General features: G+C 42.8%; 21 protein-coding genes, 2 long non-coding RNA genes and 2 pseudogenes across 80 annotated transcripts; 11 read left to right on the top strand and 14 right to left on the bottom strand.

Annotated features, from left to right (window-relative positions):
- The first annotated feature begins 16,109 nt into the window (after positions 1 to 16,109).
- Positions 16,110 to 40,293, top strand: ICAM2 (intercellular adhesion molecule 2). Its single transcript, XM_004432912.3, has 5 exons — positions 16,110 to 16,234; positions 35,508 to 35,612; positions 37,679 to 37,942; positions 39,117 to 39,437; positions 40,127 to 40,293. Exons 2-5 carry the CDS (start codon positions 35,552 to 35,554, stop codon positions 40,291 to 40,293), a joined length of 813 nt encoding a protein of 270 aa, XP_004432969.1. The 5' UTR covers positions 16,110 to 16,234; positions 35,508 to 35,551.
- PRR29 (proline rich 29) lies at positions 38,734 to 43,864 on the bottom strand. Of its 7 annotated transcripts, none has more exons than XM_087441415.1 (6): positions 43,696 to 43,826; positions 43,330 to 43,405; positions 43,037 to 43,143; positions 41,820 to 42,046; positions 41,630 to 41,700; positions 38,734 to 41,466 (listed from the first exon to the last, which is right to left on the bottom strand). In XM_087441415.1, the coding sequence occupies exons 1-6, from the start codon at positions 43,753 to 43,755 to the stop codon at positions 41,180 to 41,182; spliced, it is 828 nt and encodes a 275-aa protein (XP_087297541.1). In that variant the 5' UTR covers positions 43,756 to 43,826; the 3' UTR covers positions 38,734 to 41,179. The 7 variants fall into 7 exon arrangements, with proteins under 7 accessions (XP_087297541.1, XP_087297540.1, XP_004432968.1 ...); XM_004432911.3 differs by having other exon boundaries at positions 41,308 to 41,431; positions 43,696 to 43,821; XM_087441414.1 differs by having other exon boundaries at positions 43,037 to 43,405; positions 43,696 to 43,828.
- Positions 43,865 to 65,088: 21,224 nt separating this feature from the next.
- Positions 65,089 to 93,114, top strand: SCN4A (sodium voltage-gated channel alpha subunit 4). 2 transcript variants are annotated; one of them, XM_004432657.3, is made up of 24 exons: positions 65,089 to 65,361; positions 65,451 to 65,569; positions 65,719 to 65,808; positions 66,118 to 66,246; positions 66,761 to 66,852; positions 68,760 to 69,074; positions 70,117 to 70,180; positions 70,419 to 70,560; positions 71,367 to 71,576; positions 72,185 to 72,338; positions 74,101 to 74,339; positions 76,154 to 76,327; positions 77,832 to 78,188; positions 82,308 to 82,796; positions 84,813 to 84,945; positions 85,731 to 85,885; positions 86,441 to 86,614; positions 86,714 to 86,836; positions 88,127 to 88,405; positions 88,691 to 88,744; positions 89,006 to 89,143; positions 89,655 to 89,759; positions 90,393 to 90,663; positions 91,846 to 93,114. In XM_004432657.3, exons 1-24 carry the CDS (start codon positions 65,089 to 65,091, stop codon positions 93,069 to 93,071), a joined length of 5,505 nt encoding a protein of 1,834 aa, XP_004432714.1. In that variant the 3' UTR covers positions 93,072 to 93,114. The 2 variants fall into 2 exon arrangements, with proteins under 2 accessions (XP_004432714.1, XP_087296353.1); XM_087440227.1 differs by having other exon boundaries at positions 89,006 to 89,147; positions 89,662 to 89,759.
- Positions 93,115 to 99,029: 5,915 nt separating this feature from the next.
- On the top strand, positions 99,030 to 102,677 carry CD79B (CD79b molecule). Its single transcript, XM_087440226.1, has 6 exons — positions 99,030 to 99,188; positions 99,889 to 99,942; positions 100,969 to 101,274; positions 101,505 to 101,623; positions 101,895 to 101,936; positions 102,045 to 102,677. The coding sequence occupies exons 1-6, from the start codon at positions 99,122 to 99,124 to the stop codon at positions 102,141 to 102,143; spliced, it is 687 nt and encodes a 228-aa protein (XP_087296352.1). The 5' UTR covers positions 99,030 to 99,121; the 3' UTR covers positions 102,144 to 102,677.
- Positions 102,678 to 110,525: 7,848 nt separating this feature from the next.
- On the top strand, positions 110,526 to 112,238 carry LOC101393384 (somatotropin). Its single transcript, XM_004432654.3, is given in 6 exon segments — positions 110,526 to 110,657; positions 110,659 to 110,677; positions 110,923 to 111,083; positions 111,297 to 111,413; positions 111,619 to 111,780; positions 112,038 to 112,238. Coding segments are annotated over 6 exon segments (792 nt in total).
- A 6,566-nt stretch (positions 112,239 to 118,804) lies between these two features.
- Positions 118,805 to 125,976, bottom strand: LOC101393145 (intercellular adhesion molecule 1-like; annotated as a pseudogene). The gene is made up of 8 exons (XR_015554752.1): positions 125,387 to 125,976; positions 125,301 to 125,310; positions 123,814 to 124,070; positions 122,603 to 122,923; positions 122,069 to 122,346; positions 121,250 to 121,519; positions 120,344 to 120,578; positions 118,805 to 120,135 (listed from the first exon to the last, which is right to left on the bottom strand). The product of XR_015554752.1 is annotated as an intercellular adhesion molecule 1-like (transcript).
- Positions 125,977 to 140,055: 14,079 nt separating this feature from the next.
- SMARCD2 (SWI/SNF related BAF chromatin remodeling complex subunit D2) lies at positions 140,056 to 149,869 on the top strand. The gene is made up of 13 exons (XM_004432652.3): positions 140,056 to 140,561; positions 144,972 to 145,156; positions 145,359 to 145,401; positions 145,548 to 145,670; positions 146,462 to 146,617; positions 147,071 to 147,166; positions 147,310 to 147,411; positions 147,564 to 147,725; positions 147,893 to 147,990; positions 148,173 to 148,308; positions 148,492 to 148,614; positions 148,751 to 148,852; positions 148,929 to 149,869. The coding sequence occupies exons 1-13, from the start codon at positions 140,346 to 140,348 to the stop codon at positions 148,980 to 148,982; spliced, it is 1,596 nt and encodes a 531-aa protein (XP_004432709.1). The 5' UTR covers positions 140,056 to 140,345; the 3' UTR covers positions 148,983 to 149,869.
- A 61-nt stretch (positions 149,870 to 149,930) lies between these two features.
- PSMC5 (proteasome 26S subunit, ATPase 5) lies at positions 149,931 to 154,437 on the bottom strand. 3 transcript variants are annotated; one of them, XM_004432651.2, is made up of 12 exons: positions 154,327 to 154,437; positions 153,699 to 153,770; positions 152,377 to 152,446; positions 151,952 to 152,049; positions 151,729 to 151,785; positions 151,420 to 151,650; positions 151,001 to 151,127; positions 150,705 to 150,895; positions 150,511 to 150,609; positions 150,318 to 150,428; positions 150,139 to 150,225; positions 149,931 to 150,032 (listed from the first exon to the last, which is right to left on the bottom strand). In XM_004432651.2, the coding sequence occupies exons 1-12, from the start codon at positions 154,348 to 154,350 to the stop codon at positions 149,979 to 149,981; spliced, it is 1,221 nt and encodes a 406-aa protein (XP_004432708.1). In that variant the 5' UTR covers positions 154,351 to 154,437; the 3' UTR covers positions 149,931 to 149,978. The 3 variants fall into 3 exon arrangements, with proteins under 3 accessions (XP_004432708.1, XP_087297539.1, XP_014644644.1); XM_087441413.1 differs by having other exon boundaries at positions 154,265 to 154,346; XM_014789158.2 differs by lacking the exon at positions 154,327 to 154,437 and adding an exon at positions 153,942 to 154,131.
- Positions 154,438 to 154,563: 126 nt separating this feature from the next.
- Positions 154,564 to 161,982, top strand: FTSJ3 (FtsJ RNA 2'-O-methyltransferase 3). Of its 2 annotated transcripts, XM_087441410.1 has the most exons (21): positions 154,564 to 154,785; positions 154,911 to 155,003; positions 155,171 to 155,276; positions 155,555 to 155,601; positions 155,724 to 155,803; positions 156,235 to 156,334; positions 156,433 to 156,627; positions 156,708 to 156,823; positions 156,938 to 157,042; positions 157,130 to 157,230; positions 157,458 to 157,538; positions 157,631 to 157,780; positions 157,918 to 158,053; positions 159,243 to 159,421; positions 159,570 to 159,693; positions 159,772 to 160,031; positions 160,316 to 160,404; positions 160,509 to 160,608; positions 160,720 to 160,903; positions 161,185 to 161,279; positions 161,365 to 161,982. In XM_087441410.1, exons 2-21 carry the CDS (start codon positions 154,937 to 154,939, stop codon positions 161,555 to 161,557), a joined length of 2,508 nt encoding a protein of 835 aa, XP_087297536.1. In that variant the 5' UTR covers positions 154,564 to 154,785; positions 154,911 to 154,936; the 3' UTR covers positions 161,558 to 161,982. The 2 variants fall into 2 exon arrangements, with proteins under 2 accessions (XP_087297536.1, XP_004432707.1); XM_004432650.3 differs by lacking the exon at positions 154,564 to 154,785 and having other exon boundaries at positions 154,821 to 155,003.
- Positions 161,983 to 162,112: 130 nt separating this feature from the next.
- DDX42 (DEAD-box helicase 42) lies at positions 162,113 to 201,843 on the bottom strand. Of its 3 annotated transcripts, none has more exons than XM_087441408.1 (18): positions 201,695 to 201,843; positions 191,100 to 191,336; positions 188,165 to 188,315; positions 182,506 to 182,567; positions 181,102 to 181,138; positions 180,113 to 180,262; positions 175,559 to 175,663; positions 173,488 to 173,607; positions 172,437 to 172,613; positions 171,710 to 171,838; positions 170,987 to 171,086; positions 170,349 to 170,396; positions 169,737 to 169,834; positions 168,594 to 168,870; positions 167,357 to 167,583; positions 165,746 to 165,856; positions 164,394 to 164,495; positions 162,113 to 163,711 (listed from the first exon to the last, which is right to left on the bottom strand). In XM_087441408.1, exons 2-18 carry the CDS (start codon positions 191,318 to 191,320, stop codon positions 163,019 to 163,021), a joined length of 2,808 nt encoding a protein of 935 aa, XP_087297534.1. In that variant the 5' UTR covers positions 191,321 to 191,336; positions 201,695 to 201,843; the 3' UTR covers positions 162,113 to 163,018. The 3 variants fall into 3 exon arrangements, with proteins under 3 accessions (XP_087297534.1, XP_014644643.1, XP_087297535.1); XM_014789157.2 differs by lacking the exon at positions 201,695 to 201,843 and adding an exon at positions 201,166 to 201,316; XM_087441409.1 differs by lacking the exons at positions 181,102 to 181,138; positions 188,165 to 188,315; positions 191,100 to 191,336; positions 201,695 to 201,843.
- A 101-nt stretch (positions 201,844 to 201,944) lies between these two features.
- CCDC47 (coiled-coil domain containing 47) lies at positions 201,945 to 221,694 on the top strand. Of its 2 annotated transcripts, none has more exons than XM_004432647.3 (13): positions 201,945 to 202,135; positions 207,910 to 208,178; positions 208,960 to 209,067; positions 209,574 to 209,748; positions 211,364 to 211,485; positions 211,713 to 211,778; positions 212,965 to 213,066; positions 213,276 to 213,386; positions 214,381 to 214,466; positions 215,826 to 215,884; positions 216,195 to 216,304; positions 216,520 to 216,687; positions 221,150 to 221,694. In XM_004432647.3, the coding sequence occupies exons 2-13, from the start codon at positions 207,915 to 207,917 to the stop codon at positions 221,228 to 221,230; spliced, it is 1,452 nt and encodes a 483-aa protein (XP_004432704.1). In that variant the 5' UTR covers positions 201,945 to 202,135; positions 207,910 to 207,914; the 3' UTR covers positions 221,231 to 221,694. The 2 variants fall into 2 exon arrangements, with proteins under 2 accessions (XP_004432704.1, XP_087297538.1); XM_087441412.1 differs by lacking the exon at positions 201,945 to 202,135 and adding an exon at positions 202,354 to 202,752.
- A 6,536-nt stretch (positions 221,695 to 228,230) lies between these two features.
- On the top strand, positions 228,231 to 257,172 carry STRADA (STE20 related adaptor alpha). 16 transcript variants are annotated; one of them, XM_014789155.2, is made up of 13 exons: positions 228,231 to 228,361; positions 237,745 to 237,800; positions 239,747 to 239,804; positions 242,493 to 242,521; positions 248,199 to 248,301; positions 248,724 to 248,845; positions 250,340 to 250,448; positions 250,563 to 250,686; positions 252,315 to 252,486; positions 253,229 to 253,333; positions 255,413 to 255,654; positions 255,943 to 255,985; positions 256,240 to 257,172. In XM_014789155.2, the coding sequence occupies exons 2-13, from the start codon at positions 237,789 to 237,791 to the stop codon at positions 256,390 to 256,392; spliced, it is 1,272 nt and encodes a 423-aa protein (XP_014644641.1). In that variant the 5' UTR covers positions 228,231 to 228,361; positions 237,745 to 237,788; the 3' UTR covers positions 256,393 to 257,172. The 16 variants fall into 16 exon arrangements, with proteins under 16 accessions (XP_014644641.1, XP_004432696.1, XP_087297527.1 ...); XM_004432639.3 differs by having other exon boundaries at positions 237,745 to 237,824; XM_087441394.1 differs by having other exon boundaries at positions 228,318 to 228,385; positions 237,745 to 237,824.
- Positions 257,173 to 259,923: 2,751 nt separating this feature from the next.
- On the top strand, positions 259,924 to 262,310 carry LIMD2 (LIM domain containing 2). Of its 2 annotated transcripts, none has more exons than XM_087441392.1 (5): positions 259,924 to 260,030; positions 260,737 to 260,878; positions 261,073 to 261,117; positions 261,198 to 261,337; positions 261,413 to 262,310. In XM_087441392.1, exons 2-5 carry the CDS (start codon positions 260,837 to 260,839, stop codon positions 261,570 to 261,572), a joined length of 387 nt encoding a protein of 128 aa, XP_087297518.1. In that variant the 5' UTR covers positions 259,924 to 260,030; positions 260,737 to 260,836; the 3' UTR covers positions 261,573 to 262,310. The 2 variants fall into 2 exon arrangements, with proteins under 2 accessions (XP_087297518.1, XP_004432695.1); XM_004432638.2 differs by having other exon boundaries at positions 259,928 to 260,030; positions 260,784 to 260,878.
- Positions 262,311 to 263,724: 1,414 nt separating this feature from the next.
- On the bottom strand, positions 263,725 to 324,838 carry MAP3K3 (mitogen-activated protein kinase kinase kinase 3). 5 transcript variants are annotated; one of them, XM_087441390.1, is made up of 18 exons: positions 324,454 to 324,838; positions 315,282 to 315,403; positions 313,554 to 313,646; positions 303,659 to 303,699; positions 299,021 to 299,120; positions 293,800 to 293,913; positions 285,955 to 286,075; positions 285,367 to 285,438; positions 276,515 to 276,648; positions 273,244 to 273,317; positions 271,353 to 271,420; positions 271,054 to 271,146; positions 270,400 to 270,435; positions 269,578 to 269,726; positions 268,789 to 268,920; positions 268,194 to 268,323; positions 267,672 to 267,849; positions 263,725 to 266,500 (listed from the first exon to the last, which is right to left on the bottom strand). In XM_087441390.1, the coding sequence occupies exons 1-18, from the start codon at positions 324,455 to 324,457 to the stop codon at positions 266,272 to 266,274; spliced, it is 1,890 nt and encodes a 629-aa protein (XP_087297516.1). In that variant the 5' UTR covers positions 324,458 to 324,838; the 3' UTR covers positions 263,725 to 266,271. The 5 variants fall into 5 exon arrangements, with proteins under 5 accessions (XP_087297516.1, XP_087297512.1, XP_087297515.1 ...); XM_087441386.1 differs by having other exon boundaries at positions 270,244 to 270,435; positions 324,454 to 324,837; XM_087441389.1 differs by lacking the exon at positions 313,554 to 313,646 and having other exon boundaries at positions 270,244 to 270,435; positions 324,454 to 324,836.
- Positions 324,839 to 329,268: 4,430 nt separating this feature from the next.
- Positions 329,269 to 338,852, bottom strand: TACO1 (translational activator of cytochrome c oxidase I). Of its 2 annotated transcripts, none has more exons than XM_004432636.3 (5): positions 338,377 to 338,852; positions 337,181 to 337,287; positions 335,370 to 335,497; positions 334,661 to 334,838; positions 329,269 to 334,325 (listed from the first exon to the last, which is right to left on the bottom strand). In XM_004432636.3, exons 1-5 carry the CDS (start codon positions 338,654 to 338,656, stop codon positions 334,125 to 334,127), a joined length of 894 nt encoding a protein of 297 aa, XP_004432693.1. In that variant the 5' UTR covers positions 338,657 to 338,852; the 3' UTR covers positions 329,269 to 334,124. The 2 variants fall into 2 exon arrangements, with proteins under 2 accessions (XP_004432693.1, XP_014644639.1); XM_014789153.2 differs by having other exon boundaries at positions 337,181 to 337,284.
- A 5,232-nt stretch (positions 338,853 to 344,084) lies between these two features.
- Positions 344,085 to 378,091, bottom strand: DCAF7 (DDB1 and CUL4 associated factor 7). Of its 3 annotated transcripts, none has more exons than XR_001391462.2 (8): positions 377,767 to 378,091; positions 357,833 to 357,991; positions 356,983 to 357,094; positions 356,468 to 356,586; positions 352,870 to 353,079; positions 351,824 to 351,941; positions 348,836 to 349,072; positions 344,085 to 344,161 (listed from the first exon to the last, which is right to left on the bottom strand). XR_001391462.2 is itself a non-coding variant. In XM_014789151.2 (8 exons), exons 1-7 carry the CDS (start codon positions 377,902 to 377,904, stop codon positions 348,900 to 348,902), a joined length of 1,029 nt encoding a protein of 342 aa, XP_014644637.1. In that variant the 5' UTR covers positions 377,905 to 378,091; the 3' UTR covers positions 344,085 to 344,161; positions 348,870 to 348,899. The 3 variants fall into 3 exon arrangements, 2 of the variants coding, with proteins under 2 accessions (XP_014644637.1, XP_004432691.1); XM_014789151.2 differs by having other exon boundaries at positions 348,870 to 349,072; XM_004432634.3 differs by having other exon boundaries at positions 344,085 to 349,072.
- Positions 378,092 to 380,137: 2,046 nt separating this feature from the next.
- KCNH6 (potassium voltage-gated channel subfamily H member 6) lies at positions 380,138 to 403,310 on the bottom strand. Its single transcript, XM_087441385.1, has 13 exons — positions 403,185 to 403,310; positions 402,160 to 402,390; positions 396,503 to 396,664; positions 396,197 to 396,402; positions 392,581 to 393,006; positions 390,948 to 391,347; positions 389,449 to 389,648; positions 389,014 to 389,266; positions 385,722 to 385,915; positions 384,073 to 384,157; positions 383,358 to 383,526; positions 382,478 to 382,649; positions 380,138 to 382,153 (listed from the first exon to the last, which is right to left on the bottom strand). Exons 1-13 carry the CDS (start codon positions 403,258 to 403,260, stop codon positions 381,869 to 381,871), a joined length of 2,859 nt encoding a protein of 952 aa, XP_087297511.1. The 5' UTR covers positions 403,261 to 403,310; the 3' UTR covers positions 380,138 to 381,868.
- Positions 403,311 to 406,376: 3,066 nt separating this feature from the next.
- On the bottom strand, positions 406,377 to 417,332 carry LOC101388341 (angiotensin-converting enzyme-like protein Ace3). The gene is made up of 14 exons (XM_014789396.2): positions 417,168 to 417,332; positions 416,933 to 417,069; positions 416,378 to 416,536; positions 416,034 to 416,121; positions 415,706 to 415,849; positions 414,645 to 414,836; positions 414,428 to 414,525; positions 414,178 to 414,350; positions 413,628 to 413,851; positions 413,369 to 413,513; positions 411,063 to 411,161; positions 410,479 to 410,601; positions 407,279 to 407,463; positions 406,377 to 406,771 (listed from the first exon to the last, which is right to left on the bottom strand). Exons 1-14 carry the CDS (start codon positions 417,322 to 417,324, stop codon positions 406,377 to 406,379), a joined length of 2,319 nt encoding a protein of 772 aa, XP_014644882.2. The 5' UTR covers positions 417,325 to 417,332.
- Positions 417,333 to 423,889: 6,557 nt separating this feature from the next.
- Positions 423,890 to 445,527, bottom strand: LOC101387731 (angiotensin-converting enzyme). Of its 4 annotated transcripts, none has more exons than XM_087441376.1 (25): positions 445,258 to 445,527; positions 444,466 to 444,633; positions 443,745 to 443,838; positions 442,932 to 443,075; positions 442,263 to 442,454; positions 441,581 to 441,678; positions 441,009 to 441,181; positions 440,447 to 440,670; positions 439,955 to 440,099; positions 439,562 to 439,660; positions 439,161 to 439,283; positions 438,590 to 438,801; positions 437,811 to 437,947; positions 436,534 to 436,692; positions 436,166 to 436,253; positions 433,909 to 434,052; positions 433,542 to 433,739; positions 431,710 to 431,807; positions 431,336 to 431,508; positions 429,143 to 429,366; positions 428,690 to 428,834; positions 428,242 to 428,340; positions 425,969 to 426,091; positions 425,411 to 425,598; positions 423,890 to 425,227 (listed from the first exon to the last, which is right to left on the bottom strand). In XM_087441376.1, exons 1-25 carry the CDS (start codon positions 445,510 to 445,512, stop codon positions 424,998 to 425,000), a joined length of 3,933 nt encoding a protein of 1,310 aa, XP_087297502.1. In that variant the 5' UTR covers positions 445,513 to 445,527; the 3' UTR covers positions 423,890 to 424,997. The 4 variants fall into 4 exon arrangements, with proteins under 4 accessions (XP_087297502.1, XP_087297503.1, XP_087297504.1 ...); XM_087441377.1 differs by having other exon boundaries at positions 433,548 to 433,739; XM_087441378.1 differs by lacking the exon at positions 445,258 to 445,527 and adding an exon at positions 444,951 to 445,104.
- A 300-nt stretch (positions 445,528 to 445,827) lies between these two features.
- Positions 445,828 to 470,158, bottom strand: LOC147915054 (uncharacterized). Its single transcript, XR_015554751.1, has 3 exons — positions 469,091 to 470,158; positions 468,369 to 468,550; positions 445,828 to 448,228 (listed from the first exon to the last, which is right to left on the bottom strand). It is a non-coding gene; the product is annotated as an uncharacterized LOC147915054 (long non-coding RNA).
- On the bottom strand, positions 456,039 to 458,898 carry LOC101388084 (large ribosomal subunit protein eL21 pseudogene; annotated as a pseudogene).
- Positions 467,575 to 481,533, top strand: CYB561 (cytochrome b561). Of its 5 annotated transcripts, none has more exons than XM_087441379.1 (7): positions 467,576 to 467,880; positions 475,337 to 475,453; positions 476,807 to 477,024; positions 478,142 to 478,240; positions 478,500 to 478,603; positions 479,085 to 479,242; positions 479,433 to 481,533. In XM_087441379.1, exons 1-7 carry the CDS (start codon positions 467,738 to 467,740, stop codon positions 479,623 to 479,625), a joined length of 1,032 nt encoding a protein of 343 aa, XP_087297505.1. In that variant the 5' UTR covers positions 467,576 to 467,737; the 3' UTR covers positions 479,626 to 481,533. The 5 variants fall into 5 exon arrangements, with proteins under 5 accessions (XP_087297506.1, XP_087297505.1, XP_087297508.1 ...); XM_087441382.1 differs by lacking the exon at positions 467,576 to 467,880 and adding an exon at positions 468,075 to 468,152; XM_087441383.1 differs by lacking the exon at positions 467,576 to 467,880 and adding an exon at positions 473,772 to 473,868.
- Positions 481,534 to 484,693: 3,160 nt separating this feature from the next.
- TANC2 (tetratricopeptide repeat, ankyrin repeat and coiled-coil containing 2) lies at positions 484,694 to 886,907 on the bottom strand. Of its 8 annotated transcripts, none has more exons than XM_087441368.1 (28): positions 886,411 to 886,907; positions 818,411 to 818,504; positions 766,098 to 766,169; positions 733,063 to 733,245; positions 682,088 to 682,198; positions 650,092 to 650,240; positions 638,821 to 639,007; positions 620,283 to 620,546; positions 606,275 to 606,400; positions 578,586 to 578,867; positions 574,085 to 574,218; positions 563,322 to 563,553; positions 552,279 to 552,445; positions 547,994 to 548,601; positions 532,280 to 532,388; positions 521,936 to 522,058; positions 521,157 to 521,393; positions 516,279 to 516,464; positions 514,166 to 514,259; positions 506,909 to 507,042; positions 505,859 to 505,982; positions 500,738 to 500,913; positions 500,291 to 500,423; positions 499,703 to 499,732; positions 498,780 to 498,871; positions 496,669 to 496,815; positions 493,866 to 493,966; positions 484,694 to 492,280 (listed from the first exon to the last, which is right to left on the bottom strand). In XM_087441368.1, the coding sequence occupies exons 2-28, from the start codon at positions 818,475 to 818,477 to the stop codon at positions 490,321 to 490,323; spliced, it is 6,228 nt and encodes a 2,075-aa protein (XP_087297494.1). In that variant the 5' UTR covers positions 818,478 to 818,504; positions 886,411 to 886,907; the 3' UTR covers positions 484,694 to 490,320. The 8 variants fall into 8 exon arrangements, with proteins under 8 accessions (XP_087297494.1, XP_087297495.1, XP_087297496.1 ...); XM_087441369.1 differs by lacking the exon at positions 886,411 to 886,907 and adding an exon at positions 867,888 to 867,959; XM_087441370.1 differs by lacking the exon at positions 499,703 to 499,732.
- Positions 886,908 to 921,155: 34,248 nt separating this feature from the next.
- Positions 921,156 to 1,101,735, top strand: MARCHF10 (membrane associated ring-CH-type finger 10). 6 transcript variants are annotated; one of them, XM_087441362.1, is made up of 11 exons: positions 921,156 to 921,404; positions 985,863 to 986,065; positions 1,024,307 to 1,024,413; positions 1,033,255 to 1,033,374; positions 1,055,486 to 1,055,657; positions 1,067,531 to 1,067,683; positions 1,072,795 to 1,074,199; positions 1,078,382 to 1,078,548; positions 1,081,134 to 1,081,243; positions 1,090,380 to 1,090,493; positions 1,099,477 to 1,101,735. In XM_087441362.1, exons 2-11 carry the CDS (start codon positions 986,053 to 986,055, stop codon positions 1,099,630 to 1,099,632), a joined length of 2,517 nt encoding a protein of 838 aa, XP_087297488.1. In that variant the 5' UTR covers positions 921,156 to 921,404; positions 985,863 to 986,052; the 3' UTR covers positions 1,099,633 to 1,101,735. The 6 variants fall into 6 exon arrangements, with proteins under 6 accessions (XP_087297488.1, XP_087297491.1, XP_087297493.1 ...); XM_087441363.1 differs by lacking the exon at positions 921,156 to 921,404 and adding an exon at positions 971,972 to 973,056; XM_087441364.1 differs by lacking the exons at positions 921,156 to 921,404; positions 985,863 to 986,065 and adding an exon at positions 1,018,778 to 1,019,045.
- LOC147915053 (uncharacterized) lies at positions 1,064,456 to 1,097,400 on the bottom strand. 2 transcript variants are annotated; one of them, XR_015554749.1, is made up of 3 exons: positions 1,095,048 to 1,097,400; positions 1,068,074 to 1,072,757; positions 1,064,456 to 1,065,563 (listed from the first exon to the last, which is right to left on the bottom strand). It is a non-coding gene; the product is annotated as an uncharacterized LOC147915053 (long non-coding RNA). The 2 variants fall into 2 exon arrangements; XR_015554750.1 differs by having other exon boundaries at positions 1,096,771 to 1,097,400.
- Positions 1,101,736 to 1,102,348: the final 613 nt, after the last annotated feature.

Here is a 1,102,348-nt window from a genome sequence, read left to right as displayed (position 1 = left end):
GGCAGTTTCCAGAAACAGGAGAGGCAGGGCCGGCAGGACACTGAGTAAACTTGGCCTCTGGCGGGATTGGTAGGTGAGCCCAGCAAGTGTTCTTGCCCCCTCCTCCCTATGCCTCTCCAAATGCAGCTTCCCCTTCCCAGCCCAGCTCAGTGATTTGAATAAAGCCTGCAAGCAACACAAAGCTGGAAAGAGTGACTAATCACCAACAGAATTCATGACCCAATCAAGATTCCAGAAGGTACTGAGAAACTGAAATGCTGAGCCTAAACCCAAAGGGTGATGGGAAGTCCTGCCTTGACATTAATGATGGGGCTGGAGGTGGAGGGCAGGGCTGTGAGGGGCTTCGAAACTCACAGACATTCCAGAAGAGTTTGGCTTGGAGAGACAGGAGAGCTGTTGGGTTCTCAGATATCTGTCAGATGATGAGAAATTGGCTTTAAACTGGAATAGGGGGAGCAGGGTCCAGGACAGCAGATCCCAGGTCCGGAGGGGAGGGCTGCCTGACAGCTTGAGCTGCCCAGCAGCACCAAAGGGGACTTTTGGAGGGAGTGCGTCAGTGGTCTCTGGAGGAATCCAGCAATGGGGAAGGGCCTCATCCCGAACAGACTAGAAAGAAATTCTTCCTTGGGTCAGAGGTTGGACTCAGGTCCCTTCCAAATAAGCATTTATGACCGAGGTACCCCACCCCGTGATAAGTTCCTGGAAAAGTGCTGTCTGGGGGGGTGTGAATCACAGGAAGCAGGGAGGGAGATACCCTGAAGAGCTATTCAAGACTGGGTGGGGGTGGGGTGTCGGTTCTCCAGGATCTGCCAGCGGTGTCTCATGTTCAGGACACACGTGCTCTAAGAGTTGGCTATGTGAGGTGAGAGAACCAAGCGCCACAGTTGACTCATTTAGGACAATTTCCCAAAGTTTGCACTTCAGAATACTAGTTCCAAGGGATATTAAACTTAGAAAAAAGGGCTAAGTGGCCAAATAAATTTGGGAAATGCTGGATTAAATAAAGTTTTCATATTTACTGCCATTCAGAAGCCTTTCATATGCTAACAGAATATCTCCAAGAGGGGACAAACACTTATCCAATTAATGCCTTTAATTAAAAAAAAAAAAAAAGGAAAGATGTTTGGAGTGGCAGAGATAATGCTATGTTTTCATCAAATCTTATTTCATTTTTCTCTTTCCAGATACCCAAGAAGACAACATTCCCAGCCTCCCTAGCAGTTAGCTTGGGGCATGTGCTAATTCTGGCCAGTAGGCTGGGCGTCAAAGTCACATGTGTGACTTCTGAGCCAAAGGGTTTAAGGGCTGGGGCACAACCCTCCGCTCCATCTTCCTCTGACATGGTGATGGTGGAGGCCACATAGTGAGATGGCACTCCACTCCGTGGAGTCACCTTCAGGAAGGTAGCTGCCCTGCAGTCACCTGACTCAGAACAGACTTCTCATCAGGAAAAAAACGATCCCTAGTGTCAGGCCACTGAAATGTCTGGGTTCATTACCGCAGAACAGCTGAGCCCATCCTGACTAAGGCTTTAGGTAAACAATGTCAAGGGAAAAGGCCATTACACTGTGCCTGAAAGGGAGGGTCAGTGCTGAACTGTGCGCACCTTCAGTCAGCTCAAAAGTTCATCTTTCAGACGGTCCAATGGGGCAAAGAAGAGGGATTCTCCACCTGCTGCTCTGTCACCCACACACACGCTGCTCTTCCCATCCGTGAATACCTTGTTTGGCCCTGACGGTTACCCGGACCATAAATGAGCCGTGCTCGGGGTGACACCTGACATGATGTGGGCAGACTCCAACAAGGAAGGTGGGAGGGGCAGGGCAATAGCACATCCCCCCACTGCCTGCCTTTGGCACCAGAGGGTCTGCTGGGTTTGTGGTGGTCTTCTCCCAGGGCTTGGGATGTCCAGCTTGGCAGGGGCAGGGGGGTGGAGTGCAAAGATGGAAAGGAGATTCTTTCCTCAGAAAAACTTTAGGGGGACTGAGGGGGGACTAAGGGTCAGAAGGTCAGAAGATGGATAATTTATACCAGGCCCCGTGAAGTGTGGAGTTGAGGGTCTGACCTCAGAAGCCCACCTTCTTTCTCTTGTGCTGCAGAGGGAAGAAACTGAGGGATAAAGGACCAGGATGAAAAGGAAAAAAATAATAAAACCACAGCTATTGCTCAGCAAATCTGCACTTCCCCTTAAAACATGGGAGCCATGTTTTGTCACTCTAAGTGGCTGGGTGGCTGTCACAGGGAGTGAAAGGGCGGGCAGATAGTGGAGAACATGTCGGTTGAAAAGGAAGCCCTCTTAGATAGGATGTGCTGTAACCAGGATGACAAAGCCCAGTGCTGTTGTTTCTATTTCTTAACATTTTTAGGTCAGTGGTTTTCAAACTTGAATCATCAGAATCATGGTCTGGGGAACTTGGTAAACATACACAGGCCCAGGCCCCATCCTGCTGCAATAAGCCTGGGCCTCTGCATTCTTCCAGATGAAGATCCACGGGATCAACTTCCAGGTGATTCTGACACACCCCAAAGTGTGAGAACCATTGAGCTAGGCCATACTGCTTATTATAGAAAGGAAGTTCACAAGGTAATCATCATTAATGCTTGGTGTGCCTTTTACCTGTTAAAAATAAATGTCAGTTTTTAAATCCAAATTTGAATGATATTGTATATACTTTTTAAAATCCTGGTTTCCACAAGCCAGTCCCTGGGACTAAGAAATCGCTGGGCATCCAGTTCCATGGCAAGGGGTTCTCTTACTGCAGCAGCGGTGAAGCAAGAGCTCATCTTGTTTCCTTAGCTACTGGCTCCCTGAAGGAATGTGGCCAAGCCCCAGTCAGGGACCCGGCACCCACTCCCACCCCCGCCAGTCAGTAGAGTGTGTTCCATGGAAACACAGGGATGGTCCCTCACACTTGTCCATGATGACATGTCTAGGTGTGCATCTTTTTCGTTCATCACAATTGAACCCAAAGGCTTGTATCCTTCTGCTATGAAAAATTCGCTTGTGTAATTCTAAGATAATTCTCTTTCCTTCATTTTCTCTGTTTTTATTTTTTGGAACTTCTAACAGTAGAATGCTGGAACTCTGGGTTTGATCCTCTGTGTCACTTATATTTTATTTATTTATTTATTTGCTGAGGAAGATTCGTCCTGAGCTAACATCTGCTGCCAATCTTCCTCTCTTTTTTTTTTTTTTGTATGTCAGCTGCTGCCACAGCATGGCCACTGACAGACCAGCGGCGTAGGTCCATGCCCGGGAACCAAACCTGGGCCGCCACAGCAAAGCATGCCAAACTTAACCACCAGGCCACCAGGGCTGGCCCTGTCTTTTATTTTTTACATTTCTTTCATTGATTTTTGTTCTTTCTGGAAAATTTCCTGGCTTTATTTTCCAAACTTTCTATGACACTTTTCTTAGTTTCATGAATCATTTTTAATTTCCAAGGGCTCTTGGTCCCTTTCTTATGGGGAAATGAATATTTGAGGATACTACTTAGACTTTTTTTGTTTACCTTTTCTTCAGTTCCTTGTATTATCTCTGTATCCTTTGGGGTCATTTTTGTCTATTTTGATCTCTCTTTTCCAAGTTGCAGATTTCCTTAAATGTCTGGTGGTCGTTGATGGGATATACGTACTTAAAAACGAGGCCATAAAAAGCTGACTGAGGCCCCATGTTGGTGGGTAGAGCTTGTCATCCGGTAAGCCCTGTTTTTAGGTGATCATATGGGAACACTTATGGGAACACCAGAATGCAGAGGTCTTTGCTCTGGGTTCCTAAATGTCTGTGGAGAAGAATCTTCTGATCGTCGGCCTGGGGATTGACTACTACTGTCTGTCCTTCTGCATCAGGGGTAGATAAAGGTCACATATTCTATGAACCAACTTCTGGTTAATTTCAGTTCCCACATGTCACTCTCAACCTCCACCATCCTTCCCTGAGGCTCCAAGTTGAAGTCTTGCTCTGGTTCTGCTGGGCAGATCTGCCCTCCTCAGCTCCATCTCATTCATATGTGATTGTAGGTGGAGGCAACTGCCCTGGGCTAGGGCTGCAGCCTGCAGAGGAAACCTAGCCTATGGGGGTGGGCTATCCAGTGGGCACAGCAGGTGCAAAGAGGGGACACTGAAGGAGTTGATGGGAAAGCAGTTGGCTTTGGGGTCCAGACTGATGGAGGGAGACAGGGATGTGGTCAGAGGAGATGCTGGAGGTGAAGAATATGGAGGTGGAGGAGTATTGCATGGTGACAAGGTAAGATCTGGCTGCAGGGGTGGGTGGTGGAGTGGAGGTAAAGACTTTTGTAGTTGAGGAAGTGAGTGGATGTTGAGGCTCAGGTGTAGCTGGGCCTTCTGGTAGATGCTGGGGTTGCCCAGGATGACAGCGAGAGTCGAGGGTGGCAGAGTAGGGGGGGACAGGAAGACAGAGGCAAAGTCCTCCATGAATCCCAGGTAGTGGGAATGGCCTTGAGATGGGGAGATGGCATGGACCTCAGGGACGAGCAGCACATGAGGGTGGGCTCGCTTCCAGAATGCTGAAGCCATGAGGAACCAGCAATACTAAATGCCCGCCCAGCCCGGAGATATGGGATGTTCCCACTCAAGAGGAATGTGGGGAAAGAGGCATGCTCAGAAGAGGGCCAGGCCGCAGTCAGGGCAGGGAAATAGAGGGCGAGTGTGTGACAAGGTGGGGGATGTGGGCAGATTTCTCTCCAGGAAAACAGGTTTCAGAGGGCAAATGGGAGACTTGGAGCCATGGGAAGCACTAAGCCAAATATGGGTGGAAGCTCAGGGGCTGGTGGGACCCGAGTAGCTTGGACTTCAGACTGAGGAGGCCAGAACTCTACACGTGGGGATTAACTCGCCGTCAGATTCTGATTGGGACATTACGGGAAGTTGCTCAGAAGCCAGAAGCAATGTGGGGCTCCAAAAGGTTGCTGAGGCCTTGACTTTGTCAGCTGCCAAGGCCGTTTATACACCAACAGAAAATGAGGCAGTTCTGTTGTTGCAACAGAACCTGCCTCTGGCTGGGCAGCCTCGTTCGGGCTGGAGAGCCTGCGCACAGGTGGGGGCACAGGGAAGCCAGATTCAAGCCCCAGAACTAGCCTGATGAGGCCCCATTGCTGCCGCTGGGCCCGGACCCTGCAGCTGTCACCTCTAACCCTGGACACATACTCTAATGGTTATGGCTGCAGAAAGAGTATAAGATTAGAGCCATTTAAAAAACATAAACACCAGATAGTATCTAATTGCTTTTTAAAAACTAATCTTTAACTATACGCAAATATTTCTTAATCTAACATTCAAGCCCCAAAAGAGAACAGCCTCACAGTAAAAAGTCAAAAAATAACCTCAAAATATACCTCTTGGATTCTGCCTTTGCTCTCTCTAATAAGCCAGGGAGCTGCCTTTGGCATCTTCCTAAGGAAACAGTTCTATTTCCCGTCTGAGTTCCTAGTAAAGCATCTCAGCTTATTCTCCCCCTTGCAATAAAGGAAGTAAAGGGCAGCTGGCTACCTGGACATCGTGTTTTCCAGAGAGAAGGCGCTCTCCCACCTGTGAGAGTCCCTCTCAGCCTCTCCCTCCCTCGGCTCTTTGGCTGTTGGGTGTTTATGGATAGATTTGCTGCATCTACATAGATCACCCTCCTTAAAAACAGACTCTCAGGATCCCGGCTCATTCCAAACCTACTTGTGATCATAGAGCAATTGATTTACCGCTGCCACACTGCCGGCGGAACCTAATAGTCGTCCCTTTTAGACTGGTGGCAGGACGCTCACTCACTTTGGCCACTAGATGGCGCCCATGTGCAGCCTCTGCTCCTCCTGGGCCCCCACTGTCCTATGTTCACCCAGGTCACCCACCTAGCTATGACTCCTCCTCCCTACTCTGCAGGGTAGCTCTGCACGAGATGAGGCTGGGGTCCAAGAAGAAGGCCAAGGAGCCTGGTTGTATAAGCAACTCAAGTCCTTCATGAGCCAGTAGTTTTCTAAGTAATGCATGTTCACAAACTTTTCTCACTCGAGGATTAACTTATAATATGCACAAGCTCCTCCCTGTATGGGGATGATCTTGGGGTCTGACATTCTGTGGATCCATGCAATAGTCAAGACACATACTAGGGTGTCCTTAAGCACAGCCTACAAGGACACAGGTGCATGTCCAGGCACCAGTTAAACTTGGTTGAGTGCTTACCGTGTACCAGGCTCTGAGTCAAGGTTTTACAAATCATCACATTTATTCCTCCTAGAAGCCCTTCGAGGGGACTCTGAGGTGAGCGAGAGGACCTGGGAGCTTATATGTGGGATCCTAACTGCCTGGATTTGAATCTCGGCCCGGCCTCTTGCTGCTGTGTGCCTGCTCAACTGCTACTCACCAACTCCTCAACACAATGTGCGTGCATAGTCAGCACAACAGAAATGTTGGCTATTACCCCCGTTTTACAGATGAGCAAACTGAAGCTTAGAGAAGTTAAGCAACTTGCCCAAGGTCACACAGCCGGCAAGAGGCTGAACAGAGATTCAAGCACAGGTCCATGTAACTCCCTCCACTCTGCCAGACTGACCCCACAGTCTCCATCATTCAGTCTATAGGCCAGTGAGCCTATAGCTCGCCTGGGAAGCACCAGCCTTCCAATAGTCAGCATTTCTTCTCCGAATCTCTGGTTTCCACTTGTAGTTGTGATTACCTTGGCTTTATTTAAATTGAGAACACTGTCTCATTCTTGCTAAACAGTGTGGTCCCAGCACCAGAAGCATCGGCATCACCTGGGAACTTGTTAGGAATGCAAATTCTCAGGCCTCACCCCAGACCCGCTGAATCAGAAAATCTGGGGGTGGGACCCTACAGTGATGCTGATACACGCTCAAGTTTGAGAACATTTGCTGTAAAACACGTGTCTCATAAAACCAAGCCACTAGCTGCAGTCCAATAAACTTTTATTGAGCATGCTCTTGGTGGTTCAAAGAGAAAGGCACCAGAAACTTAGCGGAGAAAGGAAAGAAATAAGCAGATGTGGAAAGTGATCCGCCTAGAAGCCACGAAATGGGGGGAGGAGGACAGAGGGGTTGGGGAGGGGGGACTGGCGCAAAGGTTGCGTCAGAACTGTCTGTGTCACTTTTAAAGCGAGCACGCGGGGTTATAACTGGACAGTTCTGGGGTGGGCCCACCCTCTGTTGCTAAAAGCTGCATAGGCAGTTCTGCTGTCAAGAATGGGAACCCCACCCTATTATAGACAGCTTTTGGGGCTTTGCAGCTGGGCTGCAATCAGGCTTAGACATCCAGGTTTGCAATATGAAAGACCATACCCTCCCGTCTGAAGAGGAACCCCCTTAGCCTTTCCGTCCCTCACATGCACCCTCTGTGCTCTCTGCCCACAGCTGACCCCTGCCATCCCAAATGAACCAAACCAGAGGCCTCCTCCCTGCCTCTGCCCCTGGGTTACTGCCCGAGTTCTCACCCACCTTTCGGTTTTCCCTCCCCGCGTGCTGGTTCTCAGCATTGTGCACATTGGAATCACCTGGAGTGATGAAAAAACACAACATCTACATATATACATACTTACACATACATACATATATGCACACACAATATGCAACTATTGCAATATGCAATACTTGAGACATACTAAAAACAGTTTATCTGAAATTCAAATTTAACTGGGTGCCCTTTATTTTAGGAGAGTCAGAAGTAGTGCTGATGACAGAGTCTAGACTCCCCCCATACAGGGGACCGGTCAGTGAGATCCACTGTAATTCCAGGGCTTGAGCCCACTTCCCGAGCCCCTTCTCTCACCATGCCCCCCTCCAGAAGCCGGCTGGGGCCAGCCCCCGAGGAAACACCCAGCCAGCAGGGAGGTCTCGCTGGCCTTGCTCTCTCCCCACAGCCCCAGGTTATTGCAGTCCCGGCTCTGATTAGTGATTATGAGACCTGATGTCAAGTGAGCCGAGGGGGCACCCTGCAGGGGCTCCTGCCGCTCGGCCTCACGCATCCACAGTCTCTTTCCATGACTTCCTCTCTTTACTCTTCTGGCCCGGAGTGCCCAAATGCAGCGAGATGCTGTCTCTGACAAAACAGAGCAAGTCTGAATTAGCAGGGAACAGTGGCCAGGCACAGCGATCTACGGGGAACTGCTTGCACACATATTTGTATTTTCCTCAGGGCTAGGCAATCTGGCTTCCACCAACTAAGAATTAGAAAAGCAGTTATCAAAATGCTGTATTACTTCCTAGAGCTTGGACCAAAATATGTGCGGAGATGTTCTCAAACACTGATGCCTTGTCACCCACTCTCTTGTCCTGAAGACCTAGCACCAAATTAAGCCACTGGTGCCAGGGCCAGTCCAAGCAATGTGCAATTTTATTCTGGAACATTCCATTGTTGACTGATGAGGTTCTCTGGCATGATTCATGGTCTCTTACCCTGGACTCTGGTTGCACTGGGCAGAAACCAGCTGAAACTGACTTAAGTAAAAAGGGCAAAAGGATTGGCTCATGGAAACCGACCTGCAGGAATGGGCCTCAGGAATGTCTGGAACCAGGGGCTGGAACACCATCAGAACACACTCACCTCTTCTCTGTGCATTTTGACCTTCTCAGCTCCTACACACCCACTTCCGTTGCGAACGGGGGGCATGGCCTCAGGCAGTGTCTGTCCTCCCACCTCTGCAACCAGGCAAGAAAAGGCTCTCTTTCCCAAATCATTAAGAAAAAACACAACTGAAGGAAAGATCTGAAGGTGGGGTATCATGATGCCAACCTTGGAGCAATCTTTTAGCCAGGAAGGTGAGGTCAAGTAGGAGGACAGAAGCTCCCCAGAAAACCTGTCTACAGCAGAGAAAGAAGGGGTTCCCCTCAAAAAAAGACAAGTCCTTGGGTGCCGGCCCCGTAGCTTAGCGGTTGAACGCAAGCGCTCCGGTACTGGCGGCCTGGGTTCGGATCCCAGGCGCGCACCGATGCACCGCTTCTCCGGCCATGCTGAGGCCACGTCCCACATACAGCAACTAGAAGAATGTGCAACTATGACATACAACTATCTACTGGGGCTTTGGGGAATAAAAAGGAGGAGGATTGGCAATAGACGTTAGCTCAGAGCTGGTCTTCCTCAGCAAAAAGAGGAGGATTAGCATGGATGTTAGCTCAGGGCTGATCTTCCTCACCAAAAAAAAAAAAAAAAAAAAGGTCCAGATATAACTCCTGGGGAAATTGTGAATGAGACAAGCACCCTAATCTGTGTCTATGACAGACGCTATCAAAACTTTAAAGTCACATGGGCCCCTCAAAGCCTTGGGCCCTAATGTCACCCCACCCCAACATTCTACACTGGCTTTGTTTTGCCAGCAGTATGACCGGAAGATCCCCAAAAGAAGTACTTCTGTGAAGAAACTGAGGCACAGAAGTACGAAGAGAGATTGCTCCAGAGCCCAGCAGACCCTCAGCATTTGGTCCTATTGGTCCCTGACATGATCTAATTTGTGACTTTGCTAAGCAAGGAGTTTAAATGGGATGTGCTGTGGGGCTGGCCTGTGGGAGCAAGATCCCCTGCTTGTGGGTGAACCTAGCTGGCCACCCAGCACCCACCTCTGCACCCAGCTTTGAGACTTTCTGCCTATTGGCAGAAAGCCACTAGGGTAGTTTTTTTAAATTGCTAGGGGAGGTAGCAGGTGTGAAAAGTTCCGAGAAAGCGGTGGTTCTTATTCACAAACAATTTTTTTGTGGCAGGGCATGTCAAATACACAGCTCTGTGATGTTGACTAGCCTACTGCAGGGGGACAACAGGTGGCCCATCTTGGAACTGTCTCATTCATCAAAGACCCCCAGTAGTGCAGATACTAAACTGCACATTGAAGGAGAATGGTATGGTGATTCCTCAAAAAATTAAATGTAAAACTAGCATATGATCCAGCAATTCCACTTCTGGGTATATACCTCTGTCAGGGTAAGAGGGAGAATCTTCCTCTGCCCTTTTCCTTAAGGTTCTTATGGCTGGCCAAATAATTAACAAGACAGGTTAGCAGGAGAAAATAATACCAAGTTTAATAACATGTATACATGGGAGAAACTCAGAAATGAGCAACTCGTCCCTCTGTCTAAGCTGCTTGCTTAAGTATTACAGCTAAAGGCGAGGAGCGTGTTGGGGGCGGGTAGTGGCCTGGGACTTTAGAGGGCAGGAAGACAATTCTTTTCAGGGTCATCTATAGATAATGTGGTCAGGGAGAGACAGAGTTTTTGATAAAAGAGGCTTGGTGCCTTTCCTATTGTCACCTCTATCTTACATTATCTTTACAGCCATCATGATAGAAGATCTGTTCCAGGAAGGAGCCACCATGTCAAATTCTTTAGGCAGTTAGTGGGGGAGGTCAAATGTCCCTCAGAGAAAACAATCAAGGTAAAGAGATATATTTCAGGGTGGCTAAATCTTGATCTCCCACAGTCCCGCCTTTGAAACTAAAAGTTTCAGAGTCCTTTTGAAACTTAAAGAAGTTTCGTAGTCTATAAGCTGAGCTGGTAGATTGTTTCATCTCACTGAACACATTTCTTAGTCCTGATAATAGATCAGTTTAATTAAGTTCCTTTTGGAAGGTGGTGATGCAGGTGGGCTCTCAAGGTTACGCCTATATTGTGGAAGCAAGCAATCAAGTATTTAATAGAAGCATTTCTATGTAAACAAAAGAAAAACAAGGTTAATGGTTGGAGCAAGTTGTAAAGCAGTTTCTGAGTTTAGAGGACAGCCAGTTAAGAAGATTTTTAGATGTCAGCGTCAAAGTATCTTTTACAGTTTAAATGTCCCTGATGATGTCATCAGGTAATTTCTCCAGTTTATATCAAGGCCATCGGCTTGAGTTTGTAAGGCTTCAGGAAAAAGGGCAGGTTTAGTTTTCAGTGATTCTAAATGAAAATGATGGAAAAAATAAAAAATGTTAGTTTGGATATCTGTAGCTAGATATTTCAGGAGACTAGAAGAAATCAGGATCCAGTCTAGTCGACAGATATAAAACAAAAACCTCAAAAGACAACTAACAAAACTAGGATCTAATATCTGCAAATGTATACTATAGTTTTTACTGAAATATAATTTTTCTCTCTAAAATCAGCCTCATTTTTATTAAGATAGCCAAATTAAAACTAACTAGTTTGTAAAATAAGTCTAGTTCCAATAGAGTTGGCCCAATTATTTACTTAAGTACAGCAAGAATAGCAATTGATCACATAGGCTCTTTTAAATCTGCTTTGCTGGAACTTTTTATAAGGAATCTCAGATTGAACTTAAAGGCCTCTCGAGGCCAGGAAAGCCAAGCCAAGGATTTTGTCATCAGACTTTGCCTGCAATACCTACAGATTTGGGTGAATTTCTCTCTTCCGAGGTTCCCCCAAAATATTTTGAGGTTCCTTGTACCTGCCAGATAAGTGACATTCTTTATTTATCCTGGTAAGTGCTGCTTGGAACATAAGGTACCAGGCCAATATTTCCACGTGGCTTTATTCCATAAAGTCCAATCTTTATTTCTCAAAAGCTGTATGGTTATATCGCAAATATGATGTTTCCGTCACAACCTTGGTAATATAACCAGTGTTTCTAATTGTGTCCTGTTATAAGGAGAACAGATTCTTATTGAACTTATGCAAATAACTATATCGTCATGAAAACAACAATACTCACTCACTAAGAGTTTCTAAATTCGAGGGATCAGATAGAGAGAAAAAGATAAATATTTCAATTTTACTTACAAAAATATCATTTACCAAATTGCTATAAGTCATAGCTAGTCAGGAGAAAAGAGAAAAAGTTTTCCTTAAATCTGAAAAAACAAAACATTAAAAATTCAGCAATACTTTAAACGAAAAGTCATAAAAATTATAATCATCTTTATCAGTTTATTCAGTCCTGTGTAATCTATTCTTGATCCCAATCTTTTTGTTAGCAGCTTTATGAAGTTATCAGTCTCTCTATCAGATTTCTATAATTTCTTACCCAGTTCAGTTTTATGATCAGAAAGTTTGTCAGAAATCTGTGCTCCAGTGTAAATGTCAGAGTCCTTTCCATGAATTTTTCTGAAGTTGAAACATTTTGCAAAAGCATTAGAGCAAAGAAATAAGTCTGTAAACAGCAAGACCTCAAAATGGCAATTGACAAAGAATTTTGGTTAATTTTGTGACATACAACAGGTTAAAATAATAACCAGAATTATAACTGATAACCAGGGCAGATCAGAATTTCAGTAATGTTATACAATTTTAAAACACCTATATCAATAACATTTACCCACATAATACTACCTAAGCAGGCTTATCATCACTTGTCTGACAATGCTTCCCATGTAATTTAACATACTGAACAAGCCTAATAAGTTTAGTATCTTTCTCCTTATAGGAAGAGAGCAAAATTTCTTTGAGAAGTTCTAGGGCCCTTTGAAAATTCTCAAAGAAAAAAAAGTAAAAAAAAAGACTTTATTTAAGATATGAATTTTGGGGGAGCTTGTCAAAAATATAAACAGTCAAGTCAATGCAAACAGAGCACTAACAGTCCAAAAAGCCTTAATAGAGAGACCTCAGTCTTTTGAACACAGGAAATTATTTTAACAAAACATGGATTTTTTGTCTTTTAGGTAGACTTACTCAAAGGTAAAGAAAAATCTTTTATAACCTCTTTATCAAGTTCAAGAAAATTATCCTTTTAAGAGAAATAAAACCAAATTATAATTTTGTACCAGTTTACTTTTGATATTAAAACTCATTTACTTAATTAAATTTATTTTAATCTTAGCCAACTTGACCATGCAAAAACTCCCTTTCCAGAATTCCTCTTCCACAAACCTATAACTTTCTTTTTACATTCAGAATTTGTCCCATGTCTTTCTTTTCCCTCCTAGTACTTGAGGACAAATTTATCTTTCTTAATCAACCAAACAAAATATTTCCATTCTTTGTTCCTTCTTTATATATCTTACTTTTCTTGTACACAGACATATTTTTTTTAATTTTTAGTAGCGTCAATCACATATACTAATTAGAAATTTTAACCCTTAGAAACCTTAATTTGTAAGTAAAAACTAAGTAAACAATTATAAACTTTCTTTTACATTAGTATCTTGTGGCTTGGAAAATTTATAAACACTTCATAATTTCTAGAAATATGTTACTTTATAGTACAATCTTTTAATAAAACACGTTTACCAATAGACCCAAAACACCTTTTAGTTTTCCTGTAATGAAAAGCCAAAAGTAGACAAATGTAAGTTTAGCAATTAATGTCTAATATCTTATCTTATTTGGAAATGATCTACTCAGAGAATTTTTATCATAAAATTTAGCAAAACTCTAAAGTTTTAAGTCATCAAAAAGAGTTTGGAAGCTGTAACCACCATAACACATAATTATTGTTTAAAGTTCACCCAACATTCATCTTTTTCACAACTATTTAGTTACTTATTCCCAATAATTATTTAGATTGCCTACAAGACTTCATAAGACTTCAGATAAAATTAGCCATCATTTAAATTACTACTTTTGTTAACCAGTTCTGTAATAGAAATAACATCAGTTATTTTTCTACAAAATTTCATGTAAATTTTATCACCTCTTATACCTCTAAACATAATTATCATTAAGATTTCTATCAATAGGTCTTGGTCTTCTAATTTTGGACAAGGGAAGCGTTCTCAGTCAGACATTTTAAAACATACTCAGGCAAAGCTGGTATAATCTCTTTATATAAAATTACCTCAAACATTCCAACATTTATAATCTTATCAACACTTAAACTTTTACATGTTCTCAATTCAATTGTAACCTGAGTCAAGTCTTAAGGCTAGTCAAATTTTTCCTTTCCTTTTTCTGGCCTTTTCTTAGGTACCAATTAAACAAGCCTTTTCAAGGAAAGACCCAGAGGTAACTTTCCACACTTAGAATAAATCTTTACCATGGTCACAAGAGGCGTCCCTGGTGAGGGCGCAGATGATGTAGCCCCCATGATCCACAGAATTTACTCCCAAAGATATTCAGAGAAAGTAAAGACCTTCGTTGCACAGGCGGTAAGGATGGTGTAGTGAAAATGGTGTCTCCGGTCTCCCACAATAGTGTGGGACGCCTCCAGTCACAGACCCACTAATCTGTGACACTGAGCAGGCGATACGGGAATGGGATTTTTCTAGCACTAACAAGCAACGAAGGTTAAGACGACAAAAGCCCTTATGGACTGGGCCCTTTATGACAAACTCCCCTGAGAGCTTGGCACAGCCAGACAAAAAGACAGTTCAGAACCCCAGTCTACTCGACTGGCCACCAAGGTGCACCCTGGTAAATGCACCTTCTGTATGGTGGAGACCAAGGAGAATATTCTCACTGGTCACAAAGCCAAGTTCTCAGGACACAGAACAAGACAGAGACTACTCTGGGAGGAAAAGGGATCAAGATCAAAACCAAGAGTACTCTACCAAATTTAAACCAAGAGTCACTAAAAGCACAAGAAACTAGTTTCCCAAATATTTTCTCCTGCCAATCTAAATTTAGAAAGAGAAAAAATTCTCACCACTTCCTTCCGCCGGACCCCACAGATAGAGATTCCAGGAGGCTGATGTTTTAAGAAGTCTTACCTTTTGCCAGCATTTTTTTTTTTTTTTTTGTGAGGAGGACCAGCCCTGAGCTAACATCCAATGCCAATCCTCCTCTTTTTTTGCTGAGGAAGACTGGCCCTAGGCTAACATCCATGCCCATCTTCCTCCACTTTATATGGGACGCCGCCACAGCATGGCTCAACAAGCGGTGCATCGGTGTGCACCCGGGATCTGAACCGGCAAACCCCGGGCTGCCGCAGTGGAACATGCGCACTTAACCGCTTGCACCACCGGGCTGGCCCCTCCTTTTGCCAGCTTTTGTCAGGCGTTCCCGTATCTCATCATCTGCAGTAGTCCAGGGAGAAGGCAGGTCTTCCTGCCAGAGAAGGCAACGTGCCAGCCAGTGTGGATCCTGCCGACTACGCCAAAGCTGTCAGGGGAAGAGGGAGAATCTTCCTCTGCCCTTTTCCTTAAGGTTCTTATGGCTGGCCAAATAATTAATAAGACAGGTTAGCAGGAGAAAATAATACCAAGTTTAATAACATGTATACATGGGAGAAACTCAGAAATGAGCAACTCGTCCCTCTGTCTAAGCTGCTTGCTTAAGTATTACAGCTAAAGGCGAGGAGCGTGTTGGGGGCGGGTAGTGGCCTGGGACTTTAGAGGGCAGGAAGACAATTCTTTTCAGGGTCATCTATAGATAATGTGGTCAGGGAGAGACAGAGTTTTTGATAAAAGAGGTTTGGTGCCTTTCCTATTGTAACCTCTATCTTACATTATCTTTACAGCCATCATGATAGAAGATCTGTTCCAGGAAGGAGCCACCATGTCAAATTCTTTAGGCAGTTAGTGGGGGAGGTCAAATGTCCCTCAGAGAAAACAATCAAGGTAAAGAGATATATTTCAGGTTGGCCAAATCTTGATCTCCCACACCTCAAAGAGCTGAAAGCAAGGATTTGAAGACTTATTTGTACACCTAACTTCATAGCAGCGTTATTCACAGTAGGCAAAAGGTGGAAGCAACCCAGTGTCCATCAACCGATGAACGGATAAACAAAATGTGATACACACATACAATGGAATGTTATTCAGCCTGAAAACAGAGGGAAATTCTGACACATGCTACAACATAGAGGAACCTCGAGGACATCACGCTAAGTGAAATAAGCTAGTCACGCAAGGACAAATACTGTATGATCCCACTTATATGAGGTCCCTAGTCTAGTCCAATTCATAAAACAGAAAGTAGAACAGTGGTTGCCAGGGCCTGGGCGGGGGGCGGCGTGGGGGGGTAGTTAGTGTTTAATGGGGACAGAGTTTCAGTTGGGGAAGATGAAAATATTCTGGAGAGGGATGGTGGTGATAGTTGCACAACAATATAAATGTACTTAATGCCACAGAACTGTACACATAAAATGGCTAAAAATAGCAAATTTTTATGTATATATTTTATCACAATTAAAAAATGACGGAGTGGATGGAAAATGAAATTAGTCTGAGGCTGGTAGCCTGCCACAGGAAGCACGTGGTCACTCCTGTGTGGGGAACAAGAAACCGAAAGCCGACACTCGCAGCAAGGGGGCAGCCGCAGCACCAGCGAGGGCGCAGCCCATCTGGCTCCCACCTCTTGGGGGCGCGGGACTCCTGCCGCCCTCCTTCCCCACCACAGTCGCTCCGTTTACCGGACCACAGGTAAGGTCATGCTTCTCTCTTCCTTCTTGGCAGCGCGGAAAGTGTTTGGGTCGGAGCGTCAAGGCTGGAGTTCTAGTCCCTTCTCTCTGGGCCTGTTTCCCCTGGCGAGCGCGGGGGCTGGAGATCCCCGCAGTTCCTCCTGGGGGATGTTTCCTGCCCGGTGAAGCCCCCGCCTGCCGTCTCCGGGGCCACAGGCCTTGCTTTTGTGGTTGTTTCCTGTTTTTGTCCTCTCCCTTCCTCTCCTGCTGTGACACCTGGGTGACCGATTTAGAAGTGTGGTGTTGTCTCCTGGTCCCACGTGGGTATCACCAGAGCCGGCTGAGCGGGGCCGGAGCTGAGGCCCAGTTGAGGCATAGGGGGAGGCACAGTCCTCTTCGCCTGGGGATTGCATCTGGGGTTCGTGATGAAATCCTTCCTGCCTCTGTTAGAGGCGGACGGCTCACATTCCCATGGAGCCTCTTCTGTCTAGACATAGAGGAATTTCTCTTTTCTCTTTGTATTCTTTTGTAAAATTTGTGACACATATTGTACACATATGTAACATACGAGTACATCATACAGCAGGATGATATAATGAACAGCCCTGAACCCACCACTCGGCACAAGGATGAAATATCACTAAATCTTGCATTTAGTGCAGAGGTACCCACCCTACCAAATTTTGTTTATTGTTCCCTTGCTTGTTTTTTTTTAGAGCTTTATCACATATGCATGCCTATTTATTTTATTTTATGAAACAGTTATATAACATTTACTGTGTGCTAGGCACTGTTTGTTTTTTTTTTTTTAATTTTTTTTTGTGAGGAAGACCAGACCTGAGCTAACATCCAATGCCAATCCTCCTCTTTTTTGCTGAGGATGACTGGCCCTGGGCTAACATCCGTACCCATCTTCCTCTACTTTATATGGGCTGCCGCCACAGCAGAGCACGTGCACTTAACCGCTTGGGCCAATGGGCCGGCCCCTAGGCACTGTTTTAAATACTTAAAAATATTAGCTCATTTAATTTGTTTAATCCACACGGCCACCCTATGAGGAAGGTACTATTATTAATCCCATTTTACAGAAGAGGAGACTGAGGCACAGAAAGATTAAGTGACTTGCTCAAGGTCACACAGATAGTAAGAGTGAGCATGGAACATGTCTCCTGGTTCTTAGTGCAAAAATTTCTCTAGGGCATATGTGTAAGAATGGAATTGTAGGTTATAGGGTATAAGAATATTCAGTTTTACAAGATAATGCCTAATTATTTCCTAGAGAACCAGTATACACTCTCACCAGCAATTATAAGAGTTCCTATTGACCTATGACCTCTCCGACAACTGGTCTTGTCAAATTTTTTAACTTTTGCAATCTAGTAGATATAAAATGGTATCCCATTGTGGTTTTAATTTTAATTTCCCTGGCTACCATTGAGTTAAAGCGTCTTTTCATTTGTTTAGACATGTTTCCTTTTCTTTGAAATGTTTATATGTATTTTTAATGTAATCAAAATTATCAATTGTTTCTTGTATGTTGGTGATATTAGGATTTCCTTGCTTAGGAAATCCTTCCCTGCCCCAAGGACATAAAAATACTCTCCCATGTTTTCTTATAAAAGTTTTTAAAGTGTTCCTTCGCATATAAATTCTTAATTCAGATGGAGTTGATTTCTACCTTTGGTGTGAGGTAGGGATACATTTTCCCCCCTTTTCTCCATATGGTTAATTGATCCAGCATGATTTATTTGAGAGACCCTTCTTTCGTCCAATGCTCTACAATGCCGTCTTTGTCATGTGTCAAAATTTCATACAAGTTGTTTCTGGGCTCTTTATTCTGTTCCATTGGTTAATTTGCCTACATCTACACTAACACCGTATTTTATAGTAAGTTTTCATATCTTATAGAGCAAATCCTCTCGCCTTATTATCCTTTAGGGTTGTCTTGGTCCTTTCGTTCTTTGACATAAATTTTAGAATCAGCTTTTAATTTCCATGAAAAACTCTATTGAGATTAATTGGAATTGCATTGAATCGGTAGATTGGTAAGGGGAGAATTGACATCTTTATAATATTGAATCTCTTATCCATGAATATGGGCTTTCTCTCAATTTACTTAGATTGTATTTAATGTCTTTCAATAAAGTTTTATAACTTTCTTACTCTAGGTCTTGTACACGATTTGCTAGATTTATTTCTCTTTTTTTGCCATTATAAATGGGGTGTTTCTTAAATTATATTTTTGTATGTTACTGATATGCACAAAAGCAACTTATTTTTAGATATTGATCTCATAGCTAACTGCCTTGCTAAAATCTCTTATTATTTTGAATCACTTGTCTGATCATTCTTTTGGATTTTCTACTTAGGCATTCATATCATATGAAAATACTGATGGTTTTGCTCTTTTCCCATCTTTAGGAGGTTTCTTTTAATTTTTTTTTCTTGTCTTACTGCACTGTCTAGGACCTCTAGTGCAATGTTAAATAGAAGCAGAGATAGTGGGCATCCTCATCTGGTTCCTGATTTTAAAGGAAATGATTTACTTATTTCCTAAGATTTACCCATGGAAAATAATATATATGTAAGCTTTTTGTAAGTTCTCTTTATTGGGTTAAGGAAGTTTCCTGTAATTTGCTAAGAGCTTTTATCAGGAAAGGATGTTGAATGTCACCATTTTATCCCCCAGGATCTGTTGAGATGATCATATGTTTTTTCTTCTTAAATCTGTTAATGAAAGTTTTTAGTTTGGGCTCCTTCAAAAGGAGAGCCTGGAACAAGGACTTAGGTTCAGGTAGGTTCTTCAAGAGGTGATTCCAGGAAGCATGGAGCGAAGGAGCAGGGAGACTGAAACAGGGAAGGAGGAAAAGCCAACTGAAGGTGCATGACTGATGTCACAGCTGTAGGCAAAGGGAGCTCAGTTCTTTCTGGACCTTTGATAAGCCTACAAGATGCCCCCCAGGATTGCCCACTGAAAGAAGGAGGCTGAAGGTCGTTTCCACCAGCTCCTGTCCCCTCATTGGTTGAGGGTTGCATCTTAGGGAACTTAACTCTCCCACACTTCTGGGAAACACTAGCAAGCAGATAAGTGGCTCTTAAAGCATTGAAGAAGACCCTGAGGCAAAAAGCGAAAAGAAACATGGTATAAGCTTGAAGTGGGACACTGGGAGGGTAAGGTTTGTCTAAGCTTACACAAAATTATCCACTGTAAGTGCAGCCGTGTCTTGACACGAGTACAGCCATGTTTGGCCACTCCATTGACCTACAGCCATCAGCACAAAAAGAAATATAAAAGCTGCTTTCTGTGTGGTGGGAACCGGCCTCTTCCCGGGAACTGGCCTTTCTCCCACGGAGAGAGTTGCAAGTTGTAACATTTCAAGGCTCTTGGAGCGTCGTAGCCCGGAATGGACTGGCCATCTGTGCCGGGCTGAGACGATAACCAAAGAGAACAATACACGTACACAACTACTGGGCTGGGACGTTAGCCAGGGGGCTCAGTGCACGTACGCCACTGATAACCATTTTGTGCATGGAAACACTAAATGCTTGCTCTGCAAACTCTGTAATTGCTTACTCTGAAAATTACTGATGGTATAAAAACTGCTAGAAACTGAGCCCCGGTGAGAGTTCCACCTGTGGAAGGGACACTTTGCCCAGGACGTGTGATCCTTGCCCAGCCACGTCGATTGACAGGGCTCTCCCGGCAGTGGGGCGTGGATATTATGAGTAACTGATTTGATGTGAAGTAATTGATTTGATATGAAGTAATTGATTTGATGTGTTCTCTTTTCGGTCAACCTGATGTTTCTCTTTCCGGTTGATTTGTGTCATATCTCTTCAGCCGATGTGGGTGTTTTCCCTTTCCAGTAGGGCTGATGTTTTTCCCTCTTAATATTTGACCTATTTGGATCTGTTTGCAGACTATCGCCTTTACTATCCTCTATATAATAAAATATACCTTCAGTCCATTTGTTTGGAGTGGAAAGTGTCTTTTACATCTCCGATCGAATCCCCGAACCTCTCATAACAAGCCGATATCAGAGGAGGGCAGAAGTCATGTGACATAGAGCACCCGAGTCTACTATTACCAATGTAATAAATGATATTTGTAGGTTTTTATTCTCTTGTTAGACCACCTTTGCATACCTGAGATAAGCCCAACTTGGATGTGATGTCTTATATTTTTAATACACTACTTTATTTGATTTGCTAGCATTTTTCTTATAATTGTTGCATCTATATTCACAAGTGAGACTGGCCTCTTCTTTCTCAACCTATACTTGTCTCATTTTGGTATTAAGGTTACACTGGCCCCATAGAGAGAATTAGAGAATGTTCCTGATTTTTCCCTCCTCAGAAAGAGTTTTTTATACGATTAGAATTACTTCTACTTAAACTTCTGTAAAACTATCTGGACTTTGTATTTTCTTTGTGGGAAGATTTTAAATTACCAATTCAATGTCTTTAACAGTTAAGAACCATTAGGGCTTTTTATTTCTTCTTAAATCAGGTTTGGTAAGTTATATTTTTCTAATATTTGGTCTACTTTGTTTCATATTTCTTGGCATAGGTTATTTATAGTCTTCTTTTTTATTTTTAATTGTGGTAAAATACACATAACATAGAATGTACCATCTTCACCATTTTTAAGTGTACATTTTGTTGTGTTTAAGTACATTCACATTGTTTTGCAACCAATCTCTGGAACTTTTTCATCTTTACAAAACTGAAGCTCTACACATTAAATAACAACTTCTTGTTTCCCCTCACTCCAGCCCCTGGCAACCATTGTTCTTCTTTCTGTTTCTATGAATTTGTATTGTGTTCTTTTCAACCTTGTAGTTATGTTCCCACTTTCCTTCCTAATAATGTTTATTTGTGCTTTCTTTTGTTTACAAACAGATTTCACCAGAGATTTGCCCATTCTGTTAGTTTTTTCATAGAACTAACTTTTGGTTTTATTGGTCCTGTCTCCCATATCTTTGTTTTCTATTTTACTGATTTCTGCTCTTTTTTATTCCCCTTTGTGTTTACATTGTTGTTCTAATTCTAACTTCCTGACTACTTACTTAAATTGGATACTTATATCAAACACTTTTCTAATACAAGCATTTAAGGTTATAAATTTCCCTCTAAGTACCACTGTTCATCCATCCTATAAATTTTAACATATGATATTTTCATTATCACTCAAGTTTAAGAATTTTAAAATGTGTTATTACTGCTATTTCTTTGACCCGTGGGTTATTTAGATTATGTTTTTACGTTACCAAGTATGTGGGGTTTTCAACTTACCTTTTTGAAGAATTCGTGTTCTCTAATTTATAGGTGTGAATCAAGCTTTTATATTGTGTGTTTCAGCTCTTGCATTCAGTTACTGCTTTTTTTGTCTACTTCATTATTCATAATTGATAGATGTGTATTAAAATTTTTTGCTATGATGGTGGTTTTATCTCTTTGTAGTTCTTTCAAGCTAGGTGCTTACAAGTTTAGAACTAGTATAACTTCCTGTTGAATTGACCCTTTAATCTAGGCCCTCATTCTCCCTAATAAATATCTTTGTCTTAAAAGTCCTCTTTGTCTGAGATGAACAGAACTTTCCTGGCTTTCTTTTGGTTAGTGTTTGCCTGGTATATCTTTTTTCATCCTTTGACTTTCAGCCATTCTATACTCTTATGTGTTAGGTGTGTCTCATAAACAACATAGAACTGGGTTTTGTGTTTTAATATTTTTAAAATCTAATCTGAGATGAGAATTTAGGAATGACTGAATCCATAACTTCCACTAAACCCTGCTGACTAAGAATTGAGTTTAAAAGCCTGCATTTTCAATAGCAGTCCATGGTTGGCAAGAACCATAACCCAGAATGTTCTCTTCTGAGGTAGTGTGTTTGAGCTATTTTTTAAAATAGACTTTATTTTTCAAGAGCAGTTTTAGGTTCACAGCCAAATTGAAGGGAAGATACAGAGATTTCCTATATACTCCCTATTCCGACACATGCACAGCCTCCCCCATTGTCAACATCCCCCACCGAGTGGTACATTTGTTACATTCAATGAACTTACTTTGACATGTCATTATCCCCCAAAGTCCATTACATTACATTAATACACTACATTACGCATTATACGCTGCATACACATTACACTACATAACATATTAATACACTATATTAATATACATCCATTAGTTTACATTAGGGCTCACTCTTGGTGTTGTACATTCTCTGGGTTTGGACAAATGTATAATGACGTGTATCCACCATATTAGTATCATACAGAGTGGTTTCACTGTCCTAAAAATCCTCTGTTCTCTGCCTATTCGTCCCTCCCCAGCCCCTGTCAACCACTGATCATCCAGCCAACCACTCGTCATTCTTGAGTTTTGTTTTTTTTTTTTTTTTTAGAGATTGGGGGGGGTGTTTATTAAATGTGACAGATTTCCCCCTCCCCCATCCCCAGAGGGAGAATAGTAAAACCTACTCAAATCTTTGTCCTTGATTTTCCTTGTCCTTCCTGCCAGGATTAAAAGCTATGAGTTTCTTGTCACATGCTTTTCTGTGCCTTCCATGATTGAGTCTCAGGGAGCCAGAAACAGCCGGTGAGGAGGGATGAAAATGCCAATGTGTGACCAAATGCCCCCATGGTTCATCTCCCAAAGCCTGGCACAACTGGTGTTGAATCTGCCTCCCCTCCATTTCTCCTCTTCTGGGGCCCCTGGCTGCTCCAGATCCCCCTCCCCTCCAATCCAGTTGGAGCCACCCATCCCAGCCGTCTTCTTCTCAACCCTCATATACCATTACAGGTGAAGCAAGGAGCAACAGCAATGAGTGAGTGGGGGAAGTCACATCTCTATCATTTCATTTCCAAAGGCTGTGCCAGTGGCTCTTTACCACAAGAATGCCCCGCCCACGTGCCCAGGGCTAGCTGAACAGCCTGATTAAACCCTCACTGCATCTGGAATGCTCCTATCTCATCTGCAAAGGGTTTCATCAACCATGGGAGCAGTGGATACTCTGACCTTCACCTACAATCATCCTCGGCGCTCCTAGGAACACATGGCTCCAGCCTGGGCCACTGTCCAGCCAACCCTGATGTCCCCAGTGGTGGTGTACCTAGTGGTGGTCAGTGGCAGCCAGTGTCCAGATTCTAGAAAGAACCTCCCAGCCAGCCATAGCCTGTACCACCACTGAGTGCCAGTCCCCCCTTTATAGTAGGCCTTGGTGCAATCGCTGGGGGCCCGAATGGGGCCTCTCTGGTTGTAGGAGCCCTGTAAGGCTACAGAAAGCAGCCACCAGGACCTGGAGACCCACCCCACTGAGGGCAGCCCGCAAGTGGCAGGGCCCCAGCAGCCCCACTCCGCTTCGTGGACATCCCGTATGACCTCGCAGACAGTGGTGCGGGGGTCACTGAACAGCTGCTCGACAGCGTGGTACTCGCAGCAGGCAGCTGGCCGCCATAGTGTGATGGCCAGGCCCCCCTCCACTGGGATGGCCGGGAGTTGGTGTCCCAGTGCCGGGTGGCTGAAGGCATCGCTCCCGCCGGGTAGTCCAAGGTGCGCTCTCCCAAGGGGAGGTGCTGGGTGGGCCATGCTTAATTAAGTCCTTGCTCAGCATGTGGTCACAGAAGGTGCAGGAGGAGCGGGCCTTGGCCCAGAGGTGGCGCCCTCGGGGCAGTAAGGTGGGAGGGAACCCCGGGGTTCTGCGCTTCACGGAGGCTGCCAAGGCTGGGCCCTGCAGGGGGATGAGGACGCTGCCCTCTCCCGGAATGGGGCTCGCCATCCCCACCTCCTCTTCTGCTTCACTGTCCCGGCCAGACAGTTGCTGGCACACACCTCTGACAAGGCCTGGGCGAACCAGAGGAAGGAGAAGCATGGGCCCTGCGCGCAGCCGGTGCCCATGGAGGGCTGCCTGGCGGAAACTGTCCTGCTCCCGCTGGCGCCGTTCCCTCTGAAGATGCTGGGAGAACAGGAGATAGGGAGCCACAGCGCCCCCATCCAACGCCATTTTGGAGACTCACGCTCCTTCTCTCTCAACTTCGAACAATGTCAAGTCAGCTGGGAAAAGACAAGATGGCGCTGAGCCGGAGAAGCGGAGAAGGGCAGGAGCCATTCCTGAGTTTTCATCTCAGCTCTGTCACCTAATAGGTCTGTGACTTGGGCAGGTGATTAATTCACCTGAACCCCTATTTCCTCAGATGCACAATTAGAATGGCTCTTTCTTTTTATAGATTTGGTGTGATAATTAAATAAAATAATGTATTAAAACCTCAGCTTAGTCCCTAGCAGAGAACAGGCATCAACTACACGTTACTTTCCTTTTCCTTCCTCCTTCTCTTAGTAATCTGATCATATTCTGCTGAGAAAAGGTGACAGTGTGTACCCCCAGAAATCTAAGAGCAGGAGAGCGGAGGGAAGAGGAAGAAGGAGAACTTCCAACTCCTGTCTCCCAAATCCTCTTTCCAACTTGGAAAATCCCTCCCTTTCTGCTTTCTGTCTGGAGTGTTAAAATCCATATGCATCCACTTTCTCAGTTCAACACCTTCAGCCTACACCTGACAAATACACAGAATCACCCTGTGTCCTTTAAGTTGTTCCAGAAGCTAAACTGATTTAGAACTGAGCTTTGTGTGAAGGACAGCTATTAGTGGGGGCACCAGAGGGAATCACGATCCATGTCACACCCATTTGCTAGTCACATCGAATCTTGTGGTTCTCAAAGGGAATCAACCAGAATCACCTTAAAAATGGGAGGATTTCCCTTTCCCTCCCCAGTGGCAGTGACCCAGGGCATGGGACTACACAAGGCTCTGAGAAAAGAGGGGGGCTCTCCACAAGAACACCTTCACTCTCCAAGTTCCCTCACAGCCCATGGGAAAGCCCCACAGAGAGGTGGCTAAGCTATTGCGGGGGTGTCTTCATCAAGCCAGCACCCCAGCAGAGCAGATAGCGAGGGCAGAGCGAGAATGCCCCCAGGATCGCACGTGCGGAAGAAAGCCCCTCTCCCCCTGCCCGGCGCTCCAGCTCACTCCATCAGCCAGAGCACCCACACATAGATTAGAAAAGCAGTAGCTGTGAGCAAACGAGCCAGAAACCACAGACAGACCCTGTCAGCATAGATCCTAAGGACAGGCACAGATGCCAGGAATCACCATGGGCTCAGAATGTATAACTCCTGAACCCCCCCGGTGGCAGCAGGTGGAATCTGTGACCAGATACCATCACAATGCAAAGGCACGAATCCACACCATCAAATGGATGAAGAAATATATTAATACTCCAGACCAGAAGGAACATGACAACCACCCAGAAATCAATCCTGAAGGCACAGAAGTTTACAATCTAAATGACAGAGAATTCAAAATAGCCATAAAAAAACTCAACAAGTTACAAGAAAATACAGATTGACAGTTCAATCAGATCAGGAAAAAAATTAATGAACAGATGGAATTCTCCAAAAGGAGATTGAAGCTATAAAGAAAAACCAATCAGAAATGTTGGAAATGAAAAACAGAATGGATGAGAAAAAGAAAAATCTAGACTCCCTGAATAACAGAGCTGATATTATGGAGGACAGAATTAGCAGTCTGGAGGACAGAAATATAGAAATGCTTCAGACGGAGGATGAGAGAGACCTAAGGCTAAAAAGAAATGAAGAAATTCTCCAAGAAATAGCTGACTCAGTTAGGAAATGCAACATAAGGATTATAGGTATTCCAGAGGGAGAGTGGAGCAGAGAGCTTTTTCAAAGAAATAATAGCTGAGAACTTCCTAAACCTGGGGAAGGAGCTGGAAATACAGTAAAAGAAGCTAATGAAACTCCTAATTATATCACCATAAAAAGACCTTCTCCAAGGCATATAGTAGTAAAACTGGCAAAAGTCAATGACAAAAAATATTAAGGGCAGCAAAGCAGAAGAAAATAAGCTACGAAGGAACTCCAATCAGGCTTTCAGCGGATTTCTCAGCAGAAACCTTACGGGCTAGGAGAGAGCAGAATGATTATTCAAAATTCTGAAAGACAAAAACTTTCAGCCAAGAATACTCTATCCAGTGAAAATATCCTTCAGATGTGATGGAAAAATAAAAACTTTCCCAGATAAACAAAAGCTGAGGGAGTTCATGGCCACAAGACCCCCCGCAACACACACACACAAGAAATGATCAAGAAGGCCCTCATACCAGAAAAAAAAAAGGAAGAGTTTACAAAGCCTTGAGCAAGGACATAAATAGGCAGACAAAATCAGAAAATAGCAGCTCTCTATCAGAACAGGTTAGCAAACACTTAATTATAACATTAAAGATAAAGAGAAGGAAAACATCAAAAATAAATATAATCTCATCATTTTAACCACAAACTCACAACACAAGATGGAATGAGTTGTGACAATAATACTTACAGGGGGAAGAGATACAGGATGGAATTGGCTTAGACTAAGGAAATAAAAGGCTATCAGAAAATGGACTATCTCATGTATGAGATTTTTTATGCAAACCTCATGGTAACTGCTAAACAAATAATCAGAACAAAGATACAAATGACAAACAAAGAGAAAACTGAGAAAACCATCATAGAGAGCTACCAAACTGAATTGGTAGTCCAAAATACATGGGACGAGAAACAGGGGACATACAGAACAACCAGAAAATGATTGATAAAATGGAAGCATTAAGTTCTCATATATCAATAACCACTGTAAATGTAAACAGATTGAATTCTCCAATCAAAAGACACAGAGTGGCAAGATGGATTAAAAACTAAGACCCAACAATATACTGCCTCTAGGAAACATATCTCAGCTCTAAAGACAAGCACAGGCTGAGAGTGAAGGGATGGAAAGCAATACTCCAAGCTAATGGCAAACAAAAGAAAGCAAGTGTTGCCATACTTATATCAGACAAAGTAGACTTCAAGATAAAACAGGCAATGAGAGGGCTGGCCCCGTGGCTTAGCAGTTAAGTGCGCGCACTCCGCTACTGGCAGCCCGGGTTTGGATCCGGGCGCGCACTGACGCACCGCTTCTCTGGCCATGCTGAGGCCGTGTCCCACGTACAGCAACTAGAAGGATGTACAACTATGACATACAACTATCTACTGGGGCTTTGGGGGGAAAAAAAAGGAGGAGGATTGGCAATAGATGTTAGCTCAAAGCCGGTCCTCCTCAGCAAAAAAAAAAAAAAGAGGAGGATTAGCATGGATGTTAGCTCAGGGCTGATCTCCCTCATTAAAAAAAAAAAGAAACAGGCAATGAGAGACAAAGAAGGGCAGTATGTAATGATAAAAGGGACACTCCACCAAGAAAACATAACACTTATAAATATATACGCACCTAGCACAGGAGCACCAAAGTACATACAGCAACTATTAACAAACCTGAAAGGGGGCTGGCGAGGTGGCACAAGCGGTTAAGTGCGCGTGCTCCGCTGTGGCGGCCCGGGGTTCACCGGTTCGGATCCCGGGCGCGCACCGATGCACCGCTTGTCAAGCCATGCTGTGGCGGCGTCCCATATAAAGTAGAGGAGGATGGGCATGGATGTTAGCCCAGGGCCAGTCTTCCTCAGCAAAAAGAGGAGGATTGGCAGATGTTAGCTCAGGGCTGGTCTTCCTCACAAAAAAAAAAAAAAAACACCTAAAAGGAGACATTAACAACAACACAATAATAGTATGGGACCATAACACCCCACTTACATCAATGGATAGATCATCCAGACAAAAAGTCAACAAGAAAATAGTGGATTTAAATGAAAAACTAGACCAGATGGACTTAATAGATATATCTAGAACACTCCATCCAAACACAGCGGATTACACATTCTTCTCAAGCATGCATGGAACATTCTCAAGGATAGACCATATGTTGGGAAACAAGGGAAGCCTCAATAAATTTAAGAAGATTGAGATCATATCAAGCATCTTTTCCCATCATAATGCTATGAAACTAGAAATCAACTACAAGAAAAAAGCTGGGAAAGTGACAAATATGTGGAGACTAAACAACATGCTACTGAATAACCAATGGATCATTGAAGAAATGAAAGGAGAAATCAAAAAATATCTGGAGACAAATGAAAATGAAAATACACCATACCAACTCATATGGGAAGCAGCTGAAGCAGTCCTAAGAGGGAAATTCATAGGAGTATAGGCCCACCTTAACAAACAAGAAAGATCTCAAATAAGCAATCTTAAACAGAATTAGAAAACAAAATTAGAAAAAGAAGAACAAACGAAGCCCAAAGTCAGCAGAAGGAGGGAAATAGTAAAAATTAGAGCATAAATAAATGAAATTGAAAGCAAAAAAAAAAAAAAGTAGAAAGCATCAATGAAACAAAGAGCTGGTTCTTTGAGAAGATAAACAAAATTAACAAGGCCTTAGCCAGACTCACCAACAAAAAAAGAGAGAATAAATAGAATAAGAATAAATAGAATTAGAAATGAAAAAGAAGAAATTACAACGGATACCACAGAAATACAAAGGATTATAAGAGAATACTATGAAAAACTATATGCCAACAAATTGGACAATCTAGAAGAAATGGATAAATTCTTAGACTCATACAACCTCCCAAAACTGAATTAAGAAGAAATAGAGAATCTGAATAGACCAATCACAAGGAAAGAGATTGAAACGGTAATCGAAAACCTCCCAAAAAATAGAAGTCCAGGGCCAGATGGCTTCTCTGGAGAATTTTACCAAACATTCAAAGAAGATTTAATACCTATCCTTCTCAAACTATTCCAAAAAGTTGAAGAAGACAGAACACTTCCTAACACATTTTACGAGGCCAGCGTCACCCTGATCCCAAAGCCAGACAAAGACAATGCAAAGAAGGAAAATTACAGGCCAATATCACTGATGAACATAGATGCAAAAATCCTCGATAAAATATTGGCAAACCGCATACAGCAATACATTAAAAAGATCATACACCATGATCAAGTGGGATTTATACCAGGGATGCAGGGATGGTTCAACATCCACAAATCGATGTGATACACCACATTAATAAAACAAGGAATATAAACCACATGATCATCTCAATAGACACAGAGAAAGCATTTGACAAGATCCAACATCCATTTATGATAAAAACTCTCAATAAAATGGGTATAGGAGGAAAGTATCTCAACATAATAAAGGCCATATATGACAAACCCACAGCCAACATCACACTCAAAGGGGAAAAACTGAAAGCCACCCTCAGAGAACAGGAAGACGACGAGGGTGCCCACTTTCATCACTCTTATTCAACACAGTACTGGAGGTTTTGGCCAGAGCCATTAGGCGAGAAAAAGAAATAAAAGGAATCCAAATAGGCAATGAAGAAATGAAAATCTTGCTGTTTGCAGACGACGTGGTTTTATATATAGAAAACCCTAAAGAATCCATCGGAAAACTATTAGAAATAATCAACAATTACAGCAAAGTTGCAGGGACAAAATCAACTGACAAAAATCAGTTGCATTTCTATACTCTAATAACAAACTAACAGAAAAAGAACTCAAAAATACAATCCCATTTACAATCGCAACAAAAGAAGAATAAAATATTTAGGAATACATTTAACCAAGGAGGTGAAAGACCTATATAATGAAAACTATAAGACATTTGTGAAAGAAATCGATGATGACATAAAGAAATGGAAAGATGTTCCATGCACATGGATTGGAAGAATAAACATAGTTAAAATGTCCATAATACCTAAAGCAATCTACAGATTCAATGCAATCCCAATCAGAATCCCAATGACATTCTTCACAGAAATAGAACAAAGAATCCTAAAATTCATATGGGGCAACAAAAGACCCCAAATAGCTAAAGCAATCCTGAGAAAAAAGAACAAAGCTGGAGGCATCACAATCCCTGACTTCAAAATATACTACAAAGCTATAGTAATCAAAACAGCATGGTACTGGTACAAAAGCAGACACACAGATCAAGGGAACAGAATTGAAAGCCCAGAAATAAAACTACACATCTACGGACAGCTAATCTTCAACAAAGGAGCTAAGAACATACAATGGAGAAAGGAAAGTCTCTTCAATAAATGGTGTTGGGAAAACTGGACAGCCATATGCAAAAGAATGAAGGTAGACCATTATCTTTTGCCATACACAAAAATTAACTCAAAATGGATCAACGACTTGAAGGTAAAACCTGAAACCACAAAACTCCTAGAAGAAAATATAGGCAGTACACTCTTTGACATCAGTCTTAGAAGGATCTTTTTGAATACCATATCTACTCGGCAAGAGACACAAAAGAAAAAATAAACAAATGGGACTTCCTCAGACTAAAGAGCTTCTGCAAGGCAAAGGAAACCAGGAATAAAATGAAAAGACAACCCAGCAACTGGGAAAAAATATTTGCAAATCATATATCCAACAAGGGGTTAATATCCCAAATATATAAAGAACTCACACAACTGAATAACAAAAAAAAAAAAAAACAGCCCGATCAAAATATGGGCAGAGGACATGAACAGACATTTTTCCAAAAAAGATATACAGATGGCTAATAGGCACATGAGAAGATATTCAACATCACTAATCATCAGGGAAATGCAAATCAAAACTACACTAAGATATCACCTTACACCCATTAGAATGGCCATAATCACCAAGACAAAAAATAACAAATGTTGGAGAAGATGTGGAAAAAAGGGAACCCTCATACACTGCTGGTAGGAATGCAAACTGGTGCAGCCACCGTGGAAAACAGTATGGACATTCCTCAAAAAATTAAAAATAGAAATACCATATAACCCAGCTATCCCACTACTGGGTATTTATCCAAAGAACTTGAAATCAACAATTCTAAGAGACTTATGCACCCCTATGTTCATTGCAGCATTATTCACAATAGGCAAGAAGTGGAAGCAATTTCAAGTGCCCATCAACTGATGACTGGATAAAGATGTTGTATATATATACAATGGAATACTACTCAGCCGTAAAAAAGACAAAATTGTCCCATTGGCAACAACATGGGTGGATCTTGAGGGTATTATGTTAAGCAAGATAAGCCAGACAAAGACAGACTCTATGATTTCACTCATATGTGGAAGATAAACTAACACATGGACAAAGAGAACACTTTAGTGGTTACCAGAGGGGAAGGGCTTTGGGGGGTGGGCATAAGGGGTAAAGGGCACAGTTATATGGTCACTGACAAATAATAATGTACAACTGAAATTTCACAATGTTATAAACTATTATGACCTCCATAAAAAAAAGGGAGGATTTCTAGAGATAATAGGCCCAGTCACCATTCCTCTTCTTCCGGCAGTGCTGTTGTGACCAATTCATGACTACGAGGCATTGTCCTGGCATTAAATCCAGACATCAGACAGAAATAGATTAACAAGCACACACAAAAAAATCTCTCTGACAACATCTGTCTTTTAACTGTAGTTAAATTTTTCATCTTTATTGTGATTATCAATAAATTTGGACTTTTTCATACTGTCTTTTAAAAAATTTACGTCTCACTTTTTCTCTCCTTTTCTTCTTATTTAATTTTTTTGATTGATTGAAGGTTGGTTGGTTTTATACCATTTTAACCCTTTCTAGTGGTTTAAAACTTATACATTCTCTCTCTGCCAGTTTTTCTTGAAATTTTACCATGCTCGTATAATTTAAAGTGTCCCCTCCCTCCTAAACAACACGAGGAGTTTAGAATGCTTTAACTGTACTCCTCCCTTATAGAGCATTGCCCAGGATTTTAGTTTTGAACTTTTTAAAACTTCTCAAATTAAATATTATAAATATTATTATTGCAGACGATGGTGGTTGGAGGTACATACTGATTTGCCACTTTATTTTCTCGCTCTTTCTTCTTACATGGAAAACTGTCCTGCAATCATTTTTTTCTTCTTCCTGATGCACATCTCTAAAAGTTCCTTTAGTGGGCATAAATTCTCTCAGTCTTTATCTGTGTCTTTATTTCACCTTGGTTTTCGAAAGACGGTTTTGCTGGGAACACAATTCTACGCTGACAATTCTTTCAACAGGAATATAAGTGATAGAGAGAAGTCATTGGATTAAGATTCAGGCAGGATGTTAAGCTTCCAAAGCCCTGTGGGAAAGACGAGTTCACTTCCTGAACTGATACTCCAACCTCGCCTCCCTCAAATTCTTTCGTACCTTCCAGAAGTATCTTAACATGTCCAGTTTTATTGTCTTCTTCACTGAAGAACTCAGAGACCTAAAAAATAAGTGAGATAGTATTTGCTGGTGAAACAGTATTCCGGGAAGGAATACCTGAATTTCTTCTCTCTTCTACGTGATGGTCGGTTTCCTCTCATCCCCGGGCAACTTCTTGGTGTCAGGAAGCTTTGGTCTCCTCCCTTTGTTTAGAAGCATTTATCATGACATTCTAGGGTCTGATCATCAGGCCCCCAAATGTTCTTCATTCTTTTTCCCAGAAGGTCTCGGGGCCTCATGGAAATAGAGCACTCCCACCCCACACCCCAACTTCACATCCTGCCTGAAAGTTCTGTGAGGCAGAACCCACCTTGTAGTAACTCCTCTTCTGCAGTGACACATATCTAGCCCTGACTCCCATGGGCAGGTTTGAAGGGCCAGACCCTTCTGCTGATGTCCAGCCTGGAAAGCTCTTTCATTTCTACAACACAGAATCATCACCAGCCACATAACCCAGCCCACCCCCTCCAGAGTCCACCTCATCTCACCCCTCAGCTAGCACGTTATCTGTGACAATTCTGGATCACCTTCCCTCCTCCACTGAGTCGGCTTTCCTTTTTATCGGCTTCTTAACTTGCACTGGTGCGAGCACAGACAGCTGCTGGCTCACGGGCGCCTGTTCTTAGGATCAGAAGGGGAAGGGTTTGTTCCTATGAGCTCCGGTTCAGAAAGTCCCAGGAAAAACCCTGCCCAGGCCTAACTCTGAGTGCCCATCCTCGGGGAGTAAGGAATCATGGTTGGCCCTGGTTATGGGGCCCAGCTCTGTGGCCTGGGGGCCAGCGGAGACATCAGTAGAAGGAGAGAGATTTGCTGGGTGAACCCAAGAGAAAAGCCCTCATCCAAGCTTGTTTGGGTTGTAAACCAAGACAGACTCTTTCTTTCTTTCCTTCGCTAATCCATCCATCCGTCCATCTACTGGATGAGCGGTTATTAAACACCTACCATGTGCCAGGCAGTGTCATATCTGAGATGGGTATAGCAGTGTGTGAGATCTGGCTTCTGCCCTCATGGGTGGACAGGCCAGTGGGGACGGAGGAGAGATTGAGGTGTAAGCTATCAGAATGCAGTCCACATGTCTAACAAAGCCATTTCACATGCCTGGTGTGCCCGGGTCAAGGAGGGCCTGTCCAGGTGGGGTGGGAGAGAGATCAAAGGAGGAGGTGGTGGACGGGAGCTGGCAGGGCCAGGGCAGGACCTGCGGGCCCCCGGAAGCCTCACTTGGACACCAGTGGGGATGGAGTCAGGCTGGCTCGGCTGTGTCTGCAGCTGGAATTCATAGGCACTGTCCCTTCCAGAAGCTGTTTGGAGCTCTCTGGGCATGAGCCATCCCACCTTCCTGCAGCCCCTCACAGCAAGGGAGACCTCAGCAATTTCCTTGGGCCTTGGGCTCTTGCATTTCCCTCCCAAGGGTCCCCTGGGGATCGAGCCCCTAAGCATCCTTCTGTTGCCCCGGCTCTGGGGGCTTCGGCAGTCACCAGGGCTGCCTCTCGCTCATAGTGACGTCACTGTCTCCTAAATATGTGACCTTGGGCAAGTAACTTAATTGCTCTGTGCCTCAGGTTCCTCATTCGTAAGATGGGGGCAGTCACAGTCCCCACCTCATAGAGTTGGGGGATTAGTTAGCTAATATTTGTAGAGTGGGTATGACAGGGCCTGACCTATGGTCAGTAAATGTTCACTATTGTATTATTGTTGTTATTTTTGTTGTTATTATTATTATTGTTATTCTGGCCCAGTGGAGACCACAGAGTCCCCACCACAGCAGCGCCCGCTGTCTGAGCCCCTGGGACTGCCCCCTCGGCCTCTAGCTTGGGTTGGGGGAGTGTTTCCTGCAGCCCCACGTGGGGTCAGATCCCTGGGCTGGGGTCACAGCTCCACTCTTCACTCCATCTTCTCTCTGCATCCTTCTGAAGGCCAGCGGCGCTGTCCAGGGACTTCCCTGGATCCGGACTGACAATGGCCGCGCTTGACAACTGCACACAATGGCAACAACCTTTGGCCTCAGCAGCCAAAGAGAAGGGCACAGCCTCACCCTGCCCTCCCAACCCAGAAATGGAGTTTGGCCTAAGCTCTGAAAATGCTGGGGTGTCCCTCTGGAAAGGCCCCATCTGGGGTGCCCCTGAGAAGGCGAGGAGACCTGCTCCTCTCCGGCCTCTCCCAGGCCCTGCTAGTCCAGGGGCTCCTAGGCCTAACTGGGGCATTAGAAGCCTGGATGTGTCATGATCAGAAGCCTCCTGGGAAGGCCCTCCTGACCATCAGAACCCCCCTCTCACCCGTTCACTGCTTCTGGGGATCCCTCAACAGGTGACAGAGCCTCCCTAGAAGTACACTGCAACTCCTCAGGCCCTAACCACCCCCTCACTGACCAAGGTTCCCTGTCTGGAGTGAGGCGGGGACACCATAATCGAAGCCCAGGAAATGGAGGCTGGGGCTTTGGGCTACTGCCAGACTGACCCCCATTACCTCTGTCTGTGCCTGAGCTGCTGGGGACTCTGGTGGGAGCATTTCCCTCAAGTTGTCCCTGTATCAGCTGAGTCAGGGACAGGCTGAGGTTGAAAGCCGAGCGGTGTTGAGGTTTAAGTAGACTTGTGCTGGGCAGTTAGTGCAGCACCTACAATTCCTGCCCAGTTTTCCTTAGAAAACCCAGCTCTCTAGCCACTTTGCTATGGTGACCATGTGTGCTGGACAGGTCCTGACTCAGGATATTTTCTGCCCAAAGGGGACCCCGACAATGCATCCTGTGGGATTTGGGGTTCTCCGGGTCTGGAGCTTGTATGCATCCCTGTCCTCCGTGCACACACAGCACGGCGGAGTCCTGTGTGCACGCACTTCACTCACATGCCTGCACACCCCTCACCGGCCCTGCCCCCTGCACGGGAGCATGCAAGGAGGACCAGCTTCTCAGTGGCTTCCCAGCTTCCTCTGCCTGGATTCTTGCAGGTCTGGAGCCTGGGATGTGGCCTTCCACGTGGCTTCTCAAAGACCACTCAGATAATGAGAGGAAATGCGGTCATCATCTCACAGACGGCTGGGAGTTCTGGGCTGCACCAGGAACCAGGCCATCGTTTCCTGACCCTCCATCTCTCTCCAGGCGACCTTCGGCTGTTCCTTGTGAGCCCGTGGACGCCACCCAAGATGTCCCCTTTTGGTTGCTGGGGCCTGCCTGTGGCCCTTCTCGCCCTGCTGTGCTGCCCAGGTGAGCCGGTGCCTGGGGTTCCTGACTTGGCTCGTGCCAGCCCAGAGGGTGGGCTGCCTGCTCCCCTGGCTTCAGGCCAGGGAAGGGTCCTAGTCCCGATGTTGCTGAGGCTTTGAACACAGCGGCTGACCGCCGTGGGTACAGGATGCTGTGCCAGCCTGGCTTCCCCGTGACCCTGGGGAAGCGGGTAGGGGTCCTGGCCTTTTGGACACCAGGTTGAACAGGCCCCACAGCTTCATGGCATGTGGAAGTGGCAGGTTGTAGAGGCTGAATGGTGGGCTGGATGGGGACCTCAGGAGGTGAAGGGATGCTGCGGTTCAAGGGAAGGTGAGGGCACGCCTAGGTCTTCAGATGTGGCCTAGGGGGCAGCAGGGGGCAGCAGAGAGCATCACCTTCTGGCCATGGTCAAAGCAAAAATGAATCCCCTTCCAGTGGGTCAAGGGGACTGTGAAGGAAAATGCCACCATGTGCCGAGCACTGTTTTGGACAACCTGCCAGGTGCTTTTCAAGTGCTATCTCACTGAACTTTCATGACAGCCCTGTAGAAAAGTGATTACTAGCCCATTTGACAGATGAAGAAACTGAGGCTCAGAGAGAGGAAAGCACCTGGCCCAAGGTCACACAGCTGGTACATGGTGAACTCAGAATTCAAATCCAGATCTGTCCACCTGGAAAGCCCCTCTCTTGCCACTTCATTATATGCCAGTAGCTGAGGGCAGAGCAGGGGCACGCAGGTGTGGTGGGAGCACAGGACGTAGGCTGGGCCCAGCTGGTTGGGATCAAGGACCTTCCCGGTCATTGCCGAGTGGGAGGTGAGTGTTGAGTGCTCAACCTTTATGCATCAAGTACTTCCTGAATGTGTCACACACAGGGCATTGTGCTAAGCACAAAGGGAAACATGCAAAACCTGGGCCCTGCCTTCTAGAACCTTCAAAACGTCTAAGGGAGAGTCAGCATGAATATGAGTCATTTGCAAGGTGGTCCCATAACCTTCCTGACCTTGTGTCCCCCTGCCTTCCTCCTCGCTGAGCTCCGGCCATCCTGTTCACCTTGCTGTTCCTCAGACACACCAAGCACACTCCTGACCCAGGGTCTTTGCACGGCAGTTCCCTCTCCCTGGACCACTGCCCCCAGATATCTGTAGGGCTCACCTCCACTTCCCTCATGTCTCTGCTCAGATGTCACCATCTCGGTGAGGCCTGTGTTGACCACATTTTCTTTTTTTTTTTTTTTAAAGATTTTATTTATTCAGTTTTTTCCCCCCAAAGCCCCAGTAGATAGTTGTATGTCATAGGTTCACATCCTTCTAGTTGCTGTACGTGGGACTCGGCCTCACGTTGGACGGAGAAGCGGTGCCTCGGGGCGCTCCCGGGATCCGAACCCGGGCCGCCAGCATCAGAGCGCGCGCACTTAACCGCTAAGCCACGGAGCCGGCCCTGACCACATTTTCAAAATGGCAATCCCACCTCGCTCCCTATTTTCTTTCCCAGGCACTTACCACCATCTGACAGGCTGGATATTTCATGTGTTTGTTATTGTCAGTCTCCTTCACTAGAATGTGAGCTCTGCAAGGGCAGGGTTTGATCTGCTCTGGTCACTGCCATACCCCCAGAGCCGAGTACAGTGCCTGACACAGGGCAGGTGTTCAAAAAGTATATGTGAAAGAAAGGAAAGGAAAAGGGAAGTGTTGAACCCAGGGCCACAGGGGCTCAGAGGACACAGTCTACCTCCACCTCACAGAGGCCTTCATGGAGGAGGGGACATTTGGGCTGGCACTTGAAGGTCGAGTAGGATCCCTCTCCGTGGAGATGGAAGATGTGCATGAGGAAGACTAATCTAGAGGCGGTGGGCTAGAGGAAGAGCAACCAGACGCAGGGAGACAGCTGCGGAGCAGCCTCTTTGGTCTAGACATGAGGCAATAAGCCATGAATGAGGGGAGAGGAGCAGAGGGTCACCCCTGGCCTTTCTTCTCAGGCCCCTGCCCCTTAATCAGACTGCCAGTGGTGGGCAGCTCCACAGGGCAGGGCAGCGGGGACATCTGCTGCCCAGTGTTTCTGGTCTTCCAGGGTCTGGTGAGGTGTTCGAGGTACTTATGTCGTCAGAACGGCTGGTGGTGGAGCCTGGAATGTCCTGGAAGATCAACTGTAGTACCAACTGCACCCAGCCTGAGAAGGGTGGTCTGGAGACCACCCTAAACAAGACTCTGCTGGTCAATCAAACTCAGTGGAAGCAGTACTTGGTCTCCAGTGCCTCCCAAGACACTGGCGTCTATTGCTACTTCCTCTGCTCCGGGGGACAAAATTCAAAGTCTCTGAACATCAGTGTGTTCCGTGAGTGCTGCGCTGTGGGACCCTCCTCCCCCAGGGCAGGGCCTGCGCCTGCTGAATGTCTGCAGAGCTACTCAGTTACTGCCCCTAGGCACTGTCGCCATGGCCTCCACCTCCTGGCTCCCGGGGTGACAAGGAGCAGGACTCAGGCTATGGGCTCAGAATCTGCTCACACCCTTCACTGGCCTCCTTGAGCCCGCTGGCAACCCTGGCTTTGAGGCTTGCTCAGAGGAGGACAATCCAAGGGAGGCTTATACAAATCTCAAAGTGGGTTCCTGCGCACCGCTCACAGCCTCCTCCCAGCTCAGTAGCAGCCCATCACCGGAACACCCCACGTCCCATGACAAGTAGCAGGGGCACCAGCAGGAGGGCTGGCACGCTCTCCAGTGGCCCCTTTGCCTCATGGAGAGAAGGTTGAGGCGTCACCCGGTGCTTTTATCTTCCCCTGAGGGCTCTTGGCAAATGTGGGATCATCACGCACACACCTTCCACTGGCCGGGATTCTCTCAACATCTCGGCACCAAGGGTGTCACTTGGGTCCCCCCCATTACCGACATCAGTGGATCAAATGAACAGAAAGATGTGTGAAATCTAACATATCATCCTGGAGTGATGGGGGCAAGGTATTCTAGTTCAGAAGGGAATCCAGGGCCCTGTTTCATAGATAAGGGATTGAGGTGGCTATGAACCTGATCCTGGAGAAACCAGGCAGGTCTGACTCCAGCCCCCACCTCTTTAGTGAGGAACTTCACAGTTCCTGGCCCAGTTCCAATGAGCACTCTCTTCTACATCTCTCTCAACATTATCCAACTATTTAATTTTTGAAATTTGTATTTAATTTCTGGAGAGGAAGGGGACAGATCCAAACTTTTTCTGTCTAGTCGGCTGCACAGTTTCTGGACCTTCTCTCTTTGTCGACATATGACCACCTCCATTCTTGTCCATTCCAGAAACCATCATGTCCATAAAACTGTCACCCAATACCTCCTTCACCCTAAATTGCTTCCTTCTTCCTCTTTACACTCTAGAGCAGGCCAGGCCCCAGCCCACTTCCTCCCCCACAAGTCCAGCCAGGGACCTGTGAACACTGCAGTGACAGGGAATGGTCCTGGCTGGGTGGGGGCTGCTGGGACTGCACCTCCGTCCTGACCAGACCTCCTTCCATTCTTCCCTGCAGACCCTCCGGAGCAGGTGCTGCTGACGCTGCAGCCCACTCGGGTGGTTCTGGGCACATCATTCACCGTCGAGTGCAGAGCGCCCGCTGTGGCACCCCTTGAGAGGCTAACCCTCACCCTGCTCCGTGGCAAAAAGACTCTGCACAATAAAACCTTTGAGAAGACAATGCCTGACCCCCAAGAGGCCATGGCCATGTACAGCGCCACAGCCCACAGGGAAGACGGCCACCACAACTTCTACTGCAAAGCCGAACTGGACCTGCGGTCTCGTGGCGGGCACATCATTTCCTATGTCTCAGAGCCCCGGGAGCTTGAGGTCTACGGTGAGGGGGAGCCCCCAGGACAGAATGGGGAAGGAGAGGGCACTCACTCACTTTTGGCCCCTCGGGGGAAGAAAAGACCTTCACTCCACTCTCTGCCAGCTCAGGGGGTGGGCATCCAGGGCCCCCACAGTTAATCCCAAGGGCTCTCTCTTGCTCCCCCTCTTCCCTGAAGCTCTCTCCAAGTTCTCGGCTTGGACCCCGATTAGTTGCTTGACTGTTAGTGAGCTGTGTGACCTTGACCAAGTCAACTCCTCTCTCTGGCCTCGGCCCCTCTCTACAATGAGAAGTTTGGCCTGACTGACCCCTAAGGTGCCCTGGAGCTCCACTGTTCTGTGACTCTAGATAGCCAAGGCATTCCCTGTCTTCAGAGAGTTTCATAGAAGCTCAGTCAGCTCTGCCCAGGGAGAGACTTGGCGTGGACCACGCCACTGTCCAGGCTGTGGTGTCCAGCAACCACATGCTGGTGCCAGGGGGATTTCTGCCCTCACCATCTCATAGAAGCCTGGCTGGTGGCCCGGATCCCCTCCCACCTTTCCCCTAGATAATACCCCATTAGCCACTCATCTCTGCAACACAGGGTGACTGCAGGATGGATGAGGGGTGGCTGGGTGATGGGTGGACCTCTACTCCCTCTTGGGCCCTGGCACCTGGGACCAGAGGACTTCTAAGACCACTGTCTCCTTCCCCAGAGCCCATGCAGAACAACCAGATGGTCATCATCATCACGGTCGTGTCGGTGCTGCTGTTCTTGTTTGTGACATCCATTCTGCTGTGCTTTGTCTTCGGCCAGCACTGGCACCGGCATCGGACGGGGAACTACAGGGTGCAGGGTGCAGCGGCGTGCTTCAGGGCCTGAGATGGGCCTACCAGATACAGCCTGCATGAGCGGCATGGCCACTGCCACAACAGCCACTGGAACTTGACGTGGCTCCTCAGGGTTGTGGTCCAGCCCTGGCTGAAGGACTGTGACAAGCAACAGAGGCCTTTGGGGACATTTCTTTTTCTAATCTGAATACAAACACTTGGACTTAAGCCTGTGCCTCAATGTCTCCTCCTGGGATAACACTCAGTGGCTGGGAAGGGGACCCACCAGGCCTGGACTTCTCTCCTCAAATGTCTCCTCAGCCTCCCTCAGCCCTCTCCTTCACAGGGGCCTTCCAGAGCTCTGGCCAGCCCAGGCCCTGGGGTGCCCCGATGCTGACCAGCCCAGGTACCAGACCCACCCTCATCAGGCTCTGAGTGAATAATTCCTTCTGAGGGAGTGGAGGGGATGCATCCTGGCCAGCTGGCGGGGCAGAGAGACGCTCTGTTCCCACATGGCCCCTGGGACCTCAGGCCACTCCCAGTAGGAGCAGGACATGGCTCTGACATCTCCTTTCTGTCAACAGAGTCAGCTTCCTGTGGTGAGGGTGGGGGCCCCTTGGGGACTGGCTCAGCTCCAGGACCCTCCCAGCCAGTCCTCTCCTCCATCACTCTGGGCCTTCAGAGAGCTGTGGACAACAAAAGCAGTCCTCCCCTCTCACCTCCTGTTCCGTCATTAGGCCAAACCAAGCCCCGCAGCCCTGGCCGTCCCAGAGAGAGGGCTGAGGGGAGGAGGTCAAGGGAGTGCTCTGGTTCCCAGGCCTCCCCTAGCCTGAGCAGAAAACAGTGTGGCAGAGTTGAGCTTCCACGTGGCTTCCAGGCCCTGGACAGTGCTCTAAGGAGCTCTTCCTCCAGAACAGAGATCAGGCCAGTTCAAGGTCTCAGTGTGGGGAGGAGCGGGGCGGGGGAGGGGGGGATGGTGGGGGTGGGTGGGGAGGTGGGACTGATTCACCCGGGAGGAGAGGCCTGGTTGGGTTTGAGGGAGAGAATGGTGGCCAGGTGTGGGCGCAGAGCCGGCAGGCACTGGAGGGGCACTTGGGGGCTCCAGGGCCGTTTTCAGCCTTGTGGTGAAGCTGGTGCGGGTCCCAGGGCCAGCGTCTGTCCTCATGGCAGGCTCTCGGCATCATAGTGGTCTGGGGGGAGACAGCACCCTCATCTTGACTTCCTCCTGCCTCAGTGGACCCCAAGGAGGGAAAGGGAAGAGGACAGGCCAGTTGCCTGCAGCATTGACAGTAGGAGCCCCCTCCCCGTCCCCACAGGGAACCTGGCCATCCTGGCCTCCTGACCCATCCCTAGGCCTGGGCCCTGCTGCCCACCCACCCGGCCCCTACCTGAAGCTGGGGGTACATCTACACCCAGAGTCCCTGTGGCACTGGCGGGTGGGGGTGGGGGCACAGCTCTCCTGAGATGGGGAAGAGAAAAGAAAAACCCCCATCAGAAGTGGTTTCTGGGGTTTTACCCACAAATCTCTGCACCCCACCCCCAGCCCCTGGCCAGCGCCCAAACCCTTGCCTCACTTACGCCCCCCTTTTCCTGGAGGCAGGAGTGCGGTGCTGAATCCTGGCCGTGTCCTGCAAGTGGGGCTGATGTGGGGGAGGAGAAAGGAAAGGGCCTGGCCACGGTAGGGGGGCGCCCAGAGTGGGCCTCGGGCAGGGCAGGTAGTGGTGGTGGAACACCACAGGCCCTTCCTCCTGGGCTTCCATCTCCTCCTCCTCCTCATACTCCTCCTGTTGGCCCTCCAGGTAGACCTGGGGATCGTGCAAAAGGAGGAGGGGAGATGGTGACGCAGGATCAGGCTCTCCCTACCCCCGCCCCTCTATCCCTCTAAGTTATTTCTGCAGATACGCATCAGAAAATGGCTTCTGTTTATTGAATATTAACTACATGCAAGCAAGGCACTCTGGAGACATTTCTTCCTTATTTTGCAGGTGGGAAAACTGAGGCTCAACGAGGTTGAGCAACTTGTCTAAGGTCACCCAGCTAATACGTGGCCGAGCAGGGACTGGAAGAATCCAGGTGTGACTCCGGAGCTGGGGTGAAAGTCCAGCAACCTGCCTCAGGCCTCTTCTCCAGCCCCTGGACCCAACTCCGCCCCATCAGCAGGTGGGGCACTCGCCCCAGGGGCTGTCTGAGGGCCAGGGGGTGAGGGGCGGCAGCAGCTCCTGCCAGCCATGATAGTGGACACACCTTTCACCTCCCAGCATTGGAATCCTACCTGGCTGTCAAGGCTGGTTCTAAGGCCACCTGCTCCTCCCAGGAGCCTTTCCTCATCTCCCAACCAAGTGTGTACTCACACTTTGTAACTCTCCGTGCACGCGTCATAGCCAAAGCTGCCTTGTATTCAAAGTCTTTCATTTATTTATTCATTCAAATGTTAATTGAGCCCCTAATAAGTATCAGGCCCCTGCAGACCCAGGGTACAATGGTGCCTGCCCTCCTGGGCCTGCAGTCCAGTGGGGGATGCACTGCAGGGAAACCTCCTTGAAAACAAAACCTGAGTGGTCTGTATTTTGAGACCCCCCCACCCCCCTCCCATGGAGGCTGACACAGGCAGGGCCTGGCATATAACAGATGGCAAACAGACCCAGCCATATAGGTGTGGGCTGCCTTCCCGCTCCTCTGTCGCCTCGCCTGGTCGTTTTTCTCAAAGCAGGGACCCCAGATGGATCCCCACCCCTGGACCTGCCGGTGGGCTACCCCGTGCACCCCGCCCACCTCCTCACCCCCAGTCCACGCACCTGCGGGTGGGGCGAGACGGGCCTGGGGTTGAGCGCCGCTGCCACCAGGTGACTCAGCAGCAGCTGGTGCATCTGCGCGTTCTGCAGCATCATCAGCTCCAGTAGGTCTAGGGCGTAGGGTTCAGCAGGCCCGCGCCGGGTCTCCCCTGCCCTCTGCCCCGAACCCAGGGCCTTTTCGCGGACGCCCACCCGCCAGGGCGCGGAAGCGGGGGCGGGGGGGGGCGTGCAGCGCGGACTCCCAGAGAATGTGCGGGGCAGAGCAGGGCACAAGGCGGGTGAGCCTGGTGTCTCACCTTCCTTCACGCGGCCCGGCTGCGGGGGCGGCGGTGGGACGGCCCACGGGAGGGGCTGCAAGACGGTCACCCAGGGCTGGGGGAGGGGAGACTCAGCCAGGCTAGGCGGGGAAGGGATCGGGGGTGGGGTGGGGGGGCGTTGCGAGTTGCCTCCCTAACCCCGAAGGGGCCGCGTTCTCCCCTCCGCGCCCCCACGGCGCCCCGTCTCCCTGTCAGGTGTCTTCCTCTCCGGCTGGGGTAGCTCTCTTCACCCCCTACCACTCCCTCCAGGGTCTGGCCTCTCCAGGGACGGCTCCCTAACTCCGCCAACCCCCCAACCCAGGCCTCCCCGGTAAAGGCCCGCTCTGCTCCCGGCTCAGCACTCACCGTCGAGGCTGCACCCTGTGGTGGGGGGCGACCCCAGCTCCCTCCACGCCTGGAAGCCATGGCCCGCAGCCACAGGTCGCGGTTACCTAGGCGACGCCGCGACGCCTAAGTCTCCTCCCACGCATGCGCACAGCTCGCCCGCGGCTCCGGAAGCTGCGGGCGTTGGCCCTTCTGCTCTCTTCCCCTCTTCTCTCTGCCTCCGGGGTAATGGGGTCGCCGAGGAAGCCCCCGCCCCCCAGGAGGCCCCTCCAATCCCCTTCCGCCAGGGCTCCCTGGGCAGCGCGTCTTATTCCTCGCTGGACCTCCCACCGTTGTGCATACTCAGTACCGGGCCTGGTGGGCCCCTGTTTGTTGAGTGAATGAGTGACTGGCTGGAGAGGCCGGCCCCAACTCAGACACTTGGTTTTCAGGTCCCAAAGCCCAGATGACTAGGATGAGGAGTTAAGCAGGAATAGAGAAATCTGTAGGAGCAGGCTTGGAGGCGAGGGGCAGGTGGGTGAGAAGGGCAGAGGATCTGCTCCCTGTCACTCTGAATCAGAGGGGCGTCCTGCAGGCCAGGAGTGGTTTTTTTGGAGACCAAGGAAGGAAACACCAACCAAGTTCACAGAAAAGGCTAGGCCCTGGCCAGAAACAGGTGCCTGGCCCCTTAGCTCCGCGCTTGTAGCTGTTTGCTCCCTGGTTCCTGGCCACGGTGAGCTGCTGCTCCGCAGAGGTGGAGAAGCCTGGGAAGTTCAGCACCAGTGCCTGCAATTGTCCCTCATCCTGGAAAAATAACCAAAGCAGGCATTCTTTTTTGACAGGAAGTTATCAAGGTCTTCTTTGCTTAAGAACAGGTGAGGGGAGAGATCTATTTCGGCAGCTGTGACCTTCCTAAGATAGGCTCTGAGCAGCAGTCAAGGAAAATCCGGACAGGAAGCTGGGATTAGCACCCCCTGAGGTGCCCTTCCCCCACCGTCCACTTCTGTTCAGCTCCCCTTCCCAGCAGTCTGGGTGTCTAGAACCAGAAAGACCATTCTCACCACCTCCTTTGCACCTTAGTCCCTGTCTCCAGGGGAGGGGCCCTGTGGGCAGTGCATTAGCTGTCCCTCTGGGTCTTATGGCTTCAACAGCCATCAACAAGCTGAGATGGGGCACTGTTGTCACAAGCTCCCCGTGAGTGGGAAGGACACAGAAGTGCATCTTTCCATCTCCACCCTCATTCCAGGTAGAAAGGCAGAACCAATCTTTGTGCTCACTATCAGCAAATCTTGACCAAGGAGGTGCCTGTGTGTGCAAGGCACCCTTCTGAACACTGGAGACAATAGTGTATCCTTGCTTCTTCCAGCATTGTTGGGAAGTAAAAACGTACCTGGGAAGAGAGCAAAAATACAAGATTGTGCAAAGTTCTGTATGAGTGAGATATACAAGAAGGGATCATGAAAAAGAGAGGAGTCACTGAGGGTTGGACTTCTGAGAGAGGTGGAGGCCCTTGGGATGGGGCCAAGCAGGGTGAGAGGGAGAGGGCAGCCCAAGGCTGAGGACACAGCCTGAGCAAAGGCACAGATGCAGGACTGGACAGGGCCTGTAACGATCCAGTGTCTGGCTGTGGTGGAGGATCAGGGCAGAGAGAAGTTCCAGTGGCCTACTCGAAGACCAAGTTATGGAATTTAGGCTTTGCCATGGGTAATAGAGAGCTCTTGGTGGGTTTTGAGCAGGAGAAAAATAAGGGGTGACGTGTGCACAGCTATGTTTTAGGAAGGTTCATCTTGTTCCTCACATCTTTGTTCACATCAACCAGAATTAGAAAGAACAAATGTCTGATAGGGAAGTATCCTCCCAAGGGAATACTATTCAGCCATTGACAGTTTTGGTATAGAATATATCTATTGATGTGGAATGATGTCCAAGAGAGTTGAGCAAAACAATCAGGAAGCATAGTATTTTTGTTTTGTTTTTTTGTGAGGAAGATTAGCCCTGAGCTAACATCCGATGCCAATCCTCCTCTCTTTTTTGCTGAGGAAGATTGGCTTTGGGCTAACATCCATGCCCACCTTCCTCTACTTTATATGGGACGCCGCCACAGCATGGCCTGACAAGCGGTGCGTCGGTGCACGCCCACGATCCGAGCCTGCAAACCCCGGGCCGCTGAAGGGGAGCACGTGCACTTAACCGCTACGCCACGGGGCTGGCCCCTTATTTTTGTTTTAAAAATCATATGCATATATGTGCATGTATGCATACGTGTGTAGAGAGAGAAAGAGAGGGAGAGAGGGAGGGAGAGAGATGGAGGGAGGGAGCGAGACACAGAGACAGAGACAGAGACAGATGCAGAGAAAGGGAGGGAGGGAGACGGAGAGAGAGGCAATTATAGAGAAGATGTCAGGGCCCGCCCACCCCCCAGCCTCCCCCAGGGGTCTCCTGTTGGTTCTTGCCCTCACCTACAGTCTCTCCACCTGGGGACATTTTCTGGCCACAGGTGAGGTAGGCCAGAAGTTGTCCCAGGAGCAACCCTGAAGCATTAAGGGAGTTGTTGGTAAACTCCCCAGCCTGCTGGCCTTGGTGGGACAACTCTGAGGGCTCTTCCCCACAGACTCGCAGCATCCCTGTGGCCTTGTGCCTCAGTTGTCCCAGTGATAGCCTGCTCATGAATGCACACTTTATTGGCTTTTCTCCTTTCTCTGTCACTTCTCCACTCCCTCACAGTGCTTCCTGGGATCTCCTTCCAAATAAACTACTTGCTCCCAAATCCTTGTCTCAGGCTCTGCTTTGGGGGGAATCCAAACTAAGACACCAGCCTCCCACTTTTTCCACATCTGCCCCCAGGCTACTGAAAACTCTTGGAAAAAGCTATTCTAGCAGCTCTATGATAAATTTGTGTTCAGTGAAGTGAAATACCAAAATAGACATTGAAGAAAATTCGTCTGGGAGTATGATGGTCAATGGATTAAACTGAGGCAAAGCTGGAGGCAGAGAGGCCAGCAAGGAGGCCACCACCCTCATCCTTCTATAGGAAGCCCAGAGCAGGCTGGAGGTGTCTGTGGAAAACAGGCAGGAGGAGGTGACCATTTTACTACCTCAGATATAGGATTGCTTGTGAGCCCTGCGTGAAACTGGGATTTTGGCTGCGGTAAAAACTATCCAGCTTCTGGTATTCAATTAGAGTTCTTTGTCAAAGGAACTGGAGAATTTGCCATTTGGAGAAAGGAAAAGCCACACCCTTATCTGTAGGAGCTATTTTGCTATAGAAGCTCTAACATCAGTCCAACAGTGGAGGAGGTGACTTTCTGGCTACTTGCCACTATTGGTTTTTTTTGAGGCATTGAACACTCCACCTATTCCCTTTTTATTTTTTTCCTCAATGGGGACTCTCGTTTGCATCTTTATGTTTTTTTGTTTTTGTTTTTTTAATTTTTTTTTTGTTTTTTTCCCCCAAAGCCCCAGTAGATAGTTGTACGTCACAGCTGTACATCCTTCTAGTTGCTGTATGTGGGATAGGGCCTCAGCATGGCCGAAGAAGCGGTGCGTCTGTGCGCGCCCGGGATCCGAACCCGGGCCGCCAGCAGCGGAGCACGCTCACTTAACCGCTAAGCCACGGGGCCGGCCCTCGTTTGCATCTTTGATTTTTTTTTGTCTTTTGGGGTTTTCTTTAGCATCCCAAGACAATATGTACTCAAAGTCCTCCCTGTTGCCTTGGTAAATCTATTTCTGGAAATAAGCTAGACATGGAAAAAGACTTCTAGTCAAATGTATTCATCACAGTGTTATTTTTAAGAGTTGAAAATTGAACATTACCCAATGTCCAACAATAGGGGCATCGTTATGTAAATGAAGGCAATGCGCTCAAAGGAATAGGGTGCAGTCATTAAAAACCGTAGACCTGGAAAAATGATCTCCCTCCTCTTCTCTTCACATAGAAATGGAGAGAAAAGGAGCCTTTCTAAGGATGTAAGCGGAAGTTCAGTGCTGCTTTTGGTACAGATGAGAAAGCACTGAACAGGGAGATGACCCAGCAATAGGCCCTTTTCCTGGACCCAGAGGCACGAATTTGAAGGAGCTAGAATATGAGGGTTGGAGGAAAGGAGCTAAATACAGCTTTGCAGAATTACATGACTAACGAGATACGTGGGGAGAAGGAGCCTTGAAAACACAATAGTGAAGAAATTCCATTTTTCTGCTTAGAGGCGCTGACTACACTGCTTCTGCAAATCACGATTAGCCTTGTGAGATGTATGTGTGGTTTTGTCCAACAGGCTCCTGGCAGTCCTTTAGGGACTTATAAACATGTAGGTTGCACCAGTGGGATGCCCTGTGATGGGGACCCAGTTTCAAGGCCACCCCTCCCCCCCACCAGAATCGAGCTGTAGCATGGAGTCCAGAGCCCTCCCTTCCTGGGCTCCCTGGAATTGGGGTGCTGCCAACCATGGGGAGCCCCTGCTGAAGCTCCCAGAAAATCACCACAACCGAACGACTCAGGGAAGAAACTTTCTGCTCAGGCCGGGGGTGGGTGGGGACTGGGGTGGGGTGTGATGAGGCCAGTTCCTGCAGGTCGGGTGGGATTTTCTGAAAGGTGGTTCTATTTTGCAGAATTCTTCTGTTTGTGGGCCACTGAAACCCACCCTAAACTCATTTAAGGAAAAGGGGTAGGTTTTTGGCTCACGAGGCAGGGAAGGACAGTGATGCAGCTGGTCTAGAGTTTAACCGGCTCAGGAGTCAAAAGACGTCTTCAGGTCGCTCTCTCTTTCCTTCTCTCCCTCTCCTTCCTCTCTCCCCCTGTGTGGTGTTCTCAGTCCCTCCTCCTTCAGACAGGCTCTTCTGCTCGGTGGGAGACACACCCCAGGCACCCTCAGACTTACTTCAGTTACTCTCCACAAATTTAAGAGAATCCCGAGGAGAGAGAGATTATCTTTGTTTTCAATCAATACGTATAAATTCCTGGGAAGAACTATGATTGGCCCGCTTGAGTTACATACCCAGATTTTGGACCAACCTCCGCGGCCAAGAGGACTGGCCAGACGTGGGTAACACATCCATCTTGGTGGCTGGGGCAGGGTGGCTGTCCTGTAATCAGCAGCCCCACCAGAATCACGTATTTGGAGTAGGGGAGGAGCAGTTCCCCAAAGGAAGGAAGAATGTTGCTATCAAGAGAGGGAGGCCTTTATTCCCCTTGGGCTGTGGAAAAAGGTCATATTTAACATGCAGCTTTTGTTTTCTAATCAGCCCCATCCCTAATCCAAATGACACCTTGTGCAAATTAGAAAATTAGCCCCTTTCTCTAGACATTTTGCTACCATCTACTAGAAAATTATCATCTTAAATATACTAACCTATAATGACTACAAATGTGATTGGTGCCCAGAATTGTGCAGTGTACCACCCATACAACTGAATGCAGCAGCCCTGCCCCCTCATATGTTGTAATTCCCTTCCATTACTTCAATCCCTCATTAAAGAAGGTCTTACCCCATAGAGCTTTGGGCAGTGGTGAGGCAGAGACCAAAAGGGCAGAGCTGTGAATGGGAATGCCTCCCACCGCCTCTCCTCCAGTGCCCGCAGACAGGGAGCACTGTGCTGTCAAGGAAACAGTGACCAGGAGTTCCAGACAGTGGCCAGCAGCAAAGCAAACTGGAGCTGCAGCAGGTCTGGGAGGAATGAAGAGACCCTAAGGAGCAGCTTCAGGGTGACAACTTGGGAAGGATATGAGACAAAATGTTTGCTTTTCCTCTGAACGCTAGAAGCAGCAGACCCTTGCAAGAAGAGGCAGGGGCAGGCAGGCACCAGACTACATTACCAATAAAACGACCTGGAAACTGTTTGTCAGAAAGGTCAGTGAGCAAAGCAGGATAGAGCTCCTTGCACTGAGAACACCAACGCTCACACGTAGGTTTAGAAGACACACCTCGGAGGGTGTGAGGTGACTCACTGGGGCCAGAGGTGGGAAGTCCTGGCATGGCAGGGACTTCTCAAAGACAGGCCTGGTGCCCGAGGAGGGCCTTGACAGTGCTGAGGCCTGATCCACAGAGAGTCGCTGGGAGGAGAGGCACCATCGTGCCCACCACCTGGGCTGAGGATAACCACTCTGGCTTCCAGAGAGATGGTGGCAGCGGTGGGTATGGAAGCAATGCAGGAGCTCTGGGGCACAGTCACTCTGGACTCACCCAGGAATTCTCCTGCCTGTCTGGGGCAGGCGCTGGTGGGCCAGCTATGAGGTGGGTCATTTCACAATAGCTCCACTAGGGGTCACCACAGCCCCAGAGAGGAAGGGTAGGGGGTGCTAAACTAACCTCATCCCTCCCCCACCAAATCCCCTCCCCAAGCTCTGAGGGACAGGTGTCTAGCCAGTGGGGTAGGGGGGAGTGATGGTGGAGAAATGACCCTCGAGACTGCTGTGTGGTCCAACTAAACAGCTGTGTGTGTGTGTGTGTGTATGTGTGTGTTTGGGTGGGCGTGATGTGTGGGTGTGGGTATACAGATAGGCATACACTTGATAAAAATCTAGTAACCATAGATACATATAGGTGGCCCTGTGTACATGTGAATGGGAGCATGTCATGGTGCAGACAATAGGTGCAGACAACTGCATGGATATAAGTAACCAGCGTGGAAATGCATGGATGCATAGCATGACTATGGTGTGGGTGTGTGTACACACAGACATACCCTTGATAAAAGTCTAGTGTCTGTGATGTGTGGCATTTGTGTTCATCTGGGCAGGGAGTGCGTATGGCTGTATGTATATAATAACACGTATATATGCACGAGCCTGATGTGCGTGTGGGAGCGTGTCTGTACACGTGAGCAGTAGGTGTGTGTGTGAATGGAAGTAACACGCAATGGAAGCATTTCTGTGAATTTATGAGGGTGATTTACATATATGGCTCAGCGTGTGTGAGTGCGGCATTTGTTGGGGGGGCCATGTACATGAGTGTGTACCAGAGTGTGTGTGAGTGTGAGCCAGTGCGTGCCACGGGAGTGCTTCTGGGAAGGAGTGTGAAAGGAGATTCTCGTGTGAGAAGGAGCCTGTGAAAGTTTGTCAAGGAAGGGAGAGGAACTGCATGTGTGGGCTCACACGTGTGCCCCAGTGAGTGCGCGTGTGTGTGAGTGTGTGTGCGAGTGTGTTGCCCTCCCTCACGCCCAGTCAGTGGGCCCCCAGCCCCGCGGTCCCAGGCTGAGCCCAGAGCACGCCCGGTGAGGGAAGTGGCCGAGGCTCCCACCTGAAGATTGGCCCAGTCCTCAGGTTTCACTCATGACCCTGTGACATCAGCGGCAGCAGCTGTCCCCGCCGGCCCGGCCCCCCGGCCAAGTCCCCCAGAGTCCCAGCGCAGCCCGAGGTGGGCACGCCACTCCGGGCTCGCCGCAGGCACTCCGCTCCCGTCCAGCAGTGAGTACTGCGCCCCTCCGCACCCCGCCCCGGCCGGGCACCCCGAGGCCAGTCCACCCTGAGGGCAGGGCGCCCTGGCCCCAAGCCCAGCCTGGCTCCGAGGAAGTCGCCACTTTGCTCTGGGCACCGCTGTCCTCCTGCCCACACGGGGCCCTGCTCGGTGGCTGCCCCAGCCGAAGCTCCTTGGGCCTTGACCCTCTGTCCCCAAACTTGCCTTTCTCTGCCCCGGCATCTGCTCTCTGTGCCCCTGCCTGGCTGGCTGTCCTTGCCCTCAGCGAGGGTCCTCACCCTGGTCACAAATGGCCCAGTGGCTAAGGTTCTGCTCTGGACGGGCACAGGGTGACCCGAGGGACAGACACTGGGCTGAGTTTCTTCAGGAGAGGGGAGTGGAGGAGTCAAAACAGTGACTCGGCTCGGCCTGTTTTTGTGGCTCAGAAGGCAGGAGTGTGGGGGAGGAGGGCAGGAGGCCGGGTGGAGGGTGGCGGGCGGCTCCTTTGCTCTGCTGAAATAGGAATCTGAGAGATGCCAGCAGAGCACACATCTCAGGCTGCGCCGCCTGCCCGGGCTCTGCCCACTGCCCCTGCTTCTCCCCGTGCTTGGGGCACAGTTGGGCTCCTTGCCTGGAGAGGCCGAGAAGGAGAGGGGGCCAGAGGAGCGGCCCCACATAGCGCAGGGGGGCGTGGGGATGGGGAGACAGAAAGCCTGACATGAGGGGAAGGAGATGGGGCCACAGCACTGAGGGGACTCTGGGAGACTCAGGAAGAGACTCAGGGCTGGGGTGGGGGCAGGGGTGCGGTGCCAGGGCAGAGCACAGCCCCTCTCCCATCTCCCTGCTGCGAGAGCTGGGCACCCAGGACACTGGGACGGGGGTGGGGCGGGGGTGGGCAGTGGCTAGGGGAGAAGGCAGAATGGTCTGACCAGAGATGGGAGGTGTTTGGAGGCTCGTGGAGCTGAAGATGGTGTGGTGTGAGGGTTGTTGCCTACCAGACGGTGGGGTCGGGGCGGGGAGAGGCGACATTTGTTCAAAAGATTGGGAAGTCCCCATCTAGAGGGCCCTGAGGGTGGGGTAGAGGTTGCTTGAGGCTTTCCAAGAGTGCACTGGTGTGGGAGGGAGGGCCTGAGCCCCTTCCCACTCCAGCCAGTGAAGTACTGTGTCTCTGCTGCTGAGCATGGGTTGGGGCAGGGGGCCAGGTCATGATGAGGGCTCACGGTGCCCTACTGTGGGGAGACGGCCCTCCAGGTGGAGACTAGACGTGTCCTCCTCCCACTCATACCACCTGCAGCGGGGACCTGCACAGAAATAAATCACCCCAGAGACCAAAGGAGCCTTGAAGCCCATTTAATTCAGGCCGTACTGATGAGCCAGCTTGGGGAGAGTAGCTAGAGACAAGTTTGGGGCCAGTCTGGCGAGTCTGGAGAGGGGAAGGGGCTGACAGGAGGAGGTGTGGAGCCAGAGGCAGACATTGTCACTCATCTGTGACCAAGGCTGTGACTGCCCCCCAGCGCCCTGAGCTGAGCTAAGGAGACCCCAGGGGTGGTGGTGGCTAGACACAGGTGTGCAGGGCTGGGGTTGGGGGCAGAGAGGGCTGGCTCTCCCAGGACCCTCCGGATTCTTCTGGGGTCTTCCCCAGTACCCTGCTTATGGCCAGCAGCCTCACTCTGTGTGGCAGTGGCATGGACAGTGGTGGTCATTGGACTAGTATTTAGAGCCACATCACCTGTGCGGGACGATGCAGGCGCCCAGACATAACCTGAGGGCCCACCCCATCTCCATTCCAGGCATCTCTCAAGGGATTGGCTGGGAATTTAGCGGGTTTGGGGAAGGTAATTAAGGGTCCTTGCTAGGTGGCTCCATCCCAGCCTGGCCTTGCTTGTCATTTCTGGTTAGGAACCTGCATGGAGTGGGGGTTCAGGACTCAGGGTCACCTTCCCAGCTCTAGGCTGAGTGTCAAGTGTCACTCAGTGTGGCCTGCCCGACTGTCTTCCCCCACCAGGGTTTCTGTGCCCTGACCCCAGGCCCAGGTCAAGGGGAAGCCCTGAGTTCTGTGCTAAAGGCATAGAACTCCTGGCCAGATATTGGGGGTGGTCCTGGCAAGGTCCCTGCCTTTAGGGCAACTCTGGCCACCAGAACAGAGAAAGGGGTAGATAATGGCAGAAGCGGGGGTGGGGGGCACCACTGGTGGTGGGGCTCAGAGAAGGCTCCCAGGGGGAGGCATAGCCAGAGTGGAGAGAGCATATTGGACATTACAGAGAGGACCGAAAGGCTCTCTCCGGGCGATGGGAGAGAGATACATTGAAAGGAAAAGAAAAATCTGAGCCCCAAGGCCTCAGAGAGCAGGTAGAGAGAAGGGAGGGGCCGGAGAAGGGTGGATGTCAACAACCACGGTACAGGTTATACAAACTTTTGGTTCCTTAACTCCTCTTATAGGGAGGGCTCAGGCTCAGAGGGTCAGAGGGTCCTGTCACTTACCTGGGGCACATGGCTAGTGAGTGGCTGGGGCTCTGTCCACAGTGGCCAACCCACTCCCTAGGGAGGAGCTGTTGCTAGTGCAGGGCTGGGTGGGGGCAGAGCTTGCTCCTGAGACCTAGGGGGCAGCCCTAGGGCTGGGGCAGGTGCTGGGCCTCCTGCAGGGGTCCCTGGCTCTGCGGTAGCAGGAACAGGCCAGCGCGCCCCTCCCCCTGATTCCATCAGAAGGTGCTTCTGGGGCTGGGGAATCCCAGGTTCCGTCCACCTCCACCACCCCTGCCCCAGGCCCTTCATGTGCTCTGGCCCCCATTCTGCCTCATCAGCAACAGCTATTTTTATTCCCTGCAGTTTTCAGTCAACAGCCCTTGTTGGGGGGATGGGGCAACAGAAGGAGCGGGAGGGGCTCGAGGAACCCACGGGCAGCAGAGGCAGCAGGGGAGCCACTGTGGCCCTCAAAGGGCAGGCTGCCCCCCTCCTCACAGGCCTCCTTGCCCTCTGCCAGGAACCCTAGCATAAATGGAAAGTGCAAAACCGAAAAGGCACGGGACCCTACTCTGTTTTTGAACTGGTTTGTGAAACCAGGCACCGCCCCCGCCCCCCACCCCCGCCCCGCACCACCAGATAGGTGCTAGAAGGTCACGGTCCAGTTCAGACTGGGGTGGCAATATAGCTGAGTGGTTAGGAGCCAAGGTCTCTTTCAAGAGCCTCGTGGGCCGGGCTCCCAGCCCCAGTTTACTGCATAAATAACCCCCGGTGAGTTCCTAACCTTCTCTGTGCCTCAGTTTCCTCATCTGTTAAATGGAGTGGTAACAATAGGATTGTGGTGAGGATTAAATGAGCTCATGACATGTGAGGTGCTCAGAACAGTGCTTGGCAAGTAGTCAGCTCTACATAAGTGTTAACTAATAGTTAATTATGACGGCTATTACCAGGCTGTGACTCTGAAATGAATGTCTCGTGGTGTGGGTAACAGAAGGAGGAAAGGAGCTATGGGAAGGTGGGCTGCCCAAGCAGGACAACCTTATTTGGCTTGGGGTGCCCTGCGTAGGTGGCAGTGGGGGGGTGTTTTCTTTTTGTGTGTGTGTGATAAAGATTGGCCCTGGGCTAACATCCATGCCCATCTGCCTCTACTTTATACGGGACACCACCACAGCATGGCCTGACAAGTGGTGCGTCGGTCCATACTGGGGATCCTAACCTGTGATCCCTGGGCCACCAAAGCGGAGTGTGCGCACTTAACCGCTACGCCACCGGGCCGGCACTGGGGGTGTGTTTTTTCTTCCCAGCTGATCTCCTTCAGGTGAGGAAGATCCTTTTATGAAACGGATGGCAGAGCCCCTTCCATGACGGTCTGCAGTTTGCAAATGTTGCCATGAGAAGCCAAAAGAGCAAAGCCGAGTCCCTGCGGCTCACATTTGAGTGAGATCTGCCGGTGACTCGTGTCTTTTTTGAGGCTTGTAAGTTCTTGATCCGCCTAATTTTGGAGAAGGATCTTTTACCAGAGTAGTTAGTGAGAAAACATCACTGGAGCAGTTTTTGAGGTAGAACAAAATTCTCCAAGCGAATGGCAGGGCCAGGCTGGCTGAAGGGGCAGGACACAGTCCTTCAGCCTTTCCTGGGGTTTCGGGTTATAGGCCCAGGTTCCGCAGGCAGCTAGAGGGCCACTTGACTGCAACCCCAACTCCCAGGGCCTGGCAGGGTCCTGAGGCCTGAGTGGGGAGAGCTCAGAGCCCACCCTACCCCGATAGTTAGGGGTTGATGGAGGGAATGGGGAGCCAGGTCGGCCCTGGAATTCTCCAGGCTCAGGATCATGTTTAAACAGTCCTCTTGTTAGCCTCTTTGTGGCCCCAAGGCAGGGAAAAGTCCTGCCAGCTGTGGAGGGACGTGGGTGGGGGCCCGAGAGAGAAGAGAACAGAGGCAGGCAGGCCCCGGGGTGGACCACAGGTAGGAGAAGGCAGGGTGAGAGAAGGCAGCCCTGTGTGTAGGGGGTGGATCTGCACATGGCCTGGGGAGGTGGGCCTAGGCGTGCATGTAGAAGAGGGTGTGCATGCACAAGTTGGAGTGAGGGGCATCCACGGAGTCTCTTTCTTGGGGGCTCCCTAGAAGGAGCCCAGCCAGCAGAGGCAGGAAGCCCCAGGCCTGGGTGGAACTAATCAGCCCCCACCTACCCCTTGGAACAGCTGGCAAGTGACTCATAGAAGCAATGAGTGTGTGTGTGTGTGTGTGTGTGTGTGTGTGTGTAAGAGTGGGCTGCAGGGGGATTTGGGGGTATGTGAGAGTCGATTGGTACAAATAAAAACCAAACCTCGAGGAAGGCTCCGTACCAAACTATTGACCTGTGGTCCCCACCACCCACGATTCCCAACACGAGGCCTCAGGAGGCCTGAGCCCCGTTCTGCCAGGGCCTGCCAGACACCCCCCAGCCCATGCCTTTCAGGGGCTTGGCCCATGGCCTCTGGTCTGCTTTTTAAAGAGGACAGAAAGGTGAGGGTCAGGCCAGCCTGGGGACAACCTGGATGGGACCTCAACCCAGGCGTGCCCTGTGCTGGAAGGGGAGCAGCGGTGACCAGCCCAGTCCCCCAAAGGGCTGGAGGGAGGTGGCATTTGTAGTAGCAGGCATGTGGATTTGGCGTCAGAGAGCTGCGTTCAAATCCTGGCTCTGCCACTTGTTAGCTGGGATGACGAATGTGAAGCACTTGGAACAGTGTCTGGCACGCAGTAAGCACCAAATGAACATCCGTGACTGCTTTTCATCAAGAAACATTTCTTGAGCCTCCACCTCGCAGGTCTGCGCACATCAGCGTGACAGCTGACTGCACCGAGATGGGGGTTCCAGAGGAACCAACCCCCTCCCACTTCAAAGAGACTCTTTTCCAAGCCGACTGAGGCCTAGGATTCTACATCTTGTGCTGAGATAAATTCTTTTGATTTAAGGCTCAGTCTTGGGAGGGGAAACCCACTCTCAGGCTTTTGCTTCTGGAAAGAAAAGCCTTCCAAGGGCTGAGATGAGCTGGGAGGGGTTAGCGGGAAAGAGGCATAGTTCACAAAACCCAAACACAGCCTGTTTGTGGGTTTTTATTTCTTTGGGCCCCTAGCCAGCCAGGAGCACTCTGGACAGAAGAAAAGGGTCAGGTTTAAGAGGAGAAGGCAGGTTGGGGAAAAACTAACCAATGTTCTTGGAGAGCCTTTGGGGATTGGCAGAGAACAGAGCTGATTGTAGGGGGAAGGGCTGCCAATATATCTTGAACAGGAAGCCAATCTTGGCATACAGTAAGTGCAAAATAAATGTGGCTACCACTATCATTCTTACCCTGTAGGGAAGACAAATCATCAGGCTGGTTGCACCAGGTGCCTAAAAAAGGGAGGCTTGTTTTGACCCAGTGAGCCCCACATGGAAAATGCAATGGGCGTTAGCCCACCCCTCCCAGGAGCACGCCCATGTGACCCTGATTGTTTCTAGAACTCTCAGGCTTCCTGAGTGTCCGGAGGTTTCTGCGCTAGGCTCTGGGTTCCAGGCCACCTTCCAAGACCTCTTGGAGCAGATTTCCTCTGTAGAGAGTGTTAGACCAGGAGGGGAGGGCCACCTGGGGTGACTTCCTCTGGCCCCTGGCCTGCCAAGGCTGAAGCCCTAAGTGCTGGCAGAGAAACAACACAGCTACCCCCTTCCCATCCCCACCCCAAGCCTGCCCTGGGTGAGACTAAGCTGTGACTTGAGATTTACAACTAGGGGGACATGGGGATCCATTTTGCATTCTTGGAGCTGGTCCACAGCGGGAATGCAGGAATTTGGGAAGTAGGCCACCCAGATGCCTGGTGTTGTCTTTGGCCAGGACAGAAAAAGTTTGATCTGTTTCAGTCTCCCAGAAAGTTCTGAGTCTGAGCCCCAACTGCAGGTGAAGCTTGAGGAAGAGTCTCCACTGGCTGCATGCAGCTCTGGGTAGTTTTGCTCCCAACACACAGAGAAACAAAATAGCCTGACCCTGGACTGCAGCTTTGCTGGACGTGAAGGACATGCTTAGTTGGCAAGTGGGATGGTGACTGGGGCCTGAGCAAGGCCAGCAAGTTACTTGCCATCTCTGTGTCTTTGGGAATGTGCCCTAGAGTGAACACGGAAGGCTGTGAGGGGCAGGTCACATCCGTTCGCAATCTTCCAGGAGAGTTTCTCACAGCGGCTTTTAAATCCCAGGCTGGTGGGGCTATGACTGAGGCTTCTTGGGGGATTTCAGGCCAATGCAGTGCAGCCAGGTGAGTTTCTGGATGTTTGAAGGACACTCCTTGAAAGCATAGGTGTCCCAGGAGAGAAAGTTCTAGAAGCATATGGTGGTTGGAGGTGGGGTGGAGGTGTCTGTCTGTCCTGAGCCTTGTTTGGCAAATAATCTGGGACAATCAGAATCACAGACACCCAGTTGTAAGGGATGGCCTTGAACTGAGAGGGAAAATCAAGATCCAACAGCCTGCAGAAAAGACATCTCTGCGTCCTTGGGAATGTGCCCTAGAGTGAAGAGTGCAATGAATAAGGGGATCCTAGGCAGAGGTAGCTGTAAAATCCTACACCTGGATTCATACTAACCTTGCATCCTGAAACCTTGCTATAATCATTATTGTAGTTCCAGGAGTTTTTTTGTTGACTTTGAACATAGACAATCATGTCATCTGTGAACAAAGACTGTTTTATTTCTTCCTTCCCAATCCCAATCAGTATACATTTATTTCCTTTTCTTGTCTTATTGCATTAGCTAGGACTTCCAGTATGATGTTGAAAAGGAGTGATGAAAGGTGACATCCATGCCTTGTTCCTGATCTTAGTGAGAAAGCTTCTAGTTTCTCTCCATTAAGCTGTAGGTTTTTTATAAATGTTCTTTATAAGATTGAGGAAGTTCCCTCTATTCCTTGTTTGCTGAAAGTTTCTTTCATGAATGGGTGTTGGATTTTGTCAAATGCTTTTTCTGCATCTATTGATATGATCATGTAATTTGTCTTCTTTAGCCTATTGATGTGATGGATTACATTAACTGATTTTCTAATGTTGAACCTGCCTTGCATACCTGAGATACATCCCACTTGGTCATATTGTGTAATTCTTTTTATACACTGTTGGATTCTATTTGCTAATATTTTGTTGAGGTCCACCTAGATTTAAAAGAGAAAAATCAATTGCACAATTTATAGGATGGGGAAGATCTAATGTGGCCATAGCTCATGAGAGAAAGACCCAGGGGCGACTGTAAACTCCACCTTGTGAGTGGGCTGCTGAAGAAGCAAATGCCATCTTGGGATGAACGAATACAAAGGGTGTCCAGGCCAGGGAGAAAGGCCTCTCTCTGTGGTCAGACTATATCTGGAATTGGGTGTTCCGATCTGGCAGCCCTACAGAGAGAGACAATGCTGGGCTGGACCTGCTCCAGAGAAGAGCAGCCTCGCCCTCCTGTGTCCTTACCCTCGGCTGCCTGCCTGTGGACAGCTGGTCCCAGCCTGGCTCCCTGACTCCCAGCCTTTCCTCCTCGGCCCGTGGCCCTGTCTGTTCACCACCTCCAGGCTCCCAAGACAGCCTGCTTTTACCCACCACTTCCGCCCAAACTTCCGTTTCAACGCAGGTTCCGATGGGGCTTCTCACTTACTAAATGGACTCTGGCCCTGGTGCCCGGGGAGCTGGGTTTTAGTCTTGGCTCGACCTCTCGTTTATCACTCTCTAAAATTATCTTATTTGCTTCCCTATTTATTATCTGCCTTCTCTCTCTGGAATGCAAGCTCAGTGAGGACAGGGACTTTGCCACTGCTATATCCCTGGCTCCAAGAACAGAGTCCGGCCCAGAGCAGATGCTCAGGAAGTATTTGTTGAATGAATAAATATGTAATCTGGGGAGAGTTGCTGCTCCTCTCTGCACCTCAGTTTCCTCATCTGTAAAATGAGGGAGTTGGACTTGTTGATCTCTTAGGTCCCTGCAACTCCAACATTCTTAAATTCAGTGGGAAGAGGTCACCTGGAACCCCCAGGTCCTCAGCTGCCATATCTCAGGAACAGGCTGGGGCTGAGGCTAGAGTCTTATCTTTGGCTGGTGGAAGGAGGGTTCAAGCTGTCACACTGGCCTCTTTTACTCTGAGCTGTGGCTCCGTCTGCCAGCATGTCACCCAACACGTGATATGGGACATTGTCAGTGCTTGTCTCTGCCAAGAAGCCGCTGTGCATGCATCCCAGATGTCCTTTCATTCCTCCCCTGGTGCCCAGTGAATACAACACAGCTTGTCCCATCTATCCCAGACACGTTCTAAGAGTGGGCAGAAGGCACATACATGCTGGCCAGTCATGGCCCCACCCCAACCCACTGCCCCTGCGAGGAGCTCTCCAAGGCTGCAGGATGAAGTCCAGACTCCCAGGCTCCCAGGCCTGCTACTCAAGGCCCTGGCCCAGCTGCCCAACCTACCTCCCCAAATCCCAAAACAGAGTCTGTGCCCCACAGACTGACACAGTGTAGTTCCCTACATCCTGCCTGTCTTTGCTCTGGCTGTTCCCTTTCCCTGGCGTGTCCTTCCCCTCCATTTCTCTGTGTTCATAACTTACTCATCTTTTGAGACCCAACTGAAGAGCCACATCTTTCCTTTCCTGACCTGGAAGTAACCACTCATGCACCTGAACTCCCATAGCACGGTCACCTCTCCTCTTTAGGGAGGGCATTGCTTTCTCCTCATATCATAGTTACGTGTGCCCATGTCCACCTTCTTCCCAACAACCAGCTCTCAGAAGGCAGGATGCCCAACTGGTGCATCTTTGTGTCCTACTCAGGGCTAACTCAGCTTCTGGCTTATGAACAGAATGGATGGATGGAAGGATGGATAAATGAATGAAACATAGCAGAATTCATTTTATCCCTAGAACAGTCTGTATCCAAGGCCTCATCCACACATTCTTTCAGCAAACACTTATTGAGGATTTGCTGTGTGCTCAGCACTGGGATTGGCCCTGGTGACCTAAACAGACACAGTTCCTGCCCTCTTCGCATTTCAATCTAGTGTAGGAGACAGACAAATGAATTAGGCAAATAGACATGTAATTACTAACTATGACAAATGATGTCAAGGAAAATACAGGGGCCTGCGATAGAGAGTAGGGGAGGATAAAGCCCCTTGGAGAAAGGACATTTGAGCCTAGCTGGGGCAGGGGGGTGAAGGGGGATGGACACGGGATGGGACGGGACAGGATGGGACGGGACAGGATGGGACGCGACAGCCACGTGAAGAGGGAGGGGAGCACGGAGCCAGGTAAAGGCCTGAAAGCAGGCACAAGCCCAGTGCTCAAGGAGCTGGAAGGAAGCCAGTGGGACTGGGCCAGAGTGGACAGGGAGAAAAGATCAGGAGACAGAGGAGGAAAGTACGCAGGGCTGGATCACCAGGGCCTTGTAGGCCACCATAAGAAGTTTAGGTTTTAGTCTAAGAGCAACGAAAAGTTACTGGAGAAATTTAAGCTGAAGAAACAACATGATTAGTTTCTAATTTTTTAAAGATCGCTGGCTGCTTTATGGGACTTGTTTGGAGGGGGCAGGGCAAAACAGGAAGCAGGAAACAGGCTATTGCAAGAGATTATTGTGGTATGGACCAGAGGAAAAAGGGGAGGTTAGGGAGATTTTGAAGATGGTATTAATAGAACTCCGGATGGGCTGGATGCAGAAGATGAGGATATAGGAGAATCCAAGGAGAGGCCATGATTTTTTTGTGTGTGTGAGGAAGGACAGCCCTGAGCTAACATCCAATGTCAATCCTCCTCTTTTTTGCTGAGGAAGACTGGCCCTGGGCTAACAGCTGTGCCATTCTTCCTTTACTTTATATGGGACGCTGCCACAGCATGGCTTAACAAGCGGTGCAGCGGTGCGCACCCAGGATCTGAACCGGTGAACCCCGAGCCTCTGCAGCGGAGGGCGCGCACTTAACCACTTGCACCACCAGGCTGGCCCCTGACACCACGATTTTTGACTTAAGCAACCAAATGGATGGTGGTGTCATTTCCTGGGTTGAGGAAGACTGGAGGGGACAGTGGAAGAACACAAATGTTTCATTCCAGATGCTGTCAGTGGGATGCCTGTTAGCTATCCACATGGAGTGGTCCAGTAGGCAGTGGAATATATTGGTCTGGAGTTCAAAGGAGAGGTTTATCATATTCCTATAATGCTATTTACAGTCATAGGAATGATGCCATCCAGACTCAGACTGAGCCCTGAGAAACTTTAGAGATTGGGTCAAGAAAGAAGGACAAGCCAAGGAAGGAGCAGCCAGAGAGGTAGAAGGGAACCCATGGGTGTGCTTTCACGGGGGCTGAGTGAATAGAACTTTTCCAGAAGGGCACTGTGGCCAACTGGGTTGAATGCTTCTGAGAGGTTGAGAGGGGTGAAGACAGAAACGTGTTCAGAGGACTTGGCAGCAGAGAAGGTGCTAGTGACTTGACAAAAGCCATTTCAGTTGAGTGGGGGTAACGGAAGCCAGGTTGGAATGGGTTGGACAGCAAACGAAAGGTAAGGCAGTAAAGACAGTTAGTGTAGACACTTTCCAAGAAGTTCACCTGTGAAGAGGGACAAAAAATAGGGCAATCGATGAAGGGAGATGTGAGGCCGAGAAGGTAGTTTTTGTCACCACTGCCGTTATTTTTAAGATGGGAGAGCCTGTTCATAGACAGGGAGAGGTTGATGGTGGTAGAGAAAGATGATAACTGGAGAATGAGGTTGTTGGGAAGGCAAGCGGGGTCGGGGCCTGAGCCCAGCAGAAGGCCTGGCCTCTGGTTCTGTACAGCAGGTTGGAAGAAGAAGGAGGCGGGAGCAGTGAAGATAATTCTGTAGATCTGACCGTGTGTAATGACGTGAAGTGGCTTCAGCGTTGGTAAAGAGGGTAGGAGGAGAGGAATTTAGATGAAGTGCAAATTTTGAAGAGAGAGATGAGTCCATTTGGGGCCAGCTGGGGGATAGCAGGAGGAGGTGCCAGCCTGGCTGTGCCATCTGTGGGTCTGCAGCTCAGGGGAGGGCCTGGGCTAGAGAAGAGATGTGGGGACCACGCGGCAGTCTTTAAATAGCCCTGTGCAATGTGCCAGACACCAGATTCAGTGGTGACCCCCACGTCCCGGGCTGTGAGGAGTCTAGTCGGGGCACAGACACCTGGAGACAATCGCGCAAGCAGAGTATGAATCACTGTTGACCTAAGAGCTTCGAAGGCTGTGGCTGCGCATGAAAGGCAGCCGCGACTTGACTGGTCTGGGGCCATCGGGGAAGTGGGAACAGATGTGGCAAAGCTGTAGGGACCACGGCAAGGAGGTGGGTGGTGGTTGTTTCCACGTCAGAGGAGAAGGACACAAGGGGAGAGGTGCTGATCATCTCTAGATCAGGTCCTAGAGAAGCAGCATCCTCCAAGGGCAGGAAGGAGGACTCACAGAGCAGAGATGGAAAGAGTGGCTAGAGGGGCAGGCCACGTTCTTCTCTCGAGAAGAAAGGCAGTGGCAGTGAGAAATGCTTGAGGGAGGGCCAGGAGGGCCAGCTAAGAAGAAACCACTGGATCTGTCCACTGGGGGCCGCTGGCAACTCCAGGGAGCGCAGTTTCCACGAGTGCTGGGGCGGGAGCAGACTGTTCGTCTCTGGCTTTCTGTGGTCCCACTTGGGCTCCTGTGAAGGAGACAATGGGCATCTCAGGCCACGGGATTTGCCAAGTGGAGCCTGTGACCTGGAAGGGTGCCCAGCAGATATGGGGTCCCTCCAGGGCCATCTGGCAGGTCAGTGTCTTCTGTATGGAAGTGTACGTGGGATCAGTGATGGGGATGAAGGCAGGAAGGTGTGTGATGAGTGGTAGGGTACAACTGTGGGGTCCGCATGAGGGATGGTTTCAGGCTGGGCATGTGCGTCTGTGTTGTGTAAATGTGTGGGCTCACGCACACACACTCCCACGCATCCTATGGGGCCAATGAGCAGCTGAGGGACGAGGTCAGCAGGAATGAGCAGAGTCATCCCCGTGGAAACACGACTCCCTGGGTGATGGTAGGGAGCAGCTGGGCAGCCAGGCACAGGGGGCGTGGCCAGCTCTGCCCAATGGCTCCAGCCTCTCCCTGGGCCACCCTCCCCACCTGTTGACCAAGCCTGAAGAAGTGCCCGCACTGGCCGGGGCAGGGGTACTGCTTGGGCATCTGGGCCTGCTGTGAGGGGGGCTGCCCTCCAGTGTGGCTCTGGGAGGTCTGTCTGAGCCCCTGTGGTGGAGGAGTGGCTCTGGGTTGTCTGTGTGCGGGACTAGCAGCGGCTGCGTGTGACTGGGCTGCAGCGGTCTCCCTGTGCCTGCCTGCTGATGCGGGTCATTCCCCAGGGCCTTTGCGATGTGACCCTCTACCTCCCTTCCACAGGGAACAGGCTCAGGAGGGCTGGGCAGGAGGGGGAGGGGCCAGGAGAGGCGGAGGGACTAGCCTAGGAGACACAGTCCACACAGTTCTCACAGGCCTCTAAGGCTCCTGGTGGGTGCCCCTTTATCCACCCAGCTCATGCAGGGACCACCAGCCACAGTCTCTGGGAGCTCTAGCCCTCCCCCCACCATTGAAACTATGCATCTCCTTGTCCCCATGACCTTTCCTGTGTCCTACCTTTCCACGTTAGCATCTGCAGGCTCTCCTGATGTGGACCCACACATACAACTTGCATCTTCCTGCTCCAGTACCCCCTGCCTGCCCAGTGGGTTAGATTCCACAGGTCCCATGGGTGGGAGCTGGTGGGACCCCCTGCAGGGCCCAGGGCCCTTCCTTCTTCCATCTCCCAGCCCAACATCATGTTTCACCAAAGCTCAGCACAGGGCACACCACACCCCACCTCTTCCTTTCCCCTTCCCTCCAGACCATGGATGGCAAATATAGGCAGATGCACCACATTCTCCTGTCTCATACCCCTGGCAGACATCACTAATCAATCAAAGCAGTCTTTCTGCACTGAATCTGGCTGCAACCTTGATGGTCTATGCCCACATCTCCAGGCCGTCAATAGCAGCCAATGCAAGTTGGCCCATAAGATGAAATCCATTTGCCATTAATGCTGTAGAGTGATCCCACCAGGCCCCTCATCTTGGCCCATCCTCTGGGCCCACTTGCACATTTCACACCTGACTCCTTTCCACCTCAATGTGGGGAGGAGGCTGTGTGGGCATAGCCAGCTGTGGTTCTTTCTGTCCCCATAGGCTGAAGCCACATGGTTCCCAGAGCTTGAACCCAGGAGGCGGTTGAGGGCACTGGGGTGTTGGCCTCAAGTCTGCAAGGCTGAAGAGGATCTGGCTGGTTTGCTGTCAGTCCTGAGGGCAGCCAACCCCCTGCTGGGGAGAGTGTGGTGCAGGGCTCAGGGGTGATGCTCTTGTGGCCAGCACCTGTGCAGCAGCAGTGCCCAGGCCTTGCAGGCACATCTCCCAATCCGATAGGGCCTGCACGCTGACCACCCCAGCCTGGCCCCTGGGCAGGCAGGAGGTGAGTAGCAGACAGCAGGCCCCAGGGTGGGGTGGCTGCCCAGCACCTCCAGGGCTGTGCACTGCCCCAGCTGCCTGCCACCCTCCTGGCCCCTGAGCCCAGGATGCAAGGATGGCCAACTCGTCTCTGCCCACTGTGGTGCCTCTGGGCCCTGAGAGCCTGCGCCCCTTCACCCGGGAGTCCCTGGCAGCCATAGAACGGCGGGTGGCGGAGGAAGAGGCCCGGCTGCAGCGGAACAAGCAGATGGAGATCGAGGAGACTGAACGGAAGCCGCGCAGTGACCTGGAGGCTGGCAAGAACCTGCCCCTCGTCTATGGGGACCCTCCACCGGAGGTCATCGGCATCCCCCTGGAGGACCTGGACCCCTACTACAGTGACAAGAAGGTCCGGGTCTGGGGGGTTCCCTCTACCTGTCTGTCCACTGTCCATCTGTCTGCCTGGCCCTAGGCCTCACAGTTCTCTTCCTGCCTCAGACCTTCATCGTGCTCAATAAAGGCAAGGCCATCTTCCGCTTCTCCGCCACGCCCGCTCTCTACCTGCTGAGTCCCTTCAGCATCGTCAGACGCTGCGCCATCAAGGTGCTCATCCACTCATATCCTGCCTGAGTGGAGCGAGCACAGGGGTGGGGAGAGGCAGGGAGGGGTTGGGGGTGGGCAAAATGGGGTACTCTGGGCAAGGAGGCCCTCTGTCCACCTCCCCTCCCGACCTGCTCCCTCACTTTCCTTGACCCCCCCCCCCAACGCTGTTCAGCATGTTCATCATGATCACCATCTTGACCAACTGCGTGTTCATGACCATGAGCGACCCGCCCCCCTGGTCCAAGCACGTGGAGTAAGTCTCTCCCTCCCCTGAGCCCCCTGGTCCTGGGACACAGCCCATCCCAGGTGTCTGCACTCTGAGGATGCTCTTGCACTCAAGACACTGCTCTTGTCTTCCAGGGAGACACACACTGTCACTGTCACCCCCATTAACACCCAAAGCCCCCGGGGTGGTGTATATTGTCACTCTCACCAATGTCCTCAGCCCTCTGGGTGGCATATTTCATTTCTGTGACCCTCCCTCCTGGGAGGTCCATCATTGCCACCCACCCCCCTGCTTGGGTGTGACATGCCTGGCGCTGGCCGGCCCTCTCCCCGCCAGGTACACCTTCACAGGAATCTACACCTTTGAATCCCTCATCAAGATGCTGGCCCGAGGCTTCTGCATCGATGATTTCACATTCCTCCGGGACCCCTGGAACTGGCTGGACTTCAGCGTCATCATGATGGCGTGAGCAGGGCCCCGGAGGCATCCTGAGGCTGGGAGTCAGGGGTGAAGGGAGGAGGCCAGGCCTCAAGGAGGGCAGCTGAGTGGGCTGACCCTCTCTCTCAGAGGAGTGGACTGCAGGGGCCTCAGGTCAGGTGTGCAGACAGTGAGCTGCACAATTCTAGGAGCTACCCTTCTTAGGGTCTAGCTTGGAGGCTCTCCTGATGCCCCTCCGCATACCATGTACAACCACACACAGCAGCCCTGGGACCCAGTCCCACAGGCCCTCAGCCACTGGGAGAGCTACCCTCCCCATCCCCACTCCCCAGCAAAGCACCTGCATTGTCTTTCCCAACTCTCAGGCCCCAATAGGAACAATGCGGGTGTCTGACCTGCCCCTCAGCCTCCTTTGGGAACCTCAACTATAAGGATTCCTTGGGGATCCTCATTCTGGGCCTGGAGAAGCCCCTGATTTTTGCCCTATCACCCACCCCCCACTCTGACACAGCCCTTACCCCAAACTGCACCCCCTCTCCAGGTACTTGACGGAGTTTGTGGACTTGGGCAACATCTCAGCCCTGAGGACCTTCCGGGTGCTGCGGGCCCTGAAAACCATCACGGTCATCCCAGGTACTGCGGAGGCACAGGGACCCTCCACCCAGGTCAGCAGGCCTTCCCCCGTGCTCAGTCTGGAACCTGACACTCAAGTTCCAGGAGCCTGACTGGGGTCACAACACTCCCAGGCTCTGTTTGTGTAGGACCCACACCAAAGCCTGGACACAGAGGGGCCCCATGGCCACAGAGGGGAAGGGGCCCCAGGTGGGAGCATGGGTGTGTGAGAGGCAGCATAGCAAGATGGTTAGAGCACAGACTCTGGAGCCAGACTGCCTGGGTTCAATTCACACTCCATCACTTCCTAACTTTGACCTTGGGCAAGTGGCTTAACCTGTCTATGCCTCAGTTTCCTCATCTGTAAAATGTGGATAATAATGGTACCACTCATTGGGTTGTTATGAGGATTAAATCCCTTAATATCAATAAGGTGCCTAGAATAGTGCCTGGCACATGGTATGTGAGTTAAATAAAATAAGCAGACTGGGCAGAGCAGAGACTCCACCTGAGAGAGACACAAAGGGAACCAGTGATGGAAAGTGCCAGCCCTGAGGGCTCAATAAGGAACACGCCGCATACCCACTGAGCAACGAGGCCGGGGCAATCCCAAAGTAATGCATCAAGAAGCATGAAATAAATGGAATTTGGCTCATCCAGACCCTCGGAAAAGCAGGTGGAGAAACTGGAGGTGGCTCATTACAGGAGAGAAAGATGATCTGAAAAGGGATGGAGAACAGGCTCTGGGAGGACGAGAAAGTTGTTCCATCTTCATGCCAGAAAGTCCCTTAGTTCTCTTCTAGTCCAAAGCCCTCATATTGCAGCTGAGAAAGGAGACCCCAAGAGACCCGAGAGGGCAGTGCTTACTGAAGGCCACACTGCCCTTTGGCCACTGCATCAAGGCCAAAACACCTTTTCTTGATGCCACGCTTCCAGCATCCTCAGAGCTTGAGAGAGTTTATAAGGAGGCTGCTGAGCATCTGTTTCCCATATCAAGATAAGAAAAGAAAATGAATTAATATTGAAGTAAGAGACACTATGATTAAGCCCAAGGAAGAAGTTATAGCTCTTCTATAAACGATGGGAATCCATCCCTGGAATTCCAGAGTCATTTATGCCTTTGTCGGTCCAAAGGGGCAGAAGGCAATGACATTGCAGTCAGTCTAGAGCTCCTCAGAGTGAACCCTGCTGTTCCTCGGGTGTTAACAGGCATGACAAGAAAAAGGGGTCTGTGGTCAGATAAGTTAAGGAACCATGGTATTAAAGTCTTTGTTTCCACAGGACTTTTTAGAGCCTTTGATAGGATAATCTACCTAGCAGCTCTCCAAGAACAGAACAGAGAGCTGAGCCTTCCCAAACGTTATGGGACCCGTTATTTACTTATTATTATTATTTTTTTTGGTGAGGAAGATTGGCCCTGAGCTAACATCTGTGCCAGTCTTCCTCTATTTTGTATATGGGATGCTGCCACAGTATGGCTTGATGAGTGGTGTGTACGTCTGCGCCCGGGATCCGAACCCAGGAACCTTGGGCTGCCAAAGCAGAGCGCGCGAACTTAACCACTACAGCACCGGGCCAGCACCTGGACCCGTTTTTTTAAGGGCACAGCTTGGGAGATTAGTGTTCTGTAACACACACTTTGGGAGTGCTGACCTGGCGACACTTATTAAGCTCCACTGTGTGCCTGTGTGTTGCTCTGAGTCAGGCAACAGCCCATGAAGTCTTTATAGTCTGCTCTTCTAGTGGCTGAGATTGAGGATGTGACCAGAGAAGGGTGGCTTCTCTGATTTGGGAAGGCTTTGGGGCAGCGGGGCCCCCAATAAGTCAAGCTTTGAAGGAGATGGAGTAGGCAAAGTTTTGGGGGTTGGGAGGTGAGTTATCACCCTGCCCTGCCCACCCCCACACTACCGCCCCCCCACCATGGTCAGGGCTGAAGACGATTGTGGGGGCCCTGATCCAGTCGGTAAAGAAGCTGTCGGATGTGATGATCCTCACCGTCTTCTGCCTGAGTGTCTTTGCACTGGTGGGGCTGCAGCTCTTCATGGGAAACCTGCGGCAGAAGTGTGTGCGCTGGCCCCCACCCTTCAACGACACCAACACCACGTGGTACGGCAATGACACCTGGTATGGCAATGACACCCGGTACGGCAATGACACCTGGTATGGCAATGACACGTGGAACAGCCATGAGAGCTGGGCCAGCAACTACACCTTTGACTGGGAGGCCTACATCAATGACGAAGGTAAGAATGGAGGGTGGGGAGGCCATGGGGCCTGTCCCAGCCCCTAGGGCAGCCCCTTGTGAGATAAATAGCATGGGGAGGGGCCGGCCCCGTGGCTTAGCGGTTAAGTGCGCCGCTCCGCTACTGGCAGCCCGGGTTCGGATCCCGGGCGCGCACCGACGCACCCCTTCTCCGGCCATGCTGAGGCCGTGTCCCACATACAGCAACTAGAAGGGTGTGCAGCTATGACATACAACTATTACTGGGGCTTTGGGGAAAAAATAAATAAATAAAATTAAAAAAAAAAATAGCATGAGGAGGACCTGAGCTTCAATCCATCACTTACCAGCTTGGGTAGCCTCTAACAGGTCACCTGATCTCCCTGATCCTCAGAATCCTCACCTATAAAACTGAGACAACAGTACCTTTCTCAAAGGGTTAGTGTGACCACAAATGCCAAACTGCTTTGAAAATCCTGAAGCTTTCACTACGCAAAGCACTGGTCCAGTCTCTATTCCCTAACCCACACACTCCTTGTTCTCCTCCGTCACACTATGTGCTCACACCCTGGCAGGACCACCACCAGGCACCCATGCACCCACATCCTATTCATATACCCATACTTCCCAGGCACACATACACAAGACACATGTTCTCATATTGCCAGTTTGGTCCACACAGTGCCTTCTGGCAAATTAGAAAAAAGTACCTCTTCTTCCCCCGGGTCCCTGGATTCTAGCCCCCCACTCACCCCTCAGTCAGAGTTCCTGCACAGGTACGTGGTAGCCCATGCACACACATACACGTTCTGCCTGTCTCTCTGCTGCATCTCGATGTACAACCACACTAAGCACTGAGCTCACACCGCTTGGAGCTGAGCTCCCTACAATGTATCTACTCAAAGACCTTGGAACTTTGGGCTGCCCTTAAAGGAGGCACCCAGGAAGCATTCCTTTGGTGTATGTGGCCCACACAGATGTATCTACAGGTGTGCAAGGGGTGCATGGGCCCCCAGTGTGTCCATGGGTTGACGTGTTTCCTTTGTGGCCTCTGACTCTCAAAGGGAATTTCTACTTCCTGGAGGGTGCCAATGACGCCCTGCTCTGTGGGAACAGCAGTGATGCTGGGTGAGTGATGCTGGGGGGTGGAAAAAGGTGCCCCAGGGGTGTCATAAGATGGGGGTTGATTAGGGACAAGGACCTGGGGTGGATGAGAATGTAAGGAAAACCCACAGGCATGGATGGAACTTTCCTGTTTTCGGGACACAGACAAAACAGGAAGATTTTTTTCCCGTGGAGTCCCTCCATCTGTACGCCAGCTGTAGGTCTCCTCCCTCCCTAAAACCAGCAACCATCCTATCCCTAGGCACTGCCCCGAGGGTTACGAGTGCATCAAGACTGGGCGGAACCCCAACTATGGCTACACCAGCTATGACACCTTCAGCTGGGCCTTCCTGGCTCTCTTCCGCCTCATGACACAGGACTATTGGGAGAACCTCTTCCAGCTGGTACAGCTGCCCTGCCCCTGCCCCTCAACCCTACAGCCACCTCCCTCTATCCTCCAGGATCTTCAAGGCCTGGCGGGACCCCTAGTAGGACCATCTCCTCCATGGGGCCCCCTCAGTGTCCTACATATGGTTCTTGGAGCCCTCTGACACTGGGCATCTGCCCAGATCTGAGCCATAAACTTCTCTTCCTTCTCCACCTTTGCCTTAAGAGCTGAGATCGGAGCCTGGCACAGACCCCTAGGCCTCACAGTAACCGGGAGGGCAGCTTAGAAATTCAACTCTCCCCCAACACAATTATTTATCTTCTACTGTTTGCAGGGCAGGCAGGTTGAGTCTGCAGCGACAGTGCTTTCTGGTCCCTGGTGGTGTTTCTAACACTGATGATGTTAATGATAGCAATAATAATAATAATAGTCATAGTAGCTTTAGTGACTACTATTTGTTGAGTTCTTACTAGATGCCAGGCACTGTGACAAAGCTAGGATTCCAGCTGACCCCAAAGCCCATACTTGCCATTTTTTATCCTGGCTTTCTGAGTTCAGGATGTCCAGCTGGGGTCCTCAGGGTTCTCTGAGCCAGGAGACCAGGAAAGTCTGGGTCCCAAGTACATATTTTGAAACTTCCCAGAATGTGGCTTCACCTGCCGAGGATAGCCATACTCTGCCTCAAAGGTCCTCAAATCGCCAGGCTCTGTGAGGGACCCTCTCTCTCTACCTATCTGGGCAATGAGAGTGTGGAGAGAGGTGGTGAGTAAAAGGAGTCCGGCTGCCGTGTGACGCTTCCTCTCCTTCTCCCCCCACTCCCAGACTCTTCGAGCAGCCGGCAAGACTTACATGATCTTCTTTGTGGTCATCATTTTCCTGGGCTCCTTCTACCTCATCAACCTGATCCTGGCGGTGGTGGCCATGGCATATGCCGAGCAGAATGAGGCCACCCTGGCCGAGGATCAGGAGAAAGAAGAGGAGTTTCAGCAGATGATGGAGAAATTCAAAAAGCAGCAGGAGGAGCTGGAGAAGGTCTGGACTCAGGGAGAAGAGGCCAAGGATCCAGGGATCTCCCTGGCCCTCAGCCTGGGTTCTCCTGGGAAGGCTGAGGGTGAGGGAGAGGCATGGGGTAGGGGCTGAGAGGCGGGGGGAGCTGAAGGTGCCAGGCTGGGGGCCTTGGTGGGGTGGGAAGCATCCAGGCAGTAGAAAGAGTATTTTGCAGCTCTGTGCCTTAGTTTCCCCATATGTAACATGGAATCTGGAGTAGTTAAACCTGAAGTAGCCCTCCAGCTCAAATATCTATGGTTTTAAGATTCTTTCTGGGCAGCACATGGGTCCATGTTGAGGGAGAGGCAGGTCTCGATGAGGCCTCAGGGAGCAGCTGCCCATTTTCTCATCATCTCATGAAGTGCAGGGTCAGGGCTTCAGAGAGTGGAGGGTCTTCAGGGATGAGGGTCCTCAGTCACTTTGGTTCCTTCCCAGTGACTCCCACCACCCCGAGGTTGTCCCTTCCGCTAGGCTCAGTGCAGGCCAAGAAGGGCCCCCATTCTATAGGAACTGGAAGAAGCTCTGAGAGTTGATTAGTCCATCCCCCTGGCTCAGAGATAGACTTCATGCCCATCACCCTTGCTGGTCCACAGGCCAAGACTGACCAGGCTCTGGAAGGTGGGGAGGCAGGCAGGGACCCAGCCCGCGGCAAAGACTGTAACGGCAGCCTGGACACGTCATCAGGGGAGAAGGGGCCCCCAAGGCAGAGCTGCAGTGCAGACAGCGGCATCTCAGATGCTATGGGAGGTGAGTGCCTGACACCCCCGTACCCACCCCACTCTGCCTGTCCCACCCATCAGGCCACTCAGGCTCCTGGGTGGGGGGGATGGGGAGGGACCTGGCTGGGCTTCAGGAGGACAGTAACTTAATATTGGCATCGAAGAAATGGCTGTGATAAATATAGTCCTGGCTTAACCTGGCCCAGTTCTGGCTGCAAGGCAGGGCTGCTGCGGGAACTGGGGGCTTCCGGGAGGGCCTTGGGGGCTGCCAAGGCAACGGGGAAGGACCGGATAATAATATTAACCAGGAAGGTCTAATGTTCTGGAAACTGGAGATCTTGCTCCTAAAATGCCTTCTGGGTAAAAGTTAAAAGTGAAAGGTCAAACTCTGCCCAGGTAGAGTCACCGACTCCCTCAAATCCCCATGCTACCCCTGAGTCTCAGGAGGAGAATAAGGATGAGGTAATGAGGAGAGGTGGACAGACACATACACAGATGCATGGATGGATGGATGGGCTGAAAGGTTAATGGATGGAAAGGGGCAGATGGGTGTACGTATGGATGAGGGGGAGGGAGGGAGGAAGAAAGGATATCTGACATACAAGAGATCTGGTCCCCTTCCCAGGCGTCTTGCCTTGTCCCAGGGAGGACTTGGAGGTCCTAGAGGACTTTGCAAACCTCTAGAGGGCACCTTGCATGACCGGCATCCCGGTGTCTGTGTGCACAGCCAGAGAATGCCCCAGGGAATGCTGGGCAGAGCTGGCCGAGGAGGTTACTCAATGCTGCCCTTGCTGGGACCATTGCGAGAAGTTTGGGGCCTCAGACACTGTTGGAGTCACCCACAGTAGCACATGGTAGCTACACACAGTAGCTGGGGGTGTTACAGTCAGGCTAGAACCTGCAGCCTTTGAGAGAGGTCCAGTTTGCTAGTTCCTGGGTGGAGGTGAGGGTCAGCCACTCTCAGCCCTGGGGTGTCCCAATCATGCACTCACACTCACGTCTCCCTGGGGCTGTCCCCCACTCCAGCCCCTTTCCTCATCTATGAGATGGGGGCTCTAACAGTACTAACCTGATAAATTTCTGGTGGTAATTGAATGAGATCATGCCTAGGCTGAGGACTCCCACAGGCAGAGGAGGCCTGGACGGCCAGGAGGAGCAGCTTCATCCATGAGCCTTACAGAGCCCCAGGGCTTTACAGCTCGGCTGGCAAGGACAGGGGGTGTTTCCAGAAAGCCACTCTGGTGGGAAAGGATGGACTGGCTGGGGACAGTCTGGAGGGGCCAGCATTACTGGCAATGGGAGGAAGAGCCCTCAGGGGAATCTCAGTCTGCTCCCAAGTGGCACTGTCCGGCAGCAAGTGGAACAGGGACCAACCCCCTGCATGGCCTCTTGCCTCTCCCTGGGGATAGGATTGCAGCCACGGGCGACTGGCAGGGGTGGAAGACACTGAGGGAGGGGCTTTGCGGGGTGTGTCAAGAAGGCAGGGCTGGAAGTGGAGCATTGAGAGAAGCGGCTTTGGTAAGGCTCCCTGAGGGAGTGGATTTTTGAGAGTCAGAGCACTAAGGAGCCGGGCTTTGGGGGAGAGGCACTGAGGGGTAGAGCCGTGTGGATGGGGTCTGGAGGGTGACGCACTGAGAGGCGGGGCTTGGAATAGTCCTCGCTGAGGGGATGGGGTTTGAGGTGTGGAGCGCTAAGGGGCCGGGCTTGGAAGGTGGGACCAAAGATCTAGATGGAGAAAGGAGCACGTGAGGGGGCTCCTCATCAGCTGTCTGTTTCCACCCTACTCCCAGAGCTGGAAGAGGCCCACCAGAAGTGCCCGCCATGGTGGTACAAGTGTGCCCACACAGTGCTCATATGGAACTGCTGCACCCCATGGATGAAGTTCAAGAACATCATCCACTTGATCGTCATGGACCCCTTCGTGGACCTGGGCATCACCATCTGCATCGTGCTCAACACCCTCTTCATGGCCATGGAACACTACCCCATGACGGAGCACTTTGACAGAGTGCTCAGCGTGGGCAACCTGGTAGGGAGGCGACAAGGGACAGGTGTCATTCTAGGGCAGGTCAGGAGGGGGGCCACAGGGCCTGAAGGGTTGTCTGGGCTGTGTGGAAATACGAGACACTATTGGGGGGCGTATGGGGACAGGCTGTGGTTATTTTCCCAGTGTATGCAGGGAATGGTTGATGTGCAAGGGAGGTACATGGAGTGATCTATGGGATGTGGAATTTGAGTTTCAGGGAATTTGGGGGCAGAGAGAGTGGGGATGAGGTGCTGGACTTCTTAAGATCAGGACTCCTCAGGGTTTGGGGTCCAGGCCATGCCCTGGAGGCAGGGTGGCGGAGTGGGGGCATGGAGGTAGGAGTGAGGGCGGCTGGGTGACAAGTCTCTCTACTTTCAGAGGTTGTTATGGGCCTAAGAGGGACCAAGGGACCTGGAAGTGGGGCACAGAGCCATGGGTACCCAGGCCCAAGGGGCCCTAGCTCACCCTGGAGGCCCCAGGGCATATCCCCCACCCCTCAGCCCACCTGCCCGCTACCATTTCTCCAGCATGGCCAGGCCAGCTCCCCTCACTGGCCCTTCCTGCTTCACTATTGTTGACACACACTGATCCGCCTGCTTATCTCTGCCCATTAGGAGCATTAGCACCTCGTTTCCAGCCCCGGTGGAGCCTGACAAAGGGAAAAGGCCGCCTCCTCCTCCAGCCCTGCCCCACCCTTCCCAATTCCCTTTGCAATGTTTCCAGGATGGCAGATGGGCAAGGTGCTCCCCCCACTCCAAGCGTGAGGGGAGCCCAGGGAGAGTAAGATTTGGGGCCTGCAGCAGGACAAGAACTGGGTGGGTGGCACGGGAATCAGGCCCTGGACTCCCCAGCCTGTGAGGAAGGCAGGCCTGTCTATCCCGTGGAGATGCCGGAGGCAGCCGTGGCCAGGATGGGCTGGAGGGGCAAGAGCGTGATCTGGACTCACAGGGCAGCTGCTGGGGTGTGCATGAAGGGCCCGGCCCCCCGCCTGCCCACCCCCTGCCCACACCCTCATGCCGTCTGGGCACCTGCTATGGCCAGGGACAGCTCCTGGGCGGGGCTCAGCATGTGCCCGGGCAGGCTGTGGACCCAGGGCAGCTGGTGCCCGGCAGGAGGTGGAGCCGTGCCCAGGGAGCGTTCAGGGGCTATGCAGCCCTCAGACTCCATGTCCAGAGTTGCAGGATACAGCTCTGGCCTTTTCCCTGACCCCCGACTTTGCCCCCTTTTGGCCCCTGCCCTAGAATTTCGAGTCCACCAAGATTTTCTGAGTCCTGGGACCCCCACCAACCAAGGTAGAGAGGCTGTAGGGTGTAGAGACAGGAGACTGAACTAAGCACGCCAAGACCTGGGTTTGGGACCTGACTCATTCCCATATGGGCGGCATGATCAAGAGCTTGCCGCTAACCTCTCTGAGCCTCAATTTTTCATCTCTGGGACAAGCGTGATAATCCCTCCCAATTTCATAAAGGTCGGGACACCACTGAGGTCATAACGTGAACCACAGAGCACTTTATGAGTGTTGTATATTATTATGATTGAGGTGAGGCTCCAAAAAGTTAAGTGACTGGCCCATGGTGATGAGGCCAGAAACGATGGGTCCAGGTCTCTGGGTGGTACTCACCCTGCCCTGTGGCATGGCCATTCCACTCCTCACCCACTCACATACACACGCGTGCGGGGCGTGGGTACTTGCCTGCCCCCTCAGGGCTCTGGACCCCTCCCCTTGGGCTCCGCGGGCTCTGCCGGGAGGAGGTGGCAGACTGCCAAGGCCCTGTGCTCCCTGAGGCTCTGTGACGGGGACGCACGCCACCCCGCAGGTCTTCACGGGCATCTTCACAGCCGAGATGGTGCTGAAGCTCATCGCCTTGGACCCCTACAAGTACTTCCAGCAGGGCTGGAACGTCTTCGACAGCATCATCGTCACCCTCAGCCTGGTGGAACTGGGCCTGGCCAACGTGCAGGGGCTGTCCGTGCTCCGCTCCTTCCGTCTGGTGCGTGCGGCCCCAGGGCCAGGGCTGAGGAGCGGTGGGCTGAGGGTGCTAAGGAGGGTGGGAGGAGAAACCCCCAAGAAGCCAGAGGGCTGAAAGTGAGGCCCCTCTGCCCTGTGTGAGCCACTCCACCTCTCAGAACCTTTCCTACTACAAATAGGGAGAAAAGGGGCCCTACCCCTCATCATACAGGGCTGCTTGGGGGCCAAAATTACGGCCGCAGGAGCTGACTTTCGGGCTTGACTCCTTAGTCACCTTGGGCGGCAGTGGAGCGGGGACTTCGGCCCCATATTGCAGACCTGAAAGCTGAGGCTCAGGAAGCTCATTAGTGGTGGAATTGGGACTCTGAATTAGTGTCCTTTCCACCACCCCATAGGAGCACGTTTATAATTTTTTTAACTTTATTGTGGGACCTTTCACATATCCCCAAAGTATAAAGCATAATAACCTCTGTGTGCCTATCACCCAGCCCCAACAACCAACAACCTTCTACAGTTCTTGTTTCACCCGTCCTTCCGCTTTTTAATGGGGGGTATACATTAAAGCAAATCCCAACATACAATTTCACTTGTAGATACTGTCGTCTGTATCTTTAAGAGAGAAGGACTCTTTTTCTTTTGAACATGACGAGGATGAGATGGTAGGATATGAGTACGATAGTCCCCTCTTATCCATGGTTTTGCTTTCCACAGGTTCAGTTATCTGCAGACAACTGTGGTCCAAAAATACTAAATGGAAAATCCTAGAAATAGACGATTTATAAGTTTTCAATTGCATGACATTCTGAGCAGCATGATGAAATCTCTTGCCATCCCACACCATCCCGCCTGGAACATGAATCATCCCTTTTTCTAGCATATCCACTATCTAGCTGTATATGCTACCCGCCCATTAGTCACTTAGTAGCCATCAGTTATCAGATGGACTGTTGCAGTATCGCAGTGCCTGTGTTCAAGTCACCCTTATTTTACTTAATAATGGCCCCAAAGCTCAAGACTAGCGATGCTGGCAATTTGGATATGCCAAAGAGAAGCCATAAAGTGCTTCCTTTAAGTGAAAAGATGAAAGTTCTCAACTTAATAAAGAAAGAAAAAAAATCGTATGCTGAGGTTGCTAAGATCTATGGTAACTCTTATTACAGTATATTGTTATAATTGTTCTATTTTATTAGCAGTAGTTGTTAATTTCTTACTGTGAGTAATTTATAAATTAAACTTTATCATAGGTATGTATGTATAGGAAAAAACGTAGTGTATTTAGGGTTTGGTACCATCCACGGTTTTAGGCATCTGCTGGGGGTCTTGGAACATATCCCCCGCGGATAAGGAGGGACTACTGTATTCCCATTTAACAGAGGCAAACTGAGGCGTCCGATCACTCAGTGGGTAGAGGTTCAAGCTATACAAGATAGTTCTTTCTCCTAAGGATGGGGCTCCCTCAGGTTGGGCCGGGGCTCCCTGGGCCTCATTCACCCCTGCCCTCCCCCTGCCCTCCCCCTGCCCTGCAGCTGCGCGTCTTTAAGCTGGCCAAGTCGTGGCCGACACTGAACATGCTCATCAAGATCATCGGCAACTCGGTGGGGGCGCTGGGCAACCTGACGCTGGTGCTGGCCATCATCGTATTCATCTTTGCCGTGGTGGGCATGCAGCTGTTCGGCAAGAGCTACAAGGACTGTGTGTGCAAGATCGCCTCGGATTGCAGCCTGCCCCGCTGGCACATGCACGACTTCTTCCACTCCTTCCTCATCGTCTTCCGCATCCTGTGCGGGGAGTGGATCGAGACCATGTGGGACTGCATGGAGGTGGCCGGCCAGGCCATGTGCCTTACCGTCTTCCTCATGGTCATGGTCATCGGCAACCTGGTGGTGAGTGAGGCTGGCCAGGTGGCTCCCCATCCTTGCCCAGAAAACCCAAGCTTGTAGGACACATCCTTTTAAATCAGGCTGCCATTTGAGGGCCTTTTACCGATGAGGTTGAACTGTATGAAATCACTGATACTTGACTGTTGTCTACCCTTCCCCCCGTCAAAATAACAATTTTATATGGTTTAACCCAGTGGTTCTCAAATTTCAACCTGCTTAAGAATCACCTGGGAGTTTCTTAAAACCTAGATTCCTGGCCCCACCCCACCCCCAGAGTCTGATTCAGCAGCTCCAGGCTGGGGCCTAGGGATCTGCATTTCTAACGAGCTCTGGGCCGTGTCACTGCCCCTGGTCCAGGGACCACACTGTGAGTAGTACTGTTGAAGCCTAGTGTTTTGGGTAAAGTAACATGATAACTGGAGTCAGACAGACCCACGTTCCGATCCCAGCTCCTTCGCCATCTGTGTGACCTTGACTGCCCTCTGGTCAGCTGGGTTCTCTTAACTTCATGTGGAAGAAGCATGGTAGGTACCTCATAGGGTGGCTGGGTGGATTGACTGTGAGAGTGTGCAAGAAGGCACGGTGTGGGGTTGGTCCCAGGAACTGCTGGACCTCTTGTCCTTCTCCCACCCTCTCACCCTCCTCTGTTCCTGGGAGTCGGGCCCCAGGAGTTGGGAGGCATCCAGAGACGGCATAACCTGCATGCATCCTGACACTTTCTGTGGCTTAGAGCTTGGCATGTGGGGCTGAGGCAGGGGAGGAGGTGCAGGGCGCAATGAGAAACAGGGGGATGGGCCATGGTCCAGCTGACCAGAATTTCTGTGGCTGGGGTCTGGGGAGGCGCCTCTCCTCACCCTGCCGACCCGGACTCCTCCCCTTCTCAGGATGGGGTTCACTCCTGCCAGGAGTGCTGTGCCCTGTGGTGGGCGACACTGCCCTGGGCAACAGGGGGTGGGAAGACTCACGTCCCCACGTTCCACAAAGGCTTGTGGAATCCTTGGGCTGCTGGGTCAGCGCTTCTCGGATATCGCCGAGCTCCGGCTGGGGGCAGGGGCGGAGTGGGGTGGGGGGGCGGTGTCACCTCGACTGAGGAGACCGTGGGATGAGGTCCCGAGCACCCAGGGACAGCTGTACAGGAGAACCCAGGCTGGCTGTCTCTGGGAGGGGGTGTGGGGAGTGACAGAACTTTGGGACAGGATCGGGGTGGGACTAGCAGGCTCTGAGTAGCAGTTTGTGAACGTAAGTTTCAGGGCCTGGGAGTGACTGAGAGGGTTTCTGTCTGTATGCGTATAAACTCAACATTTCAAGCCCCCACTTTGCCACTACTGTCTGGGAAATTTTGAGCAAGTTGTTTAACCTCTCTGGCCTCCGTTTTTCTCATCTGTAAAATGAGTTTGCTAATGGCGGACGTACTTCACTGGGTGGTCCTGAGGGTTACATGACACACTTCTAAGTGCTTAGCAAAGCACTTGGCCCACGAGGCCATGGAAGTTCAAATGTTAAGGCCTGTGGGGGCCAGTAATTGTTTAGGTGCCTGCCACTGGAGTCATACTCCTGAGTATTGGGCTCCTGCCATGTGCTGGTCCCTGCACCAAGGGCTTTACATGCATTATCCCCAGTGCTCTCAACAGCCCTGTCAGGCAGGTAATGTTGGCTCCGTGCTCCAAGGAGGTACTGCCCAGAACCACACAGCTGGTGAGAACCTGAGCCCGGACTAGACGCTGGGTCTGTGTAACTCCAATGACAGTAACATCAGTAATAGCAGCATGATAATAATGATAACGTCAACACCAGCAATCATGATGATGACGGCTGACCTGTGTTTATGTTAGTCCAGCATTCTGAGCGCTTTCCGAGTATTCGTCTCTTAAGGCTCACCACCACCCGATGAGGGATGTGCTGTTTTCTCTCTGTTTTGTAGATGAGGAAGCAAAGACTCAGGGAGGTAAATTAGCAACCTGTGCAGGATTTGAACTCAAGCAGTCAGGCTCCAGAGTGTGGAACCACTGCACTGCACTGCTTCTGTGGGCGTGTCACCCCACCCTCCCATCTCCCACACACACACACACACACACACACACACACACACACACACACACACCACTGACACCTTTTTCTGGCCCGGCTCTGTGGCTCTCCCACTTTGCTCAGAGGAAGTAGAGCAGCCAAGGGAGGCGGCACTGTGAGGTCCTCGGACACTGTCCCCGCCCACCGCCCTCCCAGGCCTCTTGGAAGCAAGAGTCTGCCAGAGGGCGCCGGGGCACCCTGTCAGGAGTGTGGGGACCCATGTCCCCTGCGTCCATGGCACTTGGGCACGTCCTCTGGGTTGCTGTGAAGAAGAGGAAATGACTAAGTCATAGGTATCCCACCCCTCAGAGCCCCCCGGGGAGCATGATGTCCATCCCCCCTCCCTCCGACCCCCCCCCTTGCCTGAGGCGGCTATTTCTGTCGCAGGCAGGAGCCATGTGCAAACCCTGCTGACCCAGAGAGCAGCTAATTCCCATCTCAGATGTGTTTCTGGCAACTGGACACCTCCCCCTGAGGGAGGGAAAGAAAGACTAATAAATTTTGGTGGGGGGCAAAGGCAGAAAAGTAGCTAGGGGGCATGGATGTGGGGAGGAATCCCCCCAGCACATTCATCCAAAAAAAGAATATATACAATATATAATATATATATTTTAAAGATATTATGGTTACATGATAGTTAAGATAACTACAAAAAGACCTTGGAGTATACTGGTGAATGCCAACGAGAGACATGTGGAGAAGATGGTCGAGGATGGCTGATTCACATGTACAGACTCCCCTACTCCCTCGTGTCCTGTCACACACCCAGCCCCAACCCAAGGCCCCCATGGTAAGACCTGGCCCTGTCTCTGGCTGACAGAAGCCAGGACCTGCACCCAGCCAGGCTTCACCTTCCTCCTCACTGTGCAGGGTGGACTGGTGGAAGCAAGGGTACTGTATTGCACAACCTCTAGGGTTGCCCTTCACATTGTAGTCTAAATGAATGATGTCCTCTAAAGTTGTGCAGTCACTGGAAACCAGGGTTCTAGTCCTGACTGTACTGTGTGTCCTAGGGCAAGTCACTTCACCTCTCTGGGACTCAGTTTCCTTATTAATAAAATGCTGAGCTGGCCCCAGGGTTAATCACACTCTTCCCTGTACTTTGTATGGTCTTATTGCACACATAACAGCCAACATGATTTGAGTGCCTGCTGTGTGCTCTACTTGTATTGATCTTTTAATCTTCATGATGGTGCAAGGAGGTAGGTACTAGAATCATCCCCATTATACAGATGAGGAAAATGAGGCACAGAACAGTGATATAACTTGCCTCAGGACACATAGCTGGTAAACTGGGGTTCAAAGCCAAGCAGCATGGTTTCAAAGCCTGTGCACCCCAGTCTCTACTGCTGTGCAGACCCACTGCACTGTATTTGTCTGATCACATGCCTGTTTCTGCTAGGCTGGGAGCTCCCTGAGGCCATTCGCTCCTGCACACAGTGAGAGGCGCTCAGTAAATGTCCACTGGAAAAGAAAGTTGAGGGTGGGGTAGGCCAGTAGTCTCTTAAGTCCCTTTCAGTAGGGATATGGGAAGAGAACCAGGGAACCCCAAGGGGAGAAAAGGGAGTAAATAACAGTAGGTCAATGTCACTTCCAGAACAATACGGGATGTGCATCTGAGCACCAGGAAGCACAGGGTCTATTAAAAGTCCCACTTAGAAAAGAAAGAAGGCTCAAACAGTTCGGCTTCCTAATAAGTCCTGGAAGCTCAGAGACGTGAGCCCTGTTCTTAGTTCTGCATTTCCCGGCAGTGGAGGTGGAGTCAGGGAGAGAGTCCCTGTCACCCAGTGGGCATCCCCAAACCCTGCCTCTGCCTTGGCCAGCAGAGTCCTATCATGTGCCCAAGCCTCAGTTTCCTTATCTGCAAAGTGGGAATGATAGTAACATTCCTCACCTCCACGAGCAGTTGTGAGGATTCCATTAGTGACAACCTTTTAAATGCCCAACATGTGGTAGGTCTGATCTGGAGGCCTGAGGACCCTCGTGGTGGCTGAAGGCGGCACCCTAAGGAGCCCGGAGGCTGAGCTGAGCCTCCCCTCAACCCCTGCTCTCCAGGTCCTGAACCTCTTCTTGGCCCTGCTGCTGAGCTCCTTCAGCGCTGACAGCTTGGCGGCCTCGGACGAAGATGGCGAGATGAACAACCTGCAGATCGCCATCTGGCGCATCAAGTGGGGCATTGGCTTCGCCAAAGCCTTCCTCCTGGGGCTGCTGCATGGCAAGATCCTGAGGCCCAAGGATATCATGCTCAGCCTCGGGGGGCCTGGGGAGGCCGAGGAGGCAGGGGAGGCCAGGGAGAGTGCCCCCGAGGATGAGAAGAAGGAGCCGCCGCCCGAGGAGGATGAAAAAGACCTGAAGAAGGACAATCACATCCTGAACCACATGGGCCTGGCTGATGGCACTCCCAACAGCGTCGAGCTGGACCACCTCAACTTCATCAACAACCCATACCTGACCATCCACGTGCCCATCGCCTCCGAGGAGTCCGACCTAGACATGCCCACAGAGGAGGAGACTGACACTTTCTCGGAGCCTGAGGACAGCAAGGTGAGCCCATCACAGGGCCCGGCTTGAGGGGTCGGGGGTGAGATAGACATGGCTTCACATTTTTGTGTGACCTTGGACAAGTCACAAAGCCTCTCCAAGCCTCAGTTTTTCTGTCTGTAAAATGGGGGTAATGGTACGCACCCTGTGGCGTTGTTGTGACCATTAGATGAGATGCTGTGTGTAAAGCACATAGCAAGCTCTCTGTGAATGGTGACTGTTATTACCCCTATTAGTACGGTTATTAGGATCTGCCCCGCCTGTCCTAACACCCTAGTCTCTCCTCCCTTCACTCCCGCTCCTCAGCTCCACCTGGGCCCCTTCTTACCAGCAGGTGGCAGTCTTGGACAGGATGTTCTTACCTGGGCACCTCAGTTCCAGGCCTGGGACCCAAGAGGCCTCTCTTACTGCCTCTGGGCTTGAAGCCCCTTCCAGGTCCTTGCCATTATCATCTATTTCTGTTTAGACCCCACCCAGGGCTGCCCCCAACCTCCCAGTGTGGGCCAAAGTGCCGGGTCCAGGCTGGAGACTGAGGAGAGGGCCAGGGGTCCAATGGGGTTGGGAGAACAGAGAGTTGGGGCACAGCCTCAGCGGGAGTCCTGACCCACCCCCCAGCCCATGCAGGGGGCCCAGTGCCGGGCGGAGATGCCCTCCTCCTGCCCTCCCCTGCGAGGGTTGGGGAGGCACTGGTGGTCACTCCCAGAAGCTCATGCTGAGGCTGGGGATTGCCTGGGCCTCCCAGGGGAGCGGACTCTGAGCCCCGTCGCCCACCCTCCGGCTCTGGCTGGGGAAGGACTAGCACATAAGCCAGGGCAGGACCCCCTGCTCACTCCCGCCCTATCTATCGTGGGGGGCCTGGCTGGGCACCGGAGCCTGGCTGAACTTTGCCCTGAAAGCTCTTGATTTCTTATTCCCCCTAAATATGTGGCGCACTGACTTACCAGGGGGCCGAGTGCCTGCCAAGCTATAAATACCTGGGGAAATGTGGCACCGACCTCGGTATGAGAAGCGGGGGTGGGGGAGGGCTGGAGAGCGCCCAGGGCCAAGGCTGGGGACTCTTTAAAGGGGGGCAAGCACGGCTCCAAGGGGGATTGTGGGAGTTGGAGCACACAGGCAGGGCAATTGGCTCAGTGAATGCCCTAGCTGACCTAATGCCCCGTGCCTCAGTTTCCCTTTCTGTCAACTGGGCACAAGGACCAGTTTTCTGGTTTTCTGGTGACCACTCTGGATCCAGAGCTGCACCCCAAGCTGCCCTCTCCATCTTCCCCTTCATGGGTCTCACCCCCAGCCATGAAGGGATCCCCTTGAGGAGTGGAGGCTGGGGCTGGGAGGCTGAGACAGCACCAGGAGGAGATGAGGGGAAGCCTGGCAAGTGGAGCACCAGCCTCCCCCAACCACCCCACTCCCATCAGGGTCCCTGGGCCCCAGGCTGGAGCTTCGGCTGGGGGAAAGTTTCCATCCTTTCTGGATTCCTCAGCCAAGCAGCCCTTGGGGGTGGAAGGCTCAGATCTTGGGGACACCGCATGCCGTTCTCTGTGGGCTGTGGCAGCCCCAGCTCCGTCCTGACCCCCTTACACGCCCCCTCAAAATTACCTCCAAGCCTCTTATTCCTCTGCTGCCCCCCTCATGCCTTTCCACACCTCCCAGAACCCCCAGCCCGGCTGAGCCAACCCCAGCCAGCCCCCAGCCTGCTTCTCTCCCAGCCTCCCCCCTAACCTGAGGCCCTCACATGTCTCCTGTGCCCTTGCCACCCTCCCCAGGCCTCAGCCCTGCCTCGATCCAAACCTAAGTGCCACGAAGGCAGGACCACGGCTACCTCAGTCACTGTCGTTCTTCTGCAAGGGCCACAGTGCTGGCTCAGTAATCAAGGGTTGAGTGAATGAATGAATGAATGGGAGAGCCCTCCACACCCTCTTTCTCCTCTCCCTTCTGGTCTCTCCCTTCTGGTCTCCATCCTGACCTCCTCTGCCCCGTCTGGTGGGAGGACCCCGGGGTCATGTGACCCTGTGGCCCCTGCAGAAGCCGCTACAGCCCCTCGACGGGAACTCCTCCGTCTGCAGCACGGCTGACTACAAGCCCCCTGAGGAGGACCCTGAGGAACAGGCCGAGGAGAACCCCGAGGGGGAGCAGCCTGAAGAATGCTTCACTGAGGGTGAGGGCAAGCCCGCGTGTGTGCACTCCCACCTCTCCTGGGTACCTCCCCCAGCCCAGCAGACCCCTGGCCCAGTCCCAGCCCGTTGCCTCCTCGAGAACACGAGCATCACCAAAAGCACGCAGGGCCTTCTTTCCCTGAGGCTACCCCGCCCTGCCCTGCCACACCACCACCGGAGAATACAACCCTGGGAAGGGGTGTCAGAGCCGAGGGTGCCTCCCAGCCCCTGACTCCCTGAGCCTCAAGTGTGTGCAGTGGGTGATGGCAGCACTGGCCCCTGAGGGCTGTGAAGCAAGTGCTCGGGAATGGCTGCTCTGTCATCCTGCTCCTCGGCTTCGTCTCCAGGAGACAGACCTGCCCAGCCCTTCAGGAGACAGCCCTGCAGGAACATTTTTGCCCAAAGGGCCCAGGTTGTGCAGGGTGAAGCCTGCATGGGCAGAATGGGGGTGGTTGGGGGCAGCCGAAAGCTGGGCTGGTGGCCTGCACCCCTGTGTCTTTCCTCTGCGTGTCCATCCCTGGCAGCAGTTAATGCATGGTTGGAGTGGGCCGTGGAGGGAGGACTTGAGGTCCCCACGCGAGGGGTGGGGTTGGACCGCCCTACTTCGCACCCATTTCCAATCAGCGGTGGAGGACGTGGAGCCAGGTGTTGGGAAGAGGTGGGGGTCCCAGGTCTGAGGGCCAGCGAGTTGGAGGGCTGGCAGAGGCATCCTGGGAAGGTGGTGGGAACATGCTGACTGTGCATCCCCAGGCCTGTGATGCAGTGCCCCGCCCCCTCCCTCCCCCAGCCTGTGTGCAGCGCTTTCCCTGCCTCTACGTGGACATCTCCCAGGGCCACGGGAAGATGTGGTGGACCCTCCGCAGGGCCTGCTTCAAGATTGTGGAGCACAACTGGTTTGAGACCTTCATTGTCTTCATGATCCTGCTCAGCAGTGGAGCCTTGGTAGGCACTGCCCCGGGGGATGGGCTTGGGCAGAGCAGCGCCAGGTCCAAAGCAGGCCCTGCCGGCGCTCCCTCCTTTCCATACCAGGAAGGGATGCAGCCTGGACAGTGCCGAACCCAGAGAATCCTAAAGGAACCCACCTGCGGTTGCAGGATATGTTGTAGAACGTATTAATTTTCTTAAAGCGACAGATGGGCTCTGACTCCGTGTGCGCCCGTGGGGACAGCTCCCAACTAGCAGGCAGGTGGGGAGGGGCCTGGGAATTTGGGGTGGGGGGGCAGGATTGAAATTGTGTCACTGTGAACCCCCCTAGCAGATGATTGAGTGCTGCTCTTCTTAGGCATGGAGAAGGGGAGCCGAGGGGCTTCTCCTCACTGGGAAACTTGCTCATCCCCACGATGGGCGTGGGGAGTCTGGAACACACCAACAGCCTGCCCCTGGCCTGGCCCCAATGCCAGGTCCCTGGGAACCCACAGCATCAAGCAGGGTATGGGATGTGGCTGCTGCCCTGGCCTACCGGGCCCTGGCCACCCCCCGCTGTGCTGGTGCCCCTAGGCCTTCGAGGACATCTACATCGAGCAGCGGCGAGTCATCCGCACCATCCTGGAGTACGCCGACAAGGTCTTCACCTACATCTTCATCCTGGAGATGCTGCTCAAGTGGGTGGCTTACGGCTTCAAGGTGTACTTCACCAACGCCTGGTGCTGGCTCGACTTCCTCATCGTGGACGTGAGTCCACCCTGCCCCCTGCCCCACAGCCAGGTCCAGCGGCTGTCCTTGTGGTCCTGAGGCCCTGTGCTCCCTGACCACCCCACCCTCCCTTTGCAGGTCTCCGTCATCAGCCTGGTGGCCAACTGGCTGGGCTACTCCGAGCTGGGACCCATCAAATCCCTGCGGACGCTGCGGGCCCTACGTCCCCTGAGGGCACTGTCCCGATTCGAGGGCATGAGGGTGGGTGCTGAGGGGGCTCTGAGTAGGGCTAGGGATTGGGGGAGCAGTCACCACAGGGCAAGGTGCAGGGGGCGCATGACTGTCCTCCAGCCACCGCCGGGGGAGGCAGAGAGCTCAGACCCAGGGCCCTGCTGAAGGCCAGGCTTGGGGGTCCCCAGACATCCTCCCATGTCAGCCCCAGTGCCCATTCCCGCCGTCAGGCCCTCTCCTTGGCTCAACTCGGCCACCACTCGGGGGCAGCAGAGGCTGCAGCAGCTCCTAGGAGAGCCATGAGGGAGGAGAGGCGGGAGGAGAAGAGGGAGGAGGGCAGGTATGTGTGTTTACAGATTCCCTCTCCAGCCTCAGACTGGGCCCCCCCAGGGCTCTGAGACCCCAGCAAGCGCAAGCAGGAGGTGCTTGTACCCAGGCTCTGAGCCTGTGCGCCCTCCCCTCAGGCCCTTGAGAGCGGAAGTGACAGATAAATAAAGGGTTTGGGCAAGACAATGGGACTTCCCCAGCGAAGGAAGGTCCGTTGGGAACAAGACCCACTCTGGAGGGACAAACCTCTGTGAAGCAGCTGGTTGCAGGATTGGCTCCCTCCTGTTCATGCAAGGAGCCAACTAATGCTGGACTCTCCCACCCCCAGAGCTGGGGACCTCGCCCCACTGTGATGTCCCAGCCAGGAACAGAGCTCCCTGGGCATCACCAGGCTTGTGCCACCCACTCTGTCTGAAGGTCATGAAACAGCTTCTCCTTGAAAAGGGATAATTTTCAGATTTAGCCCAGCCTGAAAAATGTGGCCAGGACTGGTGGGGCACAGGGCTCCAGTCCCAGGGTCCTGCTGCTTCGAAGATGCTAGTGGCTCCTTTTCTGTGTCTGTGCCTCTAATGGCTGTGAGCAGATGAGCAGGGGGCCAGGTCACGGGAGCTGAGTTTCCTATGGGGGCCGAGGAAGGAGTGTTTGTCTCCTGCCCGGTGACCCGTGGCCGGGCTGCTTCCAAAGAAGCCAAGCACCCCTACTCTGGGCTGTTGGCTCCAGCCAAGCAGAGAGCCTTCTCCAACCACCAGGTCGGCAGCCCCCCACCCCTGCTCCTCACTCCCACCCCTCCCCCGCACATACAGCCCAGTTGACTTCTCCCCCTGGCCTGGCTCAGATTGGCCCTCCTCCAGGAAGCCTTCCCTGAATAACGATGCCCAGCCCTGCCTGGTCCTCTGGTTAGTGTAGGTGGGGATCCCTCTCCCAGAGGAGACCAGGTCTCCCCCACATGCTTGGGAGAAGATCTGGCAATGACCCTCTTGCCCGGCCCCCCAGGTGGTGGTGAATGCCCTCCTGGGAGCCATTCCCTCCATCATGAATGTGCTGCTCGTCTGCCTCATCTTCTGGCTCATCTTCAGCATCATGGGCGTCAACCTATTTGCCGGCAAGTTCTACTACTGCATCAACACCACCACGTCCGAGAGATTCGACATCTCTGAGGTCAACAACAAGTCCGAGTGCGAAAGCCTGATGCACACAGGCCAGGTCCGCTGGCTCAACGTCAAGGTCAACTATGACAACGTGGGTCTGGGCTACCTCTCCCTCCTGCAGGTGGTGAGTGTGACTCACTGACTGGCATGGAACTGGGATGGAGGTGCCCCCAGTCTCTCGTTGTACCTGAACCCACTGCCGCTCCTTGTTAGGGAGCTGCCCACCCTGCTTCTGGGGCTGTGGGACCCTGAGGTAGTGTCTAGACCTCTCTGGTCTCTATTTCATGCCTTCGCAGTGGGGCTCTGGGCAGGCAGCCTCCGGGGAGGACCAAACTTGGGGGGGAGGGACTCATGGATGATGGAGGCAGGGAGCAGCCCCCTCACCTCAAACTCAACCACGCTCTCTCAGGCCACCTTCAAGGGCTGGATGGACATCATGTATGCAGCCGTGGACTCCCGGGAGGTAGGTAGGGGTCACTGAGATGTGGCTGATGAGCAAGCCAGGGGAGAGGACTCAGATCGGAGACACAATGGCACATTCTGCCCATTCCCACCTCCATGCCGCCTCCTCAGGAGCCTCTGAGACCCAGCAGCCTGGGGGTGGATGGGTCCACCTCTGGGCCTCAGGCCTCTCCTGCCCACAGTGGGCCAGGGAGCGGGGAGAAGCCAGCATATGCCCCCAAGCCCACCCAGCAAACCCTACCCCATCCTGTGGCCCCTGCAGCAAGAGGAGCAGCCGCAGTATGAGGTGAACATCTACATGTACCTCTATTTTGTCATCTTCATCATCTTTGGGTCCTTCTTCACCCTCAACCTCTTCATCGGCGTCATCATTGACAACTTCAACCAGCAGAAGAAGAAGATGAGTACTCAGCCCGGCCTTCCCCGGGCCCTCCCTATGCCAGGCTCCCCCCTCCTTCCTCCTTCCGCTCATTCCTTCAAATATTCAAAAACGCTGCCTCAGCACCGACCGTGCTGTCGCTGGTGGCATGGTTGAGGCAGCAAGCCAGGGTTCAAGTCTCTCTGGGTGACCTTGAACAAGTGGCTTGGCCTCCGCCAGCCTCGGTTTCCTTATCTGTAAAATGAGGTGGATGCTGCCTACCTCGCTGGGTCATACTAAGTACCCAATGAGACGTTGAAGGAAAGCGTCCCGAACACAGGCTGTGAGACGGCACTGGTCCCCTCCCGTCTCTGGACCCCTCAGTTCCCTTCCCCTTCTTCTCTCAACCCCTGTCTCTGGTCCCTCCAGGTTCCCCCTTCCCACCAGGCCCCGCTGCTGGGGTGGGTGCTTCTTTAAGGGTGGTGCCTGAGGTAGGGAGATTCTGGAGGCAGAGAGGGGGTCCCCTAACCTTACGGGCTGCATTCCACTATACCTTGGAGGGAAAGACATCTTCATGACAGAGGAACAGAAGAAATACTATAACGCTATGAAGAAGCTTGGCTCCAAGAAGCCTCAGAAGCCAATTCCCCGGCCCCAGGTATGGCCCACTGGACTCCTCCTCCTGCAGCCTGTGTGAGGCTCCTGCCTGAGGGAGCTGATGGGGACAAAATGCAGCTTGTGCTCTGCCTGCCAGGCTGTGTCCCTGATGTGAGGCTGGGTCCACCTGCCAGGAGGGGCGCCTCTTTGTAACTGCACAAGGGCATGGTACGCGTGAGCACCAGCTACCTGCTAAACTCCAGTCGCTGGTTCACCCCTCACACCACCCTGCATGGCCCCCCCATGGCCATCCACCTTCTCAGCTGGTGGCCTCTGGGCCAGGGGCCCCTAGGAGGGAGAGGAAGAGGATGTCCAGACACTCTCTCAGTGAGCAGTGGCTTTGGGAGAATGGTGACGGGTTGCTGGGGACCTTGACAGGAGGAAGGGTCCCAGAGTGAGGAAGGATGCCCATGGACCCCATAGAATGGCCTGGTATGATAGGTCTCCCCTCCCTGCCCTTCACCCTGCAAGTTCACAAGCCCTGATACCTCCTCTCCCTCTCTCATTCCCTCTCCTCTTTGTCATGCTGTCGTGTCACCCTGTGTCTCCTGCCTGTCCATGTCCTGTGTGGGCCCTGACCACTCCCCCTCCATATCCACCCATGCACATCCCTGCACTCCCATCCACGCTGCAGAACAAGATCCAGGGCATGGTGTACGACTTGGTGACGAAGCAGGTGTTCGACATCACCATCATGATCCTCATTTGCCTCAACATGGTCACCATGATGGTGGAGACAGACGACCAGAGCCAGCTCAAGGTGGACATCCTGTACAACATCAATATGATCTTCATCATCATCTTCACGGGGGAATGTGTGCTCAAGATGCTTGCCCTGCGCCAATACTACTTCACCGTCGGCTGGAACATCTTCGACTTTGTGGTTGTCATCCTGTCCATTGTGGGTGAGTAGGACCGGCCTGGGCTGAGTCATTCAGGAAGGCCCAGTGCTCCCATCCTCATGTACACACATCTGCTCATGCATCTGGCATGCTCACACACACACACACTCACACATACACACGTGTGCACCTGGCATTCACACTTAATGCACAAAGGCACATAAGGGTGGGCTCACAGGCAGCCTGTCGCCTGCACACACGTGAATACACTTCAAGAAACATTTACCTGGCCAGTAGATACACACTTAGGTCCCCATGTGCTTAGTGAAAAACATAAGAAGACAGTTCCAGGGCCAGCCCGTGGCTTAGCGGTTAAGAGTGCACACTCTGCTACTGACGGCACGGGTTCGGATCCCGGGCGCGCACCAGCGCACCACTCTCCAGCCATGCTGAGGCTGTGTCTCACATACAGCAACTAGAAGGATGTGCAACTATGACATACAACTATCTACTGGGGCTTTGGGGAAAAAAAAAAAGGAGGAAGATTGGCAATAGATGTTAGCTCAGAGCCGGTCTTCCTCAGCAAAAAAAAAAAAAAAAAAGAGGAGGATTAGCATGGATGTTAGCTCAGGGCTGATCTTCCTCACAAAAAAAAAAAAAGAAGAAGACAGTTCCAGTACCCATATGCACTGGAGAAGTGCATGAACACGTGTGTAATTATGATAGTAATTAGCTATCATTTATTGAGCATTTACTATTTGCCTGACACTATGCTATGCACTTCACAGGCATTAGCTCACTAATTGTTCCTAACAATGCCACGAGGCAGGTACTGTTATCACCTCCATTTTACAGATGAGGAAACTGAGTCACAAGCAAGTTAAGTGGCATGCCCAGAGTCACACACACACAGAGCTATCCTCCCTGTCTCCCTCTCTGTCTTGTCTATGGCATCTGCAAACATCCTTGGGAATGGGCCTTACTCTCACCCCATCAACGTTGACATCGCTTACCTCCATCTAGCTATGTCAGGGCACAGAGGTCACCCCTGGCCCCAAGACCCTGGGAGAGCCCGGCCTGATGGGTCAGGCCGTTTGGGCTGTGCTCTGTGGGTTGAGCTTCTGCTGCTCATTTCTGGGGAAGACCACACCAGGCTGGGCCCCCTTGAGCCCCGCGTGCCCTGCCCCCACCACCGCCCCAACCTCCCACCTGAAGGCAGCAGTCCTCACCACTTCCTCCCTGCAGGCCTCGCACTCTCCGACCTGATCCAGAAATACTTCGTTTCACCCACACTGTTCCGTGTGATCCGCCTGGCGAGGATTGGGCGCGTCCTGCGGCTGATCCGTGGGGCCAAGGGCATCCGGACGCTGCTCTTTGCTCTCATGATGTCACTGCCTGCCCTCTTCAACATTGGCCTCCTCCTCTTCCTGGTCATGTTTATCTACTCCATCTTCGGCATGTCCAACTTTGCCTACGTCAAGAAGGAGTCGGGCATTGATGACATGTTCAACTTTGAGACCTTTGGCAACAGCATCATCTGCCTCTTCGAGATCACCACGTCGGCTGGCTGGGACGGGCTCCTCAACCCCATCCTCAACAGCGGGCCCCCTGACTGTGACCCCACACTAGAGAACCCGGGCACCAGTGTCAGGGGTGACTGCGGCAACCCCTCCATTGGCATCTGCTTCTTCTGCAGCTACATCATCATCTCCTTCCTCATCGTGGTCAACATGTACATCGCCATCATCCTGGAGAATTTCAACGTGGCTACTGAGGAGAGCAGCGAGCCCCTGGGTGAGGATGACTTTGAGATGTTCTATGAGACGTGGGAGAAGTTTGACCCCGACGCCACGCAGTTCATCGACTACAGCCGCCTCTCTGACTTCGTAGACACCTTGCAGGAACCGCTGAGGATCGCCAAGCCTAACAAGATCAAGCTCATCACGCTGGACCTGCCCATGGTGCCTGGCGACAAGATCCACTGCCTGGACATCCTCTTTGCCCTGACCAAAGAGGTCCTGGGCGACTCTGGGGAAATGGATGCCCTCAAGGAGACCATGGAGGAGAAGTTCATGGCAGCCAACCCGTCCAAGGTCTCCTACGAGCCCATCACCACCACCCTCAAGAGGAAGCAGGAGGAGGTGTGCGCCATCAAGATCCAGAGGGCCTACCGCCGACATCTGCTCCAGCGCTCTGTGAAGCAGGCGTCCTACATGTACCGCCACAGCCAGGACGGCAGTGGAGACGGGGGTCCCGAGAAGGAGGGGCTGATCGCCACCACCATGAGCAAGATGTACGGCCCTGAGAACGGGAACAGTGGTGTGCAGAGCAAGGGTGAGGAGAGGGGCTCTACAGGAGACGCCGGACCTGCCATGGGGCTGGCACCCATCAGCCCCTTGGACGCTGCCCTCCCTCCCTCCCCACCCCCGGGGCTGACTGTGCGCCCAGGGGTCAAAGAGTCTCTTGTCTAGCAGGCTGCCTCAAGGTGGCCAGCTGAGCCTGGCATAGCCATAAATCTCCCCTGTGGTGCCCGCTCGCTGAGGAAGCAGGGCTTTGAGTCTGGGACCCATCTGGCTCCCTGTCAGGGACAGGATTTGGCCACGCTGGGGCTGACACCCAGACCAGAGCACCTGCCTCCCCAGGCCAGGGAAAATGGGAATTGCTCTCGGAGGCTCCAAATTGGGCCTGAGGCCCCTGCCTCCATGATTTCATCTTCAAGTTGCTCTCACTTCCTCATGGGCCCTGCTGCCCCTCCCCTTGGCCCAGAGAGGATGGTCAGAATATCAGAATCTCTGCCCTCCAGTTGAGGAGGAGCCGGCCTACGATGGAGGGATTGGCTGCCCTCCTGCCACCAGAGTCTTAAGGGCTACTGGCTTCTCCCCAGGCAATGGCTTAGGTCCCCAGCCCCTCCCAGACAAAGATGTCTTAACCTCAGTGAGAGCAGGCACCTGACCCCAAGGCCTGCCAGGCCCCGACTCTGGGATGCAGCTTCACCCTGCCAGCTCAGGAATTCCCTGGGAAAGGGAAATATCACTGGTCCAGAAGTGGCTCCATGAACTTGCTGGGCCACTGGATCCTGACGCATCGGGCTAGGGTTGTGGCCCCTGAAACCATTTCCCGGTTTGTCCATTGTCCAGGCCCCCGGCTCCCCCGGCTAGCCCCTGGGGGAAGAGCAGAAGGGAGGATTCTACTGGGAATTGTCTTTTTCTAGGAAGCACAGATGGGTAGTATAGGTTGGATCCCCCCCAGCTGTGTCATTGCACTAGAGGCTTTCTTGGCCTGAGCACCCAGGCCTGGGGTGGGGGGCGCTCAGGAGGTAGGTTCCTGTTCCCTCCCTCCCTTCCTCACTCCTCCATTTGCACCACTGGGGCTCCTTGTAGCCTCCAAGCCTCAAGATCACCCTGTCATCCCCAACCACGCCCATCTCGTCCTCTCTCTTCATCTTTTTCTCCCCCTCCTCAAAGTGATCCTAAGAATGTTATAGTTAAGCCCACGTTAGAGATTTCAACACTGGGGCGTGCACGGCTCACCTGGCTCAGGCCCAAGCTTCCAGCTTCCTGCTGCCTGGAAAGCCGGGTTGCATGTCTGCTGGCACGGCTGATCTGGGCATGGCAGTGCCAGGCCTCTGCTGGCTCCTGGAGAACAGACAGAGGCCGAGCTTGGAGGAGGGGGTGAGAGACCAGCTCAGGGGTCACTGGGTTTATTCACCTGTGTGTGTGCCTTTGTGTCTGCTTTGTGCCATGTGTGTAGCTGTGTGTGTGTGTGTTCAGGTGTGTGAACCACCACATCCTCCGATGCCTGCATACGCCTGTGTGTATGGTTATATTTGTATATATGCGTGTCACTGTGCCCCTGCAGTGTCTGGCTGGTGTGTGTGTGTCTTCTGTGCAGGCCTGTCCATGTGGTGTGCCTGTGTTGTGAGTGTGTGTATGAGTGTGAACACATGTGGCAAGGTTTGCACATTGAGTCCCTGTTGGCCGCAGTTCCTCTTCTTTTTCTTCTTGTTTCTCATGAACATTTGATTAAAACTCAGGAAACAGCAAAACCTCCAAAACAACATGTGTGTGTGTGTTTGTGTATGTGCACACCCGAGGCCAGAGCCTTCCTTTCTGTCTGCCCTGCTCTCTGCCCTCCTCGCTGCCCTGCCTGGGCACCCCTCTCCCTCACTCCCCATGAGTCCCCTCTTCTCCCTCCCTCTGGGTCTCTTCATCACACCCACTGCCCCAGCCCTGCTCCCTGGCTCCTGCCTGTGTCCTGTGCAGCAGGCCTCTACTCCTTCCGTCTCTTCCTGCGGCGGTTCTGTCTCTTCCAGCAGAAGGTTCATCCTACAGGGGCAGCGTCCTCCCTGACCAGCACTCTGCCCACTGCCTTTCCCTCCTCCGGCCCCGGACTGGAGTGGCCCTGAGAGCCTCAGCATCTGTTGGACTAGGTATCCTCCACTGGACCGTGTACAGATTGCAGATCCTCCCCCTGCCTGTGGCCCTCCCCCCTGCAGATCCACACCCATTCACACCTTGTCCGGGTGGGAACAGGCCCAAGCCAGGCCGGCAGACGAGTTCCTTTGTATGGTTCTTAATAAACCTCCCCCTGGTGCCTCTGACGTGTGGGCTTCTTCCTTCTGCACCTCCACGTGTGGACGGGTCTGAGGGAGCAAGAAGCAAGAAGGATTGGAGCCAAGTGGGGAAGACTTGGGGAGCCTCCATGGGATCAGGAGGGCAGCATAAGGAGGGCCCATTCCCCCTCTGGCCCAGTCCAGCTCTCTCCTGCCCTCCGAAAGGAGGCTTGGACTCCAGCATCTTAGCTGCTCTCTGGCCTCCTCTTAGCTGGAGTCCAAAGGCCGGATGAGGTCAGGAGTCGTGCCCCTCCTTCCCAACAGACCCACCACACTCCCTCTCCCCACAGCACCCAAGAAATAGGTATTGGGACCCTGCGTCCCCAGCCCCTCCTTTCTGGAAGCCCCTTCACTTCTCTGCCGCCCCAGCAGCCCCAAGGTGCCTGTGGGGCACACGGTGTGTGTGTGTGCACCTTCCTCTCCTCAGAAGTACTCCCCCCCCAGGACCTGACCTCTGACCCCTGACACCAGAGAGCCCAGGGTCCCATGGACCTATGACAGAGCGATATTTTGTAGTGAGCTCAGGCCACAATCCCAGTGGGTGAAATATAATGCGATATATAATTTTGTTTTCTACAACTTGATTTCTGACCCCAGGGCTGTATTCCTCTAAACTAGTAAACACTTAGTACTTTTCAGGATTTATGCACCCCCTTTTCCTGGGTCCTGAGCTGGGGAGGGGCACCACGGGCCCCCCTGATGTCCCTCAGTCACAACCCCGAGGCCCCTCCCCGCCCTGCTGCTCTCTGTGTGTATGGGGGAGGAGTCCAGCATCCCTGCAGAGGTCTCTGAGCCCCGACCAGGGTGCTGACCTCCCTCCCTGGGATGGGGAGCTCCTTCTCACTTTAGGTTTCTCCAAACCACATCTGGGTCCCTCTCTGGCCCCAAGGACAGGAGAGCTTGCAGAGTGTCCTGGCCAGTCTGTCCCCTGAGCCTTGAATGGCAGCAGAAAAAAGACAAAGTCCTGGGTGAAAAACACAGATACCACAGGCTAATATTTCAGAACCGTCCCCCTCAGCAGTTATCAATGCTGCTCACCACCTTCCTGAGGGTGGACTGTGCTTCCAGGTTCCTCGCCAAGCGCTTCAGATACGAGATCTCTTTCAAGGCTCACCACCACCCTGTGAAGAACATATTATTACAATTATTTCTATTTTACACAAATGAGGAAACTTGGTTTCTAAGGGATTAAGGCTGGGTGTTGCTCAACCTGTTGGTGTTGGCGTGTGAGGCAGGGAAATTCTGTTGGAAACCCTGTGCCTCCCACTGCAGGGCCCTTAGCGCCCCTGGCCCATGGATGCCAGTTGGGCCCATTGGTCATCGTGACCATCACAATGGCCCTGGCACATTTCCAAATGCTCCTGGGGTGGGGCAGGACCACCTGTCATTGAGGACCACCAGGTCACTTCGGAGGCTATCCCGCTGGTACACTGCAGGGCCAGGATTCAGACTCACATCCTTCTTAGCCAGAGGCCTCCTCCTGGTGACAGCAAGCCCAGTGGAGCCAGTCAGAGGGGACTGGGGGAGGGACAGGGGTCTGAGCCCTCCTCTCACTGAGGTTCTGCCATCTCCCACCCTTCCCAGGGTTGCGGGGGAGGGGGTCCCTGCTCTCTTGCTTCCCCAAACCGCTGAGCCCTTTGTCCCCTCTCCCTACACCTCCATCTCTTGTTTTGATGCTGCCTTCCTGGAAAGGTGGGGTGGGGGCTGCCAGATGTCGGGGTGTGCAGCCCAAGGTTGCCAGGGGCAGAGGCAGGCATGGGCTCACGGGGCCTCTTGTTCCAGGAAAGAAAACGCGTCATGAGGCCTGGACAGAGCTTGGTACTGTTGTCACTGAGGAGGGAACAGCACGGTCCCAACTGTGACAAATAACCCTGCAGGCGGTGGGGGCCCCCCCACTCCCACCCCCTCCTGTAAACGGATCCCTGCCTGGCATGAATGGGCATGAAGTCCAAAGGACACATCTGCATCCCCACCCACAGGGGATAAGGATGTGTGTGTGTTTGGAGGATACCAACACCCCCCATCCTTTATGCCCCCTAGAGTCACCCTGGGCCCCAGGACCAGCTCCTGAGCTGGCACCACACCACACAGCCCGGGCAACACACCTTGTGAGCATATACATGCCACCTACACGTGTGCGCCCCAAGCCTTCCCCAGTTATCCTCCCAACTTTGGGGGGACACTAGCCCCAAAGTTAACCAAGGCCTCCATCACCAGGAGGTACTTTGCTAAAAGAGGAGACCCCTGGATTTTCCCCTATTCCTCTGCGGGGTCTCCAACCACCCACACCAGCGCCAGGGGCCAGCGGGCCCCAAGCTGACCTCAGGTGATGTTTATATTCCCGGGTTGTTTGTTCTGTGAACTGAACATCTGACACTTTTCAGAGAAATGTTTTGTTTCATTTGGAACATCTGGAAACAGCAAGAACATCTGGAACTGCCAGGAACAAGCTCTTCCTTGAATGAAACCTTAACCCTCCTCTCCCTGCTGTCCATAGTTTCAGTCCTGGCCGGCACTCCTCATGGGTGGCCCCCACCATACCAGGTGAGGCCTGTGCCCAGGACTGAGGGCCAGCACTCAAGACCCCTGCCGTCCTCACTGCATCTCCCTAAACGCAACAAGCCTGCCAGCAGCACAAGCTGTTTGAAAAATGGAGGTTAGTGGGGAGAACGATATGGAGGTAGAGGACATGTAGGCTTCAGCATCTTTCTTCCCCTCCTGGGGGTCAGGAGAAGAGAAAGAGTAAGGGGACAAGAAAGAAAAAAGAGGCTGTCGGGAGATATAAAACTCAGAGTGAGCTCGGCCGTGGGGCTGAGGTACGTAGGCCTGCTGTGTGCAGCTGTGCAGGTTGTGCACTACACAAGGGCACCCCCCACCACCGCCACCACCAAGGAGTGAGAGTTGTGTCTGACCCCAGGGGCAGGGGCACAAAGTTGAGCTTAGACAAGCTCCTGAACACTATGGTTCCGTCCACCACTCTGCTGCCTGGCGAAATAGAGCCAGAGAGCCTTTTAGTTTCAGAACCTGAAGGCTCCCCCACACTAGCCCCCTGTCCCCCACCCGAGACCCCTGGAGCTCTGGACAACACTTCAGTGCCCTGGGAGTCCCCTGATTGCTGAGTGGGGGGTTTTCTCCAAGCCATCTCCACCTAAGTCCACTCCCTTTGGCAGCTCCCAGCAAACTCTTCCACCAAGTGAGGGTGGGAGGCCTCTTGCGAGGGCCTGAACCAAATCTTCTCCCAAGTGGCTGCCACACTTGGCCTGCTCTTGCTCAAGAAACTCTGTGGCTCCCTTCCTCCACAGGGTCAAATCTTCATCAACCTCCAACATGGCTGCCTGCACTCCAGCCAAGAGGCTGTGCTCTGGGCCCCTCTGGATGCCTGGCTTGGGCCCATAGCGGCCCCCCAGCACCCCTGCACCATCCTTCCTTGGTGCTCCTCTTCCACGGGGTACAGCCTGGTCCAGGGCAGAAGGGCCATGCTCACATTCATCCACAGGACCCACGTGTATTCAGCTAAGTGCCTGGGAATCTAGACTGTGGGATGGGAGGCTGGCGAGCCCCAGGGCATGACCTTCAGTGGGGTGAGGACACAGGGAGGGAAGCACAGGCTGCCTCAGAAGACTCAGAGAACCCTGCCTCCCAGGGCATCCACTGTGGACCCCAGCTGTGGTGCCAAAGCTGGGGTGACCTTTGAGCCTTAGCAGCACAGCTGACAAGAGAGCCCGCCCTCCCCCAGGGTCCCCGGAGAGTTGGTGCCTCCCCTGGGTCTCGATTTGCATGGCAGGAAGGGGCCTGGTGGGGAAGAGGCGGGGAGGGGACAGGCTGCAGCTCAGGCAGTTATACGTTTTCCCCCCAGGAGCCTCCATCCGTCGTCGTCACTGGCTTGGGGTCAGAGACAGAGCTGTGACTATGGCCGGGCTGGCACTGTCTCCCATGCCCAGCAACTGGCTGGTGGTGTTGCTGCTGCTTCTTTCAGGTACAGCCTCCCACAAAGAACCTGCTGGTTTCACTCTCTGTCACCGTGTGTTTCTGCTGGTTCTGTATCCTGCTCTCGCCAACCTCCTCCTCCTGTCTCGCACACTTTCTGCTTCCTCTCTCCCTCTGACTGCCCTGGGGCCTGAGTCTGTGGGTATCAGCCATGCTGTTGGGCTCAGGGGTCTGCAGCCCCAGCCAGCCCCTCTCCCACCTGAAGGATGTCAGGCTGTGCTGGGCATAAGGGGTTGGTGGCTCTGACTGCGGCAGAGCTAGGCCCGGGAGGAAGAGAGGAGAGCAGTGTGGTTCACCCCCGGACTCTCTCAGGGCACTCTGTTGGGGGAGGCAAGGGAGAGGTTGCCCCCAAGCAGACCCTGGGACATGCATGTTCCAGAAATGGTACCCTGGTCTGGAAGACTGGAGAGCCAGCCCTCCAACTGTGACTTCCCTTCTGCCTCATCCAGGTTCCTGCTCAAGGCCATGGGGAGGCTCAAAGGCAGAAGGGGGCCTGGGAGGCGGATCTTCTGGTGACCCCATCCCACTCCAGTCTCTCCAGAGCAGGGCTGGGGAGTGCTGAGGGGTCTTGAAGCTGACATCCCGGGAGGAGGAAGTGGATCTGGGAAAGCAGAGGGCGTGCAGGGGTGGGGCAACCAGCTCCCAGGAGAGAGGCCCTGACCTGGCCACGCCTATTTCCTCCCACCCAGGAGGTGAGACGGTGCCGACAGCCAAAACAAAGGACCAGGATTGGAATGCCACAGGTGGGCAACTTCACCGCCTCTTTCTAGGGGCAAGGATGTCTGTGTCCAACCCTGTTCACTGTCCTGGGGGCTGCCTCATGGCTGCCCCTTGTGCCCTTGTCCTCCTGGGTTTCTTCACCCAAGAATCCCATCCCCAGGTCTCCTTATGGTCTTCCTCTCCAGGCCTGGCTCCAAGCGCCCCCTCCCCACCAAAGGTCATTCTCATTAGACGTAAGCGCTCCAGTCCCAGTGACTGAAGGGTTGCGCTAAAGCCAGGATGGGAGTAGGGAGCCACAGGGAGTCCCACCGAGGACTCAGGCCAGGTCTGTCCAGCTGAGGAGTTGCGCTCAGCTCTGAAGGAGCCCATAACCTTAGGGGCTCTGACGACTGCCCAGGCTGCCAGAGCTCAAGGATTCCCAGGGGGCCACTCACTGGGAATGGGGCAGGAGGGAGGCTTCTTGGAGCAGGCAGGTGGGGAGAGCATACCAAGCTGAGAAAGAGGGTTTGGGAACAAAAAGTGGAGCAGGTCCACGCAGGAGGGTGGAGGAAGGTGATGGAGGAAAGATGGGCAGGGGATAGATGCAGAGGTCTCAATTGCCGGGCTAAGAATTTGGCCTTTATCCTTGGGGGCAATGGGGGGCCCCTGAGGATTTCAGACTAGTACAGGGCGGCCCAGGGCAGGGAGAAATGAGAGCACTAGACCAGGTGAGAGTCTGTCTTGTAGGCCTCTGGGCCCCAGGGGGTGAGAAGTGGATCAGACTACTGTATGAGCATGGAAAGGAATCAGAAGGTTCCAGAGCCTTTCTAAAGGAAAATCAAATTGGAGGGGCTGGGTGCTAGTCAGGAAGGGGCAGGGTCCAGTGGTTTGGCCTGTTACCTCTCACGTGGCTTGGCTCTCCCACACCTCTGCCTTATGACTGTCCCACACAAGGACAGACTAGGTGGGCTGAGCCAGCGCTCAATGCTGCCCAGAGTGGGGGCCCATGGTCGGGCTGGCAGTCAGGAAGATGCCAAGTGGGATTTTGATCCTGGCCTTGGCGCCCACAGGAAGCACTTGTTCCCGGATGTGGCAGTACCCACGTTTTGTGGCCAAGAGACGGGGCAACAAGGTGGAAATAGAGTGCTACGGGGAGGACTTGATCAAGGTGAACTGGTTCTGGAGGCAGAATATGGACTCGAAGCCCAAGCTGCTGTACCCGGAAGAGGGCCACATCGAAATGAGCAAGAACAACACCATCTTCATCCTCACCATCCAAGGCATCCAACATCAGGACAACGGCATCTACTTCTGCCAGCGGAATTGCTCGAAGGGGCCCCCTGAGTGGGGCTGTGGCACCGAGCTACGAGTCATGGGTGTGTGTGGGGCCTGCCCTCTAGCCAGGGAGGGGAGTGGGAGTGGACAGGGCCATAGGGTCTTCATGGAGCCATCCACACCCCACCCCACTCCAGCCTGCCACCAGTGGGGGGGCCACATTGTGAAGGTAGCCCCAGAGCATCCAGGAGAGCTGCTGAAAAGCAGGTCCTGAGGAGTGCAGGCCCAAAGGGAGGCCCAGCCTCACCATCCTTGGCCCCCTCCCCACCAGGGCACAGCACCTTGGCACAGTTAAAGCGGCGGAACACACTGAAGGATGGCATCATCATGATCCAGACCCTGCTCATCATCCTCTTCATCATTGTGCCCATCTTCCTGCTGCTGGACAAGGTGACCACGGGGGCTGGGGAGGTGGCCACAGGGCAGGCCAGACATGGGCAGGATCTCCATCTCCCCAGTCCCAGAGCCTGCTCATTGACTCACCCATTCAATCACTGCTTCAGTCATTCAGTGTGTTCTTGCAAAGTGCACCTCATCCCCTCACCCCGCCACCACTCACCCCTCACCCCTCACCCCAGGCCAATCTCCCTCACCCTCCCTGGCCTGGCCCAGCAGTGGATTAGGTGTGGGAAGCTAACATTCTCCATCCTTGGCCCCGCAGGATGACAGCAAGGCTAGGATGGAGGAAGATCATACATATGAGGTGAGGAGCAGGGTGGACCCTCAGCTCGGAGGGCCAGGTGGTCAGTGGTACCACCTGTTGGTGTGGCTGGGGATTGGCCAAGGCCTGAGATCCATTCCATGTCTCCAGGGCCTGGACATTGACCAGACGGCCACCTACGAGGACATAGTGACTCTGCGGACAGGGGAGGTGAAGTGGTCGGTGGGTGAACACCCAGGCCAGGAGTGAGGGGCTGGCCATCCCCACGCCCCTGGGCACAGCCTGCTGGGCCCCCATGGACTGCTTCAGAGCCGCCTGGCTCCCAGCGCATCCCCTTTTCCCTGGACCCCCTGTCAGCCTCCAAAGCTGGCCCGCCAGACCCGCCTGCCACTCCAGCCCCTGGTCCCCAGCTCTGGCCAAAGGGACTGGAGTAGAAGGGCCACAGGGCAGTGATTTGGAGCAGGGAGTTCTCTGGGGATAGACTGGACCCAGCCTTCTAGGGGTGCTATGCAGAAATCCATTCCACGTTCAGGACGGGGCAGGTAGAGACTTGTCTGGAAACTGCAAGTGGACTCAGAGCAGACTCACTTCCTGTAGAGCCCGGGAAGAGCCACGGCCCAGCCCCACTTGGCCACAGATGAGCCGTTGAGAGCTTCATCCCTCTCCCACTCTTTCCTACCCTCTTCCACTCTCCCCTACCCTCTCCCACCCTCTCCCACCCCAGGGGGCTGCTAGCCTTGAGCCCGTTCTCCTATGGAATAAACAACGTGTCTTGAGAAACCACACACAGGCTTGTGACATTTATGAGTATGGGTGGATGAGAGTATCTGTTTGGGCACAAGTGTTTGGGTACCCGTGGGCCTGTGGGGTGTGGGAGTGGATGACTGCCATGGGGCTCATGAAGCTCTCCTGGGCTTCTCGTTTCTTCTGTCTGAAGCCAGTTGGGACCTGTGGTCACATCCTCCTTTCTTCCCCTGCTCGGACCCTAGCTGGGCCCAGAGCAACTGCAGCAAGGCTGACAGGACTGGCCCTTCTCCTTGGCAGGGAAGCCCTCATCTTGTGTTCCTTTTAGTCAACAAGCAGCACTTGAGTCCTGCTCTGTAGGGCAGGGTTACCTTCCCCCACCCATCTCAATCCTACTGTCCTTCAAGGCCCTATCCCTCCAGGAAGCCTTCCCGAAGTGCCCCAGTCTCTGCTCAATCCGTATTCAGACCCCGGCCTCTGCACCTCTATCTTAGCTACTGCCTTCTGCTGCCTCTGCTAGCCTTGTTCCCCAGTTAAACTAGAAGCTCCCTGAGGGCAGGGCTTCCCCTACCTCTACCACATACTCCCAGCCTTGGCCCCCACCAAGCCTGAAATTTTTTTTTCCCCCACTCAGAGTCATGCAAGAGAGAGATTCTTAAACAGGGAGGGTTTGTGGTGGTGAACTTTGAGGGTCCTTAGTCAGGTGACCCATCAGACTTTCCCAGCATCATATCAGAGGCCCCTAGAGTCCCAAGATCCCCACAAAATGGTCCCTAGGCCCTCAAATTAGGTCTCCAACCCACCAGCTGCAGGAGTAACTGGGAGCAGCTCACAGCTGGGAACTCAAGTGCAATTAACCTCCGTGTGCAAAGCCAGGCTGCGCTCTGCTGACTGTTGACCTTGGGGAGACCCCAAAACACCTCTTTGCCATTCATGTTCTGAATTCAGGCGGGAGAAATCCCTGCCCTCAGGGAGCTGTCAATTAAACTGGAGAACAAAGGCCAGCAAGAGGGGACCAGTGAGAGCAGCACCAGTTTTTACCAGCTTCCCCCTGGAACTCCAGGTGGGGCAGGCAGCTAAGGTACCCATGCCTCGAGTCAATTTCTCCACCGCTCAGTGGTGCCCACACGGAACCAGGCTGGGCCAAGCCAGGCCGGCCTGCTCCCTCCTGGTCTCTGGGCTGCCAAAGGGAACTGGCTTGTTTTGGCATCTGCCTCCACTGAGCTGGAGCCCTTCCTCTCCTGCTGCTTTGCATAGTGGCGCTAATTCTGTCCTGCTACCTCCACCAGGGACCCTGGGCAGCCCGGCTGGGTGTGGGGAGGAGTCTTCACTTCTCCCCAGAGCAGGGTCTCCCCCTGCTTGGGGCTGCCCTGAGTCGGGGGAGGCCTTGGCTTTACCAAAAGACACTTACTACCTTTGAATAACTGAGTTTTCCTAACTTTGAAGTGCTGTTGGCAGAGAATCACTTGAGTAGTGAGGCCTTCCTCCTCCAGCAGACACCCCCTAAAGGGCACCTGCCTTCATGGTTATGATGTAGAAGCCCTCCCTGGCCTATTTTCCTGTTGTAGGGGCTTACACTATGGCTGTCATCCTGTCTGTCTCATGGGTTCCTGGCCCCCAGAACTGACTTAAGCTGTGGAAACGAAGCTGGGTGATGCTGGTGGCGATGATGAATGTCTCAGGTTGTTGCTTTATCTGCAAAATGGGAATCACAAAATCTGTCTGAGGGAAGGGAGTTGAACCAGATGCTGTTTTTAAAAAAAAAAATTGTTACACAGTAAAATTGACTTCGTTTTCTTTTGGTGTACAGTTCAATGAATTTTAGCACGTGTACAGATTTGTATAACCACCACCACAATCAAGATACAGAACATGAACCGAAATCTTTTACTGGGCCTCCAAAATATTTGTATATCAAACACCTCTTAAATGCCAATAGAATTTTATTGAGCACCTCCACATTCATTTACATGATCCTGCTTAAGCCCCAGCATAACTCTGGAAGGGGGTAGTATTATCCCCATTTTACAAATAAGGAAATCGAGGCCTACGGAGATTACGATAATTGGCCAAAAGTCACTCACAGACCTTCTGATTCCAAATCCAGCATTCTTTCCACTATATCACAGCTGCCTCCCTCAAAGGACTTTGCAGGACTGAGGCTTTGAACCAGAGGAGGAAGAAAAGAAGGAGGGGAGGAGGGAGGATCCTGGCACGACCTTGCTATCTCCAAAAGTTTCCCACTGTTCACAAGTCCCAAAGCCCCGAAGGCCCCACTCCCTCCTAATAGGGCCCATGTCGTGCCGTAGGACCATCCTTCCAGGAGTCCAGCTCTAGATGGCTTCTCTGGTCCTCCCTTTCCCCAGAAGGCAGCCCTGAAGCCCCTTGATGGGCACATGCCCCACTGCCCACTGGGGGAATCCAGCCTGGTCCCTCGGGGCCCTGGTGTCAGCACAGGCTGGTTCCTCCTCCATTCTAGCTTGACTTCCGGCCCTCTCACTGCAGGTGCTGGGGTGCTCTGACCCGAGGGTTTGGGTGTTTTTCCAGCAGAATCGGAGGTGAGAGAAAAACACAACGCGGAAAGCTGCTGCTGTTTGGGTGTTACTGGCAGATAGCGTTCATCCCTTAGCAGGTGTCAGCCTGGCCGGGTCTTCTGCGGAGGGCCTCAAAGGCCATCTCGGAACACGGGGTTTGGGATTCCCGGATTCTGTTCTCGCGTCCTCTGCTCTCTTCAGACGACCTCAGTAGCTGGAGTGAGAGCCCATATCTGTGAAATTCTTGGATTTGTCTCTGCTCTCCACGCTGCACCTGGTTACGGCACCCTCAGGACCTGCCGTTGACTCAGCTGCCAAAAAAAAAAAACCAACAACAAACCTTCCACTTGGGACACCTCACTGCCCTCTCCAACCCAAAAGCCTTCACTTGGGAACTTAGGTGACTCCACAGAGGACAAAAATTAACAAGCATTAAATCAGTGCAGTTTGTTAAAACACGTTTAGGCAGATCCTAGTGCAATTTTCAAATTAAAACAAACACACAAGATCTTTTTCTCGAACCTAACACCATTTTCTCACATGGCACGACTGGGAGGGCCAGACACCGCATGAGGTCCCGCTTAGGGCTCGTGTTCTGTGAGTTGTGAGTCTGCGTAGAACGTTTGTGTGCACTTGGAATCAGCATACACATACTGCCTTGTCTACTTTTTTCATTAAAATTTTTTCATGTGTGTATTGCTGTGCATCACAAGATCCTGTATTTGTTATTATTATTTTATTTTGTACTTATTTTAAATTCACTCTACTAAGTGGAACACATTCAGACACAATGTGGCTGCCTTGCCATTTCCGGCCAAGTGGATATTGGCGCTCTTTCCTTGGCGCTATCCTTCCGTCCATTCAATCCACTCAGCAGATGCTTGTTGAGTTCCTGGGCCTGGGACTGTGCCAGCTGCCACTTCCCCCCACTCCCAGGGCTATTCTCTCACGTCTATATCTTAGCTATTTCCTTCATGGCAGTTTTCACAATGTAAAATTTCTTTTTATATCTTACCATTATGTATTTATTTGTTTGCTACTATCTCTCTTCCCCATAGACCGTAAATGCCAGCAGAGAAAGGATTGTGTCTTTTCTTCATCTAGGGGTACCCATCTGCCTGGTACGATGTCTGGCCTATGGAAGGAGCAACAACCACTTGTTGAACCAGTTAATGGGTGAATAAGAGAATGAGTGAATGAATGAACAGATGAAAGGTGTGAACCAAGCCTCAAAGAGCTTACTCTCCCATAAGGGGAATAAGATGTCCACAAATAACCACAGAGTAAGGTAAAAGGAGGCAGAGGTTATTTCCAGCTGAGGGCACCAATCAGGAAAACACCTCCAACTTCCCACAGCTGCTGGACACACCTCCGTACTTATTACTTCTTTTTCAATGGGACGGTCTCCCTGGGGAATAATCCCCAAAGTGGAAATTACTTAGTAGGTCCAGTTATGTAGATTGCTATGCACTTCCAGGTTGTTCAGGGATCCTCAACCAGTGTAAACAACGCCCCCATCAACCCACAGGAGTGCCTGCCCCCATCCTCCCCCCACCCCCAAGCCCTCCAAGGCCCTTCCTCCATGCTTGAACCCTCTGGCAAACTCAAGGGTCCAACCAGATAAAGGAAGTGAAAACACAATGTACACTGAAACGTGCAACACAAATGTGAAGGATGATGCGACTTGGTTCGCTAAATCGGGCTACATCGGGTTGTTTTTTTCTGCCTCTTTTCTTGGTGCCTGTGGACCTCATTCTGGGCTGAAGCTCCTTGCGTTCAATTCCCCACAGCTTCACTGAACATCTTCTGAGCGGGGACTTGATCCCTGCCCTGCTAGCTTTACATGAGGAAAGTTCTGTCCATGCCCAGCAGCGCCACTGTCTTTCCTAGATGAGGCTTCTAAAGAGCTTGGCACATGGAGAGACTAGGGCCTTGGGCAGCCATCATGTAGGAGCTGAGAGACTCTGGGAAAACTACTTTGTGTCTTTGATCCTGAGTGTCCTCTTACGAAATGGGCCTTACACCTCTTATCACCCAGTACCGTGCCTGGCACATGGTGGGAACTCAAAAATGTCGATCTCCTTCCCCATCTTCCCTGGAAAAGCCTTTGGGAATCCTCATATAATATTCTCTAAAGATCTTGACCCAGTGTGCTGGGTGATCAGCGTGGTGCTAAGACTCATGTTGGAAGCAAAGAAGAGGTGGAGTATGACCGGGGGGCAATCCCAGCCTCTGGCCTCAAGGAAGACGGGACAGAGCAAGTGGTGGGAAGTGTGGGCTCAAGTGACCAAAGCGGGGGGAACGGAAAGAGCTGCCACCAGTCCCTCTTAGGCTGTCCCTAAAACCAGGGCGAGTATGACTCTAAATAATGAGATGGCCTCAAACTCCACGGACTCGAATCTCAGAGGGGCTCTTGAAGCTTGAAAGAGGCCACTCTCGGATCAAGAGTAGATCTGTAAGCTTCTACAACAGATACAGAGAACCTCAGAGACGGTCAAGTCTGGAAATATGAAGGGCTTTCCAACACACTGAAATTCATGGATTCCAAGACAATGGGGGATTCATCCCAAGCCATTTGAGGCTGACCTCAGAGATGCTAATCACAGCCTGTCCCCACTGGTCACCATGCAGAGGCCATTGTGGGGCAGTCTCTGAACCTGGAGAAGCCAGGGGTCTGGCCCCAGGTAATGCCCCGAGAAAGGGGATGACTTCCCAACACTGGAGGGAAAATCTCAAGTCTAATTCAAAGTTTGTCTTCTACTAGGAATAAATTTTGTATGTAGTCTTCAAGACTAAAGGCCCTGAAAAGTTCAGGACTAGAGAAAGGAACCACTGACATCCACCTCTACATCCTTCAGTTCTTCGTTCTTTGGGTCCAATGGCTGCCATGGTAACCTTTTATAAAATGTATCCCCAGGGGTCCCCAGAGTCTTGTGGGCCAACCTAGTTCTGGAGTCAACAGAAGTGGGTGTGGTGAGAGGAGATGCTCCCCTCGCCTGGCTGGTCCCACCTGTTCTTGGCAGGAACCTGCCTGGTGGGGAACCTCACCCACACCTCATTTGTGCCCACCTTGGTTGGCTCTTGAGCAGTCCCCAACTTGGGCTCCTGTACCCTCACTCCTAGGGGAGGCCTGAGGCTTCCCAAGGTCCACAGCTTGCATACAAGTCCCCCCAGAATTAGCTAGAAGCCTGTCATGAGGAGTTCCACATCGGTGCCCCTTCCCCAGCTGACACAGGAGGAAGGAGTGGTGGGGGAGGCAGAAGGCAGTGTGGGGCTCAGGGACTCTCCTCCACTTCCCGCCTGGTTCCTCCTCTTTTATGGAGCTGGAAGGAGGAGAGGGAAGGGGTGTTCTCACCTTCTCCATGTCCCCACCTTCCTCAGGGCCTGTATCTTTGATGACACCCCTCTCTGATCTTCCCACAGTCCTGCCTGGAGAACAGCTCCCATGGGTCCTAGGGCCCTCCCGGCAGATAATGAATCAGGGGCATGGTTGGACAATGGTTCAGGAAGGATGGGAAAAAAGGGAGCTCTATTTCTGGTCCTAAAAGGGGGAAGTAGCAAGGCACAAGCATTCATATTCTGGACCACAGGAGTGGGACTTTTCAACATTGGTTGTCAAGACCAGAACCAACCTCCTCTAGAAGGCTTTGCTTGTTCATTTGTTTGCTTTCTGAGGGAAATGTGTTCTTTCCTGCCCTTTTCCTGGAGGGCAATTTGAGGCTGGTGACCTCCAGATGCTGAAATAGCCTGACCCTAGCACCAGGAGGCTGGAAGGAAGCTGTCCTACCTTCCCGGCCCTAGTCTGGGCATGCTCTGTGGTCTCCAACACACACCCTGTGTCTCTAGGCCGTTCTCACCTGGGAAATGAGGGACAACAATCTGCTCTTTAGGGGGGACAAAATGAGGCAAAGGGACCCTTGTGATTAGAGGCAGGCTGTTTGTGTTCAGAGGAATTTAGAAGTTAAAATAACTGAGTGACACCTACCCAGTCTGCTTTGAGAAAGGGCTTTGGATGATGCAACGTGGGAAGAGCAAGGCTTTGGAGATCTGCTTCCTTGGCAGAGGTAGCTGGTGCAAGTCAGCCTCTCTGAGCCTCAGTCTCTTCCTCTGTAAATGGGTTGATAACACCTCCTTCACAAGATTGTCGTGAGGGTCAAATGTGAGAATGCATCGGCATGCTCTTCACAGCCTGATAAGCTCTATACCAATATTAAATAAAGGAGAAGAAAGAACGGGAGGAGACTACAGTGACTGGAGAGAGTGTCTTAACGGGGTGCTGTACCCTGAGTTCCAGTACTGGGGATGAGACTCAAGCCCTCAAGGGTTCTTCCAACTTTGGGATTCTCTGACGGTGGCAGGGCTGTGGGAGGAAGCACTTGTGGTTTGTGTCTGTTCCTGGGATTTCTGATCCTTGTCCAAGGAGCAGCCATACCTCAAATTTTGGTCCTTTGCCCCACCTGCCTTGGGAGCCCCAACCTCAGGAAAAGGGGAGGGCATGTGTGGGGCCGGCGCCCTCTAGTGGTCAGTGTTAGCACTTCATCCGGCTGCCTCAGGCAGGACCAGGTGGTGGGTTGGTGGGAGGATGGTGATAAAGGCGAAGGCAGAATTTGGAGCTGAACTGGGCCCCCAAACTACAGAATATATTGGTGTTCTTGGCCCCCTTTCCCAACACATACATTCTTTCTGGTGGGTGGAGGGGAGCAGTGCAGGGAGGAGGAAAGGGACAGAATGAGGAAGGGGTCAACACAGCTCTCAAGGCCCAGCCATCCCAACGTAGCCCTCTTTTTGGGGACCAGGTTGGGACCTCTTCACTTTGATGGACAACTCCACGGTGATATTCTGCCAGAGCGTGCCTGGACTCAGACTGCTCCTTCTGCCACCTCGCCCTTAAAAAGAGGACATGGGGCCAGCCCGGTGGCGTAGTGGTTAAGTTCACGCACTCCGCTTCGGCCGGGGTTCATAGATTCGGATCCCCAGTGCGGAAATACCTACCGCTCATCAAGCCATGCTGTGGCAGGGTCCCATAGACAAAATGGAGGAAGATGGGCATGGATGTTAGCTCAGGGCTAATCTTCTTCAGCAAAAAGAAGAAGATTGTCAAAAGATGTTAGCTCATGGCCAATCTCCCTCACCAAAAAAACTAAAAATAAAATTAAATAAATAAAAAGAGGACAGATTGGTGGTCTCTCTAGCTGAGACTGTGTGTGCACAACCTCACAGGGCTGGTGACAGTGGGGAGGAGAAGATGACAAGCTTGGGGGACATGACCCCAGGAGAGGAGCGGGTACAGGATGAGTGGGAGGAGGATCTAAATTATCCATCAGCAGATGCCCGTCAGTGGCCCCATGCATAAATGTATAGAGAAAATAGGTGGGGGCAGCGGGGAGAGAGAAGGAGCCTGGGTATAAAAAGGGCCCGCAAGGGATCGATTCCAGGATCCTAGGACCCAGCTCCCCAAACCGCTCAGGGACCTGTGGACAGCTCACCCAGCAGCAATGGCTGCAGGTAAGCGCCCCTAAAATTCCCTTGGCCTTGGTGTGTACTGAGGGGTGACATGGGCGCCCTGCAGATGCATGGGGGCACTAACCCTGGGCTCCTGAATGTGAGCATAGACGTCTACATCCAGACATTTGGCCAAGTTTAAAATGCTCTCAGTCCCTGGAATGAGGAGGAGGAGAAAGACATTTCCCTGAGGCAGGGAGAGGTCTGGCAGGAGACCGAGGCCCCCAACCCTGCGTGTGTCTCTCCAGGCCCTCGTACCTCCGTGCTCCTGGCTTTCGCCCTGCTCTGCCTGCCCTGGCCTCAGGAGGTGGGCGCCTTCCCGGCCATGCCCTTGTCCAGCCTGTTTGCCAACGCTGTGCTCCGGGCCCAGCACCTACACCAACTGGCTGCTGACACCTACAAAGAGTTTGTAAGCTCCTCGGGGATGGGTGCTTGTGGAGGGTGGCAGGAAGAGGTGAATTTCCCCCCGTGGGACGTAATGGGAGGAAACTGATGAGTTCAGGGGTTATTTTATCCAAGTGAAGATGCTGTCAGGTGAGCAAAAACTGAGGGGGGCTCTGAAGAATCTCACTGATGAGAACCGTGCACCAGCTTAAACCTGGGCGGGCTTTCCTTCTCCCAGGAGCGTGCCTACATCCCTGAGGGACAGAGATATTCGATCCAGAACGCCCAGGCTGCCTTCTGCTTCTCGGAGACCATCCCAGCCCCCACGGGCAAGGACGAGGCCCAGCAGAGATCCGTGAGTGGCCGCTGCGGCCCGGCCAAGGAGAGGGCCTCCCTCTTTCTAAGAAGGTCGCCCCTTCTCTCCTCGGGCCCTGGGCGGCCTTCTGCCTGAGGTGGCGGAGCGGGGCTGAGGGTGTGGGTGGCTGCGGAAGACCACCGGGCAGAGGCCGGCCTAGAGGAGCTGCCCTGTGCCCACGCCCACCACCCACCCCTCACCACAGGACGTGGAGCTGCTCCGCTTCTCGCTGCTGCTCATCCAGTCGTGGCTCGGGCCTGTGCAATTCCTCAGCAGGGTCTTCACCAACAGCCTGGTGTTTGGCACCTCAGACCGCGTCTATGAGAAGCTGAGGGACCTGGAGGAAGGCATCCAAGCCCTGATGCGGGTGAGGATGGCATTGCGGGTCCCCCTCTCCTGAGCCTGGAGGCCCCGCCGGCTTAGCTAAGGGGTGGGGAAGAGAGATCCTGCCGCCCTCTTTGTAGCAATCTAGCCCCGAGCTAGCAAAAATCTTACTCTTCGTTTCCCCTTTTGAATCCTCCCTGCCTTTCTCTGTGCCCTGGATGGGAAGGTGGAAAATGGATGGGGAAAGGAGGGAGCAGCTTGAAAGGACTCGGCTTCTCTTTCTCTCCTTCCCTTTTGCAGGAGCTGGATGATGGCAGCCCCCGGACTGGGCAGATCCTCAAGCAAACCTACGACAAGTTTGACACAAACTTGCGCAGTGATGACGCACTGCTCAAGAACTACGGGCTGCTCTCCTGCTTCAAGAAGGACCTGCACAAGGCTGAGACCTACCTGCGGGTCATGAAGTGTCGCCGCTTTGTGGAAAGCAGCTGTGCCTTCTAGTGCTGGGCATCTCTGTTACCCTCCCCAGTGCCTCCCTTGACCCTGGAAAGTGCCACTCTAGTGCCTACCCACCTTTCCTAATAAAATAAAGTTGCATCATATTGTCTGAGTAGGTGTCGTTCTATTATGGGGTGGAGGAGGGGCAGTAACTGGACAAGGGGCAGGTTGAGAGGACAACCTGTAAGGATCTTGTGCTGTCTGTTGGGAACCCAGCTGCTGAACCATAACTGACTGAGTTCTTCCGGGGCTAGAAAGAACCTGACCCATTCACGCCTCTCTGTTAGGCACCAAATCCATTCCCCATGTGGGTGGTCCCAGCTTGCTGGGCAGTCATACGTCAGGACCACCCCCAGAAGGTACTTGGAAGCATTCCTCCCTCCCCCATCAGCACAACACCACCAAACCTAGCCCCCAAGAATGGGAAGAAATGAAAGTGAGACAGGCTATGAAGTACAGAAGCAAAATGCCCCAACATGTGAGAAAACAAGGAGAGAAATCATAGAATTACTTCTGTGCAGAAAATTTAAGGTGAATACATGTTAGGCCCACCTACCCTTGGGAAATGGGAACAATGCAAAAATGGCTTTGGGACAAACAGAACCAGAATGTTTGGAGAGGCCAGCCTGGTGGTGCAGTGGTTGAGTTCACAGCTCTGCTTCAGCAGCCCCGGGGGTCAGAGGCTGTATCCCAGGCACCGACCTACACACCGCTCGTCAAGCCATGCTGTGGTGGAGTCCCATATACAAAAAAAATAGAGGAAGATAGGCAACATATGTTAGCTCCGGGCCAATCTTTCTCACCAAAACAAACAAACAAAAAAAGAAGAATGTTTGGGATCTGAACTGGGAAGTAGAGGAGAGATTCTAAATTGGGGGTTGCATATTCAGTGCCAACAGGTGCCAGGTAGATAACTACATAAGTAAGGAGGGCTGGATGTGAAGGGATAAATCACAACTGACACTCAACCTCCTGCTGAGGGACACAACACGGAGGAGTAGGGACCAGAGGAACCTAAAGAACTCAGGCCCCAGCTAAGGTGGGGCCCATCCAGCCTTATCACCATTCGAGACTGCAGGAGCAGGGCTGCCACACCTTCTGATTCTTCGAGACAGACAGGACATCCAGACTTTCATGTGAAATCTAATTTTTAAACATTGGCAACTAATTCATATTGAAAACATTTTAAGGGCAAAAATTAACCCAAACACATTCGGTCTTCAAGCTGTCAGTGAGCAATTTGTTCTAAGAATGATGGATTGGAATAACTTGGTACATATAAAGGAAAGAATCAGAAAGACTTGGACTTGAATTTTGTTCGTGAATAAATTATGTAACCTCCCTGAGGCCCAGTTTCCTTATCTATAAAATGGAGATAATAATATATTGCCTTACAAGGCTTATGTGAGGATTAAATGAAATGATGTTCCTGAAATGATCGACACATTACAGCACTCAAGAAATTGCAACTGCTTTCGCATTGAATTTTGGAGCGTTCCATGTTTTCTGATGAAATTTTAAACACTTGTTATTTAATCATATTCTGTTTTGCTAATGGCATCTCTAATGTTTCTTGCTTTTTTATTTCCAAATGAACTTAAAAGGGTAATAGTTAACACTTTAGAGTTTTCCCGGCACCCAAGCACACTGGCTAAGTAACTAGTGACCTGTAAATCAATACTTAGATGCTGCTCGAAGTAACTCTATTATTCAAACATGATTTTACTAAGTCAATAATTCTTTTACAATGCAAATAACCAACCTCCTAATTAATCTTCCTAAAAAGTTCAGATTTTTATATGCTATAATGAATTTTCTTTAAAACAGGACCCACCTGTATTCATTTTGGATATTTTACATTTAGTCATGTAAATGTAAACTTGAAGAGTGGTTGAAAGTTGGAATAATCAGAACCTTGGAGCTCTATTTCTTAGCTCAGAAACCATTTGTCTGCCTTAGATCATTCTTTTATTTTCTGACTTTAAAATCATGGAGTTTTGGAGTTAGAAGTTTTGGCCGCATAGGTCATCCTAATTCCTTCTAATTCAGGAATCTTACTCTATAGCATCCCTTATAGATGGTATTCACTTGTGCAGCACTAGCATCAAGGGGATTGCTATTTCACAGGGCAACTTACTCTATTAAACCACTCTGGTTTCAGAAAAGTATTTCTTACATTAAGCTGAAATCGATATCCCTGTAATATCCCTCATTCAGCCTTAGAATTATTTGAATTTCGTGGTCTTTAGAAGCTGATGAAATGAGTACAAATATAATTATCTCTTGGCTTGAATAAGTGTTTTAAAAGGAAATGGGAGCCATCTTAAGAAGTATTTGTTGAATGAATGTGGCAAGAGAGGGGTGTCTACCGATGGGTGTTACAGCTACTAGTAGGAGCATTCTAAAGTGGGGTTGTCATGACAGCAGGGGACTGCAGGGGGAGCCACACTCCAGAGAGCATCCACTCAGCTCCTTCTGGGTATAGCTGAATCAACTCCACCCCTGCTGGTTGAGAATTACAAAGATGCTTTTGCAAAATTTTAGAATTTAAAAAGACCTTAAAGATCATCTACTCTAAACTCTTTGATTTGCCAACTGTTATTCTGCCTTTCAGCTCTTCAAGTAGGCAGTGGATAGCAACCTCCACTGCAAATTCGAAACACCAGGGGTGGGCCGGCCCAGGGGCGCAAGCGGTTAAGTGCGCGTGCTCCACTGCTGCGGCCCAGGGTTCGCTGGTTCCGACCCCGGGCGCGCACCGACACACCACTTGTCAAGCCATGCTGTGGCGGTGTCCCATATAAAGTAGAGGAAGATGGGCATGGATGTTAGCCCAGGGCCAGTCTTCATCAGCAAAAAAAAAAGAGGAGGATTGGCAGATGTTAGCTCAGGGCCGATCTTCCTCACACATACACACACAAAAACCAAGAAACACCAGGGGTGTTGCAGTAGTCTCCATTCCCTGAGATTCTGATTTAATTGGCCTGAGATGGGATCAAGGCAAGAGTATTTTTAAAAATATCCCAAGGTGACATGGTTGAGAACCACTGAGTTAGGGACCACAAAGATGAGATACATGTGTCCATAACCATTGTATTGGTAAAAAGGTGCAAAGGAGATGAAAGACTGGAGCCAGTTGTGGCTGTGTTTCTAATTCTAACCAGTCCTTAAAAAAAGTTCTAATAAGCCAATAACAAAAAGACAAATACTGTATGAGTCCTCTCATATGAGGTACTTAGAGTAGTCAAATTCATAGAGACAGAAAGTATAATGGTGGTTACCAGGCGCAGGGAGGAAGGGGCCTGGGAAGTGGTTGTTTAATGGGTACACACTTTCAGTTTTGCAAGATGAAAAGAGTTCTGGAGATTGGTTACACAACAGTGTGAGTGTGTTTGACACTCCTGAACTGTACTTAAAATGGTAAATTTTACGCTGTGTATATTTTACCACAGTTTAATTTTTTTGTTGAAGTATAGTTGACACATAACATTATATTAGTTTCAGGTGTACAACACAGTGATTCAATATTTGTATACATTGCAAAATGATCACCACAAGTCTAGTTAACATCTGTCACCATACACAGTTATAAAATTTTTTTCTTGTGAAGAGAACTTGTATGATCCACTCTCTTAGCAACTTTCAAATACGCAGTACAGTATTATTAACTGCAGTCACCATGCTGTATATTATGTCCCCATGCACAATTTCAAATTTTTAAAAAATATTTTCTAATGAAAAATCTTGCCAAAGGTAAGATTAGTGAGATTTGCACAAGAAAGTGTTAATAGGCAAAGCTCAAGTCATCCTAGACCCCTGGAATAATGCTTCTCTGACTCCATGTAATCTTTTAAATTTACTCCAGCCTAAAATGACTACTTGTGAATTTCCTCCATCAGCATTGCTGAAACACATGCAGTGCGTTTTGGCCCTTTATACACAGTTGAGAGCAGAAGTCACACTTTTCCCTTTCCGCACAAGTATTCTTCAGAATTACAGGACCTGAGCTTCTGGGCCAAGCGAACATGACACTTTCCTTGCAGCTTCTTTAATTCAGAAGGCCCCGGCAAGGCTGAGAAGCACTTTGAGTGATACCAATATTAGGGTCACCAACTCGTCCCGGTTTGCATGAGACTTTCCCAACTTTAGCGCTGAAAGTCCCATGTCCCAGGAACCCCTCAGCTCAATGCAAACTGTGTCAATTGGTCATCCTACTAGTAGTCCTAAATCCCAGGGAACAAAAAAAGGAGAAAAGTAGAGGAAGGAGGAGGAAAAGGAATAGAAAACAAGGAAGAAAGAGCACAATGAAAATAAGAAAGGAGGTATCAATGGTGTATTTTTGATGGCCCTCAATGGTTGCCACAGACTTCTGACTCTTGCTTTGAGTTTATTATAATTATGGTTATGGGGCCGGCCCCGTGGCTTAGCAGTTAAGTGTGCGCGCTCCACTGCTGGCCGCCCGGGTTCGGATCCCAGGCCCGCACCGTCGCACTGCTTCTCCAGCCATGCTGAGGCCGCATCCCACATACAGCAACTGGAAGGACGTGCAGCTATGACATACAACTATCTACTGGGGCTTTGGGGGAAAAAAATAAATAAATAAATAAATAATTTTTAAAAATTATGGTTATGATTACCACCAGCATTATTAGTGTAATAATAAAAACTAATCCCTGTGAATGCATGTATACAACACCACGCTGGTGTTTTTACAAATACTGTGTCATTTCTTTCCAACTATAATTCTTGAATAAGTAAATACTATTATCCCTATAGTAAGAAGCCCCACTGAAGATTTAACTTGTGTTTTCTTGGGTCTAAAAAGACACCAGAAAGTTACTTTGACTTTCTTAAGAGGATAAACTTTTGGAATATTAAAGGTAGCTCTCTTTCCCTGGAGATAATCCAGGTAGCTGCACTTAAGTGTGAGCTAGTTGCTCTACTGTTCAGAAAAAGAGTATGACAGAAACCTTTAAGGGGATGGGGTCCCCTGGAGACTATGAAGGCAGCTATTCTTAAAAGGGTGGGCAGACTAGCTCTATTACTCTGGAAAGAGAATGTAATGAGACCCCATGTGTTTTAAGTATGGACTGGGCGGCGGGGGGGGCCCACCTGACCCCTGGTTGTGTGGATCCCTGGGGAGGTAAAGGGAACAGAGGTTCCAAGTCTACAAGTGGAAGGGGAAGAGCCTAGCCCAAATCTGAAGAGCCTTGCAGGACAGTGAATCCAAACTACTGAGCTCTAAGAACTGTAACCCTGGAAATCCATGCAAGGAGTCACTCCTAGCTGGACCAAGACCTGAGGAAGCAGATCGGTCTCCCTGAAAGATCCATGGCAGCTGACCCAAGAACCTGGATCCCCAGAACCGAAAGGTTTGATGGACTGTAGGACACTCTGTCAATAGTGACACCATGTGGCAGTGAGAAGCAAAGGCAGGAGCAGGTTAAGCCTCCAGGCTCTCTGTGGTGGAACTAGGAAGTCTAAACGGCCCCCTTCCTCCCTCCTGTTTAGGATTCACCGTGCCCCAGGGCACTGGGGCTATGAAGTGGAGTTTGCCGCAGTGAGACAACTACAGACCTGATGCAGCTGATCCCAACACGCTGAAACAGCTGGAGATTCCTGGATTAGGCTGCTCTACACTCTTCTCTCTTAAACCTGCTTCTTAATTTGTTTCCCAGGTGCTCAGTTAGAAAAGTGAATAAGGGCCGGCCCTGTGGCTTAGCGGTTAAGTGCGTGCTCTCCGCTACTGGTGGCCTGGGGTTCAGATCCTGGGCCGCACGGACGCACCGCTTCCCCGGCCATGCTGAGGCTGCATCCCACATACAACAACTAGAAAGATATGCAACTATGACGTACAACTATCTACTGGGGCTTTGGGGGAAAAAAAAAAGAAAAAACGGAGGAGGATTGGCAATAGATGTTAGCTCAGAGCTGGTCTTCCTCACACACAAAAAAAGTGAATAATTTATATTACTCACATAAGAGAGCAGTGGCTACTATATTTAGTGGAAAAACTGAGGCCAACAAGGTCATTTGGGGGGGATGCTGTTTTGCAAACCTAACAAGATATTTCCAGTCTCCTTCCAGGAAGCCTTCCTTGATCCTGTCATTCTTGCAGTCATAGGAGTTAGGGTGCAATTGTAATTTCCTGTTGACTTGCTCTAGCTTTCCTCATAGACCGTAAGCCTGTAGAAGGCAGAGACAGTGTTTTGTTCACTATTGTGTCCCCACTGCCTTGGGTTTAAACGAAAAGGTCATTTTTATACCTGATCCATAACCCAGACTCAGGGAAGGTCTGGGAAGAATGGGAAATTTTTTTCACTTTGATGCCTAATGCTGTGTTCTTTTTAGTTATTGTCTACAATTTGGAAGGCTGTGGACCTCTCTCTGACTGGAAGTCTGAACTTTAGTTTTGAGGGCAGGTCAAACAGGCTGCTGCCCTGAGCTAAAACCACCTGCCCCGGACTGGCTGTTTATGCTACCAACTTGACATTCTTTTCTTAGAAATTGTACTCAAAATGCAACCATGTGGCTTAATAAAAGCTTTCAGCAATGACACAGAAGAGAAACACTTTCAGATATCATAAAATCACTTTTATTTTTATCATATTCAACATTTCAGGGGCCCATACATGACTGATGGGGAGAAAAGATCTGGTTTTATGATTCCTCATGTCTTCTCTAGAGGTGAATATATTCTTTGCAAAGAACAGCAAAGGAAGCTAAATCATAAAATCACATGGTGAACATTGTCACAGGAGGATTCCTCCTGAAGCTTAAAGGAAATAGTTTTCAGACATATGAAAATACATACTTCCTTATGGAGAGGAAGAATAAACATTGGAACTCTACCCTAAGGGCCTATATAGGTAAAAAAAAATTAATATGTTGAAGGTGAACTCAAAGATGATTACTCTATAATGGATCATGAACAGGAATTTAGAGATGTTTGGAGCCCTTAACCCATGAGGCCAATTTCATGGAAGAATTCTACCATCTACTTCAGGGACAGATCACTGGGCTAGGTAGGTAACCTGCCTGTATAACCCAAAATGGAATTTCTTATGATTTTTATACTCCTCCACGGCACACAATGGTTAGTGAGCTGAAGCCTAACCAGCCACCCTTAATGATGTCATCAAGCTCTGCTCTGGGAGCGGCATTCCAGAACCCCAAGTTAGGGGAGCAGGGGAATGTGTAGGCGGGAATAGGGTTCTGATTCTTATTGCTTTGTTTGGTACTTATTCCCTTTGAAGTCCTGTCCCCGGACTAAGAAACTGGTTCCCACTTAGTCATGAGGAAACCATGAGAAATGAATTGCATTTCTGAGATATTTCTGACTATCTCTTCAGTCTGATGTTTGGGAGCAAAGGGCAGTGGGAATGGGGATGATGAGGTAAGGGCAGGATCTTCTTTTTTGAATCTAAGAGTGGACTGATTAAGCACACAGCAAGGAGCAAGAGGCCCTCTCACGAGGTGAACATTCAGACTGAAATTCCTAGTGACTAGAGTGAATTCAGAGGAGCTAAGTCTGTGGATGCATTGGATACAAAAGACATGGGGGCCTGAAACACTTGTTTTTATGGGACTGCAGAATACAAAGAGTAACGTCTCTTCCCTTCTTCTCTACCCGATCTTCCCTCCCTTAGGAAACCCCAGTAGTAGAGGTCACCTTCAACCAAACAGCTGTTTCTATTCAACAATTATGTACGATGCACTTTTCCGTTTGTTGAACAGCAAACTGGCTTTCCTCCTCTTTGTTCTTCCTTTCTGCCTATAGGGCAATTTCCGCCTGTCTATTTTGCAGGGCTGTTAGTTCAAAAACACTGCCCATGGTGATTACACTCACTTCAAGGGTGACAATAAATGATGAAGATAATGGAGCTGATTCCTTCTTCCAGGCCTGCCCAAGCACAGAAGACAGAGAATTGGGAGAGTTCAAGGGCAAGAGAATTACCCTTGAAGAACTACCACCCCAGCCCACCAAGCCCACTTCTCAGTCTCACCCTCCCCAGCCCACTGAAATCTTTCTTCTTTCCATTTTTGGATAAGAATCCCAAGTCCCTGGAGGTTTTCCATCCTGGGCCTGGCAGCAGGGGAGCTGCAGTCACCTTGAACAATGACAGCAATGTCTTTGCTGACAGAGCCCAGCTGGTTTGTAGCAGTAGGTTCCAGTGTGGTTGTGGGTTGCCGCCTGTGGTACTTCAAGGTCAAAGATCACTCCACTCCAGGTACACATTAAGGTTGGAGTCAGGTTTCCCTCTGCGATGCAGGCAAGCATCTGTTCTGTCCCTTCCACCCATGTCTGGTTGCCAGGGCAACCAGATTCCTCAAACCGTGGCTTGTCTGGAAAAAAGAGAGTCCACAGAGGAGCTGAGCTCAGTGAGCCACATTCCCTACTCACCGTCATGCTCAGCTCCCTCTCCTTCCCCTAACCCAAATGCTGTGTCCCCTCCACCCAACAGCTTTCTTTCCCAAGGGGAGGACCATCAGTTCCCTGTTTTGAGCCACTCTTCTTTCCTCCTATGGGCAAGGAGTCTGAGAGGCAGCAAAGGGCAGTTTAATGGATTCAGACTAAATAATCTGAACTGGTAGGTCACTGGTGCCTCTGGGGCCCCTGATTCTCATCTTTGCTTCTCAGTAAGGATATGGGTAGGAGTGGACCCAGAGAAGAGGATTTTTCTACTTTTCAAAATACAAGTTTTTATGTAGAAAGTTCCCTCCTCAGCATAAGCTCCAACTATCACTTCCTTTGTTCTCAGGATCAGCCCTCAACTAATACTTCCTGATCACTTTAACCACTTTCTCTTTTCTGTTCCCAGTTTCCCCTCAGGTTTCTCCCCACTCACTTTCCTGGAGGTAACGTGATCTTGGAGAGCTGTAATTTTATTTTCTCCTTTGATTTTTTTATTTTAATGAGAAAAATGTGGCAACTCTAATAATGAAGCTGCTGGCCAAGATCTCTGAAAATGGGAGACTAAAAATCCTTGTTTTCACAAGATCAGGCCTCTAGTCACATAAGACATGGAGCTGGATCACAGCAGTTTTGATGAACCTCTGACCTAGAACCTCCAAAGAAGCCTCACAGGAGAAATTTCAGCCATCATCTTCCTCCCTGGTAGTAAGTAAAAGCCAGGCAGGCTCCTCGGGGGCAGGGAGATCTGGGGCTCCCTGAAGTCGAAGATTAGGGCTGGGTGATGTTAATACATGCCCTGAGCAGGTCACGTTAATGTCTCTCCCCGCCAATGGGTACAATTCTTTTATCTCCAGGATTGGTAGAGGGAAGCCTGTAAAGAAAGGAAAAAGAGAACCAAACATATTTCTCATAACTGGCAGCCACTTCTGTACTCTTACTGTTGGTGGTATCCCTTGGGTAGGAAGACAACAGGGGAAAGACTTTGGATACATTACTGCTTCTGTGTTGATTTGCAGGAGCAAGGAGATGGTTTGGGAACTTGAGAGCTTCTCCTACAACAAATGCAGTGTGCACACATTTGGCTATACCTCTGCAGCAAGGACAGCAAGATATCTTTTCACCTTACCAATTTCTTCCTCACCTCAAATAATTGTTCCTAGGAACAAGTTCAAGCACCCACAATCACTGTGTAAGTAGGATGACCTAAGGAAACAGAGTGAAGGCTGGATACAAGTACTGTCTCAATGCCTATCCCCAACCTGCCTGCACTTATCAGAGAAAGATGAAGACTAACGTTCACATGAGAGTACACCTAGCAAAGGTTAGCCAGGATATTTGCAGTCAAATCACCAAGCCTTTACTGTGGAAGTTTTCAACGACAGAGAACCCTCATGCAGAAGGGAAGAGGCAGGTCACTTACTATAGACATGTACTGGCTCTCTTGTTTTCATTCCATCGGTCCCAGAGATAGAAGGCAAGACAGCTCCTGATCACCAGTCTCCATGGCCCAAACAGTGGCATTGGCCCATGCTGTGTCTCCCTCCCAGGAGAGGAAGGGGCTAAGCTCCTGGTCTCCCAAGAACACGTGGAACATTACCTCTTCGGCTGGCAACACCCTAGCCACCTCACAACCCTCAGTCTCTGCCATCCCAACCTCCCGAAATGGAGAGACTCAGATTTGGGGGCTCTGAGAGAATTCTGCCAAGAAATGAGGAAAGGAAAGAAAGGAGAAAAGTCATGATAAATCATGTGTCAGGTAGGATCCCACAATGCAGGAAGGGAGTGTGGCAAAAATCTCTTTCTCCCTCAGGGTGAGTTTAAAGCCCAAGCAGAGCTAGAGCTCAATTACCCTCACTCCCTCATCCTAAACCCTGTGGAAACTAGACCCCAAAGGCCAAGATAAGACGAGGAAAATGAGCTTCAGGATTCCTTCCATACCTGGGCTGTGACTCACCAAAGATCTGGAGTACCTTGATGGCTGAGCTGCCGTGAAAGAGCCCTCCACCATGTGAACTCAAGTCCAGTTCTGCGTGGCAGGAGAAATTGCACCTATCATCTTCCCTTTGGGCTCTGACACTGATGGTGACCTCAGCTCGTTGGGAAGCCACAGCCAAGCTCACAAAGTTTTTTCTATGTAGTTCTTGGTTACCCTGAAGAAGAGTAAGGGTGAGGTTCTCCAGCGGTGCTACACTGGGCACATAGCACTTCATCGTAAAGGCTTCATCCACGGCCACCCAGGCAGGCTGCAGCTCCAGGATCACCTGCTCTGGTGGCTCTTTAAGAGAAAAAGACGGGCTCAATGACAGAAGGCTACTCACCTCTCCAGAAGAAATGGTATAGGACAGGAAGCCTGTGATAAAAGGTGACGGCTACCTTTAAACCATCCGATGAACAGTGTCAACTTTCTGCCACCCCTGCCCTAGATGGGATGCGTTAACCTTCTAGCTGTTCTTCTGCTCATCAAAGGTGGCTAAACCACAGCCAAGAAAATGTGACGGTTGAAAGGAGGTCCCTTGCTTTGATTGCTGATGCCATTCTGGAGAGCTTTTCTCTCTTATCAGATGTACTTCAGAGGCGTGAGCAGCTTCTGAGGAGCTCCTCAGCATTACACAAAAACTACACTAGTTAACCAAGCTCTTACTCCACAGAGATCACACTTATTCTTACGGCCATATCTTTGCCAATGCCATTTGCCCACTTGAAAGACTCTCCTCACCCATTCCCATCACTTCAAATCCTAACCATTCTGCAAGAGTGAAGCTCAAGAGCCTCCTTTTCCATGGAGACTTCTCCAACTACCCCAGCCCACAAAGACCCTCCTTTCTCCAATCCACATTTATTCTAAAAATTTGTGGCAAATAATTCAGCACTAATTTTATACTTTTTTGATAACTTATAAGTTAGCATTATTAGCATATGCCTCCTGTATTTGAACATATTCTCAAGCACAGATGTCTAGATGCCCTCTATGGTCTGCTCCTAATTTAAAAGCCCACACCAAAGGGAAATAGAAGTAATTGGCTCTAGAATTCCTACAGTATGACAAAAATCTTTATTAAGGGCCCTAATTCTCTCCCCCAAAAGAAATCTCTAAGTATTCCCTAAATAAGACATAGTCATGTTCTCCCACTCTTCCCTTCCTCCTCAGCCCTCAGCCCCACTCGTGATATATGGTGATGCCAAGGCTTGTGTCTTTGTGGATCCCTGTGCAAGAGAAGAAGCACTGCAGAATGGAATTCTCTGGGACATCATCCAGAAGAAACTCTTTCCACCAAGGCCTTTTGCCCACCTGGGTTTTCTTTAAAACAGTTTGAATTCCACTGGGTCTCAGGTCTGCACAGGTGGTGCTGCAGCTGACCATTAGGGACTGTCCAAACTTTACCAGGGCCTGATCTGGCCAAAAAGAAGCCTCTTCTGTGGCACTTGAAATGATCAACCACATATGCCAAAGACTCAGGTGAGGACCCCAAACAAAATATAGAGCCTATTCTACCTAGTGAGAGGTTACAGAATAGGAAAGCTACCATGAATAAAAAGGCACAAGGGACTAGACAAGGAAAAAACTCTTGATGAACAAGTTAGAACCTTGACTCCACCACCATTCCCTCCACTGATCATCTTTCTTGGAATCTTGATGTCTCGGTTAGTGTCACCATGGAAACTACGGAGCTGTTAAACATTGTGCCCAGGAAACCATTCTTTTCCTAAACTTCCAGAAATCTTGGAAGCTCCCAGGATTGGCTGCTGAGGGCCCTCATGGGGTTAGCAGACCCCTGAGAAAAAGAGTTTCTTATACCTCAAAGCAGTATTTCTCTCAAATTATGGTCTAAGGATTGCCTTCACCTAGAATGCTTGTAAAACTGCAGATTCCAGCTTCACCTCAGACTGAATAGATTAAGACCTTGTAAAGGTGGGATCTGGAAATACGCAAGTGAACAAAACAAGCACTCCTGGTGACCCTTATACACACCAAATTATGAAACCACTGGCCTAAAGGTGACTCCCAGGGTCACTCATTTCCCATGGAACTTTTCACCACTTTTAAAAGTGAGACTGTTGCATTTTGCTTTGGTGCTAAGGCAAAAGATGTTTTTGGATGCTTAAGAGTTTAGTCTGTTAGGGACATCTTCTTAGGTGCAGTGAGAGAGACATCTGGTAAATTTTACATGCCTGATGTTAAGTGAGGATACAGTCTCCCGAAAGCTTCCCCACAGGTCTACTTTAGCTACTACATGTCCACCATCTACTTCATCTCCTAAATACCAGTTCCCTCTGGGAATACACAACCCTTGTAGCAATGTCACCCAGTGAAGCTCCAGTTCTTCTCTTGCCATCCAGAGGACTCACTGCTCACAACTAAGCTACGGGCCTTGTCCTATCAAGATCCTATTGTAGCCACACAAAGGGTGGCAACAAAGAAGTAAAAATATCCTCGAGAGCAGAAAAAATACGACAGTCCTGGGGCAGCAGGGAACCAAGCACAGAAGGCATATTTCTTAGGGAGAGGTCTCTCTGATGATCTATTATCCTGTCCCTTAATTTGGATTATCCCAATTACAAGCCAGAGACACCTAAGGATTCTGCGTCCTAGTGCAAGAAATAGGACTCTCTCCCAAGGGTCCAGATGAGTGAATACTAAAGTGGCGTCTCACTCAGGAAATCCTATCCTCTTCCCCATTGACCAACCACTTGTGCCCTGGCAGATAATGGCTAAAGGAACTTCCCCAAATAGCCTCACCTGGGCAAGAGATCAAGGCCAGCAGGGCCCAGACACAAACAGTAGCATTTCCATCCTTATGAGAAGGGTCAAAAGCTGGAGAGAAAGAAAGAAGACAGCAATGCCAAAGAAAGTGACAAAAAACAAAAGATATAGAAAGTTCTTTCTTTGATATTGTTAAAAGTCAGCCCCTTTCCTGAAACCTTGCATAGTCTGGAGAAATTGCAGCAAGAGCATCAGAAGAGTGAGTGTACTAAAAGAACTTCTCGCATCTATTTATTTCAGTTTGGTTTACGTGCATAGCAAAAAAGACATAGAAAAATATGAGAAAGAATGAAGGGGATAATAGATTAAGTGAGATTCCTATAGAAGCTTGTATTGCACTTACTTGTTTACATGTTTGCCTCCATCTAATTGAGTCAATAGAAGAAGGCTGTTAGCCTAGAGACATGAAAAAAGAGGTTTAACGGAATGAAATTTGGCAGTGTTAATCTGGCAATGTTTATCTGATAAACCAGCGTGTTTATCTGGCACTGATGTAAGGGAGAAATGTTTCATCAGGCCTCTCTCTTCATGACCTCTATGAAATATCCCTCAAGATAATCCATCTCGTTCTGATTTGCCTCCATGTTCACCAAGCAACCTTTGGATTACTACTTTGGCTGAGTTACGTCTTAAGAGACCACTTCTCTTTTTTCACCAATCTATTCCAAGTTTTTTCTTTCAAAACCCCATTCAAGATAATTTCTTCTAAGAAAGGTTTTTTGACTAATTCTGTCCCACTTCACAATCCCTCACTCATTACATATTATCTGTACCTCACTTTATGCCAAACACGATTTCTGAAGTTATGTATATTAAAATGTAATTTATTTTAGTAAATTATTTTAATGATGTAATCATTACTATACTAGGAATTCCTTGAGGACAAGAGACTGTATTTATTCATCTTGCATCTCCAGCACCTAGCACAGTGCCTAGCATATTGTGGGTATTCCATGAATGAATGATTACCCTCTAATTTTGTATTTGAATTTTCATACATTGAGTTTTGTACAGGTCTACTTTTACTTGTATGCTGGTCTGAAAGAGTTTTTTTGTCTTTTTTATACACGCATAAGATATTAGGTGTATCAAAATTTATACTCCCAAGTGAATGTTACCCTTTCAAGAAAATCACTTTGGGAGGCTACAAACTTATTTTAGTGATGACACCATCATTCAAAAAAATTTTTAGAAGTGATTTAGAACTGGCTTTTAAACTATACAAGAAAAGTCCGTCTCTTTATTAAACTATTCTATTATTCTTTCAGCAAAAATTATATTACTCAGTCACCTTATTCGCCAAACTTAGCTCTGAGTGACTTAAGTCTCTTCCCAAGGAAGATCTCCTATCATTAAATATATTCTAAATAAAGTACTCCAAACTCTGGAGGAAATTTCAAAATATGAGTTTTGAGTAATAACAGCTATATTGAAAAAAGTACAAAGGCCCCAAGTGGGACTGCTTTCATTCATACATTCTTTCCGCAAAAGGTTATGATATGTCAGGCTCTTAGTAAAGTGTTGAAGTTACTGAGAAGTATCCTATGACATAGGAATTCCTGGAAGTTAGTGGGCAACACAAATATAAATAAAAATAAAAATATACTGTGCCAAGTGTTATTATAAAAATTGGGAGGTAGTGAAGTGAGACTTAAATGAGTTCATTCAAGTCAAATGTTTAGCCCAACTCCTGGTACACATGCCTTCAATAAATGTTAGTAATAACGGTGATGGTGCTGCTGTTGCTGATGCTGCTGATAATGATAAAACTGATCAGGGAGCATTGAGGAGGGAATCATTACTTCTCTCTGAAGGAGTTGAGAAGGTTTCTCAGAGAGGTCCCCTTTGAACTGAGTTTTCTATTATGAGTGGAAGTTGATTAAGGGAGGGGGTGATATGGAAAAGAGGTCAGGCCAGGCTTATTTGAGAAAATTCGAGAAGCTCAATATGGGTAGAGGGTAGCTTACAGGGAAAAGAGTTGTAGGATAAAGTTAGAGAAGTGGGTATGCAATTTCAAGCAGGATTCCACAGAGCTTTTAATGCAGAAGGGTGAGATGATCAGCTTTATTTTTCAAGATGATAAAACTGGCAGTGTGCGGGGAGGCGGGGGGAGATGAAGATTGATGGCCAAGAGATCTGTTAGAAGGCTACTGCAGCAGTCCAAGGGAGATATGATTAGGGCCTGAAGGCAGTGGTGGCTGCAGAATTTCTATAGAGAAGATGCTTGGGGCTGGGGAGGGAGGATATCAGTGTGGTTGGAAATGGGGGCTAGAGGCTATGTTTGCATAGTAAACATTTTCGTTTTACTTAACGAGTATGTTACAGATCAATAAATAAAAATAGCAGTGTTCTAAATACTTTTTCACATCTTAAATAAGATTTAGAAAATACCAATTGTTCATACCTAATATTATTATTTTGGAAGTGGCACGGGAAAGGCAGAGGAAAATGACCTTCCCACTGTTTGAAGGGCATGCATAACATTCATTCATTTAGCTGTATGATTTTTTAAAAATATCAGTCACATTAACTTGTACATTGTAGAATCCCAATTAACTTTCAAATTCCTTGAAAGTGCTCTCTTCATAACACCTACTCCAAGGCCAGGCACTCTCTACTGATCTGCATCTCATTTCAATGACTCTTTCTCAATCACATCTTGTCTAACAACTTCTTTAGTAAACATATACTATGTTTCAGGCACTATACTGAGTGTTTGATTATCTCACAGCAATCCTATAATTATCCCCACTTTTACAGATGAGGAGATGGAGGCTAAGAGAGGTAAAGAAACTTACCCCAAATCACACAACTAATTAAGAGGTGAAGCCAGGATTCAAATCCAGCATCTTGACTGCTGGGCAATGCTCTTAACACTTCACTGCTTCTTTATATTCAATCCCTATTATCTCTGCTTTGATGGGGCCACAGTGTCACAAACAATTCCCCATAGAGGTTAATCCAAGAGCTCCTTTTATTTTATTCATTTCTCTTTAGCTTGCTGATGTTACCTTCTCTGTGAAGCCAGATCTTGAGGTGAATTTATCTCATAGACTATGCTCTGCTCCTAGAGCCTCAGCTAAAAAAAGATTTCCCATCTCTGATCACTGTAAGCCAAGCTAGTTGGTTTTCCCTTGTGGCTGCCACTAGTATACGTCCATGCTGCAAAAATAGGTATAAGAAAAGGGAAGAGGCATATTCTTTTTGTTTTCATACTCAGGTACTGACACATACTTTGTTGTATGTTTCATGTGTCTCCCTCGCATCCCCCTTATCTAACCACCCCTATCCTCACAGCTCTAATAATTCATTCTTGTTTTCATGTTATGATCAGGTACTGAAACATGGAATTTTATATTCATTTTGTTAGGGAGAAACAAAGCAGCATCCCTAAGGAGAAATAATTTTTAAATCTTTTGAAATTCCTTTTGCTTATTATGTAGATTATATCCCAAATTAATGGTTTAAACTGTCTGAAATTCTAGGCCTATCCTCCAGTCACTAAAGAGTTGCAGGGAGGGTGGTAGGCAGTGATGGAAGGACACAAACACTGATATGCCCTTGGATTGCTTTGGCTTTGTAACCTGAACTGGGCTTCCTGTCCAAGTTTGGGATTCTCACTATCCATTTATATTACAGGTCTCTTGAAGTTTCTTTCACTTACAGCAGTCACATTCCACCCTTCGCACTGCCTCTTCCCTCTGCCTGAAATCCGCTTCCTTCTCCCTGAATACTCCTTCACCCAGTTGAACGTATCTTTTTGCCAGGAGGCCCACCATGACCATCCTTTTTTCAACCCAGGGTGCCCAGGCCGCAGCACAGCATACGCTTAATCCATGCTACTGTTTTCTTTTCTCGTAACAGCATCACCTGCTAACACACCCTCATTTACTTCTTAGACTTGTTATGATTGTCTACCTTCCCTGCCGGCCTGGAAGCCCCATGAGGGGAGGGCCGTTGGTTTTTTTCGCTGATGGATCCCAAGCACCCTGAACGGTTGTAGGCATTCAACAACTATGAATGAATGAATAAATGAACGAACGAACGAACTAGATAAAATATTTAAGTGAGGGGCTGTGCCCACTGTTGAGATATAGAGCAGAAGGCCAGTTCTTGCTCGGAAGGAGTTTCCTGTCTAGGGTGTACACGACGTGGCTTCCATACTCCCAGCCCAACAGGCCAGGAAGGCTTTTAAAGGTGGATGGCATTTAAAACATTAAAAAATATGTGGAAAAAATACTTCAATAAATGCTCCTCAGGTTTCCGGCTCACTACAGCGTGAGGAGGCGAAGCCCGCCATGAGGCCAGACCTCCACAGATCTGACGGGAAAGCCTAAGGAGACACCAGCACGAGCCTAAGCAAACAAAACAAGACCTAAATCCTCAGAGGGCCGCTCCTCGCTGCTCCGACCACAACTCGGGTCACTCGGCGGCCTCGCGCCATCCGCGCTCAACCGCCACACGCTCACACGGTTCCCTCCGCACAGCCAAGCGGAAGCGCACGAGGGGGCTCCTGTCCCCAGGAGTTTCCTGATCTGCCTAGAAACTCGTGACGTCCAGGCAGAAGCCTAGCAAGGATTGGCTGAGACAAGCGGCGGGCAGGAAGCTAAACCAACAGGAGGGGTGCACGGAGAAGATGAGGGTAGGGAAGCCTGGATCCCGCTTGGCAGACAGCGCATATTTGACTCAAAATAATCGCTACTAAATAAAACAAAGTGGAAACATAAGGAAAGGGGTGGTTGTAGCAAATAATGAGTCTATAGGGAAAGAAAGGGGTTGTCCTCCCCTGTGCGTGTTCATCCCGTGGTGCGGCCTGAACACGTGAGCCGGGGGTGGGCTGCGCGTGCAGGAGCTTTCGCGCCGTCGGCCGCGGAGGTTGCTTGGAGTTTGTCGTCGGTTCCTCGCTCTGCTCGGGACCTCTCTGGGCTCTTCCTGGGTGGGCGGGGAGATAGGTTCGACGGGGCGCTTTGCCATTATCCGGAAAGTCCTTTTTGTGCCCCGCCCTCCCGCCTCCTGGGCCATTTCTATACTCCCGCTCTCCACATACAAGGAACGCGCCTGAGGAAACTAGCACTGGCTTCCTCACGTCCTACCCAACCTGCCTGCGCTCTTGCTCCCCTCTCCGGCCCAGGAACTCTCAGTAACCCATCAAAATGGGGGTGAGCGAGTAAATCCTCCCCTTGCATCTCTCCAGCCTGAGGGGACTCCTTTCCTCGGCTTCCGTGTAAATGATTTCCCACGGTCATTTCTCAGAACACTTTCCCTGAGCCCAAATTAGGCCATTCTCATGGGCATCCTGATGTGCCCTGGCTGTGTCTCAGTCACTGGCCTTACCATGAGCCATGGGCTGAGTTCCTTGGTGCTTGGTGAAATTTGAGGGTTTGAGAATTTTTTTTTCCCCAGGAGGACAATTATTAAGTGCATCCACTATCTCATTTACTATAAGTACCTTAGAGGGAGGCACTACTATTAACCCCATTATATGGATGAGGAAACAGACCTCCTTATTCTCTGGGGTGACAGGCAGGGAAATTATTAATGTAGTTGGCAATTTTGGTGTCCAGTGTAAGTCTTAAGAACTGTATTTCTTTCTTTTTAGACTGAGTGCTGCTTCTTCTCATGCTGATTTCTTTGGGCTGCCCAGGGCAACTGCCTTTCTTGTACCTTAGTTGTACCACTGCCTTGTCTCCTTCCATACTGACAGTTTGAGGGAGAATGTTGGATAGAATAGAAGCTTCGGGGCCAGACAAGCCTGTTTATGAATCCCTCTTTAATGTCTTACTAGCTTTGGGACTGGGGAAATTACATAACTTCTAGTTTCCTCATCTGTCAAAAGGAATGACATTTAGTTTACATATGTGAAAGTGACTGTTGTTTTTGACGCTAAATAGGTGTTCCATAGATGGTAGTCTGTGTTGTCCTTTTACAATCTCAGAAAGGCCTTTTCTGACTGCTCTCCCCAAACTGCTGGGCTTTACTCGTTTTTATAGCACTTATGACTACCTGGTGTTAAGTTAAATATCCAGTGATGTCCTAGACTGGCTCATATGGGCCAGCCCTTCTCTTCCCAACTTTACATTTAGTGGTCAGGTTGGTAGCCTGAAAACAGCCATGGTGGAAGTATTTACATCACTGAAATTATCAAAGGTTACAAATTAGAGTTTGGCATTGTTTTTTGGAGAACTGGTTGGTAAACATTTACCAGCATACCACTGTATATATGTTTATCTGCTCATTATTTTCACTCTAGAATATGTGTGTTGGGGCCGGCCCCGTGGCTTGGCAGTTGGGTGCAGGCACTCCGCTGCTGGGGGCCCGGGTTCGGATCCCGGGCGCGCACCCGCGAGCTGCTTCTCCAGCCATGCTGGGGCGGCGTCCCACGTGCAGCAGCTGGAGGGATGTGCAGCTATGGCATGCAGCTGTCTGCTGGGGCTTTGGGGAAAAAAAGGGAGGAGGATTGGCAGTAGATGTTGGCTCAGGGCTGATCTTCCTCAAAAAAAAAAAAAAGAATATGTGTGTCATGAGGGCACGATTTTTGTGTCTTGTTTATTGCAGTATCCTTAGCACTGCAGTACCCTTAGCACCTACGATGCCTACACATAGTATACACTCCATAAATATTTAGTAATTGAATGAGCTGAGAGTCTGAAGAATGGTGATTTCACACCTTAATTTTCTTTGTGGGGAGGCATCACATAGCTCCTTCAGAGGACTCTTAGCTTTGTGACACCAGCCTCCTTAGACTGCTTTCCGTTTTTACTCTGCTTCTCCACCTCTTGTCCCCAAAGTTGGTGGTGAGAATGAGAATTTGGATCTGTCCAGAGAAGACATCACCACCACCCTCTTCCAGCCACCACTGGCATCCTCTATCAGTAGGAGAGAATGGAGGAACTATGTTTGTCAGAGACATGCCCTCGACTTATCCCAACCCCAACAACTCAAAAGGGCAAAGTGGGGAGAACCTCTAATAGCATTTTTCAAAAAAGGTGTTTCTTTTACCTCTTCATAAAGTTTTCAGCAATTACTTTTGTATGGGCTAGTTTTAAAAACTTTTGGGACCGGCCCCGTGGCTTAGCGGTTAAGTGCACGCGCTCCGCTACTGGCGGCTCCAGGTTCGGATCCCAGGCGCACACCGTCGCACCGCTTCTCCGGCCATGCTGAGGCCACGTCCCACATACAGCAACTAGAAGGATGTGCAACTATGACATACAACTATCTACTGGGGCTTTGGGGGGAAAAAAAGAAAAAAAGGAGGAGGATTGGCAATAGATGTTAGCTCAGAGCTGGTCTTCCTCAGCAAAAAGAGGAGGATTAGCATGGATGTTAGCTCAGGGCTGATCTTCCTCACAAAAAAAAATAAAAACTTTTGGAGATTTCTGGGAAGTTTAATTGATAGGTTTTAATTTTATCTTCATGGTAATATTTTAAAGACTATTTAGTTTGTCTGATGTCATAGAGTAATTTAAAATCTTTATGAAAATAGAGTATATGTCAAAATTTCTCAAATTGTGCAATTTAAAAATATGCAGATCGGCCGGCCCCCGTGGCTTAGTGGTTAGTGTGCGCGCTCCGCTGCTGGCAGCCCGGGTTCGGATCCCGGGCGCGCACCGATGCACCGCTTCTCCGGCCATGTTGAGGCCACGTCCCACATACAGCAACTAGAAGGATGTGCAGCTATGACATACAACTATCTACTGGGGCTTTGGGGGAAAATAAATAAATAAATAAAATTAAAAAAATAAAAATAAAAATATGCAGTTGATTGTACGTTAATCATATTTCAATAAAGCTGTTTTTGAAAAGTCTTTATAGAAATACTTAATATTCATAAAAGTATTTTTCAGTGTCAGTAACCAAAATTTCAGTTTCATGTCAGAATGTTTTAGCATTTTCAGGAATTTTTTCCCAATTTCTCAATTTGCATATCACTTTAGTATGTTAAATGTATTTGTGATGTGGTTGCTCCTGTTGCTTTCGAGTAAATTTCTGACTTTATGTCATTTTTAGCATGTTCACTTTTTGTTTTGTTTTTTTGGTTCTTTAAAAATTCATTTTCCTGGTTAATGCACATCAAATCTGTGGCTAGTTCATAAGATTTATCATAGTAACCTCTTCGAGCCACCCTCATTTTCTTTTGTGGCTTTGAAAGGTTTTGCTCATTTATGTTAAATATTTCTGCAAAGTGCTACCAAATCAACATCCTAATCCCTCCTTGCTAGAAACCAAAATTTCTGCACTTATATCTGGCAGGATTTTTTCAGCTGCTTATGTTTTTTAGGTACTTTTAAATGTCACTTTCTATTTTGTCATATACTTACATTTTTATTATCCTTTTTCTAATCCTCAATGGCATATTGGCCTTAACTTTCATGTCTTCAATCAAAATCTTAAATTTCGGGGCAGGCCCCGTGGCTTAGCGGTTAAGTGCTTGCACTCCAATGCTGGCGGCCAGGGTTCGGATCCCAGGCACGCACCGACGCACCACTTCTCCGGCCATGCTGAGGCCGCATCCCATGTACAGCAACTAGAAGGATGTGCAGCTATGACATACAACTATCTATTGGGGCTTTGGGGAAAATAAATTAATTAATTAATTTTTAAAAAATCTTAAATTTCAACATCTTTAAGGCTGTTAATGTAATCCCACCTAATAAAATAGCTGTGTTGTGTAAAAATAGTTTTTAGAAAGTTCTGATAATTTAATAAATTGGTCACTTAGTGAGTTGAATTTAACAGATGGGCTTGCTCTAGCTGACTCATTTCTTTATGTGAATAGTGCTTTCCCAGGGAAGTGAAGAAGTCATTCCTTCAAATGGATAATTGCTTTGGCCCAGGTAGTCACGGGACTCGGTTATAGAAGCAGTAGTTTTGAACCTGACAAAAGCAGGAGAAACCCTAGCTAGAGAGCTATCCTCTTCTGAAGTTGCATCTCTCTTTTGACTGCTTTACTTGGTTTCTGGATTCCACAAATGTGCTGCTTCCCTGATCCCTCAAGACTCACTTTCTCCCTTACCTGCTCTTTATTCTTGGGGCTGTCAATAGATGACTCAGAGGCAACATGTTGTTTTTAGAGGCTAAATGGCTAGTTAGGATCAGTACAGTCTTAACCAGAATTAGAAGAGCAGATAGATTAAGGGTTAAAATCAGGAGTTAGTACCAAGTGAGTCAACCTTGGCTGGCCCATCAGAGTCAAGGTGAGGATAAGATCTGGGCTAAGGAATAAACAAAGAAAAATCCAGGAATTCAGGTGGAAGGTCACAAATCAATAAGTCCAAGAGAGCGAGAGCATAAAGCTTAAGAAGGATTTGGGATCCCAAGTTAACTGTTACAGTTAAGCTAGTTTTAACCTTCTGCCCTGATTGGTTAACTCCTGATCAGGACCGACTTAGAATTGAGTTCTGGGGTGGGGAAGCAGACGTAATTTTTATCAGAATTATTTCCTGAGCAGGCATTGATTGTTTCTACACTGTTCTCATCCTCCTGGAGTTCACAGTGGAGGGGTGTATAGATGGAGTCAGAGCCCCAAACAAAAGCCACAGCACAATATGAGTACTCTTACAGAAATTTAGACTGAGTGCTCTGGAAAATGGAAAAGAGAACAACAAATTGATGATGGCAGTTGGAGGGTGGGGATAGGAAGTCACAGAAAATTCCAGAGGCAGTGACATTTGAGTTGGCCTTGAAGAATAAACAGACACTTGCATATCAGAGAACTGGGGAAGAACACTTATTCATTTAATAAATATGTATTGAGAATTTAACTTTGTGCCAAGTATAGTTCTAGGTAGTTGGGGACACAGGAGCAAATAAGACAAAGTCCCAGCCTTGGAGGAGCTGACATTGTAGTGACGTCATAGGCAAATGAACCACAGCATAAAAGGCGTGTTCAGGGAAGCGCAAGTTCAGTGTGGCTTGATGGTGGAATGCATAGGATGTTGGTGGAAAGTAAAGCTAGATAGGTAGGAGGAGGACAGAATGAAGAGCGAATTATGCCATGCTAAGAAGTTTAGATATAGACTCCTCTGTAAGCCATTGGCTTTTAAACATTTTAGAGCCGTGGAACTCTTTCTGCCAAAGAAATCTTGCAAGGTCATTCAATATAAAAAGCAATAAAAGTAGAGCTCCTTGATTTAAGCAGGGATGGGAAGGCAGGGGGAACAGAGGGGAAACTCCTAGCTCTGTCCTCTCACCTCACTCTCAGCTCTCCACAACAGCTCTGAGAAACCTAAAGGACCACTATGGGTTTAAAGCCCACTGCTGAAGGTAATGGAGGGCACACAAATATGGGAAAATGGAGAGATGTGATCAGATTTGGTGCCTGGGGCTAAAATTGGCGGGAGGGATGGGGTAGAATGGCCTATTAGCAGAGAAACCAGTTGGGTGGGTTATGGAAGAGATGCTGAGGAATAAATTCTTTATCTTAGCAGTTGTAACATGGGGAAATGATCTATTTTTGCATTATCTTCTCTACTAGAATATATCAGGGACTGGCACTTAGAGGGTGCTCAATAAATGCTTCTCAAATGGTGAATATAGAGTCCTTTGATCTCTCAGCTGGTAGACTGCAGGACTGTAGACATACTCAAATGGTGAATATAGTGTCTGCTGCTTTACCATCTAGCCCTTCTGCTGCTCTGACTGAGCAGTGCCTGGGGCCTGCCCCACCACCACATCCATGTGGAATATGAAAGCGTCAGCTGCCTGGAGGCTCCTGTTACAGCCCCAGCAGTGCTGCCATCTTGGTAAATGTTTCCCACCATGACCTGACTATCCACGTTGCTTCTCCTGAAATTCCAACCTCCTGAGGGCCATCCATACTGAGGAGTGATCCTTTGCTGGCCTGCTCTAGGGAAAGCACTGGGAAGCGCTTGCTCCAAGGGCCTTTCTCTTGTGAACTCGCTGGGGGCTATTTTGCCCACCAAATAGCTGGGAGAGGAACCACAGAGCCCACACTGGGAATTGTCCCTTTGGCTCTGGCTGTATTAAATACTTTATGAAATTAAATACTTTAGTTCCATTCAGCCTTTCTGAACATCTGTAGTTGCAACACGGCCCAGAGGTTACAGGAAAGTCCCTCTTCCGAGACCATAGACGGTCTAAGAATGAAATTCTAGAGCAGTCACCGAGCAGAATAAGTATCAAGGGAAGAAAAGAGGAAGAGAAAAAGGCATTCCAAGTTGTAGGAACAAAGGCATGGGAATGCTGCCTCCATGCACGTACTGTAATTGGCTGCCCATTAGGTCTTACGAGGGTGGCAGTGGGAATGGCCCCCCTTCCCCCCACCTCTGTCCATTCTTCAGTGTTAACTCAGTGGTCTCTTTTCACAAGGTCCTGACATGTCCCAAAGTGAGATATCAGATCCATTTGCCTCTTGGGTGACCACCAATGTTATCTCCTTCAATCCAAAGTGCTCCAGCATCTTTTCTGATTAATCAGGTGCTACCAATCAACCTCCTTTTCTCTGAGTCGCCACAACATTTGCTATTCAGTTTGAACACTGTTTCCTTGCATGTAATAACAGACCAGAGGTAATAACAGAGAGATAATAGCTACCAACAAGAACTCATATATAGTGGTTAAGTGCCTGGATTGTGGATTTTAGAGCCAGCTCAGAACTATGTTTGAATCCCAGTATCATAATGGTGAGAGTGGACGAGTAACTGAATCTCTCTGCCTTGATTTCTAAAATAGAGGTGAAAATAGTATCTATCTCATATGCGTTGTGAGGATTAAATGAGCTAATACGTGTAGTAAATGCTTAATAAGTGTTAGCTATTCTCTGCCTACTGTCTAGGAAATATTCCTTAATCCCTACCATGCCTTAGATATCTCTATTTTCCCCCAACACCTTGAGGATATTTTATCATAGCAGTTAACTTGTGTTGACATTATCTGTGTATCATTCTCTCCCACTACCCTCAAAGATCATTCGCTTGTTCACATATATTTGTTGAGCAGGTTATAACAATGATTAAGAAAAATACAATATGTACCCAAAATAATTGAAAACAAGTACTTAAACATATGTACATGCATGTTCATAGCAGCACTACTCACAATAACCAAAAGGTGGAAACAGTCCAAATGTCCATCAAGGGATAAATGGATAAATATAAATTGTGACATATACATACACTGGAATAAAAAGCCATAAAAAGAAATGAATTACTGATTCATGCTACAACGTGGATGAATCTAAAAAACATTATGCTAAGTGAAAAAAGCCATACATAAAAACCACATATTATAAGAGTCCATTTAAATGAAATAATCAGAATAGGTAAATCCATAAAGACAGAATGCAGATTGGTGGTTACCAGGGGCCAGGAGGAGGGGGGAATGGGAAGCAACTGCTTAATGGGTATGGGACTTTCTTTTGGAGTGATAAAAATGTTTTGGAATTAGAGGTGGTAGTTGCACAACACTGTGAATGTAGTAAATGCCACTGAATTGTTCACTTTAAAATGGTTAATTTTATGTTATGTGACTCTCACCTCAATAAAAAATAAAAAGAGAAAAAGACACTTTCTGCCTTCATAGAGTTTATCAGACAGTAAACCAGTGCATACATAAACAAATAATTACATATTGTGATAATCACTTGGTGGGAAGTAAACTAAGGGGAGACAGTGGAAAAGTTAAGGAAGAGCTGGGGGCAAAGAGGCTCTGAGGTGGGAAGGGGTTTAGCAGTTTGAGAAATTGTCAGGAGAACCTCTGGACTGACTCTCAGAGAACCAAAGGCAGTGATTTCTTTTTTTTTTTTTGCTGAGGAAGATTTGCCCTGAGCCACCATCTGTGCCAATCTGCCTCTATTTTGTAGGTGGGTTGCTGCCACAGGATGGCTGACAAGTAGTGTAGGTCAATGCCCAGAAGCCGGGCCTGTGAACCTGGGCTGCTGAAGCGGAGCTCACAGAAATTAACCCCTACATCATGGGGCTGGCCCAAGGCGGTGATTTAAAATGAGCCCAAGGAGGTAAGCCGGAGTCAGGCCCTGCAGAACCTTACATCTCATGAGAGGAAGTATGATGTTCAATCTAAGCAATGAGGAGCTGGGAAGCATTTTAAGCAACAAATTAATAGACTTAAATTACATTTAACTGTTTTATCCATTTTTAAATGCACCTATTAGCTTGCCTCTTTTCTAGAGTAAATCTACAGGGAGAATTGTATCAGAATTACCTGGGAGGCTTATTTTTAAAATACAACACTGGGAGCCATTGGACTGTGTGTGTGTGTAGGGATGTGGCTGGCAGGGAAATTTTGGAAGCCCCCAGGGGATTCGCCCATACTACTTTCTCTAGCACTACTGTTGCTCTAGGAGCTGGAAAAGGTCGAAATGGACATTAACTGCTTTATCATGAATTCTTTACCCACCTTACAGAGGTGGGGAGGGGCCCTAGTTCAATGACTATAACAATTCCAGTGGCCTGTTCTCAGACTGACAACCCATTTTTAGGGAGAAAGGGGAGAGGGATCTCTGAGAAGACGGAGAGGCAGGAAAGCAGCAGCAACAGGGTTTATCACTGGAGGAAAGATAGCAGGAAGTATAGATGAGCAGAACTAATTTCTAAAAACGGTTGGAGGACTGTACTATAAGCTGGATCTGGGGTGCTATGGTGCAAGAATGAAATGGAAATGAGAACATAGGCAGGGGATTTATATAGTGGAAAAGTCTCTATCTTGCCTACTCAAAAGTATTGTCTGAGTAGCGACAGCATTGCTGGGGAGCTTGTTAGAAATGCAAAATCTTGAGCCTTACCCCAGACCCCAGGCCTCCTGAATCATAATCTGCATTTTTAATAAGAGCCCCAGATGTTTGTTATGCTCATTAAATTTTAAGAAGCACTGGTCTATATCATGAGAAAACTCCAGACCCCTGGCATAGCTAAAGCACTTTATTTTGAATACCTTCTGATACAGGACAGTGGTTTCCGGAAAGGTATTAAATTTTTGAAAATTAAGTGCTATAAATCCTGGAGAAAGACCTTATTTAATTGCAGGGAGGTTTCTCATCATGCAAAAATTCCTTCGCCTAGAAACATTTCCTGTGGAGTCAAATCCTAGGCTTCCTTAAAGTGAGGCACAGCCACTTTTAAAATATGCGATAAGAACTCGGCTCTTGGCCAAGTCAACCGTTCACACAGCTGGATCGGGTCTGGAGCAGCCCATATGCCTTGGCAGGTCAGAGCCACCAAGACGGGTTTTTAAAGCAAGTCAAGTCGGTGGCTGTTCTGCCCCCCGAGAGCAGCTCTGAGTTGAATCTTTAATGTTAAAAATGTAGAAAGCAGACTTGACAAAACTATTTTCAAGAAGCGTGGCCGGGTAACTTGGCGAGTTGCCTACGCCGAGTAGAGAGCAGCAACTACCTACCGTACGCACTGTCGAAGCCCTAAGTGACCTTCGACCTCTGGCCCCGCGCCTTGCTCGGCGTCTCCCTGCGCAGCTTCCGCCCCCGCCCCTCCCGCGAAGGGTTGGGCCGAAGGGTGTGGGCGGGGCTCTGGGGCCGACGGTTAGGGACGGTGCCTGTTAGGGGCGGGTCTCGCGAGGGGCGGGATTTGAGGAGGCACCCTAGCATTGGGCTGCTGGGTATAGGCGAGGCCTAGCGCTGGGCTGGGTTGGGCGGGGCAGGGAGTTAGTTGCCGCCTCTGGGTAACTGGACTCAGGCGGCCAAACCTCCGGAGGCCGGGGGCGGCAAGCGGGCCCGTAGCAGATCCCGGATCCGGAATTTCCCGGGCAGGACCGGAATCGGGATCAGCCCTGCCCCAAACCGGGTCTGTGAGGAACTCGTGAACTTGGATTAGGAAATCCCGGAACTCGGATCAACAAACCGCAGAACCCGGAATTTAGATCGGAAAGTCCCGGAGCACGGATCTCGGAGCGGACTCGGCGCGGAGCCCGGAGTCCGGATCGCGACACCGCCGGACGGGACGGAGCGATGTCGGGCCGTGGCGCGGGCGGGTTCCCGCTGCCCCCGCTGAGCCCTGGCGGCGGCGCGGTTGCCGCGGCCCTGGGAGCGCCGCCTCCGCCAGCGGGACCCGGCATGCTGCCCGGACCGGCGCTCAGGGGGCCAGGGCCGGCTGGAGGCGTAGGGGGCCCCGGAGCCGCCGCCTTCCGCCCCATGGGCCCCGCGGGCCCCGCGGCGCAGTACCAGGTGAGGAGGGCGGACGGGTGGGTGGCGCCGCGAGCACGCCGGGTGCAGGAGGTGGAGGGGCGTCGAGTGAGGGCCCTGGGGCAGCCTCTTGGAGAGAGGGCACAGGGGCCCTGCATGCGGAGCAGGACACGGTGGAGGGCAAGGCCAGGGATCCTCAGGCTCGGCTAGGTGGTGGTGGTGGAGGAGTTGGGAGAGAGAAGGTAAGAGCGACTCTGGGTGGAGTGTTTGAAGCAGTTGGGAGGGTCTGGGGGCTTCCGTGGAACAGGGATTCTGAGTAACTGAGAGATGGAGGAGTTGTGGGAGCTAGTGAGTTGTGGGCGGCTGGGTTGAAAGTCTAGTGTATAGATCCTAGGGTAGAGGGTCCTGGGAAGTGATGAGAAAGTTTTGGAAAAGGGCCCTCACTGAGGAACCAGGGTTACCCTGCATTGGCCTTGGTCCCACTCCAAGTCTGCTCTGGTTTTTTTCTAGTTGGGAACTGGCAGAGTTCTAGCGTGTCTGAGATGGTTCCCAGCTGCTGATGAGGAAGAAGAAGGGCCTGGCTTCCCACGGGCATGGGAGACTGAGGATAGGGCAAGGGGACTCCAGCTGGTGCAGGGGAGAGTCTACTCCTGGATCAGGCCCAGGAACCCTCACCCCAGATGACTCTGGGTTAGACCAGAGACAGTAGCGGCCATCCCTAAGGAAGGAGGAAAGCCCAGCCCATTCTGGGCAGACTCTCTTTTTGGCTTTCTGCCTAGTGTCATAGTGTCCAGGAGTTGATTAGTCTGGAGGAGCAGAGAGGCTCCACGGAGCCCTGCTGGTCTGGGGCTGGAGGAGCCTGCGGGAGTTGCTTCAAAGGGTTCTGTCCTGACCCCTTTGGGGTTTGGCTTCGAAGAGAGCTTCTCAGGTTGCAGCTTCAAAGATCATTGAGAGGTAGAGACTCTGTCCTTAGGGTCAGTGTGTGAGGAACTCAGCCTGACCCTGCTGGTGGGGCTCATCAGTCCCCCAGTCCCTTGTTTCTGGTTGCCCCAGAATACTTGGGAATTGTACCCATTCTTTCTCCTTCCCGCTCTCCACTTTTATTTAGCTTTGAGATTCTGATATTGCCATATTGCAACCCATGTGCCCCAGCATTTGGCACTGACTTCTACCAAGTTTGAAAGAAGGAAGCTGGGGCTTCCTCTCTTCCCTCCTCATGTCTCCAGGTAGAGGTCCCAGAAGTGGATTCCTAGAGTAGGGTATGCATGGGCCCCAGGACCCCTGGGCCCTCACTTTCTAAAGAGATGTTTAACTAGGAACAGTGATTTTTCCCTCTTACTTCTCATTCCCCCTCCTCCCTAGAAAGAAAACAAAAGGTCTAGGTATTGACAGAGACAGGCCTGTCCCAAGGACTCCAGCTGGGGTCCATTTTTCCCATCTTGCTCTTCCCCTTGGGGATTCATGGGCCCAAGGTGTCGCTGAGGGATCCCTGCATTGGTCATTCCAGTCTTTGGGCCAGCTAACTGAGACCTGGCCCGGGAGCCTCCCTGTGCGCCTTTGGCCTGGGAAGGATCTAGGGAACAGATAGGAGCCTCTCCAGTTTCCTCAGCTTGCAACCCGTGGGAAATGTGCCATAGGGAAAGCTGCTGAGAGACTGGATTCCATAGCCCTTTGTAGGGAGTGGCCTTGGGCCGGTGGCAAGGCTGAGCTGGCTGCCTGGGTAGCCCTGGGCTCCTAGGGGTGGGGAAAGTGGTGAAGGCAGTGAGCCTCTGCTTCCCTGGGCTTCCCATCCCACCAGCTTCTCATCGCCTTCTCCTCCTCCTCTTCTAGGGAGGGCAATAGAGGTAGATGGGGAAAGGGAGGACCCAGTTCACTTTGGTTGAGTTCGAGGAGGATCCTGCTTGGCTTCTTTCCAAGTCCAGTTGTGTGACTTCCAGGAGAAGGGACTTGAGATCTGAAGAGCAAAGGGGTTTCTGTCTATTAGGGCACATGAGATGAGCTGGGAGAGCAAGGATTTCAGGGCCCAAGTTGGGCAGATAGGGGAGCCTATTGAACGAAGGGAAGTGATGACCCTTCTCCCTCTAGACAGTGGTTCCAGCTCTGGATCACAGTCAACTAAGGAGCTTAAAAAAAACAAAAACAAAACAAAACGACCCAGATTGCTGGGTTCGCTCCAGAGAGTTCAAAATATTTTCTTATGGAGGAGTATGTTCTCCTCTGCTAGACTCTGAGGGCCAGCCACCAGGAGCACCAGGGCCACAGCTTTGAGGCAGGGCAAGCATGCTCTCTGGAGGTGGCAGCATCAGGCCCAGCCTCCTGCCTTTGCTCTCCTGGGTGGTGGAGATAGAGTCCAGCTTAGGATGTGGGCTAGTGCTGGGCTAAGGGAGAGGAGGTTGTCGCACACTTCTAGGGTTCAGGGCACCGAGCCAGGTTAACCTGCTGTGCTGCAGGTGGGGAGTTAGGGAGCCTGAGAATTCTGGGCTGTGTTCTTTTTTTTCCTTATAACTCTTGGGTTGTTTTTTGGAAGAGGAGGAGGAACTGGTACTTCAAAGCCCAGGTGTGGAGCTTGGCAAGGCCAAGCTGGGACTAAAGGAACTGTAAGCAGCCTTCCCCTGGGCTCCTTCCCGCTCTGGGGAGAAGCCTGGGGCCCTGGGTGAGCTGGGGGCTCTACGCCTGGGAAGTCGGAAGCAGATGTTTGGGAGGGGCCTATTCCAGGCCCTGCTTGTGCTGCCTTGTCTTGGGAGTTTCTGTACCGGAGCGCCTGCCTAGGAGGCATGGGCGGTGCTGAGGAGGTTTTGTGAACACCCTAGTGAGTAGCTTCATGGAGACCACAGGGCCCTAGCTCACACTCTGCAGGTCCCACTGCTTCAGCTGTTCCAACCCTTTGGCTCAGGCTTTGGGTGGGAAAAACTCCCAGTCTAGGATGTCTGGGGCCTGGGTTTACAGCTGTGGCCACACTGACTTGTTTTCTGTAATCTCTGGCCATAGCTCATTAGGGTAGAGAAACAGGCTGTCTTTTGCCTTTCAACAGCATGGATGAATCTCTTCCTGATGAGGAGAGACTTGTGGCAGGACTCCTGAGGTCCCGGAGCCCCCCATGTGTAACTCTCTATTCTCCCAGATGCTTCCCTCCCACCCTCCTCCTTTCCCCTTCCCTATGTCTCTGGGTCATGTTTCTCTCCATCTCTGCATCTGGTCAAGAATCTGACCCTCTGTGGTGAGAACATGGGTTTAGTGCTAGATGATGCTGGGGCGGGGGAGGGGGTCCTTTCATTTGGTGCGAGTCCCCACCCAGCCTGGCTTGGTTGGCTAGTTATGCTAGTTGCATAATCTGGGCCCTAGGGCCAGCCCTGTGAAGCTGCCAGGGACAGTGTGTGCGAGGCAGAGCTGCCAAACAGGCCTTGCAGGCAGCAACCATGGGGAAGGGGGGCAGAGGGCGGAGGTTACTTCTGGATGGGCTCAGCAGAAATGTTGGGGAGCTGGACCTCAGTGGGAAATTCTTCTGCAGGCTTCTAAAGAAGCTATCTCCGTCACCCACATTCCTCTGCTGACCCTATGACTCTGATCCTTGCATCCCAGGATAATCTTATCTCCATTTTCCAGCTTGGGATTGCGAGGGCTACGTTGAGCCTGAGCCAGCCCTAGCTGCCAGGTGGTGTGTGGACCACAGACAGAGTCCAGGTGCTAGCTGCTCTCTTTCCCGTTGGCCACCCAGGAGCCACAGCTCCCTTTTGGGGTCTTCTGGTGTAGGGGTAGGGTCCAGTTCTGGGTTATGATAGGGCCGTGTGATGGTCTCTGTACTCTGCCTGAGGCCACCCCCACCAGTTGGGACACGCTCCAAGCCATCCTGTTGCAGCTTGCTCCCCTTGGGTGCTGCTGCCTGATGGGCTTGCTAGCACATTGGACTACCTTTCTCCCCTCAGTCACACCACTAGGCTAGCACATTGGACTACCTTTCTCCCCTCAGTCACACCACAACAGGGCATGGGTGTTTTCTGCCCTGCCAGCCTGCTCATATCATACTACATGCCACCTCCTAGCTATGACTGTCCCTAGGCCTCCTGTGGACCATCTGAGGGCCTTGAGAGTGCCTTGAAGCTGGCTGGTCCCAAGGAGCAAGGGCATAGTGTGCTGGGGCTGGAAGGTGGCCATGGGCCCTAAAAAACTCCCCCAGGCCCTTCCTCCTGCAGGCAGGATTCTCCTGCCTTCCTGGGCTCTGTGGGCCTCATTGGCTGGCACAGCTGCCAGGGCGGTTGAAGGGGGCGGGGCAGGTGTGGTTTACACTTCTGCTCTCAGGCGGCTGCTCCCCTTTGTTCCTGGCACTCCAGCCCGTGCTCTGTGTGTGCTGCTCAGGGCCAGACCTGCCTGAGGAGAGAGATGGAGGGAATGGGCTATGGGCCCCGTAGGGCCCTCCCGCTGACCTATGCACCCCCATTGTCTCACTTCCCCCAGCGGCCTGGCATGTCACCAGGGAGCCGGATGCCCATGGCTGGCTTACAGGTGGGACCCCCTGCTGGCTCTCCATTTGGCACAGCTGCTCCACTTCGACCCGGCATGCCACCCACCATGATGGACCCATTCCGAAAACGCCTACTTGTGCCCCAGGCCCAGCCTCCGATGCCCACCCAGCGCCGGGGGTAAGACCGTCCTGTTTCTCCCACCCTACGTAGCTAGCACAGCTCTAGTGGTAACAGAGGGTTTCCTTCTGTCCTAAGAGCTGTGATGACTGAGGAAGATTCCTAGTTCTCTTGGGAGAGGGTCCTGGGAACTGGAGGGGTAGATTGAGGGGAGGTACTTTGGACCATTGACCTCTTAAGTGGGTTAATCTGTCCTCCCCAGGTTAAAGAGGAGGAAGATGGCAGATAAGGTTCTACCTCAGCGAGTAAGTATGTTGGGAGGGGGCCTAGGAGGCCTGCCCAGTGGCTGGCTGGCTACGGGTGGTCAGTCTCCCCCAACCCTGGGATGGGAGAGGAAGGAGCCACAGCTACAGCTGAAACAAGCTGATAAATTCCTCTTCCCTTCCTCCAGATTCGGGAGCTTGTCCCAGAGTCTCAGGCATACATGGATCTCTTGGCTTTTGAGCGGAAGCTGGACCAGACCATCGCTCGCAAGCGGATGGAGATCCAAGAGGCCATCAAAAAGCCTCTGACGGTATGTACAGCACTGGCCACTCCCTGGCATTCCCAAGCTCCTCTGCCTCTTCCTGGCCTTGTTTTCTGGGGGCCAAGTGAGGGTCTGCATTGGGCTAGAGCAGGATTTTAACGCTGCAGGATGCAGCTCATTAGCGGAGCATGAACTCAATTTAATGTGGTTGGGCCAGCATGTTTTTAATGAAATATAAAATAGAAATTATAATAATATTTCAGAGTAGTACTTATAGTAATAAAGGTATTATTTCATCACATTTTGAGATATTTATATATATGTGTGTGGATGGTGGGTTATGATTTAAAATGAAAATCTTATGCATCGTGGACAGAAGTTTGAAAGGCAAGATTGGAGGGTAGTTTGTCTTCTCCCCCGTCCCTAGAGAAGCTTTCTTCTCTTTTTTTTTTTTAATAATAATATTGAACAGTCCCCTGAGTGGTGAAGGCTTTCCAGGAGATGAGTATATTTTGGGCCATGATGAGTGTTTGAGTTTCATTTAAAATATGAGCTAGAGGCTTCTGATTTGCCTGACAGCACCCAGTATGTACCTCTGTCACACCACTGATCCCGCTGTGTTGGAATTGTCAGTAGTGCATTTGTCTCCCCCATAAAATTGTGAGTTCCTTGAAGGCCAGGACTCGGATTTCCTGCTCCCCATTCCCAGTGCCTAACAAGGTGCCTGGCCCGTAGTCACCATGCAATATTGATGGTGAATGAGTTCAGATGGGAAGTTGGGGTGACACTGTTTTCCGACATGTTGGTCCACCTTTAGCTGGTTGTCTTGCTTTCTTTAGCAAAAACGAAAGCTGCGGATCTATATTTCCAATACGTTCAGTCCCAGCAAGGCAGAAGGTGATAATGCAGGAACCACAGGGACCCCCGGGGGAACCCCAGCAGGGGACAAGGTGGCTTCCTGGGAACTCCGAGTGGAGGGAAAACTGCTGGATGATGTGAGTTGGGGAAGGAGGTGTCTCAAGGGGAGGGGGCCTGTGTGGGTTTAAGACTGGGGCCAGACACTTGGCCACTTCCGGAGAAGGCCTGCTTGAGGGAGAGAGCACTGCTCGTGGTCATGCTCTGCCCAGCGCCAAGCCAATTCAAGGTTGAGGATTTGTGTGGTTATTACAACGGTTCTCCTGCAGGTGGCAGTAAAGGGTCTTGAGGAAAGGGTATCCCCTTCTAATTCAGTCCTTGATTGGCTAGCAGTGGGGCTGGCTGCATAGAGAGCCCTTCCCCTGCCTCCAGTCTCTCACTTTTCCTGGAGTCTAACTGCTTCCTTCAGGGCCCAACAGTCTTCAGTACCCTGAGCTTCAGGGTTGAAACAATGCTCCTCTTTTTTGGGCTTAGCATAGCTTAGGTTTGGGAGCTCAGCAGCAGCCCCATCTCACATCCGTTTCCATCCCCAGCCTAGCAAACAGAAGAGGAAGTTTTCTTCATTCTTTAAGAGCCTCGTCATAGAGCTGGACAAGGAACTGTATGGGCCTGACAACCACCTGGTGGAGGTGAGAGTGCACCTGGGGCATGGGGAGCACAGGCTGACATGCAGGGTGGGCAGAAAAATGGCCTTGGTCCCCTTGGAGGGCCAGGTGTGTATCTTCATGCCCACCCCCTTGGTGATGAGCTCTGCTCCCCTCCTCCCTGCCAGTGGCACCGGATGCCCACCACCCAGGAGACAGATGGCTTCCAGGTGAAACGGCCTGGAGACCTCAACGTCAAGTGCACCCTCCTGCTCATGCTAGATCATCAGGTGACAAATGTCCTGGGGCCACATCTGGGGCCACAGGGACTCAACTGTGAGAGAAGGGGAAGTTCCTATTGTAAACTCTTGTTCCTGCCCTACTCTTTTGCTTTGTTTTTTCACAAGCACCCCTCCTCTTACTCCCCTCTCTCCATCCCCAGCCTCCCCAGTACAAGTTGGACCCCCGATTGGCAAGGCTGCTGGGGGTGCACACACAGACGAGGGCCGCCATCATGCAGGCCCTGTGGCTTTATATCAAACACAACCAGCTGCAGGACGGGCACGAGCGCGAGTACATCAACTGCAACCGGTACTTCCGCCAGGTCAGCTGGGACGCCATCCCCCATCTGGTCTCACAGCCCCTGCCTTGCCCGCTGCTCCAGAGCCCCACTGGGCTAGTTCTTGGCCACATTCTTCACCCTGACCCTGGGATGGTCCACTTCTCCCTGTGCCCTCAAAGGTATCACTAAGCCTCTGGTACTCTCTCCAGATCTTCAGTTGTGGCAGACTCCGTTTCTCTGAGATTCCCATGAAGCTGGCTGGGTTGCTGCAGCATCCAGACCCCATTGTCATCAACCATGTCATTAGGTAAATGGAAAGAGGGGGATGGGAAGGCTCTTCCAAGAGCAGTTTACCTTTGGCTTGATCTAAAGCCAAAGAGCAACAGCATGTTTGGTTTTCTGCTCCCTGAGTGTGTGCAGGTTTGGCCCAGGTGGGTGGGATGAATACAGCTGTGTGCTCACCCCTCCCCTCCTCTGTGCTGCCTGCAGTGTGGACCCTAATGACCAGAAGAAGACAGCCTGTTATGACATTGATGTGGAGGTGGATGACCCACTCAAGGCCCAAATGAGCAATTTTCTGGCCTCTACCACCAATCAGCAGGAGATTGCCTCCCTTGATGTCAAGGTGGGCCCTCTGTTTCCCCAACCTCTTCTGGGGCCCAAGATGGGGGTGGGCAGGCTCTGTTAGGCATTTCTGTACATGTAGCACCTTGGGATGGGATCTCTGTCAAAGTCCTTTGGGGTTAGGCCTGGAAACAGACCCCCTGGGGGTGGGGGCCAGTGTGACACATGCACCCCCTTTCCCCAGATCCATGAGACCATTGAGTCCATCAACCAGCTGAAGACCCAGAGGGATTTCATGCTCAGCTTTAGCACTGACCCCCAGGACTTCATCCAGGAATGGCTCCGTTCCCAACGCCGAGACCTCAAGGTATGGCCCTCTTTCTTGAGGTTGATCCCATGTTAAGCTCTGAGTTATTTTTACTTCCATTTACTATTCTGGTTTCAGGGGCAGATTGGCTCAGGGGTGGGAATTATGCTACAGCTTTCCTCCTGGCTCTTTGCAGATCATCACTGATGTGATTGGGAATCCTGAGGAGGAGAGACGAGCTGCTTTCTACCACCAGCCCTGGGCCCAGGAAGCAGTGGGGAGGCACATCTTTGCCAAGGTGAGGCTCTGCCCTGCTTGCCCTCCTGTGGTTGTGAGCAGCAGAGGCCTGAGCCACTGCTCGCTCCTTTCTCCAGGTGCAGCAGCGAAGGCAGGAACTGGAACAGGTGCTGGGAATTCGCCTGACCTAACTGCTCAGGGATGCCTTCCTTTTTTCCCAGCCTTGGAGCCATCCCGTCCTCAGCCTGGAAGGGGACCACCCTCTGGGCGGCAGACATGTAGAATAAGGATGGGGTGAGGGGTGTCTCCTGTCACCCTCTGCTCCCCAGCTTTAGTTTCGTAAATGTAGTGATAGGATTCCTTGTTGCTTGGTCCCCAAAGCCTTATTACTTTACACATTGGCTTTAATTGGGTTCACAACAGATGCCTCCTCTGCCCCTGCAGGCAGGCCCAAGTAGGATTGCTGGTGACTGTGCTTTGACATAGTAACGGAGACGTTTCAGAACCAAAGGCCGCTGGCTTTGCTTGTTTACAGACTCCCTGTTGGGGCGAGTGTCAGAGCTGGCTCTGGGGAGCTGGGCAAGGAAGAGGGGCACAGCTCACCCTCTTCCTAGCCTTTCTAAACCAAAGTTCTTTGCCATTCCTACCAGCCCAGCCTTGCTGCTGGTTTTTTCCTTTCCTTTGGGTATTTGCACTATTTGGGGAGCAGGTTTTTCTATGCGGGAGCCACTTTTTTTGTACAGGGGTAAGTTGGGGTTTTTCAGGGAGCCCGGTTTGGTGCCTCCTTCCTTACTTTCTTTTCTCAATCTATGCAAGCGGCTCTGGCCGCCATCATCTCCTGGGATGCCAGAGGGCTGCCACCCCAGCTGTTGGGCCCAGGGTGGTAAAGCCTCCTTGAGGGAGGGGACTCCAGTTCTCTGGCATGGCCTGAGGTATGGGCGTACTTGGTGGAGGGCAGGGGAAGTAGGGAGGACTGTTGTTGCTCTTTGGAGATTGGTAAGGGGGAGGGCCCAGGGCTTGGCAAGTGCCACTTTTGGCAGGTTTGGAAATTTCCAAATAAATCCTTGTTTATTGATGATCTCCAGATCTGGTCATTGAATAGTGCGGCCACTCATTAACAGACTGAAATCCTAGAGGACTTGTCTTGCAGAGCTTTATTGGAGGGATCCACGTAAAGGATGTCCACCTTACTTCCATAGCTTCTTGATGGACATGTTTTTCTCACTATCTTTCTGCATGACCTGGAGAGAGAGAGCATTAAATTATAAACTGGGTGAACACATGCCCTATCCCCACTGCTCCAGAACCACCATCAGCAGACACTTCTGGAAAGATGGAGGCCTCTACCTTGGCTACTGCCATCTCAAAGTCCTCCTGGGTGACGTGGACTCGCCGTTCCCGCAGGGCATACATGCCAGCCTCAGTGCACACGCCCTGAGAAGGGAAAGGAAGACAGGCGCTATTGCTGTGCCTTTGAACCCAGAGCTTCCTGCTTCTGCCCCCTTTCCCTTGGGCACTCCAATTACCTTCACTTCAGCCCCTGATGCTCCTGGCATGAGCTCAGCAATTTTTCTTAGGTTGATCCCCCGAGTCAGGTTCATTTTCCGAGAATGGATCTTCAAAATGTCCAGCCGGGCCTAGCGATGGGAGAGGAAGGGTTTGAGCCCCAAAGCTTACCCCCATAGCCAGAGCCACTCCCAGCACTTGCCCATCACAAACCTCCTCATTGGGGGGTGGGAATTCAATTTTTCTGTCGATGCGCCCTGGGCGAAGCAGCGCCGAGTCCAGGATATCAATCCTATTAGTAGCCATGATAACCTGAGTGGAGAAAGGGGGTGGCATCAGCTAGGCCCTTCCTCAGGCTGCAGGTCACCCAGGCCCTTCCCTTGGCTCATCCTAAGACGTCACCTTACCTTGATATTCTTGGTGGCCTCAAAGCCATCCAGCTGGTTGAGCAGCTCCAGCATTGTGCGCTGCACTTCACTGTCCCCTCCAGAACCCCCCTCCAGTCGTGAGGAGCCAATGGAGTCAATCTCGTCCATGAAGATGATGGATGGAGCGTGTTCTCGTGCCATGACAAACAGCTCCCTCACCATTCTTGCCCCTGTGCAGAGGCCAAGCTGGCATTAAGGAGTTGATGAGCTCCCAACCCTTCACCTCCACCCCTTCACTTCCGCTTGGTTTTCATGTTTCTAGCCACATGATTTACCTTCCCCAATGAATTTCTGTACCAATTCAGAGCCAGAGACACGAATAAAGGTACAGTCTGTATGATGAGCCACAGCCCGAGCCAACAGTGTCTTCCCAGTGCCTGGGGGTCCATACAGCAGCACTCCCTAAAGAGAAACAGCAGGACTCAGGGCAGAAAGCCAGCCCCCTCATTACTGAAGGCTTGCTCTGTGTTAGATGCCATGTTAGATACTAGAGATACAAAAAATGAATGTTCCGGTCCCTTCTGGAGCTTGTATCTGAACTACCTCAGTGCCCTGGCAACATCTCTCCCCTAGCCCCTCTTTAGAGGGGAGGGTCAGCTCAAGTAGGCTGTAGTCTGTCTCAAACCCTGTGCTCAGTCTGGCCTGGGACAGGAGGTATACAGCACAGCCCTCCCACAGAGGCCCTGCTTCTCACCTTGGGTTGTGCAATGCCCAGCGCTTCAAAGAGCTCAGGATGCTTAACAGGCAGCTCGATCACTTCTTTGATCTCCTTGATCTGCTTATCCAGTCCACCAATCATCTCGTAAGTTGAATCTGGCACTTTCTCCACCATCATCAATGAAACCAGTGGGTCCACCTTATTGGGCAGGATCTTGTGCAGAGTGTAGCTGTCATTTCTTAGAGCCACTCGGCAGTTGGGTGTCACCTGGGCGAGGGGAGATGATTTCAGGAAGTGGTGTGGTGAGCGCTGACCCCAACCTCCCACCTCACCTGCTGCACTCACATCATTGATGTCAATGTTCTTGTCCACGTCCACAACAAACTTGCCCTCAGGATGTACCTAAAGACACAAGGGGTCGTGACTTTCCCTGACAGCCACCAAATCACCAACCTCACCCAGGAAGACCCATGAGTCCTCGAATAACATGACAGAACAGTGTCCTCCACACAAAGCTATGGAAATACAGTAGGCAATGGGCTGGTCCCTGGAGTCATGCTGCCTTTACCTTAACCAACACTTTCTTCTTATCCATGGCCCGGACGACTTCCCCCACATAGGAGCCCTGTTCCTGCAGCAGCTGTAGCTCCTCCCGCAACAGGCGAACTAGATGCGAAACAGACATAGTGGTCACCCAGCTTTTTTAGTATTCCTCTCCCCCGCGACTCAATTCGATATGCGTGAACTAAGCCCCATTTTAAAGTTTTGAAGGGAAGGCCACAAAAAGAAAGTAAAAATTCATGTCTTTAAGGAGATTACAGTGGGGCTCAAGAAAGAGATGTGCATGTGCACAACTGTATAACAGTGCAAAGTATCACCTTGGACTGGGAGAAAACAATAAGTACCAATGTGAAGACTCACTTCAGGGAGATCTGAACAGTCAGACCTCAGACAAACTGCCCACATGCAGCCTTCCCATCCTTCCACTCTCACCTTTTGCGTTAAGCTCATTCCTCTGTGCCTGCAGCCTCCGGAGATTTTGGCTCTTGTCATTCACAATTAGCTGTGGAGGACAACAAACAAAGAGCAGAAAATAGTCCAAGGTTAAGATCTTGGCCAAGACCCTCATAGGCTGCTATGAGCTGAGTGAGGGAAGAGCACAGGGCACCTGCATGTTGTTTCAGATTTTCCAATATGATCCTAATGACCCTTCCTGTCCTCCAAGAATCCCTCTGGAACCTAGGGCAGCCACCAAAAAAGGCTGCTGGTCAAACACTGGTCTAGGAATCACAAGCCCTAATGGAGAAAAGTTACAGCTGGCTCAGGCAGTCAATTTCTTGCAGGGCATTAACATGGGAGAGTGGGAAGATACTCCTAAGTTCTAGCCCTACTGCTGCCAATTAACAGCTAGGTAAAGCTCAAGAAAGCCATTTAAAAGGTCTAGCTCTGGGCCGGCCCCGTGGCTTAGCGGTTAGGTGTGCGCGCGCTCCACTGCTGGCGGCCCGGGTTCGGATCCCGGGCGCGCACCGACGCGCCGCTTCTCCAGCCATGCTGAGGCCGCGTCCCACATACAGCAACTGGAAGGATATGCAGCTATGAAACACAACTATCTACTGGGGCTTTGGGGGGAAATAAATAAATAAAATCTTAAAAGGTCTAGATCTGTTACCGAACTACAAGTAAATATAGCATCACCTACCCTGCCTCTCTTCAGGACTACCATGAGGAACAAATGAAATCACACATAAAAGCATTTCACAAATGATAAACCAAACATAACACCTACAATGTTAACTAGAGTTCAAAAACTTTCCTTGTGGCTTTCCTCCATCCAATTAGTTATTTTCCTTATCTCTATGGTCCCTGCTCCCTCTTTAGGCTAGAGCACCGGGTAGCCCAATTCCTTTTCATTCAGTCCCATGGAATCAGCATTGTCCAGACTCCTCAATTCCATCTTTCCTCACACTCTCACTCTGCCCCAACCCCTCTCTGATAAATCTCATCTCCGGAATCTGTCTTCCCTTTTATAAGGTACCCTCCCATTCAGGCTTCTTCCAAAAGGAATGGCCTTTGGCTAGCGGTACCTTTTCTGTTAAAATTTGACTCTTGAAGATGTGTAACAAACTGTGAATACTGATTACCTTCAAAGGGGTGGGATTTGAGGGGAACAAGAGACAAATTCAGATACTTTATATCGTTGGCTTGTTACTTCTTTCGCTGCGCCCCCAGTGGAATTAGATGGATTTGTAGAAATCTGCTCCTCAATCCTTCATCCCCCTTCTAGCTCCCTCTGGACCTCTGGAGTCTGTCCTCACCTGGAGTTCTTCAATCTTGGACAGATAATACTGGCGGAGTCCACTGCCTGCCTTCCCCTCTTCCAGCTCCATCTGAAGACACAGAGTAATTACTAAACAACAGGCTAAACATCCAAGGAATAAAGACACTTCCAGCTTGGACTCTGGAGGTTTAAGATCTGGGTTCTAATCCCTCACGCCATCTCTTCAGAACCCTTCATTTCCCCATGACTAAACTAAAAACAGAATGAGAATGCTGCCTACCTCATAAGACTTTCGGGAGAATCAAGAGAGCGGAAGCGCTTTGTACCGAATCAAGCGCCGTACAAACTCGAAGTACTATTACTACAAGCGGAGCCAGGCAGAGGGACGGGCGCTCCGTTTCCTGCGACTCGCGGCCGGGCCGGTTCCCACTCCCATCGCTCCTCTCACTCACTCCGCTTCCACCGTGTCTTCCACTCCCGTCCCTGCCCTGACCCGCTGGGGGCGGCGCTGACACAGCACATCCGGTCACAAGCAGGGCCCCGTCTGGACTGGTCCACCCACTCCCGACCCACCTGACCCTCCTGCCCAGGCCCGCTGCCCACCTCGTATCCAGCCTGCTCCGCATCCAGCCCTGGTCCCCGCCCGACCGCCGCCGCCGCCATACCTGCTCCGGTCCGTCAAGCGCCATCTTCTTTCCTCTGCGAAGACCGCCGGCAGCCAAACCGCCTTGGCGCGCAGGCGCAGAAGCAGGGGCTTGGAGACCGCAGACGCGGGAGAAGAGTTCCGGGTCAATGGGCGGAGTGTGCAGAGAGACGATAACAACTGGGGCCGTGATGGGAGGGGCTTCCCGCGGTCAGAGAATTGGAAGGTGATGAAAAGGGCACAGAACTCCTAAATGTTACTCCCTAGAAACTCTGTTTTAGTTCAGGTAATCTTCTCTCGTTTTCCCAATTTCCAGCTTTTAAGACCTGGGGAGAGAGTAGTTACAGAAAAAATTATATGGCCACACTCAAAATGGCGGAAAACTTGGAGCCAGGGACGCAAGCTGCGCAAGCAGAAGCGGAAGTACGTTTGCTGCCTACATGTGCGGCTCCAACGAGGTTGAAAACGGCGCTGGGTGGAGGTGAGTGGTGCAGGGTTGAGTGGTGTGGAGCAAGGCGCAGAGTATGGTTGCTACGGCAAGTGGGAAACGGAAAGCGGAATGTAGAGCTCCGGGAAAAGACGTTCCAATTTCTACTTTCTCCCCAGACTGAGTGACACTCCCCCTTTCCACCATGGGCAAAAAGGGCAAAGTCGGGAAGAGCCGACGGGATAAGTTCTATCACTTGGCGAAGGAGACCGGTGAGTCGGGGTTCGCGCCGTCTGCGAGCGAGCGAGCGACCATCGGCGGTTCACCTCCCTTTTCGAAAATGAGTTTCTTTTCCGCAGAAGGGGTGGTGGGTTGTGAGGCCCCAGAAATCCCGCTGGGAGAGCGTTCGCGAACTTGATTATTTTGTCGCTGCCTCCAGGTTACCGTTCCCGCTCTGCTTTCAAGCTGATCCAGCTGAATCGCCGCTTTCAGTTCCTGCAGAAAGCCCGAGCCTTGCTGGACCTGTGTGCTGCGCCAGGGGGATGGTGCGTAACACCTGGCACCTGTCGCCCCTGGTGGCAGCTGTCTGGGTTCTGGCCTTGGATGACTGAGTTGCACTGGGGGAGGGATACAGTAATACCACCTCAAATTTTTATACTTTCCAGAACTTAGACTGCAGAGGAAAGATTTGGAACGTGTATGTGTGACATTCTCTGGCCACTGCACTTGATAGAGGTTCCTAACACTGGGGGTGAGAGATCACATTGCCAAGGGAGGAAAAGGGACAATGCGGGGTATTTTAATCTTTGTTTCTCTTTTATAGGCTGCAGGTGGCTGCCAAGTTTATGCCTGTATCCAGCCTTATTGTGGGTGAGTGACAGGTGGCTCTCCTGGGTGTTTTAGGGGCTCAGAGTATGAGGTACTGTGTTCTGCATTTCTTTCCTCCCTGCTTGAGTCAGCCTTTTGGAATACTCTGATCTGATTTCTTCCAGGAGTGGACCTGGTTCCAATCAAGCCTCTTCCCAATGTGGTGACACTCCAGGAAGACATCACAACAGAACGCTGTAGGCAGGTAATCTCTGTTCCCTTAATATGCACACATCCACGTCTGTTCCTCTTCTCACCCCAAGTCCCCTGAAGGCACGATTTTTGCTGTTTACCACGCCTTGAGCAGTGCATGCAAAAGATGTCTGTATGCCAAGCCCTGTGATATGCCTAGTGTCCACTCCACCCTTTATTTAGTCAGGAATGAGGTGTTTGGAATTGGAGGAAGTGCAGAGATTGCAGTGAAATCCTTTCCAGTGGGCTCACTAGTAGGCTGTAAGCTCTGTGAATACAGGGAAGTGTTATTTTTGTTTATTATTGTATCCTTTGTGCCAGACGCAGGATTTGGCCTGTGGTGAGCACTCAACAAATGGCTGGGTGGACAAATGGCTGAACCAGGGACTCCATTCATAGCCATTCTTGTGTTTCTCTTGCTGTAATGCTTTGTCTTCTCTGTAGGCCCTGAGGAAGGAGCTGAAGACCTGGAAAGTTGATGTTGTGCTTAATGATGGAGCCCCCAATGTTGGGGCTAGCTGGGTCCACGATGCTTACTCACAAGGTGCTGGGAGTGGGGGGCATGGAGATAAGGGTGGAGGTGGAGGTGGGCATGCCCTCTCAGGCTGCAGAGATCTTCAGCTAACTCTCTGTCTCCCACAGCCCATTTGACACTGATGGCTCTGCGTTTGGCTTGTGATTTTCTGGCCCGTGGTGGGTGCTTCATTACAAAGGTTTTCCGTTCCCGTGACTATCAGCCCCTACTATGGATCTTCCAGCAGCTGTTCCGCCGTGTCCAGGCCACCAAGCCCCAAGCCTCCCGCCATGAATCTGCAGAGATCTTTGTAGTCTGCCAGGGTGGGCATCACTTCTTTCTTTCTCTTGACTTCATTTCACAACTACCAAAGCACATTTTCTTATATGTTCTATCATCTTAGGATTCCTGGCTCCTGACAAGGTTGACAGTAAATTCTTTGACCCCAAATTTGCCTTCAAGGAGGTTGAAGTTCAGGCCAAGACTGTTACTGAGTTGGTCACTAAGAAGAAGCCAAAGGTGTGTTTGGGAAATGGGGCCACCCTCAGGTCTTGGAACTATAGGGAGGCTGGGCCTGGTGGGTTGTACAGACACCCCAGAAGGGACTGCTTAACCTTCATCTCCCTCCCTAAGGCTGAGGGCTATGCTGAGGGCGACCTCACTCTCTATCACCGTACCTCAGTCACTGACTTCCTCCGAGCTGCCAACCCTGTTGACTTCCTCTCCAAAGCCAGTGAGGTGAGTCCTCAAACTTGAGGGGTGTAAGAGAGCCCCAGAAACATGGCCTGAGAATCTCTCCTGACTCCTTTCCCTCCTCCCAAACAGATCTCTCTAGATGATGAAGAGTTGGCACAGCATCCAGCTACCACTGAGGACATACGGGTGTGCTGTCAGGACATCAAAGTGCTGGGGCGCAAGGAGCTTAGGTATGTGGTGGGAGCAGGTGTAGGTGCCAGGAACTCTGAAGGCAGGGAAAGGCCTTTCAAGACCATGACGTTGAATCTCTGGGAACAGGATGACGCTGTTAGAGGTTTGGGGTGGAGGCCTGAGCCCTAGGGTTTATGTGGCTCAAGAGTGAAATCTGGACCTAAAACAGAGGAAGGGGCAAGGACAAAGGGAGCCAGTAAGGTCAGTAATGGTATTTCTGGGTCAGGTCCATACTGAACTGGAGAACGAAGCTTCGGCGATATGTGGCCAAGAAGCTGAAAGAGCAAGCAAAGGCCCTGGACATCAGGTGAGGAGGAAACTAAACCATGGTAGGTGTTGACTGGGAGTTGACGGGAGGCGTCTGGGAAGATAAACAAATTCCTTGGAATGTTTTGTTAGCCTCAGCTCGGGAGAGGAAGAGGAAGAAGGTGATGAGGAGGAGTCAACAGGCAGGACCGTGAGGCAGCCCTCCAAGGAGGAGGAGGAGGAGGAACAACTGAACCGGACTCTGGCAGAGATGAAGGCCCAGGAGGTGGCGGAATTAAAGAGGTGAGGGGAGCTGGAGAAGAGCTTGGGGAACCCCACCACAGAGTTCCTCAGTGTGTGAAGATGGGGGAAGAGAATGAAGGCATGGATAGGGAATCTTCAGAGCTGGGTAGGCTTAATCCCTCAACTCATTACCTCAGGAAGAAAAAGAAGCTGCTGCGTGAGCAGAGAAAGCAGCGGGAACGTGTGGAGCTAAAGATGGATCTGCCTGGGGTTTCCATTGCAGATGAGGGCGACACTGGCATGTTCTCCCTGCGTACCATCCGGGGTCACCAGGTGAGGTGGAGTTGAGGCAGATTGAAGCGATAGGAGGATCTGTTTGAATATTTGGAGGTGGGGGGCACTGGATGTCTGTTTTTTTAAAGTGTGCTGAACAGTAATGGCTCACGGTTGTGGTCTTCACCCATGAAATGACTTGGTGAGAGGAGACTGGGAAAAAAACCAGAGCCTTTTGTCTCAAAGGCCTGGAAGGAACATATATCTATAATGATGAAATTAGGAAGATTTATGACTGTAACATAGATTTACTCTCGTAGAATTAGAATATTATATCCAAGAGGCACTTCATAAGAAGCTTAGGTTATAGAAGATGCAGCCAAGGTACCTGGGTTACTAGCATGAATGATGGAGGGTCTCTCTCAGAGAGGAACAGCCTCCTTCAGTTCACTGAGATCAAGTTAACACCTTGCTACGCTAGGCTACTGGATGGTGCTTTCTACCAAATACTGGAGAACCTACTTTTCCTGATAAAAGCAGTGTCACAAACAAAATGAGCTCGTTGCTCTTGTGTGGGAATGCAAAACCAGGTCATCTTGTACAGGAGAGGCAGTAGAGCACAAGTGGTCCTGGAGCAGAGTACCATTTATCCATTCTTGGTCTGTTTCCCCATCTATATAAGAGAATAATAGAACCTACCTACAAGGGTTTTTGGGATGAATAAAAAAGATGGTTAGGTGTAATCCCTGGTATGTGATAAACACTCAAGAAATAGTAGCCGTCTTTTCCATGAGGAAAATAGATTTTGAGGTTGACAATTGGTTTATAAGTGAAACAATTCTTCCTGTTAGATGTACATTGCCTGGGCTCCTTTATTCAGTGGAAACAAAATTGTAGTTCGTATCATTCTCAAGTTGATGAGGTACCTTCTGAGAGTAATTTTTTAAGAAAAACCAATGTTTTAGAACATTTTAAGTTTTGACACAAGTTTAAGTTTAGGCTGTGGGGTCCTTTCCTGTAAACCTCTCTCTGCTACCATTGAAGACTGAGTGGGATAGATCAGTGAGCTGGCCTAGAATGGGATGTTTTAAACACTTATCCCCCTTACTTCCCTGCCTGTAAAAGGAGATAATGTATTTGCCACAGTGTATTTCTTAGTTGCTGAGGATAAACTGAGTTAATGGACACAGAAAAAAAAAGCAGTGTGTTTGTGTAAGTAACCTTGACTTGTTTCCCCGTCAAACCTCAGTTGTTAGAGAAAGTAACACAAGGGGATATGAGCGCTGCAGACACATTTCTGTCCGATCTGCCAAGAGATGACATCTATGTATCAGATGTTGAGGATGATGATGCATCTCTGGATAGTGACCTGGATCCAGAGGAGCTGGCAGGAGCCAGAGGACCTCCGAGTCTAAAGGACCAAAAGCGGTAAGGGGCGTGAGTGTGTGCAGGAGGGAATGCTAACTCTTTCAGCTTAAGTCCTGAAGCAGAAACGGTGGCAGGTATTACCAGAGGGAGTAGGGGGAGCAAGTCCTTCAGGGCACTGACCCTCCGTCCACTTCCCTTGGGTCTACAGTGTACAATTTGCTGAAGTGGAAGATGATAAAGAAGAGGAGGAGGAGGAAGACAATCCCCTGCTGGTGCCATTGGAGGAAAAGGCAGTACTGCAGGAAGAACAAGCCAACCTGTGGTTCTCAAAGGTAAGAGGTTGGGGACCAAGACAGACAGGGAAGTGGCATTCCCTGGGAGAAGGTGGCTGAAGATTCCCCCCGTCACAGGATGGCTTCAGTGGGATTGAGGATGATGCTGATGAGGCCCTAGAGATCAGTCAAGCCCAGCTGTTGTACGAGAGCCGCCGGAAGGGGCAACCACCACCACCTTCCAGTTTGAAGACTGAGAGAAAACCTCCCCGGTGCCAGAATGAGGCCCCTAAGGGGGCAGAGGCTCCTTCAGAGACAGAGGCTGCCACTGGCCCTGGAGAAGAACAAAGAGATGGCAGCTCAGACAGTGATAGCAGTAGCAGTGAGGATGGAGAGAGGTGAGTGGTTGCAGCTGATGGGAGAAGGGGTGAAGAGGAAGCAATGGTTCTAACCATTTCTTTCTAAGTTGGGGGTTTTCAACCTTGGCTGTAGATGGAGAGCTTTAAAAATACTGATGATTTCAATTTAAGTGGTCTGCAGTATAGCGTGGGTGGCAGGATTTCTGTAAGTTCCCCAAGCAGTTTTAATTAGGAACCAGGGTTGAGGTGAGGTGGGAGTGGCTCTGAGTGGTGTGGGGAATGGTAGAATATGCATTCATGCACAGGCCTCCTGTCTTCCACAGTTGGGAACCACACCGCCGTAAGAAGCGAAGCCGTGGGCCTAAGTCAGATGATGATGATGGGTTTGAGGTAGTGCCTATTGAGGACCCAGGTGAGAGCTCTTTACCTAGTGGAATGGGAGAAAACAACAGAAGTTTCAGTGTTGTGAATTGAGCTTTGACTTTTGAGCTTTGACTTTTCTCCTTCCCTCTCTAGTGAAACATCGGATACTGGACCCTGAAGGCCTTGCTTTAGGTGCTATTATTGCCTCTTCCAAAAAGGCCAAAAGAGACCTCATAGATAACTCCTTCAGTCGGTAAGGGGGCCAGAAAAGCATGAGCAGTGTCCCAGGGTGTGTGGGTAAGTCGGTGATTTCTTTTTTAGAAAGCCTGGAGTAGTTATTAGGGCTGATGTTCTCTCCACTTAGGTATACATTTAATGAGGATGAAGGGGAGCTTCCAGAGTGGTTTGTGCAGGAGGAAAAGCAGCACAGGATACGGCAATTGCCTATTGATAAGAAGGAGGTGGAGCATTACCGGAAACGCTGGCGGGAAATCAATGCACGTCCCATCAAAAAAGTCGCTGAGGCTAAGGCCAGAAAGAAACGGAGGGTAAGAAGTGGAGGGGCTGGTCTGGCGGCGTAGCGGTTAAGTTCACACACACTGCTTCAGCGGCCCAGGTTCGTGGGTTTGGATCCCGGGCACGGACCTGTACACCACTCATCCATCTGTGCTGTGGCAGCATCCCATACAAAACAGGAAGATTGGCACAGATGTTAGCTCAGAGACAATCTTCCTCACCAAAAAAAAAAAAAAAAGTGATGCTGCCTGAGATTAGGGATGGATGGGGCAGAGGTGGGGAAGAGGTCAACCTGACTGAGATTCCTGAACAGATGCTGAAGAAGCTGGAGCAAACCAAGAAAAAGGCAGAAGCTGTGGTGAACACGGTGGACATCTCAGAACGAGAGAAAGTGGCACAGCTTCGAAGGTAATGGAGGGAGGTCACCAACAAAGGTACATGGGGTTAAAAAGAGTAGCAGAAAGCCTCTAACCTGCTTCTTCTATGTACACAGTCTCTACAAGAAGGCTGGGCTTGGCAAGGAGAGGCGCCAAGTCACCTATGTTGTAGCCAAAAAAGGTGTGGGCCGCAAAGTGCACCGGCCAGCTGGAGTCAGAGGTCATTTCAGGGTGGTGGATTCAAGGATGAAAAAGGACCAAAGAGCACAGCAACGGAAGGAGCAGAAGAAAAAACACAGGCGGAAGTGAGCAGAGACACCTGGGCCTCTGAGAAGAAGTGTAAGGTCGAGGGGGAGCCATTCAGTGCTGCTTACTCTGGCCTCCTTGGTACCAGCCCTGTGTTTGCTTGCATCGCAGTTGTCTGAAAAGACAGTGAGGTGGGGTACCTAGAACTCACATGGTCGTCCTGAGTGGTGAGGACATCCTCCTGGCTTGAAGGAGGGTCTCTTGTTAAAGCACTGCTGAAATGTCCTGTTGGTGCTGTTAACAGACCCACAACCCTTCTGTGAAGAATGTGGGGTAGTGGATGAAAAGTCATGCCTTTTTGCAATCATACGGGGAAATTCAGTGTTGGGGTGGTGTTTGTTGTAGTCTATTCCTGGACAAGTGGGCCTCTCAAGTCTTCCCCTATCCTCTTCCACTGTCATATGAATAAAACCACAATGATAAATGTCTTTTCTGACAGTCCCCGTAAGTGGTAACTCAAAAAACATTTGGGTGTTCACACCATGTGCTACACTGTTCTAAATCATATTTAATATGTACTGACTCATTGTGAAGTAGAAATAACAAACAATCAACAGGTCCCAGTAGTAAAACATTTACTAGAGCAAGCAGAAAGGAATGCACATCTTAAAGAAACCTTCACAAAGTCACAAAATTCAAAGTATGTATATTTCTTTTCTTTTTATAAACAAGATAGAACAAAAATCATCAAAATCATTTCAGCAAAAGATTTTTCTACCATTGTGGCAAGTTAAAAAACAAACACAATGAAATAGAAGGAGAAGACACTTTAAAAGCTGTTGTTGGGTTTTTGTTTTTTTTTTTAATTTAGCAACACTCAGACCTGGGGCTGTCCTGTTTCCAGGATCATCTTTTCCCCTTCAATCGTAGCGGCTCTGAGTCTGGCAAGCTGTGCTTCCCATCTCAGGGCTGGATACAAACCTGGCTGGGGAACCTGGGCATTGACTCCCACTTAGAATCAGACACCTCCTTCCCTGCAACTGTCTGGAAGAGCCAAAGTGCTTCCCAAACATCCTTAACAGCTCAATGGATTGAGTTTGCAGAAGCCAACTCCTAAAAAGGGGACTGCCTGGCCACACAGCTAAGAAAAAGAATTTTATTTGTAGATGTTTGTAAAGATGACATTTTAGTAAAAAATACACTACATATAATATAAACCTAGAGTGAGTTTTGTGCCCTATAAGGCCCTTTCTTCTAAGGTATCCTCAACTGACCTCATGACAACTCACCCATAGCCAAAAGAAGCTTCCCAGCTCTCACCACTTCCCAGGACCAGAGCAGCTTCCCAAGAAAACACCCAAAAAATGACCCAGATGAAGGAGTTGTCTCCAAGCTCCAGCCATTGACTAAGGGCAGGGGGTCCTTACACCTTGGGCCCCAACCCAGCCCTGAGACACCTACTTACCAAAAAATCTTTCTAAAAATAAAATTAAAGAATCAATTTCACGCTTCAGCACATACCCTCTAACTGTCCCACCGACTTTTCTTGCGCTTGGGTGGTTCAGGCACAGCGAAGCCATCAGCTGTCTTATCTGTCTTGCTGTCCATCTTGTCCATCTTGCTGCTGTCCACCTTGGGGTCCATCTTGCTCTCACGGTTACAACCTTCTTTCCTGCTTTCACCATTCCGACCATCGTTTGCAGCTCGGCTCTCCCCGTGTCGGCCTCCACCTCCTCCATGCCTGTTCTCCCCATGACGATGGCCATCAGCATGACGGCTGCCGCTTTCTGGGTAGCGGTATCCGTCTCCATGGCGACCACCATCCCCATGACGTGGGCTATCACCATGCCGATTGCCGCTCTCTCCATGACTGTGACGGCTGCCACCCCGGTTCTCAGTATATCTCTCTCTTTTCCCATTGCCACCCCCAATCCCTTCTCGGCTGTTATTCCCTGAAGCTGTGTTGTTGATTCCCTGGACTCCAGTAGAAGGGTAGGTCACTGGGGCACTGCTGAGGTTCCCAGTATTGCTAAAGCCTGGGATGCCCTTGGCGGCACTGGCAATGGGGCTATCAGGACTGTTATGGCCCTGTTGGGCTGAATTTGTTGGAACAGAATTCAAGCTCCCTGCACTAGTCCATCCACTTGCCCCAGCAGCAGAGCTTCCAGCCTTCTGGTTGCTTAAGCTAGCAGCAACGAAGTGACTCTTGTACTGTGACTAAAAGAGAAAGAGACAATAGGAGTAGGTAAGATATAGTAAGTTCAAGAAACTTGAATATAAAACCTCGGCAATGATAAAGTATACAGAAACGTGACGCTATCTTGGCACTGTGACTTTAGCATCCCGATGACTCCACAATCCTGTGGTTTCTGTGCTCCATTAATGAAAAAAATAAATCTCGGGACCTAAGTGACACATCAGTCTGGAGACAGATAAAACGTGTAAATTAAGGCCCAGCTAGTTAATTGGATGCCAGCTAGCTCACTGAAGGGGTAGGTGTAGAAGAAAAATGGGTTCAGAGTTCCCAAGAGAGAGTGAATCAAACCTGACTTAGCCAAAAATGGCAGTTGCTCTCAACCAGATTATAATAGCCTTGGAGGTGGGCAACATTGTAGGCTGTTGAGGCAGGGAGGGAACACCAATTCTGCTGCAGTACAATGGTCTCCGGCTCTGGGTGTGACTGAAGTAGATAACCAGCAAGAGGGGTTTCTCTTCCCTCTACACCTGCATTTCTAGGTAAGCTATGGTTAAGTTTTCATTCAAAACAGAAAGCAGTGAGAAGGCCCTAAATCCAGCATCAAGCCTACAAGCACAGACCATCTCAGGAAGACCAGGCCCCCTCATCACTGCCCAAGAGATACTGCTGGACGCTCTTTTAGCTAAATGCTTAATTTCAGACCTGGAAAGCTGCTTTCATTGCCGTCAGCCGATCTCCCATGGCTCCTGTGGAGGGCTTGTAGGCCTCATAATTGCTCATTACATTGTTGTTATTTCCTCGGTCCTAAAAAATAAACATACCCACGAGGATGGAGGAATAGGTAACGAAGCTCACCGCCACAGACTGGGCATCAATATACTGAAAACTGAAGTGGGAGCTACAATGGGAACCAGATATTTTTAGAAAGTTACTTATGTTTTGTGAGAAAAGGTGCAGCAATGAAAAATCACTTAAAAACGTTTATGCCTTTTAACCCAGTAATTTTATTTCTAGGAAATAACCCTAAAAATCTGAAATGAGGTCAGATTATGCCCAAAGCTAATCTTGTGGTATTATTTATACACACAAACATAAAAATTATGTTGAAAAGGCCACAAGGCAATAGAGCACATGCATGACCCTTCAGGCTCTGAACCTCAGCTTCAACACTTACCAGTGTATAACCCTGGGTGCCTCAGTTTCATTATCTGTATTTACTCTCATTGGGTGGTTGTGAAGACCAAGTAAATACTGCTTGGAATATTGCAAGACTGCTTGGAATGGCCCTGCCACACATTAAGTGCTCAATATTAGCTATCGCTATCTGTGTCATCTGCATCACCATCATCATCATCGTTACTGTCATGTGGGAACAGATTATTTATTTATCAAGGACACCAAGTTAAATAAAATGCTCCAGAAGTGTAGGCTGGCAGCTTTCTTCCTTGGCTTAGGAATCAAAGTGACAGGAAAACAGGCAGTTAAGAAAGCCAGTCAGGGGGAGCTTTTGTTATGTGGTTTGTGAGAAAAGGGAGCTCTCACCTCTCTCTGAGGCAACTTTCCAGAGTGTGGGAATCATCCCTGAGTTTAGTTACAAGATACAGCTAGCGTTTACAGAGTGACCCTATGGCAATGTCTTCCCAGCAGCAGGCTCTAGGCCAGTGTTGGAGGGCTTGTAAAAAAAAGACCGCTGACCCCCACTTCCAGTTTCTCATTAGCCAGGTCTAGTGTAGGGCATGAGTTTACATTTGCTGCTGGTGCAGGAACCATAATTTGAGAACTACTGCTAATCTAGACTGATTGATTTCCTGAGTATGCCTAGTCAGCCAAGTACACATAGGGGCTTCTTCAATAGAAACATTGAAGAACACTGAAGAAACATTCACGACATTAACAACCAGCATTGTATTGACTCAAATCAGCAGATTAAACACAAGTTTCCTTCTAGATAGGGTTCTGAACTCACTGAGGCTTTCTCAGGTAGACAAGAATAATCCTCAAGTCATAAAGGACTCAGGACCAGCCCCAAGGGCACTACTGTAGTCTGGACTCACCGCATTCTCAGAGCCTAGGCCAGGCCGCTCCCTGTAGCCTAGGCCTCCTCCGCCAATGTTCAGCTTTTTGCCTTTCCCTCCTTTGAAGCGGGATTTCCGAAACCAGGCATTCTGCATTAAACACAAGTCAAGGTTAAGCCAGGGGAGGAAGATGCAGCCAGAGGAAGAGGATAAGATCAAAAAGGAAACTAAGTGGGAGGGAAGAACTTTTTGCTTCATCTTTAGCCAATGTATTTATGGCAAGGGAAGAACCATTTACAGAAACTACAGATGAGCTTCTTTTTGGTAGTTTAATCCACCAAATTTGTTAGGAGGCTAAGATCCTTATGTAAGGCTTCCTTTACTGCTCCTTCCTTCAGGGCCTTCAGGAAGCAAAGCGGTTAGATAAGCCTCAAACGCAGGGCATTTACTCTGGCCACTTCTAACTTCCTTGAGGAAAATGAATTTATTTTCTATTTCTCAATCTGTACATACCACTGGACATAAAAATTTGGGGCTTTTAAAGAATTGGTGGGTTCAGAAGTGAAGGACAAAAGGTGTGTGAAGTGAGGTTTAATCGACTCTAGGGGCAGATGCCCAGGACTGGCAGTCATATAACTGAAAATCCGATTTACCCACAAGAGCCTAAATGTTTTCATGGAAGTTGATCACTGCTAAAATACTACTAATTAGATTTATTCACATTCTCTTCAGAATGCAGTCATCTCTGGGGGAGATTAGAGCTTTGTCTGACATTCACACATTAACAGTCAAAGTAAAGTATTTGAGAGGTAGGACAGGCTTCGGAAAGGTGCTGATCAGGGAAGCTGATGACAGTCTGAGAGCACAGGAAACCTGAGGCACAAAAAGAGATGCAGAAAAATGCCAAAGATAAAATGTATCTTGTTCAAAAACTGAGTTTAGGACTGGCTCTCCCTACCCAGGAAAGGGAAGGAAACATTATTCTACTTTCTCCTGCAATGCAGGTCCTTTACTCCCAGGACCTGAAGCATGGGCAGTACCATACTACAACTGCATTAGGGGTTAACAGTTTTGTAGGCTGGCTATGAATTTAAAAAACACTTAAGTCTCTACCATCAGAACGTGTATCTTGAACCCATTTGTAATCTGGGGACTGCACTTAGTAAGACAAACTCAAGACTGAATTCGGTAGAATGCCTCACTCATCAGTTCTGGACTAGTAATCACTGTGTCAAAGGTCTGACATCTAAGTCTATGAGGAATAGTTAAATATATTGTTTTTTAAGACACCACACATTTTTAGCCCCCAAAAGAAAAGACTGGGGGAAGGGCAGCAAGGAGAATAGTAGTCATCTTTGAGATTAAATTTATTCACAAGTGTGCTAAGGGGCAAGCAGGTAGAAATTTCAGAGGGACAGATTTTAGCCAAAGAAAGGAACAGCTTTTCAACACAGATGTTGCTGGGAGGATGAGAAAACAGATCAGATGAATTTTAATGTCCTACAATACCAACCTGTACCTCATAAGTGCTGCCCCCACCCACCTCCCCCAACTTTCTTGTCATGTTTCTGTTATCTGCCTCAGGTTTCTTGAATTTTTTTCAATTAGTTTCATAAGCCGGAGCAATGTGAAGTGTGCCCAGCCCCTCACCTGCATTGCCAGATCTAGGAGTTCCTTAGAAACATGTTGATTGGCTCCTTCCAAGTTTCGGACAAGGTCACCAGCAAAATTGCTGTCCTTGGGGGTCAGCAAGGTATAGGCCACGCCTTTCTCACCCGCTCGTCCTGTGCGGCCAATCCTATGAGTATGAGTATCAATGTCTCGTGCCACATCATAGTTAATGACAGTCTTAATTGAAGGAATGTCCAGACCACGGGCTGGAATAAAAAACAACCAAGTTCTTTTATTCTTCATTAGGAGTCAAAAGATCACAGTAAACCAAAATGCTAACCCTCGAAGAACACACATTTCTCTTACCTAGGCAAAGTGCATGGTTTGGTGAGCTGAAATACAGGCATTTAAGTTACCCTTCTACAACAAATGCCACTAGTGTAGATTCTATGATGTTGGGCCGTCTAGTGTAAAGGACATATATCTTCTGTCATCAATAACTTGCCATGGCCTCTCTCTTGCATCAGAAATATTTAAAAAAATTAAAACCAGCATCAAATGTGCCTTGAAGCTATGAAATTATCTCCTTTCTGGGAGAAAATATCAGTTTTAAAGAGTAACTATTAAAACTCAGCAGAACAAAGCCAAAAGTTATACTTGAAAAAATTTTCTGGAGGCCGGCCTGGTGGAGCAGTGGTTAAATTCGTGCTCTCTGCTTCAGCGGCCTGGGGTCAGCAGGTTCGGATCCTGGGTGCGGACTCATGCACCGCTCATCAAGCCACGCCGTGGCGGCGTCCCACATAAAATAGAGGAAGATGGGCATGGATGTTAGCCCAGGGCCAATCTTCCTCAGCAAAAAGAGGAAGACTGACAACGGATGTTAGCTCAGGGCTGGTCTTCTTCACGGGAAAAAAAAAAAAAAATTTTCTGATCTTGAGTGAAGTATGCCCAACTAAATAATCAAGGTAAGATATCTATTATATTCAGACACACAACAAGGGCACAGCCTATGATGTAACTGCCTCAACAATTTTTTTCTCAAGTGTCTTCCAACTGCAGAGATTCTTTTTTTTAGAGAGAAACATTAAGTGAGAGGTGGTAGCCAGAGCCCCAGGATGCGATCACTATGCTGGGAACTGCTGCTCCATGGGCGTGGCCTGCCAGGCTAGCAGAGTGCCTTCGATCAGCCTGCTCAAGTATCACAGGTCTTATACAGCAAGACAGGGCAATCTTACAACACAGGAGCCTCAAGTTACTGGGGAAATTCATACTCTACCTGCAACATCAGTGGCCACCAGGACTGGGATGTCCTTTTTCTTAAAGTCTGAAATGACCTTGTTTCTTTCACTCTGATCCATGTCTCCATGAAGCAGCCCAAGATTATGACCCTCCTGCTTAAGGTTATTGGCTAGCTCTTCAGCATTGGCTTTTTTAGTAACAAACAGGAGGACACTCCCTGAAGAGGTAAATTCCACCAGACGCCGGGTAAGCCAGTTCCATTTACTAGGCCCAGAATGGAGAATCTCCACAATCTGTGTCACATCTTCATTTGCCTGAAAAGGATGAAATGAAACAGATGATTGTGACATTTGTGCCACAGGGGATCTGAACAAGGACCAGACAGACCTTGGGCCTTCCTTCAGTAAGTCAAGTGCAGCTCAAAACTTCTGTCCTTCTCAAATCACTGGGCTCTCCAACTCCGCTGATGTGTACATATACCTAACTAATTTGTAAGCCCCAATACTTTGCAATACTTTTTTATATACCTATCAGATTATTCCTCATAAAGTAAGCTCCTTTTCTGTCCTTCCTACTCACTGTTCCTAGTACAATTCATATATGCACATAGAAGGCACTCAAAAATGAAAAGCAGGCAATGTCAAAATGCTAACTGCACAGAACTTTCTTTAATAATAAACGTGGCAAGCAACTTAAGGAATTCTCAAGGCAGCCTTAATTGAATGCCAAATCACAATTCAGATAAATTTTCCACATAGGGCACAGTACAGGTAAGAAAAAAAACCTTAACTCATTTCACCAGGCCTTTCAAGTCACCCCACTCCATGCTGTGCAGGCCTTCTCCCATGATTAAAATGTCAGTTCCATCCTAACTGGCAAAGCTTGCCTTTCTTCTGCCAAAAAGGTTTCTTTTTTAATTTTTTATTATAGAAAAATTTTAAACATTCAAAAAAAGTGAAATGGACACAATCAACTCCCATGTACCCATCACCCAGCTTCAACAATTATCAACATCTTGCCAAGCTTGTTTCCACTATCCCGCTTTGTGTTTTTTAAAGCAAATCTGAAATGTTGCCTTATCTGTAAATACGCAACAATTTTTTTGTGAGACATTAATTCCATGTCTCCATAATATGAGAAATAACCTGTTGGGGTCCCATCCAGCCCTGCTTAGGGTTACCTCTCCAATATCTCCCTGCACCACACGAATAGGGTCAATCAGGATGTCTCTGGCCAGTTTTTCAATCTTTTTCCGAAAAGTTGCACTGAATAAGAGAGCTACAGGTAAAGTAAAAAAGAAACAGTATGATTTCGTTTTCAAATACCCACTAAGTTTCCTAATGACATTCAGAATTACTGTTTTTTTAAATAAACCCCTAGAACTTAAATTTAGTTTAAAAATTGATTCACTAAGGAAAAAGATTTGCCCTTATTCTACTTTTATATATTTTCAGTTAAAACAGGGGCTGTCAGCATGGTTTAGAAAAAGGCTCTCGACTTCAAATCAGCACACCTGCACTGCGCATTGCCTCTACTCACTGATACAACTTTATAAATTGGGACAACTCATTTAATTCTCAGCCTTGGTTTTATCATCTATAAAATCAACTCAGTTGTATCTGATGATCTCTAAAGTCCTGTCCAGCTCAGATAAACTGCCATTATTTCCCCCTTTATGGTTCTCATCATAAACACATGATCATTTTTGCTGTCATAACTATGAGTGCTTATAAAATAAATAGGTGTTTATTCTGAGTACAAATGTGGCTTAATAAAATTGCTTCATACATACTCTGTCTGTCAGGACGGACATGACTTGCTATGGACCGCACCTGGTACTCTGGAAGAAGCAGAACAGTAAAATTAATATTATAACTCTGTACTACAGTTGGGGATGCCTGGAAAAAGTCATTTTAGTAAAAATCTTCATATGAGAGGTTATAAGAATTAAGGAAATTTTGAAACTCAGACCTATCATTCAGTATGAAACTCAGAAACACTTACCCTCCACCCAGCTGGGCTAGGGCCAGTGGTGTTCCAATCAATAAAGATAGTTATTTAGAATTTTCACACAGCTGGGTAAGTCAAGAGGACAGGAAAGCAAAGGAACTTGAATGATATGACATCACCTACCTAAGAACATAGACCTTGCCCTCCATAATCAAAGGCATGTGAATAAAAATACAGCATAGAGAAAATACTTCCCCTATATACAAAGGCACTTCCCAAAGTCCTCTACCCAATCAAGCCTAACACTTTTCCTGAGAGAACTCCTAAAAATAGTTACGTCTTAGCTATATCTCTACAGTCTAACTCTATCCAGAAGAATTTTTAGCTTCTCTCATGCAGGAAAAAAACATGTCTAGAAAGACACGGAAAAAGCTAACATCATGAGGACCAAGACAGAAGAAACTGGTATTCAAAGCATACCAAATCCCATGTCAAACATTCGATCTGCTTCATCAAACACAAGGTAAGAGACTCTTTGAAGATTGGTAGCTTTCTTCTTCACATGATCAATCAGTCGACCCTATGAGATCCAGAAAATGAATGGTAAATATAATTAAAGGCATTTACAAGAACTTTCTGGAGTTGTGCTCCTGGAAAAAGTGCTAATAACCCCCCTCTTAGCCTATACCAGACACTGGTCTGACACCCTCAGACTTCATGCACTAGAGCCCAAGAGAGTACAAATTTTGAAAACTCAATTAGATTCTTCCTTTACATTAATTGTGATTTAAATTGTGCGAAAATGGCCAGATCTATTTTTGTGAGGCATTCTGAAATGACCTAATTTAAAGCCTTATTGATGGGTTTTAATGTTTAGACTAAATTCTTCTAGGCAGTTCTGATCATACTCTGAATATCTTTGTTGATGTTCTCAGTAACCACGGATCCATTTACTAAGAAAGCATAAGAAAAACTACTTGAAATAGAGGGGAATTTGTAGCTATTAATATACATGTCAGAGAATCTTATTGGACTGCTATTTTAGTCAACCAATCAAAATTAAACAAAAGCCACAGACTGTCATTCACCAAGGTATTCTCAACCCTCCTTTACCACATTTTAGGGGGAATTCCCTCTAATAACTACCCATTTTTTCCATACCAAGAGAGGCTAAAAGGCCATTTAAACCCAAGACATACTTACTGGGGTACACACAACAATTTCTGCCCCTTCCTGAAGGGCCTTGGCCTGCTCCCACATGCTCCCTCCTCCATACACAGCCACTGATCGAAGATTATAAGCTTTCCCAAACCGCTTACATTCTGCATGAATCTATAAAGTTGTTGACATAATAAATATTAACAAACTGTGACACTAACAGATACCTCTGTCACAACCCAAAAGGGAGTTCTGAAAAACACACAGAACATGATGTCATAGAAAATCAAAAGCCAGAAAATGCTTTAAAATCACAATTTTATTCATGAAGTAAATGAATAGAGTAGCATTATCACATCTCAACAGGCTACCTAAAATCTTGTCTTAATTATTCTTTTTTTTCACTTCTCTTCTTGACCCTGACATTGCCTTTCTACCAAGCAAAATGAATTAACCCAGGAGGAAAACACTGGGAACTTACAATACAAACAATTCCCATATCATATTTTTTTCTTTTAAAACAGTTTTTAGGTTAAATTGTGTATTTGGTTACATAGAAAATATATAATATTTTCCAAAAGTTTCCTGGTTGCACAACGTGAATATACTTAACGCCACTGAATTGTACACTTAAAAATGGTTAAGATGGTAAATTTTAGGTGTATTTCACCACAATTTAAAAAGAAAACTTTCCTGATGATTCTACCCACTTGACTGGCTAGTCCCTTGATAGTTCACGTTTGGAAGGGGGCATTCTACACAAAGTACATACCTGCTGGCAAAGCTCCCTCGTAGGACACACAATCACTGCAATTGGTCCATCACCTGGTTCCAGTTCCTTCTGATCCATTATATGAATCAACATGGGCCAGATGAAGGCTGCAGTTTTTCCACTGCCTGTTTTGGCAATACCAATCATGTCTCTACCACTTAATGCCACCGGCACACCCTAGAGAGAAAAAAAAGTATATCCACTCTAAACTTTCAATTTTAAAGATGTACTGAAGGAAATCCTGGGGAAGGGCAAATGATTATTAATGACATTCATTTCCAATGGACCAAAAATATCTTGGGCTATGTATAGTGGCTATGGTATAACGAAAAATATCTGGCCTTCTCATAAACTTCTTGATTTATAGGGAAAAATATTATCATTCTCTTCATGTGGATCAGCCACCATTTACAAAACATTAATGACTCCATTTTGCTTGAAATATAGAAATAAAAAGTTGCAATTTATAATGTAAGCTGGTTGCTAAAACTTTAAAAATTTTGTCCCCTTGAGAAAGTACAGACTATCTCAATCATATATAGAAAATTTTCATTTTCTGTGTAGGAATGAATAAATTCCGTACATAAATGGGAAACAGAAGCTATTATTTTCAGTTATAAATGAGAATTTTCAGGTCATGGACAAAGGAATCCTAGTCACTGACAGTGCTAAATTTGTTCACACATAAATCTTTTTTCTTAAGTTTAGGCCTAATGAACTATTTTTCTTCAGGTCATATTTTTAAGACATGTATCAGAAACAAAAGAACATTTCCCAGCCCCTTAGCAACTTCTCAGAGTGGTAAATAATTCACTTCTGCTCTTTAATTTTTAAAGGTTTCAAAAATACTCTTGGATTTCATGTATGTCCTTTTTTTCCCCTTAATTAAAGCAAAAACTGAAGACTAAGCCACAGAGGAACTATTTGGACACCCATCCATGTCAATACAGTTCTGCCCTAAACACTGTTTTAGTGCTCTGACTTGCTTGTAAATAAATATCGTCACTGAATGCCATTCTACTTCATTTTTTTTTCATCATGTTTTACTTACCTGGCACTGTATTGGAGTGGGCTGTGTGTACTCAGATTTCCGAATCTGGTGCATAAGTTGTTCATCAAACCCAAAATGAGCAAAACTACTTCCTGGCCTAGGAGGTGCAGCACCAGAGACCTAGAGATAAAGACAACTCCCAGGAATGACATACTTTAAAATAAATAGCATTGGAAGCTCCACAGTATTTAGCTGTAGATAGCATTTAGCTTGAGTAAGAAGAAGTGAAAATACAAGTCTGTAGCCAAAAGCATACATTGTTTGAAAAGGTAAAACTCAAATAACAGATCTAGAAACCTGATATAAAAAACTTCATGATAGGGGCTAGCCTGGTGGCATAGTGGTTAAGTTTGCACGCTCTGCTTTGGCGGCCCGGGGTTCACGGGTTCAGATCCTGGGCACGGACCTACGCACTGCTTATCAAGCCATGCTGTGGCAGGCCTCTCACATAAAAAGTGGAAAAAGATGGGCAGAGACGTTAGCCCAGGGCCAATCTTCCTCAGCAAAAAGAGGAGGATTGGCAACAGATGTCAGCTCAGGGCTAATCTTCCTCACCAAAAAAAAAAAAAAAAATCCAAAACAAAATTCCATGATAAATATTCCTGAAATAACTGTCATAGGATTTAAAATGATTAAGTGCCTAGAAATCTCTTAAATCAAAATTAGTTTTCTCATAACAAATAAAATAAATATTGCTCAACGAATGTTTTTTTGCCATTTTGCATAACTTAACCAGATGGTAGAACAAAAAAGTTTACTCTTATAATAAAACGAACAATGCAAATGAGCTCCATAAAGACATGCCTATACCCACTGATTACAAAGATATTATCTACCGTCTCCATTTTCAGTTATGCCTAAAGAGTTAACATCCCACTTAGTGATGGTCCAGCTACTGTCAAGCATTGTTTGAACTGCACCCAGGAGAAGAATGGGGCTTATAATCTCCATGTTGACTCCAACAGAGGTAACCTTTCAATGCTTCTCCAGTGATGCTGATATTTCCAATCAGGATTTCACTTAAAATGGAGGGGGGGGGGGAGGGACGACACACTTCTTGCAAAACAGACAAGTGTGTACACACACACACACCCTCCCTCTTGGAAAACAGAAGTTCAAACCACGCAGCAACTGGTAAGGCAGACATAAGCCACAGAGTTGTCCACATCAGAGCAGATATCACTGTTATTATCTGTGTGTATTTCACTTAACTAACATCTAGCAGCACCCTAAACAATGAGGCCAATGTGTGCAACCCAATACTTTTTGGTGGACAATTTAAACTATTATTCTGAAATTAGTGCTGCATATTTTTAAAAGGGTTAATTTCTTCCCCTAATTAAAAAAAAAACTGTGCTGTATATAATTTGAGAAGTGTATCTTAATTTTGAAATATTCTAAGACTTCACCTATTGTTCACCTCTATTAATCTTGTCTCTTCTTCCTGAAGATGGGGACTCCTACCCTTCTGCTCTAGCCCACCCAACATAGCTCTTAACACATTGTACTCACTGCAGAAATACTTGCTGATTAATTTTAAGGTCACAATGGCTTACTGTTCCAACACAACATACAAGTTGACTGAACATATATAGCATTCATGTATGTCACATGAAAGAAAAAAAACCCAAACAATCCCATCCTAAAATAGCTGGAAGACTAAAACAATAAAATCAAGAGACATGAGCCCAAGGGACATAATTATTACTCTATCAAAGACAGTTCAGGGCCGTCCCTGTGGCTTGGTGGTTAAGTGCGCGCGCTGCGATGCTGGCGGCCCGGGTTCGGATCCCGGGTGCGCATCGAGGCACCACTTCTCTGTCCATCCTGGGGCCGAGTCCCACATACAGCAACTAGAAGGGTGTGCAGCTGTGACATACAACTATCTACTGGGGCTTTGGGGGCAAAAAATAAAATAAATAAAATCTTTAAAAAAAAAAAAAAAAAAAAAAGATAGTTCAGGGACCATTAAAAAAGAAATTCAAGGCTATTTTAGTTTGGTTAAGCAATAATACTAACCCTGGACAAATTAACACTAATATAAAAATAACTGGCTTAATGGTTGACTTACCCGAAGATTGAGCTTATGCCGGAGATCTATTAGCTGCTGTGGGGTGAGGTTGGTTATCTCTTCATGCTCATTGTAAAAATTTTTTTCAAATGGTGGATAGTCAATCTGCAGGTCCAATTATTCAAAGTTAGTCTAGAATTCAAGAGTCAAGCCTGTAAGTTTGATTTTAATGTAAAATCATCTTTTACAAATATTACACAAATAAAGCCAGAACCAGCTAGAGACAACAAAGGAATTCACTTATTCATGACACACATCCCAAAAGTACAGCCAGTATCTTTTCCTATTCCCATTTTCAATATAAACACCAACATATTTCCTAAAGAGACTCTTAAGGAGTCCTCAGATTTGAACAACCTCGATGTAGACTAAAGACTCTCTACAATGCCAAAGGCCTCAGAGGACAAATATTTGAAAGAAAATATTCCACTGTATAACATTTAAATATGTTTTGGAGTAAGCTGTTCACCTAGCTCTAAGCATTTAAAAACATTTCTAGGGCCGGCCCGGTGGCTTAGCGGTTAAGTGCGAACGCTCCGCTGCTGGCGGCCCAGGGTTCAGATCCCGGGCACGCACCGACGCACCGCTTCTCCGGCCATGCTGAGGCCGCATCCCACATACAGCAACTAGAAGGATGTGCAGCTATGACATACAACTATCTACTGGGGCTTTGGGGGAAAAAATAAATAAATAAAATTATAAAAAAAAATAAAGGGCCGGCCCTGTGGCTTGGTGGTTAAGTGTGCGCGCTGCGATGCTGGCGGCCCGGGTTCGGATCCCGGGTGCGCATCGAGGCACCACTTCTCCCTTCATCCTGAGGCCGAGTCCCACATGCAGCAACTAGAAGGATGTGCAGCTACGACACACAACTATCCACTGGGGCTTTGGGGGGAAAAAATAAAATAAATAAAATCTTTAAAAAAAATAAAAAAATAAAAAAATAAAAATAAAAATAAAACAACATTTCTAGTATTTCCTTTAGGGAGAGCTCTGCCTTCAGAGAGTTCTCTTCTTTTTAAAAACATGGAAATGTTTACGTAACTTTTTTTTTTATGTATGACCAAGCATTTCCAATTCCAAAGAGGGAAGAAGTCATTTCTGCTACTCTTTTCATAGCTTACTGTATAAGAATACAAAACATATCACCACATATGAATTTGGCTAAATGATTCTCTTTTTTTTAATTTTTTTATTTTTTTATTTTTTTTTGTGAGGAGATCAGCCCTGTGCTAACACCCGCCAATCCTCCTCTTTTTTTTTTTTGCTGAGGAAGACGGCCCTGGGCTAACATCTGTGCCCACCTTCCTCCACTTTATATGGGACGCCGCCACAGCATGGCTTGCCAAGCAGTGCGTCGGTGCGCGCCCGGGATCCGAACCAGCGAACCCCGGGCCGCCGCAGCGGGACGCGCGCACTTAACCGCTTGCGCCACCGGGCCGGCCCCTGATTCTCTTTTTGATAACACAATATGTCTACAATAAACATTTTTTAAGGAGAATTTATGCCTTTGATAGTCAAAAATTTCATAATTCTGGATACAGCTTACAATTAATTATCTTTCTATGATACTATCAACAAAAAGAAAGTTTTAAAAGTTTCCCTTTGGCATCATTAATAGGCAGGACCTTTTGTTACGCTTACCATAATGCTGCACTAAGCTATAACAGGATTTTCTTTAGTTCTCTTCTAACTTTTTATTAGAATGGAAACTCCATGAGGGCAAGAATTTTTGTCTTTGTTTACAAATTTTACATAGAAATACGTAAATATCTTTACATACATATCTTTTTGTGTCAAAAAAAAAAATTAATGTCAAGAAAGCTACTTATAGGCAGAAGGGGTATCCTGTCTCTCCTGGCAGAGTGCCCATTACATTAGGACAAGTGTGGGATACCCCAGTGTGATGATGAAGTTTGAATGCTTTGTGCCAAGTATCTCAAACATTTTATTAGATGACTATTTCAAGTATTTGTGTTTTTCCTTATTGGATTTTCACCCTTTATCATGGATGCTTCCTCCTAGATCAGTTTCACATCTGTCACATGTAAAATACCAAGGCATTAGTGGTAGCATCTGTACAAAAGGAAATATTTGAAAAATTGAATATAACCCATACTCCAGTCTAGACCAGTAGTTATCACTTTTTAGTCTCAGGTGCCCTTTATATGCACTTAACAAAAACACGAGCTTTCTTTTATGTGGGTTATATCTATTGATATTTACCATATTAAAATTAAAACTGAACAAAAATTTCTTAATCTATTCACTTAAAAATAACAATAAACCCATTACACGTTAACATAAATGCTTAAAAGTAACTATTTTATAACACTGTTTTACATTTTTACAAATCTCTTTAACGTGTGAGTTAAAACGGTTTCGGGGCTGGCCCAGTGGCACAAGCAGTTAAGTGCGCGCGCTCCGCTGCAGTGGCCCGGGGTTCGCCGGTTCGGATCGCAGGCACGCACCGACACACTGCTTGGCAAGCCATGCTGTGGCGGTGTCCCATACAAGGTGGAGGAAGATAGGCACGGATGTTAGCCCAGGGCCAGTCTTCCACAGCAAAAAAACAGGAGGATTGGCAGATGTTAGCACAGGGCTGATCTTCCTCACAAAAAACAAAACAAAACAAAGAAAATGGTTCCTACTATATTCAAATTGTTGCAATATGTTGCTTTGATTGAAGCCCATAAAGAAAATCTGGCCTCACAAAGATATGTAGTGGGAAAATGGAAGAGATTATTTACTAATAGCCTTTTCAGATTCTTGCAGATTTTTATTCTTCTTCACTACTACACCAAAATTTGACAAGTGATCATTTCTTAAAGGTTATTTTCACTTTGTAACCCGAAACCATATCAACGAACTTTTCACATTCCATTACATTATAATCCATGGGTCTATCATGTGCTTTGAATGGAGCTTTCACTCAAGCAAGATTTTGTAACATCATACATTGGCTATTAGAAAATGCTGGTTCACTGAGGTAGTATGCAGATAATCCAAACAGTGACACATTTCATTATATAATGTATACCAAAAAAAAAATCACAGTTGTTTATCACCATGAATGTCATTACAATGGACTTTAAGTACTGAAAAGTCAATTCTAGTCAAAGTCAAGCTCACTGTGGTGAATATGTTTCCCAGATTCTAATTTTTGCTTGAATTTCTATCATTGGCAATAAACATTTTCATTTGTTTTCCTTTAAGTGTCATTCATTTTCTCAAGTGAAAACAGTGTTTCGGGGGCAAAAAAAGCAGTTAGTTCAGCTCACAACTCAAATACCTAAGCGCTTTTCCTTGAGATAACTATCATATTTTGGTATGCAACAGAAATGCTTTATTTATACTTCCCATTTTGTCACACAGAATAAAAAGACAAGTAACACAAGGGTCAAGATTTAATAAATAATTTTTACTGCTTCATCAAAGATATTCTTAAGGGCCGGCCCCGTGGCTTAGTGGTTAAGTGCACGCGCTCTGCTACTGGTGGCCCGGGTTCGGATCCCTGGCACGCACCGACGCACTGCTTCTCTGGCCATGCTGAGGCCGCGTCCCACATACAGCAACTAGAAGGATGTGCAACTTAGACATACAACTATCTACTGGAGCTTTGGGGGAAAAAAAAAGGAGGAGGATTGGCAATAGATGTTAGCTCAGAGCCGGTCTTCCTCAGCAAAAAGAGGAGGATTAGCACGGATGTTAGCTCAGGGCTGATCTTCCTCACAAAAAAAAAAAAAAAGATATTCTTAAGTGAAGCTGGCTTTTTTTCTTTTTTAACTGTAATGGTCTTGCAGAGAAGAATATAATGACTACTAGAACAGCTGGTTCCACTGTCTTGATTCATGCTAAGCTTTCAGTAGTTTTACCTACCACTGATTTTAACCACTGATGCAAATGCTGATGCAGTGAAAAAGGTAAATAATCTTAGCATTATTATGAAAATTCTTTTGACTTTGTAGACTCTCTGGAAAGATCCTTCCAGGAGTCCTTGGACCATACTTTGAGAACCATTACTCTAAATCTAGAATCACTAGGACATGCAGGATCTAATCTGATATTTAACCCGTATGAAACACTGCATTTTTCTCAAGTGGGTATACTGATATCCTCATTTCCTTTTCCTGATTATAAGGAACCTGTAATTCCTGGTTCCAATGACCAGCCTCACCTCTGCCCCAGATCTGGGAGAAATAGTAAACATTTACAGCAATTAAAAAAAAATGCAGGCCCAAGGGTCCATTTTGAAAGGAAGATGGTAAATGATGGTCTGGAAAACAAGTACAATTGCTTGAAAAAAATTCTTAGCCTAAAGTTGAATGTGAGCAAGTGATTCAGCTGTACCTTGAACAACAATATAGGCTATAAAGACCCATGGAATTTCTGACTCAACCACTTAGCAGAGATGACAAGATCCCAAAGAATAAATATTCTCATGACATAAGAATTATGAATCAGGAGTACCCAGATATTGGGAAAACCTAAATATTAAAGCTGAAGAAAACAGTATCAGCATGAAACAAGAATCAAATTCAGCAAGGAACACCATACCTCTGAATGATCAATGGGAGGAAGAGGATCAATGATTTTTTTGGAAGGTGCAATTGGATTTCCATCACTATCATATTCCAAATTATCTTCCTCCTCCTCTTGAACCACACCAGCAGTTGGGTTTTCTGCCATGTACCGAAAATAAGCTTCCTGCAGGAAAGCACAAGAACATAATCATACCCAAGTACAATTAAGAACATTTCTGCTCCTGTAATTAGTGCACACAGTGTACCAGATGACTGCACAGTTTAAGTACCTACCAAGTAAGGCAAGACTTTTACTAGCAATGATTCCTTTAACAATAGCAGTATTCAGAGGGACAATCAGAGGAAATGAATGAGACAGTTAGTATACAAAATGATTTAACTTGTTTAACAGAAAACTTACAAATCTGTCTGTTCTACAGCTTTCCTGGGGTGGGTGTCTACCTACCCTGCCCAGAGCTGTGGAACACATGCTGTGGCTTTACAAAACCAAGTTTGGAAGTTGACTCTGATTAAAAGGGTCACAAACCTGGAAAGGGCTACTGTTCACTCTGGTTCCCTTCTCACCATCCCACAACTGAACAATGGAAAAATACTAAAAGACAGTTACTAACGTTCCATCTTGAAATACAAGAATCACAAACAGAATCCTTAGAGAGAGGTAGAGGTTAGGTGTTGCTAGAGGCCATCAGTAGATCCCACACTACTCTATTTCTTGATTTATCAGAATAAACATTAATTTTGGATTAAAAAAAATCAAGCTGAATAAAGCTCCTATTTGTTTTTGATGTCATAGTTGATCAAAAGTTCCATCTTCAACATGGGGGAAAGCCACGTGAATCTTTATATTACCTACTGGTCACACATGTAGAAAAGGAGCAAGTCAAATGACATTCCCTGCCGAATGTCAAGAATGGCCATTTCAGTGAAGGCAAGCTCTAGCTTGTCCCCAGTATAGACTTTGTGGGTAAAAATAAAAGATAGAAATACTGCATAGGAACTCACTTGGTCATCTTCCTCTTCAATGTCATCTCGAATACCCCTGGAAAAACAAGCGGAGAAACAAACTTCCCTGCAAATGTTCCACATACCCAGCTCCATACTTATAGCAGATTAGTGTTGAATTCCATACAGCACAGGAACTCTCAACACTAACAATAACAAAGCAGCAATAAGCACACTGTAAACTATCCATTCATCACACATGTGTGGTTTCACTCTATAAGCTGCAGTTTGCATTTCTTTTGAATGGGATGATATGGTACCCCTAGAAACATCAATTACCAACAAGTGTATAAGGAGTAAAAACTTTTGAAGATAGATACTCAAGGATCCTAGCCTTGTCAACCCCACGCAACAAATACAATGCAGTTGTAAAAAGCATTTTATATTTAAAAAAAAAAAAAAATCCTGCATTTGGTATACGCTAAAAAGAATGTCATAACTTTCTTAATGTCCCCCACAGTTTCTAGCTCTGGAGTAACTGCATTGAGCCAAAATCTTTGAGGACAGAGAGTAAAACTACACCAACTCTTTTGTAAGTTTGGGACTAAAACTCCTAAGTAGTTCACATGGAGAAGGGGACCATTGCGACTTGCTACATCTCTCAGGAGCTATAGAAAGTATGGTTGTTTAATTTCCACAGCCATCTCTTTCTAATCAGATTTTCTGCCTAAGTTAGAGCACCTGCTATTCCTAAGGCAAGCAACATCACCAGTATAAGGCAGCTGGAAGAGGATGCAACACATAGTAAGCACCGAAGAGAAGGCTGAACCTCCATATGGCATAAGAACCTTGGGGAGGGCCTGTGGCACCAACTGCCAAGGGGAGGGAAGGTCCAATCATGCCTACTTGTGCCTGGTAGCAAAAGCCTTAAGAGGAGTGTATTCAGCAAGGGAAGGAGGAGAATTCTCTTTCCCAGAGAATAAAGTATTTCAAATTCTGATTAGTTGCTAAAGCATGTTGTCACTCCTTAAATAATAAAACCTAATTTATTTATTAATAATATACGTAGTTTTAAAAATGATATAATCACCATTACTTCTCATAATCAATCATATAGGCATTAACCTATTTTATATTAGTTATGGAACAAAAAGAACAATGAACCCAAATTTTAGTAATTATGCTCTCAACTCCCACTGTAACTCATTATTATGTTTACTAAAAAACTATTTACAGTTGAACACCAAACACTATTCTACCAAAAGGAATGCTTTTTAATTACTGCAAGTGCAAAGACTTTCGTCATCTTTATTACTGACAGAAATATTATTCAAGGTATAGGAAAAACTTCAAGTCAAGACACTCGTGTATTTTAATTTTTCTCTATCAACTTCGGGGAAAGAGGCTTTGTAATACTGTTGCAATTTTCACGTAACCTTTGTGAGAGAGAAGAAAACAACTTACTTCACGTTTTTTCTTTCTTTGTCCTTTTCTTCAAGCCTCTTCATGTCTCTAGCCGCCTGATCCTAATGAAACAAAAGGACATACGGAATCATATGAACTAAAAAACCTTGAAAAGGAAATTTCTTTATAAAGAATTTTTAGATTTGAACAGTGCCATTATAGTTTTAGCTATACATTTTGACAATTATTTTTTTAAATACTATACATGGACTGTGTAATTTTTATAATCACAATATAAAAATCAATGCAGGGCCGGCCCCGTGGCTTAGCGGTGAAGTGCTCGCGCTCCGCTGCTGGCGGCCCGGGTTCGCATCCCGGGCGCGCACCGACGCACCACTTCTCTGGCCATGCTGAGGCCGCGTCCCACATACAGCAACTAGAAGGATGTGCAACTATGACGTACAACTATCTACTGGAGCTTTGGGGAAAAAATAAATAAATAAAATTAAAAAAATCAATGCAATATATACAATGGATACAAAAATTAGCAAAAATGCTTGAATGGCCACTTTTTTTCTTTCTATTTAAATTAATGATATAATTATGGCTGTAATTATGGGCTTTAATTTCAGGCAAATCAGAAAAGGCAAATCATCTTTTCTCAAAGTGTGGCTTAAGACCATTTACATCAGATTACCAATGGGGCTAGAAAAAAAAAATGAAGATTTCTGGATATGACTCTGGAAAGGTGGTTCTCAAACTGAGGTGATTCTGTCCCCAGTGGACATTTGGCAATCATTTTTGGTTGTCATAACTGGAGGGGGAGGGTTGTTACTAGTATCTAGTGGGTAAAAGACACAGATGCTGCTAAACATCCTACGACACACAGGAGAGCCCCAACAACTAAGAATTATCCAGCACCCATGTCAACAGTCCTGAGGCTGATAAACCCTGCTCTAAATCTACTAAATCAGAATCCTTTGGGATGAAGTTAAATGCATGCAGTTTTTCCATTTTCCATTGGCAGTTCTTTCTTTAGTGAGGAAGATTAGCCCTGAGCTAACATCTGTGCCAATCTTCCTCAACTTTATATGTGGGTCACTGCCACAGCATGGCTGATGAGTCGTGCAGGTCCGTGCCTGGGATCCGAACCCGGCAGAGCTGAAGCTGAAACCCTGCTGCCGAAGCAGAGCATGCCAAACTCAACCACTACGCCATGGGGCTGGCCGCTATGCCCCCCATAGGCAATTCTTATACAGAGCAAATTGATAATCATTGATCTAAACTTAAATTAATTGTTTTATACATGTGAAAATCAAGGTCAAAAGAATTAAGTAATTTTCCCCAAGGTTAAGCACATTCTGCACAACTGTTTCTTGTTATAAAGCAACATGAGTTTTTCTGACTTCTTTGATTCAAACAAATGTCACTGGGGGCCAGCCCAGTGGCATAATGGTTAAGTTCACACGCTCCACTTCAGTGGCCCATGGTTTGCAGGTTCAGATCCTGGGCACGGACGTACACACTGCTCAGCAAGCCATACTGTGACAGCGTCCCATATATAAAAAATAGATGAAGACTGGCACAGATGTTAGCTCAGGGCCAATCTTCCTCAAGCAGAAAGAGGAAGACTGACAACAGATGTTAGCTTAGGGCTCATCTTCCTCACCAAAAAAAAAAAGGTCACTATATATAACCTGGCATGATCAGGTGTTCTATCTAATCAAATGTTCCTGATAAAGAGGAATTATTTTAAAAAGAAATATTACACACGAATAATTGATTTTTCAAGGGACTGAGCCAGACACAAAATATACTTAAGACTATAACTGAAGTGAAGACGATAGAAAAACAATGTAACATAAGAAATGGGTCGTAAACACTTACAGAACATATTTTTTAAGCCCACTTGAATCTTTTTTTGAAACAGTGGCTAAAAATAAATCTTCATCTAGTTCAAATACTAGAAAAGTTTATACTTTCTAGAAAAGTTACACCTGAGATCAGGGATTAATGCAATGCTTCGGCAAAAACACTCTCTCCAAGATCAGACACTATCCAATCTCTGTGTCCTAAAAATGAGCAAAATCCCTTTGGATACTACATCAAAAACTACCCAGAAGAATAATACTACATCAAAAAGATTAAACCTCCAAACAGCTTCAACTACTTGAAATGCCAAGCAAGCGAATCTGGGCCATTCTTGGATACTCCCACTCGAAAAGGGCTACACTAGCTTGTGCTACCAAAAATTAAATCTAAATTTAAACACAGAAAAAATCAAGAGCTGATTTTTCTTCTAATTCATCACTAGGGATCTCAAGAAATAATGAGAAACATAGCCCTTTGGGAAATGCCCCTATCTCAAAAAGATAAAAAAAAAATGTACAAGACATCTCAAACATGACAAACCATTTATTGTCTTTACTTTTAGAGAGAATCATTCAACATATTTACTAAATCACTGCCATGTTGCAGAGCACATTTGTGTTCTGAATAGTTTTGGTAAGTGTTATGGCAGAAATACACAGTGCTACAAGAACTCAGATACAGAACAATACAGCAGAAGGAATATAGGCTTTGGAGTTGAATTCTGGCTCTGCTATCTATTAGGTGTTTACTCTTTGGCGAGTAATTTTAAGTTGTTCTAAATCAAAGGCAAGAAACTCAAACACCTACGGGATGCCAATCTGACAACGACTGAAGTGAGCCAGGATAAGAAAAGTTGTATTCTTTTGACACAGACACACTCTGCTGGTACTTTACTAAGTAGCAAGATTCTTCTAAAGAAGAATGCTCTAATTTTTCTTGTACCACATGGCCTTTTATTTTCTGTTATTGATAAGAGACCCAAGCTCAGAGAAATATTTCTCTACTGTAAGAGAACTACAACACAAGTGTGATGACAAATGGTTCTAAATTGTGGCCTCAATGTCAACAAGAGAACAGATTGATGGAACTATGGTGAACCAGAAAAGGCATGCTTTGTCTAAAGCAGCCAGCCATTTGCTCAGCAACAGCCTGTTTTTGCCACACAAGAATGCAGGCTTAGTATTGCCAGGTTTTCCACTTTTCAAAAGTCTGAACTTTTAGACAAATCTCCTGATCTTAGAAATATTGGCACATGTTTTTAAAAAGCAATGGCTAGGCCAAACAAAAACACATCTACAGTCATGCATCGCATAACGTTTCGGTCAATGATGGACTGCTTATATGACTGTGGTCCCATAAGATTAGTACCATGTAGCCTAGGTGTGTAGTTAGTAGGTTATACCATCTAGGTTTGTGTAAATACACTCCATGATGTTCACACATGACGAAATCACCTAACGACACATTCCTGAGAACGTATCCCTATTGTTAAGTGACACGTGACTGTATATTGGATTCTTTCTTTCCCTCTTTCCTTAGAGGAGAGATGAATTCTGGCTGAAGACTTCAGGTAACAAGTAACTGAGGAATCTGGAAGGACTTTATTTCATAAGCAAGGCAGTGACAGTGTTTGAGCAAGAGGAATAACATGATAGAAACATGCTTCAGTCTAATTAACATGGCGGGTAGCTGTATACCACATAAACGGGAGAGCAGCGAGCCTAAAGCAGGGAGACAATTTAGACCAGGCAAGAGTTAATGAGGGTATAAAGTAGGATGACTAATAGTGGAAACAAAAAGGAAGGAAGAGATGCAAGAGATACTGTAAAGACGGACAGAACTTGGCAAATGATGAGAGGAAAGGCAGCATGATAAAGAAAAGAACTAGGCTCTCAGGACTACTAAGCAAGAAAAATTAGATTTTGAGTCCCAGCTCTGCCACACAGTAGCAATGTGATTTGGGGCAAGAGATTTGAATTATCTTAGGGTTATTTTCTTACTAGTTAAAAAATTATATTTATGTATTTTTTCTATTTCTCATTATTATTCTGAGGACTAAATTAAATAAGTTATGAACATGCTTGATCATCTGGTAAAAAGAAAATAAGAGGGGCCGGCCCGGTGGTGCAAGCGGTTAAGTGCACACGTTCCACTGTGGCGGCCCGGGGTTCGCCGGTTCGGATCCCGGGTGTGCACCGACGCACTACTTGTTAAGCCATGCTGTGGCGGCGTCCCATATAAAGTGGAGGAAGATGGGCATGGATGTTAGCCCAGGGCCAGTCTTCCTCAGCAAAAAAAGAGGAGGATTGGCATTGGATGTTAGCTCAGGGCTGGTCCTCCTCACAAAAAAAAAAAAAAAAAAGAAAAGAAAATAAGAAAGAGGGGCGAGTGAAAGGAAGAAGTTAAAGCCAAGGTGATTGTGTGAATTTTAGTGCAATTAAGAGAAATAAGCAAGGGCCGGCCCCATGGCTTAGTGGTTAAGTGCGCGCGCTCTGCTGCTGGCGGCCCGGGTTCGGATCCCGGGCGCGCACCGACGCACCGCTTCTCCGGCCACGCTGAGGCCACGTCCCACATACAGCAACTAGAAGGATGTGCAGCTATGACATACAACTATCTACTGGGGCTTTGGGGGGAAAAAATAAATAAATAAATAAAATCTTTAAAAAAAAAAAAAAGAGAAATAAGCAAGACAAAACAAAGACTTAGTTGAGGAGGAAAAGATGATGAACTGAGTTTAAGGTTCCAGGGGGACACACCCATGTAAAAATGGCCAATATGCTTCTAGAAAAGCAGAGCTAAAACCCAAGAGAGACTATGAGACTAAAAACATGAATTATCTATCCAGAAGTTAAGTTTTAGAAGTAGATGAGGTTATTTATACAGAAGTTAAGTTTTAGAAGTAGATGAGGTCACTAAGGAATGTATAAAGAGAGAAGATAGCAAATGAATATAGAGAACTGTAGGAGAATCCTCATATTTGAGAAACCTGAAGAGGATCACAAGAATGACAGAAAACAGTCAGATGGATATGTAAGGGTTTTTTTTTTGGTACAACAATGATATGATTATGTTTTTTTAACAGTTATCTTATAGAGACACAGAACTACCGATGGATGAAATGATATATCTGAGATTTACTTTAAAATAATCTAAAAGAGGGCTGGGGAGGGGTTAGGTAACACAAGATTGGCCAAAAGTTATTTGATAAAGTAGGGTGAAGGGCACATGGGGGCTCATTTTATTATTCTACTTTTGTCTGTGTTTGAAATTTTTCATAATAAAAAGTAAATAAGTCAATAAATAGAAAAGTCAAAGAGATGAGAGAAAAAGGACAAAATGCAAAATCACAAAAAACAAATGATAAGAATTTTAAGAAGGAAGTGGTCACAAGTTTCAATTTCTACAGGGAGGTCATGGATGTTGATGTAATGTTGATAATAAATAAACATTACAAGTACAGAATACAGAATTCATAATTTTATCAATTTAAGATTAATTGCCTTAAGTAAATACATAATTAATAAATGCTAGATGGAATCAGAATGTTCAATTCCACTTAAAAATATACCAATAATTATTAAAACAAAACACACACACACACACGAATCTTGAGCTCCTATGTTCAAGGGTTACAGTTCAAATTTCTAGGCACTGATCATCTCTGAAAACACTACAGGGCAAGTGGAAGTATATTTAAGAAACTGCGGAGTACAACAGCAAAATTCTGCAAAAAAAAAAAAAAAGGCGGGGGCGAGAAAACAAATTCTGAACAAGGACTGAAGCACAAGGTTAATTTGATCTATTTATAACTGCTGAAAATTTTTCACAAAATAGAGTTGATACTTGCCTCCACTTCAGCCATGAATGCCTCCAAGGGATCATCATCACTGTCAGAATCTACTGGCTTGGAATGGAACTGTTGGCGGGTAGGCGAGTTTTCAGCAGGAATGTAAGGTAAATCAACATTGCTAGAGTCTTCTTCCTCATCTTCAAAATATCTGAAAATTAAAATGTGTGAATGTAAAGTGAATGTTTAGTTTGGCGTCAGTGAATCTTTCATTTAACAGAAATTTTTACTATGTTATATGTTACTATTAAGAGATTTAAACTATACAGGTCAAATTAGAGACCTCCAGGTTTTGGCTAAGGACCTAATTATTAAGTATTACTTAACACATGCAAAATTCTAATATTGCAAAAAAAAAGACACAGCAGATTCTCCACTTCAATAGCGCCTGTCCAAATCACATTTCCAGTTCTGTTAAAAGCGATGAGTTTTCAGTACAAATTTAGTATATCATTGTCGAATAGATATAGCAAATATTTAAAGAATGTATGCTATGAAAAAAATTACTTTTGTATGAAACATTAAAAACCTAGTTTATTCTTTATAATCCTCTAAAAACTTTTAGATATATTCCCAAGGCTAGTGACTTTCTTCAGAAGTTCTGGGCTATTTTCTGAGGACCAAGAGAAAACTTCTAGAATTAAAAATAAATGCTCAATTCAAAATCATTCACCAGGGGCTGGCCCCGTGGCATAAGCGGTTAAGTGCACGCGCTCTGCTGCAGCGGCTCGGGGTTCGCCGGTTCCGATCCCAGACACGCACTGATGCACGGCTTGTCAAGCCATGCTGTGGCAGCGTCCCATATAAAGTAGAGGAAGATGGGCATGGATGTTAGCCCAGGGCCAGTCTTCCTCAGCAAAAAAGAGGAGGATGGGCAGATGTTAGCTCAGGTCTGATCTTTCTCACCAAAGAAAACAAACCCAAAATCATTCACCATACTACTTAAGTATTCAGAAAAGACAACTTCAAAGTCTGGAGAAAGCATCACTTTCCCTCTAACAAACTTCCCAGAAAAGGATGTCTATGCAGCTCTTTATAAACTAAAACAAAAAAAAACATTGTTTTTGGGCCAGCCCCGTGGCTTAGCGGTTAAGTGCGCGCGCTCCGCTACTGGTGGCCCGGTTCGGATCCCAGGTGCGCACGGACGCACCGCTTCTCTGGCCACGCTGAGGCCGCGTCCCACATACAGCAACTAGAGGGACGTGCAACTATGACATACAACTATCTACTGGGGCTTTGGGGGGAAAAAAAAGGAGGAGGATTGGCAATAGATGTTAGCTCAGAGCCAGCCTTCCTCAGCAAAAAGAGGAGGATTAGCACGGATGTGAGCTCAGGGCTGATCTTCCTCACAAAAAAAACAAACAAACAAACAAAAAAAAACCATTGTTTAGACCTTACCTCAAAATTAAATAAAATAGTAATATAATCAAATATTAATTTAAGTAAATAACAACTGCAGCTTAAAATTTTAAAGCATTTCAAGTCTTCATAGGAATTATTTTAAAAGTTCTAACAACTGTAATGTGCTACACACACACAAACACATACTCATTTATATAGCAGGTTTCATTGAACTAATGAAAAAGTGTCCCTGAACTGGTAAACTGCTCTCTAGAATAATCATCCCTGACTTTGCTGAACCTTAAACAGCTACTTCTGTATTTAATTCCTGATTAACATACCAGTTTTTAAAAATGCTACTGTGTACTTTAAAACCTTCAATCTTGAGGGGGCCGGCCCAGTGGTGCAAGCAGTTCAGTGCACGCATTCCACTGTGGCGGCCCAGGGTTCGCCGGTTTGGATCCCGTGCGCGCACCAACACACCGCTTGGCAAGCCATGCTGTGGCGGCGTCCTATATAAAGTGGAGGAAGATGGGCACGGATGTTAGCCCAGGGCCAGTCTTCCTCAGCAAAACAAGAGGAGGATTGGCAGATGTTAGTACAAGGCTGATCTTCCTCACAAAAAAAAAAAAAACAAAAAAAAAACTTCAATCTTGAAAATTTTTTTAATGAAAAAAAGTCGTCACAACCAGGCTGGAAATGATAGCAGTAAGAGATTTCTTCAGACTTGGCAAAAAGAAAAGTTATAACCTATAGGAATTAGAGCTCAAAACTTCAAACTCCAGTTTCTTATAACAACTACCTTATTAGACTATCAAGTTAAAAAAGATAATTGGTAAATGTTTCCTGAGAACTGTGGGCAAAAATCTGAGTACATTTTTCCACTACTATATGATGTCACAACATACTAGTTTTGAGGACTTAGGTATTGAGGTAAATTCTGTCTCTAGCAGTTCTGACACCTGCCTGTGTTTACGAAACAACTTATATAGTGTAAATAAAACACTTTAGTAAAGACCATCAAAAACCATGTGGATTTTTAAAACTCTTCAGCTATATTTAGGTTTCGATGGCCTCAAATCCTTTTTGGAACGAGTACTGTGAAGGTATAAGTAAGCACACAACGTTATTATATTCCTTACAAATGAGTAGTAGACTGAATAATTTCACTTTTTAGGTACAATGCAATTCAGTGAGACAACCAATTTAAGAAGTCATATTAGGGGTCAGTGGCGTAGCGGTTAAGTGCATGTGCTCTGCTGCAGCGGCCCAGGGTTCACAGGTTCGGATCCCAGGCTCGCACCAACACACTGCTTGTCAAGCCATGCTGTGGCAGCGTCCCATACAAAGTGGAGGAAGATGGGCACAGATGTTAGCCCAGGGCCAGTCTTCCTCAGCAAAAAGAGGAGGACTGACAACGGATGTTAGCTCAGGGCTAATCTTCCTCACCAAAAAAAAAAAAAAAGAAGAAGAAGAAGAAGAAGAAGTCATATTACAATTTGGGAAACAAATGGTTTCTTTGCCTCAATTTCTGTTGATGGCATGAATTTCTCAAAGCCCAACCTTTAATAAATTACTAGAAATTACCACTTACGCATTTTCTTCATCAAAGTTGGCCCGTTTAGATCCAATTTTGTAGAAAGAAGGGAGCTGAGGTGGAGCCGACTTTCCAAATCCAGAAGAAGAGCTGGTTGCCCCAAAGGCACTGTGGGACTGTTGTGGGAGTTTTGGTTCCTCCTTCTTTCCAGCACTAATGGCAAAACCTCCAAAGCCAAATCCCCTCTTAGTGCCAGGGCCACCTTTGTTCCAGTTCATGGTGTCAATGATTGATCTGTTATGCATAAGATACACTAGTATAAATTTAACTTTATAACGTAAATAGCCCACTTATTTTTATGTCTCTTTCAACCTCTACCTATAATTTTATTTTAAACTTTTCCCTCAATTAAAACTTTATCTTTTGTACTTCACATACGCAATATGCTAACCTCAACAAAATGGTCACATTTTCTAAGACACAGAAGAAACTGCTATTTCTTTTATTGGGATATCAATCTAAACAGGAATGCAGTATCTAATATCATCTCCTTCAAACAGATCTGATTGCTAATTTAACATCTTATTAAGCTGCCAAAAATACTCATAAGACAACAAATATTTTGGGGGATCTGATATGTACTAGGCTTGTGTTAGGCAACTGAAGATACCAAGATGAAAAGCCTTAAATCTCTTAATCTTTAATCATCAAGGAGTTTACAGTCTACCAGGAAAATAGACCAAAAAAAAGACAAAAGACAAAAACAGCCTACCATTATAATATAATGTAATGGTATAAGAGAGATTGAGGTGCTATCAGCAAGACTGTCTCAAAATTAAAGATTATCCTCTGGTAATCACATCTGGAGGAATCAAAGAATCAAAACTTAAAAGATAAGATCAGTTATTTGTAGAAAGTATCTATGTAATTGTCTCTGAAGTGTACTTATGAACCATGCATTTATTGAGCAACTGCCCTCTAGAACACTATCCAGGAAGAAACCATGATTCACTGATAAGTTGCCTTAAGTATTCAGTTAGCCTATGGTTAAGGATTACACAGAAATTTCCTGAGCATTGATGAAATCGCTTTAAAAACAATAGCTTATATCTTATTAGTCTAGGCTCCAAAAAACCGTTTTCAATGACACATTACCTAAGTTTTGTAGAAAAGCAGAAAACTCAGAAAGTAAAAAGGAACAAAATTTAAAACTATGTACCTGAAATTTCCTCTCCTAGATACGTAATTTTGTTGATATCTTTTGCTATTTTTCCTACGAATATGTGTGTATACACACACACAAAAGTTAAAAACTACATTGAAAAACATAATAAAACATACTGTATATATTGTTTTAGTTACTGATTTCTTCACCTAATGATATACTATGAACATCTTTAAAAGTCAGTAAATACACTTCTTCACTACTGTTTTAAAATGTGAAATATGGGTCGGCCCCGTGGCTTAGAGGTTAAGTACGTGCGCTCCGGTGCTGGCAGCCCGGGTTCGGATCCCGGGCGCACACCGACGCACCGCTTCTCCGGCCATGCTGAGGCCGTGTCCCACATACAGCAACTAGAAGGATGTGCAGCTATGACATACAACTATCTACTGGGCTTTGGGGGAAAAAATAAATAAATAAAATTAAAAAATAAATAAATAAATAAAATAAATAAAATGTGAAATATATCATATATCTTTGTGCATACCCTTAATTACTTCCTTAGGATCAATTTTTAAAATGCAATTGCTTAGCGAAAGGGAATATGCATTCTAAGTTTTAAAAATTTTAATTACTACTTACATTTATGCAAAAGTGTCCATTACACACTGAGTAAAATAAGACGGGCATAAAACAAGGTGGGTGGTATGATTCAATGTAAAAACGTGTTACATATACAGAGATAGCTGGAGGGTTGTTTACCAAAATGTTAACAGCAGTTATTTGACTTTTACTTTCTTCTTTGAATTAAAGTTTACCATTAATAAGAAAAATTACAATGTTTATAACAGACTCTGAAGCCAATGTGGAAAGGAGTTCCAAAAACTGCTTTTTATGATTGACACTGTTGAAGGGACCAGGAACAACTCTAGTTTTCTGGTTCTATGCCCCTCCCCCATATATACCTGGTAAGTTTTGTTTGAACTGCTATTATATAGCACTTAGTTCAATCTGCTTAGTATTAAATTTGATTTATGCTCTGTCAATCTCCACCCTTAGGCCACCCTTAGTTCCAGGTAGGGACTGTCTTTACTCATTTTGGACCTTCCATAGAAGTTACACATGGCTAAAATAAGTACTTACTAAGTACTTGTTTATTTGAATTTAATTAAGACCATCTGCTTTCTTCAGGAATCCCTTGAGGGGAATCAACACAATTCTGGTGAGATGAGATTTAGTAAGAATATTTACATGCAAGAAAATTTTAGCATCTGATGTTTTTTTTTTTTATTTCTTTTTTTTTTTAATTTTTTGTTTATTGCAGTAACATTAGTTTATAACATTGTAAAAATTTCAGGTGTACATCATTGTACTTCTATTTCTGCATAGATTACATCAAGTTCACCACCAAAATACTAATTACAACCCATCACCACACACATGTACCGAATTATCCCTTTCACCCTCCTCCCTCCCCCCATCCCCTCTGGTAACCACCAATCCAATCTCTGTCCCTATGTGTTTGTTTATTGTTGTTATCTGATAATGTTTTACCAATTTATGAGCCTGGCTTTACAAGAGCTGTTCCTAAGCAACAAAAATGATGGACTCTGAATTTTAACCTCATTTTCCCTAGTGTATATAATGTATAATGAGGGGCTAATCAATAAGCCATAGAAATCAGAAGGTAGGCAAAGGAAGGATAGGAAAAAAATCTTTAAGTTTGGGTAGCTTTTAAGAATCACATCAACAATCTGCTAGCAGGAAAACTTTCAGTGGTTTAGTGAAAGCCTGCTGAGGAAGGTCAGGCAGTGTTATTAAGTACTGGGCATTTAGAGACGAAAGATTCAGTCCCATTCTCAAGGAGTTCACATTGTAGTTTCAGCCAGCTAAAAAAAACATTATATGTTCTAACAGAAGTATTGCACAAAGTGCATTCAATGGTGTCCCAAGAGAGCGGTACCCAACCCAGGATGAGTAGAGGAGAAGGCACAGAAGTTTTTCTGGAGATACACTGGTGTTAAGTTTTGAAATCTCAAGAGGCATTAGACCAGGGAAAAAGCATCAGAGCAGGGCATTTTAAATTGAGGGAACTCTAAGTACTACCTCAGGGAACTGGGAATAGTTCAGTGCAGCTAGAGTTCCAGTTCTGTAGGACATCTGGGAAAGTTGCAGGACACACGCTCAAAAAGACGGGCAGGGCCTAGATGAACAGCTTAGTATGCTATGCTAAGAATACACCATACAAAACTATATTCTGCCAGTTATAAGGAATCTTAATTTTAAGCAAAAAGGGGACACATTTCAGATCAGTGTTTCAGAAAGATAAGATGAGAGACACATATGAAAAGTTGGAGCCAACAAGATGCAAAACATGCAATAATTTTTTCTTTACTCTTCGGAGAGTTAGGTCAACCAAAAGACTGAGAACACTTTAGTGCCCCTGAGCCTTTCACTAGTTGATTTAGAACACAGTGCCCTTTTCCCCTAATTTATTGCCTCAGCAAGGCCAAACAATTGTGCTTTCTAAATACCCCGCTGACTAGAACGTTAGCTCCATGAGGGCAGGGACTTTGCCTGTTTTGCCCAGCACTTTATCCTTAGTGCCTAGTGTGTGTGTAGTAATCAAAAAATTTTTGTTGAATAAATATCATGCCTTCAGGCTCTTCAAAATTCATCCCAGCATTTGTGAAAACCGTCATCTTCCATTATTACACACCTCACTATCTAGCCATCCAGCCTTCCTGATTAAATCGAAGCCAGATCATCCTCAAGGTACCATTAATTCCTTACTCTCTTGACAAGTTTTTCCTACTATTAGACCATGTATATGGCTACTTAACCTCGACAGTCACAGAGGTTTGAGAAATTATAGCTGATAGGAGAAGCGAAAGATAGCCAACCTAATCTCTATTTGGTTTTATGATGTTAAAAAAAAAGATGAACCCTCTTCTGCTTAGATTATTATTTGGCAATCTCTAAACAAACACTGGAGAAGAGACATCTACTAAATAGTTGATAACGAAGTCAAAGCAGTGAGGATATTAAAAGATTAACTATCCTCCTACTATTTGTGGGTCTCCTCAAAGCTCCATTTGGTCTTAACACACACACACACACACACAGGCGCTTCTGAGCCTTCTCTCAGGTTATAATAATATACCTGTATCCTTTCTACTAAGCTGGTAAACTCATATCAAATAGCTCTGAAACTTCACCGCTGCCTTCATAAACACTTCTCAGACTGATGACAGAAATGGCGAGAACACCCACTAGCTTCAGTGCATACAGAAATCACCACATGGTTTTCAACACCCAGGTATAATTCACCGACTTCATTAAAAACAATAAACAACAACAACAACAACAAATCCAATTAAAAATGAGCAAAGGACTTGAATAGACATTACTCCAAAGAACATATACAAATGGCCAACAAGCATATGAAAAGATGCTCACCGTCACTAATCATTGGGAAAATGCAAATCAAAACCACATCACCTCACATCCATTAGGATGGCTACTATAAAAAAAAAAACCACAACAGAAAATAACAAGTGTTGGCAAGGATATGGAGAAACTGGAACCCTTATACATTGCTGGTGGGAATGTAGAATTGTTCAACCCCTGTGGAAAACAGTATGGTAGTTCCTCAAAAAATTAATTGCAGAACTACCATATGATTCAGCAATTCCACTTCTGGGTATATACCCAAAAGAATTGAAACCAGTCTACCCATGTTCATAGCATCATTATTCACAGTAGCCAAAAGGTGGAAGCAACCCAAGTGTCCATTGATGGAAGAGTAGATAAACTAAATGTGGTGAGACTTTATATATATATAGCAATATTATTCAGCCTTAAAAGAAAGGAAATTCTGACACATGCTACAACATGAATTAACCTTGAGGACACCATATTAAGGAAATAAGCTAGTTACAAAAGGACAAGTACTATGTGATTCCACCTGTATGAGGTCCCTAGAGTAGTCAAACTCAGAGACAGAAAGCACAATGCTAGTTGCTGAGGGCTGGAGGAAGCAGGGAATGGGGAGTTATTGTTTAATGGGTACAGAGTTTCATCTTTGCAAAATGAAGAGTTCTGTGGACACTACGGTGCTGACGGTAGCAAAACAACGTGGATGTACTTAATGCCACTAAACTGTACACTTAAAAATGGTTAAGATTTTTTTTGTGTGAGGAAGACCAGCCCTGAGCTAACATCTAATGCCAATCTTCCTCTTTTTGCTGAGGAAGACTGGCCCTGAGCCAACATCTGTGCCCATCTTCCTCTACTTTATATGGGACGCCACCACAACATGGCTTAACAAGCAGTGCATTGGTGTGCACCCAGGATCCGAACCCGCGAACCCCGGGCCGCTGCAGCGGAGCGCATGCACCTAACCACTGCACCACCGGGCTGGCCCCTAAAATGGTTAAGATTTCTATATGTATTTTACCACAATCTTAAAAATAAGAAAATTTTTAGTTATTTTATTCAGTTTATGAGGGAGGAATGCAAACGTACTTTTGACTATTTGACTACATTTTTTTCTTTTTAAAAAAGATGGCTTTTTAAATAAAAACATCTACTTTGGAAGGCCGGCCCCGTGGCGTAGCGGTTAAGCGTGAGCACTCCGCTGCTGGCGGCCCGGGTTCGGATCCCGGGTGTGCACCGATGCACCGCTTCTCCAGCCATGCTGCGGCCGCGTCCCACATACAGCAACTAGAAGGATGTGCAGCTATGGCATACGGCTGTCTACTGGGGCTTTGGGGAAAAAAATAAATAAAATTATAAAAAAAAAAAAAAATCTACTTTGGAAAGAATTAGTATATAATAGAACCATAAACAAAATTTAATGAGCATGTGCTTTGAAGACAACAACCTAAGTTGGGTCTTAGTAATAACAAACATTGTTTTATACGGACCAATAACCACTTTCTACTATGTACCCAGTACTTTGAGGGACACCTCTCCTCTCCACCTCCACCACTGCAATAATTTCCTAACAAATCTTTCTGACTGTTATCCTGCCTCCACACCACTACTAGGAGTGATCAATAATTCAAAATATACTGAGTGCCTATTTTGCCAGGCACTGTTCTAGGTGCTGAGGATACAGTAATGGAATCAGACACAGCCCCAGCCCTCAGGCAACTCAGTCTGCTCCAGGAGAAGAAAAACCAAATCATATTTCAGGCAGTAAAAGTGCTACAAAAAAAAAGCAAGGCAAGGGGTAAGCTATTACAGATAGAAAGAAGGCAGGTAACACCTCTTTGAGGAGACTGATACTTGACAAGTAACCCCCCCCACCCCCACAATTCTACTGTTCTAAGAATGTCTGTTTTGCTGGAAAAGTCATGGTGATATACATCTAGAGGCTGCATCTACAATCAGTAAATATTTCAGAATCTATGAGAAGTGACTCTATGTGGTAAAGTATAAAACGGTGAACTAATAGTGGGTCAGAGATAAATAGCGAAAAGAGAAAATGAATTTCCACATCCTTTGGCAGAGTAACATCGTGTTTGTTAACAGTGTGGAACAAGGGAAAGTCACACTCAAGGGAGGTGAGCATTCACATGCTCAGAAAAACCCTCTTCCAGGTTCTTCCAGATCCCAGCACCAAACCTTCCTGACACACATTTCTGATTCTATCATTCTCTTCAATTCAATAGCTCTCCATAGTTACTCAATCAGGCTGGAATGAGACTCTCCATTACGGCAACAAACTACTGTACTTTACCATTCATATTTCCCAGGGTTTCCCCACACGCACCAGTTTTTCCAGAAAACCAAGCACTTTGATGAATGCTCTTCCCTCTACCTGGATTCCCTCCCCACCAAATCTCTTACTCTACCTACCTACCAAAGTCCTATCTTTCAAAGTCCATCTCAAATACCAACTCCTAGAACTATGACATACATGATTCCCCCAGGGGCCGGCATAGTGGTTAAGTTCGCGCACTCCGCTTTGGCGGCCCGGGGTTTCCTGGTTCGAATCCCAGGCGCTGACCAGCGCACTGCTCATCAAGCCATGCTGTGGCGGTGTTCCATATACAAAATGGAGAAAGATGGGCACGGATGTTAGCTCAGGGCTAATCTTCCTCAGCAAAAGAGGACAATTGGCAATGGATGTTACCTCAGGGCCAATCTTCCTCATCAAAAAAATATATATATACATATATATATACATATGATTCTCCCAGAGAAATCCTATCTTTCCTCAAAATCCCTTTCTAGTCTTAAAACACCCAACATTTAATCATAACTACTATTTGTGTTCTTGTTTTCTCTCTCTAACTCCATGAGGGGTTTCATGGGTGAAGAAGTAGGCTTATGCATTTTTTATCTCTTGTGTTTTTCAGGGTATATACTCACTATTCATGTTTATTCAATATATAGGAGACCCAAAGAGATTTTCAACTTGGCTGAGGAGAAAAATTAAAGATAGCATAAAGTCCTAGTTGGTATGGTTCTAGGCACTAAAATGCTATTATTTATTAGAAAATCATAAGCATAGTAACATAGCACAGACTGGAGAGAGGCTGACTATGTTCAAACTCTAGCTTTGCCACTAACTTGATGTGAACCTCAAGGAAGTTATTTAGCTTCTCTGGGCCTTAGTTTCCCCATCTGTAAGATGGTGAGACATCACCTACTACACAGTTCTACTTCACAGAGTTGGTGTGAAAAATTGAGTTTATACACAAAAACACACTTAGAATAAACTTGGCACATAGTAAGTGTACAATATGTATTAGCTGTCATGTTTATCATTGTTATTTCTCCAGAAGTCAATTTCTCCATTGGTAAATGGAGAATATCAAGCCAGACTTCTCAGAACTTTCAACACAGGGATTACACACACAATTGCCACATGACACTGACGATGTCAGAGATCACTGTGAGCTGACAAGTGGGGACAGGCTTCATAGGAGAGCTAGGACACAGACTAGGCACAGAAAGATGCAAGCTGAGTAGAGAAGTGTAAAGGAATAAGACATTCTAGGGAGGAAAACTAAAATAGCAAAGGCTAGGAGTTGGAATAACTGTGGAACATAACGAAGATAATTTGGCTATATAGTTTATGTTCTGAGCAATGGTGGAAAATAAGATATGATCTAAATGACTTTAAAAATAGTGGACTAAAAACAACTGATTATAAAACGACATAATCTTTACCACTTGTGTTTTTGGAGTAGGAGAGATATCTAGCGACAGCTGATTAGCATCTACTCTAACAATCTGCCTTGAGAACATCTCACACACTATAAACCAGTCAGTTCTTTAACATGAATCTGTACAAAACCCAAGAATTTTATCACCTTCTTCTAAAGCCAAATATAATAAGTAAATGGTGGGTTACACTTATTTGAGAAGCATCTCTGTTAGATTAAAGAAAGTAAGAGCTGATTATATGAATATTGACTTGATAAAACTAAAATACTATAAAGAACTGCACTCTCTATCAATTATACTAAATTATTACAATGTAAGTCAAATCTTAACCACTCCGCTGCTCAAAACCCTCAGACGGTCCCCGTTCCAGGCAGAGCAAAGTGAAATGCTCCCAATAACCTAAAAGGTCCTGGTTGTTCTATGCTCCCCCCAGTTCTTCCCTGACCTTATCTTCTACTACTCCCTCCTTGGCTCACAGCGCTCCAAGCACATTGGTCTTCCAACTGTTCTTCTAACAGGCCAGCATTGTCCTCTTTAAGGCCTTGACACTTGCTATTCCGTCTGCCTGGAACATTCCTTTCCCCAGATACTCGCTGGGCTCACTCCCTCACCTCCTTCTAGTACCTTAAATATCAGCTTGTCTGTACATACTTCCCTGACCATCCTATTTCAAAATGCAACACCCCCCCAACCCTCTTTCCAGTTTTATTTTTTTACAGAAGGCACTAATCATCTAACACTCAGTATAATTTATGTATTTATTGTCTCTCTTCCCTACCAGAAAATAAGTTTCATGAAGGCAGGAGTCACAGACCTAGACAAGTGCTAGGAAATAGGCACACAGTAGGCATCAATAAAAACAGTGCCTGAATGAACTGCAGATTAGGCCATATAATGCCCCTTCCAGGTACAGGAAAATACAGCATACGTTTTTTTTGCACTACTGAAAGTCTAAAAATTAATTTTTGTACAAAACACTTATTGCTCACCTATGTGCCAGAACTGGACTTAGCTCTGGCAAGTTAAAGTGAATGAAGACATAAACTCTGCCCTTTAGGAGTTCCGGGGTGTGTATATGGGGGAGAACAGATACAGAAACACTACTTACAAAAAACAATATACAGGCAAGCCAAAAGAAATTGAATGACCGCCTAAAGGAGTGAGGGGCAAAGGGGGAAACGGTTCATTAAGGTGACAAGGAAGCTATGATTCCCCAAAACTCTCGACTAGTACGATAGTTCTTCCCTATATTATTGGTGCGTAAGCTTGCAACTCCAGGTAAATTATTGACTGACATCAGATAGGCTCTTAAGCAGGCCGCAAAAAAGTTTGTGTGACGACAGTGATGCTAATTAGTGATCTACTCAAGGCTGCACAAAAATCACCGACAGTGTTTTTACTGCCTTCCGATTCGGCAACTTCTGCCTATCGGGTCTCCCCGATTTGGAGGCTTGCATCTGCCAAGTGCTGCCGACTTGGGTCAGAATCCTGCCGGTGGCTATCCCTTCCCTACCAGGGGGGGCGGTCGGGCGACTCCGGAAAGCCGCCAACTGGGCCTCGGTAAGAGTTGCGGGAAAAGCAGGAGCCGTGGGAGGGCGTCGCGGCTCCGAAGGACCCCTGGAGCCCCGCACTCCCACCCCTCCTCGGCCTCCTGGGCCTTCGGTGCCCGCAGGCTCTCCCGACTCTTTGTTAAGCAACGCCGCAGTTCCCGGGCCCTCGCTAGGCCCCGCAGTTGCCTCCAGTGCCCCCAAGGGGCAGCGGTCCCGCGTCCAGACTCACCTCTCACAAACCTGCTGCTGTGGCCGCAGCTGCAGCTGCTACTACCACCTACGCGGAGAGAATCCCGCGGCCCGAAGTACGCGCGGTCCAGGCCGCGTCCCGCCGCGCTCCTCCCTCTCCGCCCCCTTCGCGGCCGCCGCCTCTCGGCCCGTTGCTGAAGGGGGAGGGGAACGCACACCTGACATGCGCAGTGCAGAGCGCGCGGGGAGAAGGGCGGGGCTTGGGGCTATGGCTCCCGGAAGGCGCCGTGGGCTCTCGACCTTAAAGCTCCAGAATGCTTTCTAACTCCTCAGACGCTCTGACGGGACACTGCTGCTGGGGGGGGGGGGGGGGGGTGTTCATGGCCCATCTAGGAAGTGGGCCTGGTAATGAAGAAAGAGTAGCAGTGACAGGGAGCCGCCCAAAAATCCCAAGAAAAGGGCTTTGGCGGAAACCACATATACATACAATTGTCGACCCCCTAAACTCTAATCCTGGGCAACATTTCTCCGCTTGCCTCTGGCCACGTGGTCCCATAGAGCATGGCTACCTTTAGCTTCCGGAGCACCAGTTCAGCGTGATGACAACTTGACTGAACCCTAGCGGTTCAGGGTTCAGGGCTGGGATCGGCGCAAGCAGTTCCGGCCCAGGAGGAGAGATTATATAACTTTCCCAGCAGCCCCTCCGCACCCTGGCTGAGCTGGGGAGGAGGTCTCGCGCGGTCCCGGAGGCTGCGTCCCGCCCCCCACGCCGCACGCTGCGGGGGGTCGGGGGGGTGGGGAGACGGACCGCACGCATTCTACGTAACGGATGGCGCAGGCTACGTGAAGAGTGGCTAGGCGTGACTGAGCTACCTGGTCCGTCTGTGTCCTAGAGGCAACGGGGGTGGTAAAACCGCGGTGACTGCGCAGGCGGCCGCCGGGCCGAGAGGCAGGCGAGGTAGAGGTGGCAGCTGCGGGAGCGCTGGGCAGGGTTCTAGCCGCCAGCACAGGTAGGAAGCGGGCCGTGACGCGTAAGTCGGTGGGGCCGAGCCGGGCCAGGCCGAGCGGTGACTCTGAGTTGCGTGGCCTAGCCCGGTCCCGTTTCCCACTCAACCCCCTAAGTCCGGCCTGTGGTGACATGCAGCGGTCCCCGCGCCTTCTCACATCTCCCGACTTTCTTAAAAACAAACTTTGTTCACCCGAAGGCCCATTTTCTGTTGGTCTTCGGGGTTGGGGTGATTTTAACGGTTTTTGGGAAATTCCGCAAAGAGCTGTGAGCAAATGCCAATCAGAAGGGCAAAGTTAGAGGAAGCTTATAGTGTGCAGCAGGAAGAACGGAGTATAGACATTAGGCTGAATTGATTCTCAATGGTGGGGAAGAACTAGACTCGAGTGGTTTAACAGAAGCAACAACCTCTGTGGCCAGTCTTCTCTGAAGGTTTCTAACCTAAGAAGTGTTTTTATCCAACGTGTGTAAGGAGACAGGGGAATGTCTACATGATTTCCAGAATTCTCATAGTCTAGCCATTGTCAGAAAGTCCTAATCTAAAATGGCAACCAGGAATGATTCCCCCACTTATTCCTCGTTCATTTTTAAGTCCAGACCCAGTCGCTGAGAGACTGCCAGGTGAGCTAGCAGAAGATAATCAAACCAGACTTGTTAGTGCTTGTGTGTTCCCTGCCCCAGGAGTCTCAGGACTGGGTGGCCTGGCAGGGAGTTGTGCATTTGAGAAATGAGGTGACAGGTGCAGCAGAGAGACTTCTAATAGGGAAGGCCAAGGTGCAAATGGCTTGGATAATTTTAATCTAAATAATCTTGAAGGAGCCCTGTTACAGTGCTGAGTTCTCTTAGAAATGCTTCTGTAGGGCCGGCCCCGTGGCTTAGTGGTTAAGTGAGCGCGCTCCACTGCTGGCGACCCGGGTTCGGATCCCGGGCTCGCACCGACGCGCTGCTTCTCTGGCCATGCTGAGGCCGCGTCCCACATACAGCAACTAGAAGGATGTGCAGCTATGACACACAACTATCTACTGGGGCTTTGGGGGGAAAAATAAATAAATAAAATCTTAAAAAAAAAAAAAAATGCTTCTGTGGTGTGAACAGTCTAAGTGGAAATTCAATTTGAAATGATCAGACCTTTTGGCAGGCAGTTAATCAAGTTGGCTGTGCCACTGTTAACCTTTATTTGCTTCTATTTGAAAAAGTTTATAACTGAGATCTGAAAAAGCAAACACTAAAAATGAAGATTAAATCTTAAAGGGTGTTCACAAGGCACAGGGGAAGGAAGTAATGGGAACTCATTTATGGAGTGCCTTCTGTGTGCCAGGGACGTATCTCCTGTAATACTCGCTACAGCCCTATAGGGCAAGTAGTGAATAAGTACCCCTTTTTCATATGTGGGGAATAGGGTATATTAAGTGATTAACCGAAGGTCATATAGCTAGCAAATGGTAGAGCTGATGTTTTAAACCAAATCTAACTCCACTCAAGTACGTGCTTTTTCATATTTCTTCCACTTTTGACTATAATAAAAGATTATTAAAGGAAGCTAGGGATGTTTGAAGACCTCTTTGAGGTTGGTGTTGAGAAGAAGCTGTGTTTTCCCATAAAATGTCGCCTGGTGCTAACCTCAAAGATCAGATATTAGGGGCCAGCCCCGTGGCTTACCGGTTAAGTGCTCGCGCTCCGCTACTGCCGGCCCGGGTTCGGATCCCGGGCGCACACCGACGCACCGCTTCTCCCCCCATGCTGAGGCCGTGTCCCACATACAGTAACTAGAAGGATGTGCAACTATGACATACAACTATCTACTGGGGCTTTGGGGGAAAAAAAAAGGAGGAGGGTTGACAATAGATGTTAGCTCAGAGCCGGTCTTCCTCAGCAAAAAGAGGAGGATTAGCATGGATGTTATTAGCTGATGGCTGATCTTCCTCACACACACACACAAAAAAGATCAAATACTGGAAAGGATATACTATTGGCCTATCCTTTATAGCATTTCTCAAGTCATTTGCACCTTTCAAAATTTATGAACTTTGTCCAATTCTAAGAATATTTGAGTAATTGTGGGGTGCAAGTATTGGGCAATAACCTTTGATATTGAACTGATTCCTTTAAGAATTTACGGTGTCGTAAATATGAGATAGAGAATATTCACTCTCCCAGAGCACCTTGAAAGAGTAGTACATACTCCTTTTTGCCACCCACTCACCTCCATGAGTACTCAACTGCCTGCATTCTGGCTTCTATCCTCACCACTTCCTTGCAGTTGCCAATAATGATCTCCTTGTTAACATTTGGAAATTTTTGGTCCATAGCTCACTTGAACTTTCTGAGGTAATTGAAACTGAGCTCTGTTTCCTTCTTAGAAATATGCTTTTCCTTTGACATCTATGATACCACTTTGGCCAGAGTCTCTTCTTTTTCTCTAACCATTCCTTCTTAGTTTCCCATTCCAGTTCTTTCTATTATGCCCAACTCTTAGCTGTTGTGATTTGTTTCAAGACTTTTTGGTGCTTTTTTTTTTTTTTTTAAACCTATCTCTTAATACTCTCTGGGGATCTCATCCATTCCCATGCCTTCTCTATTTCCAGCTGAGGCTTGTATCCTGAACTCCAAACTTAACATTTCTAACTACTTCCTTTTCTTCCTCTGTAAAAATAGGTTATAATACCTTTTAGGGATATTGTGAAAATTAAGAGATATGTTAATCATCTAACGTACTGCTTGAAAACACTCCAAATTGTTGGAGTGTTTGTTTTCACTCCACAATTTTTCAACAGGTACTAAATTTAATTTATTTCCTTTCCTCCCCAATTTTTTCCTCCTTTGTTGTTCTTTATCTCAAAGATGACTTTGTCCAGCTGTTTATCAAGCCAAAACTTGGAATCACCCCAGATCTTCCTTTCTTACATTCCCTATGTCCAATGACTTTATGCTAACAAGTGTAATTCTTAAATATCTGTCAAAGCTGTTTTCCTGTTCATTCCCAGTACCACTGCCAGTTCAATCCTGTTTTATCTCTTGGCTAACTATCTCAGCCACTTCCTATTTTCCGTGCCTCAGATGCCTTTCTCCAATTATTCACTCTGTATGAGCTGTCAGGTTTAATTTTATTTATTTATTTATTTTTCCCCCCAAAGCCCCAGTAGATAGTTGTATGTCATAGCTGCACATCCTTCTAGTTGCTGTATGTGGGACGCGGCCTCAGCATGGCCGGAGAAGCGGTGCATCAGTGCGCGCCCAGGATCTGAACCCGGGCCGCCAGCAGCGGAGTGCACGCACTTAACCGCTAAGCCACGGGGCCGGCCCGAGCTGTCAGGTTTAAATTGCAAATCTGATAGTGTCACTCTCCTACTTAAATTGTTTAGTTGATTCTAATTATCCGAACTTCTTAGTGTAGTATTTAAGTAAGGATCTTCATGATCTGCCCCCTGCTGGCTTTTCTAGCCTCATTTCCCTCACTTGGTCTACAAACCCAGTGCTCCATCATACCAAACTCCTAAAATACGCTGTTTTAGGCCTCTATGCTATAACTATTCCTCAGTCTCCAGTGCCTTTCTTGAGTATAGGAACAATGCTTTTTTATTTTTTAAAGAACTTTTTCTTTTTATTACAAAATCACATCAAAGGAAGATTAGAAAAATATAAATAAAAATGCCCATAATCCTACCATACAAAATAATTACTACTTATATGTAGATATATGTCCTTCTAAACCTTTTGTTTATGTGTATTTGCTTCTAAAACAACATGGGTTCTAATAACTTCATTTTTAACAAAATTTTTTTTTTAAGATTTTAATTAATTTATTCATTTATGTTCCCCCCAAAGCCCCAGTGGATAGTTGAACGCTAAGCCACGGGGCCGGCCCTATTTTTAACAATTTTTAATGGACAAAAAGTAAATTTGTTTTTGATATGTACCCCATAGTTTAACCTAACAGTTTCAGATTATTTTACTATCATAAGTAATACTGTAACACATATCCTTGAAGCTAAATTCTTGTGTAAACTTATGATTATTCAGAAATTGTGTTTTACTTCTTTTGGTGTAGTACCTGACGTGGTGATGTGCTCAGTGAAGGTGCATTTGATTAGATATGGCAAGATCACTTTATGAAAAGCAGTGAAAGCCAGAGAAGTTTTTATATTATTCTGCAGGAATTGGTCAATCTTTGATGGTTATTGAATCCTAATGTAACAAAAGTACATTAGGAAGATGATGGTGGTTTTTAGGGAGGAGAAGTAGGGAGAGAGTTGAGACAGGGGAGACCATTTAAGATAATGCTGTGGTTCTTCAGCAGGTGGCGATAACTTGGATTATCGAGATGGCTTTGGGAATCAAAGAAGGAAACACTAGGATTTGATGGCTAATTAGATTTCAAAGGGAAAAGAAAATGAGAAGTTAGATATCTTGCTCTTTTCAACAAGTAAGACTAGAAAATAGGATTGATACTAATAGAGAAATTCAGGTACCTGTTGATTGTGAGATGATCGGAGGGCAGAGTTCAGCAGACTACAGCCTGAGAAGTGGACTGTTTTTATACAACCTGTGAACTAAGAATGGTTTTTACATTTTTAAAGAGTTGTTTTTAAAATGAAGAATATGCAACAGAGACCAGTATGTGGCCCACAAAGCCTGAAATATTTACTATGTGACCCTGTACAGAAAAAGTTTGTAGGGCATCAAAATGGGCATGTCTGTTAGACAATTGATGATACAGGACTGGTGGTTAGATGAGAGGGAGGACTAGAAATACAGCCTAAATAGATTTGATGGTTGAAATCGAACTACTCTTCAAACTCTTGCTCAAATGTTCTCCCTTTTTTTGTAAAGCCTTACGTGTTTGGTAAGATTTCATTGTCCTCCATGTTTTCGTATCGTTTGGTACATTTTTGTCACAGATCAGATTTCACTATATTTGTTGGTTGAAAAACTTGTTTAGGTGGTGGAATACCTAGTGCTCTTTTCAGAAAGCTATGAAATGCTGATGTATTTAATTCCATCATACACACTAGGAACAATTTTGTTAGCAAAAAATTACTACTTTAAGTAAGTAATAAAAAATCACAGCCACCGGCTTACATTTGAGAAGCAGCCTGAGAAGTAGTTCATAGCAGAGATTCTGGAGGCAAAATGAGGATCAAATCACAGCTCTGTGTCCCTTGGTAGTTGTATTACTTATTAGCATCTCTGTGCTTCATTTTCCTTATCTGTGAAATGGGGATGTTAATAATGCTACTTTCCTCAAAGGGTTGTTATGAGGGTTAAATTAGTTGCTTTTTGTAAAGCCTTTAGGACAGGGCCTAGCACTTCGTGTCTTAAATGTTTGATTTTATGATGATGATGATGTTCACATATTCACACATAAAGTTGATCTAAGGATGAATGGCTTTTCTATACATGTATTATTTTTGTTACCACTAACAGATAAATAGTTGCATCTCATTCTTATTTTATTATACCTCTTCCCAGTTCCTATATAAAGCTTTTTATAGACTCTCAAGAAATTCTTACTGAATACACAGTGTAAATGGAAACCAACCTAAAGAAATTAAATGACTTGTCCAAGGTTTTACAGATAACTAGAGACAGAGTCCAGACTAGAACCCAGCCTCTTGACCGTCACCTCACTGTTCTTTATATAATGCTATCTGAAATGAATAGTGTTAAATAAGAGAAAAGCAGGAGAGAGTCGTAGATATATTTTTTAACTATTTACAAATTTTGATCGGTATATGTAGAATGGCAGTCCATTTAGGTTTTTTTAAACTCATTTTTAAGGTGCGATGAAAGCCTTCCACGCTTTCTGTGTTGTCCTTCTGGTGTTTGGGAGTGTCTCTGAAGCCAAGTTTGATGATTTTGAGGATGAGGAAGACATAGTAGAGTATGATGATAATGACTTTGCTGAATTTGAGGATGTCACAGAAGATTCTGTTACTGAATCTCCTCAACGGGTGATAACCACTGAAGATGATGAAGACGAGACCACTGTGGAGTTAGAAGGGCAGGATGAAAACCAAGAAGGAGATTTTGAAGATGCAGATACCCAGGTGAGGTTTTTTTTTTATTGATTTCTTGGGAAATTGGAAGGATGGGAAAAGTTCTTAACTAGCACTTTTCCCAGATATTAAAGGTAAGACTCAGGTCTAAGTAGAACCTTTACTTTACTCTCTGGTATCTTCATTTTTATTCAGTAGGTGGAGCTCTTCTAAATGTTTTGCGGTATGTTGCCACCTTTTACATTGATCTAAGAATAAATTGTATTTTTCTCCTCTATGGAGAGCCTGTCTGGGGGAAGGGATGGAGAATAGATACTGTGTGTAAGTGGGAATTATATCTTTTTTTTTTTTTTCGGTGAGGAAGATCAGCCCTGAGCTAACATCCATGCTAATCCTCCTCTTTTTGCTGAGGAAGACCGGCTCTGAGCTAACATCTATTGCCAATCCTCCTCCTTTTTTTTTTTTCCCCAAAGCCCCAGTAGATAGTTGTATGTCATAGTTGCACAGCCTTCTAGTTGCTGTATGTGGGACGCGGCCTCAGCATGGCCAGAGAAGCGGTGCGATGGTGCGTGCCCAGGATCCGAACCCGGGCCACCAGTAGCGGAGCGCACGCACTTAACCGCTAAGCCACGGGGCTGCCCTGGAATTGTATCATTTAGAACTGAGGGTTCAAAAGCATGGAGAGTCATCATTAAAAAACATGTAATATCTCTGTGTTCTGTGCTCAGCTGCTTACCTGTTCTGTTTTCCTCTCCAAGTGTTGCTTGCAAAAATGAGATACAATTGCTGGTGACATTTGGAGGGGAAAACAGATTGTGCCTCATTTTTGTAGGAGGGAGATACCGAGAGTGAGCCATATGATGATGAAGAATTTGAAGGTTATGAAGACAAACCAGATACTTCTTCTAGCAAAAATAAAGACCCAATAACAATTGTTGATGTAGGTATTCAGGATTCTGAATTCCAAACTAACAAACAAAATATCTTGCTTTCATTAATCCCAGAAATATAATTGGTGACATATAGCTGGTGTCGATGTAATAGTGGGAGCTTTGAAAGAGTTTGACATCAATTCTATTAAAATGCCACACACCTAGAGAAGTAACCCCTATTTTTTATTCTGGGCCTCCTAGTTTTATTTGTCAAGAAATGATGAAGAGGATAGACATTGAATTTGTTTTGGGGTGGGGTGCAGAATCAAGTTGGATATGAAAGACTTTCCAGCTTTTCATCCCATTTGATTATCCTCACGTTTCCTTAAAGAATCTTTCACAAAGCTAACCTAGAAAACCAAAATGGGCATATTTTTCAGAAGTATAACCATATTCAGTGACAGTAATCTAGAATACCTCTGTTCATGGGTTTTCTCATTCTTCTTCATCCCATGAGTTAGACTCCGTCCTTCAGCCTCAGCTAACATTAAATGGAATGATTATTCTTCTCTAGGTTCCTGCACACCTCCAGAACAGTTGGGAGAGTTACTATCTAGAAATTTTGATGGTGACTGGTCTGCTTGCCTACATCATGAATTATATTATTGGAAAGAATAAAAACAGTCGCCTTGCTCAGGCCTGGTTTAACACTCATAGAGAGCTTTTGGAGAGCAACTTTACTTTAGTAGGTAAGTTAGGCTAATACAAGTCCAGCTGTCTGCTTGAAAACCATCTGGTAAGAACTGTTTATGCCCCTCAGTGTAAGCATCTGACTGCTTTCATGGACTCTTGGAGAGGATGATTTATTTTCTCTCAAGGATCCCATTTTTGTTAGGTTTTATATACTGAATAAATTGCATTTATGAAATAATTTCCTCATCTTTCATTAATCAATAGTTGCTAAACATCTGATTAGAGTGAAATAATCATGTTATCAAAACAAGTTGATAAAAGCCTGGCCGAAAGCAAGGAATTTTGACATTTTAGGTAGCTTGATAAATGCTTTCAATTCACCCTTTATTAATTTATTTATTTTCCCCCCAAAGCCCCAGCAGATAGCCGCATGTCATAGTTGCACATTCCTCCAGTTGCTGTATGTGGGACGCGGCCCCAGCATGGCCGGAGAAGCAGTGCGTCAGTGCGCGCCCGGGATCCGAACCCGGGCCGCCAGCATCAGAGCGCACGCACTTAACCGCCAAGCCACGGGGCCGGCCCTCAATTCACCCTTTAGAGATTAGAAATCTCTCAAAATTCCCTCAGGTTCTGGGCGCTTTAGTTTTGATCCACTGAAGAGGTATACATTGAAGTACCTTAGAGGAACCCCTGTAGTTGTGTAGTGTAGGGAGTAAGGTGGACTTACTACCTTCACCTCTGTTTGGCTTGTAACACTTTGTTTCCCTTTAATAGTAAGCAAGTGTCCATCTACTCTGCTCTTTAGCAGACATGTGTGCTAGGTGCTTTGCATACATTGTTTCTTATTTAATCTTTGTAACAACAGTGTCAGTTGGATATAGTTTCTATTTTCCTAAGGAGGGAACTGACTTCCAGAATGTTAAAGCTTGCCTAAGCTATTAAGTTGCAACCATGATATTAGAACCTAGACTATTGTTTCCCAAGTCCATGCTCTTTCAGCAGAAAGAGCTGCACCATGGTATTTCAGAGTACTTTTTGACCCAGAAATTAGGGAAAAAAATAAGTAGACTTTAATGCCTTCCACTCCCCCTCGTGTTTTCATTTGGTGTATCAATCTGCTTTACCTTCTGAGGTTGAATAATTTCTTTTATACACTTAATGATTAAATGAAGAGAGGAAATGATTGGAATTTGAGCTTTTTCTAAATATAAAATACAACTCTTAATACCACTGTTATCGTTTTGCTGCTGGAAAAGCAAACTTAGTTAAAGTTAACTCAGAGGAGGCACAGCGTGGGAGTGTTGAATTGATTGTATTGATATATTTTATTCACTGCATAGGTTTTTTAACTTTTGGCAGAGACATTTAAACTGACTTTCCTCCATTTTGTATCTACTCTTGAGAAATTTATACTCCAGGCTGATTGTCATTAACTAACAAGGACATAAAAGTAATGCTAGAGTCATAATTTTTTTATGGAGACAATAAAGAGTTTTAAAAGTAAAAGTAACAATTCCTATCTATTGTAATCTATGTCCAAAGGAGAGTTCTCTATGATAGCGAAGTGTTGCTACCCTAAAGCTATGATCATTTTGGGATCAAGGTGGAGGAGGGTGTGGTGATTAGGCCCCAACATTTTCAGTGAATCACATTAAGTGGTTTTACCCCTAGGGGATGATGGAACTAACAAAGAAGCCACAAGTACAGGAAAGCTAAACCAGGAGAATGAGCATATCTACAACCTGTGGTGTTCTGGTCGAGTGTGTTGTGAGGGAATGCTTATCCAGCTGAGGGTAAGTATAATGGTATAATGTATATCTTCCTTTCATTTTTTCCAGCCTGATTCCAAATCCTTTAAGTTTAGTGTCTCATCCTTTCATGTTTGACTTGAAATGAAGTCTAAAAATCATCTTTCTCCTGACTGGCAAATGTAGAGTGTATTTGATGAAGCATTTGATTCCCCTCCAAGGTCTGTTCTTTATCATAAGTAGAAGTTGCAACTGTTCTCTTGTTTTTCCAGTTCCTTAAGAGACAAGACTTACTGAATGTCCTAGCCCGGATGATGAGGCCAGTGTGTGATCAAGTGGTACGTATTCTTCCTGCTGGTTTTCTCTATACACATTGAATTTTTAACTTCTTAGAGCTTATTCCATTTCTTGCCTGGATTCTGTTTGGTGTTTCTGGCAACTCGCGTTCCTTGCCAAAAAATGGGCCCTTTTTATTTGGATAGATCTTCCACACAGTGTGCAACTGTGGAAGGATGGGGTGGGGGGGAGATGTGCTTTTTGTAGGAAAGCAGATAATACTCTATCACCAGGTGGATTGGCTGAATCAGCCTGGACGATGGGTGGAAAAACAGTTGTCACAGACAGTTTGCCCTCATGTGTAACTCTGTTCCTTGTATGTGCTTTTGTTTATTTTAATTTTTCTGATATGACCACTGAATTTAATCTACTAAATTTTAGAGCTCGTCACTTATGAATCCTGTCATCCTTTCTCCTACCAAATACCATCTTATTAGGTAGAAAGGAGGAAATTTTGCTATGTCTTCAGCCATCCTTTTGTAAAAATTAATCTTTAGAGTGTTGTTTTAATTATTTTCAATTCTTTCCTGAGGTAGACTTAATCTTCTCTTTTCCTCTGAGCCAGCCATCCTTTTATCTCTTTTTTTCCCCCCCTGCAAAGACAGCCTCAACAAACACATGATTCTTTATATTTCTTAGCCCTTTTTTCTGGGTGCTGTCTAAGGCGTTGCTTTGTGTACTTTCTCCTCAATGACGGAAGAATAGAAAACCTTTTCTTATACAGCTGCTGTCTTGCCAAGCCTTTGCTATATTTCCCTACATTAACATTTCCCTTCTTCCACATACTGATAATTTTTGATGCAAGCATTTTAAGATACAGTTAATATGATACAGTTACAATAAGTTAATAAGATACAGTTAATATGATAAACAGGGCCATGATAAACATACTAGACTTTCACACTCTTTTCTTCAAGTAGGTCCCACTCGCTTTTGAGGACTCACTTGATTAGGTCAGTCCATCCAGACTAATGTCCATTTTGATGAACTCGAAGTCAACTGATCATGGACCTTCTGCCATATTATACAACATAATCATGGGAGTGATATCCCATCATATTCACAAGTCCCACTTACATTCTAGGGGAGGATGTATACACCAGGGGGCAGGAATCTTGGGGGCCATCCTAGAAATCTGCTTATCACAGAAGCTAGCAGGTGAGTTGTTTTTTTTTTTTTTTTTTAAAGCAAATAAAAGTGACCATGAATGATGAAGACATGGACACCTATGTGTTTGCTGTTGGCACTCGGAAAGCCTTGGTGCGACTGCAGAAAGAGATGCAGGATCTGGTATGTCAGGTTGTTCCAACTCAAATAAATGCAGAAACTATGCCTCTTTATTACATATACATTCAACTTTAGAACATAGGATAATTAATTATATCACTTGAATGTTGTTAAGCACCACTTTGCAATAGGTCAGTACATATTCTCTTGAGGAAAAAGAAGTCTTCGTGCATAACAATGTCATGTTTGCTCTCAATTACTTCTTCCTCCAGAGTGAGTTTTGTAGTGACAAACCTAAGTCTGGAGCAAAGTACGGACTTCCAGACTCCTTGGCCATCCTGTCAGAGATGGGAGAAGTCACAGAGGGAATGATGGATACAAAGGTAAATGCAATGGAAGACGTACATTTGCAGATCTTGGCATATACAGGGCACTCTCTCTAAAGTCACACTGTACAAGTTCTTCATTTTATGACAATGCAATAGTTACATATTCCTTTCCCACACAAACATTAAAATACCTCTTTAAGTAATAGATTAACTTGTCAAAAAGACAATTTGATTAGTCAAGAAGTTCTCTCTAAATCAAGAGAAAATTGTTCCTGGGATTGCTAATGGCTTCCAGGTTTTTTGGAAAAGCACTACAATTTTAATTCTTATCACCATGTCATTTAGTCCTTTTTTTTTTTTTTTTTTTAGCATCAGTTAGTATAGAAGAGGGATATTTGGGAGAGCCATTTTTTTCTATTGGTTGTATAATGGTAATAGCACATCTTATCATAAAAATATAGGATAGCTCAAAGACAGTTCTAAACGTAAGTTCAAAGTGGTGTGTTTATGAAGAATCCCCTGAAATTATTATAGATTTTATCTTCATGCTTTCATTCTTGTTTAGAACATTATTTTGAGACATATTTTCAGCTGTTCAATAAGAAGAAATGTAATCATTGGTGTAACCGAAGAAAGGTACTAGTTTCATTGTAGAGAGATTCCTTATCTCAGTTAAATTTAATTTTTTAAAGCTTTAGCCTTAATGATATTGTGCAGAAGTAAGGAGGATTGAAGAATCTGCTGAATATCTTTTTTTTTTTTTTTTTTTTAAAGATTTTATTTATTTTATTTTTCCCCCCAAAGCCCCAGTGGATAGTTGTATGCCGTAGCTGCACATCCTTCTAGTTGCTGTATGCGGGACTCGGCCTCAGGATGAACGGAGAAGTGGTGCCTCGATGCGCACCCGGGATCCGAACCCGGGCCACCAGCATCGCAGCGCGCGCACTTAACCACCAAGCCACGGGGCCGGCCCTCTGCTGAATATCTTATGTAAAAAGGGAAATGCATCAAACCCTACTTTAAAAAAATTTTCTTTTCTTTATTTCAGATGGTTCACTTTCTTACACACTATGCTGACAAGATTGAATCCATTCATTTCTCAGACCAGTTCTCTGGTCCAAAAATTATGCAAGAGTACGTATGAGATAAAAATACTGAAATTAATTTTTCTCACTAGCTTTCTGTGTTGAAATACTTGCAAGGTGCTTCTGCAATTTCCCTTACCAAATAAGTGAGGGAAGTTGGTGACAGGCATCTAAGTTTTCCTTTGCATCACATCACTGCACGCATCGTGAAGGTAATTGAAAACCAGTGGGAGACAAATAAACCTCCCCAGTTTGCATGTGTCGCCACATATATGTACCACGCACTTGGTGAGGTGAATGAGAATCTTATGGAATGGCTAATGCTAAGAAAATGCAGTTGCTAATGTCTTTGTCCTTTGTAGTCTAGGTTCTTTTTTTTTTCTTTTTCTTTTTTAATTTATGGTATGAATCTGATGTTTGACTTGTGTTTTTGATTGATTGCACATCTGTGTGTGTTGTAATTCGTGGCCTTTTCTGGCTTCCTTCTTTGAGTTATTGGGTGATTATGTTCTTTCCTAGTATATTATTAGACGCCCTCAATGCCCATAGAATTTCTGACTTTATAGTAATATTGTTTGAATGTACACATTCAGGGCTTAAATTTGTTGTTTGAATTCACGTACTCTCTCAGGAGAGCTTACTATTTAAGTTTACCCTTGGAGTAGAATTGGTTCTGACTTAAATTTTGGGTTAAGGGCTACTCTCTCATAGGCTGTGGAATTGAGTATAGTTAAAAGCCAATCTAGATTTTAGTTGTGTGTCAAAATTACTCAGGTCCTTATGCCCTTAGATAGTGTTACATCATCCTTGCCTTGCTCAACTCAATAACAATACTGGGGCAAAGTGTCACGTTATAGCATTCATGGAGCCTTTTGTGTCAGGGGCAGGGAGGAGAGTGGAGTTGATAGTCAAAGATTTCAAAAGAATCTTTGGTGAGTCAGAACTAAATTATACATGCTATAGTAGATTATTTCCAAGTTTATTCTGAGCCCAACTCAAAAATAAGATGCTCCATTATAGGAAGGTAGAACAGGAGTTGTAAATAAAACATAAAAATCCATCAAAATAAGCAGAAATGTTATTTAAAATATGGGCCTCATACTTAAATATAGGCTCATTTCTGGTTCCCCAGGCGAGAAGGAATATATCCTGCCTGGAGGGGACATCACTGGAGGTGTTCAAGTATAGAATAAAGATCACTTGGGAATGCATCCATCAGATAGAAGAGTAGACCAGATGACCTGTAAAGCTCCTTCGGGCTCTGAGATTGTATTTGACTTGGGGATGCCAAGCCAAATACTGTGCTGATTATTTGCAGGAATCTGTTCATCTAAGTGAATTGGGTGACTTAACGTGCGTGGAAAATATCTCTCATGTTCTTTCTAAATAGCTTTTTCTTTTATGACAGGGAAGGTCAGCCTTTAAAGCTACCTGACACTAAGAGGACACTATTGTTTACATTTAATGGTAAGTGTTCTGTGTCTTGTCTGGATTCTTTGTTTTCTTTGAGATGATCTTACAGACAGTATCGTTCCTTCCTAAAAGATAGCTATAAAAAACTACATTAAAACTAACCCTATGCCTGCTTATTGGTTTTTGAGTTTCTTCAATAAGAGATCTTTTTATGTATTTTGATTTCTCTTTTCTGCTGCATTTTAGCTGCCTAAGAAACTTGGAGAAAAGAGTCTATTGATACCAAAAAAATAAAAGAGAATTGGGTGACCTAGAAGTATTAATGCTGCCATTAACTCAATAGGAAAATGGCTTTGTTTTCCAGTGCCTGGCTCAGGTAACACTTACCCAAAGGATATGGAGGCTTTGCTACCCCTGATGAACATGGTGATTTATTCTATTGATAAAGCCAAAAAGTTCCGACTCAACAGAGAAGTAAGACCTGCAGCCTTTATTATAAGTTGGCACCTTTTATTGTTTTTTTCCCTGTATGGGGGTGGTCAGCTATCAGTGATTTCAGTGATTGTATCTTTGCTAGTTGACTTGAAAGTGCTACATGAGAGTAGTTTTATGAAAGAATACTAAATGGAATTTTGCTTCTGTTGGATTGAAAAGGATTTCTTATGAAATGCCTTGTTTCTTGGGGAAAGGGCAAACAAAAAGCAGATAAGAACCGAGCTCGAGTAGAAGAGAACTTCTTGAAGCTGACGCACGTGCAAAGACAGGAAGCTGCACAGTCTCGGCGTGAGGAGAAGAAAAGAGCAGAGAAGGAGCGAATCATGAATGAGGAAGATCCTGAGAAACAGCGCAGACTGGAGGTAAGACAAGCTTTTCTTATCACTGAGGTAAAACTAGATTTATAAGGGTGCCTATTGGTGCCATATTGGGTGTTAAGGTAATTCTATGCAAGAATGTACACAGGCTAAAAGTTTAGCTTTTTCTCAGCCTTTGGGACATTTTGTTAGTTGATAGCACTATAAAGAAGAATAAATCCTTCCTGTTAAACCATGTTAGATTGAGTCTGTGAGCCTGGAGAATGATGTGCATTATCCTGTTCCCCCAGCACAATCCCATTTTTAAAGTTCCACTGTCATCTTTCAAGCCAAACACTTACTGAGGCAGAAAGAAATTAGAAATTTTAATAGAAGCCAGCACATGTGCCCTATGGTCCAAATAAACTTGTTTTATAAAATTTTAAACTTATCCCTGGTGGTCTAGTGGTTAAGATTCGGCACTCTCACTGCTGAGGCCCGGGTTCATTTCCCTGTCAGGGAACCACACCACCCATCTATTGGTTGTCATACTGTGGTGGCTGCATGTTGCTGTGATGCTGAAAGCTATGCCACCAGTATTTCAGATACCAGCAGGGTCACCCATGGTGGACAGGTTTCAGCAGAGCTTCCAGGCTAAGACAGACTAGAAAGAAGGACCTGGCCACTCACTTCCAAAAAAATTGGCCAGGAAAACCCTATGAATAGCAGGAGAGCACTCTCTGATATAGCGCCAGAAAGTGAGAGCATGGCACAAAAAGACTGAGCAGGGTTCTACTCTGCTGTACACAGGATCGCTAGGAGTCAGAATCGATTCAATGGCACTAACAACAAAAATAAAATTTTAAATTTGATTATAGAACTAGAAAATTGTAATATTTTTTGTTTGTATTTTTGTTTTCTGTTTTTTATATACCTAGAATCTCTTTTTATGCTGTAGTATATGTTTCAAATATCAGCATGTTCTCATGTTTCTATGAAATAAGATGCTATAGTCCAGCTCTAAAATTTTAAACATTGTAAATGCTGGTCAAAAAAGAGAAGGAGAACAATGTTCTGGGAGATGTGAATTTTAATGAGAATAATCTCGAAGATTGAAGAAAATTCTTAGACGTGGGGAGGCATGCTGCCAAGAAAAAGTGAGCCGCTGTGTGGCACTTGAGTTGACAGTAGAGTCATTAATGCTTTTGAGTGAAGTGCCTGGGATACTACGGGCCTCCTCCCATCTTATCCTTTCTCATCATTTTTTGTTCGATTTGGTTTTGGTTTGGTTTAGTTGATGGGTATTTTTCCCCTGAAAATAGAGCTCTGTGTTTATGCAATTGTCTTTATAAATAAAAATGGCTTTTTAATGAATATGCTGGGAGAATCTACATGAAATCATTAGTAGATAATGCCTTTAGTTTTTCTATTAAAAAAGTTCTCCAGTTCTTCCATTGCCAATCTTCCTCTTTTTGCCTGAGGAAGACTGGCCCTAAGCTAACATCTGTGCCAATCTTCCTCTGTTTTGTATGTGGAGCACCACCACAGCATGGCTTTATGAGTGATGTAGGTCCACACCCGGGATCTGAACCCGTGAACCCAGGCTGCTGAAGCAGAGTGCACCGAACTTAACCACTACGCCACTGGGCCGGCCCCTCTCCAGTACTTTCTGGGGTTTGAAACTATAATAGGTTTAAGAAGGGGGAGAGGGGTGTGCACAGAACATAGCTTGGTTTATACTGTAAGCTGCTTGTAAGCGTAAACCATGTATATATTTTTTTAGAACCACCACTTTCTAGTAGCTAGGCTGCTGTACCTTATGAAGGGATCCAGTGAACTAAATGGGAAAGGAAACAAACAAACAGAAAACCTGTAGTCAGTTTCTGACTTGAATGGCTCATTAATACAAATTATCTGGACCTTCCTGCCACTACTAGTATAGCTTTGTTTTTTCTTCTTATATATTTAAGTTGAAAAATATACAGAAACATATATATAGAAGCTAAAATTAACTTTAATTCTACCTATGAAAGTAATATAATACTTCCGACAACTCCCATCACTAAAGGTAACCACCATTAACACTATATTTTTTATTTAGTTTCCCAGCTATATATATGTTTAGTGTACATAATCCTTTTCTTAATGTAGATCATCTTACAAATAGGGTTCTGCAACTTTTCATATTAAAGATATAGCAATCTTTCAAGAAAGTGTCTTTCTTTTTTTTTTTTTTTATGAGAAAGATCAGCCCTGAGCTAACATCCGTGCCAATCTTCCTCTTTTTGCTGAGGAAGACCGGCCCTGAGCTAACATCTGTTGCCAATCCTCCTCCTTTTTTTTTTTCCCTTTTTCCCCCCAAAGCCCCAGTAGATAGTTGTATGTCATAGTTGCACAGCCTTCTAGTTGCTGTATGTGGGACGCCGCCTCAGCATGGCCGGAGAAGCAGTGCCTCAGTGCGCGCCCAGGATCCGAACCCGGGCCGCCAGCAGCGGAGCGCACGCACTTAACCACTAAGCCACGGGGCCGGCCCAGAGTATAGCTTTTGACATACATTTGTCCCTTGGTATCCATAGGGGAGTGGTGTCAGGACCCCCGCAGATATCAAAATCCACAGATACGCAAGTCCCTTGTACTATAAAATGGCGAAGTATTTGCATATAACCTACGCACATCCTCCTGTACACTTTAAATCATCTCTATACTACTTATAATACCTAATACAATGTAAATGCTATATAAATAGTTATTATACTGTATTGTTTACAGAATAATGACTAGAAAAAAAAGCCTGTACATGTTCAGTACAGACGCAACCGTCATAGGCTTTTCAATCCGTGGTTGGTTGAATCTGTGGATGGAGAACCCGCGGCTACAGAGGGCTGACTGTATATGCTATTGCTACTTGCTTGCTATTGAGCCCTCATGGGAGGCAGCAGCTCCCAAAGGAGGTGGGTTCATTCCTGCCTTTGTGAACCTAAACTCAGAATGCGTTTTCCCATAAAAGCAGTGTTAACAATGGTGGTTCAGTTCTTCAAGATACTTATACAATACTTATACAGCTATGCGTGGATAAACAGTCAGGCTTATACTGCTGTGTAGGTGGACAGTTTTTTGGTATCTAGTGCTTGATAATAGTTCCCAAACCACGAATCTGCAAATCACCCTTTGAAACATAAGTTGTTATACTATCAAGAATTATGTATATATTATGTGCTTCTGCTTTTCCTCTTCCATATTTTCTCAATCCTGTACCAGTTTAGGAGTATATTTCTCACAACATTTTTACCCCAAACCCCTAAAAAAAATTCAGTTTGTACAGCAACTAGAAGGATGTGCAGCTATGACGTATAACTATCTACTGTGGCTTTGGGGGAAAAAATAAATAAATAAAATAAAATAGGGCCGGCCCTGTGGCTTGGTGGTTAAGTGCGCGCGCTGCGATGCTGGCGGCCCGCGTTCGGATCCCGGGTGCGCATCGAGGCACCACTTCTCTGTCCATCCTGAGGCCGAGTCCCACATACAGCAACTAGAAGGGTGTGCAGCTATGACATACAACTATCTACTGGGGCTTTGGGGGCAAAAAATAAAATAAATAAAATCTTTAAAAAAAAAAAAATAAAAAAAAATAAAATAAAATAAAATAAAAAATTCAGTTTGAGATTGCAGCTGAAAAAAGCTTTAATCAAATATGACTACTAATAACCAAAGTGAAGTCATACTTTGACTTGGCCTCTAAGGCTTCCCTCAGTACATGTAATAATAACCAGTGACTTTTGCTGCTAAAATATAGTGTTTTTTTGTTTTTTTTATAATTTTTATTTATTTTCCCCCCAAAGCCCCAGTAGATAGTTGTATGTCATAGCTGCACATCCTTCTAGTTGCTGTATGTGGGACATGGCCTCAGCATGACCGGAGAAGCGGTGCGTCGGTGCGCGCCCGGGATCCGAACCCCGGACTGCCAGCAGCGGAGCGCACGCACTTAACGCTAAGCCATGGGGCCGGCCCTAAAATATAGTGTGTTTGAAGCTTCTTTCTCTCCTTGTACATAACCTCCTAATTCCTTAAAAAAATATGATAAAAATTCCCAATTGAACATTATGAATTGAAGTATTGTGCTCAGGTGTAAAATCTATGCTAATAAGAAGAGATTTACAATTAATAACCTGATCAAACATGATCTTAAGGTTTTCTGAACTGAAGCTCAAATCTTTGGCAGGTACATATAAATATTATGATGCAAGTTGGGCTAGTGTTTCCTGGGTATAGGGAAAATCAGACCAGAATAACAAAGCCTGCTTAAATATAGTGTTTAGTTTCTTTCTAATGAGATTTTGGTTACCTTTGCTTCATTTCAAGTTAATTTTCGTTAACAAACATAAATATTAGAGATTTTTGTAACTATTTTCTGGAATGTTATATATGGAGCAAGCCTAGGTTTTTGAATAAAATATAGGCAGTATTCTAGTTTTGATTTTTTTTTTAACATGTGCTTACAGTTTAGTTTGGATTCCCCCTTTCTCTCTAGGAAGCTGCCTTGAGGCGTGAGCAAAAGAAACTGGAGAAGAAGCAAATGAAAATGAAGCAAATCAAAGTGAAAGCTATGTAAAGTCATCCCGGAGATCTGAGTCCTGATGCCACCTGTAAGCTCTGAATTCACAGGAAACAAAAAATACCAGTCCCTTTCTCATCTTAAAGTTCAAACACTCCCAGCGACTGAGAAATTATTTCATCATCTGTTCTGTTTTTAGTTTGGAGTTTTACAGAGGTTATAGATACATTGGAAGGACTCTGTTTCAGTAATTTTCTTCCAGATAATCAATTACTTTGATTATTTTATAAAAGGAATGATATATGAAATCTGTGTAATTTTAAAATATTTTTTAAATTATAACATGATTCATCAGTACTTTTAGTGCTTTGATGTTTGAAGAAATATCATGAAATTTATAGATATATAGATTATTGCTTTTTGTTTAAACTAGGCAGTTGAAATGGCTATGAAGACTGACTCGAAACCAAGATTCCACAAATAACTATTGGAATTGCACAATAAAATTGCTTGGTGTTTTCTTCTGTGTCTACATTAAACTTGTAAAAAAGTAAAATTTAGAACACTATGTGGTATTGAAATTTCAGAGACTCAAAATATAATATAGTTCAGTATATGTTTTGTAGGTAGGAGGTGCTGATGACAGTATTATAGGATATCTGGAGGCTTTAGAATACTTACATGTACATGGGAAATTCTAGGGATAGGTAGTAGAGGAGCACAGTTTTCTCCCTACCTGATACCACGAGCTAATAACAATGTGAATGCTGTATTTTAAGTGGTTGTATGTTTTTCTTGAGTAAAAAATGCATGAAAGATTAACTGCTTCACCTAGATCAGATCAGTGGTCTATGTGAAGTCACAAATGTTTTCCTTCTTGGTTGCTGCAACCTCTTGATGTTCATGGAGAAGCTCTATCCTCTGTTTTATGGCTGTATCCCTTTGCTTCTCTTTCTGCTTTTATCTCTTCCACAGTTGAGGCTAGGTATATTCTTTCAAAGAAATAGCCATGAATATGCATAAATATACTTTTAAAAATGAGCTTTCCTAAACTATTGAGAGTTCTTTCTGTCTCTTGAGGAAGGAACTCTTGGGGGAGAGGCCCATCTATCTGCACGAGCATTTAGCTTGTTCAGATCTCTGCATTTTATAAATGCTTCCTACTAAGAAAGCATTTTTTAAATCACTGCTTGTACCAGGTAATTTTTGCTGGGGATGGGAAAGGGTTGGGTTTTTTGGTGGGAGAGGGGTGGGAGGGTATTTTTTTGTTGATGCTTTATGTGCAGGTGTGTTCTGAGGCAATAACAAGTTGCTGTGACAACAGCATGTGCTGCTGCCTTTGTAACTGCATGGAAACTTTTCACATAGGTTTTTCTCTAGGTTAATGCAGAAATGTGTAAACTGGGAGATGCAAATGTAATATTTTTTTAACCATTAACGAAATTAAGTTATTAAAATAACAAAATTTAATTAATGCTATATAATTCTAGAATTAGCCTTGTTTTACAAATCTTTAAAATACATTTTAGAAATCAAAGTTGATATGCTTAGCTATCTTTTGATTAATAAAAGCTTTCTTCAAGTCCCACATATTTGGATCATGGCAGCTAATTTTGTAATTTAAGCATTCATATGAACATATATTAAACTTATTGCCAAGAATCTCAGAGTGCCGCCTTTACTTTTCTGGGATTGCCCTACAAGAGTATAAGCCCATAGGAGTGTTCTGTCTGTTCAGTAAAAGTCAGCACTGAAATGCTTTTCCCTTAGTTGTTACCAGTTACCATTTTTAGAATGTTTTATATTTTTAGAGCCCCATGTGTTATTCATGGGCTTCTCCCCAAAGTCCCCCTCTTGAGTTAAGACACCATTATCTCTCCTATGAGTGAGAGGACAAAGAGAGAATAGTGTTGACTATCACACACTGGAAAACCACTAAGCCCTCCAATCTTGTCTGCCTTGCCAGGGCACTTAGCAATGCTGAAACAAGCACTGGCCTGGAAGATAAAGACTTGGCTTTTATTTAGTGCCAGCAAAACCAATTACTAATCCTTTGACTTTGGGCAAGTCACTAACCTCTTTGAGTTTCTGTTCTTTCTGTTTTTCCTTCCACAAAGTGAGGATTATAATTATTTTCCCTACCTACCTCCCAGTTAGGTCAATACCGAGAGATAATATATGTAAAATTCTCCTGTAAACTATAGCACTTTAAAAATGTAAGGTTTCTGGGGCTGGCCCAGTGGCGCGAGCGGTTGAGTGGGCGCGCTCCACCTTGGCGGTCCGGGGTTCGTAGGTTCGGATCCCGGGCGCGCACCGACGCACCGCTTGGCAAGCCATGCTGTGGCGGTGTCTCATATAAAGTAGAGGAAGATGAGCACGGATGTTAGCTCAGGGCTAATCTTCCTCAAGAAAAAAGGGGAGGATTCGCATTGGATGTTAGCTCAGGGCTAGTCCTTCTCACCAAAAAAAAAAAAAAAATGTAAGGTATCATCTAGAACTGTTCTCCAAGTGGTGCATTTTTGCTTGACTCTCTTGCTTCCCTTTCTCCCAGTGGAAACCAAGCAGGGCCTTTCAGAGTTCTCTAACTTTATCTGCAAAATTTGATGGTATTTGGAGGCAGGAGGTGGCGGGGAGGGATAGTTTACTACTCTGTTTCCTTAGTAATAGAAAACTTTTCCCTGTCAAGCACCAGATGTGAAACTCTTTTCTTTGGATGGGACTTAGACCACAGGAAAACAGTGATTGGAATTCTCATTCCACCCATCCAATAGGAATTGGCAATATGAAAATTATTTAGAGCAGTGTTGTACAAGGATCCTTTGGTTTTGGTGGGAGGGGTGAAAACTGTACTTTATCATCTCAGATTCTGTTTTCTTACTGTTCCTGCCTCTGCTCATTCTGAACGATTTGCAAGGATGTAAGGGGGAGGAGACAGTTATACCCATAGCAGTGTCTTCTATTACAGACTGCTAAAACAATAGCAAAAAGTATTACTTTTCTTGGTTTCTGGAGTTTGATGATGAGCAAAACACTTATTTGCGTATGGAAGGAAGTATAATGTTTTTGTCTTTGCACAAGTTGAATGCCATCTCAGCTCCATGAACTAAGTAATACCAATTTCAGAAGAAAACCAGTTTTTTTTCCTGAAAGACAGAAACTTGTGTCTACTACTATACTGCTTTTAATGGATATTATTCATTTTATTTTCATCTTTTAAAATTAACTGTCCTCTTTAATTTCACCTATTTGGTTTTATCCAAATAGTGTAACTTTTACTTATTTAAAAGACACCCAAGCCTTTTTAAGTATTTAGTTCCACGGGAGTTATTTCAAAATCAGATAATATGACATCTGCCTAGGTTATTTGTTGTATCACCTTTGCTTGAGGGAGAACTCTTAACTGCTTTCCTGTCACATTTTAAACTTAAATGCTTAAATAGCTCTTCTGCATATTTTTCTTACATGTAACTGTATTATTTAGCAAGGGTGTAACAAAGCTGGAATTGAAGCCAGTTTTCTGCTTCAGGAAAGAGCCCTGGATTTGTGGGCAGGGACCTAGGTGCTGTCCTAGTGCTTTAATAAGTCTATTTCCTCATCTGTAAGTGGGCATTATCTTCTCTCCCCTTTCTAAAATGGCTGTTCAGAGGATCATATTAGATAACATGTATAAAGTACTTTGATATATAAAATGCTCTAAAAAATCCTCAACTTGTTAAACTACACATCTATGCATTTTTATCTCTCAAGTATTCTGGGCAATTAGTTTTTCTTTTTTTTTTTTTTTTAACTTTTTATTAAGGTATCACTTACATAAAGTAAAGGGCACAAATATTAGCTGCACACTCATTGAAGTTTTACATTCTTATACACCTCTGTGCCTACCACGGAGCCGAAGATTGAAAACGTCTCCAGTGCCCCAGGATGATCTCTTGTGCTCCCTCTCAGCCATTAGCTCCTCACCTCAAACTACTGTCTTTACTTCCATCAGCATAGTTTTGTGTTGTTTTGTACTTTACATAAATGGAGTCATACAGTATATAGTCCTTTGCATCTGGCTTCTTTCACTCAACATTATATGAGAGGCATGTATTTTTGTGTATAATTGCAGCTGGTTCATTTTCACTGCTGTTCAGTATTCCGTGTCTTTTGGTGGATGCATGTGTACCTAGGAGTGGAATTGCAAAGGGCTTTCATAGAAACAATTTTTCAAATAGCTTTTTGCCTTGCCACCAACAAAGAATGTGGGTTCCTGTTGTTCCAGGAAGAACAGGATGTCTCAACAACATTTGATATTGTTGGCCTTTTTAATTTTAGCCATCCTGATGGGTGTGCAGTGGGGTCTCATGTGGTTTTCATTTGCATTTTCCCAATGACTAAGGATGGTGAACATCTTGTCATAGTTTCCCAGCCATTAGAATTTCCTCCTTGTGTCATGTATACCAAGTCTTTGGCTCATTTTTTTTTGTTGGGTTGTCTTTTTGTTATTGAGTTGTAGGAGGTTCTAAAATATATATATTATGAATGCAAATCCTTTGTGAGATTTATGTATGGTGAGTATCTTCTACTCTGGTTTGTCTTTGCACTCTATGGCATTATGGTGAACAGTATTTGTGTGTGTGTGTGTATGTATATACATATTTGCGGTAACATTGATTATAACATTGTATAGGGTTCAGGTGTACAACATTATAATTTGACATCTGTATATACTACAGCATGCTCACCCCAAAAGTGTAGTTTCCATCTGTGACCATATAATTGACCCCTTTACCCATTTCTCCCTTCCCTCAACCCCTTTCCCTACTGGTAACCACCAATCTGTTGTCTGTTTCTATGAGTTTTTGTTTTGTTTTGTTTGTTTTGTTTTTTATATTCCATATATGAGTGAAATCATACGGTATTTTTCCTTGTCTGACTTATTTCACTTAGTATAATACCCTCAAGGTCCACCCATGTTGTCAGAAATGGCAAGATTTCATCTTTTTCATGGCTGAATAGTATTCCATTGTATATATACACCACATCTTCTTTATTCATTCATTAGGCAATTAGTTTTACGTTTCTCACAGTTAATTTATGCGGTATCTTGAAGAGGGCAGCACTTAGTTTAAACTGGATGTTCAAACTGGATGCTCAGAGTTAAAAACAAAACAGCCAGGATCTTCAGTTCATCTCCATTCCTCTAGGCTTCAAGCCAGTTGCAACAAGCTCCAGAAATCTTGGAGAGTCCCAACACTTATTATAAGTAAGTGAAAAACTGTAGGGAGCTTGTGCATCCCAGGGTTCATAACAAGTCAAAAAAGCAAAGCCGGAAAAGACTGACTTTGTAAACTTTGAAAGTTGACTTTTCCTTACACCAGTTTTCTAAGTTATCTGGATTTAGGAGGCCCTTTTGCAGGAAAAATAAAGCTAATGAACATTTGCTCCTTGAAACAGTCACAACAGAGTCTGGGCCAAAAGGTTCACTAACCAGCTTTTGTGGGCAGTCATGAAGAAGGTGAGATCTTTTAGCTCCCTTGGCCAACTGACATCCAATTAGAAAATGACATAGCTCTGGGCTAGGGCTAGATATTAAAATAAATGGAAAGTACCTCCATGTTTCAATTCCACATTGTGATGACTGCATGAAGTTTGGCATCTTTTCAGGCACTATCTTCTCTAGTACCCTCAATTCCAAAGACCGTCTGTGAAGGTCTTTTCAAAAGAACACCACCAAGAATTTTACTTCAGTTTCTGTTACTATCTTGCTTTGTCAGTTTACTAAGTTTGCTGCTGAGAGAGGCATCTTATTTTGAGAATGAAAGAATAGTGAGGGTAGTGCTTTGGAATGTTAAAGCACTAGATAAGATCAAAAGGATGTATGTAAAATTGAATGAGACCCTGAGGTGCATATTCGTGCACTGGCAAAGTTCATATTGTTTCAGCGTCATATTTGCATCACTCCCTGTTTGGATGTAGCCGAACTTCTCCCCCATTGTGGAAGTTAGACCAGTATAAATCCGTGTCAAGGGTCAGAGCTGGGACGAGTGAGTGTTCATTACTTGATGATATTTATCCAATGTTGGACACCCCTCTCCCCCGCACCGTGGGTAGAGTAACTGAAAAAACGCAGCCTCACAGAAGGGAGTCTTGCTCCATAATTTCTTCATTTCTCAAGCCCTGCATGCCTTGGTTTAGGCTAGCTTCTCCATAAAAGCAAACCTTATAGGTTTCTGCAAACAGAACATGTCTCTCAGAGTTGTGGATGAGGAAGGATCCAGGGACAAAAAGATCCAGAAGGGAAAAAAATGATAGTTCCCATTAGATGAGCCATTTTCATCCTTTTACAGATAAGGAAACTGAGGCACAGAGAAATGTTGGGTTTCCCCTTTGCAGCTTGTCAGTCTGGTGCCCAAGAGGCCAAAGTGAGGAGCATTTGAGATGTCTTCAAAGAAAAATGCGAGACATTCAATTTTCCATTGAAGTCCTACCACACGAAATAAAAACAAAAACAAAATCCTCAAAGTAGCCAAGTCAGCAGCCAGTGTTGGTTTGTCTTTCTCTAGTCCCCCTGACTCCTCAGTATTGAAATCTTCCTACTTCCTTCCTGCTGCGCGGGCGGAGGCTCTGGGGAGCCTGTTTGGGACCCCGCAGGCCGCACCGACGACAAGCTAGGTTTTTGGCTTCCACACACTTGGGGAAATGGGTCCCTTCTGTTGGGAGACGGAATGCTCTCAGGTACGCGCTTCACGCAATGAGAGAACTCAGAACCGTTGAACCGCTCTCCGCGCGTCCACTGCTGGGGGCCTCCCCGCGCCGAGGCAACGCGGACACCGGGCGGAGCTTCCTCAGCAGCGGCGGCTGGGAGAGACGGGGCGGAGCTTCCTCACCGTCTAGGGCCCGGAGGGACAGGGCGGAGCTTCCCCACCCACGGGGGCCGGGCCGGGGCGGGGCTTCTTCCGCTGGTCGGGCGGGGGCGGGGTGGGGCGGGGCTCCCTCAGCCGCTCTGGCCAGGAGAAACGGGGCGGAGTTCCGTCAGCCGCTGGGCCCGCGGGGGGAGGGGCTCTCTGCCCGCGCGCTTGGGTCCCTGTACTGCGCATGGCACGTTGCGTACTTCCCTCCCAGCAACTGGCCGGGCGGCGGCGCGGCCATAAACTAAAGAGGCGGAGCTGAGACTGGGTCGGGATTGTTTGCTGACTCCAGGACCAGGTACCGGGCCGGCGGGGCCGCCTGGTGTGTTCCAGGGATCGGTCCCTCCTTGCCCTGCCGCCGATTCCATCTCCTCAGGGGCGGGCCTTCGTCAGAGCGGCCTTCTCGGGTCCCCCGTCGCCCTCCACGGGCCCTTTTTCACCCGAGTCCTCCTCGATTCTCGCAGTGAGAGGCTGCAGCCCGAGAGCAGAATAGGCTTGGGCCTGGCCGGGAGACTCAGGAGCGGAGTTGCCGGGCGGGAGAGACGAGCGCCTGCTTTCCCTCCCTCCTTCCCCCCAGACTTCTAGGTGGGGAACCTGGGGCCCACGTGTCGGTTTGTCCTCCTCAAGCAAAGAGGCGGCAGATCCTAGTGCTGACCTCTTCCCCAGCACCACCACCACATCCCCATCTCATCCCGGGCTGGGCAGGCAGCAGGTCAAGCCCCCGTTAAGGACAGAGATCCAGGTGACTCCCGGAATCAGCCCAAACAAATTGTCTTGGTTTCCAAGAATGTTTAAGTGCTCACAGTAGATTTGGGGTGAAGGTGGGGATAAGGGGTAGGGAAGTGAGCACGAGGGAGGGGGAGTGGTTAAATAAAAGTTTTCGGGAAATGGGGAACTAACTTCTCTGCCCTGTGCTAAGATATCCTTTGTTGTGAGTGCCATCAGGTCCATTAGACTCCTGGCAACCTTGTGTACAGCAGAGCTGAACCCTGCCAGGTCTTTTGCGCCATCCTCTCACCTTCTGGTGCTGTATCAGACAATGCTCTGTTGATATTCATAGGGTTTTCATGGTCAATTTTTTCAGAAGTGGGTGGCCAGGTCCTTCTTCCTAGTATCTCTTAGTCTAGAAGCTCCCCTGCAACCTCTTCACCATGGGTGACCCTGCTGTACCATATAGTTTTCAGCATAACAGCAACACGCAATCGCCATAGTATGTCAGCTGACAGATGGGTGATGTGGTTCCCTGACCGGAAATGAACCCTGGGCTGCATTGGTGAGAGCCCCCAATCTTAACCATTAGACCACCAGAGCTGGCTTCTAAGATACCCTAGCATATTCTAACTTCACTTCCCCCAAAGAGGAAAAGCATTGGAATTGGTCCTTTTTTTATTGTAGTATCTGTTGAAGTAGAACTGTATTTCATTGTATATTTGCAGCATTAAGACAGTTCTTCACTGACTGATTCATACTTTCTAGAGACACCCAAGACTGTTTCTTGTCCCTGAAAGTTGAAGAAACCAAATTTCCTCTGATTATCTGCCTAAGGCCAGGAGCCTATTCAGCCATTAGTTGCAGTGCTGAACTAGTTAAATCTGTTCCCCCACCCTTTAACCAAGTTTATTAGAGGTATTGAGGTTCAAATGCAGTGTTTATAGTTGTAACCCCAGACATGGAGGAAGTTTAGAAAACCAGTGGCAAAAGTAAGAAAAAAGAAAAAAATCAAGGTAAATGAATTCTCCTTTCTATACCATTTGGCGTGTGGTTAGCAGCATTGTCAAATCGGGTAATGTCTTCTCAGTCATATATTTTTGCACACACAGCCTTGACTCTTCTCCCTAGGCTTCTTGATTATCACCGGTTTCTAGAGCACAGGCTTTGGAACAGATCTAATCAGTCCTCTACCACTTGCTTCTGTAACTTTGGCGTTTAATCATGTGGGGCCTCCATTTCTTAATCTGTAAGATGGGGGCGATAATACTTATTGTGAGCTGATCTCTGTGAAGCATTTAGCACAGATCCTGGCACATAGTTCACCATAAATGCTGGCTGCTTTTATTATTTTTACTATTATGAATTTAACAGATAGGGGAGTGCCCATATTATGTGTTGGGCTCAGTAGCCCGTGGGAATGCAACAGTGAACAAGATGCATTCCCTGCCCTCAAGGGTTCTCTATTCTAGGGAAGGAGACCAATAAATAGGCGATTAAGAGTGTGGTAGGTGAAAGGATTGAATACAGAGGCTGAACATCTAACATAGGTGGGGGTGGGGAGGTGGGGGGTGAGGGAGGATTTCTGTAGCACAGAACATCTGAGATGAGTAGAGAGGGACAGGTCAAAATTAACCAGGTTGTGGGCCGGCCCCGTGGCTTAGCGGTTAAGTGTGTGGGCTCCACTGCTGGCGGCCCGGGTTCGGATCCTGGGCGCGCACCGAGGCACTGCTTCTCCGGCCATGCTGAGGCCAAGTCCCACATACAGCAACTAGAAGGATGTGCAACTATGACATACAACTATCTACTGGGGCTTTGGGGGAAAAAAATAAATAAAATTATAAAAAAAAAAACTAACCAAGTTGGGGGAGGGAAGGTGGTCTAGTAGGGGAAGGAGGATCTTTAAAGTTTTTCCTTTGAGCTCCATTTCCTACCTGCCTTTCAAGAGCCATGTCCTAAATATGGACCTATCCCGAGGCTTGCTTCCCAGCCTTCTGCTTTTCTCTCACCATTTTCTCCTTTAGTGAATTTCTGTCATTCGTATAGCTTTGGCTGCTAACTCCCAAGTCCACATAGGCATCTCTAACCTCTCTTTTAAGCATCAGTCTTACTTTTCTAACTGAATGCTATGTATTTCCACTTGGGATATATAACTGTTTTCTCAACCTCAATATGATTTAAAAACTCGAACTCGTTTTTCCACCAAAACCACTTCCACCTCTGAGCTTTCCTGTTTCTGTCGTTGAGACACTACTCTTTTCCCAGTTACTTTGGACATTAAAAAAATTGGAGTCATCAGAATTGTCCACAGGTAGAATGAGCTCTCTGATAGAGTAGTGAGTCTCTGGCATGGGAAGTTGTCAAGCAGAGATTAGATAACCTTATATCCAGGAGTTGGTAAAAGCTATTCCTCCAAAGGGTGGAGGATGGGCTAGGAGATTTATGGTGTCCTTACTAACTAAATATAATTTCTTTATTTTTCCTTCTCCCCTATCCATCTATATCACCACAAACATGGTCCACGATAATTGTATTCTAACTGGCATTCCTTTCTCTGGGTTATTTTTACCTCCCCGTCTCCCATCCCTTTGCAGATTAGTATTCCTTAGAATGTTCCTTAGAACAAGGCTTCTCAAACGTTAGTCAATATGATAGTCCTCAAAGTGGCAGCAGTACCACCATCTGGGAGCTTGTTAGAATTACCAGGCTCAGGGCGGGCCTGGTGGCATAGCAATTAAGTTTGTGTGTTCCACTTTGGCGGCCCGGGGTTTGCCCGTTTGGATCCTGGGCGCGGACCTACTCACCACTCATCAAGCCATGCTGAGGTGGCATCCCTTATAGAAGAGCTACAATTCTACAGCTATAATACACAACTATGTACTGGGGCTTTGGAGAGGAAAAAGAGGAAGATTGGCAACAGATGTTAGTGCAGGGCCAGTCTTCCTCAAAAAAAAAAACAAAACTAATTACCAGGCCCCACTCCAGACCTTCTGAATCAAAATTTGCATTTTAACAAGATCCTCAAGTGATTTGCATGCACAGTAAAGTTTGAGAGACACTACTTTAGACCAGTGTTTTGTGTCTGTCACCTTTCTATTCAAAACTTATAGTTGCTTCCTCCTGCCTGCTGAATAAAATCCATACTCTAGCATGCACTTAATGCCTATTCATGGTTCTTGTATGTGTAGAGTTCTGCTTCTGTAACTGCCCTCACATTAATTGGAGAGTATATGTAAAGTGCTGACACACTTCTCAGCACATTTGGTGAGTCCGTCAATATTACTGAGTGCCTACTATGTGGTAGACACTATTCTAGAAACCGAAAGATATACCTGTGGACAAGGCAGGTAAACGCTAAATAATCAGTAGCTAATACTATTTCATGCTTGGAATTCTCATTTTCTTTAAGTTCTATTTGACATTCAAGCCCCACTCTTTCAACAAAACTATCCAGGTCCACCCCAGCTCATAGTAATCTTTCCCTTTTCTGAACTTCATAAGGAGTTGCCCATTTCTACTTGTGCATTCCCCAGACCTGCTGAATTAAAATTTTTGAAGGCGGCAGTTTGGGCGTCCTTAGGTTTTTGTAAATACACAAGTTAATTTGAAACACATCCTGGTTTGGGAACCGATGGTTCAGATCATTAATGAAGCTGTTGATGTGGCAGTCTAGAACCAGTTCTTAGGTCTCCAAATGGGCAGTTATATTAGTTTATACAGTGCTTTGGAATTGACTTTATTTTCTATTTCCATTATTTTTCCAGAGCATGGACAATTCTTTCTGTGGATGAAAACACCTGCATCTCTATCTACGTTAATATTCTCTTTTCTTTCTGTTGTAGACTACAGATGGATGTCGACTTTGTTTCTTCCTGAGTTTCTTTTGCATGAGGCTTTGTTTAATGTTATTAAACAATGTGCATTCTAATAATCTGTTTTTTCAAATTCAATCTACATTTTTACTATTTCATGGCAGGATAAATGATCCTCAGCATGGTAGGGGGGCTTCTATAAGAAGATCAGGGTAGGGGTGAGAACAAAGGCAATTTGATAAAAATCTATAGATGATTTTGAAAGGCCTCGTCTCTCCCCTGGATTGAACACCATTGCTTTGATTTCTCTGAAGCAGTACTAAGGATTCCTAAAACTCTGTGTATGAGATGAATTCCCCACCCCCGTTGCTATACCACTACCACAACCCCTCACAACTCCAGCCTATCTTAAAAAAAAAAAAAAAAGAGGCAATGTGGTAGGTTTTTTCTAGATTCTTCAAAAGCATTTCTTATTATTTATTTTAGCCATTTTACTTTTTTTTTTTAAAGATTTTATTTATTTATTTTTCCCCCAAAGTCCCAGTAGATAGTTGTCTGTCGTAGCTGCACATCCTTCTAGTTGCTGTATGTGGGACACTGCCTCAGCATGGCCGGAGGAGCGGTGCGTCGGTGCACGCCCGGGATCCGAACCCGGGCCGCCAGCAGCGGAGCGCGCGCACTTAACTGCTAAGCCACAGGGCTGGCTGCCGTTTTACTTTTTAAATCAACTTTACTGAGATATAATTTACCTACAATAAAATACGCCTACATTAAGTGTGCAGTTTGTTGAATTTTGACAGACACACTCTTGTAACCACTATGCAATCAAGATACAGAACATTTCCATCACCCCAAAAAGTTCTCGAGTGTCTCTTTGAAGTTGGTCCCTTGTTTCACCCTTGGTCCCAGGCAACCGATGATCTGCTTTCTGTCATGATATTTTTACTTTTTCTAGAATTTCATGTAAATAGAAACAACATGTAGATTTGTGTCTGACTTCTTTCACTTAACATGATATTGTTGCATGTATCAGTAGTTGTTCCTTTTTATTGCCAAGCAGTATTCTGTTGGTGTACATACCACATTTTGTTTATCCATTTACCAGTTGGTAGACGTTTTGATTGTTTCCAGTTTGAGGCTGTTGTGAATAATGCTGTTATGAACATTCGTGTACAAGCCTATGTGAACATATATTTTCATTTCTCTTGAGTAGATTACCTAGGAGCAGAATTATTGGGTCATAAGAAGCTACTAAACTGTTTTCCAAAGTGGCTGTACTAGTTTGCATTCCCACCAGCAACATATGAGAATTCCAGTTGGTCAACACTTAGTATTGTCAGTCTTTATTTTTAGCCATTTTGGTGGGTGTGTAGGGGTATCTCATTGTGGCTTTATGTACATTTCCCTGATGACAAATGATATTGAACATCATTTCATGTGCTTTAGTGGACATTCAGATATCTTCTGTTCAAATCTGTTGCCCGTTATTTACATTGCATTGTCTTATTGAGTTGTAGAAGTTTTTTATATATTTTGTATATAAAGTCCTTTGTAGACACACACACACGATGTTTTCTCCTGGTCTCTTCATTTTCTTAGTGGTGTCTTTCAAAGGCAGAAGTTTTTAATTTTGATAAGGTTCAATTTATCACTTTTTTCTTTTGTAGTTCATGCTCTTGATGTTCTTTTTTTGAATCTTGACCTGTCCCAAGACCATGAAGATTTTCTCCTCTGTTTTCTTTAGTAGTTTTAACTTTTTCTTTAGTTCTATGATCCGTTTCAATTTCTTTTTAAAAGTCTGCTGGGATTGCACTGAATCTATAGATCAATTTGGAGAGAATTGACATCTTAACAATATTGAGTCTTCCAATCTATGAACATGGCATATATCTTATTTAAATCATCTTTAATCCCTCTTAGCAATGTTTTATAATTTTAAAGATACAGTTCTTATCTATAATTTATTAAAATTATTCCTAATTATTTTATGTTTTTGTTGGTATTGTAAATGGTCTTGTTTTTTAAATTTCACTTTGTAATTGTTCATTGCTAGTATATAGAAATACAATTGGGTTTTGTAATTGACCTTCTCTCTAAATTCATTTTCTTAGGTCTAATGATTTTTTTATGGAATACTTAGCATTTTCTAGGTACACAATCATGTTGTCTATTAATAAAGAGTTTTACACCTTCTTTTCCAATCTGTATGCCTTTTATTTCTTCTTGCCTTTTTACATTGGCCAAGACCAGTAGTACAATGATGAATAGAAGTGATGAGAACAGACATTCTTGCTTTGCTTCTGTTCTTAGAGGAAACTCATTCATTCTTTTTACCATTAAGTATGATGTTAGCTGTAACTTGTTCATACATGTCTTTTACCAAGTTGACTTGGTAAAATTCTGTTTATGTTCTATTTCTATTTGACTATTCCTAGTTGACTGAGAGTTTTTTTAAGTCATGAATTGGTGTTGAATTTGGTCAGATACTTTTTCTGTATCTTTGATATGATTGTATATTTTTTTCTTGTTTACTCAGTTAATAAGGTAAAATTACATTGATTCATTTTTTAAAATTCCTTAAAATTGGTTGTTCTTTATTTGCAAACAACTTCAAACAAAGGCAGTTTTGTATACATTTATTCATTTTTTAATGTGAAACCAATCTTTCATTCCAGAAATAGACCCCACTTGGTCGTAATTTATTATGCTTTTAGCCATTGTAGATATAAAATTTTTTTTTTTGTGAGGAGGACCAGCCCTGAGCTAACATCTGATACCAATCCTCCTCTCTTTTTTTTTGCCGAGGAAGATTGGTCCTGGCCTAACATCCATGCCCATCTTCCTTGACTTTATATGGGACGCTGCCGCAGCATGGCTTGACAAGTGGTGTGTTGCTGTGCACTGGGGATCCAAACCTGCGAACCCTGGAGCGCGCGCACTTAACCGTTTGTGCCACCAGGCCAGCCCCCTTTTTGTTTTGTTTTGTTTTTTTGAGGAAGCTCGGCCCTAAGCTAACATCTGCCAATCCTCCTCTTTTTGCTGAGGAAGACTGGCCCTGGGCTAATTTCCGTGCCCATCTTCCTCCACTTTATATGGGACGCCGGCACAGCATGACTTGACAAACGGTGCGTCGGTGTGCGCCCGGGGTCTAAACCCCGGCTGCCGCATCGGAGTGCGCGCACTTAACCGCTACGCCACCGGGCCAGCCCCTATAAATTCTCTTTTTTTTTTTTTTTTTTTTTTTTGATATTTGAAGATTTTATTTATTTTATTTTTTCCCCCCAAAGCCCCAGTGGATAGTTGTGTGTCGTAGCTGCACATCCTTCTAGTTGCTGTATGTGGGACTCGGCCTCAGGATGAACGGAGAAGTGGTGCCTCGATGCGCACCCGGGATCCGAACCCGGGCCGCCAGCATCGCAGCGCGTGCACTTAACCACCAAGCCACAGGGCCGGCCCTATAAATTCTTAACTATAAGTAGCAAACAAAAACAAGATCAGGATGATATGAACAAAGACACATTTAAGAAATGGCAGAAACTCTTTGAAATGTGTAACCAAAATTTAAAACTTAGTAGAAGGGTTGGAAAATAAAGTTGAAGAAATCTCCTGGAAAGTAGAGACTTGTAAAATAGGAATGAAACAAGTATAATAGGGGATAATTCTAGAAGTACATCTTTAACTATTAGGAATTCTGTAGCATGAGAATAGAGGAGTCAAAATTATCAAAGAAACAATACAAGAACATTTCCCAGAATTGGAAGGTCCAAATCTCCAAACTAAAAAGGCTGACTAAGTGCAGCTGGTCTAGAAAGCAACTAGTCCAGATTGCAATAGGAGGATGGAAGGCCCTGGGAAGGCAATCTCCAGGGAAAAATTGGAATGGATGAGTTTCAGTATATGAAAAAATATATTGATAACACAAACAGCAGAGATGTTGAAGTGTTTGGGAAAAGTTAATAATAGCTACATGGAAAACCAAGCAAGTGAAAAAATGAGGCAATTATTAACTCTAGGGAAAAAATGGGTGTGAAAGAAGGAAGACATAGTTATTTCTAATTGTTTGCCTCAACTATGAACCATGTTTGCATAGTCATAGTAATGTAAATGTTTAACCAAAAATCGTGCCACAACTATGTTGGCAGAATGAAGGCAGGAAAATAGAGTGCAGGAGGATGATATAGGAGAGCTTAGACTTCATCTACCGTGGTAGGAAGTTAGTAGGTAAAAGTCTAAAATGGATAAGTCATGGCCATATAAACATTAATTAAGAATGATGAGGGCTGGCCCCCTGGCTTAGTGGTTAAGTGCGCGTGCTCCACTACTGTTGGCCCGGGTTCGGATCCTGGGCGCGCACCGACGCACTGCTTCTCTGGCCATGCTGAGGCCAGGTCCCACATACAGCAACTAGAGGGATGTGCAGCTATGACATACAACTATCTACTGGGGCTTTGGAGGAAAAATAAATAAATAAATAAATAAAAATTAAAAAAAAAAAGAATGACGAGGGGGGCCGGCCCCATGGCGGAGCAGTTAAGTGCTGCACTCCGCTGCTGGCGGCCCCGGTTCCCATCCTGGGTGCACACTGATGCACCACTTGTTGGGCCATGCTGAGGCGGCGTCCCACATACAGCAACTAGAAGGATGTGCAACTATGACATGCAGTTATCTACTGGGGCTTTGGGGGAAAAACGGAGGAGGATTGGCAATAGATGTTAGCTCAGAGCCGGTCTTCCTCAGCAAAAAGAGGAGGATTGGCATGGACGTTAGCTCAGGGCTGATCTTCCTCAAAAAAAAAAAAAAAATGATGATAAAAAAGGATAAACAGCCAAAAGAAGTGAAGGTAATTACCTCTGGAAAGTAGACAGGTTGAGGGGGAATGGGTTTCAGTCAAGAGAAATTTAAAAATTAATTTAAAGAAAACCATATAATAACAAACTTCTCTTTTCTTATAGAGATTGCAGTATTTCCGAATGTACTTGGCCGAAGTACATCCCAGTTTATTGTCACTGAAACTTTCTCTAAACAAATCTTGAGAATCTAGCAATTTATGGGTCTAGTACAGTGCTTTGAATGGTAGACTCATAGTAAGTTTTGTCAATCAAAAGGTATTTCTATAAAAAGGAGATCTGACTAACTCAACCTGTTTCTGTTTTCCTTTTAGGTTTAAATTTTTGAAATTGAAGTAGGTCTACACATTAGGAACTCATGTCTTTTCTTGTAAGTAAACCAGAGCGAATTAGGGTGAGTGTTTCTCTTCTTCTGGCTTTACTGTTTTTATTTTCTGAAAAGCAATGTATTTTGGCAGATATTGTAGGTGGTTTTTTATGTGATGCTCAGAATCGTACAGAAGTGATGGATGTTGGATGTAAAGCAGGTATTGCAGCCTTCACTCTTGAGAAAAGAGCTTGCAGGCAGAGGCTGACCAGAGACACAGAACATACCCACCAGGTTGTCTGATAGAGAAGCAAGATGGCTTATTTTATATGAATATCAGTCTTTCAACATTTTATGAGTTGATGGCCCTTTTCAGTGTAGATATGTAACTGCTAATGATCTGCCAATTTCCGGTGTATTTTCAATGAATTTGTGTGTTTTAAAAATCAGTATCAAATTGTAATCATTGGAACACTTTTTTCTAAGTGTAGTTAAAGGTTTTAACTGAAGACTTTTTGAACATGAAAAATTTTATTAGGGCTGGCCTGGTGGTGTTGTGGTTAAGTTCACTTGTCCTGCTTTGGCGGCCTGGGGTTTGTAGGTTTGGATCCCGGGCATGGACCTGCACACCACTTATCAAGCCGTGCTGTGGCAGCCATCCCACATATAAAGTAGAGGAAGATGGGCACAGATGTTAGCCCAGGGCCAGTCTTCCTCAGCAAAATGAGGAGGATTGGCAGCAGATGTTAGCTCAGGGCTAATCTTCACCAAAAAAAAAATTTTTTATCACACTTGAAAACTTTACCAACTAAAATGGCCTCAAGAACAAATACTGGATTTAGCTTCTGTACAAGCTTCAGTGATTTCATAAAAGAGTATCTTATTTTACTTATTATCAATTACCTAATTTCTAAATGCATTAGTAATTATTTTTAAATCTTGTAAAAAGGTATAACGGCTATGAGACATTATGAATATACCACTTTCTTTAAATATTAAAGTGTAAATTATATTTTGTGGTACAGTGCATATAATTTTTTTATATCAAATTTTTGATTTAGGATGTTGTTTCTTTGTTTTTAATTTGGAAAAAATTGATATAGAGAAGGACAGAGAATGATGTTATAGTTCCAATTCATAATCCATATTGTGTAACTTATTTCTGAATGTTACCTAATCTTTTTTCTTATGTTTATTTATATAAGAACAATTTATATTGGGAAGAGTAAACTTCCACTGTTAATTAAGAGGAAAAACAGAATCTCTCCTTAGCCTGAACTCTGCCCAGTGGAAAGAATGCCCCCAAGCCAAACTTAAGTGAAATACAATCTTGATTCCATTGCTTTTAAATATGAGCTTCTTTTCTATTTCAACCTAGCCTGGTTCAGGTGAAACCAGACCACTGATCAGTGTGATGGAAATCCAGTACTTGTTTAAAATAGGTCAGGAAAGTGAACCATAGATTGGTCATGCTAGTTTGGTCCTTATAAACTTGGTAGAAAATGTAAGTGGTAATGTCTTTAGAAACCCTAGTGGATGAAAGAATATACAGCTTTCTGTTTTCTTTTACAAACTAATAGAGGCTTGTGAAAAACTACTGTTTCATCCCTGTTTTCTGTGTTGTGAATTCCAATAATATTTTTCAAATTGGCATTAATGATCCAACCCATCTGTAATAGACAGCCATGGAATGAGTAAGGTGGAACCAAAATGTAGTTTTGTATATATGAAGGACAAAAACGTTCTTCATTATTAAGGCCAGAACTACATGTTTGTCATCTGTCAGATTTAAGAATTATTCATCAAATTAGGCAAAGAAGAATAGAAAAAAGGAAATAATCTATTGTTTACAGTTGATTTAAATCCAGGATTCTTTTCAAAACTTTTCCATAGAAATGTATCTTAACTGTACTGCATGATTCTGTTTTTGTTTGTCTGTCTAATGGCTGATAGCTAATTTTTTGTGGCTTGAAAGAAATACTAATTCTCTTTGGGGTTTTCTTCTTTAGCGGTGGGTCTCGGAAAAGTTCATTGTTGAGGGCTTAAGAGATTTGGAACTATTTGGAGGTAAGTACAATATGGCATTTAGGCGCCACTTCAGGATAAATATCACTACTTTTTTGTTGACTAAATAAATTTATAGAAATTAGTAATTCTAAGGGCAGGTGTAAACTACACTGTTATATTTATTTAGCTCCTTTTTGAATCCATGGTTTCCCAAAGATTTGAGAACTGATCTTTTTTTTTTTTTAATGTTTTTATTTATTTATTTATTTATTTTCCCCCAAAGCCCCAGTAGATAGCTGTATGTCATAGATGCAAATCCTTCTAGTTGCTGTACGTGGGACGCGGCCTCAGCATGGCCTAAGAAGCGGTGCATCAGTGCGCGCCCGGGATCTGAACCCAGGCCGCCAGCAGCGGAGCGCACGCACTTAACCACTAAGCCACGGGGCCGGCCCAAGAACTGATCTGGCATTTGTCCTTGGCCTGTCTTGATTGTTAGAAAGCCAGTGTTTACTTAAAGGCACATGTGTTTCTTCTCAGTATTTGTCCAGTTGAAATACGTATTCTTAAATGAAAAATAAAACTACGTGTTTAGAAGTCTGTAGTCTTGAAGATTTTAAAAATAAAATTATAGAACAAAGGTAGCAGTGATATAAAAGTTCTGGTTTAACTGATCAATCTAGTTGACTCATCTTTTTATGGTAGAAATTATGAGACTTAAAGAGAACTAAGGAAAAATCTGTCAGGAAAAAAATATTAAGTTTCTGTTGTAAAATCTAAATGTTGATTTCAGAGGTAAAGTAGGTTTGCAACTTTGAGGTTTAACAGGCCCAGGGTTCCCCTTTGGCTAATTTCAAATTGAACCTTTTGGGGAACTGTGATCTTAATTTAAGGAAAAGAAAATTCCTTTCTATAAAAATAATAGTAGTAGAGCCCCATTCTTTGTATCTGAACACCAAGATACTCTCTTCGGCCCCTGTAGCTAAAGAAACAGGTTATCAGTCTGAGTGTATTGGTCGACTGATCCATAATGCCCCCTAATAGGCTTAAGTAAGTGAAAACTCAAAACTTGTTAGTTACTAGGTAGTACCTATTAATTTATTTTCCCTAATGCTTCTCAAAGAACTTCTGGAGCAGTATTATTCATGAATTTTGTCAAAGTGTTGTGTTTTAAACTAGGCAAATGAGAGTTCAGAAAGATGATGAGTTAGGGGCTGGCCCCGTGGCTTAGCGGTTAAGTGCACGCACTCCGCCGCTGGCGGCCCGGGTTCGGATCCTGGGCGCACACCGACACACCACTTATCCGGCCATGCTGAGGCCGCGTCCCACATACAGCGGCTAGAAGGATGTGCAGCTATGACATACAACTATCTACTGGGGCTTTGGGGGGAAAAAAATAAAAATAAATAAAATTATAAAAAAAAAAGAAAGATGATGAGTTAAAACAAAGAATAAAAATTAGCTACACGGTAAAGGAAAGGCTAATGGAACAAAAATACTATATTCTGTTGCTATTCTCATTTTCTTCCCATCATTAATGGGAATACAATGGTTTAAACATTGGCATTGATGGAAATTAAGTTGGAAGTCCAGTTTACAATTAATTAGTTAGAAATATTCTGGTATATGTGAATTGAATTAATGGATTTTGGTTTCAGTGTCTTGAGTATAGGATCTCTGGCTGTCTTTTAACTGTTCCCTAGTCTCTGATCTGGGGAGGGTGAAGAACTTGTTCTGTATATTGTTTACAGCTTGATGAAGTATATATTACCAAGTTTTATACAACTTGGAATTTGCCTTCTACTCTGAAAGATTGTGTTTGATTTCCTTTAATCCGTTCACCTGGCTTCTTACCTTTGACAGACTGTCTTAAGCAATTGCTCCTGCCATTTGTGTACCAGAAAACTGATGTCCAAGGCAAAAAAAAATGTTTCTTATTTTGATAAATTGAGGCTAATTTACTCTGTAGCCAATCTCCTCAGCAATACAGTTGGATGCTCTAACTTCTAATTTGAGATATTTGGAAATGTGTAACCATTCCAATATTTTATAGTTAAAAATCTACTTTGATGATTTTTATCACTTTTACAGAATAGAGAAAATCAAAAGCACAGACACAGAATTTGTCTGATTTAAGAGCATAAAATTATTTCAGTTGTCCTTTGCTTTATTCGTTTTCACCAAGAGTACCAGAGGGCCAAAAAGCCCTTGCTTTATTTGCATTCAGAATAGAATGTATCTGACTGGAGAGTCAGATTGGGTAATGGGTACCCAATGGTTGCTGTATTAAAACGTTTTTTGCCTTTCTTTTTTAATCCTCTTTTCTAGTACCTGCACTCCCTGGGAACTGGCCAACCATCTCTATAACTTTATAATGAATTTTTTTGTTCACAATATAAGACTCTGAAACAGGCCTATTGAAAATAACATTGTGTGCTGATATGAAAAGTAAATGTATGACCAGAATTATGCAGTTGAGTTACACTCAGTAAATAATGCGTATAGAATAGTAGCCTTGCTAAGTTTTAAAGTGCCATAGATTCCTGTTTAAAACCTCATCTCTCTGCACCGTTTTTACTGTGGATCTGTGTGTGTGTGTTTATATGTAGCGCTGTAGTCACTTTTTGCTGTAATGACTCTTAAGTAGTTTCTATTAATAAATGTAGTCCTAAGTGCAATAATTGCTGTTCTGAATGTGGGTGTGTCTTTTGCTAAAAAACAAAATGCCAACAATCAATTTCTCTACTCCAGAGCAGCCTCCGGGTGACACTCGGAGAAAAGTAAGTGACTTTCTAGGCTTTAGCACTATGACTGTTGCATGGAGATGACTTCTTGTGGAAGTTTGTGTGTTTCGTTGGCTTTTCATTTTGTTTCTGCTTATCTGTCATTGAGCTTTATTTGTAGTGTAATTCTTTTATTTGTGGAGATTCAGGTTTCACCCTGGAAAGATTTTGATGTGTACTTTGAAAACTGAAAAAGTCTCAAGCACTTTTTGTCTCTCTCTCTTTCTCAGGTATTAAGGTCTCCTCACCTCCCCAACCCCACCAGTCACCCACCACACCCTCCAACAAAAAACAAGTTTCAAAAATCTAATCTGGTTATCTTTTAGTGGGTACTGGTACTAAATTTTCCATCCTTAGTCTATTCATAATAGATTTCAGTCCACAGTGATAATATAGATCTCTGTCTAGATTATAAGGCAGGACCTCAAATCTCCTACCTTAAAAAACAAAACCCAAAATTACAAAGTACAAAACAGAAAATGTATTTTTATTGGCAAAAGTTGCAAGATTCTTGCCCTGCTTCCTACTCTTCTAGTTTATTTTACCTAAGTAAATAACAGCAGATGTGCACAGTGTACCAAGCTATTTTTGATAATGTGAATCAATATCTTAGGAAGAAAGAGGATAAGAGCCCCTTTCTAAATAGACTTCTTACTCTTCAGATGACAGACATTTGTACCATTTGCAGGCAGCCCCAAGGCTGAGTGAAAGATGATGATGTTGACTTGGAATTTCTCTTTGAGTAAAATTTTAGCTGTGTTTATATGGTCTGCTAGTCAGGACCACCTCTCCATCAGATCCAAATATTTTCCAGTCAGGAGACCAAAAACATTTCCTATAGGATCAGTTAGGTATTTTTCCAGAACACAATGCCAATTATGTATAATCTTCATATTTTCACAGCTGCCAATGTTATACCAAAAGTTATCCTGTGTGAAACCTGTGCGAGATTGAGTGTGTTTATTTCATAGCATTTCATAAATATTGTCTTTGTGTGCTTTATTGTATTTTGTTTATAAACTCTTTAAACAAAGTTATCATTTTATGGTGATTTCTGGGTATCTGTAGCTTATGTATTTTTCAAACATGTCAAAATGAATAAAATGCTTTTCATGGTGGGGGAAACTTTCTTAAGAAAAGACTTGGATAGAATTAGTTTCTTTCTCTAGGCAATTTGAGATTATACATGATACTAATAAAACTATGCCATGCTATGTTTAAAGAGAATGGACTAAGTATTTCATCCTTTTCATCTGAATTTGACCTTTTCTAAATCTGAAACAATATAATGAATTAACCTGCTTTTCCTGTGGTGATACCAGACCAGACCTCTTCCTTTCAAAATATTGCCTTTATTGTTTGTTTTCCTCAATCAAGGTCGGTTTCCCTCTGAGTTCAGACCTATAGAACATCCACAAAGTAGAAAGCCTCCATTTTAGGATTGTTTCCAGTGAGTTGGGGACAGAGTGGTAGAGGACTCAGAGCAACCACTAGACTAGTTCATTTCATGCAATTCCAGATCGCCCGTGAACTCGTATGCCTGATTACCTAGAGTTTTATTTTGTAAAACTAACAATTTTGAGTAGTTTTCTGTAGTCAACAAAGATAGTAGAAATATTTTCAAGTTACTAACTAATTATATCAGTAGTTTAATGAATCATTCCCTACCTCGGCTCAACAAGAGTGTGTCTTTAGTGTAGCCTAGTAGATAGACAATATGTCTCATATTCACTCCCTGCAAGAAAGAGGGAGGTAGGTAATAAAAAAAAAAGTATCTATCTGTATTTTTTCCAAAGGGAGTTATTTAAAGTGCATATAAAAATTCTTTTTAATATCAGGACTCAGCTATCCTTTATAGTCCTTCTTTTTTTCATATTAGAGAAATGTTAAGGAATTTGCCTGGAGATCAGAGGCAAGAAGACCTTCAAATGCAAAGTAGTTCTAGATTTATTGTCATTGGGGCCATATTGTTACCTGCTAAAAAATGCAGTACTTTCTCACATGCAGGTATCAGTGTGATATACAAAGATCCCCTAGTAACAGGGGATCTAGTGAATGTGTTGTGTGAGGGCTGGCATTTCCAGTATAGGTCATTATGTTGAACCCTGTCTCCAGTGGAACTAGGTGCTACATTTACCCTACTCTTCTGTTCAGCCCATGGGAATGACAAGGTCTTGGGCAGAAAACCTCCTCGGTTCAAACTTTGCTTAAATGATTTTTTTTTTTTTAATTTATTTTTTCCCGCCCAAGCCCCAGTAGATAGTTGTATGTCATAGTTGCACATCCTTCTAGTTGCTGTATGTGGGATGCGGCCTCAGCATGGCCAGAGAAGCGGTATGTCGGTGCTCACCCAGGATCTGAACCCCAGGCCGCCGGCAGCAGAGCGCACACACTTAACCGCTAAGCCATGGGGCCGGCCCTTAAATGATTTTTTTTTAAGTATGTGCCGGCATTGTTGTAGGTGTTGGGAAATACATCGGTAAACAAGACAGACAAGGTCCCTGCCCTCATGGAACTTGCATTGTGGTAGAGGAGACAGGCAATAAATAAACAAACAGCAGTGATAACTACTGTGAAGAAAGTAAAGCAAGATGATATAATAAGGTGACTAGGAGCCTACCTTACTTTCTGGACAGTACTTCAGTGAATAGATGACGTTTAAGTTGAGACCTCAATGATGAGGAGGCAGCATGAGAAAATGGCAGAGGCAGGGAAGGAGCAGGGCGGGGGTGTTCCAAACAAAGGGACAGCTAGTGCGAGTTTCCTAAGACTGAAGCATGCTTGTTTGTGTGGGTCAGGGAGTGAGTCAGGGGAGTGTAGTATGGGATGAAATCATAGAAGTAGGCAGGGGCTGAAACATGGATGCTCACAGGCCAGAGTAGGGAGTTGGGTTTGAAGGCAACCCCCTGGATTTTGTGTTAACTGATGACACTCATTTTATTTAGGAGCAGATTGATACTTGAGAAAGCAGGATATGCAGAGCAAGAATATGTGCAGGCAGTTAGAGGTATAAGGTTAAGAAAATGGGACTCCTCAAGATTAACTTAGCACCAAGCTTGTAAATTGTAAACAAGTGGGGGAGTCGCCATTTCAGAGCTCTTGGTTTGAGCTTTTTGCTCAAATTGCTAATCCTTTTTGTCCCTTGGTTGTGTATCTCCCTTACCTGTGTGAGGCACCTGGCATGTAGTCACCAGTATCTTGAGATTGTTCTGAAGATAAAGAGTGTTTCAAGAAGCTACAGTGGCTATTAAATGATCCTAGAATTTGTTTTCAGAGCATTCGAAAACACAGATAAGTATTAAAAACCAAAATCAAACCAACCTTAACTACTGATCAAGCTCTATCTAGGATTCTCTGTTTTCTCCCTTTTCTCTGTTCCATCTTATTTGTTGAACAGGAGAGTGACCAAAAAGTAGACAGCAAAAGAGGGAGAAGAACAGAGTTCACATATATTGAATACCTGTGATTCACCAGGGAGTGCCCAGCTGTACATATTTTTCTCTTATTTAATTTCATAGCAGCTCTGTGAGGTGGGAATTATTCCACTGATGAGATAATGGAAATCCCAAGCGATTAGAGTGACTGGCCCAGGGTCATAGAACAAGTGATAAACCTGAGTTCAAGTTCTGCCTCTCTCTGGCCCCTAAGCCTATAGTCTTTGCATTATGCCATGTTTTACATAAAATAGCTTTTCCCAAATTATCTTTCCCAAAATTGAACAGATATTAGGCACAAAAGGGTTCCCTGGACTAGTATCTTTGGAAAATGCTAGGTTAAACAAAGTTAAACAAGCTTCCTTACTTCAGAACTTCTCAAAGCCTTTAATAAGTGAATACAACTTGTGATTCTCCATGAGAGAGAGTATGCTGCATTTTCTAACTTAATTGAACGTGTAAACCTTTTTCATGCATTACCTGCCAGGATCAATGTTCCATGGGGCCTACTTTGGGGAAATCATGCATTAAAACAACTCAGTAGAAAAATGGACAAGAGACAGAAAGAGACATTTTCACCTTGGAGAAAACCCCCATGGCCAATAAATACATGAAAAGATGCTCGACTCCATTAGTAATCAGGGAAATGTAAATCAAACCCACAATGAAACTGGCAGAAATTAAGTCTGAATATGCCAAGTGTTGGGGAAATGATGGATCAACAAGAACATACTCATATTGCTGGTGGGAGTGTAAATTGGTATAACCGTTTTGGAAAACAATTTGGCATTATCTCATGAAGTTGATTGTTCATATACTCTGTGACCTAGCAATTCCACTCCTAGGTATAAGCTTTAGAGTAACTCTTGCATATGTGCATCAGGAGACACATTCAAATGTGTTTCTAGTAGCACAGTTCATAATAGCAGAGCTTAAAACAACCCAAAAAGCCCATCAACATTGGAATGCATAAACTGAGGTATGTTCACAAGATGAATATTATAAAACATGAGTGTACAACATGACTGAATACAACAATATGGATGAATCTTATAAAATTGATTAAATTAGAAATGTAGTTTGCTGGCAGGGCTCTATTTTGCTTGACCAGGTTCCTCTTATTGTCAGTGTAAGTGGTGTGGAAGGCAGAACCCCACTTGGTTTCTTTCCCCGTTGGCAGCATCAACTCTTTTGAAATCAGATGTGCCTGAAATGTCAGGGAGCCCCAACAAGGTGGTACCACCATCAGAACATTCTCAACTCACGCTCTCTAGGTAGTCCTGAGCTAAGAGCCTTTCATGCATTCACAAAGACCTTTTCCTGACTAGAGCTCAGGTTTATGAACACAGCATATGAAATATGCACTGACCAAGGGTTCTCCATTTCAGTTAGACACACTTCTAAAAAGGATCCAAAAGAAAGAAAAATACTCACAGTCTCTAAATAAATTTAGGTCTAGAAGAAGGAAACTGAGCCTATTAAGCTGGAGGAAGAGCTGTTGGTCTGCCATATATTTTGCTGGGCACTTCCCTTCAGGACCTCAAAGGCCAGAGGTGTGGCGCCCACATGCTAAATGGCTGGGATCCAGCTTCATTTGTAGCATGAGTGGGCAAGAAAGAGGGAGCAGGTCACTACTGCCTGGGATGATGGCTGAGACCTGACGACTCTGTTCCTTGCCTGCAACCCAGTGTGTTGGCTGTTTTCTTGCTTCACTTGGAAATGTCAAGGAATGATTGGTCTGGACTCTTGGTTTGCTAAATATGGCCATATTTTCCCTATAGCAAGATTCAGCGTTTGACCGTCGGGATCTTGTAGTCAGGACCTTACAAATAGGACCCCAATGCAGTAGGAAATTCAAGAGAACCCCCCACTCTCCATCCCGCTTCTCTTTTCTAAACGTGCCTTTCTCCAGACACCCTTTCCCCAACTAAGAATTTCATAATTTTTAGCAAATGAGTCAGTTGTTGGAAAGGACAAGCAGATGAGCAGTTGACTGGAACCAGCCCTTGTGACCCACTCCCGTTTGTAGATAACTCTAACACTTACCTGCTGATAACTACATTGAACATCTGTTTTTCTTGACATTTCTCATCAGATAGTTCTGGCACTATTTCTTTGCTCCAGAGCCAGAATTTGTATGTTTGTTTAGAGGCCAGTCTCTTTGTGGGTCTGAATTACCAACTCCCACTCCTGTCCCACCCCCAGTTTTCTCTTATTAACCTATTTTTCTTTTTTTTTAGACCAATGAGGCGAGCTCAGAGTCGATAGCATCCTTCTCTAAACAGGAGATCATGAGTAGCTTTCTGCCAGAGGGAGGGTGTTATGAGCTACTCACCGTTATAGGTAATGTCCAGGACTGTCGTTGCTTTCACGCTCCAGGGGACTGCTGCGACCTTCTCAGCATCCCCAGATAAAGGTGTGCCAGGGACTGTCAGCAAGTTAGCAGGATTCGTGGTGACAAAACTGGCTTTTCTGGGTCTTTTTTTGGTTTTCTTCTTCCAAGTATGGGAAAAGAGATCACATTACCAGGAGAGAAGCTCTTTTGCAATTTTTTCTTTTTGGCTGTATACTTCTGGTGTCCTGGGCCATAGTCAGAATGGTTGGCTGAGAAGGAGCTGATAGGAGAAAATCAAGAAATGTCAGCCATGAAAGTATCAGTAGTGAAAGTTTTAACTTGAATTTTCTTTTTAAATCAAGTCTTTTTAAGGAAGATGAAAACCTTTGTTGCTCTTGTCCTTGTTTATGGTATTCCTCTTTTCTTTTAGGCAGAGGATTTGAGGACCTGATGACAGTGAATCTGGCAAGGTACAAACCAACGGGAGAGTATGTGACCGTACGAAGGATTAACCTAGAAGCTTGTTCCAATGAGATGGTGATGTTCTTGCAGGTAATAAAACATGAATGTGACACTTGGAGGGTGGGCTCTTAGTTCCAGTTGTAATTACAAGGCACCTCTTACATCTGTGTTCTGCAAGTAGCTCGCAGGAAATGAAGGTAACCCAAACCAAGAAGTTGTGGAAGCTCTCAATGAAGAATCTTGGGCATTTGGCACTGAGGACTCTATAATGCTGCTCAGCCCGATTTATGTTCCTCTTTTCTTCTCCAGAGACTCCTTTGTGCCTAATTTATTCATTTATTTATTATTCAGAGAGGTTAAGTAACTTGCCCAAGGTCACACATGCTAGTAAGTGACAGAGGCAGAAATTTAAACCCAGGCCATCCTGTTCCAGATGCAGGCAGCCTGTCCTTCACGGGTGGCCATCTTCCAGCTCTTAGCGTCCTGTTTGCTTGAGGTTCCTTTCTGTCGTTGAAGCAAGTTGCTGCCCTCTTGTTAAACTGGGAGAGACCGCAGGTCTGGTAACTGACTGGGGCCTGGATTCCCCTTCGCTGATGAAAGCTTGCACTGGGAACACCTTAGAGTTAGGGCCTGGGTCAGTGTGTTTTCAGTACAGTTAGTTGCAGCCCCTCCCCCTTCTTCATTTACAGTGTTTTTCTGAATTCGTGCTCATCCAGTCATGCTCTAATACCGGTTCATGTGTTCCGAGTAGTTTTGTGGGTCTGAGGATGGAACTGAAAGTCAGTCTCAGCTTAGTTATTTGGGAAAAAACATAGATCTGAGTTTGTTCTAGAGCATGTTGGACTTTATGATTCTTTTCTGTATTCTATAGAGCAGTGGACAGGTAGAAGGTACTGCCTATTTGGCCTTAGCTCATGTCCTGGAGGCCAGGATCCTGGAGTTTCTGTAGTTCTTTTGTCTAATTTTTTTTTCACATCTTTTGTCCAAATTTATTTTAAAATTCCATAGGTCTTAGAGTTTCTCTAGCTGCTCCCGAGGAAGGGATCTCTCAATCTGAGGTTGCTGGAGAAATATCTTCTAATGTTGAATGGTTATCATTAGTTCTTTAATACTTTCTTGCCTTGTTTCTATTGACTACAACATTTTCCTGTATAACAGGAAAACATTTTTTGTTTTCTTAAAGAGGAGTTCTGTGCCTTGGCCCTTGAAGTTGAGCTAAGCTTATAACTTCCTAAGTCTCAGTCAACAGTTTGTTTTCATCATCTCCGAGGTGGTGAACTGGGACATTCTGCTGTGTTGTTAGCAGTTTCCTTGTTGGCAGGGAATTGTTTCTTGAGGCTCTTCAGGATTGGCTGGCAAAGCCAAACTTAGGCAGAAGCTGGCAAAGCAGTGCTGGCTTCCCTGCAGAGACAGCAGAGCCTAGTTTCTCTCATATTGAAAGGCACCTGCTTAGGCTGCTCTCAGGACTCTGAGAGGAGCACCCAGAAAGTACTAGGTCCCCATGTTATTCATGCCTCCACCTTCATGTTGAACATCATTCTTCCCTGTCTCCTGATTATGACTTCAGCTTACCATTGCTTTCAGGGGGAGCTTCATGTCTCTAAACTCTTCAGTCATCCCAATATCCTGCCATATCGAGCCACCTTTATTGCAGACAATGAGCTGTGGGTTGTCACATCATTCATGGCCTATGGTGAGTGGGAATGGGGTCCTGGCAGAGAAGGGTTCTAAGAACTCTTGTCAGCTGGCTTATGTGCTATTCCTTCTCTGTTACCCTTCCCTTTCTCCCCACAATTCTTTTCTTCAGGTTCTGCAAAGGATCTCATCTGTACACACTTCATGGATGGCATGAATGAACTGGCGATTGCTTACATCCTGCAGGGGGTTCTCAAGGCCCTAGACTACATCCACCACATGGGATATGTACACAGGTGCATTCTTAGGCGTGTTACCCTTTACAAGAGCAGGGATCTGTGCCCATGAGCCCTCAAGTAAACAGTTGCAGCTTGACAGAGGTTAGTGAAGCCAGAGTTTCAGTCAAGGCTCAGGATTCTGCCCTGGCCTCTGACTTGCTGGCCAGAGCATTTAGCCTGTTAGTGCTGAAGCTGCTGACGTTCTCTTTACTGAGCAGCTTGGTCCTGAGCGTTGTGTGAGAGGAACATCTGACATGGGCCTCTCTATACCCCCATACTTCTCTCCTTCCTTGGGGTACCCAAACTGGTGTGTGTGCCCCAGAGTCTGGGGAAAGACAGATTACTTAGTAGATAGTGTCAGGAAAAGCGGCCCACTGTAGGGAAAATAATAAAACTGGATCCCTACCTAACTCCACATACAAAGGAACACTTCAGATGGACTACAGGTGTAAATGTCAGATGTAAAACTACAGACTTAGATAAAAGGAAATGTGAGGAAATATTTTCGTGACTTAAGGCATAGAAGAACTTCTAAATGTTTTAGAAGCTCAAAACATAAGACAAAAAAATTGATGGATTTTATTATATCAAGATTAAAGATTTCTCTCCAATAAAGGACACCATGAACAAAGTTAAGAAATGAGTGACAACGTGGAAGATGTTAGCTTTGTCTAAAACACACAGGAGATTAGTAACAAGGAAATCTTGTGAATCACCAAGAAAAAGACAAGCAAAGCAATAGAAAGATGAGCCAAGGATATGAAGTTTATAAGAGAGGAAACCCAAAGGACTAACAGGCTTGTGAACAGATACTCAAATCTAGCAATAATCAGAAAAGCAAATTAAAACAGGAGGATGCCACTTTATACACCTGAGACTGATGTAATTTGGAGGCTGGGTGAGGCCCAGTGTGGTGAGGAGGTGGGGTCTCCTGTCTCAATAGTGGAAGGTGGGCCCATGCAGCCAGTCAGGGTCGCTCGGACCCGGGACCATCAATGTGCCTCTGGATGTACACCCCAAAGACCCTCACACAGGCCCATCAGGGGACATGTGTGGATGTCATTGTTCATATTCATGGTGGTTGGAGGCAGTGTGAGTGACCCTTCCTGGAAGAATGGATGAGTAGGTGTTAGATCCCACCCCAGAGCGCAGGTGGCATTTAGAAACAAAGATTAGATGTGTACAGATGGCAACACGGGTGGATCTCAAAAACACAGCACTGAGACAAAAAGGAAGAATGGGACACATAGCACAGTACCATTAGGTAAATTGAAAAGATCTGCATACAAAACAGTGATGCATGTTACAAGAACACCTACAAACAAAAAGTGCAGACTCAAAGCAGTATATGGTAGGCGAAGCAGTGGTCTGTGAGCATAAAAGAGAACCTTAACAAAATAATGATAAGTTTTAAAATCTGGTGATATGTAAATGAGGTCATGCTGTGGTCTCTTTTTTTGTGTGTGAAATTTTTCATAAAAATATGTTTATAATATGTATATACACATGTATAATACACACACACACAAACAAACATGCTGCCAAGGGACAGCTGACCTGATCTAGTGTGTAAAGACCACAAGTTTGTGGTGTGAGGGGCTCCTGCTGCCCCGTGACACCCTCCCCCCACCCGCCTTCCCCCACAGGAGTGTCAAAGCCAGCCACATTCTCATCTCTGCGGATGGGAAGGTCTACCTGTCTGGTTTACGCAGCAACCTCAGCATGATCAGCCATGGGCAGCGGCAGCGTGTCGTGCACGATTTTCCCAAGTACAGTATCAAGGTTCTGCCTTGGCTCAGCCCGGAGGTCCTCCAGCAGGTCTGTGTACTGGGTCCTGAGGAGCCCCCATCCCCCACCAACTCATGATTTCCCAAGGAAGCCTTCAGGAGTTTCCTAGGATGGGAGGTGCTCTTTGCTTCTGAGTGGAGGGAGGGGTTCCCGGAGGGAGGGGTTCCCTGTTACCAGGTAGACCTGAGAGGCCTCTCGGCATGGGCATTATGTGCCCATCACAGAAGATGTAGTTTCCTCTTGGTGGGTCCCAAACTGTACCTGATGCCTTCAGAGATCTTCCCATCTTACGGGAAGAGCGAGTACTTTGGAAATATTTGGTGCTCTCGGCATCCCTGTGCAGTCACATGTTACTTAACAATGGGGATATGTTCTGAGAAATGTGTTGTTAGGCGATTTTGTCATTGTGCGAACATCATAGAGCATACTTATACATACCTAGATGGTACAGCCTCCTACACACCTAGGCTGTATGGTACTAATCTTATTAGACCCCCTTTGTACATGTGGCCCGTCAATGACCGAAATGTCGTTTTGCAGCGCATGACTGTACTAAACGAGCATTCATCCTACTGGTACATAGCATCACCAAACATTCGTTCCTTTTAAAATAGCAGCTACTTTTCAGTAGTATGGGCAAGGAAAGTCTTAGCAGCTGGTCCTGATTTGGAGACAGGCCTTCTTTTCCTCTCCTCAGTTTTTGCTCCACCCCCTAAGAACAATGACCAAGGCTACAAACAGAGTGATCTGTGGCTTTTCTCTCCTGACTTAGAATCTTCAGGGTTATGATGCCAAGTCTGACATCTACAGTGTGGGGATCACAGCTTGTGAACTGGCCAATGGCCATGTCCCCTTTAAGGATATGCCTGCCACCCAGGTGAGCCTGCAGCCCAGTGGTTTCCTTTTTGCCTGCCTGCCTGCCTTCCACAAACACTTGTTGAGTACCTGCCACACTCAGGACACCAGTCAGGGATACTAAGATGAAAGACAGTCCTTTCCTTCAAGAGCCCCACCCAGTGGGGGAGATAGTTGTGTAACTCTGTTTACTTCTCTGTGTGATAACTGCTGTGGTAACGGAGCCCAGGGGAGGGGACCTCAGGAGCAGGCCTACTGCTAACAATTGCAGGGCCTGGAGCAGGAGGGCACACGGAGGCCCACATACCATGTGTCTATTGAAAATGTTGATAAATTTATAAAAAATGTTCTATCCTCCTACCTTTCTAAATATACCTGGAAGGCCAGTTTCTAATTTAGAATTCACAGACTTCTCAGGTTCTCTGCTACCACGTGCTGATTAATACGTTTAAACTCCAGCCTGCAAGTTCAACTTCTGTTCATGCCCCTTGCAATGACTGCCCTTTGGCCACTTCTAGGCATACACAGCCAGTGGCATAGTCTACCCTTGGGAGACAGACCCAAGGAAGAGGCTTATCCAGGCCTTATCAAATCCAGGAAGTAGACTTGGGTCATTTCGGAAAGGGTTACCTGGGTCCCAAGTACCGGAGCATGATCTAGAACTGGGGAGGGGAGCGCAGGGGTATAGGTGCTGAGTGAGCCTCTCCCCTGAACCGAAAGACTGCTTGCCCTGTGGGGAGAGAGCTGGAGAATAGCCAGAGGAGAGCTCTGTAGAGCAGGAGGCCCAGGGAGGCTGCTGGGAGGAGGTGACACTAGAGTCTTGAAGGCAGATAGGAATTAACTGTGTGAAGAAGGGACTAAAAGGAAACTCTTTTAGGCAGAGGGAACAGCATGTGCAAAGACCCAAAGTCAAGAAAGAACAGGATCTGGGGAACAGCAAGTAGTTGTAAATGGCTGAAGTACAGGTGCTTCTGGGGGGCTGCTGGGTGATGTGGCTGGAGAAGGAAGCAAGGGCAGATCATGAAGGATTTTGTATGCCACACAAGGGCATTTGGTTCCTGTCCCAAAGCATGTGGAGAATTGCTAAAGGCATTTAAGCACAGGAGTGATAGCAACAGATATATATTTTAGAAAGATCACTCTAGCAGATGGATTAGATCTAAGAGACTAGTTAGGAGGGTGTGGAAATCTAGGTAAGGAAGCTAGAAAATCAAAGTAAGACAGTAACAGAAAGATGCTCTAGAAAGAGTTAAAAGGCTATGTAAGGTGAACAAGAGGTACAGATCCAGAAACAGCACTGTCCCATAGAACTTTCTGAGATGATGGAAATGTTCCATGTCTGCACTGTCCAATATGGTAGCCACTAGCCACCTGTGGCTATTGAGCATTTAAATTGTGGCCAATGAGACTGAGGATCTGAATTTCAAACCAAATTTAAATTAATTTAAATATAAATAGCTACCTGTGGCTAGTGGCTACCATATTAGCACAGCTCTAGAGAGATTTCCAGGTTTCTGGCATGGACAGCTCATGAAATTCATGAGGACAGCAATCCTCAAGGTGGGGCTAGTTTTACCTGAGCTGAGTTTGGAGACTTTGGAACAGCTGCCCAAGCTTGGCCTGCCCCTGGGTGCACTGCTCCTGCACAGCCTGCTGCAGCAACAACCCAGGCCATGGCACTGGACGCACTGCATAATGGACCCCATGGCACCCACCTGGGCATGGCAAACAGGCTGGGCTTCAGAGAAAATGATGTGGCTGCTGCCTTCACCCTAGGGTGAGGGCTCTACAGTTAAAAGGATCTGATGCCTTATAAAGGGGGGAGAGGAGACTGAGCCCTTTCCTTCCAGCTGTGGTGAAGGGAGTACTTTTCTGTAGTCCCTCTCCTCCTCTTCAATTTGGCCGAGCTAGGGTGTGGCTGCTGAGCCAGTGGCCAGCATTCCTTTGGCCAATTCCAATAAGGAATTCCTTATTCCACTTACGTCTTTTCTGTACTCCCCCCAAGTCACATTTGTATGTTGGGAAAAGTGTATTTGTGAAGAAACTCTATAGGCCTTCCAGGGGCCCCCTGCAGCCCAGGTCCTGGCTCTGTCCTCCCCAGATGCTGCTGGAGAAACTGAACGGCACAGTGCCCTGCCTGTTGGACACCAGCACCATCCCTGCTGAGGAGCTGACCATGAGCACCTCACGCTCGGTGGCCAACTCTGGCCTGACTGAGAGCCTGGCCACCAGCACCCCCAGGACCTCCAATGGCGACTCGCCATCCCATCCCTATCACCGCACCTTTTCCCTCCACTTCCACCACTTTGTGGAGCAGTGCCTACAGCGCAACCCGGACGTCAGGTATTTCCGCTGGGCCAGGAGTGGGCTTGTGGGGGAGCAGAGAGGACTCTGGAGTTTAAGGCAGGGTTTTTGAGAGGCTGCCTCTGCCCTGTAAAAGTCTCAGTTCCCTGGAGGAGCCCCCACAGCAAGAGGGATTGGCACAGGAGTTTGCTAAGAAGCCAGCCTGCGTAGCTCTGGCTGTTGTTTCTTGGTGAGCTGAGGGTCACTAGGGGGTAAGGTAGAAGCAGCAGGATTTTGGAAATCTGGGGCATGAGAGTGATGCTGATCCCTCTTCTCCCTTCTCTACAGACCAAGTGCCAGCACCCTCCTGAACCATTCTTTCTTCAAGCAGGTATAGTAGCACTTTCCTGAGGCTCCCTGTTTTTCTCTTGCCCTCAGCTTTGGGGTCTTTATCTGTTCTCTCCTCCTCCCTTTTAATCAGAGACATGACGATGTTTCTGAAGCCACTTAAAGGCGCTGCCCTTTCCTCTCATAGACACTCTTGGCTCCAACAGCCCATCTGTCCCGGGGTGATGGTTCCTTGCCCCGTGGTGTCTTGGGACCCAGAACAACAGAATCTACCCCCAGCTCTCTCTCCTCCCCCAGATCAAGCGACGTGCCTCAGAGGCTTTGCCTGAGTTACTTCGTCCTGTCACCCCCATCACCAATTTTGAGGGCAGCCAGCCTCAGGATCACAGCGGAATCTTTGGCCTAGTATCAAATCTGGAAGAGCTGGAGGTGGACGACTGGGAGTTCTGAGCCTCTGAAGAATGTGCACCTTCTTCATCCCAGCACATATGAGACGTATGAGCCTCTGGGGCCCTTCGTGAGGGCTGGCCACATTCCCACCTTCTGGGTGCAGATTGGGTAGAAAGGACATTTCTGCCAGGAGAGTTGGCTGCTTACTGACTGGAAAAGAAATTCTGGAGGGAAACTTTTCTTTACTGCTCCAACGCTTTTGAAAAGACACAAGGGAATCCCAATAACCAGGGATCGGGAGGGGCCGGGAAGCTGACATTCCCAGTCCTGAGAGCTTAGGCGACCTCTTCAGAAGGAAGAGATGCTGTTCTGGCCCTGGGGGCTGAAGTCCAAGCCCAGGGTTTGACTCATCGGCCCAGGGAACTGTGTGACTTCCTCTTCCCACTCTTGCTCTCCTACCAGCCTAATGCCATTCTTTCCCTCTGCTCTCAGATCCTATAGGTCTGTGGAGGGGCAAGCAATAAGCAACCTGCCCCTCCTCCCCTCAGACCTCCCCCTAATGATTAAAGAGAAGGGTATTTTTTCTTAAGCACTGGGTTAAGACTGGGGCAGGCCATCCTGATCCTTCTTAGCAGTTGGGCCCTGACACCTAAAACCTTCCCATAGTTCATCTGTGTAGCTCATTCCTTTCCCACCAAGGATCCATCTTACCGCCTCCTGCCAGCTGCTCTGGTGCTTTCTCCAAGGGCCATAATGTCTTGCCTAGCCTGCAGGCTTAAGTCGTTATGCCGTGTTAGTTTCATTGCCAGAACAAATTAAAATTTTCAGAGAATCCATTGAGAGCGGCACTGTTGTGTTAGCCATACAGGCTCAGACCTGAGTCATTCCGCCCCGGGTTCTGCTTTCCAAGAGTCGTCCCACAAGTGGCTGTGGAAGCACAGCAGTGGCCTCTTTAATTAGATAGCCTCACAACATACCAATTTCTTTTAAAACCCATAATAAATTTGTCTCTTAACTAGTTAAAATTTTGACACCTAATTTTAGCTTATGGCCATCAAACGGCTTTGGGGCTGGAAAGGTCTAGGTGCTGGAGACCAGCCCCTAGTCCACAGGACCACTTCTGGGCCACTAGGAGTCCAGGCAGAAGAGGCTCACCTTTGGCAGGAAAGGAGGTGGGGGGTTTTGTTTTGTAACATGACTTGTGGTGTCTCCTTACCATTGGAACTAATACACAAAGAGCCAGCAACCTAAGAACCAGACCTGCCCCCTCCGCTGTCATCCTGGCTGGTGGCCAGTGAGTCCTGGCCAGGGGGTGATTCTAACCTCGGCTCCTCCATGGTGCTTCCCAGCCTGTGTGTGCACCAGCCTGGCCCCTTTCCCCTGCTGGTCCCTCAGCGGTGAGGTGCCCTCCTCTTGCTCAGGCACTTCAGATGTCAGATTAAGGAAGTGCCCCTCCTTCCCTGAAGCTGCTTTGAACCATCAAATGCCCTCCCTTTCCCTTTCCTCAGAAATTGTAACAGCAGTTTAAAAAAGAAAAATAAAAAGCCTCTTCCTTTGGGCACTTACAGGGGTTGAGTTGAAGGGAATGACACCAACCATGAGGTGGGGTGGGGAGACCTGAAATGTTGGAGTGAGTGAGAAAACCAGGTCACATTTATTTCCAACGCTCCTCCTTCCCCCTGCCCCGTTCATTTTTTTGTTTAAACCTCAAGTTCCCTTTTCTCACCACCATATCAGCCTGTTTTCTTTCCTTTTGAACTGCTTTGTTCACCTTTCTGTCAGCTCATCCTTAGCACCCAAACTGCTGATTCTGGGTAGCTACCTGCAGTTCAGCCCGCAGATCTGTCCTGGGCACGGCAAGGGGCCTCAGGGTCCTGGCCAGCCAGACAGTGCCCAGCTGCCAGCCCAGCCCTGCTCCTAGTGTCCCCGAGGGCTTCACCTTTTTTGCATCATAGCAGCCCCTTTGAGAATCTGATGACAGGTGTGGAAACTGCCCAGAAAGATGCATATAAACAGTTCTAGAAGTTTCTCACACCCCATCCAGGGAGTCCTGAGGCGTGCAGCTCAACCCAAACACAAATCTTTCTCTAGAGAAAAACAGGAGACTGAGGAGAAAAGTGAAGCACAGCGTGGGTGTGTTGAGTGAGCTAAGGGAAGAGCGGGCGGCTGGGGAAGCCTGCTGCCTCCCTCCCTCTCCTGCCAGGCCCAGAAGCACTGAGCTGTTCCCTGACAAGTGTGTGGGCTCTGCTCTGGAGCCACGAGTTCTATTCCTGCTACAGTGTGGGAACAAGCTATGTTTAGGGCAGTGCTTTGAGAAACAGCTTCCAGTCTGATGTTAGGCAGAGTCAAGCAGTCCCTGGCGGCCAGCAGAGGCCCGTCCAGCTGAGGCCCTACTGCCCACAGTGAGTGATGGTCACCTGCATGCTGTTGTGCATTGCACTAGAGCCTTGGCAACCAGCTTGGCCAGAGGGGCAGGGAGTCAAGAGCTGGGGCAGGAGGCTGGGCTTCTCCTGCCAGCCCTGCTGCCCTAGCTTTTAATTTGCAACAGTCACTTCACATCTTCAGGCCTGGCTCCCTTGTGTTAAATAGGTTTCGGGGACCCAAGGTTTGCTTGTTTGAAGGATGGAAATCTTTTTTCTTGAAGGGGGTGTCCTCAACTGCTGGCAAGCAACGGTGCCAGCAGGGGTTGGGCTGACTAATCCCACAAAATCCGGCCACAGAAACCCTTTAGGACGGCGCGCTGTGGAAGGGCAGGTGCTCTGGGACACCAGGAGCAGCAGCCTCCCGGGCCCCTTCTCTAGGGGGTTGTAGGAGATGGCGCTGAGGGGTGGTGGTCCCGCCAGACGCCTAGTGCAGGCCGGCCTCGCGGTGAGCGGGCGCCCGAAAGCGCCGGCCCCCGGCCCCCCCCACGTGGCGGCCCGGGCCGAGCCTTGAAGCCTCGCGGCCGGCGTGGCGGGACCGCGTGCCCGACCGCTGCCGCCGTCGTCCTCCGCCGGCTGTGCGGGCGCGCCGAGGCGGCCCCTGGCGGTGAGAGGACTCTGCGGCCCGAGGGGGCATGAGGGCCGGGAGCGGAAGCTGGGTGGCCTCCAGGACCGCCCCCGCGGGGTCTGTCAGGCTGCAGGGCCCACCGAGCGCCGGGCGGGGAACGGGGGGCTGTCAGGCCTGCGCCCGCGAGGGCCAACCGGGGGAAACTGAGGCAGCGAAAGGCCCAGGCGCACCTCGGTTCTCCTTTTCTGCCGCAGGGGCCTCGCCAGAAGCACCATTTGTCCTGCGATCCCCGGCGTCTCAACCTGAACTTGTCCCCGCCCCGAGGCATGCGGTGCGGGGCCCTCCGGCTCCGGTCCCTGCCTCCGTCAGGGCGGGCCGACGGGGCGGCCGAAGTCCGGAGGCCGACGAACGCGGGGCCCAAGGGGCGGTGCGGAACCGGGGGGCAGACAAAGGCGGGGGACGGCGAGCGAGGGAAAGACAAAGCGTAGAGGGGGGCGGCGGCGGCCGAGCCCCGGAGGCGGCTCCGGGCGAGGCGGAGCCAATGGGCGGGCGAGGGCGGGGGCCGGTGGGGGCGGGGCCGAGATAAGGCGGCGGTGGCGGTGGCCGCTTGGGGACCAGTGGCAGCGGCGGCAGCTCGTGCCCGCGCCCTCCTCGCACCCGAGGCCACCCCAGGAGACCGACCCCCGCCCCGAGGCCCAGGCCGAGGCCCGGTGAGACCCGTGGGCGGGCCGGGGGGAGGGGCCTGCATCCGGCTTGCAAACCGGGCGCCGAGGCAGGGGCTGCGGGCGCGAGGTCGCCGCCCGCGGGTCCCGACGCCGAACGCCTTGGCCCGTCATTCCCGCCCGGCAAGCGGCCAGGGCAAGCCTCCAGGCGGGGGCGGGGCCGCGTCCCCTCGGCTGGACCCACGGGGGTCGGGTCTATGCGAGTCTCGGGGCCGGGGAGCGGGGCGCTCGGGCGGGGCGGGCGGCCCGGCTCGCGAGCGCTGTCCAGGGGCTGGGCGGGCCGAGCTGGGGGCGCCCGCAGCCTCGTTGCCTCGGCTCCGCGCTGGGCAGCGTTGGGCTGGGGTCAGGTGAGGGCAGCGGGTTCTCGCCGCGGCCCCGCCCGGCCCGCCCTCTCCTGACGTCCCTTCAGCCCAAGAGACCTCGGGGTCCGCGAGGCGCTGACGGCGACTGCGCGAGCCCCTTCCCCACCCCCAGCCGCTCCCTGCAGCCTGCTACCTCTGTTCTTCCTCCGACACGTGGTTCCACTCAGGCCCCTCTACCCCTGGGGGAGCAGTGTGGGGGGCGGGCAAGCGAAGGGGGAGGTGGGTGAGGGGCGGAAGTGGCAAGACCAAGAGCAACAGGAAATGACTTAGGGAAAGTCCCAACCACAGCCCACCAGCCCCCTGCCTGTAAACACCCCACCCCCACCCTGCAGGCTGGGGAAGGGCTTGTGGGGCCCTCCCGACCGACTTCCCCTTGCAGAACCCAGCGGGTGCCGTGTCTTCACCCGGGGCCTCCATCACCTCCAAGGAGCCATGTTCCAGGCTGCAGAAGCCGCCCAGGCCACCCCCTCTCATGTAGGTGATCAGCAGGGTGGGAGGGCCCTCCGGGCAGGTGTCTGGCCTTGGGGTGAAGGGGTGAGGAGCAGCATGTTTGCCTGCCACCCTTTGCCCCCATCCCCTTGAATGCCCCTGAGACCTGGGCTGGTGACCACAGCCACGGTCGGGGGCATCCCTCAGCAGACCCTGCCCTCACTGGCCCTCTCCCTCAGGAAGCCAAAGGTGGCGGTAGCAGCAGCACTGTTCAGCGCTCTAAGGTAGGGCCCTGAGGGTGGGGTGTTGGGGAGGAAGGGATGGGTGTCAGTCAGGCCCCTGGCTGAGTCTCTCCCCCAAACAGTCCTTCAGCCTTCGGGCCCAGGTGAAGGAGACCTGTTCTGCCTGCCAGAAGACCGTGTACCCCATGGAGCGGCTGGTGGCCGACAAGGTCATTTTCCACAACTCTTGCTTCTGCTGCAAGCACTGTCACACCAAGCTGAGGTGCGCCCTTGCCCTGCCCCTGCCCTGGCCTTCCAGCCCTGACCTGACCTGACCACAGTTGTTCTGCTTCTGCAGCCTGGGCAGCTACGCGGCGCTGCATGGGGAATTTTACTGCAAACCCCACTTTCAGCAGCTGTTTAAGAGCAAAGGCAACTACGATGAGGGCTTTGGCCGGAAGCAGCACAAGGAGCTCTGGGCCCACAAGGAGGTGGACCCCGGCACCAAGACAGCCTGAGGCCCCTCTGACCCTCGGTAGAGGGCCTGGAGCAGGGCAGTGGGAAGGGTGGGAAAGAAAGTGAACCCGGGCTCGGGTTGGGGGGAAGGGTGGGAAGAGGATGAGGCCATCTTGCTCAGGCAGAGGGTTATGGGGCAGGGCTCTGCCTCAGGAGCCCTTTGTTCTCCCTCAGGGGCTGGGGGTTTGGGAACCAGGATTGGGGTTTGCTCACCACCCTGCTTCCTGCTTCTTTCAGCCTACCCCACCTCACCCCATGGCCCCCTGGGAGGCCCGCAAGCCTAGCTTCCCTATCTAGGTGCCTTTTCTCCAGCAAGGAGTCAGCATGCCCCCCTCAGGGTCCCAAGCTCCCTCACTGCCACTGGGGCCCTGTGCGGCCCCCATGTCTCCCCATCTACCTCTGCCCTTAGCCTGGTCCTGAGCCATGGAGACTGGAGGAAGGAGAGCCAGAGTGGCCCCTGCTGGGCCTCACAGGATGCCCACCAGGGCTCTGTGGGGGAGGCAAAGGGGGAAGTGGAGCAGCCCTGCCCCCTGCAAGGCAGGGCAGAGCAGGCCCCAGCGGGGCTTGGGACCAGCTTGCACCACTGGAGTCAAGAAGCAGAAGCTAAAGCACCCGCCAAGCTGAGAGCCACAGAGACTGGTGGGGCTGGCGGCAGCCACGCTCCCCTCCTCTTCTCCCGTTTCTGCCCATTCTGACTGTTGTGATCAACCCTGTTTTAAACATGTTTCAACAGATCCTGACTCTGTATTATGTGGCCTGATGGGGGACTTTGTGGCAGGAAGGACACAGACTCACCACGTGGAGGTGAAAGGGGTCAGGATCAACCCAGAGCACTCCTGGCCTTGATCGTGGTGGGGGCTGGTGATGGGTGTCAGGGAAATAAATACCAGCCAGCCTGAGAAAACGGGGTACTCCTCTTCCCAGCCAGGTCTCCGTGCTGTCAAACCCAGAGTAGTCTTATAACAAGCCACTTTGCCCCTCAGACTTGTGTTGGTTAAGAGAGGATCAGGCCATCAGTGTGGGTGATGGCCTCACTGCCCTTCACTATGTTGGAGTGCAAGGCAGAACTCTTCTGCTGAGTCCTTGTCTGGACTCTCTTTGCTCTGGAAATCAGCAGGGGATGGTGGGAACCAGCAGACCCAGCAAATGCTGTCAAAAGTTTCCTAGTCTCTGTGCCCTTTCCCCATCTGTCATCTTCCCCGTTTTTTCAAGCTTTGGGGAGTGAGGCAGCCATGGTCACTGTCCCAGGTAGTCCAAGGAAAAACAGCTCATCTGCTCCTCTGAGGGACAACAGTTTACAGTGGAGCAAACAAGGCAAGCTTGGAGGACCTGAGACTGCTCCACCCCCAACAGAACACAAGAAGTCTGGGTTGTCTTGCCCCAGACCCAACTGTTCTGCTTTCCCCAAACTGCCTGTGGGCTCCCTGAGTTGGTGGAGCAAGAGGGCAGACTCCTGGGGGATTCGTTGCCACCACCTCATATGACTCTTTAAGTCCCTAAGTGACCTCATGCCCATAGGACAGGGTAGGGAACTGGGCATCAAGCTCTGGTGGCCGATGGGCTACTGTGCTCTGTTGAGGCAGACAGTGCCCCTTGAAGCGTCAGAGCTAACACTCAAGTCAGCAGAGATGGCACCCTAGGCCTGGGTCCTCAGAGCAGGCCCAGCTTCTTGCACCAGAGGCCTCAGATGGGGACAAGAATAGTCTCTCTGCTCAGAGCTAAGCAACAGTGGCAGCTAGACCAAGGGGACAGATACCAGAGAGCTGTCTTCTGGAGGCACCTGATCCCTGCCCTGCAAGGATGGGACTAAGATGAGTCCTTCCCTGGGCCGAGAAGACTGCTAGGTGCCACAAAGGTCCTGGGAACCCAGCCACTGGTGACACTGAGGTCAGGGGGCTGCCACCTCAGTACATCAGCCCTGACAGAACCACACACAGTGGAGCTCCCGGGAGTGGGAAGTAGAGGGGGTGGCACCTCTGAGCTAGCAGTGGTACCAGCCAAGTCATCCCATCCCAGAACCCCTCTTGGAGTCATTTTAAGCTTTCCTCTGCTGAGGGACCCAAGCTTGTTGCCAGGCACTATACCTGGCTCTTCCCAGGCAAACAGCTACCTCCTCCATCCCCCACCGAAAGCACTGCCACAGGACCCCTCGGGTATAAATGATCCCTTTTATTGTAAGTAATGCGCGACACTAGCCTGGCTTTGCACTGCAAGCCCTCGGTCAAGATATAGTCAAATAACTATGGCTGCAGGTTCTTCTGCACGATCCACAATTCAGACACAGACACAGAGCTGGCATGGACGGGAGGGGCAGAAGGGTAGTGGAGTGTGGACCGTCCCCAGCCCCAGCCTGTTCTGGGTTGGCCATGGCCCACATACCCCATGGAATGATGAGTAAATGGCGGCATGGCCCTTCCCACAGCAAGCCTGGGGCTGCTAGGAGACTGCCCTTCAGAACTTTTGGGCCCAGGCCATCCTAGGCCCACAACTTCATTTGGATTATTTAATAAAAAAAACAATAAATTAAAATTAAGCAACAGCTTGGTCCTGAGGATGCTGAGCCAGCATGTCCACAGTTTTTGGCACACAAAAAAAATCAAGGTCTTGTTTTTTTGGAGTGCAGAGTTTGTTGGCTTGTTTGCAAATTCATTTTTAAAACACATTCCCTGTGAGGTAAGACCCCGGGGGGGGGGGGGTTGGGGGAGGGGGCTCTGTGAGAGCCTGAACCTGGAACACACAGAGTCGTCTCATCTCGTCAGCGCCGGCACCATGCTCTGTTTCCTCTCAGGGAACAGGGACTGGGGACTGGGGTGTGGGCCCAAGAAGAGTGCTACAGCCATCAGGACGGGGTCATGGAGAGGCCGAGCTGCCACTCGGCAGCTTTGGTCGAGATGAGGGACCGGTCCCCACCCTGGGCAAGGGCTGAGGTGGAGGCAGGAGCACATGCTCACTGTCTTCAGACAGCCGGGCTGGGGATGCCCGACAGAGGCCCCTGGGGGTAAAAGATGGAAACAGAGGGGCCCAGGCCCAACCGGCACCGTGCAACACACATCCCTGCAAAACCAGCTGCTTTCATTTTCTCTTCTCTCTTGAGGCGTCCATCACCTGTAACAGTCTAGAATTGATATATATAAAAACCATCAAATATGATCTGAGATATAAATTAACAAGTACAAGGCCTCACATTACATGATGTGAAAAGGCTAAAAACAGCGATAGAAACTACATTCATAAAAGTGCATCGTCAACATACAATGAAGGCTTTGGCTTGTTCTGGTGCCCGTGGGTAAGTGGGCATGGCTGGCAATAAGCTGCCTGGCGCTAATCCCCAGCTCCCTGGAGATGCCCATCCCTGGGCACTGGCTTTTTTTTTTTTCCTTTAGTGACAACTCCCAAGGAAATTGGGTGTTGAGAGGGAGGAGCTCTAGCAATAGGCACATTTTGGAGGGGAGGGGCCGGAAGAAGGACCAGCGCCCAGGCTGAGGTAAGTAAGGCCAACTCTAAGCTGCTTGGAGATACTGGCTCTCCCGCCCCTGCTGCTGTCGCTCCCCAGGGGAGGAGCAAGAAGGGAGAGGCTGAGACCTCATGGGAATGGACAAGGCTGGCCAAGGAGGAAGAGAGCTAGTAGTTTTGGATACAGTTGGTGGCATCATATGGGCTCTCCCTTCTATCAGGTGGAGAGGGCTCTGGCCTAGCAGGATCATGACTCACAGCCAGCCTGCTACAATTCCCCTGGCTTTCCTGAACAGCCCGCTCGGGGCAGCTAGCTGGCTCAGATGCTCTCACCATCCTGTTCATCTTCCTTTCTGCTCCAGCTGGGGAACAGGTGCCAGGCCAGGAGCACAAAGGCCATCAACTTCAGCTCTTTCCAATCTAGCCCAAGGCCTAAACCCACAGCAAGGGGACTCAGAGCCCAAAGAGCACACTAAGTCTCCAGTTTTGAAACTGGGTACAGCCTAAGAGTGACTCCAACTTGTAAAACAGAGACAATTGCATTGACAAAACTGGGTCTCCCCCCTCAGTGGGGGCAATTCCACATCTCAGGCCCCTGCTTGAGAGGGCAGGGTCACGGGGGCAGGCAGGATGGGCTCCTCCTTCCCTGAATAAGGCAGCATAACATTTGCTTCATTCATCTTTGGTAAAGGACAGGGACTGGCAAAGCTGACTTCGGGATCCAGGGAGGGCGGGTCCCAGGCCTCTGCCTTCCACTGGCTGTGGGATGCTGGGCTTTTACCTCAGGCTTGGGTGGGTTCCTCCAGCCCAGAGATGCCCTGGTGGTCTCCAGACATGAGGAGGAGAAACAAAGTAACACTCTGAATAAAAGTAACACTATTCAGACCTTCGTGTCTGTCCTTTGCCCCCAGACCCTCTGGGCTCTGGTGCTGATTGCAGTGTCAGGACACAGCCGAGGGTGGGACCCACGGCGCCTCACACACTGTTCCTAGCCCCTTCTCCTCCAGGCCGAGCTTAGGACGCTGGAGCTCTTGGGTCTGGCAGGCTGGGGGCTCCCAGTCCTTGAGGCTGCAGCCACCCCACTCTGGCTCTGAGCCCCAGTGACAGAAGGGGCACAGACAAACACTGGCTGGACTGCAGCTCCATGGTCCACAGCCTTGCCTGGGAGAAGCAGCAACTTTGCTGAGCCCCACAGCAGCCCCTTGCCCATGCAGCAGGGGCAGCCGGCAGCAGCGTGGCCTTGAGAGCTCAGTACACGAGCTGTGCAAAGTGGTGTGTGAGCAGCTCCTCAGCTGACGGTCTCTGGCGGGCCTCCACAAAAATGCGCCTCAGGAAGTCCCGGCCGTGCTCAGAGATGTGGGAGGGCAGCTGAGGATTGGTGGGCTGGGTGGCAATCTTGAAAATGGCAGCCATGGCTTCATACTCTGCCCAAGGTGGTTTCTCTGTCAGCATCTCCACCACAGTGCAGCCCAGGCTCCTGAAAAGAGAGAAGCCCATGTCACCCCTCGGCCAGCCCCCCAGGTTCCCAGCTGCCCTGCCCACCGTTGTGAAAGGAGGTGCCCTTCTCAGAACACACTGAGGCAAAAAGGGCCAAGCTGAGGGTTAACACCCCTGTAGAGGGTCCCCAAGGCCAGAAGAGGCTTCAAAGCACTGTTGGCCTCATCTACATGGGCTCCATCAAAGTACATCCCCCCAGATGCCTCCTGAGATTGGGAAAGAGAACCACTTAGCATGGACAGAAAGAGCTCTGAGATAACTGTATTCGTTTCCTATTGCTGCTGTAACAAATTACCATGAGCCTAGTGGCATAAAAAACAACATAAATTTATTATCTTATAGTTCTGGGGGTCAGAAGTCTAATACTAGCCTCACCGGGCTAAAATCAACGTGTCAGTGGCGATGGTTCCTTCTGGAGGCTCTGAGGGGAGAATTCGTTTCCTTGCGTTTTCCAACTTCTAGGGGCAGCCTAGGCTCATGGCCCCTTCCTTGCATCACTCCAACCTCTTGTTTCCATTGTTACACCCCCTATTACCCACTCTGATCTTCTGCCTCCCTTTTATAAGGACCCTTGTTATACCAGGCCCACCTGGATAATATCCCCATCTCAAAATTCTTAAACTAATCACATCTACAAAGGCCCTTCTATAAGGTAACATCTACAGGTCAAAGGTATTAGTGGACATCTTCAGGGGACCATTATTCAGCCCACCACAATAATGTTCCAAGAGAAAGAGATGCTCTCGTGACTTCCAGGCCCTTTTAGAGGATGGACATGAAGTCAGGTAGAGCAAATGCAAGCTATCTGAGTGCTGGGAGAGGGAGCGGAAGCCTGCTACTGTTTAGAGACTGATTCAGACCTTCAGAAGATCCTACTTCTTTCAGGGATTTAGCAAACATCAGGGATATTTTCCATGGCCTACGTTCCCAGCAATAACAGTTGCTATTCAGAGTTAAAACACATCTACTGTATATGCTGCTGCAGGCACCAGCACCTCTGCACACCTGGAGCCTGCATCCTGACCGAGTTGGCAAGAGGCGAGTTCTCACTCCCTTCTGCCACACTGCAAAGCCCCCAAAGCTTATTTCTAAATTGGAGCCACTACAGCCCAGACAGGAAGGTGGGGTCCCAGCATGTCCCCAGCGCTCACCACACGTCTGCTTTCCTTCCGTAGCCCTCACCGCTGATCACCTCAGGGCTCATCCAGTAGGGTGTGCCGGTGACCGAGCGCATGCCCGTGCCCGACATGCAGATGGTCTGCAGGCGCTTGCTGGCCCCAAAGTCCCCAAGCTTCACATTCCCGGCAGAGTCTCGGAGGATGTTGGCTCCTAAGGCATGAAAGGGCAGAAGATGCACCCTAGACCCTCTGAGCATTTCCTACCATCCTCCTGCTTTCCTTCCCTCCCAGGTCACAGGGCTGCTGGGGAGAATGCGGGTTATCGTGAATTAGACATGAACTGTACATAGCAAACAGGCTAGTGACAGGAAGCCAACAGCACAAATTGAGCTTCACGATGGCCAACATCCTCAGAGCACTTCACAGTATTTTCCCAAATTGCTCAACCAATCTTCACAGCAGTCCACCAAGGAAACAATTAAGGTCCCACTTTTTAGAAAGTTCAGAATGGTTAAGTGACCAGGTCTTGGGGATCCACAGCCTGCCCCTGCTCACCCTTGATGTCCCGGTGAACAATCATGTTGCTGTGCAGGTAGGACATGCCCTCCAGGATCTGCCGGGTGTATTTTCGGGTCACACTCTCTGTCAGAGCTCCATAGGCCTTCAACTGGTCTTTCACTGAGCCCTACAGCCACAGGAGGCAGAAGGAGTCACCACGACCACTCAGCATTGCAGCAAAGGAGTGATACATCCAATCCCCATTTGCAATATGCCGGGCACTTTGCTAGGGGCTGTTGGGCAGCTTGGAGAAAAGTATGAGACAGTCCTACCCTTAAGTAACGCATGACCCAAATCCAGAAGAGAGGCCCCTTTTTTCCAGGTAAAGGAGGTACTTACTGTACAGTGCGCAGCTGCCCTATAAGCCTCAGGTTAGGGTGGCCTGGGAAATTTTTCATCCCACACCATCACTGCAGCCAGATGTAGGGCCCTCCTGACTCCAAGTCCTGCCATCATCTCACCTTCTCCCCTGAGCCTCTGGAGTCTCATCTTATGTGATCAGACTCTTGTCAAAGGGACCCCTCTCTGCAGCCCTCAACCCCAGGTCAGGCCCTCTCTTGTGTGTGTCTCACATGTATCAAGGGGCACATACCCCGGGCATATACTCCATGAAGATGGTCAGAGTCTTCTCGGCGCGGTCCCGCAGACAGCCATAGTACTGCACAATGCGCTCGTGCTGCAAGTTCTTCAGCAACTGGATCTCACACTCCAGAGCACTCACCTCCTAGATAAGGGGCCCAGTGGTCACCTCGGCTCTCGGGGCCCCAGTTCTGCCTGCCTGGGATCACCTCGGCTTGCCCTAGTCAGTGGCCTCAGAGGGGTCTGTCTGCTTTGCGAACTTCAGCTGGAGAATAAGGGGACTCTCTTAACCATCTGGCCCTTGGCCACAATGCTGGGCAACCTTTGGGGCGGTGGCACTCCCATGCTGGAAGAAGGCAGACAGCGGGGTGGGAGAAGGGGTTGTGGGTGCTTAATTAAGGTAACTGCTGCATTTGACCACTCAAATTGGAATGTAGGTCATACCCAAAGCTGAACTCCAAAGACAGGCTCCTTCCTGGGCTGAGGGCTGAGAGAGGTGTCTGTTGAGGGTGAGGCAGGTACTGCTCTTTGTGGCACGGGCCAACACCTCTTAGTTTGGGTTACTTTGTACTTCGTCATCAACTCATTCCTCATACCCAATCCCTCCCCTGGGTGCTTGGTGCTCTTTGGACCACAGTCCCTTCACCCCATGGCCAGAGCCAGGGTGGACAGCAAGAGAGCTTGGGAGGAAGAATGATGGGGGAAACAACCTATAGCACCTCGAGCAATTAGTCTGTGCAGCAAGACAGGCATTTTTGTTGAGAGGGAGGAACTGGAAGTCAGACTAAGGGGAAGGCAGTACCTTGCTTGTCTCAGGACTGTCTGGGTCAAACTGGACCTGCTTGGAGGCAAGTTCGCGTCCTGTGTCCACATCATAGCATAAATAGACCCTGCCGAAGGCACCCTGGCCTAGGAGCTTCCCCCGGCGCCAATTGATGGGGGCACTAGGAGCTACAGGCGAACAGAAGGAAAGAGCATTAGTTCGTACACTATTTATTGGTATCCTGCCTCTTTCTCCAGAGGCTCTATGATGGGAGCTCTGGTTGAGCTCCCCCCTCATCCAGCATCACATCTCAGCATGATATCTCCACATCCATCTGGAGCAGGCCCAGGGCCCTGGTCAATCAAACCTTACGGCCTGAGTCCCGAGAAGCAGAGGACTGGCTCAAGTCATGGTTTAATTAATGCTCTTGTGCACTGAACAAATATCTATACTTCCAAAACCCCTAAACATCTTAATATGTCAGGGGTTAAGAAGACTGATTTTCAGTTAAACATGGAAAAACTAAAGACTAGAGGGCGGAAGTGGCTTATCACACAATGGTGGAGTGAGGACTAAGGTCAGGGGGTCTGCTGCCCACACACAAGCTCTTCCATGGTGGTGAGGAGGGCCAGGGCAGCCTACTGCTGAGCCGAACAGCCCCACTGGACCCGCTGGCCTCCCTCATAGCCAGGGCCCACTCCTCACACTTGGTTGGCACACTCCTCTCCTGCACAGAGAGGGCGTTCTCGCTGTCCGCACTCCGCAGGCGCCCTCGGGGGTCCAGGTATTGCACCGCTAGACCCATGTTCTCGCCATTTGTGCTCAGGGAGCGGCTGGAGGGCACCAGGGTGAACAGGTTACCTTGATGACGCCGTATTCGAGGAAATGTTCTTCTGCCTGAAGGAGTACAGGAGCCAGAATAGAGCAAGTCAGACTCCTGGCCACAAGGCTGAATGTGAAAACCAGGTCATAACACCACCTCCAGTCCATCCTATCTGCCCTCCCACCTGACTCATGCCAGAATGGTTAGTGTCCCAATCACCCTGAGAATCAGGACAAAAGCAGGAATTAGGAAGCAGCCACAGATGGTTCAGGAGCCCTGGCCAAAGGGAAGGCACAGGGCTGGCCCTCAGGCCCCACATCACTCGTAAGGCCAATCCATGGCTGAAGTCTGTTTTCCTTGGCATCCTAATCCTAAACCTCTGTGGAAGCTCCATTCCGTTCGCTGCAGTGGGGTTTTAGAGGGCGCTGGAGAGTGGCGCTCCGGGGCACGCTGTGTACTTCGACAAAGGACAAAGTTCCCAATGGCAGCATCGTGGTCTACAAATACCATCCTCCCTCTTTTTTTGCCCCCCTGTCTCTAGTGCTTCACGTCTGGGCACAGTTCCTCAGGAATAAAGGAAACACCGGGTCTGAAGGGCCCAGGGCCCTCCCTGCAGTGGCTTTTCCATGGCGAAGCTCTAACCATGTCCTCTCCGAGGCAGCCAGCAGGGGGCAGGGTGGAGGTGCGCTCACCATCGTTGTAGTCCTTGTGGTGCACAGACACGTGGTAGCGCCGGGGGTAGGTTCCACCTTTGACCCCTTTGTCATAGAGTTGAGTTTCCCGATCTGAGTAAGATAGAGAAATTACTGGCTTCTGGGTAGGTCAACATTAGTGATCCATTTAAGCCCCTAGGTCACATGAGACCTCAGAGCAGCAGGCCTGAGGAGAATTAAAATACAGTCCTGGCTTCCCAATTCAGTTATCAAAAGCAGAATGCCTGCAATCCCCCCCAGACACACTGCAGCGCTCACCCAGGATCTGGGGAACTCACCCGAGAACTCCTGTCTATTGTCTGGGAAGCTCTGGGCTCGGGACATTCGAGATTTCCGGAAGGATGGACTGGAAAAAACAAAACAAAATCATAAAGTAGACTTCGGCATACTTCCAAAGCAGTTCACCAGGGCAGAAAGCAGGATATCCAGACGGACTCCCTTTTCTAACACCCTCCCACATCATTACACGGCGGGAAACGGAGTTTAAGAGAAACAGCCCTTTTCTGAGCTCAGCCTCCTACTTTCTCTTTATTAGTCTGAGGCCCAAATCTGACAGGATCCTGCATAATGAACCCCTCCAGTCCTACCAAACTCCACCCTGGCTGCACAGCACTTTCCCTTCTTGCCCTTTCCTCCCACCTTGATAACAGAGAAAAGCTACAAAAAATCCCTTGCCCAGGCAGTAATAAAAATAGCAACAATACCAAGCATCTTCCTTTCAGACTAATCACCACCATCTCATTTTGGAAATGGGGAAACTGAGGAACAGAGAGGTTAAAGGACTTTCCCAAGGCTACTCAACTAATATTTGGTGGAGCTGGGGGCTATCAGGCTCCAAATCCCATGAAGGGAAGATGGAAACCTTGAGCTAGGCCTCCAGGAAGTAAGTCCAGGTCACTGGGTTTCACTCCCAAGGAGAAAAAAACAAAGCATTAGAGCAATGGAGGAAAACCCCAAGAATCAAGTGTGTAAATTTAGCTATCTTTCCCAGAATTCACCTGAATGGTCCCTTCCCTAACATGCAACTGTCTTTTGAGGGGGCCACAGGTCAGAAACTCTCAAGGCAGTGAGACAGGGGCTGGTTCCTACTTCCCAAGTACTAGATCTTCTATAGTGCTATCCTACCTCACCTCCACTTGGCCACAAAGCTTAGGAGACAGTCTGAAACCAGAGTGAGTCCCTGTCCTGGCAGAGCCCTCAGTTTGTGGCAGCAACCTCTCGCACTTTTACCTGTGCCTTCTTGCTCTCCTGGTTGGAGAGAAAGCCCAAAACAAGGCTACAAATTGGGTACCGACAAGTGACTATGACTGTATGCCATGGGAATACAGCATTCATCAGTGCTCAGATCTCTTAGGAAAGACAGTACAGATTTGGCCATGGTCACAAGGTCAGTACCCACATGAATCAGTTACACAAAGAAAAAACAATCTCCAAACCTGCTCCATAGCCTCTGACCATAGCCCTAAGCCTAGACAGACATGAGCAAACGTGATCAAATGTGCTCTTGAGCATGAGCTCAAAGCGGGAGACCAGCTGGATCAGTGCCAAAGCCAACTCCAAACATACCCCTACTGACTTGCAAACCAGCTCTGCAGAACCACTCGGTACGTAAAGAACAGCACTAATTCCCTTCCAAAGTATAAGAACAAGACTACACACCAAGCAGGCGGTGTGGTAAGCTAGGCAGTCTGGATACTTTGTTTTCTGGTTTTTATATCCCAGTTTCTTATTTCACCAGAAACACTTGGAGAAAGATAATGAAAGTAAACCCACAGTTGATAATTCAAATTTGTCCCCAAAACATTGAAGGTCTACCGCTTCTCAGTCCAGATCACAGCAATGAGGCCAAGAGTCCAAGAGCAGCATGTATCATGTGGAAAGTCAAAACATGTACAGCACTTGGAACAATAGAGCAAGCATTTAACACAGCGAGCTGCTGTTACGAGCTGCTATAACATTCATCTAATTATACAAACATAACATTCTCATGGTGTTTGGAAAATTAAGGAGCGGGCTAGGAATCCCAGTGAGAGGTTTCCTTCCCAGAAGCGTGACGTTTTAACCAGTGTCTAGATCGGGGACACACACACTAGCTAACTCTTATTTCCTCAGCCCATTGGTTCCAAAAACGCCTACGCACTAACCCCCAAACCAGTCACACTTCCATACCTGTCTGCTGACCTGTCCAAAGATTGGCAGCTTCCCGACAAGGAATTTTCAGCACTACTCAAGGGATCCAGCATCTGCAAGGCAAGTCATACAATAAAATCCCAGCCCCAGCCCAAATCCCAGCCAGGCAACTCAGGGCTTTATGGCTCAACCAAGGCCAGCAAACGGTCCTTTTTGTCAAAATATGAAAGTGCCCCTTCTTTGCCTGTGCAGTGGGAAGAATGGTTAGGAAGGTACCATTCTCCCCTGTAGTTTGAAAGGCAAGTTTCCAGGAAGGAGAAAAATGCCTGGCTGGCATCCCAAGGAGCTCCGCCAGGAGAGCAAAGCAGAGACGCTGCTTCTCTTGTTGGCATTTTCTTGGCTCACGAACGTTGGAGCCTGGCGCTGGAGATGGTACTACCCTGCAGAGGCTTCCAGTGCATTTGGGTGGGACCATAATGCTTCTGTTTACACTCCACAATTTATAATTGATAAAGACAAGTATTACTCTCATTCCACAGACAAGCCACTGCAGGTCTAGAAAGGTTAGGAGAACTGTCTAAAGTTATGAAACCAGTTAGTGCGCAGCTGATACAGTACAAAAATTTCCTAGTTCCTGGCTTTCATGCAGACGCAGTAGGTATCTATATAAGTTAAAATGTTTCTCTTGCCTTCGGTCAAATGCAGTAACAAAAAGCCTCTGATTAGCTTTTTCTCCAACTAAACTCCCCTTCATTTTTCCTATGGGGGTATTCACTATCGGAGTATTCATCACCTAAGATCCAAAGTTCAACATTACAGAGGGAAGCAGAGTTATTGGAATTATGAAAATTCACTAACAACTTTCATAAAATTAGTTTCCAAATCAAATGATCTCTTCCCATTGAATACTATGATCCATCTCATCCATAATTTCAAATGCTTTAGGTCATATTGTCATATATGATTAAAAAAAACCCCTGCAAATCAGGGCAAATTAACTGCAAAGTAAAACTGCAAATCTTGCTAAGGATATGGGATTTCCCAAAGTGCATAAGACCAGTATGGGAAAGATTTGCTCCCAATCCATCAAGTGCATATTTGGCAAAGTTTGACCAGTTAACAGAAGAAGAGTGAATGGGCAAGTATAACATGACAGGGGTGACGAAGCAGGAAGAACACCAAAGGTTCAAGAAAGGCCTTTGGAAAACCCACTGAATCCCATGAAGGCTTCTGTAAAAATGGACCCTCTTTATGCAGTGTTGTAGAAGTCAAAGGGGAAGTGAAGAAAGTTATGTTGTGCTAGCAAAATTTTTATTAGAAAAATAAAGCCAAAAAAATTAACATGAATCATGCTTTTGTTCATTCTAGAAATTAGCAAACAGATGCAACTATTACCTAAATCTGATTAAAGAAAAAACAAAACAAACTTATCTTAGTTTCACTTTTCAAGAAAGTCCCAAGTGAATATTCCTTCACTGTATACTATGCTGTTTTGGTCTCTGCTAAGTGGATTTATCTTGAATGGCTGTTAGCAGGAGCAATTCTCTGTAGCTAAAGGGGCGGGCCCTAGGGAAGGACTTAGGCATTCCCTAGCTGCCACTTTCCTTGGCCTCTTTCTAAAGGTCTGTCCTCACTAGGAGCCTAATATCTCATGCCTTCCAGGGCCAGGCAGGTAAAGCAAAGAAGTAAAAGGATCAGGGTAGAGGATCACGGGGAGGGATAGAGACCAAAGGCAATCAAACTCATTTGCAATCTCTGAGATCCTACACCCAAGTCACCCCTAGTACAGCTGATGTCCAGAAGTGTTCTGGTTAGAGAAAACAGAAAGGATGGTCAGTAAAATGCCTAAGAAGGGAATCTGCAGCTAAAAGCACTCCAGGTCACTGTTCTAAACATAAATTTATCTGGAAAGCAGGAGTATAGAAGAGAGAAGCAGTGTAAAGTCTCATAGTCTATATAGTTTGAATAACGCTGTATAGAGATTAGCTATTGAGGGGAAAGAAAAGTTACAAGAATCAGTTTTTTTTGTAAAATCCCCCACGTGATGGTGCTTGCCCTTCTATTGGATGCTTAACCCTTAAGAAATTTCCCCTTCCCAGACCAAATCCCAAAAATTTATAAGAGCGGATCTTTCTCTGTACAATCAAAGCCAGCTCACTGAAAAGACTTCAGAATGAAGCCAGAGATCTCACTCCTCCTAAGCCAGAGATCTCACTGTTGCTGAGCCAAAACGCCCTTTTCATCAAGTGAGCCACTAGTTAAAAAGCTAGCCATTAAAATGGGCAAACCATTGTGGTGGACACACTCTAAGGGGACCCCCCAATGAGTCACAGCCTTGTATAATTCCCTCCCCTTGAGCACAGGTAGAACTTGTAACTTGCTTCTAGTCAATAGACTATGGCAAAGAGGATGGGACATTCATTCCCGTAATTATGTTAGGTTATATAAGACTCCATCTTTGCAGACTGGAGCAAGAGATTTTCCTGCTGGCCTCAAGAAGCTGTCATATTGTGAGAAGGCCACGTGGTAAGGAACTGTAGGTGGCTTCCAGGAGCGCAGAGTGGCCCCCTGGCTGACACCCAGCAAGAAAGGAGGGACCACCAGGAAATGAACTCTGCCAACAACCATGTGAGCTTGGAAGGGAACCCCAAGCTCCAGAAAGGAATGCAGCCTGGCCAACATCTGATTGCAGCCTTGTGTGACCCTAAGCAGAGGACCCAGCTAAGTCATACCTGGATTCCAGGCCCAAGGAAACTGGAAATTAGTAAACGCATGCTGTTTTAAGCTGCTAAGTTTGTGGTAATTTGTTACGTAGCAATAGATAACTAATATAGCTGTCTAGCATCATAAAAGTTCACCCAAAGCAACCAATCCTACAGTATAATTTGGAAATGGTATACTCCCTACCTTTCATCAAGAAATAGCAAAACTAAAATACGGCTGATGAAAAACAAAATCTGTCAGTTTAGGATCATCATATGTTAAAACTGCTGAAATGACAGGTGGTTGTAAGGAAGTATACAGATAGCAGAGTGGTATTCTGCAGGGAGACCAGTGAAACGACCACAGAAGAGAAAAAATGTGTCCAATCTGCATCCAACACAAGGGAGGCTACATAATGTAGATCCTGTCTTTGTCAGGAATTGATATTTGGCCCCTAGAAAGGAATAATTCATATTTGGGCAGGCCTGGTTTACAAAACAGCTATTAGATGGGGTTCAAGTCCCTGGGCACCATGCCCACTGAGAACCCCCCATTATAACCTTGGTCTCAGACACCCCAAGGCACACCCCGGCCCTCCCATACTCACGCACTGCTCGCTGGTCTCTGGGATGAACTCTCCCTCACTGTTGATGCTGGTGTAGGACCCCTGCCGGGCAATACGCTGCTGCCGCTCAGGCACGTAGCCAGGGGGAGGTGAGCTTCGGCCGGGGTTCTGGGAGCCTAGAGCATAGAAACAAGACTTTTGACCACAGAGCCCAGGATGTGCAGCCTGAGAGGAGCAGACAAGGGGCCAGCTCAGGCCAAGCATCTATTGCAGAGGCTGAGGGAGAGCCAGGTTGTGGCTCTTTGAACATTCTGGAAGACAGGGCGGGCCTAACAAAGTGCCGAGGCTCAATGAAACTTGCTGAGCCAGGTGCCTCCTCCTCCTAACCCAAGGACCCCCAAGAAGGAAAAAAAATACTTAATAGAAAAGTCAAAGAATGGTGGGGAGGTTTGCTTTTTGAAAGATAGTCTCTAAGGAGTTTAAACTATTATTTTCAATATCCTTCAAGAAACTGACTCCTTCATTCTTCCACTGAAGTCAGTCATTCAGAACATATGGCTCATTCGGTGGTACGGAAGACATTTTTATGAATTCACCGCCAAGAACACTTCCTATCTCTTGCTGGAGGCATCAACCTAGCCTCTCTCTAAGGACCACTGAGAGTTAGGTGTCTCAGGTGGGAAGGCTATCCTTGGGCTCTCAGTAACCTGGCTTCCCCACCTAACTCCAGAGCAGAGGCCAGAAACAAAATTGCTCCGAAAACAGGCACAGAATTTTGCTGGATTTCCAGCCTCAACACCTCACTCACAGGGTAGAGGCTACCAATTCTGAGATAAAGAGGTACCTGAGCCATGCCTTTCAAATGATCTCAAACAGCCCATGGAGGAAAGAGCATGTCTGTCCAAGTTTTCTAAGCCCTGACAGAAACTGACACTGCTCTAAGTATATTTGTGATATTGTGCCATAAACTAACAGAGCAATGAAATCACCCAAGGCAATTTGTCTTCTCTTTTTGACCCTCTGGTACCTCCGATTTACTCCTCACAACACCCCTGCAGTGAAGGTGCATTATTATCATCCATGTTGAGCCGAAGGGGAAGCCGAGCCTCAAAGCCATGGAGTGACTTAACGGTGAAGCTGTAACTAGAAAATAGGCTTTATGACTCCTAGTGCAGTTCAGCCAAGGCAATTTTGAGACCATATTTATTTCCAAAAAGGGCAGGCATGCTGCTCAACACAGTGGCGGAAGTCAAAACTTCTCCCTGAACTGGCTCTGCCATACGTTCCTCATGAGTGATCCAAACAGAAGATGGGGATCCCCACCCATGGGGAAATGTGACAGCCTTGCAGCCAGGAGCAGAAGGAAGGCTAACGTGGGAATTTCTTGACAGCACAGGGGAAATGTAGTGCCATGTTTCATGCAGCTCAAATTCAGAGTTGTTCTGTCCATGGTCACTGGTGAGACGCAGGCCAGGGATGCAAGATGCCATCTCACCAACAGAGGGCTCAGCAGCAATGACAAGATAGAGGTAAGGGGAAATCTGGATCAAGAATTAAGAAAGCTACCCCACTTTTCAGAGGCCCAGATGGCAAAGACCCATGTAGCTGGCCACTTCCCTTGTACATGGTAGCACAAAATTCCAGTGCAACCGTGAAAAAAGGATGGTTTTCTTTTTATTTTATTTTTTGAGGAAGATTGGCCCTGCACTAACATCTGTTGCCAATCTTCCTCTTTGTCTTTTTTTTCTCCCCAAAGACCCAGTACATAGTTGTGTATCATAGTTTTCGAGTTATAGCTCTTCTACATGGGACGCTGCCTCAGCACAGACTGATGAGCAGTGAGTAGGTCCGCGCCCAGGATTCAAACTGGCGAACCCCAGGCCACTGAAGCGGAATGCACGAACTTAACCGCTACGCCACCAGGCGGCCCCAAGGATGGTTTTCTTAAGCCCTACCATGCCTCAAAACACAAAGCACTATTTAACACTTGGCTCACAAACATTAGTCTAGTGCCTGCTTCCCAATTCTGGCTTTGGATGACATTTTAGTAGCCCACAAGTTCTATGGAAATTCAATCCATATGTTGGCAACATTTGTCAGCAGCAGAAGTAACCTAAAAAGGCCAGCAAGGTGTAGTGAGAAAAGCCTAAGCTTGAGAATCAGATGAACAGGGGTTCAAATCAGGCTTTGCCCTTCATTAGCTGAATGATTTAAACTCTTGCCTAAATTTCCTCACTGGCAAAAATGGGGAGAATATCTACCTCATAACCTTTTTCAGAAGTTATCAATGTGGTGGCACAGGTACACAGCCACATGGTAGGAACTCAGTAGAATACCATTCCCTTCCTTCACTCTACGTGGCAGATACATAATGGGTTAGACTCAAGATCCATTCCACCCTTCTAGTATGCCTTCCTGCATTTCAGAAGTTCATCAGCTAAAAGTTATTATTGTTAAGACCCTCTTTAGGTTCAGCCACTCAGACGTGAGATACAGGTGGCTTCCTGCTGTTCCTGCTATTTCCGGGCACAGTCAAGGAAGCCTTGGTTTTTCTGCCGCAGCATTAGCAAAGGCCCCATGTCTGGTCTCCAGTTTTCCCAATGTTAAACACAGGTGCAGACATCCCCGTGTAAGTGGTGTGGACCAGAGCAGAGCGGCCCTGGCTTCTGAATCTGGTGGCTTCCTGATTATAGAAGAAAGAGGAGCTCTGTGGTGTGTCTTAACCTAGAATCTGTTTCTCACTCTCCCAATGATTCTATAAGCCAGAACGTGCACTAAATCTCTTCTTCCTAAAACTAAAGTGGATTCTCTTCTGTGCAACCGAACCTTGACCAATACATTCTGAAGTGAAAAGGTATTACATATTTGACCTAGAACAAACAAAAAATGTCTCTTGTAAGGGACGGCTTAGAGAGAAAAACTCTTACTTACTGATGAAATCCCAGACATTGGTCCAAACTATCCCTAGACAGGATGAACTGCCCTCAATCTGTTACATGAGTGTCTAGAGGGAGACCTCCCTGGGATAAAATATTCACGGCCCCTCGACACCCATTCTCTCATTTACCAGCTGCCACTGAACTCTCCCCTGGTTCTATAGGTGGGATGGGACTAGCTCACATGAGGCCAACACTACAGACCCAGGAGGGGCTGGGGGAAAAGAGCAAAGGTTTTCTGAGCTTTTATTTCCAGCCAGAGACTTTCACTTTTTCCAATACACACTGCTGCCTGCAGAGAGCCAGCCTTGTTATCTGATGGGCAATGGGCCAGGGGCTATTGTGCACAGGCCCACAGCTTGGGGCAGGAAAGGGAAGTCTCCCCAAACCAATGGCTATCAGAGGAAGCGAATGGAAAAACCAGGAGTTGGCAGAACTGCTTCAGAGCATTTTCAGTTTTGTTTTTATCTTTATTTCAGAAATTGGGGGCCAATGAGATGTACAACAGCAGTCGAGAACAAGTGAGACAGGGAGCTGAACAGGACAGGCTACTGATCTGTAAGACTCACCAATGCTCATATATTTACCAGCAGGGACAGCAGTGAGCCAGACAGCACAAAGCACAGTGCTATGCAAGACACAGCTTATTATAAGTCTCAGAAGGCAGGCACAGCAGGGGTGGCAGGTTCTCTGGGACATCCTTTCCTGGCATTCTAGCCTGATCTTGCTCTAGTCTCATCAGGCCATTTGTGCCAGGGGGCCCCATCTCAATACCAGCTGAAGCAAAAGAGCAGAGTAGTAGTCCTGCGTTGAGTGGCCCACAACTTCCCATGAAGGCGTTTTACACATAAGGAGAAAGCCAGGAGTTTAAGCTGTCAGCTATCCACACTCCGTCCGGGGCATGTTAGCTTCCTTAACCCAGAGTGGCAGAGTCAGAGCAAAATTCTTACCCTGGGATATGGTTGATTCTTTTGATCTGTACTCTGACTCAAAGCTGAAAGACAGGCTCTCAGATTATAGCCCTTCTCATAGGAGACTCCTGTCAGGAAGCTGATGCAGTCAGGAAGTTGCCTCCGCAGGGAGTTCTAGGGCTTTGGGTCAGTGTTAATGTGCAGGTCATTGCAAGTACAAAGAGATAGCTTTTTTTGGCCATCAATTATTTTCTCTAAACCCTGTTCTCTCTTGCGGGGCAGATGAGATGCGGGGAGGAATCAAATCTTTTTTTCTTCTTCAATGGAAAATCTTGACCAATATTTCCCAATATGCTCACAGCGGACTAGGCTGTGCAGAACAGTTTCGCAACATTTTCATCCCATAAAACCCTGAGAACACCTATGTGTTTCAACTTTCAAAATTCCCATTTTATTTTGAAGTTGCTACTACCAGTAAACAGTTTCTGGTCTCATTTAGTACCACAGAAGAAGTTACAGCAAGAAGGAGAAAAAACCTGTGGAAGTGAAGCTGCTGGCCATTTTGTTTCTGTGTGCTCGGTCACCACCTCTACAGCCCCGCTTTCCACTCTTCCAAATCTGCACCAGGACTGGAGGTTTACACTGTGCACAGCTCTCTAACTCATTATTGCCCAGGTGTCACTATAAGTCATCTCATCTTTTCAACAGTCCTTTTTTTCCTCTGCCTGAATTTTTCCTCCTCTCCTCTCAGAGGAAGAGGGCTCCCCTTCTCCTTGCCAAGGCATTATAAGCTGTCTGCCTGGACTCCCCAATTCATCCCCAGTACAGTCAGCTCCCCCATGGTCCTCTCTTCATCACCTTCAATCTCTTTTTCAGCTGTCTTTGAGCCTCCCTTCATAAACATGCTCAGATCTCTAGCCTAAAAATATCCTGAACTTATTTCTGCCACTCCCTTAAGTCACTAGCCCACCTCGTTTTTTTCTTTCAGGCAAACTCCTTGAAAGAACTGATTGCCTCCACTCAGTGGCTACCCATTCTTTAGGGGTTGCAACCTGGCTTGTCTCACTGTGGGGTGTGGTGGAAAGACAAGGAACAAGAAGGAGTAAGCACAGAGGCAAAGGCACTTATCAAGATGCACTAGACCAAACAGGAATCTGAATGTGGCAGGGACAAGTCCTTTAGTTGAGGCTTGGCTACATGGCTTAAGGGCACCACCCCATGTGTTATGGAAGAAATGGTACTTGAGCTCGGTTCCAAAGGTAGAATTTCCATACACAAAGATACGAGGAAGGGCATCTTCATGTAGGGAAATTCCATCTGCCTTGTCTGGAGATCTCCTCACAAGGGTCTCTCTTTTTGGTTAACTCATTACCTAGTAGCTTGTTTGCTTGCTTGTTTTTGTTTCTTAGCATGAACTAGTTTAACAGACTAACTGGCTTGAAAAAAACTGGAATTCAAGGTATGTATACTATGATAGAAAAAACTAAATGTGAACATGATAGCTGGTTTCAAATATTTGAGAAACTGTCACAAGAAAGATGTTATCTGTGTTATCTGTGTTGCTCAAAGAGCAGTACTAGAGTCAATGGGTAAAGTGAGAGAAGGCAGATTTTCAATTCAAAATAAGGAAGGAATTCAAATAAACAGAGCTATCTAAAATTGGATTGGGCTACATTGCACTTCCCCATCAGTGAAAATGTTGCAGTGGGAGCTGAATGATCTGCATGTTCAGTCTTTCACTAAATACTCACAAGTACATTAATGTCGGTGGGGGAAGAGGGCAAAGAACCTCCACTCCTGTTAGTGGGGGGTTGAATTACTAAGCCTTCTCCTTTGACTCCATTTCTACTGCTAGGACTTCTCCTGGTCCCTCATGCTTCAACTCTGACTCCTCTCTTCCCATTTCCTTCTACTTCCAGAAGGCCTTTCCCTGTACCAGCATAAGCACAGCAAGCACTTGGACATTTGTGGATGAAAATGACAAGTTTATGTACCCTTGGCCTGTCCTTTCCTACTTGGCTGGTACCATGTAAGGCCTCCTCCCCACCTTCTACTTTCCCTCCCACTTTTCTGGTCACTCCTTTCCTGCGTCCTTTGCAGGCTCATTCTCCTCTAACTGGCCACTAAGTGGCTGGGCCCTCTCCTCTTCTCACTCTATAATCTGCTTAGGCACTCTCATCTGAGCCCATGGCTTCAACTTGACAACTTCCATTTTTTTCTCTACCCCTGATTTTCTCCCCTCTGAGCTAGAGACTTGTATATATAACTGCCCATTTGATATCTCCTCTTGGCTGCCTCAAAGGCATCTCCAATTCAACCTGTATACAACATGAGGTCTGACCTTCTCAGCACCTGAAATCAGTCTCTCTTCTAGCGTGCCTGTCTTGGTGAAAGGCAGTGCCATTTATCTAGATCCATAAACCAGTAACTCGTCTCCTGCTCTTTCAACACCTGCGAAGTCAATCTAATACCATAGTGGTTCCTAATCTTGATCTTAGAACCCCTTTACACTTTAAAGATTGAGGACACTCAAGAGCTTTTATTCATGTGGGTTATATCGATTGATATTCAATGTATTAGAAATTAAAGCTCAGAAAATATTAAAACAATACACCAACACACATTCCATTAGCCATCAGAGCAATGACATCACCTCAGGCACATAACCTCTGGAAAACTCCATTGCATACTCGTGAGAGAATGAGTGAAAATGCAAATCATGTCTTAGCATTATTATGAAAACAGTTTTGACCTCCAGACCACCAGAAAGGATCTCAGGGACTCCCCACCCCGAGTCCCCAAACCACTCTTTGAGAGCCACCGCAATGCCATGTTCTGTTGGTTTTACCTTCTAAATGTCTCAGATATGCCTACTCCTTTCTCTCTCCACTACTGTCACTAGCCTAATCCAAGCTTCTATCTTCTTTCACGTGGAACACTGCATTAGCCTAATATGGTTCCCTTGGATCCATTCTTGTCCCCTTCCAATCTGTTCCCCACACTGTAGCTAGAGCAATCTTTTCAAAATACAAATTTGAGTGCATCACGCCATCCATTCCTCTTCACTAAAAAACCCTCAAGTGGATTTTCACTGCTTTCAACAAAAGGATCAAAATCTTGATCAGGGTCCACAAGGCTCTGCCTCCCTCTCCAGCCTTAGCCCGGCCTCCTGTGCCTTGTCCTCAGCTCTTCAGCCCTCAGGGCTTCTTTCTGTTTCTCAGACACACTAGACTCCCTCTGCCATCAAGCCTCGGCTCACGTAGCTCTCCCTACTTGGAACTCTCTTCCCTGTATCCCCTTTGCGTAACTCCCATTCGTGCTCTGCGTCATAGCCTAAGGCTTTCCCGGCCCCGAAATCAGGTCACATCCCTCTGTTATAGATGCTCACAGCACCACACACCTTTTAGTCACAGCCTCTACTCATACATTAAGCACATCAAGACAGGTAAATGTCTGTCTTCCCACAGGTCTATTAGGGCCATAGTGACAGGAACCATGTCTTTTTTGCTTCCCATATTTCCGGCACACAGTAGATACTGTGGTAATTCTTTCCTTCTTCTTCTTTTTTTTTTTTTTTTTTGGTGAGGAAGATTGGCCCTCAGCTCACGTCTGTCGCCAATCTTCCTCCTTTTGCCTGAGGAAGATGGTTCCTGAGCTAACGTCTGTGCCCATCTTCCTCTACTTTGTATGGGACACTGCCACATCATGGCTTGATGAGCAGTGCATAGGTCTGTGCCTGGGATCTGAACCTGTGAACCCTGGGCCACCGAAGCAGAGCGCACAAACTTAACCACTACGCCACAGGGCCAGCCCCCCCATTAATGATTTCTTGAATGAATAAATAAAAATGCAGTTTGATAGGGAGAGAGATAAGATAATGTGATAAGGATTACAATGGAGATGGCTATAAGGGGTCAGCGTTGTCAGTGGCTTCCCACTACCCAAGCTCAGTGCAGTCAAGGCTCCTCAGAAAATGGCCCAGGCATCTTTTCTCAGCCTTCCCTATTTCTCCTCCAAATACATTAGCCAATCGTGTCAGCTCTGATGTTCCCTCTTCTGTGAAAGCCCTTCTCCAAAGTCCTGGGCAGAGTTGGTTATTGCTTCATCTCTGCTCCCACACCACCCTCAGCCCTCCACGTGCCTCCACTGTTGCATTCATCCCAGCCCAAGAGCTGGTACGTAATGCTTGCTGAATGAAGAAACCCAGGATCTGTGTGTACTGGGAGGCTGTGTTGCCCATTCTCTAGGTAAACAGGAACAACTTCATAGAAATTTTATCCCTCAGCATTCTCAGACAAGGAAATTCCTTTTATGGCTCCCTACAACAATGGCCGAGCATTCAGCCCTTGCCTCTACATACAAATCACAGGCACTTGCTTAGGAGCAGGAGGCCCAGTCACTGCCCCACAATCTTCACTGCTTACTACACAAATTAACAATGCTGACCTCCTCTATCCCTTCAATCTCTACGAGGGCTCTGGAACAGAGACCAAGCTGGCAGAATTTCCCAGGCTACAGGGCAACTGGATTCCAGGGCCAGAGATGCTCTGGATAGGGTCTCCTCGTTGCGGTGCTGGCTCTTTCTCCCCAACCAGGTTACTGAAAACACAGCTACCAATTATCCACAATGTTAGACAAGTATGAAACTCATATACAGACTTTCAGCTTGGCAACACTTACTACCAGTGCTTGCTTGGGTTTCATAAATTACTCAGTGAGGAAAAGTCAGCGCCTCAGCAACACATTCTTCCTGCTACTCCCTCAGGAGGCTTATCACTCACAGATAAGCTCAGTGACAGGACCGATGCTCAGACCTCCCCAAGCTCAGCTCAAGATCTTCAGGAAGCAGTTTGGTTTGAAGCAATTCTATCAGTATGGATAGAACTTGGCTTCCTAGTAGCAGCAGGGATCTCAGCAACATTAGGGCAGTAGGCTCAACACAGATGTTTGATAAAGCCAGATTTGCCTCGACACAAATTCCACAATTCAAGAAATGGGCTTTCACCTCAGACTCTGGGAAATGGGATCCAGGGCAATATTGGATTACCTGGTATAATGCACAGACTTGAGTTAGATTCCTTTCCTGCGGAGGCCTGGCAGCAGCTACATAGCCTTCTTCCTAGGTAACCAATTATATATACTATGTCAACAGTCTCCTGTCCTTCCCAGACAACTTGGTTTGACTCTCCAAGAGTTTCATTGGTCAATATCTTCCTCGAAGCATAAGGACTCCTCAGGAATCATAAGCAAGAGGTTTGAGGTCAAAACTCTAACTTGGACCTGATTCCTAACTCCACAAGACCCCAGTCCTTTGGTGAAAGAATGGTCAAAAATGAGGGCAGACTGCTACTGGAGGTCTTCAAGCAGACGTTTGAGGACATCACTCATTTAGGGATGCTTCAGAGGAATCTGATTACACCATCACATCACTATAGTGTAAGCTCCCTGAGAGTCAGGACACCATCCCAGTCATTTCTTTATCCCTTCTCCCCAAATAAAGGCACAGAGGATTATTCTGCACAGAGTGACAGTCAATAATGTTTGATGATTGCTTTTTATTTAAGAATTATTTGATTTTTTTAAAAAACATAGGCAGATAAATTAGATGAGAGGAAAAAAGGAGTGAAATACTCACTGACAGAGAGGTGCCTGCTTCTGGGCTCGGGGGGCTGGTAGATGGTATTTATATCTCCTGCAGACTGCGAAGCTTTGATCCGCACCTGCCTGGACACCCCAGAGTGGGGAGAGGAACTGGTCTGCAAGACAAGAAGAAAAAGGCCGAGCTATCTGTAAGCAGGCAAGCCAAGAAAGGACCCCCTCATCCTTCCCCAGGACTCCCCAGGATCTCAGCCACCTTCATGCTTTCAATACATAAGCTACCCAGCTTTCCCCTAAATCTCACTCCTCAATCTGTCTTGACAAATCCCTACTTGCTTGATGTAGTTTTACAGCTTCATTGACATAGGAGCACTGAGACCCAGTGCCCCAATTTAATAAGTGATGACCCAGACACAGAGGAATAACAGGCATTCCTGTAATAATCTGCCAAACAGAAAAGAGAGTTGTAAATACCCTCTCATAAAATTCTCCAGAGAGCTTGGGAAGAATAGCAGGAAATTATTTCAGTAGCGAGATCACCTGCAGAGTGGGGGGTCAGAATGGAGGATGATGGCAACCTCCCTGCCCAAGAATATTCTAGTTGATAAACACGTATTTTTTGTGTGTGTGTGAGGAAGATTAGCCCTGAGCTAACATCCGTTGCTAATCCTCCTCTTTTTGCTGAGGAAGATTGGCACTGGGCTAATATCCGTGCCCATCTTCCTCTACTTCATATGGGACGCCACCACAGCATGGCTTGATGAGCGGTGCGTTGGTGCGCACCTGGGATCCGAATCTGCGAACCCCCGGGCCGCCACAGCGGAGCACGCACACTTAATCGCCGCACCACCAGGCCAGCCCTGATAAATACGTATTTTTAAAAGTAGCCTGACATGCTGCTTCTTCTCCAACCATAATCACTCCCTGAAAATTAAGGTAAGAAGATCTAAGTTGCTTCATATTACCAGGATTTACATGTGAACCATCTCAGGATTGTGTTCATCTGGGAAAGGCTATTACACCACTCTGCCAGAGGTCAAGGACCTCAGAACAGGGTCAGCAGCCTTACCACATCTACCCTCACTTTTGAACTGACCCAGAGGAGCCACCAGGTGAGCCCTAGAGAGAAAACAAAGCAACAAAGGGGGGCCCTTGCACTGAGAAAGCTGAAAACTGAAGCTTGGAGGTGAGCAAGTGATGTCAGGATGTGATAACAAATTCGCAGAGCACTACTGAGAGTGAAAGGTCGGGATTTATAACTTGGGTCCAAGTTTCTACTTGCGTCTCTATCTTTTTTACCTCCCATAAGGAAAAAAAAGTCCGACCTAAACAAATTGTATCCTGTCCTCCAGGAAAAAGGCTTCCCACTCTCAGGGGTGAGTTCAGCTGCCAAGCAGCCTCCTCTAGTCTCACCACGCCAGACTTTGTCATATGCAGAGCTGTCTTGACAAACCGTCTTGCTCTAACGGGAAGTCAGAACCAAGGGGAAGTGAATGTTCTTGCTGAAGCCTCCGATGTGCAATAGCTCTCTGCTGAGAGTCAGAAAGGAAAAAACAGTCAAAGCCACGTACTAGGGAAGCAGGCCAGTGAAGGGCAAGGAAAGGCCACAGCCCTGCAGTCAGAAAGAGAAGAGCTGCATGATGAGCACCCCGAGGACATGGGGCCAAGCACACCTGCTTGGACACGGGACCTAACACACAGCGGGAATTCAATAAATCTTGGCAACATGAATTTGAAATGCACCAAAGAACATACAAAATGAATTTTCAATTTTAAAATCTAAAAGCTGAGACAGGAAAGTAGGTTCAACAGCCAGCACAAGCATAGATTTGTAAAAGGAAAGGCCGAAGTTGTGGCAACAAGTTGGAAAACAGAGGATGAGAATCAGTGAAGGTTTCAAAGCAGGGCTTCTCACACTTTAATGTGCACACAAGTCACCTGGGACCTTGTTAAAACTTAGATTCTCATTCAGTAGGTCTGGGGTGGGGTTGAGAATCTAACAAGCTTCCAGGTGATACTGATGCTGCTGGTGCATGAACCACACTTTGAGCAGCTGTCTTAGGAGGTGAGTCAGGCTTCGATTTAAGGCAATAGTTCTCAACCCCAGCAGCCCATTAGAACTGCCTATGGGGCTACCGACACCTCAGACCAACTACAACAGAATCTCTGGGGATAGGGCCCAAGGACTGGTATTTTTTAGATCTTTCCAAGTGTCTGTAATATTCAGCCAAGTTTGAAAACCCTGATTTAAGGGGATAAAAGAGAATGGAATGGTAAACAAAAATGAGGCTGATGCAAGTATTCAGGGAAGCTTGAACAAGACTAGAAGTGGGAAAGAGAGGGAGGAGGAAGGTGGGACTAGGAAAAATAAAAGGGGACTGTAGTGGAGTGAAAGGAGAGCCAAGATGTGTGAAGTGTGTAGCTAGCAGAACCCTCTAAAGATAGCAAATAGAAGATGGTGTTTGACCATTCAACGAAAACCTCACTGAAGGACTGTGTGGGTAGCCGTGTGTGTCGCTGACACAAACAACATGAAAAATTACCAGGGAACCATGTGCATAAAGACTGCAGTGACTGGAAGCTAGGAGATGAGCAGAAAAAGAGATTACAAGTCAACTCACAAATTCAGTGACTGGAGGCTAGGAGATGAGCAGAAAAAGAGATTACAAGTCAACTCACAAATTATCTTGATAAAAGATTTGGTGGTATGAGACAACAGGAATAAGTGGATTCAACTACATGGGGGGAAAAAAGGGGTGTGTGTGTGTTCGCTTTAGTTTGGTTTGTGCGAACATAAGGTGAGAACATAAAATGGCACCCTGGATCTCACCAGTCCTCTGCTTCAATGGGGGCATTTGCATGGAAGACCATGATAGTTATGAAGTTGTGGAAGCATCCAGGTTATTTTTAAATGTATAGCTTTAACATCCATGAATTTATTAAAAACCTTAAAAAAAAACTGTTTTGAAACCATATAACTTCAGAATAATGGATGCCGTGTTTACACCCCTTATACAAACCCTTATTTCCTTTTTCTTTTAACGTATAACCTCCAATATTCAAAGGGTTCAACCAAATTGAGATTAGGTGAATAAATCTGTTTTCATTATCCATACTCTTCAATTCTTCATAGACTTTGATTATATATACATAGGCTGCACTTCCTGACTAAAGAATTCCAAGCTTTTTAAATTTTATTTATTTATTTTTTTTCCCCAAAACCCCAGTAGATAGTTGTATGTCATAGCTGCACATCCTTCTAGTTGCTGTATGCGGGACGCAGCCTCAGCATGGCGGGAGAAGCAGTGCATCGGTGCGCACCCGGGATCGGAACCCGGGCCGCCAGCAGCGGAGTGCATGCACTTAACCGCTAAGCCACGGGGCCGGCCCTCCAAGCTTTTTAGACTATTCACATATAAAAGTGACCCCAACCCCTTGAAAACTGAGTCTTCTCTTGGACCGTTCCTAGCTCAGTTATCTTCTGAGCTGTGGGGAATACAATGACACAACATCTCACAAGTTTTCCTCATGGGCAACATTATACTTTCTGTTCTGCTTCTAATGAACTGTGGAGGAACCTGGGTGAGGTTTTCCAAGGACTACAATAATTCTAAGATTCTTTTCCTGAATGGTAACTGACAGGTACTGAAAAAGTCAGAACATCTAGATTCTAGACCAGCTCTGTCACTATTTTACTGCCGCACTTTGGGCAAGTCATTCTAAGTCTCAGTTTCCCCAAGTGTAGACTGGCGATAACAGACGCTTGCCCTGGACCCCTCAAAGTTGCAAGAACCGAATGAGAGATGAAAGCACCTTATACCTGTAAGGTGTTATTATTTTTAAACAGGGGCCAGACTGAAGCTATTGTGCCAAAAAAGTTTTTTTCTATCTTCCTGCACTTGCCTCATTATTTTAGGAAGACTGGAAAGAATTACCCTTTAGATTATTCTTGATATTTTGAACTTAAATAATAGACAAGATAGTGTCAAACTCATTGATGGGAAATTTGGGAAGTGGGCAACACTTGGATGAGAAGATTACAAGTTTACTTTTGTCAGAAAGAATCTGAGGTAGAACAAAATGCCATACTCAGTTTAAGGTGGCTGGGTATTTAGTTTTTCTCATATTCAGATACAAGTGACAAAAGAATGTTAAGCTTGAGATTACTTTATGATAATGGAAGATCTCGGTGTAGAAAGTTATAAGAAGGTCAAGAGCAGAAAGATCAACTTAAGAGCTAGATGCACATACGTTTAGAGAGGAAGTCTTTAGTAGGAATAAGCTAAGAGTTGATGGTCCAAGGCAGAGGCCTAGGGCAGCAAGAACCACTGAAGGAGATGATGAAGTATCTTAAAATGGCAGTAGAAAGCAATGCTAGAGAGAGGCTTCTTCAGAGTAAGAGGTGGTTCTGTGATTACCAAAATCCAGGAGTTCTCAGGTAAGAACGATATTGAGGCCTAAGACATGGCCGTGGCCAGGTGCAGTGGGAGGGGTATGACTTTATATCTTGGTGAGGGATGAAGACAGAGGAAAGATTAGAAGCTGTCACAGAAGGATGAGTAGAAAAGGAATCCAGAGAGAAGAAAGAGACAGCACATTTGAAAACAGGAATAAGAAGGGAAGTAAAGGTATAGGTGGTAACAAAAGGTGGATGAGGCAGTAGGTCGCTAAAAATGGAGCAAACTAAGTATAGAAACAAAGTGGCTGACCGTTATCGGCAGGAAGAGATGTAGACCAGGGTGATATGGTATCCTGGAGCAGTACACTTAAAGTGTGATCTGTGTGCTGGTGCCAGGCCACAACCTGTGGTAGACCAGTCCTCAACAAGGTAAATAGAGAAATGGAGAGTAACTCTTTAAAAACTTTTACAGCAATTTGGCAGAGTGACTTTATGTCTATTGAATCTAACAATAAAAACGTGGACTCGTACTTTGTATGTCTCTAGTTTATTTTTCCACTTCGTTTTTCAGTTTTTGTGTTTTAAAAAAGAATTGGTCCATGACAGATTGGAAATTAGAAGAACAAAACTAGTATTTCATCATAGACAGTTAGAGAAGCACTGTTCTAGAGGTGGGATTCCTGAGTACAATAGCAATTTTGGATGCTGATACTTCTGTTTATTAAGAAGCCTGAAGTCTGAGGAAGTTCCCAAGGAAATAGTTCATCACCACCATTACCAATGTTAGTCTTAAATGTAAATCTTTATAAATACAAAAAATAGGAGAAGCTTAAGTGTCCCAACAGTAGCAAAAATTGTTATTTAATTAAATTATGGTATATCCAACAAGGGAATTAAGTACCTTATAAATCACAATTATGAAGATTGTATATTAACATAGAAAAATGTGCATGAGGGCTGGCCCCGTTGCTTAGCGGTTAAGTGCGCACGCTCCGCTACTGGCGGCCCGGGTTCGGATCCCAGGCGCACACCGACGCACCACTTCTCTGGCCATGCTGAGGCCGCATCCCACATACAGCAACTAGAAGGATGTGCACCTATGACATACAACTATCTACTGGGGCTTTGGGGAAAAAAAAAAAAAGGAGGAGGATTGGCAATAGATGTTAGCTCAGAGCCAGTCTTCCTCAGCAAAAAGAGGAGGATTAGCATGGATGTTAGCTCAGGGCTGATCTTCCTCACACACACACACACACAAAATAAATAAATAAATAAATAACTGTTAAAAAAAAAAAAAAGAAAAATGTACATGACAATGTTAAATGAAAAAATAAATTATACAATCGTATGAATACCCTGACAACACTTAAAGTTTGTATACATACAGCCAGAGACTGGAACGACATATGCAAAAATAAATCAATCAATGTGTTATGGTGATAGGATTATGTGAGATAATCCTCTTTTTTTTAAAACTTTACAATTGGCCAGCCCGGTGAATTAGTGATCAAGTGCGCGCGCTCCACTGCTGGCGGCCCGGGTTCGGATCCCGGGCGCGCACCAACGCACCGCTTCTCCGGCCATGCTGAGGCCGTGTCCCACATACAGCAACTAGAAGGATGTGCACCTATGACATACAACTATCTACTGGGGCTTTGGGGGAAAATAAATAAAATTATAAACTTGACAAAAAGTTATACTGACTTCACTACAATTTTTAAGAATACAGGTCCTTAGAAAGAGAGGCATCACTGTGGCATTTATTTTATGCAACATCTAATGCAATGCCACGAACGTCAGAGTTCAGACATCTTTCAAATAGCCCTGGAAAGGAAAGCAGATGTAAAGAACCAGTTCTCTATATCTTCTCATCAGGGGAGTGGAGGGATCACAATTAGGGGTGTTAGTTACCAGTCAAACAATCACATCATTAAACTAAACCCCAGTTCTAGCTTCTTCTGTAAGGAAGGGGTTTGCTGACTATGATCTGTGCTTGACTCTTGCTAACAATTCAAGAAGCATTCACTGTGTTTTTTTTAAGAGGATGGGTGGGGAAGGGGTTCCAAAACAATAAGACACAGCTCCTGCTCTCAAGGAGCTTTTAATCTTTTGGGGTAAAACTTACAAATATGCAACAACTAGAGGGCAATTACTAAGCAACCTATAAACTAGTGTGCAAATTATATCCAATGACTAAAGGGGTAGGAAATAATCGAAATGGACTCAGTCAAAAATACTGACAAAATTGTAGTTGTTAAATAAATCTAGCTAGATCCTAAAAAAAAGATGATAGCCATAGTCTGGCAGAGGAAGGAAGAAGAACTGCAGAATGGGAGGAGTACGCTGAAGATTGTAGAAAGATGGGACTGGGGAGTTGAAAGAAAGAGTAGTCGGTGATAAACCCTGGATACTAGGCTAAATTTAGATTTTACATGATAGGCAATAAGGAAGGACTACAAGGAGCAGTTGAAATGAAATAATAAAGTATATACTTTATTTCAGAATACTTCCCAAGACATATCCAGAAAAAAAGACATTTGGGAAAGAAAAGACCAATCCTCACACACAAGGACATTTCTATAATATTAGAAAATGTCTTCTTTATTCTAAGGCTTCCTAACTGCATTCTCCTGTGCCTCTCCATAATCAAAAGGACAGCCCAATCCCATAAGTTTCTTTAAAAATAAAGGGTCAGCATGAGCACCATTCCATCTAAACTCTGTCCTGGTGTGGTGCATCCATAGTTCTCATGCAGCAATGACAGATGTCCACAGTTGGCTGTCTTCAAGAATAAGGAAAGGAAAGAGTGCCAAGAAACCTTTAGGAACATGCATCTAAGAAAACTGGTAGAGGAATCAGTGATTAGAAGACAGACCCAGATTACAAGCATTCTTGTGAAATGTAGGCCTCCAGGAATCCTTTAGGAGAGGAAATTGCATAAGGGATAATTCCTCACTTCTGACGGTAGATTGCCCGCCATTTGGTAAGGCAGCAGCTGATAAATGACAAGAGGCCCTCCAGCCCATGGACTTTTTTCCACTGAACAGAACGAAAAGTTTGTTTCCTACATGTGTCCCGAGGGAAAGGAACAGTTGCTGAGGAGTTGTGGGAGTTGGGAAAGCATGATAGTCTCAAATCCTTGACAGCCTTTGCTAATCAGCACCCCCATGCTAATCAAATCTCTCATTGGGGTCCAAATCTAAAAGTAGAGAAAAAGCATTTTCTCCTTTACCATAAAATATTTTCCTTCCTCCCACACCACAAGCCAAGTAACCTTTATTTGCAACTTTAACACTGATGGTCTGGCTTCACAGTGAAGTCAAATGCAGAAAGCTAGCTGGCCAATGACACAGTGGGCTGGGCTGCACTTATGTTCTCACTTGAGCAGTGGCTAAGGAACACAAAATTCTGTCAAGGAAGCAAGGCGAACTCCTGGAGAACAGCAAGCTTTGTCTTCAGCTGTCAGGCTGACGGGCTACTTACATGGTTTCTGTCCTGGGACAGCAACAATATCCTAAGGCTTTTCATGCTTGAGCTTCTATCCAAAATGTCAATTGCTTTATCAAGATCATCTTGGTTCTTCAGCAGAATGGAGAGCTGTGACACAGGACCCAGAAAAAAGGAAATCACATAAGTCTTTAGTTTACAAAAATAAGCAAAATAAACAAAAAATTAAAATAAGGTGGGAGGAAACCACTTCATGGGATACTATGGGGTCGTAAAAGATCTAATTGAAACCATAGAGATATTTTCTTTTTAAGTGTACAATTCAATAATTTTTAGTAAATTTACAGAGTTATGCAACCATCACCACAAGTCAATTTTAAAACATTTCCATTGCCCCAAAAAGATCTCTTGTACCCATTTACAGTCATTCCCCCTTCCCACCTCTAGTCTCAGACAACCACTAATGTACTTTCTGTCTCTACAGATTTGCCTTTTCTGGACATTTCATATAAATGGAATCATACAATTTATGCATATTCAATTCAATTCATACATGGTCTTTTGCATCTAACTTCTTTCACTTAGCTTAACATTTTTGAGTTCATCCATGCTGTAGTACATATCAATACTTTGTTTTAAGATATTTTCTGAGAGGAGCTTCCTCTCTAAAAATACCCTTTACTCCAAAGCATCAAATCCCAGTTATAGCCCCCATATTTCTTCCCAAATTAAGAAGTAGAATCAGGGCCAGCCCCGTGGCTTAGCGGTTAAGTGCGTGCGCTCTGCTGCTGGTGGCCTGGGGTTCAGATCCCGGGTGCGCACCGACGTACTGCTTCTCTGGCCATGCTGAGGCCGTGTCCCACATACAGCAACTAGAAGGATGTGCAGCTATGACATACGACTATCTACTGGGGCTTTGGGGGGAAAAAAATAAATAAATAAAATTATAAAAAAATAAAAATAAATAAAAAAGAAGTAGAATCATGTCTCACCCTATCCTGTGCTGACATTAATAGAACGAGCAGAAAAGGCAGAAGAGGAGGAAGGGGGTGGGCAGAAGACAAAAACCGTTACTCAAATAAGAACACTTTTTATTTATTTATTTATTTGTTTGTTTGTTTGTTTATTTATGATTGGGTGATTTCAGGGAAAGATTCACCCTGAGCTAACATCTGTTGCCAATCTTCCTTTTTTTTCCCTCCCCAAAGCCCCACTGCACGGTTGTATATATGAGTTGTAAGTCCTTCTGGTTCTTCTATGTGAGCCACTGCCACAGCATGGCAACTGACAGATGGGTGGCATGGTTCTGTGACTAGGAAATTAACCCAGGCTGCCAAAGCAGTGAGAGAGCTGAACTGTAACCATCAGAGTTGGCTCAAGAACACTAATTTAGAGTGCATAGTAGGGTTTAATATCAAAGTTTCAAGGTAAAAATCAGTGACTAGAACCCAAAAACCAACTCCTCCATTTTCATTCCACTGAAGTATTAAAGAGAAGATCCTTGGGGGTACGGATAAGTCTCACTCGCTGTTACAAGTAGAGGACAGTATGAGTACTGAGTATTAAAAGAAGCAAAAGTATGCTTTGCCTAGGACCTAGCAAATGACAGATCTTACACATTTGTGGCCAACACAAAATCAAGCAAAAGTCCAATTAATTTCTTCAGCTCCCAATTTATAATAAAAGGAGATGAGAACTCTAAATCCTAGGCCAGAAAAAACAAATAGTAAGAATAGTATTTAAAATAAAATCTAAGACAACCCATGGAATGGGAGAAAATTTTGCAAATCATATAAATTATAAAAGAATTCCTTCCTGGTAAACATTTAAAGGAATAAATAAGGACTGTTGTGTGAGGTGGCGGGAGGGAGATAAAGAAATTACTTGAGTAGGTTTTAACTGAAAAAAAACCCTATAATTTTGCATACATATGATAAGGGTCTAGCATCCAGAATACATAAGAACCCTTACAATTCAACAATAAAAGAACAAATAATCCAATTTTTTAAATGGGCAAAGGATTTGAATACACATTTGTCCAAATAAGATATACAATGGTTAATAAGCACATGAAAAGATGCTCAACAGCTTTTAGTGATCAGGGAAATGCAAATCAAAACCACAATGAGATAGCACTTCACACCTACTAGGATGGCTATAATTTAAAAAACAAACAAAATATAAGAAAAATGTTGCTGAGGATGTGGAGAAACTGCAACCCTCGTACATCGCTGGCAGTAATGTAAAATGGTACAGCCAATATGGGAAAGTTGAGCAGTTCCTCAAAAAGTTAAACATACAGTTACCATAAAACCCACAATTCCACTCCTAGGTATATACTCTAGAGAACTGAAAACATGTTCATATAAAAATTTGTACACAAACGTTCATAGCAGCATTATTCATAATAGCGAAAAAGTGAAAACAACTCGTGTCCATCAACAGATGAATGGATACAGAAAATATGGTATATCCATATAATAGAATATTATTAATATTCCATAATTTCCATTTAATCTTCCATATTCCATTAATTAATGGAATTCCATTAATTAATAGTCCATTAATATTCCATTTAATATTCCATATTCCATTAATATTCCATAAAAAAGGAATGAGGTACTGATACATGCTATAACATAAATGAACCTTGAAAACAAAGAAACCAAACACAAAAGGCCACATACTGCATGATTCTATTTATATGAAATGTTCAGAATAGGCAAATCCAGAGAGAAAGAAAGTAGATAAATGGTTATCTATCTACTTTCTGGGGCTGAGAGGAGAGTGGAATGAAAAGTGATTGCTAATGGGTACAGGGTTTCTCTTTGGGGTAATGAAAAAGTTCTGGAATTAGATAGTGACGTTGGTTACACAACTCTGTGAATATACTCAAAACCACAAGTTGTACGGTTTAAAAGGGTAAATTTTATGGTAGGTGAATTATATCTCAATAAAGCTAATACTATAAAAATATAAACATAAATAAAATAAAATCAATAGATTTTCCATTTGTGGTTCTCAAATCCTGATAGGGCAGGGTTTAGAGGGCAAAGAAAAGAAAAATGGGTTGAGAGATTTTAAATAAAATATAAATTAGTCAATTCTTGGTCATCGACATTAGCAGGGTATGGAAAGACAAGCATGATCTAAAATAATTAATAACAATTATTCATCTTTGGCTTTAGAATTAACATCTGCACAAACATTTGAGTAAAGGAGTGCCCGGGCGCGCACCGACGCACTGCTTCTCCGGCCATGCTGAGGCCGCGTCCCACATACAGCAACTAGAAGGATGTGCAACTATGACATACAACTATCTACTGGGGCTTTGGGGGGAAAAATAAATAAATAAATAAAATTATTAAAAAAAAAAAAGGAGTGCCCAACATTCTGGGCAATCACTTTGCTGGCAAAAAGAACTTGAAAATGGATTTTGGGACGTCTGGAATTCTTAACGGAGATATTAATGGAAATAGAAATGAGCACTAAATTATCCAGAAAAGTCTTTACTAACTAAAGAACACCTTTTCTTTAATGCCAATTAGCTAGCTGACTTGAGCTTCACTTTCTTATGTAGTTACTGAAGCTTGAGCTGCAATTTTTAAAAGTTGTATGGATTTGGCATTTATATTTTGGCGGTTCTCCTATCCTGTATTTAAAATGTGTTAGTTTGGGCCGGCCCCGTGGCTTAGCGGTTAAGTGCGTGCGCTCTGATGCTGGCGGCCCGGGTTCGGATCCCGGGCGTGCACAGACCCAGCGCTTCTCCCGCCATGCTGAGGCCAAGTCCCACATACAGCAACTAGAAGGATGTGCAACTATGACATACAACTATCTACTGGGGCTTTGGGGGAAAAAAATAAATAAATAAAAATTAAAAAAAAAAAAAAATGTGTTAGTTTACATACTTTAAAATACTTACATCTGTATTATTTATTAACTATAGAGTTAGTGGTTTATTTTCCAAATGTGATATATTTCTAAAATTTATCCAAAAAACAAAAGATCAGATGGTCTTATTTTTGTTAGCTATTTGCCAGTATATCCAACTGTAGGTGAACATTTTGTATGAAGGGGACCAGGGAGTCTTTAGCCAACAAATCTCAGTCCCTACAGATTTCAGCTCCAAACTATGGAAGAAATTCTTAACTTTTCAACCAACAAAATTAAACTACACAATAAGGACCTGACTCTCAAAGAGCCATGATGCTGCCCAGCTTTCTTGTTTTGCTCCCCAACTCAATTCCCTCAAGATACACGCTCTTTACTAGGCAGAAACACATTGCCTTGCAGACAAATGCAAAGCACCAGCCTAATCATATTGTAGCCTTTAGTAACCCTTCTTGGAGCTGGGAAAGCAGCCAAGTAACTGACATTCAAAAGAATTCTTTCCTGGGTGATGTTCAAAGTAAGAATAAATAAGGACTCTTGGGGCCGGGGGTAGGAGGAGGAAGAGTTAAAGAAATCATTGGAGTAGGTGCTAACTTTTGAGACAAGCTACAATCAGGGGCTAAACTCTAAGAGAAGAATCCAGCATTTATGTCTGTCAATAAAGGATCTACCCACCAGTTTTCCACACCTCCTCACCCCCTGCTGAACCCTCTACTTCTTGCTAAGCCTGTGCTGGAAAGAAAAAGATAATCTACAAAATATGAAGGAGACAATATAAGCCCTGGGCCTGATACCATACCTGATTCCACCATGGAGTGTTACAGCTACCGGCACTGAATGAGCAGTGGGAAGGGAAATAGCTATGTAATCTCCCATGTAGTAAAAACCAGAAATCTCAGAGTTATTGGAATTAAGAAAAGAGGCTCCAGAAAATGAAAACCTGCATATGATATTAGAGGAACAAACTAGGAAATCCTCAGTTAAGCAGAGAGAAAAAAGGTAGGCAGCTGTCCCCGCCTGTACCCATATCATCCATCTAATTTCTTTTATTTTTGTGTGTGTGAGGAAGATCAGCCCTGAGCTAACATTCATGCTAATCCTCCTCTTTTTGCTGAGGGAGACCAGCTCTGAGCTAACATCTATTGCCAATCCTCTTCCTTTTTTTTTTTCCTCCAAAGCCCCAGTAGATAGTTGTATGTTATAGATGCACATCCTTCTAGTTGCTGTACGTGGGACGCGGCCTCAGCAAGGCCGGAGAAGCGGTGTGTCGGTGCGCGCCCGGGATCCGAACCCAGGACGCCAGTAGCGGAGCGCGCACACTTAACCGCTAAGCCACAGGGCCGGCCCAATCCATCTAATTTCTTACCTCGTTGTTCATGTAATGTAGATCAAGAGGCTGCCCAAACACTGCTGTCACCTTGTGCTCCACATCTTCATATCTGACAGGCCGGCTGAAAGCTATAATTCTGAAAAGGAACAGGAAGTGTGGTTAATTGTATATTTTAAATGTAGGATTTAGAAAGCTATGGCTTCTGAGTGATATCTTCCTTTTCTTCTCAACATAAGATTCTCTTTTTCTCTTTCACGCAGTTTGTTTGCCTTTCTCTCTATTGTTTCTTTTTCTTCTCTTATCTACCTTTATCTTTTCACCTTTCTTCTGAGCATCTTTCAGGTTTGCTAATAGTACCCACATTGCTCAATCCCAACCATTGTTCAACCACTTCAGCTCGGATCTTTCTGTCAATGACAGTTCAGTATCATTAGCAGGACACCTGGATTTAAAAACTATGTTCCAATTACTCTTGTTAGGAAGAAAACCTAGAGATTGGAGCAGCAGTTCTGAAAACATGGTCTTATCTCCTAAATGACTCAACTCCAGGACTTAAAAGGTCTTTTCCATTGTTCATTTTTGAGATGCCACAGGAATCTCAATACTGATTATCCTCAAAATTGAGATTTCCTCCCACAGAGGCACAGGAATTCCCCTTGAGTTGGTTATATGGCTGATCAGTTTTCATAACCAGTGACACATGTGGGCATGTAAGCAAGGTTGATATTGATGCTTTTCTAGAGAGACTCATTAGGTTAGTTCAAAGAACAATTTCTATAACTAGAGCTCAGAGTAAGAATTTATTCAAAGAGGTGTTAAAATGATTTGTCATTAAATGTCACAGCAAAATTTAAAAGGGGGGATATATGACCAAGACTGGCAAAATGTTGATAATGTTGAAGCTGGGTGACAGGTCCATGCGTGTAATATTCTCTCTACTTTTGTGTGTGTGAAATTATCATAATAAAAAGTTTTAATGAATGTATTGGGTTGAACTATATGCTAACTGCTGACAGTCAACAACTTTTGATATACAAAATTGGCAATTTCACATGGGTCCAACCCAATCCTCTAAAACCTAAATAATTAAAACAAAAATAAGCAAAGAGATAAACAAAACAGAAGAGATTATCAGAAAGAAACTCATACATGTACTCTATATATATACAGAAGAAAATATAGGATTAAAAATAAATATATTGGAGTGGGGAAGGTCTTCCTAAGCATTACATAAAATACAGAAGACAAAAAGGAAGAAGATAGATTTGACAAACAAAAATTTAAACTTCTGATGGCAAAATAAACCATCAGCAAAATTAAAAAACAAATATCAAACCTGGAGAAAATACTTGGAAAAATCAATAAGAAAAAGACAAACAACCCAATAGAATCACAGGCAAAGGATATGATGAGACAATTCATAGAAGAGTTATGAAGGGCTAATAAAGACACAAAAAGATGCTTAATGTGATGGGGGAAAATGCATATGAAAACCACCTTAATCTCTTAGGATGTGTAGGTTGGACAAAATCTGACCAGTGTATGGTGGGGTAGCAGCACTCAGCCACGGAGCCTCTACAGTTCTTGCCCTCCTCCATGCTGAGGGGAAGAGTGTATGGTTCTTTCACATCTTCCCTGCTCCCCCAGAGTGGGAAGTGATATAACCAGAGGAAGAAGCAATAAGCCACAGGAAAGAGAGATCTAAGCCATTGGATTTTAATGGAATCTGACCAGATAATTTCTTTAATGTTCTTCTGTGCCAGGCTGGCTCAAATCAGTGAGCAGCATAAAAGCCCTCATCATCCAGAACCACGCTATTCAATATGGTAGCCACTGGCTACACGTGGCTATTTAAATTCAAATTAATTCAAATTAAATTAAATTAAAAATTGATTCCTCAGTCCCACTAGCCACAGTGCAAGTGCTCACTAGCCACACGTGGCTAGTGGCTACTATATTATACAACAGAGCTACAGACAATTTCCATTATAGCAAAAAGTTCTATTGGACAAAATTGATAGAATATTACTATAAACCATAATCTATCCTTCACACGAAGCCTAACAACTCAGGAAGATAATTTCTCCATAACTTTTCCTTCATCCATCACCATCTTTCATTTTTGGAAATTATATTGCTAAATATATTAGTTTACATCCACCAGGAAATCCATCCATATTATAATTCTTATATTTTTTCCCTCAAATTAGCGGTCTCAAGCAGTGATAAGGTTAGGTGACATCTAGAAATGGGTGTTTTCTGGAGCCTTTTGAGAGAACGGCTTTCCATTACTTTCTAAGAACAAATCATACCCCCTTCATCAGGACCTCAGCAACAGTTCAAAAGGGGCCAATCTTTCTGAATAAAATATCAGGAGACCACTCAGATGTCCCCAGCACACTGTTAGAAAAAGATCAGGCTCAGAAGTAAATTCTGTATTTGGCCTGGTGGTATGCCACTCAAAAGCCCCAAAAGCAGCCCAAAAGTCTGGTCAAGATCAGAAACCAGGACTTCCAGTTTGGTAAGATCTAAGCTGCTGCCATTACATTGAATAATAGGCATTTTTAGGGTGACAACCACCCCCACCAGTGTCCAGACATGAAGGTTTTCAAAGGGAAGGAGATCCTAATCTACAGTCCTCTTCTTCTGCCTTCCTGGAGCTAAGAGATCCTAATCTACAGTCCTCTTCTTCTGCCCTCCTAGAGCTAAGAGAGGAGAGTTAGGAGTCTGGTCCCCATTCTTCCAAAGCAAAGGGACACTCAGCCCACCAGAATGGATACCTGGCATAGAAGAACGGGAAAAGTCACTACTTCTTTCTTCTTTTCTGTAAATTCTAATTCTGTAAGGGCCTACAACATTTAGATAGATACTACCCATATTCCCTGTAAAAAGTGAAGCAAACCCACAATAACATTCTCTGCAAAATCCTAAGACATGAAATACACGAAACCAGAGCTGCCTGGCAGAGAGCAGCTTGAACTTGGCTTCCATGTACCAACTTTATATAGAGTCCTCAATTCCACATACAGTACACAAACAGAGAAATGCCACGGCTCCTGAAAACAGCTCCACAACAAGAGAATACACAGTTTTCAAAACCTTGATACCAACATTCTGTCGCTTAGGGCTTCAAAAGGCCATTCCTGCCTGACCACCTTAAATATTTGTGGTTTCGATCTGGCAGCTTCTCTGAAACTAAACACATACACTTTCTAAGTGTAAGTCCGCTCACTGTAACTGCATACCACTTTGGGAACAGGAATTCAGGAGAGCGTAACTGCATAATTAGGCTCAAACACAATTGAGCTTTTGATTTCATATCTACTTCTGAAAACTCTCTGCTGCTCTGAGTCTGGCAATCCCTCCAAAACCCAGTCAGGTCATAAGTGTGAAAAGCATCAACAATGAAGTGACAATTTAACTTCTCTGCTACTGGCGGGACACAAGACGAGCAGCTGGGGACAGAGCTCAGAAGACCTTCCTCCCTCCAGGCCTGGAACAGCCCTAGAACCCACATGGCAGAAGCAGGACTCTGGCTCTGCAGACCACTCTTTGCACAATGTTTCCACTGGGCAACTTCTGACAACCTTGCAGGCTTGTGAATGAATCTTTTTAAGAGAGAACAGCAGCCATAGATCTCCTCTGGAGCTAGCTTCAAAGTGGGCTGAAAGATGCCCGCAGCAGAGAACTGCCAGTACCAAGAATGTTTGGAGGTACTAAGGTCCTCTGGTGGGACTTGTAAAGTAGGAGGATCTTATCCTCATGGGTGCGCTCTTCGCCTCAACAAATGCTCAAAGCAAAGGAAAAAGGGGGTATCAATGGGAGAGAAAAGCAAAGAGCAGGAAACAGATATTGAAAAGCACACTTATGTACATATGTGCCACACACATGCACATACAGGGTCCCAAATATCCTATGACCAGAGTTCTGTATGACCAGAGTTCTGTGTACTTTTTAAAAGGTTTTCCTTAAGTAACTTGAGAAATTAAGTGGAGTCATATTTTTCTCCACTGAGAACTTCTACTTTGACTTCCTATAAAAAAACTAAACACTGACAATGGAGAAAAGCACAGAAGGATTTTGTAACATTACTTTCACTTCCCTAATAAGGTAAGATACAGAATACAGACTGAAAAACTCCCTCTTTCTGTCCTCAAATGATCAGAAATCTTTCACAACTCACGGACTTGATGCAGCTTCCCATGACCTAGAAACTTATAAAGAAACTTCCAATTCACCAACCTGACCCCTGATGTGAACAAAGCCAGGGCCACTCTACCAGGGATGAGAATGGCACCACCTCACAGGAGAATCCTGATCTCTCTCTGATGCCCACAGGTGGCACAGTGTCAGTGCGTCTGGAAGCCATGACTCTGAGTAGAGCTCAAGTCCTGACTTCCTCCCCTAGCAAAATGGCAGACCTCACAGTAGCAGAATAAGAGCAGAAGAGTAAAACATTAGCAGCTGAAATGGCTTCCAATTGTAAGACTAGAAACAAGGTTCAACTGGTAGGAGAAGCCAAGGGCAAAATTTTCCCCTTTATGCCCAATCAACCCCATTACCCAGCCAGTGACCCCACAGGGATCCCTCCAGGGAAAGGGCTTCCACAAGCTGGATGCTTTCTGAGAACTGCAGCAGACATGAACACAACCACTGATCAGAAGACAGACTTACCGCCTCTCCCCGCTGTGCTCAAACTTGATTCTGACGTCACTCTGCCAAAGGAATGATAGACAGGTTAGCAGGCTCTCTGGCATGTTACTCCTGCCATGCCCAGGTATGCCTCAGGCAGTCCTTTAGCAACATTAGGCAAACATCCCTGATGGCTCCTGTTTGAGCTTCTCTACCCTGATAGGCATTCCTTTCCAATGAATTGGAGCCTTCCAGTTCTAACCTCAGGGGCAACAAAGCTCGTGGGACAAGATCCCTAGGTGGCTGCCCCAGCTCAGTTGCTATGCTCTGACATGTCATTTCTATGTTCATACACTCTCTATTTCCACAACTGGCTCTGGAGTTTCTCCTACCATATTACCTCCTGGCCAGGATACCTTTCCCTTCTTGGCTGATGTGACTGAACAGAAAAAGAAATCTTGGTACTGATACTTTCTAGCTATAGGACCACAAGCAAGTTACTTATCCTCTCTAAATCTTAGTTTTTCCATCTGTAGAGTGGGGCTAACCATACCTAATTTGCAAAGTTAATATGAGAACTAAACCAGATAATGTAAGTAAAATACCTGATACATAGTAGACACGCAATAAATGTTTGCTACTGCTACTACTGATTTCCATGATCCTATCAAGGCTACCCCCAGTGGGAGTAAAGTAGGACTCTGGACAAATTACCTTCTAATTGTCCCCAGCTTTATCCTAAATGACCATCATGAGTAACCTAGAAGCTCTGGGAGGACAGGAATCATGTCTATCTTGTTTCTGTACCCCCAGTGACAAAAGGAATAGTATATAATATTTGTGCTTAATAATATTTGTTAAATGGGTTAATTTATTGAAGATCAGAGTTGAGTGTAAATATTAGAAATAAGAGGAAGTAAAAGTGTTAGAATGTTAAGGAACAAATCAAGGAGAAAGAGATATTGTAAAGGGCAAACAAACAACTCGAGGGAGTTAAAAATGACAGGAAAAGGGAAGAGATATTACAGAAGAACAGGTATAGAGGAAAAAGAAAAGTAAGATTGTCAGGAAACCAACAAATAAAGAGCTGGAGGAGAGAAAGAATTCAGAGTCAGTGAATAAAAATTATACTGAGAAAGACAAATTAATATACTGTGTCTTGGAAGAAAGAAGAGGGTTTCAGAGTATCTGAAGATGAGGAACACAGTGCAGACAGAGAAGATGTCAGAAAAGGGAGACAGTTTGAAAGGCAGGGTGGATGCATAAAGAACTCCCTTTTCCTAAGAGATCAGCAGGCTAGAATTCTCTTCCAGTCCACTGAACTGGACCCATGGTTCTAATTTACACTCTAAAAATTAGTGAGGACCCCAAGAGCTTTTGTTTTTGTAGGTTATATCTATTGATATTTTCCATATTAGAAATTAAAACTGAGAAAATTTAAGTTTATTTTATTCATTTTTAAACCATTACATGTTAACATAAATACATTTTTATAAAAAATAACTATTTTTTAAAAAGTTTAGTGACAGTGCAAATCTCTTTAATCTGTGGCTTAATAGGAGACAGCTGGATTCTCATTTCAGCTTCTGCTTTCAATCTGCTGTGATAACACATATCATGTAGCCTCTGGAAAACTCTACTGTACATTCTTAAGTGAATGAGGATGAAATGGGCAAGTAACATCTTAATATTATTACAAAAATAGTTTTGACCTCATGGACCTCCTGAAAGGTTCTTGGGAACCTGCTAGGGGTCCCTAGACGACACCTTGAGAATCGCTGAATTAAAACATAAGAGTACCACCCTCTAACCCATTATTTTAAAGACAAGGAAACTGGGGCTCAAAGAGCTTTGTGTCCCTGAAAAGTTCACACACTAAACAGCAGACAGCAAAGCTTCCCTGAGGAAAGAGGCCTGCAATGTGACAACTCTTCAAAGCATAGCCCTGATATAGCTCTCTCATCCTTTAATGTAACATATGGACCACTTTATCCATTAATAACATATAACAATAGCTAACATTTATTTTTTTATTTAATTTTTTTTTACAGTTCTTCCAATGATTTTATTTTTTTGTGTGTGTGAAATTTTTGTTGTACATTATTGTTTATCAGTCACCATACAAGTGCATCCCTCCACCCCTTGCGCCCACCCCCCACCCCCGAGCCCCTGGTAACCACTAAACTGTTCTATCTGTGCGTGTGTTAGTTTATCTTCCACATGTGAGTGAAATCAACAATAGCTAACATTTATTGAGCATTTACAATGTACTAAGTCTTGTTCTAAACATGTTACATATATCAATTAAACGAATCCGCACAACAGGTACTATAATTATCCCTATTTTACAGGAGAAACTGAGGTATAATGAAGTTGACTAAGTTCCCTCAAGGTCACAATGCTTTAAAAGAAGAGCCAGGATTCAAATCCTGGAAGCCTAGCTCTTAACCACCATGCTATACTACAATTTAAGCGTCACACAGGCAAAGGAAGTTTATTTTACTCACAGATGCAGGGCTGCAATGGGAGCACTGAAAGAAGGAAACTACCACAGGGTCTTTTGTGGTAGTTCAAAAAGGTCTTACTTTTTGGAACTCATAGAGGAGATCAAATAACAATGGAGTCAGAACCAGGGCACAGGGGTACCAATCATGCAGCAAGCTACGGAGCCAGGGGAACCAGTAGAGGAAGCTTTGGCTGAGGTTGTGAGTGGATGGGGATGGAGGAGGTAGAACGGGAAGGCAGTCTACGTGATCTGGTCTGCATTCTAGGTGAGCATGTGTGCACACATGTGTGTGTGCAAGCAGAAAGGTGGGGCAGTGCTGCAGAGGAAGTTATCATGTGGATTCAAGGTTTATATGAGCGACAGCAGTTTTTTCAATGTCTTCTTTTTCTCCTTCCCCTGAAATGCTAAGCAGTTACCACGGCAAGGGCCCACCAAAGCACGGTGCCTGAGACATGCTGCTATGCTCTGACAGGCCATCTCCAGCGTCCTATACTCTCTAGTTCCACAACTGGCTCTGGAGTGCTCCTAAGTGCTCACCGCAGTTAGCAGTCCTGTCTTTCCCTGCAGGTGATTTACCACATCCTTTCACCTCCTCCTGCTCACAGCCCAGCACACCTTGGTGTAGCTTTCATTATTATTATTTTTTATTAAGAGAGTCTATTTTTAGAACAGCTTTAGATTTACAGAAAAATTGAGCAAGTAGAGGAGAAAGTGCCCACATACCCTTCTGTCCTCCCATACACAGTTTCTCCTATTATTAACATCGTACATTAGTATGGTACTTTTGTTACAGTTAATTAACCAATATTGGTATATTAACTAAAGTCCATAGTTTATTCAAATTTCCTTAGGTTTTTTTTCTGTTGATTTTTTTAATCTGTTGATTTTTATCTATTTTTTTATAATAATAAAAAACATATAACTATAGCTCTCATTCTTCAACTAGGACATTATATTTAGATGCACCTACGAAGGAATCCCCTCCGTCCCTTTGTGGGACCGAAGGAACTAAATTTATTTCATGATGGGCCATAATCTGAGCACTATTCTATGTGAATTTAGCCAGAAGGGAATTAAACTTTTGCCTCAAACCACAAATCACTCCTACTCAAGACTAACCAAGCCTGTGATTAGTAAGCGGTGTAAACAAAGATGCCTAGCGCTCTGAATCCCTTCTCTGATGTGGTGACAGCCTTTCCAGAGCAGGATGCAGGTCTATGACCGGCTTCCATGTACCACACCATGTGCCCAAATCTGCCAAATTCCTAAATCTGGGTTTCCCGTCAGGCTGACCAGAATAAGCCATGGATAAGGAAAGTTCAGATAAAGATAACTGGATTCAATTCCTTCCTGCCAACCATTCTCCTTGCCTCTCTGAGGCATTTCACACTGGTGGCCAAGTCCTCTTGCATGAGGTTCTCTCCTCCCCTGCCTTCTGTGACTCTATTCCAGCCCAGGGAACCTGCCACCACTCTAACCACTTCTGCTTCTTTGCTAGTTCCTGTTCCTCACGGCTTCTCCCACCCCTCCCCCAACATGTGACTGGTCCTCCATGTCCGGACTTTTGGCCTCTGGATCTCTCCCTTTCTCCTCACATCTTTTCCTCAGTAGGAATAAAAAAATCAGGCAACCTCTAAACAGAAGATTCCCAAATCTCTATGTCCAGCCCCTATCTCTCAAGCAAAACTTCATCTGTCTGCCACATATATGAGGCAGATAAGTCATTGTTAAGAATGTAGCACTAGAGTCAAACTGTCTGACTTCAAATCCTGGTTCTACAACCTCTTAGCTATGTGACCTTAAACTTGTTACTAACAGCTCTGTGACTCAGTTTCCTGTTAGAATAGTGATAATATCTATCTCATGGAGTTATCAAAAGAATTAAATGAAATAATTGGGTAAAGATATGAGAACAGTACCTGACACATGGTGAACGCTCAATAAATGATAATACAAGCCCATTATGGTTTAGCCAAAACCCTTGGGGCCAAAAGTTTTCGGAATGCACTTTTTGGGTTTAGAGAGGTAATGATGGTACATGTTCTATATATTATGGGACACCTCCCCGCAGGGAAGGGTGTCTGGGGCAACACTCCCATGACAGAGGCAGATTGCTCATAGGTATTCCATGCGCTCCTCTGCATTGCTTAGCCTCTCGTGAAGTTAGTTTGGGGTTTTGTGACTAGTTCTGACCAAGAGCTGGAAACAGATTTGAGTTCTATACTCTCTTCCCTGGCAGCCATATGTTCCAGGTCAGTGGAGCCACCCTCAGTCAGGGTCCCTAAGTGACTGTGGGGAACACTGTCCTCTCCTTTCCCATACTGGTCATGTGTTAAGTCACTAAGATTTAGGTTTTATCTGTTAAGACAGCACAAGCTAGTTTTTGTAGTGAAAAGTATGAATTTTCACAATAAGTGGAATAAATAAAGACTATAAATAGCCTTGTGTCTGCTCAGGCCAGGTTTTGTTCCCAAATGAGTTTGCCGCACATTTACAAAAAAAAAAAAAAAGAAAGAAAAAGAAAGCCTTTCAGTTTGTAGTACTCTTTGGATTTCAGAATTGCAGATAAGGCACTATGGACCTGCAAAAACTACACACACATATATGCACACACTCTCAAGAGTTTTTTCACTGTAATTGCGAACTCAACCTATCCATGTGTCCGCATCAACTATCCTCCTAAGCTAGTCTCCCTTCTCAGTGTTGGCATTTCTAACATTGATCCCACAGCTCTCCTGGCTACAGGCTCAAACCTCTGAGTTCTGCTTGATTCTTTCCTTCCTTTCCCCTCCTTACAGCCAAACAACAAGTTTCAATTCTCCCTTCAAAGGCCCCCAGTACAAGACTCTGCTTGCCACTGTCTCCATCATCACTCTCGTTGAGCCCCTTTCCTCTCACTCCTGGATTTCTAAAGCAGCATCTGTACTTCTTGGCTCTCCCCTTCCAACACATTCTACATTCCTCTACAGCTTCAGTCATCTTAACTACTGCTCTCACCATGTTGCTTCCTTGTTCAAAAAGTAATCAGTGATACCCATGATCTATGGAATAAAGTCTAAATTTTCAGCTATCATTCAAAGCCATCTCGAATTTAAGCTCACTCAGTTCACCTAACCATCTTACACTGTTCTCAACAGGAGCCCTCTCTCCAGCCGGATCAATGCCCACCCAATTTCCTGAAATGTGCCATATTCATTCCTTCCCCTAGGCCTTTAATCATTCAGTTTTCGGACCTGGAGCGTCACCCTTCCTCCTTTCTACCAAACTAAACTTTTATACATCCTTCACAGCCTCGTTCAAGTGTCACCTCCTCCAGAAATGACTCCACAACTCCTTCGGCCCAAGTTCATCTTTTACTTTCCTGGCCTCCTATAGCACTCACTATCTGAACCATATATGTAGGCATAGTTTCACCCTACCTTAGTTTCTTTTTCTCATGTATTTCTCATTTCCCAATAAGACCTCATGATTCCTAGGGTACAGGGAACCTATATTTCTTTTGGAGGTCCAAAAAGCTTGACTATAGGCACATGTTGAAATGAATAGAGAGGTGCCACAGCTGCGGAGAAAAAAGTTCCAGTACAAAAATTCAGGTCTATGCAGGTTCAAGTCCCCTGCCCACTACAGCCAATCTGGTGAAAGGAAAAGTGAGAGCCATGCCCAGGAGAAGGAAAGTGCAGGACCCCAGGTTGAGCTACAGATTTGGGAACTTAGCGGGGGCAACAAGAGTAACCTTCGATGATACCAAACTTAAGTAGAAATGACCTTTTCAAAGTCTGAACTCAACAACTGAACATGTAATCCAAGAGGGCTCCCAAGAAACCAAAAAAAAAATCCAACACTGCTTACTCAACAAAGGTTTGTAAACTAATTTGACCCGGCAAAGGGCTCGGCTAGCCATCATCCCTGGCACCCTCTCTCTGATTCTGTAGTGCTCCCTCTCCCTGTATTTGTTGTACAGCTTTGATGGCTCCCACATCTTTGGCACTGGAGTCCTTATCTTGCCAATGATAGTAAATAAATGAGAAGAAAAAGAGAAAGGCAACAAAAATATTTTTATTTGTGTGACTTAGGAAAACCCTAAGAGATCAGTGAAAGAGATGATTATAAAGCAACCTTCTTCTCTGCCCTAGTTCTTTCTGTATCTCCAGTCCTAGCATTGTGCCTGGCATGCAGTAGGGGCTTGGTGAGTGTTGGAATGAATCAGTGATGAGTGACTGAATGGTGTATTAGTTGTCTATTGTTGCTTAATGAACTACCTTACACACACAAAAAAAGCAACCTTCTTAGAAAATAGAATACCAGGCTCATATGTTGCTTTATGTTTTATTTTCAAACTAGACAGCCCATCCTATTAACAACCCTTGAAAGAGAAAGGAAGTCCTGAAGAGGCAGATCTATCACAGTAAAAGCAAAAGACAGTCTGCTCAATCACTGACCCTGCTGGAGCAACAGCTCCTAGAATTCTTCTCCTTTAGAACTGATAACCAAGAGCCCTGCCCTGCTAGTGCCTGCCATGAAGAAATCAACTTTTCTATTCTGAAGCATCCACTAGTGAATATCAGGAGGGTCAGATTTAGACCCTGGGCTCTGTTCAAGCCTCCACCTACCATTTTGATAAGAATCAAGGGAAATAGGAATCCGTGGAAATAAGGATTCTATTTCTTCCTCCACTGGGACTTTCAGAAATTAGGCTAGCTTCAAAAGTTTGCAAAAGACCATCTGATAGACAGTAATAACAGTCCAATAAAGATAGAAAACCTGAACCCTTTCAGTTCCATGACAGTATGCATAGTTCTGGTTTAAAGTTTTCACTAGAGCTCGTACCCACAATGCCAGAACATCATAGACGTGATGTAATCACTACTGCTTTATGTTTGTACATTCGTTTTACAATGTAAGAAATGCTTGGGCCGGCCCGTGGCTTAGCGGTTAAAGTGCGTGCGCTCTGCTGCTGGCGGCCCGGGTTCAGATCCCGGGCCCGCACCGACGCACTGCTTCTCCAGCCATGCTGAGGCCGCGTCCCACATACATCAACTAGAAGGATGCGGAGCTATGACATACAACTATCTACTGGGGCTTTGGGGGGAAAAAAATAAATAAATAAAATCTTAAAAAAAAAAAAAAAAAAGAAATGCTTTACATTCTGTCTATGATCTTACGACGACTTTAAGTAGACACAATAGGTAGTATAGTCATGCGTCGCTTAATGACGGGGATACGTTCTGAGAAGTGCATCAATAGGCAAATTCGTCATTGTGCAAACATCATAGAGTGCACTTATACAAACCTAGATGGTACAGTCTACTATATACCTAGGCTATACAGTACTAATCTTATGGGACCACCATTGTATTCTCAGTCCGTCATTGACCAAAAAGTCATTATGCAGCCTGTGACTGTATTATGTCTATATTTCAGATGGAAAAACTGAGGCTTAGAAAGGTTATTAGACTTACACACGGTAAAATTACTATGACCAGGAATCAGAAGATCAGGGTTTGCTCCCTGGCTATACTTAATACCATTGCATAAGCGTTTTGTAAACTTTAAAGTATTATACATAGGCTTATCAGTTGCTGTTATTGTTCTTAACTGTTGTAGCTCAAAGCACTCTGTAAATTGTAAAATCCTGTGTTAATGGATTATTAAAAACTCAGTGACTTCTAGGCCAGTGCTGTTCTTTTCACTACACTAAGCTGTCAGCCTCACAGAGAAATAGCACCTGTTGATAAAGCACTGTGAGTTGATGACTGCTAAAGGGATGTTGCACATCATGGCCTGCAAACCATCCACGGGCCCCGGCCACACCTAGGATGTGCCATCATCTAAGAATGTTCAGCCAGCTCTAGCCAGGCTGTAGGCTTCCAGGGACCTAATGTACAGGAGGGAGAATACAGAGAACACAGAGCCTATCTCCTAGCAAATAGTTCATTGCAATGCACCTCACTGCTCATGTACTTCCACAGCAGCTCAAAATGCTTAGCTGTTCTCAAATGCATTCTCTTTTTCAATTAGTTACCTAGCTTGTTTACTTAGGGAAGAGGATGTCAAGTCCTGCCAAGCCGAGATATTAAATTCGGTTTTCCAGTTCTTCCAGGCCTCAGCCCCCAAACAATTCTATCAATGAACCCACAGCTCCTCTGGCTTGCCTTGCTGTGCCAAACTTGAGCCCCATAAGGCTATATCAATCTCAGCTCTGCCTGTAGCCAACACTGCCATTCTCACACCTATACGCTGTTTGCCTCTGCTAGCACCATCCCATCCCTGAATAAACAACCTCTCTTGCTGGCCAAAATACTCAGTCACTTTCAACTGGGACCCTGCGATTTGAATCTTTAGCCCAACTTAGCATCTCTTAGCTATTTAAATTAGGTTTTGATCTTTCATTCCTCTCTCCTCCTAAGCACAGACCTTCTGGCAGAACTGGTAATGAAGAAAACTGCTTAATCCTATCCCAGGCCCAAGCGAACAAAAACAAAGATAATAATGTGAATTCACTCTGTATATTGTAAAGTCCTACATTAACAGATTATTAACGTCTCTAGACTCTTTTTATCACGCTAAGCTGTAAACACCTCCCCGCTGAAATGTTCCCCTCACTTCCATCTCACCCTATCCTTCTTAGAAATGCATTCACTGAGGCTTTCGCCCTCTTTCTGCTTTCAGGATTTTGCTGAAGAATACTTCTCCTGGTCAGAAGCTGAACATCTGCTACACTTCCCAGGAGAGACCATTCTATGACCTTGACTCTATTAAGGGAAAAAGCTATCTTGACATTTTCATCACCCTTTTACCTAATATTAGCATAAAACTTTGAGTTTCAATTTCTAAACAGCCATGCTAGTTCCGTAGCTTCACATTCCCCCCAGATCCCCACGCTCCCTGGAATAGAATCTTAGATAGGACTCCTACTGATGAGCTTTACACAATGCATAGAAACTCACGACCTATGTGGAGGAATGAATGTACCAATGAATCGCTAAACATCTCCAAGCATGTATGTACTTAATTTCTTGCCCAACAATAGTCCCTTATATAGTATATAAAGTTGTGCTGTCCAAGACAACAGCTGCTAGCCACATGTGGCTATTTAAATTTAAATTAATTAAAATGAAATAAAATTTAAAATCCAGTTCCTCAGTTGCTCAATAGCTACGTGTGGCTAGTGGCTACTACATTGGACAACACAAATAAAGAACACTTCCATCATCACAGAAAGTTTATTGGAGAGCACTGATAAAGGCTGCTTATGAATAATATTGTTATGAGAAATGGCGACCAAAAGCGTAGAACATAGGCAATGAGTAACCAGTACTCCCTACAAATCTACTAAAACGATTTGTCCAGGAAATGTACTCCACACTCTTCCAGCACTAGTATCAGATTTAAAAGCACATTTTAGCTTTAACAGGCAATTTGGTTCCTTACCAAAAATTTCTTTTTGTCACTGGCCCCTGCACATGAGCTTGTTGTTACTGTGGGGCTGTTCAGAAGGGCTGAGCTGCTGCTGTTGTGTTTTTTCTTTAAAAACAAAAAAACTGAGGTTAATAACTTGTATCCTCCATGCAACAGAAAAAGTTTGATGATATTCAAGTAAATTGTGGGTCTGAAGAGCCAGTACCTCTTGTTAAGATTACTTCCTCACCAGTAGTCAACCCTTTTCACAGCCTTCTACCTTCATAACCACTGACTTGACTCCAATAACACAGCAACAGACACAGTAAAAGATCAGGACTTTTCTTATAATAGCTTTTAAGCTCTCAGCAGATGGATTCCTAAAAGGTCATCTCCCTTCAAGGAATGATCAGGGACCAGTCCACCCCTCCTCTTCCCAGTTTGGTCCCTTTGCGCCTTCTAACTCAAGAAAGCTTCCCCTTTTCACCTACTAACTGACATCCATGCTAATAGTCCCATTTGGAGAAAGGTCAGCTGACTGGAGCGTTACAAGCACACTCCACATAGGAAGACAGGAAGGAAAGTGAGGTCATTAGACTCAAGCCTGGGGGAGGGGACTCACTTCTGGTAAAATACTCCTTCCAAAAGCAGCTTTGAATAGAAACGAGTTACAGCAAGGGAGAACCCACACAATTAGTCAGAATAATGTATGAAAATAGTACAAGAATGGGCCCTATTCTGTTGTTCCCCCAGTTCTGTAAGGTAACCACAAAAGTAAAAGCAGCTTTCCAAACTAATCCTTCTGTTATAACATGAAACAAAAGAACTCAGGGTCCCTAGTTTTCCTAAAGGCAGGAAATACCCTGGGAAGCTATATCTAGCAAACCTCAGACTGAAAAAGTTCTAGGCCTTATACTTTTTGGAGGAGTCAAGGGTACTTCTGAAGAATTGGTAGACAAGGTGCAAACAAGGAGCGAGAAGGTTAGCTGATAATGAAGAGAACAACAAGGGAGGATGTAATGGACAAATTTTCATCAAACACACCAAACACAGCCATCTGATATAGCACCAGATACCCACTAGAGAGCAAAACCCCCCATCATTCACTCCTCTCTACAGGCCAAAGTATCGAGAAAACGGAGGTAAATGACAATGGAGGTGAGAAGAAGGTTCTCAACAGCTCACAAGTTTAAATGTTAACAAAAATAGGAACTGTTTTCCTAAAGAAGCACACAACTCTCAATAAAATAGGCACCCGCAACTACCTGAGTTAATATGGGGAAACAACTGTAAACAACAATAACAACAAAATCATTCACTGTTACCTTTAGAATATATGACATTTTATTAAATAAATTTCCCTTCCTAATTATATTTTACATAAACGAATACCAAAATTAATTAATTTTTCCTAAGTATATACTGTAAGGTAGCTAAAAACCTTCTGAATTAGGAATTGTGAACCTGGATAAAATATTTGCCAAATAATCACTGTAAAGGAAAAATTATACAAATACTGTCCCCATAATAAGCAAAGGAATTATTCTTATTCTCCACAGATGAAACACTATGCACAAGGCTTTGGGACTGCAGATCATGACCCACACCTGGTTGGTATATATCATCTACCATTTAACAGACAAAAAGAAGGGGCCAATAGCATTCAAGCCTGGTATTAGAGTATCCTTTGCTTCTCAAATATTTCCCATTTGAAAACCCCTTCCCCCAAAATTTAGTTAAATCTTCCAGGACCACACATACCTGCTTATTTGGGTGACCCGTGTCTTTGTTCTTCATGGTCTCATATCCAGGAGCTCGAGAACGTCGGCTCATCTGGAGGGCCACCAGATCCTTCATGATCGAGTTCAATGCCTCCTGTTCGTCTGCAATAAAAGAGAGCACATGGGCTAAGATACTTTAATACTGACCAGCGAATTACTTTCACAAATTATATGACTAATACTCAGGGAGTTCTGCCCAGGTAAAATGACAGACGTTATAACTATAATCACATACATTTGATGTCTCTCAAAAGCAGCCAGATAACTGAGGTCAGACTATGGCAACTTGAATTTTAACGGATTCTTAACAGCTCTGCAATCAGATTTCTGGCAGTAATAATTACCAATGCAGGGGGGCAAAGGAGGTGCTCAAACAGAGCAATTCCTCCTGTGCCAGAGAAACTCAATCGGGAAAAATAGATGGAAAGCTGGAGTGAAGTGAAAAACAACACAGCACAGTGTACTAGGGTACTGAGTGACAAGATTAATTCATGGAGAGCTGATTATGGGACAGTCACAGACTTATTCTTAAAGCATCACATGTAGGAAGGCACATTTTAAAAGGTACCAAACAAGGACCTCAGGTAGCTGCTTTGAACAGAATTTTTTTTTACAAGCCTAGCCTTTGAATGCCCCCCTCCCAACTCTTTACAAGTTTATAGGCCTTCTGCTTCCCACAGGGACGTCAAAAGGCAGTTCTATTGTTTTTCTTCCCTAACTGACCAAGCAGTGCATTGTCTCTGCCTTACTGGCATTACTTTTAATCCCCTTTTCTTGAAATAGCATAGAGTACTTGAGTTCTCATGCACTGAAGACAACTGGCCAAAACCCAGAACCCAAATCGGCCCAATTCCATGTTTTGCAAAATTCCCCAGATCCTTCCAGAGATCCTTGTCCACTCAAATAGCATTTAAGAGTTGAAAATATATAAATCTGTTGGTCTAAAAAGGAACATGAAGGATGAGTTGTTACACTTGCTTTGGTGACAAATGAGTCACTTGGGAACTTGGGACACACATTAAAAGAAGTGAGTACAAGAGACTCCACCCAAAGAGTGGAGAGTACCTATCTTCTGCCCTTTATCATTGTCCCTTGGAAATATTCTAATACTTTGTGGAAAGGAAAGAATGGAATGAAGTATGGAAAGTAAAATTGTGCTATTTACCTCTCCCCTCTTCTTAGACCAAATCTGCTCAGGTGCCCTACATGCCCTCTGAGGAGGTGCAGAAAGGAAGGAGAAAGGTGCCCATGAAGAGGTTTTTGCCCGCTCAGAAAAGTAAAATAAGATTTAAAACTTGCAGGAAAAACATCAGTAGAGTAGCTTCCCATCTAATTCCATTTCAAAATATACACAAAAGTATGTATGAGGGTGATCGAGTTGTACTGAAAGAATGAGGTAAAAGGGATAACGAATGAGGAAGAAGTAGGTATCTACAGAAAGACCTGTCAAAATTAAAACACATATATCCCATCAATTACTTTATTTTTTTTTTAATTTTATTTATTTATTTTTTCCCCCAAAGGCCCAGTAGATAGTTGTATGTCATAGTTGCACATCCTTCTAGTTGCTGTATGTGGGACGTGGCCCCAGCATGGTGGGACAAGTGGTGCGTCGGTGCACGCCCAGGATCCGAACCCGGGCTGCCAGTAGCTGAGCGCGCGTACTTAACCGCTAAGCCACGGGGCCGGCCCCCATCAATTACTTTATATTTTCTAGCAATTTCCCTATAGGCTCCTTAAAGAAAGGGCACTTGCTTGGTTTTTCATTTTTTAACCTCCCAACCAAGGTTTAAAAACTAGAACATAACACCTAAGCTAGGAAGATTGGTTTATACATATATAATATACAGAGGCTTATATATTAAATTGGCTTATATGTTATTAAATATAATATATATGTATAAAATTATTAGGCAACTGTAACAGTAAACTGGGATCATTATAAGGAGGTTTATGACTAGGTAGGTGTTTTCTGAGGAGCATCGCATGGAGAGAGATTCCCAACAGCAGAATGCATGGAGTTTTCCGTATCAAGATAACCAGCCTTAGAATTGAGAATTTCAGTTGTTGTCTCAACTCAGATAGTGAAACAAGATGGATGTGAACACACACAGACACACACACACACACACTTTTCAAGTCAAATCTACGACAAGTATGACTAGAGAAATCATTTCTAATTCTGTATAAGATGATTCTATTATAAGAGCTGGTTTATCAGGTTGACAAATTCTGTTTCCAGGAAGCTAACCAATTCCTGGCATTACTTAATGGATAAACTTGTTTGGTAGTTCCAGTGCTGAGAACACACTAGAGGAATGGTTTGGCACTATCTCTTGAAATCCAGGACAACAGACATAAGTGAAACAGGGTTATAGAATCTGATTTTGTGTCGAATACATTGCTCGAGGCAGACAGGTTCTTAAACTGATACTTCAAACTGAGGACATGGATAAAGACAGGAAGTAAATCAAGTGGCTCTTTCAGGCATTTCTTCCTGGATTGAGATTTTAACTGAATTATCAGCACTCCAGTATGGCATTCCTTAAAAAATAAAAACAAACAAACAAAACTTTTAATAACAGCAGCTTTCTTAGAGTGCAGCAGTCAGATATATGGACTTTGGAGTCAGAAAGACCTGGATTTAAGGAGGCCTTGAACAAATCACTTATTTTCCCTCAACCTCAATTTCCTCATCTGCAAAACGGAGATAATAAAAGTATCATTTCACAGAGCTTCTGTGAGAGTTAAACAAAAAAAAAAAACTTTCAAATCATTCCTCATGACACCTAACCCCTGGTAATGCTAAAAAAATGATGGCTATTATTATCATCAATGGAAAAAGGTCAATGGGAAAAGACTGGAGGCCGCTTAATCAATCCTAATACTTAATTTTATTCATGAATTTTTATTAATATTAACAATAACCATTTACTGAGTACCTATCATGTATTATACATTAGATTGTTCTGAAAGATATTTCAAGGTATTCAAACTCTGGGGGTAAAAGGATAGATGACACACAAATACAAGGTTATACAAATAAAGAGACTGAATTAGACAATATACAAATCAGAGTACATAGATGCACATGTGTAAAAAAAATTTTTTTACAATGTGAGTAGCAAAAGCTTGTAGAGATTATTTTACAAAATTATTAACAGAATAAAGATTCTTTCAGAAAAGCAAGCTGTTCCAGCTATGCAGGAGAGCTTAAAAAATGAACTGAGGAGAGAAAGGTCATGAAAGTAAGTGAAGGGCAGAGGGGAAGAAAATAGAGTCAAGGACTGATCCTCAGTGAGTAGTAATCCGTATCGAGTAGAGTAGGAAGAAGGTATGCTGGCAAATAAGCCTTAAAGAGGATTAGAAAAAACAAAAGAGTGACACCACAGAAGCCAGGACCAAAGAAGGGCAGCGGCAGGCATAGGCCAGGCAGATCCAGCAGAGTGGTAGAGGCAGAAACAAAATTTTAAAGGGAATCAAGAAGCTGGAGATGAAAAGAAAATTGGAAGTACTGGAAATCAACAATGCATTTGTGAACTTTACATGTGAACAAGTTGAGGCACGGGTAATAGTGTGCTATAACCCCGAAAAGATTTCCAGAGGATGGGGGTGGTCTGAGCAACTAGGAAGAAGCACAGAGGAAGAAGTTAATTCTAGAGATTAAGAGGTTAAGAATCGAGAGGGGAGGACTATTCATAGAAAATAGAAAAGATGGGCCGGCCCCGTGGCTTAGCGGTTAAGTGCGCGAGCTCCCCGAGCTCCGCTGCTGGCAGCCCGGTTCGGATCCTAGGCGTGCACTGACGCACCACTTCTCCGGCCATGCTGAGGCCGTGTCCCACATACAGCAACTAGAAGGATGTGCAGCTATGACATACAACTATCCACTGGGGCTTTGGGGGCAAAAATAAATAAATTAATTAATTAATTAAAAAAAAGAAAATACAAAAGAAGGGATCTATGAAACAAGGATTAGAGTCCAGGCTTAAAAACTGGAAGCTCTTAAGCAGACAGATATCTATAATCATCCAGCAGCGCGTAATTTTTCTTCTCCTCATCCCCTGACCTATGGCATGGAGGCTGCCAGGCAACACACTCTTCTCTCTTGAGCTCCAGGAGGAAGTCACTCTTCCAGACTGAACTATTACTTCTCTCTAAAAGCAGGGTCTTAACGCACTCCCATTCATGAATTCCCTTGGCTAAAAACCCAGAAAAGTCTCCAGAAGCACCATGTCCTTCAATAAACATTGTTGTCCTACATGATGTCCCTTTACTATGCCAGACACTCTTTTCCATATATACACATCCCCAAAGTAATATTTTAATCTTTGTTTTCACTTAACTAACAATGTTATTTCTTCATCTTGTCAACGCTCTACCCAGCTCTGCCAGATCATCTGATCACACTGCTCACCCAGGAGATCCTGTGCTTCAGAGTGTCGCTGAGTCAGATTTTACTATCTTATTCTTCATGACATTTCATATACTCCCACTGCCTCTACCCAGTCCATACCTGGGCAAACATCATTTTATAGCAAATATAAGCAAAAAGGCCCCAGCATCAATTCATAAGAAACTTGTTTCCTTCAAGGACATGGTTGAACCTTTGCTAGAGCTCAAAGTCAAATTCTTGTGTTTATTTTCTTTTTCTGGGATATAACAGCCCTTCAATACTAATTGATGGTGGTCCAAAATTTAAAAATGCATATTACAAAGTAAGCCACTGCTTCCTCATAAGAATCAATATATTACCACTATATTTTATTTTAATGTTTAATGAAATTAAATCAAAGGCCTGAAGACTATAGGGTTATGTATGTCATTCCCTGAACTATAGAATCGCTCCTTCCTGTGTACCTTTACACAGTTTTGACAAAGTACCTACGACACCTATTGCACTTGTTTACATGTTTTTGGTTCACCTTACCTAACTGTAACTTCTTAAGGACAGAATAAATGCAGGTACAGGGCCTAACACTGCCCCTGACACATAAGAGACATTCAATAAATGGGCAAAGAATAAATGGATAGCTTACATAGATAGAACCAAGAAAACTGCTTCTTATCCTTTGTGTACTCCCCTAAGTAATGCTCAGTTGGACAGATACTTGCTCTTTACAAAAGCCTAAAATTCAGTTTTAAAATCCGACTATCAATTTTGAAAATATCAGAAATCTAGTTGTGACATAGCCATGTTGATTCATTAAATTGGGATCCCAATTTCAATCAAAACAGTTGCTAACGATTCCGAGTCTACACACGTGGTCAGATTCTAGCCAAACTGAATTGAGACTGATCTAACTAGGAGCTCCCAACAGACTTGGAACTCTAGAGACACAAGGTGTCTGTAAATCACAGTGATTCTGACTTCAAACCAAGCTATCAAACCAGAACCACACCACCCTTAATCCTGTACTCAGTTCACTATAGTTTCCTGTAACATTTCTAAGTTGTTACATACTTTTCAGTAATACTTCCCACTAAGTTTCAGATTGCATTTATAAAAAATCCAAACAGGGGCCGGTCCGGTGGCGCAGCGGTTAAGTGTGAGCTCTCTGCTGCGGCAGCCCGGGGTTCGCAGGTTCGGATCCCTGGCACGCACCGATGCACCACTTGTCAAGCCATGCTGTGGCGGTGTCCCATATAAAGTAGAGGAAGATGGGCACAGATGTTAGCCCAGGGCCAGTCTTCTTCAGCAAAAAGAGGAAGATTGGCATCGGATGTCAGCTCAGGGCCAGTCTTCCTCACACACACACACAAAAAAATCCAAACAAACGCTAGTAAATTAATCTCAGGTATTATTAACAGCATTTGCCTATAATTACTAAAACTAGGAGAGAATTCTAGTGTGACCAAGAAAAAATGACCAGTCAAGCCCCATTTTTTTTCAATAACCACACAGTATCAAAGCCAAAAAAAAGAACATTTCCTATTATTTACAGGGATAAGTGTAGTTTCCACTAGAAATTTACTGGGGCTAACAGCCAATATAAAATCTGACCTGTTTTTATTACCAACCCAAGTTGTCAAACAGGCTTGAGTTTGGGGCTTAGAACAACTCAGGAAAATACGACCGTTAACCAAAGAACCTGCAGGGCAGGGACTCAAATTAGTTTTAGTTCTTTCCTCACTGGGCTGGAGTTTAACAAGTGTAATGAGAATATGAATAAGTCCATGTTGCTCTCTCATCAACCACCTGAGTTCATCTAGAACCACAGCAACTAAAACCTGCGAATTTGAATTTTCATCATTTATACCACCAAAACGGAAACTAGTATTTAAGCGAGAGACTGTGTGTGTATGTACATATTTATCCTTGCTGAGCCCTACATAAAGAGCCAGCTTCTGGGAGAATTCAGTATTAGCTCTAATTGCATGTCAAGGTCATCTACAAAAGAGGGAGAGAATGGTATGCGGGGGTAGGGGAGAGTTCTGAAGAAAGCCAGGCAGTGGTTCTTTTTTTTGGGGGGGGGGGGGGGAGGCGGTGAGGAAGACTGGCCCTGAGGTAACATCTGTTGCCAATTTTCCTCTTTTCGCTTGAGGAAGATTATCCCTGAGCTAACATCTGTGCCAATCTTCCTCTATTTTCTATGTGGGATGCCGCCACAGCATAGCTTGCTGAGCGGTGTGTAGGTCCACGCCCAGGATGGGAACCCTCGAACCCTGGGCCTCCGAAGCAGAGCACACAAACTTAACCACTATGCCACGGGGCTGGCCCCCAGTCAGTGGTTCTTTTTTTTTTTTTATTTTATTTTTTTTTTTCCCCAAAGCCCCAGTAGATAGTTGTATGTCATAGCTGCACATCCTTCTAGTTGCTGTATGTGGGACGCGGCCTCAGCATGGCCGGAGAAGCGGTGCATCGGGGCGCGCCTGGGATCCGAACCCGGGCCACCAGTAGCTGAGCGCCCGCACTTAACCGCTAAGCCACGGGGCCGGCCCTAGTCAGTGGTTCTTAAACCAGCTTGCCTAATATACTGCAGCCACCAAATGAGAAGACACTGAGTTCCTGGTCCTTTTTTCTTTGGGGATCTAGATCTTACCTACATAGTTCCTTTCCTCCCCATCACCGTCTCTCCATATACTCACATATTTAAATTTTTTGAAAATGTCTTGAAATGTGAAAACAGGCTGACATCTATTTTCATGTTAGACTATGAAATGTAGCTAACACATCTGGGCACTCTAACTAGTTTAGCAGTCAAGAAAGTGTGGGGGGGGGAGTGCCGGCCAGCCCTGTGGCTTAGTGGTTAAGCGCGCGCGCTCTGCTACTGGCAGCCAGGGTTCAGATCCCAGGCGCACACGGACACACCGCTTCTCCGGCCATGCTGAGGCCGTGTCCCACATACAGCAACTAGAAGGATGTGCAACTATGACGTACAACTATCTACTGGGGCTTTGGGGAAAAAAAAGGAGGAGGACTGGCCATAGATGTTAGCTCAGAGCTGGTCTTCCTCCGCAAAGAGAGGAGGATTAGCATGGATGTTAGCTCAGGGCTGATCTTCCTCACAAAAAAAAAAAAAAAAAAGAAAGAAAGAAAGTGGGGAGTGGGAGGTCTGCACACCGTCAAGTATTTCACACCCCCTTTGGGGCTTAAGACTACCCCCACAATTCAAAGATTTAGTTCAATCACCAAATTCTAGAACACAAGATAAATGTTTGAAGCCTGGGGAGGACAAGAAGAATTATGCACCCCATTTATAGTAAATGTTCAATAAGTATTTGTTCAATTATGTAGTTAAATACAAAGCCTTACTAGGTTCCTTTTTTGCCTACTGTCATAGGAGACTTTCCAAAGAGGAGCAAGCACTTCTGAGGTAAGGGAACGAAACAGTAAGCCCAGCAAATGAACAAACCCATCCCTTACTGAATGAGGGGCAGCATGGAATAGAACAAGGCAGTTCATTCAAAGCCAGAGTGTAGAGACAGGCTGCAAAAGAATATCTGCCCAATGTGACACAGCATACACTTAACCCCCTACAAAAATGACTTGACCTTGCTATAGGGCAAAGCAAATATTAATGTTCTCTCTTCACATGGGGCACTTCGCAGATGCAATGAATGGCTTTGCAAAGGATCCCTTCACTGAAGTGTACCCCTGGATTATTTAGGACAATACCAAATACTTTGCAAAACTTGTGATTGTGGACAAGAGTATCACAATAACTGATTCAACAAGAGAAGCAAAATACATCTAAAATGTTATTTGCTTCTTAATCTAGTCCAACAGGCATTTGCTAAGTTACCAAAAAGGACATGAAATACAATTCAGTTCAAATGCTGCGTGTGGAAGACATTAAAAGCCTTTCTTAGATTACATCTTCACAACAGAAATTGCAAATATTGATAAAAAGGAAATGATTTCATAGAGACTCTTTTGTGTAGCGAATGCTGCTCTCTTTCACAAGTTACATAATTTCAGGGATACCGCAAGATAAAAATAATGGATGTAAAACACTGCAACCGGATTTTCAAAAAGCAGGATGTGAATTATAACTGGCAGCCCCCGACCAATTCCTAACCTCCAGCAATCTGCGTGCAGCTCGCATTTCTCAACCGTGCTGTTGATAACAGTGATTGCCGTTTTAATCACCTCGCAGCCTATCTCCCGCACGCCCTCCCCTCTGCTCCCGGGCGCGCACAGGGCTCGAGAGCGAGCCCCGGGAACTCTCGCAGGCCGGCCAGTGTGAGCAAAGGGAAGGAAATGACACAGGCAGGAAAAAAAAGCAAATCAAGGAAAAGACACAACAGCAGCTGGGCCTGCACCAGCCTCCAGCCCGGGCCCCACACTGCGCTCTCGCTCCCCCGCCCTCGGGCTCGCGGGCCGGCTCGCTCGGGCCGGAGCGGGCTGCCCCGCCGAGCACGGGCCCTCGACCCGGCCGCCGCTTCCTCGGGATGCGCCCGCCGCGCGGCCCGGAAGGAGGCTGCCGAGGGGGCTCCGCCGGCCGGGACCGCCCCGGCGGGCCGGGGGCGCCAGAACCCCCACCCGGGCCGCGGAGCCGCCAGCGGGGCGGGCGGGCGCCGGCGGTCTGCAGCCCCGGCCGGGCGGGCTGTCCATGCCTGTCAGGCGGCGGCCCAGGGTCCTCCTCCCCTCAGCCCGGGGCGGGGCGACGCGAAGCAGCGCGGGCACAGGCCGGGGCGGTGGCGACACTCACCCATGGTGGCGATGGCGGCGGCGGCGGCTTGGGCCCGAGTGTCACCTGCGCAGCCGGGGCTGCATGCCGGGGGCCCGGGCGGCGGGGACGGCAGCGGCCCTGGCTCCGCGCAGGGGGCGCGGGCTGCGCTCGGGGCCCCCGCCGCCTCCCCAGGCTCCGGCTCCGGCTCCGCCCGCGGCCGGGCGCTGTGGCATGGGCAGGGTGGCCCGCTACATCCCTGGCGCTCCTCGGCTCGGCCCAGCCCGGCTTCGGCGGCGCCGCTCAACCCGCCCGCCCGGCAGTCCCTCAGTCTCGCAGTCGCTCTGTCCGGCCACCGTTCTCCACCTCAGGAACGCTCCGAAAAACAAACCGCTGGTCGCGCAGCTCGCCCCCTTGTCTGTCACTCACCCCAGCACCCACCAATCCCAGGGAGTCGCTGGACCTTCGTACCACCCCTACTCACTTCAACAGCCAATAAGAAGAAGGAAGCCGCAGCTCCCACCACCCACTCACCCCCCGCTCCCTCCCCAACTCGCTCTCAGCCGCCAGCTAATCACCAGCACCACACGATGAACCATTCCCGCCTACTCTCACAGGATGCCAATGGGTGAAGCCACGGCTGTTTCTGAGGGCTGTCTACCGCCTGCCAATCATCGGAACAGCGCCTGGTTCACTCCGCTGCTAGCCAATCACTTAGAGGCCTCTGAGCACCCGCCTCTGCGCATCCCCCGGGTCTTGCCTGCCCTCTCTCCCCGAGGTGTTGGTTACTCCAATCACAGCTCGCGCGTGAAGCTCCGCCCACACCCCCACCTCCCGTCAGTCACTGAAGGTTCGGCGGGCGCGCGGGCTGGCGCGGTTCCCCGTCGGCTACTTTGGGGCAGGAGTTTGGGACGGCGGCTGAAGGGGCCCCCTGGCCTCTCGCCCTCCTGGCTCTCGGCGGTCCCTGAAGCCAGCGTCCTGCCCTTCCCAGTGCCCACACCGGGCGCGTGGTAAGCGGAGAACGTTCTGGCTCTGAGCGCTTCCCGGCGTGTGTACACCTCTGCCACCGGATCCCCTGGCAAGTCCGGAGCTCCGGTCCAGACGCTGTGCTTGCCCGGAGGCAGGGGCGGCCTCACCACTGCCCGCCTTTTCCTGGGTCTCATACCTCCGAGGCCACACCCTCCGAGGGGCTGGGGTAGTGCTGGAATGTGGGTCCTTGGAAATATGGGAGTTCCGCTGCTGGCCCGGGCCGAAACCAGTAAGTGGCAAAATCAGAGCGGTTCTTTCGGAAAAAAAAAACTTTTTTTTCTGGTTATAAAAGCAATACAAGCTCTTTGTATTAAAATTGAAAAAGATACTTAAATAAAAATCCCACCCCAGAAATAATTTTATCTTTTTCCTACCTAGATATACAACGTTTGACAAAGATGTCTTCATATTGGTTTGTAGTGGGCTTACATTTTAAGTGTTTTCCTGTGCTACTGAATATTGTTCCAAATCAACTGTACTGGCTGCATGATATTTCAAAATATTGAGTGAACATAATTAATTTCCCCAGCCCCCATTGTTCAACATTTTATACACTCAGATCTTCAGATTCCAAGTCCACCACAATTAATATGGGCTTCCTTCCTCTGGTCCCTGTTCAAGTGTATTATAAATTAGATGCCAGAATAATCTTCCTCAGATGCCATTTTCAACTATCAACTAAGAACATTTAGTGCTGGCTTTGCCTTGGGTGTTGAATCTCTCAAGAATTACCTTAGACTCCCATATTTACACCCCCCACCCCCAATATTTAATCAGGCCTCTTATCCTGTTAGGTTTTTTTTTCTCCAACAAGCTTTTAAGTCCATCATTTTCACTCTTGATTAGATCCCTACCCAGTTTATTGTAGTTCTTTAACTATAATAATCTCTCTTTTCTGGGAAGGGGAGATAGAGGGGAACGAAAAGTAATATTTATCGGTCATTTACTATATGCCAGGTACGTCATCTCATTTAACCTTTTCAATAACCCTGACGTAAGTGATACTATTGGCATTTAAATGATGAAAGTGAAGCTCAGAGAAGTACCATGTCCAAGTGGTAGAGCCAGGATTCCTACCAGGTCCATCTGACACCCAAAGGCCATGTTCTTTCACTAGGCTAGTGTTTCTTGACTGTTTTTTCATTATCACCCCCTAAGGAGAAAATTTTAAATTACTTAAATTCTCCCTAATGAGAGAAATTAAATACTAAGGAATAAGATTTTGTCAGGTAGGGTTGAGCTTTGAAGGCCACATACCACTGTATTATCTGATTTTTTTTCACCCCTTAAGAATCATTTTTCACCTGTTGGGGATATCACCCTGGTGAGAATGCATGTAATAGGCCAGTGCTGGAGGTCACAATCTGCCAATCTGAGGCTCAGATCTGACCCTTAATTTTATTGACCTGTGAGATAAATATTAAAAAGAGACACATTTATGCCAGTGGAAATCTAGTACCCACTCCATTGCCTGTATCCAGAGGTCTATTCAGCAGCTTCTCTTGGAATGTCTAAAACATGTCTCCAATTTAACATGTTTTACACTGAACTCTTGATTCCTTCCCCCTCTTCCCAAAAAACCCTGCTCCTCTATCTTCCCAACTGTTACAATACAAACCTAGGAGGAATATTCCTTGATTTCACTCTTTCTCTAACACCCCTATATCCAATCATTCAGCAAGTCTTTTCAGCTTGCTTCAAATCGTATCTGAATCGAACCACTTCTTACCACTACCACCCTAGTCCTGGCTGCCACCCTCTCTCCTGGATGACTGCCTTACCCTCTTAATTGGTCTCATTTCCTTTGTGATCACCCAACAAATGGTTCTCCATAGAGCAGCCAGAGTGGTCCTTGTAAAATGTAATTCAGATCATGTCACTCCCCTGCTGTCAAGTCTCCAATGGCTTCCCATCACACTTGGAATAAAACCCAAACTTTGTCATGGCCTTCCAGGCCCAACAGAAGCTGGCCCCTGCCATCCTCTCCTGTCCCATGTCTACCACTGGCCTTCTTACCATACTTTGAACCTACCAAGTTCAGGACCTTTCACCTCAGGTCCTTTGCACTTGCCATTTGTTCTGCCTGGAATGCTCTTCCTCAAGATGTTCCCACGGCTAATTCCTACATTTCATTCAGGTCTCTGCTCAAACATCAACTACTTAACAGTTCCTAACCACCCCATCCAAAATAGTTTCTCTCTCCTCTGTCATTCTGTATCCCCATATTCTGCCTTATTTTTCTTCATAGTGCCTGTAATTATATATTTGCTTATTTGTCTTCTCTCCACCTACAAGGAAAATAAGCTATGTAGGAGCAGGGACTTGGTCCTGTTCACTGCTCTATCACCAACACTTAGAATAGTGCCTGGTATATAGTAGAGAACTGCCATACAACTACTAAGCCATAGCTGAAAAGAGCCTTCTGATTTTCCTTCTACTGTTCTAGTAACTGCTTTCTTTGAGGGCTTCATTTCCATTGTCTGTCCCTTAACCAGCCGTCTCAGACATTCTCACACTGCACTTACCATACTGGACTATCTTCCGAACTCTAGAGGCGTCACTCCTTGCGTATCTATCCCATAGGCACTTTGGACTCCACAGGTCCAAACTGAATTCATCATCTTCCTCCATAGTTCTCTATTTCCTCTCTCCGTCTTCAGTTCCCCAAGTTGGATGCCTTCGAGTTGTCTAACTTGGAGAGCTCTTCCTCTCCATTTCCCTTCCCCCAGAGCTAATCTAGACCATGTCTCCAATCTGTCCACTCCTCTCCTGTCCCCAGCTCCACCATCCTAGTTCAAACCACCAAAATCTCTTCCTTGGATTAGTGTAACAGCCTCCCAATGTGTGCTTACATCACAGGGTGATCTTTTCAAAACAGACACCTGATCTTGTCATGCTCTGCTTAAAAACTTTATAGTTTCCCATCGCCCTTAGGATAAGTCAAATACAGAAATGTAGCTAAGAAGGCCCTTCAGGAGCCAGGCCATTCTCCAGCCACAAGTTTTTCATTTTCCCACCTCCCCAACCCTATCATTCAAATTCTATATTCTGGCCACACAGAACCACTGGCAATTCCTCAAATATGACTCTCTCCCGCCTCTACACCTCTGCATGTGCTATTTTTCTCTGTTTCAAACACTCTTTTCCTGCACTCTTGCCTCCACCCGCGTTCTGTCAGGGAAGAACTAAGCATAAACATCACTCTCTCCAGGAAACCTTTCTAGGCAGATACCCCCAAATCTGGGTACCAGAGCACCTGGTACTTTCTTGATCAAAGTACTTGTCCTACTCTAGTGTGATTGCCTTTAAGAAAGTAAACACAGAGACAGAAGCTGTGTCATTCAAATTGGTATGTCTAGCATCTTTCATAACATTCAAAAAACAAGTATTTGTTGAATAAATGAACCTCAAATGGGGATGCTAGTAATTGAATATAATTTCCACAAGTGTGCCCTTTTAGCTATATATTTTATCTTCTCTTTCTATGTTGTTTCTCCCCTCACTCTTCATTTTCCCCATGTGAAGGCTCCCAGCTAGGCCATGCCTTCTCAAGTCTGTTCCCCTGGTTTTACACTGAGTAGATGCCCTTGGTTAAGCACCTGAGCCATATCTGACCCCAAAGATCACAACCTACCCTTAGTGCTCAGGACCTCAGAAAATGCTGGTCCCGTTAGGCAGCCCAATCATACACCAGCTGGACAGTTTCCTTTTTTTCTTTCAAGAGCATAGGGACACTTGGACATATGATAGGGAACAATAAATACAAATTAATGAATTCTCAGTGAATTTGGTGTAAAAAAAAGAAAACAAACCAACAAACTTATCACCTGATTTGAGGAAAATTCTTTTAATTCAGAGGTAAAGTGGAATATATTCAGATTACCAATTCAACCAGTTAGTTTATCTGCATTGTTAAGGAATGATGTACATGGAAAATTTTTACAACCATGATGTTTTATATATTACTGACATTTATTCTAAAGAAAAATCTCTTTCATTTTGAAATTCTGTTCTATAAATTTATCCTAAAGAATACTTTGCAAGTGAGCAAAGGTAAAGAATGTTCATTGAAGCATCTTTTGTAAGATAGCAATCCACACCTGATCTTAGCCAAAAGGCCGAGAAGCGATAAGATAGCAATCCAAATGTCAACTGATAGGAGACTAGTTAAATAAATTATGGCCTATTAATTAATACAATAAAATACTATGTAGCTACCAAAAAGAATGAAGCAGACTTCTCCATACTACCTTCAGGTGTCCATGATATAGTAGGAAGTGGGAAAAAAAAAACAGGTTATAAAGCAGAAATGTACACAGTGATCACATTTCAATTTTTAAAAATGTTCATTCATACTTGGTGGGAAAAAAGGCCAACATTTATTAAACACTTACTGTTAGTAGATACTGTTTTAAATTCTTTACACATATTAACTTATTTCTCAGAACAGCCCTATGAAATAGGTATTATTATCCCCATTTTATAGATAAAGAAATAGGTGCAAAGAGATTAAGTTCTTGTTCAGGGTTGCTAGCAATTGGCAGAGTCAGAGTTTATTCCCCAGCAGACTGGTTCCAATGACTGGAATGGAGTAGATTGTTAATGGTGGTTATATCTTAGGAGATAGGATTAGATGGGACTTTTTTGTTGTTGTTACATTTTTCTGTAAAGTTTGACTTTTTAAAGAAACAATAAATGTTACCTTTTTGGCCTAGACGAAAGAAAGACAAAAAGAGAAAAAAGTGAAAACTGCTGTCCCATTCACTGTCTGGGGGTAGATAAGAGAGAATGTGATTTCAGTTAAGACTAGTATGGTATCTATCTTAACACTCTCTTTTGCCAGATCTATTGGCTCATTTATTTTCTCTTCATAGAATGTCTCCAGAGAAGTTCCCAGGGATTCAAATAAAAGTCTAGAAGTTGGCGTCTCTTAGAGTTTGAAGCTTTATTGACTGATATAGTCTAAGCTTCAGAGAGAAAAAAAAAAGCAACTCAACCACATAGTTGAATTTCCATGGTTGGCTGGAGGCAGAACCTTCACTGTTCCTGCTCAATTCAGTCGGGGCCTCTGGCAGGGGGGTGGGGTGGGGCACCCACCTACCGCATGAACACTTCTTGTAAGAGTCAAGGCTACGGAGAGAGATACCTCCATCCACTGAAAGGACACTTGAAAGTGAGCCCAAGCCAGCTGCAAGGTGTTGAATGATTCTGTGCTGCTAAGACAATGACCAAAGATAAGGCAAAGGCAAGCCAGGACCAGACTCCATTCTTCTGACTTTAAGGTGCACCTGACTCCCGGCCTCTCATGTGCTGTCTCCCTAGATGGACAATAATATGACAAATTTTCTTTTTTAAAAAATGTTTCCCCTGATAAAAGTAATAAATGAGGGCCGGCTTCGTGGCTTAGCGGTTAAGTGCGTGCGCTCTGATGCTGGCGGCCCGGGTTCGGATCCCGGGCGCGCCCCGGGACACCGCTTCTCCGTCCAACGCGAGGCCGAGTCCCGCGTGCAGCAACTAGAAGGATGTGAACCTATGACGTACAGCTATCTACTGGGGCTTTGGGGGGAGAAAAATGAATAAATAAAATCTTTAAAAAAAAAAAAAAAAAAGTAATACATGATTTTAGAAAATAAAGCTCAGTTATAATATCATCACCCAGATATAACCAGTTTTGCTATTTTGGTACACTTCCTTCTTGTCTTTTTTAAAAAGTTCATATATACAGTATGATACATATTTTATTTTTTTATTTTTTATTTTTTTAAGATTTTATTTATTTTATTTTTTGCCCCCAAAGCCCCAGTAGATAGTTGTATGTCATAGCTGCACACCCTTCTAGTTGCTGTATGTGGGACTCCGCCCCAGGATGGACAGAGAAGTGGTGCCTCAATGCGCACCCGGGATCCGAACCCGGGCCGCCAGCATCGCAGCGCGCGCACTTAACCACCAAGCCACAGGGCCGGCCCATGATACATATTTTAAAATTTGGACCATACTATACATATAGTTTTGCATCTTTGTTTTGCAATTAACATTATATTGTAAACATTTTCTCTGACATAAAATATTCCTTGAAAAATAATTTTTAGTGGCAGAGTAACTCATACCCTCTCTATTTAACTATTCAGTTATGTAGTTAGTTAACTATTTAATTTATGTAGCTAAGGGTCTCTATACCAGATCTAGAGGCAGAACAGGTCCAAGTAAGGTTTCATTTCCACCTTTCCCCTATTAACTACAGGAAAGACTGCACCACCACCAGGGGTCAGTGCAGAGCTGTCTAGTATGCCTTGATGTAAGAAAATTAGTTACACAAGAATCCATATAAACAAATCCTATTAGATTAGAGGACTATTCATATGAGTAGCCAAATTCCCTCCCAGAGTGGGCTCCCATAGTGCATATTTTTCAGATCAGAAATTATCAGAGTCCTCTAAATTAATTTATATTCAACATTTACAAAACAGCTATTTTTATAAACCAAGGTCTATCAGTACAAAGTGTACTATTAGACCTGTTCTCATCTGCTTGGTATGAGATCATCTGTGCATAAAACACTTGGCCTATTTTATAGGTTTGTTATGAAAAGCAAAAAAAAAACAAACAAATGAGGGCCGGCTCCATGGCGTAGCGGTTAAGTGCACACCAATGCACTGCTTGTCAGGCCATGCTGTGGCAGTGTCCCATATAAAGTGGAAGAAGATGGGCACAGATGTCAGCCCAGGGCCGGTATTCCTCAGCAAAAAAGGAGGAGGATTGGCATGGATGTTAGCTCAGGGCTGATCTTTCTCACAAAAAAAAAAAAAAAAAAATATCTTGTAAATTATGAAGCAGCATTTAAACTTGAAGTTGCCCTATTTCAATGATGTGCTATTCAGATATTTGGATGAGTTATGTCCTATAAAAACTAAAGAATCCCAGGGCCGGCCCCGTGGCTTAGCGGTTAAGTGCATGCGCTCCGCTGCTGGCGGCCCGGGTTCGGATCCCGGGCGTGCACCGATGCACCGCTTCTCCGGCCATGCTGAGGTCGTGTCCCGCGTACAGCAACTAGAAGGATGTGTAGCTATGACGTACAACTATCTACTGGGGCTTTGGGGGGAAAAATAAATAAATAAAATTATAAAAAAAAAAAAAAGCTCACTCTTCATTAGTGTGAGAATTGTTTTAAAAAAAAAAAAAAAACAAAACTAAAGAATCCCAGGTAGTATCAGGATTCTGAAATGAGGTATAAGAGCATATGCTTTGGCATGATCATGGATTATTTCATTGCTTTTCCTCCCCCTAGCCTTTGCTCTCCAGCTGTTGAAGTCACTATGGAATTAGTAATCTGTTTTTCCTAGAAGCTGAAGTTAACATTTATACTCAATTTGGTGTTTGTTCCTTTCCATCCTCATTTACTTGAGGCTCCTTCAGGAAAATGACTCGTGAGCTCAGAACTGCTTAAACAACTTATAAGTAGGTGAATGACAGGGATCAAAAAGCTACTCCAGGCCCAACATGCTTGATGGGCTACAGCACAGGTAGTTGGCACCCCTGGTCTCTCTAAACCCAGAAGTGATTCTTAGGAGCAAAAGGCACCAAGGGCCCTATTTCCTACCTGGCCAGGCTTCTGACTCACCCCTTCACCCTTCCTTCTGTTCTCCTTTCCTCTCCAGTTCCCTGTGCTCCATCATTTGGCATCAGGGATGAAAAGGAGCTAGGGTTAGGCATTCTGGGGACCAAGCAGCTTTCAAAACCAGCTTGGCATAGCCTTGTCTGAGAGCAGTCCAATCTGCTGACAGGTCCACTCTGACCAATCTCAGAACACACAGGGGCCTGGGCAAAGTAGGTCCTGGTAGTCCCTTATCATTGGCACCTACTGGGTTAGAGCTTGAAGCTCCCTGGCAGAAGCAGGGCACAGAGGCCACATGAAGAGAACAAGGATGCATGCACAGCAGCTCACACTGCCCTGGGACAGCTCCAGTGGAGAGCAGTCCTGTGTCTTCCCTCTGAGGTCCTTTGTCTTAGAGCAGGATCTAACACAGGGCACCAATTAAATAGCTTGTGCTCCTGATAAGTGCAGTTTCTGGTACATAGTAAGTGTTCGATAAATATTAGTTGCATGAATCAACGACAGGTTTAGGCCATTAGACCAGCAGCAGAGGACAGAGTGCCTGAAGAGAGTTACATTTCTCTGGTCAATCAAAAAAAATAAATAAATAAACAACAGTCCTGGGACTGGAGTAGTGGAACTAAGCCCATAGACTTGAAAGGAAGTCAAGAGGGTCCCAAGAGCTGGACATAAACCCAGGAAAACTGAAGGGTCATACAACAGCGATGCAGCAAACCAGATCAATCACTGTTATTATTTAAGAGCAGTTTCTAGTACACGCGCCCTCAGGGCACCTACCATCCCCACAAGGGCCAACTTCCTGAGATCAGAGTCTGATCAGCTGGCTGGCGCCACCCTGCATCCAGGAGGGAGTGGGGGGACTCATCCAGGAGGGCTCTGACATACCAGCAGAGCTGACAAAGAGGCCCCACAGAGATGTGGTGATTCCCTTAGCCATAGAGCTGCAGTCCTTATGCCTCCTAACCTGCTAGGGCCCCCATCTGCTTCAGTCTCAGAGGATGCTGCAGAAGCCTGTGCTCCAGAATAGGCTGCCAGTTGCCTGGGAAGGAGCCCAAGGGCACACACAGACTGGTTACTCAATGTTGTCATAGACCTGGATCACATCCTCATGGTTGCCGAGAGCCTGGATGAGACGGGCAGCCTGCTCCAGGTCGGGGTCAGCCAGCCGCACCTTTGTGTTGGGGATGAACTCCAGCGTACAAGACACAGAACACAAGCCCAGGGAGTCCAGCTTCTTCCTCACCTGATGCAGTGAAGAGGCATCACAAATAAACTAGGGGCAAAGGAAAGTCACGAGGTGAGGAGCCAGGAGATAACAGGACAAAGCCAGAGAGAACTCCGCAAAACCTGAATGGAACTACTATACTGTATCACTAGGTTTAAGCTCTTCACTGGCAGAGAAATAGTTTTCAGTGTTCTGAATCCTTCTCACAGTCCTCAGTAGAGTAAGCCCTATCCATTATTCATTTAATAAATGTTTGTGCAATATGTGAACTCTTTATGTCACCTGCACCCCGGGTGCAGGAAAGAAGAAACCGAGAGGCATGCCTTAACACGTCTATTAGGACCCTCTCGCAAGTCCACCAAACACTAAGGCTTCATACTCACTTTAAAAATGTTCTTTTCCTCTTCGTCTTCAGTTTCCTTGACATCCTCAGCTCCTGCTTCGATTGCCAGCTCCAGGGCACGCTCTAGGTTCACAGCGTTCTTCTCTCTGTCCTCCACTCCAACCACAATCACCCCCTTTTTGTCAAAGGAGTGGCGAGCTCCTTCAGCCATCATTCCCCTGATAGGAAAGGAGAGGGGCCAGAGCGAATGCCTTCAGACACTCAGCTTCCACACAGCACTGCGTTCTAACACTCTACTTCCCACCCAGCCTCGGGAGTACAGACAGACATGGAGCAGCTCTCTTCCTGAAGGAGAAGATGCAGCTACCGCTGGGCAAAGGAATAATTCAAACATCTCCCCACCCTCTATTTTCTGCCCTGATGAGAGTTTGGAGGATACAAAGACTTTGCTCATCATTTCCTGTGCCATTAAGACTCCAGTCCTGGTGGTACATTTTAAGACCTTGACATTATATGCCTATAGAGGGGATAATGGGACAACGAGGTCCTTCTACATGTGATGAACAAGTCTTTTGGATCCTGCCTAGTACAAAACACATTAAAGGAGAATAAATGATCCCATTTGGATTCTGCTAAATATGAAATGTGCTTAAAACTTGAAACTCCACCAGGAACAACAGTACTTTCCTTGCAAAGAATTGGAACCTCAAGGCTCCATCCCCTTCCACTCTCCCCAGACACACACCTACCCATTCTTGTTCAGGATATGTTTGATGTCTGAATGGCACTTGGAGCCACTGTTAGATAATACTTCAATGAGCAGAGAAGAGCCACCAGGGCCTCGACCCTCATAAAGCAAATAAACGTCCTTGGTTTTCTGCAATAAACAACATAAGCACATTTTCCTGTTTCCCTAATCCCTCCTGCATGTCAGCCCAGAGCCACAGACACCACAAAGTGGATTCCATGGGATAGGCTCTCTGGGGTAGAGCCTAGGCTCTCAAGTCTTTATTTTTGTCCCCACCCTCTGAGAGGAGACCCTTGGGACCAACTTTTGAGCTAAGTGGAAGTACTACCCATTCCTTGGAAGGGAGTCTATTTCTCTGGTCCCTGAACAATCAATCAGCTATATCCCCACTTTGTTCCCTCCCCTCCCCTGCGGAATCCCACATCTGTCCCCCAGTCACTCCCACCAAGACTCATCCTCCTACACCCCATCCCACCTGAAACCCACCTGTGAAGTCTCAATGCTCCTACCCCTGGGCTGCTGAGTAACTGCTGTGGGAAATTACATACCTGGGCCCTATCATAAGAGCCACTGAAAATAGCACAGCCACAAATTTTAAACAGTCAATCAAAAACTCTAATGACCAATCTCACCTAGACCTCCCATGCCACCTCTACTCATCCCTTGCCCATGCATCCGATCTTCATCACTCTCTCCAAGCCCTTCTGCCTCCCAGGAACTGTCAACTGATGACTTCTTCCTTCCTCTTTTACAAAGGAAATAAAGGACCACCAGGTGGGGGAAAATCCTCTGCCTCCACCACCTTATCTGCACCACAGCCCACAGGAAGGCAGTATGTATAGTGGATAGAGCACAGGCTCTGGAGTCTGACTGTCTGGTTTCAAGTCTGTCATGTTCTGTGTGACTTGGTCACCTAAGCTTTCTGTTCTCAGTTTCCACTTAAGGCTGTTTTGAGGATTCAGTGAGATAACGCATACAGAATTCTTATCAAAGTATTTGGTTTAGAGTAAGTACTCAATAACTATTAGCTATTAAGATGATTATTACTTCCTCAGATCCTTCCTACTTGCCCCAGAGGAAGAGGTGTCCCCTCACCTGGGCTCAAAGACAATTTCTATACCTGGGCTCTACATCCCTAGTCCTCCCACCATCACCATCACCGGCACCCTCTCTGTTTCTACTGGCTTTTCTCCTTTAGGGCATAAATATCTAAAAAGAAAAACAGGGGCCGGCCCGGTGGCGCAAGCGGTTAAGTGCGTGCACTCTGCTGCGGTGGCCTGAGGATCACAGGTTCGGATCCTGGGCGTGCGTGCACTGACTCACCGTTGTCAAGCCATGCTGTGGCGGCGTCCCATATAAAGTGGAGGAAGATGGCCATGGATGTTAGCTCAGGGCCAATCTTCCTCAAGGAAAAAAGGGGAGGATTGGCATCAGATGTTAGCTCAGGGCTAGTCCTCCTCACAAAAAAATAAATAAATAAAAAAAGAAAAAGAAAAAGAAAAACAAACGCTTCCTCAATCTAACACCAGGGCCTTCCCCACACTGTGCCCCTTCCTTCTACCCCATCTCCTCACAACTTGACTACGCAGTCCTCGGCTGTATGGTTCTGTAAGTTGTCTATCCATCCTATTTCTGATCGTGCTCCTACAACCAATGTCCAAGGACATAGAGCCACCAGAAGGCTCTGGGTTGAGGGTGTCAACCACAATGCTACCCTTCTCTCTCATAATTTAAGGAATGTTTGGTGGCCTTTCAGACATGGACCCTGGAGGGTCTGAGATCAATAACAAGAATGTCAAACTGAGGACACACCTCCATTTTCAGCGATGCCTCAATTGTTGACTTGGGCATGTGTTTGCTGCGACACACCTCTAAGATGCTGGCCAGATTGCTGTTGAGCTCAGGGTTGGGGCCTCCTTCTGAGATAGACAGAAAAGAGTGAGTGAAAATATCTCATTACAGCATGGAATAAAAACGAGATTTCTGCGCCCTGCCTCCCCAAGCCAATAGAGTGGCAAGTCACCCTCCAGCTCTCGGTTAGTTTATCCAGAGTTCGAATGGGATATGGTGGAGAAGTATTTTGGAAAAGTAGTTTCTAATTCACTCTGTCTTTAAGGATGGATATCTTTCTGCTAGGTTTCAGCAAACAACACTTTGCATCAGATGAAGAGGTAACAGATGTAAATGGTACCAACATTTCCTGGACTTATTAGTACCCCTTGCTCTGATTCTACTATTTTGTGCTTAATTATTGAAATACTCATGACATTATAATCATGCTCTCTCTGAGGGTAGGGGCTATATCTCATTATCCTTGTATTATCAGTGCCTGGCACATAACAAACACTCAATAGTGTTGGTTGAACTCAACATCGACAATTTAGTATAAAAGGAAGCAAAGAGAAATACCAGGCATGAGTTCTAGAGGTAAATGAATATTTACCAAGTGCCTATTATGTGCCAGAAACTACTTCAAGGTGGGCACTATCCCTGTTTTACAGAAGGGAACTGAATCTCAGCAAGGTTAAGCCATTTGCTCAAGGTCATACAGTAAGTGACAGAAACCAAGTCTTCCTGACTCCAAAGTCCGTGCTTTTTACAGGATTTTTTCTCCACTCTTACAAATACAAAAAAGCCTTTTGTTACAGTGGCTATATAACTGAGAAGAGACATGATTGCAAACCCACCTTCCAAGAAAATATATCTCAGGAACCCTAACTAAGCAAACTGAGGCCTAGGCAAGTAATAGCTTTACTCAATGCCCCAGCCACAACCTGTGTGCCACCAGAGGGGACTGCAGAGGGCTTGATTTGTCTCTTCAGGAGAGAGACACATGTGACTTTACTCTTAGGGTCTGTTTCTATGAAATACCCAGCTGCAGACTAGGATGAAGTCTTATCTCCCTTTTACCATCTTATCTTCCTAAGAAGAGCAGCTCCCTGACAAGATGGCAGACGCTCAGCGTCTGTAAAGGTGCGTGGGGACACCCAATGTAGATAGGTTCTTACGTTTAACCGCTAGGCGGATGCTCAAACAGAGCTTGGAGAAGATGCGACTTCTTTCGGTGTCCTTGGGACCCTTGATGTGCCGGACTTTGGACCACTTGTTGTGCCCGGCGGGGACCGCCGCGGTGAGGTGCAGCATCCTGCCCCGATCGGGGCTACAGTCCGAGGACGCAGGCTGGGAGGCCGGGGGGCCGAGCGGAAGAGCCGCCCGGGCCCCGGGGCCTCGCGCCCACAAGCAAGGGGCAGCGGCCCTGCTCAGGCTGACGGCAGTCCAAGCTGCCATGGGCTCCGACCCTGGGCCAAGGTCAGCAAGAGCAGCGAAAGAACAGCGGCCAACGTCGGCCCGTTCCGTGTGCCGCCGAAACAACCAGGTCTGGAGCCTGTGGTGGCTTCCACCCGTCACCGGAGACCTAAAGGCTCAGGCTCACCGGGGACAGCCGGAACGCGAACGACCCGCACCGTCCCCGCAGAAGCCGGGAGTGGGTACCCTCGATAGTGCAGCACACTTCCTTTCCCCAGTCCGTTCCAAAAATGCCTCCCCAGCGCCGGCAAAATCCGTTCCGCCGTCGCACGGTACTCGCTCGTCTCACACAACCGTGCGGAACTCGGGCCGAGGTGGGGGAACCCCATGCTCAATCCCTCCCGGTTGCTTGGGGAGCTCAGGATTTTATTTCCCACAATGATCTGATAGATACATCTGAGTTATGAAGCTGATTTTGCTTCCGAATTGCTTCCTAACTCTGAGCAGGTCCAGAATGATAAACGTTTTATTGTTGCAAAGAAATATGTTATTCAACCGCCACCCAGAGATGCGATTTGCCCAATCATTTAGTCTCGCTGAACTTCCTCTATCCTATCTGTAAATAAGGATGCTACTACTTGCTTTACCAACACAGGAAGATTGAAAACACAAAATAAGCCTTTGGAACATTAAAGTAAAAAGGTTTTATATAGATAGCAGCAGCGTAAAGCCTTCTTAGGAGTCCTCCTTTGAATTTTTAGCAGTCACTTATGAATTGTTCTTTTATTATTTGTTATCCAAGCTACTTGGGCTGAGACTATCCTTGTATCTGGCAGGTTAGAAACACCAGGTTGCTCCTAGTACTTCTCCCAATTCCTGTATTAAGCACAGACCTGTGTCCTTGCTGGTCTATGTTCCGCCTCACTTCACACATGGCTAATTTTTGTTTTTCCTTCCGGATTCAGCTCAGGTATCATTTTCCACCAGAGGAAAACATCTTCAAATTCTCCACTTGGGCTTAGATGCCCTACTCTGTGTGCTCACATAACCCTTCACGCCTTCATGTCTGTACCTTAGCACTTACCTTTTTCAAAATGTTTATGTCTATCTCCGCCACAATATTAAATTCTTTGAGAGCAGGGCTGTACTTGCCCAGCACAGTTCTTGGGTTTTTTTTAATAACAACTTTATTGACATATAATCCACATATGGTCCAATCACCAATTTAAAGTATACAATGGTTTTTAGTATATTCACAGATGTGTGCAGCCATCACCACAATCAGCACAATTGGCAACCACCAATTTACTTCTGTCTCTATGGGTTTACCTATTCTGGACATTTCATGTGATGAAATCATACAATATGTGGTCCTTTATGATGGGCTTCTTTCACTTAGCATAACATTTTCACGGTTCATTCATGTTTTAGCATGTATCAGTACTTCATTCCTTTTTATTGCCAAATAATACTCCATTGTATGAATATACATTTTATTGATCCATTCATCAGTTGATGGACATTTGAGTTGTTTCTACCTTTTGACTATTATGAATAATGCTGTTGTGAACATTCATGTACAGGTTTTTATGTGGAGACATGTTTTCATTTCTCTTGAGTATACCTAGGAGTAGAACTGATGGGTCATATAGTAACTCTATATGTTTAACCTATATGTTTAACTCTATAAAACTCTATGTTTAACCTTTTGAGGAACTACTAGACTGTTTTCCAAAATGATTGCATCATTTTACATTCCCATCAGCAATAGGTTTCCATTTTCTCCACATCCTTGCCAACACTTATCATCATCTCTTTTTGACTATAGCTGTTGCCATCCTAGTAGGCATGAAATGGTATGTCATCGTGGTTTTGATTTGTATAGACAGTCCCCAACTTATGATGGATCGACTTACAATTTTTCAACTTTACAATGATGCAAAAGCAATATGTATTCAGTAGAAATCGTACTTTGAATTTTGATCTTTTCCTGGGCTGGCGATATGCAGTAGGATTCTCTCTTGTGATGCTGGGAAGTGGCAGCGAGCCACAGCTCCCAGTCAGCCATGCAATCACGAGGGTAAACAACGGATACACTTACAACTATTCTGTACCCATACAACCATTCTGTTTCTCACTTGCAGTACAGCAGTCAATAAATTACATGAGGTAGTCAACACTTTATTAAAGAACAGGCTTTGTGTTAGATGATTTTGCCCAACTGTAGGCTAATGTAAGTGTTCTGAGCACGTTTAAAGTAGGCTAGGCTAATCTATGACATTCGGTAGGTTAGGTGTATTAAATGCATTTTCGACTTTGAACATTTTCAACTTATGATGCATTTATCAGGATGTAACCCCATTGTAAGTCAAAGATCTGTATTTCTCTAATAACTAATGATGTTGAGCATCTTTCCATGTGCTTACTAGCTATTATAGTATTATGTTTTGTAATTTAAAAATACATTGTACACCTTAAACTAATACAATGTTGTATGTCAATTATATCTCAATAAAACTGGAAAAATATATAGTTTAATACAAATGTTACTTTGAGTAGTAAAAAGCAAATGAATGGAATTTATAATTGCAAATAAGTGTAGAGGCCAAAACAAAGTTTGAGATTGCCCTCGCCCAATCAACCTAAGTCACCAGGCAAACCTATAGTCCAAGGAAGGCAGGCTGACTCGCTGCCAACAAGGAAGACTGCACACCAGACGAGGCGAGGGTGGGGTGGGGTGGGGGGCTGGGCGGGTCTCACCAGACAAAGGAAAAGACAGGATTATGGGGAAGGGTAGAGGTTAGGTAAAATTTCAATGAAATGAAGTTTGACAGGCTCAAAGGAACACAGAACTGTATAAAAAGAGGATCAACATCAGCTGTGGACTGCAAAGCGGACCCAGGGTTTGGTTTCCTTGGAAACTACGAAGTTAAGATAGATGTGGAATGATGTGTTCAGACACCCCTGATTTGAAGCTCTACACCCGGGTTGGAAATCAAGGCTGCTTCTCTGTCACAGTGACTTAGATTCTCCAAGCAAGACTGTAAAGCTACATTCTCACTGATATAATTTCAAACAGCAAACTTTCTGACAGTCTACGATTTTAGAGAACAAAGTTTCTCAGTGAATTAAAAAAAACTAGTCACTCAGAGAATGGAATTGTTATGACTCTTTAAGTTGCAGTGTGCTTGGGAGAAACATTGTTTCCTGTTAACTTTGCAGCTGGTTTTATCTGTGTCTGTTTATCTGTGATGAATGGCAGGGCAGATTTTTATTTTCTCAGTCTAAGCTAATATTTACTGTCTCACAATAAATTCACAGGTGACTGAACCATCTCTAGAGGCCTGGTTGTCAGTATCACTGAAATCATTAACTAACAATGAACCTTGGATGCTAGAGACTGGCTGAAGGCATCATTCTGTTAGGTTTTTTTTTTTTTTGTGTGAGGAAGATCAGCCCTGAGCTAACATCCATGCTAATCCTCCTCTTTTTACTCAGGAAGACCAGCTCTGAGCTAACATCTATTGCCAATCCTCCTCCTTTTTCTTCCCCAAAGCCCCAGTAGAATAGTTGTACGTCGTAGTTGTACATCCTTCTAGTTGCTGTATGTGGGACGCCACCTCAGCATGGCTGGAGAAGCGGTGCGTCGGTGCGCGCCCAGGATTGGAACCTGGGACGCCAGTAGTGGAGCGCACACACTTAACCGCTAAGCCAGGGGGCCGGCCCCCATTCTGTTAGGTTTGAACAAGCGTTGTCCAGTACTAGCAGCTCTCAATGAATGAGATGACATTGGTTATTATTCCAGATACTTTGCTAATTTGATGGTGTGGCAGAGGCATTATGATCTATTTACCACTTTATTCCCCTTCCTAGGCAAACGGACTGCATTTCTTGACCTTCTTGCAGTTAGGTTGGAACCATGTGACCACATTTGGCAGATATGGGCAGAAGTGAGTAAGCCACTTCCAGGCCTATCCTGAAAAACATACTTCCCCCTGCTCCAAAGTGACCTTAGAGGCCACATGTTCTGGATGATGTAGCTGCAGGTGAAGGAGGGCTGACCAACCTCCAACAGACTTCATGTAAGCAAAAAACCAAACTTTTGTGTGCTCAGTCTCCAAGATTTGCGGGTTTGTTACTGCAGTATAACCTAGTCTATCAAGATGAATACAGTCAGTATTACTCTCCAGCTTTCCCCTTAAAAACTCAAGAGCAAGAATCACATATTTCCCATAAAATATACCCTGTTAGACCATGTAGCACAGCTCCAACAGAGCCAGCAGCTGCTCTTTTTGCCACATAAAATTTAAACTTCTCTACACAGACCCACTGCCACCCTCAGCTCCGTCTTCTAACACAGTGGCAGACACTAAATCCTAGGTCACTGAACCAATCACAATTTGCCTTTCTTCTCTTCCCTTGAAATGGCCCAACATGAGCAAAGAATGAAAATCAAAATAAATGGGGGGAGTATTCATGCAGGACTCACAGCATTTGAGTGGCAGTGGGGATAGGAACTCCTTCTCCATCCTACCATGTCGGGGCACAGGCTTGGGAAACTGGCTTCGACTTGGAAACTCTAGAGCTGTCAGAGCCTGGTGTCCAAACCCATGGGATCTGGGAGTTATTTCTTTGCCATCCTTCACAGCCAATAGATTACTGATTCCTGACTATCCCATCTCTTAAGTCTCTTCCGTTGTGTCCTGTCTTCCTCTCTGCTGCTGCTTAGTTCAGGCTTTGACTTTTTTCTCACTTTGACTATATTAATAGGTGAACTGACTCCCTGTCTCACCCCCCACTCAGAGGCACTTTCTTCACTGCCTCCTAAAATGCAATTCTGAGCATCACTTCCCTCTACGTACATTTTCCAAAGTCTCATACAGGAGTAAGGTCTAAACTTTCTGCAAAACATACAAGACTCTGCCTGATCTGGCTCCTGCTTACTTCTTTAGCCACATTTCCCACATTCCCCATAGGAAACCCCACATCAACTTGTAAATCTCTGAATGTGATCACATTCTTGCCTTTATAGATCTGTACAGAGATGTTCTCTCTGTCTTAAATGCTTTTCCCTATTCCCAGAGAACTCCTATTCAGCCTTCAAAACCCAGTTCAAGCATCCTTCGTCTTGTGAAGTTTTTTTTCCCTGACCCCCTCTGGGTCCCACCCAGTCATAGGTAATGACCAACTCCTCAGGGCCATCAGTAAGCCTGAACAGACCTGTTAGTGCACAACACTGTATTTGTTCATGCGGATGTCTCCTCTAGTAGACTGTGAGCAACTTGACGGTCACGGCCCCCAGCATAGCAAAGGTGCTCTCTGTTTTGTTAAAGGTGATGAGTCAGGCTGTCAGACAGTGTGAATGGGCTGCGGCAGAGTCTAATCCCCCAGCCAGTGTCTCAGAATGCCAGCCATTCTGCGAAGACCATACTGGCAGAATGGGAAGAACTGAATTCATCACAAGAAGAAATGCAGTCAATCTATACATGTTCAAGTTTTATTACAAAGTATGATGGGCAGAAAATATGGTACTTCTTATACAGGAGGCTGAAACAGAATGAAAGGGTGAAAATTAGGTTTAATATACTCAGGAAGCAAGAAACAAAGTCATAGATATAACATTCCACTTTCAGGTGCCTTTGAAGTAGGCTTTGATGGACTTTACTATCATGGTTTCACAGCACAGTGTTAAAATTTTATTAAAAGCCCTGTGTACAATCAGTCCTGTGAAAATAATATTTTAAAAAGAAAAACGGTTATAGTACAGTTCTGCAAGGGGCAGCTTCCTCTCTACCTGACCACGGGATGTCACAAAACCTATAGTATAGAGGAAAAGTTTAAATATAAAACAAGAAAGTAAGTTCAGACACACTAGGCTAAAGGGGACAGAAATTGATTGGCTAGAGCTTAACATTTCAGAGAACAAGAAATCCCCATTTTCTACATAGAGGTTTGTACAATCATGCTACAAATTCACACTCAGGGGAGGAGGAATAGAAAGTCACTGACAGAGGGGTCATAAAATACACAGAAACCAAAGCAAATGATTCATATTCGACTCAATCAAGTCAAAGCTTTAGCTGAACAAGTTTCAGAACACATTGTATACCACAATCAACCCAAGAATCTACTATTCTTTTAAATAGTAGATATTGCAAGTTCATATTCACTGGGTTGTCCCACAAACCATCTAAGCTTTCCGGCTGTTACACAGACTGCCAACCTCTCTTCTTGAATTCATACTTTCATTAGCTTATTTGTTTCTGGTTTGATATACCAGTCCAAGCCTCTCTGGGAAGGCACCTGCATGTTTCCATATTTAAAAAATAACATCTAGAAAGTAGCCTGAGAGGACCCGGCCCATCCCATGTGGCCATACATTTGACTTTGACCATTAGCAGCAATGACAACTGTGGAAGAAGAGGGTGCAGGTGGGAGAGGTGGGCGAGGTTCTGTAACATGAGACACTCTCAGTAGCTGGCCCAGAGTTCACAGTGACTGCTCAGCTCAGCTCTCCTCCCAGGGAAAACCCAATTTAAGGGCCAAGCATGACCCTCGTTCCTCAACCTGGAGTGCAAAGAGTAATGGGAAGAGTCTCCCTTGAGGCTTCTACTTCAATGGTCTCCCTTATCCCAAGCCAGGAAGTCGAAGGAGCTGCCATATTGTCAAACTGGGGAAGGTGGAGGCAGGGTACTGGGCTGGCCGTCCCATGTTTGGTAAACCCTGCAGCTCCTACATGTCTTTACAGCCTAGGAATTCAAGGCCCAGGCTACAGCAGGGAGAAAGTTCTACAGTAGAAAGGGAGTGGGAAGATAAGAGGAAGAGAAAAGAAAGGGAGGAAAAGTCAGCATGACAACCTCTGCTGCTTCTTGCTCTCTACAAACCTACAACCAGGAAGAGCCGTGGTGTGGAATGGTCACGAGACTCTCAACACCTGCAGATTTCCACCACCAAACATCACCTATGGCTGCATTGCTGCAGGGAGGGGCTCCTCTGCCCTGAGCTGTTGTCCCATCCCCACAGTTACCTAGCGTCACATACCTAATGAATGGTCCAGGAAGGCTGACAACGGCCAAGGGCACAGTCTCACTTCATAGCCACACAACAGTCTCAATGCTTCCCACCTCACACCTTTACGGCCCTCTAATATTTCCTCCTTTGATCTAAAGAAACACTTGCCATTGATTTTCCTCCACATCCTAAATCTCCTCTTAAAATTTCAGCCTAAACTATCATCAAAACCTTGTAGGAGTCTCAATTTTTTTTGTTCCTTCCCAAATCTTAACCAGTTCTCTGAGAGCTGATCCTGGTTCTGATAAGAAATGTCACCCTGTTATCAAATATCTTCCCTCTTCCAGTCCTCACCTTGCAGCCTGGCTCCTCCCTGGAAGGAGAGGGTTCCCACTCTCCTGGGTGTAAATACTCAAGCTTTTGAAGGACTTGTACCCATTCACCAGCTCTCTGACATGGAACCCGAGGCCTAATTTATTCAGCACCTGCCTCTCCCCTCAGAGCAGACAAGGAAAACAAAGGCAGCTTCAGCTCAGGGGGCCAATAGCAATTAAAGGGCCACTGCCAGCAGAGTCAGAGTCCAGAGGTGCCACCGTGGCCTTCCCAGTGAAGTTCTGGCAGCCGCTCTTCTCACACTCGAGGAGAGCAGATCCAGAGTCTCCTACCCATTCTCTCTGGCTGTCAATTTGAGAACCTAAACAAATTAAACAGACACTTGCTTTTGAAACTACAACAGATCTCTGCTTCCCAGAGAACGGCTGGCTAAGAGGCTTTCTAAATCCTGAGACTACAGAAATCCCCTCCTCAGCCATGAGGCCATCTGGCCTGTGCCATAAAGGGAGAGTAAGAGAGTGTGACTTCAAAATACTAGCATCCCAGCAACTGTGAGTGTGTGTGTGTTTGCTTAGGGAGACTGGGGAGTCTCACCTGGGCCCCAGGTGGGATGTCAGCAGGAGGAAGGACTGCACTGCAGGGCCTGAGGAGAGGTGATAGGGCTGGGAGTCCATAGGGCAAGGAAAAAAATAAAAGCATCAAAAGTTGTTGGTTTCTAGAGTAGATAGCAACTTTATGCAAATATATTCTATTTACTATTGCCTCATTTCTTTTTCCCTGGGTTGTTTTTGAGTTCCAGTTGACAAGTCTTCTCAGCATTCAGGCCAGGTTTAAGTGCAGATCATAAAAGGAATCTTAACTCAGAACTCAGTGTAGTTAAGCCCTGCCACAGCACGACCAGTTCCTCCTACCACTCTGACCTCCATTTCAGACCTTTTTCCACGGGAAGGACCTGATGACCTCCTAGAGCAAGCAACCATCAACTCAGACGTGCTACCCTTGAGAGAAAGACCATGGAACCATCAAACACAATTATGAGCAGAGGAGGGTTTTGACCAAGAACTGCTCGCTTTACATCTCCAAATGACACAGTGCAAATCTGATGGTTAATGCAGAAGAGTCAACGTCAAGCAGATGACCAGCCAAAGAGCCCCAAAATCAGAATAAGAAAGTAAAGAGTTGGAACGGGAAATACTCTGACTAAAAAAGAGCCTTTTCCTTTGGGACAAGCCCCTGTGTAGTTAAGCAAAGAGCTATGACTTTGGGGATACAAACACATCTGCTTCTGAAAAAGAAGACTCAACTAAAAGAGTCTAAGGGCCCAGAAGAACAAAGCTAACTGTTTTGTTTCTCAAGAGCAGGTGAGAGCCTAAGTGGACAAAACCATCAGCCTTAAGGTCTGCTACGCTCCTGCTCTCAGACACACAACCCAGAGGGTCTCAGAAACTTTTGGGCACTTGGCAGAGCACAAAGAACCACACAACGGCCCCCCCCCCAAAATTCTGAGTGTGTTCCAAACCCTGCCTGCCCAAGGACTCACCTACTGTCGGAATCACATATAAGCCCCTTCCATGGAGCTCATTCACGTAACGGAAACAGATTATCTGCAGCCTACAAGTCCAATACTGCTCAGAAACCAAACTGGGGGCAGGGTGGTTGACAGGTGTGCATAGAGTTCTTAACTGGCTGACCCTGGGGTCTCTGATTCTTTTGTAGCTATCTATTTACTTGACAGCCAGGGATCATCATGGCCTATTAGTCCATCCCTTATAGGAGCTGACAGTCTCCCACACTCTACAGGAGATCTTGTTCAGGGTTACATGCACAGATTGTGTGCCTCTCAAGCAGGACTCGCACCTCAGAGGGCTCAATCCATAGAGTGGCCAATATACCACCAGTCACAGTATACTAAACAAATAGAGATACTGAAGTTTAGCTTATCGATCATTCTTGCCTATCATTCAAGACATGAAAGAAAATGGCCTAGGGCTTATATTTGCAGAGAAAAACAGACTCTGAAACCATGTACTGGAAATATGCTCTAAGCTCGGCTTTCCTGAAACTATTCCCTTCAAGTCAGGCACCCCAATCAGCCTATTTCAGCTCTAAGATGTTCCCAGTATGTCCCAGGGGATTTGGACAGAGGTACTTCAAGGAGTAACAGAAGGCTTCACATGTCTGTTTTGGAGCCCAGAATGCCCTTGAGAAGAGCCAGGCTGAGAAAAGGTGTGAGAGTTGGCCGACTGCAGAGCACCAAGGTGGTTTGGGACTCCCGGTCCGGTACGTTCCACTCAGGCAGTGAGTCAAGAAGGAAACTGCTCGTGGGGTCAAGGGCCCAGTGCCAGATCCAGGCACTGAGGGAAGAGAGTAAGGTGCTAATAGAGAGGACTATGAAACAAAGGAAGAGACCAGGGAGTAAAATTCTTTTCATAAAAAAATTAGCCTGATAGATTAAAAAATATACAAAGTTGAAATTTGTTCAAGACATTGATAATAGGAGGAAAGACAACTTCAAATTGATATTTGTTCCCACTTAAGTGCTAACACAGACATGGACACAGATTGCTGCCTTGGGCAGTAGACAGACAGATACATCTAGGGCAGATGAATACAAACATACCCAGTGCCTACAATGCTCATTAACACAACAGCTGAGAAACAAATATACACAAAATTTTAATTGAGGAACCAAAGGAGAAGAGGAAAGGAGCGAAAATCGTAAAACTCAGCCCTGGGCTGAGGAGGCGCCACACAGCACTGAGTCCGGCACACAGCGCGATGGGGTGACCGGCCAGGAACTCCTAGAGCAGCTTCTGGTAACAGTGGGTGCAAAGCAATGAAAGACATACTGGCCACCGGAAACATGTTTCTTCTTACTTTGGGGTGGGGCAGAGGCGGGAAGCACACAAACCTCTGCCTTGTGGGCATGGCACCACCAACATTACACTCTGAGTATCTCCAGGCAGTTGTTGTAGCAGATGGCAATCCAGTCGGGCTGAGTCGATGCCCACTGCACGTTGTTGATCTCTCCTTCAGCTGTATAGGCCAGGATAGGGTCCTCGATGGCCCGGGGCATTTGCTGGATGTCCCAGATGAGAGCCTGATGGTCATCCGCTAGGGACAGAGAAAGCCAGCAAGCAAAGTCACAACTCAGGCAATGAGGATATGATTCCCGCATTTGGGGGACGGTCACAGTTTACAAAGCATTTGCTCATCAAAACCCCAGGGAAGGAGGTTTTATTTTAAGCCCCCATTTCACAGATCAGAACTGAGATTCAGAAATGTTAGGGCCGGCCCCGTGGCTTAGTGGTTAAGTGCGCGTGCTCCGCTGCTGGTGACCCGGGTTTGGATCCCGGGCGCGCACCGACGCACTGCTTCTCTGGCCATGCTGAGGCCGCATCCCATATACAGCAACTAGAAGGATGTGCAACTATGACATACAACTATCTACTGGGGCTTTGGGGGAAAAATAAATAAAATTAAAAATTAAAGAAATGTTAAAGCACTTACCCCAAACCACAGAGCTATACAGCCAGTGAGTGACAGAGTCGGGACTCAAAGCAAGGCCTCTGACTCTGTGTCTCCAGGCTCCACTCACTGCAGCAGAGCCCACGTAGAATGGGGCTTTAGATGGGCACGTCTCCTCTGGGCAGGCAACAGGAAAGGGGGATGGGATAGGATGAAAATGGTCCCAAAACACATCATTTTCAGCCACTTAAAGTAATGAGTGATTAAAGAGTCCTTTCTGATGATTCAATTTAATGGGATTTTTCCTCCTGTTTTTTTTTTTTTTCTTTTTGTGAGGAAGATCAGCTCTGAGCTAACATCCATGCCAATCCTCCTCATTTTGCCGAGGAAGACCGGCCCTGAGCTAACATTCATGCCCATCTTGCTCCACTTTATGTGGGACGCTGCCACAGCATGGCCTGACAAGCGGGGACCCAACCCGGGCCGCCAACAGCGGAGTATGCGCACTTAACCGCTATGCCACGGGGCCAGCCCCTTTCCTCCTGTTTTATGGACATTTATACTTCAATGAGATGTTATATAGAGATAAAGTGCTGTATGGACATGCGCTATTAAAAAAAATTTCCCCAAGAAAAGGGCCCTGTGAAATACCAGAAAAGAAGGTAATCACTTCAAAAAATATATAAGCACATGAAAAATGACTAGAAGGAAAGATACCAAGATGAGTACAGTGGTACCATTAGGATGGCAAGGTTATGAGTTATGTTTACCTTTTTCTAGTTCCCAACTGATTTGTAATGTGGTCATATTACTTTTATAATCAAAATAATAAGTTCTTAATTTAAGAGAAGGAAAAAAAAGGCAATGAGCTTCAAGACCACAGTGTCCCCCCATCCCCTCTGCCCACCCTGATGTGAAAGCCCATCTCTGATACACAGGAGATTTGAATAAACTAAACCCTAATAGGCCAGCCTCATGCAGGCAACACTGGCCTCCTGCCAAGGTAGCATAACTTGGGAAGGTGCGAGATGCTCTTCCCCGGGGCCACCTGTGTCAAGAGATCTGGGGAATTGTTTTAAACCCTCAGCACTTGTAAAGCGCTAAGTTCCCTTTCCTCAATTTTCAACCAAGCACACCCTTCAGCAACATCTCCTTCAACTGAAAGGACTCGAGACAGGTGCAACACACAGAACAGAAGTGAGCCAGGCAGAGGCAGCCACCAGGAGCAGAAGACGGTCTTCTGCTGGGGGGCCGGTACTGTTCTCCATGAACAATGGACAATACCTTTCCTTGTTCCTTTTTCCACCCCTCCCTATCCACACCCCTGGGGAAAAAGGGCAATCGTGAGGAAGTCAGATCACAACCTGAGGTACAGAGGAAGGCGGTGGGCCCCCAACTGCTCCTCAATGAGACATACAGGCAGGAGCAGAGGGCCAAAAACAGGAAAAGCTTCCTATGCCTTTCAAATTAATGCTAAAATGGCAGAAAACCACCAAACTACATTGCTCCTTTGGCTCCATAATGCACAAGGAAATGAGGACGCTACTGATTAGTGAGGAGAAGAAAAAGTATGTTAGAAGGAAACCCACGGCACTAAAAAAGATCCTAAGGAGCAGAGTACTCTGGAGCTGGAGGGGAGTCTCTTCTGTGTACAATGAAGGGACGGAGATTCATTCTGGGGGGTATGTGTACGTATGTACCCACATATAAAGGTCTGGAAGAAGACACACTAACTGTTGTTAGAGGTCACCTGTGGAGAGTGGGACTGAGGTGGAAGTGGGATAGGAAAGAGAAAAATGACTTTCACCTTCCTATTTTATATACCTCTGTGGTGTTTTAATTTTTAATAAGTGACATATTATTCCCAGAATAAAAGCACACCGATGGCCAGCATATTTTTAAGGGGTACTCTTTTTGGTCTGGCAAATGGTAAAATGAGAACTACAAGTCACACACCACTACCAGGCCAGGCTACGTAGGGTCCTTCAACACACCGAGAGCCCACTGCAGTTTCATTATATCTCCCAAGGGAGATGTCAATCTTGGCAGTCCCAAAGATTCTGTTACATCCAAGAGAGACTGCCCCTCTTCTCCATATTCCTGGATCTCAGTCCTCTGTGCCAGCTTAGATTTTAGAGGGGGACAGTATGAGGCCCAAGCCTGTAACCGACACACGATGTAAACATATATGGAAGATGCTCTGATATCACTGAGGGGACAAGATCATCTGGAAATTTAGACTGCTCCAATTTCACAAGTCTGGGAGGCTCTCAACTGAGTTACTTTGTGTAACTCTCACAAACTATCCTTGAAAACAGTAAGGATTACAATTCTAAGGAGACAAGAGGAACATCTCCTTACTTTCCCTCCCTGATTTCCCTCCCCCACCATGATTACCTGCAGTACAGATGTGGCAGGATGAATGTGGGGCCCAAGCAATGCCATTGACACATGCTCGGTGGTTGTTTAACCGGGCGACAGGCGTGCAGGGAACTCGGACGTCCAGAATCACTACCTGTAGAAATGAGAAGTAAAAGACCCAGGAACTTCAGGGTGTGACAGAAAAAACAAACAAAAGATACTACACAAGAAAAAGTATGTTTTTTAAGCATAACTAGTTCACTTGTGGATATAAAGACCACTAGAGACAGAGGGTCTCTGTCCCAAAAGTACCTACACGATTGAGGAAAAAGAAAAAAAAGACGACACAGGTAGTTTCTAGTCCATATCTTAGCAACACAGGGCCTTTAGACTGATAAGGAAGGGGAGATGCAGGAGAGTGGATAATCCACCAAGCCCTGTTAGGCACATGTGCTAAGAATTCCGTGCATGCTCAGCTGGAAAGGAGAGCCCCCGTCCTCAAAGCAGATTTTGGAATGTAAGAAATCCGAGGTGCTGTTTTCACCAAAACAAAGTTAATCACCTCCACTATTGCTTTTACAAGTAACAGGCTACAGAGAGCTGCCATTTCCATGTCTGTTTGCTAAAGCTGGAAGAATCTGTCCAGACTACAGAAGGGGAAAACTGCCTGTTTCTATTCTCAGCACCATAAGCACATACGACCGGGTTTACTTTTTAGATATTGCTTTTCTTGGCTCCGACTTCAACTCTCCAAGTACTAAAAGTTCTTAACACATAGTCCTTGGTCTAGATCAAGTTTTCTCAATCTTGGCACTACTGACATTTTGGGTCCGGTAATTCTTTGTTGTGGGAGCTGTCTTGTGCATTGTAGGATGCTTAGCAGTATCGCTGGCCTCTATCCACTAGATACCAGTAGCACTGCCCCCATCTCCTGAGTTGGGACAACCAAAAGTGTCTCCACACATTTCGAAAAATCCACTGGGGATAAAACTGCCACCAGTTGAGAACCACTCTTCTAGATATACTAAGCAGTGCTCGAGTTAGGTGGCAGGGGCTATGTTAGCCTGAAGCTGGGTGCTCACCTCCATTCCATCCATGGCCATGGTGGCCAGATAGTTAGGGTCCTGCTTGTTCCAGCAGAGGCGAAGCAGTGGGTGATGCTGTGGGTCTTCGTAAATGATGGTGCTGTGTTCTAGATGGCGGAGGTCAAACATTCGCACCGAGCCATCAGCGCCCACAGAGGCAAACATGTCTCTGCCACCCCCAGCCCGGCTAAACGCAATATCATAGACCTGTTGGTGAACAAGAAGCTCCAGTCAGGTTCAGATCCGTTACCTCCTTTTCCTGCAGCAGGGAGATCTGCTACCTCTAGTGCATCTAAACCCCGCTCACGACAGAGGAGGAGCTAAACAAAGCCATGTCAGTGAGAGCTCTAACATCAATGACTTTCCAAAGAGTGAACATCATTCTGCTATAGAAATTGGCTGCCTTCTTCCCACATTCCTGCTTTCCAAGTCTTCTTCCTCCAACCCCTGTGATAAAACAAAGGGCACATATCCGGCTGACCAAGACAGCACAAGTCACTGTGATCAAGTATTCTGAATGTGTGGAAGCTCAGTGAAGCCAGAGCCAGTGGCCGTCTTCTGCCACAATACAGGATTGAGACATGTATTTCCTGGGTCTTTGTGGCTTTCATGTGCGTGCGATCAGAGGCACATCTATGACCACATTAAGGCCGAGATCATCAATTTGCGAGATGGAAGCAGCCCTCCTATAGCCACTTAATAGCAGCCAAGCTGGTTCTGCTGTGAAACCTGGAGCTGAGACTCATTTTTTTTTTTTTTTTAAAAGATTTTATTTATTTATTCCCCCCCCCCGCCCAAAGCCCCAGTAGATAGTTGTATGTCATAGTTGCACATCCTTCTAGTTGCTGTATGTGGGACACGGCCTCAGCATGGCTGGAGAAGCAGTGTGTCGGTGCACGCCCGGGATCCGAACCCGGGCCGCCAGCAGCGGAGCGCGCACTCAACCACTAAGCCATGGGGCCGGCCCTGAGACTCATTTGTAATAAAGAGGTAACAGCAGTTGAATCATGGGAGGCTCAGACGTTCCTAGTTTCACAAAGAGGTTTAGTATCACTCTCTTGACCTAGGACATGCTCTGTTTCTTCTCCTAGTTGGTTTGTATCCATAAGTGAATCAATTCAGGTTTTAAATGATTGTTTTTTGCATTTATTATGTGCTGCAAACACTACACACCACTAATGTCTATGAGAAAACAGAGGCAGAGAGCAATGGAGAGCTTCAGAGAAAGAAAGGGATGAAGAGAGACAGACAAAGCCAGAGCCAGACAAGCAGAGAGAGAGAGAAACTGGAAAAGAAAAACAAATGCCAAACAAAACCTATCTGCTGGGGTCAGGGATAATAACAGCTGACTTCTGGACAGACACGAGTGGACTCTCTCACTAAATACCATGACTCCAGCCTTGTTGAGGTTCTGCCTAAGAGACACTGCCAAACAAGCATCTATTTCTTTTTTCTTTCTTCTTCTTCTTTTTTTTTTTTTTTTGGTGAGGAAGATTAGCCCTGCGCTAACATCTGTTGCCAGTCCTCCTGTTTTTGCTGAGGAAGATTGGCCCTGGGCTAACACCCGTGCCCATCCTCCTCTACTTTATATGTGGGACGCCTGCTACAGCATGGCTTGATAAGCAGCGAGTAGGTCTGTGCTTGGGATCTGAAGCTGTGAACCCCGGGGCGCCAAAGCAGAGTGTGCAAACTTAACCACTATGCCACCAGGCCAGCCCCACAAGTATCTATTTCTAGTCAACCTCATAAACTCCTTTTTCTCCGGCTGACTACGAAGAAATTACCCTTCTCTTTCTATGGTAGGAATTAGGAGTGGTTCAAAAGGGAACTGGGCCAGTCACCACAAGGAGGCCTGACAGATCAAGACTCTGGCCACTATGTTAGGGCAGGGGTGTGTTTATATCAACATGGGCACCCCACGGGCCAGCTCTTAGTAACTCCTACGAACAAGGACACCACAGCAGCATCATTAAGTGATAAGTTACCCATGGGAAAGGTGGCCGAGTGTGTAAAGCTCTCTCAGCTTTACCTGACTGCTCCTTCCTCTGTGCTCCACCAGTGTATTTCATCATAAACCAAGGGAAGTTGACAACTCCCACATGTATGCCACCTGTCTCTAAGCCAGTCCGACAGGCAGCAACAAGAGCCTCCCAACAAGACTGTACTTTGACAGACAGAGGTGGACTAAGAAAAATGAAAGGCTGGGAGCTATCACTGTTTCTCTCAGAACAACCATCCTCAGGTTCATTTCTTCAGGGCCAGGGTCTGTTTGCTCTTAAGATCCACTCCTGGCCCTTCCTTCTGGTAGGGAGAAGCTAAGGTATCTTTCCTCCCTCTCTCTGTTCTCTGAAGAGTCTCTGGCAATGGCTGTGTTCCCTCCATGGTTCTAGCTTCAGCCCCTGGGCTCCAGGAACCCTGCCTCTTCCCTTTACCCCTCCAGCCTGCAGGAAGTAGCAGCATCCTGCTGCTCCTCTTCTCTAGCTTACCTCACTGTTGCTGGTGTGGCTTCTCAGCTGACCATCGACTGTGTAAGCAATCGCCTGGATTAAATCCCCTCAGTTTAAATATTCAGAGTAGTTCTAGTTTTCTGGGTTGGACCCTGACAGAGAACAGCAGGCTAAGTTGTCACATAACTAAAATGTAGCAACCTGTTACACTTGATGCCAAGGGGATTTCCAGAAGTTCCTTACTGGTCCTCTCTGCAGGACAAATTCTTCCATGGCCCCATGGTTTAGCAGCAGCCAAGTCTAGCAGCCTCATAACAGACCTCACCCTTAGAAGCACAGAAAGCCAAAGAACAACCCCTTACTAAGAATGACAACCTGGTTACCTTCCTTCTGTGGACAACCTCAAGTTTCTGACCAAAGTCAAGGCATCCTTTTTATCTGTACAGACATTAATACTCCTTGCTGTGCAGGATAAGGTAGAAAAGAAAAGGAAACACTACCCACAGGAAATCAGAGTACTAGTAGCATGCAGTGGCTCTGGGAGGAGAAGATTGATGACTATTTCCCAAAACCACTCAGAAGAATGCTCTGATTAAAACATGACCACAAATGGCTCCCCTCGGCTTTTCCAATAAACATAGGAAAAACATCACCATCCAAAATAAAATATAGCCAATTCCAAATAGTATTAAAAGTACAAGTATTAAGTGAACATACCAGAATTTCATAAAACAGGTTTAGAGAAAAACTGATGAATTAGGTTTGTCTGCCAGGAAATTTCCCTCACCCTGCCTCCCTCCCACTTCCTCTCCCTCCCCCCAAAAATAAATATATTTCAAGATAGGTATTACTCTAAGATTATTTTCTTAATCACATCAGGTTCAAGAGAGTTCATTATTACAAAATAGCAATCTCTGGCCTGAAAAGAAAAACAATAGACTATAGAATAAGTTGTTTATATCAGCAAAAAGGATGCATTCATTTACAACAGTGTTGTTCTCCACTGTTTTGACACATCACTATTTTCTATTTAGACAAGAAGATGTCAGTATTATATTATGATTTTCCATGTAATTTGCAAAACAGTGAGAGAACAGTCCGACCTCACACTGAGGACATGGAAAGCAGAAGAGGAACAGCATCATTACCTCTTTGTCATGGGCGATCAGCTGGGTCTTCACATGGCCAGACACAAGATTCACTCGCCCCAACACCTGCCCTGTCTCTAGCCCCCAGATGGTACAAGTCGTATCGATGCTGGAGGTACCTGGAAACAACCAGTGCAATCAGTGGCTGACAGGAGTGAGGTTCCCATCAAGCTCCTCTCCTTGTGCCTACTCCTCTGTTCAGCCCAGGAGATAACACGCCACAAACACTTCCTGAGCACAGGGAGGCTAGCAGGAGAGCCAGAGAGTCAAGTGTTCAATCCTTACCCTAGGACCTTAGACTCTGACTGGAGAGACAAGATATACACACGTGAGAAGCTCAACTCCACAGGAGGAACTAATAACCACATTCTGTATTTAGCCTCTTGCCCACCTGGCCCTGTTCTAGGATGATGCATGTACCTCAGGCCCCTGGTTAAAAACTGGCCCAGTGTTATATCTGAGAAAACGTATCTTTGCTTCTTCAAACTGGAATATGCACGCCCTCACTCCCTTACCTAAAAGATAAGGATCCACCTCATTCCAGTCAAAGGAGGTCAGAGGAGCACAGAAATCCGAGTTCTTGTTATTGTTTAGCAAACATTCCAGCCTGGTCTCTGTTTCACCAACCTGAAAGAACAATAATTTAAAAACTCAACCAGTCTTACCTTTACAAAAACCTTTAAAGCCCCATTTAGACAATATCTTAGTTAATATAAGACATAGGGGAAGAACATTTTTATCATGAAGAATATTAAAACCCACAAGAACTCCCTGAATGCTACTTCTTTCCAAGCTTCCCACTGCCCAGCTTTGTTTTCAAATTTTCATCCCAAATTTTTCTAGAGGAGAGGTCTTTGCCCAAAGTGCCCGGGTCACTTTCCCAACCCAGAATCTCTGTACCTCGCCTGGCTGGGCACTACACCTCCAGACTGTAGGAGATGCTGCTGATGAGCTCAGCTAAGGTGGGAGGTAAAGCTCCAAAATCCATTCACATACTTTACTAGAGTCAGTGGCCTGGTATTTTGTTTAATTTACTCAAAAATATCTTGGCTGTAAACAGAATAAGAGGCCTCAGGAATCCCCACTCCAACAGAAAGTTATCATCATTATATCAGGTTAACTGAGCCTCGGTTTCCAGGCCTGACGGCAGCCAGCAGCAACACTTCAAGGAATCTTGGCTAGATTTACTAGGAAATCTGCTGAGCCAAACAAGGTCATTCCAGATATGCCACCACTTGTCTCTCCCGGGCTGCAATGACGCTTGCTGCCTCCAACCCCAGTCTGCTCTCCATGACTCCACGCTGCTGATGACAGCTGACGTGGAGAAAGCCCATTGGTCTGGCAGTTAATCATGCACCTGCTTACCCTCCACACACGGAGATAGTCGCCACTTGTCGCCAGTAGGTCTGGGTAGACACCTTTTGTGTCAGGGATCCACATGAGCTTTGTGGTGGGGTACGGATGATCAAAGGTGTTTCGGCAAATAAACTCTGAACTCTCTTCATCTAAACCAACAAGCTGAACCTGTAACACAACAAAATTGACCCACATAAACATTTGTTTTTCTGGAGCAGTATCAAATACATCTAATGTATTTGATACTGCTGGTCAGTCAAAGAAGTCCTGACACTGTATGCACTTAACTGCACAATCAAGAACTATTACAGAGAGAGGGCATCTAGACCAACCACTCCAACGCTCAGATGAGGAAACCCAGACTCGAGGTGGGGGTGGGGGTCGGGGGGCGGCAGGGTCGGGGCAGTGGTTAAGTTACATTCAACGCTGCAACAATAGTAAGAGGCAGAAACAAAATTTGAATACAGGTTTTCTCCTTCCGATTTCTGTACTCTTGACTCAACACCATAGAAATGCATCATCGGCCCAGCCAGTTACACCTTCCCCCACAACCCCTGAGGCATTTGACAAAGTGAGGGTGGTTTTAGTTACCCCAGTGACTGGAAGTGCTGTGGGGTATTCAGTGCCCAGGGGCCAGGAATATCAAACACCCTGTGCGGTCCCATATAACAAAGTAACATCTCACCTAAAAAGGCAATTGTGTACAAACTGCGCCCCTGCCTCTCACACACTGGCTAGTAACATGCTTATACATAAGGGTGTGTCAAACAAGCATTCAAGAACCCAAAGCACTATAACTGGCAAAACAAGTGGGTGCCATTGATGAGTAAGTTTCCTGGTTCTGGCCACTTTTTTTTTTTTTTTTTGTGAGGAAGATCAGCCCTGAGCTAACATCCATGCTAATCCTCCTCTTTTTGCTGAGGAAGATCAGCTCTGAGCTGACATCTATTGCCAACTCTCCTCCTTTTTTTTTCCTCAAAGCCCCAGTAGATAGTTGTATGTCATAGCTGCACATCCTTCTAGTTGCTGTATGTGGGACACGGCCTCAGCATGGCCGGAGAAGCGGTGCGACGGTGCGCGCCCGGGATCCAAACCCGTGCCGCCAGTAGTGGAGCACGTGCACTTAACCGCTAAGCCACGGGGCCGGCCCTGGCCACTTTTTCTTAGAGTCAATTTTGGACCAATATTAACTTCCATTCTTTGCTGTCAAACTCAATTTCGCTCAAAGGGAAACACCACTCATTATACATTTGCTTATGAACTTACACCAACTGGAAGATGGAACAGGGAATTTTTGGTAAACATCCATAATGAGAGGATAAGCACTAACCATACAGCAGAAAAATAGAATTTCTTCTACTCTTGTCTTTCTGACTTCAGTCTTAGATACCGGTATATTCCTGTCTCTTTTTTTTTTTTTTTTAACAATTTTATTTAGGTACAGTTGCATACAATAAGATTCACTCACTTTAAGTGTACAGTTTAATGATTTGGAATGTATACATTTGCAAGTGTATACAGCTGCGTAGCCCCCCACAATAATTAAGAAATAGAACATTTCCATCACCCCAAAAAGTTCTCTTGGGCTCCTCTGCAGTCAATCCCTTATGCCTAGCCCCAAGCAACCACTTATCTATAGTTTTCCCTTTTCTGTAACACCAGATAAATGGAATCATAAAGTACTGAGTCTTATGTGGCTGGCTACCTGCTCTTGAGAGTCATCCATGTTGTGTATACCAGTATTGTCTTCTTTTTTATTGTTGAATAATATTGCATTATGTGGAAACACTACAATTTATTTATCCATTTACCAGTTGATGAACTTTTGGGTTCTTTCTAGTTTGGGGCCATTATAAAAATTGCTGCTATGAATATTTATGTATAAGTTTTTTTTGGAACAAGTTTTCGTTTTTCTTGGGTAGACAACTAAGAGTGGAATTGCTTGGTCATGTTGTAAGGATATGTTTAATTTACTAAAAAAAGAACCTGCCAACCCGTTATCTAAAAAGGCTGTGTCATTTTGCATTCCCACAAGCAATATGCGAGTTCCACATGCTCCACATCCTCGTCAGCACTTGGTACTGTTGGCTTTTTTTTTTTAAGTCATTCTAATAGGTGTGCAGAAGTATTTTAATTTGCGTTTCCCTAGTAACTAATGATAGTGAGCATCTTTTCATGTGCTTATTTGCCATCTGTATTTATTCTCTGATGAAGTCTGTTCAAATATTTTGTCCTTTTTCTTTTAAAAATATTTTAATTTTTCTTTCTTTTTTTTTGGGGGGGGAAGAGATCAGCCCTGAGCTAACATCCAATGCTGATCTTCTTCTTCTTCTTTTTTTTTTTTTTTTTTGCTGAGGAAGATTGGCCCTGAGCTAACATCTGTGCCCATCTTCCTCTACTTTATATGGGACGCTGCCACAGATGGTGTGGCAAGCGGTGTGTCAGTGCATGCCAGGGAGCCAAACCCACAAACCCTGGGCCACCAAAGCGGAGTATGTGCACTTAATTGCTTGTGCCACTGCGCCAGCCCTAATTTTTCGATCCACAGAAAACTGGGCAGAAAGTACGGAAAATTCCCATGTATCTCCTGCCCTCACACATGCATAGCCTCCTCCGCTATCAAAACACCTGCACCAAAGTGGTACATTTGTTACAAGTGATGAATCAACATTGATACATCATTACCAAAAGTCCACAGTTTATAATAGAGTTCACTCTTTGTGTTGTACCATCTATAGGTTTTGACAAATGTATAATGACACGTATCCACCATTATAGTATCATACAGAATAGTTTCACTTCATTTTTTACTGGGTTGTTTTCTTATTTATTAAGTTTTGAGAGTTTGTATATTCTGGATACAAGTCCCTGGTTATGTGTTTTGCAAATATCTTCTCATAGTCAACAGCTGTTCTATCATTTTTCTTTCAGTGTTTTTTGAAGGACAGAAATGTAAAATTTTGGCAATGTCAGTTTATCATTTCTTTTCTTTTATAGCTCATGCTTTTTGTGTCCTAGCTAAGAAAGCTTTGCCCAACCCCAGATCACAAGTATTTTCTCCTGTTTTCTGCTAACAATTTTGTTTTAGGCTTTACATTTAGGTCTATGATCCATTTCAAGTTAATTGTTTAATATCATGCAAAGTATGAATCAAGGTTCACTTTTTTACATATGAATATCTGACTGTCCCAGTATCATTTATTGAAAAGACTATCCCTTCTCCTTTGAACTACCTCGGCCTCTTTTTTGAAAATCAATTGACCATGTATTTGAGCATCTATCTCCGGACTCTCCATTCCGTCCCATTGGTCTATATGCTTATCCATTTACCAGGACCACAGTCAATGACAGCAGCTTTCTAGTGAGGTCCTGAAATCAGTGTGTGAGTTCTCCAACTTTGTTGTTCTTTTTCAAAATGGTTTTGCTATTCTATATGTTTGCTTTTCTGTGTAAATTTTAGAACCAGCTTGTAAAATTCTACAAAAAGCCTACTAAGGGGCTGGCCCCGTGGCATAGTGGTTAAGTTCAGTGCTTTCTGCTTCGGTGGCACAGGTTCGCAGGTTTAGATCCTGGGTGCGGACCTACACCTCTCATCTGCCACACTGGGGTGGTGACCCACACATAAAGTAGAGGAAGACTGGCACAGGTGTTAGCTCAGGGCTAACTTTCCTCAAGCAAAAAGAAAAGAGAAAGACTGACAACAGATGTTAGCTCAGAGCTAATCTTCCTCAGAAAAGATAAAAAAAAAAGCCTGCTAAGATCCTGAGTGGGATTGTGTTGAATCTATAAATTGGTTTGGAAAAACTGCTATCTTAACAATATTGACTCTTCCAACCTATAAACACAGCATATTTCTCCACTTACGTAGGCTTTCTTTAATTTTACTCAGCAACGTTTTTAAGTTTTTAATGTACAAGGCTTGGATTTCTTTTAATAACTTTATTCCTACATATTTTTATACTATTATAAATGGAAGTGTTAAAAACTTCATTTCCAGGGCCGGCCCTGTGGCTTAGCAGTTAACTGCACGTGCTCCGCTACTGGCAGCCCGGGTTTGGATCCCGGGCGCGCGCCAACGCATCGCTTCTCCAGCCATGCTGAGGCCGCGTCCCACATACAGCAACTAGGAGGATGTGCAACTATGACATACAACTATCTACTGGGGCTTTGGGGAAAAAATAAAAAAAGGAGGAGGATTGGCAATAGATGTTAGCTCAGGGCCGGTCTTCCTCAGCAAAAAGAGGGGGATTAGCATGGATGTTAGCTCAGGGCTGATCTTCCTCACAAAAAAAAAAAAAAATTTCATTTCCAATTGTTTATAAATATACAATTGATTTTGGTGCTCCGCTGCTGGTGGCTGGGTTCGGATCCCAGGCACGTGCCGACGCACCACTTGTCAGGCCATGCTGTGGCGGCGTCCCATATAAAGTAGAGGAAGGTGGGCACAGGTGTTAGCCCAGGGCCAGTCTTCCTCAGCAAAAAGAGGAGGATTGGCATGGATGTTAGCTCAGGGTTGATCTTCTGTACAAAAACAAAACAAAACAAAACAAAAAAATATATACAATTGATTTTTGCATATCAATCTTGAATCCTGTAACTTTGCTAAATTAGTTATTAGTTTTAGTAGCTTTTTTGTAAATTTGTAAGGATTTTTCTATGTATATTTATAGATCTTGCCATCCATGTCTGACTTTAAAAGATCTGTATGATGACTATCTAAATATTCATTTTTATGGAGCAGCTTACAGGCTTTCAAAAATCATATAATGTGTTGGTGGAGATAACGTATGAAGGAGATAAGGATATAAAAGGAGAAAAAACTCTCTGCCCTAATCACAATAACACTGCCTAAGATAGCAATAAAAGTGATGTCACAAGGTAATCCATAATTAGCTGCTTATTTATAACACACAATAACTGTAACAGTTTAGAGGAAAGAGCAATCACTCAAAGTGGGCAAGTGAGGAAAAGTGGAGTTAGGATCTGAGCAGTCTTCAAAGGGGTATAGAAAGGTTCTAGGGAGGCAAAGAGAGGGAAAGCATCCCAGGCACATGGGACAGAAGGAACAAATGTACTAAGGAGGCACACTGAATGACTCACTTGGTGGCAGCAAGAAAACCTGTTTGAGAGGAACCATCTGAGAGAGCAGAAGAGGCTGGAGAGCCCTGAAAGCAAACTGAGGATGGAGGTGGGCTTTCCCAGCAAAGGTGTCTGAGAAGGAAGCAGGACTACGAGGCCTTGGAGGTATGAGTATGAGGCCTGGTAATGCCCTGCAGGACTGACTGGATCCAGGAAGAGGCTGGAGGCAGGGAGCTCAGCCCGAAGACCCACAGAGGAACAGACGGGAAAGGGTAAGGGCCTGTGGTGACTGGTGGTGAGAACGGAGGGGATAACCAGCCGTGGCCACAAGAGGGATTCTGACTGAACAGTTCTTAGGGAATTAAAAAGTTGACATTCTGACCCTTGCAGAAAATAATACATAAAGAAGAAAGATTCCTTGGGGCTGATCCGTGGCTTAGCGGTTAAGTGCGCGTGCTCCGCTACTGGCGGCCCGTGTTCGGATCCCGGGCGCGCACCAATGCACTGCTTCTCTGGCCATGCTGAGGCGGCATCCCACGTAGAGCAACTAGAAGGATGTGCAACTATGACATACAACTATCTACTGGGCTTTAGGGAAAAAAAGGAGGAGGACTGGCAATAGATGTTAGCTCAGAGCCGGTCTTCCTCAGGAAAAAGAGGAGGATTGGAATGGATGTTAGCTCAGGGCTGATCTCCCTCACAAAAAAAAAAAAAAGAAGAAGAAAGATTCCAGATGGAACAGGGAAAATTTGGCATCAGCCTTAGTGCGGGAGGGAGGAGAAAACAGACAAGAGGCTAAATTTTGGGGCTCATTGGGCAGAATAGAGAATAAGCCTCTCATAAAGATTGAGCCAGATATTTCATTCATGTATTTATTCAACAAATATTTATTGAGTGGCTACTAGGTGTCAGGACTGTTCTAAGTGCTGGGGATCTGGCAGCAAATGCAAAAGACAAAATCTCTGTCTCTAACCATGCAGATAACACTGTCAGGTTAAACTAGAAGAGAAAATGCTACTCTCATTTCTAAAAGTTGCCTTTCAAGTCATCAGAGATTTTCCCCTAAACCTCAAAATATCAGACCCTGTGATATCACCAGACTTTCAAGGCTTTCCACCACCAGGCCCTAGCCCACCTTATCTTCCACTTTCATTTACCCAGTCACTACTGCCCATCCCTTTCCCGTCCGTTTCCTTACACTGCTTTCTATGCTTGTAAAACCCTCATACCTCCTTTCCATGGATCCAAATCCTGCCCAATACCAATACAGCACAGTGGCATTAGGCTTCCAGGCCTCCTTACTTGCTAGCTGTAGGGCCTGGACATGTGACTTAACTTGGCTAAACCTGTCTCCCAATCTGCAAAGTGAGGATGTTCACAGTACCTCCCTCATAGAGCTGTATGTAATACCCTATGTATGTAAATTGCTTAGCAGAGTGCCTTACTCGGTGTAAGAGCTTTTCATATCATTATGTCTCACCTCACCTCTCACCTCCATAAACCACCTGCAGTCTTCCTGGTGCAGTGATCTTCCAGTACTTATCTATACCACCCACTGGGTGACTAATCCCCTCCTGCCTCATGAAAGTACTGACGCTACTGCCTTGTGCTATTTCACTTAGTAAACGCCTAAAAACAGGGCCTGTCTTACTTCTGCTTGTACTGCCGACAGCAGTGGTTTCCAAACTTGGCTATCAAAGTTACTGAGGCTGCTTTACACATTCCTGGGTTCCCCAACACTAGACCAAGATTCTGATTCACTAAGTATCAAGTGGAGCCCAGGAGTCTATACTCTTAAGAACCTCCCTGGTGATCTGACTCAGCAAGGTCTGACAACCTCTGCACAGTACCTAACCCAAGGAAGAAGTCAGAAAATAGCTGAGATTTAATCTTTCTTGATCTTCCAAAAGAATTCATGTGTTTGCACAGACTCCAGTTCTATGGTCAGCCTAACTGACTAGCTCTTCTGCTCCAAGTTGCCAAGCAGGTATTGAGAGGAATAACAAGTGGCTCTCACTGTTATTCAATTTTTTGTTCAGATACTCAGACATTTAAAATTTAATGATGAAAGAGAATATAAGTTCTCTGTGAATACTCATATAGTGCAGAATAATGTGGTAAAGTCACCCATTAACTCCACCCCTAATTCTACTTACTGACTCTTAAACCACCGTTTGATGTGTATCTTTCCGAATGTCCTCTGTGCGTTTACATACATGTGTATATGGTAGGGTTTTTTAAAACATAAATAGGTTTGGACCATAAAACTTATTCTGCAACTTGTTTTTAACAATATATCTTGGAAGATCTTCTCACATCACTACAAATATCTCTACCTCATTCTTCTATAGCAGACTGTAGTAAGCACACCATAATTGAACCATTCATAGTTATTGTGGTTACATCCATTCTTTTGCTATTATAAACAACACTTTGTACACGTGTGCAAATACTTTTATTGGAGAGACTGCTAGAAGTTCAACTGCTGCATTGCATTTTAAATATTAATAGATTCTGTCAAACAGCCTTCAAAGAGGTTGCTTCCATTTAGTTTCATTAACAGCATATGAGAGTGCCAATTTCCCTATACCTTTGAAAACACTGTAAATAATCAATATTTTACATTTTTGTTGACTGATGAAAAATGGCACTTCACCACCATTTTACTGTTGAGGCTGAGCATATTTGTTTACTGACTATTTTTATTTCTCAATAACAACTCAATATCTGAGTGCTTATGATGGACCAAGTAAAAGCACTATGCTCAATGTTCTACATGCATGACCTCACTTAATCCTCCCAACATCTCCATGAGGTAGGTACTATTAGTCTTCCCACTTTCAGAAGAAGATACCGAGTAAAAGCGAGGTTAAGTATCTTACATTTTAAATACCGCCAGTCCCATCCCACAACCCAAGCTCTTCACCATTATGCTGAAACACCAACTCAAAACATTGGCCCAGTTTTCTACTGAGTTGTGTGTATCTTTTTCTTATTGTGTATTTCTTATTGTGTATATCTATTTCTTATTTTATAGGAATTCTTACAGAGGGCTACTGTGTCTTTGTTACACATTTCCTTTGGTAAATTAGCCCATAAAACTCTGGGGTTGGGGGTTCCTTTTTGAAGGTAAATCTTTGACTACATTTTCAAATCTTCCATGATTTTTAAATTATTTAGGTTTTATACTTCCTTTTTTTTTGGTGAGGAATATTAGCCCTGAGCTAACACCTGTTGACAATCCTCCTGTTTTTGCTGAGGAAGATTGGCCCTGGGCTAGCATCCATGCCCATCTTCCTCTACTTTATATGTGGGACGCCTGCCACAGCATGGCTTGATAAGCAGTGCGTAGGTCCGCACCTGGGATCCGAACCCGCGAATGCTGAGCCACTGAAGCGGAGCATGCAAACTCAACCACTATGCCACTGGGCTCGCCCCAGGTTTTCTACTTCTTAAAAAAAGTTTGGTACTTTGTTTTCCCTTAAAACAGATTTTTTACTTTTATCTAGATTTCTGACTGTAGCACTCTCATCCTTTACGCTCCTCTCCCCCTATTCCATGTGTCCACTCGTGCCCATAGCAAGGATGAACTTCTGCCCCTGCTCTGCCTTGGAGGAATACTGCGGGTGAGGGTTCTGCTCTTCGATCCCCACCCATAACCAGCAGTTGCTAAACTGACTGGCTAAAGCCTGAGTGAGGCACATGGGCAGGTCTCACCAGTGTGCTGGACCCCTCTATGTTGGACAGGCAAGACAGCTCTCTTGCTCTTGCACATCCTGCTCCCGTGTAGACAGGCAAATTGGCCTGCTCAGAATGAGTCTGGCCATCCTTTGCTCCAGCTTCTCCACACCTTCCACTGAGTGGGGGAGGTCAAGTTGGGTCTGCCCTTGAATTAGAAGTGGAAAAACAGAAAGCCTCATTTAGGCTAAGAATAAGCTGCATTTTTCCAACTTAGTTTACCAGGCAGTAGCACCACATTGGAGGTGCTTGTTCAGTGATTAATAGAGTGGGTCTAGATTTCTCCTTTGACTATTATTATTTGTATGTAACTTCCTCGATAAGAAGCTCCAAAGAGGAAAGAGGGTGAGTGGCAGAAGTTAGACACCAAAATTCTACCATGCAGCCGGCCCCGTGGCTTAGCAGTTAAGTGTGCAGGCTCCGCTACTGGCGGCCCAGGTTCGGATCCCGGGCGTGCGCCGACGCACCGCTTCTCCGGCCATGCTGAGGCCGCGTCCCACATACAGCAACTGGAAGGATGTGCAACTACAACATACAACTATCTACTGGGGCTTTGGAGAAGAAAAAGGAGGAGGATTGGCAATAGATGTTAGCTCAGAACCAGTCTTCCTCAGCAAAAAGAGGAGGATTGGCACGGATGTTAGCTCAGGGCTGATCTTCCTCACAAAAAAATAAATAAATAAATAAATAAAACAAAATTCTACCATGAACCCCTCACCATTATATCCTCTATCATTTTCTTGCTCAGACTTAAAAGTTTTATCTATCTTAATGATTTTTTTTTTTTTTTTTTTTTTTTTTGTGAGGGAGATCAGCCCTGAGCTAACATCCATGCCAATCCTCCTCTATTTTGCTAAGGAAGACTGGCCCTGGGCTAATATCTGTGCCCATCTTCCTCCACTTTATATGGGACGCCACCACAGCATGGCCTGACAAGGAGTGCATGGGTGCACACCGGGGATCCGAACCTGGGCCGCCAGCAGCAGAGCATGCGCACTTAACCAGTATGCCACGAGGCCAGCCCCTATCTTAATGATCTTTCAATTGAGTTTATTTTATTCTTTAAATGTACTTTTAGATTGTAAGAGAATTATAAAGTGTATGGCCACTGTATAAATCAAAATAACTCCCCCCCATCCCATCCCCAATATATCACATTACTAATTTGGTGTTGCTTCTACGCTCTTCTCTATGCTCAAACGTATATATACACAAGTGTAAAGTTTTCCCCAACTTGTAGAAAAATGGTATACTATATCCAATGCTATAAATCTTATTTTTTATTAAACAAAATAATGGGTATCCTTCAGGTCAATACATAGATCCAATTCATTCTTTTAAGTGACGCACAATATTTCATAGAATAAACGTACCATATTATATGTCTCAACGATTCCCCTAATGGTGTACCCTGTTTCTCTTTTTTGCCACTACTGCTTGTATGCCTTGTACATGTGTGCTTATATATTGCTGTCTTTATCTCTGGAGGCCAAAGTCCAAAGAGTGGGATTGCTGTATTAGAAGGTATGTGCATTTTATTTTTATTTATTTATTTTTTTTGTGAGGAAGATCGGCCCTGAGCTAACATCCATGCCCACCTTCCTCCACTTTATATGGGACACCGCCACAGCATGGCTTGACAAGCGGTGCGTCAGTGCGTGCCCGGGATCCGAACTGGCGAACCCCGGGCCGCCACAGTGGAGTGTGCACACTTAACCGCTTGTGCCACCGGGCCAGCCCCAGTACGTGCATTTTAAATTTTAATAGATGCTGATCTATTTTCTAAATACGCTGTAGCAACTCACAGTCCTACCAGCAGTATGTAAAGGTGTCCATTTCTCTACACCGTCAACATTAGAAGCAATAACTTAATTTTTATAAATTTGAAAAGGAAAAATAACATCACAGGGTCAATTCTCATTTCCCTTAACTACCTGTGAAGTCGACCATCTTTTCCTATTTATTGATCACTTGCACTTCCTCTCCTATGAACTGGCTATTTCTACTCTTTGTCCATTTTTCTATCACCCTAAATAAATTAGCTCCTACTGTCTGTCACGTTTTGAAAATACTTTTCCCTGGATTATCAATTTTTTAATATTCATTTTAACTGTGCCCACGGTGTACCTTTTTTTTTTTTTTTTTTTTTAAAGATTTTATTTATTTTATTTTTTCCCCCCAAAGCCCCAGTAGATAGCTGCATGTCATAGCTGCACATCCTTCTAGTTGCTGTATGTGGGACTCGGCCTCAGGATGGACGGAGAAGTGGTGCCTCGATGCACACCCGGGATCCGAACCCGGGCCACCAGCATCGCAGCGCGCGCACTTAACCACCAAGCCACAGGGCCGGCCCCACGGTGTACCTTTTCACATAAAAATGTTTTGTTCGTATGTATTATAATCTGTCCATCTTTTCCTTAGTTGACTCTGGATTTTTCTTTTTTTTTTTTTGTGAGGAAGATCAGCCCTGTGCTAACATCCACGCCAATCCTCTTTTTTGCTGAGGAAGACTGGCCCTGAGCTAACATCTATTGCCAATCCTCCTCTTTTTTTCCTTTTTCTCCCCAAAGCCCCAGCAGATAGTTGTATGTCATAGTTGCACATCCTTCTAGTTGCTGTATGTGGGACGCCGCCTCAGCATGGCCCAACAAGTGGTGCGTTGTTGCGTGCGGGATCCTAACCCGGGCCGCCAGTAGCAGAGCGCACGCACTTAACCGCTAAGCCATGGGGCTGGCCCCAGTTGACTCTGGATTTTATGATCGGCTTCAAGACTGCCTTCTCCTCTACTCACCCACAGTGCCCCAGTACAAATTTCCTAGTCAATTTTCTTCTACTATTGTTTGTGAGACTTTTCTGCACATTTAGATATTTGATCTGCAATTAGTTTTCATATATAATGTGAATTAGAGGGTTCTAAATTTTTCTGCCAGATGAACAGCCAATTATGTCATACAATTTATTAATTTTTTCCCCAGTGAATTAAAGTTCTATCTTATCACATATTATATTTCTATATATACTCAGATCTGCTTTGGAACATTCTATGTGGTTCCACCAATCTCTCTGGCTATAACTATACCAATTCCAGTATGTTTATTCTCATCTGGTAAGGCAAGTGTTCCCTTCTGTTTTTCAACACTTTCTTTTTTCCCATAATTTTTTTTTTTTTTTTTTGACATTGGTATGTATTTAAGACTCTCGTGACAGACAGTATTGCAGTTCTGCCCCTATTTTTACCTTCTATGTCACTTTGGGCAAGTCATTTAGTGTATCTGGGCTTTAGTTTCCTCATCTCCCCATAAGTTTTGATATGTAGTATTTTTTCCAATCAGTTGATTTCCCTTAATTTAAAAACATTTCTTTTCTTAATACATGGTCAATTTTTGTAAACTGAGTTATCTTTTTAAAAAGTACATTATTTTTTCCATATAAATCTTAGATATTCTTAAGTCTATTCTCAGGTATCTATAGTAGCACAGTCTATGATAGGTGCAGATTTGCAGGCATTGCTCCTTTACCTTCTGTCATTCAAATGTGGCTAGCCTAATTTCTCCATCCCCTCTTCAGGAGGACTTGATCGTTTTGTCTGGATGTCCAAAAGATTTCTTCTTCACCCTTAAAATGTAGAAACGTTCCTAGGAAATGTTTCAATGCCAAATGTTCTGTGTTAATTTCTTTTCACATAGTTCGAACTCATTATTTCAAATCTTTATTTCTATATATAAAGTCTTCTTTAACTACGTATTGGAGTTTTTGTGTTTCATTTCTTTGGTCTTCTTTAGCAACACCAATTATAGCTAAGTTAGATCTTCTGTACTTCTGCATCTATTATATTCTTTCTAATTATCTATTTCCATTTCCTCAGTCTGTCTTCCCTACCCTTCACTGTGTTTTCAGCAGTTTGTCTTCATTTTTATTCTCTTTCCAATGTGGGTTTTAATTCTGTGATAATTTTTCTTTTCTCTTCCACTATTTTCCTGGGCTCTACCTATTGACGTTCCATTTTCTCCTGTCACTATGCTTTTTTTTTTTTTAATTTTTAATTGTATTTATTTTTCCCCCAATGCCCCAGTAGATAGTTATATGTCACAGCTGCACATCCTTCCAGTTGCTGTATATGGGACGTGGCCTCAGCATGGCCGGAGAAGCGGTGCGTCGGTGCGTGCCCGGGATCCGAACCCGGGCCGCCAGTAGCAGAGTGCGCGCACTTAACCGCTAAGCCACGAGGCCGGCCCTCACTATGCCTTATTTTACCTGATCCCCTGTATCTCTGCGTGGAGTTCTTTATTTTCTTAAGTTCTTTGAATTTATGGTGGCAAGACTAGGCCTTAATTTTCAACTGAAGTAAAAACATTTTTCTAGTGTGGGTACTTTACTTGTCACTTGTTTCCCTATTTTGTCCTTTTCCTTTTTTTTTTTTGGTTAGCAAGATTAGTCCTAAGCTAACATCTGTTGCCAATCCTCCTCTTTTTGCTGAGGCAGATTGGCCCTGGGCTAACATCTGTGCCCATCTTCCTCTATTTTATGTGGGATGCCACCACAGCATGGCTTGATAAGTGGTGCGTAGGCCCGCGCCCGGGATCCGAACCTGTGAACCCCAGGCCACCGAAGCAGAGCACGTGAACTTAACTACTATGCCACCAGGCTGGCCCCTTTTTCCCTCCTTTCTTATAGTATCTTTCTATAGCTACTGTGCTGGTTCCTTTTGAATGAGGCAAGTTCTTTCTAGATGATCTGAAGGAGGTTCCTGTGGGAGAGAGGCCAGGGCCATATTCCAAGTTGGCAGAAACACATGAAGCTTTTGCATCTCCCCAGCCAATGGAGGTGAGGAGCTGTCAAGCTGCTCACAATTCAACTTCTTTTCCGAGCTGCCTCATCTAATGCTTCTAGAGAAGATGGCACGTCTATGTGTCTCCTTGTAGAGCTTAGCTCCCGTCTTACCCAAGGTGTCAAATGGGGTCAGGAGAAGCTCCTGCCTTCTCGATGTCCCAAAAAAGGACTGTTGATTTTGCCCATCAAAATCCTATTCTGGACAACTGTGTTCTTCTGAGTTTGAAATCTGTAGCCACAGATATCCTTTCTCAGCATTTTCCTAAACCCATTTGATATTCATTACACTGCCATCCTTCTTCACTTATGGGGGAGCATAAGGAAAAATTACCTGACTTTAATCATCATATTGTCAACATTTAGGTTACCCCACTGCCTTTTTCTCCATAGTCTTGCCTGTTCTCCTGCTAAACTTCTGTCTCTCACCTCCACTGCCTCTCCACAACTATTGTTTCACAACACTTGACCTCAACATGTGTAACAAAGGTCCCTAAAAAGAAAAGGCTGCGAAGCAAGATCATTTTTACTCATTTTTAAACTGTGGATACTACTATGACAGATGTCTCCTAAGAAGCAGAAATACAACATAAAATATTTACTCCTTGGAGGCATGGACCACATCTGCACTTTCAATTACTTTCATGAATAATAACATAAATTACTGATCACATTACTCATATCTTATATTTTAAAAAAATTAAAAAGGTGCCATGTTTATTTTGTTATTACATGCTCCTCGAAGGAGGAAACTGTGTATTCTACTTTATTACACACAGTGCTAGTATCAGAACACGAAGGTGAACGCATATATATATATATACACACACATATATATATGTGCCTGGATATACGTAAGTTTTTAAAAAGCCCCCAAGTTATCCAAATCAATTTACTACTCTACTCTGTGGAACATTTTCCCACAATTGTTAATATAACCAAAATCAGCTAAAGTAAAATTCTGAGAGAATAAATCAGCTTTTCTTGGTCTTTTCCATTTGTCCTCCCTTCGAGCCTGTTCCTGACTGATTATTGATGATCAGTGTCTGCAGAGAGGTCCTGCCTTGTCAAATTTTGAGATGAATTCTGGCATAGCACCCCTTTGGCTCCTGGCAGAGATGCTGACCAGTCAGCTCTGGCATTGTGGCCTGAGGCAGGCCAGACTACCTACAGAACACAGATTCATTCCTTGTTCAAATCACAGCATCTCCAGTAAGTCTGTGTGAACCAGGTTAGGGCAAAAAGCAATAAGCAGCAGAATTCTATCCAGTGGTCCTATGGAGGAATTAGTCCTCTCACTGTCTAGAAAAAAGAAAGGAGGCAGTTAAAATCAGAAGAATTTTATATTTTAAATTCCCCTGCTAACAGTCTTGCCAGGGACTGATGGAGCACTGCAAAATTCTAAATATCTATCAAAAATACTTATGTGTACTAAAACACTTTCTCTTTATTGCTGCCAATCTCACACCTGCTAACAAAGGCTACATAAGGTTACTAAGTATCATCACTGTGCCTAAAACACACGTGTATGTGTTCAATACTATTTGCTGAATTAATGAGCAAATGAATAAGAATTCTACAGGTCTGCCAAGAACATTGAGAAATGAAAAATTATACGATAGAGTCAAAATCATCAAGTGCCAAATAGATAAAGTAACTCTGCATTAGGGCTGGCCCCGTGGCTTAGCGGTTAAGTGCGTGCGCTCCGCTGCTGGTGCCCTGGGTTCGGATCCTGGGCGCGTACCGACGCACTGCTTCTCCGGCCATGCTGAGGCCACATCCCACATACAGCAACTAGAAGGATGTGCAGCTCTGACATACAACTATCTACTGGGGCTTTGGGGGAAAAATAAATAAATAAATAAAATTATAAATACAAATGTGCTGGGTACTTTACAAACATTATTAAAAAAAGTAACTGCATTAAAGATCTCAGAGGAATAAGTACAGGCTGACAAGGCAAGCATTCATCCCATGTGTATTTCAAGAACAAGGTAGTCTTACCTGGATTCACCACCAGTACTCTTCAGAAAGCATCAGGGATACCTACAGTTTCTCTTCTCAGAATCTCAAAAATATTTTCTAGATGCTAAATCTTAAAGCACAAATGGTCAGCTAGTTAAATATTAGGGCAAAATAAATTCCATCACTCTGCCAATTCTATTCAAAACCAATCCTGAAACAAGCAACTAAGTGGAATAGAATCCCAGGAACAGCCACCTATCCTTCCCCATAAAATAGGGGAAATACCACCTGTCTCAAGACCACAGATATTGTCAAAACTTAGGAGAAATAACAGAGTTGTTCTATCAGAGTTACTGTGTCTAAGTCAGGTAGAATAAGAGAAAATGGGCTTAAACTAGCACATTATAGTACTTGGAGTCTGACTACAAGAAGCTTCTAGACCACGTAATGGGTTTAGTTGAAAGGAATCAAGGGAATTTTTTCCCCTGAGTTTTTAAAAGGCAGAGGAATGAACATAGTGACATTCTGAAGTAACTTTCTGACCTAAGGTCCTGATTCCTCTCTGGAAAACACAAAAGTCAAATTTACCTAACACCCATATAACTCTCCTTGATTTTATTCCAATTATAGGTACAGTAATGATGATGATTTAAATAACAGTAGCCAACATTTCTAAATCACTTACTATGCACCAGGCAGAGTTCCTAAGCGCATTACACATATTAACTTATTTAATCTTATTATCCTCATTTTACAGATGAAGAAACTGAGGCACAGAGGTTAACTTGCTCAAAGCCACATAAAACTGGGAAGTGGCAGAACTGAGATCTCAACCCAGGCTACCTCAAAGAGGCTATCTGGTAACAGAGCTTTTTCATGGGAAGGAAGGGCAGAACCAACGTTTAGGTGCAAATCAGATTCCTGCCTCTAGTCAGCAGATGCCAAAGTAACTCCAGGGTAATGTTCTTAAAGAGTGCCATCTAGACCACCTGTGTCTGAATCACCTGAGTGTCTGTTACCTCAGGAGTGGAGCCCAGGAATGTGCAAGTCCCTCAGGGGATTCTTATACACACACTAAAATTTAGAGAACCACTGCTCCAACACCGATGCTGCTGTATCTCCCAGCAGATACCACAAAAAGAGAATGTAAAACACAATTACCAATAATGGGACTTTTTATTCCAGCGGTAGTTGACAGAATCTGGTTCTTTACTCTGCAGTGATTCCCAAATTTATTCAGATGATGGAACACCTGAAAGTCAAGTTGTTCTTGAAATGCTAACAGATTCAATTCTACTGCACCACAAACAATTTTAGGAAAACATGATTACATTAATACGAGATTTTAAAAATCATAATCATGTTTTCTTTCAGTCAATGTCTCTACAGTAAAAAAAAGATGACCATTCCTGGGCTTTTTCATCAATGTTAATTTGCCGTGTGTCCACTGTCCTCTGCTGGCCATCACTATCGACAGCAAGCAGGAACCAATGGTCTGAAAATTCCAACCGGTAATTCGTCAATTCCTCTAAATTATGAAGTCTGGCGCCTCCAAAGCAAGGTTTCTCCAAAACTGAACCTGAGAATCACTGCATTAAAGTGGGATTTACTGCCCACCATCCCTTAGGCACAGATCCTCTGCAGCCAGGTGTCTTAACTTGAGGTCCGTGAACCTGAATTGGAAAATCATTCATATTTTCACTAATCTCTAACTGAAATTTAGCATTTCCTTCCATTACAAACAGAGGCAGCTACTCACAGCAGCATCAATATCTGTGACTTCGTCACCAGTAGATATCACTGATTTTTTTTTCATATCACAGTACAGTAATTAAACATCTTAAAATGGCATTTACCCTCATTACTACTTCAAAATTACAGTAATAATTACACTGGATGGTGTAATCTAATGAGTTAATTTAAAAGTACATATTACTATATCACCACTTTTTTTTTTTTTTAACTTTTATTTATTTATTTTCCCCCCAAAGCCCCAGTAGATAGTTGTATGTCACAGCTGCACATCCTTCTAGTTGCTGTATGTGGGACTCGGCCTCAGCATGGCCGGAGAAGCGGTGCGTCGGTGCGTGCCCGGGATCCGAACCTGGGCCGCCAGCAACGGAGCGCGCACTTAACCGCTAAGCCACAGGGCCGGCCCCAATATACCACAGGGCCAGCCCCAATATATCACCACTTTTTAAAAAATGTTTTTGATAACTGTAGTTCAAAATAATTGGTTTCCTTTGTAATCCTATGTATTTTACGCATTTGGAAACATAATTATGAAAAGAGATCTATTGGCTTCAGATTGCCAAAGCTGTCCATGGTGTGCACACACACACACACACACACACAAAAGTTAAGAACCCTGACCTAGATAGGTGGGGGCACAAAAACAGTTTTAAGACACTGCATTGCCTACATCACTGGAGTGAGTTAAGGATAGTTAACTGCTTGTTCCCTTAGTACTAGGATTATTAGTTTGCATTTCACTACTAAGACCACACTGCCTTTGCGCCTGGCACAAAGAAAGAGCTCTATACAGTTGCTAAATGAAAGGACAAACTTTGGGGCAGAGTTACTGTAACTGAGGTTTGATGTCAATTACTCCACTGATTCCACCAGTGGCCTAACTGTGGCTCTGTTTCTCCTTTCTTAGAAATGGGACTACTACTGCTTACCCAAATAGATGCTGGAAGAACTTGCAAGGAAAAAAAAAAAAAAAAAACACATCAATTTGGGTGAAAAAAACTCAAGCCCCTTGAAAGACATATTTTGCTTTTTTTTTTTTTTTTAACATGTATCCTTAAACAATAGTTCTAGCTGTCTCAACTTGACTAACACAGTTTCCACACTAGGACCTTGAATTCCATTCCCAGCTCTGCTGTCTACTATGGGCCATAAGGAAGAAAGAAGCATCAGAGAAAAGAAAATAAAGCTATGTCTTACTCAGGACTCTCTGCTTTCTGTGGACAATGGGTAGACTACAAGATCAGTGCATACTCCCTGGGATTTGTTTGTAAATTGTGTACGTGTAATGTCTGGGCAATGAGAGCCCATCACTTTCATCAGTTTCTCAAAGGGAATTCCAAAGAAATTTAAGATCTAACTCTAGAGAAACAGCTGTGCTCCTGAAAAACTGTAACCAAACTTACTATGTTCAAATAGTTTTTACACGACCATCATGTATAAAAAAGAACCCCTTTCCTACAATAAACTGTGAGTCAGAAACAAGACTGACCTGTGCAATGCCCCATAGCTAGTCAACGGACCAGACAGGACTCAACCCTAGACCATTTGGCTTTTTCCCCCTGCACCATGCCTGTCACTGTCCATACAGTTTTATTCTCTTAAGTCATGCTGTTCATGGTGTTAAGCAGGAGCACAGGCTTTAAACACCATTAGCCAAGGCTTTCAGTTGCTCTGATCACTATCAATCACAATGTTTACTCTAATACAATAAAAGGAAGAGATAAAGGGGTAAAGAAAATTCTCCCCATTGACTTATTCAACAACTTTCAAAAATAAATTTATGCTGCACTGCCAGCTTCAAAGCTACCTCCTACTACCCGTGCTTCTAGGAAGGGTTCTCAAATTCTGGATGTCCAGAAACTTAACTACTCGGGTTACACAGCTGTATTAGCATGCAAGAAGGCAAGAAAAGACACGGCAAGTGTCATCCTTCTCTACTCAGAAAACAACGGCGGGATCACGGCCATAGGCCAAGATTTTCAGAAAGAGATCGCTTTGAAAACGACGGATATCAGGCAGCAACAGCAATGGCAATCCTGGCAGAAGGGCTAGGGGCATGAATAGTACCAGAGAGTGGGAGTAGGGGGCGGGGAAGCCCGCGCAGTGAAGAGTCCTAAGAGAAATCTGGTGTAGCCAGGAGTGAATGACTACCAACTGAGGAGCCAGCCTTTTCCTTCATATCCATCCCTCTCTCTTACCTCCTTCGCCCCACAACTGAAGCAATGCGGCAGGAGAGGAGGAGGACAGGAATGATAAAGGGCACAGATTTGGGTGGAAACTCGGGTTTAAGATCTGTTTCCACCACGAAACAGCTGTCTGAGTCGGGCAAGTCACAACACTGTGCCTCAGTTTCCCCATCAGTAAAATGGGGGTAACCACACTCCTGACTACACAGGAACGCTGCCAGGATTAAACGAGACAACGACTGCGAAACCCTCTGCACAGGGCCAAACTCAGAGGAACCGCTCCGTGAAGCTAAGGCAAGTTCGCAGAAGGGTCCTGGGGTTTGGGGTCCAGCCCGGAGAGGGCGCTCCCGGGGCCCGCTCCCCGCCAGCCGGGTTCCGAGCCCCTGCCCGGCCCACCTTGTTGTTGTACTCCTCCACGAAGCTGCCCAGCGCCAGGCGAAAGCGCTTGTCGGGCCGCACGCTCCAATTCATGGCGTAGACGGTCCAGGGCGCTTCATACTTGTAGATCTCCTTCCGTTTGCCGTGCAGGGACATGGTGGCGGCGGCGGGGCCGCAGTGCGGGCCGGGACGGCAGCGGGCTGCGGCGGGCGGGGCACGAGTCCGGCAGAGAGCAGGGCCGGAGACGGAGAGGGTCCGAAGGGAGGCGGGGCGGGGGCGGGCAGAGACGGCCTAGCCCGGAAGCGGGGCAGCGACAACAAACAACGACGGCCGGGCCCGACCCCCAGTTTAAAACCCGCTTCGGCTCGGACAACCACCACCTTCCGTTTGAGACGCCGCCCCGCCCTCTCGGAACGGAAGCCACGCGACCCACGCAGCGGCGCCGGCCGTTGGCTGCCTGACACGTCCTTTCGAACAGTTCCTTCTTCTCATTGGCTATTGCACCGTAACTTCTGAAACCTCTTCACTATTGGCGTAAATGTCTGTCATTTCAATTACTTGCCCTGCCCAATTCCAAGGGGGGCGGCGCTTTCGCAGCCCCGAAGGTCATTGGCTGACAAAGATGTCAGTCAGAGAGATAACAGCGCAGTGCGCGTGAATGGGGTGAGGGCGTGGGAGGCATAGGAGGCTAGCGTGCAGAGCGGCAGGCCTTCAAGTTCTAGGCCAAGTCTCCGAGAGCGAGAGCTCTTGTGTAACATGCTTTCACTCCCCTTGTGCAGGTGCTATTCCGAGTGGCTATGCCACTCTGTCGAGTAGAAATTAAAATTCTGCCTTTCCTGAGGGCCTGCTGCATTTCGCGTCACTGAGCCCCGCGGCCTGGCAGCCTGGCCCGCGCTAGACGGGAACCACCTTAATTCCCCACTCGTGCCAACGCCCCGTTTAAGCCGGAGAGTTGTTCTCCCAGTGCCCCAAGGGCAGGCCCGCCGGTGTACTCAGGGCCAGGCCAGCCTCAGTCGGGCCGTCCCGTGCTTTCCTGGCCATTCTAGAAACACGCAGAGTTGCAGGGTTGGAATTCAGTAGGCAGCGACCCGACCAACTTGGCTCTAAGTTTTTGTGGTTGCCCTCCCGTCCCTTCACCGCTGAGGGTCCTAAGGCAAATGCTTGAATCAAGCCCTAAGTATACCTGTGCCAGTGAGTTTGAAATGGAGGAGGGTCCCATCTAGGTAACATCTCCATAATTTAAATGGTTTCCAATTCTTTGCTTTCAGTAAAATTAAAGGATTGTATTGAATTGTTAGATGATATCATTAAATATAGTTTTCAATGATAAATGTGATTGTTAACAGACAACTCAGAAAGAATTCAAATTGAGTGACACTGCCATATATAACAAATCCCTTAGATTCCCATCTACTTACTTATGTGAACAAGTTTTCTTTGTGCTTAAGTTTTTAAAAAAGAAAAAAAAAATAGGTACAAAAATGTTGTTGAGGGGCCTGCCCGGTGGCTTAGTGGTTAACCGCTACCGGCAGCCGGGTTCCGGCGCGCAGCACCGCACCGCTTCTCTGGCCACACTGAGGCCGCATCCCACATACAGCAACTAGAAGGATGTGCAGCTATGACATACAACCATCTACTGGGGCTTTGGGGGAAAAAAAGGAGGAGGATTGGCAATGGATGTTAGCTCAGAGCTGGTCTTCCTCAGCAAAAAGAGGAGGATTAGCATGGATGTTAGCTCAGGGCTGATTTTCCTAACAACAACAAAAAAATGTTGTTGAACTTTGAATATTATTATTCTAATAAAAAAATGATATTCATCCACACACATGAACTAATTGAGAGGAAAATACCCTTTTTTAAGAAATGCATTTCCAATAAAATTTGTTTTTATAAGAATTTGAATACATATTTATGTTGTTTTGAACAACTCTGTACTAAGTGTAACCCGTAAAGCTTTAGAAAGGTTACAAAAAATTGATTTTAAAATTTCAACATATATATATATTTGTGTTGCAAAGAGATAAGTTTATCAATAATAGACTTTAAAGCATGGAAATAAATTACATGTAGCATAAACTGTGGGAGGAATAGAATGGAATTATGAGAAGAAAAAAAGGAATAATGTTAAAGAAGAGCTTGTTCTGATGTTTTTAAAATGAATGATGTTGGCTCTCAAATCACTATGCTATTTGTTTTTTTTTTTTTTTTTTTAATTTTTTGTTTATTGCAGTAACATTGGTTTATAACATTGTAAAAATTTCAGGTGTACATCATTGTACTTCTATTTCTGCATAGATTACATCATGTTCACCACCAAAATACTAATTACAACCCATCACCACACACATGTACCCAATTATCCCTTTCACCCTCCTCCCTCCCCCCTTCCCCTCTGGTAACCACCAATCCAATCTCTGTCCCTATGTGTTTGTTCACTATGCTATTTGGATCGAAATGGATCAATATAAATGGTATCGTTTATAAAGTGTCAATATTTACAACACACTGGAAATTACATCCTTTGCAACTCTTTAAACTTATCAATGAAATACTTCAGATGTCAACTTAAAAATGTATGAGGGGAGAAATACATTTTCAAAATTTTTTAGGGAGTACTGGAACAAAAAGGACTGAAGACCAGTGACCAGGTACTTTTTGGACGATAGCCCATTTCAATGGAGTAGTTAACTGTATATGTTCTCAAGCTGGACCATCTGGGTTGAAATTACATCCTCTTTTTCCTATAATTTTGGGCAAGATTCTTTTTTTTTTTTTTTTTTTGGTGAGGAAGATTGGCCCTGAGCTAACATCTGTTGCCAATCTGCCTCTTTTTGCTTGAGGAAGATTGTCCCTGAGCTAACATCTATGCCAATCTTCCTCTATTTTTTTGTATGTAGGGACACCACCACAGCATGGCTTGACGAGTGGTGTGTAGGTCTGCACCCAGGATCCAAACCAGCAAACCCCGGGGCCACCGAAACGGACAGCATGAACTTAACCGCTTCGTCACCAAGCCAGCCCCTGTTTTTTTTTTTAAATTGAAGTGTAATTTACACATAGAAGTGCACGTATTTTCACAACCTGAAACATACTCATGTAACCAGCACCTAGATCAGGGAACAGAACAGTACAGCACCGCAGAAGTCCCCCTCATATGGTTAGGTAACTTTCTTAGTCTTTCTCTGCTTCTGATCCCACATCTCTAAAATGGGGATAATAATATCAACCCCACAGGGTTGTTGTGCAGATTAGGTGAACTAATATCTGCAGTGCAGTCAGCATGGTACCCAGCACTCGGTTAGTGTTATGGAAGTGTTTGCTGTTGTCATGATTCCTGATGGCCACCAAGCCAGCACCTCTCTGCTTCCCTTCACCCCAGCCTGGCTAAGAGCCCCATGATCCAGGGGCTCCTGGGCCTGATGGAGCCACCTTCAGGTCCCCAGCACACAGCTCCTTTGAGAGGGGCTTGGACAAGACAACAGATGTTGGGGTCATGGCACAGTCAAGAACCTGATGACCCTCAGGTAAGTTACACACCCAACTCAACATGAAATGTGCAGACTTTATTAGCTGTGAGGTACTCCACTGCCTGCTAGGGTCCCAAAGGTCCTTACAGAACCGTCAGGGGCAGAGCGGCCAAGGGCTGGAGCTCTGTGCCCTGATGTGTTCGCTACAGAGGACACTTTCATCTCCAGCTGGGTCACAGGCTCTAGGCAGGAGGTCTGACCAATCATGGGTGCTGGGCTGTGAGGTGGTGGATAGTTCTGAGCCAGGAGGTGATCACACCCAGCCCAGAGCAAGGCTCTCATACAAAAGATCGGAAACTTTTTCTCTTTTCCTCATTGACCCCTCTGTTCTGTAAGCTACCTCCATGCCCGAAGCTCACCCACCCTCCACCAGGCCCACTGTCTAAACAGCGCCCTGAAGGAGGCTGGGAAGAGTGCTGAGCCTCTCCACCCCCGCTGTCTTGGGTCATCTGGGTTAGCACTTTATAGCTACTCTAGGAGAATGGTTGTCAGAGGCCCATTTTGGAGGCTATCTGCCTTCCCCAAATCCTTAACTTTCACCTCATCCACCTTCAGTGCCCTCATGGTGTCTTTTATCTTGGGGTTCAGTGGCTCTAACTCCCTGCAAATCCAGGATCTGAGCCATGTCTCTGGAACTCCAGCTGCTTGGGAACAGAGCTGAGATGTTCAGGGAAGGAGGGGAAGCGGGGACCACAGACAAGTCCCTGTACCTCCAGGGGATGCAGAGGAGATGCCAGGGGTGGTAGGAGCCCCGCAGGCTGCTCCTGTTCCGAGGAGAGTGTTGTAGTTTTGTCCACTGCCGTGATCAGGTGAGGTAACGTGGAGGAGGAATTCCTGTGCTTCGGCCCACATTTGTCCAAGTCACCGGAGCTTGGGGTCTGAGGGAAGCAAGAAAGAGGGAGCCATGCAGTGTGGGGAGCCCCCCAAGCCACTCTGACTTCAAGGATGGGAACTGGCAGGAGCCGTGTCCTGCTGCCCTTGCCCTGGCTGTGGGGTCTGCAGTCACAATCTGGGCTTCGCCACCACCTGCCCAGGCTGCCCTTTATGGTCCCTCAGACCATAAAGGTGGACTGCAGAAGCCACGGCTGCTCTCAGGCCACAGCGGCCCTGGGCCTGATCCCACACTGAGACCCAAGCTGGGGGTGGGGGAAGGCCTGCAGCTGCCTCCTGGCAAGCCCCTGGGGATCCCCTCACCTGCTCACCTGTGCAGGGGGCAGACTGCCCTGGGGCAGCCTAGTTGCTGGACTCTGAGTCGCTGAGGCCGCAGGAAACAAGGCAGAGGCTCCCAGAATGTAGCCAGTGTGGCCCTGGGGCAGCGGCTGCTGAAGGAGCTGCAGGATGTGGCTGAGCTCTGAAGACATGTGGGACTCCAGCCTGCCAGACAGAGCCCCACCGTCAGGGTCAGGGTCGGGGTTGGCGGGAGCAGTTCAGTTCCTGAGGGCAGCTCTCAGTTTTTTGCCTTCATGCTGTTCCTGCTGGATGGAAGCCTGGGGCCTACCTGAAGCTATTTCCCTGCGCAATCCAAATTGCAGCCCCTGTCCAAAGTCCCCTTAGCACATCCCTAACTCTGATAACCGTGACCAGGCATCGTGCACACATCATTCAGTCCTCATAACGAAGCTTTGACATGGGTATTCTGACAATCCCCATTCCACGAAAGGGCAAACTGAGGCTCAGAGTGGTTAAGTAACTTGCCCACGCTCTTGCTGGTAAGGTGCAGACCCAGAACTTGAACGCAGGACTGTACTGCCCCTAAGCCCTCACTCTACCACCACAGCTCTGCCATCCACAGGTCACACCCCCTTCCCAAGGGCCCATGGAATTTGTTTCTGCACAAGGTTATGCCCCTCCCCCAAGAAGGCTTCCTTGACACATTCTGGGGTTTGCTGGGACAAGCCATCCAAGGAATTATGCTTAGTGACAGGGATGGAGAAGCCTGCAGCTAAATGAGGTCGGCCATTCCAAAACTCACAGGACATCCAGTAATGTCCCTGAGCCACCAGGAGGGGGCACTCGTGCCTAGCCCGCCACTGGGCCTGCCCTCTGCAGCGCCTGTCCCCAGCCTGGGAGGAGGGCACTCACCTGTTCATCTGGGCCTGCAGCTGCTCTAGCCTGGAGCCTAGCTCCCGGGGCCAGCAGTCTGGGTCTCCCTGAGGGTTTGCGGGGCTGTGCCTTGGCCTTGGGGGCACTTGCTGCAACAACTCAGGCCAGAGGCCAGATGCGTCTGAGATGCTCAGGGAAGGGGTTGTGCCTGCAGGAGGGAAAGGAAAGCGTGAACTTTGGTCCAGGTGGTTCCACAGGCCCGAGCCCATGCCCCTCCCCCTACCTGCTGTGGGAACATGGGGCAGGAGGAGGGACTCTCCTTACCTGGGTGCCCTGGAGTACAAGGTCCTGCCCCCAGAGTGGTCTGGCTTCTAGGACCCAGAAGGCTGTAGCCCTGAGACTGGGGCTGGGGCCCCAGCCTGTGGGGGCTGGCTGGGTGGGGACATCCAGCCCTGGCTTCACTGTCCAGGGAGCTGCAGCCCAGAGGGTCCCCTGGTGCCTTGATGTGGAACCCCAGGGGGCTGGTCGGTATCCACCCCTGGGGGCAGCCCTCAGGCTCTGAGGGCACAGTGGGAGGAAGGGGGCAAGGCCCTCTAGCATGGAGCCTAGGGAGGGAGCTCCTTTCCACTCAACCAGGGGCTGGGGAGGCCTCTCCCAGGGGAAGCAGGATGGAAGGACCTGAGAGGGGCCAGGAGGCTGGCCAGGGCTTTGGGCTGGGGTGGGGCAGACACTGTGGGGGGCTGGCTTTGCTCACCTGACTGGTCGTCACTGAGGAAGAAGCTTTGGTGGTGCTGGCTGCCTGGAGCCTGTTGGGGTGATGACTGGAGACCTCCGCCTGCCTTGTGGGGAACAAGAGCATCAAGTAACAGGGACCAAAGCTGGGACAAGGACTCTTTGTTCTCCCCTGTCCCCCTGTCGCCGCCCCCCCCGCCCCGGCCGCGGCCCTTGTGACAACCAGGTGAGAAAGTGGTAGCAGGTGGCTGGACTCTCCCATGATGCTCTGGGCAGCTTCTTGCAGGCTCTCTCCTGCGTGGGTGGGCAGGAGATGAACAGGGGCTTGGAGATATGCAGACCCCCCAGAGTCTTGGGAGAGGCTGCCTTGAGCAGCAATATTTGGGGGGGGGGGCAGAGGAGCTGTTCTTTCTGTCCTCCCTTTCTTGAATGTCCCGGTGTTCCCTCCCTCAGCATGGACCAATGGGGAGTTTCCTCTGAGGAGACTGGATCTGGAACCCCCCATCCATTTAGGAGGTGCCCTCAGCAGTGCCCTTGGTGGCTCACCCTCTTGGCACCATGAGACTTGGGGGCACCTGGGGGCTGCAGATGCCCCAGGCCATGGAGACCACATCTCTCTTGCCCTGGTGTCCAGCCACTGAGCACTCAGGCCACCTGATGGCTCCTAGCAGCTGGGCCCCCCAGGACAGAAGCCTTACAAGATGTCTTTTGGACAGATGAGGTGGGAGGAGAAGAGATTGGGGGAGAGGGAGAATGGCTGAGGGCACAGGGTGGGGAGGGCTGTCCATAGCAAGGAAACCTGCCTCAGCACCACCTTCCAGAAGCTGGGGGTGAGGCCTGGGCCAGCAGAGCCTCTCCTTCTGAGGCTGGGGGAGGCTTACAGTATGGGGGGGGTCTCAGGGCCAGGGTCTCAGCCACTGTTGCACCTGCCAGGCATCTGCCCCCTCCTTCCCACTGGCTGATTCCAGACCCCTTCCTCCATGCAGCCCCTTCTGGGTGCTTCCAGTCTGTCCTGGCCATCCCACTCCTTGGCAACACTGGGCTCCACAGAAATTTGGTCTCCCCGCATACCCTCCTGACTTCCTTGGGTATTTAACAGTGTGGCTCTTTATTTTTCCTGAGTTGATATAATCTCCTCCACTGAGTGATAAGCTTGAGAAGAGAGACACCTCTATCACTTCTTTACACTTCTGGGACCTGGCTCCGTGAGCCCCTGGACAGCAGACACCCTCCCTTTCAGCTTGGTAGGACATGGTGGGAAAAGCCTGGGCTATGGATCTGCACAAACTTGAGTCCACATTTTCACTCTGCCATTGACTGTACAGCTTACTGTATGCCTGTATGGCTTTGTTCAATTTACCCTCTCTGACTCTCAGTTTTCTCATCTGGAAAATGGCGATAATAACACCATTTGCAAGGAGAAGACTAAATGAGATAACGTAAAAGAAACCCAGCTCTTAGCACGTAGTTGTTGCTTAATAAATGGTAGCTATCATCATATTTAGCATTATGTTGGTCATGGTAGGCACAGAAGAAATTATGGCAAAGGGTGGAAGATGGGGTTGAAAGGAAGGGAGGTAGTCAGACGGGTCCCCTCAGGCCAGGCAGGCCAAGCTCTCAGCAGCTGGCCAACAGCCACCGCCCACCCTGGCCCACCTAGCACAGACTCACGTCCCGCAGGTTGAAGGTGACTTCCAGCTTACTCCAGAAGCTGTCTGCGAAGGCGGGGTACATGTCCAGCACCTCCAGCAGGTCTGCCCGCTGGATCTTGTGCAGGTCACAGTAGGTCAGGGCCCGCACGTCTGCACTGGACTTGCCCGGCCGGGCATGGAGGCTAACGGGCTCCCCAAAGATGTCGTTCTTTCCTGCCAGCCAGAGGGGCAGGGGTCTCTCCAGGGTCTGGATCCAAGCTCTCTTCTGAGGAGCCTCCATGAGGGCCCCTTGATCACGACTTCCCTGCCACCTCAGGGATCCTGCCAGGCTGGGGCCTGGTGCTCAGGATCAAGCTCTGGGGACATGGCTGGATGTGCTGGCCGGGGTGGGGTGGAGTGGGAAGCCTGTCCCTCCCTTGTCCTCTGAGCTCTGCAGAGACCCCCCTCTCCCTCCCAGCATGTGGGTCCTCCCGCTGTCTCCAGGCCCCACAGGACCACCCTCTATCAGAATCCTGCCTCCTATTTTCCACATGCTTTGGCACTACCCCTACCTCCCCAACCCCCTGCCAGGGGACAGTGGGCAGTAAGGGACACTAAAGGCTCCCTTCTCCAACCTCTTCCTCTCTCCTCAGCCTGCCGCGGGGCCGTGAGTAAGAGTGCAGGGAACCCAGGGCCAGGAGCACCCAGCTCCCCCAGGGGAGGGCCTGAGATTTGTCTCTTTGTGTTCCCACTCCCCATTGTGGGGCCAGGGACCAGCATGGCCCTGGCACAGGAAGCCTGGGGAAGTCACTTCCCCTCTCTGGACCCCAGTGTCGTCATCTCTAAAATGAGTGTAACCGTATCTGCCTTGCCTGTCCCACTGGGCTGTCCAGAGGAACAGACGTGATGCTTGAGGAAGTGCCTCGGATAGCAAGAGGCACCAGACAGGTCGATGCAAGGCATTGGGAGGGATGGATGTCACAGAGGAACATGGGCTGGGTACTCGGGGCACGTGGCAAGGGTATTGGGCCCTCCTGGTGCCAGGCACTGTGCTGGCCACAGGATGTGAACATAAATAAGATGCTGTCCCACCCACAAGGAGCCCCCGAAATCCCTGCAAGACAGACATATAAGCAACAAACTAGTTTACAGAATGATCTACAGAGCCTTAGAATAGGGGAAAAACAAGAGCTATGGGGCCATGGAGGAGGGAGCGGCTCATTCCATCTGAGGGGAGTTGCGGGCAGGGAGGAGGGGGGCTTACAGAGGAAGTGAAGTGGGGGCTGGGTGGTGAGAGTTGAGGAGGACCGGGCCTCCAGGAAAAAGGCAATCTGGACAGAAGAAACAGCGTGTGGTCAGTGCTGCACGGTCAGGGCTGGGGGGGCAGGGAGCCCAGGGCCGGGGTGCCAGGGACCACGATTGTTTTGACATCCCCTCCCCACAGGAAAGTCCAGCCCCCTCAGCCTGACGATACCGCACAAGGGGTGCTAATGGTTTGCACAAGGAATAATATCCCCCAAGAGAACAGGATCAAAGGTCATTCACAGAGGAGGGGACTGAGGCCTAGAGAGGGAAGGAACTCGCCAGGGTCACATACAAAACCCAGAAGCTTGAAAACTGGACACATTATAAAGTGATGGATTTCTAGTAGATGAAGGATGATGATCTAATGCCCAGTTCCACTCAGGACAAAATGAGAGGATTTCATGTCTCTAACTGAAAATTAAATTGGACTGGCTTCTTAATTATTAATAATAACTATTATCCTTTTCACATGGATGGTACTTCTAAGGTGGGCTGGGAATGAGGGAAGGTCTCATAGAGGAGCCCGTGCTTGAGCTCAGCCTTGAAGGATGACCGGGGTGTGCCAGGCAGGCGTGCAAAGAAGGTGCTCCAAGCAGAGTGGCAGCACGTGGAAAGGCACAGAAGTATGACAGAGACGGGCAGGTTTAGAGAACTATAAGTAGTTTGTATGGCTGGAGCACAAAGGACCAGGGGGGAGGGTGGCAGGACTTAGGATGGGCCAGACTGGGGAGGACTGTGCATGCCACGCAGAGGGGCTTACATTTGTCTCGTGGGTCACGAGGAACCATGGAGGGATTATGAGAAGAGGAGTATGCACAGATGTGAATTTCAGGTCACTGGCAGAAGGTGGAAGATGGAGTATGGGGGTAGATCAGATACAGGGACATGGAAAAGGAGCTCCTGACACCTGCCCAGGAAGGACACAATGAGGGCTGGACCAAGGCAGAGACAGAGACAGGTGTGGGACAGAGGTATTAACGAGGGGAACAGGCAGGGCTCTGTGGCTGCCTGGATGGTGGTAGGAGGACAGGAAGGGAGAAGGATGTGCCCTTGGTTGACTCCCAGGTCTCTGGCCCAGGCAATGGATGGTTCACAGTGATGGGGATGCCAAAGGAGCTGCTTTTGAGGGAAGATGATGATGTCAGATTGAGATATGTTGTTTGCTCTGCCTATGGAATATAAGGGTGGCCATGCCTGGTAAGGAATAGAATATTCTGGTCTAAGGAGAGATTGGGGCCGGCACAGAGCTCTGGGGGTCCTTGTGGAGTACATGAGGCGGACATCGTGGGAGCAAGGAGCTGGCCCAGGTGAGGGTATAGGGCGAGGAGAAGAGAGTAGAGCACCACATTTGGTGAACACCAGCTGAGGGCAGGCCAGAGGGGAGGATCAAGGGGAGCCCAAGAAGGCCTGTCCAAAGGGGTTGGAGGAAAGCCTGGCCATGGAGACCAAGGGAGGGCGAGGCTGACGTCCTGGTCAGGAACTTGGGGTGGGCTGAAGTCAGGGGAAGGCAAGGAAGGTGAGAATCATCTCAGAGAGGTGAAGTGACCAGGTCACATGGCTGGTAAGTGGCAGAGGCTGCCTGTGCCCCAAATCTGTTCCCTGTCCAGTGCTCACATCCTTTCTCCAAAGTGTCCAGCTGGCCCTGCAGCTGCACTAATGAGACTGGGGATCCCCCTCTGCCCAAGACAAACCCCTGCCCTCTCACCCTGAGCTCCCCAAGAGTGGAAGAAGGTAGGAGCCTGCCTGAACTTCTGAGTCAGACACTAGCCCAGGGAATCCCTGCTGGGCCACTTACCAGCATGACCTCTCTGGGCCTCAACTTCCCTATCAGGAAAATGGGACCTATGGCCGAGGTTTGTTCTGAGGATTCAGTGAGCTGGGTATAAAGCTCTCCGTGGCACGTGCTCGGCACATGGCAGGTCGGTAAAAGGTGCCACCATCATCATTAGGAACGGAGTGATCCAGGCAGGACATCTCCAGTCCCACCACACCCACCCACACCGGCCTGGCCCTCCCAGCCCACCCACCTAGGATGGCCACAACCACGTCGTCGCGCAGGATCTCGATGGAGCCGCGGGAGATGAAGTAGAGCGTGGAGAGCACGTCGCCGAGGTGCACCAGCGTGTCCCCGGGGGGCGCGTGCGTCGTCTTGAACTTGACCGCGAGCGCGCGCAGGCAGCCCTTGCTGGCGCCGCGGAAGGCCGGGCAGTGCTGCAGCAGCGCGCGGTGCAGGTGCAGGCAGATGTCGGCCTGCAGGCACTCGGGGAAGCCCTTCAGCACCTGCGAGGCGGGCGGCCGCGTCCAGCGGGGCACGGCCGGGGTGGGGCTGGGGAAGCGGATGGAGAGGGCTCTGGGGGCGCCCTGAGCCCCCGGGATCTTGGCTTCCCCCGGGGCATTAGCCAGAGCTGGGACTTGAAAGCTGGGTCACCCACCCCACCCCGGGCAGGGCGGCGGGGGCTCACCGCGTTCATGTCGATGCCGTTGGTGTAAGACCAGGCGTGCTGGAAGTATTCTTCGAGGCGCTGCCGCAGCGGGTTGGGGATCTGGTGGAAGCGGATGAATTCCTTGACACGCAGCATCTGCGTGTGGTAGCGCGCGGTGCCCGAGTACAGGCGCTGGATGATGGCGGATACGTTGCCGAAGATGCTGGCGTACATGAGGGCTGGGGCCGGGGAGCAAGGGTGCGGGGAGTGAGCTCCTCCGCAGCCCCACCAGGCCTGCTCCAGGCCTCCCTCTCCCCGGGAGGCCCGTGGTCAGGGACCCTTCTGTCTGGGGCAAAGTCAGAAGTGGCCAGGGCAGCGCCAAGGCATACGGGGGACAAAGGCCCCTGGGCTTCCTGCCCTCCTCCCTCTGCTCTGTGCCTCTTGGCATCCTCCTGGGCACAGAGGCCAAACTCCTGAGAAGAAAGAACTAGGGCAATGGATTTTTTTTAGTTCAGATTTGTTTTCTCCTTCAAGTTGTGAAAATATAATAAAGAGAAAACTCTTGGTCTCTTGTTTTCACCCATTTTTTCCTGTTGTTTTTGTTTTTCTGGGCTTTCACATCTCTAAATACCCTGAACGTGACAATTTAATCGATGTGTAAAATCCACACTGCCTCTTGTGTTCCTGGAACCGTTGTCTTGGGAGGCAGGCAGCAAGTGCAGGGCCTGAGAGCACACACAGCCTGGGAGCCGGCCCCCTGGCCTGGAATTGGGTCTCTGTGTGTAATCTCTGGCAAGTCAGGACCTTCGGTTTCTTAGTCTGTAAACTGGGCTCATATTATGGCCCTCACGGGGTAGTGACTGGAACAAAATATGGGCCTTTGATAAGCACTTAGAAAAGTGCCTGGCAGGGCAGGCTTCATGGGCGTGTGACCTGTGCTAAGAAGGGCCCGGCGCTTGGTTTAACGCTCTGCTGTCATCGTCTTGAAATTCTTTTTTTTAATTTTTTAATTTTTGATTTTTGGTTAGGAAGATTAGCCCTGAGCTAACCTCTATTGCCAATCCTCCTCTTTTTGCTGAGGAAGATTGGCCCTGAGCTAACATCTACGCCCATTTTCCTCTATTTTATGTAGGACTCCTGCCACGGTATGGCTTGATAAGCAGGGCGTAGGTCTGTGCCTGGGATCTGGACCTGCCGACCCCAGGCCGCTGCCAAGGTAGAGTGCGCAAACTTAACCACTAGCTGGTTAAGTTCAAGACAGGGCTGGCCCCGTCTTGAAATTCTTAATACGTTTTTAACAAAAGGCTCCACATTTTCATTTTGCACTGGGCCGTACAAATGATATAGCTGTAGCCTGGCACATAGCAAGGGCTGTATACGTGTTAAATTCTGTGTATAGTTGGTGTACACATGCAAAATTTCCTTGTGCTGTGCGCATAGGATCTGCCTATCACACACATTGTTACTGTGTTATATCTCATTACAAAAGTAAAACTCGAATTCCCTGGGTGAGGCCCGGGGCATGGGGTGGCACTCACAGCCGATGAGCATGACGCAGATAGAGAAGACCTTCTCAGAGTTGGTATTGGGTGAGACGTTGCCAAAGCCCACGCTGGTGAGGCTGCTGAAGGTGAAGTAGAGGGCCGTGACATACTTGTCCTGCACCGAGGGGCCCGAGGCTGGGTCACTGCCATTGTAGCGCTTGCCGAGCTGCACGCCCAGGCTGTCCAGCCAGCCAATCTTGGGATCCAGGTAGGGCCGCTCCACGTTGCCGATGGCGTACCAGATGCAGGCCAGCCAGTGCGCGATGAGCGCAAACGTGCACATGAGCAGGAAGAGCACGGCCGCCCCGTACTCAGAATAGCGGTCCAGCTTCCGCGCCACGCGCACCAGCCGCAGCAGCCGCGCCGTCTTCAGCAGCCCGATCAGGGTCGTGGTCTGGAGGGGCAAGGAGGAGGCCACAGGGCTGGGGGTCAGCCCTTGAAAGGCTGCTCTCAGAACCACATTTCTTCACTTCTGCATATGGTCACACTGTCATTCAACAGACACTTATGGAGAACCTGTTCTGGGCCAGGCTCCCGGCAGCGGGGCGCAATGCGGGACCTTAAGGAGCTCTCAGCCTAAAGTTCAAAACAGTGTTGTGGTTGTTAGCATAGAAGTCCAGGGGGAGCACGGAGGAAGGGGAGGTCAAGTCTGCAGGGGCAGGGCAGAGGAGGCTTCATAGAGGAGGTGACACATGAGCTGAGTCTTGAGAAACAAGGCAGGGTCTCCAGGCAGACAGGAGGGAGAGGGAGAGGGAGAAGGAAACCACATGTGGTGCTGCAGCCTGGAGCACAGAGACGAAGATGGTGGAGAAGTGAGAAATGAGCCTGAAAGGCGGGCAGGGGCTTCTCCTGTGGGCCTCAGGGTCCATAAAGAGCTTGGCTTTTATTCCAAGCCATTGGGGAGCCACTGAAGGTTCTGAGGACAGGGTCAGATAAGTGACAGGGTTAGATAAGTGATTCTGTGTGTGTGTGTGTGGGTGTGTCGGGGAGGCTGGCAGGTGTACGGCTGGGGCAGAGCTGGGTAAGAAGGCCACTCAGTGTCCAGGCAGGGGCAGTAGGGTGGGGAGGAGGCGAGAGGACTTGGGGATAGATTTGCTGGGAGTGGGTGGGCATGGGAGCAGGGAGTCACGATGGACATTCCCTGCTGGACAGGCTGTGGTGACTGGGGGTGACGGGAACACAGAAGGCAGAGCTGACTTGAGTGGAAAGCTGATCCCAAGGGAGTGGAGCAAAAGGACATAGTGGGGCTAGAAGCTCTGAGAAGAGCATGAAAGTGCCCTCATGTCAGCCATGGGAAGCAGAGAGGGCAGAGTGAGGGGCTCGGGGTGAGAAGCGGACAGGCTACACTGAGGGAGCAGCTTGTAGATTCCGTTTCTAAGTTCAGGGTAAGTGTGGTTTAGAAGTCAGCATGAGGGGCTGAGACTACAGGAATGCCCGTCCCAGAAGAGGCAGAATTCTGGAGCACAGGGAGGGCACCCAGGCCTGGGGCACGGCCTCGGCTGCTCCTTCTCCAGGGCTGGGAGATGACAGATATCTGAGGTCTCCTTTCCACCTCTACTTGCTTTGGCAAAGGGCTGTGGGGCACAAGGGATGGCCACAGCAGCTGGCCTGAATGGGGTTTGCTCACCTCATCAGAGCCTGTGTGGAAGATGAGCAAGTCGAAGGGGATGGCGGCCACCATGTCAATGAGGAACCAGCCTTTGAAGTAGTGGACAGCGATGCGGCGGGGGTGGCTGACCACCTCGTCGTTGGTGTTGACATAGGTGGTGCGGAAGTTGATGACAATGTCCACAACAAACATGATGTCCACGATGAGGTCCACCACAGTGAGAGGACTGCAGGTGTAGCCACAGTCCCCACGCTGAGACTCGTCTTGGTCACTGAGCAGGAAGGCGGCCGAGTAGGGAGTGAAGACAGCTGTGTAGATGACCAGCAGCAGGATGAGCCAGTCCCACACGGCCTTGAAGGGGCTGTAGTGCAGGAGGGTCCCACGGTGGATGCGTGGTGCCTGCAGCTTGTACTCTGGCAGCACGTCTGCACCCAGGGACAGGACCTGGGGGTGGGGGCCATGGGGTGATCAGCAGGGAGGCCGTCACAGGTGAGATGGGTCTGGGTGGGGTGAGGTCATAGGGGTGAAGCTTGGGAAGGGAGCTGTGGGAAAGGTGGGTGACAAGGGATGTGGAGGGCAGAGGGCAGGAGGCAAAGATGGGGCATGTGTGAGGAGGCAAGTTCATAAGGGGACAGGAGTATTGGGAGGAAGTGCAGAGGTAAGGTGGGGTACAGCTCTGTCCACAGTGATCCCAGGTTTGAAGCTCACAAATTCCCTCTGAAACAGGCCGGCCTTGAGTAGGTGGAGACAGGGCTGAGGGAGGGGAGAGAGGAGGACAGAGGAAGGCCAGGCTCAGGGTCATTGTGGGCATGTTCCAGAGAAGAGCCCAGATTGAATGGGTGGCTGGGGGGCTGGTCAATCCTCTCTGGTGGGTTTGGGAGGTTCCCAGTAGTCAGGATTCCTGATAGGAACAGGTTACCCCCAGAATAGCCTCTTGATTCCTGAGGCCCTGTGGAGCCTAGACCAGTGAGGGCCCTCCTGGGGCCAACTCTCCGAGCCTTCCATGGAAAAAGTCAAATTTGAGAGTGTGTAGCTGATCTGGGCCCTCGACAGGTCCTGGGCACCAGGGAGCCCTGACTACTTCGCACATGTCCAAGAGGGTTTTGATCACTACATTCAGCTGAACCCCCTCTGCTCTGCCCCTCCCACCCCCTCAACTTGGAGACTACGGCCAACATAGGATCACCGGGACCCAGCCCAACATGTCCAGGCTCTGCCCAGCTGCCCAACACAAGAGACAGCTGGGGCATCAAGAAGGTCATGCGTTTTGAAGCCAGACCTCCCAGGTTGATCCCAGGTCTGACATTGCTATATGTCTGTCTCAGGGCAAGTCTTGTAACCTCTGAGCCTTAGTTCCCTGGTTGGCAGAATGGGATCATGAAGGACATCAAACTCCATGGGGTTGTTGTGATTAATTGAGATGGTGCATCTTGGTGGCACGTGCTGCCCTATGTGATGATTTCTCCTCCCCACTCATCCTGTCAGACACTGCCCCAACAAGGATGGCACCTGAGGGGTGTCCCATTGACCTTACCACCGCCAGCAGACAGGGCCCGGCAGATGGTCCTGGTTTAAGAAAATCAGCAATGTAAGGTTCTAATCTTGCAAACCAGATCCATTAACAGATGGGGTCACAATAAGGAAGATCCAAAAAGGACTGGTTTCATAGTGTCCCTGATCTACCACCCAAACCCCTAAGAGGGACCAAAATGTCCCCACCCTGCAGTGACCTCTTGCTCAGCCTTCAGACCTCGGTCCCTATTTTGCCTCCCCAGGAAGCCTCCTCTGACCCTGCACAGACTTGTGGACCCTCTTTTTGGATTTTCTCCCTGCCCCTCGTAAACACCTCTGACCACAGGGTTATTCTCCACTGAACTCTAGGCTGCAGCTCCTTCGTCCAGTAGGCCCATCTTGTATGCCCAGCACTTAGTCTGTATGGGGACCAAATGAGCACTGAAAGCTGGAGCCGTCACAGCCACTCCCTTCCTTCCTGGGCTGCTCAAGACCAGCCAAGACAAAACAGCAAAGCTTGGGGAGCAGGAATGAGGCAGCAGGAATTTGAGAGGGTGAGATGAAAGTGTCCACTTCCTCAGGGCCCCAGACAGTGGTACCATCTCCCCCACCACACAGACCTCCATAGTCTCCCACCGCCTCCAAAGACAACATGAGGGCCCTTCCCTGGCAAAGCCAACCCTTCCCAGTGTCACCCGGAGCTGCAGGGCCCTCAGGATGTAGGAACTCAGGTACAGGATCAGAGCCCTCCAGGCCCTTTAAGTTCTGGTTGAGGCCAGTGTGACTTCCCTGCTCTGGGCCCATGCTGGCCCCATCCGTGAGCCCTGTCAGGCACCTCTGCCACCTTAGGGCCCACATGGGGTGGGCTAGTAAAGCCAAGAGAGGCTGGAATGCAGGACAGGAGCAGGCAGGTTGGGTGGGGGCAGTGACCACGGGCCCCACCAGGCCTGTCAGTCTTCATGGGCAACTCTCCAGTCCAACACCCCCGTCACCACTGCCGCCAAACTGAGAGCCCTGGGGTGAGCAGCTAGCTGGGCTTCCCAGGGTCAGGCCATCGGGCCACCTGCCTGACCTCCGAGGACCCAGCCCTGCAGTCTTGGGTCCTTCCTTCCCCAGGGTTCTTGTGCTCCTCATGGTGCTGAGTCACAGGGAGTTTCTACCCTACCCAGTCCAGCACAGACTGTGCTTCAGGTGAAAAAGGGGCAGGGAGGAGAAAGAGCTGCTCCCCATCCCCCATGAAGGCAAACCCCAGGGGAAGCCGGGAGTGGGCCCACTCCCATGCCCTGCACCCCCTTGCTCAGCCCTGGCCTAGGCCCCCCTTGATGCCTCCTGGGACTGGCACTACTCAATGTCAAATGCGTCCTCAGAGACCAGGCAGTCCAACTCTCTCCTCCAGACCAGAACCCTGGGGCCTAGAAAGGAGATAATGTTCCTTGCCCTCAGTCACACAGTGAGTTAGCAGCAGGGCTCTTTGCATTTCCCTCTGGAGTGGTCAGGCGGGGACTGGGGCATCAGGCCCCATGAGAAGGAACAGTGGACCCAGGGAGGTTTGCTTTGGGCTGGCCAAGGAGGAGCTGAGGGAGAGGGAGGCATTCAGGGCCTGATCCCTAGGAAGCTGCTCAAAGAATGCTGAAGATGTCAGCACTGCCTCCCCTCTGCCTAGAGTGCAGAGGGATCCTGTTGTGTGTCGGGGAAGGTGACTGTCACCTCAGTGGCAAGGGGCAGGAGCAGGGCTGGGGGCCTCTGGCCATTCCTCCTCTCAGTATGGCCCTGACACCTCCTCTCTCTGCTTCTCCTTCGCTGTGACTGGCAGAGCCTTGGGTAGGCCCCCCTGGTGGCCTGTGTGTTCCCCCCTCCCAGGCCTAGGAGGTGGCACTATTCACAGGCTCTGTTGACCCCAATCTCCCCTGGTCCAGGAGCTGGGCATCGGGGTGGTGGCCTCAGGGTAGGTCTTTAAGGCTAAAGAATCAGACTCAACCAGGACAGGAGGCCTGGGGCTCAGACCAGACACCAGGGGGCTGAACAAGCCAGCTCCCTCTGCTTGTCTAGGCTCCAGAGGAGCCCAGGCCCAGGGCCTGAGAGGCCCGGCACAGCCCCATCCACCCTGCCCTGCAGGCCGTACCTGGGTGACCTTCTCGGTGACATTCTGGGTCCGCTCTACCACCTTGTGGGGTGCGATGATCTCAATCTCTGTGGTGGAGCCCGAGCGGTGCTTCTCCAGGTTGAACTCCACGAAGTTGAGCGTGAACTGCGGGATCTGGCTGATGGTCCTGTACTTGACCCTGCCTGTGCCAGGCCCCTGTGCACCTGGCCTGCCATGAGAGCCCTCTGAAACCAGGGCCAGGGTCAGAGAGGCCAGGGCCAAGGGACCAGCTGCTCCACCTGGTGCCCCCACTCGCCCCCCTCTGCTATCTGCACCCCACCTCACCAGAGCCCAGGAAGCTCTGGGACAGCAGGCGCTGGGACAGGCTGCGGCTCCCTCTCTTGGCCAGGAGCTGGGCCAGGTCCTCAAAGTTGAGGATGAACATGATGACAGCCCCGTCCTCATTCTTCACGGGCACCACGTCCACCAGGCAGCGGAAGCTGGAGGCTGCAAACACCATTGGGGGGTCACTGAAGGGGTCCTCTCCTGCAGGAACCTGGCCAGGGGAAGCTAGGGAGTGGGCTGGGTTAAGGTCAAGTTAAGGGCAGCCACTAGGGTGAGAAGGCCTGGACAGTGACCAGAGTTATTGCACAGAGGGTTGGTGACACTGCCCAGCAAGTGCCCCACCCACAGGGCAGAGGTGGGGAGAGCAGCTAAGCTGCTCATGAGGAGATAATGTAGCATTGGGCCCAAGTCCACACTCGGCCCTCAGCTCAGGGCTTAACCTTGAGGTTTGCTCCTGCTGTAATTAAAGCCCAGCAGATGGGGGTGGATTAAGTGGGGAGGTGAGGTCAGGCATTCTACCCCCATGTAGCTCTGACTAGCCCTGGGTTCAGCTGCCATATTCCCATCCCACAAAGATGCCCTGCTTCCTTGACGCTGGAAGGAACTCGTTGTTGAGAACACACGAAGCGCTGGGCATTAAGCCAGTGGCACATTAGGCCTTGAGCTCCGTGGTGGAGCCCAGTGGATCCTTGTGGGGAGGCATAGACCCCTGTTCTGCCAATGAGAGCCAGGGGTTCTGAGAAACTGACTTCCTGGGGCTGGGAGGGGACACGGAGCGGGAATCCTTGGGTTCTCAGTATACAATGGCTTGGAGAGGACAAGGGGCTTGTCCAGGATGAGGATGCTGGAGTGAAGGCCAATCTGCTGTTCCAGGCCTGGAAGGGGCGCGAGGTCCCAAGGCAGAGGTGCTGGGACTGGGAAGGAGAGGGAGAGAGACGGCAGTGTGGGGGCAGGACAGGCCCCTCCTGCCACTCTACCCACCCTCTTGGGTAGCCCAGACCTAGCCCTTGGCCCCACTGTTCCTCTCTCTCTTTCTCTCTCTGGGCTCCAGGGTCTTGCCCGCCCTCCCATAGGTGGGTAGAACAAAACAAGCTAAATCTGCACATCCCCCCAGAGCCCAGCCTATCAGTGGGTGTTAGGCCCAAAAAGCAGGATCCTAAGAGGGAGGGCCTTAGGTAAACACGCAAATCAGAAGCAGCGCTGCCCTCCCTAAGGGCAGGTTTGTGTCTGTCTCATTTGTCTGTCCTGGGTGTTGTTTATTGACTGATTGAAAGAAAGAATGTGTGCATAGGGCCGGCCCCGTGGCTTGGCGGTTGAGTGTGCACGCTCCACTACTGGCGGCCTGGGTTCGGATCCCGGGCGCGCACCGACTCACCGCTTCTCCGGCCATGCTGGGGCCGCGTCCCACATACAGCAGCTGGAGGGATGTGCAGCTATGACATGCAACTATCTACTGGGGCTTCGGGGGGGGGGGGGGATAAATAAATAAAATCTTTAAAAAAAAAAAAAAAGAAAGAAAGAATGTGTGCATAAATGTGAGAGGGTGGGAGGCTGGCTGGCAGGGGTATTGCTACTCTTGCCCTGACTCTCCATTCTGTGCTCACTTCTCTTGGCACCTCCTCACACCATCAGCACAGGGGTGCAGCTGAGCCGCCCCCATCCTCCCTCCCAATTTCCTCCCTGCGAGCAGGAATCTCCTGGATCAGATTCCCGGACTCCCAGGCACCAGGCAGCCATCTGCCAGCTGCTGCATTGGGCCCCGGGGGAGACATCCACACCAAGGCGAGGCCACCCACCTGCTTCTGTGACCCATTCCTGGGCTCACAGTGCTGTAGGCCTGCCTCCCAGGGCAGAGCCTGGCACTCTTGTCAGCCTGGGGCATGGTGAGGATTGGACACTGGGACCTAGCAGGGAAGCTTCCTTGGCTAGAGGCCTGAGACACTGTCCCCAAGGCCATCTTCTCACTCTCTCTGCAGAGATCTGGCCTGGCAGGGGGCAAGGAAAGGGCAGAGCTGGGCAAAGGGGCAGGGCCCCCAGGCTCCTGATGTTGCTGGGAGCTGCCAAGACCCAGTCTTTGAGCGGCTGTACCCACCCACTGATGCTGTCTTTGGAAAACTGAGGCTGGGAACGGACTGAAGACCAGCCCACCATAGCAGTGAGGGCTGGAGGGGGGCCATGCGTGGCATCCCATGCCCGACCTTCATGCTTGCTGCCTGTAGGGTGGGTAGAGACGGGAGACTATGAGGGTTTGGACAAGTTCAGAGCGTTCTTTTCCCCCATCCCTAGGCTGTCCTTGCTCACGAGTAACTGTGTCTGGGGGATCGGAAGTGGGTGGTGTGTCACCGAGGTTGTGCCCAGGACAGGTGGTGTTCCTGTGACCTTGCCCTGTCCCTGGAGGGGGAGCCACAATCTCTGCCTTGCTCTCCCTTCCAAGGGCTCTTCTCAGTGCCCATCTCTTTGACCAAGGGCAGCAGGTTTCTCTGCCCCTGGGACACCACACTTCTCTCTGCTGGTCTCTGCCTCTGGATGTGCTCCTTCCTTCAGCTTCTCATCATTCCCACCCCCCACCCTGGACCCTCACCCCTCCTGTGCAAGCCTCCCTATCATCTATTACCCCCATCTCTTTATGCACACCCCATCGGGCATTGTGGGGAGCCCTCGGGGAGGAGCCGGTGCTACGAAAAGCTGCCACGAAGAGGTGGCTGCTCCATACCGCCTCCTGGCTTGGTGTTTCTGGAATTCATGGGTGAGTATGTGGAAAACACCGGGGCCTCTGACCTCAGGCCTTGCCCTATCCTCCTTATCTAGAGCTAAGGACTGGAGGAGCCCCAGGTTTCCTCTAGTCTGGCTTGAGGATTAGGGGACTCTCTGGTTTGGGGTCGTCAGAGAGGAGGACCTGGCAAAGTCAGGTAGGGCTGGGCCTCTCTGGGAGGTCCCCAGTCGGGGTAGGGGTAGGGTGCGGGAGATCTGAGTGTTCTCCATGCCCCCCACCCCAGACTCTCATTGGTTCTAGTCTTGTGGCCATCCCCATTCCTCCTATCTCTTAGGTTCTTACTTCTAGTAAAGGCAGATGGAGGAAGAGCCAGTTTCTCAGGGGTCTCTGAGCCCTGACTCATGGGGTAATTTTTATCAAGTGCCCTGGCCTCTTTGAGCCCAACTTTACATAGCTGCACAATGTGGAGATATAGGGACACAGCCTTCCACTTTGACTTGGAGAACTATCAGTAGATTATCCCTTTAGAGGAAAAGAGGATTATAAATCAGCTCGAGTTCTGTTCAGAACCCCTTCCCACCTCCCTGGAGTCAGCAAGAGGAGGTATTGACCTGAGGAGGGAAGACATTAGGATGCCTCTCAGCAGGACTATAAGACACATGTGAATATGATAAAAAACAATAATGTGGTCAGAGTGGACCACAAGGTGAACTAAGTTATCTGAGTACCACATCCTTCCCTTAAGGTAATGCAGGCCAGGAAGCTCCCTTTTCAGGCCAATTTCAGGCAGGTCCAGGTGGTCAAAGACTTGGACTATATGACAGGGAAGGGCTTAGGGTGGGGGTGGGGGTAGACTAGAATTTATGGGGCACCAGGTATGTGGATAATTTTCCATTTTCACCCAGAGCCAGCCTCCAAGACTAGGTCCCTAGGGTCCCTTCTGATGGCTAGAGGATTCCAGCAGGGTTCTAAAGACCTGAGTCCTGGGCCGGCCCCGTGGCTTAGTGGTTAAGTGCGCGCGCTCCGATGCTGGTGGCCAGGGTTCGGATCCGGGGCACGCACCAACGCACCGCTTCTCTGGCCATGCTGAGGCCGCGTCCCACATACAGCAACTAGAAGGATGTACAGCTACCACATACAACTATCTACTGGGGCTTTGGGGGAAATAAATAAATAAATAAAATTAAAAAAAAATAAATTAAAAAAAAAAAAAGACCTGAGTCCTGATCTCAGAGGGTCAAGGCCTTGACCTCTGTTGCCTGCCCAGGCACATGCAGGGTGCCAAGGAGACCCTAAGAGCCCTGATCTGAAATCCCTAGGAGTCTGGGATGAGCCCTCACCCCTCTGGGGCCCAGGTAGAGCTCTGGGGTCAAGAAGACGGATAGAAGACGACCTGTTGTCCCCCCTCATTTCCTGTTGTCCCATCCTGTTCCCCGGGGACCCTTCTCACTCCCCTGACTGTCACCTCCCTGCAATGAGGAGTGAGGAGGTGAGGTCACAGCTTTTAAAAATATTCTGACTTCATTAACCCTGTGAGTGCTGCCAAACTAAGGCAGATTCTTCCTAGTTCCCTAAACGCCAGCCCTATATTCACCTTGAAGGCAGCAGCAGGGGACAGCCAGAGGGACAGCCAGGACCTGCCCAAGAAACACCCTGGATGCCGTTAAACACACTCCCACACACATGCACACACACACACACGCTCACATTCACACTTAACACTCATGCTCCACACACACACCAGGCCCCTGTAACCCGGGCTCTCAGTGCCCCTCAGTCCCAATCCTGCCTGCCCTTTATCTGCACTCAGAGGGCCCGCATGCATGTCTTCCCTGGGGAGGGCCCTCTTCCGGAGCTTCTTTCCCCAAAATCCCACCTCCGAGAACAGAGGCAGTTGGGGTCCTTTCTCCCATCTTGGGATTACTCAGACCAGATATCTCTGAGGGAAGAATCCAGAGGCTTGGGGTCCAGTCCCAGGTTGGACCCCAGCAGTAGGATCTTGGGCAAGTCCCTTCTTTTTCTTTGGCCCCCTGTTCTTCAACCATGAAATGAAGGGATTTATCTAAGCTAGTGGTTCCTAAACTTGGCAGAACACCCAAACTGCCGGGGAGATTTTTCCAAATACACTTGCATGGGCCTTACCTCACACCTCTGAGTCAGCCTCTCTCTAGGGAAGGTGTGTTTTGGAAAACACACCCCAGGTAATTCTGGTGCAGAACCAGATTGGGGGACCATTGATCCAGGTGTTTTCAAAAGGACTTTCAGGATCCTAGTTCCCACCCATCCCTCCTCCCCTCCCCGCACCGGTCCAGTGGAGACTCTGAGGTACTGGGGGGAGGGTCTCAAAGGGCTGCAGAACTCCTTATCCTCAGCCCCTGCCCTATGCTTGCAATAGACTTGGGCTGGCAGTAACATCCCAAACTGGATGAGCTCCAGATCAGGGCAAACTCCAGACCCTGTGTCCCCAAGGAGCTGGGGCTGGGTGAGCCAGACCCACCCCTCTTTCCCAGCCAGCAGCCCCCATGCCTTGCCTGGCCACACAGGCCTTGAGGGGGATGACTCCTCCCCTAATCCCCAGAGCAGACAGAGATGAGGAAAGGTTAATTTCCGTCCCAGCTGCCTGACAGCTGGGGCTGACAGTGACAGAGTGGACAGCCAGGAGACAGGGGACATGGGGGAGGGATGGTGGAACGGGAGGCCCTGCTGAGGACCAGGACCAATCGGTGGCTCAGCCTGGTCCCCGGCCTCTGAAAAGGACCTCAGAAGGCATCGCAACCGATGTCCATCACTTTCCCCTACAGATGAGGAAACTGAGGCCCAGAGAGGAGATAGGATTTGTTTAGGCCCTTTGGTCCCTGGGTCACTGCCCTCCCCATGGCCACTCGGCTGGACAAGAGAGGGGCCAAGCCTGCCCTGCAGAACCAGTGGCTCAAGGGCACCTCACCATCCTTGCGGTAGTAGAGGATGTCCACCTTGCACTCCTCGGCCCCCAGCAGGGCCTGCGCCAGGCGGGACATGGCACTGCGCGGGGTGTTGGGGCCTGTGAGGAAGTCGCAGGTGCACGGTCGCTGCATCACCTCCACTCGGGAGTAGCCGAAGAGTTCACAGAAGCCATCGTTGCAGTAAATGATGGCGCAGTTCTCCATCTGAGCATTGGCAATCAGGAACTTACGACCTGGGGTGGGAAGTGGGAGGTGGGAAGCCCATGGCAACCAGGATTGGGTGGCAGGGAGGGAGGGAGCATAGGGACTCTTGGCAGCAGTGAGGAGAGAAGTAGACGGGGAAGCAGAGCAGTGACCAGAATGAGGGAAGGGGGAGGTCAGGTCTGGAGAGGGTGGGAAGACCAAGGAGGCCAGAGTCATGGGGGAAGGTCATGGGACTCCTGGGAGGATTGAGGGGGTGGCTAGGAAGGGGGAGCAGGACAGTGACCAGAGAAATGGGGCGGGGGAGTCAGGCCTGGGGATTGTGGGAAGACCAGGGCAGTAATGGGGTCAGTGAAGCAGGAGGAAGGCCCAAGACTTCCTGGAGGCAGCAAAGGGGTCAGGAAGAAGGAGCAGGGATGTGAACAGATGGGGGCCAGACCTGGGGAGAGCTCCTAGAAAGACCAGAGTGGGTAGGGTCAGGAGGTGAAAAGGAGGGAGGCAAGGAAACCTCTGGAGGAAGTGAGGGAAGCAGGAGGGGGAGCAGGACAGTGACAGAAGGGAGGTCAGGGCTGGGGCCCAAGAAAACAACTCGGGTGTGGGGGGAGGGGCTGCGCTCTGCCCCTCTTGCTCCAGCAGGCAGGGCGGCATTTCTGGGAAGCGGGGCCCGCTGGAGGAGAAGGTATCGGGGACATGAAAGCGAAGGATTTTGCATTCGGCATCCGGTACCCCCCACCCTGCTCCATTAGAAGTTAGTGCAGGGGTCCTGCCACTTTTGCCACCGAACCAGGACTCCAGATCGTCCCCCCACACCAACGCGCACACTCACTCTGGCCCTCGAACTTGCGGATGATGGTGTCCAGGTAAGTGTTTTGGGGCGCGACGTGGCCCCTACGGACCGGCATCTTTCGGCCGCAGCCTCTGCCCGGAGCCACCAGTGCCCGGCTCCCTGCGTCTCCGCCTGTCCTCGGGCTCGGCGGCGTCCGGCTCCGGGTGGGCGCCGCCCTCGGGGAGGGCCGCGAGGCTCGGTGCCCCGCCCACCGCCTGCGTCTACCGTCCGCTGCCCTCCCCGGCCCTCCCCCGCCGGCCGCTCGCCCCGCCGCCTCCCCTCCGCGCCCGCCCGGGAGCTGTCCGCGCCACGGTGCTGAAAGAAGCCGCGCGGTGGCGGCGGGCGGGGTTCGCGGGGCGGGGGCAACTTCTCTCGGACCCGACGGGACAGGGGCGGGGCCCTGACTCCTAGTGGGCGGAGCTGGGTGGGAGTCCCGCGCCGGGAATGGGGCAGGGCTTCTCTGAGGAGCTTCTGCTCTTGTCCCAATGGCCAGTGGCCTCAGCCCCTCTCGGACTCTCTCCTGGTACAGAAGGGCAGTCTTGACATTGCCGGACGAGTCTCTCAGGGAGCGGAGGGGGCGAGCAGAAGGGGCTGTTAGAGGCCTCAGGTGGTCTTTTGCTGAAGGTTTCTTTCCGGGTCTGACCGCTGGGCCTGACCCTGGTGATGATACCATTAGACATCTTGCCTGCTTTTGCCAAGTGCCCTCCAGCTGAGCCCCAGCGCCCATGCAGAGCTCCTAGTGGCAAGCCCATCCAAGACCTGGTCCTGGGAGAATGGAGTAGGAGTGCACATGAAGGTGTACAAGAAATATGCAATTAGGTGCTTTCTTCAGAGGCCTGAGAACTCTTGGCATACAAGCACTGCTTGAGAGGAAAACAGATTTAAAACCGCCTATTAGCAAGTGGCCACTGATAAAAGTGTCTGAGTACAGACTGAAAATGAATACACTAGAAGAAGCAGATGAGAATGGGGTGAGGTTTATTGAAAGAGGCTTCTCGCAGAGGAGGGAGAGAAGGGGACCACTGTTCACGGAGCATCTCAGTGGGCTTGGAGCATTTTGGAAGGTCCAATGACCAATTTTGAGCCAGACCTTGGAGGGCAGGCATTCAAATGGGGCATGCACCTTAGGCAAGGGCCCAGGGTGGAATCAGTGCAGAGGGGCTAAGCTAGGGGGTAGTAGAGGTGAGGTTGGAGAAAAAGGGATAAAACCCCTCAGATGCCATTTTGAAAGTCTAGATTTAATTGATAGACAACCAAGTTCTTCAGCAGTTAGACAAGAAGGAAATATTCTGGTGAAAGAAACTTTACAATGGCAGTGGGGAGGAGGATGGCCAAGGAGGCTTGAGGGGGTTTTGCTGGAGTTCAGGTGAGAGGCTTGGAGTCCTGGGTGGGGTGTGCCTTTGCCATGCAGAGCCACAATGCCTGATGGGGGCCTCACTGGCCACTGTGGCTAGGGGATGGGAGGGCTGCAAGTGTGGCCTCCTGGCGGGGGCAGAGTTGTCCTGGCTGCCCCTGTGTTTGGGAGGGCAGGCTGGCTGTGGAGGAAAGATGGGGCTGTTTCTCATGGGTTCAGTGTGTGAGGACCTGAGCTCTAAGGAGTGACTTGGGCAGTGGGACACTCATTCATTCACTATTCATTCATTCAAACATTTCCCAAGTCTGCTCTATGTGCCATGGCCTGTGCTGGCTGCAGGTGTTACACGGGGCCACACTCCTGATGGGTGTCCTGCCCTTACAGAACCGACAGCTAGTAATGGGGACAAATAAGGACATTACAGCTCAGCAAAGTAATAGCAGTGACAGAGCCATCAAATGAGGTTGCTGTGGAGCCTGCAGTCGGAGCAGGAAGTGCTTGGGCTCAGCCAGAACTCAGGAAGACCTCTTGAAACCTGGGCAGAGGTAGAGTCCATGGAGATCTCAGCCCAGTCCCTCTGTCCCCTGAACCCCTGACTTCTGGGCTCAGATCTTTAATCTAGAGAGAGCTGGTCCCATCTTTTGGCCACCCTCCCACCAGCTCAACTGCAGCCCTGGTGCCTCCCCCTGTGGTTACTGACTGTGATGCTACTTCCCTTCGAGACTCTCCTGATTTCTAACAGGCACTGATTCTCAGCCTCCCAGGAGTTCTGGGGCCTCAGTCCAAACTCAGTGAATCCTCACACACTGGGTGCGGCATCCCTGTGGCGAGCAGACCCAGGCTGGAAAGAAAGGGCTAGAAGTGGCAGGAGCTGAAGCCTTCCCTCTCACTTCTCAGGCTTGTTCCTAGAGTCCTAATTTCCCAAATGTCCTTCCCACAGCTCTCCCTACCCGTCTTCCCCTCCCCCATTGAGCCTGGGAAGGTGCTGTTTGCCCTGCGCTTCATCCCCAGGGCAACAGGCCAGGCGGCAGGTGTGTGTGTTGAACAAGGCCATCTCTGGAGTGGAGTGGCTGGAGATGAGCTTTGTTTAAATATTAAAGAAGTCAATCATTAATCAAGCCTGGCTTGGTGCCCAGCTACCCACTCTCTCCATTTGGGAGGGCCTGGACTGGGGCAGGGAGGGACGGGGGGCAGTTTGTAAGGCACCCTGCATCTCAGGCAGCCAACAAGCAGCTTTTGGGAGCTGGATTATGCAGCCCAACGCAAGGCGGGCCAGGGGATCAGCAGAAAGATATGCTCGCCAGTATACAGATCACAGCTCTCATGAACTAGCACCAATGATTTATACAGGAATGTCTGGTTCTACGTGAATACGTTTTATAAGGGGACGAAGCAGTGTTCTGTTTCTAACCAGAGCAGACACTCCTTGGGCACTGCAGTCCCTGTCCAGCCCCAGTTGGGCTCCTGAAGAAAACAAGTCTGTGTGATGAACCAGTTCTAGGCATGACTTGGGGTGGGGACTGGTTTGGAGGGACATAGTCACTGGGTCACTAAAACTGTGGTTTCTGAGCCCCTAGAGGAAGGAGGTTGGCCCAGGACCCAGAATCACACATACATGGAATCACACAGAGTCAGTCTCCCGTGCACATGGCCTTGCATACATGAGTTCACAAACACACAGTTACAACCCCGCATGTACCCAGATCTGCCACAACAGTACCCAATTGCAGTTGGGCACTATGCATGCAAGCTGCCCCCTCTTCAGCATCCCCCTCCACCCCTCTCTCGCTTGGCTGCCCTCCTCCTGCCCCACTAAGCCTCACCAGTCACACTGGTGTCTAGTCCCAGCTCCACCATTCAGCTTTCATCCACGGAGGCTTCCTGTTGTGCTGTGTGAAAATCCAAATGGTCAGGCTGATTGAGCACAGCATCAGGATGAGGCAGAGGCCCAGCAGGATCCACTGTCTTTTGACAGCCTGGCGGGGCTCCATGGCTATGCCTAGGAAGTAGGTGTTGGTTGGTGTCTTGAGTGTGTTAGTGTCCTGTAAATTGGTGTCCTGTATACTGGTATCCTGGGCCAGTGACCTTTTTTCCAGGGAGTGCAGCCTGCAAGCCAGCAGTAGGGCCACCAGGAACATGACAAAGCTCAGGGCCAGCAACACCCACTGCCCAAAGTTGGCCTGGTTAGGGTCCAGCTCCAGACTCAGGAATGTCACCTTGTCTGTGTATTTTTCTGCAAAAGACATGAGAGTCTTGTAGAGCAGTGAAACTGGGGAAGGGGCCCTGGGGTACCCTGTAGTGATCAGATATCGAACTGCCACTAGCCTTCTCCCTCAGCCTCAGGGACCTACCTTCCAAGCCACAGGTAAGGGCATTGCCTTGGAAGAAGGGTGAAAAAGAGGAGTAGAAGGAAGAGAAGGGGAAGTGGACACAAAGAGGGCTACACACCCCATGGTGCCCAGCAGTGGCTCTGTGCAAGGGTCAGGAGGCAAGGTGACCACCCTGTGCTGGACAGTGCACAAGGAAGCAACTGAGCCAGCGGCTGGGGCATGGGCTGTGGTCTTAGCCAAGGCTGCATCAGGTGCAGACAGGGTCACCCAGCAGTAGTGCTGTGCTCATTCAAGGCAGGTCATAGATGGGCTAGGGGTTAAGGCTGGGTAGGGGTAGGGGCTGGCCTGGGGCAGGCTAGGGTAGGGTTTGGGGCTAGACCAGAGCTAGGACCAGGGTCAGATTATCAAACCTTCAAAGTAACAGCTGAAGTCTGGCCAGCCCAGGATCTCCCCCTGCCGCACATTCTCGGTGACCAGCCAGTTCAGCAAAGGCTTGAAGTAGGTCATGAGGGCCTTTGCAGACACCTCAGTCTGCCCAGTTATCTTCTCCAGGACCTCTGGCCAGGGCTTGCTCGAGCCCAGCTTTAGGACATCCCTGGGAGAGAGGGTACAGCTGTGAGCTGTGTGGGGGCTTCAGCTGGTGCTGCTGGGACCCCTCAGGATGCCCAACCCTGGCCCTAGGACTTTGCTAGTCAGACTCTTCCCACTGAGCTCAGCATAGTGGATAAAATCACAAGCTTTGAAATAAGACCAACCTGGGTTTGAATCCTGACTCTGTTACTCCGTAGCTGTGGGACTTGGGCAAGTAACTTAACCTTTCTGAACCTCAGTTTCCACATCCATAAAGTAGAGATAATAAAAGTACCTACCTCCCAGGGTTGTTGTGGTGATTAAATAAACATAACGCTGGGAGCATAGTAGGCAGACAATAAATGTGAGCTGCTAATTATTATTATTATTATTATTACCACTACTGTGATGATTATTTCCTGGACTCAAACAGGCATAAAGTCTTGAGACACTGTTTCCCATGTGGTGCTCAGTGTCGTAGGGAGAGGCAGCGCTTCAGGCCTTCCTGGTCTCACAGGGAGTGTTTGGGAGGATTAGAGAGAATGAGCGTGGGATGTCACTAGTCACTGCCTACAGCCTGCACAAATGTCACTCTGTCCCAAGGCACACCCAGTGCACAGTGGCAGGGGATGGAGGCTCGGGCTTGGCCAGCACACTCATGGTGAGGGGACAGAGTGTGCTGAAGCCAGGGCTCCGGGCTCCTCCACTCCAGGGTCCCCTGCGGAGACAGCGGTAGGCATATGTCGATCCTTCTCAACCTGCTGTTTCCCCAGCTGACCAGGAGAGAGGTGGGGCCTAGAGACCCAGAAGTCACAGTGTGGAGTCTAGACTAACAGGACCCAGGTTCAAGACCCAGCAGTGCTTTTTATGGGCTGCATAACTTCAGGCAATCAACTTCACCTCTCTTAGCCTCAGTTTCCTCATCAGTAAAATGGGCCCCATTAATACCTGCCTTTCACCCTGGTGAAAGTCACTAAATGGCGGTGAAAGAGGGCTTTGTAGCCTGCAGAGCCTCACTTTATACACATCACTTAATAAACAACTGGGAAAGAATGAGGTGAGGAGACTAAGGGTCAGTGGATTCTTGGCAGAAACCACTGAGGAAAAATGTAGTTAAGATCATAGAGAAATGGAGGAGAAAAGTCATCAAGATCTAAAGACAAAAACAAAACCTTCCAACTAATTTTAAAGAGGATTTTATCAGATGCTGGGTCCTGGGAAAAAGGAAAGACTGAGTGGGGAAAAGGCGGACTGAGAATCCGCCTATTTATAAAGAGTCCCCAGGCTGGGACAAGAGGTTGGACCGAAGCCCAGCTGAAGGCCCACGTGGGCAGCACGCGAGACTTGCAAAGGTGGCAGTGGGCGCTGCCTGGAGCCCTCAACTCCAATGCGGCAGCGGCGGGCCCCAGAGACAAGGTCAGCCCTGCCATGGCTGGCTGTGTGAGGCAGGGGGACTTTGGGAGGTTGGACCAAGTCCACTTGAGCCCCCTGTTCCCAGTAGAACCAGACCAGAGGCTGGCCCAGGCAATCACATTTAGGAAGATGAGTCAAAAGGAGCAACATCAAATTTTAAGATATATTAGGCAAAAGAGCAGCCAAGAATCTTGCCCTTCCCATTCTCCCCTGCAAGCACTCACCATCCCTCTCTCCTCCACAGCCCATATTCCATTTGGCTGCCGTCTCCTTCCTCAGAGCTCGTGACAGCCCCCTTTCTCAGAGACCTCTCCTCTGCCCTCTGCCCAGAAAATGGCGTTCAAAGTCCTAAACATGGAACTCAGGGTCTTCCTTGACCAGGGGTCTAGATGATGACGCGTGAGGACTGGTGAGCAGTGACCAGTGATGAGTGGCAAGGCCTCTCCATGCTTTGGTGCCAAGTCAGACCCTGGGAGCCTTGTGCATCTGGGTGGGGTTGGAGGGGAAAGTGGCAAGAATGACTGAGGTCAAATGTCCCACCAATCAAGTGGGAGGAAACTCAGAGTTTAAAGTGAGTTGATAATCTAGAAGACAGATGTCTGCTATTTCTGACACTCCCGTGTTTGGGGACAGAGACCCCACCTTGTTCCCCTGCACAACATCTTCACCCTCTTTGCACGTTCACCAAAGCCCTTACTGCACCAGCTCCTTTCTTCTGTTATGGTTATTGATTTATCCTGTGGTCCATTGCCCCCTGCTGGATGCTCAGCACGTGCACGAGTAAATGTTTGCTGAATGAATAAATGATGGGCAGCCAGAGACAAGAATGCAGAGAACAGAGAGGTTGCTTATGTTCCACACGTTCAGAAAAGCTCAAACATGGGCAGTCGGCTAGAATAAACCCCTGTAGGTTGAAAAGATGGAAAAGCAAATAGACCTAGGAGACACTAGGCATGGAAGGTGCAGCCCTCCCTGGGAGCAAAGCCAGGGGATCAGTCCTGCAACTCCATCTGGCCCAGTGGTTCCTGACAAACTGCGTGGCGGAATCACAAATACTATGCTCAGGCCGGCCCCGTGGCTTAGCGGTTAAGTGCGCGTGCTCCGCTGCTGGCGGCCTGGGTTCGGATCCCGGGCGTGCACCGACACACTGCTTCTCTGGCCATGCTGAGGCTGCGTCCCACGTGCAGCAACTAGAAGGATGTGCAACTATGACATACAACTATCTACTGGGGCCTTGGGGGAAAAAATAAATAAATAAAATTATTAAAAAAAAAATACTATGCTCATCAAATTTGCAAAGGATACTAAATTGTGTTGCTTTGTTAAGAGAGTGGGTGTGAGATTGAGTGTGCGAGTGTGAATGTGTGTGTGTGTGTGAGCGTGTGTGTGTTACCGGGAGGGGCTAAACAGTATCTCTGACCACAAGGAGCTACAAAGGAGGAAATAGCCTTTGATTACTGTAGGAGAGACTGCAGTCTGACACAAGGAAGAACTTCCACTGGAATATAAGCTCAGTGAGGCTCTGCTCAGGGTGCCTAGGGCCGCCAGGTGAGGAGAGGGGGCCAGGGGCAGGCTTCCAGCAGGGGAGGAGGGGAAACCGAGAACAAATGAGGGGGAGGGCACTCACTCCAGGAGCTTCCCAGCCATCTTAGAGTTATAGATGTCACAACGGTGCAGCGGACCCATGTGGCCTGAGGCCTTGCACAGTGCTTCGTGGAGCTGGAACTGGAGCACTAGGCTGAGGAAGTACCTGGGTGGAGGAACGTGAGGGCAGGCTGGGGAGTGGGCGTTAGAGGTGGGAAGCCCAGGGCCACTTGGAGCCGGGAAGCTCTGACACGCAGTGGCCACGAGGGCCCACGGCAGCAGTCACAGCCTGGGTGGAGGCACCTTCGGCAAGGTCCCACCACAGGCTGGCCCTAGAATACTGCGGGGCTCTCCTCCTTAACCTTCTGGACCAACCCTTGCCTCCCTCTTTCCTGCCCTCCTCTCAGGGACAGCAGAGATGCTTGAGAATATTCCTATCAGCTCTGCCCTCCACACAGGACCTGATGTAAAGGCCCAAAGGATTCCAGAGCTTGGCCCTCAGAAGGCTGTGCGCTGATGGGAAGGGTACAGGGGGACATTTGGACCTAGGGCCATCTTGGAAATCCTCAGCCTGGTTCCCATGCCAACTCCCAGAGTTGGTTCTGCCGGCAGGGCCCAGATCTTTACCGTATGTAGGGCACGCTGGCCGAGATGTGGAACTTGGCACCCGGATCAAAGTCTTCCTCTGTCCGAGGCACAGGGGGGCACAGGCCCTGGTACTTCAACCTGGCGGGGAAAACAGGGGCCTTGATAGTGCCGCCCGGGGGGGTTCTCAGAGCCTTTCCATTTGGAGCCTGGCTGTCACGACTGGACCTGGCTTGAGGGGCACACTTAATGCACTTTTATTGATTAAATAAGTGAGTTGAAAACTCATGGGTTTGGGAATCAGAATGAAATAATAAGTTGTTAACACTGACTGAGCACTTCCTCTGTGCTGGGAACCGTGCTGAGCTCTCCACACCGCTCACTTGACACTGTCCTGGTTCTGGAGGGGATGAGCTAAGTGAGGTCCCTGATTGCATCCTAATGATGGGGGATGTTGTAGACCAACCCACAAGGTCATTTCCTCTAGTAAGAAGTGCTGAAAAGAAAACAGAGTAACATCCCTCTGGCTGGTACCATAGTTATTCCCATTTTACAGATGAGGAAACCAAAGTTTAGAGATCAGGGAGCTGGTGGCAGGATGCAGAACTGGCAGACCCCAATAACTTTCAAGTTCAGGTCTGGTTTTGCCCCTCTGAGCTGTATGACTGTGGGAAAGTCACTGATTGTCACTGAGCCGTGTTGTTGTACAATGTTGTCTGTAAAATAGGGATAAAATGACCCATCTTTGGGATGAGACAAAGTCTATCAAAAGGCTCATCATTTTATTGTTGGCTCACTGAAGCCTCTGAGCCCTCCTCTGGGGTTGACAGAGAGTCAGGAGCTTCCTCTCCCAGATGACAGGGGCTCTTCAAGGCCCAGGGTATCGCCTCCCCTCTCCCTCAGCCCCTGGTCTCCATCATTTGGGGGGTGGTGGGTGTGGGGGACAGAGGAAGGAGGAAGATCCCTGCAGGTGCCTCACATGGCTGGTGGGGGGTGCCCCTGGTAGGGCACAAGGTCAAGACTCTGCCAATTCCACCAGTGAGACCTGGTCCTGAATTCAGGGTGGGGCGGGAGGGTGAGAGGACAAAGAGAGGTGTGTCCCCCTCTGCCACCCCTGTGTTGCTCTGTGACTGCGGGCTGGTCACACATTCTTCTGTGAATGTCCATGGGTTGTTTTAAAGGTTCAAATAAATATAAGGGCCTGGTGCAGAGCTAGCAGGCCCTTCACGGTTGCCCCAAACCACACTGTGGTCAGTAGACTTGAGCCGGTCAGTCTGAGGCCTGGTGGAGATGCAGCCCTGGCCATGGGCATTTATTATCAAATCAAATGGCCGGGGATTGGTGATGGGATGCCACGCAGGTGTCCCTTACTCAAGATGATGCTGCCTGACTGCTGGTGGACTCCTTCAGCAGCCAGCTCTCATCTTTGACATGCCTGGGGACGCTAAGCCTGAGGCAGGTGTGCGTGTGTGTTGGGGCAGCAGGAAGGGGAGCAGTGGGCTTGCCTCTCTCTCAAGGGGACTCTTTCCACAGGAGAGAAAGAGCTCAGGCTCCCAAACCCCTCTTCTTTTTATTTATTTATTTATTTTTTGTGTGTGTGAGGAAGATCAGCCCTGAGCTAACATCGTGCTAATCCTCCTCTTTTTGCTGAGGAAGACCAGCTCTGAGCTAACATTTATTGCCAATCCTCCTCCCTTTTTTTTTTTCCCCAAAGCCCCAGTAGATAGTTGTATGTAATAGTTGCACATCCTTCTAGTTGCTGTATGTAGGACGCGGCCTCAGCATGGCCAGAGAAGCGGTGCATTGGTGCGCGCCCGGGATCCGAACCCAGGCCGCCAGTAGCGGAGCACGCGCACTTAACCGCTAAGCCACAGGGCCGGCCCCCAAACCCCTCTTCTGCTGGTCCCACTGGTGGGAACAGAAAGGGAGGGGAGAAGCAGGACGGCCGGCCCCGTGATCAGTGGTCTGTTCTTGGAGGAGCCCAGATGCAACCATTGTGTGAGCTTTCCAGTCACCCACGGGTTAGATAGGGCCACCACCAGGATCCCTAGAGAGGTCGGAGGCCTGCTCAGTGCTGGTGCAGATTCAACACGAGGCCTCATGATGCCCACGCTGGCCCTATCCACTTCAGCAGGGATGCTTCTGTCTGGTGATAGCAAACAGCTGACACTGTCCTGGGGCTTCCCCATGGCCCCCAGGTCACCAGCATTGTGCACCCAGCTCTGCCCTCAGAGGAGAGGGAGCAGCACTCTATGGCAACAGGTGGTACCCTTGAGGCTGACCTGAAAGCCCCACCCACACCAGAGGTGGGAGGGGGGCAGAGAGCCCTGGGCAGTGGTCCTCCCCACCTGAGGTTCCACCACTCCTGGTTGTAGACGTCCTTCTGGATGGTGCCATCAAAGACCTTCCAGCGAAACAGGTCCATCAGGTAGGCAAAGGGAATGAAGGCGATCTTGTCCAGGGCAATGCCCATCAGGAAGTTGACCTCCTCCTCTGGGGAAGGTGGGGCAGTCAGGTGGTGGCTCCTGGTTCTCTCTCCCTTCAGCCCTGCCTGGAGATCCCTAGCTGCCACTCAGGCATGAGCTGCCCTCCTGTGGTCCCCATTACCGGAGTCCTGGTGCTGGTGGCTGACCAGGCCTCTGTTGAGCAGGTGCTTGTGGGAGAAGACTGAGAGGGTGATCACCGACCCCACGGCCTCTTCAAAGGCTGGGTTGGCGCCTGCACGGAAGATCACGGAGAGGTTCCTGTACTGCAGGAAGTACTGGATATGGCCCATCTGGTGGAAGATGGAGAGCAGATCTTCTATGGTCACCTCGGTGCACTTCTTTATCCTAGGGTTAAAGGGCAGGGGTCAAGGAGCATGGGGATGCCCTGGGAGAAGGGGAGATTTCTCCATTCAGACTCTACTAAGGAACTGGGCTGATTGGGCTGGAGACCAGCAGGGCCTTGGTTGCTGTCCTTTCTCACTCCAGGCCCCATATCCACCCAGTGGCCGAGCCCTACACTCTCACACCCACCTCTCCCACATTGCCCTGGCTCCCACCCTGCCCACCACCACTTGTACACACCTCCGCAGACAGGCAATCAGGTAGAGAGCGGAAGGAGCAGAGGAAGGGCCAGGGGGGCAGGAGTGTGGTGTGGGCTGCAGGGGGAGCACCTGAAGTCTTTGCTGTTGTAGAAGTCCCAGGCAGAGGCATGGCACTCCAACTCCCTCCCGTCGGTTGGCCTTTCCATCATGGAATTTTTCCAGAACTCGGGAGGGGTCGGAAGCAGCCCCAGGGAGGTGTAGAATCTTTCAGCCTCTATGAACATTTTCTTAGGCTTCCAGTGCTGTGGGGAAGAGAGGGTGCGTGGGCGCTGCCCAGGGGTGCGGAGCGGGCTGGGGCAGACAGAGGCCGAGCACTGACCTGTCCTCTCATGATCTTCGTGATGTCCTCAGGGGGCTTCTTTGGGAAGGGCAGGACCAGGTCTAAGATGTTGACCCAGGACTGAGCCCACATGTTCCCTGGAAAGGGAGTGGGAGGGCTAAGAGGAGGCGGGAGACCATGTCTCTCTTTCCTGGGCATCTGCTGAGGGCCTCCTCTGCCTGCCCCACCTCTGTCACCAGCCCAGCTGGGGCTTTACCCAGGAGGTGGGCAGGGATGGGCCCCCTTAGGTCGATGAACTCGGGCCCGTAGTGGCGGTGCAGGGCCCGGCGCACGTAGGCGTGCAGGTTCAGGTAGAGCGGCTGCAGCTCCCGGTAGAGCTGCTCCAGGTCTTGCTCCAGTGTGTCAGACTCATACTTGGACCGCCACAAGGCCCCCATGTCTACGTAACCTAGGACAGGAAAGGGGGCTCAGAAGCGCTCACCCCACTCTTCAGCCCTGGCCTGGCCGGTGGGAGACACAGGCACCATTGAGGGAAGCCACTTGATCTCCCTGATCCTTGGGGTCTTCATCTGCCAAATGGGAAAAATACCTCCTAAGGCCACTGTCCGTATCGGATGAGATCAGGGTGGAAAAGCATTTAGCAAAGTACACGCTCTGTACTCCTCACTGAGCCTGGTTGGAAATGGCCTGGATAGGGCCCTGTGTCCTCTCTCACCTGCCTTGAGCCTCACCCATCCAAGCCCTCACTGAACCGGCTTCTTTCAAATCCTCCCAAACACTGGCTGCTCCCATCGCCAAGCCAGGGATGCTTTTTCACTTCCTGCTTGCCTGGCTTGTTCCCATCTTTCGGGCCTTCCCTGACCACTTATCCGAAGCAGGTGTCTCCTGATTCTCTCTCTCAGCAGCCCCTTCCTTCTCAGCCTTCGTCCTGGGTGCTAACTGGAGATGTGTGTTTGCATGAATACTGTCTGCCTCCCAGAGGACTGTGAGCCCAGGAGGGCAGGCGCCTGCTCTGTCTTTTCACCTATGCATCCTCAGAACCTCCCCAGCACCCGTGCATAGTAGGTGCTCAATAAGTGTTTGTGGAACAACACAGTGAATGGACCACTTTTGCCCTCGCCAGCTGCAGGGCTCAGGTTCCCGCCTCCAGGTCCTACCGCTGCCAAGTCCTACCGCTGCCCTTCCCCTCTGCAGACTGGGCTTTGCCTTTCCCAGGCATTGCTCGGAGACTCCTGCGATGTGCCATCTGCTCAGGCTGGTCTGGCTGGTGGTGGTGGTGTGTGTGTGTGGGCGGGCTGGGGGGGGGGCGGCCCTCACCATTGAGCTTCGCAGCCTTGTTGCTGAGCTGCACATAGCGCTCGAAGGTGATGCGGAGCTGGCGACCCACAGCATCCCGCCAGCCCTGCCAGGCCCACAGGAGCTCCTTTTGGTCCCGGGATGTGGCCATGACTTCCTCGAGGTCTGTGCCCAGAAGAGGAGCCAAGGTGGTACCCCAACCCCCACATGGTCTCACCACCCTAGGCTGCTCCCACCCACCCAACAAAGGAGCACAGTTGGGGCAGGGAGGAGGGTGGGAGTTGGGAGACTCCTGGAAGGTGTTGGTGCTGGAGACTGGTTGGGCAAGGAGCAGGGCTTGGGTGCTCACCAGGCTCCAGGGGCAGGCAGGGACCCTCATTCAGGCACACCTGGGCCATGCTGTACGTCGTCTCCATGTAGGCCAGAATCTTGTTGTACTGGGGGGCAGGTGTCACCCAGGGCAGGCCCGTGCCCATGGACCCACCCCCAGCACTTGCCCCACCAGCTGGGAGAGGCCGGCCTGGCTGAGGCATCTTCCCACCGGCCTCTGCTTTTCTCCTCCCCCAGAGGAAGCTCTGACCCTGCCCCACCAACCTCCCTCCTGGCCCAGAAACTCTGGCTCCCCATCCAGCCAGCCCACCCACCCCTGGCTGGGGAGCATGTGCCTGGAGACCTGGGGGCTCCCTCCATCACCTCCCGGAGCTCGTCCTTGGGCAGGGCCGCCTTGTCTATGTTCTGCAGCTTACTCAGCATGCGCTTCACGACTGGGTCCTGGAACCTGGCAATCTTAAACAGGCGGGCTCGGGTGCCAAAGAACAGCATATGCTGGGACCTCTCCATGTCCTTGTGCAGCTGGAAGGAGGGTCACCATGTTTGTTGTGAGAGGTTGGCGGAGGGAGTAACGGTTCCACATACAACTCCAGGGCCACGGTCCCCAGCCTCCTCCTAAAGCCCACTTTAAGGGTTGAGAATCATTGAAGATTCACTAAGAGGGAGAAGGGAGGGAACCTGGTTCTCTAAAAGCAAGGAGGTGATATTTATAAGGGGGAAGAAGTAGGAGATTCTTGCCCAGAGAGCATTTAGGGCCACCAAGAGGCCCGGAGCTTGCAGCCTGCTTCGACATGTATTTTGGGGCTTCCTTCTCTCCTCGAGCTTCAGACACGGGGCAGGAGGTGTGGTTCCCCCATCCCTCCGAGACCCCTGAGAAGAGCAAGGAGAGAAGCGGCTGGGGTGGGGGCAGTACCGCACCATCTCCTCCCGGTTTTTCTTGGTGATGTTGGTGACATAGTTCCAGGAGGCCTCCATGAACTGGTTCCACACAACCCGGGTTGTATTCTCATAGAACTGCAGGAACGTCTTTGCCATGGTCTCATTGTAGAAATCGTCTGTGGAGAAGAGGGTGGGCATCATGCTATCCTGCAAGGGGCCTGCCCCTGCCTGGTCCCCTTGTCTGATCCCATGCTCCTTCAGGTCTCAGCCCCACCTGAGCTCTGATCACCCTCGGTCCTGAGCCACGGCAAGAGCTGCCCATAATAGAAGAGCACAAGTAGGGAAGGTCCAGGGCAAGTCCATCTTGCACCCATGACCAAGAGAACAGCAGAGCTGGGTGAGTCTGTGGGCCAATCATGATCCAGCTCCATATTGTGACATCAGGGGCTAAAGGGTCAGCCATGGAATGTCAGAACTGGAAAGCCCTCACTCACCTTCTGGTCCAACTGTCCCCATTTTACAGGTGAGGAGACTGAGGTCCAGAATGGTCAAGCCATACAACCTAGTTCACACAGCTAGTTAGTGGCAGAGCCAAGAGGAGAACCAGGGCTCTTGACTTTTAGGCCACAACTTGTTCCACTCTACTTGGTCACTTCTCCCTGGCATTGTAGCTGCCCTTGAACCTTGGCCAGAGATTGATGAGACCTCTCCCTCCACAGGCTGGGATCACCTCTGAGCAGGTGGATGGGATGATGGATGGATGGATGGATGGATAGCTAGATGCATGGAAGTGACATCTCTAGGTCTCTGGACTCTGGAAGCACAGTTGTCTCTCCAAGTTCTTCTGACTTGACTTCCTCTGTTCACATTTTTGGCCTTTTTCTCTCGCGAGGGATGTGTGATCATTCCCAGAGCTGTGCAGGGCCCTTCTTCCCTGTATCAGGAGAGTTTGCAGTCAAGGGGAGGCACAGAAGGTAGAGGGCTGTGAGGGGTGTGGGGAGGTGTGGCTGGCACCTTCCATTCAGGGTGCATGTCCGTGAGTACCAGAGCCTGGTTTGAGCCCCACCTGGCAGGACCCCAGCTCTCCGCCAGGCTTTGGTGACTCCTCAGTAGCCTGACACATATAGTCTGGGGAGACCAGCCCATCGATCTCACTTTGGGATTCCTTCCTAGACTCACTTTCCTCCACACCCAGACTCCCTCCACCCTGTGTCCCCTTCACTCACCCTCCTCAGCCCAGGTGCACCCACATCCTCACACACGCCCCACCCCTTCCGAGAGCTGACATCATGACCTGAGAAACTGACCAAATAGCCCTCCAAAATAGGATCTGTTATGATCACAATTTATTTAAAACATGAGGAAAGAAAAAGAAATCAGTGACACTTCTGGTTAAGCTGGCCAACTGAGCTCTCAGGGAAGTCCTTCCTCCTGCTTCAGGCGTATAGACATGCTTGATAAAACGTAGTATTTTTCTTTTCTTTTTTTTAAACTATAATCACCATGTGGTACATTACATCCCCAGGACTTATTTATCTTATAACTGGAAATTTGTACCTTCTGACCACCTTTACCCATTTCACCACCCCTGCCCCCCTGCCTCTGGCAACCACCAATCTGTTCTCTGTTTCTATGAGTTCAGTTTTTTGTTTTTTAGATTCCATATATAAGTGATATCACACAGTATTTGTGTTTCTCTGCTTGCCTGAATTATTTCACTTAGCATAATGCCCTCAAGTTCCATCCATGTTGTCGCAAATGGCAGGATTTCCTTCTTTTTTGTGGCTGAATGGTATCTCATTGTATATATATACACCACATTTTCTTTTTCCATTCATCTGTTGATGGACACTTAGGTTGTTTCCATGTCTTGGTTGTTGTAAATAATGCTGCAATGAGCATGGGGGTGCAGATATCTTTTCATGATAATGATTTCATTTTCTTCAGATAAATACCCAGAAGTGGAATTGCCATCTGTATGTCTTCCTTGGAAAAATGTCTATTCAAATTATCTGTCCATTTTTAAATTGGTTTGTTTATTTTTTTGTTATTGAGTTGTGTAAGTTCTTTATATATTTTGGATTTTAATCTCCTATCTAATACATGATTTGCAAATATTTTCTCCCACTCTGTAGGTTGCCTTTTTGTTTTGTTGATGGTTTCCTCTGCTGTACAGAAGCTTTTTAGTTTGATGTAGTCCCATTTGTTTGTTTTTGCTTTTGGTGTCAAATCCAAAAAATCATTGCCAAGACTGATGTCTAGGAACTTACTCCTATGTTTTCTTCCAGGAGTTTTATGGTTTCAAGCCTTACATTCAAGCCTTTAATCCATTTTGAGTTAATTTTTTTATATAGTGTAAGATAGTGGTCCAGTTTCATTCTTTTGCATGTGCCTGTCCAGTTTTCCCAATACTTTTTATTGAAGAGACTGCTTTTTCCCCATTGTATATTCCTGGCTCCTTTGTTGTAAATATGTTGACCATATATGTGTGGGTTTATTTCTGGGCTCTCTATTCTGTTCCATTGATCTACGTGTCTGTTTTTATGCCAATGCCATTCTGCTTTGATTACTGTAACTTTGTAATATCGTTTGAAATCAGTAAGTGTGATGCCTCCAGCTTTGTTCTTCTTTCTCAAGATTACTTTGGCTATTTGGGGTCAAATCATAGTATTTTTTAAAAGGCAAAATACAGAGCTGAGACGGAATGTAAGAAAGGGAACTCTTCAGATGCTGGGGAGACAAAGAGGGCTCATGCAGCAGCGAGTGGGGGCATCCACGTGGGAGATCAGAGTGCATCCACGCCCAAAGGGCTGCAGCATTGGTGCCCATGTGGGGATAGTTGACCACGGTGGAAGTAATGCCTCCATGAAACTGAGAGCCAGCAGATGGCTTCCTTTCCCAGGGGGCCTGCAAGAAGCAACCATGAAACTCACCCTGGGGCTGGCCCTGTGGCGTAGCAGTTAAGTGCGTGCTCCACTGCTGGCAGCCCTGGTTCGGATCCCTGGCACACACCGACGCACCGCTTCTCAGGCCGTGCTGTGGCGGCGTCCCATATAAAGTGGAGGAAGATGGGCACAGATGTTAGCCCAGGGCCAGTCTCCCTCAGCAAAAAAAGAGGAGAATTGGCATGGATGTTAGCTCAGGGCTGATCTTCCTCACAAAAAAAAAAAAAGAAAGAAAGAAACTGACCCTGGGGACATCTTCACAACCTGGTGTGTACATGGGACCATGCAGGAGGCTGTTCACACTGCAGATGGCTCATAGGTCAAGATTACCAATGCCATGAGGGTCAGTAATGATCCCTAGCCCCCACTGAGCACATTCCAGGTGCTAGAGACCCTTTGAGGGCTTTTAGTATATGAATCCTCACAACAAACCCATGAGGTAGGTGCTGTGATTGACAACCCCACTTTACAGATGAGGATATGGAGGCACAGAGAGGTTGAGGAACTTGCTCACAGTCACATAGCCAGCAAATGGAGATGTGACTCAAATCCACATGGTTTGGTTCTGGAGCCTGTGCTAAAACTACAGACACAACGAATGGAGTAGACCACACCAGAAGAAGGAGAGGTCTTAGAGCAATTGGAAAGGGACTTAAAATACAGTCTTTATATCATATACAAAAATTAACCCAAAAATTAGGATTAAAGTACAGTCTTTATATCATATACATTAGGATTAAAATACAGTCTTTATATCATATACAAAAATTAACCCAAAAATTACGATTAAAGACCTAAACCTAAGAGCTGAGACTATAAAACTCTTTGAAGAAAAGAGAGGAAAATCTTCACGACTTTGGATTTGGCAATGATTTCTTAGACGTGACACCAAAAGCACAGGCAACAAAAGAAAAACCAGACAAATGGATTTCATCAAAAGTAAAAACTTCTGGGCCGGCCCCGTGGCTTAGTGGTTAAGTGCGCGCACTCTGCTGCTGGCGGCCCAGGTTCGGATCCCGGGCGCGCAGTGACGCACCGCTTCTCCGGCCATGCCTGAGGCCGCATCCCACATACAGCAACTAGAAGGCTGTGCAACTATGACATACAACTATCTACTAGGGCTTTGGGGGAAAAAAATAAATAAATTAAAAAAAAAAAAGTAAAAACTTCTGTGCATCAAAGGACACTAACAACAGAGTAAAAAGGCAACCCACAGAATGAAAGTAAATGTTTGCAAATCATATATTTGATAAGTGATTAATATCCAGAATATATAAAGAAATCCCCAAACTCAACAATGAATAAACAAACAACCCAATTCCAAGATGGATAAAGGACTTGAACAGACATCTCTCCAAAGATGACATATAAATGGATAATAAGCATTTGAACAGATGCTCAATATCACTAATCATTAGGGAAATGCAAATCAAAACCATGAGATACCATTGGATGGCTATTATTTAAAAAACCCAGAAAACATCGAGTATTGGCCAACATGTGGAGAAGTTGGAACTCTTGTCCATTGCTGGTGGGAATATAAAATGGTGCGGCCACTGTGGAAAATAATATTGTTGGTCCTCAAAAAGTTATAGAATTATAGGGGCCAGCCAGGTGGCGTAGCAGTTAAGTGCGCGCGCTCCACTTTGGCGGCCCAGGCTTCACAGATTCGGATCCCAGGCACGCACTGATGCACCGCTTGTCAAGCCAGCTATGGCGGCATCCCATATAAAGTAGAAGAAGATGGGTACAAACGTTAGACCGGAGCCAATCTTCCTCAGAAAAAAAAGAGGAGGATTGGCATTGGATGTTAGCTCAGGGCTAATCTTCCTCACCAAACAACAACAACAAAAAATTATAGAATTATCATATGATCCAGAAATTTCAATTTGAGGTATATACTCAAAAGAATTGAAGGCAGGGACTTGAACACATATGATGATGATGGTTGCACAACAATATGACTGTACTCAATGCCACTGAACTGTACACCTAAAAATGGTTAAAATGGTCCTTTTTATGTCATATACATTTTATCACAATTTTTTAAAAATACATGTCTTTAAAGTGTTAAGAGAAGGAACAAGAACTTGTGAAGCAAGAATAGGCTTTTGTGAAAACACAGGCAGTTTGAAAGAAATAGAGATACAGAAATGAAAAGTATAGTTATTAAACTGGTAAAACAAAAATCTCAATGGATGGGTTAAGCAGTAGGCTGAAAGGCAGGATTAAGGCCTGAGAAGACAAAGCTGGGGAAATTGCCTGGCGCACAGGGCAGAGAAAGAGAGGAGAAATACGAGCTAGAATTAGGAGACACAGAGGACAAAATAGAAAACTCCAAGCAAGGTCTGTAAGAGTCCCAAAGATGAGAACGGAGAGGATGAGGAAGGGCGAAATTCAAAGAGATGGTGGCTGAGCGTTTCCAGAATGGAAGGAAGCTGAGTGCCCCAGGTGAACAAGCTCATTGCACTCCCAGGAAGAAAACTGTCAACGGTGCGGGAACCATGAGGAAGTTTCCTGAAGGCACATCAGGAGAGGCGAGCGTTCAATCCAGCTGTCAGTGAACTGCTCTGGACCTCTTTCTCCATCTGTCTAGTGAGAGGCTGATCTCAGCTTGACCTTCCAGCTCTCACAGTCTGCCACTGGGGATGTTTGAAGCTTAAGGCAGATATAAAACAATCTTTAACAGGAGCTGATGCATTCATTATAGAGAGGAAACTATGTACTAGGAATTTCTATGTTATCTCATTTGATCTCAGCAATCATGAGAGAGTTTATAAGAACTGAAAATGGAGGCTCAGAAAATGGAAGTAAAGCACTTGAGGTCACATAGAGAGTAAGTGCAGAGGTGGGCTTTGGCTCAGGTCTAATCCAAAGCCACTGGATTCACTCATGTTCCAGCCGAGTGGGCTGGGATGGGTGCGGGCAATTGGAGGAAGGGTGGGGATTAAGAGGAGGTGGGGGGATCAGAGAAGCTGTCCAGCAACCATAACCACCTTTGGTCAGCATAGGTAAGAGCTGGTCACCCAGGAACCAATGCCTGGCAGGAGCAGCACAGAGAAGGGCTCAGACTTCAGGCCACTGGTAGAAAATGCTGGAATGGCCCCTCTTCCCACTGTCACTACCTCCTTCCCCTCTGCTACCTAGACCAGGCCTCTCCTCACTCACCCAAGGAAGCAGAAACAGGAGCCTGAACAATTTTAATATTTCAAAAGGCCTAGTGGATGAGGCTGGTTAGGCTGACCACAATGTAAAGTTTCTTTGCCCTCATTCTGCAGCTCAGACCTTTGGGTGTTGAATGCCAGGGCCCTCACACTGCCCGCAAGCTCTGAGAGGCAGCATGAACCTCTGCAGTTCACAAGGATAGGAAAGAGGGTGATGTGACAATGACCTTTGTCTGGCAGACAGAGAGCTTTCAAAACATCAGGCTGGGGAGGGGGTAATTAAAGAAATCTTTGGTAGAAGAAGGCTTGGAACTATTTAGAGGATATGTTTATAAATTCCATTGTCCTAAGTAATTGTAAACTTCCACCCTCTTGCATATCTCAAATACCTCAACTCCACATCCTGCCCCATGGAACAGGCCTGTACAGCCAAGTCTACGTGCAACGCACACACAAACAGATGTATACACAGACATGCTCACACACAGATGCAAACACACACACACACAGATATACAGATACAGACACACACAATGGCAGCTGGAGATTGGGGGGGCAAAAACTGTGGACTAAAGGATATTGGGGGACAGAGATTGGGGGCTGGGCCTGGCTGGGGTCAAGGTACCAGCAAGGCCAGGAAGAGGCTCAGGGTCCTGACAGAGGGGGCCAGGCTGGCAGTGGAAGCCTCTGGCCCCAGAAAACTGACCGACTTCCCTTTGGCCAGGTTCCAAGTTTGGCATATAAATATCTGAAAAATAGATCTAGTCATGTTAACTGGAAAAAGGACACACCTCTATAAATACAGTGTGATCCCATTTAAAATATGTGCTGAGAAAAAAAAGGCTGGAAAGGTATATACCAGAATGTCAACAGTGCTTATCTCTTGGTGTTGATATAAAGGACGTTTATTTTCTTTATAGTTTTCTGTATTTTACAAATTTTCTATCATAAACATGTAGATAAAAGTTATAAAAATGGCCCTCAAAATGATACTCCTTCAAACCCATATTGGCCTTCCGAGGGAAGGCTCAGGGTGAGGGCGTGTGCAGGGGGACAGGGAGGTGGCCTCTGGCAGTTAATCCCCGCATGGGGGCTGGCTACTGCCATGCTCCAGGATTTAGGGCCCTTCTCCAGCTGGGGCGAAGGGACCTGGCCCTGGGACCGTGGGCAATACTCGAGTGGTTCTGTCCACTTTCACAAGTGGACATGGAGCTGGTGCAGGCAGGAGCCTGAGGTGACCACAGGGCCAGTTCTGCCCCCTCAGTGAGTCAGGCACTTGCAAGATACTCTTCCCCAGGGAACCAGAGGACAGCCAGGAGCCTTCCATCTGGGGACCCAGCCACTTATGGGAACAGCTGGGGCAGGGCGCCAGTATGGGGCAGGGCTCCCACAGCACACGGAAATATAAGACCGGTAGCCCAGAAGGTCAGCTCCCACTTTGCTTCCCAGAATCCTTCTGGGTTGGTGCCCAGGCCGGGCAGGGGCTGCCTGCCATGGCAGGACACTGGCAGGCTGCCTGGCCTAGAGGCAAGACAGGAGTGGGCACCGGGTGGTGCTGGGGCCAGGGTTCTGGGGCATTTTCCCAGGCTCTTCTTGGAGGAGGATAAAGACACCCAGTGAAGTGACCCGCTTGACTGCCAGGAGGTGGGAGAGTGTCCCTGTCCCTGTCCCTGGCTTCCCCGTGAGGGACACAGACTCAGATGGGGAGGGCAGGACCTTTAATTGTATTCACAGAGAGACTGGGAGGGGGCTCCATGGAGGCGGCCTGGTGCCCAGGGCCTGGGGGGCAGGGGCTGCGGTGGCTCGTGGTCTGGAGGACGGATTCTCAGCACAGGACTGGAGGTGGAGGGCGGAGGAGGGACGGGGCTGGAGGAGGAGGAGGGCGGGCTGGGGTGAGGCGTGACAGGAGCTGCGGGTCCTCGGCCCACCCCATGCCCCCACCCAAGTCTCTCAGTGGTGGACGCTCCCCGGCAGGCCTGGCCTGGCCTGGTCATCTCAGGAGTGTCTCAGCTCCACTTCGGAGCCGAACTGGGGCCCACGGTGGGGCTGGTGGATGCTGTGGTGGCGGATGCTGAAGAGCCGCTGGGTGAGGCCCACAGTGGCCACCAGCAAGGCGACGCCCAGGAAGAGCAGCATCCACTGGCCCACGCGGGCCTGCTGCTCCTCCAGGTTCAGGCCCAGGAAGTTGACGCGGCCGGTGCCCGGGAAGGAGCCTTCCGAGCGAGCTGGGCAGGGGAAGCAAGGAGAACAGGGTGGAGGGCAGGCGGCGGGCAGGGCTGGGGCTCATTTAGGCCGGCTTCCCTCTCCTTGCTCTGAGGTCAGACTTGAACCTGCCTGAACTGGGGAGGGGGCCCAGCCCTGAGCAAGCTCAGGGACTAGTGGGGCTGAGGTGGGGTAGGTGGTGGTACCGGAGTTGGGCGTCCAGTTGTACTGCGGCCAGCCCAGCTTCTCCCCGTGCCGCCCGTTCTCCGTGAGGAGCCAGTCCAGGAGCGGCTTGAAGTAGTTCATCATGGCTGAGGCGGACATGTTGGGCTGGCCCGTGATCAGCTTCATGGCTTCCGGCCACGGCTTACTGAAGCCCAGCTTCATGGCGTCCCTGGGGGAGCACCAGAGAAGGGAAACCGAGTCAGAAGGACAGGTGAGGAGGCTCACTGCCCCTCTTGCCCCGACCTAATACCCCCTCCTCCACACCCCATCTCCTAGCCTGAACTTCCCTTAGGGATTGGAAGGGCCTGGGCAGGTCTGGGGGTGGGGGTGGGGGGTGGGAGGGATGACGCAGGCCCAGAGGGCTCTAGCTCCCTACTAGAGATGGCACACCAAGGTGTGGTACAGGCTTCCTCTGGGAGTACCCAGCCCAAGCGCCAAAATGGCAGGTGTTCCCAGAAGAGCCCCACTGGGCTCCTCAAGGCTGAGGGAAGTAGGTCAGAGCGTGGAAAACAGTCAAAAGAAGGCCAGAGAAGACTCACGCCAGGCGCTTCCCTGCCTCCTTGGACTGGTAGATGTCACACTTGTGCAGGGGGCCCTTGTGGCCAGCTGCCTGACACAGTGCCTCGTGGAACTGGAACTGGATGACAAAGCTGACAAAGTACCTGCAGTGGAGGGAAGGTGTGGCATGGGGCGGGGTGGTTGAGGGGCCGGTGCCGCTGAGCCCCAGCCACCTCCCACCTCCCACTGCAGTCAGGATGTCAGGGCGAGCCCACCTTGGCCCTCAGAGTCATCAAGGCCCCTTTCACACCTCCCACGTGTGAGGCTGCCTCCACGTCTTGGAAGGGCCTGCTTTGAGGAGCTCTGGGGGGTCACTCATGGGGGAGGAGGGTCAGGGCAGAGCACTTCAGAGATTTCGCAGGCTGCTTTGGAGGCAGTGAGGTCTCTGTCCCTGGGGTACATGCAAGTAGAGGCCAGGAGTTGCCCAAAGGGTCACATGTATCTGGCAGGGTGGTCTGGGCAGGGAAGCCAGCCCAAATAATCTCCTTTATCCCAAAGAAGCAGGAGTTCCCTGGTAGAAATCTGCCAGTCACGGCCAGAGCAACCTCTCCAAGTCTGGAGAGGTTTTTTTTTTTTTTTTTTTTATCATTTTATTTATTTATTTATTTTCCCCCCAAAGCCCCAGTAGATAGTTGTATGTCATAGCTGCACGTCCTTCTAGTTGCTGTATGTGGGACGCGGCCTCAGCATGGCCAGAGAAGCAGTGAGTCTGTACGCGCCCGGGATCTGAACCCGGGCCGCCAGCAGCAGAGCGCGTGCACTTAACCGCTAAGCCACGGGGCTGGCCCTGGAGAGGTTTTGAACGTCCCAAACTGGCAGAACAGTCCTCCTACTTTGAATGCTGGGCACAAGCCAAGTGCCACTGACTTTCCTGGCTTTTTCTAAAAGTTCTTTGCCAAGGCTGCTGGTCAGAATTTGTAATGTATTTCCTTTGCCCACCCTGCCCAGAGAATTATCTGTGCTAAGCTCGGAAGCTAACCATCACATGGGCCTGGCCTCTGTGTGAAAGTGAGTGCCAGCTTGGAAGCCTGGAAGCCAGTCGAGAAGGCAGGTGGAGGCCCTTCCTACAGGTCATCCTGGGGCACTGTCCAAGTCAGGCCTGTTCCAAGGTGCCCTTGAGTCTCCTTGGTCTCCTGCCCACTTCTGCTCTCTGGAGCATCTGAGCAGGCTTTCTCTCTCTTCCTGGACTCTGGGGGACAGAATTCACCCACCCCACACTTATTTATTAGGTCTTGACTATGTGCTGACGTCATGCCAGGTGCCAGGGTGGAAAGGTGGCCATGGTGGGCATGAGCCCTCTCTCGCTGGGCTTTCAAGGACCACCAGACAAGCGCTGGAGGTGGCCACACCCCTCCTGGGGCAGGCATCACTGCCCTCTGCACCTTGCCTCACAGCGGCCTGAGCTATTTGTAGCCCAGGGGCACCTGGAACCTCACCCTAAGGTCTCCCCTGATCCTTTCCTCCAGATCCTATAATTACCCTTCCTAGCCCTCAGCAAGTGCTCTGCTGCAGCACGTAGAAGGAAAGAGACTGGGCTGGCTGCATGACTCACAGCGCCAGTATGTTGAGGCATTCCATTTAAGAGAGGAATTTAATAATGGTAGGTTGTGGCCACCATTTCCCAAACACACTGTGTACGCCAAGTATGCTAAGAAGTTAACTCTTGCAGCAATCCTGTGAAATGGGATTTCACAGGTGAGGAAACTCATGCTCACAGACACTGAAGAATTTGTTCAAGGAAACAAAGTAGTGGAGATGAGATTTGAACCCAGTTCTGTGTGACCCCAAGCCTGTGACCCCATGTCCCTAACAACACAGCCTCCCAGTCTAACTGGGTCTCTAATCCTAGCTTTAGTGTATAGGAGGTCTTCCAGGTACAACTCAAATTAGGCAATACGTTCAATATGTAGTAAAGGAATCACAATCTTGCTTAAAAAACAAAACAAAAGCGAATAGCGCTCAGGTCATGACCTAGCCATGGGACATGGTTAATGTTAACGAACCATTAATGGTCTTGTAACCATTAGCCAGTTATGGTGGAGTTTCTGTTTTCAGCTGTCTGGAGGGTAGAGGCTCTCGTCATATCAAAAGAGAGAAACAACGGTCAGCCTTGGTTGCAGGCGTGTGGCCCAGGCACAGTGTGCCATGCAGCCGGGCCCCTCAGGTCGCCCTGAGGGGTAGCTCCTGACAGGACAGCGACGGCAGTTTGAACACTAAGTGGCAGGCACTGCCCTCCTCCCTTTCCCGTTGTTACCTGATATAAGGCACACTTGAAGGAATGTGGAATTTGGCCCCTGGGTCAAAGTCGCCTTGAGTCCTGGCTACTGGGGGGCAGAGGCCCTGGTACTTCAGCCTGTCAGAGAGGAAGATACGTTGAAGGGAGGGTTTGGGGAGAATCAAGGCAGGGAGAGTTGGTGTTTTTGACTTAAAGGATGGTCCTTGCATCTAGGGGCTATGCTGGGCACTCCAGACCCCTATGTGCTGTGCCTCTGTGCACAGTCACCCCCTACATACCCCATCACTTACACGCACACACACTAAGACCCATGTGTATGTACACACACACACACAACCCTAGACGCCACATACACAGACGCACTTAGCATGTGCACAAGGGCACAGGCACCTGCACATTCACACAGACACCCAAAGACACCCATGGAGACTCCTCCACCCACACTCCCACGGGGGCATTCTAGAACCTGAGGCTCCACCATTCCTGGTTGTAATTCTCCTTAGTGATGCTTTTGTCAAATACCCTCCAGCGCCACTGGTCAATGAGGTAGCTGAAGGGGACAAAGGCGATCTTGTCAAGTGCCATCTTCATCAGAAAGTTGATGTCTTGCTCTGCCAAGAGAAGGGAGCCCAGTTGTCAGATCTGTGCCTGCCTCCTGCCATGTCCTAGCAGCTCGGCCATGATGGATGTGCGATGGGTGGAGAAGGGAGGAGTGGGCTGAAACTCTTTGGGTCCTGTGACCTGCCTCTAACAGGTCTGTGGGTTCCATCCTCCCGGCTCACCCTGCTGGTGGCCCCATTATTCCCCATTTCTTTGTACCAACCTCTGCCTGTGGCCATTAAGTCCCCTCTCCCCACCTCCCAAGCTCACTGCCCCTTCTTGATCCCCCACCCACCAGGATCTCCCGGTCCTCTCTCACCATAGCCGCCACCCTCGCTACTCAGCAGGTTGATGTTGTATAGGTGCTTGGGGGTAGACACTGAGAGGGCCAGCACGTCCCCAATGGCCTCGTGAAAGCCAGGGTTGGCACCCTCCCGGAAGGTCACAGGCAAGTCCTTGTACTGCATGAAATACTGTATGTGGCCCATTTCGTGGTGGGCCACCACCAGGTCCTCCATGTTCACAGCAGTGCACTGCTTGATCCTGGGAACACGGGGGTGGGGAGAGGGTGTGGAAGGGGGAAGTGAGGAGCTCTGGGCAAAGGGACCTGCTATCCTTGCTGCATACAGAGCAGACCCCCATCACTGCTATATGCAGGGAACACAGCATTATGGGAAGAAAACCCAAAGGAGAAATGGAGTAAGCCCGAGAAAGAGGGAATCAGGGGGTTGGAAGCCCCTAATGTATGGTCATTCATGCCATTCCTCTGCCTCTAACTTCCCAGAATAACTCCAGCCCACACTGCCATATTGCATTCTGATTGTGCAAAGTACTTGCTCTAGAGGCATTGGGACACAGTTCTGGTCAGTGTAGGACTTTCTAGGATGTGGGTCCTGGGTTTTTCATGTACACGTTTTGTCTCTCTGAAGACTTAGGCTTCCCGAAGGCAACAATGGTGTCTGAGCTATTGTGCATCCAGTGTGCCCAATACTGGCAAGCATATTCACTCCAGGATTTCTTATGGCCAGGACTGAAATGGCATCTGCAGAGCTGTCCAAGCCAGAGGGTTCACCGCCCTCTCCATCCTTCCTCATTCTCTTATGAGCCAGTGAAATACTCCCTTGGATCTAACCAGAGCCCTTTAGCTCAGTTGACCCCATTTTTCTGTCATTCTATTGGGAGGGGGAAGAGCCTCCCAATAGGCTCTTCCTATTGGGAGCCCAGCACCCTGGTTACAATGAGGTTGGGGTCTGTTCACTTTCTCCTATGACTCCCCATACAAAGGAGTACTCCAAAAGAGCTCTCACCCCCTTGATTCTGTCAATGCCCAGCCCTACAGCTGCAGTCAGTCCTCATGCCTTTGAAGGAAGGGCGCAAGGCCAGGAGATCCAGTGAACACTGTCTGGTTTGTTCCAGGCTCTCTGTGTCCACTCTTCTCAAAAGAGACACTTCATCAGCTGTGGCAGATCATCTTTGCCACTTTCCCCAAGAGGTGGTGTCTTCCTTCCCTTCTCTTGAATCTGGGTTGGCCTCGTGACTTGCTTTAGCCAATAAAATGTGGCAGAAGTGACTCTGCCAGTTTTGGACTTAGCCTTTAAGAGACTGGCTGCTTCTGCTTTCACTGTGGGGGATGCCAGCTGCCAGGAAAGAAATCTGACTGCCTGACTACCATACTGTGAGGAAGCCCAAGCTAGCCTGGAGAGAGAGATGTCCTACCAACCCCAGATTCTCCAGCCATCTCAGCCCAGGGAGCCAACATGTGAGTGAAGAAGCCAACTCGAACATTCCGCCCCAGCATGCCACATGGAGAAAAACAGAGGAACCCAACCAATAGCCAGAACCAAGGCCCCCGACAGATGGCCCCATTCAGCTATTCCAGCCGTCTCCAGCCATCAAAGCTACCCTAGCTAAGGTCTCCATCATTGCAGAGCAGGGACAAGCCTTTCCACAGTAATGCGTGAATTCCTGACCCCTAAAATCATGAGCATAATCAATGGTTGTTTTATACCACTAAGTTTTGGGGTGGTTTGTCATGCAGCAATAGATAACTGAAACACTCCTCCAATGAAGACAGCTTCTGAGCCCCTGTCAGTGGTGAGGGTGGATCTGTGCGAAGCCCCCATGTCCTCATGTGCCTCCCTGTGTCAAGGCACATGCACCCAGGGAGAGGGCCAACTGTATGCAGGGGCTGCTCTGGAGTGAGGGAAGGCTGGGCAGCTCACACAGTGCTCACACCCAGGACTGGGACCTTCGGCACTGGCCGACTGACCAAGCTGGCAGAGCTAGTCAGCACTTGAGAATACCCTCACCTAGTGGATGAGGTTCCCCTGCCAGAAGCCAATGGCCAAGCTGGGGCCAGGCCCAACATGCTTGACCTTCCATCCCAAGATCTGGCCCCCTGTACCTGTTTCTGCTTGCTCTGGCTGAAGGGATGGCAGTGGAGATGCTACTTGGCTCATCTCCTTGCCCAGTGGACTAAGGCTAACGTCTCCTGGCTGCAGCTTGGACAAACCTGAAGTCTTTGCTGTTGTAGAAGTCCCAGGCAGAGGCATGGCATACTACCTCCCGCCCATCGTTTGGCTTCTCCAGCATGGACTTGTTCCAGAATTCAAGGGGCACAGGCAGCAGCCCCAGGGAGGTGAAGAAATTGTCCGCTTCCTCAAACATCCTTCTGGGTGTCCAGCCCTGCAAGCAGAGGGAGCTCAGCTAAAACTGGGGACTATGGGGACAGGTTGTGTGGTGCAGCTGGGGAGAGAACTGGGAGAGGGCTAAGCTAGAAGGCACTCTGGAATCAGAGGGCCCTCTCCCACCCAGGCAGGGGCCTCTCCTCCCCTGTGCCCTGGGGCTGCTATGGAGGAGCAGGAGGGCGAGGAGGCCAGTGCGGACCTGCTTTATCATGGCCTCCGTGGCATCCATCTTGGGGGCTGAAGGGAAAGGCACCACCAAGTCATAGATGTTGGACCAGGTCTGCGCCCACATGTTCCCTGGAGGTGGGTAGGGGAAGACATGTGGAGAGAGGAGAGACAGATGTTACTTCTTAGGCTCAGCACTATCACACACGGAGAGGGAACCAGATCCCAGTCCTGTGAATCATAATGGTTTCTCTTGAGCATCTATTGTTTGCAGATTGTGCTGGGCATTCGACATACATCATCTTCAGTCTGCACATCCAGCCTACAAGGTCGTTACTGTCCTGGCTCACTGGTGAGAACCTTGCTGGCCAACAGGGAGTCAAGGTGGTCCTCACTGTCCATGAGCAGTGAAGACAGGTGTGACTAGCAACTGTGTACAAATGCAGAAGCCTCAGGTCCCTGGAACGTCTATGCACATGTGTCCACCACTTACTGAGAGTTAAGTAACCCGCCTGGGGGCCCACGGCTTCTAAGCGAGGGGGCTGGGTTTAAATGCAGGCAGGCAGGCGCACTCCTGACCAACCACTGCTGTGTCCCCTCCAAGTCACCTGAGATTGGCTTATGTGGTTGCCTGGCAAGAACCACACTCCTTCAGGAGAGGTTGATGCCTCTGCATTTAGGGTAAGAGAAGAGAGCCCAGTTCTCCAGGAGTGGAGAAAAGGAGGATATTCTGAGTGAGTGGAAAGGTCTAGAAAAAGATTGGGAGAGTCTTTTGTAGCCAAAGGAGATTAAGCTTGAGCTGACATCAGGTGGAGTCTAAAGTGCAAACCAGTGAGAGTTAAGAGTGAGTGAGTGAGTAAGAGAGCGTGAGCTAGCCAGTGCCTGGCCACTCCGATCACCAGTGGCTGAGTTCTAAGGCCCAGCTCCACTCCAGCTCCCGGACCCCCTGGGCACATTGCGTCCCCTCCCGGGGTCTGTGTTTCTCAGCCATCAAGCTGATGTCCACTCTGATGTTCCTTAGTCTTACCAGAGAGGGATCAAGGATGGCTGGTCTCTTGGGCTGCAAAGATCCTCCAGGCTGAGTAGGAACTAGACCCAAATCTGGACCAGCTTCTGGGGTCTCCCTCATGATTTGTAAATGGTCTGTGGCCCCATCGGGCCTCTTTGTTCACAGTAACAAGCTCCCCCGGAATATGTTCCTGATGGCCCGACAGGGACAGAGACCTGGTAGCCTCTACTTTGCTCCAGTCCCTACCATCCTTATTCTCTTCCACTGCCTACTTCATGCATTCATGGCATTTGAGTTTATAGTCCCTGAAAAACAGGGGTCCAAAAGTTGAGGTGGATCTACACTCTCAAGACTCTTCTCTGTTCTCCTAACCCCTGTAGCCTGAACGTTGTGTCTGCCTTTCTCCTCCTCGCAACTACTTTTTCCATCTGTTAGAACCTCTCATCTTTCAAGGCTCTGTTCACATGGCACCTCTTGGGGAGGCCCCAGCTCCCACGCACAGCCCCTTCCTCATGCTCCTGTATCATGCTGCCTCGAACCGTGATGAGTGATGTGGTCTCCCTGTGACAAGATTATGAACTCCCCCCCACTGCCCCAGCCATGGTGACTTGCACTACGTGGATCTGTAGCAAATGTGGCACCAGATGCAAACAGGGGGCTTGTCTCCTAGCATCCAGCCCCTACTCCACTCCAGCTTTGGCAACATTCCCTCCAGGCTCAAGTCTTTTCACTCTCCCAGCCTGAAGTGCCATCTGCAGACCCTTCCCAGCCTGCCCTCTGCCTTCTAGCCAGCTCTGGTCCCACCCTCCCTCATACTGGGGTCTGCCTTCATCCCCTCCTCATGGCCCAGCACTTGCCCTCACCCAGCAGATGAGCCGGAATGGGGCCCTCCAGATTGATGTGCTCGGGCCCGTAGTGGCGGTGCAGGGCCCGGCGCACGTAGGCGTGCAGGTTCAGGTAGAGCGGCTGCAGGTCCTGGAAGAGCTGCTCCAGGTCTTGCTCCAGGGACGGCATCTCGTACATAGATCTCCACGAGTCCCCTGCATCTGCGTAGCCTGCGGAGGGGACACAGTCAGGCTCTCTAAACACCTGGCCATTCCCTGAGCACCCCTTGCCTCCTCCAGGGACCTCCCTCTCACCAGGCTTAGGGTCTCCGAGGACCTCTCCGAGGGCCCCAGCAGGGCTGGGACCAGAGAGCCAGTGATGCCAGCTGGAGGGACTCACCATTGAGCTGGGCAGCCTTGTTAGCAAGCTCCACGTATCTTGGGAAAAAAGGGAGGATGGACCTCCCCACCTTGTCTCGCCAGTTCTGCCACGCCCATAACAGTTCTTCATATTTCCGGGATGTGGCCATCAGATTTGTCAGATCTGGAGGGCAGGGGTTGAATGGCTTGAGCCCCCAGCCCTTGGCTCACCTCCCACCTCCTTCAGAGCTGGAATAAAACTGGTGAGATCATGTAAAAGGGACAGTACAGGCAGCACGTCTGGTGAAATGGGAAAAAAGATGGTGCCCTTTCTACAGGGGCTCCCAGGCTGTCAGATGGGGGCTTGGTGCTGCATGCATGTAATCTCAGGCGATCCCCGGGTTTCAAGAGCCCTGTGATGGATGTGCTTGTTTCCACGTGAGCGGTTTGGTGACATGGCTGGGTCTCCCAGGAAGTGGCTGAACTGGGGAACAAACCAAAGGCCCAGACCCCAGAGCTGCTGCTCCCCACCATTCCCTGCTCACCCCTCCCTGGGAGAAATGGCCTGCAGGTCAAAAGACCTGACTTCCTGTTCTAGCCTCCCACTGACCCCAAAATCACCTTGCAAGTCACAGGACCCCTCTTTCCCTATCTATAAAATGGGATAATTCCACCCTCACAGTGGGGTGAAAATCGAACAGGAGCACAAGGACCCGGAGCAGGGAGGGTGCCTCGTTCATCTCTGTGTCCCCGCAGGGACCAGGGCATCCTTCACAAACTGCAACTGAACTGACTGAATAAAAGAATAGCTGTGAAGACCAAGTACAGAGAACCATCCAAGCATTGTCAGAGAGCCAGGAAGCCTGGCTTTGTGTCCTGTTGAAGCCACTGACCACGTGAGTGGCCTCCTTGATTAGGGATTGTATGGAGCTGACATCCACCTCGCAGAGCTGGGATGAGGATGGCATGAGCTTGTGTGTTGATTCTGAGGCTCCACACAGACCAGTGGTGGCATCCTTTCCCGCCCGGGCCCGGCCTGAGATGGAAGACTGGATGGCTTCGGGCCCTGCACCCCTCAGTGACCTGTGCTCGCTCCTCATTTCGGAACATGGTACGTGATATCTACTTTTCACAGAGAAAGTACATTCAAATTAACTTTCTTTGGAAAAAAATGTATTTGGATAATTTCACATCTGTCCTCTGCTGATGTGAGTGTTCTGCTTTTGTGGGTGCTTCTTATTCTTACTAATGGAACTGACCTGATGGCCCAGCCCTGGATTAAGGGGCTGACTGATAGGGGTGCTGAAGGCCACACTCCCTTTAATGCTCTTAATCCATAAACACACACATGCGCGCACATGCACGTGCACACCACACGCACACACACAGGCACACACATGCAGACACACAAACATACACACACGCACACATGCCCCCCAACACTTTGCGTGCCTATCCACATCCACAACCCGTAGGCCAAACCCTGTCCCAGGAAAACTTTCTCTCTCCTGTTTATTTTCCATTTCCCCTCTATTTGTCATTGTTCTAACGTGGGAGTTGGGCGCAGGGCCAGGCAGAGACTGTTTCTGGGTGGAGATTCATCAGGGAGAATGTTTATGCCTCTGGCTCTCCAACCCTGGGAAGGGTAGGTCAGGAGGGAGGAGGGGGTGTATCTGTGTGCAGGGACTTGGGTGTTGAGGGTGAGATCCCTCAGAGGGGAGAAGGTAATAAGGCCCAGCCAGTGTGGAGACAGGACAAGTGGGAGCTGGTCCCTCCTTCCAGCAGGAAGTGGCTGTGGAGAGAGTGAAGCTGAATGGCATGAAGGTGGCTTCTGCAGGCTGTGGCTTCAATTTCTTGGGTGGGGGTAAGGAGGGACCAGAGAAGGTGGGAAAGACAGGATTGGAAGGAGCACGGAAGGGAGATGCCTAGAGTTACTATCCTTATTTGGGAGTCCAAGCCCTCAAAAGGCAAATTTGAGAGACAAATTTGAGATACCCGCTGCTCTGCAGAGCAAGGTACAGGGAGGAAAAGAGAGAAGGGGAGAGTCTGGAGGAGGATGGAGAGGGAACAGATGGGTGGATCCAAGGGAGGGGCAGTGGATTAGGGCAGAGATAAGCAGGGGCTGCTTCTGAGTGGTGGCAGAGAAGCCCCACTGGTGGAAAACAGAAGTGAGGTTCCTGGGCACACTGACCCAAGAGTGAAGCACGCCTGACCCCCCTTTCATGGGCCAGCACCCCTAACACTGGGTCCCACCACAGCCTCCCCAGCCCCTCTTCTCATTGCCCTTGTATGCTCACCGGGCTCTAGCTGCAGACAAGTGCCGTTGGCAAGGCACACAGAGGCCACGCTGTAAGTGGTTTCCATGTCCAGCAGGATCTTGTTGTACTGCAGGAGGAGGAAGAGAGGCAGCGAGCTGCACCCCTTTACTACCTGCTACCCCAGGCACCATTCCAGAGGGGGCTGTGGAGCTGGGGAAGTGTGTTCCCAAAGGTGCTGCCTTCTCAGTAATTCTGGAAGTGTATGTCAACATGGCAGATGTCACAACTTGACAAATCAAGGAAGAGGAAGCCGCATGAAGGCCAGACTCTGTACTGGGCTCACTCCCCAGCTAGGACCTGGTCCTGACCTTGGATCCTCCACTCCCTGCTCCCCTCAAGCCACACACCTCCTCCAGCTCCTTGACAGGCAGTGCTGCCCGCTCTAGGTCCTGAATCTTCTTTATCATCCGCTTCATGGTGGCATTCTGGAAGTTGGTCACATCAAACTGCCTGGCCCAGGTGCCGTACTTGAAGGTGTGGTTTGCCATCTGTATGTTCTTCTGCAGCTGAAGGCACAGGGGTAACCGTGTCATGAGGCCCAGGCGCTTTGGAGAGGCCTCTGAGGAGGAGGTGCCATGGGAGAGCCGAAGGGACTAGGGGTGGCGGTGAAGGGGGCAGATTCATCAAGTTGCTGCCTTTGCCTATAAAGACCCTCTTCAACCTGGACTGTCTATAATGTTCTGAATGCAGTACATGGCCCTCAACAGATGCCCACAGTTGAGCAAGTCATATCCTGGCAGGGGTAGAGAACAGGAAGCCCACCCGGTATCTTTTTTTTTTTTTTAAAGATTTTATTTATTTATTTATTTTCCCCCCAAAGCCCCAGTAGATAGTTGTATGTCATAGCTGCGCATCCTTCTAGTTGCTGTATGTGGGACGCGGCCTCAGCATGGCCGGAGAAGCAGTGTGTCGGTGCGCGCCCGGGATCTGAACCCGGGCCGCCAGCAGCGGAGCGCACACACTTAACCACTAAGCCACGGGGCCGGCCCCCACCCCGTATCTTAAGGGCTGTTAGGGTGGAGGCAGCTTCGTATTAGCTCTGTGCTTCTCTGAGCCTCAGGGTCCCATCTGTAAAATGGGAATAAGATCACTGGTTTTGCAAGGCTGTTAAGGAATAAATCAGGCAACAGATGTAAAGCGCCAAGGAACAGGGGCCAGCACACAGTGCTCTTCAAGAAACGCTAGTTCTCTGTGGTTCACCTTGACATAAGCTGCGCTCACCACACAGGCGGGGATTGGGGTTGGAGGGGAAATGTAGCCCTCGCTGTGGTGGCAAATGGGGGCTTTCAATCTTTTCAAAACCAACTTTAGCATCATTTATTTATGTGCCAATTATTCCATTATTAACAACAGATTGTTAATGAAAGACAACTTGTTCGGGCATTGAGCATATGCCCACTCAAATCTGAAATTGAGTATTCTTTTCAATATTCCATTTGAATTTTTCACAGATTCCAACAGCCTCCCCTCGCTGAGGTGACACCAGGGGAGGGAGGGAAAGAAGGGGCGGCCTGCCCTGCCCTGCCCTGGGTTTTGGAGGATTGGTCGCTGGGGGGAGCACGTGTGTGTGCTGTGTGTGTGTCTGTGCATGTGCATGGGTGTGGAGCATGGAGAGGGCCCCTACCAGGATCTTGCTAGCCTCTGCACTGATGTTGATGTTGTAGTTCCAGTTGGCCTCGGCATATTCGTTCCACACCACCTGGGATCTCCGGTCATATTCCTCCACAAACTTGCTGGCCTCAGCCTCATTGGTCACCAGCTCTGTGGGACAGAATGGAGGGAAACAGACAGGCACCCCTTGCCCTCTTCTGCAGTTTGGCCAGAGCCCCACCACCACCCCGCCTCCCCACCCCATCATGCCCCTGCCGCGCCCCAACTGGTCCCACTTGGGCTCTGGGTTGTCTGGTGGCTGGTTGTTTCCTGGTGGGTTGTTGTCTGGATGATGGTTGTTGCCTGGCTGGTTGTTCCCTGGTTGATTGTCACCTGGCTGGTGGTCTCCTGGCTGGGGACCAGCAGGGGGTGCCCACAGCAGAGCAGGAGGAGAAGGAGGCTGGGCAGTCCCGGAGCAGCCCAACCTTGGCCCATGGCCGCAGGAGAGCAGAGCCCTGCAGCCACCGCCCCCTGGCCAATAAGAGTGGAGCCTGCAGTGTGACCTCATAGAGCAGTGTGGCTGGCCAGTCTGCCCCTGGAGGCCTCAGATCTGAGCACACTGTCTCTAGGATGTTGGGGAAAAGACATTCCCATCCCCCATCAGGGCCCTGCTGATGAGCTCAGGGGGCTACCTGGCTGTCCAGAGCAGGGTACCAGGGCCCAGCTGGGAGGAGCTGACAGGGAACCTGGGTCCAGAGCCCAGAAGTGAGAACTCACCTTAGCGCCCCACCCCACCCTCACTCAGGGCTTTACCAATGCTCTCCGGGTAATTGTTGGGCATCGGTGGGTACCACTGATATTCTGGCCAGCCTAGGACCTCGCCATTCTTCTTGTTCTGCTCCTGCAGCCACTGGCTGACCGGCTGGAAGTAGTTGAGCAGTGGCTGAGCATCCAGGGTATCTGAGCCGATCATATCCCTCAGCACCTCCTGCCAGGGCCGTGAGGAGCCTGCCTGCAGCAACTCCCTGTCAGGCAGAGCAGACACAACGCACAGGGGACTCAGGCCAGCGTCCACTACTGGCTCCCTGGCCCACCTGCCCCACCTCTGGCCATATCTGCCCCCCACTGGACTGCAAGGACAGCAGCATTAAGACTCCGGGGCCTAGGATCTCTGTGAAGGGGGCAGGGGACCTTTGTCTTGCCCCATGACAGCTAGAAGGCCCACTCCATCAATGTTTGATGAGAGAAAGAAAGGGGGAGGGAAGGCACCCTCCCCAAGTCCAGCCCCGTGGTGTCCCCACTGCAGCAGCCAGGTGCCTTCCAGACACGCCCTTCTCCAGCCTCTCCCCTCACCCTCCACTTGCCCTCCCTTCCCCCCACACACCGGAGCTTGTCCCCTGCCCGGGTGGACTGGTAGATGTCACACTGGTGCAGTGGGCCCTGGTGGCCTGCCTCCTTGCACAGGGCTTGATGGAACTGGAACTGCAGGATAAAACTCACAAAGTACCTGCAGGCACAGAGTGGGCATTAGGGGGGATGGTGGGGGTCCCTTACCCAGGCAGCATGCAGCTTGGACAGAGGTCAGACCAGGGGCTGCCTTGGCAGATGAAGGGAGAGCCAAGCCTGGCTCAGGAGAGAGACCCATTGGAATTCCAGGCCCTGGGGGCGGGGGGTCCAGAAGAGTATGGGGATGAGCCCTGGGAATAGGAGGGGGCCAAGATCAGAGTAGGGCGAGGGGGACTAAAGGTGTGACAGAACTGGAGGGCAGGAGAGGGGCAATAGTACCTGATGTACGGTGTCACATTTGGGACATGAAACTTAGCTCCAGCATCAAAGTGGGTTTCGTTTCGGAGAACTGGAGGACAGATCCCCTGATATTTGGTTCTACAAGAGGATGGTTAAATTGTCTTAGGACCTAAGGGTTGCACATAGGCTGATTTAGCTTTTGCAGAAAAGGTAGGCATTCCCACCCGGCCATCCTTTCCCCATCCTGGTGAATTGGGGAAGACTTCCTGGAGGAGGGAGTTTTAGGCAAGGAAAAAGCACGTGGTGGGTAAAAGGATGGAGGCATTATTGGAGAGGAGGGCACTAGGACTGATCAAGGCAGGAGGCTCTTGGCTGCCCAGGAGGGTGGGAGGGCCATTGGGGTCAAGTCCTTCCTGATCCCTCTTTGCTCACCGAAGATACCACCAGTCAAAGTTGTAGCGGGAAGGGGGGGTACGCCCACTAAACACCCCCCAACGCCACTGGTCCACCAAGTAGCCAAAGGGCAGGAAGGCAATCTTTTCCAGCGCCATCTTTAACAAGTAATTGATGTCACTTTCTGTCAGGAGATGAGATGAGACGAGAGAGGTCAGAGGGAGAAGGGATACCAGCTAGGATGGGGAGGGCCTGGGGAGGAGCCAGGAGGAAGTGAGGCTGGGCAGATGCAGAGAAGGGAAGGCTGGCCTTCAAGACCATGGGACCCCAGTTGGAAGAGGGCCCTTGGGTAGTGTTGAGCTGGGACTCAGGGTGGGCTGTGAGGCTCCGGGTGGATCCCCACGCCTGCCTGACCCGGGGCGGTGAGGCGGAAACAAGAAGGGCAGATTGGAGCAGGGGCAAGTGGAGTCCTGCCGTGGGATTGAGTGGGGTTTGGGTGGGGCTGGGCTGGGTCCTCTCCACCTCCCCTACCTGTGTCATTGGTGACATGGTCCAGCAGGCCAATTTTGTACAGATGTGCAGGAGTGGAGACAGAGAGCGCCAGCACATCCCCGATGGCCTCGTGGAAGCCAGGGTTGGCACCTTGGCGCAGGGAGACAGGCTGGCCCTTGTACTGCAGGTAGTACTGCACGTGGCCCATCTCATGGTGCACTGTGGACAGTTGGTCTAGGTTGACCCGCGTGCACTGCTTGATCCTGGGGCGGGCAGAGAGCAAGGGCGACAGTGAGGACAGGGCAGGGCAGGGACAAGAGCGTGGGGAGGCTGGTGCCTGAGAGAAAGGAGCAAGGAGCTGGTGGAAACATACATATCCTTTACCCCGCCCCAGCCCACACTCAGGCCTTTCCCCTCCATTCCAAGGTAGAGCTGACTACTTGTCAAAGTTGCCAAGGGAAGGCAACCAAATGGCAGCCCTGGAATAGACCCGGCCCCCGAGCCGGTGTTGGGGCTGGGGTAGAGGCAGGCCTGGTAACTGGCTTCTCTGGCTGCCTACTCTTCCCAGAGCCTCAGAACCCCCCTAGTCCCATGTCTAGACCTGAAGTCTTTCCTGTTGTAGAAGTCCCAGGCGGAAGCATGGCACACCACCTCACGCCCATCGCTTGGTTTCTCCAGCATGGACTCTGCCCAAAACTCAGGAGGCATGGGCAAGAGCCCCAGGGAAGTGAAGAATTCCTCTGCCACCCGGAACATGTGTGTAGCATTCCAGCCCTGGTGGTGGGGTGCGGGTACAGGTCAGGGGCCAGCTGCTGGGAGCTCACTGTGGCTGCCCCGGGGGCAGGTTTGGGGTCCCCCATCCAGGTCAGCTCCATGCCCATAAAGGCCATCTCTGCTCTGTGGCCTCCCTTCCCAGAGGTAAGGCCCCCACTGACCACAAAAGTGGACTACTGCTCACATCCCACCAGGGGGTCCTGAAGGGAGGGGCTGGCACCTCACCCAGGACTCAGACCCCAGCTCACCACTTGTACACATACTCCGGGCTGCTGCTATATAGAATGGGAGGGACCGAGATCCCTACCTAACATGTCTCCTTCACGTGACCTCTTCCCGCCCCTCTCCCATGTCTGACTCCCTCCTGTTGCTCCCACCCTGGCCTGATCCTGAGCTTACCTTCTGCACCATAGTACTGGTAACGTCGAGATTGGGTTTGTCAGGGAAAGGCACCACCATGTCGTAGATGTTGTCCCAGCTCTGAGCCCACATGTCCCCTAGACAGAGGAGGGGAGCCAGACAGCTTGGCTCCCTGCCCAGCCAGCACCTGCTTCCCCATCGTGCCACTGAGCAGCACCTTGGGCCCTGGTATCTGGACCCTGGGGCACTCTAGGGCAGCAGCCTGCTGGGCTGGCTGAGGCCAGGAATCTCACACATCAGTCCCACCCACACTCCCAAGTGCTCCATGTTTCCCAGGGCTGGCAGAGGCCAAGTGTAAGCCCAAGTGACGCTGCCGGGGTCCTTTCGGACGGTGCCGGGGTCCCTGCCTCCCAACCCTGAGGCAGGGCCACAGGGCTTGCTTCCTGGGACACAAAGTAGGATTATTATTCCTCCTCCAGTGTGACTCCTCGCTCTGCCTTTTACTAGTTCTCTGCCCTCTGCCAAGTCACTTACACGCCCTAAGCCTCAGGGTGCCCAACTGAAGAGTAGGAACAGTGACAACGAGGATCGCCTGTTTTACGGTGGTGGTGAGCGAGCTACATGGGCTCATGCATGTGGGAGCCAACAGTGTGGGCTCTAAACGTGAGACATGGTGAGGACGATCCCTGGAATGTGTGTGGAGGGAAGGCCAGGTCCTTACCCAGCAGGTGAGCAGGGATGGGTCCCCTGAGGTTGATGTATCTGTCCCCGTATCGGCGGTGCAGTGCGCGGCGGACGTAGGCATGGAGGTTCAGGTAGAGGGGCTCTAATTGATGGTAGAGGTGCTCCAGATCCTCCATGAGGGTGGGCGACTCGTACCAGGAGCGCCAGTAGGCCCCCGTGTCTGAGAAGCCTAGTGGGGGTGGCGTTGGGGTGCAGCTCAGGCCCAAGTCTCTGGCACCTTGGCCTCCCAGCTACTACTTCGCCATTCTCCTGGCTTGGAGTCTGTGAGTCTGCTGGCTAGCTGGAAAGGATGGCATGGGGGTTGCCACTCTAGAATTTTCTAACTAGGGATTGCTCAAACTCCAGCTAAATAGATCCTGGAGAGCATGAGAGGTAAAGATGAATTCTAGGGCTGGGAGGAGGGCCAACAGGAGCAGGCAGGAGGGGCAGTGTGAGGGCAAGACAGCAGCCTGGTGGAAGGCAGACGGGCTCAAACCCAATTCCGCCATCCACTACCTGTGCGACCTTGGGCCAGTGTACGGAATCATCATAACAGATGCCCTGTCTGCCTCAGGGGTTGGGACTCAGTGGTGACAGCGGATGGGAGAGCATTTTGGAAGCTGGTGAGGGTGACACCCAGACAAAGGAAGGGGCAGGGCATGCTCACCATCCTGCTTGTAGGCCTCATTGCTGAGAGCAGTGAAGTTCTGGTACAGGGGTTTCAGCGGGATGCCCACAGTGTTGTGCCAGCCTTCCCAGGCATATAGCAGCAAGGCATAGCTTCGAGAGGCAGCCAGGATGTTGGTGAGCTCTGAGACATAGGTCAGCAGGGTCAGTTAGGAGATTTCTCCGTTGAAGTCAGCAACAGCAAAGCTCCCACACTGGTCCTCACCATCTCCACCTGCTTCCTCAACATCATGATACCCGCAAAGCCAATGGCAACCTTCAAGCTGGGTGGGATGGGCTGGGAGCTATACAAAGCCAGCACCCAGCAGGGCCCTTGTCCCCAGGGAAATGATGATCTAAGGTGGTTGACACAAAGAAGACATCCAGAGACCAAAACCCAGACAGACCCTTCAGGACCCATTGGATGGAGCGCCTGACCTTAAGGCTGCCTAGTAAATGGGGGTCAGGGGGTGGGGGGAGAGGAGGAAAGTATACCAGAAGCCAAGAGGGGTCCAAGGCCTGTGGAGGGCTCTTGGGGGAGAATAAGAACCCATAAAAGGGGAAACGAGGCAGCCAGGACAAAGGCCACTGGTGAAGGGAGAGGACAAAGCACACAGGGGGGTGGGGCTGGGGGCTGGAGATTCCGGAAGTCGGTTTGCCAGGAGAAGCAGGGGTGTGGGGGCATCTGACAGTCCAGCCCCAGTTGGAGGTCAGTGCCTTGCCACTCTCTCCGCAGTTCCTTTTGATAAACACGCAGCAGGGCGATGGGGAAGGGTAGGAAGCACCATCAGAGACAGTAGAGACAGGACGGTACCTGGGTCCAGGGACCAGCAGGTGGCAGTCTTGTTGGGGTAGCAGACCTTGGCGGTGGCGTAGATCCTGTTCATGTTGCTTAGCAGAGAGTTGTACTGGGGAGTTACAGTTGAGAAAATGTTAGCCATGAACCCCCAGAGAGAATCTGGCTACTCTCCTCTTTTTGCTGGGAGGAAAAGGAGGCCAGGAGAGGGGATGTGGCTTGGACAAGGCCACTTAGTGGCACTCAGAGCACTTCTGATCACTAATGCACGGATTCCCCTCCTGTGGAGGCAGCCTGTGGAGGCAGCCTGTGGAAGTGGAAACACATGTCCTGAGAGTCAGGGATCGGGGCTCAAGTCTGAGCTCGGCCACTACCTTGCAGTAAGGGCAAATCCCTCTCATTCTCTGCCCTTGATGTCTTCTCAGTCCTTCTCAATTTTTCTAAGGAAGCCCATAAACCAAACTGGCCTATGGAGAAATTTCGAAAACCCCTGTTTCATCTTTTACTGGTAACTTGAATTTGCCTTCTACTCTGTAATATTTGCTTTAATATAAAGTAACTTCCCACCCAATCTCCAAGGAAAATCAATGCTCAGGAAGCCATTCTATGCCTACCCAATAGTCAGGGTCCATACCGATCCCAGGGTCCCTCCCTGCCAGCCCCTTCCCTCCATCACAATGGGGCACTAGGAGGCACCCCAACCACTTCTGCCTCCATCCCTCAGGTCCACGGGGCCCACCTGCTGGCGCTTCTCCAGGGGCAGGTTGGCAGAGCCCAGGATGCGCACACCACTGATGACTCGCCGCAATATCGGGTCACTGAAGTTCTGCCAGATTGGGTCGTATAGCTCCTTGCACTTCTGGCCCCAGACCTCGGCAAACTCCTGGTTGAGCAGAGCTGCTTCCTCCTGTGGGCACCAGAAGGGCACGGGAGGGTATACTGGGGAGGCCCCGGCGCTGGGGGAGGGGAGACAGGCCAAGGGCTCCCGGAGACTGGGGATGGCAGGAGCACTGCTCCCTCCTCCTGGGCCCTCGGGGTCAGGAACTGGGGGACTCTGCCTCAGCGGGGCGGTGGAGCAGAAACGAGCCAGGAGAGGCAGGGAGAGGAGCGGGTGAAGAGACAGTGATGAACGGAGACAGCAACAGTGAGAGAGGGGTAGGTTGCGGCCAGAGAGGACGAGGGCCCGGAGCAGAGCGGGCACCCTCAGCGAAGACTGCCGCTGACCCAGCCCGATGTCATCCCCGGGCGCTGCCACTCAGGGGAACTCGGTGTCAGAGGAGCCAGCCTCATCCATTCGGTTCCTATGCCGGGCACAGACCAAGAGCCCAGCACCGTCCTAGGGCGCCCACAGCCAGTCTGATGGGGCGGGGTGGGGGGAGTCCCGCGGGCTCCACTCTGCCCCCTCGGCTCACGGGCCGGGGGCGCGCGCCCGGCGATGACTCCCCGCCCCCCAGCGCCCGGCCGCAGGCCTGTGATTGGGCGCCCGGGCCCCGCCCCCGCCCCCCCCCCCGCGCCGGGCCCGCGCGCCCACCTGGAGCCGCGCGTTCTCCTGGGTGATGTTGATGGCGTACGCCCAGCCGGCGGCCGTGCTCTGGAACAGCACCTGCTCGGCGCTCGCGTTGAAGCTCTGCGCGAAGAGCTGCGCCCCCTCCTCGTCCGCGGAAAAGTTTCCGGGCTGCAGCACGGGGTCGAGCGCCAGCGCGGGCGGCGGCGGCAGCAGCAGCAGCGGCAGCGACAGGAGCAGCGGCCGCAGCCCCGGCCCCGGGCGCCCCGGCGCGGCCCCCATGGCGCGGTGCGCGGTGCGCGGCGCTCTCCTTCTCCCGCGCCGCGCCCGCCCTGCGGATTATAAAACCCGGCGGCCGCCACCGCCTTCCGACACACCCCCACCTCCCCGCCCCGCCGCGCTTCCTCCTCGGCTCCAAAGTCCCTCGGCCGCGCGGGCCTTGCGGAGCGGGGAGGGGACCGACGCTTCCTGGCCCTCCCGGGCAGGGGCGCCGGCCCGGGGAGGTGCCGAGGTGGCCCCCTGCGAGATGCACCCCACGGGTGGCGGATGGGGCTTAGGTCAGGCTCTCGCAGAGGAAGCTTGAAAGGGGAACCCCCCCACATACACACTTCCGAAGCTGAGGGACCCAGCAGTTTGCTGGAACACCCACGCCGGCCCTCTCCTTGCCATCACACAGCCTCGGCGCAGGGACCCGGGAGCCCAGCAGTCTCTGACGCTCAGTCTTCTGGCCTCACCGCCTCAGGCCTCTCTGGGCTCCAGAGTGACAAGGTGGGGAGCTGTCTGCAGCATCGCTAGTGCAGCACGGATAGGGTTAACGATCAGTCGCTCGATCCAGCTTCTTCACCAGGCCTTGAGGGGAGGGAGTGTGGTCTGCGCTGGCTGGTGGAGAGTTGAGGCTTCGGCAGGCGCCCGGGGGAGGCGCTGCAGAGATGCTCAGAGCCCTCGGCTCACCTGGGGACTGGGTTGGGGACTACCAGGAAAGGGGGAAAGAATGGAGGGGCTGTTGGGGGGGGGAGCACAGAGGCACAGCAGCGCTGGCACACCTGCCCTCTTCTCACTGGGGACACAAGCTGTCAGTCGCTCATGCAGAAACAACCACACAGACTTGCAGCATTTGGGAGCTACAAAGATGAGCCTAGAGATGAGAACAACTCCCTCATTTGACAGATGAAGAAATTAAGACTCAGACAGGTTGAGTGGCTTGCTCCAAGTCACCTCAGGACTCCACATTCCCCATCAGTCTTTTCCTGTCTCATCCACGTGTCCCTCCAAGTGACAAGCACGGGGGAGGGAGAAAAGTGGCATCGTTTTGAGGTGGTGGTAGAGGCTGAGGGTCCTCCCCTAACTCCGCAGCACCATGGTGTCTGTCCCCAGAGGTGGGAGGACCCTACACCCTAGCAGACACCCTGACAAGGGTGTGGGAGGGGATGATGGAAGAAGCAGAGGTTGGGCAGAGGGAGCAGGGAAGGAGCCAGTGACAGCTGCTTGGGAGTCCCCAACCCATTCAGCTGCTTGAGGCCAGTTGGGAATCACTTGGACTCCTGGGCATCTGTGTATGGGATGGTGCCTGGGGCTGAGGGACACATGGGTTCACCCTGCTGTATGGAGTGTGTGCAGGAGGCTGTGTGAGCTGAGTACCCCCGAGATGATGTTGAGTTGTCAGATGACACGGTGCCAGGGAGAAGTGTGGAGGAGGATGCCGGTAGAGGTGGGCACAAAGGTGGCTGCCTCAGCCCTAGGGGGAGGGGAAAGCCAGGTGTTGCCAGTGTTGTCATTAAACATGGTGGATGGGGGAGAGGAGGGAGGTGAGAGGAGAGCTGGGGGCCCTATGGGACACCAAGGGACACCAGTGCACTTCAGGGCTGGCTAGGTGGATGCCTGTGATCAGAGCCGCCCTAGCGAGGGCGAGGGGCCAGGCTGAGGCTGATGCAGTGAGCCTGGGCTCTCTTCCTCCTCAGAGCCACCCGGCTCTCAGGTGGTCCTAACAGCTTGGTTTTCTAGGCTTTGAGAACAATGGGCCTTGAGCAAGTGAGCTGCTGTCTTCCGGGAGTGAGCAGTCTCTCACTGGTGGAAGCTTGGAGGGGGGCGGGCAGGGGATTTTGAGAGTGACACTCCTTCAGGTCCTGAAGGAGGGGTTCTGGGTAGGGGGAGGATGGGTAGAGAAGAAGAAGAGCCTTTGGGCCGGCACCGTGGCTTAGCTTAGCGGTTAAGTGCGCGCGCTCCGCTGCTGGCGGCCCGGGTTCGGATCCCGGGCGCGCACCGACGCAGTGCTTCTCCCGCCATGCTGAGGCCGCGGCCCACGTACAGTACAGCAACTAGAAGGACGTGCAGCTATGACATACAACTATCTACTGGGGCTTTGGGGGAAAAATAAATAAATAAATAAAATTAAAAAAAAGATTCTTTAAAAAAAAAATAAGAAGAAGAGCCTGAGGCTTAGCTTGTAACGAGGGAACCCTTCTCTACTATCAGGACAGAAACCCCACGGAAAGCAGGATGGAGGCAGGTTTCAGTTGGGCCTCCCCTCTGAAGAGCTCCTGAGCATCCTGTCTAGGAGGATGGTACAGCAGGCATCCCATTCTGCTGGTCCATTCTCGGGGGCACTGTGACGATGTCTATAGAACACCTGGGTTAGGGACTCAGGTCAGCATGGAACAGCCTCTGCCTCACTGAAAAATCATAGAAGCAAAGGCTAAATGGGGTTGGGAGATAATCTAATCCCCTAGTTTACATGGAGCAAACTGCTACTAGGGCTGGTTGGAGGCGTCACCCCGCACCTCCCTCATAGTCATATTTACTATAATGGCTTGTGGAATTGTACAGCTTCCCCGCCAAACCATGAGTTCCAGGAGGGCAGAGACTGTGCCTTATTCCCTGGTCTTCCCACTGCTTCGCACAGTACCTGGTGCAAAGTAAGCCCTTATTCAGGGAAGGTCATGTGGACTGAAGGAATGACCAGCATTCATATTCACTCTCCAGGTGGCCAGCTCACAGCCTCCTGCAAGAATAATGCAAAGAGCCAAACCTCACTGACTTGGAATTTGCAATAATACAGACACTGCAAGCTTGATCCCAATGAATAAAAGTTTAAGTTAACTTCTGTCTCTATTTTTAGGTCTTATTCATGAGGGAGAGGGATAATAATAAGAAGAATTTACCTTACATTTGGCTAGCACTTTAGACCTTTCTAAATTTTGCTGTGTAAATTATCTAATTTGTTATTTACAGTAACCTTGAGAGGTAGGAGAGAGTTAAGGTCCTTTGTTCAGTCAGCTACCTCTCAGCGGCCATCAAAACAAGGGAGGGGGTTCTGAATCTTGCAGGAGGATGTGATTATGATGAGGCCAGTGCAAAGAGCCATGGAGGACTGACCAACCCGAGGAAATGCAGTCTGCTTGGGAGATCGCTCCCTCTCTCCATCTCTCTTCCAAGGAAGAACAGGTCACCGGGTACCACAGTTGGAAAAAAATATCCCTTAGAAAATATGCCCAATAATGGAATAGAATCGAGAATCTAGAAATAAACCCTTACACTTATGTTCAATTGATTTTTGACAAGGGTGCCAGGACAATTAAATGGGGTAGGCAAAAAGAGAAGAAAGTCTTTTTAACAAATGGTGCTGGGACAACTGGATTTCCACATGCAAGAGACTAAAGTTGGACCCCTATCTCATACCATTTACAAAAATTAACCCAAAATAGACCATAGGCTTACGTAATGTAAGAGCTAAAACCATAAAAATCTTAGAAGAAACATAGGTATAAATCTTTGTGACCTTGGATTAGGCAATGGTTTCTTAGATGTGACACCAAAAGCACAAGTGATAGAAAAATTAGATAAATTGGTCTTCATCGAAATTAAAAACTTTTGTGCTTCAAAGGACACTGTGGGAGATCAAGATTTGGCCACCCTGAAATACATCTCTTTACCTTGATTGTTTTCTCTGATGGACATTTGACCTCTCCCACTAACTGCCTAAAGAATTTGACATAGTAACTCCTTCCTGGAACAGATCTTCTATCTGATGGCTGTAATATAATGTAAAATAGATGTTACAATAGAAAAGGCACCAACAAGCCCATCTTATCAGAAATTCTGTCTCTCTGGCCACATTCTCTGGATGGCCCTGAGAGGAATTGCCAGACAAACATTGACATTTATAAGGGAAATCTCCATTTGTAAAGGTATCTCCCTCTCTGTATTGGGAAGAGGGGGGATGACCTCATTTCTAGAAACTTATCAATGTGGAAGGTGAGGCCTTAAATCTGCATAATAACCTTACTCTTGTTTACAGTGCTTTAGTGGTAATCTCCTGTAACTGACACCCCGCACCCCCAACCTCCTCCTTTGTAGCTAAAGATGGTATTTAAGATGAGAATTTCTGCTATTGTGTTGAGAAACGCAGCGTCCCTGGTTTCTCCCATGTATACATGTTATTAAACTTGGTATTATTTTCTCCTGCTAACCTGTCTTGTTAATTATTTGGCCAGCCATAAGAACCTTAAGGGAAAGGGCAGAGGGGGATTCTCCCTCTTCCCCTACAACACCATCAAGAAAACAAAAAGACAACCCACGGAATGGGAGAAAATATTTGCAAAGCATGTATATGACAAGGGACTTGTGTCCAGAATATATGTGAAGAACTCTTACAACTCAACAATAAAAAGACAAATAATTAAAAAATGTGCTGGGCCGGCCCCGTGGCTTAGCGGTTAGGTGCGCGTGCTCCGCTGCTGGCGGCCCGGGTTCGGATCCTGCGCGCGCACCGACGCACTGCTTCTCCGGCCACGCTGAGGCCACGTCCCACATACAGCGGCTGGAAGGATGTGCAACTATGACATACAACTATCTACTGGGGCTTTGGGGGGAAAAAAAATTAAAAATTGTGCAGAGGATTTGAATAGACATTCTCCAAAGAAACACACAAATGACCAAAAAGCACAAGGAAAGATGCTCAACTTCACTGGTCATCAGGGAAATGCAAATCAAACCACTTCACACCCACTGAGATACCTGAAATAAAAAAGACAGACAAAAACAAATGTTGAGGATATGGAGAAATTGGAACCCTGATACATCGCTGGTGGGATTGTAAAATGGTGCAGCCACTTTGGAAAACAGATTGGCAGCTCCTCCAAAGGTTAAACGTAGAGTTACTATGTGATCCTGCAATTCCATTCCTAGGTATATATCCAAGAGAACTGAAAACATGTCCACACAAAAACTTTTATATGAATGTTCAAAGCAGCAGAATATCATTCATAATAGCCCCAAATTGGAAACAACCCAAATGTCCATCAACTGATGAATCAATAAACAAAATATGGTGTATTCATACAAGGGAATACTATTCAGCCATAAAAAGAAGTGTTGATTATATGCTACAACATGGTTGAACCTTGAAAACATTATGCTGAGTGAAAGAAGCCAGTCACAGAAGGCTACATATTGTGTAATCCATTTATATGAAATGTCTATAATAGGCAAATCTGTAGAAACAGAAAGTAGATTAGTGGTTGCCAGGGGCAGGGGTCAGGGGGAACGGGAGTGACTGTGGTGGTGTGAAGTTTCTGTGTGGGCTGATGAAGATGTTCTGAAATTAGTGATGGTTGCACAACTCTAGAAACCAGTGAATTGTATACTTTAAAAGGGGGAATTTTATATGAACTATATCTCAATAAAGCTCTTATTAAAAAATATGCCCAAATGTTTACTTCCATCATTCTACGTTCATCAAAGGATCTCCTGATTATTGATTGGCTTTCAGAGGAGCCCTGGTTCTCTCACTGAACACCCTCCATGCTTAGCCAAAACCTACCTACCTCTCAAAGCCCAGCTCACGTCCTGCCTCTAACATGAACAGCTGTAGCTTCCTCAACCCTTAACTCATGTGGGCACCAAAAGCAAGGTGTAAGGGAAATAGCACTGGATTAGGAGCCAGAAAAATCTGGGCCACACTTACAAGCCTTATGACCTGAGCAAAATAACCTCTTTGAGCCTTGGTTTCCTCATGTGTAAAATGGCTGCAAACATTTCTACCCATCCTCTTCCTAAGAGTTGTAGGAAAATGAAGACAGATCCTTTGTCGGTCATCACACAAAAACAAGATGTTATTAATATTATCAAAATCACTGGCTAACAACCTTATATGCAAGGCACAGGGCTAGGAGAGAAATGCAATATTATTGCCTTTAATGTAAAAATTGGGGTAAGAAAATTAGTTCTCCAAGGCTAAGTGCTTAAGGCTGGTATAAATAGTAGATGCTAAGGAATCGGGAGGAGGATGGCTCCTGCGGGCTGGAGGGGCCAGGCAAGACAGCTTCAGTTGGAGGAAGGCAGGGTTTAGCTTCAGAGAATCAGAGAGGGTCAGTACCCCCAGGCAAAAAGCTGAGCCAAGTGTGGAAGTGGGAATGACGAGGATGCTTGGAGGCCAAAGTGAGTACGGTCTGTTTAGACTCCAGATCAGCACTATCCAATGGAACTTTCTTGTGATGATGGAAATGTCTGTCCAACAGAAATATAATGAGCCACATATATAATTTTATATTTTCTAATAGCCACATTTTAAAAAGTAGAGGTAACATTCATTTTAATAATATATTTTATTTAAACCAATATATCCAAAATATTATCATTTCAACATGTAATCAATATAATTATTATATTTTACATTTTTTGTGTGCTAAATCTTAAAATCTGGTGTTCTTTTTACACATCTCAATTTGGGTTTTTTTTTTTTTTTTGTGAGGAAGATCAGCCCTGAGCTAACATCCATGCTAATCCTCCTCTTTTTGCTTTTTGCTCACATCTATTGCCAATCCTCCTCCTTTTTTTTCCCCAAAGCCCTAGTAGATAGTTGTATGTCATAGTTGCACATCCTTCTAGTTGCTGTGTGTGGGAGAAGCGGTGCGTCAGTGCGCACCCGGGATCCGAACCAGGGCCGCCAGTAGTGGAGCGAGCGCACTTAACCACTAAGCCACGGGGCTGGCCCACACATCTCAATTTGGATGCTAAATTTTCTTTTCTTTTTTTTTCGGTAAGGAAGATTAGCCCTGAGCTAACATCTGTTGCCAATACTCTTTTTGCTGAGGAAGATTGGCCCTGGGCTGACATCTGTGCCCATCTTCCTCTACTTTATACATGGGATGCCGGCCACAGCATGGCTTGATGAGCAGTGCATAGGTCCGTGCCTGGGATCCAAACCTGCGAACCCCAGGTCGCCACAGCAGAGCGCATGAACTTAACCACTATGCCACCAGGCCCCCGGGATGCTAAATTTTCAACAGTTAGAGCGAAATGTAGTCCTACCAAAGCAATGAAGTTGTATTTAATGGAAATATAATTATACTGCTTCTATTTTTTAATTAATTAAAAGTAATTATAATTAAAATCTGGTTGCACTGGCCACATTTCAGATGTTCCATAGCCACGTGTGGCTAGGAGTTTCTGCGTTGGTCAGCACAGCCCTAGAGCTAAGATGATGCCGGTAGATTGCATGACTGGAGTTGGAGACAGCTCCACCTCTCCTGTCTAGACATCCCTGGCCTCCAGGTTCACACTCAACTGCCTTCTGGAAGTATCTGTCTGGGGTACAGATTATGATGGTCCCGACGATAAGACCTCTTTACCCCAGAGGCCACTCCACCATGGAAACGTGGAATGCTAGCTTAGCAAAGTACTTTAAGGCTCACAGAACCCAGTTGCTTCCAAATGGGATCCTGGACCCATAGGGGTCCTTAAAGGTGCTCATGGGAGTCTGATTACCATTTTCAATACCTCAACCCATTTAACTGAAACCATCTGTCTGCACGGTTACCCACAGCATCCTATTCCGTGCTTTCGGTTGACATGAGAGCAGCTCCGTTGGATAACACCAGTGCTCTCTACCTGATCAGAAGCTTAGCTGCTTTATTTAATTCAACAAGTATTTACTGAGCCCCTGTTAGGGCCAGGCACTTCTACGTGCTGGGGACTTGGCAGTGAGCTAAACAGAGCCCAGCTCCCATAGAGCCGACATTCTGCGCGCATGTCTGTGGGTGGCAACAAATAAATATGTGTTGGGGGATGATAATGCTATGTCAAAAAGTAAATGAGGCCGAGGGGGTTAGAGTGAAGGGATGTGCTATTCCACCTCGAGGCAGTTGGGGAAGGGGGGCTCTGAAGGGAGCCAGGGAGCAGCCAGTGGACCTCTAGGGAGGGCTTTTCAGTGGAGGCACCAGCACCTGCAGGACCTGCTTCCTGCCTTTGAGGAACAGCCAGGGGGCCAGTGTGGCTGGAGCAGAGGGAGCCAGGACCAGGCTCAGCGAGGAGCACAGACACGCGCCCAGAGCATGTTTAGTCTTGTTGCTGGAATACGGACCTGGTTATCCTGAGATGAAGACTCAGTGGAATTGTTAGGGTACTGGAGACAGGCTTTCATTTTTTAAAATGTCTTATGTAATAGATATAATATAAATATGTATGTATGTATGATATCTAAGGTATGTGTAAGTTATGAAGCATAATAAAATGAACACCCATAAACCCACTACCCAACGTTTCTCTTGTCTAGCTGAGTCCTGTCCTCCTTGGTCCCATCTCCTGCCCGCAAATGACTGACTCCCCTGAATGCTGTGTTTATCAATCTCTTCTCTTTTAAAGAATAATCTCAGTACTTTGTGTATATCTTTAAACATCACACTGTTTAGTTTTGCTTGTTTTAGAGCTTTGTAAAAAGAGTGTCACCTAGCTATGTGCTTAAGAGAAATGAAAACACATCCCTGTGCAAAGACTTGCATGCAAAGCAGCATTATTCAATGTGGCCGAAAAGTGGCAGCAACCCAAATGTCCATCAACTGGTGAATGGGTAAAGAAAATGCGGTATAGCCACACAATGGAATATTTGGCAATAAAAAGGAATGAAGCACTGAATCATGTTACAACGTGAACTCCAAAAACATTATGCCAAGTGAAGGAAACCAGACACAAAAGATTACATATTGTATGATTCCATTTATATGAAATGTCCAGAAAAGTCAAATCCATAGGGACAGAATATAGACCAGAGGTTCCTGGGGCTGGGGTTGGGGATGGGGAGTGACTGAAAATGGGCATGAGAGTCATTTTGGTGGTGATGGAAATGTACTGAAATTAGTGTGATAGTTGCACAATTCTCTAAATGATCTAATAATCATTGAATTGTACACTTAAAATGAGTGAATTATGCTACAACATGGAAATGTAAATTTTTTTTTTTTTTTTTTTTTACTTTTTGCCCCCAAAGCCCCAGTAGATAGTTGTATGTCATAGCTGCACACCCTTCTAGTTGCTGTATGTGGGACTCAGCCTCAGGATGGACAGAGAAGTGGTGCCTCCATGCGCACCCGGGATCCGAACCCGGGCCGCCAGCATTGCAGCGCGCGCACTTAACCACCAAGCCACAGGGCCGGCCCTGGAAATGTAAATTTGATGAAGCTTTTTTTTAAAAAGCATCAGATTAGAGTCTTTGGAGGCTTGTTTTTTCTCTTTCTGAGACTTTACTGGTGTTGTTGCATACTGCTGTAGTTCATTTATTTTCACAACTCAATAATAGTCCATAATCTATCATGTGATTACACCACAGTTTATTTCTCCAGTTGCCAATCCTATCACTAGACATGTGAGTTACTTCTTGTTTTTTGCTGCTACAAAACAATTTGCCAGTAACATTATTGCACATGTCTCCTTGGTATACATAAGTAACTTTATGTCTGTTGAATCTCATAATAAAATGTCAGGGCTTGTATACTGTATGTCTTTTTTTCACTTCATTTTTTAGGAATTCGTTTTTATTGTATTTTACAAAATTATTACTCCCACAACAGATTGAAAATTAAAACAAAAATAAAACTGGTCCTCATCACAGTTTGAAAAATATTGCTCTAGGGAATAGACTGGGAGTAAAATTGCTGGGTCAAGGGTATGCAGATGTTCAAAGGCATGCAGAAGTTCAAGGGTGTCCAAATATCAAACTGCTTTCTAAAATAGTTGTACTGATTTGTATTCCCACCAGCAGTGGATAGGAGTTCCCACATTGCTCCATATCTTCACCAGCACTTAGTATTGTCCAACTTTTTAATTTGTGCCAATTTTGGGGGTATGACATATTTTCATTCCTTTGTTGTTAATGAGGTTGAACGTTTTTTCATATGTTTATAGGGCATTTGTGCTTTGTCTTCTGTGCTATTCCTGTCTGTTTCCTTTGCCCATTTTTTTTCCTGTTCTTATCGATTCATGACAGTTCTTTATATATTCTGGATACTAATCCTTTGTCATTTAACTGTGTTGCACCTGTCATTCCCAGTTTGTGACTTGTTTGAATTTTCTTGAGATGTCTTTTGATAACAGAAGGTCTTACTTTTAAAGTAGTTGGATTTTATCTATTTTTTCCTTTTTGGCTAGCACCTCTTTCCTCCTTGCAGATCATGCCGTTTTCCTGGTCAGAGCCCCTTTGTGGCCCCTACTGAACCGACAAGCTCCAGAGCAGAGCATGGACAGCCCTTTTGAACCTGCACCCTCCTGTCTCCAGCCTCATCTCATTTGTATATTCAGTAGTTTATTCTGGAGCTTATGTTTCCACCCTCAAGTCCTTCCCTGCTTCAAAGACCTTCATTTGTCTGCTCGTAGAACCCCAGGTCATTCTTCAAATCCCAGCTCCGGCACAACTTCCTCTTCCTCTTCTTCCTCTTTTTAAAAATAGTCTAGGGCCGGCCCCATGGCTTGGCGGTTGGGTGCGTGTGCTCCACTGCTGGCGGCCTGGGTTCAGATCCCGGGCGCGCACCGACGCACCGCTTGTCTGGCCATGCTGAGGCCGCGTCCCACATACAGCAACTAGAGGGATGTGCAGCTATGACATACAACTATCTACTGGGACTTGGGGGGAAATAAATAAATAAATAAATAAAAATTATAAAAAAATAAAAATAATGTAGAGGTTTTTTATTTTTTTTACACCTATTAACCACAAAATCCTAGGGAATGGGTTCCAGCAGTTCAGGCTCCTTTCCAGCGGTTCTCACAAAGTGTGCATCTCTGGATGGAGCGGGCTGGCGCTTCAGTCAAACCCAAGTACCTTTCTCTTTGGCTTCCTTCTTTTTCTGATCATTTTCCTTCACACGTTTCAGAAAGCTATCTTGGCTCTTGGCGTGCTTAATATGCTCACTATGTACGGTAATTCTCTTGGCAAGAATCTTGCCTTTAACTTGTTTGTTTACAACGATGCCAACAGCATGCTGGATAACACTGCAGACTCTTGCAGTTTTGCCATGGTAACATTTGAGGCATTCCTTTTTGAACAGTGCCCATTCTCTTGATGTTAACAATATCACCTTTCTTATAGATTTGCACCTATGTGGCCAAAGGAACAACTCCATGTTTCCTAAAAGGCCTTGAGAACATATAGCCTCTCTTCTTTCCCTTCGTGTTGGTGATCTTGGCGAATTACTGGAAGATGGAGGTTCTGGCTGAAAGGCACAACCTCCTCTTCTTAGAAGCATTTCCAGACCCCCAAGGCTGAGTCACTTCTTGCTCTGATCAGTGGGCCCCAAGCCTGGCTAAGTATCAGATGATTGATAGAACACAGGTTTTTAACTATTAAAATGGGATAATTTTTACATTGAATAAGTGCAATTTGTCAAAGAGATACAATATTTCAAAACATGAGATTCCTTTACAACGGGATGTTCGGGAGAGGAAAAAAGTTTAGGAACCACTGCTCTCTTGCCAATGGTGTCTATGATATCCTTGACATCACTCTGCCTGCATTTGAACATTTCCAAGGACAGGAAGCTCACTAGCTCGGTGGGCTGGACTGCTCTAGTTGTTAGAAACTGCTTTCTGGTGTTAACTATGTCTCCCGCCTCATCATTTATACTTATTGTCCTTCACTCTTTTCTCTAAAGAAACACTTAGTGAGTCTTTTCTCTTTGACACTACCACCCTCCAACATGAGAGGTAGCATCCATGGCTATCCATGTCTCCTTTTCTCCAGGAGAAACACATCACCTTCAGTGATTCCTGGGAAGAGATGGTTTCTAGCTCCTCCAGCACCTGATCATTCTCTTGTGAACAGATTGTAGATTTTCCATGTCCCTCATAAACTGCACACCCATGTTGGAGGAAAGCCTGAGGGCTGGTCTAACCCGTGCAGAGGGGCCCTGATCCAGTTAACGTGAGTCTGTTGGTGCAGCCAAAGAGGGTCGTGGCTGTTCTGGCAGCCTCCTCAGCCCCGTGACTCACACTGAACCCGGGAGTTGATGAAAACCCTCGGATCTTTTTCATGTGAAACATTACCGGTTTGTTTCTGTGAATCTGATTTCCCCCTCTAAAGGCAGAGCATCTACAGAATTCAATCTTACTGCTTTGACTCAATGCTCTTGTTTTTTGAGAAAGCTTCTTTAACTTGCACGTCTCCTTTTAGCTCTCCTCCCAGCTTCATGTCAAGGATAAATTTAATAAGAAAGATTCTGTTTTTTTAAAAAAATGTTGACAAGGACAATGCCCTGTGGCTACTAAATATCCTTGGACCCTGTCTCTATTGCACTCCGTCTTTGGGGTGTTGGGCCTCCGATTCCCAGGAAGCAGGGCCAAGGGGAAGGTGCATGTCTTCACTCCAGGCCCAGAGTGAGGCCAGCTTCACCATGGCTGCGGACAGTGACGATCCATCTCCGCCTCCCAGGCCAGGAACGTCCGAGAAATCTTTGACTCATATCTGTTCTGTGTCCTATTGCCCAATCTTGCCTGGTCGTCACTAAAAATATCTCCCTCCTTTTCTTTTTCTCCTCGTTCCTCCGCACATTTCTCCTGAGACCACTGCGCGTGTGCCGGAGATGGTAACCCCACAGATTCCCCGGATGTTTAACAAGCAATTCCCAAAGAGGTGATGGGCCCTGAGCCCTGGCTAGGGGTCTCGCTCGGGCTGAGCCCTGAAAGGAGGGGTAGGAGTTGATCAGGCCAGTCGTTGGAAGACTCACTTTTCAAGCAGAGGAAACAAAGAAATTTCCACTGGTCAGCACTAGGGTGTGAGCGGAGGCTGGAAAAGCCAAGGTGGGCGGTCAGACGTCCTCCTAAGGAAGGTTCTAGGCTGGCAGTGCCATGACTGCATTTGTATTTCAGAGCGATCAGCGAAGATAAGTAATTAGCAACCTCTGAAGTTGGCAGGAGAAGACAGCAGCCTAGGGCCCCCCCAGACACTGAGGAGAGTGATAGATTCAGGGGTGTGTAGAGGGAGGTGAGACTGAAGGAGGCAGCAGCTGATGGGAAGGAGGGGGAGGGATGAGGGGAGATGAGGGGGGTGATGATGCCTTGCAAGGCATGTTCCTAGGAGGGGTACATTCTAGAAGCAGGTTTGGGTAGTGAGAGGGCAAGGAGACGAGGACTCGGTTTTGGAGGGCACTGGTCCTTCGCCGTGAGGAGGTGGGTGACTGAAGAGCTGGCTCTTCTTACTCCTGCCGCTGCTGGGGTCCTCTGGTGCGCTCCGCCTCCTGTGGCCACAAGATCCTTTGTCCCTTTTCTCTGCCTGCCTCCTGCCTCTGGGGATGCTGCTGGACTGGGCATCCACCTCAGAGAACCTTCAGGAGGTGTCGAGTCTCCCCTAACTTCCCAAGCCCAGCCTATTCATAAGCTCACCAAGTTTTCCATCTCAGTCGCCATGGGGTCAGTGTGGGAGTGGTAGGAGAGAGCTGCCGGAAGAGGACCAAGGAATATTCAAAATACTGCCGAAGACCCGGGAGGGTGGGCTCACAGCCCGGGTCCTCCCGCGAAGCCAGGCCTGGGATTTGCCCTGATTGTGCCTCCTTCTTCCATTTCACCAGCATTAACGGTCTCTTCTACGCTCTGGGTGCTGTGTGGGTGCCAGGCATAGGACAACATATAACAATATACATGCCATGTCTATTGAGTCAGGCATCTAAGCGCTTTGCATATCTTATTAATTTCAACCTCCCAGCAACCCTAGGAGTTAGGTACTATTTGGTTCCCACTTTACAGATGAGGAAACTAAGGCACAAAGAGGTTAGTAAGTTGACTAAGGTCACACAAGGGGTGGAACCCAAATGTGAAGTTGGATAAGTGCCCCCACTGTGAGCCCCTCCACTATCCACTCCTTCTCCACCTTCCAGAATGCTCTTGCCTCGGTCTACTCTCACTGGACAAGTGTCAAGTGTCATATTCTTTAGAGTCAGGATATTCTGATTTTTAACCCCAAATCTTAAACCCACTTCTCTTGGCTTTGCCCCTACTGAGGTTGTCTCTGCCGTGGTCCCTGCGTGAACGGGACAGGACAACACCTTCGGCAGTCAGCAATGAAGGGAGAGAAACAAGAAGAGTGAGACATATGAAACCAACGAGCACACACCAGCCAGGCTGCCAGCTGTCCTTTCGTGGCCACAATATCTTCTATTCCAAATATCCTTTCTATTTTTTTTGTAGTTAAAATATTACTTCTCTCATAAAATGGTGGTGAGAGAAAATGACATATATATTTTTAATGTCCTGACTTGGCAAACTAAAAAATGTCTGCAACTCTAGTCAGATTCCACTTTTTTCCTGACAGTTCAGTGATCACAGAGGCTGGCCCCACTGGCGTGTCAAGCAGACCCTGATCTCTCGGGCCCCTGGGTCTTTCCTGCCTTCTACTCCTTCTGCCTGGACTGCCCCCACCCCCTATTGCTCAGTCATCACCCATCACCCCTCAAGGCGTGACCTGACCTTTCTTCCTCCAAAGCACAGCCTTGGCATTCAGCACAGCATTCAGTGAGTAGGACTGCCACCACCTGCACATCTGTTTCCCACGGAGCTCTGGGACAGCAGACATGGGCCACCACCACATTCACATTTCCAGAGCCCGGAGCAGCCCCAGCCACCCATGTACATGGCAGGTCTGCTGAGAGCCTGACTGGAATGAATGCATTCTTGCCTCCTTTGTGGCAGGTATGAGTGTGGTGGTGGTGAGGGGCTGTGTGCCTGCCCGGGCCTCAGCACTGCCATCCTCTCCTACTCTGAGGGCCCAGCTGAGTGCCAGCGAGCCCTCACTAACCCCACTGGGGCCCAGCTTGGAGCTGGGGTGGGGGGGGCTTGGGCGCCTAACTGGCCCTAAAGCAGCACCCGGCACCTGTGTGTATCTTACTGTGGTTGTGTGGCTCTTACCCATTGTTCCCAGAGAGGGGCTAGGAAACCGAGTGAAACTGCCCATGCTCTGGAAGCCCAGGGAACCTCAGGTCAGACAGGAAGACAGAGACGGAGGGAAGGGAGAGACTGAGAGAGGAACTGAGAAAGAGAGAGACAGTCAGAGAGAAACAAAACAGAGCCTGTGGTGGCAGCAGAAACAGAAACATGGGGGACCCACAGAGAAGGGAGGGCAGGACGGACAGCTGCCATGGGAGTGGCGGTGGGGGCCTGGAGCTGGGGGTCTGGCCAGCCTCCCACTGGGCTGGGGGAGAGGCACCTCCTGTGGGCCTCTAACACGGTCTCCATGGTGGGACCCAGAGCGTGGGAGGCAAATTCATCTTTGGGGTCCACTCTTACCTCTAGATGTCCAGGGCCCTGGCAAGGCCCTCTAAATGCCCAGGACCCCTGAGGGGCCTCCAGCCCTGTTGGCAGCCCTGGCAGCATCCTGCGCCTTGCCTGGCCTCTCTACCTCTCCCCGAGGGCCCTTGCCACCTCATGTCACCCCCTTGAGATCGGGGTGGGTGGGTCAACCAACGTGCGTAGGAAGAGGAGAGAATCTGAGATGAGACCCTTCCACCTTAGCAGACCTTCTCTGATGGTCAGCAAGCAAGAAAGGCCCCGCGGCTTCTGGCAAGAAAACTCTCCATGGAGGAACCTGGAGGGGGCCGGGCTCTGGAGAGGACCTAGTTGACTAGGGGAGGGCTGGCGCTGGCGGCCGTGTGTGGCTGATGCTGACCTGGCTGCCTGGGCCCTGTGGGGATGTCATGGGGGCCCATAAACAGGGGACTGGGCCACTAAAGAGCTTAGGAGCTGGGGTTTCCGGTGTGGGCCCATGGCATTTGCTGGTGTGCAGCTGGGTCCTGGCTCCGTGGTGAAGCGAAGCGGTCAGGACTGATCCCTGCGGCAAAATAAGCCCTGGGATGGGGGGGTGCTTGGATTTATCAGGTGAAGAGAGGCCCAGGCACATTCCTGCCTCCAGGCCTCTGCCTTTCCCTTCTCTTCCCTCCTGGAATTACCTTCCCCTAGATCTTCACGTGGCCTGCACCCGCACCCTCTGTCCTCAAAGAGCCTTCCCTATCCTCTAGACAGATAAGAGCACTTAGAGTCAAACTGTTGGAATGTGACATTGCCCCTGAAGCTGCGAAGCACTACTTGCTGACACGCCTCTGCTGACACCACCCAAGGCTCTGGCCACCCCTTCACCCCAGGCCTCACACTTTTGCTCCCCTGGGTCTTCCTTGCTCTCCACAATGCCCCTAGCACTTACAGAGCAGGTCCCCCGTGTTTGTTGATTGACTGACTGACCGACTCAGGGAGAAAAGCGTGGATGTGGGGATTGAGGACACGGCCAGGATGCAGGGTCCTCATGCTTTCTTTCCTGGAGGGGAGAATGGCCCAGGTGAGGGAGATGCTGGGGCTGGGCTCTGATGCCTCCTCTCAGCTGCACCACCAGCCACAGGGGCAAACTTTCTGGGCTGGATGAGGGGAGCTTGGCGGTGCCCTACCGACTGCGACCTGATGTCCAGATTCTCAAGTGTGTGATGGATGTGGTCAGTGGTCAGACACAGTTACAACCACGGGCCTACAGACACTTCTCAGACGCCCCAGGAATTGCTGGTGGGGTCCTTGCTATGGACCATTTATCTTCAACCTCCGCCCTCTCTAGAGACCTGTTTACATTGCTGCTCTCCTCTCTGTACCCGCAGCTGATTTCTCCTCTGTTGGGGGCAGAGGAGCACGAGATGGAAGGGTGGAATGATGGTGGCCACGCACATTCCTGCACATTCCTGCCTCGGGCTTCTGCCCTTCCCTCCTCTTCCCTCCTGGAATTGCCTTCCACTAGACCTTCGCATGGCCTGTACCCCTACCCTCTGTCCTCAGAGAGCCTTCCCTAGCACTCTCTCCCTTGCTTTCTTTCTTCACAGCACTGCTGCTGCATGCAATTAGGTTTCTGTGTGTGTGTATGTGTATATGTGTGTACATATGTATGTGTGGGGGATCAGAATTGGCGACCTCGAAATACGTCTCTTTACCTTGATTATTTTCTCTGAAAGAAACTTTGACACGCCTCCTTCCCCCGCCCCCCGACCCCCAACTAACTGCCTAAAAGAATTTAAGATAGGCCTGTCCTGGAGACAGGCCTTCACCATAGATAACTCTGGGTATGGTTAGACTGGGAGGGTCCTTGCTAAACCCGTTCTTATCAAAGCTCTGAAAACCAAGTAAAAGTAGTAGTTACCCTTTGTAAGAGACATTTACATCTATAGCGGAAATCTCCATTTGTAAAGGTATCTCCTGGGGGCCAGCCCAGTGGCGCAGTGGTTAAGTGTGTGCGCTCCACTTTGGCGGCCTGGGTTCGCAGGTTTAGATTCCGGGTGCAGACCGACGCACCACTTGTCAAGACATGCTGTGGTGGTGTCCCATACAAAGTAGAGGAAAATGGGAACAGGTGTTAGCCCAGGGCCAGTCTTCCTCAGCAAAAAGAGGAGGATTGGCATCGGATGTTAGCTCAGGGCTGATCTTCCTCACACACACACACCCACCCACACAACCACACACACAGAAAAGGTTCTCCCTCTGTGTACCAGGAAGAAGGGGGGATAACCTTATCTCTAGAAACTCTTATCAATGCAGAAGGCAAGGACTTAAATCTGCATAATAACCTTACTCTTGTTTACTGTGCTTTTCTGGTAGTCTCCCATAGCCGACTCCCCCCACCCCCAGCATCCTCCTTTGTCTTTACCTGAAGATGCTATTTAAGATGAGAACCTCTGCCATTTTGTCAAGTTACCCAGTTTTTCCCGGTCTCTCCCACGTATACACGTTATAAAGCTTTGTTTGATTTTTCTCCTATTATTCTGTCTCATGTCAATTTAATTTGTAGCCCAGCAAGAAAGGACCCAGAGTAGGTAGAGGATAGTCTTCCTTCCCTTCATATGTATGTGTGTCTGCATATGTTGTGTGTCTGTTAGTTTACTTTTTAATGATCTGTCTCCCCCACTTCACATAAGTTACAGGAAAGCAGTGACTTTTGTCTTATCAATTACTGTCTCTCCAGGGCCTAGAACAGTGCCTGAACCAAGTAGGTGCCCAATAAACCTTTGTTGAAAGAAGGCAAAGAAGGGAGGAAGAAAGGGAGGAAGGAAGGGGGGAAGGAAGTGAGGAAGGAGGGAATTGAGGAAGGAAGGAAGGAAGAATGTGAGGAAGGAAGTGAGGAAGGAAAGAAGGCAGGCAGGCAGGGAGGAAGGGAAGGAGGAAGGGAGGGAGAGAGTGAGGAAGAAGAGAAAACAACTTCCTCCTGATCACTCCCTCCCCCAAGGGCTGCACAGAAACGCACTGTGGGAAAAGCCCACTCCTTTCGCTACCTCCCACCTTCGGTGCCTAGTGCTGTCATGCCACCTCCTGTACCAGGCTGGTCCCCGCAACTGCTTATCCATCCTGCATCCTGTTCCCCTGGGGCCCAGCAGAGGTAAAAGCTGACTTGACTGTCCTGATTCTCATCGCCTCTCCACCCATGCTGTGGTGTTATCTCAGCTTGTGGGCAGGTTACTCTTGTTTGTTTAAGTCTCGTTTTCCCAGACTGGAGCAGCCTTGGGGTCAGCCTGGGACCCACAGCCTGTGACGTCCCTCAGCCCAATCCCTCAGCATTCTGGAGGTCCCAGGTGACTCACTGTCTTCATCGGTGGCTGCAGAAGCTTTGTGGCCTGTCCCCCGCCTCACTGCCACTCCTGCCACCATTGCTGCTGCTTTTCTGGCCACGTCTGCTGCCCCTGAAGCTAGAAGACACGTTTTTCTCCCTGAGTGCTTACAGCTCCATTTTAAGCTCACCAAAGCAGCCATGTGCTTTCAGAGTCTGACTAGTTTTCTTTTCACAGAAGTTGGCACAGGTTCCTCAGGGAGTGGGCCTGATGATGCCACCCCGAGCTGAAGGGTGCTCTCAGCCTCTGTAGACCAGTCAGGGCTGTGTCTTTCCATTATGTATTTGCCACCCCAAGGCCAGGCTTACTTCCCAGAGCTGCCGCAGGCTTTGGCTCGGGCATGTGGATTCTGACAGTGGCCGGGAGCCCCAGGGCGTACTGGGTAGGCCTCCTCCACCTGATGGCACAGCTCTTCCTCCTTTAGCTCTTTCTTTAGCAGGAGCACTCCTGCCCCCTCCCTGCTGTCCCTTTGCCAGGTTAACCCCTGCGCATCCTGTAGCTCTATGATTCCATGTCACACACCCCAGAAGTCCTCCCCGACCCTCACACCTGGGTGAAGTGCCTTTCTATGCACTGACTGCTAACACATGAGAGAACAGGGCTGTGCCTGTCCTGTTCATTGTGTCCCCAATGTCCCCAGCACCTGGCACATCAAAGTGACTCTCTTTGATAAAAACTGTTGTAAAGAGTGAATGAACTTTGTGTGTTTGCATCTTACAGTGCCTTAGGACTGCGGAATCTCTATGCCTCAGGGCCTCTGCTGCCCAAGGCCTGAAGCATGAGCTGAACTGGGGTTAACTGCGTGTTCAGCCTGCTGGGGGTGGGGAAGCTTTGCCGGGAGGGGTCAGAATGGCTAGGAGGCCCCTCTCCTAGCAAGGGCGGGATTGTCAGAAAAAATACAGGACACCCAGTTAGATCTGAATTTCAGATAAACAACATTTTTAGTATATTACATGTAGTATGTGAGACATACTTATGCTAAAAAAATATTAAATTCAAATTTAATGGGGCATCCTGTTTATTTTCCCCCCTCTTTCTAAATCTCATAACCCTAGTAAGAACAGATGTGATCAGCCAGGTGCTCAGGGCATCTGAAGTCCTGTTTACGAGGTACATTCTGCTCACTGTCTTTGTTCTTGCTGCTCTTTAAATGTTTTTGGCCAAAGAACAGGATAAGTGCAAGGTGTGGTTTCCCAGAGCTGTCCCTAGCACACTTAATCCAGGGGATCTCCCTACGTCTCCACCCCAACCCCAGCTACTGGACTGGATGGGCAGGGAAGGCCTTTCTTAAGAGGGGAGTTCAGGTTGAGATTTGAAGGAATGAGCCAAAAGATGATGGGGAACAACATTCCAAAGGAGAGGTGAGCGTGAACTTGGTGAGTCTGAGGAACATGAAGGCTAGTGTAGCTTTTTGACTGCGGGAAGGGAAAGGTTTGCATGGAAAATGCCCTGGGTCACATCCTCTGTCCCCAAGAAAAGGCCTTAGGCCTGCTCCCTTGGCCTGCCCCTGCCCCTACCTGTAGGGTGGATACTTCTCTGGCTTCCAAGGCAGGAGTCTCCGCGGCAGGGAGTGGGGAGGAAAGGAGTGTGAGCTTTTGCCCATCTTGGGTTGGGGATTCTGGAGCAGGGCATAAGGCCACCGGGCCCTGGTGCTTGACTGCAGCTTGGTGGGATCACCTGCTCTTTAAAATGGTTGGGTGGAGCCATGAGCCCTTAAAGCTAAGTCCCCATGAGGCTGGCCCCCATGGAGGCACCCTACCTCACTCAGAGCACCACCTCCATCACCCCCCATCCCCCTCCTTGAAGCAGACCCCTGAGAGCACTGCTGGCCGGATGTGCTCTCCCTCCTAACGGGAAAATGCTGCAGCCAAGAGCTGCAGGGCCGTGGTGGGGAGGACCTGAAGGGGCCCATACTCCTCAGCAGGAGTCTCTCTCCCCGCTGTGGAGGGGCTGAGAGCCCTGCACTGGGAAGCTCAGCACGCACATCAGGTTCCCAGGGAGGCTCTGCTCCTCTGACGTACTGCCCACCCCAGTCCTCCTTCAAGCCCAAATACACAGGCCAAACAATGGGAAATGGCTCGGTTCCACAGTCAACTCACAAGGCATTTGTTGCCCGCTGTTTGCCTGTTGGCACGCTAAGGAAGCTGTTTCTTAATTTAAAATGTCCATTAACTCCCTCCAACTGGAGAGCTACCCCAACAAAATTTATGTTCTTGGATGGTTTAAGCTTGGTCACTTTGAGGGGGTGGACCCAGCTGTGTTTGCCCCATCGGAAGGTGTGCCCAGGGCAGTGGGCACTCTCAAGTGTCTTGCCATGCGCTTGAGAGTATGTTCTCTCTGTAAGGGGGTATTGGGTCCCCAGGGCCATGAGAAGCCCACAGCGCAGGGGGCGGGTGGGGGAGGGGTGTCCCTCTGCTGAAGCTCATTTATGTCCCCAGGGGAGGAAACCCTATTTCCCTCCTACCTCCAGGCCCTCGGTGAGTCTTGCCAGGCATCTGACAGGAAAGAACCTTTTGTTCCCAGCTTGTAGGAAGTCTGAGCTGGGTTTGTTATCTACCCACAGCATTTCCTGGATGGGGGCCTGGACCTGGCTGCAGCAGGCGCTGGCCCCTAGCCTTTGCCTTGGCACCCTTCGCGTTTTTTTTTTTCAAGTTTATTTTTTTTTGTTGTGAAATTTTTGTTGTACGTTATTGTTTATCAGTCACCATATAAGTGCATCCCTCCACCCCTTGTGCCCACTCCCCACCTTCTAGCCCCTGGTAACCACCAAACAGTTCTACCTGTCCGTGTGTTGGTTTATCTTCCACATACGAGTGAACTCATGTGGTGTTTGTCTTTCTCTCTCTGGCTTATTTCACTTAACATAATACCCTCCAGGTCCATCCATGTTGTTGCAAATGGGATGATTTTATCTTTTTTTGTCTGAGTAGTATTCCATTGTATATATATAGCACATCTTCTTTATCCAATCATCAGTCGAGAGACACCTGGGTTGCTTCCATGTCTTGGCCATAGTGAATAATGCTGCAATGAACATAAGGGTGGCACCCTACATCTTGGTTGGGGCAGGGGAGGATGCAATTATCCTCAGGTTAGTTTGCCTAGGGGGAGGGGTGGGTAGTTAGTCTCAGGCAAAGCCCCCTGGCTTGGTTAAAGGGGGCAAAAACGTCGCCTACAGTGTGTGTGTGTGTGTGTGTGTGTGTGTGTGTGTGTGTGTGTGTGTGTGTGTGTGTGTGTGTGTGTGTGTCGGGGGATGGAATTGGGGAAGGGATGAGTCCAGCCTTCCTGTAGAGTGACATCTTCTCCCTCGGGGCTGCAGCGAGGGCCAAGGCCCCGCCGTGTGTGACACCTAGCGGCCACCTGAGCCCAGGGCGGGGCCAGAGGAGTGAAGGGAAGAAGGTTGCAAGGAAGAAAGGGAGGGCGTGGAGGGAAGGGATCAGGAAGCGCGGAGACGAGGCCAGGGCAGCGCGGCTGTTCTCGGCCCGGCATCCCCTCCCCTCTGCTCAGGGCCCGGTCTCCCCCGGCCCTTGCCACTGCCCCCGCGAACCAGGCAGCCCATCCCCTCGGCCTCGAGTCAGGCCTGGGCCGGGAGGGCCCCCCCACGAAGACTCCCCCTGCGTCCCCGAATGTGGGGGCCCTGGAAGCCAGGTCGCGAGGCCCGGCTTTCGAAGGTTACTCGCGAGCTCGGGTCCAGAAGGCCGGGGTCACGGGGCCGCGGCTCTCGGCCCTCAGCGCCCTGCGCCGCAGCCCCCGCCAGGCGGGCGTCCAGGTGCGGACCCGGGATCTGCGGGACCCGACCCCGTCCCGAGAGCGGGGACGCGCCGAGGCACTTCCGGCCCCGCGCGCCGCGTGACCCTCCCCGCGTCGCTCGCCTCGCGGCCAACCCGCCGCCGCCGCCCGGTCGCCATGGCGACGCCGCAGCGCCGAGGCCCGCGCGGCTCGCGGAACCGGCGGAGCAGCCGGGGCGCGGCGCCGGGAGCTAGGGGGCGGGTCGGCGGCGCGGCGCTGTGGGAACGAGCTCCGGGCCCGGCGCCTGGCCAGGTAGGCGGCCCGGGCCGGGGGTGCGAGCCGAGCCCCGGCGCGGAGTCGGGGTGGGGGGCAGGTGTGCGGGGTGCGGCGGGCCAGGTGTGTGCGGTGGGGGTGGGGGGCGGGGGACGGGGGTGGCGGGCCAGGTGCGCCGGAACAGGCCGGGTCCCTGGAGCCGCAGCGAGTGTTTCTCCTTCCCTCACCTGCTGCCAGCCCTGACTCGCACCTCACCTGCTTCCCCGGGCTTTGGGCCAGCGAGCAAGGCCCCAGGTTAAAGAGCGTGTCCTGCTCTTCCTGGAGCCGTCAGCCTTCGGCCCCGGGTGGGCCTCTGTGCCGTCTCTGCGGAAGTTAGAGTGGAGCGGCAGGTGACCCCAGGTTTATCTGTGGGCCCACGGCTAATATTTTGCGGTGTTCTAGAAACAAGGTAGGGTAGAAGTGGATCAATCAACGTTTGCCACGACTGTTCTCTTGAAACCTGAAACCGAGACTCCGCCTCGCCTCTTTCCTCTTGGGTTGACATGTCTAGCTAGGATCCCTTCCTTGTTCTCCTCTAACATCCCAGCTGCTGGGTGTGAGAGGAGGATTTTCTCATTTGGGAAATCCTTACTCGTTGGGTTGGCTTTGGTGGGTCCTGAACTGTGGGTGCGGAACTGAGCTGAGGAAGGGATCTGCTGCTGCCTTTGACACCTGGGTAGTGGCAGGGCCGCTCTCTGCCTGCCCTTTCCCCCAGGGACCCTGGAGGTACAGACACATCTTCAGAGGCTGCCACCCCCCCTCCCCCAAGTCTTTCTCAGTCTGGTGGCCCCTCTCCTCTCATTCACTTTACCCTGGCAGTCTTGGAGGATTTTCTAAGAATTATTAAATGAAGCTCCGTCTTAGGACACCCAGATTCTGTTCCTTCCTTTTCATAGCGAATGAAAAAACCCAAAGCTTTGTCACCTTCTCATAGATACCTTGATTTCTTTTGTGAAATTGGAGTGAGGCAGAAACTTGTCAATGCCAAGGTGAGCCCTGTACAGAGAGAGAGCTGCTACAGTCCCGGAGCCTCCTGCACCCGGAGTGGAACCTCTCTGCTTGTCCCACTGCTTCCCTGCCCTCGCCTCCTTCCCTTGCGGGCGGAGCTTGGGCTTCTGCTAATAGGAAGTGGCACTAGAAGGCTTTGGTGGAGGAATCCACCCCAGATCCAGGGGTTTCTGCCCAGTCGGGGGACTGATGGTGGACAGAAGGGGAGTGTGGATTTATTAGAGGGGGTCATGCTGTCTGATGCCGTCTGGCTCTGTGGCCCCAGACCTCATGTGTCAACAGCTTCTGATGTGCGACTCTTCCTAAGGTGCTGTTAGGACCAGATTTAGTTTTTGTTAGATTGCTATTTGATTGAATGCCTACAGTGTGGCAGGCACTGTGCCAGGTACTGGAACATATTTATCCCACTTAGATTGCTACAGGCCAGTAAGGTGGATCTCAGTAGCCCCCTACCTTGTGGATGACGAAGCAGGCTCAGAGAGGGCACTTGGCTTGCTCAAGAGCACACAGTCATAAACAGTGGGACTGGCTTTAAAATCACGTCTGTCTGACCATGGCTGCATTGTGACTTTCATGGGCCCTCGGCACTTTTGCCTTGGTGGGCCCCTTCCTCCATAAAAAAAAAGAAGAAAAAGTTGTATTTTACAACTGTGTTGGTATAAAGACAAATATAATCCAGGCTGGATTAAAAATTAAAACATTTCCTTCAACCATAAAAGTTTGTTTTTTCTCCTGATTTTAGCATAAATCGTAACATTTTTTTGTGGGTCCCGCGAGGATTGGGGGCCCTGGCCCTGAGCCCCCTGTGCCTAATGGAGAACTGGCTCAGCATCTGCTTCAAGCTCTGCTTTCTTCCTGCCGGCTACTTGGGTGCCCTGCCTAACAGCTCAGCCCTTAGTTTGCCTCCTCTTTCATCACATTCTGGGACATTCTAGGACAATTGAGCCGTTTCTTCCCTCACGCATCAAGAAAAGATCTAGCCCTCACCCGCAACACGATCTTCTCTAATCCAATTAAAACCTGGTTGTGGATAAAGAGGGCTGTGGCCAGGCCAGGCTCCCTGCCTTCAGGCTGTAGGACCTGTGCAGAGTCTGGTCCCCATAATGAGATTAGGCCTGGTGGCTTTTTAATGAAACACGGTGGGCCTGGGGAGGGAGAGTGGTGCTCAGCACGTTCCAGCCCTGCGGGTAGCTCCTGTCCCTATTTGATTGCATTAAGTGGAGTCTGACTGCCAGTGTGTGTGGGAGGGAAGGGGTGACTATCTCAGCCCAAGGTTCCAGAAGCTGCCAGAGCTGTCAGCCCTATCCTGTGCTCTGACAGAGGAGGGAGGGTGGCTGTGTAAGCGGCCCCATGAACCCCTTCTGGTTCCAAGACTCTGGTCTGCTGGGCAGAGGAAACCTTTGGGGTGCAGAGTGGCTGCTTCCAGGCCCTTGATGCTGCTGCCCACACTTCTGCTCTGGGAACACAGGAGGCCCCAGAACAGCTGGTGTTCTGGGGGGACCAACCCAATTAGGAAGGAAGGGTGAGAGTGTTCTCGACGTCCAGACTGGGAAATGAGGGAGCCTGATCCAAAGGCATGTGCTTACTGGGGAGTGAATCTCAACCGATTCCTAGGTTTGAGGATACAGACGTGTTTGTGGGTAGGTCAGACTCCAACCAGAGTCGTCAAAATATGTTCTCTCTTGGGGCTGGCCCAGTGGCGTAGTGGTTAAGTGCACACACTCCACTTCGGCAGCCCGGGGTTCGCAGGTTCAGATCCTGGGCGCGGACTGATGCACCGCTTGTCAAGCCATGCTGTGGCGGCGTCCCATATAAAGTAGAGGAAGATGGGCACGGATATCAGCCCAGGGCCATTCTTCCTCAGCAAAAAGAGGAGGATTGGCAACAGATGTTAGCTCAGGGCTAATCTTCCTCACAAAAAAAAAAGAAGTGTGTTCTCTCCTCAGAGTGGGAAGCAGCCTCTCCTTGCACAAAGATAGGTTGTCAATTATGTTGATCCGAGTAAGCAATGGGGGAATGCTGTTGCTGAAGGAATCTTTCAGTTTTCTTCTGTAAAGCACAAAACCACTCATGTCTTTTTTGTGAATCTGGATTTTTCACACTTAGATCTTATTGACTGTGAGATCACCTGTAGGCAAGGCACAGGCCTGCCCCAGGGAGGATGGTGTTGCTTCGCGTGAGTTTTCCTGCCACCCCTCATACTTGGACTTAGAATCACCTTCAAATTGGAAGGGGGCATAGAGGAGACAGCTCGGGGCTCCATAATTCCAAAGGTCCTTCTTTATCTCTGGCTTCCTCCCAGATGCCTAGTTACCCAGGCCATATGGACCAGGGGAGCTGCCGTTGGAGCAATTGACATGAAGGTCTTCAGCTGCTTTGCCCTCCTGTCACCCCTTCTCTCTTAACCATCTGTCCCGTCTTGCTGCCTTTTCTCCCAGGAGAGTCCACAGGAGACACCAGTGCTCCATGCCCTGGTGGGTTTAAACGACCTTGGGAGCATGGCTCCCCGAGTAGAGGTTAGGACACAGGAGGACTGGCGTGGGACAGGGAGAGACTGCCTTGGAGCCTGCTTCAAAGCAACTTCCTTGGCAAGTGCCATTCAGATTGTCAGTTGGCTTCAGTATTTGGAAAGCATGACAGCTCTGCCTAGTTACTGGGCAAAGCCACACCACCAACAGACAACCAGCTGCTCAGAGCATGCCACGTGAGTGTATTAAGACAGGGAAACTGTCTTCAGTGTGTATGGAGGAAAGTGTTCCTGAGTTTAACTCGGGGCTTGAATTCTTACTACCCTTTACTTAAAAACGTGCATTTGCTCTGCATCTTGTCTGTAAGCCCCTTGAGGGCAGGGACGTGTCTTATCTGTAGAGTTCCAGCATCCAGCAGTGTGGCCCAGTAGAGTAGGTGCTCAACGAACAACTGAGTGGAGCAGCTATGTGCTGCTGATCATTTTGAGCAGCTATTTGCTGCTGATAATTATCCTCTTTGGGCCCCAATTTCCTTATCTGTCAAATTGGGATAATAACTCCTATTATAATGTTATTGCAAAGATTAAATGGGAGAATGCAGGAAGTGCTGAGTGCAGAGTAGGGGCGCCCCAGCCAGCCCAGAGGTCCCTTGTCCTCCCACGCATGTAAGCACGCATCTCCATTCCACCATTGTGGGGTACAGTTGGCATTAGGGTTCTGACTTCCGAGGGAACTCAGGATGTGAATTTACAGTGTAGAACGTTGAAGCCACATGGTTAGTCCTTGCATTTTCCAATGTGCGTTTTCTTTTCAACACCACCAAGCACTTCTCTAACTCTCAGCGGACACTGATTGGGTGTCCTGTAATTTAACCCAATTCTGACACTGTCTACCTGGAGATGGCATCAGATCCCACAGGTTAAGTGTTCAGTCCCACAAGACTGCCGACCCCCCTCTTCAGATGCCAATCCCAAATCTAGGTTGTCACCTGTGCTTCTAACCAACCGGCTATAGATAAGAGGTTCCCACGACCCCCTCTTCAAGTCCAATTAATTTGCTAAAGCAGTTCACAGAACTCAGAGAAACATTTTATTTACTAGATTACTAGATTACTTTTATTATTATTATAAAAGGATATAACTCAGGATAGCCAGATGGAAGAGGTACATAGGGCGAGGTCCAGAAGGGTCCTGACTTCGGCAGCTTCTGTCCCCAGGGAACTGGGTTGCACCATCCTCCCCAGGAAGCTCTCCGAATGCCGTCCTTTTTGGGTTTTTATGGAGGGTTTATTACACAGGCATGACATTAAATTATCGGCATTGGAGACTGAACTCAATCTCCAGCCCCTCTCGCCTCCCCAGAGGTCGAGGCGTGGGACTGAAAGTTCCAATCCTCCAATCACAAAGCTGGTTCCCCTGGCAACCAGCCCATCCCTAGGGTGCCTAGGGGCTTTAATTAACATAACAGAACATTAACATAACAAAAGGCACCTTATTGCTTTCTTCGTTGGGAAATTCCAAGGTTTTTAGGAGCTCCTTCCCATATACTTATTATAAATCACAATATCACAGGGGCCAGCCCCGTGGCCTAGTGGTTAAGTTGGGTGCGCTCTGCTTCAGCGACCCAGGGCTCACAGGTTCAAATCCCAGGTGCGGACCTATGCGCTGCTCACCATGCCATGCTGTGGCGGCCTCATATACAAAATAGAGGAAGGTGGGCACGGATGTTAGCTCAGGGCTAATCTTCCTCAGCAAAAATAGGAAGATTGGCAAGGGATGTTAGCTCAGGGCCGATCTTCCTCACCCCCCCAAAAAAAACCCCAATATGACAGCTACGAAGAGTCTCATTAGGAGATTGGTTGGGAGGGAAAAAAGCTAGCTCTGGCTTGCCTCACCACTGAGTAGCTCCAAGATCCTGGAGCGACAATACCTCTGTCCTTGGTATTCTTGGCAGAAAGAAGTTTCGGCAGGTTGACCAGTGGCAGAGCATGTTCCTTCTGTTCCTCCTAATTCAGCGTTAATCAGATTCTGACTGCGCCCCAGGCTCTCTGGGGATGAATCTAATAAAGGAGAGGAGGACAGCATCTCTCTGTTCAGTAAATCTTTCCTGTTAGAGCTGGGGGAAGGATTAGGTGCTTGAGGATACCCAAGGAAGAGTAAGACGCACTCCCTGCCTTCAAGGAGCTCACAGGGTACTGAGAGGCACACACGAGCTGAACGTAAGGCAGAACGCCAACGAGGGTAAGTCCGCTCCAGGCCAGCCTCGGGGATGCAGAGGAGGGGGACAGAGTGATAAACAAAATGCCCATTTCAGGTCGTGGAGCAAGTGGATAGAGGCAGAGGGTGAGTGGGGGAAGTGGAGGAGGTGGCTGTGTTGCAGAGAGCAGGGAGCGAGGCTGGGGGGAGTGTGAGGTGGAGGGAAACAGCAGGTTGTGTTAGAGCCAGTGAAGGACTCAGAGTCTCCTCTGAGTGGACTTGGTAAGAAAACAGTGGGGGCGTCAGATGGAGAGTGAGTTAGGATCCTATTACAGAGTTGGCATTTCACCAGCAGGCAGTGGGCAGCCCTTTGTGCTGGGTGGGACACCATGACTTGGGGTGCTGGCTTTGTCCCTGTCCCCAGCGGGTCAGGCAGATTGAAGAGAGTAGAGAGATGGCACAGAAGCTCCATGCTGGCTTGGGTGGTGACAGTGAAGATGGCGAGAGCCCTGGGGGAGAACCCCTAGGATTCGGTGGCCTGTCTGCGGAGGCACTGGTGCGGGGACTAGGAGAAGGGCAGCTGCGTTAGCTACCTGCGAGGTCAGGAGAGGACTTGGATATGATGGGAAATGAGTTTGACTTGGGCTGTGCTGAGTTTGAAGTGTTTGAGGGATGGCCAGGTGCAGATGTTAGTGGACAATCAGAAATGGGGTTTATATTTGGGAAAGAGGACAGAACTGGCACTAGATTTAGGAGTCACTGTATAGAGGTGACAGATAAGGACAGAGGCAAGAGTTCCAGAAACAGGGGTTCACTCTGCCCAGGGCTTTTGGAAATAGGTATTCCCACCTGCCATGGGAGTGTTTCTGAAAGGTGATTTCACAGAATTTATCAAAAACCTAAAAAAAGAACATAGCCCTTGCTGTAGGATTCCATTTCTCCATTTAGGAATGAATTAGACAAGTGTGTAAAGATGATCACATAGTGTTTATTTAGTGAAAAACTGAAAGCTAGCTAAATGTTTAACAACAGGGGATTAGAGGATTGCTTAAAACATGGAACAGCTGTACAGTGCAATACTGTGAAGTTATTAAAATGATGACACAAGGCCGGCCCCATGGCTTAGTGGTTAACTGCGCGCGCTCTGTTGCTGGCGGCCCGGGTTCGGATCCCAGGCGCGCACCGACGCACCGCTTCTCCGGCCCTGCTGAGGCCGCGTCCCACATACAGCAACTAGAAGGATGTGCAGCTATGACATACAACTATCTACTGGGGCTTTGGGTGAAAAAATAAAAAAAAAATAAATAAAAATTAAAAAAAAAAAGATGACAAAGATGTATATTCACTGACATGAAAAGATATGCATGATCTACCATTAAGTTAAAGCAGGTTAGAAATTGGTATGATCCTGTTTCTATAAAAGAATGTATGTTTCTGGAAGAAAAGGAAGTAAGGATATAAATCGAAATGTTGATTACTTGTAATTTCTTTCTTTTTTTTTTTTTAATGGTAGAGTTGCCAACAGTTGTCAGACGTGGCAGAGAGAATTGGGGGTAAAGACAGCCCGGTCACCAGGAAGACAAGGCCAGGCGGCCTGGAAACTAGCTCTTGAGCACTTCCAGGGTAGCAGGTGTGTGTCAGGTGTCAGAGGGTGACCCAAGGTCTGTTCATCAAACATCTCTGCTCAGTGTCATTCTCTGCTGATAACGAGGGAGAAGCAGGACGTTTCCGCTGCTGCTGGGAGAGGTGGGAGCAGTGGGGAAGAGGCAGCCATCGAGGGAGGGGGCTATTGACTGCTCTGCCCTCTGCAAGCAGTGGCAGTGCCTGTCTGTGGGCACAGGCCACTGCCAGCAATAAGGCAGAGCAAATGGAGGCCATGCTGTTCATCACCCGCCTCCTCCCCCCACAATCCCCCAGGTGCCTCTCCTGCCTGGTGTGCGGGCCAGGGCTGGACTGGGGCAGGAGAACCAGCCAATTCAGGGTGAAGAGGTGGCACAAAAGTCATCCTGACCCTGGGCGAGGATATGGAAACACTGGGGGAACTGGGCAGAGGAGCCAGGAAAGGCGCTTGCCATGTGGCCCCCTGAGCAAGGCTTTCCCAGACCTCCTTGAGCCGTCGTTTTCTGATCTGTGGAATGGGTACAGTAACGTTCCTGCTTTACTGTCCTCTTATAGGGTGGTTGTGAGTTAAGTTTTGTGTATGAAACGCCCCATGAGCTCTGAATGGTGAAGTCTCACCTTGTGGGTCTCATTTCTGAGGCCTTTGGTTTTGGAAACCTCACCTGAGGGAGGAGTGCAGGCCCAGCCCGGCCTGGGTGTGGAGGAGGAGGAAGAGGAGGGAAGGGAAGCAGGCTACATGGCTGCTCCTGTGCCCTGTGGCCTGTCAGGCAAAAACGGTCAAAGGAGGTTTCCTGACAGGCGTGGTGGAGGCTGCTCTGGGGGCTGTGCCAGCCCGGGGGGCGGCCGGACTCCTTATCTCCAGCTTCGAGCTTAAAACTGGGCACGGGGGAGGTGGGTTCTCTATTTCTCACCCCAAATGTACTTTATGATCCATCTGGAGGAAAAAATGTGACTAAGCCTGTCCCTTCAAGGAACTTGTTCACGTCTCTGTATTTCCCTGTGAACCCCACCTAAGAAAACCCAGGGCCTCAAGAAACAAAGTAAAGCACAGGCATTGGGCCCTCCTTCTCTTGCCAGGATTCTGGGGACCTTTACTTGCATCCTCATTGCATGTGGAACTCCTGGCAGCTCACAGTCCGGGGTCGGGTCTGTCTTGGGGGGAAGGCTGGGCCCCTCCTGCTGAGCTGCTGCTGAGACTTGGGACCGTGGAGGGGTCTTGGAGGTGGGACAGTGAGCACTGCTTTAGCACAGGGCCTGGGGAGGGGGGCAGAGAGGGAGGTGGCAGGGGGTCGGCACTGGGAGGCCAGAATGTATTTTTTGGAGGTTTGGGTTGCTCCTCTGAGCTCTGCCATCTTTCCTGCAGCACCTGCCTCAGCATGGAGAGCCGTGCCAGCATGGCACCCACACCCGGAGCACTGCCTTACTACGTGGCTTTCTCCCAGCTGCTGGGCCTGACCGTGGTTGCAATGACTGGCGCGTGGCTGGGTCTGTACCGAGGTGGCATCGCCTGGGAGAGCGCCCTGCAGTTTAATGTGCACCCCCTCTGCATGGTCATAGGCCTGGTCTTCCTGCAGGGAGATGGTGAGTCTTGCCCAGTGCTCCCTGGGAACCACTCCTCCTGAGACAGGCAGTTTGCAGGGACCCTTATCACCCCTGAGGTCTCTTGCAGTTTGACAAATCTTAGATTCTGGAAAAGACAGTCAGAGATGGAAGCAGGCTTAGAGCCTGGGGACACTGCGAACCCAACTCAGGGGCCCTGAGGTGGGTGAGTGGCAACTCCTTTCCAACCTGTCCCAGGTCTTTCGCCTCCTGCTTCTTCGACAAGGAGCATCCAAGCATGGGTGTGCTTCACAGAGCGGAGGCCCAGTGGCTGGTGTGAGCTGAGGCTGCTTCTGTAGGGGCAGTTTGAAATTGGGGGACAAATGTGAGCACGTGTGTGTGCGCGCGCGCGTGCGCGCGTGTGCGTGGGGGTGGATGTTGGACTTGGCAGCGCCAGGATTCCTCTCTCTGGGGAGCAAGGCAGTGCTTGGCCCCGCCTCTGCCTTGGGGTCAGTGGGCCATGGCCGCCTCCTTCTGGTAACAAGAAAACTGGATCTGTATCTGCTTGACCCATTCTTCCTAGAGGTGGTCCTGGTGACAGCCACTCCCTCAGCAGCAGAACCTAAGAGGCATTCCCACCTGGCCCTGCCCACCTCAGCCTGGTGAGGGGGTGATTAGCTTGGGATCACAAGGTTCTGCTTTGGGAACCAGGGTTTTCCCAGCCAGGGAGCGTGCTTGCTAAAAGTAGTGAATATCTGATCAGGCTTCAATATTGAACTATTTGAGAACCATCATAGCTAAAAGGGGAACTCAGAAGCTTGGTGACACCTCGGTGTGACTGCACGATGAGCCTACAACACAGCCCGGAATATATAGGGCACTTGACAGGAAGGTAGTGGGTTAGTGGGGTGAGGGGAGAGGGAAGTATGGGGAGTGGGGGATGGAGGCTACGGCACAGGTAGCCCGAGGGTACCCTGTCCAAGGGCCCCTGCTGGGCCCCACTGAGCCTTGTTTTCGCTTCCATTTCCTGTGGCTGGGGTACCTTGACAAGCCCTTCACTCAGATAACCTCGCCAGCCAAAGGCAAGCTCCTCGCTGCCTGGGACAGGAGGGCCTTGAGCTCAGGTCAGTGCTCTGACATTCCCTTTCTCACTCACCAGCCCTGCTGGTTTACCGTGTCTTCAGGAACGAGGCCAAACGCACAACCAAAGTCCTGCATGGGCTGCTGCACGTCTTCGCGTTCATCATTGCCCTGGTGGGTGAGTTCCTGGGCACAGCCTTCCTCCCTTCCAACTTCTGACTTGGGGGAGTAGCTGCTTTACGTGTCTAGTTCCCACTCCAGTTCTGTTGTAGTCCAACCTCCCCCTTCCAAGCATCCCAGGCAGGGACACTGGGTGCTGGCAGCCATTGAGCTGGGACTCTTGCCCAGAAGTCCTGGCTACTTGGGTTTCCCTTGGGTCTCCTCACCCCTCTCTTCCCTGTCGCCTGTCCTCACATGACCCCTTGTCTCTGGTCCAGGCCTGGTGGCTGTGTTTGACTACCACAGGAAGAATGGCTATGCTGACCTGTACAGCCTGCACAGCTGGTGTGGCATCCTGGTATTTGTCCTCTACTTTTTGCAGGTGAGTCCTTTCAGCCCCACAGCCATGAGAGAGGGGGCGGGGGAGGGGAAGCAGGACTAAAACAGTACGTGTGCCACAGAAGGGTCCATTTTCCAGGGTGTGTGCCCAAAGGTGAAAGAGTTCCTTTAGTACAATTGGATGCTGCCTTCAGATTCTGAAACGAGTACAGAGCCAAGATTTTACAGGCGAGGGTGCCTAGATCCAGGCACCCTTCCAGCTGACGTGGCACATGTGTTTGGCCACAGGCCCGGCCTTTCAAGTGTACAAGTGTGATGAACTGAGACTGGGCCTCAAGTGCTGGGGCCAGGACCTTTCCCATACGTGCTCAGTGCTCCCCACACTGCTGCTAAGATGGAGGAAACCAAATGGGTGAATGGAGGGGTTCGCAGTCCTTGTGTGGAAGCATCCTGCTTGGGACATCTCCGGTTGGTTAGACTGATGGCCGGCTCAGTCTCTGGCCCCGCCTTGCCTTTCCTTCTAGTGGCTCGTGGGCTTTAGCTTCTTCCTGTTCCCTGGAGCTTCGTTTTCTCTGCGGAGCCGCTATCGCCCCCAGCACGTCTTCTTTGGTGCCACCATCTTCCTCCTGTCGGTGGGCACAGCCCTGCTGGGCCTGAAGGAGGCGCTACTGTTTAAACTTGGGTGAGTACCCTGTGCCCTCTGCTTCCCTGGGCATCTGCCTTCTGAGCCAGCTTTTTGTGGAGTTAGCCAAGCAGTGGTTTTTCTCTCTGGGTGGGGGGCGGACGTGACATCTTTCTGGCCCAGGTGCGAATGGCGTTTGGCCTAACAGTGACCCCTTGGGTGGTGTCTCCCTTCCACCCTAACCCTGCAGGACCAAGTACAGCACGTTTGAGCCCGAGGGTGTGCTGGCCAACATTTTGGGCTTGCTGCTGGCAGGCTTCGGCGTGGTGGTGCTCTACGTCCTGACTCGCGCCGAATGGAAGCGGCCACCCCAGGCGGAAGAACAAGCTCTCTCCATGGACTTCAAGACGCTGACGGAGGGTGACAGCCCCGGCTCCCAGTGACAGCCTGCTCTTGTCCTGTGGGGAGGGACTTGGCTGTGGCCAGCCTCCTCAGGTCTTGGGGTTCTGATAGGTGTCTTTCCCACACCCTGCTGAGGCTGTCTTCAGATCAGTGGCTCCCAGGAGGGGCTTGCCGAGTGGGTGGGGAGCGAGGGGCAGAGTGCCTCTTTGGGCGCTGATTTCTGGGGTTTAGGGCTTGGCCTCCTGTGCTTCCCCCCCTCACTGCTGCTTTAGCATCCTGTTAATCATGTGCAGACCCCTGCCCTTCTTGTCCCTGTCAGCCCCTCAAATGGAGAAGCTTTGGGTAGGCTTTTGGGTGGTTAGTGCTAGTTGCGGAAGCTCAGATCCCTGAAGGAGATGGAGAGCAGCTCTCCCCTCGAGGCAGCGGATGCTGGGCCAAGTCCAGGGGCTACAGAGAGCAAAAGGCTGTGGGAGAAACTTCGGGGCCTCAGCGACAGGCCTAGCAAAGCCAAGACCTGCTTTGTGTAACACTGAATTCAAACCAGGAGTCTTGCTAGCCTGAATAACACGTGGTATGAATGGGCCCAGTCTTTGGCGGTGGAGCAAGTGATATTATGTGTAAAATATGTTGGTGTTCAGAGCAAGGTTCCCCAGATGAGGGGAGGGACTGGCCCCTGGCAAGCTCTGGAGATGTAGCTTTGGCCCAGCTGGGTCTTGAGCCTTCCCTTTCTTTAACCCTTTAGCCCCAGGATGGCTTTGTTGGGAGAGGGGATGGGGCACAGGACTTCAGACAAACCTGCCTTGGCAGCTGAGGGCAGCCGAAAGAGGAAGAAGGCCCCCTGCCTAGGCTGTCATGGGTGGTGGGTTCCCTTGCAGCTCACTCCTGCAGGGGCTCCACACCCCAAGGTGGCCTGTGCCTCAGCCACCGAGCTCCCGTTGTCCCCACCCTCACGAGCTAGCTCAGGCACTGCTCTGACCAGAGGCTGAGGGCACAAGCCTTTTTTAAAAAAATGAACACCTGCTGCTGTTGCCCCCTTTCCCGTTTGATGGGGAGGGCAGAGGCTGCCTGCTTCTGTTCAGGAGGAAAGCCCCCTCCTCTCTTACCTGGGGCCCATCTTTGCAGGAAATTGGGACTGAGTTGGAATTAGATTAATCCTCCCAACCCTGTAAGTGTCTTATGCTGTTGGATGAGTCACTGTTTGGCTTTGGTTTAGAAATAACGTGATTAGAGCATGGATCTTGTGTTTCCTGGACTTGGTGAATGCTCTCTCCTTGTTTTCCTCATTTTCTGGGCTTTGAGGAGCATGACACAGTTTGAGACAGACACAGTTTACTTAAATGAAGAAATTAATAAAATTTCCAAATCTGACTACTGTTTTTTTAACAGTCGCCTTTTTCACACCTAAATGCTGCCTTGGAGAAAGGGGCTAGTTTCCTCTACTGCTCAGATTTCTAATACTCGGCTTTTGCCGTGGGTCCTGCCTCAGGCGGTGCCACTTCTCAGAGCGGGTGGCTCTGGCCCAGCGCCCTCCCCAGCAGGGCTGCCTAGGCTCCTGTTGAGCCTTCCCCATCCCTGCCCCCCCCCCCCCCCCCCCCCCCGTTTAGATTGTATGCTCTGCAAGGGCAGGGGCTCCATCAATTCTTTCATCACCTGGCACATACTTGTATACTCAAATGTTTACATGTGGGAAAACTCCACTTAGACAAACCACAGTACAGTGTATCTCCCTTGCCAGAATGCCACATAGAGAAGTGGAACCTTAGATTTGCTATAAAAGTCTGTAAACTGTTCTGTTTGCCAAAGTATATGTTGGATGACTAAGGAGCCAAAAAGCCCCCGGAAGCTGACCCACGGTGGTTTGTTTTGTTTTGTTTTCCCTGTGGCCAGTATTCTGTGAAGTACAATGTAGTGTTGGTGCAACAGATGATTCAATAAATGTCTACAGCAGATCTTTCGACCGTTACCTTCATTTACTGAGGCAATAAAAGGAGCCAGCGCTTTTAGCAGAGTCAGATACGTGATGTTCGTTCTATGAGGGCTGAGCGAAACTGAATATCCCCAGGCCGGGCACAGAAGGTCAAGTGGTCAATGGTATTTATCATGGCACAGGCTCTGAAATGGACAGTGGCTGTCCAGTCTCTGGACCCAGTGGGGAGGCTCGTCCCCGTGGTTACAGGAACCCTCTTCTCAACCCAGAGTGACCTGGAGAGGGAGCTGTAAGAACCTGATAAGGGCCTTGGCAAGAAATTCCCCTCAATATTCAATTAACTTTTCTCCTTTTTAAAAAGTGTCTCTTCATTCCATCAGAAGAGCACACCTTTGAGAACAAGCCGAGATTCTACTTGAGATTGATTACTAAGGGTCAGGCAGGAGATGTGTTCATGGTAAAGTTGGGTGGGAGCTCCCTGGGATGTCCTGTGTGCTCCTGAAAAGCGCCATCACTTAACACAACTTCAGAACTTACTGAGGGGGCTCACTATTTAAAGGGACCCTACAGCAAATCCTCTGAAAAGGTAAAAATCCTTTGGTAACATGAGTTCTTACTTCTTAACATTCACTTTATTTTCCATATTGTATCTGGTTTCTAATGTGTATGAGCCAGAGCTCAAGAGGTCTTTCTTTGCTTTATGCATCTGTAGTCTCCTAAATCAGGTCTTCTCTGTGGACCTTCATTTGCTTAAAAGCATGCAAAGCACATGGCTTGAGACATGTCACAAACTGATCTCTCACTCAGGATTAGGGCCGGCTCTCGGGTGAGCAGAGGCATCTTGACCCCGTTAGTGTGCCATCTCTTCTGGTTTTTGTTCTAGCCTCTGAATTTTAAGGGTCTCTGTGTTTGTGAATATTCACATGGTCCCAGACAGGAGATGATGGCTCTCCCTCCAGAGGGTTAGTCCTTTACCTCCTCAGGGGGGACCTCACCTTCTTACTGGGTTTGGAACTCCTAGAAATCCCAAAGTTACTCCTCTTGACCTTGGCATAGAGTTCTTTCTCCAAAGAAGTAACAAGTAGCTTTCTCCAAGCTTCCTTCTTAAACCCACTGCCTGTGCTGCTTCTGGTGTCATTCAGATTGCTTGGTTTTCTTAGATCTCCTTCTGAGGAAGGGGGCAGCATGGTAGAGAGGGAAAAGCTTTCTGGGCAGATCTGAGTCAGAGTCCCACCCTTGCCTCCATGACCTTGAGCAATTTAAACTCTCAGGATCTGCTTCCTCATTTGTGTTTTGGAGAGAGCAATGTTGTCTGTCAGGTTGTGTGAGGAATAGGTTAGAGAACATATGTAAAGTCCCTATCACAGTGTCTGGGACATAATGGGCACCTCAAGAGAATGGCCCATTACAATGGACTCTGCAACACCTCCCTTTTTACCATAGGGCCTTCCAGACATGACACCCTTATTATGAAAGCCCTGTTTTTAATTCCTGGGAATGAGAGGACTCAGTTTCCAAGTTTCTCCAAGCTCCTCCAGCTTCCATTTTTATTTTTTTTGTGAGGAAGATCAGCCCTGAGCTAACATCCATGCCAATCCTCCTCTTTTCGCTGAGGAAGACTGGCCCTGGGCTAACATCTGTGACCATCTTCCTCCACTTTATATGGGACGCCGCCATAGCATGGCCTGACAAGCGGTGCATCGGTGCATGCCTGGGATCCGAACCCCGGCCGTCAGCAGCAGCAGAGTGCGCCCACTTAACTGCTATGCCATGGGGCCGGCCCTCAGCTTTCATTTTTTAAACCTGAAAGAGGATAACACTGTTTCCCCCACCCAATCTCTGCCTACCCATCCCAGCCTACGGAAGGGGAGTCCAGCTTACCATGTGCATGCGGGCACAGTGGTGCATCGAACTATAGAGCTGCTGAAAGGCACCTGTTAGGGAGTAAGAATACCAAAGGGAAGAGAGTTTGGTTTGGGACTTCTGAGAATCTACAAAGAATTTGCTGAGTTCACTGTCTGCTGCTGCTCTGAGTGGCATTTTAGTCAGGTTCAGGGCAAATTCCTTTTAAGAATTAGGTTTTTAGGAATCACAACCTTTCATCTTTCTTCCAGTGTCCCCAAGAATCCTTAAAAAGCTGGAGTTTTTGTCAACCACTTATCTACTTTTGATTCTTAATGAAATAACTGGAACAACCCAGGAATGGTTTTCAGACTGAGCAGGTGGTTACTTCCAGAGTCCTCTCTCTCCTCTTTAAAGGCAATTCTGGCGTCCAGCTGTGGTGACTGTGCATGTCGAGTTTTCCTGCTTCCCCAGGTTGGGTTGTTGAGGGGAGACAGATGTAGTTATACAGCAGGGATGTTTGTTCGGCACAATCTGGTGTCTATAGAGAAAGTGGTCTCCTTCTTTGCTTGTCCCTCAAGTAGACAGAGAGGTAGCAGCTAGGCAGGAAAGGCTGCAGGACTCAGTGCTGGCCGCTTTTTAAAAAAAGGTATTGAGTCTCCGGCCAGTTGCAGGAAATCTACAACCTTTCCATTCACAATGCAGCTGCCTAGCTCTCTATATGGCCAGGATTCGAACTTCTAGCCAGACTTCTCAAGAAAAATAAAGCCACTGGAAGCAGTGGGCTTCCAGCTTTCACCAAGTTAGCCTTGGGAACTACAGCTAGGGCTATCCCCTCACCCTCAGGCATGCAGGCCTTAACCATAACAGCTCTAACTGGCAGCCCACTTTGGCCTGGGATTTTGGTATGGTAGCTGGGTTGGGGGGTGGCCTCAGCTATTAAAATGAAACAAGGAGAAGGGCTCAGTGCTCCCTTGGTATGGCTGGAGAAAAACTCTTCCACTGAAGAAAAAGCCTTTTCTCAATGAATATAGTGAGCCTTTGCTGACAGGCCATTAGAACCATCTTTTCTTGTCCTCCGTTCTCTCGAGTGCCTACCCAGTGTCCAGCTCCAAGCAGGTGCTCAATATCTGCACTGAGTGAATAAAAGCCTGAGGCGGGACTCTGAATGTCTTACAAGAGACCAAGCAAATCATCTGGAATTTGGTCTTCGCCTTAACCTGCCAAAGTCATCCTTGGGGGAGGCTTCCTCAGCACCACAGGCCTCAGTGAGGGTGGGCTTGAGAGTCAGCTCCCTGGAGAGGTATTGTAATGGAAGGAGAAAGCACCACAACGCCATGTTTTTCCAAGTGTTACCCATTTATAAATAAGTACATTTGCTTTCATACATACAGTTCATTGTACAGATGGCGATCTGTATACATGGGCAGGAAAATGCATTCATTTAACTTTTCACATCTATCTCACACAGCTCACATGTACAGACAATAAAACTGCTCAAGCAAGTACAGCAAAGGAAATGTCTTTCCTTATACACAGGGGGCTAGATGCCTCTGTTGGGTGTGGGACATCCCCACTGCACGAGTTCACAACTGTGTGGTGTTCAATATATCAGGATAGAGAACAAACATGCGTTGGATAATATACTGTACAGAGAAAGTCCTTTACATCTGAGTTATAGAAAACCTAAAGGAAAACTAAGTGCATTAAAGCTTTTTCCAGCAAGTGTCTTGAAAGGACAGCAAAGAGGAGGAAGAATCGAAATCATATTAGTACAAATCACTCTTTAATTGTAGACTGTACATGTCTATACTGATTAAAATCATCTTGGATTTGGAGGAGACAGAACAGAGACAGAGATGATGTGCTAGATGGAAAGGAGGCCATGCCTGAGAATGGCACCTGCCCTGAGCCTGACGAGGAACTGGCCCCACTCACCAGGAATGAGCCAAAGGAAAAAAACAAAAAAATGAACCAGAACAGGAAGTGTAACTTACAAGATTTCCAAAATAACCTGTGAATGAAGTAGAGATCTGGAGCTGGCATTTCTAACTCTTTTTTCCAGTAAGTTGGTACACAATAAGGCAGGTACATTCAAGTACTGAATTTTCCAGAATTAATTCTCTGTCTGGTCCTGGGGACTGAAGGATTGAATCCCCCTAACCAGATGTTCTGGTTAGTGATTAGGCGAAAGAAAAATCCAGCCAGCAAGTGCTACAAGCAAAGCAGCTAGGCTCCTTCCTTTCCACAGAGTACGTCTGTCTGAAAAACGAGAGCAATGCTGGCCTGTATCTACACGCATCCAGCTAAAACCCGACAGATCAGCTTAATGGAAATATCACAGAGTCAGCAGGAAGAAATGAGATGATATGGGTGAGGAAACATGAAAGTAACACTTGATTTTTGGTGTCCAATTATGCATTCATTTGGTACTGACTTTCAAAGCTCTGACTGTGGCCATTATGTGGCCACAAGCATCTCAGGGTGGTTCAGCTGCTGTGAGGCATTGGACACCGAAATGCAGGTTAACAACACTTCAGCCCTTGAGTGGTCTATGTTATAAAAGGAGTTGATGAAGACCCAGTGATTATTCAAGTAGCTCTGCACAGTGGCTCCACCAGCCCCATTGTGCTTGTGTCCAGGCCCCCAGCCAGCCACCTTTTCTCGGGAGCAGCCAGAGCTGAGTTCAAGGCATTGCATGGTGAAGGTTTCCATGACACGTCTTTGTAGGTAGCTCTTACCCCTAAGCCCTTTGTGTTCATTGTTGTTAGTCATGGTAGATGGTCACTCTGGAATTCCTGGAGGAAAAGGAGAAAAAGCCACACCTCCCAGTGTGCATGCACCAGGGCAGCACAGGCATTGGTGTGGAAGCAGCAGCAGGCTGCCTTTGCAGGTGAGCTTCTTGAGAAGTGGGCAGCCCAAAGACAGACAGGCAGGGACAAGGGTGGGCACATCCTACCCCCTGGGGGAGCCTGTTCCATTCTGTGGCAAAGATTCAGTGAGCAACTGGTTTTGTCCAAGGCATTTCTGCAGTAGAAAAAGAACTATCTTTGAATCAAACCATCCAACTGAGACACCTCTGGAGTTATAAAAGTTGGAGGCCAAGAGGAACTTAGAGGGGTGCTCATGGGGAAGAAAGGGATCTTCCACATACCTACCCATCCACCAGAGCAAGAGAGTTCTAGTCAACCTTCTCCCAGCCTCCGCCTGGCTGAATCAGGTCCAAAGCAGGTAGTGTTCAAAGAGCTTATCTTGCCACAACTGGTACAGATGTGTGAAGATCCCTTTCCAGGTCTTTGTTCCCTCCTTCCTGAACCCTCTGAGCCTAAGGGCTTGCCTGCTGCCCTGGAAGCGGCTCCTCTAGGGGAGATGCTGCCATTCTTTGCTACCAGACAAGCCTGGTGCAGAGCCACAGTGACACCTGGTGGTAAAGTATGGTGAAACAAGGTGACATCCACATAACCCACTGAATAAGACTAAAATCTAAGGAAAATACTTATGGATATTAAATTAGATACTGATTAATTTTTCTATTGGGTACATCTATGAAATATAAAAATACCAATATTTAGAGAGGGGTTCATAAACTACTATACAATATAAGGACTGAGAATACCTTTCTCTAACCTGTTCTGTTTACAATAATTTAGGAAAAGTGTTTAGTAATCCAGGCTTAACTAAATTAGCAAACTTGTATTTCTGGACAATGACCTGGGGTACTGTACATGATTCTAATTAGTGGAATTTTCCTGAGCCTTCGAGTTTAAGTTAAACACATCTAAAAAGAGGGGCACATGGGAGAGGAACAAGAAGGGTTGTGCTCTATTAACTTGGGACTTTAATAGTGCACATCTGCAACCCGGACAAGATACAACAGCAGATACAAAATGGTCTCCATTTTGTCCATGCCAAATTCTCAGTTACACAGGTTTTCCCTTTACTTTGTAAATAAACATTAATTTTTAATTGTTAATTGTGTGCCTTACTGATCCAGTAAATAAAGTAACCATGTCTCAGGAGTCCCTAAGAAAATTGCTGGAAAAGCACTTTAAAATCACTGCAAATATTTTTTGTGTTTAAAAATTCTTAATCTTTTTGATGCTTATATACAACAGTTACGTCTTGTGCTATAAATGTTTTGATCCACTGCTTGATTTCTTTCCTTTTTTTCCCTTGCAAAATACACTAAAAGACAAGAGCGGTTTTGCTATTTTCTAATGAAGACATTACTCACACTTAAATATCCAGTATTTATCAGAGTTACAAATTCAAACAGTAAAGTGCACCCATTTATAGACATGATGTGATGGAAACCCATTAGTGCAAGAATTCTGGGAACAGAACGTACAACTTGGTGAGAAACCTGTAAGTTTAAGTTTGTCACCGCTGTCTCCATCTCAGGGTGATGTGAATTGGGTGGGTGGAACTCACCAGTTTCATTTGAAAAATTTCCCCCCACCTGAAGTCAGACATTGATTTCAGCAAGTGTGGCTGAGGAGGGGGCGTCTCTAAGATACAGTACCAAGATCGTCCCATGGCAGTGAAGTAGCAAAACAGGGCACAGGCAGTCCGCTTACAAGGAAAAACTTTGTCTCCTGCCCCAATAAGGTTCAGTTGGCATTTTCTAGTCAAAAACAACTGGCGCCCAGTAGTGATATTCACTCTCTCTTACAATGGCTAAAAAAGAATTGTGTTTTGACTGTTGACATTTTAGGTGTTTTGCCCAATAAGGCATAGACCCTAAATTTCCTGTTTGTCCTGGAAAACTGAAAGAAACCCTGGGGAGCAGCAGCATTAGTGGTGTATTTGTAAAACTACAGAACCTGCTCACCCACCTAGATAGGTGAGCACAGGTGGTATATGTGGTGTTCCAAATAAGCAGGAGCACTTTTCTAAAAGATACTGAGAAATTTTTCAAAATGTAGCAGCAGCTCCTCAGTGAGAGGTGGTTAAAAGGGGATAAGAAGCAGAGCCCAACAGGGCTGAGACCTGGACAGAGAGAGCTGAGAGGGTGCTGGGCTCCTGGCTGTAGGCTGATGCTAGAGCTGTACATTCTATCTTCCTGATGAGAGAGACAGAGGGGAGAGAAGAGAAGAGACATTGATGTCCACCCTGGTCTAGTTGAATAGGAGATAGTCCTTAAGCATCAGAGAGAGTGGAAAGAGTCTGGGTCTTGAGTTAACCCAGCTGTTTGCTTCTAGCACAGAGAGACAAATCCTGTCCCATTTCAGGCTTGGCGTCCCTCTATTTGGCAGAATCTAAATTAGTAAAGAAATGTTTCTGATCTTAGCTTCATGCTCCTCATGTCGTAATGATACTTTCAGAAGACACTTACTATTATAAGCAGGTCTGGTCACATCTGGATTTTTATTCAGGAAACTGCCATTCCTGTAAGTCCTTTGCTAACAAGAGCAGAATGATTCCTAATTCCTAAGAGAACGAATTCTCTTTTGTTTAGTTTGTTAAACTTTAAGAGCTGATGTGCAGTCAGTACCAGGCCTATGCTAAGGCTTTGGTTTCAGTGTTCTTGCTGTCCATCTTATGCTGGCCTCAGTCACTCAAAGGACAGGTTAGCAAATGACCACAAGACATAGAAGATGTGTGGAGGGTGACTGGATCAGAACACTTGCTGTCTATCTCATGTGCCCCCACCCGTGGCTGAAAGGGGTCTTTCTTCACCCTGAAGTACTTTGCTGTGTCTGGTTTTCAAATATCACTCCACAAACACTCCTACCCAGAAAAAGAAAAGAAGAAACAATTCCTGTAATAGATAATGAAACTACAGATCTCGAAATGGAATTAGACAACACCTGGCACAGAATGCAATGGCCCTGGGTGCAAACTCGGAATAAGTCTTACAGTCCCATGAGAATTCAATTTGCTTCTCAAACAACCAATTTCTTCACTGTACCATCTGGGTTTAAAATAGAGGGCCAGTAGAACAAAATCTGGCTCTTAGGCAAAGATCCAACTAACAGGATTATTGCACCAATCAACCTTCAGGAAGAGTTTGCTTTTGGTGGAACATGATGCTCAGTGATGTAGATTTTTCCAAGACAAAGATTTTCTACAGCCTTTCACTGAGAATCCAGAACAATCTTTCTTTCTCTCTCTCTTTCCACATATTTGTTTATTTCCTGCCCACCCATGGAAAATCAGTAGCTTTTAATGGTTAATTTAGCTAAAAATCTAAATAACTCTCAGTGAATTATTTTAAAATACCCATGATTCTCACCCAATTTCATTGGCTGACTGAAATATTTAAAGGGCTGCTTTGTTTTCTAAGTGTTCCTAAGATGCCTTTTGGGAAATCAAGGTAGTGACATTTCAAATTATATTATTTTTTTCCTTCCAATTTAACAGACTTATTTTTTCTCTTTCTCCTTGATCCCTTGACCATCACAGGAAGACCAGTAATAATCTAAATGAACATTCTAGACCTGATGACTGCAGGGAGCTGGCAGTCCAGGGGAGGAGACCATGGCACAAGAATGCACTGGGGGCTGGCTATTTGGATAACACTGGATAAGAATGCAAAGGCAAAGGGGCGTCACACTCTTTCTAAAGTTCCTAGAAGAAAACGAACAAGAACATCTTACTTTTGTAAAAAAGGAGAGAGACGTTTGCACAACAAGAACATCAGTGAAAACGACTGTCTCCTGGAAAAAGCTGACCAGTGTGTCTGATCTCCCTGGGTTAAAGCACACGGCACAACAATCTCCTCGTTGGCATCTGAAGGAGGGAAAGAGCATGTGGCTGGGGCACAGACAAGAGAAACTGAAGTCCTGGCTCACTGGAGGCCAGCTTCCCAGTCGGCTGCATGCAAAGGATTTCAGCATGTGGGCTGCCACCTCTGAACACCAGACAGAAACTACATGAGAAATTAAGCCAGAGAACTACCTCAAATGTGGAAACCAAGCCTGAAAATGTGCAATGAAAACATGGGTCTCACTCCAACAAACGTCTTTTAAACATTAGACTCCACAAATGGTCTCTTTGGTTTGATAGGGGATGTCTGCCCTTGTCGAGAGTCCCGGGACAACTGCCTGTACAGGTTGTCCTGGTATGCCTGAGCCACAGGGAGGGTCCGAGCCACCTTCACGTCAGGATATGAGGAGGCCTGACTGACTCTCTCCAAGAGGTCTCCACGGGACCCATTTGCCAGTATCCCATGGGGGCTGTAATAATCGTCCTCCAGCAAATGGCCATTCTGTGCATTGTTGGTTTTGTTATAAAAGGCAATGTTGCTGATGGATGATGGTGGACTGAAGGACTCAGGCTGAGGCAGGTTGCCTGGAGATGTGGGACTGAGAACGGTATCCACTGATGACACTGCCCAGGTCCGATTTTGCTGGTGAAGGTGGGGGTACTGTTGAGTCCGGGCTGTTTTATCTATGATCCCCATGAATGGTGTGGTCCTGGATCGGGTGGGCTCACTGGGGTAACCTCCCTGAGTGGGAGACACTGGCGACAGCTCATCACATGACCTATCATATGCCGGTTTTAGTGGGATCTCCATTTGTTGAATCGAGGAAGATGGCCGGAAGGTAGGAGTTAGGTTGGAGGTGGATGAGATACTATTGCTAGATGGAGAAAAGCGAAGGCCTACACTTTGGGAGTGCAGCAATGGCCTGGGAGTTGGTGGATGGGGTTTGATTTCATTAGGGTTAACACTAATAGGTCTTCTGATTAAATGTGACACATCAGGGGAACCTAGTTGGCTAGAAGAACGCTCCAGATCTAGTTTTGAGTGACAGACTGGGTAATAGGATGCGGACTGGCTACGCCCAATCTGTGGTGTCTGGCTGTATCTCATGCCACCTCGATAGGCTGAGGAAGGTCGCTGTGGAAGGTCTTCTTTGGTCAACCCTCCATGCTGACAAATGGCACCTGCACTCAGGCTGGCCTGGACATGCTGTACGGGTCTCCCATCCCCTACTATCCCCCCAATTGACCCTTGATAAACCAACCGGCTCTGACTTACTCCTATGTCTCCTTGTGAAGACTGGTATTTACTAGCCATTGAATGGGCTACTTGGCCATAGGCCCCTGTGGAGATGACAGTGCTTGAATGAACTGCTGAGCTGGGCTGATTGCTTCTCACAATCTGGGCCTTGGCAGGCTGCAGCCTGAGCCCCTGCTGGGGAACCGCCACAGGAAGCTGAGGCATCTGGTAGGGTCGCTGGGCCATTTTGGATAATGGAGATTTTGGTCTGCCAGGAAGCTGACTAACATTTGTTTCTTGCTGATAACGCACGGGTGAACCAGACTGAGATCTATAAACATTCATGCTTTCAGCTGGAGGGCTGGCCCGATACTGAGGGCCTCTACGGAGAGGGGAAGGGGGAGGGCTCGGGTACTCTTTGCCCTGCCCTCCCATAGGAGGGGGGCTGAAGCGGTAAGATCCACCCTGATGAGCGGGTGAAGTGTGTGGTGGGCTAGGCCTGTAATGAGAGTTCTGGTGAGTTGGAGAAAGAGCAGGTGAGGTGGACTGATAGCCCTGTCTAGTGGGAGAACCTATAGAACTACTGGACCGGAAGTCAAAAACCTGATGAGAGCCAAGAGGTGAGCTAGAGATGTAGGCTGAGTCACGATGGGCTGGAGAAGAAGGTGGGCTCTGGATTATCGGGAGCCCCTGACTGGGCCGAGCCTCTGTCTGGAGGCCGATGGAAACATTTTCAACATCCTGTTCCAGGTACTCCTCCTCGAATATATCTTGAACAGAGTATATATCTTCTTGCTGTGGTTCAGGTTCTGTTTCTTCTGGTAACTGCTGCTGAGGCTGCTGTTGTGGTGGCTGCTGCTGCTGTTGCTGCTGCATCTGTCTACACTCTTCCTCCACTCTCATCAGAAGTCTCTGGATCTCACGGTTGTTTGGACATAGCTTGATGGCCTCGTTCAGGTCCTCTAATGCTGCTGCAAACTGTCTGCTTGACAAAATGTAAACACAGGAACTGGAGTTATTCTGAATCAACAGGAATTACCAAGAGCTGAGAACATGGTCACTATTTCAGAGAACTGTGGTAGCATCTGTGGGAATATGGAGGGTTTTGGTTTCGTTTGATTGGTAAGGAAGGAAATAGGTAGGCTGTCATTCTAGAAGAGTCCAGAATGATTCCCTAGCCCATTCAGCCTCCATCTTCCTTCTGGCCTCTCTGGGATTAGTGGAGAAATGTCCCCATTTTGTCAGTCCAGCCAGGCCCTTCAGGAAGATTCTCTTAGTGCCCAAATGCACACCAGGCAGTATGAGGTTGGGTGGGGTTGTCATTTACAGGGTCACTGTCAATTAGCTTAGGAACAAAACTGTAACTACAATATTTAAAAATCTTGCTGATCCAGCAGAATTTTTTCTTTATATTCTTGACATTTTGGCTCCAATTTTCAGGCCTGTTCCATCGTAGGCAAGAGCTCTGTCTTCTGCCCTCTCTACCCCTTGCCCCGCAGCACTGTTGCTCCTCCAATCCACTACATCAAAGCTCAGCAGGTATTAGGCTTGCTGACTGGGCAACTCAGATCTAATTTACAAAGGAAGACACAAACTGTCAGAGGTATTCCCATCCTCTCTATTAATGTTGCCTGGAAAAGGGGCAATTTGCCTTGCAGGGAGGGGATAATCCGGGGGTAAAGAGAATGTGATAGTCAAGCTTCTATAAGAACTTGGTTACTCCAGCTAGTGCAGACTAATATCATTGCCCCCGGCATCACTAGACTTAACCCGGGTCTGATTTTCAGGACCATATCCCCACTGGTCACAGTAGTGAACTTGAAACAGTTCTTTCCCATGCAGAGCTTGGGAGAAGGGCGGGGCGCTGGGCAGGAGGCATTAATGACAGTGACAAGTTATCCAAAGATCACTGATGGCAGGTTCTAGGTCCTTCTGGAGACTTTCCTGCCCATTGGCCAAACCACAGCAGATGGGCATGAGGGATGGAGTTTCTCCTGGGTCCTCTCAATCCTGGCAGCAGCACCTCCTGTTTCCACGAGGGTGTGGTATGGTGTTGCGGAGGGAAGTTTAGGTGAGGAGGTTTGATGCCACCAGACTTGAGAAGACCCCAGAAGGAAGACTAAATAATCCAGGGATCCCCCAAATGCTTATTGGAAAAGAGGAGCCTGTGATATAAGTGACCCATCCTACTTTTCCCTCTACAAGGGTCGGGAGGATGTTTTGTTAAGTGACCTCCTCTTAAGTCACTGGTGTCTCTTTATGCTATCTGCTTTGGGGGTTAAAAAGTGATTGAGATATGGCAAAGGTTTCTCAGAAGAAGGTGCCATTCTCCAAAAATGAAAAGGCAGTTTTCTCACAAAGTCAAATTCTCTCAATCTCCATTGCCCCAAAGATTTGCCAATCTTAAGCTGAGTACTGTGCTATGCGAGCCATCCCCAAAGCTTGGCCCTAAGAGTCCTCAGGGATAGACACATTTGGGTACAAATGCCCCAGGATGGCCTACATTGCCTTGGCCAGATTTTCAGAAAAGAGACCTCTTGCTTTTCACCCTCTCTCTCTCTCCTCACCTGCTGCTGCGTTTTGCCCTTGCTCTTGCATAGTAAGCTTCATAAGATTTCGGTTTCAGCTCCAGGGCCTTAGTAGCAAATTCCTCCGCCATTCCAAAATCCTGTCATTACAATAGGTGTGCAAATGAGTCATTGAAGAGATATGAAAAATAGACAACTTGGGAATAAAACAGATTATATGTACATTTCTTTGACATTTATGGATGGAACACCTGGGATTCTTGACATGCCTGGCATGGCTCTAGCCATGTGGCCCAGACTGAAAGTTCCTTCTGCCTTTGCCCTGAGTGGCCCTGCAACCATTCATGGGAATTTATCTGCCTAGAAGTATTAAAATACTTTTAATTTGCCCTCTTTCTGCCTTTCTTTTCTTTTTTTTTTTTAAAGATTTTTTATTTATTTATTTTTCCCCCAAAGCCCCAGCAGATAGTTGTCTGTCATAGCTGCACATCCTTCCAGTTGCCGTATGTGGGACGCGGCCCCAGCATGGCCAGAGGAGCGGTGCGTCAGTGTGCACCCGGGATCCGAACCCGGGCCGCCGGCAGCACAGTGCGCGCACTTAACCGCCAAGCCACGGGGCCGGCCCATCTTTCTGCCTTTCTAACAAAGTTTTTTATAGCCCAGAAGCCAAATGTTAACCCAATGAAGCTCCTGAAGTCGGAAACCTGAACTCTTGTTACACACACGTGTATGAGGCAAACACACACATCTACACCTCATGTGAACTCTCATCTGACCCCCCACCTTCCTGCTGTACCCTTTATTCCTTGGTTTTCTAAAGGATGAGTGAAATTCAGGAGGATGGGGTCTGTGTAAAGGAGAACTAACTTACTCTGGAGAAGGACGGAGTAGGGACGTCAGGCAGACTTGGGTTCAACTATCTAGTCTGCTTTGTAATCCCTCAGGGCGTGTTGTGTGTTTTCTCATCCATACCTACTTCACAGGTAAGATCAAGAGCAATAGAGCATTTGAAAGCCCCATACACAGTTCCTGGCATGTAGTAGATGCTCAATAAATGGTAGTTTCCTTCCTATTTCACAGATGCTTCTCTGGCCTGTTCCTTCTCTTAACTGGTTCCTTACTTAGGAAACATTTAAAAAAAATAAATAAATAAATAAAAGAAGAGAGAACCATGGCTGTGACTGGAGTCTGTGCTGTCACCTCACCTCTTCATCACTGAGGCTCCCTGGAGGAACATGGTCTCATCTATCCTCATTCTGAGAACCCCTGGGAACAGGGATCATGGGAATAAAGCTATAGTTTTTAAGATACTCTTACATACTAAGCTAAAAGGGAAGGTTTTTCTCCTTTTTTTAAAGCCACACAAAACCATGGTACAGCCACAGTAGCCTCTGGTTACACTTGTGATTCCTCAAGCAGAAAAGAGGCCTTAGGCAGAACAAAGGCCCTGGGGGCACAGGTAAAAATGGGGGAAAAAAAATTAATGGGCAATTTTCTACCTAAGGAGACAGACTTCAGGTGCTTAGCGTAGTTGGTCACAGGAGGTGATTAACTGTTTCTGAACACATGTGGAACTAGAAAGAAAGCAGTCTATCCTACAGGGTCATCTTCTATCTATATTCTGTTTTCAACCTTATCCTTTAATTTTTTCTTTTGGGACAATCATTATTTCTGGGAAGTTTAGAGTATTTTTAAGAAGTAAATTATTTGTTAGGCAAAAAAGAAGGCGGCAGGTTGATAGCAGCTCCTGAGCTTTTTGCCTCATTCTCACTAGCTGGTGTTAAAGGAGGCCCATGGTGCCGTTTCTTCTGTTTCAAGTAAGCACCTCAATGCCTTCCCCAAGGCATCCCCTTCCCATGGGAACCGCTACTATACCCCCACTCTCCTCAACGCCTGGGGCCATAACTGTGTCCTCTGAGACCCCCAAGTCTGTATCAGGGCTCTTTTCATTGTCAGGTTTTAGATGGATGATATGAAGGTCCTATACACAAACAATCTTTCTGGAATTGAGAGCAGATCTCTTGCCACTGAGGCTGAAATATCACTTCTGTACAGCTGAGTTCTTTAATGATCAACATTCCTGTTTGGCTTGGATTGTATCTATGTCCTGAGGAACTGTGAGACCTCAGGCTGGTGGATGTCAGAGATTCCTGACAGGATCTTAGCTATTCCCAGTATCTGAGAGAGAGTTCTTGGCCCAGGAGTGTCTGCATGTCAAGGCTGCTGAGGGCATCAGAGACTATCTGCAAGGCAGGCAAGAAGGACCAAGGACTACCTGGGAGATAATAAAGGACCAGGAAGAATTCTAAGATTCTCTGTGTGACAAGAAGAGACATGGCATGCTAGAATAAAAAGATGAGGAAAGAAGTGAAAAGTTCAAGATTAGCCTTAGAGATTATAGCTTGAAGTCCATGGTCCTGAGGCCTCTTTCCAGCCCTTCCTTAAATGACTAGGGGGTCTACCAGTAAGGCAGGGAATAACTAAAATTCATATCTAATTGCAGCTGGAATTCTAATGACAACTGCTCTCACATTTTCCCAAAGACCAGAAAATTGACTTGGGGGTAGGGGAGGATGATGATGGTATTCCAATCACTTTCAGTGGGAATTATGAAAATTCAGAAAGCTACAAAGTGCCCACAGCATTAACTTTTTAACAGTTTGAGATACGGATTGTACTTAGACTTGATTTTTTTCAAATCGCAAATGTCAGTGCTCTGTGAAGGACAACCAAGTTCCAAATGGGGCAGAGGAGGATTTCAGGGGCCTGGTAAAAGGTAGTGAGTGACACGGACTGTCAACTTCCAGGATTGCAGAAAGGAGCTGGGATGACAGGGACTTACGTTCATTTTCCTGCGACACCGTGAGAGGTTGAGGAGAAGAGACACCTTTAGCTCCCGGAAAGTTTTCAAGTCCTCACCAAACCCTTCTCTAGGGAATTTCTTCAGAGCATACTGGTAGCGCTGGGCTGCTTCCTTTACTTTACCTTTCTGATGGGAGTACAAGATGGCAAAACACACAGTTGGTCTGCTGAGCAGCTGAGGACGTCTGTTCCCACTCCCTTCCTCCTCTCAGTTATTACTAGGGGTTAGCCCTCCCAAACACCAGCGTAGAGAGTGGGTCTGGCTCTGATGGTGAGAGCAGAAGGGTCCAGTCTTTCCCACAGGAAACTCACCTTGCAGGAAGGCAAGGTTGCAGGGGATACCCAAGATACAAGCCGGAGAAACAGAGCCTTGGCATGTCAAAGGCCCAGGACCTCAGCTTCCCAACTGGATTCTCGGGGGACTGACTGTTCATTTCAAAGGAACTTTTTCTTCACCTGATCTCCATGGTATACATATCATTTCCTAGCCCCAAGCACTCCAAAGTTATTACTACGTCCTTAATTTTGGCTTGTCTGGAAAACTCTTCTTGTTTGATATTCCACCTTGCTAGTCCTCTAGAAGAGGCCATTCTCTTCCTCACAAAAAATGTGGGTGCTAAAACAATCTAGCTGTTGCTTCCCTAATCTCATGGCATAAAATAAAATAAATCAGTTTTCCTCTTGTGTTTGGAAAAGGCCTGGAATAGGTTGGTAGTAGAGAAGTGAAGTTTAGAATTTGTGAGTCTATCTGACTACGTAGGAGGGATTTTTCAAGATGAAGTAAATCTACGACCAACCTAGGGACCTGGTTACAGGGGCCTTGAACTTTTCTTACATTTTGTATCTGAAAATCGATAAGCTGAGCCCAGAATGATGCAGGAGGCATCTCCCATTCCTTTAGGTGATCTGTATCCTCTCCATTCCTTCTCTATAGCTGCAACTCCATCAGGGAGCCCCATATTTTATTTTCTCTATAGCACCTTTCATTAAGGAGAGATTTGGAGTCTTCCAGGGTAGAATTCTGGGTGGGAACAGGAGTAGCTCTGCCTATTCTCATTAGAAGGCAGGACTCCTTGTCTTGGAATATCAGAAGTTATGTTATAACCAGGGCTTATATTCTTGAGAGCAATGCCATTCTCAAGTCCATAAATATGGCAGCTAGAGTAATGAGGCCCTTCTTTGAAGTCATATGAAATCATTGTTAGGTCAGCACTCAAGTTTCCTAGAAGCCTAAGAGTCCTAGATTATCATGACTCTCACTCAAAGAGTCCTCAGGAAATACAACTCTGCTCCCAGGAACTCTGTATACTCCTTACACAAGGGGAATAATGTGCTTCACAATCATTTCCTCATCTTCGGGCCTGGGGGTGTCTCAGTGATGCCTGCTGCCAAAAGCTGGGCTGGATTTGTATTTATCTTTAGGAGAAGATGATTCAGCTAATCTTAACACAACAAGGTAACTCTGACATGGAATGTTCTTAAGGGATTTCCTATAGGCCGTGGGAGTTTGTTAGGGTATGGAGCTTTCAGCTTGAATTGCAACTCCATACTTGTTGTTGTTGTCCTTCCAGTGAGTGACTTCAAGCAAATCTTATAATTGTTATTTGTCTCAGTTCCCTTATCTTACTCAGAGATGCTGATAAACTATTATTACTACAGACTTTTTAATCTATGTATATATTAAATAAGAAACCTAAGATCAAGGCCTCTTTTCCATGGACTAGAAATATCTGTACTACATAATTTTACTTTTACTTGTCCCATGAATTTCCAGGTCTCACTTAGCAGATTCCAAGTATAATCTACATAACTGCCTATTAGTGATCAGGGAAAACTAGGTCTTTAGGTTGATCAGCTGTAGGCATGTGTAGGCTACTCTTTCTCTCATCGAGAAGGCAAAAACCCACGATCAACTTATGCACCTGTCACTGAGGGATGGCATTTTCCCTTTGCCTCTAGAACCAAGGATGAGAACTGTCAAGACTTTGGTACATTCTATATGTAGAAAACAGTCAGTGGCTATTTCAAGGAAACTTTGTTCCCCTCTCCCCTCACCTTATAAAATGAAACTTTGTTCCCCTCTCCCCTCACCTTATAAAACATGTCCCCCTCTTCCATCAGCTTGCTCAAGAGGATGATCATGATGTCTGGTTTGGAGGTGGCCATCGCCCATGTGGCTGGACCTGTAGTGTACAGGATGCATGATGGGTAAAAAACTCATACAATGTAAGGGTGGTAGGAAGCTAGGTGAAAAAAACATCCTGGGGGAATTTCTGCTGAGAGAACAACTTGCTCCACAACAATTTCGTCATCTTTTAGACCTGGGAGTATCTTAAGGACTCCCACTGCCAAGAAGCTGCATTGGATTTGTATTCACCTTAAAATAAGAATATCTGAACTGTCTAAGCTTGCACATAGAAGGGCAGCAAAGTCTACATGTTGCATTTTGGTAGGCAATGGCTTAGTTTGGAGTTATTTTAAACAAGAAAATTGGGAGAAATGGTTTATATTAAATGTCACCATACGATTTTAAAAATCCAAAAAGGGTAATTTATTTTAGAATTTGGGACTGAAAACCCCTGTTTAGTCTCTTAATTTTTAAATATGTACTTTGCAGAAGGGAAACCATTAAAGACTGTAAAGGCTCCCTTAATTTATAAGTATCAAATAGGACTCCCTGGGATTTGCTTTGAACCAGGAGCACAGTTCCAATGTCAAACAGACGTGAAACAAGCCAACATTAGTGAGGACTACTTTATCCACAAAGAGAAAGAAAAGGTTAAATTGATTAGTTTACAGATGGCTGAATTATTTACCAACTAAGCTTTTCAGGGTTAGTTATCAAAAGTTCAAGTTATTCTCTACAACAGTCATTAAAAAAAAATCTTCTTTTAAGGTGAAGTAAATTAAAAGATTAGAGGTGTAGGGAACTCATGCAGGCTAAATCAAAGAGGAGAAGGCAAAGCTGACCAAGCCATCAGACCACGCCTGATGCTGACAGCGGTGAGATATACCTCGTGGGCGACTCGGTAACGTCTGACAACCTTCAAAGAAAGGAGAAAACAAAAAGTTGTAGGAGAGGAAAAAAAAAATGGATGAAGGTGAAAAAAAAAAAAAAAAGAAGGAAAAAGCAGCAGTGAGAGGCAGGCAGCAAAAAGCCAGCATATCAGCCAACCCTTGTCTACAGGTCTGTGGGATGGGGGAGCAGATGGGACAGCAGCAGCAGGGGCTTGAGAGTCTGAAGCACATACAGAGCAAGGAAAAGCAAAGGCTCACGGCAGTGCAGGGATCCAGGATGCTCACAGGGTGGGGCTGGTACAGAGGCGTTAGCACTAAGATGTACTTAAGGTCAGAGCAGCCTCCTGGCTAAGGCAACCAGGGGCATGGCAGGTAACTATGCGGTATTGGACACAGGGTAGTATAGACCATGGCTCAGATGGTGCTTTCTCTGGGCCGAGAGACTTTCTGTTTACTTGGACAATAACTGGGCCAGGGCAGAGGGGAAACTATATACACTCACAACAAAAACCCAGGGCAGCCAGACCACTGGACCACTCTGGCCCCTGGGCACAGATGGCCAGCACCTTCTTCCTTTCTCCTACCTATCTTGGCTCCTTTCTTCAGAAGAGTGACAACAACAGAAGTGTTCCGGCACCCCACTGCCCTATCCAAAGGGCGCATTCCGCTGTAGTCAACATGCTCGATCATGGCCCCGTGATCCACCAGGAACTGGACCTAGGACATGGATCAAGCAGAGTGGTTAACACAAGTGCAATGGCCCAGCACTTCTCCACTGAGGGCTCCGGCTGCTGCCTGCCTTTTATTCAGCTGCTGGTCTGAAGCAGGCTGGGTAGCCATGCTATTTCAGGCTGTACCTATATTTTCATCTTCCAATGGTGTTTTGAATATTCCCGCCTTTAGCAAGTATAGATCCGAGACTTCATATCACTAATAATCAAAATGTTATTCTACCCTCAACCCCAGATAACATTATGGATGGAGAACCTTCCCTATCCCTACTACCCTAAGGCTTGTTTAAAGACACTCACCACCTCAGCATCACCATAGAAAGCTGCCAGATCCAGTGGGGTGCGGCCATTCTTGTCGGCATGGTCTGTGGCAGCTCCATTATCCACCAGAGAACGAACTACTGAGAGATGACCCTTCAAACAAGCCCAGCTGAGGGCTGTCAATCCTTCTTTGTCCATTAGAGCAATGGAGGCACCTACAAAAGCAAGCATAACACAGGGCTGAGGAAACATGAAAACCATGAAAATTCACAGCAGGAGGGAAAGCTGGTACTTAAGGTGGACACTCTGCTGAAGCAGCTTGTCTCTGGTATGTGAGTTATATTTCAAAAAAATTGTTAAAAAAATGGATCCTACAAGCTGTCACTAGAAGAGAGTCCAGTTGTTTTACTGGGTATTCCAGGTCCTCTACAGTCTATCCCAAGCTTACTCTCTATCCTTAAGTTTCATTACTCCACTGTGAGAATCCTCTATTTTGGCCAAATGGATGTGCTCACTGCCTCTAGAATCTCCCATAAATATTCCCATATCCCCACTTTTGGTTATGTTGCTCCTATGTGTGGAATACCTTTTCTTTCCCCACGGCTTGCCTCACTTCTACCCATTCTCTAGAAACTATCTCAAATCCCCCTGTCTCCAAGAAGCTTCTCCCGGTTCACTGTTACCTCATCTTCAATCTGCTTAACATATGTCACCTTATTCTGTTATTAATCTTTTTTAATGTATCTTACTTGCATGTAGGAAATTATCAATGAATGTTTTCTGAACTCAGTGAAAGTCTTTCATTTATAATAGTATCAATTCCTTGAGAGATTCTCATAAAATAGGAGCTCGGTACATGTTTATCATTGATTATAGTACCAGGCCACTTCTTCCTCCCTAGAAGGTGGGTGAAAAGGACTCATGGGGAGAGACTGAGCCCAGGCCACAAAGGAAACTGGAGTTTAATTAAACTAGTCAGCTTTCAATAACCTCGGCCCCACTCTCTTAGCCCCTTTTATATCCTGCATCTGCTCCCCTTCAACATCTCTATTTTCATCTGTAAGAATCAAGCATACTTGACACACTGTTTTGTAATTAGTCTAAAATTCAAAATACATTTAGTTCTTAGCCTAGATTGTAAGCTCTTGGATGGCAAAGAGCCTATCATTTCCTTGCTAGTTTTGAAGAGTACTTAAGACAATTCTTTTCACACAGTTGGCATGTCATACTTATTCACTAAATTAGAGATCAACTTACAGTACATGGAACACTTTCCAGGCTGTCTCCTCAGCTGGACAGGATTCAGATGTCTGATCAAGCTTAGGATCTGCCACAGCCAGGCTTAGGGTCTACCTAGCAGTTATCTGGCCTACCTCCTTTGTATCCCAAGAGGTCAGATAACCAGACTTTGCGGCTTCCCATAGCAGGAGGAAGGGCTGGAAGGTATCATACCTCTAACCCTGATGAGAGCTATTTATGAACTCAGGGGTTATCTTTTCATAATGGTGTAGTTTGCAATTAAAACCTTGATTCTAACATGGAATGAATTTGAATATGGGACAGAATCCAAGGAGTTTTCTCAGATGCAACATCTATAAATTCCCTGGACAGAGCCTCTCGGGGTGGAAAAAGCAGGTTGAGAAGATTCTGGATGTATATTACAGAAAAATTGGTTTTCCAAAAATAAGGAGAGCTGGAATTTAAGAGATTAAAAGGAGATACATATGAAATAAACCCATATGTTCAATTTACTTCCAAAATTCAATTTGTAATCTTCCTCTTCTTTCTTTTCTTCCCCTTGCAGTTAATGGAATCACAGTTCTCCTAAACATCCATCTTAAAACTCTGGAGTTATCTTCATCTCGTCCATCCTTCTTCTTTCCTACATGTAATCAATCTTTATATCCCAAACCTTTTTGCACTTGGCCCTTCTGTTCTAACAGCTACTGCACCTGGATTAGGGCCTATTTTTTTTTTTTTTCTTTTGAGATCAGCCCTGAGCTAACATCCATGCTAATCCTCTTCTTTTTGCTGAGGAAGACCGGCTCTGAGCTAACATCTATTGCCAATCCTCCTCCTTTATTTTTCCCCCTAAAGCCCCAGTAGATAGTTGTATGTCATAGTTGCACATCCTTCTAGTTGCTGTATGTGGGATGCGGCCTCAACATGGCCAGACAAGCGGTGCATCGGTGCGCGCCTGGGATCCGAACCCGGGCCGCCAGTAGCAGAGCGCTTGCACTTAACCGCTAAGCCACGGGGCTGGCCCAAGGGCCTATTACCTCTCATCTATTCTATTGCAATGGCTTCTAACTGATCCTCTGGTCCTCTATAACTCCTTCATCAAATCTTACTATTCACACCACTGCCAGAGTGACTTTTCCCTTTAAAGCACAACTCTGGCATCAATTCCCCTTGTAAAAATCTTGAAAGGTTCCCATTGCCTTCAGAATTAAGTCCAAACTCTTTTAATCTGTTCCTTTTCAATTTCTTTCTACATACATTTCCAATTTTATTTCCCAATAGTCCTCATATACTTCACTAGACAACTCGCATATTTCCTCAAACCTGCTGTGTACTGTTCCTCCTCCTTGACCTTTTCATTTACATTTTTCCCCTCCCTAAATACAGAACATTTTTCTTATTCAAATTTCAAAGTCTGTCCTAATCTAACTTAAATACCTTTATCTGAGCACCTAGGATTCTCTGCTTTTTAAGATAGTTATCTTTGTTTCATCCCTTCCTTGTCAGATTAGATATATCCTTTAAGGGCACAGATTATAGTGTATAATTTAAAAAAGAGGGCCAGCCCAGTGGCTTAGTGGTTAAGTGCGCTCCGCTACTGGCGGCCAGGGTTCCAAGCGCGCACCGATGCACCGCTCCTCCGGCCATGCTGAGGCCGCGTCCCACATACAGCAACTAGAAGGATGTGCAACTATGACATACAAATCTACTGGGGCTTTGGGAAAAAAAGGAGGGGGATTGGCAATAGATGTTAGTTAGCTCAGAGTCGGTCTTCCTCTGCAAAAAAAGAGGAGGATTAGCACGGATGTTAGCTCAGGGCTGATCTTCCTCACAATAAAATAAAAAAAAATAAAAAAGAAATCACTCATAGTTCCTAGCATAGTGTTCTGCAAATAATGAAGGCTAAGTAAATGCCTGTAGAATTCGTTGATTTAGTGAAAGTTTCTGATTTAATTGTGAAAAAAATAAAACAATACAAAGACCAGAATGTCTGCAGTGGTAAGGGAGAACAAACTTCTGGCATCTGTGCCTGATGAGCTTCTACTGGCATGTGGCAGACACTGTGCAGCTATCTAAAGGTTATCAGTGGATGAAGAGGTCCTGCCTTTTCCAGGGACTCAGGCTGTTCTGGGATATTTACTCCTGCCACATCTTATCCTGAGAATCTAGGCACATCCCCCTTTCTTCCCCAGCCCCCTCCTAGCAGAAGTGAGAATAGATATCATGAAACCAGATATCATGAAACATGATATCTGAAACATATCATGAAACATCATATCATGATATCATGATATCAAGATATCATGAAACCAAACTTGTTTGGTGGCTTGTACTGGGGAAGCAAGAACCACTTTGCACACCGGGAGAGCAGTTCTCTGATTCTTACCCAGCCTTGTGAGTCAGAAACAAATCTTCTTGGGAAGACACAGCTAAAGATCCAATAAGTCTCTAACTCAGTTGCAGTTTCAAATCTTAGAAGAAACCTCATTTTCTTCCTAACTCAATTACCCTCAGCTGCTCTGGCCTGGGCATGATTCTTCAGGAGGCTGGTTTCCTTGAAGTGCACGTGCTTGAGGATATAATTACAGGCACACTTTGTTTTATTGAGCTTCACTTTATTGTGCTTCACAGATATTGAGTTTTTTACAAGACCCTCCACCAGCAAAAAGATTACAACTCGCTGAAGGCTCAGATGATAGCATTTTTTAGCAATTAAAAAAATGTATATATTTTTTGGTGAGGAAGATTTGCCCTCGTCTTGCTGAGGAAGATTAGCCCTGAGCTAACATCTGTACCCATCTTCCTCTATTTTGTATGTGGGATGCTGCCACTGCATGGCTTGATAAGCAGTGCGTAGGTCTGCACCTGGGATCCCCAGGCCACCAAAGGGGAGCACGTGAACTTAACCACTATGCAACTGGGCCGGCTCCAGCAATAAAATATTTTTAAATTAAGGTATGAATATATATTTTTTAGATATAATGCTATTGCACACTTAACAGACTACAGTATAGTGTAAACATAACTTTCATATGCACTGGGAAATGAAAAAATTCTTGTGACTTGCTTTATTTTGATATTCGCTTTATTGCAGTGGTCTGGCACCAAACCTGCAATATCTCCGAGGTATGCCTGCATAGATGTGTATGTCCAGTTAACTAATAGGGATGGCTAATTGGAATGGAGTGATTAAGGCTGGTCACAATCACACTACCTCCTTCTTCATGTAAATGCTCAAGCTCCACTAGATGGTACTGTAGAGTTACCAGTGACTTGACCTTTCTATTATGGAGGCCCACCATCACTTACCACTGTTTTGCATAGGTGACTGAGGTCATAGTAATCAAAAGGAGTCTGAAATGCTTCTGATGGTGGTGTGACCACAATCTCCTTTAATTTATTTCCTATTCACAGGGAATATGGGAATGTTGGTAAATGTCAAAAGGAATTTATTACAACAGGAGGATAATAACATCCTGATTCCTCAAATAGGGTCCCACTGTCAGCAACTGTCTTAACCTTCATTCGCCTTCTTTGGATATAAGAAAAATATTAGTTGTGCAGGCTTACAAAAGAATTGATAAAGTTAAAGTCAAAATACAATCCCTGGAAGATGAACATTTATTGAGTGTATATTAAAAAATCAAAGTTTGGAGATTACTGACTTGAATTAAAGAATTTAGAATATGCCAATTTGATCAGAATACCAAAAATCCCTCAAGCTATAAGGAAATAGAGAATGTCAGAGTTAGAAGGGTTCCACTGCACATGAAAGGAGAGGAACTGGACTTTTATTTTCTAACCAGCTGGATTAATAACATCTATCCTTAACATCTCTTGGAATCCATCACTGGAAATCATGAGCTCCTTGGGTTATTATAGGCACTGACCATCCGGTTCTGGCATCCCAGGACTCACCTTGTGCAAGAAGAAAGTCCACGGTTCCTAGATGGCCTTCGGAAGCAGCCATCATCAGGGGAGTACGGCCCTGCTTGTCTGCCATGTTGACATCAGCTCCATGGGTGAGTAAAAGATCAACAATCTGTAAGTGCAGAGAAACAGGTACCAACTAGCCAGGAAGAGCTGCTGAGCAGTCCCACGTATGCTGTCCCTACACTGTGTGAATGCCCACTGCTGTACAGGTGAGTCAGCTCTACATGTGATTTTCCACTGCAAGAACCCCCTCTAGTTCCAGCACAGTCCTGGTACCATGTGATTTGATCTGTGATTCTCTAAGGGACAGCCAAATGAGAAGAATTCAACTCTGAATGTTTTACTTAGCCACTAAGTAAAAAAGAAGACAACAAAGGCCAAGATGTAGACTAAACAATCCCATAATGGAAGCTCCAACACAAGTCACTACCTAAGTCAGGGTCATTTTATTGACCTCTAGGAGTTGCAAACCTGCCTACAATGAATATTTACGACCAAACTGAATACAATCAAGTGCTCTGATAACTCTTTAGCACTGTTTGGCTTCTAGAGCCTTTTTTCTACTCAAATATTTCCAAAGATTATTACTGATATGCTTTCTTTTCTATCCTAAGTGTATAAATTAGCATTTATTCAGAATCCAAACATCTGGAAAGATCGCATAACTTGAATTTACATACACCACATTTTCTTTTAGCAAGTCTGAGACACCCTGCAAGTAAGTGGTTAGATCTGTTGAGATATGAACCTTCCAGAGAAGGTGTGGATACTATGAAATGTGAGAAAGATGTCATTTCATGACCAGGCCAAAAGTAGCTAGTCCTTCTATACAATATAGATTATGATGATGATTTTGAATGTTAACTTTCTGACATATTCTCAGTTAACCAGAAAATTAATAACAAAGGCCCAAATCCTCAAACCTGATGACAGCTGGGTAATCCAAACTTTGTGATGTTTTTTGCTCTCTGCTTCAGAAGTTCCCACTTAGGACTCACCCCTGCCTGAGGGACTGGAAGTAGGTACCGTGCTTACCTGCCAGTGGCCCTGGCGAACAGTGCTGAATAGGGGCACTGCCCCTCGGCGGTTTGGCTGGGCTACTGCTGCCCCTTGTTCCAAGAGCAGACGACACACCTCCAGTTTACCCCTTCCGGCTGCAGCTGTCAGGGCTAAGGGCAGAGAACACAGACTTAGGACAGGTGGTTCTTGCCCTCTCCAGCCCTCACGTTAAGCACGGCAGCTTATCTGTGTTTGATGAATATAACTGCTACTTTATCTCCAAGAATAATGATTTTAGGTACCTTTGCCATGAAGGAAACTTTTAAAGAAAAATAACAAATTAAACCACATTTAAATAGGCTTACAATATATAGAGACAACTATAATAACGAATTTATTGAAAAGTCACCTTTGATCAAACTTACGTGGTTTCATTTTTTCCTACTCAGACTGTCTTCTCTGCTTTTGACCTATCTCTTTTTTGGTACCTCTTCCTAGCTACAAATCTTTTACTGGTCTATGTGTGGGTAGAATGTAGAAAGAAAGGCCTTTTCAGAGTAAGGTCTTTTTTAGAATTAACTAGGAACAACCTCTGGCCAACCTCTACTGCTGGGCCCTTAAATCCCAAGAATCAGGAATTGCAGTCTAAAGGCCTTGGGCCAGTTTTCATTTTTTTTCTTCATTAGTTTCTAGACAGAAGTTTCTAGTACGCTTGCAACCATTTTTATATTAGGCTCAGAATTGTTCAAGGTAATAGTCTTAAAGATGAGAGAAGAGGTATGACAAAGGCTCTTTTCATCTGAATATAAAATAATGGAGTCATAGATTTAAAAAAGCTGTAGTGTGGGGCCGCCCCGGTGGCGCAAGCGGTTAAGTGTGCGCGCTCTGCTGCGGCGGCCCGGGATTCGCTGGTTCGGATCCCAGGCGCGCACCGACGCACTGCTTGGCAAGCCATGCTGTGGCGGCACCCCATATAAAGTGGAGGAAGATGGGCATGGATATTAGCCCAGGGCCAGTCTTCCTCGGCAAAAAAAGAGGAGGATTGGCAGATGTTAGCACAGGGCTGATCTCCTCACAAAAAAAAAAAAAAAAAAAGCTGTAGTGAGTATGAGACACAGCAGGAAGCAACTTAAAACATTCTTCTTTTTGTGCTATTGTCTGTTGTTTATGATCTTTGCTGCAGTGGAGATTCTATGAGTGCCTAGTTCATCCTCTGAGTATTATTTTAATAGTAGTAAGAGGAATTTAGAGATATACTTTCTACTAAGTCCATACACGAACAAATACATATTTGTCTCATTTAACTAGGGGATCTCAAATGCATAGCTTTAGCGTTTTAAAAAACGGATAAAGGTAGGGAGGATGGTAAATATTGTTAGAAGATGGCAGGAGTTATGCTTTTATAGAAAGAGGATAAACTTTTTTTCCAAATAGACTTGGAAACTTGATGTGGTGGTTAGCAGGTCCTTTCTTTATTATGCGCATTTACTCCAATGACAAATCAGAAAAAGATAATATTTGGCAGATGCAGATATTTCAGTTTGCAAATGTTGGTGTCTAATCAGGGAAGTAATTGAAATTTCAAATCAAATGGTCACTTGTAATTTTTTTCATTTAAGTGCAAATTATGGCATTTTGTCTTTGGTCTCGGCCAAATTTATCCACAACTGACTCATATGCAAAACTCAAACTACCTGTAATTTCCACTAAGATAAACTTTCAAGTAATCTTTTCTTTTCTCAAGGATAAGAAGGGCTTATGGGCCGGCCCCGTGGCTTAGCGGTTAAGTGCGTGCTCTCCGCTGCCGGCGGCCCGGGTTCGGATCCCGGGTGCGCACCGAGGCACCACTCCTCCAGCCATGCTGGGGCCGTGTCCCACATACAGCAACTAGCAAAGGATGTGCAGCTATGACAGACAACTATGTACTGGGGCTTTGGGGGAAAAATAAATAAATAAAATCTTTAAAAAAAAAAAAAAAAAAGAAGGGCTTATGAAGGAAAATGTGACAATTTTAGAAGATATATTCACTCTTAAATTAGATATATCTATGCCTTGTCTTATGTGTATTTTCAGTTTTATTTTTGAACTCTTAACATTGGCATTGCTGTCCTATTCCTTACAGAAGGGCAGAGGCTTGGTCCTATCTGAGGTGAGGGTCATTTCCAAGCCCTGAATGGATGAGTACAGGTAGTGATGGGTATGATTATTTACTTGAAAAAGAAGCTTTGTCTCTTGTTCTTTAAATCAAAGTGATCCTTCCTCTTTTTCAAGTTCATATTTCTAAAAGTTCAGAAAAAAATCTTTAGTTCTTGGGTCAGAACACAAGAGTAGCTTAAGAAGTTGACTGGAAATCATCCTATTGTACACCCTGAACTTAAACAATGTTATATGTCAACTATATCTCAGTAAAGCTGGGGGAAAAAAAAAGAACCTGACTGGGTTAGACACACATTAGGAACCATAAGAATCATCTCGTTGGTACATAAAATAAACGATTTGGATCTAACTCTCATGTTCTTATCCCATTTAAAGTAGCTATTAGGTGATAAGATGATAATGTCCTGTGTATGGGGGGCCAAATACATTCTTTTTCACAAAAGAATTTATAGCACCCCAGAGAAAACACAGACAGTATTTCAGAATCAAGCCTCTTACCAATGATGCCAGTTCACAGAACATAGTTGAAAATTCACAACCAGTGCCTATCTTGAAAGATAAACTTATACTGTCCACTCTAACCTGGAGTTATTATTGCTCTGGCTGGACAATTTCAACCCACTGGATAACACGTTTATATGAGAGGGAATGTTCCATTTGGCCTTTTTCTTTGTTGCTATCATCTCTGTTGCTTAGGTTATGATGTAATTTGGCAGGAATCTCCAGCTGATAGCTGGACATGGTCATTAACACAGCTGGCCAATTTCATCTCAAAACAACAGAACTATGTAAAATGGGATCTGTACTTTTCAAAGTCCAAGAGCAAGGAGTTGCTTTGGCTGGATTTTATGTAAGTCTTATCAAAAACTGTTAAAACTTTTTCAAAGAAAGAAGATTAAGGTAAAGCCAGTTCTGCAAACAACAAACTGATTATTAGAGCAAACACAGCAGTTTGGAGCCAAATCTCTTCCTAAGAGACCCGTAACAGAATTTGTCCCCAGCATCTGACGAGATTATCTGACATCAATGGTCCTTTTTCAAAGGGAAACATCTAAGGAGTTTGAAGAGGCAGACAGGATGCAGCTCAGAGTTGGGGAAATAGCCAGTCTGCTTGGATGGAATGCTGACACTAAATAGAATGCAGCGAAGAAAATCGTCCTTTTGCTTATCTATTTTCAACCTTGAAAGAGTACAGTACACACAGGTCATGTAAGACCAATGGGAGGGAGGTGGTTGGGGAGACATAAACTGAGCACTGCTATCCAAAACAACATCAATTAGGTAAACAGTTATTGAGCTATTTGTCACTGTCTCTGCTCTGAAGAACTCATGGTTGAGTAAGGATAACAGACAAACAAATACTTTACTATACAGTGTGATAAGCACAACAGAGAAAAGTCCATGGAGGTAGCACAGAGGAAGAAGTGTCTGAGAAGGTCTCCAGGAAGAGACGACAATGTGAGCTAGATGCTGAAAGAAAAATAGGAGACTTACAGGCATGTAAAGACAAGGGAGAGGTACACTAGGCATAGGAAAAGCATGTATAAAGGCACTGAGGTGGGAAACAGCATGTTTATTGTTATTGGAGTTACTGGAGAACACAGGCAACAGATGAGGCTAGAGATCATGACTGGCCTTTTTATGCTACATTAAATAACTTAATTAATGCTACAGGTGGTCAATGAAGCAGGAAAGCGACAGGAACAGATTGTGGTTCAGAAAGATCACTTTGGCTGAAGTCTGGGAGATGAATCACAAAAGGGTAAGGCTAGAGACAAGATCAGCTAGGAGGTAGTTGTAATAATCTAGGCAAAAGATGATGAGAGCACGAATTAAGGGTATCTTGTTTATTTTGTGAACTCTCACTTCTTTTGGGTCATGGCATGGCTCGGGCAAGAGCTGCTAGAAGCTTTTATGCTGGTCCTGGTCTGTGCCCATAAGACAAGGGAGAGGAGGGAGTGGTGAACAATCTTGTCACCTTAATTGCTTTTCTTCTGAGTTTTTACATAAGAAGTCTGTGAAAACCCTGTGGTACGGGAGGGGTCAGCCAGATGGTAAAAGCTGGACGTAGGAAGATGTTATGTGGAAGGATAAAGAGGCTGGAAAAAGAGGACAAAGGCAACTAGGATGTTCTAGTGATCTGCTTTTAGAAAATCCGATATAGAAAGGTTACATCTCAATTCATATTTCACTATATGCTAAGAGATATTTCATTGATTCTAAGATGCACTTTCTTCCCTTGGAATTTTTTTTTTGTGAGGAAGTTCAGCCCTGAGCTAACATCCATGCCAATCCTCCTCTTTTTGCTGAGGAAGACCGGCCCTGAGGTAACATCTATTGCCAATCCTCCTCCTTTTTTTCCCTTTTTCTCCCCAAAGCCCCAGTAGATAGTTGTATGTCATAGTTGCACATCCCTCTAGTTGCTGTATGTGGGATGTGGCCTCAGCATGGCCGGACAAGCGGTGCGTCGGTGCCAGAAGCCGGGCTACCAGTAGCGGAGCGCGCACACTTAACCGCTAAGCCACGGGGCCGGCCCCCTTCCCTTTACAATTTAACATCTCTGAAATGAGGATGCATCTTACAATTGATGTGACAATAAAGAGTTGTGTCAGTTTAATAGGCAGAGGATTTTTTTTTGTAGTGGCACATAAAATAATGGTTATATAGTTTCTTACAGTTAGTGGTGTCTTATTAGATTCGATATAGTAAGTGATACAGATTGCTGGAAACATCATGACCATCGTATTTTCCTTAAGTAAAAATTTAGGTCAGGGCTGCAGATATGAGACCCCAACCAGCTGCAGGTCATAGACCTTCATTCACTATATAAGGGAAATATACATAAGATTTTGTCATTAGAGGAAACATCACAATTCAATGGGTCGTTATAAATTTTAAATGACTATGTGCTATAAGTTAGAAAGAAACATGTGTACTTAGTAAACCCATCACTATAGACAGAAAAGCAACTCACGTCTATTCTATACTAGCGGTGAGTTGTAGGGACATAGCAGAGACATTATTTCCCAGAAATTTTTCTGAAGTCAAATAATTTTTTATAGATCTATAAATTATATTATGAATGCATTTCATTCTAACTCATATTTAAATAGCATTTTATGTTTATAATGCTGAAATTATTTCATATAAATATCAAGTTAAACACAACACAATTCTGATTACAAGCAAATTGACATGAAGCTTTGATTTTTTACAATCTTGAGATATGGTACCTATGTGAGAAAATTAACAAACTTTATTGCACACTTTATTTTTTTATTATTATTTTTTTTTTTGGTGAGGAGATCAGCCCTGTGCTAACATCTGCCAATCCTCCTTTTTTTTTTTTTTTTTTTTTTGCTGAGGAAGACTGGCCCTGGGCTAACATCCGTGCCCATCTTCCTCCACTTTATATGGGACACCGCCACAGCATGGCCTGACAAGCGGTGCATTGGTGCGTGCCTGGGAGCCGAACCGGCGAACCCCGGGCCGCCGCAGTGGAGCGCGCACACTTAACCGCTTGTGCCACCGGGCCAGCCCCTATTGCACACTTTAAAGCATGAAATATTTTAAAAGTCCCGAGGCCATAAAGTTTTATTCTAATGAGAAATTCACATCAATAAAAATAAGTCTTCCACTCAGTTCACACCCTTCTTGAACATTTTCAAGGAATTCTTTCAAGTATAGCACTATAATGTGTTTGATATTCATCACTATGACTGTTAGTCTTGTAATTTCTATCCATTATCAACATTGGGCCACTACTTTTTTTTTTGTCCTCCCCAGTGGTTACATGTGCATGGCCTGGCAGACAGGAGTCTGTTGGGAGGTACAACAACCCTGTGCTGGGGAAGGCTGTGCTGATAGGAGCAATAAACCAACACATCCCTTCTGTAGCTGTAGGTCACAATATGCATACTCCAGAATTGCTGATGTCCTGGTCAGTCCCTTCCCCGCAGTCTATCCTCTGGCTTCCCTCAGGGTGGGGTCCCAGAGACAGCAGCTGTTTCCAGCTGCACATTTTCTTTTAATCTGTCATGGGCTCTTAAGCTGCAGCTGCCTGGCATCTGCTCTCTTTGGCTCTTACAAGGGAGAGATTGTTTGAGAAGCAAATTCCTGAGCTTTGGACCATTCTACACGATGTTAAAGAAGCCATGAAAGCTATATAAGATTTTTGCATGTGTGGAAACATCACAGTTCAATAGGTAATTGCAAATTTTGAATGAATTCAAGTATCTTCTCTTATTTTTAATAACACTCTGACCCTAACCAAAACACATACCCTTCTTACTTAGTGAAATAGTCTCCCTAAATTGGCCAACTCAATATTGGTCTACTTCTCCTGGCAAATATGACACATATCTGTGGTGACTCTACAGTTTTCACTGCTCTAGTTTCATAAGAATACATAAAAGGTTACTAATGTTTCTCTAGATGTTCCAGTTTAGACCTGGGGGAAAGACAACAATCATTTCCTGGAAAGGCCACAAGGAAGAGGCTTCTGTTTGTGTAGTAAGTACCAAGCAATATAGAAATCGTTTTGCTACAGACCAAGAGGGATTGCATGGGGCTGTGCCTTGTAGGGTGGTACTTTCATTTTGCATCCAGATGGCAACTTTATTCATAATGTATCAGTATATATGAGTCAGTATAATGACTCATAATGTGTCAGATATCACTCTGCCATGAGAACATTTGGTTAAGCCAGAGGTATGGATAAAAATTTAACCTCCTGGTTTATGATTACAGGTGGAAAGAGTCATTTTGATGGAGGAAATATTTATTCCTAACTGCTACAAGGATCACATAAAAAAAGAGAAAGTCCACAACTATTTTCTGCTCTTGTTTGGCACATTGTAAGGAAACTTTCAGTCTTTCAAAAATATTTGGAAACAAGAGCGGAGGAAAGTTTTGTTTGAAAAGAGACTCCAGTGCTAATGGTATGGAGAATCCAAAGGGAAAGAGGATTGAAAGAAGGAAATTGCTTGACTTTTTATTTTGGCTGAATCTGTCTCCAATACAAAAGCCATAAGGCAGAGACTACCAAAGGTACACCAGAGAAAAAGTCAGGGTGGGAGATACAGAGAGTATCTCCACACATTCATGAGAGAAGAGAGTAATGTCCATGAGAAGTACCTGTCTCTCCCCAGAGACTGTCAAAGCTGTTGATCTGTGCTCTCTCCACTTCCTCTTCATCTTTTTCTGGAAGATCAAGTAGGTAGGAGACAATCTGAAACAAGAAGTTGTGTCAGCTCAAACTTCAGGTAGAAAACTATGCTATTGACACCAGCCTATGAGGTTGGGAAGATACTTGGATGATCGGTGTCACGAAATCTCTTGCACACAAAAGGAATCCGAACTGACTGTCCTAGCAAAGAAACCCAAAGTTGCCATGATGAGCATTCTATCAGGTACAGTTTACATGTTTCTCTTGAACACAATTCACTTATATAGCATGTGATTTTAAAAAATTACATATTTCTCATATTTAAGTTAAAGAAGCAATCCCTCATCCTCCCAATAAAAATACCAATAAATAAACAGAAAAAAACCAATAAACAAAAAACAAAAAATAAATATGGAGAAAACTGAAGGCCTGTATTTCCTCAGAGTAGAGAGATTATCTTCTTTTTTCCTCTCAGAAGTACATGGACTGTTCTGGGGGTAGTAAAGAGAGAACGGCTGCTAACAACAAAGGAAAGTGACGGCTCTGTTTCCCGGAATTTGACTTTAGAGAGAGGTACAAAGCCTCCCACAGATAATAAAAATTCCACTTTTACTAAATATTCCCTTGGTGACATATCAGGTCAGTTGATAGGGTAGTTGTATCACTGAAGCATCCCATGCAGTGATGAGCCGACTTGTACTGGCCCATGAAAGCAGATCGTTCAATTTTAAGGAATTTTGCAAGCTGGTTGTTAAAGATGTTCATTAAAAATTAAATACCAATTAAATAAATCATATTAAAAACAAAGGCTAAAAATATCAAATCTCATAACTTCCTAGTTATTTAACTACATTTTACTATTATCTATGCTCTTGGAGTTACTTATATTTATTGTCTCTGTATGGTGGAAATATTACATAATGGTGTGCTACTGTGTATATCTTGTCCCAACTTTGTGTTCAGTGATGTCACACTGGTAGCCTGAAATCAGTCAGGGTGGGAGTGTTTACACGCTGGAAATTGGCAAACATTACAAATCAGAATTTAATTTACTACTAAAGCTGAAAGAGGTTCCAGTTTAATGAATATAATTTGTATGAAGGTGAGAAGTAGTGTAACAGTAGGTCACACATCAGATTTAATGACAAAATTATTGGGAAAACAGTTAGCAAATTGGGGTGCAACTCCATTTATCAAATCATGGTTGAGTTGCAATCACAGGTTGGCTATGGATACAAATTTAGCAAAAATCAACAAAAGCATTCAATTAACAGTATTGTATATTTCATTGCTATTTGTAAACTCTGTGCTACATGTTCTTTATAAGTAAAAAAAATTTATCTTTAAAGTAAGCTTTATAATAAATTTAAGTATGTAGGTACACACACACACACAGACACACACACACTCCTGCTCCACTCCACTTCCTGACCCAGAGCTGACTGTTAAACATTTCCTAGCACACTACCAATCCATATATTTGGTCACTATATTATTACTATCATTAATAAATAAATTAGCAAAAATACCATTTGTATAGTGTTTAACAGTTTACAAAGCACTTTTCATACCAGCCTTGTAAAAAAGAATTTATTAGCCTCACTTTACTGATGGGAAACTAAGGTTCTAAGAGATTGGATAAATTGCCCAAGGTCCAGAGCTACTGAGTAGCAAAGCTAGGACTCAAACCTGATCCTTCTGAGATTCCAAAGGTTGTGCTCTTCCCATTCCACATGCCTACGCATGTGAACACAGGTCAACAAAAAATCCCTCTGAGTCTAGTGTCATTGTCTGTTAAATAGGGGTGGAAAAATGGGGAGGAATTGGATTAGATAATTTCCAAGGACCTTTCCAACTTGCATGTTCTATGCCCATAACTCTAGGTACCTCAGCATTTGATATTTCAAGTGCTTTGGGGAGTCTAATCTTCCTATTCCTCAGAACAAGGACCAAAAACCTAATTCACATTAATTAGGCTAGCAATTTTGTAATAATGCAACCCTTTTCTCCCAGTTTCCTAGGTCCTTCAATATACAGCTTGAAAAAAAAAAAACCCCAAAACCTTATCACCTGCTTTCTTACCTCAGTGTAACCCATGCTGGCTGCAGCAATGAGGGCCTGTTGGATGGCGTGACTCTTTTTAAACACTCCTTGCTGCTGGCCAGCCATTGTCCAGTCACACTGAATCAAAAACTTGACAACCTCCAGATGACCTCGGAGTGCAGCATGGACCAAAGCACACTGTCCGTTCTTATCCAAGTGATCCACCTAAGGGGAGGGGACAGAGAAATCTGTTTGAACAAAGACTTGTTGCTGTGCTCCCAATCTAGTCACATTAGCCCATTGCACATGTCTGGACTACTAAGATTCATCCCTTCCCATTTCCTGAACCAATCTCTGAGAAAATTTAGAAGATACTCTCCTACTCAGGCTAGATCATCACTGAGCTATGACTCCGGTAGATGCCCCTCTTTTCATAAGGTCAGGCTTTTGTTTTCATATCAAAATAAACCAAAAAACAAAACTCCCAGCTCCAGCTTTGTTTTTCTGAGGTAATTCTCCTTTGTCTTCAAATAGTTCTTTTCAGACCAAGATTTGAAAGACCTGTAGCTCTGCTGGCACAAAAAACCATCTTTGAAATCATGAAAGGGAAGAAAAACATTTTGAAGCTCAAATTTTTTGGTCTTCCAAAGAAGCAAAATATCTTATATCATGAATCACACATTTGATCACCAAGCTTTGGCAAAGGCCACTTTTCTCTTCCAGTGGGAGGGCAGAATCTCAAAGATCTGGCCAAAATGGCTACAGGTACTTAGAGCCTATTGCTAGGCTAAGTTTCAATAGCAGTTTTTACAATTGCAGTGTTGGTTACAAGTTTAGGCTGAAAGAAGAGCCTAATTAAGATCAATCTACCAGAAGGTCCCTAGCCACAAGTTTCAATAGGTGAGTAGCCTTTTCTGGCAGGTAAGCAGGTTATCTTCCAGTGGTAGTTGAAAGGTAAGTTCTGTATCTTGTTCTCCTCAGCTTTATTTCCACCCAGCCATCCATATAACAAATGTTTACTGAATGCCTACTATGTGCAAGGTACCACACAGGATAAAAAGGTGAATAAGATAGTAAGAGATTTCTGCTCTCAAAGACTTTCAAACAGGGTAGGGGAGATGCGACCAACATGACAAAAGCCTGTCCAACAAAGGAGTATGTAATAAATGTCATAAAGAAAGTAAAAGTGCAATAAAATTTCAGAGAATTCCCTGCTAGAATCAGAAATGGATTCAGAGGGAAAGGTGCTACAGTCTGAATCTTTGTGTCTCCCCAAAATTATATGTTGGAATTCTAACCACCAAGGTGATGGTATTAGGAGGTGGGGCCTTTGGGAAGTGATTAGGCTATGAGGGCTGAGCCCTCATGAATAGAATTAGTGTCCTTATATAGAGGCTCCAGAGACCTTGCTTGCCCCCTTCTACCATGTGAGGACACAGCGAGAAGGTGCTGTCTGTGAACCAGGAAGCTTTCACCAGACACTGAATCTGCTGGAGCCATGATCTTGGGACTTAGCCTCCAGAACTGTGAGAAATAAATGTTGTTTATAAGCCACTCAGTCTATGGTATTTTGTTATAGCAGCCCAAATGGACTAAGAAAAGGTCTATCTCAACTGGCTGAGATAGGAAATGATTAATTCTAGTTTTTGTCAGGGTGGGATACATGAAGGGGAAGTTTAAACTACAAAGTTGAGAGGGTCTTTTGGGACCAGAGTATAGATATTTTTGAATACCAGGCTAAGTGGTCTAAATTTTAATCAGTAGGTAATGGAGAGTCACTGAGAATTTTCACGCTCAGAACTATATTTTCAAAAACTAAGGGGACGAATAAAAGGAAGCTTGGCTCCTTGGAGAAATAGTTGATTCCAGGGCTGGAGCAGTAATAGTAAAAGATGAGTTTGGAACATCTTTTGGTGTCAGAAAGTACAGAAGTGCTCATAAAATAATGGGAGGAAGTTGAAAGGACACAGGAACCAACTTGATGGAGCTCCTAGTGGCCAAATCTGGGAAAATTTGAGCAAGAAAATAAACAATAATGGCAATGGCTTATAGATCATAGTATAAAGTAAATATCCAGAAATCCATAGATAAATAACTGAATAAATAAATACACGGAGGAGAAGGGACAGCTCTTCTTTACAGTAGAAATCCAATTAAATGTTGAAAGAATGAGGGAAACAGAAAAATCACCATTAGGCAAACAACATAACAATAATTATTGCAGCAAGAATCATTGATGAATCCTAAATTTAGTGGACAAAAGCATGAGAAACAAGATATCTGCCTAGTTTCAAATCTCTCCCTAAAAGATAATTCTTAATTACAAAAGGAAAAACAGTAACTTCAGAGTTGAGAAACCTGGAAGACACTATCTTAACCAAGTAATAGGAGTTAGCATCCCCTGTAATAAGACATATCAACATCATGTACCTCCTGAAGTGCTGAGTTAGTAAGGGCATGGCATCACTTCTGTGGTATCCTTGCCAAAAATATATAAACTCAGTCTAATGATGGGAAACATCAGTCAAACTAAAATTGAAGAACACTCTACAAAATACTTGGCTAGCATTCTTCCGTATTTTAATGCTGAAGCCATGGGAGAGAGTATGAGGATGGAGAAGACAACCAGAGGACAAGATCTTAGTGAACAGCTATATCAGGAGAAGCAATTGAGAAGAGCAACCAGAGGGACAGGAGGAGAACTAGGACAACACTGTATGTTTTGAGAAGGGTGAGGTCAATACTGCCAATACCATGGAGAGGTTTAGAGGGGTGAGAAATGAGAAAAGTTGCTTTATTTGGTGATTGGTAGTTGTTAGTGACTTTTGAGAGAGTAGCTTCAGTTGAAAGCCAAGAGGCTGGGGTGGTACCTTTTTTTTAAAGGATATTACTTATTAGGCACTGCATGAGATTAAAAGAGACTTCATCTCTTTTAAAAAAGGCGTTATCACTTTTAATTCTCACACTGACCCTATTAATCCTTTTCATAGATGAAAAAAGTGCCACTGAGAGAGGTTAAATGACTTGTGCAACCCCTCATAAAAAGTAAGTGTGAATGCAGGCTTTGAATAAGTTTTAATTCCAAAGTTTATGATTTTAATGACTTGCCTCCTCTTTCTCTCATGAAAGCTAGACTACAAGTGGTTAGGGAGGAGTAAGGAAGCAGAGGCAGCAAGTAGAGATGACTCTTAGGACAGATTTGGTGGACTTGGAAGGGAAGAGATGGGATGGATACCAACTTCTGGTTAGCAGGGAAAGAGGGAAGTTTCTCTCTCAGGTTAGAGGACCCACTCGTAGGTTTGTAGAAATTGACAAAAAAGGCAGTGTGAATTTAGGAAAAGAATGAAATGAAAAGCGAGAGAATGAGCAACACACTGAGATAAAAATATAAGTGGAGGCAATTACTTTGGAAAGGAAGGTAAACACTTCCTTTTTTGAGGTAGAAGTAAAGGTGAGTGTAGGAAAGGATTAATAGAATTTTGACATGAAGGCACATTGAGATGAGCTCAATCTCAGTAATGTGGGAGGGCAAAATAGGTTTGATAGGGTCTTGAAAAGAGTACAAATGATTTACTATCTGCTCTGGGGAAAATGAGAGATGAATAAAATGATAACTGAGCAGCAGAAAAGACTCAGCTGAGATTAGAACATGAATTTATAGCAATAGCAATACGGCCCCGTTAACATTCTGTTTCTAGAGGTGTTCATTCAAATGAATGGGACATTATAGGTGGACCATCATTGTAGCAAAGTAAACATTTAAGCTTTGGGATTTCACTAAGAGTTCCAGGCCCCAGTTCCCCAAAAAATCTCAGGAGTCCCACTTTCTTCCCTGGTAAAAACATTGGACACCTCAGAATGAGGTCATACATTTTACTTATATTTCACTGCGAAACCACCAAAATCATCAGTTTGTTTTCAGGACTGAAACAAAATACCATGAAACTACAATATTTTTTTGAGACCAGCATTTTTCTTTTCACCAATATTTTGAAATTGAGTTCTTTTATATCAGTAGCTCTTGAGATACTATAAAGCAAACACATTTTTAGAAATGTTTTCAGACATTTAAAATATACTAACAGAAACACTTCTGAGTGCTTCTGGTCAGTTTGAGTATTAATAGGGAGAATCATCTTCTCCCCATACCTCTGTGGTGGTGGTCTTCAAGAATAGGATGAGGGAGTCTGGGCTCTGTTCATATCCCCATGGCTAACTTTTCTTTTTTTTTCTTTCTTTTTTTTTTGTGAGGAAGATCAGCTCTGAGCTAACATCCGTGCTAATCCCCCTCTTTTTGCTGAGGAAGACCAGCTCTGAGCTAACATCTATTGCCAATCCTCCTCCTTTTTTTCCCCAAAGCCCCAGTAGATAGTTGTACGTCACAGTTGCACATCCTTCTAGTTGCTGTATGTGGGACGCGGCCTCAGCATGGCCGGAGAAGCGGTGCGTCGGTGTGTGTCTGGGATCCGAACCCGGGCCGCTAGTAGCGGAGTGCGCGCACTTAACCGCTAAGCCACAGGGCCGGCCCCTAACTTTTCTTCTCTATACATGCAAGGCTTAGCATCTGCAGGCACCATTCAGTTCAGACTTCCCATGACAGTCTCCCTGCTCCTCCACTTCTCCTTCCTTACTCTGAGCTCAACAGAGAATTTCTTCGTTGTTAGGTAGGGACTTTTTGTGGCTGCTGATAAATGCAGTTTCCTAAGTGCCTCTCAAAGGTTTAGGACTGTGTCCAGATGCAGCATGGAACTGGCAATGGCAAGTGGGCAAACACTGGGATGCACACAGAGCTAGGACTCCCTTTGATCTGTTCCCTAATACCTAGACTCATGGGGTGACACAGCAGATAAGGAAGACTCTATAGCAGGAAGAAAGAAAAAGGGAAGAAAAGAAAAGCAGCAGTCGGGCAGCCATTACCTTAGCCCGTTTCTTGCACAGCAGCACAACAATGCTCAGGTAGCCTGCTGCTGCGGCATAGCCCAGAGGAGTCAGACCGCTTTCAGAAGAGGCATCCACGTTGGCTCCAAACTCCAACAGCAGGGCCACCATTTCCGTGTAACCAAGATGAGACTGGACACATAGAATTGGAGCATTATTTAAAACCTCTGTCCGGTAATTAATGTTGGCACCTCCCAAAATCAGCAGTCGGCTGACCTAGAAATAAGTAAATAAATAGAAATAATACTCAGACAAATATCAGTCACATCCTATTAATCAGCCTTTATTAAGTTATCTGGGACTCCACAAATAGTAGGAGCATTTAGTAACTGCTTTATTTTATAATCTTCTTTTGTTCCTTTTTCAATACCTTGCCTTTGGAAAGGAATGTAAAATGTCTCCTTTATATAAACTGCTCAGAAACTAGAGCAAATGCCACCCATACTGTAGTGCTGAATGTAGTCCTGTTAGTCAGAAAAGCTCCTATCAAAACAAAGGCTACCGGAGGTCGATTTACTCCCTAGATGCAGCAGGACTGATCATATAAATCAGAGTCAGCTTATAGGTGAACAGGTTTAGTCTTCAATTCACAGAATAAATTGTAACAATTAAAATATATTAAATTATCAATAAAAGACTAATTAATAGGAGACAGTCTAAGGTAAGTAAATATCAATTAAATAGCCACTTAAATGTCCTTCTAATTTTATTTTTTCATAGTTAATTCTTTAATCTGTCTGTAATATATATGCATTTACCTTTATATTTGGAGTGTAGAGATTTCGTAAAGATGCCAATGCCATGGAAAGACCTTCTGTGCTATAGGAGATCCAGAGACCTTGGAGGATTGAGGATGATACACCAACTTTTTTACTCAAACCCTTGAAAAAGAAATACAAAGACAATTAAATTATTAGCCCAGCTAAAAAGTACCATCAGTAGTAAGTTAGGGGCCTCCAGGTTTGTGGTACAAACAAATGATAGTAAAGTCTTACCCTAACAACATCCATGCCCCATAAAACCAATCCATTGATGGGGACAAAGACTAGTCCTGTAGGAACAAGTTAACTTAAATTGTCTCTATCTTAGCAGTCTCTGGCAACAAATCTACTTAATACCTCTCTTTTCTGCTTTATCTGGATGTAATTTTTTTCCCCATATCTTTTCAATTAGCCTTCTTGAATCAATCTCTTAAACTGAAGTTAGTAAAATGTACACCGTGATAGAGATAATGTAATGTGATCATTGATCTCCATCTCATTTTCTTCCTGAGCACTTGGGAAAACTACATTTCCTAGTCTCCTTTACAGTTAAGTGGGCCATGTGACTAAATTCTGGGCAGAAGTAATATGTCATGTCCAGGCTGTATCCCAAACCTCCTGAGTATTTCTCCACACTTTCTATTGTTCCACTTGACTGCAGGTCAGATGCAGGGGATCCAGTGAAGGATTCTGAGGCCCTAGGCGATTTCAGAACTATGACATGGAAGAAGCTTGCCCAATGATCGGTACTGGACTGCAAAGTAAGTGACAAATAAACCTTTATTAAGTCATCGAGATTTTGCAGGTTTGTTGTAGCAGCTAGCATTTCTTGCCCTGACTAATACACCCTAAAATGATCCACATCTGTTCATCCTCAGAAAAACAACAATATAGGTTTTATTGCCATCAGCAACAAATTTTCTTTAGTATGGCTGGCAGAGGTCCTACTGCATATACTAATGTTTGCCCCTTTCACTTGGGCTTCTCTAAAAGGAAGTTAGAATAATTTGTTTTTTAAATTTCCTGCCGTTAGGGCAAGACTCCGGCAATCATTTTACTATTCTGTCAATATCTGGGTCAAGTGAGCTAAAGCAGGAAATCCTGAGGGCAGGAATATTTAACAATGAAGCTTGGGACTTAATAAGTGGATCTGGGGAGGTATTCTTTTTAAGAACTTAAGTTACTTCTGCTTGCTTTGTTCCTTGAAATGCAGGTTGTTCTTGCCTAGAACACCTCATGGTCAAATTAGCAACTCATGCCCATACTCTCCTTCTCCCACGACTGAATTATTTTGAAGCAAATCCCAGACATCTTATCAGTTAATATTTAACTATTTCAGTAAGTGTCTCTAAAAGATGACGACTCTTTTTACAACATAGTCCAACATCAGTATCATACCTATAATAAACAAGGATTCTATAATATCAAACATCTAGACAGTGTTCAAATTTCCTGGATTGTATCAAAAAAAGAAATAAAAAGTTTTTTTTGCTTTGAATTGGGATCCACATAAGGTCCATACACTATAACTGGTTTAAAAACATTTTAAGAATGTAAAGGAAAAATTAGATATTCTTCTATTAAGTTTTTAAACAAAATATTGTGGACATATTCCATACTTGTACACATATTTTTGCCTCATTCTACTTCAAGAGAGATGTAGTAGTCCATTATATGGATGCACGATAACCATAATTAATTTAAGTCAGGCCCCTAGAGATGGATATTTACGTAGTTCTGTTGTTTTTTCTCATTATTACAACAGTTTCAATAGTCATCCTTGTACATATATCTTTTTACACTTGTGTAAGTATATCTGTAGGATATGTCTCTAGAAGTGGATGCTTTTGTATTTTGTGCCAGTTTGACATGGCTTTGTCAATGTGGCTGCCTGTGTCTAAACATTCCCAACATGAAATCCACAACTTGACAAAATGAGGAAGCATGATGCTAACTATGTCTATTCTTCCTCTCCTTCCATCCTATCCTAATTATAAATGATGGACAAGAGGGTGAGCCAAAAAGGCTGGGCCAAATTCTGATGCAGCAGATCTCTGGGTTCCCAGAATACAATCCCATGGTGGTAGACTGAAACAAAATCTAGTTTTAGCCCTTTATACCCCAAGGAGATTATTCCCACTTTTATCCTCCTCCATTATTTGAAAATGCTACTAAACTTTTACATTATCCATTTTCTCTCTGGCCTTGAGGAGTTTGAGCTCTGCTCTGAATCTCTCTATTAGAGTATCCATCTAGATACCAAGAGAAGAATCAGAATAGAATCAGAAGAATATGAATAAGACTGAGAAGAATCAGAATAAGACACCACATTTTCTGACTGCTTATTACTTCAGAACTTCTTTTCATTTGTGCTAATAAGAGGGACATGGATGGCAAACTCTCTCATTTGGCTAATCAGTTCATATGCAAACAAATACAAAAAACTGAAGTAAATCCATTGTTAAGTAGTTATGATTGTTTATTTCGACATATGAGATTAAATATTTCCAGCTCTTTTTGGAAGAATTCCAGGCGCTACTCGCTCAGGGCTGGAGTCCAGACAAATTAGGTTCTAGAGCTCACCTCCACTATAGATCCTGGAAAACCAGGAAACTTAGCTCCAACTCCCTATTTGGGCCTCAGTCTCCTAATTTAGATTATGTGTGGGCCTCATCAAGACCATTTGAGGAACAATAAACTATATTAACCAATTAGACAGAAAAATCATTAGAAAGAAACTAATATCCATAGTCCAATAGAGAAAACTTTTAGCAATGGAAGACATGTTTTATATACTATGATGGAAGGAAAAAAAAGAAGGAAATCTAACATTTATTCAGTATTTTCCATGTGTCAGGTTCTATGCTAGGGGGGCCTTTTCATATGCTCACTCCTTTAATTTAATCTAATCTCCATGACAGTACTATGAAGTAGAATTTATCATTATTTTTACATAGGAGGAACCAATTAGAGAGGGTGAAGTAATTCGCCCAATGTCTCACAACTATTAAACAGTAGAGCTGGAATTAGAAGCCAAGTCTTTTTTTACTCTAAACTTCATGTTCCTTTCATTACACTAAGTTAAAAAAAGTAGATGTACCTGAGAAAAAGGTATATCTGAACTCTTAGCTGCAAAAGTAGCAAAGAATAGGCAAAGCAGCAGATTGCTGGCTTCTCCCTTTACCTTTAATTCCAAACCATTCTCCCTTCCTGGGCCTCTTTTCCAAAATTGTCCTTTTTTATCCCAATCTGATCTACTCCTATCGCTTTACTCTTATGATTTCAACTAAGCATTACGTGCTTCTTTTCCAACTATGAAATTTAAAATAAAACCATGACTATGACCTGTAATAGTCAATTATCTCTTAAACATTGAGTTAAGTGGGATTTCTTGGATATGTTCACTTAATCCAAAGAATTATCATGAATATTATCTTACAGAATAATAATGCAGCACCAGTGTTTATTAAAGTCACATGGGGGCTGGCCCCGTGGCTTAGCGGTTAAGCACGCGCGCTCCGCTGCTGGCGGCCCAGGTTCAGATCCCGGGCGCACACCGATGCGCCGCTTCTCCGGCCATGCTGAGGCCGAGTCCCACATACAGCAACTAGAAGGATGTGCAACTATGACACACAACTATCTACTGGGGCTTTGGGGGAAAAAAATAAATAAATAAAATTATAAAAAAAATAAAATAAAATAAAGTCACATGGCAATTCTCCTTTTGCTCAAAGTCTCTGGCATCAGAGGGAGTTCAGAAAATGATGTATTTAGCTTCTCTGAAAGATGTAGCAACTCATTCCTCTGCTCAGGGCCTACAAGTTTAGATTTAGTTTTCTTGAACGTAAATTGCCTCTTTCTCCTGTGTGATACCCAGGACAGTTTCAGTCATTCAGGGGTACCAAAGGAATTTTAGAGAAAGCCTAAGATGTTTATAGAGAAAGGCTGGATGTTCCCAGAATGCGGAGCCATAATTTTTGCTCAAGGGGACTTGGGCGGACTTCCACTTCCGGTAACAGCGGATCTAGTTTGGACGAATATTCCTGCTAAGGACAACTAGGAAAAGCTGTACGAAATTTAAAAAACATCTTCCTTGAAGACATGGGAGAACTAACAAGTTGGAGAAGAATTACTGGGCCAGGATCTAGGATAGGATGGAGCCCAGGAGAGCAGTTTATAGAGCTGCTTTCCCCCTGGGTGTGTTTGCCAATTTTGAAGAGTTAGCGAGGAACACTTTTGATAGCTTCGGTGTTTTTAGGGCAGTGTAACTATTCTGTATGACATTGTACTGGAAGATGCATGAAATTATGCATTTGGCAAAATCCGTAGTACTGTACAACATAGTAAACCCTAATGTAAACTATGGACTTCAGTTAATAATAACGTATCAACATAGGTTCATCAATTACAGCAAATTTACCACATCTTGCACTGGTGTGCAAGATGTCAATAATAGGGGAAACTGTGGTGGGGGGAGTGAGTATATGAGAACTTTCTGTATTTTCTGTTAACCTAAAATTGCTCTAAGAAATAAAGTCTATTAATTAAAAAAAAAAAAAAAAAAAAAAAAAGCTTGGGTTCTGCTCCAGAACAATGAATGATAATCTCTGGGAGTAAGGCTCAGAAATATGTGTGTGTGTTTTCTAAAGCTCCTCAGGACAATCTAATATATAGCCAAAGTTGAAAACCATTGATCCAGAGCTATAGATAAATCTCAAATAGGTGAAGTTGAGTGAAAAAAAAAGTTATAGACTTATATGAATAATATGATACTATTTATGCCACCTTTAAAAAACATAAAATAATTCTGTATATTGTTTATGAAAACATACCTATATTGGAAAAGTACAAAATATGAATGAGAAGAACACATGCTTACTTTAGGGTAGAAATTATCTTGAGAAGGGAGAGAAATGGGGTAAGAGAGGGATGCAAAGGGGGTTTCTACTATATGTTACATTTTCATTTCTTACAAAAAAGAAAAAGATTTGAAGCAAACATGAAAAACTCTTTAACATATGTTAAATCTGGTAGACAATATTTGATTATTTAGTTATCTGTGATTTCCCATGTTTGAAATATTTCATTATAAAATAAAAATAGGAATAGGGACGTTTCTTCCTCTGAGATAAGAAAAAGGTAGGTAAGAATTGATGACGATATAGAGTGATTTATTGGAGAGAGGAGGAGAGTAGTTAAGGGAAGTCACACTCAGTGGCTTTGATTTTTTCAGTGACTCATAAGTCAGGCTGTTTGATGAGTTAGTTGAGTTGGTTAAGAGTTCGAGGAAAAAGAAATGGGAAAAGGAGCTGAGTAAGAACCGACTTTGGTAAATGAACTTTAATTAAGTGGTCCAGTAAATGGACCGCAAAGCAGCTCTCAGAGTCACAGTGAGGTTGGAGTAAATACACAGGAAATAAGCCTGAAATACAAAACTAGACTCGAGGATTTGGAGTATTAGCTTTATTTGTACCATAGACTTGCTGTACTGATTTCTTCTGCTTGGTGGGGTTGACCCTTTGCTCTAATGAGTTATGGGAGGAAAGAGTTTCAGTTTAGATAAACTCAACTCAACAAAGGTGACAGGCAGGACCCCATTACCAGGCAGGATGTAGCCAAAAATAACCCATAATTAAATTCTGCACTGATGGAGAGAACTCTAGGTTCAGATAACTAGAAAAAGTGTCTCTTCAGTATCCGTAACTATTGCTTAGGCAAGAAGGTATCTCTTTTTGTCAGAGATAAATGGTGATGAAGCCCCTTCCTTAAATATCTGTTAGAATTTAAATTTATAACACTGCTTACCAGCCTGTAGAAAGCTTGCTCAGTATTTTTGAATACTTCAAGAAAAAAGGGAAAGCAGGAAGAAATAAGAGCAATCTCATCTAAGAGATCTTAGCTATGGCTCAGGATCTTAAGATCGTGGCAAAAACTAATCCTGGGACTTACCCAATAAGTTTCTTTAAGGCAAATTATTTACAGATATATCATCAGTGATCCACTGGTAGATATCCAAGAGTCTCAAATGAATTATTACTGTTCTTAACTGAGCATCCACATGGCCATGTTTGGTTATAATAAAAGGATCCTGGTAAAAAAAGGCAATGGTGCCTTTTACTGTAGAGGAGGAGCTGGCATACTGTGGCTCAAGGCCAAATCCAGCCTTCCACCAGTTTTTTTTTTTTTTTTTTGTGAGGAAGATTAGCCCTGAGTTAATATCCGATGCCAATCCTCCCCTTTTTTCTTGAGGAAGATTGGCCCTGGCCTAACATCCATGCCCATCATCCTCTACTTTATATGGGACGCCACCACAGCATGGCTCAGCAAGCGGTGCATTGATGCGCGCCCGGGATCCGACCCTGCAACCCCCGGGCCGCCGCAGCAGAGCGCGTGCTCTTAACCGCTGAGCCACTGGGCCAGCCCCTTCCACTGGTTTTTATAAATCATGTTTTATTGTAACATGGCCATACCCACTCATTTCTGTATTGTCTCTGGCTGCTTTTGAGCTACAATGGCAGAGATAAGAGGTTTCAAAAGAGACTATGCAGACTGCAAAGCCATATTTGCCAATCACTGCTGTAGAGGATGCTAGGTAACCTCAAGTGAAAAGGTGATATTACCATCTGGAATTTATGGTTGTTATTAAGTCTTACTATCAGGAAAGAAATTATTACTAATAATTTTGGTCATAAAACATTGTATTAGATATATTTCTAGTACTTTGCATTTTATAATGTACCTTTTTCTATATATCTTATATCTATGATCCTTACAACACTCTTGAGAGTTAGATATTGTTACCATTTTACAAATGAGAAAACTGAGACTACTTAAGTGGCAGAGTCTATACTTGAAACCATGCTTTTTGATTGACGTCCAAGAATCCTTCTTCTACTCTTCAGATGCCTACTTACAGCACTTTTTCCACCCGGCCAATAGTCCTGCCCTAGTAAGAAATGTTACAGGGTTGACCAACCAAAGAAACATTTTAGAGGGCAGCCTTTAGGGAGCTAATCGTGAGTACTCCGAAATCTCCAGTAACTAGACTCAACCCAGTGAAATACCCTGCATTACAAATTGGATTTAAATATCTCTGGCCACAATGCACAAACATCCTGCTTTCTTTCCATAGATTACAAAGAAATCTAAATGGCAATTAGAGGATTACAAAAGAATTATAGGTGCTCAACATCATTGGTCATTAGGGAAATGCAAATTAAAACCACAATAAGATACTATTTCACACCCACTAAAATGGCTAAAATAAGAAAGACAATGTCTAACAAGTATTGGCAAGGGTTTGAAAAAACTGGAACCCTCATACATCGCTGATGGGATTTCGAAACAGTGCAGCCATTATGGAAAACAGATTGGCAATTCCTCAAAATGTTAAATATAGAGTTACCATATGTCCTAGCAATTCCATTCCAAGGTATATATCCAAGAGAACTGAAGACATGTCCACACAAAAACCTGAACACTAACACTGTGAATATACCAAATGCCACTGAGCCGTTCACTTTATTTTATTTATTTATTTTTTTGTGAGGAAGATCAGCCCTGAGCTAACATCCGTGCTAATCCTCCTCTTTTTGCTGAGGAAGACTGGCTCTGAGCTAATGTCTATTGCCAATCCTCCTCCTTTTTTTTTTCCCCCAAAGCCCCAGTACACAGTTGTATGTCATAGTTGCACATCCTTCTAGTTGCTGTACGTGGGACGCAGCCTCAGCATGGCCGGAGAAGCAGTGCGTCGGTGCACGCCAGGATCCGAACCCGGGCCGCCAGTAGCGGAGTGCGCACACTTAACCACTAAGCCACGGGGCCGGCCCCTGAGCCATTCACTTTAAAATGGCTAATTTAATTTTAAAAAAATTTAAAAAGGGAAAAATCTGTATGCCAATGTTCATAGCAGCATTATCTACAATAGCCAAAATGTGGAAATAACCCAAATGTCCAACTGGTGACTAGATAAACAAAATGTGATATATCTACAAAATGGAATATTATTTGGCAATAAAAAGGAATCAAGTACTGATACATGCTACAACATGGATGAACCCTGAAAACATTATGCTAAGTGAAAGAAGCCAGACACTGAAGACCACGTATTGTATGATTCCATTTATATGAAATGTCCAGAAAAGTCAAATCTATAGAGACAGAAAATAGATTAGTGGTTGCCAGGGACTGGGGGAAGCATGGGGAGTGACTTTAAATGGGCACCAGGTTTATTTTTAGGGCGATGAAAATGTACTAATAGTGGTGATAATTACACAACTCTGTAAATACACTAAAGATCATTGACTTGTACACTTAAAATGGGTGAATTTTGTGGTATATAAATTATACCTCAATAAAGCTGTTAAAAACAAAAAGAATGAAAAGGACTCCACAGCCAGCTAAATATCCAGAATTACAGACCCTCAATCTCATATTTTTAAGATGAGTAATGACATTATATGCAATTTTTCATCAATAAAGATGAAATAAGGGAAATTCAAAATTAATTGAAAAGAAATATAAATTGGACTTATATGTAACTGCTGATTGGAAGTTGTAAGTCGTACTGGTTATAACCATAGAGTCTGTCTTTGCCGTTTCATGACCCTCAGCTGATGGGAACTGAGAATTTTAGCAGTCTGGGAGAAGCTAACGCCTAGCAACAGGGAGCACTCTGCATTGAAAGGACCCTGAAAAGTGCACCTTCAGGAAAACCATAGTCCAAGTCTACATTCTTCAGTTCTCAGTCGTGTCATCACCATATGCTGTACACCCAAGTATTTATGGCCTGAATCACACATGGAGCCAGTCTTATCTCAGGCAACCATGTTGTCTGCAGCAACATAAGATAAAACTGTATCAATGACAGGAATGTATGGTTTAAATGTAGGTTTCCATGTACTGGATAAAGTCATACCGGGTCAAATGAAACTTGAGACTTCAAACTTCATATCATTTATCTGTTAAAGTAGTGTTTATTTTATGGTTCAGGAAAGACAGCCATCAACTTCTTTGCATCTGATCCTAGGCAGACGGTGATGCTAAAAGCTTACATGTTTAAAGCGGTGATGCTTAACACTTAAGTTACTTTCTTATCTAACTGAAGGATAATGATCTTAGAGTTTGTAGAAGTAGTAGATACTTTTCGGTCCACTTGAAATTGGAATGAGACACGTTGCCTGTTATTTTAGTCCTACTCTGCTCCCACTAAGGTCACTGAGTAAGGTCATTTTTGGTACAGTGATTTGTTAGATAAGACATTTATGATTCAAATAAAGGACTGTGGGTTTTACTTTTGTTTGATGAACAGGCTTCTCTGGCTGTGTGCTTATATACTGGGAAGAATTTGCTAGGCTCTTGGAGTTGCCCTTAATGCCATCTTTCTCTCTGAAGAAAACTTTTATCTGTAACAGTATCCCTTGGGGGAAGTCCAACACAGAGAACTGTTCAAGATATCTATATTTCTCAATAATGAGGCAGGAAAAGCACTCTGAAGAGATTGTAGGGATTGGAGGTAGCAGATGCAATAGCAAACTGTGGGGTAGAAAAACCAGAACAAATTTCTTCCTCGACGTTTGTGCTTTACCCCATAACTGCTATCTAGACTATAAATTCCTTGAGATTAGGGACAGTATCTTTTTTGCTTTTGTATCCCTACTACCTAGTACAATGCCTCAGTAAGTGTTGAATAAACAAATGAACTCATACATGTGCAAACAGATGGATTATGTGTCCTCCTCTGGGTCCTCCATTTCAGCCTTGGGAATGTTGAGAGAGAGAAGCTGGTGCTGTAGACTTCTTAAAAGTTTTGAAACTACTGGGAGAAAAACTGGGATCATAATTTGAACAGAGAATGGGGGAAGTGGCTCAAAGGAAGGTTATAGCTGGTTCCAGATAAATAGTTCGAAAATCATAGCACCAGGAATATTAAAATCGTCATAAAACAATTATAACAAAATTGAAAGAGTAACTGCTTTCGTTGATTTTTTTAGACATTGTGAAAACCTGCAACCGATTGCTACAACATGACTGTCTTCAGGAGATGGTAGGTCATATATGGAGTACACATGTATCTGTATACCCACTTCTTACCTAAATGATTATGCACGTACATTTCCTGGAAAGCCTAGCAATCCACTAAACTGGGAGAGGACAAATGTGGTTTTCTTTCCAAAGGCCTACGGAGGAACAGGCCATAAATTTTAGGAGATGGACCAACTTTGTAACAAATTAATTTTAGAAAGCAGGGACTACACTGAGATAACAGTAGCTTCATACACCCTGTGTTAAGGAAAGACTTCTGGAGATGAAAAGAAAAAAGCCTTCAGCTTCTCTAATTACCTTAAAAATGTGTGCTTTGAGGATGTGATGTCCCAGTTCAATAGTCTGCTGTCGGTTTAGTTTTCCCTCTTGGCGGGAAAACCAGAAGGCAAGTAATGTGTGTCCACTCCTGCAAAGAAAAAGAGACTCATTTTAGAAATTCTAATGCCCCAATTCTGCTTTGGGTGGGGGACTGTTCAGGTTTACCTATACCTCTAGCAAAACTCTGTCCCATTCAACCAGTTTCTTAGGGAAGGGCACCTGCTACTGGGCAAATAACCGGTATTGAAAGGTTCCTAGCTTTTGCCAGTCCTTTACCCAAATCACATGTGTGAGTATCACAAAATGTCATTTCTAGTTGGCTTACACCCATCCCACACACAGAAGGCATTAAAAGATTTTCACTTTTATTTTCTGTCTTTGTCAACTCCTCTTATTTCACCCAGGCTTTAAATGTCACTATTCCTCAGGATCTCATTTTTGGTGCTAGTCTGTCCTCTCTCTCCATTAGCTCATCCATCCTCAGAGCCTTTACCGCCACCTATATCCTATATCTTTTCTCTATCTAGTCTTCTCAGCTTTAGACGAATACACATCCAACTATCTATTGGATTTCTCCACCGGGAGGTTCTATAGTACCTTAAACTCAACATGTCCCAAACCAGATTAACCATCTCTTCCCCAAATGAAGTTTTCTCTGATCAGCCTCTACTTTTCCCTGCAGTCGAGAAAGGGGAGCACTTTCTCTTTGGTACTACCATTATAGATTGTATATACCTCTAGTACAGTATCTACCACACTATTACATGCTCTCTCCTGTACTAGACTATAGGTTTCCTGATGGCATCCATCCCCGACTATCTCCTTGCTAACAGCTCCCTGATCTTTTATGAGAGAAAACCCCTTTTTTCTGCCTTTGCATGTTGTTTTATCTGTCCATGGCACCCAGAACTGCTGCAGCCCTGCTGTAATCATGTGATCAGCTTGCCTGAAGACAAAGCCAACAGAAGGGCTAAGCTAAGAGAACTGCAGAAAAATAGAGCCTGAACTCTGAATCTACAGCACTAGAGGTGGCTCTAATTTTAGACTTACTGTTATATGAAGTAATAAATTTCTTTTTTGACCATTTGGAGTTTTCTGTTTCTTCCAGCTCTAAGCATCCTAATGATATACTCCTTTAAGTGTGAATGTATGTTATGTATATATGTGTCTGTGTATGTATGTAAGATAAGTGTGTATAATAGGGTTCTGTATATTTCTATTTACATTCTGAGTTTCTGTTCTCCAGAGTGCCTAACAGAGTATTGCATATAAGAATTCTCAATGAAACTTTTTGGAGGCAAGAGAAAATTAGGCATTAAAGAAAAGACACTGGATCACCTTCAGATGCACGTTCTTACCACATGTGCTCTAGCCTGTAGAAACTGTGGACACTTAGAACTGTCTTCCTACTCCTCACTAGGTTAGTGGTCAGCAGAGTTCTGTATGCCACTGGTAACACAACCCTTTTTCTCCTTTCATGTGGAGTGTCATGGAAGAGGGAAATGAAACCGTTATCTCAGTTTCAAGTCTAATGAATTAATCAAACAGAAGGAAAAAGTAGCAAGTGAATTTTTGTTGGTGACATTTCCCTGAAAGGAGGCCCGAATGCCTACTGGATGATTTTCTCTCATACTGAACACTGGCTACTCTGCAAGGTTTAACATTTGAAGATACCTCACACCAAAGTCTGAAAACCAAACACGTTCTTTATTTCTTGTTTTTTTTTTCAAACATTCAGTAAAGAACCTGGAGAATAGAGAATAGGACAGCTCCCATCTTACATAGGAATCATCTTAGAGAGATTTCATTCCAATAAGACTTTAAAAAGAAATTCTACCATGTTCTAACCTTGAGCTTCACCGAACTTCTGAATTCTGGTGGATACCATGCCACTTTCTTTGACTGGATAAGATAAGCCATAATGGAAAGGAAGTTACTTAATCGAGAGAACGTCTCAGACAAGTGTAGCCTGCATGGAATCATCATTATCATCTGAAGGTATGAGCCCAGCGTCATTTCACGCTCACAAAACCTGGGAATTGCTACTGAACATTTATTTATCCCTTGAAAGCCCAATTTAGTTAGCAGGCTATTTTAATACAGCATAGGTAAGTTAGAAGATAATGAGAAGCATATATAAAGTGCCCTTTCTCAAGTTCTCAAAATTCTATCCAGTTAGTAACACTGAAATTATTTTAGTCTCCCTGATGTAAGAATTATTACTTTAAGTGACTCATCCATGGTTGTACATAGTGAATAGAACTCCTGAATACAGGCCTCTGATCCCCTACCTATGCTTCAGACCACTAATGAGAATCTATGACTACCAGGATTAAGGTAAAAAACTCATGTCTGAGAAGGAAATGTATTTTCAGTTAGACACAGAATTGACTTGGCCCTAGTGCTTTCATTTTACTACCATAACTAAGAAATCCTGGTAAAATGCTTGCATTTCTCTAGCATGCATTTCAGCTAGCAATAGATGATAGTGCTTGCTTTGTTGTTGTTGATTAGGCACTGAGGAGAAACAGCAAGCAATACAGGTCAAAGAAAAGATGAAGATGACAACTGTAGTTCATTTCTTTTTGGATACAACCATATTACATTATTTATAAAAGAATGGTTTTGATCAGTTCAATGGACTCAAAGCTTATGGTGTTCAGGACACAAATGGTAATAGCAATTTACATTATATGCTGGCATTTCCATTTGTACCTTACTGTTCTGATAAAATATGGTGTCAGTGGTTAACCTATAGTCTGAATGTGTTATATTACACTTGTCTATATTTATTTCTAGTTTTCTTGTCATGTGCTCACTCCTGAACCTCATTCCTTTTGACTCCTAGCCTCACCGTTCTCTAAGATCACCAGTAGCCTCTTAATTGGTTCTCTTTTAGCCTTTGATCTTTCTTTTTATTTTCTCCCTCCAGCATTAGGCCCTATTGACTATCTCCCATGAAACTCTCTTCTTTTGACATCTGTCACATTTACCCTGGTACTCTCTCTCCCATTTCCTTCAGTGACGTATTCCCCATTTATTCCCCATTCTTAGGTAACTCTCATCTAGTCTTCTGGTTTCAACTCTTACCTTGATGTGAATGGTTCCCACGGTGACATCTCTAGCACTCAGATATCGTTTTGCTTCTCTAACTGCCTGCTGGATCCCTCTAAGTTCAAATGACAATTCAAATGACCTGTCATATGACACTGTTTGAAGGTGAAGCTTTCCCTCAAAATCAAATCCCCTAAGACTTCTTTTTTTTTTTTTTTAAAGATTTTATTTATTTTATTTTTTCCCCCCAAAGCCCCAGTAGATAGCTGTATGTCATAGCTGCACATCCTTCTAGTTGCTGTATGTGGGACTCGGCCTCAGGATGGAGGGAGAAGTGGTGCCTCGATGCGCACCCGGGATCCGAACCCGGGCCACCAGCATTGCAGCACGCGCACTTAACCACCAAGCCACAGGGCCGGCCCAGACTTCTTTATTTTTAAAAATATTGCCAGCCACTCAGGTACAAGACCCAGCAGTTGTTTTTCTCCTCCCTCTACCCTTTCTCTCTTGGATAATTGCAAGAGCCTCATTCTCTCCACTGCTCCTGGGCCCATGCCAATAATCTACATTGCAGAAGGCTGATCAAATTCTGTTCAAAATTCTTTAATGGCTTTACATTTCCTCCTATACATAATCTAAACTCCTTAGCATGGTATTCAAAGGCTCTCCATAATTTGTCCCTTGTCTATTTGTCTGTCTTTACCTACTTTTCTTGTACTTCTAATTTCAGACTGACTAAATTATTTCAGGTTTTCAAACATGTCTTCCCTCTTCCTGGAATTCTCTTCCCTGTTTAGTTCATTAGGCAAACTATTTCTCATTCTTCAAGTCTCAGTTCACACCATCTCCACTATGAGGCCTTCCCTGGTTCCCCCAGACAGAGTCAGGGGAGTTTCCTTTAGCTTCTTGTTGTACGTGGTACACATTCTCCATTACAGCACCTACTGCAGCATGCCGTGTTTGCATGTCAGTCTTCCCACTAGACTGTATTGAGGATAGAATCTGTTTTTTTTCACATATGTACTTCTAGATAATAGGAATACATATTTGCAGAATGAATGAATAAGTAATAATACCTTACATTTGAACAATACCTTATGGTTTTCAAAATACTTGAACACTTTTTTAGATTCTCACAAACACCTATACTATAGACTTATGAGTAAGTATTACTCCTAATATTATGGTGGAAGATTGACTGAGACTTAACAAGACTGAAGGACAGATCCTAGTTCACATGACTAGGATGTACAAGAGATGGAATGAGAACCCAGGGTCTTCTGAAACCTAGTTCCATTACCATACTGACAAGATTAGCAACTTGGTTTTCATTTCTGGGCACATTTGTGTGAAAAAGTCGACTGATGTAAAGAACAAATTTATTTGTATAGCATAAACTCTGAATTCTTACCATAATTAAAATCAGCAACTGTTAATTCTGATATTTTTTGATTGGCATTTTGGGAGAAAATAGTTAAGAAACAGAGAGAGCCTTACGGTGTGACTTGTTAGCCCTGCAGTTAGGCATGACTGAACATAACTATGTTTTCCCTCTATAATTTAAGATGATGGTAATCAAAATCAAGTTTAATGTGGGTTCATATGTGCTTATAAAGACCAATGGTAGAGGGCAGTGGTGAAGGCAGAAGAATTATTTCCACATAGCTTATATAATGAGATCACCTTGTGATTCAAAGTAACCCTGTGGATTTCCCTGCTTGCATTCACAGTGCTGCCTCTTTGTCTCTGAAACAAAATCAAATAGACCTCTGCTCAAATTCTAGTTCTGTCACTTATAAACTTTATAACCTAGGACAAGCTATTTAACTTCTCTGTAAGACAGGGACAGTAATACCTGTGTCTCAGGACTGTGGCGGGAATTAAGTGAGATATATTAAGTGAAATGTATTTTACATTTCTTTTGTATCCTCCCTAGTCACTAGCATAGTGCTATACTAAAGGAATGAACATTAACCAGAAATGACTTTTAAACACATTGGAAGATGAATGTTAAAGTGAATAGAACTTTAATGTGTGCAGCAGGGTGAAATATGATATTCTATCCTCAACCCCAATCCTTACCTCTCCACACCTTGCCCCACTACCTTTATAGCCAGAAGGGAAATCCACGGATTAGGGAAAAATTATTGGGTACAGATGTCATTAACTGTCAGTCAATGCAGGAAAACTTGGTAATATAACTTCAGGCAGAGAGGAGGAATAAGAACAGAGCTCACTGGTCCCTAAGAAGTAAAGTAAAAATTAAGCTAACAGGAGGAATATAAATTTCTTATGTAGATCAGAGGTTTTCAGGAGGATCTTAAGCCTTACATTCAAGGTATATTTGATTTTAGATATTTTGAGAATCAATCACAGGTCAGAGTTGAAGATTCTTCCCACAGGACTGTTCCCTCTCCCCTATCCTGGATATATATGCTCTGACAAAAGGCAGAGGAGGCAGTATCCAGAATAGTAGAGGGTAAATCCTACTTCCATTCTCATTAGCAGGCATCAGCAGCCCCTTGATAATGTATTATTGTAGACAAGTGATCTACTCACCCTTGGCCAACTATGGATTAGAAAGCAGTGAGGAGCTACCCTACCCTTATATTGTTTCCCTATAACTCAGGAGTTCAGAGCTATGGAGTCTTTTAGAGAAAAAACTCTTTCTAAAGCAAGAAGCACCCTCTCTTTCCTCTGCCCATTTAACAGTTTGGAAGTTGGATAATAGTTGTTTTACACAAAATATACAATGACACTATGTTTGTTTTTCTAACAGATTTTCATTTAGCACCCCAGGGACATAGCTAGTCTTAAAGTTTTTATTGGTAGTACTGGAACATGCTAACAAATGGACTTAAATATTTTCAGCATGGATGTTTTCTCCTTTGTTCTTGTCATAGACACTAATGCGTAGTCACATAGGTTTCATTAGCTTTTGTGATGACAAACGCGATATATAACACAATGTTTCAGAGAAACAACACTTAGGTGTTTTGATATTCTTCTTTGTGGTGCTCCCATGTGATCAAGTGGTATAGTTAGAGCTAGCTGTCAAGGAATTGCTTACAATCTAAAGCCTATCTTATAATTTGGGCTGAAATAATGTGTGCTGCTGTGGAATGTCTTTATATTATAGAGGTAAATGTGGGGAATTATTTAGGGAGACCTAGTGGGATTAGAATTATGTGGCAGAGATGGCTAGCTGCCTACAAATGATTTGTGCTCCCTTCCACAATCAAAAGTTGTTGCTGGGAAGTGGCTACTTTGCCAGGGACCTTGCATTCACATTCAAGTGGGGTCATGTGACTGAGTTCTCACTGATGGAATATAGGCAAAAATTATATTCATCACTTCTTACCTGGCTCAGAAAAATCTTCTCCTTTGAGTTTCACGACCTTACTTTCTCTTCTTTCTCCTTCTAACTCTAATATTACCCTCGTAAATTATTATTTGGCTCATCATTTTCTTCTAGCGCTTAAATGTAACCATTCTGTTTTCATGCTTTTAAACTTCCTGTTTTATATACTCTTAACTTGGGTGATCCCGTTTAGTCCTATGGCTTCTACTGTTAGTTATTTGTTGATAACTCCCAAAATCTATAACCCTGTGCCTTGAGCTTTCTCTTTTCCTATTTTCCAAAGTCACATTTCTAAATACATTTGTGCATCTTCCCTTGGAGGCAATTCATTATAAACAGGTCCAAAATAGGACTCACTTTCTCCGCATAAACCTGTTCGTCCTCCTGCCTTTGCTCATGCTAGAACTCCTCCTCCATTAAGAATGTTCTATGTTGGTCAGTAGCTTCACTATCCTCCACCATTCAAAATAAGTTTTGAAGTCATTTTGATCCCTCCATCCTTACCTTCCAAACACAAAAAAAGACCAAGTGCTTCGGAGTATCTCCAAAATGCCTCTCCCACATTTACGTTGCTCTCTATTCTCATATTGCAAGTCTTGACATTTCTCACCTAGACTATTGCTATAAATGTCATAACTAGTATCCCCACCTGCAGTCTCTCCTCTTCTTCAACCCATCTTCCCTACACCGCTTGTCAGAGCTATTTTTCACATCCTCCGAGTTATCTGATCATTGTCTCTCCTCTTCCTCAAAAAGTTATAGAGACTCTTTGTTATCTACAGAATAAATTGTAAAGTCTTAAACATAGTATTCTAGGCTTTTTTTCCGAGTGACACTTCCTATCACTCTTTCTGACCATGTGTCTTATTCTCTATTCAGTTTCTCACAGTTCCCCAAAGGCATTTCATATCTTCACACTGCCCTTTGCTTCTGCTCCTGTTACCTTTTCTTGCCTGCCTACAGTGCTCTCCCACTCCAGTGCTGCTTAATGGAATCAACTCATCCTTCAAGGCTGAACTTGAATGTCACCTCTGCTGCAAAGTATTTCCCCTTTGTCTAGGTTCCAATGGGATTTGGTACTATGGCACTATTGTTGGTTGCTATGGGTCTGACTTGACTTTAGAGCGTAATGGCTATAGTGCCAGGGGGTGTCTTATTCATCTAAGTTTCCCTAGTGTATAGCACAGTCCATGGTGTAGAGTAGAAGTTCAATAAATGCTACATGAATAAATAAATACTAAGCAGATGGGAGACTTGCAGATCCACTTTCCAATTCACTACCCAATCCAGCCTTGAATTTGCAGGCATCTCTGTTGCCACTGTTCAACTGTGTGTGACTATGACTCAAATATTGAGAATAGATTGACAATCCTGATTTTTTTTACCTCTCATCCTAAAAATTCTGCCTGCTGTTAAACTTTGGTGGCTGCTGCCTTACAGTCTGCTTGTTGTTATCATTTCTCAGCAAATGATGCCCACACATCTGTGCAAAAATTCTTTCCTCCATCTTTAGCTTATCAGTCAGTAACTGCTTTGGCATGTTCATTTCATGGCGTTCTCAAGGAACCTGAATACAAAATACATTTCTAGTCAGCTTGTCTTACTGTTTCATATTCAATGTGGAAATGAAAGAGCCTGATGAAAGTAAACTATAAGTAGCAGACTATACATAAAGTATGCCCAAGATGTACCTTTGCAGAAATGGATGGAGCAGCATTATTATTATTATTTTTTTTTGGTGAAGAAGATTTGCCCTGAGCTAACATCTGTTGCCCGTCTTCTTTTTTTTTTTCCTGCTTGAGGAAGATTAGCCCTGAGCTAACATCTGTGTCAATCTTCCTCTATTTTGTATGTAGGTCACTGCCACAGCATGGCTGATGAGTGGTCTAGGTCTGAGCCCAGGATCCAAACCTGCGAACTTAGGCCGCCAAAGCAGAGCATGCCAAACCCAACCATTACACCATGGGGCTGGCCCCTCTTTCTTTCTTTTTTTTTTTTGTCAGGAAGATTGGCCCTGAGCTAACATCTGTTGCCAATCTTCCTCTTTCTGCTTGAGGAAGATTGTCCCTGAGCTAACATCTGTGCCAATCTTCCTCTATTTTTTGCATATGGGACACCATCACAGCTTGGCTTGATGAGCCGTATGTAGGTCTGTGTCCAGGATCCTAACCTTCGAGTCCCAGGCCACCAAAGTGGATTGTGCAAGCTTAACCACTACGCCACCAAGCCAGTCCCCCATTTCTTTTTAAACATAGACTTTGGATAGGAATTTGCTGCTTTCTCCCTTTTTGCCTCACAGTTTCCTACTGCCCTTCTGTTCTGTTAATGCATCACTGCCCCTAGGAAAATGGCCACCTCTCCTCTGATGATGAAGTCTTCAGGCAGTTGGCAGTTCTTCATGAGGCAGAAGAGCTATGACTCCATTGAATTGTCACAGTTTGAAATACCAACAGTAGGCACAGAAGATTTATCACGTCTCTCTTCCTCCTCCGTGTTCCTCAGCTCTTTGTTTATACCTTTGTTTATACACTCTGCCTTGAATTATAGCTAGTTATAAATGTGTCTGTTAAAACCACTAACCTATAAGTTCTGGTAGACAGATCTATCTTACTTATATTTGTGTCTCTTGCAGTGCTTAACACAGAGCCTTGAATATATTACTTAATAAATGTTCATTGAATGCTTGTTGAAATGCATGTCTTCACTTACTCCTCAAGCATGGTAAGAGAGTGAACAAAGGACACTGTCTATTGAACCGTGAGAAGAGTTTCTCAAAGATTTTTAGTTGTAAGCTTAAAATTAGTACCACTTGTCATTCCTCTGTTCATTCATTAATTCGATATTTAACAAAATATTTACTGAGTGCTTACTGCATGCCAGGCACTCTATTAATCATTATGAAGACCAAGGTGAGCATGACAGAAAAGGTTCCTGACCTCATTGAGCTCACTCACATTCTAGAGGTGAAAGTGGACAAGAAACAAGTATTCACATACAATAAACAATAATTGTGATAAGTGTTAGAAAGTAAAAAGGTTGCTATGATAAAGAAAACCAAGAGGGACTTACTTAGATAAGGTGACAAGTGGAAGTCTCTCTGAGGAGGTGGCTTAAGCTGAGATCTGAAGGAGGAGCAAAAGAAAGTGAGCTCCAGATGGAGAGAACTGTTAAGCGCAAAGGCCCAGAGGTGGCAAAGAGCTTAGCAAGTTCTAGGAACCAGTAGATGACCTATTATGACCAGAAAATTGTGAATAAGAGGGAGAATGAATAGGCTCAATTTAGAGAGGTAGGCAGAAGCTATCTTTGTAATACAGGACTTTGAAGAATCTGGCTTTGATTTTATTCTAATCACAACAAGAAGCCACTGAAGGATTTTCAGGAGGAGGTTACATGGTCTGATTTGTGTTTTTTAAAAATCACTTTGGCTGCTGATGGAGAATGGATTGAAGGGGAGACCAATTAGGAGGCTAATGTAATCTACATGAGAGCCTACGGTGTGGTCATCAGAAATGGAAATAAGTGGATACTTACAAGTAAAATTTGGGTGGTAGAACCAACTGGATATGCTCATGGTTACAGTAAATATGTGTCTTATGGCCGTGGGTTCTTATAGTTGAGAGGACAGAAGGCTATTAGTGTTGATTTTACCAAATGTGGAGATCTATCTGCTTTTGCAAGTCTCTAGAGATAGCTGGGTAAGTTGCTCTACTCAGAAAAAAGAAAACGTACTGTCATTATCTCACTAAGCTGGTGATAACTCCTTCTGATTGTTGTGCCATTAATCTTGGTTTGACAATCTAGGAAAGCCTGCAGGATTTCCATCTTTTCATTCAGCCAGTGTTGCTTCAGAGACTCATTAACAGGACAAATTAGCCTCCATTTCCTATGCTACTTTCAGTACCAAAAATTTCCCTTAGTCACCTGTTCTACTTGCTCCCCATTTTAGATTTTTAGGTGAAGTTGTTTTAACCAGTATTTGCTATACCAGGCATACCAACCTTAAAAAAAAGTTGTATACGTGTTTTTAAACATATGAAGAAATATTAATTTCTTGTAGCAAAATCAAACAATATAGGAGAGTATAAGTCCTTTGATTTTCATTAGTTGACTCTTCTGCATGTCTGCCAAGTGACAAAATGATGCTCTCTCTCCCTCTTGTCATAAGCAGAACTATTTCTCTGTACGTTTATTAATTTAGCAAACTTTGCATGAGTTTTTATGACAGTAAGAATAAATAGTTATCAGTTTTAAATGAGTTTGGAGAAGAATTCTGATTACCAGATTTTTCCAAACTTAATTTTGTATTTGGAAAAGGAAAAAAAGTTATTGCTGCTCATCTTCAAAAGTATAAGTTTTAATATGGGAACAGTTTGCCTATTCGACTAATAGATGTGAGTCCCATGATTTATGCTGAGAAAAAACAAATTTGTAAGGTTGAAGGACATTCATGCCTTGGCAAACTAGACATACCTCATGATATACATTAGACTTCACGTAATTTCTCCCTTGCATTATATCATAAAACCATGATCTTGGGTCACTAGAGTAATAACTCAGATTTGAGTCTCAAATTTATTCTTGATGCCAACAAGGAGTCAGAAACTGGATTGGATAATAAGGAAAAAATACTTATTGGCAAATTAGACAAATCCCCAATAATATTACAGATCAATGAAGTCTCTCCCTGGAAATCACAAATCCAAATCATGACATCAGACGACTGACTTCGTTTCAGTGGTAGAAAAGAATTAGAAGGGAAACAGATTTTGACTCAGAACAGAGATTAGACAGCTAATATTTCCAGGCAGGTAAGATCATCTACTAACAGTCAAGTGCTAGTAAAAGATGTTTGGTACACCTCCCTTCTCTTTAATTCCTCCAACCTCCTAAGGGCTGATTTAGTTCCAGGAGCCCTTTTTTCTTCCCATGATCCATCACTGTGCTGAACTCTTTCCTAATGCTTTTGGAAAACAGAACCCAGCCCCCAATTTAAGGATTTGTTGTGGGAGCCTGCAATGGCTATCAAGAGCAGTAACTTCGAGTTTGTGCTTCAGCAAGGGCAAGGTTAAATGTCGTCCTGCCTAGAGGCTCATGTTTGGATTAAAAAAACCAAACAAACAAAATCACCATAACCCTGCAATTCACCATTTTGTGGTCATTTCAGACCCATGTATTCTATAAGAGGCCAGGCTGTACAGGTCCCTAGCACAGCGTTAGTTTTCCTTTATAGGGAAAATGCCCTCTTTTTTCCCTTGGACAAACTGGTTCTTCTCTGACATGCTGCTTTGTGGCATGGGTTTTGGAGCATCAGGTCTCCAATGTATAATTCACTGACTAACATGGACAAATAATTAGGAAAAATCTCAACAGAACATTTATTATAAGCAGTTACTCTGGTCACAAAGAATCAAGTAACCACTCAACCATCCCCACAGATATAGGCAGGACTTGTAGAGCCTTCTCCCTTTTCTACCTGCCATAAAGTTTGCTTCTAGGTCAACCCAAATTAGGCTTCCAAATCACAACCTCATTCAGTTGTATCAGCTCCATACTCATTAAATAAAGTTCACAACAAGCTTCCTCTGTTTTATTCAAACAGTTAAAAATAAGGCAGCTGAGTCTTCTAATCTCTGCATCAAATATACATATATATGTCAAAATGTTGATCTGAGAGCTGTTTCTAGGGAAGGGGAGGCCAGATACATGAAAAATAGAGATAATGAGGAAAGGAAACAGAGAAACGAGTGGGGATTTATTCAAGCCTAGCCTAAAGCTATGTAGAAATATTAAGCAGTAAGTGGGCAGCACTATAAGGCTGGTGACCCCCAACTGTCTACTCTAGCAGCCTCAAATTTCAACTATCAAAGTCATTAATAGGTTGGATAACAAAGGCCGGTGATTTCTCACAAGCGCCTTACTTTAAATGCACAAGTTGCTTCGAATGGGTTTTCTACCTCTGTCTTATTAGCATAATAGCAGAGATTAGTTTATTAGATTAGTGAGTTAATCTGATATCTCAATGCCCGAGGGAATAAAATATAGGATAGATAAATTTCTGAGTATGACAGAAGTGTGACAGGGATGAATAATGAGAAATAGAAAGCAGAATAAGGTGGTGAGGTCTAAGGTTTGTGAGTGCTTCAAGGGGCATACTTTTATTTAGAATGTAAATCCAAAATCTTAGAATTTTTGACGTGATAAAAGATTTTTCAGTGATACTTCGCTTAGTTTGATACACACACGCACACATATACACACCCCACGCTGTTACCAAGCCAAGAAAAGACAGCTATAACTCATTTCTCTCTATGACAGTTATATGTCTATGCAACATTAGGTCATTCTCTCTGGGCTGTCAATTCTCTGCCCTGATTGTGGGACAACAGGCAGTCTGATATTTAAAATAAAGAAAACCCTATCTTAGCTGTGGCAATGACCTCTGGCTCTGCTATTTCCTCTTTCCAGCACCATCCTCAGATTACTGACTCTCTTCAGCTTAACAGATGCTATCTCTCTGGGTGGCCTATTTCTGATGAAGGTCAACTACTTTTTGGCTTCAGTAGAATATTTTCAACTGTGTCTAATTCCCTAATAAGGTCAACAAGTTCAGAGTGAACAAATGAGTGTTGAAAGCCCAGGCAAATGGACTAGAACAGATAGAGATGTTCTGTTGCTTCTGAGAGCCCTCCTTACAGAGATACCCATGTCAGGTACCGGCCTACCTAGTGTGATTTCAGAGGCATTGAGTTGGTCTCCCCTGGTCTACCGCAATATGTTACATGCTCTAGAGAGAAGTTGGAGAAAATGTGGAGAACGGAGTGGGAAACAATGTACAGGAGGCAGAGGCTAAAAGCCACAAAGACAAACCCTGCCTGGAGAGAGTCCTGCTAATCAGACTTGCCTGAAATGGAAAGCAATTACAGCTGGTTTCTTTGAAAGGCCAGCTTGGGCTTTGCCAATATCATTAAATTCTTAGTGAACTTCCATCTCATTGACCCAGGGGGGTCTCAAGCTCTGAGATCAATACTTTAGTAACAAAGCTGGTGCCAGACAGTGCTCAGTAGAAGGCTGAATTCCAGCTGAAATGAAATGTAAGGAAGCTTTTTTGATAACTCCTGGTCCTGTTTACTACTTTACTCTCTGCCATTAAGTGATATATGATGATCCCTCAGCAGCCCTGAGCGTTATTCAATCACCAGGGAACAGACTACAGAGCATTTGAAGTTAGAAGTGTTTGCTCTTCTTGTCTCAGTGCATCAGCCTGTTGCCAAAATGCTCCTAGCTGATAAACAATGTTGAGAAGGTAAGCCTGTAAAGCCACACTAAATAAATAAATAAAACTGTATTTTCTCCTTGGGGAGAAACTCTCCTTGGTCTCCTTGGGGAGACCCTGAGGGTTTCATCCGTTCTAAGGATACTGTTAATTCAGTGGTAGTCTGGCTGCCTTGCACCTCAGCTTTCAATCCTGTGAGACGCTCCAAGATGAGAGAGCAGATCAGCTAGCAAAGTTTCTTTGGAAACTGATTTCAAAGTGTTTATTAAGCAATTCTAGATTGGTCTCTTTTAAATATGTGCTTGCCAATTCTATGTATTAAGCATCAGCAGTAGTACTAGTGGGGTTTATAATAAAATCCATTTGGGAATGCCATACAATTCATAAAAGAGACTCAGACTCAGTTTTGTTTTGTTTTTTTAAATCTTGTGCCCCCAAATGCTAATAGCAGAAGAGTGTTGCTGCCTATCAAATTAGCCACAGGATTTAGTTAAGATATAACACCGGAAGGGTCTATTACTGCAAAGAGAGGAGAGGAAAAAGAACATACCCTGAACACTTTCTTTGTAGTCGCTACTATTCTAGGCATTATCTCACTTATTTCTCAACAACTCTAGAAAATATTATTCCTTTTATGTAGACAAGAAAAATGTCTCAGAAACATTACATAACTTTCCAAAGGTCACAATTGCTAGAAGCGGTAGGATTTCTATGCGGGTAATCTGACTCAAAAGTTCATGTTCTTTCCACTAGAGCATGTTTCTTTAAAAAAGTTTCCCTCTTAGGCGAAATAACCACAAAATCTACTGCCTGGCTTAATATCTTCATCAGAATCTGGAACTAATTTTCTAATGAACCAGCATGAAGCAGGCTGAGGAGTATGCCCACAAGCACAGTTGTCTCTAATAAGGCCTGGTGAAGACAAGTCACAAGAGTAATAAAACCCCAGCCTGGTCAGAGAGGTTTAGTCTCTCTGATGAGTCATAGCAAGAGGCTTAGGCAAATTTGGCCTATCTTCTTTCTGAGCCAGAATTAGCTCTGCATTTGCCAGCTATGTTGGTGTCTTCTCTGTTTCCAGGAGATCAGGAATATACCTGATTTTGAAAACAGCAACTTTATTGAAGGAATAATTATTGTAAAAAGGTAGTGTGGAGGAGTAGAAAGCACACCAACTAGGATGCTACAGATCTAGGTTCTACCCAAGAGAATGGCTACAGTTTCATATTTAGTCTGGTTTGTTGAGCTGCGAAAGATTCTTAGGTCAGGGTCAAGCTCATCGGGAAAGAGTGCGGGGGTAAATCAGTGATGTCTGTCATGGGTGCAGGGTATGGGAGTGGTGATACATACCATATATTTGCCATCCCTATTCTAGTCCCTCCTCCTTTTTCCCACCTATTAACTTTATGACTTAAAGTGATTTAGCATCTTAAGGCCTTTGCAGTAAAATGGGAATAATGACACCTTATGTATCTCAAGGTAGAGTGGCAACATCAGCTGATCTCTTCAAGTCTTTTTCAGCTACGAGGTTTAAGATACCATTTTCCAGTGTAAATTTTAGCAGCGGCTGAGCTTAATGGGGTTAGTCACAGTGACTTTAATAACGGTATGGCTTTTAAAAGGGCCATCACAACTTTTAAATGATTCTAAGTCAAAGAGGTGAACAATATATCAATTCTTTCTTCATATCTGAAGAACACAGGAAGTCTGTTAAATGGCTAAATTAATTATAGCCTGGGATCCCTAGGGGGATCAGAGAAAATTATTTAGGAAAATACAGTAATGTAGTGAAGCATTTTAAATATGCAGATTTTGAGTCTTAAGGAAATAACATGGTGAGAAAATAAGTTAGTTACCTTCATTATAGCATTGTCTTGAGAAGAAACAGAGATGATATGTTTATGAGAAATGTTCAACGAAGAACACTTCTCATTGCTTTCATTACCCATGCTCCATGCAATAAATACAAAATAAGCTCAGAATTGCTTATTACAGATCTATGGCTTACCTGGGATCACAGAGAAATTTGGTTTTCTCTCCTTCTTCTCTCCAGATAAGCCATTCTCGAAAAGAAGGATGTACAAACATACGAGTCATGTCTCTGCGCTTGATTAGGAACATGGAGAGGTTCTCCATTCTCTGCTGAAAATCCTCCCATTCTAGTGTGCCTTCAATGCTACCAGCATTGATGGCCTGGAAGATATGTTCATCAGTCAGTGGGTGGAGAGAGGCTACTGCCACGTTCAGGAGAGGCATCACCCGGTCAAAGGAAGACTGGGTTGGGAACTTCATATTGCACTGGAGTAAATAAACCTCAGAAAGCGAAACAGGAACTACTTTGTAGCTAGAGCTCTTTAACACTAGATAGCCTTTCTCTATGAGGTCAAATGTGAGTTTCAGGTATAGATAGGACCCTTGACTGAGCGTCTTGAGATGAGAACTGAGTTTGCCAAATGTAGTATTGTCCATTTTGCCATTAAGTGAAATGTTATTCTGGATCTCTGAGCTGCTGTGTATCCGGTGCAGGATGTAAGCCTGCAGGTCCTGGTCTATGGCTTCATTCTCTTCTAGTCGATCCAAAAAAATCCTATGGAAAGGCAGCAGCTTGGTAATTTCCTAAAACAGATGGAGAAAGAGAGAGAGACAGAAAGACCTTCAGTTTCCCCTAACTCTTATAATAAACTGTGAGGTCCACAAATTTATTGTGAACTTCTGAGTGGCCAAAGAAAAGAGGGAAATATGATCAAATACTAGTGTCCATAGATTAAAATATATTAGTTGCACAGGACGGATACAACTTTTCCTAACATTGAGACTTAAAATAATTTTTAAGGGTCTTCATGAAGGGTACTTTAGGATTGATTTAATGGTCAATATTCTAAATAACACTCCTAAAATGGAGTGCCATAAAATTTTTGTTGTAATTTTTCTCAGTGTAAACCATGGCATAATATCAAAGTACAGTTCACTAAGAGAAATGTATAAGGACTCAAAGAATGCCATATAAAAACGTGGCTTTCTAACCTTCCTAATAAAATAACTATATTTTAATGTAGGCCTTTTGGAGATACCTTAGCCCAAAGAAACACTTCTAATAGTGGGAAGCTTGGTACCTTGGTGATATGCTTGAAAATTATATTGGGGGAAGGTGATAGTGCTTTGTGGTGACTCCTATGCTCTGGATTCCATCTTTTCTTATCTGCTTACAGACTTTGCTCCTGGAAGTATCCACTCTCTCTCCTGTATCAATTTCTTCTCTCCTGGATCACACAAATGACCCCATATTCCTCCCATGCTATATCTCTGTTCCCATTTTTAGCAAAACTTCACAGAAAGGTTTTCTCTACTTACTATCTCTAATTCTCCCCTTCCCAGTCTCTCCTCCATTTGTTGCAATCAGACTTCAACTCCACCACTTCACTGAAATAGTTCTTGTCAAGGTTATCAGTAATCTTCACCTTGCCAAACCCAATAATAAAGTTTCAGTTCTCATCTTCCTCAGCTTCTCAGTAGTATTTGACAAAGTTGATCACACCTTTCTTTTTGAGTCACTTTCTGCAGCTTGCTTCTAACAGCCCGTTTCTCTCATTTTCTGTTTAGCACACTGGCCACTCCTTCCCAACCTTTTTTGCCGGCTCCTCTTTCATTTCTCAGTCCACCTGGGGCTCAAGTCTCCATTCTTTTCTCTTATCTAGCCACTCTTACTCCCTAGAACAGCTTATTTGGTCCCATGGTCCTAAATATTATCTATATACGCAGATGATGCTTAACTTTATGTTTCCAGCTTAGTCATCTCCCATGAGCTCTCATCTTATATCTCTGTCTACTCAACATTTACACTTGGATGTTTCATAGACAAACTTAATGTGACCAAATTAGAACTACTGAATTCTGTCCACCACAAAACCTTCCCATAAATGGTATTACCACCGACCCTACCACCAAATCACAGGAAGTATCTGTGATCTTTCTCTTTTCCTCAAACCAGCATTTGCCCAGTTGCTCACCAAAACCTCGTGCTTCATTCTTGCATTTTCTCTCTTGCTCACACCCACATTCAGCCCATCACCAAGTCCTTTTGACTCCCCTTCAAAATACAGTCCAAATATGATCACTTCACAGGGTCTCCACCTTTAACATACTAGTCTAAACCACCATTACCTTTCACCTGTACTTCTGCTTCCTTTCTCAATTCCCTACATTTTATTACCTACACAGCCATCAGCCAAAGAAATCTTTTAAAAAGGTAAAGCTGATCTCATCACTTTACAAGCCTCCTTGGAGAGGCCTAATCCACCCTGACTAAAATAACTCTCATCTCCATTTATTCCTTTAACCTGTTTTATGTCTTCATAGCACTAATACTATCTACAATTTTAATATGTTTAATTTTTTACTTATTATTTGCATTCCTCACTAGAATATAAGCTTTATTTATTTATTTCTATATTTTTTTGTGAGGAAGATCAGCCCTGAGCTAACATCTGATGCCAATCCTCCTCTTTTTTTATGAGGAAGCTTGGCCCTGAGCTAACATCCGTGCCCATCTTCCTCCACTTTATATGGGACGCCGCCACAGCATGGCTTGACAAGCAGTGCGTTGGTGCGCGCCCGGGATCTGAACCGGCGAACCCCAGGCTGCCGCAGCCGAGAGCGCGCACTTAACCACTTGCGCCACCAGGCCGGCCCCAGAATATAAGCTTTATGAGTGCAGGGATATTGTCTGTCTTATTCATTGTCATATCCTCAGCTCCTAGAAAGTGGCTGACACACTTGAAGGACTTAAGAAATGTTTGTGGAAATAATGAATGATCAAATATGAGGGTTCATTTTTTAAGACATATGAGTTATTTCACTATCAGATCTCAATGAAAATAATGTTTAAAAATTCTTAGTTGAAGTGAATGAAGTATCTGGGAGGTAATTGCAGGTCTTGATTTATGAAGACACTGAAATTTGGACTTTGTAGATTAATATGTATAGTACTTTTTCTGCTGTTTGCCATAGCTGAAAAATTAAAGTTATCTGCTCTACTAAGTCATACTTAAAATACCTTTTGAGATTGCACATGGCATTATGTGAAAATATGAACGAGGCTAATGTCTCCTAAGCATACATTTAGTAAACCTAGACAGAGATTGTGTTCTTGCAAGTTTCTTCTATTTATCCTTCATCTTTAATAAACAAGCTATTGACCAATAATGGTAGATTATATAATTTTTAGTTGTGAAGATGCATTTATGTTGATTCATCCGCATTCTTTAACTCAAATTACTTTGAGATAATAACAAACATCTGTAGGTGGTGGCCAGGATCAGAAGTATATTTTCTGATCAAAGAAGGCAGTAAAGCTAATTGATCAATATATAGGAATAATACTAAGTGCCTGGGAGAGTAGAAAAGGAGGGAGCTAGGACTATTTTCTGTATATAAGCAATTGTTATGAGAGGGTTGCACCAAAATAGTGGGACGGGTGTATAATGTGTGAGATTTTAACGTTCATCAAAAGAGGCAATGGTTTAGGGGAAAAAAAGGTTGAGGCACCCTGTTCCAAACCAAGTGTGAATATGTAAAGAATGGGAGACACCAACTCAGCTAAAATGAAGATGGTAGAGAAGGTGGAATCATTTGTCCTTAGCCCATATATCTTTACAGACTTAGTTCCACATTCTTGGTTCTTCTTCCAGGTCATTAAGTGTTCAGTGAGTGAGCAGAGAAGGTCATTTAAAAAAAAATCTTATCTCCCAGGTTTAGTAAATTTAATCTAAATCCATTATATTGCCAATATTTCTTAGAAGAAGGCATACATAGAAGAAAGTCCACTTCATACTATAGAAAAGTTGTTCCAGTAGAAGCAGAGGGAGGAACTAGAAAATCAGACTCTAGACTGTAGACTGAATTGAATTTTGCATGACATTAAATGATAAAAAATGTAAAACAAAAGTGAAACAGCAAATTAGTGTTAGGGACTCTATTTGCATTGCTGTCCTCAGGGCAAAGTCTAGAAAAATGGACTTTTTTTCATGCTATTTTGAGGGACACTTTATCAAAACTTATTGAGAGCAATTGGAATGGGAATCTGAGCTAACAGGGCCATGTAGAGAGATTACTCTCTCTAGAACATATTTCTTACTGTCAAAATAGACTTTTTGGGAATTATTCTTGCTAGTGCTCTAGGACATGGCAGAGGTGTAAAAAGAGTTATCACCAAGGGAACAAGGACCTAGAACTTTTTCAGTTTAAGCACTCTCCAAGGGAAATAATTTATGGTCCAAAAGCAAGCAAACACATACCTGTAAACTGGTCCTAACTGTTACAATTAGTTTGAGCCAGGAAGGAAATTTTCCAATCATTTTACTCAGAAATGATACAATTGTATCCCCATAATCCGGTTTGTGAAATTCTGCTTCATTTAATCCATCAATTAAGATGATGAAATCTTCATCTGGGATTTTTCTCTCTGAGACAGAAAGAAACAAATTACTTAATAATTACCAAGTGGATAAGTGAGTTCTTTTGGGGTCTTTGATCATGTATCTGTTTGGAAAAAAAATATTAGAAAAGGTCTCTCATGTGTTTACTGAATGCTCAGGGTACATAATTTATTAAAAAGACAGGGGCCAGCCCAGTGGTGTAGTGGTTAAGTTTGGTGTGCTCCGCTTCCACAGCCCAGGTTTGCAGGTTCGGATCCTGGGTGCAGACCTACGCTACTCATCAAGCCATGCTGTGGCAGTGACCCACATACAAAATTGAGGAAGATTGGCACAGATATCAGCTCAGGGTCAATCTTCCTCACCAAAAAAAAAAAAAAAAAAAAAAATTCATGTAGTGAATTCATTTTGTTTTTTACCAGGTGTGAAAGCTTTTGTCACACATATAATATAAGATATAAAGTATATGAATCATCGTCATTTCCCCCATGTTATGAGATGTGAGATAGCCTGAGCATTGCAGTTATGAGAATTTGCACATGGAAATTCATTTTTCTCTCATATCTGAAAAAACTGAAAAGAATGTATTTTGTTTTCTTCTATCTGATAGCATTAAAGAGAATAGTATCACGTGTTCCTTCAGGAATTTCCAAAAAAAGGTTTAATTTGAAGTCAAAAGCAGTATATAGGACTACATGTGAATGTGTAGTGGGAAGGAAAGGATGGAGGAATAGAGAAAAGGAATCCTAGCCAACAGACAGATCTGAACTAGGCAGGCTGGATCACAAGATCTTAACAGAACTAGTAGCTTCCTAGACTATTCCTAAAGCAGCTTCAATGAGACCAGATGCTTGAGTGATCTTCCCAGGGGAGGAGGAGCCATGTGGGGAAAGCCAAATAAATATCTGCTACTTTCGTGTCCAGTTCCCTCCCGGACTCTATACTATCATAAACTGACAAAACCAGTTTATCTTTAGGGCTAGGCTGAAGAACAAGGCTTGGTGAGATTTCAGGCTTTCACTCTCATTAAATGCTTATTGATTCTGGAGTACACTGAACAATTAGAAATTAAAAAATCCCCAGGTTGAATGAACATTGTAGTATAAATGAATTGAGTAACAAGTAGAAGTTACTAGTTAGTAGGATTTTACAGGTCCTGAAGAGAGGAAAGCAGGGGTAAGAGAGCAAGAAGTCATGGGTGCCTGAAATGGGAAACAGGTTATATCTGAGGAGGAAAAAGATGATGCAGCTGGGGACAGAAGGAAAAGTCTGTGGACTTCAGTATGAGATGATCTCTTTTAGTCTTTAAAAGAGTCAAGACCAACTGAAACTCTACCTATTTTGGTTTGACATGTGAAAACATACAGATCTTTTTGCATGATTAAGAAGTCTTTGTATTCTTACTCTCAAGTTCAAGCTTTATATAAAGGAATTTAATTTTAATATCCTAAGTACTATAAGTCAGTTCTCAAATTATGAAGAGTTTTAACTACTATTTTCATCTGGTGACTTTTTAGGAAGAGAAAGGAATTATGGATTCCAGCTCTAACTATTAACGATGATAATTAATGAAATGGCATTCTAGATGATGTAGCACTAAGAAAACACATTATGTCTTTAGGGAGTCCAAAGAATTAAGGACGAGAGAGGAGTTGCTTGGAACTAACTGAGATTTATCCAAACATCTGGGGGCTCTTATGTTCTTGATTTTGAGGACCTTGGCTCCTTTAAGCTTCATTGTGTCTTTAATTTCCTTAGAGGAATTTTCTAATTGTACTCTGCTTGGCAGATATAATAAACCTATCTATTGCTACTGAGTAGCATTACCTAGCCCCACCCAGTGGTGTGCTAGAGCTGTCCTGTACTGTTTCAGGAGAGCCCAGTACAATATTTTCAAGAGCTGGTTGGTTGTTAACCAGCTGGTAGCCTGAACTCGGCCAAGGTGGGAATATTTATTCACACAATGGAAACTGGCAAATGTTACAAATCAGCCCTCCTCCCCCAGCTGGCTATTAAAAATGTACCAGTATGCCATTGTCTCCACCACTTCAATGATACCTCCTTTAACTTTACCCAGCCTCCTTGGTAAGAAAGTTAGATTTTCAAGTGGAGAAAAGACTGATGATAATGCATCTGTTGAGATTTTCTTTGGGAAAAACATTTCAAACATTCTCAAGCCTAAAGATCAAGAACATGCTTTAAATTATGATCTAGACATTTTAATAAATGAAACAATTTATTTGCTAATAAAATTAAATTTTCATTTGCATAAATTCCCAGTAGATTATACTATTCATCCCATGAGTAGACAATATATTTCTTTTTTTTGAAGAAAGGAATATTTGCCCCACTTAACCATGATCATTATCTTATTCTAAATCTTGGCTTTTTTTTTTTTTGAGATTCCCTACCTTTGGAATTACTTAGAAGTCATCTATTAACGTGAGTGACATATGAGGTGTCAAAAATATTTCATCTGTTAACAAATAAGAATAGCATATTTATCTAAGAATATAGTTTTTAGGATTTAGAACAATAAATGCAAAGAATTTCCAAATGATACTAACATTGTAAAACAATGAGAACTATTCTAAAAAATTTCCTTTTCCTTTGTTAAATGACGAGGTTTCTCAATTATCAATTTAACAGGTGAGACCTTAATGATCTTTAGACTGTGGCTTTCAAATGCAACCAGCCTTACAAGAATGCTTCTGCAAGTTTATTTTCAAACTTTTGTAGGTTGTTTAAATACACACTCTAACTCAGTAGCTTTGAAAAATTTTTACAGGCAAACAAAAATTAAAAAAAAAATTGGGTACCAACACAAGATTGCTACTTCGTATTTTGCGACGTAAGAACATTTCAAGTACAACTACCATTCACTATCACCGTTATTTCATAGAATAAAAAACTATTTTAACATTAAAAGAGTAGGAGGAACATAATCTATTTAGCCTTTACATACATGTACATGCAAAACTACATCTATATCCACACAAATTCTAGGCTTTTTCTATTTTCTTCTTTTGTCATGGACTAATGAGAACTTTAAATGGATTGGTGCTTAGGAGCCACTGTTCCAGCCAACAAATCCCTGGAAAGGTTTCCTAAGCCCTTTAACCCTTGTTTTTAATCCCTTTGAGATATATATTCTCCAGGGATTCCCTACTGCCCCCACTGACATGTACATTTAAATACTTGAACTGTCTTCCTTAGTAGTCCCATTCTAAGTCACCTACTTGTGTGCCTGAGAGAAATAAGAATTATAGACACTGCAAGACAAGATGGTAGCTAGTACTAAAGTCAGAACTGAATCTTAGTGCATGAGATTCTATTACTGGTGTATTGTATAGGAATTATCAAAAGTGAAAAGAAGGCTCATATCAGACAACATTTTTGTTCACAAGAGCTGCACATTACACGTGAATTTTCTTCCTTTTAGTTGTGATAACAAATTAATCTCTCTTTTCATTTCCTATTGGTGGTTGAAGCAAAAGCTGACTGAGAAACTTCAAAACTTTTCATTCGTTTTACACGTGTGTGTGCATGTTTTTTAGTCACCGCATTTGTAGAACCTTAAAGTATTGTGAAAAATATTGACTCTCATTTTTTACAGAAAAATGTATAATTTAAAATCTAGCTTCTGAATCTAAATTGGAAGTGTCTTCCACTGAACTTTCCATGAAAATCTGAAAGAACTGAAAGACTGAAAGAAAACTCCAGCTACCTTTAAAAAATTCTCTATTTTAGGGGCCAGACTGGTGGCATAGTGGTTAAGTTTGTGCGCTCTGCTTCAGTGGCCCGTGGTTTGCAGGTTCAAATCCTGGCCGTGGACCTACAAACCACTCTTCAAGCCATGCTGCGGTGGCATCCCACATACAAAATGGAGGAAGATTTGCAGAGGTGTTAGCTCAGCGACAATCATCCTCAAGCAAAAAGAGGAAGATTGGCAACAGATGTTAGCTCAGGGTGAATCTTCCTCACCAAAAAAATAAAATTCTCTATTTTAAAAATTATTATAAAATTTATATACAGTTAATTGTGAAGATCTTAACTGTACACTCTGATGAATTTTGACAAATACATATACTCAAATATATGTAACTGACATCCTGATCAAAATATAGAACATTTCCATCATTCTAGAAAGTTCCCTCCCAGTCAATCCTCAATAGGCAACCACTGTCCTGATTTATATCACCATAGACTACACTTGCTTCTTTTGCTTACATAACGTTTTTGAGATTCATCTACCATGTTGAGTGCATTATTAGTTTGTTCCTTTTTATTACTAAGAATTATTCCTTTGAATGAATATACTACAATTTGTTTATCCATTCTTCTGTTGACGGACATTTGGGTTGTTTCCAGTTTTTAACTACTATGAATAAAGCTGCTATAAACATTCTTGGACAAGTCTTTTTGTAGACATATGTTTTCATTTCTCTTGGGTAAATACATAGCAGTAGAATTGCTTGCTCATAAGGTAGATTTATATTTAACTTTATAAGGAACTGCCAAATAGTTTTCCAAAGCAGTTGTACCTATTTTGATAATCCCACCAGCAATGTATGAGAGTTTCAGTTGCTTATCATCCTCACCAACATTTGATGTTCAACTTAAAAATTTTTAACTATTATAGTGGGAGTAAAATGTCTCATCGTGACTTTAATTTGCATTTCCCTGATGACTAATGATGTTAAACACTTTTTCACGTGCTTATAGGCTATTTGTATATCTTATTTTGTGAAGTGTCTAAATCTTTTGTCCATTTAAAAATTGGATTATTTATCTTATCATCATTGATTTATAGGAATCCTTTAGGTATTGTGGATACAAGTGCTTTGTCACACACACACACACACACACTGAAGTATTTCCCCCTCCTGTCATTTGCTTTCCCTTTTTCTTAGTGGTATCTTTTGTTGAGCAGATATTTTAAATTTTGGTGAAGTTTAATTTATCAATTTTTTCTTACAAAATTAATGATTTTTAATGTTCTAAGAAATCTTTACCTACTCCAAAGTGAAAATATTCTATGTTTTTTTCTATTAGGTTTAGAGATTTAGCTTTTATACTTAGGTCCATGATCTATCTCAAATTAATTTTTGTGTATGGTGTGAGGTAAGGATTGAGATTCGTTTTTTCCATTCATTTATCCAGTTGTTTCAGTATCATTTGATGACAAAAATTCTTTTTCAAAATTATCTTGGCAGCTTTGAGCACATCACTGCCTATCCTGATTAGCTTTATATTAAGTCTTGAAACCAGGTACTGTTGTTATTCCAATTTTTTCTTTTTCAAGATTGTTTTGGCTGTTCTTGGTCCTTTGCATTTCTAAAAGATGTCAATTTTTACAAAAATATCCTGCTGGGATTTTGATTGGGATTATGCTGAATCTATAGACCAGTTTGGGGAAAAACACTGATCTACAAACATAGCATATCTTTTCCATTTACTAAGTTCTTTAACTTTACTCTGCAATGTTTTGTAGCTTTCACTGCAGAGGTGTTACAAATCTTTTCTTAAATTTATTCTTAAGTATTTTGATGCTATTGAAAATGGTATTTGTTCCGGTTATCAAACTGCTGTATCAAACAAATCTACTGCTATATCAAACAGCTAGGGGTTAATGAAACGCCTGGGGGCTGGAATCATCTGGAACAAAAAAAAAGCACATGCTTGGTGTCAGGACTGGAACGAATTGAAGACTAGAACAGTCAACTGGAACACTTTGACAAGGCCTCTCAATGTGGTTTGTACTTCTTCAAAGCGTGGTGAACTCTGGGTAGTCAGACTTCTTACATGGCAATACATGCCTCCAAAAGCAAGTGTTTCAGTGAAGAAGATGGAAGCTACATAGCCGTTTATGACCTAGCTTCGGATATCACATAGCATCACTTTGTGGTATTCTATTGGTTGAAGCAGTCACAAGCCAGCCAAGATTCAAGGGGAGGAGACGTAGACCCCAAATCTGGCTAGGTGGAATGTCAAAGAATTTGCAGCCATGTTTTAAAACTGTCACACTACTTTTTAAATGTCAGTATTCAAGTGTTTGCTGCTAGTATAGAAATACAATAAATATTTGTATATTGACCTTATAGCCTGAAACTCTGTACCTCACAGTTCTAGTAGGCTTTTTTTTCCCTTTTGTAGATTCCTTAGAATGTTCTAGGTAAACAATCATGCTGTCTACAAATAAAGACAGTTTTACTTCTTCCTTTCCAATCTTTTCATTTTTTTATTTATTTTATTTTATTTATTTATTTTTCTCCCAAAGCCCCAGTAGATAGTTGTATGTCATAGATGCACATCCTTCTAGTTGCTGTATGTGGGATGTGGCCTCAGCATGGCCGGAGAAGCGGTGCGTCGGTGCGCGCCTGGGATCCGAACCCGGGCCGCCAGCAGCGGAGCGCACGCACTTAACCACTAAGCCACGGGGCCGGCCCATCCTTTCCAATCTTTATACTATTTGCTTGTTTGTTTTCTCATTGTGCTAGCTTGAACCACCAGTGGAATGCTGAATGTTGAATGTTAAGTGGTGAGAATGAGGGAACATTCTTGTCTTGCTCCTGATGTTAGGGGGGAAGTAGTCAACGTTTCATGCATGTTTTTTGGAGTTGTCCTTTAATAGACTAAATTTCCTTCTAGCTTGCAGAAAGTTTTTATTGTTAATTTTAGTATTTTGTCAAATGCTTTTCTACATTTATTGAGATTATAGATATATACATTGTATATAAATATATACTTATATAAAAATATGTAGATTTTCTCCTTTATTCTGTTAATATGATGAATTATACTGACTAACTTTCAAATGTTAAACTAATGCTGCACTCCTGATTGAGTAGGACTAATCAATTTGCTTTTAGTTTTTTTAGGATTTTGCTGTTATAGGCAAGAGGAGTACTGGCCTGTAATTTTCTTTTCTTATAAGATCCTTATCATATGTTGGTGTCAGCATTATACTTGTCTAATAAAACATGTCTGATAAAACAAGTTGAAAAATGTTCCTGTATCTTCTATTTTCTGAAAATATTTGTGTAAGGTTGGTATTATTTCTTCTTTAAATGGTGAATACAATTCATCAGTGAAACTATCCGAACCTGGAGGTTTCTTCATTGGAAGATTTTGTTTCCTTTAAAATTACAAATTAAATTTAATAGATAAGGGCTATTTAGATTTTCTATTTCTTCTCGAGTCACTTTGTAAGCTGTATTTTTTAAGAATTTGTCCAATTTAAGTTGTTGAATTTACTGTTATAAAGTTGTTCATAATAATCCCTTATTTTTCTTTTAGTGTCTGTAGGAACGGTAGTGCTATCTCCTCTTTCATTCCTGATGTTAATTTGTGTTTTTCTCTCATTTTCTTGATCAATCTTGTTAGGAGTTTATTTATTTTAACCATTCATTTTTTTTCTATTTCACTGATGTCTGCTCTTGCTTTTATTATTGTCTTCTTTCTGTTTACTCTAGGTTTATTTTCCTCATTTTTTCTAGTTAAGTCAGAAATGCAGACATTGATACTATATTACAGGCATGCCTCCTTTTATTGCATTTTGCTTTACTGCACTTCACAGATGTTGTATTTTTTACAAGACCGTCCACCAGCAAAAAGATAAGACTCACTGAAGGCTCAGATGATGGTTAGCACGTTTTAGCAATAAAATATTTTTTAATTAAGGTATGTACTTTTTTTTTTAGATATAATGGTATTCCACACTCAATAGACTACAGTATAGTGTAAACATAACTTTTTATATGCACCGGGAAACCAAAAATTTCATGTGACTCACTCAATGCCATATTCATTTTATTGCAATGATCTGGAAACATACCTGCAATATCTCTGAGGTATGCTTGTACTCAGTTTGAAATATTTTATAATTTCCTTTGTGATTTCTTCTTTGTGTCATGGTTTTTTAGAAGCATGTTGTTAAATTTCTAAATATTTGGAGATTTTATTTTTATTGATTTCTAATTTAATTTCATTATCTCAGAGAACATTTTGCGTAAGATTTTAATGTTTTGAAATTTTCAGACTTGTTTTATGGTCTACGATATGGTCCATGTGCACTTCATAAGAATGTATATTCTGCAGTTTGTTGGTAGTGTTCTATAAATGTCAGTTGGATCAAGTTGGTTGACAGTGTTATTCAAACCGTCTACATTCTTACTAATTTTCTGTTTACTTGTTCTAACAGTTACTGAGAGAGAGATGTTAAAATGTCCAACTATGATTATTTGCCTATTTTTCTCTTTAGTTCTCTCAGTTTTTGGTTCATATATTTTGAACCTCCATTTTTAGGTGCATACATGTTTAGGATTATTTTATCTCTTGATAAATTGGCCCTTTTATGTTTATCAAATGCCCCTCTGATAATACTCTTTGTCTTGAAGTCTACTCTGCCTGACATTAATATACCCACTCCAGGTTTCTTATGCTCCACGTTTACATGGTATATATTTTCTATCCTTTCACTTTCAATCTGTGCCTTTATATTTAAACAACCTCTTCTGTATATAGCATATGGTTGGGTCTTGCTTTTTATCCAATATGACAGTTTCTGCCTTTTAATAGAAGTGTTTAGTCCATTTACATTTAATGTAATTATTGATATGACTGATTTTGAGTCTATCATTTTGCTTGTTCCACCTTTTTTTAAAACCAATTTTTTATTCTGTTCTTTTCTTTCCTGCCTTCTTGTGGGTCAATCAAATAATTTTTAGTATTTCATTTATTTTATAAATTGTGTTTCCAGCTATTGATCATGATGGTGATTTTGTTTTAAGAGTAAGAACAAAGGAATTAGACGGAATAATGAAATTCTCTTAGAACAGTATTTATCCACAGAGATATCTAAAGCTAGTTATGGACACCTAAATGAGCAGCAGATATATATATATATATTTCTTTTTTTGTGTGAAAAAGATCAGCCCTGAGCTAACACACATGCCAATCCTCCTCTTTTTGGTGAGGAATACTGGCCCTGGGCTAACATCTGTGCCCATCTTCCTCCACTTTATATGGGACACTGCCACAGCATGGCCTGATAAATGGTGCATCAGTGCGAACCCAGGATCCGAACCCGCGCCATCAGCAGCGGAGTGCACGCACTTAACCACTATACCACGGGGCCGGCCCCTCTAGTATATATTATAACAAAATTATAAAACACATGAATTATGGCTGAGAATCTGGAGGTGAGTCTGCAAGCATTTGGATATCCTCCTTGAATTAGCCATGAGATGTAGATCTTTGTGTCACTGTCCTTCCTTCAAGGTACCCCTACATGTGAGCAATTTCTATGTTCACTTACTTGTTCCAAATTTATTCCCTGAAATGTCTACTATGTTCAAGGTGAGGTAATCACTATGAAGGATAATAGTTGAATAAGAAAAGGTCCCTAACTTCAATAGCATACAATTTAGTCAAAGGGACAGGATAAATACAGAAATAACTAACTCTTGTAAAGCATAAAGTATAGTGTCTAACATATAGTAAATGTTCAATAAATGCTAGTAATAAAATTTTAAATTCTTATTATACATATAATAATGTATTAAGTAACATAAGCAAGATACAAAAAACCTAATGTCCATTTGGAAGGAAACTGTATCTTGCTACAGTGGGGCAGGTGGATTAACAGATATTTCATGAACAAGGTGGCCTTTAAGATGGTCATTGAAAGATGGGTAGAATTCTGACAGGCAGAGATGTGAGGAGAAGGTATATTAAGGTATGTGAGAAAAGCACTAAAGCAGAAAACCAGAAAAGACCAGGAAGGGAAGTAATACATATGTGATACAATGGGCAGTTGAATACCCTTTGGGATGACAATGGTAGGAATGAATTTGAGATTAATGGATGTGAGAAACATCACAAAGGCAGAATTAACAGGATTTAGAGATTGACTGAATGTACAGAAAACATGCTTAAAAATATTTGTGGAGAAATTCCAAGGTTTAAAAAAGTCTAGGGTATGGTAAAACTAATAGGAGAGGTATAGACAGAGGTCATCAGAGTTGAGAAGAGAAACTTTGATATCCAAGTAACTAGCATGGAGGTTGAAATAACTGAAGATGGTGGCCAGGAGAATAGAAATTATAATCATTTTTTCTTATGAGTACCTCTGAAACCCTCAAGAAAGGTATATAAGTCTCGCAGGAATAAACAGGATTGCTCAAGAATCTCACGCTTACTCAAACCCTTTTCTTTGGCTTCTAGCATTGACAAAACATTGTTAAGGGGATGGGGCAGAGATGGGTGAAGGAAGAGATGGTTGCACTGAGGCCACAGCCAACACGAGAGTTGCAGAGGAAAAAGGGAAAAAGGCATGAGCATGAGAGGGAGATAGATTCCATTTCACTTTTTCCCCACTTTTAAAAAATATTTTATACCTTTTAAACACCTTTTAGTGGACAATTAAGTGATTTTTAGCATATACACAGACTTGTGCAACCACAATGTCATTTCATTTTACCTAAACTATGGAGTAATAAAAAATATCAAACATAAAGACTGATTCTAACCATGGAAACTCCACAACACAGAGTTGGAGCCATGGCTTTACTGATTTATTTGAACTCCACAGAAAGGACTGGAAGTTCTTTAGTGGAGAAAGTGGAGAAAGATACTTTTCTTGTATCTTTAGTACAAGAAAAATGCATTATATTTGGAAATGAGAACCAGAATTTTTATAATAAAAGGAGGAAATAGCTGTTCCTGCAGAAATTTTTATTTTTTCAAGTAAAATCTTTTATCTGTTACTGTATCCTTTAGGACATCAGCTATGGAACATTTAGTTTTGGCAATGTGATAAAAATAATCATTTCTATAGCATTCCGCAGGTAAACCTGGGCTCCAAAGCCCCCACTTTTCACCTTCTTTGCACCTCATCTGTACCTTTGTGGAGATTCTCCAGGGGCTCCAGGACTCCCCTCCGGAAGGAGGCCATGGGGTCTTGAACACAGGACCGAAGGCTCAGCATGCTCTGTAGGTGAGGCTCCCGAAGAAGCTGCTCCCGATAGGCTGCCAGCTGAGGTGAGCGGCAGAGCAGGGCAGCAACGTTGTGGACAAATTCCGGTACCAGGCAGGTGTAGGCATTATCTGCTTGGCAATAGTGATAGGCAACCACCTACAAAAGAAAATTGAGAAAGCAGACAGGTTTATCAGTAGCAAGAGCAGTAGCCCTGTTATTATATAATCATTCTCTAACACTGTCTTCTGTCTCCCCATTCCTCAACTTTTTCAAGTAAAAATAAAAGCTGCTAACTCAGAAAATGCCTGATTTACCTAAGATCAGATATTTGACACGAAATTTCTATTGTATACATATGATACCATAATTCACAATTAAAATTTATAAATACAGACTGAGTTTTCCCTTTGGATTATTAAAAATAGGAAGCTAGCCTGAGAATAAAGATTTACATTAATCTCTCTAATATTTATTCAGCATGGAGCAGTACAGAAAGAGTCTGATCTTATAACAAAGCATTAGGAATAAAATAATCAGAGAAAAAACACGTTAGTCGTAACAAACACATATGCTTATAAGTCATCACTTTTTAAATTATAATCGTGTTATAAACCACATTATAAAAAATAAATAATTCAGATTTAAGAATTATCATTAAATATTTTCTGGACATCCAGAGACAGAGAGAATCAGAATTAGATAACAGGAAGAAGGAAAGGAGTGAGATTTTTGTTAGATGCAGGTCTTAAATTTAAAGAACTCAGAAAATGTATGAGTCAATATCATCCAGGGTCTGGGCTGTCTAGCTGGAACCTGGAGTCTTAAACTCCAGTTTTTTGTTTGTTTGAATTAGCACAGAGCTCACTCCGTAGCTTCTAGTTGTTCTTTTTGCCTCAGGGGCAAGTCGAGAGGATGATTTTAATCTAGGATCACTCTGCTAGCTCAGTCTGCCCACAAAAGTGATGGGATTGGGTAGATAACATGAATTTAGCTGGGAGATTCAGCTGAAATGTATGGAAAGCACCTGGCATTGTGCTCAGCACATAGTTAAGTGCACAGTAATGTTAGCTGACGCGACCATCATCACCGTCACCCTCTTCTCCATCTCCTTCTCTCATCATCATCATTGTCATCATCAGGGTTGGGTATACTCTCTCCTTGTCAGCTACTACGTTTGTGCCTATAGGCATTTGCAATTTGCCTTAGGGACATTCACAGATACACTACCAGGACTCCAGCTCTTCAGTCTTCTCTTAGAGAACAGTCATCCAATAAGTGTTCTGCTTTGAAAAGACTCATAATATATAGGTATGGTCATCCTAGCTCTTTAACAAATGCTGGAAATGTCACTGTTTTTTAAACACCTGAAATCTTTCTCATTAAACATAAAAAAAATTGAACAATACAGGAAATGTTAGTACAGATATAAAGCTGAGGATAGTACACATATAACTTACATTGCTTGTGAGTGAAGCAATGGTGTCTGAGCATAATATGGAAGTAGAAATGAAAAGTTGTATTTAAAAAAATCTCTACTCTTTTCTTTAGATAGATTGGCCATTGCTTTATTACCTATCTTTAGCACAATGTAAGGAATCCAAGGAGAAAACTTGGCAGCAATTGATCTGTCCTCTCAATGAATAGTGAATGTCAGTGGTTATGTCCACGTGGATCTAAATCTCCACTTTATAAAAAGCAAACAGCAAACCTCTGAATCAATATGAATTTTCATCATATTTTACCTCAATTGATTTCACATCTCGAGGCGAAGCACTACTGAACAAATTAGCTGTAACTTACCCTTTATCTAAAGTAATGGGATATAAGTTTGAAGATAAAAATTCTGAAATTTAGAAAGAAGCTTCTTTTACTGATTTCATTAAAAATCATCTGTGCTCTTGGCTGAATGAAGTTTTATCTAACAAAGGTCAATGCTAAAGTTGCCCCTGCTGTGGCTGCCTTTCTTTCTTTTAATTTTAAATATTTCTTTGGCATTCCAAATATAAAATCTCAATTCCTTTGCAGAATTCAGGCAGAAAGACCATTTAACTTCTTCAAGAGATTTGCACTGTCGCTCATAATAGGTATTTACTAGACATTTCAAAGTAGTTATAGTTATAGAAGTTATAAATGTATATGTACATACAATCTGTCAAAAACATTTGGTACTTTCCCTAAATTATCTATTGACATTATCTACAACTTTTCCCATGTATAAAAATAGGAAACAAGCCTGGGAATGTAGGCTTTTTCTTCAGTTTCTCATTGTACCAGTGTTCAGTGATGGATATTAGATCACTCTCTACAGCTCTGAGGAAGTCATCATGGCCACCCATACTTAGTCACTATTATTCCAACTTCTTGGAAATGGTTCAGAATTAGTCCACCCCCAATAAATCAGCATGTAAAACCTTTCTCCTTGGTGAATTCTTGTCTCTCAAAATGACTTGCTGAAATTTCAGTTTCAGCTATCTCTTTCTTACATTAGTAATTTTTTTCCATGTCAAGTTTTTCTCATGTTAAATCCTTAAACTCTTTATTAAAATAATTTTATCCAAAATATATTTTATATGATCAGAATTGTATTAATTCTTTAAACAAGATAGCGAGTAAATTTTAGATTACTTTTGTGAAAAGGGCAGGTTTGTAGGCTATACCGACAAAAGAAGACTGGAGGTCAGTATAGTCTTGGGTATAAAAAGCTTCTGACTTAATGCTGTACACAAGAAATGATAAAACTAAGCATAATCCTCATCAAAGGCCCTAATCAAATGATTGAGTGGCAGCAAGTGTCAGGCTTGTGTTAAAAAGTCTAAGGCCTTCCCTCTCCAAAGACCATTTTCTACTTCAAATGAATAATCTGTGACAGGATTAAGCTAATCGCACATAAAAAAAGGCAGCTTTGAATATCTGGAATTTATTTAGACACAAAAATTTAATTTACATAATGACTGGCATTTGTATCACTTAAATTCCAATGTATCCATCAATGGATGAATGGATAAAGAAAATGTGGTATATATACACAATGGAATATTACTCAGCCGTAAAAAGAAGGAAATCCTGCCATTTGTGACACCACGGATGGACCTCGAGGGCATTATGCTAAACGAAATAAGTCAGAGAGAGAAAGACAATTACTGTATGATCTCTCTTATATGAGGAATCTAAAAAAGCCGAACTCATAGAAACAAAGAAAAGATTGGTAGTTGACAAAGGTGGGCGGGTGTGGGGTGGAAGAAATGGGTGAAGGTGGTCAAAAGGTACAACTGCCAGTTATAAGATAAATAAGTTCTGGGGATGCAATTTCATGTGACTATAGTTAACAATACAGTATTGTATATTTGAAAGTGGCTGAGAGTAGATCTTAAAAGTTCTCATCATAAGAAAAAATTCTGTAACTATGTGAGGTTATGGATGTTAACTAAACTTACTTAATCATTTCACAATATATACATATATCAAGTCATTATGCTGGACATCTTTTTTTTTTTTATTTTGTGAGGAAGATCAGCCCTGAGCTAACACCCATACCAATCCTCCTCTTTTTGCTGAGGAAGACTGGCCCTGGGCTAACATCTGTGCCCATCTTCCTCTACTTTATGTGGGACGCTGCGACAGCATGGCCTAACAAGCGGTGTGTTTGTGCGCGCCTGGGATCTGAACCCGGGCCACCAGCAGCGGAGCGTGCACACTTAACCGCTACGCCACAGGGCCAGCCCCTCTTGTACATCTTTAATACAATGTTATATGTCAATTATGTCTCAATAAAACTGGAAAAAAAAGCACTATGAGAGAGAAAATATAAGGTGCTGGGACAACATAGAGATGGGGCATCTAAGTAAGTAACTTAGGAGAGCCAGAGAAGGCTTCTTAGAAGTAGTAATATTTAAGCTGAGATCTGAAGGATGAGGAGGAGTGAACTGAGGGCAGTAGTGTTCCAGGCAGAGGAAAAGGGTATGTGCAAAGGTCCTCAGGCAAGACACAGCTTTACACTTGCAAGGAACTGAAATTAATTTTAGTGTGGCTAGAGTGTGAGTGAGTGGAGAATGGTGGGAGATACAACGGAGCAGCAGTTTTCAACTGGGGGTGCTTTGCTTTCAACTTTGCTCCCCAGGGGACATTTGCCAAGGTCTGGAGACATTTTTGGTCATCACAACTATGGGTTGGAGGAGTGCTACTGGGTAGTGGGTAGAGGCCAAGGATGCTTCTAAACATCTTACAATAAATAGGACAGCCACCCAAACAAAGAATTATCTGGCCCAAAATGTCAATAGTGCTGAGGCTGAGACACCCTGGGCTAGATTCAAAAAGTAAAGGCCTTTTCATTACAGTTCATGTGATGTTTTAAGAAAGGAGTTTGAATTTCATTCAAGAGAATGAAGAGCATTTACAGGTTTTAAGTAGCAAAAACAAATACATGATTTAGAAAGATTACAGGCTTCAGTATAAAGAACAGACCACAGTTTATGCATTCATTTAACTAATACATGTACCAGGCATTGTGCTAGCAGCAGGGGATACAACGGTGAACAATTTAAACACCCACCCATTTTAGTGGAAGAGAGAGATTTAAAAAAACACTGAAATTGACAAAGTTGTTTCCCATATTCAGCATCCTGAACATAGATGAAATCTGGGTCTGAATATAAAATTTCAGTATTAATTTTTAGAAGAAAAAAGTCCTAGACAAATTTTATAAAACATCATCTACAGGTTGTTATTTAGTTTGGATCTCATTTCTCCTAAAATGTAAACATTTTCAAAAATAGCCAACTGCAGCATAAATCAAATCTTACACTTCATTGTTGTCATTTTTGGTTTTTTTTCCTCTGTATATATGTGTGTGTGTGGGATCTCTGAAGTCTCCACATTATGCTCAACATGCTCATATTACAGGATTGCTGAAATGGTTACTTCTTTGGCTGACAGCTTTAATAGTAGCAGCAACAATTTCAGGAACCACGATCATTTAACATCCCCCTGATTTAGTACAGAACTAGTCTCTTCACAAGGATGACATTTGATTTTTTTCATACGCAGATTTCGTTAGAAAAAAAAACTTTGCTTTTTGTGTCTCTTTGACACTTCTTAAAATTAGCTGGTTTCTTTAATTAGCTTATTTCAGATGTATTAGCTTCTTAATCTAAGGACTAAGCCAGTGACAACTTATCTAAAGTAACAGGAGCTTCTAGTTGCATGAAAGTCTTTTTTGAAAAAGAATTTTAGGTCAGCAAAATGACTGAAAGGTGCTCCCTCATTATAATTTTCTTTCTTTAAAGCTGCATTCAATTATTGATAGATTTTTTCCAAAAGAACACTGAACAAAAATCCTTCCTGTTACACTAGAGAGACAGCATAGTATAGTGGTTAAAAGCATGGACTCTGGAGCCTGCCTGCCTCAGTTTAAATCTTGGTTCAGTTATGTACTAGTTATCTCAGCAAGTTATTTCACCTCAGAGCCTCTGTTTTCTTATCTGTAAAACAGGGAGAATAATAGGACTCACCTCATAGGGGTGAATACTGGCTCTGAATCCTAGCCCTGTCATTTACTAATAGTATGACCTTGAAAAAATTAATCACTGAAGCAATTTCCTCATCTGTAAAATGGGAATAATAATGACCACCTCATAGGGTTAAGGTAAGAATGAAGAAATGAACAACAAATATAAATAGTACTGAGTTCAATACACATTAAGTCCTCAGTAAATGTAAGCTAGCTTCTTCTTGTCTGGTGAATTCTGCATGTATGACCACTTGGTAGTAACAGATTCAAAACCTGGAAAAGCTATAGTTATAGCTAAATTCACATATTTAGAAAGACCCTGAATGAGATCTCTGTGCCCCTCTACTGCAATTACACTTCAGAAGAAATATGTAATATTAACTGGAAATACATTTAAGGGATGCCAACCTAGCAAAATCTGTTACTTCAAGTGGAAAGTGTTTCTTCAATAACTAAAGTTGTTCTAAAGCTGTGACAAAAAATCTTCAGTGTTCTCAATTAAGTAGCAGCACAGGAAGCAGCAGGAATACTATGAAACACCAATGATAATTACTGTTATACAAGAATTGACACTAAGAACTTTGTCTATCAAATCAAGAGGTTTTTCAAAGACACTTTTAACTCTCATATTTTAGCTTACTTCATCAAAATACTGATTTGAAAATCTTACCGAAAAGATAAATTTCTGCTTACTGGTTTGTTATAGATGAGAAGCAAGATTGTTGGCTTCTGCTCTATGCTTCTACAGCACAAACTTGTATACCTTAACTGTAACATGTGGCACAATTATTGGGATAATATTCAAGGGGCCATTTTGTATACAATGTTTAGTATCAATTTAAAAATATCCCATCTCTAGGTACAAACAGATGTATTTATACTTTACTTAAGGAAGAAATAATCATAAAATTTAAAATATTTTCCTGTGTAAGTGTAAATAATCACTAATTTCCTACTTTCAATATTTAACATTTTCCAAATATTGAACATACACATCAATTTTAATCCAAGGGGACATTTCTTATACAATGTTTAATATAAATTTAAAAATATCCCAACTCTAGGTGCAAAAAAAGATTTATTTATATTTTGCGTAAGGAAGATACAATCACGGAATTTAAAATGTGATCACTTCTCAAGTAAGTGTAGTCACTAATTTCCTACTAACAATATATAAAATATTCTCCAAATATTAAACAAACATCTTGGGACTTTTTCTCTTGATGAGAGAGAGACTAAGAATTGACCACGCAGGGAGACTTAATTCTCCGAGCTCTTTTCAGCACTCATTACCACCTGACATGTTATATATTTGTTTACTGGCCTTCTCCCACCACGAGAACATGGCTACATAACAGCAGGAGTTGTGTCTGTTTTGTTCACTGCTTTAACTTCAGTCTTGTATTACAGGCATTCCAAACATACACTCTAAGTGAATAAATGAATGACTGTGATGATGGAAGCTCTTCAGCATTGATGTATTTCTAAGATAATATTTATTCTGATGGTTCTAAGGGAGAGGTGGGAGCCAGTTTACAGAGGGAGTATTTAGAAAAAAGTGGAGATGACTTTTAAAGTTGCACTGAGTTAGCAATGAAGATGGGGGAAATCTCAGACTGTTTTCAGAAGCCCACTGATAAATGGGTGTGCACCAATGAGTGGAGACAATTAAAACCATAATTGGGGGAAACATGCTGCTTCTGGCTCTGAGCTGAATTGGATTTCAATGAAGAAATTAGAAGCTGATGATATTTTAGATGACTCTTTGTTTTTCATTACCAATTAACCATGACAAGAGACTTCTTTAAGTACTGGAGACAGACATTTTATACTCTGTTCTTCCCTGGAAAAGCCTCAAAAATAAAAGGAGAATAAGAAACAGAAATTCAAACTCCATCTATAGGGATATCTGTCTATAATCTTAGATTATAATATATAAAGATGGAAAGTGAATGTAGGATTCATAAATGACTTAACAGGAAGAAGAAGGTGAAACAAATGCCTGCTGGAGGTAATAACAGGAGAAGCCAAATCATCTGTAAAACCTCAGAAAAGCATAGGAGTTAGAAGCACCAGGAACAGTGGAAGACGGGGGTGAGGAAGGGAGCTGACAACACAGAAATTATTCAAAGTTCATATAAGGAGCAGTGAGATCCCCAGATATCTATCCCCACCCTGCCAAGCCAGGTGACTACCTTCCCCAACACCCACAGGAAAGAGAATCATATTCACTAGAGAAAGTCAACTAGAGAGAATCTAGACTTAGGGACACCAAACACAGAGTAGATAGGGATCAGGTGCAGGACTGAAACAAGGGGCTTAAGTAAAAGTCTGCATACTGAATGGTGAAACTCTTGCCCTTTTCTCCTGCCTAGCTCCAGAATGCTGGTACCCAGGATATATACCCTCCAGGGAGAAGATTGGTAGATTCTTTGCTAGAGAAGATGAAGAGCACAAGAAAAAAAACTTATGGACACTGACTTTTGAGTATTTCCAATAAATACTCATTAAGATGGCAGGTCATCTTAATGCTCTATAGTTAAGCTCTCTATACACACAAGCTTCCAGTCAGTTTTTCAGTACCTAACCATTAAGGAAGAGATAAGAGAACGTACTGCATCCATATAGAACAGGATGCTACAAAAAAGAAGGGACAACTGGGGAAAAAGAAAGAGCTATTGGAAATTAGGACTACGACAGCCAAAAAAAATTTTTTTGTGAAAGGATTGGGAAGTAACATTAAGGAAATCTCTTAAGTGTGGATTAAAAACCAAAATAGAAAAACAAAAGTAAAGAAAACAGGAGAGAAAAGTTAAGAAAACTAGAGTATCAGTATAGGAAATCTAATTTTTGATTAAAAGAAGTTGTAGAAGAAGAGAAGAGAGGAAACAATGTGGAGGAAATTATCAATAAATAACACAAAAGCATTTCTTAGAATCAAAGAATATTTCCAGGGCTTGCTAGGTACCAACAGAATAAATGAAAAAAAGACCCAAGAACAACAGTGATAAAAAGAAGACCCTAAAAGCTTCTGGAGAGAAAAAAGATACATATAAAGAATTAGGGGGGCCGGCCCCATGGCTTAGTGGTTAAGTGCGTGTGCTCCGCTACTGGCGACCCCGGTTCGGATCCCGGGCGCGCACTGACGCACCGCTTGTCCGGCCATGCTGAGGCGGCACCCCACGTACAGCAACTAAGAAGGATGTGCAAGTAGGACATACAACTATCTACTGGGGCTTTGGGGAGAAAAAGGGAAAAAAAGGAGGAGGATTGGCAATAGATGTTAGCTCAGGGCCGGTTTTCCTCAGCAAAAAGAGGAGGATTGGCACGGATATTAGCTCAGGGCTGATCTTCCTCACCAAAAAAAAAAAAAAAAAAAAGAATTAGGAATAAGAATAGTACCATATTACTTAATAGCAATATTGAAAGCTCAAGACAATGGAGCAATGCATTCAAAAGTCTGAGGGGTGGGCCGGCCCCGTGGCTTAGCGGTTAAGTGTGCGCGCTCCGCTGCTGGCGGCCCGGGTTCGATCCCAGGCGCGCACCGACGCACCGCTTCTCCGGCCATGCTGAGGCCGTGTCCCACATACAGCAACTAGAAGGATGTGCAGCTATGACATACAACTATCTACCGGGGCTTTGGGGGGGGAAAAAATAAATAAATAAAATCTTTAAAAAAAAAAAATTAAAAAAAAAAAAAAAAAAGTCTGAGGGAAAATCATTTTTTTTTTTTTTTTGTGAGGAAGATCAGCCCTGAGCTAACATCCAATGCCAATCCTTGTTTTTTTGCTGAAGGAGAGTGGCCCTGGACTAACATCCATGCCCCTCTTCCTCTACTTTACATGGGATGCCTGCCACAGCATGGCTTGACAAGCGGTGCATTGATGCGTGGCTGGGATCCAAACCTGTGAACCCCGGGCCACCACAGCGGAGCATGCGCACTTAACCACTGTGCCACCGGGCTGGCCCCAGGAAAATCATTTTTAACCTAGAATTATATTATGTCAAACAAATGGTAACCTATGAGAATGGAATAAAGATGCTTTTAGAAACATTAAGTCTCAAAAAACTTATCTCCTATGCATTCTTTCTTAGGAAGCTACTGAAGGATGTGCTTCACCAAAATGAGGAATAAAATCAAGAGAGATGATGACATGGGATCAAACACAGAAGAGAATAGGAATTTCCAGGATAACAACCAGGTGGTAAGCCTTGAGAGCATCCTAGGTCCAGACTGAGCTTAATGGAGGGCTCTAGGATGAATGTCTCCGGGGGAAAAATGTAACTGATGGAAAATTGTATTAAGAGGAATTTTACAAAGCTATTAAGGGTTATGGAATGACAGCCATAGGTTTGAAGAAAAATAAGCAAATTTTAAAATGAGGCATTTAATAACCTCAGGAAAAACAAAATTGCTCAAGAAGGAAATGTTATTCTTGATTCTACAATGAACCATGTTTGCATAGTATTAATGCTGAAAATACTACAACATGGATTCAGACAAAAATCATGATATAACTGTACTGAGATGTTGGAGGGAGGAAGGAAAAATTCTCACCATCCATAATAAGAAGCCATAGATAATGTGGAAAACTGATGAGAAAAGTTATAGCAGTATATGAATATTATTTACGAACATGGAGGTAAAGATCACAGAAACAGCCTTAAGAGTTGAAAGTGGCTGCCTTTGGGGAGAGGTTGGGTTGAGGAGGGGAAGTGAATGGCTGGTTTTTATTATAAGTCTTTGAGCATTATTCGATTTTCCAAACTATATGCATATGTTACTTTGATAAAAATAGAAATTTAAAACCCAAACATATAAAAAATATTACAGACAGTGCAGTATAACAGGAAGAGTTTTGAGCTAGGAATGAAAATAAAAAACTATCGATTACTTATACTGTGATCTTGAGTAAATCATATAACTTCTTTGAGTCTCAACTTCCTTATCTATTCATTATGGGACTTTGGTTATTTGTAAGGGCCTTTCCAACAACAAGGTTCTGATTCCATAATAATAAAGTATTTTTCTAGGAACAGCAAAGAAAGAGAAACTTTTCTCCATCTTCTCATGGTATACCTGTACATATTTTTGTTAACTTTGCCAAGGGTCTCCCTACCTTTGCCCCCTTGATGTTAAAATGGAACTAGCAGGCCCGCAACCTGAGAATCCTATTGTACCTGAGAGGCTAGTCTCCGCATAGCTTCCTCCTGCCGCCTGCGCATTTCTGGAGTTCCTGGGCAGCTTCCACTGGTGATAGATGAGTGGGCTGAAGGTGGCTGTGTGAGTGACAGCTCTCTGTTGGCATCCACATCTGGATTAAAAAGATGAGATAGTTTGCATCACATAATTATAAAACTCTGAACCAAAGAAAGATTAAATTCCATTTGTTCTATGACCCAGCAATTCTACTTCTAGGTATGCACCCAAAAGAAGTAAAAACATATGTCTACAAAAAAACTTGTAAACAAATGTTCAAAGAAGCAAAATTCATAATAACCAAAAAGTGGAAACAACCCAAATGTCCATCAAGTGATGAATGGACAAAATGTGGTATATCTATATAAGGAAATATTACTTGACAATAGACAGAAATGAGACAAAATATATGCTACAGTATGAATAACCCTTGAAAATATTACACTCATCCAAAGAAGCCAGTTACTAAAGACCATATATTGTATGATTCTATTTATATGAAATTCCCAGAATAGGGAAATCCTTAGGGCCAAAAAGGTAAATTAGTGGTTACCTAGAGGTGGAAGTAGGGAGTTAGGGGGAGAATGAGATTGACTGCTAGCAGGCATGGGATTTCTTTTAGGGGGAGCGAAAATGTTCTATTAGATTGTGGTGATTGCTGCACAACTCTGGGAATATATTAAAAAACAGTAAATTGAAAATTTAAATGAGTGAAGTGTACGGTATGTGAATTGTAGCTTAATAAAGCTGTTTTAAAAATACCATTTGGGGGCCGGCTCCATGGCTTAGCGGTTAAGTGCGCACGCTCCGCTACACCAACGCACCGCTTCTCCGGCCATGCTGTGGCCGCGTCCCACATACAGCAACTAGAAGAATGTGCAACTATGACATACAACTATCTACTGGGGCTTTGGGGGGAAAAAAATTTAAAAAAAATTAAAAATTCCATTTGTTCTTGTTATTTAGAAAATGTCTTTCCTACTACTAGAAAATATAGACTATATTTATGAATAAAGATCATACTTTGAAAATGGGTATCAAAATAAGTAGACTGTTATTTGATGGTCAATAGCTATTGAAAGCTGGAGAATAGGGGAAGGTGATCCTCATTTAACTCCCTACCAATAGGACTGAACTGAGACTTCTTCCATCCAACTGGTAGAGTAAATTCCCTGGTCACTGGATAGAGTTCTGAATAATTGTATGAGGGTAAGTGCAGGAGACGGCAGTGAAAAAGCCTCAAGAAATGTGTGAGTTGCGGTAAAGTTCAGTCACTGTCTGTCACTGTATCACTTCTGTTCATCCCTCTCCCCACCCCATTCCCCATTATCTGCTTTTGATTTTGTAGGTAATTATTGTCTGAATACCCTCCGTGTTCTAGCTATTTCCTTTTGGAGATGATTTCTTTTTTGTTTGAGTGTCTTTACTTTCTGTTTGGTATTTAGAGAACAGGAGAAATAAAAGTTAATAGGTAGGCAGCAGTCAGTGTGCACAGCAAACTGGCAGAACAGACTTCTGAAATGAGCAGAGTAGGGAGGGTAGGGCTTACTTACTTAACAGCTGTTTGGGGGCTTGGCAGCTGTTGGCAAATGCCAAATCCAAACAATAACTACATTGAGACTTTCAGTGATAGGAAAATATAGTCTTGTATTAGACAGAGCTTCCTAACTACCGTGCTGAGCATACTTGTAGTTAATGTAATAATGCCCGAATTACACAACAGGTCTATTTTCACAAAATGTTTTTGTTCTTTGTGTGTATGTATTGTGGGGTGGGTGATGATGGTGGTGGTGGAGACTGATGTGGGGGTCAGGTTTGGGAAGGGTGTAGGCGGAAAGCAGGATGACAGGCTAGCGCCTGCCTTTACAGCTTTTCTGTACTTTCCCAGGGAAATGACAAGGAGGGGGCGGGCTGGGGGCTAAATGTCTGTGGGGGAAGGACAGAACCAGGCAATGCAGTACTGCAGGCTAAACTGCTCACATCTTCCACAGCAGTACTGCTCGGCGTGGAGGAGGCAGGGGCAGGAGAAAGACAGATGATGCAGAGATGGAAGTTGGGAGCTCCAATAATTTTCCACTTGTTTCCATTGCTACAAATACATCATTGGTATCACTGACTGAGGGTTAGAAAAGCCAGTGGGATTCCAAATAAACCTATTCAAGCTTAATGTAAACTAAACTCTGTAAAAAATTAAGCCAACTCTCTCTATACAGACATCATTCTTACTCATTAAAGAAAAAACTCCTGCTACTGCCAGTAATGTTTCCAGTGCTGGCTCACACACTAATAGATTTATGCTGAAAAATAACTTGCGCTACATCAGTCACTCATTCTTGACCCTTCTTAAGGACTAGTGGTTCAGTTAAGATGGAAGAGATAGAATGCAGTTTGGACATCAACAGTTTACAATAAAAATTATTTTGTCCAAGGCAAGTGCTGATTCTGTGTAATTCTGATAAATACATAACCACACACTCTATCTCCTTTGACACCTTTTCAAGTTTTGAAAGTTAACCATCAGGCCAAATTCACAGTCTCAATATATGGACATTCATCTCATGAATGAGAGTATCTAAATATTTTTAGAGTTTCTCTGGAGAGAAAAGGCAATGGATATTAAAAGAATAACTTAACGAACTACCTGTAAAAAAAAACCTCCACTTTGGGGAGCACCTGGACTGTTTTCTATTAACTCTTGCTTTCCTAGGCTTAGAGTAGGGGACCTCGAGGGAACTTTGCTTTATGAGAAAGCAGTTCTTCTTGCCCTTGGGATTTATCCTCTGTCATACATGATTCTACCATTCTATTATCTGCAACAGTGATATACAGAGGGGTCAGAGTATTAGCTATCTGGTTTTCTTTCTGACTCACTCAAATAGTTAACCTCTTAGATTACTCAGATAAGAAGTAGTTTGATGTGATATATAAGCACTCAAAGGAAAATACTGGAATAGTTGTAGAAAATTACTTTCAACCACTAAGATCTTAGAATCACAGAACTTTAGCACAGAAACAAATCTTAAAGATCACCTAGTCCCACTTCCTCATTTTACAGATGAGAAAACTGAAATTTAAAGAATTAAAGGAAAGTTCTCAAGGTTACCAAGTATAGTCAATTTGAGTGTTGGGACTCAAACTCTTGGCTCTTGACTCCTATGATACTATGCCAATCTACCTCAGAAAAGCTTCATGTAGAAACTAAGCATGATATTGCTCTTAAAAGAAGAATTCTTTCATACCAATTCTTACCTACTCTGGTAAACGGGGACTCTTGATTCAACCAATTTTCTTTCTAGACATTAGTTCTTCTTCTACATGTTATATATCCATAAATTTACCAGAGGCAATCTGCCTACTTAAGGACATGAGATTGCTAATTAATTTCAACAAGAAGCCAGGATGTTTGGAGGGTGTTCAATGAGTTCCTGTTGAGTTTCTAGCACTGTGCTGAACTCTGTAGCTATGATCTTAAACAAATCATTTATACTGGCTGCTATCTGAAAATGTGTGGTGAGCTAGACTACTGATTTGGACTAGCAGAGCCATAGTTTCTTTTTTTTGTTCTTTTGTAACTAATACAAGCCAGGTAGACTGGTTCTACACATAGTGTGTACAGGAAGAACATCTCTACATTTCCTTTTATCTCCTTTACTCAAGTGAGTTTCTCTAATAAGGAGAGGCAGTATAGCAAAATGGATAAGAGAATGGCCTCTGAAACCAGACTGCTTAGGTTCAAACTCTAGTTTCACCATTTACTGACTATGAAACCTGGGAGGCTTACTTAACCTCTCTGAGCCTCAGATCACTTATTTGTGAAATGCAGATAACAGGAACTACCTCACTGAGCTGATAAGAGCATTGGATGAATTAATGTTTGCTAAGCTGTTAGAGATTGCCTGGAACTAAGGACCATAAGTATTTTAAAAATAAACAAACAAGATCCTGGTGGAGATTGTTAAGCTGTGCCCTGCCTATGGTGAAAGAAGCACGAATATATATGAAATCTGAGCATCTTTTCACAAGGAATCAGGAGAAACCCTTCAAGGACACAATGAAGTTCAAGCCCGAGCAGTACGATACTGACATAAAGAAAATGAAGGCTACAAACAGGTTGTGCTGGCATGTAACAGGCAGACATGGGCACAGGCTGAGCAAAAGCTGACAGTGATGGATGCAAACGGCTCTTATAAGCAATTGCTGTGGTCATTATCCAAAGGACAGACTAGTCAGACAGCTAGTAGGAAAGAGTCATAAATTTATTCTGAGAGAAAGGTTTTTTCTGTCACACTTAGGTGACTGCTGGATATGTGGGTTAAACGTAAACAGAGTATTATACTCTTTCCCTCAACTCTGAATTAATGGTCCTCACGTGCAAGTCAGGTTTTACAGACCACAAAATAAAAGGATATGAAACCTAATATAAGTATGTCAGAAAACATTTTGGAGCAACAAACAGGGAGATCTTTAAAAACGAATACGTACGTTTGGGGGAGGCATGTGGGCTGTCTGAGGCGATCTGTCTCATCCGTGTACCATGGCAGCTGAGGGCCACCAGTCTGGAAATGATGGCAGTTTTGCCAAACCCAATGTTTCCCACGATCACTACTCCTTGGTTCACGCTGGCATTTGAACTTTGAAGTTGAGCATCTATTTCGTGGAAAACCCAATCCCGGCCAACAAACACTGACTCTGTAGTGATGCTGGGCACTTCAAAGAGCAGAGGCTTCAGGGAGATATCTGGAGGCCTATAAGGTGCAAAGCGAACTGGAAGGAATAATAAGAGAACACAGAACTTAGGCCAAACCATCAACATCGAGAAAAATAAAGAAAAAAAGCAGTGTGGTTTAGGAGACTATTAGAGTTACAGTGCGATGGTATTCTGGGTTATTTAGAAAATAATAAAACTCTGAATTTTGGTTCTACACACAAAAGCAACGGCAGATGAGCTACAGCCATTTGATACTCTAGTTGGCAGAACACAAACACTGTTAAAACAGTAATGATGGCCCCGTGGCTTGGTGGTTAAGTGAGCGCGCTCCACTGCTGGCGACCCGGGTTCGGATCCCGGGCTCGCACCAACGCGCTGCTTCTCTGGCCATGCTGAGGCCGTGTCCCACATACAGCAACTAGAAGGATGTGCAGCTATGACACACAGCTATCTACTGGGGCTTTGGGGGGAAAAAATAAATAAATAAAATCTTTAAAAAAAAAAAAAAAAAAAAAAAGGGCCGGCCCTGTGGCTTGGTGGTTAAGTGCGCGCGCTGCGATGCTGGTGGCCCGGGTTCGGATCCCGGGTGCGCATCGAGGCACCACTTCTCCGTTCATCCTGAGGCCGAGTCCCGCATACAGCAACTAGAAGGATGTGCAGCTACGACATACAACTATCCACTGGGGCTTTGGGGGGAAAAAATAAAATAAATAAAAATCTTTGGAAAAAAAAAAAAAACAGTAATGATTTACGGAACAGTCAGAAATCAGGGTGATAGTCAAACTTATTAAACAATGGGGATGGCCTGGGCACCAGCAATCAGGATGAATGCAAAAGTAGTAAAGAAGCAGGGTCCTTAAGGCCTCCTTCTACGCCTGGGGATCACTTTTTAATTGTTGGATTGTGGGGAGATGTAGGGTTGGAGTTCCTGGGGGAGAGGCCAGGCTGTGGTGGGGCATCCAGATGGCTGACGGCATCAGCTCTTTACCAACCAGTAAGGACGTATTTCAACATTTAACAACCAACATGGCCATACCAGTACATATCAGTTGAAAATCAGTCCTGTAGAAAAGAATGTAAAGAGGACTTGTCTGTTACTTTAATAATACCAACGAAAACAGTAACTCCTTTAAGTTCATGACGTTATTTTTCTCTAATCTAGCAGGTATATTATTAGGGGAAGTAAAGCCTCTAAAAGTGTTGATGGTTTAACAGGTCTTCAACATGTTAAGCAGCCAAGGAAGCAGAAACCAAACTTTCACCTAATGTTTTTGCACTTGTACTGCTTGTATAATTAAACAAACAAAACAATGATATTTGGCTTATACACATGTCTGACTTTTAAGGAAATAAATAGTAAAATTTAGCAACACCACTTTCACTTCAAAATCCTGCTTCTGAGAACTTATTCTAAGGAAACAAATAAAACACACACACACACACACACACACACACACACAAAGTTCTTTGCAGCATGTATGGTGTTAGGATGATTTAAAACACTATAGTATACCAACCAAAGTTTTTATAGCCATTAAAATATAAAATATTGAAGATTTTGCAGAATCCTGGAAATATTTATGATATAAAATTTAATGAAATAGGATACAAAACAGAATGTATATTATGATTATAACTTATAAAGCATACGCATATAGAAGGTAATATGCAAAAACCAAAGTGGTGAAGAGATGACATGACTGATATATATATATATTTTTTTTTTGTGAGGAAGATCAGCCCTGAGCTAACATCCATGCCCATCTTCCTCTACTTTATACGGGATGCTGTCGTGGCATGGCTTGATAAGCAGTGCATTGGTGTGCGCTCGGGATCTGAACCTGTGAACCCCGGGACACCAAAGCAGAGTGGGCGCACTTAACCACTACGCCACCTGGCCAGCCCCATGATAATATTTTTAATTACAAATATTTAAAAGAATTTTTCAATATGAATTTTAGCTATATCAAAAAAACTTAAAAATGAATTGGTTGGTATTTTACCCAAGACAAAAGAAGCAAATATTTCAATCAAGATCATTGATTCTTCTGTCATGGAATAACCACAGCCCAATCCAACAATTAATTAAACTACATCAGTTAAGTGAAAGAAGCATATATATTCTGGGTATTTTTCTCCCACAATCATTGTGTATACATTTTTTAAAAGTGAAAAAAAGTATATTTAGTTTAGAATTTTAATTATTTTAGCTGTTGTACAACGATTAAAAAATATATATATAAGAAAATAGATATAAAATTGGCTACTTCTGTGAGGACAGTCTGAATGCCAGGCTGAATAGTTGGTTTGCACTTCCTTTGGTGATTCATTTAAGTGGATCTAATACTAGTATAGGATGACCGGAAGAGTCAGATTGGTGACATCTAGGAGACTCCTCACTGCAATGGTCCTGGCAAGATGCGATGAAGGCCTGAACCAGGCAGACACTAGTGAGAACGGAAAGAGTGGAGGTATGTACGAGACTTGTCAAAAGATTAGACATGGTGAGAGAGCGACAGGAAGGAGTCAAAGATTTTTCCAAAGTTTCAAGTCTGAGGGATTAAGGAGCTGAGGAGCCCTAAAATCTCAATACATCAAGAAGAGATTTACTGTTGGATAGAAATAGCTTTCCTGCTTTCTTTCTGTAGGCTTCCCCCCTAAATATGAATTAGGGACAAAGCCTCAACATCTGGATGAAAAGGATTAAATCTTTGGATACATCAGAGGGATGCTCAAATTTAAATTTCAACTGAGGCAAACAAAACGATTCAGTCAGTTAACTTCTATACAAAAATCAAAGAGCCATAACAACATTCTTCTGTGATCCTGTGAACAATTTAATTTTCTCCAGATCAGGAAGGAGGCAGTTCTATACTCATTCAAGGCCTCAACTCTGGGTTTGAATTCTACAGAACATCAAAATTGGGCATAAATATTCTATTTGTTTCCTATATTTTATGTAGGCCACTGAGATGAGGACTATGCGTAGAATAGAGGTCTGAATGTCCTAGACAAGTTAGCTGACAACTATTTTTACATTACATAAAAAGCAAAGAAACTTAGATGAGTTTCTCTAAGCACTTGCTCACACAGGAAAGGGTAGTCAGCTGAGAAGAGCAAGGAGCTCACAACATAGGCATTAACAAAGCAGAGGTAGTAAAAAAGAAAGGGACCTATCTTCTCATCCACTATTCCTCTGGTAGCCCTAGCTTAGAATGGAATGACCAGTGCCTGTCTGATGAGAGAAAGGACCACCATATCACTCCTCTACATAAAATCCTCCAGTAGTTTTCCACTGTATTAGAATAAAATCAAAACTCCTGCTCATGGCCTTCTAGGCTCTGTATGATCTGGTCTCTGCTTACCACTGCCTTCCTCATCTCACATCACTTCCCCGTCACTCTATGCCCCAGCTATGCTGGTCTTTCCATTTCTTTCCCACCTGCTATTTTGAGTGCTTGTGATGTTCTTTCCTTGGCTGTTCACATGGGAGCCTTCTTCTCATTGTCATATTCCAGCTTAAATGTTATTTTCTTGGACAGGCTTCCCCTCATAATCTTTTTTTTGTGTGTGTGTGAGGAAGATCAGCCCTGAGCTAACATCCATGCTAATCCTCTTTTTGCTGAGGAAGACCGGCTCTGAGTTAACATCTATTGCCAATCCTCCTCCTTTCCCCTCATAATCTTTTAAAGTTGGTTTCCTTATCCCCCATTATTCCTTTTTAGCAGCTTTTTTGTTTCTCTCAGAGAATTTATCAAAAATAGTAATTCCTTTATTTTCTTATCAAATATCACATTCTGACACAATGTTATTTATTCTTTTTTTCTTGCTTATTCCTGTCTCCTTAACTAGAACTTTGTGAAGGCAGAAACCACTGTATCACCAACATATAGTCTGGGATAGTAAAGGCTCAATAAATATTTGCTGAATGAATGAATATCATAGAAGGAAATAAGAGAGCTTTATTAAAAGAACTTTTATGTATTAAGAGAGGGAAAAGGTGAAAGAAGTGTTTTGTCATTTTATCAGAGCCCACATACATCTCAAGATTATAATTAAAATGAAAGTTCTCGCTATTTAGTCAAAAATTAAACTTGCCCTAGCAATCCCAGTCTGTCTCCAAGTCTTGTGAATTTGTTCTTTGAAAGATCTCCTATTAGTGACCTTTGTTCACTCCCAAATGGTTCCATCCTAGTTCAGGCTTCTGTTACTCTTCCGACTTCCTATCTTGCTTCCTTAACTTCACCTCCTGCCTCAGCCACTCCATTTAACATATTCTATCAGACTAATTCTTTATTACTATGATTGCATCATGTCATTTACCTTCTAAAACCTCCAATGGCCAAGTTTTCTGCCATTTCCAATCTAAACTCCTCACCAGATTTTGAAGGGTCTATGTAACATAACTCAACTCTATCATCTCCATTCCTCACAACCTCGGAGTGCCATCTGAGGTAACCTAGTTCAGTCTCCTCAGAGTACCTTGATTGAGTACTTGACTGAGTACTCCTCAGAGTATGCTCCATTCCAGTCCTTGTGCCTTAGGGCAGGTTGTCCCTCTTACCTGAAATGCCTCTTTTCTTTTATTTAAACCCTGTCTATATGTTATGATCCATATTAATTTTCATATTCTCTATAATATTTTCCCTAATTGAGTCCTCATTCATTTTCCTGTTCCAAAACTAAGTTTACACCATACAATTTAGTGCTTATGTTATATGCTGATTTACACTGTTCATTAACATTTTAAATCTTGTTTTTCCAACCAGATCATAAGCTCTCTAAAGGGAAGGATAATGTCTAGCACATTTTAAAGCATAGAGCAGGGGTGAAAGAGAGGAGAAAGAAGGAAAATCATATTATTGAGTACCTTCTATGTTTCTGGCATGGTATAGGTTTTTATAGAAATTCTCACAAAAATTCTTTTTTTGTTTTTATTGAGGTGAAATTCACACATCAAATTAACCATTTTAAAGTGTACAATTTAGTAGCATTTAGTATATTCACAGTGTTGTGCAACCACCACCTCTATATAGTTCCAAAACATTTTCGTCACTCTAAAAGAAAACCCTATACTCAAACAGTCATTCTCTATTCCTCCCTCCCCCAGTCCCTAGCAAACAACAACCTGCTTTCTGTCTCTGTAGATTTACCTATTAAAATATTTCACATACAATATGTGACATTTTGTATCTGTCTTCTCTCACCTAGCATAATTCAAGGTTCATCGATGTTGTAGCTTGTATCAGTCCTTCATTCCTTTTTATGGCTGAATAACACACATTGCACGTATATATCACAATTTGTTTACCCATTCATCCACTGATAGACATTTGAGTTGTTTCCACTTTTTGGCTATTGTGAAAAGTGCTGCTATGAACATTCGTATACAAGTATTTGAGCACTTGCTTTCAATTCTTCTGGGTAAATACTTAGGAATGGAATTTATAGGTCATACTGTAATTCTATGTTTAACTTTTTAAGGAACCACTAAACTGTTTTCCATAGTTGCTGCACCATTTTACATTCCCATCAGCAATGCACAAGAGTCCCTATTTCTCTACATCCTCAACAACACTTATTTTTTCTTTTTATTATAGCCATCCTAGTGGTTGTGAAATGGTATCTCATTGTGGTTTTAATATGCATTCCCTAATGACTAATGATATTGAATATGTTTTCATTGCTTGTTGGCCATTCGCCTATCTTCTTTAGAAAAATGCCTGTTCAAGTCCTTTACTCATTTTTTAAGTGTGTTGCCTTTTTGTTGTTGAGTTGTAGTTCTTTATCTGTTCTAGATACTAGACTCTTACCAGATAACGTATGATTTGCAAATTTTCTTCCATTCTGTAGATGTCTTTTCACTTTCTTGATAATGTACTTGGATGCACAAAAGTTTTTAATTTTGATAAAGTCCAAATTACCTAATTTAATTGTTGGTTGTTCCTTGTGGCTTTTGGCATCATAGCCAAGAACCCAGTGTCCAATCCAAGGTCATGAGGATTTCTATGTTTTCTTCTAAGAGTCTTATAGTTTTAGCTCTTATATTTAGGTTAGGTAGTTGATCCATTTTGAGTTAATTTTTGTACACAGTGTAAGGTAGGGGTCCAACTTCAGTCTTTTGCATGTAGATATCCAGTTCTCCCAGCACCATTTGTTGAAAAGACGATTCTTTCCCCCAGTGGATTGAATTGGCACTCTTGTTGAAAAGCAAAGAGCCATCGATGTATGGGCTTATTTCTAAACTCCCAATTGTATTATATTGGTCTATATGTGTATGCTTACGCCAGTATCACAGTGTTCTCATTACTGTAGCTTTGTGGTAAGTTTTGAAGTCAGGAAGTGTGAATCCTCCAACTTTATTCTTCTTTTTCAAGCTTGTTTTGGCTATTCAGGACCCCTTGTAATTCTACATGAATTTAAGAATTGGCTTTTCCATTTCTGCTAAAAAGGCTGTTGGAATTTTGTTTGGGATTGTGCTAAAGCTATAGAATGCTTCGGATAGTACTGATATCTTAACAATATTAAGGCTTAATACAGATGGTGTATAGAAATACAACTGATTTTGGGGGGCTATTCTGCAACTTTGCTGAATTTATTCTCCCTCTTTCACTTTCTCTTCTCCTCTGGGACTTGCATAATGTGTTTGTTGGTAAACTTAACGATGTTCCACAAGTCTTTAAGGCTCTGTTCATTTTCCTATATTCTTTTTTCTTACTCCTTCTCAGATTGGATAATTTTAACTGTCTTATCTTCAAATTTACTGATTATTTATTTCTTCTGTCTACTCAATCTGCTGTTGAACCCCTCTGGTTAGTTTTTCATTTCAGCTATTGCACTTTTCAGCTCCAGAATTTCTATTTGGTTCTTTTTTATAATTTCTATCTCTTTATTGGTATACTCTATTCATTCATATATTGTTCTCTTGGTATCCTTTAGTTTTTTGTCCATAGTTTCCTTTAGCCATTTGAGCAAATTTAAGACAGCTAATTTAAACTCTTTGTCTATTAATTTCAATGTCTTGGCTTCCTCAGGGATGGTTTCTGTCAATTTAGTTATTTTAGCTGAACGGGCCATACTTTCCTGTTTTCTTTGTATGTCTTGTAATTTGTTGAAAATTGTACATTTTGAATATTATAATACAATACCTCTGGAAATCAGCTTCTCCCCATTCCCCAGGGTTTGCTGTTGTTGCTTGTTGAGGGTCACAGTTGTCCCTTTTAGTGACTTTTCCAAACTATCTTTGCATAGACTCTATTCCTTGTTGTGTAGTGGTCACTGAAGTCTCTGTTTGTTATTTCAGCAGTCAGCCTTTGATCTGACAGAGATTTCATTAAATGCTGAAATTTAGCCTTTTTCATCATTAAGCACTCTCCGGGTTGCTTTAAGTTTTTGATTAGATTCCAGAGTTCTGAAAAAGTTGATTCTGTCAGACTTGTCAGCTTAACGGTTGCTTCAGTGCAGGGACTGACTCTTGGAGCTCCTTACTCCACCACTTTCCATGATGTCATTTGATAGTAGGGGGCTGCTAACCACTCAGGGGGTTTCCTGAGTATCTGAGTGCCCTTGGTGGGAAGACACTCAGACAGACATGCTGAGCCCTGGCTCAGCAGTGATAGGACTCTCAGGGAGGAAGGCGAAAAGAGATCAGTTGAGTTAAGTTGAGTCTAATTAGGCCTGGAGAAACCTAAGGTCTCACAGCTTGTTTCAGAACTAGAACCAAAACCTAATTCTGACTCCAAAATCCAGGGATTTTCTATTATATTATGTTGCAACTGCTCTATAGAATGGCACTATTAAATCTGAAAGTGACATGAGTTATCTCACTGATGACCAGAAATGATTAGGCTTAGCTGACTGGCCAGGCTATCTTCCTTTTCCCTTTACCTCTGCTGTACTTCCCTTTAGGAACTGCATGCTGGGCCAGAAATGACCTTTCCAGAGAAAGAAGAGCTACTGAGACACTCAGTTGCTTTCTAAACTAACAGATTTTTCTCTTCAGGTCTGAGACTTCTTTACATTTTGTATCAAAAGAGGCTTTCATGAATGTGACCAATGCTAATTTATAATATGGAATAAGTAAAGACTCAATTTAAATGCTTAAGTTTTTGAGAAAAATTCTATTAAGATAACTTGATCTCATGTTGATGTAATCATCATATTTTATTCTACTGAGAAAGCTTTGACATTTTAAAAAGTTATTTAAAATTTTTTCTAAAAATGTAATCAATTCACAAAAGCCTCAAGGGAAGAACAGACAAAATTAGCCCAGTACCATATGGTAAAACAACTGTAGACACCAAGAACAGCCTAGAAACAATTTCTGTACCTCAGAACCTAAGGCTTTTGTCAGATCAATATGATAAAAGAAAGCCACACTTTCTACGTACCAATAATAAATTTAGGGCCTATAAACAAGAAAGCACTTTGGCTGGCACTGCGGGACATGGAGGTAATGAATATTCTCTGTGGAGTTCATATTCCTAAATAAATGTGTCTTTGTTTGAGATATCAGCTGGCTACCAAGACATTTTATAAGGCAGCATCCACTGAAATAATCCAATGAAAAATTACCACTCCAACTATAGCTGAGCTAAGGGGAAAAGATGAGCTAATCCATACCATTTAGTAACAGATGTAGCTCTCTTATCCTCTGAACCCAAGAGATGGCAGTCCCAGGGCAGCAACAGAGCAGGAAAACCATCCCATCCTTCTCAAAACATTCCAATGAAGTATATTGATATCTGTAATTTCCTTAAAAATTCGTAACAAATGATTAGTGGATAAAAAGAAGGGTAGATGGATACATATGTGATAAAATAGGATAGTAAAATGTTAGTGATATAATCAAGGTGTAGGTATATGAGTGTTTATTGTAAAATTCTTTCATTTTTTTGTATATCTGAAAATTTTCCTAACAAAATGTTAAAGGAAAAAAAACACAAAAAAGAAAAACCTTCCAATAGGGCACACAAATAAGACAAGCCTTGGAGAGCAGTTTTTTAAAGGGATTTAATAACCACTCTAGGCTCAGATCAGTGTGTGCATCTCCTCAATGCAAAATAGGCTTGTGGCAGACAAATGAATTCTCTCTAGGAAACAGTCTCTGTGAGACCATCAATATGTATAATTATATATCTAGGCTTATAGAGAAAACTGACCTTTCTTTAACTAAGGCAAAGAGTAAACATTTAAAAAACAAACAAAAGTACATTAGGCTAACAGATTAGCTTGCCCAAATGCAAATATAAACAGCTGCAGCAAGCGGAAAAGGGGAAGGGGAAGTAGGGGCAAAAGAGCTCTAACTGGATTTAGACTAAAGCATATTTACTCATGGAAAACAACCATGAATCATCTTAAAAGAAGTCAGTCACAGGACTGGCAGAAGAAAGGGTGTGTGTAACACAGCCAAGGGCTGGTGCAAACAGGAGGAGAGTTGTATTTCCTCACATTCTTCCATAACGACTGTAAAGTCTAGCCTGGAAGCACCTCTGTTCCTTAGAACAAAAGGTATTTTCAGACTTATTCTTAGGGTTCATGCCAGGCATTCTATTCTCTACACAGAGCAGAGGAAAACCACATGTGCTTCAGACACAGCCTGGTATCACATTAGCACCAAACATAAGTCAAAAAGCACATTTTTTCTTAAGAAATACTTATTAGGGGCTGGCCCTGTGATGTAGCGGTTAAGTGTGCGCGCTCCACTGCTGGTGGCCCAAGTTCGGATCCCAGGCGCGCACCGATGCACTGCTTGCCAGGCCATGCTGTGGTGGCGTCCCACATAAAATGGAGGAAGATCGGCATGGATGTTAGCCCAGGGCCAGTCTTCCTCAGCAAAAAGAGGAGGATTGGCAAGAATGTTAGCTCAGGGTTGATCTTCCTCACAAAAAAAAAAAAAAAAGAAATACTTATTAAATCATGGCAGGGGCTCATTTGTCTACTGAGTTCCTAGAAGGCTCACTCTCCCATAATCAAAAGTCAAATCTGTTTAAGGTCTGTTGTTTAATTCTTGGTGCACAGTAAAAGGACTACAGTGGGCAGCTATTCCTGTCTCAGGAAATGAGTTTTTGAAGAATGTAAAGCAATTTGAAGCAGGTCCTAAAAGACAATCTAAAGATAATAGTCTGAGAAATGTTCATTCCAGGTAACTTCTATTAAAAAAAAGATTAAATAAAGCAGAATAACTTTTTGGGTCAGCAGGGAAACATACAGTAGAGTAGGTAAAACTGTGGACTCAGAGCCAGGATGCCTCCATTTACACCCTCTCTCTATTACTTACTAGCTGTGTGACATTAGGATAGTTACAAGATATGCTCTACATATCTTGTTTTCCTCCACTTTAAAACAGGGATAACAATGATACTGTGAGGATTAAATGAGTTAATACATGTAACGTGCCTAGGATGGTGTCTGGTTGTTAATTGTGTTAGTTGCTACCACTATCCACATCATTAAGCCAAAAACGACATCCAGTGTAACCATAATCACCCACCTCCAGCACACATTTATTTAAGTCAAAACCTAACAAAAAAGGATATTGAGAACATACTGACTCTCTTTGAGCCCTCTTCCCTTTGAGGCTTCTGACTTATCTCCCTTCTTCCTTTCACTACCTGACATTTTGAAATAGCCACGCTTGCTGTCTTCACCTCCCCATAGCAATAACTCATTCTAGACTGGTTTCCTCCCATATTACTCTGCTGATATTGTTTTGGTTACAATCACTAAAGACTTTCTAGCTGTTAAGTCTTTATGCTTCTTAACCACTCCTCAGTATTTACCCCTTTTAACTAACCCCCACTTTTTGAAATACATTCCCTTCTTGGGTTTAACAGGACAACACTTTCTTCTAGTTCTGTTTTTGCCCTCTCCTCCTGATATATCTTTAAAGATTCCTCCTCTTCTGCCCATCCCTAAAATATTGCCAATCCCAGGTACTAAATTTTATTGTTTTTTTCTTCTTCATGAGCCCCCTCAGTAATTTCAAAGGACTAGATTAATGGCTTTCACAACTATCTAAGTGGTGATAGTTTATATTTCCATTCCAGACCTCATTCCTAAATTCCTGTACAACATTTCCAACAACTTAGAAGAGTTATCTATTTGGAATCCCAATAGAAATCTCAAACTTAAAATGTTTAAAACTGAAGTTATTTTCTCACTCACCTTAACCTATTCTTTCTCTTCCATTTGTTATGTCAGTTAATGAAATATCACCATCTGCCTGGTCTTCCAAGATAGAAACTTGGGACTCACCAGGATTTCTTCTTCCTTAACCTTTACATCTAATTTGTCACAGGTCCTATCAATTATTCTTGAGAAATACCTCTCAGATATAACTCCTTTTTTTCTTTTCCCATTCCACTGCTACTTATAGTGATATAAACTTGGAGGAGCTGCTGAATCATGCTCAACCTGTTTTGTCACCTATAAAATGAGGATAATAAGAACATCTACCTCGTAAGGTTAAATGAGAAAATGTACACAAAATTCTTAGCTCAGAACCTCAATGAATGATAGCCATATAGTTTAGGTTCTCAACATGTCTTGCTTTTACTATGTACTTAAATGAGCTTTTAATGAATAACCTTGCATCCCACATATCCCTTCTGAATACAGCCACCAGATATATATAGCTGACATGATCATGTCAACTCCTACACTTTTACCCTCATTATCTCATCAACTTACCCTACCACAATCACCCAACCTAGTTAAGTCCTTATTACTAGTAAAGTTCTTGTCATAGGGTATGTACATTCAATAACATTCAATAAATGAATTCAAGAATGAAAACAGTGAATATGAATTTTCCATTCTCAACTGCAGAGAAATGTGTATAGACTTGGTTTTGGTAGACCAGGAAGGCTAGAGGAAGACAGTTATAGGATGCAAACCCAGGTTTTTGAAAATCACTGCTCTGTACCATAATAATAAAAAGAAATGAAACATTTGTTCGCCACTTTCAGGGATACATTTCTGTTTAAAGGCTACTGTCATAAACAAGAGGGCCATTAAATAACAGGGCAGGGAAGAAACTGTTATTTTCCAAGCTCTGTGCATATCATAGGCAAAGCCTGGATGCTGGCCAAGACACTGACAATCAAAGAATAGTATTCCTACAGGAAGCAGGGGGAAGGGAGAAAATGTGCTTTAGAGTTAGTGTCCAGAAAGGACAGGATATATTTTTTCAAAGACTATTTTTCCTTTTAAAAAAGTGACTGAGAAGGCCAGATCCACACACATCCATTTAGAAACTAAGGTCTTGCTAATGCTACGTGTGAGATTTATTGTTGTGCAAATAATGAACATACTTAATTTTTCATTATTATAGGTAGAGTATGTATTTTAGTTTACAGAAAACCCAATTCTAACTACCAAGCAAGTCATTTTCTTTCTTTCTTTTTTTCTTTGGTGAGGAAGATCAGACCTGAGCTAACATCTGTTGCCAATCTTCCTCTTTTTGCTGAGGAAAATTGGCTCTGAGCTAACATCTGTGCCCATCTTCCTCTATTTTGTATGTGGGACGCCTGCCACAGCATGGCTTGATGAGCAGTGCATCAGTCCACACCCGGGATTTGAACCTGCGAACCCAGGGCTGCCAAAGCAGAGAGCATGAACTTAAGCACTATGCCACCAGGCCGGCCCCAAGCAAGTCATTTTCTAATGAGATGGGTTTATGCTCTGGTCTACTTCATCTATAACTTTCTTTTTAAAAATTTAACATGAATTTTCACTTCTGGCCAAGATGGAATAACAAAGACTAGTTTTACCTCCCCCAAAACAACCCCCAAACAAGCAAACCTCTACACAAAATATATGAAACAATAGTTTTCAAGACACTAGACATAGGCAATGAAAAATTGTGATCCCTGAGAGATGGAAAACAAATGAGGCAAACCCTATGCCCAGTTACTGAGTTGACAGAATTTTCAGGCCACGATGCAGGGAGGGAAAACCCAATCAGATTCTGGCAGACTCCCTTAATTGAGTAGATGGAGCTGAGAATCCAGGGAGACTAAGACAGTGACTGTTCAAAGGACAGAGTACTGGGAAGGAGACAGCTGTACAGAAATAATACTGGAGATCTGTGGAGAGTAACCCTTGAGTAACCAGCAGAGTACTGACTGGCACATGTATGGGAGGAAACTATCCAAGACCGGAGAAAGACCTATCAAAGAGAATTAGAGAGAAGAGTGCTTGCTATTCACATAGGGCCAGGAATAGTGCCCATTCCTACCAGCCCGAATGAAAACCTCACAATTGGGTACAGTGGGTAGAATATTCAGAAAAGTCTTGTCTCAGCAGTATAGAATAATGGAGTGTGTAATAAATATTGTTCAGGTGCTACCCAACAAATCTTAAAGGATGACTCAAAAGTGATCATACCATTTCCAAATAACTTAATCACATTCCAGAAAAAAGTTGAATATTTATAAGAATACAAAAATATCCAACACTGAATAAGGTAAAATTAACAATGTCTGGCATCCAAACAAAGATTATCAGGCAGGCAAAAAAGCAGGAAAATATGGACCATAATTAGGAGAAAAATCAATCAATTGAAACTGACCCAGAACTAGCATAGATGTTAGAATTAGAAGAGAAAGATATTAAAATAGTTATTATAACTATATTCTACATGTTCAAAAGGTAGGGACATGGAAGACATAAAAGACTCAAATCAGGGGGCCAGCCTGGTGGCATAGCGGTTAAGTTTGCACACTATGCTTCAGCGGCCCGGGGTTCGGGGTTCGCAGGTTTGGATCCCGGGTGCGGACCTAAGCACCACTTATCAAAGCCATGCTGTGGCAGCATCCCATATAAAGTAGAGGAAGATGGGCATGGATGTTAGCCCAGGGCCAATCTTCCTCAGCAAAAAAGAGGAGGATTGGCAACGGATGTTAGCTCAGGGCTAATCTTCAAAAAAAACCCAACCCAAATTAAACTCTTAAAAAAAACCCTACAACATCAGAAATTAAAAACACACTAGATGGGATTATTGACAGATTTAACATTACAGAAGAAAATATGAGTGACCTTGAAGACACAGGAACAAAAACTATCCAAAATGAAACACACAGAAAAAAAAGAATCCTCTAAAATAAAAACAGCATCAGTGAACTGTGGGACAACTCCAAGTGGCCAAATATAGGTGTAAGTGGAGTGCCTGAAAGTGGAGGGACAAAAGATACATTTAAAGAAATAATGGCTACGAAATTTCCAAATTTGATGAAAACTATAAACTTACTGATCCAAGAAGCTCAATGAAAGCACAAGAAATATGAAGAAAACGACATCAAGGCACATCAGAATCAAATTGCTCAAAGTCAGTGGTTAAAAAAACCTGTCAACCTAGAATTCTGTACCCAGTGAAAATATCTTTAAAAAATAATGGTGAAATAAAGACTTTTTCAGATAGCTTAAAAAATGGAATCACCAGCAGAAATACAATACAAGAAATGTTAAAAGAAGTCCTTCAGGCAGAAGAAAAATGACACCAGACAGAAATATAGATTAACACAAAGAAATGAAGAGCAACAGAAATGGTAACTACATGGATTAATATATAAGATTTTTTCTTTTCTTTTTTTTTTTATACCATCAATTATAATTTTATTTATTTATTTATTTTTTCCCCCAAAGCCCCAGTAGATAGTTATATGTCATAGGTGCACATCCTTCTAGTTGCTGTATGTGGGACGCGGCCTCAGCAGGGCCAGAGAAGCGGTACGTCGGTGCGTGACTGGGATCCGAACCCAGGCCGTCAGCAGCGGAGCACGCGCACTTAACCGCTAAGCCACGGGGCTGGCCCAATAAGATTTTTTCTTAATTTTTAAAACTCTTTAAAAGTTTAAAACTGTTTAAAAGTTTAAAAATAAAAGTCATAAAATTGACTTTCATATCGTGGGATTCATAACATTCACATAAGTAAAATGTCTGACAACAATTACATAAAGGCTGGGAAGAGAGAAATGGAAATATACCATGATGCAGAAAAGAGTTAACATAATAGGTCTGAGACTGCTACCCTAAGAAAGCCTGGTTGCAAGGCTGGCCTGACGTCTGGGAACACAGATTTTGAGAGAATTCCCACCATTTCTAGAACTAGTAAGAGCATGTACAAACAATACAGTTTATGCTGAACACTTGCTTTTCTTCTGTGAGTCTGGATTTTTGGTATGTTTTAGGCAAGGAGATCTATGTGACCACACCCCAGTAAAAATGTTGTGCATTGAATCTCTGAAGAACTTTTCTAGCAGACAATATTTCACACATGTTGTCACAACTCATTGCTGGAGGAATTACGTGCATGCTGTGTGACTTCATCAAGAGAGGATGCTTGAAAGCTTGTGTCTGGTTTCCTACAAACTTTGTCCCATGTGCCTTTTCCTTTTGCTGATTTCGTTTTGTATTCTTTCACTGTAATAAAGCATAGCTATGCAAATGACTAATGCTGAGTACTATGAATCCTTCTAGTGAATCATTGAACCTGAGGGGCACTCCTGACACAAGTAGTGTAAAGTATACATGAAATGGTATAATATCACTTGAGGGTACACTGTGATAAATTAAAGCTATATACTAAAAATAATAAAGTAACCACACAGAGAAACAAAACAAAGAGTAGAGCTAATTAACTAAGGACATAATATAGACTCATAAAAATAATCCAAAAAATGGGAGAAAAATAGGAAAAAGTGGGAAAAGAGAAAAAGGAATATATAGGAAAAATAGAAAACAAATACCATAATGATAGATTTAAACCTACTCATATAAAAAAATTAAATAAATGCAAATAGTCTAAATATACTAGTAATGGACAATTAGAAATTCAGATGAAAACAATACTATATAATGGAATAAGAAATATGAAATACTGAAGGATAAATATGAAAAAATATTTTCAACATCTGTACACTGAAAACTACAAAACATTGCTGAGAGAAATTAAGGAAGACCTAAATGAATGGAGAGATATATTAACTTTATGGATTGGAAGATTCAATATTGATATTGGAAGAAGTCAATTTTCCCCAAATTGATTTATAGATCCAATGCAATTCCCATCAAAATTCTAGCAGGCTTTGTAGAATTTTACAAGGTTTCACATGGAAATACAAAGAACCTAGAACAGCCAAAACAATTCTTAAAAAGAACAACAACATTGGAGGATTAACAATACCTGATTTCAAGATTTATTATAAAGCTATAGTAATCAAGAAGGTGTGGTATTAGCATCAAGATAGACAAATAGAATGGAACAGAAACAGATCCATACATATACAGATGACTGATTTTTGACAAAGCTGCAAAAGGAATTCAGTAGAGGAAGAAAAGTCTTTACAACAAATGGTGTTGGAACAACTGTATATTTATATGGCAAAAAACCCCCACTTTGATACACATCATGCACCATATACAAAATTAACTCAAAATCAATCATAGACCTAAATGTAAAATCTAAAACTGTAAAACTTCTAGAAGAAAATATAGGAGAAAATATTTGTGACCTTTGATTAGTCAAAGAAATCTTAGATACAACACCAAAAGAATGACCTAGCAAAGAAAAATTCATAAATCTGACTTCTAAAAATTTCTGTTCTTCAAAAGGTACTGTTAAGAGAATGAAAAAAACAAGCCATAAACTGGGAAAAAATATTTCCAAAGCACAGATCTGATAAAGGACTTGTATCCCAACTATAAAACAAACTATCAAAACTCAGTAATAAGAAACAACCCAATAAAAAAGTGGACAGAATATATGAACACACACTTCACCAAAGAAGATAACTGATGGCAAATGAACACACGAGAGATCAATTATAAACACAATGTTATAAAGCAGATATCTAAAACTTATTCATCTTGCATTTTATAGCCATTGAATAGCAACCCCCCATTCTCCTCTCCTCGCAGGCCCTGGCAACCACCATTCTACTTTGTGCTTTGATGAGTGTGACTACTTTAGATACCTTATATAAATGGAGTTGTGCACTATTTGTCCTGTGACTGGCTTATTTCATTTAGCATAATGTCCTCAAGGTTCATACATGTTGTAGCATATGACACTATTTCCTTCTTTTTTATATGTACATGCCACATTTTCTTTATCCATTCATCCACTGATGGACATTTAGGTTGTTGTTTCCACCTCTTCACTATTGTGAATAATGCTGCAGTGAACATGAGAGTGTAAATATCTCTTTGAGATCCTGATTTCAATTCTTTTGTATAAATATCTATGTCGGATTGCTGAATTATATGGTAGTTTTATTTTTAATTTTTTGAGGAAACACCATACTGTTTTCTACAGTAGTTGCACCATTTTACATTCCTAACAACAGTGCACAAGGGTTCCAATTTCTCCATATCCTTGTCAACACTTGTTATTTTCTGTTTTTTTTTTTTTTTTTGATAATGGCCATTCTAACAGGTGTGAGGTGATATCTCATTGTGGTTTTCATTTACATTTCCCTGACGATTAGTGAGGTTGAGCATCTTTTCATATACTTGTTGGTCATTTGTATGTTTTCTTTGGAGAAATGTCTATTCAAGTCCTTTGCCCAGTTTCTAATCGGGTTATTTGTTTTTTTGCTATTGAGTTTCAGGAGTTCCTTATATATTTTGGGTATTAACCCCTAATCAGTTATATGGTTTGTAAATATTTTCTCTCATCCTATAGGCTGCCTTTTTACTCTATTTTTTTTTTTCCTGAGGAAGATTCACCCTGAGCTAACATCTGTTGCTAATCTTCCTCTATTTTGTATGTGAGCCGCCACCACAACATGGCGACTGACGAGTGGTGTAGGTCCACGCCTGGGAACTGAATCTGGGACACTCAAGCAGAGCGTGCCGAGCTTCACCATTAGGCCGCTGGGGCTAGCCCTCTATTTCTTTTTAAGTACTTTAAAATACAGATGTCAAAGTAATTTCTTTCAATTATAACTCTTTTACTTATGGGTTCTAGATATCTTTGACATTAGAATTCAACTTTTCTCCCTTATCTTGAACGTGATTTAAAATATGTTTATTTTTCTATTTCTTCTTTCTTAATTATTCTACTTGTCTCTCCTGTTATGGTCCAGTTAACATGGCTAAAAACACTTAGTCGCTGTCAGTGACTCCATATGAAAAAGTGTCTTACTATACATTTTATTGTGTTAACTCTCAACTGGCACAGAAGTGATTTTAGTCTCTGTTTTTGAATGAACTGATAAAATTCATTAAGTATTGTCATTTTCTCACACATTATCTTGGTATATGTGCTCCTTTACTTCTTGTCCATCACATGTTCTATTTCACAGTCCCTCTGGCAGTGTCCAATTAAAAACAATTCTTCGGCTTTTCTTAAGTATCATCAGAGTTCATTTTTTAAATAATTTTTTGTATTGACGTCATAATAGTTTATAACATTTTGAGATTCCAGTTGTACATTATTATTTGTTAGTCACCATATAAATGTGCCCCTTCACCCTTTGTGCCCACCCCCCAACTCCCTGCTCTGTGGTAACCACCAAATTGTTCTCTCCGTCCATGTTAGTTTATATTCCACATATGAGTGAAGTCATGCGGTGTTTGTCTTTCTCTGTCTGGCTTATTTCACTTAACATAATACCCTCCAGGTCCATCCATGTTGTTACAAATGGGACGATTTTGTCTTTTTCTACGGCTGAGTAGTATTCCATTGTATATATATACCACATCTTCTTTATCCAATCATCGGTCGATGGAAACTTGGGTTGCTTCCACTTCTTGGCTATAGTGAATAATGCTGCAATGAACACAGAAGCGGACAAGCCTCTTTGGATTGTTGCTTTCATGTTCTTTGCATAAATACCCAGAATTACGATAGCTGCATCATAGGTATTTCTATTTTTAACTTTTTGGGGAATCTCCGTAGTGTTTTCCATTGAGGCTGCACCAGTTTGCATTCCCACCAGCAGTAAATGAGGGTTCCCTTTTCCCCACATCCTCTCCAACATTGGTTCTTTTTTGTCTTGGTGATTATAGCCATTCTCAAGGGTGTAAGGTGATATCTTAGTGTAGTTTTGATTTGCATTGCCCTGATGATTAGTGATGCTGAACATCTTTTCATATGCCCATTGGCCATCTGTATATCTTCCTTGGAAAAATATCTGTCCATATCCTCTGCCCATTTTTTGATAGGGTTATTTGTTTTTTTGTTGTTCAGTTGTGTGAGTTCTTTATATATTATGGAGATTAACCCCTTGTCAGATATATGATTTGCAAATATCTTCTCCCAGCTGGTGGCTTCTTTTCATTTTGATCCTGGTTTCCTTTGCCCTTGTAGAAGCTCTTTAGTCTGATGAAGTCCCACTTGTTTATTTTCTCTTGTTTCCCTTATCCAAGTAGACATGGAATTCAAAAAGATCTCTCTATGATCGATGTCAAAGAGTGTTCTGCCTATATTTTCTTCTAGGAGTTTTATAGTTTCAGGTCTTACCTCCAAGTCTTTGATCCATTTCGAGTTAATTTTTGTGTATGGCGAAAGATAATGGTCTACTTTCATTCTTTGCATGTGGCTGTCCAGTTTCCCCAGCACCATCTATTGAAGAGACTTTCCTTTCTCCACTGTATGTTGTTAGCTCCTTTGTTGAAGATTAGCTGTCCATATATGTGTGGTTTTATTTCTGGACTTTCAATTCTGTTCCATTGATCTGTATGTCTGTTTTTGTACCAGTACCATGCTGTTTTGATTATTATAGCTTTGTAGCATATTTTGACGTCAGGGATTGTGATGCCTCCAGCTTTGTTCTTTTTTCTCAGGATTGCTTTAGCTATTCGGGGTCTTTTGTTGCCCCATATGAATTTTAGTATTCTTTGTTCTATTTCAGTGAAGAATGTCATTGAGATTCTGATTGGGATTGCACTGAATCTGTAGATTGCTTTAGGTAGCATGGACATTTTAACTATGCTTATTCTTCCAATCCATGTGCATGGATATCTTTCCATTTCTTTATGTCATTATCTATTTCTTTCAATAACATCTTATAGTTTTCATTTCAACAGAGTTAATTTTAAAGGTGATAAACCACAAACCTGTCTTCTCCAAAACTGTTTTTTTATTTTGATAGTTTCTGTGATAGACAAGGATGATGGCAATGTTAACTGTAAGACAGAGAAATGACATTATCTGAGCTGCATTTTGGAAAGATGAATTTCGCAGCCAGGCATTAGCTTGATTAGAATATGGAAAGACTAGAGGAGGGAGATAAGCTAATTAGCTGTATTGAGAATGGAGAACATGGGAAGAATGTGAGAAATTCTGTGAGAGTAGAATCCTCAGAGCATTGTAACTGACCGGATATAGGAGATAAAGAAAATGGTGATTCAAAGCTGACTTCCGGATTTAAAGCCTGAGTGAGAGGAAAATTGAGGTACTAGTAATAGAAATAAGTAAGTAGGAGCTGGTTTGAGCTAATGAATCATGGTGGTGACATCTCTGATCATAGGCCCTCCTGAAAGGACAGCCATCTGGCAATTAGTGTCTATATGCAGCTCTATTTCCCACCCCTAACACCTCAGAGGACTGAATATTTACAATAAGCCTTTGTATTGTTACTATTATATTACAATATCTCTTTTTATATTATATTATCTGTGACATTGTATAGCATGGTGGTTAAGAGCACAGGCTCTGGAGTCCGCCAGATATGGAACGAATCCTGGCACTGCCTTACTAGACATGCAACCTTAAGCAAGTTATTTAACTTCTTGAAGTCCCAGTTTCCTTACTAACGCTACTTACATCAAAGAGTTGTGAGGTTTAAATAAGAACATGTTTAAAGCTATTAGCACTGTGCCTATAAAGAATAAGAACTCCAGAGCCAGCCTGGTGGCCTAGTGGTTAAAGTTAAGTGCGCTCCGTTTTGGCAGCCCGGGTTCAGTTCCTAGGCATGAAACCATACCACTCGCCTGTCAGTAGCCATGCTGTGGCGGTGGCTCACGTAGAAGAACTAGAAGGACCTACAGCTATGTACTGGGGCTTTGGGGAGAAAAAAAAAAGAAAAGAGAGAGGAAGATTGGTAACACATACTAGCTCAGGGTGACTCTTTCCCAGCCAAACAATAAATAAATAAATAAAGAAGTAGTTAAAAAAAAAAAAAGAATAAGAACTCTAATAAATGTAAGCTATCATTTTTATACCTGTTTAAAAGTGTGCCATTCTCAACATCTGTCTTAGTGTTTTAAGAAGTCCATTGTATTTTATTAATGTGGGGATACAAAAGGAGATAAGGCTTATTTTACTCTGGAAAATAATACTTCTGAGTCTTTGAATAACTTGTATATTAAATTTCAGCTTTCTAACACTGGTGACATAGGAAAATATTTGTTGAGAAAAATCTGGAGTCATTGCTGAGTGAAATTTTCAGGAAGGGCACAGAGATCTTTAGAAAACAGTAAAAGAAATCGGGAAAACCCAACTCTCTCAAATGTTGCCACTTTTTATGTTTCCTTGCATTTAATACCTCAAAATGTAGGAAAATATAAAAACAGTCAAGTTTTTAAAATGTGAAACATTTGATAAAATTATGTAACTATGTCAACATAGTTTTGTGCTATTAGATTGTTGACCTTGAAGGTGAGACATAAGATTTATTTTTATTGGAGCATCAAAACTGGCTAATTATTTGAAATTTAAGATCAAACATTTTTAAGTGAACTTTCAGTGATGAAATACCTATAGCTTTATTTATGAAATTCTCCAGTTCTGTATTTTATTAGTATCTGGGGAAGTTATTCCATAAAAAAAAATCTTTTATATACTACAAAATTGGAAAGCTTAGATCATTTTGCTGAATCAAAAAATGTTTGCAAAGTGTTACCTAAGTAAATTTATTGGCATTGTGGTTACTTTAATACGGTTTAGTTCCTTTTAGAGAAAATAATGACAGAAAGATTAACTGGGAAGCTGATTCTTTAAATCTAATTTAGATCAAAATATCAAAATGGCTTAATGGTTAGTTTTTTTTCTTTATTGCACTTAAACCATTTAAAAATATTTTCAGGGGCCGGCCCAGTGGTGTTGTGGCTAAGTTCGGGGTGCTCCACTTTGGTGGCCTGGGGTTCGAGGGTTCGCATCCTGGGTGTGGACCTACACCACTTATCAAGCCATGCTGTGGTGACGACCCACATAAAAAATAGAGGAAGATGGATACAGATGTTACCTCAGGGCCAATCTTCCTCACCAAAAAGAAAAAAAAAATAATAAAAAATATATATATGTGTATATTTTCAGTGATTTATTCTTGCAGAACTAGCTATCATGATTAGAACTTGTTTCATGTTACTCCATGTTACTCCACAGCCTAGTGTGTTATTTAATGCAAGAGGTCAATACGTGCCTGTTAGAAGATTATGTGGTTTATAGACTCTTCTCTTTCACAAAGGTTATTTCTCCCTTGCAGGTCTTGTGGGGGGAACTTTGTTGTATATTAGCTACTGTTTGGGTTTTCAAACTTTAAGATGGAATTTATCAAATAATCCTGCTTATATAAAAACTAGATCTGTGCACCTATCTGGAACTACTTTAACAAGTAGTGATCTGCCTAAAAAAGTCACAGCCAGACTATTCCAAAAAGCATAAGCTAGTTTCTCGCACACATTCAAAGACATCCAGTTTGAGTACTGCATTTCAAATATTAGGGTACTTTGCAAAAGAGCTGGCTGGGGGTGAGGAGATCAACCTCATACAAAAACTAAAGTTCACAATCTCCTGCCTAATATTTATATATAGGCAGTTATGTGCATGCAACCTTATTTCTGGATTTTGAATTTACCTAAAAAGAAAGAAATTTAATCTTGTAAAAATAAAACAATGAACAATGACATAGAAGAGACCAATGGAAATATTCTCTTGTAAATGTGAGAGCCAGCCAGGCAATGATCAAGATGACTAAGGAACCTCAGGGATGTGTGACTCAGTGGGCTAATGAAAGAGTATTAGCTTCATGACATGCATCTTAGTCATCTCCATAAAGGATTCATTGTTTTGGAAAAGTAAGGGACTCATAATGGTGTGAAGCACTGATTTTATTTGATAAAAATTCAATTCTATGCTTTGACAAAGCCAAGTTAACTGTGGCAGGGTCAATTTCATATAAATTCTGCCAATGAGTCAAACTATCATTTGCACATACACCCCCCCAACCTAGTATCTATTAAAGCAGCTATTAACTAAACCCAAAGCCTGTGAATGGCCATCTATATAATGGGATTTAGTAAAAGTCCTAAGGAAACCAACATATATTGAGAAATAAGTTTTAATTAGGAATGTGTAATCTCTTTAAGCAGAACAGTGTGATTACAATTTAACATCAGGCAGGTTAGTCTTATTTAATAATTTGTTGTTAACTTACCCCAAGTAGCTACTATTCGAAGTCATGTTATGATTTGCTTTGTGTATTTTAACTCCTCCTGGTTCCCTTTATATATTCCATCATAAGATTTATTACATTTATCCATAAAAACCAACAACCTCTTTCCTTTTACTAGGCAGCAAACTTAGTTTCTGTCTTTCTCTGATGAATAAGAGATTCCATTAAGATGTTCAGGAAGAGTGAGAGGTTTCAAGTGGATAATTTCTAGTATAACTCGACATTAACACAATGGTGATTAAATTTTAAAAAATGGATCCCAAAATAATTCTAAAAACTTGAGTTAAAAACTTTAATAAGGTTTAAAATTAATATCTGTCAAGGACATAAGGCTTTCGGACTAGAAAAGGCACTTGTGGTAGGTTAGCTAGCTCTATGCTCTGCACTAGTACACAATCTTCTATAACTATTTTATCATTAGAGCTCAAGCTCTTGGATGGTTGACAGCTAGGAATCTACTAACTTGCTGCAATGGGATCCTGGTCAGTGCACTTATGTGACCTTCTCCCCATTGTTGGGCTGGGTCTCTGGAAACATCAATTTTGGTAGAATAGTTGTTCAAAACAGCTGTCTTGAAAAGTAAAAAAACAAAACAAAACAACAAAAAAAGACTTTTTACTAAGGAAGCAAGTGTTAATGTTAATATCCCACTTGAAGATCCAAATTCTAGCTCAGATGTTACCCCAGCAACTTCTGCTTCAACAGTCATAAGACTACCATTATGATCAAACAGTTGAAGTTACTATTAAGGTAACTGTTAAATAAACTATGCCTGTACTCTTAAACCATGTTCAAGGACAACTTCTAACCAATTCTCAAACTACACTTTTTTACATTTCTGTAAGCAGATGTAATGGCATAAAACACCTTCAATTACAATAGTATCCTCTAAACCAGTGGTTCTTAAAGTGTGATCTGGGAACCAGTGGGGGTTCTCAAGATACTTTCAGGGGGTCCACAAAGTCAAAACTATTTTCATAATACTAAGAGGTTGTCTTTTTCCACACTCATTCTCTCACAAGTATAAAGTGGAATTTTTCAGAGCTTATATGATGTTAACACATAATGGATCTACTATGGTTTTTAAAAAATGAACAGATATTTTAGCAATTTCTCAGTTTTATTTCCTAATAGGGTAAATATCAATAGCTATAACTCATATAAATACAAGGTTTTTAGGGTCCTCAATAATTTTTTAAGTGTATAAAGGGGTTTTGGGACAAAAAAGTTTGAGAACCACTGGTCTAAACAGAATAGTGCAAGACTGCCTGTATGTAGTGCCCAATAAATGCCAGCCACCTCTTCAGACGTATATTCAAGGGATATTACTTCAGATAATCGCTATACTTGGAATCAGTCAGTAAATTTAGATACACTGGATACACTACAGAGTACATGACCATAACGACCTTCTCTGAAGATCCAGGATCATTTAACACCAAAATTGTGATTAAAAAACTATTTCACAGGACTTGTTTGAGTAATATTTTAAAATATAGAAAGATATACCTCTAATGTAGAAAGATATCTCTTAATGTATACTAAAAAATGTTTTCAATCACTTTATTACTTTTTTAAGGTAAAGTTGTTTTACTTCAACCACAACCAGAAGAAGAAAAAGATATAAAACTGAAATGTGACTGCAACTTGTTATGTTCCTTTAAATAAAATTAGAAAGCATGATGTGACATGTTTTTTAAAAATATTCTGGTTCTACAATAAAGTGCAATGTTTTGGATATAATAATCACAAAGTATAAAGGCTTGCCAAGCAGGTTCATAGAAACAGAAGGAAAGTCTGTCTAAGTTTGCTTTTCTTTCTTGTGAATGTGTTTTAACTTATATCATAAGCCATAGAGTTCATTTGTAAACAGTAATCAAGATAACATGTTACTTTTTGAGGGAAGATTATTGAATTAACTGAAGATTACTGAAGATAAATTGAAGTATGCTAATTTTAGAAGTCAAAACACTGCTTAGTAAACACCCAGTCTCTTATGGATTAATGCACTCATCTGGATGGCATGTTCTAACCATTTAGACTGCTAAAAAAGAAGAGCTCTTGAAAGAAAAGACAACTTTAAGGAACTGAAACACTAAGATCATAGCACCTTTATCAAGGGAAAACTCCATCTTTAAATATTAATGTAACCAATAAGTTGAGACACTATCTGCAAGGGATATGAAATTAGTTTTGTTAGGAATGCATTATTCAGGCAGACAGCTTCCTAAAGATTTAGGTATGCTTTGGAAAGATCTTTGGACGTACTTTGGTTTTACTGACTATTAAAGCTGAAGCTCAATGCAATGGAAAAGATTTTTGCTGTATTCTAGATACAACTGATATCTGTATATAAACATCAAGCTCACTAGAATGCATTTTTTATAATTTTTTATTTATTTGTTTTTTTCCCCAAAGCCCCAGTAGATAGTTGTATGTCATAGCTGCACATCCTTCTAGTTGCTGTATGTGGGACGCGGCCTCAGCATGGCCGGAGAAGCAGTGCGTCCGTGCGCGCCCGGGATACGAACCTGGGCTGCCAGCAGCGGAGCGCACGCACTTAACCACTAAGCCACGGGGCCGGCCCAAGAATGCATTTTTTAAAGATCTTACTAAATCTTTAGATACTAGAAGCAGACGTGTGCAATCCAGTATCAACAGAACCCAATGTGAAGGATTCTCAAAAATACACAGCTGCAATCTGTCAATTAATTTTGTTTTCTATGTAGTATAAAATTCATTATTCAATGACCAGCAAAGCAGAAAATAAAATCAACAATGTCATGTATGTTTTTCCATAATGAGATGCAAGGTGATGCCAATATGGCAGATTTTCAACCAAATCCGAAGGTCTACATATATCAGTAGTTGTGTCCAATCTTCTTCATTATGGCTATGCATTCTGGTCTCAGCACAAATCATTTATTTGGTCTTTTGACTAAATTTATTCAGGCTTTGCATATAATCAATCTACTAGCACTAAAGTATTCCTTGACATAATTCCACTTTCTGGGCTGGAACTACACAATCACATATACTAAGCAACTAGTATTTGGCTAACTGAAGAAATGGCAAGCAGGATGGATAGGATTAGGAACTAAAACTATGACTGAGGCCATCAACTCACTATTGTTGATGGTAGGTATGGTAATTGTAGCAAAACAATCAATTATTGTATGCTCCTAGTTGCCTAGCCATCATTGAAAAACTGTCAGCATAATGACTTTCAGAACGGACAGCAGGCATGTATGAATCCCTTCTTGTGTGAGTTATGCATGTGGTGCTATACAGGTTAGAGCAGGGCAAAGGACAAGGGGTGAGGAGGAGAAAAAGGAAAGATGAAAATTTTAAGATCAAATAAAAAATGTACTCGATGAAGTGGAGCTATGGATTATTAGAAACAGCAGACCACTTGTTAAGGCTATCAGACAGTTCGGTTCATTTTGAGCAAATAAGAGGCACAAGCAGAGATACTAATAACAGGCCTCTCAACTAGACTGTGGTTGTAACAAAACGAAAATCTTTGAACAGATCAGGTTCCTGATTGTAGAAGCATGTAGCACGCACAGAGTATAAAGAAATTTTTCCCACATAATAAAGGATAAGTTGTTTAGATGTTGCCAGGACAGGACTAGAAGCACGGTCTAAAACTCCAAGAAAATAAAAGTATTGTATGTTACTAGAAATGGCCATTGGAATGAAAACGAAATAAATTCTCTAGCAAAACCATGATTATCAGCACCAAGTTCACCTGCAATATGGCTAGGGCTGAAGTTGGTCAAAAATCACTTCTGAAATCCAGGACCTTCCCCCCATCACATCAACCCTTTACACTTGTTTTCTTTCAGATTTTAAGGAATCAATGCCTCTGACTCTTGGTAATTACAATGTCTTTCTATGAGTACAATATATTTGTGTTTATCTTTCTCTTCTACTGTTACAAGTTCACTTCTTAAGAGAGGCTTAAATAAGTGTAGAAATTGGAAACAAAGGAACTTTTTGCCTATTGCTCATTTCCATTTTCCCCTGAGCATTCCCAGAAGCCCTCCTGTGGTTCTAACCTCTTAAATCCTGTTGTGTGCGAGCACCACCCATGCTCTGCCTTGGCATTCGAAGAGAAGTTCTCAAAGGTGTATGTCTCTGTTCATCCAGGTAAGCGAGGTCCTCCAAATGGGCAGAGCTTGTGGCTGACAAGACAGAAGAGTTTAGTCAGAATATGCAAGTTTAGAAAGCTTTCAGTTAGTCTGTATTTCTCAAACTTTGGAATCAGAGCTTACTCCAGCAGATACATCTAACAAGAGTTTTTTGAACTCAAAGTCCTCATCTGTGTCTAGAACATATGCCAGCAAAACATGTCAAAAGTTGTCTTCATCTCCTTCATCACTATCAACTACCTGAGCTTATGGAGAGTATAGCAACAAGTTGGCAAACATATTAGTACCTAACAACAAAGATATTAGTCTTTGCTTCTTTTGGGTTACAAATCCCATCCGTAGAACAAGACATAAATATCATCAGTGGAGAAATTTGTTCCAAATTATATTGAGCTGTAAGAAAAACATAAAGCTCTATTTTCTACATTTCCCTTTATGGTAAAAAATGAAATCTGAAAACAATTTTCATGTGTGTGGGTATATGTATATATTGGAAAGGTGGGCACCTGGGACAATGGACAGAGAATTGCCAAACAGCATTTAGGGAACTGCCAAAGTCCATGAATTCCGAACAACATTTTATTGCTCTCTGAACATAATCAAGCATCTATAAATCCTTTAACCCCTAACCCAGCCACAAAATAGAGAGAGAAAATGGCAGAAGATACGGGGAAAAATGGGTACTGGCATGGCTATATATTCAGAGCTGTTGCGTCCACTCACAATGAACCAAAAAGTGAAGAAATCAAGAATCAGGAAGCACTGAAGACAAAATAGTTTTTAACAAAAAAGAAAAAAAACCCCCATACTTCTGTCAGAAAATGGTTAGAGCTTATAAATTATTAATTAAACCATTAATTCAATTTGTTGCCAACTATGCAAGATCCTGTGCTGAGGGTTAGTTTCGTCATTCAATGACACTTACTGAGAGCCAACTAAGTGCTGGGCACTGCTCTTGGTGCCCTCTCTGGCTTAGTTGCCATTTACCTCTGGTGACTGTTGAGTGGGCGAGAGGAAGCAAACTGAGATTATTCTTTCTTGGCTGCTGAGCTCCAATGAAGTATTGGCCATAGCCCCAACCAAGATAAGACACAAGCAAGAATAAAATAAGGTGGATTATGGTAAGTGGCACAAAGAAAGTCACGAAGTGCTCTATGAGCTGAAAAAGAGAGAGAAAAGATGGAGAACACAGAAGAGAGGGAAAGGAAGAGAGAAAAGAATAAGAGAGAACAAGTGCAAGAGATGTATGTTCCCCATATCCTCCAATTATTGCAACTGTCTTTATTACCTGGGTCTATTGGAAACCTAGACAAAAAGAATGCATCCAAATTATAGATACAGTTTCTATAAGGAAATAAAGGTCTTTGAAAGCTTGTCTAGGGAACTTAAACCAAGAAAGGGAAGTGCCACATTACACACCAGAGGGAGGAAGAGAGTATCAGAGGAATAAAAGATAATCTTGATTTCCACATTCTGAAATTAAAACTATCCAGAAAAGATAACTATGTAATCTTTTATTTAAAAACACTGAGACAATGACTCTTACACCAATCCCACTGGTATTCTAATGTGGGTCTATAAATTAGTTCTTTCTTATGTTTAATATAATCCCTCCTGCTTTAACCAAAGTCTATTTTCTTTTGTTTGGTTCTTTACCCATAGGTGTGTAGCTACCAAAAAAAAAAAAAAAAAAGGAAACCCCAGGGGTCCCATCCCCACAGAGTCCTCCTTGGAGCTCAGAAATATTAGCATCAGCTGAGCAGGGCCCCCTTCACAGAGATCTGAGTTGCAGCTTTGCGGGGCCTTTCCTCCAAGCTTTGACAGTTTAATAATTGCAACCTCTTCTCCTTGTCCCACAGGCTCAGAGGTGGTAGCTGCTTCCTGCAATTGTGAAGTCCATGATACCTCAGTGTTCTCTTTTTACCTTTTCAGTTCTTTAAAACCTAGTTAACAATTCTTTATATATCAAATTTTCTGTTAAAATAACTGTGGTTTCTCTCTCCTGGTTAGCTCCTGACTGATATGGCATAGAAAATAACTAAACAGGAATCTCTTTCAATATGTGATGTTGACAATAAAGCAATATCACAGAATGCAGATGTGAAAGGAATCTTAAAGGTCACTTAGTCCAAAGGTCAGCAAACCAAGGCCTGTGGATGAAATGTGGTCTGCTGCCTATTTTTGTAAATAAAGTTTTACTGGAACACAGCCTTGCCAATTCATTTAAGTATTCATTTACAACAGAGTTGAGTAGTTGTGACAGAGGCCATATGGCCTGCAAAGCCTAACATACTAACTTTTTAATAAAAAGTTTCCTGACCCCAATCTAGTCAAATCCTCTCATTTTACAGATTAGGAGACAGTGGAGTGACTTGTCTAAAGTGAATCACTCACTTAAGTAGGGCCAGGCCTGGAAACCAGCTGTCTTCCTCTCTCCATCTGCTGAGTGCTATTTTCATCGTACTCTTCTCTACGTTTAAAGCTAAATAATTTAATTCTTTCTTAAAAGGCTTATTTTTCATCCCTTATTCATCTTTGTCACTTTCCCTCAACTCTCTGTTTTTTACGGCTTTAAAGAACAGTAATCAAACTTGGGCAATAAAGGCCTTGCTAATGCGAAGTAAAGGTGCCCTGAATGTCATAGACTAATACATCTCTGCACTTCAAATATTTTCCACAGTAAGAAACAAAAGAACAAACAAAAGTCGCAAATTTGTAATTTTTTTAATAAGAAAAATACTGATAAGGTACTTTTTAAGCTGATAAACTGAAGAGTAACATGAAAAGAAGATCAATGACAATGAGAATCTTTTGTTTACATTAAAACAAAATTCAAATGAAATCTTAACAGCTGGATGAGTGACAGAAGTTTTCGGTTACCATTACGCCAATATTAATGGCACAATTATATAATTTTAAAGCAAGGTTCTAGCAGGGTTCTTTTACTAAAATGGTTCTATATGCCAACACTAAAATGGTCTGATACGTTTTAATAAAAAGAGAATGTATATTTCATTAATAGGTAGAACGGTATAGAAATACACAACATGGAGTGAAGCAAAAAGCTGTTTTGAAGAAACAAGAGAAAAAAGCCTGGCGTATTTCTTTTTCATATATTATATCCATCTACAAATCTGTTAAAGATTAAACTAAGGGAGAGCTATACTTTGAGTACAGATTTAAATTAAACAGCAGTTACATAATCCATTTTAATTTCTTTGTATTAAAAAAATCTTTTGGCAAGTACTTTTAGCCACATCCTTAGTTTCACATATGACTTCTTATACTCCATGAAGAGCTGCTGGCAGCTCTTGTAATATAAATGTTTAGTGTGAACTTAAGTTTTACTAAATTTACCATAGTAATTCCCAGGAAAATGAACATCAATTGTTCTATTGCTTTATTTCACAAAACCAAGAAATGTAGTAAATATATTTTGGAATGAGTACATTTCTCAATTTTGGACAGAAGACATCAGAAGAAAAAGACAAATACTGCAAACACTGAGCTGAATGAATAGTTCATTCCTTCACAAATCCAAATCTTTATAGGCAAACTGAACTAAGGAAAAGCAGTGATATTCAATATCAAGTGCAGTAGCTCTGAAGCCCTGATTCAGGGCTTAGATAGATCCGAAATCTGCCAATGGGGAACTATTGCTTTAATCTGGACTGCAATTAAATTATGGTCAGTGTTACCTAAGTCTACTAAAACATTCATTCTTTTTCTTATTTTAGCAATTAATATCTTCTTTTTTGTTGATCTCTGAATCTATCACTATTTTATCAAATAATTAAAAATAATTTTTACTGCCTTTTTTCCTTAATAAATCATTATTTTCCTTAATCCCATTTTCAGTTTCTTTCTGCTTCATCATTTTCAAAAGTCTTGTCCCTTCAAATACATTATTTGAAGACATATGAGACAAATATTAGAAAGATCAGCTAGGGACCCAAAATTCTATTAGCTGTGGCCCTTTGTTCTACTAATTGTATGTAGTTGTACTCTCCCTAATAGTCACTTGAATCTTTTCCATTTGCAAGCCAGTTTCTGAGAAAAAGTCTTTGTCATACTTTGTCAAACATCTCACTCTTCGTCAAACTTTGCTCAGGCTGCACTTTCTCTGCTTCCCTGACTGATCCCCCAGTCAGAATTAACTGCTTCTCCCTTTCAGCAACCACATACGTATATTGCTAATTAGAACCTGTGTTATTCAGCTAGATGTTTACATGTCTGTCTTCCCTTATTAGATTACAGTAGGTTCTTGAGGGCAAGAAACAATGTTTGATTTATCTCTGATAACCCTATTCCTTCAGAGTAAATCAGAGTGCCCTGCACATAAGGCTCAACATATAACTGAATTCCAGACTAGTCCTGCTTAGAAATCTGGCTCTATCCTCACCCTCCTCATTGCTCTGCTTAATGCTTAAGAGACATCACTATGGTAATATGCTTGGCTCCAGTGATGTTCATATAATCTTCTTCCAGGTGCTGCTGATCCCACTTTTACTTTTTTCTATAGCATATATCACTTTCTATCATAGTATACAAATTACTTATTTATTATGTTTATTTTACTTTCTCTGGCTAGAATGTAAGCTCCATGAGGGTGGGAATCTTTGTTTTGTTTATTGATGATTCTCAAACACTTTGAACAGTCCCTAGGACATATAGTATATGCTCAACAAATGGTTGTCTAATGACAATTTAACTTACACTTTGTGTTTGGTTACATTTAAACAATCAACAAATAACAAATTAGGCTTTGTCTTCATGGGTTATTTGAAAGCTAAGCATAAAGGAGGTGGCTATAGCAACAATGCCTTGTACATCATCATCCATAAAACACCAATGATAAATCTATAGGGACACATATATTCCCACCTCATAGTGGTACTTTTACTGTGAAATTGTACTGGGAATTTTTTTTGAGATAATTCCATCAAGTTAAATTAATACTATAATAGTTAATGAATATTTTCTAGATACAAGTATAAGACATTAGTAGGTAAGTTAAAGTAAATTGAAGAAATAGGAAAAACATATCAACAATAAAAAATTTTATGTAAAAAGAAAATGTTTTAAAAAGTAAACCCATAAAATCTATGTCATTAAAAAGCCTTGTTTTCAGAGAAGGAAGAGGGAAGTGGAAGAAGAGAGTATATATTTTTTTGAGATTTCATCAGATTGGAACAGCTGACTCACTTATAGAACATTTAACTGACACACTTTTTTGAAGTCAAAATAATTTAATACACAAGTGAGCAGAAAAAAATCCAGCAGACAACATTTGGTACAAAACATTCCAGCGGCAACTCCACATGGAGTTTGGTACCAGTTTGAATTGTTTCTTCTTCTATCAGTTGCCACTAATGCAAACAGCTTTTAGTAGCACAATTGTCATTCTGGCTGACCTGAGCAGGAAGCCTGGAATGACACTTTATGTTTGCTACAGCCTGGGCAAGAAGCCACTCTGCTGTCCTTAGACCCTTGATTCATAAAGCCAACATTCTGACTGCTGAACAGTCCAGTTTTGATTTTCTGTAAAATCCTCATTACAGTTTCTGTTTGGATTCATTTAAATGCCCCAGGATTCCCATTTCGCATTTACCTGATTCTTAAGATCCTTTTCTTAGGAAAATGTGCAGCTCCAAACATTAACAAGTAGATGATGAGAGTTTATATTCTGACTTGTGTTGTTTGTATGTTTCCCTGATAGACTCCTCATTTTCACACAAAGCACTGAGGACAGCTGTTGCAAGCGAACATTTCCTGCTTCCGACTTCCCTCCAATTCATTGCGAACCTCATTTTAAGACATCAAGAATGACCATAGACAGCCTACTCTCTGATAACTTCTGCCATGCAACCGCAAGTCCACAAGGGTTCTCTACTTCCTTCCAACACAGTGAGCTTAAAAATAAATATGCCATAGTGGCTTATATTTTTAAAACAATAAAAGACAGTTTTTATTTTTTCATATTTCAGAATTTTAATTTAAAGGTGTATAAACATCTAAATTTATATTCAGAAAACTGAGCTACTCCAGGAAAAACCCAAGCCTTAATGCTACAGACTGCCAAAACTCACCTTTAATCACTTCATCATTCGAGTTAAAAGTTTTTATGTTTTCAGTAAATAGTACCATTTTCATAAGTGGTATACGGAGCTTTTAACTGGTATATCTAACTACAGACTTCACTTGTTTGAGTCTTTATGTTTCTAAAAGCATACAGCTAAATCTAATTGGACAATATATTTATATTTAATCAGACTTCTATTTTAATAGTTAATAAAAAGCACATGTTTAAAAAAATTTCATTATATATTTCTTCCATTTATGTTGTACATGAGTTAAAAGCTCAGAAAAAATTTCTGTAAAATAAATCACCATAAACCTATGCATATGTGCTGACTTTATTCCCTACAAGTAAAAGTGTTATAAAAGCCATGCGTCCTTTCCATTCTTTTGAAAATCAAGGTTCTTATGGGATAACATAGTTTTATTCTTTAGAGTTCAATCCAGCAGCAGCCTCAAGGATTTTAAATAATTCCTTAATAATTTCCTGGTCCTGCTAGATGTGGCCCTATAAAAATGCCAGCGAGCTCGGGCAAAAGAGGGCACTTCTCTTCCCCAAGTGGGGAGAAGTCTAAAACACAGCAAGCAAGGAACATTTAAACAATTATTCCCCTAGGTTTTTTTTTTAAAGTGATGCAAATGGTACTTTCACATCATTATTCAACATTATTTGGTCTCTAAAATAAACAATTATATTACTCATACTGAGCTAAAGTTTGAAAAAGAAGAGAAATTTAAAAGATGGATTTGAACAAGGCCTTTGATTATTGGCATTCATCATCCCCTGCCCCGCCCCGCAACTGTTTCTATGCCTAGAACAATTTAATAACCATAAATATACTGGATTTTCCCCCTATTTCAAGCTCTTCTCATATTTGAAATCCTCAATTCTTATTCACCAACCAAAAAGATCTGAATACTTGATCTTCCTCCAGTTTGGGGAACCACTTCTATGTACACATTAGAAAGTAAAGGAAAATATGTATATGTAGAGCTAAAATGAGAAGAGAGGACCCTTCTGAGCTAAGAAAATTTATTTTAAAAAATGACTTAGACATCTATTCATTTAAGCTACCAGAGGCTGTGGTCTTATCAAATATTTACACACATTATACAGTTAGCAGGGTAATTCTCTGTGAAAGTAATTTTATTTCTCTACATCCCGGAAACATTTTCAACCTATAATCTATTAAATTTTGAAAACAATTGAGTCATTTGTTTTATAGCTCACTTTCCTGCCTCTCTGTGAGGCTACTGAAACCATGGTTTCCAGATACATAAAACAACCCAATACAAACCATTCCCTAACCCATGACCTATGACTGACAAAATCCTATTCTCCAGGACACATCTATCTGGCTTCTGATTGTGCATTTACCTTTTACCCTTCCTTTGAAGAAGCATGATCAGCATTGCTTAAGAATGTGAAAATCTCTGCTAGCCAGAAAGGCCAGTATTAGGGGATGACCACTGTGATAGGTGAAAAAATAATCAATAATTAAGGTCTACAGACATAACAATTTAGGCTAATGTTATCTCTTATATCTTTTTTTAACATGGGGGAGGGGCAGGAGAGGGAAAAGAAGAGGGGAGAAAGTATTAAAGTGTGTACAGGAAATATTTTCTAATACTTGAGTTAAAACAAACTCCAATAACAAAGAAAAATCACTGTTTTATAATACTTGATATAAACAGTATACTTTTGATTAAAAAAGATAAAGAAAAAGCATGGGCCATAAAAGAAAAATTCGATAAATTGATGTCATCAAAATTTTTGTGCTTCAAAATACATCAATAAGAAAACTAAAGATAAGCAATACACTGGGAGAAAATATTTTGCAAACACATCTCTGATAAAGGTTTGTATCCAGAATATACAACAAAATCTTACAATTCAATGATAATAAGACAACCCAATAAAAAAATGTGCAAAAGGTTTGAATAGATATTTCACCAAAGAAGATACATGAATAGCTAATAAGCACACAAAATAAGCTCAATATCATTAGTTATTAGGAAAATGCAAATTAAAGCCACAACAAGATAGCATTTCACATCTGTTAGAAAAACTATAATAAGAGAAGGCAATAACAAATGGTAGAGAGGATGTGCAGAAATAAGAATCCCCATACATTGCAGGTGGGAAGGTAAAATGACAGAGCCACTTTAGAAAACAGTTTGGCAGTTTCTTAAAAAGTTAAACATAAATTTACCCTATGATCTAGCAATTCTACTCCTAGGTATCTATCCAAGAGAAATGAAAACATATGTCCACCCAAAGACTTGCACAGGAATGTTCACAGCAGCACTATTTACAATAGCCAAAAATTGGAAAAAACCGAAATGTCCATCAACTGGTGAATGGATAGATAAAAGGTGGTATAGCCATATAATAGAATACTATTTGCAATAAAAAAGAACAAATTTCTGATACATGCTAAGCAAAAGAAGACAGACACGAGTGACTACATATTGTATGACTCCATTTATATGAAATGTCCAGAAAAGGTATATCTACAGAGATAGAAAGTAGATTACTGGTTGCCTGGGGCTGGGGTGGGAATGAAATTAACATTAAATTGACATGAGAAATCTTACTGGGATGATGAAAATGTTCTAAAACTGATTTATGGTGAAGGTTGCATAACGGTAAATATACTAAAAATTACTGAACTGAGTGAATTACTTGAAACGTGAATTTTATGATATGTAACATATGACTCAATATACTTGCTTTAAAAAAAAATGGTAAAGAAAATTCACATAGAAACTTCTGCTTCAGGACTTTATCTAGGCTACCACTGAACTAAGACGGCAATTAGAATCATTTCTGGCCAGTCTGAGTACTGACCCTAGGTTTAAGCTCTCAATAAGTGGAACACTTTCAAGTAAATTATCCATTGGTTGAAGTTATTAGGTTATTTTTAATCAACACTAAAAACAGGTATTTCGTCAAAGATCTAGTTGTGCCGCCTAGGACTGCTATTTCTAAACCAAAGACAAGGGAAAAACCCTTCTAGAAAGACAGGAGCTTATATACACTTTATATACATATATATATATTTATATATATATTTTTTTTGGTGAGGAAGATCAGCCCTGCGCTAACATCCAATGCCAATCTTCCTCTTTTTGCTGAGGAATATTGGCCCTGGGCTAACATCTGTGCCCATCTTCCTCTACTTTATATGGGAAGCCGCCACAGCATGGGTTGACAAGCGGTGTGTCCGTGTGCGCCCGGGATCCAAACCTGCGAACCCTCGGGCCGCCGAAGCGGAGTGTGTGCACTTAACTGCTACGTCACCGGGCTGGCCCCTATACTTTATATATTTTTTAAATTGAGGTATAATTTACATACATAAAGTATATAAATCTCAAGTGTATAGCTCAATAAATTTTAATATATGCATACTGATGCAACTACCATTCAGATCAAGATATAAAAGGTTCTAATTGATATTTCCGCCAAAGGTAACCACTACTTTAGTTCTATCAACATAGAAGTGCCATAGTTTTCTCTGTTTTTCTAAACTTTACATGAATATATATACTTCACACAATACGCTCTTTCCGTGATGTTGTCTGTAACATCTTTTTCATCGTTGTATATAATTTATTTATATAGTCTACTGTTGATAGGTATTTGGATGATTTTCAGCTTTTGGACATCATGAATAAAACTGATAGGAACATTCTTATACTTGTCTTTTAGTGAACATAAGGACTTACTTTGGAAGGCCATCCTATGCAGGAGTGGAATTGCCTGGTTGTAGGTAACATGCATATATACCTTTATATGGCTTTAATAGATATTGCCAAGCAGCTTTACAAAGTGGCAGTACCAATTTACTAATATACTCCCATCAGCATTGTACGACAATTTCAACTGCATCACATCATCACTAATACTTGGCATTGCCACTTTTAACTTTGAATTTTGTGGGTATGAGTATAGCAGTATCTCATTGTCAAGAACTGAGAAGGATCTCATATTTTATCCTACTTCTAAGCTAATATGCCTGGATGCTGGAAGAAGACATGAGACATCTAGGTCAGAGATGAAAGAATTTATTCCTCAGAGGAATAGCAGTAGCCAGATTATCAACATTTGTGCCAGTTCTCCCTGCCCCAATTCCCACAGGGCAATACAAAGAGGGCTAGGTGGTACCTGCACATGCAGATGGTTGCATTATGAGAGAGGCGCTCTGTGCCTACAGATTAGTTTGCATTTCTAGGATTTTATAAAATGCAATCATGCATCTAGGAATCATGTAGTATGTACTCTTTTTTTAATCTGGCTTCTTTCACTCAGCATAACTATTTTGAGATTCATACATGTTGTTGCAGTATCAACCGTTCATTTCTTTTATTGCTGAGTAGTATCCACTGTAAGGATAGACTATAATTTGTTTATCCATTCACCTGTTGATGGGCAGGTGATGTTAACAATTTTGGGCTTTACAAATAAAGCTGCTATGATCATTTGTGTACATCTTTCTAAGAACATATGCTTTCATTGCTCTTGTATAAATCCTACTGATTTTTAGACGTTACATGACTCTTACATGTATTATAATCATATATAGATATATAATGTATATTATATGTTACACACATAATATGGATATTATATGTATAACAGATATATTTTAAAGAATCACAAGTAGGGGGCTGGCCCCGTGGCGTAGTGGTTAAGTGTGTGTGCTCTGCTGCTGGCGGCCCGGGTTCGGATCCCAGGCGCGTGCCGACGCATTGCTTGTCAGGCCATGCTGTGGCGGCGTCCCACATACAGTGGAGGAAGATCGGCACGGATGTTAGCTCAGGGCCAGTCTTCCTCAGCAAAAAGAGGAGGACTGGCAGATGTTAGCTCAGGGCTGATCTTTCTCACAAAAAAAAAAAAAAAAGAATCACAAGTAATATTAACTTTTGGAAAGAGGTATTAGGCAGAAAGAAGAGAGTGGCTTTTCCTTTTCTTTTCGTATTTTTTGTTTGAATTTGAATTTTTGATTTATATATTATTTAATATATATGCATCTTTAATTTCTAGAATATGTCAGCAGGAATCACTGGGCAAGGAGATTATGGCTCATTTTTTGTTTTGTTTTCTTCTTCGTATCATTCTGTATTTTAAAAAATCTAACAAATGTTATTTTTTAAGGTAAAAACAAGAAAAATCTCTCAAGCCACTCTCTCAAGTCTATTGATATAGCCTTTAACCTGGCAATTCATTCCCTGTAATTCTGCACAATATCAGAAGCTTTTAACTAACTGTTTTCTCTAACTCCAGGCTTTCCTCCTTCAGTCTATCCTATATGGATGAATATAGTCATTTTTCTAAACTGCAAATTTGATAACACGGCTCCTGTTTACACTGCTGTCTATCCACAAAATAAACCCAACAGTTATCATCAGAGTACATAAAGTCCTTGGTATCACCTTGCAACATTATTTTCTACCATTCCTTTTGTGTACCCCCAGGTTCTAGTCATGCAGAAATACCAATAATGTGCCAAGTTCTTTAACTTCTTGGTGACTCCTTCCTCTTTTTGCTTAGTACTTCTCGTGAATTCTTATTTGTCCTTTTCTATGATGTTTTCTATTCCTCTCTACTTTCTCTCTTTACACTTAGATGCTTCCTCCTCTGTGTTCCTAGGGTACTTTATAAATTACTGTATTATAGCATTTATCACATTGTAGCTGAGTATATTACAAAAACAACAATGGATGTTAATTAGAATTCCCTCTTGTAATTCTCCATAAAATTCTTATCTTAATATTTGCTTCAGTCACCATTCCAATGGATATGCAAAAGCTTACTGAAGTACAACTGTAGACACAATTATGTTGATGCCTATAAATAGTAAAGTGGTTAAATGGCAGTTAGCAAAAAAATATACCATGAGAGGTAGTTTGGAAGCTGAAACAACTTACAAATTGCATGACAATTCCCTGAAAGTTGATGACAATTTAAAATATTTTATTAAGTAACTAGAATACCAGCTCTTACAGGATAAAATTCTAAATAAACTAAAATCTTACAATCCATGTAAAGGAAGAATATACTCTTCACCTGATAAAACGTTGCTTGCTTTGTAAATTTTTTTTTTTTTAACATATTTCCAATGATATTTTTACCTGGTGAATAAAATAGCTGATACAGAAACCTGGGTTCTATTCTCTGCAATACAGTTACACAATTTCTTCAATATCTACTAGTTAGAGAAATAAATGATAACACTGATACTTCCGGAAATGGCCTTATGCCAATTTCTGGAAGGCAATAGTGTTAGAAAGCTTTAGAGACAGTGAAGGAAGAATCATATCTGGCTAATTAGTCCTGGAAAACTCTTTGTAAACCCTAAGGTTAGTATTTCCATAGGGTAAAATAATAAATCTCTACAGACACTTATGCTCAAGAAGGGCAAAGTATTTTATAATGTTTTCAGTAAACTAAAAAGAAGACAAGAGAAGCTCATATTTATGTCTCCTACTAAGTGCTCAGTGCCCTTCTCAAATAATAGAGCCAGAATTTTCTTAGAAATCATTGCAGCTTAGTTAGGAAGTAAATTGGGATGTACCATTAAGGTTGGTACCTATATTTCCCCATTTTTATATATGCAAAGATTTAAATGCTTCCCTTCTGGAAAGACTGAATTTGCCCAGTACTTTCTCATAAGTTACAGCATTCTAGGATTCTAATATGACATCATGGTTGGGGATCAGCATATTTAAAAAAAATTTTCTGTCACTCTATGGAAGTGAATAATCTTGAAAAATTACTATTAAAATCTTCTGCAGTTACTGATCTTCCAGATGAGCCATTCTCTCCATAATTGCATCCGATGACAGATGCTGATGATCTCCCGGAGGAAAGAACAAAGATTAATGGTTTCCAAAAGGTACAAAAGGAAAACGGGAAAGGCAAGAAGCATCACACTATCATTTGCATAACATAAATAATTACATCTGGGAAATAAGAGCTCTTGTCTACAATAAGGATTTTCTTATCTTGCATCAGTGAGACAAACCTATCCAGGCATTCATCAGGCAAGTAAGAAAGACAAACATAACTTTGATTTTGTAGTATGGACAAAGTCCAGATGATGATACATTTTGAAAATGTCAGAATGCTCAACTATTCTGCAAAAGCTCCTTGTCTGAATTATTAAATAGCAACTTAGCTGTATAAAAAATATCCCTTGACATCAATTCTGAACAGCTGCTAAAGAATAATGACTCCATATTGCAGCCACTTAACCTTCTGTATCATTCTTTTATGACTGAGACTGCTAGTGGTGGGAGTTGTTCTTTAGCAAGGTAGGTACCTGGTGATTCTTCTATGATAAGATAGCCAGGGTATTGTGAAAATACTGAGCTCTTGGAATGGGGAAGTTGAACTATTGCCTGCCTGCCACTCTCTCAAACTATGGATGATGATTTCTGATAATACAAATTCTACAAATTCTACTGAAATAATGTTTCAATTTAATAATGTTTTTTAAAACTAGAGTTTTTAAAAACTAAAACCTCAAACTGAAATCCTTTCAAAGACTTCTGACATGAGAAAAAAGACTTTTTTAGCAGTTTGACAATATACTTTATAGACTCTGTTTCTGATTTTATGTGTGCTTTTATATATTTTGGGGGCAGAACTAAACAACCACTTGAGGAACTCGAGCCTTCCCCCAGGTTAAAAAGATATGCCCATGTATATTACCCAAACACAAAAGAGTAGCTTAGTCAAAGAAGATGAAGGGAAAATTTAAATACTATTAGAGAATTTATGTTCATTTCAATAAATATGCTGGTAAAATGATCATTTTTTAAGAAACCTTACCTGCTACTGAATTTGGCCGTGGCATAAGATACAGAGGAATAGACTGTACCGATTGTGATAAAACTGTTTCCAAATTCCTCTCTGGGATCTTATTCAGACTATAGGTGGAAGCCGTCATGTTTTCATCTACTCGATATAAACAGGAATCCATGCTGGATTTTTGAGACTGCCAAGGTTTTAGGTTTCCTCCAGATCCTAATTCTTTACTGCTTTCCCCAACATATTTTGTGCGTTCCACATTTTCAGAATAGCTTGTCAATGTAGCTGAAAAAAAGAGCAAAAAGAATTTATAAAACCACAAAAAACCTCACAATTAATCTGTTCACTACTATCCAAATTTGTGACTAGATAATTAGAATACTAGAAACATTATTTTAAAAAAGTTACTGATGATCATTTCTTCTCCACCATAAAGTTTAAATAATTGACACCAAAATATAACTCTCTCTCACATCTCTCTCATATATTTACTTTAACAACTCTATTTAAATTAACTAAACAAATTCATACATCATTGCTAAAGCACCTACAACTAGAGCCTATCAATGCCAAAAATTTCAGAATTTCATCAAAAGGGAATTTACATAATTTTCATGGATTGCTGGAGAGCTCCAGAGGTCTCAGCAAGATCTTTATATTCTTTTTATCCTGTATTTTCCCTCATTTAAATTTATTTCCTGGCCCTTTATATGTAGCAAAGAATTAGAAAAAATAAACAGTCCCTAAGTAGAAGCTAATACAGGAGCAAGAATCTGTCCAACAAGGAAACAATACAGGGCCTTCTTGAACAGCTACCCTTTGTAGCTCTAACCCTATATATGTAAGTCCCTTAATGAAATCAAACAAAAACTGAAAGGGCTTCTAGAATTTTACCTAGTCTTATGACTAATTATAAACAGGAAAATTTTCACCAACTCTAGAAATGGAAGGATTAAAAACATTAAAATCTAGATTATAAAAATCTTAGCAATAATTATAAAACAAGAATAAAAGATGTCATCCCAGAAGAGTTTTTATATGTTAGTTCATATTCTTTTCTTACATTTTATTTTTATTTACTTATTTATTTATTCATTCATTCATTCATTCATTTATTTTTGTGAGGAAGATCAGCCCTGAGCTAACATCCATGCCAATCCTCCTCTTTTTGCTGAGGAAGACCGGCCCTGAGCTAACTAACATCTACTGCCAATCCTCCTCCTTTTTTTTTCCCCCTTTTTCTCCCCAAAGCCCCAGTAGATAGTTGTATGTCATAGTTGCACATCCTTCTAGTTGCTGTATGTGGGACGCTGCCTCAGCGTGGCGGGACAAGTGGTGCGTCGGTGCGCGCCCGGGATCGGAACCGGGCTGCCAATAGCGGAGCCTGCGCTCTTAACCGCTAAGCCACGGTGCCGGCCCTATCTTCTCACATTTTAAATGTACCTATTGTTAAAAAAGAAGAGACCTAAGTTCATGAGGTAATTTCCGTGATTCTTTTTAGTGAGGTTTTATCTGTGGAAATTTAAACAGAGTTCTGGACTCTGTAGTAACAAGAGAAGAAGATGAATTACAAAGGGTTACACCCTGGTTGCCTTCCAGCCTTGCTAATCTTTACTATAATATGTCCTCCTTGCATTTGAGAATTCAGTGCTGCCAACTGGTCTCTGTATCCTCAGTGATATTAGGGAGCCCAGTTTCATGGCAACATCTCCCTGTTGTTGCCAACAACTCATCAGAGAGAGCAGGCAGCATTAGGCTTCTCAGAGATTCCAGTGCTCCCCACTCCCACTTAGTCATGAGTTCTCCTTTTTATATATTGCTGGATTCAATTTGTTAGAATTTTGTTAAGGACTTTTATGTCTATGTTCATGAGAGGCATGGGTCTGTAGTTTAACTTTTCATGTAATGTCTTTGTCTGGTTTGGCCTTAGGGTGATGTTGGCCTCATGAAGTGTTCCTTTCACTTTAACTTTCTGGAGCAGTTTGTGTAGAAATGGTATTATTTCTTCCTTACATGTTTGGTAGAATTTACCTATCAAGGCATCTGGACTAAGAGTTTTTCTTATGGGAAAGTTTTAAACAACAAATTCAATTTATATTTAACAGCTATAAAGATATTCAGGTTATCTCTTTCTTCTCAAATGAGCTTTGGTAGTTTGTTATATTGAGGAATTTGTCCATTTCATCTAAATTGTCAAATTTATTGGCATAAAGTTGTTCATGACCTTCCTTTATCATCCTTTTAATGTCTGTGGGGTCAGTAGTGATGTCCCTCTCTCATTCCTGATATTGGTAATCTGTGTCTTCTTTTTTTCATGATTAATGTGGCTAGAGGTTTATCTATGTTATTGATTTTCTTGAAGAACCAGCCTTCAGTTTTATTGATTTCCTCTACCATTTTCTATTTCATTGATTTCTGCTCATTATTTGTTTATTTTGGTTTGAATTTTTTCTTTTCCAAAATAAGCATCTAATGCTATAAATTTCCTTCTAAGCACCTCTTTAGCTGCAGTCCACAAATTTTGATGTTTTGTTTTTAGTATAAGTTCTAAATGTGTTCAGTGATAGTACATAGGTGTATATTTGCCTTATGTGTGTATGTGTCTGTTCTTTTTAAACATACATGCTTCTTATCCTAATTTCTAGAAATTGTCTCTTACTTTAAAATATGTTTAAACATTTTTCTTTCAGTGAAATTTGAAATATAATTTCATTTGGTGTAAGATGTGGTGATTCAGCTGGCTTTGTAATTCTTAGCTAGAAGTTTGGAGTTCAGACAGCTGCTAGGGTCAAGATACTGAAAGCCAGAGAATGAAAACTCCTATTTCCCAGAGGACTTATCCACTTGTAAAATGTCTTTTATTCAACCACTTGTCTTTCATGCTTTTTTTGCATTGTGTCCCAGCAAAAGTTTTTATCATTAGATCCCAAATCAGAGTTGGCTAAGATTTACTCGGATCTGTGTGGTCTTACCCTGGTAGATATACCAGAAACATAGTCCTTTTCTCCAGATAAACGATGAGCACATTCAGTAGGCTCCAAAAACTGGAACACTACACCTTTAAAGGTCTGAGAAGGTAGTAATGGGTTTCACTATCTTCAATATTTCAAATAATTTATAAATAATATGTTTACTAGTGACTAGTTAACTAAAACATCAAGCTTCTGTAAACTTAGCTGCAATTACATCAAGGGTGACAACATTAGTAATCTCATTTTGAACAGAAGCTTTGGCAGAGATATACATGTTTGATAAATTAAAAATAAGAAATAAACTATTGAATAATAAATAGAGTGATGCTGAAGATTTTTTCAAAAATATGGGATCTATCAACAAAAATTATGAAAATCTTGATTGGTGGTGGAAAGGTTTGAGAAACTGAGTTAATTTGTGGCACAAAGACAGAATTATTCAGTGGCCTATAGACTCTATTTTATTATTTAAACACCAACTTTTTTTTTAATAAAAAAGAGCTTTTATGGTCATGGTATTTAAAAGCAATGACAAAGATGACCTCTAGTTTTCCCAATTGAGAAGAGCATTGATGTCATTTTCCACTGCCATTGTACTATTTGCATAAACCAAACCTGTTATTACATAGTTCTCTTGTTTTTCAAAAACGAAGCCCAGAGTATTCCTTGCCCTTTTGCACTAGATAGAAATGTACCTACTCCCTGGCACTCCCCTACTCCATAGTATATGCTCAATAAATATCTGCTGAAAGACTGAATGAATTAGTTTCATTGAATGCTCAACAGCACAGAATCTTTCTGGGGCACAGAAAGAGTGTAAACAGACAATTCACATAAAATACTAGAAGTAAAACTCTCTGGGTAAACATTCTCATTTAGGAATTTTGTGCCTTTTTGCTTCATTGATGCTTTTCACAGAACTTGGTGATGTTTAGTTAATTCCATTCACCCAACTAGCCAATAAATTTTTATTGAGCAACTAGTATGTGTCAGGACAGAGCAGTGAACAAGATGGGTCCTAAATCCTTAATCCCAGAAGAAGAACAATTCTGTGGCAAAAGAGGCCATACATAGAAAAAATGAAGAATCACAAAATGAATTATTTTTAATAATAACATGCTAATGTCTGTATACTATTCAATTTTATGGATGTATCCTATTTTACTCAACCATTCCTCTATGGTGAGATATTATGATATAATTTAAGGTCATCAAGGTGACTGAAGCGTCAGAGAATACAATGATATTTTGATTTATGTGGTTACTAAAAGTTTCAAAAGTCCAAAGCCCATGCAGTCTATATGCCAAATAAGCTGGCCTACATGAATTAACCACTCATATTTGCAAAGTTTCTATGAATGGAGTTGAAGAGGAAGACACGGCTCCCCATTGAAAAATAGACATTTTTGTTTTCTACTAGACCTAATCTATCTCTATTTCTATTTCTTTAGACCTAATAATTCCCAGGTGGAACAAAGAATAGTGGGAAAATAATGAGTTTCAAGTTACTGAAGAGATTCTTCTGAGACTTTCTCAATTTTCCTTCCTTGATATAGAAAAAAATGGCTATCTCTACATGACTCATCTGTTTATACTGCCATATAAGCCAGGAGGAGCTACTGTGAAGAAGCAGGAATTACAGGCTTACAAACAGGCTTATTGTGAATATAATTAACTCCATATATTTTAAAACAGTTTTATTGAGGTACTATGACTTACATACCATAAAATGCACCCATTATAAACGTACAATTCAATGATTTTTAGGAAATTTATAGTGCAATCATCATGACAATTCAGTTTTAGAATGTTTCCATAACCCCAAAAGTTCCTTAGTGCCTGTTTCCAGTTAATCTCTGTTCTCATCCTAGTCCTAGGCAACTAACGATTTCCTTTCTATGTCTATAAATTTGCCTTTTCTGGAATTTAATATAAACAGAATCATACAATATGTAGTCTTTATGTCTGGCTTCTTTCACTTAGCATAATGTTTTTGAGGTCAATTCATTTGATAGCCTTTATCAATAGCTTCTTTCTTTTTATTGCTGAATAGTATTCTACTGTATGGCTATTCCACATTTTGTATATCCATTTACCAATGGATGGCTATTTAAATTGTTTCCAGTTTTTGGCTATTATGAATAATGCTGCTTTCTTTGTATGTATGTTTTCATTTCTCTTGGATTAATTCCTAGGAGTAGAATTGCTAGGGGCCGGCCCAGTGGCTTAGCGGTTAAGTGCGCGCACTCCGCTGCTGGCGGCCCGGGTTCGGATCCCGGGCGCGCACGGGCGCACCGCTTCTCCGGCCATGCTGAGGCCGCGTCCCACATACAGCAACTAGAAGGATGTGCAACTATGACATACAACTATCTGCTGGGGCTTTGGGGGAAAAAAAATAAATAAATAAAATTATAAAAGATCCACTTCTTTTAAAAAAAAAAAAAAAAAAAGAATTGCTAGGTCTTATGAAAAGTTTATGTTTACCTTGTAAGAAAATGCCAAATTGTTTTTCAAAGTGTACCATTTTACATTCCTACTAGTAATGTTGAGGGTTCTAGTTTTTCTACATCTTTGCCAACACTTGGTACTTTTTTTTTTTTGGTAACAGCCATTCTACTGGGTGTGTAGCAGTCTCACATTGTGGTTTTAATGTGCATTTCTCTCATGACTCGTGACACTAAGCATCTTTTTGTGTGCTCATTAGGCATTCACACATCCTGTTTGACGAAATGTTTATTCAAATCTTTTGTACATTTAAAAACTGGTTTGTTTGTCTTCTATAATATTTTAAAACTGATACTAATAATTTTTATCTTGATTCACTACTCTAGTTTTGTTGATAAAGACTAAATTTTTAATGCCAGATAATAGTCTTAGGCACTGTTTTGTAATAATTAGGACCAGGGGTTTTGAAGTCATACAGACCTGAACTTGAATCTCAGCTTTGCCTCTTATTATCTATGTGACCTGGGACCAACTATTTTTGAATCTCAGTTTTCTAAGTCTAAGAAAGATTATACTATTATGTAAGATAGAATTATTTTACAGCCAGACTGGGCCAGCCGTATTCTTATCTCTGGGGATGTCTGGAAGTCTGGTACTGACTCAGCCAAGATAAGGTCAACTGGGATAACTAATGATTTATAATTTGCTGTTTCAACTTTGAAACTCCCCTGGCAGCACCCAAAATTAGTTGTTTATTGACAGCTTACATCTGGAGGACTTAGCCTGACTTGGCTATGTGACCAGAAGGGCATAAAAATCTTCACTGTAAACTTTTGGGGAGCTTCCCTGAAACCAAGATTCCTTGTACAAATCTTGGTGGTTTATATTCTGGAAACAGAGCACACCCTATTTGATTAAGAAAGGACCTGGAGAGAGGAACCTGGAAGTATGTTGGGTCCTCTGTGCTTGCCTGCATTCTCTTTTGCCTGCTGTATTGTATCTTTACTAAAAGCTTTTTGTAAGTATTCTCTGTGGAATCTTATGCATCCTTTCAATGATCTGATCCTGTGAAATCTTTACAACTATCTTCTTATACAATCATTATAAAGATTAAATAATGGTACCTGGCCCATAGTTTGTACTCAAAAAGTGGTGGTTATTATTATTATATTAGTTAAGTCAATTATGCAAGGGAAAAGCTCTGTTTGGTCTCCTTGATCATTTTAATGGGCAGTGTCCAGACTTCTTTAACAAACATGCCACAGAATATAAATATAACCTTATAGCTACCAAAAATTTACTTAGTGCTCAGCAATTAGTGAGGTGGGAAGGATGACAGAGTCACTAGCACAATAACTGGAAAAACTTGGTAGTGAAGATAAACCCGCACATTTCTGAAAACAGCTTGGGGAAAACATGAAAAAATAACTCAAATTATCTAATGTTCAGTTTATGACTCAGAAGGGTGACTTTTAAAATGTGACAATTTGGATCAAACAAAGAACACGTAACATCCTACTGAAATATACATTACTAAAGGAACAAGGGGCTTTGATTAGGAGCTTCTGACTTTGCTTTTTAGTTGCTAATATAAAACATTAGGAAAACATAATCACTGAACAATGGGCATTGCCACAGACACTTCATCTTTGTAGGTGTTAAGTGATATAAGGCTACAAGATACAAGACCAAATTTAGCAATAAAGAAAAAAATCCTGAGATTTGATTAAAAGATGGAATTCAAGAATTATACCCTTCTGGAAAGAACTGTGATCTCCAGATAAATAAAAGGCAGAAACAAAATGGATCCATGCTTAAATTCACTTTGCTATACAACCATACCAAAAAGAAGCATTGTTAAAACTTAACATGAAAAAGGAATAGGATAGAAAAATGATGTGTATCTCAGAGGCTACAATTATCAAGATTTTTGCTTGAAGCTATGTATATAACCTGATAGATTATATGTACTTAGTGCTATCTAGCTAGGCACATATATAAGACCATTATACTAATAAAGTTATACCAATAAAATAAAAAAGAGTCACAAATATAAAATTACCTTGCAAATACCTGACAATCATGTCAGTGATATTTCAACACATATTTAAGAAAGGTTGTATATTTGAGGAGAGAGAAGCTATGATTGGAACAGAGAATGCTTTCTGTGGTAGAAATTAAATCACATCAGGAGTGAATCCAGACTAAGTAGAATCAAAGAAGTAACAGTTATTTAAAACCTTTCAGAACCCTAGAGAGGAACTTTTTATATTTAGAATACTTAAAAATTCAGGAACTCAGCATTTCTAGTATCCTGATTCTCATAACTAGGATTCTACATATTTTGGTATGCTTTAGGAGTCATACAGTCCTGGCACATAAATGGCTAAAATTCTGATAGCTATAATTGCAAAATGTAATGCATCAAAAGGGATCACACAAAACTGACTGAATATAAAGGAATTTAAAATAGATAATTTAAATGAATATATTTAATAACTCGTGCTTTTTGCTGATGGGGTAGGATTTAAATATGGAGCACTAATAAACAACAGACCATCTTAGAAGTGTTTGTTTGAAATAATGTAAGCATGAATAATGAAATATGTAATTTAGAAAAGCAGATGTTTTTATAATCAGAGGGGAAAATACTTAAGGTATATTTAACAGTTAAGGTAGGCCAGCCTTGAGATTTGCAAGGTAATAACAATATCTTTGACTATTATTACTTATGCCATAAACAATTTTCTTACAACTCAAATTGCATTTTAAAAAGTAAAAACTGAAGGGAAACAATTTCTCAAAATAAACTTCTCATACATAATTAGATAACTATTTTATAGTTGAAATAATTTTAAAGATTTTATTTATTCATTTTTTTTCCCCCCAAAGCCCCAGTAGACAGCTGTATGTCATAGGTTCACATCCTTCTAGTTGCTGTACGTGGGACTCGGCCTCGCGTTGGACGGAGAAGTGGTGCCTCGGGGCGCGCCCGGGATCCGAACCCGGGCCGCCAGCATCAGAGCGCGCGCACTTAACCGCTAAGCCACGGAGCCGGCCCTATAGTTGAAATAATTTTATGACCAGATTATTATTCTCTTTTTTGTCTCATAATTTTGCAAGCAAATCTGTTTCAGTATTTATACACATTAAAGAATGGAAATTCATCATTCTTCAAATAAGATCTATTATCCACAAAGGCACTTATTTTTACAAAGAACACAATTTTGGAAATTTATCAGAACAAAAAGAGGAGCACTGCCTGCTATAAGTCAAAGCAGGATCCCTTTTTTTAAAAAAACTTTTTTACTGATGTCATAATAGTTTATAACACGGAGAAATTTTAGTTGTATATTATTGTTTGTCAGTCACCAAATAAATGTGTCCCTTCACCCCTTATGCCCACCCCCCAACCCCCTTCCCCCTGGTAACCACCAAACTGTTCTCTCGGTCCGTGTGTTAGTTTATCTTCCACATATGTGTGAAATCATGCGGTGTTTGTCTTTCTCTCTCTGGCTTATTTCGTTTAACATAATACTCTCCAGGTCCATCCATGTTGTTGCAAATGGCTGAGTAGTATTCCATTGTATACCACATCTTCTTTATCCAATCATCAGTTGAGGGACATTTGGGTTGCTTCCACTTCTTGGCTATAGTGAATAATGCTGCAATGAACATAGGGGTGGATAAGTCTCTTTGGATTGTTGATTTCAAGTTCTTTGGATAAATACCCAGTAGTGGGATAGCTGGATCATAAGGTATTTCTATTTTTAATTTTTTGAGGAATCTCCATACTGTTTTCCATTGAGGCTGCACCAGTTTGCATTCCCACCAGCAGTGAATGAGGGCTCCCTTTTCTCCACATGCTCTCCAACATTTGTTGTTTTTTGTCTTGGTGATTATAGCCATTCTAACAAGTGTAAGGTGTTATCTTAGTGTAGTTTTGATTTGCATTTCCCTGATGATTAGTGATGCTGAACATCTTTTCATGTGCCTATTGACCATCTGTATATCTTCCTTGGAAAAATGTCTGTTCATATCCTCTGCCCATTTTTTGATAGGGTTGTTTTTCTGTTGTTCAGTTGTGTGAGTTCTTTATATATTATGGAGATTAACCCCTTGTCGGATATATGATTTGCAAATATCTTCTCCCAGCTGGTGGCTTCTTTTCATTTTGATCCTGGTTTCCTTTGCCTTGCAGAAGCTCTTTAGTCTGATGAAGTCTCACTTGTTTCTTTTTTCTTTTGTTTCCCTTATCCAAATAGACATGGAATTCGAAAAGATCCTTCTATGACTGATGTCAAAAAGTGTACTGTCTAGGTTTTCTTCCAGGAGTTTTACAGTTTCAGGTCTTACCTTTAAGTCGTTGATCCATTTTGAGTTAATTTTTGTGTACGGCGAAAGATAATGGTCTACTTTCATTCTTTTGCATGGGGCTGTCCGGTTTTCCCCACACCATCTATTGAAGAGACTTTCCTTTCTCCACTGTATGTTCTTAGCTCCTCTGTCAAAGATTAGCTATCCGTAGATGTGTGGTTTTATTTCTGGGCTTTCAATTCTGTCCCATTGATCTGTGTGTCTGTTTCTGTACCCGTACCATGCTGTTTTAATTATTATAGATTTGTAGTATATTTTGAAGCCAGGGATTGTGATGCCTCCAGCTTTGTTCTTTTTTCTCAGGATTGCTTTAGCTATTCGGGGTCTTTTGTTGCCCCATATGAATTTTAGTATTCTTTGATCTATTTCCGTGAAGAATGTCATTGAGATTCTGATTGGGATTGCAATGAATCTGTAGATTGCTTTGGGTGGTATAGACATTTTAACTATGTTTATTCTTACAATCCATGTGCCTGGAATATCCTTCCATTTCTTTATGTCATCATCAATTTCTTTCAATAATGTCTTATAGTTTTCATTGTATAGGTTTTTCACCTTGTTGGTGAAATTTATTCCTAGATATTTTATTCTTTTTGTTGTGATTGTAAAAGGGATTGTCTTCTTGAGTTCTCTTTCTGTTCGTTCGTTATTAGAGTATAGAAATGCAACTTATTTTTGTAAGTTGATTTTGTACCCTGCAACTTTGCTGTAGTTGTTACTTATTTCTAATAGTTTCCCAATGGATTCTTTAAGGTTTTCTATATATAAAATCATGTCATATGCAAACAGCGAGAGTTTCACTTCTTCATTGCCTATTTGGATACCTTTTATTCATTTTCTTGCCTAATTGCCCTGGCCAAAACCTTCAGTAGTACATTGAATAAGAATGCCGAGAGTGGGAACCCTTGTCTTGTTCCTGTTCTCAGAGGAATGGATTTCAGTTTTTCACCATCGAGTATGATGTTGACTGTGGGTTTGTCATATATGGCCTTTATTGTGTTGAGGTACTTTCCTTTTATACCCATTTTGTTGAGAGTTTTTATCATAAATGGTTGTTGGATCTTGTCAAATGCTTTCTCTGCATCTGTTGAGATGATCATCTGGTTTTTATTCCTCATTCTGTTAATGTGGTGTATCACATTGATTGGTTTGTGAATGATGAACCACCCCTGTGTCCCTGGTATAAATCCCACTTGATCATGGTGTATGATCTTTTTAATGTATTGCTCTATTCGGTTTGCCAATATTTTATTGAGGATTTTTGCATCTATGTTCATCAGTAATATTGGCCTATAATTTTCCTTCTTTGTATTGTCCTTGTTTGGCTTTGGTATCAGGGTGAGGTTGGTCTTGTAGAATGTGTTAGGAAGTATTCCATTTTCCTCTATTTTTTGGAATAGTTTGAGAAGGACAGGCATTAACTCTTCTTTGAATGTTTGGTAAAATTCTCCAGAGAAGCCATCTGGTTCTGGACTTTTATTTTTTGGGAGGTTTTTGATTACTCTTTCAACCATTTTTTGGGAGGTTTTTGATTACTCTTTCAACCTCTTTACCGGTGATTGGTCTAGTCAGATTCTTTATTTCTTCTTGATTCAGTTTTCAGAGGTTGTATGAGTCTAAGAATTTATCCATTTCTTCTAGATTGTCCAATTTGTTGGCATATAGTTTTTCACAGTATTCCCTTATAATCCTTTGTATTTTTGTGGTATCCATTGTAATTTCTCCTCTTTCATTTCTAATTTTATTTATTTGAGCCTTCTCTCTTTTTTGCTTAGTGAGTCTGGCTAAGGGTTTCTCAATTTTGATTATCTTCTCAAAGAACCAGCTCTTTGTTTCATTTATCCTTTCTACTGTATTTTTTGGTTTCAATTTCATTTATTTCTGCTCTAATTTTTATTATTTCCCTCCTGCTGACTTTGGGCTTTGTTTGTTCTTCTTTTACTAATGCTGCTAGATGTAGTTTGAGGTTGCCTGTTTGGGCTTTTTCTTGTTTGTTAAGGTGGGCCTGTATTGCTATGAGTTTCCCTCTCAGGACTGCTTTTGCTGCATCCCTTGAGTTGGTATGGTGTATTTTCATTGTCACTTGTCTCCAGATATTTTTTGATTTCTCCTTTAATTTCTTCAATGATCCATTGGTTGTTCAGTAGCATGTTGTTTAGTCTCCACATATTTGTCACTTTCCCAGTTTTCTTCTTGTACTTGATTTCTAGTTTCATAGGATTATGGTTGGAAAAGATGCTTGATATGATTTCAATCTTCTTAAATTTATAGAGGCTTGCTTTGTTTCCCAACACATGGTCTATCCTTGAGAATGTTCCACGCATGCTTGAGAAGAATGTGTAATCTGCTGTGTTTGGAGGGAGTGCTCAACAAATATCTATTAAGTCCGTCTTGTCTAGTTTTTCCTTTAAGTCCACTATTTTCTTATTGACTTTCTGTCTGGATGATCTATCCATTGATGTAAGTGGGGTGTTAAGATCCCCTACTATTATTGTGTTGTTATTAATATCTCCTTTCAGGTTTGTTAACAGTTGCTTTACGTACCTTGGTGCTCTTGTGTTGGGTGCATTTTTATATATTTATAAGTGATATGTCTTCTTGGTGGAATGTCCCTTTTATCATTATATATTGCCTCTCTTTGTCTCTCATTACCTGCTTTATTTTGCAGTCTACTTTGTCTGATATAAGTATGGCAACACCTGCTTTCTTTTGTTTGCCATTAGCTTGGAGTATTGTCTTCCATCCTTTCACTCTGAGCCTGTGTTTATCTTTAGAGCTGAGATGTGTTTCCTGGAGGCAGCATATTGTTGGATCTTGTTTTTCAGTCCATTCTGCCACTCTGTGTCTTTTGATTGGAGAATTCAATCCATTTACATTTAGAGTGATTACTGATATATGAAGGCTTAATGTTGCTATTTTATCACTCACTTTCTGGTTCTTTTGCATTTCCTTTGTTTCTCGTCCCATGTGTTTCAGACTACCAATTCAGTTTGGTAGTTCTGTATGATGGTTTTCTTAGTTTTCTCTTTATTTATGATATGTGTCTCTGTTCTGATTATTTGTTTAGTGGTTACCATGAGGTTTGTATAAAAAATCTCATAGACTAGATAGTCCATTTTCTGATGGTCTCTTATTTCCTTAGACTAAGTCGATTCCATCCTTTTCCTCTTCCTCTTCTAAGTTACTATTGTCACAACTTATTCCATCTTGTGTTGTGAGTTCGTGTTTAAAGTGATGAAGTTATATTTATTTTTGGTATTTTCCTTCCCTTAATCTTTGATGTGATAATAAAGTGTTTGCCAACCTATTCTGTTAAAGAGCTGCAACTTTTCTGATTTTGTCTACCTATTTTTCTCCTTGCTCAAAGCTTTGTATCTCCTTTCTCTTTTTTTTCTCAGGCATGAGGGCCTTCTTGAGCATTTCTTGTAGTGAGGGTCTTGCGGCAATGAACTCTTTTAGCTTTTGTTTATCTGGGATAGTTATTATTTTTCCATCATATCTGAAGGGTGTTTTCGCTGGATAGAGTATTCTTGGCTAAAAGTTTTTGTCTTTGATAATTTTGAATATATCATTCCACACTCTCCTAGCCTGTAAAGTTTCTGCCGAGAAATCGTCTGATAGCCTGACAGGAATTCCTTTGTATGTTATTTTTCTGTTTGTCTTGCTGCCCTTAATATTTTCTCTTTGTCATTGACTTTTGCCAGCTTTACTACTATATGCATTGGAAAGAGTATTTTCATGTTGATATATTTAGGAAATCTACTGACTTCATTCACTTGTATTTCCAGCTCCTTCCCCAGGTTTGGGAAGTTCTCAGCTACTATTTCTTTGAACAAGCTCTCTGCTCCTTTTTCCCTCTCTTCTCCCTCTGGAATACCTATAACCCTTATGTTGCATGTACCAATTGAGTTGGCTATTTCTCAGAGAATTTCTTCATTTCTTTTTAGTCTTACTTCTCTCTCCTCCTCCATTTGGAGCATTTCTGCATTCCTATCCTCACTATTGCTAATTCCTTCCTCTGCATTCCTAGCCCCAATATTGCTAATTCCTTCCTCCATATTGTCAGCTCTGTTCTTTAAAGATTCCAGATTTTTCTTTATCTCCTCCATTGTGTTTTTCATCTCCAACATTTCTGATTGGTTTTTCTTTATAGTTTCAATCTCTTTCGTGAAGAAGTTCCTGATTTCATTGAATTGTGTCTGTATTTTCTTGTAATTCGCTGAGCTTTTTTGATAGGTATTTTGAATTCTCTGTTGTTTAGGTTATAAATTTCTGTGCCTTCAGGATTGAATTCTGGGTGCTTGTAATTTTCCTTCTAGTCTAGAGATTTAACATATTTGTGTATACTGCTTGAGGGCGTGGGCTTATTTTTCCTCATGCTGAAAATACCTGGTTGCAGCTTCCACCTGCCACCACTGGGTGGGGGTCGAGAGCTGTGTATTCTGAGCCTGCCACTCTAGCTGATCCGTTGTGCTGGTGCTCCATGCCAGGGGAGGGGCTCTTTCTTTCACCTACCTGATCCAAGGGGCTTCTTGCTCTTCCCTTGCTGTCTGCTTTCTTAGGTTGCCAGCTTCATAAAGACAGACCCGCAACAGTTCAGTCCCTTCCATGTGGGAATTTCCCACAGGCTGTGAGAGAACTTGGAGAGCAACAGTTTTCTTGCAGAGGGCCACTCCTCTCCCTCTCTCTCTGAGAGCCACGTGGCCCCAGTCCCAGGGTTGCTGTCATTGGGGAAGGAGAGGAGATCTCCTCTTCTCCTCCCACTTCCTCTGCAGGGGTCCAGCACCTCCACCTTCTGACGTAAGGCTGCGTGGGTCTCTCAGATGTCTTTTGTGTTGTTTGAATGTCCTATGTCGGTACATGAATGTCCTTTTTGTTGTATCTTAGAGGGTAGAGTCTAAGGGGGAAAGCTCACTCCACCATGATGCTGCCGTCACTCCCGGGACACCTTTTTTTTTTTTTTTTTTTAGTGAGGAGGACTAGCCCTGAGCTAACATCTGATGCCAATCCTCCCCTTTTTTCTTGAGGAAGATTGGCCCTGAGCTAACACCCGTGGCCATCTTACTCTACTTTATATGGGACGCCGCCACAGCATGGCTTAACAAGCGGTGCGTCGGTGCACGCCCGGGACCTGAACCTGCGAACCCCGGGCTGCCACAGTGGAGCGTGCGCACTTAACCGCTTGCGCCACCGGGCCTGCCCCACCAGGATACCATTTTTAATTTTCAGAACCTATGAACATTTACTCTGACCATTCACTGACATGTTAAGCTTCCCCTTTGAAAGATAAGTACTTGTAAACAGATTTTGTCTGATCTGTCAGCACTATCCCTTCTGGTTGGATGAACATATTTCTAAAACTATTTTTTATGTATGGCAACAAATGATATGTAGTTACAGACACTCTGAGAATATCAGGAGAAGAACCGAGGAAGAGGCTTAGCTAGGGATTCTAAAAGTCATTTTGGCAAAATTAATCATAAAGAGAAGTTAAGAGAATAAAATTAGTCAACAGAAAATTCTAATCTCTACTATTTATTCAAAATCTAACAAAGTTCCATCTTGTACCCCACAGTCACTCTAAGCACTGCCAAAAAAGTAACTGAAAGTGCCAGCTCAGTCCTTTATCCCCTTCCCTTCCACCCTTAAGCCCTCCTTCCTTTTATAAATATTTACTCAGCACCTACTATGCTACCACATGCCAGTCATTGGACTACGTGCTACAGATACCGATGAATGAGGCACAGTTTCTGCTAACAAGAACTTAGTCTAATGGTGGAGAGCAGGCTCAAAAAGTAATTATAATAGTCTGTGTTAAATGCATGACACAGATATGCACAGGTATTACTGGGAACATGGAGTAATAATATGTATTGAATAGGAGTTCGAGTAAAGAATTGAAGAGAGGCAGTGGTAGTAGTGGTGACAGAAGCTGAATCTTAAAAGATATGAAGGGGTTAGTCAAATGTAAGAGGGAGAGAGGAGATTACAGACAGAATGATCAATATGAGCAAAAGCATAGAGATGAAAAAAATTGCAATGTGTCAGGTAACAATAAAGGCTAATGTTGCTAGAACAAGGCTAGAAGTAGTGGGAGAGAAGGCTGGAGAAACGGGCCAAGGTCAGATCAGGAGGGACTGGGCTTTATCTTATAGGTAAAGGGAAGCCAAAAGAGTAATATGATCAGATTTGATTTTAAGGTAGTTCGCTTCATTTTATAGGTAACAGAATCAAAGGAGTAACTGATTTTCAGTTAATTCACTTTGGTGGCTGTGTGAAAAAGAGACTTTAGAAAGGACAAGATGAAAAGCAGAGAGAATAGTTGGATTTATATTAATTCAATTCTAAGATAAAGAGAACTATCAAGTCAATACTAGGAAAATTGAAAATAAAATATAGAGATGAGAAATAGAGGGGGGAGGGAGGTGGCAAAGACTCCTCTTGGCTTTCTAGCTTGGGTTGCTGGGTGGGTAGTGATGTCACTATAAGAGAATATTTTGGACAACTTTATGCTAATAAATTTGAAAAAGATAAAAACCATAACTAAGAAAACTTATTCAAAAAGAAAGAGAAAGGGGCTGGCCCGGTGGTGTAGTGGTTAAGTTTGCCCGCTCCGCTTCAGCAGCCCATAGATGGTGGGGTTGGATCCTGGGTGCGGACCTACACACCACTCTACAAGCCATGCTATGGTGGCGTGCCACATACAAAATAGAGGCAGATGGGCACAGACGTTAGCTCAGGGCCAATCGTCCTCAGCAAAAAGAGGAAGATTGGCAACAGATGTTAGCTCATGGGCAATCTTCCTCAGCAAAAAAAAAAAAAAAAAAAAGGAAAGAAAAAAATGTCCAATAGCATTCAATACATTGAAGTAGTAGTTAAAAAGATCTGCATGAAGACAACATTAGGTCCAGATTATTATTTTTTTTTTGGTGAGGAAGATCAGCCCTGAGCTAACATCTGTGCCAATCCTCCTCTTCTTGCTGAGGAAGACTGGCCCTGAGCTAACATCCATGCTGATCTTCCTCCACTTCATGCAGGACGCCGCCACAGCATGGCCTGACAAGCAGTGTGTTGGTGGGCGCCGGGGATCTGAACCCAGGCCACCAGCAGCAGAGCACGTGCACTTAACCGCTACACCATAGGCCGGCCCCCAGGTCCAGATTATTTTAATGGCAAATTCTATTGAATATTCAAGGAACAGATAATTTTAATCTTCCATAATCTACTGGAGAGTCTAGAAAAAGAGGCTACTCGTCATCATATTTTATTTCTGTATTTTATTTAGTTAAAATACTTAGTTTAATGATTATATCTTAATAAAGACTACTCATATAAATAAATCACAAATTAGAAATTTATTATGCTAAATCCTAAGGGTATATAAAAATTATAAAACATAAGTCCTGCATTTAAGGATTTGTAATAAGTTTTGAAACCAAAAAATGTAAGTCCTCTAACCTTGTTCCTTTTTTCAAGATTGTTTTGGCTATTCCGGGTCCCTTGAGATTCCACATGAATTTAAGGATGAGTGTTTCTATATCTGCAAAGAACTTTGTGGGAATTACGATAGAGATTTCATTGAATCTGTAGATTGCTCTGAGAAATATTATCATTTTAGCAATATTAAGTTTTCCAATCCATCAACACAGGATATATTTCAGTTTTTTAAAGTCTTTTTAGATTTCTTCAGCAATGTTTTATAGTGTTTAGTGTATAAGTCTTTTGCCTCCTTGGTTAAATTTATTCCTAAGTATTTTATTATTTATGATGCTATTATAATGAATTGTTTTCCTAATTTTCTTTTTGGATTGTTCATTGTTAGGGTATAGAAATGCAACTGGTTTTTGTGTGTTGATTTTGTATCCTGCAACACTGCTGTAAAAATATTCTTTTTATCTACTCAATATTTATTTTAAGTGAATAAATTCACATTTTGATATATATTCATTTAAGTAGTAGAGATATACTTAGTTGCCATAGCATTAACATCTGCCATTACATCTAAACAAACAAATATGTTGATTTGATAACCTTTAGAAGGAAGCCACATGAGGAAGAAGTAATTTTCTTTATTCCTTAACTGTTCCCATTTTCCTGGCCTCTTCAGCTTTTGTCATTTATTGACCAGCCTCTCTTCACCCCTTCCTCAAAACTTATATCTTCATTGCCTTTGGTAACATTACACTGCCCCAGTTCTGCTATCTGTCCGTGAGTGCTCCTTTTTTGACATCCACTGGCTCATTCTCCCACCTCCGATTCCCTGCTCAATTTGAATGTGCCCTAAGATTCTGTGCTCAGTCCTGTTTTCTTCTCTTTTCATTTCTTTTCTTCAGATTCTTCATTTCCCAAAACTTCACTCATTTCCATTTGACTGACTCCACTTAACAAGTATATAATAGGCAATAAGTATATGAAGAACTGAGAACCTCCATGAAACTCTACTAGTTCAGCGAGGAATAAACTTTTTCTGAACCATTTCTGTTGGTAGATAGATGATGTTAGTGAATTTACAGGAATAAGTAGAAAGAATTTATTCTATCCACCCTTTCTTTTATTAGGTAATATCTTTAAAGGAGTGGTTAAGCAGGGAGGGATACATTTTATTTTGTTTACCTTTATTTCTCTCTCCAGCATCATTAAAAAGAGGACACATTTTACATATACATTTCAACAACACAAAAGCAAATTTTTAAAAACCTTAAGCTTGTTTAGTTATTTTAAAAAGAAAAAAAAAGACACAATGATTAATATAAAAACCAACTCACCAATGATACCACTATCTCTGCTTTCAAGGGTGGAGGTTGGACTAGTGACAGCCCCATAGCTGCAATCCTTGGCAGTTGCATTCGTACTGACAGGCGGGAGAGTGGAGCAGGGGCTACTGGCTGGTGGAGAGGCAGTGCTGCTAGTCAAGGTGGAACAGGGACTTATCCGCTGGGTGATTGCTGAGGTCTGAAAAATGGGAATGAAAAATAATATAAACTTTTCAGCTGTTAAAGTAAAATATATCTGATGGTAAAACATATGCTTTGGATGAGAAAAAGAAGAAAATCTACACGCACAGCTTTTGTATCTGTTAGGTTCTATTTGTTTTTGCTTTCCAGGATAAGAGATTCTGCTTTCTACAATTAAGGTGCAACTTGATAAATTTAACATAAGCAGAGACTATGTCCAGTTTTTCTTCCTAGGAAGTTTCCAGTGACAAGTATTCTTTATCACTGCCATGAATTAATAGAGGAATTTTTTGCTAACCACAAGTTGTCCTTGTCATTTCCAATCAATAAAACTTTCCTGAAGGCTTGGAACTTTGTTTTGTTAATAATTTTCTTTGGATAGAAAAAAATTAATATTTCTGCAGCCAAGAAGAAATAAAAATAGGTTCTTAATGCAAATAAGTGGCTGCCCAAATAGAATAAATGAACGCAGGAAAAATGCCTTATTCTAAAAGCTTGTCTAATAAAATAGATCAAACAATATTAATTTAATACAAAACTTACACTATTTATCTGTAGAAACTGATTACAGACTGAGATCACCTTGTATCCTGAATGATTCTTACACCTTAGGTTACCTCTTTTTTAAGTTTTGGACAGGAAGGAATGAATAATCACCAAAAAGATTGATGCTAATATATTCTGGTTTACCTAATTTAATGACAACTCACTTTTCTCTAGCTCTTTCTACCCAAATAAATTACTGAAATAATGAATAAAAGTATATTTTTTTCAAATACTAAAGAAATTTTATCCTTTTCAAAATGGTAAGTGATCAGTGACAAAATTACTTGAAGGAGCACTAATGATAAATTTGACATCTTTAAATGTTAAATTTAAAAGAAGCCTTTCAACTTCTTTACATAGAGTCTTTATTTATATTCTCTCTGCTAAAATTGAAGATTTACATTTAACAACTTGACTGAAAAATGTGTTGATCACTAGATATGAGAATATTAAGGCTCTCTGACTCATCCTAAAATGATTTCCAGATGGAATTCCTTGTATTTAATTATCTGTGTTGAATCCAGGTTCTTTTTTTTTTTGGTGAGGAAGATTGGCCCTGAGCTAACATCTGTTGCCAATCTTCCTCTTTTTTTGCTTGAGGAAGACTGTCGCTAAGCTAACATCTATGCCAATCTTCCTCTATTTTGTATGTGGGATGCCGCCACAGCATGGCTTGATGAGCGGTGCGTAGGTCCACACCCAGGATCCGAACCTGCGAACCCCAGGCTGCTGAAGCAGAGTGTGCCAACTTAACCATTATGCATCCAGGCCAGCCCCTGAATCCAGGTTTTAATTTTAATTTAAATGCTATAACCAGGTCATAAAAGATACATTACTTTCAACCAAGCACAAGTGACAGTCTCAGAACCCTGCAACCAAGTAAATCTTAAAAATAAAATTAGGAACTGATTTTTCTTAATAACACAATAAGCCCCCAAATCTATGCCTTCTCTCTTCTATTGTGTAATTTTTCTCCAGGGGAGGAAGGAGTTTCAATTTCTTTGTAATTGCCTCTATTTTTATAAAATGATATTGGTCTATCAGAGCAATGATTTTTAATGGGATGCAGTAGAATCACCTGTGGAATGTAAAGAAACAAACTCCCCTACGAAATTGACAGATACTGAGCCCCACCCCAGACTTATTGAATTAGAATCCTCCCTAGTAGAATCTGGCATTGCAATTTTTAACCTCCTCATTCTCAGTTTAAGAAATATGTGGGTAGATGAGATGAACTGTACTCTGGTCTTTTACATTAGATATATCTACACTCATCCCATGTTGGAAAAGTTTCATTTTGGTACGAATCTATTACTTCTATAGCAACTCATTTCTGTTTTTAGACAAAGATTCTCAGCCTGTTCTTTGAGAAAGGAAACTGTATTATATGCATAATATAGCCAATTTGGAGGGTAAGCCCCTAAATGACACTTATCTTTACTATGTTATTTTTTGCAAAATAAAGCATATATCACAGAATGTATGCTTTAAAAGCTTTAACTGTAAAAGCAAAGCTTAAAGATCAAGCTGTTTAGAAAGCAGAAAATTGTTCATGGCTTATGAATTAAAAGGTGAGCCTTATATTTATTTAAGGAGGCTAATTAATGAGATACAGAAGTCTCTTCTAGGTACAGAAAGACAACATTATCTACTCTCCATGCTGTAGGCTAAAATGGACATCTAATCAAGCCACTCCACTTCCAAAACCTTTCAGCGGTTTTCCCATTGTCCTTAGTGTTCTCCAGAGGGATCCAAAACTCCCAATCTGGATCTCTTAAAGGTTCTACAAATACACAAGATAAGAACCTAATGATGGAATTAATAAGGGAATATCTTCTAGGGAATACCCCAGAAACTACTGAGAGAAGAAAATATAGCAGTCAATTTAATATTCCTTTCAATACTTTGTCTTTTGCAGAAAAATGATATATGCTGACTTGCCTGTGCTGGATTCTGTCATTACTAGTACTATTCTGAGGACACCATTACCATAGGGTCTTCCTAAACAAAGCAATCTATCTTTGTTAGTATGCTGTTTTGCTCAGAAGAAAGTCACCAAATGAACATGACCTCCTACTTCTTAATAATCTTCCTAAAACTAGCAATTCCAATGATCCATTTAGCCACTTTGTTCTGTGGTCCCAAGATAATTCATGGTATATTATATTCCAAGAAGGCTATCATTTAGCTTCATTATTAATATTTTATATTTGTTTAACGCTTTATAGTTTAAAAAATTTTTATACATTATTTCATTTACTCATTATCAACCAAGTATGAGGCATAATGAATATAATTTCCCCTATTTAAGAAATGTGAAAATGAAACTGCTCTAAGTATGAAAGCTATGAAGTAATTTCCCCAAAATCATACAGTTCCTGCATATATTTATATACTAATCATATTGCATATTATTTTATACCTTTTATTTATACGGCATTTTACAGCTTACAAAGTGTTTCATATTCATGATTTAACTTGATTCTCACAACAATCCTGTCACATGTTATTATTCTGTATTATGCTGGAACAGTATGGTGTAGCTGTTAAGAACAGGTTGTAAAAGTAGACTGCCTGGATTTGAATACTATTCCATAATTTTCTGGCATAGTGTTTCCATTTTTTTATCTGAAAATTGGAATATAAATGGACCCTACCACGTTGGGGTGTAAGGAAGTTTAAACAAAATAGTGCAAATAAAGCAATTAGTACAATGATTAGTACATAAGAAGCATTTAATAATTGTCAGTTATTACACATGAAAAACCTAAAGCTCAGAATGGTTAAGTGACATGTACAAATTTACAAAACTGTAGGTGGTAGAGCTGGAACCAGAACACAAATTTCCTACCTCTTGGTTCAGTGACTTTTCCATTATATTATATCACTTTAATTACATTAAATGAATGAGACTACTCATTTACTTTTTTTTTTTTTTTTTTTAATTTTTTGTTTATTGCAGTAACATTGGTTTATAACATTGTAAAAATTTCAGGTGTACATCATTGTACTTCTATTTCTGCATAGATTACATCATGTTCACCACCCAAATACTAATTACAACCCATCACCACACACATGTACCCAATTATCCCTTTCACCCTCCTCCCTCCCCCCTTCCCCTCTGGTAACCACCAATCCAATCTCTGTCCCTATGTGTTTGTTTATTGTTGTTATTATCTACTACTTAATGAAGGAAATCATACGGTATTTGACCTTCTCCCTCTGACTGATTTCACTTTGCATCATGCCCTCAATGTCCATCCATGTTGTCACAAATGGCTGGATTTCATTCAAGTTTCTTATGGCTGAGTAGTATTCCATTGTGTATATATACCACAGCTTTTTTATCCATTCGTCCCTTGATGGGCACTTAGGTTGCTTCCAAGTCTTGGCTATTGTGAATAAGGCTGCAATGAACACAGGGGTGCATGTACCTTTGCAAATTGGTGTTTTCAAGTTCTTTGGATAAATACCCAACAGTGGAATAGCTGGATCATATGGTAGTTCTATCGTTGATTTTTTGAGGAATCTCCATACTGTTTTCCATAGTGGCTGCACCAGTTTGCACTCCCACCAGCAGTGTATGAGAGTTCCCTTCTCTCCACAACCTCTCCAACACATGTTGTTTCCTGTCTTGTTAATTATAGCCATTCTGACAGGCGTGAGGTGATATCTCATTGTAGTTTTGATTTGCATCTTCCTGATAGTCATTTTGAACATCTTTTCATGTGTCTGTTGGCCATCTGTATATCTTCTTTGGAGAAATGTCTGTTCAGGTCTTTTGCCCATTTTTTAATTGGGTTGGTAGATTTTGTTGTTGAGATGCATGAGTTCTTTATATATTTTGGAGATTAAGCCCTTATCAGATGTATGGTTTGCAAATATCTTCTCCCAATTGTTAGGTTGTCTTTTCGTTTTGTTGATGGTTTCCTTTGCTGTGCAGAAGCTTTTTAGTTTGATGTAGTCCCATTTGTTTATTTTTTCTATTGTTTCTCTTGCCCGGTCAGATGTGGTGTTTGAAAAGATGTTGCTAAGACTGATGTCGAAGAGCGTACTGCCTATGTTTTCTTCTAGAACTTTCACAGTTTCAGGTCTTACATTCAAGTCTTTAATCCATTTGGAGTTAATTTTTGTGTATGGTGTAAGGTAAGGGTCTACTTTCATTTTTTTGCATATGGCTATCCAGTTTTCCCAACACCATTTGTTGAAGAGACTTTCTTTTCCCCATTGTATGTTCTTGGCTCCTTTGTCAAAGATTAGCTGTCCATAGATGTGTGGGTTTATTTCGGGGCTTTCGATTCTATTCCATTGATCTGTGTGTCTGTTTTTGTGCCCGTACCATGCTGTTTTGGTTACTATAGCTTTGTAGTATATTTTGAAATCAGGGAGTGTGATACCTCCAGCTTTGTTCTTTTTTCTCAGGATTCCTTTAGCTATTGCGGGTGTTTTGTTGTTCCATCTAAATTTTAGGATTCTTTGTTCTATTTCTGTGAAAAATGTTGTTGGAACTTTGATAGGGATTGCATTGAATCTATAGATGGCTTTAGGAAGTATGGACATCTTAACTATGTTAATTCTTCCAATCCAAGAGCACGGAATATCTTTCCATTTCTTTGTGTCTTCTTCAATTTCTTTCAGAAATGTTTTATAGTTTTCGTGTACAGATCTTTCACCTCTTTGGTTAAGTTTATTCCTAGGTATTTTATTCTTTTTGTTGCAATTGTAAATGGGATGGTATTCTTAATTTCTCTTTCTGCTACTTCGTTGTTAGTGTACAGAAATGCAACTGATTTTTGTATGTTGATTTTGTATCCTGCAACTTTCCCATATTCGTTTATTACTTCTAAAAGTTTTCTGGTGGATTCTTTAGGGTTTTCTATATATAAAATCATGTCATCTGCAAATAGTGACAGTTTCACTTCTTCCTTTCCAATTTGGATCCCTTTTATTTCTTTCTCTTGCCTGATTGCTCTGGCTAGGACTTCCAGTACTATGTTAAATAGGAGTGGTGACAGTGGGCATCCTTGTCTGGTTCCTGTTCTTAGAGGGATAGCTTTCAGTTTTTCACCATTGAGGATGATATTAGCTGTGGGTTTCTCATATATGGTCTTTATTATGTTGAGGTACTTTCCTTCTATACCCATTTTATTCAGAGTTTTAATCATAAATGGATGCTGGATCTTGTCAAATGCTTTCTCTGCATCTATTGAGATGATCATGTGATTTTTGTTCTTCATTTTATTAATGTGGTGTATTACGTTGATTGATTTGCGAATGTTAAACCATCCCTGCATACTTGGAATAAATCCCACTTGATCATGGTGTATAATCTTTTTAACGTATTGTTGTACGCGATTTGCTAGTATTTTGTTGAGGATTTTCGCATCGATGTTCATCAGTGATATTGGCCTGTAATTTTCTTTTTTTGTGTTGTCCTTGTCTGGTTTTGGTATCAGGGTAATGTCAGCTTCGTAGAATGAGTTAGGAGCTTCCCCCTCCTCAATTTTTTGGAAGAGTTTGAGAAGGATAGGTATTAAGTCTTCTTTGAATGTTTGGTAGAATTCACCAGGGAAGCCGTCTGGTCCTGGACTTTTATTTTTGGGGAGGTTTTTGATTACTGTTTCTATCTCCTTACTGGTGATTGGTCTATTCAAATTCTCTACTTCTTCTTGATCCAGTTTTGGAAGGTTGTATGATTCTAAGAATTTATCCATTTCTTCCAGATTGTCGAATTGGTTGGCATATAGTTTTTCATAGTATTCTCTTATAATCTTTTGTATTTCTGAGGTGTCTGTTGTAACCTCTCCTCTTTCATTTCTGATTTTACTTATTTGTGCCTTCTCTTTTTTTCTTGGTGAGTCTAGCTAAAGGTTTGTCTATTTTGTTGATCTTTTCAAAGAACCAGCTCTTGGTTTTATTAATTTTTCTATTGTTTTTGGTCTCTATTTCATTTATTTCTGCTCTGATTTTTATTATTTCCCTTCTTCTACTGATTTTGGGCTTTGTTTTTCTTCTTTTTCCAGTTCCTTTAGGTGCATTGTTAGATTGTTTATTTGAGATTTTTCTTGTTTGTTGAGATAGGCCTGTATTGCTATAAACTTCCCTCTTAGGACCGCTTTTGCTGTATCCCATAAATTCTGGCATGTCGTATTTTCATTTTCATTTGTCTCCAGGTATTTTTGATTTCTTCTTTGATTTCTTCATTAACCCAGTCGTTGTTCAGTAGCATTTTGTTTAATCTCCATGTATTTGTGGCTTTTCTGATTTTCTTCCTATAGTTGATTTCTAGTTTCATACCTTTGTGGTCAGAAAAAGATGCTTGGTATTATTTCAATCTTCTTAAATTTATGGAGACTTGTTTTGTGGCCTAATATGTGATCAATCCTGGAGAACGTTCCATGTGCATTTGAAAAGAACGTGTATTCTTCGGTTTTTGGATGGAATGCTCTGTATATATCTACTAGGTCCATCTGTTGTAGTGTGTCGTTTAAGGCCAATGTTTCCTTATTGATCTTCTGTTTGGATGATCTATCCGTTGGTGTAAGTGGAGTGTTAAAGTCCCCTACTATTATTGTGTTACTGTCTATTTCTGTTTTTATGTCTGTTAATAATTGCTTTATATATTTAGGTGCACCTACATTGGGTGCGTAGATATTTACAAGTGTTATATCCTCTTGTTGGATTGTTCCCTTGATCATTATGTAATACCCTTCTTTGTCTCGTTTTACAGTTTTTGTTTTAAAGTCTATTTTGTCTGATATGAGTACTGCTACCCCACCTTTCTTTTCATTGCCATTTGCGTGGAGTATCTTTTTCCATCCCTTCACTTTCAGTTTGTGAGTGTCTTTAGGTCTGAAGTGTGTCTCTTGTATGCAGCATATATATGGGTCTTGTTTTTTTATCCATTCAGCCACCCTATGCCTTTTAATTGGAGCATTTAGTCCATTGACATTTAAAGTAGCTATTGATAAGTATGTACTTACTGCCATTTTTTAACTTTTTTTTTTTCCTCAGTGTTTTAGTAGTCCTTCTCTGTTCCTTACTTCTTCTATACAGAATTGATGGTCACTTTAAGTTTGACCTCTGTCTGAAAGCTGTACTCTTTAACTACCCTCCTCCCTCCTTTTATGTTTTTGATATCATATCCAACCTCTTTTTTGTGCATTTGTATCCATTACGTTCTAATCGTGGAAATAGATAATTTTTCCTATTTGTGGTCTTCTCTTTTCCCCTTAAATCAGTCCCTTTAACATTTCTTGTAACACTGGTTTCTTGGTGACAAACTCCTTTAATTTTTGCTTATCTGGGAAAATTTTGCTCTCTCCTTCCATTTTGAACGATAACCTTCCTACCTCTTGGTTCAGTGACTTTTCCATTATATCACTTTAATTACATTAAATGAATGAGACTACTCATTTACTTTTTAGGACTATTTCATTCAGTAAATGCACAAGGCACATGCCACAGACTTGTGACTTTATTCAGAAATCACTGCGACATGCTATGACATGAAGCATCTCAAAAATAACCAAGTATAAATTTTAGCACCTGAAGAAATATAGCTTTTTAGAAACAGTAGGATCCTTTGCAAATATTCAGACTATAACATCACGTTACTTGGTCATTATTAGAACAGTCACATTTTGGTGCTGGCCCGGTGGCGTAGGAGTTAAGTGCGTGCGCTCCGCTGCGGCGCCCCAGGGTTCGGATCCCAGGAGTGCACCAACGCACCGCTTGTCTAAGCCATGCTGTGACGGCGTCCCATATACAGTGGAGGAAGATGGGCACAGATGTTAACCCAGGGTCAAACTTCCTCAGCAAAAAGAGGAGGATTGGCAACAGATGTTAGCTCAAGCCTGATCATCCTCACAAAAAAAAAAGTCACATTTTAACTTGACATGAATATCAAGAAATAAAAAGTAAAATAGGTGTTTACACCACTATTAAAAAAGCCCTACATATATATTATTCCCATTTTTCATGCACAGAGCAGAGCATACTGCCATGATTACAATGTAAATTGATAAAAAACAATCATCACTCTCTGCCAGCATGAAGCTTACATTCTTGTATGAGATACACACAAAAAACCCCCACAACTAAACATGTAATGGAATAAATTAATGATAAGAACTATGAAGAAAATAAAGTAGCAAGATAAGGGGATATAGTGATGGGCAGGTGCTATTAAAGTAAATAAGGAAGGCCTCTCCGAGGAGGTAACATTTGAGCAGAGCCCTGAATGAAGTGAGGAAGTGAGTTACATGGGAAGAGCATTCCAGTATAAACAAATGTTTTATGTGTTCGAGGAATGAGAAGAAGGCCTGTGTTGCTGGAGAGCTGCAGATGAAAGGCAGACAGGTAGGAGAGGCAGAAAAGGGTAAGATCAGGTAGTGCCTTTCTGGCCATGGTAAAGATTTAGGTTTAATTCTAAATGTGATGGGAATACAGTAGAAGATTGAGAGCAGAGAAGTTAAAGGATCAGATTCACATTTTACTAGGATCACTCTGGGTCTTGTGTGAACAGACTACAGAGCGGCAAGAGTGGAAGCAGAGACCCATTAGGAGGCTGTTTATTCATACAGTAAATATTTATTGAGCACCTACTAACAGTAGACACTGTTCTAGGTGCAGAGGATACAGGAGTAAATAAAACAGGCAAAAGTTTCAAGCCTTCTAGCCTTATATTCTAGTAACTATCACAATCACTCAGGCAAGAGATGACAGTGACTTGGACTTAGATGTAGCAGTGGAAGTAATGAGAAGGGATTAGATTTAACATACATTTTGAAGACAAAGTCTACATGATTTGCTGAAAGAGTGAATGTGGATTATGACGGAAACAAGTCAATAATGGCTCCAATGTTTTTGGCCTAAGCACGTAGGCGATACTATCTACTCAGAAAGGAAACACCGCAGAAGAAGCAGGTTCTGGAAAAAATGCAAGGGTTCAGTTTTTGACATGTTAAGTTTGAGATGTACCTTGGACATACAGGTAGAAAAGGTAGCAGGCAGCTGGATATACAGAACTAGACTTAAGGGGAAAGACAGGGCTTGAGATAATTAAGGAGTTAAGATAGTATTTAAAGAACTAAGAATGGAGGAGTTTCAGGGCCAGCCCTGTGGTGTAGTGGTTGGGATCGGCGTGCTCTGCTTCAGCGGCCCGGGTTCGCAGGTTCGGATCCCGCGCATGGACCTACACCACTTGTAAGCCATGCTGTGGCAGCAACTCACATACAAAATAGAGGAAGACTGGAATGGATGTTAGCTCAGGGCTAATCTTCCTCAAGCAAAAAAAAAAAAAAAAAGAGGAAGACTGGTAACAGATGTTAGCTCAGGGTGAATCTTCCTCAGCAAAAAGAAAAAAAAGAATGGAGGAGTTTCATTATCATTAGAATCACTGGGCACCTGAACTTTATAAAAACTGCCTAGGTGCTTATAATGTGCAGCCAGCAAAACCAATGACCTAAGGAGTGAGAATATAAAGAATAGAGAAGTCTGAGGAGAGAGCTCTGGAACACCTGAACATCATCCACATGATCTACAAATACATTCAAACAATCCTTTATTACTTTATTATTTTATGACAACACTAACGTATGACAGAATCTTCCCCAATATTAAGGATATGCAATTTGACATTAACTTGTCATCTTCTGAATAAAATGATCCACTATAGGACAATCATTTTAAAGATTAAGACCATGGAAATGAATTAGTCTAGTACCTCCTTTGCTACATTTAAACTGAAAAGAAAGGAAATAGCCAAAAGAAAAAAATCTATGAAATAATTTTTTTCAAATTTCTGACATTTTGAAATTTCTGAGATGAATATTTAGTCACTTTTCAGATTTTCGACTATTCTAATATATGTATTCAAAACTAAAACTGCTTTTTGCACACATCTTTAACTATATACTACAAGTTTGGTTATATTTTGTTTTTATTATTTCAGTTGAAATTTCTAATTTCTTGTGATTTCTTCTTTGACTCAAACGCTATTTAGAAGTATATTATTATCCAAACATTTGGGGGATTTTCTAAGTTATCTTTTAGCTATCATTTTCTAAGTTATCATTTTGTAATTGATTAATTCTACCATGGTCACAATAATTCGAATCTTTTGAAATTTGCTGAGACCTGCTCTCTGGATCACCATATCACCAACTGGTAAATAATCCATATGCTCCTGAAAACAATGTGTATTCTGAAAATTCTGGGTGCAGTGCTCATATATATGTCAATTTTGTTTATTGGCTTATTTACTTATTTCCTCATTCATTCAATAAATGAATCAAAACCTTAAAGTGGCTTTTTAAGCCTAAGAATGAAACTAAAAGATGTTTCATAAACCAAAAAAATATAGTGATTATAGAAAATTAAGTTGTATCTCCAGGGCTCAAAAGGCATTCAACAATTGGCATTATTCTTCTCAGAACACACATATACACATTCCCCTGCACCACTTTCCCTTTCCTGGTATAACAGGCTGATTTATCCCATGTTTCCCAAAGTTGATAGCAAGCAGTTTACCTGATTTTCATCCTGTACTTCCATGTTGTATTGGTCACCTGGCTGAACTTCTGTGACTTTCTCTCCAAGGAGGAAACCCAGACGAGTCATGAGTGTGTTTGCTGCCTCATCTACAGAGGGAGGGGGGCCAAGTTCCTGTTCAGCATCACCTGTAACAGGAAGACATTGAAACACATGAATCTTTCAAAATAAAATGGCTGGGCTCTGCAACTATTCTTCCATTCAGTTTGGTCATTTCCTTTGTTCTTAACATTCTAAATCCAAAATTACAAGGTCCTTGTCTAGAAGTTGATTTTCCCACTTTCACATAATATAATTGATATATAGTCTACTCGGATTACCCTCAACTCATCTACTTGAAACACCTGAGTGTGAAAGAATGTTTTTGTAACTTACTGAATAGAAAAATTTCCCATTTCTTCGACAGTTAGCCTTTCAATACAGTCCTAGTCTTCGGATCTAATTTCCAGCCACAATCGCCACCTTCTTTCAGGTTCTTTTATCTTTTTCTTTTTTTTTTTTTTTACAGTTTGTGTGAATATTCTTTTTTTATTTTGAAATCAATTCAAACTTACAAAAAAGTTTCAAGAATAGTACAAAGAATATTTTTTTCCTTAACTATTTGAAAGTACAGACACGATGTCCCATCATCCCTAGATAGTATGTATTTCCTATAAACGAAGACATTCTTTTACATAACCACAGTACCAGAATAAAAATCAGGAAACTGACATTTTACATTATTATGATCTTATCCATAGACCCCATTTAAGTTTTCACATTTGTCCCAATAATGTCCTTTCTAGCAAAATGATCCAATTCAGGATGATGCAATGCATTTAGTTCTCAGTTTTCTCTCTTTTAATCTGGAACAGTTCTGCAGTCTTTCCTTAACTTTCATGACCTTGACACTTTTTTTTTTTTGTTTTTTGTTTTTTTTTGGTGAGGAAGATTAGCCCTGAGCTAACATCCGATGCTGCTCCTCCTCTTTTTGCTGAGGAAGATTGGCCCTGGGCTAACATCCATGCCCATCTTCCTCTACTTTATATGGGACACTGCCACAGTGTGGCTTGACAAGCGGGGCATCGGTGCACGCATGGGATCCTAAACAGCTAACCCCAGGCCGCTGAAGCAGAGCGTGAGCACTTAACCGCTACACCACCGGGCCAGCCCCTTGACACTTCTGAAGATTATAGGGTAGTTGTTTTGCACAGTGTCTTTGAATCTATCTCATGTTACTTCACGATGTGATTCAGGTTATGCATTTTTGGCAGGAATATCATAAAAGTAATGCTGTGTTAACTTTGATCACTTGGTTATGGTAGTGTCTGCCAGATATTTCCACTCTAAAATTATACTTTTTCTCTTTGTAATTAATAAGTATTTTGTGTGGGGATACTTTGAGACTACGTAAGTATCCCATTCTTCAACAAATTTTTAAGCTTTTAAAAAAACATTTTTGTGGTAAAATACATATAACAAAATTTGCCATACTAACCATTTTTAAGTGTACAACTCAGTGGCATTAAGTACATTCACAATGCAGTGCAACCACTGCCACTATCCATGTCCAGATTATCATCCCCAAAAGAAACTCTGTGCCCATTAAATGATAACTCGCCATTGCCCCCTCTTACTAGCCCCTAGTAACCTCTCTTTAACTTTCTGTCTCCATGAATTTGTGTATTCTAGGTACCTCATATTAGTGGAATCACACAATGTTTGTCCTTTTATGTCTACTTTATCTCACTTTGCATAATGTTTCCATGTTGTAGCATATATCAGAATTTCTTTCCTTTTTATGACTGAATAATATTCCACTGTATGTAAATATCACATTTAGTTTATCCATTCATCTGATCCTGGACACTTGAGTTGTTTCCACATTTTAGGTATTATGAATAATGATGGTATGAACATTGGTGTATAAACATCAGTCTGAAGCTCTCCACAACAAACTTTTACCCTCTATTTTTAGTATCCTTAATATTTCTTGGTTGAATTAATTATTACCATGATTGCCAAATAGTGATTTTTCTAAATCCATTACTGTTTTTACAGGTTAGTTTCTCTTCTTCATCCATCCACCCATCCATCCATCCACCCATCCACCCATCCACCCATCCACCCATCCATCCGTATGAACTCACTGATTCCTATCTTATTCAATATGTTATTATCTGTTACTATTGTTATTTATTTTGTTGCTCAAACTGTGTCAGATTTGGCCAGGGTAAGCCCTTTTGACTTGGCTCCTGTAACCTTTTGACACATCCCTGTCATTTTCTGAGCACTTCTTTGCTTTCTGGCACAAGATGTTCTAGGCTTATCTTGTACTTTCCCTGACCTAGCCCTGAAATTAGTCCTTTTTCCAAGAAGCCTTGATTCTTTTTAACAGAGAAAGGTATTTAGAATATCAGGTATGCTCACTGCTATTAAGATGTCACTGTCCTCCAGGTGCACTCAGTGGACAAAGTTAGTATATTCATACACATATATTCATATATGTATACATACATACACATACACATGTATATGTATATATACATACACAAATCTTAACATTCATTTTTATTTGTGAATTCATACACAAACACACACCCCAAAACCTCACAGTGATGCCTCTAATTCCAATTCAATACCATAGGGTTAATTCTAGTTTTTTTCCTTTCCAAAGTTGTAATTCTGTTCTCCAATAGTGAGAAACCCAGCTTTCATTATCCTTACTTAATCTATTCCCCCTACCTGTAACAAATTTCACTACTGCTCATTGCCACCCTGCACACAGATGCTCTCCTCACCCTGGTTGGGTTCCTATCCCATGCCAGATATGCCTCAGCTACCACTTTACCCACAGTCAGGGTCATTTTCAAAAACTGATATATAATTCACATGCCATAAACTTTATCCCCTTAAAGTGTACAATTCAGTGCCTTTTAATATATTCATAAAGTTATGCAACAATCACCACTCTCTAATTCCAGAATATTTTCACCACTCCAAAAAGAAACCCCATTCAAATTCATTTTTGCCCTGAAATTTAGACCCTAAAATTCCTGATCTCTGGCATTCATTTTAATCTTCTGCTTCCAAACTGTTACATTCTTTCCATACAATTAGATCTTTAGGTTCTCTTTCTATTTAGGCTATTTTTCAGTGGTTATTATAGGAGTTATTCTTTTTCAAATCTTTTCACTAAGGGATGCTGACCAAAGTCAATATGAGGTTATTCCTTGAACTCACTGTCAAGATAAATTTCCAAATAGAGAATTTATAGAAGTCATATGAAAAGAAGCCAGGAACTCAAAATGATCTATTCTAAATGTGATGCAGAAATAATTTACCTAAACTGAATATCTATTTACATTAACTTGATTCACTGTAAACATTTTTTTCAGGTTTTGTTTTACATTGAGATGCATTTAGTCTAACCTTATAACAATCCACAGTAGCACAGATCCTATAGGACATTATAAAAACTTTTTTTGAGTCAGATATATCCTTTTAGCATAGCAAGCATTAGCTATAGTGTCATCTGGTTTGATGCCAAAATATGATAGCTTCTTAATTTTTGAGGCTATTCAGTATCACACTAAACCACTCCAAATAGCAGGAAAGTGAAATTCATATTATTATTCAGTTTAACATTTATCTCAACTTCTCTGCTAAAGTCACAAGCTGGGGGTCAGAAGAAAAGACTGTATGTGTATTTCTGTATACTATTATTGCTTGCTCTCAAGCATTTCATCTGTGGAAAATTGATATAGAACTCTCATTGAATTTATGTCAGAGTAGAAAAACAGGCTCTATTTTCCCTTCCCTACTTCCCCTCCAAAAGGCAACATAAATAGATTTCTCTGCCACAGAAGTAAGAGAATCAGTAGGATTATTTTTACATCACAAATATTTAGATTTATATAGTTTTCCCCCCCAAGAATAATTGAAAGCTTCATACTCCTTGATAAAATAAAAAGGTAACTACTATATTCAAATTCATAAATTACCCTTTCCTCTCCTATACATTAAACTAGTTAAGCTTTTCCAAATTCTTCTTGGCATATATTCCTGATCTCCAGATATTCTGGGGCTCCATTTCACTTTCGTCTAGAAAGTTATCCTGATAATTACCAAATATTTTCTAAGTACATGTTAACACTAGGTACTATGACATCTTGAGCAATTCTTGTAGTACAGGTCAGCTGGTCATAAATCTTTGTTTTAATATGTCCAAAGAAGTCTTTATTTTGCCATTATTATTGAAAGACATTTTTTCAGGTTATAGAATTCCAGTTTGATGTATATCTATATATCCATACCTAGTTTGATATATATATTTTGTGCCAGAACTTTAAAGATTTTGTTCCATTGTCTTCTAGGTTGAATTTTTTTCCAAGGAGAAGTGGGCTGTTACCCTTATCTTTGTTTCTCTATATGTAATTTTGTGTGCTTTTTTCTGACTGATTTTAAGAGTTTTCTCTTTTTATTAATTTTAAGCAGTTTTATAACATTGTGTCTTAGTGTAATCTTCATGCTTCTTGTGCTTGGGATTCACTGAGCTTCTTAGATCTGTGGATTTAGAGTTTTCATGAAATTTACAAAATTTCTGGCCATTTTTTCTTCAAATATATATATTTCTTATATTTATATATAATATATTATAAATTATAAATATATGTTATGCTATATTATGGCATAATATAACATATATAGCATTATATGTATAGTTTGGTTGTGCTCTCTCTCCTCTCCTGTCATCCTTCCGGGACTCTGATTACACATTTATTAGGCTTCTTGAAGTGGTTTCATAATCCACTTTTTCAGTCTTTTTTCCTTAAGTGTTTCACTTTTGATAGTTTCTATTGCTATGTCTTCAAGTTCACTCATCTTTTCTTCTGCACTATCTAATCTGATGTTAACTCTACCCACTGTATTTTTTATTTAAATCTCTAATACTGTAATTTTTATCTCTAGAAGTTCATATTGGGTCATTTTTATGTTTTCACATCTATAACATACTATTTCCTCTATCTTTGTGAATATATGGAGTAAAGTTATAACTGTTTTATTGCTTCTGTCTACTAATTCTATCACCTGGGTAGTTTTGGGGTTGACTTCGATTGATTGATTTTACTCCTCCTTATAGGAAGTGTTTTCCAGCTTCTTTGCATGCCTGGTAATTTTTTTTTTTGTAAGGAAGATTGGCCCTGAGCGAAGATCTGTTGCCAATCTTCCTCTTTTTGCTTGAGGAAGATGGTCCCTGAGCTAACATCTGTGCCAATCTTCCTCTACTTTGTATATGGGACACCGCCACAGCATGGCTTGATGAGTGGTATATGGGTCCACACCCAAGATCTGAACCCAAGAACACTAGGCTGCTGAAGTGGAGCACACGAACTTAACCACTACGCCACAGGGCCAGCCCCGCCTGGTAGTTTTTTGATTGGATGCCAGGCATTATGTATTTTTTTACTTGGGTGCTGCTGGATATTTTTGTAATCTTATAAATATTCTTTATATATATATATATATATATACACACACACACACACAATGTATACATATATATACACACACACATATATATATACATATATATACACACACACATATAAAGTATTTCTAGAACTTATTGCACTTGTTTTTCTGTCTTCCTTCTCATCTTTTAGATCTTTGTTTAATCTTTACATAACCCTGTTAATTTCTTTACAGCACTTACCACGATCTATAATCATCTTATTTACGAGTTCACTTATTTTATTGCCTGTCTGCCCAACTAGAACATAAGCTCAATGAGCAGATGGATCCTGTTTGTCCCTTTCACTGTTTTATCCATAGTATATAGTGTACTACCTGGCATATTATACATAAATAAATCTTTACTGACTGAATAAATAAATTAGCTCTTCTATATACACCAAAAAGCTTTGTGTTTTCCCAAATATAAAGTTTTTTTTTTTTTTGAGGAAGATTGGCCCTGAGCTAACATCTGTTGCCAATCTTCCTCCTTCTTTCCTTTTTTCTCCCCAAAGCCAAAGCAGATAGTTGTATGTCATAGTTGTACCTCCTTCTAGTTGCTGTATGTGGGACACCGCCTCAACATGGCTTGATGAGCGGTGCGTAGGTTGGTGTGCAGGACCCAAACTGGCAAGCCCCGGGCCACCAAAGCTGAGTGCTCAAACTTAATCACTACGCCACTGGGCTGGCCCCATAAACTACTTTTTATTTTTTTTTTTTTTAAAGATTTTATTTATTTATTTTTCCCCCCAAAGCCCCAGTAGATAGTTGTATGTCACAGCTGCACATCCTTCTAGTTGCTGTATGTGGGACGCGGCCTCAGCATGGCCGGAGAAGTGGTGCGTTGGTGCGCGCCCAGGATCTGAACCCGGGCCGCCAGCAGCAGAGCGCACGCACTTAACCGCTAAGCCACGGGGCCGGCCCCATAAACTACTTTTTAAATAAACTTTTATCTTTAATCATAGCACAGAATATGTGTGATGTTGGTGGCAGTACCAAAGGACAACTCCAAGGGGCTCTATAATATCCAACAGTCCTCATCCCCCTACCTCTGCTCACCTAAGGTACTCTAACATGAAATCTCAGGAAAAAGCTGTGTTATACATCAATCTGTTCTCTGTATCTATGAGCTTGGTTTTTTTGTTTTGTTTTTAGATTCCACATATAAGTGAGATCATACGGTATTTGTCTTCTCTGTCTGACTGATTTCACTTATCATAATGCCCTCAAGGTCCATCCACATCCACGTTGCTGCAAATGGCAAAAATGATGTTGTTGCAAATGGCAACAGTTTCTGATTAAAATGCTAAATGTTATTCTGAAGATATCTATAATAAAATTTAGAAGTCCCTGACCTCTTTAGATTTCACAACACATTACTACACTACACACAAATGGCAGGCAAGAAGCTATATGGGAAAATGAAGGAGTGGTAAATCAAGAAAACAAGGGAAGTATGGTGAGAAAGAGAGAGATGATTTGAAGGAAATGAAAAAGGCCTTTCTTGTGCTATATTATCATATCATATATCATATTATAACTGCATGCATTATTCACAAAAGTCCAAATGTTACTCAATTAAGAAAGAGAGTAGAGGAAAACAAACCAAACTCTTCCTTTTTCTTCTAAGCTCTTATACTCATGTCACTATTATTCTTACTGTATCACTCTATTCTCTTCCTTGCTTTTCTTCAATGGTCTTGATAGAGGTTGAAAAGAAACTAATTTAATTTATTATCTTTAAGACGTCCACAAGTTCATATACTTTATATACACTGAAGTATTTATGGGAGAAATGATATAATGACTGGTTTTTGCTGAAATTACTCCAGAAAAAAATGGGGAAGATACAGCTAAAACAAAGTTCTCAAAATTATTGAAGCTAGGAAATGAGTACATAGTAGTTCATTATTCTATTTTCTACTTCTATGAATATTTGGAATTAGGGGAAAAAAAAACTATGCAAGGATGTTTCTTTTGAATAACTCGAGGGTTCTCTACTGGGGATAATTTTGCCCCCAGCGAACATTTGGCAAAGACTGGAGATATTTCTGGTTGTCATAACTAGGGGGAGAGGTGTTGCTTTCTGGCACCTAGTAGGTAGAGGCCAGAAATTCTGCTAAACATCCTATAACACACAAGAGAGCTCCCCATAATAAAGGATTATCTAACCCCCAAAGTCAATAGTATTGAGGTTGAGAAACCCTGAAACAGCTAGGATGATCTTATCCTTTAAAATCTGTCAAAGTGGATGAACTCTCAACACACAGTCAGTAGGCAAACAAGTGTCCAACCCGTTATTTCTGAGTATTCTCAGAGTTACTTCAATTTCCGGCTTACAATGAATTTTTAGTCTTTGGGCTGTTTCCTTCCTGAGTATGAGGTCTGTTTTCTGCACTACCAGATTCTGATATAATCTTTTCAGTCTTCAATAGACCTTAGTCTTATGTTGGTGAATGGACAGGACTTTATTGGGGTTACACTGTGGGTGTAAAGGGTGGGAGATTATATCAAGGCACAGAACAACTTAAATAAAACTACAAATATGATATATCTCATATTTTTCACAGATTATCTTTTATTAATTATAATAACAGCAGGCACATATGGGCATTAACTGTATGCCAAGTACTGTTTCTAAGTATTTTACATAAATTAACTCATTTAATTATAACAACTGCCCTGCGAGGTAGGCACTCTTATCCTCATTTTATGAATAAAGAAAGTGAAGTGCAGAAGTGATAAGTAACTTACCCAAATTCATGTGGCTAGTAAGTGGCTAAGCCAGCCGATCTGGATCTAAAACTCAAGCTCTAAACCCTGAAGTCATACTGTCATCCCCAATTCCATTCTCTCACCATGTTGCTGGGCATTGCTTCCTACCTCCCCTCTGCCCAGGGTATTTGCTCAAAACTCTCAAAATTCCTCTTAATTTCTCATCCTAAATATTTTACCTAACTTTTTGTCTCATCCATGACCAGCCTGGTGATGTGAAGAGGGTGTCATCTTCATAACCAAACATGCTCAATTTAGCTATGTCCCTAAACAAAGATAGTACTTTCCTTGAGAGGAATTCTACTGTGACTTCTTTAATAATGATGAATGGAGTATGATAAACACAAAAAGATGGCTGGTAGGTTGTTGGAAAATAGTCACTATGAGACTATTATACACAAAATAAATTATACAGCATTCATACATTACTCTGATTAAAACTATTTAAATTTATAGCTCTTGGTTTCATTTTGGCTACTTGGGAGCAGTGTATTTATGTATTAGTCTTTGCCCCCAGACTAATGAATGAGCAATATAGCACCATAAAAACTAAAGGATTCTAAACTTTACATGAAAATGGAAAGGTCCAAGAACAGTAAACAAAAAGAGGAATGACTTCTATTAATATCAAGGTTTAATACGATGCTAAAGTAATTAAGACAGGGTATGGTTGACATAAGCATGGATAAAAAGACTAATGGAACAGAATAAAGAATCCAGAAGCATATCTATACATATATAACCACTTTATTTAGGACAAAGGTGCCACTGCAATATTTTAGTAACAGGATGGTAGTTTCAAATTGGTGATGGATCAATATGATATGGATAAAAATGAATCCTGTCCCTACTTCACACCACACACAAAAATCAATTCCAGATGGATGATAGACCCAAATGTGAAAGGTAAAACAATAAAGTTTCTGGAAGATAACCTAATAGAATATCTTCATGACCTAGGACTAAGCAAAGATTTCTTCAACAGGACACAAAAGGGACTAACCACAAAAGAAAAGATTGGTAAAGTGAAGTTTATTAATAAGAAAAACTTCTGTTCACCAAGAACATCATTAAGAGGGTAAAAAGGCAAGCCATAGAGTGCGGAAAGATATCTGTAATTCATATATCTAACAAAGGCCTTGTATCTAGACTATATCAAGAACCCCCACAAATAAGAAAAATAAAGACAATCCAATTAAAAGACGGACAAAAAAAATCTATACAAGAATTTACAAAAGACGATATTCAATTGACCAATAAGCATATGAAAAGCTAGGAAATGCAAATCAAAACCACAATGAGATACCCTACATACGTGCAGTGCAGAATAGCACACAAAACAAACAAACAAACAAAACACCTGACAATATGAGGTAAAGGAACATGTCAACACTGCTGTACTGGTGGAAATGTAAATTGGAAGCATCAAATTTGGAAAAATTTTTGGGGCCAGCCCAGCAGCATAGTGGTTAAGTTCGTGTGCTCTGCTTCAGCAGCCCAGCGTTTGTTTGCTGGTTTGGATCCCAGGCATGCACTTACGCACTGCTCATCAAGCCATGCTGCGGCAGTGCCCCATATGTAAAGTAGAGGAAGACTAGCATGGATGTTAGCTCAGTGACAGTCTTTCTCAAGCAAAAAGAGTAGGATTGGCAACAGATGTTAGCTCAGGGCCAATCTTCCTCATGGAAAAAAAAAAAGGAAAATTGGAAAAATTTTTAAGCTGAACATACTGAAACCCTATGACTCAGCAAGCCCACTATTAGGTATATATCAAAAGAAAAAATACGCATAGGTGCATCAAAATATTTGCAACAAACATTCATAGGAAAACAGTTCATAACAACCAAAATTGACACTGTCCATCAACAGCAGACATACAATGAAATATGACAATAATAAAAGAGAATCTCACAAACATATGTTGGACAAAAGAAGAGAGACTCAAAAGAGTACATACTAAATGATTTCATTTATATAAAGTTTGAAAATTGGTAAAAGAAATAAATAATTGATAATGGCAGTCAGAATAGTGGTTATGCTTGTAGGGAGTGGATAGTGTTGCAGAGGAAGCATGAGCAAGGCTTCTGAAGTGCTGGTAATGTTCTATATGTAGATTTAGATAGTGGTTATATGGGTGTGTTCAATTGATAAAATTTCATAGACCTGCATAATCATGATTTGTGTACCTTTCTGTATTTATATTTTAATTTTAAAAAACTACAGTAAACATATTAAAGACACAGGACACTGGGTTTGAGAATGAAACAATATTCACAATACCTGTTTTTCTTTTTCCCTCCAAGAAAGAAGTCTAGAATTATGAAAAAAGAAACAGTGCTATACGTATTTAAAAATTTCGTATAAAATTAAAAATTATTTGACCACTCTTGTAACAGTTAACAATTTGAAGTGGATCAATGGCATAAAGATAGAGAGAAACCAATGTATACAAGAAATATTTTATAAGTTAAAGGAAGTGCTAGAGAGCACAGAGAAAGAAACAAAATTGTCTTGGAAAGGTAGAGGGAGGAAAAAGAGGGAAGAGGCTCTTGGAGGAGGCCATACTAAAAATTCTTGTAAGAGTTGAGTTTTTTTTGTTTTTTGTTTTGTTTTATTTTGTTTTTGTGAGGAAGATTAGCCCTGCGCTAACATCCATGCTAATCCTCCTCTTTTTGCTGAGGAAGACCGGCTCTGAGCTAACATCTATTGCCAATCCTCCTCCTTTTTTTTCCCCCAAAGCCCCAGTAGGTAATTGTATGTCATAGTTGCATGTCCTGCTAGTTGCTGTATGTGGGACACGGCCTCAGCATGGCCGGAGAAGTGGTGCGTCGGTGTGTGCCCAGGATCCGAAACTGGGCCGCCAGTAGTGGAGTGTGCGCACTTAACCGCTAAGCCACGGGGCCGGCCCTAAGGGTTGAGTTTGATTTTTCAACAGTAGAGTTAGGGAAAAAGAGCAGAGGGAACAATTTTTAGATTCAAAGTCTGTATGACTTACCAGTTCAACAGAAATACAGAACTCTAAGATAAAAACTGATTAAACGTAGCATATTTAAGGTTGTTTTAAAAAAGTGTTTTAAGTTTGTTTCTGGAATAATAATATTGATAGTAGTGCCAGTAGTAATAACAATAACTAACACTCATTGAGACATTACTATCTGGTACCTTTTTAAGTGCTTTACATGTATTAAATCACTGAATTTTCACAACATTCCTAATCTTATAGATAGTAAAAGTGAGGCACACAAAGATTAAGTTCTTGCTTGTCCACAGTTATACAGTTAGGTAAGTGACAGAATCAATACTGAAGTCCAGGCTGTCTGGCTCCTGAGCCTGTGTTTTTTAACCACTTCATTATTTTGCGAGGAATATGTGATTATTGAGTACAAACTGTTTATATGGTTATTTTATTTATTTTTATCTTTAACAGTATCCAGCAGAATTATCTGATAGACAATATAGGAAAGCATTCACTAATTCAATAAATATTTACTGGGCCGGCGCCATGGCTTAGCGGTTAAGTGCGTGCGCTCCGATGCTGGCGGCCCGGGTTTGATCCCGGGCGCGCACCAACGCACCGCTTCTCTGGCCATGCTGAGGCCGCGTCCCACATACAGCAACTAGAAGGATGTGCAGCTATGATGTACAACTATCTACTGGGGCTTTGGGGGAAAAAAAAAAAATATTTACTGAGTACTGTGTGTCCAGCACTGTGTTAGGTGTTAGATACACATTTATGAACAATGGGCATAGTCCCTATCCTTAAGGAGCTTATAGTCTAATGGGGGAAAATAGAAAATAAATTAATTAATTAAATCATAGTAAATTAAACTCTGTGAGAAATATAATGCAGGTAAGAAATAGGATGTTGTAAAAAAGCAAGTGCTGAATATTTCAGAACATTTTGGTCTTTATTTTTCTTGATGACATCAATTCTCCTTTCAGAGATGGTTTACGCTTTACAACATTTGCAAAAGTGTCTTCTACTTACTTAAAGTAGCCAAACTGCAGAGGGATTAAACAATGATTAAAACTGTGCCAGGAAATGAATGTCTAATAGCTAATGTATCCAAATCCCTAATCTGTATTCCTAACATGGCAGGCTACACATAGTCTAGTTCCATAAACTCTCTTAATTCCCCGCATTCTCTTAGCATTTTCACATCGGGCTGTTTACATTTTCCTTTATGACCTGTTAATTATAAACTGCTTGTTCTCATCTATTTCAAGACTCAGAAATTTGTACCACATTTAATCAAATAAAGAAACCCATGTTTTCTCTCTAACAGAGTCACAAAACGTATGATTAGCTTGGCCCAATTGCCAAAGGAAGCCTGGTTATATTTTCATTTCTTAGTTCTTAAATGATTACCTAAAATTTTCCTTTTCTGATGAATATTGGAAAATGGTTCACTGCTAAAAGCAGGGGCTTCTAATTGTCACAGTAAGTGCTGAAGCCTGCAGGGGAGCTCTTCCACATCCTCCAAAAACTGAGCTCCCGAATGTGAGAATCACTGCCCACCAGCGATGAAGAATCAAAGCAACCACCAATATCTCCACTCACGGAGTGGCTGGCTTGAAAGCATTCCCCTACACTTCTTACTTAGTTCACTTGGGCATACTTGAAGAAGAGAGGGAGGAAACAGATGAAACAACTGTTGAAACTGGGGGATGGATACGTGGAAGTTTCTTTGGGTATGTTTAAAACTTTACATAAAAGGTTTTTCTTGGCTTGGCCACGTGACTTTATTTGGACCTTGGAATGGTATGAGCTGAGGCTTGAAATGTGCCTGTGCAGTTGGGCTTCTGTTCTTGTGCCCTAGTGATCCACCAGGAGAAGAGCTTCTCTCCGGCTGATGCCCCTCCAGCCTGGGCTCTAGAATAAACACACACAGACCTGAGCACAACTTGAACTCTAAAGCTGTTCAGCCAATGTGCAGCCTGAAACACAGCCATTCCAACCAATACTTGCAAATCCATGAGTAAGAAAAAAATTGCTTATTTTTGGTTGCAATAAGTTTTAGGGTGATTTGTTACACAGCATTATTGTGAGCATTTAATTTTTAGATATTTAATTTTACTAAAATACAACCATAACTTAATTAGCAGACCACAATGAATCCCTGGTGATTTTTCCTACCATGTATTATTTTCTGTTCAATATAACCACTCTTTTACTCACCTTCATACCTGCTCACTTCTAGTTGCCATCTTACTCCAGATTCTATTCTATTTCTTATTCATCTATTGATCTTCTCTTTTTAAAGATATAATTTACATACATAAATTATACTCCTATAAGAATACAATTTAATAAATTTTGACAGATATATACATCTGTGAAACTTCCACCAAAATCAAGGTACAGAACATTTCTATCATCCCCAGAAGCTTCCTTGTGTCCCTTTGAAGTCAAACCCTCTCTCAACCCCTAGCCATAGGCAACCACTGATCTGTTTTCTGCTATCTTAGATTAGTTTATATGTTCTATAATTTTATACAAATAGAAATAAACAGTATATATTCTTTTTTTGTTTGGCTTCTTTCATTCAGCATAATGTTTTTGAAATCCATCCATGTTGCTGAGTGTTTCAACTGTTTGTTCCTTTTTATAGCTGAGTAATAGTCCTTTGTACGGATATATCACATTTTATTATTTGTTTCCTGCTGATGGACACTGGATTGTTTCCAGTTTTTGGCTATTACATATAAAGGTGATATGTAATAGTTTTTGTGTGGATATATACTTTAATTTCTCCTGGACAAATACATAGGTGTGTAATGGCTGGGTTATAAAGTTTAAAAATTTTAAACTTTATAAGAAATTGCCAGTTTCTAAAGAGATTGTTCAGTTTACACTTTCACAAGCAGTGTATAAGAGTTCTAGTATCCTCACCAACACTTGGTATTAAGAGCTGTTTTGATTTTTGGCCATACTAATGGGTCCACAGCAGTATCTCATGGTTTTCATTTGCATTTCTCTGATGACTAATGATGCTGAGCATCTTTTCATGTGTTTATTGGCCATTTTTATATCTTCTTTTGTGAATGTCTCTTCACATCTTTTGTACATTCAAAAAATTAGGTTCTCTTCTTGTTAATTAGTTGTAAGAGTTCTTCTTCTTTTTTTTTTGTGAGGAAGATCAGCCCTGAGCTAACATCCATGCTAATCCTCCTGTTTTTGCTGAGGAAGACTGGCCTTGAGCTAATATTTGTGCTCATCTTCCTCCACTTTATGTGGGATGCCACCACAGCATGGCCTGACAAGTGGTGCGTCGGTGTGCGCCCGGGATCTGTACCTGGGCCACCAGCAGCAGAGCGCATGCACTTAACTGCTACACCATGGGGCCAGCCCCTGTAAGAGTTCTTTATTTTGGATATCTGTCAGATATATGTATGCTAATATTTTCTCCTATTCTATGGCTTGGCTTTCGCTTTTCTTAACAGTGTTTTTTTGAAGAGCAGATGTTTTTACTTTAGATAAATAAAGTTCAACTTAAAATTTTTTTTTTTATAGCTTATACATCTTATGTCCTAGCCAAGAAATCTTTGCCTACCCCTAAGTTGCAAAGATTTGCTCCTAGCTCTTACATTTAGGCCTACAATACACTTTAACTTTTGCGCATGGTATGAGGTAAGGGTTGATGTTCATTTCCTCACTGAATTTCCCTGACACCTTTACTGAAGAATAATGGAAGTCCTTTAACTTTGTTATTCTTTGAAAAATTGCTTATGCCATTCTAGGTCATTTGCATTCCATACAAATTTAGAATCATGTAAATTTCTAATTTAGAATCATGTAAATCTTGTAAATTTCTAAAAACACTTTTTTCTTGGGTTTGCCTTGAAGTAATTTTGGGGAAATTACTATTTTGACAATACTGAGTCTTCTAATCTATAACTATATCTCCATTTATTTGTATCTTTAATTTGTCTCAGCAATGTTTTATTTATAATTTTTAGTGTACATGTTTTGTTAAATTTATCCCTAAATATTTCATGATTTTGCATGCTACTGCAAATGAAATTTGAATGAATTGCTTTCAGATTTAACTTTCCAATCGTTCTTTGCTAGAATATAGAAATACTACTGATTTTTATATAACGACCTCATGTCCTCCTTTTCCAAACTTACATGAACACATTTATATAAATGTAATTGGAAAAGTATGTTGCAAGTATTGGTTTGTGTTTGTGTATTGCTCTGCTAATATATAAACATATTTATATAATATAAAGGTAGTTCGAGCTGGGGAGGGGAATCTCCACATTCACTGTGGAATACTGACATATCAAGGTAGGTTATTAGCAGCTTACTTTACACCAGATTTGGGAGAAACAATGATGAGACACTCAGGAATTAACTATGTCTGGCATTAGGATGCTTAAATAAGAAAGGGAGATGGACAAAGACTACCTTCTGAATTCCTCAGGCATGTCCCTAAATATATACAGAAACCTTCTTTAGTGTTCCTAGGGGCAACAATTTGGCATGGGACACTGAGATGCCACTTAGAATGTTTTCGAACTTAACTCCAGGACTCTGGTTCTGAGTTCTTCCAGCTTGGGATAAAAACAGGGGGAGTGGAGGTAGTGTAAGGTTGTAAGAAAATGAGGCTAACAAAAGAGCTGTAACACTAGGGGTACTGTAAAGAACCGAAAGGGCAAGTTAATTCTAACTTAGAAGTTTGAGAAGAGCTGTTATACCGGTATACTAGAAAAGGGATTTTCCTCACCCAGCATAGCTTTAGTGCCATGAGATGACTAAGTCGACATCAATTAATGTGGAAAGTGATACATCACCAAGACATTAATAATGCCAAAGTCGTGTCCAGATCTGCCCTTGTCCCTGGGAGTGACAGCATGGCAGCTGTCATGAAGGCCACAAAGTACAGACGAGAGAGAATGGTACAAGTGACTGTAGAGGAGGATGCTAAGGTAAAGGTGTAACCCACCCAGGGCAGGTAAAGAAATAACTTGCAGAGTGAGATTATAGCAACTATGTTGTTCCAGGTGAAATACTGTTCTTATCGTTTTTGTGACCACAGGTGCTATGCTATTGTTCTCAGGAAGTGTAAGGAATCCAGTTCCAACACTCTTTCTTTTCTGTGCATAAGTCTGAGTCTTATGCACAGGTTTGCTTATGCAAACCAAAAAAGCATTTCTTTAGTGTGTGTTTTTGTTTATGTTCAAGCATGGAAGTCATATATGTTCTATGTTAGAATACTATAACTATATGAAAAAAGGTATGGAAATAAATGAAAACCACCCAAATAAGAACAAGCAAAGGCTATTTATTCAGAGCTTGATACAGCAAGGGAGTCAGCCACCATCACTTGCACTTGGCAGAGACTCAAAGGCAGATAGAGGAGTGGGAAAGCTTTATAGTGGAAAAAAAAGGGAAAGGTTTCAGGTATATCCTGACTGGAGGCACTTGGCATGGAGAAGTTGAAGCAGGCTAACTGGAAGCAGGGGCATCCTATGTGATTGGTTAGGTGTGCATACTTAGCTTTCTCCGGTTGGTCCTAAAAGTGAGGGCAAAAACCAGGGAAGCTGTCAGTTAATAATCTAGCGCCAGTCATTTTGTTCCGAGTGTTACAGGAGTTATTGTTGCCTTCCTGGACTGGTTGCTAAATATAGTAATCTCACTTCCTACAAGTCTGACTTGTACTTGGCTCCTGGGCTAGTTGCTGCAGATTGGGGTCAGAGTTCTATTTTTATATATGGTCTGGCCATTGTATATATATTCAGATTCTCAAAGGATAGTGTTAGGTTTGTTCAAGTACTTCTTTTCCCTGATCATTGAAGATAAATGTGTCACATCTGGCTAGCAGATAATATTTTCCTGAAATCCTCATTCTCGATTTTATACTCATTGATTATGTTCTCTAATTACATTTATTACAATTCACTCATAGCTGATTGATCTCAGTTGGCTGCCATGGCAGAATTCTGATCCAGTGAAGCTTTATGCCCCTTCCCATATGCTAGTCACATTGGCCTTGTATATAGGCTTCCTTCCATAGGAGAAAGTTTAGCAAGAATTTAAAAGAAATAAGATACAACAAATCAAAAACCACTGAAAGAAATACCGCTTCCCCTTTCTTGATATCATAGTAAAATTGTTATAAACACAGATTATGAAATCATGCTTCCAGCTGTTCAAGCTTATGAGCCCCTTTGCAGTAAATCAGAAAGTCATAAAACATATTCTTAGTAGAGAGAAAACTATGTCATTTACATATATTTATAACATACTAAATTTTTTCATTTTGCCTTCCTCTGACTTTTTGGGTTCATTTCACTCATTCAACACACATGGAATGAACATCTACTATGTATTAGTCACTACACTGAGCACTGTGGATACAGTGGTAAGCATAAGGGAGAAAATGTATTAAATTGTCCAGATGGGTGTTTTTGATAATTTTAGCATTTATTTTTTTTCTTGTTTGGATATTTGAGAAGAAATGATTGAGGGATAAATGTTATTCAAAAGCTTTCATTAGAAAAACGCTGTAATGATTCAACTATAGTTTAATTCTTTCTTTCTTCTCTCTAGGGCAAATAGCATATCATCCATGTCTTTATTTATTTATTTATTTATTTTTTTATTCCTGGAATGTTTATTACAGTAACATTGGTTTATAACATTGTATAAGTTTCAGGTGTACATCATTATACTTCTATTTCTGCATAGATTATCATCCATGTCTTTATAAAAAATGTTACTTGGTTAGTGACCAGATAAGGCATTTGCTGTACTAGAGAATTCATTGTATAAAATAAATTTTAACTAAGAAAATAAGCATCATTGCTCTGATGAGGTACCAGAAAATAGCATCCATATTTTATGCCCTTTACTGTAATGGAAGTTTTACTTGTACACAAATGAATTCTAACCAGCGTTCTCTCACTTTAAGACTTACAAATAAAAAAATTATTTATATAAAACAAATAATACCGTTAGATTTTAAGGGTAGCCTTCTGTTCTATAGTACCAAAGATGATTTACATGGATTAATAGAAGACTAAGTCTTTAATAATCGAAGAGTAAGTCTTTAATATTAGAAGAGTAAGTTGAGGCATTTTGTGGTAAATACAAAAATATATTATGTGGCTTTTGATACTCAATGTTTTAATAAAACATTAACCAGCAGATAAGAACATTTCTCTTAAAATTGGTTTGCAACAGAGCCTAGCAATAGAAAGCCAAACTGCAGTAAGCTTGTGTCTCATGATCCTCTTCAAACATTAAAAGAAATTCTCCAATCATTTTGCAAGATGACTCCCACTCTCTATTCAAATTTTTCTTCTGGAAGCAATATAAACATCAGTTTTGGCTACACACAATTATAATTTAACTACTATGGCTACTGTAGAAGGTGAGAAAGCAGAAAACATAATAATGCTGAACTTACCTCAATGATCTATGAAATACATTTGGGATTTGTAGCTGGATGAAGCAGACATTTTCCTCCCCAATCTAATGGTAACAGGTCAAATAACGCCATATGGAGATCAGAGCAGAAAAGCAAGTTTTTCAACAATTCAGTGTCATGTGTAATATAACCACAAGGGGCAAAACTTGTCAAAATTTTTACATAAAATACTAATTTCTTTGAGATTTAGTTTCTAATCCCAAATAGGAAACAATTTGCTCAAAGAGATGGACCATGAACCAACTCCAAAAGCCTGTTTGAAAAGGGAACTTTTTATATTTCAAGTAATCAATTGGCTAATAACACCATTTCAATTTCTTATTAAATAGCTCCCAGAATTTAAGGGGACTGGTTTGTCCAAAAGGTAGTGTTCTAAGACTGTTTTAGTGTACAGTCTGTTACCCTCTAGCTTCATGGGGAACACAGAATGGAAAAATAAAGATGCTCCTTTTATATACTTTAGAATGTGTATGCAATCTAAAAATATAAATGCTATAATTTTTCCCCCAATTAGGTCCCCCTGATGGTGGCAGGGACCTATCAATAATTGGAGACCTTCCAGCTGATGACAACCAATAAAAACTGGACAAAATATATTTTAAAAATCTTTTAAAGACCTAACAAGATGATGACAAATCAAGACAAGAACAGGCAGAAGATGGAAATCCAGAATGGAGATCTTGCGTAGCACAGAGGGCTGCTTTAGCACTGGGGGCATTTGTTAATGGGGAAATGATTGAGAAGCTGAGCTGTGCTTTTGGCTGTCTCATAAGGTCAGGGGAACAAAACTGGAGTCTAGCATCCACCAAGAGTGGGAACTCTAGTAAAATACTCCGCACTTTGGGCTTGAAACCTTTAAGAGCTACACCCTAGGAATAAAGATGAACCAGAAGTAAACTAGGTCTTGCAGTTCTGATTTGTGTCAACTCATTAGCCTGGAAAACCATGGACTTCAAACCATGAACTTGGATTGAATTGGTCCCAAGTGGCAAAAGCAAATGAAAATCCTCTCTAGAGAAAAAAAAAAAAATCATCATCCTACCTTCAGATTATTTCTACAAATCTTTTCAAATATTAAATACAGCACAAAAAATAATTAGGGGTATGAAAAGACAAGAGAATTAGCAGAAATAGTAGGCAAAAGAAAAGTGGTAAAGGTGATGGGGTTAGAGTACTGTAGTTAATCTCTTAAGATAATTCTTAATATTGTTAAATGTGGTAGAAAAGAGCTAGAGACTACGGGAAGATGAGTGGTGGAGATGGAGGAAGGAGACAGCGGAGGAAGAGTTACAAAACTAAGAGTCATTTGATGATTACAGTGTTGAAGATGGTGAGTATTTCCCTAAAATCACTTAGAGGTGATTGGCTGAGGAAATTCTCCCTTAGTTCTTTGCTTTTCAAAGTAACTTCACATTTCAATTGTTCAGTCATGCATAATACTTCCTCCTGGGGTAGCTAAACCACAGTAGCTAACAACAAATGATATTCTAAACAATAGCATATGTAAGCTAATGGAGGATCTAAACCAGGAACTCTTGATCTGAGGTCCTCTGATACAGGCTCTTTTGGAAGTCTGTGAATCCCTTGAAATTGTATGTTTTAATAGGGAGAAAGTAAGGGAAATGTTCATTCTTCCATCTTCCAGTTCTTCTTTGCCACCCCTTAAAAAAATTAACGACTCCCGGTTACCCATAGCAGGAATTGCAAACTCAAATACCTTCAGGATACAAGCAGTTTTAACATATCTGGCATGGCTAGCAGTAATGGTAGTAGGAAATGATAAAGTGTATGTTGAACTGTAGACTATCAGCCAGCCTGAAGGCATTCTAATTCTAATTTTTTAAAATGTGCTTGCTAAACAGTTTTTTGATACCTTCTCTAGAAAAATCTGTCTACTGTTTTAAAGTTAAATATTAAGTTGGAGGTTAAGATGGCGGTCTGAGATGTTTTCCATAGTTCTAAGAACCATCTCTCAATATGGAGGGTCCAGAGGACAGAAATGGTCCGTGGAGGTAGATGGGAAAACTAGATCCATGTTAGGCTCTTGATGACACAGGTCACGGTCAATTCTCAACTGGGGAGAAAAACTGCCTAAGTTGGGGCAGGTGCACAAAAATCTAAGGAATCTTTAATCATAGGACCCCATTCTCTTGAAAGGGAAAGTGTTTCAGTCTCTCCTACTTACCCTTCCTTTCCCCTCCCTCCTTCCTAAATTACTGTCTTCTTTAAATTAACTCACCTAGGGCCTAAGTTAAAGAATCAACTTTTAGAGAATCTCTCTAGTTGCAAAGGGGAGTACTTAGATGCCTAACTTTAGGGTATGAAATGGGAGTTGGCAATAACGCAACTTCATTAGAACACTCTAGTCTTTAGGGCCGGCCCCGTGGCTTAGCGGTTAAGTGCGTGCGCTCCGATGCAGGCGGCCCGGGTTCGGATCCCGGGCGCGCGCAGACGCACTGCTTCTCCGGCCATGCTGAGGCCTTGTCCCACATACAGCAACTAGAATGTGCAACTATGACATACAACTATCGCCTGGGGCTTTAGGGGAAAAATAAATAAATAAAAAATTTAAAAAAAAAAAAAAAAGAACACTTTAGTCTTTGATTCTTATTAATTTTGGTTTGTTCAGACTAGTTTTCAGATAAACGTTTTATTAATTTTTTTGAAAACCCAGACAATATGTACAATTTTGTATGTAGGTGCAATTTTCTGGAGAGGTTGTTCATAAATTTCAACAGTAATCATTTTGCAATACATGTATCAAATCATCATGTTGTACACCTTAAACTTACACAATGTTATACATCAATTATATCTCAATAAAGCTGGGAAAAAAAAGGAAAAAATTAAGCTCTCTAAAAAACAATGATAAGAGCCAGCCCTGATGGCCTAGTGGTTAAACTGTGGTGCACTCCGCTTCGGCAGCCCGGGTTTGGTTCCCAGGCGTGAAACCACACCACTTGTCTGTCAGTAGCCACGTGGTGGTGGTGGCTTACATAGAAGAACTAGAAGGACTTACAACTGTAATATACAACTATGTACTAGGGCTTTGGGGAGGAAAAAGAAAATAGAGGAAGATTGGCAACAGATGTTAGCTCAAGGCTAATCTTTCCCAGCAAAAACAAAACAAAACAAAACAAAAAAACAATGCTAAGTAAATTTATCTACTTAATCTTTAATAATTCTATACTCTTTTAACCGAGATATACACAAAGAAACGGGGAAAAAAAATCCTCCAAACACACAAACACACACAGTGGTTCTCCCTTTTGCTACTTAGGAATTAAATTTTTATAAGATTAGGGACTCAGCATTTTTAAAAACTTATTAGTTTGGCACTTAGCTAAGAGAAGAGGCTTTTAAATGCTTATAATCTTCCATCACAACTTCCCACTATTCTGTTTCTCGGAATCACTGGAGAGACAGAATATATAGAAAGTACTCATTGCTTGGTAACACTTGCACTAGTGCTTCCTTGCCTAGATAATTGCCCTCAATGTACAAGAAGTACTACATGCACATCGATGTATGATGATGACTATTTGGCTGAAATGAAAAGCCATATCTGACAAACTCAAGAATTTTAAGTACTTCACTGAAATCTCTAAGACTGATGTTTCCCACTGAATGTTCCCTTGGGTCTTACATTTAGGTTTCTAACATCTGCTTTGAATAGATATATGTTTGAGATACAAAATATGGTCAAGATGTGTTACTTCTGTAATATAGTATTTCTGTATTGTTTCCTTATTGGCCTGGATTTCCTCACCCACAGCACAATTCATTCTAACGTGGAAAGCAAGGCATTTATATACTGGTCACAGTAAGAAAAGTATCCTCAAAAGTCATGTTTGTCTAAATAGCAAACTTATTCTATGCTGGCTTCCGAATCTTGGATTTATTCTAGAAACTGCACACTTAAATAATGTGATATAATTACCCAGGCTTTAAGAGAAAATCACCATTCTAAGAAGAAGTATTTCACTGTATGGTAACAGTGAGTACAGATTAGGCAAGGGAAGAGACCTACAGACAGTCATAAGCAGAGTAGTGGTAGAGTTCTGAAAAAGGATGAGACCAGGAATTCTGGTGAACCAGGAGATAAAAACCTTCAAAGAGTAAGCGGTATGACCTCAGAGTCTAGAGAAACTGCAACAAGGAAGGGTAGTGATTGGTACAGTTTGATGATGTGAGATTTAAAGTTGAAATGTTAGGGAAGAAAGTAGGAGAATGGTCTAGAATTGACTCTCCTGGGTCAGCTCTTATGAGAATGTTTGAGTATGTTTCATATACTCCTGATTTGTTTTTCTATCCTTAATATCTAATATTAAATATCTCTAGTATTTACTTCTACTTTTTATTCTGTTTTCCTTGTTTGAAAAATGTTTCAATTTTTAGTAGCTGTTATTATTTCATAGTTGAGAGCTTTTCTTCATTTAATATTTGTTGAGTACTATATAGCAGACACTGGTCTGAGTACTAGGGATACAGTGATTAAAAAGCTGAACAAGTTCCATGTTCATAGATCTTATAGTTTAGAATAGTTCAGCATAGTTCATTTAGCATATACTAACATCTCAGTTCCCTGGATCACAGTTTAGGAAATCCCATTCTAAGTAAGGCTGTCTATACTAATACAGTAAATCTAGTCAAAGATGGTAACTGGATATAGTAATTTTCTATAATGTATATAATATGGTTCAAGTATTTTTTTTCAGCATGAATATGTTTAAAGACTAACCACATGTTATTAGGGGGAATAATGTTATACTTTGAAAAAATTTTTTTCAATAGTGGTAAGAGAGAAAGGTACATTTCAAAGTGGTGGTAAGTTATTTTGTTCTTTATTCTTCCTTTCTATGTTGATCAAGAAAAATAAATCAGTACTAAAAGATAAAACCAGCAAATGTTAGCTGCAACATCAGAACCTTAAATATGGCACCATGAGACAGATTTTTCCAAGCCCAAACCTCATGAAAGTGGGATAATTACTCTATATTACTTAGTTCTTTTCAGTGAATATATATTTTTATATTTATTTTCAGTGAATATATATTTTTATAAGTCAAAGCCCATTACAGTAAACCTAAAGGTACAATAGCACTGAAGATATAATAGCATTGATTAAAAATTATTTAATAGTCAGTACAGATTAATCTAAAAATTTGTAATCTGTAAATAATTTGTAAAGATTGAGCAAGGGAAAAGACCTACAGATAGTTATAAGAAGGGCAGCAGGGAAGTTCTGAATATAGAAAAGACTAGGATACCAGGAACACTATGGAACTTCTTTATTGGAAGGCAAGGATGAGAAGGATTCATGCTTCCAGGTCACGGAATGACACAATCAAATATGTAGAAAAAACAAGCAAAATTCAGTGCTTCATTTAAACAACTTTCCTCAAAATTCCAATTTATTCCCTTGACTGCGTTGGACCCGGTGATTTTCTTCTAACAAACAGAATATGGCAAAAAGTGATAGAATATCACTTTGGAGATTATGTGTTATAAAAGACTGTCACTTTCATCTTGCTTGCTTGCTCTCATGAAGCAAGTTGCCATGTTGTGAGGTGCTCTATGGAGAGGCCCACACGGCAAGGAACTGAAGGTGGCCTCTAGCGAAAAGCCAGTGAGGAACTGAGACCTTCAATTCAACAGCCCATAAGGAACTGAATCCTTCCAACAACAATGTGTGTAAACTTCAAAGAGGAACCCTCCCCAGTTGAGCCTTGAGATGACTATAGCCCAGGCTGTCATCTTGATTGCAGCCTACGAGAGACCCTGAGCCACAGAACGCTAAGCCGCATCTGGATTCCTGACCCACAGAAACTGGGAGATGATAAATGTTCTGTGGCTCAGGGTCTCTCGTTGTTGTTTTAAGCTATTAAGTTTTACGGTAATTTGTTATATAGCAATAGATGATTACTACAAGGACCTATTCGCAAGGGTACTCAATAATAATAAATAGAATTTAACCAAGATTCCCCACAAGTCTTATAAATTTAAATGTTATAAATAACTTCTAGATAAGGAAAAACAAAAAGACAAAGAGGATTTTAAGTGACTTAAAGAATGATAGTGGCGACATTAGATACAGAATTCATAAATCTCTAGTTCCTTGGTTATCAAAAAGGAAGTCAAGAACACCTTTCTGTCACTTCCTGTTCCCACAGAATTTTTCATGAACATTGGACTGCAGGAACATATGTACTGCTTAGGAAAAGAAAAGCATAAAACTACATTTTTTTTTTTCAGAAATAAATTTATAATAATATCCACATGTGAGAGATGTTATTAGTCATAATAACTGATGTTCCAGACATTGTGCTAAGTAAATTATGTGTATTATCTTATTTAATTATTACAAATACCCTATGGAATAAGCAATATTACAATCTTCATTTTACAGATGAGGAACCACAGGATTAGAAAGATTAAGTAATAAAAGTTATACAGCTAGTAAATGCAACAGCTAGAATTAAATCTAAGCTTGTCTGATCCTAGGGCCTGAGCTATTTACCACTATGAAAAACTGCCTCCATTAAAAAAATAACCAAAACCCACACAACTTAGTATATATACACAGACTGTTTGTAAAACAGGCCAACAACTACAGGTTATAGGTGTAATTTTATCCTCTTTGAGAAGCACTCACAAAAAAGATATGATAACCTTACCCACAGCATTCTTAGATAAAAGGCAGTAAAGGCTCTAAAACATTATAATAATTGTAGCTAAGATTGATATAGAACTAATTATGGATCACATCATTGTTTTTATTATTTTATGTATTTTAATTTATTACATCTTCACAGCATTCCTATGGTGTAGGTAATATTATAATTCCTATTTTACAGATAAGGAAATTAATCACTCTTATGGTTAAGTAATTTGCCCAAGGTCTCACAACTAGTAAGTATTTTATGTATTTGAACACAGGCAGTCTAGCTCCAGTGTTGGTAGCCTAAACTAGTGCATTTACTCTAAACCAGTGCATTTTTCTGCCTCAAAAACCAAAAGTTAAAATGGTTTTCAGAGTTAATGGAAAAACTGCCCGTTTGGAAATCTAAATTATGGATCTAAGAACCACATTCATGGGCCGGCCCCGTGGTTTGGCGGTTAAGTGCTCGCGCTCCGCTGCTGGTGGCCCAGGTTCGGATCCCGGGCACGCACCGAGGCACCGCTTGTCCGGCCATGCTGAGGCCGTGTCCCACATGCAGCACCTAGAAGGATGTGCAGCTATGACATACAACTATCTACTGGGGCTTTGGGGGAAAAAAATAAATAAAAAAAAATTAAAAAAAAACCCCCACATTCATAGGCCAAGTCTTTAGAATTTGTGACGCAGAACACCTTGAGAAAAGTTAATCTAAAAGTTAGTGTGATGAGACTGTTAATCTTTTAAACAATGATAAAATATAAATCAGGAAAACTAAAAATGTTCAAAGTCAAAAGTTTTATTCAACAAAGCATCTGTCCACTGAAATAACTTTCTAACATGTTAAGAACTTATTAGTAGATAAGGATGTGTGGGGAAGCAAAGCTATCCTCTCCATATTCTAGTTCTTTGGTATGCTTAGTTTCATTGCCAGTAATCAGGCAGTATCTCTCATACTTAAAATATACTGAAATTATTTCTGTTTACCTCTCTGCTTCCGATTTCTACTTTCTATAATGATTTTCATATCCTGATTACAGTAGCACTGCAGTTCAATTATTCCCTTCATTCGACTTACAAGTCTGTCTGCTATCCAACTTTCAGCATTTTTTTTTTCTGGTTCTAATATTTGTAGCATTCACACCTTTGTTTCATTTCAACATTTACAGCAGTCTTTCTTTTCTCCTTTTTCTGGGTGTAGAAAGTATGTGTCAGACTGCTTTGAGAATTTGTTATAGAAAGAAGCACATATGCATATGTAGAATAGTGTTTGCATATATTTTTAGGAGTTTAGAGCCCCCTAAAGCTCACCAATTTAACTCAGGTTAAAAATCCTCCTTTACACTTAACGTGTTTACAATATAGTAGACATAAGGAATACAAACACAATGTTAACAGAAGAAGTGAATTACAAGAAAAAGGCTCCTGGTACCCAGACGTCAATCAAAAAAACATATAGAGGGTTTTATTTATAAGTATAAAATTCATAGCAAAACATATGAAGCACGCCTAACTATTTAGAATAAAGATAAGATTTGATAATGTTTTCAGGGAAAAAAATGCAAGGAAGAAAATGAGAAAACAAAATCATCCTTTTCTTTTAAATGGAATGACCACGACTATATAGCAATTGGGAAAAGAGGGTTCAAGGAACTACTCACTTTATATAAAATATTTTTTTCATCTATGGTGGCTTGTACTTGTGCTATAAAATACAATGCTGATAAGAAATCCAAATGAAAAATCCTTTACAAATACAAAAAATATGTAAATAAGAATACACACCAAATAACCATCATAAAACTCTCTTCCATTCTTGAGTTTCAAATACATCCTAATTTTGTTGTCACCTTAAATAACACTGTCCTTTGAAGGACAGTGCCATTTTTAAAGAGATTTAAAAGGATCTATTATAAAAAGATTAATCTCAAATTTCTCTGAAAATATTTGGTGTAGATAAAAGCCTGTCTATTTTCAGAAAGCTGGTCTAGACTTTGGCCCTTAACCTTGCACATGGAGTCAGAAGTCCTATAAAACTGTCAACTTGGCCTGCCATCTGTGTCACGGTTCTACACTTGAAATTATGTATTATTATAATGTGCAACATAAAAACTTTAAAAAACCAAGATATAAATAAAGAGTATCACCATCCTTTAGCGGCATCTGACTACTGAAAAATTTCAATACAAATTCATTGCAGAAATTTTAGAAAACGAAAGTATAATGATGATAATGAACAATAATAACAGGAAGGGTATTAAAATCTCTTCTTGTTGCCTGACCTAAGCATTTGGCATATACATTATTTTACTTAATCTTAACAACCCTATGAGATAGACCTATCGTTAAAAAAAAAAAAGATCTACTTTTATCACAATTTTATAGACAAAGAATTTAAGGCTATGAAAGTTACACAATCACACAACTAGTAGGCGACAGAGTCAGAAATTAAACCCAGATCTAACTGCAGAACCTGAGCTCTCATTCACTAATACGTGCTGCCCAAGAAAGAAAATTAAAACCACCTATAATCCCACCAACCAGACACAACCACTGCTAACATGAGCATTTTCTCGCTAATCCCACTCTCTCCTCTGACTTCCCAACAATCCCAATTCTCTCTCTCTTTAGGCAACCAATGTTAGTTTGGTATATTCTTCCAGACATTTTCTCCTACGAATGTGTATTCATGTATCTATACAAATACATATTTAATTTGTTAAATTACAGAAATAACGTCACGTTATACATAATGTTGCTGTGACAGGAAACTGAGGCACAGAGATGTTACAAGACATGCTCAAGATCACAAGACTAGTAAGGGGGGCTGGCCCAGTGGCTTAGCAGTTAAGTGCACGCACTCTGCTACTGGCAGCCCGGGTTTGGATCCCGGGCGTGCACCAACACACCGCTTCTCCGGCCATGCTGAGGCCGCGTCCCACATAGAGCAACTAGAAGGATGTGCAACTATGACACACAACTATCTACTGGGGCTTTGGGGAAAAAAAGGAGGAGGATTGGCAACAGATGTTAGCTCAGAGCCGGTCTTCCTCACCAAAAAGAGGAGGATTAGCATGGATGTTAGCTCAGGGCTGATCTTCCACACACACACACACAAAAAAAACAACAAAAAAAAACAAGACTAGTAAGGGGAAAATCAGAATTGAAGCACAATAAGACACATTTAAATAAAAATGACCCTGAACCTTTATATCTTTTTTTTCCTGATTATTTAGAAAACACTTTAAGATCTTGTGCTATATCTTAGGATCATCATATAATAATAACAAAATTAGGTAACATTTACGAGCATTTACTATGAACCAAGCATTCTGCTAAGTGCTTTATATTTATTAATCTGATTTAAGATTATTATCCCCATTTTTACAGATGAGGAAACTGAGGCTTAGAAAGATTAAGTGACTTGCCTAAAATCACATAGCTAATAAGTAATGATGTAGGCAGAAAAGTTAGATGTAGAATGAATCTGTTCTCTTATTTTGGGGATTGTTTTATTGAAATCACCGATATCAGCTGTTTACCCTAAAAACAGAATATAGCCCTGTCTCATACTTAAAAACGGAATTTTCTGCTTTTTAATTTAGGGGTAGGCAAGGAGTGTTTATGGAATTTACACAGTAATAGAATTAAAGGCAATGTATTTCTGGACTACATTGTGACCACTTCAAGAGTTCAATAATAAATCCTGCTTGTGACCCTACACCAATCACTTAAATTCTTTAGGTCTTAATTTCCCCACTGTAAGACAGTTATCCATCACAATTCACTTAACATTCCCTACTCTGGTAGTTCATTTACGTAACAACAGTTATGTATCAGTCATTTCCATGGTTTCAGTTGCAGAACCAAAACATACTGTTTACTGGTATTTTTCTCACATTTTCTGCAAACAACAAATCTAATTTGAGGAATAGTAAAACTTAAATTAGGTACTCTGAAATCTAATGCTATGTAGACTGAATTTCTCAATTTATTAGACAAATATTTTGGATCATTCAGCTCTATCCCAGTGTAGCTTTCTCCAGACTTTGCAGACCAAACATCAATGACTTGCTCTGGTTTGCTCCACAATTTCCTTTTACATGTAGGACAACATTGAAAACTAGACATGGGTACACAAATACCAGGTACAAAAAGACAAACCAAGAAAAATATATGTCCATTTCTCTGACACAAAAGTTTTATTCTTCCAACCTAAAATACATGCACCAAATGGCTGAAGTTTAGATAATACAGAAACAACATCCCCAATTACTCCTCAGAAGTCAACAGCAAAAATGAACCCTATAGATTTCCAGCACTGTTTATTGGATTGCTTATAAGCAGCCTGCAGCAGCCATGTAACCCAGTTGGTTCTCAAAGTGTGGAACCTCAACCAGCAGCTTCAGCATCACCTGGGAATTTGTTAGAAAAGCAGGCTTAATGAATCAGAAATTCTGGGGTGGTACCAGCAATCTGCATTTGAACATGTCCTCCAGGTAATCCTAAAGCCTAAAATTTGAGAACCACTGCACTAACCTTTAGCTTATGATTGTTGCCTCTGTGAGATATACTATTTTCCTAAATTTTCATGTGATAATGAATAAAGCAGGTGGACAAGAAGATATCAGACACTAGCTTTAATTGTATTATTATGTATGAGTATGCAATAAAATATGATCATTGTTCTATTACTATATCCTGTGTAAGAGAAATTCAAAAAGAATGGATTGTTATTCGCTTGCTTTATGAAGGTACTGAACACATTTGTTTATCATTAATTTTTGGTACTATGTAGAAGTTAATAGCTTCAACCCTCAGGTCACTACTCATCTCAGTAGAAACTTATTTTCAGAGTTTAATAAATTTATTATAAAAGAGCAAATCACTAAGAAGTTTCTGTGCTTTAAACCTGTTTCAGATAAGAAAAGGAAAGACTGCTGAGCATGGCAATTAACATTTTGTCAAGATATTTTAGTTTTTTCCTGGTTTTCTGAAAATCTTAGCTGACGTTTAGTTTGGTTCAATTCCAATCCAGTAAAGAATTCATGCTTGTGGAAAATATATGTAAATAAGAACATGGATAAGATTTTTCATACTGATTCAGTAATGGCATTCCAACAAACAGCAGCTACCTTGCTTCTTGACAATTACAATAGCCAGATTAGATTAAGGATGTGAGACAGGCAAACAGGAAGTAAAAGATTAGTCTCCCCAACAATCATTCTGATTTGCAAATCTGGAAAAAACAGAAAGGCCTTTGATAGGGCTTCTCTTCCAAAACTCAATGCAGCAATAGAGAATTCGTGCATTTATTTATTTTACTTTATTACACTTAAATTTGCAGGAAGAAATGGAAAGCACAATATTCCATTGCCCAAGAAGTGTGACAATACCTCAAAACACGAAAAAGATTCTTCTAACAACGTGCTTCAGTGCCATTTAAAGAGCTATTTTGTTCCTTTTAGAAATAGAAAAGCTGGTTCCTAACACATAACTGTGATTGACTTAAAAATGAATAGTCATCTACAACAGTGGATGAAGCCCAGGGTTCTGCACCCTGAAAGTGAAATCCCCAAGGTCTTTCAATATTCAAAACTCATTCATAAAATCAAATGTCTCTGATTTGGTTTTGCCCAAGGTTTCACCTACTGTCTTTTTTTTTTTTTCTTTTAACATATCTTATCTGGCTTCTAAGGTATATTATCCTGACATTTCAGGTTAGAGCTACTGATATCTTTCCTAGAACTAAAAATCATTTTATTCTGCCGACCCCTAATGCTGTAAATATGTAGTGGCTGCATTCACTGTGGTTTAACATCAATTTTAACAAACAGAAATAAACAAAAGACCTAAAACCAAGTCTCCTAAGGTCCTTTACTAAAGTTCTGATCTGTGTACTCAACTAGAGCTGTGAACATTTCTGCCACAGCTCTATAGACTCACTGCAGAGCGAGTGTAAAGGATGTTGCCAGGCAACTCATCTAAGTTTAGAAGAATCTAAGCATTGATAATGAGTCTGTCAGTTTGGCTCCCACACAAGAAGGATTTTAGCGAACTCCCACATGTGCTTACAGGTCATTCATGAGAAGAGGTATTTCTAAACGTGAGTGTCCAAGAGTTCAAATCAGGAAGCTATAATGTTTCTTTTCAAATTCAAGTTTAATGTTTCCAACATCACAACTATTTTCTATAACTGTCCAGAAATCCAATAGGGATTAGGCAAAATAGGTCATATATAAAGTGCTAGTGTTGAATTAACACTTTTATTCATATCTTTAACATTCCTGTTTGCACAAGGCCAAAGCAAAATTTCAAGTATCTCAAATCATGAAAATCACCCTGAAAACTATTTATCTACCAAAATTATTTTAACTCTTTTGAAAGTTATCTTTGAAACTATTTTCAATACTTACTCTCATTATTTATATCAATAGTCAAAAAGGATGTTCAGTAAAAAGTATGTTCTAATAAGGAAAATACGTGATCAATTGCAAAAGAGGTAACGGATATGTTTTTATGAATAGTATACATGCAAAATACTGCTCTGCTGGATGGACCTGATCCAAACCTCCCTCTTTCAAAGCACACACTTTGCATGCATGCTTACCAGGGCAGTATGCATCCACGTCCAGTTTCTGAGCTGAAGTGAGAGTTGGTGAGCCAAGCTCGGATTCTGGAATTCGTGGGCTCTCAACAAACTTTGCCTTCCTCAGAGGGGCTAAGGACAAAAGAAGAGACAGAGAGAGAGGGAGAGGGGGGAAAAAAAAAAAAGAGAGAGAGAAGAAAATAGAAAGGAAGGAAGAAAGAAAAAGGAAAGAGAAACAGAGGGAAAGGGAAGGGGAAAGGGAAAGAGAGAAACATAGAGGGGTCATGAGTAAGGGGAACAGCAGGCAACAGATGGAAGCACTTAAATGAATGACACACTCTGTCAGACTCAGATCAGGTTACCCTATTTTTTGTGCCAGAAAAAAAATAAATGGCATTCTTCATAGAGGAGATGGGTCTTGTTAAAAAGTCACCACAAACTGGACAAGTTAAAATCTAATATTCAAAACTATGAGCATAAGGTGTAATTGTCTATTATCTGTAGCTATTTTCTCTCTCTTTATAAAACAAAGAGCCTTTTTATTTTGTCTTCTTTTGCCATTAAATATAGGTATTAACTGAGGAAAGTACAGAACTATGTTTTAAGATTTTGTTTATAATAATTGTAATCAAAGGTTTTCTTTATCCAGAAATAACTACAACACTGTTGTGATTAAATACCGTAAGTAGGATTGATTTACCTAGCTTAACAAGGAAAGCAATCACCTGATTGTTCAACTATTGAGATAAGAAGTCAAAACTGCTAGTGGACTAAAAGATATTAACTAGGCCATGCCAGTTTGACACTGGATGCTAAACAGATGTGATTTAGTTACAAATATAACCATGAGGTCTATGGAATAATAATATTCCATGTCATAGAATCCATTCATTCTTGTAAGGAATGAAATATAAAGTATAATTCAAAAACAAAGTTTTACTTACTGAAAGCTCGTATAAATTTTATTTACTGATTTTTAGGGGGAACAGTTAAGGAACACTATTGAAATACATTTAAATAATCAGTTAAATATATTTAAAGTTAAAATTATGAAGATGCTTTGGTACTTTCAAACTGAGTTCTATTAAATAAACTATAATAGGGTGCAAGTGCTTAGCATAGTATCAAAAGTATCAGTTGAATCTCAAATTGATTTGTATGCATTATATATTATTGGCATAACTATAGGTGTCCAAGACATGTGAGTGCTTAAGATCACGTTACTTTTTTCAAAAGTTTCTGCATGTTCTTCAAAATCCTCATCTATTACTGATGCACAAGAGATTCTAAGTTATTCCTAAAAGATCCTCTAAAGAGTAATATAAAACTTTGTCATTATAATGACCAGAATTCTCCTCTACTTTCTTTGGAGGATAAAAATAACAAAGTATTTTAAAAATATAGAAAATACTTTTGAAATGTGCCAATATCAAAACCTATAGACAGCTAAATCACAATTTAAATCTTAGAGTGTGTATGTATACTTTAAGTGCATATTAAAAAAACAAAATAAAGCCTGTTACTATCTCCATGGCAACAGAGGCTTAAGGGTGCTAACAGAATGGCTTTCCACCAAAAGTAAGCTTTGGAAGAGCAGAACTCTCACCTCTGCTAAGAGTCTAATATTTGAGCCTATTTTTTAAAATCACTATCACAAATGAAGATTTCAAGTGATTTATATGCGTATCTGCTGGCTACTAATAGCCAATATTAGAATCTCTTTCATTATGATCTCACCAATTGATTCAAAAACAATGAAACACTTTATTTACCCAATATTGCTTAGTACTGGAGAAATTATTATAATTTAATTTTGAAAGCTCTTAGGTCCTTAGAATTTTATTAATACATTGTCATGGCAACAGAATATCTATTTTACCTGCTGAGTTCTGACAAAGACAGCACTGGTCCCCACTCAAGGGACTCCAGATATCTAAAAATCTTAATAAGAATTTTTATGATGAAATTTGGATTAGTAAACAGATGGAAATCAGCAACTTAGGGTAGATATGTAAGGAAGGAACTGAGGGATGGCAGGAGAAATTGAGGGAGAACTGAGGAATGTACAGGAATTATTAGATGGAGTTGAGGAGAAAAATCAGAATCCTAGAGATCTGTGAAGCTCAATGCCATGTAGACTTCTCTATTTTCCCTTCTCAGAGAATTCCAACTGAGGTTATCTTTATAGCTCATAGTGGGCACTTAATTCTTTTTTCTACCTTCATTTCTCCCTCATCCATGCGATACTGTATGTGACTAATAATGAATTTGAATTATTTTTTTAAGGTAGATTATAACATTGCTCTCATCCAAGTTATAGAACAGTAGCATTATCCGTAAGTCAATCAAACAGGGGTGGTACAATCACATGTATGACAGATTGCCCAATAGTCTTAATACTGCTTGGTGGAGAATATAAAAGGTCAACTTGGAACACAGTATTTTGCTTGGAAACCTAGAATTTTAAGATACTTCATTGTAAAAAATGGTATATAAGATGATTCAGATGGATAAGAGAATTCTATGTCAAAAAGGTTTACCACATAGTAAAAAAAAAATTAAAAAGTGGTTGAAATGAGATGGGTAGGACCCTAAAACCAAACCAAGTATTTTATTGTGGTGTAAGAGGTAACAGGAAACTACTGCTCTGAGAAGTGATCAGCACCAACACTAGGAACGTGATTCTTATAAGACACTTGAGTTTAGGAATCTGGCAGAGGTTGAGAGGAAGGATGCATATCGGTTAAGAGTATGGGCTTAGATATTTCAAAGATTTAGGTCTTGGCTCCAGTACTTATTAGAAGTAAGAAACTGGGCAAGTTACTTAGCCTTTCTAAGCCTCAGTTTTCTCACAAAGTGATAGGATTGTTATGAGGCTTAACTAATTCCAAGCATGTAAAGTACTTAGCACAGTGCTTGGATATGGTGATATAGCTCACCTATGAGTTTATTAAGACATAGAGCAGGGAGACCTACGGCCATGTAAAACAAAGTAAGCAAGTGGTTTCAAGACATTGTATGGAGAGGCAGTATAACATGGTAGCATAGCAGTGAGGGGTTGGAGAGCATAGGCATTAAGGGTCTGGGCTCTGAAACCAGAAAGCCTAAGTTAGATTCCTTTCTCTTCCACTTTTTCCTAGCTGTGAGAACCTTTCTGTGCCTAAGTTTCCTCATCAGCTGTTTGAGGCTAAATACAGTACCTATACACATGGCAGAGTTGTGAAGACTATAATAATTAATTCAAATAAAATGCTCAGAACAGTGCCTAGCACAGAATAAATCCTCTGTAAATGGTAGCTGTTATTATTATTATTATTTTTGCTGCTGTTGTCATCATCATCACCATCACAGATACAGCATGATTTGGAAAGTCTGAATTGTGTGTGTGTGGGAGGGCAGGGGTGAAAAAAAAAAAATCTAAGATACCCTGGGGGATGATAAGAACAGTGATATCACCAATAATTTTTTAAAAATTGAGAAGGAGGGCCGGCCCCGTGGCTTGGCGGTTAAGTGTGCGCGCTCCGCTGCTGGCGGCCCTGGTTCGGATCCCGGGCGCGCACCAACGCACCGCTTCTCCGGCCATGCTGAGGCCGCGTCCCACATACAGCAACTAGAAGGATGTGCAGCTATGACATACAACTGTCTACTGGGGCTTTGGGGGAAAAAATAAATAAATAAAATTAAAAAATTAAAAAAATTAAAAATTGAGAAGGAAATAATGTTGAAGAAAACATGTTATGCCTTGAAGGTGGTAGAATACCAAAACCAAAATGATCTAGGTTAGACAATGAGAAATATGTGGTACAGAAAGAAAGTTAAACGGTATGATTTAGACTGCTGGTTCTTAAAATATGGTGCCTGGACCAGCAGTATAGCATCACCCGAGAATTTGTTAATAACGCAAATGATCGGGCCCCACCTCAGATCAGCAGAATCAAAAACTCTAGAGGGTGGGGGCCCAGCATTCTGTGTTTAGCAAGCCCTCCAAGTGATTCTGATGCATGCTAAAGTTTGTGAACACTAGATTGGAGAAAGACTTCTATAAATACCATATGCATAGCAGATCACTAAGAAGACTTTCCTAAGAAAAAAATTGTAATAAAATATAAATCAAGGCCTCATCTCTGAAAGTATTAATGTCTATGGTAAAAGTTAGGACTTCTTTTTAGTCACTCTTTTAAGCAATATAACTCTTGTGTTATGTTTTTTAAAAAAGAGTCCCAAGTTATAAAGTATCCATCATTTGGGGCCTATTTTGAGAGAGACCAATACTGTCTATACACACTAATTCTTCCCAAGATCCCTGGGAAGGGGGTGACAAATAAGAGCAATCAGATCTATCACTCAGGAATGTTAATAGTGAAAGAGAAAATCCACCTACAGAGGCTCCTTTGTAAACTGGAATGCTGTAGATGATGTTGAAGCACACCTAGTCCCAGCAAATATAAAGGCTTTAAAACACAAATTTCTAATAACTGTTGAAGTATTTGTCTTTGATAAAGGTTATAGCAGAGGGGAATTTTTAGGAGGAAACTAGCACAAGACTCGATAATCATGGGAGAATGGTCTGAAGGCAGAGCAAAATAAAGCAAAGATCAGGAAAATGAGGATGGAAGGATAAATATAAAGATGAGCAGAACAACATAAAGTATCAAGAAAGTACTTTCACAAAGTTGATTTTGAGATAAGCATATTCAGTAAGGTTAATTTAAAGACAAATTAATTATCAAATGTGAAAGGAGAATAAAAAGATTTTAGCTATAGGCAAGGAAAAGAAATACAAGGCATTCAAATTAGAAAGGAAGAAGTAAAATTATCTCTGTTCACAGATGACATAATCTTAAATATAGAAAATCCTAAAAATTCCAACAAAAAACTGTTAGAACTAATAAGTGAATTCAGCAAAGCTGCACAAACACAAAAACACACTAACAATGAACCGTCCAAAGAAGAAATTACGAAAACAATTCAATTTAAAACAGCAACAAAAAGAATACTTGGGAATAAACTTAATCAAGGAGGCTAAAAGACTTGAACACTGAAAACTACAAAATGTTCTTGAAAGAAATTTAAAAAGACACAAATAAATGGAAAGACATCCCTTGTTCACCAACTGGAAGACTTAATATTGTTAATATGGCAATACTACCCAAAGGATCTATAGATTTAATGCAATCCCTACCAAAATCTCAATGACATTTTTTGCAAAAATAGAAAAACTCATCCTAAAATTCATATGGAATCTCAAGGTATCCTAAATAGCCAAAACAATGTTAAAAAGAACAAAGTTGGAGGTCTTACACTTCACAATTTCAAAACTTACTATAAAGCTACAGTAATCAAAACAGTGTGGTACTGGCATAAAGACAGACACAACAGACCAACAGAATAGAACAGAGATTCCAGAAGAAAACCCTATGGTCAAATGATTTGACAAATGTACCAAGATCATTTAATGGTTAAAAGATAGTCTTTTCAGTAAATGGTATTGGGAAAATTCCCTATCTACATGCAAAAGAATGAAGTTGGTGGGCCGGCACCGTGACTTAGAGATTAAGTGTGCGCACTCCGCTGCTGGCGGCCCGGGTTCGGATCCCGGCGCGCATCAACGCACTGCTTCTCCGGCCACGCTGAGGCCGCGTCCCACATACAGCGACTGGAAGGATGTGCAACTATGACCTACAGCTATCTACTGGGGCTTTGGGGGGAAAAAAAAAATAAATAAAATCTTTAAAAAAAAAAAAAAAAAAGAATGAAGTTGGACTCATCTTACACTTTATACAAAAATGAATTCAAAATGGATCAAAGACCTAAATGTAAGAGTTAAAGTTATAAAACTCTTAGACGAAAACATATGAAGAAAACATTTGAACTACGTAAGTGTTAAGGAAGTAGAGAGAAACAGTAAAAAATTTATCTGGAAAGAGAAAACTATATTTTAAAAAGTTTTAACAAAGTTTTCACAGGCAGAATCTTATATTCACAATATTTTAGTTCCTAAACATTTATTAGAAAATAAACCTTTGGGTACCATGAATTTCCTGGAGGGGGGGTGGAGTGGGAAAGAAGGGTAGAAGGAGAGACATTATTTGTGACACTCTGTATTTCCTCCTTCTTAATCCCCAATCTACGGTGGATTTAAAATCTGGAAATAGGTGGGAATAGCATCCTTCCAATCTATCCAATGTCCTGATTACTTCTTGTGATTGTGCTTAAATGGACATAAAGTACACCTTGAAGAAAGAAGGAATGCCAAGGAGCTTTTCCTTTTTAGTTATGCACCTCCCTCAAAACAGAGAGATCAAAAACAAAGTTAAAAAAAAAGAGAGAAGAGAAAGAAAAACCAAAAGAATTCGATAATTTGACATACGCTAGATGTAAGTGAAAAGTAGATGAAGAGAAAGAACTGTAATTCACATAGTTCCTTGCTTTTTTGCAAGGAGAAAGTATCTATCTATTGAAAAGAAAAAACATATAAAACAAACACCCTAGATACAATGCAGAAAGAGGAAATCAAAATTCGATCTGACAATCTTTATCAAATAAAGGTTAGTCTTCTGTAGAAATAGTTTCTAACTTATTATAATAGAAAATAAAACTTTACCATTCTAAAACCAATTACAAAATTAATATATAGCTGTAAAGAATCTTCCCAGTTCTTTTTTTCTGATTCTTCTATGAAAGTGTAAAAAATGAAGTATATGTTTTATAAACTTCCCTTTTCCCTGCATCTTCCCCACATACCATGTTATCTTCCTTAGTCTCCCTACTCTCCCAACTCTAAACTGTTGCTGCATATTGTTTTACACCCATGTTATGCTGTGAAGTATCAAATAATTGGAATGCATTTATTTTAAATCTGAATAAAGTAATATTAGTATAACTAGAAATACAATATGCATATATTTTCTTGACAACGAACTATTAGAGATCTGATTTCTTTGAAACCTATACAATTATAAGTGAAGTATAAAATGTGTGCAGTGTGGGAAAGTAAAGTCATCTATGTTCACCAATACTACAAATATCAGTTTGTGTGTGGCCACTAGTTATCCATGATGGGCTCTCACATGAACTTTCCCTATCTCTGTTGATCATAGTGAACAGTTTAACGAAGGAGGAAATCAGAATTCATTTTATCTGAGCAAAAAAGCAACATTACATAATTTTACCACTTCCAAGAGTAACAGCAACTTTATCTATTTTTTTTAAAAAAATCGAAAAGTAGCTGATCAGCAACAACTTATGGCACTATGATCCCACTGAAAAGAAGGGGCTCACTTGAACATAATGCAAAAACTACAGAAGCTATCCAAGTGTAGAGAAAACGTTCTCTCTGACTTTCAGTCTGTTGAAAACAGCAATTTGAATATCAAAATAAGTTCTTTCAAAGAAAGTACCTACTACCTGAAGACTTTAATACTAACTTCCTAACAATGAAAACAAAATACTCTAAGCGAACAAAATCTAAATAACTGAAATGCCATTAATAATTTTAAATTCATAAATAATTCAATAAACGATGGAACAACTACTCACTAACGGTGACACAGCAAACTGCTACAGAGAAATTAAAAAAAAAAAGGAATTTCAGAAGGTACATTGGCATACTTATTTATCTACAAGTAACAACTTCAAAGCAATGGGTTATCACAAACTTATTCACAAAGTTGTCTACTGACCAAAATAAAGAGGTTGCAATATCACGGCTAAATGCTGCACTTTCTTATAGTTGTGAGGTATAAATTTATATATAGACACATATTGCTGAAAACTCTAATACAATTATGAATCTAATTTATTCCTATTTAATTTTTCATATTTAAGGTATCCTCTTATTTAAATAATCTTGTGAAAAAACACAACATAACAAAGGTTGCCCTTCTACTAGAGATGCTAATATGTAAAAACAAAAATAAAGGCAACAGGATACATTTTAGGGATTATCATAATCATTTGACAATATTAGGATACTTCACTAACATGAAAATTGATATTTACTCAAAATGTAAATTTAATGCTGAATGAAATTTTCACAAAGACTGAAATTTTTAAATTGAGAATTATTTTGTTAGAAAACTGCATGTAACCATTTGTAAACAAATTCCATAAAATGTATGAGAGATCTTCCATTCAATCCAATAAATGCTCAGCTTATGCTTTTAAAAAGTTGAAAAAGAGTAAACTAAACCTCAAATCAAGCAGAAAAAGGAAATAATAAAGATTAGAGCAGAAAGCAATAAAACAGTAAATAAAAAATTGAGAACTGCAATGAAATCAGAATTTAATCCTTTGAAAAGATGAACAAAATTGAAAAATCTTAAACTAGACAGACTAAGAAAAACAGCAAACACACAAATTACCAAAATCACAAATGAAAGAAGGGCTATCACTGTCAACTCTACAGAAATGAAAAAGATTATAAGGGAATGTTATGAACAACTTTATGCCGACAAATTAGATAGCTTAGATGAAACAGACAAATTCCTAAAAAGATATAAATGATCAAAACTGATTCATTAAGAAATGGAAAATCTGAATAGATCTATAACATATAAGGGAATTGAATTAGTAATTAAATGTCTTCCCAAAAAGAAAAGCCCAGACCTAATTGACATCACTGGTAAATTCTATCCACTACTTAAAGAAGAAATAACAGCAGAAAATTAGGGAAGAAGTTGGGACAGGGGCAAATGACCTAGAAAAACAGGTTATTTTAGATACATGTGGCTAGATTTTATATCAACAGTCTATAAGAAATCTATAGTGATATTTATTTGATTTATGAATTTAGTTTATTCTTATTTAGTTTAATCATTTAAATAAATATCATCACACTTTGTTTTAAAAATTAGTTAATATGACACCATTTTAAGTTTTATCGCATAAAAAAGTTTTTAAACTAAGCTTTTTCCAACACTATATCTATTGCTGATAGTTTTCTTATAAAGCTTTACAAAAAAAATTATAATTTTGCTCTTAACTTATTGGTAATTCAAAGCAGAATGAAGTATAAGAAAATCTTGTAAAAAGAGCATTTCAATAGTAGAGAAATATGCTTAAACTTTGTTTTAGATCACTGGGAAGGGGTAATTCTGCCTGGGACTTGTATAGTCTCTTTTGTTAGTTTGTGAAACTAACTTCTTGCTAGAGCCCAATTCTAATGCTAGGGGGTACATAATCACTCTAAAAACAAATATTTCACTTTCAAAAAAGCTATGCAACAAGCAATAAAATTTAACAGCTAACATTTGTGTAACAGTTTTACACTTTTATTTACATTTTTACCTAAATTCATTTGACCTTCATAATTTTTCTACGAGGAACACATTAACCCTGTTTTATAGATGGGAAAACAGAATCATAAGATCTCTTGCCCAAGATCACAGTATTTAAGTGGTAGATTACACACTCATATCCAGGTCTTTTGATTTAGAATATTAAACTGTTTCATTTATAATAGTGTTGTTCAAGGCGTGGGACTCGTATTAGGAAGAGATGATTTTAAATGACCTATAAAAATGGCAGTAGAGGGGCCAGCCCAGTGGTGTAGTGGTTAAATTCACATGCTCTGCTTTGGTGGCCTGGGGTTTGCAGGTTCGGATCCCGGGCGCAGACCTATGCACCGCTCATCAAGCTATGCTGTGGCAGCATCCCACGTAAAAAAAAAAATAGAGGAAGATGGGCACAGATGTTAGCTCAGGGCCAATCTTCCTCACCAAAAAAAAAAAAAAAAAAGGCAGTAGAGCCAGCTCTGAGGGCCTATTGGTTAAAATTCGGCGTGCTCAGCTTTGGTGGCCCAGGTTCAGTACCCAGGCACGGAACCACACCACTTGTCTGTCAGTAGCCATGCTGTGGTGGCGGCTCACACAGAAGAACCAGAAGAACTTACAACTATACTCAACTATGTACTGGGGCTTTGTGGGGGAAAAAGGAAGAAAAAAGGAGGAAGATTGGCAACAGATGTTAGTTTAGGCCGAATCTTCCCCTGCAAAAAAAAATGGCAGTAAATAGCTTTGAATTACATAGCACGGTAGACTTTACTAGTGCCTACCAATATCCTGGCCTCCGTTCTTTTCTAGGCACAGGGGTGACTACAATTGCCAGCTCCTGTGAAGTTCAGGAAGGACTATGGGACTGATTCTGGTTTATGAAATAAGAGCAGATGTGACATAGCTCCTGCACGATTCTACAGTCTGTCTCTTTCTCTGGCACAAAAATCACAGAGAGTCTCATGTTGCGATAGTGGAGATACAAGATTGAAGCAGTCTGGGTTGCTGTGTTAGTGCATAAAGGACAGCTGTTCTGGAGAGGTGCCCAGGCTTGCCTGATAAACTAGAAATAGACCTTTGTTGTGTTAAGCCACTAAGATTTTAAGGTTGTTTGCTATGACAGCATAATCTAGCCTATTCTGACTAAGGAAATAGCTACAGTGTTATTCCCTTTTCAATTATCTTTCAGTCCTTCTGAATATGTCAAGAAGAAAAGTTTAATGTGGTGCTAATACTAGCTAATTCTTTTTAACAAAGAGGGAGAAGAGTTTAGCTTCAGAGCCATTTGAAGGTAAAGTATTTAGCCAGAATTAATGTTCTAGTTAATCTTATAGCATGTGATACTGATTTTCCAGTTTGACGAGTAATGTAAAGTTTCTTTTAAAGTAAATTTATATAAATAAAAACATGAAATTCAAAGAAAATGTTAGCTAAAAAAACGTATAGTTATAAGAAGGTATGACAAAAAACATGAAGATGCTATGCTAATGAATGAAATTTCAGAAACAATGCACTGTACCAAACTGTATCTCGATAGGGTAGCTCTTGATTTAATCCTCTATTTTCTGTCCATTCTGTATTGAGTTGTGAGCAAAATATTTAGGTAACTGCATCTAAACTGGTATCCAGTACGAAGGGATAGAACTGATAAAATATTTTTAGATAATAAGAATAATCTACTATAGTCATGATTGGGCTATTGGTTCAGCATTAAAGACAATAAGAAAATCAGGAGGGCCGGCCCCGTGGCTTAGCGGTTAAGTGCGCGCGCTCCGCTACTGGCAGCCTGGGGTTCGGATCTCAGGCGTGCACCGATGCACCGCTTGTCAGGCCATGCTGAGGCTGTGTCCCACATACAGCAGCTAGAAGCATGTGCAACTATGACATACAACTATCTACTGGGGCTTTGGGGGAAAAAAAAAAGGAGGTGGATTGGCAATAGATGTTAGCTCAGAGCCGGTCTTCCTCAGCAAAAAGAGGAGGATTAGCATGGATGTTAGCTCAGGGCTGATCTTCCTCACAAAAAAAATTTAAAAAAAAAGAAAAAAAAAAAAGAAAACCAGGAGATAACAGGTGTAAATGGAGAAAATAAATTAGTAAGTTAAAAAAAAGACTTCTCATCTGAATAGACATAGTCATTTGAGCAATCTAGTCCTTTGATTAGATAATCAGAGCAGTCTCCCATAAATTTTTTTGGCATCTTTTTGGGAGGGCCAATCCAGTTCTACATACTTATAATAGCCACTGATGGCACAGTCAGAGGTCAAAAGTGGGCAAAGAGGAAGCAAAGAGTGAATCAGCTGTACGTACAGTACACAATCTCTGAAGAATCTACATAGAGGGTTAATTTAATGTGGCATCCTTAGTCAAGTGTGGTATGTCCATATAGAAAAGCTTTAGTTATTTTGTTAAATTGAGAGTAAACCATGAGGTCGTTCTTAGATGTGAATTGGTGATTAGTGAGTTCTAATACTCACAGTTTCTAAATTGTGCTACTACACTTCAAAATATGTGAAAGGTCTCATCTGCTCACTCACCAAACTTGGCACAGAAAGAAAAACCTTTGAAAAATTTGCCTCTGGTCATGAAGAAAGAGAAAAGGAAAGACAGATAAGATGGAGAAGAAGAGCAAGTATTTCATTTCAGGGAGATAGACGGAAGGATACAAATTAACAGGGAGCTAGGGACAGGATGTGGGAGTACGCAGATTAAAGCAGCCCTTCCAAGAGTTCAAGCAGAACAAGAGCTAGCACCAGAGCCAAAAGGAAGAGAGCAGTGTTTTCATCTTAATGAACTGGTGTACATAAAAACTGGTTGAAAAAGACTAAAGTTGCTTAAGCTCACTTTTAGACTTACATATTTGCAAAAATTATGGTCCTCTCTCAGAGACATACCACCGGTTACAGTATAATCATGTTTCCTTCTCTATTAGGGCAGGCCAAGAGCTAAAACAAACAATCCTAAAATCTCAGTGGCTTAAGACAATAGAACAGAGTTCTTACTCAATACAAGTGTTCAATAGGAAGGTCCTTATCTTAGAGCCTCAGAGTTCGCTGGTGAATTCTCTGCATCAAGCTAAAGACCAGGGGGAAAAAGGGAAGAATTGAATATATATAAAGGTTTTATAGCATAGTCTGGAATTGGCATACGTTACTTCCATTCATATTATTCAGTTGCATGATACACTTATCTGCAAGAAGGCTGGAATATATAGTTTAGTTGTGTGAGCAGGAGGACAAGGGGAATAGGTTTTGGTGAACACATAGTATTCTTTGCCATATTCTACATAACAGCTTTGAAATTCATAAAAGTTAGATGCAGAACTAATGAACAAAGCAGGAAATTCTGTATAAATTTAGCCCCTTTTCTTTTAAGTGGGCTGAACATACATCATCAAAAATTAGGATCGGCCTAAATCTACACATTTTTTTTTCATTCAAATATAATGCTTTAGATTATGGTGCCTAGAATAGTGTCTGGGATATAGTAGTTGGTTAATAATTATTTGATAAATGAATAGTATATAGTAGAAAATTAAAGCAAAGACAGGCATTACAAATAAGAGTTTTAATAAAGCAAATGTTTTAAAAAGTGAGTTTTGAGCCGGCCCCGTGGCTTAGCGGTTAAGTGAGCGTGCTCCGCTACTGGCGGCCCAGGTTCGGATCCCAGGCGCACACCGACGCACTGCTTCTCCGGCCATGCTGAGGCCGCGTCCCACATACAGCAACTAGAAGGATGTGCAGCTATGATATACAACTATCTACTGGGGCTTTGGGGGAAAAATAAATAAAAATTAAAAAAAAAAAAAAGTGAGTTTTAAAAAGCACTCACGGGTAATATACATGTTAATCACAAAATAAATCACCTCACCAAGAGACTCAGACTTTCATAAAACAAACATTGTATAAATCATCATCATTATAATTAGACTATAATATTTAATTTCTAGCTTTAATGACTGGATTATTTTCCATAAAAAATATTCAACAAAATATGCTGAGAACATATTTGAGGTAAAAGAGAAACACTAGAGAAGACACTTTGGCTGTGTCCGAGCTCTTCCACATCCAGGGATATTTGAAGGATGCATTAACAAAGGAAGTCAAAATCCTCTTTATTCTTGACTTTCACCAGGAAGGCTAAGCAGCTGCTTTCCGACCCTCCAAGGCATGTTAAGTCACTGATGGATCAGTCTGATCCTTTTGAGCCTTTTTTTTAAAGCTTTGTTTAGGCAGGTCAGGAGTAACTTGTTACTCTAAGGCTAGTATAGCCCTGTTACCGAAGTCTTTCCTTCCTTGGATCTCTACTGAATACTCCAGGTTTTTAACAAGATCTCTACACTCTGGCTGGTCAGAATGAAAAAGATCTCCCATTCTTAAGGGAATTCTAAGAATTGTTCAGTTTATAGCTCCCTGGTACTTATTCTTTCTTCAGCCTCACAGAGTCTCACCGCTCCCCCTCCAAGTGCAACTCCGTATAAAGTTAAAGACGCAAAAGGATCCCTATGTAGTTCTGTTTCTGCTTAGCTCCCTATTTTTCAGTACTTTGTAAATTCTAGTTTCCTTGGCTTCTCCAATTTCTGATCTCTTTTTCCTCAGTTCAACAAGACTGTCATTCTCTGCCTGAGTTCTCCATCATTGGGAGAATACCTTTGGGCAAAAAGCCAGGGTACACGTAGTTTTCTCCCCCATCCTTTCTCTCAGGGATCACATTACCATGCTGTCAATTATCCAATGTCTGAAAACAGTTTTTTCTAGTGAGAGGACAAGTCCAGTACTGATTACTCCATCATAAGGGGAAGAAGTCTCTCATGGTGTTCTTTTTTTCCTTTTTTGGTGAAGAAGATTGGCCCTGAGCTAACACCTGTTGCCAACATTCCTCTTTTTTTTGCTTGAGGAAGACTGGCCCTGAGCTAACATCTGTGTCCATCTTCCTCTATTTTCTGAGTGGGTTGCCAACACAGCATGGCTCGATGAGTGGTGTAGGTCCATGCCTGTAGGTCTGCGCCTGGGATCCAAACCCATGAACCCGGGCTGTTGAAGCAGAGCACGCCGAACTTAACCACCACGCCACCAGGCGGGGCCCTCTCATGGTGTTTTAATTTGCATTTTCCAGATGTTTATTATTCACAATGTAGCTGACAAAACACAGAACCTTTGTCTGTCTTACATACTGCTGTAGCCTTAGTAATGCTTAAAATAGTGTGGGGCACAGAGCAAGTACTATTATTTGTTAAATGAATTAATTAATTATTTAAGTTTGTCTATATATTTACTGAGGTATAAATGATCTGTTTATGTCCTTCACCCATCTTGTGATTAAGGCCTAAGAAAATTGGTGATTCTAAGTTATACCCAAGGTAATTCAAGAGTAAGTCTGTTCCTCCCACATAAGTTCTATTTTCATGCAATTATGTTGTGTTACACAAAAGAATACACTAGACATATTGATATATAGACAGACTATACAAGCAATAAATATGGATAAATACAATATAATAAATAAACATGGTGCTCCAAAGAAAGTTACTCCAAAAATAACTTCTAGGACATCCCTACAAGACATTACTTCAATGGAATTTTGAATTAATTAAATAGAAATTCTTATTTCAAGAAGAAATTGGGATTTAAATCTTTGTTTACTGTACACATTATTACAAAGAAAAAGGCAAACTATGTAGCCTACAACTTGCTGCAAATGTCATCTCTTTACTGCAGTGAATGGCAAAACTCAGGGTGTATGAGATAAAATAAGGCAGTGCAGATTTCAATCAATTTCAATATCTTTGCATATACAAATCAATAAATTTGAGTTCAGAAAAGCCTTTTAAATATGCTAACACAATATTCAAATACCAATTAGTTAAATGGTATCAGGTTTCATTTTCATACATCTGAAGAAGCGCTAGGTTTTTGATAATATAAAAAGGAGTTCCAAATTTCAAAATTTTGGATATGTTGGCTAATGTGTGATTACTGGTTTATTTTATTATTTTATCTTATCTTATCTTATCGTACCTTATTTTATTTTTTCGAGGAAGATCGGCCCTGAGCTAACATCTGCCAATCCTCCTCTTTCTGCTGAGGGAGATTGGCCCTGGGCAAACATCCATGCCCATCTTCCTCCACTTTATATGGGACGCCTGCCACAGCATGGCCTGACAAGTGGTGCGTCGGTGCGCGCCTGGGATCCGAACCGGTGAACCCTGGGCCAACGCAGCAGAGCGCGCGCACCTAACCACTTGCGCCACCGGGCCAGCCCCAGATTACTGGTTTATTGATATAAGCAATTCTATATATTTGTCAAGCCAACTTCTGAGTTTTAAAGTAGCTATGTTACAGAACTACATTAAAATTTAAAATAGTACATAAACATGTTTCATCACAGGAAAATTAGACAACACAAGAAGTAAAAATAATGCAACTAAAAATTATCAGAATCCTATCTCTGTTAAAGTTTCAGAGCATATGACTTTTCCTATTATTTTATATAAAATATTAATGCCAACAAATACAGTTAAAAATGACTGATGACTTCTCTTTTTAATATATAGCTTTTGAAAGAAATACTTAGACCCTAAGAGTGGCAAGTGAATTCACTGAGCAATATTTTACATAAAGTGAGACAGTATGATGCCCGAGAAGAATGTATCACTAAGATTAGAACCTGAACATTAGGCACAATTTTTCCCTTGTTAAATAACTCATACCTCAAAATACAAAATGTCTCAAACAAATTTTACATATGTAACTTATAAATACATATTTATGTAATTTATGCAACAATACAGACATGTGGTATGACTGTAAGGCATGAGGCCAGATGTACTTGTAAATATTCTAAAAATTAGTTAACATGTCTCCATTTCTCCCAAATTAGAAGAAATAATATACCTTTTAAGACAGAAATAAATATTCTCTCTATAATTCATATCTTCTCATCATACACCCACGAGAAAGTAGGGGGAAAGAAATAGTACCATAAAGAAAAGAACACAGTGATTAAACGAAAGAGCTTTAAAGTGAGACTTGTGTATCACGGCCTATATTATGTGGTCTTCAACTTTTCCAAGCTTGGATTCCACTTTAAAATGTGAACCATAATCTCTCTCTCTGAGTTGTTATGAGGATTAAATTTAAAGAGTAAAATGTAGAGAAGGCTAAAAAAGAAGATATTAATATTTATTATTCTTTGGAAATAGACAGCTGAAGCATAATGTGCTACTTAAGGCCAGAGACTGAGCTAACCCTGGAACAGAAATTAAAACATATATCTTTGATTCATGGATCAACCATAATGCACACAATAGATGCTCTGTACATCTTGAAACTAAGTGGCCTATGTAATCATAATAATATGTCACTTATCTCTCAACGTTATTGTAAAGATTTAAATGAACTCATCTTTGTAAAGCAATTAGTATAGTGCCTTGCACACAGAATGTGCTCAATACTAGATGTTGTTGTTGTTATTAGTATATGATGATGATGATGTGATAGGTAATGGAGGAACATAGAGATGTACGAAGTAAATTTTAAGATGCTGATCAGAACGTTTGGCATCTAGAAGGGATGATTTATGATGTCAGACTGCAAGAATTAATCTACTCATGCCTCTTGACTCAGTTCTGTCTCCGTATCTCCCCACAACCAAAAGGATAGCTGTTATTTAATGGATGAAGTTATTCTCTTCAGTGGAATATGCATTATAAAAAGAGTACTAGTACAGGTCCTCTTCTACTTATGATAGGGAAAGTACAGTACGTTGAAGAAGAGGTATTTTTTTTTAAATTTTATTTATTTATTTTTCCCCCAAAGCCCCAGTAGATAGTTGTATGTCATAGCTGCACATCCTTCTAGTTGCTGTATGTGGGACGCGGCCTCAGCATGGCCGGAGAAGCGGTGCGTCGGTGCGCGCCTGGGATCCGAACCCGGGCCGCCAGCAGCGGAGCGTGCGCACTTAACCGCTAAGCCATGGGGCCGGCCCAGAAGAGGTGTTTATAATATGAGAAAGTAGAAGCCAGTTCCTTTTTGAACGTTTTACAAACTATGATTTAAAAGTATGTTGTTATATGACATTGGATACAGAATTCTGGTATTATAAATTTGAGGTATACATTCCATCCCCCCTCTATTATTTGTGCTTGAATAGTCAAACTCCATCAGATTATAAACTCTTTGAAAGCAGGGACTGTAGAATAATTATCTCATAATAGTGTTTTGAGAATGATATGTAATGCCATCACACTGCTGTCTTCTATCTTGCAACAGCTACCAATAATGGCTGAAAATATGCTGACTAGGTACAATAATATAAAATTCTTTAGAAAAAAATAGTTTTATAAATACTGAAGAACTGAGAGAGAAATCGACTTGATAGTAAGCATGTAAATAATGATCAGCTGTCATTTACTGACAACTCCAAACTGATTTCTCCAGAAGGTCTAGGGTTAACAAAGAAAGCAAAAAGTTAACAATTAGGAAAGGAAATTCAATCATTTTTTTTCTTTTTCAAAACTTCAGGAAAGTAAACTGAAGAAGATCCTAGGGAGTCAATGTGGGAGGCATAAAACTGCTGCTGTTTGCTTAAACATAAACACTGAGCTAGACTGTAATAAAATTCTGCAAGGATAGAAACAACAAATTAAGTCTTCATCCCATGGACAAAAATGACTATGAAGACATTTTCAAAGATTGTGTGAGGACCAATTTCTGGCTTGTTTTTGGAACGTGCAGTTGCTACTAATTTTATAATAAGGAACTTACAACAGAGAACACTTCACTACCCACTAACTGTGGGTAAAGAACATTTCTCTAACGTTAGAATATCTGTCAGCAATTCCCTGTCTTTGTGACAATACAAGTTGCTTTACATCTCCCTGAAACCTTGAGATGATCTGACTAAGAAGGAATAGAGAAGAAAATAAGATAATGATTAATTCCTGAGAAGAACACAGTATGGAAAGATGAGTTGCCTATTCTGATAGAAAGTAAACCATTAAAAAAGAGGGTTAACCAGAGGAATAAAACTATTGTTCTACCAGGCAAGGCTTGCATTTAGAGGTTGAAGCGGGGATTTTTATTCTGGCTTCCCTTAAATAAACAAAGGCATGAAATACTGTTTGCTTTACTCTTCTTGGTTATGTGTTAGTAAGAAGGGCGGTCTACAAATATGCAAAAAATATACACTGATTTAGCTTAGAGGTCTTTCTTTTCTTAGGGTTTTTATTAGTTTCCTCCCACTCCTGCTTTTTAAACGAATAAAATATATTGCTCTATTCACCATATTACTTTCCTTAAATTTGAAAAACATCTTGATAGTAGGATGGAGGTAGAAGCAGTGTTACACAATACAGCAAAGAGGAATGGAAGCCAAAAAGTAAATCTCAAATTAAAAAGTTTATAAATTTTTCTTATGATTTCTGTTATTTTAATAATGTACCTCACTGGATGTATGGAAAAGAGAAAACATGTTAAGTATGGAACAATAAATGGTAAGGAAAAGAACACTAAAATCAAAGTTTCTATAAAATTTGGCACTAAAGCTAAATGTCAGCTTCCCAATGCATTAATATTTCTATGGTTAGAAATAAATAACTTTAGAAAGTATCAGTATTTATGAAAGATAAAAAAATCTCAAAATCCTATTGGGAAGGTTCTGCTTCTCATATAGCCAAGTAAGCTTCTCTACCAGATGGACCCTCTCACAGATAACAACTAAAAACTCTGAACAAAGACAAAAAACAACTATCTCAAGGCCCTAGAGATTGAACACAATAGACAGATTCTGGAGGAGAGCAGTCAATTGCAAGAAAAGATCAGATTGGGATGAATTTCTCATTTTTTCGGCTTTTGGTCTACAAGCAGACCACAGTCAGCACTGCATGGGGTCATTAAAGCTCCAACAGAAAACTTATAGTTTTTCTAGTCTGAAGTATCAAAAGACAGAGTTTGTGGCAACAACAGTCACTGAAAAGTGAGGGGAGGAGGATTTCCAGAAAAGAGAGAGAGAGAGCTACAGGAGGTAGAGTCTAGATTCTGTGTATAAACTCTGCTCAAACCTCTCGCTGATTCCTGAACTGTGCATGTGTGAGGCAGACTGGCCAAGGATAAAACAACTGAACTGAACTGATGCCCAAGAGACAGAGTTTTCTACTGAGTCAAACCAAGTTAACTGCCTGCTAAAAGAAAAATATTAACAGTCTTTGAAGGAATATGACAAAATCCAGAGTATCCACTAAATAAAATGTCCAGGATATAATACAAAATTACTCAGTACATGAAAAACCAAGAAAACGTGACCGTTTACCAAGAGAAAAGATGGAGACCAACCTTGAAACACTCCAGATATTGTCATTAGCAGATGAGGAATTTAAAGCAGCTATTACAACTATTTTCAGCAAGGTAAAAGAATATATTCTCTTAATAAAAAAAGAAAGGAAATCTCAGCAGAGAAATAGAAACTATAAAAAAGAAACCAACGGAAATTCTACAACTGAAAAAACATAATAGCTGATTTAAAAAGTCACCAAATGGGTTTAACAGCATATTTAAATGTTTAAACATGACAATTTAAATGACAGTTTATAGTGTGTGTATATATTTATATATATGTATACATGTACACACACATATATATAGTATATAGTAAATCAAAAATAGTTTAAAATGACAGAAGAGTCAGTGAATTTGAAGATAGATAATGGAAATTATTCAATCTGAAGACTACAGAGAACAAAGATTAAAAGAAAGAAAACAAAAAAAGTCAGGACCTGTGAGATTATATCCAAAGATCTGACACATATGCAATTAGAGTCTCAGAAGAAGAGAAAATGGGGCAGAAAAAATGTTTGAAGAAATAATGGCTAAATATCACAAAACTGTAAAAAACAAATTTTTACAATCAAGAAGCCCAGAAACCCTATGCAGGATAAATATGAATAGAACCATATTATGCTTGCCATATTCAAACTGCTGAAAACCAAAGAAAAAGAGAAAATCTTGAAAGCAGCCAGAGAAAAACAGTTTATTATATACAAGGGCCAACAATTTGAACGACATTTAACATCTAACATCAGAAACTATGTAGGGCAGGGGTGCTCACAACATCTTCTTACAAAGTGGAAATCAAGAATACTGTCTTATATCTGATGGAACAAGAAATATAGAAATAAAAAATAAAGTATTGATGGTTATAACCAATAAAGCAAAAAACAGTGACATAATTATGTCAGGAGGAAAGGTGAGAGCAGTGCAAATAAGGTTAACATTTCATTAGACATATTTAAAACTGATCAGTCAAGAAATTTCAGCAGAAGCATAATAATTTAGAGATATAGAGGAAACCACTAGAAGAAACAGCCAAAAGCATTTAAGTGATTGTCCCCCAGAGAAGTGGAATTAGGAATGAGAAAGGATGAGCCTGGGTACTACAGCTTTTCACTTCAAGCTATGTACAATTTCACTTTTTAAAAAATCATGTGTATATATACCTTCATTAAAACAAGAACACATAAAACTATTAGGGAACTAATGCTTCTCCCATTTTAAAATTCTGAAACAAATAAGTATTTATGGGGTAACCGTAACATGCAAGACATTATGATAGGCACCAAAATCTGCTTTTTCTCTTTCTCAATACCTAGTCCTTTACATGATCTACACAGAGCTGTCAACAAGACAGCTGGATTTACTAGTAATAGTCGGGAGCTCATAAGAGAGTTCTGAGTTCTTGATATCAGCATATGGATGATATTTTAAAGTCATGGGAATGTATTAGATCACCTAGAAGACAGAATGAGTAGACATAGACATAGAAATCGTCCAATACCACATTCTTCTCAAGTCACTAGACTTCCTTTAACAACTTATGGTTAGGGGCCGGCCCCATGGCTTAGTGGTTAAGTGCGCGTGCTCCGCTGCTGGTGGCCTGGGTTCGGATCCCGGGCGGGCACTGACGCACCACTACTCCGGCCATGCTGAGGCCGTGTCCCATGCACAGCAACTAGAAGGATATGCAGCTATGACATACAACTATCTATTGGGGCTTTGGGGGAAAAATTAATAAATAAATAAAAATTAAAAAAAAACAAAAAACAAAAAACAACTTATGGTTAGGTCTAGCCCCAGCTTCCTATCCATGCATATTTTGTCGCTATCCTGTTCTGCTATAGTAAATGGGTCACACTGGGTTATTTTTCCAAAATATTACGAGGAATATTCCCCCAAATCTCTCTCCTCCTATGCAATAAGATATTGTAGTTTAGGCTTTGAAATTCTGAATAGTCCATGATTCCAAACTCTTCTGAATTTTTTACATATTCATAAAACACAACTAGTTTCTCTTCATATTATCATGTGTTTTCTTTTTTTTCTCTTCTCTCACTAGCAATTTTCTTAAGTTTCTTATTCATGAATTGATGTGAATTTTCATCTCTGTCTATAATGCTTTCATAGTATTCAAAAGTTATCTTGAAGAGCCTCCAAGAACCCATGTTCCTAATTTCTCATTAATGTAAAAATATCATGAAATTAAACTCTATAATTTAGAGTGTTTGGTAATTTACTTGAAGAGGGACTAATGTTTATATTTTTAAAATATTCTGGAGAAAAATAATTTATTATTAATCAAATTTATAGTGTCAATATTATGTGGAAATATGTAATTAATATGTAACATAATCATTGATTTACACCATCTCAAAATATCAGGGGTAAATATCTAAGAATCCTCTCTATATCATAAGTCAAGTGTCAGTAAATATGGTGTGTAGGCCAAATTTGACCATCTGCTTGTCTTTTATGATCTTTGAGCTAAGAACGGCCTTTACATTTTTTCTTTTTTAAAGATTTTATTTATTTGTTTTATTTCCCCCCAAAGCCCCAGTAGACAGTTGCATGTCATAGCTGCACATCCTTCTAGTTGCTGTATGTGGGACGCGGCCTCAGCATCGCTGGAGAAGCGGTGCGTCGGTGCGCGCCTGGGATCCAAACCCGGGCCGCCAGCAGTGGAGCGCGCGCACTTAACCGCTAAGCCACAGGGCCGGCCCAGAACGGCCTTTACATTTTCAAATAGCTACATTTTAAATGGTTATATAAATACCTAGATAATATCCTTGATTTTGTCTCTTCGTAGGCAAAGCCTAAATTATTTACTATCCACTCCTTTAGGAAAAAGTTTGCTGATCTCTGTCATAAATAGTCCCTCCAGTTTGAGTGTAACTATTAATAATAAGCAGTAAAAGTCAATTTTATCTTATTTTTATTTATTCAAGTAGCAGAACCTTTACACAGCAAGTTATCGTAACATTTTCATCACACAATCTGTATTACTAGGTGTACTAAAATGGTTTAAATATCCATTTAAAAAATTATATTCATCTCTGGATAACTGAAAAAATGTTTAGGGTACAGAGAAAATGAAAAAGATAGGAAAATAAACATGTCACTTTTAACCAATAGTCTTGACTTTTTTTTCCCTTCTAATATTTAGTTCTCTTCCTTTTTTTCAACACAAGAAAGAATAAAATCAGCTACATTGATAACAGGCCATCATGAGGCATTCATCAAGAAAAAACTGCCAAACTTTCAGCTTTAGGAGCCTTATTAGAATCTAATAACTGGTGGTGGTAATGTCATCTAAGTCTCCACTACTCCCATGGGAATATTGATATTTCTCTTTGTTTCTTTTCTCTTTTTTTTTTTTAATTTTATTTATTTATTTTTTCCCCCAAAGCCCCAGTAGATAGTTATATGTCATAGCTGCACATCCTTCTAGTTGCTGTATGTTGGACGTGGCCTCAGCATGGCCAGAGAAGCGGTGCGTCGGTGCGGCCCCGGGATCCGAACCCGGGCCGCCAGTAGCGGAGCGATCGCACTTAACCGCTAAGCCACGGGGCCGGCCCCCCACCAATTCTTTAGTGAAGCAGGCTCAAGAAATTAAGAGCTTTGCAGTTTTCCCCTACAAGGTAAGTCTATCTTATAGCCACCCTGATGTGTAACCCTGGCCAAAGACTAATTTGTTTGCTGTCCCAAAAACTTTATATCCAGTCTGTTCAACTACAGAGAGAATAGCTCGGTAGCATAACACACATAGGATAGCCATCTTGTTTTAGATATAATACAAAGGCACCTACTGCCTGGGAAGAAGATATCCCTTTCCCATTGACCTCAAAATAAAGTACATGGTATGTAATTCTACTTGAAGCACCGTGATGAAACATACCTTCCTAAGGGGCTATGTTGTCTAGATAAGTGAATCTCAAACTTTGGCATGCATCAGAATCATTTAGCGGGCTTATTAAAACACAGATTGGTGGGCCCCACCCTCAGTTTCTGATACAGTAGTTCTGGTGTGGGGTCCAAGAATCTGCACTTCCAAAAAGTTTCCAGGTGTTGTTGATGCTGTTGGTACTGGTCCACAGACCACACTTTCAGACTTACCAATCTAAATGATCTCCAAAGTTCCTTTAAAATTTGAAATCTATAAAATAATATTATAAAAAAAGTCTTGAAAGTAAGTTGTTTACATTTGATTTGAACACCCATTAATTCTGGATATTTGTATCAGCCCTGTGATGAAATCAAATTCACATACAAACCCATGCCACTGGTGCAAAATAGAAAAAAACAAAACAAAGAAATTTTTTTGAAAAAGCAATAACGATGTGATATTTGGTAAGAGATACATGTTTCATCTTTTCCTTCCCTTTTTTCATGGGGTGGGAAAGGGACTGTTCAGAAAGAAAAACAAAAACATACAACCAATCAACAAATAATCCTGACCTTTTCCTTTTCCCAGATAGCTTTTATTTTATACATCCTCAGCCATTATAGCCATGGACTTTCTACATGGCAAATTTTTTAGTCTAGATTTTTATTATAATCAGTTTTATTTTAGCCTGAACACTGATGTAGCATTCTTCTTGCTTTTAAACATTTTACTTTATCAAATTGTTCTATGAGCTTAAAAAAAACATGGTAGAGGGGCCAGCCCGGTGGTGTAGCGGTTAAGTTCGCATGCTCTGATGCTGCGGTCTGGGGTTCGCAGGTTCAGATCCCAGATGCGGACCGATGCACTGCTTGTCAAGCCATGCTGTGGCGGCGTCCCATATAAAGTAGAGGAAGATAGGCACAGATGTTAGCCCAAGGCCAGTCTTCCTCAGCAAAAAAGAGGAGGATTGGCAACAGATGTTAGCTCAGGGCTAATCTATCTCAAAAAAAAAAAACAAACATGGTAGAGAACCAGTCTTATATCCCTGCTGTTATAACATATTTCATAGCAATTTGGTTAGAGCTATTTTCTCTAAAGTAAATTCCGTTTAGTCACAGTTCTTGAAAAACCTTTCCTGGGTTTTTAAATTCTAGTCAGTATTTTGGATCTTCTGATCTGCTCCATGTTTCTCAATTTCAACTCCCTGAAGCTTACTGTTCATTGATGCCATCTGACTCTTGCAAACTTCGCTAAATTCATTTTCCCAACTTTGAAGGAATAAAAAGTTAATATGTTTTGTTTTTAGATTCTTGAAAAATAAACTGATTATTAATTATTCATAGATTTTAGTGGAGTTTTGGCTTATCAATGTAAGCTGCTGTGAGGTATGTATATTACAACAAATATTTCTAAATTTAGTGTTTTATGTTTGATTCCAACTGTACTAAATCAGAACTTTAAATTCTTAGGGGAGTCTCAAGGCAGAAAAAACTATTTTGCTCTTAATAAAGGATATGTAGAATTGCTTGGTAACAATATCCATAATAAAAAATTTTATTATTGTATAGATTTCATTATAATATAAGTTAGGTTAGATCATGTCCCCTGAAATGTTAACAGACAGTAAATTAAGAGACTTACAAAGTACTGTCAATATTGACTCCTTTAAGAAAGAAATTAATAAGCAGCAAACAAAAGACAGTAAATTTTTTACTGTGCTACCTGAAGGAAAAAAAATTTTGGTTAAGATGAGAGAAACATTTAAATAGTGAAGGAGAAATATAAATAGCTTTCCCAATTTTATCTCCTATTTTATAATTGTTTAGAAAGTGGCAACTATAATTTATTTTTTCAGTTTAACTGGACTCGTAACAACAGGTAGAATACTGTAGCTACAACGCTAACTCTCTTGCTTTTAGTTGTTGCTGTGTGTTTTTGTGCACAGGTGTACTTTAGATTTACTAGCTCTATCACACATTTCTATACGAGCTTTCAAAATTATTTACATTGTTAGTAATAAAGACGATTTAATAAAGACGACTTAAAAATTTTGTATGTCTAACAGTAAGCATAAACTATTGGTTTGAGCATAGGTAATATGCCACGCAATGCTAAGCCCTTGGCATACGCTGTTTGCTTATCCTAATAAAATTCTTACAAGGCAGCTACTCTCATTATGTACATCTTATAAATGAGGAAATTGAAACTGGAGAGTATGAATAACTTTTAAAAAGTCATACAGCTAGTAACTGGTAATGCTGGAACCTGAACTTTGCATGTCTGACTACAAAGTCCAGGAACTTAACTACTTCTGTAAACTGTCTTAAAGTATGCACTTACACTCAAAGGAACAGAGGATTCTTCATACACAGCTCTCTAGTTTGATAGAGGGCATTTAGGCTCAATGGATAGGAGGTGACATATTACTAAACACAAATCTCCACTCACATTTAAACCTGGACCTAAGTCATATAGACATAAGACCAGAATTCATAGGTCTATTCCATACTAATCTATAGTTCTTCTCATGATTCTCCCAAACTCAGTCGGGGTTATGAAAAAATATGATGGTAATATATACCAGAAGTCCTCTTATCCTACATTGATAGGGACTAGTAGTTGATCAGTATCAAAAACGTTGGAAGAAGTGAGGAAGACAAAAATGATATATGTATGAAACTCTTTAACTTAAAATATAAATGTACATTTACTCATCAAATCTCTGATGTAAGGCCAAGGTCTTTTTGTTTGAATATGAGTTTCAATTTTTCTTTCTGTCATAGACTACACTAAAATGCACAGTCTATTTATTTTCTTTAAAATAAAAGAAAAACTTAGACAACCTAAGTATAAATGGATTTTTAAAGTGTTTCTTTTTAATTGAATAAATTTGACATGTAAAATTGTACAAGTTTAAGGTGTACAGCATGTTACTTTGATACATTTATACATTGTAATATGATTGCTGATGTAGCAATATTTATCACATTACATAATTATAGTACAATATTATTGTCTATATTCATTATACTGTGCATTAGATCTCTATGGCTTATTTACTACTCACTACAAGTTTGTGCTTAAACACCATCAATCTTATCCCCCTCATAACGTTTTCACCCTAATTCATTACAGCATTTTTTTTCAGTAAATCATCTTTACTGACATTTCAACCGATTTTTTCCAAAGCTTTTTTTGTGTGTGTGTGCGGAAGATTAGCCCCGAGCTAATATCTGATGCCAATCCTCCTCTTTTATTTTTGCTGAGGAAGATTGGCCCTGGGCTAACATCCGTGCCCATCTTCCTCTACTTTATATGGGGCACCGCCACAGCATGGCTTGACAAGTGGTGTGCTGGTCCGTGCCCAGGATCCGAACCTGCAACCCCTGGGCCGCCGCAGCAGAGCGTGAGAACTTAACCACTACGCCACTAGGCTGGCCCCTTTCCAAAGCTTTTAACATAGTTTTCCTAGAAACAATAATTTTTATAAATGTTCTCTTTCTTGCATTCATATTTCATTAGTTAATCTTTATATATTTTAATTACATTATTATAATAAGTACAATGGGCATGAATTTAACTGCCTCTCAGTAAGCACATGCCACCACAGGCATAACAGAAGTACCTGGGTGTATAAGAAGGTAGCCACCTGGCCTCTAATACTCACCTTGTCCTGACAACAGTTAGTAGGTGTCAAAAAGGGAAAGGAGAACATTAATTAATCCTGTGATTGGTTAGGTGAAGATCAGTTTAGAAAGCTTCTCTTGTAAGTGGTAGAGCTAACCTACACTGCTCAGGGCACAGCTACATGCAGAATGCAGATGAGAACATAAGACTAGACTCAGAAGCCTAACTGAACATCTTCAGATGTCACCATGCCTGTAAGGCATGAACTGTTAAAATTTACATTTGGAAATAAAACACAGAGTATAAAACCCTGCCAATCCCCTATAGTGACATATGAGAGCCAATGTCCATAATTAAAAGGACAGTTATGACCTAAACAGTGATGCAATGGGAAATTAAAGCATGAACAGATTTCCACAAGAAAGAGTTATTTACACTTTTTCATATTTCATTCTCTAAAACTATACTATTTTTTGTGACATTCTACTAGCTATATTCTCAACAATAAACTATTTGAGAAGTGTCAAAAGCAGTGCTAGAAACATAAAACAAAACCATTTCAGACAGATAAACATTGACAAAAAATGCCTTTTCAAAATCCAAGACATAATCTAGGAAAAATTATATAGTTAGAATTAAAATTAAGTTAGAAGTAGAAGAGGTAGCTCATAGTTCAATGTCACATTGCATAAACAAATGAAATATTGTTTAAAACAATGTAAGCGTTATAAACTGGATATTAACATATTTATAAAAACAATGATTTATCCCCATAATGGGGGAGAGTAGAAAATACCAGACATTTGGTACAATGAAGAGAATTCCACAACACAATAGAGAAGACCTTGTGGTGTGAACAAGAAAATAACAGCAAATTTTTAGTTTGGCTGTTTTAAGTTTTGCAAATTTTTCAGTTTTGCCAAACTAAATCTGACCTTTTTTGGTACTTAGAAACTTAGTCATAACTGCAGTATGTCCCCAGCCTTGGGCTTAGGTAAGCTGACCTCATACATCAGAGCAATTTTTCAGTAAGAAGTTCTTAAATCAGGTCAAAATTGGCATGAAGAAAGCTATTTCTTACTTTCCTAGGCACTACTATATCTTCAGAGAAAGGATCCTAAGAATTGGGGAGGGAAGGAGAAGCCTGACTCATTTGTTATACCTACTAGCCTCCGTTTAAAAGTGTTTACCATCACAAGTCTGATCAATAAAATAAAATGGTGAGTCAGGCATTTTCAAGATTTCACTTAAATAAAACCTTAGTGAGCAAAGGCTCTTAACATTATGTGAGGGTTATCTGTTTCGGCCAGCTTAGCCAAAGGCATTCAAGCTAAGAATATTAGTGAAGCCCTAGGTAAGAATGTTTTATTGATTTATTCAACAAATGTTTATTGAACACCTACTATAAATATTTACTATATGCCAGGCATTGTGCTAAAGACTGAGGATATAATAATAAAGAGGATAAATACTGTTTCTGCCTTGTAAGGAGACAAGACATAAGCTACACACATACTAAATAATATTGAACATTAACAATGACTGAGCAATTATGATCTGAAACTGTTCAAAGTATTTTACTCATTTAATCCTCACAACAACTCTTATGAAGTAGATACTATTATTATCTGTTTTTTATAGATAAGGAAACTGAGGCACAGAAAGGTTAAATTACTTGCCCAAGGACACAGAATTACTAAGCGTCAGTGAGAAATCAAATCCAAGCAGTCTGGCTCTAGAGTCCACAAACTATGTCATATAGCCTTTATGCTAAACTATATTGCTAATTAATTTAAAACATATTTATAATAAATGCTAAAATGGAAAAGGCCACTGTGCACTAAATGTATAACTTTACCATAATTCTAAGCTTCTCATAATAATGACAATATATTTATTTATTCATACTTTTTAAAAAGGGGGTTCTTTTAAATTAAACAAGGTGAAATAATAAATTTATCAATTGTTTTAGTTTTAATATGAAACTAGTTTCCACTGGAAGTAATATAAATTCACAATGAAATACTTTGAACATTAATGATTGCTGTACAACAGAGACAAGTCAACACCAGTACCATTGCTGTTGGCAACAAGATGTTTCTAGACCCAAGCATGCTTTACACCTTCTGATCAGAGCCCTAACTACTCTCTGCTCACTTTAAAAACTTAACCTAACAAGTAGAAGTAAAAACAGGTTCCCTTCTCACCAGAGGAAAAATGGGAAAAGTAAAGAAAGGTACAGAAAAAGATAAATAGGGTCTTGCAATTGCCAGTAAATGACATCGTCATCAATTATTACTGTTGAGTACTTACTTGTACTAGAGGCTGTTGTAAACATTTTACCTATAAAACCTTATTTAATCCTTACAAACCCCATGGGAGTTGTTATATCTATTTCATAGATGAGGAAACTGAAACACAGAGAAGTTGTGTAACATACCCAATATTACAAAGCTAGTAAGTGGCAGAATCTGAACCACTACACCATATCGCAGTCATTAATGTAAAGCAGTCATCTCGCTTTAGGGATAGCTTTGGCTATGTAAAAATAAAAATGGGAAATTTAGGGGCTGACCCAGTGGCGTAGCAGTTAAGTTCACTCACGCCACTTTGGCGGCCCAGAGTTCGCAGGTTCGGATCCTGGGTGTGGACCAACGCATCGCCTGTCAAGCCATGCTGTGGCGGCGCCCCATATAAAGTAGAGGAAGATGGGCACGGATGTTAGCCCAGGGCCAATCTTCCTCAGCAAAAAGAGGAGGATTGGCAACGGATGTTAGCTCAGGGCTAATCTTCCTCAAAAAAAAAAAAAGTCTTCAAGAGTTCTATATGTGACTATATATTATAGACATCAAAAAACAACTAGAACTCTAGAAAGCATATTTGGCTGTGAATTTCTCATTAGATGTTTCCTTCGCCCATCTCCATTCCCACCTGTTTTATATAGTCTCTCTCCCTTTCTCCTCTTTAAAGAAAAAGAATACAATTATTTGCCTAATGCAGACCACTGCAGCCCAGAGTTTGGACGATGGTTCAGAAAAGCAAAAAAACAGAATCACATAACAACAACAGATTCAGGATCCCATATGAATTTGTATTCTTGCCTTCTATGTGAAGTTGAAAATAGCAATTAAATATTCTCTAAAACCCTCTCAAACCTCAGCTTTCGTAATAGTTATACCACTTGGTTCTCCCAATATTTTTCAGACTGCTCCTTATTTATCTCATCTGTCTTTTAACACCGGTTTTTCTCCTTTGGTCCCTTAAGTGGATATTCCTTAAGGTTTACTTCTTGACCCCTGAGGGTAAGTAGTGAAATTACAGAAAGACCTAAGTTGGAATCCTGATCTCTTATACCTAAACTGTGTAATGGTTAACCTGATTACGTCTTGTTTTTTTCCTCTGTAAGATGCGGGCCATAACTTTTCAAATTGCTACTGAAAAGATCAAAGGAGTTAAAGTGAAAATGCCTGGTAAATGCTCATGAAATATTCATTTCCCACCTTTTATGTTTATTTGTTCTATTCTCATTCTTAAGAGATTTTTACCTACTCTTAAAGTTTTAACTACTCTCTATGGGTATAACTTTCAAATTTATATCTTAAAACCTCACTTCTTTTTAAAGTGTAGAAACCACATTTCCACTCTAATATCCTGCTATCACCTTGAACACAATGTGCCTCATTCTCTTGAACCAGCTGTCCTAATCTCTCTGTTCCTATTAATGAGGGCATCAATTCCCATTCTTAAAGTCTTGGAATCATCTTTGACAGGTCTTCCATAATCCTGGATCAGTCACCAATTTGCTTATTCCTCAAAATCTTTTTCACCTTGTACCTTTTCCACTGCTACCATCTTAGTTTACCATTGCCCCAAAGGCCTCCTCAATCCAGTCCCGGTTTTCTCTTCCACAGCATCCTTTACAAAACCTCTGTTCCAGACAAACTGATGTATTTACCATTTGAATGCATCCTGTACACCACTGCTTCAAGTTTTTACTCAATCATTTCACTTTCTAATCTAAATATAATCTTTTCTCCCATCAAAAGAAAAACAAACAATTCTTCAAAATAGTAAAGCACAACTTATCTGGGGAATTTGAGTAAAATGTAATTTTTCCATAATCTTCTGGAATGCCAAGATGACTGCTGTCATACTTTGTTCTGCAGTTATCCATTCTTCTTTCCTTCTAAATGACATAAATTCCTTTAATCACTCATTTCCCTAAGTGTGCTCCTTGGAACACTTGCTCGTTGCACATGATCTTGTAAGAGTTGTGTAAGAGAAACTAAAGGGTCTGTTGTCAAATAAGTTTTAGAGATGCTAGATAAAACAGTTAAATGAGTTTCTTTACTGCAGGACTTCTCACAGCTTTAAAAAGTCCTAAACTGTTAGTTTCTCCACCATCATTTTTCTTTATTTCTGACATGAACGTATTCCTTTCTCATCTCACTACAGCTTGACCCAGCTCTATACTACTCCTCACACTTTTGAACTAAGTAAGCTTTCCAGCTTTAATCAGATTCATCTTTCATCCCTGCCTTTTGATTCTCAATCTATTTCTCCAGAGAAATACATCCTTCTTTTATTTCAGGATCTTTATTTCCTAAAAATGATACCCAGACCAAGAGGTCTAAGTAGTACATCTTAAACTTTGGAATTCATACAGATAGGTAGCAGTATATTGGGGTATGCAAATTTGTAGGAGAAAATGTGGCATATTTGCCTGCAGAGTCAGTTTTACTTAAAGAATTTTTTGGAAAACATTTTTATGATTAAAAAAACATAGAATGTAGACTATTTTAAAAGAAAAAAATATGAGACTTTCAAGAAATCTCCAGGTTTGCTTTTGGATGACCTTCTAGGCTACATCCCACACTCCTCTGGTATACATTCAAATTCCTCTGTCCTAAAGGGACTCCCAAGGAAAAGTCCAAGAACCATGAAGTAGGCCAATGGAGAGGAAGGGTAGAAAAGAGAACTATTATTACTTAGAGCATGTTTCCTTTTTGCTAAGTACTATACTATATTCTTTACATATATTATCTTTCTCAGTGCCTACAATGACACTACAAAAAGGTATTATTTCATTAATTTTTAAAGAGGAGAGGCTTCAGAGTGGTTAACATGTCCTAAGCTGCAAAGCTTAACAAGTGGTTAAAATGTTTTACTGTATAATGTTGGAGTGATAAAGAAGACACATTTATTATAGAAATACTATGACTGATTTCCATGAGAAAAAAATAACTAGGAATCACTCTTTTAAAATAATTTATCACCAGTGTGAGACTTTTGGATTTACTGTAGGTCCTGACAGAAATGAGGTATCTATTTCCTAGTTAAGGCTTATTAGTGGCACTAACAAATTTCCAGATATTCAGAAGCATCAACATGTTTAAGTTTTAGTTAATGGAAACTAAGGAAGAAAGTCTTTTATATTTAGAAATTTTATATATTATTTATTCACTAGCACACTTCTTCCCAAATAACAGCAATGCCTACTATCAACTAAAATTTTACAGTTATCTGATAAATGAATAATATTGAACAGACTTCAAAGGATTTCAGAAAGTAAACCTGAAGATGTCAAACTATTTTGAAATTTGAGGGGTTAAATAATAAGCCCAAAGGATGAGGCTTAATTTTTTCACAAAACGCTGCCAGTTAAATCCACAACTTGAATCTTTATATACTGATGGCTCTTACTTTAAGAAAACCTAGAATATGATATACAGATTCACCAAATCAACTTACTGCAGAATTTCTCAAAATAGGGAGCTTCACTAGATTTTAAATTAGACAATTTCCAAACAAACAAACAAATATGCTTATATACAACCTTTCAGGAATATATCCATTGGGCAAGGCCCCAAACATAAAAAATATTACAAGATGTGCCAAGGAAGATTGCTTTAAAATGAATAAATCTGTTATTAAAAATACTATCCTTATTAAAAAGTACCCAAATCAGTCTTTGTTATTATTAATAAGAATTACAGTTTCAGAGATAATGGAATACAAAATCCTTTGTATACATACATTTGTGAAGATAAATTAATCATAAGGAGTGTTTACTTACAATATACACAGTTATTAAATATACATAAATTTTAAAATGCATATTTTCTTTCATGGCAATGGTTATAATGTGAATATTCACATTATTTAATCTGTTAATTACACGCTTTCAAATAAAAGTAAAATCTTTTCACTAATGACAGATATGACAGTAAGTATAAGTGATCAATACTTTCATTATCCTTTAATATATTAATTCTCCCCATTTAAAGGTTTTTTAAACATTGGGCAAAGTCATACATATAGATCTATAGGCAAAAGTGTCAAAAATGGAAGAAATATAAATCAAAATGTAGCAACGACAAAATAACAAAATCTTCTTTTCCCCTAATTGTGTAAAAAAAAATTTTTTTTAAATGTCTCATTCTTTTTTTTTTTTTTTTTTGTGAGGAAGATCAGCCCTCAGCTAACATCTGCCAATCCTCCTCTTTTTACTGAGGAAGACTGGCCCCGGGCTAACATCCGTGCCCATCTTCCTCCACTTTATATGGGAAGCTGCCACAGCATGGCTTGACAAGCAGTGCATCGGTGCGCGCCCGGGATCCGAACCCCAGGCCACTGCAGCGGAGCGCGTGGTTAACCGTTACACCACCGGGCCAGCCCCCCTAATTGTGTAAATTAAAGGAACCTAGTTATGTCCCTAAAGTATAGCTTCTCTGAACAACATGCATTTAAGAAAAACAATTCAGGAACATAAATAACTGAAAGAACTAGCCCAAATGAAATGCCTTTTTCTTTTGTGAGGTGGCTTAAGATCCATCTAAATATTCTGATTTTGAAAAACCAAGTTCCTACTTTTAGTACATTTCTAAGTTACCATGGTTAGCTGAAGAACTAAAAAGAGAAAATAATCAAAAGTCAGAAAACGGACAGAGTCTTTTGAGAAAATTCAACCTATAAATTCAATTTATCTTAAATTGTTAACTACCAAATAGTCTAAAAATATAAGAATGGTAAATCTCTAATTTACCTTTCTCAGCTGGGAAAATAAACAATATAAATCAGCATAACTAGCAAATAATGTCAAGTTTAAGAAAAAAATCCTTAAACTATGTAAGAACATCTATTTGTAAACACTCCAGTTAACGAAATAAGAAAGATTTGATGTATTAAGGCATGCTTACAAAATTCTGTTTCCACACTGTTATTTTTAAGTATTTTACTTATAAATAGGAAGTAGAAATCTATTCTCGAATCACAATCTAATAAAAAAAGCAATCTGACCTTCACATTTACATTAAAAAATTGAGTTAATAGCTTCTTCACAATGAAATATTAATTTTTAAAATATGAAACTATTTAAAAAGATTCATACATACACAAAGTAAAAGAACACACAATTAAAAATTAAATAAATGTGCCTAATGACATGTCTTAACGGCTTCCCTGAAAACTAAGTGTCAAATTCTCTTAGGTTGCGTTTCTTTTTCTACACAGCTCAAAGTAGGCCTTATAGCTCAGAAATCCATGTAATACACAAATACTCCACTCATTGTACTCACAGGCTTTAGTTTTTCTTCCTCATTAGTCACTACTATATAGTCTTTTCTCCAGAAAACCTGAAAGGCTTCTTCTTATTCACTGGTCATGTTATCAGGTCTGACACATCAGTAATAATCCACACTTGAATCCTCTCCAGCCAGCTCTTCAAACTGCCCAGAACTTACTGTGTGTTACAGGTGATACTTCTTATAGCAGATGTTGATTATGGTCCCAAAGCACAAGTGATGCTCCCAAAGGAGCTCAGAACCCCTAACAACATGACTTGCTTCTTTTTGTATCCAGAGATGCAATGTGGTATTTGTTGTGAACAGCTAATGATTTCAGGAAAGATTACATAGATGAGTTCTTTTCATTAGATTGCTTGGCATAAGCTTATCCTTTCAGAACACTGCAGCAAATATAGACTGTATGATTCCCTTAGGAAAAAAGTATTTTTATATAATTTTTCTCTGTGACGCAGTTTAGTTTACCCTTCTGTCAGAGCAAACTGCTGGAAGAACTTGGCTTAGGTTTCTAACGGCGCAGCGTTAACATAGTGAAATGATTCACGGATGTTCTTAACATTCAGGAGTAACACGGAAGGCTAGCAATGCAGCCCAGGTCCAGAGCTGATGAATGGTGCAGTGCTGCTGTTGTCATAGCAACTGAGAGGAAAAAAGCAGCACCATATAAGGAGCTGTGACATGGATTCTGGGAACAATTTATATTAAAAAGCTGTAAGCTCCTCATGCCTTAAAGGTATAAACTCCTCTCTTAACTGATTCCTAATCAGATTTTACTCTTCTGAATTCCTAAATCAGAGCTGTGTGAATATACACTGCAAAATACAGTAACTAAGTAGACACTACCAAAAAACTGCATATTGAGGTAACTAAAAAGATGAATAATACTTTACCAAACTAATACTATGCGCCTATGGTATCTTCATAATCTATTGGGTAAAATGGTAAAATTAGACAGCGATAAGTAAGGACCTGTCTAGAATGTGAGATAGCAGAAAATTTATTTTAAATACTTAGAGATACTAAAAACTCAATTAAATGCCTTTCATTCAGATGGTAGCATCAGATACACCAAAACTGCACAACCATCAACTGATTGACTAAAATAGTAGCAATGGTACCAATTTCAAAGAGAGGCATACTACCTCCTGTATTTCTTCTAGATGCAGAAAGGTTCAAAAGACACTAACTTCTCTGAAAATACTCATAGCCTTCACTCATGATCAAGGAAATTCCTTGTGTCAATCACTGGTGAGACAGGGTTACTGTTCCATCCCATGCTTCTGAAGGCCTGTTCCTACCGGGCCTCGATAATCTTGTCATAGTTTCTCCTTATCTCCCAGGAATCCAGAAGAGTCCTTTCCCTTCCAGTGGACAACAGGATAGCTTCAAAAAAGAATCATGGGAGAAGGGGGAGTTGGGAAAGCGTGAATGCATGGATTTAGCAGTGGTAATAGTACTCTCTCTGCAGTATTCTAGACATGGCTCTGAACCGACTTATACAGAAAAAAAATCTTTCATTAGGCTTTTGAAGCATGGTCCTCGGATACTATTCATCTATTTAGATAGGGCAATTCTATATGAAATTGTTCTATATCACATCAATGTATGCTTCTTTCCTATCACCACATATTTAATGAAATGTTCAGATACAAAGTAAAGCAAGGGCCGGCCCCGTGGCTTGGAGGTTGGGTGCGCGCGCTCCGCTGCTGGCGGCCCAGGTTCGGATCCCGGGTGTGCACCAACGCACCCCTTCTCTGGCCATGCTGAGGCCGCGTCCCACATACAGTGACTAGAAGGATGTGCAACTATGACATACAACTATCTACTGGGGCTTTGGGGAAAAAAAGGAGGAGGATTGGCAATGGATGTTGGCTCAGAGCCGGTCTTCCTCGGCAAAAGGAGGATTAGCACGGATGTTAGCTCAGGGCTGATATTCCTCAAAAAAAAAAAAAGAAAGAAAAAGAAAAACAAAGTAAAGCAAAACAATTAGGTAAATTTATTACATTGTTCTCTTATGTGGGCAGCACTGACACCATAATAATAATTCTGGTATAATTATATATTTGTTAGTCATAGACTTATGATGTATTAATCTCCATAAATGATGATAACCTCAATAAAATATGAATAAAAAGGACTGCAATGTAGTAGGAAGGACATGCACTTGACTAGTCTTTTGACCGTAGTTGTAATAACGGCTGAGTTCCTTACTAGACGTAACCCTGGGTAAGTCACTTAATTTGATGTGTTGTCACTGCTAAACATTTTTCTTGATGTTGACCTCTTGCCCCCCCAGAACTCTGCCTGCTGTCTGCTCCTAGATTCCCTTGGATTAACAGGTTTCCCCCACTTCCTGTGACACACAATAATTACCTACTGCTGATCGCCCTAATGTTTAGGGTCTATTTAGGCCTCTACTTAATGATTGCTACTAGACTGTTTCTTACTAAATTGCCTTCTCCACCTCTGATCCTAGGAGTCCCTGGTTTGACCTTTCATTGGGCCACCACTCTAATAGCAATGCTGGATAAAGTCAAATCTACACTTCAAATTTTAGGCAAGCATTCCTAAAAAAAAAAGCAGAGTAAAGAAGCTATTAGCCAATGGTTAGTAATTCTAAAAGGAATATAGCTTGAGAACATAGATTAAAAATTAAAAAGTAATTTATACAATCACAAATGTATGAAATAATATAAAGAAATAAATATGGCCGTAACAGGAATTTTCTGAGGGAGATGGATTTGCATCCAAAAAAGAAATACACAAAGAAAGGACATAATCAAAGATGAAGAGTAGAAAATCCTCTAATTATATTATCAAGAAAGAATCAAGCCCCAGCTGAGAAGAGCTATGTTTTTAAGATAGCAAAATGATTGTTGAGATATTTTAGAATAAAAAGATGGATAAGGGAAGGCCAGATCCAGTGCATGGGAAAGATAATAATAAAAGTAATGATTTTGTTATAAGCTTCCATTTACGAATCAGCAGCTATGATCTAAACTCTGTACTAAGTTCTAATCCATACAATACCCTATGAGGCAGAAATAACAACAATGATATTATAATACAGATAATAAAACATGCTTAGAGTTTATAAGTGACTTGACCAAGGTCAAACAGCTAATAAATGGCAGAGTCAGGGCTTTAACCCAAGTATAATCAACTCCAAAGTTTGCCATGCTTAACAACATCCTGCCTACAAGCAAGAGACACAAAACGATTACTTAACTCTTATTTTCCTCTAATCTTCTCCACTAAGGAAAATTATATTTAAACTAAAAAGGGTAGAATAAACATTAAGAAGTCACAGAAGTCTAAGTTATCAGTAAAAAACATACTCGAAATCCAGGCCCACACAATTTACATTTGAGTTCTAAAAGAACATGAAGACAGGAATATGAAGCTACTAACTGCAGTCTTTGTAAAACGCTGCAGGAAATTAGGAGGGCTGCAAGATTAGAGGGTGGCAAAATATGGATATTAAAGGAAAAATACTCACTAAGAGTCAGTACAGGGACACAAAGAAAAGTAATTCCAAAATAATATCATGTCCATTATGATATGGTTACTATACTAGAAGATAAGGGAAATAACACAGATATAGTACCCTCCTGATGTTGGCCAAGTCCAAAATGAAGTCTCTTAAGCTAGAGAAGAGTAGACATGATGGTGGCTTTCCAGGATAAAAAGAATTGCCACATGAAAGAAGAGATTCATTTATGTCACAGAGCTCTAAAAGGCAGAACTAGGACTAATGGGTGGGAGCAACAGAGAAGATTTCTATTCATGTAAATTACAAAACTGATGCTTAAAACTATTCAACAAAGGAAGAGGCTATGTTACAAAGCAGGAAGCTTGCATTATTGAAAGTTTTCACACAGAAGCCATTGACTATCCACTTAGATTGCTGAGAAAATGAAATTTGTTCACATATATAAAGCACTTAATACTGTCTGGAACATAGAAACAGTTCAATAGACATTATTTATTATAACTATTACTAATATCATTACTTCAAAGTTTAGTAAGACTTCCTCGTAAAATCATCTGAGCCTACTGAATCTCAGGGATCTTTGATTTCTACGGTTACTGGGCTCATCACATTTTTACGCTTACTTGAGTCAATTTTACAGTTGGTTTTCTTCTATTTCATCTAGTTTTTTATGTTGTTTTACTATAAAGCTGCATACTATAGTCCCTTATAATAAAAAAACACTATCATGGGGCCAGCCCGGTGGCGTAGCGGTTGTGTGTGTGAGCTCTGCTTCAGAGGCCCGGGGTTCACAGGTTCAGATCTCGGGCGCGCACCGACGCACTGCTTGTCAAGCCATGCTGCAGCAGTGTCCTATATAAAGTAGAGGAAGATGGGCATTGATGTTAGCCCAGGGCCCATCTTCCTTAGCAAAAAGAGGAGGATTGACATCGGATGTTAGCTCAGGGCTAATCTTCCTCACAAAAAAAGGAAAAAAAAAAACATTATCAGTGGCTATTTCATTTCTTGTTCTATGTGTTGCATACACTATTTATCTTTTCTCTCTCTTCTCTTTTTCACTTTGATCATTCCTGTCAAAGATTTTCTATTCTCTTAGTCTTTTCAATGCACTTGTTTGTGGCTTCACTGATCAAGAATTATTTTTTTAGTTTTATTCATTTCTTCTTTTAATTTCATTGATCTCTTCTTTTATGTTTACTTGTTCTTCTATCTTCCTGAGTTAAATAATTAGTAAATTTACTTTCAGTATTTGTTTTCTGATAAAAGCATTCAAAAATACATACAACATATATATACACACTGGAAAAAAGAATAAATCAATTATATGTATGTGTAAAATCTCCTGAAGATATAAACTATGTTGAATTTCAACTATAACAATTAGGACATTCTAATAATTAAAAACATCAAAAACAATATGAAGTAATTGCCTCTAATTTTATGTTATATTGGTATTGATAGAAGTTATAAAATATGTAATAGAAAAAATAAAATGTCTATGCCTGCAATTTATGAACTAAGGCAAATGTAAAACTAGAAAAATGTTAACATTACCTTTAGGAACCGGAATGATTTCAAGTTACTAAAAGGGCTACTTTTGAAGGAATTCATTTCAACACTTATATTACCACTTTCCTAATAATAAATCATTATAATATAATGGCTAAAAAGATCCTGTACCGTAATAGGTAGTTTGTCCAAGTTACTTGAATTATAAAGTAAAATCACCTACAAAACTATAATATTTGTGCTATTAGATTGGTAAAAATTGCATCAACTTTTAAACTATGAAATACTTCAAATCACCAATACAGATCAATTATTAATCCCCAAGCAGCAAAGTAGCAGTAAGAAGTACATAAAGAATAATATAAAAGAATATATTATCAGTTATTAGCTAATACCACTGACATTACTGAGAAGGCCTACAGAAAATATTAAGACTTGGTATTTAAATGGACTAAGTCATCACTGTTATATTCACACTGCTCACAAATATTCACTAAATTAAGTCTTTTTTTCTGAATATCACTCCGATTGAATCTGTCATTAACAGAGTAGAAAGTATGAAACTATTAAGCCCAAGAGCTATGCAAAGACTACTGTGGCAAACACTATGAAGCTGTTTATTCAGCCTCTTCTAACTTCTGTTTCTATATTACTACGGCTGGAAAGCCAAACATCTACATTTCTAAGATTCCCCGAGTTAAGGTACAGACACGCGACCTAAGTTTTTACCAATCAGATGTACCCTCCCATGCCTTCAACAAGGAAGTGAGAGAATGCCATATGTGGGGAGATCGGATATTCCGGCAAACTCTAAGGTGGAGGCATCTGGTTCCTCTGGGGCAACTGTGATAGAGGCAGTGCTGCTCCTTTAGGATTGTAGGGTGGTAGGAGTTCCTGGCTGCATTGTGCAGGACCTCCTGGAGATTCTGCAAGCTATCATAACCCTTTACTAAATGTCTTTCTGTTTAGACTAGCTGAGACAACTGTTTTCTATGATTGAGATCCTAACCAAATAACTACTAAGAAAAAGAAACTAGTGGGTCAGCTAACTAGCTTACCAGTTAAATTGTACATCAAAGAAAAGAACACATACTAGGAATCTTTTTTTTACACAGATGAAGCCTAATAATAACAGCTTCACAGGAAAATTATAGAAAGCTCTTCGTGGGAATTATCTTCATTTGTAGCATATGCTATAATTTTCCTAGGAAGATTCTATTTTCCTCTAGAAAATATTAGTCTTCGAATGAAAAAAATAATACATTATAGGAGGTAATGACCATTTAGAGAGATACAAGGAGATGGTAAACTGAGTACAAGTTTATAAAGACTTCTTGTAAGTTGGTAGTGACAAAGTACAGTTCTATTGAATAGTACTATGTGGTTTCTTAAAATCTTACATATACTTGGCTAAGTCAAATTAGACCCTAAAATGTACGTGTCTGAGTTCAGAAATTCCTTTACACTACTGATCCCCAACAGAGTAGCATATAAAAAGAACATCCTGGTAAATTCCACAACCAGGTTGACAGGTTAGTGATGTGATTTCTAAGTTCACACCATTAAATCCAAATTAGAAGAGGATGAAGAACTGTAACAGGTAAAAATAGAGTAGTGAAAACTGACAAATGCAATTAAAGGGAAAACAGAAAAACTGTAATGGTTTGGGCACACTTGTGTAGGAGCAAACTGCCATATCTTCAATAGGTCACCTAAGATATATTATAGTCTAGTTCAGTTTTTCATGTTCACAATAACAACTCTAAATCATCAAGAAAAGGTTAGGGCCGGCCCCGTGGCTTAGCGGTTAAGTGCGTGCTCTCCGCTGCCGGCGGCCCGGGTTCGGATCCCGGGTGCGCGCCGAGGCACCACTCCTCCAGCCATGCTGAGGCCGCATCCCACATGCAGCAACTAGAAGGATGTGCAGCTATGACCTACAACTATGTACTGGGGCTTTGGGGGAAAAATAAATAAATAAAATCTTTAAAAAAAAAAAAAAAAAAAAAAGAAAAGGTTAGATTAAGTTCAGCATAGAAGTAAATAAACACATTTTTAAAACGCACTCTTCCAAAATGTTTTTTTAATGATTTAAAGAGACAAACTCTTAATATTAGAGCAAAACAATAACCTAAAGTAACTCCTCAGAGCAGTGGTTCTCAAACTTTAATGAACAAAACAGATTGCTAAAAATAGAGATTCTTAGGCTCTAGCTTTAATGAGACAGAATCTCTGAAGTGGGGTTGATTAGGTAAATTTGGATACTCAGGAAGTTGCATTTTTAAAAGAAGTACTCCTGGTATTTCTAATGCAAGTGGTCTAGAGACCACACAGTGAGAAACACCATCCATGAGCATTTTACATAGGCGAAGATTTTACTATAGTAAAAGTCACAAATTTGATCTCCTCCTTTTTTCTTTTTTTTTTGGTGAGGAAGATCAGCCCTGTGCTAACATCTGCCAATCCTTTTTTTTTTTTTTTGCTGAGGAAGACTGGCCCTGGGCTAACATCCGTGCCCATCTTCCTCCACTTTATGTGGGACGCCGCCACAGCATGGCTTGCCAAGCGGTGCCTCAGTGTGCGACCGGGATCCGAACCGGCGAACCCTGGGCCGCCACAGCGGAGCACGTGCACTTAACTGCTTGCGCCACCGGGCCGACCCCTCTTCTTCTGTTTTTCATGCGTGCATGTGTGTTTTGGAGAGGACGTAAAAAGTCAAAAGAAGTATCAATTATTCAATGTCTGTGTGCTAAGCTGTGTCTACAGGTATCTCATTTAATTTTCTTAGCAACTGTGTGAAGGTAAGTTATTATCACTTATTTGTATTGGAGGAAACTAAAGAAAGCATAAATTAACTAACTTGCTTCACATAACACAACCAGTAAGAGGCAATGTTGGGATTCAACCTAGTTTAACAGCAAAGCCCATTTATTTTCACTATACTTGTGGTTCTCATACTTGAGAAATGGATGAGGAGGCTCAATAGGTGGGCCTTTGGGCTCTTCACTCTTGTTTCAATCCTATAAAAAAGCCACCGCTTGTGCGTTTTGTTACCTGAAGCCAAACGTACTAATATACTGCTCTTCCAAGTGTCAAAATCCTTTGCTTTTTCTATAATAAGGCATAATTTGTGTATGTGTGAGAAAGTCTCCATATACAAATCATCTAATCTAACAGAAATGAAACCATTCATAACAAAAATATAAATGATTTGTCATTTTGGCCCTTTCTCCATTAAAGGACAGTTTGCCATTTTTGCAAACTTACCCTAGTAGTGGTTGAATAAGAGGTAGGAAGACAAGACTACTATATTTCAATGGAATATAGATGGCAATACCACAGCTGCTATAACCAATTCTGCTATAAATAAATACTACAATACTATAAATACTTCCACTCTGTATGAGTGACTTCCATTCCAATATGACAAAAATTAGTAGAACAGAAAATTATTTTCTTGTATACAATCTCTTAGGTTAAGTTCTTATAAAATGTAAAAAGAACAGACAATTATTTGCAAATCCAGTGTGTGTAAACATCACAAAAGGATTCTTTATGATAATATATGTTGACATTTAGGTGTTCAAAATATACATACTGTCAAAGATTCTCTCCCTGACTAAACTTGATCAGGCTCCTCTAAGCCCTCTTTTCCACTACGCCTCATCCTTGGGCCTTATCCTCAAACCTGAAGCCTAGCCCAGTGGTAACAATCCTGCTAAGTCAGTTTAGCGAGAATGCCCCCACCCCTGATATCTGATCCCCCCAGTCCGTCTTCAGCAAGAATCCTGTTAAATTGGTCTTAGCAAGAATCGCTCTACCCTTGATGTCTCCTCTTAGTAACTTTCCATCCACAGCCACCCTCCCCACCTTTCTCCACGGCCATAAATCCGTAGCTGTCTTTAATGTATTCAGAATTGAGCCCAGTTCTATACTAAGGTCTCTTTCCCCCTATTATAATAATTCCTAAACAAAATCTCTTTTTTACCACTTTAACTACTGTCCAGCTCTGATTTTCTGACTCACGATATTGAAATTATCTAAATTGCATTAAGTAATAAACCCCTAACATTCTCTACTTTTGGTTTAGAAGACTAAACCAAAGACAGGGCCAGCAAAAGAAGTAATGGGAGTAAGAGCCCCCTTTTCTCCACTCCTACCACTGAGTAAATCTTGAGTTTACAACAGCATAATCTTTAACCCATAAAACCAGAGAATCTAAATTAGAAACAGTAGTTGAATGAGGTTCAGACCTAGTTTAATTAGTACTATTATTCCAAAGAGCTTCAATGTTTTCATATACATATTCTCTTTTAACCTTAAAAAATATTTGGTAAGATACTTTATCCACATGGAAATTAAAATAGAAATATCTAATGTTAGCATCGATGGAGCTTAGACTACCACATATGTCTACTATATTTTTTTTTTTTTTTTTTTTGTGAGGAGGACCAGCCCTGAGCTAACATCCAATGCCAATCCTCCTCTTTTTTGCTGAGGAAGACTGGCCCTGGGCTAACATCCATGCCCATCCTCCTCTACTTTATATGGGACGCCGCCACAGCATGGCTTAACAAGCGGTGCGTCGGTGCGCACCCGGGATCCAAACCGGTGAACCCCGGGCTGCCGCAGCGGAACGTGCGCACTTAACCGCTTACGCCACCGGGCTGGCCCCTGTCTACTATATTTTTAATCTAACAAAATTCACTATAATACATATTGAATTCTAATATTTTTCCTAAATTGCAAGCTATTTACTCATGCTACAGTATCACGAGTACGCTGAAATAAATCAGACTATGTAGACTAATATAATTTCTAGGCTCTTTATATTTTCAAATTGGCTTTTCAATAATTTTCTCAAGACTATATTTCCATTTAATCCAAGATAAAAATGAGAAGAAAAGTAACACTTATTCAATGTTTATTATATGCTAAGTTGTATGTTTAAGAAATCTTATTTAATCTTCACAGGAACCCTGTATTTTTTTCTAATAACAAAATTCACTAAAGTACATCTTGAATTCTGGTGTTTCCAAAAATTATTCTTATGTGGGGGCCCAGCCCTGTGGTTAAGTTCGCGCCCTTTGCTTCAGTGGCCCAGGGTTCATGGGTTCAGATCCTGGGTGCGGACCTACACAGCCCTTATCAAGCCATGCTGTGGCAGGCGTCCCACATATAAAGTAGAGGAAGATGGGCACAGATGTTAGCCCAGGGCCAATCTTCCTCAGCAAAAAGAGGAGGATTGGCAACAGATGTTAGCTCAGGGCTAATCTTCCTCACCAAAAAAGAAAAAGAAATTATACTTATGTGAAGAACATATCATAAGTACACACAAATATATCAGGCTATCTAGACTAACATTATGTATAGGCTCTTTCTTTTTTTTGGTGAGGAAGATTGGCCCTGAGCTAACATCTGTTGCCAATCTTTCTCTTTTTGGTGAGGAAGATCGGCTCTGAGCTAACATCCGTGCCCTTCTTCCTCCATTTTGTATATGAGACACCACCACAGCGTGGCTTGATGAGCGGTGCGTCGGTCCGTGCCCAGGATTCCAACCTGCGAACCCCGGGCCGCCAAAGCAGAGCACGCAAACTCAACCACTACGCCACTGGGCCCTGTATAGGCTCTTTTTAATGTCAAAATAGCTTTAAGCGATTTCCCAAGGATGTCTCAGAAATAAGTCAACGATTTCATTTCATCTATGATGAAAAAAATACTTTGGCCGTGGCTGACATCTAAAATAACTAGGCTGCAGCATGATTAGATTGCTTATTGTGACTTATTTACCATCTAAACTGGATTGCCACAGGGTCATTCCAATCTATTGGTAGCAAGTACTTTTTGACTCAGGCCAAAATTTTTTTTCCCAGAGACTAGATAAGAATCCATTTGACATCAGTATATAAAGGTTACTCCTCAAAAAAGTAGAGGGACTTACTTAAGGCAATTAAATAAATTACTTGAAGGTCACCTTCCAAAGGCTCAAAACTCTTATTTGATATAGCTGATAGAAAGTCATTCAAATCTCTTTTAAAATTATAATAATAATTGTTGCTAACATTTATTGACCACTTACTCTATGTCAAACACTGTTTTATGAGCTTTACACATACCAACTCATCCAATTCCCTTAACAGTCCTATGAGGTAGATACTATTATTATCCCTGTTTTAGAAACAAGGAAACTGAAGTACAGAGACTTTTAGCAAATTTGTTCAAGTTTCTACAGTTAGGAAATGGCAGTCAGGGTCCATTTTGTTATATTGCCTCATGAGATTTTGGTATTTACACATGGTAAAAAATACAAACACTATGGAAGGGTATACAACAAAATTTATGTCATCCCTCTCTCATTTTTTATTTATTTATTTATTTATTTTGTGAGGAAGATCAGCCCGGAGCTAACATCCATGCCAATCTTCCTCTTTTTGCTGAGGAAGACCAGCCCTGAGCTAACATCTATTGCCAATCCTCCTCCTTTTTTTTTTTCCCTTTTTCTCCCCAAAGCCCCAGTAGATAGTTGTATGTCATAGCTGCACATACATCCTGCTAGCTGCTGTATGTGGGACGCCGCCTCAGCTCGGCCTGACAAGCGGTGCGTCAGTGTGAGCCCAGGATCCGAACTCGGGCTGCTAGTAGCAGAGCGCGCGCACTTAACCGCTAAGCCATGGGGCTGGCTGCCCCCTCCCATTTTTGAGTTAGAGTTATCGTATCTCCACATGACCACCAAATGTATGTGTGTGTGTATGTTTGTATATATAATTTTAAAACACCAATGGATTACTATTACTGATAAATATTTAGAGTTTCATTTTTACTATACAAAGAATACTATATATACACACACACACACACATATATACATTTCAAACTTATTCAAATTTATTTGTAAAATAAACTGTTAGCAATAAAATTGCTGTGTCAAGGACTATGTGCATTACAATTTTGATACATACTGTCAAACTCCCCACAAAAAGTTGCACCAATTTACACCCCTACCAATAGTGTGAATACTCAAAATTCAACTTTTACTAAATTTATAGTGTACATAATAGGCAAACAGTATAAATTTAGTAAGTGTTGAATAAATGAACTATTGGCACTCCTAATTACCTATACTTTAAGAAGTATGCTGAGGGGCTTTATGATATTATGAACAAAAACATCTTGAAAAGAGCACTGAATAAGAAACTAGAGAACTGTGGCAATTCCATTAACACAGATAATTAGGGCCCACAGTGTATCTTTGCACACTCTCTTCCACATCTCCCTCAATGCACAGCAATATCCAACTAAGCCAGCTTGCCCAACCTCTAGGTCTTCTAGTTTCCCTTTACTGGTTAAACCTTTGGCTATATCTTCTGTTACTTGAAATAAAAAAGTCTTAACTGATATACCAGATGCCTTGGGTGAGTTAGTTAACTTCTCTAAAGCTCAATTTTTTCATTGGTATAATGAGACAAATTCTGGAGTTTAAGGGCCTGGATATTAATCTTGGCGCTGACAGCTTCCTAAGTTGTATTACTTCGAACAAAATATTTTAGCTCTGTAACACTTAATTTACTCATTTGTAAAATGGAGACACACATGAAGAATATATGAGCTAACATATATATGTCACACAGTGGGGCATTCAAATGAGAATTATCATTACTATTACTTATTAAAAAGTATGACTTTTAAAACATGCAAAGTTTTAAAGTTCCAAATGGTATCTAATGTTAGAAGCAATTTTTAGAAACTTCTCACCAAATTTAAACCAACTATGTTAACAATAACAGCTAACACATTCTGAGCACTTAATATTTGCCAAATACAGCTTTAAGCAATTATTAAGCAATGTGATCATCAGTGGGTAGACATGACTACCTATGAAGTAGGACGTATTGTTTTCCCCATTTTACAGACAAAGAAACAGAAGCACACAGTAGTGAAGTGACTTTCTCAGAGCTGGAATACAAACTCAAGCAGTATGACCACACAGCCTGTTTCTCTCTTACCTACTTTTATTGTACTAACTTGTTTTGGTATTGAATAAAGCAAGGTATACCTATATATATGTGTGTGTGTATACATATATACACATATATTTAATATATATACACACACATATAACATATATACACACACATATATAACATATAACACACACACACACACATATATAAATTAGTTTTCAAGCTCCAAATTACATGTCTTTATTCTTGAGCAGGTCTTTCCCCATTCTCACTCCCTGAAGACTAAAGATAAGTCAAAGTATTTGGAAATGGAATGGACCTATTTCTGCAAATGGGTCTTATACATCTACCGGAAAGACTAAGCTAAATATGTTAAGAATACAAAGGTTATATAATAATAATGATAGGAAAAAGTTACTCCTCCATTATATTTTACAAGATAAAACAAAAAAAGATTGTTTTTCCACCACTCTATTAGCTTGTTAGAAGCTGAGACAATGACTATGTAAAGATCGGGAAAATATATACAAGGTTAACGAACATGGGATATTCTAGACCCTTATACTCCATTCTTTACTCTTGCCACCAAGAGTCAATTAAAAAGTAAATCAGATCATATTACTTCCCATTCCAGCTCTCCTTACCATGACCCTAAAAACTGGCTTCTGCCTACCTCTTCAACTGTTTTCTACTATCCTCCCCTCTGACTTATTCTGCTGAAGCAACAGTTACTCCCTTCTTTCCATTCCTTGAACACGTCAATGCTGCTTTCTGCTTTAGGATTTCTGTTCTAGCTGTTTTCTCTGCCTAGAATGCTCTGATCCTAGATCTTCCCATGGCTGGCTTCTTTTTGTTATTCAGACCTCAGTTCAAATATCTCCTCCTCTGATTCTCCCTGACCACTCCATAGAAAGAAACGCTACCTCTATCCCAGTCTCCCTCTATCCCATTTCCTATTTTATTACCTTTATAGTACTTGTCATTATCTAAAATTATTTATTTATTGGCTATATGTTTATTCTCAGTCTCCCTTCCAACTGGAATATAAATACCTTGAAGGCAGGGGCCTTAATTACCTATTTCACTACTCTATTAAGTGTGTCTTAGAGCAGTACCTGGCATACTGTAGGCCCTAAATAAATATTTGTTGAATGATTAAGTAAAAAGCACAGAAGAAGAATAAGCAAACTACCTTGACTACAGCAGAAACAGGGGACTAAATATTAGAAAGTCAGAAAGAAAACAGAATAAGATGACTCTTCTGGCCCTACTTATTCAGTTTGATTGGTAATATGAATACAAGGAATATAAGGCACTTGGAAATTTAAATGCATGGAAATGGAAAAATTAGTAAGTGTAGCCCTAATGGTCAGATTAAATTAATGCATTTTGTTAAGAACCATTCTCTGGAGGATTTTCCTTATGGTCAGCTAATCTTTCTCCATTCAATTTTCTTTTTACTTATTTATAACAAAATATAATTAGGAAAGGAACAATAACTGATGAATAATCTACTAAGATTTTTAACTTAAATTTTAAAGTAATTTCATTCCAGGTTAAACCAGAAAATTCTTATCATCTGCTTCACTCGGCAGAAAATTGGCCACAGGAAAATTTTCATGGTATCCTCTTTTAGGAAACAGATTTCTTTCATTCAGAAAATTAAAAATGCACTTTCAATCTTTAAATTCTTCACAATCCTATAGCCCTTCACAATCTCTTCAGCAAATAAAACTATTTGAGAGGATACATATACTTCAAACATTGTAAAATTAAAACTGAATATTTCATACATTAACCAAGTATACCTCTTATTACTGCTTCCCTGTTTCACCTCTGTGAAATCAGGCATGTTATTGACTAAATATTTATTAGTCATTAAATGTATTATCTGTTATTAAATGTATTTATCTTTTAATAAAGGTTGCCTATATTAATTTGAAGTTCAAACTGGGATAGGCAAATGGGACAGGAAAGAGATATCTCCAAAACCTCAGGCAATCCAGCTAACTTCTATAAGGAAACTGAATTTTTCTTGCTATTTCTTCCAACGTGTATGGTAAAATGAAGCACATCACTTGCCAGCCATCAGATTTGATTATTTGTATTTTCAGTAATCTATAATACCTTAAATTGCAAGACAAAGGGGCAATGAAACTTTTATTCAAGCCCAATCACATAAAATTTATCCTATTTTTAGACATCAGAAGGGAATAAGTATTTTAGTAAAATGCTACTAACCTATTTTACTGATTTTTATCTAATGACCCAAATATCAAAGTAGATTCTGACTTAATTATTTAAAGATGCCTAAAAAACAATAAACAATATAAGAGGCATGACTTATGCTTTGTGGAACTACAGAATAAAGAAACACTATTATTTTCATTAAAATTATAAACATAGTAAAAGTTTCATTCAAAATAGACTGAAGAGTCTAAAAATTCTATCTTCTCCTCTCTCCTCTTATTTTCTTTTGAATTGTCACATGATAATCAAACCTCCCTACTGCCTAGCTCAATGCCAGACATACAGGAAGTAGTCAATATATCCTTTGGGAATGATTTAATTTCTTGCCTCCATGCACATAACGCATCAATACCAGTCAACTTACTGACATCAGATATATACTGATAATGTTAAAAGAAATCTAACAAAGTGACCTGGGCTTACATATTTTCATACGTGTATCAATCAACATATTAAAATTTCTTTCCTGAAAAAGTTTAAAAGGACAAAAGTTCATTTAATAAACACACAGTTTCACACCTAACAACTTGATATGAATGGGCAATACACATTGTGAAATCATACGCAAGTCAATGCAAACCACAACTTATGAATTATATAGTAAATATCCTAAGAAGTTGGAAGAATGTATGATGGAGGGAAAAATATCTAAATCAGCTTTTAAAAATAGATATGAAATATACAGATCAGAATTTCAAACAAAAATATGACTGATGTACCTTTGCTGAACTATGAAGCTCCTATTATCCTAAAATTACGATGTCTCCATCTGTTAATCTGACATGAACAAGCTGATAAATGAAATCAGAACAACAGTGTATTCTGGCAAAACTATAAATTTCCTGAAAGCCTACAAAAATATGTCCACAACAGATGGATCATTTAGGAAATAAATACATCAATCTGTCAAACTGAGTATTATTCTAATTCCCAAAATTAAAATCAATAGAAGCTCCACTTTTCAAGAGTCTGTGACATTAGGAAGGCCAAAAAGGAAAAATCTCAAGATGCACGTATACATATCTGATATGACCTAAAGTGTCATTCTCTTAGGTTTCCTGTTAAACATACTAAGTTTAGGTAAAGTCCTTACCAGTTAACTTCTTCACAGGTTGGAGCCGAACACTGATAGACTGATGTGTGAGTAAGGGGGAGGATGGAAGAGAGCGAGACATGCCCTCCATAATCCGAATGTGCTGCATACCTTCACTCACTGGAAGTGGTGGGACGGCGTAGTCTGGCTCAAAAGCAGAGTCGCTTTCTGTGGAGATGCCACCTGTTAAAAGAGGAGGATGGAATAAAAGAGCTGGTGAGAAAAGATTCTTCCTTCTCTATTAAAATTTATCTTTTAGGATGATTCAGAACAGCATATAGTGATATTGATTTTCACTGTGAAAAGCCAAATAAGGTATTTTTCACACATACATTCATTTCTTTACTTACTGGGTACTTAACTCCAGGTCTAGCACCAGAAAATTTGAACATGGGTAAAACAGGGTTCCTCCCTGTAAAGGGCTGACTGTCTCATGAATGATGCAGTCATATAAAAAAAATAATTATAGTACAATGCAGTAAGTGTTACAATTAGAACAACAGTCTTCAATTTTTTTCCTTGATAAGACAAACATGAAAGAAGATATTCACCTTGATAATCCAATATGTGTAACTGCTAGTAGGATCACTGTAACTCTTTCTTACTTGCCTTCTCCAAGAAAGTACATGAAAATACAAGTGGGTAAGACTGACACTATATAGTGATCTTTGAATCTGCTCTAACATTTTAAAAAGAGTAAATTATATGCTGTTTACTTCCACTTCTACTTCTGGTAATGGCAGATTATGTACGTCAGCCCAACTTTTCCCTAAGAAAAATTAGAACTATATATATCTTAAAATCTTCCTGAAGGCACTGGAGAGTTAATAGCATGACGAAGAATTACAAAGACAAGACTGAAGCCTGGCATTTGGGGCTACTTTTTACTTAATGGCATCTGAGAGGCTAAGGACTTACTGAGAGTTAACAGAGCTAGGAGGACAGATATGGGAACGCAGGGAGAACCAAGTTGTAAAGGGGCAGCTGGTAAAACTCCAACACTTTTGTTTGGAAGCACAAAGGGCTACACTCTAGGAGTAAGTATGAATCAAAACTAGACTGGCCTTTACACGACTGAAGCTCAGCTCCAAATGTCTAACACAAAACTAAATTAAGGCAATCTTGGATCGCTAGTGCCTGCCAAAAATACACATAAATCTTCTTAGAGGAAGATAACATCATCATAGGTCTCCAATTATTTCCACAATTTTTCATATATAACATCTGGTCCTTAACTAACAATAACAAAGAGATAAGATACCATAAAAAAGTAAATCAGAAAGATCATGCAAAAGAAGTAGTCTCACAGGGGATACAGATTATGGAATGAGGCACAGAATTTAAAGTAGTGTGCTTAACATAAAAAGATTAAAATACTTAGGAATAAATTTAACCAAGGAGGTAAAAGATCTACACACTGAAAACTATAAGGCATTGATGAAAGAAATTGAAGATGACACAAATAAATGCAAAGACATCCTGTGTTCAGGGACTGAAAGAGTTAATATTGTTAAAATGTCCATACCACCCAAAGTGATGCACAGACTCAATGCAATCCCTATGAAAATTCCAATAGCATTTTTCACAGAAATAGAAAAAACAATCCTAAAATTTGTACGGAACCACAAAAGACCTTGAATACCTAAAGTAATCAAGTAATCTTGATCAAGAAGAACAAAGCTAGAGGCATCACACTTCTGATTTCAAGTTATATCACAAAGCTATAGTAATCAAAACAATTTGGTATGAGTATAAAAAACAGATACATAGACCAATGGAACAGAATAGCGATCCTAGAAATAAAGCCACACATATACGGTCAACTGATCTTCGACAAGGGTGCCAAGAATACACAATGGGAAAAGGATAGTTCCTTCAATAAATAGCGTTAGGAAAACTGGATAGCCATATGTAAAAAAAAAAAAAATGGAATTGGATCCTTATCTCACACCATATAGAAAGATCAACTGAAAATGGGTTAAAGACTTAAACATAAGATCTGAAATCATAAAACTGCTAGAAGAAAACATAGGGGAAAAGCTGCTCAAAACTGGTCTTGGCAATCTTTTTTTGGATTTAACATCAAAAGCAAAGGCAAAAAAAGCAAAAATGAACAAGTGAGACTACATCAAACTAAAAGGTTTCTGCACAGTAAAGGAAACCATCAACAAAATGAAAAGGCAACTATGGAATGGGTGAAAATATCTGAAAACCATATATTCAATAAGGAGTTAAAATAAAAAATATACAAGGAGTCATATTCAATAGCAAAAAAACAAATAACCTAATTAAAGAATGGGTGAAAATGGGCCAGCCCCGCGGCTTAGCAGTTAAGTGCACACGCTCCGCTACTGGTGGCCCGGGTTTGGATCCCGGGCGTGCACCGACGCACCCCTTCTCCGGCCATGCTGAGGCCGTGTCCCACATACAGGAACTAGAAGGATGTGCAGCTATGACATACAACTGTCTACTGGGGCTTTGGGGAAAAAATAAATAAATAAATAAAATTATAAAATAAAATTAAAAAAAGTTTTAAAGATTGGGTGAAGGAACTGAACAAAGATTTTTCCAAGGAAGACATACAAATGGCCAACAGGTACATGAAAAGATGTTCAACATCACTAATCTTTAGGAAAATGCAAATCAAAACCACAATGAGATATCATGTCACACCTATCAGGGCAGCTATTATCAAAAGGTCAAAAGATAACAAGTGTTGGTAATGATGTGGAGAAAAAGGGAACCCTTGTACACTGTTGACGGGAATGTAAATTGGTACAGTCATTATGGAAAACAGTATGGAGCTGCTTCCAAAAAATTAAAAATAGAACTATCATATGATCCAGGAATCCTACTTCTGAGTACATATCAAAAGGAAATAAAATTACTATCTCAAAGAGATACTTGCACTCTCATGTTAATTGCAGCATTATTCACAGTAGCCACGATATGGAAACCACCTCAGTGTCTGTGGATGGATGGATAAAGAAAATGTGATTTTATATACACATATATACATACACACACAGGAATGTTATTCAGCCTAAAAAAGAAGGAAATCCTGCCACTTGTAACAGCATGGATGAACCTGAAGGACATTATGCTAAGTGAAACAAGCTAGACACAGAAAGACAAATGCTACATAAGCTCACTTATAAGTGGAATCTAAAAAATAAAGTTGAACTCATATTAACAGAGTAGAAAGGTGGTTTCCAGGGGTTGGAGGTGGGGGAAAAAGGGAGATGTTGGTCAAAGGGTATAAACTTTCAGTTGCTAGATGAATAAGTTCTGGAGACCTAATGTATGGCATTGTGACTACAGCTAATAATAATATATTGTATACTTGAAATCTGCTAAGAGAGTAGATCTCAAGTGTTCTCACTAAAAAAAAAAAAACAAAAACAAAGGGGAAGTATGTGAAGTGATGGATCTCTTAATGAGCTTGATTGTGGTAATCATTTCACAATGTATACATTTATCAAAACATCATGTTGTACACCTTAAATAAATACAATTTGTATTTGTCAATCATATCTCAATAAAGCTGGGGAAAAAAGAGGAGGAAATTTAAAAAACGAGCACATAATCTTACATGAAATGATGATAATGTGGTCTAAACTGAGAACTAAGATTAAATCAAGTGTCTCACCTAAGGTTCCCAATTGTGTTACAATTGTAATTTCATCATATGTAATTCTAATTCACTTAAAAAAGTGCTGTGGTATGTCATGTATTATAATTTAATCAGTCTCTTGTTAATGGCCACTTATGCAGTTCTTTCTGCAGCATTTCTGTAGATCCTAGATATAGAATTACTAGGTCAAAAGTACTGAGAGTTTCTATTGAGAAATACTGACCAAATGCTGTATTAAAAGCCTGTGTCATGTTGCATGTAAAAAAAAAAAAAAGTAGCATGCTCAATATTTGAAAAAAATAAAAGTTTAGAATTTTGGCAATGAATTAAAATTATGAAAATAAAAACTCAATAGATGGATTGAAAAAGATTAGACACAGATGAACAGAGAATTAGTAAACTAGAAGATAAAACATTTGTGCACCAAAGGACACTATCAAGAGAGTGAAAAGATGACCCTTAGAGTGGGAGAAAATATTTGCAAATCATGTATCTGATAAGAGTCTAGAATCCAGAATATATAAAGAGCTCCTACAACTCAACAATAAAAGACAAACAATGCAATTTAAATAAACAGGCAAAAGACCAGAATAGATATTTCTCTAAAGAAGATATACAAATGGACAATAAGCACATGAAAAGATACTCAACATAATTAGTCAATATGGAAATGCAAATCAAAGCTACAATGAGATACTAGTTCACACCCACTAGGATGGCTATTTAAAAAAAACAAAACAAAAAATGGACAACAAAAAAGTGTTGGTGAGGATGTGAAGAATTATTCATAATAGCCAAAAAGTGGAAACAACTCAAATGTCTTTAACTGGTGAATGGATAAACAAAACGTGATATATCTACACAACAGAATATTATTTAGCAATAAAAAGAATGAAGGCCTGGTTCATGCTACAATATTGATAAATCTTGAAAACATTATGCTACATGACAGAAGCCAGACACAAAAGGCCACGTTATAAGATTCCATTTATATGAAATGTTCGGAACAGACAAATCCAGAGAGAAAGTAGACTAGGGGCTGCCAGGACTACCAGGAGGGAGGAATAGGGAATGATTGCTTAATAGGTACAGGACTTCCTTTTGGGGTGATGGATCAGTGATTGTTCCACAACACTGTAAATATACTAAAAGCCACTAAATTGTAAATTTTAAAATGGTTAAAATGGTGAATTTTACGTCAACAAAAAAATTTACATAGAAATTTAGCACCTACTCACAAATTTACTAAAACCAGAAGCCTAGTAATCATTCTTAATTTCTTCCTGACACATCTCTTTGCAACAAATCCATTAGCAGTTCTGCAAATTATCAACCTAAAATAGATTTCAAATCTGCCATGTTCTCTCCATTTCTCCTACCACTACTATAGTCTAGATCACTATTATCTTTCCCCTAAACTTCTGTTGGTAAAAATCTAGGATTTATTCCTTATCCTTGGATTTTAGAAATTTTACCAGGGTATGTCTTAACTTTTTTCTTCTCATTAGTCTCTAGGTCTTTTCTTTTACTATGTTGACTAATTCTCTTCTAATTGTTCTTTTTTCTCTTTCTGGAACTGTGATCAGATGGATACTGCATCTCTTAGACCTATTTTTCAAGTCTCCTTCTCTCATAACAGATTTCTAATCTCTGGGCTTTCATGAAGAGACTTGAAACTGATTAATATGGAATTACAGTATTTTACAGGCTTACAAACAAAGAGGCATGCCATTAGTGCAATTCCCTAACTGAGGAATCTTTTTATTGAGAATAATCAGCATTAGATTTTTTTAAAGCAATATATCTAAGAAGAATGCATTTGATTTAGTGAAGCACTTCTTTTTACTTGAAATGTTCCAATGTTAAAACTTAGCTGATAATTTTATTTTTTTTTTATTTTTTATTTTTTGTGTTCCAATAAAATTAGCTGATAATTTTAGAATCTAATAATACTCCTTAAGGAATAGTACTGCAATTAGTCCAGTCTGGATGTCCTAGTTTACTTTTCTGCTTAAAAATATTTTCCTCCATCTTCTCTGTCCTATAAATTGTGCTTGAACTCATTGTAGCTACAGAGAAAAAAACTAAAAATACATGTTTCAAGTAAAGAAAAGTACTGGAAAGCATTCACAGAATTTGATGATATTAGTCAGTTTTTCTTGGATAACTAGCAACCTCAAAATCTCAGTAGTCTATAACAACATTTACTTTTATGCTCATGAGCCTGCAGATTGACTGTAGGTCAGCTGATCTAGGTTGGGCTAACAGGTTCAGAACCACTCGATGTGTCTTTGATATTGGGCCTAGTCACTGGAGAGGCAGTGAATATGTGGGACATGCTCTTCTCAGGGTAGATCACAGGGGTGCAGGAGGCCAAGTCAAATCAGAGGAGCATATTTAAGACCTCTGTTCACTAGCGTTTCACTTGGCCCACTGCAGTGGCAACTACTGAAAAGATACATAGCAAAAGGAATGGATGTGTAATTTCATAACAGGAAGGAAGTGAAAAATTGGGAATCCAACTTACTATGCATGTAAGATAATATTTACTGGTACACCAAATTAGTCAATCTTCATTTTCTACCTTTTCTTTTCCCTACCACTTTTCCTGCTTCAATCAACCAAATGGCTAAAATCAAAAACCAAAATGCAAACAACAATAAACAAACACATAGGGACAGAGATTGGATTGGTGGTTACCAGAGGGGAAGGGGGGAGGGAGGAGGGTGAAAGGGATAATTCGGCACATGTGTGTGGTGATGGGTTGTAATTAGTATTTTGGTGGTGAACATGATGTAATCTATGCAGAAATAGAAGTACAATGATGTACACCTGAAATTTTTACAATGTTATAAACCAATGTTACTGCAATAAACAAAAAATTAAAAAAAAAAAACAAAAAAACAAAAAACCAAAATGCTAACAAAACCAAGTGCTGGGAAGAATCAACTAGAACTCTTATATATTGCTGGTGAGAATACAAAATGGTATGCAACTTTGGGATACAGTTTGGCAGTTTAAATATAAACTCACCATATGACCCAGCAATCCAATATCCAGACATTTACCCAAAAGAAATGAAGACACATGCCCCCCCACCACACATATTCAAACAGCAGACTTATTCATAATCTCTAAAAACTGGAAACTACTCAAATGTCAATCAACTGGTGAATGGACAAATTGTGTGATATACATACAATGGAATATTACTCAGCAATGAAACAGAATAAACTAATGAAATATGCAAAAAAAAAAAAAATCCAAAAAATAGATGACTCTCAAAAGCATTAAACCTTAAGAAGCCAGAATCAAAAGGCTACATACTGTATGGTTTCATTTAAAGAATATTCTGAAAATACTATTTTAACAGAAAACAGATCAGTAGTTGCCAAGGATTAGGGGTGGGGGAAAGGGACTGACTACAAAAGGGCATGACATAACTTTATATGATGATGGAAATTTCCTTGATTTTAGTGGTAGTTACATGACCATATATGTTAGTAAAAATTCACGGTACTATACACTTAAGAGGGGCAAATTTTACTGTATATAAATTAAACTTCAATAAACCTGAGTTTTAAAAAACCCTACAGTTCTGTGTGTGTGTGTGTGTGTGTGTGTGTGTGTGTGTTTGTGTAAGGAAGATCAGCCCTGAGCTAATTCCGAAGTCAATCCTCCTTTTTTTGCTGAGGAAGATTGGCCGTGGGCTAACATCTGTGCCCATCTTCCTCTACTTTATACGGGACACCATCACAGCATGGCTTGACAAGCAGTGAACCGATCTGTGCCCAGGATCCAAACTTGTGAACCCCAGGCCACCGAAGTGGAGCACATGAACTTAACCACTACGCCACTGGGCCAGCCCCCCAAAAAACCTTACAGTTCTTTATGACAATATACTAAGTGTATACTTGTGATTTGCAAACTTTTCTGATTGCAAGTTTTATTTCAATGAAAGTCTATTCTTAAAAGTACACAGAAAAAAATAATAGCATAGGTGATTAACTGGCCCCCAAAACAAACATAGGCATGTCAAACATAATATACGTAATAACAATGCATAACCTGTCAAAGGGTTTTCATACTTCTGAAACAGAGGGGTTTGGCCTGAATTATTCTTAATGTCCTTTCAAGGCAAAGTTTATACCACCAAGTCTGCAACATTCTCACAAGTTCATGTATTAATCAAAAATGAGGCAGAGAAAGTTTAATAACTAAAATAGGATCACACAGTCAATTAGCAGCAGAAGACAATTAGAACCCAAAATTCTTACCATAGTCTATAAATCCCTACACGATCTGGCCCCACCTAGTCAATTCTCAGACCTCATCACACCTCCGAACTTCTCTGACATCATCGTTTCCCACTTTCCCCCTCAATTCACAATGCTTCAGTCACAATGGCCTTTCAGTTCCTTGACCTGGCCAAATTTATTCTCAACTTATGGCCTTTGCCTGTTTCTTACGCCTAAAATGCTTAGTCCTAGTATCTTAGCAAAGCTGGCTCTCCTTTGTCTTAAAATGGTCCTAGCTCAAATGTCAGCTCCTCAGAAAGGCCTACTAGGACTAATTTAAAGTTACCACCCACTCTTTTCCCCACCTCTTATTCTCTATCACATAATCTTATTTTATTTTCTTGACAGTATTTATCATGCCCTGAAATTACCTGGTTCTTTTATTTGTCTCACTCCTCTAGAATAAAAGCATAACAGTAGGGATTTCCTCTCATGTGTTTATTGTTCATGCCCCTTGGCCTGATTGAGACCTGGGTACCGAGGTAGCCCCTGGGTACGGGTGGCACAGCTGACTTAGGCCTCCAGTCTTCTGTGGGGGCCCAGCTCTGGCCCTTCCGTCTGCCTGGGATGCTCTGCCCTAGGGTCTCCTGTCAGTGTTTCTTCTCACAATCCCAGTCTCAGCACAGAAAGAACATCTTTCTGGGGCCGGCCCCGTGGCTTAGCGGTTAAGTGCGCGCGCTCCACTATTGGTGGCCCGGGTTCGGATCCCGGGCGCGCACCGACACACCGCTTCTCCAGCCACGCTGAGGCCGCGTCTCACATACAGCAACTAGAAGGATGTGCAACTATGACATACAACTATCTACAGGGGCTTTGGGAGAGGGAAAAAAAAAAGGAAGGAGGATTGGCAATAGATGTTAGCTCAGAGCCAGTCTTCCTCAGCAAAAAGAGGAAGATTAGCATGGACGTTAGCTCAGGGCTGATCTTCCTCTCTCTCTCTCTCTCTCTCTCTCTCACACACACACACACACACAAAAGAACATCTTTCCTTACAGAGTCTTTAACCCACTGGCTGGGATCTCCAGACACAGCTGAAGAAAAGTAGCGATAGCAGGCATCAGGGAGGGAAAACTTCCAGCTTTTCACTATACTCTATACATGAATGAGAGGCAAACAGAAGTGAATCTTAGATAAATTCTATGAATGTAATCTATATGGAAAAGCATTCAGAAGGAGCACTAATCTTATTATGCAGGAGAGGAATCACAGAGGAGAGACAAATCATGAATGTAAGGATTCTAAGAAAGCCTTCAATAACCATTATTCCCTTTAAAGACATGGGAGAATTCAAAATGAAGAGAAATCCTTCAAATAATTTCAGAGCAGGAGAGCATCTGGTATATAGTCATCCCCAAAATACATATAAGATGGCACACCGGAGACAAGCTCTATTAATGTAATCAGTGTGGAAAACTCTTCAGAAACATCTCTAGTCTTGTGGCGCACGAGAGAATACACACTAGGCAGAAACTCTATGAAAAAGACTACAGGAAAGCCTTCAGCAGGATCATTCATTTTACTTATTTTTTATTTTTTATTTTATTTTTTTCTCCCCAAAGCCCCAGTAGATAGTTGTATGTCATAGTTGTACATTCTTCTAGTTGCTGTATGTGGGATGCGGCCTCAGCATGGCCGGAGAAGCGGTGCGTCGGTGTGCACCCGGGATCTGAACCCGGGCCGCCAGTAGCGGAGCGCACGCACTTAACCACTAAGCCGTGGGGCCAGCCCCATTTTACTTCTTAACAGAGCATCTACACTGGGGAAAAACTCTACAGATGTAGTGACATCTGTAGAGAAAAAGCCTTCAGTGGGAATATTAAGCCCACAATGCCTATGTGAATACACGCAGGAGAGAAACACTGTGACTATAATAAATTCAAAAAAGACTTCAACAGGAACTTTAACTTTACTGAACACATATGAGTACATCCTGAGAAGAAAGTCTATGAATGCAGTGACTGTGGGGAGGTTTTCAGAAGTCACTCATCCGATGGGAAAAATGTAAGCACATACACAGAAGAGAAACCTACGTGTAATAAACATGGGAAAGGCTTCAATGATCTCTCTTGCCTTTACAGACATATGAGAATTCACACTGGAGAGAAACCTGATGAATATATACCATGTGGGAAAGCCTTCAGCCCAAAATAGTCTCGTGTTCTACGTAAGAGAATTAATACAAAGAATCAAATCATATGAGTGTTTTACAAATATCAGTAAAGATATATATTTGAAAAACAGGATTAGGTTCCAGTTTCAGGAAAGATGAAATAAGCATATCCACTTTTATAAACCCTTGAAAGGATGCATAGAGCTCATTTCCAGTTTCCTAAGAGGGAGGGGAAAAAAATCAACTGAGACACACTGGTGAAGTTCACAGTTCAGGGGTACAGACTTACCAAAAGACTGAGATCTAATCATAGGACTACAGAATGATTCATTTCCCCCATACCTTATCATTATATTACTATTTGCCACAGTTCATTTTACCCAGTACATCAATGTCCACCTTTCAGCAGAAACTTACAAAGCATACTAAATGGCAAAAAACATAGTTTGAAGAGACAGAACATGCATCAGAACCAGACCCAGATATGGCAGGGATGTTGGAATTATCAGACTGTGAATTTAAAAAAATGAAATACCTGGGTATAATTCTAACAAAATATGTACAAGATCTATATGAGGAAAATTACAAAACCCTGATTACAGAAATCAAAGAAGATCTAAACAGATGGAGAGATATTTCATGTTCATGGAAAGAATCAATATTGTCAAAATGTCAGTTCTTCCCAAATTGATCTAATAGGTTTAATGCAATCCCAATCAAATTCCAAGAAGTTATTTTGTTGATATTGACAAACTGATTCTAAAGTTTATATGGAAAAGCAAAAGACCCAGAATAGCCAATTCAATATTTAAAAGGGAAGAACAAAGATGGAGGACTGACACTACTGAACTTCAATACTTACTGTAAAGCTACAGCAATCAAGGCAGTGTGATACTGATGAAAGAATAGACAATAGATCAATAGAACAGAATAGAGAGCCCAGAAAAAGACCCACATAAATATAGTCAACTGATCTTTGACAAAGGAGCAAAGGCAATGCATTGGAGAAAAGATAGTCTTTTCAACAAATGGTGCTGGGACAACTGGACACCCACACTCAAAAAAATAAATCTAGACACAGACCTTATACCATTCACAAAAAAATTAACTCAAAATGGATCATACACCTAAATGTAATATGAAAAACTATAAAACTCCCAGAAGATAACATAGGAGAAAATCTAGATGACCTTGGGCATGACAGTGACTTTTTAGATACAACCCCAAAGGTCTGATCCATGAAAAAAAGAATTAATAAGCTAGACTTTATTAAAATTTAAAACTTCTGCTCTGTGAAAGACACTGTCAAGAGAATGAGAAGACAAGCCTCAGACTGAGAGAAAATATATGCAAAAGACATATCTGATAAAGGGCTGTTATCCAAAATACACAAACTCAACAGCAAGAAAATGAAAAACATGGTTAAAACACAGGCACAAACAAGTGTTGCAGAGGATGTAGAGAAAAGAGAACATTTGTACATTGTTGGTGGGATTGTAAATTCGTGCAGCCACTATGCAGCTATATTTACAGTAGCCAAGATATGGAAACAACGTAAGTGTCCACTGATGGATGAACGGATAAAGATGATGGCTATGTGCGTGTGTGTGTGTGTGCGCGTGTATTTTATATATATATATAGTGTATATACTGTTTGTATATATACATGTGGTGTGTATATATACACATATACACATATATATACACACACACACCATATATATATATTCTATATATATATCTATACACACACATACATATATATATACACACACACAACAGAAAACTACTCAGCCATGAAAAGAACAAAATCTTGCCACTTGCAACAACATGAATGGACCCCCTGAGGGTATTATGCTAAGTGAAATAAATCAGAAGGAGAAAGACAAATACTGCATGATTTCAATCACATGGAATCTTATAAAAAAACACAAACGACAACAAAACAAAAACAAACTCACAGATATAGAGAACAGATCGGTGGTTACCAGAGAGGAAGGATGTTAGAAGGTGGGTGAAAGGGGTGGAGCGGGTCAATTGTAGCGCAATGGATGGCAAGTAGACTTGTGGAGATGATTACTTTGTAGTGTATACAGAAGTAGAATTATAATGTTGTACATCTGAAACTTATATAATAATTTAAAAAATGGGCAAAAGATCTGGACACCCCACTAAAGAATATATACAGATGGCAAATGAGCACCTGAAAAGATGCTCAACATCATGTCATTAGGGAATTAAAAATTAAAACAACAGTGAGATACCACTACACACCTATTAGAATGGCCAAAACCCAAAACACTGACAACCAAATGCTGGCAAGGATGTGGAGCAACAGGAAATTGCATTCATTGCTGGTGAGAATGCAAAACACTACAGCTACTTTAGAAGTGGCTTACAAAACTAAATATACTCCTACCTTGCAATCCAGTAATCGTGTTCCTTGGTACTTACCCAAATGAGCTGAAAACTTATATCCACACAAAACCTGCACATGGATGTCTATAGCAGTTTTATTCATAATTGTCAAAAGTTGGAAGCAACCAAGATTCCCTTCAGTAAGTGAATGGATAAACTGTGGTACATCTAGACAATGGAATATTATTCAGCACTAAAAAGAAATGAGCTATCAAGCCATTAGAAGACATGGAGGAACCTTAAACGCACATTACTTAGTGAAAGAAGCCAACTGGAAAAGGGTACATACTGTATGAGTCCAACTGTATGACATTCTGGAAAAGGCAAAACTATGGAAACAGTAAAAAGATCAGTGGTTTCCAGAGATTGGGAGGGAGAGAGGGGAGATAAATAGTCAGAGTATAGAGATTTTTAGGGCAGTGAAACTACTCTATATGATACCATATGGTGGATACATGTCATTAAACATTTGTCAAAACCCATAAAATGTACCATATCAAAAGTGAACACTAATGTAAACTAGGGACTTCGGGTGATGATGTGTCAATATAGGTTCATCTATTGTAACAAATGTACTACTCTGATGCAGGATGTTAATAGTGGGGGAGGCTGTGGGTATGTGGGTGCAAGAGGCATATGCGAACTCTTTATACTTTCCACTCAATTTTGCTGTGAATTTAAAACTACTCTAAAATATAAAATCTATTTTAAAAATTTTAACTATAAAACATAAAAAATAAACCAAAAAAGAATGCATAAAGTAGCTATCTGAGGACTCTGAACATAAACAGTAGCAGGCAGGCTGGGAAAGGAGCACAGAATATGAAGTTCCACTGAAGTGGTGGTGAGTTTACCACGTTTTTTCCTCAGGTATCACCTGGCCTGAATTCAAAGGCAGCCAAAAACTGAGAAGTATACACTGGGCACGAAAAAGCTCCAAGAAAATCCTTCCCTTTCTGGTGAGGAGCAGGAAAGGTTGCACTTATTGGTCTGAGAGACTAGGAGAAATCCCTCTTTTTTCCCTTCTCTTCTATCCCAGTCTTCAGGCAATTCTATGGCAATAGCAGCACAGAGATGGTAGTAGTGACTGGGCAGGCACCTAAAACTCTGGGAGAAGGGAACCCTTTTCTCTGACCCCAAGAATTGTGACCCAAGAGTGTAAGGCAAATCCTCATTGCTTTTTTTCTTTCTCTGCCCTTTTACCACTTGATCTGGTTACGGATACATCTGCAGGAATTGAACAGCAAATGAGAAAACTAGAGTCCCTATATTTTAGCCAGAGTACTGGGAAGTGGGGGCTTGGGGAGCTGGAAAGTGTTGGTGAAACTGGGGTGAGGAGGGATACCAAGAAAACAATAATATCAAGTTGTGTATAAACTTCTGGGCTCACCTCTGAGCTCTGCCTGCATAGATCTGACCCTAAACAGCATACCATAGGCTTTGAGAACAAAGCAACAAGATATACCACCACTCTGGTCCCAGAACGGTCAATGAGTCACATACATGGGACTGACCTAAATAGTACTGCAAATGCTTAGAAAATTGAACTGACATTGGAACCACAGACCCCAGAAGGCAGGTGGGAATTTGTGTCCTGAATATAATCTGGTCAACTGGCCAGACACAAATCAACCTTATCCTGGGCCGGCCCCGTGGCTTAGCGGTTAAGCGTGCGCACTCTGCTGCTGGCGGCCCGGGTTCGGATCCCGGGCGTGCACCGACACACCACTTGTCGGGCCATGCTGAGGCGGCATCCCACTTACAGCAACTAGCAGGATGGGCAACTATAACATACAACTGTCTACTGGGGCTTTGGGGAGAAAAATGGGGGAAAAAAAAAAAAAAGGAGGAGGATTGGCAATAGATGTTAACTCAGGGCCGGTCTTCCTCAGCAAAAAGAGGAAGACTGGCATGTATGTTAGCTCAGGGATGATCTTCCTCACAAAAAAAAAAAAAATCAACCTTATCCTTAGGATTTCAAGCAAACCCAGGGTCTCATATCATATTGTATTCAAAATGTCCAAGATATAATCCAAAATTATATGGCATATGAAGAAACAGGAAAATCTCAACATGAGAAGGAAAAGTCAATAAACAGATGTCATTCCTGAGATTACAGATGATAGAATTAAAAACCAAAGACCTTCACGCAACTATTACAATAATGCTTAAGTAAGTAAAGGCAAACATTCTTGAAATGAAAGGAAAGATAGAAAGTCTCAAAATCTGCTGTGTATTTTACACACACAACACATCCCTTCAGACCAGCCACATTTCAAGTACTCATTAGCCATATGTGGCCAATAACTACTATATTTATTGCACAGTGAAGTTCTAGACCTATATCCAGAATCAAGTTCAATCAGTCTCTAGAGTATATGGTAAAAAGTATGATCCAATCACTAAACACTGGAAAGATCCAAGGGTGATAACTCTTACCACATCCCCATTCAACTCATCTATTTTGCCTGAGCAGAAGACAGACCAATCTTGGAGGATGACAGTGAACTTTTGTAATTTATTTAGGTTGTGACTCCCACTGCTGCTACTGTTTTAAATGTGGTTTTGTCGCTAAAGTAAATCAACTTATCTCTGGCACTGGGTTTGCAGCTATTGACCTGAGAATGAGATCATCATAAGCAGTATACATTCAGCTGTCAGGGTCCGCTATACATTTTCACTGTCCTACCTCCTATTAATTCTCCAGCTCTAGGCAATAATCCAATCCACAGGGACCTTAACTGTCTTTCCATTCCATAGGGCACCATGCTGCTCTACTACACTGAAAATTTCATGCTGATTAGACTTGGTGAACAGGAAATAGCAACTGATCTAGATACTAAAACACACATATGCCAGAGGGTAGGAAATAAATCCCACAAAAATTCAGAGGTCTTCCACAGTGGTGAAATTTCTGTGAGCCCTATGGTCTTAAGCAACTGAAGATATCCCTTCCAAGGTGAAAAAGTTGCCGCACCTACTCCCTCTTTCTACTGAGAAGGAGTTATAATGCCTAGTAGACCTCCTTGGATTTTTGAAACAACTCGTACCTCATTTGGGTACTACCCAAATGAGGTTCACTACCATGAACCATTTACCAAGACTGCTGGATGTGAGAGAGGCCCAGAACAAGAAAAAGCTCGGCAACAAATATGGGCTGCTGTGAAAGCTGCTTTGCCACTTGGGTTATATAACCCACTAGATCCAACGTTGCTTGAAGTATCGGTGGCAGATAGGGATCTTGTATGGTGATGATTGCAGAACTTTAGATGAATCTCAGGGCAGACCTCTAGTATTTTGTAAAAAAGTTATGCCATCCTGTGCAAATTAACTATTATCCTTTTTTTGTAAAATAGCTTTTGGCTTACCACAGGGCCTTAGAATGAGTGCCTGACCATGGGCCACCATGTGACCTGGGCAGTCCATCATGAACTAAGTATTGTTGAACCAACAAAGCAATATATGGTTGGGTGTGTACTGCAACACTTAATTATCAAAAGGAAGGGGTATACATGAGATCAGGTTTGAGCAGGTCCTGAAGGCATAAATAATTTGCATGAACAAGTGGCCCAGATGCCCACAGTTCCTAGTTCTGCTATATTGCTTCTTTTCTCTCAATCTAGATATATTTGATCTCATGGAGAATTCTCTATGACTTTTCACTGAGGAAAAAAAAATCAGGCTTGTTTACTGACAGCTCTACATGATAACATGCAGGTGACAACAATACTACAGCTCCACTCTGGGTAGTCCTAAAGGACAGTGGTGAAAGGAAACTCTTCCAGTGGCAGAAATCTGAACAGGGTACCTAGTTGTTCATTTGGCCTGGAAGAAGAGACGACAGAGGTACTGTTCTATAGTAACTACGGACAGTGTTTAATGGTATGACTGGATATTCAGGGACTTGGAAGGAATGATTAAAAAACTGGTGACAAGGAAATCTGGGGATGAGGTATAATGACAGACTTCTTTGAAAGGGCATGGAGTATGAAGCAATTTATGTCCCCTGTGAATCCTTACCAAAGAGCAAACTCTGCAGACAAGGTACTTAATAATCCAGTAGACAAGATGACCTGTTTGGGGGACTCAGCCAGTCTCTTTATCCAGCCACTCTATCCTTGCCCAAGGTCTCATTAACAAAGAGGCCATGGTAGCAGGGATGAAATTTATATACGGGATTGGCAATATGGACTTCTACTCACCAAGGCCGATCTGACTATAGCCACGGCTGAGTGTCCAACCTGCCAACAGTCCAAGCATGCACTGGGGAAGAGGTGGGTGGATGCCCCCAACATATTGTACCATTCATGGGATGGTGAGTCAGTTAGTCATCTCTCTACTCATTTCTAGCCTCTGGCGATTTCCCCCTCCTTCTTAATAAATCAACTATGAATTTAAAATAAATATTATTTATAGTGTAAAGGTTTTCAGGTTGTCTAAGTCTGCCCCCTTGTGGGAACCAGCTTTTCAATCTCTCACTAGGATTAAAACTTATTAAATCCAACCTGCTCTTCAAAAGAAACAAAACAAAAAATGAAAAATGTATTTATTCAGTAATAATTTTGCCTCAAGCTCTACTAATAGATTCCTTCCTCATCCTTTGTTATCCAACTGTTTATGACCCTTCATTAAAATTTATAAAGCTTTTCAAAGATGTTTTTATGATTTTTATCTCTTGCCAGAAAAATTCAAACAAGAATGTTTTAAATCAAAATCTTTCTAGATGTCCAACATACCTTTTCCAACACTTTTAGTTGCCATGCTTTTATTCCTTTTCTTTCATAAATATGGATAAGCAAGGAGTGGCTTCTACAAGTCTTCTAGAGTTAACTAGGCCAATTATCATAATGCTAAGTAGGACACTTAATATGTTCTGACACAAAATGTGCTTGGGGTTGCATATTCCAAGAGTTTAAGATTTTACTAAATAAATTATAGTCAATCACTTTGAAAATCTGAACACTCATAGGTTAGGAAATGGTGGAATAAATTATGAGTTACTTATGTTATAGACCATTATACAGATTTTAAGAAATTAGAATTTAAGTACATTTCTGGAGGGATGGCCAAAATATACTGTTACCTGGGGGAGAACAGAAATAAAACTGCATTTTACTTTTAAAAATCTTCAAACTAATACACACACATAAATACACATCCTTGCATGTGCTAGTACAAGCTCAGGGAAAAATATGCAAGAATACAGATTGAATGTAGTTAATATTGGCTACTTTAGGGGAGTGGAAGAGGAAGAAGCCCTAACATATCTTTTTTAAATGTCTACATTGTTTGGTAAAAAGCAATTTTTTAATTAATAAAATTATTATAACTCACATTAAAAAATACAAACTATGACTAAAATATATAAATCACATTCTGACACATTCCAGCACCTCAAGAAAATTAGAAATTGTTGGCTAGAGGGCCAATTTCAAGTTTAATTTTATGTAAAAAGAGTGTTACACAAAGAATAATCAACAAGTTAAATCTCAGAAGAAATATAGGACTAGAAATAGATACTTCAGAGGGATTTATCATTTAAAGTCAGATCTTTTCTTCCAAGTCTTATTCAACCATCAACAAACAAATTTGTACTTTAAATATCAGAATGCAAAGGTTCTAAATACATACTACCAACAATACTGATCTGAAACTTTTGGTGTAGATAAGTTTAAAGCCTGAAGTATTTTCCTACTGAAAATAACACCTACTTCACAGCATTATTCTGAGAATTAAATGAGGATTATATGAAAGCACCTAGCCCAGGGCCTGACACATATGTATTATTAAATGTTAACTTTATTTTCTTTATTCCTAAAGCAATTTATGTTGAAAGCTAAATGAGTTTATCAGAATGATAAACTACTAAAACAACAAAATAATCCTGTACATTAGTGATGTCATTATACCAGATATATTCTTACAGTGAGATAAAGAAATGATACACTGAATAGTGAAATAATTTTCCTTTTCATTCTATATAATAAAACACTGTTGGTTTAATAAACAAATCTTTGTAACTTACCAGACTGAAGAATACTCTGTGTATGTTTCAAGGGCATAAACATCTCATTTCTACTAAATACTTTACATATTTGCAAGGAAAGAAAAAGAATCAGAAGGAAGCATATTTGACAATTTAGTACACTATTACTATAGACACACCAGCATGTACTAATCAAATAAAATTGGCTACAAGTAATGGAAATCATTCAAAGCCAAACACTGTACACAGTTTCCCAGTCTTCCAGCATAAGCTGGTCAAGGGCATTATTACACCAACACACATGTTGTATATCAGAGCCTAATGCCTGCATAATGCTATCTTTGCAAAAGTAAATCAAAATTGGGTTTCAACCATATCACATTGGCTCATGCACTTTATCTAATATCTAGAACCAAATAAGTTCAGTTTATGTATAGATGAACTCTAATGAAAAATCATTTAATGCAGAAAATGAAGCTAGTACAAGAAAAAACAATTCTGATTAAGCAACCTGTGATTCCTGAAATACAGAACCAGAATTCCTAGAATTCATAAGCTTCCTCCATCAATTTGATGGCCTAAATGCAAGACACTGGCACTGTGCTAGATGCAAAAGTCCTACCATTAATGAACTCCTAGATCACTAGGAAATATAGAGATCCAACAGACAAATAAGACCAAATATGGTAAATAATATAATCCAATTATATTCAATATGCTATATTAGAAAGCAGAAAATAACCACCTAACCTTAGAAGGCCATACAGGGCTTAAACTGGCACAATTAGTTTTACAGTCATATTTCAAAAGCCTCATTTTACAAATCAGATAGTCTGACAAACTACCTACATTCAACGAATTTCTCACACTGCTTTACTTTTTCAGTTAGGTAAGTAATAGAAGTGAATACCAGATCAATATGTGGCCTGGGCATATCCACATACATTCCCAAGCTCACTAATTGCTAGATATTCATTCATTCTTTCATTCAACAAATACTGATAAATCTTTACATGTAAGTATTCTAGGACTAGAGTGGTGAACCAGACAAAGTCTCTGCTCAAATGAAACCCATTTTCTAGTAGTTGAGACAATAAATAAGTAAATAAAAAAATAAATAATTTTGGGTAATGATAAGTACTATGAAGGTTAGGGCTGGGTTTTTTGGTAGGATGATCAGAGAAGGCCTCTTTGACATAAGCAGAAACCTCTATAGCCCTTTAGTCAAGAAAGAGCAAGTGTACCAGCCTTGCAAAGAAAACACTAGACATATTGAAGAAAAAAAGCCAGCACAGATGAAACAAAGTGAACAATGGAGGGAGTACACAGAGTTAGAGAATTAGGCAAAGGGAAACTCAGGCAAGGTCATGTAGGGAATGATCAAGACTCTGTGGAGTTTATTCTGAATGTGATAAGTAGCAATTGAAGAATTTTTTTTCAAGTTTGGGGAAATATATGATTTGATTTGTTTTAATAAGAGCACTTAGCTATCAAATGGACAAGAGACTATATGTCAGCAAGAATGGAAATAATGTTAGGACACTATTATAGTAGTAAAGGAAAGAAATGATGGTTGTTTAGACTAAAATGGCAACAATACAGGTGGTGTGGAAATGACAGAAAATATATTTTAAAGAGAACAAATTCTTACAGCATTATAAAACAAAACAAAAAGCCAACAATGGAGGAGAAAGGTTAAGAAATCCATGGAAGACAGAAACTAGATACAATTGGATTGAGAAAATTATAGCCCAGAGCATGTGTAGGAGGATAACTGAAAGATGAGAGCGTTTCTAGGACTGTTTTAAGCACAGAAGCAAGAGATGCAAGGAGCAGGAAGTGCCCAGGGGCAGCAATCTGAATGAGGAGGGTGGGATCTGAGTCAGTGCAAATAGTCAGGCCATCTCTCATCTCCTACATGTGATAAGCAGAAGACATCAGAGGTCTCTGCCCCTAAGCTGGAACAGTAAGTGTGGCTATGTTTGAGGAGACACAGGAGAGAGCCCTCACGCCCAAAGGATAAGACACTTCACCAGACACTTCACCTCACATGTCTGCTATTATCTTTGGAGAAAAGATATTAAATAGAAACCGTATCCACAATCAGGCAGGGCAGATTATCAGGCATTATACACCTTTATAGGCTTATCAGTTATTTAAAGTTAGTGTTTGTCCTGAACAGCCTGGCATCTGCTATGGTTGGTTGATATTTATGGCATACTAATTATTAAATATCTTGAATATCATCCCTCAAGACAGGCAAGCACAAAATAAAATGCAAGGGCTCTGGTTCTGGGTTAAGTTGGAGTAACTACACTCTAACTTAACTGAATGTAACTAAAACCCCTGAATGTAACTGAAAATCCTGGAAAGAATGATGGAGCAGCAATCTGAGAACTCTGGAAAGTAAATAGTAGCAGGCAAATTGTGGAAAGAAACCAGAACTCGAAGGACAACCAATTCAGTGGTGCATCTCCTATTGTTTTTTCTCTCCTCAAACTCCAAGACTGAACTCAATGGAAATCCAAATCCTGGAACCGCACACCAGGGATAAACAGGAAGATACAAGAAAAGGCCTCTCTTTCTGTTAAAGAATATGAATAGGAAGGGGGGGCACCATATGGGACTGAGTGGGGGAAATCCCCTGGCTTGTTTCTCTTTTTACCTTTCTCTTCCAGCTCTGCCCCCAGGCAATTCTAATTCACTAATGGCAGCTGTAGCTGAGGTGATAAGTAAATTTCTGAGAGGGGAATCCTTTCTAACCAGAGGACCAGTGGTAGAAGGAGTGTGAAAGAAGTGCAAGGAGAAATAGATAAATCCACGCTTATAGTCTGAGATTTCAATATTCCCCTCTTAATAATTAAAAGAACAAGCAGACAGAAAATCAGCAAGGATATAGAAGACTTGAACAACACTATCAATCAGCTTGACCAGACTGACATTTACAGAATCTTCCATCCCAAAAGGGCAAAATACACATTTTTTTAAATGCATACAGAACACTTAAGATAGATCATTTCCTAGGCCATAAAACAAATCTCAATAACTTGTGATTCATAGAAAGTGTGTTCTTTGACCATAGAGCAATTAAGTTAGGAGTGAATAAGAGAAAGATATCTGGAAAATTCTCAAATATTTGGAAACTACATCCATACCTTTCTAATTAACACATAAGTTAAAGAAAAAATCAGAAGGGAAATTACACAATATTTTGAACTAAATGAAAATGAAAACACTACTTATCAAAGTCTGTGAAATGCAGCTAAAGCAGTACATAGAGGGAAATTTATAGCAGTAAAATTCCTATTATTAGAAAAGAAAGTTCCAATATCAACGACCTCAGCTTCTACCTTAAGAAACTAGAAAAAGAAGAGAAAATTAAACCCAAAGCAGGCAGAAGAAAAGAAATAATAAAGAACAAAGCAGAACTCAGTGAAATAGAAATCAGGAAAGCAATACAGATAATGAATAAAAACTGAAATTGATTCCTTGGATCAATAAGATTGATATATCTCTATCCAGAATGATCCGGAAAAAGAAAAAAAATACCCAAATTACCAATATCAGGAATGAGAGACGTGAAATCACTACAGATTCTACAGATTTTAAAAGTTTAATCAAGAAGAAATAAATAATTCAAATAGTCCTATATTTATTAAATAAATTTAATTTTTATTTTAAAACTTTCCCACAAAGAAAATTCCAGACTCAGCTGGCTTCCCTGAGAAATTCTATCAAACATTTAAGAATAAAATAATACCAATTCTACACAAAATATTTCAGGAAATTGAAGAGGAGGAAATACCTCTCAACTTTCAACTTATTCTATAAGGCTAGCATTCCCCTGATACCAAAATCAGACAAAGACACTATAAGACAAGAAAACTAAAGGTCAGTACCCCACATGAACATAGATGCAAAAATAATTAAAATATTCTTAGCAAATCAAATCTATCACCTGACAAAAATAAGCCACACAGGCCAGATTTGCTCACCTTACTTTAGAGCACAGCTTCCCAATCATAATGGTCCAAAGTAAATAACAAAAATATTGGTATCACACTGCAGTAAGCTGATAAAATTTACCTAGAGGTGACTAGTACGGACTTCAGCTACCCCAGATCCTGCCTCAAGTACTAAGGATTTATTCTAATATCTCCTTTCCTACACATTATTTGTTTTCTCTTGAGTTTAGAACTTTTTTCACTTATTTTATGTATTTATCACTAATTCAACCCTGAGCCTTTTGTCAATTGTCTAAAACTTTTCTAAAGATAATTAAATGCAAAAGGTTTCTGTCAATCTCATTTTCCTGAAGACAACTCTCCTAGAGGCTTCTAACCTACTCCAATGCGGTCTGGTTGCCCTCTATCCCTGTCTTTTCACTGTCATCCTGAAGATTTCTTTACCTTTCTCCTTTGTTGAATTTCCTATTTCCTGTAACCCATTTCTTTCTTTTATTTGGTAGACTTTCTCATTTTGATGAATCACATTCTCCAACAGATTCCTAAGAAAGGGTACAAGGCAGGCAAAAAAGAAATGCACGTCTTAAAACATCTTACTTTTATTCTTATATCTGATTAATAGTTTCAATACATATGGAAAACTAAGGTTGAAATTATTTTGAGGGTGATGCTCCATTTCTCATTCAGTTTCTAATGCTACCACTGAGAAGTCCAAAGGCAAGTGATTCTTGTTACTTTGTATATTACAAGTTTTTTTCCTCTCTGGAAGCATGAAAGATCTGCTTGGCCCAACGATTTGAAATTCCACCACAATTTGTCTTAGTTTGTGTTTATATTCATCCATTGCACTGAGGACTCTTAGTAAGCCTTTTTCAACCAGAAACTTCATGTTCTCTAGTTTAAGAAAATTCTCTTGAATCATTTTGTTGATGATTTCTTTCCCATTTTCTCTGTTTTTTCTTTTGAGAACTACCATTATTTGAACAGTCACGCGTCGCATAACATTTTAGTCAATGATGGACCGCATATACAATAGTGGTCCTATAAGATTAGTACCATATGGAGTGACATCAGCATCATGACAGAGTGAGTTGTCTTTGTCTCTCCCCTCTAAGTTACAACCAATAGGACATTCACTGACCAACAAAGGACTCCTTGCAGACCAGACTCCCAGCAGACCAGAACACCTGAGAGAGCCATACATCTATACATTGAAGGTGGGTGGACTGGACCTCCGGGAGGCAGTAGAACTAGGGGAACAGCGCCCTCCCTCGCCCCCTACCCTGGTGGTGGCAATCCAAAATGCAGAAACCCTCAGCAGTGGCAGTGGTGCCCTAACCTGAGGTTTCAAAAAGCATATCCACAATGGAGACCAGAGGCTGCAGGAACAGTAATGGCACTCGAGGCTCAGCCCCTGCCACTCCTCCAGCAGTAGCGGGTGGTACCCTCAACCTGATGTTTCAAGAAATCCAGCACTGCTGGTGAACCAGCCCCTAACCCCTCCCCTGGCAGCATGACTCTGACCCTGGTACTCCCAGAAGTGAGGGCTGCATCCAAAACGCAAATACCTCTAGCAGTGGTGGTGGTTGCCCTGACCTGAGGTTTCAAAAAGTGCACTGGAGCCAGAGACCAGAGGCTGCAGGAGCAGCAGCAGCCCTCATGGCTCAGCCGATACCTCCCCCCTCACAGTGGCAGAGGGTGCCGGTGACCTGAGGCTTCAGGAAACACAGCAGCACTCCTGGCTTAGCCTCTACCCCTCCCCCAGCAGTGGTGGGTGGCACCTGCAACCTGAAGCTTCAGGAACCACAGCAGTACCTGCAACCCAGCCCCTAGTGGTGGTATACCCAACACTGGCCCACCAGCAGCAGGGGCTGCATACAAGACCCTGGGTCCCTGGCAGTGGTAGCAACACCCATGAACCTAGCACCCCCAGCAGCAGTGCTGCCAGCACCCCCAGACAACCCAGGAGCAGCAGCACAGGTGGTGCATGTGGCAGCAGCACCCAAGCCTGTGGAGAGCCTGCAAAGAGCCAGTGGGGGAACATGATATGCAGGTGATAACGGAAGCAGCAGAGGTGCTCGCAGCCTGCTGACCCCAGTGGCAACACCCGCAACTACAGTGACATCATAAGCAGCAAGGAACCATCAACCTCAGAGACACAAGTAGCTCAGGGAGGTCACTAACGAGGCCTCTGGCAAAGGCATATTTGAGAGGCATGAGTGTAGGCTTTCAACTACAACCAGAAGCTGTTCAGAATCAAAGTAACCAAAGCCTTACCCAAATAAAAGATTTGTTTACATAACACAAACACGCTAGCAGAGGGACAATTCATCAAGCATCACGAAGAACTACAGCAACACAGTAGCACAGAAAAAAAGTGACAACTCTGCAGAAACTAAACAAAGTTACAGAAGACTGCAATCTAACTGACAGAGAATTCAAAATAGATGTCATGAAGAAACTCAATGAGTTATAAGAAAACTCAGAAAGACAGTTCAATGTGCTCAGGAATAAAATTAATGAACAGAAGGAGTAGTTCACCAAAGATACTGAAACTCTAAAAAAAACCACACAGAAATTCTGGAGATGCAGAACACAATTAATGAGATGAAAAATAAAGTAGACAGCATTGGAAACAGAGCAGAAGACATGGAAGACAGAATTAGCGAGCTGGAAGACAGAAATACAAAGCTTTCAGCAAGGTGATACATAGACAAAATCAGAAAATTGCAGCTCTATATCAGAACAGGTTAGTAAATACATAATTATAACATAAAGGCTAAAGAGAAAGAAATCATCAAAAATAACTATAATCACTTCAATTTGGTAGTGAACTAACAATACAAAAAAGGATAATCTGTAACAACAAAAACATAGAAAGGGAAAGAGGAAAAGGACGGAACCTGCATAGGCTAATGGAGATAGGATACTATCAGCAGAAAAAGGACTATCTCATCTATGAGATCTTTTATACAAACCTCATGGTCGCCACACAGAAAAAATCAGAGCAGAGTCATAAAACATAAAAAAAGAGGAAGCTGAGAAACACATCACAGAAAACCACAAAACTGAAAGGGCAGAGAGAAATACAAGGAAAAACAAACAATGGAAATATAGAACAACCAGAAAACAAAAGATAAAATAGCAGTTTTAAGTCCTCATATATCAATAATCACTCTAAATGTAAACAGATGGAATTCACCAATCTAGAGTGATGGCTAGATGGATTAAAAAACAAGACCCAACAATATGCTGCCTACCAGAGACACATCTCAGCTCTAAAGACAAACATAGGCTCAGAGTGAAGGGACAGAAGATGATACTCCAAGCAAATGGCAACCAAAAGAAAGTGAGGGTAGCCATGTTTATCTTAGACAAGATGGATTTCAAGACAAAAAGATAACAAGAGACAAACAGGGACATTATATAATGATAAAAGGGACATTCCACCAAGAAGACATAACACTTATTAATACATATGCACCTAACACAGGAGCACCAAGTATATAAAGCAACTATTAACAGACCTAAAGGGAGACATTGACAGCAACATAATAATAGTAGGAGACTTTAACACCCCATTTACATCAATGGATAGATCATCCAGACAGAAAGTCAACAAAGAAACAGTGGCCTTAAATAAAACACTAGGCCAGGTGGACTTAACAGATGTATATAGAACATTCCATCCAAAAGCAGGAGAATACATATTCTTCTCAAGTGCACATGGAACATTCTCAAAGTAGACCATGTGTTAGGAAACAAAACAAGCCTCAATAAATTTAAGAAGACTGAAATAATATCAAGCATCTTTTCCGACCACAATGGTATAAAACTAGAAATCAACTACAAGAAGAAAGCTGGGAAAGTCACAAATATGTGGAGACTAAATAACATGCTACTGAACAACTACTGGATCAACGAAGAAATCAAAAAATACCCGGATACAAACGAAAATGAAAACACAACATACCAAAACTTATGGGATGCAGCAAAAGTGGTACTAAGAGAGAATTATATAGTAATATGGACCTTTACCTCAAGAAACGAGAAAAATCTCAAATAAACAATCTAACACTATACCTAAAAGAACTAGAAAAAGAGGAAACAAAGCCCAAATTCAGCAGGGGGGGAAATATTAAAAATTAGCACAGAAATAAATGAAATAGAGACTTAAAAAACAGTAGAAAGGATCAAGGAAACTAAGAGCTAATTCCTTGAGAAGATGAACAAAATTGGCAAACCCTTAGCCAGACACACTAAGAAAAAAAGAGAGAATGCTCAAATAAATAAAATTAGAAATGAAAGAGGAGAAATTACAATGGATACCGCAAATACAAAGGATTATAAGAAAGTACTATGAAAACTTATAATGAAAAACTATGCCAACAAATTGGACAACCTAGAAGAAATGGATAAATTCTTAGCATCATACAACCTCCCAAAGCTGAATTAAGAAACAGAGAATCTGAATAGACCAATCACAAGAAAAGAGACTGAAATAGCAATCAAAAACCTCCCCAAATACAAAAGTCCAAGACCAGACTGCTTCTCTGGTGAAAAAATTCAAATACCAAACATTCAAAGATGAATTAATACCTATCCTTCTCAAACTCTTCCAAAAAACTGAAGAGGACAGGACGCTTCCTAATTCATTTTACAAGGCCAACATTACCTGATACCAAAACCATACAAGGACAACACAAAAAAGGAAAATTAGAGGCGAATATTGCTGATAAACATAGATGCAAAAATTCTCAAGAAAATATTAGCAAATCGAATATAACAGTACATTAAAAGGATCATATACCATGGTCAAGTGGGATTTATTCCAGGGACACAGGGACAGTTCAACTTCAGCAAATCAATCAATGTGATATACCACATTAACAAAATGAATAAAAATCACATGATCATCTCAATAAATGCAGAGAAAACATTTGAAAAGATACAGCATCCATTTATGATAAAAAACTCTCAATAAAATGGGTATAGAAGGAAAGTACCTCAACATAATAAAGGCCATATATAACAAACCCACAGCAAATATCATCCTCAACAGTGAAAAACCGAAAGCTATTCCTCTAAGAACAGGAACAAGGATGCTGACTCTCGCCACTTTTATTTAACATAGTTTTGGAAGTCCTAGCCAGAGCAATTAGGCAAGAAAAAGAAATAAACCGTATCCAAATTGGAAAGCAAGAAGTAAAACGGTCACTATGTGTGGAAGACGTGATTCTATACATAGAAAACCTTACAGATGGGGCTGGCCTGGTGGCGCAAGCAGTTAAGTGCACGCACTCCGCTGCAGCGGCCCAGGATTCATTGGTTTGGATCCCAGGCATGCACCGACACACCGCTTATCAAGCCATGCTGTGCCGGCATCCTATATAAAGTGGAGGAAGATGGGCATGGATGTTACCCCAGGGCCACTCTTCCTCAGCAAAAACAAAAAAAAAAAAAGAGGAGGCTTGGCAGATGTTAGCACAGGGCTGACCTTCCTCACAAAAAACACCAAAAACAAAACAAACAAACAAAAAACCTATAGAACCCACCAAAAAACCATTAGAAATAATTAACAAATACAGTAAAGTTGCAGGGTACAAAATCAACATACAAAAATCAGTCACATTTCTATACACTATTAACTAGCAGAAAGAGAAAACAAGAATACAATCCCATTTACAATTGCAACAAAAAGAAGAAAATACCTAGGAATAAATTTAACCAAGGAGGTGAAAGACCTATACACTGAAAACTATGACATTATTAAAAGAAACTGAAGAAGACATAAAGAAATGGAAAGATATTCCATGCTCACGGATTGGAAGAATTAAAATAGTTAAAATGTCCATATTACCTAAAGCAATCTACAGATTCAACGCAATCCCAATCAGAATCCCAATGACGTTTTTCACAGAAACATAACAAAGAATCCTAAAATTTATATGGAACAAGAAAAGACCCTGAATAGCCAAAGCAATCCTAAGAAAAAAGAACAAAGCCGGAGGCATCACACTCCCTGATTTCAAAATATACTACAAAGCAACAGTAATCAAAACAGCATGGTACTGGCACAAAAAACAGACACACAGATCAATGGAACAGCACTGAGAGCCCAGAAATAAAACCACACGTCTACGAACAGCTAATTTTCAACAAAGGAGCCAAGAACATACAATGGAGAAAGTAAAGTCTCTTCAATAAATGGTGTTGGAAAAACTGGACAGCCACAAGCAAAAGAATGAAAGTAGACCATTATCTTACACCATACACAAAAATTAACTCAAAATGGATTAAAGACTTGAATGTAAGACCTGAAATCATAAAACTCCTAGAAGAAAACATAGGCAGTACACTCTTTCACATTGTCTTAGCAGTATCTTTTTGAATACCATGTATCCTCAGGCAAGAGAAACAAAAGGAAAAATAAACAAATGGGACTATATCAAATGAAAAAGCTTCTGCACAGCAAAGGAAACCAGCAACAAAAACGAAAAGACAACTCTACCAACTGGGAGAAAGCATTTACGAATCGTATATCCGATAAGTAATTAAAATCCAAAATATACAAAGAAGTCATACAATCAACAACAACAAAAATGAATAACCCAATCAAAAAATAGGCAAAGGATATGAACAGATATTTTTCCAAAGAAGATATATAGATGGCCAACACACACATGAAAAGATATTCAACCTCATTAATTATTAGGCAAACGCAGATCAAAACTACAATGAGATATCAGTTCACACCTATCAGAATGGCTACTCTTAAAAAGACAAGAAATAACAAGTGTTGGAGAGGATGTGGAGAAAAAGGAACCCTCATACACTGCTGGTGGGAATGTAAATTGGTACAGCCACTATGGAAAACAGTATGGAGATTTCTCAAAAAATTAAAAATAGAAACACCATATGCTCCAGCTATTCCACTTCTGGGTATTTATCTAAAGAACACGAAAACACTAATTTGAAAAGATACGTGCACCCCTATGTTCACTGCAGGATTATTCACAATAGCCACAACTTGCAAGCAACCTTAAGTGCCCATCAATGGATAAATGAATAAAGAAGATGCAGTATATACATACAAATGGAATACTACTCAACCATAAAAAATGATGAAATCGTGCCATTTGCAACATGGATGGACCTTGAGGGTATTATGCTAAGTGAAATAAGTCAAACGGAGAAAGACAATTACCGTATGACTTCACTCATGTGGAAAATAAACAAACAAACACATAGATAGGGAGAACAGATTGGTGGTTACCAGGGGAGAAGGAGATGGGGGGAGGGCAAAAGGGGTAAAAGGGCACATGTGTATGGTGATGGATGGAAACTAGACTTTTGATGGTGAACACGATGAAGTCTACACAGAAGTTGAAATATAATGATGTACAACTGAAATTTATATAATGTTAGAAACCAATGTGATCTCAATTAAAAAAAAGGTTACTACCATATAGCCTATGCCGGTAGTAGGCTATACCCGATAGGTTTCTGTAAGTACACTCTATGATGTTCATACAACAATGAAATCACCTGACACAATTCTTAGAACACATATCCCTGTTGTTAAGTGACACACGACTGTATTAAAATTCCTGAACTGGTCCTGTAGGTTTCTCAGCACTCCTCAGGTCTTTTCTATAATCTTTGTCCTTTCGCTCAACTTTTTCAGAGATTTTTTTCAACATTAATTTTCTAATACCTCTACAAGGCTTTTGATTTATGCTATCAGAATTTTAATATCTAAGAGCTTCTTTTAAAAATCAGAATATCATCCTTTTATAGTATCTCCTTGTTTCATAACTGTATTATTTTCTCATTTCCCTGAGGATGTTAATAATGGTTCTATTATTTTCCTCTGCAAAATTTATGTTTTCTCCAAGTTGCTTTATTCTGTTTATTTTAATCTCTATCTTTCATACATTAGAGGGTTTCCTAAAATATCTAGTAATCTTTGGTTAGTTGTGCATATTTCAGAGAAAGGGACTAAAAGGATGATTGGGAGCTTTGACACATGGAGTGATCTAGTTGGGCTGTTTATTTAAGGAATCTCTGATGACTATATTTGTGTATAGTCAGAAAAGACTTTTCCAACCTCCTGCCCAGAACATGAAGGCCTAACTGCCAGCATTCTGGTAGCCCAGCAGGACAAAGACAGCTGGAGTCCAATTCTCCTATTTTCAGTATAGGACTCCTGCCCTCAACTATGTCTGGTGTCTCCCAGTGTGTAGAGTCTCTATTTTTCCCCTCTCCAAAGAATTAATTTCTGGGCTCTGCCAAGGTTAGGGATGGGGAGTTGGGCACTTGCCCAACTGACTGGTTAGCTAAGTTTGAGGAGAAAGTCCCAGAAACCAAGTGCTTCTTCAACTGCCTTTCAACCAGTCCTCCTTTCACCTCCACCTCCACATGTTGACATTCTTGAGTTTTTTGAGGCTTCTGAAGGGTAAATCAGGTTATTTTCTTGCTTTTCTCTGCTACTGAGTTTAGGGTTCAGTTTTCAATTATTCATATAGTCTCTAGTTTCTAAAATTGTGTTCACATTGGCTCCTCTCCAATCCCCCTTTACTGATCTTTTAGTGGGTTTCTGGAAGGAGCAAAAGTAGTGTGTGTTCATCCCATCTCTTTACTCCTGCTAATATGAATTGTCAGTCATTTCAACTCATTATAGATGGCTTTGTATTTTTTCTTTCTTTCTTTTGAATAAAGAGATATTATAAACAAAATCTCTAAGAAGGTAAGAAATATGCTTTTACTATCAGTTAATTCTGATAATGATACAATTTCTGGTGACTTCTAAATTAGATCAGGTAGTCGTGCTCAGGATCATGGAAATCACTGGTTTTGTTGTTATTAAGTTCAGTTTTTGTTATTAAAATCCAATTACACTCATAAATTTTGAAAAATATTTTAATTGACACAGCTCAGAGGGCATAAGAATAATCTCCCACATCTGTATCTGTGACATTTAATAAAAATTGACATTTAATAAAAATTAGTATAATTTTTTTCTATTAATTTATACTAATTTCATTTTTAGAGTTTTACATACATAAGCTCATTTTCTTTTTTTCCCACCCAGGTTTATTGAGATATAATTGACATAGAACATCCTGTAAGTTTAATTATGTTGTATAACACATATACAATGTATTGATTTGATATACTTATATATTGCAATTCATTTTCTTTCCTAATTTCTTTTTTATATTAAAATACATTTAAAGGGGAAAAAAGTAAAAAATCAAATTCCTGACACATTTATAATACATGCATATTATTTAAGAATGATTAAGTGCTAGTATGTTAAAATTTCCAAATCAACCTGCATGTATTATTCCTCTTTTTATTCTGCAACAAACAATTTTATAAAAATAGTACAACTCTAAAACTTAGAAAGAGCAAAGTTGAAGAAAAAAGGGAACAGGATTATGGAGTAAATGAACTAGGAGCTTTTACAGGATTAAAACACTGCACGTATATAAATCTAAGCTTTATTTTATTTGTAAGTAAAGATTCTCTAAAAACGAAACTCAGTAACAACTGCCTGAAATTTTGTAATATATTTATCAGTTTGGGTTCTCAATTCTCATTCTCTTGGAGATCACTTCATTCATTCAACAATATTTATTCAGTAATTACTATATACTAGGTACTTGTAATTAGCACTGGGAATACAGCAATGAACAAAATAGATAAAAATCTCTGCCTGCTCATGGAACATTCATCCTAGTTTTGGACAGAGAAAATAAAATAAATAAAAAGATGATAAGTACTATGAAGAAAAAGGAATGTGGGGGTGCTAGTCATGCAATTTTAAACAAGTCAGTTAGGAAATACCTATCTGAAGATTTCACTGATAAAGAATATTTTTACCTAGTTTGGAAGTTGTCACTTTAAAAAACCAGTAAAAAGCCTATGATAAATTTTAAACAGAAAAGGAAAATAAGTAAGAAGATTCTAATTTAAGACAGCAATTATAAACAAAAAACGTTTCTTCTGAGAGAGCTAAAGCAACAAATACTGCATGAATAAAATTTTTAAAAGCCAGTATGATAATACTCCAACAAATGTTACTGTTAAAAATTTACTTTTGGTTATATTCCAAAAGTGATGTCCAGACACAGCACAATGCTCCAAAATTACTTAAAATCTTAATATCATTTTTAAAATGACATTAGACCATTTTTCATTTTCTTTTATCTTGAATAAACGACATCATATAGAACTTTTAGACTGTAACTTTTTTTTTTTTCTTTTTTTTTAAGATTTTATTTATTTTATTTTTCCCCCCAAAGCCCCAGTGGATAGTTGTGTGTCGTAGCTGCACATCCTTCTAGTTGCTGTATGTGGGACTCGGCCTCAGGATGAATGGAGAAGTGGTGCCTCGATGCGCACCCGGGATCCGAACCTGGGCCACCAGCATCGCAGCACACGCACTTAACCACCAAGCCACAGGGCCGGCCCTAGACTGTAACATTTAAAGCCCTAAATGAGGAACTAAAACATATAAACTAGACCCAGTGGAAACCCTAGTCTTCAGATTAAGTACTGGAATAGCTAACTAAAGGAACAGCTGACATCTTTTCTTTTAAATTTAATAGAAATTTACCTTGCCCAGAGCGGCTCTGGCGAGAGTCTACACTTGACTGTCTTCGATCCGGTGGTTCCTCGCTCCCTCCATCTGCATAAAATCATAAAGAGCATAAGCAAATAGATAAAGAAACTGACGTATTATCTTCTATAGTGCCATCTATATCTTAAAACTACTAACTTTATCATTTGTTTTTATTTCTTACAATCTCGATGATTAAAACATTTGAGGATTTTTCCTATATAAACCAAAGGTTCTTACATTTATTTTGTGGAGATGTTTTATACTCCCCTCTGAAAGTCTAAAGAAAGTGAAGGTGTTCTTTCCCTATCCTCATATACACTCTACTTTGCATATAATGAAGCAATGTCATCATTCACAGAATTCTAGTTTAGAAGCCTTGATTCAAAGCAATGTCTAAATTAATTACAGCCACTTATTTGTCTCAAGTACATCAAATAATCCCTAGGGCCGTGTGTTTTACCACAATAAAATTACATTTACATGTTTTTTGAGAGATAACAATAAAATTACATAATAGATGAAGGAGCAATATAAATCAGAATCAGAGAAACTCAGAAATGAGGAGACAGAAACCAAGAAAAAATTAGAAATAAAACAAAAATAATTTCAGTAATAAAGACTTAGAAGAAATGCAAGAGCAAATAAACATAACACAAGATCTTAAAAGAAACAGAAGGTAAAAAGGAAGAAAATCTTCAACAAATTTATAAAAAAAGAAGAGATTAAAAAGGTTTTGCAGGGGCCAGCCCAGTCACGTGGCGGTTAAGTGCGCGCACTCTGCTGCGGGGCCGGGTTTTGGATCCCGGGCGCGCACTGACGCACCGCTCGTCAAGCCATGCTGTGGCAGGTCCCATATAAAGTGGAGGAAGATGTGCATGGATGTTAGCCGGGGGCCAGTCTTCCTCAGCAAAAAGACGATTGGCAGATGTTAGCTCAGGGCTGATATTCCTCACAAAAAAAAAAAAAAAAAAAGGATTTTGCAAGAAGGTGACAAATATGGGATAGGCAAACAAGATCCAGCATAAGGATAAAAATAGAAGTCCCTAAAGAAGAAAACCCAAGTGAGAGAACAGAACAATTACTAAAAACTATAATTCAAGAAAGCTTTCCAAAAACAATGTCTATGTATGTGTAATATAGTTATATATTGTGTAAATACATGTATAAATCCACACACACGTATATATATACATACATATATATATTTGAAACTGCATATTGCAAGAGCACCCGGTGTACTTGAGATAAGCAACTTATATCAATGCACCAAGACATTTTCTACTAAAATTACTGGATTTTTTTAAAAAAAGGAAAAAAATCCTTTGGGCATTTAGGCAAAAACATCACATGATTTATAAGGGAAAATAATAGAAGAAAATGGAATATATTTAAAATACACAAAGAAAGAAAATTTGAGCCAAAGATTTTACACGCAATAAAACTTACTTTAAATAAAGAGGAAAGACAAACTGTTATCAACATGCAAGAACTCTGGGAATATTGTTCCCATGAGCTCTTCCTAGCTCTACTAGATAACTAACCTCAGGCAACCAAAGTCACTAGAGAGATATCAAAATAAGGATTGGTGGTGAGCAGTAAATATACAATTGATCATAGAATTAACACTAAATGAGAGTTTTTAAACAGAGAGATTACAGTATGTAATGGCTATAAGATCTGACAATGTAGATACAGTATAACTATAAACAAATCAGAGAAGAATGGAGAAAGCATAAACAAAAAAATTTAACCGATTTCAGTAATCAAAATTGTTGGTGGTAATGTTCTGAGACCATTGTATTTATAAAGATGGATAAAGCAGATGAGTAATTATTGGATACTCTAATGCTATCATCTCCTTAAGAATCAGAACTCTAAGTGTGGAAGAAAGGAACTATAAATATAATAATATAGAAGAAGTCAACTAAAAACTCTGTAGTATTGAATCTATATTGGAAATATCAATATGATCTTATAAGTCACAGGTATATTCTAGCTCTGTCCACTGAAAACACCTAGACACAGTGACTGATCCAGTAGCAATGATCATCCCTAGTGCCCAGATTGTGACCTTGAAATGCCATTCTCTTTTTTTTGTTTGTTTTGTTTTGGTTTTTTTTGGGAGGAAGATCAGCCCTGAGCTAACATCCATGCTAATCCTCTTTTTGCTAAGGAAGGCCAGCTCTGAGCTAACACCTATTGCCAATGCTCCTCCTTTTTTTTCCCCCCCAAAGCCCCAGTAGATAGTTGTATGCCATAGTTGCACATCCTTCTAGTTGCTGTATGTGGGACGTGGCCTCAGCATGGCTGGAGAAGCAGTGTGATGGTGCACGCCCGGGATCCGAACCTGGGCCGCCAGTAGCGGAGCACGCGCACTTAACCGCTAAGCCATGGGGCCGGCCCGAAATACCATTCTCCATTAAAAGAAACCAGGACTTCTGAAAGAACTAGCTGGTCTAGCAAAGGAAATGTACTAGATGAACCTAGAACATCTTGACATACTCAATAGTAAGGAAGCTACCAAAGACAATGTACAACTAAGGTCATAGCAAAAAGACTCAGTGAAGAAGCTCTCACTGGCCATGAGATCATAATGATGTTTTAAAAGCACCACCACACGAACTGGTCCCTTCTGAGGGACCCAGTTTGTTATCTTGAAAACTGGTGAAATAACAGGAAAAAATTAAGCAATTCATCATATATTTCCCATATAAGCTATACTAATAGCCAAAGAGTACATAAGAGAGATCTCCATATAAAATTATTCCAGATAATAAATGGGAAACAAAAGACAGAATTGGAATATCACCATTTCACAACTTGCAATGAATTAATAGCTCTAGAGGTATCCAGCATCAATGGCTAATAACATGAAAAAAGAGTAAAAACCAGACATATGCCTCCTGATGACAGGAACACAACTACAGTTTTGCCAAAGCAATCATACCTGAGTCTGGTCAAACCTCTGAATCTATCTGTTTTCAGGAAAAACAAGGACAGAAGAAAATGTTGAACTGTTCCTGAGCATACAATCAACAAAATTTGGACTGTGAGAAATTCTACAGGTCAAACAACCCAGGTCTTTCAACAGATAAAGAAAAAAGATAAAGTAATATGAGGTCTTAAACTATCATGGAATAAAGATTCATTTTATCAAAATAGAAAACTATACCTAGAAATCTATGGCATCTTATGTCAGGTATTAGGATGTGTAAATACAGTCCTAGTCTATTTTCCTTCCTAGAGAGCATTTAATTTTTCTATGCAAGTATCCTTCTTCTCCTTTACTTGGGAATCAGTTACAATGAGCAAAACTCATCTTCAGCCGTGTTTTAAAACTTTCATTTTTCTGACATTTCTATGTGGATAAAATTATATATATGCATCACATTCTCTATTTTAACAACAAAACATGCCCTTGAAGTATGTGAGAAGTAATATGAATAAAATATAAACATTTCCCCTCACCAGCACTGTCTTCCTAAACAATAAAAGGAGAAAAACAAAGAAAAAACAAGGCTTCAAATAGTGTTAAATTTGCAGGATCTGCAGATTGTCAGCATAGCAATAAAACAACTTATAGGAAAAATATAGGCAAGAAATGATTTAAGACATAGTTTTCAGTCAGTAAGCCAATGCAAGACAAAAAGTCACCAATTTTGACACTATCATAATCGAAAATGTTTTAACTGCCTGAATTTTACAAATTAAATCAGAAATACATTGCAGTAAATTTGAACAATTCACTCCTCTAAGACTGAAACCTTAACCATGTCTTACCCCAGTGGAGACTAATCATAAATGTTGAAATTAACTCAGGTAAAGTAAACAGTTAAAGATTTTTTTAAAACAATAAACTCACCACTGCCCCAAGATGGTGTAGAAAACAATTTCAACCTCTTTAAAAGTGTTTGTTACCGTATGCTTATGGAACAAATGAATCCATTATCCAAAATACCAAGACTGCAATGATATACAGTACTTTACATGTTTTTGCTTTGCTTAACACACAATTTCTTCAGTACAGATAAGACCTCCCACATATAATACTTACATCTACATTTATGGACAAAACAGAAGACCTTTAGTCGTCAAGCAAGTCAAGTTATTTGCATAATACTGATTACCTCACCCTGGAGTGTGGAAGGTAGAACAGGGCTGTGTCTGTGAAGTTACAATTTACTCACCCAACTTGAATTAAAGACTTACTTCAAATATACTGTGAACTTTTCAGGAGAACCCACTGATGTAACAGGTACCGAAATAAAAAAGAAAAGACCTGGCTGTCCAATTCAAGTGCTAGCTTTTAAAATCAGAGCTTAGATTTCCTGGATTTGAAATAATCAGAGAACATTTGTTTTTTACCAGCATACTGAGTTAAATCCAGCAAGTAATATAAAACAAAATACCTTTAATACTGAGAAACATTATTAATAGATTTCCTATTTATTCCCATTATTTCAAAGTGGAAAATGTGACAAGGAGAATTTACCTCAGAAGGTTGACAGCTTTCAACTCAGGTGTATTAAAGCACTAAACTAGTCCTAGTAAAGAAATACCAACTATATACAGGGATATTCAGTATTCAGTGATTTCCTACGAAGGAATTTAAGTTAGAGAAAGTCTAATAAAAACGTGCCTAAACAATTCCAAGAAAAATGTTTTCTTTCCTGCAAGTAGGGGATACTTTAAATGATTTTTCTTCTCAACCCAGGATCAAAATATCACAGTTGAAAAATAAACAACTTAAGTGACCTTGAATTTGGTACCCAAGCCCATCTTTTGTGTGCTCAGCCAAATAATGAGATAGACTAAATATCAGATTAGATTTTATGAATTAAAATTTTGAAATTGGTTATCTTCAATCCTCCTTTAGAAACTTAAATATACAACCCTAATAGAAGAGGTGGAGAGTATTAAAACTGCAAGGAATATAACACACATAGATTAAAGTTTTACTATTTAGGTATGATCTCTGGTCCCTTTTATTATTCAGGTATGAATCTGCAACAATTGTATACACTTAATGCCAACAAGGGCAGACATGAATTGAAGGGCATACATGAAATTTAAAGAAAATACAAAACGAAGGACCGGGAACATAACCCAGAATTATTTATTAGCCAAGGCACGCTTATGAAGAGGTACATAAATAAGATGTTCCCTGGCAACATAAGCACTCGGATAACCAGAAAGATGAAAAGCAACTCATCTGTTTGGGGTAGAAAAGAGAAAAGGAACCAGAACTTGTTCAGTACCTATTCTCTGCTGGTGACGGTGCCAGTAAGGTCTTTACAACATTATCTTATTTAACACTAACGATAATTCTATGAAACAAGTACTATGCTGATTTTATTTTACTTTTTGCTGAGGAAGAGTCACCCCAAGCTAACATCTGTCGCCAATCTTCCTCTTTTTGTCTGAGGAAGATTTGCCCTGAGCTAACATCTGTTGCCAATCTTCCTCTATTTTCTTTTGGTATATGGGTCGCCGCCACAGTATGGCCACTGACAAGTGGTGTAGGTTCGTGCCCGGGAACCAAACCCAGGCTGTTGAAGTGAGTACACCAAACTTAACCACTAGACCACCGGGCCAGCCCCCCATTTTAAATGTAAGACTGAGATTCAGAGAAGTAAAGTGATTTTCCCAAAATCACAATGCTAGTAAGTAGCAATCCTAAAATTAAAATCGTCTGGCTTCAAAATCTGTGTGCAAGACTCTCCATTGCCCTACTACAACAAAGAAATCGTTAAGGTGGTGGTCGGGGGGTATATATTCTGAAAGTGCAGAGGAGAGAATCTGCTGTCAGAAGAGAAAGATGAAGAAAGAAGTCAAGAGTAAGTCCAATATTTTTGGTCCAAACAACAGCTCTGCAATTTACTGATATAGGAAAGTCTGTGAGAATAGGTTTGAGGATGAGAAGAGCATTTGGAGCTCAGTTTTGGACATACTAATTTTGAGATGCCTATTAGACAAATAAGCATAGATGGATATACATATGACATCAGTACACTTCTAAACTGTACAACATCCTCAAGGAAGGGAGTATAGATGAGACAGAGAGACAGAAGAGATCAGAAGACTAAGCCTTGAGACTGAAACCAACATGTACAGGCTGGGGATATGAGGAGAAACCAGCAGACAATAAGAATTAGTGGCCAGAGAATAGGAAGAAAACTAGAGGAGTACAGAAGTCAAGTAAAGATAGGGTTTCATGGAAAGGAAAAGATCAAATGCTGATAGGTCAAGTAACACGAAGACTGAGAATTGATCATAAAATTCAGTCAATGTAGATGATTTAGCATGGTTCTTGCAGAGTGGTAGGGGTGAAACCTGATGGGATTAAGTCCAAGAGAGATAAATAGCTTCTGAAAAAAATCTTGTCTCTCCCTAGACATGGAAGACGACCCATGGAGACCCTGTATATTCTGGCTGCCATCTTGTAAACACAAGGGGAATAAGCCATAGGATAAAGTTACCACTACGTAAATTATTGTAGAGAGATGGAAGACACCGAAGTCCTTGTTGGACACTGAATTACTGAAGAAAACTACCCTATCTCTGGGCTACAGTTATATAATCCAATAAATTATCTTCATTTTATAAACCAGAGGTCAGTAAAGTAGCCCACAAACCTAACCTGGCCTGCCATCTATTTTTGGACAGCTAGTGGGCTAAGAACGGTTTTTACATTTTTAAATGATTGAAAAAAAGTTAAAAGAATAATTATTTTGTGACACAAAAATTATATGAAATTCAAGTTTCAGTGTCTATAAATAAAGTTTCATTAGCACACACTCATGATTACCCATTTACATACAGTCTATGGCTGCTTTTGCACTACAATGACAGAGTTCAGTAGCTGTGACAGCGACTATATGGCCTGCGAAGCCTAAAATATTTACTATTGTCCCTTTACAGAAAAGTTTGCTAACCCCAGCTACAAGCAATTCTGAGACAAATTTTCTGTTACTTGCCAAGATAAAATCCTACTAATACACTCCTCTATACTTTGGCAGCACCAAACTACTTGATGATATTCAAAGAGGAAATGCATTATAAGGCCTCCATCAATTTATCCATACTGTTTCTTCTGCCTAAAAGTAGTTACCTCTACTTGACTATATAAGAAAATTGTATTCAACATGTATTAATGGTGCTTGGTGCTTAGCAGAGCTGAGTTGGACTCAATCTCTGAACTACAATTATTTATATAACCTTATGAAAATTAATTAAATTCTCTGAATCTCAGTTTCCCTATCTGTGAAATTGATGTAGTAATGCCCTATGGAGTTGTGGTGAGAAACAGATATAGTAATGTACATAAAATATAGCATGCCATCTGGCACTAAGTAAACACTTATTAAATGATAACTGGAATCTTCATCTATCATCATCATGATCAACAACATCATCATTTTAACAAAAGACGGCTTAAATGTCATTTCCAATCTTCTCTATAAAGACTTTCTGAATGCCCATCAGGAAGATTTCATTGTACCCTCTTCTGTGCTTCCATAGCACATTCATACAGATCTGTTTTACAGCACTGTCACTCTATAATAGTTAACTATTCATATGACTCTCTCTGAACTGTAAAATGTTCAAAGCGTGCCTCTGAAAGACTTTTTCATCTTGGGATTTTCAGTGCCAACTTGGAGTCTGGGATGGAGTGGGTATTCTTAAAAACACAAATTGCTGAACTAATTTTGTCAAGGACCAGCTCTAAAATTAATGCATTCATAAAATCAAGTTCAAGAAAAAAAACAATAAGTGGTAGTGATGTGGTCTGAGATACATTTAAGGAGTTCAGTGTTTTCCTTTTCTTATCCAAACTATCACTATAAAAAGAAAAGATGAGCAAGCAGCATTATTCCAAAGCACTCTGACCTTATCTCCCATAACAATCTCAATGATCTCTATTTATCAATAAGAATCTTCATAGGTAAGCCCAGACATACCTAAAAGTGATTTAGTTCTTAAGAAAACATCTACTGTGTCTCTTCTTCTAAAAAGAAAGCATTCTACACCAAATAAAATATACTGATTAACATAATGCCATCAGTACTATAACTAATATTTTTCAAAAGTATACTACAAAATATTTTCAAAGCTTACCAGAATATAAAAGTGTCAAGTTTACAGGTTTTCACAGACCTAGCTTGTATACTCTAAACCTAAAAAAGAAACTATGAAGAGTTATTAATCTATATTTGCCTAAGGCATCCAAAATGTCCCAGAAAGTCTGATCAAGCTCAAGAAAAGTTCTGCTAAACACAGAATGTTTTGATTCTCATGATGTAGCTATGCATCAATGATGATGACTAATAGGAAAACAAAGCAGACTTGCTAATTGTAAATGGAGCAATCACCAGCAATAATGTCAGTATTTTAAAAGTTGATGACTGTGCTTTCAATGTGCACAATAAACATACAAAATGTCAAGCCCAACACTGAATTAAATTAACAGAGTAACTCTGTTAAAAATAAAGGTGTCTACAATGATATATTTTTTGCTTGTTTTCTTTTAAATAAACTTTATTTTAGAATAGTTTTAGGTTTATAGAAAAGTTGCTAAGATAGTACAGGGGGATCCCGTAAACTCTACACTTGGCTTTCCATCTACATTTCCAACTACATTTTAGTGTAGTTATTTATCAAAACTAATGAATCAATATTGATACATTATTATTAACTAAAGTCTACACTTATTTAGATTTCCTTAGTTTTTATCTAATGTCTTTTTTCCATTCCATGATACCACATTACCTTTAGTCATGATGTCTCCTTGGGCTCCTTAGACTGTGACAGTTTTTCAGACTTTCCTTGTTTTTGGTGACCTTGACAGTTTTGAGGAGTACTGGTCAGGAATTTTGTAGAATTTGCTAGACTCTCAGTTAGGATTTGCCTGATGTTTTTCTCATGATTAGACTGGGGTTATAGGTTTTGGGGAGGAAGACTACAGAGGCAAATTGCCATTCTCATCATATCAAGAGAACAGTCATATGCCACACAAAGACGTTTCAGTCAACAACAGACCGCATATACGACGGTGGTCCCATCAGATTAATACCATACAGCCTAGGCGTGTAGTAGGCTATATACCATCTAGGTTTGTGTAAGTACACTCTATGATGTATGCACAATGACAAAATAGACTAACGATGCATTTCTCAGAACGTATTCCCGTCGTTAAGCAATGCATCACTGTACATACTATCAATGGCATGAAACTCAACTAACTAAATAAATATGTATACACATACACATCCCCTATATAACTAAATGAAGCTCTAGTTTCTTAGACTGTGCCAACATTAATGACAATAGCCATTATCTATTTGGTGTTTACTATGTGTCAGGCACTATGCTAAGTTTTACAAATTTATGTCACTCAATCCTCAATAAAACCTTATGAGACAAATATTAATTTTCTTTTTAATAGATGAGGAAACAGGAGTTGAGACTTTAAGCAAACTTGGCCATAGTTGTAGAGTTAGTAAGTGCAGGATCCAGGATTTGAAACTAGGCCTGATTCTAAAGCCTGTTCTCTTCTCCACCGTTCTATTTCACCTCCTTGCAAAAGGGAATATAGTTTATTTTCACATCTATACAGAAACACACCACGACATGTTAGAGAGCTCTAAGAGTACAGGTGTAGGAGACTAAAAGAAGATGAAAAAATTCCAAGGTGAATTTGAAATAATCTCTGATTTCAAACTTCTTTCCCTCCAATTGGGTACTCAGTATAACTCACTCAAATTCTTGAGCTTAATTTAACAGTTTCCTCTACATAGATTTTCTTAGTAAGCATAGATACGCACTTAGATTCTTAGATTCAGAGAATGATAGAGCTAGAAAGAATTTTGAGTTTCTTTGTTTGTGTCAATTTATACATTTAAAATATGTTCTGTGAAGCTGGAGTTTTGAAAGAAGTCCAGCATAGCAACTTACAACAGTTAAAAAATATAATTGAGGGGCCGGCCCGGTCGTGTAGTGGTTAAGTTCACACACTTCACTTCAGTGGCCCAGGGTTCACGGGTTCGGATCCTGGGTGCGGCCCTACACACGGCTCATCAAGCCATGCTGTGGCAGCATCCCACATACAAAAAAAGAGGAAGATTGGCACAGATGTTAGTTCAGGGACAATCTTTCTCAGGCAAAAAGAGGAAGATTGGCAACAAATGTTAGCTCAGGGTGAATCTTCCTCACCAAAAAGAATATAGATATATATAATTGAATGTCAACAATAAGTGTATAAATACAAACATACTTAATTTTTGGTGTTCTGTGTTGAAACTGGACACTGAGGAGGATACACCTGAGTCTGAATCTTGGCTGCACATTAGACTGATCTAGAAATCCAGGGATTTTTAAAAATCCTTATGCTCAAGCTACCCTGCAGATCAATTAAATAAGAATCTCTGAGAATGAGATCTGGGCATGCATATTTCTTTAAAACTCCCTGGATGATTACAATATGCAGTCAAAGCTGAGAAACGTTAGTAGAGATTAAGTGGTACTGTGATATAGTTTATGAACTAGACCCATCTGAAATTTTCCAGTGCTAACAGACAGATGCTATAGATAAAAGATACTAATTGTACAGAAGGATACGATAAATTGAGGGCAAAGGTTACATTCATAGGCTCACTCTCTGATCTCTTTTTTTCTGTTTATTACTGATTGTGCTTTATTTTGGTGACTTGGGGGGTTTGTGGACTAAACTGGGATAATACTGTGTAATGTGGAAAAGGGCTTAACCTATAGTTAACTAATCTAAATTTACTCCTTTGAGCTGGGCTTGAAAAGTTATACTACCAAGATGATGATGTCATCTAGATGTAAAGTTTCCTAGGATTCTAAAAACAAGAATAGCCTCTGCTTCTTCACATTAACCTGGATCCCAGGGAAGCCACAACTTCTAAGTATGAGAAGGGATGTCTGGGTGGCTTCTAAGTATGAGAAGGGATGTTCGGGAACAGTACCAGATTTTACTTGCAAAGATAGACAAGAATAAAAGAACATGGTGCACTTAGGGAAATTAAAGAGTTTGGTATGGCTAGAGCACAGAAAGTATGGGGAGAAGGCAGGATATGAAAGTAGAAAAGTTGGCAGAGGTATAATCACAGAAGGCATAATTATTATTCATGATGATCAATTTGAACTTTATCCTGTAAGTGTGGGGAAGAAAATGAAGGGCATTAAGTAGGGAGTAGCATGATCTGATTAGTGTCCTCAAAAGATAAATTTGGCAAGTGTATATAAGTTGGCACTATGAGGTCCTAGGCTAAAGGCAAGGAGATCACTGCAATAAGTCCAGAGGAAAGGAAAGCCTGAATAAATGCGCTAACATTGAGAATAAAGAAGAAAAAGTAGGTTCATGGCATATGTGGGATGCAGAATTGCAAAGACTTTGTACTCATTTGAAAGAATTCTTTCTAATCACTATCATCAACTTTCTTTTCCCTTTCTTCATTGAATCCACTCCCATCAGGCTCTTGCCCACACTACTCCAGAAAATTCACACTTACCAAGATCTCCTATAAAGTCCATTGCTAAATCTAATGGTCATTTCTCAGTTTTCTCATTTTTCTGATTTATCAACAACATTTGATGCAGTTAATCATTCTCTTTTCCTAGAAGGTTTCTCTTCACTTAACTTCCAATATACCATACTTTCCTACCTTTGTGGCTCCTTGTTTTTTTTGGTGAGGAAGACTGGCCCTGAGCTAACATCTGTGCCAATCTTCCTCCATTTTGTATGTGGGATGCCACCACAGCATGGCTTGATGAACAGTGTGCAGGTCCACGCCCAGGATGTGAACCCGTGAATCTCAGGCCACCAAAGCAGAGCACGTGAACTTAACTACTATGCCACCAGGCCAGCCCCGGCTCCTTCTTCTTCTCAGCCTCCCTGGCTTGTTCTTTTACATCTCCCCAATGTCTTAATGCTGTAGTGCCCCAGGGGTCACTTTTCCAATCTGCACTCTTTACCAAGTATATTCCCTTGCTTATCCCAAACAGATTCATGTTTTTATGTTTCATCTACATGCTGATGATTCCTCTAGCCTGGATCTTTTCCATGAACTAACTCAATACTTATGAAGCTGCCTACCCTACACCTCTACTTTGAATATCAAACAGGCAACTCAAAATTTAACGTCCTAACTTCATAAACCTGCTCCTCTCACAATCTTCCTTATATCTGTAAGTAGCAACTCCATTCATTTAGTTGCTCTTGTCAAAAAACCTTGGAGTCATCCTTAACCCCTCTTTTTCTCTCACATTGCACATACAATCCAACAGTTAATCCTGTCAGCTGGACCTTCATGATATATCCAAACTACTTCTCACCCTTTGCTACTTCCACCCTGGTCCAAGCCACCTTCATCTATAACCTGGTTTCTCTGCTTCTGCTGCAGCCTGGCTTCAATCTATTCTCAGCACAGCAATCAGAATCGTTCTGTTAAAACACAAATCAGGGGCCAGTCCAGCGGCATAGTGATTAAGTTTGTGCGCTCCACTTTGGCAGCCCAGGGTTCACAGGTTCAGATCCCAGGTGCAGACCTACAGACCGCTCATCAAGCCATCCTGCAGCAGCGTCCTACATACAAAATAGAGGAAGACTGGCACAGATGTTACCTCAGGGACAATCTTCCTCAAGCAAAAAGACAAAGATTGGCAACAAATGTTAGTTCAGAGCCAATCTTCCTCAGAAAAAAAAAGAAAGAAAAAAAAACCCCCTCAAATCAGATCATGCTACTCCTCTCCTCAAAACTCTTCAAAGATTTCCCATCTTAATAAGCATAAAAGTCAAAGTCCTTAGATCAAGGTGCTACATGATCTGGCCCTCATTACCTCTCTGACTTCATCTACTACTCTTGCCTCTTTGACTTCACTGAAGCATACTGGTTCCCCTGGTGCTTTAAACACTCCAAGAATGTACCCATATCAAGGCCTCTGCCTGAAATACTTTTCTATCAGATATCAGTATGGCTTGTTCCTTCATCTCCTCCAGGTAGGTATCTAAATGTCCCCTCAACGATGCCTTCCCTCACCACCCTACCTAAAATCATACTCCCACATGCACCATATTTACATGGGCATACTTTTTATCGCTCCCCTGCTTCACTTTTCTCCTTAGTAGTTATCACTAACATTTTATATTATTTTATATTATATTATTTATCTTAATTTTGGCCATCTTTCCCACTAGAATGTAAGTTCCACAAGGACAAATAATTTTGTAGTCACTGTTCTATCCCCCATGCCTAGAACAGTATCTGATACATAGCAGGTGCTCAAACAATAGCTGTTGAATTAATTAATCTGCATGAGTGAAAGGGAATTCTGGATGCCTTAGAATTCTTGATTTGGGAATTTCATTGGAATGATTATAATGCCATTAACCAAGATAGAGAACAGAAGATGGGGGAGTGGGAAAGAGAAATAATAAGCCACTTTAACCAAGGATTTGATTTAAAAATCTGATTTAATCTTAACCTCTATTTTGCACCTCATCAATTCTAGATCGAGAACTAGATGGAGGGAAACATGAACAGCCAGAAGTGAAATTATTTAATTCCTTGATTTTTTTTTTTTTGAAAACCAAATTAAGTTATTCTCAAACAGGAGTTCTGTAATGATTCTCAATTCTCAACCCAAACATTTATGTTTTACATTTAAATCCATTATTCTACTAGGGAGTTCCTCATTCATCTCTTTGTGTGAAAATTGGAAAGGTCCATCCATATAATGACTGCCTTTTTGCAATTTCTATTTGAGTGTCTCAAATATACCTCAAACTCAAAATATCCAAACCTGAAATTCTAATCTTCCCCTCATGTCTCCAAACCTGATATTCTCTATCAGAGCTCCCATCTCAATGAATTCATCACCAAATATTGTTGATTTTCCTTCCTAAATGTCTCTTGAATCCATCCACCTTTCTCCATCTCCAACTTGCATCCTTTCCTATATCCATTCTCTTCTAAATGTTTATCCACAAAGCAACTGAGTAATCATTTAAAAATACAAATCTAACCATTATCCCATTTAATGTTTAAAATGTTTAAACAGTGCTCGCTTCCACAGCACATATACTAAAATGTTTAAATGATCTCCCAACAGAATAGATAAAAATTCTTAACATGGTCTATAAGGTTCTACTTTTCCAGCTTCATTTCTAATTAGATCTCCCTTTGTTTTCCTAATATTGGCTTTCTTTCAATTTCTGATCTCTACCCTCAGGATATCTACAGCAGAAACCTGAGAAACAACTACTACGTACCAGCGGAGTCAGGATAAAATGCTTTTCACCCAAAATTCCTGCCTTCATGTTAGAGGATAAGTAAGCTTCAAAGACTAGTAATAGAGAATTTTTATTTTATGTCACATAGTTCACAATAAAATAAACACTTATATTCATTCCTCTTAGTCCCTAAAAAGATAGCATGATAGCTACTGATAGACTAAAAATCAAATCTCCTCCTCCCCACTTCACTCCCAAGAAAAGGCACATCTTTCTGTTTTGACTAATAAGTATGTTTAAATGTACTGACACTCATTGAAAAAACCAAGATAATAAAAAGCCAAAAAATCATGTATTATCTATATATGCCTCAAATTTTTTTAAAATACATTATACTTTATTTATCCTATATACCTAAATAATACTTTGTTGTTACTGGTTTATATTTATATATAAATACATTTTTTAAAGTATTTAGCATAATATCATGCACTTGCGGGCACCTAATCTTTACCATATTATTTGATTGTGATAATGACAGCAATGAAAATAAACGTTTGAGAGCAAAATGTTTTAAGGAAAAAATGCTATTAAATCTAACAACATGACCTTGGTAAATGTAATATACAAAATTCAAAAACAATATTCCTTTCCCTAAACTTGTCATTAGTAAAGTTCTTACTAGAGTATTGCCATTTTGCATTGTTCTCCTAAGGAACTAGGAAATGTGAATACAACAACGATTAAGAGGTTGAATAATAGGAATCATTAGGATCAAGTAGAAATATAGAAATATTTAATCAAAGAATAAAGAAGGAATTGAATAAAGAACCCAGAAAACAGACTTGTATGTAAATAAAGGAACCTTGTACATGAGAAAGAAGCATTATAAAACATTGGAGAAAGCAAAGGCTATTAAAAACAAATAAGGGGGAAAATTGCCTTTCTCCATATGAGAAAAAATAATTAGATCCCCTTCTCACACCATAATCCCATTACCAAAACATTAAAGGGAAACAGAAAAAAAAAGAAGACAAATCAGGGGCCAGCCCAGTGGCGTAGCCGTTAGGTTCGCGCACTCCGCATCAGGGGCCCAAGGTTCCTAGAGTTCGGATCTCGGGTGTGGACCAACACATCACTTGTCAAGCCATGCTGTGGTGGTGTCCCATATAAAGTAGAGGAAGATGGGTATGGATGATAGCCCAGGGCCAATCTTCCTCAGCAAAAAGAGGAAGATTGGCAATGGATGTTAGCTCAGGGCTAATCTTCCTCACAAAAAAAAAAGAAGAAGAAGAAGAAGAAAAGTCAGGGGCCAGCCTAGTGGCATAGTGGTTAAGTTCACGTGCTCTGCTTTGGTGGCCCAGGGTTTGTGGGTTCAGATCCCAGGCACGGACCTACGCACTGCTTATCAAGCCATGCTGTGGCAGGCGTCCCCCATATAAAGTAGAGGAAGATGGGCACGGATGTTAGCTCAGGGCTAATCTTCCTCACCAAAAAAAGACAAATCAAAACGTACTAAAAATCTGTACATGAAAAACAAAACTTGAACCATTTTAAGAAAATATAGGAGAATATATCTGCGACCTCTAAGGAAAGATTTCTGAAACAATATGGGGAGAAAAAGAATGACAAATATGAATAAATGAAAAATTTAAACTTCTATTCAACAGGAGTTTAGTTTTAGTCTTATAACGAAAAGCAAGATTTTAAGACAGCACAGAGACTGAGAGAAGATATCTGCAATAAATGTCATAGACTAAGGATCAATCTGGAACAGGGGTCTATGAACTTCTGTAAAGAGAATAAATATTTTAGGCTTTGCAGACCATACGCTGTCTGTTGCAGCTACTCGACTCTGCCGTTGTAGTGCAAAAGCAACCACAGACAATATCTAAATAAATGAGTGTGGCTGTATTCCAATAAAACTTTGCTTATGGACACTGAAATGTGAATGTCATATAATTTTCACATGTTGTGACATTTTATTCTTCTTTAATTTTTTTTTCTGAATCATCTAAAATAAATGTGAAAACTATCCTTCACTCACAGGCCACACAAAAACAGGTGGTGGGCTGGATTTGACCTATGGACTATAATTTGCTGAACTCTGTCTAGAATACCCATAAGTCAATACGAAAATGATAAGTAATCCAAGAGGACAATGCATCAAGGATATGAGGAGGCTATTAACAAAAGAGGAAATCTGAAAGACCAATAAACAAACGAAAGGATATTCCACCTCACTAGAAATTACGGAAACAGAAATTAAATCAGTAGGATATTACCTCTCACCTATCAGACTGGGGAAAATGAAGAAGTCTGACTTTATGAACGTTGGCAAGCATACGGCAAAACAGGAAGTCTCAAACACTTCTGAGAAGAGTGTAAACTGGTACAGTGACAAAGGAGAGAAATTATCTAGTAAAAGTGAAAATGCAAATAACGTATATCCTGGCAATTCCACGTCTAGGTATAGCCCCTAGAAAAACTCTGATGGGTGTGTAAGGGTATTCACTGCAGCATTATTTGTAATGACACAAAACAAAACAAACATTGAAATAAACTCAAATTTCTATTAGGAGAGAAATGGATAGAAGAAATGTGCTCATAAAATTGAATACTATACAATATATAAAAGAAATAAACCAAGTCCATATACACCAACAAGAGCAAGATGCAGAACGATACAGAGAAAATGATACCACTTAGCAAATTTTAAAACACACACACACAATACTAAACTAAAAATTGTTCATGGATAGTTTATATTGTGATTTTTAATTTCTGATAGAGGAGATTCAAACACCTTTGTTTTTTTTTTGTTTTTTAACAAATTCTAAATCTGTCTGTATGAGTCTATGTATTATCTATGTCTATGTGTATCTGTGTTAGGATATGGTTACAGTAATGAGAACTAGTGAAAAGCCATGCCGTATTTTCTTTTGAAAGTTATGAAGATTTACATTTATGAAAATTTATTCTTACAGCAAAACAGAAAATGGACTAAAGGGTACTGAGATTGGAAATGTAGTAATTTAAGTGAGAAAAGAGGAAATTCTAAAGTAAGGAAATGAGAATGGAAAAGGAAAAGAGAAGACAAAGTTGAGAAATATTCAGATGTTTTAATCAACTGGACTTGACTGATTAAATGATGGCAGCCATTCTGGGGAGTGTAGAAAGCTTCATGTATTTTCCAACTGCTTCCTGAATACACTAGCTATGGGCTTTTAAATAGCTTTTAGAATGGACATCTACATTAGCTGATGATGATAATGGGCCATCAGCTATAGCTTAGTGATAGAAAAAGGATTTTAGGAAACAAAGTATCAGTTAAAGCAATTTTGAAAGAGATGTAGCAGAAAGGTTTTCTCCGCTCTGCAGTTTCTGCCAGATTATATACACAACATAGGCTCCTGAGGACTAAGGATACTGTTGAATACCAACACATCTTAATCTTCAATTACTGGAGGAAGAGATGATGAAAGAGTTCAGGACCACACAAGCACAAATCCTGGCTACAAGACTTAACTGTATGACTTTGATCAAGTCACCTAACTTCTTTTTCTCTGCCTGTTTCTTCATCTGTTAAATGAGTGAAATAAAATAACAGAATTTATCCCATAAGGTTGTGAAAATTAAATGAGTATAATTATGTATGTATTTATGTATCTCTGTACACACACCCAAAAATGTTTGCTATTATTATTCATTCATCAATTACTAGGCATCCACTAAGTACTGGGGCATTGCACTATGTGCTGGAGAAGTGGAGTTGACAAATTTACATTGTCTCTTTACAGTACATAGCCATTACACTGTGAGAGACAGACATGTGAGCTAAAGTGCTGTCTTTGACCTAAGTAATTAACAACTCTTGAAGCTGTTTCTCAATTTATCTGAGCCTATCAATACTTTTAATGTCATTTAATCTTTCAACAAATGCTAAAAATCAATGGAAAAGTTACGGTAATAGAAAAATCTTTCCTAATATCCAAATCTATGGATGTTGCCGTTTTCTAACCTATATTTTCATTCTTATCTCTAAATTTTCTTGTTATTCTATTTCTTCTATCCCTCTAAAAGATCTAATCTAAAAGCATCATCAACAAATAAATCTAATGCTAATCTAAAAAATTCATAAATAAATAACACTCCCAGAAACTTATCTCTAAATTTCCCCCCAATTCTAAGAATTTATTCATTTTTTATTTTTTTTACCCTTAACCACACTGTTAATCAGAAAGATTCATAAATAAGATCCTCAGAAACTACCTGGATCCTAGAATTACAAAGACAATGATGGTTAAATGAACATTAACAAGAGTTTTTTATTGCTTAGTTGAAAATGAATTACTCTCTATTTATAGCATAAATCTTTTGTTTTTATGCTGTAATAGAGTATTTGTACATTTTAATAAAATGATGTTTCTTTATTGTCAAAAGTATCTAGTACAACAGTCATTCCCTCATCAATTTACTTTGTAACATTCTCCTTCCACAAAAGATATTTTAATTGCATCCAGCTCTCTATCGCAAATTTACAGTACTAAGCCTTGCCAGCCATTTTGTTTTCGGCTTGTAACACTAGCAGCCAGCTGCCTTTAGCCTAACTCTATTAGCATATTGGATAATTTAGAAAATAAACACAAATATGGAACCTAAAAGATATATTTGGTTTTTATCAGAATATATCTATACATTACATATTACTCTTCAAATATGCTTTATTTTACGATGCTTCTCTACTTCCTTTCAACATAATTTATTTTCTTAATTTAAGTGCTCCTTCTTGCTCACAGTAATTTTTCCCTCCTCCAGATCCCATAAATTAGGTTGATCCATTATTGTTTAAATATAAGAATTTTCTAATTTTAGTAAACTACAAGTGTATTTTAAATATGTTTTGTAAAAGGATAAAAGGGTTGAATATTTGGTACTGTAATTTACAACTATATTCCAGCAGACCAACTAGCCAAGAATAACACATACATAAAAAGCTAACATATATTGTTCTCACATCTCAATGGTGTTTCTAATAGCCAGCAGACAGCAAACAATTCTCCACTTGTTTTGACTTGCACCAGCCTGCTGTTTGAATGTCAATAACAATGTGTCCTCACCAAGTATCACTGAAGTCTTAGATGACAAGTTATCTAATGCAATTTTAATATGACGGGGAAGGGTGAGGCCAAAGAGTTCCTATTAGTGTCCTATTCTTCAGAACTCTTTCCCCTCACATCCCCACCCCCCCAACAAGTCCCACTCATCCATATTTAATAAATGTTCTGAAATTATATTATTCATTAACCCCTTCTATCATTTAACATAAAACTCCTTTCAGACAGACTCTTCTAGTTCATTAAATAACACTATTAAGAAAGTTTTTTAACTTAATAAAATACACTCCCTTGAAGTAACAATAAGCAAAGCAAAAAAAGAAGGCTGAAGGAGAAAAAAAACCTGCAAGGAAATAAAATGCTTAAATATAAGGAATACTGAACTACTTTAAGAACTTCATTTTCTCTTCCAAACCCCTCCCCGTCTCCAAGGCATTTTTATGTTTTTACTGTGACGTTAACTATCTGGGCTGCTGTAGAAGCCTCTGGTTAGAACAGATTTCAAGGCTGCTGTGTCTTGTGAGGAACCACCAATCAGATTTCTCTGTTTCATCTGCAACGTTCCATCAGGGTTATATAACATTTTAGATACATGAAACATTAATAATATAGTACATTTCAATCTATAGTTAGCTATCTATTGTCACTAAATTTGGCACATAAAAATCCCATATTATTCTTCTGTTTTATTCAATAAAATCAAAGGAATATAGCACAGATGAGTGTTTTCTTTTCTCCTTGGGGAGAAGATAGAGTGAATTTGCTTTGTCTAAAAGAAACAGTATTTGAAAATATAGAATATGAACACTCTTCAAACTACTAAGATTAACGCTGATTCTTCTTATTTCTAAGGTAAAGTGGGTGAGGCAATCCAGCACAGTGGCAAACAGCCATATAGTTGTTAATTCTCATCACATACAACATGTTGTTAGCAAAGAATAAAACATTATACATAGATTTTAAACTCAGACTTAATCTTCCGCAAAATTGTTTAAAGCATAGAAAAATTAAGTATTTAAAATGCCTAGATAAGTATTTTCTCAAACAAGAAAATGTGAACTCTAAACGTCATACCCCAATACAACACCCACAATACTCACAGTATACCAGCAGCATTGTTACCTATATGATCAGAATACTTGCAGTACACTTGTACCGGAACCATACAAATATTTTTTCTTTCTCTCTGCTATAGATATGCTGCATAACTTAAATACTGCTCTTCTGTGCTATTAATATAACAACTCAGATATCCAAGAACACATTAAGCTGGAACCTGTGAATCTAGTATTTTCTTTCTTTTTACAACTCAAAGGCATCCCACATATGATGGTTACAAATCAGCACAGGATTAAAATAGTGCCCAAATGCATAAAAAAGCTGAATCTGTTGGGTGTGGCTTAAGTAAATATATCTTGTCTCAACTGGACAGCTCCCCAGTAACATGCAGCCACCGAAACCCAAAATACATGAGGACATAAGTAAAGTGCTTCCGGGAGTGGGTGGGAAACTAAACCTCCATGTTTTTTTCTATGCTTGATGTTCAATTGTTTCTATACTGTACTTCTAAAATGACAGTGCTGAGCACTGCTCACAAAACTAAGGACAGAGAAATTTTACTTGTCCTACTTCTCTCATTTTATACTCACTGTCTACATCATGGCCGTTCTTACAAACATTTTGCTTTCATAAAAGAGGTAATCATTTAAATCATGACTATGTGCAATGCGAACTCACACTGCATTACAGTCATCAATAAAATATGAAGTATCAACTCCAGTGTTCATTTTACTTATTTTCCATCTCACCAGAGAATGCTCTACGAATGCTCTCTACTATTATAAAATGAACAATATAAGGAAAGAGACATTGTAGGAGCTGCGACAAATGTGCAACAGAGAAAATATAAAACCTCTAAGTGCTTACTTACTTTTTAAAAAATATAGTATTAATAGGAAAAAACCCTTCAGGTATATGTGTGTGTGTCTATATACACATTACACATATTTAGTACAAACATAAATCTGTTTATAAGTTACCATGCATGCATTTATTAATGCTACATATGCAATATACTTGAAACCTCTATATATAAGATGGCATGCAGATTTCAAAACTATACATTTTCATTCTTAAATAGCCATAATCAAATATTAAAACAGTTAAGGATATCTGACATACTGAACTATACCCAACCTTTTAATCTTGTTAAACAATTTTCTCTGCTATTCAGTGTAGCAAACCCACCTTTGGATCATATTGATGGTTATTTATTTCCCATGCCCTCTACGTGCTGCAGCATTTTGTTTGTCTTCTGGACAGTGGAGAAATCGGCAGAACAGCAGTGAAGGAGTGTACTGGAGTCAGCAGAGGCAGTGCCAGCCTCCTACTGCAGTCTGTATATTGAACGCACTCAAACCCACAGGTGCCTACGTAAAATCCTCCAGCTGCAGCCTGCAACTTAATGTTTCCTTCAGCAGCAGATCTGTATGCTACTTTCACTTTGCTCTAACCCAATAAGTGGACAGGATGCACAACAGTGTGCATCTTTTAAAAACGAATCTTACATAAAATACCTACATAGACATTGTCTCTATTAAGTAGCCAAAAATGAGACTTTTTAAATCAGAAGGATAATCACCAAAAGAGAAACACATTTCTAACATTTCGTAAATTCTAAACCGATAATTTAAGAAAGTATAACGTTAAAAACTAATATATGGTGCCGGCTCTGTGGCTTAGTGGTTAAGTGTGAGCGCTCCACTACTGGCGGCCCGGGTTCGGATCCTGGGCACGCGCCGACGCGCTGCTTCTCTGGCCATGCTGAGGCCGAGTCCCACATACAGCAACTAGAAGGATGTGCAACTATGACATACAACTATCTACTGGGGCTTTGGGGGAAAAAAAAAATAAAAAATAAATTAACTAATTAAAAAAATAAAAAAATAAAAACTAATATATGATGTATCTTACATCTTCTTACATAAATAGCTTATGAAAGTAATTTTTCACATATCCTAAGTGTGTTATGTATAAATGCATAAAGAGGTCTGCCTCTAACCATACCTTTTCATCAACAAATAATCTATTGATAAGAAGAAAATATAGAACTTACCTGTTAAAGGCAAAGTGAATCTAAGTAAACCAATGTTCAAAAACTGACAGATGAAACAAGAAAGAGGCTCACAATCCTTTCACATAAACTTCAAACATATACACTCTTATCCTACCAGAATTATAGAATTTAAAAAATGGGAGAAACTTTAAAGAAGACAAATAAATCTCTTTAATATTTCAGATGAACAAATTAAGAACCAGAGAGATTTAAAGCTAAAGTACCTTTCCCAAGGTCACATAGCCAGTCAGTAGAAACTTGATCTTCTAAACACATCTTTTAATAAACAATTAATAACTACTGAAACTCACCCAAGACTAAATAGTAACCTGAACATTCCTATAACTACTAAATTAAGTTTGTGGTTAAAAAAAACCTTTACAAAAAAGAAACCTCCAGGCCCAGATGGTTTCACAGGTGAATTCTACCACACATTTAAAGAAATAACATGAATTCTACACAATCTCTTCCAGAAAACAGAAGAAAAGGAAACACTCCCAACTCATTTTTTGAGGACAAAATTACGCTGATATCAAAGCAGATAAACACATTACAAAAAAAAAAAAAATAGAGAGAGAGAAAACTATAGACCAATATCCCTCATGAACATAGAAACAAAATCCTCAACAAAATATTAGCAAATCAAATCCAGTAATGTATGGAAAAAAAAAACAAAACAATACACACTATGACCAAGAGGGGTTTATCCTGGGAATGCTAAGCTAGTTTAATATGTGGAAATCACTCAATGTAATCCATCATATTAATGATTCAAAGAAGAAAAATCATATGATCATATCACTTGGTACAGAAAAAGCATTTAACAAAATCCAACATCCATTCATAAAAACTAGAAAACTAGGAATAGAGGGGAATTTCCTCAACTTGATAAAGAATATCTACAAAAAACCTATAGCCACCATCGTGCTTAGTGGTCAACTGAATACTTCCCCCCCAAGATCAGGAACACGGCAAGTACACTCACTCTCACCACTCTTAGCCATCATCATACTAGAAGTACTAGTCAGTGCATACAGACTAAAAAGGAAGAAATAAAACTGTCCTTATTCTCAGAAGACGACATTGCTCACTTAAAAAATTCAAAGAAATCTACCAAAAACAAAAAAATACCTCTTAGAAGTAAGAAGTGAGTTTAGCAAGGTCATACTACAAAGTTAAAAAACCAAAAGCAATCATATATATCTGCTTATTTATATGAATATTATAAATACATATGAATATTTATATATACTTTTATATATTAGCAATATACAATTAGAAACCGAATTTCTAAAAACAATACCACTAACAACAGATAAAAAAAGAAAAGAAATACTTGGGTATAAATCTAACAAAACAAATACAGGACCTGTATGCTAGAAACTACAAAAGCTGATGAAAGACATCAAATAAGACCCAAATTAAGGGAAAAACATATCATGTTCACGGACTGGAAGACCCCGCATAGCAAAGATTCAATTCTACCCCAATTGAGCTATAGATTTAACACAATTCCAACCAATATCCCAGAAGGATTTTTTTTTATAGATACAGATTCTAAAATATATAGAAAGGCAAAGGATCTAAAATATTTAAACCAAGTTTGGAAAAGAACAGCAAAGTTGCAGGAATCACACTACCCTGTGTTAAGATTTACTCTAAAGCCACAGTAATCAAGACAGTGTGGTTGGTATTGGAAAATAGAAAGAGAGCAGTAGAACAGAACAGGTGGTGCAGAAATAGACCCAAATGAATAAGTCCAACTGATTTTTGACAATGGCGCAAAAGCACTTCAAAGGAGAAAGAACAGTCTTTTCAATAGTGTTGGAACAAATGCATATACATATGCAAAAGACAAACACACATATCAACTTTAACCTCACACATTATATAAAAAATAATTCAAAATGGATCTTAAATCTAAATATAAAACTATAAAACTTTTAGGAAAAAAAATAGAAGAAATCTTTATGACCCAGGTTAGGAAGAGTTTTTAGATATGATACCAAAAGCATGATCCACTAAAAAAAAGATAAATTAGACTTCATCAAAATTTAAAACTTTTGCTCTGCAAAAATCACTCTTATGAGAATAAACAAAACAAGAAAATCACATATCCAATAATGGACCTCTATCTAGAATATACAATGAACTCCCAAAACTCAAAAGTAAGAAAACAAACAACCTAATTAAAAAATGGGCAAAACATCTGAACAGACATTTCACTACAAAGGATATATGAAAGGCAAATAAGCACATGAAAAGATGTTCAACATCATTAGCCATTAGAGAAATGCAAATTAAAACTACAATGAGATAACACTACACATTTAATAGGATGGCTAAAATAAAATATATATTGACAACATCAAGTGCAAGCAAGGATGTGGAACAACGGGGACTCACTTTTTTTGTGTGAGGAAGATCAGCCCTGAGCTAACATCCATGCCAATCCTCCTCTTTTTTTTGCTGAGGAAGACCGGCCCTGAGCTAACATCTATTGTGAAGCCTCCTCCTTTTTTTTTCCCCTTTTTCTCCCCAAAGCCTCAGTAGATAGTTGTATGTCATAGTTGCACACCCTGCTAGTTGCTGTATGTGGGACGCCACCTCAGCATGGCCTGACAAGCAGTGCATCAGTGCGCGCCCAGGATCCGAACTCAGGTGGCCAGTAGCAGAGCACGCGCACTTAACCGCTAAGCCATGGGACCGACCCCCACAGTGGGAACTCTTACACATTGCTGGTGGGAAGGAAAATGGCACAGGTACTCTGGAAAGTAGTTTGGCAGTTTCTCATAAAGTTAAACATACACCTACCATATATCCTAAAGATTGACCCTAGAGAAATGAAAACTTATATTCACACAAAAACCTGTACATAAATGTTTATAGTAACTCTATTCATAATTGCCAAAAACTGGAAACAACCCAAATGTTCTTCAGTGGGTGAGTGACTAAACAAATTGTGATACCTCCATACAATGGCATACCGCTCAGCAATAAAAAGAAACTAACTACTGCTGGACACAACAACTTGGATGAATTTCAAAGGCATTATCCTGAATGAAAGAAGCCAGTCTTAAAAGGCAGTATTATTCCATTTTCCATTCTGGGGGGGGAAAAAAAAAAAAACCCCAACCACAGAGATAGAGAATAAATAACTCACTGGTTTCTAAGATTAGGGATGGGGGAGGGGTGTGACTAGAAAGGGATATCATAATGTAACCTGTACCATCATGTATACTAAATGTGGTGGCAGCTACACACATCTACATGTGTGTTAAAATTCATTGAACTGTATACACACACACAAATTTTACCTTATGATAAGTTTTTAAAATTTCAACCACCGTTGTGTGGTCATGACTTCCAATTACAGATCTCTTACTCTGTCTTCTCCTCTGGGTCCCTAACCCATCTATCTAACTTTCCCTGGATATTCCATCATTATCTCAAACTTAGTATCTCCAAAAATGAATTCATTACATTTCTCCTCAAACCTCAAAAGAATGGCACTCACCAATCACCCAGTCATCAAAGCCAGAAATGTGAGTGTCATCTTTGAATAAGTTCTGTGAGTTACTACATAACTAGGACAGTAACTTGATCTATAGTACTGCTATATCTCCAGACACTCTAATGTATCTAGCACATAGCAAGCACTCAGTAAATATTTTTGCTGATTGAATGAACAAATGAATAAATAAGACTACAGCTCCTCCGTCATTTGACCCACACCCAATCAATCAAGTTCGGTTGATTCTTTCTTGACATCTCTCCATCCCCACTGCCACCCTCTTATTTCAGGTCCTCATTATCTCTCATCAGGACACTGCTGCAATCACTCCTAAAGATGACATGTGTTGTTTTGCCTGCCCACCATCACAGACCCCTTTCTTGGAACTGCCCTTTTCCAACTACTAATTTACTCCCTCCTTCTGCCACAGTTGATTTCCACTGGGGTAAGGTACCTAACCCAAACTGAGATGATCACAATCCTTACCCAAATCCTAGTCCAAAGTATCACTGATTTGTCCAGGGGTGGACACCAGACCTAAGTTAGGCCAGAGTTAACCTACTCATGGGCATATGGATTTGAAAACAAAATAATTCAGTCGGTATACTCCTCTGGGTGCCTGAACTGTAAGATGTAAAAGTCAAGTGTTGCTGGTAGCTATGTTCCACTATTTGAACTCAATAGCAGAGGAAACTAATGCTTAAGGCTAGAAAAGAATGAAATAGACATGCAGAAAGAAGCAGACATAAGAAATGGGAACCAACTAAAGTCCCAAGCTACCTGTATATAGTTCACTAAATGTGTCAAGCTCTCTCTCAACTTCATGCCTTTATACTTGCTGTATCTTCTGCCTGAACCTTACTTTTCCCCATTTCTCAAATTGGGTAACTAATATTTAGACTCCATGATAGTCACTACCTCCTCCAAGAATTGCTGCATTTCCCTCCAGTCTGAGATGGAGTCCTTCCTCTGTACTCCAATAGTATCCTGTGCAGAACTTTATCATAATACTTCTCACACTATACTTTAATAGTATTGGTTCACTTATACCATACAGTATAATCTGGTAGGGGCTGCATCTTATATCTCTAAGTAAACTGCATCCCTCAGTACTTTACCCGGCCCATAGTACATGCTCACTATATACTCAGGGATGAAAAGACAAAGCACAGAGAGGCAAGGAGGAAAGAAGTATCTAAACGGTATCTAACAGTACTTTAGCTTCAGAGTATGAAATGATTGGAAGGTTAACAGAAAGGAGATTTACTAGTAGTCTGGCCCTGAGTCTTCAAGATGGGAACAAAGAAGAATGGCAAAGTAACACAATTCTCTGAGTAAAGAAATGACTGCACTGACCAACTAGTACCTGAATAATATCATAGGTGATGGAATGAGGCATTGATGCCAGCCCTGATATGAGTTCCCCTACATTAAACCCAGCATATAAAGCACTTATCCCCTTTCCCTGCCTCTCTAAGTTACATTCATATGTAAATATTGGTTTTTTAAACCTTTGTTTCCCTGAACTTTACAAGCCAAATTGAAGTTACAAATTGTTAGAGCCCAGGTGGCCTCATGATAACATTTTGGCTAGCTACGAGCCCTTTGAAGTTTTATTACAAGGAAACTGGTATCCAGAGAATATCAAGAAGCTGAAGCTTCCCAGACCCCAACTCCTTGGCTTCCTGGCACCAGAATCCACCATCTACCACGGAGGCAGACAACCAAGAACACCCACCTGCGGATTCTCTTATCTCACCATTCTCCTCCCTGCAAGCAGCCTCACAAGGCCAAATGCAGGCTGATGGGAAGGCGCCGACCTGCAAAGCCACAGCTCCCCCTCCCCTACCTGAAACCTCAAATAAAAACCCCTACCTTTTTTCCTTCGGGGAGATGGACCTGAGTTCTAACTAACTCCCATCTCCTCGTCTGGCTACCTTTCAATAAAACTCTTTCCTTGCCATAAGCCTGCCATTCCTGTTTTTATTTTGGTCTCTCTCTTGTGTGGTGGGTAAAGGAATCTGTGTTTGGGCTCAGTAACAGCATGAGGTAAATTTTTAGAGCAAAAAAGTACAGCCAGGCATTATTTTGAAAAAATTAATTTTTTTTTCAATATTGTCTTTCTGCCACGAGCATCCCCTTTTCAAGCAGCCAAGTCTTTTGTAGTTAGGGTGTGAGGTGACAGCAAAAAAGCACACAAATCTGTTCTGAATATTTGAGTTTGAAAAATCTGGCCCCTTATAGATACAAAAAGGATTCATATCATTTAAAAAAATATTCAGGAGAAAAATTAAGTAAGAGCAAATCTCTCATCCATTCCTACTCCAGACTAGAAAAGAATTCCCCTGGTCAAGTACAGTCATAGAAATCTATCTTCTAGGATGACTGGTTGGTTTGTTTCCCAGGCAAGGCCTCTTATACAGTAAAACCGTATGGTTAAGTGCCCAGTCTTCAGCTTTGCAGGTCAGAAACCAAGAGTTTCAAAGAGGATAAGACTCAAAGAGATTGATTCATACCATAACAGCTCTGTATCACCAGCAAACTATTTGGGGGCAAATATGGGCTTGTTCTTCTAACTCTTGGTATGGGAAAGACTGCTAATTTTAAAAATAAACAAACAAAACCCATAGCTAGGTTAGTAAAACAAAGTGGCAGACTTCACTAATTGCCTACCTAATCCCTTCTTTCATATTAACGGAATCTGATTTTATTTTAGATATTTCCTTTAAGGGAGACTGCTTCTCTCCCTAGCCTCAGGAGATGAACCTTAATTAGTAAATGAATCTTAATAACAACAGTTGCAATTCCATTAATTGGTTTAAGAAAGGTTATGTGCTATAATTTGGCCAATGGGATGTGAAGCAAATGGGGGAGGGGGAGAGATGGCTTTCAGGAAAGTCTTCTTTAATCTTAAAAACGGACCTAAGAAAGGGCCAGTTGTTCTACGAGTCTTTGAACAATGCTGTGTGCAGATATAAAAGTTGAAGGTACGGCAGTCCTCTTGCAGCTATGTAAGGACAAGCCCAAGAACAATAACCAATATGCTGAAAATGGCAGAGCAGAAAGATGGAAAGAAACCGAGTCCTTGATTATGCTGCTGAACTTCAGAATTAACTTATCTATAATCACCATACCTCTGGAATTCTTTATTATGTGAACTTATAAATTTCCTTCATATCTCAGTCATTTTAAATTGGATCTTTGGTAATTCTAACCATTCTAACGGCTACAACAGCAAATAAAACTGACTAAGGAAAAGACTATACAGGATCTAATCAAATTTAAATTTTAACATAAAATTCTTATTTCCTCTAGAAATTTCAAATTCAATAAATCTGGGGGCAAGGGTACTGAGTTTAGATGTTAAAATCTTTTTTACTCACCAGTTTAAAACCCTGCAATGGCTCCATTGTGGCTTTAAGGCTATAATCCAAACTGTTTAGCATGGCATACAAAACACTTCATTAACTGATAAGTCATTAACTGTCCATCCTTTTTAGCAACTTTCTAACTCACCCTAGGTTCCAGGAATAGAGACTTCTTCCAGTTGCTAGAAGGCACCATATAGTCTCTTATCTTCATCTACTGGAAAACGCTACTTTCTCTATATGAACCCCTAACACATACTTATCCTTCAAAGCTCAACTTGCATTCTCCTCTCCTCCCTGCCTATCCTCCAACTGTATTATCACTGTTGGTTTAGGAATCTCTCTCCTCTAAATAGACTTTGAGCTCCCTGAGAGTAGGAACTATCCCCAGCATGTATCACAAAGCTTGATACACAGTAAGCACTGAAAAATCTTTGTGGAGTGCTTTAATGAACCACATTTGGGGACAATCATAAGTTCTTTCCATTACAGTATTAGATGATGCAGATTTATAAAATATATTCATCATCACAGAAAGTGATTGAACAGCACTATTTTATAAGGTTGCTAATTTATTTAAAAATGATTCAAAACTAGTTTTATCTGTTTTAAAAACAACAAAATATAGGACAAAATAATGTTATGACTTTTTCAGAAAATTCATGCCATGTGATAAATATTTATTAAGAAACATGGACCAAGGATACTAAATGGATAAGAGATGTCTCTGTTCCCAATAACATTCTTGGTCTGAGCAAAGACTACTACCTAAACGTTTTACAATATCCATAAATGATCTTTACCAAGTTCTTTCCTAATCAAAACTATAGGCTCCCTAAAATAAAATCTCTAGTAAGCAAAAAAGAAATCATCTCACAATTTTCAAATTTTACACATATTTCAGGTACACTAAGCAATATATGAGTATAATTTTGGTTAAAGTATTTAATATAGTGCAAGGCACATAATAAATATTCAATAAATATATGCTGAATCTGAATCAACTGTATGCAGAGATAAAGAATGTATTTTCCCAAGTTTCATATCTTTATATACATATAAAAAGGATATTTCAATACCATAGACTCATCTGAGGATAGTAAAAGCATCTTGTGTTATAGAAAAAGAATTAGTGTCATAGTCATATCTTTATCATATACTTTTTTATTAATATTACTTCACTGATATATCCTATTGATTACGTTTGAAATAATTTTACAAAAGTTATTTCATTTGAAAACTGAACTATGGAGTTACCATGCAAGACTTTCAGTCTCATTCTAACTGTAAAGATGACATTTTCAATGTTACTTGCTCCTTCCAATTTACTAAAAGTAGAAGATTAATGGTGGTTTAGGAAAAAAACAAAACAAAACCCAGCTTGTTCATCCTTGATTTAGAAACATGACCAGCTTACTTTATATCTTGGTAAGGAATTAAAGATCCCTTTGGAACTCCTCTTAAAGAAGCAGGATTTTTGATGGCAAGGTACTTAGGAATGAAAGAAAGAAAATCATGACTCCAGGTCAGAACACTCTGAATCTGGAAAAAAATAAGTTAACGTATTTTCTCCAAGAAATCAAATAAAATCTGAATAGAAGAAATCTATGAAAATGGAGTGCAGGGTACAAAGACTGTTTTTAAGGTCAAATTTTTGGTTATTGAGTTTCTTTAAGGTAAGACATATAACTTATACCTATACTGAAGACACTTCTCACTTATAGAAATGTATTGTAGAGATCCTTAAGAACAAGTCTATGAATGCTATACCCTAGCAATTTTCAAAAGATACTTTTCTCCTTTTAGCATCTCACTCATTTCTTGGCTCTATAGTTAACCTTTTACTATCATGAGTGCATGTATATATTTTTATTAAAATTCCCATATATCATGAGACAACAGAAGTAAGCATGATTATATGATACATGAGAAGAGCAGGGGGTGGTATAGAATACCACGAATTTGCAAAAGCACAAATCTACAATCTAGAGTTTTCTTTATTTGAAATATTTAAATTTTCTAAGAAAACAAAAAACTACATATATTCTGATGAAAAATTTGACAATGTTAAAATAATTTATTTTTTTAAGTTGGTGAAAGCATTACTATATATCAAAATATGCTGTATGAAAAATAGGGCATTAAGAATATTTTTTAACTTACTATTTAAATCCTTTTTTAATTAAAGACAAGAATTTACTTCCTAACTATTTATTTTTCTCCATGGCACACTCTCAGGTTTATGAATATAGAATTATAAGTGGCACATCTGATATATACTTGGATTTTTAAAGTAACTGATCTGCAGGAACAATGGTCCAAAGTAAATCAGTTTAAACAGTTTAATCTTTTTTAAAAATTTGTTTAAAATATAATAAGCCTGGATTAATAATCAAAGAGTTTTATGAGGGGAACTTTCATCAATACTAAGAAAACACTATTTTAAATTTCAAGCATCTTGCATAAGTTGAGGATAGGCAGAAAACTAAATAGAAGAATGAAAATTTACTTTTTTTAAATTGGAAAGAAATAGTCACAAAAGGGCTTGTGCTGACAGCATAAATCACACATAGCTTTCTCTGGCTTCCTTCTTCAGCAACAATAATGGAAACAGTAAACTATGAAAGTACCAAACTATAAAAGTAGACAATCATGGAAAAGAATCTTTAGGCTGAAATATTGCAGTGCAGTGCTAAAAGGGCTTGTAACATTAAATTGTCCTAAAGTCCAGAGGAAGCATAATCCCAAAGCTCAAATAAAGATAAATTAGAAAGGAACCTAGAAGAATGGAAACAAACCATGGAGTTAAATAAATTAAACTCAGAAGCAAAATTCAGTGCAATTTTGGAGTTATTCATTCAATATATGATTCATTCAATATATGATTGGAGTTATTCATTCAATATATGATTATTGTGTACCTAATATGGGCCTGAAATAAAGCAATGCCACCAGTTAGCGAGCATCTCTAGTCAGAAATTTCAGAACAATTTCCTCCTATTCTTTTCCTTTCTCAGCCACTCTAGTAACCAAATCCTCTCTATTTTACCTCATAAATGTCTTCCTTGTGTAACCTGTTTCTTTATTTCTACTCTCACTTCTATAGCCTTTCATCATAACTAATATCTCCTTACTGCAGTCCATTTTATCTACTTAATAAAATGTATATTTCATCTTTCTTAAAGTTATTCATTTTAAGGGTTATCTTCCTTAAAATGTTATTCATTCATAAAACAAATATCATTGAGTGTTTACTATGTGCCAGGCAGGTGCTAAGGATACAGCAGCAGAAAAGTGAATGAACTTGTGATGAAATTTGTATTCCAGTAGGAAAGATAGATAATAAAACAGAAAAACAAGATATATAATAAGATAAATAGTGATAATTGCAACAGGAACAAAATATAAAAGGAGGGATCAAATAAAAAGCAGGACATAAAGAAGGAGTTAGAGTCTTAAATCTGGTAGCCAGGAAAGATTTCAATGAGGAGATGACTTCTAAATAAAGTTCCCAGTGAAATACGGGAGCTAACATTCCAGGCAAAGGGAATAACAAGCTTAACATTTCTAAAGTAGGAGAGGCTAATGTGGCTAAAAAGAAGTGAGCAAGAACATGAGGTACAGTTACAGGAAATGAAGGCAAATGTAATCAGGAACAGATCTTATAGACTCCTGGAAGGACAAGGCTTCTACTCAACTTATGGCAGTCTCTAAAGACTGTATTCGGCACTTCATTGCTGAAATTTCTCACTATGGCCTTCACTACTTGCCATTCCATTCTGCCTAACAACCCTCTTTCCCCACTTGCCCATCCTCAAATACTCTCCGTTAAGCCAGTAAGAATGGAAGAGAAGACATCCACAACTAAAAGGGAGGCATTATCTAACTTAACTCCTCCAATTCTAATCTTCCTATTTGCCACTCTAGTTGAGAATCCCTAATAGTTTCAGAAATATTGCAGAAATTTATGGGCAGAAAAATGACTGAGACCAATGTTCTACTGCATGCAAAATTTTTAAAAAATTAACATCAACTGTATTCACATACATTTAATAATTGAGAAAGCCATGGGGAGATACTAATGTTAATAAGTTTACATTTAAGGTGATTTTTCAAATAATAAACATATAAGAAACTGATGAATCAACTCACAATGCACCTATATTTAACAAGTTTCCATGAAAAACAAGGAGAAAAAAACCAAAAAGCCAAAAGGCACACACTTTAAAAAAGTAAAATCTCTCTCAACTACCATATGAAGCCACCAAACTCTTTGCTACTTATTGTTTTGATATAATCCTTAGCAATTTAAGATCTCTTAATATCTGAGTTGCTACTTCAAAGAAAAAACATATAGTTTTCAGATGTCAGTTTAGACTTAATTCCAATACTAACTGTCTCATTTATTCAGTGACAGCAACAAATGAAGAGTGAGAATTCAATGGTTTCTATTCCAATGGCTGTCTACTAGCTGTAGACACTTGGGAAAGTCTCTTTATCTTGGGCAAATCTTTTCATTTCTCATCTGTAAAATGGAGTAGTATTTGCTATACAGATTAAATGAGGTAATACATGTTGCAGTCCTTTTCCTTTGCGAAATATAGAACACAAGCAAATGTAAGGTAACTGTTACTCAACACATACTTCATCAAAGACAAGAAGTTCACATGACCTCTTATATTCTCTTTCAATGAAATGTACATATATAAATGTAAATATAGCGACTGTATGAACTGATGGAGGGATAAAAGGTAGTGTACATTCGTTACTCTTAGGATAGTTAAACTATATTAGGGAAGCATTTCTAGAAAGTTCATAAGCAATACAAGGCATTACATTATTAAGTTTCACGTTAGAAACATAGGCAATAAGCACTATAATACGTGAAGCAAAAGAGTGATCACTGTGAACCAGAATGAGATATAAGCTGGACTGTAATGATTGACTGAGTAGGATTTAAAGAGTTGACTCAAGTACAAATAGCAAGCTTATTCCAGACAGGGTGAATGTCATGATCAAAGGAGTACAGAAAATATAAAGCGTTAAGAAGACTGACTTGAATAAAGTAGAAAGTTTCTGCATAAGAGTCATTGGAAATAAGGCTAGAGAAGTTAGGTGAGGTCAGGCCCTGCCAGGCTAAGAATTTTCTAATTAGCACCTTAGGAAAATTAATACTGCAGCAGGGTGAGAGTGAGGGCAGGTGATGGTGAGTCAGAGAAAATAGTATATTTATTCAACAAATATTTATTGACCTGTTAATTTCCAGGCACTATTCTAGATGCTGGGAATAAGACAGTCAGTGAACTTGTCGGACTTACATTTATTGGGGAAGATAAACAATAACCCAAACCAAGTAAACAAAGAAAATATCTCAAAGAGTGATATGTACTATAAGGATAGAAAGGGTATAATTGGATGGAGTTTGAATATAGTGGGGGCTGAGAAGAAAGACCAGTGAGGAGACTAAGAAGAAAGACCAGTGACTGTTAAAAAAAGAAGGTTGTAAACATGTGTAGGGGCAGAGGCTATTTGGGAAATCTCTGTAACTTCCCCTCAATTTTGCAATGAACCTAAAAGTACTCTAAAAAATAAAGTCTGTTAAAAAAAAAAAAAAGAAGAAAGTTGGGAAGGCAGGCAGTATTTATATTATCATGGGCTCTGGAAGCTCAGTGAAAGACTTTGAACTTTATTCTAAGACCTACCAAAATCTTTTGTAGGGTTCTAAGATTAGGGTTGATATGATCTGATGAAGTTTATTCAAGATCACTAATATCATTTACTTAATCAAAGCATGGGTAGTAGGAGGAAGATTGGTTTGCCATAGGCAGAGACTCCACTGAGATAAAGAGAAAGCAACAAAATTTTTAACAACTGTGTGAACAAGTCTAGGTTTGACAGTATAGAATAGGGGTCAGCAAATTTTTCTGTAATGGGCCAGATAGTAAATATTTCATTCCCTGTCCCAACTACAGACTCCCACTCTTGCAGCACGAAAGCAGACATCGACGATACATAAACAAATGAGTATGGCTGCGTCCCAATAAAATTTTATACAAAAAAACAGGTGGTAGGCCAGATTTAGCCTGCAGGCCATGGTTTGCCAACTCCTGGTATAGAAGGTGAAGGAACCCCAAATTCAAAGCTAGATCTCCCTGCCCACTGATTCTCCACACAGTACTCCTACCAAGTTCATGGTGGCAACAATCTGGGGGACTGAAAGCTTGACAATAAAGTTGAGCAAGCTTTCATAATCAGATGAATCCTGCTAAAGGGAGAGGACTGACATACAGACACAGAACAGACCTCACCCTAGACATCTGAAATACATGCGAACGGAAACAATCTAAACTGCAACCTAGACCTAATCCAGTTCAACACTCCATCAAATCCAAGAGATCAGATCCCCATCATAGCTGTCTTATATAAGAAAAGGCTTTCCCTCTCTAGGGAAAAATATTATTTACTCTAGCCTTTACAGTTCTTTTAAATACAATGTCTGAAAAACAACAGAAAAATGTTGAGATGTGTGAAGAAGCAGGCAAATGTGATCCATAATCAAGTGGCAAAATAATTAATAGAAGCAGAAACACACATAAACTAGATATTAGACTTAGCAGAGACATCAGCTATTAAACTATTATTTTTAGCTATTATGTATAAGTTAAGAAAAAAGAGATAGAAAAAATGGATGAAAAAACTGAAAATTTCAACAGAGAAATGGAGTATCTTTAAAAGAACCAAATGAACATTCTATAACTGAAAAACACTAAGTTAAGAATTAACTGACTGGGCTTAAACGCTGACTGGACACAACAGAAGAAAGGGCAATAAACCTGAAGACAGGCCAACACAAATTAACTAAAGAGAAAAAAAATGACTGAAAAATAGGATAGAAGAAATACCTTAAGAAAGAATGGCTAAGGTTTTCCACAATTGATGAAACACATTAACATACAGACTCAAGAAGCTCACCAAAATCTAAACAAGATAATAGAAAGAAAATCACACATGTAGGCATATCACAGCCAAATGCTAAAAGCCAAGATAAATTAAAAAAAAATAATTTAAAGCACCCATACCAAATTAAATAAACAATAGGTCACATCACATTCCATGGAAAAAACAATGAGAATGATGGCTGACTTCACATCAGAAACAATTATGAGTCAAAAGATAACAGGGGGCCAGCCTGGTGGTGCAGTGGTTAAGTTTGCGTGCTCCACTTCAGCGGCCCCAGGTTTGCAGGTTTGGATTCCGGGCACAGACCTACACGCTGATCATTAAGCCATGCTATGGCAGCATCCCACATACAAAGTAGAGGAGGATTGGCATAGATGTTATCTCAGGGCCAGTCTTCCTCAAGCAAAAAGAGGAAGATTGGCAACAGATGTTAGCTCAGGGCCAATCTTCCTCACCAAAAAAATAAATAAATAAAAATAACAGAACAACATCTTTAAAGTATTGAAAGAAAAGAACTGCCAATCTAGAATTTTATACCGAGGGAAAATATCCTTTAAAAATGAAGACAAAAGAAAAACATTATGAGAAAACAAAAGCTGAGATAATTCATTGCCAGCAGACTTACACTTCAAGAAATGCAAAGGGGGGCCGGCCCGGTGGCGCAAGCGGTTAAGTGCGCGCGCTCCGCTGCGGCGGCCTGGGGTTCGCTGGTTCGGATCCCGGGCGCGCACCGACGCACTGCTCGGCAAGCCATGCTGTGGCGGCGTCCCATATAAAAAAGTGGAGGAAGATGGGCACAGATGTTAGCCCAGGGCCGTCTTCCTCAGCAAAAAAGGAGGAGGATTGGCGGATGTTAGCACAGGGCTTATCTCCTCACAAAAAAAAAAAATGCAAAGGAAGTTCTGCAGGGTGAAAAAAAATTATCCCAGATAAAACACCATTTTGCAAGAAGGAATAAAGAATATTAGAAGGGATAAATATATGGATAAATAAAAAAGACATTTAGAAATCATCTTAAAGACTACTGACTACTTAAAGGAATAGTAATACAATGCATTGTCAGATATATACTATAATGGAAGTTAAATAAAAGACAACAAAGAGTAGCACATAAATAGAATTAAATATCATAAGGTCCTTACAGTGCTCATAAAATAGTAAAATAAAAATTCAAGTTAAACAATAAAAAGTTAAAGACACATATTGTAATCCCTTGCATAATCTCTTTAAAAAAATTTCCAATAAGGTACAGCTAAAATACCAAGAAAATGAATAGAATAAAAAATATTTGTTAAATCCTAAAGAAGACAGGGAGGAGGGAAAAAAAGAGGAACAAGAAACATATGGAATGCAAAAGACACAAAAAGTAAGATGAGAGACTTAAACCAAGTCATATCAACAGTTATATAGTCAATGTAAATGAACTAAATATACTGTTTAAAATTAGAAAATCAGACTGGATTTAAAAATAACAAGACAAAATTACATGATATTTACAAGAGATACAACTTAAATACAAAATACAGACAGATTTAAGGCAAAACTATTAGAAGTTCAACTAAGCAAAATATTAACATACAGGAGCTAAAAAATTAGTAAAGTTTACTCAATAAGTATAGTAAACTTTGTCCTAATCAACAGGAAATGTCTTGTTTTCCAGGACCCATTAGACAGTTATAAAATCTGATCAAAACTCAGCCAAAAAAAATAAATCTCAATACTTCAAAGCAAGAGTTAGCAAACTTTTTCTTACAGAGCCAGATTGTAAATATTTCAGGATTGTGGGCTATACAGTCTCTATCACAAATGGGTGTGGCTATGTTCCAATAAAACTTTATTTACAAATACAGGTGGCTTGCCTAAAGAAGGTAGCTCACCAATCACTACTTTAAAGAGAAGAAAATGAACAGTCTACATTTTATAACCACAGTGCCTTAAATTAGAAGATTATGAAAAAGGGTTAACAAAAAAAAAGTCAATCTCTTGGAAAATTTTAAGCTGATTAAATTACTCCGGTCAAAAAGAAAATCAACTGCAATTACAGACTACATAAAAAGTTAATAATGAGAATATTATGTATTAAAATTTATAGAATACAGCAAAAGCTGTATCATAGAAAAATTCATAATGTAAATGAGAAGAAAAATAAAATTAGTAAATCTAAGAGTTGGATCTTTTGAAAAAGCTAATAAAACAGATAAGCTTCAAAGCTAAGAGACAGGAAATATTAAAATATTCAGTATTGAGAAACTGAATTAAATTCAAATGAATACAGTATGTATAACTATATGCAAATAAATTTTAAAATCTCAATGAAATGGACAATTTTCTAAGAAAATAAATTATCCAAATTGCCTAAGGAAAACCTAATTAGAGCAACAACAATAAAATAGCAAATACTGTCAAAAACTACCCAAAAAATCCCCAACAAGCCTAGGCTAGTCATTTTTATGTCTGAATTCTACTAAATTTTCAAAGAATAAATAATCTATATGATACATAAAGCAAAGTAAAAGACGAAAATCACGAGAATTCATCTTGTGCAATTAGCATAACTCTAAAATAACTCTGAAAAAATAAGATGAAAATGAAATAAATGTGAAAACATGACTGTTACTGTATGTGTCTATCTGATGAGAAGCGCTATTAAGTTAATTATTGAACTGCTACAAGTATCTGAAATATAAGCAAAACCAGTCGAAACAGATTTGTTTCAAAATGCACTTTCAAGGTTCTTGCCACTTTTTTCACTCTTCGGTCACATTTATTTTTACAGCCCACTGTCCTTCTCTAAAACAGAATCCTTATTCTCTTTTATACACATTCTGTCACTTCTTCTAATGACTTTTCACCTCAAGTTCCATGACAGCCTATCTTAATTGGCACGGACAAATGAATTTCATAAGGAGTAAATATCTCAACAGCCAACCACAAATTGGGCAAATTGATGGGCAGAGAAACAGAAAAGGAAACAGCAGTCAATAAAAATATGACAGGTTTGGATTTTATTACAAAAGATTTTGTCGCTCTATAATTAAATAAACAAAATCCTTTCCTCATATTAAAGAGGAGTGTATTTTCTAACGAAACTTGTTAGAACAGCTTACAGAAAAGGTAAAAACTCTTGAAAAACTTATGTTGTAATTTCATGATTTATTAGTGAAATAAAACTTACCATCCCTAGAAGAAAAAAGATATATTTTCACAGTATAAATGTATTTGCATTAAATACTACTATACATATTTCTTTATAGTTTATTATGAACATTCATTATTCAGAGACCAACAAAGATTTTAATTAATTTCAATGCCCAAAGGACAAAAATTACACTACCACCACTAGTAACAAATGCTTCTAACAAAGTGCCCTATTTCCACAGATGAATTGATTTTTGCTCAGAGGATAGTTAAAGAGAATTTAACTCAAACTCAAATAGCAAGCAACCAGTACACTACCCAGTACTTAGTGATTAATGAATAAATACCTGTTGACAGAAACCAAAAGCATGATCTATAAAAGTAAAAGTTGATAAACTGGACTTCACCAATATGAAAACCTTTTTCTCTACAAAAGACCCTGTTAAGAGGATAAAAAGACAACAGACTGGGAGAAAATATTTGCAAATCACATATCTATCTGACAAAGGCTAGACTACGTAAAGAACTCTCAAACTCAACACACACAAACAAAAACAAACAAACCAGTTAGAAGACAGCCAAAAGACATTAAAAGATATTTCACCAAGGAAGACATACAGATGGCAAATAAGCACATGAAAAGATTCTCAATATCATTAGCCACTAGGAAAATGCAAATTAGAGCCACTATGAGATACCAGTACACATCTATCAAAATAGGTAAAATAAAAATAGTGACAATACCAAATGCTGGGAAGGATGGGGAGAAACTGGATCACTTATACATTGCTGGTATGAATGTAAAAAAATGGTATAGCCACTCTGGAAAAGAGTTGGCAATTTCTTTAAAAACTAAACTTGCAACTAAAATGTGTCCTGGCAATTGCACTCGTGGACATTTACCCAAAAGAAATGAAAACATATGTTCACACAAAACTCTCTATCTTTCCCTATATGACCAGCAATTCCATTCCTAGATATAATCCCAAAAGAACTGAAAACAGAAACTCAAACAGATACTTGTATGACAATGTTCATAGCAGCATTATTCACAATAGCTAAAAAATAGAAATAACCTAAGTGCCTGTTAATGGATGAATGGATAAACAAAATGTGGCACACACATACAAAGCAATATTATTCAATCACAAAAAAGAATGAAGTTCTGATACATGCTACAACAGGAATGAACCTTGAAAACATTATGTCAGGTGAAATTAGCTAGACACAAAAGGACAAAATAGTATGATTGCATTTACATGAAATATCTAGAAAAGGCAACTTCATAGAGATAGAAAGTAGATTAGAGGTTATCGGGCTGGAGGGAGGGGGGAAATGGGGAGTTACTGCTTAACGGGTACAGAGTATGGTTTGGGGTGATGAAAAATTTTGGTACATAGAGAGTGGTGACGGTTGCACAACACTGTAAATGTAATTAATGCCACTGAATTGTATAATTAAAAATGATTAAAATGGCAAACTTTATGTTTTATATACTTTACCACCACAAAAAAACTTGAAAAACTCAGCCCATGGCCTGTGATATCAGTGCAGTGCCTAGCAGAAGGGGCATCTCAACAGTCAACAGCACAGGATCCCCACAGAAAACAACTCCTACCTGAGATGAACTGAAAAACAAACCTTAGAAAACACAAGAAGAAGTGATCCACCACAAGCAAGTCATAAAATATAACAGAAGAAACAACCCCAAGCATTTAAGGTAATATAACAACACAAGAAAACATCTAACACCTCCATTTAGCTCTAGCTCAGGTCTCAATCAAGGGCAGATTCTGACTGAAAATTTAGAAGGTATCTTTTGGTCATAATGGTAGTGAGAGACCTACAATGCATTGGAGAATTCCACAAAATGGAGTAGCAATAATGCTCTTGCCTCATTAATACCACGGTTTTCCTGGCTCTCTGTCCTAGGCATATCTAGCATATTTGTCTAACTATGTGAGTATGTATTTAATTTTAATACCTTATAAGTCATATTCCCACGAAAATCAATTACTCTTTTTCATCCTTGGTTATTCTCATTTATTCTTCCATATAACTTGAAAGTTATTTTACTAAATTGAAGATGAACCTGCTGTTTTCCTAAATGGAATTGCAATAAATTTATTTGTAAATCCAGAAACATGATGTCTTTCCATTTGTCCAAGTCTAATACACTTCAATAAGGTTTCTTGTCAAATCTATTCCTGAGAATTTGACAGTTGTTATCATTGCAAATGTAATTTTTTTCTCATTTACATTTCTAATCAGTAAATACTGGTAGAGCTAAGAGTGCCAACCACCTTGTGAAATTACATTAATACTTCCAGTAGATATTTACTGGGTTCTCTGGGGTTTTCACCCCATTTAAAAATAAATATGACACTATCTTTTCTTTTCCAATATTTACACTAGTCGCTTTATTTTCTTGTCTTTACTATATAATAGAACCTCCCAAACAATTTTGGGAAAGAGTGGTAATAAGAGAAATCTGTATCATGTTTCTGTTTTAATGGAAACAGCTGCTACACTTCTTTGTTTAGTATGATGTTTAGCTGTTGGATTCGGTAAATAGTCTTTATTATAATTAAAGTATCCTTTTTCTCTTTTAACGATATTTCTAATGGCTGCTCAGCTTTATAAAATGTTTTTTCAGAATATAATGATAAAATAATGTGGTTTTTAAAATTTTTTTTAAGTTAAAAACTTCTGTTGACTTTATGATATAGAAATATCTTTGCATTCCTGGAATAAATTCTACTTGTAGTACATTATCAGCAACTATTTATATTTAACTATAAGTTTTACTTACTTTGTTCACTTTTCTTTCTTCATCTCGAGACTTCCTCACATTTATTTTTTATTTTGCTAGGAGACAGCCTCAAGTAATTTTATTTCTTCCAATGGCTGTGTTATACTTAGGGTACTATGCTTTATGAGTTCTCAAATATCTGAAATTGACAGTATTTTCCCCCCTCATGCTTGAATGATGATTTACCAAAACAATGACACAATGATACCAGATAATGGAATTACTTATATCAAAGAAGGCTACTTGAACTTTTACTAATTACTAGCATGATTTTAAATAATAAAGTTAAGACAAAAGTTAAGAAAATATACATAAACATTTAACTTCCAGAAAACATAGAAATATATATATTTTCCTTATAACTCATAATTGAAAAGAGCCACACAGTTGTCTTTTCACAAAACTTAGGAATACCTAGTTCTACATGCATCAGAAACAATTTTCACTTCATAAATCTGAATTAAGTTATAAAATTCAGAGCTGATATTCACACATCCTTAGGGGGAAAACTTTGCCTGAGAAAATTCATTGTTATTACTTGATATAAATCTATTTGTGTAAAATATTTATCTAGTGGCCCACACAAAAGTTCAGATCAACTTCTAAAAGACAAATTAAAACAGACAACTTCCCTTTATGACAAATGCTTTTTAACCTAAATACTAAGTTGGTTTCCTAAAACAAAACAAATGGTTATGCCTATGAGAAAACTTACCTTATTAATCTTAAAAATAAGCCATGAGCCAAAGTTAATATAAAGAATAAAGTATCCACCCAATTATTCATTAATGATTAAAGGAAAAATTGTAATGATAAAAAAACTAATGATGTCATTCCACACATATACTTTTTCTTTTAATATAAAATTTATTCTTGCTTTGGAATTCTTTCTTTGGAGTACATTTGGAAAAAATGTACTGCTTCTCTACAGAAAGAGTTCTTTCCATATAGAATACAAATCACTATTTTTATAACTACTCTAACTTCTAACTACTCTAAATTATAAAAATTTTAAATGAAAAACCACTGAGAAGAATAATACTAGAATAAGACCCCCCAAAATCATTACTATAATTAGATATGCAGTAAATCAAAGAAATTAGCTTGAACACTACAGTAAAATCTTGACATGTAGTTACTCAAAAGTCTAGGATATAATAATTTGTAATTTTGCTAAAGCACAAATTTGATGCTTACTTCTAATAGAGATAGCATGTAGAAATGAGTCACTTATCTAGTACTCAGGTCAAAAAGACTATCCAGCATCTGCATCTTAATATGGCTTTATTGTTTTCTACTATTTATCTTATATGAAGTAATTGTTATGAAGTGATAGAAAACACTAGTGCTAGTGTCAACAGTGAACAACCAAAGGTGTCTAAGAAAATCATAGTTCTAGGCCAGAAAACAAATTTTGGATAGACCATTTCTTTACTTTTTTTTTTTTTCTTTTTTTTTTTTTTAATTTTTTGTTTATTGCAGTAACATTGGTTTATAACATGGTAAAAATTTCAGGTGTACATCATTGTACTTCTATTTCTACATGGACTACATCATGTTCACCACCAAAATACTAATTACAACCCATCACCACACACATGTACCCAATTATCCCTTTCACCCTCCTCCCTCCCCCCTTCCCCTCTGGTAACCACCAATCCAATCTCTGTCCCTATGTGTTTGTTTATTGTTGTTATTATCTACTACTTAATGAAGGAAATCATACGGTATTTGGCCTTCTCCCTCTGACTTATTTCACTTTGCATTATACCCTCAATGTCCATCCATGTTGTCACAAATGGCTGGATTTCGTCGTTACTTATGGCTGAGTAGTATTCCATTGTGTATATATACCACAGCTTCTTTATCCATTCGTCCCTTGATGGGCACTTAGGTTGCTTCCAAGTCTTGACTATCGTGAATAAGGCTGCAATGAACACAGGGGTGCATGTACCTTTGCAAGTTGGTGTTTTCAAGTTCTTTGGATAAATACCCAACAGTGGAATAGCTGGATCATATGGTAGTTCTATCGTTGATTTTTTGAGGAATCTCCATACTGTTTTCCATAGTGGCTGCACCAGTTTGCACTCCCAACAGCAGTGTATGAGAGTTCCCTTCTCTCCACATCCTCTCCAACACATGTTGTTTCCTGTCTTGTTAATTATAGCCATTCTGACGGGCGTCAGGTGATATCTCATTGTAGTTTTGATTTGCATTTCCCTGATAGTTAGTGATTTTGAACATCTTTTCATGTGTCTGTTGGCCATCTGTATATCTTCTTTGGAGAAATGTCTGTTCAGGTCTTTTGCCCATTTTTTAATTGGGTTGGTAGTTTTTTTGTTGGTAAGATGCATGAGTTCTTTATATATTTTGGAGATTAAGCCCTTATCAGAAGTATGGTTTGCAAATATCTTCTCCCAATTGTTAGGTTGTCTTTTCGTTTTGTTGATGGTTTCCTTCGCTGTGCAGAAGCTTTTTAGTTTGATGTAGTCCCATTTGTTTATTTTTTCTATTGTTTCTCTTGCCCGGTCAGATGTGGTGTTTGAAAAGATGTTGCTAAGACCGATGTCAAAGAGCATGCTGCCTATGTTTTCTTCTAGAAGTTTCACAGTTTCAGGTCTTACATTCAAGTCTTTAATCCATTTGGAGTAATTTTTGTGTATGGTGTAAGGTAAGGGTCTACTTTCATTTTTTTGCATATGGCTATCCAGTTTTCCCAACACCATTTGTTGAAGAGACTTTCTTTTCCCCATTGTATGTTCTTGGCTCCTTTGTCAAAGATTAGCTGTCCATAGATGTGTGGGTTTATTTCTGGGCTTTCGATTCTATTCCATTGATCTGTGTGTCTGTTTTTGTGCCCGTACCATGCTGTTTTGGTTACTATAGCTTTGTAGTATATTTTGAAATCAGGGAGTGTGATACCTCCAGCTTTGTTCTTTTTTCTCAGGATTCCTTTAGCTATTCGGGGTCTTTTGTTGTTCCATATGAATTTTAGGATTCTTTGTTCTATTTCTGTGAAAAATGTTGTTGGAACTTTGATAGGGATTGCATTGAATCTATAGATGGCTTTAGGAAGTATGGACATCTTAACTATGTTAATTTTTCCAATCCAAGAGCACGGAATATCTTTCCATTTCTTTGTGTCTTCTTCAATTTCTTTCAGAAATGTTTTATAGTTTTCGGTGTACAGATCTTTCACCTCTTTGGTTAAGTTTATTCCTAGGTATTTTATTCTTTTTGTTGCAATTGTAAATGGGATGGTATTCTTAATTTCTCTTTCTGCTACTTCGTTGTTAGTGTACAGAAATGCAACTGATTTTTGTATGTTGATTTTGTATCCTGCAACTTTACCACATTCGTTTATTACTTCTAAAAGTTTTCTGGTGGATTCTTTAGGGTTTTCTATATATAAAATCATGTCATCTGCAAATAGTGACAGTTTCACTTCTTCCTTTCCAATTTGGATCCCTTTTATTTCTTTCTCTTGCCTGATTGCTCTGGCTAGGACTTCCAATACTATGTTAAATAGGAGTGGTGAGAGTGTGCATCCTTGTCTGGTTCCTGTTCTTAGAGGGATAGCTTTCAGTTTTTCACCATTGAGGATGATATTAGCTGTGAGTTTCTCATATATGGTCTTTATTATGTTGAGGTACTTTCCTTCTATACCCATTTTATTCAGAGTTATTATCATAAATGGATGCTGGATCTTGTCAAATGCTTTCTCTGCATCTATTGAGATGATCATGTGATTTTTGTTCTTCATTTTATTAATGTGGTGTATTACGTTGATTGATTTGCGAATGTTAAACCATCCCTGCATCCCTGGAATAAATCCCACTTGATCATGGTGTATAATCTTTTTAACGTATTGTTGTATGCGATTTGCTAGTATTTTGTTGAGGATTTTCGCATCGATGTTCATCAGTGATATTGGCCTGTAATTTTCTTTTTTTGTGTTGTCCTTGTCTGGTTTTGGTATCAGGGTAATGTCAGCTTCATAGAATGAGTTAGGGAGCTTCCCCCCCTCCTCAATTTTTTGGAAGAGTTTGAGAAGCATAGGTATTAAGTCTTCTTTGAATGTTTGGTAGAATTCACCAGGGAAGCCGTCTGGTCCTGGACTTTTATTTTTGGGGAGGTTTGTGATTACTGTTTCGATCTCCTTCCTGGTGATTGGTCTATTCAAATTCTCTACTTCTTCTTGATCCAGTTTTGGAAGGTTGTATGATTCTAAGAATTTATCCATTTCTTCCAGGTTGTCGAATTGGTTGGCAGATAGTTTTTCATAGTATTCTCTTATAATCTTTTGTATTTCTGAGGTGTCTGTTGTAACCTCTCCTCTTTCATTTCTGATTTTACTTATTTGTGCCTTCTCTCTTTTTTTCTTGGTGAGTCTAGCTAAAGGTTTGTCTATTTTGTTGATCTTTTCAAAGAACCAGCTCTTGGTTTTATTAATTTTTCTATTGTTTTTTGGTCTCTATTTCATTTATTTCTGCTCTGATTTTTATTATTTCCCTTCTTCTACTGATTTTGGGCTTTGTTTGTTCTTCTTTTTCCAGTTCCTTTAGGTGCATTGTTAGATTGTTTATTTGAGATTTTTCTTGTTTGTTGAGATAGGCCTGTATCGCTATAAACTTCCCTCTTAGAACCGCTTTTGCTGTATCCCATAAATTCTGGCGTGTCGTATTTTCATTTTCATTTGTCTCTAGGTATTTTTTGATTTCTTCTTTGATTTCTTCATTAACCCAGTCGTTGTTCAGTAGCATTTTGTTTAATCTCCATGTATTTGTGGCTTTTCTGATTTTCTTCCTATAGTTGATTTCTAGTTTCATACCATTGTGGTCAGAAAAGATGCTTGGTATTATTTCAATCTTCTTAAGTTTATGGAGACTTGTTTTGTGGCCTAATATGTGATCAATCCTGGAGAATGTTCCATGTGCATTTGAAAAGAATGTGTATTCTTCGGTTTTTGGATGGAATGCTCTGTATATATCTACTAGGTCCATCTGTTCTAAGGTGTCGTTTAAGGCCAATGTTTCCTTATTGATCTTCTGTTTGGATGATCTATCCGTTGGTGTAAGTGGAGTGTTAAAGTCCCATCCTATTATTGTGTTACTGTCTATTTCTGTTTTTATGTCTGTTAATAATTGCTTTATATATTTAGGTGCACCTACATTGGGTGCGTAGATATTTACAAGTGTTATATCCTCTTGTTGGATTTTTCCCTTGATCATTATGTAATGCCCTTCTTTGCCTCTTTTTACAGTTTTTGTTTTAAAGTCTATTTTTTCTGATATGAGTACTGCTACCCCAGCTTTCTTTTCATTCCCATTTGCATGGAGTATCTTTTTCCATCCCTTCACTTTCAGTTTGTGAGTGTCTTTAGGTCTGAAGTGTGTCTCTTGTATGCAGCATATATATGGGTCTTGTTTTTTTATCCAGTCAGCCACCCTATGCCTTTTAATTGGGGCATTTAGTCCATTGACGTTTAAAGTAGCTATTGATAAGTATGTACTTACTGCCATTTTTTAACTTTTTTTTTTTTTTTCTCAGTGTTTTAGTAGTCCTTCTCTGTTCCTTACTTCTTCTATACAGAATTGATGGTCACTTTAGTTTGACCTCTTAGACCATTTCTTTAAATGTCAAATTTGGAGGCAGCTTGGATCTCTGGGTGGGTGTGTGGGTGTGTGTGTGTGTGTGTGTGTGTGTGTGTGTGTGAGTTTGTAAATATAAAATCAAAGAGTGACCAGTGGGGTAATGACAATTAAAATTTGTCTTCTGCCAAACTCAATCAATTCTGGGAAGACATAAAAACTAAATGAAATGTAGTTCTCTGGATTGGATTCTGGAACAAAATGAGGACATTAATGGAAAAACTAATGAAATCCAAATAAAAGTCTGGAGTTTAGTTAATAGTAATGTACCATTGTTGGTTTCTTAGTTTTGACAAATGCACCACAGTAACATAAGATGTAACAATGGGGAAACTGGGTAAGGGGCATACAGGAATTCTCTGTACTATCTTTGCAACTTTTCTGTAAATCTAAAATTAACCCAAAATGAAAAGCTTATTTTAAAAAAATAACTAGGCACAGGAGGAAATAAAATAACATTAGTAAAAGCCAAAAGAAACAGACAATAGAAACAGACACTTTTAGAGTTATCAAACACAAACTTTAAGATAAATAAATATATAGACTTACTATGTTCAGGGAGATAAGAGACAGATTGAGAATACTGGCAAAGAACTGAAAACAATAAAAAGAAACAAATGGTGTCTACCTGCAGATTGTTTTTAAGTTGAAAGGGGAAAATTAGTATCCATATAGCAGAGAAACTGGACGGCACTGTGATTTGGTCATCAAAATCACTTATGAGTGACAGATGGACATTGTGTACCTCCAGCTATGACATTTTATGTAACATTCAAATCACAGAGACATAATCTGAATCTAATACTAAAAAAAAAAAAAAAAATCAAACCCCAAATTAGAAGCATTCTAGTTTTTTAAAAAGATACAAAACTTTTATTCTTTAAAAATGTTAAGAATGACTGAGAAAGTTTTTCAAACTAAATGAGAGTAAAAAGACAAGAGAAGTAATGCAATATCTTATCTTGGACTGGATCTTGGTAAGGAAAGGGGGAAATTCTATAAAGGAAATTACTGGGTAACTAGAAAAAATTTGGAAAATATACGGTAGATTGGATAAAAGTATTGTATCAATGTTAAATTGTCTGAGGTTGTTAACTGTACTGTGGTTATGTAAAAGAATCTCCTTGTCCTTAAGAAATAACACACTGAAAAATTTAGGAGTAAAGTGGCATGATGTATTTAACTTACTCTCAAGTGATTTAAAAAAAAATGAGTTTGGGGCTGGTCTGGTGGCGTAGTGGTTAAGTTCCCACCTTCCACTTCAGCAGCCCAGTGTTCCCAGGTTCAGATCCCAGGCACAGACCTATGCATCGCTTATCAAGCCATGCTGTGGCAGGCATCCCACATATAAAATAGAGGAAGATGGGCACGGATGTTAACCCAGGGCCAATCTTCCTCAGCAAAAAGAGGAGGGCTGGCAACAGATGTTAACTCAGGGCTAATGTTCCTCATCAAAAAAAAAAAAAAAGTGATTGAGAGAGAGGGTGGAGTGGGGGAAAGAGGGAGACAGAGTGTGTGCATACGTGTAGAGAGAGAATGATAAAGCAAATGCAGCGAAAAGTTAATAATCTGTGAATCTGCAGAAGAGTATGTTAAGTTCTTTGTACTATTATTGCACCCTTTCAGTAAGCTTCAAATTATTTCCAAATTAAAGCAAATGGAAGTTCTAGAACTGAAATATACAAAAACTAAAATTAGGAACTGAATACAGTTAAGAGTAGATCATAAACCAATGAAGAATGAATTAGTGAACTATAAGATCAAAAGAAAATATCCAGCATGAGGCATATAGAGATGAAAGGATAGAAAGAGAATGTAAGAGACATAGATGATATGCATGTGGTCTATCAAATGCATAACTAGAGTCCTAGAAAGAAAGAAGAGAGAAAATGGGAAAAAAATTAAAACATGAAGAGATAATGGGTAATAGCTTTCCCAAACTGATGAAAGACATCAAGCCACAGATTCAAGAAACCCTACAAACATAAATAAATAGATAATAGACAAAGATAGACAAAAAGAAAACCACTCCTAGGCACATCAATGTAAATCTGGAAAACTAAAAACAAGGAGAAAAAAGACATATCGCCTTTAAAGATGCAGCAACAGACCGACAGCTGACCTCTCATCAGAAATAATTCAAGAAGTCAGAAGACAATGAACAATATTTGAAAGTACTAAAAGAAAATAGCCAACACAGGGCCGGCCCTGTGGCTTGGTGGTTAAGTGCGCGCGCTGCGATGCTGGTGGCCCGGGTTCGGATCCCGGGTGCGCATCGAGGCACCACTTCTCCGTTCATCCTGAGGCCGAGTCCCACATACAGCAACTACAAGGATGTGCAGCTACGACATACAACTATCCGCTGGGGCTTTGGGGGGAAAAAATAAAATAAATAAAATCTTTGAAAAAAAAAAAAGAAAATAGCCAACATAGAATTCTACTCCCAGCAAAAATATCCTGCAAAAAACAAAGGCAAAATGAAGATATTTTCAGATTTAAAAAGAGCAAAGTAAATTTGCCAGATGAAGAGTCCAACAAAAGTAAATTATAAAGGATGTTCTCAAGACAAAATGAAAGGTGATCCCATCTAGAAAGTGGGAGATGCAGAAGAAATGCAAATCAATGAAAAAGGTCAAATGTGTGGGTAAACTTAAATAACTTTGACTACATAAAGCAACAATAATAACGTCTTGTTAAGTTTAAAATACATATGGGTGAAAAAAATATAAAGCTCTTGCACTGTCAAAGAAGTGGGTAAAAGTACCAATTGACATCAAACTAACTGATGTTTTAATCTTCAAGGCAACCACTGAAAAATTATAAGAGTGTATGATTTCCAAGACAATAGGGGGGAGATGTAAAATAATAAAAACTGTTGTGATCAATTCAAAATAAAGGAAGAAAGCAGAGAGAAGAAAGCATAGAACAGGCAAGACAAGTACAAAGCACATAGTAATATGTTATATTTAAACCCAAATATATCACTGGTTGAATTAATGCAGATGAATCAATGTCCCCCTTAAGAGAAAAAAGTTGTCTGAAGGAATAAAAAAAGAAAACTCAACTATATAGAAATGTTAAAGTACAAGAATGGAACAAATCATACCTTGCAAACACTAATCAAAAGAAAGCTGGGATAGCTATACTAAGATCAGACAAAGTGAACTTTCAAACAAAAGGCATTACTAGAAATAAAGAGGGACATTTCATTATGATAAAATAGTCAATTTACCAGGAAGATATAGCAATTCTAAATTTCAATGTATCTAATAAGATAGCTTCCAAATATGTAAGACATCAAGACAAAAACTGTCAGGAACTAGAAGGAGAAAGAGACAATTCCACAATCATAGTGTAAAACTTAATCACACCTTTCTCAGTAAATAATTTTTTAAAAATAAGTAAGGATACAAAATATTTGAGGACCACCATTAACAAAGCTGACCTATGGTACACCCAATAACTGCAGAATCCACATTATTTTTGGGTGCATTCAGAACATTCAACAAAATTAATCATATGCTGAGCTGTGAGGCAAATCTCAATAAATATCAAAAGAATAAAATAATACAGGATAGGTTCTCTGATAACAGTACAATTAAGCTAAGCTAATAAAAAGATAACCAGGAAATCACCAACTGTTTGGAAATGAACAATTATACTTTAAATATCTATGGATCAAGAAGAAATCACAACGGGAGTTAAAAAACATTTTGAAGTGAATGATAATGGGTATATTACCAATGAAAACTTATAAAATGCAGAAAACTGAAAAGAGTAAAAGAATATAATAAATATCTACAACCCAATAACAGAAAACAAACATTTAGCAGATTTCTCTTCAATATTTCTCCCAAAAAAGTACATATAGTTTTAGTGTGAATTTACCCTAAAACCCTAAGAATTACCCTCTTGTTCTTAAAAAAACATTAAAAACTTCATGTTAATGACTGTAAAAATCTGCAATTTATATTTCACTTTCTGTATAATCCTTTCAGGACAGTTCCTATTTTTATAGTCTCATTCCCCAAAGAGTCCTTAGGAATGAAATAATTTCACATGATAATTCAAAAAGTAAATTTAGGTCTAGAAGGTTTTTAATGAGTATTGCACAGAAATATTACACTTTCATATATTAGAAATAAATATTTTTCCTTCACAAACTTTTTCTTTACCTGACTGTTCCTGATCAATATTCAAGTGTTCCTACCTTTTAAAAAAAGAGTATGACAGCCTATAGGTATATAAACTTTCTTTTTCTAAATTAAATAAATGATTTAATAAATAATATATAAGGTGTTGTAGCATTAATTGAGATCTCTAAAAGAACTTCCTCTTTTAAAATATCACACAGAATAAATGTAGTGTAGTCACTTACCACTTGATCTGTTTTTACGACTTGATTTCCCTCCAGTAAGAAGCATCTTGAGACTATTCCGAAACATGGTTGTGCTACTCAAGTACTCACAAAACTGTAAAAGAAAATGTAGGAGAATATGTTAGAAAAGTTGATTTTCTATTCAAAATACTACTAAGAATTAATTTCAGACAGAGTGACATCAGCATCATGGTGGAATAAGTTGTTCCCTTTGTCTCTCCCCCACTAAGTTACAACTACATGGACATTCATTAACCAGCAGAGGATTCCCTGCACAGCACAACAGGACGTCTGAGAGATCCACATAGCTCTGCAACTGAAGGTGGGTCGACTGGATCCTCAAGAGGCAGTGGAACTAGGTGAGCGCATGCCTCTCCAATCCCAGTGGCAGCAAGCTAGGTAACAGATCCTCACACAGCAGCCAGCATGATTATAATGGGAAGCGGGGACAGCCCAGCCTACACGAACAGGTTCAGAGTTGTACCATGGCCTGCAGGAGTAACCACTGGCACGTGCAGCAGCAGTTCCACTGATAGGAACACTCAACACCGAGTGGCAGCTCAACCCCAGTGAAGGCACCAGCCAGCAACCACAGCGAAGGCGAGAAGGCACCCCGCCCACTCAGAGGGCACCACTGCCCACAGAGCACGACAGCCTGTGACTCCGACCAAGTGGTGGTGCAGCACAGAGCAGGGGAGAAGTCGACCCACCTGTTCAGAAGGTGCCCCTGCCCCTGGAGCAGAGCAGCCCACGGGACCCATAGAGTGGCAGCTCAGCCCCCGCATAGGCTCCCCTCCCACCTGGAGCCCAGAAGCTCAGCCAGTCTCCTGCCAAGCACAGAGGCTCCGCCTTTGGTGGCCAACCTGCTCACCCAGCGCAGAGGCCCTGCCCATGTGAACGCAACCTACAGAGCAGCTGAAGCCAGCCCTCGGAAACAAAGAGCAACCCTACATGCACAAGTTCCAGCAGACGGGGCAGGATCAGCAAACAGAGCTCCTTCTCCCCCTGAGCAATGGCAAGTGGAATCTGCAACCTGATACTGCAACAAACGTGCCAGCAAAGGATCAATTCATCAAAAAGCATGAAGAACTACAGCCAACACATCAGAGCTGAAGGAAAATACAAGTCTCCAGAAATCAATCATGAAGTCACAGAAAGTTACAATCTCAATGACAGAGAATTCAAAATAGCTGTCATAAAGAAACTCTATGAATTATAATAAAACCCAGAAAGACAGTTCAATAAGCTCAGGAATAAAATTAATGAGCAGAAGGAATACTTCATCAAAGAGAATGTAGCTCTAAAAAAAAAAAAAAAAGAAATTCTGCATATGAAGAACACGATTAATGAGAAAAAAAATAATCTAGAAACCCTAAAAAATAGAGCTGATGTTATGGAGGACAGAATTAGTGATTTAGAAGACAGAAATATAGAAATGCTTCAGGTAGAGGAGGAGAAAGAACTAAGATTTTTAAAATATGAAGAAATCTTTCAAGAAATATCTGACTCAATTAGGAAAAGCAACGTAAGAATTACAGGTATTCCAGAGGGAGAAAGGAGCAGAGAGTTTGTTCAAAGCAATAACAGCTGAGAACTTTCCAAACCTGGAGAAAGAACTGGACTTGCAAGTACATGAAGCCAACAGAACTCCTAATTACATCACTGCAAAAAACACCTTCTGCAAGGCATATAATAGCAAAACTGGCAAAAGTCAATGACAAAGAAAAAATATTAAGGACAGCAAGGCAGAAGAAAATAACCTACAAAGAAACCCCTATCAGGCTTTCAGTGGATTTCTCAGCAGAAATTGGACAGACTAGGAGACAATGCAATGACATATTAAAAATACTGAAAGACAAAAACCTACAGCCAAGAATACTCTATCCAGTGAAACTATCCTTCAGATAGGATGAAGAAAGAAAAGCTTTCCCAGATAAACAAAAGCTGAGGGGGCAGGCCCCATGGCTTAGCGGTTAAGTGCACATGCTCTGCTGCTGGCGGCCCAGGTTCGGATCCCAGGCGTGCACCGACGCACCGCTTCTCCGGCCATGCTGAGGCCGCGACCCACATACAGCAACTAGAAGGATGTGCAGCTACGACATACAACTATCTACTGGGGCTTTGGGGGAAAAAAAAGGAGGAGGATTGGCAATAGATGTTAGCTCAGAACCGGTCTTCCTCAGCAAAAAGAGGAGGATTAGCATGGATGTTAGCTCAGGGCTGATATTCCTCACAAAAATAAAAATAAAAATAAATAAAATAAAATAAAAACAAAAGCTGAGGGAGTTCATCACCACTAGACCTTCCTTACAAGAAGTGACGAAGGAAGCCCTCCTACCTGTAACAAAAAGGCAAAGGTTTACAACCCTTTGAGCAAGGAGATCAGGTGCACATTATTATATATCAATTTCTGTATAGACTGCATCATGCTCACCACCAATAGTCTAATTTTTATTTGTCACCATACATATGTACCCCTTTACCCCTTTCTCAAACCTCCCTCCCCTTCCCCTCCGATAACCACTCATCTGTTCTCTTTATCCATGTGTTTATCTTCCACATATGAGTGAAATCCTACACTGTTTCTCTTTCTCTGGCTTATTCTGATTAACATAATACCCTCGAGGTCCATCCATGATGTTGCAAATTGGACGATTTTGTCCTTTTTATGGCTGACTAGTATTCCATTGTATTTATATATATCACATCTTCTTTATCCATTCATCAGTCAATGGGCACCTGGGTTGCTTCCACGTCTTAGCTATTGTGAATAATGCTGCAATGAACATAGGGGTGCATAAGTCTCTTTGAATTGTTGATTTCAAGTTCTTTGCATAAATACTCAGTAGTGGGATAGCTGGGTCATATGGGATTTCCATTTTTAATTTTTTTGAGGAATCTCCGTACTGTTTTCCATGGTAGCTGCACCAGTTTGCATTCCCACCAGCAGTGTATGAGGGTTCCCTTTTCTCCACATCCTCTCCAACATTTGTTATTTTTTGTCTTGCTGATTATAGCCATTCTATACGGGTATAAGGTGATGTCTTAGCACAGTTTTGATTTGCATTTCCCTGATGATTAGTGATGTTGAACATCTTTTCATGTGCCTATTGGCCATCTGTATCTCTGCTTTGGAAAAATGTCTGTTCAGATCCTGTGCCCATTTTTTGATCAGGTTGTTTTTCTGTTGTTGAGTTGTGTGAGTTCTTCATATATTTTGGAGATTAAACCCTTGTCAGATATATGATTTGCAAATATTTTCTCCCAGTTGGTGGGGTGTCTTTTCATTTTGTTCCTGGTTTCCTTTGCCTTGCAGAAGCTCTTTAGTCTGATGAAGTCCCATTTGTTTATTTTTTCTTTTGTTTCCCTTCCCCAAGTAGACATCATATTTGAAAAGATCCTTCTAAGTCCTATGTCAAAGAGTGTACTTCCTATATTCTCTTCTACGACTTTTATGATTTCACGTGTTACCTTCAAGTCTTTAATGCATTTTGAGTTAATTTTTGTGTATGACAAAAGATAATGGTCTAGTTTCATTCTTTTGCATGTGGTTGTCCAGTTTTCCCAACACCACTTATCGAAGAGACTTTCCTTTCTCCATTGTATGTTCTTGGCTCCTTTGTCAAAGATTAGCTGTCCGTAAATGTGTAGTTTTATGTCTGAGATTTCAATTCTGTTCCATTGATCTGTGTGTCTGTTTCTGCACCAGTACCATGCTGTTTTGATTACCATTGCTTTGCAGTATATTTTGAAGTCAGGGATTGTGACACCTCCAGCTTTGTTCTTTTTTCTCATGATTGCTTTGGCTATTCTGGGACTTTTGTTGTTCCATATAAATTTTAGGATTCTTTGTTCTACTTCCATGAAGAATACCATTGGGATTCGGATTCGGATTGGGATTGGGATTGGGATTCCAATATATGTGCATGGAGTATGATTCCATTTCTTTGTCATCATCGATTTCTTTCAATAATGTCTTACAGTTTTCAGTGTATAGGTCTTTTCTTTCACCTCCTGGGTTAAATTTATTCCTAGATACTCTTTTTGTTGCAATTGTAAATGGGATTGTATTCTTGAGTTCTTTCTGTTAGTTCGTTATTAGAGTATAGAAATGCAACTGATTTTTGTAAGTTGATTTTGTACCCTGCAACCTTGCTGTAGTTGTTAATTATTTCTAATAGTTTTCCAACAGATTCTTTAGGGTTTTCTATATATAGAATCATGTCATCTGCAAACAGCGAGAGTTTCACTTCTTCATTCCCTATTTTAAAAACTTTTATTTCTTTTTCTTGCCTACTTGCTCTGGCCAAAACCTCAAGTATCATGTTGAATAAGAGTGGTGAGAGTGGGCACCCTTGTCTGGTTCCTGTTCTTAGAAGGATGGCTTTCAGTTTTTCCCCATTGAGTATGATATTCGCTGTGGGTTTGTCATATATGGCCTTTATTATGTTGAGATGCTTTCCTTCTATGTCCATTTTACTGAGAGTTTTTATCATGAATGGATGTTGGATCTTGTCAAATGCTTTCTCTGAATCTACTGAGATGATGATGTGGTTTTTTTCCTCATTTTGTTAATGTGGTATATCACACTGATTGATTTGCAGATGTTGAACCATCCCTGCGTTCCTGATATAAATCCCACTTGATCACAGTGTATGATCCTTTTAATGCATTGCTGTATTTGGTTTGCCAATATTTTGTTGAGGATTTTGCATCCATGTCCATCAGTGACATTGGCCTATAACTTTCCTTCTTTGTGTTGTCCTTGTCTGGCTTTGGGATTAGGGTGATGTTGGCCTCGTAGAATGCATTAGGGAAATGTTCAGTATTCTTCAATTTTTTGAAGTAGTTTGAGAAGGATAGGTATCAAATCTTTGAATGTCTGGTAGAATTCTCCTGAGAAGCCATCCAGTCCTGGACTGTTTGGGAGGTTTTTGATTACTGTTTCTATCTTTCCTTGTGATTAGTCTTTTCAGATTCTCTATTTCTTCTTTTTTTTTGAGGGAGATTGGCCCTGTGCTAACATCTATTGCCAATCTTCCTCTTTTTCTTTTTTCTCCCCAAAGCCCCAGTATATAGCTGTATATCATAGTTGTAGAGTTGTAGCTCTTCTTTGTGGGATGCCGCCTCAGCATGGCTTGATGAGAGGTAAGCAGGCCACACCCAGGATCCAAATCGGCAAACCCTGGGCCACCAAAGCAGAGCACGTGAATTTAAGCATTAAGCCACCGGGCTGGCCCCTCTATTTCTTCTTGATTCTGTTTTGGGAGGTTGTATGAGTATAAGAATGTATCCATTTCTTCTAAATTTTCCAATTTGTTGGCAGATATTTTTTCACAGTACTCTCTTATAATCCTTCGTATTTCTGTGGTATCTGTTGTAATTTCTCCTCTTTCATTTCTAATTTTATTTATTTGAAATGAATTTATTTTTTCTTAGTGAGTCTGGCTAAGGGTTTGTCAATTTTGTTTATCTTCTCAAAGAATCAGCTCTTAGTTTCATTGATCCTTTCTACTGCTTTTTTGTTTGTTTCAATTTCATTTATTTCTGCTCTAATTTTTATTATTTCCCTCCTTCTGCTGACTTTGGGCTTTGTTTGTTCTTCTTTTTCTAGTTCTGTTAGGTGTAGTTTAAGACTACTTATTTGAGATTTTTCTTGTTTGTTGAGGTGGGCCTGTATTGCTATGAATTTCCCCCTTAGAATCACTTTTGCTGCATCCCATGTGAGTTGGTATGGTGTATTTTCATTTTCATTTGTCTCCAGATATTTTTTGATTTCTCCTTTAATTTCTTCAATGATCCATTGGTCAGTAGCATGTTGTTTAGTCTCCACATATTTGTCACTTTCCCAGCTTTTTTCTTGTAGTTGATTTCTAGTTTCATAGCATTATGGTCAGAACAGATGCTTGATATGATTTCAATCTTCTTAAATTTATTGAGGCTAGCCTTGTTTCCCAACATACGGTCTATCTTTGAGAATGTTCCATGTGCACTTGAGAAGAATGTGTATTCTGTTGATTTTGGATGGAGTGTTCTACGTATATCTACTACATCCATCTCCTCTAGTTTTTCATTTAATTCTACTACTTCTCTGTTGACTTTCTGTCTGGATAATGTGTCCATTCATATAAGTGGGGTTTTGGGGTCCCCTACTATTATTGTGTTGCTGTTAATTTCTCCTTTTAGGTCTGTTAATAGTTGCTTTATGTACTTTGGTGCTCCTGTGTTAGGTGCATATATATTTATAAGTGCTATGTCCTCTTGGTGGAGTGTCCCTTTTATCATCATATACTTCCCCTCTTTGTCTCTCTTATTATTTTATCTTGAAGTCTGCTTTGTCTGATATAAGTATGGCAACACCTGCTTTCTTTTGTTTGCCGTTAGCTTGGAATATCTTCTTCCATCGCTTCACTCTGAGCCTGTGGTTGTCTTTAGAGCTGAAATGTGTTTCCTGGAGGCAGCATATTGTTGATTCTTGTTTTTTAATCCATCCAGCCACTCTGTGTCTTTTGATTAGAGAATTCAATCTATTTACATTTTGAGTGATTATTGATATATGAGGCTTAATACTCCCATTTTATCACTTGTTTTCTAGTTGTTCTGTATTTCCCTTGTTTCCCGTCCTGTGTATTTCCTACTGCCACTTCATTTTGCTGTTTCTCTATGATGGTTTTCTCATATTTATCACTTGTGTCTCTGTTCTGATTGTTTAGTGGTTACCATGAGGTTCGTATAAAAGATCTCATAGATGAGATAGTCCATTTTCTGATAGACTCTTATTTCCTTAGTCTCAGCAGGTTCCATCCCTTTCCTCCTCCCCATCTAAGTTATTGTTGTCACAACTTATTCCGTTTTGTGTTGTGAGTCTGTGATTAAAATGAAGTGATTATAGTTATTTTTGATGCTTTCCTTCCCTTTAATATTATAATTAAGTGTTTGCTAACCTGTTCTGATTGGGAATTGCAATTTTCTGATTTTGTCTATTTATCTCCTTGCTCAAGGCTTTGTAAACCCTTTTTTTTTTTTTTTCCAGGTATGAGGGCCTTTTTGATTATTTTTTGTGGGAGATGGGGGGGTCTTGTGGTGATGAACTCCCTCAGCTTTTGTTTATGTGCAAAAGTTTTATTTCTCCATCATATCTGAAGGATAGTTTCACTGGATAGAGTATTCTTGGCTGAAAGTTTTTGTCTTTCATAATTTTGAATACATCACTCCACTCTCTCTTAGCCTGTAAGTTTTATGCTGAGAAATCTGCTGAAAGCCTGACAGGGGTTCCTTTGTAGCTTTTCTTCTTCTGCCTTGCTGCCCTTAGTATTTTTTGTCATTGATTTTTGCCGTTTTACTAATATATGCCTTGGAGAAGATCTTTTTATATTGATGTAATTAGGAGTTCCACTGGCTTCATTTATATGTAATTGCAACTCCTTCTCCAGGTTTGGGAAGTTCTCAGCTATTATTTCTTTGAACAAGCTCTCTGCTCCTCTCTCCCTCCCTTCTCCCTCTGGAATACCTATAATCCTTATGCTGCATTTCCTAATTGAGTTAGATATTTATCAGAAAATTTCTTCATTTCTTTTTAGTCTTAGTTCTCTGTCCTCCTCCATCTGTAGCATTTCTATATTTCTGTCCTCTAAACTGCTGACTCTGTACTCCATAATATCAGCTGTTTCTTAAGTACTGCAGATTTTTCTTTATCTCATTCATTGTGTTTTCATGTCCAACATTTCTGAATTTATTTTACAGTTTCAATCTCTTTTGTGAAGAATTCCCTCTGTTCACTGATTTTATTCCTGAGATCATTAAACTGTCTTTCTGAGTTTTCTGTAACTCACTGAGTTTCTTTATGATAACTATTTGGAATTTTCTGTCATTTAGATTGTAAATTTCTGTGAGTTAAGGACTGATTTCTGGGTACATGTCATTTTCCTTCTGGTCTGGACTGTTCTTCATGCTATTTGATGGGGTGAATTTTTGCCATTGCATAGTGGTCATATCTGATTGCAGATTCCACCTGCCACCACTGGGGCGGGAGGGGGAGGGAGCATCTCTGTTTTCTGAGCCCTCTGTGACCTCTGGCAGATGTGCCAGTCTATTGGAAACTGTGCTGATAGGGATCATGTGCATTTGCCTGCTGGCCTCTGCTGCTTTACACACATATGCACAGGTGCTCTGGTGGGGATCCCCTGCTCAGGCCATCAGGCTGAGCTGGTGTGACAGGCGGTGGGGGAGGGGCGCTTTCTTTCTTGTGTGTGACCCTGAGTGCCCCAGCTCTGCACTCACTGTCTGCCCAGCCTGGTGCAGACACCCCCACAATTGCTTAGCCACCTTTGTGTAGAGCATTCCCACAGGCTGGGATGCAACTCTTAAGAGTGCAAGCGTTGCTGCGGAGGGCTGCCTTCTCCCCCTTCTCTCAGGGTCACAAGCCAGCCACTGCTGTCTGTGGTCCTGTCCCTAGACCACAGCCACACAGGACGGAGAGGAGATCTCCTTACCTCCTTCCACTGCCTCCTGGGGGGGTCCAGCACCCCCACCTTCAGATGTATGGCTGTGTGGATCTCTGAGATGTCTACTGTGTTGTGTCAACATCCTCTGTGGGTTTATGAATATCCTTTTTGTTGTATCCTAGCACGGAGAGACTAAGGGAAGAGCTCACTCCCCTATGATGCTGAGGTCACTCCTTGACAGATTTTTAAGAGCTAACTTTTAAAAGTCTGACAATATCAAATATTGACCAGGATGGAGAGCAACTGAAACTCTTAATACATTGTTTTAGGGGTATAATAGTACAATCGCTTTTGAGAAAAGTCTAGATTTTATTATAAAACTAAGCATATACCTAATGTCTGACTCCACCTCTTACATATTCACCCAAGAGAAATTAAAACATATGTGCATAAAAAGACTAGTACAACAATTTTGATAGCATCTTTATTCATAACAGCCAAAACTAGCCCAGGTGTCCATCAATAGAAAAATGGATAAACTGCGGCATTTTTAGTAGTGAAGTACTACTCAGCAATAAAAAGGTATAAATTATTCATAGGTTCAATAATATAGATAAATCACAGAACATAATATTCTGAGTGAAAGAACTTTACATAAAAGTCTACGCAGTAATCTATGGTAGAAAAAAATCATAATAATGGTTGTCTTTTAGGGGTAGATATGAGGATTAACTGAGAAAAGGCATGAGGAAACTTTATAGGATGATGGTAATATTCTGTATCTTGAGGGAGCTTGGGATATACAGATATATGCGTTTGTCAAAACTCAACAAATGTTCACATCAGATTTATGCATCATATTACACATAAATTTTACTCAAAAGAAAAAAGTAAATAAATATTGAACTCTACTTAATGATACTCATGCTTAAATATTTAGAGGAAAGCATACTGATGTCTCCAACTACTTTGAAATTCACCCAAAAATAAGATGAAATGAAGGATGGATAGAGGGATGGGAAGGCAGACATGTAATAAAGCAATTATGGCAAAGTGTTAACAGTAGATTCTAAGTAGTGGACATACATGTGTTAATGTCAAAATATGTTAAATTTTCTATACACTTGAAAATTTTTATGTAAGGTAAAAACACATTCACACAAGGGAAACTCTAGGCCCAGATGATCAACAATGCATTCTACCAGCATTTAAGGAAGAAATAATACCCATCTTACACAAATTGTTCCAGAAAGCAGAAAAATAGGGAACATTTCTAAACTTGGTTTTCCAAAGACAGCATAAGCTTGATACAAAAGTCAACAAGGTTGTTACAAGAAAGAAATATTACAGACCTCTCTTTTGACATAGATACTAAATTTCTAAACAAAATATGGGCAAAATCAAATCTACCAATATATAGATCAGGACCAAGCGGGGTTTAACCCAGAAATGCAAAAATGATTTAACACAGGAAAATCAATATAATTTACCACATTAACAAGAGAAATAAATCATATTATCAGATGAAGTGAAAGCAATTGATAAAATTCAACACTCCTTCATGATTTTAAAAAAACTTGTACAAAACTAGAAATAAAAGAGAAGTTCCTTAATATTATAAAAGTGTATCTTTAAAAAAACCTATAGTAAACATCATACTTAATGGTGAATAACTGAAAACATTCCCGCTGAGACTGAAGAATGTAACCACTTATTATCACCACTTGCACTCAACACAGTCCTGGAGGTCCTAGCCAGTACAAAAACAGTAAGAACATGACATAGAAAGTATAAAGAATGGCAAGAAAGAAATAAAAATGTCATTTTCACAGACAATATGATTATTTACTTAGAAAATTTAAAAGAATTTATCAACTATTAGCAAATTATAAGTGAATTTAGCAAGGTCAATAGATAAATGTAAAACATAAAGACATAAGGTAAACACCAAAAAGTAACTTACCCTTTTTATCAGTGAAGATAAATACGGTGACAAATACTAAAAAGAATATTTCAAGCATTTATGAAATATTCCTTTTATATATTCATCTTGAGTGTTATTCTTAGGCTTTTTCCCCCCAATCTTACTTTTAAGAGACTGAGTAGAAATTCTAAGTTTGATAAGTACTTACTTCACTAATATTTGAAAGACTTGAAAAAATTATGTGTTACATGTAAGGATATATATGAAATATACTTCATGTTATAAAATATACCATGAAATTTAAACAGTAAATCTTAAAACTCTTCAATTTGTATTTTCTTATGTATTAGATTCTGTGTGTATACAAGTGAGAAAAATATATACTATATACATGTAAAATATTCTATGTATATGATCTCCTTTAGCCCTCATCAAAACCCCCTTAAGACAAGTGATCTTTGCTTCATTTTAAAGAAGAGGAAGCTGAGGTAAGGAAAAGTGAAATAGCATGCCCAGTTATCACTAATAAATGCTTAAGGCTGTATTTGAACCCATGCTCTTGTCCTCCTCCTCAGTGCCTATTCTTAAATAAGGAACACTTAAATCTTTTTAAAACATTAACTGAAACTACAAAGTTTCTAAATCTAGTGATCCAAATTAAAAGTCTCAGTATTATTATTCCATTTTGTTCTTGTTTTTTAAAATATGTATAATGCTTTTTATTTTGTGTGGCCCTATCACATACTTTAACTCATTTCACTTTGATCTAGTGAGTTAAAAAAAGAAGTCCTGTTACAGGTTGGCATTAGTCTTTGCAAATGCACCAAGAAAAATTATGACAAAACTCACTGGGGTGGAAAAAAAGAAAAGATACCCTGCTTTAGTGGACACTATGATGTCCCCTTTACAGATCCCCATTACAGGATCAATGCACCTGTCCCCCAGGTGTTAAAGGGTCAGAACTGCTCCCCCTTCTCCAGAGAACTGCTCTAGGCTAACTAGAGCCACCAATGACTCATTAATACAGTGGTGCAAAAGACCAACTCCTTTAACTCAAGGGGAGACAACTTTTGTGGTATGATTTATGTTCCAAAGCCCTCACCCATCTCTTCCTATGCTTTATTTTTATTCAAATACTTATCTTTAAATGATATATTTTATACTTGTTTGTTTATTGTCAGTTCCTCCACTAGAATATAAGGCCCATGTGGGCATGAAATTGCTTGTTTAACTGCTGCAAGCCCATAACTGGAGAGTAATGTCTGGTAAACAGTAGGTGCCAAATAAATATTTATTGAATTAATCGATTATATTTCTTCAGTCTGTATATTACTGAACCAAACCAAACAAAACCAAATAAACCCAATACACCAAACCAAACCCCTTGTACAGAAACCTCGTCTTACTCTTTTTATCCTCAATGCCTAGGTCATGGGAAGCTCTCAACACTTAAATGAGTAAATAAATAAATGAATAATTGAGCAAAGACTTGTTCATCAATTATTCATTTGGTAAAGAGGAAAGAGGACACAATATAAGTAAGTTTCAATAGACAAGAACAGGTTATGAATTAACTAGAACAACAGGGACTACCTAGGATAATAGTACACCAGGTATAGTTAGGGAAAGGCACAGAAATTTTAGGCAAGTTCAAATTTTTATCTGATGAAAAACCACAAAAATTCTAGTCATACTTCAAACTTTCGCCTAACTCAGACCTTACTAATATATATGTATACTTCTTCAAAGTTTCAAAAGGAAAAAAATGTGTAGGCACAGACTATTATTAGAATGACAAATTTTAAAATTTACTAAGACTAGGAGTCAAAAAGAATAAAAATCTCACATCTAAAAGTAAACCAAAATAACATTCTAAAGTTAACTTAATTAAAAAATGATGATAGGTGGGATAAATTGATTATGATGATGACCATTTTTTGAAGTATAAATTTTTTTCTTTGCTAATCCTACACCATTTTATAAAAATTGACTGAAATGTATAAGGAAAATTGACTGAAATGTATAAGGAATGAAATGAAACATAAAATACTTATTTAAAGCTAATTATCCATCTCATAGTTAACATTTTGATAAAATGACTTCCTTAGTCAACACACCACTAGAAAATTTATTGTAATAAAATATTAATATAGAAACTCCACAAAATTGAAGCTAAGTGGGAAATGGCAGTTTGGATCTAATTGAATTTATGACAGTAATATATGGCTAAATTTCATCCTACTTTTCCAAATTTTATAATCAAATTTTAAAATGTTACTCTCTCAGGAGAAATCATCAAATTCCTGGCAAGTGAATCCCTGGCAGGAGGATAACAAACAAGCTGTTCACAGGCCCCCAATCATTTCTGATTGTCTTATACTTACTGATTTGAACATTATGTTATCTACGTGGTCCCTAAGCTTTTATGTTTATGACAGCTGGTCTAAACCATTCAGGAAAAGGACTGACTATTCTCTTAATGGTCCACCAAGGCTGCAGACTCAATATCTTATCTCAGTATCTTCTTGCACTATTTTATTAGTGGACAATCAATTTTCATTTTCAATGTTCATCCCTCCTGCATATTTAAAGCCCTTTTCTTATCCTGTTAGTCAAAAAATGACCACAATACCCCCCTTCATAAAAATGTTTATAACAATGTGATCAAATTAACTATTAAGCACGTCTGCAATATTCAGACTAAATAATCTCAGTTTTCCCTTTAACTTTTCTATAGAAGACATTTTCCATTGTATTAGCCAGGTTTTTTTTTTTTAATCTCTTTTTCTATATCTTTTTCCATTTTGAGTGGTTTGGTATTATGTTTTATTCTCATTTTTGGTTTTGTGGTGGATTGGCTTATTTTTTTCCTTTGTTTTCCAATTCTAGAAACAAGTTTCTTGACATTAGAACTATATCTAATACACAAATTATACCATTAAAATGCTTTTCAAGTCCTATAGGACCTGAAGAAAATGTTTCAAATAGTAAGAAAATAAAAAATAAGGAAAAGTAATAAACTTAAGATATTGTCTGTGGAATTCTAATTATAAAAACAAGAATGCATACTGATCCAAATGATTAATTATTATCTTTCCTTATCCAGGCAACCAACAAAATCTCTTTTTATGATTCTCTTCACAATATTAATTTGGATATTGCCTCCAGAGTCCCCTTGAAAACAAACCTGTTGGTGTTACTACGAAAAGTAAACTACGTATCTTTAAAGTAAAAGCTACTCATTTTCGAGCATTTATAAACCTAGAGCTTCCCTTCAGAGAAATTTTTGTAAGGGAACAAAACACACACATACACGCATTTACTAAACATCTCAAAGAAATTTTTAAACATTACAGGAAAGGATGCATTGATTAATGACACAGATATGATGGGAAATGTTGGAAAAAAGTGGTAATATCATTTTATAATACATAGTTTTAATGAAAGATATGCTAAGCAATTAAGTACATATCTGTGATTTTAAAAATGCATATTTTTAAAATATCTAAAAGATAGCATAATTCCCTATACAGAAAACCTCAAAGAAAACACGGCAGAACAACATAATTAATGACTATATAGTTGCTTAGTGTTTATTTAGTATATGTTTATCCCACTAGACTATAAAAGCAAAACCACCACTGAAGACCTAGTACCTGGCACAGTAGCTAGTATATAAAAGGCATTTGGGGCCAGCCCCAGTGGCCTAGTGGTTAAGTTCAGCATGCTCCACTTCAGCGGCCCAGGTTTGGTTCCCGGGCATGGACCAACACCACTTGTCTATCAGTGGCCATGCTGTGACGGTGGCTCATATAAAACAGAGGAAGATTGGCAACAGCTGTTAGCTCAGGACAAATCTTCCTCAGCAAAAAAAACAAAGGCATTTAGTAAAAATCTGCTGAAGGCATGAGAGGTTCCAAAAAAGGGAATCATGAATAATCTCACAAATAGGGAAGAATGGAAGACCTCAAAAGAGTATATATATAACTATACTGGGAGAAGTAAATAAGCAGTGACAAGTACAATAATGTGAACCACAAGAATACTGGGTATAAAGATAAATCTAGCAGCATGAACTGGGGCTTTTGAAAAAGGTAATGACCCTATGTCAAAAAAAAAAAAGACAGGGGCTGGCCCAGTGGCGTAGTGGTTAAGTTCACACGCTCCACTTCAGCAGCCTGGGGTTCACAGGTTCGGATCCCAGGAGCAGACCTACACACCACTCATCAAAAGCCATGCTGTGGTGGCATCCCACATACAAAATAGAGGAAGCATGGATATTAGCTCAGGGACAATCTTCCTCACCAAAAACAAAACAAAACAAAAGATAACAATAATAGGACCAGACCAAGAAAAAATACAAGAATCATTTGTCTGCTGTCTGGAAACTGCATGTTTTTCTATCTCTGAAAGGCACGTTGAATGACTGGTATATTATCAAGAATCGCTTTCCATTAAACACTGACTGAGGTAAATTGCCAGATGCCTCAGATACATTCCATGAAATAATTTTGGAAATACCTACAATAATCAAAGATAAAAGAAGGTGGAAATTTAGGACCAGGAAGGATTATGGGAAATCTAGAGTACCCATTATAATATACAATAATCATAAAATGTCTACTCATACCAGAACTTTTCTGAACAAATTATATCCAGAAAAGTCTTTGGATTGAACAAAATTACCTGAGCTCTGTCTACAGATAATCTTTGATAATTCCCCTAACTGATAAATTTTGAACTGCACTGAAAAGCTTCAAATTATGCAATCTCATTCAAAATTGGAGGGCAAAGGAAGGAACGTAGGACAATTAATTTTAAGAGTCTCAAGTAAAGGGAGAAACTGATGATGGGCTCCAGAGCCAGTTTTGCATATATTACAAGTACTATTTAACTTATGAAAGCTCATTTATACAAGACCTATAAACAGAGGTCATAAACTGCCTTCCCCTTTCTACCCATTCAAAGCTTCTTCAGTCAGCACCTAAACTGCCCTGTAGCCAGTACTTGGAGCTAGCTGACACAATATTTCTTCACCTCAGCACCCACCCCCATCCTTCCTCCCCATTAGGCTAAGTTGTCTAACTTCTAAATTTCAACTAAATCAAATATTTTGTCACAGATAGGCTATCCAGATAGATTTATAGTTGAGTGAGTTCTTAATCCATCCCAGATTCTGGATCCTTATATCATAGGCCAAGGATCAGTATGTCCCCAGTTTGCCACTCCAACTCAACTACAGCTGCCAACATCATCTGAGCTCCTGCAGGCTGCATTGCCTAGGAAACAATGTGAGCTAACCAGAGAAGATAATAGGATTTAGAAAAGATCTTGAAAAAAATTGCTTTATCATTATACAATGGTATGTTCATTGTAAAAGATAGAAAAAAAAATAAGAAAATAGAAACATGCTGGAATTTTCTAAAAGAATGATTCAACAATGAAATAAATTATCACTAATACATCCTTGTTTGGTTCTCTTATTTCTTTGCCCAAAGTACTACATCATCTTTCAAGAAAATATAAAAGAAGTTTGGAGACATCAGCTTTGTAGTCTTTTTTTGTTTTTTTAAGCTCTCATAGAACACATTTGAGAATACAAGAATTTTCATTCTCTACCCAAAATGTCAAAGAGAAGAATATTGCCAGAGGAAGATGGGCACGGATGTTAGCTGAGGGCTTATCTTCCTCACACACACAAAAAAAGAAGAATATTGCCAAATGAAGACGTTTCACAATCATTAGATGAGATGATGAACGCAAAAAGATAGATGGCAGCACTCTAGACTCTAATGGTGAAGGTGAAATGGATCATGTAAGGGAAATCTCAGACTATGAGTCTTTGGATCACCGTACCATAGATGAATTTTCTCACACTCAAGAATTGACGAATGAATCCTAGAAATTCAAGGTTGGTTCAACATACTGAAAAATCAATGTAATACACCATATTAATAAAAACAAAAACTCTAATAATCACCTCAATAGAAACAAAAAAAGCATTTTACAAAAGCCAACACCCTTTCATGACAAAAACACTCAACACACTAGGAATAGAAGGAAACTTACTAAATCTGATAAAGGGCATCTATGAAAAACCTACAGCTACCATCATACTTAATGCTGAAAGACAATGTTTTCTCTCTAATAAGAACAAGACAGGATATGTGCTCTCATCACTTCTTTTCAACATTGTACTAGAAGTTCTAGCCAGAGCAATTAGGCAAGAAAAAGAAATAAAAGGTATACAAATTGGAAAGGAAGAAGTAAATCTATCTCTATTCACAGATATCATGACCTTATATACAGAATCTAAAGAATCCACCAAAAAACTATTAGAGCTAATAAACAAATTCAACAAAGTTACAGGACACAATACATACATTAAAAATCAGTTGTATTTCTATACACTAGCAATGAACAATCCAAAAATGTAACTATCCAAAAATGAAACTAAGAAAATAATTCCATTTACAATAGCATCAAAAACAAATTTTTTAAAGCTTAGGAATAAAGTTAGCAAAAGAAGTATAAGACTTGTACACTAAAAACTACAAAACATCATTGAAAGAAATTAAAGAAGACCTAACTAAATGGAAAGACATCCCAGGTTCACGGATTAGAAACCTTAATATTGTTAAGATGGCAATACAGTCGGCCCTTGGTATTTGTGGGGGATTGGTTTCAAGACCCCACAGATACCAAACTCTGGGATACTCAAGTCCCTTATATAAAATGGCAGAGTATTTGTATATAACCCACACATATCCGACCATATACTTTAAATCATCTCTAGGGCCGGCCCTGTGGCTTGGTGGTTAAGTGCGCGCGCTGCGATGCTGGTGGCCCGGGTTCGGATCCCGGGTGCGCATCGAGGCACCACTTCTCTGTTCATCCTGAGGCCGAGTCCCACATACAGCACCTAGAAGGATGTGCAGCTAAGACACATAACTATCCACTGGGGATTTGGGGGGAAAAAATAAAATAAACAAAATCTTTAAAAAAAAAAAAAAAAATCATCTCTAGATTACTTATAATCTTATATAAAAACTTATATAACGTAAATGCTATATACACAGTTGTTATATTTTATTGTTTAGGGATTAATGACAAGGAAAAAAATCTGTACATGTTCAGTACAGATGCAATCATAGGCCTTTCGATCCTCGGTTGATTGAATCCTCGGGTGAAGAAACTTACAATATGGAGGGCCAACTGTACTCCCCAAATTGATCTACAGATTGAATGCAATGCCTAACAAAATCCCAACAACCTTCTTTGCAGAAATTCAGAAGCTGATCCTAGAATTCATATGAAAATGAAGGGGACCCAGAATAACCAAAAAAATTTTGAAAAAGAACAAAGTCAATAAAGGTCCCACAAAGGTATCCACATTCTAATCTCTGGAACTTGTGAATATGTTACCTTACATGGTAAAAAGGACTTTGTAGATGTGATTAAGCTAAGAACCTTAAGATAGGGAGATTATCTTAGATTTGATCCAAGTGGGCCCGATGTAATCACAACAGTCCTTAAAACAGAAAAAGGTTGCAGAAGAGTCTGAGGAGGCAAAGGTCAGAGTGATGCGGCCACAAGCCTAGAAATTTAGGTGGCCAGCAGACACTGGAAAAGTCAAGGAATGGATTCTTTCCTAGTGGCACCAGAAGGAATACATCTATGCCAAAACCTTGGTTTTAGCCCCATATGATACCCATTTCAAACTTCTGACTTCCAGAACTGTAAGAAATGTAAAATAATACATTTGTGTTGTTTTAAGCCACTAAATTTGTGGTAATTTGTTACAACAGCAGTAGGAAATCAATATGATCATAATAGCAGCCAACATGTATAACATAGTTACTACCATATAACAATTTTTCAAACACCTACAAAAGCATGCAGAGTTGCCACACTATTAATGTGGCTATCCAAATGCTGTTATTTAAGAACTGTTTACCGTACTACTCTCTATATCTTTTTATATGTAAGAGCAAAGTTTTCAGTCCTCAGTGAAAACACTTGACCTTTTTTTTTTTTTTTTTGGCACCAGTTTAAAGTGATTCTCTACTTCTTACAGCAAATTATTCCACATCACTTAGCTCAACAAACTGAAAGACATAGAACTAATAATACACTCAGTTGTAACAAAAATAAACTTCGCACATTGATCGAAAATTTACACCATATCAAAGGAGTTCATAGGACACCAGAGTCTCATAACATACCACATAAGAACAACAGCATTGGGGCATGCCATGATGTGCAAAGGGCACAGAAACCTAAATCTTGGACTCAAATCTTGCTATCAACCTATACAATCTCAAAGTTTTCTAGTTAGATCACCAGAAAGAAAGATGGGCACATAAATGAAAATCTGGCATGCCACGGTACAAAAAAATCTACATAGAACCTTTTTCCCCCCCTAGATTTTAGGTAGTGATTTCAACAAATGTAGCCATAAAAATTAAGGCTTCAGAGTCCTAGTTATCAGTCTCCTCTAGTCTTTAGTTTCCTCTCTGTCCAAATGAGAATTCTTGATTTATCATTTCAATCACTCTCCCACCAAAATCCCAAACTCTCTTGCCCTTTTGTTCTCTGGTTCCACATACCATACAAAATCAAAATTCAAGCTGATTCCAACTATACCAAAGCTGCTAAGCCATACTGCAGAAAGCCATATTATTAGTCACTGATACACTAGAAATCTATGGTTACAAATTTCTTTTTTTTTTTTTTTTTTTTTTTTTGCTGAGGAAGATTCGCCCTGAGCTAGCTAACATCTGTGGCCAATCTTCCTCTATTTTGTATGTAAGTGGCCACCACAGCATGGCTGATGAGTGGTGTAGATCTGTGCCCAGGAACCGAAACCAAGAACCCGGGCCGCCAAAGTGGAGCGCGCCGAACTTAACCACTTAGGCTACCAGGCTGGCCCCTATGGCTGCAAATTTCAACCGACCCTTTCCACCATTCAGCAATCTACTGTTTTTCTCTAGTCAACTCCCTCTGAACATTCTTTGACCTCACATTTGTACTCATCACTCTCAGCCAATGGTTTTGGCTCCTATAACACAAAGAAAAATATAGGCCATCAAAATTATCAGAAAGAACTCCTTCAACTGCCTACAACAAACCTATAAAAAGTCCATTAACACACACCTTCTCCTCCTATGAAAATAAATCTATTCTTGTCAAATTCCCTACCTTTGCTCTGTATCCACCCACCTGCATTCTTTCTGGGACCTTTTATACTTTGACTTCTGTACTTTGAACGTCTTCCTTTAATGGCTCCTTCCATAAGCATTTCACTATGCTCAAGATCCTCCCATCTTTAAAAAATAAAAATCCTCTCTCAATGCCCTGCCTCTCCAGTTCATCCATTGCCATTACTCTGTCACCTATTATCTGGATAATCAAACCTCACTCCGGACCTCTTTTCTGAACAAGTTTCCTCTAGTATTTTCTAGCTAGTATTTTCTAGCCCTGTAAATTGACATTGTCACTAAGTTGTTCAATCATCCTTTATTCTTTCTCACTTACCTAACTTTTCTAACCAGTCAGCATGTACCTTTACCCATGCCCCAGACTAGGTTAGCTCCAGCAATTATAACTCCCAATAATTAAACACCTTGTTCTCGACCTTTTATAACACTAATAAATTACAATGTTTGACTTCCACACTAAATATGTCTATTCCATGAGGCAATGGACTATGTCTGTCATGTTCATTGCCACCCTTGTACCTGTACACTGACTGGCACAATAAATAATGAATGGCAAAGCCAAGGCCAAGCCATACAGTATATCTGGTGATAAACATAGATAAATATCATAAATCACCATGAGGCATATTTTCTAAAAATATTGCAGAATAAAGGGAGCATGTATCCACTCATTCATTCAGCAAACATTTACTTGGGTGCTACCATGCACCAGGCACTGTCCCAGGTGCTAATGGTACAGTAATGAACAAAAAAGTAGTCCCTTCCCTCATGGAGTTTATAATCCAGCTAATCAAAAGAAAAGGATGCCCTTTAAAAGGAGCTAATTCAAATCCAAAACACAATACAATAAGATATGGCCTCTATAAAATAGGGACAAGAAATAATCATTTTTTTAAAACACTGAAATTAAAAGACAAAAAGGGAGATAAGTAATATAAGGAAGGTTTACCTAAAAGGTAACACACGCGTGCACGCACACAATTAAAACTCACAGTTGAGATATATGAAGAAGAGCTGATACTGTGAAAAATCAATCAATTTCACAGTGCAGGGGGAAAGCTTGATATACTTTCCCAGAATTCAGAAACCAGCCCCTGGTAAACAGTAATCTGCTTTCAGTTCCTATGGATTTATCTACTCTAGATATTTCATATAAATGGATTTCCACTTATTTTAAAATATTGTAATTTATATTTTTCTTGGAAAAGTCGTTTCATCTAATTTTTCATTCTTTTAGCCAAAACTCACGTGAATATTCTCTTATTCTTAATCTCCACCATATCTGTGGTTGGATATCTTTTCTCTCCTGCCTTCAACTAAGAGTTATTTCCTACTGTATATCAAGCAATATTCTAGGTGTTAGAGACATAAAGCTTTAAAAAAAAGCCCGACAAGACTTTTGCTCCCCAATTTAGAAGGGGAAACAGATAATAAATAAGTAAACAAATGAATACATGATCTAATTTCAAGTAGTGAAAAATGCTATGAAGAAAAATAAAGAAGGGTAATGATTAGAGAGAGAGAGAGGGTGCTATTCTACACAAATGAGATCAGGGAAGGTTTCTTTGAGGGGATGACATTTGCAGAGATCTGAACGAAGTGAGGAAGTAATCTTTCAGAATGTGTTTGAAGATCCAGGCCAGAGAAAAAAGCAACTGCAAAAATATTGAGGCAGGAAGGAGCTTGGCATGTTCAAGGAACAAGAAGGCGGCCAACGTGGTTAGAGAAGGTAAGAAGGAATGGTAGAGAGGTCACAAAGGCAGCCAGAATTCAGATTATAAAGGGCACTGTAAATCCTGGTAAAGACTTTGAATTTTACTCTCAGTATGATGGGAAACCATTACAGAATTTTGATGAAAGGTTGCTCTGTGAAGAATAGACTGCAGGGTGACCAATTAGGAAGCTTCTGGAGAAGCCCAAGTAAGAAATGATGATAACTACCTCTAGGATAACAGAAATGACATGCTAACGGGTCAGAATTGCTATACACATTTTAAAGGTAGAACTTAACAGGATTTGCTGATATGGTGGGTGTGAGGCAAACAGATTAATGATGTTTATAAATATTTTCTCCTTTTTCCTGGTCAGGGATTTACCTATTTTATCGTTCTTTTCAAACAACCAGATTTTGGGTGTATTTGTTAAGTCTGTCTTAAATGTTCTGTTTCATTGACTTTTGCTTTCATATTTTTAAATTCCTCTCTTTTCCTTTTTTTATTTATTTTGTTGCTTTTATCTATTTTCTTGGGTTCAGAGTTTATTTCATTTATATGTTGTGGTCTTTAATAAAATTCATTTTAAAACTGTAAAGTTTTCTTCAAATACCCCTTGGATATTTCCCATAGGTCCTCACAGACGTTCATGTCTATATAATCTATCATCTCACTTCTGATTTTCTTTTTAACCCAGGGGTAATTTTAAGACAGAGTTCTAATTTTTTTTTTTTTTTTTTTTTTGCTGAGGAAGATTCACCCTGAGCAAACATGTGTTGCCAATCTTCCTCTCTTTGTACGTGAGTCACCACCACAGCATGGCCACTGACAGACAAGTGGTGTAGGTCTGCGCCCAGGAACCAAATCTGAGCCACCAAAGCAGAGTACACCAGACTTAACCACTAGGGTACTCGCACTGGCCCTAAGACAGAGTTTTAAAATTTCCCAAGTGCTAAGGTTTTTTTGTTCTGTTTTAGCTTTTCCTTTTGCAGTCACTATATACTTTTATTATTTGGTGGTCAGAGAACGTGCTTCTTAGATTTCTGCTTTGGAAAATTTGAGATTTTCTCTGTGGCCAAGTACATGCTTAGTTTTCATAAATGTTCTATTGCTTTTTATTTTATTTTATTTTATTTTTTTTTTTTTTAAAGATTTTATTTATTTTATTTTTTCCCTCCAAAGCCCCAGTAGATAGCTGTATGTCATAGCTGCACATCCTTCTAGTTGCTGTATGTGGGACTCGGCCTCAGAATGGACGGAGAAGTGGTGCCTCGATGCGCACCCGGGATCCGAACCCGGGCCACCAGCATTGCAGCGCGCGCACTTAACCACCAAGCCACAGGGCCGGCCCTCTATTGCTTTTTAAACGTACACTCTTTGTTTATAGGCAGGGGTATGATAAAAGGTATTCAAGCATAAGAAGAGAAGAACTGTACTAGATGACCCTTATGAAAAAGCAGTGTACCACAGTGATTAAAAGTATAGACTCACTGCCCTACCAATTCCTAGTTATGTTATATTGAGCAAGTTACATAAACTCTATAGTTTACAGATGGCTGTGAAGTTAAATAATTCATGTAAAAACTTAGTATAGTGCCAGGCTTACTAAAAAGCCCATTATATATTATTTTTTACAGTAAAAGCCCATTAAATATTGGTCATGACTGAGCCAGCTCTGATGGCCTAGTGGTTAAAGTTCAGCATTCACCACTTCGGCAGCCCGGGTTCACTTCCCAGTCTCAGAACCACACCACCCGTCTGTCAGTTCCCATGTTGTGGTGGTGGCTCACATAGAAGAACTAGGACAACTTACAACTAGGATACACAACCATGTACTGGGGCTTTGGGGGAGGAAAAAAAAAAAAGAGGACGATTGGCAACAGATGTTAGCTCAGGGCAAATCTTTCTCTGCAAAAAAATATATACATATTAGTCATGATTATTTGAGGAGGCTTCAAAGCCTTATGTTGTATAATTATTTTATTATTGAGATTTAACAAAATGAAGAGATTTATGGAAATCAGATTGTCAAATATTCTTCTATCTCACCTTTGTCTAACTCCTACTCATCCTTCAACTTGCAGCTCAGATATCTTCCAGAAGACTCCCATGACCACTCCCCGCCAAGTTCTAGTTACTTGCCCCTCCTTTGTCCTTTCCTTATAAAACACTTATGATATTCTATCATAATTGCTTTTTTAACTGTCTCCTCTACTAGCCTATCAGCTCTATGAAGGGAAGAACTAAACTACCTTTCTATCTTTGTACCTTTTGTCTCTAACACATAAAAGGCGCTCAATAAATATTTGCAGAACGAACAATAAACCAATACTGTATTGTAAAACAGTATTGACTAAAACAGTATTGACTAAAACAGTAATAACTGTTTTAACAGAGAGAATAAGTTGCAATGACAACATCTCTCCCTAGTCCATCCCCTCCCAGGCAATTACCAATACACACACACATCACACCACACCAAGATCCTGATCCATACAAAGCCAGAATATAGACACTATCAGTTAAATAATTCACCAGAGTTTTGCTCTAAGAGGCAATAGATATTAGCAAGATAAAGACTGGTTTATCTTGTCAATATATCATTCTGAGACTGAACTAGCTACTTACAGGACTTGAAGGACCCCTATTCCTATCTTGACAAAAACACCCTTGTTAGTGGAAGAGGCAGAAGTGGCTTCAGAAAGACACATTATTGTGTTCACAACCATAATAAATGCAGTGAAACGTGACTCGTTAAGCCACATCTTCTGGAAGGTGGGAAGCACTTGCAGGCCTCCTGGGTAAGGGTATCCTACCTAGTTTCTGTTACTCTGCTGTCTAAAACAGCATGTCCTGACAGATTATACTCATCCCAAGAACCCTCCCACTTGTTGGAAAAGGAACAGATCAAGACATAACCTTTGAAGTCCAAACTGGAACTACTCAGACTCCACACTGCCTTATACTCAACCCCATAGTGCTGCTTCAGCTATCTCCTACCTTCCCTGACGCTGTAACCACTGGCCCATCTAGAGCCAGTTCAAACAGACCCCATCTCTTATAACAAAGTGAATAAGGAGTGTCTTTCAAAAAAACTGCAAAGTCACAAAGCCAGAGCATGCATAAAAGAAATCGTGACCTGAAATGCCCTTGGAACTAAAGAGCCCTCTCCCCATGGAACCCAAGGACAGGGACACGACTGGAACTGGAAAGGCAGACTCTTATCAGAAGCGAGGGGTCAGGAAGATCCGGTGTTAAAATTCCTTCCCCACCTCATCAAAAATATTTAGAACCCCATCATAAATATTTAGAACCCTGTCATAAATGTTTAAAACCTTACCATAAGTGCCTGAAGCCCACCAATCAAAGCCTGTCCCACCAGTGGTTCCACGTGCCAGCCTGTTCTCCCTAACCTCTTAAATTTCACCCCAAATTCTGAATTGAGATGGATCTGAGGGCACAAGCCCCCTGTCTCCCTGCAGACCGATCTTGTAGAATAAAAGCTGATTTCTTCCCCCAAAGGCTGATGCCATAATTAATTGGCTTGTTTACGTGCATCAGGCAGAGAACGCCAATTCTGTGTGGTAACAACGGTGGTGGGTCAGCAAGTAAAGGCTTCAATGAGAACAAGAGCAATAACAAATTCATTATGATGAACAAGCCACAACCATTTTTCAGTTGGTCTATTTGCTGTACCTGGCTCACACACATCCCCCCCAAAAAAATCTGAATGGGCTGAGGCTCTGGATGAACATGGTGGAAAGCCTGGAATTTCTAAAAGAAATCCAGGGTTAAGGAAGTAGAAGTCACTATTTCAGCAGTATGCCCAGACCCTCCACGCCTGACTAGCACTGATGCACAATTTGGTACCAACTGTGATCCTGTGATTTTATAATAAGAAATATATATTCTGTCTTCATCCACTGCTCCTGGCATATAGCTCCTAAAACCTTTGGAATTTCCTAAGAGAGTGATAAAGGTATCTTTTGTTATGTTAATGAGATGACTTCTGGAAAGCCCCTAGGCAACCTAAGGATGGGTGCCGGTTGCCAGGGGAACCAATCAGGTGATTATAGGAACTCTCAGTCTCACCCCATTTACTTCTGGGGGAAGAAGGGAAGGGCTGAAGCTTGAATCAATCACCAATGGCCAATGATTTAATCAATCATGCCTGTGTAATGAAGCCTCCAGAAAAACCCCAAAGGATAGGGGTTCAGAGAGTTTCCACAAGGTTAGTGAACACATAGATATTTGGGGAGAGTGGCACACCCAGAGAGCATGGAAGCTCTGTGCCCCTTCTCACATATCTTGCCCTACGCATCTCTTCCATCTGGCTGTTCCTGAATTACATCCTTTTATAATAAACCAGTAATCTCGTAGTAAAACGTTTCTCTGAATTCTGTGAGCCACTCTAGCAAATTAATCAAATCCAAGGAGGGGGTCTTGGGAACCTCCAATCTATAGCCAGTAGGTCAGAAGCACAGTTGACAACCTGGACTTGGAATTGGCATGGGGGGGTGGGGGGAGCAGGCAGTCTTGTAGCACTGAGTCCTTAACTTGTGGGATCTGATGCTATTTCCACGTAGATAGTGTCAGAATTGTGTTAACTGCTTGATGGTGTTGGAAAAAACACACATTGGACTGACCACCTACAGGTCATTTCAGATATTAACCCCATATTGTTGGTTACTGAATGGGGTGCAATATCTGGCCAACATCCTGATATATGCTCTGTATGCTAATTTTATACAATCAGACGCTATGAGGACCAGGAGACCACCACCTACATGTCTTAGCTGGCAGCTTCCTAAAGGTGGTGATACACAGTTTTGATTTCAGCAATTTTCCAAACTAAAAAGAGGGAAGGGGATTAAAGAAGCAGTTATGAGGCAGGAGTAATGCATTCCCACTCCCACTTTCATGAGTGGAAATATATTTTGTGTAAAAAGAGAACAGTAGTTGGAGTTACAGAACCCCCAGGAATTTTAGAGCACATATTCACAAGACTGCTCTGTCACAAGCCAATTATGTAAGGGACCATATTAAGTTTCTTTTAAAAGCTGGCATAACAACCAAGTCGTAGCATCTATATAAATACTCAAACATCTAGTGGAGACATAACTATCTGGAAGGACTTACAAAGAATAGGGGAAGCAATTCTTTAAGGTACTCCCATCAGTTAAAGACTCTGTGTAAAAAGGAAACAAACTCAATCCTCATTGGCTTAAACAAAATAGAGAATTTATTGTTCATTTTAGAGACTAACCCAAGGGTAAGGCTGACCTCTGCTGCAACCAAGGTTCAATGATATCACCAGAATCCAACCTTGGCTTTGCTTCACCTACACTGGATCTATTCCTAGCCTCTGCATTGTGGTCCCCAACAACTTTAAACTCATATTATCAGCATACCCAGTCCAGCAGAAGAGAACAGGGTCTTTGTTCTGAGATTCACCCTGATTTGATGGTTTAGGTCAGTGTGTACCACTGAACCAAACCAATGTAATGCACTGACTGGCTAAGGCCTATGTCACGTCCTCCACCTCTATGGATGGGGATGTAGCCCACTCAGGACAGGTGAACAGATATCGAGGAATGGCATCTCACACTAAAATTGAGGCTCTTAACCAAAGGGAAAGCAGAATGTAAGCTAAGGAGACAAACAACAAATGTCCACCACAGTGCTATAGTGCCTACAGGAGACAGTTAACCCCATCACTTGGATGAGTGTCAGTTCTACTATAACTCAGTTAAAGAAGCTATGAGGCAGACACATAATTTCTCAAACAAGGAATAGACACAGAGAAGATTTTGCCTCATTCAAAGGCCTTATTGCACCAACTCTAGAGAAATGATATGTGAGAGGTTAAGCAGATATTACAGATAGATTACATGGCTCTCACTAAGCCCCTTGCCAACTTGACCAGAGAGAACCTGGTAGGCCTTAGCATCTCATATCAACAAGAAAATGGCAGGGGCAACTGTGTATACTTGAGAGGCAGGTACTTAATCTATGGACTAGTTTCAGGCAGAGATGGGAAAGGCCTGCAAGCAGCAATTTTGAACGATGGTGGATAAGTCAATGCCCCTATAATGACTTTTTACAACCCCGATAAGCCTTTGCACAATAACCCTTTATACACCCACCTTGGATGACTTAGAGGACAATGCTGTATCAAGATGATTCACAGAAAATAAACGTGTGGTATTCCCTATTCAGAAACCATCCAACAGGAAGACTAATATACCATTAATAAGTTCGAGTTTTATCACTGAGGTAACTTATTATCCAAAAATGTAAGGAGTATGTATAGAGGTACCCACATATAGATTGATAAAAACCTCATATACAGGTCCCTACCAGCATTAAATTGAGTATCAGAGGGCAGCAATAGTATAAACTATGATCTCAGTATTCATCACTGGCAGTGTATAATCAACAGCCCCCACCTCTAAACCACTAAGGCAATATCTAGGAGGAGGGAGGTCATCTGGGTTCTGTATATGTGTCTAGATCAGCTTGGATTTACATAACCTTAAAACTTCAGCCATTGCTCCCAAATGAGAGAGGAATATTGTTACAAAGTGGGAAGATTTGTAGCGTCTTACAGCCGTAAAGGGGAGAAAGTGAACAGTGAACTCTTCTGATAGGAGAAACTAAAGGTAATAATGTTCTGTATTCCAGGAATGGCAGAAATTATCACTAATTAATGGGATATCATATAAGGTACTACAATGCTCCGGTAAATGGGTTTTGGAAACACCTGTACACTATCTCAGAAGTACTGTCCAATGTTGCAGATGGATACCTGTCAGCTTATATAGTACAACCAAACCAGGGCCAGAACTGGCAGGGAGAAGAAGGGAGGGGAGCCATCCTTGCCAACTGACACTAATAAACATAGATTACCCAGTGATGCTCCAAGTGGGAGCAGAGAAGAGCCTCATTCACTGACCATGTTTAACACATATCACCATTCCATGAGTGACCAGGACACACTGATCATAAGGAGAGGGAAGGAATACACAATGCCTTAGGGTGGGGTCCTTAGTTACTTCTCAAAGAAAAGTAAGACACCTCCCACTACCACACATGGAAGCAAAAAGTTCCCTTCCACAGACTTGAATGCACAAGCCTCAGATTGTGGATTGTGCCTGTGATGTACCTAGGGAGCAAGAATATGAAAATGGGATCAGTACTGCAGAAGGATGGGTAAAGGATGGGGAGAAATCTCAGTTCAGTAGTAGAACGGCAACACTTCCTCCGGGCCAGGGAATGCAACCAAAATTCTGATCTATCATGAGTTAAGGGTGCCCAGAAAGGGCACTTTCTATGTGGCTGACAATGCCACAGAGTAGTGCCGGTGAGGCATACACTCTACTGACTAAAGGAGGAAGGAGAAGTATTCCCTTTTACAAGGATTCACAGGATTCAACTAGGGGAAGAATGAGAGGACTGAGTCTTCTCACCTATGCCTACCCATCCATCTCTACTGATTCAAGTTGTTTAATAGTTATTGGTCTATTCAGGTTTTTTATTTCTTGAGTCAATTTTTGCAAAAGATTTTTTAAACCATCTATTTCATCTAAGTATTACAATGAACTTAAAGGAATATGGGCAGACACCAATAGTGTTTACTACGGAATGGAAAAGCCCTTATCTCTTAACCACTCTTTCATATTTTCCATCTTTTTATCTATCTGCATTCAAATCTATCATCTCAGATCACTAATTCTCCCTTGAGCCATTTCTACTTTGCTAACTTCACCCTTCCATTGAGTATTTTCCCCTTCTATGCTGTATTACATGATGCTACAAGAAAACAAGCAAATCATGTTATAACAGCTAATAAACCATTGCATCTTTCATAATACAAATACACGACATGTTTTATTCCATTCTCCTTACTATGTGCCATTTTGAAGTATATTATTTTTCTGAATGATGTCAGTACATTTCTCATGTTCCAAAACCTAATTATATTTTTCATTTCTAGGAGTTCTTTTTTTTTTTTTTTTTTAAGATTTTATTTATTCATTTTTTCCCCCCAAAGCCCCAGTAGATAGTTGTATGTCGTAGGTTCACATCCTTCTAGTTGCTGTACGCGGGACTCGGCCTCGGGTTGGACGGAGATGTGGTGCCTCGGGGCGCACCCGGGATCCGAACCCGGGCTGCCAGCATCAGAGCGCGCGCACTTAACCGCTAAGCCACGGAGCCGGCCCAATTTCTAGGAGTTCTATTTGGTATTTTTCAAATCCACCTGATCATTTTTGATAGTTTCTTCCTCTTTTCTCTTTCGATTCTCACATTATCTTAAACATTTTAATCATACTATATATATGAATATAAATAAATGTATAAGGAACATATATTTTATAGATGTAACTTTACTTTATATTGTTTGCATTAATACCACTATCTGAAAGTTTTGTAGGTCTGGTTTTGTTGTTTCTGATTATTCTTAACTCATGGCAGTTTATTTTCCTGTGTTTTGTGAATTTTTGTGTATGTGTTCTCTATTCTCGCCTTCTAAATTCCCCTTGCATACATGCTGGAGTTACTCAATCTGTCTTCTGCCTGAACGTCTCTTTCATATTTTCTGTTTCTTTATCTCTGTATATTTCTCCACCAGTCCCCCACATGGATGGTGAAATTACAGACTCCATGTTTTACCATGGTGTTCTCAGCATCATGCTAGTGGCTCTGCTGTTTCTCACTGCCATAAGTAAGTAGCACTTCCTAGTTACAACTCCGGGAAGTCAGAGTATTGTTTCAGGCCAAATTATATAAACAGATAATCCACTGGAGAAATACAAATGGTACACAATTTGTTTAATTATGGTAATCAGGAAGATGAAAATTAAAAGAACAACACTCTTGTTCACCCACAAAGCAGGCAAAATTTTAAGATTAAAAATATCCAGTGAGGGGGCCGGCCCCCTGGCTTAGTGCTTAAGTGCACGTGCTCCGCTGCTGGTGGCCCGGGGCTCAGATCCTGGGCCCGCACTGACGCACCACTTGTCCGGCCATGCTGAGGTGGCGTCCCACATACAACAACTAGAAGGATGTGTAACTATGACATACAACTATCTGCTGGGGCTTTGGGGAGAAAAGGGAAAAAAAAAGGAGGAGGATTGGCAATAGATGCTAGCTCAGGGCCGGTCTTCCTCAACAAAAAAGGGGAGGATAGGCATGGATGTTAGCTCAGGGCTGATCTTCCTCACAAAAAAAAAAAAAAAAAAGAGGAAAAAAATATCCAGTGATAGCACAGTTCCAGGGAAATTGGTGTTCTCATAATATTATTGGTGAGATCATAAACTAGTAAAATCTTTTGGTGGGAAATTTGACAATATCTATAAAAATGTGGAATATATATACTTTTGATCCAGCAATTTCATTTTTGGAATCTATATTCAAATACCACACAAAGATGTGTGTGTATATGTGTGTATTTACCACGTGCCAGACACTGTTAAAAACTTTACATATATTAATTTATTTAATACTCACAATAGTCCTGTTAGTAGGTTACAGGTTGGATAAACATCAGACTCAGTAAATCTAGGCAGTGTGGTCCCAGTAAATTCCACATAGTCTTTACTCTCAATCATCTCACTGTAATGCCTGCACAACGATGCTCATTCTAGTAGTGTATGAAAAATGAAGAAAGGCACAGATGTTTGTAGCAGCTTTATTCATAATTGCCAAAACTTGGAAGCAACCAAGACGTCCTTCAGTAGGTGAGTAGATGGATAAACTACAGTATCCAGATAATAGAACATTATTCAACACTAAAAAGAAAATGAGCTATCAAGCCATGAAAAGACATGGAGGAAACATAAATGCATACTATTAAGCGAAAGAAGCCAATCAGAAAAGACTACATACTATATGATTCCAACTATATGACATTCTGGAAAAGGCAAAACTCTAGCAATAGTAAAAAGATTAGTGTTTGCTATGGGTTAATGGGAAGGGAGGAATGAATAGGCCAAGCAGAGGATTTTAGGGCAGTGAAACTATTCCATATGATACTACGATGGTAGATACATGTCATTATACATTTCTCAAAACCCATAGAATATATACCACCAAGAGTGAACCCTAATGTAAACTATGGACTTTGGGTGATAATGTTGTATCAATGTAGGTTCATCGATTTTAACAAATGTACCACTGTGGTGTGGGATGTTGATCATGGGAAAGGCCAGATGAGCGTGGGGAAAGAGAGTACAGGGGAACTCTCTGTGGTTTTCTGCTCAATTTTGCTATGAATCTAAAACTGCTCTAAAAAATAAAGTTTATTGTCGTTTTTTAAACATAAGAGAAGGAGGGAGGGAAGAATGAAGGAAGGGAGGACTCATTATTAGGGAAATGATTACATTTTTGACATATGAAATACTATGAACTATGGAATATTATATATGATTTAAACCATATGCAGTATATCTATTCTAAGATGAAAAATTCTCCAAGCTTTACCCTTAAGTGAAAAAAGGCAAGTCATAGGGCAATATGTATGGTATGGTCTTATTATAATTTTAAAAACTATGTATTTATTGACTTGTATTAGATATATATTTAGAACTGTGGAGCAAAACTTGTGAGAGAATACAAACAATACATTGGTTCCCAGAGGAGATGAGTACAGTACTGAAAGGGAGATAAAGGTGAAATTTTTTATTAAATATACATTTATAATTTTTAAAAAACTAATAATAAATAAAATTCAGTGTAACATGTAGTACATTCACCATCTGCCTAGTTCTAAAACATTTTTATCACCCCAAAAGTATTTATCCATTATTGATGTCAGTATAAATTTTTTAATTATTCATTAAGTCACTAGAAATTTTCTGTGAATCCCCACAAAGCAGATAAGATCTCAAAGGGTGAAGGATGAGAGAGCACTCTAGAAAATCTTTGCCTTTCAAGTTGACTGCCTCTTCAAAGAGTTATCCCACCAACCTACAAAGTCTCAATGCATACCCAGAGGCATATATATCAAAAAAATCCAAAATCATGAAAAAGGAGTTTAAAAGTTTAGATCCTTTTAAATATATCCATTTTCTAATAAAATATGTTAAAGTTACATTATAGAACCATTTTGTCACCAGTTCAGTAAAAGGTCAAATGAAAAGAGGAGTATTTACAGAACTACGACTACCACTTCCTGCATCATTTCCTTTCCCCTGGTTTCTCCAAACCATATAATAACCCAGTCCAGCATGCCTGTGAAGTTAAAATTAAACTGCTATTTTAGAAGACTAAGTCCAGGCACTAAGCATTCTTATAAATAACATCAAGAAACAATCAAAACACACACAAACACAAAAACCTTATTTTAGTAAGATATATTAGCTAAAATTCTTTACAAATTATATTCTTGGGCTTAGGAATGCTTCTCTACTTCTAAAATACACGAAATAGAGATGGCAAGGCTCCCTCAAATCTTTTTCTAGTACTAACCTACAAATAAATTTTAAAAATAAAATTTCTTCTGATCTTCTATTTATTCAATGTTTATTATGAACTAAGTACAAGGCCTTGAGCAGGTACTAGAGGAAATTTTTAAAAAGTTAATAACAGTTCCTGTCTAAAAGGAGCATTCAGTTTGGTAATGAGAGGTAAGGAAAAGTGAACCCAAGAACAATTCAAGATAGAGGGTGCTAGGAACCACAAGAAAAATAGAAAGTATAATGGGAGTTTACAAACGGGAGAGCTTACTTACAGGTTTAAGTAAACAAACATTTCTTAAGTGTTTACTATGCACCCAGCATGCTGGATACTAAAGAGAGCAACATTGTCCTGCCCTCAAAAAACTCAGAGCCTAAACAGGGGAACAGGAGACCTTACAAATGATAAATTTATAAAATTTGTAAAATTCAGTGATAGAGGTATTCACAAAATGCAAGATAATACAAAAAAACTACACATGCTTATCTACTCACCTTTAGATAGTGGGTGAATATAATCCTAGTGAATTAAAATAAAATTATTCTGCTGGCTTATTGATATAATTTTTTAGGGGTTAAAAAATACTTAAAGAAAAAACTATAAGTGACATCCTCTCATCATATCCCCTATTTTAAAAATACAATCACAAAAATCATTATCTTTATAAGCATAGTTATTAGAACTAAGGATGGCTTCTAGGGCAGTTTATGCAAGATACTAATTGTCAATGTTAAACATTCTTAGTGTCAAAACACTAATAGGACTTAAAACTAAGAACAGGAATCCATCTATACAAATACATTCTTTTAATTCTCAAGAGAATGAAGCTTCAATTGATATAAATAAAGCATCAATAATTAAAACAATAAGTTATTGATATAAGTACAGAGAAAGTCAAAAGAAAAAGTAAGTATAGGATAAAGGTAAAATGTCAAATGGAGGCAGGAGCAAGGGAGGAAGAGGATCCAGTAAATGTTGGGTCAAGTGGCTAGCCATTAAAGAACAAAAGGGAGGGGAGGCCAGCCCAGTGGCGTAGCGGTTAAATCTGCACGCTCCACTTCAGCGGCCAGCGGCCCGCGGCTCACAGGTTCAAATCCCTGGCCTGGACCCGACACACCGCTCCTCAAGCCATGCTGTGGCAGCGTCCCATACAAAGTAGAGGAAGATGGGCACGGATGTTAGCCCAGGGCCAATCCTCCTCAGCAAAAAGAGGAGGATTGGCATCACATGTTAGCTCAGGGCTAACCTCCCTCACCACAAAAATGAAAAAAAAGAAAAAAAGGGGGGAAAACAGATTCCTACTTTTACATACACAAAAATAAATTCTAGATGTATTAAAAATATAGACATAAAATATTAAAAATGTAAACTATAAAAATAGTAGACTCACAAAATAGAAAAACCCATCCTAAAATTTTATGCAAAATCACACAATAAAAGCCAGAGGGCTTATGGAAAAAATAGGGGTAGGAGCACAACACTCAAAACTACATCAGTAATGCACTAAAAAACAAAAACTGGTAGGAGCTAAGAAAAAAAGTAGCATAATTTTACACAAATTAAATGGCTAAGAAATAAACACTACAATAAATATGGCACTTTATCTTGAAGAAGACCTGAGATTTGCTTGTGGAAGTGAGTGTCAGAAGAGTTGTAACTTGTGAGCTGTTGTGAAGCGGTGGAAGGAAGGAAGGTTATCAGATGCCACATAGAAAGTCATAACACCAAACGTGGATAAGTATAACTCATAATACATGGTAAACTGAGGTAGCTGGTAGATGTTGGAGGTGTGTGCATTTTGTGTATTCCTACGCAACCCGTTCCAGCTGGGTGCAGTTTTCTGCATTTACCTAGTGTTTCTCACAGAGGATACTGTGCATAAGCACATGCAACTCCCATTATGCTCAAACTATTCCCTGATCTAACAATCACATTAGAATAAATTCATATTTTCAAAACAAGCAGTATGGCAGAGCTGACTATATAAGTGCTCATGTCTACCAAAATACAAAAAAAAAAAAAAAAGAAAGAAAATACTCAAATCTCAATTCTTTGAGTTTTGAGGATGGAAAATAATTTATTGTTTTCTAATGAACATTCTTAGAAAGCAATGACTAGACAGTCTCAGACAGTGCAATAAGGTAAAACTAAACAAAAACTGTCAATAAACTCACAATTTTGTAAGCAATTAGCAGAATGTCTACAAAAAAGTAATCAGAGCAAGAAAGTAGGTCCAGTCTGAGACATCCTGAGAACAAAGTAATCTGATTTCCCAGATATCTGTCCCTTATCTTGCAATAAAAATTATTGCTCTCACTAAGCAAAAATATCACATGTAAATCAAAAAGACTGTGTTTAGTAGAGACTTACTATATTGACTATGGAGGATATCAATCTTCCTAACACGCTTTTTTAATCATGTTACTTCTCTTATTTCTACGTTTTAGTCTCCTGACCCCCCTACCCAAAAAATCTCACTTTCTCTCCAATGGATTGTGCACTGTTTTTACCTCCCTACTGCATCTTCTTCATCATCACAGTAACAGATAATAGTTATTGAAATGCTTACTATTGTGCCAGAAACTGTACAAGCACTTTAGGTGTATTCATTCATTTAACCCAAAAATCCTATGAAATGAGTCTTTTACAGATGAGAAAACTGAGGCTTCATGGGGTTAAATAAGTTGCCACAAATCATACACTTAGCAAATAAAACAAGTCAGAATGTGAAAATCTGACTCCAAAACCTATGCTTGTAATCACTTCTGCCATATATACTATGAGATAATGTTTTTCTTTAAATTCATCTTTATATTTATAGCATGTAGCTTACTGTCTGGCATGTAAAATTCAATAAATATTTTCTGAAAAGAGGATAAGTTTAGTTTAATTATTCTACATTCAAAGTCCCCCAATGGGAGAGATGAGGAAAGTCCCACTATTCCTTAATGCAAACCTTCTTCCCCAAACTATGATCACTGGGATCCACAGCACTTGAACCCTGGCAGTGGAAAAAGGAGGAGGAGGAGAAGAGAACTTAGGCTTTTCTCCCAATGTAAATAATAATTTCTACTTGTTGTAATATCTCCACCTACACATATCTTATTATAAGCCCTTCAACATGTTTCTAAGCAAGCTATACAAACACGTTTTAATGAATAGTTACCAGTAAGACTAAAAAAGAAAAAAAAAGGTGGCCAAAATAAGTATAGAAAGCACTAGTATTTGCAAGTAAAAAATTAAAAGGATATAAAGCAAAATGAGGACTATTATGCCAATTTGAGGATAAATTTATTCTTAATAAAAACATTTATCAAAATATCAGATTGGTGACACTTCATGATTTGATACATTAGGTTTTTTGGTCAGACATGCTAATGAATATTAGTATTTAGGCATGTGATGATCATAAATCACAGAACACTAGTGAACTCAGTAAAAGAAACCTGGAATGAGCTTTGTGACAATCCTCAGGTTGTTAAACATTATTATATCTAGTTTAATTTGAAGAGTCAGCCACAGTCCTTATAAGAATGCTTGTGATAATCCTCTATCTGAACAGATCTCAGCAAAGTTATTCACAGCATTCACAGTTTACCTTGATTCTGATATAAGAGTCTCATCATTTTTACATACCCAAAAGATCAAGCATCAGGAACCCCCTGATACTTAGTATAATTTTAAAAATATCAATAAACTAGTCTAAAAGAGCATCACATTTTATGAAAATATCTTAAATACTATTTATACAAAATCTTTACTTAGATCAGACTGCTAAGTGGACAATATAAGGAGACCATGTAACGTAATGGAAAGAGTATGGTTTTTGGACAGAAATTTACCTACGTTCATATCCTAGCTTTACCAATTACTATCTGTCTGACTCTGTACAAGTTACTTAACCTCTCCGACTTCCAGTTTCTCCTCTGCAACAAATATGACACCATCTATCTTGCAAGGCTGTTTTAAGGAATAGAATTGTATGATTGCATATCACCTACCAACTGCTAAAGTTGCCTACCCCAAATTCTCACTCTCTTCCTTATTAACAGAACACTAATTTTGGATAAGGCAGTAATGTGCCAAAAATATCCACTTCCCAGACTCCTTTGCATCCTATGGTAGCCATGTGACCCAGATGTAACCAATGAGATGAAACCATAGGCTCCTGAACAAGGATTGAAGGAAAACTACTGTTTTGCTGATAAAAGGCTAAGATGTCCGAGGAGGAAATAGCAATGTTGCAATTCATAAGGCAAAAGCCACCCTTCAAGGATAGCAGAGAAGAAACATAGAAGGAGTCTGTGTCCTGAGGTCACTGTGAAACTGCCATAAACCCTGGACTACCTATATCCATATTTCCTGTTACCTGAAGAAAAAAATCCTACTTGATTAAGCCATTGTATTTGAGTTTCTGTTACATGCAGCTGAACACAATCCTAACACAGTATGTAAAAGCACCTAGAGAAAGAATCCAACACCCGGAAGATCAGTAAAGGCAATTATTCCACAAAACTTCTCATTTAACAGGTGTTAAATTATTCATCAGTAAAGCAATGAAACAGCGGGATGTCACACAGTAACACACACACAAGCCAGTTATTTAAACATGGGGGCCAGCCCCGTGGCTTAGCAGTTAAGTGCTCGCACTCCGCTACTGGCGGCCTGGGTTCGGATCCCGGGCGCGCACCGACGCACCACTTCTCCAGCCATGCTGAGGCCGCGTCCCACATACAGCAACTAGAAGGATGTGCAACTATGACATACAACTATCTACTGGGGCTTGGTAGGGGGGGAGGGGGAGGAGGAGGATTGGCAATAGATGTTAGCTCAGAGCTGGTCTTCCTTAGCAAAAAGAGGAGGATTGGCATGGATGTTAGCTCAGGGCTGATCTTCCTCACAAAAAATACATAAATAAATAAATAAATAAATGTGGGGTTTATAATGTATTCATTAAGATAAAAATTCTATCAGTAGAGGATCAAAGAATGAATAGCTTTAATCAAGAAAGGTGTCCTTGATGAGGTAGAAAGAAGAAAAATATAATTGGGTGAAAATTCTATTATTATAGCTTTTAAGTTTATTCACTAATATTTACAGCATACCCACACCACAGTGTGCAAGTCCTAAATGCTATAGAATGAACTATACGAATTTGAGGCAACTGTTAGAAATTAGATGGAAAATAAAGGTCCAAATAAGAAGGAGGGAGGGGCAAGTAAACACAACTAGAACTAAGGATTCTATTTCAGATAAAGTAAAATTTTAAGTGGAAAGTTAATGACAGTTAAAGATTAAGAAAAATTTTAGTTATTTTTTTAAACAAGTCATACTCTTATCTTAAAATAATGAAATAAATTACAAAATGATAGTCAAAAGATAATAATACCAAAATAATTTTCTGGACCAGAATATAGAAGAGTATAGAGGGTAATATGAAGCTAAGTCGTCAGAATAAACAGGTAATACAATAATGAGAAAAGGGGGCAGACAAAGGGTAAGGATAGATCAAGACTGAGTCAAAAGATAAAAGTAGGGATAAAAGAGAGACAAAGCTTTAAGGACAAAGCTGAAGTTAACCCACTTACAACTTTAAACCCCACTCACCTACACCCTGCCAGATCCCTTCCTGCCACCTAGGCAAACTTATTATCACCTTTAAATCTTTTCTTCTACAAATTACCCCAGCCCTCCTCCTTAATATTATCCCTTTTCTTCTCCTTGTGAATCCTGCAAGATTAAAATCCTATTTTTTCTACCAATTTTTTTGATAATCTTCACATGCATTCATAACATTTAAACAACTGTTCTAGATGTACTCTACTATAAAAGACATTTTAGTTTTTCCTTCTTCTGATTATGAGGCATGATAAAGTTTGAGGACCTACACTGAAAAAAAGATTTAAGCCTTAAGACTTAAAGAGTTCTGAGTTCCAGATAGGACTAATTAATCCATTCAACTCATTCAACAAGTAATTACTGATTACCTACTATGTGCCGAACACTATTTTAGGTACTGAGAATACAGCAAGAAACCAGTCAGCCATCCCTGCCTTTAGTGAGCTTAGAGTCTATATAAACATTTATATAAATAAGTAAGTAAGACATAGTATGCCAGAAAGTGACAAACTCTATAGGGAAAAAAAAGCAGGGAAGGGAGATAGCAATATTGGGGGTTGAGGGAAAAGGAGGTTGGAGAGTTGGAACTATAAACAGGATAAGCAAAAACCCAAAGAAGATGATAAAGTAAGCTATGCAAGTACCTGGGGAAAGAAAATTCCAGGCAGAACAAACAGTAAATGCAAAAGTCATAAGCCAGAAGCACGCTCAGCTAGTTCAAAGAACAGCAAGAAGGCCTGTGTAGCTAGAGCACAGTGGATTAGGGGCAGGAGAGGGGTTAGAGAAGTAGATGAAATCAGATACATGACTTGAGCCACAATGTGTAGGGCCTTATTAGCTCTTATAAGCACTTTAGCTTTTATTCTGAGTGAGATGGCAAGTCATAGGGCAGATATTAAGGAGAGGAATGACATATTTTAAAAAGATCACTGTGGCAGTTGAGTTGAAAAGAAACTACAGAAGCAAACCAGTTAGGAGGCTGACTACAGTAATCCAGGTAAATAACATTAGTAGCTCGGACCTGGGTGGAGGTGGTCAGTAGTGGTCAGATTCTAGGTAGTGCTTTGAAGGTACAGCCAATACATCTCCTGATAGATTGGATACGGGGAGTGAAAGAGAGAAATCAAGGATGACTCCAAGGTTCTGAACAAGTGGAAGGATGGAGCTGCCATCAACAAGATGGAAAAGACTGCAGGTAGAACAGATGAGGAGAGAGGGGAAAGGAATAGTGAGAAGTTCAATTTTGGGCAAACACTTCAGTGTTCTATTAGACATCCAAGTAGAAATGTCAAGTAAGCTGCTGGATATATGAGTTTGGAATTTGGGAAAGAAATCTGGATTGGATACACACATCTGGGAGTTATCAACATATAGACAGTAAATAAAGATATAAGACTGAATGAGATTATCAAGGAAGTGAGTGCAGACTGAGTTCATATGAGATGAGGACTCAGAACTATTGGTATAGCAACATGGAGGTCACCGAAGTCCTTGATAGGAGCAGTTTCACTGGAATGGTGAGGGCAAAATGCTGTTTGGAAGGGGTTTGCGAGAGAATGTTCTCCAACAATACAAAAATGCATACACAAAGATTATTCATTATAGTATTATTTTTTACTGCAACATACTGGCAACCACGTAAATGTTCAAACACAGGAGACTGCCTAAATAAACCATGGAGTACTACATACAACTGTAAAAAAAAAAAAAAAAAAAAGATAAAGATCTCTATAAAGTAATATAAAATTATCTTCATGACATACTGTTAAGCAAAAAAAACCAAAATGTGAAAGAGTATTACAGTATGCTACCTTTTCTGTAAAAAAAGAGGAAATAAGAAAATATGCATGTATATGCTAATTTTTGAGAAGAATAAACACAGAAAGGATAAACCAAAAACATCTGGCAGCCAGGGTATAAAGCAGAGAGAAATCTTCCTCATTTCAGAAAGCTTAGGGCTCAGCTGTAAAGCACAATGAGATCTCTGAAAACTTGCCAGTGCTAAGATACCAAGCCCTCTTGACACCACCCTCAATACATTTGAAGCTAATGGTGAACTGAAATAAACTGTGCTACAACAAAGCCCAGTCACAAGTCAGATAAATCAGATTGACTCAGGCTCCCACTCTAGTTACTAGACAGAAGTAGCAACATGCCCTTGTCTGGAGGACTGAGGTATTTACCCCAGTCTCTACTGTTCTTTTATACAAATTGTCTAACGTATGATCAAAAGTTAGGAGATTCCAAAGAAGTAAGAAAATCTGACCTGCACTAATAATCAACGTTTTGCCTCTCAGTTCCAAATTCATCCTTTTTTGCCTGCTCTGTGAAAACGGATCTGAGCCCTTTAAATATTTTTTTCCTTTGCTAGCTGGCACAATATTAAGCTTTGTCAGTAGAAGTCACTGGAGAGACTTTGCAGGAGAAAAGAGTTTTTGTTTCTGGATTCCAGTGTGCTTGCTCAGCAGGCTCCTGCAGTGCACATAGTTTCTCCAGCACCTGGTTCCTGCAGCACAGGCAGCTTTTCCAGCATCAAGCTACTACAGCATGTAGTACACTACAGCTTTTCCGGTGTCCTGCTCCTGGACTGCATGGTGGCCAGGAGTATCCAGCAGCCAGCACCTTTCCCCTGCACCCTCCACCTCTGGTGGTTTTATAGTGGAGTACCGTTGGTGAGATACTTCCCCTTGTATAGATTTCTTTGGCAGAGTGGATTTCCAGCAAGTTCTGGAGGGCAGATTTCCAGAAAGTTCTGCCAGTATGGCATCACAGCAATTTCTCTGCCATTCAGTGAGTCATGGACATGCTCTTTCCAAGAAAGTCTGAATGTCAGCTGGGGGCTGGGGAGAGCACTTTTCCTTAGACACTCTATCTCAGTCTAGGAGTAGTGGCTTCTCCATGTATCTACTATTCCTATATTCTCTTTACGTCTTACCAGCCAATCCCTCATTACTCCATTTCCCTGTTACAGTTAATAATTATTTATATTAAATGTTTGCTATTAAAATTACTATGTAGTGTCTCTCTCATGACAGGACTCAGACTGATACAGAAGCCAAACCAAAAAATACTTAATGTATGATTCCATGTATATAAAGTAGAAGAATAGGCAAAACTAATTTATGGCAGTAGAAGTTTAAAAAAGGGTTGCTTCTTGTCCCCCCTCTTGGGGAGGAGGAAGGAGGACCAGATAGAAAGAGGCGTGAGTAAAATTTCTTAGATGATAGAAATATTCTACATCTTGTTAGTGGTAATAGTTACACAGACGTATACAACTGTCAAAATTCATTAAATGATGGGGCCGGCCCCGTGGCGTAGCAGTTAAGTGTGCGCACTCCACTGCTGGCAGCCCGGGTTCTGGTCCCGGGCGCGCACCTATGTACTGCTTGTTGGGCCATGTTGTGGCGGCATCCCATATAAAGTGGAGGAACATGGGCACAGATGTTAGCTCAGGGCCAGTCTTCCTCAGCAAAAAAGAGGAGGATTGGCATGGATGCTGGCTCAGGGCTGATCTTCCTCACACACAAAAAAAAAAAGAAATTCATTAAATGAAAAATATCTTTGCATTTGATTCTTTATAAATCATACCTTAATTAAAAGGAAAAAAAAAAAAAAGAATCCAAGGCGCCATGGAGAAATGTCTAATTCTACTACTGGGGTAGGAAAGCAAAATATGAGCCTGGAATATTATGTTGTTCCAAAATGTAAGGAAGTACTCAAAATAATGATCAGGGCATGTAACAAGGAGCCAGCCTGAAGATGCTCCCACCGGGCAAACAAGAAACAATTTGAGCATCAAAATAAATGATAGAAATAGATCGTAACCCACTAAATAAAGCAGGAACCCATGAGTTCATATTGTTAATTAAGGAATGGAGGCAGGGAGTCTTAGCTAGCTTTTCCATAGTAGAATATCAACTAATAAGTAGAGACAAAATGGCTGAGTTAGAGAATCATCATTTTGCAACCATCCTAGTAATAATTAATTCCAATGAGAATTATTAATGATGTAAAACTGGTGAGTGAAAGTCTGATGAGCAACAAGAGATTTATATAATTTCAAAATATATTCCAACTATACTACAAAAAGAAAATAGTAACTTTACAGTGGATAAACCCGGTGGATACCACCTTAACTAAGTGATCAAAGTTAACATTACCTATAATGGGTAAAATCAGAATTATGTGCCTCCTGAGAGGATGCACTAAAAAGGACTACACGTTATGTAGTATTCCTGCCCCAAAAATATATAACCTAATGAAACAGATAAACCAAGACAAGGTATACTCTACAAAATAACTGACCGTACTCTTCAAAACTGTCGATGCCAGGCCAGCCCCATGGCCCAGTGGTTAAGCTGGGCACGCTCTGCTTTGGCAGCCTGGGTTTGCAGGTTGAGATCCTGGGGATGGACCTACACACCACTCATGAGCCATGCTGTGGTGGTGACCCACATACAAAATAGAGAAAGACTGGCACAGATGTTAGCTCAGGGCAAATCTTCCTCAAGCAAAAAAAGAGGAACATTGGCAATGGACGTTAGCTCAGAGTGAATCTTCCTTAGCAACAACAACAAAAAAAAAAGTGTCAATGTCAAGAAAACACAAGAGAGGCTGAGGAACTGCTCCAGGTTAAAGACTAAATTCACAACAAAATGCAATGCATGATACTGGAATGAATCCTGGGGGCGGTGGGGAGGTGCTATAAGGACATATTGGGAAAAAAGACAAAATTTGAAGATGGACTGTGGAATCGATAATAGTATTATATCAATGTTAAATTTTCTGATTTTGATAATTGTATGAGATGTATGAGAATGTCCTTGTTCTTAGAAACAAACACTGTAGTATTTAGATGCAAACACGTGATGACTGCAACCTACTCTGAAATTATTCATGAAAAAAATATATATGTGCATAGGCAGAACAATAATGCACATGTTAACAACTGGTTAACCTACATGAAAGAAATTTTTTGTACCATTGTTCCAAATTCCTTGTATGTTTTCATTTCAAAATATAAAGTTGAAAAAATAATGAGAGGAGAGGGGCTGGCCTAGTGGCATAGTGGTTAAGCTCACACGCTCCACTTCAGCGGCCCAGGTTTCACAGGTTCGAATCCTGGGTATGGACCTACACACCGCCCATCAAGTCATGCTGTGGCAGCATCCCATACACAAAATAGAGGAATATGGGCACAGATGTTAGTTCGGGGCTAATCTTCCCCAGCAAAAAGAGGAAGACTGGCAAGGGATGTTAGCTCAGGGCCTATCTTCCTCACCAAAAAAATAAATTAAAAAAAGGAGGAGAAAAACTGGAGCATTATACACAACTCTTGAAGGGTTTGCTACAAAATGGAACAGAGAAATTAGGTGGTAACTGGAGGGGAAAGCGAGGTCAAGAAAACTTTTTCTTAACGTGGAATAAATAACATGTTTGAACACTGCTGGGAATAAATCGGAGAAGAAAAAAATAAAAGAGGAAAGAATTGTTGAAGCAATGTTCTTGAGTAGGCAAGAGTGGATGTGACCTAGTGCACAAATGGAAGAACTGCCTTTAGACAGAAGTATGCTTAGTTCTATGGTAACTGTCAGAATATGCAAATGCTGGTAGATGAGTAGACAGACTATGGGATTCTATGAAAGTTCTCTTCAACTTTTTCAATAAAGTAGGAAGAAATGTCATTAGCTGAGAAAAAGAATGGAAAGAAGTATTAGAAGTGTGAGATGAGAGGAAAAAATGTGAAATAATCATCCATTCATTCTCCCAACTCCTAGACTAAGGATAGATAGCATGATTACCTGGAAGCATTAGGGTTCCACTTCAAGTCTGTGATCATGAATTTAAAATGAAACCAGTCAGTAAGGTTGTGTGGTCTTCACCAACCACATTCAGCTTCATGGGTGCAGGCATGGAACAGGTGGAAGGCTGGATTTAACTAAGACTGTGGCTTTGGCACAGCAAACACAATGAATCAAGGAAGAGAAAATGGGGTCAAAAGTATGTGCAAGGAAGAATTATGATTATGACCGATTTAAGCTGAGTAAGGAAGGTGAGTGAGACAGTGAAATAGTGGTAGAATCAATGGATTAGAGGTTCTACTGGGGTTAAAGGACTATTGAAGTCAGGGTACTAGGCGGAGAAAGATGTAAAGATAGCAACTGGTGGTCAGAAAGCGGGGGGGATGCACAAAAATGAAATTATGGAGAGATTGCAATTATTAGTCAAGATCTAGGGTATGACTTTGGTAATGAATGACTTAGATAAGACAGAAGACAAATCACTGAAGGAGATTCAAAGAACAAATTAAAAGAACTGAAAGATCTGAATGTTGAAAAAATATCTACGTGACTAAAACTACCAAGAATTGAGATCAGAAATAGTATTGGTGAGAGAAAGGAGGAGCTGGAAAAAAAAAAAAAACAGTAAGAAGGAAAAATCATGTGTAATAAAGAATTTGGCTGGCTTTCATTCCGAGTTCCTGGGATCTAGCCTCTAAATCCTGGGAATTTTCTGAGTGACAGGCGTGTCTTTGTTATTCATGGTGGGCCTTGATAGTTTATGCTAACGAGATGACTCATGGTGGGCCTCTAAATAGTTTGTGCTGATGAAATGACTCATGATGGGGGCTGGCTACACCAAAAAGACCAACCAAGTGATTAGAGGGCTGGGGCTTTAAGCCATTGTGATATCAGCCTGACCCCCGGGTTGAAGACGGGGACTGGAGATGGAGTTTAATCAGTGGCCAATGATTCAGTCAATCACACTTACATAATGAAACCCCAATAAAAACTCTGGACTCCAAAGTTTAGGTGTGCTTCCTCGGTTGGCAATACTCTGTGTGTACTACTACACGATTAAGTGCCAGGAGGGTGACTTGTCCTGAATCTTGAGGGAGAAGACACCAGAAGCTTCACATTTGACAGCCTCCTAGACCTTGCCATGTGCATCCCTTCTTTTGGCTGGTTCTGTTTTGCATCCTTTTTGCTACAATAAAATTGTAATCATAAGTATAGCACTTTCCTGAATTCTATGAGATGTTCTAGTGAATTATCAAACCTTAAGGAGTAGTGGGAATCCCTAAATTTGTAGCCAGTTGGTCAGAAGTGAGGGTGACTCTGGGAACCCCCAAGCTTACAGCTGGTGTTTGGAATGAGAGTAGTCTTGTGGAGGGCTGTGCCCTTAACTTGCAAAGTTTGGCCTAACTCCACATAGTAAGCATCAGAAGTTACTGTAGGGAATGAACCAGGAGACACAGTCAACAATAATAATAAGGGGTTGTAGTAAATAAAATCTGATGACATGAGATTTAAAGCTAGAGAATTTGAGGTAAGAGAGAAGGAGAACAATTTGAATGCGGTAAAGGGGAATAAAGAGGATATCTACTCTATCTCCAGGTCCAGTGGTATGAGGGTTATGAGAATAAAAAAAGGGAGGCAGCATCACTTGAGAGGGCAGAAGAGGAAGTAAGGTCCATAGGAGAGATAAAATTCCTTAGGTATTTCAAGTTTTATAGGTTGTGAAGATGAGGAGGAATCAGTGAAAGAAATTCACTAAAATGGAGCATCCAGTGACAGAACAACCAACACACAGTGGTATCTTGGAAGCCAAGACTTCAAGGAGGAGAGAACAACCAATCATATCAAATGGTGCTGATAGGTCAAGCAAGACAAAGACTAAGAAACAACCACTGGATTGAGCAATGTGAAAGCCACTGATGACTATAACAAGCAGTTTCAGTGAAATGGTGGGAGAGGAAGACTGGTTGGAATGAGTTCAAAAGAGAATAGAGATCTGACTTTTCAGCACTCTGGAAATCAACTAAAGGCATACAACAAACTAAGAAGTGTTTATTCAAGCAAACCATTTAACTTGGGGTAAGAAGGATGTAAACCTGTAGTATTTTTGCCTGGGACTACTCTCATTCTCCCCAGTCCTATTCCCAACAAGCAGTAGCTCAACCATGGTGGGACAGGCCATGAAAACCAGTGGCTTTCCTGCCACTGCCCAACAGGGGTCAATTTGTAGCACTGCCAATTAAAGTAGCCATCTCAGTGGGCAAGTGAACAGGGAGGACCAGCATCTCCACTAGTCTCAGGTTGTAGTCCTATCTGGAGCAAGCAATAAACTAATGGACTATCTGGGGATTAATTAGGAAGTTCCAGGTGGTGAGACAGCCATACGAGGTTGATAATCCCTCCTCATACTCCAGATATTGATTTTTTACTGTGCCAAGACAATTCAATGGAAGTAAGGATAATCTTTTCAACAAACGGTGTTGAGGCAACTGGACATGCATATGCAGAAAAATAAACTTAGATCTTTACCTCACACAATATACAAAAATTAACTGAAAATGGATCACAAACTCAATAATTCCACTCTTAGGAATCTATCCAAGAGAAATTAAAACATATCCACACTGAGGCTTGTACACGAATGCTTACAGCAGCATTATTCATAAAAGCCAACAACTGGAAACAATTCAAATGTCCATTATTTGGTGAATGGATAAGCAAAATGTGGCACAGCCATATAATGGAATAATATTCAACAATAAAAAGGAATGAAATACTGATAGATGCTCAACATAGGTTAACCTCAAAAACACTACACTAAGTGAAAGAAGACAGAAGCAAAAGACTACATATTATAAAGCAAAACAAAACTATATATTGTATGATTCCATTTATATGAATGTCCAAAAGCCAATTTACAGAAACAGAAAGCAGATCAGTGTTTGCCTAGGGCTGGGAATGGAGACTGAATGCAAATAGGCTCAAGGGAATTTCTTGGGGTAATGGAAATATTGTAAATTGGATGGTGGTGATGACTACCTAACTCTATAAATTTACCAATAATCATTCAATTATACTCTTAGAATGGGTGAATTATGTGATATGTAAAGTATACCTCAATAAAGCTGTAAAAAAGAGAGCGCTGGATAAGATAAGGATAACTGTTTTGCAGAGTCTGTTATAAATGAGAAAAGAAATGGGGTGATAGCTGGAAGGAGAAGTAAGGTCAAGAAACAGTGTAAGATGAAAGAAATTATGTTTTTATGCTATTGAGAGCAATCCAGAAAAGGAGAAACAAGAAGAATTGCAGCAAGAATATCCTTGAGAAAGCGAGAAGGGGTAGGCTCTAATGGACAATTCGTGGGAATGGCCTTCAACAGAGGAAAAGAGTTAATTCACAATAACTGGTAAAGATGCAGGTGGTGGGAAAATTGTTTCTACTTTCTTAGTAAAACAGAAAGCAAGGTCACCAACTGAAACAGGATGGAAAGGGAAATGTTGAAGATTTGAGTGCAAGGGAAAGATATAATCATTTAAGCAAATGGGAGTGTGGAAGAACTAGAATAATACAGTAGGGGTAGCTTGGCAGCACTAAGCAATGAATTTAAAGTCACTGGGTACTAGCCAATAAATTGAAGTCAACATAGTTATTCTGCTCCAGCCATATTCAGCTACAAGTGTACAAGTGTAAAATAGGTACACATGGTTTTAACCAGGGTAGAGTTTTGCCAGGCAAGAACAAACAAGGGAGAGAGAGAGGTCAAGGGGATTGAGGATAGATGCAGGAGAGTGACTGTAACGATCCATGAAATCCAGGAAATGAGGACATGAATGCATTCAGAAACAGTGAAAAGGTGGTAAATTAAAAGGTCTGGGTAAGATCAAAGAATTAAGGTTGTTGGGTACTAGAAGAAGTGAGCCAGAAAAATTGGAGGTGGTAGTTGGAGAATAAAATGCCAGAAATTATACTATAGAAAGTTGTATTTGTTGGTAATAACAGGTTCTAAGGCACTGACTCTCAATCTTGGCTGCACATTAAACTCACCTTGGAAAAGTGTTAAAAATAACATCCCAAGCCACATCTCAGAATAACCAGATCAGAATCTCAGGGAGTAAGTCTTAGGCATCTATGGTTTTTCAAAGCTCTCCAGTTAACAGAGACAAACTGAGGGTTTAAAAACATCTGCACAGGATATGCCATAGAAGTGAATGGCTCAAGTAGAAGACAGATCAGTAAAGGAGAGGAAGTCAAGAGGCCAGAATATCAGAAGGATCACCTGTATGGATACTGAAATCACCAATAATTACAAATAGGGTAGTAGAAGAGTAGCAGTGAGCCCAGAAGAAATCTAGAAGTAGCTATGAGAAATCAAAGGGAACACTTAACCCATCTCCATAGGAGGAACCACCACTTAAGAACTCTTCAGGGCAAGCAGGGCCCTCAGCGGAGAGCTAAATTTCAGTTAGAGCAGGAAGGTAATAATGTTTAGAGAAGAGGTTACAGATAAAGAGAGTTTTGCAGATGACTGACAGTGAGTTCCATAAGCCACAAGGAGGGTTTCATGATCATAAAAGGGTGAAAACTGGGATCAGGCAAGAGAGATGAAGGAAAAAGAAGGTCCAGACAAAACTACTGAGCAGAATAAGACCAAGAACTCTCAGAAAGCAAGCCGCTACATTTTTAAACCTACACAAAAACAACAGAAGAAAAAGCTCTGTGAAGTTAGAAAAAGTTTTCCTGAACGCAGGTACATTCTAAAAGAGTTTTTAAATTAATTTCAAATAAAAATGAGGATGGCGTGCAAGATGGCGGCGTAAGCAGACTCGGAACTCACCTCCTCCCGTGGACACAGCCAATTTACAAATACTCGTGGAAAAATTACCCCTGAGACAGAACTGAAAACTGGATGAGAGGAACTCCTGCAACAACGGACAATCCTAACTGAGGTGGAAGAGACAGAGACTCCCTTCCGGAGAGGAAAAACGCCGCCTTCACAAGCCGCCAGCTTCACGGCCGCCGGGAGCAGCTCACAGGTACGCAGCCTCCCTGGAGACGCGGGGCTCTGAGCCGGGGAGCGCCCCCGCTGTGGGCATATTGTGGACCCAGCACAATCGAGACCAGCGGCATAATATCTGACTTTGCCTGCTACTAAAACACTGGGGAGCACCCCCAGAAAACCCGATTCACAAAGAAACTAAAACTGGCTCTTAAAGGGCCCGCGCGCAAACTCACCCGTTTCAGGAAGCACCCTAAAATCACCAGAAAGAAAGGTGTACAGTGCTTTGGTGACAAGAGACTCACCTAATAGGCCCTGAGTGCATCTCGGTGAGGGGTGAGACCTCTCCAGGGACTGGGACATTGGCGGCGGCCATTGTTGTGGCCTGGTGTGGGCGTGCTGACACAGACGCCATTGGAGTTCTCCCTGAGGCCTGCTAGCCCAGGGTCTGCCCCACCCGCTAGAGCACCGATTTAATCCAGCTCAGCCAGGGCAGGCAGCCCACCCTAGAGACTGGCCCCACCCAACAACAAGCCCTCAGGCAACTTGTGGGCCTGCATAGATTGGTGACTGGATTCTCTGCAGCCTGGCAACTGAGCCGACTTGAGCAGGGCAGGGTGTGCACAAGGAGCGGGTGGAGAGTGTGGGGCAGTGGCGGAGTGTGTGGGGCTACCGCCGTGGAGAGACTGGGTCCGCTTGGGGAGGTTGGGGCACTCACACGGGGCAGGACTGTGTTGACTGTGTGTGTGGACCTGTGGGCGGCAGGGCTTCTCAGCCGCAGAAGACTTGTGCTTCTCAAAGACCCACATAGGAGGTTTGCTCCACCTTCCAAAACCTGAAACAATTGGGTGCTCCTGTGCCTGAGGCCAGCCCCACCCAGCTGCAATCCTCAGAGAGCTGACAAGAGACATAATAGGCTAGAGGCTTGCAGCAACTGTAAGGCCCTGAGCCTAACAACCTGCCACGCTGGGGGCCTACTCACTTAAAAGAAATACTACAACACAAATGTGGTATTAGAACTTGCAGCCAACTGTGCTGGGGATCCCCACACCTGATAAAGAGACTGAAGGGCCCACAACAACTACAAGCAGCTGAGCAATACAACAGCTGGCCAGGAGCATAACTCGGCCTCCCTGGGCGCTTACAGGGAGAGCAAACAGGCCACAGCAGAAGGATACACGTAGCCCACATAGGGGTCACCCCTGGAACATTGAGAACTGAGGGAAGCACACTGGAAGCCTCCTAAGCCATCACTTACATAAGGTCACCTATCCAAGAGCAGGAGACGTAGCTGACCTACCTAATACATAGACACAAGCACAGGGAAAGAGGCAAAATGAAGAGGCAAAAGAATACATTCCAAGTAAGGGAACAGGACAAAACCCCAGAAAAGGAACTAAGTGAAACAGAAATGAGCAACCTACCCAACAGAGAGTTCAAACTAAGAGTGTTAAGGATGCTCACTGATCTGGGGAGAAGAATAGATGAACTCAGTGAGAATGTCAACAAAGAAATGGAAGATATAAAAAAGAACCAATCAGAAATGAAGAATACAATACTGGAAATGAAAAATTCATTAGAGGGACTCAAAAGCAGAGTAGAGGATACAGAAGAATGGATCTGTGAGCTGGACGAAAGACTAGAAGAAATTACCCAAGGTGAACAGGTAAAAGAGAAAAGAATTAAAAAGACTGAGGACAGTCTAAGGGACCTCTGGGACAACTTCAAGCGCACTAACATCCGTGTTATAGGTGTCCCGGAAGGAGAAGAGCGAGACAAGGGGGCAGAGAATCTATTTCAAGAAATAATAGATGAAAACTTCCCTAACCTAAGGAAGGAAACAGACATCCAGGTACAGGAAGCACAGAGAGCCCCAAACAAGATAAACCCAAAGAGGCCCACACCAAGACACATCATAATCAAAATGTCCAGAATTAAAGATAAAGAGAGAATCCTAAAAGCCGCAAGAGAATGTCAAGTTACGTACAAAGGAAACCCCATAAGGCTATCAGCTGACTTCTCTGCAGAAACCTTACAGGCTAGAAGAGAATGGCACGATATATTTAAAGTGCTAAAAGGAAAAAACTTACAGCCAAGAATACTCTCCCCAGCAAGGTTATCATTCAAAATGGAAGGAGAGATCAAAATTTTCCCAGATAAGCAAAAATTAAAGGAGTTTGTCACCAAGAAACCAGTGCTACAAGAAATGTTGAAGGGACTGATTTAAGGGGAAAGGAGAAGACCACAAATAGGAAAAATTATCTATTTCCATGATTAGAACGTAATGGATACAAATGCACAACAAAGAGGTTAGATATGATATCAAAAACATGAGGGAGGAGGGGAGTTAAAGAGTACAGCTTTCAGACAGAGGTCAAACTAAAGTGACCATCAATTCTGTATAGAAGAAGAAAGGAACAGAGAAGGACTACTAAAACACTGAGAAAAAAAAAAAGTTAAAAATGGCAGTAAGTACATACTTATCAATAGCTACTTTAAACGTCAATGGACTAAATGCTCCAATTAAAAGGCATAGGGTGGCTGACTGGATAAAAAAACAAGACCCATATATATGCTGCATACAAGAGACACACTTCAGACCTAAAGTCACTCACAAACTGAAAGTGAAGGGATGGAAAAAGATACTCCACGCAAATGGCAATGAAAAGAAAGCTGGGGTAGCAGTACTCATATCAGACAAAATAGACTTTAAAACAAAAACTAAAAAGAGACAAAGAAGGGCATTACATAATGATCAAGGGAACAATCCAACAAGAGGATATAACACTTGTAAATATCTACGCACCCAATGTAGGTGCACCTAAATATATAAAGCAATTATTAACAGACATAAAAACAGAAATAGACAGTAACACAATAATAGTAGGGGACTTTAACACTCCACTTACACCAATGGATAGATCATCCAAACAGAAGATCAATAAGGAAACATTGGCCTTAAATGACACACTAGAACAGATGGACCTAGTAGATATATACAGAGCATTCCATCCAAAAACCGAAGAATACACGTTCTTTTCAAATGCACATGGAACATTCTCCAGGATTGATCACATATTAGGCCACAAAACAAGTCTCCATAAATTTAAGAAGATTGAAATAATACCAAGTATCTTTTCTGACCACAACGGTATGAAACTAGAAATCAACTATAGGAAGAAAATCAGAAAAGCCACAAATACGTGGAGATTAAACAAAATGCTACTGAACAACGACTGGGTTAATGAAGAAATCAAAGAAGAAATCAAAAAATACCTAGAGACAAATGAAAATGAAAATACGACATGCCAGAATTTATGGCATACAGCAAAAGCGGTTCTACGGGAAGTTTATAGCGATATAGGCCTATCTCAATAAACAAGAAAAATCTCAAATAAACAATCTAACAATGCACCTGAAGGAACTGGAAAAAGAAGAACAAACAAAGCCCAAAATCAGTAGACGAAGGGAAATAATAAAAATCAGAGCAGAAATAAATGAAATAGAGACCAAAAAAACAATAGAAAAAATTAATAAAACCAAGAGCTGGTTCTTTGAAAAGATCAACAAAATTGACAAACCTTTAGCTAGACTCACCAAGAAAAAAAGAGAGAAGGCACAAATAAGTAAAATCAGAAATGAAAGAGGAGAGGTTACAACAGACACCTCAGAAATACAAAAGATTATAAGAGAATACTATGAAAAGCTATATGCCAACCAATTCGACAATCTGGAAGAAATGGATAAATTCTTAGAATCATACAACCTTCCAAAACTGGATCAAGAAGAAGTAGAGAATTTGAATAGACCAATCACCAGTAAGGAGATAGAAACAGTAATCAAAAACCTCCCCAAAAATAAAAGTCCAGGACCAGACGGCTTCCCTGGTGAATTCCACCAAACATTCAAAGAAGACTTAATACCTATCCTTCTCAAACTCTTCCAAAAAATTGAGGAGGGGGGGAAGCTCCCTAACTCATTCTACGAAGCTGACATTACCCTGATACCAAAACCAGACAAGGACAACACAAAAAAAAGAAAATTACAGGCCAATATCACTGATGAACATCGATGCAAAAATCCTCAATAAAATACTAGCAAATCGCATACAACAATACGTTAAAAATATTATACACCATGATCAAGTGGGATTTATTCCAGGGATGCAGGGATGGTTTAACATTCGCAAATCAATCAACATAATACACCACATTAATAAAATGAAGAATAAAAATCACATGATCATCTCAATAGATGCAGAGAAAGCATTTGACAAGATACAGCATCCATTTATGATAAAAACTCTGAATAAAATGGGTATAGAAGGAAAGTACCTCAACATAATAAAGACCATATATGAGAAACCCACAGCTAATATCATCCTCAATGGTGAAAAACTGAAAGCCATCCCTCTAAGAACAGGAACCAGACAAGGATGCCCACTGTCACCACTCCTATTTAACATAGTACTGGAAGTCCTGGCCAGAGCAATCAGGCAAGAGAAAGAAATAGAAGGGATCCAAATTGGAAAGGAAGAAGTGAAACTGTCACTATTTGCAGATGACATGATTTTATATATAGAAAACCCCAAAGAATCCACCAGAAAACTTTTAGAAGTAATAAACGAATATGGTAAAGTTGCAGGATACAAAATCAACATACAAAAATCAGTTGCATTTCTGTACACTAACAACCAAGTAGCAGAAAGAGAAATTAAGAATACCATCCCATTTACAATTGCAACAAAAAGAATAAAATACCTAGGAATAAACTTAACCAAAGAGGTGAAAGATCTGTACACCGAAAACTATAAAACATTTCTGAAAGAAATTGAAGAAGACACAAAGAAATGGAAAGATATTCCGTGCTCTTGGATTGGAAGAATTAACATAGTTAAGATGTCCATACTTCCTAAAGCCATCTATAGATTCAATGCAATCCCTATCAAAGTTCCAACAACATTTTTCACAGAAATAGAACAAAGAATCCTAAAATTTATATGGAACAACAAAAGACCCTGAATAGCTAAAGGAATCCTGAGAAAAAAGAACAAAGCTGGAGGTATCACACTCCCTGATTTCAAAACATACTACAAAGCTGTAGTAACCAAAACAGCATGGTACTGGCACAAAAACAGACACACAGATCAATGGAATAAAATCGAAAGCCCAGAAATAAACCCACACATCTATGGACAGCTAATCTTTGACAAAGGAGCCAAGAACATACAATGGGGAAAAGAAAGTCTCTTTAACAAATGGTGTTGGGAAAACTGGATAGCCATATGCAAAAAAATGAAAGTAGACCCTTACCTTACACCATACACAAAAATTACTCCAAATGGATTAAAGACTTGAATGTAAGACCTGAAACTGTGAAACTTCTAGAAGAAAACATAGGCAGTACGCTCTTCAACATCAGTCTTAGCAACATCTTCTCAAACACCACGTCTGACCGGGCAAGAGAAACAATAGAAAAAATAAACAAATGGGACTACATCAAACTAAAAAGCTTCTGCACAGCAAAGGAAACCATTAACAAAACGAAAAGACAACCTAACAATTGGGAGAAGATATTTGCAAACCATACTTCTGATAAGGGCTTAATCTCCAAAATATATAAAGAACTCATGCATCTTACCAACAAAAAAACTACCAACCCAATTAAAAAATGGGCAAAGGACCTCAACAGACATTTCTCCAAAGAAGATATACAGATGGCTAACAGACACATGAAAAGATGTTCAAAATCATTAACTATCAGGGAAATGCAAATCAAAACTACAATGAGATAGCACCTGACGCCCGTCAGAATGGCTGTAATTAACAAGACAGGAAACAACATGTGTTGGAGAGGATGTGGAGAGAAGGGAACTCTCATAAACTGCTGGTGGGAGTGCAAACTGGTGCAGCCACTATGGAAAACAATATGGAGATTCCTCAAAAAATCAAGGATAGAACTACCATATGATCCAGCCATCCCACTGCTGGGTATTTATCCAAAGAACTTGAAAACACCAATTTGTACAGATACATGCACCCATGTGTTCATTGCAGCGTTATTCACAATAGCCAAGACTTGGAAGCAACCTAAGTGCCCATCAAGGGACGAATGTATAAAGAAGCTGTGGTATATATACACAATGCAATACTACTCAGCCATAAGAAACGATGAAATCCAGCCATTTGTGACAACATGGATGGACATTGAGGGTATAATGCAAAGTGAAATAAGTCAGAGGGAGAAGGTCAAATACCGCATGATTTCCTTCATTAAGTAGTAGATAATAACAACAATAAACAAACACATAGGGACAGAGATTGGATTGGTGGTTACCAGAGGGGAAGGGGGGAGGGAGGAGGGTGAAAGGGATAATTCGGTACATGTGTGTGGTGATGGGTTGTAATTAGTATTTTGGTGGTGAACATGATCTAATCTATGCAGAAATAGAAGTACAGTGATGTATACCTGAAATTTTTACAATGTTATAAACCAATGTTACTGCAATAAACAAAAAATTAAAAATAAATAAAAAAAATAAAAAAATAAAAAAATAAAAAAAATGAATCACAGAAAAGTATCAAGGTCAATCCAATACAAAATTATTATAAGAAAAAAGAATAAGGAGAATAACATCCCTACAGACAATGAAGGCATGCCAGAAAGACATACCCACATAACAGATCAAAACTGTAACATGCTATTTCACAATGAGCTAAAAGACCTTACAAAAATGACACAAGACACGAAAGAACAACAGATATAAGAATTAAAAAACTCAAAATGAGATGACATAACTCAGGAAAGAATTAAAAATAAAAGGAAAGGATCATTTCAAAAATGAAGACAAGAGCAAATAACAACAGACAATCCCTTAAGAAAAATAGAAGGTTAAAAAAAAAGGAAAATTTTAAAACTCAAAAAGAGATAAAAAAGACTTGAGAGAAAGTGACAAATATTGAAGATAGGCAAAGATGACTGAACATACAGATGATAGGAACCCCTGGAGAAGAAAATCAAAGCAAGGAACAGAACAAATAGTAAAAACAATAATTCAAATAACTTTCCTGAAACAAAAAAAATACTTGAGGGGCCGGCCCGGTGGCGCAAGTGGTTAAGTGTGTGTGCTCTGCTGCGGCGGCCCAAGGTTCCCCAGTTCGGATCCCGGGCACACACCGACGCACTGCTTGGCAAGCCATGCTGTGGCGGCATCCCATATAAAGAGGAGGAAGATGGGCATGGATGTTAGCCCAGGGCCAGTCTTCCTCAGCAAAAAGAGGATTGGCAGATGTTAGCACAGGGCTGATCTTCTCACAAAAAAAAAAAAACAAAACTTGAAACTACATTTTGAAAGAGCACAATGTGTACCTGAGGATATCAACTCAGAATGACTGAAATGATTTTACTATTATTATTAAACTTAAACATTAAAGAACAAGCAAAAAAAAAAGAAAAAATGAGGTCAGAAAGGGGGAAATACAGAACTATACAGACAGGAATTAGAGTCTAGGAAATGAGAAATAAACTGGCAGTATTGGGTTTCTCATGATATAAAAGGGATAAAAGTGCATAACGAGATTAGACCTGATAATCTCAGGGCACTTAAGGGTGGCAAGGTTTGTGTAGGAGATAAAGAACAAGTTACTTACAAAGGAAGGAGAATCAGACTGGCATCAGACTTATCTTTTGCACAGAAGCTTGAAGACAGGGGTATAAGGCATATGTGCTATATAGGAAAAAAAGGATTATGATCCAAGAACACTATAGCTGGCCAAGATATCATTCACTGATCAAGATAAAAAGAAAGGCATCTTCACTCAAGCAAGAATTCAGAAATTATGCCACATATACTCTGAAGGACTTACTTCAACATTTTACCAAATGCTCTTCTGGCATCTATTAAGATAGTCATGGGTCTCTTTTTTCCAGTCTCCACCACTCCTAGAGTTGTAGCTGGCAGTACAGATATGGCCAAATCCAAGAACAATGTCATATACAATCAGTCCTAGAAATGGCTTCAGGAAATTTAGATCCTAAGGAATGCATATTTTGCCAACAAGCACAACAAGAAAGGCCTCAAAAAGATTCAGGCCAACGTTTCAAAGGCAATGAGCACCTGTGCAGAGACCAACAAGGTGCTCATTAAGCCCAAAGTAATCAAATACAAGATCTTAAAAGGTGTCAGCCCTAAACTGGACAGGCTCACCCATATCATCCACCCCAGTCTCTGGAAGTATGCTTATTTCCATACCGCCAACGGTACCAGGCTTTGGCAACCAAAAGCCAGTAGTAAGGTCAAGGTCAGAGCCAAGGTCCAGGCCTTACAAAGTCCCCCCAAAGACTCTAGAAAAAAAGGCTTTTGTCTATCAACTTTGAGGATCAAAGAATTGTACAAAACTTGGACTACTGTCCCCATGGGCAGGCATCTTCCTATGCTACTTTGTATAAATGCAATACAAAGTCCCCAACTCACCCCAAAAGAGAGAGAATCACATAGTTTTTAACTTGTAATTTGTTAATAGAATAAATTACGTTAATATTAACTGTCCTTGCCTTCCTGGAATAAACTCTACTTGATCATGATGTATTGTCTTTTAAATACACTGCTGAATTTATTTTGCAAATATTTTATTTAGAATGTTTGCTTCTCTAGTCATGAGTAAGAGGAGACTAATGTTGATAACAGCAAAAAAAAAGGAAAACAATCTTAACGTCCATTAGTTGGGGAACAATAGAATAAATTATGGTGTAGTACACAATGGAATGTTATTCAGCTTTTTAAAATTAATTAGAGTACCATTTACTAAACTGGAGAGATAGCCATGATATATTCTTAAATGAATAAAACAAATTACAAAAAGCCTGTACATATGTTTAATGTTTTTGAGCAAAATAAAGCAAGTTAGAAAAAGCCTGTGTATATATGCTTAAATGTTTTTGAGCAAAAAGAAAGATACTGAAAAATACTCAAAGTGTTGGTTAATGTTGGCTACCCTACGGAGTAAAAGTGGAGAAGGAAGAGATCTGAGGGAAGAGGAAAATATTAACTTTTTCTTTATTCACCTGTGGTTTGCATATTTTAGTAGCTGCAAGCAGAGTATTACTTTTGTAATTTTTTTAAAAAGTGGGGGGGGGACGGACAGCAGTTATCTATTATAAGTAATGATAGTTAACATTTGTTGACAACTAATAAATGGCTACCTTTTACACAAAGACAAAAATAGAATTAAATTATCAAAGGAAGGAGAGGAATCATTATGAAGTTCATTTATTTAAAAATACAAAACAATCCAATCTGAAACCAAAGTTGCATATAAGTGGTCTTTCCCAAGTGCACTAAGCAAGATGTCTTCAGGATGAACTAGTTTTTATTTTGTAACTAGCACAAACTTGTCAGTTTATGGATATTATGACAACTAAGGATAAAACTAAGAGAAAGTGAATGAAGTCCATTTAAAGAAAAATATTCAATGAATAATGGTACAGATGATACACAGATTAGCAGAAATGGGCCAAATGTTACAGAAATAATTGAAGCTTGGAAAAAAAACTGATATTTTGATAGTTACCTTGTTATCTATACTAAAGAAAGAGGCACAATCACTTTTTCTAGTGATTATTCTACACTGTATATTAATAGAGAAGTCCTTTTTATTAAGTACATCCTTTTTATTAAGTACAGGCTGAAAAGGAGAGCGAGACAAGATAACAAGGAAAAGCTGGACTGACAACACTAGTAAAAAATTGTGGGGAGGAGCTGTATGAAGCACACATCAAAAAAGAGAAATCCAGGACACCTTCCAAAGCCTAATAAAAATTACCATTTATTAAGTACTAGATATTGTCCTAAGAATTTTCACTGACATTATTTCATTTCATCATCATCAAAACCCTGCAAGACAGGTTTTAGTCCCTCATACAGCTAGTAAGCGACAGAGCAATAATTCAAACCTGTTTTCATGATTCAAAAACTCACAAATTCACGTTCTTTCTACTACACAATGGGTCTCATGATTGTAGAATTTCAAAAGCTTCTCACAACTGAACAACAGTATTGTCATCCTAAAATACAGGAATATCTGAATAACAACTTCCAAAGAAAGTCTCTCTTCCTCTTTAAAGCCCTAAAAAAAAAAGAGCTACGATTCTCTGATGCTCAAGCAGGATTTGGGTACATAGTAAGACTTCATCTCACATGTCTACTAAAGCTAATTACCTTCTTTCACCCATTTCACAATCCTCGGGAGCCCAACAGGATTCCACGGAATTTGAACAGAAATAGAATTCTAGAGTACAACCAATACCCATCAAGCTTCCAGAGCCTGACTAGTTGTGTCTTAACAAATTTCAGCAATGAGAGCTAGAAATTGTGGGACCCCAAAACACAAGATTAGGAACAAAGGGCTAAAAGAGACTTCCTTCATTTAGGCAGAGGGAGTTTACTTAATCTGAGGCAGATTCTCCGCCTAAAATGATTAAATCACAATATCTCCAGACCCACTCTCATTTCCAAGTTTAATAACTAACTAATCTACTTATAAGGTTGGAACCAGAGGTGGGGAAAGGGCGTTTCCACGACAATAAAAAACTGGTGCCATATTTCTTCATGTTGTCAATCTCTATAGTAATCAGATAATTCACGTGATATAATCAGATATGATAATGCAAGCAGAGTATTACCAACAAGGAAATAAGCATAGCTACCTGGTCCAAAGACATGTGCTTGGAATAACAGAAGTTTTCCATTATTATTGCTTATACTGTATACTTATTGTGAATTTTATGTCTGCAATACTTGCTGGTATGTATAAAGAGGAATATATAAATCAGTTTTCCTTTTCATAATACCTTTGCCACCTAAAGAAAACAGTAAAACTTATCAACATTAGCCAGCAAAACTTTAGGGAAGTGATAAACATTAATACATTATTTTTTTAACTATATTCTTCCCAGAGATAGAATAAATATCTAGGACATAGAATTCTGAATTACAATTTTAGCTTTTATTTAAGGAAGAATATGAAATGTTCACCTTCAACTGAGAGACTACAGTAGTAAAAGTAACTACTTATACACAGCAGGTAGTCAATAAATATTTAAGTGAATGGTTTAATGTGTTAATACATTGCATAAAAATTCCCCAATTTTTCCAACATAACTAATCTAACTTACCTCATATACCTTAAACACAATGTGTATATAACAAACTAATACACAAAATCAAGGGCTTTTTTCATATAACAATGATCTTTTATGCAAAATATGTATATGAGAAACTGGGACCTGAGCAAACAAAGAAAAATGTTCTCTTATATGCTGTGCTCCAAACTTCTCCACTTGGGATACTTCTTCTTCTTTTTTTTTTTTTTTTTTTTTTTTATTTATTTATTTTTTTCCCCCAAAGCCCCAGTAGGTAGTTGTATGTCATAGTTGCACAGCCTTCCAGTTGCTGTATGTGGGACGCGGTTTCAGCACGGCCAGACAAACGGTGCGTCAGTGCGTGCCCGGGATCCGAACCCGGGCCGCCAGCAGCGGAGTGCACGCACTTAACCGCTAAGCCACGGGGCCGACCCAGGGATACTTCTTCTAAGAAAAAGGAATAGAATCGAATAATACACTTTTTCAGAAACTTCTTCAGAGCTAGACATAATACAGGTGTCATAAGAAGGTACAACAGAAGTCAGTCAGATAAATCAGTAACAAGGCAAAGTGGCCAATCTTTTCCTAGTAAATAGACAAAAGCAATGATGACCTGCAGAGGCCTTCAACAGACATAGTTGTACCTCCAACTCACGACATTCAATGAACATCTAATGGACAAAAACTATATAATAGGTCAAAGACTGGTAAACATTATCTGTAAAGGGCTAGAGAGTAAATATTTAGGCTTTGTGGGCCATATGGTCTCTATCGCAACTACCCATCTCTGCCATTCTACTCAGAAAACGGCCATAGCTAATATGTAAATAAATGATCATGGCTATATTCCAATAAAACTTTCTTTATGGCCGCTGAAATTTGTATTTCCTATACTTTTCACATGTCACAAAGTATTATTCTTCTTTTGATATTTTTTCAACCATTTAAAAACATAAAACCATTCTTAGCTTGCAGGCCATACAGAAACAGATGTTGGGCTGCATTTGGCCCATAGGCTGTAGTTTGCCAATCCCTGTAATATACAATGAAAATAATTCAGCTAAAATTCACACAGAGAACCTCCTAATCTTCCTCCCTCCACCCTAGAAAATACAAAAAAAGAATAAAATTTCGTTTATCTTAGAGTTAGTTTTAATTAGAGTCCAGGAGTTACTCAATAATATTCTAGATGGGGTGTGTATGTATGTATATTCCTCTACACGTACCTCCTAATGCCCAGAATTTCCTCTAATTCCACAATAAGAGATGCAGTTTCAAAGACATAACTCAGATAACTATCAACAATCTTTATTCAATAAGTAGATAGTGAGCACCTACTAGGTACTAACTACGCTAATGCTGAAAAGATGAAAAGCCATAGTGCCTGCTTTTAAGAAGCTCACAGAGTAGTGATAAGACAGACATATAAATAATTAAAAGATGATGTGACAACTACTATAATGTTCATATTTAACAGGTGCAATGGAAGAATAGATAAAAAATGGCATACTCAAGGGCACTCAGGAGAGTAAGGAAAACATTCTTCACTCAAAAGATACTATTTGGGCCAAAACACAAAGGCTAAGGAGCAGTATGCCCAGAGAACAAAAGAGAGGAGAGTAGTCCATACAAAGAGAATTTCATACATAAAGGCATGGAAAAGTAAGAGAATATTACATATTGAAGTAACCACAAGCAGTTCAGTATTGCTGAAGCATAACTCTGAAGAAGAATGTGGCAGGTAATGAGTCTAAAGAGGAGACAGGGATCAGATCATGAAGAACCTTACATGGTTTTCTAAGAAGTTTCCATTTTATCCAATAAGTGATGAGGAGTCACAGTAAGATTCTGAAGAAAAGAGTGACATGACCAGATGACCACGTTAGAAAGAGCACTATGGCAGCAAATACGAATGAAAGAAAGGTAAATAAACTTGACATAAATGGTAAAGATGTCTGTCTACTGGGCAATCGGATTTTTAAAAACCACACCAATGAGATTATTCACTATAATGCAACTACTCAGTTTAAATGACTGACATCAGAATCTCTCATGTTCTGATAAAAATAAAGAAGTTTGAGAGGTAGGATATATACCATGCACAGATAAAGGCAGAAATTGATTTTATGGGGAAAAAAAAGGGTAAAGAAACGCCAAGATTAAGACTAATACTGGGCCGGCCCTGTGGCTTAGCGGTTAAGTGCGCGCGCTCCGCTACTGGCGGCCCGGGGTTCGGATCCCAGGCGCACACCGACGCACCGCTTCTCCGGCCATGCTGAGGCCGCGTCCCACATACAGCAACTAGAAGGATGTGCAGCTATGACATACAACTATCTACTGGGGTTTTGGGGGGGAAAAAACAAAAGGAGGGGGATTGGCAATAGATGTTAGCTCAGAGCCGGTCTTCCTCAGCAAAAAGAGGAGGATTAGCACAGATGTTAGCTCAGGGCTGATCTTCCTCACAAAAAAAAAGAAAAGAAACAAACAAAAAAAAAAGACTAATACCAACTTAATTCTTTTGCCTCTTAAACCTAGTGATATTTACCTTCAACTATTCAAAGACAAACAAAAGCTGAAAATAAGATATTTTTGTAACGTGTGGCCCATAAAAAAGCAACTTATCTGACAATTATAACATCCACAAACACAGTTTTCAAATTATTTACAAATAATTTTTTAAATAAAATAAACTGACCTCATAAAAATATGTTTCCAGAAATAATTATGGTATCATAATTACTTATTTACAGCTTTCTGGAATAAGAAAGATCCCTACCAGAAACTTTTTTCACTTATTGTATCCTCAACCTGCTTTAGCCTTCTAAAATTCAGTCCCAAATTTTTTGTTCTCCATCTAATATTACCTTGAATCTTAAATACTCAAGGTAAAATATCCTCTAAAAGAAAGAAAAAGGGCCACTGGGTGGAAAAATATAGCTGTTAAGTCTTTAAGGTCTTCTTTTAACCTATATCTCTCCACAGATTTTTAAAGAAACTCACCAGGGATATGTACTCTCCAACACCATATACACATCTCGTCAATTCATTTTTTTTAATTGTTAATCTTCATCTAATACAAGTTACTACTTCATCTAATACAAAGTTACTACAAAAGATGCTATTCAAATAAACCGAGTGATAGTTTTCATGGTATTATAACCAAGACCAAACTATTTATACAGTATTTATACAGTGCCCTCTCTCCAAATAATAATAGTATTTGATGACTACAGGCATTCAATAGATATGAAAATGCTGAGTTTCAACTCATTCACAGAGAAAAAAAAAAAGTCCAAAAAGTTAAACCAGCTTCCAAACTATTTTATAGTATTTGTTACCTTGATCAGACTAGTGCTAGAAAAGTAAGCAGCTATCTGCAACAGCTTGTTCTAGCTCCTTGAAATAAAATCTGAGTACTATCAGTAAAAATATTCCAGCTAACACTGGTGATTCTGTGTACGTACAATCCAATACAATTCAACTAGTATGCCTAATCAGTGTGTCTCAGAGATTCAATTTTAATTCTATTGTAAGAGGAAGAAATATAACAAGGAGAGAATTTTGATGCATTTCTTTTATGCACACTTGTCCTATCTTCTATCTAATCAATATCAACTACCCTAATATTCTCCTTTTGGAATTACTGGTTTAGTATATATATACTTTGTAGGCCTATTTCCTTCTCCATTCAAAATAATGCACACAGAGTCAGTCAGAAAATACTACAAGAGCAATGGTATTTATGGGGACTAGGAGGAAAAAGTTAGAGAGCTAGCATGAGACAGTCAAGAATCAATGACAGAAGAGGGAAATAATCTACTAATGTTTAACAATGTTAGTAAAATTTTACAATAAAAATGCAAAACACCAAATTAGGTTTTATAAGGGAAGCATGCTAAAATGAACTATCAACCAATATAAACACAGAGCATGATCTGAGTCTATGACAATTCATTATATATACTAAATTATGTAAACATACACCCTGAATAAGCCTTAGCCATAATCAGATTATACTGAATTCCCTTATCAACAAATATGTATAAAAATGAAGGAAGTGTTTGATTATATGAGATATGTGATTCACAGAATGGCAGAAAGTTTGGCTAAGAGAAGAAAATAATTGTTACAAGTGTAGGAGGTAATATTCCATTTCTTAAACTGTGTGGAAGGCATATGAGTGTTGGCTGCCTTGTTATTCTTTATACATTTTTTGTGTGTGTGTGTGAGGAAGATCAGCCCTGAGCTAACATCTGCCAATCCTCCTCTTTCTGTTGAGGAAGACTGGAGGTGGGCTAACATCCGTGCCCATCTTCCTCCACTTTATACAGGACGCCGCCACAGCATGGCTTGACAAGCAGTACAGCGGTGCGCGCCTGGGATCCGAACCGGCAAACCCCGGGCCACCACAGCACAGTGCGTGCACTTAACCGCTTGGGCCACCGGGCCGGCCCCTATACTTCATACATTTTTAAGTATTATTTCACATGTAGTCAATATCTATAAAACAACGATTAAGTGTGAGAAAAATCTGAGCAAACAATTGTTGATGGAAAAGGTAAAACGTACATACGCATCCAATCCATTTTTGTTAATTACTTTTAAAAATAAATAGAGGGCCGGCCCTGTGGCTTGGTGGTTAAGTGCGCGCGCTGCAATGCTGGTGGCCCGGGTTCGGATCCCAGGTGCGCATCGAGGCACCACTTCTCCGTCCATCCTGAGGCCGAGTCCCACATACAGCAACTAGAAGGATGTGCAGCTATGACATACAACTATCTACTGGGGCTTTGGGGGGAAAAAATAAAATAAATAAAATCTTAAAAATAAATAGAGATCATAAAAATGTGAGTAGGTAGGAAAAATAGATCATTTCTCCTTAATTTCCCTAGAGAAAACTAACAGTAAAGGTTTACTGGTGCTTTTAAAGAGACAGTAATCTACACACACAGAGATCTATATACTATCTCTTTAAAAGCACCAGTAAACCTTTACTGTACACTATGTACATAAACATACACACACATGTACATGTCAAACTACTTGAAAGTAACTTTCTACCTCTAAAGGTCCCCCCCCAAAACCACCCTCCATCACAAATATTTCCTTAACCACATAAAAAGTACTGATATTCCTCTACTCATCATCCCAGAAGTAAATTACAAAAATAAATTCCTGAAGAAAAACGTTCATACTATAAGTAAATATATTTGGTGTATTTGTAGGCTTAACATTTACGTGTCTTACTACTTACTTAGGTTTACCCACATCTATAGTATTTGCTTTATAATGGGCACCTGCATTTGGATGATGTCTGTCAACAATAACTTGATTGAGAAGCCAGTATAGCATACTGGTGAACACAGAGTGTGCAGCCAGAGTTCCTGAATTGAAACTCAGCTCCTCCACTTGCTAGCTAAATTATCTTGGGCAAGTTATTTAACATCTCTGTGTTTCAGTTTCTCATCTGTAAAACGGAAATAACAGTACATACCTCATAGGGTGTAGAAACTGATTAAAACATGTATAACAGGACTGGCATAGAGTAGTGCTATGTAAGGGTGAGCGAATAGTACTAGTACTACTACTAGTAATAGTACTGCACCATCTTCCCCAAACATACTGAGGACATTATTAGCAATTTGAATTACTGACTAAAATTAGATACTATTAAAAATACATATTAAATCTGAAGCCTGATTAACAGTAAGTTTAAAGCCCTGAAACTTTGAAGAGAATAGGTGATTAATAAATCTACATAACCACTCTATCAAGAACAATCTGAGGAGAGTGGTTTCCTGAAGTGCAATTATCAATTTCTTCCCTTACACAAGGGGGCAGTGATAACAAGAAAAGAATGGGGCTCTGCAACACCTCTTCCTACAGACAGTAGGGGGTGGCAGTACATATGGCTTACAGTCAGAACAAAACAGGAAGACCCAACAGAACTGCTCTTTATTCTCCTCTGGCCCTCTCTTCTCTGCTTTAGCCCCAACATAGCCTGAAGGTGAGGGATATATCTATAGAAAAGACTAAAACCCAAAATTAACCACCAAGGAAAATCCAGTTTTGTCTTTGAAGCAAATGATCCCTTAATGGTTGAATTTGGATCCAGGAGGAAGCCAATCAGTATGTATTTTCAGATTATCTGGCAAATTACTTACTGTTCTTATTATAAGAACAACATTCAGGCAAGTAATTCAATTTCTCTACAAGAATTATAACATAAAATACTAAAATCTCATCAATAATTAACTATATCCTAATGAACACATCTGGATATTTCTGCTTGTTTCATAGTATATAGACACTCATTGAATGTATACATATAAGTTATATTAAATAGCTCATGGAGCTTTCTTTTGTTACTTCTGAAATTCCAGCTATGTTCTGACAATCCTCTCAAAATACAGTTGTTCTTAAATGGAAGTCACCAAGTCTTGCAGCATGTGAATAATTTCATAAAGACAGAGAAAGGGGATAGTTAATATTTTATTTTGCTCACATTCCTAGGATGATCTCCCTGGGAAATGCTGCAAGAAGCACTCCACTGACAGTATCCATGTTGTTGCTTTTTGTGCCACATTTACTGTACTCGATTTTTTTTCCTATTCTGCCACCTCAACACCAAGAACATGCAAGAATAGATCACTACTGTCATTCACTGTAATTAACCATTGCAACAGCTTTTGGCTCCAACCCCTCAAAATGCCTGAAAATTTATCCCTTTTGTTCACCATATTGTTTTGTTTTCCTCATTCCAGATATTTGCACCTGTGTAAAAATAAAGGGGCATAAACGAAAAAAAATGCCCTTTGCCTAACGATCCTGAACTCAGAATTATGGTCAAGATGTGGGTTTGGGGTTTTTTTCTTTCTTTCTTTTCCTGGAGAGGAGCAAACAAGAGAATGAAAGACACCAAAACACCAAATCTTCTTCCTAATGTTAATTATCATTGTTTATGTTTTGTGAAAACCATTTTAAACATTCCACACCTAGAATAGAAGACAGGATACAATTGTATCAGTGCTCTACAAGCTGACGGCAAGCCTGGAATTATTTCAGCCCTATTTTTTCTTTCCCATCTCCCAACAAGACACAATTTGCTTTTTTTTCAAGTGGGTGCTATCTCCGTTTCAAAAAATAGCATATCATAGCTCCTCTCGATTTCCTGTCATAAGATATCTAGCAATGAGCCTTATTAATCTTTTCTTATACTATGCCTCCTTCCTCAGAAGAATTACCAATATCACTAACAACACTCCTACCATGAATTTCAACGCCACACAGGCCAACCCACCCTGAGCCTTACCTGGCAGGCACATTTCACAACTACTTTTATGCTGCATTCTAGGGGCACATTCTGCAACTGGTTCTGCACCACATTCCCTGCCACGTTTAGCAATCTGCCTCCCTCTCACCCAGGTCCTCGTCATCCGGAGACTCTCTCGGTACCAAATTCCATGACACCTCCGGTGACACCCAAGTGACCAACCCCAGACTCATCTGAAGCCACCCTGAGTGCCACATCTGGAGCTAACCTTCCCCACGCCTTGGCCACCGGGGGCACTTCGGCTGCCCATTTCGCTGTCTCCCGCTCGCCCCCGCCCCTCTCCCTAGAGCCGAGGCGTTGGAGACGAACGCCCCTGTCACTGAGCGACCTTTCCTTCCCCGGCTCCCCCGGTCTCTTACCTGCCGCTCTGAGGGGCTCGGTGCACCTCAGGGTCCAGCCCCAGTCCCTGGGGTCTCCTGTGAGGACCGCGCCGCCCGCCGGCGCCGCCCGCGATTCCCAGACCACCTCGCTGCGCTCCGATGCCTGCGGTGGGTCTGCGCCCGAGAAAGGCGCGGCGGGGCCTCGCGGCCGGCGAGCGCAGCCCGCGGCGGTCCTCCTGTCAGCGGCGGCGCGGGTGCAGGCTCTCGCCCCTCAGCGCGGCGACGGCGGCGGCGGGCGCCTCGCTCCGCCTGGCGCGCGGCACAGCCGGGAGGTGAGCGCGAGGGGGATGGGAACGGGGGCGGGGCCGCCAAGAGGAGGCGCGGAGGGCGGCGGCGGCGGGAGGGCAGCGCGGGCGGCCCGGGGCCCGGGGCTCAGAGCGCTCACAGCTTCACCCCGCCCGGCGGGCAGCTCGCGCAAGGCGGCTGTGCCAGCGGGCCCCGCCGGAGCAGCGAGCCCAGCAACTCGCGCCCGGTCGGCCGCTCGCTAGCGCCGCCGCCGCGCCGGGGGCGTCGCACCCTGCGAGGCCGCCCGCAGCCCCGCCCCCTCCGGGCTGGGTGGGGAGGAGCGCGAGCGCGGAGGGAGAGCGCGTGCGTGGGGGCGCGTGCGTGGTGGAGCGCGCGCCCCCGCCCCCTCCACAGTTTGGGGGTGGGGAGCGGCCGAGAGAGAGAGAGTGGAGACTGAATCCTCTGCGCGGAGAGGTTGGGCCCAGGCTCTGCCGCTCTGTGAGGTCTGGGCATTTCTCGTTTCTTCAGGGGGCTTTGGCTGGTGGGGTCGATGGCATTTCGTGGGGAACGGGGGAGGGAGCTGTATAGCCGACAAGGCCCTAGATAGTTAGGCTCCTCCCTCAGAGGTGACGTCACTCTCGAGGTGCTGCTGCTGTCACGTGCGCCCACTTCAGGCCTGTCCCTCCTCTTTGATGGCCAGAACGTTATTCTAGATTTCCCCACCTTGAGTCCCCTCTCTCACGTTTCACTTCTCAAGTCCTCGGACCTTGCAAATGTCAACTATTCTTTCCCTGATGCTCAAGTGTAATCCGTAGACGGCTTCAGAATGCCACAGTTGGCTGTGGTGCGAATCAGAATGAGGTGCAAAACCAGCAATGGGTGGGTGAGGGGAGGGGAAGAATAGTGGAGAGAAAAGAGAGAGACTATGTCATCTAGACTAATAGCTGAAAATTCACCAACCACAGCTTGAGAGCCTGAGGTGAAGTTGTGACGCTGCTTCCGTCACTGCCAGGTGGGACAAGAAGTAATGTGGTTTTAAGAGCTAGTCTGCAAGACACGGAAAGCCACCTCATTAAAGCCTCCTTGAAGGTCATATTTCCCCCACTACCCTCCACCTAGATCTTCTTCCTCTTTACTCTTCCTTTCCCTTGCATCATAAAACAGCAACTGTGGAAGTCAATCTGGACATAAATGTTTTCGTGTGCTGTTAAGATGATGCAAAGCAATCACTATTACATACTCTGCCTGGCTAGTCTTCCCTTCCATAAACTGAGACGACCTTTTGTGGTCATCCATTGCTAGTGATTGGAAACAGATGCACCAAATTACTTCAGTCAAGGAACGTCTATCTGTGGTGTTTCTAAGAGAGGTTTGTTTGTTTAATAACAATCCTTTGAATCTACTTCATCCAGGAGTTTCTTTGGTTTTTCAAAAATTAGTATTAATTTCAGAATCATACAAGAAATTGAATATGAAGCCATTTCCAACAGCTAGTCTCTACAGTCAGTGCTTGAAAAGTAGAGCTAGAGCAGCTTTGAATACTACAGCTAAAATGGCAAAGTGAGGGATTGGTATATGGAATCTTGGTGAGAATTCCAAAAAGTTAGATTACTCTAAAACCTGTCTATGATGATAGAGACAAAGTAGTGATTACTTATGGGAGAATTGATGGAGGGGGGCAGGAGGGCACCTTCTGGGTTGCTGGAAATGTTCAATAGCTTGATCTAGTTAATGATTACAAGGGTTCATATATGTGCAAAAAGATTTGTGTGCTTTATTGTATCTCAATTTTTAAAGTTTTTAAAAATTGCAAACATACAAAGAAGCATTACAACGTCATCATTATTGGAGTGGGGAAACCTAGGTTTGAATCTCAGTGTCATCCACCACTTACTAGCTATGTGACCTTCAGCAAGTCTCTGAGTCTTCTTCATCTGTCTCATCTGGGTCATGATGCCTCACAGGATGGTTGTAAAGATTAAATGAAATTATGTTTGAAAAATACTTAGAGCCTGGTATATAATAAGTGCTCAGGAAACAGTAGCTATTATGTTATTCTTCTTGCTCTCAAATTTACCCTATTTAATTCTCCTTTGGTCTTTTTTATTTACTTTAAAGATTACTTTGTATCTAAGGCTTTGCCTGTGAGTTTCACTGAGGCTAATAACATTCCTTCCCCCAAGAAATAACAAAATGCAGTGGTGGTGTAATGTGTTAGTTTTCAAACTAGTTCAAGTGCCGGAATTTAGAAATTATGGTGATCATTGTGGAACACCATGAAATACTGATAGATTTAATTCTGCCATATGGACTTGACACAATTTTACTAGCAGTAAATCTGGCTATATTATGTTTATGCAGATCTCCCACATATTAAAAAAATAATGTATTTTTAAGAAATAGTATGTCCGTGTTTTTCCTTTAAAATTTGCTTGCAACTTTTCACAAGGTAGAAAGCACCACAAGTTTAATAACAGCTCACAAAATGAAAACCTTTAAATCCATTTTTCCTGGAAATTAGAAAAACACTGTAATTGCTCAATTTTAGCTGCAGATCTCTTTATTGGATTTTCCCACAGTAAGCTCTAATAGCCGTGACCCACAGAGTCTCTTGCTCTGATGAAGTGAGTAACTTTGACTTGCTGTCTTCATCATGCTTCCAAAGATCAGTCTCCATTTCTTTTGGCTGACCTTTCCCAAATCCTGTGTTCACACTGGGCAGTGCCAGTGCCCACTGGAATGAACTCATTGCTTCGCTGTTTTGATCATCCAGCATGATTCTACTCAGCCAGTTCTCTTCCACATAGTTCTGCTGTTAAGTCTTGCAGTTTGCTGCCACACTCTGACTTTGTGGAGGAAAGTCTGTCCCTGACAGAGGCAAAGGTGGGATTCAGTAGGGAGGGAAATCAACATTGTAGAGAGAAGACACCTCTGTTCTCAACTCCTCTCCCTGATTTCCTTTTCTGTCACTAATACTTGAAATCCTGAGAATGCCAATTTTTTACCTACTAAAAATCCACGCCATTCAAGATGATAATTTAATCTCTAACTTAAACTTGGAAACATAACATATGCCATGTAAGAGAAACCTGCAAATAATTGTCCATAAAGTAGCCCAACATTATCCTATACCTCCCAAATTGTCAGTGCCATCTATACCATTCAAAATGCCCTTTTTTGGTCTATCAGCTCTGCATAATTACTCACCTCTGCATATGTCTTCCCCGGGCACCTCTAAGTCTCATAAGTAAACCATCAGGCCCACCTTTTTCTATATGTTTCTCTGAACTCCCTCCCTATTGAATAAAGTATAATAACATCCACCATTGATTGATTTCCCACTGGCTGCAAATATTTTACTAAATGCCTTATATACACTACTTCATTTAATTCTCACAAAATCCTATCAGGTAAGTAGTATTATCTCAATTTTCTGGATAAGGGGGAACAAAGAGGCTCTGAAAGGTTAAATGACCAGATCAAGGTCATGAATGGTGAATGTTGGGCAGAGCCACAGTCTGAATCCAAATGTAAACTTTATCCTCTATCAGTTACCTTCAGGATGGTGCTATATAAGATGTAAATGAGAACACAGAATACATCTTTATAAAAATGTGAACTATGTTACTCAGTGAAAGTATTTTTGAAAAGTTGATGTAAAAGAGATCTTTCTCACTGATTATTTTTCGTAATCTCATTTCTTTTTTATCTGCAGTTGATGACTTCTAACTCAATACCTTCAACATTTTCCCCACCAACCCTCACCTCAGCCTTTTTTTTTTTTTTGTGAGCAAGATCAGCCCTGAGCTAACATCTGCCAGTCTTCCTCTTTTTGCTGAGGAAGACTGGCCCCGGGCTAACATCCATGCCCATCTTCCTCCACTTTATATGGGACGCCACACACACAGCATGGCTTGCCAAGCAGTGCGTGGGTGCGTGCCCGGGATCCCAACCGGCGAACCCCAGGCCGCCACAGCCGAGCGCATGCACTTAAATGCTTGCGCCACTGGGCCGGCCCCCCTCACCTCAGCCTTTTGATGAATATTTAATAATTTCCATTCATACAGGTGGAAATAGCCAGTAGACAGATGGAATTTGGGTGAGAAAGGGGGAAAAAATGAATACTTATGGAAAGGGAATATAGCACAGGTGTTTAAGAGCAAGAACCCTGGACCCAGACTGAAAGCACTCAAATCCTAATTCAACTATTTACTAAATGCGTGACCTCAAGCAAGTTATTCTAAATTTCTAGATCTCAGGATACTCATCTGTAGATTGAGGATTAGAAACTATACCTACCTTACAGGGTTGATGTGAGAATTAAGTTGGTACAAGGGGTAGTACCTGGCCCATAGCAAGTCTCTATGGACTATTATCATTTAATGTAACAGGCCTATTCCTAGGCATTTCACATATGTTATATTATTTAATCTAATCCTCATAAAAACTTTGTAGGATTGGAATTATTATTCCCATTTTACTAGATGAAAACACTGAGGCTCAAAATAACTTGCCCCATGTCCCACAATAAGAGACAAAGTCTGAATTAAAATGCAGATGTAGAATATTTGAATAGAAAATGAAGATTTTCACTACAATTAATAGAGCATACCACCTATACTAAGAATTATGTATCGAAATAATGGGGGGGAGGAGATAACCCTAAAATATAGAAAATGGGAGTCAGAGAGTAAAACATTAGCATCACTGCCCAGAGGAGTTGGGAGTGCCCTGGGCTCTGGACTGAACCTGCCCGGTCTTTGGTGGGCATATACCTGTTACAGAGCTGGATACAACTGGCTAACATAGCTTAATGTCATTAAACATTTAAATCCTACAACCTACTCTGATTCTTGCTTACTGAATTTAGATCCACAAGATCTTAAACTCCACGAAAACAGGGAACATGTCTGCCTTGTTCACAGCTATCTCTCTCACATATATCTGGCATGTATATGTAGCGCATATATATATATATATATTCAGCATCTATTTCATATAGAAGCTAAATCTATATTTGTGAATTGAATTCGTTAAATAATCAAGTATATCTGTAAAAAAGAGGATGGCAAGATTGTTCACACCAACATAAGCATTCTAATCCATGTACAATTTTCCACTGTAAAATTAAAAATTGGCCTTCCGGAAAATATAATAGTTTCTCATGATTTCAGTTACTGTGAACCACCCTCTCAAAGTCCAATCAACTCTAGGTTATGGACAGGCTAGAATTTGTGGACCTGCAAAACTAAGGACAAGACTGTGGACCAAGTTGACCTTTCAACCAACCTCCCTCAAAGAACCTTCACCTTATTGTCATGCTGTTTCAATTCATAACAACTTGAAACTGTGAAATACATTCATTTACCATTAAAAATCAGACATCCTAGATTATGCACTGAACCTTGAGAAACACCTTTATTTGGGGAAAGTGGGAGTCGGCAAAGGACACAGAAGCAACAGGCAGAAAGCACATGTGTATGTGTGGTACTACTTTAGGCACAGACCACTTCCTCATGTCTCTACAGAGTTTGAAAGTATTTAGTATTGATAATGTAAATTCTATAAGAGACATTTGGACTGGAAAAGGAGTGTATTTCCATTTGGAACTCCCCACAAGTGGACCCCTAGTTTATTTCCTACGCAGTTTCTTAATACATTCCTAGTAACATATACAAAAGTTGATTATGAAAAAATTAAATATACTGCATATTACAAGAGCATTTTTCCCTCAGAGAGCTGAAAAATAGTACTCAATTCCTAATTGCAACTCACCTTTAAGATACGATCTTTGATAAAGTATTTCCAGCATGTATTATATTTTCTAATTTTGTCCTCGTTAATATCTACCTGACTGAGGCTAGAGCCACCGCTTTGTGTATAGCTAGTGACTCCATCTTTGCTCAACTGTATTAAGTTTAGTAAACCTATACTTCTTATTTCTAGTATCAGCATTTTCAATTTTTCATTTTCTACTGGTATTTATAAATGGTGGTAAAAAAGAAAAAAAGTGATAAAGTATTTAAATAATTGCATAAACAAATACCAAAAATGGTGATGCTGCTGAAAATAAACTCTTTAGACTAGTAGGCTATGCCACTGTGTAAGAGCTTAAAATGTTCATTTATCAGCAAATGCATGAATGTCACAACTCAGTGTATTAAAAAATGACTGAGGACTGGCATTGTATAGTTTGAGTTGATCTAAAATTGAAATTGTAAACATTGATGACCACCTATTTTGCATTCATAGTTGACACATTTTTTTCAAGGACAGCATGCTAAAGAAATTACAACACTGTCATCTTCAAGGGTATTTATTGTGCCCAAATGCAAAGATGATGCCACTGATCCACCACTAATAAGATGTAAAGTTTGAGTTGATTCTCCAATATTGTATGGGTTTTATTAAACCTGCCATATCTCCTCATTCAAAGCACCTAAGCAGTTATAAGACAGTTGTTAAATATTAGGAGGGGCAATCAGCAGCAAAGGGAGAATGATTGGCCTTTACAGAGAATGACTACACAATCATGGTTTAGTATCACAACCCTTATCAATTAGCAGTGTGTAAAAGTAAAAGTAAGAATACAGAAGAGTTGTACAAATTGTCTTTGTTTTCTTTCATATAATAGAATACACTTAATTTCTTTTTAACTAAAAGAGGCTTTAGACAAGAAATGATTTTTTTTTTAATATAAGAGAATTATAGCTTTGTTAATGTGAAATGTATAGAGGTTTTAATTATTAAAAAGAGGTGGGAGGAAGAAAAGGTAGGGGAAATGAAGATTTCAACTGGACCTTATCCCACACATCTGAAACCCAATTAACAATTTCTCTAGGATTAGCCAACCAAGCCTGACACACAGGGTGAAAGGAACAAAAGAAAGTAAAGGATCAGAATTCAGTAGAGGAAAAGGAAAAGGGTCATTTTAATGTTATGTTACCAACCTAATAATTGTAATGAAACTTCATTTGTGTGGAACTAGGCTATCTGACAATCTCATCTATCTGAAGCACAGCAAAGAACCAGAGAAATGAGGAGATGGAAAAAGACCTCTGCAGAAACAAAATAGAGATCAGCAAAGTCCATGCCTTAATGATCATGCCCATTACTCCTAAAGATTCATTGAAGCCCTTTCTCAGAGACTATTAATTTTTGCTTGGATTCGATTTCAAAGACCTGGCAATCTAGTTTCCAAACTCATAAAAAATTAAAAGCAGTAAACTGTAAGAGGGAAGAGAAACTATCATATGCAGGCTATCTACTATCACACAGTGAGAAAAGAAAACTTGAAGTCTGTAAGCAGGGTACAGATGAAAAAAGGCACAAAAATTGACTTAGTGATCAAAAAGCACAGCAATTTAGTGCCTTTAGCATAGGAGAAACAGTCCTACATACCTCTGTAGGCCTTGGGGAAGAAATTTTTAAAACTGACTCTATATTAACCCTGAATAATCAAGAAAATTAAATTACATTCAGTGTAAAGACATTCCTTGAGTTATGCAGCACTCAACTTTATGTAAATAGTTCCATAAGTCACGTAATAAAATTTTGAAGATGTTGAGAGATTTTATATCAAAGTGAGAAATGTAAAGAAGTCAAATGTACAAATGAACACCACAAAGTATGCAAGGCCAGAAGTTGCAGGTACAAGGAGATGATGGCCCTCCACGGTCAGTCTTGCATGGCTTTTGTTCCCATGCAGATTCTCACTGCATCTGCGTGTCTTATGACACTGCTATTTGTTTATGCCCCATTTTACTTTCTAATCATGTCCAAATAGAGGCTGATAGGAAGAACGCAGGTCCAGTTTGTAAGAGTAAGTAAATTGAAAAAAACATAAAATATTAAAACTTTAAACAAGTATGAAGATATTTTCAACTTACCATAATTTTGTGTTATCTAAGACCTTTCAGGAAATATCTTTATTATGCATAAGATAGAGAAATATCACTTATAGGAATATATTTTAAGGAATAATCCAAAATAGAACAAAGATTTATGCACAAAGATGTTCATCACAGTAGTATTTAGAATTTTGAAAATTGAAAGCAATCTAATTACGAACCTTAAAGAATGGTTAAATAAATTATGGCACATAAATATTTAATGGACAATTGTGCAGCCATAAAAACTATACTTTTATTAGTCAGGAAATTTGTATGGCATAATATGAAGTTAAAAAACAGGATACAGAATTATATATGCAGCATAATCTCGACAATGTACAAAATATATAGAAAGAAGATGAGATGAAAAGATGTCATTAATAATGGCCACACACACAAAAAATTTAATTTTATTTATTTATTTATTTTTCCCCCCAAAGCCCCAGTAGATAGTTGTATGTCATAGCTGCACATCCTTCTAGTTGCTGTATGTGGGACGTGGCCTCAGCACGGCCGGAGAAGCAGTGCATCGGTGCATGCCCGGGATCCGAACCCTGGGCCGCCAGCAGCAGAGCGCGCACACCTAACCGCTAAGCCATGGGGCTGGCCCACAAAAAAAATTTAAACCTAGGAAAAAACTATATGTGCAACATCTACACAGAGAAAACTATAAATATTCACTGAAGGAAATAATAAAACTGCATAAATGAAAAGGCATACCATGTTCCCTGATGGGAAGACTCGATGTTGTAAATATGTCATTTTACCCAAATAATTTACAAATTCAATGTAATTCCAATCAAAATTACAATAGGATTTTTAACAAAATTGACATGCTAATTCTGAAATTCTTCTAGAAGAGTACATACTTAAGAATAGCTAGACTTTTTTTATTTTTGTTTATTTATTTGTTTATTTATTTTTCTGCTGGGAAAGATTCACCCTGAGCTAACATCTGTTGCTGATCTTCCTCTATTTTTTTTCCCTCCCCAAAGCCCCAGTACCTAGTTGTATCTTCTAGTTGTGAGTCCTTCTAGTTCTGTGTGAGCTGCCGCCACAGCATGGCTGCTGACAGACGAGTGGTGTGGTTCCGTACCTGGGAACTAAACCCAGGCCACCAAAGCGGAACACACCAAACTTTAACCACTAGGCCATCAGGACTGGCTCTAGACATTTTATAAGAAGTATAATGAGGGGCCTCTTCCTACCACATATCAAAACATATCATACAATCACAGTAATTAAAGTGTGATATTGGCTCACATATAGAAGAACAGATTAATAAAAGGGAATAGATCACCAGCTACCGACACAAACATGTGGAAGCATTTCAAATAATTGAGAATAGGTGTTGGGACAATTTGTTATCCATTAAAAAAAAAAAGATATATCTCTTACATCACACCATTCAAAAATTAATTAACTTCCCCTTTCCAGCAACTGGTATGGTCAGGACCAAGGCCTGAAAAGGCAGCCCAGCCAGCATGGTGGAGGCCAACGTGGCTGGGACTGGCATAGCTGGAGCCAAGCAGGCAGCAGGCAGCAGGTGTGGGGCTGAGGAAATAGCCAGCATGGCAGGGAGATCTGTTATATGTAGGGATATTGGGCAAATAAGGATTTATATGGAGGATGATGAGAGCAGGTTTCTCTCTGTCAGAGAAGGGAGTTACAGGTAGGAAAGTGAGAAGCTTAGAAGGAACTCTGTGATGTTGGGTTGGAGAAATTGGTGTGAACTCAAAGTTTTACATCTGTATGTCTTGATTTGGATGCTTGTGCTAAGGTTATATAGAAGCATGCCCTTGTCTTTAGGAAATACACACTGAAGTATGTAGAGGTAAGGGCTTCATGTCCCCAATGGATCAGATGTCTCAAATGGATCAGAAAAAATATTGTATGTATATAACATATATGTGGGGCGGGGGAGAGAGGGAAGAGATGAAGCAAGTGTAATGAAACGATAACAATTGGGGAATCTAGGTGAAGAGGATATGAGAGTTTGTTACGCTACTCTTGCAACTTCTCTGTAAGTTTGAAATTTATTTCAAAATTAAGTTTTAAAAATAATTTCCAGATGTATCAAAAATGTAAATAATTCTACTTTTTGGAATCAATCCCCTAAAATACTCTTATATGTACACAAAGATGTTGTAGGTGTATACGAGTTCTTATTTCATCATTCTTGATCATAAAGAAAAATTCTAAATATAAGAAATATGCATCAATATGGAATGGTTAAATAAATCATAGTATATCCATACCATAGAATGATGTGCAGGCATAAAAAAGACTAAGGTAAATTTATATGTACTGATATGGAAAGATCTCCAGCATATATTGCTAAATGGAAAAGCAAGTGATAGACCAAGTGGTAGAGTATGATCCCATTTATGTTAAAAAATAACCTGCTATGAGTGTGCGAGTGTGTGTGTGTATGTGTATCTATGCCTATAAACAAATAAAGAATGGTCTGAAAGAACACACACCAAACTATTAGCAATGCATAACTCTGGGTAAGGAGAGTAGTGGCTGTGTAATACTTTCATTATCAGTTGAAAAAAGCCTAAGTACAAAAAGGCAGGAATGTATACAATACATTCTGAAAGATTTCCTTTCGAGATGATTATAATATTTAATGCTTGGAATTACCTTTGGCTATCTGGAAAATTCCTAGTCCAAACCCCACATATAGGAAATTGGCCTTCCAGTGGACTGTGCCCAGGTACATTTTATCATTAACTTAATACAGAATCAGGCAGCCTGCTGAGCCACTCCCTGCTTGCCGGGCCACCGTCCAGAAGTGAATTCCCTTGCAGCTCTTCAAAAGGAGGTCAAACAAGTCCCCAGGGACTCTCAACAGAAGGAAGTTGCCAAAGGCTAAATTTGGCATCGAAGTCAGGCCCTGGACTGGGATAAACTGTGCCAGCACTTTTCAGTTATGCTTTCAAGACTTTGATCAGAATAGGCAGGACTAGATAGCTGTTTCCAAGAGTGGCTTAGCAGCCCAAATTGGAAACAATTGTTCAAACCAGAGTTTTGGGGCGAACCTGAAAACGTAAAATTCTTCCTCTACCTCCTTGACCCCTATTGTCTCTCATTTGAAGGATATTTAAATTCCCCTTCTTTTCTCTTGCTCCAAGCAATTTATCCTGGTGATAATTCCTGCCAACCTGATCAGATCCTCAGGTTTTTAATTTTTCGTGAGGAAGACTAACCCTGAGCTAACATCCAATGCCGATCCTCTTTTTGCTGAAGAAGATTGGCCCTGGCCTAACATCCGTGCCCGTCTTCCTCTACTTTATATGGGACACCGCCACAGCTTGGCCTGACGATCGGTGCGTCGGTGCGCGCCCGGGATCCAAACATGCGAACCCCGGGCTGCTGAAGTGGAGCTCGCGCACTTAACTGCTGCACCACCAGGTGGGCCCCAGATCCTCATTTAGCCCTACTTAAGACAGGAAAGGCAAGCTAACGAGCTTTTTTTTTGCCTTTTCCTTTTCAGGTGTAAATGGCCAGTTTTGTATTTAAGTTGCTTTTTTTTTTTTTGGTGGGGAAGATTGGCCCTTAGCTAACATTTGCTGCCAATCTTCCTCTTTTTGCTGAGGAAGATTGGCCCTGAGCTAACATCTGTGCCAATCTTTCTCTATTTTGTATGTGGGATGCCACCACAGCATGGATTGATGAGCGATGTGTTGGTCCACACCCACAATTCAAACCTGCGAACCTGGGGGCCGCTGAAGCAGAGCACCTGAAACTAGCCACTATACCACAGGGCTGGCCCTGGCCTTTTTTTCTTATACAATATTTTATTGAGTTGTAATTCACATGCCATCAACTTCATCATTGAAATTATACAATTCAGTGTTTTTTAGGATATTCACAGGGTTGTACAACCATCACCACAAATTTTAGAACATTTTATCATCCCCAAAGGAAACTCTTCACCCATTAACAGTCCCTCCCCATTTCCTCTCAACCCTTCCAGCCCTAGGCAATCACTAATCTACTTTCTGTCTCTATAGATTTGCTTATTCTAGACATTTAATATAAATGAAATCATTCAATATATGGTCTTTTGTGTGTGGCTTTTTTTACTTAGCATATTGTTTTTGAGGTTCATTCATGTTGTAGCATATGTCAGTACTCTATTCCTTTTTTTTTTTTTAAAGATTTTATTTATTGGCCGGCCCCGTGGCTTAGCGGTTAAGTGCGTGCACTCCGCTGCCGGCGGCCCGGGTTCGGATCCCGGGCGCGCACCGAGGCACCACTCCTCCGGCCATGCTGAGGCCACGTCCCACATACAGCAACTAGAAGGATGTGCAGCTATGACATACAACTATCTACTGGGGCTTTGGTGGGGGGGGAATAAATAAATAAAATCTTTTTTTTTTTTTTTAAAGATTTTATTTATTTATTTTTCCCCCAAAGCCCTTTGGTGGGGGGGGAATAAATAAATAAAATCTTTTTTTTTTTTTTTAAAGATTTTATTTATTTATTTTTCCCCCAAAGCCCCAGTAGATAGTTGTATGTCATAGCTGCACATCCTTCTAGTTGCTGTATGTGGGACGTGGCCTCAGCATGGCCGGAGGAGTGGTGCCTCGGTGCGCGCCCGGGATCCGAACCCGGGCCGCCGGCAGCGGAGTGCACGCACTTAACCGCTAAGCCACGGGGCCGGCCCCTCCCTCTATTCCTTTTTAAGGCTGAATAATATTCCATTGTATGGCTATGTCACATTTTATTTATCCATTCATCAGTTTATGAATATTTGAGTTGTTTCCACTTTGGGGCTATTGAGAATAATGCTGCTATAAACATTCATGTACTTGTTTTTGTGTGGATATGTTTTCAGTTTTCTTGGGTATATATCTAGGAGTAGAATTGCTGGGTCATATGGTAACTCCATGTTTAACTTTTTGAGAAACTGCTAAACTGTTTTCCAAAGCAGCTGCAGCACCATTTTACATTCTTTGTGTGTGTGTGTGTGAAGAAGATCAGCCCTGTGCTAACATCTGCCAATCCTCCCTTTTTTTTTTTTTTTTTTTGCTGAGGATGACTGGCCCTGGGCTAACATCTGTGCCCATCTGCCTCCACTTTATATGGGACGCCGCCACAGCTTGCCAAGTGGTGCGTTGGTGAACCCCAGGCCGCCGCAACGGAGCACGCGTGCTTAACTGCTTGTGCCACTGGGCCAGCCCCCATTTTACATTCTTACCAGCAATGATGCAGGTTTCAATTTCTCCATATCCTTGCCAACATTTGATATTTTCTGTCCTTTTGATTATAGCTATTCTATTGAGTGTTAAAGTGATATTTCATTGTGATTTTGATTTGCATTTCCCTAATGACTAATGATGTTGAACATATTTTCATGTGCTTATTGGTCATTTGTATATTTCTTTTGGAGAAATAGCTATTCAAATCCTTGCCCGTTCTTTAATTGGGTTGCTTGTCTTTTTATTGTTGAGTTGTAGGAGTCCTTTATATATTCTGGATAATAGGCCCTTATCAGATGTATGGTTTGCAAATATTTTCTCCCATTCTGTGAATTATCTTTTCAGTTTCTTGATGGTATAGAGGAGGAGGAGATAATAGACAGTGACTGTTAGTGGGTAATGAGTTTCTTTTTCAGGTGACAAAAGTGTTCTGGAATTAGATAGTGGTAATATTTGTACAACTATGAATATACTAAAACCCACTGAATATACTAAAATGGTGGATTTTATGGTACATAAATTATATCTCAATTTTTTTTAAGTATAAAAACCATTTTAAAAAGTGTGAGCTGGGGACCAGCCCGGTGGCGCAGCGGTTAAGTGTGCGTGCTCCGCTTCAGTGGCCCGGGGTTCACAGGTTCGGATCCCGGGCGCACACTGATGCACCACTTGTCAAGCCATGCTGTGGCGGCGTCCCATATAAAGTAGAAGAGGATGGGAACGGATGTTAGGCCAGGACCAATCTTCCTCAGCAAAAAGAGGAGGACTGGCATTGGATTTAGCTCAGGGCTAGTCTTCCTCACAAAAAAAAAAAAAAAGAAACGTATGACCTGATCCACCTGACTTTAAACCTGATGTCACCATTCCATTTGAGTTTAACAATTTTTTACTGATACTGCTAGATGCTGAGATATAAAGATGAAAAGACTTTGCCTCTACTTCTCAAGAGCTCAGAGTCTAAAGGGGAGACCTTTACACATACACACTTCATTTTAGTTGAACTTGGTTAGCACTAAGATAGAAGTGTGCTTTGGGATCATGAGGGCCATAGTCAGAAAGATTAGCTTCATTCTAGAGGTAGTAGGGAGCTGTTGAAAGTTTTTAAGCTAGGGATTGACATGAACAGTATTGTGTTTTAGACATATCATCCTGGCACAGCTGTATTAGAAGACTGATATGAAGGCAGCATGGCTAGTATCAGAGAGATCAGTTAGGAGACAATTGTAGTAGTTTGAGTGAGAAATGGTGGAAGCTTGAATGAAATCAGTGATGGCGAGAATGGAGAAGAGGAGGTCAGATTCAAAAAATATTTAATAGGGCCAGCCCCGTGGCTTAGCGGTTAAGTGCGCGCGCTCCGCTGCTGGCGGCCCGGGTTCGGATCCCGGGCGCGCACCAACGCACCGCTTCTCCAGCCATGCTGAGGCTGTGTCCCACATACAGCAACTAGAAGGATGTGCAGCTATGACATACAACTATCTACTGGGGCTTTGGGGGAAAAAAATAAATAAATAAAAATTATCAAAAAATAATAATAATTTAAAATTTTGAAAAAAAAATTTAATAGGTAAAACTCTATAGGACTTGGTGTAATGACAAGTGAGGGAGATGGAAAAGTCTGGGATAACTCACAGATTTCTGGCTTGGGTCACTGGTTGGATGGCGGAGCCATTAACTGAGAAAAGGAGTGTAAGAAGAGGAAGTTTGTGGGCTCAAATAATGAGTTTAGTTTTTGACAATCCTTGGTATAAGACGCCTGGAAAATGATCAAGTGGATGTGTCCAGCAGGCAATGTAGTTTTAATCTTTCTCTGATGCAGTTTCCTGATCTATAAAGTGGCAGCACTGTAATGAGGACTAACAATTTTATATATAAATATATATATATAATTTTATATATATAAAAAATTCTGCAAGCATTTGGGTATTAGGGGTATTCATCCAATCTGCTTTGGGGAAATTGCATACTCTGTTAACTCTTTATTAAATATGTGCCTAGCTTTCTTCAAGAAAACCTACTCAGTTGTATCAAGGGCATATTTATTTTTACAGGTGCAACTTCATTTAAGCCAACTCAGTGAAAACACAGATGCACCAAAAAGATCAGTCAGAGGGTGATAATTTGCTGCCCCCAAAGACTCAACATAAGATTCTTTTAATTAGGCATTCCTCCTAGTGAATATAAACCAATTTGCCTTAGAAAAATTAGACAGATAAATTTCAAAAATAATCAAAGCTAACATTTATTTTGTGCTTGCTGCATGCTAGGCAAAGTGCTAAGCTCTTTATAAGTATTATCTTTTTTATCCTCACAATAGTCCTATCAAGGTAGATACTATTAGCATTCTCATTTTATAAATAAAGAAATGAAGACTTAGAGAGATTAAATAATAGAACGAAGATCATTAATCTGGTAAGCAGTAAAGTCAGGATTCAGACCCAGCTTTCTCCAACTTCAAAGTACAACTTCATAACCAAGAACTATTATTTTATATGTAAAGCCATGGTTATATGCATTTAGATCAATTTAATGATAAAAATAACAATCTGGTCTGATTTATGTGGAAATTATTGACCCTTCACTATTGCGTTTATATCCTTATTCTTCTTTAGCATTCCCAGTTAATTTCCAGATGCACTCTCTCATCTTCATGTGAGGTCCTGTTTTCTTCCTGTCTGTCTTCCCATCCTCTCATAGTATTTTTCTATTCAGCACACAAATTGGACATGTTTGGTAAACAAGGAAGGCTTTCTTTGAAATAGCAACATTTATGGTATCTCTCAGAAGGCCCTTTCTCAAACTCATTCTTTATCTATGCTCCTGGATTCAGGACTGCTGAACTTTCTGTGGCTCAGCCTGGTAGCCCATCAACAAGAAAACCTATTGGAGGAGGAGGAAGGGCCAAAGCAAATGTATATTCATGATGAGATGGGCTGTGGTGCCAGAGGAATTTGCTGAGTGGGAATGGAGAAGTGAAGAGTCATTTGTTCTTCATAAGAGAGCGTGGCTATGTTTTTTCCAGAAAATGGAAAGGAAGCCTGCTGAACAGGGTCATTTCTAGCACTGACACATGTGAGTATGTAGAACACCAGAATTCTTCACAAGATGGGGCTAGGCTGGCAGTCACTGCCAGGGGCTAGCCTAAATTGTGTTTGAATGAAGGCATTTCTGGACTCCTCAGACCCATGTAGTTTGTTTAGGCAAGCAATAATCCCTGCCCATGGTTATTCATCTGAATAGTGACCAGAAGTTTTGAGAAAAACCTTGCCAAAGGACAGAACTTTAAATTAACTTAATATGCAGATTGTTTTTTGAATTGTTGGGCTGAATTTATCTTTTCATGATGGGAAGGTACCTCAAATAATCAGGATGCATTGTGTTCAGGATCTAATTTCCCAAATGTCAGCATGCGATACATTTCAAAAGTAATTCACTTTGCAATGTGTTTTTCCCACTATACTCATATAGCAGAAATTATTGCAAATAATAGCCTAGGAAGCTGGGACCGTCATTATATCAGCTAAGGGGTCTGATTGGGTTGTTTACAGTGAGGGTTATTTCTATGGAAAAGAGAAAGTGAATTCCACACTATTTCAAAAATAAACATATTTGATGTCTTCTATCGACTGCCCCTCTGCCTTTCTCTAGCTTCACATATTCCTTCCATTCATCAAGCCTGTCTGTATACAGTTGCCTGAACATGACTTACTATTTTGCTTCGCTGCTTTGCATGTTCTCCTCCCTGCTTAGAAAAATCTATGCCCCTTCTCTTCCATATATTTTCATCTAACCTTCAAAACCAGAACATACCTCTTTTCACATGCCATCCCTAATAATCACATCCCGGATGTGATCATTTATTATTTTTAGTTTCCTTATCTATTGTACTATACCATATTTTCTTGCAGTTATTAAAATATTTCTTTGGATTTCATCTCAATTTGTTTCATGTGTGTATGTTTTAGCCTCCAGTTAGATTTTACATTGTCTGGAGAGCTCAAGAGCTGTGCCTTTTATTTCTTTAGCATCCAGGAATAGTGCATTGTCTCACATTAAATTGAAATAAATGCCTGTGATAAACTCCAACCAGCCTTATACATTTGACAGTGATACAAAGAAAGTGTTTATTAAACAGGCATCAAATAAATTTCAAGAGGTTAAAGATGTAATGTGACATCCACTCTGTCCCTAGTGGCTCTTTCATCTAAGGAGTTATTAAAACTTTTCTTGTATATGTTTGTAGTACAGGCATACCTTAGAGATATTGCGGGTTCGATTCCAGACAACTACAATAAAGTGAGTATTGCAATAACGTGAGTCACAAATTTTTTGGTTTCCTAGTGCATATAAAAGTTATGTTTACACTATACTGTAGTCTATTAAGTGTACAATAGGATTATATCTAAAAAAACAATGTATATACCTTAATTAAAACATACTTTATTGCTAAAAAATGCTAACCATCATCTGATCCTTTAGCAAGTCATAAAGGTGGAAGGTCTTGTAAAAAACACAGTATCTGTGAAGTGCAATGAAGCAAAGTGCAATAAAACGTAGTTGCCTTTATCTAATCTCAGGATAACAATTTATTAACTAGTGGATGGAAGATTCTGTTCTAGAAAACAATAAGGTCAGCCCACTCACTAGCAATTTATTCTTCAACAAATTTAGTTACTTAACAGACATTTATTGAGCACATACTATATAGATAACGTATAACAGACACCTTGAAAGAACTTTAAGTTTGCATTCTATTTAGAAACCAAGAAACACAAAATGAAATAAAAATAAAAAATAGAACAAAAGGTTGTCTCAGTTTCAGCTCTGAATAAGTGACCCACACAACATGGTGCTGAGTTCGAGGGATGGAAGAGGAGACATAAATGAAGAAGTATCCAGTGAACTCTTCCTGAAGATGTTGTGATGTAAATTTGGCCTCAAAGGATAGGCAAGGGAGAGAGCAAAGGCACGAAGAATGGACATGCCATGTTTGAGTGACAATGGGTGTTTGGTCTATCTGTATGAAAGGCTACATGAAAAGATTTTTTTTTTTTTTTAATTGATGTTTTAATGGTTTCTAACATTGTGAAATTTTTGGGTTGTACATTTTTGTTTGTCCATCACCATATGTATGACTCCCTTCACCCCTTGTGCCCACCCCCCACCCCCCACCCCCACTGCCCCTGGTAACCACAGTCCAGTTTTCTCTGTCCATGTGTTGGTTTATATTCCACATATGAGTGAGATCATACAGTGTTTGTCTTTCTCTTTCTGGCTTATTTCACTTAACATAATATGCTCCAGGCCCATCCATGTTGTTGCAAATGGGACGATTTTGTCTTTTTTTATGGCTGAGTAGTATTCGATTGTATATATATACCACATTTTCCTAATCCAATCGTCAGTCGAGGGACACTTAGGTTGCTTCCACTTCTTGGCTATGGTGAATAATGCTGCAATGAACATAGGGGTGCATAAGCCTCTTTGGATTGTTGATTTCAGGTTCGTTGGATAGATTCCCAGTAGTGGGATGGCTGGATCATAGGGCATCTCTATTTTTAATTCTTTAAGGAATCTCCATACCGTTTTCCATAGAGGCTGCACCAATTTGCATTCCCACCAGCTGTGTATGAGGGTTCCTGTTTCTCCACATCCTCTCCAACATTTGTTGTTTTTTGTCTTAGTGATTATAGCCATTCTAACGGGTGTGAGGTGGTATCTTAGTGTTGTTTTGATTTGCATTTCCCTGATGATTAGTGATGTTGAGCATCTTTTCATGTGCCTATTGGCCATCTGTATATCTTCCTTGGAGAAGTGTCTGTTCATTTCCTCTGCCCATTTTTTGATCGGGTTGTTTGTTTTTTTGTTGTTCAGTTGTGTGAGTTCTTTATATATTATGGAGATCAACCCCTTGTCAGATGTATGTTTTGCAAATATTCTCTCCCAGCTGGTTGGTTGTCTGTTCATCTTGATTCTGGTTTCATTAGTCTTATAAAAGCTCTTTAATCTGATAAAGTCCCACTTGTTTATTTTTTCTTTAGTTTCCCTAGTCTGGGTAGAACATGAAAAGCTTTTTTAACACCACAAGACATCATCATTATTATTGTTTGAAACAATTGATACTAATTTAGATGTTCTCTTTTTGGTGCTGTTCTTTCCTTCCTGCCTTTCTGGTCTTCTAGCTGGGATTCTTTTGACTTCTACTTGAAGAATTCCTTTTATTACTTCTTTTAGTGCATGTCTGCTAACAGTGAACTCTCTAGGTTCTTATTTTTAAGAAAATGTCTGTTTAACCTTAATTTTTGAAGACTACTTTTGCTAGGTATAGAATTCTAAGTTTGCTGCAATTTTTTCCACTCTTTAAAAGATGTCATTCCATTGTCTTCTGGTTTCCATCATTTCTGTTGGAAAAGTTAGCTGTCAGTTTTACTGTTGCTCATTTGGAGACAATATGCCTTTTTTTCCTCTGGCTAATTTTAACATTTTTACATTAGCATTTAGTTTTCAGTGGTTTGACTAGGTGTGGTTTTCCTTGTATTTATCCTGCTTCAGATTCATAGAGCTTCTTGATTCTGTGGCTTAATGTTTTCTGTTAATTTGGGGAAATTCTTTGCTACTATCTCTTCAAATATGGCTCCTGCCAACATTCCTTGTTTCCACTCCTTCTGGGACTCTATTGACAATCATAATAATATCTTTAATCATGTCCCATATGTTTCTTATATTCTTCTCTCTATGTTCCATACTTTTTTCTCTGTGCTTCAATTTGGATATCTTCTACTGACCTATCTTTTAGTTTACTAATCTCTTCTGCTGGGTCTAATACTGTTAAACCCATCTGTTGGATTGTTAACTTCAGTTATTTTTCAATTTTAGGATTTACAATTAACTCCTTTTTTATTAATACCAATTCTCTGGTGTAATTCTCTATCTTTTCAGCTAATTCCTTAAAAATACTAACCACAATTTTTTTTTTTAAAGAAAGCCATCTTTCTTTTTTTTTTTTTAAGATTTTATTTATTTATTTTCCCCCCAAAGCCCCAGTAGATAGTTGTATGTCGTAGTTGCACATCCGTCTAGTTGCTGTATGTGGGACGCGGCCTCAGCATGGCCGGAGAAGCAGTGTGTCGGTGCGCGCCTGGGATCCGAACCCAGGCTGCCAGCAGCGGAGCGCGCGCACTTAACCACTAAGCCACTGGGCCGGCCCCACGATTTTTTTTAATTGTGACTAAATAAATAATACAAGTATGTTTGTGCCCTGTAGGTTTATTTCCATGGTCTGTTTTGTCTCTTGATTTTCAGCCATTTGGCCCAGTTTCCTGGCATTAATGGTTTTATTTAATTGAATGCTAGACCTCGTATATGAAAAATTATAAGACTCTGGATGAAGGTATTATCCTCCACAGAAGAGTTAATTTTTCTTCTGGCAGTGAGATAGACTTCAGGCATATCATCTTTATCCAGGTAAGACTAGATTGCCCTAATTCTAAGACATAGCCCTTTCAGGACTCTTAATTAAAAACCTTGTTTGTTTATCAGAGTCCTTTCTCCTTGATGGACACTGTGATGGTTAATTTTATGTGCCAACTTGACTGGGCTAAGGAATGCCCAGATAACTGGTAAAACATTATTTCTGGAGGTGTCTGTGAGGGTGTTTCCAGAAGAGATTAGCATTTGAATCAGTAACAAAGTAACAAAGATCACCCTCACCAATGTAGGCAGTCATCATTTGATCTGTTGGGGGCCTAAATAGAACAAAAATGTGGAGGAAGAGTGAATTCTCTCTCTCTCTTCTTGAGGTGGGGCATCCATCTTCTCCTGCCCTTGGACGTTGGTGCTTCAGGTTCTCAGTCCTTTGGACTCTGAGACTTACACCAGCAGGTCCCCATTCTCAGGCGTTCGGCCTCAGACTGGGAGTTACATGATCAGTTCTTCCGGTTCTCAAGCCTTCACATTTGAACTAAATTATACCACTGGTTTTCCTGGTTCTCCAACTTGCAGATGGCAGATCATGGGACTTCTTGGCCTCCATAACCACTTGAGCCAACTCCTATAATAAGGTCTTGTGGCTGTGGGTGGTTTGTACCCTCCCAAATGTATTTTGGAGTTTGTGGGGATATCTTGTTACCTAGTTTTCTTATAAATGTTGTTCAAGGGTTTTAAGTTTTGCTATCCAGTTTTTCTCTCTGTGTTTATATAAGGATTCAGAGACAATGAAAAACTATGCTACTGATGCTGTCGTCTTCCCAGAATCCTCGTCTGAGTTAATTCAATTATAAGCATATTTTGTGTTACAGTCCCTTTGGGAGACTGCTCATAACTTATGGGTGTTGACATCTTGCTTCTACTTGGGCCTGGGAAGGTTAAGGGCTTTAAATCTTAGCTGTTTATGATACCACAATTAATGACCAAACATAAGTAAGCTAAAATATGAACACAGTAAATTGCCAACTTACACGAATTTTCAAAAAACATTTAAATTTAATTACAGCAGAAATATTTCTGAGGATTTTGGGATTGTTTTTAATAATAAATAAAAGAAACCATTTGTGTATATATTCTCAGAATGAACACAATGCAGCTTTCTTTTATGGGGTACATGTACATAAATTACTTGTGTACAAGCTCCACTGGATATAATACATTTGCATATATTGTAAATTTTATTTTAATTTTATTACTCTTGTAGTCAGGAAATTGTAACAAGTGGCAAAAAAATGATTTTCAGTGGGCAGGCAGTCAATCGATACTATAATTAGCTCTAATAGAATCCAGCGTGGACCTTTAGAACTAGAAAAAGTCTCAAGTGGTCATCTTGTTCAGACCTCAGCCTCAAGAATCTTTCTAATTCAATGTGTTTAAGTAGAGACAATTTTTTTTTTTAAAGATTTTATTTATTTATTTTCCCCCCAAGGCCCCAGTAGATAGTTGTATGTCATAGTTGCACATCCTTCTAGTTGCTGTATGTGGGACGTGGCCTCAGCATGGCCGGAGAAGCGGTGCGTCGGTGCACGCCCGGGATCCAAACCCAGGCCGCCAGCAGCGGAGCGCACGCACTTAACCGCTAAGCCACGGGGCCGGCCCATAGGTAGAGACAATTAACAATTAAAAATGAACAATATCTATAAGAAATGGGTTTTTGGTCTTGCTGTCTAGTTTTGCTATCAGATGAACTAAAGTGTAGTGACAACAAGCATAGCAGATAGAAACAATACTTAAGCACAACTTCAAAAAAACATAACAGAGCTATGGTAGCTAGGAAACAGCAGCACAGACAGTGCATTGAAAAGGAATAGTTGAGGAGCAGGGGTAACTCTAGGGCCATGTTATGATGCTATGCGTGTGGCATTGCACACAGTTGCCATAGCTACAGGACTGCACAAGCTATAGACACACAGACCCTATATACCCACCCATTCTGCTGCCACTGCTTTCCGTACCTGCCCCTCTGAGTTTTCTACAGCTCCAGTGTAAGGAGAAAAAGACCATATGGCTTATATCAAAATATTTTTTTCAGTTCTAAAAATCAGAATACCAGAGATTCAGAGCAGAAGGCAAGGAATCATTGGAAAATGCTTATTTCCCAAGAGTCAAGAGGCTTCAGAACATCCACTCCAGCAGGAAAGGCTGGTGACCCTTAGTCGCTCACCGCCATGTCTACTTTCATGTTCCTTTTTACCCTCTCTATTCCTTCCCTGACTACACAGATCCTGTCTCTCTCTGCCTTTCCCACCCCCAACTCCCTATCTTGACAGCAGCATCGGGGAGAGTAATAATATTATCAAAGGAATACATGTAGATTGAAGTGGTAGAACAGGGATTAGATATTTTGGTACTCTGTTTTCTTCCAGAGGGATTAAAGAAATGCTTTTGGAGGCCACTGCCAGATTTAAAGCAAAACCAGGGTAACCTAAAGAAAAAAAAACAATGGCTGTTGAGGGTAGGGAGTGGGGAGAAGAAAAAAGAACAGAAGAGGGAAGCATCTTGTGTGTAATTAGGGAGGTTTCTAGGTATCACTGTGAATTTTGGAGTGGGGAGGGTGCCCAGGGAGAACATCTAATTTTCTCTGGTGTACTCTTCCTGGTGAACTAACTGGTATTTGGTCAACTAGGAGACTTACTTCTTTACATTCATGGATATCATAATGTGAATAAAATGGCTTAGGTACTTTCTGGTTCTATTTTGGGGATTTCACATGAAGTGAAGTCTCCAGACATTTAAGCACACATTCTTTTTCTGCTCATCCCATATAAACCAACCCAACCCTGCCCTAAATATCTAAGATGGTGTGCCACAGAGGAGAGATGGCTTTGCCATCTGCATTAGTTTCCTAGTTAGTTATCGCAACAAAGAAGCACAAACTGGATTGCTTAGAACAGCAGGAATTTATTGTCTTAGCGTTCTGGAGGCTAGAAGTCTGAAATCATACTTCCTTTGAAACCTGTTGGTGAATCCTTCGGTGCTTAGTCCTAGCTTCTGGTGGTTTGCCTGCAATCTTTGATGTTCCTTGGCTTGTAGACACATTACTTCAGTCCTGCATTATCACCTGAGGTTCTCCCTGTGTCTCTTCACGTGGCATTCTTCTTATAAGGACACTAGTCATATTAGATTAGAGGCCTACCCTACTTCAGTATGACCTGTTCTTAACTAATTATGTCTGCAATGACCCTGTTTCCAAATAAGGTCACATTCTGAGGTACCGGGGGGTTAGCACTTCAACATATCTTTTTCGGGGAGACACAGTTCAACCTGTAACACCATCTATCCTATCTGAGTTCAAATCCAAGCTCAGGCACTTATTAGCTGTGTGATCTTGGGTAAGTCACTTAGCCTCCCTGAGCTGAGCTTTCCTCTTCTTTTTTTTTTTTTTTTTTTTGTGAGGAAGATCAGTTCTGAGCTAACATCCGTGTCAATCCTCCTCTTTTTGCTGAGGAAGATTGGCCCTGGGCTAACATCTGTGCCCATCTTCCTCCTCCTTATATGGGACGCTGCCACAGCATGGCCTGACAAGCGGTGCCTCGGTGTGCGCCCGGGATCCGAACCCAGGCCACCAACAGCGGAGCGCACGCACTTAACAGCTGCACCACGGGGCGGCCCCTGAGCTTTCCTCTTCTATGAAATGGAGTGGTGGGGGAGGGCATAATACCTACCTCACAGGGTTGTTGCCACATGGAAGAGCAGCAAAGGAGAAGAGAAAGGAGCGCATGTGGTGGAGAGTGACAGAGAGGCTCTGCAGACTTGCCCTTTCATAGGAAGAAGCACTTCTGTGCCAATGAGTGAATATCAGAGTACAAGGGGTAAGGTGTCAGGCTGTGTGGTCAAAGATGGGTCAGCGAACTCTTCCCATGACCCTGTGTGGGTCAATTTAAAGTAAAAAGCATTTGATGTTCTTTGAATTCAAAGGCAGGGCTGTAGTTAGTGCCTTGCATTTGCCTCGAGGCTACCTCATACCCCACCCTGCTCTGTGATAAGGTGTGCTCCCCCATGTGTCCCAGGGTACTTGCTTCATGTTATTCTTATGAGGTTCAGTGGTGCTAAGTATAGACACTCTATGGTTCATTTGTTCATTCTTTCAACAAATATTTATTGTGCAACTAGTATGTGCCAGTATGTGCCTCAGTATGTTCTCACTGAGGAAATACAACAAAGTAAAGAACCCACTTTAACAGAGCTTTCATTAGAGAGGGGGAGACAGACAATAAACGTGTTGCTTTCTAATGCCAGACAACTATACATACTATGAAGAAAATAAAGGAGGGTAAGGACATAGAACATTAGGGATGAGGGTGGTCAGAGAAGGCCTCTAGGTATAGAATTTGAACTGAAACCCCAGGGTCATTGTGCTCTCTGGGGAAAGAGCATTATAGGCAGAAGGAACAGTAAATGCAAAGACCTGAAGGCTGGAAGATACTTGATGTTTTCAAAGAGCAGCAGGAAGGCCACTGTGGTTGGAGAGAAAATGTGTAAAAATTTAATAATAAAAATATGTAAGAGAAATTTCATAGAAATTATAGGAGGCAGTATGATATGGGAAAAAGATTTTGGGCTTTAAAGCCCACAAGACTTGAGTTCAAACCCGAGCCTGCCATTTACTAGCTTTCTGTGCTTGGACAAGTCATCTAACATGTATGAGCCTCAGTTTTCTTACCTATAAAGTGGGAAAACTGAGAGTGTTGTAAAGTGAAAATGAGATTCCAAATGAGGTTTGAAAAAGGATGGGCTTTGGAAAATAGATTTGTGTTTGAATTCCAGTTCTGTACTTTACTTGCTTGGTAGACATAAGATTGAGATTTGGCTTCTTCACATATAAAATGGAAATAATGATATTATGTAATAGGATTGCTATGAGGATTTAACTAGATGAAGTATGCTTTTATGTTCTGCAGTTTCATTATTATGTGTCTGATTTTGGATTTGTTTTTATTTGTCTTTCTCAGGACTCAATATTCTCGTTTAATCTGAAGACTCATCTCTTTTTTCAATTCTGGAAAATTCCTATTCATTAGCTCTTCAGCTGATGACTCTTGCCTCTGCTTACCGTTTTCTCAATATCAGTCAGGATGGGCTATGTTATGCTGCAGAACAAACAATCCCAATATCTCTGTAGCTTAAAACAACAAAGTTTATTTCTCATACCTTCTACATGTCCATTGAGAATTGACTGGTGGTCTCTGCTCTGCGTTGTTGTTACTCTGAGACCTGGTTGATAGAACAATCAGAACCTGGAATGTTGCTGGTTGCCTTGGCAGAAGAGGGAAAAAAGAGTGTGATGAATTGTGTATTAAGTCTTAAATCATCTTCCCAGAAAAGACATGTATCATGTCCACTCGCATTGCATTGACTAAAGTAAGTCACATGGCCGCACCTAAGTTCCAGGTAATAGGGAAGTGCCATTATTGCATGTGTCCAAGAGAAGAACAGAAAATATTTGGAAATCAGCAATAATGACTACCGTGCTCTCCTTCTGGGACTCTGTTAGATGTATATTGGATTTGCTTATTCTATCTTCCATGTCTCTTAACTCTTCTTTCACATTGTCCCTTTATCTCTTTCTTTTTTTTTTTTTTTTTTGTGAGGAGATCAGCCCTGTGCTAACATCTGCCAATCCTCCTCTTTTTTTTTTTTTTTTTTTGCTGAGGAAGACGGCCCTGGGCTAACATCTGTGCCCATCTTCCTCCACTTTATATGGGACGCCGCCACAGCATGGCTTGCCAAGCAGTGCGTCGGTGCGCGCCTGGGATCCGAACCAGCGAACCCCAGGCCGCCGCAGCGGAGCGCGCGCACTTAACCGCTTGTGCCACCAGGCCGGCCCCCCTTTATCTCTTTCTGAGCTGCGTTTTTTTAAATAATTCGTGAACTATCTCTTCAGCTATATTTAGACTACTATTCACCCAACCACTGAGTTTCAATTTTTAAAAACTACATTTTTTATTTCTAGAATTTTTTTCAAATCTACCTGCTTTTTGTTATACTGTCCCTTTTTTGCCTAAGAATTCTATTCCTTCCTTTATATTTGTAAACATTAACTTTCTCTCAGATTGACCTATTATTTCTAGTTCTAGGAGTGCAAATCCTCCTGTGAATTATATCTGCCGACTCTCGTGATTATTTGTTTTCTTGCCTAGTTTATAAATTTTTATTATGAGCTCATCTTCAGTGAGGATAGTCCCATATTCCCTGGGTTATAGAGATGTTCCTTATAGGGCAGTTTCACATTTGCCTCTGCAAAGGCACTATGGGTATCACTGGATTGGACAAATTCTCATGTTAATGCCTTAGCTAGGATCACAGAACCCCATGGGAGGTGTGAGATCAGACCCAACACTCCACTCACAGGTCTGAGGCCTTGGGTTCTGCTTTCTCATGGGTAATGTCTTTCCACACATTGCCTTGGGTAGATATCCAGCTTTGCTAATACTTCCAGAGGCTGGTGAGAGGAATTTTTGTAGCTTCCATTTCACAAATGGTGCGGACCTTTGTTATCTGGGGCTGGATACAGGTAGCTGAGGGCCAACCCCCCTCAGCATGGGCCCTGCAACCTGCACTCCACAACTCACGCTGCCATTGGAACACCACTCCCATCCAATTAAGGCTTATTGCAGGTTCCAACATCCCAGCAGCCATTCACTTTTTGTTCCCTTTTATCATTCTTATTTTTAGACCCTTCTCCATTTCTAGGACCTGGAGATACCTTTTACTCAATTTGAGCTCATTTATGTAAGAAAAAAATAGTTTATTATATTTTAAGCAGCATTTCTATGTGCTTAGACTTGGGAATGGGGTTCTCTTAAATTACCTCAGTTCTCCATATTTACCAGAATTTCCTATACATTTTAAGGTGAATAGCCTTAAAATGAATGAGTTCAATAAAATGATAGCTAGTAGGTTATGAAGAGTCAGGAAAGAGTTTTTAAGGAGGGGATACATGAGCATATACATATGGTCGAGGATAGAAACCATGGCCAAGGGAGGAACGACAGATATGGGGATGAGAGGGAAAAACTGCATAGGAACAAGGCTGGAATCAAGAATGGGAGATTTTGGGATTTGAAGCACAGATAGAGGGATTAGCTTTAAATGGAGAATCATCACCTCTTCCTTAGGAAGAGGAAAGTGGGAAAGAAAGGGTGCAGGTTTATAAAAGTTGTTGGCGAGAGTCTGGAAAATGAGGCTGGAAAGCCTATTTTCTCTAAGGTAGGATGGAAGGTGAACAGTGGAGCTGGAAGCCTGGGGAGTGTTGAAGCTTTGCAATATCAGCTGTGAGGAATACGAGAGTAAGTCAAATATGGACACATAAAGGGACTTCCAAATAGATAAGCTGAGGTTGGTAACCATGCATTTATAATGCCACCAACACAGTGGCTGGGTAATATATTTAGGGCTGGGTAAGCCCTAAACTGCCCACGTTTAGGAGTAGAGAAGTATGTGGTTGGGTTGGTGTAGGGTTAGAGTTTGCAAGGCAGTTGCAGATAAAGGATAATCAGGTAAGGGAACAGAGGATGGGAAGACAGTGAATGAAGTGATGAAATACAGAAACTGGGCTGACCATAAACTAAACCCATCCTCGAACAGTAATGTGAAAATGGAGCAAACTGGGCCATGGTTAATGACACAGCCCCTGTGACTCTGGAAATGGCAACATCACTCAGGGTGCAGTGTTACTTTTGTGATCAGGTTTCTTCCTATCCCTTAGGTAACAACTGCCCTGTCATTGTGGTGACAAGTACTCTTTGTTTCTGCTTTTGCTAATCTTGATACATAAATTCGCTGTCTCCATAAGTCTCTAAACTCCCCCAGAGAGCACGTGGTTGGCATGGCCAATATTCACAGTTATTGGACAGAGCCCTTGTACCAGACCATTACATAGGCCTTTGACCTGTGGATCAGGCATCCAGCCTTGGCCCACTCAGCTGAAGCCAAGGGGATGGGATCACACGGCAGGCATGTACTTGATGCATAGGAAACCTCCTGGAAAGGTCTAAGACTTTCCACAATACTTTCCAGAAGGAATAAAATTGCAGGCAAAACTTTTCTCATAAACATTGGAATAGCATTTCTCCCCCTGGACTTCGTAATAGATCTCCATCCATTTCTCCAGTTCTCACTTCTCTTCAATTTGGGGAGCTGGACACAATTCAAAAAATTCTCTATATAGATCACCTAACTGTGTAAGTTGCATATGTTATATTTGCTTGGAATTTACTCCATCCACACACCCTATTTACATACACATATAAATAAGCTCATATACTCTCTTTTTTTTTAACCTCTGGCTCCCATTTTGAGGAAGAAACAAATTTTCTACACCTAATTTTCTTTCTGGCGTGCCATCACAGTAGTAGTGTAGAATCTTCCAAAGTGTGATAAAATGAATAGTTTCAGTTTCAAGGTGGGATTTTTACCACTTAATATAAAACATTCTGGCAATGTCTACCAATTTATATTATCTAGAACTGGGCTCTGCAAACTTTTTCTGGAAGGGGCCATGTAGTAACTATTTTAGGCTTTGCTGACTGTATCACAATCACTGTCTATCACAACCACTCAGCTCTCTCGTTATAGAACTAAAGCAGCCATAGACAGTATGTAAGTCAATGAGTGTGGCTATGTTCCCATAAAACTTTATTTACAAAAGCAGGCAGCAGTTTGAGCTTGGCCCAAGGCTGTAGTTTACCAATCCCTGATCTAGAGGATAATTATTTATGGTTTCTGCTGTTTGGCAGGATAACAGTTGAATCTCATAATAGTAGTGGTTTTTCTAACAGATGGCATGGAGGTTCACTGTTCTACTGACTTTCCTTATGTAGATTAAGTTATACAATAATAAATAATTGAAGGTCACCACATCACACAACTCTGGAATCATGCAGTGCATAGCCTGTGTCACCATATGCAGCAGCTCTGAATGTATTTAAAGTGATTTTTCTGCAGTTCCAATTTGAGACCAGACTAAGGCAAAGGAATAAGTAATGTGTTCATTCACTTATCCATCCAACGTATTGGTTCAGACACTGTAACAACTGCCAAGGACACATAAATAAATCAAACAAGGTCCTTGTCCTCAAGGAGCTTATGGCTTAGTAAGGTATATTAGTTTCCTAGGGCTGCAATTACAAAGTACCACAAACTAAGTGGCTTAAAAAAACAGAAATTTATTGTCTCACAATTCTGGAGGCTAGAAGTCTGAAATCAAGGTGTCAGAAGGGTCATCTTCCCTCTGAAGCCTGTGGAAGAGAATATTTCCTTGCCTCTTCCTTGCTTCTGGTGGTTTGCCTGCGATCCTTGGCATTCCTTGGCTTATAGCTGCAGCTCTTCAGTTTCTGCCTCTGTTGCCACATGGCGCTCTCGCCTTTTGTGTCTGTGTCTGTCTCTTTTCCTCTTCTTATAAGGACACCAGTCATAATAGATTCAGGGCCCACCCTACTCCAGTATGACCTCATCTTCACTTAACTAATTACCTCTGCAGCAACCCTATTTCCAAATAAGGTCACATTCTGAGGTTCTCGGAGTCAGGAATTCAACGTATCTTTTTGGGGAGATACAACGCAGTCCATAAGGTAAGAAAAAATGTGAAAACTTATGGTTTCTGTGCTGGAAATCTGTGTCAAGTACAGGGTGAGGGCAAGGATAGTGGAGATAAGTTTTACCTGGAAGCATCAGGAAAGGTTCTATAGATGAGGTGAAGCTTGAGCAGATTCTGGAAAATGATGCTGAATGTTTGCCAGGTGCAAATGGGGTGTAAGTTGGACCTGGGGAATGGAAGAGCATCCCCTGCAGCAGCAAGAACAGAGGCAGTAAGTAGTGCGACATAACCCATTTCATAATATTCCACCGCGACCTGAAAGGAGTTTAGGCTTCCTGTTTTCCCGAGAAATAAAAATGAGGTCTAAACACCTTGGCTATTTGATGCATCTATGACAGTTATTCAAGATCACTGGCAGCTCCAGAATTTCAACATAGGAGGGGCTCAGAGAGACAATCACATTGGAAGGCGGGTGACTAATCAAAGTTACATTTGCATGGCTGTTTTTAACTTAATTTTATTTACTTTGCCTGGTATAGATTAATAAAAATAGCATTGTTGTCTAAAGATGCCTTTATTGGCACTTCACATAAAATGGAGAAAATATCAATTGTATATTTCAAAGAAGAAGCACATTCAGGGGTGCCTTGGGGGGGCAGTGATGGAGACTATGAAAAGGGGCAAATCCACCTCCTGGCCAATCACGCATTTACATCCCTTGGGCTTGAGTGTTGTTTCTGTTCCGGGCACTGTGCTAAGTGATTAAATGCATTATATCTCATTATCCCCAATTTACGGATGAAGGCAATGAGGTTAAGAGAGGTTAAATACATTGCCCTACTCACACAGCTGGTGATTTCATTTTAATGATAATCTAAAATACCATAGTAAGTGCATGAACTAGGATTTTGCACTGTCCAACACAGTAGCCACTAGCCACATGTGGCTATTTAAATGGAAATTAATTAAAAATGTTGTCCCTGGGTCACACTAGTCCCCTTTAAGTGCTCAATAGCCACATGTGGCTAGGGGCTACCATACCGGACAGTGCAGATATAGAACATTTTCATTAAGCATAAGATGACCACTTTATAACTGAGTACTGCCTCATGATTTTGCTCATGTTTGCTTTGTGTTTGTGATAAAATTGGCACAACCTATCACTCTCCAATTGTCCCACGCAAATGAGAAAAGAATACAATTGGCCTTAGTATGTGAATGATGCATTACCACTGTATTAATGAAGGTAATCTAATAGTTTGAATAAAGAAAAATTGCATTATAAATGCACCAGAATCAAAAGAACCTGTCCTGTGGCAAACAGTACCATGTTTGCTTTGTAATCAGTCATATAGTTTCAGCAAAATAACATCATCCATCTCATTAAATTAATATTGTCAATTTAAATATCATTGGCTCCGTAGTTTTGTTTAAACTTAATCTGAAAAAGAAAAAGGACTTTAGTGTATAAGAACTATAAATATTAGGAGTTTGCACCTAGTTTTATTTTTGTACACTTTAAGATAACATTATACTAAAGATAATTTAAGTAAATGTAAAGATTGGGGGAAAATTTTCATTCCTCCTTAGAAGAGGTCATTATATTACTCAAGATTGAGAAACATTGTGAAGCCTTTAGAAAGAGTCTGAACACATCACCTGTAACACAGTCCCAGGCCCTACTGAGCTCACGTGATTGTCAGTATTCTATCAAATCCAGATTAACTACAGCACCCCTGGCACCAGTATACCATAATTCTACCCTGGGATAGATTACGATACCAACTGCAGCAGCTGGCAAGGCTTCGCACTCACGAAGTATTTTACTCCACAATTTTCTAATTGCCCCTCTGTTTTAGAATTCAATTAGTAAAACTTGATTTACACTATTTGTAAATACAGAATTTTCCACCACCCCTTCATAACTCTTAATACGCAGAAAATGTTTGTAGTGAGGAAGGAGACCACAAAGCAAGACTTAATGCTTTTCATTTTCTGGCACATGAATATTTTTTTCTCTCTCTTAATCAGATCAACTATTCTCAAGCACCTCACTGAAGGGAAATAGGACTCAAGAGCATTATTTCCATTACCACTTCACAACGTTTTACTGAAAGATTTCGTGTCTTCTCACTTAATCTTCGACCTCCAGCTTTCTCCTTGAAATCTGCGGATGAATTTCACACTCTCCAGGACAAACACTGCTTTCCTCACCAAAAATGAGAAACAGAGGCATATCTCGACTGGGCTATCTCATTGGATGCACCCCAGGGCTACAGTCAGCTCAAGCTGGTCTTTTCGTTGTGATTGCAATAGTCAGAGAAGCCCATTCAGGCAACTTCTATATCACTGGGGAAGTAAACTATTATTTTTAGTGCTATTGTATATTATATTGAGACCTATTTATGTTGTTGCACTGTACATGTATCCCCAGAACCTTGACTGAATTTCTTACCTCTTATTTCTGAAAAGTGCTTGGTAAATATTCCCACTATTTCCTGCAATGTGAGACTTAAAAGAAGACACACCTTCTTATGTAAGTGGCAAATAAGCTACCAAATCCTTTGAGCCAGAAGGATACTATAAAGTGCTAAAAAAAGTGCTTACCACCTTTTAAAATACCCCAAAGATATGCAAACTAACACTGAGACGGGTTTTAAAAATCCACTTCCCTCTACTTGAGAAGGTGTTTCTGGTTGTTGAGATAAGTAAAGCTATCTTTTACTCAGATTTTGCAAGTGAAGTTAATTGTAATTGTTAAAGTTCAATCATGCTAAGCTAATAATAGTAGTCACCATTTATTTGGCTCTTACTCTGTACCAGATACTATACCAAGCTATTCATATGTATTAATTTATTTATTCCTTACAACCATTTAGTGAAGGTAGGTAGTATTATCTCTATTTTACAGGCTTAAAAAACAAAGACAAAAAAATAAGAAGCCTTAGAAATTAGCCTGAGGTCACATAGCTACTAAATGTTGGAGTCAGCATTTGAATCTTATTTTGTGTGTGTTTGTGTGGAAGATTAGCCCTGAGCTAACATCTGCTGCCAATCCTCCTCTTTTTCTGCTGAGGAAGATTGGCCCTGGGCTAACATCCGTGCCTATCTTCCTCTACTTTATATGGGGCACCACCACAGCATAACTTGACAAGTGGTGCGTCGGTGCACGCCCAGGATCCAAACCTGCGAACCCCTGCTGCCGCAGCAGAGCACATGCACTTAACCGCTACACCAGCAGGCCAGCAGCCCCTGGAGTCCGAATTTGACTTCAGAACTTCCTGAACTCCCAAGCCCACACTCTTAGCCTCTCAAGCAATAATCCAGTCTATTAAGTATAATAAAGATATATATTAATAAGCTATATTCCAGTTAATTTGTTGCTACTTCTCAACCTAAGCATTCTGATTTTCAATATTTACTTCCAAGTTACAGGAAAATTTCAAGACAAAATGTCTCTATGGTCAGTTATAGATCATTCTTAAGGTATATCTCAGGGTGTTGGCAACTCAAATACCCCCTTCACAAAGTACCTTTTTTCTCGCTCTTAGTTCATAGGGTTTGGCCCTGAGTCCCCAAAGCACTTTCATCTCACGTCAGAGAGTCCTTATGAAGAGAATGGATGCCCTTTTTCTTCCCAAGGTGAGCTCTCAACAGCGCTCTGCAATCATGACTTCACTTCTTCAGTAGGGTCACCTTAGCAGGAGAGTTCAGCCACCAACAGCTGGGCATCCATGGGACAAGAGCGAAATAATGAATTACCCACTTGAAAATTCAAGGGGAATTTTGAGGGCCTAGATTTTTTCCAGGTTGCTTGGTAAGCATCCTAATTTCAGTTAATAAAAAATTACTGCTCTTTAGAAAAACACAATCAAAGTTTAAATCCAGGTTACTTTTAGACGATCTTAGTATTTATTTTGAGTATTATTAGGTAAGCTTTGATAATTAACTCTGCAAACCCTAAACTAGCCTGTTTGTTGTGAAAATAGCTATGTTCTCCCCACCCTGCCCCTGCCTTCAGGCCCAGGGGCAGTCTCAGAAAGCCTACCTACCCATTATTACTTCTTGTCCCTTATCAGTTTATTTAGGGGAAAATGTATCCCCAAAGAAAAGAGTTACAGTCTGGCAAGTACGGACTGGATAATTATTTCATATGCTGTAAAACCTATTCAATAAAATTTATCTAATATAGAATTTGTGATGTTTGTTATGAACTGGTCTAAAATTTGGATTTGCACCATGAATAAAAAGGGTTTGCTAGGTAAATAAATAATGTTTACATAATTGTAATTTGTAAAGAAAAGAGGATGTTAAACCTGAAGGAAAAAAACATGTCTTTTATTATGGACTGAATTGTGTTTTCCCAAAATTCGTATGTTGAAGCCCCAGCCTCCAATGTGATGGTATTTGGAGGTGGGCCTTTGGGAGATAATTAGGTTTAGATGAGGTCATGAGGGTGGGGCCCTCATGATGGGATTAGTGCTCTTATAAGAAGAGACCAGAGTGCTTGCTTGCTCTCTCTCTCTGATGAGACAGCAAGAGGTGGTTGTCTGCTAGCCAGCAAGAGAATGCTCCAGAACCTGACCATGCTGGCACCCTGATCTCAGCCTTCCATCCTCCAGAAATGTGAGAAAATTAATTTTTGTTGTTTAAGCCACCCAGTCTGTGGTTGTTTTGTTATGGCAGCCTGAGCTGATTAATACATCTTTCATTACTTTAGAAGCACCTATTTGCATGCAAAGTTAATAATTTTACAGTTACCATTTGTATGTGTGTTCATTAAAGCAAAACTGATAGGACCTCTCCTTGGCAATGCTTTTATGATACTTTTTACCTTGGAAGTGATAAAACAGCCTTTTAAAAAACTGTATAATGCAACTTTTTCAATAGTTTGGACAGAGTGGTAGCCAATTAGTCAGGATTTGTGAAGTTTTCCTCTTTTGCCCAAAAACTATAAGGAAGTTATAATGTATCATAACAAATGAAATGTTATAGCCTATAAGACTCATGGGCATAGTCTCACAGCAAAATTTTGTGTTTTATTGTAAGAACATTAAAATGGAATGGATTTATGTGGATAACTATTGAAGCTGGGTATTGAGTACGTGGGGTTCATTGTATTCTACTTTTGTGGTTATTTTAAAATATTGATAATACAAAGTTTTAATGAATACATACATACATAGGAGCTACATATGAGCTAATGGGTAGACAAATTCACTTTGCAATATAAGTGTGGTTGCTTAGTTTTGTTTTGGTTCATAACCATTTAAAAAAATGGAAAATAACCTCCTGGCCCCTTTTTGAAAAGTACAAACTGCCAGCTGATTTGAATGGGAGAGAATGTTTTACACTCTATTTTCACAGCTGTCTTATCAGTTTCCTAAACTCAATTAGGGTGGAGCACAGGAATTTCACTATGGGGGGGACTAGAGGCTTTGTTGTTGTGGTTTGAAGATAACGATATCTTCCCAGGCTAAGCTTTTGGAGTGAAGACATTTCCAGCGGGTGAAAAAAAGTAGGGCCTTAAAGATGTCTTCATAGAGTTCACAGAATGGTTGAAGCTCAACAGTCTATGGAGAACTTTGCCAGCCTTGTGGGAAAATTATTTGGTATTCAATTGTTTTCACTTGGGCACTTTCCCAGACTATGCATAATTCGACTAGATAAAGACTCTCCATTCCATCCTACCCGTCCTCCACCCTAAAATTCCCTGAACTCTAGGTGTGGCAGGCTGGCTTTGTTCAGGATGAAGCAGGGCAAGAGCTATCAGGTAAATAAGGAAAGCACCTTTTCAGTATTCTTGCCTGCTGACGTCATGGCTGTGTTCTCTTGGCTTTAGTGTGGAAACGAGAATTTCCACAATTTCAAAGGGAGTGTCTGTTACTGTTCATTACTAGCTGGATAATTATGTAGGTTCTTGACCTCTTTACGCGATCTGGATTTCCATGCCTGTGAGATATGAATTGAGCTGAGGACTTTATGAGAAGCAGAAGGAATTTTTTTTTTTTTTTTTTTTTTTTTTTACAGAGTTTTCATTTTACTCATAACCTAGTTTTAGACTGGAGATGTGGGTGGTGAGCATCCAGGCCCTTCATGAGGCATTACACAATCTATTAGAGTTATAGAGTGTGGATAGAAAAGTGCCTATAACCCACTTTTAAAAAGTGTTTCATAATATAGACTCTGAAACCCTGGCAAATTCTTCAGGGCATGGAATTATTGACACTGTTTCTTGAAGGAAGAAAAGAATTCTCAAAACAATTGAATACTCATTGCTCCTGCAATTCGTAGGGTAGAAGGGGAAAGGAGAACAAGGGTGACAGACTAGGGGGTGCAGAATGCTTTGCTTTGGGACCTGTCAATCATTTATTGGTTCAGAGGTTTGGACCCCAAACCTAGAAAAAGTTCCCATATTCAGGGGATTGCAGTTGGTATAACTGTTAGATTTATCACAACGGATTTTCATCAGAAATTTTCATTAAAATGAAGGCATATATTAAGGTCTTGTCTTGCCCTTTGTCTCTCCAGAATTTGAAAGGTAAACTTGTTGTCTATGCTTTCATCATCATGAATTATATTTTGAGAGCTCATAAGATACGTAGCAGTGTCATTAGGCAGTTGGGAAAAGTTATATAGAAGTTTATGAGTCATAATGTTTCTACATTTCAAGGATCTTATCTCTCACTAATTTATTAAACAAATATTTGAATGCCTACTATGTGCTAGGCACCATTCTAGGTGCTGGGCATATGGCAAAACACAAGACAAGGTTCTAGTTCTCAAGGAACTTGCATTCTAATGTGGATAGACCCAAATGGAACAAATAGGAAGCTATGCTTTTAGTTTTCCAAATTGTCTTCTTTGGGTCTATGTTTGGAGGAGATGGAATAGGTGACCCCTAAAGATCCTCCTCAGACTGTAATTTATCCAAAGACTATAATGATTCCAAAGCAATGGAATGTCAGGTAGTAATAAGTGCTAATATGAAAATAAAACAGGACAGGGTGATAGAGAGTAAATGAGTGAATGTTTTAAATTGGGTGGTAAGGAAAGGCCACTCAGAGAAGGTGACATTTGAATTGAGACTCAAATATTGGGAAGAAGCCAACAATGGAAGATCAAGGGAATTCATATTCTAGGGAGAGGGAGCAAATAGTACAGAAGCTCCAAAACTTAACATGCTCAAGGAACAGAAAGATAGCAAGTATGGCTGAGGGCTTGGAGAGTGGGAGAGGGGGTGATCCGGTCAGAAAGGGGCCCAGAAACCTGATCATGTAGAGCTTTGAAGCCCAGATTTTATGCTAAACAAAATGGAAAGACATCAAAGGGTTTTAACAGGGAGTGGTATTATCTGATTTGCATTTTATTTATTTTTATTTTATTTTTTTGCTGAGGAAGATTCACCTTGAGCTAACATCTGTGCCAGTCTTCCTCTATTTTGTATGTGGGTTGCCGCCACAACATGGCTGCCACCAAGTGGTGTAGGTCCGTGCCTGGGGCCCAAACTCAGGCCGCTGAAGTGGAGCGCACTGAACTTAACCACTAGGCCACAGGGTTGGCTCCTGATTTGCATTTTAAAATGTTACTCTGGCTATCATATGGAGAACAGATTATATAAAGTGGCTACAATAGTAACTCCGGTAAGAGATGATGGTGGTGTGGATGAGGATAAAGATGGAGAGAAGCAGACAGATTTGGGATATTATGGAGGTAGAGTAAAGTAAATAGCACTTGTCGGTGGATTCATTGTGGGGGCTGAGGAACTGGATGGTCTCCAGACCCCTGGCTTGGGATCCTGTTGGAGGTATTTGCCAGATAAGGAAAGCTGGGAGAGGAGTAGATCAGGCTGGAGAAACAACAGTTTGCCTTGGGGTATGTTAATTTGGAAAATAAACATCCAAATTATATGTGAAGTAGACAGTTGGTTAAGAAGGAAGGTTGCGGGGGCCGGCCCCGTGGCATAGCAGTTAAGTGCACGCGCTCCACTGCTGGTGGCCCAGGTTTGGATCCCCGGTGTACACCGATGCACTGCTTGTCAGGCCATGCTGTGGCGGCATCCCCTATAAAGTGGAGGAAGATGGGCACAGATGTTAGCCCAGGACCAGTCTTCCTCAGCAAAAAGAGGAGGATTGGCATGGATGTTAGCTCAGGGCTGATCTTCCTCACAAAAAAAAAAAAAAGAAGAAGGAAGGTTGGGGCTGGAAATATAAATTTGGGAGATATCAGCATAGAGAGTAGGACAAGAGCCAGTGAAGTGGATTAAAGAGAATGAGAGGTGAGAAATGAAGACAGTGGCTGCAAACAACTTTTTATAAGACAATGCTGTAAATGGGGAATAGAAAAATAGGGTTGCAGGATCATGTGGCATTAAGAATACGTTTTTAAAAAATAGTTACAATTTTTTTTTTTAAAGATGGAGTAGTAAACCATGTTTGTAAGCTGATGAGAATGACACAGGACACGGGGGAAAATTACAGTCTGAGGAGGATCTTTAGGGGTCACCTATTCCATCTCCTCCAAACATAGACCCAAAGAAAGAAGACAATTTGGAAAACTAAAAGCATAGCTTACTATCTGGTATATGTGTATTGCAGACTTTGGGAGAGGAGCAGTACAGAAAGAGAAGATAAGCATGGAGAAAAGGGGATTAGGGAGGGTAGGAAAAGAAGGAAATGGGATCTTAAAATTAGTACAGGGTTAGTGCCGGCCCTGTGGCTTAGCGGTTAAGTGCGCGCGCTCCGCTGCTGGGGACCCGGGTTCGGATCCTGGGCGCGCACCTTCGTACCGCTTCTCCGGCCATGCTGAGGCCGCGTCCCACATACATCAACTAGAAGGATGTGCAGCTATGACATACAACTATCTACTGGGGCTTTGGGGGGAAAAAAATAAATAATCTTTAAAAGTAGTACAGGGTCAGAAAATATATCTGTGGGACTTGGGGAGGGGGCTGAGGAATGAGCGAGTTATGCTTCTACCTTCTAGAGACAAATTTTTCCAGGAGACATCGTCAGTTAAGAATGGTGCTGACAGGGCCGGCTCCGTGGCTTAGCGGTTAAGTGCGCGTGCTCTGATGCTGGCGGCCCGGGTTCGGATCCCGGGCGCGCCCCGAGGCACCACTTCTCCGTCCAACGCGAGGCCGAGTCCCACGTACAGCAACTAGAAGGATGTGAACCTATGACATGCAACTATCTACTGGGGCTTTGGGGGGAAAAAAATGAATGAATAAATAAAATCTTTAAATAAAAAAAAAGAATGGTGCTGACATAAACTCCTGGCTCCACTTCTTGCTGGAGGAGAGCGAGTTTTGGAACTGCTCTGTGCCTCAGTTTTCCTCACCTGAAATATGAGCTGAGAAGTGCTTACCTCATGGGGTTAGTGTGTGAATTAAATGAAACCATCCTTGTAAAGCACATGGCACACCTAGCATCATTCTAGACAGTCCAGGTCTTTGGGCAAATGCTGCTTTAAGTTTCTCGAGGCCAGGGAACATGTCTTATTTTTTAACTTTCTATGGCACCTAATATATATTCTTAAGTGTAAGTGAATTTTGAATGCTTGCCTTCTTGTTTCTCTCCTTTTTTCCCCCTTTTTGCTGTGCTAAACTCTACATCTCATTTCTAGCTTCCTGTCCACCAAAGCCTGCTTCAAAACTCACCTGTCTTCCACCTCTTGCTGCTCCCCACTTTACCTTGTGTCCCTTCACACTTACGTTTTTGGTCTATAGACTGTTCTTGTTGGATGTAGAATCATAGAACGTCGGCATGAGGTGGGGCTTTAGCTTTATTCTGTCGTCCTTCCCAAAGCAAGAAAGATTTTAATGATCACCTTGATTAAAAAGAAAAGTTTAGGGGCTGGCCTGGGGGTGTAGTGGTTAAGGTCACGCGCTCTGCTTCGGCAGCCCAGGGTTCACAGGTTCAGATCCTGGGTGCACAGCTATGCACCACTCATCCAGCCATGCTGCGGTGGCGTCCCATATAGAAAATAGAGGGAGATGGGCACAGATGTTAGTTCAGGGCTATTCTTCCTCAGCAAAAAGAGGAAGACTGGCAATGGAAGTTAGCTTAGGGCCGATCTTCCTCACAAAAAACAAACAAAAAAACCCCCGAAAGTTTATACCAACACTAAATTTTCCTTTGTCGCAGAATACGTATATAATTTCTCTTCTTGGTCTAGTTGATTAACTCCACAGAGATGGGTTCTCAGGAAGCTCTTCTACCCAAGAGAGCAGTTCAGCCCCACATCAATTTTTGACATTCTTAGTCCATTTCACTTGTGTGTGTGCGTCTGTCTGTCTGTGACCGCCCCAATTAAAATGTAAGCTCCCCAAGGACAGACACCCTGCCTAGTTTTCTTTGGGGAAAAAAAAAAAGTTTTATTATGAAATATTTCAGCCAGAGGAAAAAATGGAAGTAAAAATGAAATATACAAATGTGTATATTCCATCCAGTTTAAAATATGACCTGCACAATTGTAACTGCCTGTGTCCCCACCCTCCCCATAAGTAATCTCTATCTTGAATTTTGTCTTTATCATTCCTATGCAGATTTTTATCCCTTGATTGCATATGTATGAGTCCACATCAAGTTCTGCTTTCCTAGGGTTTCTGGTGTGAACACATGGTAGGTTCTCAAAGTTTTTTGAATGAATGATGCTTGTTTTTCTTGAGAACAGGAGTGGGTCTTTCCTTTTCTGTTACTCTTCCCAAAGTCTTTCTCCCCTACTGGGTGATTTGGACGGTAAAATAGGGACTTAATTATTGTTGACCTATATAAAATCTATGACATAACTTAAAGCTATCACACCAATTCTCATGGTGTCTGCCTCTAATAGGGACAGAATGTAATATTACAAAGTTAGGTAATAAATCACCTATGTATAGAGGGAGGGGGGTTTATTGGGAACCCTACCAGGTAGCATTTGTGAATACTCTGTATCATATCTGCTTTTCTGGGTACTCCTCTTTCTGCACAGGAGAACATGTTCTGCTTAGACTCTACTCATGAGAGGCCCTTGCATAGATCTGGTAGGGGAAGAGAAGGAGAAGCCATTGTATTTGGGAGATATGGGCAGAAGTATGGGCAGCAACAGATGGGATGGCTGAGGTGGGATTTTGCCTACAGCTTTTGGGGGTTCTGAGAATCTTCCCATTGGTTCTACAGGCAGCTGAGATCAATGGCCGTGGCTCCCATGTGATCCCTGCATTTAAAGATTTCCTGAAAGAGATCCTAACCAATGTCCCTCCTGCAGCTTTCCCAGAGTTGTGAAAGCCTCTAATTCCCTGTGTTAATCCCCTTCCTGTTTGAAATACCTGGAGTGCTGCCTTTTCCTAACTGCACCATGACAGATAATAGGACCTAGTCCACAAGCTCCATTGGAAACCCTAGGAGAATAGAACTTGATATAGAGGTTCCCTAAGGCCTCAGAGCAGTTAGGATGGGTCCTTGACTCTGGGAATTGCGAGATCTTTAAGTTATCACCCAAACCTATGCTTGCGGGATCTGAAGAAACAGGGTTCGCTGGTTCGGATCCTGGGTGCACACCGACACACCGCTTGTCAAGTCATGCTGTGGTGGCATCCCATATAAAGTAGAGGAAGATGGGCATGGAAGTTAGCCCAGAGCCAGTCTTCCTCAGCAAAAAAAAAAAAAAAAAAAAAAAGAGGATTGGCAGATGTTAGCTCTGGGCCAATCTTCCTCACAAAAAAATACAATAAAAATAAAAACAATTAACGTTGAGTCTATAAAGCTGTATAGAATCTGAGACAAAATAAGTGAGATATAATGAATTATTTTAATGTTTTATTGCATACATGTAACTGCATAGAATGTATCTGAAGAACACACAAGAAACATAACAAGGCAGAGAGCTAGGTGGCTAAGGGACAGGGGTTGGGGCAAGACTTACTTTCACTGTATATGCTCTTGTACCTTCTGAATTTTATACCATGTGCATGTATTATCTACTCTAAAAACATATTTATGTTTAATAGCAACAATTGTCTACTGTTTTCTGTGTACTGATTTTACAATCATCAGATTTTAAAAAATCACAAACTCGGACAACATAAAATGTTGATCATGAAATGAAGAAACAAAACTTACACCCACTGCTTACAGGATTTTGTAGAACTACTTGCAGGGGGTTGGGGAAGGTGTCAATTGGTAATGTCTAATATAGGTAAAAGTGCACAAACCCTACAGTTAGCAATTCCCCTTCTGTGTATATATCCTGGGCAAACACTCATACATCAGGAGAAAAGTACAAAGATGTTCATTATAGTATAGTTTATAGTAGTAGAAAAACTGAATCATAAAAATTTCCATTAATAGGGGAATAAATAAATTGATATAAAAAATGAAATGCTACTGAACCTCTTAATCTCAAGTTTGCGTGCCTGATGCACAGTAAACCAATCACTGAGACATTGGTGATGGGAGATGAAGAAAGATTTATTCAAACTGGCCAAAACAAGAAAGTGGGAGCATGGGTTCTCTCAAATCCACCTTAACAAAAGAAGAAAGCAGGGGGGTTTTATAGAACTAAGGGGCTTGGCAGGAAGAATTACAGAGAAACAGAGGGGTAATCTTTCACTCCACAGAAGCCCTTAGGCAATCTGACTTCTGGGCATCAATGGCAGCTCCCCCTGGTCATCTGGTGATCACAACCTCCCTGAAGGCATTCACTTTCTTTTGCAAAAGAAGCTCACAAAACTTCTCGACCCCTGAGTCACTCCTCAGGTTAAGCAAAAAAACTTACTGAATATCTACAGTAACCCTCAGGTACCCAGCTTCAGAAATACTATGCAACAGTTAAAACAGATGGCCTAGCTCTATAAATGTCAACAAGGATAGTCCCCAAAAATGTATTTTTGAGAAAAGGAGCTGCTGAATGATATATACAGTATGGCAGCATTTAGGTAAATTCTAAAACACACATACTAATAAGAAAGTAAAAAAAAAAAAGGGCTAGAAGTGTTCATACCTAACTCATGAGAGCAGTGGCCTCTGTTAAGAGTTAGAGGAGATAGGGATTGGGATAGAAAACAAAAGAAACTTCATCTTTATTATTCTACTTCTTTTTTTAAAAATGTGAAGCAAAATGATAAAATCTCTTTTTCATTCTCGTAGTAGATACAGTTTTATATTTTCTGTACTTTTCTATGGTACTTTTCAAAATAATAATTTCAATTTCCTAATCTCCCCCCCCATTCCTCAACCCACTGCGGTCTGGATTGCATCCTGCATCAGTCAGGATCCCAGCAGGAAACAAAGGGTGCTCTCAAATTGGGTAATTTGAGGAGAGTTTAATATAGGAACTATTTACAGAGATGCTGACAGGCTACAGGGAAGCCAAAAGAATAGTGCAGCCCGGCAGGGGCTGGTAACAGCAGGAAGCTGTCACTACCCTATGCCTGCAGGGAAAGGGAAAGGAGACTTTACAGGAGCAGGGCCTGAGAGAGTACTGTGTGGAGAGGGCCACCCACCAGGAGTGGTGGCCTTCATCAAGGAATGCAGCAGCCCATGGTGAACCACCTCAAGGGAGCCAAAGAGAAGAGATACCTCAACCTTTCACTCCTCCCTCCCTCTGATTTCCTGCTGGGAATTCTCCATTGGCCAAGCCCAGCCTGAAGCCAAGGAATCTGCTGATGCTGCCCATGCAGGTCAGCATCCCCAGGGCTCAGAGCAGAGACAAACCGAGGGTATCCTCAGGCCCCACCGTATCTCACGAAGTGTGCCAATGCCTGCTAATTGTCAAATCCAGGAGATGCTTGAGGTTTTTTTTTTTTTTAAACTTAGTTTCTTGGTTACATTTTATAACTGACGACTTCTCCATTATCCCTCCTCTAGTTTTCCAACTGACTCAAATGAGTCCTTGCTAGTCTTGGTCACTGGAAACTCTTTCTCAACCCCTCTCAAGTGTTAGAACTCTCCAGGTTTCTATTTCTGACCCTCTTTTCCCACTCATTCACTCCCATGCACGTAACTCCAACTTTTTGCTGATAAAGACTAAAATCTTTATTTCTAGCTAAGACCTCTCATCTCAATTCCAGACTTATTTTTGATAATAACATATGACTATCTCATAGGCATCTCAAAATCAGCACAACTAAGCCAAACACATCTCCTTCCCCTATAGACACCAATAGCAAGTCCAGGTTGTTACTTGTGCTTCTGACAGACCAGTTGTAAATTAGAGGTTCCCATGACCTCCTCCTTGGGTTCAATTAATTTACTAGAGTGGCTCCCAGAACTAGGGAAACCAGTTTACTTACCAGATTACCAGTTTATTACAAAGGACATTAAAGGATACAAATGAACAGCCAGATGAAGAGCTACATAGGGCGACATCCAGAAAGGTCATAAGCACAGGAGCTGATGTGCCAGTGGGGTTTGGGGTACACCACCCTCCTGGCACGTGATGCCTTCTTGTTCACTGACCCGGAAGCTCTCTGAACCCTGTCCTTTCAGGTTTTTATGGAGGTCTCATTACACAGGCACAATTGATTAAATCATAGGCCATTGGTGACTGAACTCGATCTTCAGCCCCTTTCTCCTCCCCAGGGGTGGGGGGGATGTGGACTGAAAGTTCCAACCCTCTAATCTTCGTTGGTTCCCCTGGCAACCCACCCCCATCCTTAGGGGCTTTCCAAAAGTCACCTCATTAACATAAACTCAGTGTGGTTGAAAGGGGCTTGTTATGAATAACAAAAGACACTCATTTCACCTTTGTGCTCTGAAGCTATTTCAGGAACTGAGGATAAAACTAAATATTATAACAAAAGATGCCCCTATGGCTCTTAATAGGAAATTACGAGGGTTTTAGGAGCTCTCTGACAGGAACAGTGGACGGAGACCAAATATATATTTCTTATTATAAATCACAATATTACAGGACAAAATTTTATTCTCCCCTAATTCATATGTTGAAGCCCTTAGCCCTAATATGACTGTATTTGGAGATAAGGCCTTTAAGGAGATAAAGTTAAAAGGTCACAAGGGTGGGGCCCTAATCTGATAGGACTGGGGTCTTTATAAGAAGAGAAACACCAGAGCTCCCTCTCCTCACTCTGCATGCACAGAGAAGAGGCCATGTGAGGACACAGCAAGAAGGTGGCCATTTGCAAACCAAGGAGAGAGGCCACACCAGAAACCAACCCTGACGGCATCTGGATCTTGGACTTCCATCCTCTGGAACTATAAGAAAACAAATTTGTTGTTTAAGCCACCCCGTCTGTGGTATTTTGTTATGGCAGCCCAAGCAGAATAATACACCTGGGATAGAGGCCAGGCAGTAATATTTTTTATAAACTCCCTGGGGGATTCTTTTTTTTTCTTTTCTTTTCCTTTTTTTTTTTTTTTTGTTTTGTTTTGTGAGGAAGATCAGCCCTGAGCTAACATCCGTGCTAATCCTCCTCTTTTTGCTGAGGAAGACCAGCTCTGAGCTAACATCTATTGCCAATCCTCCTCCTTTGTTTTTCCCCAAAGCCCCAGTAGATAGTTGTATGTCATAGCTGCACATCCTTCTAGTTGCTGTATGTGGGACGGGGCCTCAGCATGGCCGGAGAAGTGGTGCGTTGGTGTGCGCCCGGGATCCGAACCTGGGCTGCCAATAGCAGAGCTCCAGCACTTAACCGCTAAGCCACGGCTTCCACTGGCATGCCAGAATAATTAAGGGGATCAGAGTGGGGTGGTTGTGCCCCTAGTAGTCACCAGCTTCTGATAATCTCACCTAAATATTTATCAACTCGGCCACCTCCTCTCCATCAGCATTGTCCCTGTCCTCCTGTGCTGTAGTACGGAGGTTGGTAAACTACCACTCAGGGGCCAAATCTGGCTTACCCCCTATTTTTATAAAGTTTTATTGGAGCACAGTCACACTCACTGTTTGTTTACTGTCTATGGCTCCTTTTGCACTACAACAGCAGAGTTGAATATTTGCAACAGAGACCATGTAGCCCACAAAGCCCAAACTGTTTACTATCTAGCCTTTTACAGAAAAGGTTTGCCCCCTGCTTTAGTAGATGGCTGTCTTCTAATGGTGGTTAGGCCAGAGACCAGTCATTTATGTGTTAGTGCCTCATTGGTCCAAAAGAATCAACATTCTTCACAGTGTACCCAAGCCGGCATTTACAGAGCACCTACTATGTGCCAGACTCTTTGGTAAGAAGCAGGGATGCAACAATGGACAGGAGAGCCGTATTGCCCTCACACTTCAGCAAAAAGGGCCCCTACCATGGGACCCTCACTTTAGAGGGCTATGCATACTACAAATACACAAATAAATGAAAAAACACATGGTGCACCTGTCACTTGGGCCCCCATGCCCAGCACTGGCACAGCATGACCCATTAACTCTAAACAACTACTCTTGCAGTTCACACCATTTAGGCCCCAAGAAAATGCTTCCCTACGTCCCTGGCAGTATGTCCCCGAAACTAAAGATGACTGTGTCAGAATGCCACAAAGGTTTGTGGGTTGTGCCACTGCTAATGTTGGAGGAAGATGCTTCTTTGGCATGCAGGCAGGATTTGAGCAGTGGAAGGGCTTAGGGAAGAGAAAAGGCAAGTAAGTTGTCAAATCATTCCTTTCAGGGTGAATGCAATAGATCGTTGCAAAATGCAGTATGATTTCCCGGTGGGGCTGATGATCCATTTTCTTGCTTCTCTTAATCTTTCATTTTGTAGTTCTGAGGGTACTTATGAAATGGTATGATAATAACTATATTAAACAATTCACATAATACCTGCATATGTGGGTCTATATATAACATGAAGAATGATACCAATTCTTTACATCGTCAACCCATAGACATTGCACACTAGAATTGGAATCTTTTTATGTATATATTTAATAAGGCTTCATTAAATGTTCACAAAGTTAAATTTAAAATTTAGCTCTAAATAATTTTGATTTTAAATTAACATTTAATTATACTTTTTATTTTGCCTTAATAGTTTTGAATAATTTAGAAGAAAAAAACATAAAATATTCATGTTTTGCTTTCTTATTTTTACTTTAATTTACTTTTTTGATGAAAATAATCCAAATTTTGTGTACTTTAATACAATTTTATTTTTAATCCTTTAGAGTATTATGAGCAATTGAACATACATTATGTGAAAGTCTAGATTATAATAACATAATTAGTGGTTTTGCCGAAATGAAGACAAGAAAAATAAATTTTATAAAATAAATATACAATAGTTCTTAAATTGTGTGTCATTTTCATTACTTCTCTAAACATCATTGGTCTATTAGCAGAACACTCATACATTCACAATAATAATTAAATTGTCTTTAATATTTTGCCAACTTTTAATCACACCAAAATCATAGCTTTACATGTATTTTTCACCACATACAAAGGAATACTTGTCAAGGTAAGAGTATAAAGGTATTTTATTTAACTGTTAACTTGTAATTTATAATGTGGTTTATAATGCTTAAATATTTAAACAAATGGTACGTGGGACTTTCTTTATACTCGTGCCCCAGGGCCCACAAATGGAGAAGCAGGCTTTTGAGATAGACCAGTCTCTGTCCTCAAGGAACTTACAATCTAGTAGGGGATACAAGTAAGTTAGGTCATTGTAGTTATTGTTGTGATACAACAATAGAGTGCTATGGAAACATAGGGGATGGGGTGTTGGTCAGGGAGGATTCCTGGAGGAAGTTATTTCTAGGCTAAGAGCTGAAGGATAAGTAACTGTTAACCAAGGGAAGGGGTGGAAGTGGAGAAAGGACATAAGAAGAGGAGATGAACAAGTGCAGGCAGAAAGAACAGCACACGGCAGGGGCAGCAAAGTTTTTCTATAAAGGGCCAGATAGTAAATATTTGAGGCTTTGCAGGCCATGCAGTCTCTGTTGCAACTACTCAGCTCTGCTGTTGAGTGTTGTGTGTCGTATTGTTGTATGTATTGTAGACAATACATAAATGAATGGGTGTGGATGTGTTCCAGTAGAACCTTATTTACAAAACAGGCAGCAGTCTTGCAGATCCTAGTTTGCCGATTCCTTCATATACCGGAAGGCCCAGAGTTGAGAGAAAGCATACTTGAGAGACTGATAGATCAGTATGGCTGCTGGAGTTAAGAACAAGGCTGCAAAAAGTAGATAGGAGGAGTCTGGATGCAGAGACTAGACAGGTTGCTGCTGTAGGCATCCTGAACTAGGGTAGTAGCAGGTAGAGGGAGAAAAGCGAATGGTTTGGAGAGAGATTCAGTGAGTGGTAGTAGGGAGAAAGAGGGAGGGGGACGGTCAAGGCTGACTCCCAGACTTATGGCAGGCAGTAGGTAGATGGTGCTGGGGGGGTAGGGGGGTGGGAGACCTGAAAGAAGCAGATTTGAGAGGAGGGTCAGGAATAAGTGACAGGATCTATTCTCTAGAAGGTTCAGTTCAGCGCCTGCCACACACACTTGGCTATGTATATGCAGATATTTCTTTGTCAGAAATGTGGTTGGCATCTTCTATGAAAGTACGATCTATAAATTCTGAGAAAGTCAGAGGCAAGCTGAACATGCAGAGCTAAATACCTTTGTAATGACAATCCTGGGGAATAATTACTATTGACAGGTTTTCTCTAGACTATAGGGACTGCAGGCTTTAGTTACTCTGGTTCCCTTTTATTCACAACTAATTTAACAACAGCACAAGGACCCAGTATCTGCTGTTAACAATAGCCAACTTGGTCAGGAAAGACAGCATCATCCAGGCAGTAAATCTGGTCAACCAGATGGATTGGCACTTCAGACATCAAGTGTCCCAAGATGCAGAATTTGCTGCTGGCTCAGGGACGGGAGTGGAGGGTGGTGATGTTCCTGAAACAGTGTGCTGGAGAGAGGTGGGTGAAGGGAGCAGGCTTGTTGAGCACTCCTTGACACATACCCTCACTGGGGTGGGTTAGCTGTAAGCGTTGTTCATCTATCAAGCCAGAAAAGAGTAGTGTTTACACTGCTGAAACAATTGAGAGATTCTCTGGATGTGAATTTATGGGCCTGTGGCATTTGTCATCAATCAGAAGTATACTCAATACAGCACCTGCCTTAGAACAAATGCTGCTGGGGCTATTCAAGGAGCAGTGGCCCCAATGACACAGCAGGAAGCAGGTGCCAGGTGGTACCTCTTAGTGCTTTGACTGGAGTGTCATAGGCCTCCATCATCTCACCCGGGTGACAGCCTCCCTTATTCCTCTCTTTCCCCCTTCCAACCCATTTTCCACCAGGCTGCCTGAGTGACCTTTTTAAAATGTAAATTGGATCTTGTCACTCCTCTCTTTAAAAGCCTTTAAAGGTTTCCCATTGCGTTTAGTAGAAAATCCAAACTCTTCACCATGACCTACATGCCTGCCCACTGTGACCCAGGTATCCCTCTCTGGCCTGTCTCCCCTAGATTCCTCCAGCCCAAACACGCTGACTTTCTCCCAGTTCTTCCAATACTCCAAGCTCCTTCCCACTTTAGGGTCTTTATTGTTTCCTTATTCTAGAAAGCTCTTCTTACGCCCCACCCCTAACATGGCTGGCTCCTTCTCATAGTTCAGATATCCACTTAAAAATCACCTGCTCAGAGGGACATTTCCTGATCACCCAGGATAGGTTGGGTCTCCCTCTCTTATTCTGGCATGGTACCATGTTCTTTTTTTTATCATAAAACTTGACATAGTTTATAATTTTTCAATTTATGAGTTTGTTTATTGTCATCTCCCCCTACTAGACTATAAGCTCCTTGGAGGCAGGGACTATAATTAATTTGTTCACCGCTGTTCTCCCAGAGACTAGCACAGTGCCTGGCAAATGTATGCTCAATTTGTTGAGCAAATGAATGAGTAAATAAAAAGCCATTCAACTAATCCCATCAACTGATAGATTCATCCATAAGTGTATATGTCCATGTGTGTAAATATACAATTTCTATTCTGGTTACCTGTTGCTGGATTACAAACCACTAAATTTAGTGGCTTAAAGCAATTTAAGGGCCGGCCCCGTGGCTTAGTGGTTAAGTGCGTGTGCTCCGCTACTGGCGGCCCGCGTTCGGATCCCGGGCACACACCGAGGCACCACTTTTCCGGCCATGCTGAGGCCGCATTCCACATACAGCAACTAGAAGGATGTGCAGCTATGACATACAACTATCTACTGGGGCTTTGGGGGAAAAAATAAATAAATAAAATTATTAAAAAAAAAAAAACTTAATATTTTCTCTCATGTTCTGTGTATTCAGTGGTCTCAGTTGGGCAGTTTTTCTTGGGATAGCTCATATGTGGTTGCAGTCAAATGGCAGCTGGGGCTGGAGTCACCTGAAGTAACAGTTGATGCTGGCTATCAATGGAGAGCACAGCTGGGCTAGCAACTAGAGCGCCTACACAAGGACTCTCCATGTGGCTTCTGCTTTCCACAGTTTGGTGGCTGTGTCTGAGAGGGAGGTGCCAAGGGAGTGTCTCACTGTGTCTAGGAGACTCTGGCGGAAGCTGCCAGGCTTCTTGTGACCTAGCTTCACAAGTCACACAGTGTCATTTAAGACATTCTAATAGTCACAAGTAAGTCACAAGGTAGCCCAGACTCAAGGGAGAAAATTTCACAAGGGCATAAATACAAGTACTGAGAGGCATGGTTCATTGGGGGCCGTCTTTGCACACCAGCTGCCACCATCTCTTATATCATGATTATGTAGATGTTTCTATTCCTAGTTTACATTCTTTTGTTTATTTCTCTTAAGCTCTTGCCCAAACCTTCTATAATTTGTGTCTGTTTATGCAATGACACTTATTGGTCAAGTGGAGCATCTCTTCCCCAAGTCTTCAGAGGGCTGAAATTAGTCATTCAGTTTCTAGTGACTCCAGGAACCTGGTGTACATTTTGGATGCTAACTTGCTGTGGGAGGAGCAGCAGTCTTTCTGTGCCTCTTGGTGTGATGGGAGAGAGGCCAGTGCTGCTGGTCAACATCCAGGAATCTTGGTGCTCACTGTTCATTGCTGAGAGCAGTGCACTGACCCCAGCCAGCACTCGCGGCATTAAAATCACTGGCTTTGAGAGCCAAGCCCGAGGAGAATTGAGTTTGGGCTAGTTTCAAGGGGAGAAGATGCCAGCCCTGTCTCAGTTTTGCCTTGTAGCTAGTGTTTTTGTCCAAATGTGAAAAGCTCTCCCTCTCCACCTCTCTTGCACTCCCACAACCCCCTCCACCCCCTTTTCCAAATGTCCTTCCAGCTGCTATTTTTGATTCCAGCCTCAAGGCAAATGTTTCACTGTAGCAGAATTACTGTAAAATTCCTTCCTGTGCTCCCACAGATAATGGGACAATTCCCTAGAGAGGCCCAGAAACCTACCACTTCAGAAATGGCCCAAAGGCAATCCCAAAAGGCAGATCTAAGGAAACAGAACCATCATAAAAGGTTATCATCAGAGGGACAGGTCAAGCAATATGACTGTTTTTAACGGCACTGGCTGAATCTAGGTACATTTTCTTTCTCTTTTGTATATTAAGTCGGTTTCAAAGCACCAAAGACAACTGAGGGGCAGAAATTACTATTACGAAGTTTGCTGATGGGCCTATAAACATACAAACCTGGAATATAAAAAGAATTTCAGTGGGCAGTGTATAAACAAGGAGAAAATCTTATCCAAAAACAACCTGAAAAACTGCAGAGGAAGCAGCATCCTTAAAAAACAGTGAATCATAAATCTTTTTTTTTTAACTCCTCTGATGGACAGAGAATATAAAAAAGGACTAGCATGAATACTGATGATAGGTATTTCCATTTCACTGCCATTTCAGCATGTCTGGGGAAGGCCTGAGGATGGTCTGTGTCAAGTTTACGTAAGGCTATCTGAATCATCATGAAAAGGAATCCTCCAATTAAACACTTCTGGAAGTTTGTGTGTTGTCTTGAAGCAGTGCTCCTGGTGGCTAATTGGTTATTCCCTTCATGCTTCAGCTATTGAAATATACATTTCACTTCAAACTCATTAGTTCGGTACTAAGACAAGTTCAGATAGGCACCTTAATTGAATCCATTTTAAATTATAAAAACAGATTGTTTATTGGATAAGAGAAAAAAATATAAAAGTCCTTCCTAAGAAAAAGAGTCAAGTCAGAATGTAATTTCCAAAAGTTGATGACAGCCAAGTGTTTCCTGCAGAACTCTCCCAGGGGACAGACAAGTAGAAAGGTGGAGACTTAACGAGGATGAATGTTTAGGTGTTGAGTGGATTAGGCCTCAATTCCTCATCCCTCTCTCTCTCCATGCCCCTTGCCATATGACATCAGGGTATGAGAAAGGCCTGCAGATCCTCCCCACAAGGGGAAGAGTATATTTTCCTACCCTTTGACTCTGAGTTTGGCCATCTGATTTACTTGGTCCAAAGGAACATTCACACATATGATGCAAATAGAGGCTCAAAAAAGCACTTGCTCAATTGGACCTGCCACTCTGCCATTGCCAAGAGAAGAATGTTCCCAGGCTAGTTGGTTGGTCCCAGGAAGGGAGGAAAGACATGGGGCAGAGTTGCCCTGCTAAGCTTAGTCTACAAGAGAGCCCCAGCTGACTGCCCATGCATGAGCGAGCTCCATCTAGATTAGCCAACCCCAACTAATGCCTAGATGCATGAACTGTAATAATAAGGAATTATTATTATTATGCTATATCACTATTGTTATGCAATAATAACTAACCAGTAGAGGTGTTATGGGATCATATTGGCTCCCTAGGTAGTTCTATAACCTCAGAATAGTGCTGATATAAGGGTTAATAACCAAATGAATCTACAAAGACATTAGTGGATATTTGCATAATAGGCCCACCATTCCTACCCAAAACCACAGACAGCCTTCCCTAGTCTAAGGAAAGATCCTGAGACTTTATCTGAAAACTCTGTCTTGGCTTAGGTTCCTCCACAAGTTGACGCTAAGATAAAGATTCAAGTGCAAGTAGTTTATTTAAACGGTGTAAGTGTGGGAGCGGGTGATACAAAGAAAGAAAAACAAACAATAAAGGATGTGTTACCAAGCCAGCTACTGTGAGCAACTGGAGCTTAATCCCACTGGGCAAGTCTGAGAACCAATGGAGAACATGTCTCAGAGTAATCCCATCCAAAGGATGGGGACCTGGGATATTTCTTCAGCTTCTGCCAGTCAGTCACCGGCTAAGGGCTGCCACAGCAGGAATAATATCTAGGCACTTCCAGCCAGCCACACTAGCAGTGGCCAGAGAGCACCCTCAGACAAGGAAATGTAGACGCTGGTGATTGTAAGTCTGGTAGTCCTGCCTCAGAAGTGGTAAGGCAAAACGATATGGGTGGGGCATTGACAGCCTCTGCTGCTCCTTTGTTCTGGTTTTACCTCAATTTGGAGGGCATGAAACCATGGTAGGTTGGGTGCTAGGGTCAAGCATGTGCAGGTAGGATTGGAGTAGTGGGATACCATGTGTCCTGACCAAAGCAACGTGCTCCTCTGCCTGCACAATTTCCTGTGACTTCTCCGGTCCTTTCTTATATCCTGATATCACATTCTAGAGTGTCCATTCCCCTGGGGTGAAGATGGGTGACAACACCCATGACTGGCTCTTATTGCAGCTGCCCACAAATCTGACAGTTCAGGTCTGTCTGGCCCAAGGAGCAAGGAGATTGATGCTGTCCATGAAATTGGAAACACAGGCCCTGCAATTTTACAACATCCAAAAACACGGTGTCAGATTTCCTTTTAAAAACAACCATCCAGTGTGATAAGTACAGTCACACCTAATACATAGTAACTGTGGGTTCAAAAAGCCGTGTATGTTGATCAGTGCTCCTCAATTTTTTTCATCAAAGTTCCAAGATCAGCAGAGAAAAGTAAACCGTGTGCCCCAACCCTGCTGGTAGCCCAAAGTGGGTTTATTTGAATATAAAAATGTTTTTTTTTTTTTTTGGTGAGGAAGATTGGCCCTGAGCTAACATCTGCCAATCCTCCTCTTTTTGCTGAGGAAGACTGGCCCTGGGCTAACTTCCATGCCCATCTTCCTCCACTTTACATGGGGACACCGCCACAGCATGGCTTGACAAGCGGTGCATCGGTGTGCGCCCGGGATCTGAACCAGCAAACCCCGGGCCACCACAGCGCAGCACAGCACGCGCGCTTAACCACTTGTGCCACCGGGCCAGCCCCTAAAAATGTTTTAAATTATTTAACATCGACTGTTACGGACATGAAGTTTTTGTCTGCCAGCATCCTTTCCTTGGAGGAAATCACAGTCTTCCCACTGCATCATTTCCATGGGGCTACCATTCATAATGGTTCTGATCCCGGGTCACAGGGCTGGGCTGCTGACACAGGATAGGCCAATCATGGCACCCTAGTGACACATATCTCAAGCAAGGCCCAACTGCAGTGTCTTTTTTAAATAGGTGTATAGGTACGAGGAGAAAGAAGTTCATTTTCTTCTTGTGGGTGGCTAAGTAAGGTAAATAAGGATCTCGAGTTGCCAGCAATCATCTTAACTGCAACTTGGAGAAAGCCTGCACACATAATGAGGCCAAGCAGAGCAGAAAGATGAAAAGAGAACTAGAGTTCTGACAACATCATTGGAGTGCCTGTATCCAGCCGTACCTGAAGCTTCATGAGCTTCCCAGTCAAATGAGCCCCTCCAAAAAATAAGAGGTGTGTTTGCTTAAGCTAGTGCATTTGCAATTGAAAGATTCCTAAACTATTTAGTAAAATAGACATTCCAGAAAAAGTGCCTTGTTTATCCTGTGGCTTCATGCTTCCCAGCACATTGTCATGTATCCCCTAGGAATGTGTGAGGCCTTATATCTTTATTTCAGAGATGCTTTAACTGCACCTCTGACTTCTTCAAATCTGCATTGATTCTGAAAACGATTACTCTAAACTTCCCCAGCCCCTCCCCCACCTGAACAACCTGTGAAGAGTTTAAGCTCTTTGCTGTGTCATAGCCCCAGCTACTCGTTCCCGTTCCCTCTAGCACTTACAGGTTTGCTCCCATGCCTTCTTGGATCCTCTGCTATCCACTTAATATCACTCTGTGCACGGACATCACTCTTCCCTGCCTCCCCACCCCTACCTTCCTGATTGTAGACAATCTAACCTTTGAAAAATCAAATCCATGAGATGTTAAGAGAGAAACTTGTGACAGATTTCTGGGGTCAGAGCAGAGAGGCATATGCCAGGGTAGCGTGCCATGGCAAGAGCAGACCGGAAAAATCCCATGATGTTGAAGCAGTGAGTCTGGTTTTCAGGAACAGAAGGCAAAGGCAGGATCCCAATCCCGACGCAACAACCACAAAACATTCCTCTTTTATTAAGAAACTATTGTATGTGTAGCACTATACTTAAGTGCCACAGGAGCACACAAAAGAAGTAGTAGACAGGCCCTACCTTCAAGGCAATTTTAATTTAGCTGAAGGATAAAGTAAAAGTTTAGAGAATGATCACGAGGTAAAACATAACTGAGTGCGTGGCAGAGCAGAACAAAGAGTAATAGATGAGTAATAAGCAGATGTGGTAGAGGGAATGGCTGCGTGAGGTGAGTTCTTGACAGGGGGAGTCTTGGAGGAAATGAATCTTGAGCCAGGCCCTGAAGGAAGTAATTGACAAATGTAAGCTCTCCAGCTGGCCACGGGGAAGAGGCTCCGTCTGCAGGAGTTGTGTAATTCAAATCTGCTCTGACCTGTTTGTCTGTGAAGACGCAGGCCAACTCTATTCAGCCTTTATCTGTAAGGCTGCACAAAACCACTGTTTTGGTCAAAAGAATGCAGTAGTGTGGCACTGGGCACACCCTGTAGATGATATCATGTCTGTAGATCAAAGTCAGGCTAATGTCACCTGCAAGGGAAAAAGACTTAGAAAATACTTTGTATTATGCTTTTATTTAGCCTTCTGTTTGCAAGGTTAATTTTTAAGATAAAGATTTTCATCTTGATTACAACTCTTGGTAAAAGAACTCATTTTAAAAGTCTGATTCATTGCAATGAAATGCAGGACTTATGGCAATACAAATTCTTGTTGATATGGTAAATGGGCTAATTGAAGCAGAAGTCCTCTATAAAACACAAACAAACAAACAAACAAACCTACTTTTTGCCTTAGGAGCAGAAAGATAAAGAGAGACATAATAAACTAGTTTGCAGATTGTTCTTTCCTTGGAGGAGATATCAGCTAAACCATGGTCTTTAGCCATAACAAAAACACATTTTTAAGTTTCTTGCTTATTCTGGCAAGATAAAGACAAGTTGTAAAGAAACCATTTCTATTAAGACTGACAAGACTAGAAGCTTTGGCCTTATTGCTATTGTTAAAGCAATCGAGAAATACTATTTCAGGCTAATTTTGCTGCCTTTTTAAAGAGACTTTTGAAACCATAAACAAAAAAAAGCCCATAAAAAAAAAAAAAGACGATAAGCTGAATTGGAAGGACAAGTTCCTCCTTGGCAGTAAGTGTCAAGTTACACTGTCCCCTGTCTGTGGATAAAACAGAGAATGGGGGCTGCCAACCCCTTACTTGACAACCACTACAAAAATTTAACAATAAATGAAACTGACAGTCTACTTCAGGAGGTTGGGAACACATCTGAACTTCTACAGAAAGACAGCGGGACTGGAGTTCATTTCCCTGGATAATGGGCTACAGCAACACCTAAGGAAAACAATGATGGGCACATATTTATTTCCAAGGCATTTGTAACCTGCGCTCTGGTTCCAGTCTTACCGCAGAACCAAGATTAATTTTCACATCTTTTCACTAAATGGATGGGATGTGAAATTACTCCCATTGACAATAAGCATTCTCAAGGGCTCCTGTAATTGTGCAGCCCAGCACAGCAGAAAAGAGCGCTAACAAAAGCCCATAGACAATTGGTTACCATCAGTTTCATCTGGTGCTGGCACATGTAACTGCCGTAAAAAATGAGGTCTTGGGTAAAGCCTATTCCTTCCAAATCCAACCAGCAGAACACAGCCAGCAGGTGACTTCTTCTCCAGCAATCTTTGGAAAATTTGTGTACTCAAATCTAATCATAGCCAGGATTTGTGGGCTGAGAAACCAAGGACCTAACCTCTTGCCTGGTAATTTCTGCACATCAGCATCCCCCTCCCCCATCTCACTCTACTCCTCCCATTTTTTATTCTCCATTTGTGAGATGAGTGCTAAATGACCTCCTTCACAATGGACCATAGTGGACAGCTTCGTTTTCATTTCCATCTTTAAAGGCTTGACCTATGTGGGATGCTTAGATTGGAGACAGCTCCTGGCTCCTGCCTTATTGGTTTTGTCTCAAATGTACTGGTCTGTATAACAGAGACAAAGAATGAACTCACTGTCGAGGTGAGTTAGGACCCAGGCAGAAAGCCTGATGGAGTATGAATGTGAGAGATACTGCTTGGAGTCTCCCGACTTTAAATTGTCTTGCAGCTCCCAAAAGCTGATCCAGCATTAATGAAACATTATTCTCAGGAAGGTGCCCATAAGGTCAACTTCCTCACTGTTATAAGAATTATTTATTTCCTCTAAAAGATTCCATCTAATTCAACCAAAAATAAATTTAATAAAAAGCTCTTTATATGCTTGTATAAATATAACAAGTAGGAAGTTTCTATTTTGACAGTTTGACAATAAAGGTATAAACAACAGGAAAATAATTCTCATGAAGTACATAGAAAATTGGATTAAAAATGTTACAAAATCAGGTTCACCTTTTGGAAGTTCTAGTTTGGGATCTGGGCAGTCAGTCTAACAAATGAGAGGCACATTTCTTGCATTCCTTTGCCTGCCTGAAGTTTAATAATAAAATGTTCCTATCCGTGTTTGCTATCAAAGAATTTCCTTTTTACAGTCCCAGAAAACCAGATAGGAGAAGAAAACCAACATTTACTGCATGTCAGACATTACGTTATGTTAGGTACTTTATATACAGTGTATATTTCACAAACGTTATTTAATTTTCAAACCACTGAAGAATTATTAAACCCCAAGGTATCTAGGTCCTAAGCTTGAGCTCCTCCCTCTGTATTCCATTATGGCACACAGTTGCCAATTTTCAAAGAAAGAGAACACAGTAAAATTTACTTGAGAGTAAAACCATAATGAAAATAATTCAATCGTCTATTGTGATCACAAAGGCACTTCGAGTTTTATTTTTCTAAACAACAACTATCATGGCTTGGTTTTATCTTATTACTTTTACATCCACTGTAGTTAAAAATAAAATAGGTGTAGGTTAGGCTAAATCTATACTGATCTTATGTCATTCTAATATCAAATTATTTACTTAATTGCCTTTCCTAATAAAATAAGAGGGCAGAAAAAACAGTAATTATTTGAGCCTTTTTGTTTTGTGGATTCTGTATAGTGTTTGGTATTATTTACTTCTTTGTATAGACCCGTTATAGCCTGCTCTCAACATCTGGGTCTGAGGACTTTAAGCAAAACAAAAGTATGGGCCTTAATTCTCCCAAACAGACATTTTGTTTTCTATTTAACTGTGAACTTAGACAATAGTTGACAATATGAACAGGATCAAGAAGCGTAGAGAAAAATTTGTGATTCGCAGCTGCCTAATTAGAAAGATTCCTAATATTAAAAGGAACTAAGGAATCTGGAGGGTACATCCCTAATTTCTGAGAGCAATGTCATGGAAAACCACCAGTATTCCCCATAGAATATTACTTGAAGACTATTAAGAGAAAGATTGCTTTTTTTTTTTTTTTTTGGTGAGGAAGATTGGCCCTGAGCTAACATCTGTTGCCAATCTTCCTCTTTTTGCTTGAGGAAGATTGTCCCTGAGCTAACATCTGTGCAGTCTTCCTCTATTTTGTATATGGGACGCCATCACAGCATGGTTTGATGAGTGGTATGTAGGTCCGTGCCCAGGATCTGAACCAGTGAACACCAGGCCGCCAAGACAGAGCACATAAACCCAACCACTATGCCACTGGGCCAGCCCCAAAGATTGCAATTTTAATGTATTTCTCAAGTTTATTTCTATCATCTTTCTCTCAAAACCCATTTTGCTTTTTAACTATGTAATCTCTGTTAATTTTGTCACCACTTTTTACATCTCCCTTCCCCTGGAAATTCTAGTATGCCACCCATTACAAACCTCCAGTTGTAAATCATTGCATGTTGTGAGTTTGAATTTTGTGGAGATAGAAAAAATACTAAGAACCACTTCCCCAGAATATATAAGAATTTAGTATATGATTGAAAGTGAATCTCAAATTAATACGGGAAAGTCTAGAATATTCAACAATCCATACTGAGGGAAATGAATTTTGGAATTTTTGGGAAAAAAATGGTTAGAGCTTCCCATCAGAATTCGTACCTCATACATTCTAGAAGGTTTTTAAATGGTGTAAAAACACAGAAAAAAACACAGAAAAGATAAATTTGGTTACATAAATATTTAAACATCTGTATATCAAAAAATCACAAACAAAACTAAAAAGGCAATAATAAATTAACATAGAACAGTTTGTAATGATTATGATGGAGAAAAGGTTAACAACCTTCATATTTAAAACATTCTTACCTATTGATGACATGATCGCTAATGTCTCAGTAAAAAAACTGGGCAAAGGACAGGAACAGATAAGTTGTGAAAGAATACAAATGTCAATAATCATAATTTTTTTTTTTTTTTTTTATTTTTTCCCCCAAAGCCCCAGTAGATAGTTGTATGTCATAGCTGCACATCCTTCTAGTTGCTGTATGTGGGACGCGGCCTCAGCATGGCCGGAGAAGCAGTGCGTTGGTGCACGCCCTGGATCCGAACCCGGGCCGCCAGTAGCGGAGTGCGCACGTTTAACCACTCAGCCACAGGGCCGGCCTAATAATCATAATTTTTAAAAATAAGAACAAGATTCGAGTAAGCTTAAGTAAGTTAAAGTAAGCTTTGATAACAAAGATTAGTGAGAAGGATGTCATATCTCCCTTAGAGATTACTTTTCAAAGAAAAATACTTAGGGGCCGCCCCGTGGCTTAGCAGTTAAGTGCATGCGCTCCGCTACTGGCGGCCAGGGTTCGGATCCCGGGCGTGAACCGACACACCGCTTCTCCAGCCATGCTGAGGCCACGTCCCACATACAGCAACTAGAAGGATGTGCAACTATGACATACAATTATCTACTGGGGCTTTGGGGAAAAAAAGGAGGAGGATTGGCAATAGATGTTAGCTCAGGGCCAGTCTTCCTCAGCAAAAAGAGGAGGATTGGCATGGATGTTAGCTCAGGGCTGCTCTTCCTCACAAAAAAAAAAAAAAACGTTAATGTGAATTGTATTCCTTACTATGTCATATTTAAATGTTTATGTATGAGATATAATTGACATAATATTATATTAATTTCAGGTGTATAACATAATTCAATATTTGTATATATTGCAAAAATATCACCACAATAAATCTAGTTAACATCTGTTGCCATACATAGTTACAAAAAGTTTTTCTTCTTATGATGAGAACTTTTAAGATCTGTTCTCTTAACAATTTTCAAATATGCAATACAGTATTATTAACTATAGTCACCATGCTGTATATTACATTCCCCTGACTTATAACTGTAAGTTTGTACTTTTGACTCCGTTTACCCGTTTCCGCCACCCCCAAGGCTCTGCCTCTGGCAACCACCAATCTGTTATTCCTATCTATGAGTTTTGGGGGTTTTTTTTCTTTTAGATTCCACATATAAGTGAGATCATGCAGTATTTGTCTTTTTCCATCTGACTTATTTTACTTAGCATAATGCCCTCAAGGTCCATCCATGTTGTCACAAATGGCAACTTTTCTTCTTTTTTATAGCTGAATAATATTCCATTGTAAGTATGTGTGTATATATATACACACCACATTTTCTTTACCCATTCATCCATCGATGGACACAGGTTTCTTCCATATCTTGGCTAGTAAATAATGCTGCAATGAACATGGGGGTGCATATACCTTTTCGAGTTAGTGTTTTTGTTTCCTTTGGATACACAGCCAGAAGTGGAATTGCTGGATCATATGGTAATTCTATTTTTTATTTTTTGAGGAACTTCCTTACTGTTTTCCATAGTGGCTGCACCAATTTACGTTCCCACCAACAGTGCACAAGGGTTCCCTTTTCTTCACATCCTTGCCAACACTAATTTATTGTCTTTTTGATAATAACTATTCTGACAGGTGTGAGGTGATATCTCATTGTGATTTTGATGTGCATTTCGCTGATGGCTAGTGATGCTGAGCATCTTTTCACATACCCATTGACCATCTGTATGTCTTCTTTGGAAAAAAGTCTTTTCAGATTTTCTGCCCATTTTTTAACCAAGTAGTTTTTGTTTTTGCTATTGAGTTGTGAGTTCTTTTTATATCTTGAATATTAACCCCTTATCATATATATGACCAGATATATAATATTTTCTCTCATTCGGTAGGTTGACTTTTCATTTTGTTGGTGGTTTCCTTTGCTGTGCAGAAGCTTTTTAGATTGATGTAGATGTAGTCCCACTTGTCGATTTTTGCTTTTCTTGCCTTTGCTTTTAGTGTCAAATTCAAAAAATCATCACTAAGACCAATGTCAAGGAGCTTACTGCCTATGTTTTCTTCTAAGAGTTTTATGGTTTCAGGTCTCAAGTTTGTCTTTAATCCATTTTGAGTTTTTGTGTATAGTGTAAGATAGTGGTCCAGTTTCATTCTTTTGTATGTGGCTGTCCAGTTTTCCCAACACCATTTGTTGAAGATATTGTTCTTATCTCACTGTATATTCTTGGCTCCTTGTTGTAAATTAATTGACCATATATCCACGGGTTTATTTCTGGGCTCTCTATTCTGTTCCATTGATCTATGTGTCTGTTTTTATGCCAATACCCTATTGTTTTGATTAATAATCATATTTTAAAATATAAACCTCATTAATAATTGATAATCACAAATTAAAACACATTTTTTTTTTTTTTTTAATGAGGAAGATCAGCCCTGAGCTAACATCCGTGCTAATCCTCCTCTTTTTGCTGAGGAAGACTGGCTCTGAGCTAACATCTATTGTCAATCCTCCTCCTTTGTTTTCCCCAAAGCCTCAGTAGATAGTTGTATGTCATAGCTGCACATCCTTCTAGTTGCTGTATGTGGGACGCGGCCTCAGCATGGCCGGAGAAGCGGTGCGTCAGTGCACGCCCGGGATCCGAACCCGGGCCGCCAGTATTGGAGCTCGCACACTTAGCCGCTAAGCCACGGGGCCGGCCCAAAACACATGTTTTTAACTTAAATTTAGTTAAGATTTTAACAGACAATACATGGATATCAGTATGTTTCTATATGAAATGCCAAAGTGACAGAACTTTTCTAGAAAGCTTGTTGACAATGACTTCATCCAGTAATCCCACCCATGGAAATTAATCCTAAACAAATAATCAGAGTTTATCACATAAAAGCAAAAAATTAGAAATAATATAAGTTACCAAAGCCAGAAAAATAATTAAATATATAATGGTAGATTCATTAGATGATTTTATGCAGTCATTAAAGTCATGCTTTCAAAGAAAAGTTAATGATGTAAAATATTTCAATATAATGTTAGCTTTAAAGAGTAGAATACACGGGCCGACCCCATGGCTTAGCGGTTAAGTGCACGCGCTCCGCTACTGGCGGCCCCGGGGTTTGGATCCCGGGCGCACACTGACGCACTGCTTCTCCGGCCATGCTGAGGCCGCGTCCCACATACAGCAACTAGAAGGATGTGCAACTATGACATACAACTATCTACTGGGGCTTTGGGGCAAAAAAAAAAAAAGGAGGAGGATTGGCAATAGATGTTAGCTCAGAGCGGGTCTTCCTCAGCAAAAAGAGGAGGATTAGCACGGATGTTAGCTCAGGGCTGATCTTCCTCAAAAAAATAAATTAATTAATTAAAATAAAAAAATAGTAGAATACAAAATTATATACAATAGAATTTCAATTTTGTACAAAGTGAAAATAAGCTAAAATATTGAGTGATTTTTTTCCTCTGGATAGTGGAATGAGGGTGATCCAAATTTTTTTCTTTGTGGTTTTCTATGTTTATAACAACAAACATTTCTTTCTTTTATAATGAGGACTAAAAAGCTTTTTTGTTGTTGTTGTTAGGAAAATAGTATGTGGGGGATTCGTGAAAACTTTTCTTTCTATTCCTACTGCCAGCACAAAAAATAGGGCTATTTCATATAGAATCAATCAACTAAGAAGCACTTATTGGGGGCCGGCCTGGTGGCGCAGCAGTTAAGTGTGCGCATTCCTGTTCGGCAGCCCGGGGTTCTCAGGTTTGGATCCTGGGCACACACCGACACACCACTTGTCAAACCATGCTGTGGCAGTGTCCCATATAAAGTAGAAGAAGATGGGCACAGATGTTAGCCCAGGGCCAGTCTTCCTCCGCAAAAAGAGGAGGATTGGCAACGGATGTTAGCTCAGGGCCAATCTTCTTCACAAAAAAAAAAAAGGCATTTATTGGGCTAATCACTGAGTTATATGCTACTAGGGGCAAAATAAAGAAACATAAGTCACATTATCTGGCCCCAATTAGCTTAAAAACCCAAATGAAGAATTTCTCTTGGGTATCTATTTTATGTGTAGATAGGTGATGAGAACTAAACAATCCCCCAAACTCCCCCCAAAACGAATTTTCCACTGATGTTGTTGATGCAGTGTACTGCTTCTATTATGTAAATCTCAGAATTCTGATCTTAATCATTGCTCCCCTAACTGTTCTGCCCCTTTGTTCCCTCCTCCTTTCCTGTTCTTTAACCTTTTTTTTTTTTTTGAGGGAGACTGGCCCTGCGCTAACATCTGTTGCCAATCTTCCTCTTTTTTCTTTTTTCTCCCTAAAGCCCTAGTACATAGTTGTATATCATAGTTGTAGAGTTGTAGCTCTTCTATATGGGACGCTGCCTCAGCATGGCTTGATGAGCACTGAGTAGGTCCGTGCCCAGGATCCGAACTGGCAAACCCCAGGCCGCCAAAGCCGAACTCGGGCACTTAACCGCTATGCCACCGGGCTGGCCCCCACCCCATTCTTTGATATCAGTTCTCTCTACTTCTAGATTCCTCTCTAGCCACACTTTCCCCAAATATATATAGCTCCCAAGCCTTCCATTAGGTGTCTGCTAATATAAAACAACACATGTCAACATTTATCTAACTGGTTGACAGTGCTTGTTTTTACATTTCCTTTTGCCAAGAACTGGGAAGGGTCTGAGATTTCCTCCTACTTGCAAATTAAAAATTTAGCCTATCACATGGGCACAGATGTTAGCCCAGGGCCAATCTTCCTCAACAAAAAGAGGATTGGCAACTGATGTTAGCTCAGGGCTAATCTTCCTCACCAAAAAATAAAAAAATAAAAATAAAAAAGAAGTTAGCCTATCATAGTTTTGTGGATGCTGGCAGAAGACATAAGACTTCTGGGTCAGAGAGAAAAGACTTTATTACTCACAGCACATCAAGCAGTGTGAGCTTCATGATTCCATTGGTTCCTCTTGCCCCCAAAGTCTCAAAGAGTGACACAGAGGTATCCTGGTGGGTGCTGTGCACACAGTAGATTTGCCTCAAAGCTGAGAAACCTTGAGTTTAGGGACTCTGAATTTTTATGATGGAGTACAAGCAAACCTACCCAAACTTTGCCCTGGAGGAAGACATATTATTATACTTGACAGTAAACAAACCTGTCCTTTGTTCCAGAAGGGGATATAATCTCTATATTCTAAGGCTCTTTAACTGTACAAATATCCTTGAAAAGATAGTCTGGGACAAATATCCTTGAAAAGATAGTCTGGGACCAAAGCTATCAAAAGCTATTGTGCCTCTACTCACAAGACAGGGAGAAACATAGGAGACCCATGGAGAATTGTCTCTCAGCATCTTTCCCAACATTTTTTGGTAATTTTTTATTTTGATAAAATTTCAAACTTACAAAAAAGTTGCAAAAAGAGTGTGAGGAACTCATTTATACTCCTCTTTTTGCCAATTACATTTTGCCCCATTTGCTTTATCATTCTCTCTCTCTCTCTATATATATATATATGTGTGTGTGCATGCACACAATGCATGTGCACATCTTCTGAGCAACTTGAGAGTAAGTTGGAAACATCATTCCACAAGATGAAGGTTTGTCCCCATGTTGGTGATGTTAAATTTGATCACTTGGTTAGATGGTGTCTGCCCCATTTCTTCACTGTAAAGTTAGTATTTTTCCCTTTGTAATTAGTAATTTATTGGGAAATACTTTGAGACTATGTAAATATTCTGTTCCCCTCAAAAAACTTACCAACTGGTTTTGGCATCTGTTGATGACTACCTAACTCCATCATTTCTTCTGTAGTCATCAGTTGCCTTACTACTATAAAGAGCAGCTTCTCTTCTCCCACATTTTTTCATTTATTTGCATCTGTATGGACTCATAGATTCCTATTTTATTGAATAGGTTATAAACTATCACTACCATTCTTTATTATGATGCTCAAATTGTCCCCGATTTGGCCAGTAGGAGCTCATTCAAGCACTCTCTGGTGCAACGAGATCTTCTAGGCTCGACTTGTACTTTCCCTATTTCAGCTTGGAATTAGTCTTTTCTCCAATGGTTCCTTTCAGTGGAAAACAATATTTTGAAACCAAGATCTTAGCTCTTAATATACCCATTGCTACTAGTGTGATATTGTTTCTGGGCTCTCACAGAAAGCAGATGCACACACATGAAATCATGAGTTCATATTGATATCTCCAATTCCAAATTCCAAACCAATACCACAGGATACATCCTTTTCTTCTTTGAGATATAATTGACATATAACATTGTATTAGTTTTAAGTGTACAATATAATGATTTGATATATGAATATATTGAGAAATTATTACCACAATGAATTTCGTTAACATCCATCACCACACAGTTACAAGTTTTCTTTTTTTTTTTTTTTTTTGTGATAAGAACTTTTAAGATCTACTCCTTAGCAACTTTCAAATATACAATACAGTTTTTCTAACTATAGTCACCATACTGTACATTACATCCCCAGGACTTATTTATCCTATAACTGGAAGTTTGTACCTTTCAACCCCCTTCACCCATTTTGCCTACTGCCCCCCCACTCCCCACCTCTGGTAACCACCAATCTGCTCTCTGTATCTATGAGGTTTTTTGTTTTTGTTTTTACATCCTTTCCATATTAACTCTGTTCTCTATAATGAGAAGCCTGGATCCCATTTTCCTGAATATATTTACTCATTTGCAAGACACAGCAAAAAGTTTCAGAATTGCTAACCTGTACCACTGTGAAAAGCAAACCTACTAGAGTTCAACATTGTTTACATTTCTGTTATAAGGTAAAATTTACATACAGTGAAATGTACAAATCTTAAATTACAATGTAATGAATTTGACAAATGCATACATCTGTAAGACATAGAACATATCCATGACCTTGGAAGTTCCATTATGTCTCTTCCCAGTTTATCCTACCTCCTTTCAGGCTACTACTTTCCGACTTTTTCACCATAGATTATTTGTGCCTGGGCTAGAGTTTCATACAAATGGAACCATACAGTATGTACTCTTTTGTGTCAGGCTTATTGTGCCCAGCATAATGTCTCAAACATTCATCCATGTTTTTGCATATAACAGTAGTTTGTTCCATTTTATTGCTGAGTGTTCTTCCATTGCATGAATATACCAAAGTTTTAAAAATCTGTTCTCCTACTGATGGATATTTTAGCTGGTTCCTATTATTTACTGCTATGAATAAAGCTGCTATAAATATTCTTGTACAAGGCTTTTTGTGGACACATATTTTCATTTCTCTTGGGTAAATACCTAGATTTGGAATGCTCAAAATCATAGTACAGGTTTATTTTTTTATTTTTATTTTTTGTGAGGAAGATCAGCACTGAGCTAACATCCATGCCAATCCTCCTCTTTTTGCTAAGGAAGACTGGCCCTGAGCTAACATCTATTGCCAATCCTCCTCCTTTTTTCCCCAAAGCCCCATAGATAGTTGTATGTCATAGTTGCACATCCTTCTAGTTGCTGTATGTGGGATGCGGCCTCAGCATGGCCGGAGAAGCGGTGCGTCAGTGTGCGCCCCGGATCGAAACCGGGCGCCAGCAGCGGAGCGCAAGCACTTAACTGCTAAGCCACAGGGCTGGCCCCAATAGTATAGGTTTAAATTCATATTTGTGCGAAACTACAAACTGTTTTCCAAAGTGGTTGTACCGTTTTACACTTCTATCAACACTGTATGAGAGTTCCAGTTGCTGCAAATCCTTGCCAAAATTTTGTATCATCAGTGTTCATAATGTTAGCCATCCTAGTAGGTACGTAAAGGTATCTCACTGTGGTTTTAATTTGTTTTTCTCTGATAATTATGATGTTGAACACTTTTTAAAATATATGTGTATTGGCCTTCTGGATATCTTCCTTTGGAAAGTGTCCATTCAAATCTTTTTTAAAAATAGCTTTATTGAGATACAATTCATATACCATACAATGTACCTATTTAAAGCGTACAATTCAATGGCTTTTAGGAAATTCAGTGTTGTGCATCCATCATCACAATCAATTTTAGAACATTTTCATTACTCTAAAAAGAAACCCCACACTCCTTAACTGTCCCCTAATAATTTGTCTATCTCCCCCAGAACTAGGCAACCACTGATATACTTTCTATCTTACAGACTTGCTTATTCTGGACATTTCGTAAAAATTGAATCATACAACATGTGGTCCTTTGTGATGTGCTTCTTTCACTTAGAATAATGTTTCAAGGTTCATCCATATTGTAGCATGTCTCAGTATTTCATTTTTTTATTGCCAAATAATATTCCATTGTATGGATATACCACATTTTATTTATCCGTTCATCAGTTGATGGACATTTGAATTTCCACTTTTTGGTTTTACAAATAATGGTCTATGAACATTAGTGTACAAGTTTTTGTGTGAACATATATTTTCATTTCTCTTGGGTATACACCCAAGAGAAATCATATGGTATGGATCATATTGTAACTCTATGTTCAACTGGTCGAGGGACTGCAAGATTGTATTCCAAAGTGGCTGCATCATTTTACATCCCACCAGCAGTGTATGAGGGTTCTAATTTCTCCAAATCATTGCCAACACTTGTTATTATCTCTCTTTTTTATTATAGCCATCACCATCCTTGTGAGTGTGAAGTGGTGTCTCGTTGGGGTTTTGATTTGCATTTTCCTGATGGGTGTCTCTTCCAATCTTTGCTAACTTTTTATTGGGTTGCCTGTCTTCTAATTAATGAGTGGTAAGAGCTCTTTATATAGTCTAGATATAAGTCCTTTATTAGATATGTTTTGTAAATATTTTTTTCAGTCTGACTTACCTAATTATTGTCTTAATGGTGTCGTTTGAAGAGCAAAGGTTTTGATTTTGATGAAGTCCAATTTATCACTTTTTTCTTTTATAGATATTTTCTTCTGTATCCTGCCAAAGAAATTTTTGCCTACTTTCAGGTCTTGAAGCTATTCCCCTTTGCTTTATTCTAGAATCTTTGTATTTTTAGCTTTTTGCTTTAGGTCTGTGATCCATCTCATATTATTTCTGTGTATAATGTAGAGGGTAATGTTTATTTTTTTTCATACGGCTATTCACTTCTAGCATCAGTTGTTGAAAACTTTCCTTTTTCCATTGAATTTCTTTGGCATATTCGTTAAAAAATTAGTTGACCCTATAAAAGTAGTCTAATTCTGGATTCTCCATTCTCAATAGGTATTTTTTGTTTGTTTTCAGTTTTACTGCACTCCTTATTAGGAAATCTTAGCCAAAATGGTAGTTAAAATTAACTGGTCCATCAGCTTTGGGAAAAAGTATAAACAAGAACAGTTTCTCTGGTTTAGAAAGTACAGTATTGATGAACATTAATCAGTAGACTTTTTTCAATTTTATCAATTTAGAATTGACAAAAAACACTGTATAAGTTCAACTATATTAAAATACTCTGTATGGCATAATGATTTGACTTATACATATTGTGAAATGATTACCACAATAAGTTAACTTCCATCATCTCTTATAGATAGAAAAAGATGTTCTTTTTTTCCTTGTGATGAGGACTCTCAGGATCTACTCTTTACAAGTTTCAAATATACCATTCAGCAGTGTTAACTATAGTCATCATGTTGTACATTACCTTCCTAGTACTTACTTACGTTATAGCTGGAAGTTTGTACCTTTGACAACCTTCATCCAATTCCCCCTCCCTCTACTCCTCACCTCTGGTAACCACAAATCTGATCTCTTTTTCTATAAGTGTGTTTTTTCTTTTAGACACCACATATAAGTGACAGTAAGACAGTATTTGTCTTTCTCTGTCTGACTTATTTCATTTAGCCTAATGCCCTCAAGGTCCATCCATGTTGTTGCACATGGCAGGATTTCCTTCTTTTTATGGCTGAATATTCTAGTGTGTGCATGCGTGTGTGTGTGTGTGTGTCTGTGTACACCACATCTTCTTTATCCATTCATCCATTGATGGACACTTAAGTTGTTCCCACATCTTGGCTATTGTAAATAATGCTGCTATGAATATGGGGGTGCAGATATCTTTTTGACACAGCATTTTTGTTTTCTTCAGGTACTTTCTCAGAACTAGAATTGCTGGATCATATGGTAGTTATATTTTTTAATTGGAGGAAACTCCGTACAGTTTTCCATAGTAGCTGTACCAATTTACAATCTGACCAACCGTGGATAAGGATTCCCTTTTCTCCACATCCTTGCCAGCATTTGTTCTCTCTTATATCTTTGAGGATAGCTATTCTAACAGGCATGAGGTGATATCTCATGATTAGTGATGTTGAGCACTTTTTCATGTATCTGTTGGCCATTCATATATCTTCTTTGGAAAAATGTGTATTCTTTAATTGGATTGTTTTCTTGCTATTGAGTTGTGTGAGTTCTTTATATATTTTGGATATTAACCCCTTATCAGCTACAACGTTTGCAAATATCTTTTCCCATTCCGTAGGTTATCTTTTTGCTTTGTTGATGGTTTCTTTTGCTGTGCAGAAGCTTTTTAGTTTGAAGTAGTCCTTCAAGTTTTTCTTTGATTTTGTTGCTTGTGCTTTAGGTGTCATATCCAAAAAATTATTGCCAAGACGCATGTCACGTAGCTTTTTTCCTATGTTTTCTTCTAGGAGTTTTATGGTTTTTGGTCTTACATTTAAGTCATTAATCCATTTCAAGTTAATATTTGTGAGTAGTCTAAGATGGGGTCTAGTTTCATTCTTTTACATGTGAATATCCAATTTTCCCAGCACGATTTATTGAAGAGATTTTATTTTCTCCATTGAATATTCTTGGCTCCTTTGTCAAATATTAGTTGACTATACATGCATGCGTTTATTTCTGGGCTCTCAATTCTGTTTCGTTGGTCTATGTGTCTGTTTCTATGTCAATACCATATTGTTTGATTACTATAGCTTTATAATGTAGCTTGAAATCAGAAAGTGTAATGCCTCCTGCTTTGTTCTTCTTTCTCAGGATTGCCTTAGCTATTCAGAGTCTTTTGTGGTTCCATATAAATTTTACGATTGCTTTTTTCTAACTTCTGCAAAAAAATGTTGCTGGAATCTTAATAGGGATTACATTTAACCTATAGACGGTTTTGGGTAGTATGGACATTTTAACAATATCCTTCCAATCCATGAACATGTGATACCTTTGTATTTATTTGTGTCTTCTTCAACTTCTTTCATCAATGTCTTGTAATTTGTCAATGTAGAAATCTTTTACCTCCTTGATTAAATTTATTCCTATGTATTTTATTGGTTTTGATGCTATTGTAAATGGGATTGTTTTCTTTTTCTTTTTCAGATAACTTGTTGTTAGTATATAGAAGTGCAACTGATTTTTGTATGTTAATTTTATATCCTACAACTTTACTGAATTTGTTGATTAGATCTAACATTTTTTTTGGTGGAGTTTTTAGGACTTTCGATATAATATCATGTTATCTGCCAATAGAAACAATTTTACTTCTTCTTTTCCAATTCAGATGCCTTTTATTACTTTTTCCTGGCTAATTGCTCTGGCTAGGACTTCCAGTACTATGTTGAATAGGAGTGGTGAGAGTGGGCACCCTTGTCTTGTTCCTGATCTTAGAGGAAAAGCTTTCAACTTTTCACCACTGAGTATGATGTTAACTGCAAGCTTGTCGTATATAGCCTTTATTATGTTGAGATACATTCCTTTTATACCTAATTTGTTAAGAGTTTTTATTATGAATGAATGTTGAATTTTATCAAATGTTTTCTCTGCGTATATTGAGATGATAATATTTTTCTCTTTCATTCTAATGTGATATATCACAGTGATTGATTTGCATATGTTGAACCATCCTTGCATCCCAGGGATGAATCCCACTTGATCTTGGTGAATGCTCTGTTTAATATGGTACTGAATTTGGTTTGCTAGTATTTTATTGAGAATTTTTTCATTTATATTCATCAGGGATTTTGGCCTGTAGTTTTCATTTCTTATAGTGTCCTTTTCTGGTTTTGGTATCAGGGTAATGCTGGTCTCATAAAATAAGTTTGGGAGTATTCCTTCCTCTTCAATTTTTGGCAGAGTTTGAGAAGGATTGGCATTAATTCTTCTTCCTTCCTCCCTCCCTTCCCTTCCCTTTCCTTTTTTTCCCCCCAAAGCCCCAGTAGATAGTTGTATGTCATAGATGCACATCCTTATAGTTGCTGTATGTGGGACATGGCCTCAGCATGGCCGGAGAAGCGGTGCATCGGTGTGCGCCAGGGATCCGAACCCAGGCCGCCAGCAGCAGAGCGCGCGCACTTAACCGCTAAGCCACGGGGCTGGCCCAATTCTTCTTTAAATGTTTGGTAAAATTCACCAGTGAAGCCATCTGGTCCTGGGCTTTTCTTTTTTTTTTTTTTTTTTGTGGGGAAGATCAGCCCTGAGCTAACATCCATGCCAATCCTCCTCTTTTTGCCGAGGAAGACTGGCCCTGAGCTAACATCCGTGCCCATCTTCCTCTACTTTATGTGGGACTCTGCCACAGCATGGCCTGACAAGCGGTGTGTCAGTGCATGCCTGGGATCTGAATCCAGGCCGCCAGCGGCGGAGCATGCACACTTAACCGCTACACCACGGGGCAGCCCTTGGGCTTTTCTTGATTGGGACACTTTTGATTACTGATTTAATCTCCTTAATGATAATTGGTTTGTTCAGATTTTCTATTTCTTCCTGATTCGGTCTTGGTAGGTTGTATGTTTCTAAGAATTTTCCCGTTTCTTCTAGGTTGCCCAGTTTGTTGGTGTATAGTTGTTTGTAACAATGCCTTTTATGATCCTTTGTATTTCTGCAGTATGAGTTGTAATGTCTCCTTTTTTAATTATAATTTTGTTTATTTTCGTCCTCTTTTTTTCTTGGTTATTCTAGCTAAAGGTTTTGTCAATTTCTTCTTTTCAAAGAACCAAATCATCTCTTAGTTTTGTTAATCTTTTCTATTGTTTTCCTGTTCTCTATTTCATTTATTTATGCTCTAATCTTTATTATTTCCTTCCTTCTACTAACTTTGGGCTCAGTTTATTCTTCTTTTTCTAGTTCCCTAAGGTGCAGAGTTAGGTTGATTATTTGAGATCTTTCTTGTTTCTTAAAGTATGCATTTATTGCTATGAACTTTCCTCTTAGAACTGCTTTTGCTGCATCCCATAAGTTTTGGTATGTTGTGTTTCCATTTTTGGTTTTTCTCAAGATACTTTATTTTCCCTTTAATTTCTTCTTTCATCCATTGGTTGTTCAGGAGAGTGTTGTTTAATTTGCATGTATTTGTGAGTTTTTCAGTTTTTCCTCCTGTTATTCAATTTCTAGTTTTGTACCATTGTGGTTGGAGAAGATACTTGGTACGATTTCAATCTTTTTTAATTTAAGACTTGTTTTGTGACAATATATGATCTATCATAGAAAATCTTCCACATGTGCTTGAGAAGAACATGTATTCTGCTGTTATCAGAGTGTTTTGTATAGGTCCTTTTGGTCTACAGTGTTGTTCAAATCTATTGTCTCCATATTGATTCTCTGTGTGGATGATCTATCCATTATTGAGAGTGGGGTATTCAAGTCCCCAGCTATTATTGTATTGCTGTTTATTTCTCCTTTTAGTTCTGTTAGTTTTTGCTTTATGTATATTTAGGTGCTTCAATATTGGGTGCATAAATATTTACAGTTGTTATATCTTCTTGATGGATTGATCCCTATATCATTATATAATGACCTTCTTTGTGGTTTTTTTTTTTTTTTTTTACCATTTTTAAATTCTATTTTGTCTTATATAAGTATAGCCACCCTTTTTATGTTTTGGTTTTTTTTTTTTTTTTTTTGGTTACCATTTGCTTGAAATATCTTTTTTTCATCCCTTCGCTCTGTCTTTAAGGCTAAAGTGAGTCTCTTGTAGGCAGCATATTGTTGAATCTTGTTTTTTAAATATAGTCAGCCATTCTATGTCTTTTGTTTGGAGAATTAAATCCATTTACATTAAAGTCATTATTAATGGGTCAAGATTTACTATTGCCATTTTGTTAATTGTTTTCTGGCCATTGTAGATACATTGTTCCTTGTTTCTTATCCTGCTGTCCATTTTGTGTTTTGATGTCTTGGTATCAGTATGCTTTGACTTATGTTCTTTTGTGTAATTACTACAGGTTTTCCCCTTGTGGTTACCATGAGGCTTACATAAAATATCTTAAAATTATAACACCCTATTTTGAAATAACAACTTAACTTCGATAGCAGTCTTAAATTTTGCACTTTTACTTCTCCCCCTCACATTTTAGGTTATTGATGTTACGGTTTACATATTTTTTATACTGTGTAACCAGCAGATTGTTGTAGTTATGGTTATTTTTAGTACATTTGTTTTAACTTATAAACTAGAGTTGTAAGTAAATTACACACCATGATTACTATATTACAGAATCTAACTTTAACTATATATTGACCATTACTGGTGAGTTTTACATTACCTTCTTATGTTTTTATGATGTTAATTAGCATCTTTTTACTTCCACTCAAAAAACTCCCTTTAGCATTTTTGTAAGGTTGATCTAGTGATGATGAACTCCCTCAGCTTTTGTTTGTTCAGGGAAGTCTTTATTCTGCCTTCATTTCTTTTTTTTTTTTTAATTTTTTATTTATTGCAGTAACATTGGTTTATAACATTGTATAAATTTCAGGTGTACATCATTATACTTATTACATCATGTTCACCACCCAAATACTAATTACAACCCATCACCACACACGTGCCGAATTATCCCTTTCGCCCTCCTCCCTCCCCCCTTCCCCTCTGGTAACCACCAATCCAATCTCTGTCCCTATGTGTTTGTTTATTGTTGTTATTATCTACTACTTAATGAAGGAAATAATACGGTATTTGACCTTCTCCCTCTGACTTATTCCGCTTTGCATAATACCCTCAATGTCCATCCATGTTGTCACAAATGGCTGGATTCCATTGTTTCTTATGGCTGAGTAGTATTCCATTGTGTATATATACCACATCTTCTTTATCCATTCATCCCTTGATGGGCACTTAGGTTGCTTTCATGTCTTGGCTATTGTGAATAACACTGCAATGAACACAGGGGTGCATGTACCTTTACAAATTGGTGTTTTCAAGTTTTTTGGATAAATACCCAGCAGTGGAATCGCTGGATCATATGGTAGTTCTATCCTTGATTTTTTGAGGAATCTCCATACTGTTTTCCATAGTGGCTGCACCAGTTTGCACTCCCACCAGCAGTGTATGAGAGTTCCCTTCTCTCCACATCCTCTCCAACACATGTTGTTTCCTGTCTTGTTAATTATAGCCATTCTGACAGGCGTGAGCTGATATCTCATTGTAGTTTTGATTTGCATTTCCCTGATAGTTAACGATTTTGAACATCTTTTCATGTGTCTGTTGGCCATCGGTATAATTTCTTTGGAGAAATGTCTGTTCAGGTCTTTTGCCCATTTTTTAATTGGGTTGGTAGTTTTTTTGTTGTTGAGATGCATGAGTTCTTTATATATTTTGGAGATTAACCCCTTATCAGATGTATGGTTTGCCAATATCTTCTCCCAATTGTTAGGCTGACTTTTCGTTTTGTTGATGGTTTCCTTTGCTGTGCAGAAGCTTTTTAGTTTGATGTAGTCCCATTTGTTGATTTTTTCTATTGTTTCTCTTGCCCGGTCAGACATGGTGCTTGAAAATATGTTGCTAAGACCGATGTCGAAGAGCGTACTGCCTATGTTTTCTTCTAGAAGTTTCATAGTTTCAGGTCTTACATTCAAGTCCTTAATCCATTTGGAGTTAATTTTTGTGTATGGTGTAAGGTAAGGGTCTACTTTCATTTTTTTGCATGTGGCTATCCAGTTTTCCCAACACCATTTATTGAAGAGACTTTCTTTTCCCCATTGTATGTTCTTGGCTCCTTTGTCAAAGATTAGCTGTCCATAGATGTGTGGGTTTATTTCTGGGCTTTCGATTCTATTCCATTGATCTGTGTGTCTGTTTTTGTGCTAGTACCATGCTGTTTAGGTTACTATAGCTTTGTAGTATATTTTGAAATCAGGGAGTCTGATACCTCCAGCTTTGTTCTTTTTTCTCAGGATTCCTTTAGCTATTTGGGGTCTTTTGTTGTTCCATATAAATTTTAGGATTCTTTGTTCTATTTCTGTGAAAAATGTTGTTGGAACTTTGATAGGGATTGCATTGAAACTATAGATGGCTTTAGGAAGTATGGACATCTTAACTATGTTAATTCTTCCAATCCACAAGCATGGAATATCTTTCCATTTCTTTGTGTCTTCTTCAATTTCTTTCAGCAATGTTTTATAGTTTTCGGTGTACAGATCTTTCACCTCTTTGGTTAAGTTTATTCCTAGGTATTTTATTCTTTTTGTTGCAATTGTAAATGGGATGATATTCTTAATTTCTCTTTCTGCTACTTCATTGTTAGTGTATAGAAATGCTACTGATTTTTGTTTGTTGATTTTGTATCCTGCAACTTTACCATATTCGTTTATCACTTCTAAAAGTTTTCTGGTGGATTCTTTAGGATTTTCTATATATAAAATGATGTCATCTGCAAATAGTGACAGTTTCACTTCTTCCTTTCCAATTTGGATCCCTTTTATTTCTTTCTCTTGCCTGATTGCTCTGGCTAGGACTTCTAGTACTATGTTAAATAGGAGTGGTGACAGTGGGCATCCTTGTCTAGTTCCTGCTCTTAGAGGGATAGCTTTCAGTTTTTCACCATTGAGGATGATATTAGCTGTGGGGTTGTCATATATGGTCTTTATTATGTTGAGGTACTTTCCTTCTATACCCATTTTATTCAGAGTTTTTATCATAAATGGATGCTGTATCTTGTCAAATGTTTTCTCTGCATCTATTGAGATGATCATGTGATTTTTATTCTTCATTTTATTAATGTGGTGTATCACGTTGATTGATTTGCGAATGTTAAACCATCCCTGCATACCTGGAATAAATCCCACTTGATCATGGTGTATAATCTTTTTAACGTATTGTTGTATGCGATGTGCTAGTATTTTGTTGAGGATTTTTGCATCGATGTTCATCAGTGATATTGGCCTGTAATTTTCTTTTTTGTGTTGTCCTTGTCTGGTTTTGGTATCAGGGTAATGTTGGCTTCGTAGAATGAGTTAGGGAGCTTCCCACCCTCCTCAATTTTTTGGAAGAGTTTGAGAAGCATAGGTATTAAGTCTTCTTTGAATGTTTGGTAGAATTCACCAGGGAAGCCTTCTGGTCCTGGACTTTTATTTTTGGGGAGGTTTGTGATAACTGTTTCGATCTTCTTACTGGTGATTGGTCTATTCAAATTCTCTACTTCTTCTTGATCCAGTTTTGGAAGGTTGTATGATTCTAAGAATTTATCCATTTTTTCCAGATTGTCGAATTTGTTGGCATATAGCTTTTCATAGTATTCTCTTATAATCTTTTGTATTTCTGAGGTGTCTGTCTTAATTTCTCCTCTTTCATTTCTGATTTTACTTATTTGTGCCTTCTCTCTTTTTTTCTTGGTGAGTCTAGCTAAAGGTTTGTCAATTTTGTTGATCTTTTCAAGGAACCAGCTCTTGGTTTTATTAATTTTTTCTATTGTTTTTTGGGTCTCTATTTCATTTATTTCTGCTCTGATTTTTATGATTTCCCTTCTTCTACTGATTTTGGGCTTTGTTTCTTCTTCTTTTTCCAGTTCCTTTAGGTGCATTGTTAGATTGTTTGTTTGAGATTTTTCTTGTTTATTGAGATAGGCCTGTATTGTTATAAACTTCCCTCTTAGAACCGCTTTTGCTGTATCCCATAAATTCTGGCATGTCGTATTTTCATTTTCATTTGTCTCCAGGTATTTTTTGATTTCTTCTTTGATTTCTTCATTGACCCAGTCGTTGTTCAGTAGCATTTTGTTTAATCTCCACGTATTTGTGGGTTTTCTGATTTTCTTCCTATAGTTGATTTCTAGTTTCATACCGTTGTGGTCAGAAAAGATACTTGGTATTATTTCAATCTTCTTAAATTTATGGAGACTTGTTTTGTGGCCAAATATGTGATCAATCTTGGATAATGTTCCATGTGCATTTGAAAAGAACGTGTATTCTTCGGTTTTTGGATGGAATGCTCTGTATATATCTACTAGGTCCATCTGTTCTAGTGTGTCATTTAAGGCCAATGTTTCCTTATTGATCTTCTGTTTGGATGATCTATCCATTGGTGTAAGTGGAGTGTTAAAGTCTCCTACTATTATTGTGTTACTGTCTATTTCTGTTTTTATGTCTGTTAATAATTGCTTTATATATTTAGGTGCACCTACACTGGGTGCATAGATATTTACAAGTGTTATAGCCTCTTGTTGGATTGTTCCCTTGATCATTATGTAATGCCCTTCTTTGTCTCCTTTTAGTTTTTGTTTTAAAGTCTATTTTGTTTGATAATAGTACTGCTACCCCAGCTTTCTTTTCATTGCCATTTGCGTGGAGTATCTTTTTCCATCCCTTCACTTTCAGTTTGTGAGTGTCTTTAGGTCTGAAGTGTGTCTCTTGTATGCAGCATATATATGGGTCTTGTTTTTTTATCCAATCAGCCACCCTATGCCTTTTAATTGGAGCATTTAGTCCATTGACGTTTAAAGTAGCTATTGATAAGTATGTACTTACTGCCATTTTTTAACTTTTTTTTCTAAGTGAGTCCTTCTCTGTTCCTTTCTTCTTCTATACAGAATTGATAGTCTCTTTAGTTTGACCTCTGTCTGAAAGCTCTACTCTTTAACTCCCCTCCTCTCTCCTTTTATGTTTTCGATATCATATCTAACCTCTTTTTTGTGCATTTGTATCCATTACATTCTTATCATGGAAATAGATAATGTTTCCTATTTGTGGTCTTCTCTTTTCCCCTTAAATCAGTCCCTTTAACATTTCTTATAGCACTGGTTTCTTGTTGACGAACTCCTTTAATTTTTGCTTGTCTGGGAAATTTTTGATCGGCCTTCCATTTTGAATGATAACCTTGCTGGGTAGAATATTCTTGGCTGTAAGTTTTTTCCTTTTAGCACTTTAAATATATCATGCCACTCTCTTCTAGCCTGTAAGGTTTCTGCTGAGAAGTCAGCTGATAGCCTTATGGGGTTTCCTTTGTATGTAACTTGACTTTCTCTTGTGGCTTTTAGGATTCTCTCTTTATCTTTAATTCTGGACATTTTGATTATGATGTGTCTTGGTGTGGGCCTCTTTGGGTTTATCTTGTTTGGGGCTCTCTGTGCTTCCTGTACCTGGATGTCTGTTTCCTTCCTTAGGTTAGGGAAGTTTTCATCTATTATTTCTTGAAATAGATTCTCTGCCCCTTTTTCTCGCTCTTCTCCTTCCGGGACACCTATAACACGGATGTTAGTGCGCTTGATGTTGTCCCAGAGGTCCCTTAGACTGTCCTCACTCTTTTTAATTCTTTTCTCTTTTACCTGTTCAGCTTGGGTAATTTCTTCTAGTCTTTCGTCCAGCTCACAGATCCGTTCTTCTGTATCCTCTACTCTGCTTTTGAGTCCCTCTAGTGAATTTTTCATTTCCAGTATTGTATTCTTCATTTCTGATTGGTTCTTTTTATAGCTTCCATTTCTTTGTTGACATTCTCACTGAGTTCATCTATTCTTCTCCCCAGATCAGTGAGCGTCCTTAACACTCTTTGTTTTTACTCTCTGTCAGGTAGGTTGCTCATTTCTGTTTCACTTAGTTCCTTTTCTGGGGTTTTGTCCTGTTCCCTTACTTGGAATGTATTCCTTTGCCTCCTCATTTTGCCTGTTTCCCTGTGCTTGTGTCTACATATTAGGTAGGTCAGCTACGTCTCCTGCTCTTGGATAGGTGACCTTATGTAAGTGATGCCTTAGGAGGCCTGCAGTGTGCTTCCCTCAGTTCTCAATGTTCCAGGGGTGACCCCTATGTGGGCTATGTGTGTCCTTCTGTTGTGGCCTGTTTGCTCTCCCTGTAGGCGCCCAGGGAGGCCGAGTTATGCTCCTGGCCAGCTGTTGTAATGCTCAGCTGCTTGTAGTTGTTGTGGGCCCTTCAGTCTCTTTATCAGGTGTGGGGAGCCCCAGCACAGTTGGCTGCAAGTTCTAATACCACATTTGTGTTGCAGTATTCCTTTTAAGTGAGTAGGCCCCCAGCGTGGCAGGTTGTTAGGCTCAGGGCCTTACAATTGCTATAAGCCTCCAGCCTTTGGGTCTCTTGTCAGCTCTCTGAGGATTGCAGCTGGGTGGGGCTGGCCTCAGGCACAGGAGCACCCAATTGTTTCAGGCTTTGGAAGGTGGGGCAAACCCCCTATGTGGGTCTTTGAGAAGCACAAGTCTTCTGCAGCTGACAAGCCCTGCCACCCACAGGTCCACACACACAGTCAACACAGTCCAGCCCCGTGTGCATGCCCCCACCTCCCGAAGCAGACCCAGTCTCTCCATGGCGGGAGCCCCACACTTCACCACCGCCCCACACTCTCCACCCACTCCTTGTGCACGTCCTGCCCTGCTGAAGTCAGCTCAGTTGCCAGGCTGCAGAGAATCCAGTCACCAATCTATGCAGGCCCACAAGTTGCCTGAGGGCGTGTTGTTGGGTGGGGCCAGTCTCTAGGGTGGGCTGCCTGCCCTGGCTGAGCTGGATTAAATCGGTGCTCTAGCGGGTGGGGCAGACCCTGGGCTAGCAGGCCCCAGGGAGAACTCCAATGGCATCTGTGTCATCACGCCCACACCAGGCCACAACAATGGCCACCACCAATGTCCCAGTCCCTGGAGAGGTCTCACCCCTCACCGAGATGCACTCAGGGCCTATTAGGTGAGTCTCTTTTCACCACAGCACTGTGCACCTTTCTTTCTGGTGATTTTAGGTTGCTTTCTGAAATGGGTGAGTGTGCGCATGGGCCCTTTAAGAGCCAGTTTTAATTTCTTTGTGAACCAGCTATTCTGGGGGTACTCCCCAATGTTTTAGTAGCAGGTAAAGTCAGATATTATGCCACTCGTCTCGATTGTGCTGGGTCCACAAAATGCCCACAGCAGGGGCGCTCCCCAGCTCAGGGCCCTGCGCCTCCAGGGAGGCTGCGTACCTGTGCACTGCTCCTGGGCAGCCGTCAAGCACTGCGGCTTGTGAAGGTGGCGTTTCTCCTCTCCAGAAGGGAGTTTCTGCCTCTTCCACCTCAATTAGAACTGTCCGTTGTTGCAGGAGTTCCTCTTATCCAGTTTTCAGTTCTGTCTCAGGGGTAATTTTTCCACTAGTAGTTGTAAATTGGCTGTGTCCGCGGGAGGAGGTGAGTTCAGAGTCTGCCTACGCCTCCATCTTGACTTCCTCCCTGCCTTCATTTCTGAAAGACAGCTTTGCTGGGTATAGAATTCTTTGTTAACAGTTTTTTTCTTTCAATATTTTGAATATATCCTCTCATTCTCTCCTGGCCTAAAAAGTCACTATTGAGAAGTGTGCCCATAGACTTATGAGGGAACACTTGTATGTAACTTCTCTCTTGCTAATTTCAAAATTCTTTGTCTTTGACAATTTAATTATAATGTGTCTCACTGTAACCCTCTTCTGGCTCAACCTACTTGGGGTCCTTTGGGCCTCATGGATCTAGATGTCCATTTCTGTCCCCAGGTATGGCAAGTTTTCAGCCACTATTGCTTTAAATATACTTTCTGTCCCTTTCTCTTTCTCTTCTCCTTCTGGAATTCTTATAATGTGGATATCGTTTCTTCTGATTGTGTCCCATAAGTCTCTTAGGCTTTCTTCACTCTTTTTCATTCTTTTTTCTTTTTGCTCCTCTGACTGGATAATTTCAAATGTCCTGTCTTCTAGGTCACTGATACTTTCTCCTGCCTGGCCAAGTCTGCTTTCAAAGCTCTTTATTGAATTGTTCCATTGTTGTATTTTTCAGCTCTAGGATTTTTTTTTTTTTTGATGGTTTCTATTTCTTTGAACATCTCATTTTGTTCATGCACTGTTTTCCTAATTTCATTTAGTTGTCTAATCGGTAGATTGATATCACATTTCCATATGAAGAATAGCATTATCACAGCAAAGAAATTTTATAATTATAATTTGGTAATGATCAAATACACTGTCACTCTTTTAAAAATAAACTAATATTTCCTTTTTGGTTATTTTTTAATAATTACAAAGTCAAAAATACATTAACAGAATCAATAAATGGTAGTACACCTAATAAACTCCTTTTCATGGATCCAAAGTAGGTAATATTTTTCTAGTTACAAATTCTCTTCTGGGATGTTTCAAAGGCAAATTTAAATTGCAAAAAGTAAAAATTCAAAAAGACTGCAAGAAAAAAAAGCCTATTACTTTAGGTACATAGCTGTGCTATAAAATATGCTTGATAACCTGTACCTGTGAGGATTGCTAGTTGTGTGTGTGCACACAAGCACAGTGGAATTCACCACATGAGAGAATAGGGGAATGAGGGTGTCCAGCTCATTTAGCTTTTTTGAAAGCTAGCAGGCAGACTCACCAAGGTGTTCAGGGAATGGTGTCTTTAAACACAAAGACATAAACATAAATAGGATGTGGGAGAAACACCCCAGTTTAGGAACTGGGTAGGCCTAGTTTTGAATCCTGGCTCCACTACAGCCAATCATACTCCTCTGAGCCTCAGTTTGCTCATCTATAAAGTGGTGGTAAGAATACCTAAGTAGCAGGGTTGTTGTGAGGATTAAATGAGATAAAATGTTAGTAACTTGTGGTTAGGAATAAGGTTTTCACTCATCAACACAGCCAGAGATGTCTGTCTTCTTTCCTGCCTCCATTCACTCTTAAGGGGGTAGTATGGTCTCAAAGACATGAGTTTTAGAGTCATTTGGACTCCAGCTAGGAATCCCGGCTTATCTACTTAAAAACTTGTGATCTCAGGCAAGTTATTCAATGTCCCTGAGCCTCAGAGTTAAGAATACCTACCACATTAGATAAATGTGCAGATTAAATCACAAGGTTTATATTTAGCTCCTACCACTTGTAAAAGATATTCAATATGAACTATTCTGCTTAAATGTGAATGACCTCACATGCCATAGGCAAATGGGGAATTGGTATAACATGGAAGTCATGTTGGTTCCTATGCAATTTTTTTCTAGCATGTTAATGTTTTGAAGCAATCAAAGGCAAGCTTTCTCACAGTAACTACCTCTTTAATAAGACCACTCTATGAAAGCGTTAAGGAAAAGCTGAGAATACACAGAGCTGCCTTATTTAGCTGCAGAAAGTGACTGATTTAGTGACTTTAGGAATCACTGTGTTATCCTCATGTCAAGCTTTCTGGAGAAACTGAGGGTGCAGATGAAGAAGATGTGAGGATGATTTCCCATTAAACGAGAAGGACAAATTAATGAAGAACACTACTCCTTAAATCAAATATTTAATTTTGATGAAACCGGTCCCTATTAGGAATGAATGCCCTCCAGCATTTTTATCTCAAAAGAAGCACCAGAAGCCCCAGGGTTCAAGGCTGGGATGCAGCATGCATATGTTTGTGCAAGTTGAGGTTTAGCGGGGCAGCTAATATTTTGTTAGTTTTGACATTGTTTTTGTTTTTGTTTTTGTTTTGATGAGGAAGATTCACCCTGAGCTAACGTCTGCTCTCAATCTTCCTCTTTTTGTATGTGAGCTGCCACACAGCATGGCCACTACAGGCTAGTGGTGTAGGTCCACACCCAGGAACAAAACCTGGGCTGCCGAAGCCAAATATGCTGAACTTATCCACTAGGCCACCCAGGCTGGCCCTTGACATTGTTTTTGTTAGTGCAAAACAATGTTACAAAGTTGCATAGATTCTGAGTGGTCTGCCCCAAACCTATTTTTTTTCCCAGTAGCCCAGTTATTTTCAGTGGGCTATTTTGTAAACCTTGGGAGCTTTTCAGGAACACAGAGATGGTGTTACAGCAGGCACATCTGTATATATTCCCTTTCCCTCTAATGGTTCTTATATACTGAATGTAAAAAATCTAAGCAATATAAAAGTGAATATATAATATAATGAAAATAATGCAATATAATGAAAACAATGGCTAATACTTATTGTGTACTCTTTACAAATGAGTTAACACTCATTTAATTCTCATAAAAACCCTGTGACCTAGGGGCTGCTATTTCACCCATTTTATAAGGGCAGAAACTGAGATTTATAAGTAACATGACTAAATTGAGATTAAGTAATTTGCCCAAGATCACACAACTAGAAAGTGATTGAGTGAGAATTAAAACCTGTGCTTTTTCTATGCATTTAAAAACACTCCATATTAGGGGCCGGCCCAGTGGCGCAAGCAGTTAAGTGTGCGAGTTCTGCTGCGGTTGCCCAGGGTTCGATGGTTCAGATCCCGGCGCGCACCGACGCACTGCTTGTTAAGCCATGCTGTGGCGGCGTCCCATATAAAGTAGAGGAAGATGGGCACGAATGTTAGCCCAGGGCCAGTCTTCCTCAGCAAAAACGAGGAGGATTGGTATTGGATGTCAGCTCAGGGCTGGTCCTCCTCACACACACACAAAAAAACACTCCATATTATCTTATTTTGTTGGTTTTTTTTTTTTTTAAACATAAATGGGGGGCCGGCCCTGTGGCGCAAGAGGTTAAGTGCGCGTGCTCCGCTGCGACGGCCCGGAATTCGCTGGGTTCGATCCCAGGCGCGCACCCACGCACTGCTTGTTAAGCCATGCTGTGGCGGCATCCCATATAAAGTAGAGGAAGATGGGCACGGATGTTAGCCCAGAGCCAGTCTTCCTTAGCAAAAAAAAAAAAAGAGGAGGATTGGCATTGGATGTTAGCTCAGGGCTGGTCCTCCTCACAAAAAAAAAAAAAAAACATAAATGGGATTATACTTACATTGTTTCTTTAACTTACAGGTGTTGCCCTATTACAAAGCCTAAGTAAAGAAAAGCTGTTAGTAATTCACAGCTATTTACATTTAACACGACTCATGTTTCATTCCAAGAAATCAGGCTCATCAATTATTTGCATTTGGTAACATGTTAATTATACAAATAATCAGCCTTGAGACTAGACATGAACATGAAAGTATAATGAATAGTTTTGCTAATCGCTCTTTTCTGTTATGGACAGTCCCTGATCTGAAGTATTAACAGCTCCAATATTCAGCTTGCTAAATTCTCTTAACTTTCACTTCATGGAAAAGTCCAAATCAGGAATGACAATTAGATTTCCTCTGTTGTGCCAACCCTAACACATTGATTATAACTGTTGGGAGCACTGTGTTGAGAAGCATTCTGGGCCCCAGGGGAATCACATTGTGATTGATGAGTCTGTTTGCCACAGGTGAGAGTATGGGTTGGCAGCAGGTGAGCCAGATATTTGCCATCTGTGGCCTGAATGTTGAGAAACTTCCTTCAGCCTTGGAGGTCATAGCATCATACTTTCTGTTCCTTCTAACAATCCTACAGACATGCTGTGTTCTGGGGCGGGGATATGAAAATGAATCAGACATGGATTCTGTCTCCTAATAAGAAAGGCATAAATGGCCATACACAAAAAGTGCTAAGTGCCCTAAAAGTAATCCATAGTGTGACATAAGGGATGAGAGGAGAGAACGGATTATCTATAGTAACAGGAAGGCTGGGGCAGAGATGAATCAAATGTCCCTTCTGAGGTGAGTCTTAAAGGATAGATAGAAATGGGGGGTGGGGGTGAAGTGAGGAAAGCTCAGCTTTTTTTCCATTTTGGGCAGATGATGAATCACTTGCTGTAACAAGAAAAAAGGAAATGTGAAACGGGCACGTATGAGGGAGGAGTTCAGCATGGCTGGAATGTAGGAAAATAAAGGAAGGGAAAGTTGGGAAACAAGGGCAGGCCCAGGTTGTGAAGGGCCTGGGAACGCCAGATTAGGAATGTTCTAGAACAATGTCTCTCAAGGTGTGTCCACAGGATGGTCATAGTTTTTACATAAAAAAGGATCTCCAACTATGTTGGAGAAACATTGAATTAAAACTAAACAGATTTCTATACCGGAGTTTTCTGAGCTTTTAAAATGCTAATGTACAGCAGGAATTTCCACGAGGGAGCTGTAGTTTGCAAAAACTCCAAACTTAGTGATCACACATGTGTTTTTCTTGGAGCTCCTCGGGAGACTAGTGTTCTGCGGGAGCTTTATGAAGGTAACGGCCATATAGTGGTGTGATACCCACAGATGACACATTCAGCATTACCCGCTAATTGACCAACTGGCTGATCTAGGAACCTGCACTAGTGTTGCAGGAAGAGGGAGAAAATTATTTGCCCCAAAGAGGGCATCAACCCCCCTCCTTCCCTGTTTCCCCCTCCACTTCATTGTTATAAGGATCTGCCGACCTTTTTCAGCCAGGCCCAGTTGCACTGCTCTCTCTCCTGGAGCTCAGTTCCTGCCCTGATAAAACCTTGCCTTGTTTCAGGGCTCTAATGGTGTCCTGTTTTGAATCTCCCATCTGTCATCCCGGATCCCAGACATGCTGCCTGCCCTGCCCTCGGCTGCCTGATGCCCCTTGACCCCTCTCCAGACCTCCTGGACTCTTTCTTTGCCACTGCTCTGACCTCCACATACTTTGAGTGCTTCTGGTCCTCCTGGTAAACTTCGAGATGTCCTGTCTCCAGCTTCTCACAGCTCTGGGTGACTGTGGTTCTGGCTCCTGCCACTTGTTCAGAGATGAGGCACTTATGTGCTACATTCTGGGGAGCTGGGCTCTGCATGCCCAATAAACACCCTTCTGCCACCTTTCCCGGTTGCAGTGGCTTCCAGGTGAGGTTCCATAATTCTGTTTGGGAGGGATGAGCAAGCAGCCTCTAAATTTAACATCATTTAATTATCCCCTGTGGAGGGGAAAAATCTTAGCAGTGACATGTTTAGAGCCACACTCCCAAGAAGCTTCAGTCGATTTGGCAAAATTAGGTGGGATCACAGAACAGTCTAGAAGGGGGAGTGAAATCTCTAAGTTTTTAGAGATCACCAGGCTCTGTTGGGTGTTCAACAAGAAGCCAACTGTGGTGTGATTAAATGAGGCTGGGTGAGTGGGCAAAACCTTGGCAGATAAACTTTGCTGGGAATAAGAGCATGACAGGGAGGAAAAGTACAAACTGGAGAAGATGAGATGTTGCCATTATGAACCAGCTGTTATGACCCAGAAAAAAGACTTGGGATTCATTACAAGAGGGTGCAGCAAAGACTGAGGTCCCAAAAGGCCTACCAATTTTTGGAAATTGTTAGAAAGAATAAGGAACAAAAACACAAAGAAAATATTACCTTACCTTTGTAAGGAATGTGCAGTTCTGGTTGATGTATTTCAAGAAAGAAATTTCAAGCTATCAAGGGACTGGAGGGGCTTCTGTATAAGGCCAGGGTGGAGGCTGGAAGCTGATGGGATATGCTACAGTCTAGAAAATCATGAAAGGCATGGATGATGTGAACATTGACCTGACCAAAACCCACTTAATAGAAGTAGGAGGTATCCTGAGATATTCTCAGGATTTCAAGCGAATAAAAAGTGGTTACTAAATGTATGGAACTCATTACCCTCCAAGAGGTAGCATAGGCTGAAAATAGAAATAGCTTCAAAACAGCTTACATAACATTGTGACCGCTAGAACTATTATAGGTTACTGAGGGAAATCTGATTGTTGTAGATGAGATAACTGGGAGGCCAACTGTGTCTTCCTAACACACAGCCTCAGCCTCAGTGGAAAAGATCTTGGGTTATGCCAATCTTACTTAAAAAAAAATAAAGTAAGATTGCCTATGTGAATGTGTGTACTGTCATATTATCAGGTGCCTACCTTATATTAAGCATATGGCTAAGTACTTGTATATACATTATCTTTAATTCTTACGATGCCACAAGAATAATAATTATCCCCATTACCTAGATGAGAAACTGCTCAGAGAGGTTAAATAATTACTCAAGGTCACATAGCCAGTAAAGAGAGGAGCTGGGACTTGAAGCCCAGGTGTATTCTTAATGGCAATACTGCCTCTCATCTCACCCATTTCTATGTTTTTCTGTCCTTCATGCCTAAATTTAGTCTGAAACTACCAGCTAAAATTTCAAAAATGGTGCTTTTGTCCTTTGCTCATTGCTAAATAAAATGACCTCTATCATTGCAGGACCAGTGCATTTGTTCATATTCCTCTAAAGTTCAAAGTACCCAGCTGGAGAGAGGGGAAAATTAGGGTCCTGGGGCTGAGACAAGAAGGGGACTGGGAGACCTAAGAGGGGTCAGGCATTTCATGTGTTCTCCCATGGAACTCTCACGACACCCATTTTATTTATTTATTTATTTTTTGTTTTTTTTAATAAATTCATTTATTTATTTATTTTTCCCCCAAAGCCCCAGTAGATAGTTGTATGTCATAGTTGCACATCCTTCTAGTTGCTGTATGTGGGACGTGGCCTCAGCATGGCTGGAGAAGTGGTGTGTCAGTGCGCGCCTGGGATCCAAACCCGGGCCGCCAGCAGCTGAACGCGCGCACTTAACCGCTAAGCCACGGGGCTGGCCCCTCACGACACCCATTTTAATTTCCATTTTTGAGTTGAGAAAATGGAGTCTCAGAGCAATTATGTAAAGTACCTAAGAGTCCACAGTGCACAGGAAATAGACCCAGCAGTGAAACCAAATCTCATGCCAGAGCTGCCTCCCTGGAAGAGGGAGAGACATTCCATCCCTGCTCTCTTTCCTTATAGGAAAGCAACCTCAGGGGTTACCTCCATTGCCACAAACTTCAGAGGGCTCTCTGCTCTACACTTTTGCTAAGTCCACTTCTGGCGGGGGCGGAGGAGTTCCGTGCCATACAGAAAGTCTGGTTGGAATTGTGTCTGTTGAAGGTATTTGTATCAGCCCCACCCCTTACCTTGTCAACATTTTTCTTTCTTTCTTTCTTTTTTGTTTTTTTTTGAGGAAGATCCGCCCTGAGCTAACATCTGCCAACCCTCCTCTTTTTTTGCTGAGGAAGACTGGCCCTGCGCTAACATCCATGCCCATCTTCCTCTACTTTATATGGGACGCTGCCACAGCATGGCTTGACAAGCAGTGCCTCGGTGCGCACCCGGGATCCGAACCGGTGAACCCCAGGCCGCCGCAGCGGAGCGTGCACACTTAACAGCTTGTGCCACGGGGCCGGCCCCTCAACATTTTGCCTAGTCAGCTACAGTGCTGGTTTTTAATAAGACAGATGGATATTCTGATTCCTCTAACTCAGGGTGTCTCAACCTCAGTATTTTGACATTATGGGCAGGATACTTCTTTGTTGTTGAGGGCTGTCCTTTGCATTGTAGGATGTTTAGCAACATCCCTGGTCGCTCCTCACTAGATATCAGTGACCTCCCTCTCCCCCACCAGGTATGATAACCAAAAATGTCTGTAGACCCTGCCAAATGTCACCCGGGGGCAAAATCAGCCCTGGTTGAGAACCATCGCTGTAGCTCAAGGGGGCTGCATGGTCTCCTTGCCTTTCTACCAAAACCCCAACAACCAACTCCCGCGCCACTACCCCCCCCCCCCACCCCCGGAATGTAAGCCCCAGAGAGGTAGTCCAGTGACACCTGTGGTTGGAGTCTGGCTTTTCTGGTCTGGGGGGTGGGAACACAGCACACAGATTGCTGGCCCTGTACTTACTTGATGCCCCCACGAGACATGAAAAATGTAGAGCTTTCAACGTGCAGATGGCTCGGGCTGCTTAATTACCAGCCGAGAGCATGCTAACATTTTCCTCCCTCCCCCTGCCTGCAACAGCCCGCCAGGAGCAGTGGAGACATTAACAACAGGGAGCAGTTGCCCTTTCCTGCATCCTTATCACACATTAATTATTTTTTTCTAAAGAGACAAAGTAGAGAGACTGTAACATATGATTCTGACGACAAACACTTTTTAAAAAAAAACTGTCTGCTTTTTCTAGTGACTAGAGCATAGGAGCTGGTTGCTAAGCAACTGGGAAACTGCAGACTCCTGTACTGGCCATGCTGGTTTCGGAAATGAGCCATAAAAGGAATTCCCCAGTGAGAAGGGATCCCATACCATTGCCTGGTTGCCATGGACACCATATATAAGTGATGGATCCTAGGTTACAGGCCCTGCTTAAGAAAAAATATGTGGCCCCTGCTTAAGGCTTGAATGGTATGAGAAAGGTATGGAAGCCTTCTTCCCCTACATTATCCATGCAGGCAGATCTCAGCCCCTTTCCCACGTGCTCCCCTTGAAAGAGAGGTCTGAATCTAAGTGGCTGAGACATTCCATCCAATTTCAGCTCTGCTTTTATTTAATATGTTCCAGTCTTTGCTCGAGTTGGAAGCGAGTCTGCAATCTGGATAGCAAATTTTTAAGCAAGAAAAGATGCCTCGGGTGGCAGACAGGCTGTCTGTCTGTCTATCATCCACCCCTGTTTTGGGGCCACACAGTGCCAAGATCAGGCACAAGGGCAATTCTCTATGTTCACACATTCTATTGGAATTTTGCAAAGCAAGAGAGATTAGCAGAGAAAAAGACAATAGCCGTGACTCCAAAATGAAATTGGCATGTCATGCAGAGCAAGGCACACAATAGGCCACTGCAATTCTGTCAGAAATTAGAAACAGACTTCAGATAATAGGAGTGAAAAATGTGAGGCAAATATAAAGATGTGGAGCTTAACATACAGAGATGTGCAGGTTTAACTGGGCTTTCTAGGCTAAACGGTAGAACAGATAGGCTTGTTATAACCTCACAGACTATATCCTCAGGGACAGGAGACTTGGGACACTAGACTCTAACCCCCCAGTGTCACAGATGAGGAGACTGAGGCCCAAAGAGTGGCAGTGATTTGCTCAAGGTCATAGAAGACAAACATTTCTGAATGGTGGCCTGTAAAGGCCAACTCTGCATTTTTAACATTGCTGCAGAACAAATTACCCCAAAATTTAGCAACTTAAAATAACACTTATTATCATACAGTTTCTGTGGATCAGGAATCCAAGAGCATCTTAGCTGGGTGCCTCAAACCTGGGATCTCTCATGGGCTGCAGTTGTCTCGAGGCTCAACTAGGGGAGGATCACTCACATTGTTGTTGGCAGACCTCAGGTCTTCACTGGCTGTTGGCTGGAGACTTCAATTCCTTGCTACATGGGCCTCCCAGTAGGGCAGTTTACAATATGGCAGCTGGCTTCCTCATAGCCAAAGAGAGCCTGAGATGGAAGCCACATGTTTTTAACCTAAGCTCAGAAGTGATATCCCGTCATTTTTGTCATAACTTATTCACTAGAATTGAGTTACTAGGTCCAGCCCATACTGAAAGGGAGGGGATTCCATGAGGGCATGGATATCAGGAGGTATGGACCATTGGGGGCCATCTCAGGGGCTGCCTACCACAGTAGCCAAGTGAGCTTTCTGGATCCAAACTGTGAGTGAGAGAGATTAGGGTGGGGATGGAGCTCCTAACTGGGCATGGGAGATGAGAGAGGGGAGAGCAAGTGGGCCTAGGAAAGGGCAGCTAGGGGAAGCTAAAGAGAGAAGAGGAGATGATAGATAAATAGGAGGAGGAAAATGGTAGCAGAGAAGGAAAAGAGAACCTGGTAGAGTGGGAACAGAGTTAGGGTAGGTGAAGGGAATTGGGGAGTTGGAATGAAGAGCATAAATGGTAAGAAAATAGAGGAAATAGAATGGAGGATGGTGAGTGAATTAGAAGTGTAAGAAGGAATAAAGACCAGGGAGAGGAGAGTGGAAATAGGAGAGGCAGAGAACAGGGAAGCAAGGAACAAAGAGCTTAAGCAGACAGTGTAAGAGAACAGTGGGAGAAAGTGTTAGTGAGAGGTGAGTTGGTGGGAAAAGTGATAGTTGGAAAACTCTACAGAAGAGATGGAGAAATGGGGCTGTATTGTGGGGCTGGGACAGAAGGCAGCAACTGAGGAAAAGAGCAATGACAATAATAGTAAAGAGTGATTGAGTGCTGTTATTGATAGCATTTCAGAAATGAAGAAATTGGATCTTAGAAAGATTAAGTACCTGCCCAAGGCTGTACAGTCAGGAAGTGACTGTAGGTGGTTGGAAGCAGGGCATCTTGCCAGGCAACCAGCCCCAACCCTCACAGTCATCTTGGTCAAGACAGAAGGGGGCTGAGGGGTGGGGAGTTTCCTCCCTTATCCTAACTATACATGGATGTCAGCTCCTGTCTCTTCTGCCACCCCCTAGAGTCCCCTGTCCTAGCACAGATTTGGAAGGCTAGATTCCTTGCTGGTAGCAGTAGGCTCATCAGAACACCAGGTCCAGGGTGAGTGCCTCAGTTTGTCAACTCTTCTGCTAGATTGTGTCCACATCTGCTAAGAGCCATGAGGGCACCATGTCTTGTTCTTCAAATCCCCACCGTGCCTTGCACTATTTTGAGCAGGAATTTAAAAAACTGTGGAACTGAACATTTACTTCTACTGAATCCAGTGAGAAATTCTGCTATTTTAACTTATTAGCTTCACAGCCAAGTGGGAAAAGATGGGCTCCTTCCCCTTGGCCCAGCTCTTCACTAGCTGTTAGACTCCTTATCAGTAAAATAGACAGGTTGACTAGATGATCTTGAAAGTCTTTTCTAGCTCTAAAACATCACAAATTATGTATCAGGGACTAGAATTAGGAGTCAAAGTAGAAATGGTCAATAGATCTGATACAGAAACAGGCTGCCACTTAGGCAAACTTGATATAGAACTGTTCTGGATTCCATTTTGCCAAGATGCCAAGCCATCAACGTGTCTCTCAAGGGAAGTTCAACTTCACTCTTTTGTAGCATCTGTGTACAATAGAGACTCCACAAGCTTAATTCTCCTCATCACCAAGATCCCTCTGTGACTGTGTTAGGAACTTTGACTCATCAACCCTCAGAACAATAGGAAACCAACTGGGACACGATTGGTTCAGCTGCCAAAGTGCCATTAGGGATAAAGAGAGCAGCAGGACTCACGGGGACAAGAGGTTTCAGGACCTCCACGAGATATTGTGGGAATTAAGATGCCTGGGTTTAATCATACTTTTTAGTTTTCAGTGTTTGGAGCTGGTATCTAGCAACAAAGGACAGTGTCACATACCTCTGGCCACTACCCACTTGGGCAAGTTACAGATGGTCTGCCTACCTCATACTGTGGCCCATGAGGTACCCAGGTCTATGCAGGCACTTTCAAAAAACATCTAAGGGGCAAGCATCTGCTAATCATGGAAATCCACTGATGGTATATTCAAGACCAGCTTGAGAATAAAGGCTGTATATATTTGCTTCTATATCCTCCATCTACTGAAAATGATGGATGAGAGCATTTTGAAAAGGCTTGATATTAATCTATTGGTTGTAGCCACTGGTTCCATTTCTTAGTATTCTGCATAAAGAAAATATTTAAGGAAATACTTCACGTTCCTAATAAGTCTCTAAAAATCCTTTTTTGATTTGCAGAAAGTGCATATAGAAGACACTTACCAATAAAGAGTAGTTGTTTTAGTGACTCTCAGGAGCAATGGAGATTCTACTTCCTTACATATACTCTGAGAAGCTAAATGTCGCAGATGTGTTGGTGTCCTGCCCATAGGCATTTACATTTCATCCATTTACATTTGGCTTGGCTTCCAACCTCCAGCACTTACAGTCCAAGAGCTTTCTTGGATTTCGGTAGCCCCTGCCCACTTAGAAGGTAGAAGTGCCGGGAAATTAACCCCAAGCCCCTCCCTGGAAGCAGCCCTCAACCAATGACTGAGGTATTTATACCCCAGCTCCCTCCCCCTCAGGTGGTATAAATCTGAGGTGTGTCTTCTAAACTGTCTCCCAGAGATCCCCAGCAGGACTGAGCCCCACCTGCCTACAGTACTAACCTGCTCCATGACATATCTTTTATTGACTTCCTTTCCTTCCTTGGATCACTTCCCACTCCCGTACTGGTGTTTCCTGGCATTACTTCCCTAATAAACTATTTGCACTTAAACCCTTATCTCATGGTCTGCTTCTGGGGGAACCCACTGCTGCTAGGGCAATAGGAAGGAACAGAGAAAAATGATTGTTTTTTAAGAGAAGGATTTCTATAAGCAGTGTGCTCCCATGGTGCATTTAAGAGTTTATTTACAGCTCATTCCCTTCCTTTACAGAAATGTTATGGGATAGATTAGGTAAGAAGTGCTGCCAGTCAGAAATGAAGATGAAGCATCTCTGAAATGGTCATAGAGGTTACTAGAAACATTGACTTGATTTACAGAACTTCTATTTACTCATGACTTTCCTCGGTTAGGAGAAATGCAACATGCCTGTAGTGATAACCATTACAGCATCCCTTGAGACTCATGTCCATGAAGTCAGACTGACTTGGGACAAGGGGCTTTTCAGAGGAGACAATGCTGGAGGTTGGTGGTGCCCACACTGGAAGATCTGGTCCCAAGGCTGCCCAAGTGCAGAGGAATGGGGGGGCGGGGGTCAGAGACATTGTAACTTGAAGGGCAACTGAATAGGAAGCAGCTTACAGCATGTGGGCTCAATTTTCCTCAAAAAGCTCATAATATAACTGTCAAAAATGGCACTATGAACCCAAATTATAAGATCATTATGTTCAGTCCCAAATTCAACACAATAAAGGTTATTTGCTCTCATGCCCTAGCAACCATCTCACAGAGGGGAGAAAAATACCATACAAAAACAAAATGTAAACTCACAAAGCAGTAATAAAACTAGCACACAACTATTCATTTCAAGTCTATTTTGAAAAGCCTTTGATAATACCAGTAATTCCCCGTAAAGCTTCTATTCTCTTGCCACAATTCCCTTCTGGAGATAGAAAAAGATTTTGCTGTTCTACAACCATTCCTTTTAGGGAGCTAAAGTCCACTTTATTTCCCAATTTTAAATGTTTGTCATTCTTAAAAAAAAGAACTAAAGAAAGAAATCCTGACCACCTATATCCAGCTAAACCTACCACATAGGCAGGGCTTAGTGGCAATATCAGTGTGAATCATCCTGTTTTGCACAACAAAATTCATTTAATGTTCTTAACGAGGTGCTTAAATGTAGCCCAAGAGCCTTGTCCACAAGATGCGAAATGTTCCAATAAAAAGTAGAGGGCCGGCCCCATGGCTTAGCGGTTAAGTGCACGCACTCCGCTGCTGGCGGCCCGGGTTCGGATCCCAGGCGCGCACCGACGCACCGCTTCTCCGGCCATGCTGAGGCCGCGTCCCACATACAGCAACTAGAAGGATGTGCAGCTATGACATACAACTATCTGCTGGGGCTTTGGGGTGAAAATAAATAAATAAATAAAATCTTCAAAAAGTAGAAAATTCAACCAATCGTCCACCCATTTCCAAATATTCTGCTGCTTCATAGCATGGAGGCTGAGCAATTCCTCTGGGCGCCACTGGCAGGTTTACCTACAACAGAGGACGGAGGCGGAAGGGGCTTGAGACATTTTTGGTTGCGAGAACAGAAATCAACTTAGACAAGCTCAAGTAAGAGAGCAACGGTTGTAAGATCTCATGGACCCAAAGGAAAAGCTGAGCAATCAAGACTCAGGAAGAGAGGGAACCAGCAGCACTTGCTGTGGAGGAGTGAGGTGGTAGAGAAAGGGCAGGCAGAGCTGTGTGCAGGGACAGGTGCCCCTAGAAGGGAGTAGGCAGGAAGGCAATTAGTCTCTTTAATATAGGAAGACAAAAAGGAAAATAAAGAGGAGTAGAAGGTGGAGAAAGAAGTAAAATAATAGGAACCAAAGAGAAAAGGAAGATATGCATAAGCTGAGGAGTGATGAAGCGTCATTAAGAAATGCTTCAGCCAGCAGTCACCAGCTCACTGGTGCTGAAGATTGGCCATCCCTAGAGTAGAACAAGGCTGAAGAACCCTGAGAGGTTGCAAATACAAAGCCCTTCCAATGTACCCAAATTGATCACTCCGATTTACATGGAATTGGTAATTCTAATTTACATGACTTACTTTCAGATTTTATGGATGATTTTTGAGATAAAGTTGTATTGAAAGGATGTGCATGATCTTGATGAAGTCCATGTACTTTTTTTTTTCATTTTTTGCTGAGGAAGATTGGCCCTGAGCTAACATCTGGGCCAATCTTCCTCTGTTTTTATGTGGGTCACTGCCACAGTATGGCTGCCAACGTGTGGTGTAGGCCTGTGCCCAGGAACTGAACCCAGGCCGCCAAAGTGTAGCACGCTGAACTTAACCACTAGGCCATGGGGCTGACCCCATGTACTTTTGTGTGTGTGTGTGTGTGTGTGTGTGTGTGTGTGTGTGTGTGTGTGAGGAAGATCAGCCCTGAGCTAGCATCCGTGCTAATCCTTCTCTCTTTTTTTTTTTTTGCTGGGGAAGACTGGCTCTGAGCTAACATCTATTGCCAGTCCTCCTCTTTTCTTCCAAAGCCCCAGTAGATAGTTGTATGTCACAGCTGCACATCCTTCTAGTTGCTGCATGTGGGACGCGGTCCCAGCATGGCCGGAGAATCGGTGCGTCGGTGCACGCCCAGGATCTGAACCCAGGCCGCCAGCAGCGGAGCGCATGCACTTAACCGCTAAGCCACGGGGCCGGCCCTCCATGTACTTTTTATACTTAAGTTTTAAAGCTTTAATAACTTGGCTTACACATATGATAGAAATAATCCACAATTGTACTTTGGGCACTCTGTTTCTTTCAGTTTGCTTCACCAGGTTTATTTTCACATATATGGTGGCCGTTCTTCATCCCAAGATATATGCCTTAAACTTTAATAAATCAGTACTTAAATTTCATTTCATTTTTTTTTTAAAGATTTTATTTATTTATTTATTTTCCCCCCAAAGCCCCAGTAGATAGTTGTATGTCATAGCTGCACATCCTTCTAGTTGCTGTATGTGGGACGCGGCCTCAGCATGGCCGGAGAAGTGGTGTGTCGGTGCACACCCGGGATCCGAACCCGGGCCGCCAGCAGCAGAGCGCACGCACTTAACCGCTAAGCCACCGGGCCTCATTTCAATTTTTATTAGAAATGTTTCCTGAATACCTATGATGTTAAAAGCACTGCACTAAGCACTTATATGGATAGAGTTGAATAAGACATAGCCCTGTGGAGGAAGTAAGTGGAAGGGGAATTAGACACAATTAGACATATATACTAGTAACTATAAGACAATAGAGAATATTGTCTGCTTCAATGCAGGTCTTCTTTAAACCTCTCCCAGCTCTCTGATTGGAGCCTTTGGCCACCCTTCATCTGTTCTACCTCCCCCTAATCTCTTTCTATCTAAATCCTACCCATCCTTTCATCCTACTCATTCCATAACCAAACAGTCTTGGCAGATCCTTCCCTAGCATGTGATCTCTTTGGAACCTCTGCAGCCTTTGTTTATTCCAGTATGATGGAAGTTATTACTGAGGCTAAGTGGTGCCTTTAAAATACCCTGAGTCCACTGACCCAGTGAAAATCTCTCAGGGAGACCCTGAACACTGTGAAAATTTGCCTGAGCTGCTGGGCACCTGGGCGCCTTTTGCCACTCAGACACACTCTGCTCTCATTTCTGGCTTCATTTGGGACTTCACATTTTTATTTCTCTCATAAGAGTTCTCCATGCTTTTATCAGCCTGGAGAGAAGGGGTTGGGGAGAGAGAAAGGGTGTGTGTGTGTGTGTGTATGTGTGTGTACCAGAGGGAAAAAGTAAACTCTGATGATCTTGCCAACCCTCATTCCTTCTCTTGCCTTCCTGTCCATAGCTGCCTCTCAAAATCCAGGTGAGAGAGCCTGCTACACACCACACAGGTGTTGATGGGCTCACACATCTCCATCAGCCCTGTCCTTGGAGAGAGGCTGAGCACCGAGGACAAGTTTGGCCTGGTGACAGTGAAGATACTCTGTGGTTGGCCTTACAGGACAGTTGATCACTCTGGAAACCTGTCCCTGGAGGTTTGGGTGTCATAGCACCTGCCTTCATTCCCTCAGCCTTGATTACAATGGTGGTAGGGATCAAATGCCCAGGATTTCCCAGTCTGCCTGTTGCCAACATCAATACTTGCCTATTACCCAAGGGTCCTCATGATACACCTCTGGCCTGCAGCCCAAGTGCCATGGGGGTAGTAATAAACTCTTACTGCTTTGTAAGTGGAGCCTTCAGCACAGACCCTGGCCAAAAGCACTTGATTCTTATCAGAGGCTGAAAGACAGGTTTTACTGGAGTTTCTATGCCCAAACTTGAAAGGCAAGTTCATCTGCCCCTTTACTCTATACACATCGGGTTCTGTCTTATTCTTGAGAAAAGGTCAAATGCCCCACTTCCATAATGACTAGAGATCCCTGTGTGGCCTAGTGGCCACTGGCTGCTGGTCACTAGAGCAAGGCTGACCAACTGTGACAGTTTGCCTGGGACTGAGAGAGCTCCTGAAACTTGGGACATTCAGTGCTAAAACAGGAAAGTTCCAAGCAATCCGGGATGAGTTGGTCACCTTAACTAGAGCTGATCCCTGTCCTCTTAGAGCAGCTCCTCAGCATCCGTGGGACCTACAACTCAGCCAAAATCCCTGGGGGACAAAGAAAGAGCTGGATCTGGAACAACCACAGGCCGCAGCTGTCCATTGCCTTGTTCAGGACTCTTGCTATGTTCAGAGCCCTTGTGTGTACATAGGATAGTGTTTATCCTCCTAGACTTGGATAGGGAAGGAGTGAGAAGGAACAGGGATTTTCGTCACCACATACCTGGACCATATTCCAAGTCTTCTCAAAATGGGATGTTGATAGTTATTTGTAGATTGAGAAATGTATGATTAGCACAGAATTGGGCCAGGGACCTGGAACACCTAAAGCTTCCTTCCTTCCATCATCCACTCCTTCCTGCAGGGTCATGAGGGAATCTATACTAAGGACAAAGTGAGGCAAAGGGACACTCTAGCTGGCATTTTGGCCCCGAGCCCTATTGTCAAACTCCAGTGAACTGGCCTGGATCACTGAAAGGGCTCCCTCTGTCTGACTCAGAACGAAAGCACAAATCCAAACCTCAGGTCAAATCACTCCAATGTGAGGAAAAGCCAAGCCGGGAAAGTCACTGGTGAGCAGAGCTAAAGAACGAGGTAGCGGTACATGAGCAAGAAAGTATTTACCCCAATGGCCAAAGCCAGGTGGTCCTCCTAGCCCCAGGGCGTTGGGAGTACCAATTGGGCCTGATACCACAAACCCCTGCCATCCCTCAACCCCCTGGAAGCACTGGCATCCAAAGAGAAACAGTGCCTGGCTCTCCACACCATGCTTTATTTTTCTGGAATCCTTACAGGCATAGTGTCCAAATAAATTTTGAGTCTAGGGACCCTTATGTCTGTTTTTTTGTTATTTTTTTAATCCCGCCCTCCGCACAACAAATGCCAAGCACAGAGTTAAGCACTAAATTGTTAGAATGAAATGGCAGGACACACTGGATTCTAGATGTTATATCCACCCTTCTCTTGACCTTGCAGAAGACACTACTTATCATTAAAATAACTTTTTAAAGTTCAGACAATAAAAACACAAGCAGCTGGAAAACCAGAAAAGTAAAACAGTTGTTTTGGCGCAATATTACCAGACACTGAAAAAGAAATTTGGGTTTCATTCCTTGCTTTTGCCTTTCAGAGTCAAGAGGAGCAGAGGGAGTAAGACTTAGACAAACAAGCCTCATGGGACCAATAGGATTCCAGAACCTCTGCACTCTGAGGAGGGTCACTGTTCCTTGACCCAACAAACCAAAGGCTGCCGATTACCCACTGGCTTGCAGCAGGATCTGCGGGAAAACATCTTCAAACCACATTAATCTGGGCTCGGGATGGAGCGCAAAGGTCAGAGTATTGAAATATTATCTGTGAAATGTCTCCATTAGAGGACATTTCAAAGGAATTCTATTTCTTTCAATTAGATGCATTAATAAAGACTAATAGCTATAAAAATGGGTTCATGCTGAAGGCCTGGCAAGCTTTTATCAAGTAAATACTCGATCATTGGTGTTCAGGTACTATAGTGAGGTAAGGCACTGGACTGCATTCTCTTCTTATTTGGCCACTAACTGGCTGTGTGCTCTCGAGCAAATCACGTATCCTTTCTCTGCTCCATTGTCTTCATCTGTAAAAGAGGATGTAGGCCTAGATGGCGGCTAAGATCCCTTCTACCTCTGACATTATATAGGATGGACACTATTCAAGGGCTGGGGCAAAGTTTGTTTGTTAAACATTCCCTCCTACTGTCTGTCTGCCCTGTGGCCTTTTTTCATAGTGTCAAATTCTTAATTAGTACGTTTCAAAACATGAAGAATACAAAGCTATACTGTACATTTGGGAAGAACGAAGGTTTATCTTTTAGAGCAAAGAAATAGAGCTTGCTTAGGAGTCTAACTGAAGCAAGTCACACCCCCACAAAAATGAAATGGAAGCAAGATCATGAAAATCTGGGACTCGGTGCAAGCAAAGAACAAGTACTGTGTTGGTATTTTTAAAAAGATTTTCATTCCATTTGCAGCACCTTTGTGCTTCCTTTGTGGATTTCTCCATCTTTTTCAGCTCTACAATGAGCTATTTTAAGACTCTGTTTTCCTTCTATACAGTAGTACTGTTCAGATAGGCAATTTAATTGTCATCACACATTTTCTTAGTCTTTCAAGACCTTTTGTTATGGTGAAATAATTTTAGGCACACCAAGGACAAATCCATTAAATACTTATTTCACTAATGAACTATTGTGGGTGGTAAAAATTAATTTCATTCCACCCATGGTACATATCTGTTAAATTTTTATCGTTGTGAAGCGAAGGTTGCAAATAACCGAAATCAAATGAGAGTCTCCTCTTAAAATGTTAAGTCTGTCGTTTCATTTATGCCAAGATGTATCTGAAGAAAAATCTATAAAAATATGTCACAAAATGAAAATGGTTCAACAGGTCCAATCTCAGGGTTAATGTTGCAAACGTTTTTACAGGCTGGACATGCTTAGGAATTGGAAGGCCCCTGTGTTAATAGATTGGAAGAGAATCTTCTGAGCAGATGTGTTTAAGCTCATCCCAACGGGCAGATTAGACGTTAGCACACTTGCTTAAAGCACAGTACTGATGATACCAAGGTCCTGGATTGAATCGCCATACAGCTCAGCCAATACTGCTCAGTTCCATAGCTCAGGCTACAGCCCTAACACCTCTCTGCCATTTCACATTGTACACACCCCTATGGGAGGTCACACATGAGAAGGGTAGAGGACGTGGATGGAGTTAGGCAAACCCTTCCCCACAGCATGGAAAGGAACTCCAAGCACAAGCTCTACTAACTCAGGGCCAGGGAAGGCGCTTTGACATGTGAGAGACAACACATTATAACAATGACGGGTCAGACCCATTAACCCTGGTTGGAAGGTGTATAAAAAAGGAAAACAGAAACCATCCTCATCCCAGTGATGACAATTATGATCCTGTTGTTAAGGGGTAGGGGGGGATCTGCCTTCAGAGAAAAAGGGCAAAAGCCAGAGTTCTCTTTAGGGAGACAGGACAACTGTCACAAGGCAAGAAAGGTCCAAGCCCTGTCCCCAAAGATAAGTATTTCCAGAACTACCAAGGATCTTGAAAAATGTGAAATTGGGATTGACTAGTAAGTGCTTCCTTATTTACAATCAGTCCCTTCTAGAGCCAGCTCTGATTTACTTAAATGACGGTCAGTGCCTTGGGTAGGAGTAGGCATGCTGGTTTCTCTTTAGCCAGATTGAATTCCAGTTTCTGCCTTTAAGTGTGTGCAAACTGCTCCAGAGGGATTCGTGGGCCTGGTGCTCTAACTCTGCTACCCTTTTTCCTTTATCTGTTCTTTGTGACTTTTCTATTTCTCTCCTTTCTTTCTACACCTCAAATGATAGATGAGAGGACACAAGAATCCATGATAGCAAAAAGAAGACAGTCTGAAAGAAGACTGACAAAAATCCCCAAATTCATGTACTGTGGCTTGAAGTAATTACTAAGGAAAGTATGATGGAGTTCATACCGATGCTGAGTTTAGGGCTTACCAACACGACCAGGAAGTTCAGTGACGACTTTAAAGGAAAAACGAAAACGGGAATGACAAGGCAGTTGTCTTATTTTCTTCATTCTGTAAAAATAAGTATTTCATTGTACTTCCATACACAGACACACACACACAACCTAATACCTTTATTTTTTTATATATTAAATGGCAGCCATGAAAGACCACAGAGAATTATAAGTGGAATCTGCCTCAAAAAAAAGATTTTTCTCCTCAAGTGACAGTAAATTGGATAAATGCTATTTTTAGATGAAATATATCTAATGTCCAGATGTGATTCTACTACATGAAGAGAAAAATCTATCTAAAGCACTGAGCTGTACTTGAAAACGTTTTTTTCAAAATTTCTGGTAATAATAATTTATAATGGAAAGACTTAGACACGCAGCACTGACCATCGGCCTCTGCAGCAGTTTCCCTGGGAGCAACATCTGCACACATGGCTTCAACATGGAGACAATCCCAAGGTTTACATTCCTGATTTAATTGTTACTAACTCTCTGGGATCGCAACTTGTCAGCAGTATATTTCCACATGAGCATAAAGGAATGAAGGGAGAGAAACAAGCGAATCAGGATTTCTGTGCTAAGCCAGTGGGGTACTCCAAGGGCTGTCACCTTGAGAGGTCATCTGCTTGTTCAAATGCTGCTGCTTCTGCTCCAGACATTCTTGGAAGTCCTCATACTCATTCACTCAACAAATATTTATTAAGCACAATATTTATCAATTTTCCAAGTTGAGCATAAAGTGATGAGCAGAACAAACAGCCTCAGCCTTCATGCTTATAGTCGAGTGGAATTTCTTTTGCAGCCTAGATTACAAGTTACAAAAGACAATCAATCTTACTACTTTAGTGACACAAATAGTGGTGTCGAGTTGGATCACAGTCTTCATTATTGTGCATGACCCTGAATAGTGTCTGACCATTTGAAAAAAGCCAACCCCTGAGATATAGTCACTGAAGATATTCAAAATAATGTGATACAGGCTTTAAGAGAAGAGTTAAAAATAAATTATTGGGCAATGACATCATCACGGGGATCAAGGCCTGGCCTCTCCAAGTGACTCATTCTGCAGCTGATGCTCCTACAAGGGAATAAGGACATCCTGCCCAGGGACAGCGGCAAGGGGGAAGCAGGCGTGGCAGGGAACTAGGTGGGCCAAGTCCAATCCAAGCGCAGACAGGTGATAAAAATCCCTGGATAGAGGAGGGAGTGGAGCTCTTGTGGGGGAAAGAGGCATCAAATGAGGGCAGCATCAGAAGGGTTGAGCCCAGACGGGTGGAGAACCTTGGCCAAGTGTGTAAGAGAATCCATCCCAAAAGTGGATGAGAAAGTGTAGGAACTAGGTCTGCAGTCAGGGCACCAGAGCCCAGGGGAATAGAAATATCCCGGTTACCCTAAACAACCTGGCCGTTAGGAGGTAGACAGCTGATCGGGTCTTACCTAGGGCTAGGAAATGGCCTAGCTGCATGGCTTCATGGTGCCGTGGAAGTGTCTGGCACTTCTACTCCTGCTAGGAGCAGCCACAACTACTTTAAAACCTTCAAGGCTATCTGGTTGGTCCTTCCTTTGTCCCAAGAAGATGAAGAAGCCTTAAGGATAACTATGTACTCATTATGGACAGTCAATAAGGGGTTAAGATGAAACAGGGACTAACGTCTTTATTTGACGTGATTTCTTAAATATCCAGTAGCCATCTAAAGATGTACATATACGAAAAGATCCTCTTTTCATAATTGACAAGTCATACGCACTGTTTTTCAGTTGGGGTAGGTTTTTCTTCAGCATTCGAGATGGATTTGCATGTAGCCCTATTAACTCTCCCACTCCAAATCTCTCACAAATAGCCCACTCTGGAGAGAAGTCTAGCTGCAACCTAGAGTGTGCCTTGTAGGCATGAAATAGAGCCGATCCAACTGATGAAGATATCAGTCCTGCAACGACAGTTTCACTCACATTATACTCCACAACTAAACTAACCGGAGAGCCAGAGTTTGCTTCCTTTCCCTTCTCAAGAGCCACCCCATCGGGATAATCTTTTAAGCCTAGCAGATCAGAAATACACTTGTCCTGTGCTCCTTGGCACCTTGGTTAATGCTGCTCCCCTGTAGGGATGCTACTGGTGTTTCTCTCGATCTCCACCCCAACGCCCTGCTTTAGACCAGTGGTTTTAAAATATATCTCAAATATACATCTGTGGGATGGTCTGGTGGGTGGGGACCAGGCTTCCCCCACTTTGGTGTGTACAGAGCTGCTCTTTATTTTTAAAATCAGTTTTCTAAGCTAGTCTCCATGCAAAATTTTGTTTGACAAAACAAAAAAAAATTGGAGGAGGTTCTATTATATATTTATTTGTTAAAAAGAAGGGGAGGGGCTTGGAATCACTGTTCTAGAAAAAGAGTCAGCAGTCATTTTAACCACATGTGAGATGAACAGGGCTAGACAATGGGGTAAGAAAATTCCTTCCATGTCCTGTTAAGCCCAAGGCCTAGACAAAAAAGAAAAAAAAAATTGGAAATACAAAAAAGAAGAGGGAAGTCAGAAAGAAAAAGATCAGCTGCTACAGTAATGGTTTGGGGGCCTTTCTCCCCAAAAAATGCACACACACACATATTTACCTAATACTTTGCAAACAATCTGTAGGACTCTGTGGATCGTGAAGTCCTTCACCTAGGGACCCAGGTTGAAAACCTCCATGGGAAGGCATCCACCCACAGAAACAACCTTAGGTTGCCCCATCAGCGACATAGGGGGTGCCTGTTGTGAGGGCAAAAATCTAGATTCTTGATTTTTCTTTAATATTGCTTTGACCATTTTACCTAATTCTCCTCATATAGTTGCTGTGAACCACAATGAACCACATCCAAAGTTTTGAACGCGGACTTTCAAATATTTTACTCAGGATGCTCATCTGATTTAATAGCATCTATTGGCTACTCTCCAATCCATATCTTTGGATCTCTAATCAGAAGAAATAATGTAATTGTCAGTTTCAGGTAAAGTCCACCACTTGCCAAATGTGTTTCAACAGTTGTCATATTAATAGCTCTCCTTGGAAGCACAAACAATTGAGGTTTTTGCTGGAGATATCCAAAATTATTTGGTTATTTTAACAGCAATAGCCTCCCGGTGTCATCCTTAAACCTCTCACACTCCCTTAGGCCTTGGTTGCTGTTGACACCGAAACTTTTAATTAGTCTTCTATTTAGAACCCTCAGACCAAGTAATCCACCAAGTCCACACCCTATCATGCTTGATCATTACCCAAAATAATCATTGCCTTTCTGGCCATCTGTCTTCTCTTGCACTAACAAAGGAAGGTTTAATTCCAGCTCAGAATTTTTCTCCTGAGTTCCAGCCTCACATATCCAATGGCTTACTAAATCACCACTTACATATCCCAAAGACAACTTACAATCAACATGCCTAAAGCTGCACTCTTCTTTCATCCAGATACACTCCTCTACCGTCTACATGCACCCACCACCATACACACAGTCCTTGAGAGAAAGATATGTGGACTTCTTCCTTCTTCTTGACTCTCACATCCACTAAGTGTGAAAGTCTTAATGATTTCACCTCGTTCATAGCTAAGCACTTTAGTTCAGGTCTTCTTCGTCTTCCTTCTGGATTACTGCAACAATTGGCCTTCCCAATTCCACTTTTAGCCCCTCTCCCACAACTCTGTTGCCAATGACCTTTCAAAATTATAAATCTGATCTTGTAACCGCTTCTTCTTAAAATCCTTCCACAGATGCCCCTTGCCTTCAAAATGTTAACCAAAATCCTTAGCATGGAATTCAATGCTCTTTATAAACTGTCCCATCTGTAAATAATTCAGTATGTATCTCTAAGCCATAAAGTTTTTTTGTTGTTGTTAGTCTAGCCATAACTTCATACCAGACAGAATATGGGAACTACAGGAGACTCAAACAGAGCCTGTGTACCTGCCCCCATCATCCAGGATATTGGAACCACCAGGGTGCACTTGCTACAGATGAGCTGTATTCTGGATCTCTGAGGATGGCCCTTGAGTGGCGGTATTTTTAACCCTCCCTCCAGGGGATTAATGCGAGCAGTTGGCCCCTGCCAAACTCTCCATTCTCTTCTCCCACTCTCTGCCCTTGAGCTCTTTGCAATGATAAACTGTAGTTTTGAGGACCCAGAGTCTTTACCAGCTTCCCTGGAGGTTTTGCCCTGCTCCACCCTCTCCCCTGGTCTCGCACCTGGGTCCTCTGGGCTCCTTGAGTGCTCTGGCATTGCCACACTGGATGGATGTTTTCCATGCATATGTGTTTGTAGTCTTCAATAGACATATCTTCTTGAGGTCGACCAATGAGCAGTGTGGACTGCACTGAGCCAGAGGCTCTGGAGTCTGGGAGGAGGCGGGCAAGATATCCCTGGGGTGGAAATTCAAGAAAGGCCTCCTGGTAGGAGTGGCCTTTGGGCAGGGCCATCAAAGCAGGGTGGGATGTGTGGAGACCTATAATTGGGCTTGCTCCTACCTGATTAGAGTCCTCTGAACGCCTGAGGTGTTTTTTTCCTCTTCTCCACCCCTTTCCCTACTTTAATTAAAATGTGATCTTCTGCATCTTGAGGGTGGTTTAGAGCATAGTCTTTAGAGTCTGAGAACACTGGGCTTTGCACCTGTGTGGTCTGGGGCATGTCAGTGGACCTCAATGACCTTGGCTTCCTCATCAGAACTGGGAATAATGGCACTTCATAGAGTTGCAGTAAGCATTAAATGGAATGTTTAGATAGCAACAGGGAACCACAGAAGGTGACCAGATGAATAGTTATCCCCAGTTTGACCAGCTGTTTGTCCCGGACATAGGCCTATGTCCAGGATGCTCTGGCTGATGAGATGTCTTTCCCGAGCATCCCATGGCTTTGGGGCTTCCAGGCTCCCAAGCTGCAGAGTCTGGGCCTCCAAGACCCCAGATTCCCACAATCCTGAGTACCCATGTAACCAAGTATCCATGCCAGACTTGGCCCCAGGCGCTGGGGGGCTTGAGTCAACCAGATGTTTGTCCTGAGCGGCCCAGGGCCTTGGGGCTCCTAGGGTTCCAAGTTCTGGGATCCTGTGCTGAGGCGGGCTAGGAGTAGGGACCAAGCTGGACCACTCTTTGTTATGACATCTGTCATATCCCAAGCAGCAAAAACATTACCTGACTCTTCTTAATTAAATGTGTTGAGATCATTGTAGATTCATATGCAGTTATAAGAAATAATACAGAGAAATCTCATGTAGCCTTTACCTAGTTTTCCCCAATAGTAAATTCTTATAAAACTGTAGCACAAAATACACAATAACACAATAATAGTGGGGGACCTTAACACTCCACTTACACCAATGGATAGATCATCCAAACAGAAGATCAATAAGGAAACATTGGCCTTAAACGACACACTAGAACAGATGGACCTAGTAGATATATACAGAGCATTCCATCCAAAAACCGAAGAATACACGTTCTTTTCAAAGGCACATGGAACATTCTCCAGGATTGATCACATATTAGGCCACAAAACAAGTCTCCATAAATTTAAGAAGATTGAAATAATACCAAGTATCTTTTCTGACCACAACGGTATGAAACTAGAAATCAACTATAGGAAGAAAATCAGACAAGCCACAAATACGTGGAGATTAAACAAAATGCTACTGAACAACAACTGGGTCAACGAAGAAATCAAAGAAGAAATCAAAAAATACCTGGAGACAAATGAAAATGAAAATACAACATGCCAGAATTTATGGGATACAGCAAAAGCGGTTCTAAGAGGGAAGTTTATAACAATACAGGCCTATCTCAATAAACAAGAAAAATCTCAAACAAACAATCTAACAATGCACCTAAAGGAACTGGAAAAAGAAGAAGAAACAAAGCCCAAAATCAGTAGAAGAAGGGAAATCATAAAAATCAGAGCAGAAATAAGTGAAATAGAGACCAAAAAAACAATAGAAAAAATTAATAAAACCAAGAGCTGGTTCTTTGAAAAGATCAACAAAATTGACAAACCTTTAGCTAGACTCACCAAGAAAAAAGAGAGAAGGCACAAATAAGTAAAATCAGAAATGAAAGAGGAGAGGTTACAACAGACACCTCAGAAATACAAAAGATTATAAGAGAACACTATGAAAAGCTATATGCCAACAAATTCGACAATCTGGAAAAAATGGATAAATTCTTAGAATCATACAAACTTCCAAAACTGGATCAAGAAGAAGTAGAGAATTTGAATAGACCAATCACCAGTAAGGAGATCGAAACAGTAATCAAAAACCTCCCCAAAAATAAAAGCCCAGGACCAGACGGCTTCCCGGGGGAATTCTACCAAACATTCAAAGAAGACTTAATACTTATCTTTCTCAAACTCTTCCAAAAAATTGAGGAGGGTGGGAAGATCCCTAACTCATTCTACGAAGCCAACATTACCCTGATACCAAAACCAGACAAGGACAACACAAAAAAAAATTACAGGCCAATATCACTGATGAACATCAATGCAAAAATCCTCAACAAAATACTAGCAAATCACATACAACAATACGTTAAAAAGATTATACACCATGATCAAGTGGGATTTATTCCAGGTATGCAGGGATGGTTTAACATTCGCAAATCAATCAACATGTTACACCACATTAATAAAATGAAGAATAAAAATCACATGATCATCTCAATAGATGCAGAGAAAGCATTTAACAAGATACAGCATCCAGTTATGATAAAAACTCTGAATAAAATGGGTATAGAGGGGCCGGCCCGGTGGCGCAAGCGGTTAGGTGCGCGCGCTCCGCTGCGGCGGCCCAGGGTTCGCTGGTTCGGATCCCGGGCGCACACCGACGCACTGCTTGGCAAGCCATGCTGTGGCGGCGTCCCATATAAAGTGGAGGAAGATGGGCACAGATGTTAGCCCAGGGCCGTCTTCCTCAGCAAAAAAAAAAAAAAGAGGAGGATTGGCGGATGTTAGCTCAGGGCTGATCTCCTCACAAAAAAAAAAAAAAAAAAAAATGGGTATAGAAGGAAAGTACCTCAACATAATAAAGACCATATATGAGAAACTCACAGCTAATATCATCCTCAATGGTGAAAAATTGAAAGCTATCCCTCTAAGAACAGGAACCAGACAAGGATGCACACTCTCACCACTCCTATTTAACATAGTACTGGAAGTCCTAGCCAGAGCAGTCAGGCAAGAAAAAGAAATAAAAGGGATCCAAATTGGAAAGGAAGAAGTGAAACTGTCACTATTTGCAGATGACATGATTTTATATATAGAAAACCCTAAAGAATCCACCAGAAAACTTTTAGAAGTAATAAACGAATATGGTAAAGTTGCAGGATACAAAATCAACAAACAAAAATCAGTAGCATTTCTATACACTAACAACGAAGTAGCAGAAAGAGAAATTAAGAATACCATCCCATTTACAATTGCAACAAAATGAATAAAATACCTAGGAATAAACTTAACCAAAGAGGTGAAAGATCTGTACACCGAAAACTATAAAACACTGCTGAAAGAAATTGAAGAAGACACAAAGAAATGGAAAGATGTTCCGTGCTCTTGGATTGGAAGAATTAACATAGTTAAGATTTCCATACTTCCTAAAGCCATCTATAGATTCAACGCAATCCCTATCAAAGTTCCAACAACATTTTTCACAGAAATAGAACAAAGAATCCTAAAATTTATAGGAACAACAAAAGACCCCAAATAGCTAAAGGAATCCTGAGAAAAAAGAACAAAGCTGGAGGTATCAGACTCCCTGATTTCAAAATATACTACAAAGCTATAGTAACCAAAACAGCATGGTACTGGCACAAAAACAGACACACAGATCAATGGAATAGAATCGAAAGCCCAGAAATAAACCCACACATCTATGGACAGCTAATCTTTGACAAAGGAGCCAAGAACATACAATGGAGAAAAGAAAGTCTCTTCAACAAATGGTGTTGGGAAACCTGGAAAGCCACATGCAAAAAAATGAAAGTAGATCCTTACCTTACACCATACACAAAAATTAACTCCAAATGGATTAAAGACTTGAATGTAAGACCTGAAACTATGAAACTTCTAGAAGAAAACATAGGCAGTACGCTCTTCGACATCGGACTTTGCAACATATTTTCAAGCACCATGTCTGACCGGGCAAGAGAAACAATAGAAAAAATCAACAAATGGGACTACATCAAACTAAAAAGCTTCTGCACAGCAAAGGAAACCATCAACAAAACGAAAAGTCAGCCTAACAATTGGGAGAAGATATTGGCAAACCATACATCTGATAAGGGGTTAATCTCCAAAATATGTAAAGAACTCATGCATCTCAACAACAAAAAAACTACCAACCCAATTAAAAAATGGGCAAAAGACCTGAACAGACATTTCTCCAAAGAAGATATACCGATGGCCAACAGACACATGAAAAGATGTTCAAAATCGTTAACTATCAGGGAAATGCAAATCAAAACTACAATGAGATATCAGCTCACGCCTGTCAGAATGGCTATAATTAACAAGACAGGAAACAACATGTGTTGGAGAGGATGTGGAGAGAAGGGAACTCTCATACACTGCTGGTGGGAGTGCAAACTGGTGCAGCCACTATGGAAAACAGTATGGAGATTCCTCAAAAAATCAAGGATAGAACTACCATATGATCCAGCGATTCCACTGCTGGGTATTTATCCAAAGAACTTGAAAACACCACTGTGTAAAGATACATGCACCCCTGTGTTCATTGCAGCGTTATTCACAATAGCCAAGACTTGGAAGCAACCTAAGTGCCCATCAAGGGACGAATGGATAAAGAAGATGTGGTATATAAACACAATGGAATACTACTCAGCCATAAGAAACAATGGAATCCAGCCATTTGTGACAACATGGATGGACATTGAGGGTATTATGCAAAGTGAAATAAGTCAGAGGGAGAAGGTCAAATACCGTATGATTTCCTTCATTAAGTAGTAGATAATAAAACAATAAACAAACACATAGAGACAGAGATTGGATTGGTGCTTACCAGAGGGGAAGTGGGGAGGGAGGAGGGTGAAAGAAGTAATTTGGCACATGTGTGTGGTGATGGGTTGTAATTAGTATTTGGGTGGTGAACATGATGTAATCTATGCAGAAATAGAAGTATAATGATGTACACCTGAAATTTATACAATGTCATAAACCAATGTTACTGCAATAAACAAAACATTTTTTAAAAAATTAAATTAATAATACTTAATACAGCCATAAAGCTCCAAAACCTCGTGCCCAGTAACCCACTCCCTTGGAATTTATCCTAATGAAATAGTTCAAAAGAATAAAAGTGCTATATGCATAAAACAAACAAACAAACAAACAAAAAACTATAGCACAACCAGGATATTGGCATTGATACAGTCAAGATTCAGAACATTTCTTTCACTACAAGGATTTCTCATGTTGCCTTTTTTAACCACACCCACTTCTCTCCCACCCCCATCACCTCCTTAACCCCTAGAAACTGCTAATCCATAATTTTGTCATTTCAAGAATGTCATATAAATGGAATCATATAGTATATAACCTTTTGGGATTGGCTTTATTCATTCAGCATAATCCTCTGGAGAGTCATGCAGGGGTCGTTGTGTGTATCAATAGTTCATTCCTTTTTATTGTTCAGTAGTATTTTGGATGTATCAGAGTTTGTTTAACCACTCACCTGTTGAAAGACATCTGGGTTGTTTCCAGTTTTTGGCTATCATGAATAAAGCTGCAATTAGCATTCACAGGTTTTTGTGAGAACTGAACATACATTTTTGTTTTTCTGAAAGAAATGTCCAAGAATGTGATTGCTGGGTTATATGGTCGTTACATGTTTAGTTTAAGAAATTGCCAAACTGCTTTCAAGAGTGGCCGTACTATTTTACATTCACATCAGCAACATATATAAGTGATCCAGCTTCTCTGTATCCTTGCCAGCATTTGATGTTGTCACTACTTTTTATTTTAACTATTCTGACAGGCAAACAATAGTATCCTACTGTGATTTTAATCTGGATTTCCCTAATGGTCAATGATATTAAACATCTTTTCATGTGCTTATTTGCCCTCTTTAGTGTCTTCTTCACATCTTTTGACCATCTTCTAATTGGATTTTTGCTTATTTTACTGTTGAGTTTTGAGAATTCTTTATATATTCTAGATACCAATCATTTCTCAGATACGTGGCTTGCAAATATTTTCTCTGTAGAAATATGTCCAGAGCTGTCTTTTTATCCTTTTAACAGAGTCTTTCTCAGATCAAAATTTTTAATTTGATGAAGTCTAATTTATCAATTTTTCCTTTTATGGGTCCTGTTTCTGGTGTCAAGTCTAAAAACTCTTTGTGTAGCCCTACATCCCAATGATTTTATATCTTTTCCTAAAAATCTTATAATTTTATATTTAACATTTAAGTTTATGATCTTTTTTGAGTTAATTTTTGTGTAAAGTGTGAGATTTAGGTCAAGGTTCTTTTTTTTTGGCCTATGGATATCTAATTGCTTCAGCACTATTTCTTGAAAAGGCTTTCCTCCATTGAATTTCTTTTATATCTTTGTCAAAAATCAGTTGGGCATATTTGTGTGGGTCTGTTTCTATATTCTCTATTCTATTCCATTAATATATGTGTCTAATGCGTCTATCTCTTTGCCAATATTATGCAATCTTAATTACTCTAGCTATAGAGTAAGTCTTGAAACCAGTTAGACTGATTACTCCTACTTTATTCTTCTTTTTCAAAATTGTTTTAGCTTTTTTTGATTTTCCATATAAATTTTAGAATGTCTTGTCTATATCTATAAAGTAATCTTGCTGGGATTTCAATAGGAATTACATTAAACCTTTATATCCATTTGGGGAAAAATTGACATCTTTACTATGTTGAGTCTTCCAACCAATGAACATGGAATATCTCTCCATTTATTTAGATCTTCTTTGATATTTTTCATCATATTGTATAGTTTACAACATACAAGTCCTGTACTTGTTTTGTCAGATTTATACCTAAGCATTTTTTTGAGCGACTGTTAATAAATTGTATTTTTAATTTTGGTATCCACATGTTCATTTCTAGTATATAGAAATAATTGACTTTTGTAGGTTGATTTTATGTCACATCACCTTGATTCACATTGAACTCATTTATCAGTTCCACAAGGTTCTTTTTTTTGGCAAATTCTGTGGGATTTCCTATGTGGACAATCATGTCATCTGCAAATAGGGACAGTTTTATTTCTTCCTTCCCAATTTGTATGCATTTTATTTCCTTTTCTTGCCTTATTGCACTGGCTAGACCTTCCAGCGCTATGCTCAATGAGAGTAGTGAGAGTAGACACCCTTGCCTCATTCCCAATCTTAGGGGGAAAGCTTAAATCATTCACCATTAAGTGTAATGTTAGCTATTGTAGGTTTTTTTTGTGGTTGCTGAAAGGCATAGAATAGATATTTCCATTCCAAAAGGGGGAAATAGGAAAGAATGAAAGGGTGATGGGTCTCAAGCAAGTCCAAAACTTAGCAAGGCAAATTCCACCAGATCTTAAGGCTTAAAAGTAATCCTCTTTGGTTCAATGGTCTGCCTTCTGGACCCACTGGGACAGTGATCCTGCCTCTTCAGCTCTGCCAGGCAGGGATCATGCCCCCAAGGATCCAGGGAGCCCCATGCCTCAGGATTCAGTCAAGTCCATGTGGCCTGTTGAAACCCAGGTGGTGGCCTCAGTGACCTCTGAATTGCCTTTGGGATTCTTCTTTCTTTTTTTTTTTTTTTGAATAGCACACATTCGCAGCCAAATAGCTCTGTGGTTTGGTCATTGTAACGGTCTTCTTGTCTTCTTCCCGTCCCTCTCCCTCTCCCCCTCTTCTTCCACCACTCCCATCATGAGGGCCCCACCCTCACAACCTCATCTAACCCTAATTTCCTCCCAGAGGCCTCATCTCCAAATACTATCACATTAGGGGTTAGGGTTTCAAAATGAATTTGGGGGTAGAAAATTTAGTCCATAGCATTGTCTAAAAGTTTTCTGTCTTGGTAGGCTGCCCCTTTCCCAATCCTTTGGCTAGAGACAGCAGGCTTTTGTTGAGGTTTTCTTGTCTACTCCTGTTGGCATTTCCAGGTTGCTGGCTTCTTCAGCTCCAAATCTGGGATGTATGAGGCAAAAAGGAAACTCAAGAAACTCACTACCATATTGTTCCTCAGGTCCTGATGTTCCTAGCCATTCTGCCTTTTCTTCACCTTTCAGTCTTCTTTTGTTGGTTTTATATATAATGTCCAAGGTTTTTAGTTGTCTTTAGTGGCAGAAACAGGGAAAAGTACATCTACTCTACCTTCCTGCCACTTCAGTCTTTTTAAGGATTCTGTTGGAGGGCTGTGCCATAATTTACTGATGAACATTTAGGTTGTTAGTAAATCTAATTTTTTCCTACTAAGAACAATACTGCAATAAACAAGGGAGTTGCGTGTTTTTCATTTCTATATCATCAGGGCTCAGTAGCGCCAGATCACATAGCAGGTAGCTAATAAATGTTTATTGAATGAATGAATGCATTGTGACAACTGCCAACTTTATCCTTTACCTAGTGTGCACTTAATTGTTCCATCAAAGATTCTTACCACGTCAAGAGCAGACTTGAAAACCTCAACAGTTAGAACTGATATTGACTAAAAGTTAACTTATTAGTTGATAAAGACTTGATATATGCCTTCCCCATCAGGATTTGCATCTTATAGTGGGAAGAACTTAGCTTTCTATGTATGTATGCAAATATGATTTGGAGGAAATACATCAAAACAAAATCCCAGTATTAACTCTGGGATTATTGGTGATTTAAATTTCCTTAGTGTTCTAAATTTTCTATAATTACCACACATTATATCTGAAAAGAGTAAAACAATAAAACTCATTCTAAGGGTAAACTGAAAAGCTTTTAAAACTCAATGGCCTGAAGCTGTGGTCATTGGTGGAGGGTTTGGAGTATCTGTAAATAACATCATGCTGTCTATTTACTGGTAATCCTGGCCCTGCATTAACTTGAGAATAGAAGTAGAAGCATCAGTGGGATGTATCACTTCATCAAAAACATCGTGGTGTCTAAGAGAAACAGGCCTACAGGTAAACGGCACAGAAGTTCCACCCAGCTGTACTCCACACGGGTCAGATGAGTGAACGACATGGGTGGCAGACTAATGATACAAAAGCTGGCATTTATTGAGGCCTTACCTCACATCAGGTACTGTTCTGGATGCTTTACATGGAGCATTGTCCTCATAACAACACTTACCCCATTTTACAGACAGAGGCAGAACTGCCTTATGTTGATTGCCCTAAGTCACACAGCAGCAAGTAGAGGAGCTAGGATTCAAAGCACAGGTCATGTGGCTGCAGAACCCAGCTTCTTAATTTCAAGGGTGTCAAGAAGGCCTCCGCTGCCCTAAAAATACCTTGTCTTCCAGCCATTTCTTGATATGTCATGCTTGCCAAAAGCAACATTAAGATGCTTCTGGATGAAGGGAAATGCAACTAACCTTGCCTATGGGAATTCTAGGTGCGCAAGTACATCCCTGTGACATTTCCCTGGCAGCTCACCACTGATTTTTCCACTCCCACTACTTCTGGAACATTCCCCGTGATTTGCTTTCATCTTTAACTTTTGACCATTACTAGACCTTCCCTTTGGAATGGGTCCCAGCCACTTCATCAGTTACGCATCACACCTCCTATGGTCCCATCCTTAGATTCTGTTCTAGCTGCTTCTCATGTTCATCCATATCTTTAGTCCCTCTGCTGGGGGTTGACAATACTAGAGATTTATTTCTCTGGTTTTGGTCCCTGTGAACACATAGTATTCCTAGAGAGGTACATAATAGGAATAGTGTACCTTCCTATTGTACCTAAATACACAGTAGGTACTAGTGTACCTCTAAAGTATATTAGTATTTTCATAGTAAACCCACATTAAGGCATAATTTCCTGGGCCAGGAAATAAGAATAGACTATGAATCTGTTAAAAATGGAGGGGATGACTTTTGATGATGATGTTGGTTATTTGAGTGATACTTATGAGGTTCCAGACCCTTCATATATAGTGTTTTATATATATAATCTTCACAGCCTTGGCAATGATATCATTTCCCTTTTACAGATGGAGAACACAAGGCTCAGAGAAGTTAAATAAGATTACATAGCCAAGATTCAAATCCAGGTCTGTTTGATTTGCAAACCTAGCGTTCCTTCCCCATTACTACGCTTGTCAGGCATTGGTGGAGGAGCAGAAAAAGAAAGGAAAAAGTTAAGGCCTCCATATATTCTATATATATACAAATATATTATAAGCCCCTTACTGGGCATCATCTACCAATTTTTTGGCCATTAAGCGACATTCATTGGCTCACAGACTTTAGTTGATATATTTACACACACACAATGCATTTCTTGAAAAATAAAAATGAGATTCCGCCAAGAATCACCAGGAAAAAAAACTAAACAAAGTTGACTCTGCCCAATGAATTAGAACACTAACTTCAATGCATAATATTTCTTCTGTGCTTTCTAAATCCTTTTTGCAGAAAACCAAGTTAACATTTCACATTTGGACAATTCAGATTTCGAATTTTATTTGGTCTTTCTAAGGCTGGAAGTAAATAGTTGGGTTGTACTTGCTTGCTCTAGGCCAGTGATTCTCAAAGTGTGGTCCATGGGCCTTAGGGATCTCTGAGGCCCTTTCAGCGGTGTCCACAAAATTAAAACGATTTTCACAATAATACTAAGATATCATTTGTTTTTCTCTGGGTTGAAATTTTACTGGTGTTACACAACAATGCTGGGTAAAACTGCCTGTGCCTTAGCATAAATCAGGGCAGTGGCACCAAACTGTACTAGTATGAAAGGTCCTTTGATTTAAGAGAATGGAAAGACAGGCCACAGACTGGGAGCAAATATTTACAAAACACATATCTGAAGAAGTATCCAAAATATACAAAGAACTCTTAAAACTCAACAATAATAAACAACTCAATTTAAAAAACAGGCAAAATATCTCAACAGACACCTCACCAAAGAAGATACACAGGCAGCAAAATAAGCACCTGGAAAGATGCTCAACATTGTATGCCGTTAGGGAATTGCAAATTAAAACAACAAAGAGGTACTATTACATACCTATTAGAATGGCTAAAATCAAAAAACTGATAATACGAAATGATGACAAGGATGTAGAACAACAGGAATTCTCATTCATTGCTAGTGGGAATGTAAAATGGTACAGCCAGTTTGGTGACAGTCTGGCAGCTTCTTACAAAGCTAAACATAGTCTTACTAGAGGATCCAGCAATCATACTCCTTGGTATTTACCCAAATGAGTTGAAAACTTATGTCCACACAAAAACCTGCACACAAATGTGTATAGCAGCTTTATTCATAACTTCCAAAAACTGAAAGCAACCTAGATGTTCTCAAAAGGTGAATAGATAACAACTTGTGATACACTCATCAATGGAATATTATTCAGCCATAAAAAGAAATGAGGTATCAAGCCATGAAAAGATAAAAAGGAGCATTAGGTGCACTTTGCTAAGTGAAAGAAGCCAGTCTGAAAAGGGTATATGCTGTACAATTCCAACAATAGGATATTCTGGAAAAGGCAAAACTATAGAGGCAGTAAAAAGATCACAGGTCACCAGAGGTTCAGGGGAAGAGGAGAAGGGATGAATAAGTGGAGCACAATGATTTTTATGACAGTGAAACTATTGTGTATGATACTGTGATGGTGGACACATGACACGCATTTGTCAAAACCCATATATATATATATATATCAAAAAGAGTGAACTCTAATGTAAACTATGGACTTTAGTTAACAATAATGTATTAATATTGGCTCATCAATTGTAACATGTGTCACACTAATGCAAGACGTTAATAATAGAGGAAACGGGGGGGGGGTATAAAAGAGTCCTATCTGTACTATCTGCTCACTTTTTTGTAAACCTAAAACTGCTCTAAAAAATAAGGTCTGTTAGTTTTAAAAAAATGAAGTCCACTGACAGGATTTCAGATTCCTCATTGCCACTAACTTTTAAGAAACTACCACTCGTCAAATTTGGGTTTGGGATCAAAGAAGAATATCCATAATTATTTGAAAAACTGTTAAAATTCTCTTTTTTCCAATGATATATCTGTGTAGGGCCAGATTTTCTTCATATACTTCAACCAAAGCAACATATCACAGCAGAGTGAATGAAAACGCAGCTATGAGAGCCCACCTTCTACTAAGTCAAGCAAAATCTAAAACAATCCCTCTCTTCTCACTATACTCTTTCTTTTAGAAAATAGTTATTTTTCTTTCGAAATGTTATGTTAACACGTAATGATGTTTTCACATTATATTTAAACAAATAAATAAATACTTTTAAAATGTCTCAGTTCTCATTTTTTTGTGTGAGGAAGGTCAGCCCTGAGCTAACATCAGTGCTAATCCTCCTCTTTTTGCTAAGACCGGCTCTGAGCTGACATCTATTGCCAATCCTCCTTCTTTTTTTTCCCCCAAAGCCCCAGTAGATAGTTGTATGTCGTAGTTGCACATCTTTCTAGTTGCTGTATGTGGGACGCGGCCTCAGCATGGCTGGAGAAGCGGTGCGTCAGTGCACGCCCGGGATCCGAACCCGGGCTGCCAGCAGCAGAGCACGCGCACTTAACCACTAAGCCATGGGGCCGGCCCAGTTCTCATTTCTTATACAGTAAATATTGATGGATATAATCCACACAAACAAATGCTCTTTGGATTCTTCAAAAATTTATGAGTATAAAGGGGTCCTGAGACCAAAAAGTTTGAGAACCGCTGTCCTGGGCTTATGTGGTCTGGTTAAACTTTAATTTTTAGGCTATTTTCTGGACCATTTAACAAGTGATATACTAATAGCAACTGCATCTAATAGTTAGTTACACAGAAGCTGCCAATATCCAGAAAGTGGCCATCAGGCTGGTCAGTGTATGAGGAAAAATGTGTGTGCTAAGCATATCTTTTTTCAAGCATGAATTTGGAATTTGTTCAATTTTCATTCTTCCATTATCTTCCTTTAAAATGAAACATTTCAAAGAATATAATAAAACATGAAGGTAAATAAAAAAACAGTGCAAGTCAAATTTATGGTGTCAGAACATAAGGCTTGCTATTACAGCTTTTAATGGCAGATAGTTTACAATAAACATTGGGCTTAGCCTGGTAGAAAATAGTCACAGACAGGAGGTAATTACTTGTCCATCTTCAAGCATCAGAAACTTTGGAGTCCCTCCAGCTGAATAATGCAGATCTGCCAACTGTCACTCATTTGGACTAACATGCTTTTTTTTTGTTTTAATTAAACTGGAAAAAAAGAACATAAGATAAACCTCCCTCTGAAAGTGCTAAAATTCCATGGATGGATAAATCCATGACCCATCCTTTTACACTGTATTTATTGGTCTTGAGTAAATCACATAGACACCCATAAATAGAGTCTATGTGGGAAATGGAATGTATACTGTGTTAGAAAGGGCCCGATGCCAGCAAATCTGAATATTACAGTGAGGGTTCTATAAACAGTAAGAGGAAAACAGCTAGATCCTCATACAGATAACAAGAATATAAATGGACCTTTTAATGAGCTTTGCATCATCACTTATGAAATAATAAATATACCCAAACAGAGATAAAAAGAGGAAGAACAAAATTATGCAAAAATTCTGTCATTAAGATATGTGGGCAGCATGGCTCAAAATAGAAATCAAGCAGCTTTCCAAAGACTTGAAGGTTTTAGATAAAGAAAATGTAATCGCTCTAATTCTTGTTTCATCCTGTTCCCTTCAGCTTTTGTCAGAAACTGTTACCCACTCCTGGTGTTTTGAGGACAGTGGAACTCTTCATGGAAATATACCTGAAACAGATTCTCACAAGTACATATTCTAATTTTAAGTTTTTTACACGTAATAAAAGACTGTGGCAAAATTCAAGTTTATGTGTAGGGAGAATAACCAAGATACAAATGACATACATATTTTACATTAATCTCTAATGTGCTTCACAAATAATTTACATTTATTTTTTGCTGTATAAATACTTCAGAATAAAGGGTAATTTAGCATCAACTCTTAAATTGTTAACTAAAAAGCCTTCACTTGTTACTATTAACACCTTAAATTATCTCAAATCAAGGGCTCTCGTCACACTGTGTACTTATCCAGGTGTTTTCTTCTTGAAATGAAGAATGTGGGAAAGAGTCCGATTTTTATTTGGATCATCATTGCATTGGCTAAGAGGTTGCCCTAGTGCTACAATAGAAACTTCCATTTCATTTTTACAGTGAATGAAAACATTTTTCCTTATACGGACGTCTATTCTGTGGCAATGCCAGTAATAGCCTGGTTCGTTATATGTTCAAAAAGAATTTAAAAATAAATTATACTAGATCTTATGAACTGTAGTGTCTCTACTTTCAATTTCATTATGAAAATTTATAACACCTCACAGGTGCCACACCCCAAAGAAATAATGTGGACAATGAGAAAGTGAATAAACTGAAAGGGAACTGAGGCGCTACTTCTCGACTATTTTTCCTTCTAGTCCTGATGCTCACTTTCATCAGCTTCACAGGGTCTAGGGCAGGAGTAAGCATGATGGTATTAGGCCAACATTTTGTAAACCGATTAAATTCAAGATTGAGTATGAAGAAGTCTTAGACTTACTTAAAAGTTTGCGCTGGGGAGGCTTATAGATAGAACAGAGCTCAGGAGTGGGCTTTCTTTGACCCTTAGAGTGTTTTTCTAAAAATTGAATTAGTTGCCAACATTGACAAATGAGGATATTTCACAAAAACAGAAACAAACACAAATCTGCATTTCTGTCTTCCCAAGCAATTGGGAGGTCTGGCAACACAGCACCTATGTCGTTGTGCCATGGCAATGAGGGCCGGAAGCTGGGCAATGGCGAAAGTTCTACCCTTCCAGGGTCTCCACAGCCCACCTTACTCGTGCACGTTTCCTGCTTGACATTCAGATAGGTGTGCGTGTGAGGCCCCTGTTAATGAGCCACTCTGGCTTCAGCTGTAAGCCGAAGAAAAGACCGACCAGACTCAGGTGTTTGCTCCTTTGGGGTTCCTCCCTATCCCTTCCAATAAGACTCTATATTAAGTATAGAGTTTCAGATCCCAATTGGACTTAAAATGGGAGGCATTTAGGGCCATTGTCCCAGATCAGAATCACTTCAAAGTTACCACTGATCTGAAGATTTTCTGGGAAATAAGGGTTCAGAGCCTTTTCTTGAAGTTTATGTCTAATCTAGGTTGAGCTGGGTAATGTATCTCAATTCAAAATGAGAGTAATTCTGGGATCAAACAGGAAAAAGACCCATGATGGAGGTATTATTGAAATGTTTCTCTATATATGAGACGGGGTTGAGAAGAATACCTGGATGCTGGGCCCCCTCTGCCTCTGACAAGCTGTGGGACCTTAGGTGAGACAATTAACTCAGCCTCTGTTTCTACATCTATAAAATGAAGGGGGATGTTTCTGCATTCAGAACCCAGGCCATACATCAGAATCACCCAGAGGGGCCGGAGGGGACTTTAAAAAATACTGATGCCCAGGCCCCCACCCCAGACCAACTGAATCTGATTCTCTGAGATGAGGCCCAGGAATTAGTATTTTCCAGATGTTCCTTTCTGTGATTCTGAGGCACAGAGAGGGAAACAACTCAACGTGTTCTCCAAGGCTCCTTCCCATTCTCCAATTTTGTGGTCTCAGGGCTTGGGAGCAGGTGCCAGGAGAATAGCCATTTGCCCTGTTAATTTCTCCTTTATGTCAGATTGCCAGCAAAGATTATTCATTTTACACTAAAAAAATATATGTGGAGGTGTGGTCATAGCTTTTCATTTTCATTAAGGGACTAAAAGAGGCCTGGAGTAGAAGCCCAAATTTTAACACCCACTCCTTTCAATTCACTCCCCACAACCATATTCAGGTCGTCACTTGTCCAAGGGGCATTGATTCCCACATTGTAAATATTTTTATCCTGACAAGGTATCTAAATTGTTGCCATTTAAAAGATACCAAGAGCTTCACAGTGTAAGAAGGTAACCACCAGCCACATCATGAACACCTGAAATGTTGCATGAACACCAGAAATGTGACTAGTCCCGCTTCAGATGCACTAGAAGTGAAAAATATACACTGAACTTTGCATATTTAGTACCAAAAAAAGTAAACGATCTCATTAATAATGTTCACATCAATCACATGTTGAAATGACAGTATTTTAATAAAATTAAATTTGTTAATATATTAACAAAATATATTAAAATTAATTTCACCTGTTTCTTTCTACTTTTCTAAATACAATTACTAGAAAATTTTAGATTATCTAGGTGGCTCACATTATGTTTCTTTAGGACGGTGCCGACTAAGAGGTGTCCACTTTCTGGGCCATCTGGTGGCCTAATGGTTGAGTTCGCGCTCCGCTTCAGTGGCCCAGGGTTTGTGGGTTCGGATCCCGGGTGTGGACATGCACACTGCTCATCAAGCTATGCTGTGGTGGCGTCCTACATATGAAAACAGAGGAAGACTGGCACAGGTGTTAGCTCAGGCACAATCTTCCTCAAGCAAAAAGAGGACAATTGGCAACGGATGTTAGCTCAGGGCCATCTTCCTTACCAAAAAAAAAATGTGTCCACTTTCTGAAACTTTAATTGAAGTTTATCGTGTTTAAAAAAGACAGCTCCTCAGAATGAACTAAATTAGCTTTGAAAAACATTTATCTACCAGTCTTTACTGCACAGGTTCCTACAAGGGGACTATTTTTAATAGAACTGACTAAACCTACATGACCTCAGCTGGATGGGGACACACAAATCAAAAGCAGTACTTTATGCCAATTGGATACTTTTGTGCACCAAATACGACCCCTGGGAGAATCCTAGTGGAACACTACGGGGAGAATGCCGTCGAGGTTACTGATCATTTCCCGCTTCCTTCCACCTGACTATCTACCTGTTCACCTTGTTTTCCCCATTCATGCACTCATTTATGCCGGTTCTGTCCCAAAGCAGGAAACATGCAAATGGTAAACAATAAACTAAATAAGTGAGCGCATTAGAGGAGACAACAGCTAAATGCCCCACTCGCCTAAACACGTTGTTTTTCATCCCTGGTGTCTCCAATGCCTCAGAGCAGTTGTTTCTGCAGTCTTGCATTTCTAGCCAAAAGGCCTCAGATTAGCAGTTATCAGGCCCCTGCCCTGGCCTTATCGTACAGCCACAATAGAGGGCTAGGAGGGGAAACATGTCAGATGGAATGCTTGGAAAGAGGGCCAGCTCTGAGTGCAGGAAGAGTAGGCAACTGTCCAGAATATGTGAATTCAGAGGTGCCAGGACCACTCCAGCACACTAAGAAAATGCTTTTCTCCTCAGCTGGCTGCAGCTCTCTTAGCTTAGGGCTTCAAGGCCTTGTAAAGGCACGTGCTCCCAGGTGCGCCCAGTATTAGACATTTACACCTAATGCAAATATTCTTCAGATCACTTCAACGCGACCAAGATGGACTATGTGTGGCTGCCCCAAGCAGATTTGATAAGACTGTCAGGGGCCCCCTCCAGACAGGGAGGGAAAGAAACATGTGGGAGGGAGGAAGAGGGCAGAGACAGGAAGGCTAGGAGAGCCGACACTAACGTCACCCACTCCCGGTCTGGCCAGCTCTGGCACTAGAGAAATATTTCCGACTGAAGGGACTGACGCATCAGCAGGCAGCACTGAGCAGAGCCTCGAGCAGTACCTGGAGGCACTTCATTCCTCACTGCGAGAACCTTTCTCTCCACTCCTCTCCTCTCCCCCTCACCCGCTCCCAGGCCCACACCTACCTCTATTACAGAGCTTCCTCCACGGGCTTGTTTACTTTCCTTCCGCCCCCACAAGCACAAAGACGTGTCTTACTCCTCTGGGAGTCCCCGGAAGCTAGCACAGCACTTGGCACTTAAGTGCTTAATAAGTGTTTGATGAATGAATACATGACTATACCTCCCTGCCTCATTGGGGGCAAGAGGAGAGTCTGTCATCCTGCCAATGGCACTTGATTCCTAACCTCTGCATCAAACTATGCCTGCATTTCTAAACCCTGGACACAACATTCTGAAACAAAGATGAAGGGAAAGAGGCGTGGGACAGGTCTGGGCATGAAGATACTGCCACCCATGTGCACACATGCCTATTTATATGCTGCCAAAATGTTCTCGGCCCTTGCTCATGGGCCTGCGTTACTGTTTTACCCCCGACCTCAGTAGGTTTCTGAGAAAAACCATCATTAGGACTTGTTTTGCTCTATCTTGTATCAAAATAAACAAAAAGCAGAGTATATCAAAACCCTACCCCCACAATAGTAGATTATTATACTTTTTAACAAACTGACCCACCACCATTTTCCAGTCCTTGTGATACGCTGCAAGTAAGTGCCTGGCACTCAGAAAGCTCAAGGTTCCAGCAACAGTTGTGTGGCCTTGGATAAGGAACACAGGGTACTCTTTGTCCTCTGGCTTCTTCAGTGTGTTAAAGGAGATAATGGTATATTCAATGGGTATGAAGAAAGCTTAACATTGGTCTGCATGAAGCTCTTTGAAATGCATGAAGGGCACTACAGTGTATAAATTTAACACTTGCCCTAGTGTTCACTCAGAGCCCTTGTCTGAGCATTTAGAAAATCTCTCTGTGGATGTGTACATACACACACACACACGAATATATTTAAAATTGCTTAATTGCTTTTAAAAATTTTAAGTAAACACGCTGAAATGGTTATAAGGCATCTGTACAACGTATCCAATACAAGCCTGCCACAATAAGAGCTATTTGAGAAACTAAATCACATCAATGAAAGAATAGCAATGAGTCAATTGATGAAATATTGCATTAGCAATGGCCTCTGACCCCCTAAGATGCCAACTGAAAGCTTTCTCCTCTTTGTAATTTAATCATTTTCCAGTTAAATTAATTTCTTAAAATCCACTCAGATAAGCCGCCTATGTTAAACACACACACACACACACACCCCTCCAGGTGTAGGTGAAATAAAGGATAAACCCTTGTGTTGTGACTCTACCTCTGCTTTATTCTGGAAATGGACAATATCCTGTTTCTTTTTTCTATACCTGACAAGAGTTTTCCATAACTTCTTCCTGCTAAAGTGTGATGTCAAGGGCCCTCAAATACCCCAAGACAGAGACCAGTCACCACAATACAAAACTATGAAAATGCAGCCACGCGAGGCCCTACAGTGTGTGTGCCATACAGGCTGACGGGCTTTACTGAAAGAAAAAAATTCTTTTAATTTATTTTAATGCAAACTAACTGGCTCAGAAGGTGGCTTTGCAAAGGTAGCAACTTTGAGAAGAGCGCTAACAAGCCCGCCCCGCACGTCTGTGCTCGGGCTTGCTGGTAGAGCATACTCCACACACATCCAGGAATTTGTTTGAGGACTGAGCGTGGTTAAGTCATGTTTTAAGAATGTTCTCTCATTATCCTGACTCAGAGGGCGCAGTGAGCCACAGAAGGGAGGCTGCACAGTGATACCTTCTGTTCGTCTGGTTTTCAAGAACTGCCTTCCACGGTTCTGATGGTTGCAGACTGATGTCACCGAGGTTAATTCCTTCGCGTCTTCTTTTCACAGAGTCAGAGCAAGAGCAGTTTTTCCTGTTGACATTTTCTTAAACTGTGTAACCTGGGTGTTAGGCTTGTTGGGGGAGGTGGGGGAGAGTGGGGAGAAGAGCATCAAGGAGAAGGGAGGGGAACCAGAGAGAGGACAAGCACAGAACCAGAGGAGAGAACCGACAAAAAATGATGAGCCAAGAAATTTGTTTGGGAAAAAAGAAATCTAAGAGCTGTGGTTTGGCAAGTAACTCTGACTCTTAATGAGAAAGGCAGAGAGAGAAGAGAGGGGAAATGGGGATGAAGAGGGGAGGGGAAAGGAGAACAGAGGAAGCAGAGGCGGAGAACAAGACAGGAAGAAGGGAGGGAGTCAGAGGAGCAAGACTCAGCGTGTGACATAATGCCTCAGGAAGGGACATGGTGAGGAAATACACTGTACCGAGAGACGGGAAGCTAAAAATCAGGACAGACTCCCCACTATGGGACCTCTGGTCATGTCAACGTCCTGGAACTAGGAGAAATATCCCTGATAATTCACCTTTAATCATCTCATCTCATGCCAATGGACAAACACATGCTTGATTGACATTTTGAAGTTTCCTCAAAGGCTGGAGTAGGGATCACAAGGTCATAACTACCAATTCTGGTGAGGAAACTCCTCATGGGTCTCCACATGGTATGTTACACACACACACGCTCACATACACACATGCACACATAGGCACACATACACACTTTAGAACCACTCCATGGCTTTCCATTGTACTTAGAATAAAACCCACCCCTGGCTCTTGCAACCTCACCAGCCTTTCCTCACAACAGTCTTCCAGCCATACTGGCTTGCTTTTGGTTCCTTGAATCGCCTGAGCTCTCTCTCACCTCCAGACCTTCCCAAAGCTATTTCCTCCACCTGTGCCCCTTCTCCATCCTCAGAGGGCTGGCTCTTCTTCCTCCTTCAGGTCTCACCCAGAGAGGCCATCTTCAACCACTTTGTCTAAATAGGTTCCCTCTTCCCCATCGCCACCCCCAGTATTCTGTCCCTGTACCCTATTAATTTCCTGGCACTAATTATCATTTGTCAGTGTATATTTATTGGTTTGTCTACACGTAAATTGTCCTTAACACAGTCAAATATTTGTTGACTGAGTGAATGGATAGAATGTTCCAGATTCACTGATTTGGGAGGCACAGCTTTGAACACTAGCAGCGGTCCCCAACCACCTATCTTTAAATGTCTCCTCCTCCTCCCTGTTGCTCCACATCTAGTTCCCACCTAGGCCTTGAAGCTGTTCCTGCTGCCTGTGAGTACCCTGAGCGGACCACCCCCTAGTTAAAGGGGAAGTGAGCAGCTGTCCTTGGGTGGGGCAGAGGCATTGAGAAGCCACAAAGGGTTAAAGAAAGAAATTAGAGTTAGCAACTAATTTGATGCTCCTTCCACACAATTAGAAAAGCAGAAAGAGAACCACAAAAGAAAGATCACTGAGGAGAAAAGAGTGCGGATGTTAGAAATCTTCTGTGTTAGGGATGAGGGCTCCTCTGTGTGGTACGGTCATCTGAGGGACCCCACTCCATCCCAGTGAGTGCAGAGGCACTCCACAGAGCAACATCCCCGTGACTGCACCGATCGGGAAATCGGTGATTAGAAAGGAGGCCGCCTGTCTCCCAGACAAGTGCTGCTCCTGCTCCTCTATCAAGCTGCCTTCTGCTTGTGGCTCTGCTCTCCCCCTCGCTTGCTGGGCACTTTTATCCAAACAAAACATCATGGAGTAACATCCCCTTCATGAGGGTTCAGGAGTTGCTCATTACTCATGTTCTCTTGCTCTCTTGATGAAAAGGGTTTTTTGTTTGGCCCGAGTATTTATCTGTCCAGAAACATGTTTCATGATCACATGATGCTGTCACAGCTTTCTGAGGCCTGAGTCTTGCTCAGAGCTTCATGATCAGTCCACAAATTAAACTCCTGGCCAACATGTATGGTTGAGTTTATCCAAAGTCCAAACAAATCAGATACTCCTTCTGGACAGAAGTCAAATTCTTTCCTTTGGCAATAATTTCTCAGAAATTCAGAAAGCAGTATATTTTATGTTCTCAAAGTTCTTATAATCACATCCAATCTTGTGTCAGTTGCATCAATTGCCATAATGAAGGGTTTTGAAAAGTCTGAAGCTTCCAAAATGGGTAAAGAAATCAAAGCTTGTTTGAACTTTTGAGAAATATCTCAACACTGTAGGATCCAAAAACTTTAATGAGTTTGCCCTCTCTTTGTAAAACAGCACAATGGACCAGTTACAATTCCAAATGAGGAAAATTCTAAGGGCTCCCCCAAAGGACATGCATTTTTTTATTAATTGTAGGGAGTTTGCCAATCTCTAACAGAGTCTACTTTATTCCACAAGAGAATCAGATCTCAAATATTTGGCCTGTGAAAGCCCAACAGGCATTACTAAATTTCATATAGTTCAAGGATGGCTGCAAGCCCCAAATTGACTACACCCTCACAATTAGGGATGAGGTCATAAAATGTCACTCTCTGAAATTCAGGATAAAAAAAATATGTGTAAAATTAACCACCATGATATTAGTAACATAAGATTAGCATTTTAAAGAAATAACAAGCCTTTGGAGATGTTTTATAAATTTATGGGTGAAGTATCTTGGTGTGTCCTCAGATCTCAGCAAGGAGAATTAAATCTACACCAAGTAAGTAATAATGATGGCTACTATTTGTTGAGCAGCTATTATGTGGCAGGCACAGTGCCAGAAATTTGCACTTGCAATTTCATTAATCCTCACAACAAGCTGGTGAGGAGGCTCCAACCATCCCCATTTTAATGATGAGAATCTTGAGGTGTGACGGAGGATGGAAGTTGCTCACTACCACACAGCGAGTGCCACTGCTGGGTTTCTAACCCAGGTCTTCTCAACTCCAAACTACGTTCTTAATTATGTTAAGAGAAATGGTCCCGTGAAGTTGAGCAAAAAGGCAGTTAACTGAAACAAACATGTTGCAGAAGTCTCCAAAAGCTTTGAGGTAAATAATCCAAATCAGTTTTCCAGACTGAAACATCTCTGGAGGGAAGGAGGTTTATTCCTTAAGGCCTCCTCAGCCGGCTAGAGATATCCCTTAAGAACACTCAATTCCCTTTGATCTAATTCAATAGTCACCAAACCTTTTGATCTTTAATTTGATCTCCTGTGGATGCCTTTCCACCTGGAGGGAGGACCTTTTGCACATGACCAGGACTGGTCAGCTGCCAGCTTTATTCTCTGGGATAAAATAATAACTTGGTCAGGTGGAGGACATTTAGTCTCTGCAGAGTGGAATTATTGGGAAATCAATTCCTAAAAAGATCAGCTCTGAATGAACTAAAATTGCATTTCTGATCCTACAAAACCAAGGATCCAGTCTTGGGTCTTCAGTGATGTCCATCAAAATGCATACATAGTCCAGAGGGCTTACCTTGAAACAGCCTGCCAAGCTCTCTAGCCATGCCATCTTAATGACATCGATATAGGTCCACTTTTAATGAGTGACATTAAGAGACTGTCACACTGCATAACCACAGTCTGGCCAAATATTGCTATGGGATGAACGCAGAACATCACAACAGCCCATGGCATATTCAATTAGCCAGTTCTTAAAATTAATCAGATGAATCCCCTGCACGAAAGGGTTCTAGAGGAGAACCCATAAAGCTTTAAAGGACTCACATGCTCACAGTGCCCTTCTCAGAAAAGCCACTCCTAGAGATTCTTTCTGTAAACAGACTGCCACGGCTCACACCTCGTGCATTGAATGAAGGCAACTTGACCACACTGGCCTCAATTGACGAGAACAGAAACCCATTAGTCATGGTGAGGCCCAAGGGAAAACGACCATGTTGTATATGAGGGAGGCCATCTGCTTCTGAGGCCACATGGCATGAAGCTCTCTATGCCCATCAGGGGAGCTCCTGATTAGATAGTGACAAAGAGACCTGGTTAGACTTTCTCTCTTAGGAAGAGGAGACACTAGGTACACAAAGAGAGCATGGGTTGTTCCAGATCAAGTGAGTAGCTGGGCCAGGTCTCCGTGAGGCTCCTGGACATGCCAGTCTTAGAAGCCTTAGGAGACTTAGAATGCATAGCTTCCCCTCTGGACAGCTTACTCTTTGTACTGAATTAAATATTTCCTTCAAAAATGTGATTTCTGAAACTTCATACATGGTCTACTTCAGAAATTTTATACTTGAAGTTGCCCCTTTCAGAACTCTTAGATTAAACTAAAGAACTTCTCGATGCTCATTTGCAATCCCCAAATATCCCGATCCTTAGAATCCACTATCTACTTAAATCTAAGTTTTTTTCTTCACTTATTCATCATCTACGAGGGATACTATGCAAAGAGTAACGAAGAGGAGGATCCTTTCCTCAACCAGGAATTGTGTCTCTTCCTCACTTTAATATTTCTCTTGCTTAGCACTTGCTTTTTAATGCTAGAACTAATCTTATTTGTAATTTACATGCCAAGCTTAAGTTTACTTATTAAACACTAAACTTGGAGTTGCTCAATAACTTTTTACAGGCTGACCTCTGGCACTCCACCCTCTTTCAAGGGCACCATGATTCTTTTCATAGAACTTAATTTTCAGAAACACTTAAAATGTAGAAGGGTTTAAAACTGAGATATGAAGCAACGTCTCCAAACTTTATTTAAAAATCTTAAAATATTTATGGTTTACACCCGTGTGCATTAAGTAAAATCTTAAAATATGCCTCAGAAAGTAAAGCTACTGATTATCGAGTGCTTACTATATACCAAGTATGATGTTAAATATTTCATTTGTCCTGTCTCGTTTAATCCTCACAGCAATCTTCTGAGGTAGATATTATTATTTTATATAGCTCTTGAAGTGGAAGGAGAAAAATCTGGTACGATATGTACCCAGGTGCTTTTCTTACTAGTAGGCACCATCAGGCCATTGGGAATGGGAAGCCCTGCTTTTTAGCCCTGGTCTGCTACTTACCATGTGTCCTTGGGCATGTCACTTCTCTTCAACTGTCTCACCTGGGTTTCAACTTCTTCTTCTGTTAATCATTAATAATTACTAATAATTAACATTAATCATTATAATTACTTTTATTTAACAGGGGTCTTAGCTCCAACAGAACAAGCTCTCTATCATTTCACTATTATAATTTCAATCCAGTGTGTCTGAAAGATTTTGCATCTTTAGGCATCTCCTTTTGAAAGGCAAAAACCGTGAGGAGAGGTCTTAGGTTAGTACTTATCAGTTAATGCTTCAATGTTTTAATAAGGATTATTTGATAGCCAGCTGAGAATAAGAAGAGAATGTGGCTTGGGCTGTGGGGGGTGGAAAGATATGAAGGACTGCTGGAGGACCAATGAAGGTTGGATGACAAAGTGCCAAAACAAAGACTTCGCCGAAGTACATTTTATCTGGACTCTGCCTGGCTCAGGTTATGCCTTAGAAGGTGGTGTGAAGGCAGGGAGTAATGTTCAGTGTGTAATACATTTTTTTTTTTTTTTTTTTTTTTTGCAGTAACATTGGTTTATAACATTGTAAAAATTTCAGGTGTACATCATTGTACTTCTATTTCTGCATAGATTACATCATGTTCACCACCACAGTGTGTAATACATTGTCTTGTCTGGCTGAAGTATGAGTAAAGACGTGCTGAAGGAGGAAAACCAAGAAATCCAGCCGTGGGGGAGGACACAGGGAAAGCCATAGTTAAGAGTTTGGAATTCATTCCACAGGGAGTGAGGAACCTTCAAGAGCTTCTTAGCAGGGGACCAATGACATTAGGCCTATGCTGCTTATAGAAAAGCGGGAATGGTGGGGATAGCGTATAGAAGACAGGGGCCTAGGGTGTGGTTAGGAGGCCCTTCTAATAATCCAGTATGGGGTGATGGAGCCCAAAACTATGGTGGTGGTGGTAAGAATAGAAAGAAGAGTGTAGCGCTGCAGGAGACATGGACGCCAACTGGATTTGGGGGATTGTTGAGAAGAAGACATTCAAACCACAGACACCTAGGGATTCTGGGCATTGATGAAAGGTCCAAGAATTTCTATTCTCCTTTTTCCCCATTTTCTATGCAATCAAAAATGCCCTAACTTGACATCAGTTGGCAAGTTATTGAGTGCCGAAATATGCAAAACATATGGAAGATTCATCTTTGCCTCTGAAAACCACAGACAGAAATAAAACTGGCAGAGAGAGAGGGTGAGACTAGCCCAGGTCTTGGTGCCTTCCTTCCAAATCTGGGCACTGGTCTAAACCTCTAAGAACCTCTTTCCTTGGGAAAGGCAGGGAAGATTATTGATAACCATGAGATAACTGGGTTCTGGTCTTAGTCCTGCCGCTGACGGGGTACCTCCCTTAATCATTTATGTCTTCCTTTTTTACGTTAAATCAGACATTTCAGAGGTCCCCTGAACACCTCAAACTTCAGGGCTGCACGATCTTTCCCTCTACCCCACGTACTGCCTTTAATACTATTTTATTCAATTAAAAATATTTTCCCCTCTCGTTTTCGAATCCCATTCTCTATAAAGCACAGCACTGCTTCAGGGCAGGTGCGATGGCCTCGATATCTGGGGTCCGGGCTTGGACATCAAGACAAAGCCAGTCCGCCTCTTTCTTCAGCATCTCTTCTCCGCCCGCCGCCATCATCGCTTTGCCTCCGCGACCGCATCCCGACTGGTTCCCACGGCAACCGGCGGGGCGCCCACGTCGGGGCTCAGGACCGCGCGGCAGCAGCCCCCGCCCCGCCCCCACGGCACCGCGCTCCCGCGCGAGCAGAGAGGAGGCCGGGTTGCCGAGGAAACGGGAGGACGCCAGGCAGCCGCCCCCACCGCCTCCGCCCCCAGAAAGCCCGGCCGCCGCCGCGGACAGCTGCCTCCGGGGAGGAGGAAGAGGGGCCGGTAGAGGGAGGAGAGAAGAGAGAGGAGGAGGAAGAGGAGCACAAGCACGGCCCCCGCGCGATTGATGGGCGGCTCCTCCGCCCTGGACCAGCCCGCCTGCCCCGCCCCTCGGCCCCTTTAGCCGCTCGCAGGGGAGAGAGGACTGACCCGCAAGGTAACGGCCCGGCTCCGCCTCGCCCGCCCCGGCCGCACCCGCGACCCAGCGGCCACTGGTCCTCCGAGGAGGTGGGGGAAGAGAGGAGGACAACCTCTCCTTTCGACTTCCACGATTCTGGAGGGAAATCGGGCCTGAAGCCCGGCGGCCTGGTCTCTCTGGGCTGGCCACAGCCCCGTCCTCTTCTGCCCCAAAGAGACAGGTTTGGGGGATTCTGTGATCATTTGTACACTGGCAGCCGCCCCGCACCTACAAAACTTCCCCGCAGACTGCCCTGGTCTGCAAGTCCAGGAGAGGTATACACGGACCGCGCCCCCTCTGGCTTCTGAGCGCGAAATTGTTAATCTTGTTATTGCTGAGAGCACCGAATTGCTTGTCAAGCCTGTGACATTACCACCCACCCACCAAAGTTCCCCAGTTACACACTGAGTCCCTCTCTTCTGGGCTTGATGGTCAGTGTGTGACCGCCCATCTCTTTCACAGTTTCACAATAACATGAAGAGTCACCGTCGAATAGCTTTTCTTACAAGTCCTTTGCAGCCCCCGAGCCCTTGATTTCCTAAGACAAATTGGCTGGAAGAGTCAAATCATCTTCCCCACTTCTACCCCCCATCCCTCCTCTTGGGTCACAATATTCTCTCAGTAGCAAAGTGTTAGGAAAATTGGGCCCACATCACTCATCTTTGTTACTTATACTCAACACATTTTTATAAGTTAAGATTTTAAAACTCATAACATTTTTTTAAGCTAGGATTTAAATAAATCCTGTAATCTTTGTCATTACCAATTAATTAATTAATTGTGTAAAAGGATGACCAAGGTCTCCTGAACTCCCTCTTCCCAGCACTCAATTGTGGAAAAGGGGGAATTTATAAACCTGATTGTCAGGTCTTAATATAGCCGTTTGGATTTTGGTTCAAAGGAAATTTCAGCCTAAAGAGGGGCTTAAATTTACGTTCTTCTCTATTGCTGAACCAATAAAAATTTCGCTTTAATGATATTTCTAATATGAGAACATAGTAAGAAAACAGTGAGGGCCGGCCCAGTGGCTTAGCGGTTAAGTGCGTGCGCTCGCTGCTGGCGGCTGGGGTTCAGGTCCCGGGCGCGCACCGACGCACGGCTTCTCTGGCCACACTGAGGCCGCCTGCCACATACAGCAACTAGAAGGATGTGCAGCTATGACATACAACTATCTACTGGGGCTTTGGGGGAAAAAATAAATAAAATAAATCAAATTAAAAAGAAAACAGTGAAATACCTTATTAAAAAAACTCCCTTCAAATCAATTCTTTCAATAAATGTGGCCATAAAACAGAAAGACATATACAATATATGTGTGATTTTTTAGAGAACTGAAAGAAATATATTCTGCCATCAGATTCTGTTCTCCTAAGTCAGGGAAATTCGATTTGAATTCATTGGAAATTTACACTAGAGAGGAATGCATATGTCACAAAGTTCTTAGAATATTCCTCATTGAAATTTCACAGATATGTAGAATTTTGAGGCCAAGAAGAATCATTCACTCCTGCTTTCAGCAAAGCAGGACTCCCTTCTCTCCCCACATGCCTCCTACTCCCTTCTCCTTTCCTTCTCCCTCTCCCAATTTAATATAGCTTCTTATGTTGATTGCTAAAACACAAATCTGGCACAGTATATTATCACCAGAGACTTAAAACAGAAGCGAGCATGACCATGAGTGGATTTTAAATCGAGAAGCAGTTCAAAGGTGAGAAATAGAAGAGAAGACAGGAAGCTATTTTAGAAAACTGTGCCTTGACCACATTTTATTATCATTCTCCCCCCTCCACCTGTCTGTATTTGCTGAGGAAAAATTTTTGGCTTCAAGTGGCCATTTGGTTGAGTGGGCCCACAAAGCCTACTCCACAAAGCCACAAAATCCACGAATTAAGCATTATCTCCTGTGGATTTATTTGCATACAGTTATTTCTGTTTCTTGTTCATCCTGGTCAGTTTTTCAAACCTGTAGTCAAGTATAAAGTTCAAGTGACACTTCAGAAATGTGGAGAGTGTTGGCCTAAACTGTGGTGATCTACCTACCATCTCCTTGATCTATCTCTAATAATTTGCTTCCTTGGCGCCTGTAGTGTTTGTTTAATCTCACAAAGTATTGATGTGTTTAAATAAGAAATTACATGTGGCACTATGATACTTCTAAATATTCATTTAATAGTAAATTACAGTAATAGTAAGTTTATGGGAAGGTAAAGAGACTTTTGTAGGCAACTTTAAAGTTCTTTATTTGGTAAGTGATTGTGAAGTCAAAGGTAACCTGGCTTGTAATTCAAATAGTGTTATTTCCTACCTATTTAGACAAAGTTATTTCATGGCTCTTGACTTCAAAACTTCCTTAAAATAATGATGCATTAAAGCCAGGATATGTTAGCTGGCTTTTCTATGTCAACTTTGTAACCAAAATGTATCATCCAAGTGGATGCTGGGATGTGCCCTTTTAGTGACCATTAACATATTTTCATTGCGAATCCTTGTGTTCCCTGCATGATCAATATTCAGACAGGCTTCTCTTTCCAACAGTAGCAGCAGGGGTTCATCTTTTGCTTGTTTTAACATCATCATTTTCTGAAAACTTCATTCTATGCAGATACATATTCATATGAAAAGTTAAAAATGATCTTTTAAAATATAACCCCATAAATGACTATTAAAATGCTCAGAGACAAAATTTAGGTTTTGTGTATAGACTGTGGAACTACCTATTGGACTATATAGTTTCAGATTCTGACTCTCAAAGACCAACTTTCCATGCTTGAGAGAAAATAACCCCGGAGTTAACAACAGCACGAGTTCTCCCTGTTGCTCAGGGCTGGACGATAAACCTCGCGAGATTTCATAGCGACCAGACCAGACACTGGGTCTGCCGCTGCACACGCAACTGAAAAAACCGGAGAAGGAAAGGGAAGCTACGGACTGTAGACGCCTGGGGGCAGGGATGTGGTCTGTCTTACCCTGCTGTTTCCTCAGAGCCTAGCGCAGCACCTGTCACATGGTAGTCAGGAAAAAATACGTGTAGAAATAAATGAAAGAGCTTCCCTAGACAATAAGCAGGAAGAATGTGGGAACTTGGGTGACCTCAGAGATGAGGTTTAGCAGACTCTTTATTTTTTTTCATTGAGGTATAATTGACATATAACATTATATTAGTTTCAGGTGTACAACGTAAAGATTCGCTATTTGTATGTATTGCAAAATGATCCCCAGGATAAGTCTAGTGAACATCCGTCCAGCAGACTCGTTATTAACAGGGCCATTTAATAACTTTGTGAACTTAAAGATTTTGGCCATAAATTTAGGCCACACCAGTCAGAGCCAACTTTCTTGAAAGCATTGTCCCTACTTCCTTACCTCTCATTTACGCAACCCACTGCAATCTGTCTTCAGCCCGGCACTGCACTGAATGCTCTCACCAAGGTTGTTAATAACCTCCTTGAAACACGCTCTTCTCGGCACTGATGAGACTGCACCCACCTGGTAGTCCTCCTGCCTCTCTGGCTTCTTTGCAGAGTTTCTCTTCAGCTACCTGTTCTTAAATTTTAGTGTGCCTCCGAGTTTTGTCCTGGGTCCTGCTTTTCTTTTCAATATTCATTCCGCCTTCAACTTCAGTTATCACCAAAATGCCAGCGATGCCCATGTCTTTACATCTCTGATCAGCTCCGGAGCTCTGTGACTAACTACTTGCTTGACATCTCCATTTGCTGTACTCCAGACACTTCAAATTCCATGTTATTTTCTCACAAACCTGCTCCTCCTTCCTCCTCCGTGTCTGAAGAAATGTTGGCACTAAACAGCTAGCTGCCCAAGCCAGTGACCTGGGCAGCTTCCTCCATGCTTCCCTCTCCTGGCCCATCTGTATAACCACCAAGTCCTGATGATTTTCTCTCCTGAGTATCCCTTGAATCCATCATGGTTGAGTGTGGGCACTGCATGAGACTCCAGGTTCAAATCTCAACTCTTCCACTTAGTAGCTCTGTAACCTTAGACAAGTTACTTAATCCCTTTGTGCCTCCGTTTCCTCATCTGCTAGACAGAGATATAGTGCCTGCTTCATAGCATGGTCATGAAGATTGAATGAATGAATATGTGTAAATGCTTAGAACAGTACCTAGCACTTCCAGAGTCTCAGTAGCTATGATCTCCTCCTCCTCCTCCTCCTTCTTCTTTCCACTTTTGCTACCCAAGTCTGGTCACCATCTTATCTCATCTGGATTACTGTAGTGTATTCCCAGTGGTCTTTCCACTTCCATTTTTATTCCACATCCCCTCCCTCCATCTATTCATCATACTACAGCTGGAGGGACCTTTTAAAAACTCAAATCTAATCGTTGGCTCCCCGGATTGGAACCTTCCAATGGCTTTGTATGGCTCTATGAGTCATGACCTTCAAGGTCCCACCCAAATTTGGGGCCCCTGCCTCCCTTCCAGCCCTTCTGGTGCTGTTCTCCCCTCTCTCTCTGCTCCAGCTGCACTGGCCCTTCCTGTTCTTCATCCACACCAGCCCCTTCCTGCCCTGAAGCTTGTATACCTGCTGTCCTTCTGTCTGAGATGCTCTCTGTCCTACTTCTTGCCTAGCGCACTCCTTAGCAAACCCAATGTCATTTCCTAAGGAAAACCTGGCCTCCCAGAGCAGGTTATGCCCTCCCATAATAACACTCTCTCAAAGAACCCCATACTTTTCCATAGCACTCAACACAATTAGGGTTTACTTGTTCAGTGTCAGTCTTGTTCCACCCTAGACTGTAAGCACCACAAAGGCAGGAGCCATGTTATCTTGCTGACATGACTGCTATACCCCAGTGCCCAGCATTGTGCCTGGGTTGGAACAGGGGCACAATAGTTGTTGAATAAATGAATTTCAGTTCCCAGGGGCTCATAACTTTGGTCACTGCTAATTTAGCTAGTTTCTTGGGTTTTCTTTTTTGTCGTGTTGTAGAACTGCATCTGAATCAGGTGTCGGTCAGTCTATCTCACTGTGAATAACCAGGACAGGATCACTGAAGCCCGCTGATGAATGTGGCTGCATTATTTATGCCTGGAACAGGAGGGCTGTAAGGGCATCAACACCAATACAAAGAGTCCTTTCAGTCTGAAAGGAGCATCTGTGCCTTTCAAACAATGGAAATTAGATTAATAAGGGAATAAAAGCAATTATACTAAATAAATCCAAATATGGCAAAGCAACAAAGGATTATATCACAGCACATTTATTTATCTTTTATATGCAGGTCAGGGATTAAGAATCATGTTGCATGAAGCAAGAGACAGGCAGAAGTTCATCAGTGATGTTCAATATCTGCGGGACATGCAGCATAAGGAGGACTCGGAATATCAGGTAATTGCAGAAAACCGGAATTACCTTCCACCTTCACTTACAGTATTATGAGAGAATTCAGGATACAGTATCAGTACACAATAAGCAGTAATAGTTTTCTAGAATCCAAAACCCACCACTTATTACGTGTGTGACCATGGAAAGCCACTTTATCTCTCTGAGTCCCAGTTTCCTCATCTGTAAAGTGAGGATAATAATAGTACCCACTTTGTAATATTGTCATGAAAATTAAATGAGAAAACCTTTTAACAGTATTTAGCACAGAACTTGGCACACAAACCTTGTCAAAAATGACATTAGGACTTAAGTGTGATAAACAAGCTATCAAGAAAAAGACACTAAGGAGTTAACTAGGTTGCCCCACCATTTATAAAATAACATGCCCTTCCATTGTCATCCCGCCAGAAGAAAGGTGGTTAGCACCTTCTACAATAAGCTAACTATTCGTCACCCTAGTTACAGTGTTTACGTGCAAAAACAAAACAGACAGGGAGCCTGAGGGGCTATGAGGCAATTACCCAGAGCTGGCATAGGACAAACTTGCCAGACTGGGTGTGGGATTTTGGGAACAGTTAGAAAGTGTCGCTCAGCTCCCTGGCTGGAGGTCAACCCTCACCAATCGAGGAGGTGTGTCCCTAGCCTCGGCTGAGGATTGAAAAGTGCTCCTTTCCTAAGGAAAACGCAGAACTGCTGTTATCAGGTTTTTCTCCTTCTTAGCAATTTCAAATATAACCGAACCTCCCGGGTCACCAAGGAAACCAGACCTATCTCTGTAACCTGATTTCACCTTATAGCACAGCTTAGCTGTGGAGCTGGAAATGGAGTCAGCAATTTCCTCCCACAACTTGCCAACCCACCTACAAGAGTATAAAATTGAGGGAATTTCTATAAAATAAGAACGTAAACATCCGAACTGGTCACCCTGCGAGTCCGTCTACTGTTCACAAAAATGCCTCTGCCACCTGCCTCGTGTTTGGAAATTCCTGTTTGAAACTGTCTCCAGAACAGGCACATAAGATGATCAATCTTATTATTTTATGGTCTCTGCTGGAAAAGATCACACAACTGTGTGGCTTGGAGCCACTACAGTTTTCGTTTCTAATCTCAGTTGGTCTTTCAACACTGTCTTTGTAGATAACAATACTCATTAAGTGCGTACTATGTCCTGAACAAAGTCCCTTCTCCCCCAGAGTTCTTATTCTAGGATTGAGAAAGAAACAACACATACAAATAAATAAATATGTAAGATAGTTTCAGTAACTGATGAATATCATGAGGCAAATAAAACAGAGGTCTTGAGGGTGGGTTTGATGCTCCCTTACACAGGTAGGGAAGCCTCTTTGAGGAAGCAACTTTGGCTGTGGAAGTAAATGATGGGAAAGAGCTAGCCAGAGCATCCTGAGCAGAAGGAAAGCTAGTGCAAAGGCCCTGAAGTAGGAACTAACTTGGAGCATTGGAGGAAACAAAAGAAGGCCAGAGTGGCTGAAACATGTTGACTAAGGGAGAGAGTAGAACATGACGAGGTAGAAGAGGTAGGTAGGGTCAGATCACATCCAGTCTCGCAGGACGAAGCTTGGTATTAGGAGTGTATGCTCATCACAATGAAAATTATTGGGTGATATTAAGCAGGAAAGTGGTATGATCTGACTTACATTTTTAAAAGACCTCTCTGGCTACTGTGTGGGGAAAAAAGAAGGGGCCAGAGAAGCAGTGGAAACTCTAGTAAGGAAACTATGATAGAAATTTAGGAGAGAAATGATGGCAGCTTGGAACAGGGTGGTAGGAGTGGAGGTGGTGAGAAGGGGCCTGACCCAAGAAATAGAAGTAGCACAGACATCTTGCTGAGAGATGGAGGGGGGAATGAGGGAAAGAAGGGAATGAAGGATGACTCATTTTAACATGTTTACTTGTCCATCAGCTCCCTCTGTCATCATCACTATTTTAAACTTTTCTTTTTTCAAACCTCCAATCCCCATACTTTCAACAAAGAACTTTTCTTCCTGTTTTACACACACATGAAAAGAAACAAAGAACCCAAGGCCATCAGGAGGGAAGCCACATAACTTCTCCCCTTCCATTCCAGGCTACACACCCCATGTAGCCCTCAAGTCTCGGGGATGAAGTGACACTGTCCCTGCTAGTGCCCGGCCTGAGATCTTGGTCCATGCCCCTCTGTCTCCAGGCCCTCTCTATCCGTGGACTTCCCATCTGTATCTTTGAAATTTCCCTTCTTCTCTTTGGCTCAGCCTACAGACATGCTCAAGTCTCTCCTATACTAAGAACAAAATCCAGCCTAAACTAAGAACAAAAGAACAAAGCTGTCTGTGGACCACGTGTCCTTTTCTAGCCGCAGCCCTGGCACTTTGCAGTCTCCAGATGTCCCCAAACAGTCAGCAACATTTCTATCTCCACTTCCTCCCCTCTCATTCACTCCCTAACCCAATGCAGCCTGGCTGCCACCTCAACTCCCCGAAACTGTTTTCACTAAGACCAGTGGCCAAATTCAGTGGACACCTTCTTAGTCTTTGTTTTCAAAGCTTTATCTATATTTGACACTATTACTGCTTTCTTCTTGAAACATTATTCCTTTGGCTTTCTGACATCACACTCTCCTGATTTTCCTTCTGTTTCTCTCACATTCTTCTCCCTCCCCTCAAATGTTAATTCCCCTAGGTTTCGATCCTCAGTTTTCTTCTAATTCATAAGGTTTCTGTGACCGATCTCATCCCCTCCTGTGGTGTTAACCACCACTCATATACTAATGACTTGTAATCCTGCATCTTCCCAAGGTGTCAGAATCACACGCACACCTGCGTGCTGGACATTTCCATCTGGATGTCTCACAGGCACCTCAGATTCAGCACGTCCACGATTGCGCTCCACAAGTCCATCCACCTGCCACCCTCCTCTCTATGCCCTCTCTGATGATAGTGACCTAAGCCTTCCCTGACTCCTTTCTCTCCCTCACCAGCCACATCCCACCAGCTACCAAGTCCTGCCGAGTATACCTAAAAGCTCGTGATCTTGTGCCTTCCTTTGTATCCTCTTGCCACCACTCTAGTTCCAATCTCCATAGTTTCCCTCCAAGACTATTACAATATCCTATAACCAGTCTTCTTGCCTCCAGTCTTACTATCTTTCAGATTGCTTTCTTGAAATCTATCTAAAATGTGAATTTGACTATGCCGTTGGAATACATGAAACCCTTCAGTTGTTTCCCCTCATTTAAAGGCAGGTCCCAGACCCAAGAACCACAGCAAATCCAGCCTAAACCTCAACCACTTCTCTAATCTCTTCTTCCCCTTTCTTTACTCTCTTGACAAGGGTGGTGAAGACCATAGTTTTAATTTAGAACTAAAGGGAACCTCTGTACTCCCATAGCACTCTTTTAAAAAAAACAGCTTTATTGAGGTATAATTTACATATCATAAAATTCACCTGTTCTAAGTGTATAATTTAATGACTTTCAGTAAATTTACCAAATTTGCAGCCATCACCATCATCCAGTTTTAGAACATTTCCGTCACTCCAATACCAGCGCATCCTTTTCATACCTGTTTCATATAGCTTATGAAATTGTATCAAAATTGTCTTTTGTGTGACTTCCTCAAACTGGACCACAGCTGCTTAAGGGCAGGGTGGAGTCTTGCTCTTCTCTGTTGAACTGAACACCTTGTCATTGATGAAAGCCAGCATTACCTAACTTGACCACCACCTCTGTTTATCAGACTTAGATCCAGCTGACTTGTACCTATTCCTAAAAGTCAAACCCACCCTCACTGAGCATTTTCTTTTTTTATAATTTTATTTATTTATTTATTTTTATTCCCCCAAAGCCCCAGTAGATAGTTGTATGTCATAGTTGCACATCCTTCTAGTTGCTGTATGTGGGACGCGACCTCAGCATGGCCGGAGAAGCAGTGCGTCTGTGCGCACCCAGGATCCGAACCCGGGCCGCCAGCAGCAGAGCGCGCGCACTTAACCACTAAGCCACGGGGCTGGCCCTCACTGAGCATTTTCAAAAGCACTCATCACAAGGACTGCAAAAAACAAATCTGGTTGTCTTTAATATGTTCTGAGTATTGTTGAATTAAGTATATAGCAACCCACAGAAACTACTTTGAAGGGAACAGTGATATGAGTTAGTTATATTATTTAATCTATCCCTTGCCTTGTTCTGGAAACGATTTAAAGTAGGGGTTTAAGAATGAATTGCATAACTTTAATGATCCCACAATAACTTAGTCCATATATGACCTATATATGTATATGTATATTTAGATACTTTACTAGGTAGACTTTCCTTTGGGTGGACATTGAAACCTGGGTCGTCGATGAGCTTGGCCAGTTACTTATAGAAATCCCAGCTTTTGCTCAGTGCAGTACCTGCTTGGACACTAGGGATTTCCCATTTCAGGGTGTACAAACAGTGTAAAACCTAATAACTAGATATGACTCCCAAATCATATACGTTTGCCACATATGCCTTCCTGTGCTTGACTCACCTTTAATGGACTGGCTCAAATTGAAGCCCTTAGAAACCTCCTGTATACACTATCCTGCTGCATCCTAAAATATGCTAAGTGTTGGTGTGCACCAAATTAGCAGGGCTTTTACAGGTCTGTGTGCTAGCAGCAGGAGAGGAAGGTTAAAGCCCCCTGAGTTATTTTGATGCTACTCCTTTCAGTGGTTGGGTGGGACCCTTTTGAGGAAACAAGAGGAAATAAACACCTATTTGGCATATTACATGCTATTTCAGAATCTGGTAACTAGTACATAATTACATGCCATCTCAGAATTTGGCTCTGTTTCTTCAAGGGTGTTCATGCTGCATAGCTTTTTTCCCCTTCTTTTGGTCAAATGTGTTTATGTAACATGAGGCAGAATTTAGCCATTAATGTCCACTGGAAAGCTGGAAAGAAAGATTACACTTGGAATTTCAGGATGATTTTCCATAATCTATCAAATGGGTTTCATTTCATGTCACTTATTCATCCTGACTCTTTCAAGTGCAGATCAAACAGCTGAACGTGTCCACATAAAACTTATTCAAGGACATGATAGATGACTTTACCAGGTGGCAAGGGTTCGGGAACCATCCACTCAGGGGGTTGAGGGAATGGAGATAATTCAAGTTCCCTTCCCATGGATTCACCTCTGAGGAATGTGTTTCTCTACTCTTCACAGCTAACACAGGAAAATAAATTCACTTGAGGTGAATATCATGTCAAACTGTTTTACACCTTTGATTTCTTAACCTCTCAAAACTAATGAACTTTAATAATGTCACTGATGATAATTAAAGCCCCAAACTCTGGGTTATGTGTGTTAGGTCATAAGAACAACAACAAAAACCGAACCAATTGAAGGCAGTGGCAACTCCCACTTCTCAAAATGCTTGTGGAGTTCAAGTAACAATACCCTTGATGGAGGCCATTGTTGATTGAGATGTAGTGTTGGGTCATAGTTACAGTTTCAATGTCTTTTATACCAGAACTATTAGGCCGGGAACTGTTCCTGTGGTACATGGCTTCTTAAGGCACCAGGAGCCTGGATGATGACTAGAAGGAGGGGACTGATAAGAAATGAAAGATACTTTGGGCATCCCTGTGGATTCAGAACGCTGTAATGCCGGAGAAAAAGCAGTTTACAGAGGGACCCTGAATGACTGAGAGCACAATCTGCTCAGCTGGCTGCAGGGGGACCAGACCTCTCCTTCTGGGGCAGAAAAACAAGGGTGAACCACAGGCCTGGACAGAAAGATTCTTTCTTCTTCCACGACTGAGATCAGAGTCACATTACTTGGCAAAGGCTGACTTTAGAAATAGAAGTAAACCAAGAAATGGAATTAGAAACAACAATTAAAAGCCTAATAACAATGATGATGATGATGGTGATGGTGGTGATGCTGATGAGTACCTTTCATTGAACACTTGCCCATGGACCAGTCACTCTGCTAAGCATCTTACCAACAGTGCCTCGTACTCTCCCAACAACCTTGCAGCACAGGGACATCTCCCTCTTAAGATGAGGGAAGTCAGAATCACTGGAGTTAGTCAGCTTGCCCAAGGCCACGATGCTAGAAAGTGGCAGAGTGGGGTTTGTCCTGTTTACCAGTATTGAGTTGCAGTGAGTCACAAAACCCACGTCATCCCCCACAGGCGTGTATGTACCTTCTGTGTTCTGCCCCCACGGTGGTAGCTTCTGCACAGAAGGCAGCCTGACTGCATGTGCTGCAGTCAGAGGGATGAGCGTGGGGGGGTGGGGACGTGGGGGGAGAAACACCAAAGAAGAGTGAAGGAGGAAACCCTGATTCTCCCTAGAAGGAAGCAATAAGAAGTTACCTGAAGCCTTCAATTTCAAGACCGCCCTCAGCCAGTTTTGTCACATGAACAGAAACTTATTTATAGCAATCTAGCTCCAGGCACGTGAAACTGAAGGGGAATATTTTTAGAGTCCCAGGGTGTGGGGAGCCCCTGGTGATGATGAATTACGAATCCTTCCTCCTCTCCATCCTGTGGATTTCACACTCCTCTGCCCCTGTCACTTCGGGACCCCCAAAGTAGAAACGACATCAGCATCAACAACAACAAGAACTCATTCATCTTTCCAGATAACAAGAAAACTAGCCCTTGGGGGGAGTATGGCTAGGTTCTTGCTGTTTCTAGGACTGGAAGCCTGGACTTGGCTCTGTTCTATGTTCCTTCTCCTCAGCAAAGCTATACCTTCAAGAAGATTCATGTTTGCCTTACACAGAAAGGTTGCTTGGCTGTCTCAAGATAAAAATGAGGAAGTCCCTACCTTGCCACTGGTTTGTTCCCCTGCTTCTCTATGAGAGGAGGGATAAGGAACCAGAGGGAAAAACATCTTTTTTCCAACATTGCAAACCATTCTATTCCTCCTCCCCTTTTGGTAAAGAAATATTTAAGTTGCATGCATTCTTGGAGAGAATTTTCAAGAAAGACTCAGCCCACAAGAATTCTGTTCATCCCACAAAGTCTGCCTTGGTCCTGCGTGCATTCGCTAACACCATCTCCTCCACTTCAGTCCGTCAGCATTTTCTTCCTGCGCCTTTAATACCAGCAGGTTAGTATAACACAGACATCTACCGCTTCAGGAAACACCACTCCGACCAGGGCTCCTCCCAAACAGGAGCTCCATCGGAAGTCATTGTAAAAGGAATAGAAAAAAAGAGGCCCATGTTTAGTCGAACTTCACTAAGCTCTCCAGCTGACTCTCCAAGGATTTACCTTCGTTTATTTTATTATTTGGTGTTTCCTTGTTTAACTTATTTATTATAGTTCCTGTCCAGTATTTTTTGGGTTTTCTTGTTTAAATTATGTGTTAAAACAAACACTGTCCAGTATTTATTACAATGGCTTACTGTCTATATGGTATAGTTTTTGAAAATAAGATGAACTGTGGGACAGAAAAATATATATATATATATTTTGGAGTGCTCTCCCTTTCCAAGCAAGCTGGGATGAAACTGCACTTTCTCCTGGGAATCCAGGACACCACCTGCTGCAGGTGACCACCTGGCCGCTGTGCATGAGCCCAGAGGCCAGTGCTTCACCTGCAATTCAGTTGTGAAGCACGGTATAACTGACTCTCTTCCCAAATGCAAGTGGGAAATGTTTTGTTAATATCAGGTCATTTCTATTCTTAACCTTGGAGTGTAATATTAGGCTTTCCCCATGGCGTGAAATGCTGGCAAGTCCTTCTACAGTGTAACTATTTTGGAGTATCTAAAATATCAGTTGAAACCCCCATAGCACATTATGGGGGTTTGTTCAGTCTTGGGTTTGTTCAGTCTCAGTACTGGAGGAGAATATTTTGATACTAGATTTTGTTTTAAAAAATGGACAATTATTTTTGTTGGTCATTTAATTTTTATTTTTTGCATTTGGGAATTGGTATTTCCCTCCAAAACAAAAACGCAATTCAACTAACGCTAAATGCCAGATGCTGGGGGATTCAAAAGAGAAGAGGTGGTCCTTACCCTCAGGTTCTCACTGATCAGCAGGAGAAACAGGGTCAAAAACAAAACAACTAAATGCAATAGGAAAAAATTGCATGATTCAAGCTATGTATGTGTAAAGGATCATTAATTCAGCCCAGGGAAGGATAGCAAGTCAGGGAAACTACAGTGAAGAGATGCCATGAGCCGGTTCTTAGATCATCAAAAGGCATTCCAGGCGGAAGGCACAGCATGTGCCAAAGCTGTCCTCTATGGGAATTCTTATCCTGTAACTAGGGTGTAATCCAAGGGGATAGAATGGAGTGGAGGTGAGTATGAGGGAGGAGCTAAGAGAATGAGAATGGGAAGAGCAGTTCATACAGTGCGTTAGGTACTACCTTCCTACCTAGGCAACTGTTAGGTAAATGCCTGACAAAATGCCTCTTAGTATTTATTAAAGCAGTGACTAATATTTTTGACCTGGCATTTTGGGCAAAGGGAAGAGAGAGTGATACCTGGGTGAGTGTCTTCACACTTGGTAACAGGTATTGATGAACGCTGGGAAATGTATGCCGTGTATTTCGTGTTCCTCATGATAGGAATTAAGCATCAAGTTATCAAAGCTGGTTGTGAGAGATTAATTGGGTGGTTACCAGAGCGGAAGGGGGAGGGAGGAGGGCAAAAGCGGTAATAGGGCACATGTGTACGGTGACGGAAGGTAATTAGTCTTTGGGTGGTGAACATGATGTAGTCTACACAGAAATCGAAATATAATGTACACTTGAAATTTATATAATGTTATAAACTATTGTTACCTCAATAAAAAATAAGTAAAAAGCTAGTCGTAGACCTAAGACAAAGAAATATTTTTTGTTCTCCAGGCTTTTCTGAGACGACAGGAATACAGAAGAGATCCAAATGAGAAGAAACGAGATCAATTTTGGGGGCAAGAGACAAATTTTGAGAGATCCTGGTTTTCAAGCGGGTCATCTTCCAAACAGGTACTTAGAACTTTGGGAGACATTCTCTTGCTGCCGTGTGTGTGTGTGTGTGTGTGTGTGTGTGTGTGTGTGTGACTTAGGAAAAAGCCGTCTCAAAAAGGAGATGTTGAAGAATCCTAACGGTCAGGGCAGGGAGCCGGGGTGGGGGGCAGGAGCTCTCCTCCTGGGTACCGCACCGGCCGCTCCTCTGCTGTGTGTCCTTCCCCCTTCACCCTGCTTGCGCCTCGCTCTTCTTTCCTATAGTGTAACCCATTGCATTGCCAAGTCTAGTTTTTATTTTAAATGAAGAGAGTAAAATGCAGTAATAACTGCATCAGGTAATAACTAGCAATTGTTCAAATATTTTTGTCTAGGATGATGATAACAAATAATAAGACCAATATAGTGGCAATATGATGATGAGCATGATGATAGTAATAGGTATCGTTAATTGCATGCTTACAACATTCCAGCACCATGCTGAGCACTTTATACGTATTAGCTTAAGTCTCATAAATCTATACATAGTTGCTTCATTTTACAGATGAGAAAACTGAGCCTTAGAAAAGTTAAGAAACTTTCCCTAAGATTTCTCAGCCAGTATGTGGTGGAGTAGGGATTCCATTCCAGGCATTGTGACCCCAGAGAGGGTGCTCACTGAGCTACACAATCATATTTCATGTTTAAGATCATAGCTGCGTAAGAATTTTACTTATCCTATGTCAGCACCAAATACCACAAGCTGCATTCAACACCGGTTGTTAGCATGGTGAATTGATTTAAGATGAGTAATATGCCTTTTATGAATTTCTATTTAATATTTCATGGCTGAAATACACTCTCGAGATGGACTCTCTTTTCTGTCAGTGGTGTGGATCCCTGAGATAGATCCAGGATACCTGATATCAATCAAGTTCTTGTTGGGATTTCGTCTCTAATCTAGGATATTCACACTGCGGTTATTTAATGTTCAAAAGACACCTTAAAAACATCCGTGATTGATGTTTATAGATGCAGATGTATCCCTGGGAGAGATCTCTCCTCCCTATTAAGGAACAGAAAGTCACACGAGAAAATATTTCACCTAGAGTCTGAAGGTGAAAAAGACCATCTTACAATATTGGCAGCATTGAGAACACGTCGCCCCGATCTTTTCCTGTTACTCAAGGACTAAATATAATGCCTGCTGCTGCTTAAACTCAGGGAGTGGGATTAATCCAAAAATTAAACCTAGTTTGGCCAGAACAACACATTTTTAGCATTAAGATAATTTCTCACATTTTTCACTTAGAAACAAAAATCAAGGACAGATAAAAAATGTGATGTCATTTAAATCAAAGAGTAGCATGTAGCAATCTTCCTGGATTGGAATACGGAATAGATGGGCAGGTGGCTTCTTCTGTTTGCATGCAAAGACTCATGTGCATAGTCATGGCCATTTTGTATGGCAATATTCAGGCATTTGGGATTTTCTAGGACTTGAAGTTTTCATGCTGCTCTCCATAAACTTTGGGGGACAAGCTGGGGACAGATTCCTGTAGTTTTCTTCTTCGTGCTATAAAAATTATTCATTCTTTCTTTAAATCATCATTGCAAAACACTCAGGCCACATTTTCCGAAGGAAATAGTTGTACATATAAAAGTAATTATGAAATAAAGACAAAAATGTGTGGCAAAATGCATAAAATTGGCAATTTCTATTCTAAAGTACAAGGACAGAATTTTTCGTGTTTGCACCATGTCACCCTACCTCAGTATGTTAGAGAACTCGAAACAACATTGATTACATAATCTCAATTTTTTCCAGATAATGATATCCCAAGGGTTTGGGCCTTGATTGTACAAGCACCTTCAAGGTCACATCTTCTCTATCAAGAAGAGTGACAAAATCAGAATTTTCCACAGTGAAATTCTCCTCTGCTTTGCTCTCTGTGTTACAGATATTCTTTGGGGGTTACTGGAGGGTTTACCTCTGGAAACAAAAGCACAGGAAGGGCAGGTGAGAGGAAATGTTACTGAATGTCACTCTCAACAGCCATCTGACTTGTGTGCTCATAATGCCCTCCCTCCTGGCTCAGTCCTTTGGCTTTCACTTGGTGGGAATGAAGCCAGAGATTCCATATGAGACTCAAACCAGATCCTGGAAATCTTCAACCCCTAGGACCATGGGTTGGTTTGGAGATTTCCCCTCTCAGGTTTGGACCCCTACCCAAATTTCTATGAAAATCTGGCGGTTCATCACCCTTTATAGTCTGGGCCTGCCCTGCCCTATCTCTAATCCTGAGGGAATGCAGAACGTATCAAACCTCTTTCTACAGGGTTCTCAATGCCAGGGAGGTCCTGGAGCTAGTCTCCCAGAGGAGGCTGTGAATAAAAATGCTGACAACCTCTCAAAGGAGAACACAGGCCAGACTGATTCAATTTCCAGAACTCAGTGTATTGAATGTCCCTTCAGGCACTAGAGTTACAAAAGAGCCTCAGTCGATCAGAAAGGGACAGGAGAAAGATATAGCCCAGTGAGACGGCGTAAACCCCCCTAAAGCCCTCCTCCCTAGGTGAACATTCCCCTAGTAATTTCCTTCTAAAGATTGCTATGGCTGAAAACTCTCAGGAACATTTTGGCTCAGATTTGTGAAGTCAAGTTCATTCTCTGATTGAGTGGGTAGTATGAAAGTGGATTGGTTAATCCATGGAAATTTTTCCACCGTACAGTGACTACGTGAAGCATGCCACCACTGAGCCTTGCCGCTCATATTGCAATTTCCATCACTTGTTCATTCCTTAACCCAGTCTCAGATTGTCACAATTCTGATGGGCCTGGAGCAAGTGAGGAATTTACCATCAAGTAACAGATCCAGTATCAAGTTATGGTTTCCAGACACCTGCCTAGAGGTGGGCAGATGCCCAAATGCACAGTTAACGTGGTGTCTGCTCCATCATGGCACAACTTCCTCGCTACGACCAGTGGCTTTAACCGCTGGTTAGGCAGAGGTTGTGTTAAATCTAAATCCGAGATGAAGCAATAACAATCAAGCCTGTGCTGAGATGTTCTTTAAAGTGGTACCTCCTGAATACGTTTAAGTTAATGGCGTGACACAGCAGAAAGAACACATCATCAAGGGCCAGCTCTGTCCCTCATTACAGTGTGAATTCAGGCAAACCACTCTACTTCTAAGCACTTCAGTTTCCCATCAAGGAAATACTTATTATGCTTATTGCATGGGATCACTGTGAGAACGAGTGAGACTCTTAAGTGTCATACTAACATTAGATTACATTATAAATTGCCTTGGTGTCCAACTATTCTTGCAAATGATGCTCCAACAGGTATCAGTGGAGGAGCAGTTTCTGAAGCTTCTAGAATACCTTCTTTCGCCTCAGCCCAGTCCCAGGCCGTGTTTCTAAAAGCCAACCTAACGCAGCAACTTAATTTTAGACTCTTTTCAAAGTTATGTACAATCTTCTGAACTGTTTAATCAGATTAGAATTTAACAGGGAAATAAACAGCAGCTCCACATAAACCAAAGAAGTCGGATGATTTAACAGACTAAAAAGGAAAGCAGTTTCTCAATATGAGGAGGAAACAGTGTCCTTCCTTCACAGGCTCCCCCAGGACAGCTGCTGGTCTAGAAGAGCCTGCTGTGATTGACGGGGCACCAGGATATTTCACCCTCTCAAACCTTCAGAGAAGGGACAGGAGCCCTGATTTCCCCATAGAAGGTGATGAAAATGATTAGCCCAGGACTCAGGGGGCAGCAACCTTTTATGAAGAGAGACCCTTCTCATCTTCCAAGATCCTGTATCCTTGCTGGAAGGGTCGCTGTTCCAAATACACAAACCTCAAGGACTGAGGACATGTTGTCACTGCATTTACTTCGTTGGCAAAGCAGGTGGAGATCAGCTCTCAGTTTTTCAAGAGCACCGTTTGCTCTGCTAATAGGAATAGGATTATTGCCCTTTCACCATCAGCAATCAAGCAACTAAATATTTAGATTCCTGGTCACAAGGACACAGCGTTACATTGGAAGGAGGCATAGGCAGTTAACCTGACACCAGCAGCAGCTGGCTCTGCCTCAGGCCCTGCTGGGTGGGATGTTTACATCAGTGAGATCACCTGAACCTCCCAGGAAGCAAGGTAAGCTTAAGTCTGAAGGCAGTTACCCAACATAAACATTTTAATTGTTTTGTCCATGATAATCCACACAAACTTTGAAGGTTAAAATAAAGCCTCTTCAAGTAACCTGCGGTGGCTTAAAAAGTCAAAATGTCTCTCCATACATGACAGCAGCAGAAGTCTAGAACTGTGCTGCCCAATGCAGTGGCCACTAGCCATGTGGGGCAATTTAACTTTAAATTTGAATTAATTAAAATAAAATTTAAAATTCAGTTCCTTAGGCTCACTAGCCACGTTTCACATGCTCAGTAGCCACATGTGGTCCATGGCTGCCACATTGGGCCGTGCAGATACAAAACATTTCCATCATTGCAGAAGGTTCTATAGGACAGCACTGCTCCAGACTGTGGTCAAATCCAAAACACAAAACAAGACAAGACCCTGGGGGCCAGGAAGGGGTTTTGTTTCCCAGAAACTGGTCCTGCACAATCCACAATACTGTGCTTTGCATACTGTAGCTCCTTGCAAATGTTAGCTCTCTGATGATGATTCAGCTGTCCATGAAGGCTGGCTCCATTTGCATTTTGTGTTTTTCTACGACCTCGGTATATTTGCATGACTCCTTTCATTACCTATTTACTCAGCCTATCCTGCCTGTGAAACCTTCAGCTTCTTCTCTTTCAAACGGCTCTTGGGGAGTTGTTCTCCCATTAATCTGTCAGTGTCAACCTACCAACACCCTTAACAGTGTCATGAAAGCAGCCACAGCTTAGCACATGGCATATGCATTCCGTGAGTCACACTTTTAATTTTCTCTAACTTCTACTTATCCATTGTCGGATTCCTTATGGGTTGGGCCTCCCGTCTTTCTGGCCCCAGGCCTGTGTGTGCGGATGAGGCAGGTCACACATGCACACACCGGTTCTAACTGCCAGAGGGCCCCACCCTGGGAGGCTGTGAGTCATCTCTAACACCTGGTGTGGTGTTTGTCACAGCCGCCCTCTTGACTCGGATTCTGCACCCTCGAGGTGCACCTGAGTAATAACGCAGCTCTGCACACGGCATCTCAAGCCTGAAATGTCATGGAGAGGGAATGTGCAGCCCACGATTTGACGATTGTGGATCTGTGGGAATTTTCATTTGTTTTCCATTTTAGCTGTTGATCTGTTTACCACGGCATGTCCCACAAGCCCCTCAGACTCACGACGCTGAATGCATTGTCTGCTCCCCTCAAATTGGTTCCTCCACTGAATTTATTTCTCCACAAGCCAGAATTCTGGAAATTATCTTAGACTCCTCCTCCTCCTCCTTCTGCTCCTCCTCACGATTCACAGCAATCAGACCCCAAAGCCGGACTGGCTTGGCTCCTCTCTCTTGAACCTGTCCACTAGCACCTCCCTTTGCAGGGCCCTCGCTTTTCTGCCTGGATTATGGTAGGAGTCATTTCCCCAGTGGTTCTGCCTTCGCCTCACCCATTCCAGCCAGTCTTCCAGGCTGCAGTAAGAGTGATCCCTCTAGAAGCAAATTGGATCATGTCACTCCTCTCTTAAAAATTCTTTAGTGCTTCTCCCTTGTCTTTGGGATCAGGTTCAAATCTCTTAGCATGGTACTCAAAGCCCTTGATGGCCTGACCCTCAACTCTGAGGACACCTCCTCTGGGAAGAGTTTCCAGTCTCTTGGGGGTCAGGTGACTTTGCTCTTGTCTCTCCTTTGTATTCCCATAACAGCCTCTGGGCTCAAGTCAGCCGGGGTCCATCTTCCTGTCTGCCTCCTCCCTTAGGCTGGAGCTACTCAAGAGCAGGTGTGTTTATGGTTGTATTTCCAATGTCCACCACATAGTAGGAGCTCAGTGAATATTTTGGGAACATGCACATGTTGAAGTCGTAGCGATATAGCCATAACAGCCAGAATAGGAATCCTCACCCTGAGTGAGAGAAGAAAGCATATGCTGTTACTCAGCGTGGTGAATGCTCCCTGACCTGGCTTGAAATTGTTGAGAGACGAGTAGTTTGGTGAGGCTGCCAATGTGCAAAGGCCAGTTTGGGCTTGAAGATTAGTCAGTTACAATCAACCCTTTAGAAACCTCAGCACTGGTGGTGATCAGAGTAACCAGCTAAAGAGAGTGTTCTTTTCTTGGCATACCACTCTGCAAAGGAACAGATGGCTTCTTTAAAGCTCTGGGTAAGTTCCTTTTGTCACAAGTAGGCAAGAACACAAAGACGTAAGAACAGTTGAGTTGGAGCTTTCCGTGGACAAAGGAAAGTCAGAACAGCCCGAAGCTGACCCAGGATTCACTTGTACTTTGTTACAGAGGTCCTCTTGTGGTTGAATGTTCTGCCAGATAACTCACCAGACTGAACTGGATCTCTCTTTTGTGATTAGATTATAGATTGATTGGAACTCTGGTGTGCATGCCACTCTGGGCAAACCAAGTTGCTGGAGGGCCTTCAACAGCATTAGTGGAGCAAACGAATAACAACTGTATCTTGGGCAAAGCCAGCAATGCTTCATTTCTCCTTCATTTCTGTGCTTTGTCTAAATTCCACTAGGTAATTTTAAAATAGGGCATGGCAGTAAAATGGGGCAACTGTCAGTTTAAATTGCAGCTGCTTCCAGAATGTTGTCCTGCCTTTTTCAACAGATAAGCAAGACAGCCTAGAGTCAATCCTTCCACCAGGGGGATTCTGCCATGCGGCTGCGTGATACAAACACCAATTGTTACCCCGGCTCAATGAAATTGTCGGTGCTGAGAATTGGTGGCCTCTGACCCAAAGAGTTCCCTGTGTTAACTGGACTCAGTAGCTCAGAAATTGCATGAGAGAAGATTATTAAAGTGGCTTTTCCCCATTTTATGTAGTGCTATGTATTTCAGTTTACTACATTTTATTAAAATTCTCTACTTTAAAAAAAATGGTTCTAATTAATTCTAAAACAAACAAAAAAAAGTTAAAACCCAATTAAAATTCAGATATCAAATTTTTTTCAGTTGCAAGATATTATTCAGGTGCATACCTACATTAAACATAATTTATAACGTACAACATTTCATCCCAAAACCTTCTTTTCTTTTGTTTTTATTTTGCCTTATTCATAAACCTCTTGTGTCCAAGACACTGTGTTAGGTGCTATGGGGATATAGTAGTGAATAAACTGTGCCCCCGCCCTCGGGTAGTTCACAGTGCTGGTGAAATAAGATGTTATGTGAATAAGATATCATCTTACACCCATTAGAATTGCTATAATCACCAAAACAAAAAACGACAAATGCTGGAGAGGCTGTGGAGAAACGGGAACCCTAATCCACTGCTGGTGGGAATGCAAACTGGGGCAGCCTCTATGGAAAACAGTATGGAGATTCCTCAAAAAATTAAAAATAGAGATACCTTATGATCCAGCTATCCCACTACTGGGTATCTACCCAGCAAACCTGAACTCAACAATCCAAAGAGGCTTATGCACCCTTATGTTTATTGCAACATTATTCACTATAGCCAAGATGTGGAAGCAATGCAAGTGTCCCTCAGCTGATGAATGGATAAAGAAGATGTGGTATATATATACAATGGAATACTACTCAGCCATAAAAAAGACAAAATCGTCCCATTTGCAACAACGTGGATGGACCTGGAGGGTATTATGTTAAGCGAAGTCAGTCAGAAAGAGAAAGACAAACACCGCTTGATTTCACTCATAAGTGGAAGATAAACTAACACACAGACAGAAAGAACTGTTTGGTGGTTACCAGGGGCAAGGGGGATGGGAGGTGAGCACAAGGGGTGAAGGGATGCATTTATATGGTGACTGACAAACAATAATGTACAAAAAAAATTTCACAATAAAGAAAAAAAAATGTTATGTGAATGCCTACAGTGCAAGACCATATCAGATGAGTGTAATAAGAAGGCAAGGGGAGGGCCGGCCCCATGGCTTAGCGGTTAAGTGCATGCACTCCGCGGCTGGCCGCCCAGGTTCGGATCCCAGGCGCGCACCGATGCACCGCTTCTCCGGCCATGCTGAGGCTGCGTCCCACATACAGCAACTAGAAGGATGTGCAGCTATGACATACAACTATCTGCTGGGGCTTTGGGGGAAAAATAAATAAATAAAAATTAAAAAAAAAAAAAGAAGAAGGCAAGGGGAAACCTGGGAAAGCTTCATAGAGGATGCAGATTTTCAGCTGGATCTTAAGGCATGGGCAGAATTTGAGGAGCTGGAAGTGGGGGTGCGGAGCTGAGGTAGGGCAGATATTACAGGTGGAAGAAAGAGCCCCGGGGCTGGCCCTGTGGCACAAGCGGTTAAGTGTGTGCGCTCCACTGCGGTAGCCCAGGGTTCGCCGGTTCGGATCCCGGGCACGCACCGATGCACTGCTTGGCAAGCCATGCTGTGGTGGCATCCCATATCAAGTGGAGGAAGATGGGCATGGATGTTAGCCCAGGGCCAGTCTTCCTCATCAAAAAAAGAGGAGGATTGGCAGATGTTAGCACAGGGCTGATCTCCTCACAAAAAAAAAAAAAAAAAGAAAGAGCCTAAGTCAAGGAGAGATGGGCACCTTTGGGAAAGGGTGAGCAGTCCAGTCTCCTTGCAGCACAGGAAATGTGCATCAGACCTCTTTTCAGAGTTCCCCTCCCTAGGAGGCACTGTTCATCTCTCTCCTGCACCCCTTCCTCAGGATCAGGAGGCGGGGGATGCCCTTCATGTTTCCCGATGCTGCTCCCAGACCACTGCTCCCCAGGCTCTGTTGGAGACACTGGTCCACTGAGACTTGTGCTATTTTACTACACCATCTCCTCGCCCTCATCATCCCCATCAGTCTGCTGGCCACTCTCCCTTATTCAGTGAAGACTAGCAGTAGCTTGGTCTCTGTCCACTCCATCTCCTGATCTCCTGCTACAATCCCAGATGACTTCAGCATCCACCTGGATAATCCAGCCACACCTTGGCTTCTCAGTTCCTGATGCATTTTAAGTGTCCCCCTCTATTCCACTCTACCACTCCCCACAGCAGCATATCCTAGACTGTGTAATCAACCAAAAGGACTCCATCTCCAAAATCTACTGATCCTCATCAGCCTTCCACCTCTCCTGTTCAGCCACCTCTATGACGACATTTTTTCCTCCTCTTGGGAACCTCTGGTCCATTGGTTCCTGTCTCTTTGCCCTCTCATTGCCCCTCTGTACTGACTTTTCCCTTCCTAAGCAGCCTAGGTTCTGTGTTTGATCCTCTTAATAATTCCCTTGCCCTTAGTCTTTTTTTCACACCTGTCTGGCAAAATCTCACCCATCCATGGTCTCTGGACTCACAACCCAGGCCACTGGCTACTTAGGGAGAAAAATTTGAAAAATGGTTCCACTGAAATGTCACAGCCACCAACCTCCTGGAACTCCTCAATACTGCCCAGTTGCTCTGGTCAACTCTCTCTTCCACTTCAAACCTTCTTCCCTTTCCCCAATCTTCAATCCTTCCTCTCTTCCACCCTACACCGTAGGGTCCACAAATGGAAGCTTCCTCAGCTCATTGCTGCCCGACCCAGCCACCTCCTTCCTTCTGCACCACCCTTCCCTCATTCCCACCTCTCTCCACCTGTGCTCAGGATCCCCCTCTCGCCCTCCTCAAGACCCTTCCTCCATCCATCATCCCTTCCCTGCCTGCGTCTCCGACTCTGTACCAGAGCCTTCCCATCAGCATTTAGTCATGATCTAAGGTCTCCTACCAAAAAAAAAAACAAACCCAGAACAGCCCTTCCTTGATCCCACATCCCTTCTACTTATTTCTTCTCCTTCACAGCCCAAGTTCTCCAAAGAATTATTTACACTGACTGACTCCATCTCCCCACCTCCTACTCACTCCTCAACCCACTCCAATCTGGCTTCCACACTTGTCATTCCACAGAAATGGCTCTTCGTCAGATGACATCCGCGTATCTGAACGCAGCGGGTCTCTTCCGGTCCTCCCCGCATTTGACCTTTCGGCAGCTGTGACTGTCCGGCCACTCGATCCTCCTCGAAACACTGCGTCCCTGAGCTTCTGCAAAGCCACATTCTTCTTCTGGTTTCCTTCGTTGTCTCTGAGGCAGCTCCTCATTCTCCACTTCTCATCCTCCTCCGCTCAGGCTCTGAGTCCTGGAATTCCTCGAGGCTTGGCTCTCTTCTCACTCTACACTTGGGAGTTTTATCCTATTTTTGTATCACAGACCTCTTAGGCGGTATGGTGAACTCTCTAGATCCTCTTCTCAGAATAATATTTTCAAATGCACGAAATGACACATAGGATTTCAAAGGAAACCACTTTTATTGAATTAGTCGTCAAAATATTTTTAGAAATCTGATTCGGTAATATATGTGCTTCTTTATTAACACATTAAATAACAAGTGATGGGTGTAAAGGGTATTTTGAGAGATCTGCAACAAATTTAATGAAATGTGAAAATATCTGTGACTGCTATTGGTGACAAAATCACAGGTACTTCTAATACTCCTGTGGTTTGTTGCCTGCCTTTGTAAATGAAAGATTTGCTTAGGTTTCAGTTAGAGGTTAGTGGAAATAAAGATGTAACGTTTTTCCCATCCAAGTTCAGGACCCACCCCCCAAAAGCCCTGCTCTATACGTTCTCCTTAGGTTATCTCATCAAGATTTTAACTGCCAAAGTCAAGATGTTATTTGCCAATGACTCCCTACGATCTATATTTCCAACCCAAATCGCACTTTTGATCTCCAGGTCTGAATATCCAGCTGTTTACTCAGTTTCTCTACTGGAATGTCTCAAAGACACCTCATACTCAGCAGGCCTGATGCTCAAGTTCCCAGTCTGGCCCTTCAGTCTTCCTTTTGTTTGGTATCATCAGAATCAGACACTTTCTCTCCTCCCTACCCTCATATTCAATTCATTGCCAAGTCCTATCGATTTTGCTTCTCCAATGTCTGTTTAATCCATCTCTGTGTTGTTCTCTGCTGTTACCTAGTTAAGTTACTGCACAGGCCTCCTAACAAGTCTTCACACTTCCACTCCTGCCCCCAAATCCCTCTTTTGGTACCACAGGTGGAGTGATACTGACAAGTGGGTCAGTTACTTTACTTGCCTGCTTAAACCCCTTCTGTGCCTTTCTGTGACTTTTAGAATGGGGACCAAAGTCCATCATGTAGCCAACAAGGCTCTGCAGGATCAGGCCCTCCGTACTGCCCCACGCTTCATCAATGCTGGCTTTGGGTCCTCTTATATGCCAGGCCACCTCCTGCTAAGAGTCTTTGCACATGCTGTTCCCTCTTCTTCCAACACTCAACCCGCCTTCCCAAATGCCTCAGATCTCAGCTCAGGTCACTTCCTCAGAGATGTATTCCCCAACTTCCCTCTCTTACAACTAGATCCATATATTTCCTTTTTAAAAAATTTATGACTTGCAATTTGACATTTATTTAATAATTATTTGATTAAATGATCTACCTCCCTGCCGAGGCTGTAGTCTCTGTAGGGGCGAAGTCTTTGTTTCACTCATCCTATATCCCAACATATGTAGTTACATTGCCTTTTCCAGGGAGGTTCCCTGCTAGTTCACTTTATGCTCATCCTAAAGCACCAAGTGTAAGAAAAGAGGTATCTTTTTTTTTTTTTTTTGTGAGGAAGATCAGCCCTGAGCTAACATCTGCCAATCCTCCTTTTTTTTTTACTAAGGAAGACTGGCCCTGGGCTAACATCCGTGCCCATCTTCCTCCACTTTATATGGGACACCGCCAGAGCATGGCTTGCCAAGCAGTGCGTCAGTGCGCGCCTGCGATCCGAACCGGCTAACCCCGGGCCTCCGCAGCGGAGCGCGCGCACTTAACCTCCTGCACCACCGGGCGCCCCCGAAACGTATCTTTTAAAATTTATCTTACATTGACGTTGCTGTATTGATCATTGATCTCTCATTGTTACCAAGTGATATCATGAAGGGAACGATTTTTTAATCTAATGACGTTTATTTTGTTAATAACTGCGTTCCCACAAAGTACCTAGTTTATCCTGGCAGCCCTGCAACGTCTATATGTCTAGATCTGTATTTCTGCTCCATCTCCCCCCAGTATTTCACTCTGAGAGCTTCAAAACACATAGAAAAGTTGACAGAATTGTGCAGTGAATATCCATATACCCACCACCAAGATTCTACGATTGTTGACATTTTGCTCTATTTGCTTTATCTCTTATCTATCCATCTATCCATCCATTGATCCATTTTGTGTTTTGGTGGATTTCAAAGCGAGGTGTAGACATCAGTACTCTGCTCCTCTGAAAACTTCAGCGTGTACATCATCAACTAGACTTGAATATTTGTTTATGGTTTTTGTGGTTTTGATTGTTCATATTTTTTTCCATTTTTTGTTTTACAGGTAAAAATTATCTGCAGTGAATTGTACAGATTTTAAAAGTAATATTTAAAGAGTTTTGACAAATGCGTGTAACCATGTAACCCAAACTCCTATCAAGTTTCCATCACCCCATGAAGTTCCCTCATGCCCCTTCCTGGTCAGTTCCTGCCCCTGTCCCTCTCAAAGGCAACCACTATTCTGAGTGTTTTCACCATAAATTAGTTTTGCCTTTTCTTGTTACATTTTTATAAACTGTTTTGAGTTCAACTTTTAAGTCATCTCAGACCCTTTTTAGAAATATGTGGAATATACATTCTAAATAGATGAGATAAATAAGTGAACCTGTATAATAATTAAATTAAAATTACATACAAGTTACAAATTAAAATTATAATCTTCTCCCAAAATGCCAAAGACTTTTTAAAAAAGATAATAGTTGGCAAAGTTATGTAGAAACTGGCATTCTCATATACATTTGGAAACGTAGATTGGTACTATATTTCTGGAGGACAATCTGGGACCAAAAATTTAAAATCTTTGTGATGCTTTTAATCTACTAATATAAATTCCCACTTTGGGGAACTCAAAGAGATAATTAAAGATGTGCGTGAATACATAAGAATATTCATCATAGCACTATTTATCATAGCAAAAAGTTGGAAGCAACATACATGACCAACAGAAAGAATTATGATAAATCCATACAATGAGGAATATATTCTAAAGACAAAGAGAAGTGCGAAGAAAGAATAAACTTTACTTAGTGGGTTTATTCTTGGAGTAATATTTGTGTTATAATTCTGAAATTATTTCATGTTTATTGCAGAATAATAAATATATTAATATAATTAAGGCGTAAAGATTTTGTATATAAGAGAAAAAAGATACAAATATAAGATAAAAGGAAGGAAAAACCCTATGTAGTGTTAAATTTTAATTAGAAATATTGCTGTGAACTCGTGATTTTTTAATGACATATTTCTAATTAATTCCATTGAAAAGAGTTAAGAACCATGTCGCTCCAGTAGCAATGAACACACCTATCATGCAGATGTTGATTCTAAATACCATTCTCAACTAAAAGGAACAGAACTTCTTGGAAAAACAGCTGATTCCAGGTCTGAATTGATAAAGTGCATGGTGAAGCTATGATATTTTCTTGTACCAGAAAGCAAAGAAGTGTTCAAAGACCCAGTCAAGAGCCAGCTTAAATTGACTCCCACTCACCATTTTTGGTACAATTGAGCATTAAAAAATGTGATGAGATAATTGAATAAAATATATCCTTGAGAACACAATGCTAAATAAATAAATAAATAAAAGAGAGAGAATGGGGGGAAGGAAAGTTCTTTAGAGAGGAGTGGTAGCTAACAATTGTAGAAGAAATGCTAGAGTTAGAAAAATCATCATTTTGGTACCCCAGTATAATTATCAACTTAGGCAAAGCACATCAAAAGATAACTAAAATAATTTGGTAAAATATTGTTTATGAATAAGTTATTCAGTGTCAAAGAATCATCCCATAGATTACCTACTAATTACAAAGGGAGGAAATGTACCTATACAATGGAGAGGTCTGGCAGTCACCACCTTCCCCTAAAGAGCAAACAGTGCTGTTAGGCACTGGTGTGATGTTATAAGGAAGGACACCACATCATTTATAGAATATTCATACCAAAAATGATGAACCTGAATTTTATTATGAGCAAACAATCAAATTCAGAACATAAGAACTTCTATGAGGCTGGGACTCTTCAAAACAGTAAAAATCATGAAAAAGCAAAAAGGGCAGAAAACTAAAGAGACATTATAACTGCATGTGGGCCTGCCCTGTGGCTCAGCAGTCAAGTGCGCGTGCTCTCCTTCTGCTGGCCCAGGGTTCGCGGGTTCGGATCCTGGGCAAGGACCGACGCATCGCTTGTCAAGCCATGCTGTGGCGGTGTCCCATATAAAGTAGAGGAAGATGGGTGCAGATATTAGCCCAGGGCCGATCTTCCTCAGCAAAAAGAGGAGGATTGGCAACAGATGTTAGCTCAGGGCTAATCTTCCTCACACACACACACACACACACAAAATAACTGCATGCAATGCATGTATCTTGATTGGATCACAGATCAAAACAAACAGCTAAAAAGGTATTTTGGGGCCAACTTGGTTTGAATATACTCTACTATATATATAATATATATTAGCTAATGTTATGGAACTATTAAATTTTCTTAGGTGGGTTAATGGTGGTGTGGCTTTGTAGGAGAATGTCTATTTTGATAGGAGTTGCATGGTGAAGTATTTAGGTGAAGTATCATGAAGTCTAGTCACTTTGAAATTGTTCAGAAAAAGGATATACATATATAGAGAGAAAGCAAATTGGCAGGTAAAGGGTAATGAGTGTTGTCTGTACTATTCTGTCAGTTTTTCTGTAGAGCTGAAATTTTTCAAAATAGGGTTAAAAAATTGTAGAAAACTATCTATTGATGCAATGTATTGTTAATTGAAACAGTGTGTATGGTACAATTCTAGTTTTTGGTTTTTTTTTTAAAGATTTTATTTATTTATTTTTCCCGCAAAGCCCCAGTAGATAGTTGTCTGTCATAGCTGCACATCCTTCTAGTTGCTCTATGTGGGACACGGCCTCAGCATGGCCGGAGGAGCGGTGCGTCGCGCACCTGGAATCCGAACCCGGGCCGCCGGCAGCAGAGCGTGCACACTTAACCGCTAAGCCACGGGGCCGGCCCCATACAATTCTAGTTTTGTAAAAAAAATTTATACATATGCATAAACATATGTGTTAGAGTAATGTTAGCTGTCATAACAAAGGGACCAAAAATGTGATGACTCCAACAAGATGTAAGTTTACTTCTTGCACCTATGATGGACCAGGTTGGATGAACCAGATCAGCAGGCAGCTCTCCTCCACTCAGACTTGCGAGGACTCAAACCGATGATGGTTCTGTTGTCTTCAGCACGTGCCTTTCAAAGTTGTTGCCCTTCCAGCTGAGGTGCAGGGCCAGAGATTATTTCTGAAGCAGGCTGCACACCTCCCTTCTGCTCACACTCCACTGGTGAGACTTTCCTCCCGAGGCTGGACCTAGTTGCAGGGGAGGCTGAGACATTCAGTTCAAGGTGGGTGGCCACGTCCCAGCTTCAACTCTTATCACTTGAGAAGGGATTTCAGTGGAAAGCTAGTAGTCTCCATCACAGTCATTAAAAAGGAGTCTAGGGGCCGGCCCAGTGGCGCAAGCGGTTACGTGCGCGCGCTCCACTGCGGCGGCCCAGGGTTTGCCGGTTCGGATCCCAGGCGCACACCGACGCACCGCTTGTCAAGCCATGCTGTGGCAGCATCCTATATAAAGTAGAGGAAGATGGGCACAGATGTTAGCTCAGGGCCAGTCTTCCTCAGAAAAAAGAGGAGGATAGGCATCAGATGTTAGCTCAGGGCTGATCTTCCTCACAAAAAAAAAAAAAGAGTCTAAAAGAATACAGACCAAGATATTTGCAGTTTTTATTTCAAAGTTAGTGAGGTTTTGAATGTTTTAAATTTTCTTTCTTTATGCTTGTCTTTATTTTTACATTATGAATATACATTTCTTTTGTAATAAAGAATTCCGCTCTACAAAAATAAACCATTGAAACTACAAAGATGTTATTTCCCTGCAAATTTATAGGATGCTTTGTTTTCTCCCTCTGAAAGAAACATACAAGATAATCTTAAATACCACTTTAAGCATTTTTCTGTTCAGAAACCTTCAGTTGGACCCCATTCTGTATCACATTGACTCTCAATCCTTTGCTTGAATGTCAAAGCCCCTCACAATCTGACCCCACCCTGCCATCCAGCTTTATTTCTCTCCTCTTCTCCCCACACCCTCTGCTCTGGCCACTTGCCTCACTGTCTGAGAGTCAGGCCACACTTGTTGCTCTATGCATACCTCGGTTCATGTGCTGCCTCCAGCCTAAGCCAGTTCCTACTCATCCTTCAGGTTCTAGAAAACACCACCTCCTTCATGAAGCCTCCCTTGACTTCTCACCCTTTTCTGTGAGTTCCTTTGAAATTTAGAATTCCACCCAACTTATCATTTAACTACCTGTTGTTTTGCATTTTGCTAGTACAGTGTAAATCTTTTCTCTCCCATTGTAGCTTCTTGTTTTTGTATTCCTTCATAGTGCCTAGCAAGGTGTTGAAGGCATAGTACGTGCATATGATAGTTCTCAATTAATTCTCATGTTTTTTGACCTATTATTTTGAGTAGGAGGTATTTTCATGAATGATCTCCATTTGATGGCCAAGTCTTTCGTGTTCCTCAGATGTTCCTCTCAGATAAAAGGAGACTATGAATTCAAATAAAGGATGAAAGAGAAATATATTGTAGAAAACCATACCTGAAAAAACCCAACTGAGGGCAATCTCAATTTGCTACTAAACACTACACTTTAGTGCTCAAATTTTTAAAATCCAACATTTTCCTTACCCACTGTCCACCACACAGAACTCTGTCCCAGAGAACCCTATACACACTTGTCCCCAAAAGCATTAAAATGTGTGGTCACCACCCATATAAACCAGCAGTGATTTCTGCAGCACACAAGGAATTAATTTGCATTGTGAGAAATACCTAACAAGTGTCAGAAAACATGTCATGTTCGCCATTTCCGTAGCTCACAGGCCTAAGTTTCACCCAGAGGCCATTCCATGGTGGGATGGATAGTAATCAGGAAGCAAGCTCTGAAGTCCCACAGGCCTCTCCTGCAGAGAGCAGACCCAGTGGTCATCAAACATTATGAAGACTTTAATCACTGAAGCCACTGTTGCTCTCAGATGAGTGTCTCACGCTGGCTAATTCCAACTTGCTAGCATGAGAATAAGAAAACGTGGCAAGCGGGAGAGCCTTCTCTACAGAAGTTGATGGTAGAGACAGGTGTCTGTGATATTTCTGCACATGGCAGCCCAGCTGGCTCCAAAAAGCATCTTGTGGCAAAATGGAGAGCAAGGGCTTCCACTGCGAATCCTGCTCTTGCCCAGCCTCACCTGGCCACCATGTGTCAGGTGGTTAAGCAGTAGTTTGATTCAAGTAGGTGGTACCTGAGTCAAAAAAATCCAAAAAAAGTTACTGACCTCTGTTCTTTATTGTTGTTCAAGTTTACAATTCTGGTAAGCTCAAAATTGTGCTAAACGTGGGAAGGACTTTGCTGCTCTTAGAGTTTTTTCTGGGCAAGAGAAAGTTTAGCACAAATAGCGCTCTGTGTAGAACATGCTAACTTGATATTTCTTGACTACACGAACGTACCTGTCCTATCCAGAATGCTATATATACAAGCTGCTCTCAATTCCCTAAGGCAGTTTTTGTGTTTGAAGCACAATTTGAGTGTGGACTTTGGGGACAGCACTCTGAAGATACTCATTTGCACCCACAGTCCCTTGGCCACCCTTCCCATGTTACAATTTGAGTGTTGAGGTTCACTGCCTTGATCATTCTCTCTCATAATCTCATGAGAATACGTTTATTTACAACGTAGTGAACACACAGTCTTTCTCCGGCACCAGCCTGACACTACTCTTTGCCTCTTCTCTCATTCACGCTAAGTTGTGCCCTGACCTACATTATGTCATAAGATCCGCTCAGCTCAGCCTTCCATCACACGACACATGGCAAAAATGGGTTTTGTACACATCGATCAAAATTCAGTAGCACACCCTCACACCTTGGGGGTGGGAGGGAAGTGGCATACCAGTTGAGAAGCAGTTTCCCGGGTCTTGGAAATGAGCTGTATGGCAAGAGTTGGAAAATGACTCCATCTTTTCAGTCCTTTACTACTTTGGTCTCTTTGCTCTTCTGAGCATCTCTGTTCATTGTCACCTTGCCACTTCAGACTCAACATTGTTAGGTCCCAGTTTAAAAATCTAGTTATTCTCACATCCCTAGGAAAAGGCATCCCACGTCCCAAACCTTGGGTCTCCATCTTCCAGGGGGTCTATCTAGAACTATTGTAATGTTACTAAGTCGTTACTTCAGTGCCCAGTGCCACTTATATCCCTAATGTCAGTCCCTTCTCCCAGTGTGAGTCTTTCTCTGAACTTTGGAGAGAGCCTAGCCCTGGGCAAGATAATATCTCTACTTTATTATGGATGATGCCAGAAGAGCAAGTTGGGGATGTTTGGAAAAGGTTAAGTCCAAAAATAATAATACTCTAGAAAATACTAATTTTGATAATAGCTTCGTTTAGTTAACATGGCTTTATTAGGACTTGCTCATCAAATCACCAGTAGAGAACTTAATGTCTACGCATGTATCATGTAGTTTGGTTTTTTTAGTTTTTCTTTTTTTTAATGTTTTAGGCTTTGATTTCGAAAGATAGAGCTGCTTTTCTTCACCCAAAAGAATAGCAATGTGCTGTTGCCTCCACCTCAACGTGACATTTCAACTTAAGAACATATGGGGAAAGAAATGAAAATTGTAATTACTGCTCAAAATGACAAGAGGAAAAGACATAGTTTTAAAATCAACTTTAAATCCAAATAATTTAATTATTATTGTTTGAGAATCTCTAAATGTTGTTAAATATTTGCCATTAGAGCTTTAGTGTCTGAAAAAAAATTGTACCATATTTTCTTAAGACTAGATAAATGTCAAATGGCTATTTATAAGACTATCATAAATTATACCGCCTTTGAAAGAAACCAAGGGTCCAGTGTAGGAGCTGACCTACCTCTCCGTGTGTATGTCTTTGGAATAGGTGAAAATCCAATAGAAGTTTTAATTGGGGCTTTTAGTTTTGGTTTCAACAGTGGGTAGTTAATGTTCAGTAGTTAGCTAGTTGATTTTTAAAATGGCTGAACATGAATGAATGGCTAGTTGCAAAAGCCAACACTTAGCATGGTACTTACTGTGTGCCTGGCACTGTTCTAAGTGCTATAAACATATTTTAACTCATTTATTCCTCACAGAGCCAAAAGGTAGACACTATTGTTCACAGATGAGAAAATCTGACATGCAGAGAACTAACGAAAACTAACCCTATGTCACTCAATAACTACATGAAAGAGCCAGGATTCACCTCTAGGAAACTGGGCTCCAGAGTCCTAAATACTACACTTTTGTGCCAGAATGAGTTATTACAACTTCCCACACCCAAGGATCAGCCTCCCTGGGTAATACTATGGGTTTTCATGAGAGAAGATAGGTGAGAATGGCTGAGTACATGAGAGGACATGAATAAAGACACAAAAAATTGAAGTGATTTGCTTAAGATTACTCAATGAAGCAAGCAGGAAAAGATCCAGTAGCACATTCGTAAGTATTATACTTCTTGCCATTGTGGCTTTAGTTTCCAACTGACAAAACACGCACTTCCAGCTGCGATTTCTGGACTCTTAAGAATGATTACCAGGGCCGGCCCCGTGGCTTAGCGGTTAAGTGCGCGCACTCCGCTACTGGCGGCCAGGGTTCGGATCCCGGGCGCGCACCGACGCACTGCTTCTCTGGCCATGCTGAGGCCGCGTCCCACATACAGCAACTAGAAGGATGTGCAACTATGACATACAACTATCTACTGGGGCTTTGGGGGAAAAAAAGGAGGATTGGCAATAGATGTTAGCTCAGAGCCCGTCTTCCTCAGCAAAAAGAGGGGGATTAGCATGGATGTTAGCTCAGGGCTGATCTTCCTCACAAAAAAAAAAAAAGAATGATTACCAACTGGAAATAAGGTTGATGGAACCAGGAACCAGAAAAGGATGTACTTGGAACACAGGTGCACAATTCCATACATAATAGGCATGGTTTAATTGGCCAAGCTTTCTTTCCTCTTTGGTACTACTAAAGGCTTGAGGTTTAATGAATGGTTGAAGGAAGGATAAACATGGCTTAACACTCACCTGGTAAAGAGTCTCTTCACCAACTCCTCCCAACTCACCACTGCCTGGGGCAAGCAAAGAATTCTAGCCCTGGCTGGGGGTGACAGGGGTGGATCCACCAGTAATAGTGGACCCCTGCTCCTAATGCTGTGACCAAGAATATTGGTAGTCTTAGCCCAGAGCATCTTTCCTGCTTTTCTGTTGGCTGGAAATAAAGGGCTGAAGACTAGATCCCTGTGTGTGTGAGCAGGCTTCTCCACCCACTAACATGAGTTATTTGTGTTGGGCAGTTTGTGGAAGAAATTTTATCCCATGCTCATTGATGCTTTTCTTGCCTATGACGATGGTAGGCATCATAATTAAAATTTTCCCACATTTCCTTCCCTAAGAATGGACAGCCCATCTCATGTTCAGAAATGACCTAATGTTTCATCTTTGACACCTCAGAAGAATTTTCAAGGATTTTGTTAAATTCCAGAATCAAAAGGGAAAAGGGAGAACAACCAATTCATTATGTCCTTCTCTTTTCCTGTCCCTTTATCTCGGGGTGGTCTGTTTTCTGAAAATGTAGGGAGAAACAATAATTATTTGTTTGAAGGCTGTATCCAGACTCTAAATTACAAAATAAGATCTATAATCTTGGAGGATAATGATCTGTCCACCTGTAGATTTGTATAGACTTCCGTAGAGAAGACTGACAAGTAGGGGACTTGTTTTAGAGTTTAGTTTGTCTTACATTGCACCCAATAATTCAAAACTATTCAGAGGACTCTCCTGAGTCAGGAGCCTTGAAATGAAAATGCCACAACTGTCAGCAAGAACGATGAGCAAGATCAATACACATTGCCACAGCTGGGGAGGTGTGGGGGACGTTAACTTAGCGTTCCGTGTCTGCATTTTCAGAGGACTTTCCAATACTGGCCTAAGGCGCAATGTAGAATTTAGTAACCACCTCCCCAAGTCCCCAAGGAGGGGGAGGGCACTTTGTGGTTTTGTTTGTTGCAGAGTGTATCGCCCAGCAAATCATACTAATACCAGGGCCTAAAACTGTAAGGCAGGACTTCAGTCTCCCTTCAAGACCAGATTCTCATAGTCCTTTATATTGTTTTCATCCTTTCTTTGGTGGGTGTTTAAGTGTGGCAAAGTATAAAAACTATCGAATGCCTGGATAATTTTTATTGCTTCGGCAAGGCTGTGTTGAGATATTTTGACACTGCAGGAATCATGATTTGTCCATGCATAGATTTATACTGACTTCTTTCTGGAAGACTGACAAGTAGAGGACTTTTTAAAAAATTTGTCTCTTATGTTGCATCCCATGGTTCAGAATATGAAACTCAGGTCTGATTTATTCAGTCCAAACACACTCTAAATTTCCTTTTCATTGGCAAGTATATGATTAACATAAGGACCATTTTTCCTCATGCGCCCCCAAAGTAGTTCAAATAACAAATAGCAAGAAGTTTAAAAGCACTGATTGTTTCTCCTGCTTTCACACGTAGCTTTTAACATGAGCTGTTATTGGTCATCAAATTACTTAAGGGTCAGAAATGCATTCTTTTCATAATGTTCTACAAGATGGACTCATAGATGTGCATTCTTTTTATAATGTTCTACAAAATAGACTCATTAACTTTGCTATTATTTCTAAATTGATACACCCAGTCCATCAAAATCTCACTGGTGAAAGTGTGTATTGAGCATGCATGGCGGGATGCTCCGGTGTTATTGCTGGAAGGGTCCCTGCATTTGGCTTGTCTCTTTTTCCTCTGCCTAGCAAAGATGACCTACTTGGCCACTGATACTCAGACACCTTTCATTTTTGGTAGAGTTCTGGTGAGGAGGATCCTCTAGCTGAACCAAGATTATCTACCAAGAATTCTGCAGTTAAGTGTGATTCCAGACTTCCAGCAATTGACCAAACATCAGTCAAGCAGAAACATAAAAGTACCATGACTGCAAGGAAACCAGAGAAAGCAGACCCTGGCAAACCCTCTCCAGGTGAGTGACTGGATTATTGAAATTCACAAAATCTAAAATCCCAGGATTGAAGGTAATGACAACAATCAAATTGGTGGTATTGGTTACACCTAGTGTGTTCCAAGTGGCTAATTCATATTTTGGAGTATCCAATGACCTTATGCAAATGGTAAAATTCATTTCAGAGTAGAATATCAGGCCAAGGAGGCATGAATTATGCAGAGTAACTGTCTCCACTGCCCACATTTTCTGCCCAGTCATTGGCTTTGTGTGGCACTCGCCTACAATTGCTGCCTTTTTATCTTCCTCACCCTTCTGGGGGGGATAAAGGCATTTGGCCCCAGGTATCAAGTTTTGTGACTCAAGCGAGGGCATGAGGAGAAGCTTTCAAAAGCATCCGAATGACATAATTTATAGCCGAGAAAGAGAGTAATAAAGTCCTCCAGTTCTGGGGTTGTACTCTTTGGGAGAAAAGGGGCTTGATAAATCCTCCCTTTTGTGCAATTTGGTAAATAATTCACTCTTTAGCTGCCTTTGAAGCAAAGACCAGTCCTCTGCTCAAGGCAGGAGTGATTCAATAGTATCCAGAAAGGGGATAAATTCAACTGAAAGTTTAGAGTCCCTCGGGCTCATCCCCATCAAAGCCAACATCTGTTAGGACAAACTTGACTCCTCTGGGAAGTGACATCGACGATGGGGTAACTAGGCAGAAAGGTCTGCCTTCTGCCTGCAGTGGAATGGAAATGATCCAAATTAACTGCCGAAGAATTCGTAAATAGAGTGCAATTCATTTAAACCCAAATCACAACTACTTTCTAATCCTAAACAGCTCCTGTCATGCAACCACCCGTCCAGTTAAGTCTTAATGCATTTTTAGAAAACAGTGGCTCTCACTCAGATTAACCACCCACATTTTATTGTGTTAATGAAGTAAAAAACAAATTGACTTCTGAAAAGATGTTTTTTCATGCAAAGCCTCAACTCTTTTTCCTTATTTAATCAGGGGGAAAGTATCATCGTAGTTAACAATTTCTCATTTTGAAGACTTTTAGTAGGAATTAGGTTTTTAATTCAACTGTTTAAGAATGAAATATGGCAGATAAGATCATTCCCCAAATATTTCAGAATACATGTTGTAATTTATGGAATTGAGGATGTTTTTAATAGCAAAAAATTAAATTTAAGTTGAAATAATGCAACTTCATTCACTCGATATAATTTTGAGCCATCCTGCCAAAACTGGGTAGCTGTTTGCATGGTGTGCTTTGTCATCTGTGGAGAAAAATCATTAAAATGAACAGTTTAGGCCCACTCAATGATTTTAGTTTGTCTGATTAATACAGATGTTTTCCCAACTGAGCAAACTCCATATGGAACTTACAACACTGACAAAAAGGGAGAATTAATTCACTTTACATTCCATAGAACATCAAATTTGAAGAGTACTAGACTGGAAAACACCAAAGTTTAGACAAGAGAGCCAAGTTGGCAGAAAGATATCTATTTCATCAAATGAGGAATGTTATTTGTAGCAAAGACCTTTAAAAACCACCAGCTTTATTGTCATATTATGGCCCTAGACCATGTCCCAGACCCAAGCAGCCATGCCAAACAGCTGTGGCCCAGCTGACCAGCGAGTGTAGCCATCCTGGTGATTGATGTCAGTTGCTACAGAAGCCACATCAGTTGTGCAGCAAACTGGGTTGACCATCAAGATGGCTAAACACAAAGCCTTGGTGTGTTAAGATCCATTCATTTCACATGTGGTATAGACTCACCCTCAGAGTTCCTTACTCAGCATAGCAACATGAGAGCCCAGAGACACGGCGAGAATTTAAGCTGAGTGTCTTCGGGAGAAGTTGAGTTGAAGAGTGGTGACAACTCAGAAAATTCAGACAAATGTTATAGAAAAAGAGGATTTGGGACTTGAATTATCTGGACATATTGATCCAATTCACCAGGTAAATTCATAGTTTCTTACTTTTCTTCACCTCTGTAGAGAAATATTTTCCTAAAGCTTTTTTGGGGGTGATCCAAAGTTGGCAGTGAACCACTAAAACTCTTTCCCATGTCAGATCCAAGATTCTCTGCAAAATTGAAGCATCAAACACAATGTCCCCTTGTGACATCTGCCTATTAGGCTAACCTTCCCTTCTGTGTTATGCCAGACTTTTCCCAAATAAAGTAATACAGCTGGGGAAGGTGGCTTGACTGACATGCAAATCTATGTAACGACAATCAATGTCACGAAAGAGTTTTTCCTTATATATGAACTGCCATCTAGAACTCCTAAGACAGCTATTTACAATATAGGAACCATCAGTGCCCTCTACAAATAGATTTATAACTGAGTAGGCATCAGATTTTCATTGTTCCTCACACTCTTTTAGAAGGAATTCACACATTTTAAATTAAGTTCAGATAGTCCATGGAGCAGCTTCTAAATGAGTTGGCTTGTGACTCTCCTTGTTCTGTCTCTCCATGTGCTGGGGTGTAAGTTCGTGGGCAAGTGCTTTAGAGTCAAAATGCTGGGATTAGCATCAGGGCCCCATTTCTTATTTGCTGTATACCTTTGGGCAAGTCACTTCTCTGTGCCTCAGTTTGCTCATCTGTAAAATGAAGGGTCAAAACAGACCCTACCTGCTGGCGCTGCTGTGAAGATTCAATGATATAACGTATGCTCAGCTGTTAGAACAGTGCCTGACACCATAAGCACTGGGTACATTGTAGCCTGATGATATCCAGCACATGTGAGCTGTATTTAGTAGGGAGAATGGACTAGAAAATTTTGTTTTCTTTGTCTTAATGTTGTCCCCTCCCCCCAATCTTTTTTTCTTTTACCAAAAATCAGAGTTGTATTTTAAAAATCCTAGCATAAATCCAGGTACAGACACTTTTACTGCACTCTGAATTTCCAAAGCAAAGCACCAAATGGAAAAAGATGAATAATCAGAAACCATTCAGCAAGCCAGGGATTTGCTTTATCTCCAAAAAGACGTGGAAAGTTCAGGCAGTGAGTCAAGACCCAGCTAGGTCTGAAGGGCAATTGATTCAGAAATCTTATTTCACGATCATGGTGAACACTGATGCAGGGTGAGACATAAGCCTGGCCGAGTTACATCTTCTTCTTTCAGAATTCTGTGTGGATCAGAGAGGAGCAGAGCAGTCAGCAGGCCCAGCGAGTGCAGGGAGACGGGCAAGTGCAGGGAGCCACCGAGGCCTCCGACAACTGGACTCCTGCCTGCTCCCAAAACCTCTCCCAGCCCCAGCCTGAGTTGAAAAGGAGCCACCTCTCCTTTCCAGGACAGTAGAGGCATCCAAAGGCCATTGTGCTGTGGGGTTCTGGCTCCTGGAGTCCTAATGCGCTCTCTTCCCCAGTGCCAGGCACATGGGAAGTGAGTGTGCCCTCTCCTGCCCTTTCCTCTCACCTAGAGCTTGGGCAGAGTCCCTTAGGTACGTGCCAGGAAAATGGATCTGGATGGAGTCCTGTGAGCCTGCTTCCAAAATCTTGCCCTTTAAAACAAAGCCAAACGTTCTGAAATTATCCTCACTTATTATTGAGTTCAATGTTAGTCATTACCAGATTCAGATTTGTAGGAGTAGCGAAACCTATTCAGCCTAATAGTGGCTTATTGTGAAGATGTGTTCTTTAAAACTAAGAAAAAGCAGTGAATTCAGACTTAAAAAGATAACATCTAAAATAACTATGGTCTTTTTTGGATTGGGAAATATTTATTTGAAGAGCATCCTGGAAGAGAAATTTGAGGGCAAAGCCGAAATCTTCATAACTTACCTTGCAAATAAATTCTATTGAAGATTTTCTCTGAATAGCCAAGATTAATGGGTTTCCAGGCAAGTCCATTGGTGTCCAACAACTTTCCAAGCTATCTGCCCAAGTTAGAAAACAACCAACGTAAGTGAATGATCCCTTTTTTTTTTTTTTTTGTGAGGAAGACTAGCCCTGAGCTAACATCCGATGCCAATCCTCCTCTTTTTGCTAAGGAAGATCAGCCCTGGGCTAACATCCGTGCCCATCTTCCTCTATGAATGATCCCATTTTTGTAAAGAGAATCGTAATTCTCAGCCCATGTATGGTAATGCTTCCAAGACAGAGGGGCTCGGGGTGTCACAGAGCCCAGAATTCGAAGTCCTGGCTCAGAATCCTAGTGTATCACGTTATAGCCCTATAAATGTGAACGGGCAACTTCTCCAAACTCAGTTTCCTCATCAGTAAAATGGAGTTATTACCTACCCAACCAGGCAGACAGGAGGACTAAAATCCTGGGTATAGTCTAGGCCTTAGGTAAAGGTCAATCCCCAATCTTCCCTCTACTTATGAAGCCTGCTCCCACCACCATCTGCTGTTCCAGGGTTACCATCTTTATAAGAGAACTGTTCAACCAGAGAAATCTTCGTTTGAGATATAAGAGATGTTATAACTTGACTATTAAAAATTTTAACTACTTGATTGTCAGTGAAGTCATCCATTTATCTAGTACCTGTGGGATATTAGCAAATACATTCAACTGCCCCCACTGTCCCAGGGTGTAAGATTCCAGAGTGCATTGGTTTTCTCATCCATCACTCATTCATTCAGCACTTCAGCATTCATTTACTGCATGCTTACCTGCCAGGCACTGCGTGGGTGCTGGGGATACAGAAATAAAATCCAAGGACCTGCCCTCCAGGGGCTCACAGCCTAGTGGGAGGGCAGGACACCAACATGCCCTGACCCGGGTAAGTTCTAAGAGCATGTGGGGAGGGGTGTGTGGGGTGAAAATCCTGAAGGACAGGGGATTTAGCCAGGCGAGGAAGGCAAGAAAGATGTACCGGGCAGGAGTGTGCAAAGGCGTGAAGGAGGAGAGAGAGCAAGGAAGAGGGAGAGAGAGAGACTGACAGACGGACATCAAGGAACTACAAATAGTTTAGGCCCTTGTGCCTCAAAGTGTCCCAGACTAGGAGCAGAGGCCTCATCTAGGAGCTCATTAGAAATACAGAACCTCATGTCCCTCATGTCCCAGACTTACTGAATCAGAACTTGCATTTAACAAGATCTCTGCACATTTGAGTTTGAGAAGCTCTGGTGTAGGGTCAGGCTACAAATTAGGAAGTGTAGAGTATAAAGTTGACACCCTATAGGTAGACAAGGACCAAGTCCCCACGGCCTTGAATGTCATGCTGAAGGCGATGGAGCATCCATCAGGGAGGAGTCTAAGCAGGGAAGTGATGAAACCAGGTTGGCATTTTTCAAAGCTGACTGTAGGGAAAGGGGACTGGCTGAGAGGGTGAGGCAGCCAGACACAGGCTGAGAGACCAGAAAAGCGGTAGTTGCAGTGGACCCAGAGAGAAATGAGAGAGGCCTGACCTGGAGCAAAAACAGAGGGGATATGGAGAGGGCCTGGGCTAGAGGGAGGTTTAAGAAGGTAAACCTGGCAGATCTTGGTGACTATTGGGTGTGGGGATAAGGAAAAAGGAGAAATCAAAGAGAACTTGGAGTTCTGGCCCAGAAAACTAGGCCAGTGGAGGTTGCCTTTGCTAAGGCTGGGAAAGCAAGAAGAGGGTGGGTCCCATTCTGTGGGGTTGTCGGGAGGGACAGGCGGGACGGCCAGGAAGAAATGCCAAGAAGCACCTGAGTACCCAGGTCTGCTGCTCAGCAGAGAACTCCCAGCTGCCAGTAGGAATCCAAGGGCCTGTAGTGAGTAAGAGGTGGCTGAAACCACAAGAGTGTCTCCCCAAGAGAGTAGATGGAGTCAGAAGAGAGATGATGAAGGAACCTTGGGAAATAAGAACAGTTAAGGGAAGGAGGGAGAAGACAACTACAGAGAAATGATCCGAGAACTAGGAACCGCTCCAGGAGCCGAGGGAGGCATTTGGAAAGGAAGGAGTGGATAATAGTGTCAGCTCCTAGCGAGGATTCAAGCAAATAAGGACCGAGACCCCTCCATTACAGGTAATGGTTTCCAACTGGATGGTTACAACAGTGGCATCTTAGAGTTGGAACTGATTTTAGCTGCATCATTTCCCAAACTTCTCTGATGATGAAAATCACCAGGGAGGTACTTAATTAAAATACAAATGCCTGATTCCCTTTCCTGGCCCAGAGCATCAGAATCTCCAACAAAGGGGCCGGCAAAACTGTGTTTTTAATAAGTACTACAGATGATTCTCATCATAGAGTTTTGAGCAACTGTCTCAGAGCCTTGCTTCTCAAAATTTAAAGTTCATGAGAAACACCTGGGGACTTTGATAACCTGCAGGTTGTGATTCAGTAGGTTTGGGTGGGCTGAGACTCTGCAGTTCTAAGAAGCTCCCAGGTGATGTCCATGCTGCTGATCTAAGGCCCACCTGTGGAGGAGCCAAGGCTAGAGAAAACACAGGTCTCATTTTGCAGATGAGGAAACAGTTTTCAAGAAGGTAAGCAGTTGATCCAAGGTGACCCAGCTGGCTGGTGGTAGAGCTGAGAGATTTGTCACTCATGAGGGGGTCTCTCTGGATCGTGTCTCCATCAGGCGCCCATGTTCTACCTCCAGCAAGGTGGGCAGATTGAGTGTGAAGTTAGTGAACAAATCATTAACTTCACTTGGACACCTCCCTCGTCCACCTGCTTTTCCCCCTGGTCCTTCTCCCTTTGCATGATCCCACCAGGATCTGTCCGCTTCTTTTTCTCTTCCCAAGCCTCCCCTCTGCAGCCGAAAGGCCAGATTAGGGCATGACCACAACCTCCTGCCAGGGGCAGCTGGAGGATTGGCGGGGGGAGAGCCTTACCTAAGTGAGTCCCTGCAGGCCACCATATGTTGCTGCCAGTACAGCTAATTAGACTGGCTGTGGGAGATGAGAAGGGACCGAGAGCTCCCACACGGGAACTAGTTGAGGGAGAACTTTGCATCTGTTGGGGATGCCAGAGACTATTGGCTGGAAGACGGTATGATGGTGACGCCATTTTCCTGGCTAACCCTTCAAAGACTTTGAGATCGAAGCCAGGTGCCTCTTGGGCAGAAGCCAGGCCTGCTTCCCCCATGACACCTGGAGAAGCCACCCCCGAAGAACAATTTTTGAGTTCTGATTCATTCACAGACTTTTTTATGTCCTTGCCCACCGTGAGTGCTGCTTCCTGATTGCTCTTTTTCTTTTGTGCAGGTGACAGCAGCGAGCACCCCCTGTTCTGTGTTGAATATTCCCCTTACTGCTCCGTCTTTGCTTTCTCCCCTGTCCTGCAGCCCAATGCCAATTACTGCTGCCTCCTCCTGCCACTAGTGCCACCCGCCTCCCCAGTGGCCCAGGACCCTTCCCCCCAGCTCCCTCCAGTTTCCTTTCCCTCCTTCATGAGCCCCACTACCTCCTCCCCGGGACCCATGCCCGAGTCTCCAGCATCCCTGTGCTACTTCCCCGTCTCCTGTCCCACCCCGGCGGAGACCCCCGTGCTGTGCCTGCCCGGCCCCAGAAGGCCCAGTAAAATTTACCTCGTGTGGTAAGCCACCCTCGGCAAGGCACACAGCACAGTGGAGTCAGGGAGAGGGGGACTTCAGGCTTCCAGAAGGCAGGTGGACGGGAGAGGGGCCAGAGGGCAATGCCATGAACAAGACCAGGAGGTGTGGTGTGCAGGGGAGCAGAAGACGAGACAGCTGCTGCCACTTCACTCAGCCTTCTTCTAGCACTAAGGAGCGAGCGACCAATAAAATCCCGTCATCTCTCGAGACTCATTTGGTTTTTTCACTCCTGTGTCTGGCACCCTGTGGAATGCTACCACCAGAAACTGAACACGCCCTCTGTGTCTGATCATACCCTTGGCTATGTGAACGTGCGCACACCAGGACGGCCCTGAGAGGGTGGCACTGGGGGCAGGTCGTTGGGAAAGCACACGCTGGAACTGAAAACCCATTCAGAACCCACAGGGGAAGGACAAATGAAAGGGCTCAGTCGCTGTTTACATTCCCTTTCCTGCCTACTTATTAGCCACTACGTTTCCCAAAATCACAAATTCCACCTCCTGGGTTCCAAAATAAAACATATTTATGGTACATAATTAAGCTTTAATTAAGATCTCCTCTGGGTTTTTGAGACAACACACACTTCCAGCACACTCAACCAGGCAAATAGACGCGGCCTATTATTTGTGACTGTACAGAAAGCTGCCTATTACACCAAGGCAACGCCGGCTCTTGTGATTAAGCTGTAATTCTTCCCATGATCTAAAGGAAGCAATAAATTTTTTTTAAAAGGCATCTCTTAGAAAGAATCTGGGCACCTCCTAGGCACCGGGCATCCTAGTCAAGATAGTGTGGGGGAGGGATAAAGATTCAGGAATCGTATTTTTCTCTTTCTCTTTCTTTTCGACTTTGTCAAGTGTCTGTGTATGGCAAGTGATGTGAGGAATCGAACAATTATCAGATGCATGGAATTAACATGGACCGTTAAATGGACTTGGTTCCCAGTTGTCAGGGTCTTATATGAATATGAGATTTCTACCTTTTTTTCCTTTCCCAGTCGAATTAAGAACTATTCAGTCAACAATTAGTGTCCCAGCGTTGTCAAGAGAGCTGAGGCAGACACCTTTCATCTAAACAGCTGTTTGGTTTCTTTGCCACTGGAAGGGTCACCTTGCTCAGATACTAGAAGAAGAAGGTATGGGTTTCATGTTGTCCAAAGCAAACCACAGTCTTCCCAAAATTCACCGAGAAACTTCAAGATGTTGAGTTGCCTGGCAATGAAACTCCTGAACATAAACTCCTCCCTTCTCTATTGTAAGGCAAAAGACCTGTCCTACTACCTGAAGAGGAAGTTATATTTCATCTTCCAGTGTAAATATGACTTGGTCTTCCTGCAGATTAATGTGTATACCATGCTACGGTGAGGACCATCCTAGAAAAGCCCCAAAGTTCTGAAATTTGGTTCACTTTTGGGTGTGGGTGGGGTGATTAGGAACTGGACTCCATGTACATACAAACTACGCCGTCTAGGTTGCCTCACTGATGACTGCAATTGCAGATGCAGAAGAAGGAATATTTCGCAAGAGTTTGCTTTCCATGGAATCTAAAGGGTGTCACAGGGAAGAAGTCAGCAGTGCAGCCAAATTAGATTATAATCTTTAAGGTCAGGACCAAAAGATCTTACTCATCTTTGTGAACCCTCAAATTATTGCCTAGCAAAGGCACACAGGTATTTGTTGAACAAATTATAATAAAAAGAGAGTTGCTATTTACCTTTTGGATTTTATAGAAGGATTGAGGGAGAGAGTCAGGAATGAAGGCTGCTGAATAAGTTATTTTCAACCTATGAAGCCTGCATAACAATAAGTTTCTGGTCAAATTCAGTTCTCTCATGGGAGTGACTTCAGATTTCCAATTATTATTAGTAGTATTGTTATCACTGTTTATGGTAGAAGCAGCAGCTACCATTTTTAGCTGCTAATATGCACCAGATACTGAATTAGGCCATTTATGAACATTATTGCTAAACTTTACACTAACTCCACAGGATAGGAATATTCCCCTTTTACATTTGCAGATACTGAGGTTCAAATTGCCAAAGGTCAGAGGATCCTACCTGCACTACCAGTGGTAATTTCTTCACTGCCAGACCTGGTAAAAAAAATCTCCAGTTGTTCAGCTTTATTACTTTAGTTTGCTGAAAACTTGTAGTGGAGACGTGGTAATGGAAATCACTTTGGAAATTATTTAAGAGATCTGATGCTTTGAAGAAAGCACTTTTTTGAGTAAGAAAACAAAATAACCTGTTATCTTAAGCCATCTTGGGTGTTTTGCACAAGAAAAAAATTGTCCCACTTTTGGAATTCTGCATAGTTTCGGCTGAATGCATCTTCTCGAGCCCTGCAGATCATACTAGGCGGTTATTATTATTTGTTCTTCAGGAGAGTGTGAGGCGACAGGCTGGCTAAGACAGGGTCCTCATCTTTAAGGAGCTTACGGTCTGTTGGAGAGAAAAAGACACACACATTAGGCAATTCTAGAATATGTAAATGTTAAAGGCCATAAGATCCCTGAAAATTCTGACCAAAGCAGAGTCAGAGCAGACTTGGTAGATGTAAAACCAGAAACAGACCTTGAAGGACCTACTGGCTGGCAGACCATCTGGGAGGGTCATTCCCCGTGAGGGTGTGAGGGGGTATGGGTGGGTGGGGTAGTGGGGGGCTGTGGGCAGTGTGAAGTTCTGCCTGGGCTATGAAGGAAGTTTGAATATTCCACTGGGATTCCTGCTGGGAATCAAACTGAAATCCTTGTGACCAGGACTTGTAGGCTAAGTCGAATGCACACTGGACTTGGCCTGAGCCCTAAACCTGCTCCTTCCCTGGTCCTCCCTGTTTCTTCCTCAGCAAATAAGAATCCTGCTGCTTCCTCCTGTCAGATAGGTGAGAGGCAGGAGGCAGCTGCTGACTTCTGAGAGCTGGGGAGGGGTGAGGCCTTGGGTGATGAGGCAGAAGCCTCTGGATGGGAGGAAGGCAACTCTCAGTGCCGAGAAAGTGCCTCCCCCATTTCCTCTGTGCTGGGTTCCTTACTGTAAAGCCCCTGATCCCTCTCTCACCCTCCTCCTCTCACTCTCCTCTTGGTCAGTGAAATCATGTTTAATCACCACTCTACACCCTCCAAAGAATATAGTCTCTTTTCTGTAGAACCCTCTTCTTTCCTTTCGGTCATGCCTACAACCTTTCTGGGCTCTACTAACTTACCCTAAGCTGGAACCGACACCACCAGCAGCTCCCCTCTTCTAGTAAGTTCCCTGTGGAACATGATATCTCTCTCTTGGGGCACGGAACCCACTACCTTCCCCTCCTGGGGCCTGTCAGAAGTAGGTAGTGCTTAATCACTTTATTGAACTAGGCTTCACGGGCTGCCAAGGAGAACTTTTATTCCTTTCCTGAATCTGGATGCAAACCATCCACACAACCACAACTTACACTGTGGAACATAAATCCAGTTGTCTGGACATGCCAAAAATGGCTGCTCTCGCACACAACTCAGGGACCCCTCCCAGATTTACCTCTGTGGCCTGCTGGCTATGGCTATTTGTGAAATTTCTGAACTGTCCAAAAGGAGATGAGCCAGGAAAATTCTCTTGGAAGGATTTAGTCCAGATATTCACATTTTAACTGCCTTATGAACTCCAGAACTTGTAGAGATGCATGGAAAATACTGACACTCTTTCCCCAAACTCACATGCACTGATGCTTAATACACGTGAAGAAGAAACTTGAGATTCTTCATACCAATTAGCAACCTAACTCAAAATGTGAATTTTTAAAAATTATTCATTGGGAACTCAATCCACATTAGCACTCCAGCTACTGCCTTCCTGTGAGTGTATCATCCCAGCGCAGTAGTGAGTAGCACATAGGAAGAAAAAGATTCATGGTCCCCAGATGCTCATAACCTCTCTGGAAGGCCATGTTAGCTGCTAATAAACAACCTGAGGGTATGAATATACAGGTATACAAAGGAGGCTGTGATTCAAACTTGGATGAGGACTTGGGGAGCAGGGCCTTTGTGTGTCCCAACTGTAGAAGGCTCTTGACAGTTTTACCAACAGGCCCATCCCACTATCAATGAATTGGAAGCTAGAAACTTCTTAGCACAAGGAAAGACCTCAACAGACTGCACTGCAGGAGTCACGAGTGCTCGTTAATGGTGATAACAGCCTTGTGAAGTAGGTATTAGTGTTTCTATGTAACAGATGGGGAAACTGAGTCTTCAAGAAATGAAGTGATTTGCCCTAGCTCACGTGGCTACAAAGTCACAGAACCAGGTTTTAAATCCAACTCTTCTCTGACCTCCTGGGTCCTCTCTTAGTGCCTTCCCCATTGCTGGCCCTTTAAGCATTCTTTATGCAAAAGATGTTTTCCTGTAAAAAATTAATTATTGAAAAGATTTTGCACCTTTCAGCAACCCAGGTACCACAGATTTTATCAAGGAAGAGGTGGCCGAACCTGGGGAGACTGACTGTCAGCCCAGAAATGCAGAGCCCAAGAGCGCCTGGGGACAGAAGCAGACAGAAATCGCAGCTGCTGGCAAAGGCGCCAGCCCTCAGGAAAGCAGGTAAGGACACATGGCTCATGCATCTTGGTCCTCAGAGAGGAAACCTGATTCTTGCTGTTACCTGGTGAAGTCTAGATGGCTTTTAGAAACTTGTGCTTTTATATGAAGGAGATTGTACCTTAAAATGAAATGCTTGAAAGATTTTAAAAGCAAACTATTGGATCTAGTTTCCTTCTCCAAGAGAGGCTGGTGGGAAAAGGCAGGGCAGGGGGAGTTTATTTTTCACTTTTCTCTGTCATTACGCCATAAACACGACTGTGCACGGTTTTGAGTGGATGCTGGCTGTTAGGGTACCAGAGAGGGCATTTGGGTGTTGGGGTCAGTTAGGGGCGGGGGTGGAGAAGGAGTCTATAGCTCTGGGGAGGTCTCACCTGGCCACCTCCTACCCACCTGCCAGGAAATGAGGATGGGTGTCTGTAGGTAGCAGACTGCTCACCTCCCACAGAGATCTTCTCCCCTCTGATCCAGGGCATCAAAATCTTAATGTGTAAGAAATAACATCAAAATGAATATACGCTTTATTTCCAAATGTTAGTTTGGTGGATACTTCCTCTTTCAGTCCTGAGCATTCATCCTAAGACCCAAGCCATGCTGCTCTGCTAACCATGTTACCCTCTCCTGTGGTAGCAGAAAGAACAGGACATAAGGAGCCCCCATAGGACTCCAAGGAGAGTGACACTTGGCAGCCAACCTTGCCCCAAACCTGTTTTTCCCCTTGGGGAACCACTGAGCATCACACTTCCTCACCACCTGAGGAACACAGTAGCCTTTATTTTAAAAATATGATATATGCTGTGGTGGACACATGTAAATTAGAAGATGGTAGTATTTGGATGGCCATTAGAGCCTATGTGAATCTCTAGCAACTAGATATCCACAGGCCCTCCAAGGATCTAACGCCTCCTGTCGGGAAGGGCAGACCTCACTTCTAATTCCAGCTCTTCTTCCTCCCAGTTGTGGACCCTTGGGTGGTCAAGCAGCCACTCTGGGTTACAGTTCCCTTGTCCTAACATGAAGATAATGAAGTCTACCTCATTGCATTGCTGTAATTAACTAAGTGAAATGATATATGACCAGCACCTGGCTAGAGCAGGCACCGAATTATTGTTCATTTCTCTCCTGCCACCTCCCCAACAGCCCTCGATGAACTCTTGAATATTACTTGAAAGGTGGGGTTCCCCATGCATGCAATGTTCCTAGACCCATGAGGCTCATACAGTCCTCCACCTGCACCCAGAAGACATCTTCCATCATCCTGAGATCTGTTGAGAATTTGTCCCAATTTTCTATCATACCCAGGGCTCCTTAGCTTCCTTATTTCCTCACTAGTCTCTCTTTAGTTCTTTTTCTCACATTCTAGAGTGGTTTGTATAAATTGGAGTAGGAGCCAGATGTTTGAATTGTATCAGTGAGAGACGACGCAAATGTGACAGAGGTAATATATAGAAAACTCTTACAAATCGATAAGAAAAAGATGAATACCTAATAGAAAAATGAGGAAGAGCCATAACAGACAGTTTCACAGAAGAAATACAAGTAGCTAAAAAACATTTGAAAAAAAAAGTTCAACCTCACTAAGTAAATAAATGTAAATTTACACGAGAAAAATTTGGCCTGCCAAATTGGCTAAGATTTTTAAAATAATAATACTGGTAGTGAAACTAATAACCAATATTTCCTGGGCATGTTGTGTCAGATGTTATGCCAAGTCCTTGGCATGCATTGCTGGTGACACAATTGTGAGAGAGATGCTTTCATATCCTACCTGTAGAGAACTTGGTACAAACTGGAATTTGGCAACATATGAAAGGAATTTGGCAACATATGTGAAAGTCTTTAGAAAGCTAATACCTTTTGACCTAGCAGTTCCACTCCTATGGGTCTATTCTAATAAGATATGCAGTCAAAGATGTATGAGGAAGGACATTTATCACAGTGTAATTTGTGACAGCAAAGATCTTGAAACAATCTATATATCCAACAACAGGAGACAAGTTAAACAAATTATGATACATTTACATAATATACCCTTATACTGTAATAAATATCATGTTCTTAAAGAATAATTAATGGCAGGAGATAATGCTCACAATCGAATATTTACAAAAAGAAAGCAGAACATAAAGTTGTATATACCCAAATATCCCAGTTTTGTTTTTTAAAAAAATATTTCTAGATAAGAGAGCCCTGGGTTGTAAATTCCAGTGCCTTCAGGGAGCAAGCAGATATGGCAAGAGAAATACATAACAAGGGCTGTGGGGTCTGTGGTAAACCGGAACATACGTGCTCCACCTAAAGACAGTTAACTCAGTGTTCAAACGCTGAGCCAAAGAAAATCTCACAGGGGTCTTGAGTTTACAACCCACTGAACTCCAGGACAGTAGCAATGGTCATCTGAGTTTTGGATTATGGGTGATTTTTATTTCTTCTTCATCCTCTTCTGTATTTTCTAAATTTTCTGCAATAAACCTCTACTACATTTATAATCAGAGGAAAACAATTAAAAGCATATGGCTGTCAGAATGTAGGAAACTATTGGTCAAGCATATGAAGAAGTCTAGACCAAAGACATAATCTTAGGGCAGATGGACGCTTTTTCTGGTTTCATCTCATTGCACCTAGAACATTCAGTTGCACCTAGTTGAACTCCTAGAAATGGCAGGCCCTCCATTCACAGCTGGATCCCATGCAGGGCCTCAGAGAGGCATCTGACAGCATCTGTAGGGCCTAGTCTATGAATAGCACAACCTGGCACACCAAGTTGGGTGTTTATTCCCAGCCCTAGAGCTACTGAAGTCTGCTCCCTATTTGATAGACACAAGAAATAGGGTTAAAATAGCATAAATATAGAATGGTAGTCTGCCACCTTTAGGACACACACACACACACACACACACACACACCCAGGGAAGCGCTGGTTGAATTTTTAAAGAGGAAGGCAGTGTGGTGACAAGGAAGGCCGAAGATGCATCCCCTGAGGTGTTTTGGGAATCCAGAGGAGCCGCAGCGTGGCACTTAGTCTGAGACTTCTCCTGGCTTGGAGGCCAGTGTCGCCAGGTGACAGCTGGGGGGCTTCTGTGAAATAAGATTATGGTTCCTGTTGAGTTTCCAGTTTCTGTTTTTCAGAGGCTGCCCTAGCTGATTCTTTTGCCCATGAGGTGTCTCCCAAACTAAACTGGCTCAGGGCAGAGGGGGCAGCTCCCACCACCCAGCAGGTTCTGTGTGTTCAGGGAACGACCAACAGGTTCAGATTCCAGCTCTTGTTAGCTAATCTCTGAGGCCCTTCATCAAATTCAAAATGAAAATTAATCAACCAGAGCCTACACTTCTGACTCCTCCATATCACTTTTTCCTCAAAAACTTGTGAGGAGAATTCTTTTTGTCACATAGAGGCATTTGTTCCTCAAAATGCGATCAGCCCAGTCTGGGGGTTCACACCAGCTCCACCCCTCTACATACACAGCCAGATGATCAGATCACCCTGGAATTGATGCACTTCTCACTGCCGTTTGTAAAACCCATGAGGGGCCTGATAGGAGAGCTTAACTGATCTCTAGAAGAGCTGATGAGTAAAGATTCGCACCGCATCGCTGAGTGTCCCATGCAGTTAAACGATAAAAGAGGCTTACGGAGTATTAGAAGGTTAGAAACTCAAACTGGTGCTCCCCTGGGAGGCACCTCAATTAACGTGAGTCAGTACTGACTCGGCCCGTGGCTGAGCTGGACGCCCCGAGGGTCTGCATGTCACCTGCTTGAGCTGTCACCACACAGGCCTCCCCGCGCCTGTGGAGTCCCGTCCACTCTGTGGTGTGAGTCACTTTAGAAACTGAATGATGTGGACAGCAGCACCTCATCAGGTCCTGAGGACAGCAGCGAGCGGAGCAGAGGTGGGGAAGGCCGACGTCAGGAGGGACCAAAGGTAAGTGGAATCAGAGAAGTACTTTCAGTGTCCTATCCACCTTGAGAGGGTAACAAACCCTCAAGAGCACACACACACGGCGATGAATTAAATGGATTCTTGTTTTCACATGGCAACAGGAAGTCCAGCCAGTTTCTTAAGGGGTAACGCAGGGTAGTGGTTAAAAACACCAACGGTGGTATCAGGCAGGCTTGAGTTCAAATGAGCACTCCATCACTTACAAGAAATATGATCTTGGGTAAGTTATGTGACTTCCCTAAGCCTTGGTGCCCTCAATTATAATGTGGTGTGATTGTGGTACCTGTTTCATAGGGTGTGAGCCTAAATGTCTGTATGTAATATAGTTAGCATGATGCCTGACTAGTGCACTATAAGCCCTCGATAAGTGTGCTTATTCGTTATTTTTATTAGGCAAGTTTTGACCAAGTGATTTCACCAATAGAAATTCCTACCCATTTGGATACTTGATCTCTCTCCTCTCTCTACATCTCCACATCCCTTAGATTCAGGGCGGGTGGGGAGGAGACTGGGAGAATTCTGTTATAGCCAGAGATTACAGATTGACTAGGGGCTAGTGACAAAGAGAAGATAATGATTTCATGAGAGATTTATAATTTTTATTTGCGCTAAGTAGTAAATGTAACCAAAATCATCAGTGTAACTGGGCACCAGCTTCTAGAGCCTTCCTTCCAATCTTCCAAGGTAGATTGTACTTTTGTTAAGATTTTGTGAAGCTGTGTGTGAAGCAGGAATGTCATAAATGTATGTTGAAAGAATTCAGATGAGGAAGCACTGGTGGTTTTCATAGAAGTCATTCCTGGAGTGCTGGTTTTCCTTTTCAATAAATACTGGAATGAAAAGCATCATTTGAGAGATTTAGCCATCGTCAACCTTGACTGACTTGGGGTTGGACAGTCTTCCTGAAGCTTCTGCAGCAAGGACCTGTATCCTCAGAGTCTTCTAGTTTCCCCAGAACCAGCCTGAGCTCCACAAATGTACAAAGGAGAATTCAGAAGCAATAAAATGAAGCCAACTCTCCTATACTCCTCTTGTACCTCCAGCCATGTTGACCATGCATATTTTCTTCTCTAGGGCTTGTTTGTTGCCTTAAGGGATTCTCACCTTTGGTGTTAGGGGTTTTTCATCCATGAGCACCTATAATAGAATGACAAATTTGTTTTTCTTAATGCAGATCCAGAACCCATGTGGGCAAGTGACACTAAGCTGAAGAAGCCAACTCTAGAGAGAAGAAATTTAGTCCCATCCTCACAGCTCATGACAATGACTGAGAACACCCCTGAGAGAGCCAAAAAAGGAGACCCCAGTGGTCTTTCCCAGAATGAGCCACATCCAGCTCTATCTCAGGCCTTCCAAGGAACAAATAGTCCTCAAGTGTTGAGCGAGTCCTTGAGGCCACCACTTATAACCACTACCATGAGAGGGCCAAGAAGGGCATCATTTAGGTTCAGAGATGAAGATTTTTATTCCATGTTATCACTAAACCCTGGTGGAGAAAATGATGACACCGAAGAGGAAACCCACGTAGAGGAAGAGCGTTTGTTGCTTGGTATGCAATCACCCCGTTCTCCTTCCAATCATAAGAGAAGTAGATTTCCTGGAACATCGGCCACTTGGGCCAAAAATAAAAATTTTGAAGAAAATCCTGAAAATTGCAGAACTAATTCTGTAAGAAGAAGTGAGTCCGGTCATGGCTCATTAAGAATAAGCAATGCAGTGGAGCCAGGGACAGAGCAGCCTTCTGTCGGACAAAGGATGTTCCAAGATCCCGGGCTGCCTGATGGGGGGTCTGCTAAAGAGAATGACAGTGGTGATAGTGAAAATGAGAAAAAGACCTTTCATTCCTGGGACCCCAAATCCGAAGCCAGTCTAGATGATGATCTCAATGCTGAAAATGTATGTAGTGATTGTACTTCTGTGGAAGATAGGCCTGGTAGCCATGATTATGAAAGAGACTGGCAAGCCTATTTAAACAATTCTAGCAGTTCTCTTGACTGTTTTCTTTCTGGTAGACCAAGAGCTCCAAGATCATCAATGAATTCATCTTATAACACTCCTGGATCATTAAGGCATTCTGCTCTAAGAGATGATATTCCGGTAGACTTGTCGATGTCATCTATTTTAGTTCACAGTTCAGACTCAGAGGGAAACTCAAGGCTTAATGTTCGTCAACCACTGTCCCCCATTAGAAATAGGAATCCATTTGCCAGTGCTGAAAACCACAGTTATTTTCCAGTAAACAGTGCACATGAATTTGATGTCAGGGGAGCAGAAGATATTACTTTAACAAGCCGATCTCAGGAGGATCAATTATATACAGAAGATCTCTTACTAAATCCTCAAAGCAGCTTGTCCTTAGTGGAGTCTTCCAGCTCCTTCCCACCAAGAATGAACTTACAAGGCCACTTGCATGTGCCTGGCTCCCTGCAAGAAAATATACCTTTTTCTTTCTTTACAGTGTCTGATTTCTCAAATCAAAATGATAATGGGAACAGAATAGCCCTCTCTGGTTTCACAGATGAAAAGGAAGCCACTAAAATAAAGGGAGACCCTGAGAAACTCAAGAAATTGCAAGAAAGGTGAGGAATTTTCATAATTATATGTATATACATATATATTTTGTATTCCATTTTTCCAATGCTGAAATAAGCAGTACTTTCATTACAGGGTCATGGGAATTTTAAGTCATAGATAGGCCCTTCCTTGACATTTCAATGATGGCTTATTTCAAGAAAATTGTCTATTTTGTTGCTTTTGAATTACATGTATCTATAAAGAAAAGTTCGGGGTTCCGGCTCAATTTCCTCAGTATTCCCAAAGTGTTTTTCCCTTGAATACTGTAACTTTAAGAAGGGCAAGTTTCCTAGATATATAAGGGTTTCTGATGCTGCACAGGGCTAGCTCTTCTTGCCAGCAATTAGGAACAAAGATTTTTTACAAAAAGGTTGCCGTCTCCCCAGAGAATGAGACGTTCAGCACTTGAAGTTCACCAGCTCTCCCTCATGGCACTTTGCACAAATCCAACCAACAGTTCTAGAATTTGAATCTTCCAAACTGAAAGGCCGTTCCCAAACAGTTACCATAGTTACCTCAGTTCTCTGAAGGGCCGTGCTGGGGTAACCACAGCTTCCATTTTATAGGCTCTTTCTCATGCATGAGAGAGAGAGAAATAAGATCTTTTTCGAATTGCCCTTTCCTTTGATCTTTCCTTTCCTGTGAGTTGATATTGGGATATTTCACAACTATGGAATTTGATGCTTTTTAAAGCCATCATTAAACACCATGGCAGGATTCTACCATTTCATTTATGGAAGGTGTTACCATGACTTAATGGTGGCTTACTGATCTGGAAAGCTATTCTTTGAATGAGATCCCTCTTTGTGCATGTTAGTATGGCTCATGTGGGCCATTAATTATCCTATGGACATTCATTTGTAAGTGGGAAAATTCATGGCAATGAATTAGAATGCAAAAAGGAGGAAAAGATAGAACATAGAATGCGTACATACTCCTATGTCTTTTATCCAACTGCAGGCATGAAGGAACTTTCTAGTTAGCAGCACCTTTTCTTTTACATATTAAACAAACTACCAGAAAACCAACCAACCCATCCTTAAGGGCCAAAAGGCTTCATACCCACCCGTCCTCACCCACCCAAAAATATGGCTTCAGACCCACCTGTCAGGAGTCTGGACTTCCACCATCCCAAAGGAATATGTTTGGGCTACAAATGATTTCTTTTTAAAAACTCATCCACCTCTAAGCATGGTAATGCATTAAACAGCTATTATTTGTGTACTATATCAGACATTCTCTTTTTTCTGTACATAATAAACCTTATGCTTTTCTTATTATTTCAAAACTGTTCATTGTAGAAAATATTAAAAATATAAACTTAAAAGAAAAATCACCTGTAACCCTTTAATCCAGAGATAAGCTCTGTTAAAAACGTAGTTTCCAGTCTTTTTGCATACAAACACAATTTTTAGTAAACATTGGTTTATATTTTATGTCACACCTTATTTTAATATTTCAAGCCCATTTCTCAATGCCACTTACACTCTTTTAAATGTTTTCTTTTGGTTAGTTACTTTAATACATACAATAAGTATATAACATGTGTGTACACTCTAGAGAATTAGGAACAAAACAAAACCCAGACATCCCTGTGCCCACATTCCAGCTGACAGAATGTTCTGGAGCTTGTGAGCCCTCATCCATCCTATCTCCTTTCTCCCTCCCTCATCTCCTCTCTCCGGACCCCCTCCACCCCCAGGAAATCATTCCTGCATTGCATTTCTCACTCTTTTGCTTTTTATCTTGTTGTTGGAAGTTTTTTGCTTTATGGTTTTACCATATATTACTCCTAAACAATATAATAGTGGGAATACTTTTGAATTACTATTATTTTTGAACTCTGTATACATGGAATATCTATTCTTCTGCAACTTGCTTTTTCCTCTTACATTTTTAGCAAGATGCATCCTTGTTGATATTTTTGGCTTCAATTCATTCACTTTCACCGCTACAAAGTATTCTGTTACATGAATATACCACAATTTAGCCATTCTCCTGTCGTTGGACGTTTAGGTTCTATATTGTTTTCTGCAAATAGTGCTGCATGAACATTCTCGTAAATGTCTCCTGGTGCACATGAGAAGAGCTTGCTGGGATGTTTATCTAGGAGCAGAATTACTGGCGGGTAGCACACCTTCCACTGTACTAAATAATGCCAATTTATTGTCTCATCAGTAATGTATACTGTTATACATCCTTGCCAGCACTTGTATTGATTGGCTTTTCAAATTTTTGCCAGTCTGATGGGAGTCAAATAATATTGTGGCTTTAATTTACATTTTCATGACTGTTAATGAGGTTAGGCATTTTATGTGCCCTTTTAAATGGTAAACGATCATTTATGTTTCCTCTTCTGTAAAAGTACTTACTTATGTCTTTTGCCCATTTTTCTTTTAGAATATTTTTCTTTTAGGAGTCCTTTATGTATACTGGATACTAATCTAATCCTTTGACAGTTATGTGTTAGAAATATCTTTTCCCAATTTACAGTTTGTCTTTTCTCTTTCTTGATGTCTTTTAATGAAAATAAATTCTTAATTTTAATGTAGTCAATTATATCCATCTTATTTATGGATTGTGATTTGTATGTGGTTGTCTAGATTGGGAAATCCTTCCCTAACTTGGGGTCCTTATAATATTCTTCCTAGTTTCTTCTAAAATCTCTACAGTTTTGCTTTGCACACTTAGGACTTCACATGAAATGGATTTTGTAGTTAAATGTGAAGTCATGTTTAATGTGTGGCGTGAGATATGCTTTATGAATACACAGTTGTCCCAGGATCTCTCCCTGCTGACCCGCAGAGCCACCTGTGTCTCATAACATAACTCTAAATGTGTAAGTCTGTTTCAAGGCTCTCTGTTCTGTCCTATTGGTCTTTTTTTTTCCCCCTAAAACAATACCACATCATCTTAAGTGTAGCTTTACAAGTTTTGATAACTGATGGTGCAAAGCCTCCTTCCCCACTTTGTTCCTTAGAAGTCCTTGACTATATACATTTAAGAATCAGCTTGTTGGGATTTTCATTGGACTTGCCTTGAATCTATAGATTATTCTGGGGAGAACTGATGTCTTGGAGATATTGAGTCTTTTTTTATTAAACATGGTGTATCTCTTCTTTTGTTTGTGACCATTATGGAAAACTATAATTCTTTTTCATTAAACTTCCCTTTCTTGGAGAAGAAGGTATCTTAAGAAACTGAGCATGTACTTCTATATCCAGAGCAACATCCATTTCTTCCTCTCTTTTGATTTCAGTCTCTAGCCAGTTTCCTTTCCTTGACCAGACAGTCCTCAGTCCCATGAGGACTCTAAAGAACCAAAAAACAGCCTTAGCCTTCTTAAACCAGCGCCCCCCACCCCATGAACATCAACCAGCTATTCTTCACTTACCATTTAGAGACACAAATTTTGCTTACATCTGCTTACATCTTTGCATATTTGCTTACATTTTCATTAATTCTGCCTTCATCGGATTCCAGCAGCTTCCATTCTGGAATGTTGGCATAATTTGTTGGCAAGTGTTGGGTTATTGGTGAGCTCACCTCCAGGTTCATTGGTTCATCATTCATCCCAACCAACATCTATTCAGTGGTCTCTATGTGCAAATACGTTGCCCGACATTGGATGCCTTTTAGAGTTTGCAGAACAGGTTCACCATCATCATCACATCCAGTCTGCCCACAACCCTGTAAAGTATGTAGCTGTAGTATTATTGTCACCATGGCTTTACAGATGAGGAAACAGAGACCTGGGAAGCTTAAGTAATTTGTCCAAAGTCGACAAACTCACAAGTTTTAGAGGCAAGCCTCAAATCCGTGCCCCCGATCGCAAATCCCATGTGCTCACAACATACCACACCACTGGATTCCTCACAGTGGCCATGGCAGGGAGAGGGGCTCCCAGCCTTTCCCACAGCTCTAGATTTATGGGAGCAGCTCACATGTGTCAATCACTGCAGAGGAGCCTAATTGATAGAAGAATTCGTGCACCCATTATCAGTAATCATACTTGGAAGAATTTCCAGTAGGGCCAGAGGGAGCAGTGGGTGAGCCCCAGAGCCCTGGCAGGCAGGGCATGGGGGGATTGCGCCCTCTTTCTTCCCCCATTAACGCCCTGGGAACTGGTATTTGTGGAAACTGCAAATGTGGAGCCTCCTGGTCACGAGGGCTTGTTTTCCATTTAGTCTCCTGGAGGAGGACTCCGAGGAGGAGGGAGACTTGTGTCGCATCTGTCAGATAGCTGGGGGTTCCCCAGCCAACCCCCTCCTGGAGCCTTGCGGCTGTGTGGGAAGCCTGCAGTTTGTTCATCAGGAGTGCCTGAAAAAGTGGCTGAAAGTGAAAATAACATCAGGTAGGTGGGGAAGGAAGAGCGGCAAACGTGCCACGCCATATAATTAATACGAGACACCACAGTGTGGAACTCTGAGCCTTGACAACAGCTCCCTCTCCTCCACCGAGCAGCAGCTCCAGGAAACGTGGCCACCGAGCCCAGTACTCTTGCTCACAGCCGTGACAGATAGTAGCGGGACTAAGCGCTGTCTTCAAATTAGGGGGGGAATGGACTTATTTCCAAGTCTGAGAGAAGAATCCTGACCCCTGTGCTATTGAATTTTACCCCTGCTTGAGGCCTGAGCAGAGATGCTAAGATTGCCTCCCAGGAGGAAGGAAACTAGAAATGGGTCAGCGGTTGAACCTCAGCAAGCACACAGCAGCCATGCCGGCGAGCAGACACCTGGCAGAAACAGTTCTGCTTCCTTTTATTTGTGGAGAAAGAGGGTGTCACCTAAGAAACTGAGCAAAGCTGCCTTTTTGCAGTAGGGGTAGGAAAAGAGCACTGGTCAGATGTGTGTCGTGATGGATTGTAATTAGTATTTGGGTGGTGAACATGATGTAATCTATGCAGAAATAGAAGTATAATGATGTACACCTGAAATTTGTACAATGTTATAAACCAATATTACCACAATAAAAAAAAAAAAAGGAAAACTAAAGACTTTATCTTAGTATGTTGGAAATTCAGAAGATTTTTTTCCTATTATTTTTTTCCTTTTTGGATTTCTCGATTAAAAAAAAGTTTGTTTAAAAAAAAGAGCACTGATGGAATTTTCTAGAACCATATTCGATAAAGAGATTTCCATGTGCTGGTTTTGTCAGCTCTGTCTTTAACAGATTTGTAACTGGGTGTGAAGCCCCTCCTCGACTCCCTGGGGAAGTTATAACCTAAATACAGCCACATCAGGTAGGTTGGCTGTAGTTTTCTTGGCAGAGAACAGGAAATTTCTTTAAAACATGGTTTTAGGAATGAGAGCAACTTGAACAAAAAACCATAGAACACCAAAGAACAACTCGCTTAGAAAATAACCGCTGTGTCTTTTAGACACACCTCTCTGCAAACTTTTTACCCCATGGCCAGATCCTATTTCTCTGCTCTTCCCTGTTCTCCTCCTTGGTTCTCATTCTTCCAGGCAGCCTGGGAGCCTAGGAGCTTTACCCTGTCCCCATGGGGTGTGGCTGCGCCCTCTCGCCAAGAACAGCACACCATTTAATGAGAGGAATGAACATGTGGGATGATCATATGAACTGTCTCTTCCCTGAAGCCCTTTTTCCACAAATGCATCTTCCCGAGCATGAGAAATCTAGGACCACTGCCCAAGCTGCTCACAGCATCTCCACACAGTAGGCAGAGCGCTCAGTCCCTCAGAGAGCGAAGAAACAAGTGGATTTTGGTTGCTAATGACTCTGCCATGCAATGCTTTACCTTACCAGAAATTTGGGACAATTAAGCATAGAGCACGGAAAAAAATTACTCATGAAATGTTTGATGAAAGTGCTGCTAAATGCTTGTAAATGCCAGTGCTAGTATGAGTATGTTGAGCAGAATTAGACTGGAAGACACATGGGACATTCAGTAGCCTAAAGCATTCCAGAATGATGCTAAAAAAAAAAATCAAGCAAACAAAATGTAGATAAGGGATTACTATTCATCTTTGTCATTTGAAATTCTCTATTATTTACTATTTCTTTACATGCCCAGTGGGGAAAAATAGAACTGGGGTATAAAACTGTACAAACCCTGTCTTTACTAAATAAATGCAGGTAACTAATTAGTCTTCTATTTTCTAATGCATAAAATAAACACCAGTACATCATTAGCCAAATGCAGCAACTACACTGGGGGAAAAGACGTATGGCAGGATGTTTACTCAGACATAACAGCCACAGTTCTGCATCTTCCACTCTTGCATTGGGGAATAGGATAAACGGAGGAAAGATGCTGATCTAGAGTGCACGTTTTTAAAAAAAGAAAACAGCAACAAAAGAAGCCTTCTCATGTTTCTTTTCCCAAACGGGGCTGAGCTCAGGCTCAGGTGCTGGCCCCAGATACTGCTCTGTTAGTCCCCACACATGGCCCCTGGCTCCTCCCTCTCCTCGGATGGGAAGTCACCTGGTCGGGAGTAAAGGCAGATTTTTAAGCCATAGATTGAAGATCGCTTCTGCCATCAATTTGGTCCTCACTAATTTATTTGCTTGGACCTGTGTTAGGTCTGCCAGAAAACAACAACAACAACAGGCCCAATATTCCCTCTTTTGGCAAACACCTGTGTTACAGACTCGCAGCCTCCCTATAGCAATTCCAATTTTATGAACCAGTATGTTTATATTTAAATAGAAAGCAAGACCTATTATTTAAAAGTCATGAGTATTTCACTTATATGAAGTTTGCATAATAATGAAAATGATTACAAAGGAAATTTTTCAGATCTCAGATTCAAGGTCATTTTCTACAGAAGATGGCTGACTTTAAAAAGAAGGTCACTGAAACTCAGAGTTCTTAACACACAGAAGTTTTCTCTCAAAACGTCAACACAAAAAGACCCAAAGAGTCAACACAGAAAGACCCAGTGTTATATGTAACAAGGAATTCTTTAATTTAAGGAGCGGATCTGGGCGCCGTGAAGACCTGTGAGATGTGTAAGCAAGGCCTGCTTGTCGATCTGGATGATTTTAATGTGACCGAATTCTATCAGAAGCACCAGCAGTCCCGGGTAAGAGATGCTCACACCCACTCGGCCTCCGCAGGCCAAGGTCGGTTAGTGGTGCGAGGCGGGAAGAAACGCTGTCCCTGATATAAGGAGTGTAGACAGCTTGTGCAGGGGGTGAGTCTGGGAGTGTCCATTTAGCTCACTTCTCTGAGAAGGGCTATTACTAAATAAGACCACTGGAGGGCTGGAAAGTCTTGGTTGCCCTGGGTTGAGGTCCCACTGTGTCAGGGACAAAAGTAGGAAGCTGCGGTAGCCAACTGGACACACAGAAATAACAAAACGTCTGGCAAGCTCCATGCCCAAATTTGCTGAAGTCATTTAAGTTTAATAGCAGCAAGAGAAAAAAAAATCAGGGTCTTGGAGGAAATGGTCCCCAATTTATATATCAAGTAACTCTGGGGTAATAAGGAACTGCTTTATTCAAAGTTGATAAACATGTAGTAAGCGCCTACTGTGTGCTTTTTAAAACCTAGTGAATTAACTCGCCTGGGGTATTTGGATTGCAATTCCAATACTGCGAAAGAGTGAGTTAACCTCAGGTGGGAGGGGATTTATGCCCAGGATAATAGTTAATTGCCCAATGCTCATGCAAACAGTCTTCTATTTAGAACTGCACTGCCCAAGATGGAAGCCACAAGCCACATATGGCTAATGAGCAGGTGGCTACTTCCAATCAAGATGTGCTGTGTTAAATACACACTGAATTTCAAAGACTCAGCACAAAAAAAAAAAAAGCGTGTAATAAGTCACATAAATAAATTTATATTAATTATATGTTGAAATGATAATATTTTGGATATATTAGGTTAAATAAAGTATACTGTTAAAATTAATTTCACCCGTTTCTTTTTACCTCGTTAATGTGGCTACTAGGAATTTTCAAATTACATACGTGGCTTGCATTTGTGGCTCACATTATATTTCTATCTGTGGTGCTGATCTACAAAGTACCTTGCACATAATAAGCAGTCAATAAATATTTATCAAATGAAAATAGCCCATCATTACCATTATAATTTAAGACTGACCTTCCTCATAAAGTGATTAGACAAAATGATTAATAATCACGACTGTATAGCACATAATTTTAAAACTATAAAATCATTGTTAACAACTAAATGTTGCCCTTAGAGGAGTCACTGCGGCTTTTGGATCATTAGCCTGTATCCAGACCTCTTTTTTGCAAATAGCACAGCTGAGTCAAAATGGTGCATGTGAGTCCGGGCAACTCTGTAGTTACTTTTTTAAAATCCTAAGGCTGCTAGACAAAAGAACGAAATATTGGTAATAATGGGGATTTGAAAGCACAACCAATAAGTTTGATATAAAGGGCCTAACGCCACACCAACATTGCAGAGACTGAGGATCAGGAAGTGGAAGGAAGGGAGGGAGGGAGGGAGGAAGGAAGAAAGAAACAATTTCCTGAGAAATAAATTCAGTATCTTTATTTTATTTTTTTCCCCCAAAGCCACAGTAGACAGTTGTATGACATAGCTGCACATCCTTCTAGTTGCTGCATGTGGGACGTGGCCTCAGCATGGCTGGAGAAGCGGTGCATCGGTGCGCGCCCAGGATTCGAACCCCGGGCCGCCAGCAGCAGAGCGCACGCACTTAACCGCTAAGCCACGGGGTCGGCCCTAAATTCAGTATCTTGAACCCATCTATTTTGAGGGTCTTGAATCACTCAGTGAGGCCTAAGGGTCTCGAATCACTTGGTGATAAACCCCAGGCACTGAGATCTGAGATGAAAAACAGAAGCGACTCACATTCTTGAACCCTGAGGATGTTGGAGTCAAAATATTGAAAGGAATCAGGCTTTCTGAGTGCCTGAGTTCAGGGTACCAGCCAGGGTGCAGACAGGTTCCGCGTGGTCATCTCAAAGAATCTATTATTTCAGGAAATGGAGCCTGTCAGAATTCCTGAGAAGGAGGTGTCCAGATGAGGCCAGGTTACCCGGAATACTACCAGAATGCTCTGCAGACATCACAAACACCGTGCAGCCCAGGGGAATGCCTTGTCCAGTAAAGACCCCTTTTGGCCCAAGCATTTCCACATTGTTCTCCCTCTGCCAGGCTGCTTCTGTCACCACATACTGTTGGTTTACCAGTGGTATGTGTAGAATTGACTCACTAACAGCAAATTTTTCCAGTTGTACAAAACGTATACACTCAAGTAGCCAGAGGCAGGCCACCTCACCAAAAAGCATACCAGCTTTGACTAAGATGTGAACCTCATTCCTATTCTCTTGCCCAAAGTTACCATGTGACCTTGGGGAATCTACAGACTCTCTGGATCTCAGTTCCCTCATCTGTGGGAAGTGGGAGACAACAATTCCTACCTCACAGGGGTGCATGTAAGAAAAGACCCGAGTACATTGCCTAGTACAGTGCCTGTGCAGAGAGGCTCTCAGCAAACGAGAACTGCCATTTGACAGCCACACAGGTGCCCAAGCTCTCTGGCACTCCAGGGAGAAAGCTAAGCGCACCAGGACTAGAGCCCATCACTGAATAAAGCCAACTGGCCCACACAGGGTCATACCCAGATCCTTGGCCTCACTGCCTCCTACCAGCTGAGAGAACCAGCTACAAGCACATTCCAAAAAGAACTGTGAAAATAATCGTGTCAGCTGACATCTGGGCAGGAAAGAGACCGTGGCACACTCAACAGGGGTGAGTGAGGGAGAGCTGAATGAAGGGCAAAAATGTGGGCAGTAAAAGAAGTCAATCAGGAATGACTGAGCATACTAAGACTGGCAATGTGACCACCTTAGGCTTGAAGTGACAAGGGGAGGGGGATTTAGCAGGATCAGGAGAGCCATAGCTATAGGAGACAGGCACCAACAGCCTGTGACCTTCAGTAGAGGAAAGCAGCCATTGCCACACCACTGCCCAGCAGAGAGGGAACAAAGGAATAATTACCCCAGCTTCTGTTTCCTCCTGCCCTCTGGTCTCCTGCCAGGGCCTCCCATTGGCCAAACACAATGGGAAGCCAGAGGACAAGGGAGCCTAGCTCATGCAATCCATTGAGATCAGCCTCTAAGCCACAGAGAAGGGTGGAAAGCAGACCCAGAGGGGAAAATGGAAAATACCCAGCACAGTAATTACTCTACATGGAAGCAGAAAACAGTCTAAATTAGTTTCAGTGAGAACTTGACAGGCCATCAAAGCCTTTTGGAAATGCCCTTCCTTATAATCACAGGTAGAAACTAGAATGACAGACCCACCCTGGTTGGAGAACAACGGTCCCAAGAACCAACGTGCAACATTTATCTGCTGACAGAAGGCAGTGGAGGGCTTACACTTCTACAGCAGTTCTGACCGTTCAGATGGCCTATTGGGAATTTAGTAGTGCCTGTTTGCTAACAGTCTGAGTTAAACTTGAGACACTAGGGAAGCATGACTTAGAAGTCTAGGAACTCTCCACGGATCTCCACAGATCAAGACCGAGTAGCTATTGTTTCACGCAAAGATATGGAGGATGTAATACAAGCTCGGCTCGTCCCTGGGGGGGAGACCCCTAGGCCTGGCCATGAGGTTAGCGTGTACACCTGTGCTTCTGAGGTCCAGGCCCCTCCCCTGACTCCCACACCTTGGCTCAGAGCCAAGCCACCAGGCTTGGCTTAGCCAACCCTCAGTGCCATTCACTCCTGGCAAACAGGGTCCCTTCTTGAAAAGTAGGGTAGCTGGTGCCAAATATTGACACGTACAAAGAAAGAGACAGAACTGAAAGAAGCCTAGAACTGGCTTCAGCTCAGTGTGGCTCTCAGTTGACCTCGACCAACTTAACTATCTAACTCACTAATTTATTTTCTTATGCATTTTTCCCATTTAGATTTTTTTTTGCTTTCCTTTAATTATAGCAACCATAAACATACCACAATCTCCCATAGTTAAAATTGACATTTAGCTGAATATCTTTTTTTATTAAATGCCCAAGCCCAGCCCCAGAGATTCTGATTTAATTGGTCTGGGATGGGGCCAGGTATCAATTTTTTTTTTGGTGAGGAAGATTGGCCCTGAGCTGACATCTGTTGCCAATCTCCCTCTCTTTGCTTAAGAGTGGCCCTGAGCTAACATCTGTGCCAATCTTCCCCTATTTTGTATATGGGTCACCACCACAGCATGGCTTGATGAGTGGTGTAGGTCTGCGCCCAGGATCTGAACCCGTGACCCCGGGCTGCTGAAGGGGAGCATGCCGAACTCTATCACTATGCCACTGGGCCGGCCCCTCAATTTTTTTTTATGTGTGGCAAAATACACATAACATAAAAGTTTAACTAACTAACTTTGAAAACACTTATTGAGTGTCTACTATCAGGTACTGTGCTGGAGATACCGTGGTGGCCAAGGCCAACACCATCGCTGCCTTCTAACAGGGAGACCATAGGAAGCCATAAGCCTGATGGGGGAGGATCAGAACAAGGGATGGGCAGGCAGCTGCAGGGACAGCCACAGAGGGGTCTGCCCTGCTTTTGGGACCAAGGAAGGCCTCCCCGTGGAAGAGAGGTTTAAGAGCAGGAAAGAAAAAGAGGAGGGAGCCCTCTGTCCACATGCCCTTGAGGGCGAGGTCTGAGACATCTCAAACAGAGACCTCCCTCAAGATTGGACCACAGATGGGGGTCATGCCCTTTAGGTGGTCTCTGAGGGGATGGAGGGGCTCTGATCAGAGTATGTTTCCCTGGTTTGGTTCTATGCGCCTGAGTAGGAGCAGAGTGAATGTGACCCGTGGGCCCTCACAGTGCACTGGATCTGATTACTCCTATGTATCTCAGACAGTGGGTGGTTCCCATAGGGGCCCTGTACAGTCAAGGCTTGTTACTGGGCTTTGAGGAGCTAGATCAGGAACTCGTAAAGGCTGTCTGGAGAGCGGCCCCATGAGGCTAAAACAGCTGTGGGGCCCTTGGACTTGGTAACCACTTTGGGGAGGCTGGCTCCTGGTGGTCCAATCATAGGCCTGTCAGGGCTTGTGGCTGTTCAGCTCTCTTTCCCTCCTTACTCAAGGACGCCTGAAAATTAAGCCCAACAGGCATTCTGCACCCACTGCCCATCTTTTGGTAGGGCTGCCTGTGAAGCAACTCCACATCTCCTCCTGTGAGTATGCTCTTTAATCTGGAAGTAGGAGCCATACTTGGTTCCGGTTGGGACACTCAGTTTTTGAGTGGAAGGAAAAACTCCTGGATAGTAACATGTAGATCTCAAAATAACATTCCAGGCTCCAAAATGGACCGGGAGAAAACAGGTTTAAGAAAAGTTTAGGTCACAGGTTATACACTCAAATGCCATAGAGGCCAGGTAGGTAACAATTGATCAGAATCTTCCAAGTGTCACACAATAGGGAGTGGTGGCAATTGTGACAAAATGGAGAGTACTCTCCCCAACTAAAGATGTTCATTTCCTTCCTTCCCATCAGAGCACGTCTGCAGGCCAGATTCAGCTTATTGGCTGCCAACTGTTGATCCTCAGTTTAGAGCAGTGGTTCTCAGATTGTGGTTCCCAGACCAGCAGTATCAGCCTCATCTGGGAACTTGTTAGAAATGCACATTCTGGGGCCCCACCCCAGACCCGCTGAATCCGAATCTGGGGGAGGGGGGAAGGTGGTGCCCAGCAACTATGTTTTAAAAGGCCCTCTCAGTAATTCTGATGCATGTTAAAGTTGGAGCTACTGGAGTCAAAATTCATGGCTGAATGGGCCACTGTCTGGTCCAAAATTATGCATTTTTTCCTCATTTTTTCATGTGTACATGTTTATTGAACACACACTATATACCAGGCACTGGGCAGGGCACTAGGAGTACAGGAGCAAACACAGCACATGTGGTCCTTGCCCTGAATCCTACGTTTAATTCTTGCCTCTTGTCAGATGGTTTTGTTTTCCGAAATGCTACGTCCACTTGTGTTAGCTCGTCTTGCCATGAGGCCTTGGAGAAACAGGCAGTACGGAGGTTATTGTGTTTTCATAAATGGAGTCACTTTGGTAACGCACAGTTAAAACTCTTTGCCCAACGTTGTAGCACTTGATGGCCCCAGCCTGCCTATTCAGGGGGCCCACACCCGCTGTGTGATGGAGATGTGCTTCTGCCATCCTGGCCCTGCAGCACAGGAGCGTCTCAGCCGGCCTCTGGCTGTCATTGCTCTGAAGCATAGGCCTGGCCTCGCTCCATCTCAGCCATGGACAGATGTCCTTGGACACACACAGTCACCTAATCACCCTCACACCTGGGAGCATTTCTTGAACATATTTGAAGACTTGATGGACCGTTCAGCCAGGCTGTCTGCTTCTTTGAGTGGACTAGATTGAGAATTTCCACCGGTAGCAAAACTCTTGGTGGAAATGAATATTAACAAAATGAAGGAGGACAGGAGAAAAGAAAGAAAAACATCTGGCAGGTGGGCTGAGCGCTCCAGAGCTCTAGTCCACTGCTTCACAGGCCTCCTCCCTCTCAAGTCTCCACGCCCTCTTCCCACCATACCCTGCACATGGTGTCAAAGTGGGATGCGATTGGGTCACGAGAGGGGTGGGGCATGAGTAGCTCCGATAAATAAGGCTCCAAAACCTGGCTCACATTGCCCTTGCCCAACAAATACCATGGAACTCAAATCCCTCCCACTTGTGGCCTGGAGTATAAAGGATGACTCCGAGTGGACTGTGAAACGCCTGCTCTGATTGGTCGGCCCAGCCCCTTTGTCAGCATCGCAAGCTCTGTGAAGGGCAAGACGCACACAGCAAGGAGCCGGCCAATGAGATTTATGGCACCGTGTGACAGGTTCCTTCCCACAGACCAGAGAAGAGACACAATCTGCTAGAAGTGACTTTTCAAATTATCTGCAGAAAACATTAGTGGATATTTTCCCATCTGCACGCCTCCGGGCCTTACTGAGTCATGAAAAGTAAATGATTTCCCTGAATGGTTTGACAAACCTGATAGTTCCAAGCCATTTTCTAGCTGATTGATGTGCCATTATGCATCCGAGTGTCTATGAGCATAAAGGCTTACTGGATAAGAGAGTGCTGGAGAGAAAGCCACCGGCAGCTCCAGGAAGCAGCCACAGCCACCAAGAGACGCATACAAGGGGCAAGGCTTGGTTTGTGTGGAGGAGCTAAAGGGTAGGCTAGGAAGGCTTCCCAGAGGAGGTGGCTCGCGAGACAGACCTTAAAGGAGGCAAAACTTATGGGGAAGGTGGGAGGAGGCAATTAAAACAGAAAAAAGTGAAAACAAGCAACTTCCTCTCTGCCCACTCTAGGCCAAGGTCAGAAGAGCACAGAAAACATGACTGAGGGCTAAAAATAGGAGGCTGACTGCTAAGGACAGTTGAGAGCCTTTAAAGAGGGGACTGTAGTACAGTGGAGAGGCCTTGAGCAGTGACCTTGGGGCCAGTTGTCACCAAGATAAGGAGTTGGCCCTGATTCAGAAGGAAGAGCGCATCTGTCCTTGCTCAACTTGGGCACCTTTTCTTGCAGCTATTTCAACCTGGAAGAGGTGTGTTCTGCGCCAGCTTCCCGAGCTGCCCTCGATGAAATGGGAACAGGGAGACGGGCCTGTGATTCCCCTAGGGCTGCTGCAGAAGGAAGGAAGAGGCGCTGAGGTGGTCACTGTGTCCAGTCCAAGCTTTGGCTATCCTGGGGACACAGTCACAGTTCCAAGCATCCCCAAGGGTGATGTAAAGGGCCATGCCCTCTGCTGGGGATTTTAGTCCCCTGGGGGCTTCCTGAGCACCAGCTGGCCCATCGACAGATGGGGGATTAGAGTGGCAGAGGGAGAGGAATCGTTACTAATGCCGCTAATTTATTGAAGGTCTGTGAAGGGTCCACAGGGTGAGGCCTAGCAGCACAGACCACCAAAGGAGCTGAGGACAGAGGAGCCGTGGTCAGCCAGATGGCCAGATCCTCCCCATGTACCTCCCTACATTCTAAGCACCAGTGAGAAAAATAAAACACAACACACCCACCAAGAAAAAGCAACAACATGAACAAGTGCAAGATGCAATGTACAAAATAAAGACAAATGCTTAGGAGCAGAGAGTAAAGGAATGATTGGAACAAATGAGGTTCATCAGGAAGGTTTCCACAAGGAAGTGACGTTGTGGCAGCTGTAAAGGAAGTTTTGGACACAGCCTGGTAGAAAGGTGGGAGAGGGGCATTCAAAACAGAGGCACAAAAACAAGCCAACAGACCAAACAAGGAAGAACATGAGCAAAGGCCTTGAGGTTCACAGTGTCACCCGAGACCCTGCCAGGCACATACTCTTTGGGAGGTAAATGGTAATAGACCAGCCAGGGCGGGGGCCTTAGGTGAGACCATCGTTAAGTCCAATTGTAAAGGGAGATGCTCCCATGGCATCTGTGTCCCAGATTCTCCCGTAGAAAAGTTTGCTTTCCTAAGACACACGTCTCATCACGTTTACTCCTCTGCTCAGAGGCCAGTAGCTACATACGCACATACAGCATGACGTCCACAATCCTCAGTTCTGCCTAATACGGTCCCACCTCACCATCTCCCCAGCCCATGCCAAAATTTTTTTAAAAATCTAAAACCCCTTCCTCATATACTCCAGCCACACCAGTGAGTAGGAGTTTTGCCCAACACACGCTCTGTTCCCTGTGCCCCTAGGCCTTTGCTGGCATCCTGTGCCTCTGTCTGAAAGCCACCTACCAGAGTCCCTCCCACCCTTTAAGGGCCATCAGAGAAGCCTCCCCATGTCATACTCAATCGGTCTCTTTCCTCCCCTTTGCATCTGCATCATAGCACTTGACATATCCAGCTGGTACTAGAGCTGTTTATGAGCAAGGCGCTCTCCCATATCAGATGATGGGGTCCCCACAGGGAGCTGAGACCTTTTGCCCTGTGTTCCTAACAACACCCAGCTGAGGGCTTTGACATGTAACTGCCCAATAAATATTCATGACGTGGGATTGAGCCTGGAGCCTGGAGCTTTTTCTGGGCGTCCTCCACTAGGTCGTTAAGGATTCCAGGATGGCTGCCTCCACCCTGGATCCCCTCCTGCTCTGTTCTCTGGTCCCCAGTTGGGGCTTGGGCTCTTGTCCCATTTCTTGTCACCTCTTGGCCTTGTTACCCTCCACCCCATGATTTAGATCAGAGATATTTTCCAGATGAACTTAAGACCTTTCTTTTCCATATTTAGGCACAAAATGAGCTGGTGAATTCAGGCCTGTACCTGGTGCTGCTGCTTCACTTCTATGAGCAGAGTTTTGCAGAAATCATGAGACTCAACTACAACGGGCTTGCGAGAGAGAGGGTAAGTCTGGCTCTGACCCGGACTGTCCAGCAGCAGTCTCAGAAACCTTGCGGTGTTGTTTATTAGATGTGCAATCTGTTAAGGTCCTCACGGTCACTTGGTAGGGTAGGGCACTGTCATCATTAAGACTAAGACTTAGTGGCTGCTAAGTGTATGCACAGTGGCCCTCTGGCTAAAAAGTGAGTGATAATCACATAATTGCTTACTATTAAATATGAGTAGTAATTAAATAGTTATTAATGGTCATATAAGCAAGTGAGCCTCCGGGGATATTTGCCCCCCAAACTAGAGGCCAGAAAGGCTGCTGGGCTGGGTGTGCATTATGTGTGGGCATGCCCACTGCCCAGGCATGAAGGGTCCGGGAAAAACAGTGATCTTCCCCCACAGGAGGGCTGTTAATGTTGCTTTGGATCCCAGGGTACGTTATTCCGGCATGTGTGTGTGTGTATGACAAGAAATAAAGGTGTTGATGGTGTCACCATTTGTCATTAGAGAAGTGACAATGTATTTACCAGGAATGATCATCCGTGGCTGCCCTTCCTTTAACAAGAGAACAGGGGGCGCTCTAGAAGGCCGCGTGGTGTGGAGGGAGAAGCTCGGATATGCTACTAACTGGAGCCTGGTCGTAGCAAAGTCAACCAAAATGTGGGAGGTGGACAGGACAACCTCTGAAGTGGACAGGACAACCTCTGAAGTGGCCAAGTACACTTGGTCATTGTCAAGTCAGAACCCTGAGCCCCAAGGGACTTCCCTCTTGGTTAAATGCCTCTCTGTGGCTGGGCCAGGAGAGACCACTGGCAGGCCAGAGGCGCCTCCCTCACCTGAAGGCCATGCCAGGGGCTGATATGCTTTTAGTGTTTTGGGTTCCCAGTATACCCCTGGCGGCTTGAAACTTGACTTCTGCTCACATCAGGAGGTCATGACCGGAAAGCAAGCCAGTGCGGCAGTGGACAAGCCACCAATGGTGCCACGAGGAAGTTTTAGTAACATTGCCATACGATCCCACGCACCTTTCTTTCTCTTCTCTTTCTTCTCTCTCCCTCTGTCTCTCTTTGTGTCTCTCTCCTCTTCTACTTCAAGTGGACAAGAGGCATCTGCCAGCAGTGGTCACTGCCTGGAGGTTGGAATTTGGTGATTCCCAGTGTTCTTTACATTGCCACAGACCTTGCATGACTGGAGGCTCTTGCCACCCATTTGGAGCCATCCCTATTAAAAACGCTGGGTTCAAACTATTAGTCGTAAGAATTCTAGATTTGTCCCAACTTTTTTTCTGGCTTAAATTCTCCCCTTAGACCCTGAGCTCTCAATTGAGAAAACAGGCTGGGTCTCTGCCAAGATATCTCCTCAGGAATCTCACCCTCTTGTTGACCTGGGCCTGTCCTTCCTTTAACTCTTCCGTAGTTTTAATGGTGACATAAATTCCTCAGAGAAATACATTTAAAAAAAAGAAAAGAAAAAAAAAAGTACAGGAAGCAGGAAATGATCTTTTGTTAACATTTCTGTAAACTCATTTTCATGATTCCACATCTTTTTAATGAACTTTTTATTGCACATTGAACTTCAAAGCTCCCAGGGTTTGATATAGGTTACAGATGGCCACAGCATCAGCAAGCTAATGCGAGCAACATTAGCCTCCAAGACAGCAAAGCAGACATGAGAAGACAACAAACAGTACAACCCAATGGATGAAAACCCAGGCCCTAAAGCATTGACTCTGAAGAATCTTCTGGTAAAACTATCCTAGAGAAGGAATAAGTGACACCAGGAGCAAGCTGGGAACCAGGGCAGAAGGAAGCAGAAAAAAGATGGGGCAACACTCTTCTCTCACCACAAGTTTACATTTAACTTGAGAAACCCTGAAATAGATCTCGCCCCCTAAACCACCAAGCCATAACCAGTAAAAATAACCAGTTAAGAGGTACCCAAGTGGAAGGAGGAAAACAAATGTCTTTTGTCAAATTCACACTCTTCTGGATTTGAGTCTCAGTATTTTGTAGAAAATACTCAGAATCTGAGGGTAACATTTAGCCAAAGAGAGGCACTACGTTAGAGAGAAACCCTCCTTCCCTCTCCTTTATCTACAGAACTGGAGAACCCATGCACGTTGGGTTTCTTGGTTGTGTCTCATTAAGACACCCAGTGATGAATGCCTGTTCATGGTGATGATCATTCATTCACTCATTCATTCACACCCTGGCCTGTATCAAGCGCTGAGGTAGGAATCAGGGAAAGTGGCTACAAGACATGATGCCATGATTTCCCTTTCTTTGAGGAGCTTATGAGCAGGTTGGAAGATGAGACTTACATAGTTATAAAAACAGGAAACAATTGGAAAGTAGCACTTGGTCAAGAGACTGGTGGACCCAGTGAATTCCTAGGGGCTGTGAAATTGACAACACAAGATCTTCCCTAGTTGGGGCTTCCTGGGGTTTCCAGTGATCCCATAAACAAACAATTTATCTCCCCAGAGAGGTCATGAGCTATTTGAAGGCAAAGCCAGTCTTCTACACCATGATGCTGGGCACACAGTGAACTATATTTGACTACTGACCATATCTCAGGCACTATGGATGCCAGGAGCATTGAGTGGCTACAGAAGTGCTAAATGATTGCTAAATAAGGATGTCGTCTGATGCTTAGGGGGTATTCATCAGCAACTTGGGCATGGACCCCTTATTTCTTTTGTACCCTACAGTCCTTTGGTGCCTAGAAAATACCTGGCACATAGTAGGTGCTCAATTACTTTTCGATGCTCAAACAATGAACAAATGAACCAGAACCTGCTTCTTCCAGGAGGCAAGTCTTGAGTTTTTTGGAGAAAGTAATAGTACAAATTTGTGGAGAGAAAGGTATTCCAGGTAAAGGAACGCTCCCAAGTTCAAGGTACATTCATTTATTCAAAGACTTTCTGCATGCCTACCTATGTGCCAGGTTCTAGATTCTGTAAATACAAAGATGATTAAGACACTCTTGCCTATAAGGGACTCGGAGTCTAAAAGAGAATAGACATGTAACCAAGAGTATCAAACAATGTGCCTTGTATTATAATAGAAGATCGAGCCAGATGTGAGGAACATAGAGCAGAGTTAGATGACATGAGGAGCCACCATTCTCTCCCCCTCTTCCACTCCTTCTCCAGGACAGACTCTCCAGGCAGGGTCTTCAGGGACATAAGCCAATGTTTCAGAGGCCTTGTTTTTAGTGCAATTAGGTTGTACTCTTTGCCATCAGTCTTTCCACTACTTTGGGAGCCTGGTGGCAAAGCTGCTTCCATTATTGCTCTCATCCACTGATCAGCTGAGGAGGTGATATTTGAATTGAATCTTAGAGAGTTTGGCAGGACACGGGTAGGTGGGGAGGGAAAGAGCATTCCATGTAGAAGGAAACACCAAGGCTTAGAGACGTGAAAAGACTTGCATGTTTGGGAAAGGCAAGGAGTTGAGTATGGCTGGGGCTGGCAGGAAGTGAGCCTGCAGGTGTAGGCAGGGAGCAGGATGTAAGGGTTCGTGTGTAGCTCTGGAAGGCCACCAAAGGGTTTCTAGCCTGGGATTGGCAAGCCAGGAAATCTGCATCTTTGAGAGATAACTGGAGCAGCCATTCGGAGGGTGGGCTGGAGGGGGAAGAAACCAGCTGGGTGGCTGTTGCAATGGGACAGGGTAAGGAGACCCATGTAGGGAGCGCTGGAGATGAGAACAGGCTTGGGTGGGCACCGAGTGAGGTACGGTCTGAAGAAGCACTCTCCATTATTCTCTGCAAGAGCTCAGCAGGGAATTAGCCTTTTCTCACTTCAGATGCTCATGGTGGGAGCATCTCCAGAGAACACAGGACCCCACCAGCCTCACCTGACCCCACCTGGCTCACTCTTTAACCTGATACGGACACTGGGCTGGCTTGTGTGTTGAAGCTAAATGAACTTGCCTACCCTCCCCTCTCTCCCTTTCAGCACTCACGTGGGCCTGGAGCTTTCAGCATTCCATTATTCAGGGTCTGCGCCCCCAAAGTCCCCCGTCCTAGGCTTTCTCCTAGCCACAGGTCTTGTCTGTACCATGTTCTCCATTCCCCCCAATGAAATGTACCTGTACCCTGCATTCCTCTCCCTGCCTGCCCGTGGAAGCTTCCCTATATCCCTTAGGTGCCTGATTCACTCAACTAGGTAAAACAATAGAAAGAATCCCGTCAGTGTGCTAAAGGGCAAAGGGCAGAAGGGACCCTAGGCCTTCCCCAATCACTACAGTGCTCTCCCGGGGGGAGAGCCCTCCTTTGTCTTCTGCCCCAGGTGTGCTGTATTAACATTTCACCTGTAGGAAAACTGTCACCTGTATGAAACTAGGGGGAGGGGAGAGCAGTAGCTGGCCTGGGAGGCAGGCAGGGTCTTGAAGTAGCTCTCAGATGGTCCCCGGCCCATTCAGGTGTGAAGCTGGATGGACTTTCTCTAGGCCCTCCCCATTCACACCATTTCTACAAAACCAAAAACTCTTGCCTCAAAGGACCAAATCTACCCAAAATATGGGAGGCCCAGGCTTGGCCCACAGTTGGGAAAACCTCCCTACTCACCAAGATGGCGTGTCCTGGTGGAGTGTGAGAGTTGGTTTAGATAGAAGTGATCGCCTGGCACAGGCAAGAGGCAGGATGAGGTCGTCTCAGCAGCCCAGAGAAAATGGAGGCGTGGTTGGCACAGTCCCAATGCATAATTTACCAGGTAACCAGGATTGCTGCTCTAGAAGAAATTCCATCCTTCTGCCCTCCCCCTGGCCTGCGGGTGAGAGGCACCCAGGCCAAAGCTGCCTCCACCTGGCCAGGCAGCTGCCCCAGTAACAGTGTCCGGCACCCCTTGTTTTGTCCCCCAGCCTGTCACAAAGCCCCTCTTCTCCTAGGGGAAGAGCGAAAGAGCACCAGCCCTCTGCACCGGAGCCCGCATCCTTGCAGCCTGGCACAATGGGCTCCCATGGAGTACACAGTGTTTCTTATTGTGGCATAAAATGCCATAAAGTCAGAACAAAGAGGGAGCCCAGAGCCTTGATGGGCCTGCTGCTTCCTGCCGGGCGGAGAATACAACCGATTGTTTAAAAGCCAGTGGTGAGGCAAGCGGCCAATTAGCACGGCCCTCACCCCCAGCCTGTAAATGTGATTCGGACCATCAGAATAGGATTCTGCTACTCAGATCAATTGCTGAAAGGAAGCAAGTCTGTTCACACCGCCAAATTTAGAAGCCCTGAAACAGCAGAGGTGACCTGGGTTACCACTGTGGCTGTCTTTAGGTGTCTTTAGGACGTGGCTAAGCCCTGCAGGTACTGAATATCAACACTGCCCTTGGCACCTCCGCTGGATTTCTCTGCCCCTTTAAGGTGATGTAAGGGATTCCTAGAACATTCCTGAGACTAGGGAATTATACATCTGTTCACAATTGCTTTGGAAAAACAATTCATTTTTCATTGTCTTCTTTCTCGTAGTTGTCACGAAATTACCCACAACCCAGGCCGGAAGAAAATGAAAGTAGGTTTGGGGGTCAGTCCTGCCATTTTGAGGGCTTTTGCTAGTTTACTCTTTTTCTGTCACTGTGTTGAACCTAATACTGTGGAAGGAAGTACTGACCACCACCCAGAGGCAAAAATAACCCCACAGAGCTTGGGAAAGTCTAGCTGCAGCAATCAGGAAGGGAGTCCAAGTGTGCTGGAGGCAGAACAGATAAGAATTTTAATTCATCCTGAAAGCAAGGAAAGGGGCCAACCAAAGGGAAGATGGTATCACTGGGCACAGGATGACTTGCTGCCGGGCTTTCCTTTCCCTTTGCTGGGATTCTCCAGCATCCAGTACTTGGGAAGTCTCTCAGGTTTTCTTCTAAACCCTGGAAAGGGACTGTTTAGCCATTACCAAAAGGCACCATATTCATTCACAAGCTAGTTTTGGATTTATTGGATTTTCTCACCATTAGGCCCAATCAAATGGGTCTGCTGGATTCAGAGGTTGAACAAGAAAGACAGGTCTCCTGAGAAAGGTCCCTCAAAGGAGGCAGGACAGCTGTCTTCAGACAGGCTCATTATCCCATAGAAAAGCCAGCGGAAGAAAATGTGCTTAATTAAAGCAGGAGGGCTTGCAGTCAGACGCAGGAAGAACTTCTCCAGCAGGGAGAATAAACATTACAGTGAATAGAGGGAGATGTGACAATTGCGTCCCCAGAGGCTCTTCTGGGGAGAAATTTTACAACTACCTGCCCGAAAAGGTTTAGAACAGTGATTCCCACGCTGGCTTTGCCATCAGAATCACCTGGAGAACTTACCAAAAATATAGATTCCTGCGCCCCTCCCAGAGATTCCGATTCAGGCCATGGGTGGGCCCCTGGTGATCCCGACGCAGCCGGTCACACTGATGCTTTCGGGAACCCCCGAAGACCTGCCCGGAGGAGAAGCTGAACCGCTCAAAGCTCCACAGGGTGGGGCCCAGAGGACGACCCTAGAGAACCCACTTTATTGTTCAGGGCACGCAGTCCTGAGAACCCGGGCTGACCATTTTCAGGGACGCGAGGGAGGCCCTTCCCTCCGATCACAAAAGGAGCCCCGAGGGTCCCGGTCCTGGGCGCGACCGCGGGAGTCAGCCGAGCCGGGTGAGGGCCCAGCGCCCCCTCGCGCCCTGGCAAGGCCTGGGGGCCACTTCGGGCGGCCGCCCCGGACACCTGGCATTGTCGCCTGGGCCGACCCAGAGCCGTTGCTCCCCTCCGGCAGCCGGACAGAGAGCGAGCGAGAGGGACCGGTGAGGTCTAGAAAAGACCTTTGTGTCGCGGGCGCACACACCCCCACTCTGGGGAAAAACGCCTCGGCGCCTCGCCTCGCACGTCCTGATCGCGGCATTTGGCGAGAGACCCTGCTCCAGAACGGGCGTGACAGTGAGCCGACCTCGGGCGCCGGGACCGGAGAGAGCCGGGTGGCCCGAGGCTCGGGGCAGGGTCTCGGCGCGGCGCCGGGCCGCGCGCCTCCCCAGCCCCCGCCCCCGAGGCGCCCGCGCCGCTTCCCGGTTCCGGGAAACCTGCAGCGGCCGGGCGCGTCCGGGTGGGCTCGGCTGGGCAGCGGCGACCCCTAGTGCCCCGCGCGGGCCGCCGCCGCCCTGCTGCCCGGGGAGGAGCTGAGCGGGACGGAGCCTCCCCCCAGGGGCCAGGCTCCCGGATGGGGAAGGGACACCCCGGCCTCCAAGCCTGGCCCCAGGGGAGACTGATGTCTCTGGAGGGCAGGAGAACAGTATCCCTGGGGTGGTGCTTAGAAAGCAGTCTCCACCGAGGCGACCCTGCGGGCCCAACCTGCAAGTGCTCTGCGCTGCGCTGCTGCCCTCCCGCGTTGCTCCGAGGCAGATGGTCCCCTGATCGTCGTTTATCATCCTTCTTCAGGAAGCTGGGACTAGCTTTAGGATCCACTCCCTCACCCGCTCCAGTCCCAATGCGGGGTCAGCCATTTCTCCCCTGGAAATGAGGTCTAGGCCCTCTCTGCCTGCCCCTACCCCTGCACACACCCCAAACGCTGATTGGCGCAGCCGAGGCAGACGAGAGCCCTGCACAGAGGGGCAGCTCTGGCACGCTGGTCAGACGCAGCCTTTGCCTGGCTTTCCGCCAGAGCCATGATCAAGACAAGGGCCAGGGCAACCAGAGGCAGATGCACAGGCCTCCCACCCTCCCCCGGGGCCACACTCTTCTTTGGTCCCCAGCAGCCTGGCAGTGACTCGCCTGATTGGTAGCACGTTGTTAAGAGGGGTTGCCAGAGCTGAGTCAGAGCTGTGACCTGCCGCCCTAGCTCAGTTCAGGTAAACGGAGGAAAAAAGGCAAAACATTAGGGCACACCAGGTGGCACAAGGAAATGCCAGCCTCTCTGTAGCTCTGTGGTGCCCATGCCAACAGGGCACCCCCTCCCCTGCACCTGAGAACCAAGGCCACACAAATGCCACAGATGGCACTGAGGTAAAGGCAGCTGAGGAGAGTCCTTGGGTGGGTGTGCCCAGGTTTGACAACCTGTCACACAGCTCTGTGACCCAGTCGTCTGACAACTGCTCCCTAGCTGGCACACGACTGTCACCACAGCCAAGTCCAAGGCCAGGGACAAGAACAATGCCTCCTGCAGCCATCATCAATACAGGTGTGGACAGGCGCGGGGAGGGCCTTCAGGCCAAAGGCTGGGCCAGAGCACCGACCCCCACCGTCCCCCCCACACGCACAATTCAAGGCAGCTAGCTTTGGGGGAAAGAACAGGATGGGTGAGGGAACAGGGGCAGCTCATGGGGTTGGGGCTTCCTTGTGGCAGAGGTAGAAGCTGAGAGGGTCCAGATAGGGATGGGGGGATGTCAATTGCTCCTGCTCCTTGCCCTTCTTCAACAGTCAGAAACCATTTTCAAATAGTCAGGGAGCACTCACTCAAGCCAATGGGAAAAGACACATATTGAGAACAAGAGTTTCCCTGAGAATAAAGAAGAGCCCCCCTACTCCACCTCTTCTCCTCAGACCCCACTGCCTCTTTGCCCTCCCTCCTTCCCATCACATGATCTTCTGCTTCCAGCCATTTGATCCCTGAAAGACTTCTTAAAAACTTAGGTCAATTCCCCGCTCCCTGACAAGTAAGGAAGTCAGAGTTTATGTGGGGACATTACCCTCAAGGAGGCCGGGCTCCTCCAGCTATTCAGCATGCAGACATTCGCTGCACCAGGCCATGTGGTGATGTGGAGATGACTAAGATGCTTTCATTGAGGGACTTACATTCCAGCTGCCCTGGCCTGGCTGGAAGCCCAGTGGGGCAGTCTAGGGATTCCCCAGCCCCAGACTGCGGGTCTCTGTTCCCTACACTGTTCCAGGCACTGTAGTGTGTGTGTGCGCGTGTGTGTGTGCGCGTGCGTGTGTGTGTGTCTGCTGAGGCTGGGGTAGGGCAGGAGGGGCAGCAATGCCATGCCCCTCTGTGACAGATCCCCAAGTCTGCTATGGCTCCACAGCCTGAGAGATCTTCTTGCTTTCCAGATTCCGAGTTGGGAGATGGAAATGAAAGCAGCATTTATCAAAGCAACGGCCGGGTCATCTAGCGAGGGAGCTGGCTGTGGAGCTTGGCAGAGACCTATTCCCCCAGCTGCCTTTTCTACATCCCCATGCGCCTCCCTTCCTCCTCCTCTTTACTGAAACTGAAACCAATGTGTTCACAGCTATCATTTTCACCTTGTGCCACTCTCTTCTTGGGGTCTGGCTTGAGCATATACGGACAGCAACAGTGACCAGCCCAGTCCCAGACAGCGCAGGCCAGGCAACCTGGGCTGGTTCAGCCCCCCCACAGGCTGCCCTGCTGCTGCCCAGAAGCCCAGAAGCCCAGAAGCCCAAGGGGATCCAGCAGTCCCGGCAGGCCCAGTAGCCTGGGGTCCCTCTGCAGAGGGTCCCTGTTCAGGCCTCACTCCACCCTGAGTGGAATTGCACTGCGTAGTCAGTAAACTGACTTTATTCATCCAGCTTCGTTTGTGCTCGTTCCCGTCTCCTTGGACAAAGGCTCAGGGTCTCAAACTCGGAGGAGAGGGAAGCACATCTCACAGCCCCCACCCCACCTCCACTTCTCCTTACTCCCACTACAAGTGACACATCCTGGACTCCTTGGGCTGGGACAGGCTGGATGGCTGGCTGCCCATGTAGGTACCCACTTAGAATGGATTTGGTGTGTGGACTCCACACTTTTCTCCTAATTACATCTTACGGCCCAAAGACCAGATCAAGACTTGGGGTGAAAAGAGGTCAGAGAAGGTTAGTGAGAAAAGAAAAGTGGGTGTTTGTGTGTGTGAAAGAGAGACAAACAGAGAGACAAAGATAGGTCAACAAATAACGAAAGATGGAGGGAACGAACTACTGATCCATGCAAAACATTATTCTAAGTGAAAAAACCAGACACAAAAGACGGCACACTGTGTGAGTCTATCTATATGCAATTGCTAGAAAAGGCAACACTAGACAGACAAAGATCAGTGGTTGCCGAGGGATGGGACGGGGAGTGGAGATTGACTGCAGATGGGCTCCAGAGGGCTTTTTGGGGTGATGGAGGTGTGCTAATGCTAGTTCATGGAAATGTTCACACAACTAGACAAATTTACTAAAGCTCCTTGAACTGTGCACTTCAATGGGGGAACTCTATGGTATAATTGTAAAATAGACCTCAATAAATTTTCTAAAAAATGGTGGAAAGGACAGAGGAAGAGTGAGAGAGAGAGAGAAAGGTGAAATGAAGAGAAAGAGGCATTTCTTCCTCCCACCTTCAAGGCCCACCCTCCTCAGACCAGGGGCGGCCATTGCAGATGTCACTGCAAAGGGGGTCCCCAAGATGAATTACGGTGCCAGTCAGGTTTTAGAAAGGCTAGACCTGAATTAGCTTAAAATCTTGTCCCACTCCTCTGATATGTTCCACAGTTTAACAGTGACTCAACTACCGCAAACAAGGAGATTCAACCAGGCAGCCTAGATCCAAGGTCCAAGATCCAACAAAGGGACATCTTTGGATGTTGGTAGAGCCTAGAAGGGCCACTCAAGTGGAAAATATCTCCCTGATGTAAATAAAATTCCTAAAACCTCAAGTTCCTCCATTCACAAATGGAGCCCCAAGTCCTACTCATTCTATGACAAAATGCGCCTTGAGTTTTTAACTGAACTTTAAAGTTGACTGAAGATAAAAGATTTGTCCGGGAGCCAATACTGAGACATGTCTAAGAAGGGACAATGTGTATTTAAAAATAAGTTTTATAGGGGCTGGCCCTGCGGCCTAGTGGTTAAGTTTGGTGCGCTCTGCTTCAGCAGCCCGGGTTTGGTTCCTCGGCATGGACCTACACCACTCATTGGTGGTCATGCTGTGGCGGTGACCCACAGGCAAAATAGAGGAAGATGGACACAGATGTTAGATCAGGGTGAATCTTCCTCAAGCAAAAAGAGGAAGATTGGCAACAGATGTCAGTTCAGGGCGGATCTTTCTCAGCAAAAAAAAAAAAATGAGTTTATAGAGAGCTCAGTGGAATCTGAGGTGGCCATGTAAACATTCTGACAGGCCAAATCAGCAGGTAGGATGTGACAGTGTTTGAGGCAGCTACCCTGAGACTGTCACAGGTTGACGTCAGCCAATGTTGGGTTTTTGAGAGCAATTTCAAGGATTTACCCACACACCCAAGAGTGCCTCCTAAGAAGTCTGGGGTGGGAGAGAGGCAGCAGAACAGATATCTACCCACACCATCAGTTCAACCTTGCTGCAGCCCAGGTGTCACCGATGGGGCTTCTCATGGCCTGAGGTGCCAAAAGGTCTGCGTCTCTTTTATTAAAATATAGTAATCAAAGGGCGATCTTTCCCCTCTATATCTGGATAAATGTTGCCAGGATCTATTAGAGGGTGAGGCACAGTGCATGGGACACGGGGTCTTTCCAAGCCTTTGGCTCTTCACAGAGCCGGCATCAGGACCCTGAAACGTTTACCAACCATCAACTATGTGCCAGGTTGTGAGGACACAGGAAAAACGCACGACGCCCACCCTCTTGGAGCTCAGTCTTATATGGGCAATAGGACATATATAGAAAAAGCCAAAGTAATAAGAGCCTACGTGTGCCACTTAGAGGGCACCTCTTATGAGCTGGGCCTGGGGATAATTTTTACATTTATCTCTCATCCTCGCAATGAGCCTGTGAGGCAGATATTATTAACCCTTGTTACATGGGAGGAAACCTGTATTAGGGTTCTTCAGAGAAACAGAACCAATAGGATATAGAGAAATACATAGAAAGAGATTTATTATGAGGAGCTGGCTCACATGATTACAGAGGCTGAGGAGTCCCACGATCTGCCATCTGCAAGCTGCTGATGTAGTTCCAGTTCAAACTAGAA

The sequence above is a fragment of the Ceratotherium simum genome, chromosome 16 (assembly GCF_057802395.1).
Source record: "Ceratotherium simum simum isolate JZ-2026a chromosome 16, ASM5780239v1, whole genome shotgun sequence".
NCBI lineage: Eukaryota > Metazoa > Chordata > Mammalia > Perissodactyla > Rhinocerotidae > Ceratotherium > Ceratotherium simum.
This window is presented reverse-complemented; position numbering and strand designations above follow the sequence as displayed.

Bases quoted from the DNA above. Each gene is read 5' to 3' on its own strand.
- ICAM2 (XM_004432912.3), top strand. From the start codon at position 35,552: ATGTCCCCTTTTGGTTGCTGGGGCCTGCCTGTGGCCCTTCTCGCCCTG. The intron at 37,943-39,116 runs GTGAGTGCTGCG...TCTTCCCTGCAG, and splicing joins TCTGAACATCAGTGTGTTCC to ACCCTCCGGAGCAGGTGCTG. The intron at 39,438-40,126 runs GTGAGGGGGAGC...CTCCTTCCCCAG, and splicing joins CCGGGAGCTTGAGGTCTACG to AGCCCATGCAGAACAACCAG.
- PRR29 (XM_087441414.1), bottom strand. From the start codon at position 43,755: ATGGCTTCCAGGCGTGGAGGGAGCTGGGGTCGCCCCCCACCACAGGGT. The intron at 43,406-43,695 runs GTGAGTGCTGAG...CCCCTCCCCCAG, and splicing joins CACAGGGTGCAGCCTCGACG to CCCTGGGTGACCGTCTTGCA. The intron at 41,467-41,629 runs GTAGGGGCCGGG...CCACTGAGGCAG, and splicing joins AGATGTACCCCCAGCTTCAG to GAGGAAGTCAAGATGAGGGT.
- SCN4A (XM_004432657.3), top strand. From the start codon at position 65,089: ATGGCCAACTCGTCTCTGCCCACTGTGGTGCCTCTGGGCCCTGAGAGC. The intron at 70,561-71,366 runs GTACAGCTGCCC...CCCCACTCCCAG, and splicing joins GGGAGAACCTCTTCCAGCTG to ACTCTTCGAGCAGCCGGCAA. The intron at 74,340-76,153 runs GTAGGGAGGCGA...GCCACCCCGCAG, and splicing joins TGCTCAGCGTGGGCAACCTG to GTCTTCACGGGCATCTTCAC.
- CD79B (XM_087440226.1), top strand. From the start codon at position 99,122: ATGGCCGGGCTGGCACTGTCTCCCATGCCCAGCAACTGGCTGGTGGTG. The intron at 99,943-100,968 runs GTGGGCAACTTC...TGGCGCCCACAG, and splicing joins CCAGGATTGGAATGCCACAG to GAAGCACTTGTTCCCGGATG. The intron at 101,624-101,894 runs GTGACCACGGGG...TTGGCCCCGCAG, and splicing joins TCTTCCTGCTGCTGGACAAG to GATGACAGCAAGGCTAGGAT.
- SMARCD2 (XM_004432652.3), top strand. From the start codon at position 140,346: ATGTCGGGCCGTGGCGCGGGCGGGTTCCCGCTGCCCCCGCTGAGCCCT. The intron at 147,167-147,309 runs GTGAGAGTGCAC...CCTCCCTGCCAG, and splicing joins CTGACAACCACCTGGTGGAG to TGGCACCGGATGCCCACCAC. The intron at 147,726-147,892 runs GTCAGCTGGGAC...TACTCTCTCCAG, and splicing joins GCAACCGGTACTTCCGCCAG to ATCTTCAGTTGTGGCAGACT.
- PSMC5 (XM_087441413.1), bottom strand. From the start codon at position 154,324: ATGGCGGCGGCGGCGGTCGGGCGGGGACCAGGGCTGGATGCGGAGCAG. The intron at 151,786-151,951 runs GTAAAGGCAGCA...TTGTGTCTTTAG, and splicing joins AGAAGAAAGTGTTGGTTAAG to GTACATCCTGAGGGCAAGTT. The intron at 151,651-151,728 runs GTGAGTGCAGCA...CCCCTCGCCCAG, and splicing joins AGAACATTGACATCAATGAT to GTGACACCCAACTGCCGAGT.
- FTSJ3 (XM_087441410.1), top strand. From the start codon at position 154,937: ATGGGCAAAAAGGGCAAAGTCGGGAAGAGCCGACGGGATAAGTTCTAT. The intron at 155,277-155,554 runs GTGCGTAACACC...TCTCTTTTATAG, and splicing joins TGTGCTGCGCCAGGGGGATG to GCTGCAGGTGGCTGCCAAGT. The intron at 156,628-156,707 runs GTGGGCATCACT...CTATCATCTTAG, and splicing joins GATCTTTGTAGTCTGCCAGG to GATTCCTGGCTCCTGACAAG.
- DDX42 (XM_087441408.1), bottom strand. From the start codon at position 191,320: ATGAACTGGAACAAAGGTGGCCCTGGCACTAAGAGGGGATTTGGCTTT. The intron at 171,087-171,709 runs GTAAGTATGTCT...TGGATCTCATAG, and splicing joins AAATTGTTGTGTGTACCCCA to GGTCGACTGATTGATCATGT. The intron at 169,835-170,348 runs GTATGTATGAAG...CTTTACCTGTAG, and splicing joins TGTCCGTCCTGACAGACAGA to CTCTCTTATTCAGTGCAACT.
- CCDC47 (XM_087441412.1), top strand. From the start codon at position 202,689: ATGATTCCCCCACTTATTCCTCGTTCATTTTTAAGTCCAGACCCAGTC. The intron at 211,486-211,712 runs GTAAGTATAATG...TTGTTTTTCCAG, and splicing joins GAATGCTTATCCAGCTGAGG to TTCCTTAAGAGACAAGACTT. The intron at 211,779-212,964 runs GTACGTATTCTT...TTTTTTTTAAAG, and splicing joins GGCCAGTGTGTGATCAAGTG to CAAATAAAAGTGACCATGAA.
- STRADA (XM_004432639.3), top strand. From the start codon at position 237,789: ATGTCTTTTCTTGTAAGTAAACCAGAGCGAATTAGG. The intron at 248,846-250,339 runs GTAATAAAACAT...CATTGCTTTCAG, and splicing joins AGATGGTGATGTTCTTGCAG to GGGGAGCTTCATGTCTCTAA. The intron at 252,487-253,228 runs GTCTGTGTACTG...CTCCTGACTTAG, and splicing joins GCCCGGAGGTCCTCCAGCAG to AATCTTCAGGGTTATGATGC.
- LIMD2 (XM_087441392.1), top strand. From the start codon at position 260,837: ATGTTCCAGGCTGCAGAAGCCGCCCAGGCCACCCCCTCTCAT. The intron at 260,879-261,072 runs GTAGGTGATCAG...CCTCTCCCTCAG, and splicing joins CCCAGGCCACCCCCTCTCAT to GAAGCCAAAGGTGGCGGTAG. The intron at 261,338-261,412 runs GTGCGCCCTTGC...CTGCTTCTGCAG, and splicing joins CACTGTCACACCAAGCTGAG to CCTGGGCAGCTACGCGGCGC.
- MAP3K3 (XM_087441386.1), bottom strand. The intron at 299,121-303,658 runs GTAAGTCTGTCT...GTTCCTTTTCAG, and splicing joins GAGCACAGCGGGGAGAGGCG to AATTATAGCTTTCAGCCGGC. The intron at 266,501-267,671 runs GTGAGCGCTGGG...CTCTCTTTTCAG, and splicing joins GGAAGGAAAGCAGACGTGTG to GAGCCTGGGCTGCACTGTGG.
- TACO1 (XM_004432636.3), bottom strand. From the start codon at position 338,656: ATGGCAGCTTGGACTGCCGTCAGCCTGAGCAGGGCCGCTGCCCCTTGC. The intron at 335,498-337,180 runs GTGTGTCCTCAG...TGTTTATTGCAG, and splicing joins AGGCATCGCTGAAAATGGAG to AAAACCAAGGACGTTTATTT. The intron at 334,326-334,660 runs GTGAGTATGAAG...CTTTGCCCCTAG, and splicing joins AGGAAAAGAACATTTTTAAA to TTTATTTGTGATGCCTCTTC.
- DCAF7 (XM_004432634.3), bottom strand. From the start codon at position 377,904: ATGTCCCTGCACGGCAAACGGAAGGAGATCTACAAGTATGAAGCGCCC. The intron at 356,587-356,982 runs GTAAGGGAGTGA...GGTTGTTTCCAG, and splicing joins GGTGGATCCTTATCTTTTAG to GTACCTCCAGCATCGATACG. The intron at 349,073-351,823 runs GTAATCATGGTG...CTCTGTCCCTAG, and splicing joins CTGCCACATCTGTACTGCAG to CGGATGACCATCAGGCTCTC.
- KCNH6 (XM_087441385.1), bottom strand. From the start codon at position 403,260: ATGCCGGTCCGTAGGGGCCACGTCGCGCCCCAAAACACTTACCTGGAC. The intron at 391,348-392,580 runs GTGAGCAAACCC...TTGCCCCTCCAG, and splicing joins TCCACACAGGCTCTGATGAG to ACCACGACCCTGATCGGGCT. The intron at 385,916-389,013 runs GTGGGTGGGCTG...TCTGGCTGGCAG, and splicing joins CGTGGTTGTGGCCATCCTAG to GAAAGAACGACATCTTTGGG.
- LOC101388341 (XM_014789396.2), bottom strand. From the start codon at position 417,324: ATGGAGCTGGATCATGATTGGCCCACAGACTCACCCAGCTCTGCTGTT. The intron at 413,514-413,627 runs GTAATGGGGACC...CACCTTCCCCAG, and splicing joins CCACCAGCACCAGGACTCCG to AGGAGGAGGTCAACTTCCTG. The intron at 406,772-407,278 runs GTTTGATAATCT...TGTCTTTTGCAG, and splicing joins CTTCAGCTGTTACTTTGAAG to AAAAATACACAGACAAGGTG.
- LOC101387731 (XM_087441376.1), bottom strand. From the start codon at position 445,512: ATGGGGGCCGCGCCGGGGCGCCCGGGGCCGGGGCTGCGGCCGCTGCTC. The intron at 434,053-436,165 runs GTGAGCATACAA...CCTGCCCTCCAG, and splicing joins TTGTCTGCAGCTAGAGCCCG to ATCTGACAAATCTGATGGCC. The intron at 425,599-425,968 runs GTGAGTCTTCTC...GTGCTCCCCCAG, and splicing joins GAGGCAGGGAAGCGCCTGGC to GGACGCCATGAAGCTGGGCT.
- CYB561 (XM_087441379.1), top strand. From the start codon at position 467,738: ATGTGGGGGCCCTGGAAGCCAGGTCGCGAGGCCCGGCTTTCGAAGGTT. The intron at 467,881-475,336 runs GTGCGGACCCGG...TTTTAATGGTAG, and splicing joins CCCGCCAGGCGGGCGTCCAG to AGTTGCCAACAGTTGTCAGA. The intron at 478,241-478,499 runs GTGAGTTCCTGG...TCTCTGGTCCAG, and splicing joins GTTCATCATTGCCCTGGTGG to GCCTGGTGGCTGTGTTTGAC.
- TANC2 (XM_087441368.1), bottom strand. From the start codon at position 818,477: ATGTTTCGGAATAGTCTCAAGATGCTTCTTACTGGAGGGAAATCAAGT. The intron at 514,260-516,278 runs GTAAGAAAGCAG...TTCTTGTTTCAG, and splicing joins CCAGCATGGGTTACACTGAG to ATTGTCTCCTACCTACTTGA. The intron at 492,281-493,865 runs GTGAGGAGAGAG...TTTGTCAAGCAG, and splicing joins AGGGCAAAACGCAGCAGCAG to ACAGTTTGCAGCAGCATTAG.
- MARCHF10 (XM_087441362.1), top strand. The intron at 1,078,549-1,081,133 runs GTAGGTGGGGAA...CTTTAATTTAAG, and splicing joins GAAAGTGAAAATAACATCAG to GAGCGGATCTGGGCGCCGTG. The intron at 1,090,494-1,099,476 runs GTAAGTCTGGCT...CTTGCTTTCCAG, and splicing joins ACGGGCTTGCGAGAGAGAGG to ATTCCGAGTTGGGAGATGGA.